At 36.6% G+C, this 1,132,924-nt stretch overlaps 11 protein-coding genes and 2 long non-coding RNA genes across 20 annotated transcripts; 6 read left to right on the forward strand and 7 right to left on the reverse strand.

Moving 5' to 3' along the window:
- The first annotated feature begins 58,980 nt into the window (after positions 1–58,980).
- Positions 58,981–139,758, forward strand: LOC149787823 (uncharacterized). Its single transcript, XM_089975589.1, has 6 exons — positions 58,981–59,116; positions 67,880–67,972; positions 99,351–103,369; positions 124,836–124,917; positions 133,319–133,402; positions 134,604–139,758. The coding sequence occupies exons 1-6, from the start codon at positions 59,113–59,115 to the stop codon at positions 138,917–138,919; spliced, it is 8,598 nt and encodes a 2,865-aa protein (XP_089831715.1). The 5' UTR covers positions 58,981–59,112; the 3' UTR covers positions 138,920–139,758.
- An 18,905-nt stretch (positions 139,759–158,663) lies between these two features.
- LOC149787824 (uncharacterized) lies at positions 158,664–281,115 on the reverse strand. 2 transcript variants are annotated; one of them, XM_089974044.1, is made up of 13 exons: positions 281,048–281,115; positions 273,326–273,543; positions 245,508–245,952; positions 227,903–227,991; positions 226,600–226,727; positions 225,343–225,429; positions 221,973–222,029; positions 218,153–218,273; positions 214,973–215,072; positions 213,019–213,133; positions 199,397–199,708; positions 169,196–170,059; positions 158,664–163,977 (listed from the first exon to the last, which is right to left on the reverse strand). In XM_089974044.1, exons 2-13 carry the CDS (start codon positions 273,448–273,450, stop codon positions 163,901–163,903), a joined length of 2,520 nt encoding a protein of 839 aa, XP_089830170.1. In that variant the 5' UTR covers positions 273,451–273,543; positions 281,048–281,115; the 3' UTR covers positions 158,664–163,900. The 2 variants fall into 2 exon arrangements, with proteins under 2 accessions (XP_089830170.1, XP_089830168.1); XM_089974042.1 differs by having other exon boundaries at positions 280,863–281,089.
- A 247-nt stretch (positions 281,116–281,362) lies between these two features.
- On the forward strand, positions 281,363–305,158 carry LOC149787825 (mitotic-spindle organizing protein 1-like). Of its 2 annotated transcripts, none has more exons than XM_089974048.1 (3): positions 281,363–281,520; positions 293,585–293,730; positions 304,732–305,158. In XM_089974048.1, exons 1-3 carry the CDS (start codon positions 281,469–281,471, stop codon positions 304,750–304,752), a joined length of 219 nt encoding a protein of 72 aa, XP_089830174.1. In that variant the 5' UTR covers positions 281,363–281,468; the 3' UTR covers positions 304,753–305,158. The 2 variants fall into 2 exon arrangements, with proteins under 2 accessions (XP_089830174.1, XP_089830173.1); XM_089974047.1 differs by lacking the exon at positions 304,732–305,158 and adding an exon at positions 300,079–301,285.
- Positions 305,159–307,367: 2,209 nt separating this feature from the next.
- On the reverse strand, positions 307,368–401,215 carry LOC149787826 (peptidyl-prolyl cis-trans isomerase FKBP4-like). 2 transcript variants are annotated; one of them, XM_089974045.1, is made up of 9 exons: positions 400,871–401,215; positions 392,433–392,597; positions 388,117–388,215; positions 383,369–383,616; positions 374,209–374,292; positions 356,168–356,404; positions 336,207–336,392; positions 319,728–319,921; positions 307,368–312,675 (listed from the first exon to the last, which is right to left on the reverse strand). In XM_089974045.1, exons 1-8 carry the CDS (start codon positions 401,115–401,117, stop codon positions 319,754–319,756), a joined length of 1,434 nt encoding a protein of 477 aa, XP_089830171.1. In that variant the 5' UTR covers positions 401,118–401,215; the 3' UTR covers positions 307,368–312,675; positions 319,728–319,753. The 2 variants fall into 2 exon arrangements, with proteins under 2 accessions (XP_089830171.1, XP_089830172.1); XM_089974046.1 differs by lacking the exon at positions 319,728–319,921 and having other exon boundaries at positions 400,871–401,212.
- A 9,994-nt stretch (positions 401,216–411,209) lies between these two features.
- Positions 411,210–690,361, reverse strand: LOC149787827 (cytoskeleton-associated protein 5-like). Its single transcript, XM_089974049.1, has 46 exons — positions 690,263–690,361; positions 676,229–676,310; positions 672,503–672,693; positions 669,314–669,437; positions 664,867–664,946; positions 658,649–658,820; positions 656,177–656,318; positions 647,568–647,659; positions 646,701–646,814; positions 643,772–643,876; positions 634,858–634,947; positions 634,273–634,437; positions 633,621–633,749; positions 628,901–629,065; positions 622,223–622,273; positions 612,083–612,187; positions 610,449–610,559; positions 609,652–609,744; positions 605,378–605,563; positions 590,866–590,957; positions 587,618–587,675; positions 574,228–574,353; positions 572,959–573,107; positions 565,215–565,389; positions 564,649–564,762; positions 563,325–563,453; positions 560,988–561,182; positions 558,233–558,496; positions 554,382–554,489; positions 552,192–552,341; positions 546,075–546,278; positions 537,376–537,511; positions 535,574–535,767; positions 508,174–508,298; positions 507,351–507,530; positions 504,220–504,343; positions 500,820–501,002; positions 496,832–497,019; positions 467,378–467,453; positions 460,153–460,341; positions 456,372–456,503; positions 449,572–449,664; positions 445,132–445,279; positions 443,399–443,562; positions 432,816–432,884; positions 411,210–423,683 (listed from the first exon to the last, which is right to left on the reverse strand). Exons 2-46 carry the CDS (start codon positions 676,283–676,285, stop codon positions 423,561–423,563), a joined length of 6,060 nt encoding a protein of 2,019 aa, XP_089830175.1. The 5' UTR covers positions 676,286–676,310; positions 690,263–690,361; the 3' UTR covers positions 411,210–423,560.
- A 127-nt stretch (positions 690,362–690,488) lies between these two features.
- LOC149787828 (uncharacterized) lies at positions 690,489–711,074 on the forward strand. Its single transcript, XM_089974050.1, has 3 exons — positions 690,489–690,772; positions 695,837–696,181; positions 699,861–711,074. Exons 1-3 carry the CDS (start codon positions 690,591–690,593, stop codon positions 700,495–700,497), a joined length of 1,164 nt encoding a protein of 387 aa, XP_089830176.1. The 5' UTR covers positions 690,489–690,590; the 3' UTR covers positions 700,498–711,074.
- Positions 711,075–779,383: 68,309 nt separating this feature from the next.
- Positions 779,384–977,336, reverse strand: LOC149787829 (RNA polymerase-associated protein CTR9 homolog). The gene is made up of 23 exons (XM_089974051.1): positions 977,264–977,336; positions 970,006–970,104; positions 960,814–961,053; positions 959,244–959,333; positions 955,279–955,457; positions 942,052–942,247; positions 941,117–941,224; positions 926,664–926,783; positions 918,967–919,083; positions 910,564–910,653; positions 901,885–902,013; positions 894,734–894,917; positions 885,856–885,944; positions 882,610–882,795; positions 880,720–880,807; positions 842,570–842,718; positions 840,743–840,859; positions 839,770–839,915; positions 831,648–831,719; positions 826,069–826,333; positions 818,744–818,901; positions 815,466–815,672; positions 779,384–788,147 (listed from the first exon to the last, which is right to left on the reverse strand). Exons 1-23 carry the CDS (start codon positions 977,306–977,308, stop codon positions 787,682–787,684), a joined length of 3,540 nt encoding a protein of 1,179 aa, XP_089830177.1. The 5' UTR covers positions 977,309–977,336; the 3' UTR covers positions 779,384–787,681.
- LOC149787830 (uncharacterized) lies at positions 850,761–852,185 on the reverse strand. Its single transcript, XM_089975674.1, has one exon. It carries the CDS (start codon positions 852,173–852,175, stop codon positions 850,847–850,849), a length of 1,329 nt encoding a protein of 442 aa, XP_089831800.1. The 5' UTR covers positions 852,176–852,185; the 3' UTR covers positions 850,761–850,846.
- On the forward strand, positions 862,944–864,197 carry LOC149787831 (uncharacterized). Its single transcript, XM_089975565.1, has one exon. The coding sequence runs from the start codon at positions 862,944–862,946 to the stop codon at positions 864,195–864,197; it is 1,254 nt and encodes a 417-aa protein (XP_089831691.1).
- Positions 977,337–996,613: 19,277 nt separating the features above from the next.
- LOC149787832 (uncharacterized) lies at positions 996,614–1,066,256 on the forward strand. Its single transcript, XM_089974053.1, has 10 exons — positions 996,614–996,969; positions 1,021,534–1,021,595; positions 1,041,147–1,041,268; positions 1,041,718–1,041,842; positions 1,044,212–1,044,531; positions 1,044,999–1,045,052; positions 1,056,376–1,056,514; positions 1,058,508–1,058,623; positions 1,062,956–1,063,028; positions 1,063,754–1,066,256. Exons 2-10 carry the CDS (start codon positions 1,021,554–1,021,556, stop codon positions 1,064,311–1,064,313), a joined length of 1,551 nt encoding a protein of 516 aa, XP_089830179.1. The 5' UTR covers positions 996,614–996,969; positions 1,021,534–1,021,553; the 3' UTR covers positions 1,064,314–1,066,256.
- On the reverse strand, positions 1,053,250–1,068,695 carry LOC149787833 (uncharacterized). The gene is made up of 4 exons (XR_016424109.1): positions 1,068,606–1,068,695; positions 1,066,821–1,066,930; positions 1,065,714–1,065,769; positions 1,053,250–1,054,159 (listed from the first exon to the last, which is right to left on the reverse strand). It is a non-coding gene; the product is annotated as an uncharacterized LOC149787833 (long non-coding RNA).
- Positions 1,068,696–1,069,507: 812 nt separating this feature from the next.
- Positions 1,069,508–1,074,230, forward strand: LOC149787834 (uncharacterized). Of its 5 annotated transcripts, XR_016424111.1 has the most exons (5): positions 1,069,508–1,069,941; positions 1,070,763–1,070,927; positions 1,071,989–1,072,090; positions 1,072,480–1,072,710; positions 1,073,092–1,074,230. It is a non-coding gene; the product is annotated as an uncharacterized LOC149787834 (long non-coding RNA). The 5 variants fall into 5 exon arrangements; XR_016424110.1 differs by having other exon boundaries at positions 1,071,989–1,072,710; XR_016424114.1 differs by lacking the exon at positions 1,070,763–1,070,927.
- Positions 1,074,231–1,074,384: 154 nt separating this feature from the next.
- Positions 1,074,385–1,079,419, reverse strand: LOC149787835 (P2X purinoceptor 7-like). Its single transcript, XM_089974054.1, has 3 exons — positions 1,079,280–1,079,419; positions 1,078,242–1,078,396; positions 1,074,385–1,074,699 (listed from the first exon to the last, which is right to left on the reverse strand). Exons 2-3 carry the CDS (start codon positions 1,078,245–1,078,247, stop codon positions 1,074,442–1,074,444), a joined length of 264 nt encoding a protein of 87 aa, XP_089830180.1. The 5' UTR covers positions 1,078,248–1,078,396; positions 1,079,280–1,079,419; the 3' UTR covers positions 1,074,385–1,074,441.
- Between the last annotated feature and the right edge of the window lie 53,505 nt (positions 1,079,420–1,132,924).

Genomic DNA, 1,132,924 nt, shown 5'->3' on the forward strand with positions numbered 1-1,132,924 from the left:
CTAAGCCTTAATCTAAATAGCTTTTAAATATCACCTGACAGTCAATCAGATATTCCACACTGGATTAGAACTGATACACACCAACAACTGGTTTATGTTATACATTAACTAGAGTTTATGTTCAATGGGAAAAATGCTTTCAGGGTGTAGTCTTTACTCCCCTTTCTAGCTGTACTGATGTCTTGTGTTTAATAAATAGTACAGAACGCCTTCTGCAGTTATTCCTCAATAAGAAATAACATTACAAGGTGGCAGCGGTAAAAGCACGAGATTGAAATTATCAGAATTGAAAATGGCTTCATTTCAATTTACAAATTCGGACAAATTTGACTTTTCGAGACCTGAAACTTGGGAAAAGTTGTTTTAGCGCTTTGAAAGCTTTCGTCAAGAATCTGGACTTTGTGAAAAAGAGGAAGAAATTCAAGTAAATACCTTGATTTATTCCATGGGAAGTGAGGCTGGTGACATTTTGTCTTCGTTCAACCTGACAGAGGAAGATCAAAAGATGTGGAAGCCCGTGACAAATTGATTCGTCCTATGTTTCATTCCAAAGAGGAATGTAATTTTTGAAAGGGCAAAATTTAATCAAATAAAACAGAAAGAGGTAGAAACTGTGGACAGTTTTGTCACAGATGTTAACAGATAATTGTAATTTCGGTCCACTGTATGATGAAATGATCAGACGGGGACTTGTAGTTGGACTGCGAGATTTAAAACTGTCGGGAAAATGCAGTTAGATGCGAATCTAACTCTAGAGTCTGCCCTTAGTCAAGCTCGACAAAATGAGGCTGTGAAAAAGCAACAATTAATTATACGAACAATTGGAGAACGAATGACTGAAATGAATGCAGTAAAATAGTCTTCAGTGAAATATGGGAAACAGAAACATAAAATCCCAAATGTCCAACAAAATAATGCCAGCAGAAAAGAATGCATGAGATGTGGAAAGAAAGTTAAGCATTCTCGAGACCAGTGTCCAACAAAAGAAGCAGAATGCCACAAGTGTAAGAAAAGAGGACACTAAGCAAAATGCTGTCTGTCAAACTCAGCAACTCGCACAATAGAATCGAGAGCGGAACCTGGATTTCTATGGAATATTAGCACAAAGAAGGGTCAGCGTGGATAACGCGTGTGAGATTGAACAATACTTCACTTTTATTCAAGACTGATACTGGAGCTGATGTGACTGACTGAAATTCCTGAGAGGGATTTACGAAAATTCGGAGACCAAAACTTATCAAAGTCTGATCGAAAACTCTAAGGACCTGGAAACTCTGAACTTAAATGCTGGAAAAATTTACATGTGGACTGGAATCAAACAATGCGTTCAGTGTACAAGACATATTTGTTATAAAGGGACTGAATCGGGCACTCTTGGGCAGGCCCACGATTCAGGCTCTCAAGATTATTGAACATGTAAATATATACTCAGTAAATGCCTCAGATAAAAACTCACAAAATGCAAGCAAAAATCATGATAAATCCATAAATTTAGATAGGGATTATCGCGAGAAATTCCCAAAGTTGTTTAAAGGTCTAGGGAAAACAGAATGCCTATAACATAACTCTGGACAAATATGTCAAACCTTATGCCTTATCTACCCCAATAAAGGTCCCTATGCCTTTATTGAATAAAGTTCAAGAGGAGTTGGATAGAATGAAAAAGATGGGTGTTATTTCAAAAGGAGATGAGCCCACTCAGTGGTGCGCGGCAATGACTGACGTTCCGAAACCTAACGGTACGGTAAGAATTTGCGTGGATCTAACTAAACTGAATGAATCAGTTAAAAGAGAGAACCAACCACTATCATCAGTTGAATAATCCCTTGCAAAACTAGCAGATGCAAAGTTTTTCTCCAAACTTGATACAAACTCAGTATCTTGGCAGATAAACCTGTCAGAAGATTCATGCCGCCATACAATTTTCATTACTCCTTTTGGTAGGTTTTATTTTAATCGCCTTCCATTCGGAATCAGTTCCGCGCCTGGATTTTTGTCAGAAAAGGATGTCAGAAACTCTGGAGCGACATGGCGGAACACTCTGTCACATGGACGATGTTCTTGTTTTGGAGGGAAACGCAGAAACAGCATGACGAAAGACAATATGGTCATGAAATCAATTCAAAAGGCCGGCGTCACTTTGAACGCTGAAAAGTGTGAATTTTCGAGACTATCCATTAGGTTTCTTGGGCATGTTGTTGACGAAAATGGTTCCGACCAGATCCGGAAAAAGTCAAAGCTATAACTGAAATGGAAATTCAGAAATGCGTAACAGAGATTTATTCCAAATTTGGCAGAAAAATCAAAACCATTACGTGAGGTTTTGAAAGGTAAAAACTCGTGGGCTTGGGGTCCAGATCAAGAACAAGCTTTTAGAGATATCAAGCAAGAAATGATATCTTTACCAACTTTAGTACATTATGATCCAAATAGAGAAATAATATTATCTGCAGAGGCATCTTCGTTTGGACTAGGTGCTGTGCTACGGCAGAAGCACGGTAGCACTCTGAGACCAGTGGCGTTCACATCGCGAGGTATGTCAGAAAATGAGCAACGCTATACTCAAATAAAAAAGGAGGCCCTTGCAATTACTTAGTCTTGTGAACGCTTCAGTCGCTATTTAGTTGGGTCACAACTCAAACTTGAAACTGACCATAAGCCACTAATGAGCACAAAACTCTTGGGAGATTTACCCCTTAAAATTCAGCGCTTTAGAATGCGTTTGATGAGATTCAACTTTTGTGTAGTTCATGTTGCTGGCAAAAATCTATTAACTGCACCTTTAACTTCTCACTTTGAGAGTGACAGAGAATTTCAGGCTAAAACTAACGCCTATGTTGATTTGGTAGTTAGCAATTTGCCTGCATAAAATACTCGACTTTAACAAATAAAGTCTGAATATCGAAATGATTCGATTTGCAAACAACTTGAACAATTCTGTGAAACGGGATGGCCAGAGAATCCGCTATTGACGGAAAACTTTAATCGTACTGGGCAGATAGAGGTGAATTTACATTTCGAATTAGTCTTTTAATGAAAGGTACACGCCTGGTCGTACCAGAATCATTTAAAAAAGAAATCATAGAGAGAATTAACGATGGACACCAAGGCATAGTTAAATGCCAAGAACGCACCAAACGTCAGTTTGGTGGAAAGGACTAAGTACTAAGCTAGAACACTTGGTAAAGTCTTGCCAAAACTGCATTGAAAACTCAATCTAACTAATCATACCAAATGAATTTCCAAATCGACCTTGGCAAAGAATCTCTTCAGATTTATTTGAACTGAATGGTCAAACATATCTCTTGTTGATTGATTATTTCTCACGATACATCGAAATAGCAAAATTGCAAGGCACAGGTTCAAAAGCAATTGTCAGTCATCTCAAATCAATCTTTGCGCAATAAGGTATACCAGAAGTATTAGTTTCAGATAATGGTCAACAATACACATCCGCAATGCTCAAATAAATTTTGACAAATTATGGATTCATGCATATTACAAGTAGTCCAAAATATCCACAGAGCAATGGTCTCGCCGAAAGAGCTGTTCAAACAATTAAAAGAATGCTTAAAGAAAGCAAACGACCCTTGCATAGCTCTTTTGACATATCGCGCAACACCATTTTACCAAATGGTTACAGCCCTGCCGGATTATTGATGAGAAGAAAATTACAAACTACTTTGCCGATGGCACCAAATAACTTAGAGCCGAAATGTCCAGATTTACTGAAACTGAAGAAATCGGAAACCTATCAAAAGCAAACTCAAAAGAGAAATTATGATTGTCGACATCGCGCCCAAAATCTGAAAAAAAATTAAGATAGGGATTAAAGTATGGATTAAAGATATTTTTCTTCAGGCATTGTTAAATCTGAGGCATCTACACCTTGTTCATACATGGTAGTAACTGACGAGGGAGAGATACGGCGTAATAGGAGAAATTTAATCCCCATGCCTATTATATTATCGGAGCTTCTCAGAGTGACTGTTTCAAACCTTGATACTTGGCTGACTCAGATAAAAGTAAAGCAGTGCCAACCAGTCAAAACGGATATTTCACACGTTCGGAAAGATTGTCAAAACCATCTGAAGGAGACTGAACTTGTAAAAATGAAGCTGATGTAGCTTGTTTAGAAATGCGGTCATCAGATGACGTTTCGTTTTAATGTCAACTTTCTCAGGAGGGGAGATGTAGTGTAAGCATCAATCAAAGTAGCTTTGAAATATCACTTGACAGTTAAAGTAATAGGATATTAAAAAAGTGGATTAGAACTGATACACACCAACAGCTGGTTTATGTTATAATAATAATAATAATAATAATGAGGACTTTGTATAGCGCCTAATCTTTAGAAGCTCTACGCGCTTTACAACATTAGACAACACCTATAACATAAAAAAATCATATATAATGATATGATTACAAAAAACAAACACAATGACATTAGAAACATAAAAAACATGCTGAAAACATTTAAGGTAGGAAACATTATTACTAGGTCTTTAAGTTTGTTCTTGCGGTCGAAATAAGTGAGTTTTGAGAGCACTCTTGAATGGGATCACTGTATCTTTGTGTCTAAGTTCAGTGGGCAATTCATTTAACGTTGCTGGGCCCTGGTATGTAAAAGAACGTTGTCCATATGACTTTGTTTTCATAGTGGGAATAATGAATATACGATTGTCAGAAGAGGAGCGTAAGTATCTTGCTGGTGTGTACACATGGATGAGGTCGGATAGGTATCTTGGTCTGGAGTCCGTCAGTGAAACGTAGCACAGAGAACAAATTTTGTGTTTGATTCTGGATCGAATATATAGCCAGTGTAGGGTACAGAGCAGCGGGGAGGTGTGCTCTGGTCGTGGTATTCTAAGTATGATCCGAGCAACTGTGTTTTGAACGTTTTGAAGTTTCTGGAATAGATATTGAGATGAACCAGACAGAATTGAGTTACATTAGTTCAGTCTTGAAAGTGCTAATGAACACACGAGTGTTTTAGTGGCATCAACTGAAAGAGATTTATACATTCACTAGAGTTTATGTTCCATGGGGAAAATACTTTCAGGGCAGTCTTTACACCCCTTCCTAGCTGTATTGATGTCTTGTATTTAACAAATAGTACAGAACGCCTTCTGCAGTTACTCTTGAATAACAAATAACATTACAGGTAATGATACATTAAGTCTAGTGGCTGACCTTGTCCAAAATCAATGACAGTTTTGGTAAACAACAAACTGCCACCCCCCACCCGAGTGAGGATCGTTATCCATTATCTAAACGAAGTCAAGCACACTGTATTTATTTTATCTTTAGACTTCGTGATGATTGTTATGTTATACTGTGATTTTGGGGAGGGACTTTCTAATTATAACTTAGCTCTTTCTAGAATAATTTACTTTTGACCCTTATCAGGTGTCATTTTTTACATCGAAATTTAAAATATAAATCTTGCTTATTTTAAAATTAGACATTCTTGCTTTAAAATCTAGCAGAATCAGTTTGTATTTGTTGTGTCCAGTAGTTCATTTGGGTTGGACTATATTTCTTCAAATTATTCAATTTAAGTGATTTTTATCTGGAAATACAGAGTGCTTATAAACAAAATAAAATATTCTTGAACAGAGGCATTCACTTAGGATTTATAGTGAATTAAAACTAAAATTATATTACTGTATTTCAACAAAAACTGTTGGTACAACACCATGATACAGTTCGCCACTGACACATGAACACTTTCAGCACTGGATTTAATTCGGATTTTTACTAAAGTGTATTCAGTACTTTTATTATTAGGATTGAGTCTATAATTCTGGGATTAATTTGGGATTATCATTTAATTCGCAATACCTTAAGTTCTTATTTTTTCATTTTCACTTTGTATTCAAGGTAAATAAATTATTTGTTGACTTCAACATAGCTTGTTGCTTTCCACTCTTTTCTGTTACTTATTTTAAGAGCATGGACTCATAACAACGTGCATGACTGGTGTTAATATGCTGTTTGTGTAACTGGAAATCTTTGGTTGTACCGTTAATGACAAATTATACATTGAATAATTAAATGACATCTGTTAATTAGTTTGTAAACCGACTTATGAGTCGATAATTGCCCACGCGTATTTGCTTACTCAATACTCTATGTCCACTCATTGTTTGTTCCGACTGCCCGTTTGGTCGTTTTTAGATGCACCCATTTATTATTGGTGTGCCTATGTTATTTATGATGTGATTTGAGAAATTAAACATCCGCATTGTTTTGTAGCTCTTTGATATTTTCATTAATCATGTGGGTTTTTTTCATAAGCGGTGTATAAAGTTAATGAAACTTACTGTACTTCCTTTTTATTAGGGTATAATGGGGTCACCGCATGAATTACCAGTTTAACATAACTGGGGTTACAGTGGGTCTCTACACACAAAAAAAAACAGTAGTATCAGGAAAATTTCCCGGAAAAATTGCTTCAAAAAGGCGCCAAAATACGTGCTTAAGATCTGCATTCTGGTCTTGTGGTCCCTGTCATTTCAACTGCGTTACAGATTGCATTTGTTTTTCTTTTTGTTGCGACTCTTGCCGTCAGTGGATTCTTTCAAATTGTGACAATTTGTCTTCTGGTGAGTTTGGATTGTTTCACAATGTTGACAGCTCGTATACATGCATCAAGTATTTCAGCAATATAAGAATTTATGTACATATATTGTTTTGACCACTTGTTGTGCGAGATAATTTTAGACAGATCGACTTTTTTTGCACGTATGAATCAATCAATGGAGCGGTGTAATTGTTTCTCTTCTTCTATAATCGCCTTTTTTATTAGCTGTTTATTTTCCGGCCTCATTGCCCACAGCTGATAGGTTTGTGCGTTCGTTTACATTTGTTAATCTATCTGCCTTGCTACCTGTCTGTCTATCTATTTATCTATTTCATTTATATTTGTATATATGTGTTGCTTCCTCTATGTCTATTTATCTATTTCATCCATAAACATGCCTCCATGCTTCCGTCCTTCTGTCCCTCGTTCTCTAAGATAATGTATCACTATATTTCTCTCCTGTAAAGAAGCCTTAGTAGGTTTACATATGTCTGTCTTTCTGTCTATGTATGTATGTATGTATCTGTGTATGTATGTATGTATGTGCTAGCCTGGTCATATACGTCCCTTCCTACATACCCCTCCCCATTCAGTCTCTCTCAAGGTGGACCAACAAGTAAAAAAAGCGGAGATATAGTTGCTGCTCTATCTCTCAGGGCATATTTACCCCTCCTATACATACATACATTAAAAAAGAAGACATTCACTTGTTTGTAATGGTCAATGGTGGTTATGTTCTCTTTTGCTCTTAAGTATTTTTCTTTCTATGTTTATATCTATTTATGTACTTCTGTGCAAATCTGTTGTAAAGAACTTTGAGCTTTATTTCTCTCGATAATTCCAGTAATTGATATGAATGTTTTTTTAAATGTATTTGTTTAAAAATTGTATTTCGTTATATATGTAACGAGAGTGTTTGGGGTGATTCGAGGGTATGTGGTGCTTTGGGGTGTTTCGAAGGTTTAATGTGGTTTGGGTTGTTTCGATGGACAGTCTCTGCGCCATCGCCGCCAAGTCAACATCATATCTTTTGAACAACACTGTAACTTATGAAGTATGACCTTAACTAAGGTCGATGGGAATATACTCTATTTTGGGATATAAGGTCCGGCCGTTTAATTCTCCCCACGATGGGGAGGGGCTTCTTTCTTATACTCAGTGATATAGTGCTGAATAAAGAAATGAGAGAACCCAATAAAGAAGTGAGAAACGCATGTTACTCAGATGGGAGAAGAAGTAAGGGAACGCTGTTAACACACGTTCTAAAAGCACTACAGCCCTGCTTTTACTGGTTTGTAAAAACAAATAACGAAATATAATTTAAAACAAAATTATCGTCAAGTAACAAAATTATATTGAAGTAAAAGAAAAATATCACAGTTTGAAAGAAAACGTGAGGTTTCACTCCCTGTGCAACATAACAATTAAAATGTTCATCGCTAAATGGAACAAAAATGAGGGGAAGAAACAGAGGAGGGCATTCAGAAAGTCTAATAGATGTACAAAATTAACATTCGTAGTACCTACTTTTTGAAACGGCTTAAAAAATACTCAAGAAAACATCAATACTAATCGATTGACACACACATTTCTCTGAAAGCACCGGCTTTTCATTTCCGATTTTGGGGTGATATGCAATATTAGAGACAACTGATATCTTCCGCAAGCGATGCCAAAACAATAAAAATCACATGTTTTTTTTTATTTTTAAAAAAGAACCATTACAAAGTCAGGCCAGGTATAAAAATAATGAATACTAAAATTTTTTTTTTATATACATTACAATAAACCATGGCACAAAGCTATGTTGCATTGAATTCAACACTTTTTCCGTAAGATAATTAAAATTTGTAATGAGATTAGCATGCTATCAACAATGTTAGTTTCAGGAGATAATCTGTATTTGTTTAAAATAAAGGTAAAATTACCCACTGTAGACAAATGTCTTGTTGACGTACTGATTACGCAGAAAGACTATCAAGCATAAAGTATTCTCTCGATGTCTTAATTCCGATTAAATAGATGTACTAAAAGTGCACCTCTTTATCAGAGACAAAGAATGGTATTTAAGATATCTTTTATACGGTCCTGAAAGTTCAATTGCTTAATAACATATCAAGCAATAGCAGGAGCAATCAAACCTCAGAAAACAGCAAAACAAAGATGGTTTAATTGAAAGAATAATTAACCGAACAATTTGCTTACACATTACACAAGTAAGCGAGAATAAGATTCCACTCAACGTCATCTATATTTCTATATTACTCCCATGAATGACCATGAGCAAGCAGTCATCGTGAACATGCAAAATATCAAAAGGATAGAAATTTTGGCAGTGCTGGATTTTATTTTAAGTATGCTTGGGGTAAGAAATGAAAAGAAAAACATGGATATGAAAAGATGCGGTGTACTGAAGGAATTATGTAACAAAAAAATAATGATTTGATGGAGAAGGTAAACATGGAACGCTTTTCAACTTACTCAGACATAAAGGTATCTGTAGCAAAAAGGTTTTAACAGAACTTTAGATACTACAATACGGATGAAAGGTGGCAACTAAGTCTACAGAATGGAAAACATTTCCTGCAGTACGATACAATTACTTTAGAATCAATTGCACAATCATGTAATGACACATGTATAAAAGGGATTACTTTCCTTTATAACCGCATAACCAGAAACAGCATTTGTTATGTATATTTGATTTAATTTATATTTGATTTAATTAAATTGTTTGTAAATTTTAAAATATTTTTATTTTTAATTTCATTACATGTCAAAGTAATGTAATTTTGTTTACTAGAAGTTTGATATTTTCAAGAAATTAGTTTGACCTGATTGTTTAGTCGTAAACACCGAACTTTGTATCTTTTGCTGACCTAGTTCCTGTCCTTGATTGAGGATCAAATAAACAATTCTTTGTTTTTAATTCATTCTTAATGTGTGAATGATAATAGTGAAATCGAGGCTGTACTGGAATACGTGATCTTAGACATGAAAATAGATTCTAAAATGTTCTGGAATGTGATCACGTGACCCTCATACGGGTATCTATTTTGTGCATTATTTGACTGTATAATCTTTGTCTATAGGGAAATAATCTCAGTAGGGCCTTTATAATGGAAAGTGTTTGTTTGTGACCAGTTTGGAGTTACATTTTAATTTTAATTCGAATTATTTGGATTCTAAAAGATTAATTCTTTTTCCTAGAAATATTTGAGTGCTCATACAGAATTCTTGGATAAGGACATTTCTTTAAATTTTATTCGGAATTCAGACACCGGAATAATATTTTCTGTGGTTCACAAAGAACTGTAAACACATCAGCGCTATACTGACTACAGTATACGTCATCGCCTTTCATTTTGGATTTTTCGTCATGACTCGAGCTTGAATTCATTAGAACATTTCATTAATAGGACTACTAAAATTTAAATCGTGGATTATTCTTGGATGATTTTTGGATTTGATTCTTAAAATCGTAAGTTCTTATTTTTTTATTTTTACAATGTTTTATCTTCTTCAGGGAAATAAATTATTTGTTACAATTTTCAAAGCTTGTTGTTTTCGCTCTTTCTATGTTACTGTTTATTAGAGCCTAAACACGTAACATAAGAGCATTATCGACATTGGAGCCAACACCACATTAAATGAACTTCACTTGAATCTCCCAGTATGAGTCTTAAAGATTGTTTTGGTATTGTGCAAAAAGAGCGGAGAAAGCAATCAAGCAGCGGGGAAAAAATCTTAGTGACTGTGTAAGTTCTACCAAACATAGTTTATATTTCAAAGGGTTTCAAACTGAATCATTAGTCTGCAGAAGCCACTAAGTATTTCTTTAAGAATTAACAAAAGCACACATAACTTAGTACCATAAGAACTAAGAGTTACATGTGGCTCCGTTTGAGAAGTATACATGATAAGAGATTGCTTGGTGGTGGGCATACATTGGCTAGTATGCAGCACAGTATCCATGAGCAGATCATCAGAAATGAAAACTGTAGATTCCTCAAACCTTATATTTATACTGTGTCTGATGCTTGGGTAAACATTTAAAACTTTCAATTAAAACCAATTATGTTTTATGCATGTTTGCTTTGCAACATTGTTTTGCGATAATTAATTAGTATTCGTACAGTTTAATGAAAGAATGTCATAATGATAATCGATGGATATTTTTATTGCGGAAAGACAATGTTTCCACTCAGTCTTATAGACGTCCTTTATCATCTTGCCAACAGTTACTTACTAGTACGCTTACGATAGAAAATAGTACTTGAGGATAAAAGGTTAATCGGTATAGATCCAAATATGAATTTAGATAAGTGGTTATGTTACAGATTAATGTTTACCAAAGAATAAATACCTTGTTTCTGATTGGTGACCATAGAAATTTAGATGCCATCAGAAAAGAAATCAACTAACCAAACTAATCTAGCTTTAACTGATACACATTTTCAACTATGTATTGGTGATTGTGCAACAACAAGACAAGAGCAACAACCCACCAAAAACACAAATATACTCTAAATGACTTATGTGGGAATGCTAGTTTTTAGTGACCATCTATACTAAATGCAAAAAGTTCTTAAAAAGTGTGTTTGACAAAATAGATATTAAAAAATCTATATTCCAGACGAAATGAAAGAAAAAATCTTAGAAAACCAGAAACAGATCTTTTTTTAAAAAAATGCAAGCACTTCTACTATAAGAACATATTGTTTTAGTCAAGAAAAATTTGTTGTTATACACTGGCAATTCAACGTTATTCATTTTGATAATACAGGTGTCATTATTGCATAATGAAATGTTACTTTGTATGTAAATAACTGTCAATAAACATTTACATAGGGTTAAGATTGTTTGTTTTTCAGTTATACATTGTATGATATCTGTTAAGAACAAAAACAAAAAAGATAAGCAAATAGAATGCAATCGTAATCGTATCGTAATCGTAATTATCCCCCGTAATCGCAATTGTAACCATGGTTTCCACATAAAGTGTAATTGGAATCGTAATCATCGGGGCCAAACATCCTGTAATCGTAATCGTAATTGCAATCGAGCACCTGCACTAGACCCCATGCCTGCTAGGGGCGGAGAACAACGGTGCTTGGTCGCTCGCCTCCACGCATGCATCAGCAATTTATCGTTATTCAGATCAATAACCGATGGATACACAGGTGTTCTGTTCTGACACTGGTTAACACTAAATATGTGAGTGTTCTGAAGGATTTAATGCCTGGGTCAAAATATGAGGAATTGTACTTAATATCAGCATACAAAGGTCAGTCTAAATAAATTTCTTAATTTTTAGCGTTCGGCCGATAGTCCGCGAGAGCCAAAGGATGAAAACTCAACACAAATAGTGCCATCATCCTTGGTCTCCGCGACTATTAATGTCATAAAAAGGAACTATTTGTTGGTCTATCTCTACATTGTTAGACCCATGGAGCAAGCGACTTTGTCCTCTGCCCCACTAACTTTAAACGGTGCTCCAAAAACCGTGAGTCGAAACCTTATTACCTCGCTTGTTCGAATTTTTCGGTTATAATCTTACTCAACATGCAACTCGAAATCGTGTTGATTCATGCGATGTACTCCTCTCAAATTGCAGCTAATATATGTCTCGATTTATATAAGACATATGCTGCACTTGCCGCTCATGTTCATGGTGGGGTTGTTCTTTTTTAAACCTATTTCTATTTAAAACTCATTTGTATATGTTATGCCGAATCAATACCAAAGTTACATTAAGGGTAATAATTTGTAACAGCATAAACTAATATATTTACCTCAGACACATACTCACACCATCTCTCTCTCTCTCTCTCTCTCTCTCTCTCTCTCTCTCTCTCTCGGGGGCCCCGAGTGGCCGAGTGGTCTAAAGCGCTCACCGTTATAGAGAGTTAAAACGTTATTATGACAAGAAAAATAATGACAGTGATAATGACAGTGATATAGTTATAAAACCTGAATAGGATTATTTAAATAAGTTCTCAGACAAATTATGATTTAGACAAATACATTATATATAATGGAGAAAAAAGAATTTGTCAGATATCCCATCATCAAGGATTATAAAGCAAATCGTAATAGTTTAGTTAGAAATTGTAGGTTGAAAAAGCAGTTGGTGTAGTTAATAATACTGTTTATCGTAGATTTACTGTTGGGGCAAGAAAAATTATCTTTGTCATCGTTTCGTATTCGAATGTTTCTTTGGGGTGATCAAAGACGGTCGTGTGATCGATCATGTTGACGGAAATCCTCAGGCAATTTCCTACACCATCTTCAGGCTATTACACAAAGTGAGAATTCTGCACGTGGGAAGACTTGGAAATTCATAAAGATTCCTAGAGCGATTATATCTTTTAATACAAAGACCGGAGAAGAAATAATATTTCAATCAATATATGCAGCTGGCAGACATTTTGGCATTCACCAACATTAGGTCCAACGTGTTGCAGATAAGATAATCAAATCATCGTTTTCATACCGCTTTGGAAACTGGATTTCGTTCTCTTATATTACAATGGTATTATGTACAGATAACGGAGATAACTCTGCCGCGATTGTATAAAAGTCAATGATGGAGTTACTTTATTATATTTACTAACTACTTATTTTTTTTTTTTGGTCAGAAAATCCTATTTACATACTACTTTTTTCGACCTGAAACAAGGGAGATAATTCTGTAACGTAGCTTTCACCGTAGTTGTAGTCGTAATTAAACACCTACGTCGTAATTAATTAACCAACTATGTCGTAATTCATTAATCAACCACCTACGTCGTAATTAATTAATTAACCACCTACGTCGAAATTAAGGATATTTATGGTTTGTAACTTACAAACAGAAAAAATAACGGCGGTTACATTGTACAATACAGTAAGTTATTTTTAGATCCGCTACGAGATACATGTATTTTTTCAGACCAAATTTTATCAAGGCAGAACACGCTATTATACATTTTGTTCAGAAACCGCTGTTATATCTATCTTGAGTGCAGAAATAATATATTTACGGTGTGTTCAGAAATCGATCTGTGGGTAACTACATAATAATTTTTAAATCATATACCAGTAGATTAGAGCCATGGCGCAGTGGTAGAGCGACTGATTCTCATTCTGGGTGTCAGCGGTTCGAATCTCGTAACATGCATATTGTCGATGGTACCGATTAATAAGATTTTTCTATATATAGTGGGGGCACCAGCAGCCCGTGTATATCTCTCATCACGTCAAATACGTGGTGAGTGTGTGCTTTGCACTTACCCCGGATTTGATCTTTGGGTGTGTGTAAGCGAATGCATTTCGCTCCCAAAATAAACAGTAACTTGGATGTATAAGCTCTAAGTCACATGGGTACCCACAAAAAAAACATTCAGAAAGAATGTTTGGCTAAAAGAAACGGTCATGGGATGCTGAGAAGACCATAAGAAAGGTCTTTAGAAAAGACAAAAGTCTCAAACAAAGACAAAGTCTCAAACAAGGATCTCATGAAAAGACATACAGGCCAGTGCAGGGACCCATGAAATGATAGCTACTGTTTATTTCTGGTAAAAAATATTTTTCTTTTAAATATATAATATTCGTTATATATAATAATGAATTACGAAAATATCAATGATATAATTGTTGCTATTAAAATATTAGAACATGACGGCATAAATATATCCGATGAACTAAATCCTGAAAAAATTATTTCTGATTTTGAAACACTACAGGAGGCTAAACACGAAGGAAGATATATTTTGCCATCTGAATATAGATTTATAAAGAAGATTCAGACTGCTATGTGTCAATCATTAGCCACAGTAGAAGAAATTTGTTTCATTGTCTCGTGCAATTGAAAAAATTAGATCACAATTATCTCTTGAATATGAAGCAAGAAAGATAATTAATACTCGTGTGAGGCAATTAAGAAAAATTAAGTCAGATCATGAAGCGATCGAAAACTAAAGTTAGACTCGTTGATTTTATCAAGTAGGTACGTGGAAATCAAGTAGGTACGCGGAAATGAAATCGAAAGTAAAAAAATAAATTTCTGATTACACTACAGATTTCAGTAAAATATTATTATTATTTTTTTTGTTTTTCACTGAAAATTCTTGGGTTTTTTTCACTGAAAATTATTGGATTTGTATGATTTTTACTAGTAAATATCCTATCAAAATTAGCAAATCGAATGATTTCCATGATTTTTACTAGTAAAAACCCTATCAGAATTAGCAAATCGAATGATTTCCATGATTTTTACTAGTAAATACCTATCAGAATTAGCAAATCAGTGGAGTGCTTTGCACTCTGTGCACAAAATATATATAAATAAAATATTTTACTGTTGCCCGTGCAAAAAAATAAAATTATTATACTTGCTTGTGAAATCAGTCGATTTACACGATTTTGACTACCTAAATACCCATCAGAATAGAGAAATTCGACAGATTTTCAGTAAAAAATAAATTTCTTATAATATTTTTGTAATTCTGAGCGACAGTCAGTATAAACATATCCACCTTAATGTCAGGAGAATTATTATTTTTTTACTGTTTTCTTGAATCGTAGATTTAAAACTGTTAACAGTTTCACGATTTCACAAGTAAATTAATATTTACCGTCCCATTTCTCAAATCCATCAAGTGGTCTGATTGGTCTGTTAGTTTAAAATTTATTCTTGATAACAGTGGATTATGGCATCATAGATAGACCGGATTGATCGGTTCTTGCACATTAAAAAATCCAGGCGGATCTTTTGGCGTGAGTGAATAAAGAATGAATCCTTGCTGATTTGGAATTGTTGTTCTCCGTGCTGTAGCTGTTATCAATTACATCACACACAAGATTGACCGCGACTACTGGGGTTATATTTACGATTTCCGGGGATACATGTCGTCCTTGCCCTTGCGGATCATTATTGTGCCGGAGATTAGTTGCCGGTGGTAGTGTTTTTCTCCACTCGGCAAGTACATCAGGAAAGAACTCATCGATGATTTTGCTGGTGGATTTTCTTAACTCGGCTGGGTTATACCCAGGGAATTTAAAATTTGGCAGATCTGCTTCTGTTATCTTGTATTTGTCAAGAACTTATTGTTTACCGTAAGTTCTATCAACGGGGGAATCAGTTGTTGCCTGGATTACTCGCTGGCTAATATATTCCATGTCGGATACAAGCTGATTTAATATTTCTACGTGTTTGATGATTTCGCCGCGTAAAGTTATTTCAAAAAGATGTTCTTGGAAACGCTGCCGTAGTTGCTGTAGTTGTGTTTTATGTTCTTGTTTAATGATTTTAAAATATTCAATAATTTCATTAGGCGAATAGGTCTAGGCCATTCTCCGGGAATTGGTCCATAATAAAATACCAGATGGGGTTGTTCCTATCGTCGGAGCCAATAGTACTACCCGTCGTTGCGCTTTTTATATCGAGTAGATATTGTTTGTATGATGGGGAAATTTCGTGGTACGATTGTTTGTCCGTGGTATAGTCATTTTTTTCGGGTTCAGGCGGCGGTGGAGATATCGGTGCTGAAATTGCAGCGGATGACAGCGATGGTTCATGGACTGTTATGCTATTTTGGATTCTTTCCCTGTGATATTTTTTATTCGACGTTGTAATTCCTCATTGATCTCATTGATTTGGTAGCACCCGATTGGTATTCCAACAGTGTTCCAGTCTTGTGTACCATCTTTTTTATTTTTATTTGCAAACACAAACGAATTATTCGCTGGTAATCCACCAAATGATTTTGATCTAATATTTGTCCAGCTGTGGTATACTCGCAACTGTCCTAGCGCGATCTCGCTTACCGGAATCGCAGTTGGAAAATTAATACTGAATTCAGGCTTGGTTGAGCTCACTGTTATCATTGTGGTCCTTACTGGAGTTGTATTTGCGGCTATCTGCTGAAGTAATTCTGTCATTATTCATTTTCGTTGTTTTCAAATGGTGGGACTCGGACTGCTTGCAGTAAGCGTATGTCTTAACCATTGACGCGAATTCGGAATCTGATATTGTTTCATCGTTGAGGCTTGATGATATCAGCGACGATAATTTTTAGTTTGCTGCTGCTGCTATGTTTAATCGTGTAATCGCGTCATGGTATTTTGTGCTCGTGCACGTTTATATCTTGTTCGCGATAATGCTAAAAACACCTGCAAGTGCCGCTGATGATGAAACGCATATTGTTACTGATACTGCAGTTGTTACTGGCGTTCGCGCCGATAATACTACTTCGGTGGATGCAACTAACGCGGATACTGAGTATACTGCAACGTCAAGAATAACTGCTCGTCGCTTATATTTTTCTACATTTGTTGTGTATTTGTCGATGATGGTTTTTAACTCTGACTGCCATTCGCGTACTTGATCGTATCCATATTGTTGCGCATCCATTGTTGTTGTTGACGCTGTCGTCGTTGACTTCGTCAGGGGCCATTATTATTAGCTTACCGCGTGAACTAATTGAGGTGTTTCAGCTACTAATTCCAAACACCAAAAGTAAGATGTTGCGGTTAATATCTTATATGCTGCTTCCAGTATAAATGTTTCTTCGGTTCCGCTATTTAATATGATAGTCAACAACCCCGGAAAACTTGTCGGTGGAATGTCGCCAGGGATACGTTGTAAATATCTCGAATTTTGCAGCACTGAACACAGATAGTCTATACACACCAGTAACTGTTGCGGTATATTTGATAGTATTATTTTGTTTTGACCGTGTTGCGAACCCGGATGATACCGTGTATATTATGTTGTTAATATGCCCGGGAGTAACTCCAGGTGGGATTTTAATCATACTAATTTTGTTAACAATCTCAGGAATGCTACTTACGACATCTTCGTGTGTTTTCTTGATCGTGCTAATGTTAGTTTTGATATCAGAGAGTTCTGCGTCAACGGTCAATGGGGTACCAAAGAATTCCTCTGCGGTTTCATTAATTTTTCTAAACTTTCTACGGAGATTTGTAAACGCGTTTACGTGAACGTCATACTCGGCCCGCAACGTGGATAATTTACCATCAACGGTGCTGTAGTTAACGTCAACATACTTTTTTGTTGTGGCATCTTCGTCGAATGTTGGATCTCTTAAAACCATTATCTTGTTTCCATTCATGCTGTGTTCACCTGTCATTGTGTCACCGGTGTTTTTTAAACGACTAGCAACATTTTTTGCAATTTCATCTTTGATGCCGGCAATTGACATACTTGAGTCTCTGATTTTTCCGCTGTCAGTGAACACAGGGATGTTACCCGGAGTAGCTCCAAGAACCCTGCGAACTGTGTCATACCATTTGATATCGCTGGTTTTTAGCTTGCCATATCGGTCTTGAAAAATAACAACCTCATCTGGGTCTATTCCGGAGAGGGTTAAAAGATTATTGATTTCATCTTTGGTCGCATATTTTGATAAATCCACATGGTCGCGTTTTTTTACTTTTACTCGTGCTGAGAGAACTTCCGTAAATATCAACCATTATTCTTTAGGGATTGTTTAATTTATCCGTGGTATACTCATGCACGACTTTGTGAGGTGGTTTGGCTGATTTTGATAACGCATCAAGTACATTAATTACTTCACGGCCACATATTGGTGGATCGTTTAATGTTTGTGTTGGTAACGTTGAATACCAGACTGGAATGGGAGTGCTTTGCACTGGAGTACTTTGTGCTCTATGTGCGTATTTTAGAAATTCAACTAGCGGTGCTAACCCATACGAATCAAAATAAACAATTCCACGTGGATGTATCGCGGAAGCAATCCGGTGAGTTCCTGGACCATCGCTGTTATCGAGATTAATAATTCCAGTTTCTGGATTATTTGGTTCATGCGGTAACTGATCTTTCATAAAAACACCTCTGAAATTTTTTATATTTAATTGTTTAGCGGCATTGAGTAAATCAAAATTTGACATCGGCGTCAACGGCGTTTGGGGTACCATGAGGGCGGAGTTCCTGGAAGTCTCCCTTATTTTTGTATCCGCGCCCTGTTGCTTTCTTTAATGCCATTCAAGCAGCGGTTCCAACAGCTCCTAACGCGAGCAGCAGGGGGGGCGAATCGGACATTTTGTCCAATCGTTATTTTGCTTAATTAATACTTTCTGCACTCAACGATCTAGTGTCGTCAGCGCCTGGTAAAAAAAAAACGACTACGTCGTTGGGGATCGTCCAATCGTCATTTGGTTTAATTAACACCTTCTGCGCGCCGATCCCCAGCGTCGTCAGCGTCCGGTAAGCACATCGACGACCGCGTCGATGTCATCGCCCCCCCTGCTGCTTACAATGAAAATTATTTACAACTAACCGAATATTTGGTCAAGTCCGATACGATATCGTGTCCGAGGATCATGTAAATTTATCGTTACAAATCCATGTGGGGTCGACTGAGCATGACTAAAAAAGTTTCGAAAAACATTAAAGTCCATGTCACCGCCGCACCATGTCTGCCAAATATTTCGTAGCGTGTGTGTATCAACGCCGTTGAACACAGCAAGAATATTACAGTTGTCTCTAATTACTTTTGGAATCTGAGTGTATCGTTGAGTGACATATATCACGTCGGTGTTTTTATGCCTGCCTCTGGAAAATATCCTAGCTGGGTTTTTTTGATTGTCTAACATAACATCATCGTACACGACTAGATTGTTAACGTCGCCATCAATATCATCAATACCCGGTGCATCATTGATATCTGTAATAAACTCGATGACATTTTTTTTAGCGATCGCTGATGCATTCTCGTTGAAATCTTTCAACACCTCGTAGCATCGTTGATCATCTACGCTAGGAGCAACCAAATACAACTTATCCCACTTCATCCATCTCATTATTAAATTGAGTAACAATTGCGTCTTGCCGGATCCAGATGGTCCGATGATAATCATCCGGATCGAGTTTGGTAACGCTGCAACATGCTTAACTGGTTCTCTTGTTTTAGTCGCCGAAAAATCAATTATATTCATATCTCTATACATAAATTATGGATCTATATTGTGTGAAGTGTAGAGTGCGTACTGGCACAAATGATATGACAACCGCTACAACAAGAAATAACAGATCGGCGCTTACTGGTAAGTGTGTACAATGCGGTACAAAGAAATTTAGATTTATTTCTGCTAGACCCGGGGATGTTTTAAAAAAAAGCGAGGAGGTGACATCGCAGCCAAATTGGCAAAACTCCCCGGAACACCGTGGGCAAAGTATCCAGGAGAAAAACACCTCCCAGGATATAACTACTGTGGCCCCGGAACACGATTAGATATTAGACTCGATGATCAAAATCAGCCCAAACCCGGTGAGTATCCAATAAACGCTATCGATAATGCGTGTCATGCTCATGATGTTGCTTACAAAAGTAGCGATCTGCAACAGCGTCATATCGCGGATGTAAAATTAATTCACGCATTAAATGCTATTCCTGATAAATCCGTCAAAGAAAAATTGGCCTCATGGTTGGTAAAATCGGCTATGAAAGGTAAATTAATGATGGGCGCTGGTAATTAATAACAACATGGAATCCATCTATTATTCTCCGAGAGGATACTGGAAGGGGAAGGCCGCAATTGGTAAGCTTGCAAGCGCTGCAAAGGTAACAAAGACCACTGCGGCTAATTGGTTATCCAAACAGGCTATATGGCAAATCTATCTACCACCGCCTAAACAAATCAACTTCTCGCGCTTTGATGTCAGCGTACCTAATGAAGTTCATCAGGCTGATATATTATTTCTGCCGCATGACAACGGTTACAAATACGCGCTAACCGTAGTTGATGTTGCGAGTCGATACAAACAAGCGGAGCCGTTAAAAACAAAGTCGGCAACTGAAGTAGTCGCTGCGTTTGAAAGAATTTATCGAAGAGGCCCTCTGCGCTAGCCAAATCTATTACAAGTTGATCCCGGTAGTGAATTTCGCGGCGCTGTTTTATCAACGCTGAAACATCATAGCGTCGCGATACGACGAGGTCATACTGCGCTACATCGTGATCAGGCAATTGTTGAACGATTCAATCGAACTCTCGCTGAACGGTTATTTGGATATCAATACGCGAAGGAATTCATCCAAGAAAAACGATCTCGTGAATGGGTTAAAAGGTTGCCAGGTGTAATTGCAGCGTTAAATAACGAGATTACCCGAGCAATCAACATGAAGCCCAGCGACGCGATTAAATACGACTATATACCCGGAAAATCAAAAATAAATAGCGTTTCCAAGCCGATTCTTGGCGATGTCACTGTTAGATATCTATATGAACCAGGAGAGCTTGAAGGCGGTAAAAAAAGAGCTACTGATCCTATTTGGAGTGTTACCACACATAACATATCAACGATAACACGATCAACTGGTAGACCACCGATCTACAGACTGGATTCAACTGCTCCTCAGCGCGGATTTGCACGCGAGCAACTACAAGTGATACCTGACGATACTCAATTACCCCCGCGTGGTCTTAACTAGCGCCGTTGCGTCTATTGCACTCAAGACATGTCAACCTCACATTGTTTTTAACATGACCGAGTCTGTTATCGATTCTGTCCACGGTAAATTGGCGAGCGTCTTTATCCGAATAACGCCAGCGCATTACACAATTACAACTCGCGCAGTGATTATTCTGTTGTTGTCGTAACGCAATTATTAATTCGGCATCAATATCAAAACGCCGCTGTTTTTTTTATCCTGTTGGCGGTAACCCGAGAGTTTTCTATCAATGACGCTTGCATCGATAATGTCGTTGTCGTCACTGACCTTGTCAGCGACTCCGTCACTGACTTCGTCAACAACAATTCTTCGAAGCTGATTTATTCTCCGTACTCGGGACACTGCAAGATAGACTAGATTCGACCATTCGATGCGATTATCAACCATCCAAACAATTGTGTCCGTGATGGTTAGTCCCTGCGAGGAATGTATTGTTGTTGCGTATCCTAGCGTCCACGGGGATTTATCAGCACGTAGCGCGTCCTCGACGACACCGATATCAACGAGCACGATATCATTCAGCACGAGAATTTGTTTTTTTGCCCCCGACGCTGTCGGGGCTGGAATTTCAACTTCAATGTTCTGCCGTCGTGTGTCCGCGGGTCTATAACATAACGGCACTGGGCGCGTTGGAAACTTTTCCTTATGCAACGTAAACAACCTCCGCTGAAGTGTGTCTCTGACTATCTTTCTACTCGCTACAATCAAATCGTTTGGTCTCCATGTTTCCCAGAATTCATTTAACGGCGTTTCCGGAATCACCTCGCGAATTATTTCACATTGAATTTTATCCGGCTGTAATCTGATTAGTTTTTTAACCTCGCGCAGTTGTTCATCAAGTGCTCGATAATCAGTATCGATTTCTTCATAATAGTCTACGAACCCGCTCAACCAATCATGTGGACCCTCGCCGACAAATGGTGGTGGTTGGCCATGGTCCCCACACATAATTACCGCTGTATTCGCGCGCAGCAACCACTCAAGAAACATTTGTAAAGTATCTAACGAAACAGTACATATCTCATCCCAGATGATAATGTCGGGAATAAATTTTTCACCCATTCGATCAGGAGTCCACTCACCGCCGCTGTATAGAAAAAAGCTGTGATAAGTAACGGCGTCAACATTTCGTTGTTTTATCTCTCGCGCTAGTCTATGGGTCGGTGTAAGCACGATTATACTTGCCCGCGTACGAAATAATTCAATTGCCCGAGTCGTCTTTCCTGACCCGCCACAGCCGCTTAAATAAACTGTTTTGTGTCTACAAATTGGATCAGAACACGATGGTGCATTAGACCATTCTGACAATTTATCACCGCGTAAGTAGTTGTTCTCAACGGTGACATCTGCTGACGGGGAATAATCGCGTCGTATTTCATTTTTAATTCTCCATGTACCCCAACTCTCGTCCGGACTAGTAAACTCGGCTACGTTTTCCTTATACGCTACGTCAACATAAAACGAATCAACGGCTACTCTAACCGCGGTATCGGGGAATCTATTTATCATCGAGAATAAATTGATAGCGGCATAACCCAGCATAGACGCCCTCAAATGCGGGTATGCCGGGCTGTCTCCATCGCTGTAGGTAACAACTGTACCCAACCTCGTTCCATTGGACAAGAAAGCTGTTTTGCAGTTCACGTATCTATTTTTTACCACTGCGTCCTTGATTACGAAATCATATTCTGCGTCATCTATAATCAGCCGTGAGCAATATCGTTTGTAGTCGTGGTTTTTTCCACCTTGTGTGAACTTACCGATTATTCTTCTACCGAGATCTTTTGCCTCGCGGTTTCGTTGGTTAAATATCCTCCTGGACCATTCGATGATATATTCCTCGTCGGCATCAATGTTTTTTCTGGACTCGTCAATTATGCTATCTAGACGCTCCGGTTCTGGTAACCAGACTTCAGTCTGTGCCCGGTATGATATAATCGCGTCACTGACAATCAACGAAACTAGCATGCTACAATCAATCATATACCGTAGCAGCGCTATTGGCAGCCACTTCTTTTCAGCCATGTGTCTACCGATCCAAATATAGCAACAGCGATGGAGTCCAGCCGCGAATTCAAATGATACTATGCGAGCGAATCCCGTTAAATCAAAATCAGGCAGTGGTCCATTAATAGCAACATGAGTCATTTCATGACTGGGGTGTCAAAATCGTCTAAAGTACTCAGCGGCGGATCCATACCCGAGAAAACTCGCTGGATAACAGGCAACCATATCAACGGAAATCATAGCGTCGCGGCTGTATTCAGTGTTCCATAGTTCACCGTGATAGTATTCCAAACAACTGGATTGTACATCCGGTAGAAATTCCTTGCGCGTTGGTCTCCACGCATTTTTCCTTGCTGCAACATGAGCTACAACCGATGGAATCGTAAAACAATTTGTTAGCAGTTGTTCATCATGCTCTTCAAATTCCATGGCGGTTTTTTTCATCCTGTTGTGAAATGCTTCAGTGCGATATAATTCGCCGTTTGGTCTTACAAACTGATCAAAGGTATCCGCATCGTTTTCAGCGCTGCGAAGTAACCACACTGATACAGGGTCGTTTTTACACAAGTAGGCAATAGCATCAAATAGTTTCCTCTCCGCGAGAAAACCATCCCTGGAGAATTGTTCTCCCAGGAATTCTTCGGGTATATACTTTACTGTTCTATCCCGTGGAAATATTGTGATCGCGGGCGTCCATGCGTGTTCGTTATGATCAATAATTTTGATTGGGGCTCCCTTCGATTTATACTTCGATTCGTATAATACTTCACCGGTTATCGTTGTAACGGTTATTGGAAATCTCAACGACGTTTCTAATCTCGCTATGTCGCTGATGGTCGCTCCACGCTCTTTTACGGTTAGTTCCCACTGGTTGATTTTGCTACGTCGTAAATCAGTCAATTTGTTTCCTCGACATGCATTTGTAAAATGCTCTATTATTCGTTCTGCTACACAATTTATCCCAGTTGACTGTTTCATCGGTTTCAGTTTTCCGATATCAGGTTTCTTATTTAACGGGTATATTCCATAAACAACTGCTGTTTCAGGATACGCTCGTTCATAGTATGGTCTGTCAATTCCGGTTAACAACCCCGGCTTGGAGTCGCGGCTGACAGTGACTGTTTTCTTGTCGCTGAGAACTGGTTCAAATTTATCACGTATGATCCAATCAACTGATTCCACCCGGACAATGAATTTTACTCTGAAGAAATACCTTTTACCGTCAAGTTGTGATATTATCATTGTTGCGCGGTTGTTGTTCATGGTTGCATCAACAACACCATCAATTCGAAATGTTGACCAACTATGAGATGCACCATCACGCTTGAATTCATTAATACAATCGCGTATTTTATTCAACAGGGTTCTATCGTTTATTAACGCTTTTGGTGTGTCCTTGAGGACTCTATCGAGATTGAATTTAATATTTTTCCAGGGCTTAATTACTGCTAATCTCTCAAACTCATCCATATAATTAAAACAAGTATTTAAATAAAAGAATATAGTATAATGAATAAATGCAAATGGTTGATGATTGGGTCGATAACCCCGTGCAATAAATCATGTAGAGGTGAATTCTGCGGGTATCATTTACAAAGCGTTCGTAATGGTTCTCTTGGCCCCCTCCCGTGCTTGGTTTGTCACGTTGGTGTAAGAGGAAAATCGCAGTTGTGTATTAATTGTGGCGGAAAGCGATACAGGGAACTAAAACGCTATTACGATAAACGAATAAAAAACGCCGTCATCGACCCCACCGCCGACTCCGTCATCAAAACTCCTCAAGACTACATTGAAAGGTTTATAATTAAACCAAATAATGAATTAGACAAGTAGTATTATTATACAAATGGACCAAGAGTTCAGACCTCACCCTGTGTTTGTTAATTACGAGACATCTCGCGACGGCATTGTTAGAAACCGCAGACTGAAGAAGCCGGTTGGATGGAAAAATAATCAGGGGTATTTGATGTTTGGTGTCGGAAAAAAGAAGTATTTTGTTCATAGGGCGGTATTTGAAGCATTTAACGGATTAATCGAGAATGGGCTTGTTATTGATCATATTAATAATAATAAGACTGATAATTCTCTTACAAACTTGCAAGCTATCTCGCAAAGTCAAAATACCAAAAAAGGGGAAACTGGTAAATACTCAAAGAAAGCAAAACCCGTAAAGTCATTTGATACAACAACTCACGAGGAAAAAATATTTCAGTCGATGAATGAGGCAGGAAAATATTTTGACATTTGTATCGCCTCAATACGAAGAGTAGCAGAACGAGTATATCAAACAGCGATCTCAAAAAAGACGAGTCACAGAATTCGATTTTCATATATAACATCAAAGGGAGATAACTCGTTTTGTGATAGCGTCGCATGACAAGAGTTATGTCCCTTGAAGTCCAATTAATGTTGCGATTAATTAATCATTTTACGATGAAAACTAATGAAATACACGCTGTTATCTAACAGCTGTATTCTTTTTTTTAATGTTTTATTTGAGTATTTGGTTTCATTTAAATGCCGTGAAACACCATTAATAAGTATTTAAGGATTCAACGATTCATGGGAATTCAAATTAACACACACCTTGTGACTGACGCCGCTGTATTAGTCACTTTATATATAAGATGACTCGTTATAAGCCTGGGGCTTTCGAAAGCCAATTCAACTAATCAAAACTAACCCACGCTCTTGACCCGGGCGTGTGGTTGTCTTTTGTTCACAATCATGCAACCGGGTTAATTTAATTGGGTTGCTTTTGATTGGTTGAATTGGCCGTAGAGTTCCGCCCCGCCGTTTTATGTTTGTGCTGTCTTGTGCCGTCCCCATCATCCATCAATCATTTCATTGTAAATATATTCATCCTTAATTAAGTACATGTAGTGATGTCCCCAAGCATATCTTCTGGGCGGTCTACGATGACGTTTGTCACCCTAGGCCTCCCTCCCGGAGATGTATGTTTGGGGTTCCAAGATGTGAATGTCCTTAATTAAGTATATATGTATGCCTGTAATCTGCCACAACACTCGAGTGGAGATTTACGGCATTGTACTGTCCATGTATGCCTGTAATCTGCCACAACACTCGAGTGGAGATTTACGGCATTGTACTGTCCATGTATGCCTGTAATCTGCCACAACACTCGAGTGGAGATTTACGGCATTGTACTGTCCATACAAAAAACGGGGTCAAAAATGACCCCCAATAATTTTATTAAATTTTAACTTAAATTTTATTAAAATTTTTGATATTAGAAATAAGATGTTTTATAAGAATAATGAATATCGAAGACATCAATAATATATTAACTGAGATTTCAAAATTAAAAAATCAAGGAATTGAATTATCTGATAGTCTCGACAGTGAAAAAATATTATCCGATTATGAGATTATTAACGAACAGTCGAAACGGGGGCGTTTTACCCTGGCCCGCGAGTATTTTTTTATAAAACGATTACAACATACGATTAATGAGAACCTGTACCACAATGACGCAAATGCATTCATTGGACTATTCACTGCCGTTGAAATAATACGAAAAAAACTCGGACGTGTTTATGAACGACGCCGGGAGATTTCTAGTAAGATCAAAAACATTAGAAGGATTATAGACGAAAACTCCGTGGAGCCCCCGATGGTACACTCGGCGGAAAATTAGAAAATTGCGGATCAATTTACAATAATGGTAGGTGAATCACTTACTACTCGGCTAGCCAGAGAGCGGCTAGCAGCGCTTAAAAAGTTTATACCGTTACGAGACAGAGTGAGAGAGAAACTTCAAACGCGACAACAAATGCAAACTGATTTTGCTGTTGGAAGTGAACAGTTATTTGCCCCGGTAACTAAAGCGACTAAGGATGTTACAGCGGCAACTGTGCCCGTTCTTGGTGCGCTTGAAAAGATAGCGGCAGAGACAAAACAAACAAAAAGGTCTTTAGAAACACTCCCTGCAAAAATAGCGGCTGCTACAACACGGAGGCCACCACCACTCGCTATAACCGAACCACAAGAACCTTATGTTACAATGGCCGACGAGAAAGAATTAGGTGCTACTGCGAAAGAACCAGAAAAAGAAATACCAGAAGAAGAACTAGGCGCCACCGCAAGAGAACCGGAAGAAAAAGAGGAAAATATACCCCGTGTTATACTCAAGAAGAACACAATAGATCAAATTAGAGGTTTCAGCAGCAGGGAAGAATTAATTAATTTTGCTGCCAACAATTTTGCTAAGATCATACGAGATAAGAAGCATATCAATAGCGGTTACGAGAAAAGTATAAAGTCGTTAAAGGACTGGGCAAGAATAGTGTATTTAGCGAGTAAACATAAAGAAGCATTACCACATCGTGGTGATCCCGATTACGATGAATTCCACAAGGAAGTAAAAAGTATAACACCAAAAAAAGGAAAAGGATACTCTGTTGGTAAAGAATCCTACGGCGTTACCTGCCCTAATAGTGTTCTCAGTGATATATCACGGCTAGAGGTACTAATCGGAGGAAAACGAGCCGGAAATAACTCTACGGAAATAATCAATGAGGCCGCTGATATTTGCAAGCGGTTATTTGCAGGCGGTATCATGGACATTAATGCATATCGAACGCTCATAGACGAACTCGTGGATGATTAATTGGAAAACTGGTGTTTTTAATAAGGATGATCATACACTACAACCACGATAAACCAGTACTCGTCTACGTGGTAAACTCGCGATTGCCTGTTTACCGCGCGTACTATGGAGATGGTCTCGGTAGCACCATTGCGGGGTTATTTACAAGAATGGCTCCAAAAGTAGCGCCGTTAGCCAAACAATTAGGAATGAAGGCTATTGATGTTATTCGTGATAAGGGTATTAGTGCCATTGGAGATGTTGCCGGAAAGGCGCTTTCAGCCGCGCGGGACAAACTAATGTCGTTGGTGAAATCCAAGAGATTTTCAAAAAGAAAACAGAAACCACCGGTAATGCCATCAACGACAGTGATGCCTGCAAATGTCAGTAAAGTAATAAATAACGCCGTGGAAGAAAAATTAGAGTCGTTGGCGACTTCGCCATCCGCCGATGCGGCAACCAACGCGCTCATGAACGCGATAGCGGGGAGTGGTTTAAATTCAAAGAATTTACGACGAAAAAATCGCAATTGAAAACATCAACATGATAAATAATAGAATGTTTGCGCGTACCGCTGATCCCGCGTTTGATATGGACGCCCCAGTGCGCAGGGATGATTCTGTCCGTGATTATCAATTTTATTCTTATTATGAAGCGCAACCTGACCTACGATCGCGAATTGAACTTCAAGTCCAAGATACCAGTAAATATTTTTTGCCGTGTGAAGCGTTTATCGAAATCGAGGGAGAACTCGTGACAAATGCTGCCGATAATGCACCATACGCAGATGACCCTCGTGTTCGAGTTGGTTTCGTCAACAACGGTATCATGGCGTTATTTGAGAGCGCCAGATATCTTATTGACGGGCGAGAAATTGAATCAATAGAACGCGAGGTTGATGTTGCAACGACAATAATTGGGTTAGCGAGGTATTCAGATGATTATACAAGATCGGCGGGCCCATCTATGATGTTTGCGAAGGACACCGATAATAGCGCTGATCATCTTCAGTACATCAACGTGCTGACGGAAAGAGATACCGCAGTTGACCCACAGGCTGAAGCAGCCAATCCAGACCGCAGAGCAAGACCAGGCGCTAATTTCAATATTATAAAAAGTCTTAACGATAATTACAATATGGGATTCGCAACACGAGTAGGGATGTTGCAAGGACCACACCGACAGTTTTCATGCGCGATTCCACTCCATCACATATTTGGATTCTGCAGAAATGTCAGAAAAGTTGTCTATGGGGCTAAGCATACAATCGCGCTGACGCGAAGGGGCGATGATAACAATGCAATATGGCATGCTGCTGGCGTCGCTGCCGGTAAAGTCATTTTAACTAAAATGGCATTGTGGATGCCGGTGCTGACTCCATCAGTTACCACGGAAGCACGATTGTTAGCATTTATGGAACAGGGAGGGAAATCGTTGTTGAGTTGGCTAGCGGTAACAACTGATGCTAAAGAGGATAACGTCGCCGATACGTTTACATGGCACCTAGCATCAAAACAGGGTGTTTCAGCCCCGCGTCATATATTCATAGCGCTACAGAATAGGGAACGATTGGGTAATCAAGAACACAGCCATATGATATTTGATCAATTAGGAGTCAGGGATGTTTCGCTGAGAATAAACGGACAACAGGAACCATCCGAGGATATACAGCTTAATTACGGTGACAACCATATCGCACGTGTGTATCATCGATTGCTGTCATATATGGGTCGTGATCAAAACGTCGACACCGGTTTGCAAATATCACAACTTGATTTTAAAAAACTGTATCCGATTTATTATTTTTCGCTGGAACATCTTGATTTAACGAGACAATCCGTCGTTGATATACACTTCCGAGCTCATATAGCCCCGGTTAATGTTAATTATAGAGCGGTTGCTGTCATTCTCAGCGATAAATCAATGCTGCTAGAAGGTGTTGGTGGACGAATGAGAATCGTTGATGCGCCAGTGGAAAACATGTAATTGAAAACACAAACGCGTTTACAATAAAATGTCGTATAGTGTCGTCAGTGTAGAGTTGACTGATGGTCAAGTCAAGAAATTACGATCAAAGTCGGCTAAACAATGCGGGACCACAATAACGCTGAAGCCGTCGCAGATGGCAGGTGGTAATCATAAGATATCGTTGACGGCGCGTCAAATAAAACATTTCAATGATGCGATGAAGAATAAAAAGGGTGTTCAAATAGATTTTTCCGCCGCAGCAATTAAAAACATGGAAAAGACCGGTGGGATATTTCCGCTGTTAGCTGCGATTCCAGCGTTGATTGCCGCGGCGGCCTCAGCAGTGGCTAAGGCGGCGGCGTTAGGAGCCGTTGGTACCGCGGCGGGAATGGCATTGAAGAAGGCAACCGGGAAAGGCTACAAAAAAAAACGACCCGTGGCCGGAAAGGGTCTAAGACTACCGGGAACCCCGTATTCATGGTACTCGGGAAAGGGTCTAAGACTACCGGGAACCGTTTATTGACTCGGGAGTCAATGACTCCTGAGTCTATGACTCCAATGTCTAATTTTGATTTAATAGACGCCGCAAACGCGTTAGCGATAAAAAACTTCAGAGGTGTTTTTATGAGGGATCAATTACCGGCGGCCCCAAGGAATACTGAAACAGGCATAATTAACCTCGATGGGTCCTCCGGAGCGGGAACTCATTGGGTTGCATACGCGATTGATCCGCGTGCAATCGTCTATTTTGATTCATACGGGTTAGCCCAGCCGAAAGAGTTCATGCGGTATATCCGGGCGTGTTCAGCCCGGGTTTTTTATTCCACGCTGCCAACACAGCAATTAAGTGACCCACCGATATGTGGCCGTGAGGTATTAAACGTACTCGCGGCGATTTCATCATCGCGAAAACCACCTCATATGGTTGTAAACGAATACACTAGTGGGGTCGTAGAGGCCGGCGGGTTAATTAGAAACGCTGGTTTTTTTTTACAATAACGATGATTGATATTTGGGGACGACCGGTTTCGGCGCTGAAAAAACCCACGGAAACGCCCGCCACCGATGACATAAAAAAACTAATTGAGGATGAAATCGCTGATACGTTGAATTTAACCAGTGTTGACCCGGACGAAATAGTTGTATTTCAAGACCGCCAGGGTAAATTGAAATCCGGTAATGTGTCACTGAATGACATTTTAATACGACAGCGTGATGCCGCCGAGAACGCTATCGCGCTGTATACCGGCGACGGACGACTCAAACCGGGTGGACATATATCAGCGGTGACGGATAGGGTAACATTAGTCCAGGACGGTTTTACAAGGTTAGATAGATCGGTGACCGAACTTGACGCGCAGGTGAAAAAATCTGCCACCGAGGTGAAAAAATCTGTCACCGATATACAACTCACTACCGCTAGTTTTTTTGGAACCCCGACGGTAACCGAACCGAATCTTGCAACAATAAAAAATACTATTTTGGAGTTTACGACGCTGTCGGGCCAATTTACCTCGTTACGAAAAAATGTTAACAGGATCGATGACAACTTTGATAAATTCCTTGGTAAAAAAAATGCCAAACCGGATGAAATCACAATAACTATAAATGATATCACTGCGTATGGACAGGAAATAGAAACAATCAAAACTGATGTTGCAACGAACAAAAAGAGTGTAGACGCGCATGAACGGGAAATAGAAATAATCGGCGCTAATGTTGCAACGATCATAAATAATGTAGACTCGCATGGACGGAAAATAGAAACAATCAAAACTGATGTTACAACGATCATAAATAATATGGACGCGCATACACAGGAAATAGGAATAATCAAAACTGATATTGAAGCGAACAAAAAGGGTGTGGACGCGCATACACAGGAAATAGGAACAATCAAAACTGATGTTGAAGCGAACAAAAAAAATGTAGACGCGTATTGGCGGGGAATAGGATTAATCAAAACTGATGTTGCAGCGAACAAAAAAAATGTAGACGTGCATACATATGAAATAGGAACAATCAAACTTGATGTTGCAGCGAACAAAAAAAGTATGACCGAGAATACACGGGAAATAGAAACAATCAAAACTAATGTTGCAGCGAACAAGAATAATATAGACGCGCATTGGCAGGAAGTAGGAATAATCAGAACTGATGTTGAAGCGATTAAAGACGGGCTACCGAGAGTAGCAGAGCAATTCGAAAAAATAAAAACCCCTCATGAGAACATCATCAACACAGTATACACAATTCGGCATGGATCATTCAATTGGACTCCTACACAGAATACAGTAAATATCACCGCAACTGTTAAGGGTATTTATCGATTGACACTGGTTTCAATGATGCAGTTTAATATATTATCGTCGAGTTCATCCGGGTTTAACAATACAATATCAACAATTATAGACAAGAACGCAACTGAACTGTTTACAATTTATGCCGTTGATAGAAATCTAGCCGGGGCAAACATTACATGGTATGTGGAATTTGTAGCGAATCTAAGTAATTAAAAACACTAGCTCTTTTAAAATAAAAATGACCACCAAGGAAATTGAATCAGAGGTATCACCGACGTCACATCAATATCGATTCGATACCGCAAAAGAATTTTCCGCGAACTTGAAAACGCTTTCCGAACAATACCGTGCAAAAATAAAAAAATACCGTCGTAAAATAACCGCCATCGACGCGGTCGTGTACTCGGTGTCGGGTATAGTGGCCGGTACCGGTGTTATTTTATCCACGGTGACCACGATAGCCCCGATCGCTGTTCCAATCGCTGTCTCCGCGATGACAACAGTTGCTGGAGTCGCCAACGCAATCACTAGGAAGATATCATCGTGTTTTCAGAAAAAACTCAACGAGTATACAGTAAAACATCAAATAGTATCCGACGCATACTCGAAATTATCCGGGCTGATCGATTGATAATTTGTTCGTATCCGATGTTGAATTCTCCACGATGGTCCAGTTGTATAGCTCCGCGATGTCAAAAATCGAGGATTTTTAACTGGAAGCCGGAACCACCTGGTTATTAATATTAAACACTAAAGACAACAAATAATAATAATGTCGCTGAACCCCGAAGGGTTTCAATTACTTCAGCGGATCGCGGAGAACACCACTCCGGTACAAACAAATATGATATCAATAACGTCAACGAAACCCGAATTCAGTGTGAACTTCCCGTCGCCGGTTCCAGTGAAGGAAATAGCGCTGGCAAAATTGCGAGTATATCACAGTTGGCCTAATATTCGAGCGGACGCATTTAACGGACAACAACCTAATAACTCGCTGGTTTTTGCACGGACAAATAAGCCCGATGGGACCCCAGACTGGAAGGAGGTTACAATACCAACTGGGTCATACCAAATAGAACAAATCAATAAAGAATTTCAACGCAGGATAAAATCGATCACAGGAAAAGAATCAAAAATCGCTATTACGGTTCATGAACCGACGTTATCGTCGACGATTGAAATAAGCACACCGGGGTATATGGTTGATATCTATAACAGTTCAATAAGAACCATACTAGGATGGCCTGAGAATCCACCTCATGAAAACCCCGCGGACAAGCAATCATATCATGAGATTAATCCCAGTTATCGAGATGTTTTGTTTGTTATGAAAAACGCGTCACCCCCCGACTGGTTTACATTTCAAGACAGGAATACCATGTATTGGTATTTTAGGAACGAGAAAACTCCTGGATCGGTCTTGACGGCCGATGTTAATTTAAATGATATCGATAGGTTTTTTATCGAGATTAATCGTATTTACCAATCACAACTAGAACAGCTACGGGAAACAAAAACACAAAAACACGTTGAGGTGTTAAATCAACTTATATCAGACATGGAATATATCAATGAACGAATCGTCGGGGTAATATCCGCTAGCAGAACTAATAATAAACAAAAATTCCTAACCGAGTATAATATCGCAGAAGCCGATTTACCCGATTTCAAGTTTCCAGGATACAACGCGCCAGAACTAAGAAAGTCTCTTAATGATTTTCTCAGTCCATCAACTCATATCCTCAGACACGATAACGGGGATGATGGTAGGCATATTGCCCCGTACAACGTAAATATCGCATCGGTGATAGCAATCAATCTAGTGTGTGATGTTATCGAAGGGAGTTACCAGGTAGATACCAATCAATCAAATCAAGCTCAACAGGGATATATCCTTTATTCATTTTCACCAACAGCCCCTCCGGGATTTTTAATCGTTGAGAATCCGATTAATCCGGTCTATATGCGATGCCATGATCGGTTTTTAACGAGAATTAATTTTAAACTCACCGATCAGTCAAATAACCTAATTGATCTACAGGAGGAGGAGTTAGTGATCACTCTGTTTGTAAGATCATAAAGACCCTCATTGTAAATAACCACTTAGCAGCGGGGGGGGGGGGGCGATGACATCGACGCGGTCGTCGATGTGCTTACCGGACGCTGACGACGCTGGGGATCGGCGCGCAGAAGGTGTTAATTAAACCAAATGACGATTGGACGATCCCCAACGACGTCGTCGTTTTTTTTTTACCAGGCGCTGACGACACTAGATCGTTGAGTGCAGAAAGTATTAATTAAGCAAAATAACGATTGGACAAAATGTCCGATTCGCCCCCCCTGCTGCTACGCGGCTGCTTTTGCGACAGCTGGGGCATCAGCAGCTATCAGCACTGGTATTGCTGCGAGAAGTGGAAATATACGACCGGTTTTAATCATGTCCTTGATGGCACTTGGAGCGAAATCAAGTTGAACTCCGTTTTTTGCTTGCTTCGCTTTATTGAAATGTTTTAGTTGAGTTTTAGTCAACGATAACTTGTTTGGGCCACCATTAGCAATTTGATCTTGCTTTAGTGTTATCGTTTCCCCGGTTGCGCTCTCGTTTTTCGATTGTAATTTTTTCACCTGACCGGGAGTCAGAGTGACATAACGTGACTATATGACATTTTTATAATTAACGCGATTGGTCTAATTGTCTACATATTTTCCACTGGGGCATCAATGACTCTCATTCGCCCACCAACACCCTCAAGTAACATTGTTTTGTCACCGAGTATGAACGCGATTGCTCTGTAATTAGCTATAGCTCCTCTTACCACATGAGCTCGAAAGTGTACATCAACGGCAGATTGTCGAGTTAAATCAAGATGCTCTAGTGAAAAGTAATAGATTGGATAATATGTTATAAAATCCAATTGTGATATTTGCAAACCAGTATCAATATTTATATCACGCGCTAGATATTTTGTCAAACGTTGATATACACGTGCAACATGATTATTATCAAAATCTAACAGTATATTCTCAGATGGTTCTTGATGTCCGTTTATTCTTAAGGAAACTTCAGAAACGCCGAGTTTATCAAATATCATATGACTCCGTGTTTGTGAGTTTGTTCATGTAACATTTTGAAGAGCAACGAAAATATGTCGCGGTGCAGAAACCCCCTGCTGCGATGCTATATGCCATGTAAATAAACCATTAACATTACTTTGAACACTATCTGTGGTTACTGTAAGCCATGATAACAACGATTACAACTTTGTTCCATAAAAGAAAGTAGTCGCTGTTCTTCAGCAATTGCCGGAGTCATTACCGGCATCCACAGCGAAAGCTTTGTCAGCACTACTTTACCAGCGTCACCTATGGGTCGCCATAAAGCATCATTGTCAACAGCTTTTCTAAAAAGCACAACTGTGTGTTTTGCTCCAAAAATTACATTTCGGACATCTCTACAAAATCCAAATATATGCGACAGCGGAATTGCACAAGAAAATTTTCTACGATCAGCACTCAACATTAATTTACGCGTCGCAAATCCTAAATTAAATTCTGTATTAGCACCATGAACCACCGGCCATACATCAGCGTCAGCGTTGTTGGCATTGTTTCTTGGTCGTTTTACAGTGTGTTGATCATTGTTAGGAAAATCACAAGTGTCCTTAGCAAACATCATTGATGGACCAGCTGATCTTGTATAATCATCGGAATATCTTGCCAAACCTATTATTGTTGTAGCCACATCAACATTGTTTTCAACTGACTCAATTTTTTTCTTCCGTCAATCATATACGTAGCATTTTCAAACAATGCCATAATTCCGTTATTGACAAAACCGACTTTAACACCATCTCCGTATTCTGTATCATCTGTTTTTATAATTTCACCTACTACTTCAATAAATGCTTCAGCGGGTAAGAAAGATCTACTTGTATCTTGAACCTGTAATTCAATTCGTCCTCGCTGATTTGGATCTCGTGAGTCATAAGAATAATACTGAAAATCACGCACTGATTCATTTTTAAGAACCGGTTCGTCTGTGTCAAACGCTGTGTCGGATTCACGTTTAAACATTTTATTATAATTTGTTATCGTTTAAAACGATGACCAATTCCTGATATCAGACTTGTATTTATTTGTTCATCCCCTTGATTTATCAGCGCTGCTAGTTTTTGATTTGCGGCTTGATTTATTACTTTACTGACATTTGCGGGCATCACTTCAGTGCTTGGTAATTTGACCGGTTGTGGCCGTCTACGTATTAATCGTGCTGGTCTGTCCTTGATTGCCAAGAACGCTTTCTGGCAACGTTACCAATAGCACCAGGAGCTTTATCACGAATAATATCCATTGCTTTCATCTATAATTGTTTTGCAATTGGCATTGCTTTAGGGGCCATCCTCGTGAATAAACCCCAAACAACATCACCGAATCCATTTCCGTAAGTGATCCTGTATACTGGTAATCGCGAATTTACCACCCTGACCATAACTGGTCTACGATAAGTATAGTGTACGATAATTTTTATTTAATTATTTATTTATCTAATCACTGTGACAATTAGTCGCTATGATAATCATCAACGAGCTCATCAATAAGTTTTCGGTAAATATCAGTATCCATGATACAGCCTTAAAATAATCGCTAACAGATATCAGCTGCTTCATTAATTATTTCTGCTGAGTTATTCGCAGCTCGTTTTCCCCATTGAGAACTTCTAACCGTTGCACGTCATCGAGAATATTGTTAGGACAAGCAATAAGACCACTTCCCAAACCACTACCAGTAGCACCGGTGTCAGGTATATCGTGAAATTCTTCTTCTGGAGGTTGCGGTTGTTGTTTTTTCTGTTGCTGGGGGGGGGGGGGGTTGTGATTGTTTTTTTTCTGTTGCTGGGGAGGAGGTTGTGGTTGTTTCTTTTGTGTTGCTGGGGAGGAGGTTGTGGTCGTTGTTTCTCCTGTTGCTGGGGAGGAGGTTGTGGTTGTTGTATTCGTGCAAAATAATTATCTATTGCGTTAGAAAATGCAATATATCTAGTATCACCGTTTCTAGCCTGATCAGCATCATAGTATATACGAAATATCCATTTGTACCAATTTTCACGACTTATAGCATCATCGGCATACTCGGATTTTAAAAATCTACCTCGGTAATCATAACTTCGCGCGGCTAACTCAGCTAAACCATTTAAGTTTTTAATTTCCTTTATGTGGTTAATACTTTTTTCGATAAATTTATCGTTTATATCAACTTTAGCCCTGGCTTGTTCTGTTTCTGTTTCTGGTATACGATCTTTTATATCACCGATTTCAGTACGAATTTTGCTGATGCCTTTAAGTATTTCTTCATCGAAAGGTAGAGGTTGAGCTGCAGCTATTTCAGTTGGAAGATATCGTAAATTCTTTTTTGTTTTTTTAGTTCTCGCTGCTATTTTTTGAGTCTGCGCAGCGGTTTGTTTCAATACTGGAAGAATACCCTTTTTCCTCTCCTCATCATCCTTAATATCTCCCCATATATCTCTTTCAGTAGTCGCTGCAACTTTTTCAGTAGATGTTGTAATGGGTTTAAATAACTGTTCTGTAAACGTAGCAAATTCATCTTGTGCTTGCAGACGTTCTTGAAGTTTTTGTCTTACAGAATTATGAACAGGAAGAAATTTTTTGATTGCTTCTAGTCGCTCTCGTGCTAGTCTAGCGGAATGTGATTCTCCGATATTTGCCATTATTGATATAATGATGATTTAATTTATAGCAGCAGAGAAGGTGCGACAACAAGCTGGTTCATTTTTTGAAATCCAACGCAGTTGATGAGTTTTTCAAGCAGAAATAGCGTGGACTAACTTTTGAGGAAGATTTCCTCGATGGTTATTCTGTGCTGATTTAGGTCATTAAACTCTTTTTTTAGGAAGGGCTATTTCGGCATTTGAAACCTTCTAAAGTTTGTAGGGTTCGCCCTCTCTGCTGCTCGAGTAACTTTAGGTATCCCATAGTAGAAGTCATACAAAACAAAAGTGGCGCACTAAGGGTAATGGCACCCGGAGTGACGATGATGGACCAAAGTGGTTTTGGCGTACCAAGACCTTTTGCGCCCGGAGTTTTGGCGCACCAAGACCTCTGGTGCCCGAGGCAACCGCGCCGTCCCTACCCCACCCCCACTTTAGTACGCTGCTACAAAACAGACACGAGGAGAAAAAGAGAAAATTATTAAAATGCAAAGTGAAATGCGTGATATAAACAGCACTCATTTGAAAATTGCTTGACTTTCTCATCTGAAACATCATAGGATGCACTTAAGTACATGAAGGTTGCCTCCAATAGCAGCCTCGTACGGAATGCAGAAGGGTACATCAGGCCTCTTACGTAATACAGAAGGGATCAGAAGGCTTCTAATGCATTCCCGAGCTCGAAATAGTTACGAGTGGGAGAAGCCCGAACAAAAAGTAAATTCTACTATTTAATGTTTCACTTTCAATTCACCAACACTACCAATTAAAAAGCTAGAGGAAAAAAGAAAAACAGAGAGAGGGGGAGGGAGGAGGGGATGGAGGGAGAGAATCATTCCTCTGTGTGAATAAAAATAGTTTGTCACAGTTCCATGTAATCAATGACACATGTCAAAATGTAATGTAAAAAAAAACAAATAAACAACAGTATTATTAATGCTATATCCATGCAGTATCCCCAGAAGCTGATGAAATTATTTTATTAAACACATTGAGGGATATACACTGAAGAGTACATCTATATACGTTAAAGAAAACTTTCTGAGGTATTGTTTTAACCACAGGGACAAAAACTGAAACAGAAACACATCGTGACAAGAAATAACGACAATTAAGCAACAGTAGTCTTAGTTAGTTATGGTACTGGTGATTGGTTGCATTTACTGTCGTTGTTAATAATAATAATAATAATAATAATAACAATAATAATAGTATTATTATTATTAGTAGTAGTAGTAGTAGTATCAGCATTATCATCATCAACAGCAATAGCTAACAAACAAACAACAACAACATCGACTAGAGCGGCAAAAGCGTTTTAAGATATGTCTATAAAAACACTAACATTTCATATTTTGTGGGGGCATAGCAAGGTTCGTGACGATAGCGGAAATACGTTCTAATTCGCTTTATACTGTCTTTACTAAACAGGATACATATATAAAATGTAATCCATATATAAAGGTGAACCACTTAATTCAAACAGACCGTCAAGACAAATGGAAGAAGGAAGGATGGGTACACCTCACTCTCACTCTCTCTCTCTCTCTCTCACACACACACTACACAAAATTATGCCAGATGACCATGTTTAAAACAATTTAAAACATATTCCCCAAAACAAATCCAGTAGCTGTTGACGTATTCTGTTTTGTAATTTGTCAATTTTAAATTATTCACAACCGTGATTGAAGTTTTTGGTCTTTAATATTATTTTTGGTAATTATTTTCCTCTTTTACATTGCTAAACGCCAATAAAAACACTCATTTGCTCAAGTCATGGCCCCTTCGGCAGAATAATATATGAACAGATTTAATAAATTTATTTTGTCAATAAAATGTGGTGAAGAAGTTTCAACGTAGACATATAGACAAATAAGCACACAACACACACACACACACACACACACACACACACACACACACACACAAGACTATTGATAGATTCATTATTCATGGTTTAGATACAATGGAATATGATATGACCGTTGTATGCACAGCTTATAAAACTTTCGCATACTTAGGAACCGACCACTTACCATTAAACTGAGGGGAGCGGGCCCGGGGCTGAGTAATTTTGCGTATCAAACTTTCCAGACCTCTGTTACCTTGAAAAAATTCTTTCTTTAAGAAAAAAAGAAATATCACTTATCATATCCATAATATTAGTTTAAAAATATTATCATCAAGCAAAAGAAATAAAATAGTATGGTTCGAAACAAAACAAGAGACACTCCCCCTATCTCCACTTACAAATTAATTAGTCTGTATGTTATGTCCGGGTCGGTTAAAGAAATCATTAATGTGAAATCGTGACACCACTTTATAATCCGGTCATATGAAGGAAGATATCACTTTTGTGCAACTATCTGCATAAATGTAAGTGATCATCGTTTGTACAGACGTCAGTAGTGAAGTGGGGCACTATAGCCTCAATGGAAACTTAAAATGGAGAAAAATCGTGGGTCAATATAGCCTCAAGTGGAAGTTAACATGGAAAATAGTCTTGGGTCACTATAGCCTCAAGGGGAATTGAACATGGAGAAAAAGTCTTCGGTCACTATAGCCCCAAGGGGAATTCAACATGGGGGTGGGGGAATAAAGTGTGGGTCTATTATTTAGGGACAAGGGGAATTGAACATGGGATTTTTTTTTTTAAAAAAATTTAAAAAAGGGGTAGGCAATTGAAAAGTCATTCTCTTTTCGAGAAATATGGGTGGCCCTGAAAAGGGCCTTTGGGTTTATGTTAATGTATCCATTAACATAAAGGGCATCTGTGGCATCTTCTTGTCCTCAAGCTGCGTCTTACTCGAGGGTCATAAATCAGTGTCCTCTTGAGGCAACCTTGTCTTTCTACGTATACTCTTCGTATCCACAGTCTGGTGTCTGACTTGTCGACAACGGTCCACTTGGACCGGACATACATGAGCATGTCCGTCCTAAACATCATGGAAGACACAAGGGTGGATGATTCGACTGTGGTCCACATCTTGAAGCGACGAGAACAGGTGACTCAATGCAGTGAACTGCACTTATTTATAGGTAGAGGAAGGATTGAAACGGATTGAGTTCATTCACCAATCCAAACACGCGTTACAAAATTCAGTCAGCCCGCATCCAATCCGAAGAGAGCAGTCTCTGACGTCACGTGGTCTATATAGATTCGCTAGCGCTTGTGTACAGTCAATCTATGCGACAGTGATTCAACATGACGGAAACTCAGAAAACGATCCATTGGGGTGCATCAGCAGGGGAGACTGCCCAAGGGAACCCGGACTTACTTTCAGAAGAGGTGAATTGGGATTTTGTGGATTTTCTTACCTCGCAAGAATTTGTTCCGGAACCTTCGTTACCTTCTTCATTACCGCAAGTGGAGAATTTTAGACAGAGACAGAAAGAAGAATTGGAGAAATTTATACAACGACAAAAGGAAGCGGAACAAGCTTTTCTCCTACAACAGCAGCAAGAAGAAGAGGTAAGAAAAAAACAACAGCAACAACAGCAAGAAGAAGTAGCAGCAAAGAAACAAGAGGGTGAAAATAAAACGGTCACGGTACTGTTGGACATTTTAGCGGAGTTAAGGAGTCTGAAACAAATATATCAGACTTCTTTATTACGACCGAAGAGAATACGACCTTCCCGAGCTAAACACTCCAACCCTGTGACTAAGCCTACCGTACCACCCTTAGTAATTTCAACCCAATTATCATCATCAACAGGACGCAGTCTAGAAGTAGGCCTTGGCCGTGGCAAAGGCTTAAGACAGTTAAAGTTGATTGCTTAAACGCACCCCCTACACCAAAAAAAAAGGCCCTTTTCAGGGCCACCCACACTTCTCGAAAAGAGATAGCCTTTCAATTTGCCAATAACTCAAAAAAAAATAATAAACAGCCCATTTTACCCCCTATAGTACGTTTCTTTGTATGAGTGCGTGAGTGTACGTTCTTATTTTAAAATCAAAACTCAAAGACACTTACCTTATATAATTAATTTATTCTTTTATCCATTGTTACAATCCAATTCGCAATTCACAACACAACACTTTAATAAAAAGTTCATTGACTTCTTCTTTCTCCTTGTTTAGTCTCTCTGTTTTTTTAATTTCTTCACCGTCACACTCATTTCCTCTTCTTCCTCCTCACTTTCTTCCCTTCTTCTTTCTTCTCCTGTTTCTTTTTCTTTGCCTCTTGTAAATAGAATTGTCTTCTTTCTTCCTCAGAAGAATCCCTCTCTTCCTCTGAAGAATCCCTCTCTTCTTCTGAAGAATTCCTCTTTTCTTCTGACTCCTGTTGTTTCTTTTTTGGGCAATCTGGAGACCAATGTCCTTTTTCTTGACAATAATAACAGGTATCTTGACTTTTGTCTTTTTTAGCCCCTGTTTTTTTTTTCTTTTTTGACGGTCTGGATACTCTGAAGACCAATGCCCTTTCTTCTGACAGATATAGCAAGTATCTTGACTTTTATCTCGAAAGGAAGGAGAGTAGTCCGTGGGCTGGTCTGAAGAGAATTTTCTAATGACCCCTCGCAAAGCTCTGACGAAACGTTCGATTTGGTTAGTCTCTTCAATCGTTGTGCTCGGCTTGAGAGTGAAATGAATAGTGAAAAGGACAAGACACACACCCTTTTATATACGCTGGTCTGCCATGACTATAAATTAGTCTATGGTGTTTACACTTGAGTCATTTGACGTTTTTCACTCAAGATGAAACGATCCTATTCATTCGAGAAGAAAGAAGAAGAAGAAAGTAAGAGGCAGAAACGTGATATATCGCCTCGTACCAGAGCTGAAGTCTTGGCACAAATTCATGAAAGTGATTTTGAAGAGGACATGAGTGAACCAGAATTCGAACCCTCTAAATCAAGTTCACCACCCTTAGTCAACCCTGAAAAATACTATTCCATTCGAGAGACGGAAAAGCGCTCCTCTAGAAAGTTTAGAACCACGGCGTACAAATACACAGTGAAGTTTAAAGATTTCAAGGCTGAAGTACCATTAGAGAAAGCAGAAGTGTTCATCACTGGGGTGTGGGATTCTTTGCTCACCGCACTCAAGCGACAATGTCAACCCAAAGAAGACGATCGCTTGAGACTTTCCATACAACACGACGGTTTGAAATCCCCTGTTTGGATCGAGTTTAGCACCCCTGCAGAATTGACCGCTTCCAAAGTCATGGACAAGATTCAACACGTGCAACAATCTAATGACTAGTTTGACATCACCGATGGAAAAGCCACATTGGACATGACCCACGTCTCTCCTCCTCAAGGGACCGGACGCAAAAAGATGTTATTGGTGAACGAGCTTCGCAGCATTAAGCGTAGCCTTGTCCAAATTCACAATCCTCAAGACCAGATGTGTTTAGCTCGAGCCATCGTGGTGGGACGAACCTATGCCAACAAGAACGACACGGCAGAATGGAAAAGAGCCTGGAAAACTATTCGACAATAGGATCCAGCCAAACAACGAAACGAAGCAGAACTCCTGTTGCAACAAGCTGGCCTGTCCAAAGACACACCCTGTGGCATTCCTGAAATGCAAAAATTGCAAGATGTCCTAGTTCCACGCTACACCTTGAAAGTGCACCCTCAAGAAATGCGCGGACCTCTGTTGTTTCGAGGCCAAGATTTTAAGGACGGAAAATACATTCATGTCTATTATCACGATGAACATTTCGATACCATTACCACTATCACCGGATTCCTGGGATATGTTTATTATTGTGAGAAATGTGATTATGGTTTTAATAATCGAGAGCAACACAAGCATCGTGGATGGAAATGCCCAGGATGTTTGGCCTCTCCACCCTGTCTAAGCGAAGAACCAATGCCTTGTTCAACTTGTCTGCGCACGTTTGTCAGCCCTACCTGTTACCAACAACATCTGAAGACGCAAGGTTCACAGAAGAAATGTGCTTGTCAACTGCTGAGATTGTGCCCTACCTGTGGACAAGGCATACTTACCAATAATGCCAAGGCACACGTATGTCGAGGAAAGAAAAAATGTCACATTTGTCACCACATCGTGGACTTGGAACACCAATGCTACGTGCAAAAATACCAACCTCCAACAGAGAAAGAGGACGGTCACAAGAAGAAAGGCAATTTCATCTTTTTCGATTTCGAATGCATGCAAGAGACCGGCATTCACATTCCTAATTTCTGCGTGGCTCATCGAGCGTGCGAGAAGTGCATTCAAGAACCTATCTTCAGTCATTGCCCTCACTGCAGCAAGATTCCTGGAGGGCGTGAAAAATCTTTCGGGGACCCAACACGTTAGCCGATTTTGCCCAATGGGTCTTAGACCCCATCGACAAGACGTGGAGCCAAGAGGACATCGAACGTTACGGAGATTGTCATCGTCATGCCACGGTGATGGCTCACAATTTCTCCGGATACGATGGACAGTTTCTTCTCAGATACTATACGGAACATGGCACCGAACGTCCTAAAGTGACTTTGAACGGAGCCAAAATCATTTTCATGCAAGTGGGACAAGTACAGTTTAAAGATTCGATGAGCTATTTGGCCATGCCTTTGAGTCAAATGCCTAAAACGTTTGGAATGACAGAAATGGCTAAAGGGTACTTTCCACACTTTTTCAATACGGAAGCCAATCAACACGCCGTTCTACCCCATTTGCCTGAGGCTCACTATTATGACCATGACAACATGCGTACCGAACAACGAGAAGCTTTCTACGCTTGGTACCAGGCTCACGCGTCGGACCCTTTCGACTTTCAGGAAGAAATGCTAAAGTATTGTCGTTCCGACGTGGACATTTTACGCCGTTGCTGTGGAAAATTTCGAGAACTGTTCATGGAACACGGAGGGGTCGATCCTTTGAAAGAAGCTTGCACCATTGCCAAAGCGTGTTCCTTAGTGTACCGGCAACGATTCATGCCTGAAAACACCGTGGCTGTCATCAGCCCTCAAACGACCCACTACGTCAAACGTCAATACTCGGTCAAAGCCCTACGTTGGTTACATTACTTGTGCGACAAGGAAGACAAGTGGATTCAGCATGCCCGCAACGGAGGGGGTGAAACGACCATCGGAACGTATTCGGTCGATGGCTGGGACTTAGAAAACCCCAAGATCGTGTACGAGTTTAACGGTTGCTTATTTCACGGATGTCCCGTCTGTTACCCTGATCGTAGCACTAAAAATCAGTTTTTGCAACGAACCATGGAAGACTTGTACCAGGACACTTGTCAGCGACGCCTAAAGTTAGAACAGGAAGGATACCAAGTGGTGGAAATGTGGGAACACGAGTACGATCACCGTTTGAAAACCGATCCCGAGTTTAAACGCCTCGTGGAAAGTTACCAGTTCATGGACCCGCTGAACCCGAGGGATAGTTTGTACGGAGGAAGGACCAATGTCACCTGTTTGCTGTACCAAGCCGACGAAGAGAAAGGAGAAGAAATCAAATACTTGGACGTGTGTTCGCTGTATCCCTACGTGTGCAAATATTGTCGCTTTCCTGTAGGGCACCCACAATTGCTGACGGAACACATCGACCTGAAAAACATTCGACAATACGAAGGCTTGATCAAGTGTAAAGTTTTGCCTCCCACGAACCTATACCATCCCGTCTTACCTCACCATTGTCAAGGCAAACTGATGTTTCCCTTGTGCCGTACTTGTGCCGAAACGTGCAACCAAGACCAGCCTTGCCATCACACCCAGGAAGAACGTGCCTTGAAGGGAACCTGGGTCAGCGTAGAATTGTTCAAAGCTCTAGACATGGGATACCAACTGTTAGAAGTGTACGAAATTTGCCACTTTCCCAAGACACAGCAATACCACAAGGGTGACCCCACGCAGAAAGGCATTTTCGCCGACTACGTGGATGCCTTTTTGAAACTGAAGCAAGAAGCCAGCGGCTATCCGTCCTGGTGTCACACTCCCGAAGACCAAATACAATTCAAAGAGAAATACTATGAACAAGAAGGCATCTCTTGAGACCACATCGAGAAAAACGAAGGCAGGCGATCGTTTGCCAAAGTGATGTTAAATTGCTTGTGGGGTAAAATGGCACAACGACCGTGTTTACCCAAGACGGAATATTTGACAGAACCTTCCCGCTACTTCCAGATGATTCACGACAAAACCAAATACATGAAACATGTGGACGTCGTTCGAGAGAATTTGATCTTGGTCAGTTACGAAGAAGATCTGGACTTTGTACAAGACGACCCTTTTGGAAATGTCATCATTGCGGCTTACGTGACAGCTCATGCTCGCTTAAAATTGTACGAAGCTTTAGAACTGTTAGGAGAACGCGTCCTGTACTTTGACACGGACAGTTGCATTTACATCCATCACCCGAGTCAACAGCACCCTGACATCGAAGGAGACCGTTTAGGAGCCTGGACAGACGAGCATCCCGACGACAAGATTCTAAGTTTCGTCAGTGGCGGTCCCAAAAATTACGGCTACGAATACCGGGACAAACAAGGATAAGTGCACACGACGTGCAAAGTGAAAGGACTGACTCTGAATTATCGTACCAGTCGTGTGGTCAACTTTGGGGTATTGAAAGAAGCCTTGCAATCGGGAGAGGATGGAAACTTTAAAGTGACCACCTATCAACCGAACAAGATTGTACGTTTACCCACTCATCACATCGTCAGTCGGCCCTTGGAAAAAGTCTATCAAATCGTGTATCAGAAGCGAGTGCGACTTCCCAATCATTCCACCTTACCGTATGGACAAGTCGGTATTGGTCTGTGTATAAAAAGGAACCCTAGGCAAGATCGATAGTTCATTGGGACTACCAAGACCGAGCGAACAAGACGAATACTTTCAGAGAAACACAGAACAAGTTGTTTAGAAAGGCACAATTCAAGTGTGAGGCTTCTGAAGTGGAATGCGATTGTGAGCCTTGCGATGGGTACAATGCTGTACGTTGTGACCTTAGCGATGCCGTAAAGCATCATGGGAACTTTAGTATCACTACCCCTATCATGGAAAGTGATGATGTGCGTGTCAAACCTGAGGGATGCGAAAGTGATGCCGCTCGTCCTCTTGGACATTTTACTGGGTTTCGTTTTAAAGGGGAATGTTCACCTTCACGTCTACCCCGCTACGGATGTCATCCAGCCCTGAGCAAACTCCTGTTCATGTCACCCAACCCTCATCGAAACGAACCTGTGAAAGACGAATATTCGTTTCCTGTGCGTTTGTCAGAATACTGCGACTTTGAAAATCGTCTTCAATCGTTCAAAAGAAAATGGCCTAAGTATCTTGGAGGACCGACCCCCGAAGAATTAGCCAGAGCCGGATTTTTCTACTTGGGCGAAGGAGATAAAGTCAAGTGCTTCAGTTGCGGTGTGTCACTTCACCACTGGGAACCGCAAGATTCGGCCTACGTAGAACATGCTCGATGGTCACCGAATTGTCATTACTTACCCTTAGTGGGACCGAGACATTGAAGTAACTTACTCTGTTCATGGATACTTTACAAGAGAACATTCGTGCTTTGCCTGTGGAGTTGAGAGAACGCATTTACCGAGAGCTGGTCAAAATACAAGTGAAACGTAAAGAACAATTGCATCCGTTACGTCACCGGTGTTTGAACCACTGGTACCTGAATGCTATACAAGGACTGATTGAGTTGAAAGTGTTCCATTGGACAGACATTGATCAACGACCCCTGGTTTTAAAAAGGAATGGTTTGGTATTGACGATTCTATCTACTACATTGTAAACGTACTGCATCGAATTCCAGAGGAAGAGTTACCGAATTACCAACATCTTGTACGCAATGTCAACTTGGTGAAAGAGGAAACTTCTGAACAAATTGTAAGAAGACTGATTATGAGTGGATATTACATTAGGCACAAAGTTAAACGAGGCTATTGGACACCACCCAACGATTAGAAAAACAGTGTATATACTTATGGATACTTTACAAGAGAACATTTTGGCCTTGCCTGAGGAGTTGAGAGAAAGGATTTACCGAGAGCTGGTGAAAATACAAGTCAAACGTAAAGAACAATTGCATCCGTTACGTCATCAGATCTTTAACCACTGGTACCTGAATGGTATAAGAGGACTGATTCGTCAGAAATTGTTTCAGTGGTCAGACCTTGTTGAACACTTTCAGTTTGTGAATGATGATGAACTAGACGTTCGTAATTTTGGTTACTTCGAGATTCACTTATTGCAACGTATTGAGGAAGACGAGTTAAAGGATTACCAACATTTGTTACATGGAATCTGCTTAGAAAAAGACGAAACATCTAGACAAACTCTGACGTTTCAGTTACAGTATGTAACATTTAAATTCCCTACTGGAGAACGAACATGTTTAGTTAGAAATTACCTTTATTGCTTCCGAAACAAAGAGACTATAAAATCAAGTTGCCATGCCACGGATTATGTCACATATTATTGAACAGATTCCCTGGAAGGAACTCAATGACCATACTCAAACCGTGTATCATTACCACCGATTATTACAAGAACTGTATCCATTCAGTTTTGGACGACAAGTGGTGTGTGTCTTAGTGACTTGTTTTCTGGGATTTCGTTTACCAGCCGATTCCTTGTGGACTCTTTACGATCAGTACTTACCACCTCAGAATCCTTAAATGGTCACGAAAAACTCCTTTTGCTCAAAGCCTTGCGTTTTCATCTGGATACTTCTCGACCTCAACAGGAAAAAAAGATTCGTCAACCTTTAGCTACCCAAGACGTGTATGACGATGTGTGTGTAGCTTGTGACTTACACCCCCATTGGACAGATGTCCGTGCCTGGAAAGAATGGGGTTTTGAGGCTTGGACCCAAGAAGTGGCCCAGTATGCACGAGAGTTGTTCAAGGAAAAAAGTTACTTTTCAACCCGTGTTAGAAGAACCCGTCACCCAGGACAGGACTGTCGTGGACAGGCCTGAAAGACCCTTTCGGGAGGACACTTGTGTGACCTTACCCCCTACTATAGAACTGGTTAGAACATTACCCAAAACATGTTGTTGTACAGACACTTGTGTTTATTCCAAGTTAATGGTTATCATGTGCCTTTTATCCTTGTACTTAAGCCTTTGGCTTTTGTGTATTTTTGTCTTTCGTATTCATGTTTGAAAAAACATTCAATAAACGTGTTCTGAAAAAAGTATATAAACTCTTGTCTTGCTTGTTTTCGTGTCACAAGTGACATTTCTCACACTATGGCTACCTTTGCTGTCTCTGCTCCCTCTTCCTCTACTGTCAAAGTCATCGACGAACACTTAGATCGTGCCAGTTGGGAGGCTTTGTATCTTCGCCATCCTTTTAACATGCTCATTGCTGGACCTAGCGGTTCAGGGAAAACCGAATTCGTCAAACGTTTGATCGAACATAAACATCATTTGATCGATCGGCCACCTCAGCGGATCGTGTGGTGTTACAAAGAGTGGCAATCGGCGTACAGCCTCTTGCGAGAAAGTCAAGGCGATTCCATCGTGTTTGTGGAAGGCATTCCTAAAGAAGACGACGGCATCGTCTCTGACTCCCGTCAAACCCATTTGGTCATTTTCGACGACATGTTAGGAGAAGACGAAGAAGAAATTAAACTGTGGTTCACGCGCAAAGGGCATCACCGTAATGCCAGTGTCGTTTACATCACCCAAAATTTGTTTCAACAAAGTAAAGCCCATCGCACCATCAGTCTCAATGCGCATTACGTGGTCTTGTTTAAAAGCCCTCGAGATAAATCGCAAGTGCAAGTCTTAGCCAAACAGTTAGGAACGCCTTGGCTGACTCAGGCGTACGACGATGCCACTCAAACGCCACACGCCTATTTACTCGTCGATTTGAAACCGACAAACCCCGATGATTTGCGATTTCGTACCCACTTGTTTCACCACTGGTGCCAAGATGGAGGGCCTGTCCTGTACACGTCTCCATCCTCGATTTAATTTCACTCCACATAAAAAAATCTATAAAAACCTCAGACCCTTTTTCGTCTGTCTCACACAACGTCAACATGATGTCCCTTCAGTCGCATCTTCCCGTCAAATTGATTCGTGCCTTGTATGGCATCAGTCGAGAAAAAATCCACAAATACGAGCTCGTGTCTTAGAAGCTAGTCTCAAAGAAGTCTTACGATGGTTCACGGTGACGGCACGTCAAATACTCCAAGGAATCATTCAGATTCCTCATCAAAGCAAACGCTTTTTCGATCGAAACAAAGTCGCTTTGGTCCAACTGGCCGATCCCCGCATCGACACTCAAACCAAAAAACAAATCATTTTGAAACCTGGAGGGAGCGGTACTCTAGGAGGGGTCATCATTCGCTCTCTCTTAAGATGGGATCCTAATGCCCCCAAAGTTATACCCAAGAAAAAAGTCCAACGAAGCTCCAAGAACAAAAAGAAAAAGACCAGGTCCCCAAGGAGAACTTCTCCAGTGGCGGGACCCTCCTCTGACCAGACACCACCCCGGAAAAAGAAAAGAAGCCCCCAGAAAAAGAAACAGAGAAAAAGTCCCCAGAAAAAGAAGTCCACAGAAGAAAACTAGTCGCAAGAGAGGCACTTCTTCTTCGGCCAGGACGCAACCTTACACTCGCAAACCACGACCTGCCACGGCGGTGACTACGTCTCCGGCAGCCTCACGTTCATCCACTTCTCCGTTGATGACACCAAGAACTGAAGAGTACTTGGAGACGTTGATTACACCAAGAACTTCTCCGTTGATGACCCCAAAAAGAACTTCCCCAGTGGCAGGACCCTCCAATTTAGTGGCAGTGGCTGCTGATCACAAAGTACCTTCTCCCAAAATCAAAGTCCAAGAAAGATCGGGCATGTTACAAAGTTTACTGGATTTGTCCAAGCAAGAACTGGCTCGATTTAGTCCGTTGCGTAGCCTGCACGACGTGTCATGCCTGTCCTCAAATTAATACGACGTAAAGACAATCAGTGGCGACGTGTTCCAGTATAAAAAAGGTGTGTGACCAAGTAGGGTATCAGTGTTTTTTGGTGCTCCTGAAGACTCAAAGATGTCACCCTCCAGAAAACCCCAAGGAAAGAAAAGGAAAGGACTACCACCACGTTTAGTCAAACATGGGGACATGTTATCTGTCCTGTCCAAAGCTTCTCCACTTCTACGAAAAAAACTCATTCAATCGGCCTCCAAAGAGGTCATCGATACCGTGTGCGAATGTTGTTTGAACGTTTTGAAAGGCACGATCCCTTTGTCCAAACACCAGAAAAAATGCTTAAGCAAACATCGTCACGTTCTTCGCCAAATGGTTCAAAAGAAAATTCCCATTCGTCAAAAGAAGAAGATGTTGGTCCAACGTGGAGGCATTTTGCCTCTCTTGTTAGGCCCCATACTGAAAGGAGTTTTGGGAACCATGTTGGGAGGACTGGTGGGAGCAAGATAAAAAGACCCTCGGAAGTCCCAAGATCTCAGAATCGACCCCTGACAACCCCATGGAAGGACGAAAACTAGCTTTAGTACCTTACAAACGATGGATGGAATACCATCGGTGGCAAGAACAACACACCCCGCATTTACCTCCCAATCCCAATTTGAACGAGATGTCCCATTTACAACACGAATTGCAGTCCTTGATGGATCGCCAAGATTTGTCCGAAACAGAAAAATCGCAAAAGTACGATCAACTCTTGCAAAGACTGCAACTCTTTCACCAGAAAGCTTTAGACGAAACAGCTCTACCCACTCTGAAAGATTTGAAGACCTTGACGAACACGTAAATCCGTTTCTAAACCACCCTTTCGACCCACCCAAAGTAGCATCACCGAAGAGTGGGTGACTTATTAACACACCAACCAACACAAAAAATGGAAAAAGTCTTAGCCAGCATTTACTACGATCCCTCCCATCCTGCAGGTTACGCAGGAGTTCAAAAATTGTATCGTGCTGCCAAAAGTCGACTGAAAAGTCTCCGTTTACCTCAAGTGCAACGATGGTTACAAGAACAAGCTACCTACACTTTGGTGTTGGTGTTTGAGCGCCTGTTTGGTACGTCCCCGACGAGGGCTGTCCCCAAGAAAAGTGGAGAGTTGGTCGTAGGAGATTGGGTGGGCATTGGCAAAACGAAACGCACTTTCGACAAAGGTTACTTACCTAACTGGACTACCGAACTGTTTCGCGTCACTGGACGAGTGCATGGCCGTCATCCTGCCGTCTATAAATTGGAAGACATGAACGGAGAAGTGCTCAAAGGAACGTTTTATTTGCCCGAGTTACAACGTGTCACCAAAAAAGAAGACGACGTGTACGACATCGAAAGCATTCTCGAACGCAGAACCCGTAAAGTGGGCAAACGACGTGTCAAAGAAGTCAAAGTACGTTGGAAAGGATATCCACCCAGTTTTGATTCTTGGATCGACGCTTCGCAAGTCATCGACTATAAAAGGAAGTGACCATCATGCCCTTTCACACAGACGCAGCTACGTCGACCACTCCTCCTTCACCCAGTTCTTCTGTGCAAGATTTACAAAAACAACCCTTGTGGGTGTGGTGTGGAGAACGTGTGCCTAAAACGCAAATCGTCTTTTTCTGCCAAATCTTCGTGGTGTATTGTGTCATCGGGGCAGCCATTGCCAATTTGAGTTTGCAACAAGGAGACAAACAATTGTGGACCATTTTATTGAGCAGTTGCATCGGTTGCCTGCTTCCTAATCCCTTCCTGAAATTCTCCTCGAACGGGAACCACGGGAACCTTGTGTCCAGTGCCAGTGTCAGTCACCACTCCAACAACAATCAGAACCCCATTTTGGGCGGAGACACGCCTCTGACGTCCAGTAACCCCTCGGACAGCCACAGAACTCTGGAATTATGAGTCACCAAAACCAATTTTACTTAACCTTACCCAGTGACAGTTCCATGGAAGTGTTTCCCAAGAACACGTTGTGCTGTTACACGGCCAAATTGCCTCAGGCCATCCCCTTAGATCACGAAATCCATTGGGAAGTGGCTTTGGTAGAACTCATTTATCCGACCCAAGTCCACAATGTCCTTCCCAATCAAAATTTTTTTACGGTGGAGGTTCATGAAGAGCAAGTGCAAAAATACTTGAATAATGTCAAATATGACAATAAAACCTATGATGACAAAACTCAAAAGTGGACCTACCACTTGTTTATTCCCCCGGGCTATTATTTTAGTGGTCAACATTTGGTCAGCACCATAAACTCCAGGTTTAATGTCGTGTTTCTGAAAGCTTTGGAGCTTGCCCAAAAAAAGGTCACCATGGAGTACCACAAAGCAGCTCGTCGCTTCTTGATGAAAATTGAGGCGAGTAAAATCGTGTCCATTGTATTTTGTCCTGAATTGTTTGCCATGTTGGGCGGGGACATGGAGATGAGGAAGAAAGTAGAAAAAGAAAAAAAACGACTTAACAATCATTTACGACAACGAGTCTTTTGCCCAGTATTTTCGTTCCCCGGTAGAACTGAATCAAGGACTGAATTTGATGTTCGTGTATTCCGATGTGGTGGAGTATAACGTGGTGGGACACACCTCCGTACCGTTACTGCGTGTCATTCCTTTCAAAGTGGACAGTACCACGACCAATGACGAGGAAGGTGGAAACACTTACCACGTTCACCGCGAATTTGTCCATCCTCATTATTTGCCGGTCAGCAAGTCGTATTTGGACACAGTCAACATTGCTATAAAAGGAGATTTGGGACAAAATATTCCATTCACCAAAGGAAAAGTCACGGTGAAACTCCATTTCCGAAAACGGTTCTCTAACGACTCGTAAGTCATGTATCCAGTGTACCGAGGGGTTGCACGACAGCGAGGACATGGTTTAGGAGACATGCTGAAATCGGCCTTTCGTTCGGTGGCCCCGGTGTTGAAACCGATGGTGACACGCGGATTGCACGCCTTGAAAGATGCGGCACTGACGCAAGGCAAAGAATTTCACAAAATGTCATCATCGACAAACAAAACCCTAAAGAAGCCTTCATGAGGGCAGGCAAAAATGTCTTGCTGCAAACGGGCAAAGAGCTTTTGAGCCGCCGAGACACACCTATAAATGCCCTGCACACTACCGAGTCAAGAATTCAGCAAGGACAAGGCAGAAAGAGACGACGAAGAAAACACCCTTTCACCAGACTTCAAGCTAGAAAGGCCAAGAAAAGAAGAACCGTTCGAGACTTAGACGTTTTCGATTATTGAGAAAGAGACAAAAAAATGATGCACCGAGAGTCATGTGCTTGTTCCAAGTCGGAACTGGAAATGTTTGCCATGCCTCCCACTATGATGACGATGCAAGAATCCCAGTGGGTGGAATTTCACCCGGTCTCCTCTTTGACGGATTCCGCTCCCATCGAGTTTGAAATCAAAGGACAGCCCGAAGATAACATCGATCTGAATAGCAGTTACTTGTACTTGAAAGTCCAAGTGATCAAAGCGGACAACATTCCTTCAGGACTCAATGACAAAGTAGCTCCCGTCATGCATTCTTTGTTCAGCTCAGTGGATCTGTACTTGAATAACAAACTAGTCAGCAGCAGCATGGATACTTACCCGTATCGTGCCTACCTGGAAAATCTCTTGACGTACGGAAAAGAGGCCAAGAATACTCATCTGGATGCTTGCGTGGTATGGAAACCTGACACAGCGGGTACAAACACGTTTACCGACCTAACTATTACACCAGAAGATGACAATCCTCACAATGCGGGATATATGGCTCGACAATGAAAATCAAGCAAAGTCGTAGTTTAGAACTGATGGATCGTTTGCATTTGGACATGTGGTTGCAGGAAAAGTATTTGCTGAACGGAGTGGATGTCCGCCTGAGACTGAATCGTAGTAGTGCTGCATTCCATTTGATGGCCGATGCCTCTTACAAAACTATCATTCAAGAAGCTAGACTCTACGTGCGTCGTGTGGAAGTGTTGCCTAAAGTGGGAAACGAAATCAGTCAGACGTTGAGCAGAACGACCGCCAAGTATCCAATACGACGCATAGAAGTGAAAACGTTCACCATTTCTACTGGACTGCGATCTATCATCGAAGATCATCTGTTCCAAGAACAGCTACCCAAACGTTTAATCCTTGGCATCGTAAGCAATGCAGCCTTCAACGAAGCCTACAATCAAAATCCTTTTGAGTTTAAGCATAACAATGTGTCCAAGATTGAAGTCAGTCGTGATGGCAAGACCTTGTGTACCCGACCTTTCGAACCTGACTTTAGTGATGCGAAGAAGAATTACTTGAGGTCGTACTTGTCCCTGTACGAAGCCACCGGTCAGTTAGGAACCAACACCAGTCACGGCATTACGTACGAAAATTACGCAGGAGGCTATGCTTTGTGGGCTTTCGATTTCACTCCAGACCAAGGCAGCGACGAGGGACATTTCCACCCTATAAAATCTGGTCAGATTCGAGTGGAAATTCAGTTTGCAAAACGAGACCCTGATGAAACGTTGAATGTCATCCTGTATGCAGAATTCGATAATACGATAGAAATCAACAGTTTGAGAGAAGTCATTCTAGAATATTAGAAGCCATGGAAGACTGTTATCCCTCTTTACCTAGTGGAGAAACTTTGAAGATGGAATGTGAGGAAACCGTGGAAGAATCCTAAGACAAAGACGAAGAAGTTGTCATGATGAAGTCGAGATGGACAGAACAAGAAGCCCATTTAGTCTGCTGTTTTGCCAAACACTTGGTGGAAAAAATGACGGGATTGATCAAGAAAAATTGCTATGGATGTCAAAACGATCATCCCAGTCAAATTCAACACGATAAATGCCTGATGCTGAGTCAAGAAGAAAAATTGGACGAGTATCTGGACGAAGCTTGGAGTCTCATCTCGGACGAAGTCGTGTTGCATCAGTGGTATAAAGACTTGCGTGAACATTCTTGTCCACCATTAACCACTCAAGAGATCCATCGTATCGAAGCTCTCCTGAATCAAAGTGAGGAGACGAAACGAAGAAACGGTTACTTGTCAGACATTTTCAAGCAAAAAGCCAAGATCGAATTGATCACTTATTATTACCTGTGAAGAAGAAGAAAAAAACCACACAAATCAATGGATACCTGGGAACTTTATTACCTTTTGAACCACAGTTCGTATACGGCTTCTTGGAATCCTGTCGTCTGTGCTAAAGATGAACTCCCTCATCGCAAACCTAAAGACCATCTAGCTTAAGTGATCAACACGGACGACAGTCATCTCCCAGGAACCCACTGGGTAGCCGTCTACTTTCCTCAAGAAGGATGTGTGGAATATTTCGATTCGTACGGATTGCCCCCTTTGGAAGACGATATCATCGACTTTATGAGAAGAAATGCTCAAACCACCCGATTCAATAACGTGAAATTACAAGGCACAGATTCCTTGGTGTGTGGACAGTACTGTGTGTATTTTCTGCATCATCGCAGCCTGGGCTATTCCTTAGAACATTTAGTGACTCATTTTGATCCTCGTTCTTCTTCAAGAAACGATGTGAAAGTAGATCGATGGTTTTGTGACCATTATGCTTATCTTTTGTCTCAAGCTAGGAAACGTAGTGTCCATCAATGGCCTAATGACTTCCAACAGTGGAAATCACAATTTCATTCACAACGTTGTCAGCCCTGTTTAAAGTAGACTGTGAATTGAAAAAATGTTTGTCATTTTTGAAAAAAATGATTGATGTTATCATGTTGGATTATTGATAAAATATGTTAGAGTTGTTGTTGGTTAGTGTTAAGTGATTTTTGAATAAAAAATGTTGTGTTTTGAAAAAAAATGCCTTTGTCTTTTGTTTAGCTATAAGAATGTTGGATTCATGCTCTTTAATTTCTTATTATCCCTCTCATGACACTCCGCGCTTTGACTTTAAGAACCGGGGGTTGTTTCCAGTCTAACCATCCATTGTCGACTCATCCTCCTACGAAGATGTGCTCCAAACTAGCTAAGCTAAACGAAGCCTACGTGAATTTGCATAGGGTCAGACACAGTCTGATACCGAAGCCAGAAGAAATAGAGAATGTGAGAATGTTAAAAGTCACTGAAGACCTGATAGAAGAGCTCTTCAGAGAAGAAGTGAACAGGGAGAAAGAAGAATGGACAGAGAAGTACAGACTTCAGAGACAGCAGCAACAGCAGCAACAACAACAACAATAGCAGCAGCAACCTGAAGCTGACAGAGGCTTTGTCGATTGTCGTATCGACACCAAAGAGTTCTTCTTCTCTTTCCGAAGAAGCAGACCTATCGCCAGAAAGTCTATCCTCAGAGGACATCGCATTCTTAGAAACTAAAAAAGATTGCCATAGCAAACAAAAAAACACAGCCCTTTTTAGGGCTACCCAATACTCTAGAAAAGAAATAACCATCAATTTGCCAATGTGTGTGTGTGTGTGTGTGTGTGTGTAGGTAGAGTAGTGTGAATATAAACACTAACTCTTTTATAAATAGTGTGAGGGTATGTGTTTGTGTATAAGATTGTGTGTTTGTAAGTGCTCACGTACGTTGGTGTGGATAGTAGATTAATATGATGTTTGTTTGTTGTTTTTTTTTTGGTGTTTGAGGCGTAGATTTGGGGTTAGATTGGATTTATTTGCGTATGTGAATAGTCTATTGAAGTGATCAATGAAAATTTTTTAGAATAGTAATGGGTAGCATAAAAAGTGAGTGAGTGTTTCTTTTAGGTCCGGGCGTTGTTTTTTGGTCATGATCTAGGTAAGATCAATTTTATGTTTTTAGGGGGATGTTTTCCATCACGTCCGCGCTTTCAGTATAAATTGAAACTCGCTCGGCAGTCTAGCTACCCTTGTTGATTGATCAACACCACCAGAAGAATGAACACCAGAATTGTGAAACTGCTAGAACTCCAGATGCACCTGGAATATGCCAGGCGCATACTAAATGAACTTTCCGCGGAAGCCATAGTAGAAGAGGCAAGAATAAAGAAGGAAGAGGAGGAGAGAAGAGAGAGGGAAGAGGAAGAAAAGAAAATAGGAGAGAGGATGACTTACAAGATACCAGAGACAGAGGATTGGGGTGCTGAAGCCAATCATCCCGCCTCTGCACTCCCAAGAAGAAAGGTGAAAGGAGACTGGGGAAGAAGATGCGTGTGTGGCGCCAGGCCAGGAAGGTGCCATCATTAGATAGGTGCATCTGGAGTTCAAATAAACCAACAGCCCTTTTCAGGGCTACCCAATACCTTAGAAAAGAAATAACTATAGATTTGCCAATGTGTGTGTGTGTGTGTGTGTGTGTGTGTGTGTGTGTGTGTGTGTGTGTGTGTGTAGGTAGAGTAGTGTGAATATAAACACTGACTCTTTTTTATAGTGAGGGTATGTGTTTGTGTGTTTGTGTTTGTAAGAGCTCAGGTATGTTTGTGTGAATAGTAGATTATGGGTTTCTTTATTGTTTCTTAGCGTATGTGGAGAGTATAGTTTGGGTTTTATTATATGAAATGAGAAAGTAGGGGGATGTTTTCCTTCACGTCCGCGCGTTGTTTGGTCATGATCTAGGTAAGATCAATTTTATGTTTTTAGGGGATGTTTTCCATCACGTCCGCGCTTTTCGTATAAGAACCCACAGTATTCGTCGTTCAAACCATTCTACAAAGAAGATGGCTTCGAACCACCTTGACAAAATGAAAAAATTACAAGACGTTTTGGACAATTTAGGAATAATGGAGCAGATGTTAGTGAGACTCAATGAAGACCACTATTCCTATAGTCCCCATCGAGTAAAGATGGAGATTAATAACTTAAGAAAAGTAAAGGACATAATAAGTGGTGTCATGAAAGAGATAAAGGAGGAGAAGGAGGATGAAGAGGAAAGGATAAGGATAAGAAAATGGAATAAAAAATTGAAAAAGAAGAAGAAAATGAGAAGAGGAAGAAAGAAGAGGAGGAGAAGAAAGAAGAGGAAAAAAAAAGAAGAAGAGAAAGAGTGTAGGAGAGAAAATAAGAAGTTGGTTGAGAAAAAGAAGAAATTAGAAGCAGAAGAAGAAAAACCAAAGGCCCTTTTCAGGGCCACCCATATTTCTCGAAAAGAGAATGACTTTTCAATTGCCTACCCCTTTTTAAATTTTTTTAAAAAAAAAATCCCATGTTCAATTCCCCTTGTCCCTAAATAATAGACCCACACTTTATTCCCCCCCCCCATGTTGAATTCCCCTTGAGGCTATAGTGACCCAAGACTTTTTCTCCATGTTCAATTCCCCTTGAGGCTATAGTGACCCAAGACTATTTCCCATGTTAAATTCCTCTTGAGGCTATATTGACCCACGATTTTTCTCCATGTTAAATTTCCATTGAGGCTATAGTGACCCAGAGGTCTCTGTAATGATAATTCCCATTGAGGCTATAGTGCCCCACTTCACTACTGACGTCTTCAACATGTCGCACGTTGTGTATGTAGGAATGATTCCTTTTTCAGCCGGGATGTCAACGCAGGCATTGGCAGAACATTGATTAATATTCTAGTCCGGGAAGTCCACGCTTATTGCTGAGAACACAACATGGGTATACTGCTTTTTTCATGAACGGGCTTTCTTTGATAAATTCACTATTTAATATCGTGATAATTTGTCGTCACTCTGCAATTCTTGTTTTTAATTTTGTAGTTTTATTTTAAAGTTAAATAAATGTATATTTATTTTCATTTTCCTTAATTTGTCCTATTAAATCTTTGAGATTTTTAATTATGATTTACTGTAGCAAGATGTATGCAATGGATATAATCTAAAACAAAGGGGAAAATCCACATAGTAACATTAAAATACATGTAATTTATTTTATTTATCATTTTTAAAAACAGTAGAAGTTTTAGTCAGTTTGTTTGAGCTAGACAATGACGATTTAGCCCATAAGTGAGCATCTCATGTTGATCACTTTTAATTTTGTTCACGAGGTGCAAGCATTCTACACACACGTGACGTGAGTGAGCCAGTTTGGGGGTATAGTCGAGGGCGGATGGAAGTGACCCAAAAGGATTCCAAAAAGGCAAAACGCCAGCATTTGATCCGACTTGGATTTGGTACCTATTAATACTGCCCAGTCAACTCACATGGCAGCTACTGTTTTGATCGATAAACCAGTTCTCTTCGTGGTTTTTGTTGTTGTTGTTGTTGTTATTGTTTTTTTTAAAATCTTCTTTGACCTTTTGTGAATCCACATTGTTTCCTATTTATACATGTAACTGCCTGTGATTTTACATTTCTGCAAGCACAATCTCAAACTCAGCCTCATTGATTATTTTATCTTCGATTGCAACTGAATACAATTTCAACTTGATTCAGACTGCTCTGTGCAGCTGCAAGTAATTCGGAATAGATGCGTATTCGTGAATGCAGTCGCATCGAAATTAATTTGCTACCACCACCAGAAATACCGATTACTATCGACATAGCTCCGACAATAACACGGACTGGTACATCTACAGTTGTTGACTTGATTTCAGTCACACCAAGACCAACAGATGCTGCAGCAGCAAGACCGCAAATAGTATCTACATCTAAATACGCGCGTTTATATTTTAAGATCAGTGTGTTTCTCTTGATAATTTCATTTCGAAACTGTTATCTATTTTTTCACGTCGATAAGACTGAGAGTCCGTCCAAGTTCTTCTATTAATAATACAATCGTTTAGTTTAATTGCATGACAGGCAGACCTTGTCTTGTCTCATCACGCACAGACGCAATACGCACGAGCACTTCTATCCGATTACCTTTTTTACTGGTACAACTGTCATGCAATTATAGAAACCCTCTGTCTCAGCGAGTGTGCCTTCTGGTGGTCGGGCATTATGATCGTTTAAACTCATCGATTGCGTCAGAACCTTTAAAACTAACGATCGTCTTTGCCCAATAACTGTTACTCGAAAAAGTGAGTTTTTGTCGAATAGTATAGTCGAGATCTTTTTTGTCTCAAGTGAGTCAATGTTGATTAAAATTTTCGTTGGTGAACGCAACTGATACATCAATGAATACCACATCGCCACTGTAGAAACAACCCGGAGTGTTTTTGCACCTGGTGCTGCAGTCAGCGCTTCATAGTTTTCACAAACACCCGGCTTTTCCCAGCTCTACATTTCTATTTAACCCTAAAGAAGATTATATTAAGTGTGTATGAGGGACTGGAAACCCCACTTTGATATTCATCTACAAGTGGAACGAAATTGTTGTTGATGTTAACACCCCGAATGTGGTAGATTCCATTAGGTATATAATAATTATAAAATCTAATCTTAAACACAAACCCCAATGACGATTATGTAGCCGCCCAGATAAACATGTAATCCTTCAACAAAATTTCATCTCCGGCAACTAATGCTGAAGATATTACTGTGTAAAGATTAAAAATCGTACTGTCCGGATTAAAGGTGTATATATATATATATATATATATATATATATATATATATATATATATATATATATATATATATATATATATATATATATATATATATATATATATATATATATATATATATATCCTGGCATGAAATAAAGACCAGGATGCTTTTTATCATTTATCAGCATTCCTATTTCACCCAATGTATCTTTATTTCCACTTATGATAAACAAGTATGATCCGACTCGCGCACTTTTAAGATGTGACGTTCAGGTATATCAAAACCATTGTTAATAGAATGGAAAATATGTCGACCACTTTCTATGGTTGAGGGTATCTTGTGTTTAACTCCTTCTTTGACTAACATTTTGTTAAATATACCAGGTTTTGTCTTGTTAAAATATTTTGTTAAAATATGATCAACCTAGCATTTGATATAAACAACCGACACGCCACGGTCTCTGATTTCACTGTATTCAGTGACTTTAACCAGGTTTTTATGCGACAGCGCCTTTCAACTTGACAGTAACATCTTGAATGTTTACGTTTAACGTTTTCAGTTTGCTAGTGTGATTTTCACCTGGGTCGACAGAAACAACACGACCAGTATTGTTTTTGTTATGTATATTGTTATACATATCTGCGAGCGTTTTGTTAATCGCTGTGATTAACGTTTGAAAATTTCTTCGACGATTTATAAACGTGGTTACATGTGAATCATACGCAGATCGCAGTGTTGTTAATTTATTCTCAATTGTGTCATTGATGTTTACGCATTTCTTCGTTGCGGTATCATCGTCTTACGCTTGTTCTCTCAGAATAACATAATATTTGCAAGTTCATCCTTGTCAAACGCGGTGAGACTCATAAGATAAACAAGCTCATATCGTTTTGCATACGCTGATAAATCAACGTCGCCATGACGAGGTTTACCTTTGACACTAGCGGCAAGATATCTACCATTATACATTATTAACCTGTCAAAAACGGTCGCTAGTGTATTCGTGCACGACTTTATGTGGTCTTGCTTTTGACCTTGACAAAGCGCTAAGTAAAGCAAGTGCTTCTGGTGGATCTGTCAATATATGCGTTGCTAACGTTGAATACCAGATCGGGAGGGCATCTGATTTACTATTTTCGTATTTGCCAGCAACGGATTTATCAGTAGCGGATTTGTTAGCAAATCCAGCGACATATTTTAAAATAAAAATAAACAACACTTCGTGGGTCAATAACATATGCAACGCAGTGAGTACCTGGACCAGAACTATCATCGATATTAATGATACCAGTTCCAATGTAACTGGTAACTGAACACACATGAAAACTCCTCTAAAGTGTTTGACGATTAATCACTGAGTTGTATCAAGTAAATCGAAATTGGACATGTGAAGCTTTCTTCCTGGATGTTTTAGTGAAATGCTCCTGGCATTCGTAGGTCCCGTCCGTTTTTGTTGTTGTTGTTGAGGTCTTTGGGCTGGTCTCTAGACCCTGTCCCGTCGCTTTTTTCAATGTCATCCCGGCAGCCGTTCAATCGGCGCCGAGGCACTGCTTTTTCAACAGCTGGAGCTAATATAGCTGCAAGAACTGAGAATTATCTCACCAGTCAATATTGTATCGTCGATCGCACTCGCGAAAAGTTCAAGTTTAATACCAGTCTTTGATTTCTTTGCGTCATTAAAGTGTTTCATCTGACGTTCAGTCAGCTCCAACTTTTTGGGGCCTTGCAACACCGTTGATTTCAGTAATAGTGTTGTTCCAGAATTCCTTTTTGATACCGATTGCAGCTTTTCAATTTGACCAGGTGTCTAGGTAATATTGACTAGTTGATATGACATTTTATACAATATCATGAATGTTTCAATTACATGTTTTCTACAGGTGCATCAACGACCCTCATTCGTCTACTAGCGCCTTCGAGCTGTATTGTTTTGTCTGATAATGTGATAATATTACAGAGATTGCTCTGTACGCACCAGGAGCAGCTGGTGGTCGTGCTACACAAACTCAAAAAAGTGTATGTCAACGACTGATTGTTTGAATAAATCCAAGTGTTCCATTGAGAAATAATAGATCTGATATAGCGCTGTTAAATCCCTCTGGATATCTGCAGACCAGAATCAACATTATGTTCACGCCCCATAAATGTTATCAAATGATGATAAACACGTACAACATGATTGTTCCCAAATCCAGTAACACTTCTTCTGATAGTTCTTGATTAAAACTGCACTAACCCCGTGTGTATCAAACAACAATGGGTTTCCTGCTATGAATCTGCTCTGGCGGCATACTGAAGCGCCATGAATATATGTCGTGGTGTTGAATCCCCCTGCTGTGATGCTGAAACTCTCTGCTGTGATGATATATGCCATGTGAATAACCCAGCAACATTACTTTGGATACCGTCTGTTATCATCGTCAGCCACACAAGAGATCAACCATAGTTCTTCAGTCAGCGATAGTGTCATTGATGGCATCCACAGCAAAAGTTATTTATCGCCGTGGCAAAGTCAACATTTTTTTCATTTGCCTTCAGAAGTTGACCTTCGATTTCAATAAATGCCTCAGCGGGCTAGAAATATTTACTTGTACCTGAAGTTCGATTCTTCTACGTGTGTTAGGTACACGTGCATAATAATAATAATAATAATAATAATAATAATAATAATAATAATAATAATAATTCCGCACTGATTCATCTTTGAGGATGGGCGCGTCAATGTCAAATGCGGGATCAGATATACGCTTGAACATTTCAGTATATTCGCTTTTGTTTAAAACGACGTCGAGCCAGACCATTTCCTGTTATCAGACTTGCAATAATATTTTTTCTCTATCCGCAGCTTGCTGTTTTGTTAGTGGCACGCTAGCTAATTATTTTAGTAGTTCATTTGCAGCTTGATTTATTATTTTACTGACACTTGTTGGCATCACTTCTGTGCTGGGTAGTTTTACTAGCAAAGGTTTCGTTGTATTAAGAAAATGCTTTACCAGCAACATCACCAACGGTGCCAATAGATTTATCACGAACGACTTCAATGGCTTTCATTCATAATTGTTTTCCAATCCGGATAGCTTTTGGAACTACCGTTCTGAAGAGACCTTGAACAGCATCACCATGTCTATCTCCGTAGATAACTTTACATTTTGGTAATCTTGAATTTATCACCCTGACCGTTAAAAGCCAACATTGAACATTGTGTATAATCATGCTATTTTGTTATCACTGATCCAATTCTGCCGTCGTCATCTTAGACGTCAATCACTGTACTAGTCATCAATGATTTCATCTATGAGTACCCGATAGACGTGTTTATCCATGACACCTCCTGTGAATGAACGCTGACAAATCTCAGCTGCTTCATTGATTGATCTCGGTGCAATCATTGCCGGATCGTCTTCCACCAATCAGAATTTCTAGTTGATCAACATCAGCGAGGACGCTATTGGGGCAAAGTTCATCGTAAATAACCGGGATCCAATGATTACGTTACCACCTTTTTTACGCCTACGATGGGTTGGTCCCTCTCCGATTTTTATTCTCCTGGTGGCGTTTCGTTATGCAAGTCTGTTTGTGGTTCCAGAGCTCGCTGTTGTAGCGTCATTGACACAGCTTCTTCTTCCTTCCTTATTTCAGATCTAGATTTTACACCTGATTTTCTTCTTTCTTCTGCTACTTTTTTTTAGCTTACTCTTCATTTCTTCCTGCTTTTATTTCACTTTTCATGTCGTGCTCTTGCATCATATTCCTCTACTGTTTGATTAAAGATTCCAAACTTTTCGTCTTCCCTTTTGATGTGCTGAATATTAAAAGCAACGCGATATTCATCTTTGACCGAATCGGTAGATTTTACAGTGTAAACATATTCCGGATTTACATGTTGATCTCTACGACCGTATCCAAATGAGGAAATATCAAGCAATTTGTCTATATCCCTGATAGCTACAATAACTTCCACAGTAACTTTATCTAATATATTAGCTCTAACTTTGAACTTATGACTGCGGTTGAGGAGGTTGCTGGGGTGGTGGTTGAGCAGGTTGAAGACGACCAGCAATATCAGTAAGTAGTGTCTCAAGAGCTTTATGTGTTTTATCAGTTGCTGTAAAAAAAAAATTGGTTAGTTCCACAATTGGATTTAATTAATTGCTCTGTACCTTCTGTAAATTCCACTCAAGCTTCCTGATGCTGATGTAGTCGCTGGCCAACATAATCAACGACGTGGAGATATTTCTCAGTCGTTGTCGAGCTAGTTTACCTGTACGAGATTCCATATTTAGCACAGAATCACTCATTATTATTAATATAACAAAGATTTAATTTCACACCCACTGTCGCGTCAAAAGTTGCACACACAAATTATATACTAAAATGTACTACACCACCGCCTACTATATTTTTCTACAGTAGGGGCTCTAGTAATATTTGATGGAAGGTTCGTCTTTTGGAATAGATTATTATAAAGTCGGGGTGGGGTTGGGGTGTCGGTCAACCCTTCCCCGCTTTATTCAGCCATTGGTCATTTGCAATGGGATTTCTTTTATACAGATCTTTCCGAGCTAAATAAGTCCATTTTTTGGAGGTCGGTTCACTCCCTGTTTATTCAGCCATTAGTCGTTTTCTATGGGAATTTGTTTTACAGATCTTTCCCAGGCAAATGAACGCCTCCCATGGAGATCGGTTAACCCCCACCCCCACCCCTCGCTGCTATACGACTTGAGCTGTTGGATTCCCTTGGCACAAGAGACATAGTCCACGGTAGATTAACTGATTGAGAGGAAAGCATGACCTAAATATCTCACAACTGCCAATAAGAGTGTGACTTATGACCCTTTTGTTGATTATGAGGGCCTATACGGCCATCTCTGAGGATTACGTTATCAACTTTTGCTTTACGTATTTGTTTATCCAACAATACTGAAAACAGAAAATGAAGACTTTTCCCTCCCACTTATACAGAGAAGTTACATGTGGCCCAATTATAGGTATTGGTCATTTTCGAGTAGCTTGTCCCACCGAGCTGCATCCCATAAATACACTGACACCCTGCTACTTTTTGGCAGAATCTTGACGTTTCCTACTGCACCAATATCAAAGTACAGTATTTAGCTGTCCTTGCGCAACGCTACTGAAATATCATCGCTTTATCGCTTCGTTCTATTTATAAGAGAATCTCGTTATGTACTTTCAGAATAAAATCAATCACGGGCTTGCTACGGTTGAAAATTAATTGTACAAGTAGGACTTGGACTTGTTTGGTTGTTAAATCGCATTATCTGCTTTTCCCCTCCAATCAGTCCTAAGGACCTTAAAGAAGATGGACAAGGTTGTGCGCATTGGTTCAAAGGCAATGAAGTTCAGAAGAACATGTTTCCTACCGTCAGCTAGGAACTGGCATAGGATACAGGTGGGCCGAACAGTGTTGGTTGAATTTATACCAATTTGATTGAATGGTGTATTTTTCATTTTTATAGGGTTATTTTTCACTGATATCCAAAACTGACTTGTGTATCCATGTTGGTTTTCTTTGATGGAGGAAATCTAAGAGAGGTGGCAACGATTATCTGGAAAACATATTGCTGACATGTATGAGCCAGTCGTGGTTTGATTCATCTTTTAGGACTAATTGCCGCAATGCAATCTAGTATTCTACGGTATCTTTCTGGCATGTAATACCGTCTAATAAGGTTAAGATTTTCATGCTAATAGCTTTGATATACGAATAACTCCAATCAGTGTATACTCAGGAACAAGCGCACAAATTGCATCTGGCGGAATACTTTACAAAAGTAGTTACATCAATATATTTAACCTTAATTGCTTCAGAGTCATAAACGTTGGTGTATATCTGGTGGGAGACAATTTGTTTAACTCCATTTCTTCCACCGACCTATCTGCCACACTTTAAAACTGATAAAACACACGGAGACCTCTGATAAGCACGAATTTGCTGTATACACCTAAGATGCAAACTGATCGTATTTTAGTTGAATTATACATAGCAACTCTGAACAGTAACTAAACAAATTACGGATCACATTTTCTTAATTTATAGGTTAAACACGTTGTCATAAGCAATATAATTATGAAAATTTGATCATTAAATTGAAACAAATATGAAATGAATGTGCTAATGAAGTAGGAGGTAAAGGCGTTCTGTTGTTGTGTCATTTGCAAGCTCATATTTACTAAAATGGTCTATGGTTATCTGGTGGTAATGGGGTTTGCAGTCCAAAAAATATTATTATATATATTTAATTAGACCGATAAATCAGTCCCACACCTGTTACGATATTGACTGAAGTTTTACGGTTTGGTATCGCCTGTTTATTAATTGCGATTTTTAAGACAGTTCCGTCTGAACACATTGGTGTACATTTTATATACTTACCAGTATTTCTCGCTGGTATTGAGCTGCCGTCGACCCAAGTTTTCTTATGTACATAATATTTCTGGTTCAAATCCTATGCTCGACGAATTGTAAATCCACGTGGAATAACATAACCCTTTGTCCTGTGGTCAGTTTGAATTTCGCGCTAGAGATGGCTATTACCAGATACCGCTAAGTGTCTAATCTATACGCAGGTGTGTTCCGGAAAGATTTGCATGCAGTAAAATTCCATATATTAATAAACAGGTTACATCAGACTGACAAATTGTCCATCATTATCAATACACATTTGGGGGTTTATTTATCGGACTCAGACTTGTTAAGCATGTAATAAATGATAGGGCTGCCATACTTGTATGCTTTAGAAATGAGAAATAAATTGTTAACAATGGAAGTAAAGGGACAATGTCCAACGTTTCGAGAACATTGCCTTTATTTATTGAGTCAGTATAATTATTGGTAAAAGAAAGATCCGTTAAAATATAATCTAACCGTTTGCGTGCCATTATCCTTTAACTCTGTTATGTTATTCAGAGAGGGTTACCGAGGTGGATACAGTAAGTCCGCCTGTAGAAGACACTTCATCATCAATATTCTGTCGGAGCCCGACTCTTCGAAAATATCGCGGTAAGGATATTTTTGACATCTCTCTCTATCTCTCTCTCTCTCTCTCTCTCTCTCTCTCTCTCTCTCTCTCTCTCTCACACACACACACACATACACACACACATGAAGAAGTAGAGAGCAAAGGAAACAAGAATAATATAAATGATATATTTAATTGTCTATGACTATTTGGAATAGGCATAGAGAAAGAAAGGAGTTCATGTTTACTTCCCAACTTTACAATTCGATACGAAGTTCACAGTATATACTCTATATCTGGATGTGTTCACATCCGTTTTATTTTCACTTTTTTGCTGTCAGCAGCCAAAGCGAATGAAAACGGTAGCGAAATATAATACTGCACCCATACATTATATGAGTAGTGAATAGGGTCACTTTAGCCTCAATGGGAATTAGCATTACAGAGACCCCTGGGTCGTTTTAGCCTCAATGGAAATTTAACATGGAGAAAAATCGTGGGTCGTTTTAGCCTCAAGGGGAATTTAACATGGGGAATAGAGTTTGGGCTTGTCTAGGGACAAGGGGAATTGAACATGGGATTTTTTTTTAAAAAAAATTTTTAAATTTAAATTTAAATTTAAATTTAAAAAAGGGGTAGGCAATTGAAAAGTCATTCTCTTTTCGAGAAATATGGCTAGCCCTGAAAAGGGCCTTTGGCTTTCTTCTGCTTCTTCTTCTATTTCCTCCATTTCCTCATCCATCCCCTAATCTTTCCCCAAATTCCTTTTTTCTTCTTCTTTTCATTTTCCGGTATCCAGTCCGGGTGTCCCATGGCTCGGAACTTCTGTTGGATTTTTATCCAGTTATTGTTCAGTCTCTCATATTCTTCTTTTTTCTTCCTATTCTCTTGTTCTTTTCTATCTTTTGCCCACCTGTCCTTAATTTTCTGCACTTCTTCCTCTATTATCTTTTTCATCTTTTCTTCTGCTTTCTTTAGTTGTTCAATGCCCCTTTTCACGAACTTCCACTCTGACCATTTCTCTAGCTCTTCTAAATAGCATCTCACTGCTTTTACTTTGTCCATAGACTCTTTTATAGTCCCCACTCTTACATACTCTGGTTGAATCAATCCTCTCAATCTCTTAACTTCTTCCTCTATCATCTCCTCTATCATCTTCTTCGCTAATTGTAGTTCATTGACATAGTCAAGACTTTTTCTCAACCTCCATTCTCTTTCTATCCTTTCAATAGTATACTCTCCATCTATCATCCAAAAGTAAACATTTCTTAAGTCATTAAACAACGCCGACACTTCCATCTTGTATCTGTTATTCCGTAGAATGGTTCGAACATCAAACCTTGTGGGTTCTTATAGTGAAAGCGCGGACGTGATCGAAAACATCCCCTCTAAAACATAAAATTGATCTTACCTAGATCATGACCAAACATCGCGCGGACGTGAAGGAAAACATCACCCACTTTTCTCATTTCATATAATAAAACCCGAACTATACTCTCCACATACGCTAAGAAATAATAAACTAACCCATAATCTACTTTTCACACAAACTTACGTGAGCAGTTACTAACACAAACACACAAACACATTCACTAGCAATTTTCTGTCTCTGGGATTCTGAAATTTCCTCTCTCCTCTTCTTTGTTTCTTCTCTCCTCCTCTTCTTTTCTTCTTCTTTCCTCCTCCTCCTCTTTCATTCTTGCTTCTTCGACAATGGCCTCCGCGGCCAGTTCATTTAGTATGCGCCTGGCATATTCCAGGTGCATCTGGAGTTCTAGCAGTTTCACAATTCTGGTGTTCATTCTTCTGGTGGTGTTGATCAATCAACAAGGGTAGCTAGACTGCCGAGCGAGTTTCAATTTATACTGAAAGCGCGGACGTGATGGAAAACATCCCCCTAAAAACATAAAATTGATCTTACCTAGATCATGACCAAAAAACAACGCGCGGACCTAAAAGAAACACTCACTCACTTTTTATGCTACCCATTCCTATTCTAAAATTTTTTCATGAATCACTTCAATAGACTATCCACATACGCAAAGCAATCCAATCTAACCCCAAATCTACACCTCAAACAGCCAAAAAAAACCAAACATCATTTTAATCTACTATCCATACCAACGTACGTGAGCACTTACAAACACAAACATATACCCTCACATTTTTTAAAAAAAAGAGTTAGTGTTTATATTCACACTACTCTACCTACACACATTGGCAAATCGATGGTTATTTCTTTTCTAGAGTACTGGGGTAGCCCTGAAAAGGGCTTTTTTTGTTTTTTGTTTGCTATGGCAATCTTTTAGTTTCAAAGAATCCGATGTCCTCTGAGGATAGACTTTCTGGCGATAGGTCTGCTTCTTCGGAAAGAGAAGAAGAACTCTTTGGTGTCGATACGACAATCGACAAAGCCTCTGTCAGCTTCAGGTTGCTGCTGCTGTTGTTGTTGTTGCTGCTGCTGTTGCTGCTGCTGCTGTCTCTGAAGTCTGTACTTCTCTGTCCATTCTTCTTTCTCCCTGTTCACTTCTTCTCTGAAGAGCTCTTCTATCAGGTCTTCAGTGACTTTTAACATTCTCACATTCTCTATTTCTTCTGGCTTCGGTATCAGACTGTGTCTGACCCTATGCAAATTCACGTAGGCTTCGTTTAGCTTAGCTAGTTTGGAGCACATCTTCGTAGGAGGATGAGTCGACAATGGATGGTTAGACTGGAAACAACCCCCGGTTCTTAAAGTCAAAGCGCGGACGTGAAGGAAAACATCCCCCACACGGTTTTCGAGCCGCAACGTTCAGTGAGTGTCATGAGAGGGATAGTAAGAAATGAAAGAGCATGAATCCAACATTCTTATAGCTAAACAAACCACAAAGGCATTTTTTTCAAAACACAACATTTTTTATTCAAAAATCACTTAACACTAACCAACAACAACTCTAACATATTTTAAACAATAATCCAACATGATAACATCAAACATTTTTTCTTCAAATACAGTCTACTTTAAACAGGGCTGACAACGTTGTGAATGAAATTGTGATTTCCACTGTTGGAAATCATTAGGCCATTGATGGACACTACGTTTCCTAGCTTGAGACAAAAGATAAGCATAATGGTCACAAAACCATCGATCTACTTTCACATCGTTTCTTGAAGAAGAACGAGGATCAAAATGAGTCACTAAATGTTCTAAGGAATAACCTAGGCTGCGATGATGCAGAAAATACACACAGTACTGTCCACACACCAAGGAATCTGTGCCTTGTAATTTCACATTATTGAATCGGGTGGTCTGAGCATTTCTTCTCATAAAGTCAATGATATCGTCTTCCAAAGGAGGCAATCCGTACGAATCGAAATATTCCACACATCCTTCTTGAGGAAAGTAGACGGCTACACAGTGGGTTCCTGGGAGATGACTGTCGTCCGTGTTGATCACTTAAGCTAGATGGTCTTTAGGTTTGCGATGAGGGAGTTCATCTTTAGCACAGACAGCAGGATTCCAAGAAGACGTATACGAACTGTGGTTCAAAAGGTAAAAAAGTTCCCAGGTATCCATTTGTGTTGTTTTTTCTTCTTCACAGGTAATAATAAGTCGTCAATTCGATCCTGACTTTTTGCTTGAAAATGTCTGACAAATAACCGTTTCTTCGTTTCGTCTCTTCACTCTGATTCAGGAGAGCTTCGATACGATGGATCTCTTGAGTGGTTAATGGTGGACAAGAATGTTCACGCAAGTCTTTATACCACTGGTGTAACACGTCTTCGTCCGAGATGAGACTCCAAGCCTCGTCCAGATACTCGTCCAATTTTTCTTCTTGACTCAACATCAGGCATTTATCGTGTTGAATTTGACTGGGATGATCGTTTTGACATCCATAGCAATTTTTCTTGATCAATCCCGTCATTTTTTCCACCAAGTGTTTGGCAAAACAGGAGACTAAATGGGCTTCTTGTTCTGGCCATCTCGATTTCATCATGATCACTTCTTCTTCTTTTTCCACGGTCTCCTCACATTCCATCTTTAAAGTTTCTCCACTAGGTAAAGAGGGATAACAGTCTTCCATGGCTTCTAAAAATCTAGAATGACTTCTCTCAAACTGTTGATTTCTATGGTATTATCGAATTCGGCATACAGGATGACGTTCACTGTTGCTGGTAGTTCTTTTGCAAACTGAAGTTCCACACGAATCTGGCCAGATTTTATAGGGTGGAAATGTCCCCCGTCGCTGCCTTGGTCTGGAGTGAAATCGAAAGCCCACAAAGCATAGCCTCCTGCGTAATCGTCGTACGTAATGCAGTGACTGGTGTTGGTTCCTAACTGGCCGGTGGCTTCGTACAGGGACAAGTACGATCTCAAGTAATTCATTTTTGTGGGATCAAAGTCAGGTTCGAAAGGTCGGGTACACAAGGTCTTGCCATCGCGACTGACTTCGATTTTCTTCACGTCGAAGTGTTTAAAGTTGAAAGGATTTTCAGCGAAGGCTCCGTTGAAGACAAGACACACACCTTTTTATATACGCTGGTCTGCCATGACTATAAATTAGTCTATGGTGTTTAAACTTGAGTCATTTGACGTTTTGCACTCAAGATGAAACGATCCTATTCATTCGAGCAGAAAGAAGAAGAAAGTAAGAGGCAGAAACGTGATCTATCGCCTCGTACCAGAGCTGAAATCTTGGCACAAATTCATGCCGGTAATTTTGAAGAGGACATGAGTGAACCATAATTCAAGCCCAGAGAGACTTCCTCTACCACCCTTAGACAACCCTGAAAAGTACTATTCCATTCGAGAGACAGAAAAGCGCTCCTCTAGAAAATTTAGAACCACGGCTTACACGTACAGGGTGAAGTTTAAAATTTCAAGTCCGACGTACCGTTAGAGAAAGCAGAAGGGTTCATCACCGAGGTGTGGGATTCTTTGCTCACCACACTAAAGCGACAATGTCAAGCCAAAGAAGACTGTTGCTTGAGACTTTCCATAGAACACGACGGTTTGAAATCCCCTGTTTGGATCGAGTTTAGCAGCCCTGCAGAATTGACCCCTTCCAAAGTCATGGACAAGAATCAACACGTGCAACAATCCAATGACCAGTTTGACATCACCGATGGAAAAGCCACATTGTTTATGACCCACGTCTCTCCTCCTCAAGGGACCGGACAACGCTAAAAGATGTTATTAGTGAACGACCTTCGCAGCATTAAGCCTCAAGACCAGATGTGTTTAGCCAGGGTTATTGTGGTGGGACGAACCTATGCCAACAAGAACGACACGGTAGAATGGAAAAGAGACTGGGAGAACATTCGACAATCGGACCGAGCCAAACAACGAAGTGAAGCAGAACTCCTGTTACAACAAGCCGACCTGTCCACAGACACACCCTGTGGCATTCCTGAGATGCAAACATTGCAAGATATCCTAGCTCCACGCTACACCTTGAAAGTGCACCCTCAAGAAGTGCGTGGACCTCTGTTGTTTCGAGGCCGAGACTTTAAAGATGGAAAATACATTCACCTCTATCATCACGATGACCATTTCGATACCATTACCAGTATCACCGCATTCTTGGGATACACTTATTACTGTGAGAAATGTGACTATGGTTATAACAATCGAGAGCAACACAAACATTGTGGATCGAAATGCTCAGGATGTTTGGCCTCACCACCCTGTCTGAACGAAGGACAAGAACCAGTGCATTGTCCTGCTTGTCTGCACACGTTTGTCAGCCCTACCTGTTACCAACATCTGAAGACGCAAGGTTCACAGCAGAAATGTGCTTGTCAACTCCTGAGATTGTGCCCTACGTGTGGACAGAGCATATGTACCAACAGTACCAAGGCACACGTATGTCGAGGAAAGAAAAAATGTCACATTTGTCACCACATCGTGGACTTGGAACACCAATGCTACGTTCAAAAATACCGCCCCAACCAGAGAAAGAGGATGGTCACAAGAAGATGAAAGGCAATTTCATCTTTTTCGATTTCGAATGCATGCAAGAGACCGGCATTCACATTCCTAATTTCTGCGTGGCTCATCGAGCGTGCGAGAAGTGCATTCAAGAACCTATCTTCAGTCATTGCCCTCACTACAGCAAGATTCCTGGAGGGCGTGAAAAAATCTTTCGGGGACCGAACACGCTAGCCGATTTCGCCCGATGGGTCTTAGACCCCATCGACAAGACGTGGAGCCAAGAGGACATCGAACGTTACGGGGATTGTCATCGCCATGCCACGGTGATGGCTCACAATTTCTCCGGATACGATGGACAGTTTCTTCTCAGATACTACACGGAACATTTCACCGAACGTCCTAAAGTCACTTTGAACGGAGCCAAAATCATTTTCATGCAAGTGGGACAAGTACAGTTTAAAGATTCGATGAGTTACTTGGCCATGCCTTTGAGTCGAATGCCTAAAACGTTTGGAATGACAGAAATGGCTAAAGGGTACTTTCCACACTTTTTCAATACGGAAGCCAATCAACATGTCGTTCTATCCCATTTGCCTCAGGTTCACTATTACGACCCTGACAACATGCGTACCGAACAACGAGAAGCTTTCTACGCTTGGTACCAGGCTCACGCCTCGGACCCTTTCGACTTTCAGGAAGAAATGCTAAAGTATTGTCGTTCCGACGTGGACATTTTACGGTGATGCTGTGGAAACTTTCGAGAACTGTTCATGGAACACGGAGGGGTCGATCCTTTGAAAGAAGCTTGCACCATTGCCAAAGCGTGTTCCTTAGTGTACCGGCAACGATTCATGCCTGAAAACACCGTGGCTGTGATCAGTCCTCAATCGACCAACTATGTCAAACGTCAATACTCGGTCAAAGCCCTACGTTGGTTACATTACTTGTGCGACAAGGAAGACAAGTGGATTCAGCATGACCGTAACGGAGGAGGCGAAAAGACCATCGGAACGCATTCGGTCGATGGCTGGGATCGTGTACGAGTTTAACGGTTGCTTATTTCACGGATGTCCCGTCTGTTACCCTGACCGTGGCACTAAAAATCAGTTTTTACAACGAACCATGGAAGACTTGTACCAGGACACTTATCACCGACGCCTAAAGTTAGAACAGGAAGGATACCAAGTGGTGGAAATGTGGGAACACGAATACGATCACCGTTTGAAAACCGATCCCGAGTTTAAACGCCTCGTGGAAAGTTACCAGTTCATGGACCCCCTGAACCCGAGGGATAGTTTGTACGGAGGAAGGACCAATGCCACCTGTTTGCTGTACCAGGCTGACGAGCAGAAAGAAGAAGAAAGTAAGAGGCAGAAACGTGATCTATCGCCTCGTACCAGAGCTGAAATCTTGGCACAAATTCATGCCAGTGATTTTGAAGAGGACATGAGTGAACCAGAATTTGAAACCTCTAAACCAAGTTCGCTACCCTTAGTCAACCCTGAAAAATACTATTCCATTCGAGAGACGGAAAAGCGCTCCTCTAGAAAATTTAGAACCACGGCTTACAAATACACGGTGAAGTTTAAAGATTTCAAGGCTGAAGTGCCGTTAGAGAAAGCAGAAGTGTTTATCACTGGGGTGTGGGATTCTTTGCTCACTGCACTCAAGCGACAATGTCAACCCAAAGAAGACGATCGCTTGAGACTTTCCATACAACACGACGGTTTGAAATCCCCTGTTTGGATCGAGTTTAGCACCCCTGCAGAATTGACCGCTTCCAAAGTCATGGACAAGATTCAACACGTACAACAATCTAATGACCAGTTTGACATCACCAATGGTAAAGCCACACTGGACATGACCCACGTCTCTCCTCCTCAAGGGACTGGACGCAAAAAGATGTTATTGGTGGACGACCTTCGCAGCACCAAAAAGAGTCTCGTCCGAATTAACAACCCTCAGGACCAGATGTGTTTAGCTCGAGCCATCGTGGTGGGACGAACCTATGCCAACAAGAACGACACGGTAGAATGGAAAAGAGCCTGGAAAATTATTCGACAATCGGACCGAGCCAAACAACGAAACGAAGCAGAACTCCTGTTGCAACAAGCTGGCCTGTCCAAAGACCCACCCTGTGGCATTCCTGAAATGCAAAAATTGCAAGATGTCCTAGCTCCACGCTACACCTTGAAAGTGCACCCTCAAGAAGTGCGAGGTCCTCTGTTGTTTCGAGGCCAAGATTTTAAGGACGGAAAATACATTCATGTTTATTATCACGATGACCATTTCGATACCGGATTCCTGGGATATATTTATTATTGTGAGAAATGTGATTATGGTTATAATAAGCAACACAAGCATTGTGGATTGAAATGCTCAGGATGTTTGGCCTCTTCACCCTGTCTGAGCGAAGAACCAGTGCCTTGTTCAACTTGTCTGCGCACGTTTGTCAGCCCTACCTGTTACCAACAACATCTGAAAACACAAGGTTCACAGAAGAAATGTGCTTGTCAGCTCCTGAGATTGTGCCCTACCTGTGGACAAGGCATATGTACCAATACTGCCAAGGCACACGTATGTCGAGGAAAGAAAAAATGTCACATTTGTCACCACATCGTGGACTTGGAACACCAATGCTACGTGCAAAAATACCAACCTCCAACAGAGAAAGAGGACGGTCAAAAGAAGAAAGGGAATTTCATCTTTTTCGATTTCGAATGCATGCAAGAGACCGGCATTCACATTCCTAATTTCTGCGTGGCTCATCGAGCGTGCGAGAAGTGCATTCAAGAACCTATCTTCAGTCATTGCCCTCACTGCAGCAAGATTCCTGGAGGGCGTGAAAAAATCTTTCGGGGACCGAACACGCTAGCCGATTTCGCCCGATGGGTCTTAGACCCCATCGACAAGACGTGGAGCCAAGAGGACATCGAACGTTACGGAGATTGTCATCGTCATGCCACGGTGATGGCTCACAATTTCTCCGGATACGATGGACAGTTTCTTTTGAGATACTATAGGGAACAATGCACCGAGCGTCCTAAAGTCACTTTGAACGGAGCCAAAATCATTTTCATGCAAGTGGGACAAGTGCAGTTTAAAGATTCGATGAGTTACTTGGCCATGCCTTTGAGTCGAATGCCTAATACGGAAGCCAATCAACACGCCGTTCTACCCCATTTGCCTGAGGCTCACTATTACGACCCCGACAACATGCGTACCGAACAACGAGAATCTTTCTACGCTTGGTACCAGGTTCACGCCTCGGACCCTTTCGACTTTCAGGAAGAAATGCTAAAGTATTGTCGTTCCGACGTGGACATTTTACGCCGTTGCTGTGGAAAATTTCGAGAACTGTTCATGGAACACGGAGGGGTCGATCCTTTGAAAGAAGCTTGCACCATTGCAAAAGCGTGTTCCTTAGTGTATCGACAACGATTCATGCCTGAAAACACCGTGGCTGTGATCAGCCCTCAAACGACCCACTATGTCAAACGTCAATACTCGGTCAAAGCCCTACGTTGGTTACATTACTTGTGCGACAAGGAAGACAAGTGGATTCAGCATGCCCGCAACGGAGGGGGCGAAAAGACCATCGGAACGTATTCGGTCGATGGCTGGGACTTAGAAAACCCAAAGATCGTGTACGAGTTTAACGGGTACTTATTTCACGGATGTCCCGTTTGTTACCCTGACCGTGGCACTAAAAATCAGTTTTTGCAACGAACCATGGAAGACTTGTACGAGGACACTTGTCAGCGACGTCTAAAGTTAGAACAGGAAGGATACCAAGTGGTGGAAATGTGGGAACAAGAGTACGATCACCGTATGAAAACCGATCCAGAGTTTAAACGCCTCGTGGAAAGTTACCAGTTTATGGACCCCCTGAACCCGAGGGATAGTTTGTACGGAGGAAGGACCAATGTCACCTGTTTGCTGCACCAAGCCGACGAAGAGAAAGGAGAAGAAATCAAATACTTGGACGTGTGTTCGCTGTAACCCTACGTGTGCAAATATTGTCGCTTTCCTGTAGGGCACCCGCAATTATTAACGGAACACATCGACCTGAAAAACATTCGACAATACGAAGGCTTGACCAAGTGCAAAGTCTTGCCTCCCGTCTTACCTCACCATTGTCAAGGCAAACTGATGTTTCCTTTGTGCCGTACTTGTGCCGAAACGTGCAACCAAGATCAACCTTGTCATCACACCCAGGAAGAACGTGCCTTGACGGGGACGTGGGTCAGCGTAGAATTGTTCAAAGCTCTGGACATGGGATACCAACTGTTAGAAGTGTACGAAATTTGCCACTTTCCCAAGACACAGCAATACCACAAGGGTGACCCCACGCAGAAAGGCATTTTCGCTGACTACGTGGATGCCTTTTTGAAACTGAAGCAAGAAGCCAGCGGCTATCCGTCCTGGTGTCACACTCCCGAAGACCAAATACAATTCAAAGAGAAATACTATGAACAAGAAGGCATCTCTTTAGACCACATCGAGAAAAACGAAGGCAGGCGATCGTTTGCCAAAGTGATGTTAAATTGCTTGTGGGGTAAAATGGCACAACGACCGTGTTTACCCAAGACGGAATATTTGACAGAACCTTCCCGCTACTTCCAGATGATTCACGACAAAACCAAATACATGAAACACGTGGACGTCGTTCGAGAGAATTTGATCTTGGTCAATTACGAAGAAGATCTTGACTTTGTACAAGACGACCCTTTTGGAAATGTCATCATTGCGGCTTACGTGACAGCTCATGCTCGCTTAAAATTGTACGAAGCTTTAGAACTGTTAGGAGAACGCGTCCTGTACTTTGACACGGACAGTTGCATTTACATCCATCACCCGAGTCAACAGCACCCTGACATCGAAGGAGACCGTTTAGGAGCCTGGACAGACGAGCATCCCGACGACAAGATTTTAAGTTTCGTCAGTGGTGGCCCCAAAAATTACGGCTACGAATACCGGGACAAACAAGGAGAAGTGCACACGAAGTGTAAAGTGAAAGGACTGACTCTGAATTATCGTACCAGTCGTGTGGTCAACTTTGGGGTATTGAAAGAAGCCTTGCAATCGGGAGAGGATGGAAACTTTAAAGTGACCACTTACCAACCGAACAAGATTGTACGTTTACCCACTCATCACATCGTCAGTCGGCCCTTGGAAAAAGTCTATCAAATCGTGTACCAGAAGCGAGTTCGACTTCCCAATCATTTCACCTTACCGTATGGACAAGTCGGTATTGGTCTGTATATAAAAAAGGAACCCTAGGCAAGATCGATAGTTCATTGGGACTACCAAGACCGAGCGAACAAGATGAATACTTTCAGAGAAACACAAAACAAGTTGTTTAGAAAGGCACAATTCAAGTGTGAGGCTTCTGAAGTGGAATGCGATTGTGAGCCTTGCGATGGGTACGATGCTGTACGTTGTGACCTGAGCGATGCCGTAAAGCATCATGGGAACTTTGTTCTTACGACCCCTATCATGGAAAGGGATGCTGTGCATGTCAAACCTGAGGGATGCGAAAGTGATGCCGCTCGTCCTCTTGGACATTTTACTGGGTTTCGTTTTAAAGGGGAATGTTCACCTTCACGTCTACCCCGCTACGGATGTCATCCAGCCCTGAGCAAACTCCTGCCCATGTCACTCAACCCTCATCGAAACGAACCTGTGAAAGACGAATATTCGTTTCCTGTGCGTTTTTCAGAATACTGTGACTTTGAAAATCGTCTTCAATCGTTCAAAGGAAAATGGCCTAAGTATCTTGGAGGACCGACCCCCGAAGAATTAGCCAGAGCCGGATTTTTCTACTTGGGCGAAGGAGATAAAGTCAAATGCTTCAGTTGCGGTGTGTCACTTCACCACTGGGAACCACAAGATTCGGCCTACGTAGAACATGCTCGATGGTCACCGAATTGTCATTACTTACCCTTAGCGGGACCGAGACACTGAAGTAACTTACCATAATCTGTTCATGGATACTTTACAAGAGAACATTCGTGCTTTGCCTGTGGAGTTGAGAGAACGCATTTACCGAGAGCTGGTCAAAATACAAGTGAAACGTAAAGAACAATTGCATCCGTTACGTCACCGGTGTTTGAACCACTGGTACCTGAATGCTATACAAGGACTGATTGAGTTGAAAGTGTTCCATTGGACAGACATTGATCAACGACCCCTGGTTTAAAAAGGAATGGTTTGGTATTGACGATTCTATCTACTACATTGTAAACGTACTGCATCGAATTCCAGAGGAAGAGTTACCGAATTACCAACATCTTTCACGCAATGTCAACTTGGTGAAAGAGGAAACTTCTGAACGAATTGTAATGTGTAGATTAGTGATGAAACGATTTAGATTCGACAATGAATTAAAACCATGTTTGTGCAAACAGTACATGTCTTGTGTCAGACCAAAGAGGATTTAGTATGACCTATTCATGGATACTTTACAAGAGAACATTCGTGCCTTGCCTGTGGAGTTGAGAGAACTGGTCAAAATACAAGTCAAACGCAAACGCAAAGTGATTCAACCGTTTTTATATTATGCTCTATTCCAAAGTACAAGAAGACTGATTATGAGTGGATATTACATTAGGCACAAAGTTAAACGAGGCTATTGGCCACCACCCAACGATTCCAAAAACAGTGTATATACTGATGGATACTTTACAAGAGAACATTTTGGGCTTGCCTGAGGAGTTGAGAGAAAGGATTTACCGAGAGCTGGTGAAAATACAAGTCAAACGTAAAGAACAATTGCATCCGTTACGTCATCAGATCTTTAACCACTGGTACCTGAATGGTATAAGAAAACTGATTCGTCAGAAATTGTTTCAGTGGTCAGACATTGTTCAAAACTTTGAGGTCGCCAATGATGTACATGTTCATAATTTTGGTTACTTCGACATTCACTTACTGCAAAGTATTGAGGAAGACGAGTTAAAGGATTACCAACATTTGTTACGTGGAATCTGCTTAGCGGAAGACGAAACTTCTAAACGAACTCTGACGTTTCGATTACAGTATGTAACATTTAAATTCCCTACTGGAGAACGAAGATCTCTGTCTAGAAAGTACGTGTATTGCATCCGAAAAAAAGAATATAAAAACAGGCTGCCATGCCACGACTTATGTCACATGTCATTGAACAGATTCCGTGGAAGGAACTCAATGACCATATTCAAACCGTGGATCATTACCATCGATTATTACAAGAACTGTATCCATTCAATTTGGGTCGACAAGTGGTGTGTGTCTTAGTGACTTGTTTTCTGGAATTTCGTTTACCAGCCGATTCTTTGTGGACTCTTTACGATCAGTACTTACCACCTCAATTGCCTTAAATGGTCACGAAAAACTCCTTTTGCTCAAAGCCTTACGTTTTCATCTGGATACTTCTCGACCTCAACAGGAAAAAAAGATTCGTCAACTTTTAGCTATCCAAGACGTGTATGACGATGTGTGTGCATCTTGTGACTTACATCCCCATTGGACAGCTGTCCGTGGTGCCTGGAAAGAATGGGGTTTTGAGGCTTGGACCCAAGAAGTTGCCCAGTATGCACGAGAGTTGTTCAAGGAAAAAAGTTACTTTTCAACCCGTGTTAGTGACGGTGTCAGAAGAACCCGTCACCCAGGACGGGACTGTCGTGGACAGGCCTGAAAGACCCTTTCGGGAGGACACTTGTGTGACCTTACCCCCTACTATAGAACTGGTTAGAACATTACCCAAAACATGTTGTTGTACAGACACTTGTTTTTATTCCACGTTAATGGTTATCATGTGCCTTTTATCCTTGTACTTAAGCCTTTGGCTTTTATGTATTTTTGTCTTTCGTATTCATGTTTGCAAAAAAACATTCAATAAACGTGTTCTGAAAAAGTATATAAACTCTTGTCTTGTTTGTTTTCGTGTCACAAGTGACATTTCTCACACTATGGCTACCTTTGCTGTCTCTGCTCCCTCTTCCTCTACTGTCAAAGTCATCGACGAACACTTAGATCGTGCCAGTTGGGAGGCTTTGTATCTTCGCCATCCCTTTAACATGCTCATTGCTGGACCTAGCGGTTCAGGGAAAACCGAATTCGTCAAACGTTTGATCGAACATAAACATCATTTGATCGATCGGCCACCTCAGCGGATCGTGTGGTGTTACAAAGAGTGGCAATCGGCGTACAGCCTCTTGCGAGAAAGTCAAGGCGATTCCATCGTGTTTGTGGAAGGCATTCCTAAAGAAGACGACGGCATCGTCTCTGACTCTCGTCAAACCCATTTGGTCATTTTCGACGACATGTTAGGAGAAGACGAAGAAGAAATTAAACTGTGGTTCACGCGCAAAGGGCATCACCGTAATGCCAGTGTCGTTTACATCACCCAAAATTTGTTTCAACAAAGTAAAGCCCATCGCACCATCAGTCTCAATGCGCATTACGTGGTCTTGTTTAAAAGCCCTCGAGATAAATCGCAAGTGCAAGTCTTAGCCAAACAGTTAGGAACGCCGTGGCTGACTCAGGCGTACGACGATGCCACTCAAACGCCACACGCCTATTTACTCGTTGATGTGAAACCTACCACCCCCCGATGATTTGCGATTTCGTACCCACTTGTTTCACCACTGGTGCCAAGACGGAGGGCCTGTCCTGTACACGTCTCCGTCCTCGACTTCATTTCACTCAACAAAAATTCTATAAAAACCTCAGACACTTTTCGTCTGTCTCACACAGTTTGAACATGACGTCCCTTCAGTCGCATCTTCCCGTCAAATTGATTCGTGCCTTGTATGGCATCAGTCGGGAAAAAAATCCACAAGTACGAGATCGTGTCTTAGAAGCTAGTCTCAAAGAAGTCTTACGATGGTTCACGGTGACAGCACGTCAATTACTACAAGGGATCATTCAGATTCCTCATCACACAACGCTTTTTTGATCAAAACAAAGTCGCTTTGACCCAACTGGCCGATCCCCGCATCGACACTCAAACCAAAAAGCAAATCATTTTGAAACTTGGAGGGAGCGGTACTCTAGGAGGGGTCATCATTCGCTCTCTCTTAAGATGGGAACCTAATGCTCCCAAACTTCTCCCCAAGAAAAAAGAAGCCAAACGGACCTCCAAGAAGAAAAAGAGCCACGGTGTCAAGACCGGGACCCCAAGAAGACCCGTGTCTTCAAGAACTTCTCCAGTGGCGGGGCCCTCCTCTTACCAGTCACCACCCCGGAAAAAGAAAAGCCCCCAGAAAAAGAAAAGTCCACAGAAGAAAACTAGTTGTAAAAGAGGTACTTCGGCCAGGACGCAACCTTACACTCGCAAACCATAACCTGCAACGGCTGTGACCGCGTCTCCGGTAGCCTCAGGTTCATTCACTTCTCCGCTGATGACACCAAGAACTGAAAAGTACTTGGAGACGTTGATCACACCAAGAACTTCTCCGTTGATAACCCCAAGAACTTCCCCAGTGGCAGGGCCCTCCAATTTAGCGGCAGTGGCCGCTGCTCACAAAGTACCTGCTCCCAAAATCAAAGTCCAAGAGAGATCGGGTATGTTACAAAGTTTACTGGATTTGTCAAAGCAAGAACTGGCTAGATTTAGTCCGTTGCGTTCCCCTGCACGACGTGTCATGCCTGTCCTCAAGTTGATACGACGTAAAGACAATCAGTGGCGACGCGATCCAGTATAAAAACGGCCTATGACTAAGTAGGGGTATCAGTGTTTTTGGTGCTGAAGACTCAAAGATGTCACCCTCCAGAAAACATCCCCCTTCTAAAACCCAAGGAAAGAAAAGGAAAGGACTGCCTCCTCGTTAAGTCAAACATGGGGACATGTTATCTGTCCTGTCCAAAGCTTCTCCACCCCTACGAAAAAAACTCATTCAATCAGCTTCCAAAGAGGTCATCGATACCGTGTGTGAATGTTGTTTGAACGTGTTGAAAGGCACGATTTCTTTGTCCAAACACCAGAAACAATGCTTAGGCAAACATCGTCACGTTCTTCGCCAAATGGTTCAAAAGAAAATTCCCATTCGTCAAAAGAAGAAGATGTTGGTCCAACGTGGAGGAATTTTACCCCTCTTGCTAGGCCCATTGCTGAAAGGAGTCTTGGGAACCATGTTGGGAGGACTGATGAGAGCAAGATAAAAAGGCCCTCTGAAGTCCCAAGATCTCAGAATCGACCCCTGACATCCCATGGAAGGACGAAAACTAGCATTAGTGCCTTACAAACGATGGATGGAATACCATCGTTGGCAAGAACAACGCACCCCGCATTTACCTCCCAATCCCAATTTGAGCGAGATGTCCCAGTTACAACACGAATTGCAGTCCTTGATGGATCGCCAAGATTTGTCCGAAACAGAAAAATCGCAAAAGTAATGTCAACTCTTGCAACGACTGCAACTCTTTCACCAGAAAGCCTCAGACGAAACAGCTCTTCCCACTCTGAAAGATTTTAAGACCTTGATGAAAAGTCCAGCACCATCACCAGTACCACCAACACTGTCAGTGACCAAGACAGAAAAAGGAAAAGAAGAAGAAGGGTTTCAAACTCCTCCAGAAAAAGTATGCAAGTTCACAACACCACCTACCTCCAGAATTGGATGGATTAAAAAGATGATGACCACCCCTTCTTCATCAGAAGAGAAAAAGAAGGTGAAGACAGAAGTGAAACAAGAACCGATATCCCCTTTTCAGACATCCTCCTCCTCGACACCTATTGCCGGTCGCACACGCAAAGCATTGCAATCCAAGAAAGTACCCCAAGAGAAAAAGAGTAGCATCCTCCAAGAGTGGGTGTCGTATTAACAAACAAACAAAAAAATGGAACAAGTGTTAGCCAGCATTTACTACGATCCCTCCCATCCTGCAGGTTACGCAGGAGTTCAAAAATTGTATCGTGCTGCCAAAACTCGACTGAAAAGTCTCCGTTTACCTCAAGTGCAACGATGGTTACAAGAACAAGCTACCTACACTTTACACAAACCCATTCGACGCAAGTTTGCCAGAAGTCGCACTCAAGTGGAAGGCATCGATCATCAATGGCAAGCTGATTTAGCCGATGTCTCTCATTTGGCCAGTTACAATCGTGGCTACAAATATTTGTTTTGTGTCATCGACGTCTTTTCCAAATTTGCCTGGGTCGTGCCCTTGACTTCCAAATCGAGCAGCGAGTTAGTGCGAGCCCTGCAACGAGTGTTGAATCAAAGCGATCGTCACCCTCTTCGATGGCAAACGGACAAAGGCACCGAATTCTGAACCAAGCTTTCCAAAAAGAATTAAAGAAACGTGACATTCATTTTTTTACCACCGAGAATCCCAAAACCAAAGCCAGCATCGTGGAACGTTTTCAACGCACTTTGAAAGAACGCATGTGGAAATATTTTACGCATCACCACACTCTGAAGTACATTGACATCTTATCGCACCTGGTGAAAGCGTACAATCAATCTTACCATCGAAGCATTGGACGTGCGCCGCAAGAGATGACTCCCGAGAACGAAGTGCTGATGTTTGAGCGCCTGTTTGGTACGTCCCCGACGAAGGCTATCCCCAAGAAAAGCGGAGTGTTGGCCGTAGGAGATTGGGTACGCATTGGCAAAACCAAACGCACTTTCGACAAAGGTTACTTACCTAACTGGACTACCGAACTGTTTCGCGTCACTGGACGAGTACATGGCCGTCATCCTGCCGTCTATTAATTGGAAGACATGAACGGAGAAGTGCTCAAATGAACGTTTTATTTGCCCGAGTTCCAACGTGTCACCAAAAAAGAAGACGACGTGTACGACATCGAAAGCATTCTCGAACGCAGAACCCGTAAAGTGGGCAAACGACGTGTCAAAGAAGTCAAAGTACGTTGGAAAGGATATCCACCCAGTTTTGATTCTTGGATCGACGCTTCGCAAGTCATCGACTATAAAAAGAAGTGACCATCATGCCCTTTCACACAGACGCAGCTACTACTGCTACCACTCCTTCACCCAGTTCTTCTCTGCAAGATTTACAAAAACAACCCTTGTGGGTGTGGTGTGGAGAACGTGTGCCTAAAACGCAAATCGTCTTTTTCTGCCAAATCTTCGTGGTGTATTGTGTCATCGGGGCAGCCATTGCCAATTTGAGTTTGCAACAAGGAGACAAACAATTGTGGACCATTTTATTAAGCAGTTGCATCGGTTACCTGCTTCCCAATCCCTCCCTGAAATTCTCTTCGAACGGGAACAATGGGAACCTTGTGTCCAGTGCCAATGTCAATCACCACTCCAATAACAATAACCCCATTTTGAGCGGAGACACGCCTCTGACGTCCAGTAACCCCTCGGACAGCCACAGAACTCTGGAATGATGAGTCACCAAAACCAATTTTACTTAACCTTACCCAGTGACAGGTCCATGGAGGTGTTTCCCAACAACACGTTGTGCTGTTACACGGCCAAATTACCTCAGGCCATCCAATTAGATCACGAAGCCCATTGGGACGTGACTTTGGTAGAAATGATTTACCCAACACAAATCAAAAACATCACTGAAACTCAAAACACTTTTGACGTCGAAATTCTGGACCAAACAGTGCAGCAAACCATGATTACCACTAATCAACATAGATCACTTCCGAAGACCCCAGTACCCCGTAGCAGCAGTGACCCTACTCCTCTTTTTACATTTATCGCTTTAAAATTCACCCAGGTCATCATTTTAGTGGTCAACATCAGGTGGAGGCAATCGCTGACAAATTCCATGCAGCATTTGACAAAGTTCTGACCGGACTAAAAAAAACGTGTCACCATTGAGTACCATAAGCTGTCTCACCGTCTACTAATCAAATTTGAAAGTGAGGAAAAAGGTATACGTATTAAATTTTGCTCTGAATTCTATGACATTTTGGGTGGAGACCTCAATATAGTCACGGATAAGTACACCAAAAAGATTCACAGCCGAGACATTGACAACAACGGGCATTTTGCGAGGTATTTTCGTTTCCCGGTAGAACTGAACCAGGGACTGAATTTGATCTTCGTGTACTCCGATGTGGTGGAGTACAACGTGGTGGGACACACCTCCGTACCGTTACTGCGTGTCATTCCTTTCAAAGTGAATTCTACCACGAACGATGACCAGGAAAGTGGAAACACTTATCACGTACACCGCGAATTTGTACATCCTCATTATTTGCCTGTCAGCAAGTCGTATTTGGACACGGTCAACATTGCTATAAAAGGAGATTTGGGACAAAATATTCCATTCACCAAAGGAAAAGTCACGGTGAAACTCCATTTTCGAAAACGGTTCTCTAACGACTCGTAAGTCATGTATCCAGTGTACCGAGGAGTTGCTCGACAGCGAGGACACGGTTTAGGAGATATGTTGAAATCAGCCTTTCGTTCGGTGGCTCCGGTGTTGAAACCGATGGTGACACGCGGATTGCATGCCTTGAAAGATGCCGCACTGACGCAAGGCAAAGAATTTCTCCAAATGTCATCATCGACAAACAAAACCCCAAAGAAGCCTTCTTGACGGCAGGCAAAAATGTCTTGTTGCAAACGGGTAAAGACATTTTGGGCCGACGAGAAACACCTATAAATGCCCTGCACGCTACCGAGTCAAGCATTCCCGCTTCCCTGAAGCCACAGCAAGGACAAGGCAGAAAGAGACGACGAAGAAAACACCCTTTCACCAGACGTCACACGTCTAAAGCTAGAAAGACTAAGAAAAGAAGAACCGTTTGAGACTTAGACGTTTTTGATTATTAAAGTATTGAGAAACAGCAAAAACTGCTGCACCGAGAGTCATGCGCCTGTTCCAAGTCGGAACTGGATCTGTTTGCCATGCCACCTACCATGATGACGATGCAAGAATCCCAATGGGTGGAATTTCATCCCGTCTCCTCATTGACAGATTCCGCTCCCATCGAGTTTGAAATCAAAGGACAGCCCGAAGATTACATCGATATGAATAGCAGTTACTTGTACTTGAAAGTCAAAATTCTAGATAAGGATAATGGTGGAATAGAAACACTGAGAATGTAGCTCCCGTCAACAATTTCATGCATTCCTTGTTCAGCTCAGTGGACTTGTACTTGAATAACAAACTAGTCAGTAGCAGCATGGATACTTACCCTTACCGTGCCTACCTAGAAAATCTCTTGACGTACGGAATAGATACCAAGAATACTCATCTCAATGCCTGTGTACTATGGGAACCTGACGAAGCGAACAAGTTTGACACATTAGATAAAAGCAATGACGGCTTTGAGGAAAGACGAAACAAAATCAAAGATGGACACAGCTTAGAATTGATGGATCGTTTGCATTTGGACAAGTGGTTGCAAGAGAAATATTTGCTGAACGGTGTAAATGTCCGCTTGAGACTGAATCGTAGCAGTACCACTTTCCATTTGTTGGCTGATAGTGCTGCTACTGCTGCTGGTGGCAATCCCAAAAGCAAAATCGAGAAGACCAAACTCTATGTACGACGCGTGGAAGTGTTACCTATAGTGGGAAATGACATCAGTAACACTTTGAGCAGAACGACCGCCAAGTATAAGATACGACGTGTGGAAGTGAAAACGTTCACCATTCCCTCTCACCATCATTCCATGATCGAAGATCATCTGTTTCAAGGACAGTTACCCAAGCGTTTAATCCTTGGTATGGTCGAGAATTCAGCCTTCAACGGAGCCTTCAATAAAAATCCTTTCAACTTTGATCACTTTAAGGTGAAGAAAATCGAAGTCAGTTGCGATGGAAAGACATTGTGTACCTGACTTTAGTGACGAGAAGATGAATTACTTGAGATCGTACTTGTCCCTGTACGAAGCTACCGGCCAGTTAGGAACCAACACCAGTCACGACATTACGTACGAAGATTACGCAGGAGGCTATGCTTTGTGGGCTTTTGATTTCACCCCTGACCAAGGCAGCGACGAGGGACATTTCCACCCTATAAAATCCAGATTCGTGTGGAACTTCAGTTTGCAAAAGAGCTGGAAGAGACAGTGAACGTCATCCTGTATGCAGAATTCGATAATACGATAGAAATCAACAGTTTGAGAGAAGTCATTCTAGATTATTAGAAGTCATGGAAGACTGTTATCCCTCTTTACCTAGTGGAGAAACTTTGGAGATGGAATGTGAGGAGACCATGAAAGAAGAATCCCATGACAAAGACGAAGAAGTTATCATGATGAAGTCGAGATTGCCAGAACAAGAAGCCCATTTAGTCTCCTGTTTTGCCAAACACTTAGTCGAAAAAAATACGGAATTGATCAAGAAAGATTGCTATGGCTGTCAAAACGATCATCCCAGTCAAATTCAACACGATAAATGCCTGATGCTGAGTCAAGAAGAAAAATTGGACGAGTATCTGGACGAAGCTTGGAGTCTCATCTCGGACGAAATCGTGTTGCATCAGTGGTATAAAGACTTGCGTGAACATTCTTGTCCACCATTAACCACTCAAGAGATCCATGGTATCGAAGCTCTCCTGAATCAGAGTGGGAAGACGAGGCGAAGAAACGGTTATTTGTCAGACATTTTCAAGCAAAAAGTCAGGATCGAATTGATCACTTATTATTACCTGTTAAAAAAAAAGACCCACACAAAACATGGATGCCTGGGAACTTTATTACCTTTTGAACCACAGTTCGTACACGGCTTCTTGGAATCCTGTCGTCTGTGCTAAAGATGATCTCCCTCATCGCAAACCTCAAGACCATCAAGCTTATGTGATCAACGCGGACGACAGTCCTCTCCCAGGAACCCACTGGGTAGCCGTCTACTTTCCTCAAGAAGGATGTGTGGAATATTTCGATTCGTATGGATTACCTCCTTTGGAAGACGATATCATTGACTTTATGAGAAGAAATGCTCAGACCACCCGATTCAATAATGTGAAATTACAAGGCACAGATTCCTTGGTGTGTGGACAATATTGTGTGTATTTTCTGCATCATCGCAGCCTGGGCAATTCTTTAGAACATTTAGTGACTCATTTTGACCCTCGTTCTTCTTCAAGAAACGATGTGAAAGTAGAAAAATGGTTTTGTGACCATTATGCTTATCTTTTGTCTCAAGCTAGGAAACGTAGTGTCCATCAATGGCCTAATGACTTCCAACAGTGGAAATCACAATTTCATTCACAACATTGTCAGCCCTGTTCAAAATAATGAGTTAGTTGAAAAAAATGTTTGTGATTTGAAAAAAATGTTTGATGTTATATTGTTGGGTTATTGTTAAAAATGTTATAGTTGTTTGTTAGTGTTAAGTGATTTTGAATTTTAAAAAATGTTGTGTTTTGAAAAAAATGCCTTTGTGGTTTGTTTGGCTATAGGAATCTTGATTCATGCTCTTTGACTTTTTACTATCCCTCTCATGACACTCATTGAACGTTTCGGCTCGAAAACCGTATAGGGATGTTTTCCTTCACGTCCGCGCTTTGACTTTAAAGCCGGGATAGCCTCCAGTATAACCTTCCATTGTCGACTCATCCTCCTACGGAGATGTGCTCCAAACTAGCTAAGCTAAACGAAGCCTACGTGAATTTGCATAGGGTCAGACACAGTCTGATACCGAAGCCTGAAGAGATAGAGAATGTGAGAATGTTAAAAGTCACTGAAGACCTGATAGAAGAGAAGAGAAGAAGTGAACAGGAAGAAAGAAGAATGGACAGAGAAGTACAGACTTCAGAAACAGCAGAGAGAGCAGCAACAGCCACAACAACAGCAGCAGCAGCAGCAACCTGAACCTGAGAGAGGCTTTGTCGATTGTCGTATCGACACCAAAGAGTTCTTCTTCTCTTTCCGAAGAAGCAGACCTATCGTCAGAAAGTCTATCGTCAGAGGACGTCGCATTCTTAGAATATAAAAGATCGCCCTAGCTTCAACTTCGCACACAAAAAACAGCCCTTTTCAGGGCTACCCCAATCTCTAGAAAAGAAATAACAATCGATTGCCTATAATAAGTTAAAAAATAGAAGTGCGTGTATAAGCACATGAATTGTTTTTGTTAGTTAAAAAATGTGTGTGTGTGTGTGTGTATGTGTGTGTTTTTGTGCCATTGTAAGCGTCACGTACGTTTGTGTGGATAGTAGGTTATGATAATGTTTTTTGTTGATTGAAGTGTGGGAATAGTAAATTTGGTTTTGATTTGACTGCTTTACGTATGTGGATAGTATATTATTTGTTTAATAAAATTTTTTTAGAATAGTGATGGGTAGTATAAAAAAGTTTAAAGCAGTTCTAAAACTCACAGGACAAAATAAAGGGATAAACAATGAAACCCTCACTGCTAAACTCAAAGACAGTGGTACCCCCATAAATAGGGCGTATAAACTCAAAAATCATTTAGGACAGGAAAAATACAGCGATACTAGAATCAAATTCTCCACTCTCAACCATGATAATACTAGATCACTCTGGGGCACGCCACCGCCTTGAGACATACATAAACAAACCCAGGTTCTGCAGCAACTGCCAACACTGGGGACATTTCTCTAACAGATGCAGATATACCCAACTATGCTACAAATGCGGGGGAAACCACAAAGGTGTATGTCGTAGAACCACACCCAAATGTACCAACTGCAGGGGCCCCCACCTACCTAAATCCCACGAATGCCACAACACTATCAAGGAATATCAAACCATAGATATCATGAACAACAAGCAAATCCCGTATCATGCGGCGAAAAACTAACCCCCAGTAATAAAAATCATCACATCATGACCCCAAACAAACCAGCAACTGAAGCAACCACAGCCCAAACGCCCAACCAACCAAGGTCAAACAAGGTCAAACAAGATCAAACAAGATTAAATAAACAAGATACATTCTTAATCAAATCGCACAAAGACTCACAACTCCACCCCGAAGAATCAGATAACACTAACACCAAAAACAAATCACTGTCAAACCCGACAATAGAAAAGTTACTCATAGAGATCAAAGCTGAACTTATCAATAAGCATAATAAGCAAAATCGAATCAAATTTGAAGTTAACATCAGAACCCTCAACACAAAACAATCAATAAATGACCACCCCAATAATGGATTATACAACAAACCGGAACATTATAATATGGCAATGGAATGCTAGGGGGTTAATAAGTAATATCAGTGAACTCAAAGCCAAATTACAAAGCTTAGAACACAAACCAGATATTATATGCATTCAAGAAACAAACATAACAAGTAGAACCAAACAAATACCCAAACTCCCAGGATACGCCCCAGGTCACTTCAAAAATCGAACCACGGGACAAGGAGGTGGGGGTTTAGCCATCTATATAGTAGATAACATCCCGAATGTAACAACAATAACCATAACACCAACCCCAGGTAGCAACGAAGCATTCGAAATTCAGTCCCTCATAATTCATACAGGCAAGGGTCAAATACAAATATTCAATATTTATGACCCGGGGAAACATCAGGCACAGCTAACTTAATTACTTACAAACAAATAAATGATCACAAACGAGTAAATCAGATCGTCATCTGTGGAGATTTCAATGCCCATAACAAGCTATGGGGGGGGGGGGGGGGCGGTGTGACGGACAAAAGAGGCAAATTGATTGAAGAATGGACCGCAGAATCTAACTTAGCCATTTTAAATGACGGTACAAAAACACGCCTTAACCCAGAAAACGGTCTCATGTCCGCCATCGACCTCACCATTTGCTTGCCATTAATAACCCAGGTGGCGGACTGGAGAGTGGATCAAACTGACCCCTTTGGCAGTGACCACTTTCCAGTAATAGTCACCCTGCAGATGACGGTCCAATACAACTCGCTAAAAAGAACCCCTAGATGGATATATTCAAAAGCAGATTGGACCACATTTAATGAAACACTAAGCAAAATAGACACCAAAAACCTAGAAAATGATAATATTAATAAATATTACGAAGACCTGATTGATACCATACTAAAGGCAGCCACCAATAACATACCCAAAACTAGTGGTAACCCAAATAAACAAGCAGTCCCATGGTGGAATGATGAATGCAAACAAGCCATCACTGAGAAGAAAAAAGCCCTTAATAAATTCAAACGCACTAAAAACTCTACTGATTTCACTATATATAAACAAAAGGAGAAAAACCTTAAAAACATAATTAAACAGGCAAAGGAATCAACTTGGCATAATTACTGCACGAATATCAATATCACAACTAGTACCAAACAAGTTTGGGATAAGATTAGATCAATTAGAGGAAAGACAACTAACACCACCCCAAAAATACCTGGAGCCATTACTAATAAAGAAAAAGCTGACCGACTAGCTCAGCATTTCTCAGATATGAGTAGCAACACCAACCACACCCCAGCATTTCAATTATATAGGGACAAAGTAGAAAGAACCCATAGTAATCTCTTTAAAGACATCGGTCCCAAAGTCTCGAACCTAAATAAAGAAATTACAACTTACGAATGGGACCTAGCATTGAAAACCAAAAACGAAACTAGCCTAGGGGAAGATCAAATAGGATACACAATATACAAAAATATCCCAAATAACATTAAACAAACAATTATTAAATTACTAAACCAAATATGGACCTCAGGCAAACTACCCGATAAATGGAAACACGCAATAGTAATTCCAATACCCAAGCAAGGAAAAGACCCTAACGATATTAGCTCCTACAGACCCATTTCCCTAACAAACAACATTTGTAAGATCATGGAAACCATAGTCACCAACCGACTCAAACACCACCTAGAGAGCAGTAATTTAATCTCCGATAATCAATGCGGATTTAGAAACAAAAGATCCACCACGGATCAACTAATACGATTGGAAACCGCAATCAAATTAGCGTTCAACTCCAAACGCAAAGCTGATAGGAATTTAATTGCAATATTTATTGACCTCGAAAAGGCATTCGACCTTGTATGGACCAAAGGCTTATTAGCCAAACTCAACCACTACGCCATCACGGGTCGAATGTTTAAATTCATTGAAAACTTCCTCGCTGACCGTAAAATATCAACCAGAGTCGGCGACACCTACTATGAACCACACATACTTGAAAACGGTACTCCACAAGGGAGCGTAGTCAGCCCAACCCTTTTCAACATCATGATTAATGACTTGGACACCAACTTAACATCAAAACTAATTGAACTCTCACAATTTGCTGATGATAGTGGATTATGGAGAGCAGGGAACCCCTCCAACCACAAAGTAATCAGCGATATTCAAACAAGTTTAAACAAAATAGGGAAATGGGCTGATAAATGGGGTTTCAAATTATCCCATGAAAAAACCATAGCAGTATTATTCACCACCAAACGTAAATTACAAAATCAGTTTCCCAAACTCACCATCCAAAATCAAGAAATTAAATTCGTAAAAGTAGCACGATTTTTAGGAATGCATTATGACTCCAAGCTAAACTGGGGACACCACATAAACGAACTAGTCAAAAGGTGCAATAAAGACCTTAACCTCCTTACAACCCTTAAAGGAACCACCTGGGGATCCAATCAAGAAACCTTACTAGCATTATACAAATCGTTAATTAGATCTAAACTAGATTACGGATGCCAAATTTACAACTCGGCACCCCAAAATAACCTCAAGAAACTAGATAGTATACAAAGAAAGGCCCTAATTATTTGCACTGGAGCACTACCATCCACATCACTAGTGGAACTTCAAATCTTAACTGGAGAACTGCCGCTCTACCTTAGAAGACAAGAACTCACCCTCAGATATGCAGCCAGGCTAACAACACACCCCGACACACACCCCACCCGGCTAGCTATAAATAAATGCAACATACGTTTTAGAACTAAATTATCACAAAACATACCAGCAGGGAAATTAGTCCATCAGTTAGTTGAACAACTTCCTATAGACAACCTCCAAGCAGAAATTGCAAATCACTATGACAAAGAACCATGGATAAATATCAACCCCTCAGTTAACACCCTCATTACGAAATATGGCAATAAAAACGAACAAGAACTCAAACTAAACACAATCTGTACAGAAGAAATCAACTCAAAATATTGCAACTACATTAAGACTTACACTGATGGATCCAAAATTACAGAACCACCCAGACAGAGGCATAGCGGGGGGGGGGGGCAGGGGGGTACATATGCCCCCGGGCGCCAAGGTACAGGGGCGCCAAAATGAGGCTTACAACGTTACATTATAATAAGTAAACAAGGGTAATATTCAAAAATGTGATTAAACGGGGAGGGGGCTGGGGCGCCAATTTTATAGTTCGTCCCCGGGCGCAAAATATCATAGCTACGCCTCTGCACCCAGAACAGCAGCAGCTTACGTAATCCCCGAACTTAACATTAAAGTAGGACGAAGAATACCTAACCTCTGCTCCATATACACAGCTGAATTCTGGGCCTTACTTGAAGCACTCAGATGCATCATAGAGAACAAAATACCCCAAGCGGTAATAATAAGTGACTCGCTAAGCGTCATAAACTCAATACTTAATAACAACACCAAATCAAGAGAAAACTATCTTAGGCAAACCAATTTATTGTTAAAGATACTGAACAATAATAACTTACAAGTAGAATTTATGTGGATACCATCCCATATTAACATACCAGGTAACGATATGGCAGATATAACAGCTAAACAAAAACTAAACGAAACCACTCACATCAACCTAGATTATAGCATATGCGAACTCAATAGCATATCTAAAACCCTCATTGATAATAAATGGCAGGAATTATGGAACACAAGCACTCAAGGCAGGAAACTAAAAACCATCATTAAAGAAGTATGTAGAAATAGGAAACCACCCAAAACAAAAGGCAGTGAACAAAAATTCATAAATAGAATACTCACGGGCAAAACCAAGCTGGCTAACAGCTTCGGACAGTACATAGGACCACAACCACATAACCCTAACTGCTACCACTGCAGGGTCCCAGAAGACATAGAGCATATTTTTAACAACTGCCATACACTTGAAAAAGAAAGGGCTAAGTTTAAAGTTAAACAGCATAATATTGGATCCCCTGCAACATACCCAGAATTCTTGATGAACACAAACCCCAATATTAATCTAACATTCAAAAATATCAGAAGTTTTATACACGAATCCAATCTAATCAAAGAAATCTAAGAAAGTAAATCAAAGACCAGTTAAAAATATTACAAATCACTGTTTGGGAATTATGACGGTCGGCTCGGTCTCGTGGGTTCACAGACTGACACAGCCGTTCATAGCCCGAATAATAAAAACCAGTTAAGGACGAATATTACAAAATCGCTGTTTGGGAATTATGACGGCCTGCTAGGTCTCGTAGGTTCATAAACTGACACAGCCTTTCAAAGCCCGAATAATAAAAACCAATTAAGGCCACAAAAAAATTAAAACAGGAAAATAGGAATTAATTAAAACAGGACTCCATAATAACATACAAACAACCATTAAACAAGTTTTCATTCCAAACCAATAAGATAAGGAATCAAAATAAATAAGGAATTCATGAAGAAGAAAAAAAAAAAAATACTCCTAACCGTAATCTTGTCTCTTAAACAACATCTGGCTGAACTTTTAAATCAAGCTTCCACAGCTATTTCTACTAACATACTCAACCTAATCCAGGCAATGTTGGCAGACGACCCGGAAGAATTTGAAACTTCCACGCTGGCAGCGGCCCTGGAAGTATCATCATCCAGCGGCGATGAAGCTAATGAACCTGCACCACCTAAACAGAGTGGAAAAAAGGAAGGCTCTGTCTACCGGAATATGGGACTGGGAAAGGCAATTGATGATATCAAAAAAGCGGGCCACTTCGTCAATGCCACAAGACCAGGTGTCCTAATGTGACGTCATCGCTGCCGACCAATCGTAGCGGGAGTCACATACTGCTTGATTTGACACCTGGGGCATTTCAATCCAACTAAGAAACACGAGTGTGTGCTGTGACTATTCCCACTCATGTTTATTAGCCTTTCAGTCAGGTTGTTAAGGACTAGTTAGTCCTACACCTGAGTGGCTCCTTAAAAAGTACTCTTTGAGTATATAAAAGCCTGGGGGATGAGGCTCCTTTTCCTTCCTCCAGGAGTAATTAAAAATCACGCAGTGCGTGAATAAACAAGTGGTACATGTTCAAAAGAACGAAAACCACTATAATCCAACTAACTAACTAACTAAGTTTTGTCTTAGGGGGATGTTTTCGTTCACGTCCGCGCGTTTCGTATAAATTGAAAATCGCTCGGCAGTCTAGCTACCCTTGTTGATTGATCAACACTAAAGAATGAACACCAGACTAGCTAAACTTCTAGAACTCCAGATGCACCTGGAATATGCCAGGCGCATACTAAATGAACTGGCCGCGGAGGCCATCGTCGAAGAGGAAAGGATGAAAGAGGAGGAAAGAAGAAAAAAAGAAGAGGAGGAAAAGGAGAGAGGAAATTTCAGAATCCCAGAGACAGAAGATTGGGATTCTGAAGCCACTCATCCCGCCTCTGCACTTCCAACAAAAAAAGTAAAAAGAGACTGGAGTAGAAGACGTGTGTGTGGTGCCAGGCCTGGAAGGTGCCATCATTAACCAGGTGCCCTGGAGTTCAAAACAAACAGCCCTTTTCAGGGCTACCCAAACCTTTAGAAAAGAAATAGTAATCCATTTGCCAATGTGTGTATGTAGAGTAGTGTGAATATAAACACTAACTCTTTTTTTCCTAGTGTGAGTGTATATGATTGTGTTTGTAAGCGCTCACGTAAGTTCGTGTGGATAGTAGATAATTGGGTTTTGTAAGCGTTAAGTTGGTTCGTGTGGATAGTAAATTTATGTTTGTTTATTGCTGTTTCACGTATGTGGATAGTAGATAGATGAAATGAGAAAAGTAGGGGATGTTTTCCTTCACGACCGCGCGTTTTAAGTGATGATCTAGGTAATATAAGATTTTAGTCTTGGGGATGTCTTCCTTCACGTCCGCGCTTTAACTATAAGAACCACAGTATTCGTCGTTCAGACCATTCCACGGAATAAACAAAGAAGATGGAGGTGACAAAATTATTCAATCTATTAAGAGATATCTATTTCTGGATAATGGATGTTGAATATGTTGTAGGAAGAATAGAAAAGGAATGGAGTGATGGAAATAGGCAAGACTTGTTAACTATTCAAGTCAAAGGACTAAAGGTAGCCAGAGATCTCATCGCAGGGATGATAGAAGAAGAAGTCAACAAGTCAAGAGGATTTACTGACCCACCTTATGTCAGAGTGGGAAGTTTGAAGGAAGCACTGGACCATGTCATCCAAGTCAGGTGCTTCCTAGAAAAAGTAATGTATTGGATGGAGTGGCGATACGTAAAATGGGGGTTCGACCAGTTGACAAAAACGGAAGAAGTAATGAGGAAAGTGCTGACGGAAGAGGTAAAGAACATCAAAGAAAAGTGGTCTAAGGAAAGAAAAGAAGAAGAAACTAGAAAGAGAAAAGAAAGCTTTGAGAAACTCAACAATAACTGGATAAGAATACAGGAGAAATTCCGAGCGATAGGTCATCCTGACTGGATGCCTGAGTCAGAAATAAAGAAGACAGGAATAGTGGCAAAAGTTAGAAGATGGTTGAAGAAGTGGAAGAGTTAGAAGAAGAAGAAACCCAAAGGCCCTTTTCAGGGCCACTCCTATCTCTCGAAAAGACCTTGACTTTCATTGCCTACCCCTTTTTATTATTTTTTTTATTTTAAAAAAAAAAAATAGAGACCCTCCCTGTTTCAATTTTACATAGACCCTATACAGGCCCAGGGGTTTTTGTAAATGTTAAATTTACATAGACCCTATACAGGTCCAGGGTGGTTAATGTTAAATTTACATAGACCCTATACAGATCCAGGGAGACAAAAATGATACAACAGTGATGCAAACAGTAGTCATCAACAATGCAGGCTATGTGAACAGGGTTTAGTGATGTTCTACGAAAATGAATGGTTTTTAGTGATATTTCTAATTCTGAAAAAGTTTTTAAGTATTGAATAATGTGTACAAATTTATTAGTTTAGTTTAAAATATAATTTTAAGTTGCAAATATACCCTGGACCAAAATTTTGATCCCTAAGGACCCATAGGAAATGACTTTTTATAAACTTGTACAGGTCATTCTTGGTGGATCAAGTACCATTATGTTTGTATTACGACTGTTTTTATGTATGTTTGTATGTGCTCTCTCAATGTTATGTGACTTATTTATATTTGTAAAATGTATGACTAGTTGTGTTATATGCTTATCCTACCTAAATGCATTTATTATTATTATTATTATTATTATTATTATTATTATTATTATTATTATTATTAACCGTTACTGAAGAAATTATAAAATTCCCACGTAACGAATCACATCTACTCTAATTCAACGTGGAGATGATAAAAACTCGTTTATAATTATAGCTTTGTAAATGAACCAAGACATACGGGTTAGCAGATATTACGCTTGGAAATCGAATTGTCACAAAGACATATCAGTGTACTCTGTATTATTAAGTCGGCAATTTTTTTGTTTCCAGCCCTGGGTCTGAAGTACCTCAAGGAATATTCCTTGGACGACGAAGCCTGTGTTGAAACGAGTTCCCTACAGCAGGCGAAAGGATTGCTCAATCAGAATGGCCTCATATTGATAACTAAAGACCGGGGCCAAGTAAAATCTTTAATTGCACGTCAGCTATGTCTGCAGATGAAGCGAAATGGATACACCTTCTTCATTGGCAGTTTGGACTTCCTAGAAAACTATTATGATCCAAAACTCTGTCAGGTCATCTTGCTGGATGATTTTCTGGGAACATCTTATCTCGACATAAGGAACCTCCGTCGCTTTTCTACAGTCTGGCAAACATTGAAAGACTCTATCGATTCTAGGAACGTTTTCGTAGTCGCGACAACCAGAAAACTTGTGTATGGGGCTGCGATGAAAAAGCAACAAAACAAGGGCTATCTGATCTTGGATGATAAATACATTTTAAATCTGCAAGATAAAGCATACGTCTTCTCGAAAGAGGAGAAAAGTAGAATCTTTGTATCTTTAGCTAAAAGAGAGGGAATCGAAATCGTGGGAGAAGATGTCGCAAAGTTTTCCGAATGCACACAGTCAGGTTTCCCTTTATTGTGTTCTTATTTTGTCAATTGTCCGCCACTTAGAGCGACAGAAACATTCTGTACCTTTCAGTCTGAACCAATGAAGTGTATGCTAAAATATTTTGATAAACTGTTTGAAGAGGACATCAACTTATATTACCATCTCGTTATTCTGGCTCATCGAGGGGTTGATGGCATCGATACAGGTAGGGAGCTTGATAGGTCTGAAGCTTTGCAGTATGAAATTTTGAAACGAAGTTTACGACATTGTTTGTTTGAGCATGGCTATGAAGTTCAAAATACTGATACGTGTACCAGTGCGTTGATACGAAAGAGAAATGGAATTGAGTTCTTTTTACACTCATCTATTGCAGAAGCAGCTGCTATTTCGGTTGGATATCGATTTCCTTCGTTATTAATTAAGACTGCCCCATTGAAGATCTTACTGAATTTCTACAAAGAGCCGGATAATCCTGACGATTGTGAGTTTTGTGTGAAACTCTCAGGTGAAGAGGCAATGAGGCTCGCTGAAAGATTGGCCTGTGATTTCATCTATGGACTATTCGGACTTATTCTGACGAACGTAGCTCAAAGGAGCAACAATTTCCGTGCTATGTTTGAGACCGAACTCTGCAAGACGAAGAAGGACACATTGAGAGCGTTTCTACTGAGTATCCGTGACCATAACACTACTTGGCAGACAATGACCTATTGGGCAGCAAGGGCTGGATTGAATTGCTTCTTGGACAGGATCTGGAGTGCTACCAAACCTTTGATTTGCCCCTGCTTTCAAAATCATATTTTGGACATGGATCCTTTGGTGTTGTTTGGGGCAACTGAAGAAGGAAATAACTATGTGTTTACACGCATCAACTCGTGGGAACTCGATGTCAATGTAACTTTGGGTGGAAGAACTCCTCTCCATATAGCTGCGGAGGTGGCTCCAGTGGAAACAATCATTTTGTTAATTGGCCAGGGTGCAGACGTAAACCAAGTAGATCGTTCAGGAAAGACACCATTGCACGTTGCCTCTGAATTGGGAAGAATAGATATATTGAAGCTTCTCGTGTTACAGGAAGGCGAAATTTCCACCCAGGATTCTTTGGGCATGACGGCTCTCCACTACGCTTGTTACTGTGGTCATATAGACTGTGTACACTTCCTTTTGAGGAAAGGAGCAGACGTATCAGCCACAACGCAAAATGGATTAAAACCGATTCATTTCGCCTCTTTGTCAGACAAGAGTGAAATCGCAGATATGCTTCTAGAAAATGGGGCTTCTCTAGAGGCGAAGACAGAAAATGGTGTCCTACCATTGCATTTTGCAGCGAAATGGGGAAAGACAGAAAATGTAAAACTTTATTTACACAAAGGTGCTAACCCAAGTGCAAAAACAAAACACGGTAGAAGTGCTTATCACACTGCAGCATTTCATGGGCATATAGACTGCTTAATGGTCCTGTCTGAGAAAAGTATTGATCTAAATGATGGCGATCACGATGGAAATCTGCTCATTCATTTAGCATGCTCATCCGGGAATTTAGAATTGGTAAAGTTTCTTGTATCCCACGGTGCCGATCTCGAGGCAGAAACGAAATGTAAACGGGTACCACTTCATGAAGCGTCTGTCAATGGTCGGTTTGAAGTCCTATCATATCTACTCAAAACCAACGTTGATATTCACGCAAAAGACGAATTGGGTAGACAGGCAGTTCACTACGCTAGTAATGGCCATAGAGATTGTCTACGCTTGCTACTTTCAGAAGGAGTACATCCACGGTCAAGTGACGAGATGGGTCAGGAACCAATCGCTATTTCATCCTCTGGAGGTTTTGTAGATTGTATTGAGTTATTGATAGAAAAGGGAGCCAATGTCTCAATGAAGAGTAAGGATGGTACCGAGCCAATTCACTACGCGGCCACCTATGGGTGTGTGGAATCGCTTGCATTATTGATTAATCATGGAGCAGATGTCTTAGCTAAAGATAATGGCGGAAGGCAAGCAGTACACTTTGCTTCTTCCAATGGTCACATCGACTGTCTAGAGTTCCTACATTCTAAAAGGGGAGACCTTTGCACCGAGGATAATGAAGGTGTTTGTCCAATACATTATGCTGCCAGTAATGGACATGATCAATGCATTGAGTATTTGATGAAAAATGGGGTCGACTGTTATGTGAAAGATCAGAAAGGGAGATCTCCAATTCATTATGTAGCAAGTAACGGCAACGAACAATGCCTTCCTTTATTGGTAGAGCAAGGAGCAGATGTCCGTGACAGAGATTTCGACGGTCTTGAGCCTCTTCATCTCGCCGCCAACGGCGGTCATCACAATTGCGTTGTGAGGCTTCTTGATTATGGTGCTAGCATAGACGCTCGAGATAAGTTAGGAAGAAGGCCGCTCCACTACGCGGCGGCGAGTGGAGATCTCGAATCTGTGGCTTTTATGCTTATTCGTGATTACAATGTCGATGCCGTGGATGTGAAAGGTAAAACGGCGCTTCATGATGCCTGCATACAAGGACATGTGGAGTGTGCAGAATATCTGGTCAATAACGGTGCAAACGTACGTGCAAGAGATAAAGCAGGATTTCAGGCCATTCATCTGGCTGTCATCACGGGTCATACTGAAAATGTTAGGTTCCTTCTCCCACTTTCAGACATAGATTCTGAAGGCCAGCAAAAATTACGACCATTGCATCTGGCCACAATTGAAAATGATATCGAGTGCATAAAATTGCTTCTTAACAGCAATGCAGATATATCATCTCGAGATTTCCAAGGTAAGGAGCCAATTCATGACGCTATGTCCCAAGGGCATAAAGAAGCTCTGATCCTCCTCTTGGATGCGGGTGCCAATCCTCAAGCGAAAATACTGGATGGGACAGAACCAATACATCATGCTGCCAGTCAAGGTCATAGTGAGTGTCTGAAGATCATATTAGAGAGAGGTGCATCTCATTCACCAAGAGATTATGCCGGCGTAGTACCACTTCACCTGACATCAAGTCAAGGATTTCTGGAATGTACAACAATACTTCTAGACCATGGCGCTGATGTCAGAGAAAAAAGTCAGGACGGAAAAGAACCCATTCACTTTGCCGCTAGTAATGGCCATAGAGATTGTCTTGAGGTTCTCACGAAGAAAGGAGCTGATGTTAGAGCAAAAGACAACGGAGGAACCGAAGCCATTCACTATGCAGCATCAAACGGACCTCAGGAGTGCGTGATGTACCTCATAGAGGCTGGAGCTGACGCTCAGGCTACAGACAACAGCGGCAGGCATGCCATTCAATTTGCAGCTAGTAATGGTCACACTGAGTGCATCAGAGTACTGATTCAGGCTGGAGATAATACCCAGGCTACAGACAACAGCGGCCGACAAGCTATTCATTTCGCAGCTAGTACTGGTCACATTGAATGCATTCGGGGATTACTTCAAGCTGGGGTGGACGTGCAGCCAAGAGATAATTAAGGAGTTGAGTCATTGCACTATACAGCGAGACAAGGTTATGAAGCATGTGTTGAGCTATTATTAGAGGAAGGGGGCGATACAAATGCCAAATCCGTTAAAGGTTTTACTCCTCTGCACAACGCATCTATAGCAGGTCGTTTGTCGTGTGTTGATGTTCTACTTTCCAAAGGCGCAAAAAGCAACGACGTTGATGAAAATGAACACTCGGCTATTCATATGGCCACGCGAGGAGGATTCACGGAGATTGTTCACAATCTTCTTGAACATGGTACAGACGTTAACATTGTCGATAACGAAGGATAAACGGCTGAACGGCATGCAGGAATACTGGGACTAATTGAAATAGAGGAACTGTTAAAAAGGCATAGAGAGATAACTGGACAGACTCCTCTCAATCACTTGATAACTTGATAAATACTTCATGCGACTGATGAACGTTTGGGCCAGCATGTAACGCACACAGACTGGTTCACTGCTTTCTATAACGCATAGCGAGACTGATCCGTTTGTTTTCATTTAAATAAAAACAAAGACCTCTTTCTCTGGAAAAACATCTACTTTAGATCTTGGCTTTATTAACCGTTTTAAAGTTAAAGGAAGAAGAAGAAAACGTCATTAACACCGAAGAGACTCATGCCAGTGTTCGATTACATCTATACATCTCTCCGTTCCAGCTGAGTGAAATGTTGCTCTTGTGGTATTTATCTACGAGATTGATGCAGTCTTTGGCTCCCTTCCGCTCCGATTAGTAGGAGGGGGTAAAAGGAAAAATTTACAAAACATTAAATTCAAATGACGTGTACCCTCTGCTGACTTGGGGATGTAGAACAGGAACATTGTGCCACCACCACCACCCCGACCGTCGTAGGAGACAACTAATAGTGGCAACTTGTTTACCGCGTAATGATATACAAAACGAGCTCCTGGACTTTGATACGATGTGCTATATGGTATACCTGTTTTTGTTTTCCATATTTAGCAGTCAGAATAATTTCCAATATCAACACTTTGCCGTGAAGTAAGTATGTTGTTTTCTCTGGGATCCTCTGCGGCAGTAACTCTATCTACATAAAACTACAATACAGTATTATTATAAATTTTCATGAAAATAATATATTTCTTTCAATTATTTTGAATTTTTAAACCAGCCTACTGCATTTCCGTGAAAATAATATTACGTTCATTTCCATTCGAAGTGAACAGCATAACTACTATTAATTCCACGCCATTTAAATTTGTATGAAACAGAAAAGCTGATAATTGTATATTTAATCATTTTTCACGGATGAGGCCCTTCCCCGTGAAATATAGCTTGAAAGGCATTATCATAAGTCCACAATATGTCAAATTACAAATATTTGGTTCAGTATTTTACGTTTGAAAAGGTGCGTTAAAACCATTTAATTCATTTTATGTTTATTTATTTTATCAACCTTCGGGTTTTTCTGTCCCCTCTCCCCACCCCCAAAACAAAATTTCAAACATATTTGATTATTGTGAGGCTTTATTATCGTTGCTGAGAGCGACGAACAGGAATTCATATACATAAATATGTAAAATGACAGTCGAGTATTGAAAATTTCACATCACTAGTGGAAAATTTCCAAATATAAGTAATCATAAATCTGTTGGATTTTGACATTTTCCTTTAAAGCAGTAAATATTATGGCCTGCAACATCTAAAGTTATCGCAGACTCCTCTCATTCACACTGGTAACTAAAACAAAATTTTAGTTATTTATTTACTTTAATATCAAAACATTATCATACTTTCTGCGTACTCCGATTATTTCAGCTTCGTTCTTTTAATCGGATGACAAATTTGCTTGACTTTGTGCCAGCTGAAACATTCTTTTGTTAATGCGAGGCTTTATTATCATTGCTGAAAAAGATGGGAATTGACGCAATGTAGGGATGCAATTTTGGTCACATTTTTGCGCATGGTAAACAAGAGTTGGGATGATTTTAGAGCATATTTATCCGGTTAAAATATTTACATTAGGACATGATCATATATCTGAGTCTTTTAATTAATATTTTGATTTTGGTCTATATTCATTTACTAATCCAGACAATATTATCACTTTACGAAAACCTAAGTAATCCGAATTTACCGACTATTGCAAACCTTATGATAAACAGAAAATTAATGAATATTTAATGCAGTTGTTTATGGCTTGTGTTATGTATATCTATATTATGTATATTATTTTCATAATAATAGTTTTTGTATGGGTTATTTAGTTAATGACAGTTTTAATGCTAAAAATCCCTTGATCGTAGTTTGTACCATAAGATGAGTTGTATATAGTGCGTACTATATTTTATTCATAAGTATCAAAGTTAAGTCGTACTGATAAGTGCAAGGTAACATCACGTGATCCGCCAAGGACAGTCGTTCTTTGAATGGACGTCGTCGGTTTCCTAACAAAGGCAAAGCTGACCGAGTTTCTGATTAGTTAGAGTAACCCATGTGACCCTTGTTTACTGCATAGGTATTTCGAAATACCATATGATTTATTCAAAAGCTTTTTATGTCGTTCTAGCTATTACGTACTAATTTCTATGTAAAATGATTATTACACGGAATAATTATTCTTATTGGCAGTACAGGTCTTGTAAGATTTATATCAGCGGATTGATTCATTTATGTAATATAATCATTCGTTGTAATTGCGGTGCTATAATGTTCATTCAAATATGTTATGTACATTTGATTTAATTATGTCTGATTTAATATATATTGATTTAATTATGTCTGATTTAATATATATTTATATAAATTATTGTTGTTCAGTTTTACATTTATTTTTAATTTTTATTACATGATATTGTAATGAAAATTTATTCACTAGAGATGATACTTTTTTCAGAAAATAATTTGACCTTGACTGTTAGTTTATAAACACCAGGTGTTGATCTAAATCCTGAACTTGTCTCAAAATTTGTGGCAATCACGTAAACAAGTTATATCTTTATTTTAAAAGAAACTGTAAACTTTAACACTACAGACTGCAGCATACGTCATCGTCTTCCATCTTGGATTCTTCGCCGAGATTCGAAATTGAAATCAGTAGAACATTTTGTTATTAGGACTCCAACAATTTTATTCTTGGATTTTTCTTGGATTATTTTGGATTTGATTCTATAAAACCGTAAGTTCATATATTCTTTTTTCATTTTTACAGAATTTTTCCAAGGAAATAAATTATTGTATTTTTCAAAGATTGTTTTCGCTCTTTCTTGTGTTACTATTTATTCGAGCCTAAACAACTGACATAAGAAAATAATATTTGGATATATAATCGCAGTACGAATTTACTGTGAAACTTTCAAGGACATTTCGATTAATAGCCCTAATGGAATTACCGTGAATTCTTCAAAGAAATGTTGATTTAGAAACATATTTATTCTTCTGTTTTGTTGGTACACCAGTACAATACAGTTATCATACAGAATACCTTTGGAACGTATTCGGATTTCTTGGAATTATTGGAAAGTGATAGAACTGTAAATATTTTAGGAATTCATTCACGATGCTAAGTTATTTTAGGAAAATAAATTAATTCTTTAAATTATACAAAACTTGTTGGTTATTCTTTCTTGTTCCGCTGTTTAAGATCCTAGAGACTTAACACGTAGTGTCTATATTGACTAATATTTCCTTGAAAGGTGAGCGGAAATTCTAAATATATTATCTAAATTTAATTAAATAAGTAGGATGACTATATGTAAAGTGTCGAATTTTGAATTGTATTCAACCTTAAAGTTGAATACATTGATCATTAAATAAGCAGGAAAAGTATTGTGAAGGATCACTTCGACCTTTTTTGTTTTCTCCCCCATGTCTGTGTTAAAACATGAAAGGCTAGAATTTATGACTCAGTGAGATTGATCGGGCCATTGCTAAGCTGTCCTGAGAAAGTAAACATCTTAGCTACCAACCATAACCGCTTTATAGGAACCCATGTCAAATTATCATTTTCAAAGGGAAATTGATATGCACCGTAAGCTGTCTAAGATAGGATGAAAGAAATGATTATCTTGGGATAAATTTAGGAACCGCTGCTTACGATTGGGCAGAATAAAGTAAGGCGTACGCTTTGAAAATAATGTGATTTTAAAGTGACGACCTTAGTCGAAATTCTTTAGTCTTAAAATTCCTGAGAGGATTAGTTCGTCTCCGAGGAGAAACTTGGTCGCACGTGAAGATTAACTTAATGGACCGCATACAGGTAGCTAAAACCTACATGCACAGCCAATTGAATTATATAATGAGCACGGTGCATTTTACAGAAGCCATGAGTAGTAACATAGAACGGAAAATACTGAGCTTTATTTGGAACAACAAAATTCACTATGTAAAGAAAAAAACATATGCAGATCGAAAGAGAAAGGAGGGTTAGCCCTACCTAACTTAAGTATAAAACAAAAATTCAATATTTTAACTAGATTTAGACAGCTGAATAACTCTCCCAAATTACAATGAGAAGCAATGTACATTTACATCTGTGGTTATCTATGTCGTTTTAACATTGCAATCTACAAAAATAACAAATTAACTAAACTATTAGAACCTCCTGGATATTGTATGAGAATCAGTGAACTCGTATAGAAATACAGGGATAAATTAGGATTATGGGATAGAGGGAAGAACACTGTATTCTATATTAAATGATAAAGCCACCCAGAAGAAACAAGATAAAGAATTTCGCTATCCAAATCTAAACTGGTCGGCCATATAGAAAAATTAGGCAGGTACTCGGCCTCCATACAAAGTAGGCTCTTCATATACCTGCGAGGCTCCCTTCAAGATGCATATTATAAGTGTTATACCGCATTGTAGATGATGCGGCAATCATTTGAATTCAAAGGATCACTTAATACTCAGATGTCCTAAAATATATGTAGAAAGACAGGAGTTAAAGAATAAAATTTTAAATATGGTATACTAGAAGAGAAGCAATTTCTATTTACAAATAATATTAATGACAGGAAGATTTATAATGAATTAATAAATTATATTATCTCCATAATAAAGATAGTAAGGGAAGTCTTTAAAATCAAATAATATCCACCTTCAAAGCAATTAAAATAATAGTAAACCTTAAAGAGGTCCTTATACTTAACTAACAAATTATCTATAACAAATACCTCGTATAATTAACAGATTATTTAGAACAACAATTACACACGCAAGGGACAGGGATATGGCCTTGCTGACTAAGGAACATTAAGATGGAACGACGCCTAAGCTACGTGACTTACGTGTGATAGTACGGGACATACCAGATCTCCCTAGAAGCAAGGTTATCAACAAGAACATTGCAAAAACAGAAACACGGGGAACAAACTAGTAAACAATACTAGGTATAAATACACAAAACATGCACATGCTTAACATGCAAATACCTATTTCAATCCTCTTCTATCTATCTTTCCTCCTACTCAAGCACATACACTAAAATTATATTATAGGTTCCAAAAGGCCGGGAAGTATGGTACCAACACGAAGAGCTCACAAGTGTCACAGCCAAACAACCCGAGCCATAGCGGAACCATTAATTAAGTAACAACTTAAAGAATTTGATCTCTAACAGCCAGTCCGTACAAAAAAAAAGAACAAAGGATAATTTACAAAACAAATTTCACACACATATAGCAAACACCGGACAACACTGATCCCTGGCAATGATCACTCTTTGTAATAAAACTCCAAGACTGCTAAGAGTCAAGGAGATTCTAACACTAGAGTAGAGCGGCGTATAAACACTAGATCAAATTTAATTAATTAAACCAAACTTCTAATAAACGTAATACAAACAACACTTACACGATGGGGGAAAACAAAAACACATAAAATTCTTTAACGTTCGGCACTAGGGGGTCCCGTCTATGATGCAAGTCTGAGAGGGATCACACCAAAAAACAGAGGACGCCTAAAAAGAATAGTGCTTTCCACGTTAAACAAGAAAAGGGGAATAGGTGGCCGTCTTGTAAGAAAAGACAGGGTTTAGTCTAAGACGCACAATTTCTGAAAGAGAACAGCATTAAGGTACGCAATTTTAACTTTCCCACGTAAATTTCTATTTTTTTAAATTGTTTTATGCAAATGTGTTTGATTTGACTAGGATTCATATTACGTATCGTTAATTCAATTTCATGGTAATATGTTGAAACTAGGGTTGTTATGTAATTGATCTCTTTAATTTTACAGTTACTAGCTCACTGATAGAATTGACGATTGCATGCTGTCCATTTTTTCATATGTGTAGGATTTCATAGGGTTATATGAAATAAGTTTCTTGGTCTGATAGGACGATACTGATTATCGTGAGTTATCGACAATGTAATATTTATATCTGATTTTGTAATGTTTAAATAATCTTGGAAGTTAGGAATTGTTGTGAGCTAGAATTTTGTGAATTTTATGCAATAGTAATCGAGCATGTGTTAGCGTAGGTGATGAGATACGGTAACGTTAGAGATACCGCTAGTGTGTTAATTATAGCCTGCTGCTGTGAAGCGAGGGTGATGTTCTATCGGATCAGTTCAGAATTTATGCAGTGTGGATAGCTAGTATGCTTCTGAGTAACGTAAGTGAGGGAATTTTATGTAGATGTAGAAAATGGCACATACAGAGATTTATGGGTAAATTTTGTCCTTTAAGGAACAACTTTCTGGTGATAGACGGGACAGTCCGAAGACGGACGTCCAAAGAAAGAAGTGACGAGTTCAGAAGAAAGAACTAGGAAGTCCAGGAAGGGGTGAAGCGTGGAGACAATGAAGGCTGGAGGAAACAGGAAGACGTTGATACGTAGTCAAGGGAGGAAGGTGGTGCAATCAGTCGTGGACATTGCGCTCTTTTCTTCCCAATGTTCTTGCTCAGTTCTCTGTTGAAATTCTATTTTTCCACTCCCATCGGGCTATAATATCGAGGGAGGTCATCCTCTAGATCACGTCAGCCAAATTCGATTAACCACCCCTCTTACTAAGAGGGCGACAATACACTATATATGGAAAATATGTAAATCCCATCCCCCGAGAAACTAGCATAAGGCGTTAAGCATCTTAATTCAACACATCACTATTTTACGAACACTCCAAGTACTAAGCAATCTTCATAGCATTTATAAGTAGCAATGCCTAGGCTAGGACCAAATGTTTTATTTGTACTCTTGTAGTTTTTCTTTCCTATCGACTAATCGAAGAAGATGCCAATAACTAAGTGTAGGCATTCCTATATTCTTACACATGATTTAAAATTATTACTTTGGAAAAAGCAGTCAATATGATAAAAGGTGCAAATGAAGATTATGAATTGGAAAACATTTGTCTTAATAGACCAATAATGAGTTTAAAAGGAGTTTTGATACACCAATAATGAGTTTAAAAGGGGTCTTAATACATCAATAATGAGTTTCAAAGGTGTCTTAATGCGCCAATAATGAGCTTAAGGTGGGTCTTAATACACCAATGATGAGTCTAAAAGGAGTCTTAATACACCAATAACGAGTTTTAAATGGGTCTTAATACACCAATAATGAGTTTAAAACTGGTCTTAATACTCCAAAAATAAGTTTAAAAGGAGTCTTAATACATCACTATTTAGTCTAGCTGAAATCTTAATATACCAAAAAATTAGTCTTAAAGGAGTCTTAATATTGTGCAAAACAGATTATTTCAATCCTTTAACAAAACGTATAACGATTACTATGGAAGGATTACCTTACATGTTTTATTCGCAAGGGTAAACGTTAGTTCAGCAATTTACAGAAGCATGCTTTTGATTTTATTGTAATTAGCTGTGCAGCTCTTATGTACAGTAATATTTACAACATAAAAAAAATACTTTTTAGAGGCAGCAATGTAATTCTAATAGATCCTTTGATAAATTCGATAAATGTGTAGAATTAGTTATTATTATACACCAGGAAAACAATACTATGTTTTTTACAGACAATTTTGCAAATTTGGATGACGAAGACACGAAAGCAACCAATTTAAGACAGTTAGCATATATATGCATGCATTACGGAATATCTGTATGAGTAATAGTGCAAAGGTCTTACACTCAAAAGATAAAAAGTATATGAAAATATTATTGATGAATAAATAATGTAGTACCAGTTGCTTTTAAAGATGAAATAGATACAAAGTTAGCAGAAAACAAAAGTAATGAACTGTTAATGAGGCTGCAATATGCTTTTTATAACAAGATGGTAGGAGAGGATCATCTCATTAGTTACTTAATTAGACATAAGATAAACTCCTCATGTTATAACTAAACAACAGTTATCATCATATAATGAAACAGGAACGTTCATTATCGTAATATTGTGTATCTCGTGATGGTACGATCTAATTGATTTCATTTCTTGCTAATTAATAGTTTTGTTAAATAGATAATATTTGTACAAATCTAAATTAAGATTTTTTTAACAACAGATTTCTTAATTCTTTTCGATATTTTGTCAGTACTGAAAACATAATGCTTATTTCTAAAGGACACACCTATCTTGTATTGGTATACTATTCGTCTCACCTTTGAATAACTCAACGACTTTATTGTTAATTAATGGTATTCCATATTATCATATATTCTTTTTGTAATCTCTCGTATCATAAAATGGTAGATTTTGTTTTATACGGTTATTAAGGTCGCCTGTATCAACATTTATAAATTAAGAATATTTTTCGGTCATGAAATGTTTATTTTGTGACTATATTTGTTCTTAAAACTGTTATAGTAAAGTGTTCAATCAGCAACTTACTTACCTCTAGCAATGTAAAGCCACAATACATTAGTCTGGCTAATTTGATTTTCCTGTTTTTAAACAAATTAATACCATATCTTGATGTAATAGTGGTATCCTAAGATGTGAAATATCATTTCAAGTTTACAATATTTGTTTCGTTACTACATATTTTCACATTAGTTCTCTCTTTTTTATAACAAAATCTACCTGTTTTATAAAGACACCATTATTCATTTACTTACAAAAGTAATTTTTAAAGTCATTAGTTTCTTTTTATCTTAAATAACATTAAATCAAATATGTCACAGCATAAGCGGCGATAGTAGTTGCGATACGGCGGGTGTTTTTTTTTAATCGGCTGTCACATGTGCGATTTCGGCCAGCCTGGCCCGTGAAAGAATTTGGAAATGGAATTGCGTTACCGTTGAGTTAACTGTCTCACGGTCAGACGTTGCTCTTCCGGAGGAAATCCCAATAGTACAAGTATATCTGCTTTGCTTGAACCTCTTAGCATCCTTATTCCAGAGTCTCTCACTGATTGCTTTAGGTGGTTCATGGTATGCATCATAATAATCATTTATTCAGCAATGAAGATTTTGTAAAATTTATATTCCTTTATCAGGATCTGTAATCGCAATCGCTTCGATCGTTGATATTAGTTCATTGACTTCTCTGTCTTTATCAACAGCGTCGATGTCGTTAGAGTGTTCCTGATCAGCTTCGTTGACTTTTTCATTATTTCTTTTCTCGATATTTGCGTTGGCAAGTATTTGCCAGCCCGAGCGATAATACTCGTTTACAGATCAACATGGCATTGTGTCACTTGCATTCAATTGCTGCTTTGAGCAACTTTCCACTCAACCTATCCTAATGCGGTACCTTATATTCTAGAGTATTGTGCAGTGGATATTATTGGATTTTACGTCCATTAATCGAAAAATATCTTTCACCCATGACAGTAATTTTAAAACTGAGAGTAGCCTCTCGTAAGCAAGCTGTGTCATCAGGCTGCTGAGACTGCAAATGAATTCCATATAGCTTTCCTTGCTCGGATACAATTTTCTTTAAGCCTGTATTTGGCCAGATAACTGCTTACTTGCCAAGTTTCGTCTGCAAAAATCTCAACCGAAAGTTGAACATACTTCTCTGGATTAAAAATTTCGGCGTGCTGACACCACACATCATGGATAACAGCGTCCCATGTGTATATTTGGACTTACGCAAGATGATTTGCAGTTTGACCTTACAATGCAGTGCTGTTTCCAGTCAGACTGTTTAATTTCCACACATTTCATTTAATAATAGTTTGGAATCTGAATGCATTATTCCATTCGGGTTTTCTGACCATTTTATTCAATATGAAATCATTTGGAATCTAAATTCATCATTTTCTTTTCTAGACATCATTTTATCTAATACCACGTCATCTGGAAACAGATTTCATTATTCCATTTTCTTTTTTAAATCCTTTTATTTAATATCACATCATTTGGAATCTAAATTCATCATTTTACTGGTTTGCTCCGGTGGCCTAGTGGTTAGAGCGTCCGCGTCGGATGCGGGAGGTATTGGGTTCGATCCCCGGCTGAGTCATACCAAAAGACTTACAAAAATGGTACCAGCAGCTGCCTCGCTTGGCGCTCAGCATTAAGAGGTTAGTGTTAGGACTGGTCGGCCTGGTATCAGGATAATGTGACTGGGTGGGACATCATGCTACATGTCTGCGGCATGATGCCCCAGTGCTAGACATCACTATAAACTGTCACACTGCAGACATCATAGCGATATGACTGAAAAACTGTTAAAGCTACGTTAAAAATCCAAATCATACACACGCTCATTTATTGGTTTAAATCAGTTGATTTCATGTTATGTGAATTTAATTAATAAAACTTCATTTGGAATCAGAACTCATCATTCCGTTTTGCTGTTTAAATCATTTTCATTTTATTTAATACCAGATCATTTGGAGTTTAATGATTTCATTTGTTGAGTTAAAATATTTAATTTTAGACCACGTCAGTTTATTTAATACCACGTCATTTGGAAGCAGATATCATCATTTTGTTTTGTTCTCTAAATCATTTAATTTCATACAAAAGTCATTTCATTAAATACCACGTCATTTGAAATCTGAATTCGTTATTTTATTTTTGGGGTTCAATCATTTCATTTTATGCTACATCATTTCATATCAAACAACATCATTTGGAATATGAATTCATCATTCCATATGTTGGGTTAAATCATTTCATTTCACAATACCACGTCATTGGAATCTAAATTCATCATTCGATTTTGTTCGTTAAACCATTTCATGTGGCACCACATTATTTGGAATCTGGATTTATCGTTTCATTTGCTAGGTTAAATCATTTCATTTCATACTACATCATTTGATTAATGTCATTTTGGCGGTGACGGCTGCCCATAGTCATCCTTGAAACATTTCAACATTGACCCTGAATAGTGGGAAGATGTCGCACAAATTCGCTCCACCTAGCGCAGCCCCATACTGGAGCTATAGACTTTGAAATGAGGAGAATTGCAGAGGCAGTTCAGAGGATCGAGCAGCATCAATCACGAATCTGCAGCACATCCTCTATTGATCAAGCAACTCCAAGCGGCATCTCCTGTGCAGTGTGCCACAGGTATTACAGACCACAAATTAGCCTGGTCAGCCACTCACGTACTCACAAAAACCAAACCAGTGAGCTCATTGTCATCTTCGACCTCGAAGGACGATGAACAAGACCACGAATACATTTGACATGTAGGAAAAAAATAAGTCATGCAAACTCTTGACAGCATTGACAATAACAAGTACTGCATCTCTCCCTTACTGCCAATGTAAAAATGAATAAATTGCAGAATTGTCATCCATGGCCTGTTATTTTAGTGTTCAATAATTCTGGTGCAATGTTTCTTTCTAGTGCAATGACTTAGTGAGATAATTTTAGATATCATGTACATGTGCACTCATAGTCACGGCTGGTATGAAAATTTTGTATCTCGAAATTATTAACTGGATATTGTTCTGCATATTTAATTTGTGTTGTTGGTTGGGAAATGAATTAATTATTTATTTGTTGAATTTTACAAAACTTGTTGGTTCTCGATCTTTATTGTTAGTTAGTTGAAGATCATAGAGTAGTAACACCATGTCCAGCAACAATAATTCGAGTCGTTTTTTAAATCGACAGTGGTCATGTCCGGTTGTTGAGAATCAGGCAAGCAGAAGTGAATTTTGTGTCAGATTAATCTCTTCTGTACATAGGCAACAAATTTATGCCAGTGCAGCTAGCAGCAGGGAGGGCGAACAACCTCTAATTGATTCACTCGTATTTTCGCAAATTAAGCCTTCCTACGAAAACACAAAAATCGTATTAAAAAAAAATGCGTATCCAGCGTAAAACAACTTTGTTTACCTGTTATCGCCGGTATGTTTTTTTTTCTTTGTCGAGCTGAAGGAAAAATGCGCGATTGTCGGTGACAATTTGGAGGCGAGTCCTCCCTGCTGCTATTATCCAAAAATCGTATCTAACCCGACTCGATACCGTGTTCGAGGATCATGTAAATTTATTGTTATAAATCCGTGCGGGGTTGATTGGGCATGACTAAATAAATTTCTAAACTTATTTATATCCATATCACCACTGCACCAAGTCTGATGTATATTTCGTAACGTGTGTGTATCAACCGTTAAACACTGCAAGAATATTACAGTTATCCCTGATCACTTTAGGAATTTGTGTATATCGCTGGGTTACATAAATCACATCAGTATTTTTGTGTCTGCCTCTGGAAAATATCCTACCTGGATTTGATTGTTTATCCAACATCACATCATCGTAAACAACTAAATTATTAATAAATCCATCAATATCATCAATACTTGGCGCTTCATTAATGTCAGTTATAAATTCAACAACATCATCACCGTTTTCATTTAATGATTTTGCACTTTCATTAAAATCTTTGAACACTTCGTAGCATCGTTGATCGTCCACAGATGGAGCTACCAAATACAACTTGTCCCACTTCATCCACTTCATTATTAAATTAAGTAACAACTGTGTTTTACCACTCCCAGATGGGCCAATTATAATCATACGAACAGAATTTGGTAGCGCTGCGTGATGCTTAACTGGTTCTCGTTTCCTCGTTGCAGAAAAGTCAGTGATTTCCATTAGATATAATATAAAATAAATATGGATTTATATTGTGTAAAATGTAGAGCACGTACCCCAACAGGTGATTTAACAACTATTACAACAAAAAATAACAGATCAGCGGTTACGGGCAAGTATGAACGATGCGGTACAAAGAAATTTAAATTTATCTCCAGTGGTAAGTCAGCGCAGTCAGCGCCAAAGCCAAAGTCAAAGCCAGCGTCAAGTAAAAAATAAAAAAAAACGAGGTGATATTGCCGCCAAGTTAACAAAGTTGCCAGGAGCTCCGTGGGCTAAATACCCAGGAGAAAAACATCTTCCAGGATATAATTAATGTGGTCCTGGAACCAGACTTGATGACCAAGATCAACCAAACCCAGGTGAGTATCCGGTAAACGCTATTGATAAAGCGTGTCATGCGCATGATGTAGCTTATAAAAGTAAAAATCTACAAGATAGGCATCTCGCGGATGTGAAATTAATTCACGCGCTAAATTCCATCACTGATAAATATTTCAAGAAGAGGTTAGCTAGTTGGTTAATAAAATCCGCAATGAAAGGTAAATTAGCGCTAGGTGCTGGTAATTAATTATAATGGAGTCGATGTATTATTCCCCAAGAGGATACTGGAAAGGTAGCGCAGCAATTAGTAAACTCGCTGAAGCAGCAAAAGTCACACGTGATACTGCAGCAGATTGGTTATCCAAACAGGCAATATGGCAAATTTATCTACCGCGTCTTAAGAAAATTAATTTTGCACATTTTAATGTTAGTGTTCCTAATGAAGTTCATCAAGCTGATATATTATTTCTACCACATGATACCGTTAAAACCCAAAGACGTCAAATTACATACAAGTACGCGTTAACTGTAGTTGATGTTGCAAGTAAATACAAAGATGCAGAACCGTTAACGACTAAAACAACATCTGAGGTTGCTTCTGCTTTTGAACGAATCTATCAACGAGGACCTCTACGATGGCCACATCTCTTACAAGTTGATCCTAGCAAAGAATTTCAGGGTGCAGTATCATCAACGATGAAGCAACATAATGTCACCATCAGACGAGGGCATACTGAGATTCATCGTGATCAGGCAATTGTTGAACGATTTAATCGAACACTTGCTAAGCGGTTATTTGGATATCAGTACGCGAAGGAATTCATTCAGGACAAGAGATCGCGTGAATAGGTTGCAAGATTACCAAGCGTGATAACTGCATTAAATAATGAAATAACTCGAACAACCAACATGAAACCTATTAAAGCAATTACCAAAACAAATATACCACAACGACGTGATTTTTCAGCACAACCAATACTGGGTGATGTCACTGTGAGATATTTATATGAAACAGGTGAACTTGAAGGTGGCAAAAAAAGAGCGACTGATCCTATCAGGAGCATCACGACACACAAGATATCTAACATAACTTGATCTACAGGTAGACCCGCAATTTATAGACTGGATTCAACTGCTCCTCAACGTGGATTCACACGTGAACAATTACAAGTAATTCCCGAGGACACACAATTACCGCCCAGATCACTTAACTAGCACCCCGACGTCGATTACATTCAAGACATGTCAGCATCACATTTTGTCATGTATGACCAAGACGATTATCTTTTCTATCTACGGTGAATTGTCTTGGATTATTACTCGAATACTGCCACAACATTATACAATTACAACTCGCACAGTGATTATTCTGCTGTTGTTTCAGTGTCATGATAAATTCAACGTCAAGGTCAAAATCACGATTATTTTTTTTGTCACTCTGTTTGCAACCGGCTAATTTTTTTCTTATTATATCACTGTTGTTTTCATTATTAATTTCATCAGCCATTAACTCATCCAAGACAATTCTCCGCAGTTGAGATATTCTTCTGACTCTAGACACAGCCAAGTAAGCTAAGTTTGACCACTCGATTCGATCATCAACGATCCAAACAACTGTATCAGAAATAGTCAGTCCTTGAGATGAATGAATCGTCATTGCGTATCCTAGCGTCCACGGGGATTTATCAGCGCGCAGTGCATCTTCAACAACATTGACATCAACTGTGACAATATCATTTAATACTAAATTCTGTTTCCCTGACTGTTCTGGTATATCAACGTCAATATTTTGTAGTCGTGTATTAGCTGGTCTATAACACAACGGCACTGGCAGCGCCGGGAACTTTTCTCTTTGTAATTGAAATAACTGCTTTTGAAGTGTGTCTCTGACTATCTTTCAACTTGCCACTATCAAATCGTTTGGTTTCCATGTTTTCCAAAAGTCGCTCATTGAGGTCTCTGAAATCATTTTACGCATAATTTCACATTGAATTGTATTCGGTTGTAGTCTGATTAATTTCTTGAACTCGTTTAATTCTGCATCAAGAGATCTATAATCATCAGACACTTCTTCATAATAATCAACAAAATCTTTTAACCACAAACGCGGAGATGGACCAACAAAAGGTGGTGGCTGACCGTGATCGCCGCACATAACGACTGCAGTATTTTTTGTTAGCAGCCAATCAAGAAATATTTTTAATATATCTAACGACACTGTGCCTATTTCATCCCAAATAATAATCCGCGGAATATATTTCTCTCCCATTCGGTCAGGAGTCCACACACCACCGCTGTATTTGAAAAAGCTGTGATAAGTACAAGAATTGACTCCTCGTTGTTTCATCTCTCTGGCGAGTCTATGTGTAGGTGTTAGCACAATTAAATCTGAATTTCGAAATAATTCAATCACTCGAGTTGTCTTACCAGAACCTCCCGCCCCGTTCAAATAAACGGTTTTGTGTCTGGATACTGGATCATACACAGAGGCGCCGACGACATTTCTGATAATTCTGATTTGCAATAACTATCTTTAACCGCAACATAAGCGGATTCACAATAACAATGTAACATTTCCTTTTTTATTCTCCACGAACTCCATGATTCGTCATTGCTTGTAAAACGAGCCAGTAATTCTGAATATCTTTTATCGATATAAAATGAATCCGTTGCAACTCTAACTGCAGTGTCAGGAAATCTATTTATCATTGATAGCAAATTTATAGAAACATAAGCCAGCATCGAAGATCTTAAATGTGTGTACTGAGGTGATTCTCTAGTAATGTAACTAACAATTGTGCCCAACCGTGTTCCGTCAGACAAGTAAGCGTCCTCCCGATTACAAAATATATTTCTTGCAGCGGCATCAGCAGTTATACAATTTAATTCAGTATCATCCATAATCAATCGTGAGTGATGCCGTTTATGATCATACGCACCACCTTGAGTAAATTTACCGATTATTCTTCTACCAAGGTCTTTTGCTGTTTTTTCACTGTTGCTGAGTTTAATCTTAAGAATATTAGAAGCGTCATTAACAATGACATCAGTAGAAACGTTTGGACACTCTCGTGCATATTCTTCAATGACTTCATCGAGAATGATACGCTCCGGTGTTGGTAACCAAACCGAAGTCTGCGGCCGATATGATATAATTGCTTCACTGACCGTCAACGATATCAGTATTATTTTGTCAAGCATATATCGTAATAACACTATTGGTGCCCAACGCTTCTTCGAAAATGTCTGCCAAACCAAACATAACAAATCGGATGAAGCTCTTCAGCGAATTCAAACGATGCCACACGAGTAAATCCTGTCAGATCAAAATCGGGTAATGGACCATTAATAGCAACTCTGGCCATCTCATGACAAGGATGACCAAATCTTTTAAAATATTCAGCACACTCGCCCATCCCGAGAAAACTTCCCGGATAACATGCAATCATCTACAGAAATGATATCCTTGTGGTCATACTTGGTATTCCACAAACCGCCATGCCCGTATTCGATACAACTTAACTGAACATCTTCAAGGAACTCAGCATGTGTTGGTCTCCATGAATTTCTTTCTCTGGCAGCGTGGGCAGCAACCGACAGAACTGTAAAACAATTAGTTAATAACTGCTCAGTGTTTTCTGAATATTTCTGTGCGAGTTTTTTCATTTCTTCATGCAGAGATTCTTTACGATATAATTCGCCGTTAGGTCTTACAAATTGATCATACTTACCATCTTCGGAACTTTTAAACAACCACACCGACACAGGGTCGTTTTTGCTTATCCGGCTGATAGCATCAAACATTCCACCCCAAGGATTCTCTGACGAATAATATTTTACAACACGATCTCGTGGAAACATTGTTACTGCGTTAGTCCAAGCGTGAGCGTTATGGTCAATAATTTCAATTGGCGCTCCCTTTCCTTTATTCGCTGATTCATATAAGATCTCTCAGGTTAATGTTTTTACTATCACTGGAAACTTTAATTTACTTGATAACTCAGCGACATCGTTTATTGACGCTCCTGTATCCTTAACCGATTCAGCCCATTTGTTTATTTTTTCACGTCGCAGATCAGTTAACCCGTTTACGCGTTTTGCGTTTTTGAAATGTTCCATTACTCGCTCGGCTACACAATTTAGCCTTGATAATCTCACTGGGGCAAGTTTATTAATTTTTGGTGTTTTTATCAGATAGATTCCATAAATGACCGCGGTCACAGGATACGATCGAGCGTAATGTTTTATCAATCCCAGTCAACATTCCTAGTTTGGAATCTTTACTTAACAGAGCGGTTTTTCCATTAGCAAGGACAGGGTCACGTTTGTCACGGATAATCCATGTATCGGAATCTGCTTGCACAATAAATTTTATTCTGAAAAAATATTTCTGAATATCAAGGTAATCGATAATCGTTTTCGACCATGCATCGCTCATTGTAGCATCCATGTCTTCGTCAGTGTCGCGTATAATTTTGAATGTAGACCATACGTGAGATGCTCCATCATTACGAAATTCTTTTTTGGCATCCCTTATAATATCAATCAGATCAATCAGGGATCGTCTCCGCTAATCAGGGGTTAGTCTGGCAAGATCAAATCTAGAAGCTTTCCAGGGCTTGATTGCAGATAATCTCTCAAACTCCTCATTATTATATTTAAGACAAATATTTAAATAAGAAATATATATATATATATATATATATATATATATATATATATATATATATATATATATATATATATATATATATATATAAAATGTTTCAAACCAATCAATGCAAGTGGCTTAAAATGGGATCTGTAACTACTTGTAACAAATCCTGCAGAAAAGAATTCTGCGGGGAACATTCCCAAAGCATTCGAAAAGGGAGTTTAGGGCCAATACCGTGTCTGCGATGTGGTCTTGGGGTCATGGGTAAGACACAGTTATGTGCAAGTTGCCGGGGAAAAAGATACCGTGAACTTAAAAGATATTTTTAAAAAAAAATAACAATGATACGCTAAAATGTGAGCGCGATTATATAACTAAGTTTTCAGACAAATTATAAATTAGACAAATGCATTATTATATAAAATGAATCAAGAATTTGTCCCACATCCTATCATCAAAAATTACAAAGCGAATCGTAATGGAATAGTTAGTCACTGTAGGTTGAAAAAACCAGTTGGTGTTGATAATGCTGGTTATCTCCGGTTTTGCGCTGGGAATAAAAACTATTATAATCACAGGTTTGTATTCGAATGTTCCTTTGGAAAGATCAAAGACGGTCTTGTGATTGATCACATCAACAACGACAAACTTAGCAACTCTCTTCAAAATTTACAAGCTATCACACTTAGTGAAAATTCTGCACGGGGAGGGGAAACAAAAAACCTAAAGTAGTTCAATCTTTCAACATAAGCACCCGTGAAGAGAAAATATTTCAGTCAATGAACTCAGCTGCCAAGTATTTCGGTATTAACTCCACGGGGGTACGACGTGTGGCAGATAGAGTGACCAAATCAACTTTTTCACACAAGTACAAAAATAGGATTTTATTTCGTTATGTAGATGCAGATAACGGAGATAACTCTACAGCGACTGTGTAAAAGTCAATGATACAATTATCGCTCCCTTGACTTTCAGAAGATTGCGCAACACATGTATCATTACCTTTTACAGGTAATATATCCAGCGCGGCAGAACTGTATACAGTTATTATTTTTTTTACAGCCAATACAGTTCGTGGCGTAACCGTCTTATTGTATACACACTGCGCCACAGTCTATTTAAATACATTAACGCTTCCGCGTCTGATAAAATCAAAAATTGTCAGTACAGATAGGTGTTATTTTTTCACGGGTAATGTTTAGAATTAAAATCCAGTTCAGAACTTGTTAACTGTCTGTCAATAGTTACCTATATGATAATTTTTAGATCTTGTATTATTAGATAAGACCGTGGTGCAGTTGTAGAGCGTCTGACTCTCGTCCCCGACTCTATCAAATGCCAACGGTTCGAGTCTCGTCACAGACATACTGTCGACGATGCCCATTTAGGGTTTTATAATAATTGGGGGGGGGCTCCAGCAGGTCCCTCGTGTACATATCTCCTCCACGTCGAATCGTGGGGGTGTGTTTTTCACCCCTGGGATTTGATCTCTGGGGGTATGTACATGAAGTACACAGACAGCCTTCTGAGTACTCTAACATTTCGTTTCACTTTCGCTTAGAGAATTCGTTGGAGGTATGTTTGTGTGGAACCTTGGATGCATAAAGCTCTACGTCACATTGGTCTCACAAAAACAAAACATTCAGAGAGAATGCGGCCAAAAAGAAAACAATCACGAGGATGCCGAGAATCTATAAGAAAAGATCTGTAAGACAAAAGTCTCAACTGAGATAAAATCTCCAAGATAAAATCTTGGGACAAAAGTCTGAAAGGACCTCGTGAAACACATAGGCCAGTGCAAGACTCATGATTGATAACCGCTGATCATGGCTACTGTTTATTTTTGGTCTATTTAAATATATAATATTTATATATATGAATTACGAAAATATCAATGATGTGATTGTTGCTATTAAAAAATTAAAAGAAAGCGGAATTAATATATCTGATGAACTAAATCCTGAAAAAATCATGTCTGATTTTGAAACACTACATGAGGCTAAATGAGCAGGGCGTTATATTTTGCCTGCTCAGTATAGATTTATAAAGAAGATCCAGACGGATCTGCATAAATCGTTAGCTACAGTAAAAGAAGCACAAATAAATGAATTTGTTTCGTTGTCTCGTGCAATTGAAAAAATTAGGTTGGAATTATCCCAAGAATACGAAACAAAGAAAGTAATAAATACTCGCGAGCCAACTAAAAAATATTTGTCAGACTGTGAAGTCAAGTACCTAGAAATGAAGTCAAGTACTATGAAATGAACTCGCCTTGATGAAGTCAAGTACCTAGAAATGAAATCGAAAGTAGAATGTCAGTGACGGTAAAAAAATATTTTTTTTTCACTTGTATCAATCTGATATAGATAATTATGTTTTTAACTTGTATCAATCTGACTTGTATCAATCTGATACAGATAATATTTCCCTTAGTCGATCGGATTTAATGCAAGAATGCGCGTAATTTAGAATCTGATCTTTATTAAACGTGACCATAGAAATATGTTCTCGCTGTAGTTTATCCAGCTGTGATTGGGTCAATAAGAAGTCTTCGTTACCGTACACATCAACAACTAAATTAAATGGGCCGACTATAAACTGTGTAAATATATTTTTGATGTAGTTTTCAAGTACTTGCTTGTCGTGTATGAAAACCTTTACATGTTGGCACATTATATAATACTCGCTTGATTAATTGTCAGTAAAAAATAAAATTTCTTGTAGATATATTTTTTTACCTTTCCGAATTGAGAAATCTTCGACTTCTAGGATCGAAAATCCTTAGGATTTCACAAGTAAATTAATATGTAGTGTTTCACCTCGAAAATCAAGAAGGTGACCAGACTGGTCTGTTAGTTTGAAATTTATTCTGGTCAGCCACGGATTATGACATCGTAGATAGACTGGATTGATCGGCTCTTGCACGATTAGAAATCCGGGTGGTATATCTTTCGGGGTGAATGAATAAAGAACAAATCCTTGCTGGACTTGATTTGATACTGTCGTGTCCGTTCTGTAACTGCCATCGATTACATCACACACAAGATTGACCGCGACCACTTCGGTTATGTTTACGATTTCCGGGGACACGTGTCGGCCTTCCCCGGTTGGGCTATTGTTGTGTCGGAGGATCGTTGGTTCCTGTAGTATTTTTCTGTACTGTGCGAGTATGTCATCGAAGAACTCATCAATGACGTTGTCAACTGATTTTTTTTTAGCTCAGTTGCATTATACCCCGGAAATTTAAAATCTGGCAGCGTGGCTTCTGTTATCGAATATGTAGTTAAAAATTGTTGTTTGCGGTCTGTCGTTCCAGTATTAATTGTTACCTGAATTACTCGTCGATTAATATATACCATGTCGGATACAAGCTGATTTAATATCTCAATCCGCGTGATGATTTCGCTGCGTGAACTTGTTATATCAAAAAGATGTTCTTGGAAGCTCTGCCGTAGTCGATCTAGTTGTTGTTTATGTATTTGATTAATTTCTTTAAAATATTCAATAATTTCATCCAGGCGAATATTTGCGTATCTAAATATTCCATACCCGAGATGTTCCAGATTAATATGCCAAGTTATATCGTCCTTATTAATAAAGGTAAGATAACCAGTTAGTGCTGGATATATTGAATTTTTTACATCATCCAAAAAAAAATTGTACGACGGGGAAATTCCATGATACGATTTTGCATCAGTGACATAATCAGACTTCGTTGGTTCCGGTGGTATCAGTGGCGTCGATGGTGGAATTTTAGGCCATCCTATCACTGCTCTGATCGAACTATTATATATATCCACGGCGTAGTCAGGAGAGTTTATCTCAGTTGCAGAAGACAGTGCTGGTTCATGAACGGTTATGCTATTTCGGATTCTTTTCCTGTGAAATTTTTTATTCGACGTTGTAATTCCTCATTGATTTCTTCGATTTGATAAGACCCGGTTCTTAACCCAATGACGTTCCAGTCGGGAGTGCCATCTTGTTTATTTTTCCACGCGAATACAAACGAATTATTCGCTGGCAATCCACCAAATGATTTTGATCTAATATTGGGCCAGCTGTAACATGCTCGTAATTGTGCTAACGCGATCTCGTTTACTGGAATCGCAGTTGGAAAATTAATACTAAATTCTTGTTTAGTCGAGATTATTGTTATCAAAGAAGTTTTCACCGAAGTTGTATTTGCGACTGTCTGATTTGCATTTGCAGCTATGTCGAGCAGAGCTCGATGAAGTAATTCCGTCATTATTTATCTTTTGTCTTTTCAAATGACTGGTGTAGTCTTCGTATATCTTAACCATTAGCGCGAATTCGGAATCTGATATAGCTGTATCGTCGAGCCTTGATGATATCAGCGACGATAATTTCGAGTAGGCGCTCGTGGCCGCGTTTAACAGTGTAACATAATCGTGCAATTTTGTTAACGCGCATGAAGATATTATTTTCGCGATTATGTTAAAAACACCTGCAATTGCCGCTGATGATGAAACGGTAATTGTTACTGCGATTATTGGTGTTAGCGCTGATAATACTACTCCGGCGGATGCAACTAACGCGGATACTGAGTATACCACAGCATCCAACACGATTACACGTCGCTTGTATTTTTTTACTTTTATTGTGCATTTGTCAATGGTATTTTTTAACTCTGCCATTTGCGTACTTGATCGTATCTATATTGCTGCGCATCCAGTGTAGTCGTTGACTCTAACGCTATTATTTACATTACGAAATAGATAATTCCACGTGGATGTATCGCGTAAGCAACCCAGTGAGTTCCTGGACCATCGCTGTTATCGAGATTAATAATTCCAGTTTCTGGATTATTCGGTTATTGCGGTAACTGATCTTTCATAAAGACGCCTCTGAATTTTTTTATATTTAATTGTTTAACAGCATCGAATAAATCAAAATCTGACATTGATGTAAAACCACTGGTTTTCAAAACCGTTTGGGATACCATGAGGGCGGAGTTCCTGGAAGTCTTAGGCCTTATCCTTTTTTTTGTATCCTTTTCCAGTTGCTTTCTTTAATGCCATTCCAGCAGCGGTTACAACAGCTCGTAACGCGGCTGCTTTTGCAACTGCGGGAGCAGCAGCAGCTATCAGTGCTGGTATTGCTGCAAGAAGAGGAAATATACCACCTGTTTTAATCATGACTTTGATCGCTGTTGAAGTAAAATCAAGTTGGATACCAGTCTTTGCTTGCTTTGCTTTGTTAAAATGACTAAGTTGTGTTTTAGTAAGTGATAGCTTGTTTGGACCACCAGTAATTTGATCTTGTTTCAAAAGTTATTTTCGCCCCGGCTACACTTGCATGTTTCGATTGTAATTTCTTAGCCTGACCAGGAGTCAGAATGACATTAACATGATTGTATGACATTTTATTTAAATGGGAGCGATCTAATTGTTTACACTGTTTTTGTAAACAATGTTACATGTTTTCTACTGGTGCATCAACGAATCTCATTCGGCCGCCAGCACCTTCAAGTAACATTGCCTTATCGCTGAGTATAACTGCGATTGCTCTGTAATTAGCTATAGCTCCTCTATTCACATTAGCCCGAAAGTGAATATCAACGACAGAGTGTCTAGTTAAATCAAGATGCTCTAGTGAAAAGTAATAGATTGGATAATATGTTATAAAATCCAATTGTGATATTTGCAAACCAGTATCAATATTTATATCACGCGCCAGATATTTTGTCAAACGTTGATATGCACGTGCAACCTGATTATTAACAAAATTTAACAGTATGTTCTGAGATGGTTCTTGATGTCCGTTTACATGTATTTTTAAGGAAATTTCTGAGACACCGAGTTTGTCAAATATCATATGACTCCGTGTTTGTGAGTTTATTCGTGTAGCATCCTGAAGAGCAATAAAAAATATGTCGCGGTGCAGAAACTTCTTTCTGTGATGCTATATGCCATGTAAATAAACCATTATTATTACTTTGAATACAATCTGTGGTTGTTGTAAGCCACGATAACAACACTTTGCCACCTTGATCCATAAAAGAAAGTAGACGTTGTTCTTCAGCAATTGCCGGAGTCATTACTTGCATCCACAGTGATAGTTTTTTATTTCTACTTTACCAGCATCACCTAGGGGTCGCCATAAAGCATCAGTCATCATTTTTTCTAACAAGCACGACCGTATGTTTTGCTCCAAAAATTACCTTTCTGACATCTCTGCAAAATCCAAATATATGCGACAGCGGAATGGCACAAGAAAACTTTTTCGATCACCTTTTAACATTTGTCTACGCGTATGAAAACCTAAATTAAATTCTGTATTAGCGCTAATAATCATGTCTTCAACGTCAATATCAGCAGCAGAGCGGTTTTTTCGTCGTCTAATAATAAACTGATCACTGTTAGGATAATCAGAAGTGTCCTTGACAAACATCATTGATGGACCAGCTGATCTTGTAAAGTCGTCAGAATATCTTGCTAAACCTATTACTGTTGTAGCAACATCGACATCATTCTGAATCGTTTCGATATTGTTTCCATCAATCATATATATGGCGCTACTAAACAAGGCCATAATTCCGTTATTGACAAAACCGATTTTAACCCCGTGGAGGTATTCTGTGTCATCTGTTTTTATAGTTTCACCTTCTACTTCAATAAATGCTTCAGCGGGCAAGAAATATCTACTTGTATCCTGAACCTGTAATTCAATTCGTGCTCGTCCATTTGGTTCTCGTGTATCATAAGCATAATACTGAAAATCACGCACTGATTCATTTTTAAGAACCGGTTCGTCTATGTCGAATGCTGTGTCGGATTCCCGTTTAAACATTTTATTATAAAAGTTATCGTCTAAAACGAAGACCGCTTCCCGCCGCCAAACTTGTATTTATTTCTTGATTTATCCCTTGATTTATCAGCGACGCTAATTTTTTATTTGCGGCTTCATTTATTACTTTTCTAACATTTGCAGGCATGTCTGCGGTGGCTGGTAATTTTACCGGCGAACCTCTTTGAGGTTTGCGTATTAATCGTGCTAGTCTGTCCTTGATTGCCAAGAACGCTTTACTGGCAACGTTACCAACAGCGCCAGGAGCTTTATCTTTAATAACATCAATGGCTTTCATCTAGAGTTGTTTTGCGATCGGTATTGCTTTAGGGGCCATCCTCGCAAATAAACCCCGAACAACATCACCGAATCCAATTCCATAAGTCATCCTATATACGGTTACTCGTGAATTTACAACTCTGACCATGACTGGTCTACGATGAGAATTGTGTACGCTCATTTTATTTAATTAGTTATTTATTTAACTAGTCGCTGTAGCAGCCACTGACGGTAACACCGTCCGCGAGTTCATCAATAAGTTCTCGGTATATACTAGCATCCATGATACCACCTTGAAATAATCGCTAACAGATATCAGCTGCTTCATTAATTATTTCTGGTTAGTTATTCCCAGCTCGCTTTCCTCCTCTGAGAACTTCTAACCGTGACACCACTGCCAGTTGCTCCTTCTTCTGTTGTTTTCTTAAATAGTCTTAAGGGCGATCTTTCTCCTTTTGCTTTTTTAAGTAGCTCCTCAGATCTTTTAAGTTCCGACATCAACTGTTGCTGCGGTGCTGTGGTGAAGAAGACTGTTGTTGTTCTATCTGTTGCAGAGGTGGAGGAAGTTGATATGAAGGTTCCTGCTGGGAGAGTTGTTGTTGTTCTAGTTGTTTCAGCGTTTCTTTATAAAATCTCTTTACTTCTTCATCAAGACTTCTGCATTCTAAATGATCATCTCTGGCTTGTTTTTTGTTTTTATATATGCGATATATCCATTTGATAAGATTATCATCAGTTACTTTTTCAGAATCGGTTTTTAAGATACTAGATTTATTAAATATACTAATTAATATTTTTTCAGGCAATTTTTCTATTTTAGTAATTCTAATATCTTCGATAAAATCCTCCCTAAATTTTGCAATCAGTCCAATATTTTCCTTTACTGGTTTAGACACAAGTTCAGTACGAATTTGTCCAATACCTTCAAGTATTTCTTCGCCGACGGGCGGAGGCTGAGCTGCAGCTATGTCAGTTGGAAGGTCTCGTAAAAGTTTTTTTTGTGTTTTTTAGTTCTCGCTGCTATTTTTCAGTCTGCTCAGCGGTCTGTTTTAATATTGGAAGAAAACCTTTCTTTGTTTCGTCCTTAGGATCTCCCAATAAAGCTCTTTCAGTGACCGCCGCAGCTTTTTCAGTAGCTGTTGTAACAGGTTTAAATAATTGTTCTACGTCTGTTGCATATTCAAATTGTGCTTGTTGCCGCGCTTGTAATTGTTGTCTTACAGAATATCTCACGGGAAGATATTTCTTTATTGCTTCTAGTCGTTCTCTGGCTAATCTAGTGGTATATGCTTCTCCAATGTTGGCCATTATTGTTAACTTAATTTTTTAATTTATGACAACAGACGCGAGAATGTTTTTTTTTTTGCGTAATTATTTTTTTTCTGAACATAACAAACATTTAGACAAAATCATATACATATATGAACGACAAAACTATAGCATCAATCAAAACACACCTTGAAAATTTACACAGTAAATACTGTCTCAATTTGATGGACCCGGAAAAACTAACTAGCATGTACGAACGCGTAAAAGAGTTGAGTGACAATCTCGCAGAAGTAATACGCGGCTACTACGAGAGAGAGACCGAACATTATGACTGGAGAGAGAGAGAGAGAGGAGTTTGTTGTGGCGAACTTGCAAGATTTACACAAACTCGAAAATGAACTTTATGAATTAGAAATGATAGATAAACGTACACGCGATATCATCCAAGAAATAGAAATCTCAGAGTGGGAAATCCTTAAAATGCTTACAACACAGTGTGAAATTATAATTGTTAGATATGAACAAATTCACGAGATTGAACCGTTATATAAGATTCTCAATAAAATCAAACTTAAATTAAGAGATCGTGTACGTGTATTTGATAAACGTTTTACGATAAGATTTTTATCGAGGAGGTCAGTGCTCCTGAACATTATGGAAAAATTTAGTGGAATGTAATTCTCCAACATTGATAATTTAAATTTTTAATTTAAAGCCGGAATTTTATGGCAGCAGACGCGCAAATTTTTTTTTTTCGTACATCGATAAAGGCCTTGGTTTTCGAAAAGGGACGCAGGAAAAAAAGGTGGACTAAACCTTTCTGCTGCTTGGATTTATAACAATAAATTTACATGATCCTCGAACACGGTATCGAGTCGGGTTAGATACGATTTTTGGATAATAGCAGCAGGGAGGGCTCGCCTCCAAATTGTCACCGACAATTGCTCATTTTTCCTTCAGCGCGACAAAGAAAAAAAATATACCGGCGATAACAGGTAAACAAAATTGTTTTACGCTGGATACGCATTTTTTTTATACGATTTTTGTGTTTACGTAGGAAGGCTTAATTTGCGAAAATACGAGTGAATCAATTAGAGGTTGTTCGCCCTCACTGTTGCTCAGTTGCTTTTTTGTTTTAAAAAAAAATTGCGCTGTCTCGACTTCGTGTAGGACCCTTGTTTTGCCACCCAGGAGTTTAATCGTGGCAGAAGGAGTTAACACTTAGCGATAACAGAATTCCCCATTCCCACTCTACTCCGTCTGCTGGAAGTTGCAATGTAACATCGTCAGCAATGTGTTCCATTTTCTACTGTTTTCTCTTCTCTAAAGGCATTTTTTTCCATGGTGCACAGAATTCCCTGTAGAGAAAAACAATATCAAATGTAACTTAAAATTAAGTATACTACAGTTATTAACGGGTCCAGTTATCTGCAGGTGATATATGGTTTATTTTTACCATCAGACAGCATTGTGGCCCTGCTATCATCCTATCAAACTGAGGTAACTCACTATGAAATAAACATAAACATGGCATTGATTACCCAAGTAAGGCAACTCACTGCGAAATATAAGCATTGTATTGAATTCGTGACAATGGTACTGTGTCGTGATAATGAGCAATTTCTAAAATACAATTAGCAAATGAAAACAATAAACTGGAGAAGGCATATATTAATTAATTTATAGTTTACCGTCTAATTTTTAATCTCGAAAATTAGCAGTAACATTTCAACAATTTTCTATTAAATTGACCAGATCTTTCATTTCGTAATCTTGGCTGATGAAAGTACATGTGTTGCATTAAAGAATATTGCTTAATAAAATGTTACATCTTTTCTTTCAGCAAATCAGCTCCTTCCTCTCTCCTCAAAAAAGTGATTAAATGATATGTGCCTATCATTTATAATTGTGCCACTCGCTTTTTCATATTTAAATACTACGTAATTTTAGATCTATTGAATATGCTTCAGCAAAAACTGATGTCTAAACCTGCGTGTGACCACAGGGGCCCCTCGCGCTAGTAATTTTTAAACATGTATCTATAGAAAGAAAGTAATTTTGAAGCGATGGAAGAAAATTTTAAGTTCAATATCATTTAAAACTTGTTTTACAAGTTTATTTCCAAATGCCGTGCTCACAGGGAAGCCTAAATCTATTGGGCCCCACCAAAATGCTCCAAATCGAAACCCGCGTTTGCTAAGGCCGGTCCTGTGTTGATACGTATCTTTGCATATTTGGAAACGATAAATAGGTATGTAGCCATATAGGAAGGTATATGAAAATACGTAAAGACTGGTCGAAATTGTGACATTTCACATAAGCCGAATATTGACATGCGAAGTGCTTAACCGTGTTAGTATGCACATACTGTCTTGAAACATAAACCGTTATAACAATGTGTAAGAAGAGTTGCGTGTGAGTGAATTTTCAACAGAATACCCAGTGGAAATATGATAAATATTTTCCTTTAAATGTTCATCCACATGAACAATTTAGCACTTTCATGAAATAACACAGACTGTGATCTCTTAATACCTGCACAAGAAAAGAAAAATACCATCTTTGTTCCGGAGACATTGAAAGCCAGCTATAGGGTATCCAGAGTAAGCTATTTTCTTATAAGCTAATATATCGAAACAAAAGAAGTCTTTTGTACTGCTTTTGTTTGACTGTCACAACCCAAGGCGTTTTCATTCCGCGTGTAATCGAATAGTTGGCTAATAATGGTAACGAGTACGGAATATACATGTATGTATATATACAGTCTTTTGTATGTTGTGTATTCATAGTATTTTAATGGGATATTACACGAGAAATGATTAAGGAATAAGGACTGTCTTGGGTAAGTCCAACCGCTTTTTATGTACATCCATTTTCTGTATAATTCCGACAACGTATTCCTGTATAAAAAGAACATTTCATAATCCTTTGAATCAGAAAGTATTCTTGAACTCTACCAAATCAGGTGTTCTGCCTTTCTGTGGAACTAGTTGCATTAACTTTAGCCTTGCATTAGATATAACTTCATTTTCTATTTTCATTTCTTTTTGTTCCAACAACTTTGATTTTAACACGATAGTCTAATCTTAAAGAATATTCAGTGTTAACATCTTGATCTGAATGTTCGTAAGATTTGTAACAATATGTTTGGTCACACAGTTTTTGCGATTCTGTTATTTTATATGATGCGTTCAGATGAATTAATCTTTACATAGTGATTGTGCCATGGCTTATGTATGTATGTATGTATGTGCGTGCAAATAATTAGTAATTTATTTAGATTGCTCGGGTGGTCTAAGTGGTTAGAGCGTCCGCCTCGATGCGGGAGGTCACGGGTTCGAACCCTGGCCGAGTCATACCAAAAACATGTAAAAATGGTACTAGCAGCTGCCTCGATTGGTACTCAGCATTAAGAGGTTAGCGTTACGACTGGTCGGCCTGATATCAGGATAATGTGACTGGGTGGGTCATAATGCTACATGTATGTGGCTTGATGCCCTAGTGCAAGACGTCACTATAAACTGACACGCTGCACCATCGAGGCGATATGAATCAAGACTGTTAAACCTACGTTAAAAATCCAAACCACACTCACACACACATTCACATACACAGAGTAATTTATTAATTGCATTTCTTTCCAAAGGTCAACGAGTAAATATGGAAATCGAGAAGGAGCTCTCCAAGGAAGAAATATTTGCTAAAGATCCCATGCTGAGGAGGCTGGCAGGTTTGTAGATATTTCACATTATGTTAAAGCAGTGAAATATTTGACTGGACTGCTAAAAGATTATTGCAAACCTATTTTTCTTATAAGAATAAAAATATAATTAGATAAATTAGAAACAAAAAAATTGAAAGCTTGCATATGGCAAATGAAGAAATATCTGTACCAATGTATGGACATTTGGAAGGTGTATCAATAAGTTGCCCAAGATCTGTTGGAAGATTCCATACTTCACACAGACACTGATATTTCGTAATAAATCAATCGAAACTTCTAATGCTTGCTCTGAAAACACTGACGAGTTTTAAAAGAGGTTATTATGGGTTAAATGGTTTACTTTAAGAGTTGATTTTGTCGATTACATGCTGAAAAATATCCCAAAACATAATTTAGGTATGCTACACAAAAAGGTATGGTTTACCGTGAATCAGAAATAACTTTTGCATATTCTGTTCAGTCATAAATTCAGCATTATGTATAAAGTAGTTTGATCAACTTATTAGAAAGGGACGCAAATTCATTACGCAGCAGTAACAGTTTCGGTTCACTGATTTATGGTTCCGATAAGTGTGTGCTCAGTACTTGTCCATCCAAGGTAAATAGTTTATTTCAGCCTCAAGCAAACACCATATCTGTCGAAAGCATATTTATACGAGCTGCTAAATTAAAGTTATAACTCTCAACAAGAAAGCATGGCCTGTAACTCGAAAGAAATGGTCTCCTATGATGAAAGAAGACTACTGTGAAAATATCCGAAGTCGGGGCATGAATTTATATCAATAATTAATATAACGAGGCGGTGCAGCAAGTAATGTTACGCTATTTAAGGCAACTTAAGGTACACATTAACGGGCCACAATCACTCATATCAAAAATCGTAACATCGTAGAACACGAGGTATGGTCGAACGAAACAGAAACACACAATAACTCACGTGCTCTTGGCAGACTTTAGTTTAGTTTCTTTTCTACAAGAATGAAGGCACCATGACCAAAACTTATTTTTAAACAATATCAAAGAAACAAGATACAATAACAATGGAGGTTTTGCAAAGCTTGGTAGCCGCTGACAAGTCGACATTAGGGACACACGTAAAACTGATGGTCAAAAATTTTTAAAAGGAATAAAATGTTGATAAATGTCTCAGTTATATTCGGCATAGAAGAACACTGTACAAATAATGTTTCATTTTATATTTAATCAGAAACCAGCAAACTCCAGTTGAACCAATTTGCAAGAGAGGATGCAGCATCCTTTAAAACTAAAGCTATGAAAAGAGCCGCCGAAGTTCTTAAGGAAAAAGGAATGGTTCTCCTTACAGGAGGAAAAGGACACGGAAAGACATTCACTGCCAGACACCTTTGTCTAGAGCTTTGTAAAAACGGTTACACCTTCTTCGAAGGAGACATCAACTTTTTAGAGAGCTTCCGTCAACCTACGTTCCGACAAATCATACTCCTCGATGACTTTCTTGGGGCCAGATACTACGATATGCAACGCTTAGAGAAGTTTCTCAAGATTTGGCCCAGGCTACAGCATATCGTCCGAATAGGATGTGTTCACATTGTGGCAACTGTCAGAAATAGTATCTTGCAGAGAGTGATGGCTTCAACAAAAGTTGAAAAGTATCCATTCCCAGATGAAACTTTTATTGTTGACTTATCTTCAGAGACTATGAAGCTATCAGAGAATGAAATGTCGGGAATAATACAAAACCATTGCGGATTAAGAGGTCTTGCCGTTCCCGAGATCGACTTCGTGGATGTTCAGGGAAAGGAATCTAAAGGCTTTCCTCTTGCCTGTTTATTATATGCCAATTGCGCAGTTCTGAAGAAGATGAAAATCTCTGAAAGAGACCCAATCGCATGCTTGGAGGAATATTTTGATTCCTTTTACGAGGAAAACTTGAAGATGTATTGTGGATTTGTGTTGTTGGCATACTGTGGGGGTGTTCTGAACTTAACGGATAGTGAAAGAGAAGATGTTAACAAACTGTCTAAAACAATTTCAGAATGTTGTGGTTTGGAATCAAGCAAGTTATTAGAACTACTTCTTAAAGGTGATGGCAAATGTCTCGTTCGAATTGTCGGCAACCAAGTTTCATTTATTCATCATCTGATTGGAGAAGCAGTCATTACAACATTCAATAGAAGGTTTTTAATAAAAACGATCGAATTTGCTCCTCTTCGTATTCTTTTGAATTCGCAACCAGAAATCATGGCCGTAAAAGATATGGCAGAAAACTCTGATCAAGATAAAATTTTAAAACTCTTTGTAAAAAGACTTGTAAATGAGCTTGCGCAACGTCATCTTGGAGAGATATTTACCTATGTGAAGCAGAGGACATCAGAATTTTTCGCAAAATTTGAAGATACCCTTTGTCAAAACAAAAAGGGGCTTTTGAAAAATTTAACTAGTGTTCGAGACATTAATAACCCATGGCAAACCTTTATTTACTGGGCTGCCAAGACAGGGTGTGACAAAATCCTTCACAAAGTTTGGCATCTTGTAAAGCCATCAAAATTGGACACTCTTCACAAAGTCAAGTCCCCGGTTGATCGGAATGTATTTGTTGCAGCTGTGGAGGAAGGTAACAAAGAGATGGTTGAATATATTCTCAGATGGAGGATGGATATTGATGAACCTAGTGGTCCGCTGAAAGGGAAAACAGCGCTCCACATTGCATGTGAATTGAACTCTACTGAAATGGTATCAATGCTTGTAGAAAAAGGTGCTGATGTTTCGAAAATCGATATGGAGGGGAAAACAGCCATTATCCATGCCGCCGAGTGGGGCAGAGAAGACACATTGAAGAGGCTCCTGACTAAACGTGTGGATGTCACTGGTGTTGACTTTTTTGGCATGGGTCCAATGCACTATGCGTGCTACAATAACCATGTGCGCTGTGTTGAAAGTCTTATAAATCACGGATTTAATATCCGATCTCGCAGTAAAGCTCAACTAGAACCAATCCACTATGCATCGGCAGGTGGATATCGTGACCTAATAAGTTTGCTTCTTAAACATGGTGCCGTTGTAGAAACAGAAGCGTTGATGGGATGGCAACCTCTTCATATCGCTACTCGATGTGGTCAAAACAATTGTATGGAGCTACTCATCAGAAATGGAGCGAAGGTGAATGCTGTATTAGAAGACGGCCGAACGGCACTTCATATAGCTGCTGAAAGAGGCATGCATTACGTTGAATTACTGTTGAAAAACGAGGCTGATCTAATGGCTACTTCAAAAGACGGTGCACATGCAATTCATTACGCAGCGAAGGCGGGAAATTTGGAGACACTAAAATTGTGTCTGCAGCAAGGAACAGATATTAATTACCAGACAAACCAGCAAACTCAGCCAATCCATATAGCGGCTGGAAAACTCGGATGCTTAAACGCTTTGATCGAAAGGGGCGCGAATATTGATGCAAAAGATAAATTTGGCAGACAACCGATCCATCTTGCAGCATATAGTGGAAATACTGATTGTATAGCTGTATTGCATGAAAAAGGAGCGAGTGTGAACGCAACTACAAATGAAGACGAAACTCCACTATTTTTTGCAGTAAGTGAGGGACAAGTTGAATGTGTTGAACTTTTGTTACAGAAAGGAGCTATTCTAAGTCTGAAAAGTAAGAATGGGACAGAGGTATTGCATTATGCTGCGACAAACGGAAATCCTGAGATATTTAGACTACTTGTTGAGCAGGAAGCGGATATAAATGCAAAAGATTACCTTGGAAAAGAACCTATCCATGTTGCTGCAAGTAATGGCAATGAGGTGTGTCTACAAATGCTTCTCGAAAACGGCGCATTAAAAAATGCGAAAGACGTCAAAGGCACGCATCCAATACATTATGCAGCAAGTAATGGTCACAAACAATGTGTACAAATCTTAGTTGATAGCATGGCATCAGTTGATTCAACTGATGCCCAAGGGAGGGCAGCTATTCACTTTGCATGCAGTAATGGGCATACTGATTGTGTGGCCTACCTTATCAAGCGTGGTGGCAATGTGAATGCCACTGATGTTTCTGGAGCAGAACCCGTTCATTTTGCAGCCACAGGTGGTCATGTGCAATGCTTGAATACTCTTGTTGGATATGGTGGAAATCTTGTTGCTATGGATTTAATGGGACGTAGGCCAATACATTTTGCTGCAAGCAATGGACACCCATCATGTGTCCAATTTCTTGTTGATAATAATGTCGGCGTGAATGACAATGATATGGAAGGTAGGTCAGCACTTCATTATGCTTCAAGAAATGGGCACTTGCCATGTGTAAAGATCCTTCTGGAAGCAAGAGCAGATGTTCATGCAGCAGATAATGAGCGAATGCAAGCAATTCACCTCGCTCCTCTCACCGGACATGCAGATATTTTAAAACTTCTCATAGAAAAAGGGGCTGACATCAATGCTAGAAATAAAACAGGGTGTCAACCGCTGCATGCGTCTGTTGTTGGTAATAGTTTAGAATGTATTAAACTGCTAATGGAGAAAGGAGCTGATCTCACCTCACGAGATCTCGAGGGAAAGAGTGCTGTTCACTTTGCTGCTTCTTATGGGTACAAGGACGTTCTAGAGTTCATACTTGACCAAGGAGTTTGTTGCAGTGTAAGAACCGCGGACGGAGTGGAACCTATTCATTATGCTAGCAGCAACGGCAATGAAGACTGTCTAAAGCTTCTTATAGAAAGAGGCGCCAATCCTCTTGCAAAAACCAATGATGGGAGCGAGCCTATTCACTTAGCGGCAACATATGGTTCATTTGAATGCTTGTCTCTTCTGATTGAAAAAGGAGCAGGTATCCGAACAAAAAACATCGAGGGACGGGAGCCAATTCATTATGCAGCCAGCAGTAGTCGTTTGGATTGTCTGAAACTCTTGGTAGATAAAGGTGCCGACGTTCGTGCCAAAGACAATGAAAACAGTGAAGCACTATTATTTGCAGCTTCCAAGGGAGAGAGCTCTTGTCTGGCCTACCTGTTAGCGCAAGGTGCAGACCCAAACGCAACCGATAGCAACGGAAGGCAAGCTATACATTTTGCTGCCAGCCACGGACACTTGGACTGCGTCAAAACTCTCGTGGAAAAAGGGGCTGACATCAGAGCAAAGGATGACAACGGGTGTGAACCCATTCATTTCGCCTCAAGTAAAGGGCATGCAAACATTTTGACATTGTTGGTGGAAAAAGGTGCTGATGTGAACGCTAAAGGAAAAAATGGCTTAGCTCCAATTCATAATGCAATAGGAGGACGCAGCTTGAAATGTATCGAGATCCTCATTCACAGAGGGGCCGAAGTGAATATTCTAACAAGTGATGGATCTTCGCCTCTTCATTTGGCTGCAGAATTAGGATTTACGGATATTCTTGAGTTTCTTTTGCGGAAAGGAGCAAACAAAGATATTAAGGACGCCAAAGGTTATGATGGATTACTAATGGCCGTGAAACATGGTCGAATCAACTGCCTTCCTCTTCTTAACAGAACCATAACTCACCAAAGTTCTTGTACATAACAGATTTACTAACACTAAATAAAATCGAATAACTTAAAATAAAGTCTGAATTAAAAAATTGTAAGCTCTCATATTTGTATCACATCGAGCTTCGATAATGTTAAGAAAGGCTTTAATTTTAATGTTGGTGGTTGAGGCGTGATCTTAATTGCTTTGCTACTACCGACTACTCTCTACCTTTGACCTGAACATGTGAAAAACAACTAGATAAACAGAGTGTTTTCCATGATTGATTAGTACTTCAATTGAAACCACTGTATTTCAGACAACCACAGACTATTTGCTGTGTTAAAAGGAAAATAATATAAAGAAGTTGGTGTACGTTAGTCTTTGAAATTATTTTCACGTATCTTTTTAGAGCTAATTCAACAATGTATCAACAAGCCTATTAAATATTATATTAAAAAATGCTGCGACTTTTGTCTCCATTGCAGGAGTTCCGGAGAAACGGAATCTCACTCAAATGCGTGATATAGCTGATATCCTAGGTATTCAGGACAGTATTGTAAAAATGTATGCTTTACGATTTCAATTGATAGCATAGTTCGTTCCATACAGCATCGCGAATGTTATCCCTTGTGACTCAATAGATTTTCACGCCAGCGTCATTACATATAGCAAATGGAATCTATTTTGTTTCGCACGAAGTGTTTAAAACGAATTAGGCACTTTTAGCTACATTTAATGTTGAAAAGCATAAATCGTAAAATTCACTTGAGAAATTTTGGTGTTTGTGGTACAAAAATGTTAAACCTAATTGAATATTGTTGTTTTTTGTGAATATCGTGTTGTGGCTGTAAAATTAAATCCTATAACATTATTTATGCTTTTTCAGTGATATTTTCAACGCTGTATGTAAAAAAAGGAAATAAAATAAAATTCATGTCTTTTATCCTGAGATTTTCAGTTTGTCACAATCTTGCTTTTATGAGTAACATTTTCACCAAAATGAATGATACAAAAAAAACCCAAGTAATTAATGTTAAAAAGATTCATAAAATAATTACTATAGTAATCAAGATTTTTTCATCTCACGTAAATTTTTGAAATGTAGTATCTCTTTTATAGTAATGTGACCTTGCATCATTATTTTTTGTTGCAAATATTATCAATCACTGTGAATGACAATATTGTAGCATTCATATATTTTCACCAGTTTAGAAATACATCATCCGTTTGGCATAATGATTTTATGAATTACTTTTTAGCAATGTGTATACTTCAAACAAATTTTACAGCATTAGTAGTAGTATGTGGAACTCAAGGGGCATACGGACACAAACAGTATAAGTAGGTTAAATGCTACGACTCCATGGTCATAACTAAGTAACAAAAAGACGCAAAACCAACGGTTTCGTCAAACTTACATAATTTAATTATCAAAGTTATAAATGAAAACGTGATAGGAATTCAGAGTATTATGAAGTGATTCCAAAATAACAATGAAAAAGTTTTATTAAAGTCCAAAAGAATACAAGCTCTGTATAAATTTCAGAACCGGAAATGTACTGGTTGTGACGTTGTCAAAATGGCGTTGTCTAGAACTCCTTTGAATAAGTAACAATGTTTCCAAATTAATGTTAGAGCATAATGAACACTTTCTATTTCCACTGAACAGTACAAACAAATGTTTTGCAGACTTGATCTTACAACAGGAACACAAGAAGTAAGAATTACTCAGTTCTCTCCTTATATACACCTTCAATAGTCTATTACGACTATATGTCGAAATATATCCCACGTAACAGATCTTACTACTAAATCTAATATTTCAAAATACCTATTCGTGTGACCTAACTAATCCAAAAGTAAGTAATTTGATTCTTATGAAATACCACATGACCGATCTGTACAATTGGAAAAAGGCCGAATCTCGTAAACATATTTACTAATAATTATATTATGAGCAACTGTCAACACATATGTAAGCATCATTTTATATATCCTATGCAATTTTACGTTCTTTAATATCTTAAAGTAGATCCTACGCACGTACGAAATCCAGCTATATATAATCATTACAATTTACAGTCATGAATAAAAATTACCAGAATTAGACAAAATCACGTATCTGAAGTTATAACACATACAGATATACATAACATAACGTGCGTAGGTAACTATAGTGACAAATGGGAAATCCTATGTTACATCGGTCCATTTGTTTACCTGCGGTGTACAATTGGGAAATCCTATATTAAATGGGGCTGTAAGTTTGACTGGGAATTTTTAACCGAAGCAAACTCCACTATCCATTAAAAATGGGTATGTGTGTTCATATACACATAAATTCACACAAACATACAAATATACTGTCATATAAAAGGGTAGAAAGTGTTTCTAGAAACAATACTATACGCTGAGATGCATACCAACACACTATAAGAGAAGGATACACACTATAAGAAGAGAAGGGGATTTTAAACTTTAGTTTTTCAACAACGTAGACACATCCAAGCAGACAAAGACATACGCATACAAAACACAATTTATTTTGTTTAATACGATTAATATCTCTCTTTTTCTAAGTATCTGGGTGACTCTAAAAATTACCAGCTAGCATTGATTGCATCTCCCAATTCGTGTGCCACAGGTTGCACATCTCTGTCCCCATTTCTTTCAACTTGTTTTGGTGGAGACCATGACGCTAAATTTGGTATCTTTGGTCTCCTTCCCTAATTCTTCCTTTTACTCCTCTTCACCCTCTGGTATCCAGTCTGGATGACCTAATCTTCTGGAAATCTCTTGGATTTTCATCCTCTTCCTGATGATTATCCTACACTGGTCACATTTTCTGACCAGGAAAATCGATTTTGACATCCATAACAATGCTCTCTGGATAGACCTGTAATTATTTCAGCTAGTCAAGAGAAAAATATGATACTAAACTTTGTTCTTGTTCTGGCCATCTTGACATCATGACTGTATTTTTGGATTCTTCTTCATATTGATCTGAATGAGAATATCCTTATCTCCATAGGTTCATCGTGTTCCATTTCTTTCCTAATAGTCTAAAATCACTTCTCTCTATAGGTTGGAAATGTCCATCGTAGCTGCCTTGGTCTGGAGTAGAACCAAAGCTCCACAAAGTATATCCTCTTCCATAATAGTCGTATAAAATACAACGGCTGCTGTTTGCAAATAGCTTGAAACAATGTCAACTAATTGGGATGGGAGGAAGGCCAAATTACGTTTAAATGGACACATCGTTTGACCATCTCGAGTGGCTTCTACTTTGGACACGCATTACTGACGACACCAATCAGCAAATGTTTGGGTAGCTGCCCTGGGAACATGATCTTCGATCTTTTAATTGGTGTCCAGAGAAAGTTGTGAAGGTTTTCACTTCCACTCGTCGTATCGGATACTTCCTTGTCGTTCTGCTTAAAGCTTGCCTGCCGTCGTTTCCCACTTTAGAGAAGATTTCTACAAGGCGCACGCGAAGTCTGGTTTCAGCTATGATAGGTTTGTACTCGTTAGCATAGGCCATCAAAATGGAACACCCTATTATTGCTATTCAGTCTCAGGCGTAAAACCACTCTATTCAATAACACTGGTCAACAGTGAAATCATTACTGACTTGAAAAGGCCCTAATCTGTAGTATTTTGGTGTGCCGAACACGAATATAACCGTGAAAAATTTGTATTGGCTCTCGTTTTGAAGATATTCATATACCTCATTTTCTATGTTTCACTGTGTAAATTTCTCCAGTAGGACTGCAGCAACATCCGGAATAATGATGTAACATTGCATAATACCATCATGCTCACATCATCCACGGTTGATTGCATCATTTTCTGATGCAATGCAATACTAATGCCATGCGGCTGCTGAAGTAAGTTGACGTCAGCAGTGTACTATACATGTGTAGGCCTATTATACTAATGCCAGGCGGCTGCTGAAGCTGACGTAAGCAGTGTACTATATAAAGCCCAATCAGATAGGTTCAGCATTTAAAATATTTTAGACGTTGTGCGAGACAGTTCAAGCTACTGTTACATAAAACTTATTATTTTATCCATTTACGTACAATAAAGAACAGTAATGCCTCGAAAGTGTGTTAATACCGCGGACAATTTTTGCTATATTTGTGGGGAAGTGACATTTGCCAACCAGAAGAAAAGTATCAATTCTCAAGTGAAGAAGGCATATCATCTTTACTTCGGATGCAAGGTTGGTGACCAAGACAAGCCTTGGGCTCCGCATATATGCTGTGCTACATGTACAACACAGCTTTCACAGTGGTTGAATTGCAAAAGGTCATCAATGCCGTTTGCAGTCCCAATGGTGTGGAGAGAGCCAAGCAACCACCTAAATGACTGTTACTTCTGCTTGGTTCCTCCTCTTTCCGGCGGAATAACGAAGCGAAAGAAGTCGAGAATAGTCTACCCAAACATTCCGTCTGCATTGAGACCAGTTCCACATGGTGAGGGACTTCCTATTCCAGAACCTCCAGCAGAATATTCTCTTGATTCATCTGACGAAGACAAAGGTGAGTCGACCTGTTCTTCTCCTGGTCCATCAGCATGCAGTGATCCAGATTTTCACTGTGGTGCATCATCAACCCCACACAGAATAACACAGGAAGAACTAAATGACCTGATTCGTGATTTGGACTTATCAAAGAACAAGGCAGAATTGCTAGGATCAAGACTCCAACAATGGAATCTTCTAGAAGAAGATGTCACAATTACTGCATATCGAAAGCGCCACCAGCAATTGGAGCCTTTCTTCAGAAAGGAAAGTAATCTGATATTCTGTTCCGATATTGAGGGCCTCATGAATGCTTTAAAAATCACTCATGACCCACAAGAATGGAGACTATTTGTGGACTCTTCGAAACTGAGTCTCAAGGCTGTGCTTTTGCACAATGGAAACATTCTTCCATCTATTCCAGTAGCGTATGCTGTCCACATGAAAGAGACATACGATAACTTAAGGCAGCTACTGAATTCCATTGAGTATAACAAGTACAGCTGGCACCTCTGTGGTGATTTGAAGGTAGTTGCCCTTTTAATGGGACTGCAGCAAGGATATACAAAATACATGTGTTTCTTATGCGAGTGGGATAGCCGAGCAAGGGAAATGCACTACATGAGGAAGGAATGGACTCACAGGCAGAATGTAGCCATTGGAGAGAAGAATATCCAACACCCAGCTCTGGTTGAGGCTCAGAAAATCTTGCTACCACCCCTTCACATCAAACTAGGTTTGATGAAGAACTTCGTGAAAGCCATTGACCGGACTTTGCCAGCATTCCGATACCTGCATGAAAAATTCCCTCGACTCAGCGAAGCAAAGATTAAAGAGGGAGTTTTTGTGGGTCCTCAGATTCGAGAGCTTTTCAAAGATGACCGGTTCAACAACTTGCTGGAAGGTGACGCGAAACAAGCATGGAATGCTTTTCGCCTAGTTTCTACAAACTTCCTCGGAAATGTTAGGGCAGAAAACTATAAGGAACTAGTAGAAGACATGTTGATGAAGTATAAGAAACTTGGCTGCAATATGTCTCTAAAGATTCACTTCCTTCATTCCCATTTGGATTTCTTTCCTAGCAACTGTGGTATTGTTAGTGATGAACACGGCGAACGTTTTCATCAAGATATCGCAACAATGGAACAAAGATACCAGGGAAAATGGTCCACTACAATGCTGGCTGACTACTGCTGGACACTCCTCAGAGATGCTCCCGAACAGCTGTACAAGAGACAGGCGAAGAAATCTAAGATGTAGTCAATGACTTGATTTTTTTATAGGTAGGCTATTACAGTTGACCTTTTACTATTGGAATGCATTTCGTTATGTAAACATTAATTTCTTGCAGATTACAAAAAAACTAGAGCCAATTTTGCAATTTGACTGTCATATTCGTGTTCAGCACATAAAAATTGATAAGAATTGACTAATTTTATTTCAGTAACATGACTTTTGTAAAAATTTGTTGTCCAGTGTAATTCGTGTGCTGCACCGACATGTCGAAATGCAATGATCCATCACTTCTAACCTGTTCTTTGTTGGAATTTGTTTCGATGGTCGTTAAATCAAACATTGTCGTCTGCACCATGATCTTTAATCAACGCTCTGTTGTTGAACTTGTCCAACGTGTAATGTTGACATACTATGGAAACAATCAGATGCGTGTTCTATGCATCTTTTACGTACGTCACGAGATTTTTCCAGGTAAGCTCGGTAAGGGTAAGTTTCAATGCTGCTGATAACTAGTTTGTTATTCAAGTACAAAAAACAACGAATGCATATTGTTATTGACAGGACCTACTCTGGCATAGACGCCTGGATTGGTGTTGTCGACATTGAGAACTATAACTTTCATGTACAAGTGACTGTTATTCAGACTGACGTAATATTCGATCTTAGGGGATGATGTTGCCAATGATGACACAGGATGACATCCTGACCATTGGGATTTTCGCATCGTCATCGTCGTTGGTGCCATGGTATATAGACTGAATTCCGATCTGGGACATTCTCAAGAATCTGGGGAGCATCATTTGTTAACCTTTTTTAAAGCTAGTAATCAACTGCGCCGAAGCGGCATCTTCAAAGCATGCAATCCTCGAGCCACCGTCATATGAGTTTGTGTTACCTGTACGTCAGTTGTTCTTGTAACCATCATTGCAACTCTGGAGAAGGCACACTTCAAGTTTGATTTTAGCAGCACAATACAATTTTAGAACTCCTCTGTAACCAGTAGCATGTGCAGGATTTTAGTAATGCTAGCTAAAAGTGTCTCCTTGATGGGGTAAACTGTAGTTGTTGCTGCTCCTCAATACGTTGGCCAACTACCAACGCGCTTTTCTTCCCGTGATATACTTTGCGTGTCCGACGAGCAATATGTGTCTGAACCGGTGTATTAGATTTGAGTTTTACTTCTATCTTGATTGACATCGTCGTGCAAATAATTCAGCCGAAGTGAATTCGATAATTCGCGACTGATGCCATATATTGCACGAATAAATTTGCAGGAGGATGAAATTGAAAGGAGGTCATGTTGAATACTGTTATAAAGAAAAGAAGTGTGAACTGTTTTATGGTTTTATTTTTTTAGATAGCCATGTTACACAAACTTTTTCCACCTTCTTTTAGACCACTTGCGGTTTGCGTGTTAGTGATTATTTTTCTCACATTTCGTTTCCCAGCAAAATCATATTGGACTTTTTATGAACAGTAAGTACATAGAGCAAAGACATAATGGCCACCAACACTTTTCTGCGCACGAAAGAGAAATTGTGTCAAAAGTATTGAGAATAGTGATAAAAACAAGTCGTGTACCTTCTTGTAAACAGTTGGTCATATTTACCAAGAAGCGTGCATATCTAGGAGGTTGTACCATGAAATTTGCGACTGGAAAAATGTACGTGACTGGAGGACTTGGCTTCAGTACATGGATACAAGAAATAGGTGACTATACTAAAGATATTGTATGTTAGTAATCCAAGAAAATAAATTACTTAGAAGCAGTGCAAGAAGTGATAATGAAATTAAAGACACTGTTAGAAAGAGTGATCGAAGAAGAATAACCTGAAGCAGAGGAGCAAACATTGCATGTCCGCGAAAGTATCGTCATACAAATAGAAAAGAATGAGTAAAAAAGGATATTCCTTAAGAAATAAGAGATACTGAAATTTGAAGAGATTAGAACATCAACTCCAGAGCGTGTATACGGATTTCACGGAGCACACATTGTTTGAGAATATTGAACACTGGCTTGTTTATATGCAACTTTTGTGGTTTTCATTTGTGTCACATTGATGTACAGGGTCATTTATGCCTTGTATGCAGGGACGTCATTTCAACTTTTTTCGGGGGGGGGGGGCAAAACTTGACGGGCTTGTTAATTTTTGTATAAAGGCTACAACAATCTTATAACACGTGCAAATTCGTGGGGGGGGGGGGCCGCGCTCCCCCCCCCCATGACGTCCCTGCTTGTATGGTTTCGTGCTTCTTTTCTTGAACACTGAAGAGTACACATTTTGAACAAATATTAAATGCTTATCATATATATAGAAAGTATATTATCGTTGATAGTAATCTCAGAATTCTTAACACCATTGTAATGGCTGTGTACTCTTCCTCCTCTGCTCTCAGCGTGATTAGCGAAAAGTTAGATCGTCAAAGAATGGAGACACTGTATCTTCGCCATCGCTTTAAAACGTTCTTTGCTGGACGAATTGCTTCGGGCGAAAACCGAATTTGTCAAACGTTTGATCGAACACAAATCGTATATGTCTGATCCTTCGTCCCGAGGTACCGTTTGGTATTTCAAAGAGTGGAAATCGACTTACACATTACTTCAAGAAAGTCAACGAGAATACGTTTCGTTGTAAAAGGCATTCAGTGCGAAGACGATGAGATCGTGCCAGGCGTTAATCAAACACATCTTGTCATCTTCAATATCACGTTAGTAGAAGACGAAGAAGAAATTAACTTTGGTTTACACGTAAAGGACATCATCATAATGCCGGTATTATTGACATGAATCGATTGTTTTTCTTCAACAAAGTAAATCACATCGTACCAACGGTCTCAATGCTCTTTATATGGTGTTGTTTAAAAGTCCAAGAGATAAATGCCATTTAAGTCTTATTATTAAGATTATTATTAATAATTGTCAACACATACCAAAGCTTCTATTTATTGATCATATGCAATACTAAACTCTTAAGGTCTCACTTGATAGTTTCGTATTTTGACCTCCCCTCCCTCCAATTTTTAAGGTAGAAGGTATGAACCTAATTATCACAAGCCTAGCATTTATAAATTCACACATAAGCTAAATCTGTAATGTAGTTTAAATTTACTTTGATTTAGGCTTGGAAATGGGTTGGCTTGTTGGTGACTGCCTGTCACAGTTAGACGAGCATTGGATATCAAATGCGTAACTTGGGCTGCAAATGAGCAGCCAACTTGGCTTACGTATTTACGCGTGTCTGCTACAGAGGTAAATATCTACAAATCTAGATGGTTGAGGGGTGGTGAAAAGTATGCTAATTTGTTATAGTACTAGTGAACTTTATTCATGCATAAGGCACATACTGATTCTTTTAGCTGCCTTATCGCAGGAAAATATTCAAAATAGATATTTTCTGTCAAAAATGAATGTAAAATTTAGGGGTTGGTGACAGTGTTGGTTCAGTATAAAAAAAAACACCAGTTGCATCAGGAATTAACCTGATTGCTGCAGTCAAAATCTCACATGTATGCTTTCTACAAAAATCATTAGTTTGTTTTTATTTGTATCTTCAGTGTAAAATTATTCTCATTTTTCTGCAATAGGTCATTGTTGAATGAAAATTCACCAGAAAAACTGTCCAGTGAGACCTTAAGATACTCAAGTCACGTAAACAAAATTTAACTAGAGATATTCCGGTGCCTAGAAACGCCGGAACGCATCGACACGCCGGAACGCAATAAAAACAACGAAACGCAATATCGTATTTACTGGAAATTGTGAAATTTGCGACATTTTTTAAAGAGAATTTTTTTTACTATTAATAGTGTCTAATACAATTCTTATGTAATTTTAATGCTTAATCTATTACTACTGAATACATATTAGTAATGATTTATTAATAATGCCGGGATGAATGAACTTCATGAAAATCATCAATTTAAATAGCCTTACAGTGTAAGTGTAACTATCAAGAAGTATGCGCAGAAAAATTATTTTAATGATCTAAATACAAAGATAAATGCGAAAATGGCATGTAAAATCATTTCCGTATTTATTTTGGAATTTACATGACGACAAAATTTTTGGCTTGTAATTCAGAGTATTTACCTTTTCCATATCGATTGTTCAATAATAATAAGAAGAAGAAGACAAAAGTACACGCAACTTTCCTTTTATGACAGCTTCATATTATCGTTTAATTCACAAACTAATAAAATAATTATTTCAACATCGGAGATATAAAATAAAAAGAGAAACAAAGAAACGCACACTATTTAGAGCCGCGAAGCAGCAGAGAGGGGGAACAGACCATATTATAAAGCAGTCCATTTTTACAAATAAAGCTTCCTACGAAAATGAAAATACTAGCGTCAATAACGCTAAACCGAAACTTCTACAGAGAGGGTGAACTGACCAAAATTTCAGACCGAAATAAAGCTTCCTACGGAGGGTGAAATAATACAAACGTCACCGAGACTTCGAATCAAAATTACAAGAACGTCAGGAGTCTCAGGTGGAATTTACAGAAGGTGCAGAACAGTTATTGAAACCGGTTACGAAAGCTACCGTGGGTCTTCTTTCCACGTTAGAGCAAACCGCAGCAGCGACTGGAAAAATGGCAGAAAGAACTAAAAAAAAAAAAAAAGATACTAAGAGAACTTCCAGTTGAAATAGCAGCGGCTTAACCACAAACACAAGTAGACTCGGGAAACCATTGCTAGCAGCGGCAATGACATAGTAAGGAACGAACTTGTTAGTTATCAGCAGTGTGAGAGAAAAAAAATAAAAAATAAGCGCGACTTTGATATAGATGCTGTAATTATCATGACACTGAAACAACAAATAAAAATAATAAGGCAAACAAACATCATACTTGTAGATATGGTATATTGCAACAAACGAACATAGTCTAGGATGGAATTTCTGCGATCCCGTGTATAAACCTATATCTACTATTAAATTGTTTGAATCGGTTCGACATTTTCGAATTGGTTTTCAAAACCACATACGCCGCAAATCAACTGTTTGATTGCTAAGACGTTGATATCTTTAAATGCCCTCATTTCTTGTACATATTTTTTGATCATGTTAAATTTTGTGTTAATAAGATTTATATTATAATTTTATTATTGATTATGTGATGCAGTGTATATAAACATGTATATATTACAACAGGTTGTTCCATCTTCTTCAACCCGCGGGCCACATGAACCAAAATTGTAACGTTCGTAGGCCAAGCATGCTGATTTACATTATAATTATAGAACTAATTGTTTATGAGCGCGGGCCACACAAAAGATTTCAGGTGGCCACAATTGGCCTGCGGGAGTGCAGTAGGACGATAGTATTGAACCTTAATGTTGAATGTTGTTATTGTTGTTGTTGTGGGGTTTAACGCTATTTTTCAGCATACGATAGGCTATGCATGGCGGCCTGTATTAATGGTGGAGGAAGAACCCAGGAAAACCCCGGGAAGAACCACCGACCCACGAGAAGCTACTGGCAAGCTTTCTCACATACCCACATTAGCCGAATCCTAGACTCGAACCCACGCAGACAGAGGTGAGACGGCAGTGATCCGTAACGGAGAGTGCTTTAGACCACTCGGCCACTCGGGGCCCCAGTGTTGAATGGACTGAGCATTAAAATTTTATCACATTTAAAACCAGAAAAGTCTTTGTGAAGAGTCATTTCGACCTTTCTTCTTTTCTCTTCCCCCCCCCCCCCGTCAGTGCTAAACTTGAAAGGCTAGCATCTATGCCTCATTGAGATTTGACATGGGCATTGCAACGCTGTCCTGAGAAAGTAAACATTTGAGCTTCCAAACATAACCGCTTGATAGGAATCTATGTCAAATTATCATTTTCAATGGGAAATTGATTCGCAACTTAGTTCAGAGATCTAGGCTGATGAGGATTTAAAGTGTCGACCTTGGTCGAAATTCTTTAGTCCGAAATCCTGAGAGAAGAGAAGTTTAGTTCCGAGGAAGCCTAAAACGAATATTGCTTTCCTCTTTAAACAACAAAAGGGGACCAGGTGGCTGTCTTGTAAGAAAAAATAGATTTTAGTGATAGGACGCGCAATTTCTGAAAGAGAACATCATTAAAGGTACGCAATTTTAATTTTTCACGTAATTTTCTATTTTTTATTGTTTGTTTATGCAAATATGTTTGATATAACTAGGATCCATACTAAGTATCGTTTATTCGATTTCATGGCGATATGTTGATGCTAGAGTTGTTAGACAATTTATCTCTTTAATTTTACCGTTACTAGTTCATTGATAGAATCGACGATTGCATGCTATCCAATTTTTCATATGTGTAGGATTTCATGGGGTTATATGAAATAATTTCCTTTGTCTGTTAGGACGATACTGATTATCGTGAGTTAAATATAATCTTATAGTTTTATCTGATTTTGTAATGTTTAAATAATCTTGTAAGTTATGGATTGCTGTGAGCTAGAATTTTGTGGATTTTATGCAGTAGTAATCGAGCATGTGTTAGTGTAGGTGATGAGATACGCTAATGTTAGATACACAGCTCACGCGTTAATTTATGGTCGGTCGCCGTGACTCGAGAGTGATGATCTATCGAATTAGGTCAGAATTTATGCAGTGTTTGGATAGCTAGTTATTTACGCTTCTGAGTAACGTAAGTGATGGAATTTTAGGTACGTATAGAAAGTGATACGTATAGAAATTTAGGGGTAATTTTGTCCTTCAAGGAAACATCTTTCTGGGAGAGACAAGACAGTCCGAAGATGGAAGTCGGAAGTCTGGAAATAGATGAATAAAGGACTAGGAGGTCCAGGAAGAGTTGAAGCGTTGAGAATAGGGAGACTAGAGAATAGGAAGACGTGATACATGGGTCACGAGAGGAAAGTGATCCAATCAGTCGTGGACAGTGCGCTCTTTTCACTCGTTATTAAGATGAAATAAATCCAAATTAGACACTTCTATTAAATCCTGCTGACATAATTTAGATAGAATTGGAATAGCCGCTAATAATTGTTATTTATTAAATTTTTTTATTTTTCTTGTCTAAGGGGGCTGGTATTGTATTATTTATTCCTAATATTCTTGCTCAGTTCTCTGTTGATATTCTATCTATCCACTCCCCCGGGATATATATATATATATATATATATATATATATATATATATATATATATATATATATATATATATAATTTTTGTAAACATTGGATCACGTTTTTTTTGGTAAAAAATCCATTTTGTATCAAGAAAGAACGATCGTACTTTAATTAAGAACAGTAATATTCATTAAGTGTACAAAAATATCCCACATTTCGACTCGAAATGCATATGAAAACATGATTTCTAAATGTCAGCATGAAGACCCACTCCATGACCGTATTGAACCTGTAACCCAGCAAATCCTATTTACTATGTATCTTTTAGAATCATATAAATAAATACATTAGATAAAAAATGGAAATGTATACCTTAAAAAAATTCTGCATCTTAATCCAAGTTTCCAAATTTACAAGAAGTTGTCTCACACGTACAAATTCGTCTGCTACCCAACACGTCAGCTTGCCGCTAGAACGGGATTCTCATGAAATTTCCCTGCATATAGTCTGTTCATGAATTCTTTAGACATTTTTCACCATAAACAAAACGCTGTAAAAGCATTGCATCATATTCATTGTTGTTTCTCTTCCACGTAATAGCTTTTTTAAATAAAATGTTGAACTTTACTCATTTCTTTACAAGATCGGTTTAGTTGGCTTAATATCGCTTGCCATTTATTGGCATTGTTACGTTGAATTTTGTAAAACTAGCTATAAACCTGACCTAATTACTCGACTGAACTGCTGAAGAAACAGTCCAAAGTAATGTATTTCAGTTCTTTAACCCGATGGATAAACATTACATCTTTTCAAAACTGTGCGCAGAATTGGCCGACATATCGCGAGTCATGAAAACACGAGTGGTATCCCGTGTGTCCAAAATTAATATTATTTTTAACATAAATAATATTCTGGTGACAATTGCCTCTTTTAAAATGGTAAGCATTGCAGTATTTTATTTTCGTCCATCGGTCGAATTCGGTATGCGTTTTGCTTCAAACGCCATTCTCGCATGTTTCTTTGCATTTAGACCGTTATCGCGCATAATTCATGATAGTTATACTTAAACTATACATCCGTTTCACCTTCTGGTTTGCGAAATTCTCACACATCCCTGAACTTAAGATAGTAAGAAAAATGTAATTAATAATAGCCACAATATAATAATCATCTTAATAAATCAGTATGAATATGTGTTTATTATTAATAGCTGAAGTATTAAACTCGTATATAAATTGCAATACACGCTGTTAATATTAAATTTGTTTACTTTCCAGCTTCTTTTTAATTTGATGTTGCGTTACTTGCAGAAGAGAAAGTAAATATAAATTTATTATAGAAATGATATTAAATGTCACAGATATGAATGATACATTATGGTATATACGATATAATTGCAGTGCGTTTCGATGTTTTTATTGCGTTCCGTCGTTTTGGTGTTTCTATGCACCCAAATACATTCTGTACTATGTACAGCCATGAATAAAATTATAAAATCATGTACCAGGAGTTATAAAAAAAATATAGATATACATATCTATATATTTATAAAGGTGGTTTGCGGTAGGTTTGAGGTGGTTTGCGGTAAATATACGGACCATCCGGATTCCTGCCTAAATCCCCGCCCTGGGGGCATCCGAACTCTAAGTAGGGGCTTTAGGGTCCATGTTGGAAAATGGATCCTCTAACTATTGGTGAGACCATGGTACCGAAGTACAAAAGATGGGACAGACCAGCATTTCTGCTGCCTGACTTCTCAACCTTAAAACAGTTTATAAGTCGAATCAATGATCCATTGTTGAATGAAGGAGCAACATTAGATCAGAATTTTAATTCTAAAAAAAAAAAACTTGAATAATCAATAACTTTTATGGATCAGTACAAGAGGTTAACTAAAGTGGGATACTGGTCCACAAAAGCTGTATGTAATTCAAGCTTCTATTTAGATTTAAATTTTTTAGCTTGAATCTTTAAGGGTTTCAAGCTGTTCCAGATTGTATTCATCTCCTCACAGCTGTGTAGTTTAGTAAACATTTCTGTACCATCGTGAAACTCATATAGGAAAGAATATGGGCTTTGAAGATGCCCATTGGCTTGGGACATAGATCTATGAGAAGTTGGCAGAATACCTCATTTACTGCCTACCAAACATCAACATCACTTCATCCTCCGTCACATGACCAATTTGTGGAACGAATAAGGCGAACCCAACTGATGAGGTGGTTGTTGTTGTAGTAGGGTTTAATCCCATTTTTTAGCACAAGATAGGATATACATGGCAGCCAGTAGAACTGGTGGAGGAAGAACCCTGGAAAACCCCGGGAAGAACCACCGACCCATGAGAAGCTACTGGCAAACTTTACTGATGAGATTGAACAGGTGTGATTGGTTCTTCTGGGAACACGAACATAGATAGTTTTGCTTTCTCTTTTCGCTATCGGGACAAGGCAGGACTATTTCATCTCTTCTCTCTCCCCCACCCCCCTCTGTGACATGGCTAATTCCTGACCGGGGTTCGTCTTCCTGTCTACGCTTATGGGAGGAGACGGTACCATCTCTTTGATCCTCTCTCCCCTATTAAGGGATTGACGTTTTTCTTTTGGTGCTGATTTTTGGAGCTCTGGCAAAGCCATTCAAGGTAGAATGCTTACCAGACAACCTTTAGAGAAGTATAAATGTAGGCACACAAAAAACCGAGCTTAATATGAACATAAAAAGTGTAATCTATAAATTACCTGCCACAGTCACAATAAACTGTATGAAATATATACATTTGGGTTTGCGACTAACTTGTACCTGCAGCTGGTAATCAGTCTTGTCTCAAATGGGCAGAATCGATATGGATTAGTACCAGAATCAAAAAAGGTATTATTGAGTTCTTTCATGTCCCTTGCTTCACAATGGAAACAACACAAGTTTTGAATGCAATCCAACAGGGAGAAATTTGCAATCATTGTTGACTTAAAAAGACGCATATCTTCACCTACTTATTCACACAGCTTCCAGAAACTTCCAGTGACGTACCAACAAAGATGTAGTGCACCAGTTCAGGGTGCTTCCATTTGGACTCAACATCAGTCCCTGGATCTTCACTCGTTTGATGAACCAAGTAATAGTTCGTGTCCAGACCATGTCTACAGTGGCAACATCAAACTACCTGGACAGTATTCTACAAAAATCATCAAGTGAGTTAAAAATTAGAGCACACGACCTGATAACCTTTTTACTCGACTTCTCAATCTGGGCTTTCTTGTCAACAAAGACAAATCTGACATAGTACTATCTCAATAATTTGTTCATCTAGGTATGGAGTTCAACACACAGGCAAACTGAGTATGTCTCCCTCAGGAACGTGCATTGAAATTCAGTAGCAGGGTTGGTTCTTTACTTATGAGAGACAATCTTTCCATCCTAGAATTCCTTCACCTATTCGGCCAGCTCAATGTCATAGCGGACATCATCATCCGAGATCCACTTTTTATGCGCCCACAAAAAAATGATTTTTTAATCACAGTGGAGGCTGAAAGGTTGCCCACTGGACCAATCTCACGTTATCTACACAAATATGAGGTACCATCTCCGGAAATGGAGCCATCTCACTTGGCTCTCATTGGGTATACCTGTAAGTACAACCACTAGAATCACTGTTGTACAGATGCAAGTACAGAGGAGTGGGGAGCACACTTACTACCATCTTTCTGGGAAGTCGGTGGAGTGTGGTCTCCCCAGGAATGACATCTACTTATCATTATTGTTTAGATGAAAGCCATCTTGAAAGTCTTACATTGGTGGCAGGAATACTTAAATGGAAGTACTCATACTGTTCAACAAATCCATGATGGTGACTTATCTCAAACGGCGAGGTGAATCAAGTCCCAAGACCTTTGCATTCTGGTGTGGGATTTTGTAAAGTGATGCCTTCAGTGATAAATCCAAGTTTATCATATTCTGGACAGACTAAACGTACTAGCAGATTCATTGTCCGAGAACAATCAACTAATACAGACGGAATAGTCTCTCTATCCCTCGTTTTTAACTCAGGTATGTGCCCACTGGGTCTGACCATTGGTGGACCTATTTGCAATAAGGTGGAATGTGAAACTCCCAATCTTTATCTCATCTGCCCCGGATCCAAAATCCCTGGCAATTGATGCGCTACCCATCGATTGGAACGGTCTGGACACATACGCTTACCCTCCAACACCTCTGATTCCAAAGTAAATACAGAAAGCAAGAGAATCAGGGTGTCACCTCACCCTGCACCAATCAGATGGACCAAATGATCTCATTAATCTCACAACAGAAATTCCTTGGAAAATCGATACATTCCCTCATCTGTTCAAATGAACCTGCATGTCTGTTCAGCAAACTGTCAGTATCAACACCGATGGGAGGGGGGAGAATGTTTGATAGGACTATGCAATGCAGTAATAGCATGTGTTGTATTACTGTCTAAAAACAATTGTTCACCGTGCAACTTGTAGAGTGTAAGCATGTGTGCATTGTTATGTGCCCTTAGCATTTTAAAAGCATCTCTTGCAACAGGAATGTCAAACCAATGTGAAGTTTACTGATGAATCCATCCTGTTAGAGTTGATCACACAGGTTATATGATAAAGATGGTGATTTATATATTTATTAGGGAGATGAATGAGGTTTATTGAATTAGGGGTGGTTTGTTGAAAACTTGCGTCACAGATGTATGCTGCTATTGTGATGTGGATTATGTATTTGAATCACTACTGTCATGTTACCAAAACATTGCCAAGAGCACAAAACAATCAGCACAAGTGTACACACATGTTGTGGATCATGCATATTTGTCTGTACTTGTATGATCTTGGCATTTACTGTTAATTTATGTGACACTAGTGTTATGCATGTTGATTAATCATACCTGTGACACTAGTTATGCATGTTGATGAATCATACCTGTGACACTAGTCTTGCACCAGTGCTATGTATTTTGGACAGTCATGCCTGTTACTAGTGTTGCTCTAGTGCTATGTATTTTGGACAGTCATGCCTGTTACTAGTGTTGCTCCAGTGTTATGTATTTTTGGACAGTCATGCCTGTTACTAGTACTGCTCCAGTGCTATGTATTTTTGGACAGTCATGCCTGTTACTTGTGTTGCTCCAGTGCTATGTGTTTTGGACAGTCATGCCTGTTACTAGGAAACATTTTGCTTGCCAAACTTGTATGATTGACAGCATTTATTTGATTGCCCTAAAGATAACTGATTTACAGTATTTATTGGATAACGTTAAAGTGCTTTGGATAATTGATATCCAGTATTATGCCTTGAATTGATATAGATACAGTAGAATCTGTCCTGAAAGTCTACCCCTTCTGCCAAAGAATTATGGTCTCTCAAGACAGGTGGTCTTTCATTACAGGTCATAACACTTTATCCTCAATCTGTGCTTTGAGGACCTGGTTTCTCAAGACAGGTGATCTTTCAAAATAGGTTTCACTGTAATAAGACAAATTGTTTAATTTATATTACTTTTTGGTCTTGCCAACTATAAAGGCTGTAGGAAAACTATAATTGTGTTCATGGAACATGGACACACCACCAGAGTCTAAGAGTAAACATAAAACATAACTGGACTGATGGACACAGAGGCATGGGTAGGACTATACATGGTGGGGAATGTGTGCAGGCATGGGTAGGAATATTAACGATGGGAAATAAGTTCATGCATGGGCAACACTATTCAAGGTGGAAAATGTGTGCATATATGGATAACACTATTCATGGTGGGGAAATGTATGCATGTATGGACAATGCTTGCTATTCATGGTGGGAAATGTGTGCCAGTATGGGCAACACTATTCAAACTGAAAAATGTGTGCAGATATGGGTAGCACTACATCTATTCATGATCGGCAATGTGTGCTTTTATGGGCAATGTTTGCTATTCATGGTGGAAAATGTGCAGGCATGGGTAGGACTATTCATGATGCGAAATGTGTTCATGTATGGGTAACACTATTCAAAGTGGAAAATGTGTGCAGGTATGGGTAACACTATTCATGGTGGGGAAATGTGTGCATGTATGGGCAATGCTCACTATTCTTGATGGGAAATGTGTGCATGTATGGGCAATGCTCACTATTCTTGAGGGGAAATGTGTGCATGTATGGACAATGGTTGCTATTCATGGTGGAAAATGTGTGCATGTATGGGCAATGCTCACTATTCATGATGGGAAATGTGTGCATATATGGGCAATGCTCGCTATTCACGGTGGGAAATGTGTCCATGTGTAGGCAATGCATGCTATTCTGGGAAATGTGTGCATGTATGGGCAACACATGCTATTCATGGTGGAAAATGTGTGTAGGCATGGGTAGGACTATTGATGATGGGAAATGGGTTCATGTATGGGCAACACTTACTATTCACAGTGGGAAATGTGTGCATGTATGTGCACAGTCACTATTCGTCGTGAGAAATGTGTGCATACATGGGTAACACTATTCAAGGTCAAAAATGTGTGCAGGTATGGGTAACACAATTCATGGTGGGGAAATGTGTGCATGTATGGGCAATGCTCACTATTCATGGTGGGAAATGTGTGCATGATGGGCAGTGCTCACTATTCATGGTGGGAAATGTGTGCAGGCATGTATATGACTATTCATGATGGGAAATGTGTTCATGTATGGGCAACACTGTTAAAGGTGGAAAATGTGTGTAGGTATGGGTAACACTATTCAAGGTGGGGAAATGTGTGGATGTATGGGCAACACTATTCATGGTTTGAAATGTGTGCAGGTATGGGCAACACTAGTCATGGTGGGAAATGTGTGCAGGCATGGGTAGGACTATTCCTGATGGGAAATATGTGCAAGTATGGATAAGACTTTTCATATTGGAAAATGTGTGCAGGCATGGGTTACACTATTCATGGTGGGATATGTGTTCAATAACTCCAGAGCCAGAAATTAAATACATACTTTATTAGGCTTCAAAAATCTGAGTTTATCACAAATTTATTTTTAATGCTTCTATTTCACGATAATCCACATGCAAACAACTTCAGTCAATTCATATATTTATAATATTTTATCTAATATGTGCATGTTAACAATTTCTATTTAATATTTTGTCAACAAGAGGTCATGTCAAACTACACATCACATTTCATATTAAAATTTGTAAATACTAACCAATTAATAACATATTGCAAAATGTGTCATTATTAAATTGTATACATGTTTATCATTTAACTTGTGCATTAAAATTTATTTTACAGTTTTAATCTGAGCTATCACATAAAAAAGGGTTGAGAAAAAGGAGGTAAACTCCTTTACTTATTATGAACATAATTATAATTACTTACGTTAATTTGAAAGAGTAATTAAACAATTACCGGTTATATTTCTACATGTAAAATGCAGTGGCATAGTGACCACTCAAGCAACCCCATAACATAGGGCGGGTGTGAGCACAGCCAGTGAAGCTCCAAAATTCCCATAAATAAACATTTTTATTGGTACAGGACTCAAATTAAGTGTGTGTGTGAGGGGGAATTTCTTGCTATACCACTGGCCAAATGATATTCCCTCCTGCCATCCATTTTTTTAAAATTAAGTATTCTCTTAACTCTTGTTAACATTTAAGTCGAATTCACTCTCACACAAAATAACACTGAGTAACATAATCTAACACATGATTCAATTTAGGTGGGAGACCACTCCAAATATTTACATCCAGAAATTGTTCATAACACAGTAAATGAAGATCTGATTAGAGTATTTTCATTTATGTAAGAAAATTTTGGGGATTGGGGGTGGGAGAGAGAAGGCTAGTGTTCTCTTTATAAACTCATTCTAATAGGTCCCTCTTATTTGGATTTTACATAATATTCAATGGGATTTTGCCATGGATAAGATGTTTTTACAACATTTTACATATTTGTAACATCCAGATATTTCAAAATACATTGGAGTGATATTTTCAATGATACCAGATTAAAAAAGTCAGAAAAAAATAAATAAAAATCATTGATCATCCTATTTAGAATGAAACTTAAGGAAAATTGTTTACTCAGATTGTGAATAGAAGTGTACTGAAAGTAAACAGAGGTATGTTAAAGATGAATGTCTCATAAATCATGATTCTAACATAATCAGATATGTTCCAACTATCCAGAAGCATGTGATTTTGTGCTGGAAGAAATCTTCAAATACATGTGTACCATATATACTTACAAGTCCAATTGCAAATTGCAGAGACACATATCTGCCATCACACAGTGCACTGGCAGAGTTGAATCTTTGCAACCAGTAATCAGTAGGACAAACAACATAGACCCTAATCTGCTGGTACATTATGCATTGGCAGATCAGGGTTTATGTTGTTTGTAGATGGATATATATGGTAAGTATAATTTCATAAAATGATGAACTTCCACGAGAAACAGATCTGACTTAAAAGCAAATATATATGGGAAATCTAATTTCACAAGTGACAAACTTTCATGAGAAACAAATTTCATTAACTCCATATTTGAAATAAAAATGACAAAAACCAACATATTAAAAATTAAAATTTTTATCTGACACAATATTTATACACCCTGAAGTTTATGTACATAATCAGCTGATGTCACTAATGTCTGCCATGTTTTAGGGCAATTCATCAAAAGGTGTGGAAATAATTACTCTTACAAGAATGGACATATATAAAATATTCATTACCACCAAAAAGAGACTTAACTCTTGAAATACACACTGGAACAAGACACACAAAAAAGGAAACATGCACATGGTCATCTCATATAAATAATGCCTGCCAAGACCGAACTGTCCATATAATGATGCTAAATGACAAGGATTTTAGATGGGACAGATGTACAAGTCTAATGCTGTATGCTAATGCCATATGCATGAAGCATATTGTTAGTCCTTTAATCCCAACTACTCTGATGATGCTCATTTTCTTACTATACCAAATGCCATGTTGCAAATCTTGGTGAGAAAAAATTGGGAGATGTGGATTCAACTCTGTCATAAAACATCGCTCAACTCTAAAATTTATTTGAAAATATTCTTACCAATTAAAATGCTGCATTTATTACCTCCATGTATGATGTCTAAGTCTGGAGTAACATTTATTACTCAAAATGTTGAACCAAGTTTTATGACAGAGAGGCCACAGGGTAAGTGAGATGTTATTTTGGTTAGAATAAATGGACTATTACTGAATTAAATAGTTTCATGTCTCTCCATCATTAAGATAAACATTATGAGATAATTGAAAAATAAATGCCAAATAAATATATACATATCAACATCATTCTTTCCCAGGGATCCATTTCAGAGTTCCACAGGACTCCTTCTGAGAAATTATGTAACTCATCATATCAGCTAATAAACCACAATCAACTTATCTCGTATTTATAACATTTAATAGTGTCCTAATGCATGTCATAAATACTGTATGTCATGTTATAATATTTGAAACATTATGCAGCAATGTCACTGAGGAATGCTACGAACATGACTAATACAATTTTTAAGTTGAATTCATTAAACGTACAAATTAAAAACATAAATACATAACACGCAAGGCACCATATGGCATAAACTATTTTTTGTTTCATGCATTTGATCTTTTATTTCATACTTAATATAGGATTTTCTTGCATACTTTCAGCTACCCAGCACAGAAACAAATACACATGCAACTGGACTGTATTTGGCATTGATATATGGTCATTTTTTTTACATCTTTAAAATTTAGATGATCCAAATGTGTTTGAAAAGTCAAAAGCTTTGTACTACACACTTTGTACTACACACATGCAGTGGGCCTTATAAGCAAGTGTACACAGTACTATCTCATCATTTGGATATATCTTTACACACCATCATAACAGTATATCATATACCTACAAAAAGTGGGGACAGATTTCCAAGTGATGGAAAATGACTGTTTGGATTGCATTGCAGCATAATCCTCATCATTAGAAGTGATTGATTCTCTTTAAAATTATCACATAAACACTAAGTTGTTTCAACTTGTGGCTTTAAATTGCTACAGTAACAGGATGACTAGAAATACATTTACGAAACACAGATGCCCACCAAAATGTCTGAAAACCGACTGAATAAAACACATAATTGAGGTGTGACAGAAGGACATTACTGGAATGGGAGAAAGAAGAAAAAAGGAATGCAAAAAAGTATATATCACTATATACCCCTATCACTTTTATGATGGTGTGTAAAGAGATATTGGAATGATGAAATATTACTGTAAATACTAGCTTATTAAGTCTCACTGAAAACAAGATCTGGCATCTTTGAATATTCTTGCAGATCAAGTCTATGTTGTTTGTTGTATTAAGTACTCCTAACAAGCTACATACACCCAGACTTGCCATCGCATTATGTAATGGAAGTTCTGGGTCCATGCAGTTTGCACTTGGACTTGACTTATGAGCAAGTATATACAGTATTCATAATGATAGAGAATGTTATGCAAGTGGCATATAGTTGAGGGTTTTCCAAAATTCAAAGACATGTACAAGGTGAGAGAAGTTTAATTAAAGACTCTTGCATATACAGTTTCCCAGGAACAACTAATTAGACTTTATAAAGTAGTGATACAACCCCTCAATATTTACATTGGTAAATTACAACCAGAGTATTGCAACTACATGTATTTTATTGTTTCTGGGCAATAAACAATTCAAGCCACATAAGTGGTCCATATTCTTAATCTATTTTAAGTAATTTACATCTTTATAATAGAGGTTGTCATACCTGTGTAAGTCACAAACCCTTACTGATGGACTTGGGGGAAGAAGTCATACCTGGATAAATCTCAACCTTATCTTATCTGTCAAATTTCAATTGTCTCCCGCAAATGGTTTAATTGCACTAATAATGTTTAAACCAAAGAATAAAAGCTGAACAATGTTTTCAAAACTGGTATATATATATAAAAAAATGCTGTCATGGCCTCCAAGCAGGTAATCTACATATATATATACATTCTAACCAAATTTCATTTGTTAATGTGACAATCTTACCAACAAGCATTGTAGGACAGAACAAAAATAAAGTTGTCACACTTGCACTTTTTCAAGCAGCTGCACTACAATCAGGATTTATAGTAAAAACTCTGTCAGCAAAAGCACGTCAGCTAAACTAGGTCAGAACTATGACTGCTTAAAGGAAATAATAGATATGAAAACCAGAAACACAAAGAAAAGAAGTTGCTATTAAAAGCATTATCTCATTATTTGAGACTGTAACTTAAAGAACCTGTTTAAAACAACCATAAAAGGACCTAAAACTTTTGGCTGGATTGGCAAGTGTACTGAAATGCTAAGTGTAATTTATAAGGAAAAATTATTGATTAAATTTTACAGCTGCTATAGAAAATATCTAGAATAATCAGTGGCTATATCAGACAAGCTTCACTGTAATAGGTCCTTGTGAAAAGCAACTTCATGACATCTTCATACTGTTTACAACTTGACTTTAATTTCTGGAATAGACCTGACAAGTTGCAGTTTCTACTTTGCCTCTGTATATTATTCTGTACATATTTATGAAGAATACCAAAAACTATAACATTATAATTCATCATATAGTTGTGCATTTCCCAATTTTCAAAAGCTCACTTTATTCTTAGTTACATGGACATACAAGATTGTGTATATGATATATACATTACATTGGACATGTATAACCACTGTATGTCAGAAGTATATAACAGTTTAATACAACTTTAATATTTGAAAAAAAATCCAACTTTTCAGCAAAGATATGTTAAATTTGTTACAAATTGTTTCAAACAATTTTCCAAAGACCTGAAAATGCCATATGCTGATGTAAATAGCCAATTAAAATTGAATCCCAATTCTTGCTGACACTTGTTTAAATAGTCATCATCTTAATATACTTTTTGGTCTTCTTTCCTTGACAATCAGAATGGCTGTATTTGAAGGCAGAAGGCAATACTGATGCAGTACATATTCTTTTTCAGACATCTGTGGGAGGCAGTGCAAAAACACTTAATATTTTGGAGAAACCCTTAGATCTGTCACTGCCATGAAAGGAATTTTGACCATGAGTTTAAAAAAAAATGATTTTTTCATGTTTCAGCACATGATAAGTTACTGAATGTAGCAAGCTAATTTATTACATTAACTCTAAAGCCAGATTCAGTCACATCCAATTATGGGTCCATATTTAGCCAGATCTTCACCAGCTCTCTTTAAAATAGAGGCAGCAATCTCACCTGGAAAAAAAATAGTAAAATTATGATGTGTGAGAGCACGAGAAGTCACATATCCATCCAAAGGCAGCAGTACATGTAATAATGTTTTAAATAGCAAAGTTCAGCTGTATATGTTAGTGAAGAGAATAAAATAAGATAGAGACACAACAGAAGACCTGAATTATAGAAATATGTGAAATTCCAAAACATGGGAATCACTTAAAGCTGTACCCATGTCACTTTTAGCCATTTATGCCGATACCACGTATAGCCGATTATTAAAATTGCCGATACCAATTATTTCAAGAAACCACCTGTTCTACAGTTAGTGAAAGCAGTAGCATTTGATTGACAAGCAAACCATGCCCTATTTTTGTTATAACTAACAATGCCTAAAATCGGTGCGGATTTATGTTAACAGTTCAAAAATGTGGTCTCAAGCTACCATAAATATGATAACTATTTCCCACATTTTATATCCCACTTTATTTCTTATTGTTAACTCATATATGCAAATAAAACTCTTTACTAAATAACATTTATTCCAAATTAGTTTTTGGGGGGCACATATGCTCTCTGATATATTTCTTCATTCCTTCTTTTAATTTAATGATGATAATCAATGCTTATATATACGGTACCGTAATGCCGGGTAGGTCAAGTTGACTCGTGTAAGTTTCATTGGTGGGAATGGAGATCATAATTTGCTTGTTGAGAAAAAATCTACAGCATTCAGTGATCATTCCTGGTATTTAGGAAGCAATTCACTAACAAACAAAGCATGTAAAGCACAGCAAAAATAAATTTCTGAACTCCTGGTTGACGGAGATGTACTTTGTGAAGCTAGCCATAAATGCGGGGAGGCACATTTAATTCCTGAATGTGTGAAATCGATGGTCGCATTATACATCACTTATCTTACAATGCAAAGTACGATCATATGGTTTTAGCATTAAAATGTCATCTAAATAAAGTTTCTTACAAAACTATTATTTGGAAAATATACATAATATAGATTTGCTCAATACATGATGTTTCTATTAAAAAAAGAGAGACTGTAGGAATGTAGATATTTCATATTTGATAATGCATTTATTTCAGGTGACAACAGTTAGACCTATGCACTAACAGTGATGCGCAATGCAAAGACCATGGAAGTAGTGCAAAACAATCATGTAATGATTTATTTTGTAATATCATGGCTGTATTACTTGTTGTCAATAAAGTAATAACTGTTCCATCTTTTTTAATTTTCATTGCCTGTTACATTAATAGTCTTGGAAAAATATTCACTACTTATTCTGGTGACATTGTTTGAAAATTGGCTACAAAATATTGATTGGTGATTTTTTTTTGGCGATAATGTTTTATAAGCCAGGACCATCCCTGTAATGTGTATGCTGGAAGTTCAACAGCCACATGAGGCCTCATTGGGTGGTTGGCTGCTGTGATTGGGATGAGTGCATGCATGGTATTGATAATTTGTTGTGAGCAGACAATCAGTGGTAGTTTACAGCAAGCATGTTAAAAAGTATTTACTTTTAAGAATATTCTGTCTTTCAATTAACCCCCAAATCAAATGTTTATTCCTTAATTTCCACCATTTAATTCTGATTTAAAATTCAAGCCATGTCAAGATGAATGTTATGATTAAATTTATATTTTGGAAATTTGTTTACATCGGCACCGATTATTTCTGCTGCTACCGATTGTTCCAATAATTGGCCCAATTAAGAGTATGGCCGATTAATCAGTACAGCTTTAGAATCACTTCACTAAAAATATGTGTAAATGTTTTCTTATCTGGCTAAATGGCATAAATATGAGTGAAAATTCAAGAATATGACAGAGTAAAATGACATGCACCAGAATTGGCAATGCTGTGCTTTTTGGTATCTGTATGTGTATATTGCTGTATTTCCTGTGTTTAATATCCCAGTTTGAGGGAAATACCCATAAACTTTATTAAATGAACATTATCATGATTTAATAAGCATTAAATTTTAACAAAGTGTTTACTCCTAAACTCAAAACCCCTTGCCAACCGTAGCAAATTTGCAGTAGATCTCAGTATTGAGAGTAATATAGAAGATTCATAACAAGGCAATGGTAGTCAAGTGTCTTGTACTGAGATACTCCACAGCTGTCAGTATAGAGAGTAATATGGAGGATTCATAACAAGGCAATGGTAGTCAAGTGCCTTGTACTGAGATACTCCACAGCTGTCAGTATAGAAGGTAATATGGAGGATTCATAACAAGGCAATGGTAGTCAAGTGCCTTGCATAGAGATACTCCACAGCTGTCAGTATAGAAGGTAATATGGAGGAAATCAAAACATGGCAATGGTAGTCAAGTGCCTTGCATAGAGATACTCCACAGCTGGCAGTATATTAGGTAATATGGAGGATTCATAACAAGGCAATGGTAGTCAAGTGCCTTGCATAGAGATACTCCACAGCTGTCAGTATAGAAGGTAATATGGAGGAAATCAAAACATGGCAATGGTAGTCAAGTGCCTTGCATAGAGATACTCCACAGCTGGCAGTATATTAGGTAATATGGAGGATTCATAACAAGGCAATGGTAGTCAAGTGCCTTGCATAGAGATACTCCACAGCTGTCAGTATAGAAGGTAATATGGAGGAAATCAAAACATGGCAATGGTAGTCAAGTGCCTTGCATAGAGATACTCCACAGCTGGCAGTATATTAGGTAATGTGGAGGATTCATAACAAGGCAATGGTAGTCAAGTGCCTTGCATAGAGATACTCCACAGCTGTCAGTATAGAGAGTACAGTAATATGGAGGATTCATAACAAGGCAATGGTAGTCAAGTGCCTTGCATAGAGATAATCCACAGCTGTCAGTATAGAGAGTAATATGGAGAATTCATAACAAGGCAATGGTAGTCAAGTGCCTTGCATAGAGATACACCTTCGCTGAACTAGGCTGATCTGGAAAAAATTCTAACCATTAAAACCTAACCAATGAGAACCAACATGTAGAAGAAGGAAATATTGCTGCAATATACTACTCATTAAGATGCATCAAAATAAAAATTTCATCATTATAAGGCCCAAACAAAGTCTGATTAGTGCAGTCGCAACAGATACAAATTCTGTGTCAAACAAATCACTGACAATGCAAAAGTCATTCTGGTGTTAATAATAGGTCAAATGATCTAGCTGTTGTAATGTTCTCTCTCTGAGATGCATATACATACCAATTTTTATGAGTACAGAACAAACAGGATCCAATATATTGATGGCATAATGAATGGATAACTGAAGATATAAAAGTGATTCAAATGTGAAAATTAGGTCACAGTTACCTAGTTTTCAAAGATGAATTACCTTCTTTGAGATACAATGCTGTCAGGCATTTCTGCATACCTAAGGTTTCTGTCACCAATACTGAAGAAAAACGCATACCGAATTTGACTGATTTACGAAAATAAATAAATGCTTACCATTTGAAAAGAGGCAATTGTCTCCAGAATATTCTGTTCAAAATAATATTAATTTTGGACACACCGGACCACCCCTGTGTTTTCGTTACTCACGATATGTCGGCCTATTTTGCGCATAGCTTTGAAAAGATGTAATATTTATTAATCTGGCTATGGAAATGAAATACATTACTTTGGACTGTTTCTGTCGACATTCCGGTCGAGTTATTAGGTCAAGTTTATAGCTGGTTCTACAAAATTCAACATAACAATGCCAATCAATGGCAAGAGATATTAAGCAAACTAAACGGATCACGTAAATTATCTTAGTAAAGTTCAGCATTTTATAAAAAATAAGCTGAAGAGAACCAACAATGAATAGGATGTAATGTGTTTACAACTTCTTATTTATGGGGAAAAAAATTACTAAAGAATTTAGAAACAGACTACATGCTGGGGAATTTCTTGAGAATCCCGTTCTAGTCGCAAGTTGACATGTTGTATAGCAGACGATAAAACCATGTGTGGGACAATTTCTTGCAAAATTGGAAATTTGATTAAAATGCAGTATTGTTTTAAGGTATATATTTCCATCTTTTATAAAAATGTATTTTTTTATGATTCTAAAAGATACATAGTAAATAGGATTTTCTGGGTTAAAACTTCAAGAAGGTCATGGAGTGGGTCTTCATGTTGACATCTAGAAATCACATTTTCATATGCAGTTAGTCTAGAAATGTGGGATATTTTTGTACACTTTATGAATATCACTTCCTTAATAAAAGGATGATAGTTGGATATTCAACCAAAAACAACATGTGGCTCAATGTTTACAGGACTCGTATAATTGCGCAGAATTGGCTGACATGGTGGTATATCTAAATACTAATTTTCATAACAAAAGTAATTTAAGTATGAAATTAGGTCACAGTGACCCAGTTTTGGTATGGTTAAGTTCAGATTCATCCATACACCCATTTTCACTGGTGTAGATGAAATAGTGTCCAAGATATAGAGGGTGAAACAAATAGATACCTGAAAAGATTTCACACAAGTATGAAAATGAGGTCACAGTGATTTAATTTTGGTATGGTTAACTCAATCTCCTTGAAATGCCTCTAAATACAAATTTCCATGTTTATTGGTGCAATAGGGTCCAAGATGATATTACAAGGAACAGATAGCTGAAAACACCAAATTCACTCAAGCATACAAATTTGGTCACAATGAAAGTGACCTACTTTGGCAAGGTTGAGGTACTTTGCTTCAGAGGTATCCATATACCATATTTCATGGGTGTAGGTGAAATGGTGTCTAAGATATTAATGATCTAATGCTTAAATGAAAATTATGGTATGTAAGTTGCTCAAGCACGAAGAATTAGTCATAGTTTTGCAATTCTTGAATAGCTGTGTTAACCAACTTGAGATGCATCAATATGACAATTAACATTAATGTAGGTGAAATGGCATCCAAGAATCTGAGGGTGTAACGAATTGATAGCTATAAATGAAAATCATTCAAGCATGAAAGTCAGGTTACACCAATACAGTTTAAGAGTTTGAGTTATTATCCTTGAGATGCATCCACATGGAAATTTTCATAAATGTAGGTGAAGTATAGTCAGTAAAAATAAATGAACACAAAAATGAAGGAGTGAAATGCTATATCCCCTTCTAACTTTACTGACATAAGGATAATTATGGTTCCAGAGTTTTAATTATAAGAAAATTCTTTCTTAATTTTGCTACTATTAGAAAGCAATTTTCAAGTAAAAAATGACACTTACTAGCAGTATTTCCATAGCCCTTTCCTCTTTGTTTCATCAAGTAATTGTTTAGTTTTTTCTGCGGTGTTGAAGCTATCAGTGGTTCAAGCCATGTTGTTGCAATGGTGGGTGTTATATTTTGCTCTGTTAGCCCCATCTGTTTAACTTCCTGTGGATATAAGTTGTTTGCCATCGCAAGCACTTGCCGTGCCCTCTGTAAAATGGCCTCTTCATCAATAGTGTCTTCTTCTCCTTCTTTGAACTCAGGGGACTGTGTATGTTGCAAACTTGAAATTTCATGTGAATCATCAGAAAATGCACTATCATCTTGTTTTGAGGATAGAGCAATTTCATTTGACTGCAATAATAATGAGGTTGGAAGAGTTTTAAAATTTGTAAGCATTACATCCTGTGCCGACAAATTGGTGCGAGTATGAGCAAAGTTTAAAGTAGGCAGAGGTCGCTCTGATGAAGTGGAAAACTGACTAGAGCTTTGAAAATTGGATTCCTGGCTGGTTATATTAAATGGAAGCGAACTGAATTGACCAGTCAGATTTGTGTGCAGTCCGGTGTCCTGATTGGTTGACTGAAGACTGGCTGTCTGATAGCCTGTATCCTGACTGGGTGGCACATTTGTTTCATTTGGATAATCCAGATCTGACATGGAATAATGCAGAGTATCATACACACTAGAAGTCAGAATGTTATCTGCAAATTGTATGTGCCTGGATTTTGGTGTAAGCTCATAATCCATAGTAGTCTCACCCAAGTCTCGAAAAGTACTGAATGATCTGGCTTTGGGTAGGGATCCCTTCAGTCGGTCTGGCACATGAGTGCCTTTTGAAACTGGAGTACTAGATTCATCACTTGAGTGCCGTCTTTCACCTGTAAGAAAATGAAAATCAGAAAATGTAAAATGAAATGAGTCCCTTGAAGGGACTGACTCCACTGTGCAAAAAGAATTTCCAGGAATTCAAGATTAGAACATTTCTTCCTTTTTATCTCCTGAGTAGTTGAAACCTTCTCCAATATTTTTCAATGATAACAAGATTTTCAAATTAACTGCTGTGGTGGATATTTTGAATGTTAGATAGGCACCATTTTCATTTTGGACCAAGCAGAAATCATTAGAAATCTTTTGATGAAAACCCGATGTCAGTATGATGATTCTGGGGAAATAGCAACATGACAGCAGTCTATCAGTGAAAACTCCATGCTGGTATAGCGATCCTTTTGAGAAGAGTAGAGGTAACAATATTTTTAAGATGGTCATTATGGTGGCCATACTGAGTCAGTTTGCATCATTATCACTTAGGAACAACTAGACACCATAAGCATGAAAACCCCATGTCAGAATGACCTTCCTTTTAAGAGGAGTAGCAATAGCCAGATTTTCAAGATGGCCACCATGGTGGACATCAGATCAATACCATTCAGGACAAACAAGATATTACAAGAAACTTTCAGGTGAAAAACCCATGAAGATTTAACTTCATGTTTTGGATAAGTAACAGGAGCAAAATTTTCAATATGGTTGCCATACTAGGTATCAGATGCATACCATTTCTATTTTACGACCAACTAGACATTAAAAGAAGTCTTCTGGTTTAAGTAAAATGTCAATAAGATCAGTCAACTAGATGTAGGGATAATAAGATCTTCCAGATGGCCATTTCAGTGGCCAAATTTAAGGTCAGATTGGCACCATTTTCTTTTACAGAAATCAGCAAAACATCATAAAAAAATCTTTCAGTGAAAACCCCATGCTGATATGATGTCATTCAGGTGAAATAGTGATAACAAGATTTTCAAGATGGCTGCTGTGGTGCCCATACTGGACAGTAGATCGACACCATTTTCATATTAAGACCAACTAGACATCATAGGAAGTCTGTTAGTAAAACTCTATGTTGATAAGACCATCTATTGAGAACAAGCAGCAATACTAAGATTTTCAAGATGGTTGTTGTGATGGCCATATTAGATATCACATTAATACCAATTTCATTTAGGACCAACTAAATATCATGTAAGTCTTCTGGTGAAAATATGTTAATATGAAAATCCATTATGAGAGGGTAGTGAAAGAAAGATTTTCAAGATGGACACAGTGTCCCCTCCCCATGGGACAACATGGTATCATAAGAAATAATGAAAAAATGTAAATACACAATTAATACACATTAAAAGAATTCTAATGATGTCTGAGTTTGAATATGACAACCATACTAGACATCACACTAGTATCAATTTCATTTAGAATCAACCAGACATCATAAGAATTCTGTTGAAAACTCTGTCAGTATAACTTTCTTTTCAGACTGAGTAGAGATAGCAAGTTTCATGACAGTTACCATTACATCCATACTGGACATAAGATTAGCACCATTTTCATTTAGGCTCAACTTGACATAAGAATTCTTTTAGTGAAAACCCCATGTTATTATGAGAATCCATTGAGGAGTAGTAGATACTAAGACTGCCACTCATCGTAATATACATCAGATCGGCATCGGTATTCATTTAGAACCAACATCATAACTGGTCTTTCCATTCTTGTCTTCCTCTGACAGGGGCAAATAACAAAGCGTGGTTGTTTGATCTTGCAGCATTATTGACAAGTTTTCAGTTGCAACCTTTAAAAGACTTTACACACTTTATGTTCAGGTTTGTACACATTTTATACAATTTTCTTTTGATCAGGTACCTGGGTAACAGATCAATAAGATTGATGGGTACATGGTAGATGCTTATTAAAATTTTGACAGCCTAACTACAATCCAAACAGAGAAATAAATGTGTTAGCAGGAGCAATTTTATTTGGATCTAACAAAAATTTTCTCCAAAAACAAGAGAAGTGTGCACAGAGGCTAGTTGTCTTTGCATTGCAGTCAATGAGAGACAGAAATGTGCTACATGCAAAAAAACAACAAACAAACAAGGAACTCACTGTGACATGTGAGAAATTCAACAATAATCTCATTCCTGTCAGAGTTCACATTCAAACAAGTCATTGGTATCCATACAAGGATCCAAAGAGATAAATGAACTACCACCAAGAGATTCTAAATGAGAATGGTATTACACCATTGTATCAGATGTTCCAGGTAAAACTTTGGTTACAGCTTATACACTATCATATGCTCTGACTTTTGGAAAAGTATAAATAGTGAGAATGAATTTTAGTTAGAGACAGATGCATTTGTTACTCTTGTAATAAGTTTATTATCTGCACCAAAAGCAAACAGAGCAAATAGCTCAATAACAGGACCACATCCCTACTTGTGGTAGAGTTAAATAATATTGTCAAAATGGATGGCCAGATGGAATGAAGGTTTGAGATTATTTCAGCTCAGTCAGATAACTGACAATCCTAAATGGTGTATTACTGAAAGGCAGTAAAATAGGAATTAACACGTGGTTGCAGCTAGAAATACTTTATAGAAGTCAATAGGTCATCAAGGAATTGTAAATACAGAGAATGTGCTTTGTCGTTTGGTGGAAAGCTTTGATTAAATAACTGGAGGACCTTGTAAAACACTGTCACAAATGCTCCAAGCATAAAGCTGATCATGCCAAATCACTCATACTTTCAACAATTCTAGAAAGGCCAAGGCAAACTGTAGCAACATATTTGTTTGTATTGAATGACTTGACATATCTTCTTGTAGCAGACTTTTCTATGTTACACTCAAATCAAAAAACTGAAGTTTACAGTTTCAACTGCCATTATAACTCAAATGAAGTTACCAAGACTATGGTATGGTGTACAGGAATAGAAGAATTGGTCTGCATGAAGGATTCACTATTGATAACGAGTTACTGACATCTAAAAATTGCCATTGGATAAATCTGAAATAATTCCTAAAAATGCACAAGGAAATAATATGACAGCTGAATAACTTGACAACAGTTATGTCATGACACTTTTGTCACATTTATTATGGCAAACTATGAATCCTGCCAAAATGATTCGATTTGTAATTCTGTATGTATCATGGATTGGATACAAGTTTTGAGGAAAAAGATGATAATTCTGAACATGTTAAATGTTATTAAAGTTTCTAGATAGTGCTTAGAAAATATTTAGATCTGTGTTCTGTCTTACAAAGCACTTAGATCTGTGTTCTGTTTTACAAAGCACTAAAGATCTGTGTTGTCTTACAAAGCACTTAGATCTGTGTTCTGTCTTACAAAGCACTTAGACCTGTGTTTAGTCTTACAAAACACTTACATCTGTGTTCTCTCTAGCAAAGCACTTAGATCTGTGTTCTGTCTTACAAAGCACTTAGATCTGTGTTTTGTCTTACAAAGCACTTAGATCTGTTTATCTTACAAAGCACTTAGATCTGTGTTTTGTCTTACAAAGCACTTTGATCTGTGTTCTGTCTTACAAAACACTTACATCTGTGTTCTGTCTTACAAAGCACTTAGATCTGTATTCTGTCTTACAAAGCAATTAGATCTGTATCCTGTCTTACAAAGCACTTAGATCTGTGTTCTGTCTTACAAAACACTTAGATCAGTTTTGTCTTACAAAGCACTTAGATCTGTTTATCTTACAAGGCACTTAGATCTGTGTTCTGTCTTACAAGCACTTAGCTCTGTGTTCTGTCTTACAAGGCACTTAGATCTGTGTTTTGTCTTACAAAGCACTTAGACCTGTGTTCTGTCTTACAAGGCACTTAGATCTGTGTTTTATCTTACAAAGCACTTAGATCAGCATTCTTTCCTACAAAGCACTTAGATTTGTGTTCTGTCAAAAAAAATCAATTAGATCTGTGTTCTGTCTTACAAGCACTTAGATCTGTGTTCTGTCTTAGTTAGCATTGATCATACAACTCCAAATATACAAGGGCAGATAAATATCAGTTCCATGTTCCATTTAAGTAGTTAAAACCACAAAATATCTGTATCAGTCACTGCCAGTAAATTCTGTCAATTATCCAAGAAGCTATTTTTTTAAAAATTGATCAAATTAAGAAATGAATACATATAAGACTACTACGAAAATAGAAGGAGCTGCTCACTTACCAACTTTTTGAAGATGCACATAAGTAGTGAAGGGGGTCGGATTAGCGACAATGGGAATTAGCATTACAGAGACCCTTGGGTCCGATTAGCGACAAGGGAAATTTAACATGGAGAAAAATCGTGGGTCCGATTAGCGACAAGGGAAATTAACATGGAGAAAAAAATATCTTGGGTCTGTCTAGCGACAAGGGAAATTTAACATGGAGAAAAAAAAAATCGTGGGTCCGATTAGCGACAAGGGAAATTTAACATGGACAAAAAAAAATCTTGGGTCTGATTAGTGTCAAGGGAAATGGAACATGGGATTTTTTTTTTTTTTAAAAAAAGGGTAGGCAATTATAAAGGCTATCTCTTTTCGAGATATATGGCTGGCCCTGAAAAGGGCCTTTGGGTTTTCTTCTTCTTCTTCTGCTTCTAATTTCTTCTTTTCCTCCACCAACTTCTTATTTTCTCACCTACACTATTTTTCTTCTTTTTTTTCTCCTCCTCTTCTTCTTTCTTCTCTTCCTCCTCTTCTTTCTTCCTCTTCTCATTTTCTTCTTCTTTTTCAATTTTTTCGTTCCATGTTCTTATTCTTATCTTTTCCTCTTCATCCTCCTTCTCCTCCTTTATTTCCTTCATCACACCACTGATCATGTCCTTTGCTTTTCTTAAGTTGTTAATTTCCATTTTTACTCTATGCGGACTATAAGAATAGTGGTCTTCAACGAGTCGTACGAGCATTTGTTCTATCATGCCCAAATTGTCAAGGACGTCTTGCAATGATTGAAATTTATCCAGGTGGTTTGAAGCCATCTTCTATGTAGAATGGTTTGAACGAAGAATACTGTGGGTTCTTATACTTAAAGCGCGTACGTGAAGGAAAACATCCCCCTAAAAACATAAAATGGATCTTACCTAGATCATGACCAAACAACGCGCGTACGTGAAGGAAAACATCCCCCTACTTTTTCATTTCATATAATATAACCCTAACTATACTCTCCACATTTGCTAAGAAACAATAAAGAAACCCATAATCTACTATTCACACAAACATACCTTTACTCTTACAAACACAAACACAAACACATACCCTCACATTTTTTAAAAAAGAGTTAGTGTTTATTTTCACACTACTCTACCTACACACATTGGCAAATTGATCGTTATTTCTTTTCTAGAGTATTGGGTAGCCCTGAAAAGGGCTGTTTTTTTGAACTCCTGATGCACCTATCTAATGGTTGCACCTTCCTGGCCTGGCGCCGCACACGCATCTTCTTCCCCAGTCTTCTTTCACCTTTCTTCTGGGGAGCGCAGAGGGAGGATGATTCGCTTCAACACCCCAATCCTCTGTCTCGGGAATATTAAACGACATCCTCTCTTCTCTTTTCTTTTCCTCCTCTTCCCTCTGTCTTCTCTCCTCTTCTTCCTTCTGTATTCTTGCTTCTTCTACGATAGCCTCTGCTGATAGTTCGTTTACTATGCGCCTGGCATATTCCAGGTGCATCTGGAGTTCTAACAGTTTCACTATTCTGCTATTCATTCTTGTGTTGATCAATCAACAAGGGTAGCTAGACTGTCCCAGCGAGTTTCAATTTATACTGAAAGCGCGGACGTGATGGAAAACATCCCCTAAAAACATAAAATTCATCTTACCTAGATCATGACCAAAAAAAAACAACAACAATGCGCAGACCTAAAAGAAACACTCACTCACTTTTTTATGCTACCCATCACTATTGTAAAATTTTTTATAAATCACTTTAATTGACTATCCACATACGCAAAGCAATCCAATCTAACCCCAAATATACACCTCAAACAGCCCAAAAAAACAAACATCATTTTAATCTACTATCCACACCAACCTACTTTATCACTTACAAACACAAACACACAAACACATACTCTCACATTTTTTATAAAAGAGTTAGTGTTTATATACACACTACTCTACCTACGCACATTGGCAAATCGATCGTTATTTCTTTTCTAGAGTATTGGTTAGCCCTGAAAAGGGCTGTTTTTTTGTTTTGCTATGGCATTCTTTTTTAGTTTCTAAGAATGCGATGTCCTCTGAGGATAGACTTTCTGGCGATAGGTCTGCTTCTTCGGAAAGAGAAGAAGAACTCTTTGGTGTCGATACGACAATCGACAAAGCCTCTGTCAGGTTCAGGTTGCTGCTGCTGCTGCTGCTGCTGTTGCTGTTGTTGCTGCTGTTGCTGCTGTTGCTGCTGTTTCTGAAGTCTGTACTTCTCTGTCCATTCTTCTTTTTCCCTGTTCATTTCTTCTCTGAAGAGCTCTTCTATCAGGTCTTCAGTGATTTTTAACATTCTCACATTCTCTATTTCTTCTGGCTTCGGTATCAGACTGTGTCTGACCCTATGCAAATTCACGTAGGCTTCGTTGAGTTTAGCTAGTTTGGAGCACATCTTCTTAGGAGGATGAGTCGACAATGGATGGTTAGACTGGAAACAACCCCCGGTTCTTAAAGTCAAAGCGCGGACGTGAAGGAAAACATCCCCACACGGTTTTTGAGTCGCAACGTTTAGTGAGTGTCATGAGAGGGATAGTAAGAAATGAAAGAGCATCAATCCAACATTCTTCTAGCTAAACAAAAGACAAAGACATTTTTTCAAAACACAACATTTTTTATTCAAAAATCACCTAACACTAAACAACAACTCTAACATTTTTTAACAATAATCCAACACTATAACATCAAACAATTTTTTTCAAATCACAAACATTTTTTTCTCAATGGATAATCTACTTTGAACAGGGCTGACAACTTTGTGAATGAAATTGTGATTTCCACTGTTGGAAATCATTAGGCCATTGATGGACACTACGTTTCCTAGCTTGAGACAAAAGATAAGCATAATGGTCACAAAACCATTGATCTACTTTCACATCGTTTCTAGCAGAAGAACGAGGATCGAAATGAGTCACTAAATGTTCTAAGGAATAGCCCAGGTTGCGATGATGCAGAAAATACACACAGTACTGTCCACACACCAAAGAATCTGTGCCTTGTAATTTCACGTTATTGAATCGGGTGGTTTGAGCATTTCTTCTCATAAAGTCGATGATATCGTCTTCCAAAGGGGGCAATCCGTACGAATCGAAATATTCCACACATCCTTCTTGAGGAAAGTAGACGGCTACCCAGTGGGTTCCTGGGAGATGACTGTCGTCCGTGTTGATCACGTAAGCTTGATGGTCTTTAGGTTTGCGATGAGGGAGTTCATCTTTAGCACAGACGACAGGATTCCAAGAAGCCGTATACGAACTGTGGTTCAAAAGGTAATAAAGTTCCCAGGTATCCATTGATTTGTGTTTTTTCTTCTTCTTCACAGGTAATAATAAGTCGTCAATTCGATCCTGACTTTTTGCTTGAAAATGTCTGACGAATAAACGGTTATTCGTTCTGTTTCCTCACTCTGATTCAGGAGAGCTTCGATACGATGGATCTCTTGAGTGGTTAATGGTGGACAAGAATGTTCACGCAAGTCTTTATACCACTGGTGCAACAAGTCTTTGTTCGAGATGAGACTCCAAGCTTCGTCCAGATACTCGTCCAATTTTTCTTCTTGACTTAACATTAGGCATTTATCGTGTTGAATTTGACTGGGATGATCGTTTTGACATCCATAACAATTTTTCTTGATCAATTCTGTTATTTTGTCGACCAAGTGTTTGGCAAAACAGGAGACTAAATGGGCTTCTTGTTCTGGCCATCTCGACTTCATCATGACAACTTCTTCGTCTTTGTCTTGGGATTCTCCTTCCACGGTCTCCTCACATTCCATGTCCAAAGTTTCTCCACTTTGTAAAGAGGGATAACAGTCTTCCATGGCTTCTAGTAATCTAGAATGACTTCTCTCAAACTGTTGATTTCTATGGTATTATCGAATTCTGCATACAGGATGACGTTCACCGTGTCTGGTAGACCAGTCGCAAACTGAAGTTCCACATGAATCTGGCCGGATTTTATAGGGTGGAAATGTCCCTCGTCGCTGCCCTGGTCAGGAGTGAAATCGAAAGCCCACAAAGCATAGCCTCCGTCATAATCGTCGTACGTAATGCCGTGACTGGTGTTGGTTCCTAACTGTCCGGTGGCTTCGTACAGGGACAAGTACGATCTCAAGTAATTCGACTTAGTCCTATCGGCGGTATTAAAGACAGGTTCGAAAGGTCGGGTACACAAGGTCTTGCCGTCGCGACTGACTTCGATCTTGGACACTTTGTAATGTTGAAACTCAAAAGGATTTTCGTTATAGACACCATTGAAAGCTGAATTCTTGACGATACCAACAATCAAACGTTTGGGTAACTGTCCTTGGAACAGATGATCTTCGATCTTGGATCGGAGTCCAGAGGCAATGGTGAACGTTTTCACTTCCACGCGTCGTATGGGATACTTGGCGGTTGTTCTGCTCAACGTCTGACTGATGTCGTTACCTACTTTAGGTAACACTTCCACACGACGCACGTAGAGTCTGGCTTCTTGGATGATGGTTTTGTAACTGGCATCAGCAGCAGCCATCAAATGGAAAGCAGCACTACTGCGATTCAGTCTCAGGCGGACATCCACCCCGTCTTACAAGCACTTAGCTCTGTGTTCTGTCTTACAAGGCACTTAGATCTGTGTTTTGTCTTACAAAGCACTTAGACCTGTGTTCTGTCTTACAAGGCACTTAGATCTGTGTTTTATCTTACAAAGCACTTAGATCAGCATTCTTTCCTACAAAGCACTTAGATTTGTGTTCTGTCAAAAAAAATCAATTAGATCTGTGTTCTGTCTTACAAGCACTTAGATCTGTGTTCTGTCTTAGTTAGCATTGATCATACAACTCCAAATATACAAGGGCAGATAAATATCAGTTCCATGTTCCATTTAAGTAGTTAAAACCACAAAATATCTGTATCAGTCACTGCCAGTAAATTCTGTCAATTATCCAAGAAGCTATTTTTTTAAAAATTGATCAAATTAAGAAATGAATACATATAAGACTACTACGAAAATAGAAGGAGCTGCTCACTTACCAACTTTTTGAAGATGCACATAAGTAGTGAAGGGGGTCGGATTAGCGACAATGGGAATTAGCATTACAGAGACCCTTGGGTCCGATTAGCGACAAGGGAAATTTAACATGGAGAAAAATCGTGGGTCCGATTAGCGACAAGGGAAATTAACATGGAGAAAAAAATATCTTGGGTCTGTCTAGCGACAAGGGAAATTTAACATGGAGAAAAAAAAAATCGTGGGTCCGATTAGCGACAAGGGAAATTTAACATGGACAAAAAAAAATCTTGGGTCTGATTAGTGTCAAGGGAAATGGAACATGGGATTTTTTTTTTTTTTAAAAAAAGGGTAGGCAATTATAAAGGCTATCTCTTTTCGAGATATATGGCTGGCCCTGAAAAGGGCCTTTGGGTTTTCTTCTTCTTCTTCTGCTTCTAATTTCTTCTTTTCCTCCACCAACTTCTTATTTTCTCACCTACACTATTTTTCTTCTTTTTTTTCTCCTCCTCTTCTTCTTTCTTCTCTTCCTCCTCTTCTTTCTTCCTCTTCTCATTTTCTTCTTCTTTTTCAATTTTTTCGTTCCATGTTCTTATTCTTATCTTTTCCTCTTCATCCTCCTTCTCCTCCTTTATTTCCTTCATCACACCACTGATCATGTCCTTTGCTTTTCTTAAGTTGTTAATTTCCATTTTTACTCTATGCGGACTATAAGAATAGTGGTCTTCAACGAGTCGTACGAGCATTTGTTCTATCATGCCCAAATTGTCAAGGACGTCTTGCAATGATTGAAATTTATCCAGGTGGTTTGAAGCCATCTTCTATGTAGAATGGTTTGAACGAAGAATACTGTGGGTTCTTATACTTAAAGCGCGTACGTGAAGGAAAACATCCCCCTAAAAACATAAAATGGATCTTACCTAGATCATGACCAAACAACGCGCGTACGTGAAGGAAAACATCCCCCTACTTTTTCATTTCATATAATATAACCCTAACTATACTCTCCACATTTGCTAAGAAACAATAAAGAAACCCATAATCTACTATTCACACAAACATACCTTTACTCTTACAAACACAAACACAAACACATACCCTCACATTTTTTAAAAAAGAGTTAGTGTTTATTTTCACACTACTCTACCTACACACATTGGCAAATTGATCGTTATTTCTTTTCTAGAGTATTGGGTAGCCCTGAAAAGGGCTGTTTTTTTGAACTCCTGATGCACCTATCTAATGGTTGCACCTTCCTGGCCTGGCGCCGCACACGCATCTTCTTCCCCAGTCTTCTTTCACCTTTCTTCTGGGGAGCGCAGAGGGAGGATGATTCGCTTCAACACCCCAATCCTCTGTCTCGGGAATATTAAACGACATCCTCTCTTCTCTTTTCTTTTCCTCCTCTTCCCTCTGTCTTCTCTCCTCTTCTTCCTTCTGTATTCTTGCTTCTTCTACGATAGCCTCTGCTGATAGTTCGTTTACTATGCGCCTGGCATATTCCAGGTGCATCTGGAGTTCTAACAGTTTCACTATTCTGCTATTCATTCTTGTGTTGATCAATCAACAAGGGTAGCTAGACTGTCCCAGCGAGTTTCAATTTATACTGAAAGCGCGGACGTGATGGAAAACATCCCCTAAAAACATAAAATTCATCTTACCTAGATCATGACCAAAAAAAAACAACAACAATGCGCAGACCTAAAAGAAACACTCACTCACTTTTTTATGCTACCCATCACTATTGTAAAATTTTTTATAAATCACTTTAATTGACTATCCACATACGCAAAGCAATCCAATCTAACCCCAAATATACACCTCAAACAGCCCAAAAAAACAAACATCATTTTAATCTACTATCCACACCAACCTACTTTATCACTTACAAACACAAACACACAAACACATACTCTCACATTTTTTATAAAAGAGTTAGTGTTTATATACACACTACTCTACCTACGCACATTGGCAAATCGATCGTTATTTCTTTTCTAGAGTATTGGTTAGCCCTGAAAAGGGCTGTTTTTTTGTTTTGCTATGGCATTCTTTTTTAGTTTCTAAGAATGCGATGTCCTCTGAGGATAGACTTTCTGGCGATAGGTCTGCTTCTTCGGAAAGAGAAGAAGAACTCTTTGGTGTCGATACGACAATCGACAAAGCCTCTGTCAGGTTCAGGTTGCTGCTGCTGCTGCTGCTGCTGTTGCTGTTGTTGCTGCTGTTGCTGCTGTTTCTGAAGTCTGTACTTCTCTGTCCATTCTTCTTTTTCCCTGTTCATTTCTTCTCTGAAGAGCTCTTCTATCAGGTCTTCAGTGATTTTTAACATTCTCACATTCTCTATTTCTTCTGGCTTCGGTATCAGACTGTGTCTGACCCTATGCAAATTCACGTAGGCTTCGTTGAGTTTAGCTAGTTTGGAGCACATCTTCTTAGGAGGATGAGTCGACAATGGATGGTTAGACTGGAAACAACCCCCGGTTCTTAAAGTCAAAGCGCGGACGTGAAGGAAAACATCCCCACACGGTTTTTGAGTCGCAACGTTTAGTGAGTGTCATGAGAGGGATAGTAAGAAATGAAAGAGCATCAATCCAACATTCTTCTAGCTAAACAAAAGACAAAGACATTTTTTCAAAACACAACATTTTTTATTCAAAAATCACCTAACACTAAACAACAACTCTAACATTTTTTAACAATAATCCAACACTATAACATCAAACAATTTTTTTCAAATCACAAACATTTTTTTCTCAATGGATAATCTACTTTGAACAGGGCTGACAACTTTGTGAATGAAATTGTGATTTCCACTGTTGGAAATCATTAGGCCATTGATGGACACTACGTTTCCTAGCTTGAGACAAAAGATAAGCATAATGGTCACAAAACCATTGATCTACTTTCACATCGTTTCTAGCAGAAGAACGAGGATCGAAATGAGTCACTAAATGTTCTAAGGAATAGCCCAGGTTGCGATGATGCAGAAAATACACACAGTACTGTCCACACACCAAAGAATCTGTGCCTTGTAATTTCACGTTATTGAATCGGGTGGTTTGAGCATTTCTTCTCATAAAGTCGATGATATCGTCTTCCAAAGGGGGCAATCCGTACGAATCGAAATATTCCACACATCCTTCTTGAGGAAAGTAGACGGCTACCCAGTGGGTTCCTGGGAGATGACTGTCGTCCGTGTTGATCACGTAAGCTTGATGGTCTTTAGGTTTGCGATGAGGGAGTTCATCTTTAGCACAGACGACAGGATTCCAAGAAGCCGTATACGAACTGTGGTTCAAAAGGTAATAAAGTTCCCAGGTATCCATTGATTTGTGTTTTTTCTTCTTCTTCACAGGTAATAATAAGTCGTCAATTCGATCCTGACTTTTTGCTTGAAAATGTCTGACGAATAAACGGTTATTCGTTCTGTTTCCTCACTCTGATTCAGGAGAGCTTCGATACGATGGATCTCTTGAGTGGTTAATGGTGGACAAGAATGTTCACGCAAGTCTTTATACCACTGGTGCAACAAGTCTTTGTTCGAGATGAGACTCCAAGCTTCGTCCAGATACTCGTCCAATTTTTCTTCTTGACTTAACATTAGGCATTTATCGTGTTGAATTTGACTGGGATGATCGTTTTGACATCCATAACAATTTTTCTTGATCAATTCTGTTATTTTGTCGACCAAGTGTTTGGCAAAACAGGAGACTAAATGGGCTTCTTGTTCTGGCTATCTCGACTTCATCATGACAACTTCTTCGTCTTTGTCTTGGGATTCTCCTTCCACGGTCTCCTCACATTCCATGTCCAAAGTTTCTCCACTTTGTAAAGAGGGATAACAGTCTTCCATGGCTTCTAGTAATCTAGAATGACTTCTCTCAAACTGTTGATTTCTATGGTATTATCGAATTCTGCATACAGGATGACGTTCACCGTGTCTGGTAGACCAGTCGCAAACTGAAGTTCCACATGAATCTGGCCGGATTTTATAGGGTGGAAATGTCCCTCGTCGCTGCCCTGGTCAGGAGTGAAATCGAAAGCCCACAAAGCATAGCCTCCGTCATAATCGTCGTACGTAATGCCGTGACTGGTGTTGGTTCCTAACTGTCCGGTGGCTTCGTACAGGGACAAGTACGATCTCAAGTAATTCGACTTAGTCCTATCGGCGGTATTAAAGACAGGTTCGAAAGGTCGGGTACACAAGGTCTTGCCGTCGCGACTGACTTCGATCTTGGACACTTTGTAATGTTGAAACTCAAAAGGATTTTCGTTATAGACACCATTGAAAGCTGAATTCTTGACGATACCAACAATCAAACGTTTGGGTAACTGTCCTTGGAACAGATGATCTTCGATCTTGGATCGGAGTCCAGAGGCAATGGTGAACGTTTTCACTTCCACGCGTCGTATGGGATACTTGGCGGTTGTTCTGCTCAACGTCTGACTGATGTCGTTACCTACTTTAGGTAACACTTCCACACGACGCACGTAGAGTCTGGCTTCTTGGATGATGGTTTTGTAACTGGCATCAGCAGCAGCCATCAAATGGAAAGCAGCACTACTGCGATTCAGTCTCAGGCGGACATCCACCCCGTTCAGCAAATACTTTTCTTGCAACCACATGTCCAAATGCAAGCGATCCATCAGTTCTAAACTACGACTTCCAGCAATTTTCGCTCGTCGTTCTACAAATCCCTTTGAATGTGAAGCATCCGCAGCAAGTACAATAGTGTTGAACTTATTCGCTGGGTCAGGTCTCCATACCACGCAAGCATCCAGATGACTGTCCTTGACGTTTTTTCCATACGTCAAGAGATTTTCCAGGTACGCTCGATAAGTATCCATGCTGCTGCTGACCAGTTTGTTATTCAAGTACAAGTCCACTTCGCTAAACAAGGAATGCATGAAATTGTTGACGGGAGCTACTGCATCAGCATTGTCTATGGCATCGTTGTTCGCTTCGGTTACTTTGACTTTCAAGTACAGGTAACTGCTATTCAGATCGATGTAATCTTCGGGCTGTCCTTTGATTTCAAACTCGATGGGAGCGGAATCCGTCAAAGAGGAGACGGGATGAAATTCCACCCACTGGGATTCTTGCATGGTCATCATGGTGGGGGGCATGGCAAAAAGATCCAGTTCCGTCTTGGAACAAGCGCAAGACTCTCGGTGCATCATTTTTTCTCTGTGTCTCAATAATTGAAAACGTCTAAGTCTCGAACGGTTCTTCTTTTCTTGACCTTTCTCGCTTGAAGTCTGGTGAAAGGGTGTTTTCTTCGTCGTCTCTTTCTACCTTGTCCTTGCTGAATGCCAGACTCGGTAGCGTGCAGGGCATTTATAGGTGTGTCTCGTCGGCCCAAAATGTCTTTGCCCGTTTGCACCAAGACATTTTTGCCTGCCCTCATGAAGGCTTCTTTAGGGTTTTGTTTGTCGATGATGACATTTTGGAGAAATTCTTTGCCTTGCGTCAGTGCCGCATCTTTCAAGGCGTGCAATCCGCGTGTCACCATCGGTTTCAACACCGGGGCCACCGAATGAAAGGCCGATTTTAACATATCTCCTAAACCGTGTCCTCGCTGTCATGCAACCCCTCGGTACACTGGATACATGACTTACTTACGAGTCGTGAGAGAACCGTTTTCGAAAATGGAGTTTCACCGTGACTTTTCCTTTGGTGAATGGAATATTTTGTCCCAGATCTCCTTTTATAGTAATGTTGACCGTGTCCAAATACGACTTGCTGACGGGTAAATAGTGAGGATGGACAAATTCACGGTGGACGTGGTAAGTGTTTCCACCTTCCTCGTCAGCGTTTGCGGCAGAATCCACTTTGAAAGGAATGACACGCAGTAACGGCACGGAGGTGTGTCCCACCACGTTGTATTCCACCACATCGGAGTACACAAACATCAAATTCAGTCCTTGGTTCAGTTCTACCGGGGTACGAAAATACTGGCCAAAAGACTCGTTGCTGTAAATGACGGTTTTTTGGGCTAGTGTTTGTTCTGTTTTCTTCCTCATCTTTATGTCACCACCCAACATGTCAAACAATTCATCATTAAAATAGAAACCCATGATTTTTTCCCCCTCAGGAAATTTTATCAGGAAGCGACGAGCTGTTTTGTGGTATTCCATGGTGACAGCTTTGGTCTTGACATTCTTAAAAGCTTCCCCAAACACGCCATTAAACTTGGTGACTATGGTGTTGACCAAATGTTGACCACTAAAATAATAGCCTGAGGGAATGGACAACTCATAGTCGGTCCAATTTGGATTGACTTTGTTTTGTTTTTTATGGGGATATTTGCTATTGTCATTCATCCACTTTTTCAATGGTTCGTCATAAACTTCCACCTCAAATTTATTTTGATTGGCAACGACATTGAGGACTTGGGTCAGGTGAATCATTTCTACTAAAGCCACTTCCCAATGGGCTTCATGATCTAAGGGGATGGCCTGAGGTAATTTGGCCGTGTAACAGCACAACGTGTTGTTGGGAAACACCTCCATGGAACTGTCACTGGGTAAGGTTAAGTAAAATTGGTTTTTGTGACTCATAATTCTAGAGTTCTGTGGCTGTCCGAGGGGTTAGTGGACGTCAGAGGCGTGTCTCCGCCCAAAATGGGGTTCTGATTGTGGTTGGACTGGTGACTGGCACTGACACTGGCACTGGACACAACGTTCCCGTTCGAGGAGAATTTCAGGGAGGGATTGGGAAGCAGGTAACCGATGCAACTGCTCAATAAAATGGTCCACAATTGTTTGTCTCCTTGTTGCAAACTCAAATTGGCAATGGCTGCCCCGATGACACAGTACACCACGAAGATTTGGCAGAAAAAGACGATTTGCGTTTTAGGCACACGTTCTCCACACCACACCCACAAGGGTTGTTTTTGTAAATCTTGCACAGAAGAACTAGGGGAAGAAGGACTGGTCGACGTAGCTGCGTCTGCTGTGTGAAAGGGCATGATGGTCACTTCTTCTTTTTATAGTCGATGACTTGCGAAGCGTCGATCCAAGAATCGAAACTGGGTGGATATCCTTTCCAACGTACTTTGACTTCTTTGACACGTCGTTTGCCCACTTTACGGGTTCTGCGTTCGAGAATGCTTTCGATGTCGTACACGTCGTGTTCTTTTTTGGTGACACATTGTAACTCGGGCAAATAAAATGTTCCTTTGAGTACTTCTCCGTTCATGTCATCCAATTTATAGACGGTAGGATGACGGCCATGCACTCGTCCAGTGACGCGAAACAATTCGGTCGTCCAGTTAGGTAAGTAACCTTTGTCGAAAGTGCGTTTGGTTTTGCCAATGCGCACCCAATCTCCTACGACCAACTCTCCACTTTTCTTGGGGACAGCCCTCGTCGGGGACGTACCGAACAGGCGCTCAAACACCAACACTTCGTTGTCGGGAGTCACGTCTTGCGGGGCACGTCTGATGCTTCGATGGTAAGATTGGTTGTACGCTTGCACCAGGTGCGGTAAGATGTCGATGTACTTCAGAGTGTGGTGATGTGTAAAATATTTCCACATGCGTTCTTTCAAAGTGCGTTGAAAACGTTCCACGATGCTGGCTTTGGTTTCGGGATTCTCGGTGGTAAAAAAATGAATGTCACGTTTCTTTAATTCTTTTTGGAAAGCTTGGTTCAGAAATTCGGTGCCTTTGTCCGTTTGCCATCGAAGAGGGTGACGACCGCTTTGTTTCAACACCCGTTGCAGGGCTCGCACTAACTCGTTGCTCGATTTGGAAGTCAAGGGCACGACCCAGGCAAATTTGGAAAAGACGTCGATGACACAAAACAAATATTTGTAACCACGATTGTAGCTGGCCAAATGAGAGACATCGGCTAAATCGGCTTGCCATTGATGATCGATGCCTTCCACTTGGGTGCGACTTCTGGCAAACTTGCGTCGAATGGGTTTGTGTAAAGTGTAGGTAGCTTGTTCTTGTAACCATCGTTGCACTTGAGGTAAACGGAGACTTTTCAGTCGCGTTTTGGCAGCACGATACAATTTTTGAACTCCTGCGTAACCTGCAGGATGCGAGGGATTGTAGTAAATGCTGGCTAAGACTTTTTCCATTTTTGTGTTGGTGTGTTAATAAGTCACCCACTCTTCGGTGATGCTACTTTGGGTGGGTCGAAAGGGTGGTTTGGAAACGGATTTACGTGTCCGATGGGCTACGGGAGTAGAAGTCGAAGGTAGTGGTGGTGGTGGTGGAGGTGGCAATGGAATGGCTTTGGTTTTCTTTTCTTTTTTCGCTTCTGGTTTCCCTTCTTTCTTTTTCACTTCTGTCGAAGGAGGTGTGGACATCATCTTTTTAACCCAAGCTTTCATTTCTTCTCGTTGGGGTGTGGGGGACGGGGTCAATAAGGATGCTGCAATCTTACTCGAAATGGGAGCTGCTGACGGTGTTTGAAACACTTCGCGCGTCTCTTCTTCCTCAGGTCTTCGTGGGGTAGCATCTCTGGTGACGGTTGGGGATGACAGTAGTGGTGGTGGTGGTAATGATGATGATGGTGCTGGACTTTTCATCAAGGTCTTAAAATCTTTCAGAGTGGGTAAAGCTGTTTCGTCTAAAGCTTTCTGGTGAAAGAGTTGCAGTCTTTGCAAGAGTTGACCGTACTTTTGCGATTTTTCTGTTTCGGACAAATCTTGGCGATCCATCAAGGATTGCAATTCGTGTTGTAACTGGGACATCTCGCTCAAATTGGGATTGGGAGGTAAATGCGGGGTGCGTTGTTCTTGCCACCGATGGTATTCCATCCATCGTTTGTAAGGCACTAAAGCTAGTTTTCGTCCTTCCATGGGGTTGTCAGGGGTCGATTCTGAGATCTTGGGACTTCCGAGGGCCTTTTTATCTTGCTCCCACCAGTCCTCCCAACATGGTTCCCAAGACTCCTTTCAGTATGGGGCCTAACAAGAGAGGTAAAATACCTCCACGTTGGACCAACATCTTCTTTTTTTGACGAATGGGAATTTTCTTTTGAACCATTTTCCGAAGAACGTGACGATGTTTGCCTAAGCATTGTTTCTGGTGTTTGGACAAAGGGATCGTGCCTTTCAAAACGTTCAAACAACATTCGCACATGGTATCGATGACCTCTTTGGAGGCCGTTTGAATGAGTTTTTTTCGTAGGGGTGGAGAAGCTTTGGACAGGACAGATAACAGGTCCCCATGTTTGGCTAAACGTGGTGGCAGTCCTTTCCTTTTCTTTCCTTGGGGTTTTCTGGAGGGTGACATCTTTGAGTCTTTAGGAGCACCTAAAAACACTGATACCCTACTCGGTCACAGGCCTTTTTTATACTGGAACGCGTTGCCACTGATTGTCTTTACGGCGTATCAGTTTGAGGACAGGCATGACACGTCGTGCAGGGGTACGTAACGGACTAAATCGAGCCAGTTCTTGCTTGGACAAATCCAGTAAACTTTGTAACATGCCCGATCTTTCATGGACTTTGATTTTGGGAGAAGGTACTTTGTGAGCAGCAGCCACTGCCGCTAAATTGGAGGGTCCTGCCACTGGGGAAGTTCTTTTGGGGGTCATCAACGGAGAAGTTCTTGGTGTGATCAACGTCTCCAAGTACTCTTCAGTTCTGGGTGTCATTAACATAGAAGTGGACAAATGTGAGGCTGCTGGAGACGCAGTCACCGCTGTGGCAGGTCGTGGTTTGCGAGTGTAAGGTTGCGTCCTGGCCGAAGTGCCTCTCTTGCGACTAGTTTTCTTCTGTGGACTTTTCTTTTTCTGAGGACTTTTTCTCTGTTTCTTTTTCTGGGGGCTTCTTTTCTTTTTCCGGGGTGGTGGTGTCTGGTAAGAGGAGGGTCCTGCCACTGGAGAAGTTATTTTTCTTGGGGACCTGGTCTTTTTCTTTTTCTTCTTGGTGCTTCGTTGGACTTTTGTCTTGGGGATAACTTTGGGGGCATTAGGATCCCATCTTAAGAGTGAGCGAATGATGACCCCTCCTAGAGTACCGCTCCCTCCAGGTTTCAAAATGATTTGTTTTTTGGTTTGAGTGTCGATGCGGGGATCGGCCAGTTGGACCAAAGCGACTTTGTTTCGATCGAAAAAGCGTTGGGTTTGATGAGGAATCTGAATGATTCCTTGGAGTAATTGACGTGCCGTCACCGTGAACCATCGTAAGACTTCTTTGAGACTAGCTTCTAAGACACGGGCTCGTGTTTGTGGATTGCCACTCTTTGTAACACCACACGATCCGTTGAGGGGGCCGATCGATCAAATGATGTTTATGTTCGATCAAACGTTTGACTAATTCGGTTTTGCCTGAACCGCTAGGTCCAGCAATGAGCATGTTAAAGGGATGGCGAAGATACAAAGCCTCCCAACTGGCACGATCTAAGTGTTCGTCGATGACTTTGACAGTAGAGGAAGAGGGAGCAGAGACAGCAGAGGTAGCCATGGTGTGAGAAATGTCACTTGTGACACGAAAAACAAACAAGACAAGAGTTTATATACTTTTTCAGAACACGTTTATTGAATGTTTCAAATATGAACACGAAAGACAAAAATACATACAACCCAAATAGTGATGTACAGGAATATAAAACACAGCAAAGCGATCAAAGTGGAATATAAACAAGTGTCTGTACAACATGTTTTGGTTAACCAAGATGTCCTAGGGACAGTGTGTAATGTTCTTACAGTCTCTACATGAGGTATTGTCACACAAGTGTCCTCCCGGAATGACCTTTCAGGAATGTCCATGACAGTCCTGTCCTGAAGCGAGTGGTTGTTCTCGGTGACGGGTTCTTCTGGCACTGTCACTAACACAGGTTGAAAAGTAACTTTTTTCCTTGAACAACTCTTGTGCATACTGGGCCACTTCTTGGGTCCAAGCCTCAAAACCCCCCTTTTTCCAGTCACGAACATCTGTCCAATGAGGGTGTAAGTCACAAGCTACACACACATCGTCATACACGTCTTGGGTAGCTAAAAGTTGACGAATCTTTTTTTCCTGTTGAGGTCGAGAAGTATCCAGATGAAACCGCAAGGCTTTGAGCAAAAGGAGTTTTTCGTGACCATTTAAGGCCATGGAGGTGGTAAGTACTGATCGTAAAGAGTCCACAAAGAATCGGCTGGTAAACGAAATCCCAGAAAACAAGTCACTAAGACACACACCACTTGTCGTCCCAAATTGAATGGATAAAGTTCTTGTAATAATCGATGGTAATGATCCACGGTTTGAATATGGTCATTGAGTTCCTTCCACGGAATCTGTTCGATGACATACGACATAAGTCGTGGCATAGCTGCCTGTTTTTATAGTCTCTTTGTTTCGAAAAGAATACACGTACTTTCTAGCCAGTGATGTTCGTTTTCCAGTTGGGAATGTAAATCTTGCATACTGTAACCGAAACGTCAGAGTTCGATTAGAAGTTTCCTCTTCCGCTAAGTAGATTCCACGTAACAAATGTTGGTAATCCTTTACCTCGTCTTCCTCAATGGGTTGCTCTAGGTGAATCTCGAAGTAACCAAAATGATCAACACGTGAATCATCGGGGGCCTGGAAGTATTGAACAAGGTCTGACCACTGAAACAATTTCTGACGAATCAGTTCTCTTATACCCTTCAGGTACCAGTGGTTAAAGATCTGGTGACGTATCGGATGCAGTTGTTCTTTACGTTTCACTTGTATTTTCACCAGCTCTCGGTAAATGCGTTCTCTCAACTCCACAGGCAAAGCACAAATGTTCTCTAGCAAAGTATCCTCTTTGGTCTGACACAAGAAATGTACTCTTTGCACAAACATGGTTTCACTTCAGTGTCAAATTTAAATCGTTGAGTCACTAATCTACACATTACAATTCGTTCAGAAGTTTCCTCTTTCACTAAGTTGACATTGTGTTCAAGATGTCGGTAATTCGTTATCTCTTCCTCTGGAATTCGATGCAGTACGTTTACAATGATGTAACTACAATCGTCCATACCAAACCAATCCTTTTTAAAACTAGAGGATCGTTGATCAATGTCTGTCCGATGGAACACTTTCAATTGAATCAATCCTTGTATAGCCTTCAGGTACCAGTGGTTCAAACACCGGTGACGTAACGGATGCAACTGTTCTTTACGTTTCACTTGTATTTTGACCAGCTCTCGGTAAATGCGTTCTCTCAACTCCACAGGCAAAGCACGAATGTTCTCTTGTAAAGTATCCATGAACAGATTATTATGGTAAGAAGTTACTTCAATGTCTCGGTCCCACTAAGGGTAAGTAATGACAATTCGGTGACCATCGAGCATGTTCTACGTAGGCCGAATCTTGCGGTTCCCAGTGGTGAAGTGACACACCGCAACTGAAGCACTTGACTTTATCTCCTTCGCCCAAGTAGAAAAATCCGGCTCTGGCTAATTCTTCGGGGGTCGGTCCTCCCAGATACTTAGGCCATTTTCCTTTGAACGATTGAAGACGATTTTCAAAGTCGCAGTATTCCGACAAACGCACAGGGAACGAATATTCGTCTTTCACAGGTTCGTTTCGATGAGGGTTGAGTGACATGGGTAGGAGTTTGCTCAGGGCTGGATGACATCCGTAGGGGGGTAGACGTGAAGGTGAACATTCCCCTTTAAAACGAAACCCAGTAAAATGTCCAAGAGGACGAGCGGCATCACTTTCGCATCCCACAGGTTTGACACGCACAGCATCACTTTCCATGATAGGGGTAGGGGCACTAAAGTTCCCATGATGCTTTACGGCATCGCTCAGGTCACAAGGTACAGCATCGTACCCATCGCAAGGCTCACAATCGCATTCCACTTCCGAAGCCTCACACTTGAATTGTGCCCTTCTAAACAACTTGTTCTGTGTTTCTCTGAAAGTATTCATCTTGTTCGCTCTGTCTTGGTAGTCACAATGAACTATCGATCTTGACCATAGCCCCTTTTTATACTAGTCGCAATGCAGTCTCCAGCTTGTACATCTTTCCTTTTTTACGTTTTTTTATGTCCTGTTCTGGAAGGCACCATCTCTAAGGTACCGTCAACATTGTACCGTAGTGTGATGGGTGGAAAGGCCATAGAATGGTAAGGACAGTGCGGAGACCATCGAGTATGTTCCAGAATAGCTGAATCTTTATAGATACATAGATCCATTCGTAACTTCAGTCCGCAAGCGAAACACTGTACCTCGTATCCCAATCCTGACTCAGGTCCCAAGTAGACAAATCCTGTTCTAGCTAAAACATGCGAAGAAGGTAATCCTTCCCTATCCAAAGGCCATTTCTGAAACGTGTCCAATCGACGGGCACAATCACAATAGTCAGGTAAGAAGACTGGAAAATGGTAGGGTTTGAACTTGGAGTTCTCATCGGGTTTCTCACTCGATTCTTGCTGTGGCGAAGTCATCTTTCTGGTGGGGTAACTATCCTCTTACAACCAATGTTTTATACCAACGTGTCCATACGGTAAGGTGAAATGATTGGGAAGTCGAACTCGCTTCTGGTACACGATTTGATAAACTTTTTCCAAAGGTCGACTGACGATGTGGTGAGTGGGTAAACGTACAATCTTGTTCGGTTGGTAAGTGGTCACTTTAAAGTTTCCATCCTCTCCCGATTGCAAGGCTTCTTTCAATACCCCAAAGTTGACCACTCGACTGGTACGATAATTCAGAGTCAGTCCTTTCACTTTGCACGTCGTGTGCACTTCTCCTTGTTTGTCCCGGTATTCGTAGCCGTAATTTTTGGGACCGCCACTGACGAAACTTAGAATCTTGTCGTCGGGATGCTCGTCTGTCCAGGCTCCTAAACGGCCTCCTTCGATGTTAGGGTGATGTTGAATCGGGTGATGGATGTAAATGCAACTGTCCGTGTCAAAGTACAGGACGCGTTCTTCTAACAGTTCTAAAGCTTCGTACAATTTTAAGCGAGCATGGGCTGTCACGTAAGCCGCAATGATGACATTTCCAAAAGGGTCGTCTTGTACAAAGTCCAGATCTTCTTCGTAATTGACCAAGATCAAATCCTCTCGAACGACGTCCACGTGTTTCATGTATTTGGTTTTGTCGTGAATCATCTGGAAGTAGCGGGAAGGTTCTGTCAAATATTCCGTCTTGGGTAAACACGGTCGTTGTGCCATTTTACCCCACAAGCAATTTAACATCACTTTGGCAAACGATCACCTGCCTTCGTTTTTCTCGATGTGGTCTAAAGTGATGCCTTCTTGTTCCCGGTATTTCTCTTTGAATTGTATTTGGTCTTCGGGAGTGTGACACCAGGAAGGATAGCCGCTAGCTTCTTGTTTCAGTTTCAAAAAGGCATCCACGTAGTCGGCGAAAATGCCTTTCTGAGTGGGGTCACCTTTGCGGTATTGTTGTGTCTTGGGAAAGTGGCAAATTTCGTACACTTCTAACAGTTGGTATCCCATGTCCAGAGCTTTGAACAATTCCACGCTGACCCAGGTTCCCGTCAAGGCACGTTCTTCCTGGCTGTGATGGCAAGGTTGGTCCTGGTTGCACGTTTCGGCACAAGTACGGCACAAGGGAAACATCAGTTTGCCTTGACAATGGTGAGGTAAGACGGGATGGTATAGGTTCGTGGGAGGCAAAACTTTACACTTGATCAAGCCTTCGTACTGTCGAATGTTTTTCAGGTCGATGTGTTCCGTTAACAATTGCGGGTGCCCTACAGGAAAGCGACAATATTTGCACACGTAGGGATACAGCGAACACACGTCCAAGTATTTGATTTCTTCTCCTTTCTCTTCGTCGGCTTGGTACAGCAAACAGGTGGCATTGGTCCTTCCTCCGTACAAACTATCCCTCGGGTTCAGCGGGTCCATGAACTGGTAACTTTCCACGAAGCGTTTAAACTCGGGATCGGTTTTCATACGGTGATCGTACTCGTGTTCCCACATTTCCACCACTTGGTATCCTTCCTGTTCCAACTTTAGGCGTCGCTGACAAGTGTCCTGGTACAAGTCTTCCATGGTTCGTTGCAAAAACTGATTTTTAGTGCTACGATCAGGGTAACAGACGGGACATCCGTGAAATAAGCAACCGTTAAACTCGTACACGATCTTGGGGTTTTCTAAGTCCCAGCCATCTACCGAATATGTTCCGATGGTCTTTTCACCCCCTCCGTTGCGGGCATGCTGAATCCACTTGTCTTCCTTGTCGCACAAGTAATGTAACCAACGTAGGGCTTTGACCGAGTATTGACGTTTGACAAAGTGGGTCGTTTGAGGGCTGATGACAGCCACGGTGTTTTCAGGCATGAATCGTTGTCGATACACTAAGGAACACGCTTTGGCAATGGTGCAAGCTTCTTTCAAAGGATCGACCCCTCCGTGTTCCATGAACAGTTCTCGAAATTTTCCACAGCAACGCCGTAAAATGTCCACGTCGGAACGACAATACTTTAACATTTCTTCCTGAAAGTCGAAAGGGTCCGAGGCGTGAATCTGGTACCAAGCGTAGAAAGCTTCTCGTTGTTCGGTACGCATGTTGTCGGGGTTGTAATAGTGAGCCTCAGGTAAATGGGATAGAACGGCATGTTGATTGGCTTCCGTATTGAAAAAGTGTGGAAAGTACCCTTTAGCCATTTCTGTCATTCCAAACGTTTTAGGCATTCGACTCAAAGGCATGGCCAAATAGCTCATCGAATCTTTAAACTGTACTTGTCCCACTTGCATGAAAATGATTTTGGCTCCGTTCAAAGTCACTTTAGGACGCTCGGTGCCTTGTTCCGTATAGTATCTGAGAAGAAACTGTCCATCGTATCTGGAGAAATTGTGAGCCATCACCGTGGCATGACGATGACAATCTCCGTAACGTTCGATGTCCTCTTGGCTCCACGTCTTGTCGACGGGGTCTAAGACCCATTGGGCAAAATCGGCTAATGTGTTGGGTCCCCGAAAGATTTTTTCACGCCCTCCGGGAATCTTGCTGCAGTGAGGGCAATGACTGAAGATAGGTTCTTGAATGCACTTCTCGCACGCTCGATGAGCCACGCAGAAATTAGGAATGTGAATGCCGGTTTCTTGCATGCATTCGAAATCGAAAAAGATGAAATTGCCTTTCTTCTTGTGACCGTCCTCTTTCTCTGGTGGGGGTTGGTATTTTTGCACGTAACATTGGTGTTCCAAGTCCACGATGTGGTGACAAATGTGACATTTTTTCTTTCCTGAACATACGTGTGCCTTGGTATTATTGGTACGTATGACTTGTTCACACGTAGAGCACAATCTCAGCAGTTGACAAGCGCATTTCTTCTGTGAACCTTGCGTTTTCACATGTTGTTGGTAACAGGTAGGGCTGACAAACGTGCGCAGACAAGTTGAACAAGGCACTGGTTCTTCGCTCAGACAGGGTGAAGAAGCCAAACATCCTGAGCATTTCCATCCACAATGTTTGTGTTGTTCTCGATTATTATAACCATAGTCACATTTCTCACAATAATAAACATATCCCAGGAATCCAGTGATACTGGTAATGGTATCGAAATGTTCATCGTTATAATAGACATGAATGTATTTTCCGTCCTTAAAGTCTTGGCCTCGAAACAACAGAGGTCCGCGCATTTCTTGAGGGTGCACTTTCAAGGTGTAGCGTGGAGCTAGGACATCTTGCAATTTTTGCATCTCAGGAATGCCACAGGGTGTGTCTTTGGACAGGCCAGCTTGTTGCAACAGGAGTTCTGCTTCATTTCGTTGTTTGGCTCGATCGGATCGTTGAATAGTTTTCCAGGTTCTTTTCCATTCTACCGTGTCGTTCTTGTTGGCATAGGTTCGTCCCACCACGATGGCACGGGCTAAACACATCTGGTCTTGAGGGTTGTGAATTTGGACGAGGCTCTTTTTGGTACTGCGAAGTTCGTTCACCAATAACACCTTATTGCGTTGTCCAGTCCTTTGAGGAAGAGAGACGTGAGCCATTTTCAGTGTGGCTTTACCATCGGTGATGTCAAACTGGTCATTAGATTGTTGTACGTGTTGAATCTTGTCCATGATTTTGGAAGGGGTTAGTTCTGCGGGTCTGCTAAACTCGATCCAAACAGGGGATTTCAAACCGTCGTGATCTATGGATAGTGTCAAGCGATCGTCTTCTTTGGGTTGACATTGTCGCTTAAGTGAAGTGAGCAAAGAATCCCACATCTCGGTGACGAACCCTTCTGCTTTCTCCAACGGTACGTCGGACTTGAAATCTTTAAACTTCACCGTGTAGGTGTAAGCCGTGGTTCTAAATTTTCTAGAGGAGCGCTTTTCCGTCTCTCGAATGGAATAGTATTTTTCAGGGTTGAGTAAGGGTGACGAACTTGGTTTAGAGGGTTCGGATTCTGGTTCACTCATGTCCTCTTCAAAATCACTGGCATGAATTTGTGCCAAGATTTCAGCCCTGGTACGAGGCGATAGATCACGTTTCTGCCTCTTACTTTCTTTTTCTTTCCTCTCGAATGAATGGGCTCGTTTCATCTTGAGTGAAAAACGTCAAATGACTCAAGTTCAAACACCATAGACTAATTTATAGTCATGGCAGACCAGCGTATATAAAAGGGTGTGTGTCTTGTTCTTTCACTATTCATTTCACTCTCAAGCCGAGCACAACGATGGAAGAGACTAACCAAATCGAACGTTTCGTCAGAGCTTTGCGAGGGGTCATTAGAAAATTCTCTTCAGACCAGCCTACGGACTACTCTCCTTCCTTTCGAGATAAAAGTCAGGATACTTGCTATATCTGTCAGAAGAAAGGGCATTGGTCTTCAGAATGTCCAGACCGTCAAAAAAGAACAAAAACAGGGGCTAAAAAGGACAAAAGTCAAGATACCTGTTATTATTGTAAAGAAAAAGGACATTGGTCTCCAGATTGCCCCCAAAAGAAACAAGAGGAGTCAGAAGAAAAGAGGAATTCTTCAGAAGAAAAAGAGAGGGATTCTTCAGAGGAAGAGAGGGATTCTTCTGAGGAAGAAAGAAGACAGGTGAAGAAAAAGAAACAGGAGAAAAAAAGAAGAAGGAAGAAGAAGAGGAAAAGAGTGTGACAGTGAAGAAATTCAAAAAACAGAGAGACTAAATAAGGAGAAAGAAGAAGTCAATGAACTTTTAATTAAAGTGTTCTGTGGTGAATTGTGAATTGGATTGTAAAAAAATGGAGAAAAGAATAAATTAGGTATAAAAAGGTAAGTGTCTTTGAGTTGTGATTTTAAAATAAGAACGTACACTCACGCACTCATACACAAACACGTACTATAAGGGTAAAATGGGTGGGGTTTTTTTTTTTGAGTTATTGGCAATTTGAAATTGTATATCTTTTCGAGAAATGTGGCAGGCCCTGAAAAGGGCCTTTTTTCTTTATGGTGCAGGGGTGAGTTTAACCAATCAACTTTAACTGCCTTATGCCTTTGCCACGGCCAAGGCCTACTTCTGAACTGCGTAATGTTGATGATGATTGGGTTGAAATCACTAAGGGTGGTACGGTAGGCTTAGTCACAGGGTTAACGTGTTTAGCTTGGGAAGGTCGTATTCTCTTCGGTCGTGATAAAGAAGTCTGATACATTTGTTTCAGACTTCTTAACTCTGCTAAAATGTCCAACAGTACCGTGACCGTTTGATTTTCACCCTCTTGTTTCTTTGCTGCTACTTCTTCTTGCTGTTGCTGCTGTTGTTTTTTTCTTACCTCTTCTTCTTGCTGCTGTTGCTGTAGGAGAAAAACTTGTTCGGCTTCCTTTTGTCGTTGTATAAATTTCTCCAATTCTTCTTTCTGTCTCTGTCTAAAATTTTCCACTTGCGGTAATGAAGAAGGTAACACAGGTTCCGGAACAAATTCTTGCGAGGAGAGAAAATCCACAAAATCCCAATTCACCTCTTCTGAAAGTAAGTCCGGGTTCCCTTGGGCGGTCTCCCCTGCTGGTGCACCCCATTGGATCGTTTTCTGAGTTTCCGTCATGTTGAATCACTGTTGCATAGATTGACTGCACACAAGCGCTAGCGAATCTATATTGACTACGTGACGTCACAGACTGCTCTCTTCGGATTGGATGCGGGCTGACTGAATTCTGTAACGCGTGTTCGGATTGGTGAATGAACTCAATCCGTTTCAATCCTTTCTGTCCCTATAAATAAGCGCAGTTCACTGCATTGATTCACCTATTCTTGGAGCCTCAACATGTGGACCGACGTTGAATCTTCAACCCTTGTGTCAACAATGATGTTCAGGACGGACATGCTCATGTATGTCCGATCCAAGTGGACCGTTGTCCACAGGACCAGCAGCAGCCTGTGGATAAGAAGAGTCTATATAGAGAGACAAGGTTGCCTCAAGAGGACTCTGATGTATGGCCCTGCTGTAAGACGAAGTTTGAGGACAAGAAGATGTCGCAAATGCCCTTTATGTTAAGGGCATATTAACATAAACCAAAGGCCCTTTTCAGGGCCAGCCATATATCTCGAAAAGAGATAGCCTTTATAATTGCCTACCCTTTTTTTAAAAAAAAAAAAATCCCAGGTTCCATTTCCCTTGACACTAATCAGACCCAAGATTTTTTTTTGTCCATGTTAAATTTCCCTTGTCGCTAATTGGACCCACGATTTTTTTTTTCTCCATGTTAAATTTCCCTTGTCGCTAGACAGACCCAAGATATTTTTTTCTCCATGTTAATTTCCCTTGTCGCTAATCGGACCCACGATTTTTCTCCATGTTAAATTTCCCTTGTCGCTAATTGGACCCAAGGGTCTCTGTAATGCTAATTCCCATTGTTGCTAATCCGACCCCCTTCACTACTCACATACACTGAAGAACCAAAATGCTTATTATGCTTATATGCACTAAATGCATATGATCAAGATGAAAGAAAACAGTACAATTATGGATCCGATCCAGTTAATAAAATTTTGGCTAGTAAGATTTCTAACTTGCAATTGGGATATTACAAAGTTTAAATAATACATGCACAGCAGAATCATCTCTGACCTACCTCGATGCTGAAACATACCTACTTGCTAACTTTGGTTAGATCTATAATTAATACTGTTTGAAGAAAAAAGACAAACTTTCTATCTCAATTTGACAACAGAAAACTGAAACAGTGACCACACTATCTAATATTCTGCCACACCTTCTATATCATGGGACAAAAAAAGTCGCACTTTCAGCACATAAATACCCTTTAAACTCACATTCTATCAACAGTAATGATGTTAAAATATTACTTGTAAACTGTACTCACCCGATTCAAGACTTGTGTCAAGATATAACACATCATGAGAACTTTTTTGGCAAGACGTTCTGGATGGATGGATCGGAGAGACACCTGGACTGTTTGGCAGACTGTGGTCTGATGTCTCTTCTACACTGTTGATTCTAAATGATGGAATGGGTGATACTGGTGGACTGTTTATATCAAGATCTTTTGGTTGTGCATCACCAAGGTTTCTCTGTCTCCCACTTGCAGTATCATGGCCTGAGCTAATTTCAAAACTGCCATCGAGGTGTGTGGCAAATACACTATAGGAATACGATTTTCTAAGACTTCCTTTATCTGCAAGAATTATGTTTATACATCATCATACACAAAATTAAATGTCTTTGTAAAACCTGAATTTATTTAAATATAAAACTTGTATTCTGTATGCTATTCAGGTATACAACAGACAGATGAACAACAGTCAGTGACTTAGTCTGATAAATCAAGCCCCACCCCACCCCTGCATGAGCTGATACTAATGTATGCTATCTGGGTATAATGTCAACTATTCATTAACTTGTGGAACTGATGCAGACAAATGTGTCCACAATAAATATTGGATGGTGAATGGCATGATTTGCACAGTTTTTGTGCCCTTTGTCAGGATGCCTTCCTTATACACTGGTCAGATTTTGTAAAGTGGTGTTACAGCATCATTTGAACAAATCTGAAATAACTTTATGCTAGAATGCTAGGTCAAATTTTGTTAAGCATATTTGACAATACAAGGTTTTTCTGTTTTTAGTAATGGCAGCCACATTTCACAGCATATCAGTATTATCGGAATAAATTTGAAATATCTTTATGCCAGGATGCATACAAATTCTGTGGAGCAGAACTTGAGATGTTGTTAATAACAACTGTGAATAGAATATGCATGATATATGCTAGATCAATGATCATACTAGCTATTTTGACTCTGTGGCCAGATGACCTAAAAATCTTTTGTTAAAAATCTGATATTGCTTAAAAAGAAATTTTTATCATAAATTATTTTTCTCTTAGTATATATATTTGGTCACAATTGAATTAGGATTTTAACTTCTGCTACCTCCCAAAATATAAAAAAATTTCTTTCCTATCATAATCAAGATACTATACTGATAACAACACTAGTATCTATGAGAAGAAACTCTTCTGAGATACCATAATTAAAACATATGTTAACAGGATGTTTATCGCTAAAGCTCTTGTGAAGCTTTACCAACAAACAAGGTGAAAGGAAATTTTAAGGTAAACTATGTTTCTCATAGAATACTTACCTCATTCCATTAATGCTAAGAAATAAATTCCATTACCTCTTGAATCCAGCAGTCCAGGAAAGATGAAAAAGTCTGGCCTTTATTGAAAGGAAGAGACACTGTTGGGTCTGATCATTGTTTTCAGGGCATTTCAGGTAATGCCTGAGAGCATGAACAGGGTCTTGAAGGACTTCCTTTCTCAGTGTACTGAGTAAACCAAGGAATTCCTGTAGATAATTGACTCTGACAACTTAACAATCCACACATATCATATTGGAGGTGAATAAAGTTGAAATGATTAAAAAGGTCCATCTCAAGATGGATGAAACATTGGAAGGGAGAGGTCTGATTTCTTATTGTTTGCAAGAAAAGCTAGAAGGGAGGGAGGGAGGGAGGGGGAGAGAGAGAGAGTGGGAGAAAGAGAGGAAAGTGATGGCAATTCATTTCCTGAACTAGAATTCAAATGACCATGTTATACAGGATGTTATCCAGGTAGGCCACTGCAGCTGTAGATGAGGTCAACCTGAATAGGGTAATGACATAATTGGTTTTTGTTAAACTGATGGCCTTAGACTTAGTCCTAATGAGAATGCGCAAACACGGTACAGAGTCCCTTTGAATATGAAACAAAGTTACTTGTAAGAAGCTGGTGATATCTTATACAAGCACAGGACCTCTGCATGTGGTTGGTGTCCAAGTAGATAACAGTACCAGCAGGAAAAGAGCACTGAAAACTGGTTCTCTGAGAAAGTCATGGGGTTCATGAGGTCTTGCATTTTGTCCAACAGAAAATCAGTAGTCTCAATTATTTTTGCTTGATACAGTGGTAGACAGATGTAGGTCTGTATTGTGGATGGTGCTGGATGGCATTCAGCTGGTGACAAAACAGTAAATTTCACAACTGCCATTTTAACACTAAAATCTCTTTGCTCTATCATTGAGATCACAGTGGACAAAGGTATACCCCTGCACCTACAGGGAAATAATCCTCCTCTGACACTGCTTCCACATCCATGTACATTATATGAAATGAAATGGAAGAAGAAGCATCATTACTGATTGTATTGTGGTATCTGCCCCGAAGATATGCCACTGATATCAGGCCTGTCAAATGAACTGACAGACAAGCAACTGGCATGGTTTGGTGCTGGGATGGTCATCTTGTGCATGATGAACCAGTTGTATTTGGCCATCATACATGCCATACTGCCCAGGATGGTGTGTGTGTGTGCCTGTGTATTTTGGTTTTTGAACTTAGCTTTAACAATTTTTCAGTCATATCGATATGATGTCTGTAGTGTGACAGTTTATGGTGATATCTAGCACTGGGGCATCATGCCACAGACATGTAGCATCATGTCCCACCCAGTCACATTATCCAGACATCTGGATGACCGGTCCTAACACTAATCTCTTAATGCTGAGCACCAAGTGAGGCAGCTGCTGGTACCATTTTTATAAGTTGTTGGTATGACTTGGCTGGGGTTTGAACCCACGACTTCTCACATCCAAGGCAGATGCTCTAACCACTGGCCATCAGAGCAGTCCTCCAGGATGGTAAAGTATATTAAAACAGGGTGGCTGGTTCATACAACCTTGAAGACAGACTGGTTGTAATATGCTGTATAAGATGAGACTGGAAACTGGAATGGATGGCAAGAACAGCAAAATTACAATCTAACTTCATGCACACAAAAATTATGACAATCTGGTTCTGTATGGCAACTAACACTGGGCTGTCAAAAGATGGAACAAGATCTCTGGTCAAAAGTAAAAACTAATAGTCATTCTTACAGCTGGAAGGACTGGTGTAACTGGTGGATAACCCTAGCAAGGTCAGCAGAAAATAATGTTACGAGTTGAGACTTAGAGGCACTATAGCCATGTATGGCATGTGGGTTAGAGGCTGGCCTTATGCCAACTGACCCAATACATTAAACCAGAACAATGCAAACCAATTAATGAACTGAAGTTAAATGAGAAGAACTCATATCATCCTTGAGTGTACTGCAGAGAATATGTGAGAAACGTCAAACAGGCAACCAATATGGTTTGTGCCGCTAGGATGGCTGGCTGATCAGAAATGTGAATGGATGGGTTGAATGGGTAACATGCCATAATAGCTGAGTGGTTTGTGGCATGATTTGTCAATGCAACCAACAACCAATCACTAGCAATTATGGCTGGTCAGCAACTGAAATGGCATTAAATCAAATTCTGTATTAAAGAGATGTAATGGAATCTTAGAGTGGGAAAGGGCTACTGTGGCATCCTCCAACTATGTTGGCTATAGCTGCAACTTCAGGATGAAGACTCAGTATATTACTGTACATAAGATTGGACTTAGCCCAGCTCTCCCTACTCTTCAGACTTTCCTTAGTGGACCATGTTACCTCTGATCATTCTGCATAGACAATGCAGGGTGATGAAGTGCATTTGATGCAGATGGTACTCATATTTAAAACAAAAGTGCCAATCAAAGCAGCAACTACACAGGGTTAGTAGCATATTTCTTTGAAAATTTTCACGGTTTTCTCAAGGTTCAAAATCATGTTTTTCAAGGTGCATTATTACATTAATTTCAAAGGATGCATAAATGAAACCATATGTAAACACAAGTTAATACTTACTATTACTCTATAGGAGGAACATTCCTTGAAAACTGATTTTTAGAAAACCAAAAATAAAACATTAAATCAATAGTATGATCATTGATATCTTTTCCATTAATAATAAACATCCTACATCTGGGCATTAGAATAATGTCACTGAACAAAATTCATTTTACACTGTCTACACTACACTATTTACAAAATCCAAAATATTTTAGAGTGAATTTTTCAGTTCTTGTAGCTTATCATCAAGCTGTTATTCAAGAGCTCCAAGTTTAGGAAAAATCTATATCGGCTGGGAAAAATCTATATTGGCAGGGAAAAGTCTGTATTGGCAGAGTTGCAAAAGCTTCATCCTTGTTGTGTGAGCTGGATGGGAAACACCTGAAACTTCCTGGGAATATTCATCACAAGATAAGTAGGTCACTAATTCAGGAACTGTCAAACTGAGAAGGGCAACCAGCATCACCTTGCAGCTCTAATCTCTTATTTCTGAATTGTCCTGGGTATTGGCACTGTTTGAGGAAAGCATAACCTGAGATTCAATGTCAGCAGTGGAGACCTTATGGTTCTGTCATATCGAAAATAGTCCCAGTCCAGAACTTAGGATAAGTGATTCATACACCTTTGTTGCAGAGGTAATTTACTAAATAAATAAAGAATTATCAGACACGATGAGGACACTATTTTTCCATACATCAGATTCAGTCATAACTGAATGGAAATGATTTTGACCTTCATTTTGAGGATCCTTCTGTGACAGACCCTCTTCTCACGCCCCCAGTTAACACTGGTTGTAGTGAAGTAAGGCAAAGGTAGGCATCTCAACCTTGTGTGCTGATGTCTGTAAAGATGACTTTGGATTGCAAGGTTTCTGGTGGTGCCAAAAGTGAATCCCAGTTCTGCCACTTAGTCTGAAACAAAGCACTTTATCTCAGCCAAGATCTGATTTGAAATGACTGAAAATAAAGTACCATGAGCTAAACAAGCTATATGCAGTGAGTGAATGAACAGTCATCCCAGATGAAGATCTAAGTCTGCACTGATGAGTCCAAGGAGTTGCAGATTCAACAGTACCACCATTATATTGTCAAAGATCAAGTGAAGATGATGCAGTTCACTGTCTTGGTGGGATCATGGACTGAGGTCAAGCCCAAAAAGAAGTGTATGAAACTGACATACAATCCCCTGGAAAGTGAACCTTTGGAACTTGCATGATGAAGTGTAAAGGATGTGAATGCAGACAATTTAAATCAAGACTGACACCAAAAGCAAACAGAGCAACTCTTATCTCCAATCTGAATGGGCTGCCTCCATCAAGAAATTTAGTGTGGTTATGTATGAAATTGTTGAGCTGGTCCAAATCAGTCAGGGCTGTTCCAGTAAAACATATACCCCCCGGGAGGAAGGCACTTTCAAATTCAACCAACCCACAACAGAAGCAATTTAAAAAAATTATGATCCACCCTCAGATGTTTTTTAATCGAGAAATACTGCCTCCTACAGAAGTATATTTTTTAACATAATTTCTGGCTATGGGTTAGTGGGCAGTAGAAGCGATTTTAATACATGTATTGGGTTGGGGACAGAAGCGATTTAAATGACAGCTGGCTGGAGGTAATCTACTGAATTCATATACATCATATAATCTACTGCATATTTTTTTTGTATTCATTCATTATAATCAGTCTTTTGTCCCTTTGTTTGTTTGTCTGTCAGCCAAGTATGTCTCTGATACTGTGAAATCACAGATTTTCATGGTGGTTTATTATTTGTAGATGTCATTGATCAGTCCCTTAATACCTACTAATTAAACATCCATGAATACAAATTTTATAATAGATATTTCTATTCTAATACAGAAATAATGAATTTGTATCCTTACTAAACTCTGTTTCCTAAAGTGATCAATATGTCTTGCTATTTTTCTTTGTTCTCAGGCATGCTGCTTTTGATTAGAATAATAGTTAAATATTGTATTGCTTTAAATGTGTGGTTAGATTCTATGATTCATTGTTATTATTTTTCCAATAAAAGTTTTGGTAAACTTATATGATTTGTCAGAAAAAAAAAAACAATGATGCCTGTGGAAGTGATGTTGCATCATTTGCCTACTTTTACACTATATCATTTCTTGTAAGAAAATCTTTTTCAGTTACCAATGTCTTATTTTTACTCCTTGTTGCAAGACTAATATAAAGTTATAAAAAAATATAGCAAGTCAAACATTTTTATATCATAGATTTTAAAAAATGGATGAAAGTCAAAGAATCATTTTTCCCAGAGCACTCATAAAATCAATGTCATTGCAGTTAACTGTATTGTCAACAGCATCATAATCATCACTGATAGCCTAGCAGTAACATTCTGCACTTTCAATCCAGTTGTCACAGGTTCTATCTCCCACTTCTAGTCTTTCATATGAGACTTATACCTATGGCCTGAGGGGCTTTCATGGCAGAGTGGTATAAGATGCTTGTCTTGTGATACAGATCTGAGGGGCTTCCATGGCAGTGGTACAAGATGCTTGTCATGTGATTACTTGCCTCCAATATGTAAATGAGAATGGTGCCAGTTACTTGTGGAAGGTCAGTGGTTCTACATAAGTGGTGTTTGGTGTCTCAAAAGGACTTGGATTTTCTTCAGCAGTAAAACGGGCTGCCCTATATAAATTTTCTTCATCTGAAAACGGTGTAAAGGCCACAATGATCTACCGAAACCCCGAGATTTCATGTCTAAATGGCTTCAGCTGTTGGAGATAAATGTCAAATCAACAGAGGCTCCATGTGCCCAAGTGTACTAAGGTGCTTGCTTTTACATCACTTAAACATCTCACAGAGTGAGTTTGTGTCACAGATCAACCAATTTAGGTTGGTGGTCTTTCGGGGTTCTTCCTCCACCTAATATATTGTAAAAAAATCACCAAAAAACCCAAAATCAAACCACACTGAATCAACCAACTAATCAACCATTTTTGCCACAGCTGTGAGTTTATAACTTTTGACTCAAGTAATTTTTGTAGACCTTAGAATATCGTCGAATATTTTCAATTATGCCTTTCTGACAGTTACATAAAAGTCATCATCAGTTGGTGCAAATGGATTTTTCATGGTGAGCATATGAGGTGGAAAAGTCTTGAGCAATTCTGCATCACACACTGCCGAAAGGTTTACATTTTAGCTCACTTAGTTTTTCTCTTAACAATGTTCATTGTTCCAACTAGAACTGGTGTAACTTATTCAAGCTATATTCACCAATATCTGATGATATGCATCTGTAATAAATATTTGTAACAAAGTATGAGAATGCATCAATGTTTTTCAATGATGCATTTGAAATGAGCAACAACCACGATCAACAAACCAAGAAATAAAATTATTCACATCTCTCTGGCAGAAGTAGGGCATAATCATAATCTGCCAAAAGATTTTTAATTTTTTAAATTTGCCAAATATTTTTTCCAACCATACTGATTCAGTGGACATATCATCAGAATGGACAGAAACAGACCAGAAGGTTAAAATCAATTTGATACAGCTTTTAAGTAGCTAAATTCATATTGGTTTAGTTAACTGTACACCCTTTATTGTCTTCCTTTTGATGAAATTTCTTACTGAAGCTAAGAAAATAATGTTGCACACATAAAAAAGAGGCACACTTCTACTCATTATTGTTTTTATTATACTTCTCCATTCCAGCCTGTTCTTATGATCTTTTCCCCCCACATACTGTTTGTCTTGTTTATGATATGTATCTAAATTTTTCACTTACTTTTCCTACTACTATACAAATCTTCTGTGAATATGCATATCAGTGTGAAACACAATGGGGAGACTAAATCCAAGATTGAAAACCTCTAAATTTCTGGATGTATTCTGCTTGGATTCCATATTTCTGCACAAAACTCAAGAGTTCAGGACTCTGCACTAATTCAGTTCCCACTGTAAATTTCTGCAAACACCACGACATTAAAATTAGGTAACTTAAAATTTTGAGTGCTCATGATCAAATTTATATCAGTATTGACACATCTATGACGACAGCTTTTGTGAAGAAAAAAAAAACATAACAGCCACACCATTTTCTGGATCTATACAAATTTGAAATGTGTGCTTTCAATACTGCACCAAAGAGTCAGCTGCTGATTTCAGTAATGAGTCGTCCAAACTCAGGTCTGTAAAGGGATGGAAATTATGTTAATAAAACAATGTCCCTCACTTTTTTCAGTTACAAGTAGGACAAGCTCTCAAAAGATTCTTTTTACTAAAACTTACTTTCATTATCAACCAATCAGGGACAGTCAAACACATATATACTCTATTTTATCTTCACTGATTTATAGTATGGTTCTCGTTCTTTCACATCTGTAGTAATGTGAGCCCTTGAACAACTCTCAATGGTTGTAAGCCTTTTTTGACCATGCTGAATGGACACACTGTAAGATAATGTTCAAGTAACAGAAATACCATGGGATAACCAGAGACCAATAAAACTGAATATTCAAGTTATTCCTCTGCAGGGATGCTGCCAGGATTTCAGGATGTACTCTAAGTTTTGTGTGTGTGTGATCTCCAATGAGGAAGTGGTGGTGGTGGGAATAGCCATTGTTATATATCTCCCTAACACTTAAATATCTGTCACTCTTTCTTACTGTATAGCGATTATTACTGTGATGTCATTGGGCATGGTCACGTGGTTGTGGTGGGGTCTTGGTTGGGATGGCATAAAGACTATAGGCTTACTCCATATTTGACAGCTAATTATGATGTTGTCAAAAGAATTCAAAAATTTCTAGCAATTCAGTTGGACTCAGATACTTGATTCATAGTCAATGAACAGGTTCTAAAATTGATGTGTTCATTTTGGAGCTATGTTCCTCCATCACATTCAAGATTTGGATATACCAAAGGTGAAATTGGTACAGTTGCATCCTAAACTACTATCGTGGCTACTTCAAATGTTATTTTATGTGAGACTTTAATGCGAGAACTCATAGCTTCAGTGATTTTTGGGTTAAAAAAATTAATTTCTTCTCAAACAACTCAATTTGGTGCAGATTACATTGTTTTTTTATGATACAGTGAGAATTCTTGATGTGTAAAAATTGCACAAGAAATGAACATCAGATCAGAAAATTACTACCACTGGGAAAATACTGATATGAATATATAGAAATAATGATATAATTATTTAAGTAAAATAGGTGGTGACAATATGAGCACTAGTTCTACAACTTTGTGCAAAATACATCTTGTACAACTATTCTGTTGTTTCTAACAGCACTGTAATATGGCAATAATTTCTGTCCACTTTTTACTTTAGTCCCTTGCTAATTAATAGTTTTAGATTTTACAATACTAAGCACATTTTACCTTTTGACAATAACACATCATTACAAATATTTAGATTGCAAGAAAATAGACGTTACAATTTTTTTAAAAGCACTGGTACCAGTAAGACTAAAGGAGATGGTAAAAAAAAAAGAATCAGGATGAACAGATTAGTAGTGTAGTAAAGAATCCATATATCAGACATCAAGTATTTTTTCATCAATTTCATCATCAGTTAATGATACTGCTTAAAAATGTATTGTACTAGATAATAGACATTTTTAGTTATCCATTTTGCAATACAAATACCAAATGATGGCTTGGAACTAAGTGCCAAAAGGTCTGCAGAAAATACCACCATGATCAAAATATACATAGGAAGAACCGAACACAAACAGGACAAATTTTTATCCATCTTGCTCTGAGTTTACACAGATCAGTCAGTCCCTTATGTTTAATGTCATTTAATTTTTGCACATAGAAAGCATGTACATCATTTGGTCATACATCTGCATGATACAAACGTTTGTCTTTCTCTTCTTTTGTTGCTCAGTGGTTCTGCCAACTTGAGGTCCACGCACACTTAATTATGTTGTATGGGAATTCTCTGATGTTCCCTATGAGTATTAATCTGTTAATTGTTTCTGAATTTAATATGACCCTCCTCCTCGGTGTACAAATATTATTCTGTTCTGTGAACTCCTTTCATTGCCTGCTGTCTGAAACGCATATGCATAACTAGCTTGAACAAGTTACTGTTCTTTATGGTTGTGCAATTTTCAACATCTCACAAGTATGGCCCCATGGGTATTCTCTCTTGGATATCTCTGTCCCAAAAAGAAAAGTTTTGAACCAGAGGTCTCATTAGGATTTTAAAACTAAGAGTCCATGGTTCCCATTTTGGTAAAAATACGAGTCCCATCAGGAAAAGTTGCAGTCCCCTCTCAGAAAACCATGCCAATTATAAGAACTATTGGTTGCTATAGAGTTTAATTTCTACATTCTTTAAAACACTGACATAGCTCTTACTTGTCCATCAGAGTGAGTCTGAATTTTTTCGATCCAAGGAAGGTCTTATTCAAAGCACTAAGCTAGGCATCACACACTTTCTTACACTTGGCTAATGTTCCTTTCAAACTATCAGTTCCAGCAACTTTAGCCCTCTCCTGAATCTCACAATCTTCGTCAGTTTGCCGTTGAACCCCAAAATTCTCATTCAAGTCTATGTCTCAACATGTCATGATTCCGAGGTCACGTGCACTGCTTATTCTGTTACACTTGGAAATGAACACAAGAATGAAAGCTAAAGTTGTTTATTTGATGTACTGTTATAAATGACCACATGTACATCTATGGGTATTTCTGCCTCTGAATTCAAGCACTGTAAATATCAGTAGATTTTCCCACCCAGCTGCCAGTCAAAGCCTTTGATCTCGACGCTTAGCTGTTGCAGCATGTTCTTTTGATGTACTCTTATAATGGTGACAACCGGTGGGGGGGCGGGCAGGGGGCTTTCAACCACAAAATTCTGTCATTGTAAATATCATCACAGCTAACTGATTAACACATTTTCCCACTATGCAGGTGACTGAAGCAGGACTGGCAAGTGTTTGAATTTTACCGCCCACCTAAATAAAAAAAACTTGGCGTCCAAATACGCATGATTATAAGCGTTTCCGAGACCTCTGTCAGTTTTCACTAACATGAACCCTGCCAAAGATTCACTTCCTTGAATCAGTGTTTTGCTGCCTCTTATGCCAGATTTTTCTCTTCCATAATACTGTATTAGGGTTTTAAGCCCAACATTCCCATAGTCTGCTTGTTTAGACATGGGTATATTTAATAAATATAACTGGCATATTGTCCATCCAACATGTACATCGGACTCGCACTCAACATCAATTTTATGCTCAAAATCACACACTGGTATTTCCAGTGACATTTTTCCAATGTCCAACAGACCGATATACATGAAATTCATTGTTATCATAGCTATCACCAGCCAGTATTTGCCGACGAAAACATCATCTGAAGACAAACTGTGTTGTGATTCAACCATTTTGGTTTCCTGTGTGGCCCTTATTGGAAATGCGCATTTGTAAAACTTCCACGACGAAAGTAAGGCTAAAACTCAAAAAAATGCTTGTTCCAGGGCCAATGAACGAATCAAATTTAGTTTAACAACCATTCATGTCGAACCGAAGTATCCAGATATCTGGATGTCACATCAAGCACTGTGAGACAGCTGCAGCAGCGCAAGTTACGTCGTGAAATGCACTTTTAAAGTTAAAGTTAAAAGTTTAATAAAAATTGCTTTCTGCGCAAAGCACATTTTTTTATATCCGTGGCGTTGACGTAATTTGCCAAACGCGTATCACTGCTTTAAAAGTACGCGAATTCGTACAAATTACGTGCACTCGCATGTACTGGCATCATTTTCTGACCCAATGTTTTATTCACGTTAGACCGCTAGGAGGGGGTAGATGCGATTTTAAATATATATTCGTGTTTTTTTCTTCTTTCTGACAACCCCACCAGCGATTTCTCATTTTGTTAGCACAACCCACAACAGAAGTGATTTTCCTAACCACCCTTCCACTGTCAGAATCAAAATAGTTCAAAACACAACCTCCTACAGAAGTTTTTTTGAAGTGCCATCCCCAGGGGGTGATATATGTTTTACTGGAACAGCCCTCAGGAGCTTTCCATCTGTTTAAAAGCACCTGAAAAAGACTAGAATTGAATCCCTGAGAGTTTGACTTATGAACAATTTGCACCATCCACTTGGTGAGAAAAGCATGAATCTCTTTCAAAAAAATGTCAGGACTGGAGTCATAGAAGGAACAGATGAAAGGTGATGGGAATGAATGAAATTCTTAATCCCTATGAAAGATTTTGATCGCCCATTCATTGTCTGGGAACAGATCTATCCATTCCTGTCAGAATGAGACTGATGACTACTGGAATATTGTGGCAGGATGATGAATTATTCTTACGGATTGGGGAGGGAGAAATTGGCTTTACTGTTACCTTTATTTAATGACTTTTGATGAGAAGACTGCTGTTATAGTCCAAATGTTTAGCACAGCCCATCTGGTTAACTTTCTGGTGATCATGAGACTGGGGATGAATGTGAGACTGATGAAAAGAGAAGGAGGAAGGTAAAGAAGGGTAAGAATTCTTCTTCCTAACATTCTTGATACTATCTCTGAATGAAGAGATGAGATCTAAATGGTAACAAATGTAAAGTCACTGAGTAGTGCGACTTGAGTACAAATGAACTTAGGAAGACAACACATCTCACCAAGCTAAGATAACACAAAGTGGACTGGATGTTTGCCATAGTGTGCTTATCTGCCCAATCAATAACTTTGGCGATTAAGTATGTAGACTTCCATGTGTTTTAGTGACTTACTTTCTTAACACATTAAGCAAAAGAAAATCTGCCTCTTCAATTTTCATGCATTGAATTTGAACTTAAATACATGGCAAAGGAGGCAGTTAGCTACAGGAATGCTTCCATATATTACAGATCCAGTGGCTTTCTCTTCAGTAGCAGACCAAGGCCAAATAAAGAAAGTGTTAACACAATGACTGACATGTTGCTCCATTTCAGTGACTCATGACACCCATTAAGTTGTATATATTGTAAACACTGTTCTCACCATGTACATGATACATGTACGTGTCATATGTATTAGATGTGCATCCTTCCCCAATTTAGGGCTATAGTTATTTGAAAACTTTGAACCAAATGAATATCTTAATTAGAACATGGTATATTGCTATGTATCTCTGCTTGGATTGAAATGACCAACTCAAGGATTAAAACTCTCTGGACACCTATAAACACTGTCATCTCCAGCAAAGTGGATATTTAATGAACAGCTGTTGTTTGTCAAAAAGGAGGTTACAGAATGGTTTTCCAACTGGAAAAATCAACATCCTTTTACTTGACATAGTCATGCCATAGTCATAAACCCCTTGAACAACTAATATGAAATAGAAAGTTGAAACATTTGGCTTATGCTTGGAATATTTGGGATTTAACTTATTTAGTTTAGCACAAAGAAAAAGTGAAACCATCTTTGGGATTAGTGAATTTTAATCTGATGGATGTGAATGATTTTATAGTTAAGCTCAGGCAAGCAGAAAGGTCTGCTACTTGGCATTTAGTCCCATTAGAATGTAGTAAGTAAACAATTAAGCAGATTATCTCAGTTTGAAAAACAATTAAAACGACCATTTAAAAAAAAGCAAGGCATATGGAAAATTATAGTGTTTATAAAGAAGCTATCTTTGCAGTTCAGAAAGGCAAAGAATTATAATGAAGGGGGAAGAATAGGCAGGAATATTGAAGGATGAAAGAGTGGGACACCCATCCCTTTTCTTTCTTTTTTAACTGGAGTACTAAGCCATACCTTGCATGTGTCCATGAACAATTGGAGATAACTCTGGTGAAGCAAGAAAATCTGTATCAGACGAATGCATCTTTTGCTTTGGTGTCTGGTAAGTTTTGATTGGACTAGATGCAAACTGAAAAGAAAGGAGCAACATCTTAAAGCGATAAGATGATCCATGACATGACGATTCAAGATATAAATATCAGACTGTTAATCAACAGATGGAAAGATTTTCACATTAATGCATCATTTAAATACTTGTGATGTCTTACCTGCAAGTGGTAAAATTGTCTTTTCTGATATAATTTTTTGTTTCAATTTAGGTTTTCTTTCTGTTTCTCCCAATGCATCTTCATATGCAATCTCTGAGAATTCAACCAATCTGTCTTACTATCTACAGTGACACCAAATATGACCCATTCACAGTTAACAAGGTCACTGTCACCTAATGTGGAATATTACAAGAAAAACTAAGTATCACACTTAACTCAGGTTTTCAGTATTTCTGTGAATGGTGCTGTGTTAAGCTTTGATGTAGTGAATGATGTCTAAATAGACTGGATTTCCTTCACTATATCTTGACAAGATTTAATTACATATCTAATTCTGATTTTGAAAATATTCCATGTATTTTAAATTCTGCTGAGGTCAGTTGATTCTAATGGCCATTCATGACTGCTTATAGGTAACAGACTGTGCAGAATTGTGGTGCATTGTCATCATGAATTGTGAATTTGCAAAATGTCTTGCAATGACTAACTGTAATTAATAATGTACTTGTGGCTATTACAGTACTACCCTCCTGTCTTTACATTATCGGGACACAGGTAATACTGTTGACATAAGAGGACATCAAGATGGTGGGGGGGGGGGCTGAAAAAATGTTTAGCAGACAAGTGAAATTCATCAGTGCATGGGATTTACACTTTGAGAAAAATAAACAATGGAATTTTTTATTAAATGAAGACAAAACCAGTCTGAAATACACTTCTTTCCGGACAATTTATATGTACCTTTGTGTTATACAATCCATAAAGTATTAAGTACAGTACATGCACATGAAAATGCATGAATTCTGGTAGAGGTGACATGTTAGAAAATTCCTGTATTAGTCATATCCTGTTAGAAAATATACACAGTGCATAAAGACATCAATAAAAAATGACAGTCTTTGTTTTCTGTGTTGTATATCTATTGTTAAGCAGCACGTGTCACTAAACAATTAACTATGCTTAACATTGTAGCATGCAGCACATGGCTGTTTTTAGTTATTTTCATGCTATATGTACTTAAATTGGCCTAGAGTATCATGCTTGCTAAGTTTTGAGAATATTGGGGCATGTGCATTTTAGAATATTGGGGTAGGTACATATGAGAATATTGGGGTAGGTACATATGAGAATATTGGGGTAGGTACATATGAGAATATTGGGGCATGTTCATATGAGAATATCGGGGCAGGTACATAAGAAAATATTGGGGCAGGTACATGTAAGAATATTGGGACAGGTACATATGAGAATATTGGACCCAGTCTAAGAGAGAATATCAGGCCAGGCATATGTGAAAATATCAGGCCAGGTATAAAGGGAGAAAAAAATATCCTGAAATTTACATTCTATTTTTCACGTTTTTTTTTCTTCTGGCAATCAAGGGGCCATGTGGGAAAATTATGATGCTGGACCATTTAACTTAAATTCATACACAAATCAACTTGAATAATCTGTCCTTAATTTCTTTTTTGTTTAATTTTTAAATTGTTTTTATGAACTGTAACTTTTGACAAATCTTTTTTTATACATTTTAAAAAATTATTTTGCACATATTCATCTCAGCTCCAGCTCCACACATTCAACCATATTTTTGATTGAAAATAGCAAATTAAAATTTTATATATTTTAGGCTTACCAATGGAACATCAGTGAATGTACCTATAGTATACACATTTTACATATACAGTGTATTTGCTTACGGCTGGAGTATTCTTCAATGGAGTTTGGTTGTCCCATTTTGGAGTCATTGGTGGTGCTAGTGGAGGAGAAACTGCAGGTTCATCATCACACTGAACACCTCTGGAAGTAAAATGAACTTGAAAATTATTCCTTAAAAAAAAAAAAAGGGACTGATGCTGGCAAAAAAGAAATTCAAGGAACACAAAATAAGATGGTGTCTTCTTCCTTAACTGCTGAGTGTTCAAACCATCTCAACTCTGATTTGATGATCCATTTAGGTGGCGCTATACAGTTTCGCATTTTGCATAGGGTTAGGATTTTAAAGAAAAAGAATGTCCCCGGCTTTCCTCACTGGTTATACTGGCTATTTAAAAAAGACCTTGTATATCTTAGGTATAATGCAAAGAACCTTTAATTCCCTTTATTTTGGTGTATGATTGATGGGTGTACTATGGGTTATAGAGTATACAGCTTGGCCTTACTTCAAATGTGCACCTTTCAAAAAAGTGCTAGCTCTACTTGGTCATTTTCACTTCCTGAACTTCAGAGGTCAATTGTATAAAAAAGAGCCGATAACTTTTTTTACATTTTATATATTTGGTAATTCATTCATTGCACTTTCAGAAGCTGGTATTGTCTAGTCTGGCAAAATTCATTTGCCCTATTTTAATAGCTGCTATGTATAGTGTACTTTAGACTAATTCAGACTGATTTTTTAACACAAGGGAGCAGTCATTTTAGTTAGCAGTGTGCTTAAATCATGTAAAATTTCCAAAAGTACAATATCCAAAAGAAATATCATCCACATTACATTAATGTAGCATAGAGGTATGCAAACATTCTCTCCACTGTGCATGTTTTAAATGCGAACTACTTCACCTTACATACATCACTCTCTCAAAAGTACATATTATTCTGGTGAGCGCCACCATAAAGAAGATGTAGGTATTAATTTTTTATGATTTAATTATGTTTATATGGCTGAAACATTTAAGTCGCAAGCATCAAAACAATCCTTATGAATAATTCTCCTGCCTTTTTCCCCACAGAACAGTATTTATGAGTGTCAGAGTCTCTAACAAGTCCAGCCTACCCCCCCCATGATAAAAGTGAGCTATTTTAAGAATGCACATTACATTTTGTAAACATAGCAGCCAATGTTATGCTGAATGACAGGAACATGAAACTAGCCAGAATTATTTCTGAGATATCAACAATGAATTTTACAATTAGAAAAGGGAGGTAACTCATCAGCTTCATAAAGGTCAAAGGTCAAAGTGTAAAATATTTGCCTATTGTTTAATATGGAAGAAGAGAATTCACTTTCTCTTCATTTATTTTTTTATTTCATTGCAAATAAATGAAAAGAAACATTTTCACCATATATTTCTGTCACTTATTGCAACAGTTTTAAATTTAAGTTGACTCTATTCCTATATTCTAAGTCTTCTAATTTCCCCATAATTAAGGTCACTACTCACACAAACATACCTCATGGCAAATTATGTAAGCAAGAGAAAAATGATCATAATTAGCTTATTTTCATGCTTAAATGCAATATGAATGTAGCATTTTATTCAGAACATCATACATAATTATATGAAAATAAAAAAAAATAATTGCAAACATTTTTTTATTTTCTTTAAGGTGGCGCTATACAGTTTCGCATTTTGCATAGGGTTAGGATTTTAAAGAAAAAGAATGTCCCCGGCTTTCCTCACTGGTTATACTGGCTATTTAAAAAAGACCTTGTATATCTTAGGTATAATGCAAAGAACCTTTAATTCCCTTTATTTTGGTGTATGATTGATGGGTGTACTATGGGTTATAGAGTATACAGCTTGGCCTTACTTCAAATGTGCACCTTTCAAAAAAGTGCTTGCTCTACTTGGTCATTTTCACTTCCTGAACTTCAGAGGTCAATTGTATAAAAAAGAGCCGATAACTTTTTTTACATTTTATATATTTGGTAATTCATTCATTGCACTTTCAGAAGCTGGTATTGTCTAGTCTGGCAAAATTCATTTGCCCTATTTTAATAGCTGCTATGTATAGTGTACTTTAGACTAATTCAGACTGATTTTTTAACACAAGGGAGCAGTCATTTTAGTTAGCAGTGTGCTTAAATCATGTAAAATTTCCAAAAGTACAATATCCAAAAGAAATATCATCCACATTACATTAATGTAGCATAGAGGTATGCAAACATTCTCTCCACTGTGCATGTTTTAAATGCGAACTACTTCACCTTACATACGTCACTCTCTCAAAAGTACATATTATCTGGTGAGCGCCACCATAGAAGAATAGCAACAAATCAAGATGGCCATCATGGTGGCCATTTTGGTGGTCAAAATGATCAGCACCATTTTCATTTAGGACAAACAATATATCATAAAAAGTGTTTCAGTGAAAACCCCAGGATGATATGACTGCCTGAGCAGGAATAGTAGCGATAAATACAATTTTTAAGATAAATCCACCCTGGTGGCCATATTGATTGCCTGAGTTGTACCATTTTCATTTAGGACTATTTGGGTTGAATGTGTGTAAAGCTTCACTGGAATCTGCCAAATAGTTAAGAAGTCGCAATAACAAACGTGCTAACAGATGATGGACAATGGACAACAGACCATCCCATAAACACTTTTGGTCTATGACAGTAGTGATTAAAACAATAAGAACATTAACATACATCTTTAGCATCTAACCTGGAACAGAAGTTTTCAAATTCATATTTTCTAGATGGTTCTAAAAAAATAAAGTTTCTTAAAATTAATCATCATCTTTTGAAAGAGAGTCATAATAAATATTTTTATCTCAAACAATTTTATAATTGTTGTTGTTATTGTTGTAATTATTGTCATCATCATTATCTACAAGAAAGTATGTATATTTAGTTAATAAATTTGCCAAAATCCTAAGTTATCTTTATGCTTCATTCACAATAAATATGACTGCAGATGGTACTAACAAGTGATTTTAAGACCAACAGTACCCCCTCCTTGAGTTCTTATAAATAAAGTCTCACCCCATCCCCCCAAAAAGGTCTTTCTTATACTGAATTTATGTATAACATTTCTATTAGATTTTTATCCTTATAATTGGCATTCATTTTCATATAAGTGTACCACTGCTCTAATGGTAAATATTTAACAGACAATAATCATTGGTTTCTGATTATCTGACAGAATACTGACTGGACTGGACTAGGAGCTAGGCTGCTGGTATCAGCATTAAAGAACAGCTTCCTACGAAGAGAAGAAGTGCTGAGAACCTCTTGGATGGCATCTTCATCTGTATCCTGAGTCATGTAGTTGCCTGTAGAGTCCAAATTAAAATTAATTACTGCACATGACCTTTAAAGTGTAGCTTAGAGCAGAGATAGCATAACTGACCAACCTATAATGCTTACAGGGCTCCATATCTGGAAAATGAAAAAGTGAAGTAAGTATGCGCTCCAGATATTTCCTTTGCAAGTTTTCTAAACAACATGTCTCAGCCACTACCTTCTTTTCTGTAAGTTTTCTGCCACCCAATGTAACTTTTTTTACATGCCCTTATGTTCTGCTTTAAGAATTTTGAATGATAAGAAGGTTTTGGACACACTAAACCAGCAAGGTGACAGTATTAAAAACAAAATCTGAAATGTCCTCAAGTTTAACACAATGTTTGGTATTAAAAACTAAAACAAAGAACAGAGCCTATAAAAGACTGTCAATAGCTGCCATTATAAGGTTGTCAACTGTAGTAGAAAAACATGAATAATTTGTGGAAAAATGTTTGAAAATCAATATTTCATAAGTTTTCTATGATATATAAATGTTATTTACAAGTTATCATGAATGACAGGCACTGAAATTTGTATTGATTGCAGTAGGAAGTTGTTTTTAAATTAAATGTTGCCCACAGAAAAAAATCACTATAGCTGCAAAATGGAAAGCATTCATTAAGTGTTACTTCTTATACTATTTAATTGCTGAAAATTATTTCAATCTAACTTATGTTCTGATGGTCAGTCCTTTGACAATTGCAGTGTTGAAGCCCTACTTAAATAATAAAATGTAGCATAAAAAAGAATATACTGAATGTATTTGTCTGTTTATGTAAGTACACACACACACACACACACACATATATATATATATATATATATATATATATATAGTTTCTGATATTCCTTAACATTTAACCACATAGCTGACACCCAAGTTACATCATAGATGTGTTACTTAAGTTATGGCATAAATTAAAACTGGCATAATTCGAAAGTAAATTTCCCCATAAGATAGTTGTAAATTAAGGAAGTTCTTGGGAAAATTATACCTCTATGTTTTAATGTAATTATTATTATGCATAGTTTTTAAACAAATTAATAAATATAATAATTCAATGAGCAATAAGATGTGCATGCATGCACATATGTGAGCTGCACACAAGTCGCAGGACATGGTACCAGCAGTGGTGGAAAAGTGATCTAAATGGTGCAAATTGAATGTTATTTCTTCATTATAAATAACATTAAAATGAAAGCATGCAAAATAGAACTAGCATATAGCAAGCATCACCTGCACATGTGAGTGACATTTGAAATTTTTTAAAATCCCATTCTAATTGGTCAAAATAATATATTAGGTAGATTTCTGTTTAGGCAGATGACTTAGGGTCTTTTATATTTGCTACATGAGAATCGATCCATGCTCACAAACATAACACTCATTGTAATTATATCTGACAAAGATTTAAGTAACCAATCTGTCCTATTTTTATCAACTTCTGCTTCATCTTGGAGGGAAGTATTCATTCTCTGAAATATGAATTTATATTTGGTCTTGTCCAAAAATATTCAGAATAATAGTTATGCATTACTGTTTAAAAAATATTTAAACCTGTGATATTTTAAAAAATAAGCATTCACATTTCTTGTAAACCACATTTACTCATAGTTGTAATAAAATGCTTTAACTGAATTATCTTGAATAAATATATGCAATTGACTCTTTAGAAAAACATCTGTCCAAAAGGTTTTCTTTGGACTTTTAGTTGTGGCAGAATCAGTAGCAGTTCTATTCTGTTTAATCTCAGGACAAGACCTGAGGTATGAGAGAAAATGAATCACCCATTTTAACCTTTAGCATCACTCAATACTTCTTTACATCTCACCTGTCATAACAGTAGAAAATTGTCTGACTTCGTAAATTTATATAAGATATATAAAAGATATAAAACCCTGAAACTGATACAAAGGACATACGATCATAGATCTAGGTCATAGGAAACACGTGACTCTGTCTGAATTTTTATTTTATACGAATCTTGTGCATCAGACTTGTAAAGTGACACAAGGGCTATAAAACAATCTTGTGAAGCACTCTATTATGAACAGTATCCGTATTGTACCTTACTATAATGTTCCTCAGTATAACACACAGCCCCTTTGATACGACATTGTAGCACAGCAATAATGGTACTATTATGTATGATACACATTCAGCTCTAAGGTGATACATTAAGCTCACATGGCCAGCATCATAGTGAAGGAGTAATGTTATAGAGAGGCAGTAGTTTTATTGCTAAGGAGTAGTGTTATAGTGAGGGAGTAGTGTTTAGTGTAGTGTTAAAATGATAGAGTAACAATATAGTTGTGTTACAGCAAGAGAGTCGTGTTCTAGCGTGTTAAAATGATGAGTAATACTATAGTAGTGTTATAGTGAGGGAGTAGTGTTCTAGTATAGTGTTATTGTGAGTGAGTAAACAGTATAGTAGTCTTATAGTATGGGAGTAGTGTTCTATGTAGTGTTATAATGATGGAGTAATAATATAGTAGTGTTATAGTGAGGGAGTAGTGTAGTGTAGTGTTATAATGATTAAATAATAATATAGTAGTGTTTTAGTGAGGGAGTAGTGTTCTAGTGTAGTGTTATAATGATGGAGTAATGATATAGTAGTGTTATAGTGAGGGAGTAGTGTTCTAGTGTAGTGTTAAAATGATAGAGTAACAATATAGTTGTGTTATAGCAAGAGAGTCATGTTCTAACATAGTGTTGAAATGATGGAGTAATACTATAGCAGTGTTCTAGTGTAGTGTTAAAATGATGGAGTAACAATATAGTGTTATAGAAAGGGCGAAGTGTTCTAGTGTAGTGTTAAAATGATGGAATAACAAGAGTAGCGTTCTAGTGTAGTGTTACAATGATGGAGTAACAATACAGTAGTGTTACAGTGAGTGAATAGTGTTCTAGTGTAGTGTTATTGTGAGTATATTAGTTTTATAGTAAGGAAATAGTTATAGCAAGGAAGAAGTGTTATAGCAAGTACATAGTGTTATAGTGAGGATTATGTGCTTGTTAAAGTGTGGATTATGTGGTTGCTATAGTGGGGATTATGTGGTTGTTATAGTGTGGATTATGTGGTTGCTATAGTGTGGATTATGTGGTTGTTATAGTGTGGATTATGTGGTTGTTAAAGTGTGGATTATGTGGTTGTTATAGTGTGGATTATGTGGTTGTTATAGTGTGGATTATGTGGTTGCTATAGTGTGGATTATGTAGTTGTTATAGTGTGGATTATGTAGTTGTTATGGTTTATGTACTGATAAAAATGTCCTTTTTGGCTTGACTTCAAAAAATGACATCCACAAAAGTAAACAAGTTCACAGTGTTTACTATATATACTTGATTGTAATCAAGGCCAACTGCAAACTGCAGAGTCTATGATCAGATGGCACATCTGGGTCTATGCAGTTTGTCAGGAATAATCAGTAGAACAAACATAGACTCTGATCTGCCAGTTATGTGATAGCAAGTAAGGGTCTATGCTGTCTGCAGCTGGACTTCATTTATAAGTGAGCATCTATCAAGCTATTTACTGAAGCAGGAGACACAAAAATTGAGTTTTTTTCTGTTGTTTATTAACCTTGTCAATTAATTAAATCATTTTTCTTTCAAACTCGGTGTTACTGCTTAAACTTGAATCAAAAGCTTCTTATTAGGCATACTATTCAGCAAAGAAGTACCTTACCTAAGGCTTTCTGAATGTCAAAGTTTACTGGAAGTGATAGGAGTGTCTGGCATGCCACTGAAAAGTAAAAGAGATAATAATAGACCTACCTATTCCCCAAGGAGACACAAAACTTATGTCCAATTGCAATAGGTCAGTGGTCACCAGGAAAAACAGATCTACATTTAGAAGCGATTTTGGTGAAAAACATGCAAAAATAAGTGAATGTTTGTTAAGTTTTGTAAAAGTTCCTGTTTATTGCAAAAATAAGACCAGCTGGCATAAGTGTAAAAGTGTAATGTAACGTTTAGATCCTAGTATAGCTAACATACTTGATAAATTAATTAGTAGTGACTTTTAAAGATGTAACTCAACAATCTGTCATCATGGACAGTGTTATCAATATATATATATATATATATATATATATATATATATATATATATATATATACACAGATGCACCTTAATTGAGCCTTAAAACCTTGTGTTGTGAACCATCAATAACCTAACAACTCACCCCTATTTGTACTCAACAGGCATGGCAGGGAAAGTGCACCCATTATTCAACAGTGGCTAATTCCTACTCAGTAATACCTTTAACACTTTTGCATGTGATGTTATTAGATTGTTTGTGACCAGTGATCACCATATTACTCATAAGAGTCTGCAGCAGAATTTTTGGACAAAATTCAAGCCTTTTTCAAGTATTTTTCATGGCCAAATTTTTCTTTCGAACCACCTAAAGAAGTATGGGGCTAGTCAAAAACAGATGAGATACAAAGTTTTTCTATCTTCACATGAAAAGTTTTTAGCGATGTTGCAACTGAGAACATGCTGGCAAAGACTTTGCTTATTCCCATGTCAGAAGAATAAAAAACCAATCTGCAGAATCCAAATAACTTTATCCAACAAAGTGTCTTCTTTCGATACAAACAATTTTATCAATTGACAGGAAGACTGTTTAAAGGTTGTCAAGTTCACAGCTTGTTTTGTTGATAGGCTTTTGAGAATCCAAGTTGGCTTTGGGATGTGGGACCAAGACAAATGATGCAATATCCACTGCTTTTGATCAAACGCATTTGACTGCTGCTTGATGTTTAGAACCATTTGAAAGAGATTTCAAAGCACTTTCACCCAAAGACATCACACTAAATGTCTCAAGATATAATTTGCAATGAGCTAAATAATGTTTGCATCTTTCTGCAACCATTATTTATAATCTTGATTTTCAAGCCAAAATGCTTGGAATTTTTTCTTGCTTGCCAATTTTGCATCTGGACATGTGTACAGGCAAAAAACAATATCTAGGCAAAATCAATGGTTACTAAAAATCACGAGTCTCTTCTGCGATCCAATATATTTTCTTTGCATCAGTTTTAATTTTTGAAGATTTCCAGACAGAATTTCAGGATTATCTTAAAATTTAAGTCTTTGTCAAGGTTTCCAGAATGCCTATGGAATTTAAGGGTTTTCAAGAATTGCTAGGGACCTTGTTTCATGTATTCATTTTCTGGATTCATTGATAAAGATCATCCATGAGTAGTCATAAGTATAACAACTCAATTGGATTAAACAAACCGAGTTATACCCTGGAGACCTATAAAAAAAATCATTCCATATTAGTTGTCCCAGGTTTAGAGTCTAGTTTTAACAATGGCAGCATCCGCCCAAAAAGAGAAAATATTTACTAAGGTTGGAGAAATGAAAAGGAAATGTGTCAAAGGGACTTTTGGGTAAAAATTTCTAAATAAATACCTGACTTGGGGTCACAGTTCATTGAGAGATTTGTCTAAATGATATAGTGCGCATACCACTAATGTGGAAGAAATATGAAACTAAGAATAAGAAAAGCAATAACTTTCAATGTTCAAATGCCATAATTGAGGGTCAAACCAAGGACTTCTGAGGTACAAAGCAAGCAAGTCATATTGCTATAAAAGCATAAACAAAAGAGTTCTGAGGAATGTGTCTTACCAGTAAATGGAGTATTAGCTGGTTGTTTATACAGGTGAGATGTCTAGTATGTCTGGGTACAAACTTCCTACTTATACAGATGAGATGCCTAGCATGTCTATGTTGAAACTTTTTGCTTATTCAGGTGAGATGTCTAGCATGTCTGGATACAAACTTTCTGCATATACTGGTGAGATGCCTAGCATGTATGGATACAACGTTTCTGTTTTATAAAGGTGTGATGTCTAGTATGTCTGGGTACAAACTTAACCGCTCATACAGGTGAAGCACCTAGCATGTCAGACTTGAAACATTTACGATTATAGTAATATTTCAGAAAGGTTTCAAAAAAGAGCAAGTGATACAGAAGATATCTTTTAAAAAAAGAGAACACAGCATTTTGTCATTGTTGCTTGTTTCAGCCTAGGGGCTTAAATTACAAAACAAAGAGTGACAACCAAAAAGTTTTGTAAAATTCAAAATATAAATTTATTTCCTTAAAATACAATGTGAAAGAATTAAAAATAACTTACACTATGGTGTGAATTCCTATTTCCTAAAATACTAGTATCAATTTCATTAGATCTGATGTAATCCAAAATAAGTTCCAAAGGTATTCCAAAAGTCACTGTTTTAAATCCAAATGTCTTTAAGTGAATTCACGGTAAAATCAAATATAACCCAAATAGTGTTGAAGTTAATTTTTGGTAATATCCAAAATAATATTCTTCTTTGAATATTAATGTTAAAAACTGTCCTTTGGATAAACTCAATATTCAGTTCAGTTATTAATATACCAATATCTCTGAATAAATGTTCTTCACAGTACTGCAATTCTAACTAATGATTAAATAAATAAGTCAAGATCCTCAGTGTATCTGTCTGTCAAGACTAATATCAACTCTAAGAATAAGAATTTTGCATTCTTCTTTACTTTATATAGAAAATTATAGTAAGTTATCACTGCAATACATTTCTAGAAGGTGATTCCAGGCTTTCATTGAATCATCTAGTAATTCTGAAATGTCTCATTTTCAGTCAAGAAACTGTTCCAGTTTTAACCAATCACAGACTAGCACAGTGTGACATTTCTACAGTACAAATGTCCTCCTTGGATCACATGATGTTTACTACATTGATTGACTTTGAAATTTATCAAGGAAATAGTATGAGGTATTTATTATACTTGATTCATCTCTACAGTACAGCCCGTTTAAAGGACATTAGAATTTTAAAAAAATATTATTGACTAAATGACTCTTACAAACTAAAATTATAAAATAATATATATGTAAGATATAGATATACATAACATACTGCATTGGCCATCATCACCACTACTGGGAACATTATATCCACATCTCATTCAAAGGAGGAACAAAAAAATGGAGTGAAATATAATCTCCATTTTTAAGTAACAAGAAATTTAATCCTACCCTCTTGAATCCCAGTAATTTTTGGAAGCTGTTTCTGAATGGATCCTTCTAGATGAGCTAAGTTACTGGGAGATTGTCCTTCTGACCCTGTGACACATAATGGTAAAAAAATCAGCACAACAAAAAGATAACAAATAGAGAATGAATGTACATGATTTTTTGTTTTAATGAAAATGTGTTTATGTTCAACTGAAATAATTGAGGAAGACAATGTCATTTTTGTTTTGTCTGCTAGGGTAGGGGACTAAACATATTTTCTTGTCCTGTTTTAGTATAATTTTAATTCTTTTCTAATTGTGCTATCCCATTGTTAAAAATGGAGTTCCAGGTCGATTTAAATGGAATAGTCTTCATATGATATTGTAAAAATATCTTTTGTGACTCTTCAGCTTTCAATCAGAACAAAGCACATATGCTGTTGTGCATTTGGTGGAAAATTGTGGGAGGTTATGTTTGTTATTAAGATTAGATATTAAGAATTCTCAAAGAATCTCATGGAACACAAAAATGCAATTTCTGGTGAGACAGCTTTCAACATTTAATTTGTGTGGTAATGTCTTGTGGATGGTGTCAGTCTTGTCCACTTTTTCAGAGATTGAGAGTTTCATAAAAATCAGACTAATGTAATCTGTGTAATTTGATTGAAGTAGCCCACTTCTCGTGATCTTTGATGGACTGTGCTAATCTTTTTCTGATCTGTATGTTCAATTTTGAAGACTGGTTTTCTATTCATCTTTTACATTTGAAAATAAAACAAGTATGGAACACAGTCTGACAACAGGTCAATCAGAAATTTTGTTGCTTAAATGTTTCATAGGTCAGGATGATCATTGATTATAATATAAATATATATCCTTTCTTTTCTTTATTACTTTCTAATTAAATAACAAAATTTTTAACATTTTGTTCTTCTTTTAAAACTATGATATTAAGCCAGAACACACAATGAACCTATTATGAAATTTTAATTCATCAGGGCAGAAGAAAATAACTTCAAAGCATGAGGTGGAGCTATACAAAGATACAAATAAGAAAACCTGCTAAGATTGTTCACAAAGATGACCTGATATATTGACAGTATCTAGAAACTGGCCAATAAAAACAAAACAGACTAATAATAAAAGTACAAGAGAACCTTGATTAATAGCAGATTTCTTATACCTTTATGGTTAAAAAGACAAAGTAAGGAGACATTTCAGGTTCTCTGTAATGTTAAAAAGACCTGTTTCTTTGCATATTTCAATGAGTAGAGCTCACCTGGCTGTAAAACAGCTGTGCTGGGTACCTTCTTCTTATTGTCACTCCAAGGTGATGGCGCTATCATATGGTTAGCAAAAAATTGATCTATGGCTCTTTGGGCCCTTTCTTCCAGGTCTTTGTCATTCCTGTGGAAATTATTAGACCTACCTCCTTTTTAATAAGAACTGCATCACTTCAGGAGCAATTAGTCTTGATGAATTGGTGAAATTTTCCAAAGAATAGTCTTTATTTGGTACTGTACTGACATGAAAATTATCTACCAGTAGCTCTAAAATTAGATTGATGCTACAAGGAAATATCCAGTTTAAAGTTTACTTTGAAGATATTGTGCTAAAGTATGTTTTATGAAAAGAGACTTTAAAACTTCAAGTTCATGTTCATAAGAAATTTTGGAGAAACAATTTCAGTATACAAAAAAGTTAAGTACATGAAAAACCCTCTGATTGGTTTTACTTTCTATTCTTTTCAAGAAGTTGGATAGAGTTTTTGCATGTTACCTTGTACATTGTAATAAAATAATATTTTTGCAACTTACAAGGTATTTAAAAATAAATATTTGAAATTAAATATACTCAACAACAAATGCAAATTAAACTAGTTTGAAAGTAAATGACAACAGTATTGCATTCAGTTTGCTCATGATCTCATGTAATCTGTTGTTGTCACATTATCCATTATGATGATAAAGCTTTCCTGATTGATGTACCATGTTATACTCTCTTAATGAAATTGTACTACCATTTGGCACAAGTTTTTTTTGTTTTCATCTTTACATTTGTTAAACTGGTTCTTTTTGACAAATGAAATGTGCCACTATCCATATTTACAGCATTTTGTAGCAAAATGCTTGGAAAGAAAGTAAATAATCAGGGCATTTGTATTAGGTTACTATTTGACCTTAATTTCTAAAAATAATACTTTCTGGTTTAAAAAATATATGCTGGAATTTGGAGGTTGTTCACTCATAGTCAATGAAAAGTAGCATCCCTTTCTTGTGAGTTGCAACTCAATTTGTGTGCCAGGACAGCTTTTAAACCATCAAAAAGACCAACACAATTAACTTCTGGAAGCTAATTCATGGCCGTAAATCAAACAGACTAACACAATTAACTTATGGAAGCTAATTCATGGCCGTAAATCAAACAGACTAATACAATTAACTTCTGGAAGCTAATTCATGGCCGTAAATCAAACAGACTAACACAATTAACTTCTGGAAGCTAATTCATAGCCATAAATCAAACAGGCTAATGTGATTAACTTCAGAAAGCTAATTAATGGCAGTAAACTATATTCTTACACTAGATATGCATCTTGCTGATGAGGCATTTCATCAATATCTGCTGGATGCAGGACTGCCAAGTGCTCTATTGACCAGCGGAATGGTTTCTGTGGATGAGAAAATAAGAGAGATGATAATTAGGTGATTGGGTGTTTAGACAATTTAGGGGATGACAATTCTTATATCCAAATAACCCATACAAGAGCCATTGTTTCATGTGTATGGCCCAACTTCATGTAGAAAGAAAAAAAGAATATAATTACTAATTTTTTTCAAACAGCTTGCCAGAATAGGAGCAGGGGCTGGAAATTTGTCCAACCAGAAATGAACAGTGAAAATTTCTGGTAGATGAGTGAAGTTTTCAATCTCTTTGTTGAGAGCTAATTTAGAACTGACCAGTGTTTCACTTTAATGAAAAAATGTTCTTTAAAAAAAACTACCAACTTTATTAAAAAGTCCATGCTTTCTAACTTTACTTTATTTGCCACTTTTTTTTTATCAAGCTCATCCATGCATGATGTCACTCTTCAATACTTAAACAAGAAGGAAAGCAGACTGGTTTAAACTTGTAATTACTTACAACTGGTGTAAGAAGGGTCTCTGAAAAACTTATGGAAAACATCCTTTCACATGATTAAATTTAGAGCATTAACATCAACTATTATATCTGTTATACTGCTGCTTGTGTAAGAGTAATTGCTGGATAAGTAAACATTTAAAGTATGAACACCCTAGCGGTAGGTCAGTATTGCAAGTGCCACCCCACCCCCAGCAATAATCTATTTGTCTAAGCCATCATAATGGCCTGCAGGCAATTATAGTATATGTTGACTGGGAATCTTCTGGTGATCCTTCTGGGCTAGAAAATAGGTCCCAGATTCAAATATAAAATACAGTAGACAGATTTCAGTTAGCCTAAGGTCATGAAAGTGCAAGTGTTCATTAATCCACAGAACTAAAACAAAGTACAATTTAAGTTATTCTTGCTTGCTGTTTCCTTATTACATATCTTGGAAGTCATTTCAATGGCATAGCATAAAACAAAGACAAAAAAATAGTGAAAATTATTGTTGTTATCATTATAATAACCTGCTTGGCATACAACAAAGACAAAATTATCCTTGTCATCATTCCAATGAAAACGATTAACATGGACACACTGTAGATTTAATGAGTCAACTGATCACTTGTTAAGTTACTCTGTTTTGCCCATTTTCTACTAAGATAATCTTTCATCATATGATCTGTGTGTTGGACGGAATTTTGTGCTCTTTGGCCATCTCAGCTTGCTTTTCATTCTCCATTCTACTTCAAGGATGAAATTGCATTTGGTTTCTATACATTTCTGTTCAACTTCAAGCATGGTGTTGTATTTGGTTTCTATACATTTCAGCCCCGTCTTCCACTTTGTACCACTTCTAGCTTTCATGTCTTGGTGATTCAGATACAATATTATTTCCTATACATTTTATAAAAAATACATGTATAGTTGATTGTAGGTTTCAAATGGTTTATGACTTTCCAAGTTTCTTTAGCAGCAGAGGGGGTGATTCGGACAATATTCCGACAAATTTTCGATTAAAGCCTCAAAACGACAAATAGAGCCTTCCTTCGAAATCTCGCTTTTTAGACAAGGAAAAAATAAAGTCTCCGTTTGGCAAATGGAGACTTATCGTTTTTTGCTCGAAAATGTCATATTTCGCGACAACATCTCGTTGGTGCTTTCCAGTGGTAATCATCGGGCGTTCCGGGTCGATGTCATCACCCCCCTCTGCTGCTTGGATTCATACAAATCCATATGACACTGTTTTCATCAATGGACATTTCCCCATGATTTTATCATGGATGACTCTGTCATTGATGACTCTAACCAGCCCTTCATTGATGGGGAAACTGTCATATTTCCTATATAATAATTATTATGACACTTTCCCCATAACTCCGTTATGGATGATTTCATCATTTGTTGTTGTTGTTGTTGTTGCAAAATAAAAAATTTTTTTATTAAATAATGCCCCATCGGCGGATTTTAACCGACGATGACACCAATGAAATAATAAGACTCCGTGGAAAAACACCAATATCGGAAATAGCAGATCGATACAAAATCAGTTACCAGCGGATATACAAAATATGGAAAAATGAACCTAATGACAGAGTCATGGACAGAGTCGTCAACAATGGTGTCAACAATGGTGTCAATGACAGAGTCCATGATAAAATCATGGTGACAGAGTCATGGGACAACGATATCAGAATGATGGATCTCAGTATCGACGATGAAATAAACCAGATTGTTGATGCACCCAGTAATGCGAATTCATCTATGAACGCCATCGTGGATAAACAGACCATTCAGGATTTGCAATGGCGGCTAAATAATTTGACCAACGAGAATAAATCATTGCAACGACAACTCAAACACGCGTCAAGCACGGCCGATTATAATCGAGTACAACGGCGTTATGATTATTTGCAACAGCGTTATGATGATTTACAACAGCGCCACTATGATATGCAACGGCGACACGATGATGCTCAACGGCGACACGATGATGCTCAACGACGTCACGATGATATGCGACGCACCATTGGTGGGCTTCAACATGAACTCGGGGTTGTTCGGAAGGAATTGAATGAAGCGCAACACGATAATGCGCTACTGATTCAGCGAATCACCGAAATGACCGCAGTCTTCCCCCATGACTCCGTTATGGACACCATTGTGGATGATTTTATCATGGAGCCGGAAAAGAATAAAAACCCCTCGGACAGACCTCCCAAGAATAAATCCCCCGAGAATAAATCTCGGGAGGACAGACCTCGGGAGAAATCTCGGGGGGAGAATAAATTTACGATCAACGAAATTCCCGGTGTAGTATCTCGCAGCGATATTAGGTTTGTGAACCGCATGGACAAGGTGCTTCAAAATAGCGACTAGGCTCTTCGTTCGGTAATTACCCATACTGTACCAAATTGTTTGACATCATGGTTTGGAAACATTTTTTCATATTCTCGTTGGTAATATTTGTTGCGGAGACACAACCGAGCTTTCGCTGAGCGGCTTTCAAATACCATACAATCGTATTTATCCCCGTTGGGGAATTTCTGAACTGCATGATACTTTCCGTTTTTAAATTTGACATTGATCGGCGTTTTCGGGCAGGATTTTTTATAGTCGTTGATGACACTGTCAAATTTCACCGGGTGATATTCCAACAGTGACATTATAATTAAAGCAGTTATTTAATTAAATATTAAAATGATATCAGAATAGTATGGGTTATTATGATATTCCTCATGATGGAATAAATTGGATTGATCGCAGTAATAATGATTTACCTCCTGCTGCTCCACCACGGCAATTTCGATATGATAAAACCCGAAAAACAACACCCGATTACTGGAAAATAAATACTATCTGTTTGAATATTTCAAAGAGAGAAATTATCGAGTTTGATTCGGTGCCAGAGACCACTGGACACTTTGGTATTCGCCAAGTCCACAATAATGACCTCCCCTATTATTTCGTTGATAAAATTGGGGATATTTGGATCGTACTCCGCGGGGATATTCCCGACGAAAAATGCGCTTGGTTTGACAACCTCGAAACGTTATTCGATAACGCCGTTAATGATCTTCCGTTGTTGTGGCAACGCAACGAGGTAGTGCGAATGCTTCGACGGTCGCCGTTGAAACCATCGTGATAGCGTCACCATGACTTGTCATGGCTCATGACTCTGTCATGGTATCCATAACGGAGTCCATGATAAAATCATGGTGATAAAATCATGGTGATAAAATCATGGTGATAAAATCATGGTGATAAAATCATGGTGATAAAATCATGATGCCGATCTATTCAAAACCAATCGTGATTTACCGTGGTCGTAGAAGCCTTATTTCGTCGTAAGAACGACTTATTGATGAGGAAACTGTCATATTTTCTATAATAATAATAATTATGACACTTTCCTCATGATTTTATCACCCATGACTTGTCATGGTAATGAATTATGGATGACTCTGTCATGGTAATGAATTATGGATGACTCTGTCATGGTAATAAATTATGGATGACTTCGTCACCATGACTTGTCATCCATGACAGAATCATGGGGAAAACCATCCATTGACCGACCACACATGAAATCGTAACATTGCAGTGTGTTCGTCCGTCGCGGTAACATCTCCCCCGGCGAATCCAACATCATCGATGGTCTCGTTGATCCACGCCGGATCGTCCACAAAATCAGACTTGGGCCAGTCGGGATAATACAGCATATAGTCGGATCGATTTGTGTTTTTAGTGTCATCGGATATCAATTGCCCGCCGAATCCCTTGTATATCGATTTGATTTTTTCAACGATATTTTTTAGCGTCAATTTACCCCTTCGGAACCTTATATCCGGAAATATATCGCCGAAATGTTTCAGCAGCGTGTTGTACTTGTCAAGTCGGTCTGGTTGCGCTAGCATCTCAGATACGCTATTGATTAATCCGGCGCGACTCACGGGAACACTCTTTACATCAAGTCGATCCGGAATCACATCGGGGAGACTCAACGTGCCAAGAACATTTCTGACAATTTCGAGTTGTTGCCGGGGACTGATTTTATCAGAACGACATGGCGTCGTTGCTACGGCGTTACCGTTATTATACTTGTCGACGAAAACGCGCTGATATCGTTGCAGCCGTGAAACATTTTTATTCAGATGCTCTATCCGGTATTTATCCAGTTTTTTTACGTCGGTCTGAAACACGTAGTTGAGATACGTCAATGCTTTTTCGTATGGCTTCAGTCGCTGTTCGGGGTCGTATTGGTAGTATTTATCGGCGATTTCATCATCATCGATTTCATCGGCGATTTCATCATCGACACCGGTGATTTCATTACCACCGGTGATTTTATTACCAGCGATTTTATCACCGGTGATTTTATCACCGTCAGTATTTCCCGCCGCAGCGATTCTCTCTCCGACGGAGGATTTTAAAAAATCATCTACGCGTGGATCACTATCGAGTACAGCGTCGCTGACTCGTTTCTGCCCTTGATGTTTTTTTTTCTTCCATATTTCGTATTCATCTGGTAATTCCCATTCAACTGAATAACCGGTTCGTTTCATCATTTCAACGAGTCTGCACGTGAAATAACGTTTTGAATTGTTCTCGTCAATAATCGCGCTAATAAACATGTATCCGTAGCCGGTATGTACATCACAGCGGTTTGGCGTTCTAAACAGCAACTCTGTCGACGATAAATCCCTTTCATGTGATTCGATTGCGGAAATAATATCATCGCGGGTCAGTGGAAGCTCTGTGCGACTCCGTTTTGTTGCAGAGTAATGAACTTCTGAAATATTTCGGAAACGATGGATGGCTTGTTTGGTAGCCTCTACAGAACCTAATTCCTCGGAAAACACCGTCATGTACTTGAATCGCGGATCCACAATGGATATCCCGGCCTCGACAGTGCAATTGTAGATCACCACGTCGATGTTTTCAAACGCCGCAGTGGTATCAGCGAAATCTCGTTGTTTTTCGGCCGGGTCAGTGTCCGCATGATAGTACTTTACTCGGTATCCTAAGTGCTGTAACAATCTAGCGAGTTTCTCCACGGAATAATTTCCGCGTTGTTTATTGTGCGTGAATACAACCGCGCGATTTCCTCGTCGTAACATGTCTAACAGTTTACTGTAGTTGTCTCGGTGAGATTGTTCCACAATAAATTTTTTACCATGATCGGGCCGATATTCGTTGATGATGAACTTCATGTCCGGGCGATTCAAGTATTTCCTGAATAATTCTAGGTCGTCATTGTTAGCGTCCGCGTCAAGTACAATTACCCGCGCCGCGGATGAAATCAGCCATGTCAGTGTCCCCCAAATCTGTTTACCGCGTCTTGATGAGACTATTTGTCGAAGGATTCCGTGCCACTCATCCAGCAATATAACATCGGGAATTCCCCCGACCCGTACAATTGATTCTACTTGTGAAATGACTTTACGAGGCTTTTTAACGTCGAATACAATGTCTCCATGGACACTCTCGTACGATTCGAGATTGTAGTCGATGGCGGTCTTTCTGGTAAATGTTTTTCTGTACGATACGCACAATACAGACTGATCATCTCGTATTGATTTCCACGCTGACTCTGACTTGCCGAGTCCACAGTGGGATCCATCCATGTAGTCGTCGTTGAGAATGATTTTACATCCCCGGCCACCTTCATGAACTGGCGACTCGCGATAAGTATAATCGGGAGTCCTCTTGGGAAACTCTCCACTGTAGTCGCTGCGGCGATAATTGAAACTCCTTACATATCTTTCGTAGAGGGTTTTATCGTCAGCAATTTTATTGGCGCCAGTGGTAAAACCACCGGCGATTTCATCACTACGCTGTACTATTATTCGCTGCGTGCTTCTGTAACAACCGATCACAAACTGATCAGAGTAAACACACACAAATGCGTCAATGGCCCTTCCCTCGATGAATCCACCGATCTCATTGTACCCGTGACGTCGCTGACATATACTGCAAAATGAGCCTGCAACTCGCCGTAGCGACACTATGTTGCCGAGCCGATTTGTAGTCCCGGTTATTTGATCGGGTTGTCCGGACAACAACGTGGAAAATTGTCGAATTTGTTCAGCGGTGATTTCATCACCACCGGTGTTGTCACCGGCGATTTCGTCGCTGGTGATTTTATCACTGGCGATGAGATCGCTAATTTCAGGTTTCAGTTGTTCGTAACACGGCTGAATAGAGACCGGACAAGATAGCAGCGTGCTAGTGAATCCAACAGGATAAATCAATCGCTTATCAACGCTATTTGGTCGCGCCGACCTGGTTCCGGATAATTTGATGCTATACAGTCCAGCTTGCGTATCAACATTCCATGTTGGTCTGTCCGCGGCGACTTTTTTCAACAGCGATTGATGTTCCTCGAAATCTACCGGGATCGTTTTCAACATAATGTGATAACCGCCGCTGGTTTCAAAAATCAAAACATCGTTGACGGAGTCGACTAACTCATGGAAATACGACAACAACTCGGCCAGTGATGGCGTCTTGGAATCCACGTCGATGGTAGGATATCTGCACCGGTGTTTCGGAATGATTTCATTGACCGCGGAATACCCCCGAAATTCTTTTATATCCGGATCATCTACGAATACGTGAAATCGCCCCATTTGTTGTATGATTACTCCACGAATTTGATAGTCCGCAACGGTGAGAAGATCAATTGCGGATTTTTTACTGGAAACACTCCAAGATGGACCTAAATGCCTTCGATAGTATTCTCGCACGTCGTGATACGTTTCCGGGTGTGTAAAAAATTCATCCGGGGATTCTTCGTAGTAAGATGTTCCGCGCCCCAATGCGTCGATGAAGGTGTTATTGGAATAATGATTATCCATTATACTATATGCTTTTTAATATTTAATTGAATATTTAATAATGGTTAATAATAATGGTTAATCCGGCGCTTGCTGTCAACAAATGCAAATGGCTCCCCCAGGGATCAGGAGTCCCATGCGGAAAAAACTGCTACGGTGAGTTTTGCGGGGTGCATAATAGTAGATCAAAACAAGGGAGTAAGAACGGTCCCCAGCCCTGTCTCAGATGTGGAACGGGCGTCCGAGGAAGGATTAAAATTTGTATCAGCTGTGGAAGCCCCCAGTATCGGTCCGCGGTAGAATACTGCCAACGAAAGAATAAACCGATACCATCCCCGGAAGAATTCTTGAAATCACGATGGGGCGACCCGTCATTGTACCACCCCCATGATAAATCATGGGGACTCTGTCATCGTTGATAAAATCATGGACTCTGTCATTGGCCATGATAAAATCATCCATGACAAAGTCATGGGGAAAGTGTCATAATTATTATTATTAGGAAATATGACAGTTTCCCCATTGATAAGTCATCAATGACAGAGTCATGTCAGTCCCAGATAGTGGAGGAAATGTCAATAGTACTTCATCGGCGGAAACTGGTCAGAGTAAAAAAAAATATAATTATTATTCTTGTTAATTCTGACTGATTTTTGGTCATTTTTGACTAATTTTTGGTCATTTTTGACTGTTTTCAGTCATTTTTTTACTGTTTTTGGTCATTTTTCGACTGTTTTCAGTCATTTTTTTACCATTTGTGAGGGCAAAAACCCAAGGAAATCATTTAGAGAAAATCGATGTTTTTCTGAAAAATCGAGAAAAAAACGACTATAGTTGTCAAAAAACGATCAAAAATCAAGAAAAAACCAGAAAAAATCAAGAAAAAACAGGATTTTTATCGAGTGCAAAAACCCAAGGAAATTTTGATAAATTCATTCTGGTTTTTAACAGGAATAAATTCCCATGGTCGACCCACCACCTCGCGATGACGGATTTATTACACCATGAAAATGACTCTATCATCGATGAAGGAACTGTCCTAGTTGTTATAAATAATAATTATGACATTTCCTTCATGACTCCATGATAAATCATGGATGACAGAGTCATGGGTGATGACTGTAGGGTAATGATTTCGCAAGTGAATTACCTATCGCGGCTATGAATTACAAAAAAAAAATATCGCGGCAATAATTACAATTAATTTTTTTCTCCGCGGTAGAAATATATCAGTTGTTTTTATTGTTATTGTTATAGCAAGGTCACTATTAATAGTAACTACTTAGGGGTCAATAACAATAAAAACAACTGATATATTTCTACCGCGGAGAAAAAAATTAATTGTAATTATTGCCGCGATATTTTTTTTTTGTAATTCATAGCCGCGATAGGTAATTCACTTGCGAAATCATTACCCTACAGTCATCACCCATGACTCTGTCATCCATGATTTATCATGGAGTCATGAAGGAAATGTCATAATTATTATTTATAACAACTAGGACAGTTCCTTCATCGATGATAGAGTCATTTTCATGGTGTAATAAATCCGTCATCGCGAGGTGGTGGGTCGACCATGGGAATTTATTCCTGTTAAAAACCAGAATGAATTTATCAAAATTTCCTTGGGTTTTTGCACTCGATAAAAATCCTGTTTTTTCTTGATTTTTTCTGGTTTTTTCTTGATTTTTGATCGTTTTTTGACAACTATAGTCGTTTTTTTCTCGATTTTTCAGAAAAACATCGATTTTCTCTAAATGATTTCCTTGGGTTTTTGCCCTCACAAATGGTAAAAAAATGACTGAAAACAGTCGAAAAATGACCAAAAACAGTAAAAAAATGACTGAAAACAGTCAAAAATGACCAAAAATTAGTCAAAAATGACCAAAAATCAGTCAGAATTAACAAGAATAATAATTATATTTTTTTTTACTCTGACCAGTTTCCGCCGATGAAGTACTATTGACATTTCCTCCACTATCTGGGACTGACATGACTCTGTCATTGATGACTTATCAATGGGGAAACTGTCATATTTCCTAATAATAATAATTATGACACTTTCCCCATGACTTTGTCATGGATGATTTTATCATGGCCAATGACAGAGTCCATGATTTTATCAACGATGACAGAGTCCCCATGATTTATCATGGGGGTGGTACAATGACGGGTCGCCCCATCGTGATTTCAAGAATTCTTCCGGGGATGGTATCGGTTTATTCTTTCGTTGGCAGTATTCTACCGCGGACCGATACTGGGGGCTTCCACAGCTGATACAAATTTTAATCCTTCCTCGGACGCCCGTTCCACATCTGAGACAGGGCTGGGGACCGTTCTTACTCCCTTGTTTTGATCTACTATTATGCACCCCGCAAAACTCACCGTAGCAGTTTTTTCCGCATGGGACTCCTGATCCCTGGGGGAGCCATTTGCATTTGTTGACAGCAAGCGCCGGATTAACCATTATTATTAACCATTATTAAATATTCAATTAAATATTAAAAAGCATATAGTATAATGGATAATCATTATTCCAATAACACCTTCATCGACGCATTGGGGCGCGGAACATCTTACTACGAAGAATCCCCGGATGAATTTTTTACACACCCGGAAACGTATCACGACGTGCGAGAATACTATCGAAGGCATTTAGGTCCATCTTGGAGTGTTTCCAGTAAAAAATCCGCAATTGATCTTCTCACCGTTGCGGACTATCAAATTCGTGGAGTAATCATACAACAAATGGGGCGATTTCACGTATTCGTAGATGATCCGGATATAAAAGAATTTCGGGGGTATTCCGCGGTCAATGAAATCATTCCGAAACACCGGTGCAGATATCCTACCATCGACGTGGATTCCAAGACGCCATCACTGGCCGAGTTGTTGTCGTATTTCCATGAGTTAGTCGACTCCGTCAACGATGTTTTGATTTTTGAAACCAGCGGCGGTTATCACATTATGTTGAAAACGATCCCGGTAGATTTCGAGGAACATCAATCGCTGTTGAAAAAAGTCTCCGCGGACAGACCAACATGGAATGTTGATACGCAAGCTGGACTGTATAGCATCAAATTATCCGGAACCAGGTCGGCGCGACCAAATAGCGTTGATAAGCGATTGATTTATCCTGTTGGATTCACTAGCACGCTGCTATCTTGTCCGGTCTCTATTCAGCCGTGTTACGAACAACTGAAACCTGAAATTAGCGATCTCATCGCCAGTGATAAAATCACCAGCGACGAAATCGCCGGTGACAACACCGGTGGTGATGAAATCACCGCTGAACAAATTCGACAATTTTCCACGTTGTTGTCCGGACAACCCGATCAAATAACCGGGACTACAAATCGGCTCGGCAACATAGTGTCGCTACGGCGAGTTGCAGGCTCATTTTGCAGTATATGTCAGCGACGTCACGGGTACAATGAGATCGGTGGATTCATCGAGGGAAGGGCCATTGACGCATTTGTGTGTGTTTACTCTGATCAGTTTGTGATCGGTTGTTACAGAAGCACGCAGCGAATAATAGTACAGCGTAGTGATGAAATCGCCGGTGGTTTTACCACTGGCGCCAATAAAATTGCTGACGATAAAACCCTCTACGAAAGATATGTAAGGAGTTTCAATTATCGCCGCAGCGACTACAGTGGAGAGTTTCCCAAGAGGACTCCCGATTATACTTATCGCGAGTCGCCAGTTCATGAAGGTGGCCGGGGATGTAAAATCATTCTCAACGACGACTACATGGATGGATCCCACTGTGGACTCGGCAAGTCAGAGTCAGCGTGGAAATCAATACGAGATGATCAGTCTGTATTGTGCGTATCGTACAGAAAAACATTTACCAGAAAGACCGCCATCGACTACAATCTCGAATCGTACGAGAGTGTCCATGGAGACATTGTATTCGACGTTAAAAAGCCTCGTAAAGTCATTTCACAAGTAGAATCAATTGTACGGGTCGGGGGAATTCCCGATGTTATATTGCTGGATGAGTGGCACGGAATCCTTCGACAAATAGTCTCATCAAGACGCGGTAAACAGATTTGGGGGACACTGACATGGCTGATTTCATCCGCGGCGCGGGTAATTGTACTTGACGCGGACGCTAACAATGACGACCTAGAATTATTCAGGAAATACTTGAATCGCCCGGACATGAAGTTCATCATCAACGAATATCGGCCCGATCATGGTAAAAAATTTATTGTGGAACAATCTCACCGAGACAACTACAGTAAACTGTTAGACATGTTACGACGAGGAAATCGCGCGGTTGTATTCACGCACAATAAACAACGCGGAAATTATTCCGTGGAGAAACTCGCTAGATTGTTACAGCACTTAGGATACCGAGTAAAGTACTATCATGCGGACACTGACCCGGCCGAAAAACAACGAGATTTCGCTGATACCACTGCGGCGTTTGAAAACATCGACGTGGTGATCTACAATTGCACTGTCGAGGCCGGGATATCCATTGTGGATCCGCGATTCAAGTACATGACGGTGTTTTCCGAGGAATTAGGTTCTGTAGAGGCTACCAAACAAGCCATCCATCGTTTCCGAAATATTTCAGAAGTTCATTACTCTGCAACAAAACGGAGTCGCACAGAGCTTCCACTGACCCGCGATGATATTATTTCCGCAATCGAATCACATGAAAGGGATTTATCGTCGACAGAGTTGCTGTTTAGAACGCCAAACCGCTGTGATGTACATACCGGCTACGGATACATGTTTATTAGCGCGATTATTGACGAGAACAATTCAAAACGTTATTTCACGTGCAGACTCGTTGAAATGATGAAACGAACCGGTTATTCAGTTGAATGGGAATTACCAGATGAATACGAAATATGGAAGAAAAAAAAACATCAAGGGCAGAAACGAGTCAGCGACGCTGTACTCGATAGTGATCCACGCGTAGATGATTTTTTAAAATCCTCCGTCGGAGAGAGAATCGCTGCGGCGGGAAATACTGACGGTGATAAAATCACCGGTGATAAAATCGCTGGTAATAAAATCACCGGTGGTAATGAAATCACCGGTGTCGATGATGAAATCGCCGATGAAATCGATGATGATGAAATCGCCGATAAATACTACCAATACGACCCCGAACAGCGACTGAAGCCATACGAAAAAGCATTGACGTATCTCAACTACGTGTTTCAGACCGACGTAAAAAAACTGGATAAATACCGGATAGAGCATCTGAATAAAAATGTTTCACGGCTGCAACGATATCAGCGCGTTTTCGTCGACAAGTATAATAACGGTAACGCCGTAGCAACGACGCCATGTCGTTCTGATAAAATCAGTCCCCGGCAACAACTCGAAATTGTCAGAAATGTTCTTGGCACGTTGAGTCTCCCCGATGTGATTCCGGATCGACTTGATGTAAAGAGTGTTCCCGTGAGTCGCGCCGGATTAATCAATAGCGTATCTGAGATGCTAGCGCAACCAGACCGACTTGACAAGTACAACACGCTGCTGAAACATTTCGGCGATATATTTCCGGATATAAGGTTCCGAAGGGGTAAATTGACGCTAAAAAATATCGTTGAAAAAATCAAATCGATATACAAGGGATTCGGCGGGCAATTGATATCCGATGACACTAAAAACACAAATCGATCCGACTATATGCTGTATTATCCCGACTGGCCCAAGTCTGATTTTGTGGACGATCCGGCGTGGATCAACGAGACCATCGATGATGTTGGATTCGCCGGGGGAGATGTTACCGCGACGGACGAACACACTGCAATGTTACGATTTCATGTGTGGTCGGTCAATGGATGGTTTTCCCCATGATTCTGTCATGGATGACAAGTCATGGTGACGAAGTCATCCATAATTTATTACCATGACAGAGTCATCCATAATTCATTACCATGACAGAGTCATCCATAATTCATTACCATGACAAGTCATGGGTGATAAAATCATGAGGAAAGTGTCATAATTATTATTATTATAGAAAATATGACAGTTTCCTCATCAATAAGTCGTTCTTACGACGAAATAAGGCTTCTACGACCACGGTAAATCACGATTGGTTTTGAATAGATCGGCATCATGATTTTATCACCATGATTTTATCACCATGATTTTATCACCATGATTTTATCACCATGATTTTATCACCATGATTTTATCATGGACTCCGTTATGGATACCATGACAGAGTCATGAGCCATGACAAGTCATGGTGACGCTATCACGATGGTTTCAACGGCGACCGTCGAAGCATTCGCACTACCTCGTTGCGTTGCCACAACAACGGAAGATCATTAACGGCGTTATCGAATAACGTTTCGAGGTTGTCAAACCAAGCGCATTTTTCGTCGGGAATATCCCCGCGGAGTACGATCCAAATATCCCCAATTTTATCAACGAAATAATAGGGGAGGTCATTATTGTGGACTTGGCGAATACCAAAGTGTCCAGTGGTCTCTGGCACCGAATCAAACTCGATAATTTCTCTCTTTGAAATATTCAAACAGATAGTATTTATTTTCCAGTAATCGGGTGTTGTTTTTCGGGTTTTATCATATCGAAATTGCCGTGGTGGAGCAGCAGGAGGTAAATCATTATTACTGCGATCAATCCAATTTATTCCATCATGAGGAATATCATAATAACCCATACTATTCTGATATCATTTTAATATTTAATTAAATAACTGCTTTAATTATAATGTCACTGTTGGAATATCACCCGGTGAAATTTGACAGTGTCATCAACGACTATAAAAAATCCTGCCCGAAAACGCCGATCAATGTCAAATTTAAAAACGGAAAGTATCATGCAGTTCAGAAATTCCCCAACGGGGATAAATACGATTGTATGGTATTTGAAAGCCGCTCAGCGAAAGCTCGGTTGTGTCTCCGCAACAAATATTACCAACGAGAATATGAAAAAATGTTTCCAAACCATGATGTCAAACAATTTGGTACAGTATGGGTAATTACCGAACGAAGAGCCTAGTCGCTATTTTGAAGCACCTTGTCCATGCGGTTCACAAACCTAATATCGCTGCGAGATACTACACCGGGAATTTCGTTGATCGTAAATTTATTCTCCCCCCGAGATTTCTCCCGAGGTCTGTCCTCCCGAGATTTATTCTCGGGGGATTTATTCTTGGGAGGTCTGTCCGAGGGGTTTTTATTCTTTTCCGGCTCCATGATAAAATCATCCACAATGGTGTCCATAACGGAGTCATGGGGGAAGACTGCGGTCATTTCGGTGATTCGCTGAATCAGTAGCGCATTATCGTGTTGCGCTTCATTCAATTCCTTCCGAACAACCCCGAGTTCATGTTGAAGCCCACCAATGGTGCGTCGCATATCATCGTGACGTCGTTGAGCATCATCGTGTCGCCGTTGAGCATCATCGTGTCGCCGTTGCATATCATAGTGGCGCTGTTGTAAATCATCATAACGCTGTTGCAAATAATCATAACGCCGTTGTACTCGATTATAATCGGCCGTGCTTGACGCGTGTTTGAGTTGTCGTTGCAATGATTTATTCTCGTTGGTCAAATTATTTAGCCGCCATTGCAAATCCTGAATGGTCTGTTTATCCACGATGGCGTTCATAGATGAATTCGCATTACTGGGTGCATCAACAATCTGGTTTATTTCATCGTCGATACTGAGATCCATCATTCTGATATCGTTGTCCCATGACTCTGTCACCATGATTTTATCATGGACTCTGTCATTGACACCATTGTTGACACCATTGTTGACGACTCTGTCCATGACTCTGTCATTAGGTTCATTTTTCCATATTTTGTATATCCGCTGGTAACTGATTTTGTATCGATCTGCTATTTCCGATATTGGTGTTTTTCCACGGAGTCTTATTATTTCATTGGTGTCATCGTCGGTTAAAATCCGCCGATGGGGCATTATTTAATAAAAAAATTTTTTATTTTGCAACAACAACAACAACAACAAATGATGAAATCATCCATAACGGAGTTATGGGGAAAGTGTCATAATAATTATTATATAGGAAATATGACAGTTTCCCCATCAATGAAGGGCTGGTTAGAGTCATCAATGACAGAGTCATCCATGATAAAATCATGGGGAAATGTCCATTGATGAAAACAGTGTCATATGGATTTGTATGAATCCAAGCAGCAGAGGGGGGTGATGACATCGACCCGGAACGCCCGATGATTACCACTGGAAAGCACCAACGAGATGTTGTCGCGAAATATGACATTTTCGAGCAAAAAACGATAAGTCTCCATTTGCCAAACGGAGACTTTATTTTTTCCTTGTCTAAAAAGCGAGATTTCGAAGGAAGGCTCTATTTGTCGTTTTGAGGCTTTAATCGAAAATTTGTCGGAATATTGTCCGAATCACCCCCTCTGCTGCTTCTTTTATGAAACTTACATTACACAAAATAACTGCTGTTAACTGAATTAATAACAGAGTTATCAAAATGTGAGTCAAATATTGGATTTGCAACAAACAATGAACACAACATGTTTTTTGATTAATCAGTACTCATATTTTGGGCTGAGACGTTTCATGATTCAGGAAATTAAACATGTGCTCATGACATTTTCATACTTCAGATAATGCATCATGATTTCAACAGGATTAGAAAATTTCACACCACTAAATTTCTTCAATTAAGTGGGTGTAGATGAATAATTGATGTTTGCAAAATAGATTAAAAAAGTATATAAACAAAGAATAAATTTAGCCAGAATTGGACAAATAGTTCGGATAAAACCAGGTATTGGGATAATAGGGGTTCAAATAACTGAGAGTAAACAGTATTAAAAAACCATGCAAAATTCCTACTAAGTCCTATAAAATCTTGGATTCCAAAAAAATAAATTATATATATATATATATATATATATATACACACACACACACACAATAAACTGATCCTTGAAACATGGATTACTCAGATACTCAACAATACTCAAATGACTTTTTCAGTTCTGCTGTGAAGCTTTCTATTTCATATGAGTGTGTGCTTTGTGCTTTTAATGTTTTAATGTAGCTTTAACAATTTTAGTCATATTGCTAAGATGTTTGCAGTACAGCAGTTGATAGTGATGTCTAGTACTGGGGCATCATGCCACACAGGTTGCATCATGACCTTCCCAGTCACATTTTCCTGTCACCAGGCCAACCAGTCCTAACACTAACCTCTTAATGTCGAGTGCCAAGCGAAGCAGCAGCTAGTACCATTTTTATGTCTTTGGTATAACTTGGCTGGGGTTCGAACTTGCGACCTCCCACATCAGAGGTGGATGCACTAACCATTTAGGCCAAATGACCCAAATGACTTGCTCAATCAAAGTGTAAAGTCTTCTGTTTCTGTAACCTAAAAAAAACATGCTACGTCCAAGTTTAAAGTCTTCTGCTTCCTAAAACCTAAATTACTTGCTCAGTTCGGGGCCCCCAGTGGCCGAGTGGTATAAAGCGCTCTCCGTTACGGCTCACTGCCATCTCACCTCTGTCTGCATGGGTTCGAGTCTCGGATTTGGTTAATGTGGGTATGTGAGAAAGCTTGCCAGTATCTCGTGGGTCGGTGGTTCTTTCCGGGGTTTCCCCAGGTTCTTCCTCCACCATTAATACTGGCTGCCATATATAACCTACCGTGTGCTGAAAAATGGCATTAAACACGCTAACAACAACAACAACAACTTGCTCAGTTCAAGTGTAAAGTCTTATGTTTCCTGCAGCTAAAAAAAACTTGAGAAAACCAAAACTCAGCAGAACTTCTATTATACTAGAACCACACTGGCTCAGAGGTTAAGGCAATGGACTTGTGACCAGAAAGGTAATATTTCAATAATGCCATCTGATCACCTAGATTGATTCATCTGCTTTAGCGTGATATAAACTGGAAAATGTTGCTCTTCCATAAAACACAAAACAAAAAGAATCAACAATATTTTAACTTTCTTACTATGACTTGTTTTTTTATATATACTGTTTTATGATATAACTTTCTACTGATAAAAGTAAAGCAAAGTTGAAGATAAGAATGAACAGGAAAAGTTACAAGATTTTCAAATTTAATTTCTTTAACAGTTGGTGGATTCCAAGCCAGATATACTTATAATAAGCATATTTTCCCATGAAATTTAGGGAGGCAAGCAAAAATACAAAAAAAGACTGCTGTAAAATTGCATACATATGAAGTAATACAACAATTTTCAAACCTTTTCCTCACTAGCTGGATTTGAAGTCTCAGAGAACACACCAGGACTCATAAATGTTGGCATGTGAAGTCTTTCCATTTGAAAAGCCTCAAATGGGTTCTGTATTTGATTCTGTGGGGTTGCATAAATCTGACTGGCATACTGAGTTGGTCTGGTGTCTTCTGGGGTCTGAGACACTCCACGATGAACTTGAGGATTATTTGGGGTCCCCTGATATGATCTGCTTTGACAGATCTCCTGAGGGGTAGATGTGGGCTCTGCATTAGGGTCCTTGTTCCTTACTGGGGTCCTGAAGGCTGGGCTGAACCCAAAAGAGGTGGATGATAATGGGGTGAAAGATTTGTGATAGGGGCTATTGACAAGGGTCCTGAGATAAATGTCATTTCTGGCATTGCTGGAAACTCCTGTAAGCTTCTTTTGGGCTGGACTTGGGTTTTGGATAGGACTGTAAAACAAAAGATAGCCAACCCTTGTAAATCCAGTTTAAACAAACTTAATCAGAAAGCATCATTAAGCAAACTTTCCTGAGATTGGTTAGGATTTTAAATAATCTAATACAAATTATAACCTTCATGGCATTATAAAAAGGTGATAGTTGAAAACTTAAAAACAGATTAACATTAATCATTTATTATCCTAATCTTGTTAAATTGTCACCAACCTTAGAAACACATATTTCTCCATGGAAACATCTGAAGGTGTATTATAAAAGAGCACAAAAAGTAGAATAATCCATTACTCAGGAGCCAGAGCAACTAAATATTAATGCTAGGTTAAGCAGCCAATAAATATTATCAAAAAATGGTCATGTTAAAAATTATAATGGAATTTTATATTTTTTCCAGAGGCAAGCATTTGGTCAATGGATTTTCCCTCTGAGTACCCACAACAGGGTGCCAGGATTATCTTCATATAATTCCCAAGCTGAGTATTTGGCAATTCCCCATTTGCCAGCTACACATTTATTTAATTAAGCAATCGCAGTCCATACTACCTACCATCTATGTGAACCCTTCAAGATACACCAGAGTCCAACATATCAAATACCTCTACAGTATTCAGTATGATGATTTATGCAATATGTGAAAATTATGACCTGATATTATCAATACACAGAGAGATATTTAAGTTTAAATGTACATGTCATGTATTATATTCTTGGCCAATGTACAACTTTGGCAATTCCAATGACTCAAGTTCATGCAATGTCAATGGGAGAACCCCACACTGCAAAAAAAACACATGTCTACCATTATCAAATGTGAAGTCATTATAGATTGTTTTCTGATTACATGCTTCATTGAGTATGGGATGGTGGTGTGTTGTTGGTGGATGCTACAGTACAGGTATATCCTTGCTGTTTAAACATAATGGAAAATAGAATATCTTGAACTAGTGAATTCATTATCAGCTAAATATCAAATTAATATGCAATGTATCAACTCATCAAATGAAAGAATGAGAGGGAGAGGGCAGCAACGTAAGACTGTACTCATGACTGTATTAATCCATACTTACAATTTTACAATGCATGCAAATTTTCTCTTGAAAAACTAAATAAACAGCATATTTGAGAAGTAAGTTTCATATGTAGCAACTATTTTTGGAAAACAAAATGAATCATTAGATTCTCTTAGCAAAACATGATTCTTCATTTAAGCATTTCTTGGCAAACATAGTTCTCTTCATAAGCATATCTTGGTAAAACATTATTCTTTTCATAAGTGTATCCATAAAACATGATTCTCTTCATAAGCATGTCTTGGAAAACCATGGTTCTCTTCATATGTGTCATGCTGAAACAGGGTTCTCTACATAAACATCTTAGTAAAACATGGTTCTCTTCATTAGCATGTCTTGGGGAAATACAGCTCTCTTCACAAGCATGTCTTGGTAAAACATGGTTCTCTTCACAAGCGTGTCTTGGTAATACATGGTTCTCTTCATAAGCATGTCTTGGTAAAACATGGTTCTCTTCATAAGCATGTCTTGGTAAAACATGGTTCTTTTCACACGTGTCTTGGTAAAACAGTTTTCTTCATATGTGTCTTGGTAAAACATGGTTCTCTTCACAAGTCTTGGTAAAACATGGTTCTTTTCACGTGTCTTGGTCAAACATGGTTCTCTTCATGTGTCTTGGTAAAATAAGGGTCTCTTTATGAGTATGTCTTTGTGAAACATGGTTCTCTTCAAAAGCATGTTTTGGTAATACATGGTTCTCTTCACAAGCACCTTGGTGAAACATGATTCTCAATATAAGCATCTTGGTAAAACATGGTTCTCTTCACAAGCATGTCTTGGTAAAACATGGTTCTCTTCACAAGCATGTCTTGGTAATACATTGTTCTCTTCATAAGCATCTTGGTACAACATGGTTCTCTTCATAAGTGTGTCTTGGTACAACATGATTCTTTTCACAAAGATGTCTGTCTGAACCAAATGCATCAATATTAAATTCAAATTGTTGGCAAAGACGTTCTTGGCAACACAGCTATTAACATTCTTACAAGGATAGCTTAAAAAAATCACAGGTTCAATTCACAACACAGAGAGACAGTAGATTGTGAGTGGTTGTGGAAAAATGTTCTGCATGAAACTGCATGATACTGTACTGAGTTATAACAACAAAGTGAATTTCATTATTTTAAATTAACCATGATCAGGAAAAGATGTCAGATTAAACAGTGAGAATAACGAAGAGGAGGGAACAGCAAAAAAAGAAGGAATAAAGTCAGGGCTAAATAAGTGGATGTGTGCAGTCTCAATACACTGGTATAAAAAAGCAGCAGGGAAGGCGTACAGACCAGGTGGCTCAGATAAATTTAAGCCTCCCACCAAACATTTCTCCGTAGAAGCCTCAGAATTCAAAAATAAAACCTCCTACGAAAAATAATCCGCAAAATCTCCCCCAAAATTGCATTTTCGGGCATAAAAAAAATAGCAGCATTTTTTGGGGGGGATATTGTAAAATTTATTTGTGATTGCAAATTTGGGCTGCGGATATTAATTTTATTTCACAATAAAACAATATCTTTGAAAATAAGATGAGCCGGAAAACTAGCACAGTTGGAGAACCTCATTCTGCCAGATTAGCGCGAGAGCAATTAGCGGCATTAAAGAAGTTTATTCCGACAAAACAATTATTTAAGAAAAATGTTCGTGGTTACGAAGATATGCAACATGGAATTTTAGAAACTTCGGCAAAATGGTTGAAGCCAGTTACTAAAACAATTGAACAAACTGTATATGGTGACGAAAAAGATAAGGAAGATGAGGAAGCCAGAAAACGTGGAATTTTTCGTGCGTTGAAAGGTATTGAGGAGCAATCACGAACGTTACCCGATCGATTAGCAATAGCAGCAGCGGCAGCGCAACAGGGTGGACAACCTGCAATTGCCTTTAAAGTAGGTCGTAAAGGAAAAACTGAAGCAAGACCTAGAGGGAGAAAACCTGGAGTAAAAAAAAGGAAATTTGATATCGATGATTTAAGAGAAAATTTCACTGATGAGGGATGGAATATAATATCACAACCGCTATCTACGATATATAGTTTAGATCAATTTGGTCAACTTGCTGAAGATATGTTCAGTATTCGAAATGATTATTTGTCTGATATAGGAAGAGAAAGATATCCAACTCGTAAAAGTTGGTTTAGTATGTTATTTAGAATTTATGATGGAAAAACGCAAGCGAGTGAAAGGGATCCATCTTTTAGAAGATTTATGGCAGCAGCAGACGATAGATATGATCATAATAAACAAATGGCGGAAGAAAGAAAACAGCAAGAGAAAGAAAGAAAACAGCAAGAGAAAGAAAGAAAACAACAAGAAAGAAAAGAAAAAACTAAAACACGAGGAAGAAAAGCAGCACCACAGGAAGATATTCAACTACAGGAGCCAATATTTCAACCAGAGGAATTAGGAGCTAGACCAAAGGAAGATATTCCACCACAGAAAAAAGAAAGAAAATCAAGAAAGAAAAAAGATCAGAGTGATGAACCGATAATTGTTCCCGAACATATATTATCACCGGCTAGTAGTTTGTTTACAATTAATCCTAAAATATCTGCTAGAAATTATTTGGATGAAAAAATGCTGCATTTAACCCGCAACTATGATTCAGTAGTTCAGATGGCTGCGGATAATTCTCCGGAAAATAAAAGATTACTTTTACGAAAAGATATTGATGTTGATAAACTTGACGAAATTGATTGGCTAGCAATAATGTATTTTGGTAGTTTAGAAAAACCAGTAAAATATGATGATGAAAATTTTGGAAAATTTTCATCAGATGTTATTAAATACAGATTTGCAAGTGCAAAAAAGACAATTTCGCCACCCAAAAGTAAAAGTTCGTCACCTAAAAGTAAAAGTTCGTCACCTAAAGATAAAGGTTCACCACCTAAAAGTGATAGTCCTGAATCATTTTCCTTTGATCTTCACCACTCTCCTCTTTTCTCTCCTACATTATATCCAAGGGAACCTTCTGCATTCCCTTCTTGGCGCTCCCCACCTCCGGAACCAACAGCGTCAAACTACAGGGGTCCCACTGAGAAATATTTATTATACGATCCTGAGGGTAAAAAACTAGAAAGACACCCGGCTGGGACTCCCCCATCTCCACCAGAAATATATTCACCACTGACATCGTCAGGGACATCGCCGGGATCACCATCAGAGGAGAAGAAATCTTCATCGCCGTCAGACGATTTATTCTACGTAACGCCATTGGAATCTCCAGAAACAAAAAAAACAGGAAGTGGATATTCAGTTTGTCCCGATAGTGTTGTCAACGATGTATCTCGCCTCGAAGTATTAATCGGAGGAAAGCGAGCCGGAAATAACTCCCGTGAGATAGTCAACGAAGCATCAGATATTTGTCAGCGATTATTCCGTGGTGGTATCATCGATTCTCACATTTATAAAGAGTTTGTCGATGAACTCATCGATTAAATCAACACAATTGAAATAATATGATTGTTCATAAACATCAACGCAGACCTAATCAGGTCCGCATAGTAAACTCTCGATTGCCAGTATACAAATATATTCACGGTAATGGATTCGGCGATATCGTTGGAAGTCTTGTCACGCGAGTAATACCTAAAATTGGACCAATGGTAAAACAACTAGGATTGAAAGCGATAGGAAAGATAGGTGAGACTGCTGTTTCTGGTATCGGTAATTTGGCCAGTAAAGGCTTCAACGCTATCAAAAATAAAATATTAAGTTTAGTACGTAAAAAACAACCCGTCAAATTACCCATTACCAGCGAAATGCCACCCGAAGTCAGTAAGGCCATAAATGATGCGGCAAATAAAAAAATAAATGATCTAGCACAGGAAGCTGCTATAACAAATCTAGCACAGGAAGTTGCTAAGACAAATCTAGCGCAGGATGTTGCTAGGACAAATCTAGCAAATACAAGTTTTGTTTCAGGCGATGGTCTTCGTTTTAGACGATATTATTAATAATAAATGTTCTCACAAGTGTCAAATGAAGTATTTGACATGGATGAACCAGTAGGTAGGGATACATCAGTGCGAGATTTCCAGTATTTCTCGTACGACACAGTTACACCAAATACTGATAATCGCCTGGAAATTCAAGTTCACGATACAACAAGATATTTTCTTCCATCTGAGGCATATATCGAAGTTACCGGTGAAATTACTAGAGATGACGGCGTTACTCTCTATGGAGCAGATTTTAGAGTCGGATTTGTTAATAACGGTATTATGGCATTATTCAAGAGCGCCACTTACATGATTGATGGAAAAGAGATTGAGTCAATTACCAATGATGTTGATTTAGCAACAACGATAATAGGTCTAGCGAGATACTCGGATGATTTTACCAGATCAGCTGGTCCGGGTATGATGTTTGCCAAAGATAATTCTGATCGTCCCGATAATAGACCGCTTGATATCGGACAACCTAGAGATCGCGCCGCCCCCCCAGTCCTTATTAATACTGTCCAAGATCTTCCCCTCGGCACTAATCCTGATTATAATCTTGGATTTGCCACGAGAAAATCCATGTTGTGGGATATACGTAGAAAATTCTCTTGTGCTATTCCGTTATCTCATATATTTGGATTTTGCAGGCATTTTAGAAAAGTTATTTACGGAGCAAAGCATACCGTAACATTTATTAGAAAAGCAGATAGTAATGATGCTATTTGGCGAGAAGGTGATATCAATTACCAAACGAACGTGGTAGGTGCAAATGATACCACGAATCATGGAGGTAGGGTAAGATTACTAAAATTTACCTTGTGGATGCCAGCGATGACTCCATCATTAATCGTGGAAGAAAAATTATTATCATTTATGAATCAAGGTGGTAAATCTATCATGTCATGGCTAACAACAACAACAGATTCCACAACTACTGATATTGATGGTGATTTTACTTGGCGCATTGCATCGCAGCAAGGTACCTCTGCGCCACGTCATATCTTTGTCGCTTTTTTGCATACACGAAGATATCATCAATTATATAGCCACATGATATTCGATAATATTCACGCAACAAACGTGTCACTGAGAGTAAATGGCCAACAGGAGCCATCCGAGGAAATATCCATCAATTTTGAAAATTATTCGACAGCTCGCGCATATCATCGATTGTTAAGTTTCATGGGTCGCGATCAAAATATCGATACTGGATTGCAAATATCACAACTAGATTTTAATAAACTTTATCCTATTTATTACTTTTCCTTGGAACATCTCGATTTGATAAAGCAATCCGTCGTCGATATTCATTTCAAAGCTAGAATTCGAACAGGAAATAATTTATATAAGGTATTCGCAGTAATTCTCAGTGATAGAACAATGTTCCTGGAAGGCATCAGCGGTAGAATGAGAGTTATCGATGCACCCGTAGAGAACATGTAATAAATTCTAAATTTAGATTAAGTGATTATTAATATGCCATACGATCACGTCAGCGTAACTCTGACCCCGGGTCAGGTGAAAAAACTTCATGCAGCAACAACAGCGCGACGAGGTTTAAGTTTAACCTTAAAAAGTAATCAACTTCACGGTGGACCTAACAAACTATCGTTAACTAAAAATCAACACGGACATTTCACCAGAGCCAGATCAGCAAATACTGGTATTCGCTTGAATCTCTCAATAGGAGCAATCAGAGATATGATCAAAGTAGGTGGTATTTTTCCATTGGCTGCGCTTATACCTGGGATAATAGCAGGTGCAAAAGCATTAGGATTGGGCGCACTTGGAGGGATAGGTTCCGCAATAGCAGGAAAAGTTGTTGGAAGAGGATATCGCAAAAAAAAGGGAGGATTTCTCTCCCCCTTCTCTCTTCTAGCAAAAGTGCTGCAGACGCAACAAGGATCCGGCCTTTACCTAAGACGACCCCCGTACGGATCCGGGTTAAGTCGAGCTTACCAACCTCAAATTTAGATTTAATCAGTGAAGCAAAAAAAAGGAAAATAAAATTTTTCAGAGGCGTATTTATGCGAGATCAACTACCAGATAAACCAAATCCCACCGAGACAGGAATAATAAATCTCGATGAAAATTCCGGTCCTGGCACTCACTGGGTTGCCTACGCGATTAATCCTCGCGAAGTTATTTACTTCGACTCATATGGATTAGCACCGCCAAATGAATTTATCAAATATGTGTCAAAATTAAAACTTCCAGTTTGGTATTCAACACTTCCAACACAAACATTAGCGGATCCACCAATATGCGGTCCAGAGTCAATTAATGTCCTTGATGCAATTTCAAAATCATCCAATCCTTATCGCAAAATTTTATTTGAATATACCGTAGATAAATATCATGGTTGACATTTACGGTAGATCTCTCTTTAGGAAAGAAAAAAAAGACGCAGTCGACATCGATACATCAAAGTTTGCAACCAAGAGTGATATTAACAATCTTTTATCACTGTCAGAAGTTGATCCTGGTGAAGTTGCTGTATTTCAAAATGCAGAAGGGCGATTACAAACTAGCAACGTTAAAATAACTGACATAATCAAGCGAGACGAATACCGCGATCACATTAGTCAGTTTACTCGCCAATCGGAGATGGTATTAAAATCTATTGCTGATATCGCCGATATTATAGCGAAGTTACCCCTGAAGGCCGATAAAGCATTACACGACGATCTTCAGGATAGAATGACAAAAAGACTTAACAAACTAAATAACGACCTTAAAAAACTTGACGATATTTTAGCTAAATTTAGCAAAAAATTTGACGAGAATATAAAAACATCCATTGATACTTCCTCCGCATCAGATCAAGCATCACATGACGATCTTAGCGAGAAAATAAAAAAAATCAACGAGGAAATTACTAATATTCTTGCCGAAATTAACGAAGTAAATATCTCGATGAGTCAGAAAATCGATAAAACATCAATCGACGATCTCAACAAAAAAATAAAAAAAATCAACGAGGAAATTACTAATATTCTTGCCAAAATTAACGAAGTAAATATCTCGATGGGTCAGAAACCATCGATCGACGATCTCAACAAAAAAATCAACGAGGAAATTATTAAACTCGGTAATGTTGTTGTTCCTGAATTTACCAAGGGGATTAACGCGATGCAAGTACAAATAAAATCCATCAACGATGAAATTAACGTGGTACGTGAATTAGCGCGTCAAAAAGTCGATACATCAACGTACGACGAAAAAATTCAAGATTTAAACACGAAACTTCTTGCTGCAACAGCAAAGATTGACCAATCCGTCGATAAAACTGGTCACGCCACTGACGTAAAGCAATTAGGTAAAGAAATTGACGATATCAACACAAAAATATCGTCAATGAACCTTGGAAGATTATCGCGAATTTCGATACCAAAGGAAGTAGAAACAAAAAATATTGTCTGCAATGTGCCATTTGTGTTTAAGACATACAATTATAATTGGGAACCTAAAAAAGGTATTCTCGGATTTTATTTCACCGTACCAATTACCGGCGTATATCGAGTATATGTTATTTCCAAGATAAAGTTTAAAATAAAATCGAATAGTGAAATTCATGAATTCTACCCCGGATTTTTTATTATTTCTATAGAAAAAAATACCGGCGTACTCTGCGATCTAGAACCGCCAGATAGAACCACCACAGGACCGGTGGATTATTTTGTAATTTTCGAATATTTATCGGGATTGGAAACAGTTGGTATTCCAGGATAAACATGATAATCCCGTAATTGTTATCGTAAGATACTAATAAATGACCGCATCTGATTACCGTTACAATCAGGCGCGATCATGGCAGGATTCGTTGCGAAAACAACTTGACGATTATCAAACAAAAATAAATAAATACCAGCGCAAATTAGTTATCATTGATGTTGCAGTGTACGCGGTATCAGCTGTAGTTGCTGGTGCAGGAATAATTTTATCCGCGGTAACAATGATAGCGCCAATCGTAGCAACAATAATAATCTCGTCAACAACAGCAATCGCGGGTGTTCTAAATATCATCGCGAAAAAAATATCATCTTGCACAAATGAGAAACTATATTTGTACAAAAACAAACTAACTAAGGTAAATGACGCGTATTCGAAGTTATCATTGTTACTTTCGGAGAGTCTCAATGATGGTATTATATCCGATCTAGAATTTTCTGCAATGATCGGTATTTACTCGGAGATTGAACAAATGAATATTAATAATGTCCGATCTAGCCCAGATAGTGACAAACACGACACCGCCAACAACAACGTTAATATCGCTAAGTTCAACGAAACCCGAGTTTAGCATTAATTTCTCAACACCAATCAGCGTCAACGAAATTGCATTAACACAGTTGCGTGTCTACAACAGCTGGCCTAATGTTAGATCAAAATCATTCGGTAATTTGATGTCAAATAATTCACTAGTTTTTGCAAATAAGAATAAACCCGATGGAACACCGGATTGGATCGTTGTTGGTATACCAACGGGCAGTTATGAAATTGATCAGCTGAATAATGAGTTTACCACTAGAATATCAAATTTAACCGGCGATGCTACTCCGGGAATAAAGATATCTTCACATGATCCAACATTATCGTCAATGATAGAAGTGAAATCACCGTACATGGTAGATATTTACCAATCATCGATTAGAAATATATTAGGTTGGCCCGAGGTCGCACCTCTGGTAGAACCAAAGAAATCGGATGTTATTATTCCAGGTTGGTATGATGAAACCCTTCCAGAACTACCGGAACCAAAGAAATCGGATTTTACAACCGACGAAGGATGGTATGGAGATATCAAACACAAACCTTTGATCCACAGCGCCATCAATCTCATGAATAACCACAAAATTAACCTAGTAATGTTCGCTTTCACTTTTATTAACGAAAGAATTCTCTCATGGCTGCCTCTTCCTAAAATCCCCCCAGATGTGAAAATCTTCGACGCTACCCACATTAACAGGATAATAGCCCCCATAGACGGTATCTTGGTAAGAAGAACCCTCGACGAGTTTATTCAAGAACACGAATCACAATTAAATTTATTGCGAGGATCATTTCATGAATGCATCCTAAATAAATCAGGTTCATGCAGCGAAATTATAAAGCATGTGAAAATTTTAAATCAACTTGCGAATGATATTGAATATTATCATGATATGTTTATTCGGGCGATAGTCGACGATATATCAATTGCCGACTATGTTCTTCCTATTAGCAAATTCGAGTTGATCAAGAACTCGGGTGAGAAACAAAAATTCATGAGAGTATTTGAATTAACCGAGGAAACACTGCCAAATTTCAAATTTCCCAATTCTGATTTTGATGCGATGAGAAAATCCGTCACTGATACCATTGATGATTTATTTCCGAAATTACATGCCTCATGGACCAAAAAAATATATTCAGAATTGATTCTCAAACACAATAATGATCCTGCCGGGCAAGGGCGGCATATCTCGCCTGGTATCGTCAATATAACGGAAGTTATCGCGATTTATCTTCACGCGGATGTTGTCGAGGGTAGTTACAATGTTGATGCGTCAGAGTCAAATCAAGCCCATCAGGGTTTTATATTGTATTCATTTTCACCTAGCGCATCTCCTGGTTATTTGATAATCAAGGAACCAATGAATCCGTTTTACCTGCGATGTCATAATCGATTTTTATCAAGAATAAATTTCAAACTAACGGATCAGAAAGGAAATTTACTTGATATACGCGGGGAAACTGTGAGTATCAATCTTTTGGTGAAATCATAAATTTTCAAATCGCAAGTGAATTTGTTAAATCTGTCTCCGTAAGAAAAATAGGCGAAAAAAATAAATAAAAACCAGGGGAATATTCAAAATTAATCTTTTTTTTTGTTTTGCAGAAATTATTCAGGATATAGATGATTCCCTAATTTTACTTTCATCGACAAGTTTTTTCAGTTGCCTGACACGCGAACTTGTAATTTTTCGTGATTCATAAGCGTCTGATAAAATCAATCTAGCATTTTCTACTAGCATCGATAATTTAACAAAATCCTCGATGTGATTATCGCTGACTGTCGCAAGTGATTGATATATCGCGATTTGGATTTTCTTTATTAATTTATATTCCGACGGCAGCGTATATTTATATTCAAGTTTTCCTTGAACAATCATTTCAAATTCAGATCGAATTTTATTTGTGTCTAACTCCGATGGAAGATTTATCTTTTTCTTCAGATCATCAATCGCTGCAATGATGTCGTTTATTATTTCTTCGTCCATTATATTAATTTTGTAGTATTTAATTATTCTTCGTCGTCGTCATCATCATGATCTTCGTCATCATTGAATATTATTGGTACATAAGAGAATCTGATCCACTCGCCGAGATTGTAGGAAAATGTTCTGTGAATTATTCCCTCCGCTGCTCGCCACACCGATATTACATTAATTTCATAATACTTTGCAGCAGCATTTATCGACTCAAATATAATTTTTTCATTTGTTTCTAGATTTATCGACTCAACTGATTTGGCATATTTCGGATACCTTCCAGAATTACCTGAGGAACAATTTTCACTTTGAGTCACAGCTCGAAGATTGGAAAGTTTGTTGTTGAGTTTATTTCCATCGATATGATCTATAACCAAATTATCATTGATGAGTCCATGAAAACATTCGAATGTAAATCGATGAACGAAGTAATGTGTGTTTCTTCGTATATTATTTTTATTGATTGTAAATCTGAGATATCCATTCATATCAACAAAACCAACAAAATTCTTTGTTCTGATGTGTCTGACATTTCCATCCTTGGATGCTTCGTAACCATCAATGATGGGATGTGATTTATATTCACTCATGGGAATCGTTGATTTCATTTCCATATATAATATTTTATAAGTCTAAATCATAATTTGCTTTGAAACGATTAATATAATCTTCTTCACAAGAAATTACTGATAAAGATTTCTTTTCATAATATCTTCGTAACTCACGATATTTCTTTCCACCACAAGAAAAACACAATCGAGTCTTTCCTCGAATGCCAACTTGGCAAACTAAGCATCGTTGTGGTCCTTTGTTACCTCGTCGAACTTCGTATATATGAGCGCCGCAATATTCACCTCTGCAGGATTTGTCACATGACTTTGTTGATCCGACTATTATCCATTTGCATTGCATATTATAATTTAAACATTTGTCTAAAATATAATAATGGATTTATTTGATCTTGATGAGGCAGAATATATTGTTCCTGAAGTAGATCGTGCTAAGAAGGAATTCTTTGATGATGGAGCGATTCATACCTGGTCAACTTGGAAAACTAATTTCGTTGATGCTACGATGAATCTGGAGCGAGCAAAGAAGATTATCGAACACATAAAATCTGAACACAAAGAGGAGCGATTTATCTTTGGAATAAAATTTATCGCACAAATGCCCGATGACACTTGGATTATTCGCGATAAAAGAGATCCAGTACGCGGCGGTAAGAAAAATGTTGTTCTTGATAAAAATTCGAATCCGGGATTGTTACTGGGGATTGATGGTCCTTATTACGTTAGAGCTTATCCTTCTAGTGCTGTAGTGTATGGAATTTATCGGCTGAATAATAATCCTGATGCGAAAAATTTACCTGCGATGAAAGAATCTCCGATGATAAATTGCGTGGCTGAACGCGTTATCGAGCATATGAAAAACGCTTGTCGTGGATCTGGTCTGACTCAATTAAGACTGGATAAAATTAATTTATGGGCAAGGACGGTTACTGATGGTGCATCGATTGATGATGTTGCTGCGCTGAGCAAGAAACTTAAATTTCCTATTACGGTTAAAACGTTATCGGGTGAAATATTATATTCGTCACCGTATAAGTCTCGAGGAACACCAATCGAAATTGTTGATCATAATTCACATGCGTGGAGTCAGTCGGTAATGATATTTCCACGAGATCGTGTTGTTAAATTTTATCCCGTGGAAGAATCCAAAGACAATTCTGATGCAATGTTTAGGTTTATCAAACTATTAGCCAAGTCCGATCCAATATCGATTTGGTTATTTTCTAGCGAAGAAAGATACGATCAATTTATCTTACCACGCGGAGATATTTACCGAGATGAAATATTACACGAAGCGATGAGAAATATCGCGGAGAAGTATTCGTCAAATCCAGATCGATTACTGACAAATTGCTTTACTGTTCCGTCTGTTGCTGCTCATGCTGCCAGAGAAAGAAATTCGTGGAAACCTACAAGAAATGAATTTCTCAATGATATTCAACTTAGTTGTATCGAATACGGCCATGGAGGATTATGGAATACCAAATATTATTTCGAGGATATGATTTCCGTTGATATGAGCGCATGCTATCCTGGAAGTTTCCTTGGATACGGCGATTGTGCAGATTACTTTGCTAAATTCGGTCATCCCACCAACGAGATGACTAGAGTTGCAATTAACGGACCGTTACCCGATTTTGTCATGACAGGATTCGCTAATGTTACTTCGTTTGAACTTGCTGAAAATTTGCATAAAATTTGTTATATTTGGTTTGGTCGGCATTTATCTCAGCGAAGATGGGTCCCTACGGTATTATTGAGGTATATGTTGGATTCGTCGATGTTAATATCATTGACGGTAAGTGAAGCAATTATATCGTATAGAAAGCAGACCGAGGTGTGGTTACCCACGGATTGTGAGAACGCGAAAGATATTGGAAGAAAAATAATTGGTAAATTTACTCAAGGAGGATCAGTTGATCATAAACATCGCCATGCTAGGTTATTTATCAATGATGCCGAGGTGGATTTTATTATTGCTGATACAGTATCGCGCGGAATATTCTGCAACAGAGAAAATATTATTATTGATGGAGAAAAGTTAGGTACCGTGATTAGTTATCTTGATGGAGAGTCAGCACAATATACGCATTTGAGATCGTCAATGCTAGCTTATGTCAGTATTAATTTACTGTCGATGATAAATAAATTTGCTGATATCGCGGTAAGGGTTGCAACGGATTCGTTTTATATCGATAAAAAATTCCAATGTAGGTTGGAGAATTTAATCGCCGATGGTTCATGGGGAACCTGGAGAATAAAGAATGAGGATATTCTAGATTATTGTGAAGACGCTGATGTGGAAGATTGCAATAAGTTTCATAAAAACCAATATGATGAAATATCAACAGCAGCATCCGCATTCGATCCGATTTCACGAAATAAATTTGTTTACATGAATGGTCCTGGCGGTAGTGGTAAAACTACACGAGCAATAAACTTATTTTCAAATTCTGATATGATCGTGTTAACTCCAACTCACAGACTAGCAAGAGAAATAAAGCAGCGTGGTGTTAATTCTTGTACTTATCACAGTTATTTCAAATATAGTGGTGGATTGTGGGATCCGGCTCGAATGGGAAACAAGTACGTTAATAAGATTATAATATTTGATGAAATTTGCACAGTAAATTTAGTTATACTAAAATCATTCCTAAGTTGGTTGGAAGAGAAAAACACCGCAGTAATAATGTGCGGCGATCACGGCCAACCTGATCCTATTGATGGCGAATCTCCTCATAGATGGCTTAGAAATTTTGTGGATTATTATGAAGAGATTGATGCTGATTATAGATCTAATGATATTTTACTGACCGAGTTTAAAAAAATGATTCGATTACAACCGAATAAGTTTCAATGTGATGTGATGAGAAAAATAATTGATGAGACTCCGATGGATAATTTTCTAACTTTGTGGCGTCCAGATCATTTGATCGTTGCTAGCAGAAAAATTATTCGCGATACTATTCAGGAAATGTTATTCAAACTTCATTGTGAGAAATTTCCAACATTGCAGGTTCCGTTGTGCTACAGGCCAGCTGATACTAGGAAACAAAATATTAATGTTACTTTGCCATGTGGAGAAGAAAAAATAATGGTTTTAAATGATATTATTTTCGTTGATATTAATCTTGTCAATGATGCGATAAACGCAGAAAGATCACCGTGGAAACTCGGATACGCAGCAACAATTCACTCGTCACAGGGATTGACAGTAGATGGTCAAGTTTGGATTGTCGATGATAGAATTTCCTGGTCAAATTTAGTTTATCTGGCAGTTTCTCGAGTAAGAAAATTATCTCAGTTGGGTAGGATTAGATTTCACATTAACGAAGATGGCGGTAATTGAGTATCTTTTGGAATTACTTGTAGTTCTTCTTTGGTAAATCCTCGTTGTGGTGCTAGTGAATCTAGAAAATAAATTGCTGGTCTTCCTGATGATCTTGTTACTGCCGATATTTTATGTGTTGTAACACTCCAGTTTGGATCGGTTGCTCTTTTTCTGCCACCTTCGGCCTCGCCTTCTTTATATAAATATCTAACCGTGACGCTACCTAGTACCGGTGAAATAGTAGAATCTCGCTTTAGTGGTATTTTTGTCTTTGTAATTGCAATTGCGGGTTTCATTGATATTGTTCGTGTTACTTCGTTATTTAGTGCGTTAATCACGTGAGGTAATCTTGTTACCCAATCGTGAGATCGTTTATCTTGGATAAATTCTCTCGCGTACTGATATCCGAATAATCGTTCTGCAAGAGTTTTATTGAATCTCTCAACGATAGCTTGATTGTGATGAACACCTACAATACCGCGACGGATTTTAACATTATTCTTTTTCATCAGTGAAGTAACCGCGCCAAGAAATTCTCGACCTGGATCAACCTGGAGAAGCTTCGGCCATGTTAATGGAGATCGTGAATAGATTTCGCTAAACGCCTTAGCAATCTCTGTTGCTGTTTTATTCGATAACGGTTCCGCTTCCTTGTATCTGCTAGCAATATCAACAACCGTCAACACGTATTTATATGTGACTCCGTCAACGGTATCGTAAGGAAGAAACATAAGATCAGCCTGATGGACTTCATTAGGTACGCTGACAGAGAAACTCGCATATGATATTTTCTTAGGCGGAGGAAGATAAATTTGCCAGACCGCCTGCCTCGATAGCCACGATTCAACGACAGATTGCTTTACTTTTGCTGCCTTGGCAAGTTTGGCTATTGCTGATTTTCCCTTCCAAAATCCTCGCGGAGAATAATATATTTGCTCCATTATAAATTACCAGCACCTAGTACTAATTTACCTTTCATTGCTCCTTTTATCAACCAAGTTGCCAATTTCTCTTTGAAATTTTTATCAGGAATAGCATCTATTGCGTGAATTAATTTAATATCAGCGAGATGTCTTTGTTGTAAATCTCCGCTGCGATATGCAAGATCGTGATAGTAGCATGCGTTATCGATAGCGTTTACTGGATCCTCGCCAGGATTTGGTTGATTATTATCGTTAAGTCTTATATCTAGCCTCGTGCCGGGTCCACAGTAATTATATCCTGGTAAATGTTTCTCTCCGGGATATTTCGCCCAAGGAGCTCCAGGCAGATTTGTTAAGGAGGTTGCGATGTCTCCTCCGGTTCTACTTTTTTTTTTACAAATCTAAACTTAATTGTCTTGCAAACTTCACATTCTCCCTTGATTGCATTTCTGTTGTTGCGTGTAACGACTTCGATTGGATTTATCGTAGCAGTTCGAGTGCGACACTTAACACAATATGAATCCATAATATTCTAATAACATGAATGTAATTGATTTTTCAGCCACAAAGAAACGCGAGAAAATGAAACATATCGAGGCATTACCAAATTCGATTAGAATGATAATCATTGGACCATCTGGTTCTGGAAAGACGCAGTTGTTACTAAATTTGATAATGAGATGGCTAAAATGGGATAAGTTGTATTTGATTGCACCGTCCGTAGATGATCAACGATGTTATAAAGTACTAAAGGAATTTAGCGATAATACTGAGGATGGCACAATAGAATTTATAACGGATATTAATGAAGCTCCATCAGTGGAAAGTTTAGACGGTGATGCTAATAATCTTGTTGTTTTCGATGATGTGATGCTGGATAAGCAAACTAACCCAGCTAGGATATTCTCGCGTGGCCGACACAAGAACACCGATGTGATTTACGTGACGCAGCGATATACGCAAATTCCAAAGGTGATTAGAGATAATTGTAATATTTTATCGGTATTTAATGGCGTTGATACTCACACGCTGAGGAATATTCATCAAACTTGGTGCAATGGCGACATGGATATAAATAAATTCAAAAATTTCTTCAGTCACGCTCAGGCAACACCGCACGGTTTTGTCACAATTAATCTTCATGATCCACGTAGTAGATATCGTGTTGGTCTTGATCAAATTTACTCATAAAATTGCAGCCCAAATTTGCAATCACAAATAAATTTTACAATATCCCCCCCAAAAAATGCTGCTATTTTTTTTATGCCCGAAAATGCAATTTTGGGGGAGATTTTGCGGATTATTTTTCGTAGGAGGTTTTATTTTTGAATTCTGAGGCTTCTACGGAGAAATGTTTGGTGGGAGGCTTAAATTTATCTGAGCCACCTGGTCTGTACGCCTTCCCTGCTGCTTAAAAATGTTTAAAAGACCTATCAATCTGATTATCAGCTACAAGTTAAATGAAAATATAATTAACCAAACCCTCAAATTGAGAGAGTCTTTGTGTGATTTGGATTGTTTAACATAGCTTTAACAATTTTTCAGTCATATCACTATGGTGTCTGCAGTGTGGCAGTTTATAGTGATGTTTAGCACTGGGGCATAATGCTACAGACATGTAGCATCAAGTCCCACCTAGTCACATTATCCTGACACCAGGCCGACCAGTCCTAACACTAACCTCTTAATGCTTAGGGCCAACAGAGACAGTCTCTAGTACCATTTTTATAAGTCTTTGGTGTGACTTGGCTGGGGTTCGAACCCGTGACAGCTGCATCTGAGGCAGACACCTCTAACAACTTGAGCAACCAAAGTGGTCGAGAGATTGAAAGAGAGAGAGAGAATTACCAAGGACAGATGACTACTGTGACACATGAATTCAAGGCATGGTTGGACTGGTAATATTGGTGCCCCAAACCTTACACCTCTAGAAATTGCTGACAATTCATGTTTTGGGGTCTTGGAATATGACAAAGAGAGTGGCTAGTCTCAGAATGATGGCAATTTTCCCACTTAACTCAGTTTAGCAATAAATTTAATTCAGTTTTTATGGACAATTATGAAATCACATAAAATTTCCAGCATGGTAAGATCCATGGGTAGACCTGCAATCTACAGACTATATTCAACTGCTTCTCAACGTGGATTTGTATGTGAACAATTACAAAAAATTCCTGAGGATACACAATTACCACCACCTTCACTTCTATGAAAGCAGGACACCAGCACCCCTACGTCGATTACACTCAAGACATGTCAGCATCACATTTTCGCACGTGTGACTGAGACTACTATTAATTCTATCCAAGGTAAATTGTCATGGATTATTATTCGAATACTGCCACATTACTGTGTTACAGCTCACATAATGATTCTGTTGTTTCAGCATCATGATAAATTGAAATTCAAGGTCAAAGTCATGTTTTTTTGTTGTCAGATTGCTGATAACCAGCTATTTATTTCCTTACTATATAATTGCAATTGCTATCAGTGGTTTCCTGCGAGTTTTTTGTTTCTCATTAATTCCTTTAATCTCAACTTCAATATTTTGTTTGTGTGTGTCTGCTGGGCAAAAACATAATGGCACAGGTAAATCTAAAAACTTTTCTTTATGTAACAGAAATAATTGTTGCTGAAGTGTATCATGAACTATCTTCCGACTTGCAACTATCAAATAAGCAGGGTTATAAAAATCATTCACTGTAGTCTCTGGAATTACTTCACACATTATCTCACACTGAATCTTATCTGGCTGCAGTCTGATTAACTTTTCAAACTCTTTCAGCTGTTCATCAATAGCTCTATGATCATCAGTTATTTCCTCATAATAGTCTAAAAATTTGTTCAGCCATTCATGCATAGATAATCCAACAAAAGGTGGTGGCTTACCACGATTGCCACACATGATAACAGCAGTATTTTTTGTCAACAACCAATCAAGAAACATTTTTGAATACCTCCACAGACACTGTACATATCTCATCCCAGATAATAATCTTATGGATATATTTCTCACCATTCACTCAGGAGTCCATGCATCCCCCTTCCATTGGAAGAAGCTGTGATATGTATGAGATTTAACTCCTCGTTCGTTCAGTTCTCTGGTGATTCTATGTGTGGGAGTCAAAACAATCATATCAAAATTCCAAAAAAGTTCAATCCCATGTGTTGTTTTACCAGAACCTCCGGGTCCATTGAGATAGACAGTCTTATGTCTCATGTGTTGGATGTCCAAATCACTTTAAGTATTCAGAACATTCACCCACTCCAAGAAAACTTCCAGGATAACATGCAACCATATCAAATAAGATAATATCCTTAATATCGTATTTAGTATTCCATATTCTGACGTGTCCATATTCGATACAAATGCAATGGACATCTTCAAGAAATTCCAACTGTTTGGTTTCCATGAATTTTCCTTCTGAGCTGCGTGGGCAGCAACTGATGGAACTGAAAAACAATTACTGAGTAATCGTTCGATAACATCAGTATCATTTGTGTCTTTCAATGCAAGATTTTTCATTTTGTCGTGAAGAGATTCTGTACGATAAATATCTCCATTACTGGACCATTAGGCCGTACAAACTGGTCATAGGTCAGATTCTAAACTTTGAAACAACCACACGGATACAGGGTCACTCTTACTGATATTGCTGATAAAATCAAATATATCAGCATTAAGTCCACCCGTGTGCGTTATGATCAATAATCTCTACCAAAGCTCCATTTATCTTTCAATTCATACAAAATCTCTCTGGTTAGTGTCTTTACCTTTATAGGGAATCTTAATTTTTTTCCAGTTAGCAACGTCTTTGACAGATGCTCTGGTATCTTTAACTATTTCTGCCCACTCATTAATTTTTTTACATCTTAGATCTGTTAAACCATTTCCAGGCATCGTGTTTGTGAAGTGTTCTGTAACTCGTTCAGCAAGACAATTCAAGCGAGAAATTTTCATTGGCAGAGGGTCAATGACGTTGGGTTTATCATTCAGCGGATATATTGCATAAACTGCCATCATAGGATATGCTCATTCATAATATGGTGTGTTGATACCAGTCATTATTCCTGTGTTCATTTTTATTTAACGTGAAAATATTTCCAGTGTGGTGTAATTGAACAGGGTCATGTTTGTCACAGATAATCCAGGTGTCATCTACTTCCACAATAAATTTTATTCAAGATAATTAATAACTGCTGCTGCTCACTTTTCATTCATTGCAGCATTGATGACAGGTAGATACTGTAAATGTTGTAATGACGAATACTGAGAATATGTATATGCCGGTAACCTCAGCGTCATGTTTAATGGATTTATTGAGTGGTTCCCATAATGCTGATCCAGATGCTACTGTGTATACTACATCATCAGTGCTCTTTTTGATTTCTGAGAGTTTAATGCTGATAACTGTTGGCTTTCCAAAGAAAGCGTTTACATGATTAAAATATTCAGATCAAAATGTGGTCATTCCATCAATGATTGTCAGTAATGAGTTCATCATCGGAATTTTTCTATCATCAGCGTATTTATTTGTGGCAGCATCATAGTTTGATTCTGGTTCTCTAAGACCAGTAATTGTATTATCAGCCATATTGAGTGAACCAGTAATTGTATCACAGGCGGATAATAAATGATCATTGATCTCAGTTCTGATCGTGGGACTGTTGCTGTATATGTATCTTTTGTTGCCACATCATTGTCTGATTTTGGTTCTTTCACACTGATAATTTTATTTCTGCTCATGATGAGATCGCCATACATAATATATCCAATTCTTCTGATGCGTCCCATGATTGTTAAAATCGATCCAAGTTTTTAATTTTGCCATTCTTAATAAACACTACTAAGTTATCTTCTGTTGCATCTGGAACTCACAGAATAATATCTGTCAACGGGATATTGCACGTTTTTAATCATCCTTGTCGATCCTGAAGAAAAAAAAGCTTCATTTTGGTCCGCATCTGCAAGACCAAAAGATTGGTAAAGCTCGTCCTTGACCTGGTCAAGGGTTGCATACTTAGATAATTCACCTTCCTTGAGGTTTGAGACCCAGAGAATGTCTTCCAAAAATATCTACCATTGTATATTCACCAAGGTCAGATTAAAATGACGGTGGATGGCTATACTGTCTGGTGGTATACTTGTGCATTACTTTATTGGGTGGTGGCATTGATGATGACACAGCATCGAGTACAGTAAGTACTTTGCAGCCACATATCGGCTGATCAGTTATTGTCTGTGTTGGTAATGTTAAATAGGAAATTGGCGGAATGCTATGTATTCCAGCATCAACATATTTTATAAATTCTTTTGGTGGCACCAATCCATATGAATCGAAATAAACAACTCCATGTGGATCAATCGAGTATGCAACCCAGTGAATACCTGGACCGAACTTCCATTTAGCTTAATGATACCAGTCTCAACACGGTTTTGTTGTTTTGCTAATTGAGCACGCATAAAACACCTCTGAAGTTTTTTATGTTTAATTGTTTAGCAGCATCAAGTAAATCAAAATTAGACCTTTCCCCCTGGATTGACCGTACCATGAATGAGGAGTTCCTGGCAGTCTTAGACCTTTCCCTTTTTTTTGGAATTTTTTAGTCCGTGACCTGTTGCTTTCTTTAATGCCATCCCAGTGGCAGTTCCAATAGCGCCAAGTGCAGCTGCTATTGCAACAGCTGGGACTGCAGCAGATATCAATGCTGGTATAGCTGCGAGAAGTGGAAATATACCACAAGTCTTGGCAGCATCTTAAATGGCACCCACAGACAGATTAAGTCATATGTTGGTCTTTAATCGTCCAATGTCATTGAAGTTGACATTCAGTCAATGATAGTTTATTTGGACCACCTGCGATCTGTTCTGATTTCAATAATATTTTTATTCCTGAATTCTTTTTTGATACTGATTGTAGCTTTTCAATCTGACCAGGAGTCAGATGACACTAACATGATGATATGACATTATAATATCATGAGTGATTCAATTAGTGATCACGAGTAATCCAGTTACATATTTTCCAGTGGGGCATCAATGATTCTCATTCATCCACCAACACCTTCAAGCAACATTGTTTTGTCTGAGAGTATGACAGCGATTACTCAATAACCACCAGGAATAGGTGGTGGACCAGATATGGCAGCAGGTACTCGTGCTACATGAACTCGGAAATGTATGTCAACAACTGATTGTTTGAACAAATCCAATTGTTCCAGTGAGAAATAATAGAATGGATATAATGTTGTGAAATCCCGCTGAGATATCTGCAAACCAGAATCTACATTCTGATCACACTCCATAAATGCCATCAACCGATGATAAGCATATGCAACATGATTGTGTTCAAAATTCAGTAATATATCTTCAGAAGGTTCTTGGTGTCTGTTTATTCTCAAAGAAACCTCACTAATCCCAAGTGTGTCAAATAACATTGGATTTCGTATTTGAGAATCTACTCTGGGATTTTCCTGAAACGTGATGAATGTGTTGTGGTGCTGACAGCCCCTGCTGTAATGCTATCTGCCATGTGAATAACCCAACATCATTACTTTGAATACTGTCTATGGTTATTATCAACCATGATAATGTTGATTTACCACCTTGATCCATGAAAGAGAGCAACGGTTGTTCTTCGGCCAGTGATGGAGTTATTACTGGCATCCACAATGAAAGTTTTGTTAGTGTTATTTTACCTGCATCAATGTCAGCATAGCTGCCAACCTTCCAGGCTCACAATTAGTGAAAATAGGGATAAAAAGTCGTGAATTTGGACATGAATTAGTGAAATGTACCATGACAATAACTCCATCCACTCTGACCGTCAATACTACACTATATCAGGTTCGCAATATAAAACTAAAACACTACATATATGCAGAAATATTTATTTATCAAGACATGATACTGTGGCAGACTTGAACTTCTTCAACTGATTGATCGTGCATTTGTTTTCTAAACAGTTCAGACTTCTTCCCTACTGTTGATCTTGGTGACTAAAATTGCTGACAAATTTTCTGCAGCTAAGGAGGCCCTAAAGTCTTATTTTTCCTCACTAGAGAAAAAACTCTTTTGCTGTCACTGTTGCTGTGAGGAATGCACAGGAGCTGCAGCACCTTTGGTTCTTCCACAGGAAAATTTGGAAACGATTTTCAAGTCCGGCAACATTTGTCAGAACAAATGTTTAGCATGGTCTCCAGCTGATTAAGGTAGATTGTGCTCGACAAGAAAACTCACAAATAATGCTTCAGCGTTGGTAGCCTGCAGGTCTTCCGCCGATGGTTTAAAATATTCCAGAGCTGAAATCTGCATATTCTTAATTTTCCCAACTTCTACATGTTTTTTGCAACCAACGTGCTTCTTCACATCGTCTCTGCGATGGCACACTGAGTGCAAAAAGCATGATGAATATCAATGTTTAATGGCAGAATGCATGGCCAATTTTTGATATATTCCAAATTAAACTTCACTTTTTGAGTAATACATTTCTTTTTCCTTGGTGGTGAAGACATTTTCAAGATCTTACATGCGATGCTGAACGGTAACTCAAATCAGTGTTGGTGACACATGCGTGGAGCAAAATTCCGGTTAGGTCCCTGTTTCTCTCAAAAGCATTTGTGAAACTACTCTTATACATATAGATTAAAACAGGCTAAAATGCTTGCTACCAGGCCAACTGTACTAATCGTCTGTAGATCTACTAATATCGCAACCAGCAGTACCGGACCGTTTCGGAAACTGCGAATATCACGACTAGTGCTTAACGGGAAATCGGTTATTTTATTAAAGATTTATAATAATTGAGGATTGGAAAATTCGTGAATTTTTGGCTTGGAGCGTGAATCCGTGAATCGCTGAAAAAGTCATGAAATTCACACCAAATTCGTGAGGGTTGGCAGCTATGCGTCAGCAGCATGCCATATTGCATCGTCTGTAGTTTTCTAACAAGTACCACTGTGTGTCTAGCACCAAATACAACTTTTCTAACATTTCTACAGAATCCAAATATATGTGATAGTGGAATCACACATGAAAATTCATCATCACCGTTCAACACTGATTGTTTAAATTTTCATTCACTGATAGTACTGCGCTGATAGTTGCAGCCCCTATAGCATCTCTTACACCACCTTCTCTTACATTTCTGTGTTCAGGCTGATCAGTTGTATCCTTTGCAAACATCATTGATGGACGAGCTGATCTCGAGTAATCATCGCTGTATCTTGTAAGGCCAAGTATCATCATGGCAACATCAACATTTTCCAGGCATGATTCAATATTTCTTCCATCGATGATATATGGAGCACTGTTAAATAATGCAATGACGCCATTATTAACAAAACCAACTCAATCACTAATTCCGTACGCTGTATCATCTGCTTTCAAAAGCCTACTTTCGATCTCAATGAATGTCTCAGCGGGCAGGAAATATCTACTTGTATCCTGAACTTGCAACTCAATTCTTCCTTGTGCATAAGGTACATGTGCATGTGCATCATAAGAATAATACTGATAATCACACACAGATTCCTCTCTGAGAACTGGTGCGTCCATGTCAAATGTGGAATCAGATACACGTTTAAACACCTTTATTATACTTGTTATTGTCTAATACGAAGACCACTTTCTGCTATCAGACTAGCAGTTATATTTTTTTCTTTTACTGACAGGGGTACACCAGCCAACTCTGCTAGTTTTTAATTTGCAGCTGGATTAATTATTTTATTAACATTTGCTGGCATAACTTAAGTGCTGGGTAATTTTAATGGTTGAGGTCAGACTGCCTGCAGTCTGTGTATTAATCGTACTAGTCTATCCTTGATTGCTGAGAATGCTTTACTAGCAACATCACCAATAACTTTATTAAAATCAACATCAATAGCTTTCATTCCCAGTTGCTTTGCAACTGTTTGTGCTTTTGGGGCTATCCTTCTGAACCCTGAACAACGTCACAGAGTCCATCTCCGTAGGTAACTTTATAGGTTGGTAATCGCGAATTTATCACCCTGACCATGATCGGTCCAAGTTGAGCATTATGTACGATTATCTTATTTTCTTGTCACTTATCTAACTGTATACCCTTTATCACTGTGGTAATCATCGACGATTTCATCAATAAGGGACCGATAAACATTAATATTCATGATACCGCCTGTAAATAATCTCTGACAAATAGCAGCTGCTTCATTAATGATTTCTGGGGAATTATTACCAGCTTGTTTTCTGCCAATCAAAATTTCTAGTTCAACATCAGTGAGGACATTATTGGGACATGGAGTAATAAGACCACTTCCACTGGTACCTGTACAAAGACCACTTCCAGTAGCTCTGAGAAACAGAACTTGCATCCTACCATTCTTCTTCATCACTTGTTGCTTAGCCTGCTTTTTTCTTCCCTGCTCTTAATTCCCTTTCTGGTTTTGCTTTTTCAAGTTGCTGCTTCATTTCTTCTTCTTTCTTGCTTTGTTTGTTCAGTACTCATGTATTGCATTATTAAAAATGTAAAACTGATTAACATCTTCTTCAGACCTGATCTGCGGAGTATCAGAATAGACATGATATATATCCCTAATCCAATCGTTATATTTCAGAGTATCAACATATTCGGGTTTTACATACTTATCTCTTTCATGTTTTCAATCATACAAATCTTAATTGGTTTGGGTCTTTGACAGCAGCAATACCTTCAGGCGTAAATTTATCTATTATTTTGGTTCTGGTTTTTGGTGGTTCAGGTTATAGTTGAACTTCAGGCTGTGGTTGAGGAGGTTGCTGGGGTGGTAGTGGAGTTGCTCGAAGATGGCCAGCAATATCAACAGGCAATGTTTCAAGAGCTTTATGTACTGCCTCAGTTGCTGTAACAATTTTCTTTGTTGGTTCAACAATTGTTCTGTACCTTCTGTAAATTCCACCTGAGACTCCTGATGTGCTTGTAGTTGATGCTTGACAGAATCATGGATGGGGAGATATTTCTTAATTGCCACTAGTCACTGTGAAGCTAGGTTAGCTGTATGAGATTCCATATTTAGCATTATTATTGATATAATAATGATTTAATTACACCACACTGGAGCAGCAAGGAGGGTGAAGACAAACACTGAGTGTCAAGGTGGGTAAACCAGTACGCATCAAATACAAAAATACAAACAAAAATGAGCTAACCCAATTAGAGAGATCTTGGTATGTTAAAGGCTTTGGTTCAACATTACTGACCTGTATTTTCGTTTTTCGTAGGAAGCTTTATTTTCGCGAAATAACCCTCCTAAAAAAGTTGTGGGATTCGGCCTCCCGGATGCTCCTTTAGAGACTTTGGCCACAGCTAGCATGAAAATGTGGACAGAGGCACACTAATGAATTATAGTTGACAGATTCTGGTATTGTCCCTGATGAAAAGCATCAAGAAGGGCAGGGGTAGGAAAAGAAATCGCAGGGACTTGCAATCCTGTGCTCAAAATGCAATACTGAGATGGCGACCAATAAATTACAAAGAGCAAATAATTATTTCTTTGCACAAATACTTCAATCCATGAGCTTTTCAATTATGAATTAAAAAAATTGGTAGTATTCTGTAGATCAATCTCTTTGACATATATACCATAATATCAGTACCAAGGTTAGGTCTATCATTCCTAAGTGCTTTTTGATCATATGATGATTATCCTCAACACCATTATCAAGCAATTATATTAAAATCATCGAAAATATGCTTAAAATACTGATGAAATATTTCTAATACTGTAAAAAAATATTAAAACTTTTCTTATTAGCTTCACCACAGTTACTGAATAAAACAGTAACCTGAAAATAGGCTCCAACTGGAAATCTGCAACATTTTAAAAGTAAATTCTTTGGTTTTTGAAATGCTGAATAAAATGTATTAGCAGTGGACAGGGATACATCCACTGATTCAAAATTTGGTTCCAAATGGGCTACAAAAAAGGCAACATTTTTCTTGTATTTTTCAAGGATCATGTATAATTAATCCACAGGAATTCTGCATTTATGATCTTCAGATCAGTACCAAAACCGACGGCATGGCATATAACTTCGTCTAACTTTATACCTTCCTCTCTAAGGGGAAAACTGACACAAAAGTCAATGTAATACTTTGTACTGAAACAAAAGCGGGTTTGATTTTTGGGCATTAAGGCAAAATGACAGAATTGCCTTCAAGCCTTTAACCTCGTACATTTGACTATCACAAGCATTTTATTTACAACTACCCTTGTTATTTTTTATCTTTCATGTTGAAAAGGGAAATCAGGAATTGTCCTCAATACCTTATATTGGGATCAAAAAATATAGGCTTTGTTGATGATCCACTTGGTGTTCTTTGCCTTGGGGGACCTAGAGGACTTAGGGGGACATCATTTGTCGGTGGACATGACTCCCCTTCATTCTCCATGTCATCTCATGTATCATGTGAAATACTGACTTGCCAGCTGTGATGGTTGTCTGGATATGAAGTATAGCAGACTCTTCACAACTGATGGCAGTTCTGTATAAACAAACATATTTAATGAGCTGACTTAAACTGAAAGATAATTTTTCTTCCAAATATATTTATAATTGTCGAAAGGTTTCAATAGGATTAAACATGGTTGCAAGCAGGTACTATGCTGGCAAACAAAATCATGAGTTAATTACAGTGGTGTTAAATAATGCTTAGAAAATATAGAATTTATGCAATATTTTTTGTCTAAATGATAACATCATTGAATTTTCTAAAGCACCAGAGTTATTAGTTTTGACAAATGATAATAATTATCCCTGCATTAAGCATTCTTTCCATGTTATTCTGTCAATCTCCTATGCATATGACTGACCAGTCATGATTGCAGGGTGTAATTCCAAATTTCATCTTTCCATTCGAGCTAGACAAAAGAAATATTGGCTACTACTTTCCCAAATGACTTCTAAACTACAGAAAATTATATAATTATCATTCCATCTTTGTCTCTTGTAAGGAAAAGAAGCATTATTGTAATTACCCCCCCCCCCATTTTATTATTGATATTATCTTGGCTACTGCTAGAAATTTTGCTGTTGTGACAACCTAGGAAGTAATTCTATACACAGGAAGAAGAACTAAATAAAAGTTCTAGTCACAATGAATTCCTCTCTACGTTAAAGAAGAACATGTAAAAAGAAACAGAAGGATTTATTTTCATTTAAATATGTAGAATTGATGCAATATTATGAATTTATAAAGTTTAAGTGCAATTTCAGAAGAGAAACCTTTTGGATAAACAGTATCCAAATTATGGATCAAAAGTTTCCTCTAATAAACATTCCATTTCGTAATTAATAACAGCAATTGTCATAAATGTAACATGATCCTAGTCTCAATTCCTCGGGTTTTGTTTCCATCATTTGGAATATCATCCTTTTTTGACCAGAGTAGAGACTGGAGGACATCAGAACAGGGAAGGAGTAGGAATTATGCAATAATAAAAGGTATGTACTACAAAATATAAATTAGTTTTACCCCCTTCCCCAAGTACGTTTAAACAGCAGTAATATGTTTACCTGTTATTACTGCATTGCTAAATTAACCAGCCAGATAAGAGGTTAAGCACCTGAAGTCAAAGTAAATTGACCATTTGCATCGATTGGGTTCTCCACTGCAGACTAGAGTGTGGCTTTCTCAATTTTATGGGCTGACACAACTGGGCCTAATGCATACATGCAATATTACTTGTGTGACATTGATTGAATGTAGAACAAAGAAAAGGTGGGCTTGTCCACCAAAAGGCCAGTTTCATGACATCATCCAATAAAGAATGATTAAGAAAAGTCCAAGATACAACAGCTCTAAGCTCATAGGTTCTGATTCTCATGAAAGAAAGATCTCTTTTATTGAGAAATTGATAACCTCTTTTGATAGTCAAAATAATCAGCCATGAGATGGTGCTTTCAGAAATATCAGAGGTACCTTTCAGAAGGATAAAGAGATGATTTCAACAAATCTTTTTCTTTTAGCTTCAGTGAAATAGAAATGTAAGGCCATAACCAGACAAAGCATATCTCAGTCACCCAAAGATGCAGTTGAGACTGGGGTTTTCAACAAGATAGGAGCTTCAACTGAAAAGGCATTAATTTCACTCCTCACTACCAATGCTAGACTGTCTTAAAGGTAAGGCTTCTCAAAGGAACTTCACTTTATGGTTCATAAAAAGGTTTAAATAATGACCAAACACATTAACATACCTGTCAACGTTGCAAAAGCCAAGTAGGGAAATTTAATAAAAAAACGGAGATTGGGACCTAAAATCGGACGTTTTTTGCAGCATGTTTTCACTAAATGTTGACCATCTTTTTAGCTCAATATGCATGAAATTCTCAAAGGTGCTGTTTCTCACTGTGATGTGCCTTATTTTCCCTCAGGATATGCCCTCTTAGATATTCTGGTAGCTGTGGCCAAACTGCACGATAGCTTAAGGTTAGTCTTAAGTAAACAAGTAAAAAGGCCAGTGTGAAATTAACAGTTAATTCTTATCATTGTAATTGTCTTGGAAAAGAACTGGCCGTCAGATATATTTCAACGGAAGATGTTCTACAGTGTGTTAGGTAAGCACCAGCAATTGATTGGCAAATAAAAGATGCCCTGTTTTGTTGTAACTATTGGTGATTAAATGTGGTCTCAAGCATACACATGTGGCAACTATTTTTCCACACATTTTCTTATCCCACATTATTTCCTTATTGTCAACTCACAAGGACTTCGGCATTGTTTACTAAATAACATAATTACCAGTATTCTGAATTAGTTTTCAAGGGCACATATTCTGTGTAGTATGTTTTAATTTTTATTCCTTCTTTTAATTTGATGACTGTAATTAATGTTTGTACTGTATATATGATACAGTATTGCTAGGTATATAATCACAAGTTTCTTTCGTAGGAATGGAGACGCTACAGCAATCACAGTGATCATTCTTGGAATTGAAACTAATTCTCAAAATTTTATTGCGGTCATCTTTTTTGTTGCAGTTTATTTTCTGATTTTATGGGGATACAAAAAAAATTCATAAATCTACATGAATAATATTTAAATTTAACATTCTATTTACTTAAGAAAATTTTATTTTTAGTATGATAATTATTTCATCACAACAATATTCACAGGTGATAAAATTGAAAATAGATTCTATGAATTACATACAATATAGCTATTATTTTTTGAAAAGAAATGAAAATCAAGATACATAATGCAATAATCTGGAGTTTTCTTCAAAAATCGGGAGGTAGGCATGATATGACCCAAAAATCGGGAGTTTTTTTAGTTGACAGGTATGCATGAAAAATTAAATCAAAGCATTAAAGAGAGATTGGTCTTTAAAGCTCAAAGTACCAGATCAATTATGTTGTTGTTGTTGATGTAGGTTTAACGCCATCTTTCAGCACAAGATAGGTTATACATGGCGGCCAGTATTAATAGTAGAGGAAGAACACAGGAAAACCCTGGAAAGAACCACCGACCCATGAGAAGCTACTGGCAAGCTTTCTCACATAACCAAATTGGCCGAACCTGAGACTCGAACCCACGCAGACAGAGATGAGATGGTAGTAATCCGTAATGGTGAACGCTTTAGACCACTCGGGGCCCCCAGATCAATCATGAAAAACGTGGGTTAGACCCAGTGGTTGAGTACATAGAGAACTCATGAGTATAGGACAGGGTTCCTTACAGACTATAGTGGCTGATACTAAGCAGATCCTTTTAATCAAAACAATATCTGCAATTATAGTTCAAGGGGGACAGATATGACTAATTTGTTTACAACTGCATCAATTACAGAACATTCTCTACTTGCAAACACTGGAAAACACTGCCTGGGTGATACAGATGGCAACCTTGGCAGATAGATCATTTGATAAAAGCCAGGTGTGAAGGTGAAGAATCTGTGGATTGTTGTGAAGGAAGGACCCTCTGTCCTGCGATAGCAGATCTCTCTTCAGTGGTAATTGCCTGGAGGGGGGGTCATCCTTCAACAGACAAAGGAAATTGGTGATCCAAGACTGCTGGGACCACTGTCTGGTAATCAGGACAAGTAGGGGTCTGGACTCTGAAGAACCTGATTAATTATTATGAATTATTATCATGACCCTACTTGATCTTACTTCAGACAGAATACATCCACCATACATGCCCTCTGCAGTCTCTGAAGACTTTCTGTGAGAGACAATCTGTGAGATCCTGCTCAGGAAAACTCTAACCATTCCTTGACAGCTGAGTACATTCATCTCCATTTAAACCATATTCTGAGAAGGGATCAGATCTGACATGCCTTAGTTGGGAATTAGTTAAAGACAATCACTGTCTACCAGCAGAGTGACAGTCACTTAGAGGAGTATATCTGAGGATATTGTGCATCAATCTGTCATCAAAATACTGAGGATGGGACCTTTAAATACTTCAAGTGTGCCACAGTTATACCCATCACATTGAGAAATGTTCTGAGATGGGTGTGACACCGAAGGGAAAAGACTGAAATTGCATTGACTAGACAAAACTGCAGAAATTTTCTTTTGGATTGGAAAATGAGAATGTTAAATAAGTAGGTATCCTGGAGATCTATCAAGATCGCCTAGTTGTTCAATCTCATGGCATTCCTGAAGTAGATGTTTCCATCCTGAAATACTCTTCCTAAAAAACCTGATTAATGTGGAAAGATTGATGAGTCTAAACTCAACAGAAATTTAACTCATATGCAGCTACAAAAACCGAGTTCATAATTCCACTCTCCAGTGCAATGGGGATTGGTTATCTCCTCTCAGTGCAATAGGTGGTGAGTAGTGGCCCCCAACCCTATTTCTTCAATAATTAAACTGGTCTGCTGACCCATGGAATATTCATATTCACCACCAGGCTGTGGTAGTCCTCAATTCCTGCTGGAGTTGAATGGGAACTGAGAGAAAGAGAAGGGCTGATATCTTTCCCTAGATGGGTAAACAAAGCCTAAAAGGGATTAAATTGTAACATAGAGATAATAGTGGAGGATGGAGATTCTACCCATTCCCTTCCTCTAGACAAGTCAAGGCTTGGTGCCCAGTGACCTGTACTTTACATGTATTATTCCTTGACTGGTGCCTAGTACCGGTCACCAACTAGTGAATGGTCAGGTAATGAGGGCCTTTGAGGGGAAGTATATATTTGTGGTACTTGAGTCCAATGAATGAGATCTACTCAACCCGCAAACAGGTCTAATTGAGCAAAAAGACCACACTTCAGCTGAATCAGGAAGGTGGGACTCACTACTGGGTGTTAGTCACCTTCACATTATAGTGTTAGTGATCCCATCCTTGTGGAAGATGCTGATTTCAATACCTTGGAAACAGTCACAAACCACTCTGGTATGGGATGTGGTGACTTCTCAACATACAAAAATGATCTAGACCCATCCTTGGAATGGAATAGTTCTTTCAGTGAAAACAAGGCAGAAGTGAGTAAATGCATCTTAAAGCTAAATCTTTAATAATGTAATATTTAGTCTCTGCTTTTTATAAATTGTATATTTTCCTGAACATATTTGCCCAATGGTTTACAAAAAGAGACAACCTAATAAAATGGTACTTCCCAGAACAGTGATGTCCGCAATTACAGTTCCATACTGATTTTTATCAAGAAAATAATGTAAACATGGCAATTAAAATATTCATGTTACTGATTATATTCTCAAAACTCAAACTGCTATTTACATAAATTTAAGTTTAGAAACACAAGTTTGTATGTTTTTATCATAAAAGGAAAACTTGTGGGAATTGGGCAGTAATAGTTGCTAACTTACTCAGGAAATGGTTAATGGTCAATCAGCAATCAAAACACATGCTTGTGAATGTGCAAGAATTTGTTTGTCAGCGTAACTGATATCAACACCAACTATTTCATGGCTTGAAGCCAACATTTTGCCTTGAGCTATATATAACATTACACTGAACTATCCTGGCCAAGGCAAGGGAGCATCTCAAAAGGATGGTCATTCAATGTTCCTCTAACAAATTAATGGCAAAGTCATTTTCGCTTTGCTAAAAGAAGGCGAAGTTTACACTTTTTAGGTGACTTAGTCACCCACTTTGCCTCATAGCGTGACCTTGGGGGACAACTGTGCATTTGATCTGGTTAACATCCAATCTAATTTCAACATTAACATGAAAGTCTACACACAAAAAAGAACATTATTGTTCAAACAGATGGGTTGTTTTATCATTGTTCAAAGCAGTTATTACTTAGCAAGATATTGAGAGAAATCCTCAAATGAAACAGAAAATCAAAATAAACTAGATATCTGAACAAATGCAAGATTGGTCAAGTGTGTCTGCTCTGTGGTTTTGCTATGATGAGTACTGTTGAGCAAGCTGTTGAAAGCTGGCAATACTTACTTCAAACAGAATTTATCTAGATTCAAATATATAAATGAAATCACAAAATTAATCTTAAAAGTAGCTTCTTATGTAAAGATGCAAATCAGTAAAAGTTTCAAACAAGCTATATCAAGTTGTGATTTGATACTGTCAATGTGAAGTCAGTCCTGCCTGTGTAACTCTAAAAATAATTTTTGATTTGATACCAACACTTTTTGATTTCATACCAACACTGAAATAAGTTTTAAAAAATGTTAATCAGATCAAATGGTACAAAATTCTACTAAAATCTGTAGGACCTCAATTTATTGGATTTCAATGAAGGTTAAAAAAAAAATGTATTAAAAAAACAATAAAAAATAACTAGTCAAAATCCCTATTGGTATTAACAAAAAAAAGTAATACACAATACACCGATAAACAGTTTCATCAGTTATCCATGCCATGACACATTTCATACACGAAGCCAAGCAAAAGCAGCAAACCCCAGAGGATTTTCAATCAAGACAAATACCTTCCATCTGCATGTTGTCAGTTTGAGGACATCCACTATGCAATAAGTCTTAAGGCCCCATTTTGATAATAATAAACATATTGTCCGATTTTTCTTTAACAATTTGTCCAAGTTGTCTTTTATCAAAGTGCATGTGGCCAAGTTAAATCGAAGGTTAGGATCTACTTGTTTAAAACTGGGTCAACTAACTGGAGATTTGGCACTGCTGTTTTTATACTGCTTCGATCTGGCAATATGGTGGCCATACATCACTATTAAACTCTATCTGCTATTTAGCTCAGGTGCTCAATGCGAGCTTGATGTTGAGATGAAGAAAAAAACAATAATCTGAAGGAAAATATCAAACAGAGTGACAAAAATACCTTAGATTCTGATATAGGACCCTCTCTATCATAATATATGAGAGAAGGTATGCAACTTCCAAATACTTCATTCCACCCATGACCCTTACTTACTTTTGCATATACCACTGTTCTGCAAGTCAAGAAGGGATGCATCATATAGTCGCAAGCATGGTACGTGTAGCTCTTTTCACTGGTTTTCACATGTGCACGTACTTGTCCCAAAAGACAGAATTCGCGAAAATCGCAAGTTTGGGAGCCCGTAACTTCAGTTTGGTACAACGCAGAAAAGTCAATATGACTTGATGAATAGAAAAATATCTCAGGAGTAAAACAAGTCATATAGTATGGTCGTGTGCCTTTAAAGACGGAAAAAGCAGAAGGAAATCGAGGGTCATGGGTGGAACGAAGTATTTGGAAGTTACGTACCTTCTCTCCTATATATTACGATAGAGAGGGTCCTATCAGAACGGGTCATTTGGGTAATCTAAAGTATTTTTTGTCATTCTGTATGGTTTTTTTTCCTTCAGATTATTTCTTTTTTCTTCTCAACATCAAGCTCGTGTAGAGCACCTGTGCTATTTAGGATAAGCGTACCAGCAACAAATATATCGGTCTAGATTCACATAAAATGAATAAATCCGGAGTGAAAGTTCAGCTTCGGTATTTCCCTTTCTTGAACAGGATTTTGCTATGAACAACAAGGCTCAGTGCAATCTATTCGATAGAGTGATTTTAACATTATGGGAGATTTCTCGTGAAGCTAATTGTTGAGTACTGACTGATGTGTTCAGACACGCTTCGTATATTGTTGATTGTTTTTAAATACCCGCCACGATAAAGGCCAATAACTCTTCACTTCCGGGATAAGAGCCCTAATGCTCTAGTCGAGATTTTTTCTTTGCAACCAATACTTTAACCTTTTTTTTATTCTGTACTAAGTATGATTTAAAATAGTTAAAGGCAAAATAATAAAAGAAAAACAGTTAAGTTATAAGTACTGACTACGGTAATGTTATAAATTATAAATTAAAATGCAGTACATGACGGTTAAAATTAATGAATAAATCAAAACAATTTTTTTTTTACTTGCACAAAATTGTTTTTGAAATACTTAATGTACAGACAAAATATTAGAGAGAATGTGGAATTTCTGGCATAAAAGTGGTGCGGGGTAGTTTGTGATTATTACTGGGATTTATCATGGCGGAATCTGGACGACAAAAGGCCTCACAAGCTAGAGAAGTCATGGACTGTACGCTTTCCAAACCAATTCATATACGCATTCATTATCTAGTATGATAAGTTAAGCTGTAGAACTGACTGTACCCGGACAAGCTTTCTTAAATATTCTCTTGAATTACTAAAACAAACCTCCCTAATTTTGTTAATCTAGGCTGGAAATACATTAGTACTACATGTAACTTGTAAGACTTCGACGCTGATATTTATGTTTTGGGCGTCAAGGACATAGCACTAAAACAAAAATAACATGTGCTCTGTCTTACATTATAGGACTAGAAATCCATTATAATCCTACAGTGTTGATAAATTGGGTTGCCATCTTACTGCTTAATTAATGTTGTGTAGTGCGTTCCGAGTTCGATTATAGTTTTAGTCCGAGTTTCCTCTGACCTTTGTCACCCCATTTTTGATATTTGAACATTTATATTGGGGTGTAGGGTTAGAGTCCATTCCCTATCGAAAAGTTGGAATTCGCCGACACCATTTAGTGTCGACATGGGGTAGCCACTTACTGGCCGACTTAGTCCTACAGGTAAGACCTGACGATTTTTATATACAATTCGGCCCAGCTTGGACCGAAAATAAGACAATTCGGCCCAAAAATCTACTATACTTCTTTTTATCAGACGTCCTTTCTCCACAGTAATATTTGTATTTGGGACGGTTTTCCTAAAGATATCAGAAAGCTCCTAACCATTATAACTTCAGAAAACATTTATCTAGTTCACCAAATGTTTCAAATTTTATTCTCAACCTATTCTATTTTACAAACCAATTAAAATGAGAATGAATAATTAAGTTACCTAATGCAAGGACTTTGAACTATACGGTAAAAACATATTATATAAGAATTGACAAAATATATGTTAAAAATAAATACTTGTTAAAACTATTGTCAGTTGTATTATAAAATTGGGCCAAATTGTCTTATTTTCAGTCCAAGTTGGGCCGAATTGTCCAATAGCCAGACCTGACATAGTCCTTCATGTAAGACCTCACCCTGATATTTATGTTTTGGGCGTCAGGGTCTTACTGCCTAACTAACAACGCTGTGTAGTGTGTTTTGATGTCGACTAACATCGTAACGAAAGTCAAATTTCCAGGAATATCTCACACAACTGGCTACTAAAATAACGACGCTTTTCTACAAAGTAAGGTAATAATGTTTAGTCAGACTTTACTTACTCTGATTTCTTTTCTCTAATGAATTCAAATTCTCACAAAAGAAATGGACCTGTTTTCAAGTTTCGTTGGCCTACATTTCAGTTGACTGGAACGCTATGAAAGCCGGGAATGCTGAAATTGGGTAAAGTGGAACAATTATTCTTTAACGAAACGAATAAAAATATAATATGCCTTTTGGAACTGTAAAGCAACGTTTTGTTTCATTCAAGAAACATATCCGCCACGTGAACGTAACATACTTCAGCATGCCTCGACTACCGTCGCATTGCAACAAATTCAAATGTATGTCAAAGGAACATGAAAAAGCGTCCATTTGCTAGTGTCATATTTTCATTCCGCCAGGATATAGACAATACAGTAAGTATATTAATTACACATAAATTAGTGGAAGAGTGTCGATATATGCTGCCAGATGTGTGAGATATTCCTGAAACTTTGACTACTCATTCCGATGTGAACGACATCGGAACACACTATACAAGGTCGTCATTTGGATAGTAAGACATAGCACCTAAACAAAATCAGCATGTGCTATGTCTTACATGTAGGACTATAGCCAGCCCAGCAAACTTGAACGACCTTTCATCGAGATATACCAGCATGAAATCGATAGGAATATAATTTATTTTCTCAAAAATCGTGAGCATAGCATTTGTCATGTCTTTAATCCGCTGGCAGACAAGACGAAATTAAGTCATTGCTGAAGTTTTACCTGGATCTGGTTATTTGCATTCCAGGTCACATGGCTATACCAATCTTGCAGCCTTCATATCAATGAAATCAAAATATTTTTTATTCCATTACATGTTATTGTTATGTAATATTGTGTACTGGACTTGATTGTTTTTTAAGAATTAAGTTCAGTTCTGTTTGACTTGATTGAATTTTTTAAATATTTATTTCATTCATGTAAATACCTAATAATAGAATCATTGTATCTAGCTGCTGGCCTTAAGCAGATACTATTTAAAGAATCAAGTGATCTTAATTTCCATTAAAGAATCAAGTGATCTTAATTTCCATTAAAAAATAATAAAAGAAAATTGTTGTGCCTAATCTGTACATTTAGAGATTGATAGTGATAGTTTTGGTAAACAACTTGTTTTTTTTAATATTCTTTTTCAGAGTAAGAAATGTTGAGTCAAGGTCGTACATGGACTACATGATGTGAGGCACATGTTAATTTGTAAACAAACTTCTATTTTTTCCAGAAAAATGCACTGTTTACCCCCATCTGGGAATCTGTTTTGCGTTTTAGTTAGTCTTATAACTGATGTTATGATAAGAATTCTATTCTATCAGTCGTGCCTTAACACTTGAGACATCAAGTTGTTTTATGTTGTGTCCAGTTTGGGGCTGAATTGTTATTTTCTTCAAATTATTGAATTTCAAGTGATTGTTTTCCAAGGATATAATAAAGTGCTCTGATAATTCTTGGACAAAGATATTTATCGGAATTTATACAGAATTAAAAAAACTGGAATGATATTTTTTGTGATTCAACAAGAGATGTGATACATCAGTACAGCACTGATTATTGTATACATCATCGCCTTCCATCTTGGATTTTGACCGGAATTTGAACTGTGATTCACTTAGAACTTTTTATTGATAGGACTTGTGTTTTTTTAATTCTTGGATTACAATTTGGATTTAATTTACAATACTGTAAGTTCCTTCTTTTAAATTGTATATACTTTGTAGTCTTGGGAAATAAATTATTTGTTAAATTTTACAAAGCTTCTTGTCTTTTCTGTTTTTTCTGTTACTTATTTTAAGAGCATAGACTCGTATCAAGTCCTTAAGCAGTAATGTCACTGTGTTACGAGATTGAATATACATGTTTGCAACTGCCATCTAATTCAGTTCTGAACACGTCAGCTGTGTGGGACTGGCCATTTAATTTTATGGGGCATTATTATTTCTTCTGACTGGTATTTTTTTAATATTTCATTCATCAGAAGATAAATTTATTTCAAGTAAAGCAAGGACTGGCATGGTTTTCTTTTTTATACCACAAAATCAGAATAAGACAATAGTTTTCAAATATTTACCCTTAGAAACTTAAATGGTCTGTCCCTGAAAAGACTTAGCTTCAGTGGATGTTCAGCTGAAATCAATGCAGTGACCACTGTAAACACCATTATAAAATGTTAGCACCAGAAGATGTCAATTTCAGCATGGAATAGGTGCATTTCTAGCATTTTTGAATGATTTTGCACATTGCACATAATACATGTAGCTCAAATTGTGGCCCAGTCAATAACAAAGGAAGTTTTACTGGTTGAAATTTGAATAGTCGATGGATGATGACCATCCATGAAGAGACCGAAATGTCATGCATGATTTACAATCAGATACTATTTAAAGAATCAAGTGATCTTAATTTCCATTAAAGAATCAAGTGATCTTAATTTCCATAAAAAAATAATAAAAGAAAATTGTTGTGCCTAATCTGTACATTTAGAGATTGATTGACTTATTTTACGATACGTTTACACGTTTGCTTTATTACAAGAAATTTGAACCAACTTATGCACTCTAAGGTTTAGACCGTTAAATTCCAGCTGAAAGCCACTTTTGTTAAAAAGAACTAAACAAAACAAAAATGAGCAAATTCTGAATTTACAAATCATGTAATGACCCAGTCACGAGGTTGTTCAGTTTTAACTACACATGTACTGGAAAGGACTAGCCATTTAATTTATAGGGCTAGATTGTTCTTTGCGACAGGGATATTTTTATTTATTACATTTATCACAAGATAAATTTATTTCAGATTAGAAAAGGAATGGTATGGTTCCTTGTTATAATACAAATCTGAAGTTTAAATCATACCTCTATAACCTGTGATTGGATGTCAGGAGAAATATTACAAGATATTACTGAAAACTCGTCAGGGCCCCTTCCCCCACATAATTTTGTGAGCTGTCTTTCTTTCTCTCACTTCTTTCAGTTACAATAATTAACTTCTCCGTCATTAAAATTTGTCTCGTTTTAGTTGGAGGTTCTTCCATTATTATTAAGGTACTAGGTGTTAACATTATGAGTGCTCAGTTGTAATATCGACTGTAAAGACAGTATTGACATGGCTTTGGGAAAATATGACAAATCTATACATGTGCATTGCATATCTAACAATTAATGAAATAAAAAGAAACAGTTATCTCATCCAGAAACAGAATAATTTACTCAGAGGCAAAAGTCAACGTCTTAATTCAAAGAAGACATACAGGAATTAACTCTATAACAAAGTGTGCAACCCAGTCGCACCAACTTGAATAGACAACAGCTTGGTGACTGGAATGTAATCACTGTAACATCAGAAAAAATATACATCACAAGCCTTTAACACTATCAGTCGAATCCCTAAAATGATTCCCACTTGCTGGTTTCATAGAGAAAGACCTTTTTCACCCCCAGGCAATATGGATTAACTCTAAAGACAAACAATTTACACAATCACTACATTAATTTCAGCACTGCAGTGGCAAATTCAAGACATACATTAGGCTGGTTTACAGACTGTACCATCTGTCAATGTAAGCAAACTAGTTGCCAGAATCCTTTTTTTTTTTTTGTTGTTCTTTTCATACATGTTTTTCATCAGAACAATCTTTACTCATCAAGTGATCATTTTCACAAATGATTAAATAACAGTCAGTGGCGTCTGTCTCTGTTCTCACAATATAGTCGTTCATAGAGCTGGATACTGGGTCCTACTTGTACAGATTGGCGGTAGCTATGATGGTCCTGCTATGTATGACAAGGCCAGCAACCAGGTTAAGTGCTGGAATACTCTGTGGGTACTTTAGTCTGGTTTACAATAGAAAATATGAAACACTAGAAGCATATCTACAAAATTTCAGATTCTGGTAGCCAGCATTTTCTTCTTTCTTTTTGTTTTGTTGAATATATAAGTGGTCATTGAATTAAATAAAGGTCAGTGGAGTTTATCCCCATTTTTGCAGTGCGATCGTTCATAGCAGTGTCGAAATGCATATTTTGCCAAGACATTGTGGTCGCTGGTCGCATTCAGTAGGTGGCCGCTCACGACAGAGCATTTATATAATAAAATCGATCTGTGCATTACGATTGTGGTCAGAAATGACAGATGGTCGCTCATAGCAGAGGTCACTCTTTCAAAACAATTTTTACTATATTACTGCTACTGATAGATCTTTTATTTCCATAAAGCCATGTTAGAGAAGCGTAAATTTGACATGTAAATTTGACACCTATCATTTCATTGATTGATCAGTTAATTGTTTGAGAGAAAGAGATGAGGAATCAATCTTGTGTCTTCCATTGAATCCATTTTAGCTGCAAAGCAGTATGTCAAATACAGATATTGGATAAATACTATTGAAAGAAATTGGTTTGCTTGTTTTTTTTCTTCTTTTTTTTTCTTTTTTGTCTCAATAGCTCCAGTAGTGACAAACAGGAAATTGCATTGAAATAATTGAATGTGTTAGATCTGTATTACTGTTATGTTTTTGATGCATGATTTCCATATGACTGATTAGTTTTTGTTTTCTTTCATGATAAAATTTTGAATTTACATTTTCTTTACAAGACTGATCAAATAAAAGGACAAATGTGGATACAACCATGCAGAATACCTTAAATTTGTTCAACATTTAAGATTTGACAATTTTTCTTATTGTTGCTCATTTCAACAATACTCGGAGGTCAGATTAATTAGAAACGATTACCAAACTTTTGCTGTTAATGACAGAACCATTTTTTTAGCTGTAAACTGCATCATTTATCCCAATAGCTTCATGTTAGAAATGCGCCTTTCCCACACTGAAATTAACATTGTCTTCGATGCCAAATTTATAACAAGTGTTTAGAATGGTCACTATCTTTATTCTGTACAACATCCGCTTTAGCTAATTCTTTATTAGGGAGAGACCATTTAAGTTTCCAAAGGGTTATATCATTTGAAAGAATTTTATCTTGTGATGCATGAAAGAATTTTAAAAATACTTCAGTCGGAAAGAAGCACAAATTAACTGCACAGTCCCATACAGTATAAATGCAGCCAGAATTGAAATAAAGTTTGTGGCCATGTACATGTATGTTCAGCTTCGGGACTGGGTCATTACTTTCAAGGACTAAAACGTTTGGCATCAAATTAACATGGCTTTGCAGAAATAAAAGATCTATCAGTAGCAGTAATACCGAGTTTGGTCTTTACATGTATCTCAGACTGCAGTGTGTGAATCAAAGAGATGTGTGTAGGATAACAAAAGTTTTTACATATCATTGCCATGAATGAGAATGTATAAGCCATCTGTATTAATGCATATTGGCAAGTTTGCAAAAAGCAGCGGTGTTTCTTTGAAGTCAGATTTTGCTTCATATGTAAAATGCAGAACATGATTATTTCAGAAGTATTTTGAGCAGCTCTGTTCAGTACTAAGGCCATTCTTGAGGCTGATTCCGATTCATGCCGTGAGGTATTCAGAGTTAGTGAGCATATCATTCCACCAGAAAGAACATCTCCAACTCTGAATATCTCAGGGCATGAATTGGAGTCAGCCTCAAGAATGGCCTTAGTACTGAACAGAGATGCTCAAAATACTTTGGTTAATGCCGTAACCGCAGCTGCAAGTACTGTTGGTGGAAAACCCACCTGCACTTGAAGGACCACTATATGGCCAAGCTCAGAAAACAGCCTTTATCCTCTAACCTTCTGTTTAATGTCCAGATGAATGAAGTCCACAACATGCCATCAAGGAGACATATTTCCCTCCTTCCCCACATCCTCAGCATAGATACAGTGATAGTATGGGAAATCAACAAAAGGACCCAAGGGCCACTCATAGAACACAAACCTCTGAATGCCGTCCAATCAAAGCTTCACCCTGTGAAAGTAATTTTTTCGCATACCAGAGCAGATACAGCACTGACAGGGCTACACTTTTTCTTGGTCCCAACGATGAACAACACTCTACATATGTTAATTGGCCCAGTGCCCTCAATCCATTCATGAGAGAGACTTTGTCATCACGGTGGACTTAGATGGTGCATACTTCATGTTTTTGTTACGTGTTTAGGCTCGAATAAACAGTAACACAGAAAGAGTGAAAACAACAAGCCTTTTAAAATTTAACAAATAATTTATTTCCCTGGAAAAATCCTATAAAAATAAAAATACATGTAACGGTAATATGAACTTACGGTTTTATAGAATCAAATCCCAAAAGGATCCAAAAATAGAGATTAAACTTTAAGTAGTCCTAATAACAAAATTTTCTACTGATTTCACATTCGAATCTCGATGAAGAATCCAAGATGGAAGATGATGACGTATGCTATAATCAGTAGCGTTGAAGTCTACATTTCCTTGTAGAAATACAAATAATGACATTCCGGTGTTGGAAATCCAGATTAAATTTGTAAGCAATGTCTTTCCAAAATTTCAGTGAGTACTCCTCAAAATATTTCCAGAGAAAAAAGAATTAATCCTTTTGAAATCCAACTGATCTGAAGAAAATTATAACTCAAAATCTAGCTACAACAAAATAACTTGACATCAGTGTAAAAAGCCAAAAACCATGAAATCTCTACACATCTCTATTAAAAGTAACAAATGTGCAGTAATAGAAAACCCGAATTGGGAAATAGAAAGGGGGGTCACATGATCGTGTTTATGTCACATACACCAAAAATGACCCTGATGAAAACCAATCATTTTAAAATAAAATAGAACTTGTTTACGAAGGTTTGTTTCAAATTCTGAAACAAGGTCAAGATTTAGATCAACACCTGGTGTTTACAAAAAGAATGATTCAGGTCAACTGATTTTCTGGAAAATTTTTATCTCCAGTGAATAAATTTACATTATAATAGCATATAATAGAATAAAAAATTTAAAACTGACAAACAGTTAAATTAAGTATGAATTAAGTCAGATATATGTAACATCTTCATTTACAAGGCTCCAATAATGTTCCCTTCAATTTGTCTACAGATTCATATACCAATTCAGGGCACTCCCATTAGGGCTCAACATCAGCCCCGGGTCTTCACTTGTCTGATGAATTGAGTAATGGCCCATGTTGCGACCATTTATATGGTGGCAACATCAAATTATCTGGACAACATCCTGCAGCAATGTCAGTGAGTTCGATCTAACAATATATGATAACCCATGTTAGCAACCTGGACTTCTCTTCAACAAGGAAAAATCCAACCTAGTACAATCTGAACAATTTGGTGTGGAGTACACAGGCAACATCTTTTGTCTCCCTCAGGATCAGGCATTGAAATACGACCCATGGTAGTGCCTTTTGATGAAATTCTATCCACATGGTAATACCTTCACCTACTCGACTTGCTCACTGTGGCAGCAGACCTTGTGGTGTTAGGTCTGCTTATTAGTATCCGTTGCAGCTGTTCTCTCAGCACAAATGGAGTCCTAAAGTTTGCCTACTGGACCTAACTTGGCTTACGGCGCATGTGCATCTACACAGTCAACTGTTTGACATTACAGTCTTTACCAATGCAAGTTGAGAAGGCTGGGGAGTCCACATACTACAATCCGTTCAGGATGCCAGCGGTGCATTCTTTCCCCAGGAATGACATCTTCATATCAGTAATTCTGGACAGGACAGCCATTGTGAAAGCTTTTCACCGGTGGGAGGAATATTTGCATGGCAAGGGAGTTCTCAGTTTATCCATCAACTTTACAGTGGTGACTTGACTCAAATGACAGGGAGGAACCTAATCCTGCAGTGGTGATTTATCTCCAGTGAGAAGGAGGACCCATAATGGTATGGGACTTTGAAGTGGTGTGGTCATCAACAAAGCCACATACATGATCCCCATATACAGGGACACCTCAACATACTGGCTGACTCTTTGTCATAGAACAGTCAACTACAGAAGGAATGGTCTCTACAACCCTTGGTTCTCAGATCTGTATCTGATGGGACCGACCGTTGGTGGGCCTGTTTGCTACTGGGTGGAATACCAAACTCCCATCCTTTGTCCCTCCCGTCCTGGACCCAAAAGCTTGGGCAGTCAGTGCCATATCTTTGGACTGGACCAAGCTGAATACATCCACCTACCCTCCAACACCTCTTGATTCCAAAAGTGATACAGAAAGCAAAGGAATCAGCCTGTTGCCCCATCCTCATTGCACCACTCCAATGGAAGAAGTTGTTTATCAGTGACCTCATCAATCTTGCATTGGAAACCTTGTGAAAAATTTGGGTTTTCCTTCATCTATTCAAACAACCATGAAGGCATCCCTGCCCTGTCTGTAGCTCCTGAACCTGCATGTCTGGATCATATCAAACAGGCCCTTAGACTTAAACAATTCTCACAACCAGTCATGGAGAGAATCCATCAGGTGCAAAGGCCTCCACTCTGAAAGAATATGAAGGTAAATGGCACATTTTAACTCAGTGCTGCACAAACGAACTTATCCAGCCTCTCTAGGCATCTATACTGCAGATAGTTAATATCCACCTCTGGCTCTTCAAAGAGAGGAAGTTAGCACAGAGTACGATCAAAGGTTACTACTCCATGATGGCTGACACATTTTGTCATCATGGGAGAGAGGATATCGGACAAACCCAGCACTTAACCAACCTTCTTGCCAACTTTGTGGATACATGGCCAAAAACATTAACCCTATGTCCAAAGCGGAACCTATCTTCATTATTAAATTGGCTGAACAAGACACCTTTTGAACCAATTTCAGTGGCATTTTTGGCGCTCCTTTTCCTACAAGACCTGCTTACTCATAGCATTAGCGAATGCAGGCAGAATTCCCGAACTACATGTCCTATCAGCAGACCCAGATTAGACACAAGTTCTCTTACTCATGACGGCTTACTCTTTCATCACCAAAAACTGTCTCCCTTTCATGGGGAGCCAAACTTTTGTCATGAACCCTGTTTCATCTGGACACATCAACTGAAGGCCACCTACAAGACCCAGTCCAGGCTTTCATGTGGTACATTAATAGAACATAGCTATTGCATCAAGAGAAATCATGCCTCCTTTTTTTCTGCCTCATAAAGGTCCTGGAGTAAAGGGGTTATTCACTCGGTAGAGACAGGCCTAAAACATTACTTCAGAGGATGGACCTTTTGTCACAGGATATGGGCTATCTTCTGCACAACAGCCCACAGATTATCCGCCTTTGCACTTGGCCTATCTCAAAAGATTAATCCATCAGGACATGTTTTCAGTCAGAGTTGCTGGGTGCATTGTTCAGGCCAGGAAGCACTTCAAGTCCAAGATCGGTGATGCCAAGTGGAGAATCTTTTGCAAATGGTGCAGTAGGAAACATATTCCTAGCTGTCATTCTATAAATGCAGTGGACGATTTTCCTCTGTTCTGTTTTTGGAGATAGAAAGTACTCAGTTTCGACTGTTAAAAGCTATAGTAGTGGTGCCCAGCATGGTGCCTGTGGGTGTTATGGTACTTGCCAAGGCCATTTTGGTTGCTCATGTTTTAGGCTCCTCAATTTAGTAATCATGTAGTAATCAAAATTATATGATTTTATGGAAAGAGATTATAATAAATAACGAAAGCTATAATTTGAGTAGGGAACATACATTAAGATTATAAACTTGCAAGATATGTGAATCAGTGCTATGCATATGCAAAGACATATCAGAGTTTGTAACTAGTTTTGGTTTGTACCTGCCACTCTCCAATAAACTCTCAAATGTGTCTGTAGGCACAGAAGGATTGTGGACCACTAGGTTATAGGGCACCCCATCTCAAAACACTAAATGTTAAAAAGGTCTGACCATCAATTTGGATTCAGATATAACTGACCATAGGCCAACAACAAAATGTGTGTGTTTCCTTTTGCACAAGTTTTAAAACTAGGGTAGACAGGTCACATTTTTTTTCTGACCATTATATTATATTCGATTTTTTTGTGTGACTCTTTTTTACCATATGGGAAATAAGGTGCTAGGGTTGGCGGTGAGAAACGGGGGTCTGTCGTCCAACTGGAACAACACATTTATTTGGCCTATAAGCCTTCTTGATCATTTGAATTATGTACCTAGAAATAGTGGGTGATGAAATATCAGCAGAACCTTTTAAGGGAAGGAAAATATGCTTCCTGTCCTTTCTTCTTCCTTTAGAAGTGGCCAAATGGAATCATAAACCTATAACTGGGCACAAGAGTCAATCATAATCATCCCCAGCACAGATACAGCTGAGATTGGGGAGTGTGGGTAACAAAGGAAGCTGGTTTTTCTGCTAAGACGCCTTGTTGGTAAAGGAGAGAAACTGACTTGTAATTCACTTTGAACAGGTGCTTATCCAGAACTGGTCTTTCATCACAGGTTTTCCAAAAACAGCAGCCTTTCATTACATGGGGCCTTCCAGAATTGCTCTTTCATGACATGTTTTATTATATCACTTAGTTGTTTACATTTTTAGAGACAAGTGAATGCATTTTGCAAAAGTTGTTTTTCCCCTGACGTATTATTTGAAGGTGCATATAGTGTTACTTATATCTATCTGTCCTATCACATCACATCATGTCCTGTGCCATCAAGTAACATCCATCACAGATTTCATTTCTAATCAACAACATTGCAGGTCTTAATGGATATAAACAGTTTTGAGATTTTTACCTCAAGAAGACCTTCATAATGTTTGATTTTCAGAATTTTCATTAAAAAAATTAATGGAGTTATGGCGCCTCTTGACTTAGAGCTTTGTCCTTTAATTGCATCAAAGGGGAAAGGAGCATCCATACAGATTTCTATATATTTTACAGAAAACTCAAGCTTAGAAAGTTTATCCTGAGTCTGGAAGCCTATAAGTCCTTAATCCTTTTAGACTGTGTGGTGTGTACTAGTGTATGACGATCTTTTCAGTATTTGTATTCTTTGTTTTAGCTCTGTACGAGATTTCTAAAATTCTCAATACTGGCCTTGACATGGAAACACTGGCAACCTGTGTGCGTTTGTGTGAAAATGGGGTGAACCCAGAAGCCTTGACCTTGGTAATCCAAGAACTTCGCAGAGAATCAGCTGCTATTAAAGTAAGTTGTGGATTTTATGTGATGTAACACACTGCATGCCTTTGTAATCCATGTGGTCTTGCTTAGTCTCAGTGAATCTTAAAATTTTGAGTTTAAATATGAAAATCTTTGTGTTTGTACTGTATCTTGAAATTTTGTCATCTCAAAATTTTATGATATGAATTTGACTTGGTGTAGTAAAATTTCTAGAAAAGTTGAACTAGGACTAAAAATATTGAGTTAAGTCTAAAGTTTGAGATACTAAGCAGAAATTTTGCTTAAAAATGTTTAGATAGTGCCTTGAAATTTTTATATATTAACTGGAAGGTTGCAATTTCAGGATGCTCTAAATTTTGTGACACTGACTCAAAATTTTAAAATAAAATTTTTACATTTTATGAAATCATGAGTCAAGATAATATCTCAAAATTTCATCATGCTAAATTTTGAAATTTTGAGATACTAAGTTGAAATTTGACATTCTGACTCTAAATTTCAAGATTCTAAGTTGAAATTTTGACTTTAAGTTAATATCTCAGAATGTTGACATGGCCAATCTCAAAGTTAATGTTCTTTTCACTGACCCACAAGATCCCAATTAAAAAAATGTGTACTGATCTAGACTAAATTTCCTTTTCGTATGCATTTTTGTCTTTCAGTGCACACCATATTAAGTTAACAACATTCCCACTGCAGATGTAGATGAATAAAGCATGCTGCCCATTGTCTTCTGCATGATTGGCCCCTCACATTTTGTTATGACAACATGCCTCTTGCAAATTGGCATATGCCTTTGTAATCTTGGCACACATTACAGAATTGACTTAGTATGCATCAATATGGCACAATGCCACATGTGGTAAAATATGACTTTCCACATCGATGAAGCACATATTTCCAAAAGAAAACCGGCTTTTATTTATTGAGATAAAAAATAAAATGGATCTAAATACCAGCAGATAGATAAATAAGCTAATAAGTGATCCGGTTTACCCTAGAATTGTTTTGAACAGCAGGTTTTTACACTGGATATACAATCAGTTGGTTATAGTATGTGCCAAGCTAATAATGGCTGACCAATCTGATAGTAAAAATCGGCATTTTTCAGGTATTCATTACATCTTTTCAAGCATAGGGTATTAGCAAGTCATTGGTTAACACAATAAAATGTTCAGTAAACAGTGGAAAGAATTTGTATTCTTTTGTTAGATATTTCTTGTACACATGCTTTGATAGTGATCAGCAAGTATTTACTGATCCATTGAATTCATGAAGATTGAAGTTTCATTGATCCATTTTAAAATTAGCTAGTACCATAGTAGCAGATAGTGATAATTTCATTCCTTACTTGTATCTCAAAATTTGAAGTTTTTTTGGGTGGTGGGGGAGCTGCCTGGCCCTAACTGTAAACAAATTAGATTAGTGGTCCAGATGTAGCATTTGTTATTCATATTTTTCAGTTTCAGTACTTTTAATGCTTTTATCAGACTTAGGGTCAACTGCTGTATGTAATAAAAAAAGATGTTGATTACAATTGCTCACTTTAGTGAAAGTAATTGATTAACTCATTAACCCCTGGAGGTTTTTGTTGTTTTTGCCTGAAATGCGAGTAGGAAACACATTTTGAGGCTGTTTCTGAATACATCCTAATACATTGACTTCCAAGAGATTTCCCATTAACCTAATACCTAGTTGTGTTAGAAACATCATTTTACAGTGGCTACATCGCTTGCATGTTAGCAGAGGGGTAAAAGTTGGATTTTTTTATTTTTTATTTATTTTTTTTGCTTAATGGACCCATCATTTTTGTATCGAGGCCACTCTTTATTCCAAATGCCCATCTTACCCTACGTTTTGCAAAGGTTCACCTTTCTGTGTGAAGTTAAGACTGGTCTGCCTTAGATCTGAGGCCAACACGTCTAAACTCCAGACACAAAATCAAATTCTAACCATGGCCAAATTTTGGGTGGAAAAAAATTGGGTCCACAAAATTAGGATTTACCCTCTGTATTCTGTAGTGCAACTAGAACGTCCAGATTATTTGGTATTATTATAGAGCTACATCTGTCTACCTTTCTATAATACCACCCACTTTAGTGTGTCATACATGACCTTGATGCTGCAAGGCTTGGCAGTTAGCTACTACCTCCTGCTGCATAAATGTGGTGCCAGGGGTTAATGAGTTAAGTTACATTACATTTTTGGAATGCAATTAATTAATATTAATTAAAATATAATTACTTTTTCTTACATTTTTAACATATTTTTCTGTATAATGCACATTCAGAGTGACAGTAGTTACAGATAAATGTGATATTTAAAGGTCACTGGCCATCTATATTGTACAAACGTGTGATATTTTTATAGTTATAAACAAAACGCATTGGTTATGTATGCACATCATAAAAAATTTTAATTAGACTTAAAACTCCACTTTATAAAATGAAAAAATTATTTGGCAATCTCTGTAAACAATTGGTAGTTTCCGCGTGCCAAAACCGGATATGACGTACATTTATCCCTTCTATTCAACCTAGCCATTCAAGTGCTTAATTTCCCCATGTAAATGTCTATGTGATATAGCATACAATTGTGCTTTTGTAGAGAAAATATGGTGCACTGTGTTGCATACGGATGTAACCAAAAGAGTGATGAGGGAAAAAGCATTCTTTCTTTTTCCGAAAAACCATGTTTACCAGAAAAAAAGTATTTAATCTGTGGGATCGAATAGGGGATGGAGGGGAAAGTTGTATCATTTATGCCGGATTATAGTCAATTTAGCCCAAAGACAATTCGTCCCAACTCAAAATACAATTCGGCCAAACTTAGCAATATAGTAGATGCTATATATGATAAAAACTAAATTTAACCAAACTATTTTGATATTCTTTGAAAGAAAATAATCATACTTCGTAATGTACATATTTATGAGAGAAAACACAGACTGACATCTTGCTTATTCTAATTAAAATATATACATTTTTTTATGCTAAAAAATATATGCATCTGCACAACGACATTCTCAATTTAAGTCTTCCAGTCAAATTATCAATAATCATTTATAAAACAAAAATATGTAACATAATATTCTACATAATATGTATACATTTTGCTAAGGGTAGTGTACATGAGATATTATAACAAATATACTTAATTTTAGGCTTCACGTTGTAACACAGCTGCATACAATACATACTAGATTACACATGTGTGAGAGAGAGAGAGAGAATAATGTTGAGCATTTTGTCAGTATTTATTTGCTGCAATATGAGCCTCTTACCAGTTAATTTTATTGGTTTTTTTTCTTCTTTTTTTCAAGTTGTCTTAGTGCTTGCACGCTTAAATTGAAAGCTTGTCATTACTGGTCAATATCGTCAATCATATTTGCTCCATTATTCCATACAAATTAGAAAGGAAATAATTTTGTAATTAATTTGTGCCCCTTCCCCCACTCACAGTACAAAATAAACTGATAAACATACACTTGTTTGAAAATTAAATGAAAGAAATTAGCCTTGCATTGTTATGATATATTCCTTCTTTATTCATCATGTGAAAATTATTTTAAAAATATATATATCCACAAATATGTAGCAGATGCCAGCTTGCGTATGCATCCTTAGTGTAGTGTGTATCGCAAATGTCAAATAACAAAATCGCAAATGAGACAAAAGTATCACCCGATTGCTTGAAGGCACCTGCCTTTACACATGATAAGTTACTTATTGCAAACTGACCCAGATTGTATTGTATCCAGGTTAACTGTAAGTCGGTATCTCGCAAATAAAAAACAAATCATTATTTTAAAATACCTTCAGTGTGAGTGCAAATGATAATCTTTTTGCTAGCTTGAGTTACAGACATATTATTAAAGCAAGTTACTATTGTGTATACTATTTGCCCTGTAAACATCAATTATGATCACATATGGCAAACAAATACAAGTCTGGATGATAAACACAACTGGCAGGGAGCAATAAACTCATTGTTTAAACTTATCGACAGGATATCAGATACATAGGTTACTTTATTACAATGCAAACCAACCCTGGAAACATGACTTTGGTATCTTTTTAGTGTGCCGATTTTTTTCTTCTGAAGTCGGCCGACAAAGGAAGTCAAGTTTGGTTCCTTTGGATTCTTTAAGTGTGCCGATTTCTTTCATATTTTTTTTTTTATAAAGTCTGCTGACACAGGGAAGCCAGCTTTGATTCTATTTACCCGTATTAACGGTAATTTTCAAAATAAATTGAAACAATGGAACAGTTTTGAAAGCGACACAATCTAGTGCGTCGTGCACGCATACCGATATAAGGCTGAACAGTAAATTAGTTTTCATTAGTTTCACCTAAATATTCCCTATACATGGTTTATAGTGTTTTATTTTTCGACAACAAGAAGCATGTACTTCATCTTTTAGGGATAAATGTACGTCGTTTCCAGTTGTGTCCTCTGTCGGTGGGAAATCGTAACTAAGGGGAAGTAACAGCATTTTATACTTCTATTTCGTGTAATTAAATTATTTCTTCGTTATACTTGATAATTTTTTGTAATTTTTGTGCGAGTATAACTATTTTTAATCATGTAATGCAAATCTGATATAAATAGGAAAATGTTGGAGTATGGCCAGTGACCTTTAATACATAATGGACTGCTTATAACTTTATTCATTGTTAGGATTCTGTCAGTCGTCTGGAATACGACAACCAGTTATATCGAGATACTGTATGCTTTGTAAATATGAACTTCCTACATATGAAATCTTTGATAAATTATTGTTTTCTAACATGCATTTTGGAGGTATGGGGGATTTAGATGACTCTCTATTAATTTTTCTTTAATCCCCAGGTGTGTAAAGTGCAGGGGTGTGTGTGGAGACAGCTGTCAGTGTTTAACTTTCTCTTTGTCTATCCATGAACATTTTTACTTCCAGAGCGTAATTCTCACACTGCTGAAGATATGTCATCCATACTTGGTGCAGATATCAAAGAACTTGTCTTTAACACATAGTTTTCCACATTTAATATTTGTTATGTTGCCACTGTTCACACAGCCTTGAAAAATTCTCTTATTTGAGGGGCTGGCATGAAACCTCCTTGAAAAAAGTTGGTTTTATTCGTGAAATGACCATGAATTTGTTGAAAAACACCTTGAATTTTGCCAAAAACTTCTTGATATTATCTGAGGAATTAAAAAATATTAAAAACATAATATATGATTTTTTAAAAAAACAAAGTTTAACTTATACACCAGTTATCTGAAAATAATGAATAAATTCATAAAATACAATACAGTTTGCAGGATTAAATGATACATAACACCAATAGTTAACAAAGACAAAAGACTTTCTAAAAAGTCTTTGAAGAAAAATTGTCCAGGACTGTATGAACCATGGTAACATGGAAAGAAATTGTAGCACAAATCAGGCCTCTGAAATCAGTCTTTTATGCCAGACATGTCTGACTTTGTAAATATTTGTCATAACTTAAATTCATGCATGGGAATTTACCTCATTTTGTTCGTATACAACAGGTGTGAACTGCCTTTGAGCCTTTGTAAATGGTACAGTATAACCTTTCTATCAAAGGATTATATAGTTTCCTGCCTCAACCAAGTCTAAGAGTAGAATGTTTATTTCATGGGTAAAAATGGATCTCTAACAAGAGTAAAGTCATTTATAAAAGACAAGAGGAAAGAAAATGTGATGCAATACCTCTTAAAATATATCATGTAACTTTGTACTAAATGTACAGAAATATAAAGTAGTAGCAAACTTTCTTGTAACAGCAAACCCCACCACCCCTACATCTTGGTGGTTTTAATGCCAATGCCCTCCACATGACATGTGATCTTTGAATGTCCAAGCACATCTTGGAGATTGAAAATGACATCTGCATTTCTGGCCACATTTTAATTTTATAGAGAAGGATTGTGTCAGATTGTAATGATAAATTAGCAATTTCATAGCTATATAATGACTTAGAAACTTGACTAAAAGAGAAAATATGCACGTCTATTGGATTTAAGTTTAAAGCAGATGGGGAAGGAGTTGGGGTATATAGAATTTGACTTGCTTCTGCCTCTGATGGAGCATATAACCAACAGCAGTGGTATAAAAATAGAGAGTACTTGACCAATGGGAACCTTCAGTAAGAGTCTAGGAATGTCATCTCTTCTTCATCAGCTAAAAGGTCTCATCTGAATTATGCATTTAACAGACAGCAGGAATTTCATTGTCATTGAGGAGAGAAATAGAAGAGAATACACTTTTGTGTCAGTTTTCATTTTTTTAAAAGTATAAATATATTAATTCCTAACTTTATGGAAAATTGAAGAAAATAAGAAAACTTTTTATTATTAAATTTGTAGACTGAGACTCAGTCAGGAAGTGGAACATCATGAAAGAAAAAGGTGAATTTGTGCTTTACAGGGGTCACACTGGACTTTGTTTGGGTGAAGTTATTTTTGTCATGTTAAGGTGATGTCATAGGAATAATAGGAAGAAGTGACTTGGAAGGCAGATTTTGTAATGGTAGTGAGATTTTGTAATGACAAAGTTCGTCAACTGGTGTTTTGCTAGCTTGGCAGGTCAGATAGTACTAAAATAGGAACAATACTGATGATCTTTATGAAAATACAAAATTTCTTTCTTAAATCTGAACATTGCTGCATGACTTTGCTAATAGCATTATTATGGCAGTCTCAAAAATATATAACCAGGTGAAATATTGGATAGTCATTGATACGTTTATATGCTTTAGTCTCAAAACTTCAGCCACACATTGGGGTTCAAAAAGATAGGAATTTCACTCACTTCCTCAGGTGTTTCAACTTTGCAAAGTTCAAATTAATATCAATTCAGTGCCTACTCGAGGACACCAGAAGCAGTTATATTAGCACATACATTTATTTATTTGTCACTAAAAACCCCCCACAAAATTCACAATCATTTGGGTGATGGAGTCTGGTGGTGGAGGGTTTTGTCAAGTCTCCATTCATGGCAAAAAAGTGAAGTCTGATTTGCTTCCCATGCATGTTGAAGTAAAATTCATGGACAAGGCAACTATTTTTTCCACTTCACCTGGTAGTGTGACCTGGTTTTTCTTTTGTGGATGTGGAGTTGTCTAAAAGGGCATTATTGTTTACATTTGTTGAGACTTTAATAAGGTTTGTTTTAATGTCAACCATTCAACATTTGTTATATAGTTTATTTTTAAAGGGATTGCAGTAATATATAGAGCAGTTGCTTGGGGATACATAATTTTTTGTTTTTATCATGCTTTTAGATGCACAAGTTTCTATGTCCAGAAAATTATTTATTTTATAAAAAATTAACTGGACTTTTGTAGGTAGTGTTACATATATCTGATTTAATATATATATTTTATTTAATTTGTCAGTTTTAAAATTTTTATTCTATTATATGCTATTATAATATAAATTTATTCACTATATATATTTTTTCAGGAAATGGTTTGACCTTGACTGTTAGTTTATAAACAACAGGTGTTGATCTAAATTCTGACCTGCATTCAGAGTTAGTAAACAAAGTTCTATTTTATTTTAAAATGATTGGTATAACAACCATGTCATGATGAAACTACATGGGTTAGAAGTAAACACTTTTTTTTTTGTTATTCTGGGAATAAAATCATTGGTCTAATTAAGGCCATATTCTGTGTATGTGATATAAACATGATCACATGACCCTTGTTGACATTTTAAAAAGCCTATATAACTCATTGTTTGAGAGAAATAATTTTCAGTAGAAGTTGGGTGGTTAAAGTGTTTTGTTGTGCTGTTTGGAGTTATTTCAAATCACTTGGATTCAAAAAGAATTCTGTTATTTGTCTGAAAATATTCTGAAGAGTGCTCACACAGGGAAAGACGTTGCTTACAAATTTAATTTGGATTTCCAACACCGGAGTGCCATTATTTGTATTTCTATAAGGAACTGTAGATAAGCACAGTACTGACTACAGCATACATCATCGTCATCCATCTTGGATTTTACATCATGATTCAAATTTGAAATTATTAGAACATTTATTACTAGGGCTTTTGCAATTTAATTCGTGGATTATTCATAGATTAATTTTGGATTTGATTCTTGAAACTGTTAGTTCTTTTTTTTTAGTACAATTTTAAAAAAGCTTGTTGTTTTCACTCTTTCTTTGTTAGTTTATTCAAACCTAAACAAGTAACAGTAAGCATAAAGGTGTGTACATGTATTAGATGTTTGATTTTTGGAATCAAGGGTGCAATGGATATGGTTTTCTCTGCACTTGCTGCTTTTTTCTGACTCGAGTTTCTTTGCTTTTGTAGGGAAATCATTAGCAATTCAAACTGTACTGGAATTTATAAATTTTATTCCAAAGTAGAATGCCATGTACATACTTCAAATAAAACAGATGTGAAATTACCACCTCTGGAAATTAGAACCATGAGTAAGTGAATGGAATGTTAGATTCATGCCATGATGTAAATTGTTATTATTTTTATTCTTTCATCTAAATTAGAACCCCGGCCAAGTCATACCAAAGACTTTCAAAAAAATGGTACTAACAGCTGCTTCGCTTTGGGCTCAGCATTAAGAGGTTAGTGTTAGGACTGATCGGCCTGGTGTCAGGATAATGTGACTGGGTGGGACATCATGCTACATGTCTGTGGCATGATGCCCCGGTGCTAGACATCACTATAAACTGCCACACTGCAAACATCGTAGCGATATGACTGAAAAATTGTTTAAGCTACATTAAAAATCCAAATCACACACGCACACACTTTCATCTAAAACCCTCTTTCATTGGATGGATACTTGATCTTTTGAATCTGAAATCAGTAGGTGTTTTCCTTGTCTAAGGTGCAATCTGTGCATAAAATTTGGTCAAAATAAAAGACAGAACTGAAGTTAATTTGCAGATTTTTTTAATTCTTTCAGACCTAAATCTTGAACCTATATTGATTCCCAAATCAAAAATTGTGTTTCTTATCTCAAATACAAACCATCCACAAAGTTGGGCCATAGTTTGAGGTATCATAATTGTTTTTTTTTTTTGTTGCACAAACCATTATTCTTCTTGGAGTTTTCCTGACTTGACATTTGACTTTGTAACCCCAAAATTAGTAGGTGTGTTCCTTTTCTCAGATGCAGGCCCTCGAAAAAGTTCGCCTAGAATAGGTGATAAAACTATATAATGCAGAAACCATATTTCTTTTTTCAAATCACCGAGATCTTGATCTTGGTCTTTTTAAACCCAAAAATCGGTAGACATGTTTCTCATTTCAAAAGCAAGCCAGTTTAAGGTTTGGTCATTCTATCTGATATACAAGTCGTTATTGTGTGGAAACAGTTTTCCTTCTTTCAGTCCTTTAACCTTTACCTCTGAACTTTCTGAGCCAAATATCAGTAGGTTTCTTCCTTGCCCCAAATGCAAGCTACATAAAAAAAAAAGTTGGGAACAGTAAAAGTGGAAGACTTTAAGCTATTTTGGATAAATTTAATAGGGAACAAATGGATGGATGGACAGATGGACATCATAACAATGTACACATGGCTTTATAAAAAGTGACTTGGATATTTGACAGTTTTATCAGTGGAGAAATTGTAGACGTTCAGCAGTCTGGTCATGACATCACAAAATAATTTTTTTTGAATTTATGATCATTTATATTATGACCTATCTTGATTTGCAAAATATAAAATGTGCCTTTTATGGACAAAATCACTAATTTTATCTGTGCAAAAATACTTGCTATGCAATGTTTTGGGTTTTCTCACCTCTGTCTGCGCCGGTTCGAGTCTCAGATTCAGCCAATGTAGATATTTGAGAAAGCATGCCAGTAGCTTCTCGTGGGTCGGTGGTTCTTTCCGGGGTTTTCCCGGTTTCTTCCTCCACCATTAATACTGGCCGCCATATATGGCCTATCGTGTGCTGAAAAATGGCGTTAAACCCCACAACAACAACAACAACAATGTTTTGGGTTTATTTAGTCTACCGTTAGGCTGTTTTAGATAGTTGACTTAAACAAGATGACCTCTCAGGTTGATTGTACATCTTATGATGAATTACACTTGGAATACAATATATATATAATAATGTGTACAAGCTTTTATGAATTGAGAACAGACTCGAACTGAATTGATCCTTGAAGTGTACAGAATCTTTTCATACTGGAGAACACTTACACATATTTGGTCTTCTGACCACAAATTTGTCAACCAGAAACAGAATCATGTTCACAAGTGAAAACGGGAGAGTTGGAACCAAGTTAGCAGCTGCTGTTCCTTTTTGATAGAACAATGTGAAACTGTTGTCAGAAGAGTGATATATATATATATATACATATATCACAACCAAAGTAATACGAATGACAGAATAATGGCTAAAATGAAATATGGTAAGAGTGCTACTAAAACAAGGTCCAGGATTAGTTTTATTCATCTCATTAAAAGACTAAAAACTGTATTAAGGGTTTGAGTAACTTGAAACGCACTGTTATTATGTTAAATGCTATGGTTGGATAAATGAAAGTCTGATTAGTGGCATTAGACTAGTGTTAATACTAGGTCTCTGAAATTCAGTTCTTTTATATTGCTATTCTTGCTGTAAAGAGAAATAGCTTCCCACATAATTCTTAAAATTTACAAATATTATAAGTTAAATTGAAGTGTTTCTAATTAAAATTGTGACAAAAATCTTATTGACATTTACATTCAGCGAGGCAAATTTGTTCTTAATTTCGTTCCTCCAGTGCCCTGATCTTTATCAAAGCAGGACTTAATTTGCCTCAGATGATCCCCATCTTGTGTGCATAAAATATTAATGTCTAGATGAGACAAGTTTTGTACAGTATAGAAAAAAAGCATCAGCTAGTCAGTTACAAGTGTAAGCTGATTTTTTTTCACCATGAAAAGAAGAATGAGGTAAAAAAAAAATGTACATATTTTTTAAATAAACATTTGGAAACTAGACCCCGTTTTATATGACAGTATTTTCAAATTGTTTTTTCTTGTTTCAGACGTCGAGTTCCCAGATTTGAAGCACATGGGCTATAAAGGTCACCAATGGAACTAATCAGAACTCGTCCGTATGAGATAGTGACATTAGATTCAGGTGAATTTGCACCATGTCATGTTGAAATTGGATCTTTTGTTACCTTTTATGTACAGGCAGTTGCTATATAGGTGAGCCCTATAGCAAGTTTGTAGAGTACTGAATAATTTTGAAATAAATTTTAATTGAATTTGTAAAATAAAGCTTGAAATAGGCTTCCGAAACCTACCCACCACATCAAATGTACATATTAAATCTTGAGAGAGAACAATATTCACCATCAGTCATTCTCTCAGAATGTAAAGTTGATTACATTTGTTAGCAAGTGCTCTAGTGACTGAATAGCTGTTTTATATTCACAGAACTGAATAAATTATACACAGATATTTTCAGCATGTGTAATACTTGGGAATACTATCAGTTGCAGTAGATTTTATATTCCGTCCCATGCAACAGAGAAATCTTGTGTTTTTGCTAACCATACTTTTTCTATCTCAGTTAAGTCATCACAGTCAGGTTGTTCTGTCATGGTGTCCAAGCACTAGGAACTAGCTTACCAAGGGATGCAACCATTGTTATCTTCTGCTTGGCTCGACAATAGTAGTTTTCCAGTAAAAAATGAACACTTGGAAATTTACCAAAATATTTTTTTGAGGTGAGAAACAAAAAACATTTTATGGGCATCAGTTGGGGTATGAAATATTAACTTACTAATGAAAAAAAAAGGCTATGAAAGCAGACTTGCCAGATTTGGCTTCTAAACACATTAAAAACTAAAAGGGGGAGAATATATCTATGTCAGAAACTATTAGAAAACATTGTTCCAGACATACAGCCTATACAGATCACTGGCCACAAAAATTATTCATTCAACAACTACCGAAAACTTGGTAACAGCCAGAAATGTGTAATATCAAACATAATTTCTTCTAACTGTTAAACAGCCCCGTCGTGCCCTAGCTGAATCAAAGATTACATGCAATCAGAAATGACAAATCATACACTTACCAGTCAGAATGAATCATTTATCTATGTTATTCCACAAGCAGATTTTCCTGTTCTTTGCACTAGAAATGGCAACACCCTGCCATATTTCCAAGACAGAAAATATAAATTTTCCAAGAAACAATCACCTTAAAAATTCATCACATGGTTATCTGCTTGGGACTGTGTGTGGAGATTTTATAATTGGTATCAATTAGAGCACCAGTATGCCACAGTTTCATCTCAGAGAAATAGAGTTATATACAAGGATGACACATCTCTAATTATCCATGAATAATCCAGTGCATGGTCACGCGTGCTAGTTAACTCTTTGTATGGCCTAGAGCTGTGTACCTAGTATCATTTCATTATTTACCATAGCACTTTTATAAATCAGAACTGATGAAAATATGAACTATTTTCCTTGTAATAAATATTAATTTATTGTTAATTTCGTATAAAATCAACTTATTAAATGTGATAATACCTCAATACTATCAAACATTTTGTTATTTTCTCACATGTAAAAATTGTGTACTTGGGATGGACCAGTCCCTCCACAGTCCTCATTACCATATTCATATTAATATTCCTATGTTAACATTTGTACCTGGCATTAGACCTCATCATGCAGTACTTACAAAAGTAACAATTATACCTGTTGTAGCTGTTTCTGGATGTGATAAATATAGTTGAATTCTACTGATTATTCAGATTTTCATAAAACATCACAAGACCAAATGACTACAGATAAATGTAAAGAAATTATAGGACTGTATGGGTTAAATGTGCTAAAATATGTTGCAAAAATGTATAGTTATTTTAACTTCAGTAGAAAATATTAGACCAGAAAAGTATATGTTGGGGTTTACACAGAGACAAGGAAATCCTAGTTGTGAGGTTACATTGTCTCCCCACCAGGCAAAGCCTCGTGGGGAGACAAATAATGTAACCCTACAACGGGGATTTCCTTGTCTCTGTGCAAACCCTCACCACAGATTCTGTTATTCTGACTTCCCACAATGGTCACTTCCTTTAACTAAATACTGTGAACTTGGGGTATTATTTTTCATAGAATTTGAAGTTGCTAAAAGTGACAAATTTAAAGATCCAACAAAGCAGGATGTGCCCTTGAATGAAACAGGATTCTCTTCCCATGTCCACAAATATATGTACTGTTAAAAACAAAAGACATCTCTTGCAGAAGCACAAAAATGAATACCTTTCAGAATGAATTTGCAGTAACTTGCATATCCGGCAAGCAGCCTCTTTTTCCTTATTACATACAATAAAACTTGAGCAACTCCAAACTAAGTATTTGGCATCATTCAAACGACTTGCTCAGTTAGTCCTAATATGTAGGAACCCTTGTCTGCAACCTTGGGAATCTAGAATCGACTGATACTTTTACTCAAAGTTAGGATCATAGTGCGTAAAGTTTTCAAAGTTCTACTGTTTTACCTCCCTTTAACACCTGAATCACTTATTTGGACAGTTTTCTCCCATCTTCTGACTCATTGTAAACTATATTTGAATCACGGTAACAGAAAAGAGTGTTTAATCCTTGTGAACCAAGTTTAAGAATTTTACAGAAGAGATAATTAAAGAATAAGACGGTTCACTTTGGGCAATTTTATTGCAAATCGTGACATTTTCTTTTAAACTATATCTATCTTATCATTTTAAAAGCACTATAAACTACAATACAAATTCACAAGCAAAGATATTCATCAACCATGTTTTATATATGTATAACTGATGCTAAAAGTAAGTCATTATACTTTAACATGATCTTAATGCTTTAAACCAATAAATGGTTCTTGGTCACATGAATACAGGATTTTGATTCAATATGAGTGTCTATTATTTAAAACTAGGTTGGCTCTTTACAGTGGCATGAAATACATCTTCAAAAAGCTTGACACTCTTTGTATGTAGTTTCTTTGTTGCAAAAATATTTAATTTATCAATAGCCATGTATTAATATAAGGATGGAATTTTCTGAAATGATTGTCATGGGTAATTTTTAAACACAACCAGACTACTCGAGGTCAGCAACAATATTCTGGCCCACATTGATAATCACAGATGAGTTCATGTTAACAAGGTTGGTTCAAACAAACACATAATAGTTAAGTTAATTTAAATGTACAAATTAACAGCTTATCAAATGACATTGAGGACTGACAGGTTACCAGTCATGTCACCATATTTTTGTCAGTTTATACTATCAACTAGGGACCAAGGGCAAGTTGTATTGTTTCCAATCTGATTGCTATTTAAAAACACTGCAGCTATTTATTTATAGCAACTTGTCTGGCTTTTTTTTTTTGTATCTGTGCACACCAATGTACATGTTGATGATGATCAATTTCTTTACGATATAAGGTCCCTCAATATTGCTACAGGTAAAATCCACTTAAATGGACATTACTTCAACCTCTAAATAATAAAGACAGTTGTCACTCTTATAATGTAGTATTCTATGATTGCTAATTATATTCCCTTGATGTTAGTTCTGGGGGTTTTAAAACTAGGTATACTGTGATTTTACATTATTAAATATCCTGTTTTTGTGTTTTTATGCATTATTATCATGCAGCCTCATTATAAAATGATCGGTATAAACCTTCCCTCACTTCTAATGCAGATCACTTTCATGATTTCCATGAATAGTATTATAAAGAGGAAGCCGTGTACATTAATTTTTTTAAAGATATTTTTTTTAAAAAGTACAACCACAACTATAATTATACAAAAATGTTTAGATAGCTCATACTGCAGACATCGTAGTGATATGACTGGAAAATTGTTAAAGCTATGTTAAAAATCTAAAGCGCACACTCATTCAGCATTTACCATTAAATCAAAAATGTTGCAGCAGATATCATAAATGAATTGTCAAATGCAAAGATGTACAGAAATAACAATTCAAAACACTGATAACTTGTACATGTTTAAAAGGGCTATGCAAGACATAAATGGATGGCCTACTTTTTGTTTGGACAGACCAGGAATCCTAAGCAACACAAGGTTGGATTTGGTTACCTTCTGCAAGGTTACACAATATTCTATTATTTTACAGTGTACATTTTATCATATCATACAAGCAGTTGCTGTAAATTTAATACATTATTTAATTTTTATTAGTTTAGTACTTGTACTTTTGAAATATTTGCAGCATAAAAGTTGCACAAGTTAATGGTAGACTAAACATACAGTAAAACTTAACAAATTCAATGTGCAATAGAAACTGCATAGATCTGCTGGTGCATTACACGATGGCAGATCTGGGTCTGTGCAGTCAGCAGTTGGCCTCCACTTACATGTTATAAGCAAGAATAGACTACTTGTTAGTGTAGTACAAAAATTCTTGATTCATATCAAATGTAGAGGAGGGGGAATCATTTTCTTCCAGACGACTAGATATCGCAAGTCTTTTAGTGCATGCCTTGTATCAATACAACTATCCTTTTAGGAGAATTAATAACATTTTCAAGATGGCTACTATAATGGATGTCATTTCAGCACAGTTTTCACCAAGGACCCACTTTATATCATTAGAACTTTTTGTTGTCAAAACCACATGCCAGTAAGACCTTCTATTCCAGGAGAAACAATTACAATTTTCAAATTGGTCATCATGGGGACTATATTGTGTCATATTGGCACCATTTTCATTAGGACCAATGGACATTACAAGAGGTCTTTTGGTGAAAACCTTATGCTGATGTGACCAGCCATTTCAGAGGAGCAAATGATAAAATTTTCACAATAGTGTCCATGTCATATCGGCATCATTTTTATTTAGGACCAACTAGACATCACAAGAAGTGTTTCAATGAAAACCCATGTCAATATCAGCTATCTGTTAAGGAGGAGAAGCATTAAAATTATCATCAAGATGGTCACCAAGATAGGCATACTGGATGTCAGATTGGCAAAATTTTCATCCTGGGCAAACTAGAAATCATGAAAGGTATTTAGGCGGAAACCAAATGTCAATGTGACAATCTGTTAAGCACATATTGATAACAAGATTTCAAACATGGCTGCTCTGGCTGGTATATTGGTTGTCTGTAGAGCACTTTATTCAGTCAGGGCCAACTAGACCTAGGGACTTTTATGGCAATCCTCTAAGTAGTTTAACAGAAGTAGCAATAACAAATGTGCAAACAAACCAAAAACAGGCCATCATATAAACACTTCTGATCTATGACCAGTAGAGGTAAAATGACTTTTTTCTGTATTGCCATATACAGGGTTACTGCAGGTCCAGGATTCCTGGAAAAGTTCTGGAATTTAAAAAACAAACTTCAGGGGCCTTGAAAATTCATGGAATTTTACAAAATCCTGCGAAGTTTGGAATAATCATGGAATTTCTGACAACAGAGTTCCCAAAAAAATAACTGCTGATTTCATACAGTGCCAAGCACCGATTAAAAAACTTTGTTTTGAACTCGACACAATTATGATCGATAAAGGGTTAACCATGCAAGTTACTGTGGTCCCCAAGATTTGTAAAATAACCCTGGAGAAGTTTTGGAAAGTCATAAAATTTGTTTTTGTCAAGTCTGCAGAAACCCTGTATATGCCTTATAAATAAAACAATCTGCAGAAATATTCTGCTTAATAGGGCATTGCAACTGGTCCTCTCTTTGTAATTAGGCCATCATGCAGGATTTGACAATAATGCAGGTCCGCTGGCCCTAGGCCACCTAATTCTGATTATGACCAGCTGGATGGTCCATTGGGCCTGCTATTTTAAATTGTGGGGATTAAAAATATATCTATCTAATGTTAAAGGATTGTATAAATCTTTCTTTTAATTATGAATATGTCATTGCCAAACACAGTGAAAATACAAAGTGAAAAACAAGTTCATACCTTCATCTTTTAAACCAAATTACTATTGTTGTTTGGGCACTTACTATAAATTTTCGTTTGAGTGCTTACTTTGTTGATCAAATAAGAGCATCAACCATTTATGTAATTGACTTTTTGTTAAGTGTTTTCTTGTATCTGAAAACTGTGATTACTTGATAATATCTCTTCGCTGGCCAAAAACCAAAAGATGAGAATCTTGAAATACATGTGTCAGATAAAACCAAATGAGAACAAAAATTCCACGATACATGGAAGCAAGAATTTCCATGTGTAAACCATGAGAAGTCTGTTACGTTGCTGAATAAGGCAGCCTTTGGAAAAATACACATCATGTTTAGAAATGCACATTTTGTTGAGAAACACGGATGCCTGTATATTATGTGAAATTGTGCGAGTTGGACAAGCGAAAGGTTTGGAAATGAGCAGTACCTACCTAAAAGACAAATATTGTCAGAAATTTATCAGGGTTATTGCTGATACTGGTAGGTCAGAACAGGACCATATAATTTCCTCAAGTCTTATTTGTGATGGCTCCACCGATATTTCTTCCAAAGAGGCAGAAATTGTAAACATTCGTTCATCTTTTGAGTGCAAGGCAGATGTTAGTAACATTCATTTTATATTATTGAACTGAAACTATTAAACCAGAAACTTGTATTTAAATCCAAAACATCTATAAACCAGCAATTTAAATTTATACCGATATCATTTATTTATTGTAAACTCTCAAACCATTAATTTCACTGTAGAGCCATTCTAGTTTTTTTAATTACATTAATTCAATAATTTATTATTTGTTCTTAAGTTTACATTTATTTTATTGGTACAAAGGGCAGGCAGTGAAACTCAGCATGCCATAGTGGGCCTTTTGTCAGAGAGATACGGGTGTGAATGGATGAAAAAGATTGTTGCAATGGGAATGGATGGTACATCTGTGATGATTCTGAGGGTGACTATGGTTATGATAAATACCACACACAAGATTTGTCAGCATTACAAAACAGCATATTACTATGATGAATTTAAACTGTAATAATAACAATTCTGTGTATGTGTTTTATTTTATTGTGTAGATTACATAATTTTTTCAGTAAGTGCAAAGACCTATCAGTCAGAAAGACCACCAGTTTTCAAAAGCAAGAAGTCCTGTGAGCTTCCTACTTAAAAAAGTTGGTGTCAACCCGTCTTGTAGTACTACCAGCATTACAGACTAGCTCCCACACACCACACACAAAGATTTCCTTTTAAAGGGTCTTTTTCATTATGGAATTGCATTTAACCTGCATCCATGTCTATGCTTATTTTCAGTGTTGGCAAGTTCTAATATAAAATTTTACCCCAAAAAAGAAGATCCATAATTATTATTGATTAAAAAATACACTGGTGTGAGCTTCCTGGTGCATCCCAATTTTTCCCCCAGTTGGTTTTGCTATCCTCTAGTTATATTTGTCAATTTCTGATAAACTCTGTATCTGACCTGTTACAAATGTCTATATGGCTGAATTAGTTGACTGCTATTTACACTTCTCTAAAATGTTCACTGAATATTTTGTCAAGAATATATTTGACTGAATGACTGGTGCTGAATAGCACAACAACTATTCTATGTTACACTGTTCAATTAAGAGCGCAATGTTTTGCCCAGAGATATACCATAGCAGCTGACCCAACCTGGCGTGGACAGGATTTGCTTGTATTTTACAAATTTCATTATACTGACACACTAACAGAATAAAAGAGAGAGTGTGATGAACTATGGGAAGGTATGGTAATCTGTATTAACTCCGAAAGTACATCTTTAACTAAAGGACAGTGTCAAGAATTCTATGTTGGCTTCTTTCAATGTGATCGTCTTTGTTGAATATGAGACCCACCATCTTAAAAATGTCCAGGAGAGATCACTGTTTCCAAGTGGTTTTAACTAATGTGTCATCTCTCAATCCATCTCATCTATTGCTTTTTCAAGGAGATTCTTGTTTTCTTTGCCAGAGATTTTATTTTCATGGGTTCTTTTCTTGTCACCTGCACCTTTCTTGTCCTGTAAGAAAAAAAAAAATCTATGCATTTTATTCATATTTTATTTTGCATAAGCAATTATTTGTGTGCAGTAATACAGCACACAGCTGTACTCCTGGTTTTTCACCACAACAATTTTCATTGGTTGAATATTGTTAGCATTTATTGGGCATTTTTGGTATGTATAGAGAGAGAGAGAGAGAGGCTACGTTTTGTTCACCAAAAAGTTGGCACAGCCAAGCTGGCAATTTAATGTCTCAATATTGTATGCATTTCAATGATTCTGTTATAGCCAGGTAAATTTTTAACTGAACATTCTCAAGTCAGTGCGAAAGAACCTATGTCAGAACTGAGTTCTGCAACTGTATGACCAGTCAAATTACTATTTGCTATTTATATTTTTATATATATAATAAAATAAACAGCTAATTAACTTTGCAAGATGTATTTAAATTTTTTGTATTTGACAGATACTGTATACTTTTATTTATTAAATTTCATAAGATATAAAATAGACGACAGATCTTCTATAATGAACAATTTTGTACAAATTATGAGATAGCTCATAAAGTTTGTACAATTAAAAGATCTATCATTTTTGGAATAAATACCTATCTGGCATGGACTCCCAGATTTTAAAGTAAATAGAATTTTGAGAGATTCCATCTACATTTTGAAACGGAACAAAAACATGCATTTTAAAGATACTTAAGGCTGCCCCATTTAACTAAAAAAGACAAGTCCTAAGTATGTAGTGTTCAAAGAATTTTTTTTTTTACAGGCACAATCTTGTCCTGACTAAAACTGCACATGCCCTAAACGGCCATTTTTAAAAACCATTATACTGCCACCATACTACAGGCTTAAAGCAATTGGCTTGAAACCAAAACATCATTGCGCTGAATCAACTTCCACTTGGCAAACAAAGGGCATTATTCTTTCACTAAATATTGAAACTGCTATATTACAAATCAAGGTGGGCCATACATATTAAAGAATTGACTTTGTATGTGTATAAATCAAGGTTTATAGAATTGACTTTGTACGTGCATAAATCAAGGTGGGCCATACATATTACAGAATTGACTTTGTACGTGTATAAATCAAGGTGGGCCATACATAATATAGAATTGACTTTGTACGTGTATAAATCAAGGTGGGTCATACATATTGTAGAATTGACTTTTTGTACGTGTATCAGCATGGCCACCCATAGACCTGAATTCGGACCACTCTTGTAAATAAAAAGAAAAAAAATGCTTTAAAGTGACTCATTTTCTGCATTCATCTGCCCCTCAAAATAGTGTACTTTGGAAAGAAACTGACCTTGTCTACTAAAATTTTGTTTTGATTTACCAAAATACTTTATGCTCTACAGTATTTTAAAACATTACATCTTTTGTTCACTCATATTTTGATTCCATTTCAGTTGAATTAATGTTTGCTTCCTGCTGTCAACCAGTGTCCCATTACACTATTAATGCCCTCCTTCCTGACTGTATCAGAAGTTTTGATGTTCATATGCAATTGATGTTTGTCCTAATTTAAAGTTTCTCCTTATACTTTTGATACTGTTTATAAGGCCAAATCCCAGTTCAGTCTGGTCTTGAAGGGCTTACAACTAATGAGATTCTCAACAAAAAATTTTCAATTTCAGCATGTTCAGGTGTGAAATTCTTAACTGGCATACACCTTTGCTCTTGGGATCTGTATAGTTACATGTCTTCATATATGTCTTCGTTGCAATGTATAATCTGTGTTTTATCATGCTCTGCAGGTAGAGTATTTTGGGGACAGGTAGTTTTGTTTCCTGAATGATGCAAAACTCTTCACATAATGTTAGTCAAAATTACAAAACACTTGAAAGACAGACCCTTTAAAAAAAAAACATATTTTAATTAGTAACAGCAATAGGTTCATGTCACAGTACAGTGGATGAATCACAATTACAGAAAATACCCACTTTGTATACCAACCAATAGAATCAAAGTCTACCAACCTTTTGAAATAAATGTATTAAGTGGTCTAAAGTGCTCTCCGTTACGGATCACTGCCATCTCACCTCTGTCTTAGTAAGTTCAAGTCTCGGATTTGGCCAATGTGGGTATGTGAGAAAGCTTGCCAGTAGCTTCTCGAGGGTCGATGGTTCTTATCGGGGATTTCCCGGGTTCTTCCTCCACCATTAATACTGGCCGCCGTGTATAGCCTATCATGTGCTGAAAAATGGCATTAAACCCTACAACAACAACAACAACCTTCTGAAATAAATGGATTAAAATACAATGTTATCCAAGTTCCTTTAAGTTGAAAAACTGCTGCTTTAATAAGACATAAATCTCCAAGCTAAGATTAATTTTTTACTTATCTCATTGGTAACACGCAATATGTTTACCAGTGATGCATTACTCTCTAAGCGTAAGAAAGGTATTTTATTCATAAAAGACAATTAGCATTAATTATAGGTAAACATGGAAATACAGAGAACAGAAATAGTAGTTTCCTTTCGTACGCAAATTTTATAGCTTCCTACTGATGTGTTTTTTAAAAATATTTTTAACATAGTTTTAACAATCTTAACAGAGTTTTAACATTCTTAGTCATATTGCTACAATATCTGCAGTGACAGTTTATAGTGAAGTCTAGCACTGGGGCAGCATGCTACAGATGTGGCATAATGTCCCACTCAGTCACAGACTTAAACCAGGCCGACCAGTCCTAACACTAACCTCTTAAATGGTGAGTGCCAAGCAAGGCGGCTGCTAGTACCATTTTATATAAGTTTTTGGTATGACTGGCTGGGGGGGGGGGTGTTTGAACCCACGACCAAGGCATACACTGTAACCAATGGAATGGTAGTTTTCCATGTAAGCAAGCAGACAAACTTCCCATGTGTAAGGCACCTACATAAAGAGACCCAGCAATTAACAACTAAACCAATGTCCTTCAAGAACTCCAAAATGAATGTCTTGTTTAACAAGCTTGAAGGATAACTCACTTAGAATATAGGAGGTGCCCAGTCTAGATTTTGATGGGTCTATCCATTTTTTTCTTTCTTTTTTAAGTAGCACTGTTTTTGCATTTTTAGTGATCTCCTTATGTAGGCTTTAGAAGGGCATAGTTGACTGGAGATCACTGACAAACAAGTCTCCAGGAAGGGCATAATTGACTGGAGATCATAGGAAGGGCACAGTTGACTGGAGAGCACTGACAAAGAAGTCTCCAGGACCTGGACCTTTGTTTAAGGTATGCAGTCTTAAACTAAACTTATTACACAGAACCACTATTTTTTTTTTTGTTGGCTTATCAATGACAGTGACCACTGACCCCCAAATCTGTAAGCTTCTTCATTGCCCCAAGTGAAAAACTTTCTACAAAATTTGGTCAGTGAACTTGCTCTAAGATAAAAGTTGTTCTGCAAAAATCATTTTTATTTTAGTCATAATAACCTTGGCCTTTGACCTTTTCATTTGAAAAATTAATAGGCCTCTTCCGTACTCTATATGCAAGCTCTCTACATGGTATAAAATTAATATTACTCTGCACACACACACAAATTGTTTAGCCAGTGACCTTGACCTTTGACCCAAAATCAATGAACTTCTTTCTAACCAAACAAGTTATCCACAAACCTTTGTGAAGGTTCACATTTAAAAACTGCAGTTTCTCAGCATAAGCCATATTTCTTTTTTCAGTCACAAGTGACCTTGACCTTTTGACCCTAGATCAACAGACTTCTACCTTATTTTATGTGAAAACCAATTACAAAGTTTAGTCCAATACTGTGATGTAGAACTAATATTATTGTGCATAAACCATTTTTTTTTGTTTCAATTGTGGTGCCTGTTATTTTGGCATTTTGAACCCCAAATCAATAGGCTTCTTTCTTCAAAAGTGTACCTGTAAAATATGGACAAGGAAGGTAATTTAAAACTGAGGTTATCATGCTGGAAAAGAATGTTTAATGAATGGGCAAACAGATTGTGACTGTGACAGATATGGTCGCAGCATAATGCACTCTGCTTTGAGGCACACATGTAAAAATCGATTAACTTGAATTAGGACATTCCATATAATGTGAATTCTCTTTTATTCAAAGGTTCCAAATTTTGTAGATTTTCTGGCTGATACAAACAACAGATTTTAAAACCCAAGAAGGAAAGATCAACCTATGAAAACAATGGCATCGGTTTTTATCAGTGGCAAATATAAACTTTTACAAATGAGAACGACATTTTATTCATAATCAAAGAAAACTAGGAATCTGTCCATGTGCCATAGAAGCTCACACCAATATGATGCTATTAAAGTCAAACAAGAGCCATAACCTCATGCAATTTTGCCATAAGACATTAAAATTCAAACAGTTACCTTACCTAAATAGTTATAATCTTGATTTGGTGTTGATGCATTTTAAGTCCTTCAAATATATCAAGCAGAAAAAGAAGGGCAAAGTGCCAAACCAATAAGAGGGTAAGAAGTCTATACAATTTTGCTGGAAGCTTGTTTAAGTCAAATGAGCTAGGTTTTCTTCATGTAAAGCCTCATTATAAATTTGATTTATATTCAGATGTCCATCAAAAATCCCTGTGTAAAAACAAAATTGAAAGATCACCAAATGAACTGAAAAAAAACCTTTGTGTTTTTAATGCAAAGCCTCGTACCAATTTTTTTTTCAATCCATGAAGTCCCTTAAAAGTTCTTGAGCAAAAACAAAATTGAAGGCAAAGTGCGAAGTCTGACAGGAACCATAACTCCATAACACTATTCCAGTAAATGGTGAAATTTGAAATCTAGAGCTTCTGAATGTGAAACCTCACACCAGATTTAATTTTGATCCATTAAGTTCAAAACAAATTACTGAGCTGAAATTTTTGTTAACAGTCATGACAAGATAAAACGGGACAAGATGGATGAACATTGGAAACACTATATACCCTCTCCATATGGAAGGGTCATTATGATACCCATGAGTGTGTGTGTGATTTGGATTTTTAACATAGCTTTAACAATTTTTCAGTCATATTGCTATGATGTCCCACCCAGTCACATTATCCTGACACCAGTTCGACCAGTCCTAACACTAACCTCTTAATGCTGAGTGCCAAGTGAGGCAGCTGTTGGTACCATTTTTATGTCTTTGGTATGACTTGGCCAGGGATCAAACCCATTATGTCCCACATCCGAGGCAGACACTCTAACCACTAGACCACCGGATAGTCTGATACCCATAAAAATAACTGAACTCACAAGAAATTTGTGGGTTTTTTTTAAAATGAAAATAATTATCTGAAACTGTTATAATAGCATAATGATAACCTTTCACTCATCATTACCACTAAATTATCACATTACCATACCTAACGACAAAATTATTAGTTGATAGTACCATACAACAGTCTCATTCTCAAACTTCTTGCACATATCACACTAAGCTGGGAATTGAAAAGGGTGTGTATATATACTTGTCACACAATAAAAATTCTTTATTATGTTCTTGGATATAATGTGTGTGTGATTTGGATTTTTAACATAGCTTTAACAATTTTTCAATTGTCACATTCATAGGTCACATATTTTGCTTCGTGACCAGCCTGATGGACACTTCATGTAGAATACAGGAGGGACCCAGTCTGAAATTAGAGGGCCATCGAGCTATCGGATCTTTTGAGGACTTACTGTCATTGTTTATCTGGCTTCTGTACATTTTAATTGAGCAAATTTTCTCAGGCGGACCACACAAATCAAAGACTATAACCAGTTAATCATAACAGAGGAAAGTTATAACAAAGCTTTTGAAATATGGCCAGAGAATATAAATTTGGACATTTTAAAAGACCAGCAGTAGAATACAAAAGGGTTTAAGGCAGTCCTTCACACATAGTTTTTTAATTGAAAATGTACAGATTTTATTCGACCTTTTGATCAGATATGGTAAACTAAGTTTGATGAATATAGTCTGGTGATGAATGAATCCTGAAAACAAAAGATCGTCTTGTTTAAGTTCTGCACTCTCTAATTTTTAACGTTATGTAATCATGAAATTGGATAGTAAATTCAAGTACTATATTTTGTACTATACTTATGAATATGTAAACTAAAACTTACATATATAATTACAATATGAACTTTTTTTAAATCTCGAGGCCAAAAACTGGTACAAGACCAAAACAACACTGGCCTAGTTTGTTTCAAAGTCACAAGCTGATGCTTAGTTTAGTGCAAATGGTGTTGAACACTCTTATTGATCTAACAGGATAACTGCCATTACCAAGCATACTTTCTTGACCATGCTAACCTCTGGATGGGATTAAATTATGCTAGGACGAAAAGGTCAAATTTGATGATATAACTGAAACACTGGCATTCTCTGACTGCAACTATTGTCAACAAACTAAATTTCACTATTAAACTGATTAAAATTCAGATCTACTTATAATATGTAGATCTGACAGGCACCAATAAAACTTAAATGTTCTGGTGATCTTTGGAATTCCCAATTCAAAAAGTTTTAGTAGCATATAAATTAAAAAGTTGCAATTTTCAACTGGAAATTATGTCATTAGTAGCAATACATCCTGAATGACATTTTTCAACTTTAAAAAATATGACAGCAGTAATCTGAATGGTGATTCGAATGGCCAACAGAATATGCCTAAAATTGATTCTTGTTAGATCTCCTTTATGTTGTGGATCTAGATTTTAATCTGATATAGTTACAAAGTCTGGTAAATTGTAAAATCACTGCAGGCTAGAGAGAAGAAAAAAAAAACAGCAATCAAATAAAGTGTGAACATGGTTACAATGCGACTATTTGCTACACAAGCAAGACAACCACTTGTAACATATCTGGATGCAAACTTCTGATTTAAATTAATACTGTAGCAATGTTTCAGTTAAATATAGCATCTGATGTAGAAGGTAAGTCACTTTGAAAAATTACATCTTATCATTGTTGACACCACCACCAGTTACAAGACAAGTGGTACATGTGCCTAGGCATCATGCAACACTGAATTTGGATACAGGATAAACTGCATGCAAACAAAATTTAGAACCAAAAAGATATGTATTTACACAGAGAAGTGTGGCCCCTTAAAGGATCAGTCTTGGTCCCCAATGTCATGCTTATTGGAGCCCTTTTCTGGCATAGTTTCTCCGAAGGCCTCAAGTTCCTGTTCTAATGACATCATACCCTGTGCCATGTCATTATGCCAATCTCCAACACTTTGGAACACATCCTTTCCATCATTATGGTAAAATCGGGATCCCTAAAACCAAAGTGATTGCTTGTGAACTCCATAAAGCCGCAGAATTACATCCAAGAAAATTCAAGTGGAAGCAAACAATTATATAACAAATTTGTGAATCACTGAAAGAAATTGTAGCAACAAGAGATGTATAGAATTAACCTAAATTTCATATCTGTCAGCAGCAGATAAAATGATTTTCATCCGCAATGGTGTACCTGTTACCAGATTTTCCTCTGAAATTTCTGAATGCTAAAAAGTCAAACTTTCACAAATACAGGTAGAATTCAAATAATTTTCCTGCAGATGATAAACATCAGTTTAAAAATAAACTCTATGGTAATGCTTCAACCAACAGTAGGCCAGTGACCTGAACTAGAGATGGTTTGAAATGCCAAGATAAAGATTTTTTATTTTGTATCAAAGTTATGCCCAAATAAACTGGAAATTAAGGCTAAAGAATGGATGATTTACCCATGTACAGTAAGTATGGATCTAAAAATGACAGCAGAATGTTATGTCTTACCTGCTTGTTTCATGCAAGTTGCAAATACTTTATGTGCCAATGAAGTATAAAAAGTAGGTGACTACAACCTGTTTTGCAGCAGTTGTAATACTGCCAATACCAATACAATTGAAAATTTCTTTATTCAGTACAAGAGACCAATACTCTAACATACATTTTACTCCGAAGATTTGTGGTGTCTCGTGTCCCTCCCATCACTCGTTGAAATATATTGTGTATACAAACATTTATTGAAATTTTTTTTATTTTCTATTATCTTTTTTAACACCTTGCTTTCAGTTTAGTACCATATATTTAAGGTAATACAGCCAATGATCACACTACTAATTTCAAGCAGCATAAAACACCTCTTTGATTCTGTAAGAAGGGTTAGTTGGCTTCAGTTATTGACGTTTGCTGACACTGCTTATACTGTGATCACAAGTAATGCCGAAAGGAATAAAGAGACTAACTGATTATGACTTAATTCTTAAACAGCACAATACAGGGTTGGATTGGCTGCAATGCTTAAAGTATGTCGAGATGTCAAAGTGTGTGTTATCTACCAATGCCAAAACACCAAAATCTAAGCAACCGAATTATCATACGAAATAAAATGGCAGGAAATGGGAATTTCAGCAGTTTAAATAAAATTTAATGGACATCATTATGCATTCTGCCCTTCCAATAAAGCTGATTTCAAAATCTGCTGTGGTGGGAAGAACAACATTACACGTCATGCAGCATATTAAAGCATATTTAACACAACAACAAATAGATCATTTGTTCAGATGTAGTCAGAATATTGTTCCCAGACTCCAAAATTGCATAAAAGTTCTCATATAAATATTTGAAAACTACTCGCATAGTGACCCAAGCTTTGGGTCCTCAGTGGAATATGAAAACTGAAGATGTGTACTACAATGAAAACTTTGCCATTCTCATTGAAAAGCTTCCCTCTTCTGAAGACAAAACTCCCTACCATATTTTGTCACATTTATGCTCCACTGGCCAATTTTTTTTCTAAGGAATCAACAAAAAGACAAGCAATAATTAGATGTAAGATGAGCAGCATTTTCATTCAGAACCAGCAAGATGTCTTAAGAAGTCTTTTCATGAAAATCCAATGCTGATACTTCTGTCGATTAAGGAGTAGCAATATAAACATTGTGAAGATGGACCCTGTAGTGGCCATATTGGATGTCCAAAAGGCACAATTTAATTTAGAATCAACTAGTGTTTGCAATGTATACATGTGTAAAGTTAAAAGGCAATCTTCCAAGTAGTTTTTAAGGAGAAACAACATCAAAATTGTGCTAACAGATGGACAACAGGTCATCCCATATGCTCATCAGTCTATGACATGTAGAGCTAAAATTGGAACTCTTACGACTGAAAACTGCAACCTGAATTTTTATATCAGAATGCTGTATGATGGTATGAAAGAGATCAAGGCACTGATGGAATTACTTTCCAAGACCTGAACAAAGAAAGTAATAATGCAAAGCCAGTGTGGGTGGTACTGCTAGTGTGAAAATGGACATAACAAATTTTGGACCATAAATAGATACATGTACATACAAATGTGAAAAAAAAAACTCTTGAGCACAGCAGCACCTAAAAATGTGCCAATCAACTGCAATGCAAGCAAGAGATATAATTCAACACTGGGGGTTGCAGCAGCTGATTCTTTGCCAAGTTAAAATTCCCACTGCCCTCCATTGTATATAGACTTGCAATACAGAAAGAAATCTGGCAGCAGTGGCCCTGTATTTATATGCAAATAACCTTGGCACTGGGGATAAGAAGGTACATGTACACTTCTCTGAGCATTACAAACAGAAGACCTTCTATTGAAAGAGATTAAATTTCTCACCTATGTATGTGTACTCCCTTGCTTCATACTGACATGAATTTCTGACCTTTCCTGAGGGTCCAATGCATGGATATTTAGGACAGTGATTTTTGTTGTTGTGGGGTTTAACGCCATTTTTCAGCACACGATAGGCTATACATGGCGGCCAGTATTAATGGTGGAGGAAGAACCCGAGAAAACCCCGGAAAGAACCACTGACCCACGAGAAGCTACTGGCAAGCTTTCTCACATACCCACATTGGCTGAATCCTAGACTCGAACCGCCGCAGACAGAGGTGAGATGGCAGTGATCCGTAACGAAGAGCACTTTAGACCACTCGGCCACTCGTAGGACAGTGATTACTGATTTTGCAGTCTTAGTATGATAGCCTAACCGTCTCTGTTGTTGTTGTTGAGTTTAAATATAGTGGTATGCGCACAAATGTGCATGTGCCACTTTTTTCTGACTGCACCACAGTCTGCTAGTTGTTCCTGGGGAAGGGGATGGTGCCACCTCCCCCAGGCTTTTATGGATTCAAGGAACCCTGATAGTTTGGCCTCAATCTGTGGGTCCATAAAGGTCCCTACAGTTGAATGGTTGGCTGTCATTAGTGGGAAGGACAGCTCGGGAACGGTCCTGCTTGCTTTACATCGCTGGTTTCTTGTTGCATTTGCCTGGTGTTTCTTGCGATTTTTTTTTTTTTTTTAATTTTTTTTTTTTTTTTTTGATTTTTTTTTCTTCTTCAAAATGTTCTAAAAGGAGGGGGGATGTTCTATGCTGTTTATAGAGGTTCTTAGTAGACATCATGTATGAAGAGAGATTTTCAAGGTCATTATGGTATTACTAGTCGAGGTGTTTAGGGTGTGTTTCCTACGTTATGTTATTTATAAGTTTTTAGATATTACCTCTTTAAGTTATTTGTTAATTAATGTTTTTAGAGATTGAATGTTATTTATACTTTATTTAGCAAGAGACCAGAGTCCTAACCGATTACACGGTTCGTTAAGGACATCTAGGACCGGAATCCTCGCTGATTACTCGGTTCGTTAAGGACATCTAGGACATCCAATTTTGCGGTTTCCTTAATTTTTTTATAGGTGCTTCGTAAGTGAATTATTTATTAATACTTTTATAAAATTGAATGATATGTTATGGGTTTTTATGTGGTGGCTTCTAAATTTATTTAGCTAGTTACTGGGTGTTTTGGTTTTGTGGGAATAGTAATTATATTTTGTTCCTAAGTCCTGCTGAGTCTATGAATTGATTTATATTTTTATATGCTGATTGTTTATTTTTATTAAAGTCCATAAGTAACTCTGGGTATGTGTGTGGTGATCCAATCTCTTTTTGGTTTTTGATAAATATTTTCCGAGCGGGTTGATATTTTGGGCATATACTGAATACGTGGTGTAGATCTTCAGTGGTGTGGCAGTTAAAGCAGTTAATGGTTGCTGGTTTGGGTCCTATAAACCTTTCAAAACTGCTTGCTAGTTTAGTTTTTCCAGTTATTATCCTGTTTATGGTTTTCTGTTCTAAATAGGTACCCTTAGGTAGCTGTATGTTCCTATCTACATTTTTTGGGGTTTCATGGTGCTTTTTACCTTTTGTGGAGGAGTTCCAAAAATCTTGCCATGTTTGGTCTATATATGTTTGTGCGAAGCTTATTGCTTCTGTAGAGCTATAGTTAAGCTTGATAGAGTTTTGATCTCCTAGTTTGGTTTTTGCAACTTTGTCTGCTGTTTCGTTGCCAGAGATTCCAATGTGCGACGGTATCCACATGAGCTCGACTAATTGATGTGCTGTGGTGATATCGTTGATTAATTGGCATGCTCTGTCGAGGAATTGTTCCCTAGAGTGTGTATTGCGATTTTGGATCGATTTGATAATGCTTAGGGAATCGCTTATAATTACTGCTTTAGGTATTTGGTTGTCTTTGATCCACTGTAGTGATTCAAGTATAGCCCAGAATTCAGTGGTGTAAATGGAGCGATAGTCAGGTAATCTGGATCCCGTTCGTATATTGAATTCAAGGATGACTATTGCTGCTGCTGTTCTTGGTGGGTTGTTTGTTTTTGATCCATCGGTATATATTTTAACATAGTCCGGGTATTTTTGGTTGATTTCGTTTACCAGTACAGGTTTTAGTAAGTTTTCTTGTCCTTCTTTATTGCCTAATTTGGTAGCTTCAGTGTTAATCCTTGGTGGTTTTTGTAACCATGGTGATTTGTTCTGGTCTGTATTGCTTGTTACCTGTTTTTTTTTAGTAGAGGTATCTTTTCTCTTAGTTCAAGGATTACTTTGCCACTTGGTGTGATGGGTATGATTTTGGGTTTGAAGACAACTTTACACTTATTTATAGCTATTTTGGTGGGATGGTTGTCTGGGTGGGTATCTAATCGAATGAAGTATCGGAGGAGCAATTCTTGCCTACGTAATTTTAAGGGTAGTTCTCCTGTTAGTGTTTGTAGTTCTTCTAATGATGTTGAGGGGAGTGTTCCTGTGCATAATAGTAAGGCTTTTCTCTGGATAGTGTCAAGTTTTTGTAGTACAGGTTGCTTAGCCGAGCTATATGCTTGGCAACCGTAATCCAGTTTTGATCTAATTAGGCTTTTATATATCGTGAGGAGGGTTTCCTGGTTGCATCCCCAGTCATCTCTGGGTTTGAAGCTTAATTATGACAAAACCAAAGAGGCCCAAGTGGACCTGATATTGCTCACTTTGGCACGTGTCTGGAGGGAATGACAAGGATGAACACTTAGTTGCTACATTGCCTAACAATATTTGTTCATTTATCTTCTTTTTTTAGACCCATATATATATATATATATATATATATATATATATATATATATATATATATATATATATATATATATATATATATATCTGTGTGTGTAACAGACCAAGTATTCCTAGTCTTTATGGTAATTGATGAAAGTTCATGAAACATAATCAACGACATAAGATCACCACAATTATATACTACACAACTGATTTTGCTTTTCAGCAAGTATGTTTTTCAAATAGGAAGAAAATTAGTTAAAAATGATAATGGTTGCTGGAACTATCAGCTGATTATGGTACATTCAATGTGTACATGTATGTCTGAGCTACTGATGATTTTGAAGGATGCATTTGCAAATCTGACATTTTATAGATTTGGGGCGATTGTAGAGGTATTCAATTACCGGAGATGATATTTAACAGATGTCATCGATCCATATAGAAAATACTGGGTTTCATTGACCCATCACATGTAGCTTTTGTAGATTGCTACCGCTGCTGTTTATAGCTCACTGATTGTGCACAAGATAGGTCCAGCATAGTACACCTATACGGTGGCCATATGAGTTACTAAACTGCAGCTCAACAATGGATTTTGGATAAATTTTCAAAAAGTATTTTCCCCTGATGATAATTTCAATAAATACATCTTTTTAGTTGGAAATAATTCATTTTGCATAGACTTATAGTCACAAGTTGTTAGGATTTTCCAACAATTTTCAAATTTTTCCAACATCCAACACTTTTCCAACTTTAAATGGTTTTCAAGCAAAATTCCAACTATACAGTATTTAAGGCCTGGGAAAGTTTGAATTGGTAACCAGAAAGTCAGTGCACAAGCAAGAAGGCAACATAGTGCCTTTTAGTCCAAATTTGTTCAGTATATATAACAGCATGTAACAGCCATGTTTAAGAGTCAAAAGAACAAGACATGGGTATGTACCTTAATTTTAGATTTGAGTTCTATAATTTAGTTAGATGTTAGTTACTTCTGTAATTGACTTAGTATTTATTTTGCAATTATTTTTACTGCATTAACAATTTCGCTAATTAAAAATTTTTAAAATAAATAAAGCTAATGCTGTAATTTCAGTATTATAAATAGAACTTCAATTTCTCGAATTATTCTAAAATAATTTCTTCATTTCTGTTGTTGTTGTTGTTGTAGAGTTTAACGCCATTTTTCAGCACATGCTAGGCTATACATGGCGGCCAGTATTAATGGTGGAGGAAGAACCCGGGAAAACCCCCGGAAAGAACCACCGACCCACGAGAAGATACTGGCAAGCTTTCTCACATACCCACATTGGCTGAATCCGAGACTCAAACTCTTCACTTCTAATATTCCATCTATGATTCATTTTCATGAGATTGAGATATTTATTTATGCGATAGTTAGTTCCTGTTCTTTGAGAAGAATTGTTTGCAAATCCCAGCTGTATAAATGTAAAAGATTTTGCCTTGACGTAGGTATTGCAATTAAAAAACTTTGTTGGGTGATGACGTTTTCTCACCACATATCACCCCTTTCATATTAATCCTGTGTGGTCACTGAATGAGTCCAATTTCTCTTCACATACCACATTTTTGCTAATATTACTTGTGTGTGGTCATTGAATGAGCCCATTTTCTCTTCACATACTATGCTTTTACTAAGGTAGTAAGGATTGTGTGATCATTGGATGAAAATAATTATCTCCTCATATCACACATATTCAGTTCATAAATGTATGTGTGATCATTGAATATATAGTTATCTTCAAATATACACTTTCTTGGACTGAAACTCTCGATTTGATGAACTTATTTGCATTTGTTGGGTGAACATAATCTTCCTCCCGATACCACATCCAACTTCAAGTAGGCATCAGTTAGGACGCCATATAAGAGACAAACTCTTTTCTGCTTGAAACAGTCACAGGACAATTTGTGTCCCCTCATCTACTGCAGTCCTATTATCTCCAGTTAACAATATCTAAGTGATAAAGCAGTTTCCTGTCCAAGACTGTATATTTTATGTATGAAGAGAATAGTACACACCTGCCCTTTTTCTACAGTCAGTAAGCAATAATAAACAAAGTAGGAGTCAAGTCACACAGATACAGAGAGCTGGCAATATTATCCCCTGCACATCAGTAACAGCAAGCAAGGACAAAAAGCAACCGTACAAGAAAAATACTCAAATGTAAGACCTGACATCAAAGTTCATCTCCAACACTATGACATTTCCATGAATCTAGGTGATTGCTGATCATTCATTTTATTGCTGTATAATTTATTTGAATCCTGCGTCTTGAATAAATATGTATAGTATGCATACAAGAGTCTGCATATCAAGTTTTATCCTTTTATCTCAAATGACTTTAACGTTATGAAGCAAATGGGCATGATCAAAATGATTTACCGAGTCTTGACCTTGACCACACACAAATATGGACTGTGTGTGTGATTTGGATTTTTAACGTAGCTTTAACAATTTTTCAGTCATATTGCTACGATGTCTGCAGTGTGGCAGTTTATAGTGATGTTTAGCACTGGGGCATCACGCCGCAGACATGTAGCATGATGTCCCACCCAGTCACATTATCCTGACACCTGGCCGACCAGTCCTAATACTAACCTCTTAACAAATGTGAAATGCAAAACACCCTCTAATGCTGATGAACAAGTATTATTACTTAATTTCAAACAGTTTTAAAGTTATAAAAAACAAAATTAAAGGATGGATGGATGGACTGACAGAAATGCAAATAACATGTCCTCTGATTTTCTTCAAAAGGCAGGGGACAAACATCTTACAAACTGACCAATGAAGAAAATATCCCGAAGTCAAAAGATTCCTTTGCTACATTTTCTGTCATACACACTTGCTTTAATTCACTTGTTTTACAAATAAATTTTATGTTCATAATTATGTCATCAACTTAGAACATTACTTGTTATATTTTTGTTACATATTTTCTTCAGTTTTAAATCATGTTATCCCCCCAGGTTTTTAAAAAGTAAAGTTTTATACCCTGCTCTATAATTTATGCATTTCTGTATGTATTAAAACAGTTTTGCAAGAAGAATAATTCTACAAAACCCAAGACATGTGATTTTCCCTATCTTATTACAATAGGCATACTGGCTAGTAATTTCACCTACCATACTGCATGTTACTATACAGGGTTTCAAAAGAAAACTACTGGAATGTATTTTCTTGATGTTCCACAAGTGCTATAAACAAGCAGAATGTGTGTGTGTGTGTGAGTGAGAGAGAGAGAGAGAGAGAGAAAGGAAAACTGAAACAACTACTGTGTTCACAAGCTAAGTCAATCACATACAACTATGACTCATTAGTAAGTGCAAATGTTGTTCATAATCAAATTCATCCACGATCTCAACAATATACGCTTATACACCAAGTCTGGTCACAATTTGTTCAACATTGGTCCCACTGGCCTGATATCATCCACCATCCATTTGGTCATTTCACTAAGCAAGCTTATGTAAAACTGTAAAAACACAACCTATATAAACTATCTCAAACTTGACATCATGTCAAGTTTTCTCTAGTCTGATACAAATTCTTTCAGATAAAGGCAAAATTAGTGACTACAAATAATAACTTTACCAATTTCTTGAAGAACAAGAGTTTGATTTAATAATTTGGCTACATGTGTTTTATTGTTTAAGAAAAAGCTGATAACTGTGTCTTTCATTTTACTAATTTCTTGAAGTACTGCAAATTTTTGGTGTACAAAAAAAAAAGTTAAAATTAATAATATGGCAAGATGTTCTGTTTTGTTAAAAAAAACAATTGGATAACTGCATTTTTCTTTACATGAATAAATATGTTAGTAGTTTATATTTGTGAATGTTCATTTCATTTAAGCCAATATTCGATCAATGGCTTTGATCTTCTCTTATTTTTGAATGATGTCAGCTCTTTAAATAAGTGTTGATCATATTATTTGTGAACCATGGACAGGACAATATAGCCGTCTTCTTTGTGTTTGTTCGAAATTCATCCTATGGACAACTGTTGCTCAAACAATAGTTGGCAGGTATTTGCTCATTAAACTAGCATATACAACCAAGCACAAAACAATGTGTTGATTAAAAAAAGTTTCTCACCCTAATTTGTAAATCAATCAAAGTAACTGCTAATCCACAAAGTCAATCTCACAGCTAAATCATGGGACACTGAATGTTGCCAAAATGTGCAAGCTGACAATCAGACAACTGTCATGCAATCAGATGACCAGTGAATAATATTGTCATCCCCAATAAAAATAACCAATTGTTCATTAACAATTATTCCCACTGCAGTCATTCAAACAAACAGATGTTAAGTGTGTTAATCAGTGGATTTACAACTGAAAACAGTATCTGGAAATATAAAACTTTCCCTATTAAAAAGAAGCTTGAAGCCCAGTGCAGTGTAAAGCAAATAAGCTCAAGATTTAGGTGTTCCTAGACCAATCATCTGAAGATGAAAGAGGGAAGGTAAGAGAGATAGTGATGGACATGAATAAAGTGAGGGACTAACGAGTAAGAAAACCAGACACAGCTAAATGACCTTGGGATGTACACGTACAAACATAAATGTGAGGGACTAATGAGTAAGAAAGCCAGACACAGCTTAATGACCTTGGGATGTATATGTACAAACATAAATGTGAGGGACTAATGAGTAAGAAAGCCAGACACAGCTTAATGACCTTGGGATGTATATGTACAAACATAAATGTGAGGGACTAATGAGTAAGAAAGCCAGACACAGCTTAATGACCTTGGGATGTATATGTACAAACATAAATGTGAGGGACTAATGAGTAAGAAAGCCAGACACAGCTTAATGACCTTGGGATGTATATGTACAAACATAAATGTGAGGGACTAATGAGTAAGAAAGCCAGACACAGCTTAATGACCTTGGGATGTATATGTACAAACATAAATGTGAGGGACTAATGAGTAAGAAAGCCAGACACAGCTTAATGACCTTGGGATGTATATGTACAAACATAAATGTGAGGGACTAATGAGTAAGAAAGCCAGACACAGCTAAATGACCTTGGGATGTATATGTACAAACAAAAATGTGAGGGACTAATGAGTAAGAAAGCCAGACACAGCTTAATGACCTTGGGATGTACATGTACAAACATAAATGTGAGGGACTAATGAGTAAGAAAGCCAGACACAGCTAAATGACCTTGGGATGTATATGTACAAACAAAAATGTGAGGGACTAATGAGTAAGAAAGCCAGACACAGCTTAATGACCTTGGGATGTACATGTACAAACATAAATGTGAGGGACTAATGAGTAAGAAAGCCAGACACAGCTAAATGACCTTGGGATGTACATGTACAAACAAAAATGTGAGGGACTAATGAGTAAGAAAGCCAGACACAGCTTAATGACCTTGGGATGTATATGTACAAACAAAAATGTGAGGGACTAATGAGTAAGAAAGCCAGACACAGCTTAATGACCTTGGGATGTATATGTACAAACAAAAATGTGAGGGACTAATGAGTAAGAAAGCCAGACACAGCTTAATGACCTTGGGATGTATATGTACAAACAAAAATGTGAGGGACTAATGAGTAAGAAAGCCAGACACAGCTTAATGACCTTGGGATGTACATGTACAAACATAAATGTGAGGGACTAATGAGTAAGAAAGCCAGACACAGCTTAATGACCTTGGGATGTACATGTACAAACATAAATGTGAGGGACTAATGAGTAAGAAAACCAGACACAGCTAAATGACCTTGGGATGTACACGTACAAACAAAAATGTGAGGGACTAACGAGTAACAAAACCAGACACCCAAACAAAAATGTATCCTTGTGGTTAGCTTGCTGCAAGTTTGCCACAAGACTGCGGCAAGCTTGTATCATCAAATAAGCTTGCCAATAAATATTTGTTAGCTTGTGGAAGCATGAGACCATTTCTCATCATTTTCTTACCAGCATCTGCAAGCTTGCACAATCGGCAAGCTTATGAAAAGTGCAAGCTTCCACGTTTCCAGACCAAATTTCGTAGAGAATTGTTGTTCATTTCATGCTATATGCATATAAACTACAAATAACTTTTAAACAATTTCAAACAGAAAATGTATAAGAAACAATTTTATGCTAAAGATGACCTCATTTAATTTAATAATGCAGATTATTTAATTTCCAGCTATTACATTTTGTTATATTTAATATTACCAACTTTATGCATTTTTTAATGTGGTAAATACCAAAATAATAATAATAATAATAATTTCAAAAGCACATGATAGATGAGAAAGAAAACCAGATACAGCTTAATGACTAGAGGTGCAATGATATACAAGTAAATCGGATCTGCTGTTTTGGCAATACATACAATACTGTTTTCTGTACTGCAATTCTTTCACGGTCTTGCTTTCATCCAACAAATCTTTGTTTATCAATTTTTCCAATTTAATTCAAGAACCATGTTTTCTAATTTTTTCCAAGTTGCATGTTTAGCATAAAACTGCAGGAGAATGTAATATTAAGATGCATATTACCATTATTCGGGCAATGTTAAATGGGGTGAGGTGTGCAAATCAAGACCAGGGATATTTATCCAGTTAAAAATACTTTATAAACTTCACTTTGTGCCAGATATTGATATCTTGTTTGTAAGGACACTAAATGCACAGTATTCAATCAGGAGTCCATGTTCATAAATATATAAATTACACAATCTATACTTGTATCCACTGCCTGGAATGTACATACAGCAATTTATTTTTGCATCCACTGTCTGGAATGTACATACAACAATTTATTTTTGTATCCAATGCCACGTATGTACATACAACAATTTATTTTTGTCTCCACTGTCTGGAATGTACATACAGCAATTAATTTTGTCTCCACTGCCTGAAATGTACATACAACAATTTATTTTTGTCTCCACTGCCGGGAATGTACATACAGCAATTTATTTTTGCATCCACTGTCTGGAATGTACATACAACAATTTATTTTTGTCTCCAATGCCAGGAATGTACATACAACAATTTATATTTGTATCCAATGCCAGGAATGTACATACAACAATTTATTTTTGTCTCCACTGCCTGGAATGTACATACAACAATTTATTTTTGTATCCACTGTCTAGAATGTACATGTAACAATTTATTTTTGTATCCAATGCCAGGAATGTACATACAACAATTTATTTTTGTCTCCACTGCCTGGAATGTACATACAACAATTTATTTTTGTATCCACTGTCTGGAATGTACGTGTAACAATTTATTTTTGTATCCAATGCCTGGAATGTACATGTAACAATTTATTTTTGTATCCAATGCCACGAATGTACATACAACAATTTATTTTTGTTTCCAATGCCGGGAATGTACATATAACAATTTATTTTTGTATCCAATGCCTGGAATCTACATACAACAAAGCATGAATCGTATGCTGTTATGATTGATATTTTAGCTTCAAAGAATAAAAAGAGAGCAAAACATTTATTTTTTTTAAAAAGCAGTTGCATCTAATGTTTGCCATGTGAAATACATCATTGGTCAGATCAATGTGCTTACATCTTGTTAACTTCCTTTTCTTGTCTCTAAATACAGATTAATAATGACTCATTTTTCAAGTTAGCTGACAGGCTTACATACCTGAATTTTAATTTTCAAAATTGTATTTCTTTCACAAAAAAATGGATTTTTGAAATGATTCCCAACAAAAAAGCCCGAAAGTGCAGTGAGCAAATTTTAAAAAAGACAGACTGGAAATGGCAATGAGATTTTTATTTGCTCATAATTTGACTGCTGTCAGGTGTCTGTAGACTTGTTTCATTTTTATGTTAATTTTACATGTTTATTGACTACCATTTGAAGTCTTGCAAGGTAAATTTCACTTAAAAATGTTCTATTTTTCAAGTAGTAATTGTTATAGTGATTATTTTACTGTTTTTATTAAGTGTTACAGTATTGCAATATATATTTTGAAATGGGCATGGTATATTGCAATATATCACAATATGGTTTTGGGCATATCATTGCACCCCCATTAAGAAAAAAAGGCAGACAAAGCTTAATGACCTTGGAGTGTATATGTACAAATATGAAAGTGAGGGACTGATGTGAAAGAAAACCAGACACAGCTTAATGACCTTGGAATGTAATGTACAAGTAATAAACATGAAAGTGAGGGACTTCTGTGAAAGAAAACCAGACACAGCCTTATGACCTTGGAATGTACATGTACAAACATGAAAATGAGGGAATGATGTGAAAGAAAACCAGACGGAACTTAATCACCTTGGAAAGTACATGTACAAGCATAAAAGCAGAGACTGATTTGAAAGAAAGCCAGACACAGCTTGATGATCTTGGGATGCATATGTGCAAAGTACTGAACCACAAAGTGTTTCATATTTCCTTGCAGAAGTTTTGGAATATGTTGTTGCACTGAATTCAAACACATAATTATCTGTGACAAAATGACTGAATATTATATACAGTATGCATATTTTCAATGAACTGTTATGGACTTGCTCAAACAGATAAAAGGAGTTATATGTACTATTAATGCTGTAGACATGTATGCACTAGTGCAAGGTTCTCTGAATAAGGTCAATATTAAAATATGCGATCTCTATGGTTTCTTTCATTATTAATCAATTTTAATATGAATTAATTTAAGACTGTAACTATGCCACAAAAGCATGTTGTTTTGTGCCCACTCCTATTGCCACCCCACCCCATCCTGTTGTAGTCTAGGGGATAAGCACATTGTTTTGTGCCTACTCCTACTGCCACCCCACCCCATCCTGTTGTAGTCAAAGGGATAAAGCACGTTGTTTTGCACCTACTCCTACTGCCACCCACCCCATCCTGCTGTAGTCAAAGGGGTAAGCACGTTGTTTTGCACCTACTCCTACTGCCACCTGTTGTACAGCCTAGGGGATAAAGATGTTTTGTTTTGTTCCTACTCCTATAGCCATCCCACCCCACCCTGTTGAACTGCTTAGGAAACAAGTTTGCACAATTTTTTATAAACGATCTGTTTGGTTATATATTGCATGATGGTACCATCACATTAGAGAAGGGTTTCACAATACTTTTTTTTATAAAAAATTAATAGTTCATTTAAATTTTGACAAACAAGCATTAAAGATTGTTTAAAATGAACCACTCTCAACATATATATGTACATGTTTTCCTTTCTAAAATGGGTCATGCAACCATTTTTAGACACAAGAACTTCACATAGCAATGACAGTGAACAGATGTTATTTGCAAGGCTGATTGGTAACTCAAGGTTAGCATGCAAGGAGTACCAGGTTTGATTGCCAGGCCAAGTGTGGTGTACCATTGTTTTGTGGCCTCAGGCAAGACATTTAACTTGGATTGCCTGACAAAACTAACTAAATGCCTCCAAGTGAAATATGTAAAAACCAATATATTGCCATACTAATAATAGTCAGTTTTAAAAATATAACAAAAAAAAATGACCACATAATAAATCATTCCTTGGAAGATAAGAAAATAAGTATAAACCTGAGTAACATGAGAGAAGATACATTTTTATACAAGTTAAAATCATCTGGAACAAAGTACTAGGTAACCTTTCTTAACAGTCATCATCAGAAAAATATTGAAAGAGTTTTTATGTATTATGTAACTAAGCTTCCACATGTTTTCTAATTTAGAAAAAAACAAACCTGTTTTAGATGAAATCAAGAATGGAGAGTGTTTTATTGACTCAATTCATGTTATGAACCTTCTGAAAATCCTGAATGAAAAAACTGAACCACACTGAAGAACTTTTAACCAAAATCATAATCATGGCAGAATGAGTAACATATATATATATATATATATATATATATATATATATATATATATATATATATATACACACACACACACACACACATGTTACTCATTCTGCCATGAGAAGCATATGGTTAGGATTTTGGTTGGATGACTGCAGTGTGAGTCTGGAGAGTGGTTTTCAAGATTTTCCTCAACCTTTTAAGCATATATACATATAGTCTTGAGAGTGGTTTTCAAGATTTTCCTCAACTTTTTAAGCATATATACATATATACATGTATATATGCTTAAAAAGTTGAGGAAAATCTTGAAAACCACTCTCCAGACTCACACTGCAGTCATCTCCAATCAAAAGCCACTTCTTGTATCTAGCCAGCGTCTACCCTCTTGTTGACGTTTTAATTTTCCTTGCATAGTTTACCTCCCTTTACTACCAACCATCCTTAAACAAGAGCAACTTTAATGGCTTACCATCAACAACAAAACCCAAGCTTTATATTACTTCTGCCTTTCACCCCTGTCCTGGAACAGTGTCGCAGGGTTCAAAACCCAAATCTGCAACATGTATTATGGGTCTTGCTGTTATGACTGCATACATTAAGTTGGGCAAAATAAAAAGTACTTGAATACGTCCCTGCAACTATACTTTAGTCCCAAGAATCTCTGATCCCCTCCTAGAGACCCCTGGAAATGGAGCCAGTCATAATGCCACTGTTGCAGATGGTTACCAAATGGGCAAAATAACCTCCTTTGATGGACATATAGTTGGATAGGTGAAGGGTACCACTAGCCCAAATGGGCAAAATGACTTCTAATGGATAAACAGTTTGACTGGTGAAGGGTACCAGTAACCCAAATGGGTAAAATGACTTTTAATGACATAACAGTTGGACTGGTGAAGGGTACCACTATCCAAAATGGGCAAAATAAACTTGAATGGACAAACAGATGGACAGATGATGGGTACCACTAAACCAAACAGACAATATAACCTTTAATGGACAAACAAATATACTGCTGAAGGGTACCACTAAACCAAACAGACACTATAACCTTTAATGGACAAACAAATATACTGCTGAAGGGTACCACTAAACCAAACAGACACTATAACCTTTAATGGACAAACAAATATACTGCTGAAGGGTACCACTAAACCAAACTGACAATATAACCTTTAATGGACAAATTGACTGTTGAAGGGTATCACTATTCCAAATGCCATAGGGACAACAACCCAAACTCTCAATACCCATTATGTTTAGCAAAATTTTGCTGCATTAAAGTTTGTAACTGTGTATTAAAATTTTAAGTCAAAGACAAATAAACTTACTTCAGGTCCTTTGCCCAAATCTGACATCATGGATGCATATAGTTTCTTTGTAACATCCTTAGCTTTCTTGATCTCATGGTTGCACTTAACTATCCAGTTTTTTGCTGCCTTGTTTTCTGGGTCAGTTTTTAATGCATTCTCAAAATTTTTCCTTGCCTCTTCAGGTTTGTTCAAGTGAAAATAAGCCTGAAAAATATTTAATACTCAATTACAGGATACTTATTCTAAGAGATACATACTGGACCCCTGCGTATAATAGTAATAAAAAAAATATGGTTGAATTTTTTCTTCACATCAGCAAATATACCATCCATGATTACCATTCATGAGCTAATACTCAATTTATTTATTGTATGCAAAGGAAGTTTCCTAAGTCCTCTTCATAAAAAGTTGGAGTTTAAAAAAAATAAATTAGTTGATGACTATCATATACAAAAATCCCTGAGTGAAAATTAATTTTCATTTACATCAAATTTCATGGTATGATAGCTTGGAGAGTAATGCTATTTACACAAGATAAGATGGACAGAAATGCCAAAGATATTGTCATCATTGTTCCTTTTACTATCATGCATATACTGGTCAAACTTAAGTTTGTATTAGTTTTCAAAATTTTCTTTTTTTATAAGTATCTAGAGAATATATATTAAAATTTGAAACGTTAGTCAAGAAACTTTTGTGATATTCTCCCCAGAAATATTTTGCACTATAGTTTCAAGTACTACTATCAGTGGAACAATACCCAACAGAAATCAATCACTACTATCAGGTCAAATCATTTACTGGTACCTAAAATTTGAGTTGTTGCACCCCCCCACCCACTGACATATCATAATGACATCAAGGCTTGTGGATATATGCATTGTCAGTGTTGCACATAGCAATTTTATGTTCCAAGTCCCCCAAATCTTTACCCTATGCACATTACTAGTCATGCTTTTTCGTCAGAAAAAAAAATAACTGAGAAATACACTGACAAATTTTCATTAGTGGATGTTCACTGATGTCTATTAGTGTTAGTAATGTCTCAAGTTGCAATAATAACAATGAATATCTATTTTACAAAAATCTAATAAATGGTTCGTTACTTTGGAAAGAAAAGTAATTCAGAAAACATAAGCATTTATTATAATAAATACTCAACCGCAGATAATGAGTAAATGACAGATCAACGGAAAACTCCATGGTGCAGCTCACTGCAGATCAACCAGATGTTTTCAATAGTTACTTAAGCACAAAATAAAACTTTTATCGCAATAATGTAAGTGTTCGAGAATAATATGAAAGCACACTGCAGATCACAAAGTGATGGTGGCAAAACTATTGAAGTAATGAAGAACAGCTCTTTTTAAAGCACTATTATTGCATTATGTACAATTATTTTTATTTGTCCCTCAAAATTGGAACGTTCTCCCATTTTTGAGGGACAGGAACACAATGTCCCCTGCCCTTGAGATCCTATGTGCACTATTTTGTTACAAACTTCTGTAAAATCACTAAGTTTAGTACTATTTTTAGCAATACAAGCTATATTTGATAATACATAATGGACACTATGTAATAAATATGGATGGACTGAAATCACTCCAACCCAAAAGTCATTACCTTGTGAATAAAGTTAATTCTGTCAAAAAAATTAGCAACCACCAGTAGCAAACCAATCAGACCACCTGTGAGAACTGAAATATGTGTTTCAACACAAAATAACAAAGATATCAATGAAGTGGAACAAGAAAATTAAAAGTTTTTGAAAGTGGAAATACTTTCCATGTTTGCAACAATTTTCATACTTTACATAATGTGGCAATCATGTTGGTGTAACCGTCATTCGTCCGACTTTTTTGTGTGGAGACAAAGTCGATTTATTAAATATTTTAACAATATACTAATTACAAATAAATACTGTACTGATTTTAGCACCATCATTTTATCATGCTGTTATAGTTTTGAGTTAAGTTTGTCAGATTAGGTAATGCAAACTGGAAGATGCATTAACTGCCATAATGAGGGACATAGTACAGATACTGAGTGACTCGAAAATATGTAACAATGCCAATTTATATAAAGTTTGTGACCAAAATCGGCACACAATATAGCAAATTCATAACTTTTCAAACACCAGATATGCAATTTTAATAGAAACGATCAACAGCTTATGAGGTATAAACTTCTGGACTGCTACTTTGTCAATTTTTTTTATTTTTAGATTTCAATTTTTGGATAACTCCTGGCAAAATATCTTGTGGTTTATGGGGAAAAATATAAATTCGTAACATATCTGTAATTGAGAGATATTCCTCTAACATATGTCAAATCTAATAAATTCAATTTTTATTTTTCTCATCTAGTTGAAATATTCCATCCATCAAATGGCTAAGCCTAACTCAAAGAAACGCAAGCTTGAAGACAGTGACCGAGGTCATGGCAAGTTTCAGGCTGATTGGATTAAAGTCTTCCCTGGCATTGTAGATGTATCCAAGTTAGGATCTTCACATGCTTTTTGTAAAATATGCAGTAAAGACGTTAAAGTGGTGGTGTCGAGCATATATAATCTGGAGGAACACTTCAGGATCAAACTGCATGAAAGAAATTTTGAAATGAAGCAGGGAGCATCCATCAAAAGCTTCTTTGCTTAGCCAAAGCAGGAAGATGATAGTGTTTTAAGTAAAAAGAATGAAATAAAGTTTCAGAAATGTGAATAATTATGTAAATATGTGTAAAAATACTTTGTGTATAGCCTTTGTTGTTTTAAAACTGTTGATCTTATATAATGTATGAATACATTTTTTCGTGTAAGGTTTGTTTGGTCTTTGTAAGGTTTTTATTGGTCTAGCATACAGGTTTTCATCTCAAGGGGTTGACACCTATACATGTAATACTCAACAAAACCACACTCCTTATGGCAAGAGCTGAGAGTACATTTATTTATAAAGATCTAATAAAAACCAAGATACAAAAGCCTGAAGGGGCCCCAAGTGGCTGAGTGGTCTAAAGCGCTCTTTGTTACAGATCACTGCCATCTCACTTCTGTCTGCGGCGGTTCGAGTCTAAGATTCAGCCAATGTGGTTATGTGAGAAAGCTTGCCAGTAGCTTCTCGTGGGTCGGTGGTTATTTCCGGGGTTTTCTCTGGTTCTTCCTCCACCATTAATACTGGCCGCCATGTACAGCCTATCATGTGCTGCAAAATGGCGTTAAACCCCACAACAACAACAACAACAACAACAACAAAAGCCTGATATTAAATATGAAACTTGGTCCAGGCAGCTAGGGTCTGCAATTGGTGTAAATGAATTGTCCAACTCTTTTGTTTTGGCTAAGCTTTGTACAAAAGACACAAAATTGATTAACTTTCATTTTAGATTTCTACAAAGAACTAATGCCACAAACCAGTTTTTGAAAATGATTAATTTAGGTAATAATGATAAATGCACCTTCTAATAGGCAGGAACAGAACACATTGAGAACTGATTCTATGACTGTTCAGTTACTGAAGATTTCTGAAAATTATTTGTAGAAAGAATCCAAACTTAATTTTTTTTTAAATTTCGCAAAAAGATGTCTTTATAGGAAATAAAACTTTGATGATCTTGTCAACTTTCTAATCTTGCTTGCAAAATATGTTATAGACAAATCACTTTGTACATCAAAAATCACAAATCTCACCTATTATAAAAGTTGTTTTTTATCATACAAAAGACTGGAAACATATGTCATCAAAGTGAATAATAGAACTGATGAGTTTAAGAAAAATGGGTCCTTCTGTCCGACTTTTGGTTTAATTTCTTAGTTTTTCTTTTCTTTCACAACAAACATGTAATGTAAAACACCTTGGGGTTTGTAAATGGGTGGTTCTTTTTGTACAATATTTTAGAGTGTGTGTCTGCGTGTGTGCACATTTGTATTTGATGTAAACCAAGGATATTCATGAGATTACACACCAACATACGGTGGTCACACCTCCAACCTAGAACATCCTCAGTCGGAAAAATGGTAAAATCTTGCTTCTCCCAAATATTTTTGCCTAAAATAACGTAAAATCATGATCTGTAGGAAGGTCCCCATTTACACACTTGGTACTTGTTCTCAATTTCGGAGTGTACCTTTCTTGCAAAAACATACTATCTCCCTTTATATCCAAGCATCAGATACCAATTACTTTGCTAAACTATATGAAGATAAGCTGGCGCACATAACAGTCCTTGTTATTTTTTATTACTATTTCATGCATGGAGACAATAGTGTTGGGAAACTCATGATACATTCGTACCATACATGTCCAATACAGGCAAATAGATCTATGACATGTACGAAAGAAGGACATCAAAATGCTATTGGAAATATGCATGAACTCAATGTAGTGTTGTACTGAAATCGCTAATTATCCGACCCATCTTAAAAGTTAAAATGTCCTGTTTGCGGCGAGATTTTACACATGTAAAGATATCAAAAAGACATCATCCTTAATATGCAACATTTATTTTATGATTATTAAATGAGCTATATCCGCCCCTATTTCATCATTTGCCTATTTAGTATTTAAACAGGAGAGAACAGATGTGAATCAAGTGAAAAATTACATTAAGGTGAGATCGAATTATCACTAACCGAATTTGGAAGTTATATGCACAGAACTTTAGTAAACGTATAGAAAGATAAATATATTATACAGAGGTCAAACATTTATTATCAAAGATGATCAGTCCCAAAATAAAACATTTAATTACAGCAATATGTTTTTTGTTACCATGCTCTTAAGACTTGCGACTAAACATGCAAGCCATCATAAACTGGTGAATGGATTCAATGTATTTAAATGTATATACTTGCTTCAGTTGATGATTTGACTTTGCTGAACAAATCATGAATTATATTTGTATCGATAGTTCTGTTGCAAACAAAATCTTATTAAAACAACGCACAACATGTAAAAACAAAGCATCAATCTATATTGTTTTACCAAATTTAAAGAGGTTTTTAACAATAACCAAAATGCCCAGAATGTTCTACTGGACTAACTTGTATTTATAACTTAACAGAACATTTATTTAAAGCTGCATCAGACTGTAATATTCTTCCTCATTTAGTCTTTTTTCAGTTTTATACAGAAGGCAACGCGGGAAACAAAGCTGTTTAAAACTTCCAACCAGCGATACAAAGCACCTTTATGTGGTACCCTGAATTAGCAAATGTATAAACTAAGTGATCTGGAAGGTGAACCAAGAGAGTGTTGTACCATTAAAGTATATTCTTGTTTATTCATGGCCCCAAAACAATAAAACAGGATAAACTGTTTGTAAAAAGGTTTTAGAAAATTATCCACATCCACTAACTCTATACATAAATGTACTCTCATAGAACTCTGTTCTTCACTTCTGCAATTACTGAACTTTAAAGCTATTTAAGAGGTTTCAATTCAGTTGACATAGATAAGTTGTTGCTACATCAACTCTCCGTACCGTCAGCAGTTCATGCCGCAGAAACTATACATCTATCTCCTAACACAGTAAACTACTTTTACTGCGCCACCTTTGGCCAGTCAATTCATGGTTTCAAGGCACATTTCACCAGTACAACTGCGTCACATCTGCCAACATGGCAAATGAACGGTATCTGACGAGTCCCTTGTTTATTCCTTTGTGTAATTTACCGGTCTCCTACCATAAATACTGCCACTGCAGTCACACCACCAATGTACACCAATAAGGACTATAATAATAATAATAATAATAATGAGGACTTTGTATAGTGCTTCATCTTTAGAAACTCTGAGCGCTTTACAACATTAGACAACACCTATAAGATAAAAAACATAAAATGTTATGATTACAAAAACAAACACCATGAAAACATAAAAAAACATGCTGAGAATATTTAAGGTAGGAAACATTATTAGATCTTTAAGTTTGTTATTGCAGTTGAAATAAGTGAGTTTTGAGAGCACTCTTGAATGGGATCACTGTGTCTTTGTGTCTAAGTTCAGTGGGCAATTCATTCCACGTTGCTGGGCCCTGGTATGCAAAAGAACGCTGTCCATATGACTTTGTTTTCATAGTGGCAATAATGAGTATATGATTGTCAGAAGAGATGCGTAAGTATCTTGCTGGTGTGTAAACATGGGTGAGGTCAGATAGGTACATTTGACTGGAGTCCGACAGTGAAACGTAGCACAGAGAACAAATTTTGTGTTTGATTCTGGATCGAATGGATAGCCAGTGTAGGGTACAGAGCAGCGGTAAGGTGTGCTCTGATCGTGGTACTCTAAGTATCATCCGCGCAGCTGTGTTTTGAACTTTTTGAAATTTCTGGAGCAGATATTGAGATGAACCAGACAGAATTGAGTTACAATAGTCCATCTTGAAAGTACTAATGAACACACAAGTGTTTTAGTGGCATCAACTGAAAGATATTTGCGAATTGAGCTGATGCATCTTCGCTCAAGATATGCAGCCTTGCATATGTTCATGACATGTTGGTGCAATGTGAGAGTACTGTCCAGAGTAACACCTAGGTTTCGTACTGATTGTGTGAATTTAATGTTGGTGTTGCTGATATTTATTGTTTGAGGTAAAGGATGTTAATGAGAAAGTCTTTGTGTTGTGATCAGAATGGCCTCAGTTTTATCATCATTCATCTGCAGCTTGTTACATGTCATCCACGATTTCACATCAGAAATGCACCTCTCTTCACCTTGGATGGTAGCATCAACTTCAGTTGGGTGGCTAGATCTGTATATCTGGGTGTCATCAGCGTACAATTGGTGAGACACTAGATGATGGTCTATGACACTTGAGAGCGACTAAGTGTACAGAATGAAGAGAAAAGGTCAAAGAACAGACCCCTGTGCAACACCAAAACATAGATCAACTGGGTTGAAGTGTATTCCATTTGCAGATACAATTTGTGTCCTGTTGACCAAGTAGGACTTGAACCACAGTAAGGCTGTATCATAAATGCAAATATATGCTGGAGACGGTGAAGTAATATATCATGGTCTGTTGTGTCAAATGCTGCAGACAAATCAAGAAGGGTAAAGACTGTAATCTTTCCGCTATCCAACGCAGAGAGAATGTCATTAACTACTTTTATAAGAGTAGTTTCAGTACTGTGGCAAGGGTGATAGGCAGATTGTACATTGCTAAAAAGACTGTTTGAATTCAGATGAGATACAAGCTGGGATAGAACAACCTTTTCTAAGATTTTTTATATGAATGGGAGATTAGAAACTGGGCGGTAGTTCTTTAAATCATTTGTGTCTAGTGTTGGTTTCTTCAGCAGAGGCTTTACAATGGCAGTTTTGAAAAATGATGGGAATTCCCCAGATGAGAGAGAGGTATTAATAACATCAGTTAGTGAAGGCAATACTGGATCTAAGCACTCAAGCAGCAATGATGTTAGAACTGGATCAAGTTCACATGACTTTGGTGCACTTTTCATCAGGATTGTACGTACGAAATCCATAGAGACAGGTACAAATGCTGCTAATGGTTGCCGCTCAAATTCTGTATCCCAACTGTATAGTGATGATGAGTCAACTGAAATTGTCATGTCAAGCTTATCTCTAATGGTTTGTACTTTGTCACAGAAGAAATTTGCAAACATGTCCGGAAGGTCAACTGGACAGCTGGAACTTTCCATGATCTTAGTAATGTAGTGGGCTGATTTCACTGCATGGACTATATTTGTGACATTCTTCTTTGCGGCTTCATAGATTTGCTTATGAATAGTGAGTCTGGTGGAAAGCCAAAGCCTCTCAGCTTTACGATGGTCTCTTTTAGCAGTGTGAAGCTGGTCCCTAACACTGGTATACCATAGAGAACACTTTACAATTGATACTCTGAATTTGGTAGCTGGGGCATGTTTGTCGAGCAATGAATGCAGGCAGTTATTGAGTTGTTCTGATGTAGGAGGTAAGCAAGTTGTTAGGTTTGCTTGGATGTCATGCATTAGCTTGGTTCTATTTATCATACGGAGGTTTCTCTTAGTAGCAGATAAAGGTGGAGGGTTAGGGACTGATACATCAAGATGGCATATTATGCAGAGGTGATCTGATGCAAGGTCATGGGATACCAGCGAGGACCATAGAATGTTTTCATCAGGTCTATGAAGAATCCAGTCTAAAATGTGACCATGTTTATGGGTGGGTTGGTTAACTGACTGTTTAGGTTGAAAACATTAATGGAATCTATGAGTTTATACCGATGTCGAGCATTGGGGTATCAGGCTGCTGACATGTAACATGATGTCCCACGCAGGCCGACTAGTCCTAACACTAACCTCTTAATGCTGAGTGCCTAGCGAGGCAGCTGTTAGTACCATTTTCATATCTTTGTTATAACTTGGCCTTGGTTTGAACCCGCAACCTCCCGCATCCGAGGCAGATGCTCTAACCACTAGGCCACCTGAGTGGTCTTATTGATTGTTAAGACTGGACTAGGTATGCAATCATGTGTTCATTGGTCATAATGTACCAATGTCCACGGTCTCTGTGATTTTGTCAAATAGTGTGTGTGGATTATACAGAATATTTGTGTAAATGTGTGCATCCTCGCTTGAATTGCTAAATTTCATATTTCTTAGAATTGATAACATAGTTCCCTCCTTGATACGTCACCATTTGCAATTAATTTACTGCCTTAAACTGTATTTCTTTTCGCTCTAACATCACCAGAACAAATGTCCTCGGTACATGATTCCATAGGCGAGTTCTCGACCTCCACCAAATATAAGAATGTGTATGTGTGTTGTATCTAAACAGAGGAGCGTAAGTAAAGCTCAGGATGGAAAATAATCTTAAGGTAATGCCCCAAACACCTGGTCAGTTGGTGATGTAGGGGAACATGTAAAATCCTGACAACTTATGTTCAATTAAAAAAAAAACAAAATATGTTTCAAGAGTCTTTGTTATTAAAGAATTGAAGGTGCTAGGACAAAAAAAAAGTTGCATTCTTAAGCAACTGGATTGTATTATAATAGCGTTCTCTCTTTATAAATCTGATCAGAGGAGATATACAAGTGACTAGAATTTAAGTGTGGCCAACTTGTACCACGATCTATTCCAACAAGATTATGTCAATAAAGTGCAAAAACACAAACAATAGAAATTTTAATGATGTAAATGCGTATTATAAGTGGTTCCCAACATCAAAAATCAATTTTTTTAGTAAATTACATTATAATATTCTGCTGCCTTGTGAATCAAGCCCTACTAAAAGACAAAAATCATTTATTCTGCCTGTTTCAAACAGACTTCTCTTGCCCATTACCTTCCCTTGGCACCATCAGGTGTCACTAGTATTTAGCTGAGTGAGATGCTAACGAGGATGCTCGCATGGCTGGGTGGTTGGAAAGGTTTTTAAGTAAGTAAGTAAGTATTTTAGGTATTCTTGGAGAGAACAAATTTTACTTAAAAATTTGCTCTTTCCTTCGAATCACGTTATGTTAGGAGAATAAATAATAAAACGAGGGGATGCAGACCATCTGACTTCTACTTCAGTATCATTCTAGGGAAGAACAGCTTGATTCCCCATCTGAATGATAAACTGTTCTCCTAATTACATAAGCAACACAGCCTGGGATCACTTGACCTGTGACTTTTATCTATAGTTATGAAGTTGAAATTAAAAAATTCTTACCTACAAAATTTCACTAGCGAATCCAGTGAAGCTAACAGGCTGTATTGACTGATTTAGTTGGGTCTGGTGACCATCTGTACTGCTTCCACCAGCCCTACCAGATTCAAGGTTTGTCACTAAATCTCTTGAGATAGAAACTTGAGAAGGTTGCCTCTGCATGCCAGCCAAAGCTTCTATTTTATCTTACATTACATTAGAACGTGCGGCTCGCAGACATGACTCTAATCTTGTGAGTGGTAATGTTCATGAGGTGACTCTGATCTTGTGATACCTCAGAGTATGCTGAGAGTATAACAAACTTCAGCCATGAAGCTATGTCTTGAGGAGTGATATCCTGTGATATCCTGTTTCCCTGCTTTCAATGGGAGCAAGAGGCATTTGTGCATGCCATGATTTGTCTCTGTGCATTTCAAGTAGTGCTTGAGGGCTCAAATAGGATTTTGCATGGCTCCTGTTCTCAACCTGTCTGTGGAAGATAGGGAGCGAATGATGACTCCTTGGTTACTGACAGATGGTAACCGGTTTTGGCTACAAAGCCTGGTTGTGGCAAGAGGACTATCGAACTATCCAATATAACTATAGATACTTTGGGTCAACAGAAAGGGCATGTAGCTCATTTATCCTGCATGCAGGAGCTAAAGCCATCAGGAACAATGTCTTCTATAATAGAAACTTGAATGAAGTGTGGGCTAGAGGCTCGAATTTACTCATTCAGCCATGTTAAAACCCAGGACAGGTTCCATTTTGGAAACAGAGGTGAGAAATTTTGGTCGATTAGAAATCAAAACTGGCTAAAATATCTTTATCATGCCCAAAGTTATATCTGCCATGGAATGTGTCTGATATCACTGAGTGGTAACCTTTGATAGTGATGGGGACCAAGTGTTTCTTTTCAAAAAGACAGAGAAACAATCAGCCAGTTGAGGGATTGAGGCACTCAAAGAGACAATGTTATAGGTCTGGCAGAAGTAACTGAAAACATGCCACTTTCCCTTGCAAGCATTCGGAGTGGATGGCCTTCTTGCTCTTGAGATTCTCTCCACAATCAAGGTTTAAATTATTTGTCATGCAAGGCTGTCCTGATAAGAGCCAAGCATGAAGAAGACAGCCTGGGCACAGATGGTTGGGATCTTCCTGGGCAGATCCATCACTAGACTGAGTAGATCAGTAACCCAGGACTTGTCTCACATTAGAGGGGCTATCAGAATCAGGCTGTGGTCTCCTGGCACTGGGTTGGAACTGATACTGGTGCAGATCTGGCTGAGGAAATCCCGTCTGGGCTGCTGAATATCCCTTTGCACTAGCAGGGGCTGAGTGGGTCCAAGTTCCAGTGTGGGGGAAGCCGCGATTTGGAAGAGCACTTCCTGAGCTGCTTACCTCTGAACTTCTTCGATTCGTCCTCCAAATGGGATTGTCCATGAAGCAAGAGTATGGTACAGTTTAAGCAACGCTGACCATAGATATGTGTTTCATTGGCTTAGGTCAAAATTGCCAGAAGCCATCAAGACATAACCATAGTATGGTGAGATGCTCAGTTAAGGACCCAAGTGATCCTTGCTGTCGTATCCCAGGCATGGCTATTGTTGGATTACTCGGCAAGCTGGAAGAATGCCAATGAGGCCACATTTAACACTGAGGATGCTGCCAAGATGTTCTGAACCAGTTTGGACATGGCATGGAACATGTTCTTATCCACTTTTTAGTACAATGGAGCCAACTTGGATGGCTGCCAAATTCTTGTTGAGAGTTTAAAGATCTGTACTGAATGCACTGGAGTGAGTATGATACCACTGAGAGGAGAATGTCACTTGAACATAGCTTTCACAGAAGAACGCATTAGAATTGCCAGTCCAACCCAAAAGCTGGTCATTAATCACTTTAATCTTTGCAGATTGTAAAAGGAGCTGGAAGGATGGCATCTGATCCTTCACCCCAAAATCAACTGAAGCCTTGACTCCCTGGGTAGCAGTACATGGTGGAGGGCATTGCAAAATGGCCAATACCTGATAGATTTCCTCAAAAGCTGAATTCAGCTGAGTCCAGTCAGATCTGAATAAGACTGATTTGCTGGCATCTCTTCGCACTCACTGTGTGCTGAGTCCTCTTCCAGGCTGGCTTGTAGCTTTGCATAAGTCATGCCAGGTGGCAAGGATGACTCAAATTTTGGCAAATCACTAGCCCTCCCTTAAGGGCAGTAAGCAATTAAATGGCTGACATAGCCTGCACTGCTGGCTGGTGTGAACGGCATGTGGTCAGCCCAGATGCTGGTAGCATATAAAATGGTTTGGCTATCACCAGTACTGGCCACTTGATGGCTGGAGATGTCACTTATATCCCCATATGGACTATCTGGCTGGACTGTTTCAATGAAAAGGTCCCCATTCTGGGACGGCTGGACTGCCAGTGTTGGCTGGATGGCTAGTGATGTTTGGACAGCCAGTGATGGCTGGATGGCTGGCAAAGGTGCGTCAGTATTAAGAGTTGGATCCAACAGATCTGGTATGAACCTCATGCACCCTGACATACAGGCCTGAACGCCATACTTGGACATGCAGGGGGACTTATGCCCACTGGGCTGCCAAAAATTAGGGGAATACTACCCTAATGAATCTGAAAAAGGTGCAGGAGCAAGCAATGGAACAGGAGCAAAATTTGCCAAGATATTTGGAGCTGTGTCATTGTCTCTTGTACCAGACAATGCATTTGTTTGAAAAAAGGCTGTATGCTTCCTGAATTCTCTTCAACCCCTGCTGCTGAAGTAACTGTAGCCATAGTTTGCACCTGACAAACTTTTTAGGGGGTTCCCCAGTGTCCAAACAGAAGACTTACAATGGAAGTGAATTTGGGGAGAAGGCTGAGGATATCAGAACTGTCCTTCTTTGATTTCCTTTCTTTCCCCTTGGCTGCTTTGTGGAGCGCTACTGTCCAGGTGTTCTCTGACCAATGCTGCATATGTAGCATGATGACACTGAAGTACATAATTTCATACAAACAATGCTGGGCTTAAACCTTTTATACTTCAAACAAAATGACATTCCACTGAAACAACACAAAAAAGAAAAAGCAGAAACTAGTAATGTATCTGAAATTACTAACTCGCTAAATCACTGTCATAACAGAAACCTATGGATTTGTTATGAACTTATGCACAATGCTTAGTACAGCATGAAATATGAATAAAACAAGCAAAAATTATCAAGCTGCACTTTAGAATTTCACTAATAATAGCTATATAATGGACAGAGTAATCTAAAAAGTCAAAGTCCCGCTAACTCATAATGACCTTAAAGAACATCAATGAAAGCATGGTGGAATGGGATTCTTAAAAGACAAAGTCCCAAAAGGTGACAAAATCACTCAAATTTGGCAGAAATTGTAAAATAATGCATACAGCCTGCAACAGATTGATTAATTCTCACAACAGATCCAAAAGGAATGATGAACAAAAAAATAAAGCTTGGATTGTCAGAGGATGAACTGTATAAGGTGATCAGTACTGCAGCAAGGCTGAAAATTAGCGACACCTGGCAGTGCCAAGGGGAGGTAACGGGCAAGAGTTAATATCCTTTGTCTATCTGAAATAGACATGATAAGACAATTTTCTTCTTTTAGTTTGGCAGGATTCACAAAGTAGCAGGCTAATATTCCAAACGTAATGTGATTGGGGAATATATTCTAACAAGAAATTAGAACGATGTTGCTAACAAAAAGCCGAGTCTCCCTTGCTTATGCCACAATTGATTTTTATGGACCCCACTACTTTCGAGTTATTCAGGAAGAGATGTATATGATTTGGGAGGTCTGCTGACATGCAAACTTTTTTAGAATTCCTACCCATTCCTGGGAGGAAATGGGGGGAGGGGAGAGCCTAGTCATAAAATAATTATTTTAAAAAGAATCTTGCCTTATCTCCAAGTCCATTTTGAGGATTTCCTTAAAAAAAAATGCCTTAACTCTGTTTTCAAGAATACATTTATTAAGGTTTCTATGAGTTAAATCTTATAATTAAAAAGTGACTTTCCTGTCCATTATCTATACATCTGACAACAATATTGACATTGTCTTTAGTATCATAAGCAGAGTAATGTAAAATATCAATCAGAGGTGAAACTGTAAAATTTTTATGAAACCAAGAATATTATTCTTCATGCCTTAAAATGTTACTTCTGGTATTAAAGTTTATATTTTATCTTTCTTGTATGATTATTTGGATATAATGGGTCATCTTCTCTTCTCTTATGTTTTTTTATCCATGATCATATACCATATGCTCTTGTTTGGTGCCCAAGGTAATATGTGTGTGTGTGTGATGTATATTATTAACAAAGCTTTAACAATTTTAGTCATATTGCTATGATGTCTGTGGCATGACAGTTTATAGTGATGTCTAGCACTGGGGCATCATGCCGCAGACACAAAGCATCATGTCCCACCCAGTCACATCATCCTGACACCAGGCAAACCTGTCCTAACACTAACCTCTTAATGCTGAGCATAAAGCAAGACAGCTGCTAGTACCATTTTTATAAGTATTTGGTCTGATTCGGCTGAGGTTAGAACCTGCGACCTCCCACATCTGAGGCAGACACTCTAACCCAGGGGTCGGCAAACTACGGCCCGCGGGTCGCGGGCTTTCATGACAGCCAAGGGTTTTCATGTGGCCTAGGAACAAGTCATCATTCACACTGACTCTGTTTATGTTACTCTGTTTATCAAATAAATGTGCTTCTTTTGAAGTTTAAGTTTAAGTTTTCAAATATTAATAACATATTAACAACTGAAAATTAATTATGATGTTATTTAGAAAAACCTTTTGTTTTTGCTATTTCAAATATTAATTATTTTACTTAATGAACTATGCGGCCCGCGACAAGGTGTAAATTTGTGTATGCGGCACTTGCACTGGAAAGTTTGCCCACCTCTGCTCTAACCACTTAGGTCACCAGAGCGGTCCCCAAGGTAATCAACATCAAAGTGTTTCTGTCAGCCAGTGAAATTGATTATCTTGTGCTTGCTTGGTAACATAAGCAATCAATCCAGTAAGCCTGCTTGGGGTGCACTTATTTCGGCTGGTCTAACATGAAATGTAGCAATATTTTACAGGTGCAATAGAGGTAGCATTCTTCTGCCAAGAAATAACAAGAAGGGTTAATGATGCTATGCACTGTTCAGATATAACAATACTGCATTTAATTTTCATGAATTTTGTTTAAAGAATTTTCACTAAAAAGTAAAACTTTAAGAAGAAATACATGTACTTTGGATTTTTACAGAAATTGCAATAGTAACTGATCTGTCAGACACTGAGTACTTCTTGAATACACATCAAAAAATACTGTGTAAATACTGTTCTCAAACAAGAGTCCCTCAAAGAGGATGACCATCTACCATCTGTACAGAACTTTACAGGACTATCTAATCACCATAATAAGTCTTTTTGTGACAACTCCGAGTCAATAGTCAATACGACCATCCATCAAGAAGGATAGCAAGATTTTCCAACTGGCTACAATCTGAGGTCAGATCAGCACCATTTTCCTTTAGGACCAACTGGAGATAAGAAGTCTTCTGCTGAGAACCCTATGTTGATATGACTTCCTGTTTGATAATAAGTTTTTTAAGATGGTAGTTATGGCAGCCATATTGTGTCATCTAGAGTTTATATGCTTCTACACAAGTGAAATTCAATGACTATTTTTTGACTTTCCAGGGCATCAAAAATAAATTTCTAGTATCTCGAATACAGATACAGTCAAACCCGGTTATCTCGATTACGTCGGGGGTGTAAAAAAATCGTCGACATAACCGGGTCCCGAGATATCCGGGTTCATAAAAACCGGTAATTTTAAAAATGTCCTTGAGCATTACTCCTGTCTCTTGCTGGTGTTTACTGGAATCCCCTCCCACTGCATGTTACAATAAAATAAACAAAACGCTTAATTGATAATAAAATGAAATGAACTAACCTGGTGTTGTTATCATTTATTCCTTTTTTATCATCATAAGTAATTTATTAAAGAAAAAATATATCTATGAACTCTTTATATCACATGTAGCGTATGCATCCATTACTGTAGTGTGCATCACTTATGTCAGATAATACACGACGCATTTTTATAATTGATGTGAATATTGAAAAACAAATCATGTTTGATTGTACTCAGAGGTTTGAATATGTTATCAGATTGAAAAATGGATCAAAGAAAATCACAAACGAGAGAGTGAGAGAGAAACATCCACCGATTGCTTTCAGGCACCCGCCATTCACGCATAACACGGTGTTAGGTGCAAAATAACCAAGACTGTATTATATCCAGGTTAATATATGACAGTATCTCGCAGATAAAGATCAATAAATGTTTTTGAAAATACATGTACATGTACATGTACATTGACTGTGAGTGCAAATGACACTCATTTCGCTAGCATAGGTTACAAAGAGTATTTATTAAAGCAAGTTAATGTTGAGTAGACTACTTACCCCGCAGGCATCAATGCGAGTTTGTATCAATTATGATTCCAGATGGCAAATAAATAGATGCGCGGGTGGTGAATAAACACATCCGGTAGCGAGCAGTAAACTAATTCTTTGAACTTACCGGCAGGATATCAAATACAAAGGTTATTTTATTGCAAAGCAAACCGGAAACTGGAAACTGACTTTTGATTCTTTCAAGTGTGCCGATTGATAATAGACAACTGCCGTGCTCACCCACGTGTAGAAGGGTTACAAGCAATCACAGTGTATTTTCTTCCTCCCAATGCTACCAGTAAGCTTCAGCCACTCGACCAAGGAATAATTCAGGCTTTTAAAATCCATTATTGGAAAGCTTTAGTTTGCAATTATTTGCTTGCAGTTGAGGAAAAGCGATCCTATAAACCAACTCTGCTAGACGCCATCATGTATGCCCGTGCAGCTTGGAACAGTGTATCGCCGAAAACCATTCAAAACTGCTGGTTCCATTGTATTTTTCCGGAAATTTCTGATGAAGAATTTCACCAGCAGTGTTTAATTGCACAAGAAATTAAAGAGCCTCAATCAGAAATAGGTCTTGAAGCGATGGCTGATGAGATTGCGGACTCCATAGGCATTGCTCGGGATGAATTTTCTAATTATGTTCACGTGGATGATGATGCCAATGCCTATGGTGAACTTACTGATGAGGAAATAATCCAATCGGTGACAACGAAGCAGATACAATCATGCAAGCAAGATGATGATGATGATGATGATGATCAGCCTATCACTATCCCAAGCTACAGTGAAATGGCTGAATGCATTAAAAAAATGAAATTGTTTGTGGCAAGTGTCGACGGTGCCGAGCATATGTATGAAAACGTAAGTGCTTTTGAATCGTTCGTTACAAATCAGCACCGGAGTAAACAAAAGCAGACTGATATTACTTCATATTTTCTACAAAAATAATGTAGTGCACATTATGATATGTTTATGTACTTGTGTGTTTTATAGATGTATAGATTCAAAATGAAAAAAGTACATGTATTCATTTTTTTATTCATATATAGTATGCGTTTATTGTACATGTATGTGTAGGTAATTTTACCGTATATTTTTGTATTTCCACTACATTATGTTCAGTTTATAATTCCTAGATATTTTGAAAATATTGCTGACATGTTTGGCTATTTTGTCATAAAATGCTATACAATAAATCGTCATGATATTACGTGCATATGGAGCAATTTCATGACCTGAATATTCAGCCGATCAGCACTTTTCCGTCTGCACATTGATTATTAATGTGTACATGTACATAATATTTCATTACTTGTATCTCCTTGATTGTTGTTTCTTGTATACATGTACTTCGGAACATAATTCATATCTGAAATGTACCTTAAGAAATAAAAGGGAAATGATAAAATACACATGTAGCTGACATCTAAGATTCTGCGTTTTCGTAAAATAAAGTTACATTGTAATTTGTACACACTCTTGTCTTTGTGAATCCTTGAATATTTTATGTAGTGAACATGATATATTCTTAATAAACTAATCGATTAAGCTACTCTTACGAACCAAAAATAGAAAGAATATGAAATAAACATGTGACTACTGCCGTAACGGACCAAAATTGTGCCTGAAAATCGATCGCTTTTGCTGACTATTTCTTGTACAATTTCTGTGAGATTGACGTTAAAAAGTTGCATTTCGTCGAATTAAGCGGGTCCACATGTTACTTCGGACCGAAACTTATGCCCGACATAACCGGGTTATCGACTTAACAGAGGTCGAGATAAGCGGGTAAAAAATAGCATAACAAAGAAGAATTTTTTCGGGACCGGACCAAAACGCTCGACATAAGTGGGTTGTCGAGATAACCGAGGTCGAGATAAGTGGGTTTGACTGTAGTAGATGTCATATACAGAATGACCAGTGATATAAACCAACAAAAAAAGCTGAAACTCCAGAGATCAGCAACAAAACAGACCAAGATCACTGATGAACTGTTTCATGCCAATAATCCAGTTAATATGTAATAAAAATGGCCCAAAATAATTTTTGGAAATCAGAAGAATTGGCAAGGAGTTTTCAATGACTTTGAAACTAAAATGTCAACTTTCACAAATTTAAAGGTTCTGAATTTAATTCTTTTTATTAAAAAAAAACAAGACAAATCTAGTACTTTTGGGGTTTTCAAGGAAGTGTACAATCCTGCATTTAGGTGCAACTTGACTACATAATAAGTCTTCTGGTGAGAAACTCCACATCAATTTGATCATTCATCTAAGGAAACTAACAAGATTTTCAAGATGGCCACCATGGTAACCATACTGGAGCTAAGACTGGCACATTTGTCTTTTAGGACAAACCAGACATCATAAGAAGTCTTCTGGTGCAAACCCCATGTTGAAAGGACTTTCTGTTCTGGAGTAGTGATAAAATAATTTTCATGATGGCTACTATGGCAGCCATATTGGATGTCGGATGACATCCTTTTCACTAAGGGTGAACTATATGTCATTTAGGGCCAACTGCACATCATAAGAAGTGATTTAGTGAAACCCCGATGTTGATATGGGCATCCATTCAGGAGAAATAGTAATATCAAGACTTCAAGACAGCTGTTGTGATGGCCATAATGGATGTAATGAGAAGCACCAATTTCTGTGGTATTATTTGTAATAGATATGAGTGTCCTCCAAGTAGGTTAGAAAGAGTAGCAATAACAAATTTGTGCCAACAGAAGGCAAATGATGGATGACAGACAAAAGGCATCCCATAAGTTTATCTGGTTGGTGAAAAGTTGAGCTAAATCTGGGGAAACAACCAAAAAAGTACTAATCTAACAAAGCCATTACTCAAATTTCTCACTAACTTTTGTCATGAAATAAATGTATACCATGTTTCATAAAAATATCTGAAAAGGGTCACAAATTCTTGTCATGACATAAATGTATATCATGTTTCATGAAAATGTCTTAAATGGGTCACAAACTCTTATCATGATAAAATGTATACCATGTTTCATGAGAATATCTCAAATGAGTCAAGCTCTTGTTATGACATAAATGTATACCATGTTTCATGAAAATATCTCAAAAGGGTCACAAACTCCTGTCATGACATAAATGTACATCATGTTTCATGAAAATATTTCAAATGAGTCAAACTCTTGTCATGACATCAATGTATACAATGTTTCATGAAAATATCTCATGGGTCAAAAACTTGCCATGGCATTAATATATAGAATGTTCCATATAAAAATCTCAAACAAGTCACAAACTCTTGTCATGACATAAACGTATACCATGTTTCATGAAAATATCTAAAATGGGTCACAAACTCTTATCATTACATACATGTATACCATGTTTCATGAAAATATCTCAAACAAGTCACAAACTTTTATCATGACATAAATGTATACCATGTTTCATGAAAATATCTAAAATGGGTCTCGAGATTTTAATCAGATGAGAATGTGATTGATGGATAGACAGACACAATTTGTAATGAAAATGGGTCAATTGTTAAGGTGATAATCAGACAAACTCCATTTTGTGCAGGACAAACTCTAGACATGTTCAAAACAAATATGATGCTTCACGGAGATGTTTCAATGGGTTCAGTAGATATTAAGTGAACAAATATGCAACATATGGGCAAGTGGACTAGCCAATTCCTTTGCAGGGGCAGTGTTATAACTAGAAGGTGTAGTTATTTTAGTTTCTGCAGTTTATGCCACTTTCAAACAAGTTATGTCTTGGAATGAGTTCAGAAAGTTTACAACTGCATAATCATGCAATTGTTTTTGTTCTATTCGCATACAGGTAAATATTTTGGGCAATAAAAAACTTACTATTCCCTGCCGAAAGAATGCTTTTTCACTATTAGGGTCCAGTTTTAAGGCCTTTCCACACTGGGTCTCACAGGAAGCATAGTTCTCCATCCTGATGTAAGTCATAGCCAAGTTGAGATGAGCTGTGAGTAATAAGCTGTCTCTTTTGGGTTTGTTCTCTTCTGAAAGACTTGTAGTGTACTCAAGATAGTTCACTATTTTCTCATAAAACTTCTCTGCCTGTTTGTAATTCTCTTCCTGTAAAAGAATAAAGTACACTTATTTTATGTGCTCATGTTGTTTCTCTGTTAACTTCACATAGTTAGAATCGTGCAGTATTTTTCCATACTAAACTACTTCATATTGTATGACACATGTCTAAAAATAGTATTATGTGTTAGAAACTACTCTGTAAAAAAAACAATGTATGCTAATATAGTAGATGCTTAAGCTTTTGATTTATTAAAATTGTTTGTGGATGAACTAAACAAACTGTTTCATCCATTTGAAAGAAGAGAAGATAAAGTTAATGATGTACACGAGTTCACTGAGTCACAAATTAAACTTTCAAACAAGCAAACAAATGAACATGATATTCACAATGTCCAAAACAAACATGAGAGAAGCAGTACTGAAAATACCATTCTGATCATTTAAAGAGTTACTTAAGAGAAATGTTCATCAAATTTTTGCAAACAGAATGGTTCAGACTATGACTAGTGCTCTCTAAGGTCTATAACAATAGTATAGAAAAGCATATTGAGACCAAGGGCTATCACATATCTACCTTTTTACAAGGCAGTCAAAATACTGAATTCGAGAAAAAAAATGGCACTGAAGGTTTTGGTAGGAAACTAAGAGCCTCAGCCAATAAGCCAAGGCAATGAAAAAGTCTTATATCCATTAGCTGCCACATTGTAGCTGCTTTGCAAATTTCTCTAAGGTTTTTGATACAATGTTTTGTTAAGTAGGCTAGTGTTAAAAGCTATAAATGTCATGTAACTAGCTGGGGTCCCACCAAGAGTGAGCATGCAAGTGACAGGGCATAAACATACGTTGTCATTAGCTGGCAATAAGAATGGCAATAAAAATACACTTACATTTTTGCATCTTGAATTTCCTCAAAATGTACTTTCTTGATTAGTTCTCTAAACCTGAATTACACAGCCCATAGCCCATGTCATGGGTTCCAAAAGTTGATACATACCACAAAACTGTACTGTAATTTCAACTACATTTCTAACAGAAATCACATTCTCCTTACTGCACTCAAAATGAAATGAATGTGATATTCCATAATGTCTTTTGATAATTTCAATTAAATGTTTTCACACATTATGATTCCAAACAATCAATGATGGAACAGATGTGTGGCTGATTCAATGCCAGTCCACTGCTCAAATCATATGTATATGGAATCGACTCAGCTAATAAATGTAATCCATCACAAGCAGAAAAGCAAAATTGAGTTTGATCAACAAAAAGTCTCTCCATTCCAGACCAGATGGAAAAAAAATTTCAATGCATATTTATTCAAAATTTGACTCTAAATTTCAATTTTAAGATGGCTAAAATGAGAATTTTTTAAAATTAATGTCAAACACAACAAAGTTCAAGGATCACTAGGTGGTGCTATCTGTGCATTAATATTTTTACTGTGTACTGATGAATCTACAGTTATGTAATTATTTTGGAATACAGTATAAATTTAATTAATTTGTTTCTTGTGTATTGTTTTTTTATATATACCTTGGGAGGAAAAACAAAATGAGTATATAATAAGAAGGTTACTGCATTTGTATGGGAAAATATGAACTTATTTTTCAGACTAATACTGCACCCCCAAGGTCATGCAGTATTATTCAGACAAACTCATTCATATTTTCCCATACAACTGCACTTACCAATAAATTCTGATTTAAAATCAAATCTAACAATACTGCATATCCTGTCAATGACATTTACTTTAAAAATAGGTTGAGACAAATGTGTGTGTGATTTAGATTTTTAACATAGCTTTAACAATTTTTCAGTCATATCGCTATGATGTCTGCAGTGTGGCAGTTTAAAGTGATGTCTAGCACTGAGACATCATGCCACAGACATGTAGCAAAATTGTCCAACCTAGTCACATTATCCTGATGCCAGGTGACCATTCCTAACACTAACCTCTTAATGCTGAGCGCCAAGTGAGACAGCTTTTAGTACCATTTTTAGAAATCTTTGGTATGACTTGCCTGGGGTTCGAACCCATGTTGACTCACAATTTACTTTATGAGAAATGACTGACTTGCAAGTAAGAAGGATTCTACTGGAAAGAAAGAGCCATCTTAAGATCAAATCTGATTGAAATTTAGATTTACCTCTTAACGGAGAGCTGACAGACACGGATATGAAGTCATGTTTTGTTAAACCTTTCAATTCACCAATCAAATTAAAACTTTCAAATTTATGACAGTGAAAAAGGACATTCAGAACATCATGCCCCTAATAATAGCTCTCCCTATTACTAAATGCTTTACAGGACAAGTTACTAAAAGTAAGTGAACCAGAAATTACAAAGGTCACAAGAACATACATACAGGTGAACCTAATGGACTGAACTAACTTCCTTCAGATATGAGGGTGTGTCTCCCATTAATCCTGTCCCTCACTTTTATCTCCTATGTGACATAAAAATTTTATATAAAATTTTTCATTTTTCATTTTTTTCACACCTAGCTTCCAGAGTAGTGTATTGATGACAATACTGCCTATAATCACATCATTATGAACTGACATAAGCAGTGCAAAAAGATTTAGCTGCTAATTTCAAGCAGCATAAAACAATTACATGCAACTAACAATTTCATTCTGTTGGCAGGGTCATTTTGTTTCAGTGTTTCATATAAATAGGCAAAAAATATTGATGTAGTGACCCAACAAATCCTACTTTTCTGAAGTTAAATCTCCCTACCAAATTTTGTAAATCTCCTGATTTATAAGCTGTCATCTCTCGTTTCACATGTATAAACATGAACCTTTATTGGTGCCAATCAGATCTACTTTATTATGAGCAGATCACAATCAGACTGAGTCATATGACCACAAATCTTGAGAATTTTATGGTCAAACCTGTGTAAAGCAGTCACCTCTAGAAAGCTGGACAATTGTCCTTTAAAGATAGGTGGCTTGTAATAGAAGTTAATCCCTATATTAATTTTAAGCAAGAGACCTTGAAAAGTTGGACGTTTAAGAAAGGTGATTGCTTAATATACATGGCTTTTACAACAGGTTTGACTTATATGATAGCCTTGGCTACCATGAAAAGTACCTTTTAGCCTAGCCCAGAATATTTATTTTAATATGAAGCTTTTCAGACTTTTCTCTACTTTGTGAAACATTTTATGGTAACAGATATTCAAATCATTACCGTCTTTACAACTTTACACTGAAGCAAGGTAAAGATATGACTTTAGTAACACAAGTCCAGTCATTTGATTTACATAGGATTCAACAAAATTTGGACTACTTGGAAGTATTTTTACAATATTTTATCGATTCCTCATATCCTGATTTTTAAAAAGTATTTTGCACACATCTGGAATGTTAACTTCTGAAACATGAATGAAAATATGTGGGTCACTGTACTTGAAATAATCCTTTATTAATTCAGAATTGCAAATGATCATATACTGAAGGCAATGGTGGTACCAAGATGCAGATCAGATTTTTTTTAGATTCTCCTCGATACATCTCTTTTTATTTGTGAAGCTGCTGGTTGCTATATTAAGTCACATGTTCACAACTAACTTGTCTGGGTTACAGCCTATTTAAAGTCAACAATGTAATACATTTAACTGAGCAATCATCTTCAGTCAATGGTACTGATCCAAAAAATGTAGTAAATATGGAAAATTCTGCTGCCAGATCTGTTTACCCCGGTAGGTATCTAATGTTCTCTCCATTCTTTTAACTACATGCTGCAGTTTGTTATTAAACATCAACAGTTGTGAAGTATCATGGCATACATCTTCATTTCTATTTTAGACTAATCATCTTTGATTAGAGTGATCATATTATGTCTTTATTTCTGGCAACAGTCCATCAAAATCTGACATGTGGTTTCAATACAATAACAAATATGCTTCAATTTACCACACTAAAGTCAAAAACTTTGGTGACTGATAAAAAGAAACCAATTTTCTAGAGTAAAATGATAATATTTACCTGATCATATTATCTTAAGAATATTACCACTAACTTGCAAAACCATCCCCCCCACCCACCCCCGGTCTTTAAGGTGGCAGGGTCCAGTTTCGTAAATTGACCCCATGGCAAATTTCTTAACTTAAGGCTATGGTGTGACTTTTTCAGCTATTACTGTTTACTATTTAAAGATATTTGTGAACTAGGTGTTTCGGGCTTGTGTTGCTCTTGAAATTGATGTCAGGCATGTACACCTTCCATAGTTGCTCTGCAGTATGTTGATAGTGAAATACCAATAGTTGGCTAGGAAGAAGAGTAGCCTCCTATAGCAGTAAACACGTGGCTTTGGGGCAAGTAGAATATCTCAAAAATGGCTTGGATGACAACTATTTTCAATTACATCAGCCTGTTTAGTACACACTTTTTCAGAATTGTCATTGAGGAAAAGGGCTTGTGTTTGCACTGTGAGCATCACATGGTGTCAAAAATGACCTACGGACATGAAAAATGCAGGTATAAATTTGGGATTGGGGTGCATAAACTTCTGCCATGAACTGCCATTGACTTCTCTGGTCAAGTGAATAATATGTTTATGCTTTGTTTTAATACAGGTATCCAAAAATATGGAAAATTTTGAACTCACTTGTGTATTTTTTTATACTAAGTCGCTGATTACGGCATTAAATTTGTACATAAAAACTGGCCCCTGCCCCCTTAAATCAAAAGCTAAAAGTTGTCTTCCACACTGATGGCAGTGAGAGTGATCTCCCTTGAGATACAGGGACTGGCACTAAATACCATCTGTACTTTAGTTACTACTGATGTGGAATGCATGCTCTCCTACAGCATGTAACTGAGTTGGAGGGAGGATGGAAGTGTGAATCAGTATCATGATGGGTAGGTATTATCGAAGAAACTCCAAAAATTAGTTTCTTGGTCAAATATGAGCCCAAGTTGCAGAGAAGTTTCACCACAAAAACTATTGCTATTATCAGAAGCCTATTCCTGGCAATGAAAGCAAGGAGTGATAATGACCTATCCCAAAGGAACTGAAGATAGTTCGACCATCAAAGTGTGCATTTTGCTGAACCTTCCTGTAGTAGTTCTGACACATAGCAAGCAGGTCTTATACAAGATGAAATAATCCTCTCATGAGAAGTTCAAATAGTCCCTTATTGAACCATTTTAGAACCCACAATAAATTCCACTTGGGCACAGTGCCAATACCTTCAGCAATGACAAATCCTAATTCACCAGAGGATCTGAGATGTCTTTGTATTTCATATATCCTCCCTTCTATATAACACAGCATGTCTGAGATTGTGGAATGGTAATATTTTATCATGATGGCAGCTAAGTTCTTCACTTTGAAGAGCAATAGTAGAAAGTTACCTATTTGGGTATTGATGCCATTAAGCAGAATAATGAGTCCTAGCTTGCATCACTGACAAAAAATTCTACACTTCCCCTTGCATGCTTTAAAAGTGGTAGGCCTTATAGCCTGAATAATTCTCTCCACCACTTGGTGGGGGAACTGTTTGTTCCTGAAGGCTTGTTTAATATGATCCAGATAGGCAGGTTCAACAGACTGGTTTTGGATAGAACTCTCACCATCAACATGGTTTGAGCAGATGAGGAAATACCCTTTTTCCATGGAATTCCCACTGCCAGATTTAGCAAGTCACTTATACATTATTACTGCACTTTACGGGAGCGGTAATGATGAGATGGCATTCTGATTCTCTTGCATTTTGCAGAATCCTTGGGATAAGAGTTGTTAGAGGACAAGTGGAGGTATCCATACCATTCCAATCTAAGGAGAGAGTATAAACTGCCCTGGGGTTCAGATCTGGGTCTGGACAGATAAATATTATGAGTTTGCATTCCACCTTGTTATAATGGTCAGTTCCATTGGGTATCGATATGACTGAGGGATGAAGAGACCATTTGGTTTGCATTAGTTGTTTCTTTGGAACAACGAGGCCGCTAATACCATTTATACAGTATAACTTTGGACAAGATAATTCCCTGAGCAATAACTTGTGGTTAAACTATGCATCACCTAGATTATATCCCAAAACTTACAGAAAGAAAAGAAATTGTTAAATTGGCTACCACCCCAGATAGTAAGCTTATTTGATAATAAACTGAATGAAAGCAAATTTTTTAAGTAAAGTATGTTTCTCAAGAATACTTACCCAATTACATTACATTAGGAATATTAGCCTGCTACAGAGTGAATCCAGCCTGACTAAGAAATGAAAATCATCATGTCTATTTTGAGATATTCAAAGGGCAGTACCTCTAGCCCATTACTTCCCAATCATACCACCAGGTGTCAGAATCAAGACATTAATGCTGATGCTTGCATGACAGGGTGGTTGGGAGGGTTTTTAACTCATTCAGCCCCAGCACTGTTATTAGTATCACTGCTGTTATGCCCCAGCAGCATTAAGCTTTGTCTAGCTGCTTGTGCACCAGAGAGTTTTTACCTGTTTGGAAAATTTTGTAATCATCATGCACATGCATTCACTCTTACCTTAACTTCTCTTCTTATAAATAAAAATCCATGAAAGTTTCAACAATTATTCCAAATGAACTTGTCTACACAGTGATTATTTATTTCCTATTTTGTTCAAGTCTTTCACAACTTATTTATACACTATTTACAAAATTATGTGCAACATTTTTAGAAAGATCATGTCATCAGCCCTTAATTTCATTGAAATAAACCAATAAAATTTAATCTGTGATATGGTTTGAAACAATTTGCACATAAATTTACTTGGCATTGTTCACATCCAGTTGTTGGTTCAGATCAAACTTTGTTCAGTGAACACATTTTGCAGGTTTTTTCTTTGGCATGATCACTGGCCAATGTTGACCTTGCTGAAGCAGGGGTTGAACTTCTACTTATCTTTTCCTTTTACCTACAAATCCTCTAAGTAGTTGATGTGCAAGATTCATTCTAAACTCCAACTGGGTTCTAGCTCTTTCGCTGTTGTTTTTGGTACGATATTATGGTTCCGCGATTCTTTCATCAGCAAATATGAATTTACTATTGAAATGTCAAAAAGGAAAAAACCCTGATACTTCCACTATTTCAAGGACTTTCTACCAGTGCTGTAAGTTGCTCGCATTTGATCCGCATAGTCTACTCCATTCATGTACATGTTGTACAGTTTGACTGGGACTGGACATGGAATACCCTTGATGGAACCATCTTTCTGCTTCTGGCTAACGGATATGGCCTCACCGTCACAGTTGGTACACAGTATAGTGATATTCTTCTTTCATGCTAAACTGTAACTCTTATGTCTCCTTTCTGTTTAATTATGCTTTGGTCCTGCTCCTTCAGCTTTACTTTGTTTAATCCAGATGGAAGACCCTTTCATTTTGATCAAACTGTTATGCAGCCATACGTATCTTTTTGTCGAAGCTGAAGAAATAGGTCTGGAGATGTAAAAAAAAAACTGTCAGTGTAGACATGGTGTCCAAGATGAAAGAAAGATTCCATCAAATCAAGAACAACCCTTTGTCCAAGATTCAATTCTGGATTGTTGTCAGTCCTTCCAGTATAAACCTGAAAGTCCCTAACATATCCATTATGAGCATCTACTTGAACCCATACTGTGAGGCCTCTCGTTCGGTTTTAGAGGCACATACTGCTTAAAGCCCAGTTGTCCTGAAAATCCAATCATTGTTTCATCAATGGACACCTCACGACATGGATTGTATTCTCTAGTGCATGTGTTGCGAATAAGCTCCAATACTGGTCGAATGTGGGCCAGTTTGTCGTGACCAGGTGTTTTTCGAGGTGGGTTGTTGCTGGTGTCAGTCACATGAAAATATTTCTGTAGATTTTCAAATCCTGCATGCCTAAATTTCAGGTCAATGCAGGAAGGATGGAAATGTTAGTCCATATACCAATACATATCTTGGGCTGGTGCAGGAAGGACTCCCATAACATGAGCCCCAATCAGAGCTTTCATCTCATCTGGTGTTGTTGGATACGACGTTTTGTTTGGTGATGCCAAGATGCATTTTTGGGCACATGCATTGGTTTTATTTGCAATGTCCAAGTACAGTTCCTCTGGAAATAACAAATAAAAAAAATTAAAATTTCTCTTTTTTCCTTGTCCATATTCGCTGTAGGTCCAGGATTTGGACAGGCCGAAGATATCAGCATCCTCTTCTGACGATTCAATCTCAGAAACTTCTATGTCCGAATCTAAATCTTGCAAAATATCCAACTGCCAAACATATCTTTCCTCTGCTTGCTCAATATTTTCGAGATCAAACCCGAGAAACTCCTCATTTTTGCTCTAATCCGCATCAAAAATCACTCTTACGTCCACCATCATTTATGATTTTTCATGAACAGAACACATGTAGTGAAACTGCTCTCAATTAGTAACCCTTGGCTTCTGAACAATTCAAATTTGCACAAAAGAAAGTAAAATCATTTCTGATTGGTTTAATATTGATCTGATTCTTGGAAAAAAACCATTTGGAACCAATCAGAGACATTCTATCTGACACACATTCACCACGACTGGAGACGGGATTGGCCATTGAATGCAGTAAACAAACCACAACTACATGCGGGATCGGCCATTGAATGCAGAAACCGGATCACGCATACAGAAGGGACTGGGGACGAATGAGTTAAGTAATGTGATTGGGTAAGTATTCTCAGAGAAACACAATTTACTTTAAAAATTTGCTTTCTCCTTCAAATATGTTCCCCAATCACATCATGTTAGAAGAATAAGTAACAGGAGGAGGGGATGCTAAGCATCTGGCCTAACCTCGGGTATCCTTTTGGAGATGAGTGGCCTGATACCGCATAAGAAAGAATGAAAGATAACCTGTTCTACTGATTACCTTTGCACCACAGCCTGAGATCCTTTGATCATATATATATATATATATACGTGTGCACACAAACATGGCTTAGAAGATGAAGTTGAGATCTTCTCACCTAACAAAATATTCGACGGTGAATCCAGTGAAGCTAATAGGCTGTGTTGATTGGTCAAGTTGGGTCTGGTGGTCATCTGTGCTGCTGCCACCAGACCTACCAGACCCAACATTTGTCTCTACGATGCTAAATCTCTGAGGTAAAAACTTGAGAAAGTTTACTTTGCATGCCAGCCAACAAGTTCTATAATGTCTTGCTTCAAAACATTGCGTACGAAAGTGAGGCTTGCAAAAATGGCTCTAATTTCATGAGCTGACTCTGACTTTGAGAGATCTCAAGAATACACCAAGCATAAAACACACTTCAACCATGAAGCAAGGTCTTTAGGGGTGATACCTAATTTTCCGGACTTGACCAGAAGGAAGTGATATTTGCGCATGTCAAGACTTGTCTATGTGTGTCTCAAGCAGTCCCTGAGGGCGTCAACATGAGGCTACTCTGATCTTATGAGATGTCAGAGTACACCCAGCATATGACCCCCTTCAACAAGGAATAAAGACCGTAAAATGTGATATCCTGTGTTCTGTCTCACAGAGATTGCTCAAAACATTGGGGCAGTAAGCCAAGTGAGGAGAGGCATTGCTCGTGCCATGACTTGTCTCTGCATCTCAAGTAGTGCTTGAGGGTGCAGACAGGATCTTGCATGGCTGCCTCTCTAGACTTGTCTGTTGAAAAGGGAGGATGAATGATGACTGTTCAGTTACCTATGGATGGCAATGGAATCATGGCAACTAGGCCTGGTTGTGTAAGGAGGACAAATGAATGTTCAGAACTGAAAAGACGATAGTTTGGGTAGACTGAAAGGGATTGTAGCTCACTGATCCTGCATGTGAAAGCTAAATCTATCAGGAAGCATGTCTTGTATAATAGGAACTTTAGCAAAGCATGAGTGAGAGGTTCAAACTTGCTTGATGTGAGCCAAGTTACAACCAAAGACAAATTCCATTTTGGAGATAATGTTATGGATTCTGGTTGCTGGAGATCAAATTGTCAAACAGATCTGAGATCTTTATCATGCCCAATGTCACATCTGCCATGATGTTGGAATGCGTCAGAGATCAAAGATCATTGAGAACACAAACAGAATCGGAATGTGTCTGCAATCATTGATCCCTGAGAGCAAAAACAGAATCTTGCATGGCTGCTGTTCTCGACCTGGCTATGTAAGCAGGGTAATGGCTGACTACCAACAGATGGTAATCTGTTCTGGGCTTTGAATCCCAATGGTATCTTGAGAACTACTGAACCCTCCGATCTGAACTCAAGAGAATTCTGGTGAACATAAAAGGGGATGCAGCCCTCTTACCCTGCATGCTGAAGCTGAAGCTATCAGTAAACATTGTCTGCATGATAGTGACTTTAACAATGTGTAGACTAGAAGTTCGAAAGGATTCAAATCTAGTCATGTTAGAAAAACCTGCTTGGATTCATCTGGAGACAAATAAGGAATATTGCTCAAGGAGACCAATATTGTCCAAAAGATCAGATAGGTCTCTATCCCACACCAACATGTTGCCATGATGTCGGAATTTGTCCAATATCATAGGGCGGTAGCCTTTGGCAATGATTGGGGTTCAACAGTTCCTGCTCCAAGAACAGAGCCAGAGAAAGTCAGCCATTGAGAGACACAGGCAGGCCGATTGGCAATACAGATGGTTACTCTCAAGATTCTCTCCACAAATGAAGGTTTTAATTGTCTGACTTACAAGGTTGTACTGGTAAAAGCTGAGTGTGTAGAAGAAGAGGATGGTCAATTCAGGTTGGCCGGAATCTTCCTGGGTGTATTATCATTGGGATAAATAGATAAGTGATACACAGCAAGTGCCCTGAAAGAGGGGCTATTGGAGTCATCTTGCCATTCTGATCCCATAAGTGCAGTATGGTAGGAAGGTGGCACAGGGTTACAACCCCTTACAGATGGCTGACAGTGTATCTCACAGCCCAAGCTCAAATTTCTTGAGCTGGGGAGATGAAGGTGGGTAGCTGTTGATTCCACCTTGTTGTCAAGCCCATCAGATGCCCTTTGAGTGTGTGAATCCGAGTGACGACATTCCGTATGAAGGACATGACCCCTTCTGGATTGATTCTTGGTGAAGCCACTGATGCAGCCATAAGCTGTCTGAATAATATGCTGATATGGAGATTGTTGCACCCAAGTAGAAAAATGCCAAATCAGAACATTGGACAAGTGGTCTGGTACCTCCCTGTTTGAGGATACAGGTCATCACCAAGTGATGTCAGATCGAAAGAGGACCATTTCACCCCCAAGACCAATCTTTACGCAGGTATTGATAACAGCCTTCTTTTCTGGGATATTAATGTGTAGCGGACATTCCCCAGATGTCGCTAATGGTAGTGAAGGTCAGCAACAGATTGGTACTCCCACCAAGTACACTGATGGTGGTACTTTATGTTATTTCCGCCTGGGGTTTTTCAGCAGGATTCCAATGGTCAGCCAGCCAGGATTGCCCCACTGATAGTGCCAATGTGCTGGCTAGGCCCACATAACAAAACGGCCGAGCAGGGTTAAGTCCACTGCCATATAACAGCCGAAAAGTTGCAAGAACTCTCCAGACGAAATACAAATCTTGAAACGTACTCAACGAATTTGACGCTTCTGGAAGCGCAAACACAAAGGGATGTGCCAGATTCCAGTTGGTTAAGAAGTATGTGCCCAAATGTACAAAATTCTGGGATGTATGGAGGTCTAAACTTCCCAGTTCATGAAAAGGCCTGGATGATCTAGCAGAGAAGAGAGATTATTCCGCCTTGCAGTAGGATGGAACTTACCCTGTGTTTCTTTACGATGCTGCACTGGTACGCTGCTGTCAATGTAGATGACGACACCTGGAATGGGGAGACAGTGGCATACCTAGTGTGAGTGAGAGCCCAGGGTTGATGAGGGCCGAAGGGAAGAATGATAAGTTGATAATGGTATGGTGGTAAACTAGCAATAGACATGATGGATAGGGACATGGAAGTATACATCTGTCAGATCGAGACTAATGGCATACTTGCCCTATCTGACAGGAGGTGGAATGACGTCGCCTTCCCTGTCTTGAATATCGTGAGAGTCTCCAATTGATGATGGGCCTCCACCTGCTGTTTGCATGCCAAAAGCAAGTCTTGAGTAACTCATTCAGGAATGTGTCCTTAATATAAGCTCCCGCACCTTTTATGAGTGACTGTATCCTGTTATTGAAAGGCAGCCATCTCCCAATGTGGTGTATCGTGTGGAGGGGCAAGGGGATTGTTGATGAACAAAACACGAAGCCACTCCAACTGACCTGGATCATCACCCCCTCCCCTTCTGAGGGAACAGGGAGGTCCAGTGCACTCAAATAAGTTTCATACAGCCACTGTACTATTGTATGCTAGGGGTTGATGTGGGTGCACATGCGACTATTGATGACTCATCACCCTTACTGTGTGCCAGGTTAGCATCTGGCAAGGCTTTAAGCTCATCATAAGTTATTCTGGGTGGCTTTGACAACTCCGCTCAGTCGTATCTGTGCAATACATGAGCTCTCCCTTGAGTATAAGCCACAAATACTCTAATATCCAGCACTGCCTACAATGCGAATATTTCCTGCATCCCAGTCCTTTCCCACACTGTCGGCAATGCCTCACTACCAGCCTTTCCATCACTGCTGGTATCTTCGGCCTTTCCCATACTGTCAGCATTACAGCACTATTGGCTGATCCAGCACTGCTGGCCTTTCCAACACCATCGCTGCACATATGTTGGTCCAGCATGCACCTGTGCTGTCCGCTCCAAAGCCGTAGCTGAACCGGCAGATTTCTCATCAAAATCACCAGTGAAATAATGATATGGTGCTGACTGCCCAGCTAGATGGATGGATCTATCACTAAGATCCTTGTAAACATTGTGTAGTTGGCCCATTCCAGCCAAGAGGTCTCCATGCTGGGATGGCTGGACTGCTGGTAATGTCAAGGCGACTGCTGGTGTTGGCTGGACTGCTGGTGTCGGTGCAACAGTATTATTATTATTATTTGGGTCCAGATGATTAATTGTAAATCCATGCACGCCGACTTATCAGCACTAAGGCCATGCTGACATGTGGAGGCTAACCCCATCTGGGTTGTCTAATAATGGGGAACAGATGAAAGAAAGTACAGCTTCAACTGCTGTACTGATTGATGCATCTTATCCAGCGATGGATGGTCCCATCCTTTAAGCTCTCCGTCCCCTGACCTAATGGTATGTGGTGGTTCCGTGCAATGAACTTTAGCTGGGGGGTGGGGTGGGCTGCAAGTGACCCCTACAAGGCTTGCCACTGAGGCCAATTTGGGGTGGAGACTAAGGATGTCAGAGGTATCCTGCCATGACCTTGACCATCTCTCTTTCCCCTCTGCCACTTTCTGAGGTACAGCAGGCATGTGTTTTCCTATCAAACACTGCATATTCAGCTCCTTCCCTTCACAATGCCGAACATGGCAATCTTTGTGCACATGTATGTCTTACATGTAGTAAACATTCCTCCTGAAATGACTCAAGATGAGAGAAAACAAAGCATAGATTAGCCAATCAGTATGTGACTAACTAGCTAATAGTATAAATCATCTAACTCGGCAACCCATATTACATATTATAGATGCTGTATGTCAGAAACAATATATACATATGGAGCAAAGCAGAAGTCATGGCTTCCCTATCCCTAACCATGGAATAAGATAATAAAGTCAAATGTACGCAAGCCTGTAATTACCTTATCTAAGGTCAGTGATAGTGTGATGGGACGGTGGTCCTAAAAGACAAAGTACTGACAAGTGACAAATCTCTCAAAATATCTGCAGAAATTGTAAAATAAAGTATATAACCTGCAGTAGATTGATAAATCTACATTATAAATGCAAAATGAATGTTGAATGGGTCCATAGGAGCACAAAAACGGGCTGGATTGTCAGAGGCTATTGTACTGCATGTGTCTCAGGACACAGCGAAAGCTAAAAACTGGCAATACCTGGTGGTATCAAGGGTAGGTAATGGGCAAGAGTTATTGCCCTTTGTCTATCTAAAAATAGATAATAAAACTATTTTCGTCTTTTAGTACGGTAGGATTCACAAGGTAGCAGGCTAATATTCCTAACGTAATGTGATTGGGGAACATATTCAAAGGAGAAACCGTATACTGTCCTCATTTATTCCTTTTTTCTTTCTTTCATAAGCAATTTATTTATTGAAGAAACAAACATATCCACAATCTGCATGGTCCTGTAATGCAGCTTATACCTCCACAGCATGTAATGCTTATGTCAGGTAAAAACCCTGATGCCTTGTTCACTGATTTGAATATAGATAAATGATTTATGATTGGTTGTCCTCAGAGGTTATCAAACTGAAAATTGGATCCCAAAAATTATATCCAAAAGACATAACAACCAGATGCTTGAGGGCACCAGCAATTCATGCACCCCATGGTGTACAGTGCATAATATACAATAAGCATATTATATCCATGTGTTAATAATATGAAACAATAAAAATCATTATTAGGATATACAATCACTTTGAGTACAAATGACAATATTTTGGCCAGCATCAATTAGATATTGTCGTCATTGGGTTTAACACAATTTTTCAGTACAAGATAGGCTATACATGGCGGCCAGTAGAACTGGAGGAGGAAGAACCCTGGAAAACCCCTGGAAGAACCACCAACCCATAAGAAGCTACTGGCAAGCTTTCTCACGTACCCATGTTAGCAGAGCCTGAGACCCGAACACATGCAATAAGAAAATGTATTCTTAAAGACAATGAAATGCTTTGCTGACTGGATTCTTTCAATTGTGAAGATGTTTTTTTATATACAAAACTGCCAACATTGAGAAGCAGACTTTGGTTTCTTTTTACCAGTATGCATAGGAATTTTGAAAATAAACTGAAACAATGAAACAGTGTGAACAAAAATCTTGTCACACAAATACTGCCAGCATAAAGTGAAGTGTCCATCAATGTTGTTTACCACAAATATTTAATGATATATTTTTTCTTTTACCATGATCCTAATAATGTGTATTTGTATTATAAATTCTGTTTTGCTGTAGAAACTCTTTTGAATGCTGATGCAATAAAAGTTTATATTTGATTTGTATTTGCCATTTTATATGCTATATCTAATTCCTAAGTGATAATTTATCTGTCAGTCTATGTGGGCCAACAAGCACCATCCCTTTTTCCCCAGTTGACAATACCTGTTTGCATCAGAATTCATCTTTAGCTCATAAAGGAAGCACCAACAATCCTTTGATTTAGCAGCAAATTTTATACTTTTTCCAGTGCCAAGAACAGTCAAATATTTAGTTAACAGAGGTGCTTATCTGAACCCCCTGTGATCATGCCACACAAGCGACACCTATTTAGTTGCATCCTTTTAATAGACTGTATGACCAAATTGTCACTTGCAGAACCCACATAAACATCTTCTGGAAATAGTAAAGATGAAGAATTTTAGGACTTTATTTGGTGACTCTGACCATTGGGCTTTGTGCCAGTTGACATTAGATAGTGACAAGATCACAAAGATGTGGGCTTTTGGTGCTGATTTGTAAGATATATGTAGTCAATATTAGTGGATTTTGTGAATCAGATCATTCTGTACTACTATTTGTATATTGGTATGTGACCTGCAACAGAATTCATTGGTTTATCATATAAATGGATTGAAAATGTTATGTATTATGGATTTCTTAGCATTTTATTACATGAAGATTGACAGAATGCAAGCTATCAATTTATCTGTGATAATCAATAATATAACTGTATTTATTTTGCACTGGTTCTGTCTGTCTCTATCCATTCATCCATCTAGCCATCTATCAATCTAAATCTTAGATTCAAGTTGGTTTATAAGCAAGTATATACGGTAATCATATTTGCTAACTAAGCATCAATAATATGACTGAAACAGTGTCCCAAAATTTGCAACTCTGAGAAGAAAAAAGATTTGTCCCAGAACATAAAGTGCACAAGAAAATTACTTCATATGGTAAAAATTATTCACTGGTCTTCCCAGAATATCATCATCACATACATGGATTTGTCATTGATGACACCACCTTATGAAATACCAAAGAAACATGCTGAGGTCTGATAATTTGGTCCCCCCTCCCTCTGGCCATCTGAGACAATTCATCCAAGTTGAGTTGTCGGATAGAAAGTTTCTCCTGTCAATAATGAAATGTATTTTACCATGGCCTTCGTCTGTAGGATGCTGATATCCTGAGTGGACACCACACACCTGCCCGCTGTGCTTGCAAATCATTATATTCAGAGGTTGGGCCTGCCAGGGAAGCACATGCTGTAAGCCAAGTCAGGTCTTGTATGTTTGTAGCATGCTTTGTTCCAATAGGAATAGTTTTGATCTCTACTGGAACAAAATTGAACAGGTGACTCCAAACAATGAGGTGTGCTGCCACAATAAATAAGCTTTGCAGGCCAAGGAATTCCTGAGCTGAAATATGGTTCTTTGCAGAAAATGAAGCAAGTTGAAATAATTTTCAATACACATTCCTGAAGGAGATATAATCTCTCCAGAGACGTTCTGAACTCTGTACCCATGTGGGTGAAATGTCAAGCTGGTATGATATTAGATTTTTCCTTGTTGACAAATAATACAAGGCTGAGGAAGAGTGTAACAAGAGATTTCATGTCACCTGATGTTTTTGAATTATGTTGGTAAGGAAGTTGGATGTCATGGAAATGGTGATGGTCCTGAAGTGAGGCACCAGTCTGCCAATAATCTTGTGAAGACCCAGGGACTGGTGCTAGGAGCAAAAAGGAGTGTACTGAATGGTAAACTGTATCCTTGAAGACAAACCAAGTGAACTTCCTAGAGCAACTGTGATCTGGGACTTGTATATATGCATCTTACAGATCTATACTGATTGATATGTCTCCCTCCTGAACAGCATTTAAAGCCTGCCTTGATGTTTCCATTTGGAACCATGGTGCCTATATGAAATGACCAAAAACTGAGATATAACTGGTCAAAATGGGCCACTGGCCTTTGTCTCCAAGAACAGTCTGGAGTAAAAGCCCAGTAGTTCTGTGTTGTGAACAATTTTGACAACCCTTTTCTGGAGAAGATTGTTATATTTCCTGCTGTAAAATGCTGGGACTGAAAGGGTCTTTTGGGGATGTCTGCAGCTGATGGGACCCTGGACAAGTAAGGAGGAATTTTAAATCTATGAGGGCCATGTAAAAAAATTCGCCAAGTTCATGGATCATCATGGCAAATTAATTATGATTCTGTATCAAGTAGGTACTGAAGCTCTATACTGGATCTGAAATGAACAGGGTGCCCTAAAGCACTATAATGGGTAGATTGATCCATAGGATTCCAGAGCTCTCATGTCAGGATGGCATACTAGACAAAGAGATTTCCCCATTAGGCATGAAAGGTGTGGCAAAAAGATTATCAAAATGGCTCCCATCTCAGCCATATTCCAACCATTTTTATTCAGAACCAATTATACGTTAGAACTGTAAAGTTTGGTGGCAATCCTCCCACTATTTTTCACAGATTTTATGGTTTTTACAAATCATGAATTTAAAAGACCCAATGAACGTGTAGTTTTACTGATGAAACAAGAGGACAACTTCCCAAAACCACAAATTCAAGTATCAGTGAAGTAATTTTTCAAATAACTATGAGAAAATATATCCAAAAAAAATAAATGAATTGATCGTAACAATTCTGATGGTTAGAGTTATTAATGCATGTTTAACTGTAGTGACAAGTAATAATGCATTATGCCAACCTCTACAAGATACCTTTAGTCTTTATACATATGTATAATGTGGTGACAACAATACTATTGTACCCCTCAGAGTAATATAATGATCTAGAAGTCTTCATATATGCACCTTGAAATATTTTGTTCCCTTGTCTTTGAAAATGTATGCCTGTTCTACCTTCTCATTGTCATCAAGTTCCCAGCTGTCTTTGGCCTGAAAAAAAAAACAACAAATAAAATAACTAACTACAATGGAAATTAAAAGTTGCCCATATAGGGTTTGCTTGCTTGCTTCAAAGTCTTGAAATAAACAAAGAACAAAATGTTTACTTGTAAATACAAATCCCCTCACCAAACGGAGCAGATAGGAGCAGCTAACAATTTAGATTGATATGGAGGATTGATCATGAAGCATTCCAATTTAAGTGCCTTGCAATGAGATATAACATAAAGCTGATTCAGGATGGTCTATGCATGATTCAAACCCGTAACCCCGTCAGTCTAAGCTAAAAACTAAGCCACCATCTGGATGAAAGAAATATTAATGCAGTATCTGGATGCATCAACAAACTAGAGCATTGGTGATTAATTGGTCATGTAAATATACCCTTACTTCTCCTACATCCCACTCATGCCCTATAATGGAGATCAGTTTACTGAATCTATAGACCAAATGTTAAGTCAAATGATGACCTTACTAAGTACCAAAGTTTCACAACAATCTACCAAAGACTGCAAAAGCAGTTGCATTCACAAAATTCTGTCCAATATTGCATCCAGCTGTAAGTCAAAAGGCAAATAACTCTTACAGAATAGGTAAAATAAAAATGATTTGTCCACATCTTCAGCTGCTGATCCAAATATTTGCTAAGTTTCAAAGTAATCCATTAAAAAATGCAGGATTAATTGTACTAACAAGATAGTGTCCAGCTGGAAATAAGGATTCTTGTGCACTCTCACCCCTAAATGTAATGATATTACAATGTTTCATAGGTTTAGGATGGAAAGAAAACTTTAAATAGATTAGGTATAATAAAGTTAAAAATAAATTGGATGTAACAAACTCATCTGAAAACTGACATCACTCATATGAACAATTTCACCAAAGGGACCCAGTTTGGTGCAGTGAAGTTACCATCATTGAGACACATCCAAATCTCAATTTCTGTGATTATAGGTAAAATCTGGTTCAAGTTATCAAGAGTTGCTACTGTGGTTCAATGGCTAGCATGCAGACTTGCAATCAAAATTGTGCAGGGTAAAATCCAACCCAGGTTGGCTACCATAGTGTAACCCAGCATAGGTTGGCTACCACAGTGTAATCAAGCACAGGCTGGCTACAACAGTGCAATCCAGCACTTGCTGGCTATCATAGTGTAATCCAGCACAGGCTGGCTACCATAGTGTGATCAAGCACAGGCTATCATAGTGTAATCAGGCACATGCTGACTACAATTGTGTAATCAGGCACAGGCTGGCTACCATAGTGTAATCCAGCACAGGCTGGCTATCATAGTGTAATCCAGCACAGGCTGGCTACCATAGTGTAATCCAGCACAGGCTGGCTATCATAGTGTAATCAAGCACAGGCTGACTACCATAGTGTAATCCAGCACAGGCTGACTACAATAGTGTAATCAGGCACAGGCTGGCTACAATAGTGTAATCAGGCACATGCTGGCTATCATAGTGTAATCCAGCACATGCTGGCTACAATAGTGTGATCCAGCACAGGCTGACTACCATAGTGTAATCCAGCACAGACTGGCTATAATAGTGTAATCCAGCACAGACTGGCTATAATAGTGTAATCCAGCACAGACTGGCTATAATAGTGTAATCCAGCACAGACTGGCTATAATAGTGTAATCCAGCACAGACTGGCTATAATAGTGTAATCAAGCACAGGCTGGCTATCATAGTGTAATCCAGCACAGGCTGACTACCATAGTGCAATCAAGCCCAGGCTAGCTATCATAGTGTAATCCAGCACAGGCTGACTACCATAGTGTAATCCAGCACAGGCTGGCTATCATAGTGTAATCCAGCACAGGCTGACTACCATAGTGTAATCCAGCACAGGCTGGCTATCATAGTGTAATCCAGCACAGGCTGGCTATAATAGTGTAATCAAGCACATGCTGACTACCATAGTGTAATCCAGCACTTGCTGGCTACAATAGTGTTATCCAGCACAGGCTGACTACAATAGTGTGATCCAGCACAGGCTGACTACCATAGTGTAATCCAGCACAGACTGGCTATAATAGTGCAATCCAGCACAGACTGGCTATAATAGTGTAATCCAGCACAGGCTGACTACCATAGTGCAATCAAGCACAGGCTGGCTACCATAGTGTATTCCAGCACAGGCTGGCTACCATAGTGTAATCCAGCACAGGCTGGCTATCATAGTGTAATCCAGCACAGGCTGGCTACCATAATGTAATCAGGCACAGGCTGGCTACCATAGTGTAATCAGGCACAGGCTGACTACCACAGTGTAATCCAGCACAGGCTGACTACAATAGTGTACCCAGGCACAGGCTGGCTACAATAGTGTAATCAGGCACAGGCTGGCTACCATAGTGTAATCCAGTAAAGGCTGGCTACCATAGTGTAATCCAGCACAAGCTGGCTATCACAGTGTTTTTGGGCAAGGCATTTCATTACAACTGCTGCAAGCTTAAATACCCAACTTGTGTTGGTTTGCTGTAAAACACCAGAACTAAACCAAGATATTGAGGATGCAAAAATTCAATAGCTGAAAATACACAAGTCACCCAAGAGTGAAAATCAGATGACAAACTAGTGACAGGCACATGTCACTCAAGCATTCAAATTATGCTCGAGACGAAATTGAGTTATCTACCTTGAAATGCATTCACATACCACTTCCGAAGAGGAAAGGTGAAATTGGATCCAAGGTGATCAGGGTGTAACAAATGAATATCATTTAAACATGAAAACAAGGTCATAATGACCTAGTTTAAATATGGTCAAGTTATTCTTCCTTAAATGCACATATTAAGTTTAATAACGTTAAACAGAAAGCAAGGTATTGATTGCATAATGAATAAAAAGCTGAAGCAAAAAAACTCCCTTAAGTATGAAAATGCGATCAAAGTGACTTAGTTTTAATATGGTTGAGTTACTTTCCCTCAGGCATAGATAGATATTAATTTCCATATGTGAAGGTTAAATAGAAACCATGATATTGAGTGCACAATAAATAAATGGCTGAAATTACAAATGTCACTCAAGCATGAAAATTAGGTCACAATGACCACATTGTGGTTTGTAAATCAACCCTGAAGTGCATTCACATACCAATTTTCATGAGAATAGAAAAAAAAAATGGATAAAATACCAGTAATTCAAGTGTGCAAATTAGGTCATAGTGACCTAGTTTGTGTATAATTGGGTTACACACTTCAGGATGCATCTACAAATTTTCAGGAGGGAAGGTGAAATAGGGTTATTCATTTTATGGCATAGAAAACAGCTGAAAATTCAAATGTTTTATTTTGTGGGTTTAAATGCTGTATTTCTTCATGCTAGGCAGAACATGGAAAGACCCTGGAAGAACCACGGACCCATAGGAAGCTGCTATAAAGATTTCTTACTTATCCATGTTGGCTAAGTAGAGTCTCGAACCCACATGGACATAGTTAAGATGTAACTGATCTGAAAAGAATGCACCTTTGACCACTCTGCCACTTGGTGCCATTGAAAATTTAAAAGTTACTTAGCCTGAAAAATGGGTCACTGTGACCAATTTTTGGTATGATAGCAATTCTTTTCCTAGGATGCATCCACAAAAAATTGTTATTTGTAGGTGAAAAATGTTCAGTGATAATGAGAGTGTAACAAATGAATGGCTGCAACATCATACAAAAGTGCAAAAATTAGGTCAAAGATTATGGTTGAGTTATTCTCCTTGAGATATTCATCCACAAATCCATCTTCACGAGTTTACATGAAATTGGGTCCCAAACACTGTGGATGTAAAGATTAAATAGCTGAAAATAAGTCAATTAAGCATGCAAATTAGGACAGTAACCTAGTTTTGGTCTGACTGAGCTACTCTTCCTGAGATGCATGCACATAATGTTCATGACTTTGGGTGAAATAGGGTCAAAGATGTTGCGAGTACTGTGAATGGATTAATGAACAAGGAACATTTCATTTAACAGGCAAAACACTGTAGCTTCCAACTTTTTTGATGATAGGACAATAAGAAATGTGGTTACTGAAAATGAATTCCCCACCAACCTAACATAAATGTAAAACTTAACCACAGTTAATGGCAAAAAAAATAGATTAACAAATGGAGAGATGGAGAGTATGAAGTATGGGTAACCAGGTAACCCAATATGTTTCTTTCATATCTGAAGTGAGGCACAGAAAAGGCAGCAATGACTTGTAAATTAAAGAGATACTCTATGAGTACTTCTGTGAAGTTACAATATGGGGAAAATGATCTTTTGACAAAGAAGGAATGTTAATGAAAATGTGATAGTAAACCCAAGACACTGACCTATGACCTCACCTTTAAGATAGAGAACAAAATGTGCCACATCTTCTTGTAATGATATACAAGAGTTCAGAATTTCATCAATTTATTTAAATGACATTAAACTAACTGAACACAAAAATATGACAACCAAACAAAGGGAGAGACATGCAAATACCTGCTGCTTTTCACCATTAAGCAGGGGACAAAAATTCACATATCAACAGAGTACACTGGTGGAAGAATCTTGTATTGAAAACCCAATCCAAACTGCTGAATAATTCATTACACTTTTTAAAGTTTCAAGAGTTTAAAAATGCAGGGATATTGTTTATGCTTGTTTACATCAATAACTTTTTGGGGGGCAATCAAGAATTTGTTTAATGTTTGGCAAAAAAAATCATACAAAGCAATTTACAGTGATGGTGGGATAACTCAGTCATGAGTTTTACAATCTTTTCTTGTATCCCTCAAGTAGAATAGAGAACAATGTGTAGTTTTGTTACCAGTACAAAACACTGTCATTTTTTTCCTTTTTTTCCATGGTGAATTAATATATATATATATATATATATATATATATATATATATATATATATATATATATATATATATATATATATATATATATATTAATTACAGTGTGAACCTGCTATAGCATGCTCCATTATAACACAAACTTGAATATAACACAACTTTGGCATGGCTCCCAAAATTTCATAATGTATTTTTCTCATCAACGGAAATTCGTTAAAGTACAAAAAGTAATGTGTAAAAATGTATATTATCATATCAACTGCTTTTCTTAAAAGTACGAAAAATAATGTGTAAAAAGTTTATTCAGGGAATACACTGGCTTTGTCAATGTCGCGACAACCTTGGCTTTGGAGTGAATACATTCACAGGCACCATGAAAGGAAGCTGCAAACTTGATATAAAATGCACTGGAATTTATTTATTGTTAGATAAACAAATTCTTTGTTCATATTGACAACCATCTTAACAATGCATTGTTATATCATAATTTGTTTTTTCAGACATATGGCCTGAGTCCTGTATGCTGTGAGATCTCCATATTTTTTGGTGACATTTCAGGTAGCAGAGATAAACCAGACGAGGAACTACTTAACAAAGAGGCGGGCAAACTTTCCAGTGCAAGTGCCGCATACACAAATTTACACCTTGTTGCGAGCCACATAGTTCAGTAAGTAAAATAATTAATATCTGAAATAGCAAAAACAAAAGGTTTTTCTAAATAACATCATACTTAATTTTCAGTTGTTAATATGTTGTTAATATCTGAAAACTTAAACTTCAAAAGAAGCACATTTATTTGATAAACAGAGTAACATAAACAGAGTCAGTGCGAATGATGACTTGTTCCTAGGCCACATGAAAACCCTTGGTTGGCCGTAGTTTGACCACCCCTGACTTAACACCAAGAACTGCAGCTACCACAAGAGCCACCAACACAAACACCATGACGAATGCGATGTTTTAGCTTCACATCTCACAAAAATCTGATGCAGCACGACATTAATTTTATGAAGAAGCGACTTCTCCTTTTGGGCAGTGTAGGGAGAAGTGGGAACTGAACAGGAAGAAGTGGAAGCAAACCATATATATATTCTCTTTCTCTTACCTAAATCATGTCCTTTTATTCAGTATCTATTTAACATTGGTTTTAAGCAATACTTTGCTTTCATGTTGAATAATCCATGTTATTATTATAAATGCTTTTTATAAAATTATTATATTCATGTACATTGTATCAATACTTGAAAGTGAATGTTTGGATGGAGATATGTGCAGTGTATTTTGGTCACATGACTTTAAAAGAACACATTGTAATTATTTTTAACTAATATGAGTAATGAGATTTTAGTCTTGGAAGTCTGAAAGTTGTAAGTCTGAAAAATACTTAATAAACTACCACTTAATATTTTTTATTTTCTAAAAGTTCTGTATAACATGTCAGCCAAAATGATTTCTAAATTACTCTGAAACAACTCACTGGAACATGTACATGGAGCAGAGTAACTTCACACCATACCCTTTATAATAATTTCATTGTTGCTTATTAAACATTATCTATTCATAAACAATACACTGAAGTATTAGTGTTGATATATGACCAAACTAGACCCTTCTTTCCAACCAAATAAACATGCCAAAGAACACATTTCTCCATGAATAACGTGAGTGCATCTATTTTTTTAAAGAGGGATTTTCTTAAAATGACAACTCTTTTTCTAGCTTCATTTCATCAACTGGTTGATAGGATTGCAATTTTATTGGTTTTGCCTACATATTTATAGTAATGTCATGCATTGGTAAAGTATTATTTTTTTCACTTCTTTTCTGTATTTTCACAAAAATGAATGCCAGAAAATAACATTGCTCTCAAAAAGTTGCAGCACTTTTCAAGTTCCACAACACAAATCATTTTTAAGGTAAATTTTTGTCACATAATATTAAGACGTTGCTTTCAATGAATTGTATATTTCCCCTAATCTATTTTCCGAATTATTTACGAAAACAGACAATTTAATGAAGTAACATTTCCCAGACACAGCAATGTCTGCCATTATAGGTTCACTTACAGTTTCAATCTGACTCTATAAAAAATACTGCAAACACTGCAAATAAAATCTTCATTAAAACAAAATTAGAAAGTGCTTTTCACCCATTATATTTTTAAAACAAATTACTACAGTAGAACCCCCCATTACACGATAATTAGGGTCCAAAAATTGCATTAATATCGGGGTCGCATTAATGCAGGGTTTTACAGGATTTTACTTTTCTTAGAGAACAACTCATTGGCACATATACATGAATTCATGTCTAATGTATATGATGAATAGGGTATCAACACCGTTTACTATATAGTGCCATCAGGCATTCATTTCATCTATAATGAACGTAATTCCATTGAAAACTTGCACACAGATTTACAATATTCAATCCTTTTTTCCCAGATCATTGTGTCTGAATTCAATGTCTAATATACAGCATAAACAGAGTATCAACACCGTTTACTTGCCATCTGATATCGTACCGTTGGGGCTTGAAATTAACCCATAATATATGTAATTCCATTGCAAAAATTGCAAACATATTTGAACTATTCAATAATTTTGTCACGCATCATTGTGTGTCTGAATTCAATGGGAAGAATGAACAGCAAAATTAGGTTAAGAAAGATGAAGCACGTGTATAGCATCACGTTCCAAGGTCTATCAACGATGTCTGTACCAAATTTCATACTGCTAAAATTTTCTCATATGCGTTTCCATGTACATTTATATATTGCATATTTACAATAATTAACGCTTGTACTCCTATTCGTTTGAAAGACTACAGCAAGAATAATTACCAATCAACACATGCTTTCAGCGTGCATATAACTTTTACTTCAGATTTTGTGAATATGAAAAGAAACGTGTGAAAACTACCATATTAACCACTGCGCAAAGTGCAGAGAATGACTTGCATTTGTGAACTCGCTCTTCCATAACGGTAAAATATTTTTATAAAAAATAGGAAATTAATAACGAGTTCATAACCAAACACCATACCCATGTAAAACCCCGAGAACTAAGTGCAGTAGAACTAAGTGCAATGGTCACGAGTCACTTTTATACAAAAAAATTGTTAAGCTGAAAGCATGTACAATTTAATACCTTTTCAACTTCCAGCTAATAAAGCGGACATTATTTACTGGTCAACTGATTGTGTCTAATAACACTGCCAAGCCCAGAAAACATGTTGGTGACTTTAGTTATTTTTATGTTTATTAAATTCTGAGAATCTTTTATCAACTACCGCATTGTCTGCTGCTTGGTTGTGTATGCAGTTAAAGAAGAAACACATGTCGGCTATGGTTTGAGCAACAATTTTATACAGAATTAATTGAAGACAATCATAAAGATGACTTACTGCGTTACTCAAGGATCAGTAACAAGTAACATTTTCGATAATGTTTATTTTGGCATAATACTTCAAGAACTTGGTGAAATTGTTAAATTTCAGAAGCCAAGCTGCGATCATATTATATTAAAATTCATACGTGAACTCTTCTCCAAAATGATAATAAACGTTTTACACACTATTTCTCGTACTTTAAAAAAAAAATCCCGGTACAAGAAAAATACACATACATGTATTTAAAATTTCAGGAACCATGAAACAACGATCATATTAAATTCTAATTCATATGCAATCTCTTCCCCATAATGATAATAACTTTTTTATACACTACTTCATGTACTTTGAACAAAAAATATTTTTTCATGTGAGAATGAATATACAAAATTCTGGGATCCACTCCACGACCACATTATATCCAAATTCGCATTATAGCAGGGTTGCACTGTATCTACATGTTGATTTTTAAGTATCAAAACAGAAGTTGGTTTTCCACCCAATGGTAGGCATAACATGTGGAAATCGAGCAGTGATAACTTGCTCTGGAAAGGGTTAAAGGTCAGTCAACTACTAAAACACACACTTGTATCAACACTGCACACAATATATTTTGCCTTGGGCTATAACACTACTCTGTCAGAACCTCCTGGCTACAGCGAGAGAGCATCTCAGAAGTCATAAACTAATGAACTCATTGTATGCCTAAAAGAAATCATAAAGCAAAGTTGTTTTCGCGTTCTTAACAGAAAAAGGCAAAATTGATATATTTTAGCAACTTAGTTGCCCACTTTGCTTGGTAGCATGCCCCCTGTTTATAGCAAGTAAGAACAGCTATGATTTATACCTTCTCAAAACTTTTGAGGTGAACTATATAGGTTAGTACAGCATTTGGAGGGATCTTAAGTTCTGGATTGCCAGTCTCTCCATATCCATATTTGGGCTGTATGACCAGACGTGACTTTTCATTCCTTCTAAACCGTTTGAGAGAATTCTCAATGGCAGGCAGGAGGTTCTGGTCTACTCCCTCTCCCATGACAAATCGAACGTCTCTGTCCTCAAACACATGACCATTATGCTTTCCAATAATGTGAACTGAAATAAACAAAAGCTAAATGATAATATCACAAGTTAAAATGTGTGTGTACTAATAAAATGGCTATGAGACCAACATACATTCATACAATCAACCCCTTGAGATGAAAACCTGTAAGACAGACCAATAAAAACCTTAAAAAGGTCAATGAAACGTTACATAAAAAAAATGCATTCACACATTATCTAAGTTCAACAGCTTTAAACAAACTAATTTTACACATTCACATAATTATTTACATATCTGAAACTTTATTTTATTCTTTTGATTTTGAGTATGTTGTAACACACACGTTCTTATATGCAACACATGCACCCTTTGCAATTTTGAATATGTAATCAGGGGTTTTAAAATCGATGCAGCAGGTGTCAATGTTTATTTTACACTGTAAAAATTATGTTAGTTTGTCTGCAGTCAGGGACATTCTACAACTGGTATGTATTTTTTCATCATAGAAAAAGATCTCTCACAGTCTGCAGTGTTGTGAGGCAAGGTAAGTAGTCGCTGAATAACTAATTTCAGATTTGGGAAGCAGATGCCACCCGTACTAATTGTCTGGCTGATAATTACCTAGATGCCTCTCTCTTACTCACATACTAACTATAATTTTAGTTCTGGATGCCTCTCTCTTACTCACATTATGACATACTAGCTATGCTTTTAGTTCTGGCTGCCTCTCTCTTACATACTAACTATACATTTAGTTCTGGATGCCTCTCTCTTACTCACATACTAGCTATGCTTTTAGTTCTGTATGCCTCTCTCTTACTCACATACTAGCTATGCTTTTAGTTCTGGATGCCTCTCTCTTACTCACATACTAGCTATGCTTTTAGTTCTGGATGCCTCTCTCTTACTCACATTATGACATACTAGGCATGGTTTTAGTTCTGGATGCCTCTCTCTTACTCACATACTAGCTATACTTTTAGTTCTGGATGCCTCTCTCTTACTCACATACTAGCTATGCTTTTAGTTCTGGATGCCTCTCTCTTACTTACATACTAACTATGCTTTTAGTTCTGGATGCCTCTCTCTTACTCACATATTAGCTATGCTCTTAGTTCTGGATGCCTCTCTCTTACTCACATACTAACTATACATTTAGTTCTGGATGCCTCTCTCTTACTTACATACTAGCTATGCATTTAGTTCTGGATGCCTCTCTCTTACTCACATACTAGCTATGCTTTTAGTTCTGGATGCCTCTCTCTTACTCACATTATGACATACTAGGCATGGTTTTAGTTCTGGATGCCTCTCTCTTACTCACATACTAGCTATACTTTTAGTTCTGGATGCCTCTCTCTTACTCACATACTAGCTATGCTTTTAGTTCTGGATGCCTCTCTCTTACTTACATACTAACTATGCTTTTAGTTCTGGATGCCTCTCTCTTACTCACATATTAGCTATGCTCTTAGTTCTGGATGCCTCTCTCTTACTCACATACTAACTATACATTTAGTTCTGGATGCCTCTCTCTTACTTACATACTAGCTATGCATTTAGTTCTGGATGCCTCTCTCTTACTCACATACTAGCTATGCTTTTAGTTCTGGATGCCTCTCTCTTACTCACATACTAGCTATGCATTTAGTTCTGGATGCCTCTCTCTTACTCACATACTAGCTATGCTTTTAGTTCTGGATGCCTCTCTCTTACTCACATACTAGCTATGCTTTTAGTTCTGGATGCCTCTCTCTTACTCACATACTAGCTATGCTTTTAGTTCTGGATGCCTCTCTCTTACTCACATTATGACATACTAGGCATGGTTTTAGTTCTGGATGCCTCTCTCTTACTCACATACTAGCTATACTTTTAGTTCTGGATGCCTCTCTCTTACTCACATACTAGCTATGCTTTTAGTTCTGGATGCCTCTCTCTTACTTACATTATGACATACTAGACATGCTTTTAGTTCTGGATGCCTCTCTCTTACTTACATACTAACTATGCTTTTAGTTCTGGATGCCTCTCTCTTACTCACATATTAGCTATGCTCTTAGTTCTGGATGCCTCTCTCTTACTCACATACTAACTATACATTTAGTTCTGGATGCCTCTCTCTTACTTACATACTAGCTATGCATTTAGTTCTGGATGCCTCTCTCTTACTCACATACTAGCTATGCTTTTAGTTCTGGATGCCTCTCTCTTACTCACATACTAGCTATGCTTTTAGTTCTGGATGCCTCTCTCTTACTCACATCTAGCTATACTTTAAGTTCTGGATGCCTCTCTCTTACTCACATACTAGCTATGCTTTTAGTTCTGGATGCCTCTCTCTTACTCACATACTAGCTATGCTTTTAGTTCTGGATGCCTCTCTCTTACTCACATACTAGCTATGCTTTTAGTTCTGGATGCCTCTCTCTTACTCACATACTAGCTATGCTTTTAGTTCTGGATGCCTCTCTCTTACTCACATTATGACATACTAGGCATGGTTTTAGTTCTGGATGCCTCTCTCTTACTCACATACTAGCTATACTTTTAGTTCTGGATGCCTCTCTCTTACTCACATACTAGCTATGCTTTTAGTTCTGGATGCCTCTCTCTTACTTACATTATGACATACTAGACATGCTTTTAGTTCTGGATGCCTCTCTCTTACTTACATACTAACTATGCTTTTAGTTCTGGATGCCTCTCTCTTACTCACATATTAGCTATGCTCTTAGTTCTGGATGCCTCTCTCTTACTCACATACTAACTATACATTTAGTTCTGGATGCCTCTCTCTTACTTACATACTAGCTATGCATTTAGTTCTGGATGCCTCTCTCTTACTCACATACTAGCTATGCTTTTAGTTCTGGATGCCTCTCTCTTACTCACATACTAGCTATGCTTTTAGTTCTGGATGCCTCTCTCTTACTCACATCTAGCTATACTTTAAGTTCTGGATGCCTCTCTCTTACTCACATACTAGCTATGCTTTTAGTTCTGGATGCCTCTCTCTTACTCACATACTAGCTATGCTTTTAGTTCTGGATGCCTCTCTCTTACTCACATACTAGCTATGCTTTTAGTTTTGGATGCCTCTCTCTTACTCACATACTAGCTATGCTTTTAGTTCTGGATGCCTCTCTATTACTCACATTATGACATACTAGCTATGCTTTTAGTTCTGGATGCCCTCTCTTACTCACGTACTAACTATACATTTAGTTCTGGATGCCTCTCTCTTACTTACATACTAGCTATGCTTTTAGTTCTGGATGCCTCTCTCTTACTTACATACTACCTATGCTTTTAGTTCTGGATGCCTCTCTCTTACTCACATACTAACTATACATTTAGTTCTGGATGCCTCTCTCTTACTCACATACTAGCTATGCTTTTAGTTCTGGATGCCTCTCTCTTACTCACATACTAGCTATACTTTTAGTTCTGGATGCCTCTCTCTTACTCACATACTAGCTATGCTTTTAGTTCTGGATGCCTCTCTCTTACTCACATACTAGCTATGCTTTTAGTTCTGGATGCCTCTCTCTTACTCACATTATGACATACTAGCTATGCTTTTAGTTCTGGATGCCTCTCTCTTACTCACACACTAACTACGCTTTTACTTTCAGAGGGGAGCCACTGTACATATTTTGCATGTGTGTCTTTTTATTCTCTTATTTGAATTATGCCCTCTATTTCTCTGTATGCATGTCTGCAATATTTTATTTTCAAGCAGAAACTTTTGTTAAATGCATATTATAAACACATTTTATATGCATACAAAAATTACCATATTCATATGTAGTGTATTTTAGCAATGTCTCAGTAGAAGCTATACAATGTAATGAATTTTAAGTCATAAGAGTAACCGTATTAAAGTATTGTAATTTCAAGTTAGCAAAAATGCTTAATCAACTACGCTTAAACAAGAATTAATTTTTTAATGAATATTCACTACAAAATGGCAGTTGAAAAAAATATGTAACCCTGTTTTAAAACAGCCCCTGTAACATGTACATTAGAGCAAATGCTCACATTTCTTCATACCATATTGTTCGTCTCAATTTCTTTGTTGCTGATAAAACATTACCATAGCCCTTCATATATAACATACTAATACTTTAAAGTCGGAATATGAATGAAGTAAAAACCTTCTTTCCAACCAAATTGAGACGGACAGAATGCGAGTGCATCTATTTTTTTAAAAAGAGCTTTCTTAATGTAACCACTCACATTCTAGTTTTGTTACAACAGTCTACTGATAGGATTGCAAATCTGTAATTTTATTAATTATCTACATATGTGCAGTAATGTCAGGCATTGGTTACATAGTATTTGCTTCACTACTTTTTCACCTTTTGACCCCAAAATCATTGGAGTACTTCTAATCCCAAGTGAAAGCCATCACTGTTTGACAACTTTATACGATTAAGAAATGAAGTTGCAGTGCAGAAAAGTAGATGCTAAATGTCAGAACGACAGACAGTGTTAATTAATGCATAATGTGCTCTGCCATAAGGTAGACAATTAGAAATCCATACTTTCAACTGTGGCTCCTTCATTTGGGCTGTCCCAAGCTCTGGCCTTCTCTATAATGTGCCTGATGATACCTCCATCTTCTGTATCAGTCAAGTCCTCACCTGTAAAAGTATGTATGCATGAAGGCAAATATATACAATATGTGAGTTTCACTGGTATTCCAGATCATAACGCATTTGTGCATATGAATTTCTGCAGACATTTCCATATCACTGTAAAATTTTCATATTTTTTATTTATTTCGAATATATTAATTATAACGTCATAGCACCAATTATCTGATGGAAACAAGGAGTGTTTATCAGCTGAATTATATGTTTCCTAATACAATGTGTATACAATATACAGTCTAGAAAAAGCTATTATCTGTGTGTGTGTGTGTGTGTGTGCACATGCTTTGGATTTTCTTATTTTAACTGTGTCCTCTATTTCTCATTACACATATTTGCATTTAACACTGTTTGTAAGCAATATTTTTATGTTTGAGTAGAAAGTTCTCTGTTGTATGTTTATCATCAACACATTTTTTGAGTGTATATTTGCTGTATTGAGTGAATAAAATTTATTTCAGTGAGTGGTCAAAATATGTGATTTTTCACCCACATTAAGAAATATATCCATTATTCACTCATAAAAAGCAAATTTTGTTTTGATTTTATACTAATGCATATGGCCCAAAAAAATGTAAACAGATAAATGAATTGTGAAAGGTATCTGAAATCAGATATGTACTGTTTATGAACTGCTGTGTTGTATGTATACTTGCATAAAAAATAACAGTAGTAAAATAATTATTTTGCCTAATTCAAGGCAAAAAAACATAATTAAACTAGAATGTTGTGCGATTTCAACATCAGCACATTAGAAACTATACACTGTAATTAATTCTGAATGATAGGAGTAACTAGGTTACAGTATTGTAATCACATGTAGGTGAAAATGCTAAATCAATTCATGGCTCAAAAATACCCCAAAACTCACAAGATCACCAAAATAAAATTGTTACTAAATTGTCCATAATGCTCAAATTAAACAGCAGCTGGTTCAGTTTCTAATTCAATATTTATATTCATAAGCATTAACTCAAAACAACAACTGTAACCCATGCACTTTCTTACTTTTCTGAACATTCAGTGCAAAAGTGCACAACAATATGGCTTTTCTTAGGTCATACTTCAGCCATTGATGTTCCTTTTCCCGCATTTCTGCTTCTTTCTAAGTCGCTTCTCATGATCATAATTATGATTACACTGTTTACACTGTTAAACATATTTCCATATGTTTACAACTGTCACTATACAAAGCACTGAATGTTTTATTAACACACAGTTTGGTATAATTCTGGAGCAATCGTCAAGTCAACAAACATGACATTTTCCGATTGGTCAATATTAGCCTGATACCCTACATATTTAATTATCACCAGTAATGAAATCATTGCTTGGTGCCAGTATACCAGGATAGTTCCATATGTGCCAAGACTGCTGAGACAATAAAAACAGTAATTTACTTGATGAGTGGTTTAGCATCTGTCCATTTGCACCGTGTGTATTCAGTGTACCTCATCAAGTGCAGGATGTTGGTTGGTACTCAATTAACAAAATAAATAGCTCCATTAACCATTAAGGGAATTAATAACTCATGCCTACTTCTCAACTGTTATGATAGTAACTGGGAGTAATGTTCAATGCTCCAATGGATTAGTGATATCTAGATTTTAGCAGTCCATCAGCAAACTGCTAACTGTGGGATAATGGATTACAAAATTAATAGTTACATACTTAATTCTGAGCCATGTGCTCAATAAATAATATTTTTGTTTACCAGAAAATCAGTTGAAAACATTTCCAAACTAGTTTGAAGTTTATTTTAGTGCTTGATTAATGAAAACCAATTATAAAATGATTTTTCAAAGGGTTAATACAGCTGTTGGTAAAAAAAGATTTCAGACCTTTTCCAGACTGGTACACAACTTTTCTCCAGACCCATCTTGTAGGGGTGAAACAATATACATGTGTTGCATATGAATACGATTCATAATACTCAGCCTGCAGTACAATATGCTATTGATACACAGATGATCTTGTGGGTCTTTCCATCTTTAGAATGGTCTGTCAGTAGTACGTGGTGCCCCTTTACATGATTTGCTGCTTGTATTTCCAGCATGCAGATTACTGACAGACATATACTTAGCATCTATTTATATGTCATTCTCGTCTATGACAAAATAACAAAAATACTTTCAAACAGACTACCTGCAAGATGTCAGTGATTTTTATTCAATATTCTAGGCCATTTAAGCTGTTCCACTTGATCAGATGCAGAAATCACTTTTGATTTTTGATCAAATAAATAACTTCACATCTCAATTTTTCTTCTTGCTTAGTTATCTTAACACTGAAAGGAATATATGGTTTTGAAGCTCATGATCTCACAGCACTAAATTGTTTGAGAAAAGAAATGAAAATTGCTTTTTACTTTTAAATTGTCAGTCTTTTAATTTGGATTGGTATTCTGCCTTTTGTACATTTGCTGGAAGGATATTAACCGAAATGCCATATATATCAGACCCATCTTTAACCCCATTTTAGGAATCACCCACTGGTATTTCCATTAACACTTTCCCAGCTTGAATAATATGATGTCATAACTTTAACAATTACTGTCATCATAACTGTAATCAGCAAATATTTGCCAAACGAAATCGCCGTCTGAAGAACCACAATGGGAGTCAACCATTTTGGGTCTTCTTGGTAGCCGTATTTTAAATGTTCATTTGTAAAGCTTCATTGATGCAAGGTTTAAACCACTACATGATGCTTGTTCTCAAGCTAAATGTTGCCATTCATGTCAAGAAGAAGAGCCCAAATGTGTAAATAGTTGCCTACCCGAAAAATAGATGTCAAGACTAATGTACATTGTAGTGAAAAGCACTTTATGGCTGAAAGGTTACATAAAAATTAAATACTGCGCAGGAGTACATTTTCACATGTGTGCCTTTCAATCAAGTTGTGGGAGTTCTCACACACAACAGCTCTAAGTACACAAACTTTGATTTGTGCACCCTGGCAGCATCTCTGTTTACATACTTTCCTGAACAACTAATAATCAGTTTTTGTGCCAAGTTTATCTGAAGCTTTGCCAGTACCTCCTAATTGTCACACAGTGAATAAGCTACTTTAAATGCTGATTGGCGATTATTATTTATCCTGGACTGGAACAAACATTAACCACTAAAGGGAATTCAGTTTAACATATTTCAGTGCACAACACCAGTAGTGTAGCTTTCAAATTCGACTAAAGAAGGCAAGATAGAAATCAACAAAGAAACTTCACATAAAGATGTTCAATAAATGATAGTAAAGTACTTGATCTACATATGGAAAACATCTGGAATGTCTCCTTTGTGCTGAAAAACTGTTGGAATAAATTAATTAGCATGGCACTGACTGGGGTGGGGGGTAATATATACAAATCATGTCACTTTCTGTTAATTTTGTAGAATTCAAGTGAGTGTTATCTTTTTTTTGTTGCTTATACTAAATAAAATGAATGCCTGTACCTGCAGCAGCTGTCTCAGATAAATTTTCAATTTAAAGAGCAAGAAGGCAAACAAATAATAATTATTGACAACTGCAGCAAAAGTACTGATATACTGACCTATTGTTTCACCCCTACCATCTCCCCTACCATCTGGTACATGTATTCCAAGTCACTGTAAATATGCATGTGGTATCCGCATGATCTAAAATAGTATCCATCAATCATGAGTAGGTGATAGCAAGGTCAAGTGAGTCTTGCCAACCTAAGTGAACCTGTATGCAGCAGCTGATATCTCATCCAACCCCAAGATACAACTTAAATAAAACATAGCATCCCAAAATTCCATGTTTCCTAGACCTTTCAGAAAAAATCTCTATTTTAGACACTTTTCCCCATACTTTCCAGACTTTGTATGATCCCTGTTCACATAACAAAATACTTTATTTTCATGTCTTAGTGCATAATCAGGACAATTATAAGGCTCCATCACTTATAAATGTTGACAATTTGTTTGGGAGCTCGCATAAGCGGTATATATAAGAGGAAGTAATGTGAAGTTGCTCACTTACTGTAGCAGGCATAGTCTTGAACCGCAGAAGTGCAAGTCTTTATAAACAAAAGGTGAATAGCTATGAGTAGTTAATATGCTGAGAAGTTCTAAATAGTCAAGTATGATGACATTAGGCTACATTCATCTCTAGCCTACAAGATAAAAACTTTCAAAGGGCAGAATATCAAACCAACTTGAGTTTCGAAGCTTTAAACAGTTTATTACCATGCCAATCAATTAGTTCCACTTCAAATATAAGTACTGCATTTCCTGGAATCTTGGGTGGGGATCCGGATCTTCCATATCCATACTCTGGTCGAATTGTGAATTTTGCTACCTCTCCTTTCTTCATAGTGGCTATTCCCAGATCCCATCCTTGAATTACTTTCCCTGCATGAGATGAGAAGACATCTTATAAGTAAAATATATGTATATTCTAAACCAATGACTATGTGTGAAAGGTACTCCTGGACTATTGTTTATTTCCTATTTTAAAGCTAGTCAAGCAAATGCTAATTTTCATACTTTAAACGCTTTACCTTATCCTGCCATTCATGCCCTCTAGGCATTCTGACTGCTGGAATCTACCTTTTCTGGCCATTCATGCCCTCTGTGCATACTGACTGCTGGAATCTACCGTTTCACACCCTTTGGGCATACTGACTGCTGGAATCTACCTTTTCTCGCCATTCATGCCCTCTGCGCATACTGACTGCTGGAATCTACCGTTTCACACCCTTTGGGCATACTGACTGCTGGAATATACCTTTTCTGGCCATTCATACCCTCTGGGCATACTGACTGCTGGAATCTACCGTTTCACACCCTTTGGGCATGCTGACTGCTGGAATCTACCTTTTCTGGCCATTCATGCCCCCTAGGCATACTGACTGCTGGAATCTACCATTTCTGGCCATTCATGCCCTCTGGGCATGCTGACTGCTGGAATCTATCTTATCTGGCCATTCATGCCCTCTAGGCATACTGACTGCTGAAATCTACCTCTATTCATTCACATCCTGTGATACTACAGTACGTGGTCATTGATAACTGTTGAATGTGCTCAAGTTCTATCCATTGAGTCAATGCAGTAAAATTAATTAATGAAAAGCACTTTATCAATATCAGCATCCATTTCCTTTATGAACTAATTAAATGACTATAGTTGGTCTTCCTTTTTTTAAAATGATTATGCAGAGGACTTCAACATGCATTACTCAGTTTCAAATAAAACAATTATGCTAAAGAAACAGTCTATGTTTACATTAAAGTAAATGACAAAATGTATTGTTGTGATGATTTTTGCAGAAGTAGTTGTCACATGAGGTATATCTATTCTATTTGAATAAATTGAGTTTACTAAATTATGTTTAAAAGGAATGATGAGGATAATTCAGAGAAAGAAAATTCCTGTCAAAATGGAAGGATAAAATTAAGCCTGCCATTGAATCTGAGATAACTATTCTTCCATAAGCCAAATTCTGTGACAGCAAAAAAAAAGTCAAATAGGATACAAATAGGATACAACTAAGAGACAAAGAAGTGTTCAGCCACATTAGGCTGATAATTAGCCATGTCTTGAAGTGATCGACTCCAAAGAAAAGATTTCTGAAGTTCTTTCAAACAACATCCCAAACTGACACAATTTGGAAATGTATTTGTAATGAAAGTGACAAGTTCAGGATTGAATCAAGCAAGTCTCAGAACAGTTTTGGACGTCACATGGTGAGAGGATGATCCAGTGGGCAAACATCAGGACTCCATTTTTGCAGAAGACACATTTGCAATGGGCATATGAGAAGGCAACCTAAGACCCTAAGATCCACTAATGCATTCAGCAAGCCTAGTAGGCAAAGGAATTCCCTCGAAAAAAGGTGCTACCATGGGTTGTATTTCACTGTCCAAAACGAAATATGTTGTCTGTGTATTATGTGTGTGTGATTTGGATTTTTTAATGTAGCTTTAACAATTCTGCAGACATAATCGTTACAATGTCTACAGTGTGGCAGTTTAAAGTGATGTCTAGAATTGGAGCATCATGCTGCAGACATGTAGCATGATGTCCCACCCAGTCACATTATACTGACACCAGGCCGACCAGTGATAACACTAACCTCTTAAAGCTGAGTGCCAAGCGAGGCAGCTGTTAGTATCATCTTTTATAAGTGTTTGGTATGACTCAGCCGGGGTTCAAACCCATGATCTCCCGCATCTGAGGCTCTAACCACTAGACAACTGGAGCAGTCTTGTCTACGCATTGAATTCCATACCTAGGAGAACAAATTGTTGAGATGGTACTAGTTCAGATTTTTCCTTGTTGACAATAAGTCCAGATTGGTAACAAGGGTTATCACATCTTGTTAGACTGAACTCACTGCTGCAGAATGGTGTCCAGGTAACTTAATGTTGTTACTACAGAAATGGTCCTGACATGTGCTATTACTCGATGTGTCAGATGATTGAAGACAAAGGAGCTGATGTTGAGCCATAACTGGTGTACCATGAATTGGTATAGGATGCTGTAGGTGAATCACAGGAACGTCCTGTGAGCCTTGTGAATAGAGACATAAAGGCATGCGCTGTTTAACCCCAAACTGATGAAGTCTCCCTCATGGATGGCATTCAAAATGTGCTGTGATGTTTCCAATGGCAACCAAGCTTAGGCCAATGACCAAATGTAGAGTGTCGCTTGCCTTTGGGACCAAGAAAAGTCTGGAATGAACAACAGGATGATTTTCATAGGTTTGTGTTCTATGAGGGGCCCTTAAGTTCTTTTGTTGATATCCAGTACTATCCCTGTCTCGATGCTGTGGTTGTGGGAGTAAGGGAAATAAGTATCCTTAATGGTTTATTTGTGGAATTCATCCATCTGGACCTTAAAAAGGTTACAGGATAAAGGCTGTGCTCTAAGCTCGGCCATATAGTGGTCCTTCAGGAAATTGCAGACAGAGAACATTAAGTTGCATTCTGGCAAATGTACTTGCAGCTGCAGTTACAGCATTGGCCAAAGTGTGCTGACAACTATGTTCAGTACTCAGACAATTCTTGACATCAACTTCAATGCATGCTCGAGGTACTCGGAGTGGGAGAAAGTAAGCTATTCCATCAGTTGGAATAAAGCCATAGAAATGAAAGTCCAACATTGAAGTCATGTAAATATGCTTACAAAATGCTAAATGTCATCAAAGGCCATCCAGAACATACATATGGAGGGTGGCATTGTTATCCACAAAATGGCAATATCACTGTCAACTGCTGGGGTTTCCAAATTAAAGAATGGGGTGGGGGGCAAAGGTAGAACCTATGAGGAGCTGGTGATGAAGGCAGGTCAGAATGTCTGCAACTCTCTCAGACTATGAAAATAACTTAAGTCTGACTCTTCTGTTCCGTCATAAGAGCAACAGTGGCTAGAGCTCTGGTCCAGGTTGTTGATTGAGTGGGTGAAGGAGAACAAATCTCATAGGTGGAAAATGTCCTCAGTGAAGATGTGGAAGGCTGAATTTTCCCATGGCATCAGCTAGTGAAGAATAGATGACAGTACTGGAGAACAAGCAACATCATCTTGGTTTTGTGCATTGAGGCTAAAGTTCCCTGTAATGCTTGAGACTCAGCTGGCAAAGAATGACATTTGTTGCTCACCAACTTGTAGAATGCCCTGAATTTGAAACCGTGACTTCAAGGCAGTCACTGAGTAAGAGTCCCTTCTCGTGGCAGAGTGAAGAGAAAATGCAAAACGACATCTGTTGAGGCATAAGGAGCTATTCATGGCATCATGCCGAATTAGTGTCACCACACGGTATGTGGGTTAAACTGGTCCCTGCACACTTTGAATTTGACTGGAAGCCAGGCTGTTATTGATTGAGCACATAATATTGATGTTTGGCACTTCATGATCCCTAATATAGGGCCTAAGTCGCTTGCAACAGAAATAGACCATCCATGTGCAAATGACATTATGATCAGTTGACACTGGTTATATTGTGGTAATTTGGGTGACAGAGATGTATCAGAGCATGTCAATGTCTGACTCTTCATGTCTGAATAGTTGAATTATCTCCCTTTTCTCCACACAGTTTTACACTGAGGACAAGTCAGCATGCACAATGATGATGTTTTGTCCTGACCTGTGTGTTGTTTGCAGTTTGCCCATAGTTCAAATATGTAACACAAAATAGAACAAAATGTATAAAACTGTAGGCCTGACTTAGAGCACAATGTCTGTGCAGAGCTAAGTAATTAAAAGGCTGGTCCAGAAATTGATAACAGACAGTCTAATAAAGCAATGAAGCATACAGGTAAAAATATAATGACAATACCACCTGCACATGGAAGAAGTTATAAACCTGTGGGCCTGCACACGTGATGTTTGAATACTGTATGGGCACAGAGCTATACAAAAAGATGATTACGTGGAAACGAGTGATAGCAGATGATCTCAGTTATGATGCTATCTGTAAAAGTCAAGATCTGCCTGTACAGGTAGATCACTGAAGCATGGTATTCCAAGGCTAGGGATACCATGGTAAATTAAACTCACCTGAATGTATCAAAATAGATGGAATTATACATGTATGAAGAATTTCTGATGCATAAAGGTATGCACACAAATAAATAATGTAGCCCGAACATAACTTGTGACGTTGCATAAGTTACCCATGTGAGTGACTCAGTGCTCTTTAAATATGATGGAATATTTCTGAAGATAAACATGACTCAAGTATCGCCTATAAAAACATGCATGAGCAAGATGCGACTGAAATAAAAAGCATGTATATAGTGCTGACCTGTACTTGTTCAACCAGAGCGGAAAAAATACAGAAATGTACAGGAGTTTCTACACAAACACAATAAAAAAAAAACTTCACAGAAATTGGAACTGAGGAACCATTATAGAAACGTACACAGTAGGTGCAACAATATTCATTATGAGGCAATACTTTGAGAAAAATGTCCCAGAGACCACCCATACAAGTAAAAACACTTAAGTTGGAACCCAGATGCTACGAATGTCTTGGAGAAGAAACACCAATATGTACCCATTCATAATGGAATTACACATATATAGGAGTTTTATAAGTGCTAAAGACTTGCATATATAAAATAATTTTAGCAGAACTGAATATGAAGCCACTTAGGCTCCATCTGCAAGTACTTAATGTGTGATGATAACAAAGTGTTAGCAACCTGAAAACTCTGTCGCAATAGAAAAAGTTAGAAATATTGAACAAGCATAAAAACCTTAGAAATGAAAAACTCCTCTAACTTGCAGTGGTACATCTTCCCCGTAGATTCTGTCTTTTGCAGGTCTATCATGATGAGAGCATTATATGGAAGTAGTAACTGATGACACCAAGTCTTATACATAAGGTGAGAGTGCTCTTCCCAACAGCCACATAGGTAGGCAGGTAACTTTAAGCTCCCTTTAGCTAAAAGTAGTATCTAGGAGGACTGGATTTGCGAGGTAGTAGTAGTTCTCCTAAGTTATTATGACTGGGTGATGTATTTGAAGAAGAAAGCAACAGATTACGCTAGAATGTCAATCATCTTCATCAACCCGTGTGACTTTAGGTGTTCCCAAGGAAATGTCATGGGTCCTCTGCTGTTCTTGATCTACATCAATAATTTGCCATTGGGAGTTGATTCCAAGTTAGCCTTCTTACTGATGACAGCTTGATGTACGGACTATCGACTCATACAAGGATGCAGAACTGTTACAAGCAAATCTAGACTGCCTACGCCTAAATCAAAGGGAAAATGACTGGCAAATGGAGGTCAATTCTGAAAAATGCAAGGTCATCTGAATCACCAACAAGAGACGGATCATCCCAGCCATATATACCATCCATGGTAAAAAACTGACGATGACATCCAAGGCCAAAAATTTGGGAGTCACCATCAATATCACCTTATCATGGAACAGCTATATGGACTCTGTTACACAGAAGGTTAACAACGACATAGTGTTCCTTCAAAGAAACCTGTCCACATGCATCGAACAAGTAAAATGCATGTGCCAGAGGTCTCAGAAACATTTAATCATGTGTATTTGGATGACAATTTTGTATCTGGGATGCATCACTTATGCAGGAGTCCTCCGTATGCAGGCAGTGGCTGGGTTGCAAATTAAAAGGCTTGCCAGGCCTGCTTCAACCACCTGCTAAGTGGGAAAATTAGCTGTGCTGATATTTACAATGAGAGAATACAGGGGCTGAAAGACCTCCATAAGTGTTTGTTGTCATTATAAGAGAACATCAAAAAAGAACATGATGCAACAGATGGGCAGCAAGTTCAAAGACTTGACTAGCAGCTGAGTGGTGGGAAAATGTGTTGCTATTTACAATGACTGAATTCAGAGGCAGAAAGACCCAGAGATGTACATATATGGTCATCATAAGAGTTCGTCAGATAATCAGCTTCAGCTTTCATTATTATGTTTGCTTCAGAGTTAGTAGAATAAGTAGTGCATTTGATCTCAAACTCAAGACACATTGAGACTTGGTCAAAATGCCTTTTGCAAAGTAGAATATGTATTTGGGGGTTAAACGGCCAATTCACCAAGATTTGAATAAGATGCAGAAAAGTGCTAAAGTTGCTAGAACTAATAGTTCAGATGGAATAGAAGGTTAGCCAAGTGTAAGAAACTGTTTGATGCCTGGCACTAATAAGATATTTCATTCGACTGACAAAATTAAGTCTCACTATGAGGGACAGACAAGAGCTAATATGTCTGTGGCATACAGAATTTGGAAAATTAAACTCAATGGCAACCACTGGTCCTTCTCATCTGGACATTTAGCCACTTTAGGTATGCCTAATAAGCTTCTGTGGGGGGGACTGAAATTTTTAATGGTGGGACTCCTAGTTTTAAAATTCTAGCGATACCTCTCTGTGCTATAAATTTTTAGTATGTCCACAGTTGGAGTAGGTGTTGATTGTTTGGGACCAATCTACCAAATCAAGCATTGCTAAACTCGGAACCAGTAAAACAAAGGGCATCAGTTTTTTTATTGCCAATTATCAATGAACCAGCAGTGTGTCCACCATTATCGATCATTTGGGATGGGAAGAGCTTCAAACCTGATTACAACATGCAAAATCTGTTATGATGTGCAGGACTGTGCACACACTAGTTGAAATCCAAACAGCATACCAGAAAGGATTTTACACTAGAAGACATTTATGTAGATTTTTTATCCCCTTCAACAGAGCCAACACATACAAATACTCTGTCTTCCCATCAGGAATCCACCTGTGTAACTCCTTACCAGCTACCCTAGTCAATGCCAATTCCACTGATGCTTTCAGAGCTGGAGTTGGCATGGGGCTTGCTTAGTGCTGGACCAGGGATGTTTTTAACCTATTTTTAGCTGCACTTGGACCTTCCACCACATGTATATAGTTCACATCATGTGTGAGTATGTTCCAAAGGAACCCAACATTTTACTTGAAGAGAAAGACTGCTAAATAAGACATATTAAAGTGTTATGCATACATATACCATGAAAGTGGTGGGAGGCAATCATTAAGTTATAAGTATCTTGGGATTGGGATTCAAACTATTTTTTAACTTAAAGGAATGATGATAAGTTGAAATCCAAACAAAAATACACATGCAACAGATTTTTGGCGGAGCAATTTAACACCAGTCAGAATTTTGGAACAAGGTCATAGACTAGTCCTAAAATGTATGACATAGCACATGTTGTTTTTGTTTTAGTGCTGTCTTACTATCCAAATAACAGCCTTGTATATCATGTTTCGACGTCATTGGCATCGAAATGAGTAATTAAAGTTTCAGGAGCATCTCACACACTTGGCAGCCCACATCGACACTCTTCCACTAATTTATGTGTAATTAATATACTTACTGTGCTGTCTTTATCCTGGCGGAATGAAAATATGATCCTAGCAAATGGACGCATTTTCAACTTACCTATGACATATATTTGAATCTGTTGTAATGCGACAGTAGTCGAGGTATAATGAAGTTCAAGTAGGTATATGTTGGGGATATGTTTCTTGAACAAAACAAACCATTGCTTACAGTTCCAATAGGCATAACATATTTGTATTCGTTTCCTTAAAGAATAATATTTCAACTTAAACTGATTTCAGCAATCCCCGCTTTCTTCGCTTTCCTGCCAACTGAAATGTAGGCCAACGAAACTTGAAAACAGGTCCTTTTCTTTTGTGAGAATTTGAATTTATTAGAGAAAATAAATCAGAGTAAGTGAAGTCTGATTAAAACAACTTTACTTTGTAGAAAGTTTGTATTTTATTTGTCAGTTATGTGAAGTATTTTTGAAAATTTCACTTTCGTAACGATGTTAGTCGACATCAAAACACGCTACACAGCGCCGTTAGTTAGGCTGTAAGACGCACACAACAAATGACAGCGTCAAGGTCTTACATGCAGGACTAGGTCATTGACGAAAAGATTCAAAAATGGCAAAATCAAACAGAAAGTCATCCTACCCAAATACATCGGCGGGGGGGGGGGTCATTCTCCCTTACGAAAGTCTGCAACGTGCAATTGTTTTTCGGTAGTTCAAAATTTAAAATTATTGTCATTTCCAAGTCACCGAAATTGGGAGCAGCACTCTAAATTTATAATCGAAAGTAGATCTAAGTTGAAATTAACTTTAAGGCATGGTTAGATTTACCTCTTCCAAGATCAAACTTAAATTCTTCTCCTTTTGACCTGCTTGAATCGAACTCTGTCCCATCTTCAAGCGTCCCGACATAATGTACTTTCACTTTATCTCCCGGAGAAGGAGTCTCATCACCTGTGCCTGGCTTCAAAATCTCTTTTAAAATGCCTCCATCTTTGTTTTCTGTCACATCTATCCGCTTTGGTACGCTTTCTCTCTCATAGATAACGTCTGCCTTAACGTTTTCAGACCCCGCCATATTAGATTGTTACTAGGCCTAGAATACACCTCTCCACTAAAGGCGACTTGCAAGTTAATTTTCGAGAAAACTCGAAACAAACCACGTGATTTTCATTATTGAGTCAAAAAGATCCTTTACTGAACGATGAACGTTTTGCATCCGTCTAAACGATTGAGAATATCTATAATAACATTGGGCTCCAACTTGGAATAGGCCATTTCTCGAGAAATTGCATGGTCCTTGGCTAGGCCATTTCTCGAGAAATTACGCGCAACAACTTGGAATTCCAAATTCTCCGAGGTATTAATCGCTGTGTGTTTTGTACTTTAAAAATATATTAAAGTATAAGAATTAAATATAAGAATAATGACTCTTTACAAATAAATTCTAAGTACTATTCTGCTATCTAATTATTTCATAATAGTATTCGCACACACACATAGATAGATAGATACACACACAATATATTCATACATACATACATACATACATACATATTTTTAAAGTTTTTACCACATTCACGCAAGGGATTATCTCTTAAGTGGTTAACGTACAAGTCACAAATGTAGATCAAGACATTTATTCCAAATTCGGGAGGGCAGATATTCAATTGTTATGTCCGTCTCCATAAAAGTGTGTCATGTGTGTGGTCTTTCCATAATTTTCGTTTTAAATAAGATATAATTTGCTTCTTCCTTTATTAAATTGGGGAGATTATTCCAACAATAGACGGTAGAGTTTAAAATTCATTCCTTCTTATTTCTAGATTAGAGTTAATTTACGCGAAGTTATTACTATTTGTACGATTATATCTGTTTGACGGCGGCATTAGTTCAGAAGGATACAAACTGCATAAGAACGTCAAAATATACTGCTCATGGAAAACGTTAAGAACAATTTCGTCAAAAATGAGGTTTAATCGTGAATATATAAATTGTGTATGAATCATTTGGTTACTTTTCTGGGATTTGATTTGATGAAAACAGAAAGAAAAAAAAATACTATGCTATTACAGAAGTCAAGGTCATATAGACGTACATCGTACATTGTATTTGTGTATCTAAATTGTGTTCATAAAGATATTGTGTGCTATGTACATGTGTGCGTTTGCCTTCTCTGTCTCATTTTATTTTATGCATATCGCATTTATTGTACCTAAATTATCTGATAATTAAAAACGTTAAATCGTAAGGTGGCCTCGGGATGGTGACAATATATTGTTTCCATTTTACTCGTGAAAAATCTCCTTTTATCACATAGTCGGGACACTTTGCCCACAGTGTGTGCAGTTTCATATTTTTCATATTATACATGTGAACATATCACTTTATGTGATTCTGATTGGTCCAAATAAGCCCCAGAAATTAGTGTACAGTGATCTGTTTACTGATTGGCTCCGATCGTGGGAAAACTTCTTGGGTATTATTCGCGGTCAGCATTGTGGTAGCTGCGGGTGAGGAGGGCACTGGCTAGTTTTGCACGCTTGGTGATAACGATGTCTAGCTGGTGCCAGTGGCGGGAACGTGAGTGTCTCCGTGACACCTGGTGAATCTCCTTGCATTTGAAAAAGGTCTTGGTCACACATAGGCTGTGAAAGCAACCTATTTACAGCAGTCGCTGCGTATTATCGTTGATCTTGCCCCTTCCATGACAGCCGAGACAGGTGGACTAGGAGTCGTGGTCAGCTCCCACTCTTGCATTGAAGTCTCCTAACAGATAGAGGCCTTTAGTGTTGGGGATACTGGATATTGCCTGATCCAGAGCCTCACAGAACTTGTCTTTCCTCTCATGGGTGGAGCAGAGGATTGAGGCTTACACGCTGAAGATGTTGGCTGGGCCTGAGGATGTTGACAGGCGGAGGGCAAGGATTCTCTGAGTACCTGATGACGGAAGGTCATTGAATGCGACTAGCGTGTTCTTTACAGCAAAGTCGACACCGTGCTGCCTAGGTTCATTTGATGGCTTCCCTTGCCAAAAGAAGGTGTAGTCGGCCTCCCTAATGGTGCATCTGTCCGCCAGTCGGTTCTCCTGGAGGCAGGCAATGTCGACGTTCAGTCGGGAGAGTTCTCTGTCAATTATGGAAGCCAGGTCTGGTACGCGGAGTGTGTAGCCCACTTGTCGAGATAGATTTCTAAGCTCCACGCACCAAGTGAAGCAGAGTGGCCACGGTGGGCAGCACCTTACTGACTGTGGGCTGCCCAGTTTGAGGCGATGGTAGTTGTCCAGTGAAACACGGTGATCTCTCCCACCGTCGGAAGCAACCCCTGGCACCAAAGCTCTACGCCAATCGAGCTTTGACTTAGAACCGGTAAACTGCTACTTCCTGTGTTGCACCGACGCCATACGATGACGCTGAAGTGTCCTCTCCAGCGGAGCTACGAAGCCTGGACATGGCGGTATGGAAAATCAGCTGTTGCCCATGCAGTAGACCCCCTTCCCATCTCCACGCAGCTGGTGTACCCAAAGGAACGACTAATGCCGATATAACTTGGTACCAACGGCGTAGCAGGAGTTGTCAGAATGACGTTGAAGTCAATGTCAGACCGCCTTAGGGCCTCCAATGCAGCGGAGGTTTGGAGTCGGAGTTTTCCTTCTCCTATATGAGCTACCATCCAAAGTTTACGAGTCCCATCTACCCCAAGTGACTGGTTTTAAGGCGCCAGTGGCCCGGCTTCACACCTTCTCCTGTTAGTGAAAACATGTTCAGCCGGACTTCGAAGCTAAGCCACTCGCAAAGGCCAGGAGCTAGATTATGGTTGACAAAAGCGACCAGAGACACAAGCTGTATGAGGCATTTCTGGAGGAGTGGGCGCTTGTCTCCCACTCCCACCCCGGCAATGTCAGTCACATACATACATACATACATACATACATACATACATACATACATACATGATGTTCGTCCATCGGTGTCGATGAGGACCATTTACTGTCATCGATTTACTGGGGGTGAGTCCGGAGATGGTTGATTAGTCCGATCCGGGCCCGGAAGAGTCTGTTGCAGTAGGGACATGGATGTACAGGTTGCTGATCGGGAGTTGCAGAACTGTTGTTCCTTGATTTGCGCATATCACGTTTTTCAGCTGAGTCCACCAGACTTTTCTGCTCAAAGGCTACTGCACCAGCATTGATTTGACTACGCCAAGCAGATCGGTTAGCAGCGACATTCTCCCAGCCGTCAGGATCGATGCCTAGGTTTTTCAGCGAAGCCTTAATGGTGTCCTTGTACCTCTTTTTTTGACCACCGTGAGATCTCTTGCCTTGGTGTAGCTCTCTATAGAAGACCTTAGGTAGGCGTTCTACCGACATGCGGACAACATGGCCTGCCTATCGGAGTTGTGCCTTGCACAGCATAGTGTGGATACTTGTCATGCCGGCCTTAGTGAGCACCTCTGTGTTCGGTACCTTCTCCTGCCATCTGATTTTCAGTAGTTTTCTCAGGGAGCTAATATGGAAGTGGTTCAGTTTTTAACATGGCGACTATACACAGTCCATATCTCGCAAGCATAGAGGATGGTGGAGAGAACAACCGCTGAGTAGACTTTGAGTTTGGTGGCAAGCTTGATGCCTCTCCTTTTCCGGATATTTGAGCGGAGTCTGCCAAATGCTATGCTGGCTTTGGCAATCCTGGTGTTGACCTCATCGTCTATGTGGATGCTTGTGAGAACGTGCTGCCGAGGTATGTGAACCTGTCTACATTTTTGAGTTTTTGGTCATTGACAGTGAATGGATGGTTCCAGGTAATCTTCTCCAGAAGCTGGCTGATGCAGAACCTCGTTCTTGCTGGTAGATATGGTGAGTCTGAAGTTAGTGCACGCTGTTCTCAACTTGGACTTGGGTTTTGGCTTAAGTCTCCTCAACTTCCCATCCAGACGGTATCGGAGACCTACTCCAACATCGCTGACCTTCAAAGCATCCATCAACATTGCGGAGAACATGAGGCTGAAGAGAGTGGGTGCTAATACGCATCCTTGTTTCACACCATTCATAACTGCAAATAGTTTGGAATAGTTACCGTGGTCCTGGACTCTGGCAAGCATGCCATCATGAAACTGCCTCACCATTTCAATGAAGACTTCTGGACATCCAAATCTGGCCATGATGTTCCAAAGGCTTTCATGGCTGACAGTGTCAAATGCCTTAGTCAGGTCCATGAAGATGGTGTAAAGCTGGACATTTTGTTCAAGAAACTTTTCTTGTATCTGCCTGGGAGCAAAGATCATGTCAATGGTGCCTCTCTCCTTTCTGAAGCCACACTGACTTTCTGGCAGTAGGCCATGGTCAAGGTGTTCTTTGAGTCTGTTCAGCAGTAGCCTGGCGAGGACCTTGCCAGCAATGCATAGTAGACAGATTCTTCTATGGTTGTCACAGGATTGGCAAATGCCTTTGCGTTTGTAAATATGGATGATGGATGCATCTTTGGATTCCTGGGATATGCGTTTCATCTTCCACATCCAACAGAACACACACAAACACACACACACACACATATATATATATATATATATATATATATATATATATATATATATATATATATATATATATATATATATATATAAACACGCAGAATGTGTGACCGGTTTCACTTTATTTGTTCATCATTGCTTACATCATTAAATATACATGTATTCTGTTTCTACGTGATCAATGATATAAACAATATAACAAAAACAAGACGATGTCACAGCCTACATTTTTAACCTGTCTTATTCATTAATGAATAACTGACATGGAGATAGCCATATACAGCACATATTAATGGTATTTTAATATATAAAAATACATAAAACTGGATCTTAAAGATACATATATCTTTATTGATAAATATATATTTATCAATAGAGATCTTCAAGATATTTATATCTCTATTGATAAATTATATATATATATATATATATATATATATATATATATATATATATATATATATATATATATATATATATATATGTAATGAATATTTAATTTATATTTGATTTGTTTGTTAGTTTAATTTTTTAAAATTCCATTTCATACTGTTGTAATGTAACTTCATTTACTGGATTAGACATTGTCTAGAAATTCAGTTCAGTTCTGTTTGACCTGACTGTTTTATGTAAATAACTAATGATAGAAACTTTGTATCTAATGCTGGCCTAGTTCCTGACCTTGATTCAGAACCAGCAAGGGTTGAAGTAAACCACCTTTTTAAAATTCTTTCTCAGAGTAAGATTCATAAAGTGGATTATAGGCTATACATGGATTACGTAACAAATAACATGTAGCATTTGTTTAAAACTCTGGTTTTTCCAGAGGACTGACTCATATCTGGGCATCTGTTTGCGTTGTAGATAGATTTAATATTGATGTTTTGAGAAAGAATAGTGATTCGTACCTTGACACTTGAGAAGTTAAAATGTTTTATGTTGTGACCAGTTTTGGAGCTAATTTTGTTATTTTATTTTAGAGAAAAGTGATTCTTTTTCTCTGAAAATACTAATGCTATAAATTAATTATTGGACAAGGAGTTATAAAAATTTACACAGAATTCAAACACTGAAATACTATTTTCAGTGATTCAACAAAGAACTGTTGACACATAAGTTCGACGCTGACCACAACATACGTTATCGCCTTCCATTTTGGATTTCATCGGGACTCAAATTCATTTAGGACTTTTTAATAATAGGACTTATATTTTTTAATTATTGGAATAATTTTGGATTTGATTCATAAAACCGAAAGTTCTGGCAGCAGGGAGGGTGAACCTAACAAGGTCTAGAAGGGTTCATTTGCGAAAATGAATCTTCATACGAAAAATTAAAATAACACCAAACCGAAGCCTCTAACGGACCGAGATTTCTCTAATTGATATAGGTCATTTTTGTTGTTGTTGATGTTTGTCTTTTAAATTTTGTATGTGTGTTCGTTTACCCACCCGGATACTCATTTATTGTCGTCGCCCTCCCTGCTGCTGTAGTGTGGTGTAATTAAATCATTATTATATCAATAATGGAATCTCACACAACTAGATTAGGTCGAGAGCGACTAGAGGCAATTAAGAAATATCTTCCTGTTCGTGAGTCTGTCAAACAACTACAAGTGCATCAGGAGTCTCAGGTGGAAATTACAGAGGGTGCAGAACAATTGTTTAAACCTATTAAGGCTACCAAAGGTCTTCTTCCCACAATGGAACAAACCGCTAAAGCAACTGGAAAAAAAAGCAAAAAGAACTATAAAAAAAAATTTATTAATGAAGCAGCCGCTATTTGTCAGATATTAGTTACAGGTGGTATCATGGACATTAATGTTTCTCGGTCCCGCACTGATGAAATCATTGATGATTACCACAGTGAATGAGGTATACAATTAGATCAGTGACAAGAAAATAAGATGACTATATATAATGCTCAACGTAGACCTGTAATGGCCAAGGTGATAAATTCGCGATTACCAACATATAAAGCGATTGACGGAGGTGGACTCAGTGATGTTGTTCAGGGTCTATCCAGAAGGATAGCCCCAAAAGCAATACCGATTGCAAAGCAACTGGGAATGAAAGCTATTGATGTAGTTCGTGAAAGAGGTATTGGTGCTGTTAAATATGTTGCAGGTAAAGCATTCTCAGCAATTAAGGATAGGCTAGCACGGCTAATACGACGAAAACCGCAATCAGTAAAATTACCCAGCACTGAAATTATACATGCAAATGTTAGTAAAATAAATCAAGCTGCAAATAAAAAACTAGCAGAGTTGGCTGGTATACCAATGTCATTAGAAGAAACAAATATAACTGCTCGTGTGAAAGCAGGAAGTGGTCTTCGTGCTAGATGATAACAAGTATAATAAAGACATTCAAACGTGTATCTGATCCCGCATTTGACATGGATGTGCCAGTTCTCAAAGATGAATCTGTGCGCTATTACCAATATTAGTCTTATGACGCACGACAGCCAAATCAGCATGGAAAACTGAGCCGTTTCTTACCCGTTGAAGCATTTATTGAAGTAGAAGGTGAAATTCTGAAAACAGATTGACTGATTGATTGATTGGATTTACAGATAATACAGATTGATCTAAAAACAAATACTGAATATGGAGCTGATATTAGTGTTGGTTTTGTTAATAACGGCATTATGGCATTGTTCGACAGTGCCATGCATATCATCAGTGGAAGAAATATTGAATCAATTCAGAAAGACGTCGACGTTGCCACGACTATATTGGGTCTAGCAAGCTGGCACAGCGATACCATTTTCCAAAACTGGTTTGGGAGTCAAAATCATGTTTTTATCTGACATCGCTTGTTCTGGCAGGTATGTTACATACCGAATCTAATTATATACATGAGCTCCAGAATGTTTACAATCTTAACCAATCAGATGCTAGATTATCACATTAATATGTATGGATATATCGCATAATCAAACTCATCCAAGCTCCTGATGATTATAAACTTATATACCAAGTCTGACTGAGATATGGTTAGAATTAAAACCTACAATGCTTACAAAACAAGTGCTGTTGTATGATGCTTGACAATGCAGATGACAGAGACAGGACTCATTTGAGCCTTGGCCTGGTGAGTTAAAAATGCAGGACTAGTTGCACTTACAGGATTGTGTCATACACTTCAATTAGGCTACACGACAAAATCACAATAATTCTTACAAGAGTACCTCAATTGGACTGAAAATCTACTATCCATAAAGCATTTCATGGAATTTAGGATAAGATCATTCTTGTTTTTAATGACTGAGTGTTGAAACCACTTTTTTTTATATAGCAATAACTTTAAAAATCAGATACTGAGGTGGCCATATTGGATGCAAGATCTGCGCCATTTTCATTCTAGACCAGCAAAAGGTCATTAAAGATCTTTTGGTAAAAACCCTAAATTAACATGATAATTAATTCAGGAAGAATCAGAAAAACAAGCTTTTTTAAGACGACCATAATGGCAGCCGAATGTAAGAGTGACATTATTTTCATTGAGGACCAATCAGACATCATAATAAGTCCTCTGGTGAAAACCCTATGTCAGTATTGTCATAAAACAAGGGGAAATAACAATAACACAATTTTCAAAATTTCTACCATCTCATTCAGGATCAATTGGACATCACAAGAAACCTTATGGTGAAATCCCAATGTCAATCTGACCATACATATAGGAGTAGCAACATGATTTTCAAGACAGCCAACATGGCCGCTACACTGGACAATATATCAGTATTTTCACTGAAGACCAAATAGACTGAACAAGAAGTCTTTTGGTGAAACATGGTGTTAATGAAGGAGGAGTGATATGATTTTCAAGATGGATGCTGTGGTGGTTATATTGGATGTCAGATTTACAACATTTTCGAATGGCTCAACTAGAGATCATAAAAAGTCTTGCAATAAAAACATCATGTCAGTATGACTTTCTGTTCAGAGAAGTAATGACAAGAGCTTCAAGATGGCAGCCATCTTGAGTGTCAAAGTCAATATGATTATTCATTCAGGAGTAGTGAGAACAAATTTTCCAAGCTGGCTGCTGTGGTGGCCATATCTGAGCAGCATTTTCACTTAGGATCTACTTGTGCATGGGATGAATGTATATGTAAAGTTTCTTTGCAAGCTTTAAGTATTTTAGGATGATTAGTGATAACAAGCTCATGCTAACAGATGTCCACACAATGGACAACAGATAATAGGCCATGCCAAAGATTTTTAAAGCTAAAACTTGCAGGAGCAATGTGATTCATATATATATATATATGTATGTATGAATTATGTATGTATGTATGTATGTATGTATGTATGTATGTATGTATGTATGTATGTATGTATGTATCTTAAGGTGGTGATCATAATATGTACCAAATTTCACTGCAATCCACCAACAAGAGTCCTTCAAAGAGATTGACACTCTACTGGACAAAAAGAATTTCGAAAACATTTGAAGGCCATTTCTACCTTTTAACTCCTTAGTGTTGAACCATCTCTTCAGCAATAATAAAAATTTTAAAATTAGTTGCTGTGGTGAAATACTGGCCATATGATTGGAATCATTTTCATTTAAGACCAAATAGACATCATTAAAAGTTGTTTGGTGAAAACCCCATACATAATCATCCATTCAGAAGAAGTAGTAACATTTTCAAGATGGTAAACATGGCAGATATGTTGTAAGATTTGCATTATTTTCATTTAAAACCAAAAAGTTATCATAGACTTCTCTGAAAACCTCACAATAACAATAATTTCAATATGGCAAAGATGGTGTACAGATAATGTGGGACCATCTGGACACCATGAGAAGTCTTCTGGTTAAACTCCCATGCTGAAATGACTTTCCATTTAGGAGTAGCAATAAAAAGATTTTCAAGACTGCTGCCATATTGGATGACAAATTGTCACAGTTTTCATTTAGGACCAGCTGGACATCCTATGAAGTCTTCTGGTGAAAACCCAATGTTACTATGGCTTTCCATTTAGGCGTAGCAATAAAAAGACTGCCAAGATGGCTGACACAGTGACCGTAAGGAACATCAGACTGGAACCAATTTCATTAATATCAACTGGATAGCACAAGTCTTCTGGTGAAAGTACAATGTTGATATGACTAACCATTTTGGAGAAGTAGCAACAAAATGATATTTAAGGTAGTAACTGTGTTAGTCATATTCGATGTCCAAGCAGCATAATTTTATTATTATTACCATCATAAGAAGTCTTACTTAAAATACCCAGGTCAATATGACTTTTCATTCAGGAGGAGTAATGATAACAATAATTTCAAGATTACTGCCATACTGGATATAAGATCAGCAGTTTCTTTAGGACCAACTAGACATCATAAAAATCTTTAAGTGAAAACCCCATGCTGATACGACCCTTCATTCTGAAGCAGCAATAACAATATTTTCAAGATGGCCACTGTGGCGGCCATAGAGACTGTCCAAGTGGTACCATTTTAATTTTGGACATTGAGATAATTGTGTCGGAACTTTCATAGCAATCCTCCAAGCACTTTAGGACAAGTAGCAATAACAAATGTGTGCTAACAAATGGACAACAGTACATCCCATTAGCTCTTTTGGTCTACGACCAGTAAAGCTAAAAACCACAGGACTAATTGCATGAACAAGAGTGTTTTATACTCAGCATTAAGCTACATCATTTAAACCATCTTCTGAATACCAGGTCAAGGTCACTTTCTGCTACGTCCATTTGTTTTACATTTATGGGATCAAAGAAGCTTGGTTTATATTTGATTAAAGTATAGTACTCACTGAGATATGTCAAAATCAAGATGTCATAAGACTGGTGTCAAGCTGTATGTCACAGTAAAGGAGGGACAAAAAAGAAGCAGACGGCTTGAATTAAAATTTGTCATTTTTGCATATAACTGAAATGATTGCTTTGACATATATTCACAAACAGATTACACACCAAATGGGACAGACACTATTGCAAACAATGTGAGACAATATCTTGACAATAATGTTACAGAAGAACCCTGTTGTAAGGCAGTAGTTAGGGTTGTTCATAACTACTGACTAGGTCAGAGACCAAACCGTTGTATAGTGAATGAAAAACTTGCTGTTCAAATGTAGTAATAATTTTACTATCTGTCATTTACATTACAAAAAGGATTAAACCCCATGGTTTCTGAAAATGTTCTTAATTATGTTATGTTGTCAGCATGGCTGATCTTTAAGGGTTATCTCAGACAAAATAATAAGAACCAGACAGGGACTCCATTATATCACAATTCATGAAATAACAAGGTGTGTTATTGTTGAGTTCCTCTGTATATAATAATAATAATATTACTTCACACATTTTATACAAGAAACATAACCAATACATACATACAATTATGTACATGATTATCTAAAGCAACATTTGCTGCAATAGGTAAAGTGTCATGTTCATTATGTTTGCTTATTTCCAGAAAATATTTACACAAAGGCAGCACTGCTAAATTTTTGATAAGGCAAAGTTGTCACATACAGCAAGGTTGAAAAGCTCTTATCAACTTCAGTTCTTCCCAAACCTTCACATTAATATTGCAAATGAAAATTTTCAATGAATATTTTATATAAACTGCGAAAAGAGCTTTACTTGGAGTCATTAGACTCTCCTAAATATTGCTACAATAAAAGTGGTAGCATGACGATTTGAAATAAAACAAAGAAATTCTCACGTTACCGGTAATATCTTGATAATTATCTCTGAGGGAAATGAAATGTTTCAATTATAAGCATGTAAAAACTTTGGAAGATTAAACTGAATCGGAGAGTGCAATAGTTTAACATCCTCTGTATAACAGTTTATGTACAGGTTTTACGTGTGAGAGAAAAGTACATATCTGTACAAATGCTTCACAAGACATTTTTTGCCTGAAAAATGATATCATGTCATGCTGTAAAAAAACAGACATTCCAATGATCAAATAGAAATCAATAAAAATCTATAAAATGACTGCCATCAACCCATTCCAAAATATATCCCTAATCCTGATGCTTTGTTAATGAATAACAACGGCTGCAATTTGCTTAGTACAATTAATATTTTGTTGCAAAATTTAAGGAAAACAAGAGCACTACAAATATGTATGGATGGTATGTCCATCTTCCAAACATTTTCCTACTAATAATCTTGACCTTTGAGCTAGGGACTTAACTATAATAGATAAAGTTTAAACAAAGTAGGAGTTAAAAAGTGACTGCTTGGGTAAGGAAATAGGATATCATTTAACATTATCCCAGGATGTGACCTTAATATTGAGATGGGTTCTTGTTGTTGTTGTAGGGTTTAATGCCATTTTTTAGCACAAGATAGGCTATACATGGCGGATAGTATAAATGATAGAGGAAGAACCCGGGAAAACACTGGAAAGAACCACCGACCCATGAGAAGCTACTGGCAAGCTTTCTCATGTACCCACATTGGCTGAGCTCGAGACTCAAACCCCGCTGACAGAGGTGAGATGGCAGTGATTTGGAATGGCGAGTGCTTTAGACCACACAGCCACTCGGGGCCCCTAATTTGAGATGGGGAATTGACTGTCAAGTCACATAATATAAAAAGCTAAACTTAATTAAGTAACTTGACTGGTTCAAAGGTTATAATCTAAATAAGAATACAAGTTATGGAATTACATTTTCTCTTGCCAAGACTATAGTAACTGAAACAGTCTAGTCATGACACATACTTGGGCAAAGTTTCATTAACATTTCTAAAATGGTTAAAATGGGTTACCAGTATATACCACAAAAAGATAAAAATCCCTGAATTAAACTTTCTTTGACCTCAAGGTAAGAGGCATGGCTACAGTATGCAAATCTATCTAACTATAACAAAGTAATGGGCCAGACAAGCAAATGTTACAGGACTGATGGACCCTGTCATAACATAATATACCTGACTTAAGTCTGGCATATAAAAAGTGACCATACAATTCAACATTTTTAAAATTTCAGACAAAGTTGTTCTCCCCCCCCCACCTATAATACTTATAATCCCTGTACTTAACATCTAAAAAGAACACTGAAAAAAATGTTGCAAAAAACATAATGAAGAAAAATGGAAAATAGGCAAGTGGCCATTTATAACTGGTGTTTACTTAAATATCCATTTGTCCAATGTGTATTAAAAGCTAGGCAGTATTGTCAACCACTTCTGAAAAGATATAGGGAACAATAAGAAATGAACTTGCACCAAAACATTAATGCAAGGTGTCTATGACTGATCTTAACTACAAAGTAAAAGGGGACAGCTGGCATGTCTTTGAATGAACTGTCTTAGTGTCATAATGATTCATCCCATGGATGATGAAAATCTATCAAGGTGTTTGGGAAATATAAGCAAATTAAATAAAACTTTAACCAGAACCATACTGAAAGTTTTCTATGAATGTGGCCTTGATCCCAGAATTTTTAAAAAAGCAAGCAGATAAGCATATTGTAGAATGAATCAACTCTGCTTCATAATGACTCATGCCATGTATGATGTAAATCTATGAAGGAAATGTATTAAAATGAAAACTTGAACCAAAACTTTAAAAAACTCTTGACAATGATGATGACTTTGCGATCACCATCATCATGAAAGTGACTGACATATCTCATTTCCTGGTAACATGAGCTGAGCAAGAAATAAAGTACACATTAAATACAAATAATAATGATACAAAATAAATACACGGTAAAGTAATGCAACTTGCATTTAATATTTTGCATGTGTCAAGAGAATAACACATACCAAAATAGTTTATTTTGGTCAGATCACACTGCAAATGAAATACCAAAATACAAATTTTGGTAGTACTGATCTAAAAAATGTGTTCATATGGCATGGCTGCCCCAGCTAATACAGACCTGCCAACCCTGACAAGTCCGTCTCAGTAAGGAAGTTGAGTTTTCCTCCATAAGATTGACCAGTTTTCAGTAAGGTGAAACAAAATATCAATAACTGCTATTGTAAAGCTGGAAAATGTAATTAAAAGTTTGACACAGCAACAATAAACATTATGTTCAACTGAAAAGTTTGTAAAGTACGCGTAGACTTTATTTACCACTAGTAAACTTGCACAAACTTTAGTTCCAAACCCTATGCAACTCAATGGCTTGTTGCTATCTCTCAATGTGACATAATTCTTGGCAATTCTTTTTCCATTTCACATGACGACGGCAATCATATCTCCAGCCACAAGACATACTCAAATTGGCATGTGATGTCCAATAAACGTAATTGTGTCCTTTCCAGCTTTTATTCACAAGAATCTGAATTTTCCCTTTCGTCTTCAACATGCATCATTTTCTGGACGTCATTAAAAAAATATTTCTATAATCAAAAGTTTGATCATGCAGACGCTTGCATGAACAAATAGGTGCAGCTTAAAGCGTCTGGGGTGCTGCTCTAAAGTTAGTTTAGTTTCCTGACTTATTTCACTAATCCTAATATGAAATCCGGATCCATATCAAACGCAGATGAACCAATAATCCAGATTTTTCAGCAACTATCATTTTGCTGGTATGCCGTAAGGACTTCTTAACACCAAATCTGGTTTAAATTTATAAAGTTGTTCAAAAGATATCAAGCATAAAATAAAGTGCAAATTTCCAAGACGAATTAGGGGCATAACTCCATAAAAATATATTAAAACAAATGAAATTTTTACTGTAAAACCTCTTACTAAATTTGGATGTAATCCCTTAAGTCCATCAAAAGTTATCAAGAAAGACTGAAATTTATAACATGTCATGATGTGACAGGATGTAGGGACATTGTTAACAATATATGCCCCCTCCATGGTAAGGACATAAAAATGAAGTATTTTTCTTTTTTAATCTATTTAAGTATATCCAAGATTCATATCAAGTTTGTAATGGTCTATTCATGCCATACAAACAATTTGACTTTAAACACTGAATAACATGGTAATTACATAAACTACATATGAAGAGTTCTATCTGTGATTACTAAGTGTGGAATGTACCCTGAAAAATGTGTGTATATCCATTCATGTGTTTCATTATGAATGAATAGGTGAGACAGATATAGATAATTACACACACAGAGCAATAAGCAGTGTAAGAAAGTTGTTATATACTAATATAAATGGAAAAGAATAGAGCAAAGTAGAAAAAAATGAACTTACTTGAAAGACCATTTGCAATGTAATACCATTTGTGGGAGCACAAGCCTTAATAGAGCTTTAGAATCTGATCTCTCTCACTCGTTCATATCTAGAAACTTTTGCTTCCAACTTTTCTATGAGAGTTAAAGCTACTGTAACATCTGAACTCTGAACAAGATCTCTCTATTTAACATCAAACAACATACCATTTTCCATCCCCAAAACTTAGTTTTCTTGCAATGTAAGATATCTCAAAGTTGTACAAATGCAATGATCAGGATTATCCACATTAATTTTTTTGTTGTTGTAGGGTTTAACGCCATCTTTCAGCACATGATAGGCTATACATGGTGGCCAGTATTAATGGTGGAGGAAGAACCCCGGAAAACTCCGGAAAGAACCACTGACCAACGAGAAGCCTACTGGCAAGCTTTCTTACATACCCACATTAGCTGAATCCAAGACTCGAACCCACGCAGACAGAGGTGAGATGGCAGTGATCCTTAACGGAGAGCACTTTAGACCACTCAGGGACCCATGCACAATAACAGATAATTGTGAAAATAGCCCCTGTCTCAAACTTTATTTTATTTACTGTTTATTCAATCTGGCCCAAGCATGAATAAATTTATGGAACATGGATGTCCAACTAGTGCCTAAAATGACCTATATACAAACCTTAACTAAGGTGTGACAGAGGCACACAAGTATGGATGGGCACAGGTACACTATATGCCACTATTGTGGTGGGGCATAAAAACTGTATTGAAGTGACATGTGAAATTCCAACATTTAAACCAGTTCACGGCATAAATGTACACATCTCAAATCATCTGGAACTGTTTAGTATGAGTGCGATTTCCTGACAAAAGCTTGATCTAGGGTAAGATTTAAGAATGTCAGAGCTGGTCTATTCTATTTAGTGAATCTGTTGGTGCACCAGTATTCCATACAAGTAAACTATTCTTATACCGATACCATCAAGCTTGATTGTGACAACTATGGATGGACCTACTGAATAAGACACAAAAGGTAATGAGGTTATGCTTCTTCTAGCTAGCCCTTATAAATTTGTCAGGAGCTGATGAGGATATGGGACTTCACATACTCTTACAGTGACCCAAAATACCATTCATGAATCCATATACACAGTCTCCACTTAGTTTCATTAAATCTACATTAAAAATGAATATTTATGTAGCAATATAGATACATGACAGTATATACAACCTACTGTCTTAGAAGGAATGCAATCAATATCTGCATTACATTCTTTGCATGTATTGACCATCAGTCAAGAGAAAAACACTGATACATGCAAAGGCCAAGATTTTTCAGGTGAGGTAGAAAGAACTTGTTACAGCCTGACTCCCTATGACTAAGGTCTCTATCTTGAAACAAATTTGTATTATTAAGCAAAATATTATATTCAGCAGCAATAACTATAAATAAACTTACAAAACTTTACAGCACAGCATTTGTTCTCTGATCACATGCAAAGACATTTAACCCAAATATAACAGTCAGTGTTAACTGAGAATTTCTACCAAGGAGTAGGCATGTCAAAATGAATGAAAGATTAGGATTCATGAGTGTAATGCTGTGAAAAGGAAACAAGCTTAAATTTCACACTGTTTTTAACAAATAATTAGCTATTCATTTTTAAATATCACAGATCAGAAAATACACATAAATTGCATACAGTACCAATGAACCATTGTCCAAACTTATTAGTAAGGATGAGTATTTACAAAATGGATGAAAAATTTAAGTATATTTGTAAATAATTACAGTGAATACAAAGTTACTTCTTTGGGTTATTCTTATCCAAGTGCAGGATGTCTAAATTGAAACAAACATTGACTTTTCAATCCGGTAATTTAATTGGATGGAATTACATAACACAATTAGCATCAACAGGAATTACATGACATAACACAAGTAGCATCAGCATACAAATCCAATATATGTATTAACCATACAATCTGATTAAAATTGGATCTCAGTGTCCTAGGTGAAGATCTGACAGTGACCGATTAGGGGTCATATTCTGGTGACCCTTGAATTAGCCAATGGAAATGCAGCTTTCAAAAATCTGAAAGTGAATCAAATTGTTTGGAACACATTGATGCCCTTCAGCCACACTGTTCAGTCTCCCAAATGCAAAGATAGAAGACTTCATCTAATTGGCTGATAAAATTAGTGATTATGATAATAACATAAGTCACCAGAACATGACTCCTAAGCGGTCGCTGTCAGATCTACACCTTGGACAGTGGAGATCTGATTATAATTAGATTAACCATGCAACTGTATGTTCTTCCTGATGAAAGAATTTAGAAACATAATGCAAACTCTCAACAGACCTGCCAACCCTGATGAGTCCGCCTCAGTAAGGCAGTTGATTTATTTCTATAAGATTGACCAGTTTTCAGTAAGGTGTAACAAAATATCAATAACTGCTCATGTAAAGCTGAAAAACGAAATCAAACTTTGACGCGGCAACTTTAAACATATGTTCAACTGAAAAATTTGTAAAGTATGCATAGACTTTATTTACCACCAGTACAGTTGCATAAACTTTAGTTCCAAACCCTATGCAACTCAATGGCTTGTTGCTATCTCTCAACTTGATGTAATTCTTGGAAATTCTTTTTCCATTTCACATGACATAGGCAATCATATCTCCTGCCACGAGACATGCTCAAATTGGCACATGATATCCAATAAATGTAACTGTGTCCTTTCCAGCTTTTATTCACAAGAATATGAAAACTCCTTTTTATTCTTCTGTGTTAATTATTAAAACTTTTTTAGAAGGTTATTTTCCCTTTCGTCTTAAACATGCACCTCTTTCTGGATGCCATTTAAAAAATTTATTATAATCAACAGTTTGATCATGCAGATGTTTTGCATGATCAAAAAGGTGCAGTTTAAAGCATCTGGGGTGCTGCTGTAAATTAAACTGGTTCCCCGACTTATTTCACTAATCCTGCTATGAAACCTGGATCCATATCAAACGCTGATGAACCAATTATCCAGATTTTTTGGCAACTATCATTTTTCCATAGTGTTTGCTTGTATATCTTAAGTCCGTATTTTAAGGGTAATTTTTGTAAGACTTAAGGCAAAATTGTAAGAGTTGGCAGGTCTGTCTCAATACAGATTTCACTTCTTTGTTCAGGACATCTGATGTGATACTGTCTCAACCATGTACAGCGTTAATATGTCAGAGATGTCTGCTTATACAGACAAGAACCTTAGCATATCAGGTCACAAGCTGTAGGAATGTGATTATACTGAAGTGAAGTTTCAGTTGAATACAGCATCTGATGTACATGAAATATACCTTTCAAACACTGCTTAGCTGCAGCAATCACAAAATTGATATGTCTTGCCATTCAAAGGTAACAAAACAAATCATAAACCATATTCATGTGACTACTTTATTAATCAAAATAAATACTGGCACAGATCATATGCACAACATCATTATTCTAGTCTAATGTGAAACGAAATGGAATCAAGGCACTTTTTTATGTCAAACACTCAATAATCCAATACAGTTCTAAATAAACTGTAACACATGCTGTTACTTTCAAGAGATTTTTTTTGAGAATCTAATTGTGAATTAAAGTAGCCATAAACTTCTTTTCCTATAAATTAGAAATACAAGTTAGTAGCAGAAAAAAAAAATTCATTGCTAGAGAACAGTCTGGTACTGGAAAACCATAAAATTTAATAGTAATAGAACTGTGTGGTACTGGGAAACCATACAATTTTATAGTAATAGAACTGTCTGGTACTGAGAAACCATAACTTTTTATAGTAATAGAACTGTCTGGTACTGGGAAACCATAAAATTTAAAAGTCATAGAGCTGTCTGGTACTGGGAAACCATAAAACGAAATAGCTGCTAATAAAAGCAGTTTACAGTATTCAATCTTGGAATAGTTAAGACATGTGCAAATTGTAAATATTACAAAACACCAATTATGCAGGACTACATAATTTTAAGAGAACTGTGACATTCTTTAAAACAGAGAAACCTATTCCATACATATAGAAGGTCCGTGCTGCACTATAATATTTGAGTGAAATGACTTTTCTCTCCAGTCAGAATAATGCAAAGTTTAAGAAAATAGGGATAATGGGGATACATTTGATAAAATGGTTGGTTTTATTAGTAAAAGACTCTGACACAGTTACTGAATCATAATTCATTTCCAAATCATTTCACTTTTTTATTTTTAAGGATCAAATGTGAATTTTTGACCAGAATTCTAAAGATAAAGTATTTTCTGGATGGTTGTCAAATTAGCACCAAAACTGAAAATAGAGCAAAATATTCTTTTTCTCACTTCCCGTTTTCCTCTTTGATGGGAAAATTGACACAAAGCCAATGTCTTTGATCTTTAATGCACTGTACTGAAACAAAAGGGAATGGGTATTGTGAAATCAAGGGAAAGTGGATACTGCTTTTGCAGCAGGTTTAAACAAAACGATGGGCTTGAGGGTGACTAGTTCACCCAAATTGCCCTTTAGTGTGGATCCTTCATATATATGAGTACCTGGAATCCCTGTATTTTGTTCCTTTGTTAGATAATCAATAATGATGTTCCAGCAAAGCTTAATTCAAAGGTGCCTAGGTCCTATTTACACAGTGTTTCTTTGTCAGACAATCAACAGAGGTGTCACTGACTAAACTTGTTTGGTCATTAAGTTTAACATCTCTATGGCCTCAAAACAGAAGACAAAAGAGGTGTGAAAGTTTACCTCCTGGACTTGTAAAAAAAATACGCAATAACTAAATGATTGTCCCAGTGTCTGTATTATAGATATTACTTCCATCCCTCATACCACATGGTTTTATGTTGTGATATTTCAGCACAAAAAGACCTTTTAGAACAAAATACATCACTCCCTCAATAACTTGTGCATTGATAACTTGTCAATCTGCTTAAAACATGGGGTCAGGCATGGAAAAAAATTAAAATTAGAAAATAGCACCAAAACTGTCCCCTATTTGTTTAATGTGAAGAAAATTATGATCAAATTGGTTAATGAAACCTTGATATCTCGCTCGTTTTATTGTTGAAAATGGTGGACAGTACCCAGAAATAAGATTCAAGAAATTATAAACTTTTAATATGAAGTCATATATTTTGTTAAATTTTCTTTCCAACCAACATTTGTAGTGCACTGTGAATAACAATATTCAATAAAATTTTGATCAACGAAAATGTCACTAATGCCTACAGAAGACAGCACTTTAATAAACAAATACCAATTAAATAAGTTTTGTCAAGTGAAATTATCAAATATTCAATGTACTCCCTTGAATTCAATTGTAAAATATGTTACTCTACTGTAACAGCTGTCTGCGAGTATTTCTGTCAGAACTGAATTAAGTTCTGAATGTGTTTTGATATCTTACTTGCTTAAGTATTTGATGCAGTGTTGCACTGAATTATGAAGTAGATCAACTTTATATTATCAAGTTAATTACAACTTTCAAATAAAGGGGGTGGAATATTTTTTGAAAAGTTGAAAGGCATGCAAATCCTATCTGTATATGAGCTTGAGGTCATGGTTGTGTGTCAGGTCAACTTATTTAAATCGATCAATCAAACACTTATATATATTTATATAATTATACTACCTTAAATTAGCCTACTCATTCACAAATGTTATCAAAGATAGCAAGGCAACCAAGCAAAATGAGTTCTTGAAATGAAAAGCTGTTTCACTGATATAGTTCATTGTGGAGTGGTGAGTTTCAGAGTTTATAGTTAACTTAAAATTCCTGAATTGGAAGTCAGAAATTACCTCAAGGATGAGAAAGTTTCACTGTTATTTGCAATGAAATCATGGCATCAATATTTTATTAACAGAATTTTTCAAAAGTTGAGTTTTAACATTGATGGTTGTTTCATGAAATAAATGCGTGTGGTTTTAAAAAAGGGAATCTTGGTTGGTTGTGAATAAAAACAACAAAAGGTGGTCAAACACAATGCTTTTGCATACATCTGATGGTTGCTGAAACCAGGTGTAATAATGTTAATGATCAGACTTGAAATTAAAGGTAACTGACACAGAAAAGTGAATAACTTCATTAGAAGCGCATTTTAATAATATAACATAATTATAAAACAAATGTTCAACTATTAAACAGCCCCATTACCCAATCGAGTTATCTCCATGTCCCACAGTGATGACATCACTTTTTACTGGGGGGGGGGGGGGCCCTTGGTAAATCATGCCCTCACTAATACTGCAGTCTATATTTTTGGACCCATTTGTGCATTAGTTATCGAGTCAGAGGTGTAAGTCCAGATCCAAATTACAAGAAAAAACAAAACAAAATAACTAGCAATAAAAATTAATTTGCATTATTATTCTCCAAGACTTATTTGGGGACCTGTGCAAATAAAACTTTACCAGCCGTTTTGACCAGAAATGCCCATTAATTATATGTTATGTATTTTCAAGGTATTAAGTCAGCCTGCTGTCAATCAATAAAATTATTTTACAAACAGTAGACTGAAACAAAATAATGTCATTGGGTGAAATTCTACAACATAGCTTTATGAAAGGAAAAACAAATTTTTATAAATAATTAATTAAACAGAAACCAGTTAATTATCTAATGATACCAATTAGGTTTATCAACGTTTTTATTTCTTTTACAACTTGTATCTTCTTTGAATAAATCACAAATATATGGCAACCCTGTCTGTCAGGAACCATCAGAATATTAGGATATCTATTATGTGAGCCATGATACCAGAAAACATCTCTTCAGACAATATGATCTCATAGAAAATAGATGTCATTAAGGATCTTATAGCACCAATAATTATAGTAAATGAAGTGCTCAAACCTTTATATAAAACTGCACTATATTCAGGAAATTCTAAATTCACAAAATCTAAACATTTAATGTCCTAAGAGATGTTTTCTCACATCATGGCTCACACACTCTGAAGTGACTAAGTTGTTTTTGTATCTGAATGAATGTCCAATACTTTGCTATGTAATCTTACACTCGAAACCCATGATGTGCATAACAATATAGAAGGGCTCAATATATACACTGTACATTGCACTCAAAACCCATGACATGCATTACAATATACGTGGGCTCAATATATGCAGTGTACATTACATTCAAAACCCATGATATGTACATTACAATATACAAGGGCTCAATATATACAGTGTACATTACACTGTTAGAGAATAAGATACTGTTAAGAATAAATAATACAAATGATTTATGATGACAAAAGTTATTATGGCTTATCAAATACAAAGTTTTGAAAAAACTCCCACACTGTAATATTGTTTAATGCTTTGCAAGTGTGGTAAATTTAAAAATAAATTCAGATCATACCCAATGACATACCTGATAGCATTTATAAAATATTATTCTGAATACCACCTAGCATACACAACGAGGTCTGCAGCATTTAGCGACTCTGAAAACATGTGATCACTATATCTCATATGACACACTACATGAAACTTTTTTAACATGTATTCTAATATGCAGAAATACAAAACATTGACAATTGTGAACAAAATCCCCCAAAACCCGAATTGCCAGGTTACAAATTGGTAACTTTCCAATACTAAATCCCATATAATGTTACTGTCAATAACGAGGCATGTAACAAATTTTCAGAACTGACACTAAGCATGAAAAACCATCTAACAATTTAAACAAAATAACTTGCACGAGCAAACAATTCTGTCATTTGATTGTGATTAAAAATGAAAAGAAAATATCACTCAAGGCAGTAATAAATTGGAAAATTTCTTCTGTAACATAATCTAAAGTCTCAGCTCTTAGCAAGTTTTTTAATTCTCTCTAGTCGTGCCTTCAGCTCTGACACATCAACTGTTGAGGTTGGGGCTGCCTGTGACGTTGGCTCTTCTTTGTTTTCCTCATTTCGCTCTTCTTCCTGAAATTTTAAACACATTTTTTTAAATTAAATATGATGGATAAAAAACTCCAAACAAATATCTAGGAATCAAATCAAATATTAAAGTAAATCACATGATAAACTCCGTACACGATTCTGGGGAGATAAATATCTGCAAACCTGTTTCTGAAGTTTTAGGACAAACATTGATTTTATATGTGCAAATGATATGGACTGCAAATAAAAAGAATCCCTCAAAGGGACTGACCATCTATTTAGCAAAAAGAATTTCCAATAATTCAAGATAAGACAATTTCTTTCTTTTAACTAATGAAACTATTTCTGATATTCTTCAGCAATAACAAGATTTTCAAATTAGATGCTGTGGTACACATACTGGTTGTCAGCTTGGCTCCATTTTTATTTTGACATTATCAACATCATTTTAGTGAAAAACCATGTACTAATTATTATCCATTCAGGGCAAGTAGTCACAGCAAAATGTTTAAGATAGTCATCATGTCAGCCATATGGGATGTATGGCTGGCACCATTTTCATTTAGGGTTTGGTGAAAACCCTATGTCATAATGATCATCCAGTCAAGGGGCAGTAGTGACAACAAGATTTTTTAAGACCGTGTCTTCATGGCAACCATATTAGATGTACAACTTGCACCATTTTAATTAGGACCACCTAGGTATCATAAAAAGTGTATTGGAGAAAACCCCATGCTAATATAGCCATCCAATTAGACAGGAGTTGAGATAATAAGATATGATGTTCTATTCAGGAGGATTTTTTGTTGTTGTGGGGTTTAACGCCATTTTTCAGCACGATGGGCTATACATGGCGGCCAGTATTAATGGTGGAGGAAGAACCCGGAAAACCCCGGAAAGAACCACCGACCCACGAGAAGCTACTGGCAAGCTTTCTCACATGCCCACATTGGCTGAATCTTAGACTCGAACCGCCGCAGACAGAGGTGAGATAGCAGTGATCCGTAACGAAGAGCGCTTTAGACCACTCGGCCACTCGGGGCCCCTATTCAGGAGGAGAAGCAATACCAAGATTTTCCAGATGGCTGCTGTGTAAATACTGGATATTAGATCAGCGCCATTTTTATTTAAGGCCAACTGGACATCATTAAAGTCTTCTGGTGACAACCCTATGTCAATATGACTTTATGATTAAGCAGACAAGTGATAACAAAATTTTAAAGATGGCTGCTATGGTGGGAATACAGGACATCAGATTGCCCATTTAAGACCAACTAAAACCCCATGCAGATATGATCATTTATTGAGAGGTAGGAATAACAAGATTTTCAAGATGGCCATACCAGACATAAGATCAGCACCATTTTCAGGTAGGATCAAGTGGGCATCATAAGGGGTCTTTTAGTGACAACCTCATGTTGATATGACCATCCATTCAGGATGATTAGTGATAAGATTTTCAAGATAGCCACTCTGTAAGTTGTATCTGATGTGTAAGCAGTACCATTTTTGTTTATGACCAACTAGACCAAGGGACGAATGAGGGTGTACAGTTTAAAGGCAATCCTCCAAGTCATTTAGCAATAACAAACTTGAGTTAAGGGATGAAAGGAAAACAGATGATAGACAAAGATCATCCCATAAACTCTTCTGGTCTATGACTGGTAGAGCTAATAAATACCAGTTATCTACAAGTATATTTTGTTTTGGGGGGAGGGGTGTGTTAAAACAAATTTTAATTATGTAATACATACTTACTACTATTGCACTGCTTTTCTTTTCTGGGGTGCCAAGTCCCCAGCACAGGTTAAATACTCCCTCCTCCGACTAGTAATTTGAGGCCCAGAACTGAATGTATGTATGCAGTAATGTTTCATAGCACCTCAGCACAAAAATGGGTATAAAGTTCCAATGAAAGGTTAAGTTAAAAAAAAAGCCAAAATGGATTGCACAAAAATTTAGGAACATAAAACCTTCTAAAAAAATGTCCAGTTAAGTACAGCAAGATAAAAACAAAACTTAAGGACATTAAAATTCTGTAAAATGTGTATACAATAAAGAAAAAGGTAACACATGTACAATCTTTAAAACATGATTAACATTTTTTGATAAACTGCACTTTTTTAAAGTGTCCAAGATTTTCCTGGTGGAATGTCCTCAGTTTCTTGATGCAGTTCATGTCAAAATTCTTATGTCTCACAGGGTGGAAATTAACACATTTAACAAGAATGTGCTTCACTGTCAGTAGACACTGGCAGGTAGGGTACACAGTATTACTTCAAAGATATGCATGCGTCAAATAATGTGTCTGTCCAATATGTGATTGGCATAATAACACCTCATCTCTCCAGCTTTGACTCTTTTTGAATTCCATGAGAACACTGGGTTTCTGTAATATCTGGGACATTAACAGGTTGTTTATCAAAATTAGGATTCTGCAAAGCTTTCAAAACAGAAAGGGAATCCATAAAGAGGACATTATTTGTTTTTTGAGAAGTTTCAATTTAGTTTGAAGCTTGAGTATTCCTGTAATTTCCACAGCAAAATCAGACTTTATCTGGTAAGTGGATTGAGATGGTGCCATGGGGTGTTGCAATGGCAGCTCCAACTCTGTCTCCATCTTTTTGACTGTCTGTATACAGGGACGTATGGCCACACCATATACGGGCTTAGATAGATAAGAAGATAGAAGATAGATATGAAAAACCAGCTTTGATTGACTGAGTTAAAGTGATGGCTTTTTGCCTCAATATAGAGGTTTTCTGACAGGGAACATCAAAATGCACAGACTCAAATGTTTCAAATCAAGCATCTTCAGATAAGACTTACAAGCTGATCTGTACACAGTCGAGCCATAGTTGAGTTCTAATCTTACTAATGACTTGTATAAACAGAGCAAGATTATTTGATCTGCTCACCAATCTGTGTTTGCCATTACTCATTAAATCCTGGGCATTTTGACATTTGTCTCTAAGGTATCTAATATGTGGAAGAAAAATTAGTTTACAGTAAAAAATAAGTCCCAAAAATGTTCTCTCCACAACAGGTATAACAAAACCATCAAGACAGAACTTTGGGTCATCATGAATATGATGCAACTGGCAGAAAAACAAAGTTTTTAAGTTAGAAAATCTTACTTATTTTATTCTGCCCATTCATAAACTTTGTTTATATCATCTGTAGTTAATGTTCTATAGTATGCAGATTCTATAAAACTTTCATCAATATATAATGAGGAGTCAGTTCCTGGATTAAGGCATTGCACTATGCTGTTAATTCTGATGTCGAATGGGGTGATTGACAATTTTGCTGCCCTAAGGTACACCATCACTATGGACAGCTGTCAGACAGGGTGCTGCCTACCTTAACTCTTAAGTTTCTATCTTTAAAAAAAAAGGAGATAAAAGTTAGCTAGTCAGTCCCTTTGACACAGGTTGATTATGCTGTATTTTTATGTGCTATCATAAGCTTTCTCCGAGTCAAAAAAAGACATCAACTGTACATTCTTTCTTTATGAAAGCTTTAAGTCTGATAAGATGGTCTAATGTACCTCTCTGGCATCATAATCCACACTGAACATCAGAAAATAGTTTGTTGGCTTCGAGTCATCTTTAATTTATCATCCACTCGAAGTTTTTACAAATACAGGTTATTAATGGTGTGGGTCATTAGCTGGAAGGGTTGGTTTGGTCCTTTTCAGATTTGGGTACTAGTATCATTCTTGCTTCTCATCCAGGCTGCAGGAAGTCATTACTTTTATTTAGAATGTTTTAGTCAACATATTTTAGATTTCTTGTAAAGTGTGACCATTTCATTAAATTTCTTTAAATGGTTGACGCACGTGGTGGCTCATAAAATTGCCAAGCAAAAATAAGAGGTGCTGGTAACTGATCAAATAAGATGATCAAGATCAGATTGCCTGATTAGAGTATTTGGAGGGCGATATAATGAACAATGTGAAAGAGTTTTATTTTCTATGATGATGGACACTCCTCAATCTTATTAATATTTCTTGAAAACTTGCTGTACATAGTGAAGCTTTCAAGATCAACTATTATTTTCTTTGAATACAGGTTCCTGAAGACAAAGAGCTATTGTATCAAGTTGTTTAAGTAGATGGCTAATTTCATCAATATTTGCCTGTAATCCTTGGCAATTTTGTTGTATTAAGGTGCCAGCATGTGGGTGGAGTATAGCACTTCTAGGAGCTTTCCCTGGTGCAGTGTCAGGAGTACAGTCCTGTGGTCATACTATCTAGTCTCACAAACTCCAAAGCTACTGAAGGTAAATGAATCTTTGCCAAATATCCAGGCTGGTTTAAAAGGGCTAAACCCAATCCTTGTAACCACTGAACTGTAAACAGCTCATTTCTACTGACAAGGCCTCACTGATGTTAAGGAGAAGATAAGACTGTCTTATGGGTAAGGTTTTCAAAGGAAGCTTCACTAAAAGGTTGATAGTGGGGTTTACATCATCCCCAAAAAAACATGCGAAAGGTTCCATCTGAGCTGGTATTGAAGAGACATAACAAATGAGCTTAGTTTTCAGTCTTATAGTGAACAAGTCCATTAATGGTCTCCCCAACAGTTGTAAATCTGTCTCTGCTACCAACTGGTATTGAGACCATTCTAGCAGGACATGATGGCAATGTCCCATACAGACTGGCTGTTCACCAGGATATTCCTTTTGCCTGGAATTCAGAAAATCTGAGCGATCTCCTCTGAGACATCCACAAGAGGAGGTTCCTGACTTCCACGGAAAGAGAAGCACATGTACCTCCCTGACACCTGAGGTACACTACTACTGACTTATTTTCCAAGGCAAGAATAAGATGATGATCCTTTCTGAGACTGAAACACTACTGTAGGACCTGAAGCACTGCTTGCATTTAATGCTGTTTATATGAAGGGATGCTTCTTCTGAAAACCAATGTAACTTAAGAATTATCCCCTCTGGCTCCAAGTAAGCACCCCATCATGAATCTGATGCATCTGTGTACAGAAAATAGTGGGTTTAGAGATGTGAAAGCAGGACTCTAGCCAGGAACCAATCCTGATCTAGCCACCAATCCAGATGGTGATGAAAACTGGATCCCAGAGGAATCTGAGCAGTGGGTCCAAGTGTGTTTCCAGCTTGTTTGAAGCAGAAAATGGAGAGGGTGTAAGTGAAGTGGAACTAGATCCTCAACTACATTCTAAGTTCCTTGGAGAAACCGGTAATAGCAAGCTATCAAAGAAATCTTTCCATAAGTCCCACTATAAGGGACAGAATCTTTGTGCTCTTCCCTTTTGTTGGGAAGGTGCAACTTGCTTTGATCAGTCATGGGCACTATGCTAACCTTAAGATAGCACTGTTGGGAAGGCACAACTCTCTCCCACATACTTTACCTCCCTTGGAGAGGGGTCAAAGATCAATCCTTCAATGGCACTGATTGCCGATTGTCATGGATCCTTGGCCTTCAGGTAATTTCCAAACCATGGAGATCATTCTTGCTTCAGCCAAATGGGAAACGGGGGAGTTGACTTCCATAAGCTAGGAAGGGATCCTATTCCTATGTTGTCAGTGAGATAATGTTCTTATCAATTCTGGGGTTCAAAAATTACCAACTGGAGGAGGGAATATTTAGTTTGGACTTTGGACCCTGACATCCTGGTAAAGGCAGGCAATGTAACAGTAGCAGTTAATGTATTACTGCTATTAAAATATTAGTTAATGAAACACCATCAAATATGTCAGGATAATGCAGTATCAATTACTTGTACTCTGCACAGTGTACAACAGCTTGCTCAACTCTCAAAACTCAAAATGGAGTATTTTATTTGGTGATATTTATTTAATATATACTTGTCAGACTTAATATACACTTATAATATATCTAAATACCAGAAAATGAGCTAACAGCATCATGCTATAGCTTTGTAATTCTACAAGAATACAAAAGTAATCTATAATAATATTGTCTAACTGAAAATTGGAATACAGTTTTATTGTTGATGTCATTGAAATTGTTCATAAATTGTAGATAATTATTTATTCACTTGAAAAGAGTAACTTTCACACTTTCACATGTCCTTATAGTTACTGTACCATGCAGGAAAAATATAATCTCTATACAGTGTTTTGACTTCAAATATCCCGGATCAAAGAATATGCACTGGTGTTTGTTGATGACCCTCTTATTCTAGTGATGTGAGTGTGTGTGATTAGGATTTTTAACGTAGCTTTAAAAAAATTTCAGTCATATTGCTACGATGTCTGCAGTGTGGCAGTTTACAGTGATGTCTAGCACTGGGGTATCATGCCACAGACACGTAGCATGATGATCCACCCAGTCACACTATCCTGACAGCAGGCAGACCAGTCCTAACACTAACCTCTTAATGCTGAGCGCCAAGCGAGGCAGCTGTTAGTACCAATTTGTAAGTCTCTGGTATGACTCAGCTGGGGTTCAAACCCATGACCTTCCATTTCCGTGGCAGATGCTCTAACTACTAGGCCACCGAAGCAGTGTTTCTAGTGATGTAAAAACATTTTTGATGAAGCCACCATCATGCCTTAGATTTCAACTGAAGATCATAAATGAACCAGTCTTTGTCTAAAACATACCTAGTCCAACTGTCTGTAAGCATGCAATTTCTGGCTTATTTATCTCTGACTGATTCACAACAATAATCCAAGCCATCCCATAAAATCAGTGAAAAAAAGTACCATTCTAAATGCTGCTTTGACTAACAATGATGGCAGCCATTTGCAATTCTGTAAACCAAAACCAAAATGTGTAGTGTTACAATAATACTTCATTCAGTATTTAAAAGCCACTGGACAATATTACAACATACAAGTAAATATAAAGTGCACCATGGTCTACAAATTTCAATATGGTGTTCATAATCCTTATGATTTCTCTCAATCCTGCTTTGCTTACCTGTCTCTATTTTCAGCATATGTGCCAAGTACCTAAATTTAGCAACTAACTTCCTAAGAAAATATGATAATTTACATGAAAGGTACTTTGCCAGTTCTAATTTGGTTTTATACATGCTACAATATACACATTTATGTGAGTTGTTAATATCATTCTGCCAGTTTTGGAAAGTCAAATTTTTAATTCTTTGCAAAAGTAGCGATACAAATCGTTTTTCATCTCCAGCATCTTGATTTAGCTACACAAAAATGAAACCGAAGTGATATAACGTCTTTAACTTTGGTAGCCCAGGTGACACTGAGTTTCAACTAACCTTTTCAACATTAAATAACACTGGTGTAGACAATCTTAAAAACTTCAACCAGTATTATACATCATAAATAATACGAACTAAAAAGAAGGTATTATTCACATCCACTAACACAGTTGCATTATTGGTAGTTTTAAGAACACTTAAATACTGTTTGCAATTTCAATATTTCTACAGAATTCATATCCCCAAATTGCTGACCCATCACAAGCAGTTGGTTTTATTATAGAATAAAATTTTTTAAAAGCATCTTCTACACTAAAACGGGCAAATCGTTTTTGTTAATTCAAGATCACTGAAACTGCTTTCTTTGCCTGAGCCGCTTAGCTCTGGTCCAAACCAACAGTGATGTGAAAAATAGACCCATGTACTTGTAATAAGGCACACACTTAATACTGCTTTCTTTGAAAAACCATACCTCTTTTTGCATGAGTATCTCTGATTTCTGAAAACAATGATTTTTATTTTACTGACATTGACCATCATACCAGTTTTATCACAGAAATGTTTGGTGACATTTATCTGGTTCTAAAGTAGATTTACTGCATCAGTGCAATTAGCAACATCATCATTGTAAAGTATTGCAAAAGTATCATCAGTATCTTCTGAGATAAATACACCTCTGTTGCATTCGAGCTTTAGTTGTATAATCAGCTCATTAATAAAAAGATAAAACATGATAGGGCTCAAAACACAACTTTGTTTTGTATCTAATGTACATTATAAGTAATTAAACCTTCAGGTGTTTGAACACAGCTTTTCAGGTTTCTGTACATATCTATTAAAATGTTAATGTTGACCATAATTTGTCACGCTGTACTTTATCAAAAGCTTTTTAAAAGTGACAGAAAGGAAATAAAATCTACCTTTTCTTTTCTATATATATTTCTGACCTAAAGCCTGAATAATAAAGATATTATCACTTGAGGAGTATTTTTTTTAAAACCCTGCTTGTGCTTTCACCATCAGACCACTGTCTTCTGCCCATGTGTATATATGATTATTAAATTATGCACAAAGTATCAATAAAAGATATTCTCTGTAATTGTCTGGATCGCTCTTGTCACCACACTTAGGACAGATAATACTCTTCCCACATTGTTTAGGAAATTAGCTGGATTCAAATATTTTTTTCAATAGAGTATTAAGGAATGCTAAGATCGTTTCATTTGTGCACTGATAAAAACAAGTAGGTATCATACCTGGTCAGGCGGTTTTGTTTCTTATTTTAAGTAAATTTCTTATAATTTCATCCTATGTAATAAGAGTGTTTAAGTCATCATCCAGTAGTTCTTCACTAACAATATTGTCCGAGTCACCTAACTTGGACACATGCTTCTTCAATAAAGATTTAAAATATTCATACAAGTTTTTTGGGGGAGATACTTTCCACTTCATGTTGAATAATGTTTTCCATTTCAAAATATGCCAAAATTGTCATGGGTTTCTCCTCGCCCGAGTTAATTTATTCCTCTGGGATCCTCAAGGGTATCTTTTCTTGAGTGTGACTTTTTATTTAAAAGTTAATTTATACTCTCTACATAACTTAAAGTCCGCTTCAGTATTTGAGAATCTAAAGTGTTGTAATCAGTAGGTTTTATTATATTTTTTATTATATCACATTCTTTATTCCACCAAGGTGGTTGTTTTGTTATCATATTAGGCATCTTACCTCTTCTATGAAAAACTGAACCTATCTTCTGATACCATCTACAGTAAAAGTGAAAATCATATGGAATGACAAGCAATGCAAGCCAAAAAAAACTGTAAAACTGATATTCCAAGAACAATATTAAAATTTATTCAAAATAATTTTAAAGGCAGCAAAAATAATTTTCAAGGACTTTAAAACCAATTTTAAAAACAAAAATCATGTATCTTCTAGGTTATCAAGGAACATACAAGCTCTATGAAAAGAAAATACAACAGCTGTTTTTACCTCTGGTTTCTGGAATGTCAGCAGTTCAGATTTTGTTACTGGCTGTGATTGATTCTCAGATGCTGGTGGCTGAAATGAAGAAATGAAAATGACATTTACATTTATTATTGTACCAAGTTATTACAATGCATGAACAGGATTTGTTAAAATATTGGCAAAGATTGGGATTAACAGTTTTGTTTGGGACAAATGTTTATCAAGGTTCTCACTAAAGCTGTTTACGCTAGGGTTTTGAATTTCCCTTCATATCACAAAACATCAGTAATTATTATGTTTGTACATGTCTCACTGTTGTATGAACCAGTATATTCCAAATGTCAATAGTCAAGCAAGTACAAGTGTGCAATAATGACCATGAGACCTCAAACAATGTTATGATGATACGACTAATGTAGTAATTTGCTTTGTGCCTAAATTTCCTGTGACAATTTAAGCTTTAAACTGACATACCTTGTCAGGATATCAATTTAGGAAACAAAGATATGGGGCCATTAGCCTGTTATTATTTTCTAAAGAAGCCAAGTCACATCCTGAAGGACAAGTTTTATATATATTTTTTATTTGTACTGATATGGAAAATATGCTTTTCCATTCCTTAGTAGTTTAATACTTTGGCATTTGTATTAATGAATGCAAAAAAATCAACTTGAAAACATTCTATCATTCTTTGGTTCAACTCTTTGTGATATAATAATATTGTCTGCTATTCAATGAAAGGAATGGTATATGATTTACTAGAAATTCACAGCAAAATCTGATGTTCATATGCCTAATATAGTAAAGTCCAAAAGTTTCTCCAATTTTTAAAGTGAATTAAATATATAAGGTCCTGCACTTTTGTGCCAGCAAGTATGCTGAAGTCACTACTCACTGCTGATGTATTCTCTTACAAAGGATTTTAATACCATCCTGAATACATTTTACAAAACAAATGAAATGTAAATGATAATCACTTACGTACTTCTATCCATACTATAGGACCAAAATTACACTGTAACTCTAGTCCAAGCTATAGTGTTAGATCATCATTCCATACTATACGCCCAAAATTACATTGTAACTCTAGTCCAAGCTATCGTGTAAGATCATCATTCCATACTATAGGACCAAAATTACACTGTAACTCTAGTCCAAGCTATGGTGTAAGATCATCATTACAAACTATAGGACCAAAATTACACTGAAACTTAAGACCAAACTATACTGTAAGATCATCATTCCATACTATAGGACCAAAATTACACTGTTGTTGTTGTTGTGGGGTTTAACGCCATTTTTCAGCACGATAGGCTATACATGGCGGCCAGTATTAATGGTGGAGGAAGAACCCGGAAAACCCTGGAAAGAACCACCGACCCACGAGAAGCTACTGGCAGGCTTTCTCACATGCCCACATTGGCTGAATCTTAGACTCGAACCGCTGCAGACAGAGGTGAGATGGCAGTGATCCGTAACGAAGAGCGCTTTAGACCACTCGGAAAATTACACTGTAACTCTAGTCCAAGCTAAAGTGTAAGATCATCATTACTGTACATATTTACTTATAAGTGAAATCCAAATGCAAACAACACAGTCCCTGATCTGCCATTGCATAATGTGCCAGATCAGGATGTATGTTCTTTGTTCTGCTACTAAGTTCTAACAAACTGCATAGACCCAGACTGGCAGGCATATTATGTGATGACCATTAAAGGGTAAATTCACAACCAGAAACATGACAGGTGTGGAGTCATGCTAAATTTGCATAAATTATTTTGATGCTGTGCCATGTGGATGTGTCTTTCATATCTCAGTGGGGCCATTGGCATAAAAATGCAGCCAAGATTGAACCCTGCTTATCAGTCAAGTTTGCCTACTGCCTGTCAATTTACCAATCAATTAAATATATTTGCAACCTTTTGACGATCCTACATTTCCAAGTTGTCTCCAGGCAGATCTAGGATAGGTGTTGTAGCCAACAAATTTGATTTTTTTTCTCTCTTTGGCTTGTGTAAGCATGTCACATGGGTCAACTCCCTCTGTTTCATCATTCATAATAAATAAGGCATTGTATTACTATCACACTTGGCATATATATGGCATATTTAAACAGTAGCCCTTCACTTGGACTGAAGTTCTACCAGCTGAAAAGAATTCCAGGAATCTAAGATTACCTATTTCACTATCCATATCTTCACGACGTGGCCATTATAGTTACCAAGTTTCAGGATAATCCCTCAAAAACTGCAGAACAAGATTTTCTGCTAGACAGAGGGACTGATGGATGAAAATTACTAAGGTCTATTTGCATATCATCAATTGAACATTAAACACTTTTATTTTTAAATAAACATATTTAAAAGGACCTAGTTAGGTAATTGTTGTTTATTTCCATAAAATGCACTGTCAAGTGGTTTTAAGAAAGAAATCCTATGTTTGCCAACCATAAGTTATATCCCCTATTACAAAGCAATCAAAGAAACCATGATGTGCCTCTTTTTTAATATTATCTAGACTATTTTTACTATCACTGAAATTGTATATATAATATGAAACTGGACTATAGTTTTTAAAATTTGCTTAGCTAGAGGACTATTTTATGTATTGTTAAGAAAATGATGAGGAGGGGAAAGAAACAAGAAGACAGGTTGATCTTTGAAGGAACAATAGTGGGTGATGTGGTGGGAGAAGACAGCTGTGAGATAGGTAATCTCAGTTTTCTCAGACCCTTCCCACCCCATTTTTGATATCTGGATATTTATGTTATGGTCGATTGCTTAGGGAAAAGTTGGAATTTGCCAACACTGTGGTGTTCACAAAGCCACTTACTAGCTGATCTTGCAAACTTGAATGACCTTACATCAAGCCATACCTGCATGATATCAATAGGAAGATTATTTATTTTCTCAGAAATTTCAAGTATAACATTTGTTATGTCTTTAATCTGCTGACAGATGAGATGAAACTACAGCACTGATGAAATTTTACCTGGAACTCACCATCTGCATTGCTAGTCACATAACTAACCAAATGTTGCAACCTAAATCAAACTCAGATTATGTGAGGGCTTAAGTAACTAGAAATGTGTCTCGGAATATGAAATCCTTGTCATAGTGACCTATAATTATTTGAATAGGATTATCAGCATGAACAATTTGTTTCCTTACTTAACCAAGGGAACTTCTAAGCCTGTAAATATTCAAGTAATATTATAAAAAACCTTGTTATTTTCCCTAACTGCAAGATAAGAAAATCACTCTGCAATCTACAGATAGATGCTTTTGGTACAAATTCAAATTATGTTTGTTGCTTATGTATTAATTTTCTAGCTGAATGTCATGTTCTTAGTATAATTTGATGTTTGCATCAGCTGGGCTTTCTACCCTACATTCTGAAGATCAGTGAATTTGTCTGAAATTTTTTCTGACTTTAAGATGGAACCTCAAAAGTGTACCATATTTCATCACTGTACCTTAAACAGTTTCTATTACCGTATATGTTGGGACACCATAAATTAATTTTAAAAGTAATTTTTTTGTGCACTGTATGTTCTGGGACACATCGTTTCTTTCGAGTCATAAGTTGTGGGACACCTTTTAAATCATTCGAAATTTACATGTCGGAAAATGCACTCCAACCGAAATTTTATTTAAAAAAATATAAAACTGTGTACTTGAGATAAAACTCTTTAATCCACTGCAGCAGCATCTCATCAACACAACCCTTCTCCTGCACATGTACGATCTATTCTTTCGGTACATGAATATTTTTTTAGCTTTCTCATACTGTGAAAAATTGTAAGAGGCAACACACCACCTGAAGCAGAAACTGCAAGGATAAAAGTCAGATTTTTTCAAATCTGCACTAGTCTTGCTAATTCTCACACTTTTGACGCCCATCTTATCATCAGTCCATCCAGGAATGCGATCAAAGTACACTAGAGTTTCATCCATGTTAATGATCATATTGTCAGCGAAATGATCCGTTTCTCTTCTGGTCTTTACAAATTCATCACGTGATTTTATTTTCTCCAAATCTTCTGGGTGATGCTGGGTCATCGATGTTCACGCACAAAGCACTATATTATGTAACGTTAAAAACTGTTCCATTGTTTCACTTTATTTTCAAAATTTTCGTGAATACTGGTGAAAAGGAACCAAAGTTAGCTTCCATATCTCGGCTGTCTTTGTATATTCAAAGCTAAAAAATAAAAATTCGGCACACTTAAAAGAATCCATGGGCAGCTTCCGAGGTCAGCTTGCTTTGCAATAAAATAACTTTGTATTGATATCTTTTAAAAAAATTCAGCTTCCAAGTCAAAAGTCGGCTTGCATTGTAATAGAAATACCTTTATCTTTGATGTCCTGTCTGTAAGTTCAAAGAAGAAGTTTACTGCTGGCTGCCAGTTGTGTTTATTTACCACCTGGGCTTCTATGTGCCTGGCATCTGTAGTAATAATTAATACAAAGGTGCACTGATGTCTGTGGGTAAACAGTAAGGATACTTTTGTAACCCGCACTGGCAAAAAGATTGTCACTTGCACTCAAGTGAATGTGTTTTCAAATAATGATTTTTATTTGCGAGATACTCTCATACAGTAGACCTGGATATAAATAAATCTTGGCTAATTTGCACCTAACACCGTGTCATGCGTGAATGGCAGCTGTCTTCAATATATTGGTTGATTATTTCCCTCTTGTTTGCAAAATCGTTTGCTTCTCTTCTGGCCTTCATGAATTCATCACATGATTTCATTTTCTACAAATGTTCTGGGTGACACTGTGTCATTGACATTTGTGCACAAAGCACTATATTGTGTCACTTTAAAATTTGTTGAATTGTTTCAATTTATTTTCAAAATTCCTGTGAATACAGTTGAAAAGGAACCCAAGTTTGTTTCCGTATCTCAGCCGTCTTTGTATATTCCACAAAAAAAATCGGCTCACTTCACAGAATTCATAGTCAGCATTCGATGTCAGCTTGCTTTGCAATAAAATAACCTTTGTATTGATATCCTTAACAAAAAAAGTAACCAAAGTTGGCTTCTGAGATCGGCTTGCTTTGTAATAAAAATAACCTTTTGTCTTTGATGTCCTGTCAGTAGGTTCAAAGATGGAGTTAACTGCTTCCTGCCAGTCGTGTTTATTCACAACCAGGGCTTCTATATGCTTGGCATCTGTGATCAGTGAATACAATGTGAGCCAAACTGAGCATTACAAGAAGCTGTTTAACATAGCATATCCCAAAGTGAAACAACATCACTTTTAGACTATGAATTTCATTGTGAAAGGCAAATCAGAAATTGAAACCAATCAATCAAAAGAACTGCTTGTACAGATTTCATCAACAATATTACTGAAAAATGTGAAGGATAAATAACAAGAGCTAAATTCAGGTCCATCTTTTCTGATGTTAGTAATCATCAAACAGCTATAGATCAAGAATACATTGTCAGATTTGTAGACCCTGACCATAGAAGTCCAGTTAGTTCTTGCTAGTGTTGAACATCTTGAAAGCTCAGATTCTGATGGACTTTTTATTGGAATTAAGCAGGGACTGTGTAAATACATTCGATGGTTCTAATATCAACATGGATGGCACTAATGTAAACAAAGGAGCAAAAAACTGCATTGCTAAGATGTTTTGAGACTGTTACTAGGCCTGTCATCATAACACACTGTGTTGCACATTGGTTTGAGCTTGCTGCTTTGGCTACAGCCAAGAAATTCCCTTACACGAAGCAGTTTGAACAGTCTGTCAAAAGAATTTTACCAATTTTATTCCTTCAGTCCTAAAAGTTACAAAAATCTGCAGTAAAGTTTAGAAATCTTAGCAAATTGATTATGTACTTTGACATGAAGTCAGGTTGGTGGGTACCAGCAAAGAAGGTTTGTTTGCCATTTTTCAGCACAAATGGTGGCCATTATGTCTGGTGGTGGGAAGAACTACCAACCCACGGAAAGATTCTTCTCACATAAAAAGCTGGCTGCAAGTGGAATCCATGCTTACAGAAGTGAGATGTCAGTGATCTGTATAGGTGAGTGCCTTAGACCACTCAGTCACATGGGGCACTATGCAAAAAGACTTCTATGGACATTAAGCCAACATTTGTACATTTGGAGCAGGTCACATGCAGATGAAAGTGGGCAAGCTAAGAAAGCAAATTTTTAAGTAAATTCTCTTTCTTCAAGAATACTTACACTATCACGAATCCAGTCCTATTAAAAAATGAAAATCATCTTATCCTGTCTATCTCAAATAGATAGAGGCAGTAACTCTTGCCCATTATCTTCCCCTGGCACTGTCAGGTGTTGCTAGTTTTTAGCCGAGCGAGATGCTAATGAAAAATGCCAAGATGGCTGGGAGGGTTTTAAATAATCTGATTGGGTAAGTATTCTTGAGAAAACATAATTTACTGACACATTAGGTTTCTCCTTCGAATACAATCACATTACATCAGGAGAACAAGTAATAGGAGGAGGGGATGATGAGTATTCGACCTTTACCTTGGGTATAATTCTGGGGAAGAATAGCTGGAATCCCCATGTGAACAATAACCCGTTCTCCTCATTAAATAAGCAACACAGCCTGAGGTCCCTTGACCTGTGACTCTCATCTATGTTAAGATAATGTCGAAATCTTCTTCCCTACAAAATTTGACTGGTGAATCCAGCGAAGTTAACAGGCTGTGTTGACTGACTTAGTTGGGTCTGGTGGGCATCTTCTCCCAGCCATCTTGCCATTTTTCAAGATGGGTGCATAAAAAGACAGCCGAGCTGGATCAGGTACAGTGCTGCATCAAATAAACTGAGGAGCTTCAAGAACTCTATTGCTGAAATCCAAGTAATATTGGAAATGGACTAGATGAGTTCAACAAACCAGATTCTGGTTGATAATGAACTCTATAATCAGATGGAAAAAGTTCTGACTTTTCCCAGTTCACTGAAGAGCCTAGATAATCTAAAAAAGGAAGGAGATCATTCCTGCCCTGGAGTAGGATAGAACATAGCATGCTTCTGGAGGATGTCATCCAGGTATGCTGCCATCGTTATCTGGAACAGGGAGACGACACAATCCATATTTGGGGTAAAAGCCCAGGGCTGATGTTGAGGCCAAAGGGAAGAAAGGTGAATTGATAAAAGGTGACATGGTAAGAGACACTTGTGGGATATGAGGTGGACAGGGATGTGAAAGTATGCATCGGTCAGGTCAAGACTGACGGAATACTTGCCCTTCCTGACAGAGAGGCAGACTGACCTCGCTGTCACCATCATTAACTTTGGAGGTGCAATGAATCAATTGAGGCAACTCAAATATTGATGATATGCCTCAGCTTGCATTTTGCTTTCCGAATTAGAAACAGCCATGAATAAAACCCCAGGGATTGTGGCTTTTGCACAATCTCCACTGCCTGATTTGTTTAAGTACACACAGTTTCATCCTATTATATTATGTAGGTTTAAAGTTACTGAGCAGAAGGTAAACTATTGAGCCATCACCTTGACCCTGAAGATAGGACCCCAAATGTGGTATATGATATGCCTGACCCTGAAGATAGGACCCCAAATGTGGTATACGATATGCCTGACCCTGAAGATAGGACCCCAAATGTGGTATATGATATGCCTTCTAATGATGAGGGATACGTATGCCAAATTTCCTTTCCTATCACAAATGGCTTCAAAATTGTAGAGGAAAACATGTGTAATGGGTGGAAATACAAATATAAATACAATGTTCCTCTCTCTGTTTGAAATAGTGGGGAACAAGCATTTTCTGTGGGTAGATTAACCAACATATAATACTGTAGTCACATTACGATAACACTGGAGTCACAAATTTAAAAAAATCCTATTACTTGCAATATTTTTAATGCTAATTACTGCTATTCACTATACTGTAATTAATGAATCTGGAATAAAAAGAAATTACTCTTAATTCAGTTTCAATTTCATAATAAAATACATTATATATCTTGATGATATCTGTCTATTTACTAGCTTTGATCAAAATATTCAGAAACTTAGCTACTCAAATGCTGACAAGCTCTGCCATTCAGATGCAAAATAACTTCATTATTATGCACAAGTCTTGCTCATAATCGTACTAATAAAAGATCTTTAATTATTTCAACCTATTTATCAAGTCTGGATCAAAAGTTGTCTTTATTGATGCAAGATCACTTCTTTCATAGCTGTTGATCCTGTGAATTATTGAACTCTTGTAAAATCTTGATCATATAAGGTCACATTTGAAGTTTATTAAGAAATAAGATTAACAATATGACTTCAAGAGTGGTAACAAGCTCTGCCAAAATCTGCAATATCACCTCATTAATACTCCTGGACCTTGCTCATCATAAAAATCATCCAAAATCTTGAAGATATAAGATATTATTCACAGACCAGAATAATGACATTTTGAGCAGAAGCTGTTACTTAGTTTAAGACTAAAAAGTTGTAATTGTTATTTGTTAATAAAATGGCTGGGTGTGAAAGGCATATTCTGCTTTACCCTGAAAATTGAATAGTTGTACCTCAGTCTGCTGTTGTATCAGTAGGTACAGTAAAACCTGTCATGAGCGACCTCTGCTACGAGCGACCACCTGTCATTTCCGACCACAATAGTAATGCACAGATCGATTTTACTATATAAAAGCTCTGTTATGAACGACCACCTGCTGAACGCGACCAGCGACCGCGATTTCTTGGCAAAATATGCATTTTGACACTGCTATGAATGACCACATCGCCAAAAAGACAAAAACAGATTGACACCACTGACCTTAACTTAATCCTTTGTAAACACTAGAGCTCGGGATAAATGTAGTATGCAAATAAAGTGCACATTAAATAAAACTATAGTTGAACAACAATATATGGAGATAAACACCTCCAACCATCATTTAATCCTTTGTAACAAAGACTGCATAAATAGTAAAGATTGCTCTAATAAAGTATTTTAAAAGAGTTTGTCTTGCTACAGTACCAGTTTTGTGAAATTTACAACTCCAGCATACGGTGTCATTTGTAAACTGCAGTAAACCAGACTAAAGTACATGTCACTAACTGCCATTGTAGTGCCGAAGTCATGTGAATAGCCAGTAAGAGTAACATCAAAGGGAGTAATGATGGATATATGCAGTCAATTTAGAGGTTTGTATTTTTTCTTTATCTTTATGAAAACTCACAAAACGCTGGTAGTCCTTATGTCCCAGTGAGAAATCGTTTGAAAGGGCTTCAGTGTACGTTTGAGTACATCGTTTGTCTTTCCATTTAATCCATAATGCCTGTAGGGTGAATGAGCTCATTGTCTTTAATACTAGTAAGTGAGAATCATTTCTGGATTTTTTTAAAAATTATTTTTTCTTTCTTTTGTTAGTGTCTCACCAAGTCACCATCTGTTTACCTGGGTGCAGATGGTCGAACCTTTGTTTGTCGAGCTATAACGCTGTTGATTTAAACTTTGTCTCAGAGTTTCTTGATGAATTAATTATGTCTTTTGGTTTCATTCATTGGTATATAATATATATTTATTCCACATTTCCCCAAAACCTGATCAAAACTGATAGTCTTTATAATGTCGAATATTAATAATACTAATAACAATGGCAGAACCTCCGCTGAAAAAGAGAAAAATTTTAATACTGGAAGAAAGGATTAATGTCATTGAAAGAAATGAAAAAGGGGAGACCGCTCGCAAAATAGCAGTCAGCTTAAGCGTCGGTAAAACGCAAGTTCAAAATGTAATCAAAGACAAGGAGTCCATTAGAAACGAATGGCAGAAAGGTGCACAAGCACAGAGGAAATATGCCACGGCACGACGGACAGTTTACGGAGATCTGAAAGAGCAAGTATGGGAGTGGTTTTGTGTTGCAAGGAGTAAAAACATACCAGCAAGTGGAAAGTTGATTCAGGAAAAGGCAATAATTGAGATACATGTTCAGACCAAACAGCTGAGTAAAACATGTCAACAAAGAAGTATAATAGATTTCTTAAAAAAAAAACAAGTGAATAAGTGTATAGAATAAGATATATACATCATATCTAACTGTTCATTTTTTGTAAATATTAATGTGATGTTGAAATATAAATTTTATTCTCGTTGTTTGATAGATGAATATCTTTATTATATAAAGATATTTTGAGAGGAATGCATGCAATATTTAACAAGATTTATGAATAAAGGATATGATACATGTACAGTGAGTATGGGTATTATTTATTTTTCAACAATGCTAACTACTGACCCTGAAAACCAGTCCATTTTCACACACCTCTTATGAGAGACCACCTGTCTTGAGAGACCGCTTTTGGTTGGCAGAAGGGCGGTCTCTCATAACAGGTTTTATTGTATATGTATGACTACAAGGTCAACAGCTTATCGCTTGGCAAAGAGATTAATGCTAAAACAAACTAGAGTTTACATTTTGAAATTATGCTCATGTTTTACTGTGAGTGTATTTATGTTCTATATGTTATTTAAATAATGAATTATTACAGGAAAAAGTAACAGATCCAAAGAATGAAATCAACTTGCATTCTCTAAAACTAACTCACATTTGTTAGCATGTGAGCACTAAATCTGAACCCTAAAACTATTACCTCTGAATTATCTAGACCACATCTTGCCCTCAGAATTCTGAGCCTTTCCATGTAATAGTCAGCATCACCTTTTACATCTCCTAATGGAGTTGGCCTACTTGTTACTGTTGTTGTCATTGTTGTTGTAGAGATCATCACAGGACCATCAACAGAACTAGATGAACCTAAAAAGATTCAAATTGTCAGAGGGCCTTTAATGGAAAGAGACAAACCTACATGATAAATATTGTCACTGGGCCTTCAATGGGACTAGACAAACCTACATGATAAACGTTGTCACTGCCTTAGATGGAACTAGATGAACCAACAAGATAAACATGGTCACTGGGCTATCAATGGAACTACATGAACCTACAAGATACACATTGTCAGAGGGCCTTTAATGGAACCAGACAAACCTACATGATAAATATTGTCAGTGGACCTTCAATGGATCTAGCCAAACATATATGATAAATATTGTCACTGGGCCTTCAATGGGACTAGACCAACCAACATGATAAACATTGTCACTGCCTTCAATGGAACTAGATGAACCAACAAGATAAACACGGTCACTGGGCTATCAATGGAACTACATGAACCTACAAGATTCACATTGTCAGAGGGCCTTTAATGGAACCAGACAAACCTACATGATAATAATGTCACTGTGCCTTCAATCTAACTAGATGTACCTACACGATAAAGATTGTCACTGGGCCTTTAATGGACCCAAATGAACCTGCATGTGAAACACTAACTGAACCCAAATGAACCTACAAAATAAACACTGTCACTAGGGCTTCAGTGAAACTAGATGAAACTGCAACATAAATATTGTCACTGGGCCTCCAATGGAACTAGATGAAAAACATTTTACTTTAAATTGCAATCAGAATATTGTTGTTGTTGTTGTTGTTGGGTTTAACGCCATTTTTCAGCACGCGATTGGCTATACATGGCGGCCAGTATTAATGGTGGAGGAAGAACCCGGGAAAACCTGGGAAAGAACCACCGACCCACGAGAAGCTACTGGCACAATCAGAATATTAGCAACCAACAGAATGACTTGCACATTAGGACTCATCAGAATGACTTGCAAATTAGGACTTGTTGGAATGACTGGCATATTAGGACTCATCAGAATGATCAGCATATTAGGACTCATCAAAATGATCAGCATATTAGGACTCATGAAAATGACTGGCATATTAGGACTCATCAGAATGATCAGCATATTAGGACTCTTGAAAATGATTGGCATATTAGGACTCATCAGAATGATCAGCATATTAGGACACATCAAAATGATTGGCAATTTAGGACTCGTGAAAATGATTGGCATATTAGGACTTGTCAGAACGACTGGCATATTAGGATTCATCAGAATGATTGGCATATTAGGACTCATCAAAATGATTTGCATATTAGGACTCATCGGAATCATGGCATATTAAGACAACATTTACCAACAAACAATAAAGTCATTTCTTTATGTTAAGTCTAAAATGAATCAGTATGATCAAATGAATCAAAATCTGACTTGAAATCTTTTTATCACGGCTGAAAATCTGGTAACTGTTGCTAAAATCTGAGCCAAATCTATTGGTCTGTCCAAAAAGAAAAAAGACCAAAAATGTATTTGCAGTTTACCCTTGATACAACTGAAGAACTTACTAATGGCAAGCAAGAACTTACTAATGGCATGTTGGATGTTTTTAGATTCCATTTTTTGCAAAAAATGTACTCACCTTTGCATTTCTGGCCTTCTCTCTCTTTTTCAATGTTACTCAGACCTCTTTCAATGTAGTTCTGGAAAAACTGGGAGGACTTCTTTAGGAAAGGTTCAATATCTGCATCTGGGTACTTCTTTTTGAAATCATACAGATCATTTAGACCCTGTCAATTGAAAATCACAGGATATTATCTACTAACAGAAATATTTTCCTTGATAGCTTTTCTTCTACAACTTCTAACTGCATAAAGTCAAGTTAAATTATAAAACATACCCGGGCATTCTTTATGATACCACAAGTCCACTAAGAGCAAAAATAATTTCCAGGAATTGAAGATAAGACCATTTCTTCCATTTTAACTGCTGAGTGTTGGAACCATCTATGATATTCTTCAGCAATAGCAAGATTTTCAAATTAGTTGCTGTGGTACAAATACTGCAAGTCAGCTGCTTAGCACTATTTTCATTCAGGACAAAGTGGACATCATTATATGTCTTTTGGTGAAAATCCCGTGTCATAATGATCATCCATTCAGGGAGAGTAGAGACAATCTTTTTTAAAGACAGTTGGCATGGTAGACATTGGATGGATAAATGGCACCATTTTCATTAAGGACCAGCTATGTACCATAAGAAGTTGATTGGTGAAAAGCACATGCTGATATAGCCATCCATTTGGAGAGAGAGGTACAGATAATATTTTCTTGATATGGCTTTCCATTGAGAAATAGCAATAACAAGAATTTTAAGATGGCTGCAGTGGCAGCCATATAGAATGCTAGATCAGCATCAGTTTCATTTAAGACCAACTGGATATCATAAGAAGTTGTTTGGTGAAAACCCGACATTAATATGACCTTCTGTTCAAGCAGATTGATTGATGGTTGACTGATCAGCATTTTATGGCTCACCAGCACTGTTAGGCTATATAGCACCACAAAAAGAAGGTTATATTATAAATGATATATGTGGCTTGAATGACAATGACAAAGTAATGAGATGGTGAGCATGAAAGTTTCTGATCAATGGGTAATGTAAATGGTAGGTATAAGGGATAATTAGATAATAAAAGATATTTTGGGTGATTGATAGTGCACATATTGATTAAAAGTACTCAAAGGAAATAGACTGCATAGAAGCTATATTTGTAAATGTCAACTTCCTTCAAGAAATTTAAACAGGTGAACATTGTAATAACAATCACATATAGGTTGGAGATCAAAACAAACTATTAGAAAGTGCTTCATGGTAAAGGGTTTGTTGCAGAAAATGCACTTGGGTTGAACTTCACCTTTTATTATGTAGGGGTGGGTTCTGTAAGTATTACCATACTAATTCATCAATTATTACCTTGTACTTATTAATGTTTTTGTGGGAGGATGCCATCTGCCAAAGAAGAGGTTAACCACATGGAGCCTGTTACTGACAGCATCATTGCAACTTACTAAATAAGGATTTGTATGCCAGTTTTAAAACAGTGTATAGTATTTTAAAGTCAGATGGTTGTGGCTATTTTGGCAGTGTGGTCTGATCTTTCATTACCTTTAATACTAACTAGACAGGGAAACCACAGTATATCATACTGTGAGACAGACAAAGCTTGGTACGCTTAAGGAGAATGTTGGTCAATAATGGGCTTTCACTGCAGATTGACTGAAGTACAGAGAGAATCAGAGAAGATAAGAGTTTGCCATATTTACCATATATATTGGGACATGATAAAATAATTAATGGTGAAACTTTTTTCACCTTGGTCATATGTTACAAGACTTAAGATACTAAATAAATTTGTTCTTTTTTTTCTTCATCATGACCATAAAAAAAAAGAAGAATATATCCATGAACTCCATATAAGTAGCATAGGCATCCATACTGTAGCATGTATCGCTTATGTCAGATGACACACGACACATTGTTCATTGACATGAAGATAGAGAAATAATTTGTGTTTGATTGTACTCAAAGGTTTGAATATGTTATCCAACTGAAAAGTGGATCCAACAAAATGATAAACAAGAGAAGGAAATATCAACTGATTGCTTGAAGGCATCTGCCATACACACATGACATGGTGTTAGGTGCAAAATAACCAAGATTATACTATATTCAGGTTAACTGACAGTATCTTGCAAATAAAAATAATTGTTTGAAAATACATTCACTATGAGTGCAAATGACAATCTTTATGTTACCATGCTTATTGCTGTGTATACTCTTTACCTGCAAACAACAATGCCTGTTTGTATTATGACAACAGATGCCAATCAAATAGAAGCCCAGGTGGTGAATAAACAAAACTAGCAGTGAGCAATGAACTCATTGTTTGAAATTAACCACAGGATATCAAATACAAAGGTTATTTATTACCAAGCAAGCTGACCTTGGAAGCCAACTTTGGATTCTTTTAAGTGTGCAGATTTTTCATATATATATATATATATATATATATATATATATATATATATATATATATATATATATATATATATATATATATATATATAGTAGGCCGACAGAGAGAAGCCAACTTTGGTTCCTTTTTATTGGTATTCATGGGAATTTTGAAAATTAAATTAAATAATGGAATAATTTTTAATGTACACAATACAGTGCTTTGTGTACAGACACCACTGACTCAACATTGCCCAGAAAAATGGGTGAAAATAAAACCATTTGATGAATTCATGAAGGCCAGAAGAGAACGATGATTTCGCTGACAATATGATCATAACATGGATGAAATTCCAATGTTCTATGATCTCATTCCTGGACAGACTATCAATAAGATGGGGCCTAAAAGTGTGAGAATTAGCACAATTTGTTCAGATTTGTAAAATATAAAAAAATATAAAAATAATAAAAAATTACTTTAGTCCTTGCAACTTTCAATTCAGGAGATTTGTTGACTCCAGTGATAATTTTTCACAGCATGTATTCATGCACTGAAAGGATGGATCGTACAAGTGCAGTATAAGGGTTGGGTTGAGAAGTGATGATGCAGTGGATTAAAGACTTTTATCTCAAGTACAGTTTTGGGGCAATGGTGGTATCAAGAAAAACACTGGGGAAAAAAGGTAAAGAGAAAGTTAGACAAGCAAGTTAAGAAGACTTCCCGGGGCTCAGAATGACAAGTAAATTGCCGAGAAGATGCCTAACTATATAGTATGAGCCAAAGTAATGTGTTGAGTCTGTGAGCTACTCATGGGTCTCACCTTTACTCAACTACCAGGATCCTTTCCTCCCTTGACATGGGTGCAACCCGTGGCCAACAAATTGTCTCCACTCACTTGCCTCTTATTACATGACAAGTTGTTCAGGAAGAGTAGCAATAAAAAACATGTGCTAATGGACAGATGGAAAACAGACCTTCTCATACTCTTTTGATCAGAAGAGCTAAAAAAAACTTTTACATGTTACCTAGGTGTGTTATGCTATAATAATTGTATGTTACCTAGATATACTTTTCTATAAAAATGACAGATGACTAGGCATGTCATACTATAATATATAATTACATGTTACCAAGGTATATCATACTATAACAATTACAGGTTATCTTGCCATGTCACCCAGGCATGTCTTGTTATAATAATTACATGCTACCTAGACATGTCTTACTATAACAATTACATCACCTAGATATGTCTTACTATAATAATTACATGTCTTAGTAAAATAATTCCATCTTACATAGGCATGTCTTACTAAACAATAATTACCTGTCACCTAGGTATGTCTTAATATAATAATTACAAGCTACCAAGACATGTCTTACAATAATAATTACATATCACCTAGGCATGTCTTACTATAATAATTACATGCTACAAAGACATGTCTTACTATAATAATTACATGTCAACTAGACATGTCTTACTATAACAATAACATGTCACCTAGGCATGTCTTACTATATTAATTACAGGTGACCTAGACATATCTTACTATAATAATTACATGCTACAATGAATGTCTTACTATAATAATTATGTTACCTAGACATGTCTTACCATAATAATTACATGTCACCTAGGCATGTCATTCTATATTAATTACATGTGACCAAGACATATTTTACTATAATAACTACATGTCACCTAGGCATGTCTTGCTATAATAATTACATGTTACATTCATGTGTCTTACTATAATAATTGCATGTCACCTTCACATGTCTTACTATAACAGTTACATGTCATCTAGGCATGTCTTACTATAATTGCAGGTCACCTAGGCATGTCTTACTATGATAATTACAAGTTACCTACACAAGTCATACTATGACAATTAAGTACAATGACAATTTAGTACTCAATGTGTGCAAATGTACTTCATTTACATGTGTACATGTTTGAATGTAATAAATTATGTTGAATGTTCTTATATATTTTTCCTGATTTCTTCCTGCAATTGTAATGAAAAGATGTTTTAAGCAAAAACTTCAAAGGAGTTTTACCTCTAATGTATTTTCCTTTGATCCAATTTTCTTGAATATTTCTGCTAACATATCATGTGTAGTCTTGGATAATCTCTTGGATTTACTTGAATTCTGAAATGCAAACAAAATATTCTAGCAAAAAAAGTTTAATTCCTACACCACCACCCAGACACATTTGTTTTGAAGTATGCTGATTATATTTAGTCATACTGAGCCTGAAAAACAAAGATCAGTACATTTGTTGTTTGCCATAAATGAAGACACACAAATGTTAATCTAAGTCAATTTATAAAGGCTAGAATATCCTGTATGCTTGAATACAAATCTTGACACTGTCAATGGTGCCAACAAACTGGCTACTGGTATTTAAAGTTTCAAATAAAAACTACTACTCAGAGCCTTAATTGTTTTGCATAGCCACCAGTGTATTACAATTTAAGCACTCATGGCTTGTTACATTGCCATCAATGTGTTACAATTTAAGCACTCATGGTTTGTTACATTGCCACCAGTGTGTTACAATTTAAGCACTCATGGCTTGTTACATTGCCACCAGTGTGCTACAATTTAAGCACTCATGGCTTGTTACATTGCCACCAGTGTAGTACAATTTAAGTACTCATGACTTGTTACATTGCCATCAGTAAGTTATAGTTTAAGCACTCATGGCTTGTTACATTGCCACCAGTGTATTACAATTTAAGCACTTATGGCCTGTTACATTGCCATCAGTGCTAAACAATTTAAGCTCTCATGGATTTTTACAGCAGGTCATGCAGTCTTCAATAAAAAGTTGCCACTGAAATTGTCTCCATACCAATTTAAATTTACAGCTGCCAGTGCAGCTTTTCTTTACCATGCAAAATGTCACTTGTTAATATTAGCAACTTGCTAGAAATTGTAACAAACAGCTCACACGTGATACATTAAAACATTTTTTTAATGTGAATCACTAAAAGATACAATCACCTTGGGAAAAAGATGTGATGTCATTATCTTTCATCCTGGGTATATATCAGAGATGCAAAGTCATAATTAGCACAACAACAACACCAGTAACCAATGGAATCACCTGATCATCTAACAAGGTGAAAAAATCCCAAATTTTTAAAAATGATCTGGGAAATTTATTTCTTGCCAATGTGAAAATTTCCTTTCATTAGACTTGTATAATAATTCATTTTTACTCATGTTTCAGCAAGGACTATGTCAATGAAAACATCTGCTTTGATCACAATTTTATCAGAGATGGGGAACCTGTTGCTTGCCAATATGAATTAAAAGCACAATGTGAATGTTATTAATTTAATTCTTGTTTTACAACTGTGAACTTCATCAAACAATGAATACCTCAGATTACCCTGCAATCCATGACATACCCTAATTGCTGATTATCCTTGTAATAATATTCTGCAAGTTTATTTTTTCCCTTTTTTCTTCTGCAAATAATCATATTGTCCAGTTTACCTAATCTTCTGCTCAACAACAGCCTGAGTATGTCTGATTTCCCAAAGTCCTACTCATGCATTTTTGTTTCCTAATTTGCAATTTTCCTTATATGTATGAAACTGTTGATCCTCTGATTGCTTGCAGCATTTATAAATATGCTTTGATTGCATAATACTAACTTAATTTGAATATATAATTTTGGAAACATGGTCAAAGAAGGCAACTCCTGTATCAAGATTGACCTTTGTAATTGGCAGAGACTCATATTTAAACACATTATATCATGGCCATCTTTTCATAAAGCAGCCATCAGAGAATTTAATTTAAATGTTCTCTGAATAAGATTAGAAAACAATATTTTTGTGCATGGGTGGTCATAGATTTTGTGAAAAGAATTTTTTGTATACTTGATCATAATACCTCTGGAGTATTACCACTAATTTGCAAATCCAGCCCTCCCAAGCTAACATTTGTTGTCTGGCTACATATGTGGCAGTCAGAGTGATCTTCGCTCATATAGGGATTGCACAAAATTTCATCTGTACCTCAGTTACTACTTGAGTGGAATGTAATCTGTCCTAATAGAATACATTTGTAGGGAGGGTGTACCTTTATTATGTTCATGTAAGTATTGTCAAAGAAAAATTTTGCTCCAAAAATTGTTCTCTTCTTCAAGTACATTAACCAATCATAAAACCTTAGGAGCATAGGCAAAAGGTGTTGGGAGTTACATCCCACTACCCTGGAAAGTCCATTTCAGGTCCCCTAAGGCAGCATCTAGATTTAAATACCAGATTAAAGTATTGACTCTATATGCCGAGCTGCAGCTTTCAAGAGAAAGGAAAAATTCTGTCTGGCACATACAGTGGAAGTCACATGAAGGTGACCTACTGTGCTGTCGCATAGAAACACCATGTCTAACTGAGCCTTTGGGATGAAAGATGTCTGAGGCAGAAGCTGGAAAAAGTTGACTCTGAACTACATCTCATGTCTTGTATAATCAATTAAGGGACCATCATGAGTGATACTGACCCATCTTAATGGAACTTTACATTTCTTGGGCTGACCAACAAAACATGCATTTCTGTGATACTACCTGCTGTAGCTAGGATGAGTAGGAAGTGGGTCTTATACAAGAGGTAAACCAATTCAGACAGTGTTTATTCATCCATATCAGAATACACGACAGATACCACTTTTGGCATAGCCAGTGCCTTCAGTCATGTGGTCCTGTGTGGTCCACACTCCACTGGCTTTCAGAAAATCATGGAAAGTGTTAGGCACCCAATTCCACCGTGTTTGCATCTGTACAAATCATTATCATTGGAGGCTGGACCTGAAATGGAACACCTGCCATATACCAAGTAAGGTTCTCTCATTTGCTGAGATGGGACCTCATATGACTGACATCTGGTTTTGTTTGTTCCAATGGACAAAGTTTCAGTTTCCACTGGGACAGTATAATTTTTAATGTCTTGATTTAAAATAAAACATACCTGCTGTTTTGAAGCATGTCATCAAAGTAGCTGGATTTCAAGACATGGAGATGGTCCTAAAGTGAAACACTACTCTGTTCATAATTCTTGTGAAGTCCCAGGTACTTATGTTAGGATAAATGGGAGTACCCTCAACTAGTAAATTGTATCCCTGAAGGAAAACTGAAGGAACTTCCTGGAAGAATTTTGAACTGGGACATACAGATAAGCATTTTGCATATCTATAATAATTGCAATGTCTCCCTCATGAATGCAATTTAAAACCCACCTTTGTGTTTCCATTTTGAACCAACATGCCTGTGCTAAACAACTGAGAGTGCTTAGGTTTATTATTGATCAAAGAGTGCCATCGACCTTTTGGGACCAAGAGCAGTCTTGGGTAAAAGTCTGGTGATTTTGTGCTATGAACAATTTCTACTGCCATTTCTGAAGGAGACTTTATTTCTCACTACTGTACATCTGCTCTGAGTGGAACTTTTCAGGATGTCTGTAGCTGAAGGATCCTAGACAATGAATGAGGGTTGTTGAATGCAATACAGTAGCCCCCTGAAACAATTTGCTGTGTCTGCAGATCATGTTGGCAAATTCTTTCTTATTGGATAGTAAAGAAGAAGAATCTTTTCCCACTCACCCCAAAGATATCTGATAAGGTAGGTATGAACATGATGTCATTTCTTTCTGGAAGGAGGCTGTTCTAGAGATTCCATTCTCTCTATTCCTTGTCCATATTTCTTGTTGAGAACAGTGGTGTTCTACATGAAAAGAATTTGTAAAACAGCTTCCCTATCTAAAGTGTCCTTTCTATTCATTGGATATCTCTCCTGAAAAATTTTCTTAGTCTCTGACACTGTGCCCGAGTTGTTTCTTTGGGTGCCTGCTTATGGATATGCTCAACCTGGCCATTAAAGAGGAGGTTGTAAGAGAATGATTGATCTCAGCTTGGCTTTGTGGGCAGTCTTTTGAAAAGGTGAAGTGGAAAGCACTGAATCTCTTTCTGTCAGCAATAAATTAGCTGCTGCTGTAAAGGCATTGGCCAGCAAGTGTTGTGCAGCTCTGTTTGGTACTTGCAGCATATCTGAGACAGACTCCTATGCTTGTTTGGTGGCTATGACAGTGGGAGAGGATGTTGTTTTCTGATTGTTGGAAAATTGCCATTAAAATCTGTCAAGCCTATAACAGTGACAAACCAGACCGGCTGTTGTGTGTCACTGAAGTGCTTTCAGTCCATCCTTGCTGAAGATATTCCCAGGTCCGCAATCTGTCTACGACTGGGACTTGTGTGTGAGACACTGCCATGTGTGCCTTATAGAAGGCTCTACTAAGAGTGGATGTAGCTGTCACTGGAAAAAATGTCTATTTATACTATGTTATGTAACTGTCTTCAAACAGACCAACAAGTCCAGAGGTGCAGAAATCCACTGTCCAAATAGGAAATTTGTTTTTACAGATGAGTCAATTTTGCAAGGTTATTTGTCCATGGACAATGGTTTGTGACCTATAACTTGAAAGCGCAATAGTTCCTGTTTTTTGTCTGTGTTATGTTTACACAAGTGCCATTCATACTTACCAGCCAGTGCCATGTGCTGTATATTTATATAGTGTATGTTGAAATGTATTGATTAGGACTTAAACCAGCTGGCTTCTATGGATAAAATGAATACTGATTTAGGTTATATCTTCTGATGGTTACATCAGAACAAATTTCATTGGCTGGGGGATAGGGCTTGCCAGAAGAATCTGTTATTCTGAACAAATCGTGGGACTCCTTGAAACTTTTTTGAGCAACTATGAACAATTTTCCTAGGATTGTGGTCTTTGCACAAGTTCTGTCTTTTTTTATGAGCAACTGTATCTCCTGTTGAAGAAAGGCATCCTTTTCCTGATCTGACAGTGCATCCATAAAGAGGGGAGAGGAGGATCCATGAGCTCAAAATTTGGTTTCTTACCGCCTTTGTATGATTGCTTCCTAGGGATAAATATTGGTGCACATATGACTGAGAAGATCTGAGGCTGCTTAACATCCCTTTACACTGGTGCGGGAATGAGTGGTTCCAAATGCCTGTGTTGGTTGAGCAGCAAGGTGGAAGGGCAGATCCTGAGTTGCCTGCTTCTGAATTTCCTCTATTCTTCTTCCAAAGCATTGGTGACCAGGAGAGGGTTGTCCAGAAAGGGATGGTAGGACAAGGTTTGAGAAATGTGGATCCCAGACATGTGATGCATCATATCCAGTATAAATTAGCCAAACCTGTCAAAGTAATGGCCATGGTATGGTAAGCAGCCCTGGTCAATGACCCAAGCAATCATGGCCATCGCCTTCCAAGCATGGCTATTGCTGGATGTCTCCGATGTGTCTGAATGGTGCCAATGAGGCCAAATCCAACAATGAAGAAGATGCAATAACATCCTGAACCATCTTTGACATGTCATGCAGCACATCTGTCCACATTATAAAATAGAGGAGCAGGCATATGAACAGGTGCTATATTCTTGTCAAGAGCTGGGAGATCAGTACTGAAGGTGTCTGTTGCCTTAAATCTATCCAATTGGGGAAGGAACCTGAAGGATGGCATCTCTTACTCCTCGTTGATATCTACCGATTCTTTAGAGTAGTGGTAGGGGGCGGGGGGCAGTCTGAAGTAACCAACACCCTATAAATGTTCTTGACAGTGACATGAAACAGATTTCTGTCATATGAAGGGCATGTCACTGATGACATATTTAGACAGATCTGTCACAAAGATCCATGTAATCATAGGTCCCAATGTTAGAATGGCTGGATGGCTAGTGATGGCTGGATGTCTGGCAATGGTGTGGTTTAATAGCGGATTCTGGTATAAAAAAACATGAATCCTGTCTTATAGGCCCAGAAACCATGCTCAAGCTTGTGTGTGTGTGTGTGTGTGTGTGGGGAGCTGGATGCTGGATGCTTGGTGATCGCTTTGGATGGCTAGTAAATGTGCAGTGGTATAAGGAGGTGGATCCAACTGATCTGATATGAACCCTATCCACCTTGACATACAGGTCTGAAGGCCATGTTCAGACATGCAGGGGGACTTGTGCCCAATGGGCTGACTAAATTTGGGGAATACTCCCCAGAGAGTAAGTATTTCCCAACAACAAACTGTAGATTGTCATCCTTGACTTATTCCATCTTTCCTTCCCTTCAATGCTGAATGGACTATTGCTCTGAACATGCTTTTCATGCATTTAGTAAACATTTCTCCTGAAATGACACCAAAGAGAAAACAAAGCATAGATTTGCAAATCAGTATAAGACTAACTAGCTAATGCAGAAGTCCAGACTTCCTCTGATCATGTATTACAGACACTGCATATCATGGATGGTGTACACTTAACATAAACAAAACAAAAGTCACGGTAGACTTCCATGCTCTTAAGTTGCTTATATAGCATTTAGATGACATTCTGCTTAAATGACACAGGAAAAGAAAGCAAAGCATTAGTTAGTAATTCATCAAGTTACTAACTCGTTAATAAAAATATATTCCCCATTACTAACAATAGATATGAAAAACTTAGAGACTATGCTTTGAACTTACACATTTCAAGTATTTAGTTGACCATTCTACTGAAACTACACAAGGAAAAAAACAAACAACAAAGCATAAATTAGCAATGCAGCATGTTAATAACTCACTAAAACCAACTCCGTTACAAATGGAGCAAGCAAAAAAGTCAGTCACGCTAACTTGTAATTATATTGCAGAGGTCAATGATAGTGTGGTGTGACGTGTCTTAAAAGGACAAAGTCTGCAGCAGAATGATTGATCCACACAATAAATTCAAAAGATAACATTGGATGAGTCAATTAGAACAAATCTGTAATAAAGTTACAACAACTTCGTTTCTTACCTTTGGTGTTTTAGCCTCCTCACCACCATTCATTTCTTCCGAGGAATGCAGTTTATTTTCACTTTTCAGCACTTTCTGAACATAAATTTTGACATCAGAAGGACCATCAACCTGTTCAAGGTGGGTCAGTATCTGCAAATTCAAGTTGAAATGCAAACATCACTCAAGCATACAAATCTGGTAACACTGACCTAAATATGGTATGGCTGAGTTATTTTCACTTAGATAATTTATATACTGTATATATTCAAATATAAGTTAACTCCAACACCACTTTTAGGGCTATAAAAGCCAATTTCTTTTCTCCTATCAGTTGGGGGGGGGGTATCTTGCAACTAAGATCCATCTGATGGGGTGACTTGTCACTGAGTCCGAGTTGCACACTGGAAAAATAAAGACAAAACCAGTATACAATACAGTCATATTACTGAGTGGAATCTGTCACAAATAAACAGACAACTTACAATTTGTCCATCCTTGTGAAATAAAATCTATAATACCTGACATCTTAAATCAATTTTTATGATAAATCTATGAATTCAATTATGTCACATAATGGTATAAAAATAGTAATTCAAAATTATAGAATTAACAATATCCCATACTAAGTTAATTTTACATGTCTTAAAAAAAAGGCCACATTTTTGTGATTCACAGTATCCTGTATATGACACTATCTAATTTCATCTGGTACAGTCCAAGAATTCATCATCATCATTGTCTGATAAAGTTCTGAAATCCTCCATTGTCCTCTAGTCCTTGTAAATCACTGTCATCTAAGAATCATCTGACTCATTTTCTTTGGGTTAACTGTGTTATGTGATTACAACAACAAAAAGAAGAAGAAGAAGAAGCCAGGGACTTACTGGACCATGTATCCTTGCAAACAATTTGAGAAATATAACTTGGGAATTAAATGTAACTTGTGGAAAAGGAACAAACAAATTAGATCAAACTTCTATTGTATCATGCTTAAACAGCAAAACACAAATAATAAAACAAATACAGGTTGTTTGGACTTGCACGAAAATGGAAGCAATATACTTGCTAATAAATATCCACAGCAAGTAACTTTGACAGACATGTCACTTAGCAGTGGGTAGTATTTAATTTACCAACAATATTTTAAAATACAAATAGCTGTAGATACAAGTAATGTATAATGACTACCATCATGAAATGGATAAACACAATGCATGTGCATTTCTGAAAGGCAATAGTGGCATGAAAACCTAAAAATATCTGAATGGACAGTGTTTGTATGAGGTGCAAACACCTAGAGTTTCCAACATTATCCTGAGATTTATAAAACAAATTATAATCTGCTTATTACATGACACCTACTCAGCATGAATTAAATTTTCAGTAAAAAATACTGACTCATAAGCATGTATACATGTTACCAATTAGGATATGCAGGAGTCCAAGATATTGGGGTGTCAAAAATATGAACACTTGAAAGTGCAAAAATGAATCAATTAGGCCACAGTCATAACATTTGCATCGGCTGAGTTGCCTTAGACACATCTTTCATAAATTTTCCCCAAAGGTTAAAGTAGGATAAGTGAAATGGATGGGGGAAAAAAATACTGAAAGTGGGACTGATAAACAAATGAGCAAATGAACAGACAAAACACCATATCCCCTCCCAACTTTGTTGGTGAAGGGATAAAAATCATACAGACAAGTAAGGCAGGAGAGCTGATTGCAATTCTGAAATAAGGACAGCTGTGATGGCAATCTTTATACACTAGTTGATTTCTGGTTTACTTTTTTCACAAGTCCATATTTAAGTACTAAATTAAAAGCAACATCTAAAATCAAACCAAGAAAAAGAAAATTTAAGGGCTAAAACAGAAAATATGTCATTTCAAGTAATCATTCAGACGTTTTACAACTTGTACTTCACCATCTTGAGCTGTGTGTAAACAAGCCAATCAAATTTCTGTAGAGTTTAATCTTCTGATATTGACTTTGGCAGTTCTTAGTATTTCTTTAACCAGACATAACAGTGGAAATCAGCATCAGCAGTAAATATTTCTTTAATTAGACATAACAGTGGAAATCAGCATTAAGTTAGTATTTCTTTAACCAGATATAACTGTGGAAATCAGCATCAACAGCAAATATGTCTTTAACTATACATAACAGTGGAAATCAGCATTAACAGTTAGTATTTCTTTAACCAGATATAACAGTGGAAATCAGCATCAACAGTTAGTATTTCTTTAACCAGATATAACAGTGGAAATCAGCATCAACAGTAAATATGTCTGGTTTACTTTTTTCACAAGTCCATATTTAAGTACTAAATTAAAAGCAACATCTAAAATCAAACCAAGAAAAAGAAAATTTAAGGGCTAAAACAGAAAATATGTCATTTCAAGTAATCATTCAGACGTTTTACAACTTGTACTTCACCATCTTGAGCTGTGTGTAAACAAGCCAATCAAATTTCTGTAGAGTTTAATCTTCTGATATTGACTTTGGCAGTTCTTAGTATTTCTTTAACCAGACATAACAGTGGAAATCAGCATCAGCAGTAAATATTTCTTTAATTAGACATAACAGTGGAAATCAGCATTAAGTTAGTATTTCTTTAACCAGATATAACTGTGGAAATCAGCATCAACAGCAAATATGTCTTTAACTATACATAACAGTGGAAATCAGCATTAACAGTTAGTATTTCTTTAACCAGATATAACAGTGGAAATCAGCATCAACAGTTAGTATTTCTTTAACCAGATATAACAGTGGAAATCAGCATCAACAGTAAATATGTCTTTAACTAGACATAACAGTGGAAATCAGCATTAACAGTTAGTATTTCTTTAACCAGATATAACAGTGGAAATCAGCATCAACAGTAAATATGTCTTTAACTAAAACAGTGGAAATCAGCATTAACAGTTAGTATTTCTTTAACCAGATATAATGGTGGAAATCGGCATCAACAGTAAATATGTCTTTAACTAGACATAACAGTGGAAATCAGCATTAACAGTTAGTATTTCTTTAACCAGATATAACAGTGGAAATCAGCATCAACAATAAATATGTCTTTAACTAGACATAACAGTGGAAATCGGCATTAACAGTTAGTATTTCTTTAACCAGATATAACAGTGGAAATCAGCATCAACAGTAAATATGCCTTTAACAAGACATAACAGTGGAAATCAGCATTAACAGTTAGTATTTCTTTAACTAGATATAACAATGGAAATCAGCATCAACAGTTAGTATTTCTTTAGACATAACAGCAGAAATCAGCATTAGCAGTTAGTATATCTTTAATTAGACACAACAGTGGAAATCTACAATAACAGTTAGTTGTTGTTGTAGGGTTTAACGCCATTTTTCAGCACACGATAGGCTATACATGGAGGCCAGTATTAATGGTGGAGGAAGAACTCTGGAAAACCCCGGAAAGAACCACTGACCCATGAGAAGCTACTGGTAAGCTTTCTAACATACCCACACTGGCTGAATCCGCGACTCGAACTCATGCAGACAAAGGTGAAATGGCAGTGATCCGTAATGGAGAGCGCTTTAGACCACTCAGGGCCCCTAATAACAATTAGTATTTCTTTAACTAGACACAACAGTGGAAATCAGCATTAACAGTTAGAGTATCTTTAACTAGACATAACAGTGGAAATCGGCATTAACAGTTAGTATTTCTTTAATTAGACAAAACAGTGGAAATCAGCACCAACAGTTTTAATTTCTAATGTGAATTAGTGCCACTAATTTTTTTTATTCAATGCATACTAACCTTTGGTCCTTTCAATACAGTCAGGGAATGGAGGATAGTTTTGATGGTACGAAGTGGCTGGTCATTGGGTCGATCTTTCCATGAGACGGCAGGAAATGCCTTCAGGAATAAATGAGTGTCATACAGGATTCGGTCCAGGTTCAGATCATTGACAATGTCTGGAAACATCCGCACCATTCTCCAGATGCACTGAAAGAATGTGTTAAATTCACATGTTTAAAGCCTAAAGCAGACTAATTTTTGGATAGCTATCTTATCTGCTTATAAGATGCCATGAGAATTCTCAGGACTGGAGGGATTCTAGAAGTGTTTTACCACACTGAGGTATAAGATATAAAGTATATTACAGTACATTCAAACAATGATAAATAAAATTAAGCTACTGTCCAAAATAAAAACATTGTACATTTTTTTTAACACAGCTCATAAAGATCTATTTAACTGGAAATAATTGCAACTACAGGCTGTTCAAATCAATTTGGCTGTTCAGTACTTTCATCTATAAAATATTTTCCGAGAAAAATAACGGTTTTCTAGAGCTTATAAACTGCCTTTAACGTTCCTTTACCCCGAAGACTAATCTAGACAATACAGTTTACTTGAATGAGGTAAATTTCAATCAAGAAGACACTGACTCTAACCTGCACCCAAAACTTTGATAATGAGGGCATTTATTTAGCTAGTACATTACACAAGTCTCCATCAACTCTATTAAGGACCAACCAAAGATATCCCTTTATCTATGTGGAATGTCAATGATGGATGAAATGTAGGTTGAAGTGACCTACTTTTGACAAAATGGTGTTGACTTGCCCAAATGCATGTTTGCACAAAGCTGCACAACTGTGACCAATGGAGGCCTTGAGAATGTTATGTCAAAGAATTAAATATAGGTCACAGTGACCAACTTTTGGTGCAAAGGTATAGTGCCCATCAAGACTCATCAACATATCAATTTCCAGGAATGTGGTCAATAATACCCACGGAACTGACCAAAACATAAACTTAAGCATGAAAGACATGTAAAACTGGCCATTTTTTGGTGATATGGTATTTTTGTTCTTTTTTATATAGTAAGATGCATCCACAAATGAAGCTGCAGAACTCCTTAAACCAATCAAAGCCTGGGAAACATCACACATAGGTCACTTTTTGGTAAACTGGTGTTGTACATATAAAGATGTATCCATATACCAAGTAATACGATTGTGGCAAACTGTACTTGAGAAACTGACCACATTAGTGAAGTATAAACAAAGCAAAATCTTTAAAACCAAAGTTAATTCAAACTTCATGTGAAAAATGGAAAAAATCATCAATATCAAGGGAAGATAAAAAAAAAATTGAAAAAGCATCACTCCAAGGGATGAGGGATGAATCGTGAATCAATATGGCAAGATAAACATAAGCTTAGACAGGAGATATATTCCAAATATGAAAGATGTGGTATAAACTGGTATAGTCCACCAAGAAGGGGCTGATAACAATGTATATACAGCATTATCTGACAATACATTTAAAAAGAATGGCATGCTTTACCTCCTTTATAATGTGTTTTGATTATAATAATAATAATATTAATAATAATAATAATAACAATAATAATAATAATAATAATAATGACTTTGTATAGCGCCTAATCTTTAGAAGCTCTAAGCGCTTTGCAACATTAAACAACACGTATAAGATAAAAAATATATAATGATATGATTACAAAAACAAACACCATGAAATTAGAAAACATAAAAAACATGCTGAAAATATTTAAGGTAGGAACTATGATTAGGTCTTTAAGTTTGTTCTTGCAGTTTCAAATGACTGTGACCTTGCTAAAGGATCAGAACGAGGGTAGGGGTGCACCACAGAGAAAAACTTGGCCAAGATTTTCAAATCACCTTGACCTTGAAAGAGGGTCAGAGTGAGAATAACATGATAAGGCAGAGCTTCCTGGTTTTAAAACCCAACTATGATACTATCCATTCTGGGACTGGGATCTATGACTATGCATAAAAAACTGATCAAAAACCTCATAAAGGCTTGGATTTTGTGATTTTACAGACTAGTTTTAACAAAAACTTTATCAAACTTTTCAAATGGCTTTACCTTGTCTTAATGGGTAAAGAGAAGGTGTACAAATATGCAAGAAAATGCTTACTGTTTATGTTTCAAGTATGGATGCAATCCCAACAATGGTTGGTCCACACCATGCCAGTAATCCATGGTGCAAAATTGACACTAACAAGCGAGGATTTTCATAGGTACATAGAAAAATTACATATGTTTTTTGCTCTGAATGGGTGGAAAGAAAACGTTTGATATAGCATAGGAATGTTGAGGCCATTAGGCCTAGACTAACTTCCTACACTGCATCAAAAGTGTTCTTCCCCCAACTCAGAACAAAAACACTTGTATGGTTTTACGTTTATTACATATCCCCTTTTTATTGACATATTCTTTTAAAAAATGTAATGTATACTTTAAAAAACAAATTGTGCTAAATGGCCTTTATGAAAAATAGTGTACAATCCTCAACATGTACATATATTTAACTGAGGCTAAGCCTATATAAACTGTGCAGTTGCATCACTGGTCTGTCTGTATTTCAAATATTGATTCACTCTTCAGCTTTGAAGTTTAAAAATATTGTATTGGACATATGAATGGTTTTAAACTGCAGTCACAGGCATGTAAAATTTTTCTTATTACTGCTCAAATGGATCATAGGTTTTGGACCAGTAAGTGGCTCCTTTTCTTATAAACACTACTTCCAAGCAAATTTCAAGGCAAATTGTACACAATAACATTAATTAAATACTTTTAAGTTTATACAGAATTCTTGATCATTTATAGTGCATTTAAACTCTCTATATTTATGTTTTCTTTTAATACAAGAAACTAATGATGCACTGAATAATGATAATTTAAACAAAGAAATTAAGAAACCAAAGATTCAGTCTCTTTCTAACAAGCTGACTAGATTTTTAATATACATCTGGATATATTCTAGCAAGAAAATTCTAAACAATATTGCATTATTGATCTGTTTTCTTCTCATTTTTATTTTCTACTTAACAGTCATAAGAATTTAAGATGTAAATTTACATTTCCCTCATTGTCCCTCAGTGATCTCACTAACACTATACATAACAGATGTAATACTTATATCTGGGTCACAATCAAAACAGCAACTGACTGCTCTGTGATGTCTACCTTTTTGTTGACAATGATTATCAGTTTTATCCACTGATTTATTAAGCAATTAGATTCCTCTGTAATTATAACAGGCAAATTTTAAGCCCCTCCACTTTAAATTGCTCCTAAAAAAACAACATATAACTGAGCAGACCATATTTTGAAAATCTGAAGCTTAAGATTTCAGCTATGTTTGATATTTTAGATGATTTACATTTTGGAATGTCTTGTAGACTCAGTGTCAAGCATTCTGTCCAAAATATTGTTGTCCACCTCTACAAACTCTAATTTCTCAGCCTAGATACCATGAAATGCACCTAACCTGCCCTTCGCTTCTTATGGTACTCTCTTATTATCCCAAGTGCCAAAAGCAACCATTTTCACCTAATATAACTCCATTTCTCAATATTACAGATGATGTAGAAGAATTTAAAATGTATAGTAAGAAATCATTCCCATTATTTTATAAGTGGACTACTATTTAATGTTTTAACTTGTAGAATTAGTTTCAGGCCGGGTGTGCGATATGGAAATTTTAGGTGTGCAATAAGGAATTACAGTATGAACATCTGTATTGAACGTCAGATCAGCCATGTAAAATTAAACGGGTATGTAATAAAACTTGGAAATGATGGTAAACTGCAGAATGTTTTTAGTGGGGAATATTACAACTAGGAAAATGTTTGCCGGTAACTGAAAGAAAAAATTAATTTTGACCCCTGGTAACCCCCATTTCTTGCCCATGCTAAAGCAGGCATGTCAAATTCTGGATTCAACAGATTTGGTAATACTATTTCTTAAAAGAGGCCCAAGGGGTAATTAGATCATTCACTTAGCTGACATTTACTTATCTGCCAGATGCAAGGGAAGTTGGCTATGTAATGTGCATGTCTGCTGCTTTCCGACACTGAACAGATCAAACAATCTATTTTTAGAAACTGCACCTATTCTGAATGGTTTGTTCATTCAGTTTCTTTGAAATCAATTAAAGGTTACTCTATTTTTTTAGTAACAGCAGCCACATTTGATACTGGACTGACATTATTTGCAATAAATTAGTCCTCCATGCAAGGCTGTTTTCTGCCAAATTTGGGTCAATATTGTAATGTGGTTTTTGAGAAGTCTTTTAAAGGTTTTGCTGAATTTTTAGTAATGGTAGCCATATTTCATGGCAGATCAAAAACATCTATAAAAAAATTGAAAATGCTTCATGCAAAAATGCTCTCTGTCACATCTGGTTAAAGTATGAACAGAGGTTTTGAGAAATTGTTTAAAGCTAAGTTTCTATTTTTAATACATGAGAATACTTGATAATGAGTTAGCATTATTAGTACAAATCATGGTTCAATTATCCCATAAGAGTTGAATTTCATGGACTTTTCAAGGATATTCCACATGTTTTTAAGGAATATTTTTCTTACCAAAATCATACATTGTTAACTCTGCATAAATTGATATGAACACAGAAGCAAATGACACATAATTAATTAGCACATAACTAGAGTAAAAAACGAACACTTCAAACTGTCATTACCCATGTAGCTTGCCATTTGATGTATCCAATTTATTTATAATTTTAAATAATATGTAAATAACAAAATACAAAATTTATGAAATGATATATTTAGTTCACTTAGCATTTGTATTCCCTCAGATAAATTAAAGGAGTTTGGGGTAAACTTCATGTAGTATTTTCAACAAATTCAAGGACTTCCAAGAATAAAACTTGTTCAGATTTCAAGAAGCTTTTAACGGCAATCCCACAAATTCAAGAATTTTTCACGGTCAAACAAGCCATGCAAATCTGAAAAGCCTCTATGCTAGGCTATTTTATCAAATTCTGTTGAGAGGTTATAAGAAGTTGTTTAAAGTTTTTTTCTTAAATAATAAATGTCCTTATATTTTATGCTGAATTGGCTTCACTTCTATGGAATGTAAAGGTCATCATGTGAAAATGATTTTGGACAAATTTGATCAAAGCATGTTATGTGGTTTTTAGTCTTATGATTATTTCTAATTTTAGTAATAGTAGTCATATTTGATGGCTGACAGACATAAATAAATACAGAATTTAAAAGTCTTCATGCCAAGATGCTGCCAAATTTCTTATTACCAAGATGCTGTCAAATTTGGTCAAATTCTGCTGAGTAATTTTTGAGAAGTTCTTTAAATTTATTTTGTTTCAGGTAATTCTAGCCATATCTTATGATGAACTGGCAAAATAAAAAAAAATTGAAAGGTCTTCATGCCAGGATGCTCTATGGCAAATTTGGTTCAATGCAGTCATTTCTGAGAAGACCATTCCATTTAATTTAAAAATTGTGTTGCTCTGACATCAATTACGACCACTGTTATCAAAATAAAATACATTTAAATTACTTCTAAAAATCTGCTCTGCCCAAATTTGTAGAATTCTCTCCTAAAGATCTAGTAAGTTTTTACAAATTTTGCCTCACAAGTAAATAATAGAGAGGTTTTAGTTTTAGTCGTTGAAAGGGTTGTCTATTTTAGTAATGGTGGTCATATATGATAGCAGATAGGCATCATTTATATTAGCTTGAAAGGCCTTCATATCAGGATGCCCTCTGCCAAATTTGGTTGAAACTGTTTTTTTTTACATACAAAAATGAAGCTGAAAAAAGCAATTGTTGAAGTTCGACATGTACTATTAGTAACCCTACTTAATCAACAGGGCAGTAACATTAGCCTATGTGTATCAATGGAGCAGCCTGGTGTGATATTCATACCTGGCACTTTCTCAGCCTCCTAAAAAAAAAATTTGAACTATGTTCCTCACAAGTACTGAAAGAAATGAAATATGCCTCTTATTTAATACCAGAATTGCTGCATATCATTGTAAAAATAAGTGTAAAATATCGTTTACCATCTCTATTTGAAATTTTCTTTTAAATCATCCACCATATTGTTGTTGTAGGGTTTAACGCCATTTTTCAGCACATGATAGGCTATACATGGCAGCCAGTATTAATGGTGGAGGAAGAACCTGGGAAAACCCCGGAAAGAACCACCGACCCACGAGAAGCTATTGGCAAGCTTTCTCACAAACCCACATTGGCTGAATCTGAGTCTCGAAATCATCCACCATATTAGTTCAACTGATAGCTACCCCTATACTTCTGTTTTAAGCCTCATTTTTTTTGGTGTGCCATACAAGGGCATTACTGCCTTTTATGGATATGCAAACAGATCGTAGTAATATCATATGCACTGAATAATATATTGTAGAATATCCAAATATGATATATCAAGCCTTATTTTCAAAACACATTAATGAGAGAATCTCACATTACATCTGTTACGGTACACAAAGTACGATTAGCATAAACAGTCTAATATAGCTTACCTAATATAGGTTTAATAACTTTGTCATTGATCAAACTTCCTCAAAAACACAACTTGATTTAGGTAGCAGATTTTAACTACAGTCATCTTTATATCTTTGACAAATGTTTTTTTGCTCCATTGTAAGGTATAGGGTCAGATCATAGCTTCAAACGCATTGAGGCTGCAACATTGTAGCTATTAGATGAGGAACTATCTACCACTAGCAAGATCCAGTTTATATAACTGTGCATCAAAGTTGTCTTATTTTCATTAATGTATATGACGTTTTATAAGTTTCTACAAAATCAATAAAATGAAGAAAACTGGTTTAAGAAAATGTGTGTGTGCGTGATAAGGATTTTTAAAGTAGTTTTAACAATTTGTCATATTGCTATGATGTATCTAATGTGGTACTTTATTGTGATGTCTAGCATTGTGCATCATGCTGCAACATGTAGCATCATGCCCCACCTTGTCACATTATTCTGACACCAGGCTGGTCAGTCCAAACACTAACCTCTTAATGATGAGTGCCAAACGTAGAAGCTGTTAGCACCATTTTTATGTCTTTGGTATGACTTGGCTGGAGTTTAAGAAAATTACAAGAAGTCCATAAAATTTAAGGAGACAACTTTGGTGCAAAGAATAGACAAAAAAAGCAAATGTTCAGGTACTCTGCAGTTCTTACCTTCATAATTAGCTCTAGGAACTTGCTTGTGCATGTCTCACTTCCTACACACTCTTGTAACAGTCTAACTAGAGCACTGTGGAAATAAAATTTTACTTTACTTTATCCTATAAAAACTCTCTTAAAAAATCGGTAAATAAACCCATATCAAGCATTTTTACATTAAACATATGCATCAAGTCTTAGTATCAAACTGATTACTCTTTCTCTATGAAAATTAATGTATATAATAATAATAATAACTATATAACATGTACTACCATTTATTGACAGACTTTCAAAATATACTGTTTCCTCATGCAGGCACTTTGAAATGCTTGGTACGGCGCTTGAGTCAGTTGTACCTTGACGAGTGCTGGTGCTAGCTCACAAACTGTGCATAACAACATTTCTATCTTAGGTAAGTGTTAATTCTCATGAGAGGACATCAGTTTTGGTCTCAAGTTGTTGTATTGAGAGAGAAAGAGAAGCATCTACACATGCCACGACTTGCCTCTGAGCATTTCAAGTAGTGATGTGATGTGATTTTTATTTTTAACGTAGCTTTAACAATTTTCAGTCATATCGCTACGATGTCTGTAATGTGGCAGTTTATAGTGATGTCTAGCACTGGGGCATCATGCTGCAGACATTTAGCATGATGTCCCACCCAGTCACATTATCCTGACACCAGGCTGACCAGTCCTAACACTAACCTCTTAATGCTGAACGCCAAGCAAGGCAGCTGTTAGTACCATTTTTTAAGTCTCTGGTATGACTCGGCCGGGGATTGAACCCACGACCTCCTGCATCCGAGGCAGATGCTCTAGCCACTAGGCCACCGGAGCGGTGCATTTCAAGTAGTGCTGAGAGCATGAACAAGATCTTGCATGGCTGCTGCTCTCAACCTGTCAACAGAAGAAAGGGAGCGAATGATGACTCTTTGGTTACCGATGGATGGTCACCTGTTTTTGGCTACAAAGCCAGGTTGTGTCAAGAGGAACAATGAACCATTTGATCTGAACTGAAGATGGTTCGGGTAGACAGAAAGGACATGTAGCTCACTTACCTTGCAAGCAGAGGATAATGATGTCAGGGAACATGTCTTGTACGATAGAAGCTTTAGTGAAGTGTGGGCTAGAGGCTCAAATTTACTCAAACTGTTAAAACCCTGGACAGGTTTCATTTTTGGAAACAAGGTGTGGGATTTTGTTTGAGATCAAAATTAGCTACAAGATGTGAAATGTCTTTATCATGCCCAATGTCATATTTGCCATGGTTCTAGAATGTGTCTGATAACATACAGCAGTAGCCTTTGAAAGTGATGGGCACCAGCTGTTTCTCCTCAACGACCCAGAGAAAAAAAGTTGACTTGTTGAGGGACTGAGGCACTCAGAGGGAATATTTCATTGGTCTGGTACAAGTCCCTAAAAAATGCTCATAAGCCTTCAGAGTGGAGAACCTTCTTGCTCTCGAGATTCTCTCCACAACTGAAGGTTTAAACTGTTTGGCATGCAAGGCTGTCTGGAAAAGAGCTAAGTGTACAGAAGATAGTCTGGGCTGGGATGGAACAACCGCAATAGTGGATGCTTGAGATTGGGTTGGCCATGATTTTCTGAGCAGATAGATCAGTTTGGTGACCCAGAACTTGTTCCATCTGAGAGGGGCTATCAGTATCATGCAATTCTGACCACGTAACCTCTGGATTATTTTCAGTATCAGGACTGTGGGAAGGTAGGCAATGGCCCACAACCCCTCCCAACTGGTTGACAACGCATCCACAGCCCAAGCTTTGGGTCTGGAATGGGAGGGACAAAGGCAGGCAACTTGTGATTCCACCTCATTGGAAAAGGTTGATCATCAGATGTCCCCAAAGTGCACAGATCTGAGTGAGGACTGATTGATTGCGAGACCATTCCATGATAAGGACTTGACCTCTCCTTGACAGACTGCTGGCCAAGTCATGGAGCCTGCCAGGAATGTGATTTATATGCTGATATGGAGACTGTCGACAAATCGTAGAAATTGCCAGATCATAACATACAGGTTGTGTGATTTGGTGCCCCTTGTTTGAGGAGATAGGAAAACATAACCAAGTTGTTGGACATAATGAGAACCATTTTCGCTGAGAGTTGATCTTCCTTTTGACTGCTGGCCAAGTCATGGAGCCTGCCAGGAATGTGATTTGTATGTTGATATGGAGACTGTCAACAAATCGTAGAAATTGCCAGATCATAACATACAGGTTGTGTGATTTGGTGCCCCGTTTGAGGAGATAGGAAAACATAACCAAGTTGTTGGACATAATGAGAACCATTTTCGCTGAGAGTTGATCTTCCCAGAAGTGAAAGGTTTTGATGGCAGCATTCATTTTGAGGATGTTGATGTACAGAGGCCGTTTTTCTGGCTCCCACATGCTGCTGACAGTAGTGAACTCTGGCAACAAGTAAGCACTGCAACAGTATGCACTGGGGTCACCACATATCATGATTTTCGCTTTGGACTTCTCCAGCTGGATTCCCATGGTCAGCCAACTTGGGTTGCTCCGCTGATGCAAGAATGATCAAATCTCATGTGTGACCATGATTGCTTGATGGAGGGGACTTGAAAATGGGCACCACTATGCCAACAATGTCATCTATGAGGGTCTCATAAAAAGACAGCTGAGTGGGATCAGGTAAAATGCTACATTGAATAAACCGAGGTGCTGCAAGAACTCTCACAGAAATCCAAGTCCTATTGGAAATGGACTCGACGAGTTGGATAATTCTGGTTATGCCAACACAAGGAAGCCACACCAGATTCTGGTTGGTTAAGAACTCCATACACAGATAGAAAAATTTCTGGGATGGAAAGAGGTATGATTTTTATCAGTTCACTAAAAAGCCTAAATAATCTAAAAGAGAAAGGAGATCATTCCTGCCTTGGAGTAGGATAGAACTTACCATGTGATTCTGGAGGAAGTCATCCAGGCATGTTGCTGTCATTTTAGATAACACTGGCAGGAACAGGGAGACGACACAATCTATAATCAAGGTAAATGTCCAGGGGCTGATGTTGAGACCAAAGGGAAGAACGGTGAATTGACAAATGGTGTTGCCATAAGCAAAAGAAAGAAATTTATTGGATACAGGGTGGATTGGGTCATGAAAGTATGCGTTGGTCAGGTTGAGACTGATGGCATACTTGCCCTTCCTGACAGAGAGGTGGATTGACCTCACTGTCTCCATCCTGAACTTAGAGGTGCAATGAATCGGTTGAGGCAACTAAAATCAATGATGGACCTCAGCTTGCCATTTGCATTCTGAATTAGAAACAGCCATACGTAAAACCCCTGGATTGTGGCTTCTGTACAATATCCACCAAGTGTTCTCTGTTTTGAGGTGAGCGACTGTATCTACAGTTGTAGGAAGGCATCCTTCTCCTGATCTGCTAGGACTTCTGTGAAGAAGAGAAAGAGAGGGGTAGGGGCTTGAAGGAATGAAACTCAAAGTCCCTCTGAAATGACCTGGATCACCCAACCATTTTGAGGGAAGAAGGAGATCCATTGAGGCTGGAAATGTGGGAGTTGGCCATTCATGGGTTAACTGCCTGCAGATGGTGGGGAAGATATGTCAATTCTTACAGTTTGAAGACTTGAAGGCAGAGAAAATCTGTTTCTTCCTGCTTCTGTACGATTGCCACCTATGTTGGTTAGCAGCAGAGGGGGTGAACAGACCAGAATTTCAGGCTGAAATAAAGCTTCATACAGAGAGTAAAAAATACAAGCATCAATAATACTAAAGTAGGGAGGGTAAATAGACCAAATTTGCGCAATAAAGCCTCCATACAATGGGTGAAAAAATACAAGTGTCACAAAGACCTATGTGATATCATGACCGAGGGTCATGTAAATTTATCATGATCAATCCATGAGGAATTGCTTGCGCATGCAAGAAGTTTCTGAATTTCATCATATCCATGTCCCCTGAACATCAAGTCTGACGAATGTTTTGCACGTTATGTGTATCAACACCATTAAAGATAATCAGAAGATTCCAGTTATCTCTGATCACTTAAGGTATTTGTGTATATCGCCGAGTAACATAAATCATGTCCGTCTTTTTGTATCTGCCTCAGGAAAATATCCGAGCTAGATTTGACTGTTTGTCCAGCATCACATCATCGTATACAACAAGATTATTAATACATCCATCAAGATCATCCACAGATGAAGCTTCATCAAATGTGGTATAAAAAAATATAAATTTATCTCTAATAAAACAGGTGGTGATATCGCTGCTTCACTGGGAAAATTACCAGGAGCTCCTTGGGCTAAGTATTCTGGTGAAAAGCATCTTCCTGGATATAATTATTGTGGTCCTTGAACCCGACTTGATGTCTAACTTAATGAGAAAAATCAACCAACACCTGGAGAGTATCCAATAAAAGTGACTGATCAAGCATGCCACGTTCAAGATGTCACATAGAAAAATCCAGATTTGCAACAACATATTGCAGTCATGAAGTGATACACATGATAAAGTCTGTAAAAAAATAAATATCTCAGAGAATCGCTTGCTAATTGCTTGGTAAGATCTGTGATTAAAGGTAAATTAGTGTTAGGGGCTGGTAATTGGTTGGCTGATTATTATTATTATAATGGAATGGATTTATGATAGCCCAAGAGGATACTGGAGGGGTAGAGCAGTGATTAGTAAACTTGATGATGCAGCAAAAGTCACATGTTCTCTTGCTGCAGATTGTTTAGCACAACAGGCAATATGGAAAATTTATCTATACATTTTGATGTCAGTACTCCCAATCAGGTTCATCAGGCAGATATTTTGTTTTTACCACATGATACTATTAAAACTGGTTGATGTCATTCCCACAAACAAATATGCATTAACTGTTGTTGACGTTGCAAGTAGATATAAAGAAGCAGAACCATTATCAACAAAGCAACTGAAGTTGCATCTGCATTTTATAAAATTTATCAATGAAGACCCAGACTACAAGGTGGTCTACAATGGCCACAGTTGCTACAGGTTGATCCTAGCAAAGGATTTCTTGGTGCAGTAACATCTCTGATAAAACTACAGAACATCAAAATCAGACGAGGGCACACTGCAATCCATCTAGATCAGGCAATCACTGAGTGATTTAATCGATCACTTGCTGAGTGATTGTTTGGATATCAATATGTGCAGGAAATATCCTTGAACAAAGTTCAAGTGGACAAAAGATCTTGTGAATGGGTTGCAAGACAACCAAATGGGACACCTGCAATAAATAATGAAATTATTCATGCAATTTCTATGAAACCTACCAATGCAATCACAAAAAACATATACCAATACAACCACATGACTCTTTTCTCAAAACAGCCAATAACTAGGTAATGTGACTGTCAGATATTTATATGAACCTGGTGAACTTAAATGGGCTATAAAAAAAAGAGCAACTGACACAGTCTGGAGTGTAACCATACATAAAATTTTCAGCGTGGTAAGATCCATGGGTAGACCTGCAATCTACAGACTAGATACAACTGCTCCTCAATATGGATTTGTACATGAACAATTACAAGTAATTCCTGAAGATATACAACTACCATCACCTTCACTTTTGTGAAAGCAGTGCACCAGTGCCCTAACATCAATTACATTCAAGACAGGTCAGCATCACATTTCTGCATGTGTGACCAAGACTACTAATTATTCTTTCCACAGTAAACTGTCTTGGATTATTATTCGAATATAGCCACAACATTACTGTGTTACAGCTTACACAATGATTATTCTGTCATTATTTCAGTGTCATGATAAATTCAGCATCGAGATCAAAGGCGCGCTTATTTTTATTATCACACTGCTGATAACTAGCTGATTTTTTTTTTACTACATTATTGCCATTGCCAGTAGTTTGATTATTATTTACTGTGAAGTCTATGATAACCCTCTGTAACTGATATATTCTTCTGACTCAAGACACTGCCAGATAAGCTTAATTTGACCATTCAATATGATCATCAACAATCCAGATATTTGTATTGGAAATATTTAATCCTTGTGACAAATGAATCGCTATAGCACATTCTAGCATCCAGAGATTTATCTATTGTTAATGCACTCTCAACATCATCAACAGGAACCAAAATAATATTATTTAGTACAAGAATTTGCTTGTCATTAATTCCAGGAATTCAACATCGATATTTTGCCATCACGTATCTGCTGGGTGATAACATAATGGTACAGGTAGATCTGAAAATTTTTCTTCATGCAACATAAATAATTGTTGTTGAAGTGTATCATGAACTATCTTCCGTCTTGCAACTATCAAATCAACAGGACTCCATAAATTCCAAAAATCATTCAAAGAAGTATTTGGAATTACTTCACGCATTAATTCACATTGAATTTTATCTGGTTGCAGTCCAATTAATTTAACTCTCTTAATTTTGGATCAAGCGCTCAGTAATCATTTATTTCCTCATAATAATCTACAAATGCTTTCAGCCATTCATGTGGAGATGATCCAATGAAAGGTAGTGGCTAACCATGATCTCTGCACATTATTACAGCAGTATTTCAAGTTAATAACCAATCAAGAAGGGGGCGCTCACCAGTTAATATGTACTTTTGAGAGAGTGACAGATGTAAGGTGAAGTAGTTCGCATTTAAAACATGCACAATGGAGAGAATCTTGGCATACCTCTATGCTACATTAATGTAATATAGAAGATATTTCTTTTGGATATTGTACTTTTGGAAATTTTACACGATTTAAGCACACTGCTAACTAAAATGACTGCTCCCTTGTGCTAAAAAAACAGCCTGAATTAGTCTAAAGTACACTATACACAGCAGCTATTAAAATAGGGAAAACGAATTTTGCCAGACTAGACAATACCAGCTTTTGAAAGTGCAATGAATGAATTACCAAATACATAAAATGTAAAAAAAGTTATTGGCTCTTTTTTATACAATTTACCTCTGAAGTTCAGGAAGTGAAAATGACCAAGTAGAGCTAGCACTTTTTTGAAAGGTGCACATCTGAAGTAAGGCCAAGCTGTATACTCTATAACCCATAGTACACCCATCAATCATACACCAAAATAAAGGGAATTAAAGTTTCTTTGAATTAAACCTAAGATATATGACATCTTTTTTAAATAGCCAGTATAACCAGTGAGGAAAGCCTGGGAAATTCTTTTTCTTTAAAATCCTAACCCTATGCACAATACGAAACTGTAGAGTGCCACCAAAACAATTTTAATCCATCTTGTGACACCGTACATATATCATCCCAAATAATGATCTTAGGAATGTATTTTTCACCTATTCGTTCAGGAGTCCATGCATCTCCTTTCCACTGAAAAAAGCTGGAATAATTCAATCGCACGCCTTGTTTTGCCAGAACCACTGCACCCATTAAGATAAACTGTTTCATGTCTAGCTACGGGATCATACACCGATGGTGCAGATGATAATTGTGATATTCGATTATTTTTATAATAAATATCCTTGGGAATATAATCAGCAGATTCAGAATAACTATCTTTTCTCGCTTTTTTCTCCATTCACCCCATGATGCATTGGTACCAACCTTTAACAAATCTGCAAATTTTTTATTTATATAAAATGAATCTGTGGCAACTCTATCCGTGGTATCTGGAAATCTATTTATCATCGATAATAAATTTATCAAAACATACGCCAACATCAAAGATCCTAAATGAGTAAACTGTGATGAGTCACCATCAATATAGCTCACAACTGCACCTAATTCAGTTCAGTCAGGCAAGTAAGCATTATTCCGGCTTATAAATGTGCCTCTCTCTGTTGTAACAGTAATTATAAAATCGAGTTTGGCATTGTCGATAATTAATCTTGTGCAATGTCATTTATAATCACATGAACCACCTGAGTAAATTTTCCAATTATTTTTCTGCCAAAATTCTTTGCAAGTTTATTTTGATATTCAATTTCATTGGGATTTTGTCGAGAACAGATTTCTCAGCGACAGGCAGCCAAACGATATTATTGCTTCGCTTACAACCAACGATGCTAAAATTACAGCATCAAGCATATATCATAATAGCACTATTGGAACCCAACTGCGTTCACTAAAATGTTTTCCAAACCAAACATAAACAATTGGATGGAGAGTTTCCATAAACTCAAATGATTCACTACATGCAAATCTAGCTGAATCAAAATCTGGTAAATGTCCATTTATATCAACTATGGTCATCTCATGTGTTGGATGTTGAATACTTTTAAAATATTCCAAACAATCTCCCACTCAAAGAAAACTTACAGGATAATATGCAACCATATCGATTGATATAACATCCTTATGATCATATTTAGTATTCCACAATCTGTAGTGTCCATATGCCACACAACTGGTTGGATATCAACAAGAAATTCTGATCTTGTCTGTGACCATGAATTTTTCTCCTGAGCAAAGTGAGCAGCAACAGACAGAATGGTAAAACAATTAATGAGTAATCATTTGACATCATAGGAATATTTCAATGCAAGAATTTTTGCTTCCGAGTGGAGGGACGCAGATCAATAAATATCTCCATTAGGTTGTATAAACTGAGCATAATTTTCACATTCGGAACTTTGAAACAACCAAATGGATACAGGGTCACTCTTACTAACTTTATTTATAAAATAAAAAATATCACCGTTATAAAATTTAACAGCCCTATCTCGTGGAAATATTGTTACATCCAACATCCACGCATGCGCATTATGATCAATGATCTCTATCGAAGCTCCCCTTGATTTATATTTTGATTCATACAAAATCTTCACCATTATCGGAAAATTTAATTTCTTTTCCAGCTCGGCCACAATGTAGCTCCATTTTCCTAGATATATTCAGCCGACTCATTTATTTTTTTATGCTGAAGACCTGTTAGACCATTTCCACGTTTCAGCATCAAAATTTTCATCAGCAGGACGTCATCAATGCTAGATTTATTATTCAGATGATATATTGCATAAAGGATATGCTCGTTCATAATATGGTTTTTCAATACCAGTCAATGTTCCTCGTTTGGAATTTTTACTTAACTTTACAATATCTCCATTGATTCAGATCCAAAAAATAATCATTTGAATAATTTGCAAGCTATCACACAAAGTCAGAATTGCAAATGAGGAAAAACGGGAGAGAAAAAAAAATAATCTGTAAGATCAGTTAAATCTATGAATGTAGAGACATGGGAAGAAATAGAATTTAAATCGATATATACAGCTTCTAAACATTTTGACATTTTCCCATCTTCAGTACAACATGTCACAGATAAAATATACAGATCAGCATTTTCAAAGAAATAAAAAGGGCGAATAAATTTTAGGTATCTCAATTCTGAAATATAACAGTGTAAGACAGAAAAATTAAATGTCCTTGACAAAGTCCCTGGTATAATCAGGGGAAATAACTCCATCAGGTAGATAGATTAAAGAGTAACCTTGCTTGTAATTTACAACAGCATTCACTTATAAATGATTTTTTTCTTTTGGTTGGTTTTTCCCCCATCTTCATTACAACATGCTGCAGATAAAATATACAGTTCAGCATTTTCAAAGGGATACAAAAAATTAGGTATCTCACTTCTGAAGCAGAACTCCATTGTAAGACAGAAAAATTCAACGACTCTGACAAAGTCAAGGGAAATAACTCCATCAGGTAAAGGTAAATAGTGTGTTTTACAACAGTATTCGCTTGTAAATGAAATATTTTTTGGGGTTGTTTTTTCAAAAAAACATCTTTATTTTTCTAACTTTGCCAGGTTTCTTGCCTTCCACCACTTTGTCAGGGATATAGTTTATATAGTTTCTGACCCATATTATTATTGGGGGTCCACCCTAATTGCTCGAAATTCAACAGATAAATGTACACCTTCCCACCATGTCACCATGTGGTGGGTGCTATTTTGTACTCCCCAGGGTTGATTATGGGGGAGGGTGTGCACAAAACAGGCGATGGTGAGTGTATATGTACATGTAAAATGTATATATGTAAATACAGAGATAACTTCAGCACTGTAAGTAAGAAACTCTGAGGATGAAATCTCACGAAGCAGTGAAACTGTTCTGCCAATGATTGGCCATTGACAACTTTAGCACAGTAAGTGAGTCTCATGAAGCAGTGGCACTGTTCTGACAATGATTGGCCAATGAGAACTTTAGAACTGTAAGTGAGTCTCATGAAGCAGTGGCACTGTTCTGCCAATGATCGGCCAATGAGAACTTTACCACTGCGAGTCTCATGAAGCAGTGGCACTGTTCTGCCAATGATCGGCCAATGACAACTTTAGCACTGTAAGTGAATCTCATGAAGCAGTGGCACTGTTCTGCCAACAACAGACCAATGAGAACTTTAGCACTGTGAGTCAGTCTCATGAGGCAGTGGCACTGTTCTGACAATGATTGGCCAATGACAACTTTAGCACAGTGAGTCTCATGAAGCAGTGGCACTGTTTTGACAATGATCGGCCAATGAGAACTTTAGTACTGTAAGTCAGTCTCATGAAGCAGTGGCACTGTTCTGCCAATGATCGGCCAATGAGAACTTTACCACTGTGAGTCAAGGTGGAGGTGTAAAACACCTGAGATTGCATTACGCCAATCAGGGATGCTAATATGAAATCCAGTGTGGTGTATGTCATTGATCTGTGATAATAGCCCGACTAGACATCAGAGATCGGGTCACTCAGACTGCCCTCTGGACCTACTAGATTGTTGTTTGGCAATCTAGGGTTTCACTGGGGATTTTGTCTGCACTTAAATTAGCACTGATCAATACAGATGCCTGTTGGACGTAAAATTATATATAATGTAAATAGTTAGGTATGTATATAATGCTGTAAATAATATGTGTATGTGCTGTCCTTAGAGTTAAGATTATATATACTGTAAATATGTGTAAATATGTAAATATGCACACACATTTTTGTAAATTTTAGAGCCATATTTGTTATATAATGAATTTTGAAAATATTAAATGTGACTATTTCTGTGATTGAAAAATTATATGATAGGGGTATACGATTTTCTGATCAACCTGATCCTGAAAAAAAATCACAAGTGATTTTGAAGTGCTGCAAGAACGAAGATCCAAGGGTAGATATGCAATACCAGCTGAATATAGGTTTATTAAATTAATCCAACAGGCAATAATACAATCGCTAGCTTGTGTCGATGACATACAAGTTGAACAATTCATTTCACTCAAACAAGTTTGAGAAAATCAGATCAGAGTTATCTTGCGAATTTGAAACAAAAAAGACTGTGAATACATGTGTAAGACAGTTTAAAAAGATTATGTGTGAAAGTGAAAGTAATTGTAAACATGGTGACAATGTTCTTGATGAAGACAAAGGTTGAAAGTTGTAATGGATTGTGAAAATGATAACTCGTACACAACGGGGTCCACAAACATAGGCATTACTATAAGCGAGGGCGCAATTTACTGAGGGACTTCCACAAATTGAAAAAATTTGTTAGACAGCAAGAAAACTGTCAAGGTGTGTGTGTTAGGGAATTGGGCTGTTTAATGACTGAATCCTCATTTTACAATCACGTCAATAATAATTTTTAATAACGAGCTTTTTCTAATGAAGCTGGTTGTTATTCTGTTTAAATAGCATTTTTAAAATGTCCAACATGTGTAAGATCATTCCAACTGGTTTCAAGAACCATCACATGTATGCGAAAAATCTGTGTATGATGTCACTACTTTTTGTTTTCTTGATGGTCTGGTTCCTGTAGTAGTGTTTAATACTTTCCTTACATATCGTTAATTGTGGTGTACTTAGAAAGTCGTTTGGAAAGAAATGTAAAAAAATGTATGGCCTATTTTAAAATTTGATATTTCATAATGTTTATTAAAATTTCCAGGTCCTATTTATCATTTTCGATAATAAAACGAGCGATATATCAAAGTTTCTGTTACCAATTTTGATCATAATTTTCTGCAAGTTCAACAAACAGGGAAATATTTTTTGGGGTATTTTCTGGTTTAAAAAAATGGGATCCATGCCTGAACCCACATTATAAGCAGTTTCACAAGTTATCAGGGGTGCGAGTTATCGAGGGAGTGGTGTATTAGGAATTCCTCTGATTATAATATTTATTTTATTCTGATTATAATAGTTTTAGTTTTATTCTGATTATAACATATTTTTCTGTTGTTGAGATACAACCGATGTAACTTGGATGGTTTAAAGCAAGAATGCATAATTCAGAATTTGATCTCTATCACATACAAATTTAATATGTTCTTGTTGCAGTTCACTGTTCCTGCATTAACAAACATTCCTCAATGCCATAATCATCAATAAACACACTAAACTTTTCTGTGTGAGGGGAGTGTCAAGATTGTTCTGATGGCACTTTCGAGTACCTCTTTGTTGTATACAAAAACTCGTGTGTTGGTACATTATATAATACCACACAAATAATTATTTGTTGACTCTGTCAAGGCAGACTTAAAAACAGATTATTTATTATAAGAATTTTTTATTTTACAAAATCCTCTGAATTTCACTGATTTTGGATAGATTTTTGCAAAATCATGATTTTGAAGATCAAAGATAATGCTCTTGGAGTTTTACAAATACAAATATCTACGAACTCACGAGCGTACACAGAAATTTATATAAAAAAATTCTTCTCTTAAATCAAGCAGGTATCCACACCGGTCAGTAATTCTGAAAGGTATTCATGACAATAGCGAATTATGACATCGCAGATAAACTGGATTAACAGGTTCAAACATAATCAAAAATCTGGGTGGCACTTGAGGTGTGAATGAGGTGCGAATGTATATAAAATATATCCCTGCTGGGCCTGACTGGATTTTTCAAGATCTACTTGATAGCTGTCATCAATTGCATCACATACAAGATTAACTGCAATTGTTGATGTGATTGCAAAGACAATTGTTGTACTAGAGGATGTTTGCCGGCGGGGATATTTTTCTCCATGATTCTAAAATTGCTGAAAATATTCACCAATGATATCACTGATGGTTTTTGTCAACTGATCATCATTAAGTCTGGGTATTAAAAAAAATCTTGGAAATTCTGCTTCTGTAATCGCGTAGTGTATTAGAAAAAACTGCTTGAGTGTTATGATGTTGGGGGATGGAAAATCAACAAATTGATTATTGCTGACAATCATTGGATTCAATGATAATTATACTGATATACTTAAGGTCTGATGCAACCTGGTTTAGATGTATCGTTTCAATGATCTGTTTGCTTTATATCATCACTGTATTATTGTGTAACACTGGAAAATAAATTTTGTAGTTTGCTGCTTACTTGTTTGTATTCAAACTTAATGTTGTCAGAAAATGGTTTCAAATAACTTTCGTTGAAGACCAGCTTGTTATCATTAGTGCTAACTATGGGGATGAATAATTTTGGAAGCTTTGTACCATGAGATGCAGTGAAAGTAGGTATTTTTTCAATATCCTTCCCCATCCTCAACCAACATGGATATTATTTTTAATACTCTGGTATTTTAAAAATATTTTCTTGTCTGAAATATAATCACCGTGTTGAGGTTGTGGTATCGCTGCAGGTGCTGGCGGTGGCACTTCTGGCTACCCTAACAATGTTCGGATCAATGACTGATATACATCGACAGTATAATCTAGAGAAGTTATTTCTATCACAGCTTATAATGTTGGCTCATGAACCATGATAGTGATTTTGGATTCTTTCCTAAGATAGATTTGATTATGCGCTGGAATTCATCATAGATCTTTTCGATCTGATAACTGCACATAGGTATACTCACAACTTGCCAATCAGGGTCCCATTGGGTTTATTTTTATACGTAAATATCAAGGAATTATTTGCTTACAACCCACCAAATGACTTTGATCTAATATTTGGCCAGCTGTGATACACTCATAATTGTGCTAATGCTATTTCTTTGGCTGGAATTGCCATTGGAAAGCTAACGTTGAGCTCAGAATTGGTTGAACTTGCTAATATCAATGTGGTTTTTGGAGAAGTTGTATTAGCGATGATCTGTTGTAGTAATTCTTGTGACATTATTATTTTTTAAGCTGGTGGTCTAATATCGCTTTTCGTAGTCAATAACTGCATCACTGCTTTACGGTAAACCTTAATAATTTCTGTGAATTCCTGATCTGATATTATTCCGTTGTTGAGACTTGATGATATCGACGAAGACAATTTGGCACATATGTGTGCTGCCGTGTGCAACTTTGTTGTATATTTGTGTAATTTATCAACCGCACACGTGGATATTATTTTTGCAATGATATGAAGAATACCAGCAACACCAGTAAGAATTGAAACACCAATTCCTATCACTGGTGCTATCAAGTATGTGGCTGATAATGCGCCGATGACCGTTACTGTTCTGACCATGACCATGGATGCAGAGTACACAATTATATCAGTGACAACGACGCCTCTGTGGTATTTTTTTTTTGTTTTGCTGCATACTCATTAATATATTTTAGTTGGGTATGCCACGAACATACTTGATCGTATCTGTAATGTTGCGCTGCAACATCGCATTGAATGTCAGTTGATTCATTATGTATATTGCTAAATTTTTAAGCTGGTGGTAGGTTAGCGATCAATTCAAGACACCAACAGTATGACACTGGGGTGCCCTTTTCTTCACATTCCACCACAAACGTTTCCTTGCCTTTATGATCCAGTGTTACTAACAAAGATCCAGAAGATCCACCTGATAGAGTCAGGACTGGATAATGCTGTAAAAATTATGGTAGATATTGTAAATGTTGTAATGCCGATTACTGAGAACCTGTATATACCGGTAACTTTAACACGATGTTTGATGGATTCATTGACCACTGTCTATAATGCTGATCCAGACACTACTGTGTATGTTACACCATCAGTAATATTTTTAATGTCAGTGAGCTTAATGTCAATGACTGTTGGACTTCCAAAAAATTAATTAATGGCTCTATTTGTGTTTTTACACAAATTTGCAAATATGGTTACATGATTACAATATTGAGATCTCAAAGACATCAGTCCATCATTGATTGCAATTAATGAGTTCATCATCAGGATGTTGCTATTGTCAACATATTTCTTCACTGCAGCATCATCGCTTGACTCTGGTTCTCTCAAATTAGGAATACTATTTCTGCCCATACTGAGAGAACTAGTCATTGTATCACCAGTGGATAGTAAATGATCACCGACCTCAATTCTGATCATGGCATTCTTGCTGTCTACATATCTTTCTGTTGCCACATCATCATCTAATTTTGGTTCTTTCACATTGGTAACTGTATTTTTGCTCATGCTGAGATCGCCATACACAATATCTCCAATTTTTCTGACACATCCAGTAATCTCTCCCATGAGTGTTTGAATTGATTCCTCAGAGTTTTTAATTTTACCATTTTTAACAAAGTTATCTTTGGTCGCACCTGGAACTTTTAGAATAATATCTGTCAATGGGATATTGCTTGTCTTTAACCGTCCTTATCCTGAAAAACAATAACTTCATTTTAGTCCATATTTGTGAGACTCAAAAGATTAGCGAGCTCATTCTTCACCTCGTCAAGGATTGCATATTTGGATAAATCACCTTGGGGTTTGCCTTGTTCAGATCTTCCATAAATATCAACTATTATAAATTACTGACCTGTTTAAAATGTTGGATGACCGTGTTGTCTACTTGTATACTCGTGCATGACTTTATGAGGTGGTTCTAGAGACCTTGACACAGTGCCGAGGACAGCAATTACTTCATGGCCACATATTGGTGGATCGGTTATTGTCTGTGATGGTAATGTTGAATACCAGATCAGTGTTTTGAAGCAGAGTGCTTTTGCACTCTACTGGACTATTTATTAAAAAAATTCAGTGATTTAATTACAAGTTTTCCACTGGGGCATCAATAACTCTCATTCGTCCACCACCACCTTCAAGTAGCATTGTTTTGTCTGAGAGTATAACAGCGACTGTTCTGTAATTAGCAATAGCTCCTCTTGTCACACGAACTCGAAAATGTATACCAATGACAGATTGTCTAAATAAATACAAGTGTTCCAGTGAAAAGTAATAAATCAGATACAGCATTGTAAAATCTAGTTGTGATATTTGTAGAACAGAATCAACATTTCAATCACATCCCATAAATGTCATAAAACGATGATATGTGCGTGCTACAGGATTGTTATCAAAATTCAATAATATATCTTTCAGATGGGTCTTGATGTCCATTTATCCTCAGTGAAACTTCAGTAACTCCATGTTTGTCAAATATCACTGTACTATGTGTTTGTGAGTTTACTCTAGCATTATCTTGGAAAGAAACAAATATCTGTTGTGGTGCAAAGATGCCTTGCTGTGATACTGTCATGTGAATGAGCCACTAGTGGTTCTTTGAATACTATCTGTGGTCATTGTCAACCATGACAATGTTGTTTACCACCTGAGTCCATAAAAGAAACCAGCCGTTATTCTTCAGTGAGTGATAGTATCATTGTTGGCATCCACAATGAAAGTTTTGTCAGTATAACTTTACCAACATCACCAGCAGGTTGCCAGACTGTACCATCGTCGGTAGCCTTTCTTGCAAGTACAACTGCATGCTTGGCTCCAAAAATAACCTTTCTGACAATTCTGCACAATCCAAAGATATGTGACAGTGGAATTGCACATGAAAATCTTCAACTTCCATCTTTCAGCATTGATCAACGTGCTGCAAATCCTAAGTTGAAAACTGGATTAGCACCATGAATCACTGGCCACACATCAGTGTCAGCATTGTTTCTTGCTCATCTTATACTATACGGTCTGTTGTCGGGGTGGTTAGAATATCCTTCACAAACATCACTGGCGGACCAGCCGATCTTGAATAATCATCACTGTATCTTGCAAGGTCAAGTATTGTCATAGTAACGTCAACATTTATGAGACATAATTCAATATTCTTTCCATCAGTCATGTATGTGGCACTAATTAACAATGCCATAATAACATTATCAACAAAACCAATTCCAATGTCAGTTCCATATTCAGTATTATCTGTTTTTAGAATTTCACCTTCTACTTCAATAAATGCTTCAGCGGGTAAGAAATATCTGCTTGTATCCTGAACTTGCAGCTCAATTCACCCCCACTGATTTGACCCTCGTGCATCATAAGAATAATATTGATAATCGCACACAGATTCATCTTTGAGGACTAGCACATCCATGTCAACTGTGGGATCAGATACACGTTTAAACATTATTTATATTCGTTATCTTCTAACACAAAGACCACTTTCTGCTATCAGACTGGCAGTTATATATTTTTCTATTTCTGGCAGGGGTACACCAGCCAACTCTGGTTGTGTTTCATTCCCAGTTGCTTTGCAATCAGTATTGCTTTGAGGCTATCCTTCTGATTAGACCCTGAACAACATCACCTTTATAGGTTGGTAATAGTGAATTTATCACTCTGACCATTACACATCCACATTGAGCATTATGTATGATCATCTTATTTTCTTGTCAATGATCTAATTGTATACCCTTAATCACTGCAGTAATCATCAATGATTTCATCAATGATTGTTAAACATTAATGTCCATGATACCGCCTGTAAAAAATCTGACAAATAGCGGCTGTTTCATTAATGATTTCTGGGGAATTATTACTAGCTCGTCTTCTGCCAATCAAAGTCTCCAGTCGTTCAACGTCGGAGAGAACATTATTGTAACTAAGTTTATCAGGCAACAGAAGGGTTTGTTTTTTTGTTTTTACGCAGCCAGTGGCAAGACCTTTTCTGGATTTTTTGCCTGGCTGTTGTAATACTGGCTGTGGTTGTTGTTATGTTACTGTCGTTGCTGTAACCAAGCAAAACAGTTATTTATTTCATTGTCAAATGCAATATATCTTGAATCATTACTTTGGGCCTGATCAACCCCGTGGTATATGCGAAATATCAATTTGTATCAGTTTTCATGACCTACAACATCAGTAGCACATTCTGGTTTAAAAACTTTTCCTCTGTTATCAAAACTCTTCATGGTAAACGCAGACAATTTTTCCATGCTGTCAATTTATTTAATGAGGGCAATACTCTGTTCTGTAAAGTTATCATTTATTTTAGTTCTCTCTCTTGCTTGTTCTGGTTCTCATTCTGGTATAAGATCCTTTACAAACGAAGCTGGTCAATACCCTCAAGTATTTCTTGTGTTTGTGGTTGATAAGCAGCACCAGCTATTTCACCTGGAAGTTCTCTAAGAATAATTTTTGTTTTTCTTTAGTTCGTTCTGCTATTTTTACAGTTGCTTTAGAGGTTTGCTCAGTTGCTTAAGTGGTTTGGTCCAACATAGGAAGAAGACCCATGATACCTTTTGTAATGAGGTTAAATAATTGTTCTGCACCTTTTGTAAATTCTACCTGAGACTCCTGACACTTGTAATTTTTGACAGAATCACGGAATGGAAGATATTTTTTAATTGCCTCTAGTCGATGTTGAGCTAGTTTAGTTGTGCGAGATTCCATGTTAAACATTATTTGATATTATTAATGATTTAATTGTGCCACCTTTTTTCTTATACCCTTGACTCTGTCAGGTCACACAAACAGTGACAACCCTGATAAATATATTTGACACACCCAAAAATAACCCATTAATGGTCTCGATGACGCTTGTATTTTTTCACCATCGTAGGAAGGCTTTATCGCGCAAATAAATCTGGTCTATTTACCCTCCCTACTTCAGCGTTATTGATTCTTGTATATTTTTACCCTCCGTAGGAAATTCTGGTCTGTTCATCCCTTCTTGGTTAGGCTGTGGTCTCCTGGCATTAGTTGGGTTGGGCTTGGTATTGGTGTTTATCTCACTGAGGAAATCCCATCTCTGGGCTGCTGAGCATCTGGCAGGGGCTGAGAGGGTCCAAATGCTGTATTGTGCAGGGGGGAGTGGCAAGTTGGAAGAGCAGTTCCTGTGCTGCCAACCTTCTAAATTCTTTGATTTGTCTTCCAAAAAGCAATGGAGACCAAAATGGGTTCATCCACAAAGCACGAATACGGTGCAGTTTAACCAACACTGACCGCTGACATGGCATCTTGAAAGTTGAATTCAGTTTACTCCAAGTCAGATCCGAATAAGATGGGTTTGCCGGCAGCTCATCATACTCACTGTGCACCAGGTCCTTGTCCCAGTTGGCTTGTAGCTCTGCACAAGTCATGCCAGGTGGCATTGACAACTCTGGCCAGTTGTATTTGGCAATGTCACTAGCTCTCACCTGAGGGCAGGCAGTGAGTAATTTAAAGTCCAACATAGCTGGCACTGCCGGCTGGTGTGAACAGTGTGTGGTCAGCCCAGGGTGCTGGCAGTATATAAGATAGTCTAGTAATCACCAGTACCAGCTGCTCTGAATGTCAAGCTGAACTGATAGATTCTGAAGTGAAATCTCTGGTATAGTAGTGATAAGATGCAGACAGCATTGCTAGACATACAGATCTATCACTAAGATCCCAATATGAACTATTTGGCTGGACCATTTCAACAAGGTCCCAATCCTTGGATGGTTGGTTATGTCAGATGGCCGGTGACAGCTGGTAACAGTACGGCAGTATTAAGAGTTGGATCCTATGGCTCTGACATGAACCACATGTGCTCTGACTTACAGGCCCAAAGACCATGCTTGGACATGCAGGGCAATGTACGCCAGCAGGGCTGCCTAAAAGTTGGGAAAACTTCCCAATGAGTCAGTATCACAAACAATGAACCATAGATTGTCTTCCTTAATTTATTCCGTCTTTCCTTCCCTTCCATGCTGAATGGATTATTGCTTTGAATGTGCATTTCACAAAGAGAAAAGAAAGCATAAATTAGCAAATCAGTATGTGACAAACTAGCTAAAATGCTAGTCCAGACTTCGTCTGACCACGTATTACAGATGCTGCATATCACAGACGGTGTATACTTATTATAAACAAAAGTCATGGTAGACTTCAGTGCTCTGAAGTTGCATATATAGCATTTAAATGAGTGTGTGTGATTTAGATTTTTGCTGTAGCTTTAACAATTTTCCAGTCATATCACTATGATGTCTGGCACTGGGGCATCATGCCACAGACATGTAGCATGATTACCCACCCAGTCACATTATCTTGACACCAGGCTGACCAGTCCTAACACTAACCTCTTAATGCTGAGCGCCTAGAGAAGCAGCTTTTAGTACCATTTTAAGAAGTCTTTGGTACGACTCGGCCAGGGTTCGAACCCATGACCTCCCGCATCCAAGGCACATTTAGATGAGATTCTGCTGAAACAACACAAAAACTAAAAATTAAAGTGGTACTAGTAATGTATTTGAATTATTAAGTTGTTAAAACACTGTTGTAATGAAAAGAAAACTGAAAGTGTCATATTCAAAACCAATAGCCTGTTATGAACTTATGCACAATACTTTGCTGATAATTAAACCACAATTCTATCAAAGCAATATGAAATATGAATAAAAAAAAGCATAAATATCAAGCAGCACTTCAGAATTTTGCTAATAAGAGCTATGTAATGGATGAACAAAGTCAAAGGCACACAAACTCAAAATGAACTTCTATAAGGTCAACGATAGCATGGTGTGATGGGAGTGGTGGTCTTCAAAGACAAAGTCATGAAAAGTTAAAAAATCCCTTAAAATTGGCAGAAATTGAAAAACAATGCATACAACTTGCAGTAGATTGATAAATACACAGCATAACTTGAATAGGAACATTGGATAAGTCTATATGAACACAAAAATGGCTGGATAGTTGGAAGATGAATTGTATGTGTGCTCTGTACAGCAGTGAAGCTAAAAACTAGTAACACCTGGCAGTGAAAATAGCCATCTATTTCAGAGCAGATAACAATATTTTCATGTCCATATTGGAGTTGGTCATTTTCATAAGGACCCAGCAAACATCGTAAGAACTCTTCCAATGAAAACCCTCTGTTCTTTTGAGCTGAAGCTAAAAACAAATTTTGAAACATGGCTACCTGCACCATTTTATTTTACAATCGACAAAACATAATAAGAGCCTTTTAGTGAAAAAGTAGTGGTAACAAGAATTTCAAGCTATTACACTCCAGATCAGCACCATTTTCATTTAGGTCCTGGAAGATATTATAAGAGGTCTCTAGTGAAAAGACTTTTCATTCAGGAGTAGTAGCAGACATGCTGACCGTACGAAGACCATTTCAGTAAGGCAGTCAATCTTTTTGCCATAAGTTTGACCAGATTTCAGCAAGGAGAAACAAAATACCATGTACTGCTATTGTCAAGTTGGAAAATAATAATAATAATAAAAATAATAATAACAATAATAATAATAATAATAATAATAATGAGGACTTTGTATAGCACCTAATCTTTAGAAGCTCTAAGTGCTTTACAACATTAGACAACACCTATAAGATAAAAAAACATATAATGATATGATTACAAACACAAACACCATGAAATCAGAAAACAGAAAAACATGCTGAGAATATTTAAGGTAGGAAACATTATTAGGTCTTTAAGTTGGTTCTTGCAGTCAAAATAAGTGAGTTTTGAGAGCACTTTTGAATGGGATCACTGTGTCTTTGTGTCTAAGTTCAGTGGGCAATTCATTCCATGTTGCTGGGCCCTGGTATGCAAAAGAATGCTGTCCATATGACTTTGTTTTCATAGTAGGAATAATGAGTATACGACTGTCAGAAAAGGAGCGTAAGTATCTTGCTGGTGTGTACACATGGGTGAGGTTGGATAGGTATGTTGGACTAGAATCCGTCAATGAAACGTAGCACAGAGAACAAATTTTGTGTTTGATTCTGGATCAAATGGATAGCCAGTGTAGGGTACAGAGCAGAGGGGAGGATTCAGTGTATCCCCCAGGGGTGTAAAGCTAAGGGTAAAAAAAAAACCTTGGTGTCAGAACTGGGGGTCAAATAAAAAATGTGGGGGTCAAATATATACTGACAAATTTTCATCCGATTCATACTTTTCAGCTTGAAATTGGATACTGCAACTTGCACAACATACTCTCTCTCTCTCTCTCTAAACATACAAAAAAACCAACATGCACAATTAACAAACAAATGCATTGTCCATTTAAAGAATAATTTTATTAGTTCATTTTTCTTTTAAAATCATACTTTTAACAGTCTCCTTATAAGCTTTTGAAGCAATATTATAGACCAACATATTACATACAAGCCAGTACAAAAAGCCTAATAAATCTTTTTAACCGAATGGCAGTCAATTTACTGCTTGTCATAAAATGTGTACTATCATTGTTTCATTGTATTTCGTCCTAGAACAAACTTATCCAAAAATCAAGGAGGCTAATGATTCATCTTGTTTCTAATAAGTTACACTTGAACTTTAAAGTCTTTCTTTTATTGCAGCAAAGTTAAAAACCAACAAAATCTGCAATGAACCCCTGACTGTGTAATCCAAATAAACGCATTTGTCTCGGCAAGTTTACTGATTTCTTTGTTGTGAAAGAATGTCTTGGGTTATAATGTGTTCTCCAGATATCTTGTGGCGAAGGAGGGCAGATTTGTTAAAATTCTTAAACCCTGTCATGAAAGAATTATTCACTTTTGCAGTCTTCGCAATCACGCCATCAGAAGTCACACCAATAATCCTAATGGATGTGCCGCATTCCAGTCAAGGGAATTATTTTCTCCATTTTTCATTAAAGTTAGATCCAAAGTTACTCTTTTGTGTTCTGCTTCTTTCACTTTCTTTGCTAATGATTTTTAGTGCACGACGTTTTAATCTGGAGATCACTTTCAAGTGCAACAAGCATTGAGGTTAAACATCAAGATGACATCCTGCTGAGCTCAATGGAAATCATGTGAGAGATCGCGAAATTAGGGGAAGCTACTCCGTCATAACATTGCCTATGCTAGTGTGGTTCCTTATTTTGTATGTTCCCTGCGTTCCACTCCGCTATACAAATAGAGGAGCCCAACACAGGGAGTAAACAAAGCGGGGAACCAGTCAATGCCTATGTTCGCAGTATACACAATGCCACCCTTAGTCCAACGCATTGGATATTAAATCCTGATCGTAATACGCAAATCCCCTTGTGTCAAAACAACGCACGGCAACAAAATGTGCGCGTCTATTTTCTCCAGTGTGCGTCCCTGATGCACAAATGTGCGTAAAGGGAAACACTGGAAGGTGTGCTCTGATCATGGTACTCTAAGTATGATCCATGCAACTGTGTTTTGAAGTTTTTGGAGTAGATATTGAAATGAACCAGACAGAATTGAGTCCAGTCTTGAAAGTACTAATGAACACACAAGTATTTTAGAGGCATCAAATGAAAGATATTTGCGAATGGAACTGATGCGTCTCAGCTCAAGATATGCAGCCTTGCATATATTCATGACATGTTGGTGCAATGTGAGAGTACTGTCCAGAGTAACACCTAGGTTTCGTACTGATTGTGTGAATTTAATGTTGGTGTTGCTGATATTTATTGTTTGAGGTAAAGGATGTGAATGAGAAAGTCTTTGTAATGTAATCAGAATGGCCTCAGTTGTATCATCATTCATCTGCAGCTTGTTACATGTCATCCATGATTTCACATCAGAAATGCACCTCTCTACACCTTGGATGGTAGCATTAACTTCAGTTGGGTAGCTAGATTTGTATATTTGGGTGTCATCAGCGTACAATTGGTGAGACACTGGATGATCTATGACAATCAAGAGCAGATGAGTGTATAGAATGAAGAGAACAGGTCCAAGAACAGACCCCTGTGCAACACCACAACATAGATCAACTGGGCTGGAGTGTATTCCATTTGCAGACACAATTTGTGTCCTGTTGACCAAGTAGGACTTGAACCACAGTAAGGCTGTATCATGAATGCCAAATACATGCTGGAGACGGTGAAGTAATATAGCATGGTCAATTGTATCAAATGCTGCAGACAAATCAAGCAGGCTGAGGACTGTAATCTTTCCGCTATCCAAAGCAGAGAGAATGTCATTAACTACTTTTAGAAGAGTAGTTTCAGTACTGTGGCAAGGGCGATATGCAGATTGTACATTGCTAAAAAGACTGTTTGAATTCAGATGTGATAAAAACTGGGATAGAACAACCTTTCTAAGATTTTTGATATATGAATGGGAGATTAGAAACTGGGCAGTAGTTCTTTAAATCATTATGGTCTAGTGTTGGTTTCTTCAGCAGAGGCTTTACAATGGCAGTTTTCAAAAATGATGGGAATTCTCTGGATGAGAGAGAGGTATTAATAACATCAGTTAGTGAAGGCAATGCTGGATCTAAGCACTCAAGCAGCAGTGATGTTGGAATTGGATCAAGTTCACATGACTTTGGTGCACTCTTCATCAGGATTGTACATACGAAATGCATAGAGACACGTTCAAATGCTGCTAATGGTTGCCGCTCAAATTTTGTATCCTAACTGTATGGTGACGACAAGTCAATTGAAATTGTGGTGTCAAGCTTATCTCTAATAGTTTGTACTTTGTCATGGAAGAAATTTGCAAACATGTCCGGAAGGTCGACTGGAGAGAGGGTAGTTGGAAGTGGTGTAGATTTGTTCCTTGACATTAGCTTGTTAGTAATCTCAAAGAGCTCTTTGCAGGTGGAACTTTCCATGATCTTAGTAGTGTACTGGGCTGATTTCGCTGCATGGACTATATCTGTGACATTCTTCTTAGCGGCTTCATAGATTTGCTTATGAATAGTGAGTCTGGTGGAAAGCTAAAGCCTTTCAGCTTTATGGTGGTCTCTTTTAGCAGTGTGAAGCTGGTCCCTAACACTGCTATACCATGCAGAACACTTTTGAATTGATACTCTTGCACTTGGTAGCTGGGGCATGTTTGTCAAGCAATGAACGCAGGCAGTTATCGAGTTGTTCTGTGGTAGGAGGTAAGCAAGTTGTTAGGTTAGCTTGGATGTCGTGCATTAGTTTGGTTCTATTCATCATCCTGAGGTTTCTCTTAGTAACAGATAAAGGTGAAGGGTTAGGGACTGATAGGTCAAGATGGCATATAATGTGAGGTGATCTGATGCAAGATCATGGGATACCAGGGAGGACCGTAGAATGTTATCATCAGGTCTATGAAGAATCCAGTCTAAAATGTGACCATGTTTATGGGCGGGTTGGTTAACTGACTGTTTGAGGTTGAAAACATTAATAGAATCTATAAGTTTTGATGTATTTGGGTTTACGGGACAGTCAAAGTGAAAGTTGAAATCTCCAAGAATAACCAGGTTGCCACCTACTGAATTTCCATAGTCCAGGAGATTCGGAAACTGCTCCAAAAAGAGAGATTCAGTCAGCTTGTTTTATCTACTAGGAGGAGGGCGGTATAGGCAGAAAAAATGGACTGACCTTTGATCCACTGTGAGTGTGGTTTGGACTAGCTCAAACAATGTTTGGTCGAATTGAATGTTGTGGTGTGGTTAAGACGTTTGATCATGGAGTTCTAAGTGATGACTGCAATTCCACCTCCGTGAGAGTTACGGGGGAACAACTTCATTCAGTAACCAGTGGGTGTTAGATCTGCACACTTGGGCACATCGCCTGATGTTTTAGCCATGTTTCTGTCAGGAAAAAGATGTCAATATTCTGGTCGTTGATAAAATTAACTATTTCTGTGCACTTTTCCAGTGGTCCTACTGATTGGGCATTGAATAATGCAATACACAGAGGTATCTTTTGGATAGTTGACACAAAGGTTGACGAATTAATAGGAATTTGAATTAGGTTATCTAAATTAACGGTCGAATTTTTAAATTGTCGAGCTGGAAAGGGCATAAGGGACTTAACTGGAATTCTTCCTGTTCTACACCAGCTAGCTTTGAAATGTTTCTTTTTTCTCTTCTGTTTACATTTAGGTAATGATGTATGTAGTCCCAGTTCGTTTAGTCTACAGCACAATGTAGTGTGGAGTGCCAAGGAGTGGTAATTTAAAGCAATTAATGAGGGTCCATCATAGCATAAACGAGTTGACTGGCGAGAATCACGTGATGGCAGTTTGTTCATATGGAAGTTGTAGCAGTGGAGCAAGACAGCTGAGAAAAAGTCTAATTGTTCTCGTTTCCAAAACAAGGAGATGAAGAAACACATACAAACTGAACAGCCAGTATATAATGAATGCAAAAACATAGACGAAGACAGGCAACAAGCACAAATATCATGAAAATGGCACAAAAAAACGGAACAGCTGCATCAAGCCAGTTAAGCAATAGCGGCCATTTTGAATGACAATTCATTTAAAACATGCATTTAAAAACCTCAGAAGTGTGATTCAAGACTGATGCAGCAACAGTAAATATTATATAACAAAAAAGTTTGCAAAATTTCACATGGCAACATCAATTATTTCTCCTGCCATGAGACATACTCAAATCATCACATGATATCCAATAAATGTAATTGTTGCCCTTCCAGCATTTTCTCCCCCAGAATCTCAATATTCCTTTTCATTCTTCTGTACTAACTGTTAAAACATTTTATGAGGTTTATTGTCCCTTTCATCTTGGACATGTATCCTTGTTGCATGCCATTTTTCATATTCACCAGCCAAGATTCCGATAACCCTACCTACACCTTGGCGGAACAGCTATTTTGGTGCTTTGTCCTAGTGACATCTATTGGATTTCATGTGTTGCCTCACGTAGTATATAATGCCAACTAACCAATAGCATGGTGCACTGTACATCCACCGAAAATGGTGGCTGCAACTGACCTAAAAAGGATAATTTGTAAGTTTAACATCAAAAGTATGACTATGTACCAGAGGAAAGCCATTACAGGTGTATTTGAGTGAAAAGTATTTGTGCAAACACGGACCAACACTGGAAAATTGCTTATTTATCAGTCCATTCAAACTGGGTTCTCCCATTGTCTTGATCACAACATAGGAACAGTGTTCAAATCTGAACAATTTAATTTTGATTGGATTGCCACTGCATCCAATGAAATTCACAGACCAGAAGCTCAGACATATCTGCTCGATATGCCAAGGTGTAGATAGGGTTATCGATACCTTGGCTAGCAAAGATGGCCATTTTTAGGAAATTCATAAGCAATATCTTGATAATAAAGACATTTTTCATGAAAATATGTGCAGTTTCAAGTGTCTGAGGTACTACTGTAAAGTTAGTCTGGTTCCCTGATCAACTCTGCACAATCTAATATGAAATCTGCCATCAAAATTAAACAAAGACCAGCTAGTATCACAACAATCCTATTTCTGTAATTTCTGCATTTATTATTTAAGTCCTAAGGTTCATTTCCAATAGACTTATGGTTAAAACTCATAAGGGCTGGTCTGTAGTAGTGAGAGAAAGATTTTCAAGATGCCGCAGCCATATTGTTAGTCAGATCGGAACATTTTCATTAAAGACCAGGTGGACATCATAGGAAATCATTTAATGAAAAACCCATGTTGATAGGAAGTCAAGATAAATCCATATCTTCTTTTTAACTGCCGAATATTAAAACCATGTATAATATTCTTAAGATGTAACAAGATTTTCAAATTAGACAATGTGCCTTCCATATCTGATGTCTGACAGGCATCATTTCATTTGGGACCAAGCAGACACCACAAGAAGTCTTTCAATGAAAACCCCCGTGTTGAAATGATGATCCATTCTGAAGGAGTAGCAATAACAAGATTTTCAAGATGGCAACTGTGGTGGCCATACTGAATGCAAAAGGAGTACCATTTTCATCTAGGCAATGGGATAATTGTTGTTGTTGTTGCTGTGGGGTTTAACGCCATTTTTCAGCACACAATAGGCTATGCATGGCGGCCAGTATTAATGGTGGAGAAAGAACCCAGGAAAACCCCGGGAAGAACCACTGACCCATGAGAAGCTACTGGTAAGCTTTCTAACATACCCACACTGGCTGAATCCGAGACTCGAACTCATGCAGACAGAGGTGAGATGGCAGTGATCCGTAATGGAGAGCGCTATCATACTGAGGTTTCTCTTAGTAACAGATAAAGGTGAAGGGTTAGGGACTGATAGGTCAAGATGGCATATAATGTGAGGTGATCTGATGCAAGATCATGGGATACCAGGGAGGACCGTAGAATGTTATCATCAGGTCTATGAAGAATCCAGTCTAAAATGTGACCATGTTTATGGGTGGGTTGGTTAACTGACTGTTTGAGGTTGAAAATGTTAATGGAATCTATGAGTTTTGATGTGTCTGGGTTTCCAGGACAGTCAATGTGAAAGTTGAAATCTTCAAGAATAATCAGGTGAGATGGCACTGATCCGTAAAGGACAGCGCTTAAAACCACCTGGCCATTCAGGGCCCTGGCAAGGGGATGAATGTAAGTTTCAAAGATGTTTAAAAGTACTGATAACAATCTTGTGCAAATGGATGGATGGGCAAACAGACAAGGAACAACAGATCATCCCATAGGTTCTTCTGCTCTATGATCAGAAGATTTAACAAATAACTGGCAAGTAATGTTTTGAAAAACATGAAATATCCAATACAATAAAACTTGGTAATAGTAGCCACTCATGGGAAAAGGCAAACCTTGTCATTGCACACATCTGTTTATACTGTTTTTAAACATTGCAGACCAGGCCCTTCCTAGTACCAGTAAAAATTTCAGACCAGGCCCTTCCTAGTACCGGTAAAAATTTCAGATCAGACCATTTTGACCATCCATTAACTCAAGTTGAGACCAACATAGTGAATTGCAATGGAGAAGTTTACATAAGATGCCATATTACAGACCTCTTGAAATGTCTGCAGAAACTATTGGCATGTTCACTACATTAACTGTACCATGTAAAGTGATTTATGCAAACTGTATAGGCTATACTACAAAGTACTTCAATGAATACAATTTATATATCAGCTTCAGATATTTGATTATGAAACTGGATGATGGACTAAGTTAAGAAATCAAATCAAAGCAAGTTTATACCAAAATTTAGTATATCTAATGACTGATGATAAAAAAAATATTTCAACTGTATTTAAATCACATGTACAGTGATCTGTTTCATTCTACCTTTTACTTCAAAACTCAATATTGCTTTATTTTTTGATATAATTAATCAGGGTAACAGAAGTGGACATTAAGTATAGATCTGGCTGACTTTACTTAGCCAGGAAGAATAGGAAAATTTGCTATTAACTGCAAGTTCTATCAATAGAGTACAAATAGAAACAGTAGCATCTTTAAATAGAAAATATATTCTATTATTTTAAAAATTATTTTTGATACAAAATAACCAAATATTTTGCCATTCACAAATTTCACACCAGGAACATTTTCAAAATATTACATCTGTATAGGAATTTGTGAAAAAAGAAGGCTAAATATAGGAATTCCCGAATTTATTGGAATTAAAAGAAGCCTTACACCCTGGATTTATGGAGATTCAACAAAGTACACTATGAAACAAATTCATGAATGTTTTAAAAATTACCTTAATATATTAGTGTGGTCTGATTTTTCCACTATCTTGACTACCATGACATTCACAGTTCGAATGACTTGTGGACCCTCTTCAAGCTCAACAAGTCGATTGTCTAGTAGTATGGTTACTAGATTATTGATTAAATCCTTTAAAATATCTCTGGATGCCCGCACAGCAAGATTAGTATTTTGGAACAGCTGAAGAAGAAAAAAATGTAAAATTTATACCACATGGATTATAAAAGCTCTTTCAACTGTTAATACATACTCTATGTAACTCAGATTTTAGATACATTTTGAGGTGGGAGAAACTGGAACCAGGAAAACCATAAGAAAACCACCGAGTTTGAAAAAATAACTTCAACTTGCACATTCTGAACCAATGATGTAATAAATGACCACTAAGGTTCAAAACAACTGATCAATTCTTTGATACAATATTAAAAATAGGGAGATTTCAGTTTCACTGGTGAACAAACAATAGTCCCTCAAATGGACTGATGCTCTAGTAGATAAACAAATTTATTTCAATCCAAGACAAGTCCATTTATTCTATTTAAAAGTAGAGCACTGAAATCAACTCTAGTTTACATTTCCTTGCGAACAAGTCACTACAGACAGAAACCCCATGTCTAGATCTTTGTCCTTGAAATCAACGTCAGGGTGCAATCAACTTCTGCATTGGAAAGCAACTAAATACAGAATCTAGTCAAAATTCATTGGTAGATGTACAGGTCATTGTGTTCATATGTTCAGTGAAGTACAAAATTACAACCAATGACCTTTGACTCAATCCCATGGTCAATTAGGTCTTGTTTTCAAAGCTCATTCTGGTGTGTTGGAGGTAAGATCGGTACCATTCTCATTAAAAACCAATCAAATATTGCAAGAAGTGTTTTTGGGAAATCCCTATGTCAATGGTACTGTTCATGGAAGAATAGTGAAAACAAGGCTTTTGAGGTGGCCATTGCTGTGCCATATTTTGAGTGAGATGAGAACCAATTTATATCAGAACTAGCTACATACTGTTACAGTGCTGTAGTGAAAACCCCATGACAATAAGACCATGTTTATGTCACAGATGGGAGTGGGTGTTGTCAATCATTTCGAATTTTATGCACTGACACAAGTGCCTGTGACTGTCAGCTGTTTTGCATCTTCAGCAAGTACAATGTGATGGATTTTGTTTTCAGTCATCTCCACTCCCACACTGGGACTTGTTCTAGATAAAAATTTCTTTGCATGATAAAACTGGACTATTTGTTTTCATTTTCAAAGATAATGCCATAATGCCTTCCAAATTGAATTGATGAGATGAAATAAGATGCTTATAAAGCATTCATGTTTTGCAAAAAACAAAGGGCATGGTGACTAAGATGAGTCATGTGTCTGATCAAATATAGTAGTCTGAGATGACCTAAAAGGTTAATAAAAACCATTGACAACTAACAGGTTGTCTTTTGAAGTATTTTTTAATCTTGTCAAGGATGATGTTTCATATGAACAGATAAGTCTGTTGTAATCTGCAAACTAGAAATACAGCCAAGATGTCAACACATATAAAATGGTACCAATCTACCACTGATAGACCTTTGAAAGATCAAGTTGATATGAGTATTGATAATGTATTGCATTGTATATTGTGAATTGTAGCAATATGTGGCACAGGTGTATCGTTTCACCCTTAGTTAAAACAAGATTTTTAAAGATGAGCAATATTGTAGATCTGATCAGCACTATTTTTATTTAAGATAACAGAATATCATAGGTCTATTAGTTAAAACACCATATTGCTTTAACTAGAGAAACAGCCATAACACAATTTTTTTCAAGATGGCCACTGTGGCCATGAATTTGGAGGTTTGATAAGCATCATTTTCCTTTGGGACTAAACAGACTTCACAAGAAGTCTTTTAATGAAAACCCAAGATAAAACAATCATCCATTCAGGAGCAGCAGTAACAAAATCTTCAGTACAGACGCTGTGGTGGAATACTGGATGTCAAAGGGGCATCATTTTCATTTATGAACATCAAAAAAATGTCTATAGGTGAAAACCTAATGTTGATAATATCATCCTCTCAACTGGTGTAGCAATAACAAGATTTTCAGAGGACAGAGGCCATACTGAATGTCAGATTGGCATCATTTTTGTTTAGACCAACTAAACTTCATAAGAAGTCTTTTAGTGAAAAGCCCATTTTGATACGACCTTTTATATATATGAAGGAGTAGTATAACAAGATTTTCAATATGGATGTGTGATGGCCATACTGGATACAAAATTGGCACCATTGTCATTTCAACCAACTTGACTGATTAGGAAGTCTTTCATGGTTCACACAGATCTGGCAAGACAAAATTCCAGGACTTATCCAAACATCTAAATTAGTTTTTTAATTCTTATTTTAACCAAAATAATCTAATATTTTGTAAACTAAGATTTATTTTCAACTCACCAGTAATAATCAAAACAGGAGCTGCAAATCGACTGGTGTCTATAAATTACAATATCCATAAAAAACATTTGAAAACATCGCCTGAAATAATCTATTTAACAGAAAGCCAGTATAAATAGTGATTAGTCACCAATTTTCTATCCACACTATGTTGGCATTAAGAATCTCATTGTCAGTCACAAACTTTTCAAGAATAGCAACACTAGATTTTATATTTCCACTGGACTTGGGGGATGGGGTTCTATTACTAACCATTACTGTTACTAATCATTAGTTTTGTTCCATCTGAATCACTTTTAAGTGAAGAAGATGCACCAATGAATTGTTATTTTTACACTAGGCTAATATTTGTCACATATAATATGCAATCTTAAGGCACTTTCATCCATGTGGGAAATATCTAACATTAGACTACATGCCATATATAATGCCTCTAGTTTATCTTCTTTAAATGTTCTTAGCCAATACTTGTTCAGTAGATTGAGTTCCCATCTGATGTTATAAACATACCACTGTTTATTCATGTTTACCCAGCAGTTAGGATTATTAACTCAAGCAATGAATAAAATTCCTCTGTGAACCATATGCTACACCTTGATACATAATGGTCAAGTCCAAGGTTTCTGAATGTTCAGATTTACTGGTATCCATGATGAAAGTGCCCATTAAACTATAATTCCATGATGTTAAATACGTTTTGTGATTACATGGTTGCAATTCTTACAAAAACTAAATTGTCAATAATATTTTAGTTATTTAAGGACAGTCTTCCATACCAACTTCCATGACTCTTTCAGATCTATGCAAACCCTGTTTAAGATAAAACCAATTGCTGATATGGCCATTTACTCAGGAGTAGTGATATCTAGATTTTCAAGATGGCCACCCTGGCAGCCATACTGGATGTTAGATTGACACCATTTTATTTAGGACCAACTAGACATCATAAGAAGTATTTTGTTGGAAACCCAATGCTGATATGACCATTCATTCACTCAGAAGCAGTAATGATGATTTCTAATACTGGAAATCTTACTGGATGTCTCCAAGCAGACTTTCATTTAGAACCAAGCAGACGTTGAAATGAATATTTGTGTAAAGTTTTATGGCCATACTGCAAGTACTTTGCAAGTAGCAATAACCTGTCCAAACAGATGGACAACAAGGGCATTGCACTTAGCTTTTCAGGTCTATGACCAGTAGAGCTAAAAACTCTGTAAAAGAAATTCTATTTTGAGCTATTTTTTACTTAATAAGGATGGTCTTCTGTAGTGTACTGTAACAGTGAATAAAAATCCAAATTTACAAAAATTACAAAGATGTACATGTACTAACAAGTTCTGTGACACTCTGGAATCATTCTGAAAGAGAAAAATCCAAATTATAAAGGAATAGTTAAGCTAATGAGTAAGAAATCATTATTCATTTTTCATGTAGGTCTCAAATTGTTGACAATGGAAGACACATCCATAGAGAATGGTTGTTCATGTCCTCCTATATCATTACACATCCAAGTAAGAAAATAAAAGCTGCACTTACAGCAAGTAGAGTTCCCAGAAGGCACCTGTACAGTCGTACCACATCCTCACTACTGGCTTGCTCATCTCCCATGTGTGTTGAGTACACCATTTTAAACTGCATGGAAAGGGCTATGAGAAGCTGCTCAACATGGGATGCCATGATTTCAGCTGCCTTCTCCTTGTCCTTAAGCACCTCATCGATCTAATAATAATAATATTAATAATAATACTTCGCTTTGTAAAACACTGCAGACTACAGAAGTTCAAGTCCTGAAAATTAAAATGCTAGACAATGTGAAAAATTGCTATAATGGCATCAATATCTAATCAGGTCATCTATTTATACACACAAATAAGCATACCAATTTTTTGTATACTACACTAGATATCTGCCGAACTGTGCTAATAAAATATTTGTTACAAAGGTTTAACACAACAAAAAAAATATGTATTGGTCTGAAAATCAAATCCCATCAACATATGAATAAACTTATGCCAACCAAATTTCATTTGTCAAGTGCAACTGATTTTAATTGGCTAATGCTACAAAAATGTCAAGTACAAACAGTTGAAAATGTGTGAAAAAACCCAAAATTACCTGAAAATCTAATTAGATCATCTAAATATGAACAGAAATATGCCTAACAAATCCTTTATGTCGAGCTCAAAAAGATCTGCTTAATAAAATTAACACAGTTTTTGTCAAAAACATGTCCAAAAGGTTTAAAAATGGGTAAAGCAAATTGAAAAATTGCTGAAATGTCCTTGCCCCAGTTGATATTTCTTCCTTTAATAGACATTTTAAACATATTTTTTATTGCTGGAATTGTGAAAAATCATTTCTTTTTCACTCCAAAAAATATTCAGCAGACATTAGACTAAATTACAATTATGAATCTGCAATTTTTCTTCAAGGAGATTACCATACTCTTTAAGTACTCTTTTCTCTCTTCAAAATAGAAAGGTTCCACTGTGTTAAATTTTAAAACTAAAAAGTGATTTTGCACCTTTTACACTATCTCTCTGTCATGCAAGAATATCTGATATTATCTGAAATACCATAAGCAAAATAATGTCTCAGTATATGGAGAAATATTAGTGAATTTGGGCATGAAATTCCAGTTATCTAAATCTGAATACAAACATGCCAACATAATATTTGTCTACCTAAAGTAGTGTTTGCTTAACTGTCCTTACAATGTTTTGTAAAACAAAGTCAAAGGAAAAAAGTTTAAAAACATGTCTAAAAATATTGAAAAATTGTTTTAATCACCTGAAAATCAAGTCATGTTTTATGACTGTATAAAATTTAATGGTTCTTTTTCTCACATTTTTTGTGTTGTCATGCTAATATGGTTTTAGGATATATCATCAACAGCAAAACAATATGCTCTGTACTACTGTAACAGTGGGGGCCTAAAGACAAGATAGAGAACTATATCCACAGACCTACCAAAATTTCATATACAGGTTAATACGTATTTTCAAAGTGATAGGCAACATAAATTTTGCTCCAGAAACAAGTGTGAGTGATGGATGAACATACAAATGGACAAAAACTGTTAACAATATCTGAAGAACTTTGAATAGCAAAAGGCAAATAATTATATGGCTTCTCAGAATGCAGTGCTTTGCCTGCACAGCATACTAAAATGTAACACCACATTAACTTGCAAAACTATCCATACATAAACAATAAAACTGAATTTAACTGTTGATATCACTGATGCTAAAGAGTTTAACATTTCAACATGGTTACACATGCATGATAAAAATTATATATCTGCTGCAAAGAATCATCATTTTAATGCCTTTTTTAAAGTTAATTATTCACATCTCCTCAGCTACCAACCATTAGTGGATAATAATTTTAAGATTTTTGCACTTGTCAATAAACATGCTGAATCCATGAAAAAATTGGAATAGTATTATGCATGGAAGCATTAACTCATTATCCTCAAAAGCCATGAACCTTACCAACTTAGTCTCCAGAGTGCTGTGATAAAGTGGTGCCCTGTATGTGTACTAAGATTGAATAGTCTTATTAGTAGTCTTTTATTCTGCATGACGAGTTAATACAGCATACAACACTTGTTTTTTCCCCATTATATATTAATAACACATCCAATTCAATCAATCTAGATTTAACTGATGATTATAGAGGAAACACCAAACAAATAAGAAAAAAAATATGACTTTGATAGCACTCTTCTGACATTCTTCATTTCAGCTTTTTATTTCCAAATGATGCTTAAAATTTTTACCACTGTGCTTATAACTTTATTTGGAAGAATTTGTCCAAATCTTAGGAATAAACACAAAATAACCCCTTCTAAAATCAATCAAATATTGTCAGTGAGTCTCAGGGATAAAGTCCAAGGGATTACCTATCTGTATGCTGTCATGGTCTACCTATCTGTATACTGTTATGGCCTATCTATTTGTATGATGTAAGGGACTACCTATCTGTATGCAGTTGGGAACTGCCTATCTGTATGCTGTAAGGGACTACTTATCTGTATGCTGTTGGGGACTACCTTTCTGTATGCTGTTGGGGGCTACCTATCTGTAGGTTGTCAGAGACTACCTATCTTTATGCTGTTTAGGTTACCTATCTTATCTCTATGCCATTCGGGACTACCTATCTCTATGCCATTTGGGACTACCTATCTATGCTGTCAGGGACTACCTATTTGTATGCTGTCAGGGACTACCTATCTGTATGCTGTTGGGGGCTACCTATCTCTATGTCATTTGGGACTACCTATCTATATGCTGTTGGAGGCTACCTATCTTCATGCTATTCAGGACTTCCTATTTGTATGCTGTCAGGGACTACCTGTATGTATGCTGTCAGAGACTACCTATCTGTATGATGTCAGGGACTACTTATTTGTATGTTGATAGGGACTAACTATCTGTTGGCTGTCAGGGGCTACCTATATCTATGCCATTTGAGACTACCTATCTGTGTGCTGTCATGGACCACCTATTTGTATGCTGTCAGGGACTACCTATCTGTTGGCTGTCAGGGACTAACTATGTGTAGGCTGTCAAGGACTTCCTATCTATATGCTATTGGGGGCTACTTATCTCAAAGCCATTTGGGACTACCTATATGTATGATGTCAGGGACTACCTATCTGTATGCTGTCAGGAACTACCTGGCTGTATGCTGTCAGGGACTACCTAACTGCTAGACTCAGGGGATGAGTTAAATCACACAAGTATTGAAGGGCAGGATTGCATAAACTCTTTTCATAGGTGACAATTAACCCTTTCATACATAATGGACAATTAACTCTTCCATGCATAATGGACAATTAACCCTTTCATAAATAATGGACAATAAACCCTTCCATACATATGGGACAATTAACCCTTCTATAAAAATGCACAAAAATTTAACTTATTCTTACCTGTGAAAGGGCCTGCAATGATGTAGTGATATCTCTGTTGGTGATCTGGGATATTACAAAGTTTATCGAGTTAGCCGCGTCAGTAGAATTAAAGAATTTGGTGGATGGTGAGGGTGGTCTGGCCCTGGAAAATAAAAGCAAATTAAAATCTCTTGGCAGCAGCAGAAAAAATTGGGCCATTCAAATTTCTTTGTGAAAATGAATTAAAGACATATTTCAAGATCTTTTAAATATGATAAAATATTTTAAATTTCAAATAAATTTCATAAACAGTGTCAGGTAATTTGTTTTTCTATAACTAAAGCTGATAATGGTTTACAAATTATTTGTCCCCTTCACAGAAATGTTACAGGAGGTTTAGAAAAAGATGGTGTATGACCTTTAGGAGACATGACTGAACATTATCCACGATGAAAACCATCAGTGTTTGCCAATTATCTAAAAAGTGAAGGGTAGTCAAGTGTCATGTTTCATATAGCAGTAAAACATAATTGCAATCAAGCATTATTTTATTTACTGCATTACAAGAAACAATGCTGCACAATACAATGTCTTGTCTGCTCTGCAAGGGCATACTAAAAATAACTAGCAAAGTCAGTGTAGTGCAATACACAGGTCAATGTAACTCCCTTTTTGCTGACGATGAACAGGACCCTCCACAAAGATTACACTCACCATGTTTTTAGATGGTGTCAGAGACAATGAATATAAACAGCAAAATCCTAACGATGGCTCCTATGTGGTGATGCAACTAGATTCCCAAGAGCAGAGGCCACGAAGGGGGAGGGGGATTAAAAAAATTGAAAGGGACTAAAAAATACTACATGGTAATTACTGCACTAGTGGTAAAAAAAATGATTAAAAAAGATCAGATAATCTTATTTACTTTGAGAGTTCTGCTACCTCAAGTTTTTGTCATGCTCTGTCATTATCTTTTCCTTGGACACTTATATTATTGTTATAAACATTTTATCAAGTGCTCAAGTAAGCCACACACAAAAAAAATTTACATACCAGAATGTTTGACTCACTTGTAATGATCTACACTATGGAACTTCCATTATTAATCTTGCTTCCTTTTGATTTTTGGTGCTCACTCTTCATCTAATAGTGCATTTGTTATAATAATTCTAATGTTTTCCAAATAATTTAAAAACAACCCTAATAATTCATATATTAAAGACCAAATTGTATTTCTGCAAGTTTATTACCCCATAAATTAATATTCTTTTATCATTAATTCAACTTGAAAACACTAGCAGCAGTCAGCAACTGCATTGCAATTCAGTGGACTACTACAAACCTTGAATGTGTTGATTTACAAAAGGATCATTTAAAAATGGGAAATTAATTGCCTTCTTAATGATTTTTTTGTGACTATCCATTGCTAGAGTCAACAGAGACATTGACAGAAGAAAAAAAGTGCTTCTCTCCTGAAGAAGGAATGCAGTCTGGGTGGCACACAACAGTCAATGTTCTGCCAGTGAGGAAAAAATGTTGCATGAAACCAGGATCCCACTCTCAAGGTGCAACACTGCCTATGCTCAAAATAATGAATTTTAGAAAACTGATACCTATGCCTCATCTGTTTCATAGGCAAGACAAAAACTAAGTCAATGTCATGATATATGACTAATGATTTTCAAATTGCAATGGATTATAATTAGCTTTATTGTTTCCTAATGTTTGTTACATTTTGTTTAGGTCATGTTCTTGGCCATTCTAAAGATTTGGGGACATAATTCATAAAGACAAATGATCAGGTAATTCAAGGACATATCAAGGACAAAAATCATGATTTTCAAATTGCAATGGATTATAATTAGATTTATTGTTTCCTAATGTTTGTTAAATTTTGTTTAGATCATGTTCTTGGCCATTCTAAAGATATGGGGACCTAATTCATAAAGACAATTGATCAGGTAATTCAAGGACATTTCAAGGACAAAAATCTTGATTTTCAATCACTTTAACTACATTTATACTTGGAAAGAATGTGTGTGTGTGTGTGTGTGCGTGTGCGCAGCCATCTTATTTACATTAGTTTGTGAGTTAGCAATCTTATTTGCCTGAGTTTTTGGACTCCTTGACTTTCTCAGGTTTAAGCAACAAATACTTTGTGCACACTATCAATATTTGATTCTTTTGGTTTGTTTCACTTTTGACACTAGACTTTTGAAAACTTTCAACCAATGATTCAATGTCAATTTACTTTTGACAAAAGCAACACAGCTTTTTATTATTGCTGGAACCTCTCACCCATATCTAACTCTTATATAGCAATCATGTTCAAAAGTATGATTCTTAATGCTGAATACATTACCAACATTTTTTAAGGAACCTTTACTAGTCCAGTCAACATGACATCCATTTATTGTCACAAGGTGGTTACAATTCCATATAAGGCTGAGTACTAAAAGAACAAACTTAAAGACCTAATAATGTTTCCTACCTTAAATATTTTCAGCACGTTTTTTATGTTTTCTAATTTTATGGTGTTTGTTTTTGTAATCATATCATGTTATAGGTGTTGTCTAATGTTGTAATGTGCTTAGAGCTAAAGATTAGGTGCTATATGATGTCCTCATTATTATTATTATAACTGGAAGTCCTACTGAGTATATAAGAGATCCATGACAGAAGTAAATTTAGGCCAATGTGGGTATATGAAAAGGCTGGCCAGTAGCTTCTTGTGGGTCAATGGTTCTTTCTGGGGTTTTCCCAGGTTCTTCCTCCACCATTAATATTGGCTGCCATGTATAGCCTATCATGTTCTGAATAATGTCGTTAAACCCTAAAACAACAACAAGAGAAGTAAATTTCATGGAAAATAGAATTTCTTACTTTAAAATAAAATATTGACTTGTATATCAGTAAAAGATTGCTCTTCAATAAAATGCAATTTGTTTCAAGATTTAAGTACTTTTCAAGGACTACAAGCACTTTCAACCATTTTTCCAGTATTTCTTGTAGACCAACCTCAAATATAAGCACAGTTCAAGGTAACCACCCAAACTCAAGAACTTTTCAAGACTGAGTAAAACCTGCAGAATGTCATGTTCCTGGCAAAATAAAAAACATAATGTCATGACATCCAGTTGAATCAAATACACCCTGTACAAGTTTCTTACTTGATTTTGGGATACTCCACTGGCTGGAAAATTTCTTCAAGGTTGTACTGATTCAGTTTTGGAATCTCAATTTTGGAACCATTGCTGGGTTCTTTGTCAATTTCAAGCTGGAATTCCTTCTTCACAGAGTTGGATGATGCAGATTTTGGAATGCCTGTGCTTTGACGTTGTATGCTAGCTCTAACATAAATATTTTAATAAATTTTATTAGTAAATAAAAACAAAAGTTGAACTGCACATTAAAGATGACTCACTGAAAGCATTTGAGATACATATATGTTGACAAATTTTGTATTTTATGCAGAGCAACAGCATCAGCTACTAATTTAATAAATTTGTATGTATTCATTACTTCTGTTTTTAACAGGATGTGTTATTGCATCACTTGTTAATTGATTACTTCTTTCATTCACTCATTTTGTCAACAATTATTCTTCCTCTTTATTTTATTAATTATCTAAGCCCTTATCAGCAACATGGTGAAAATATGATTATTAAAAAGAGCAATAAAAACAAGAAATACTTTATACTATTAGACAGGTGCTTTCTTTTCTGTCTGTTCATCCATCAGTCTATTACACAATGAATCACAGCTATCGTAAGTCTAATATATTATGAAAACAGAATTTTGTTTACAATTTAAATAAATCAAAGATCATATGAAATTATCATCTGGACTTGCATCAGAACATTTCTTATAAAAAATAAACTTACCATGAGGTCAATGCATTGTTATGCACTTAGCTACAAATGTAACAAACAAACACACAAACATGCTCCACGTGTCCTACAGATCGGCATCAAATATACAAGTAAGACTCACTGTGAAGCAGATCTCTGAGGTTGTTGAGGAGCTGTTTTGGGTTTCTCGTCCTTGGCAGGAGGAGGTTTGTTTTTTGCAGACCTTTTAATCCTCTCATCTAGCAAACTCTGATCCTTGTCACTCAGCTGGAAACAATAAAAAGAGTTCTTTCAGAATGTGACTTAAACGGTTATTGAGATTCCTGTGAGGGATGACTTAAAATCACATCTCAATTATCCCCATTCTTTTTTTAAAAAAGAAATCATAAATATTTTGATAATCCTGTCTGTATATATGTCCACCTAGCCATCTACTGTAATGATGGAAAGACTTCATACACAACAATTTTTAAATAAAATGTGTTGTCCCAGAACTCATATGCAGGTAAAAATGCAGCATTTTCAGTGTCCCAACACTTACAGACACAAAGACAAAGCTGGCGAGACCACCATATGTCACACAGTAGTGACCAGTTTTGGTTCAATTACCACATCAAGAAACTGTATTAAACTTATGACGACCAGATATCATTTGTCAAGTGCAGCTGATTTTAATTGGCTATGACATTTTAATGAGTTAGGTCTTTACATTTTCAAAGTAAAAAATGCAATTACTGGTGACTTTTTATATCTGTTTTATCATACTGAAATATGATATATAATAATTGAATTCACAAGACTGGATCATACACTGCAACCATTTGTAAAGTCTAGTAACTCTTCCAAAAATAGTGAGTACAATTATGACTGATCAACATGCAACTCTTTAAATAATAACTTCACAACAATCCAGAAAAACAATGAGAATATGTGTAGTTGCATTCTCAAGATTCTGCCATTTACTGCATCTAGTTCAATATCAAAATGGGCAATAACTCCTACAACTGGACTATCACCTGAACATTAATCAATGATCAAAATACTGATGTAAAAAAATATAAAAAAAGTGACCGTCATACCAAGGTTAAGAGGTTGAGTGAGAATGGATCATCTTGGATTCCTAATGACTCATCCCTAGTATGAAGAAAATGCATCAACGGGTTTGGGGAAAAATAAGCAAATGAGAAAACATTAACCAAAACCTTAATGCAAATCTTCACTCTTATATTACATTCAGCTGTAAAACAAAATGCAATAACCCTAACAAAATAGGGCAATAGTCCCCCATTGATGAAAAGTAGGAGATTCCTCAGAAGGTTATGTCATATTGGAAACTTGTTTGGAATGTCACAGTAGTAACAGAAATTAAAGTCATGGCCATAACGTCTTTTGGGCAGAAAATATTCAGTTTCAAATCCACACTTTGAGTTGTAAAGACATTGTCTCTCTGAAAGTGATTTGATGCAGTAGTTTGAATGACAGTCCCCATCCCCCCAATGACTGGGTTGGAGATTGTTCAGTTGGTTGGTTAGATGACATTGGTCCAGTGCTTAACCATTACCGTATTGAGTCAGGGAAATAAGATAGTCAAAAGCAAATGGATTAAGGTCCTCTTCTTGTTACGTTCAACACTAAACTGGTAATCCCTTCAGTTTTTCAAAAGTTATCAGAGAAACAGACTTTGTAATAAAAAGGAAAAAATGTATAGTTAAACAGTAACCATAGTTAAGTCCAATTACAAACAGACAAAGGTAAAAATCAATCATAACCTACATCTTCTTGATGCAATCCATGTCAGGATAATTGCCTTGTTGCCCAAATAGCCAGTTTAGAATCTACATTAACTTAAGAATAAAACCACACTGGAAAGGAAAATGAGTTTGCTCATTTCCCAGATAGGAAGTCCCCATGTAGCATAACAGTTCAAAACAGAACCAGTCACTCAGTGCAAACTCATTATTATCAGACCAGGTATATGTCAAGATTCACTTTGTCAAAAATATGGACATAATGAACTCCATGCCACTATATTACCTTTAATTATTGCTGTATTTTTCTCTCTGCGAATTCATTTCCAAGTGGTGTGATAGATGCCTGAGATGACTGTGACAGTGTTTTTGAAACAGCGGCCACCATAAGACATGTGATATAATTGATGACATAGTACATTTCATTTATGACATGATCAACTGCTCCAGCACAAAAAGGAATCGCATCAGCAACCAGTCTGCCTCAGTAATGTGTATTACATGTACATAACTATGTGAAAATGTGGTTCTGTTTATATGACATTTGCCACCTAATTGACATAAAGGCACAACAGTGCAGCTGAGGATGAATTTTCTTTAAAAAATGTTGGGACATTTATGTATATCAACTGATTAAATACTATTTAAAAGGCAATTCTGGGGAAATATCAAGTACGTAGAGGTGCTCGTTATGAAATATGAGCTCTCTGAAATCTCTGTATGTAAAGTAGCGAATCTCTCATCTCTATATTGAAATCCCGCTTGGCAGTGATCGGCAAAATCCCAAATGAATAACGCACATAATTCCGGTGACCAAAATTTGCATAATTATATGCCAAATTGTAAACAATGAAGTTAATGATGTAAAAAAACACAAGCACACTATGAGACTGCACAAAATGTCAATAACGGTGAGTACAATCTTCTTCTGATCTCATTCATTTCTCCTGATCCTTTTCCTTTCTACTTTTAATTTTTAAAGGAAACATTGAAATTTATGTAGAACTACTTTCATAGTTATATTTAAACAGTTTTTTGTGGTACGAGAATGATTTAAATAGACATGCTTTGTACAGTATTGCCAAAACCTGCAGGCACTCAATTTCTTGTTAGTATTCACACTCCTTCATGTCCCTCCCCCTTCAATTTTATAAACTAAAGCATCTAGGATATTTAAAAATGCTCAAAACATACTAATTTGATTAATCAATTCATAAATTCTAGCCAGACTATCACCAGTGGACCCCTAACACTCGCCTTCCTGGCATTTCAACAAAGTGGAAAAGAATTTGTTTTCTGTTTCTCCAAGTTAATACTTTACATAAACAAGGGTTTCAATAAGAGTTTTATTAAAATCTGCGACTGGATTATGGAATCCTGGTCCAAAACTCAGGGCCAGATCATAAGCAGTACACTCAGACACTAAAAAAAAGTCACTTGAAGTTTGACCACCATTTATTCTTGTGTATGTTTATTTGGTATTATGCATGCTAAGTAAACAGACACATAGACTTTGCTTTGGTGTTGATTCAAGAAAAGTAAGGGCCCTTTTTTAATTTTGGACCACCACCCCCAAACACTTGACCTGATTCAGCCCAGAAAACTTCCATCAAATCATAACCTCACATGTATTAATTTCTGATTCTCAATTTGCACTATATTCCTATAGGTTTGATAAGTAATCATGAATGCATTAGTTGTCAAATCATGAAATACTTTTACATATTAAAATTCATTAGAGAGACACCTGAATCACAGTAGCATTTATAATGTGTAATAGAAGATACACATCAAGTGATAACTCAAAATGTAGGAACTTTGTTATTACCCAGACTGAAATCAGCTCACTTTCAACATCAAGTCCAGAGCGACCTTTAAGAGGGAGAGGGAGAGGGAGATGAAGGACATGCTGTGCAGCCTGAAAACAGAGCTGGCCACGCTCTACAAATTGTTCAAACAAGGCAGACAAGAATGAGGGTGATTGTTTATTTATATCTTGCAAAACAAATATTGATATGTATTGAAAAATGTTTGGTACTTGGCAAAGATTCTAATATCTACAAGTCAGTAATGTTTTGCACAACTTAGAAAACGCATACTTGTATTGTAGGATTATTTATTTTATCAAACAATGTATGTTTAAACTGCTTTACATTTTGTTGCTACTCATCACCCCACCCCAACATGATTTGACAAAGGAAGACCATGCACAGATACCGTAGAAAATACAGAGGCCACCTCATAATATGTCCATCTTATATAATACCAAAATAATAAAAGTATTTTGGAGACATTCTCAGTGAGTACCCCATTGCAAGATGACATACATGTAATTCATATGAAACTAAATACAAACGGTTTTAACATAGGTCACTTACATGTACAAGGTATTGTGGGAAAATAGACCAGATTAAGTTAATGTTGTCTTCCAAGGAAAATAATGTACATGTTTTAGTACTCACTGAAACCAAATTAAATGCTAACCACAATAATGATCTATTTCACCATTAAGTCTACAATAAACCATTATGTAGGGACAGAGAGACAGCAGGGGGAGGTCTTGTATACATTAAGGAAGATGTAAATGCAGAAAGGCAACCTGACTTAGAGTCACATGAAATTGAGAGTATCTGGGTGGAAATTTCTCAAACTAATGTAAAATCATTCTTAGTTTGTTTCATTTATAGGCCACCTTCCTCCAAAGCAATTTGGAATGATACATTTTTGAAACAAATAGAAAATGTTCTTGCACAGGAGAAAGAAACATATATACTCAGCAATATAAATAAGAACCTTCTCAATACTCAAATAAGGAACAACTGGATGGAATTTATTGAATCATTAGGCCTAGACCAGCTGGTAAATGAGCCTACAAGTGTAACAGAAATATCAAGCACTCTTATTGATCACATTTATACAAACCTACCAGACAATGTGGGTTATGTTAATGTACCAAATGTTGGTCTTAGTGACCACTATCCTACTTTTTTTTTACAAGAAAGGTTAAATGCAAGAGAAATAGCAAAAATACATGAAACTATCACTTACAGATCGTTCCAAAATTTTAGTAAAGAACAATTTCTCGATGACCTATATAAGTGAAGATGAAACTCTGAGGGTGTGAGCTGACTTATTTAATGATGGAGTCTCTAAGCATGCACCACTGAAAGTACATCGAGTAAAGTATGAAATCCAACCCAATCGGCTTACTACTGAAATCAAAGCTTAAAAAAACTTATCAATCAATGCTTGAAAACAAACAGAGCAACAAAAACTCCATTTGGAAAGTCTTCAGTGAACTTATTGGGGAAACACACAAAGATCAGACAAATAAAATTCACTAACTTCTGGTAAATGACAACAAAGTCACTGATGACACTGACTGCAAATGTATTCAATGATTTTTTAACCAACATTACCACTAAGTTAGAAGAACCAGTGATAGAAAACAACTTTAATGAAAATGAAACAGTTCTGCAGCGGCAAAATCCCTAATGAAGCATGTTTCTCTATCACACCAGTGTAAAAAAACTTCGTTAAAAAATGTCTCAGTAAACTTAATACCAAGAAAACTACACGGCTTGATCAGACTGGTCCATGACTCGTTAAAACATTTGCCTCAGCTATTTCAGATAGCATAACATTCATAATCAATTTAAGTATTGGAACCTCATCTGTCCCCAAAATATGGAAAACTGCAAAAGTAACGCCTATGCACAAATCTGGTTCTAAGAATGATGCTGATAAGTACCAGCCAATTTCAATACTACCAAACTTGTCGATATTGATTGAAAAACATGTCCATGACTCATTCATGCCATTTAACCAAATACTTGCTGTTACACCTTAATCAATCAGGCTTTAGAAAGAAATATTCATGTGAGACTGCCTTGATCTCTCTAACTGATAAATGGCTTCAAGCACTTGACCAAGGTAGATCAGGATCTGTATTTGTAGACTTCAGGAAAGCTTTTGACATGGTGGATTATGAAATCCGTTTGAAGAAACTGAAAATTTACCAAGTGATGAAAGCACAGTTAGATGGTTTATTTCATATTTAAGTGAGAGAACACAACATGTTTACATAATTAATGTTCTGTCTGAACCTGGAACAATTAGACATGGAGTACCACAAGGTTCAATTCTAGGTTCATTACTATTTATATTACTTATTAATGACCAACCCCTTTTTAGCAAGGGACTAAATTTCATCTACAGATCTCTATGCAGATGACATAACATTGTCAGACATCCAAAACACAAAGCATGAACTAGAAATTTTGTTGCAGGATGCCCCAAACAAACTGGACAACTGGTGTACATGCAATGGCATGGTGATAAATACTGGTAAAACTAAAATACTACATATCTCAACATGGCAAAAAAGAATAAATCTTGGTAGTGATGAACTATGTCTGACATGGATGGATAAAAATTTGCAAATGATTCGTCATGATAGACTACTTGCTGTTTTGGCAGACAATAACCTATCATGGACTGAGCGTATCAAATATATCAGTAAAAAAGTTAATACAAGTTTATGGCTTCTCAGTAGGATAAGACATTTTCTCCCTGAAAGGTGCAGAAAACTATTTTACAACAGTTACATGCAACCTTATTTAGACTACTGTAATAAAGTGTGGGGTAATTCAAATGATAAAAACATAACAAAGCTAGCACATCTTCAAACAAGAGCATTCAGGCTAATATCAATCCAGAAATAAAGCAAGGAAAATTGAACTGGTAAGTTTAAAATATTACCTATTAAAGACCAAATCAGACTGAGGAAACCAAACAGTATAAAATTCCCAAACCAAAAAAGGAATTATTCAAAAAAAGTTTCCAATACTCTGGAACTTTGCTCTGGAATAGTATTCCAGTTGAGATTAGAAATGTCAACTCTATTTCCTTCTTCCAAACCCAATATATCCCATGGCTTCATAGATGCATTTAAAATAAATAAACTCCTTTGTATGATGGCCTCAAGTTAGATTAATTCTTCAGCTAATTGTATTACCCTCTTTAAATAAAGTAATTATTATTATTATTATTTTGTCTTTATCAGTCACTGTACTTAATGATATAAGCAACCACATGTAGCAAAATACATGACGTGATGTAAATAAATGCTTGTGTAAATGCTTGTGGTACAATTTTAAATTCCTGTGGCAATCAAAATATAAACTAGCCAAATCATTTCCAATATGGGTAGAAGTTATCTACACTAGTGGTATACACATATTTAATACTGTTACGGTCAATTTGCCCCATTTCCAATTTAAGTAATAAATTTATAATTTTTATATAAAAAAATACAAATTGGTAACAAAAAGTATATGCGATCTTACTTTAGAGTTCAGCGATTAGACCTGACTAGATTGCAGTCTTTAATTTTTTTAGACCTATACAAAATTCATATATCCATTTAAGTCTTGTAAAATAATGACTATACTTTTATTCTTCTGTTTTAAATATGATGCGTTCCTTAAGGTATATTTCTGATAATCATAAGGACTTAAGAATCCTAAAATGTTTTATTTGTCCAGAATTTAGACTGACATGAAGGCTTGCAAGAAACAGAATTTTTTTTTCATATTTGATCTAACATTTTGGGTAAGAACTTTAATTGCCCAGTCCGTCTGGCATTAAATTTGTCCACCTTTGAACTGGTGATTACTGCAAATGATTTCTGTAATAAAAATTTTACTTGATGCAATGGCAATTTTTAAACTTCTTTAATTCTTTCAAGAACTTTTATGTATTCCTTTACTGTCAAAGCTTACAAGTTTTATGTCCAAAATATATATCACAAAAGGTATGAATACCCTGACACGTATGTGGGCTACATTATACAGAATACCTCTTTCTGTATACAGGATATGTGTAGCCACTGCCTATGAATGTGTAACTTGCACTTTGTACCGATAAAATCAAACTAGTGCATCCATTTACACACAGAATTAAAACTTTGGTAGTTATTCTTACAGTACAAACATTTGCAATGACTTCTATTTCCAAGGTGGACTTGCAAAGACTGATAATTGATGCAAATACCTGATTGTTGTAAATGTTGAAATTTCCATGGTATCATGATTATATCTTTCAAGCTTTTTATACCACATACATACATACATTCAGGAATTCAGGAGATCGTAAGTGTGGGGCCAGACTGGCTGAGGAAACTGTTCATACAGATGTTGCAGTTCCGCCCCAGCCTTCTCTTTAATGTATTGGAGCCTGGTTCAAGGCAGTATGGTGGTTATCACCCAACCCCCCGATAAAGGATAACCAGAATGGTGTGTGGAAAATGGAGGGAGATGCCCACAGACCTGAAATAGCTGTTGTGAGAGACAGCTCTATTCATTACCAGCAAAAGTCACTTTAGCTGGTAATGAATATATCAACTTTTGTTAAGAATGCATACTGTCTCTTAATGCATTATTCTTAACATGCTTAAGAGTTTATGTAACATAAGAAAGTTTCAAGACTTTTAGCGAGACTGCTTACCAGATGAGACATGCTTAGATTATTTCTTTGCAACCACTGTGAATAAATTTTAAAATTGTAAGCTGTCGAAAAACAGACATGCCTACATATACAAATGATAAGGACCATTTTTTTTACAACTGATCCTCATCGAGTATATTCTTTTCATTACCTGGTTTTAATGTGGGTACCTCACTATGCTAAACAAATCTAAGCTGATGATGATACAAGGATACAATTCTTGTGTAAATATTATCTTCATCTGCAATCAGCCATTCCTATTTTAATCCCAATGCATGAGTCTCTGACTTCTAGAAATGCTCCCCAAAAACTTTGAGCTGTCCATCTTAACACAAACTATACTTAATATCAGTTCTAGCTGTGATGGAACTCTCAGTGCTCATGTCAAAATAAAAACTATTTGCAGTTTTGATCCATGTTTATTTTATAGTAGAATTTGTTCATGGAAGATGAATAACATTTGAGTAAGTGCATGTTCCTATTATTTTTTAAAATATATTTTTTTCCATTTTAGAAACTGTATATTATAAATTGGAATAATTTTTCAGGATTTTCAAGTTCTAATCCTTGATGAGGCTGCGGTTGCCTTGGCCAGGCTGTACAGAGGGGATGTTCTTGTCCTCAATGATAAAGTTGACTTGATGAGTGCCAACAGACATGCTGCCTACAAGCAGCATGGAAGGCTGAGGTGTCTGGACAGAGACGTGTAATTCACTCTTGCTGTTTCTGGCAGATACCCGACAAATATCTGGATGCTTTTGGAGAATACACTGGCTTTATCCCCTCCAGGCTTGCATGAACTTAAAACACTTTCTTGCATGTACGAATCTGTCTGTTGACTTCATTCATTGTTTTCTTGTAACTGCACATAATATTGCATCAAACAATAATGCTTCCATTCAAATTTTTTTTTTTTTATACCAGTCTATTTCTGCCTATAAACAATGTGGGCAAGAAGGCCACAAATAATCAATATAAAAAGTTTTCAGCAATTGCAGATACAGCATATTACATTGTTTTCAAACAGGATATTATATAAAGTGTAACCTGCCTTAGCAGAAACCTCCATATATCAGACACTGTTTCATATTTTACATAACTAAAATTGAGAGATCTTCTCCTTCACCAAAACTAGAGTTGCCCAGCAAATAATTCATTAAAAAAACCAATTTTTTCTAGTAAAATATGTTTGCTACTGAATCATAAGCCTTAGGAGAATTACTATTACCTCACAAATCCAACCCTCCCTGATACTAATTTTAGCTAAAGGGAGCTAAAAGTTGATCTCCTATTAGGTATAAGGATTGGTTGCAAAATGCATGAACCTCTCAGTTACTACTGGAGCTGATGGCACACTTTCTATGGATCTAACTGTGGGGAGGCTGCTTGTGTACTATGAATGGGTAAGTATTCTTGAAGAAACATATTTTACTTGGACATATTAATTTCTTCTTTAAATACATTACCCAATCAAAATACCTATGAGAACAGGAAAGAGGTGGAGGGAGGTACATTCCCTAATCCTGGAGATACTGTCTCCGGTCCCCTAAGGTGAGTGAGACAGCTTCTGGATGGACATCATTTGTCAGGACACAGCTTAGAATAGGGAGAAATCCTCTCCCACAAATCCAGCAGAAGAGGGGCCTGTTCAGCTGTGGATATCGGTCCCACCAGATCAAATTAAGCCCTTTGGGATGACAGATCTCAGAAAAAAGCTACAGAATGTTGACTCTGATCTCCATCACACAGCCTGAATGATGTTGGTTACTGAACAGTTCCAGTCAAATGCTAGGCTGGTGGCAATTGTTCTTACCGTGTGAGCCAAATTTCATTTGAGCTGGGGTTATTTCTCTATATGCTGAGTGAATAACCTCCTTATCAAGAATGAGATAGTCTGTGTTGATATATCTTCCTTTCCTTTTTTTTGAGAAGTAGAAAGAGGTGTGATCTCCCTCGATGCAAAGGTTGTTCTATTAAGGAACCACTTGAAAGCCAACTGGGTCTTGTATGTGGCTGATGTGATGTGATGTGATGTGATTTTGGATTTTTAACGTAACTTTAACAATTTTTCAGTCATACTGCTACAATGTCTGCAATGTGGCAGTTTATAGTGATGTCTAGCACTGGGGCATCATGCTGCAGACATGTAGCATGATGTCCCACCCAGTCTCATTATCGTGACACCAGGCCAATCAGTCCTAACACTAACCTCTTAATGCAGAACGACAAGCGAGGCAGCTGGAAGTACCATTTTTGTAAGTCTTTGGTATGACTCGGCTGGGGATCGAACCCTGTGAGCCAAAATTCATTTGAGCTGGGGTTATTTCTCTATATGCTGAGTGAATAACCTCCTTATCAAGAATGAGATAGTCTGTGTTGATATATCTTCCTCTCCTTTTTTTTGAGAAGTAGAAAGAGGTGTGATCTCCCTCGATGCAAAGGCTCTGTTCTATTAAGGAACCACTTGAAAGCCCAACTGGGTCTTGTTGGTGGTTAATGTGTCCAGACAAAAGAGAGGTTTCATGAAGAAAGTCTGGTTACCTGTGGAAGGAAGCCGGTTCTTGGCAATGAAAGAGGATGCCATCATGAATAAGAGTGACCCATCTTGTCAGAACTGCATTTAATTCAGGTCTGCTGATGGGACATGTATCTTGCTAATTCTGCCTGAAGTCACTTACGCTATGAGGAAGTGGGTCTTGTATGAAATGTGCACTAGAGATACCCTTGAAAATAGTTCAAATATATCATGTACAGCCAGTTAATGTCTAAGATAGGTTCCACATCAGGCATAAGGCTAACAATTATGGTCGAGTATACTCAAATTTGGAGAGTAGGTCAGATAAATCCTTGTTTTGTCTGATATCCTCTCTTCCATGATGACAAAAAGTGTCAGCGATCATGGAGGGGTAACCTGTCATCTTACTCAGTGTGAACATTAACTTTATGAAGAGCCAGAGGAAGTTAGCTACTTGCGGTATATATGCTTCAAGAGGTATATTGTGTTCATTTGTGCACCAGTGGGTGAAAACATGCCATTTGCATTCATATGCTTTCAGAGTGGAAGGCCTTTTTGCTAGAGCGACTCTCTAGACCAATGGTTGTGAAAAGTGTTTATTTCTGAGGGCCTGTTTAATATGATACAGAAATACAGAATAAGCAACTCTGGGTAGGAATGAAAAAACTGCCATCATGGTTGTTTGAGTAGATGAAGGAAAATCCTAAATTTCCCGAGGAGTATCCATGGCGAGATTGATGAGATTGCTGATCCACAACTTTCCCATTAGAGTGGTGCAATGAGGATAAGGCGATACTCTGATTCTCTTGCTTTCCGTATCACTTTGGAATCAGATGTGTTGGATGGTAGCCGTATGCATCCAGACTATTCCAATCTTTTCACAAAGCATCAACTGCCCAGACTTCTTTGTCTGGGGCTGGAGATTAAAAGTTTTGTATTCCACCTTTTTGCAAACAGGTCCATCAATGGCTGGTCCCACCGAGTACATATCTGAGTAAAAAAACTGGGAATGAAGAGACCATTTCATCTGTATTAGTTGATTGTTCTGGGTCAAAGACTCGGATACTGTGTTAGGCATCCCAGGACATCGCAAACTTGTACATGGATTTGTTGATGACAATACCACTTTAGAAAAAGTCCCACACCAGGATGCAAAGGTCTGGGGACTGATTCCTCCTTGTCATTTTAGATAAGTCACCACTGAAGAGCTCTTGGGTGGAATGACAACTCCCTTGCCATTTAAATATTCTTGACATCAGTGACAGGCTTTCAAAACAGCCATAATTTCTGGAATATTGCAAGGCATATGTCGTTCCTGCAGAAACTATGCACCACTGGCTTCCCAGAAGGATGGTAGTAGGTGGGCTCTCAAGCCTTCTGTACTTGCCTCAGTACAGATTGTAATCTCAGGCTGTTGTACTTGCAGAGGTATACCCACCGTAAGCCTCAATTGTGTGCAGATGGTAAGAGGTTGGTCCTGTGGGCAAACTTTTGACCTCCATTGGGACAGAACAAGCATTTGCAATGGGCACATAAAAAGTCAAGCTAGGACAACGAGGTTGGCTGCCATATTGAGCAAGCCTAGTAGCCGAAGAATTCCCATGATGATAGAATTTTCCTAATAAGCCAATATGGTTTGGATTTTTCAATGCCTGATCCTGAGGGAGACAAAGATATACTGCCTGTGTATTGAACTCCATACCCAGGTGAGCAAATTGTTAAGACGGTACTAGGTTGGATTTTTCCTTGCTGGTGACAATCCAGAGGCGTAGTTGGGCGGGGGGGGGGGCAGGGGGGTACATATGTCCCCGGGCGCCAAGGTACAGGGGCGCCAAAATGAGGTTTACAACATTACATTATAATAAGTAAACAAGGGTAATATTCAAAAATGTGATTAAACGGGGAGGGGGCTGGGGCGCCAATTTTATAGTTCGTCCCCGAGCGCAAAATATCATAGCTACGCCTCTGTAACAATCCCAGGCTGGCCAGCAGTGTAACAAGTATTACTATGTCGTGACTGTATTTAACTCAATTGATGTTTCTGCCAGATATCATCCAGGTATTTTGATGTTGCCACAGCAATTTCTGCAGTCCAGTCATGCACCATTACTCGATCCATCAGATGAGTGAAGACCCTGGGGCTGATGTTGAATCACAATGGGAGTACCCTGAATTGGTATACGATGTAAGCAAATCACAGGAATGTCTTCAAATCCTTGTGAATAGGGACATGAAGGTACGAGTCATTTAAGTCCACAAAGATGGCAAAGTCTTCCTCTCGGACAGCATTCAAAATACACCCTGGTGTTTCCACTGAGAACCAGGGGACATGAATGAATTGATTGAGGGCATTTAGGTCTCATTGGTGACTTCTTTGTGGACATTTTTAATCTGGCTGTTAAAAAGAAGGTTAGAGGATAAATGCTGTGCTCTAAGCTTGGCCTTATAGTGGTCCTTCAGGAAATTGCAGGCAGAGAGCACTGAGTAATGTTCTGCCAACTGTAAATTGTACCTGCAATTACAGCATTGGCCAAAGTGTGTTGAGTGACTCTGTTCAGTACTCAGACCATTCTTGAGACAAGCCTTGAGGTATTCAGAATTGGAGAAGTTAAGATATTCTCTGCCTGTTGGAAGATAGTCATAGAGACAGAGTCCAACATTAAAGCCACAGCAATGATACTGCGCACTAACTGCAGTGTGTCATCAAAGGCCATCCATCAATATGTGTGGCGTATATGGCTTTGACATCCCCAGAGTGGTGATATCACTGTCGACTGCTAGAGTTTCCAAAAGAAATACTAATGTATAGCCAGGGTAGAACCACCGATGAATCGATGATGAAGGCAGGTCAGAATATCTGCAACTCTCCCTGACTGTGGAAGTAACTGCAGTTGGACTCTTCTGTTTCGTCATAAGATCAACACATACTAGATTTCTGATCCAGGTTGTTGATGAAGTGGGAGAAGGAGGGCAGAATTTCGGGTTTTAAAATGTCCACAATGGAGGCTCAGATGGCTGAATTTTCCTGTGACATCAGAAAATCTAGAACTGATGACATCATTTGAGAACAAGCAAGATCTTCTTTGTTTCCTGGGCTCTTCTGTTTCGTCATAAGATCAACACATGCAATGCTAAAGTCCCCTGTAATGTTTGAAACTTAGCTGGTGAAGAGTGACTATATCTACCACTCACTAAACTCAGAACGCTTTGAATTAGAAACCTTGACTTCTAGACAGTGGCTGAGTGTAGAGAGATTGCAAAAGTCACATCTATGTTGAAAAGTGAGGAACTAATCATGGCATCATGTCGAATGAGTGCTGAGGTATGTGGGTTAGACTGGTCCCGTACATGTCTGCAAAAGTTGAGTGTGACATACTGGAAGCTGAGCTGTTAGTGACTGAGCCCATAATATTGTTGTTTTGAACTTTCATGATCCCTAGTATATGGCTGAGGCTGATTACAAGAGAAATAGGCCATCTGTGTGGCGAGGATATCGTCAGAATAATCAGGATGGGATAGGTTATGGGATGTCTGATCTCTGTAACCTATCTGTATGTCTGCTAAGTGTGAGGAAACTTGGCTGTTTGTTTATCTCTTTCCCTAGCTGTTCCACAACAGGAATCAAATCGAACCCCAACAAGGCAAGATAGATAGAAGATGCTGCACAGTGGTGGTGACTTGAGTGCCGGAGCTGTTTCAAAGCATGTCAATGTCCAGTGCTTCATGGCTGAAGGTTAAGGGTTGACTTATCTCCCTTGTTCACCAGAAATTCTCACACAGAGAAAAGGTCAGCATGCAGACTGGTGACATTTTTGTCCATAGCTGCATGTTCTGCACTTTGCCCATAGTTCCAATCTGTAAGACAAACAGAGCAAAACATATGCAACTGTAGCCCTGCACCTGTCTTTGGATCTCTATGTCGGTGCAGAGATAAATGTTAAAAAATTCATAACAGACAGCCTCATAAAGCAATGAAGCATACAGGTAAATTATAATGACAAAAACCACCTATAGGGAGATGTATAAACCTGTGGGCCTGCAGCTGTGTACTCTGAATGGGTGCAGAGCTAAAGCAAATGATGATTACCTGGAAAACAGTGATAGCAGATGATCTTAATCACAATACAGGATGACATGTACAGGTAGAATCATTCCAAGACTAAGGATAATGTGGTAGAAGAAACTCACTTGTACGTACCAGCAATGATGGAATGATACATATATAAGGAGTTTTTTAAGGGCCACAAGGCATGCTCACATATAAATATTGTAACCCGAACCTATCTTGTTAAGTTGCATAGGCTACCCATGCTAGTTACTAAGTGCTCCTTAAATATGATGGAATGCTTATGCAGATAAATACCATTCAAGCGTCGCCTTTAGAAACATGCATGAGCAACATGCAACTGACTAAACTGTTTATAAAAAGCTTGCCTGTATTTATCCGACCAGAGAGGAAGCAGGATAGAAATGTACAAAAGTGTCTTTATTACACATAAAACCCCTCATCTAAATGAGAATTGAGGCACCATTATAGATACTTGCAAAGTAGGTGCAACAATATTCATTATGATGCAATTACCAGTTGGGAAAAAGGTCCACAGACCGCCCTTTCTTTGCAAGTAATGTCACTGAAATTGGTACCCAGACAATATGAATGGCTTGGAATAGAAATTCACTGATATGTACCAATCTGTACTTGAATTAAACATATCGTAAGAGTTTTTAAAAGCGCTAGTGAGTCGCACGTACAAAATAATTATAGCCTGAACTGAATGTGAAGTTGCTTAGACTCCCCATGCAAGTACCTAAATGTGTGACAAAAACAAAGTGTTAGCAAACTGTAAAGACATAGCTTTGTCAGCACAGGAAGAGAAAAGATGGAAATATAGATGGAGTTTTCACTCCTTCAACTTGTAATGGTATATCATTCCACATAGATTATGGCTTTTGTGAGGTCTCTTGTGATGAGAGCGTGCTTCTTGGCATGAGTGAAAGTAGTAACTGAGAGGTTCAAGCAATTTGCCGCCAAACCTTATACTTAAGAGGAAATTATTCTGCCTGACCACCATCTAGGTTGACAGATAACTTTTAGCTCCTTTTAGCTAAAAGTAGCATCTGGGAGGGCTGGATCTGCGAGGTAGTAGTAGTTCTCCAAAAGTATTATGACTAGGTAACATATTTAAAGAAGAAATGCAAACATTCAACCAATGTCACAACATTTAACCAATGTCATATTTAGGCCTGTAGTTTTATAGACAGTTCATACACAATAAACTGTTTCCATCCTGCAGAAAAAGATGTCACTGTCTCTTTCCAATCATCATACATGAAAGCCAGCTTAATTCAAAATTATTTTTACTATTGCTAGTCATTTTCATGGGTCTAAAATACTTCTGGTAAAAGAATCTTAACTCAAACAAAAGTCAATGCAAATGGACTTTGAACTGTACAAGGATTGAAGAGAATGCAATTCTAACACTGCCGATGATCTGACAATCTTATGTTGTTATGGTTATTCAAATGAATGATAGAATAAAATTACCAGGTGTCTTTAATCTGCTCAACTGCTAGGTTACCCCAGCAAAAAAATCATGTGCAACAAAAGTATTTTTGTGGGTTGGGTAGAGTGTGTGTGTGTGTGTGTGTCAGTGTGTGTGATTTTGATTTTTAATAGTGATATCTAGCACTGGGGGCATCATACAATATAGGTTTTACTTACCCTGTTAATCTATCAAATTCATGAAATTCAAACTGTGTGTGTGATGTGGATTTTTAACGCAGCCTTACACCAGGCCAACCAGTCCTAACACTAAACTCTTAATGCAGAGTGCCAAGCGAGGCAGCTGTTAGTACCATTTCTGTAAGTCTTTGGTATGATTCAGCTGGGGATTGAACCCATGACCTCCTACATCTGAGGCAGACACTCTAACCACTAGGCCACCAGAGTGGTCATAATTGGGTAGAGCTGTTCATCATTTTTTCAAATTTTTTAGGGCTTTTTTATTTAGGTTTGCTTCAGTTTTTTAGGCATTTGTTAAAAGTGTTTCTAAGGTCAAAATGAATTTAAGGTTTTTCAAGGTTTTTGATGTCTGCTACAGACCCTGTCATCCTGAAGCAAATGGTTTTAATTTCAAAAGAACAATGAAAAGTGTTATTTTCTTACTAAATTGTTTTCATTCTAGCACATGAGTAATCCTTTGCAATTTTAATGTCTGGAAAACTTGAGTGAAATAAATTGTCAGCAACACTAAAAACTGAAAGGAGGGTTCATTTTTAAATGAAATTTAATCAACCGAATTTTGATTGGATTACATGAAGGTTCTCTCTGGTATTTATATACATTGTAAGTTCAGACTCAGTTGTTGATGAAGCAGAAAGATGATGTTTATTAGCTTTTCCATGTTTTTGTATATCATCCATGGATGCCTCCATGCCAAATAGCAAAGTTACATTAAACAATTTGCAAAATGTAAGGTTTTCTCCTTTACTTGATGGTTTCACAAATCTAAACAAGAAGGCACAGTTGTCCTTCCAGTTCTGTTTTCTTGTCTTTCCTAGAGAAAATTCTGAATATTCTGCTTTCCTTTACAACATGATGAGAAGTTGATTATTATGAAGATGAGATACAGTGATAGCGGCAACTGTTGGAGCAATCCAATATGATGGATAAAGACAGACATAGTAGCCTCGATTTTAAATGAACCAATCATATTTTAGAACTCTATTCCAATATATATGTGATACATATCTATCAGAATAGAACTGAGTGCCTGCTCTAAACAGAAAATTGCAAGTAAATTTTTTCTTATTTTTTTTAAATTAAAAACATTTATAGCAAAAAAAACGTACACACATATTCAGGTCCAAAATACAGGACACATACTGGAAAAATGGGACACTTGGAGCTATATAGTGGTACAAATGCATTAGTATACACATTAAAATACATACATCATATTATGAATGAAAAAATATAGACAAGATATTTAAGTTCATTTACCCAATTTCCTTCAGCTTCATAGGTTTCTTTTAGCATATTAACTGTTATCTTTCCAGCATTAAGAGGTATATTTCTGTAACTCTTCTGGATGCAGAAATGGGGAAGGGAATGGATTGCTTCACATGAGAAAATAGCAAAATTTAAAAAAAAACTACAACTTAATTATTATTTATAAACCAATGCCATATACTGTCATTAAGTCTGCTAAACAAACAAGAGGCCCAAGAAGACATGGGACTGCTCAACTGGCAGATATCTTTCTAACAGCCAAAAATGCAGGATTAGTCAGACAATAAATCTGAAGGTTGCTTTTCTTTTAGAAATTTCTTCCAGTGCTGGCCGGTGGGCTTGTGCAGGTTTGCCTGTACCAGGTCAAGCAAGTATTATCAAAGAAACATTTTACTACAAACATTGGTTTTCTTCTTCAGTTATAGTACCCAATCATAATACATCTGGATAATAGGTAATAAGAGAATGGGGTTAAGAGTTGGCTCTGTCTCCCGTTTCCTAATGTATGTGAAGCAGCTTTTAGTTGTGAGATACATGGTAGGGTTACCCAATGGTATATGCCTTGATGCAGTTTGGACAAAATTTTCACTCAAGTGGGAACTAGGGTTGAAACAACTAATCAATATATCAGTAGTTTTTCACATCTATATCCATACTGATACAACGGGTGAAAATATGATACAGAAAGATACTTACCCATTTACAAGTTACTTTAATCTTCAACAGTCATGAATAATTATTAGTTGTTTGCCTTTTGATTCTTTAAATTGTGCAACAATCTGAGACAGCTGTCAGTCATATGCACTTATTACTGTCAGTTTGAAAAACAAAAAAAACAAAACAAAACTAGTGACAATCTTCACTCACCTTCAACAAGTTAATATAAAGTGACTAACTAGAGTGGTTTGAAATCTGCCCCCACCCTGCCAGTTCCAAGCCAATTATTTTATACTGTTAGCATGTTGAACCACTGATAACATACATCAATATAAAAGAGACATTCAAGACTTAATCCTTATGTATAATTTAAATATTCTGCTGATGATTTAATTACCACTTTTATGTGATGCTTCTCTGTTGTGTCTGTTTGCTTCATTTGAATTAAGACTACACTTCTGGTATGTCACAGTGAAATATGATTCATTCAATCTTGATTGTTGGTTATTGGCTTTTCAAGTACAAAGTAAAAAAAAAAAAAAACAACAAACAAAACTACAGCTTATTCAATGCTTGATATGCTGGAAGCATTTTATCAAAACTCAGTCTTAACAGAATGCAACAGACAGCTTTACTCAAAAGTGACTATTAACACATTAACCCCTGGTGACGAGTTTATGAGGCACTGCCTAGATCTGTAGCGTCAAGGTCATGTATGATACAATAAAGTGGGTGGTATTAGAGAAAAGTAGACAGATGTAGCTCTACAATGATAACAAATAATCTGGAATATCTAGCTGCACTATAAAGTACAGAGGAAAAAACCTCATTTTTTGTACCCAATTTTTTCTACCCAAAATTTGCCTGTGGTCAGAATTGATTTTGTGTCTGGATTTTAGACTTTTTGGTCTCAAATTTAAGGCAGACCGGTATGAACTGCAAACAGAAAGATAAATCTGTGCAAAAAGTAGGCTAAGATGGGTATTTGGAATAAAGAGTGGTCTCTATATGAAAATAATGGGTCTGTTAAGCAAAAAAATCCACACAAAAAACTCCAACTTTTACACTTCTGCTCATCCGCGAGCCAAATAATAATAATAATAATAATAATAATAATAATAATAATAATGAGGACTTTGTATAGCGCCTAATCTTTAGAAGCTCTAAGCGCTTCACAACATTACACAACACCTATAAGATAAAAAACATATAATATTATTACAAAAACAAACACCATGAAATTAGAAAAACATTAAAAAAATAAAAAACATGCTGAACATATTTCAGGTAGGAAACATTATTAGGTCTTTAAGTTTGTTCTTGCAGTCGAAATAAGTGAGTTTTGAGAGCCCTCTTGAATGGGATCACTGTGTCTTTGTGTCAGTGGGCAATTCAGTGGGCAATTCATTCCATGTTGCTGGGCCCTGGTATGCAAAAGAACGCTGTCAATATGACTTTGTTTTCATAGTGGGAATAATGAGTACACGATTGTCAGAAGAGGAGTGTAAGTATCTTGCTGGTGTGTCCATGATTTCACATCAGAAATGCACCTCTCCACACCTTGGATGGTAGCAACAACTTCAGTTGGGTGGCTAAATTTGTATATTTGGGTGTCATCAGCGTACAACTGGTGAGACACTGGATGATGATCTACGACACTTGAGAGCAACTGAGTGTACAGAATGAAGAAAACAGGTCCAAGAACAGACCCCTGTGGAACACCACAACATAGATCAACTGGGCTGGAGTGTATTCCATTTGCAGACACAATTTGTGTCCTGTTGACCAAGTAGGACTTGAACCACAGTACAGCTTATCATCAATGCCAAATACATGCTGGAGACAGTGAAGTTATATATCATGGTCTATTGTGTCAAATGCTGCTGACAAATCAAGGAGGGTGAGGACTGTAATCTTTCCGCTATCCAACGCAGAGAGAACGTCATTAACTACTTTTAGAAGAGTAATTTCAGTACTGTGGCAAGGGTGATATGCAGATTGTACATTGCTAAAAAGACTGTTTGAAATAGCCAATGAAAAACAATGTTTCTAACACAACTAGGCAGTATGTTAGGGCTGTACCAGTAAAACATACCCCCGGGGGGAAGGCACTTTCAAATTCAACCAACCCACAACAGAAGCAATTTAAAAAAATTATGATCAACCATCAGATGTGTTTTAATCAAGAAGTAATCTACTGAATTCATATTCACCATATAATCTACTGCATATTTTTTTTTATATTCATTCATTATAATCAGTCTTTTGTCCGTTTGTTTGTCTGTCAGCCAAGTATGTCTCTGATACTGTGAAATCACAGATTTTCATGGTGGCTTATTATTTGTAGACGTCATTGATCAGTCCCTTAATACCGACTAATTTAACATCCATGACTACAGATTTTATAATAGATATTTCTATTCTAATACAGAAATCATGAATTTGTATCCTTACTAAACTCTGTGTTTCCTAAAGTGATCAATATGTCTTGCTATTTTTCTTTGTTCTCATGCATGCTGCTTTTGATTAGAATAATAGTTAAATCTTGTATTGCTTTAAATGTGTGGTCAGATTCTATGATTCATTGTTATTATTTTTTCCAATAAATGTTTTGGTAAACTTTTATGATTTGTCAGAGAAAAAAAACAATGATGCCTGTGGAAGTGATGTTGCCTCATTTGGCTACTTTTACACTATATCATTTCTTGTACGAACATCTTTTTCAGTTACCGATGTCTTATTTTTACGCCCTGTTGCAAGACTAATATAAAGTTATAACAAAATATAGCAAGTCAAACATTTTTATATCATACATTTAAAAAAATGGATGAAAGTCAAGGAATCATTTTCCCCAGAGCACTCATAAAATTAATGTCATTGCATCAAAGGTACTAGTCAATCATTTCTGCCACAGCTGTAAGAGTTTATAACTTTTGACTCAAGTAATTTTTGTAGACCATAGAATATCGTCAATTATGCCTTTCTGACAGTTACCAAAAAGTCATCATCAGTTAGTACAAATGAGCATTTCATGGTAAGCATACAAGATGGAAAAGTCTTGAGCAATCCTGCATCACACACTGCCGAAAAGTTTACATTTTAGCTAATTTAAATTTTCTCTTAACAATATTCATAGTTCCAACTAGAACTGTTATAACTTATTCAAGCTTTATTCACCAATATCTGATGATATGCATCTGTAATAAAAATTTGTAACAAAGTATGAGAATGCATCAATGTTTTTCAATGATGCATTTGAATTGAGCAACAACCACAATCAACAAACCAAGAAATAAAATTATTCACATCTCCCACGCAGAAGTAGGGTATAATCATAATCTGCCAAAAGATTTTTAATTTTTTAAATTCGCCAAATATTTTTTCCAACCATACTGATTCAGTGGACATATCACCAGAATGGACAGAAACAGACCAGAAGGTTCAAATCAATTTGATACAGCTTTTAAGTAGCTAAATTCATATTGGTTTAGTTACCTGTATACCCTTTATTGTCTTCCTTTTGATGAAATTTCTTACTGAAGCTAAGAAAATAATGTTGCACACATAAAAAAGACGCACACTTCTACTCATTATTGTTTTTATGATACTTCTCCATTCCAGCCTGTTCTTATGATCTTCTCCCCCACATACTGTTTGTCTTGTTTATGATATGTATCTAAATTTCTCACTTACTTTTCCTACTACTATACAAATGTTCTGTGAATATGCATATCAAGTGTGAAACACAATGGGGAGACTAAACCCAAGATTAAAAACCTCTACATTTCTGGATATATTCTGCTTGGATTCCATATTTCTGCACAAAACTCAAGAGTTCAGGACTCTGCACTAATTCAGTTCCCACTGTAAATTTGTGCAAACACAACGATATTAAAATTTAGTAACTTAAAATTTTGAGTGCTCATGATCAAATTTATATCAGTATAGACAAATCTATGACGACGTCTTTTGTGAAGAAGAAAAAACCATAACAGCCGCACCATTTTCTGGATCTATACAAATTTGAAATGTGTGCTTTCAATACTGCACCAAAGAGTCAGCTGCTGATTTCAGTAATGAGTTGTCCAAACTCGGGTCTGTAAAGGGATGGAAATTATGTTAATAGAACAATGTCCCTCACTTTTTTCAGTTACAAGTAGGACAAGCTCTCAAAAGATTGTTTTACTCAAATCTTACTTTCATTATCAACCAATCAGGGACAGTCAAACACATATACACTCTATTTTATCTTCACTGATTTAAAATATGGTTCTCGTTCTTTCACATCTGTAGTAATGAGAGTCCTTGAACAACTCAGTGGTTGTAAGCCTTTTTCGACCATGCTGAATGGAAACACTGTAAGATAATGTTCTTCAAGTAACAGAAATACCATGGGATAACCAGAGACCAATAAAATTGAATAGTCAAGTTATCTCCTCTGCAGGGATGCTGCCAGGATTTCAGGATGTATTCTAAGTTTTGTGTGTGTGTGATCTCCAAGGAGGAAGTGGTGGTGGTGGGAATAGCCATTGTTAAATATCTCCCTAACACTTAAATATCTGTTATTCTTTCTTACTGTCATCTCGAGTTGTATAGCGATTATTACTGTGATGTCATTGGGCATGGTCACATGGTTGTGGTGGGATCTTGGTTGGGATGGCATAAAGACTATAGGCTTACTCCATATTTGACAGTTAATTATGATGTTGTCAAAAGAATTAAAAAATTTCTAGCATTTCAGTTGGACTCGGATACTTGATTCATAGTCAATGAACAGGTTCTAATATTGATGTGTTTATTCTGGAGCTATGTTCCTCCATCACATTCAAGATTTGGATATAACAAAGGTGAAATTGGTACAGTTGTGTCCTAAACTACTACCGTGGCTACTTCAAATGTTATTTAATGTGAGACTTTAATGCAAGAACTCACAGCTTCAGTGATTTTGGGGTTAAAAAAATTAATTTCTTCTCAAACAACTCAATTTGGTGCAGATTACATTGTTTTTTAATGATACGGTGAGAATTCTTGATGTGTAAAAATTGCATAAGAAATGAACATCAGATCAGAAAATTACTACCACTGGGAAAATACTGATAGGAATATACAGAAATAATGATATAATTATTTAAGTAGAATAAGTGGTGACAATATGAGCGCTAGTTCTACAACTTTGTGCAAAATAAATCTTGTACAACTATTCTCTTGTTTCTAACAGCACTGTAATATGGCAATAATTTCTGTCCACTTTTTACTTTAGTCCCTTGCTAATTAATAGTTTTAGATTTTACAACACTAAGCACATTTTACCTTTTGACAATAACATTTCATTATAAATATTTAGATTGCAAAAAATAGAAGTTACAATTTTATTAAAAGCACTGGTACCAGTAAGACTAAAGGAGATGGTAAAAAAAAAAGAATCAGGATGAACAGATTAGTAGTGTAGTTAAGAATCCATATATCAGAATGACATCAAGTATTTTTTCAACAATTTCATCATCAGTTAATGATACTGCTTAAAAATGTATTGTACTAGATAATATACCTTTTTAGTTATCCATTTTTCAATACAAATACCAAATGATGGCTTGGAACTAAGTGCCAAAAGTTCTGCAGAAATTACCACCATAATCTGTATATATGGAAGAATCGAACATAAACAGGTCAAATTTTATCCATCTTGCTTTGAGTTTACACAGATCAGTCAGTCTCTTATGTTTAATGTCATTTAATTTTTACACATAGAGAGCATGTACATCATTTGATCATACATCTGCATATGATACAAAAGTTTGTCTTTTTATTTTTTTGTTGCTCAGTGGTTCTGCCAACTTGAGATCTACACACACTTAATTATGTTGTATGGGGATTCTCTGATGTTCCTTATGAGCATTAATCTGTTAATTGTTTCTGAATTTAATATGATCCTCCTCCTCGGTGTACAAATATTATTCTGTGCTGTGAACTCCTTTTATTGCCTGCTGTCTGAAACGCATATGCATAACTAGCTTGAACACGTTACTGTTCTTTATGGTTGTGCAATTTTCAACATCTCACATGTATGGCCCCATGGGCATTCTCTCAGAAAAAAATGTTTTGAACCAGAGGTCTCTTTAGGATTTTAAAACTAAGAGTCCATGGCTCCCATTTTGTTAAAAATATTAGCCCCATCAGGAAAAGTTGCAGTCCCCTCTCAGAAAACTATGCCAATTATAGTAACTATTGGTTGCCATAGAGTTTAATTTCTTCATTCTTTATAACACTGACATAGCTCTTGCTTGTCCATCAGTCTGAATTATTTCGATCCAAGAAAGGTCTTATTCAAAGCACTAAGCTAGGCATCACACACTTTCATACACTTGGCTAATGTCCCTTTCAAACTATCAGTTCTAGCAACTTTAGCCCTCTCCTGAATCTCACAATCTTTGTCAGTTTGCCGTTGAACCCCAAAGTACTCATTCAAGTCTATGTCTCAACACGTCATGATTCCGATGTCACATGCACTGCTTATTCCATTACACTCGGAAATGATCACAAGAAGTTGTTTATTTGATGTACTGTTATTTGACCACATGTACATCTCTGGGTATTTCTGCCTCTCAATTGAAGCACTGTAAATATCAGTAGATTTTCCCACCCAGCTGCCAGTCAAAGCCTTTGATCTCGCCGCTTAGCTATTGCAGCATGTTCTTTTGATGTACTCTTATAATGGTGACGATGGTGGGGGGCTTTCAACCACTAAATTCTGTCATTGTAAATATCATCACAGCTAACTGATCAACACATTTTTCCACTATGCAGGTGACTGAAGCAGGACTGGCAAGTATTAGAATTTTACCGCCCGCTTAAAATAAAAAAAATTGGCGTCCAAATACGCATGATTATAAGCATTTCCGAGACCTCTGTCAGTTTTCACTAACATGAACCCTGCCAAAGATTCACTTCCTTGAATCACTGTTTTGCTGCCAATCTTATGCCAGATTTTTCTCTTCCATAATGCTGTATTAGGGTTTTAAGTCCAACATTCCCATAGTCTGCTTGTTTAGACATGGGTATATTTAATAAATATAACCGGCATATTGTCCATCCAACGCGTACATCGGACTCGCGCTCAACATCAATTTTGGGCTCAAAATCACACACTTGTATTTCCAGTGACATTTTTCCAATGTCCAACAGACCGATATACATGAAATTCATTGTCATCATAGCTATCACCAGCCAGTATTTGCCGACTGAAAAATGTCATATGAAAACAAACCGTGTTGTGATTCAACCATTTTGGTGTCCTGTGTGGCCCTTATTGGAGACACGCATGTGTAAAACTTCCACGATGAAAGTAAGGCTAAAACTCCATAAAATGCTTGTTCCAGGGCCAATGAACAAATCAAATTTTGTTTAACAAGCCATTCATGTCGAACCGAAGTATCCAGATATCTGGATGTCGCATCAAGCGTTGTGAGACAGCTGCAGCAGCGTGAATTACGTCGCGAAATGCACTTTTGAAGTTAAAGTTAAAAGTTTAATAAAAATTGCATACCGCGTAAAGCACATTTTTTTAATATCCACAGCGTTGACGTAATTTGCCGAACGCGTATCACTGCTTTAAAAGTACGCGAATTCGTACAAAGTACGTGCACTCGCGTGTACTGGCATCATTTTTTGACCCAATGTTTTATTCACATTAGACTGCTAGGAGGGGGGGTAGATGCAATTTTAAATATACATTCGTTTTTTTTCTTTCTTTCTGACAAACCCACCAGCGATTTCTCATTTTGTTAGCACAGCCCACAACAGAAGTGATTTTCCTAACCAACCTTCCACTGTCAGAATCAAAATAGTTCGAAACACAACCTCCTACAGAAGTTTTTTTGAAGTGCCGTCTCCGGGGGGGATATATGTTTTACTGGAACAGCCCTTATTGGAAGATCACCTGGAAGTTGATGTTTTAGGATGTATTCAGAAATAGCTTTCAAAATGTGTTTCCTACTCGAATTTCAGACGAAAATGATAAAAACCTCCAGGGGTTAATGTGTTTAATGATCTGTCAAGTACTTATACTGCACACTAAAAACGAGTTTGGAATGTCTTATACATAATCAACAACTTAATGGAATCTCTTCTTTTACACTCACATATGTTATCAGCAACAGAATGGAATATCTTCTTTTACACTGATATATGTTATCAGCAACAGAATGGAATTTCTTCTTTTTACACTGATGTATGTTATCAGCAACAGAATGGAATTTCTTCTTTTTACATTGATATATGTTATCGGAAAACATAATGGAATGTCTCCTTTTACAAAGATATATGTAATCAGCAACTGAACAAACATTAACACAGAATCAGTGAGGAAGCAGATTCCAATCATCATGAGTAGTCACCTTGTTTTAATTTGTAGAATGGAATTAAGTGTTGTCGATAATTTCCTTTTTTACTGACAGAAACAAATGCAAGTGACCATGGCGGTTATTTTGCATCTGCAGCAAGTACAATTTGATGCATCTGGTTGTAAGTCATCTTTGATTCCTCACTCAGATTTGTTCAAGATCAGATTTTCCTCACACGAGGAAACTGCACTATTTCTTCTGTTTTGCAGATAACACTTTAATTCCCTCCAAAATTATATAATGACATTAAATAAAGCATTTTTAAAGCGCAAAACAAAGGGTGTGGTAACAAAGATGAGTCCTACATCTGATCAGCAGTCTGAAATGGCTTACAACATATATAAAACAGCACGACCCTACCACTGACAGACCTTCTAAAGATTAAAAGACCCTCAAGTTCGTGTGATGATATGAACTTGATATTGATAATGTATTGTATCGCAGTCTTTGTTTCATGAACCACAGCACAGGTGTATCATTTCACACCTAATGAGAACCCTGAATAAAATGATCTTTGACAGGCAGGATAAACATACAGGCTAATGCATAGGTTTCTAAGGTCAGTAGTTTCCTCATAATTCTCCAGTTTCCCCAGCCTTGATGATCACCTAAGAAACTACCACAGCCATTTAGAGTCCTTGAAAGTAATAGTCCTATCAAATAATAAAGTTGAAACTTCTACCATGTCTGAAATTCTAACTTACATTTCCAATATGTTTGAAAATGCCCTCTCCCAGAATTGTGAAGGCTGAAACCATACTGTTTAGAGATGCATTCCTGACGCCATTATCCCGGTCTCCAATCTGACTGGCAATCAGTTTGAGGGCCTGTGAAGGATTCGGCTGGCATATTGAGATTCCATACTGCTCTATCATGAATCCCAGTTCCTCCAGACATTCTGAAATGTAGATTGCAATAAGTACTCAATTTAACCTGCTGTCTCACCTGCATCCATGCACTGATCTATCCCCATCCTCTTACCTAACTTCTGAAAGATCTGCAGCTGCCAGAAATTAATTACACTAATATTTCACCATTCTAAGACAGGCAAGACATTGATTTATTGAAAGATCTCTATCACTGGGTGTTGGATATGCGCATGGGTTTGTGTACGAAAAGTGAGATAGAAAAAGGATAAGATAAACAGTCTGTCACAGATATATCAACCCACCAGCATGCTAAGGGTCTATTCTACGATTCATTATAAGTTTCAAAACAAGAGTCTCTCAAAGGGACTGATGCTCTAATGGACAACATTAACTTTTCAAAATTCAAGATAAAACAATTTTTTCCTTGCTGAGTGTTGAAACTATCTCTGATCTCTTCTACAATAACAAGATTTTCAAATTAGCTGATGTAATGGACATACTGGATAAAAGATTACCAACATTTTCATTCAAAACAGAATTTACATAATTAGAGGTCTTTTGGTGAAAACCTTATGTCAATATGACCATTCACTCATGGGGAGAAATGAAAGCAACATTTTCAAGAGAGATGTCACATTGGATGCATGATTGGCACCATTTTTATCATAGAACCAATCAGATATCATAAAAAGTCTATTGGCAAAAAACCCATGTTGATATAGCCAACCATTTGGTTGAAGTAGAGATAATATATTCAAGATGACCACCATGGTGGCCATCATTGAGGGTCAATATACATCAATTCCATTCAGTACCAAACAGGCACCATAAGAGCTCAACATGGCAGTATTATGTTTTGCATTACAGAAATTAAAGACTTGTGATAAAAAAAAGAGAACTAAGTTTCTGTAATTCAAAATAAGAGTTTGCTTGTCATTTCATTATTTATACCCCTCTTTAAATCATATTTCTCTATGTATCCAAAACCTGGCTATGAAACAATGGCTTAGGTCATAATCCAGATATTACAACTGAAAGTCGCGACAATAACAGTCACATGATCTTACAAGTAGCTATACCAGCTGCACTGGCGTAACTGGTGACAAAGAGGTATATAAACCTCTCACTGACATAACAAAGTGATCAGCTGTATTATTCACTCTGATGAGTTACAGTAGTAATGAAACTGGTCAAGGACAAGGGGTGACTAGGACACCCCAGCAGATGGGAGGGTTCGCTTCCACATCCAAGAGAGTTATTATCTTCTACAACATGATATCCAATAAGTGTAAATCTAATACGAAACCCTCAATCTGGAACAGTCCTGGAGAAAATAATTTAAGGATTTTTCATATTTTCAATAATGGCATTGATTTAATGCATGATCATTATCGAGTAGTTTTTCTAAACTCTTTTTAAATATATTTTGTATTTTAGTGCTGAACTTTCATTGATTGCAATCAAAGAAAATGTATATGGCAAAGTATGTTCAGGTATAAAATGTGTGCTTCAGTATTGATAAGGAAACATTTTATTAATGAGCAAGATTTACTCACAAAATTGTAACTTATGTAACTGATATCTTGCAAAAAATTGGATTAAATAAGAAAGATAATTCAACATCTTTAAATGCTTACCTTGTCGCTGCTTAGCATTCTTGCACTTCAATCCATCACTAATGAACACAAACATTTTGCTAGCGGGATACACATTATAGATCAGCTTGAAGATGCTTCGCACTTCTCTCCTAACATTGTCTTTATTTTCACCAACCTGCATAATGTAGGAAAGAATATTTTTAAGTAAATTATGTTTCTCTGAGAATACTGTCCCAATCACATTACGTTAGGAATATTAGCTTGCTACCTCATGAATATAGCCCTACTCTACGACAAAAAATGTTTTTTTTTTTCTGTCTATTACAATGGCGTGTGTTTCTGTTTTAGATTTTTAATGTAGCTTTAACGATGTTTCAGTCATATTGCTATGATGTCTGCAGTGTGGCAGTATATAGTGATGTCTAGTACTGAGGCATCATGCCATAGACATGCAGCATCATGTCCCACCCAGTCACAATATCCTGATAACAGGCCAACCTGTCCTAACACTAACCTCTTAATGCCAAGTGCCAAGCAATACAACTGCTAGTACCATTATTGCAAGCCTTTGGTAGGACTTGGCTCATGTTTGAACCCATGACCTCCCGCATCTGAGGCAGGCACTAACCACTAGGCCACCAAAGAGGATAACAGTTCAATATACAAAGGGTGATAACTCTTGCCCATTACCTCTTCTTGGTACCAGCAGCCATTGCTAGCTTTTACTTGAGCGAGACACTAATGAGAATTCTCACATGGCAGGGTGGTTGGGAGGGTTTTTAAGTAATGTGATTGGGTAAGTATTCTCAGAGAAACAAAATTTACTTTAAAAATTGCTTTCTCCTTCAAATACATTCCCCAATCACATTACATTAGGAGAATAAATAGGAGGGGATGCTGAGCATCTGACCTCTACCTTGGGTATTCTTCAGACGGAAGAAAAGCTGGATTTCCCATGTGAACAATAAACTGTTCTTCTAATTATATAAGCAACCCAGCTTGGGGTCACTTGATCTGTGACCCTAACATATAGTTAAGATGAATATTGAAACCTTCTTACCAAATAAATTTCACTGGTGAATCCAGCAAAGCTAACAGGCTGTGTTGATCAATATAGTTGGATCTGGTGGCCATCTGTGCTGCCAACACTGGACCTACCAGATGCAAGGTTTGCCTCTTCGCTGCTAAATCTCTGAGATGAAGGCTGAAGAAGGTCGACTCTGCATGCCAGTCAACACCTTCTTTTACATCTTGGATCAAAACATTATATTCAAATGTGAGGCATATATAGATGGCTGGAAGCTTCTGAACAGTAATCTTCATCATGTGCCTCTGATCTGGTCAGACGCCAGAGTACAGCAAGCATACAAACCAATTCAGCCATGAAGTAGGAGTGTGATGGGTGATATCCAGTATTCTGGCTAACACCTTTGTACATACTTGTCTCTGTGCTTTCCAAGAAGTGCTTCAGAGTGCAAAAAGGATTTTGCATGACAGCTGTCTCGACCTGTCAATGGAAGAGAGCGAGCAAGTGATGACTCTTTGGTTACCGACAGACAGGAACCTATTTTGGGCTACAAAGCCTGGTTGTGTCAAGAGAACCACCGAACCCTCTTATCTGAACTAAAGAGAGCTTGGATCGACATAAAAGGCATGCAACGCGCTTATCCTGCATGCAGAAGCTAAAGCTGTCAGGAAACATTACTTGTATAATAGTGCCTTTAGTGAAGTGTGAGCTAGAGGTACAAATGAATTCTAATCGAGCCATGTTAAAACTCAGGATTGGTTCCATTTGGAAACAGAGGGATTTTGGTCGTTTGAGACCAAAAAGGCTAAAATATCAGATAGGTCTATATCATGCTCAAAATTATATCTTTCATGGTGCTGGAATATGTTCAATATCATGGGGCAGTAACCTTTCAAAGAGATTAGGGCCAACTGTTTCTCCTCAAAGAGTCAGAGACAAAAGTCAGCCAGTTGAGGGATTAAGGCATGCAGAGTGACAATGTTGTTGGTACGGCACTGGTCCCTGAAAACATGCCGCTTTCCCCTGTAAGCTTTCAAAATGAACAGCCTTCTTGCTCTTGAGCTTTTCTCCACAGTTGATGGTTTTAACTGTTTGTCTCGTAAGGCTGTCCTTATAATAGTCAAGTATGAACAAGAAGAGGATGGCCCAGGCATGGAAGGACCACCCATAACTGGTTGCTGGAGAAGATTTGGGTTGGCCAAAATCTTCCTAGGCATATTTATCACTAGAATGAGTGGATTGCTGACCCAGGACTTGTCCCATCTGGGAGGGGCTATCAGAATCATTCTGCAATTCTGAACCCACAATTTCTAGATTATTTTCTATATCAGCATTGTGAATGCCCACCACCCCCCCAAAATAAATGACAGTGCATCCATGGCCAAAGCCTCTGGGTCTGAAACTGGAGAGATGAAGGAGGGTAGCTTGTGATTCCACCCCGTCAAAAGAGGTCGATCATCATATGCTTTCAAAGTGCACAAATCCGAGTGAAGACCGATTGATGGAGACCATTCCATGTGAAGGACTTGACCTCTCCTGGATGGAGTATCAAACAAAGCAATGAGTCTGCCAGAATGTGATTTGTACACTGATATAGAGATTGTTGCACCAATGTAGAAAATGCCAAATCAGAACATACAGGTCAGGTGATTTGCTGCCTCCCCGTTTGAGATAGGTCACCATCATAGAGTTCTTAAACCTGGCGAGGACTGTTTTTGCTTCGAATTAATCTTTTCAGAAGTGAAAGGTATTGATGACAGCCTTCACGTTGATGTGTAGAGGCCATTCTCCTGGCTCCCGCATGTTGCTGACAGTAATGAAGGTCAGCAGCAGCTGGTGACCCCAACCGTGCCCACTGGCATTGGTACCTACCGTTATTTCTGATTGAGGCTTCTCCAGCAGGATTCCCAAGGTCAGCCAACTGTGTTGCACCAGACACAGGAATGATGAAATCTTGGGTGTGATCATGACCCTTTGACTTGAAAGAGGCTCACAATGTCCACATAAAAAAGATGGCTAAGCAAGATCAGGTCCGCTGCTGTACTGAATAAACAGAAGAGCTGCAAGAACTCTCTTGCTGACATCCAAGTCCTGTCAGAAACAGACTTGACAAGCTTGATGATTCTGCTTAAATAAACAAAGGAAGTTGCATCCAATTATGGTTGGTTAAAAATGCCATGTCTAGAAGGACAATATAATGGGATGGACAGAGGTCTTACTTTTCCCAGTTCACTAGAAAGCCTGGGTGATCTCAAAGAGAAAAGAGATCTTCCTGCCTTGGGGTAGAATAGAACTTACCATGTTTCTGGAGATGTCCAGGTACACTGCCATCATTGTAGAGAATATCAATTGGAACAGGGTGACGCCGTAATCCATAATCTTGGTAAAAGCCCAAAGGTTGACATCAAGGCCAAAGGAAGAACTTGAAATTGATATACTGTGTTGCAATAAGCAATACAGAAAATGTTCTGCCATTAGGTGAATAGGGATGTGAAAAAATGCATCTGTCAGACTGAGACTGATCGCACATTTGTCCCATCAAATGGAGAGGCGAATTTAACTATGTCTCCATCTTGAATAGACTAAGGCGACTTCAGTTGATGATGGGTATCAACATGCTGTTTGTTTTCCGAAAAAGAAAACAGCCTTGAACAAAACTGCAGGGATTGTGGTCTTTGCACAAGCTCCACTGCCTGTTGTTTCTTTTCTGAATGACCAACTGTATTTCCTGTGTAGGAAGGCATCCTTCTGATCTGATGGTGCATCATTGAGGAGAGGGGACTGTTGATGAACGAAACTTGAAGCAGCTTCGAATGACCTGGATCACTCCCACCTCCTGTTTGAGGGAATAGGGAGATCCAGGTTTCTTACCACCTCTGTACAATTGCTTCTTAGGGACTGATATTGGTGCACGTGATTAAGAATATTCCCTGTCCTGAAGCTGTTTAGCATCCCTTCACACTGGTGGGGAATGAGTGGTTCCAAACAATCATGTGGAGGAGCAGATCCTGAACTGCCTGCCTCTGAACTTCCTCCATTATTCCTCCAAAGCAACACTGACCCGAACAGGGTCACCTCGAAAGGGAGGGTGTGGCAAGGTTTGAGAGACTTGGATTGCAGACATGTGACAAGTCAAATCAGGAATAAATTGAGTGATCCCATCAAAGTATTGTCCATGGTACAGTGAGCAGCCAAGGTTAATGACCCTAGCAATCCTGGCCATCACCTCCCAAGTGTGACTATTGCTGGGTGTATCTATTAAGTCTGAAAGGTGCCAATAAGGCAAATTCCAACAATGAAGAAGGTGAAACAACATCCCAAACAAGCCCGGATGGGCCAAGAACTCATTTATCTGCCTTATAAAACAGAAGAGTGAACATATGAACTGCTGCTATACTCTTGTCAAGTGTCCAGAGATCAGTACCGAAAACATGTCACCTTAAGTCTATCCAATTGGGGTAAATTTTGAAATACCCAACACTTGATAAATGTCCTTGATGGCGGCTTGAAAGCTAAACTTCAGTCTATTTCATGGTTGAATATGAGTATGATGTGAAAGACGGTGAATTTGAAAGAGTTCTGTTGCACTCACTGTGTGGCGAGGCCCAATCTGGGTCAACTTGTACCTCTTCTGAAGACACACCAGGTAACATGACTCAATTCCATCCCTATGAAAATGTCACTAGCTCTCCCTTGTGGACAAACAGTCAACATACAGAAGTCCAACACTGCCCGTTGGTTTTCCTAACATACTGTCAGCAAGAAGCTGGCAGTATAGCTATCAACCGTAATGGCCGATCCATGTTCCTGGCTGGACAGACAGATTTCACATTGAAATCTCCATCATACAAAAGGCATGTCATCGATGGTAAGGTTAGATGGGCAGATCTGTCACTAAGATCCCTGTAAATCATGGTTGGCCGAACAGATTCACGAAATGGTCCCCATGATGGAACAGCCATCCAGCCAGTGATGACACAGTTTTATGATGCATTAGATCCAATGGAACTGGTATAAACCCCATGCATCCTGACTTATAGGCTCGCAGACCATGAAAAGACAAGCAGGCGGAATTATGCCTCCTGGGCTGCCAAAAAATTGGCAAACACTCCCCTAATGAGTCAGAAATACAAACCAGTTGGCTGGTACATTTTCTCTAAAGATCTCCGATGCTGGATGGTTAGTGACAGCTGTACAGTCGGTGTTGGCTGGACATCTGGTAACTGTGCAGTGGTATAAGAAGGTGGGTCCAATTGATCCAATATGAACCCCATGTGTCTGGACTTAAAGGCCCAAAGGCCATGTCTGGACACACAGGAGCACTTACACACATGGGGCTGCCTAAAACTGGGAAATAATCCCCAATGAGTTGGTATCACCAACAATAAACTGATGGTTATCTAACTGGACTTATTCCATCTTTACTTCCCTTCAGTGCTGAATGGACTATTGTTTTGAACATACATTTCAAACATACATTTCATGCATTCAGTAAGCATTTCCCCTGAAATAACACAATAAGAGAAAACAAAGCATAGATTAGCAAATTGTAAGTCACTAACTAGTTAATAGCAAAGATTAGCAATTCTGTATGTGACTAACTAGCTAATACAGTAGCCCAGACCATGTATTACAGACCTGCAGCAAAATGATTACCCTACACAATAAATCCAAAAGGAACATTAGATGAGTAAATTAGAATGCTTAAACTGTCGGAGGATAAACTGCACAATGTTATCCAGTACAGCAGCAATACTAAAAGCATCAGGCAGTACCAAGGGGAGTTAATGGGAAAGAGTTATTGCCCTTCGTCTACTGAAACTGACAGAAAAAGGTGATTTTCACCTTTGAGAAGGTCTTTATTTGCGGGTAGCAGTCTAATATTCCTAATGTAATGTGACAGGTAGAACGTATTCAAAGGAGAAATAGTATAAATTATATCACAAAAATCATACAATGCTGACTTAATCAATCTGTAAAGTGGAGTTAAGTGACCATAAACTGGAAACCAAATAGGGATACAGATATAAAATACTTTAATCTCATACCTATCACATCACCATTTATGAACTGAACAAAGTCACAGAATGAAGCTTGAGTTAATTTTAGAAATCTTTTTTTGTAGTATAGCAGGCTTATAGAATTTTGGGGGGAGTTTAATCTAGTTAAACTGGTGACTGGAACTAATTGTGTGACCCTCTTAAGGATCAATGGAATATGGTGTCTTGTGATATGTGCCCTTATAGTAAGTGACTTAGACGAACATTTTAAATCATGATAAATATTTTCTCATTCTTTTATATAATTGACACTTTATACATGTAGGATATACCAATCTCATAAGTGCACTTACTGACAATACTGATAACATCATTATGCTTATGACATCATGAATGTCTGCAAAGTTTCTTGCACAGATCTGTTCACACTAACAGATGTCCTGATCATAATTTGAGCCCTCTGTCAAAACTGATACCTGGTCTAATATTAACAGTCTTGAAGAAGCTCAAAAAGCATGTGACTGGTCCTCTCTCAGCTCTGCCCCAATCTCCAGCAGTGCATAATTTTATTTCTGACACCATCTCATCTGTTACCCTGAGTGATCATAAATCCCCTTTATTTTACCTGTCAACAGTTAATTCACAACATCAATCTTGCAAGTATGACCTAACTCTATTCAGATGCTTGAATATTGTGCAACAGAGCATTCTCAAGCACTTAATTGACTGAGATGATCAGCCCAGCACATAGGAAAATAATGCTGGCAAGCTGCATCTTAACAGAAAAGGCCTTTGCCAGACCTGCCAGCCCTAAACACACCACTCTGGTGGCCTATTGGTTAGAATATCCACCTCGGATTCAGGAGGTCGGGGATTCAATCCCTGGCTGAGTCATACCAAAGACTTAAAAAAATGGTACTAACAGCTGCCTTGCTTGGCGCTCAGCATTAAGAGGTTAGTGTTAGGTCTGGTTGGCCTGGTGGCAGGATAATGTGATTGGTTAGGACATCATGCTACATGTCTGCAGCATGATGCCCCAGTGCTAGACATCACTATAAACTGCCACACTGCAGACATCTTTCAGATATGACTGAAAAACTGTTAAAGCTACATTAAAAATCCAAATCACGCACACGCACACACCTAAACAAGATCTTTTCAGTATGGCATTTTCGATCCATAAATTGGACCAGTTTTCAGAAAGGTATAAGAAAATAACATGTGTTGCTATTGTCAAGCTGGAAAACATACATTGAAAAGTCCAGAAGAGTGACTCAAAACTGATGCAGTGATGGGAAATTTAGCTCAAAAGTTTGTAAAGTTTACTTTAGAATTAATTACAGTTAGTACAGTTCCAAACCCTATGGAGCTCAATGGCTTCTTCATATCTCTCAACCTGGTGTAATCCTTACAAAAATGAAATTTCATGTGGGCAGCGCTGACAGCAACATCTTTTCTGCCATGTGACACTCAAATCAGCATATGATGTCCATTAAACGTAATCACTGCCCTTCCTGCTTTTTTCACCAATTATCTGAATATTCCCTTTTTTTCATCTGTACTATTAAAGCATTTTATGAGGTTTATAGTCCCTTCTGTCCTGACCTGTCACTTGCTGGACACCATTATAAAAATGATAAGCAAAAGCTTGATCATGCAGATGTTTTGAATCACAAAATATATGCAGTTTAAAGCATCTGAGGCACTCTGGAAATGTCAGTCTGGTCCCTGACAAATTCCACTGAATCTAATATGAAACTTGGATTTGAATCAAATAATGGACAAGCAAGTAGTTGCATTTTTAGTCTGTATTTTAAGTGTCATTTCCATAAGACTTATGGCAAAATCATAAGGGTTGACAGTGTTATTTTGCCCATATAAAATTAATTCTTTGAACCGCAGCATATATTTGTGAAAACTTTTTTTTGTGAAAAAAGATGGTGAAATCACAGATGCAAACAGCACTGCTTCAATTTTTGGTATTGAAAAGAAACATTTTACCAGTCTGTAAACAGTAAAATTTGTTAACATATTTCTTTATACTTCTAATAATGACAAAAAAAATTTAAAAAATAAAATAAAATGCTCAACATTTCTTTGCTATATCTGTATCAAGGCTTCACCATCCTTCTTTTTCAAACACTATTTCCAAGTGAGAAATTTGAGAAAATTATAATTCATCATATTCATTAATATGCGACTGGGAAATCCCAGCCTTAAGAGCAAGATTCATGGATAGGAACTTAGCAAAACCTTATTCCTTGCCCATGACTTCTGAACAAATAGTGGGTATTCCACATCAATGTGGCCCACAACTTCTGAACAGCAGTGGGTGTTTGACATCAATGTATATGACAGATTCCATTAATCTTACCATCTGAATTTGCAGGTGAAACAAATCAGTAACAATAAAACCAAATCCAGACCATTTTTCAAAACAGATTTATTTCATGGCATGCTGATTTTAAAATGTATTTGGATAACATGAATTTTTAGCACATATTTTACTAAGCAGTTTCAAAAACTTCTAAAGTATTTCTCATAAAGTGAAAGCTGTTCAAGTCAAAGAGATATGATAAAAATTGCCATCAGCAAAAGAGAATACTTGATGAAGACAGATCAACAACTTCAGTCAATATCAGCAAAAAATTATCAGACACTGTTGGACACATTCAGTCTTCAAAAGAAACTAAGTCAAAGGAAATTCTTACCTTAATAATGAGATAAGGCACAAATGAATTTGCTTCTAGATCTGTGAGATGATAATCAACTTCCGACAGCATAGTGAACATTCCCTGCAGGTATTCCAGTGCTTTATTCAGCATGCTGGGGTTAGTGTCAAAAAATCGTAGAGTGAACCACTTTAAGATCATGTCTAGGTTGCCCACTGTCTCGTCTTGGTGACTGGGAATACACTATAAAATATATTTGTATTTAAGAAACACTTTTCACCAATATTTCAGAAGATTATGTCATATATACAATTCTCAAACTTGATAAAAGATAGAGAGTTATTGTAAGACAGTTAAGAGGTCTATCTGAACCCACACTGGAAGAAAAGCTCTTTTTACACCAGTACCTTGCCAGGGGTCAGGCTCTGAAGGCACTATGACAACATGTAATTTTTCTCAACTTTGATGAGCACTGTAGAAAATCAAATCCACATCTTTTTCCAAAACTGGTTTCACATCATGCTTATGACTGCCGAGGGTATGCCTTTTCATTGTTGATGCTATCAAACTTTTTTATTTTATCATATGCTACTTTAGATGGCAAACAAACATGGAATCACGATGTAAGAATTCAGGTTTCCAATGGTTGATTTAGTGTACACATAAATTTTAAAGTATGTTCCTGCTGGTGAAGTTATTATGTCATCAGTTAAAACTTGTACAACAACAAGGCTTCAAATATGAGAGGACATGCTGGACAAAATCTAAGAGTATGTTGGGTCCAAAGCAATATTGGCATGGTCAAGACAGCTGCCCTGTTCCACAAATGGTCTGTTTTGGAAGCTGCATTCATTTCAGATGTAAGCCTCTGAAATGAACATTGCTCGAAGTAACTTTGCACTTTTCCCAGACAGATTGTCTCCAGCTAGCACAATACTTCCAACAGCCAGTACTGAGTTGCATTACATCTTTTAAACAAATGGGCACTGTGAAATAAAAAACTCTACCAAGCATATAAATTGCTTTTAAGAGAAAAATAGAAAAGCCACTTAAAATCTGAAGACTGTTTGTATGAGCATAGGAAATACTGGATAAAGAGAGAAAGTGATAGAGATCAAGAGAGAGATACACCACAAACTTAAAACCTATCAATACTGCTTTGATTACTAATCAAGTCACTGATTAAGTTTCGTTTATTTGCATATTGTATTACATGTATTTTGGCTGAGCACTGTGGTTTTTCTGTTTTCTTGTGAATTCATTTCCAAGCTATGTAAATTGTGTGAATTAGGATGATTGTTTTAAAAAAAGATATACCATTAGACACAGGACACTGTTGGGGACATGGTACCTGTATATCAACCATGCTGAGATCTGTTCAGGCACAACTGGGAATTCTATCAACAGTCTGGCTCAGTGTTGGTTAGTACACGTACTCAACTTGGGACTACATGAGTAGGTGATTCTTTGTATCAGATTACATCAACCATACATTTAACTTCATCTAGAAGAATTTATAACTCTCCTTCAATAATTCACAAGCATCTTGTCCATAATCATCAATCAGACGATAAGTGACAGTAACAGACTAGGAGGGAGACTAAAATTTGGTCAATACTAATACTTGGTGAGGTGGGGTGGGATGGGGGTTAGAAGAGTGAAGTTCAGTGCTGGCAACTTTTGTTGATATATTAGAATAATAATTTCCCTTGTCCTACACAAATATTTATATAATAGTCTAGTTTGCTCTTTTATGTCAAGCAACGCAAGTATATCATACAGTAATGAGGCAATCAGAGAAAACAGTATCAGACTCAGGCTGATCTGATGGCAGGAAATGAATTCACACCCTTCTGTTCACATGTCAAACATGCTAACTACTGAGTCACTGCACTTCCTACCTTCAATAGTCCCCTCTTATGACATCAGGCCAATTTTGTATCCCTGGGCCAATAAAGGTATAATATATTTCAATACGAGTCTATATTAGATCCAGTCATTTAAAGTTAACAAACTGAGTACAAGATTTTTAATATCAATCGAGTTCAGCACTCACATATTTGTGCATCAGTAAGGTCTGAGTTGCCCCATCTCTATATCAAAACATATATCATAAACATATACTAAAACTTCATGACTGCAATTTGGGGCCCCAAGTGGCCAAGTAGTCTAAAGCGTTCTCCATTACGGATCACTTCCATCTCACCTGTGTCTGCGCCGGTTCAAGTCTCGGATTCAGCCAATGTGGGTATGTGAGAAAGCTTGCCAGTAGCTTCTCGTGGATCGGTGGTTCTTTCCGGGGTTAATACTGGCCGCAATGTATAGCCTATCGTGTGCTGAAAAATGGCATTAAACCCCACAACAACAACAACATGACTGCAATTAAACACTGATGACCAAAGCCAAACCTATTTTTCACAGATCAATATCTCATTAAGTGATTTTAAATGTCATCAGATAAAACAATTTCATCTTTCACAACTGTCTCTTTTTTGCATGCTTCTGATCCAGTATTTACTATGTTCATAAAAACAACCATAAAAATATGAAGTGTCAATTTATATCAATATAATTTTATGGTTTATATCTGGAGTATATAATGCATTATTCTCTAGCATGGCTAAATGTGCATCTGTACTGACTTACTCTGCCTGATGGAAGTCTCATGCAAGCTGTGAAACAACCTGCCTGAAATTTCTTTATAAAAAAAATTATGTTTGTCCGGTAATATTTACCTCATCTTGATAATTTTTTTGGTCTTTTCTATGTACAACATAGACAATTTGCAGGGAGGAAGGAGGGTTTCATTGTAATGTTGACTGAGTAAGTATTCTCTGAGAAAAAGAATTAACTAAAATTTTCTTCTCAGCTACAAAGCCTGGTTGCATCATTAACACCAAAGAACCATCTGATCTGAACTGGAGATAGATGAGTCAATTGAAACGGCACATAACTTACTCCCCCTGTATGCCAAAGCAAAGGCTATCTGATAATATGTCTTCTATGATAGTAGCTTTAACAAAGTTCTTTTAAAAGGCTCAAAATTATTTGAATTGAGCTATGTCAAAAAACACAAGATTCCATTTTGGAAACCGTGAATTTGCTCTATTCAAGTCAAGATTGACTGGAAGGTCTTATATATCTTAATTATGACTGATATACCTAACACTATGATCCTTGAAAGTGTCAGAACTTATGCAGCGGTAGCCTTTGATAGCAACTGGGGTTAAATTTTTTCTCCTCGATCAAAAAAAAAATCAGCCATCTGTGGAACTAATGAACTGAAAAGGACATAACAAAGAAAAGCTTTTCCCTGCAGTGTATTTCTCAGCCCATGTATTTACCGCAAACACCACCTACCACAAACCATCTTTAAAAATATACTACCTCAATTTTATCTCATGAAATGAGGGTGGAGGAGTTAAAAATATTATGTACACACACACACACACAATAAAGTATTTAATATTACTCAAATGCACTCAAATAAATCTGAAAATCTCAAATGAATCTCAATATGTGCATATTTTTACAACAGTTTCCAGTATCAGTAAAATACATGGGTCACCAGGAAACAGTTTGTTTACAACTATTAGATGGTGTTTTCTTTCAACCATATGTCAATCAGCTGCATGTTAGGACAAATCCCAAAACGGTGGATAAAATATCAGATAGACTGCTCTACTCAAAACCTAGGAAAGTTTATTAGGAATTAAAACGAGATGTCTCTTTAAATGGACCACAGAACTTCTAACAAGTAAGGAACCCAATCTATAGAGAAGAATGTTAAAGAAAATAGCAACATAAACACTTTCTCAGAAAATATTGCTGATGAGCTATTAGAGATAATTGGTATGTGTCACACACAGACATTTGTAAAGTGAATAATACAGGACAGAAAAGGTGCTATCCATCATATTATACAACTACGTTCAAATAACAGACTTATAATATTTCAACAACAAAAAAAAACCCCTACAAAAAAAAACACTAAACAAACAATCTCACAACAACTGTATACAGAAACCAGAAAAGAACATTACTATCCCAAATTGCAGCAAAACTTGAGAACAACATCAGAAGTGTTGAAATAACACAACATAAGCATGTGTCATTTTGTACAGATGAAGAACCTACCTTGACCAGAGCTGTGTTGCCATGTAAATGAACCAAGAAGAAAAAAATCTCAATGAGGACTTATGGACAAACAATAATGAAGAATCAGTGAACAACTATCTAAAAAATACCCCCAAAACAGTGTCTGGATGCCAAGGCATAACCCTAGTTCAGTTATTATTTCAAGTAGTAGGCTTCCAGTTAGTAGATTTTAGATGTGCACACATGGTGAAAGCAATTAGTCCTACTGTTTGTACCAAAATTGTGCTGTATAATGCATCAACGGCATAATAAGGCATTGTTAAACTGAGGAGAAATTCAAAGAAAATTTCCTGAAATTCCTTAAGAATTCGAAAAACAGAATGCAAGACATAAGTGAAACAGTTTGAACCAATGGAAAATTCTGTTTCAAATGGTGCTAAGAACACTGCTCAAAAGCCAAACCAAGCAAAAAAAATGAGAAATGATAAAACAAAAGCAATTTGAATGAACTGATTTTGACTATTAAATTTAATGTATCTTTATTCTTTAATATGTTCCTTAATTTCATTTTCTTGCGATGCTGAACTTTAATATTTCAAAGAGGGAGAGTTACTGCCTTGTGTATTTATATGCACATCAAAGACATTTTATTAATTTCTTTCCTTCTCAGTGGAGTGTCGGTTAGTTTAGTTGTAGCTCCTCCGTATATAATTCATAATGATTCATTTATAAATCATCAAGAATGGCAGAGTATTTGTGTGTGTTTTGCCTAGGGATCAACTCTGACATGCAACTATTATGTGTGTGTGTATGTGTGTGTACCGATTTTAATCTTTTGTAAGGACAAGTTATTCAAATCTGTCTTGTTACAATTATTTTTTTTCACTTACTTTTAAATCAAATAAAAATGACATAATTTCTGGGCAGATGATCTGAAATTTTAGATTGAGATGGTAGATAAAAGGATTTAGTTCCCTTTGAACATTTCTGTGGTACTTTTATACAACTAGACAAGAACGCAAAACAAAATAAAAATCATTTGAATTAAACATCAATTTCAAAATGAAAATTGCTTGTAACTGGTCTTTTGATTTGGTGTAATATGCAGAAGTCTATCATATGACGACGAATTGTAATCAATATCCCGGTCTGAAATGCTCTATATAGAATGAATCTGTCCACATGATTTCAATTTCATTACTACATTTCAAGGGGAGGGGGCAAGCTTCTTTTTTAAAATTCTTAAAAATTTACATTAAATATATTTTTTTTAATTAAAAAAAGCAAATACTATATGTTGTGAAATACTGTTTAAATAACCAATCCATCCAACATGCAAGCTAAGTATGGAATTGCTAGGAAAAATTATAGACACTTAAATTAATAAGTATAAAGAAAACTGAAATCCAGTAAACATTTTTGTTAAAAATGATTATACAGCAAGCATCAGCACAATCAATTTTTGGGGAATAAAAACAATAACAATTATGAAAAAATGTTGGTTACTAAATAGTACCAACATTAGTAACCCAACTTCACTGACGCTGAGGTTACATCATAGCTAGTTACAAAAATGCACTGAAATATACTAAAGTACACTCAAATATAATCAAATAAAGATACTTATTTCAATTATCTAATGAATGTAATGGATGTTTTTTAATGATTATGAAATAATGTTGTTGTTGTAGTAGAGTTTAACGCCATTTTTCAGCACACGATAGGCTACACATGGCGGCCAGTATTAAAACGGTGGAGGAAGAACCCCACGCAGACAGAGGTGAGATGGCAGTGATCCGTAATGGAGAGCGCTTTAGACCACTCGATTCCCCAATTATGAAATAAAGAAATGCATTTATCATGACAACAGTTTACAACTGTAAATCAGACTCAGTGTAAAATTAACAATCTTATTTCAATCTTTCTTCACGTATTATAAGACAATTTTCACATTTTGTTTACTTACAACATATTTTCACAGATAAATTAGCATTATAATGCATCTTAAAGGTGGTTTGCAGTAAATACATGTATGGCCTGTATAAACACTGAATATACCTGCATAAGCTTCTCAATGGCTTTGATGTGAAATTTGAAATCTGTATGGAAAAGCTGATCCATCAAAGTCTTGTTGAAGTTCTTTTCCATCTGTAACTTTAGCTGCTCCACAAACTCTCCACGAGGCTCAACAAAGTTCCACTTAAGCACCTGCAAAATTTCAAACAATTAAAACGTACGCAATTCAACCAATATTTAATAATACGCTCCAATACAACACTGAAATTTAATCATGTATAGAAAAAATGCGTCTACTTTTCAATGATTTAAAAATTAACTTTGAGTTTTCTTGTATAAACAAGTTTCACTATACAAAATAATAATGCAATATGTAAAAGGGGAAAAAAGACCAAATTCCTGGAAAAGTTGAATAATGTTATGACAAGAGTCCTTTAAAGAGACTGATCATGTACTTGCCAAAAAAATCTCCTGGAACCCATGATAGCCATTTAAAGATATATTCTTAAATGCTGAGTTATTTAAACCATCTCAAATATTCTAGTGAAATTCCAACTTTGGGAACAAAACTTTCCTTAAGTTAACATTTTTACGAGATACCTGCAGATGAAGAACAAAATTCTTTATCATGGCCTTTGATCTTAAACAGTCAAACCTCACTATAACATGCTCTGTTGTAAAACAAACTCCGTCTTGGCATGGCTGCTATAAAAATTTTGCAATAATTTCACCAACTGATGAACTGTAAAGCTTAAGTGCAAAATAAATTTGATTTAATAATTTGGCAAGATGTGTTGTATTTATTAAGAAAAATATTACTGCTCCTTCTGAAAGCTATTAGCTCATAATTATCAAACCTGCAACAAAAAAAGTCATTAATTCTTCTTTGCATTTGACTACAGTGCATCTTGTGTACAATTGTTGCTCAGTCCAGGGTAAACATCTGGCATACACAACCAAACACCAAGCAATGTGGTGGTCAAAAATTTTACCTTCCTACTGCAGGGAAAACAACAGGACACCAATATCATCTCAACCAACCATCATAAACAGCAATGTCATAGTTGAAAGAAGTTTATCACCTGAATTGTCAGAAGCAGTTTTGATCAATTACCTCATACATGTACCCTCTCACCATTTTACCTCAGACCTGCACTATTTTCAGTTAGAACCACTTAAATATTGCAAGAAATCTTTTAATGAAAACCATTCGTTTATGCACCATTCATCCAGGAGTAGTGATTTTAAAAGTACTCAGATGGGAAGGGTGTTGGACATAGATAATCAAAAATTTTCATTTGAACCAGTAATGCATTGTTTAACTGTTTCAGTGAAACCTGTATCTATACAACTATCTGTTCATGAGAAATAGCCATATAAAGATTGTCAGGATGGCCGTCAAGGCAGCCATTTTGAAGGCTTATCAGTCTCATTTTAATACAGGAACAATTACATACTGCAACAAAGAAATACATTGTGAAAAAATCTCAGTATGGTAATATGTTCTCAAAATGTTGCTTGTACAAGATTCATCATTTTTGGAAGGTGACACTGGCATCAGTTTCATTCAGGACAAAATATGTAAAGAGTGTTTCAGTGACAATCATGTTTCTACATGGCCATCCCTTGAAGAAGACTACTGATAATAATATTTTCAAGCCTACCACCATGACCATCTTTCTAGAGGCTTGATCAGCATCTCACTTTTATTTAGGGTGTACCAGATATTACAAGAAGTCTTTTATTAAGAAACCCATGTCAGTATGACTATCCATTCATTAGCTACAAGATTTTCAAGATGTCCACCATAGGGGACATATTGGCTGTCAGATCAGCACCTTTCATTTAGGACTAAGTAAACATTTCAAAGAGGTATTTCAGCAAACATCATGTTGATACTGCCATCCATTTTAAAGTAAATTCCTTAAAAAACTAGACATCATAGAAAATCTTTCAATGAAAACTCCATGTCAATATGACTATCTCTTTAAAAAGAATAGTAATAATAAGATTTTTTAATAGCTCCCATATTGGACATCTAAAGGGCATCACTTTTATTTTGTATCAACTAGACCTTGGAATTTAATACATTTTTCAAGTTTGATGCCAATCCTTCCAGTAGTTTAAGAGTGGCAATAACAAACTTGTGCCAATGGTCGCTGGTTTAAAGGAAATAGCATAAGCTCTTCCAGTTCATGACCAGTAGAGTTAAGATAAATAATACATGCTTACCTTCATGTTCTTTTCATCTTTGAATCTCTGTTCCTTGGAAATAGTCAGTGTCATAGGTGGACTGGTATCCTCTTCCTCTTTCTTCCTTTTACTACTGGGTGCAGGAGCCTGCAAAAGAATAACGGTGGCAGACTGACTTCAAACATTTCACCAATCTTGAAAAATGTGTATATTTCTAGTCTTATTAGTCTTTCAAAACACTCAACATAACCTCGTGGGATCGAAAAGGTCATAGGATCAAGTTCCATCCTGTCTTGCATGTAAACCAGCTGCACATGGGTACCAATATCAAGGGGGTGGGGTATGTACACTTATTTTCACATCATGAACACTAAAGCCAACCGTCATCATCTTGAACAAAATTCAAGATCAAAATGCTTTCTGTTAATCTGGTTAAAGTCTGCTGATGATTGATTTTCACGAAAAAGTTAAAAGAAGCTTTTTAAAAGTTTGAAATAGCTGTATCTAATGACTGATTGGCATCATTTGCACACAAATAAAAGGCAATGATGCCAGAATGCTAACTCAAATTTGGTCAAATTCCATTCAGTGGTTTTCAGACTCTCTTTAAACTTTTAGTAACAGGGGCCATATTTGATATTGTTTACATCATTTGTACAATTTTGAATATCTTATGTCCTTATGGCCAAATCTGATTAAATTCTGATGAACATCTTTACAGCATTGCAGTAAAATTAAAAATTGGTTTTAAACCAGGCACAATAGTAGCCATCTAGCAGGTAGCAAGGAGACATAATCTGTAAGAGTTGCTTCCCTTTGTGTATGTGTGTGTGTGGTGGGGGCTGTATTTTGAGGTAGCAAAGAAAGTTATCCTAATGTAATATTATCAGGTTATGTACTTGATGGACAAATGCATGTCCATGTAAATATGGTGACATTTCCATTTTTTATCCCTTAATAAGTGTTCATAACAATGGATGATAGAGCTTGACAGCACATCAAACTATTTCCATGAGGATGAAAAATCCAGCAGAAGCCTTCATTTTCTCAAGGCTAGTGCCTATCAATGACGGCTCACCTTAGTGCCTGTCAATGACGGCTCACCTTCATGCTGCTGGGCTGTATACCTATTAGTCTGGTCTCCTAGTAAATGGAAGTAGTCCTTATCAAACAGCAAATGAAAATAATCCATTGGTGTGGCATCATCTAACAGAGTGGTTGATCCATTGAGTTCAAACATCCTGTCTCTACAGCAATAGCAGCTGATGACTAAAGGTCACTGGAATAGCTGACTGAATGTCCAGCCTGCTCATTTCAGGGGCTGTCTTCCACTCTTCTTCCACTTTGTCTGATGTAATTCAACATCATTAGAGCATTAAAATCTATATCACTGTCCACTTCACTCCCTTCCAAATCAGAATCTGGCACCACTTCACTATCAAAGCATGATACATTTAACTCACTCAAGCTGACAAATTCTGCTTTCAAGAAATATAATATCTTCTAGCACTTGTGCTCATTACCATAGCTCAACTGACTCACTGTGTATGTCAGACATCTCATTTTGAAAGGACAAATAACAAAAACACTTTGTGAAATATGTAAGTAATAACTTTTGATATGAATAAATACATTAATTAAGCCAAGTAAGATCATTAAAAACTCTAGAAAACATGCTTTTGTAATGGTGATTGAAATGTACTTCAAAATTCATTGGTAATGCAAGGAAATGCGAATAATTTCAAGCTATGAAGATATAATAACATCAAATTTTTTGTTTAATTTCATTGTTAGTAATAAAATTAGTAATAAAATATTACCATAGCTATTCACTGACAATGAACTGAAGCATTAAAGTTGATATACAAATGAACAAGACCCATCATTCCAACTGAATCGGTATATAGCCAGGAACAAAAATGGTGTCTTGTATGCCATTTGAGATGTCAAAATGTTGGGAAATTTCTACAGGGTACCTGTCAGTCTTATTGATTGATTACCCAGGTAACCAATCAAAGGGACATTGTATCAAATGTGAACCTGAACTGCTTTGTTGTAGATTCACACATGCCAACCCACAAGAGAGGTATAAGTGTAATTATTACTAATATAAGTGGCTAAAAAACAGAATCTGAGCATAAAAAGGGCAATCTATATATTACATGCCATAATTACAGAAAACTGTATGAAAAACTTACATTTAATTTTGCTACATACCTGGATCTGCAGTTAACTTTTTTGCCACAAATTGGCTAAATTCATGTAGAATAGTAATTAGTACAAGAGTACAGACACAAAAGAAAATGATAAATTATTGATGTATAACACTCACTTCAACTAGTCTACATGTCTGCAGTAACATTCGCAAATAATCAAGTCCACAAATGGTAACTGTTGTATTATCCTCAACTTGCCATGGTTCATCCCTTAACAACATTCTGGTGCAACACGTTTTTAAGTTTAACAAAATCTCTCTCCTCTAACATTTTTCAGTTATATAACATCCATCAGTCACATTGATACATCCATATTTTTAAAAAAAATTATATCTGGTGCCATTTATTTTTAATTTAGAATGGTCCACTATGTATGTAGTATCAAAACAGAATGAATCTAGGACAAGTGGTTTCACATTCAAGAAACACATCTGTTTTCTTGGAACTGTTTCATGCAAAATTCATGTAAAAATTACCACATTTGTACATGTGAATATTTATTAGATTTTTTTTCTCCATATTATTAAATAACAAAGATTTTTTCTCTTATATTTAAATATTTCAGTGAAAAATTTAATTCTGTAGTTGTCCATTTTGTTCCTTTTTTCCTAACATGGTATAAGAAGTGCATGTACCGGTAACAAAGATTTTGTGTGACCTTTGCCATGACAAAAATATCTATCTTGGGTTTCCCGCTAATAAAAAGGGACCAGTAAACAAAGATAAACAGCAGCCCTGACTTGAACAGCTAACATTTGCCAAGTCCACAAACTTAAGGCAACAATAGCATTAGATAAACTGGACATTTCTATTGCGATTTCATTTATGTGAATTAAAATATGTCAAATATTTCTTAATCAGTACTTACTGCCACTGTTGATGAAAGGTACTTACCCAGTTAATGTCATCAGGATATCAAGAGCATTTTAAAAAAATGAAGCACGTACCATGTACAGGTAAGAAGTTAGGACAGTCAAGCTTGAAATAATAGCATTGATTTTTAAATAGGTTGTGTAAGACAGGATTGTATTACTGTATTATTATATAGTACATGTCTGACAAGTAAATTGTAAGCAACCATACGAGTCCCTATGATGATGAATAAGTGTGCACACGAAATGGTCCTCGAACTGTAATATTGTGTCTTGATCTGAACTTGGAAAACTTTTTTTTAAACATGTACATGGTTGTTCATTTTATTACCCAGTTTATTATCAATGGGTGAGTACCTGGGTACCTGTTAACATCTTTAAATGCCATGTGGGTGCATCCATTTTCAGAAACAAAATTTCTTAATATGACCACAGATACAGCCCAGCTTCATTACAACAATTCAATGATTAGTTTGCAAATCTGTGGCTTAAATTTGCTGTTGTGTACTCGTAATAGTATTGTGTATAGATCTGATATTTGCTTTGACCACCTTACGGCATTTCTCAAACTCATCAACATACATTTCTGAGATAAAAAAATTTAAACTTTGGATAAATTTTGAATTATATAATATTCAGACTTTGTTTTCTATGCACTGCATACTTTTGTTAATTTATAAAGCCAGTGAATTATGAAGACAGTATAACAGCGAGATACTTCCTAGAAATAGCAATGTAGGCCACTGTTAGTGATGCAGATGTTGTAAAGAAGATAAATAGCTATATTCTCTGCTTTTCTTACAGACTTAGGCTTGGATTTTCCTGGTCCTGGCTTCTTCTTTTCTTTATCTAAGTTTTCTGATGATGACGATTTGGCAGGTGGTTTTTCTGCATCTTCATCTTCCTCTACAGGGGGAGGTGCCGATGCTGCCTTTTTTGTGGGTGCTGATGGTGCTGCAGGTGGAGCAGCAGCTTCCACAGCTTTCTTGGCTTTGGGTGGAGGTTTTGCAGGCAGGTTAGCTTTTGCCTTTTCAATAATCTGTAACACTGATTCTTTGGAGGCTGGCTGTTAAATAAAATACATAGCAAATCTTAAAGAAAAATTTCATTCAGATTGACAGTTACGAAACAATTTAAATATTATAATTTCTAACTTTAACTCAAATCTTCTCCTTATACAATGTATGGAGAAGAACAAATATTTATATAGCATGATAGATGCCTCTTTTGGATGACCAAATGTCATCAACTATGTATTTACTTAATCACTTTCTTATTTAATAAACTCAAACCTGAGATTTATACTAATCATCATTTACAGGAAACTATTAATCAATGGTATTGTAAAAGACATAGAAAAATGATAAATTAAGTGTGACATCAGTATATAATATGATATGATGTTATTGCACTAATAAATTGAAATGGTCTGTATGTGTCTTGACATGAAAATATTTTTTAAGCAAAATTGTTTCAAAATATGTTTCTTTATTGGTTATGAAACAAAAATAAAACTTGGACTGTTATATTTAAACCAGCTCTTGATTTAATCCAGGTATGATAAACTAATATTGTGGCTCAGTGGTTAACACAAGAGACTCACAACCAAATTATTTAAGTCAACAATCAGATCAAACCAGGTTGACTACTGTCCCTGGGTATGGCACTTAACTCCATTTTCCTCAGCATTAAATAACCAACTTGCGCTCCAACAAACCAAAATACCAAACCAAACAAATAAGCCAAAGCTTTGTTTACTGACCTCTCATCAACTTCAGCAACAATAAATAATTTGAAAGAGTAAATGTGCTTTCAAATAAAAACCCACAAACAAAAAATGTTGTTCTAATAATCAAGCCACATATACTAAACACTACTCCTTTCTTTCTCCTATAACCAGTAAATAAAACTATTCAAACAAACATCCTAAAATTTCAGTTTTTCTCATATTAAAAGAATATCCCATAACCTAAAATCGCAGTTTTGCTAATGTCAAAAGAATGTTCCCATTATGTAAATTCTGTTTCTCAACAGTTTTTGGATGTCTTTTATAACTCAAGATCTAACATCAGTTTAGGACATATAGAACTTATATGATCTGAAAAGTACAGTTTCCTTTGATTTTACATGATCAAATCATTAACTATATATTTAAGTCTAATTGTCATAATAAGACTGTCAATCATCAAATTATCATAACCGTATCAATCTATAACATACACTGATCTGCAAACTGCATTGAACTGATATGATGATTAACCCAGATCTTCAATCATATAACATGCATGCAGATACAGCAATGAACCAAGATCTGCAATCACAAAACAGGCTAACAGACACAGCAGTGAAGCAAGAGCTACTATCACATAATGTGTCATCAGATGCAGTAGTGAATCAAGATATGCCGTCACATAATGTGCCACAAAACAGCCTTAAGCCAGATCTGTTATCAAATAATGAGCCATCAGACACAGTACTGATCAGATCTACCATCCCAAAACATGCCACCAGACATAGTACTCAACCAGACATACCATCACATAATGTGCCACCAAACAGCATTAAGCCAGATCTGTTATCAAATAATGAGTCATCAGACACAGTACTGGATCAGATCTACCGTCCCAAAACATGACACCAGACATAGTACTCAACCAGATGTACCATCACACAATGTGCTTCTAGGCACAACACTAAACCAGATCTATTATCACATAACATGCTAGTAGGCATAGCAGTGAACCACAATTGCTATCACATAACATGCCTGCTGGCACAGCATGGAACCAATATCTGCTATCACATAACATTACTGGATGGCACAGCACTGAACCAAGATCTCCCATCACATAATATAACAGACACAGCAGTAAATCAAGATCTGCCATCACATAACATGCCAGTAGGCACAAAAAAACATGCCAGCAGGCACAATATAAGATGCTAGCAGACACAGCAATGAAAACCACAATGTCATCACACAACATGCCAGCAGACACAGCAATGAAAACCAGTCTGTCATCATATAACATGCCAGCAGACACAACAATAAAAACAACATGTTATCACATAACATGCCAACAGACAGCAATGAAAACCACAATCTGTCATCACATAACATACCAGCAGACACAGCAATGAAAACCACAATCTGTCATCACACAACATGCCAACAGACACAGCAATGAAAACCACAATCTGTCATCACATAACATGCCAGCAGACAAGGCAGTGAACCAATATTTGCCATCACATAAAATTCCAGCAGACACAGCAATAAACCATGATCTGTCACCACTAAACATTCCAGCAGACATATCACTTAACCATGATATGCTATCACTACATACCAGCAGAGAAGACCAATTTACATTCATTCCAGATAGTTTCAAAGATTATTTTTTGAAAATAAATCTATCAACATACCATCTGAAAAAATTACGATAGGATATTCATAAAACCTGAAAAAAATCCCATGTTTTTTATCTTACCACAACAAGTCTTTAAGACTGTATAAAAATCATGGATAAATGGTATGTGAATCATATACAACAAACCTTAAGTTTGTTTGTAGCTTTGAATACTGATTCATAGCCAACATGGATCATGAACGGGACAAGAGCATCCTGAGCTTTCTTCCGAACATCAGCATTTCTGTCCTCAAGACAGTTCAGAAGGTGGGGGATACACATCTTCAGCTCAGCTGGGAGGGGCTTGTGGTTAGGCAGTCTCTCTGCCAACCAACCAAGTAACTGAAAAAAACAATTAGGTAAACATGACCTCATTCTATTTCATCTCAGATATACAGAGGTGCCAGTTTATAACTAACCTACTGAAACCAGTCAAATTTATTTACTTAACCAGAATTAAAAACATGTGTAAATACAAAATAACTATAGTTGTATACAGCATTTTTAAATACAAAATAACTATAGTTGTACACAGCATTTGTAAATACAAAATAACTACAGCTGTATACAGCATTTGTAAATACATAATAACTAAAGTTGTATACAGCATTTGTAAATACAAAATAACTATAGTTATACATCATTTGTGAATACAAAATAACTATAGTTCTATACATCATTTGTAAATGCAAAATAACTATAGTTGTATACATCATTTGTAAATACAAAATAACTATAGTTATATACATCATTTGTAAAATAACTATAGCTGTATACATCATTTGTAAAATAACTATAGCTGTATACATCATTTTTAAATACAAAATAGCTATAGTTGTATACATAATTTGTAAAATAACTATAGCTGTATACATCATTTGTAAAATAACTATAGCTGTATACATCATTTTTAAATACAAAATAACTATAGCTGTATACATCATTTGTAAAATAACTATAGCCGTATACATCATTTGTAAAATAACTATAGCTGTATACATCATTTGTAAAATAACTATAGCTGTATACATCATTTTTAAATACAAAATAACTATAGTTGTATACATAGTTAGTCCTCTATATAAGCACCAGCACAGTATGGTTGACCCGGGATAATCCCGATTAAGGTGTCTGAATCATCTATTACACTGTCTTAATCTAGACTTTACATGCAGAAACAACTATTTTTTTTAATATCTGAATGAAACTTTATACGTAGAAATCACTATTTTCTTATCGGACTTAACATCACTGTGATCTCAAACCTTTAATCCCATATTCTATAGGTTTCCTTACTACCTCAGCAGCAAGCCATCCAATATTTGGACAAGGCTTTTACTCTAGAACAAGTTATTCTGTCAAACCTGCTTTTTTAACTGACCAAAAATAACCTTGACCTCTGTTTACAAAATCTGTAAGCCTCTTCAATATCTTAAGTGTAAGCCCTCCACAAACTTTGGTCAAGGTACTCAAATTATTTTTAAAAAATGTTTGTCTTCTTCCAAATTGATCAGGACTTTTTACCTTTTGACAAGAATAATCAACAGGCTGTTTTCTTATGTAACATAATATAAATTATCTAAAAATTTGGTAAAGGTATATGGTCAATAACTGAAATAATTTTGCAGAAACCATTTTTCTTCTTTAATTTAGTGGACTTGACCTTTTAACATTGCAATCTCCAAACTGATTCATTTCTTCCTTACAGAAAGTGCAAAACATCCAGAAAGTGTGGTCCAGGTGTGTGCTGTAGAACTAATGTTAGTTTTTGGAAACCATCTTTTTTCTTTCAATGACCTTGACTTTTGATCTTAAAGTCAATAGGCTTCTTCATTATCACAAGTGTAAGCCATCCAAAATGCATGGTCCATGTTAGTGATGAAGAACTAAAGTTACTGTGCAGCAACATATACCTTCTTTCAATTACTGACGTTGACATTTTTATCTCAATTTGAAACAGCTGTACTTTGCCACAAGCGTACACCATCTATAACATTTGTTGACTTTAGCTGGTTAAGAACATGAGTTATTGTAGTCGCTTTGATTCTAACCCCTTGACCCCAAAACTTACCCCATATGCAAGCCAGCTACAAAGTCTGGTAATTGTTGATGATGGTGAACTCAAGTTGTAGTGCTGAAACTATTTTCCTTCTCTCAGTTACCTTAATCTTTGACCTTGTTACCCTGGTGCTTTCCTTGAACCCAAGTACAAGACATCCATAAAATTTAGTAACTGTAGATGGTGGACAACTCAAATTTTTGCATAAAAACAAAACTGGTAACAAATAAATGGACTGACACACCAGCACATATAATACTCGATCTCATGGCAGGTTTATAAAAATTTAACCTTAAAATATTCCAGTAAAAGCTATTAAGAAGTCTGTTGACTCCTAATAAGAGTTAGCTCACAGTCATCTGCAGAGTAATGCTTAAAGAAAACGAAATGTTATGGCCAGTCAGGGGATTCCAAATGGAATATACCTCTTGTCTGAGGAAGGGATTTTCATTCTTGAGGGATTCACTGAGGATTTCAGCTTCCACTAATGGCAGGAGTGTGGTATGATCTATCCAAGCATTTAATGCTCCAATCGTCACAGATCTGAGGGCAGGCTGAAAGATGACAAACAATGACATGACTCTTAAATTTATAGCCTAATATGTGACAAGTATCATACCCTCAAGACTCCATCTCTTGCAAACTTGACCTTTCTACCACATAAGATCAATTTTCATCGTGGCAATGCCATTAATCCAACAAGATAGAATTTTAAAATTAGAGATCATTACAAATAAAATTAATGGATTCCACATTCTATGCTTTTCCATCAATAAATACACATTTGTATTTGCCAGACAGCATAAAATATAGCAAAACAGTATGCAATGATGTACAAGCAATACATTTATTCTATCCTCCACCAGTTAAATGTTGTCTATATTTTGTAAGATAAAGGTAAATTAGGTCTCAATGTTTTATACGTAGCCAAGAATATATCCAAACAGTCCCTACCCATTAATTAAGACTTGAGATAGAGAGGATATACTGTACATTTTATAAGTTTACCACAGAACAGGATTCATTATTTTCATGGAACATGCATGCCCCGTCTGAAAACTGACCTAAACAGACAGATGGCTGTATATAAACAAATGAATAGACAATAATAATACTATATGCCCTTCCACCCACATTTGTGGTGGTGTTATAAACAATCGGTCTGCTAGTATAATTGACTGTCTGTATGTTTGCTCTAACAATAAGTTTAAACAATGGCATTGTTCTGGCATGCTGTGCTAGGTTAAAAAACAACAGTAGTAGAAAATGGGTGTTTCTGATTGGTTAATTGTAAGTCTTGCATTGTTAGTGTATAAACATTAATAAATAAGGCAGCCTTAACAATAACATATCTTCTCTAGCCAAAATTGATATTTTAAAACCCAACTATTATTATACTGACAGATTCAATCTACATTCTGTAAAACTATTTTACCATACCATCTGTCTGGAATACAATGACAGGAACTGATCTTTACGTGAATTTTACAATGCAGTCCCATCATACCTTGCTTTCTGTTACATATTCAGTGACGACAGGAGCTATGATTTTAACATAAATTTTACAAAGTGATCCCATCTTACCTTGCTTCTGTTAGGTATCCAATGAGGACCAGAACTATAATTTTACATAAACTTTACAATGTGACTGATTCATACCGTACTATATGTTGCAGATATTTGTTAGGCATTTTGCAAGGACAGGAGCCATGATTTAAACATGAAATTTGCAATGTGGTTCAATCTTACCTTGGTATCTGTTAGACATCCAATTAGGGCAGGAGCTATGATTTTAACGTGAACTTTACAATGAGGTCCCAAGCTGGTGGCAAGGGTGACACATATCCCAATGGCTGTTGTTACCTATAAATAACAAATGTAACAATGAAATGTGAATTAAGGAACAGAATATAAAATATGTATACATTTAAACATGATAGCATTGGAACTGGAGAAAAATCAGTTCAAAATGAAAAAAAAGTGGACCAACAAAGTTAACGTTGGTCATCAGTAATACGATGCCATTCCCAGCCTGACATTCAAGCTTAAAACAACATAAGTTCTATGTTAAATGCGACACAGAAGAGAATTTAAATGCTGTGTTCTTTTGATTGCAAATGATTTTACATTACAACAGAACTAATGGCTAAACCTATATCTAAGTGGATCTCTGTAATTATGTGATGTGACAACTGTTTAATTATACAGATGCAATTCTCTGATATATTTAAAAATAAAATAAAAAACCCACCCGGGCTTTAAAAAAGAAGTTTATTAAAATAGCAACAAGATTGTTGAAATGTGAATTCACTCACTAAGATCTTATTATTGTCATTCAGCCTTGTCTTCAGGGCTTCTGGCAATGGTCCCAAGTTGGCAGTAACAAACTTGGCAGAATTCAGAATGCTGATAACTTTCTGTAAAGCCTCACCCCTAACTTTCCAATTCTTGTCAACCATCATTGCCATAAGCTCTTCAGTAAACTGGTCACTGGAAGGCAAGGAAATCAGAAAGTTAAATCTTGAATACTAATCTTGAATACTAATATACATATAGGTCGAACAAAAACCTTTATAGCTGTTATACAGTTCTAAACAGCCAAAATATGAAATACCTTTGAACACAACCAACAATTTTAATCGTAGTCCTTCACACATCACTAGGCAAGATGAACTTTGTTTAAGTTCATTAAAATCTCTTTCATTCTTTATTTATTTTTAATTTTCTGACTGAAATTATCACAAATTATTGAGGCAAACAAGTGTATAAAAATTGGGTCAAAGTTCATTTTGATAAGTTTGAGATGAATTAACATATTCAATATTATTTCCGAAGGATGAAGACTAACGACCTGTCATCTTTAACCTTAAACTAAAAGTTCATTGATATAAAATAACCAAACTCATTCAAGATGCATCCACATATAGAATTTTGTTAAATTATTAACTGTCCATTGTTTTATCAATTTTAATTTCCTCCTGTTCACAAGCCACTCTCATTTGAGATCCAAAACTAGACAACTTTGACCTTGAATATCAGGTCATAAAGGGCTTTGAATTAAAATCATTTGAGATGTACCTATCTACAAAATCAAAATTTAAACTGGCTGAAAAAAATTCAAGGAATTCAAAATGAGTGTGTTGAAACCATCATATTCTTCAAATTATTTGCCGAGGTGGACATACTGGATGTCAACTTGGTACTATTTTCATTTATGACCAAAAAGGCATCATAAGTATTCTGGTTGATATAACCATCCTTCTAGATATAGTAATAGCAATAACTTTCAAGATGGCCATTGTAGCAGTCATATTAGAAATCAGACCAGCACCATTTTTATTTACGACCAACTAGACATCAGAAGTCTTTCTGTGAAAACACCATGCTGATATGACCATACATTCAAGAGAAATAGTGATAAGATTTTCAAGATGGCCATTGTGGAAAGCACAGTCTTAATGGCATCATTAGGAACAATTAGACATCGTGCAAAGTTGTTCAGTAAAACCCCATATTGATAAGACCATCTAATCAGAAGGAGTAGTGATAACAACATGGACATCAAATTGACACCATTTTCATTCTGGAACAACAATACCTCATAAGTCTTGTTGTAAAAACCCATGACAATATTACATTTCATTCATAAGGATTAACAATAAGAAGATTTTAAAGATAGCCAGAGTGGACACCAGACTGGAAATCAGATCAGCACAATTTTCATATGGGACCAACCAGACATCACAAGTCTTTTAGTTAAAACCCTCTGCTGAGATCACTATCCATTCAAGAGATGCTTCAATAACTAGATTTCAAGATGGCAGCTGTGGTGCTCATACTCACTGTCAAAACAGTACAATTTTCATTTATGACAAACTAGACATGATAATAAGTTTTTTAGTGAAAAACCCAATGTATATATAATTATCCATTCTAGAGGAGCAGCAATAACAATATTTTCAATATGGCCACTGTGATGGCCATCATGGATACCAGAAAGACACCATTTCAATTCAAGACCAACAAGATATCATAAAAAGTCCATTGGTGAAAACATCAAATCAAAATGAATTTCCACTCAGGAGAAGTAGCCATACCAAGATTTACAAGATGGCAACTCTGGTTGTCATACTGGATGTCGGATAAAGAAAGCCATGAGTGACACCGATGTGTCATTATGCTTATGCATGTGAGACAAAAATCACTGAAATAGCAAAAACATAAAACCTGATCAGGTAATCAAACACACAACATATGTACACCTCTCCTTTAATAACCTGCAAACAACTGGATCCATAAACACTGACTGCCAAAATGGATGGGACATGAGATGTGTGTTGTGCTTAAAACTTCTGTTGATATATGAGAATTATGATCTCCATTGTTGTTGTTGTGGAGTTTAACGCCATTTTTCAGCACACGGTAGGCTATGTATGGCAGCCAGTACTAATGGTGGAGGAAGAACCCGGGAAACCCCCTGGAAGAACCACCGACCCACGAGAAGCTACTGGCAAGCTTTCTCACATACCCACATTGGCCGAGTCCTAGACTCGAATCCACGCAGACAGAGGTGAGATGGCAGTGATCCGTAACGGAGAGCGCTTTAGACCACTCGGCCACTCGGGGCCCCCGATCACCATTGCCTTATACAAATATTCATCTAAATATTTTTAATATTTACGGACATTAAAGAAGTCAATGAAGTCAATAAGTGATGACAGACTTTTACTACAAATGAAGCTGATATGCATTACATATCTGTGTATCAGTAAAACTGCATTTTCTTCCCTTTCAAGTGAGAACTCTTATATCCAAGATAACACCAAGAAACCAAAGTTTCAAAGGTTGTGAGAGCCAAATACAATTTTAAAGATGACTTCATTGATAGCACATCACTATGTACTGATATATTTCAGTGGGTAATCCCTCAAGATACAATTTTGAATGTGACTTCACTGATACAACATCACTATGTATTACATCATTAGTACTAAAAAAAGCAACAAAAAAAAATTGCAGTCACGGAACACTAAATCTGCATCAGAAAAAAATAAACAGAAAAGAAAGAGAAAAAACAAATTTGCTGCATTTTATTATAGCTTGCAAACTTATTATTGAATGCATCACTGCAAATTTTGAGGAATAATCCACAGATATGGCAAAAGAAACAGTGCTATTGACAGTGTGATTGAAAAAAAATATATATGCTAACCCTTCACATAAATGTTATTGTGATGCTGGCATCTTTAGTATAATGAAATCAACTGAGACAAATTAATGTTAATTAGCATGTGCTATATGGTCCATTCAATTTTCAATACTTGTCAGAATAAATCTAGCTTTATCACTAAGTAAGCACATCATCAACATAATCAAAGGACTTTTTTCACATCTGAATAGAAGAGGGTACGTCACATTAATAATTATTACAATGAAACTGCTCCAAAAAACCAAACAGAAAGTACAAATTTCACTTGACAAAACATCTTTATTATTTCTAAATGTGTTGCCACCAGTCGACTTTCTCCATTTTCGTTGATCAATATTTCATCATATTCTATCAAACCTATCCCAATGGTCACCTGAACATAATGGCCATCCTAGTGCCTACCCTGGCAAATTTCCTATATAAAAGTCTTGTATATAATGGTCACCTATTTTCCATACTCAGGTGTTTTCTTCCCAAACAATGGTCTCACACTGCTTTAAGCTGCATATAGGTCACCTGTGTACGAAGACTAGTTGTGCTCTTCCCACAGGTAATTGATATTGATCGGTTTTGACTGTATTGTTTCTTTTTACTGATAAATATTTTTTCAAAACAATCTTAGACAATATATGATTTCTCATTAAAATTTGCAAATTTCATGATGTTTCCAAATTAATGTGTATTAACCGTTGTTTTTAATTTTTTCATTTACTAATTTTGGTAGCGATTTTTAATTGCCAATCAAACAAGGGTCTGTTTGTTTGCTTTTACTGTAAGAAACCAATTTTTCAAGTAAAATAGGTTTCTTCAACAATACTTACCCAATCATAATACCTTAGGAGAACTACTACTACCATGCAAATCCAGCCCTCCCAGATAAAAACTGATAGCTTAAAAACCTAAAAGCAGTCTGCCGATGTATGTCAGTCAATAAGAGTGATCTCCCCTTGGAACAGAGACTGGCAGAAAATCCTGTTATGTGTGTTATGATTTGCATGGCAGCAGTAGTTCTCCTAAGGTAGAAAAATTGATTTCTCCTTTAAATATGTTAACCAATCACAATGATGTAGGAGAATAGATAAGAGGTGGAGGGAGGTACATCCCCTTGCCCCCAACAGCCCGACTGCATCCAGATAACCCAATTGGAAATAAGACTTATGTCATGGAATGACTTCAAAAAGGGGAAAAAAACTCCCTCCCACAAATCCAGAAGTCATGAAGCAGCATCTTTCTGAAGCTGTCAAATGACCTGTTGTGCCATGGCTATAAGTGCCACTGGATCATGATGATCCCTTTGGACTGAAAGATCTATTAGATAAAAGTTGGAAAATGTGTACTCCAATCTCCATCCTGCAGCATAAATAATGTCAGAGAACAGTTTTGCTCAAATAGTCTTTTTGTGACTGCTCTAACCTTGTGAGCCAAAAGTGTAACAAATTCATTTGATCTGGGGTTATTTCTTGATATGCAACGCAAAAAACCCATTATCCAGGAAGAAAGTGTCTGTGCTGATATATCACACTGTTCTTATTTGAGAGCTAAGAATAGGCATGATCTCCCTCAACACAATAGCTGTTCTTTTTAGATATTACTTCAGAACTCACATTACATCCTGTAGGTGGCCTTGAGCTGAAGTGTTCAGCTTAGATGAGATTTCATTACTAAAGTTTGGTAACCTATGGAAGGGAGCATGTTCTCGGTGATGAAAGCTGGTACTGCCATGAGCAGAACTGACATGTCATGACTGCCTATGAACTGATTGTGTGTGCTTAGGTCTTCAATAAAAACGGAGAATTTATATTTTGAATGGTTTCTACTGCCCTTTTCTGGAGGAGGAGGTTATTTTATTTCTTGCTGCAAAGTAGTGGCTTTGAATGGGTCTATGGGGGCATTTGTAGATGAAGGGACCCTGGACAGTGGATGAGGTGTGCTAAAAGTGATAATGAGTGCCTCAAAAAACCACTTGGCAGGTCCATTGATCATCATGGCAGATCTCGTCATGCTTGATAGGAAAAACTAGGAGCCTTCCTCCTACCAGGATCCATGGTATGAGCAGTGGGAAGATTATGTCATTTTTGAGAAATGGAGGCTGTCATGCAGAGAAACAATGGAAAAAACAATCACTCTCTATCTCTTATCCAATTTTGTTCATGAGAACTGTGGTTTTCAATGGGTGTAACTGCTTCAGAGGTTTGTGTCTTAGGGGCGTCACAGCACTCTTTCTGTTGATTTCCCTGAATGTTACTCTGCTGATGCTGAAATTGTTATGGAAGAAAATTGGTTTCCATGGTTTCTTGTTTGTGTATTTCATCAACCTGATCATTCAATTGGAGACTGGAAGATAAAGTTTGCAAGTGTAACTTGGCCTTATGGTGATTCTTAAGGAAGATGGAGGTAGAGAGGTCTGTATCTCATATTGCCAGGTGTAAATTTGCAGTGGACAAGGTGTGCTAAAAGTTATGGCATCAGCTAAGGTGTGTTCATGTCCTGTGGGATTCAGAGTGGGAGAAAATAAGCTGTGTTCCACCTGTTGGAAGACTGCCATAGTTACTAAGTCCCACAAAAAGCCCATGGACAGGATGTTGTGTACTAACTGCTGAGTATCATTAAAAGATGTCCAATCCATATATATAGAGTATGGTTTTGTCATCCGCAAGGCTGCAATATCTTGGTTGGCTGCTGAGGTGTCCATCTGAAATAATGAGGTATGGGACCTTTAGAACAGAAGGCGAAATTTTGGAACTTATGAGAAAATAGTCAGTCGGTGATTGGGTCTTGTAACTGATGTTGTTGACAGTCCAAAATGTCAGTACCTTTTGAGGCCATGGCCCATTATGATTTCATGTACATGGCCTAGTACAGTCATAATGGATGTGGGCCATCTTTTGATGGAATGATGTCTAATTCATGCTGCTCAGACAGGGTATGGGATGCTTGAGCTATGTAGCCGGTCAATGCATCTGCTGTTTGAGATTGTAATTTAGGCTGTTTTGTTTGCTCTTTCCCTTGCTCGACAGCAATAGATATGGAGTCAAACCCGCTCGACAGCAATAGATATGGAGTCAAACCCTGAAGCAGAAAGGCCTATTGGTATCATCAATAAAGATTTATTCTGTTGCAGCTGTGAATGGGGGGCCTGGAGCTGTGGACTGATTGTCAGCAGCATCCTTCCAGTATTTGCAAAGTTTACATCTGTCTTACCCATGGTTTAATCTGTAAGACAAATAGAGCATAACGTATACACATGTGTAACCCTGCGACTGTTTTTTTTTAAAACTCCATGTCAGTGCAGAACTATACTTTATATATAAGCTTACCTGGAATATGGTGCAAGTAGCAGATACCATAATGAAGGCAATGAAGCACCAATATATGATATAAATTAACAATGTTACCTGTAGAAAGGCTCAATAACAGCCTGAACAGATAAAATCAATAAAACTTAGCACACAAAAGCTAAGATTCCATTGGTATAGAAAACTTACCTTTATGTACCAATGCATTGTGGAATTATATATCTCTTATGAGTTTCCTATAGCCCATGACAAACTTGCATGCACAAGTAATATATAACTATAGCCAGAACTATGTGAGGTGTCACATAGGCTACCCATGCAAATATGTAAATACTATTGTGTGACTATAGCAAACTGATCAAATTGTTGTTGTTGTTGTTGTAGGGTTTAACGCCATGTTTCAGCACAGGATAGGCTATACATAGCAGCTAATATTAATGGTGGAGGAAGAACCTGGGAAAACCCCGGAATGAACCATCAATCCACGAGAAGCTACTGGCAAGCTTTTTCCCATACCCACATAGGCCAAACCCAAGACTCGAACCCACACAGGATCATATTATAAAACTAATACTTCGTCATCAAAGGAAGAAAGAAAAGTTGGAAAAATTAAATGGCATATACTTCCCTTCTGAACCGAAGACTCCTCCAACTTGTAAGTGTAGAACTTCCAGAAACTTCATAATGGAATTTGTGAGACCTCTCTTGTCGAGTGTGTGCTGCTCAGCACAAGTGGAAGTAATAACTAAGATATTCACTGGATTGGCCACCATTCCCCGTGCAAAGGGTTCGCTCTTAGTTGTTGTTGTTGTTGTAGAGTTTAACACCATTTTTTAGCACATGATAGGCTATACATGGCGGCCAGTATAACTGGTGGAGGAAGAACCTTGGAAAACCCAGGGAAGAACCACCGACCCACGAGAAGCTACTGGCCGGATTTCCCACATATCCACGCAAGCCGAGCATTGGACTCGAACCCACGCAGACAGAGGTGAGATGGCAGTGATCCGGAACAGTAAGCGCTTTAGACCACTCGGCCACTCGGGGCCCCGATCACTCTTAGTGACTGCCACCTTTTGGGGCAGATATGTATTAGCTTTGTTAGCTAGAATTTTTTATCTGGGAAGGCTGGCTTTGCAAGGTAGTAGTTCTCCCTAGGCATGATGATTGGGTAAGGTATTTGTAGCAAAACAGAATTTCTGCTGCAGTGTTATAAGAGGGTTCATTAATTTTCAGGAATTGATGAAACAATGGAACACTGTACAAGATCAAATTTGCCTAGGTTGAGTGGTTTTAGCATAACTGTGCTAACAAGGTTTTCACCCAATAAAGTCTTAGTTGAAAATGCAAAAACTGATTTTAAAACAATGCAAAAACTGATTTTTAAAAAAGGCACAAACTAATTACATGGGAGGTTATCTACAAATGTACTGGAGGATCCCTACCAAATTTGTCCATACTGAACATGGGACAACCTAATATACATACCTAGGCCAATCAAAATGCATCCACTGTTAACAGCAGCTGCGAAATAAAATATGACATGATTCCTACCTGACATCAGTTCTAGGTACAAGATCATTCACATTTTCATCCTCTGCCTCTCCCTCTCCTTTCTCTGCCTCCTCCTCCTCCTCTTCATCATCTGCTACACCAGCAGGTCTGTAAGCCCTTGTTGGCACTGGAGGTTTCTCATCCTTTACCTTAAATATTAAAGACTTAAAATAAATAATGGGAAATACAACCACACTGTAACAAGGATATAACATGGAGATCACATAAAAAGGGAAACATATCTACACTGTAACAAAGGATAAATATAAATATCACATAGCCTGGTAAATACATCTACACTAAAAAAGGATATACAAAATATCACATAGCAAGTAAAACACATATATACAGCAATTTTTTTGAACTTTGACAATGACATTAATTTAAAGCAATAAAAAAAACCCACAAGAACAACTGGGGCCCATTTACGTAACAATTCTTAACTTCATCACATGCTAAAGTCACAGTTTTTTCAGTGCAAAAGATCTCCATTTAACTTCCTTAATGGTATCTTTACCATCGCAGGGGTATAAAAAAAGATATCTGCATTTCCCAATAATTTGGTCTGAACACTTTGCAGAATATATAATTAGCATCATAACTTTTTCCTGATGACAACAGGTTTTCAAGCACAGTTTTGTGAAAATGAAGGGACAAAGTAATATTTTAAAACCAGGAAAAATCTGAGTGAAAAGTTACACTGAATAATAGGATGGACTTTCCATTAATTTTGTTGTTGAACTAACCATATCTCAACTCAAATTTCTGCACCTCCAATTCAGAAAACTTCATTTTTCAAGAATATAGGAAACTGCCAAGCTTTATTTGCAGTCCAGACAATCACACTGTAAGTACCACATATGAAGCACAACAAAAAGACAGACTGGGCTGCCACATAAATTTACAATACCAAAGCACCAGTTCCTTTAAAATTGCATAAATTATTGAGGGGAAAAAAGCACAAGAATCAAATAACCTCTTCATGCTGGTTAGTATGTGTCAAGTGGATAAAAGACTGTTTAAAACAAAAAGTAGAGACAGTACAGTAGTGTTAACTGGAAGAAAAGGAAAACTTTGGGAAAATTAGGGAAATAGTAGGAGCCAAAAAAATATTTAGAATAGATATGATTAGAAAACTAGGAAAAGGAGAAAAAGATGGCCGAAAAAGTAGAGGGTACAAAAGACACCTGAAAGCCTGTCAAATAAGATTTTGTTTAATCAAGGTGAAAAATAATACATTTAATTTTAATGAATAAGAGAAAATCAAACCTTTTCAATCTCTGCATCAATCTGCTGTAACAAGGCTGGTTTCTCGTCTTCAAAGAACATCCGTAACTGCTGACCCATGTACATATAGATTGTAGCTGTCAAAGTAATGGCTGCATTTCTCACTGCCTGGAAAACAGATTATCACACTTTTATCTTTGTGCCTTTGACAAACATTTTCTGAAATTAAACCCTGAGCTGTATGGCAGTAACACTTAAGCATGCTTGGTATCCAGGAAATACCACTGACAAAATACATACAAAGATGTTTGGTAGTTCTGAGTTACAAGAAAAAAAGGAGAAGAAAAAAAAACTCACACAAAACTTGCAAAATTGCATTGTTAGATAGCTACTAATACTTGAAAAACATTTAATGGAAAAACTATTTAAAGTTTTGAAAATTCAAAATTTTTAGATTGATCACTGTTTTGTCAATAAACTATACATACATTTAAGATAAAATATTTGTTGCTTTTATTTAGTCTAATACCAGACAAAATAGAAAGAAAAACACCCATAGATGCCTGTGTTTGTAAAGTCCACACCCACAACAACTGGTTTTGGTCACCATTCCCAAACTGGGCTTCTTGGCTACATCCCTAAATGTCCATGGACCAACCCTAAGGTTAATGTTAATTGTGCACATGTATTTTCTTTAACAATATCCAGTGTGTGATTACAGTAGTGGGGGGATTCTGACATTATCCAAGTAATATCATGTGGGCTAAAAGAAGATCATGGGCTTATACAGGCTGCATACCGGAAATCATCTTTCATGCCCATTGCGAAACTACTAAAACTGAATATAGCACAACACAATGGATGAAAAAACAGACTAAGGTGATCACAAAATCCCTATGCTTCTGGACACCGATGCTGGGATTATAAAACAAAATCACATATATAATGCATTTGCCTCCAGACATTGATTCAGGGATTTTAAAAAAAAATATATAATGCACCTGCCTGTTATGGCTGCACAAATGAAGTTTGATTGTGATTTTATTTGATCTGTTTGGCATTGTATAGCACTGCATTACATGGAGGTTAAATTGTGCCTTGCACAAGGACATGTTACATAAGATGATGTGGGCTGACCTGATGGCAGAAATCAAGCATTCTAGTTACTACTCCTACAACTTAAAAATGTTTTTTAAAATGCTGATGTAATTGAACAGTAACATGAATTGTAATTGTGTAGATTTAACCTTTCAGCCCATCCCAGAGACAAAAGGAGTTAAAGTCAATAATGAGATCATTCTTGTAGATGGTCACCATAGGAGCAACATAACTAATAAGTTTTAGTTTGTTCTTGTTTTGGGTTTAACATTATTTATCAGCACAAGACAGGCTACTATATCTACAGTATATCTTAGGACATGATAAAATAAATTACTTTCTTCAAGTTGCAGAATTTTTGATGAAACCTTTTCTCACCTATGTCAGATGTCCCAAAACAAGAAATAACGAAATATTTTTTTGAATTTCCCCCCCACACACACACACATACACACAAACTCTCTGCAAGTTAAAATCAAATAGATAAACAAAAGGCTTATTTGAAAAGAAAATGAATGAAACTAACCTTTAATTGTTATCATTTATTCCTTGCTTTTTTCATCATGTGCAATTTATTAGAGAAAAAATACATCCACAAACTCTGTATATGTAATGCATCCATAATGTAGTGTGTATCACTTATGTCGCATAACACACAAAACATTGTTCACTGACGTAAATAAAGAGAAAATGAATCATGTTTGTTTGTACTCAAAGATTTGAATGTTATCAGACAGAAAATTAGATCCAACAAAATCATAAACCGAACGCTTGAAGGCAAAAGCCACTCATGAATCACATGGTGTAAGGTGTAAAATAACCAAGACTGTATCATATCCAGGTTAACTATATGACAAATAAAAATCTTTTCACTAGCATGAGTTACAAAATGTACTATTAAAGCAAGGTAATGTGTACACTATTTACCCTGCAGATATCAGTGTCCATTTGTATCAATTATGATTCGAAACAGCAAGGAAACAGAAACTCAGGTGGTCAATAAACACAACTAGTAATGAGCAATAAACTTTAGTCTGAACTTACCAGCATGATATCAAATACAAAAGTTATTTTACTACAAACGTTGTTTTACTACAAAGATTGCCAACCCTGGAAACCCAATTCTATTAAGTGTGCTGATTTATATATACACCATGTCAGCTGACAGAGGGAAGCCAACTTTTTTTACTGTTTCTTTTTTTACTGGTATTCACAGGAATTTTGAAAACAAAATGAAACATTGGAACAGTATTATAAGTGACAACATCTAGTGCTTCATGCACCCAGCATCTACCAGAAGATGAGAAAAGAAGAAAAAATCAATCAAAAATTCATGGAAAGATGATTGGGCTGACAATATGATCACTGACATGAATGAAACTCCAATCAACTCAGATCTCATTCCTGAATGGACTGTCAAAAAGGGGGTGAAAAGTGTGAGAATTTGCATGACTGGTGCAGAAAAAAATCTAACTTCAGACCTTGCAGTTTCCATAGCAGATGTGTTGCCTCAAATGACAAGTTTTCATGGCAAGAGACAGCTTAAAAATATTCATGCATCAAAAGAATGGATTGCATGTCTACAGAAGAGTTGGACTGATGAGGTGATGCTGGAGTGGAGTAAATAGTTTTATCTCAAGTACACAGTTTAATATTTTTTTAAAAAACACTTTTTAAGTCTGAGTATATTTTTGTGACATGTAATTTTCTAATGATTTAAAATGTGTCCCACAACTTAATACTCACAAAAAATTATGTGTCCAAGAACATATAGTGCACAAAATATATACCTTAAAAATTAATTTATGGTGTCCCAAGAAATATGGTGTCTTAAAATATATGGTAAATACGGTATAAATAGTGGCAAGAATAACTGGTGGAGGAAGAATCTGGGAAAACCCTGATTAGAACCACCAATCCAAGGGAAGCTACTGGCAAGCTTTCTTGCACAGAAATATTGGCCCAGCCTGAGACTTTTTGATGTGGTAACCCCAACACCCAATTGAAGTGGGCCTTATATGACAACTGGCGTAAATGTGCAAAGAAATTCTTATCCTTAACTACAACACTGCTCATAGTTCATGCTAGCCTATAACTGAACAGTCTGCAATATCAGTCCATCTAATCAAATGTTTCTAGAGATGTAAAACAATACCTTTTCTCTGCTGGACTGAAGTTCAGAAATAGCAAATATAAAAATATATAGGATATCTTAACAAACAAATTGTCAAAAATTGATCAAAGTCCATCAAACAGTTTTAAAGTTATGAAAATTTTACTTTTCCTCAATTCTGCTGACATCAAAACTGTGGAACTCCAACTGAAAATAATTTTAAATTTTTCTTTGATAGTAACTGAAACTGTGTTCTCTTCAATAAAATCTAACTAAATTAACATTCATCTTCAGATAAATATATTTGTAAATGAGAAGGGATACAAATAAGTTTTATTACTGATAAGATGGAAGTTTAAATCAATTTGTTTTCAAAAACTTAAATTTCATGTTTTGGGATAAATGAATGAGCAAAATTAATATATTATAAGCTCAACATTTTGAGATATTACAGTGTGACCCTGCTATAATGTGGTGGTTGAGGTCCATAGAACCCAACCATGCTATAGAACTGTGTTATAACCAAACAAATCTGTTAGCTGAAGAAAATGATGCATTTACCTAAACTATGGCAGGGGTGGCATGGGATGTTGGTAGATAGTGTAATAACATAAAAGCCAGTACAAAAAAACATGCTTTTAATTAAATGAAGAAAAACTAGTCTGAAAAACACTTGTACAGAGTTTTATTTACAAATAGCTTAATGTAAGTCATTTGACTCAAAGCAAAAAACAGTGAGTCAAATCCAAACCTATGAGTCTTATTCAAGCCAATGATCAGTTTTCAGTAGTTTCAAAAATAATTATATTGTTTAAAAACACAACAAAAATATTAGTTATATAATGTGACTAAAGCCAATAAGGCAATTCCCTAGCCAGAAGCATCTGAACATTCTATATTTGTTAAAAATCTTGTTGATGGTTTCATATCATCAGAAATAATTTGAGCATATATGAAAGGTGCTTATTGTTGATTGTGTCAGTGCTTTCATCTGCCACTGTGTCACAAATAACAAATTTTACAGATCACGTATAAGACTATCCTTAACAACGTTTGATAAGCTCTCCGGTAACTCTGAACAGGTTGTAACCGAGATTTGTATTTTAAAAATGAATGTCTTCTACACTCAGCCAATATACACACTTAAGTTGCACTTTCACTCTGTGTCTTGTTTGGAAAAATATTTTTGCAAACCTGCATTCAAATCTGCCTGGTGTTGTGGACCTTCAATCAGCAGTTTGTGTTCTGGCAACCCAGCATGCCTTCTCAGTGTACTGTTCTGAAAATTATTGGTTTTTTGCACATTTCGTCATGGAGGTATTTTTTAGCCTCTGTACATATACGGCAAAACATAAAGGCGTATTCACTGTCACATTCTTCATGCGAATTAACTTCTTGAAAACATAGCCAGTTGTGTTTTCAACCAGTGCTGCACAAATTATGTTTTATCTTGCCAGTAACTGTTATCTCATTTTTTGGATGATGAAGGCTCCACTGGTTTGATAACAATATTATTATCATCGGTCAGTCATAAACACAGTTCAAAAGATAATTTAGTTTGTTTTGGATCAATTTTAATTTCTTTTGCCTTGGACGCCATTTTCAGTTGAACGCTGACAGTATCTTCGAACAACACAAGGCATACAAATGAGCAAATGGAAATGGTTGCTTCATTGTGTGATAAAGGTGTGCATAAAATAATAGTTTCTCATGAGAATCACTTTAAACTCACATGTTTATTTTCTGCCTTTTTCTTGGGTGGGATGATTACACAATTCTAACATCCTGTTGATACAAATGATATGACAGTTACAGGTCACATAAGGTCAGATCCAGGCTCCACACTCAGTAGTAACCCTATGTATTATGATAACATTAGTGGAAGAAACTGATGTGCGCATGTTTTTCCTGTTTGAGAGTTGCAATATAGCCATTAAAGTAGTTAGAAGAAAACTTTATTTTGTGTTAATCAGCAACACATAATATTGGGGTGTATCAATTTAAGTACCATCTACGATTTGTAGACTGAACCTTTGTTTTTTTGTTAATAAGCAAAACATAACATTGGGATGCATCAATTTACGTACTGGCGACGATTTTTGTGCGTCAAATCAGAAAAGTCTGTGTATTTGACGCATGACACATGGGTAGATAAAACAATGCTTGTATATTGACAACTTACATTTGTAGTACAATCCATAATCCATTAAATACTGTACAAGTATATCATAAATTCACGAATTCAAGTGTAGATCATTTTATAAAATTCATGTACCACTCACATCCAGAGAAAACACAAATAACACATATATAACATAATTGGTAGTCCTCATTTTGATCTCTATCTGACCGTCACTAAATAATTCAAACAAGTATCATCACAAATAGCATGTGGCTATAGTTGTTTATATGCTATATGTACATGTACTTAAATTGACCTAGATTTTGGTCAGCTGAATAGAGCTATCATCTTGCCGAGGTTACCCTTGGGATGAAGCTTTCATAGGAAAATGAAAATGCGAACAAATTAAAAAGTTGAAACATCTTTGCAAGAAACCCACTGTCAATTAACTTGATGGCCAGATATCTAGAGTTTCTTAAGATTGGACATCTAAATTGCATTTCTGCCACCATTGGTAGCATCTGATTGCCTAAATTTGTTTCCTGCAAAAATTAAACTTTCACAGCACAATAAACATGTTCCAGTCACTTTGGAAAATGCAACAATCCATTAGATTCCATTGCTTTTATTTAAATTTAGTGCCGACTTCATTTGATGAAAGGTTCTTTATTATTATTGAAGATTGTAGTGGGTTTTCTTTGATGACGGGTGCATGTCTTATTGAAGTTACCACTAAAAGACAGCTTTGGAGAACTAAACATGTTCATTTCTTATTGAGGCAGCAACATCAAATAATTGTAGAACATTAATTGAGATTGAATTTTTTTTTTCACTTACTTAGTATTTATACAGAATGATTGGTGCTTCAAAGGTAATGTTTTCTTTAAGTGTCAGCAAATTATTTTTTCTGGGTACATTTAAAAGCGGAAAGGAATTAGCTGTTGTTTGGTCGAATGTAGTAGTAACTGTTCCTGCCTTCAAAAGTTGGTAGAATGCAGCTAGTCCTGGTAGCAAGACTACTGGACAGACCAACAAGTACATTTCTCTTTTTTTGGGGGGGGGGGTTCTGTTAGCATAGTTATGCTGCCATCCACACTTGTGTTGGAAATTTTAAAAAAAGAGGCTAACACATGTTCTATTCTGACAGTGATTAATACAGAAAATTGGAGGATTTAATTGTATGAGGAATTTTACTTACCAACCACATACAAATGAATACATTAATTACTAGTGAGAGGCTGATAGTCTGACACTATTTCATCTGAAAGATCCATTATGAGATAGTGCCTTATCTGGTTGATCTCTGCTACCAGAAATGTCAACAACAACAAAAAATGTAGGCATATTACAGCATACAGTACTCAGGCCAGATGTCAGAATAAGCAGATTATGACATAACAAACACACTGTTAAGATGGTTTGTCAATATGAACAAAGAATTTGTTTATCGAACAATAAAAAATTACAGCGCATTTTATATCAAGTTTGCAGCTTTCTTTCATGGTGCCTCTGAATTTCATTACTCTAAACCCAAGGTTGTATATACAAGTTTAAACGGTGTCATGTCGCATGATGATATAATTTGTCACCAGTAAGGAAAACAAATCACAATTTTTGACATTGGCAATGCCAGCATGATCCCAGAATAAACTTTTTAAATGTCATTTTTCATTCTTTAAGAACAAAAAACTTTTTCCATGAATGAAACAACTACATGCACATGAAATTGCACAAGCTACGCCATGATCGTCTTGCATTAGAATTCATACATGATCTCTTCCCCAAAATAGTAATAAACATTTTACATGTTACTTTTTGTAATATTAAGAACAATTTTTGTTGTTGCGTGAATGAGAAAAATACATGTTAATGAAACTTCATGAGCCACAAAAAAAATCATGTTAATCTGAATTTGTGTTATAACGGAGCGTGCTATAGTGGGGTCACACTGTAATAAGGCCTCCCAGAGATGTAAAAGATTGTAAATATTTAACTTCAATCATTTAAATCTGAATTTTCACAACTGATAAAATTATTTAAATAACCATCTGAAATGTGTTGCAATATCTTCCACATCTTTTGATTAAAAATGGAAATTAGCAAGAAATACCAAAGTTATCTCTCCTGAAAGTGAATCAATTTTAATATCTTGAAAAGTTCTCAACTGAATTTGATGGAATTTTTTATGTCATTTAGATTAAGATATCTTGATACATATTATATTAATTTCTAAATTTCAGTGTCACTTCAAGATATTACTACCTCTACATTCCTTCACAAAATTGTCAATACTATTCACGAAACATTGTGACAATGTCTGAGAATAGTTACGATTCATCAATTTTACAAGCCAACCTTGCAGCCATTTATTTTATCTACTAAAAGTGTTACTTGTTATATTTATATTTGATACTTTTTCTTAGGTTAGAAATTAAACAATTTTCATTCCAGTCTTTACTTCTTCATTTTGAAAAACGAAAGTTCTAAAAGTCTGGTTGGGATTTTTATGTAAAGGAAAGAACTCTATATAATCCTCTAAAACTTCCCATACTTTCTGTTGGAAACAGAAGACAAAAATAAAAACAAAATTATCAGATAAAACACCAGGATTCCACATTTTTTTAAAAAAAAAAATCCTGATTTTTTTCCTTCAAGGTTCTTTTATGACCAGAAATGGGTTGTTTCAAATTCTGTGCAAATAAACCAAAAAATTATGTACATTTCATATAAGAAGATGAAAGAATTTTAACAAACTCCACTTAAATCTGATTGGTGCCCTAACAGCTATGTTCAATGTAATCTGATGATGGACTGTATATTTAATGCAATTAAATTGTTTAATACGGCCAAAGTATGGTATTCTGCACGCAAAAGCAGTTGGTAGATATCTACATATTTAGCAAGATCTGATAAAAGAAAATTAACTGCAAAGGCGAGTTGGGAAGAGAAGTTATATTATTTTTCTCTTAAACTCATTGAGATCACAGGTTGCAGGCAACTCTTTCACATGTTCTGCACAAGATACCAATATCAAGATGATTACAGGGTAACCGGTCTACCTGACTGCATGAACGATTGGACTGACTATACAAATATATTTAGGACGAAGGATCCACAGAGTATTCTGCAATCTCTGAAAATCTGGTGATGAACTCAATAAATTTAACTCATAATCAGTGCAATAAGGACTAAATAATGTACTTTTTTTCTATGATCAAGTGTTGGCTGAACATTTCATGTTTTCTTCAACTTTGATCAATATTTGAAACGGAAGGGGCTTTTCCCAGTCAGGAACAAAAATCTCTACTTTTTCTCAATTTTCAGGCAGCATGGGTAAAAAGGAATATGAACAGAGAATTATTTCTAAATGCAGTAGATTTCGTTAATGTGTACAGATTTTGCTCATAATAAAACTCATTGGCTGTTTACTAACTTTTATAAAATTATCTTTAAAAAAATGGTCACTAAAGTGTTGACAAGTTCAGCCTATCTGATGCAAAATCACTTCATTAATATTTGTGGATCTTGATCAGTGCATAACTCATGACAGATCTTGAGGAAATAAGTCTATATTCCAAGTCAGATCTCCCAAAACTGGAGCATAAATATGAGCCACAGAAAGGAAATAAGTTCAACCAATCAGATGCAAGATAATCTCATTAATTTGTATGGATCTTGCTCATTATCAAACCTGGCCAAATACTGAAATTTGCTCATAGTCAGATTAGAAATACAGTCTTAAGAGTGGTAATCTGCTCAGCCAATCAGATTAAAAATCACCTCACTATTATGCATGGATCTTGCTCATTACCCAATTTACCAAAAAAGGCTGATCACATAAGCATATATTCCAAGGTTAAATAAAACTGTATCAAAAGTACAGTCTCAAGAGTAGTAACAAGCTCAGCCAATTCGATGTAAGACAGACTCATTATTACGTCTGCATCACACTCATCAAAATCATATGAAATATACAGACCTCAGAGTGGTAACAAGCTCAGCCAATTCAATGTAAGACAGACTAATTTAAAATGTCTGCGTCACACTCATCAAAATCATATCAAATATACAGACCACAGAGTGGTAACAAGTTCAGCCAATTCAATTTAAGACAGACTCATTATTACGTCTGCGTCACACCCATCAAAATCATATCAAATATACAGACCCCACAGTGGTAACAAGCTCAGCCAATTCAATGTAAGACAGACTCATTATTACATCTGTGTCACACTCATCAAAATCATATCAAATATACAGACCCCAGAGTGGTAACAAGCACAGCTAATTCGATGTAAGGCAGATTCATTATTATGTCTGCATCACTCATCAAAATCATATCAAATATACAGACCCCAGAGGGCCCCGAGTGGACGAGTGGTCTAAAGCGCTCTCCGTTACGGATCACTGCCATCTCACCTCTGTTTGCGTGGGTTCGAGTCTTGGATTCAGCCAATGTGGGTATGTGAGAAAGCTTACCAGTAGCTTCTCATGGGTCGGTGGTTCTTTCCGGGGTTTTCCTGGGTTCAACATCCACCATTAATACTGGCCACCATGTATAGCCTATCGTGTGCTGAAAAATGGCATTAAACCCTACAACAACAACAACAACAACAGACCCCAGTGGTAACAAGCACAGCTAATTCGATTTCAGACAGATTCATTATTATGTCTGTGTCACACTCATCAAAATCATATCAAATATACAGACCCCACAGTGGTAATAATCACAGCTAATTCAATGTAAGGCAGATTCATCATTATGTCTGCATCACACTCATCAAAATCATATCAAATATACAGACCCCAGAGTGGTAACAAGCACAGCTAATTCGATGTAAGACAGATTCATTATTATGTCTGCATCACACTCATCAAAATCATATCAAACAGGGTTCATAATGAACTCTGAATGATAAATTCAAAGACTTTTCACAAACTTTCAAGGACCACAAACATAAATTTCCAAGATCTATATTCGCTAACATTTTGTATACAGGTTATATGAGAAAACAACGAATGCACATACTACAATATTGTTTAATTATGAAATTCAAACTATAATTTAATAAAATTGCTTTATAATGATCTGGATGACAGGTTAACACTTATTGTTATTTCAGAAATATGTAACTTATGCATCAGATTTAATTCAAAATAAACTGTTCTCTTAACAGACATCAGCACTGCTTTAAATGCATTATTATAGTTGCTGTTTTGTCTCTTCAATCATTTTGGAAAGAGAAGCCATGGCTGTCATCTTTTCCTCTGTTCTTCTAAGAGCATTTGACTCTGTGACAAGCACAATGAGTTCTTTTAACTCTGTTTCTTCTGCCCTCTGAACAGAGGAAGCATGTAGGCTGGCTATGTCAGCTTCAAGACGCAGCTTTTTGGCTTTAAGTTCTTCCACTCATTCATTGCTAACTCCCGTTTCTTTCCTTTTCTGATTTTCTCCTCATGCTCCTCCTCTGCTTTCTTCTTATCCAGATAGGCATGGTACTTATGTCTTGCAGAGGAGGCATGTGTCATTATTTCACTGCTAATGATGATTTCCAAAGGTCCACCTGGTTTTCTCATTGTGTCAATGATTAGCCTTTGAGCTCTCAGGCTTTCTCTGCTGAGGTTCACAACAGACACCTGTTTGTTGACAGACAATCCTCTCTCCACTGTTGTCTGCCCATGTGACAACAACACTTTTTGGAGAACATTCCAAAGCTGAACATATTCCTTTCTTTTAGAAAGGACAGAATAAAACACTTATCAAGGCTGTCATCTGTTCTATTGAAGCATTTCAAGGGATGATTGTCCGATTGGATAACTTCATCCACTAATTTTCCATACTGACTCAATATTAAATCACATCAAGACTCTACCTCTCTTCCTGTCTCACACATAATTCATAACAGTGTGTAGTTAATTTGTCCTAATTTGCATCTTACCTTTGGCATGACTTGTATGGCTCCTTCTCCCATCGAAGCCAAGTTGATCGTCTTTTTACACAATGTTCAAAATGCCTTTCGTTTACATGTTTTATTCTTTTTTAGCAATTCCTTGTATTTCTCTTGTTCGTGCCAGATATCATTGAAAGAGCAAAGACCTGCCATTTTTAAACACGAGGTGAAACAAAACTGATGACGTAAATCGACCGAACAAATTTTGAATCCTTGAGCTTGTGTTACTTTCGAGCACTTCCTACATAAAGTGCTTGTTCAATGTAACCAAATTTCAACTGGCTGAACAGTCTTGTTAAAATTAGTGTAATAAACATTTTGACTGGCCAAAGATGATGGACTCGTCCAATCAAATTGAATGATTCATCAAAAGAAAGAAGCCAGGAAATCCGACTACATCTGAATCTAACCACCTTAGGCAATTTTATTTGTGATTATAATAATAATAATAATAATAATAATAATAATAATATAAATAATGAGGACTTTGTATAGCGCCTAATCTTTTGAAACTCTAAGCACTTTACAACATTAGATAACAACTAAAAACATATATAATGATATGATTACGAAAAACACACCATGAAATTGGAAAACAAAAAACATGCTGAGATAGTTATGGTGCTGACTTCCTGTGATGAAGGGTGTAGCCGGCTTGCTTCGATGAAGAGTGCACGTGTTATTGAAGTTGCCGCCAAGGCCAACTTTTGATGGCAAAATAAATGCTTGTTTGTTATTGCGGCGGCAATGAAACTGAACGGGTCATCAAAAGAAAGAAACCAGGGAAACTCGACTATAGTCTGACTATACATCCCCGTTTGTTTGTAAACCCCACCCCCCCGTATCGAATTCAATAACAAAAACGTTAAAGTGACAAAAAGTGCACATAACTAAGTCAATTGAATCATTGATTTATAATTTCTAACCTGACTGTGGCCAGAATGGCACTAATACTGGCATCCCCTGCACCTTTCATGCTTAACGGACTTTCCATACAAGCAATGTGCCATATTGTGTACACTATCAGTTACTTTATTTCCATCAGACAACATAATGACGTAGTTCATCATATTAGGTAACTGCCGGATAGTTCCATAAATTACCATAACGTTGAGAATTTGGAATTATATCCCTTTGCGCACATGAACACTGAAATTAAACCGCTTGTTAAATCCAAGTGAAAGGCAAATTTGCTGTTTTCATTCTTTTCCTTTGCTTGATTCAACACTGTAAATATCAGAAGCAGACGACATATGTATGTATATATGTAGTCATGCACACACTCCTTTGCAAAAATTGGACTTGTCCAGGAACTGGAAATGGATCTCGAGCATGTCTGTCTATTATATTGAAAACTTTCGTTAAGCATGAAACGCGCAGATTATGATGGTGTTAGGGCCACTCTAGTCACAGTCAGGTCAGAAATTATAAATCAATGAATAAATTTAAGTTTCTTGCACTTTTTATCACAGTAAAGGTTTCCATTATTGAAATTGGTAGGGGGGTACAAACAAACGGGTTGGTATAGTCAAACTATACATCCGAATATAACCTTGGACAATTTTATTTGTGATTATGGAAAGAAGTTAACATTTTTGGGTTTATTTCAATTTTCAAAGACTTTTAAAGACCTCTTTAAAGTAATCTGCTCGATTTTCCCAAACTTTCAAGGCCTTGAAAATGCTACCTCATTTTTCCCAAACTCTCAAATATCTTCAAAGATTGTACAAACCCTGTCAAATATACAGACCCCAGAGTGGTAACAAGCACAGCTAATTCGATGTAAGACAGATTCATTATTATGTCTGCATCACACTCATCAAAATCATATCAAATATACAGACCCCAGAGTGGTAACAAGCTCAGCCAATAACATGCAAGATCACCTCTTTAACATGTGTGCATCTCACTCAATATCAAAACTCCTCTGTGAACCCATATTCCAAGTATGATCAAAATTGGATCAGAAACCTGGAAAACACACGATGGATTTGCAGGATCATATCATAAAAACTCTCTTGACCTTATGGAAAGGTGAAATAAAAAAAAATTGGATATGATATATGTTACTCGAGTTATTTGTTCTACAAGAATAAGAGTGTATCTAAATATTTTTTAAAAAATATATACATATAAGGAAATACTTACAACATTGGTAGCTTCAAAAGCTTTTTTAATCGTCTGGATCATAGCCTTCACATTGACTCTGGTTTACAAAAAGATGAAAGAAACTAATTTAGTAGCAAACCACACAGGCAAAGATTCAGGGATCTCCCAGTTTTAGATACTGGTACTTCATTTTTAAATGGATGATATAACTGACCGTTTGAAATAAAACATCATTAGTGGTCTCTTAAATTTTCAAACAGCACATCATATTTTATTGGTGGTCTTTTAAATGTTTAAATAGCCCCTTCTTTCTCTCAATTTTACACTGCTTTAGATAGGTAAGTGGGCTATTAGCAAAAATTATGGATCATAATTGCATCCCTAACCTTTTTCCATTATTAAATCCCTCTTATATTTAGAATATTCCCCACCAGCATTTTAAATGGCAGAGGAATTTCCTTCCTAAATTTTAAATTCAGAACAGATTGTTTCTAGCATTTGACTTCTGTAAGTACTTCAAACATAAAATATAAACATCTGAGCAACCTTTACTGCTGTTGCCTGAATTATACCTGTCTCCCTACAAGCCAGCAAAGACAAATCAAGTACTGTTTGCCAAAAGCAAATTCAGACACATATTTTCTTTTTCAACTAGAGGTCTTTCACTGGTGGCAAAACCCAGAAAAGAAAAAACAGGCATCTGAATATGATGTTTAAACAAGCAAAATGTTATCTAGACCTTCAATTGACCACACCAATTATAAGTCCCCTGGCTCTGTAAATAATTCCCTATGATATCATCAGTTTACTAGAAGATCATTTATCTTCCAGGAAGTCTTGATAATTGACAATTGGCTATATCTACATAAGCTAGGCTTTCCAAGGCGTATAACATTCTGAACAATATCAGCTTATTTATCTAATAATATGGGACAAAATTTTCAAATCATATTAATAACTGATCTAATTATTTAGCCAACAGTATATGTTATCACAATATGATTGTAATCTTTCAACAGAGATATAAATTAAATTTAAAATTAAAAGGTCCTTGAAAACAAACTTGAAAGATAAACAAAAAATCTTAGAGTCGTATTTAAGTGAAATTATTCAGCAGGATCCATACGTTTCATAAAGCTGAGGACATATAATCTGAATACACTGTAACTATAGATGACTCATGTGTGACACTTCATCCTACAATGTACGATACTGATCTTGAGATGCTACTCACCATTCAGTTGGTCCAAGAATTATGGTTTCGTAGGAATGCTGATGTCATTTGAACTAAGGCTTAATTTTCTTTAATGAAACAAATATGTCTTATCAGATTCAGCCAATTATGACTTCACAGATATAATCTGTTTTGTGAAAGACCATGTTCAAATGATTTTGCCATTCCTTGGCTACCACTTCTCTTCAATCAATCAAATGGATATCAAAACTTTGAAAATATAACCACCTGAATATCCTGCTGGGATTTACTTCAGTCAGGAAAAAGACATAAGAGTATGACTAAAATAAATAGACTCTAAGATGTACAACAGTGTTAATATGGGCTGCCTACTGTGCAAATCATTCTTGAGGAATGGTCTCAGTTTCCATGGCGAAGTGAATCAAACAAATAATATGGTTCAATGATACAGTATTATTATTATGGAAGTAAGATATCCCCCTCATTTACAAATATCTGGGTCAATGTCTTACAATTTAAGACTAATGTGATACTGTGACATGCTTCTGTACATAAAAAGTTTTGAAATCAATTAATTTAAGGTCGTATAGTGTGATAAAATTAAAACATTTACAGGCCAGTTTGCTGGGCTGTACAGAATGTTATGAAATGGCACTGAGTACATGGGGTTCAAAGACAATCATGTTATTCCATACATGCGGTAAATGTGTCATGAATTTATTTCTTACCCCATACATAAACCTAACCCTTATGGTCACAATTTCATTGTCAGTATGTTCACCATCATTAGCTATGCAAATAATTAACAGCTCAAAGTTGTAGCTGATCCCTCCTTTGGAACAGAATAAGCCTGCAATATGTCTGATGAATCAGTATTATTTAATTAAAATCTTGCTGGGGGGGTGGGGGGGTGGGGGGTGGGAGTGGGGGTGGGGGTGGACACACAATTTCAACTGATATTAAACCAAACAGTAACTGATTTCTATATTTATATATAAATACATATATATAATAAAATTGTTACTTCTATCATAAATTAGATATTGCATTTTAACTTCTGAAGCACATGTTGTCTGCCATTTTGTTTGTTCTATCCAACTGTGTATTGCCAGTAATTTAATTTACTTAGAACCTGCCTGTAAATCACAAGACCCATTTATGACTTTGCTAGAGTTCTTATATCCCACTACAATAATTCTGAACAGAAATAATGGATTTTATATCTTGACAGTTAATCAAAGATATTCCAAGAAGTTTGCTTATGAGGTAATGACAGTGATTCCAATCTTATCTATCCAGATTGTTAGTTAATCAAAGATATTCCAAGAAGTTTGCTTATGAGGTAATGACAGTGATTCCAATCTTATCTATCCAGATTGTTAGTTAATCAAAGATATTCCAAGAAGTTTGCTTATGAGGTAATGAGATTGATTCCAATCTTATCTATCCAGATTGTTAGTTAATCAAAGATACTCCAAGAGGTTTGTTTATTACATAATGATATTGTTTCCAACCTTGTTAATCCAGATTGTCATTTCATCCACAACATATCATGTCTATTCCTTGATTCTGCGGTATTGATTTTATTATATTTTTTAAAAAAAATGTAGAAACATACTTTCTCATCATAATTTTAAACTGATGGATATCACACCAATCAGGAATGGGATCATGTTGTCTTGCTCAGATGCATTATTGTTCGTTGAGCTTCATTTTGTTTGTAGCATTCACTGAATTCACACAGAAAGTTGGAATCGAAAGATTACAAGTGAATTTATATTGTATGTACCCACCAAACATTGATGAAACTCAAATTTGTTCATCTGAATTAATATCTATCCAATTTCTTTTTATCCCTCAAAGACTCGAGATAAATTATTTAGTTTGGTTTGATTTGGTGTTTTATGACACGGCAGGATAAATAGGTCTTGGCAAGTAAAATGCTTTTGCCCAAGTACAAATGATAGCTGATCCAAGCTGATCTAATGGTTGGAACTGAATCTGAATCCTTCTGGTCCCAAGTCCGATGCCTCATCCATTAAACCATCACAGTTCACTGTTGCACAAATGAGATTCTACTGTATTTACTTACTTAAGTCCAAACTCCTTGATGGCCTTGGAGAGCCAAACTAGAGCCTCAGACTGATTCTTTGGATTTTTTTGATCAAATGCCATGTTGAGGACCTGAATTTGACAAAGGAAACAACAGCTGAGTAAAATATGACACTAACCTTTTGCTTATGTAAAACAATAGTACAGTGAGGAGCTCATCATATACAAACAGCATTGAATTTAATATTCCTCTATGCTGGCAACACTCTGGAGATCACTGACCAACAGGTCTCAGTCCTTTGGTCAAAGTATGCTGTCCTTAAGCAAAACTTAATGTGGAGAAACCATTGTTTCCTTATTGGATTAAACATGACCTTTGACATTTTGATCCCAAAATCTCTAGTTCTTTTTTTATTAGTCTAAGTGCAAACCATCTACAAGGTTAGGTAAAAAAAACCTTAAGTCATGATATTCTACAAAAGCCCATTTTCCTTCAAAGATATTTACATTAGACCTAACCCCAAAATCAATAAGCATCATACATACATTAAGTTCAATCCATCTACAAATTTTGGTCAAGGTATATTGTCGAGAAATAAAGTTATTCTGCAAAAACAACTTTCTTTTTCAGTCAAAGTGAACTTGACCTTTGACCCCAAAAATATACAGACTTCTTTTTTACCCAATATGTAAGTCGTCCACAATCTTTGGTGAAGATACTTGGTCGATAAATGAACTTTTTCTGCAGAGACCATTTTTTCTGTTTTAATCACAGTGACTTTAACAAACTAGCGTTTTACCCTGAATTTAACAGGCTTCTTCATTAACCCAGGTTCAAGCCATCCTTGAACTTTGGTCCTAGTCTGTTATACTGATCTAATGTAATTGTGTGAAAATCATTTTTCTTCTTTCCCTGACAGTGATGTTGATCTTTGACACCAAAACCAAGTGCAAGCCATCCACAAAGTCTGGTAACAGTAGATGGAGAACTCAAATTATTGTGTGGAAACCACTTTTCTTCATTTAGTCATAATAACCATGACTTTTCACCTTGATATTTAAATTAAACATGCAAACCATCCACAAAGTCCGGTAATTGTAGATGCTAAAGAAATTGTGTTATTGTGCAGAAATATAGATGGGAGTAAAACTAATATTATTACCTGTTGCTTTGAGCTCTTACCCTTCTGGGATGGAAATTACCCTCATCTGTATAAGAAAAATTTGATCTTCCCATAAGACTGAAAGATCTAAGTGCTGCACTTGAAAAACACAGACCCAGTCTGTTCACCATATTATAGGCCCATGCACAGTAATTGTCCAACTTTTTATGGGTTTTTATTGGTGGGTTAAAGCCCTTCCTGGCTGATTTTGAAACTCCAGGAGCAGTTGCTCAAGACCAGTGTTGTTGGTCCTTCAGATCTTGAGATGCCACGGTGGGAAAGAGACCTTAGAAGAGGGTCTATACCTCCAAATGAGCCACTTAAACCAATTCTTACTGTGCAGAAGTACAGCAGCTCTGCTGACAGAACCATGGACATTGTTAAGGCATGCCTTGAGGTTTTGGCAACTACCTCTAGCAAGCACAGTAGCATAGCCCCTTTACAAGACAGAAGGAGGCTACTAAGGAAAGACAGCATGCAAGGCTATTATGACAAGCAACATTGCCTAAAGTTCCAATGACTCAGTCATCTAAATGTAGGTCTCAATATAAAAGGGCGTGGGAGGATAATACTGACTGCCCGTCTTGCTGCCTAGCAAACTCCTGGCACTTACAAAATCTACATGACCATAGCCAAATGAGAGAGCAAAAGAAGATCTGGGCATGAGGTGACCCCAAGTGTCTCTTTCAACTCCATTTTTCTCTGAGCATGAGCACTTGGGACACAAATCCCAAGTCAAAAGAAATCTCTTCATCCTAATTTGCCTTAGTCAACAGGTGGGTGATGCAAGAGGACCCAATATGAGGAGGCACCCTCTCAGCTTGTTCTTTTTGGTGAACTCACCCGAATCTGCTAAGACCAACATGAAGTCTTAGTCTTGCTCTCATTCCTGGAATGCAGAATATTGAGACCTGTGCCACTCGGATAAGGGAGAGACCTGTGGATAGGGTTATCTCCATCCTCATACATGCCAACCCCTGACGAGGAAAAAGTGTAATCCAAGGTGACAAAAAGAGGAATCCAAGCAGAAAAAGAGGAATCCACAACTAACATGCTAAAAATTCAATAAACAATGATTTATTTGCCCCTCTCATCTTTTAATATTATTTACTGCTTAAAGTTTTCATATGTAGCACTTTTAGCTTTCGAAAGCAACAGATTTTCATGTTGCATTTTAAAACACTTTGTACCAGCTGAGACCATGAATGTTTTGCATGCCAGTAGAGCACAAAGTACTGGGTTACTGAGCCTGGATCTGAATTCACTTTTATTTTTGTTAACAATACTGAACAATCTCTCAGTCAGCATAAGAATGGTAAAGAACCAATATTTGTTTCATAACCTGACAAAGAAGAGGAAATTTATATCTTCCAGTGATTGTGTCTTTTAGCTGGGAAATAAGGTGCCACTGCACATCAAATCTATCTGCATTAAGTATATTGTCAGGTAGAATCCCAACTTTATACTGCAGGAATTCTCCTTCCAGATGAGCCAAGGTAAGCAAAGATGGTAATAGAAAGGGATATCTCTTGACAAAGAATCAAACACTTTTGAAGCTTTTTGACTGTCTCTCATTAAAAACAGCAACTGAAGCATTTAAAAGCACTTCATCTCCATAGGGGAATTTCTGGAGCATGTAATCACAGGCTGTAGCATAATAATCTCTAACATTATCATCAAACACCTTCACAACTAGAGTAGAATTGTGTTCTACGAATTCTCTTGCTTCTGAGATCTTCATTATCTTTCTAGAACTCGGTAATAACACCTCTGCATTTATAACATTCATGTCTGCAATTTAGTTCTGCTGTAGATAATAAGTTACCTTAGTATTGGAGTTCATAAGACGAGCTAATTCGATGTTTCTTTGTTTTCAAGTGTTTCTCCACATAAAATTTACCACCATGCCCAATATTAAAATGAGCATGATGCTGCCCTAGAATACAGGGACTCGTATCGTTGCTTAAAACTGACCTGTCTTACATGTACTATATAGTACATGTATGACAGGTCAATTTTAAGCAACGATGCGAGCCCCTGTGCCCAAGAATGGAACGATGTATTATGCCATTCATGTATTCATCTTTGAAGGATTCGTTTTTTGGGGGTTTTTTTTGTTTCTCTGATCCACCTGTGAAATTCTTTGAAAAAATATATGTGCTCTAACACAAACATCGACTAGAATACATCTGATGACTTTTAGCGCCAAATAGTAAAATTATTTCCACATGGCCTGCAATATACGTCACGTGATGCTGCCCTAGTGTCATCATCTTTGGAGGATTCTGTTATTTTATGTTTCATTCATTTTTGGCCTTTTTCTAATCCATTTGTGAAATTATTTTAAAGGAGATATTTTTGCTCTCATACACGCATTGACTAAAATTATACTTTTTAGCGCCAAATACCTATTGACTGGTTCTGTACTAAATATAAATTAGAAGAAAAAAATCTGTGAGTTAAGATTAAAAATTAGAAAACCAGTCTGTTCTCTCCTCACTAAGCCATACAGCAGCTATAAATAAAATACAAGGTCAAAAGTTTGAAAGTAGAACCAGCATGTTTCTGGGTAATAGGATAGTTGCTATAAATAGAACATAATACTGTTAGGAAAGTGCATGGACAAGTGTACTCTTATAGTGTAGTTATGTAGAAGCCGTCTTTTCTAAACTATGGTCTGTGGGATTAACGGGATGTAAATAAAAACAAGAAAACAAACCATTGATATTTTTTGGAAGGTGGATATACCGAAAAAGCATAATCCATACACATTTATGCATAAGGTGTAATTTAGTGAAAAAAAGTGTAATGATTATGCCAAAAGCGTAATGGTTGGCATGTATGCATCCTGTAACTCTTCATGCACAGCGAGATGGACTGCTCCTAGTGGCAGACTCAGCAAGAGAATTAGAATGCTCCTTGATCTTCCTCCAGTGTCTGGTGGAAGACTAGTGCCCCTACTACCTCTCTGTCTCCATATAAGTGGATGTTGGGTTATGAAAGACAACATCAGCACTATGAGGCCAAGGCCCTGGTGTCCATGGTGGCATAATTGGGAAGAACAATTCACTTCCTTCGAACAGATGCCCGTGTGTGTGTGTGTTTGTTTGTGTATGTGATTTCCTTCCCTAGTCTGGAACAGGCATGCAGACTCCCAAAGGATTCATCAGTAACCTCGTTAGAGTGGGGATCTTGATCTCTTTCACTGTATCAAAGACCAATGACAAGTCACCTTCCATGATCATATCACTCTCAGAGTTTAGAAAGCGAAATCATAGCTCTGATCTTTGCAGGGTGGCTCAATCGGCATGTTGTCATCACTAGACTATGTGCTCTTATGGGTGATGCTCTTCCCTCATGGTGTGGGTGGGAAGGCACTCACTCTGCTGTTACTGGGTTGTGGACCTGGAATGAATGCTGTTCCTTTGGCAGAGGTTGGTATGACTTGCTCTACACCCAAGTATGTGGTCATTTGGAAGGAATACTGGACATAATCCTAACTGGCAATGACTGGGACAGATTGGCTGTCAAGAGTCAAAGGGCCTTATATGTCTTCACAGGGAATGGTCCCATATATTTCTGGAGTGCACTTCTCCGCTGACAAGGAATTCAGAGAAGGATCCAGATATTCCTGAGATGAGGTGGAAGAAGGCCATTTCTCCCCTTGAAAGTTTGATGACTGTCTTTGTCTGACCATAAAGAGAACAGAACAGGCAATTAGTGCAAGCATGGCAGGTCAGATGCATATCCTACAGGGCTCTCTTATGCCCACAATTAGAATACTCTCTGACATACTGCTGCAAAGGAAAGATCTGAAGACAAAAAACAATAATCAAAAATCCTGATTATAGTATCAATGAATTGTAAGACCTATAGCCAAACAAAATCTAACATCAGCAATACTTTACCTGTCCATACAGTACCAGTAACAGTTATGAAAGGTGTGAGACCTGTAGGCAAATACAATCTAACATCAAGAACAAATGTTTTTCTGTAAAACAGGTTTCTTAACAAAGTTACCCAATCATAATACCTTAGGTGGCGCTATACAGTTTCGCATTTTGCATAGGGTTAGGATTTTAAAGAAAAAGAATTTGCCCGGCTCTCCTCACTGGTTTTACTAGCTATTTAAAAAAGACCTTGTATATCTTAGGTATAATGCAAAGAACCTTTAATTCCCTTTATTTTGGTGTATGATTGATGGGTGTACTATGGGTTATAGAGTATACAGCTTGGCCTTACTTCAAATGTGCACCTTTCAAAAAAGTGCTAGCTCTACTTGGTCATTTTCACTTCCTGAACTTCTGAGGTCAACTGTATAAAAAAGAGCCGATAACATTTTTTACATTTTATATATTTGGTAATTCATTCATTGCACTTTCAGAAGCTGGTATTGTCTAGTCTGGCAAAATTCATTTTCCCTATTTTAATAGCTGCTATGTATAGTGCACTTTAGACTAATTCAGACTGATTTTTTAACACAAGGGAGCAGTCATTTTAGTTAGCAGTGTACTTAAATCATGTAAAATTTCCAAAAGTACAATATCCAAAAGAAATATCATCCACATTACATTAATGTAGCATAGAGATATGCCAACATTCTATCCACTGTGCATGTTTTAAATGCGAACTACTTCACCTTACATACGTCACTCTCTCAAAAGTACATATTATCTGGTGAGCGCCGCCTTAGGGAAACTACTACTAACTCGCACATACAGCCCTCCAAGGTTAAAAACTTTTAGCTAAAAACCTAAATGTTATAGGTGGCAGATGGGCAGAGTGATCTCCCCTCTGTACATGGATTGATGCCAAATCCCAAGAATATCTCAGTTACAACTGAAGTGGAAGGCACACGCTCTATATGGATGTAACTGCGGGTAGGCTGAGAGGGAGTATGTGAATTATAATTGGGTAAATATTCACAAGGACACATTTTACAAGAAAAAATTAGTTTCTTCTTTGAATAAGGTACCAAATCATAATACCATATGAGAATAGGTAAGAGGTGGAAGGAGATACATCCCCCTTGCCCTGGAGAAGCCATCTATGGTCCCTTATGGTAATGAGATAACCCGAATGGAGAAGTCTCCATCTGTCAGGAAGCAGATTCAAAAAGGTAAAATTTTCCCTCACACAAATCTAGCAGAAATCATGAAGCCATGTTGAATGGAGCTGTCAAATGACCAGGAAAGGTGACCTGTTGCACCAGGCTACAGGTCCTACTAGATCAAGCTGAGCCCTGTGGGATGAATGATCTCACAGATAAAAATGGAAGGATGTTGATTCCAATCTCTATCCCATGGCCTGGATAATGTCAGTTAGAGAGCAGTTCTGATTAGATGTCATGCTTGGTGGCAACTGCTATAATCTCGTAAGCCAATATGATAAGCAAATAACCCATTTCATCCAGGATGAAAAAGTCTGTGCTAATATATCCAGTTCCTGTTTGAGAGGTAAAAGTGTGATCTCCATCAATGCAATGGCTGTCCTTTTAAGATACCACTTCAAAGATCATACTGAATCTTGTAGATGGTCTTTAGCTAAATGTCCAAAGTAGACAGTGATTTCATCACAAAAGTCTGGTTACCCATGGATGGGAGCCTGTTCTTGGCACTAAAAGAGGATACCATCATGAAACTGACCTGTTGTATTGGAACTGGATGGAATTCAGTTCTACTGATAAGGCATATATTTTGCTGATTCTGTAGCTAATGCAAATGAGGAAGGTCTTATAAGAAAAGGTGGAGGGCTTCATGAGCAATTCTGATCCTTCACAGAACTGTAAGAAGATGGCTCCACCAAATAATGTATTGCTAATTTTGCCTGCTGACTGCCAAAGTAGTGAGAAGGCAGGACTTGTATGATAGGAGAATTAAGTACTTGTGAACAGTTCAATTTGTGTCTTGTTCAAGCAGTTTAATCCCCATGAAAAGTCCACTTGGGCAAGGGTCCTGTGTCATTGGCCAGGTGATATCCAAACAAGCAGATCAGACAGGTCTTTGATTTGTGCAATATCCTCTCTTCTATGATAGCACAGTCTGGTAGTGATCATGAAATGGTAAGATTAACAGTGATGGGTGCTGTTTCTCAACAAAGTGCCTAGAAAGTTAGATATTATGGATGTCTCCATTTAAAGAAAGTACTCTGGTGTAAACCAATGAGATTATATTTCATTGCCTTCCTAGACTGACCCAGTAGGTCCTGTATTCCCAATTTTAGTAGAGCAATCAGGATGAAGAGATACTTACATACTCTGGTTCCTGTATCGCGTTCAGAATCCAAGGTGTTTAGATGTGTATACTGTTATGTATATTTGATTTAATTATATGATTTAATTATTTGTAAGTTTTAAAATCTTTTTATTTATTTTTTTAATTTCATTACATGTCAAAATAATGTAGTTCTGTTTGCGGAACTCATACTTTTTCCAGAAAATAGTTTGACCTTGACTGTTCCTTTTAGTAGACACCAAATGTTGACCTAGATCCTGACCTTGATTCAAAATTAGTAGCAGCCACATAAGTTCTATTTTTATTTTAAAATGATTGATTGTTGTCAAGGTCATGATGGAAATATGTGATTAAGAAGTAAACAATTTTTTAAATTTTATTTCTTTAGAAACAAATGATTTGTTTTCGTCAGGGTCATGTTAGGCGTACATGATATAAATATGATCACGTGACCCCCACTTTTCAATTTCGCAACTTGGGGATTATCGAAACTGCATTTTAGAATATGATACCTTTGTTTTAGAGAAATATTCTTAGTTGGGCTTTTATCTTTACACTGGAAAGTGTTGTGTCCTTTGGAGTTATTTCAAATTACTTGACTTCAAAAGGATTAATTCGTTTTTTCCTGGAAAATGCACATGCTCATATGAAATTCTTGAATAAAGACAGCTCTTAAGAAAATTTATTCCGATTTCCAAAACCGGAGTGATATTTGTTGTTTCTACAAGAAACTGTAGACTTTAACACACTACAGGTTACAGCATACGTCATCATCTTCCATCTTGGATTCTTTGTCAGGACTTGAACTTGAAAGCATTAGAACATTTTATTAGTAGGACTTTTAAAATTGTATTCGTGGATTATTTGTAGATTATTTTTGGATTTGATTCTTAAAACCATAAGTTCAATTTTTTTTCATTTTTACAGTATTTTTCCAGGGAAATAAATTATATTTTTTTTAAAGCTTGTTGTTTTCACTGTTTCATGTGTTACTCTTTATTTGAGCCTAAACACGTAACAATACACTCAGCCATTCCAATGTATAGCAAGCTGGAATGAGCTAGGCTGTTAGGCCCAAGATTGGTGTGACAAAGGTTGGCACTGTTGGCATTCCATCTTGTCATGAAAGGTAAATCTCAAATCGATCCCCTTGAGTATGTCTCATATGAAACAGAAACCTGGAATGTCAATGAAGACTCGGTTTTTAGAAAAACCCAAACAAGAATACAAAGGTCTAAGTACTTGTTCTGCTTTGCTGCTTGAGATCTGTCACCACAGTGAAGTGATCAGGCAGAATGAAAACTTTATTCCCATTTAGGTTCACCAGCTTCTCTGGAGCAATCCATCTGCTAGAGTATTCGTTCACTAGCCAAGCTTTGCTTATTATGGTAGCTGACATAATTGTCCCTGGTTGCTTCATTGGGCTCTCATACCCATTACATTTTTGACAGGCTTTCAAAGAAGCATAAAACTTACCACTGCATGAATTCAAATTTCATTCCCATGAAGCATATTCCAAGAGTCCAGACCTAGTCGACCGAATCTTGAAAGAGTACGAGGTCGAAGATATTCTAGTTGACAAGAGATTGAAAATGAAACAAGAGTAAGACATAAAACCATGTCCGGCTCCAAAAGATAATTAGTCTGTTGCTTGTAGCCTGATGAAGATGAATCACAGAAGTTGTAGAAGCCATTTGAGTAGGAGCATGAAATTATATTTCATGCAAGTCCACATTGATTGCACAGTCTTCACAAAGGACAGTATTATGACCCGTTGTTGTATTCCATCTCAAACCCATGAGTGATACAGATTTGACTGAATCTGCTTAAGCTCAGGACCAACTAATATGTGCCATGCTGGAGCTGAAAACTCTGGCCACAGGCTAAGGAGGGGTACTGAATATGATACCAAATCCCCAGGAAACTGGTTGGGTTCACATTTTGTCATGGGAAATCTTTCCCATTCAGCCACAAAAGATTGGAGTCTTCTCCCTGCTGTCATTGAGATAGGGATGGTCACATTTAACGGTGGTGAAAACATGTGACCTCCATCTGACTTTTCTACTTAGTTGTAGGATTGTTTCCAAGTGGCATGCGCTTTATGGACATCCCTGCAATGTTGTTGGTTGCGATGCAGATCCTTCTGCAGTTGCTGAGACTGATGGGGGATAATGGTATGGTGCGAATTCCATCAACCTGATCATTAAAGAGAATAAATAATGAAGGTTGCAAGAGTATTTGGTAGTATAATTAGTCTGTAAGGTGGAGGTAGAGAGCACTGCATCTTTTTCAAATCCCCTTGTAAGTTCATACCTGCTATTACAGTTATAGGATGTTGTGCTTGTTATGAAGTGGACTGTCCTATGAATATGCCCCCATTTATTCGATTGACTAAGGTAGCAGGGTCTAAAGGAATTGCCATGAATGAAGAATTCTGTGGTGGTGACCTATAAACATTCTGACTGTGAAAGCAATTGAAAGTAGAATCTTCAGTAGATAATTTTCACCTGATGTCATAACTGCAGATGCAATATGTGATATAGAGAAATGAGAATATACATCCAATGGGACTGGGCGGGAAACTTTAGTTAAATCCTGCAAGGTTGAGTTTTACTCATCCAAAAAAGATCTAATAACAACAAGGGAACTTAATTGCCAGTTTCATCGGTTATATATTAAGTTAGTGAAATCACGGTGTCCTGCATGACCTATGAAGTAGTAGAAGAATACTGATGATAGTGGCAGACTACACTTGCAGCACTTATGAGTCAGTTCCCATTACTTCTACCCTTGTTGCTAAGTAGAGTGTCTTCGATGGCAGAGGCTTGAGGGCAAGTGATGAGGCATCTCTTATAAAACTAAGGCCCCAAAATTTACATCATATGTCAGAAAGATCCATGAAGTGTTCATGCAAACTACACATCTATACATCTTCCACAGGAAGTTCCTAGCAGCACTGTGCAGTTATACTGATCCAAGAGAGTGCCTGTACACACTGAACATCATCTGAAAGAAGTGTCTACTATGACGAGCTTGGTAGCATATGTGATTCATGGAACTGCACATGTTCATTTTTTGTTAATGCTGTAAGATATGATTTTGGTTGTGGCCCATTATAATCAGCGTTATATCACGAAGTCCAGTCACAGAGGAACATGGTCAACTTAGTTGTCATGATGCTATCGAGTTTGTAAAGTTGGGACGGGTTATGGGATGTGTGATCTATGTATCTAGTCCATATTTCTGATATGATAGACTGTAAATGAAGCATGTTGCTGCTCTCCATCTTGCTGTCCTTGCATTCAATCACATGTTTCATCCCAAGTTATGAATGATTTCTGTCCATAATATGCAAGTCCTGCATGTAGTCAGAGAAACTAAGCATGTTGAGGGGTTGTCCAACTAGTCATGTCCATGGTCTAAATATGCAAGGCAAAATAGAGTAGTGTATTGAGTGTCCTGTTTTATGAGCAAGTATCTGTCTGAGTTACCCACACAGATAACTACCTCTAAAGTGATGAACTTGATCTGTACAGGTAGATTACAGCATGTCTATGAATATTTTGAAAGTGGATTCTATATAATCAATGCTTGCCACAATAACCTATAAGCATGTGAATCTGACTGCCAGTATAGGTAGAATCCCTGAAAGACAAACAATAAATTCTAGTCATGGCTTACCTGTAGGAAGACCAATGGATTGCCAATACAGGTAAACATCACTCAAGTGTCACTAGTAACATGCATGAGCAGGACGCTACTGAGTAAACCATGTATAGAAATCTTACTTTTAGTTGTCCAACCAAAGCAGAAGCTACAAAGTAATATAAACAAGTTTCTATATTACACACAAATCCCTACACATAAAAAAAGAAATGAAGCACTATTATTTAAATACTTAAAAAGTAGGTGCAACAATATCAATTATGAGGAAATTTTAATTGCAGGAAAAGGCCCAATGACATTCTATAGAAGTAAAATCAATAGTGTCACATATACAACTATTAATTTGTGCTAACTAATGAGGGCAATGAAGTGTCCATATACCATAATAATTCACAATGCTACTTGTAGCAAGACTCTATGATGGCCTGAACAGCCAAATTCACTGCACATGTCTATTTTAACACAGGGTGGATACAGAGCTATACCAAATGAAATTTACCTGGAAATTAGTGATAGTAGATGACCTAATAAAATAATTAAGTGTCCAGGTATAATATACCTTGGTACTGAAAATTCACCTGTATGAAACTGGTCATAATGGTATTATATATATATATATATATATATATATATATATATATATATATATATATATATAACGAGTTTTCTAAAGACACAGAAACTTGCACACACATAGAAAAATAACTATGGCACAAATTTTTGGAGAAGTCGTATAGACTATCCATGCAATTAACTAAGTGCTATTAAATGTGTGAAGATGACGAATTGTTAGAAAACTGTAATGGCAGAACTTTGTATAGATGGAGTATACTTTACTTATAAGTGAAAGGAGTCCTCCAACTTGTAATGGTGTATCTTCCCAAAGTGATTCTGGCTTGTAAGGTCTCTCGTTGAGAGAGCATGCTTCTTAACACGAGTGGAATTGGTAAATAATATGTTCATAGGATTTGGCAACAATTCCTGTACCAAGAGAAATCACTCTGCCACACCGGCACCTAGGTAGGCAGATAACTTAGGTCTTTATCAAACAGTTTTTATCCTGGGAGAGCTGGATTTGCGAGGCAGTAGTTCTCCGAAGCTATTATGATTGGGTAACATATTCAAAAAAGAAATATTTTACCTGTATGGAACTAACTGATGACAAGTGGTGTAAAACCAGAAAAACACAATATTAAACTGAATAATAATGAGCAGACTGCTACCTGACTAACTACAGATGACAATGAATGGTGTGAAACCACCTGAACACAAGATCTGAAAATATTATTGGTGTGAGTCCCCTAAGTGAGTCTAACAATAAACATACAACAGTTAGAAAATGAAATATCATAACCAGATGTTTTCAAAATATATGTAGCCTAACATGCAAATCTCAAACAATTCTGGAGATGAATGATGAGATGAATTCTGGAGATGAGACTGCACCTACCCAAGAGTACAGAAAAAAAACTAACTGAATTACAAACAATTATGGATTTCTCTACTGCCAAGGGGAAAGGAAAACATAACGAGTACTGCAGACAAAACTGAACAGCAGATGCCTAAAAATTCAAACAGAGCTTAAGATACAATTAAATTTACACATGACTGAGAGTGTAAATACTCGTACTATACAGGAACCCATATTAAAATTCCAGAATGTTTCAAATTTGATGCGTTCTTTCTAGTCCTAAACATCTAGAACTTTTCATCTAATGGAAGAATGAAAGTTTCTTATATGGATGAACATATTTCCCATCCTTGAAACATAAACACTGCAATAGTGACTGGTATTGTATTAAAACCAATTTTTCGTATTTTCAACAGCAATGACCTTGACCATTTTACCTCAAATTCAAAAGTTCTTACCTCAAGTGAAAGCCAGCCATAAAGAATGGAATCTGTACATGGACAACTCAAGTTACTGTGAGAAAATGAAACTGGTAACAGAACATCCTAACATGATAAGCTCTTCATATGGCGGGCACATAAATATTACATTTCAAATATGATTTTATGAACTTGTAATAAAAGTACACCAAAGCAAGATTTCAAAATTTCATCAGATTCAGTCTAAATGTTTTAAATCAAGATACTTAAGTGCAATTTAAATTTTGTAAAAATTTTGAAGGTAACAAAAAATACATTTTGTGTTTGGGATTTAAAGATGACAGTTGTGCTTCACAATCAATAATAATGTAATAAAACTTACATTTCAGCATATTAATGATACAAAATTTTAGTCATTTACCAATGAGAAAAAACATTTCTGCTGGTAATCATTTCATACTTTTCAGGTCACTGACAAAAATGGAATACAAACTTTCAAAGCATTGACTGATAATATTGTTGTTTCTTTTTGTTCCATCACCCTGACAATAAGTTGTTAATCTTAAAGTTAATCAAACAATGGCAAGGAGTGCTAAGTTACATTTTATGTTGTTGTTGTTGTGGGGTTTAACGCCATTTTTCAGCACATGATAGGCTATACATGGGGGCCAGTATTAATGGTGGAGGAAGAACCAGGGGAAACCCCCGGAAAGAACCACCGACCCACGAGAAGCTACTGGCAAGCTTTCTCACATACCCACATTGACTGAATCTGAGACTCGAACCGGCGCAGACAGAGGTGAGATGGCAGTGATCCGTAACAGAGAGCGCTTTAGACCACTCGGGGCCCCTTACATTTCATGTTAACAATTTCCCTCTAACCATATGTGTGATTGCTTTATTCTATTACAAGAAGAATATCAAACTGCTAATGACATAAATTACTACCCAGAATGTGGATTGAATAAAACAGAACACCACCACAAGATTTCATCTATTCCCTTGTTAATTTAAAATCATAAGTGTAATATGGCATTTATGAAACAATGACTAATAATATAAAAAGCCCGATTGTCAGAACTCTATGTGGAAATATACCCCTGAATGTCAGACCTGTTCCCCTTTATCTGGAAATCCTAAAGAAAACAGCATGCATATATGCAATCATTTAAAAAGCTCTCTTTGACACACTGCCAATAATTTCTCATCCATAAGACTGTGTACTTTACTTGTAAGATCTAATATGTTCCATATCTACATATCCATATCACACTGAATAATACTGGCCATCTTATCACAACTTAACTACATGCACATGGTGACTGTCACAGAAACACTTTTAAGTTGCAGGATGGTAATTGTGCTTTTACCTTTTCAAAATGTGTTTTATCAGCAACATATCAAGTCAGCAAAACAATCATTAGCAACATTAAAACTTTATATCACCTACCCAAATCATCAAACGGGAAAATGTTATCCCCATCCCAGATCATGAGATATTTTAGAAATTTCTGTCTGGGTATTTCTATCCCACCTGGAACAATATGATGTCACAATAATAAAAGCATTTAACAATTTTAGAGTTCCTACCACTGTTCATTTGTCATTTTTGCTAATGATTTGTAATTTAAAAAGATGTGTATATGACTTGTCTACTTACCTGAAGGCTAACATAGTCCAGTGACACAGCCTCTGATATACAGCTAAGTGCCTCCTGCACTGCAGATCCATTCTTAACATCACCAATTTTATCCACCAAGTCACAAAGACAGACCTCTGCCGACCTAACAGTAAACTGGGAATTAGATGCCAGGTGAGCAACAAGGTCTATTTTCAGCTTAAGAACCTGGAATGGAAAAATGAAACAAACTAAAGCAATGTAATGTCTTGTCAATGCAAATCCCCACGTCTTACTGCATATTCCAAGAACTCCATTCTACACCATCCAGGTTACTCACTCACAAGAATGTTTCCCAAGAGTTATAATGTAAAATATGTCACATAGATAATGCATCATCTTGCTATAAATGTGGTCAGAAAATATTTGTAAACTGTCTAATATCCATAGACAATGAGTCATCAAAAATAAGAAAATTCGTTCAAAGATTTATTCATATATATGCTGAAAACATGACAGTTAAATTGTGTTTAGCATTACATGCTTTAGCTGTTATTTGAATTAAAAAAATTAAGATTGAACAATTCTAACCTACTACTTTCACTATTGAAGTGAAAATATATTACCCAATTACCATGTGTACACCTCAAACAATTGGTGTAGCTGTTCCTACTACACTTCTGCATGTCAATGACGTAATAATCATTTCATAGCCTTGAATGAATGACATTAATAAATGAGAGAAATTAAACTGGGTGATAAACAGTTACCAGATTTATCTGACATGTGATATTATCAATGAGTGAGTTGCAGCATTTTCTAGTTTCCTTGATTAAGTAAAAATGTCTTCATCTATACATGTATAACTAATTTACCTTATCATTAAAACATCATATGACAGACTGGAGGGATACTAATCCACCTGTATACATTTTAAACAAAACAACATCAATTCAATAATGAAAAATAACATTCCATGAAAAATATGTGCATCTAAGATAACTATTCGAACACACAGGTATATGAAGACATGCACTTAAATGTATGCGCCATCTGAAGCAATGACAGCTCTAGTTCACTGCTTGCTCTCTGTGCTTACCAGAATTCTAAGTATGCAACAGTACACACTAGTGTACAGGGTAGGTAAGTGTATTTTCACATTTGTTTATATAGCCAGTACCTACCAACCTACATAAAAGGTACAAACAAACCAGGAGAACTGAAATTCAATGACTTCATTTCCGTTTTCAATGACTACTTATACTATCAATTGTTCTACTTAATTACAAATTAAAATACAAAAAACAAATACAAAAACAATAGAGAAATAAATTAATGTAATAAAATATGAAAGGCAAACGATATTTATTTTAAAAAATCATTATAACTGGACTCAGATGTTAAGCACTGATCTTTAGCTTCTGTACTTTCTTATCCAGATGCAACTCCAGCACTTTCACTTCAGAGATGCTGCCAGGATTTTATCTTATTGGGAATAGGGGACTTCCACTTGTCACCAACAAAAGGGGGGTAGTAAAACAAAGGAAGTGGATGAGGAAATGGTCATAGTTCAATAATAATAATAATAATAATGTGAACTTAGTACAGCACCTAATCTTTGGAAGCTCTATGCATTTTAACACGTAAAGACATATACAACACAACATAAAAACAAACATGAAATTACAAAAACAAAAACATGCTGACAATTAAGGAAGAAAACATTAGTCTTTAAGCCTATTCTTGTGGTCAAAATAGGCAAGTTTTAAGAGAAGTATTTATGAATAAGGTCACAGTGTCATTGTGTCTAAAATATATGGGCAATTCATTCCACATAACTTGGCCTTGGTAGAACATCAGTATGACTTTATTTCAACAGTGGGAACAATGAGATTGTGAGTTAAAAGAGGAGCATAAATTTCTAGATGAAGTGTACACATGGGTGAGGTCAGACAGGTATAATGGACTCAGTATTTACCTAACACTTCAATATCCATCTATCTTCCAGCTTCACTCTGTTAAAAGTCCTACTGAAATCAAAATCCATTTGCACCAATCAGTTTGTGTTCAAAAGTACCCCTCATGAAAGGCCACTCCTCTGACACCACCAGCTGCCAGCATATTTGTGCAAAAATGTAAAAATTTATCCTGACAAGCAGCAGAAGTTTATTTTAATATGTGTCAGAACCAATGTTTAATTCATAAGGTATGGTAATTAACTTTACCGATGTCGGTTTCCCCATGTCAGGTTTTCGTTACTGAAAGAAGTACTGGCTGAAGTATATGTACCACCAAGGTTAATATTATATCATTAACACGAAAGTTTACAGGAAATGGAATCAGCAATGTTTCTGATAGAGTTTTGGCCTTCACACAGCAGTTGAATTTTTTCTTTGATGAGTTCGACTGGAAGCAATTGTCAAGATCATGACATGGTCAGCATAGGCTAAATATCGATTTGTTGATTAACAAACAGAGAAATTAACCTTGAACAAAACTGGGTACCAGACAAAGACCCCAAAAAATCATGTGACAGTACATGTATCAATTCCTTTATAAACAATGCATTTTGCTGACTCTACAAAAGTTTCATCTGCATAGCTTAAGTTTAGTACTAAACAATAAGGAACATAGGAATAAATGGTTATAAATTTTAACATGGTATCACATAAACGGAGAATTAATACTTTATAAGAAAAAGTAAAAGTTATTTGACTTGACAATAATGGGGAGAGTTCAGGAGATCTTTCCAAAACATTTTATGTTGGGAAGTCTCAAATATACAACATTGTACATACATGCCAACCCTTGGCGAGGAAAAAGCATAATCCAAGTGGATAAAAATAGTAATCCGAGCAGAAAAAGAGTAATCCACATATAACATGATACAAATTCAATCAGAATATGTACAAAATGATTTATTTATCCCTCTGGACTTTTAACAACAATTACTACTTCAAGTTTTCGTATATAACACTTTGAGCTTTAAAAAGCAGTAGACTTTCACATTACATTTCAAAACACTTTACAACTGAGACTATGAATGTTTTGCACACCAGTAGAGCACTAAGTGCTGGGTTACAGAACCTGGATCTGAATTAAGTTTTATTTTTGTTAATAATAAATACTGAACAAACTCTCACAGTCAGCATTAGATTGGTAAAGAACCAACATTCCTTTCATAACCTAACAAAGAAGTGGAAATTTATATCTTTCAGTTATTGGGTCTTTTAGCTGAGAAATAAGATTTTTAAAAATCCAAAAAAAGTACATTGTCAGGTAGAGTGCCAACTTGATACTTCAGGAATTCTCCTTCTAATTTATCAGCAGCCTTTCCTGCAGCATGGTGCATCATATGAGAGAGGCAACCTATATGTACAATGATGGAGACATTTTTCAAAAAATAGAATGCAACTCATTTATGAATCCAAGTCATCACTGATGCAGTATCAGCTGAAAACCCCATACAGTTCTGCCAACTTATGTTTATTCACAGCATTATTAAGCAAATAAAAAATGATTTCTCCAGTGGAATCAACTGTTAATTCTGGTAATGAAAGAAGTGCACTCTGACTTTGCCCTTTTTGTTGTCAAAGTCTCTTACACAGACTGGTTACAAATTTTTGTCACAATCACTACTCCTGTCTGTTGCAATACTAAACAGCCCAATTTCATGGCTTCTGCAATTTTAAGTGAAGTATCTTCTGCTAAACACCTAACAATATTAGATGATTTTGTTCTTGCACAAGCATATTTACTGCAATTTTGGAATCAGGAAACATCCGTTTGAACAAACAACCAATGTAGTCTTCTACTTCTAGGGGCAGTCTGTGTTCTATTAAGACAAATTTGTCTTTCCAAAAAGGCACATTGACCAAGTCTGAGACTGGAACCCAAGTGGATAGAGGAAAGATGGCAGTAATGAGTAAAGGCAAGATCTCTAGTCCACTCTGCCACCCAGAGGTTCCCTACACTAAGTTTATACATATATAATATTCTGCTGAAAAGATGATAACTGATGCTTGTCCACATTCAAGGCAGAGTTGATTGGCTGATTAGTTTTTATATGGCACATCAACATATCAATTATTATTTAGTGCCAAGTCGAGTGCCTTGCCCTGGAACACACATCAGCTTAACAAATACTATTTAGTGCCAAGAAAAGAGCTTTGCCAAGGGACATACAGCAGCAGATAGATTGCAAACCTGCAACCTTTCGGTTCCAAATCCAGCAATCAAATACTGAGCCAATATAGCTCTATTCAAAGGTAAAAATGTAAATGGAAGTGCAAATAAATAAATACACCTGATATTACCTGAAAATTGGTTTCTTTAAGTCCTGGTTTTTTGCATATTATCCTAACAAACACCTGGCATGGTATCTGGTCCCTGTCCATTTTTTTCACAACCTGAAGAGGCAAGATATGGTTTAAGACACAAGGAACTGTTGATTCTCAACTGACAGAAATTTTACTTTTAACGAAAATAAGTTTATCTCAAAGTTCCATCTGTAAAATGATGACAATCTTTCCATGGTAAATAAGTGGATATCAATGACAGTTTGAGTTGTGATATAAAAAAAAAAATGAAAAGAATTAATGAAGGTATAAATATTTTTATTCTTTAACTAAATCTACTACAAAATATATTTAAGTAAAACTCATTAACATTATTATTTCTTTATTACCAACAAAATGTAAAGATATAAACAATACAATTTAGACTGACCTGAAGAGTTTTCCATTGTTAAATAGTGACTGTCAACGAAGATACTAATGAATATCAAAAATGCTGATTTATCACTCGAAGTTGGTAAGCAATTACATATTAATGGCAGAAAATGTGTGCCCAATCTGCACTCTTCTTGCACATTTCTCTAACCTAATTCCATGTAATTAAACAAATGAATGTTCATTGGAATATCATGTCTTGTCTGCAAACCTTACCATTATGCACATTTCCTGCGTATAAGTATAAAAACCTTGATGAAAAATCTAACACAAAAAGCACTCATGGCAATATCACATTTACTACTTCACAATGAATATCCATGTCTCATTCACTGTTAATGAAGGCAAAACAAAATATAAAACAAACATGTAAACAAAAATACCTCAGTGAAATTCTCCATAGCACCCAACCTTTCCTTCCAGTTAGCACTAGCAAGCTGATTCATTACATCTGCTGGAAGAAGGGTAGCTGCCTTTTCCTCTGCAGCCTCATCCTAAAAGAAGACCAGAAGACGATGCATGTTCCTAAGCAAGTATTCTACCTGCAAGCAACATACTCTGCACTACTTTCATACAGATATACAGATATCCAGTGGCTTTATTATATGCTCATTTTTATTTCCATTAACTTTGTTGTCAGAATCGTGCAATATTTTACAATACTGCACACCTTCATATTGTACTCATGTACATTAGGAACTACTCTGTAAACAAATCGTGTACACTCATGTAGTAGACGCTTTATGGTTTGGTTGAATGAATTTGTTTCTGAATGTACTAAAGCAGATGTTTCATGGACTGCCACATACCAGCTGCTTTGTAATATTCTGCATTAACTTTTTGATACAATGTTTTGGATTTAGGCTAGCAATAGATGCCAGAAAGGTCATAAAATTGCTGGGTCCCTACAAATAACATGCAAGTGACAAGGCATAAAAGTGTCTTCTGTAGATGGAAATAAGAATGGCAAAAAATATACTTACAGTTTTATATCCTGAATTTCCTCAAAATGTACTTTCTTAGTTCTGCAAATTCGAATTACATGAGCCATGTCATTGGTTTTAAAGCTTGATTACACATTTCGAAATTATACTGTAATTTTTACCATATTCCAAGTGCAATTACATCCTCCTTACAATAAACATTAAATTTCATAGCGTCTTTTTGAAAATTACAATTGAAAGACTTCATATTTTTCCCACATTATGATTACAAACATTCACTGACAGAACAGAAACACTTGTAGACGTCAACTGCTGCTCCCTCTCTGCTGAAATCTGATGTACTTTCATGTAAAATCGAAACAGATAAATCCAGTCATTATCAAAAAATTTAGCAGAATCAACAAAACTACCAAAATCTATTCATTCCAGACTAAATGGAAAAGTTGTTGCAATGCTCACCCATTTACAATATGGCTCTAAATTTCAATTTTAAGTAGACCAAAAGTGATGTATAGCGCAAGATTAAGTTCAAATTTATCTGGGTGGAGTTTTGTGCGCATTAATAATGTTGTTGTTGTGTACTGATGAATCTGCGCTTGTGTATTTAATTTGGAATACAGCATAAATTCAATTATTTTGTTTCTTGTAGTATTTTTGTTTATATATAATTAAGCCTTAGGTAGAATAAGAAAATGAGCATATAATGAAAAGGTTACTACATTTGTATGGGAAAATATGAACTCATTTTGTTGGATGGATATACTGCACTCCCATGGTTATGCAATATATCCATCTGAAAAACTCGTTCATATTTTCCCATACAAATGCAGTAACCTATAAACATTAGATCTGGCTCTATACAGTTATCTAGTCAGATTTGGTACAATTTAAGAAAACAAAATCACACCTTGACATTGCAACTACTGCTTTAAGATGTGCACTTTGTCTCAAAATTAGCTACATTATCTTGTTTGATTTATTTAAGAACGCAATTCACAAAACATGTTTTCACTCTTGTTTTGTTTTTTTCTGACAAATACTTCATTATTTTTCATTTTCCTCATTTTTCTTACACTAATGGCTTGTTCTGAACACTCTTCGGCTCCCTTGGAAGCTGCAGCTCCTTTCTTAGATCCCTTTCCTTTACCCTTTGGAGGGCCCCCTGTTTTCTTGGGAGGCTGAAACGAAATATTTACATTACACAATATGTTAATACATTTGTTCCTACAGACTCTGCTGACCAAAAAAATTCCAAAAAAGTCAAAACCAGGAAAATCTGAAACACTGATATAATGGCATGAAAATCTAACCAGGTCATCTATTTAGATATCAAACATGCATAGCAAATTTCATTTGTCTACTTTCTGGTGCTAACTCAACTGTGCTAACAAGGTTGTTTGTTAAATCCCAAAACTTTTAAAATATGCAAACAAAAGGCAAATTATTTTAGTCAATTATGTTTCTCTGAGAATACTTACCTGATCAAACCTACGTTAGGAGAAAAGCTCTGCTGCTTCATGAATCCAGCAACAGCAGAAAGCCAATTTTTTTTGTCTTTCTTGTCAGTATTCTATATCATGCCCTTCTCTTTACTTCCTCCGACAATCCTTAATTTGACCTGAGATGCCCACTGCCAATCAGGGAAAAGAGGATAAATATTTTTGATTCTATTGAAAACTTTGTGACACTTACCACAGCAAAAAACTTTTCCCAGACGAAGCCAGAACAATGATAAAATAATTTAAGAACATTACAAAACAGGTACAGTTATATTACACTATTTACAGTACACAGCTCTGTGTATTCTTTTCACTGTCCTCCAAACTGCTACTGGCTCATTTCAGCTTTGCCAAAAGATCCTTTTCCAGTATCATTTCATGGGCATACAATCAATGTCCCACATTTTAAAGTCAAGACACACATGAAAGGTTTATAGAAACACTGCTGATTATAGTTCTTAAGGAAACACAAATGTTGTAAACAAATTTAATTTAAAATAGACAAACAACACAGAACATGACAAAAACACGAAACGAAGCATTACGAAAAATGTAACAAAATTTATCATATGATACAAATTACTGGAAAAGACTGGGAAGGAACAAAATGAACTCTTCTGATTATAACAGCATGTTATAAACTGGTCTTATGTTGCAAATTACCATACAGACAGGAAAAGACCAAAAACACTCTCAAGTTGTATGTTGCAAATTACCATACAGACAGGAAAAGACCAAAAACACTCTCAAGTTGTATGCCAGAAACTGATGAAATATTACCAATTACCAAAAAACACTTGAAAGGACAGTAAATACTCTCATATGGCTTCAATTTCCACAAAATTTTTGTTCTGGTTATTTTTTTTAATGAAAAATAGTGCTTTTTGTATGTGGAGGCGTGACTTGTGAACATGCTCAGCAACTCAGGACATTTATGTCAAATTCGGGACAATGGGCTTCTCTGCATGGCCAATATCTGCTCTACAACGATGCCTTAATATTTCTGAATTCATGGAGTGGTAGCTTTTGTTTTCAGTATGAGCTAACATTTTCTTCTCAAAGAGCCAGATAAAAAAAGTTGGCCAACTGCAGTACTGAGTCACTCAAAGGAACAACACTGCTGCTGTTGTAAAAGTACTTGAAAACCCACCACTTCCACTCATACACCTTCAGTGGAGGGTCTTCTGGTTCATGAGATTCAATGACAGAAAGTTTAAATTTTTTCTTTTCAAGGCTCTCCTGACAGGAACCAGACATGATGGAGTAGCCTGTCCAGACATGGTTGAAATAAATGCAACACTGGCTGTCTGAGCAGGTTGAGTCTTGGGGAAATGTTCCCAGGAAAACTATACAGTAGTCCCCCTCTTATAAGGCCACCCCTATTGCAGCAGGGAAGTGGCCTTATAATGAGGGTGGCCTTTCTGGGGGGGGGTCACAAATGCAAATAGTACATACATATGAAGAAAGTCACAAGTACATTTAATTCTAAAACATTTAATATTTTCATTAAAAAATCACATGCATGTTGTGAAATAAATGTGAAACAAACTGTTTCATCATTTTCAAAAGAATGTTATGAATAACCATTGATATAGTTTTAAAACTGTCTTTATAATTATGTTACAAATCACATCATCTGTCACTTTGCTGGTAACAGTCTAAAAACCAAACCAGTCTCATCACAATTAAAAATATCCTTGTTGTCATATCCCATGCATATATCATTTAGTCTTTTGTTCCAATCTTCATTATTAACATCAGCTGATTCTCCACTAAGGACATAACACTTAATATTGTGTCGCACTTGAAATTTGTGCAACTATCCGTTACTTGCGGTAAAGTCGTCATATCCCAATTCAACTGACAAAATTGTTGCTTTTTCTTGTCATTCAAATCAGGATACAAACATCTGGCTCAAACAATCTTCCTTTCTCCGGCCATTTCACCTTCCCACTTCTGCAGAATTGTTTCCTTATCTTTCCCGATGTAGTTATCTGAGTATTTCCGACATTATAATTTTATAGTTTTCTGCAAGGATCCTCGACCTCTCGGTCAGTTGAATTAATTTCCTTTTCTCTTCTAAACTGAGAATTTTTCTTTTCCTCGTGACATGTTGATCTTTTTGCAGTAAGTTATTCATGTTGCCAACTACAATACTGATAAAACAATTTTTTATGCATCTAAACAAATTGCCATGTGTTTATAAAGGAAGTGATCTTGTCACGTGATTTGTTAGTTGCAGTCTGGTACCCTATTTTTTTATACATTTTTTTACACTAAGTGTGAGAAGCCAAAACAGCTTCAATATGTACCATTAACATCACGCAGATTTGACCTCGCAGCCGTTAGGATTTGTAATTTTGAAAAATTTTGTCGGTAGTAAATGCTAATAATTATCAAAGTCAACAAGCTCAACATCTTACTAAGGGAAGCCATAAAGGCTATTAAACCATTTCCTGCTGACTTGTGTATTGTACATCGAAACTGCCACTTCTCAGCTGTTACTACTGTTCAATAATTGTAATCTTAACAATTATCACTGCCTAAACCGGACATCTTATTATAACAAAGCAGTAACGCTAACTGGATTACATGTACTTACCCTTATGTATGGATTAAAATTTGAGTCTTTATTGGCTTATGGTATAAATGTGGCTTCTCGTGAGGCGTAAATGATATAATATTAACCTTAGTGGTACATGTACTTTAGTCAACACTTCTTTCAATAACGAAAACCTGACATCGGGAAACATAAATCGGATTACTTAACACACATTATGAATAAAATACTGGTCCTGGATACATATTAAAATACAATGCAGCCGCTTGTGAGGGGTAAATTTTATATTACTGCACTAATATGCTGGCCGCTGGTCGCGTTATCCAGGTGGCCTTTCGCGAGGGGTACTTTTGAACACAAACCCGTCAGCGCCAATGGATTCTGGCCGCAAGGAGCGGGTGGCCGCTGGTCAGAGGGGGCTGTTCAAGAGGGGGACTACTGTACCTGGCAGACTTTTCACCTACACCTTTCCAACCCGAGGGGAGCTACCAAAATCACTTTACTTTTGTGGATTCTCACTTTTTGAATTATTGTCTGTGCCAAGATGGGGATGGGGTGGGGTGCAGGGCACCCCCAACCCCTCTTAATGGAGAGTGCATCCACAGCACATGCCCCTGAGTCTACTTCATCAACAGATCTATCAGCAGGTATTCACAAAGAACACAAATTAGTTGAAAGACTGATGGGTGGATAAACCCTTCTGTGTGGGATAAACCCTTCTGTGTGAAGGATCTGCCACCTTCTTTACAATGAAATCAGCCAAGATCTTAAGTCTGAGTGGAATATGTCTGATCTAGGTCATTACCTGTATCTGCAATCACCAAACCAGAACACTCAGATCTGGTGATTTCAACCAACCAATCCTTCCACCCCATTTGAGGTAGGTAACCAACATAGAAATGTCATCATAATGAGGAATATCTTTCGATATATCTGGTACTCAACAGAAACAAAATGCATTTACTATGGCATTCATTGCTAGAATGTAAATATGAAGTGTTAACTCATATGCCCATTTACTGCTTACCATGGTGAAACTGTACAACAGATAGGCTCATGAACTGAACAACAATGTGTCCATGCAGACTATAATTTCCAGTTGGGATTTTATAGAGGAATTCCTTCTATGAGCCATTGTTTCTTGCACCACTGATGCAGGAAAGCCACCAATTTGCTTGAGATCATTGTCTATTGATCGAGTCAACCAGAAATTATGCCACTGGGCTTGAAGGGTCATTTGCAAATGGTGCATAACAAAGGAACTGATAATCAAATCCACTGCTATGCCAAGCATACTGAGCCACCAGCAAGAGATCAGGTACTGACCAGATCTCCTGTCAAATTCTTGCCTACTCTTGATCAGATAGCAAATCCATTATGGAAGGGTAAATCGAAAATGGAGTGGTTGGATAAATAAAATCTTAAATCCATCAGAAACAACTTGGATTGCCCATTTGTTCCTGGGAAACAGGTCCATCCAAATATGATGGAGTCTGCAGGCAGTTGTAGTGCCAGTGGAAAATTGACTGTCATGTCTAATGCAGGCAAGACAAAAATACTGTAATGACAACAAAATCAAATCAGGTCACCAACATATGAAGCAGATACGCATATCAAATTTCATTTCTCTACCTCGAGTGGTTTTTGCAAAGCGCAAGCATTTGTAATAGAAATTAAAAATTGTTGTAATTACCTGAAAATCTAATTAGGTTATTTGCATGTGAATACAAATGTGACAATCATTTATTTACCTCAAGTGATTTTTGAAAAGTTCACAATATGTGTTTAAAAAAATAATCAAAGAACATGCTGAAATGACCTGAAAATATAACAAAGTAATCTACATATAAATATAAATATGGCCATCAAACTATTTTTTATTTTATTTGTGGGTATATCAAATGACTTTTTCTTACCTGTGCTGACAAATGTGGATACAAATATGCTACAAATTTCATTTTTCTATCTACAATGGGTTTTGTTTCCCAAATTGTGTATATATATATAAAAAAAATATATATATATTTTCTTTTTTCTAATGAGTTGAATATTTAATCTGGACATCTACTCATGACCATGATAAAGAATGCACATTTTCATGGCTCTAAGTATACATCTGTGTGCAATAGAGCTAAAATGGTTTTTGTGTAAGAGAGCTGAAATGGTTTCAGGATGGACAGCAGCAAGGAGTAACAAACAAACAAAAAAAATCTTCATTTTCATGAGCACAAATGATTAGTACTGGGAATTGGCTGAAATTTAAAGATCAATGACTGGCTGATCAGAACCAATCAACCAACAATTTTTTTTTATCAACTGGGGATATTTTCTATAATTTTGATCAAGCATGTCATTTTTGCATCCTTATTAAGCTACATGTATCCTTGAAATCTCTATAGCTTATTGGTACATTTGTTACCTGCCATTGCTTTGGCAGTTGGATTGCTGTAATAACTTCAGTCTATAATAACTTTTTAATAAGTTTTTATTAACAAATTTTACTTTTGCAAAAAGATTTGACTCCAAGAAGTTATAAAAAAATAGACAACATTAATCATTTAAGTCCGAATACATAAAATCATGCCAGAACATTTGGTATCTATACGTTTTCCAACCAATAATTTATTAATTTGATAAACTGTCACACCACTGCAACTGATTAGGCCAAAAAATTTTCAACCTATCTCATATGACAGAAGTTGGAACGTAAGAGAACTGCATGAAAAGACACTTCATTTGACTAAATTTGATTATATTTACAAATCTGTTTACCCTGAGATATCTATGAGAAGTTTCCCAACGTCTATTTTGTTATTTTAATCATATGTCCATAGTCTATCATCAACAGTACTTAAGTGGATGTGTCTTGCATCACTAATCCTATAATTAGCTGACCCCCCCCCCACTGCCCATTTCTGTACAAATGGTGGTTTTGCAAGAAACAGCTAAGGCATGGTTACAATTCTTTGTGCATATATTCACCTCAATTAAGACCATTCCATCTCTATTCATAACACTGATAAATCCTACTAATTTATTTATCTTCAAACAGGTCATGACAACATTAAATTAGTTGGTTTGAAAGTAATAGCCTACCTCATAACCACTCTTTGCACTAAAGCATTCTAGTGCTTTGGTAATAAAGATGAAGAGCCTAATAAATGAACTGAATTCTGGTATGTAGTAGGGGTAAAACAATATTCCTGTGCCACACATCAATTTGATTCATGATATGCAGCCTGCAATATGATACTTATCGATACACATATGAACTTGATGGTCTTTCCATTTTTGGGAGGTAGGCGGTGTATTTTGATGTTCTTAGTTTTATTTCCAGTATGCAGACTACAGGTAGATATATATTTATCATACATTTATATGCAATTCTCATTGATGAGAAGATAACAACAGACACTTTCAAATGGATTACCTGTTGGTGCCAGTGAATTTTATCCAACTTTTAGGCCATATATGGAGGCTCCATTTAACTCCATTTGTTTTGTACAAACGAATGATTTGAAAACATATTATTACCAATTTCATATCTCAGTTACACTTGGAAGACATTAAAATGTTATCTTCAAAACAGAAGAAATAATGCAATTCCCTCATGCAAAGAAAACTGCATTTAGAACAAATCCAGGCTTGAGAATAAGGTTGAATACCAACAAAATCTGTATTTTATTTCCTGCATATCTAAAAGGCCACTGCAGCCACAGGTACTTGTATTTGCTAGTGAAGAAGGAAAACTACTGATTACACCCAGTTCTATTCTACAATTTTCTTTTAACTGACACTAGGCGATAAACTTGAGCAGTTTGAAATCTGCCCCATTGCTCATGCTATGCTAATTTAATTTATTCCATCAGCACCTTCATTCACTGGTTAAATATCTCTCCGTAAAAACGAGAAATTCCAAATTCATTTCATTTGTACAATTTCAGGAGAGATGATGGCAGGATTTTATCTTAAAGGAGACCTCCCCCTTTATCAAGGATAAAAGGAGAGGAGCAAAAAATGGTCATAGGTCAATATTTATCTAAACTTCAATATGGGGCCATCCATTTTGTACATACACAAAAATCCCATACAAAAATCCGCCCATACACATGCATATATTTTTACCCCCCCCTCCAACCACCTGCATACGTACACTTAATGCACACACACACACACACCAAATTCTATAGAACGGCCTATATTCAATCCACACAGAAATGATCAAGGATTAATAATATTAATGTGTTTAATAAAACAGATAGTCCACTGATGTTAAATGTCTGGCTGCATCAAAGAAACCTTAAAAAGTTTGTCTAGTGAACCCAGTCGAACAGGTTATGTATTAGACAAATTATCGAGGTTTCACCCCCCATTTCCTATGTGTAAGTACAATACCAGTAGACACCCCCCCCCATATGAAAGTGTATACATTTGGGTTACCCTCCCCCCTCCATGCATACATACTATCTCTTTTTCTTCCTGCTCCTCTTTCTTATAGCTCTACTGAAATCAACATCTTTGACAGACGTCACCTCTAGTTACATAAGCATTAATCTGTTAATTATTTCTGATATACTCTGCTCGTTTTCTGTTCAATATTCTTTTGTGCTTCTTTCTTAAGGGGCATATACATAGCAAGCTTTGTCAGCTTGAATATGTTGGGAAACTGATCTTTGTGACTTATGTACAATTTTCGAGTGATCCAAAATAAGATTTTTCACTAACATAAACTTTCTTTGTTAAATCAGTAGTTTACTGACTACTATGACAAATTTCTTATCTGTTCCATAATGCTGTATAAGGGTATTTAGCCCATCAATGCTTGTGCAGACAGAGGTATTAAAATAAATATCTTTACTCGTTAATTGCATTTTTTAATCTTTATTTAATTCAATTTCTCTTATTCCTGATATGGATACATGTATATGGTTTTGTAGCATATGATCCACAGGGCAAATTTGATTAATTTCTATAAAAAAATTAAAAACTGGATTATACTTTTACATTGTCTATTTTAATTAGATTCAGTATTCTGCCCTCTGTACATTTAATATTGAAATACCACTGAAAGGGTCATGCCATCTATAATTTGTCCATCCAGCATGTATATCTGACTCATATTTAAAGTTGGGCTCAAAATCACTCACTAGTGTCTCCATTAACACTTTCCTAGCTCCAATAATTTGATATACTTCATAACTATAAAAATCATTATCACCATCAGCAAGCATTTTGGGATTTTCTAGGTAGCCTGTATTTTAAACACGTATTTGTAAAACGTTCTTCAAAATGGTTCGAACTATGCCATAATTTTTATTCCTGGGCACACCGTTCTAATCAAATTTAGTTTCACAACCATTCATGACGTGCTTGAAGGACCCAGATGTGGAACAGTTGCTACCCGAAAAACAGATGTCATGACAAGAATGGTTAAATACAAATTGTATACTTTGAAGAGCATATTTTCATATTTGGGACTTTCAACGAATTTACAGGAGTTCTCGCTTTTCACTGTTCTCCAAGTGGTTGAATTCGTACAAATTTTAAATGATTCATGCAATGGCTCACCCTTACAGCATCTCTGCTAAAGTACTTGTGAAATATCTAATGACTTTCCCACAAAGTCTCTCTGTTGCTCTGCCAATACTTCCTGTTTGGAACGCAGAGATTAAACTTCATTGATTTCAGATTGTTGGTTATTGTTTAACCTGGACCAGAACAAGCAATAACCACAAATGAGAATTCAATGTAACATATTTCAACATGCAACACACCGGTAGTGTAGCTTTCAAATCGACCAATTTGAGCCAAGATACAATTTAAAGTAGAAACTTTGCGAAAGTGGTTATTAAATGATGCGTAAAGTACTTCATTATTCAATGCTAATTTGTACACATTTTGCACAATTCGCGCAATGGCACACCCTGACAGCATCTCCGCATAAGTACTTGCATATCTGATGACTTTCCCATGAAAACTCTATTGCTCTGCCAATACTTCCTGTTTGTCATGCAGAGAATAAGCTAAACTGATTTCTGATTGGTGGTTATTGTTTAACCTGGACCAGAACAAGCAATAACCACAAATGAGAATTCAATGTAACATATTTAACTCTGCAACAAACCGGAAACATAGCTTTCAAATTGACCAAAGAAGTCAAGATACAATTCAAAGTAGAAACTTTGCATGAAAGTACTTGTAGATGGCGAGTGGGTATTATCAAATAATCGTTTTCACTTTTACTAATAAACATCTGTGCCTGTGACTGCAAATGCTGTTTCAGATGGATTATAATTTTACAGAATAACAAGGCAACTAATAATAGTTACTCATGACTGCTGAAGACTAAAATAACATGCATATGGTATCATTTTGTATTGATTCTCCGTCTCTGTATATGTATATCGTTTCAGCAACAATATCAATGCATCGATATATAGCGATGAATCATTTCAGCCCTAGTATGTAGCATCTTTGCAGAAGAAGACTGCCCATAGAAGTCATAACCCTTTGAAATGTTGCCTGATTTCATGAAATATTCTGCAGAAACTACAGAGGAATCATAGCAGTAAAGAGAAACTACAGCAGAATCATAGCAGCAAACACACTATCATATACTCACACTATCACCTAAATTAGCCAGTAAATTCATTTAGGCTGCCCCCTCCATTCCCGATATCAGCACATTCATTTAGGCTGCCCTCTCCATTTCCCATATCAGTTAAAATTACAATAACAGTCCAGAACTTCAAAATTTGTGATCACCATCCATGCAAAAACATAGAAGAATCAATCAATGTAACATTCTCATCATCTATTTTTTTATTTTGGTTATACGCTGAAAAGAACATGGCTCTCTTTTTCTGCAGTCTTATCAGCCTAAATCTCACTTGAAACCCAAGGTTTATATTTAACATGTTTTTTTGGAAAGTTTTATTGCACAAACAATACAATTATCTTAAACATCATAACAGCATGAACTGATCTAATCCAGCTGTTTTGAATTTCTGACAGAAGGTTTATTTTAAATACAACCAACCAGATTCATCCATGATAAAGAATGTACATGTGAAATGGGGGTTAAGCTTACTAAAGGTAGCCAAATTATCAAATTTTCAAACCAACCACAAATATTCAACAACACCTGTACTTACCCCACCAGACTTTGGTGGAGCTGTTTTGGGTCTGTCACCTGCTGGCCCTGCCTACAACAGACAAAAGCATTTGAAATTAGATATTCCATTGTCAGCAACAATACAATATGCAACATAATTTTAGCAGTTGTTAAGCAATAAAAGCATTCTCTTATGTCTCTGGTTCTTCAAAAGCACTCTGATGCAGACCTGCCAACCCTAACAAGGCCTTCTCAGTAAGGCAGTCAATTTTTTTTCCTAAGTTAGACCAGTTTTCCACAAAGTGCAAAAAAATATTATGTACTGCTATTATTGTCAAGCTGTAAAACAGGCATTTAAAAGTTCAGAAGTGTGATCTAAGGCTGATGCAGCAATGGTAAACTAAAAACGTTTGTAAATACTTGGGCTACCTTAATTATCAACAGGACAGTTTCACAAACTGCAGTTCCAAACCTGCCAGAGAATAATGACTTCTTGCTAATCCTCAACTTTACATAATCCTTCAATATAAATTACATTTCACATCCTTCCTGCTAAGAGACACACTCAAATCCACCCAATGTCCACTAAACGAATCTCATGCCCTTCCTGCTTTTTATTCCAAAGAATCTGAATGCTCCTTTACATTCTTCAGTACTATTAAAACTTTTTAACATATTTATTGTCCATTTCATCCTCAAAATGTATCATTTGTTGTGCACCATTTTTAGAAAATAAGCAGCAGCTCAACAGTTAATGTACTTTTGTGAGAGTGATCTATGTATGGTAAAGTTGTTTGCATTTGAAACATGCAAAGTGGGGAGAACATTGGCATACCTTTATGCTACTTTGATGTAATGTGGCAGACATTTCTTTGGATATTGAACTTGTGGAAACTGTATAGGATCTAAGCACAATTCTAGCTATAATTACTGTTTCCTTGTCCTAAAAAAAAATCAGCCTGAATTGGTCTAAAGTATACTGTCTTTGGCAGCTATTAAAATAGGGAAAATGAATTTTGCCAGACTGAACAATACCAGGTTTTGAACGTGCAATGAATGAATTACCAAATATATACAATGTAAAAAAAGTTATCAGCTCTTTTTTTTTACAATTTACCTCTAAGTTCAGGAAGTGAAAATGACCAAGTGGAGCTAGCAATTGTTTTTAAAGGTGCACATCTAGAGTAAGGCCAAGCTGTATACACTATAACCCATACTACACCCATCAAGCATACACCAAAATAAGGAGAATTAAAGGTTCTTTGAACAATACCTAAGATATACAAGGTCTTCTTTAAATAGCCAGTGTAAGCAGTGAGGCAGCCCAGGTAAATTCTTTTTCTTTAAAATTCTAACCCTATGCAAAATATGAAACTGTAGAGTGCCACTATCATGCAGACATTGTGCATTGCAAAATTCATGCAGTTTAAAGCATCTGATGTACTCCTGTCAAGTTAGTCTGGTTCCCTGATCAACTCAACTGACTCTAATATAAAACCTGAACCTGAATCAAACATGGACTAGCCAGTATCCAATTTTACCGCAAACAATTACTATTTCCATAATTTGAGCTTTTCTTCTGCAAGTCACTATTTTACACGTCATTTCAATAGGTCTTAAGGCAAAATCATAAGGATTGGCAGGTCTGCTGATGTAGCTGGTTCTTCAAACAGTTGATCTTTTTCACTCTTTGGGCAGAATTGGAGGGTCATTCATTGTTATCCATTTTAATGGCTTTACAGCTGGCAAAAACCATGATACTACAGAAAATATCACATACTAAATAAAGAAAAACGTCAGTTTCAGAAGAAATTACAAGATTATTAGTTAAACTTTTGTCTCTGTAGTTTATGCTATTCAAACCCTCACCCCCTTTTGAAGCAAAATGCTGACAGTAGTTAGCTGAAAATATGACCATTAAAAGGATTTTTACCTGGTCACACAAACTGATGGTTCAGATGCCAAAGAATTTTCCTTGATGGTAAGTCTCCCTTGTTCCAACATTGTATAATTCAAAAAACCTGTATAATCACTGCAGCACTTTTATCTTAGGACAATGAGAGGACTAATATTCCCAACATAAATATTCACATCAAATTTCATGACCGTACACATAACTGAGTCTATGGAACTTAACTAAATGCACAATGTAATCCCTGGAGCACAAAAATTAGGTCAATGTGTTATACTTCTTCCACCATGTGCAAGTAATAACCTCCAAGATGAATGCACCCCTCAAGTTTCATGTACATAAAATTGTTACAAGTAAAACTGCTCTTCCTAATGCAAAATTTTAACATACCTGCTGGACAATAACAAGAGTACCATAAACAGTGCATCAAATGCCCACCCCAAGCAGAAAGCATAATTTTTCCTTCAGTAATAGACCCTATTACTTCAAAAGAAATTCTTCCATAAAAGTGCAAGCCATCCACTAAGTTTGGTTCAGGTCTGTGATATAGAACTAATGTAAATGTGCAAAATGCATTTTCTTCCTTCAGTATTAGTGACCTTGACGTATGACCTCAAAATCAATATCAACTTTTACCTCATAATCTAAAGGGTTCTCCTTTACTCCTCATGCAAGCCATCCACAAAGTTTGGTAACTGTAGATGGTTGACAACTCGAGTTATTTTGCAGGAATGAAAATGGTAATAAATGGCAGTATGGACATAACATAATAAGCTCCAACTTACAAGCAATATATTTGTCATGATATGATGCTGTGCCAGACTTGAACTTCCTCAACTGGGATATGGTAAATCTGTTTTCACAACAGGTCAGTCTTCTTGCCTAGTGGTTGATCTTGGTGACAAAAATTTTATTGCAAATTTTCAGCACCTAAGGAGGTACTAAAGTTGTCTTATTTTTCCTCACAATAGGAAATACTCTTTCACTGTCACTGTGGTTCATCTCCAACTGAGAAAGGCAGGTTATATCCAACAGGAAAACTAAAAAACAATGCTTCAGCATTGGTAGCTTGCAAGAGTTGAGTAGGTGGCTTAAAGTACTCCAGAGCTGGAATCTGATGGGGGTGATCTTAATTTTCCCAATATCTATGTTTTTTGCTAGCAGTGTGCTTTTTCACATCGTTCTGCCACATGCCTACAGGGGCTCATATCACTGCTTATAATTTATCTGCCATACATGTACTATATAATAATACAATCAAATAGTACATGTATGACAGGTAAATTGTGAGCAATGGTACAAGCCCCTGTGCACATTCCCCGATTCTAAAATTTGCAGCACCCTACTGTGCGAAAAGCATAATGTACATCTATGTTTCATGCCTAAATGCATGGCCAATTTTTGGTGTACTCCAATCTATGCTTCACTTTTTGTGTAATACGTATCTCCTTGGAGGTGAAAACATTTTAAGGGCATACATGCCAACCCCTGACAAGGAAAAAGTGTAATCCAAGTGGACAAAAAGAGGAATCCAAGCAGAAAAAGAGGAATCCACATATAACATGCTAAAAATTCAATAAACAATGATTTATTTGCCCCTCTCATCTTTTAATATTATTCACTGCTTAAAGTTTTCATATGTAGCACTTTTAGCTTTCGAAAACAACAGATTTTCATGCTGCATTTTAAAATACTTTGTACCAGCTGAGACCATGAATGTTTTGCACACCATCTCCATAGGGGAATTTCTGGAGCATGTAATCACAGGCTGTAGCATAATAATCTCTCACATTATCATAAAACACCTTCACAGCTAGAGTAGAATTGTGTTCTATGAATTCTCTTGCTTCTGCACAATAGCAAGATCTTCATTATCTTTCTATTAAGGACTCAGTAAATAACACCTCTGCATTTATAACATTCATGTCCGCACTTTAGTTCTGCTGTAGGTAAGATGTTACCTTAGTATTGGAGTTCGTAAGACCAGCTAATTTGATGTGTTTCTTTGTTTTCAAGTCTTTCTCCACATAAAATTTACCAACATGCCCAATATTAAAATCGTTTCCGCACAGACTGCAATGAGCATGATGCTGCCCTAGAATACAGGGACTCGTATCGTTGCTTAAAACTGATGACACCTGTCATACATGTACTATATAGTACATGTATGACAGGTCAATTTTAAGCAACGATACAAGCCCCTGTGCCCGAGAATGGAACGCTGTATTATGCCATTCATGTATTCATCTTTGAAGGATTTGGGTTTTTTTTGGTCTTTTTCTGATCCACCTGTGAAATTCCTTGAAAAAATATATATGTTCTAACACAAACATCGACTAGAATACATCTGATGACTTTTAGCGCCATATAGTATAATTATTTCCACACGCCTGCAATAGACGTCATGTGATGCTGCCCTCGTGTCCTCATCTTTGGAGGATTCTGTTATTTTATGTTTCATTCTTTTTTTGGCCTTTTTCTAATCCATCTGTGAAATTATTTGAAAGGAGATATTTCTGCTCTCATATACGCATTGACTAAAATAAATTATACTTTTTAGCGCCAAATACTTATAGACTGGTTCTGTACTAAATATAAATTAGAAAAAAGAATCTGCGAGTGAAGATTAAAAATTAGAAAACCAGTCTGTTCTCTCCTCACTAAGCCATACAGGTCGAAAGTTTGAAAGTAGAACCAGCATGTGTCTGGGTAATAGGATAGTTGCTATAAACAGAACATAATACCGTTAGGAAAGTGCACGGACAAGCGTGCTCTTATATTGTAGTTAAGTAGAAACCGTCTTTTCTAAAATACGATCTGTGGGATTAATGGGATGTTAATAAAAATGAGAAAACAAACAATTGAATTTTTGGTGGGAAGGTGGATATACCGAAAAAAGTGTAATCCATACATGTTTATGCGTAAGGCGTAATTTAGTGAAAAAAGGCGTAATGATTACGCCAAAAGCATAATGGTTGTCATGTATGTAAGGGTAGTGTAGCTTAATCACAAAATGGTATTAATCCAGAAGATGAAAGGTTGAACAGTTAAAATTAGCAGTGACCCTCCCTGTGATCTTCCCACCACATTCCATATGAAGATTCTCCCGATGAACTTCCCACAATGTGCCTTACTGAAGACCCTCCCAGTGATCTTCCACCACATGCCATACTGAAGACTCTACCAGTGACCTTCCCACCATGTACCATACTGAAGACCCCTTCCCTCCAGTGATCTTCCCATGATGTACTTTACTGAAGACACAGTGTTCTTAATATCATATGCCATACTGAAGACCGTGTTCTTCCCACTATGTGCCTTACCGAAGACCCTCTCAGTGATCATCCCGCCATGAGCTATACTGATGACCCTCTGTCTGATCTTCCACCATGCATCTTATTGAAGACCCTCAGAGTGTTCTTCCCACTTTATGCCATACTAAAGAACCTCACAGTGATCTTATAAACGTGCCATACTGAAAACCCTTACAGTGATCCTCCCACCATGCATCCTAGTGAAGACCCTCCCTGTGATTTTTCCAACATGTGCCATATTGATGACCCTCCCTGTAACCTTCCCACCATGTGCCTTACTAAGACCCTCCCAGTGATCTTCCCACCATGTGCCATACTGAAGGTTACAGTGGTATGATACTGATCGCAAGTGGTAATGCCATGCCTCTTTTAACATCTGTAGCAAATATTTATTTCCTTGTCAGTCACCTTTCATTTCATAATCTTTCTCAAACATTCTCAGGTGAATGAGAAAACTAAGCTGAGGTGACCTTTTTATTCACCAATATTCAACTGCTTTTGTGATAATATACTAAGAGCTGTTCCAGTAAAATATACTTGGGACCCAGGGAAGGTAAGTTTTACGTACAGTGGTCACCCATAAACACAATTTAGAATTTCACACCATTTTAATAATAACTCTTTGGGTAGTACGAGTACCCTGGCAAATATTTTTTTAAAAACTGCCTCCATTGGATACCATGTATGTTTAACTGTAACAGCCTTAGGTACACTTTCACAAATGAATTACAATAAGACATTACAAACTTTTGATTGATCTAATTTTAACATTTTTTGATTCACTGAGATATAATATAACAAGCTGAAATATTTCAGTCTTGTGTTCTTAGATATTTATTTTTATTAGAAAAGAAAGTGATATGATTATGAACTTCAGAGACTGGAGTACTAGAATTAAGACGATCTGGTGACAGGCTGTTCTAATCTTTATTCCTGAGGACTGATTCACTGCATTTTGCTCTGTTAAAAAGGTAATCATTTGGTTAATTGTGGTCACTCTCATTTTTAGGTGCTCAATGCAATTTAAAAGAGAACATAAATAATGTCCCCAAACACTGTAACAGTAATCAAAAGGAGATAACATGAAACAATTATAAAAAAATAATTATTGATTTTGGTGTTAAAAGATGATAGTCTTTACAAATACAATTACTTTAAAGAAACTTTGTTACATACTGATTTGTTTATTCCATGACAGTTATCAGCTCCAAAAATGTTTTCATAGGTGACACATTCAAGCTTTTAATTCCCATTACAAGATCATTTTGCAATACCTCTTTTTCTTTGTGCAGTGTCAATAAGTAAAACCCAGTATTTTTTCTCAGAATTTGTAAATAAAGCATTGTTGGCACAGCTACTGAATAGTCTGGCTTGTGAAAATTTATTTTATACTCAATTTCCGTAATATTTGTACCTAATACTCGAATAACAAACAAAAATATATCAGTTGAACAGGTAGATCAAAACTCACATATATCCTGGCAAATCTTACCTTGGGAGGTGCTGTTGTAGAGGCAGCTGTGCCTGGTCTCTGGACAGGTTTGGGTTCCGTGGACCCTGCCTTGGGTGCTGATGCTGCTGGTGCCCCTCCCCCTGAGCCTGAACGTGGCTCACCCTTTGCATTGAGAAGCACTGCCTTTTGACAAAATTCTTGAATCTGAAATAATGGATACAACCACATCTTGACTGTATGCATCATGAATAAAACAACTACATGAACAGCACAGACTTGTGGCAATATTCCATAAATCTGAATTAACTGGGTAGGATGTAATGCAAGAAAAAGTGCAATAAAATCCTATTTCTAACAAAGCAAACCAGATCAATACAATTTAGCGGGGGAATTTTTTTTCTTCAAAACATGCAGAAAATCCAACTATAATATGATAAACAACATTTTCATGAGCATCAAATATGTGCACATGTAGCTTTGAAACTAAATCCACAAAATTGTATTCATAAAAAAAATATATTCAACATTTGCATTTCAAATTACTTTGAACTAACCTTTAATTTGTGAAAATGTAGCAAATATATGCTTGATGTACTTGATCAAGAAGCCTATTTAACTAAGGGATGTGCACAATGGAGAGAATGTAGGCATACCTCTCTGATCCTTTCATGTACTGTGGCTGAAATTTCTTTGCATATTGTTCTTATTGTGGAAATTGTACAAGGTCTAAGAACAAAGCTAACTAAAATGAATGCCCCCTTGGACTAAAAAAATCACCCTGAATTATTCTAAAGTATACCATCTTTAGCAGTTTTAATAACAGGGAAAATGAATTTTGCCATATTACACAATACCAGCTTCTGAATGTGCAATGAATGAATTACCAAATATATAAAATGCACAAAAAGTTATCAGGTCTTTATTTTATAATTTACCTCTAAGTCCATGAAGTGAAAATAAACAAGCAGAGTTACCAGTTTTTTGAAAGGTACAAATCTGAAGTTAGGCCAAGCTGTATTTTCAACAATCCATATTACACATATCAACCATGCACCAAAATAACGGGAATTAAAAGTTGTTGTGATTTGTGTGATTTGGAATTTTAATGTAGCTTTAACAATTTTTCAGTCATATCGCTACAATGTCTGCGGTGTGACAGTTTATAGTGATGTCTAGCACTGGGGCATCATGCTGCAGACATGTAGCATGATGTCCCACCCAGTCACATTATCCTGACACCAGGCCGACCAACCAGTCCTAACACTAACTTCTTAATGCTGAGTGCCAAGCGAGGCAGCTGTTAATATCATTTTTATAAGTCTTTGGTATGACTCTACCGGGGATTAAACCCACAACCTCCTGCATCCGAGGCAGACGCTCTAACCACTAGGCCATCGGAGCAGTCAAAATTCAAATTATAAGCAACCATGTACCCTACATCAGAACATGCTAATATCCAAAAAAAAGTTTTCCAAGTGCATTATAAATAGTATCACTATGCTGGGTAAGATGTACACTGTGTTGCATCTAGGATTCCAAAGGGGAGAGGACACTGTGTCCCCTAATCCTCCAAATCTCTGGACACTCACATAGAAGTACAAAGGGACAAATACAAATGCTAGAAAATACTTGATATAATTAGCCTAGCAGTGAAAAGCTAGACAATTTTGTCTGCTTTGGCCATTTTGCTATTGTAACTTTGTCACATGAACTACACTACCATTTTTTCCAATGATGCTTACATTATTATAATAACATTTTTATTAACCGCTCAAGCAACCCTGGAAAGCACTGCCACATCAGAGTATCTGGTTTACCTTAAAAAATTATGTACTATAGAATTTCTTTTCCAAATCTTGCACTCATTAACATTTTCCTTAAAAAATGATGCATCATATAATTTCTTTTCCAAATCTTAAACTCATTAACATTTATCTTCACCCAGTCTCAACAAACATCATCTGCAATAATGCCTCTTTTCTCCAAATTATTTTTCTTTTCAAACATGGAAGTCATGGTAGCTTAGTTGGTAGAGGGTTAGATTCACAATCCAAGAATTGCATGTCTGATAACCATCCAGACAAGCTCAGGCAGGCTGCTTCAGTTTGTCTTTGAGAAAGGCACTTACCTCCAATTTCCTCATTATTATATAACCAATGATGAGTTAAATGTGACATTAAAACCAAAAACAAACCAATCATTTCAAACAAACAATTCATTTAATAAATGCCTAATTATGTATTTCTGCAAGTATCCTCAGAAACTGCCACCACCCCACAAAGATGGGTGATATGGGGAATACATCACTGGTAAACAAGGCTTCTATGTGTAAGCATAACTTACATTCACAGACCTGTTTACCCTGAAATATTTTCTGCAGCTTCCCATTGTCCAATCTGTAATTTTAGCCACTTGTCCAGTTTGCTATGCAACCAACAGTTGGTCTATCATCAACAATTCTTAAGGAACTCACAATGAATACATGTGGCTATTCCAAGCATCACTGGTAATTAGCTAAGTCCACACCTCTATACCAACAGTAGTCTATCATCATCAATTCTAAAGGAACTAACAATGAATACATGTGGCTATTCCTAGCATCGTTTATAATAAGTCAAAGAATCCACCTCTATATTAACAGTGGTTTCCATGAACTGGCTCAAGAAAGATCACAATTCTTTGTGCATACCACTTCATCTTGACTCTCATCCAAAGGGACGAAAAAAACATTGCTTTATTTTTTTTTATATTTCTCAACAGTTACTCGCAGCAAACTCACAGGTTTCATTTGGAGTACATCCTTACTAATAATTATAAAGATGCTAGAATTTAATATATTACAGCTTTCAAGCACTTCATTGACAGAGCTGATGAGCCCCACAAAAAATCATTAAAATTCTGGCATGCAAAATCTTAGCAGAATAAGCCTCTGCCCATAAAGTCAATACCTTGAACTGTACTCAATATAGCTATGAAATATTCTGTAAAGAAAACTAGTAAAATCATAACAGTAGACATCTCTGCATTGATGATGATACCAAAATGATGTAGCCTGCATATATTTGTATCCTTGAACCTAAATAATGCATATATTTACCTTCATGCTAATTCTTACTATTGTAAGGCACATTAAAACAAAAGAGAAGTATTTGTAATTTGCTACAAGGAACTCAAAGACCAACAGGATTTACATGCTTTTACCTATGTGGAATCAACAGGTTTTTCAATACACAAGACAAAACAATAATCACCATTACCAACAAAAAAAAACAAAGATGCATTACTGCAAAATGGAAACATGGATATTAAAGACAAGTATGCCACAATAACAGTTGTCTAATAGTTTCATGACAGAAGCCCTAGTAATAAATCTATTTACAGTATAGGAATGTCACAAGAAAAAAAGAAAAAAAATACTGTGGTTACACTAATTTTCACCGGGAACCAATTTTCATAGATTTTATTGTTGCACTGAACCACAAATTAAAAGACAGAATAAAAATGTAAACTCATGTGATGCTGAAGCCCTCACTCCACCCCCAACACATTAAAGTAATGTACAAAGCTATTTGATTTTAAATCAACTTCATTAATCCCATAATAAAATGTTCGCTTTACGTGGTTTGTTTTATTTAACACTTTAAGAAAGAGAAGAATTAAAGAGCATTTTATATTATTTAAATACTCATGTATGCATACAGAATCTAGTAGCTATCATTTCTACTCACTGCTTTAAATCCAGACATGAGATCAGGAAAGATAGTGAGAAATCAGAAAAAGCACAAAGTTCTAAAAACATTAGTATTATTCAAAAAGAAATAAAAAATTAATAAATGATACTAGTATTAAAAATTTGATTTAATACTTATTCAAATCAATCCTTTATTCAAATATAACAGTTGTCAAAAAATTAAATTCTCCTAAATTCATGTCTTACTTTATGCATGAATGTTTAATCCAAATGAACAACAAGACTGTAAAATACCAGAACCATTGCTTGAAGCATAATTACTAATGAAACGCTATGTATATAAACTAATTTAAGTGCAGCTCACTAAATTAATGTGTCAATCAAAATTGTTGGTACACAACAATGCTTGTCAGGTAAATAATCCTAAAATTGTAGAATTAAACAATCCCATCTTTCAAAATGCCTTTCATACAATTTTTCATAAGCCACAATTATCCATTCAGCATGAATTGGCTAGATGATGATCAAGTAAAATGTTGTTCATCACCAATACACCCCTTTCCATCATGGTTCTTTGTGACCTGTACAGCATTCAGTTGTGGTCTTATCGTTACCGTCTGGCACTTTAGAAAGGAGTGATTCCATTATCTTTCAGTTTGGTTAGCATCTTCACACTTTGATGGGCTCTTAACATACAAGTGGTATTTTTTGTTCTAACCAATGTAGTGACAGCAGTTTTGTTGCTGGCATTGGTTTGCTCTTTTGTAGTCTGTATTTTCAGGATTTTATAGTCATTAACACATTATTAAATACCAAATTATATGCAAACTTTATTAGGCAAATCCATGAATTTAAGTACATATGAAAATGTTTTTTTTAAAATAAAATACGAAGCCATGAAAATTGAGACCCCATGAAAATAAACGAAACCACAGTAATCAAAAAGACTTAATTCTTAGTTAGGAATACAAGTGACACAAGTACAATGAAACATAAAATAAACATAGCAAAAGACCATTTTTGCATAGTAGGCCTTTCAGTAAGTAGTATGATTGTTTTAAATTTTACCCTCTGCATTTTAATTTGTTCCACATCTGTCAAGAATGGGGTTATATTTTTTTCTGTCACAACTTTCATAGCGACTCCTAAAGCCTCAAAACATGCCTCACGAACCTCAGGGGCAGTGTCATTGCAACCCTGAAATAAAAACATTTTACACTGTGTTCTTTGAATCATGTAAAAATTAACATCACATTGCTCTAGTACTGATCGTAAAAACACAAATCAGCTGAGCATTTCAAAATTTCACTCATCTTTTGAAAGACGTTTTCCCCCATCTGTTAGTACTCATATGTGCACTAAAATTACAGATATGTGGAGAATTGTTAAAATATATTTCCCACTGAGCTTCACCTTGTAATCCTCCTTTGAAATAAACAGATGCTCTTCACAATGACCTATAATAGATGAAATTACTGACAAAATGTAAATATTCTGTCATCACTTTCACTTACAAAAATAATTTTGTTCCTAATTTGCTCTCATTAAAACAGCAGAAACTGTATGCATGTTAAAATGATTTGATTATATAAATTTTTTAATTATTCAAACCAACCTACACCCTGTCTTAATAAAATGTAAATCACATGAAAACATTGGTGTGAAATATATATATAAATGTTTTTCCCAAAAGCGGTACAATTACAATATTGTCTCTGACCTTGGTTAGAGCAGCACAGAATGTTTTTAGTATTTTCTTTGGCAAGGTAGCCGTCGTACAGCGTGCAAAACACCTGGATAAGAAGAGTGCTGCCTCTGTCTTGATACTGGGATTCTTGTTGTCAAGACTGGCAAGGCAATCCTCAGTTATCATTTCAAGATTGGCCTGAAATAGTTTATTACATGCAAATTACTATATAGTACATTTACAATTCTGAATGGCATACTGTCTAAAAATATGACTTGTTATTAAATCATTATTAAATTTTATGTTATGAAGCCTATCCTTGCAAAATTTCAGAGCTGAAACTTAAAACGATTTAACGTCATTGGGAGTTGTAAATGTAACTTGTACTTAAGCTGTCAATTCCTGGCCTGACAAATCATTCACATGTCTGCCACGAAAATTAGCTACTTTGTGATACACCCAACAAAGAAATACCTCCTTTTTCGATTTGCAAAGAGTGTATATTGTCAGAAAGGTCCCAGTGGGGCTGGTTTTAATGCTTGTCTCAAATTTTGCCTTCAGATAAATATGGTGAGCCATAGAAGAAATAAATTATACAGCCAATGGCTTTATACTTACACTGACATACACAGCATCTAATGACTCTCTGAGTGCTGTTACTACCATTGCTTTTTTCTCTTTGAATTTCTCCAACAACACTGAAAAGCACTGAAATATGAATGAAACAATCCAGTTTGAAATAATGTAAATGCAGCATATACAGCATATACAATTTAAAAATACAAACACAAGGCTCAGGAAAACTACTCATCCTTTCATACTGAGTAGATAAAAAATGGACTCTGCAGAGAGAATCTATACTGCTTACATGTCCGTGGCTAGAGTAGATACAGATACATACCTTGAGAGTAAATCTGTATTTTCTACGTTTAACAAGTACCAAAGTTCAGTACAGATTAACATCTAATGGCATAAATTATCTATTGCCTGTTTTTTGTTGTCAGTTTAGAGCTGAAAGAAAAATAATCCAGGAATCCAACTTCATTTTATACAGAAATACCTGATGCAAACTTGATTATAAAATAGGCCTAAGTAATCCACTGTAGTCAAATCTCCATTTCTAGACAGCTACTCAAGGATACCTATCTGGTGGAACACTGCTGATTGGCAAAAAGAACTGATAGGTTATTACATCATGACTCCAATTATATTACAATCAGCTTTAATCTGAACAGTATGTACTAGACTACATGCATTTTTTGTGAAAGTTGATAGAACCAGTGGTTACACTGCAAGAGCTTCTTTTGAATGCAAGTCAGCACCATCTTCTTGTGAAAAGTAATTACATTTTTACAAAAATATATATTCACAAGTTTGGTTTGGCATGACAATATATCAATAATTTGCAGCCTTGAAAGACTGGTTACCTATGGCAAACACAACACTGTCTTGCCAGATACAAAATCATGAAACTTTGACATTCTCTGGCTCTTAACGTTTCATATTTCTCACTGAGAAAGAGGCATAAGAGCTCCTTGGAATGGAAATTTTACGTATAGATTACTATAAAGTGTAATTGTAAATGCAAACAGCATTAGTAAAATCCAAGTATGCATGATGCATCAACTTCTTATTATATGAACCTCATCCCCTAATATATATTTATCTATGTATCTGACAGGTTTTAGACCAGCTATAATCACACCGAATGAAGTATTTTCATGATTTTGACCAAGTTTAATATAAAGCATGAATCAGGTGGATCTTTAGTAACAGCATATGTAGTCACACATAACATATTTTGCTACTATACACTACTAAACCATCCAACAGTAATGATTTGGTCTGGGGACTGGCTTATTGAACTAATGAAGAACTAGTGAAGAAATGTACTTTATTTAGTTAAATGATGACAGACACAAGTAAATTTGCAACTCACTTGTTCCTGGGACAAGTGCTTGGAAAATTGTCCCAAGCCCTGAAATAGTTTGTATCTGTCCAAAACATACAGTACCAAATTCAAAATATGTTCAAGTGCACCTACCACATCCAGTAACATCTTACTCTTTTCTATGTTGACTGGCAATGAGGCCTGGACCCACAATAAGACCAACTGGAAACAAAATTTCCAGGAGTAAAATTGTAAAATTGGGAATTCTGTATGTTTTTTTTAAAGCTACTTTCCACTGGGCTTAGAGGCTATGCTTGGCCCTTGAGGATTCCTCCCCTCCGAAAACCAGATAGTTAATTATAATTTTCAGAAGGTCATGGCATGCATGTCAAGGCCAGATGCAAAGCACTTCCAAAGAAAAAGTGATCTTAAAAGGTCGAGAGAATGTCTTGCAGAATGAATGATCTCAGATCCACAATGATTAATCCCAGGTATAAACAATTCTATCAAGGGGTTTAGGAAATATAGGCAAAAGTGATGAAACTTTAACCAAACAATAAATAAAAAATTTGATTGCAACCTCAACCCCAAGATAAATGGGGCAAGTGAGTGTCTGGCAGAATTGACTCACTACAAGTATCAAGAAAATCTTAGCGAAAGAAAAAGCTTTAACCAAAACTGGAATGAAAATTTTCTATGACTGGAATCCCAATGAAAAAGCTACAATGATCTAACCAAATATGATAAGAATCTATAAAGTGCTTTAGGAAGTATACGTGAATGAAAAACTTTAGCTACAACAATAAGAAACTGATGACAATGACGAAAACATAGCTAGAGGCAGAAAAGTGATTAATATGCCTTACTTCTCATTCTTGTTGTTTTGTCAAAAATTAATTTTTCAAGCACAAGCATTGGTGGAGCATCATGCCTTAATTTTGCATTGTTTTTCAGAAGGCAATACAAGATATTAACATTGTAAATATTCATAAATGACCATGTCAGCCATTACAGGAAGTGATGATATTTTCCTCAGAAATGTACAAAAGATTCTGTAATCTAACATTCTAATTAAATAGGTAGATACTATAAGGTCTTTTTGGCCCAAAATTTCACAAATTTTCAAAAATATTTGTAATCTTATAATAACATGGCAAAAAATGTATCAACATTTGAAAAACTTAAAATTACAATTGATTATTAAAAATTATTTTATATGACAACATAGGCACGTGCTCAAGACATCACACTTTGCTTTGAAATGCCATTTTGTGTTAAAATTGGACCTATTTTCACAAAATTAAGGTTGTCTACATTTGGCAATCAAATTCATATTTTTATAGAATATCAAGGTATGCGTGAATAACATTCAGTGTGTGGACCATTTGAAAAATAATGAAATTTTAAGTGCATAAGCATTCATTGGAACCTTGCATCTCTAGAACAGTCATAGATTAACTACTTCTTAACTGATGCTTCTGCTACAATTAATGTATAAAATAAGTTAGACATATAACAACATGACTATACGTCCACTATAACATGTATCCATATGGTATAGTGAAGCACTAAAATAAAGATTTAGTTACATGTTCATCAAAAACCACAAATTTCACCATATTTCGCAATCTTCAAAAGGCCTCACAAACTACCAGTGCAACTGAGAAAATGTTTAATTTTCCCAGAAAATTCTTTCATAAAACCATCTAAAACACACAAATATCAGATGTATTCTCCTTTGTGCTCCTCCTTAATGAAAATACAAATAAGACAAACCATGCTTTTAGCTCACACCTTATGTCCTTTGCCATATGGGCCATACGATTCAGGTACAAAGTAAACTGACTTAGTGGATACATCCCATACAGTAGTCACCTGTTCATAATGAAGACTTTCTGGAATACCGAATAAAAATCCAGCTATAAATGTTCTTTAATCAGACATGTCCAACAATGGCATTGTTCTTAAGTCAACAAAGTTGCTTAAAACAGATATTGTGACCTAACGTGTGTGCAGCTCATCTGAAGCACTATTAAATGTATACAGATTCATTAAGCCAAACTTGTTCTGATAATTAATGATTTAGTGCACTTCGGTTCTTGTCAAGTAGCACTACATGGCCCATCTTTCTGCTTTTCTCTTAGTGAACTCTTTCCTTTATAAAGGAAGATTTTAGGTTATAAATAAGAGTGGTTAATACAAACAGAGAGTTTACATTTAAAATTTACCCAAAGCATGTGCAGACAATATTAACAAGTTTTAGAATCAAATAATGTGAGATTGAGCTGTTTTTAAATGAAGTGTGTGTCATTTTATTTACAAAATTATCTGTTGCTGACCAGGGATGTGGATGTTATTGGATTAACATTTACCATACAATTCTTGTTTAATTTTAAGCTTATTGTGCATTTCACTGCTTATTTACACTGCTCCTGGAGTCTGACATTTTTCATGATGGATTTTTCTTATTTATAAGGATAAAAGTACAGAACATCTCTTTTCAGAGGGAAACCACTCATCCTGTGATTTATGCAAACTCAGAGCCATAAACTGTATGAACTGTAATCATATTGAGTATACCTTGTATATAAGATTGCATATCTAACAAGGAAAACGGTCATGCCCCTTGACTGTCCTTTTATATAAGAATGCATATCTAACAAGGAAAACAATCATGCCCCTTGATGGTCCTTGTATATAAAAATGCATATCTAACAAGGAAAACGGTCATGCCCCTTGACTGTCCTTATATATAAAAATGTATATCGAACAAGGAAATTGGTCATGCCCCTTGACTGTCCTTGTATATAAGAATGCATATCTAACAAGGAAAACAGTCATGCCCCTTGATTGTCCTTGTATATAAGAGTGCATATCTAACAAGGAAAACAGTCATGCCCCCTGATAGTCCTTGTATATAAGAATGCATATCTAACACGGAAAATGGTCATGCCCCTTGACTGTCCTTGTATATTAGAACGCATATCTAACAAGGAAAATGGTCATGCCCCTTAACTGTCCTTGTATGTAAGAATGCATATCTAACAAGGAAAATGGTCATGCCCCTTGACTGTCCTTTTATATAAGAATGCATATCTAACAAGGAAAACAGTCATGCCCCTTGACTCTCCTTGTATATAAAAATGCATATCTAACAAGGAAAATGGTCATGCCCCTTGACTGTCCTTGTATATAAGAATGCATATCTAACAATGAAAACAGTCGTGCCCCTTGACTGTTCTTGTATATAAGAATCAATGCATATCTAACAAGGAAAACGGTCATGCCCCTTGACTGTCCTTGTATATAAGAATGCATACCTAACAAGGAAAACAGTCATGCCCTTTGACTGTTCTTGTATATAAGAATGCATATCTAACAACGAAAACAGTCATGCCCTTTGACTGTTCTTGTATATGAAAATGCATATCTAACAAGGAAAATGGTCATGCCCCTTGACTGTCCTTGTATATAAGAATGCATATCTAACAAGGAAAACAGTCATGCCTTTTGACTGTCCCGATATATAAAAATGCACATCTAACACGGAAAACAGTCACGCCCCTTGACTGTTCTTGTATATAAAAATGCATATCTAACAAGAAAAATGGTCATGCCCCTTGACTGTCCTTGTATATAAGAATGTATATCTAACAAGGAAAACAGTCATGCCCCTTGACTGTCCTTGTATATAAAAATGCATATCTAACAAGGAAAACAGTCATGCCCTTTGACTGTCCTTGTATATAAGAATGTATATCTAACAAGGAAAACAGTCATGCCCCTTAACTGTCCTTGTATATAAGAATGCATATCTAACAAGGAAAACAGTCATGCCCTTTGACTGTCCTTGTATATAAGAATGCATATCTAACAAGGAAAACAGTCATGCCCCTTAACTGTCCTTGTATATAAGAATGCATATCTAACAAGGAAAACAGTCATGCCCCTTGACTGTCCTTGTGTATAAAAATGCATATCTAACAAGGAAAACAGTCATGCCCTTTGACTGTCCTTGTATATAAGAATGCATATCTAACAAGGAAAACAGTCATGCCCCTTAACTGTCCTTGTATATAAGAATGCATATCTAAGGAAAACGGTCATGCCCCTTGACTGTCCTTGTATATAAAAATGCATATCTAACAAGAAAAACACTCATGCCCCTTGACTGTCCTTGTATATAAAAATGCATATCTAACAAGGAAAATGGTCATGCCCCTTGACTGTCCTTGTGTATAAAACGCATATCTAACAAGGAAAAAGGTCATGCCCCTTAACTGTCCTCGTATACAAGAATGCATATCTAACAAGGAAAATGGTCATGCCCCTTGACTGTCTTTGTATATAAAAATGCATACCTAACAAGGAAAATGGTCATGCCCCTTGACTGTCCTTGTGTATAAAAATGCATATCTAACAAGGAAAACAGTTGTGCCCCTTGACTGTCCTTGTATATAAGAATGCATATCTAACAAGGAAAACACTCATGCCCCTTGACTGTCCTTGTATATAAGAATGCATATCTAACAAGGAAAACACTCATGCCCCTTGACTGTCCTTGTATATAAAAATGCATATCTAACAAGGAAAACACTCATGCCCCTTGACTGTCCTTGTATATAAGAATGCATATCTAACAAGGAAAACACTCATGCCCCTTGACTGTCCTTGTATGTAAGAATGCATAGCTAACAAGGAAAACACTCATGCCCCTTGACTGTCCTTGTATGCAAGAATGCATATCTAACAAGGAAAACAATCATGCCCCTTGACTGTCCTTGTATATAAGAATGCATATCTAACAAGGAAAACACTCATGCCCCTTGACTGTCCTTGTATATAAGAATGCATATCTAACAAGGAAAACACTCATGCCCCTTGACTGTCCTTGTATGTAAGAATGCATATCTAACAAGGAAAACAATCATGCCCCTTGACTGTCCTTGTATATAAGAATGCATATCTAACAAGGAACATGGTCATGCCCCTTGACTGTCCTTGTGTATAAAAATGCATATCTAACAAGGAAAACAGTTGTGCCCCTTGACTGTCCTTGCATATAAGAATGCATACCTAACAAGGAAAACGGTCATGCCCCTTGACTCTCCTTGTATATAAGAATGCATATCTAACAAGGAAAACACTCATGCCCCTTGACTGTCCTTGTATATAAGAATGCATATCTAACAAGGAAAACAGTCATGCCCCTCAACTGTCCTTTATATACAGCATCGTTTTTTGTTTTTTGTACTATTCTAGGAAATGTCAATTACAAATCATTGTGATTTTTAACTGCAGGAATTAGCATCTGGTCAAGTGCAAGAAAAAGAATCAATTACACATACAGTAAATGTTACTTTTCTATTGCTAATGAATAGTCTGAGGAATTCCATTGTGTCTCCATTTTTGGAAATCCTGGGCTTCCATAGTTGGCAAATAGGAAGTCAGGCCTGAACATCCCATTATCACAATTACCTGAAACTTATTAAATTTTAGTCATCTTTATGTGAATATTGGTTTAACATTATGTGAGTATTAGATTCTCCACATGTTATCTTGTATGTATACAATACACAATGAATGCTAAAACTTATTTGGGAATGATTTTTGAGGGTGTTTCACGAGCAAAACGTCACAGGAATAAGATGCTTTTCTTCAAGGTAGGTAGGTTTACTTTCTAGAATGGCTAAATTTCACATGTCTAGGGTGTACATATGCACACATCTATATGGGTGGGTTTTCTGCAATTTAAGTACTCAGCAGATAAACCAAAGAAAGATGGTTGAAATCATTTGTTTCACTTCCGAATCAATATTTGCCTTAGCAACACTTTTATTTTATTATCTGAGATAGGCACTACCAAGAAGACTAAGATGTGTAAAAAATAAACAGGTATGTATATAGGAAGTAGTGTTTAAAAGCACCTCAATACAAGTAGCTATATGATGCCAACTTAGTTTTAAAAATATAAAAATTAAGAAATGCACTAAAACTTTTGGGAGAGAAACCTTTCAAAATAAATGTGAACATGAAATTCAACAGGATAATATGTAAAAGTTAAACATGCTACAATTCTGTAAAGGTAAATTTAATGAAAGTTCCATCCTCAGCAGATGATCTTTCAGTCTCCCTGACTTTCCTAAACATATCAGTTATCTTTTCTTTTGACATGATTCACTACTGGTGTACTTCGCATATTTCCCAAATGGCTGGTAATGGATCTTTTGACTTCTTCTCTCAAGGAGACAATGTGACAGTTTCTGAAATACAACAGCATATCTCGATCATAAAGGTATATATTTTCCAACAATACTCTCATCAGTAACAAAAGTCCCATGAGGGGACTGATTTTGAAATGGCTGGAAAAGAATTTCCAGGAATTAAAGCTAAGACAATTTTTCTTTTTAACTGTTGAGCATTGAAATTATCTTTGATATTCTTCAAAGATTTTCAAATCAGTTGCTGTTGTGAACATACTAGGTGTCAGCTTGGAACCATTTTCATTGAGAACAATCAGATTGGCACTAAATATCTTTAGTGTTTGCTAGACATCATTATAAGTCTTTTGGTGAAAGCACAATGCCAATATGATCCAAAAGATGCAACAATAACATTTTCAAGATGGACATTGCTGTAGTCATATTATTAGCCAGATTGACATCATTTTCAAATATGACCAATAATACAATGTAAGAAGTCTTTCAGTGACAACCACATGCTGATATGACCATTCATTCAGGAGAAATAGTGATAAAAAGATTTTCAAGTTGGATACTGTGGCTGGCAACTGAATGTCTAAAGAGCAGCATTAGGACCGAGTAGACATCACATGAAATTGTTTAGAAAAACCTCCATGTTGATACAATCATCCATTGAGAAGGAGTAACATTAACAAGCCTTTCCAGATAATGATTCTTGCAGCCATAATGACCATCAGATCAGCACCATTTTCATGTAAGGCCAACCAAACATCACATGAACTATTCTGCTTACAATTCCATTTCAATGTGTCTTTCTCTTCAGGAGTAGTAGTGATAACAAGATGGTTAAACTAGACATCAGATTGACCTCTATTATCTTTCAGGACCAACCAGACATTATTTTAGGGAAAAACCCATATGACCATCCATTCAGGAGGTGTGGCAATGACAAGATTTTTAAGATCATCCGATCAACTCCACTGTCACTTAGGAACAAGTGTCTTTTAGTGAAAACTCCATGTCATATGACCATTCACACATCAACATTAGCAATAACAAGGTTTTCAAAATTGACAATGTGGCAGCCATATTGTATTTCTGAGTGGCACCATTTTCATTTTGGACCATGGGATGAATCTGTGTTTGAAGTTTCATGACAATCCTCCAAGCAGTTTAGGAGTAAAGACAACAGACTTGTACTAAGGGATGAATGGACAACAAACGATAGACAACAGACCATCCCATCAAGCCCTTCTGGTATATTACAAGCAGAGCTAAACAAAATACAACACATCATGGGAATTACAGGTACCTTGTATAATCGTTCCCTAATGGGAATGGTTTAAAATGTTGCATTACACTTGGGTGTTTTTGCAAGAAACCCATGATTCCATGGTCTAACAGAATCTCCATAAATAAGAATTGAAAGTTTACTTACTTGTGCTGCATACTGCTTAAATTCCTTTCTCAAGCCATTGGCGAGTCCAGCTAAAATCTTTCCACCAAGGGCCACCAACATGACATTGGTGTCTTTACCTATAACCTAAAATTAAAAGACATGCAAATAATCTCTAGCTAAAGCAAATTTATAGAAATTTGTAGATTTGTAAAGAAAGAGCGACTCTGCAAGGAAGTGCGTTAGTTTCTCAGGATAAAGAGTAAACATGCAATAATTCCTTATATAATATAGATATGCATCCCAGTACATTGGCTAAATTTAGTTCTCTAATTATTAATTAACTTATTTCTTTTGATGTTTAGATTTTCTTTTCATCTAGGATTTTCTTGCTGATTTCAACTTGATTAGACATTATTTTAAAAAACCCACAACAATTCTTGTCTTTGGGGTATTAATGGTGTAAAATATACCCCATGAGAAATAAATTATGTTTCTCCAATCACATGGCATTAGGATAACCTTCTCTGCTATCTCCAAATCCAGCCCTCCCTGACAGACGAAAAAAACATTCTTTCTGTCTATATCTTATATCAGTGGTTCTTAACCAATGGGTAACAAGCCATAACTAGGTAGCACTGCTGTTTAGAGTGTGTTGTCAAAATCAACCCTAATAAATTGAAATTTCCTACCCAAGTGTTCTTTTTAGTATTCACTGGGTTGTGATGCTAACATCACAAACCTAATCTTGCTTGCTATCCAAAAAGGTAAGGAACCACTGTCTTATATAAACAATGGAAATCAACTCTCCTTCCTACCCACTCGGTGGCTACTGCTATACCCATATGTACCAGTTTTTACCTGAGTGAAACCTTAAAGGATGGTTGCATTCCAGAAGTAGGTATTATCTGTAATGTGATCAGGTAAGAAACAATATACTAAAAAATTTGCTTTCTCCATCAACATTAGCTGATCACATTAAACTAAGAGAATAGGTAAGACAATTTTTTTATACACATGCACGGGAGATCCCTGTAGGATTCTGCACTTGATTATTGTCTCACCATCAAGTTTCCCAGGCCAATCCAACAAGAGAAGCAAATTCATGCTGCTTCTAAGGTTGTGCTTTCATCAATGGGGATTGGTTACTGTCTATGCAGCTTCCACTAACACAACATGATTCAGGTCTCTCTATTAGCAAAGTTACCTCCTACAAATGGAAGCTAGAGAAGGCAGACTAGGTTTGCACATCAGCTGACTCTGTTATGTCCTAAACTGCTACATTACATCCAAGGACTGGCTCAAGGAAATCACTTGTATTTTGTGAGCTGCAGCTATGCTTCTCTCAACAGAATTATGTAGGAGAGGGTGCAAATTATTGTTGGTTGACTGTTCTCAGGAAGGAAAGAAGATTGTGTCATTAGACAGACATAACCATTAGAACAACATTGCGCAAGACAGTCTTGTGAATCAAAAGCCAATGTTGTTAAATTCAACCATCCATACAGGATTTAAAAAAAAAAAAATTTTCATTAATTTCTATTCCTAAACAGGATGTAAATATTATTTGTTGATTTTTTAAAAATATTTTGTGAAATTTTTACACTTTTTTTAAACTTTACTCATGGTGTTTTGCACACTGCCCATTGATTGTTCAGCCATTTAGTAATTGTTGTTTTAGTGTGTTACGTGTTTAGGCTTGAATAAACAATAACACAGAAAGAGTTAAAACAACAAGCTTTTTAAAATTTAACAAATAATTTATTTCCCTGGAAAAATTCTGTAAAAATGAATAAAGGAGAAGAACTTACAGTTTCAAGAATCAAATCCAAAAGTAATCTAAGAATAATCCACGAATTAAATTGCAAAGTCCTAGTAATAAATGTTCTAATAATTTCAAGTTTGAACCCTGATGAAAAATCCAAGATGGATGACGATGACGTATGCTGTAGTCAGTACTGTGTTCATCTACAGTTCCTTGTAGAAATAGAAATAATGGCACTCCGGTGTTGGAAATCCAAATTAAATTTGTAAGCAATGTCTTTCCAAAATTTCTGTGTGAGCACTCCTCAAAATATTTAAAGAGAAAAAAAAATTAATCCTTTTGAAATCCAACTGATCTGAAGAAAATTATAACTCAAAATCTGACTACAACAAAATAACTTGACATCAGTGTAAAAAGCCCAAAACTGAGAAATCTCTCCATATGCATCTCTATTAAAACTTACCTGATCATGTTTATGTCACGTACACCAAAAATGACCCCGACAACAACCAATCATTTTAATTACAATTACAATGATTAATCTGTCTGTCTCACCAGATCTATAGCTTCATATCTCTATATTTACGGAGATGTTAATGACAGATTTGTCCATCCTAACATGCCAATGACTACACAGAACTGCAATTACAGTGATCTTATTGATAGATCTGTCTGTCCCATCTGACGAAAGTCAAACCAAACACATTATGATGAAGATTTTATTGATAGATCTGTCCATTCAGCCATGCCATAGTATGATTGGTATTGGCACCAGCTGGATCATCTTTTGATTAGCTGATAACCTTTCTGGCTTTACTCTTTGCATACCAGCCTCCAGTACAGAATCGTCTGGCAGAATAAGATTCTCCTTTATTCACTACTTAAGCACAGGGTATTGGCCATAAATTATATAGAGACAATGGCACTGATTCATCATTGCCAAAGGCAACAGTTTATCCCTGGAATGGAAGCAGACCATCAACAGTCTGGTACAAGACACAGTCCACTGCTTATCTGATTGAACTTCCAGCCTTAGATTTAAAAAAATTATAAAGTGGGAAAAAAAAGGATTCATGACACATCAAATCGGGTTCAGAACAAATTGCCAGTAAGGCTGGATTTGGGAGGCTTAGATCCATAACATTAATGTAATCAGGGAATGTATTTGAGAGAGAAACATACCTTAATGCAACAAGTTGCCATTACCTTCAACAAAACTTTTATGACTGGTTGGAAGTCACCTGGCTCTATACGTGGATTTTCTGTAAGCTTCTGAAGAGCTTCTAATGCCTCTTTCCTCTCCTGCCATTTTTTGGCTTCCTGTGAAAAGAAATGATAACAATGATGTATTTTTAGATAAGTCAAATATTAAATACATGAAGAAATCTCAACCATAACCTCAAGTGTTACATACCAACATGCCCACATTTATGGTCACTTCTGGAACATCTGCCCATTCAAAAATCTGTTCAACTAAGCATGGTGAAAATCATAGAGAGAAACAAGAGTACCATGAATGGCATATTATTACCTCATGCTTAACAGTCCTCATTGTAGTCACCTGTGAAGCATTATTAGTAACAGTAATGCAGTCTTGAACTAAACCTATTGTGCAGAAAGCATTATTTTCTAATCAAATTTCTAAAACTGTTACCTGCAGCCTTTAGGTTTCCTTATCACTAGAGGTGCAAGCCACCCACAATGTTTGGAAAAGGAACTCAGTCTAGAAAAAAAATTATTGTGCAAAACAAAATCCTCCAGACTAAGTTTCTCATCTACAATATAAGATACAGGACTTTCAACAGCTTAGACAAAACATTTTAACCTTGCAAATATTGATTAACCCTCCACGAAAGTGAAGCAAGCTTCACTATATAATCAAAGACTCCAGTAAAATATTATAGTATTTCTGATAATAATTTAGATTTTCAGAAAATACATAACAAATTATAGAAGAGTTTAAGATTGAATTTTGAACGAAAAATGGCTATGCATGAAAATTTATGAACAATCCAAATTCAATGCATAACACTGCATGCAATAATACATTTACAGGCACAAATGATAACTTACAACTTTCTCAAAGAAGTCCTTTGGCAGCAAAGGCAAAATATTGACAGCCTCCATGAGTTCAAAAGGGTCAATCTCTTCAGCACCTCCTTCATCTGAAGGGATATTGTGATAATATTATGTCATGTGATAATTTAGCAAAGTGTCTGCTGAAATAAAGATTTAAGTGAAGATTAAACATTACTTATGAAAATAATATTAAAAGGTTCCACATTTTCAAATAAAAACTTCCAGGTCGTTTGAGGGATCATCTACGATACTAAATGAATAATCAAAATTTCAGCATAAAAAGTGTAAATTATACAAATCAAATCAGCTTTTATTTTGAGACTGTCATAAGAATCCAGTAGAAGCTTGTTTTAGATAAAATATGTATCACTAGAAACAAAAATAATTCATGTCAATGTGCACATATAGAGGACATCATTTAAGTCATACTGGATAACTGTCCATATTACCTTTGATTAACGACATCCTGTCTTGGATGACAGAATAATAAGGAATGAAGATAAAAAGAGTTCAGAAATTAAGAAATGACAAGAAATGGGAATTTAAGTCATAATCACGACAGCAATGTAAGCAACTTAGGTTGTCACATTTAGCCCAAAAAATGTATATGAAATGCTCTGCAGTAAAAGCCAATTTAATGGTTAATCAATATCTAACAAAAGGAAGACATTATTAATGTCAGACTGCAAACACCTTTTGATTATACAAGGTTTTGGGTCTGATTATCAGACCAACTACACATGCATTACAAGTTCTCATCAGTTAAATGTACTTCTCATCTTAAAGAAAATGTGCCAATTTAGCGCTAAAAGTTCAGCGAGAGAGCAATACAACATAACAATATAAAACTTTATTTGCAATTTTCACACTCCTCAGTAGAGTAGTTGACAACTTCAGTCATAAGATCAAAGTATGCAATACCATTCCTGATATTTTTCTTTGCTAAGGCCAAAAAAGAAACGCATTTCCTATTGAACTGTTAAAATGTACACAGTATGTATGTATGTGTGTGTGTCTATATATATATATATATATATATATATAATGTACAAAGCACCTCAAGTACTGGGGTTAACCAGCTCACTTAGGCATGTTCCATTAAAACACACATGGAACACGGGGAAGACACTTTTAAAGTGGGGTACTCACCTGAAGATGCAATTAAGAATTTTCTTATCATTTTATTACGAACTATGCAAAATATAAGTACTCTGGCATATATTTTTTTTAAATTGCCTTCCCTGGGTACCATGTAAGTTTAAATGGAACAGCCCTTTGATGCCCAAATCTATTTGTTTTTTTTTTCACTTTAATTTTTTTTTCACCCAGTGGGGTAAAAAGTGCTAGGGTTGGCAACAAAAACAGGGATGGTCAGTCTTATCAATATATTTAGCTGCCAAAATCAATATGAGATACTCTGCTTACACCTTAGGACATGCCTTACTACACACAGCTCAATGTCTTTCCAGCTAATCAAATCCTGAATGTTTCTCTTGAAATACAACTGACTGCAAACTCGGGGTCATCTCATACAGTACTAACATCAAATAACCCACATAAAAAGTTGAATAAAAGAAAGGTAATGTTACAGGACCGTAAAGTTACACTTCATCTTAAATAGGCTTTATAGATTAAAAATCCCCCCAAAATATTGAGTTTGCTTGGTTGGAAATACTGATAACCTACTGATCTTTAAATGAACTGTTTACTACTTTATAAATGGTTTACAACTTTCCCCCATGTACTTTCCTACAAACCTAGCCAGAGTTTCCCAACCTCCAGTTTATCCAGAACACTTTCCAATGTTATTCTGACATTACAGAAATTACATCTATTGTTTTCTGCTCTTACTGGCCACTCACTACCAAGACCCATCATCAATCAGGACAGAATGCAGCATATTTCACTGCATGAGACATTGAAGTGTAGGTCTCCAAATAAGAATCAAGCAAAAAACATGAAAGCAAGAGAAACTCTGCATAAAAGTGGATATTAAATGATTAAAGTACTTAATTCACATGCAGTGAACAAGTTTGGATTGTCTCCTTAACATTCATTTATGTTATCAGTGACTGATATCAAAATCACATGAGTTAGTTCTAGGATTTAATGCCATTTTTCAGCACAAGATAGGGTATACATGGCAGCCAGTATAAATGGTGGAGGAAGAACCTGGGAAAACCCCAGAAAGAACCAACCCATGAGAAGCTACTGGCAAGCTTTCTCACATACCCACTTTGGCAGAACCTAAGACTCGAACCGATGCAGACAGAGGTGAGATGGCAGTGATCCGTAACAGTGAGCGCTTTAGACCACTTGGCCACTCAGGGCCCCATATGAGTTAGTCACCATGTATTAATTTGTAGAATGGTGTTGCCAATAGTTTTTCTCGTTACTGAGAGAAATGAGTGCCTGTGCCTACAGGAAAATGAATTCTCAACTTCAAGAAGAAAAAGGCAAAAGATAAAAGTAATTTGTTTACAACAAGCATCATTTCTTAAGCTCTTCTACTGTTATGTTATCAATATGGTAAAATTATGCAGACACTGAAGTGACAACGAATTATGCCCAAGTGATCTATGTGGCAAATGTACATCAACTGACAAGTTCTTAAAGTTCTGAAAATGTGCATATTTTAAGTCAAGAAATCAAATCTGGATCAATTAAATTAAGATTCTGAATATTTTCTTTGTAACTCATTTAAAGAATGTAGTGGTCAGGGCTGTTCTAGTAAAACATATATCCCCCAGGGATGGCACCTCAAAAAACTTCTGTAGGAGGTTGTATTTCAAACTATTTTGATTCTGACAGTGGAAGGCTGGTTAGAAAAATCACTTCTGTTGTGGGATGTGTTAACAAAATGAGTGCTGGTGGGGTTGTCAGAAAGAAAGAAAAAGAAAAAAAACAAACAAATATATATTTAAAATCACATTTAACCCCCTCCTAGTGGTCTAATGTGAATAAAACATTGGGTCAGAAAATGATGCCAGAGCATGTGAGTGCACATAATTTGTACGAACTTGCATACTTTTAAAGCAGTGATATATGTTCCGCAAATTACATCAACGTCGTGGATATAAAACATGTGCTTTGCACAGTATGCAATTTTTTTTATTAAACTTTTAACTTTAGAAGTGCATTTCGCAACATAATGCACGCTGCCAGTAGCAGTCTTGCAGCGCTTGATGCGACATCCAGATAGCTGGATACGTCAGTTCAACATGAATGGCTGTTAAACTAAATTTGATTGGTTCTTTGGCCCTGGAACAAACATTTTAAGGTAGTTTTAAACTTACTTTCATCATGGAAGTTTTACAAATGCGTGTTTCGAATAAGGGCCACACAAGAAACCAAGATGGATGAATCACAACAGGGTTTGTCTTCAGACGACGTTTTCAGTCGGCAAATACTGGCTGGTGATAGCTATGATGACAATGAATTTCATGTATATCGGTCTGTTGGACATTGGGAAAATGTCACTGGAAATACAAGTGTGTGATTTTGAGCCCAAAATTGACGTTGAGTGCGAGTCCAAGGTAAGTTTTGGACGGACAACATGCCAGTTATATTTATTCAAGCAACCCATGTCTGAACAAGTAGAATACGCGAATACAGCATTATGGAATAGAAAAAATCTGGAATAAGAGGCAGCAAAGCACTGATTCAAGGAAGTGAATCTTTGGCAGAGTTCATGTTAGTGAAAGGTTTCGGAAATGCTTAATCACGCATATTTGGATATCAATATTTTTTATTGGGGACGCAGAAAATTACTTAGGCGAGAGTCCTCCATATACATGTAATAGGTGGGCGGCAAAATTCAAAGACTTGCCAGTCCTGCTTCAGCCACCTGCTTAGTGGGAAAATATGTTGATCAATTAGCTGTGCTAATATTTACAACAGAATTTAGTGACTGAAAGCACCCCCCTCCCCCCATGTAAATGTCATCATTATAAGAGTACATCAAAAGAACATGCTGCAATAGCTGGGCAGCAAGATCAAAGGCTTTGAATGGCACTGGGTGGGAAAATTTAATGATATTTACAGTGCCTGAATTCAGAGGCAGAAAGACCCAGAAATGTACATGTGGTCATTTATCACAGTACATCAAATGAACAACTTGAGCTTTCATTATTGTGTTCATTTCCGAGTGTAGCGGAATAAGCATTGCATGTGACCTCAGAATTATGACATGTTGAGACTTAGACTTGAATGAGTATTTTGGGGTTCAACGGCAAACTGACGAAGTTTGTAACGAGATTCAGGACAGTGCTAAAATTGTTAGAACTGATTGTTTGGATGGGACTGTAGCCAAGTGTAAGAAAATGTGTGATGCCTAGCTTAGTGCTTTGAATAAGACCTTCCTTGGATTGACAAATTTCAGATTCATTCTGATAGACAAACAAGAGCTATGTCAGTGTTATAAAGAATGTAAAAATTAAACTCAATGGTAACCAGTAGTTCTTATAATTTGCATAGTTTTCTGAGAGGGGACTGCAACTTTTGCTGGTGGGACTCCCATTTTTACATAAATGGGAGTCCTGGACTCCTAGTTTTAAAATCCTAGCGAGACCTTTGGAAAACTTTTCTTTTTGGAACAGAGATGTCCAAGAGAGAATACCCAGGGGGCCATACCTGTGAGAACAGTAACTTGTTCAAGCTAGTTATGAATATGCGTTTCAAACAGCAGTCAATGAAAGGAGTTCTCAGCACAGAATAAAAAAATTCTTAAAAAGTACGAAAAGAACGTAAAAGGTTGCTTATCATTTTGGTGAAGAGATCGCGCATGAATAATACAAAACGATCATGGCTTGGCTCCTGAAATTTCATATGTATTTTTCTCGTACCCGAAAATGTATTTTTTCTTTCTTCTTAAAAGTAAGAAGAAGAAAAAACACATAAAAAGTTTATTCTGGGATCATGTAGGTCTTCGCCAATGTCGCAAACTTGGATTGTTTTTCCTTATTGGCTGCAAAACATACCATGTGTTTTTTTTTATTTGTTGGCGACATTGTTGGCTGTGTAAACTTTTATACACAACCACTGGTTTGGAGTGCAGAAATTCAGAGGCCCCATGAAAGGAAGCCGCAAACTGGATATAAAATGCACTGAAATTTATCTATTGTTACATAAACAAATTCTTTGTCCATACTGACAAACCATCTAAACAGTGCATTGTTATATCATAATCCGCTTATCCTAACATCTAACATGAGTTCTGTATGTTGTGAAATATCCGCTTTTTTGTTGTTGACATTTCTGGTAACAGATCAACCGGACAAGGCATTGTCTTGTAATCTATCTTTCATCAGATTTTGGCCGCTCGCTAGTAATTAATATATTTACAAAGACTGACATTTGTATGTGGATGGTATGTAAAATTCCTCTTCATTTCACTCAGAATTAAATCCTTCAGAACGCTCATGTTTTCTGTAATAATCCCTGTCATCAGAACACCTGCGTCTCTATCGTCCGCTGACCCTTTGTTAATTTTCAGATGCACGAATGGGAGGCAGCATCACGCTGCTACCACAAATGTAAAAATAAAATTAAAAAAATATAAAAAAAACATCTTACTTACTGGTTTATTCAGTAGGCATGGCGGGACAGTAACTAGAATAGTCTAAATGACGGCCAATTCCTTTTTATAAATGTACCCAGATAAAATAGTTTGCTAAAATTTCAAAGGAAACAGATTTCCTTTGAAGCACAGACTGTTATGAAAACGTACTCAGCAAATGGAAAAAATACCAGTCTCAATCATGCAATACAATTATTTGATGTTGCCGCCACAATAAGAAATGGGCATTCGTTTGGTTCTCCAAAGCTGTCCTTTAGCAGTGACTTCAATAGCACATGCACCCTTCATCCAAAGAAAGCCGACTACAATCTTTCAATAACAGCAAAGAACATTTCCTCAAAGGAAGTCAGTACCAAACTTAAATAAAAGTGATGGAATCTGATGGATTTTTGCATTTTCCAACGTGAGCGGAACACGTTAACTGTGCTGTGAAAGTTTCCTTTTTGTATGGAAAAAGTTTATGCCAAAGGTGGCTTAAAACGCAAACTAACTTTTACCAACTTGCAATGTACTTTAAAGTAAATGTGCTTCGTCATTCGTTATGTGATTGTGCTATGTTTTTCCACTGAATTCAGACCAATATGACCTGTTACAAAAATAATGAATATTTTAAGTTGTGTGTGCATATTTTTGATGGAATCACTTGTATTGTGGATTCAATGTATATGATGAGGTTCACAGGTGAGTACACAGTGTTAATACTCTATTCATGCTATACATTTGACATTTATATATAAACAGGATTCATGTATATGTACCAATTCATGGTTCTCTAAATAAAGTAAACTATTATATTATGTCTCCTCTGTTTTCACTACAGCTGTATTTCTCATTTAATATGCATCATTTCAAGATGGTAACTGTGCCGACGAAGCACATATTTTACCACCCGCATTTATTACCCCCACACACACACATTTTTGTGTGGGGGGAGGTACATTTTCTTCAGCTAACTGACTTGGTTGCATATAACACGGTTCGGTATATAACGCGGTCGGGTTTTATGGCTCCCAACTACCATGTTATAGCAGGGTCACACTGTATTATTGTCAAAAGGTAAAATGTGCTAAGTTTTGTTGTAAAATCAAATCTAAAACTATTAATTAGCATGGGACTAAAGTAAAAAGTGGGCCAACTTCATGTGTGCAGAAATTATTGCCATATTACAGTGTTGTGAGAAACAACAAATAGTTGTACAAGATGTATATTGCAAAGTTGTAGAACCAGCACTCGTATTGACACCATATATTCCATTTAAATAATAACATCATTATTTCTGCATATTCCTATCAGTATTTTCCCAGTGGTAATAATTTTCTGATCTGATGTTCGTTTCTTGTGCAATTTTTACACATCAAGAATTCTCACAGTATCATTAAAAAACAAAGTAATCTGCACCAAATTGAGTTGAGAAGAAATTCATTTTTTAACCCTAAAATTTCTGAAGCTATGAATTCTGGCATTAAAGTTTTACATTAAATAACATTTGAAGTAGCCATGATAGTAATTTAGGATGCAACTGTACTAATTTCACCTTTGGCATATTCAAATCTTGAATTGATGGAGGAACATAGCTAAAAAAAAAAAAAAAAAAGTTTTAAGAACCTGTTCATTGACTATGAATCAAGTATATAATCAGAATCAAAGTGAATTGTTAGAAATTTTTTAATTCTTTTGACAACATCGTAATTAGCTGTCAAATACAGAGTAAGCCTATGGTCTTTCTGCCATCCAAACCAAGACCCCACCACAACCACGTGACCATGCCGAATGATATCAGTAATAATTGCTATACAACTATAGATGACATGAGTATTTTGATTTTAGTAGATCCTTAACAGAGTGGAACAGTAAGAAAGAGTGACAGATATTTAAGTGTTATGGAGATATTTAACAATGGCAATTCCTCCCGCCACCACTCTCTCACTGGAGATAACACACACACAAAACTTGTATTATAAGTTTACCAAAACATTAAAAAAAATAATAACAAGGAATCATAGCATCTGATCACACATTTAAAGCAGTACAAGATTTAACTATTATTATAATCAAAAGCAGCATACCTGAGAACAAAGAAAAATAGCAAGACATAGTGATCACTTTAGTAAACATACAGTTTAGTAGGATACAAATTCATGATTTCTGTATTAGAATAGAAATCCCTATTGTAAAATCTGTATTCGTGGATGTTAAATTAGTAGGTATTAAGGGACTGATCAGTGACATCTACAATCAATAAGCCACCATGAAAATCTGTGATTTCACAGTATCAGAGACATACATGGCTGACAGACAAACAAACAAAATGACAAAGGATTGATTATAATGAATGAATACAAATAAAAATATGCAGTCGATTATATGATCTATAAGAATTCAGTAGATTACTTCCAGCCAGATGTCATTTAAATCCCTTCTGTCCCCAACCCAATATTAAAATCGCTTCTACTGCCCAATAACCATAGTCAGAAATTATGTTAAAAAAATATGCTTCAGTAGGGAGCAGTGTCTTTCAATCAAAACATATCTGACGGTGGATCCTAATTTTTTAAAATTGCTTCTGTTGTGGGTTGGTTGAATTTTAAGATGCCTTCACCCCAGTAGGTATATGTTTTACTGGAACAGCCCTCAGAAATTTCTGTTTTATTTCTTCTGATTTGGGTTAATTTTCATAAAAATTATTGATTTTCATTAAAACAAAACATATTTTTATTCCAGATTGTTTCTTGCTTTCCACACAGTATGGGAACAGTAATATTAAAGTTGCGAATAAATAAAATTCAGTTTAAAGAAAAACTTCAGAATGAAGAGTGATTTTTAAATTTCACTTAAACAAAGAAAAAATGAACTGAGGATTTTAATATCCACATCTTGTTACAAGAAAGGATAACATCAGGTCTGCATGCTGATTTCGAGATTTGAATCTGAATTGAAATCTTCATTTAGAATGTTCTTCATCTGATAAAAAGGTTTCAATACTGCTTGCAAAAACAAAACATATTTTTCTTTTGTTTTCACTTACCATTTCCATCACCAGCATCAACTCCATCTCCAGCAGCTTGCTCCTCCATCTTGGCCTTTAGGTCTTGCTGTGAGCGCAGAAATCTGGTCTGTTGTGGCTTTTTGTTTGGCATTTTCTCAAACTCAGCTTCAAGCTCTTGCACCTGCACAGCAAAGTTTATTGTGCAACATTTGTAAAACTGGACATATTATCAACTAAATTTCTTACATTTCACACTTAAAGACCAGGAGTTTGCATCAAATAACCACAAAAACATTGTATTGCTCTATTATGTTGCCAAGTGACACTGTCTCGTGTTATGCCAAATTAATGGGATGACATGACTGAGAAATTCAAATGTTTTATTACAAATGAAATACAAGAAATTACAAATATTATGATATAAACAAAAGAATGACAAGATTAAGACTAATGTATTGCCTTTGTTATCCAAACATAACATTCAAATGATTCATTCATCCAAGCAAAATGGCCAATGATCAATTCTGAGCAAATATTTGTTGGGTCTACTTGTCCTGACATGTGACCATCAAAGGAATTCATTTGCCCATGTCATTTGTCATGATTAATGGATCTGAGTAATACAAAAAAAGAGACAGCTGTTAATATGTGCCATGTTTTCATTTAATTTTACAGAAAAAATACTAATTTCTAGCAACCTCACATTGTCTGCATCTACATTAGTGATTATCAGAAATAGAGAACATTATACCACATTTCTAGGGGGCCCCAAGTGGCCAAGTGCTCTAAAGCGATCACTGCCATCTCACCTCTGTCTGTGTGAATTTGAGTCTAGGATTCGACTAATGTGGGTATGTGAGAAAGCTTGCCAGTAGCTTCTTGGTGGTTCTTCCTGGGGTTTTCCCGGGTTCTTCCTCCAACATTAATACTGGCTGCCAAGCATAGCCTATCATGTGCTGAAAAATGGCATTAACCCCACAACAACCACATTTCTAAAACCTGAACAAAAAAAGCACTTATATAGCTTGTATAACCTTTTCCTAATAGCAAAAACTGAACTTAGTACTTACTTATAAGTTGAGTCCAACTGCAAACAATATAAACCCTGACCTGCCATTGCATAATGTACCAGCATATCAATGTCTATATTGTTTGGCTTACTGATTACACCTAGAACACTACAAAGACCTGGATCTGGCAGAGCATTATGTGATGGCAGATCTGGATCTACATTATGCAGCTGAACATGACTTATAAACAAGTATATATGGTACATTTTTGCTTGTAAAGAACATATTGTTCTTTGCAGCAAAATTACAATAAAAGTTATATAATAAATGCAAGTCAAGCATTAGAAAAATTGAATAATAAATTCTGAAATTGATGAATACCTTCTAAGGTGCAAACATATATATCTTTTAATGTTACATTAGTTTCAGAGCATGTGCACAGCTTGTATCTTCTTTGGACTCTAGAGCTTTTCTGATTTCTAATCATTTTATTATCAGGTAAAGCTGTTAAAAGCTGTATATTTTCATAACCATGAAATGGCATCTACTATATGTCAAATCAGTTCAGTATACATGCCTGTTACATATATATAAAGGTACAAATCCATGAGCTAAAAATAGAGCTGAAATGGATACATCTTAGTGTCAGCAGTCAATGTATTACACTGTGATCACAAATTCTCAGATCCCGTACACGTCAGCAGTTTTTCCTTTGATTGCTGGTGGCAGTAAATAAAGCTAGTGACAACTTCTATGCAAAATACTCATATTTACTTAAGTAATTTAGCTATGAAAGCAAATTAATTTACATGCATTTGATATTAATTTATATTCTAGCTGAGCAAAAGTCAGAAATATGCAGTTTTTTAAAACATTTCATACTGACAAAAACTGACCTGTCACAGACAAGCACCGTGCAAATTTTCACTATCCTTTCCAAAATTTTAATTTGTTCTATATGTCACAATAAAGAATTTGCCCATCCCTGTAATCTATCCTACAAGTCACTATATCTCATAATGTATCCATAAGTCACAATTTTAATCAGTTTAACTACTGTCACACTTCCTCATGTTACCTTAAGTAAACAATGTTGTTCTATACTGAAGCCATGATGACTCATTGGTCAATCAATGGACCTGCGACCGAAAGAACACAAGTCCAGTTCCCAAAATCATATCAACCTGTATTCATTTTTCTGGTTTGGCAAGGCAAAGGCACTTTACTCAATTTGCCTTGGTAATGTATCCCAATCCAAGCACTGCTGTGCCATTTAACACCCAAAACAAACAAAATACATTTCTTGTGTTGTAGTTTCAAGGGTCACAGGCTCAATACATGTTCAAGACAGCCACCTTTCTCTGTCCTTAATGTGTCTTTGGGAAAGGCACATAGGCCCCTTTTCTTCAGCATGATATAGCCAATAATGTGTTAAAAGTGTCATTAAAACCAATAAAAACAAAAACTGTATTGTTACTTACTTTTAAGGATAATTTGGTACCTGAATTGGCTTGAAATTTGTCATTTGTGGTTTTAAAGCAGCCCCAATCCATCGGTAGATTTCAATCACAAGCTGTTTGGTCTCATCTCGTACAGTTTTGTCTCGATCTTCCAGAAGCTTGGGAATGAATTTCAGTACTGGCTTTATTGGCATTATCTTGTTGCCAAAACAACTGAAAGAAATGAACTCAAAGGATAAACATAGCATCTATAGGTCTATATACCTGCCATGTTATTTATGAACTAAGATATATAAAATCAACCTGAGTTATCTAATCTGGAATACAGTCTAGTCATGTGCATGCAATTTTTGTGTATCCACAAGTATAAAATGTACTGATTTTGATCTGCACACACAGCAACATTTATAGCACAAATTATCTTAAGTGTGAATAGAGAATCCATGCCAAGTTGTCAAGATGGTTCACATATCCTCTGAAACCAATGTGTTTGTTTTCCTCAAGTCATAAAGACACTGTAATAAATGGGAAGCTTTACATGTGATTGTATAAAGTTCAGCAAACTAATCCGATTGAATACGCCCAAGATTTTGCAAAGCACAGTCCCAGTTAGATACCATAGTCATTCTAATTAACACCCCAGGGTGGTGCAATTTCTATATAAAAAAGGGAAGCAATGAATACTGTATATAACTAAATCAGTCATAAATTGTTTTGATTTTTTTAACAGACGTTGGATGAATCATGTACTGTTTTAATTATCTGAACGTACCTTAATGACCACTTAAAACAGAAATACCTTAATGAAGTTTATTATCTCTATCCATGCCTCCTGAGTCACAGTAATATAGTGATTATAAGAAATCTTTCTTACTATATAAATTCGGCTTTTCGCCTTAGACAATCATTGATAACTCAAATGAATGGTGAATAATATACTAAGAGATACTAGCATCTTTATAATATAATGCACCGATTACAGGACATTATGTATGTATACTCATGATGAACACCATAATTAACTTCTTTACACAATGGCACACAGTATATTTACTTGTATTTTCTTTTGTAATATGAGCATATATCCTAAAATTAGTGAATAAAGTATTTTTTCTTTTATCGTACATACATGAATGGATACATAGAGACCTATAAGACTCGATAAGGTAACAAATTTCTTTTGTGGAAATAAATGGGAGGAGAGACTATATTAGAAGTTGGCTTCTATTAGAATAACTACAGTACATGAATTTGACCCACAGTTCAGCTGAATAAACTTTATGATGATTACAGCATCCTACCTTTTTGTTAGTCTGGGCAAGCAAATAAGTGTTTATGGAACATGAACCCCAATAATAACCTAACACAAGTAACTCGATGTATGTACTTACAAGTATGGGAAATACTATATGTGCCTCTAGTGAACAAACAAAACATATGGGATGTACATATTAAAAAGGGCAAAACTGTATATCTGTACCTAGTGACCTAACAAAACAGAACTGGATGAACAAGTAAGGGTAACTCTTGATGTGCCTCCAGTGTCCAGACAATACACAATTGGTTGTACATAATAAAATGGGTAAAATTATGTGTACCTCTACTGACTTAACAAAGTACAGCTGGCTTTATTTATTACAGGGTTCCTGGCACAAATTTAGAAAAAGATTTCAGACCTTTTCCAGACCCAAAATTAAAAATTTTCAGACCTAACAATGCAACAAGTTTATCTTCCTAATAAGGCTAAAATAACAGGCATGATTTTGGTCTTCCATAAAATAGCTGCAAATTTATTTAAGGGGAGGGGTTGGGGGTCTCAAGAAGCAGTACCCGATTTGGAAGAAAAACACATTTTACACTCATACAAAATGCTCGTGGTGCAACTTATGATCATAAAATAAAACAAATTAAACATTTGAAAAGCTAATAAACTTACCAAAAAATTTCAACTTGACCTGAATAATTTCACAACATTTACTGTCACATGAATTTGTTCTCCAATACTATTGGTGCTTAAGTTATTTCATGTACATGTTAGTGTTCACATCATAATTAGGTCACAATAATTACTCAATTTTTGCAGCAAATATATTATACTTCTCTCTTTTCATAACAAATCTGTAAAATAAACACCCATGTACGTCAACAATATACAAATAATCCCAGTCACTTGTCTTTTTCTCCACTAGACACAAACTTTTAATATGCCAGTCGAGCTCTTTTTGCAGCTTTGGCAAACATTTCTTTAGCCTTCCTTTTTGTCACCACTGACTTTTTTGGCTCAATGTGCAATCATATCTTTTCTTTCTCAATGAGAGCACTTTTCTTTTCCAGCTGGTGCTTGCATATTCAACATGCAGTGCATATATTCTGACAGAGAGCTACATCTGTTCCCTCATGCAAGAAATATTTCTTCTTATAGTAATTAATTGCACTTTTTCCCGATGCCTTCTAGGCTTCAATTTTTCCCTATGCAACTTCTTTTGAAGATGCCATTCCAAACTCTTAAAACTGTGATTACCGTAAAGCAGAGGTCACAAAATGCCAGTCCTCCAGTGTTCAGTTTTCTTATAAACTGACCAACTAAATTTTCGTCAACTTTTCACTCCAGCCATTCCCATTTCCATACGTTTTTTAAACCTTCCAAACTTCTCGTGTCATGGTCTCTCTCAACTTGGGACACCACTTTTTTGCAAGTACGCTTATATTTTCGACTGCCATCAGTTTCCATTACATGAAGATTCATTGGATGAACTTAAACTTTTTACCAATCGGAATACTCTTTATAAGAGCCATGGGCTAATATATGGAACGATTACGTTACAAGGGTCATTGCGGAATGGGACTGAACAGACCATTTTTTTAAAAACGAAACGGAGATGATTAAAAAAAAACAACAATGGACTATATCAAGAAAAATTGGATTCAAGTCAGGAGAAAAGTGGAATTCTGCTTTAAAATGGAGAAAAATCATGTCTGATATTCTTTTTTCAGATGCCTTCTGAGCTTCAATTTTTCTGTAAGCTGCTTCTTTTGTAGGTGCTGTTCCAACCATGATTACAATAATTCAGACCTTTCTTGCAGAGGTCACACATTGACAGTCCTCTAGTGATCAGTTTTCTTATAAACAGTTTTATAAATCAGTTTTCTTATAAACTGACCAACTAAATTCCCATCAACTTTTCGTGAAAAGTTTATAGAAATTTAGTTGGTCAGTTAATAAGAAAACTGATTGCTAGAAAACTAGAAAACGTATGGAATGGGAATCATTCCATACATTTTTTAAACCTTTATCTAAACTTTTCATGTCATGGTCTGTCTCAACTAACTAGGAATGCCATGTTTTGCAAGCATGCTTCTTCTTTCCATTGCCATCAGATCAGTTTCCATTACATAAAGATTCATTGGATGAATGTAAATTTTTGACCAATCAGAATACTCTTTACGAGAGTCGTATGTTAACTAATATACGGAACAAATAATTTACAAGGGTCGTTGCGGATTGGGACCGGACAGACTGTTTTTAAAAAACTGGATCGGAGATGATATAAAAAACACTATATGAAGAAAAATCTGATTCAAGTCAGGAGAAAAGTGGAACTCTGCTTTAAAACACAGAAAAATCAAGTCTGAAATAATTAAAATTGCAAGTAAAATGTTCAGAGATGAAAAAATATAATTTAAGCTACAAGATTTTATTTACCTTAGCAAAATCTTTCAATCTGTTCTTTACAGTCCACAATATAATATAAAAAAATTAGAGGTCCAATATATGTAACACAGGAATCAAACTATTATGTAAATGAAAATAAGTAAATACTTCTAGTTGGCAAGCTAAGAGACCTCCTTGGCAAGGAGGTCTCTCAACTGGATCCACGATTTTAAATGAAGAATGCGATATCACAGAGACTGTATTATTTCTGCTTTGTTGACATCTGTGGTGAATTTTAATTTTATTGGGCTGCTTTTAGATGCACGTGTTAAAACTGGAAAAAATACAGCAACTCTGCAAAATGGTGCACATTAGTGACTTGGCACCCCAAGCAGACACCCTTATTGCTTACTCCTTATGACAGCTTTGCTCTGGTAATCCAACAAAACATAACTAGATGTACAAAAGGGAAACACCGTATGCCTCTCCAGCAATCAAACAAAACATAACTGGATGTACATATTAACAAGTAACATAACAAAACATTCATTAAAGGTACATATTAACAGTTGTGTTGCACCAAGGATTCCAAGGGGAGGGGACAATGTGTCACCCATCCACCAAAACTGAAACACACAACAATTTAAAGTGGAAAAGGAAAATAGAAGATAGTACTCAATGTACTATTAGTGCTACAAAAATTAGTGTGAACCTGCTATAACACATTGGTTGGGATCCCTAGAACCAGATGATGTTATGTACAAAAATGTGTTAATTAATCATAACTTAGGTACAAAAATGTGTTAATTAATCATAATTTAGGAGAACAGGTAATAGGTAGAGGGCAATACCATGGTGCATGTACTATTTAAGTCAATACTAAAGGACATCTTTGGAAGACCAAATAAATGCCCATTTGTTATTGCGGCAGTAACATCAAATAATTGTAGAAGATGAATGAGACTGAGATTTTCTTTTCATTTCCTTGATATTTATACACAATGATCAGTGCTTCAAAGATATTCTGTATTCTTTTAAGTTTCAGCAAAACTATTTTTCTGGGTACATTAAAAAAAAAAGTAGCCGTCATTTGATCGATTGTAGCCATTCCTGTTCCTGCCTTCAAAGGTTGGTCAATTGTAGTTAGTCTGGTAGCTTGACTATTTGAGTGTATCACAGCATACAGTACTCAGGCCAGATCTCAGCGTAAGCAGACATCACACAGTTTAGATGGTCTGTCAATATGAGCAAAGAATTTGTTTCTGTAACAATAGAGGTCCCAGTGTATTTTACATCTAAGTTTGCAGCTTCCTTTCATGATGCCTTTAAACTTCTCCACTTCAAACCCAAGACTGTTTATACAAGTTTAAATAGTCAACAAAGATGATGCAAAAAAATATTGCCAATGGTATATTTTTTCATTAATAAGGAAACAAAATCACAATGTGCAACATTAGCAAAGCCCAGTGTGATCCCTAAATAAATTTTGTACACATTATTTTTCATAGTTTTTAAGAAGAAAAAGTATTTTTTCATGTACATGAAAAACACATGTTTATGAAATTTTGGGATCCACACCAAGCTCATGTTATATCTGAATCTGTGTTATAACAGAGCATGCTACAGCATGGTGACTGTATTCTTATCTGCTTTGACAGTTTTTGCCATCTTAATTTTGTCATCTGCAATAGAGCATCATCCTTTCCTTGGACAGCTACATACTTCTGATAATGTTTTATCAATCAGTCGAGTAAATCAGAAAAACATAAAACGTCTGAAGATATGGTTAATCTGAAATGACCTGCACCATGGAATTTTCCATTTTGGACTTTGCTGACATTTAGGTTCAGTGTTCAGTCATTATCTACCAACATGATAACAATAAGTCTCATTCTTTTAGAAGAATATATTTATTAAATGACAAATGTTGCAGTTGCATAATTTTAGTCCCTTTTGTCATAAACTTGACTTGAAAATGAATTAAACCTTTGCAACCATAGATGTGCCTTCAACCTAACAAAATGCCAATAAAGACCTTTCATTGTAACATGACAAACGACCCAAACCTTCAATGGTTTGATTGCCAAATATGTTGTTCTTAGATGGATGTTAATTGCCATATAACAGTTTCTATTGCCTTTAGCAACCATTACTATCACCAAATATAGACATGAATAAATGTGCACTATAGAAAAAAACAGTATAGCAGTCTTATTTTTTCAATTTTTTTCCTGACAATAAAGCATGCCAAGTGGGCATACAGGGGTCAAGATATGTTGGAAACTGGACAAAAGGGGGAAACCCATAATTTCATGCTCAAGGTGCTAGACTGTAGCATGTAAGCGTAACACTAAACATCCCACTAGTGATCTAACAATCACACTATATGCTCCTCCAGTTACCCAGCAGTAACACTCTATGCTCCTCCAGTTACCCAGCAGTAACACTCTATGCTCCTCCAGTTACCCAGCTGCAACACAATATGCTCCTCTAGTAATCTAACAGTAACACTATATGGTACTCCAGTGACCCAACAGTAACAGTATATATTTCATTACAAGCCATTGTCACTAATTAGTCTTAACAACATAAGCAAATTTAATATACCTGAGTGACTCCTTGAGAGCCTGTATACACCCTATCACAATCTTGGGTTGCTTGTTTTCTAAACCTTCCAAAAGAGATTCCTGTAAATAGAAACAGACAAAATCATAAAAGTATCATTCTAAGATGTCCAAATTTTAAACAAGGTAACACAATGTCTAAGCAGCAAAACATCTTACAAGCACAAGGACAATTTTCACTTGAGTGGATAAAATTCAAATTAATAATTCATGAACAGCAGCATATCACTGACCTTCAGTTAGGATAATAATAACTATTTAATGACACAAGGAATTCTACTTAAGATCAGAGAGACAGATGTACAAAAGAATGACTCATTTTTTATTCTTATTCTAAATAGATTTAAATTCAAAATCTTGACCTAGGCTGAATTGTAAAAAGAAAACCAGAGCCTGAGTTCCCCTCCCTATTTACTGTTCTGTTCAAGCAGGGATAATCTATACTCTAACTCTTGAACAATTTAGGAAACAAACTTGAGAATTCAATGTACTTTTAGATCACAATTAATTGGAACTGGAGGGGGGGGATAATGGGACAACGAAAAAGAACATATATAGTTTTTTCTTTAGTACCAGTCATATAGTGATTCAAGAACATTTATGAGAACACAAAACTGATGGTAAATTGTAGAACAAATTAGGATTATTAACCCTTTTAAAATAATAGTTTGATTCATTTTGCATGGACGTTGGCAAATGGTCAAGTACTGTCATCTTTAGCCACCACAGTATACTTCTTGGTGAGAAAAACAATGATATTAAGAAGAGTCACATTTTGGACCAGTCAATGTGTGCTCTGTCTATGACATATATTCATGCCCTATGATGTAAACATGGACTATTGTTTGCTCATTGGCACATTCAAGTGGCATAATCACAGTAGCTGACCACTAAGTTGGTGACAAAAAAATAGTTTTCTTTCTGACAGAAGTCATTTGTTTAAGGCTTAAAACAATTTTAGGACATACAACTTTGAAACACCAGCAAAAGTCACCCATAAACCAACAAGAGTTTCATGAAAGCATACATGCCAACCATTATGCTTTTTCCCCTCATCTAATTATGTCTTATTCTTGCCTGTATATGAATTATACTTTTTTGGTACATTAAAAATATAAAATAGAAAGTAATATAAAAGTTGTGTTAGTCATTTTTATTATCATCTCTTCAATCCTACTCATCATATAAATTGGAGAATATTGTATGTGTGTGTGTATGATTAGGATTTTTAACATAGCTTTAACAATTTTTCAGTCATATCGCTACAATGTCTGCAGTGTGGCAGTTTTTAGTGATGTCTAGCACTGGGTCATCATGCCGCAGACATGTAGCATGATGTCCCACCCAGTCACATTATCCTGCCATCAGACCGACCAGTCTTAACACTAACCTCCTAATGATAAGTGCCTAGCGAGGCAGCTGATAGTACCATTTTTGTAAGTCTTTGGTATGACTGCTGAGGTCTGAACACATGACCTCCTGCTTCTGAGGAGGACGCTCTAACCACTAGGCCACCAGAGCAGTCTGGAATATTGTTAAAAAAGGAGACTACTGCATAAGAATAGTGTCAGAATACATTTGTCCATCCTTGACTTACATGTGCTTTCCTTGTTTTCTTTTCATAATAGCTGTATATGACACAATTTCCACAAAAAGAGATGGGATTCTTCAAGGTGATTCATTATATTTTGATTAAAAATGGCCAGATATGTTGAGCTTTCTTGATGTGATGCAGATATGTTTTTGACTGAAAATTGCTAGGAGGGATCATTTTAATCTTCAAAACATGACAGATCATAAAATTAACAAATCAATAGTGCAAAAAGAAGACTATGCGAGTAATGTACTAAAGCACTTAAATTATGCACATCGCCATTCTCATTACAGAAAATAGACAATCAATAGCACTTTACAAACTAAAAATAATATGAGAGTATTGTACTACAGCATTCCGATTGAGCACATTGTCATACTTATTGCAGAATTTGTTGACTTAATTTATTATCATTCAGCGATAGTTAGACATACAGACTTGTTGAAGTAAGTGTTGTACATAGTTTCTCATTATGTTCTGTATTTTTATTCTGGTACTAATCCACATGAACTTATCAATCTGTGACGAATTTTAAATACCTGCAGATCTAAGTAGCAAACATAAATGTGCATCTTTCATAGTTTCCTGTAATTATAGTATGTAATGCTCAGATTATGCTTTTTGCCACTTATATTAACAATAATTATGCTTGTAAGTCTCTTTGCATGAATGTGAACAGCACATAGTATACCCACTACATGTTTAATAGTCCTCTGTGTAGCCACTGGTATGGCATACAGATTACTGACTTATAGGTCTTAATGACCATGACCTTTGGTCACAATAAGCAGTCTAGAGCTAAAGTCAATGTGCATAAACCATTATTGTCTTCACTGACTTGCCATGGCCTCAGACTTTGCAACCCAAGAATTTATAGATTTCTTTATTACCCTAAATAAATACCATCCAAACTTTGGTCAGAAGCTTACTCTACAAAAAAAGTTATTCTACAAAAACATTTATCTGAGTCATAATGACCTTGATCTATGCCCTGTTGACCCCTGCATTAATAGGCCTCTTCCATAGCTTAAGTGCAGGTCGTCCATAAATGTATGTGGTCAAGATCTAGTTATCATGCAAAAACATATTTGTTTTCTTTCTCAGTCAGTGACATGGATCTTTGACCCTGAAATCAACAGGCTTCTTTCTTTACACACTTTGTCACTCACCTAAAAGCACTGGTGAAGAGATATAACTGTCAACCAACATTTCTGTGCAGAAACCGTTTTTATTCTTTTAGTCAGAATTATACTGGCATTTTTGATGTTGTGATCCAAAAATCAGACTTCTTCCTTGCCCCATGTGCAAGCCCTCCACAAAATTTTGTTATAGTCTGTGAATCAGTAAACTAATGTCATTATGCAGAATGCATTTTTTGGGTCATCTTTTGGGAACAATGGCCTTTATCTCTGATCATAAAATCAACAGAATTTCTCATTACCCTGAGTGCAAGTCATATACAAAGTCTGTTCCAAGTCTGTATGTAGAACTATGTTAATGTTTTTGTGTGGAAACCAGTTTTTTTTCTTCCAGTCAGTGATTGTGACCTTTGATAATAAGACCCTGAAATCAATCAGTTGTTTTCTTAATTCCTGTGCAAGTCATCCACAAAATTTAGTAACTGCAGATGGTGGAAAACTCAAGCTTTACTGAGGAAACAAAACTGGTAAGATATGGATGGGTGAATGGACAGATGGATGCATAGACAGCACAACATATTATGTTCCAGCTTAGGGCAGGTATATATAAAAAGTAGAGTCACTATTTAAATCCTGAAAGCTTTTTTTAAATGCTGATCCTAATAGAATGACCAGTTTTCACTGCTTTTCCTGTAAGCTATTTAGTTACTAACCCATAGCTGCACCGCAAGATGAAGGGTATTTATATTTATAAATTATTGGTTTGATGTTTTACAGCACAGCAACACAAGCAGGTCATTTAGTGCCAAGTTAATTGGAGTAAAGTACCTTGCCCAAAGACACACCATGGTCATGTATAAATTAATAATGGTCCTATCTAAATATGAGAAACATTTCCAGACTCCAGGGAAGGGCAGGTAAAATATTTCTTGATCAGCAAATAGATATTGGATTCAAACTTATAGCAATACATGGAAAGAATACCTTTATGAAAAGTTAAGATAATGTATAAGGTGTTCATATAATTTTTTCCATTTACATAAATACCTTTTCCAGAAAAGGGAATCTACTGGTATCCCAAAGCTCATTAAAAGGTCACAATATCAAAGTGCCCATGGCAAAACATGAACTATTCAAAAATAACTTTCAATTTCTCTTGTTTGGAATAAGTTATGATTCCACATATCAAATCAGCCCCAATGGGTTTATTTGATGGATGCCATCATAAAGAAAAAAGAACAAATATAGTGTACCTATTAAATTTTACACTGCCAACCATTCCTATTGTTTCATTTTCATATATACTATGTATACTATGTGTCAACATATTAGCTTGTGTGTACATGTATGTCAACATATTATTAGCTTGTGTGTATATGTGTCAACATACTAGCTTGTGTAAATGTGTCAATATATTAACTTGTGTGTATATGTGTGTCAACATATCAGCTTGTGTGTGTGTGTGTATGTATGTGTATATATATATATATATATATGTGTATGTATGTATGTATGTATGTAGATGACAGAGGGCTTCAAGGTAGATTAGTTCTTGCTTGTAACTAATTCAAGCACCCTCTGAAAATAAAGTCTTTGTTATTATTATTATTGAAATGTGGTAAGCCTGTGTCTTGCTACACCCTTTTTACAACTGTATATATCCATATCTAAAAAGAAATTCTTTTAAGCTCCATAACCTGTACAACATCTTGCTTCTCAATTTCAATATACAGCATGATAATCTCCATTCCTGTTTCTTTTGTTTTTGGTCTAGCGTTGAAGCATTTTGCAACAATGCCACTGATAACCTCACCACAAGTCCTACAAAGAAATAAAAGAGACACTGCATAAACTAGAACTTGTATGAAGCCATACTTTAACCACCAAATTACATCATATAAAATATCTATTTGCAAAGATGGTAAAAACTGCATATAAGGTAGAACTATACTGATAGAGAACCAGATAACAGAAGATATAATAAAATAAACAAGCCCTCAATGATGCTCTACTGATGACACAAAACTTGAATTTTAATATAGATGATTGTTTCATTAAATAAATGTTGCTAGTTTCTGAAAAAAGGAATCTTGCTTGATGTAGTTAGTCTGGAGCCCTGCTTCATATTACTCAGTTATCATACAACAAGCAGGGAACCAGACTGAGCAACAACAACAAAAAGCAGTGATGTTGCACAAATTTTTTCACATACACATAAAAGTTGTTGAAGCCAGCTGGAATAATGTTAATGATCTTTCAGATGAAATATATAATAATGAACAACTTCATTAGATTAAACACTTTATTGACAATTATTCTCAATTATAAAATGAGTATAGTCATTAAACTGACCAATACACCATCCTCAGTTTTCTCAATGTCTACAATCTAGCTGGGATTGCTATTATTTCTTATTTTTTGGGAGGTCACTCGATGCCTCACACCCTCACTAAAAGTGCAGTCTATGTTTTTGGACCCTGTTGTGTGTGAGTTATCAAGGAAGAGATGTATTATTTTTTGGTATCAGGACCATGGGAGGTTTGGCAAATGCACAATCCTCCCACCTGAATGATAATGCATCATCCATGGCCCAGGTACACTGCAGTCATTGGAGATGACATAAATCAGAACAGGGTGATGGTGCAATCCATAATTTTTGTAAAAAGCCCAAGGGGAAAACAACGAACTGGCAAACTGTGTCTTGGTAAGCAAAATGTAAAATTTTTCATGACACAGGATAGGGATGGTAAAATATGTGTCAGTTCAGATAGAGACTGACCTCGCCATCTCCATCTTGAATTTTGGAGGCACAGTCAGTTGTTTGAGGCTACTCAAGGCAATGATGGGTCTTGACTTGCTACTTGCTTTCCAAATAAGAATCAGTCTTGATTCAAACATTGGGAATTGTGGTCTTTACACAAGCTCCACCATCTTCTTTTTGATGAGTGACACCATCTCCTACTGTAGAAAGGCATCCTTCCTCCAATCTGACGATGCATCCATGAAGAAGGGAGAGGAAGGAGTCTAGGATATTGTTGATGAATTAAGCCCGAAGACCCTCCAAATGACCTGGATCACCCCCACTGAGGGAATAGGGAGATCCAGTGAGTTCAAAGTCCAGAGGCTATTTAACATGGTTGGGATTGAGTGGTTATAAATGCCCATGTGGGTTGGGCAGCAGAGCCTAAGCTGCCTTTCTCTGAAGTTCCTTTATACTTTCTCCAAAATCCATGATGATCCACATAGGATCGTCCAAAATGAGAGGTCATAATGAGGTTGAGCAACATGGATCACAGACATAGGACATGTTGTATCAGGTACAAATAGGCCAAAGCCGTTAAAGTATTGGCTATGGTATGGTGAGCAGCCCTGGTCAATAACCCTAGTGATCTTGGCTGTCGCCTCCCAAGCATGGTTATTGTCAGGTGTCTCCGTGGAGTCTGAAACGTGCCAATGGTGCCAAATGCAATAATGAAGGAGCAACGACATCGCGAATCAATGTCACCTTAAATCTAGCCAATTGGGGAAGGAATCAAAAGAACAGCATTTCATCTTCATTGTCGAGATCTACCAATTCTTTAGTATTATTATCCTGAGTAGTGGTATTGGGTGGAGGGCATTCTGATGTACCCAACACACTATAAATATCCTCAATGACAGCTTGAAAGATAAACTTCAGTCCATTCAAAGGTTGGCTCTGAGTATAATGTGAAGGATGGTTAATTTTAAGGAGCTCTGTCGCACTCACCGTGCATCAAGACCCAATCTGGGTCAAACTGTTGCTGTGGAGAAGACATGTAAAGTGGCAAGAAGACTCAATTCCATCTCTATGAAAATATCACCAGCTCTCCCTTGTGGACAAGCAGTGAACATAAGTCCAGTACTGCTGGAACAGCCAGCTGGTTTGCCCAGCAAATGGAAGGCATGGAAGCTGGCGGTATAGAAAACAGTCTGGATATCAATAGTAATGGCTGCTCCAAAGGCCTCGCTGGGCTGAAAGATTTCTCACTGGAATCTTCATTACAGTAAGGGTACATCGATGATGGTATGGTTAGATGGATCTGTCACTAAGATCCCCAAAAATCATAGTTTGCTGGAAAGATTCAATGAAAAGATCCCCATGTTGGAATGGATGAACAATCAGCAACAGTGTGGTTGTATTATTATACATTGGATCCAATGGATCTGGTATGAACCCAATGCATCCAGACTTATAGGCCTGAACACCATGCTCGGACATATGGGTGGAACTTACGATAAATGGGCTTCCTAAAACTAAGGAACACAAGAATGAGTCAAAAATGCAAGCAACTAGTTGGCTGGGCCATCTTCTCAAAAAGATACCCTTGCTGGATAGTCAGTGATGGCTGGTAATAGTGTGGTGGTATAAGGCAATGGATCCAATGTATATGGCATGAACACCATGCACCCTGACTTACAGGTCTGAAGGCCATGCTCAGACATTGGAAGGTACTTATGCCCACTAGGCTACCTAAAACTGGGGAACATTCCCCAATGAGCCGGTATTGCCCACAATTAACTGTGCATTGTCTTCCTTGACATATTCCGTCTTTTCATTCCTTCAGTACCATGTGGACTATTACTCTGAACATGCATTTAGTATAATTTTTTCCTGAAACAACACAATAAGAGAAAACAAAGCAAAGAGTAGCAAAAAGTATGTGACTAACTAGCTAATACTATAGTCTAGACTTTGATGAAAATCTTACAGTAACAGTGATGCAAATTGTTTACAAAAATTAACACCTAAGTAGATTCATACCATGTGGCCAGTCAATTGGGTCTTGTTTCTACCATGTCTCACCTCCTCTGGTAGCATCAAACTACTATAAGTATTATTTAAATGAAATATAATTCTTTCTTACTTGGAAGCCACACTGGCATTTTCAACAAAGGCCTTAACTGCATCCATTGCCTTCTCCTGGGAAATAGCATTGTTATCTGTCACAAATTTCTTTAGCAGACCTGCATACTTAGAAAATTCAGGACTTTTCTCATCCAAACTTTTGAACAACTTTATCAGCTCTTCATAGCCAGCAACACGAGCCTTCCAAAGCTATGTAAAGGAAAAGATCATATAAACTAAACAATGAAAATCATGGGCATGAACTATATCAAATTTAGTGATCAATTTGAAAATTAAATACCGCAGAGCTAACACAATGTTTAATTTCTTCTCTTATCATAGTGATGATGGGTTTGTGTGTGTCAGTGAGTGATTTGGATTTTGTAACAGCTTTATCAATTTTAGTCATATCGCTAAGATGTCTGCAGTGTGGCAGTTTAGGTCTCACTGGATAATTTTGTATTTTGACACTAATTTTTAAGGTAGAAGGCATGAACCTAATTATCACAAGCCTAGCATTTATAAATTCACACAGAAGCTAAATATGTGATGTGGTTGAGATTTACCTTGAGTTAGACTTAGAAATGGGTTGGCTTGTTGGTGACTGCCTGTCACAGTTAGACGAGCACTGGAGATCAAATGCGTAACTCGGGCTGCAAATGAGCAGCCAACTTGACTTACATATTTACATGTGTCTGCTACAGAGATAAATATCTAAAAAATCTAGATGGTTGAGGGGTGATGAAAAGTATGCTAATTTGATATAGTACTAGTGAACTTGATGCATACATAATGCACATGATGATTCTTTTAGCTGCCTTGTCACAGGAAAATATTCAACATAGCTCTTTTCTGTCAAAAATAAATGTAAAAAAGTGGGGTTGGTGGTAGTATTGGTTCAGTATAAAAGCCACCAGCTGCAATAGGAATTAACCTGATTGCCGCATTCAAAATCTCACATGTATGCTTTCTACAAAAATCATTAGTTTGTTTTTATTTGTATCTTCAGTGTAAAATTATTCTCGTTTTTCTGCAACAGGTCATTGTCGGATGAAAATTCACTAGATAAACTGTCACTGAGACCTTTAATCATGTCTAGCACCGGGTATCATGCCAAATACATGTAGCATCTTGTCCCACCCAGGCACATCATCCTGACACCAGGCCAACCAGTCCTAACACTAACCTCTTAATGCTGAGTACCTAGTGAGGTAACTATTAGTACCATGTTCATAAGTCTTTGGTATGACCTGGCTGGGTTTCGACCCACCACCTCCCACATCCAAGGCGGATTCTCTAACCACTTAGGCTACCAAAACGGTCTTGCAGTGAGGATGGAGAGGATTAAAACAGCCTCTCCATGCTGAAACCTTGCAAACTTGCAATCTCTCTTTATATATATATATATATATATATATATATATATATATATATATATATATATATATATATATATATATATATATACATACACAAACACACACATACAAAAGTCCACATCTGTTAACTGATAGTGTAAAGTGCTTAGAGCTTTTAAAACTGTAGTACTGAACTAAATAATAATTATCTGATTAGATATTGTGAAACCAACACAGATGGATTAGTGTTACTTATCAAAAGAAAGCACCCAACACTCAACTACAGAATTTTATGAAGATAATATTGGCATCCTTTTTAAGGTACTTAGAGGGACCAGTTAACAATCAAATGTTTGTTTCTTGCTGGGAAAATATAAAGTAGCCAATATATTTAACTTTACCATTTATTAATATTTTTATGGTTACTGGACTGGGGCTTCAGACTGGGAAAAATAGTTGCCTGGCAGTCATTTCTGGTTGTTCCAATGAATATATTTTTCTACCTCTACTGCATAGTGTAACAGAAAAGGACAGCATTATAAAATTTTCAGTTCCACTTTAACCATTACACATCATTAACTAGTATGTTCTTACAAACATTCATAATTTCAATTAAAGTTTGATTTATTGTTGAATTTAGTATTTCTAATCATTCATATTTTGATAAATATTAATAGGTGCTTACATTATTTACAGGGGCCCCGAGTGGTCTAAAGCACTCTCCGTTACAGATCACTGCCATCTCACCTCTGTCTGCGTGTGTTCGAGTCTAGGATTCGGCTAACATGGGTATGTGAGAAAGCTCGCCAGTAGCTTCTCGTGGGTCGGTGGTTCTTCCCAGGATTTTCCCGGGTTCTTCCTCCACCATTAATACTGGCCGCCATGCATAGCCTATCGTGTGCTGAAATATGGCGTTAAACCCCACAACAACAACAACAATATTATTTACATGAAAATATGTTGCACAACCCTACATCAGAAACTTCAGGACAAAAATCTGCAGACAACAGCATAAATCCGTATATTTTAATTGTCAAATGAAGTTTTTATTCAAACAGAAATCATTCAGAGAATTTGAATCATATTTGGGTTTTTTATTAACAGAATTAAACTGAATGTAAAAGTCTTTTTTTTATTATGCCAAAAAATTAAACAGTAACATCAAACAGACATATCCAAAGTTGATTTCAGATTAAAATGTATTTAGTGTGTGATTGTTGGCACAAAAATGCTTCACTGAATGACCCTTACCTACTAATCAACTATTTTGTTTTCTGTAATAATATCATTATATATGTTTTTTATGTTATAGGTGTTGTCTAATATTGTAAAGCACTTAGAGCTTCTAAAGATTAGGTGCTATACAAAGTCCTCATTATTATTATTATTGTACAAATTTCACTCCAACAGACCACTAACCAACTGGAATGCCAACTAGATGTGCACTTTTACACAATCAGTACAGAGCAAATAAATAGAAAGAATATCTAATATATAAACACACACGGTTGTCTTTCATTGGTCCCAGCTGCCATTCAAGAGGTTGCAAGCATTTCAATATTTTTAAATACTTACTTTGTATTTTTCTGTTCAAACTTTCTTTTAAACTTGCTCATTCCAATTTGTTTAATTCCCATCCTAGGACAGCCAATTAACCTAGTTTGCAACATATTGTACATTCTGATTTCAATGAACCACTAACCAGTTGGAGTGCAGCTAGATGTGCACTTTTACACCTTTTTTTTCTAAAAACACCCACTTGTTTTTCCCCCAAATCAAACATGTAAATGAAATGGCAGAGCCAATGATCATTTACAGGACAAGGAGAAAATCCGCTTCATTAATCTTCAGGGAAATTATATATCACTTCGAAATAAAAAAATATTCCAGTTTGTATATATTTATTGTCAAAAATGCATTAAAATCATGACTCATTCTTTAAGTTCAATAACAAGCAATAATTTTTTCCTTTGTACAGAGAAAAAAACACCAAAATATAAGGCCACAAAGATATAAGGCAGAGACTAAATACATGCAAAATGAAAATTACATCAAAATGCAGAGCTTCAATTTCATCAACATTTTCTTTTCATAGATTGTCATCAATTACAGTGCAAATTTCATGTGTAACAACATTTTCTATGATTTAGCCAAAAATAAACGAGGTAATAAGATACTAGGGATAGTATGATGTTTATTGCAAACTCAACAAAGTAATCTAGTAAAAATGTAATGGCTAAATAATGACAATAATGCTAATGAAAACACTTCATTGTACTTTTGCAATATAGCCTTTAATCAATAGCAAAAATATGAACTAAAGTCATCATCCAAACCAAGTTACTAAAGGAAATAATAAATCTAATCATTTTCTGATAAATAATTACCTTATGTTGGCACTTTTCCTCTGCTGGCAGTTTTACCCATTCGTTGTCATCAGCCATTTTAAAACTTTCAGGACATTTAAATCTAGCAGAGAAAAAAAATTATCAAGCATTTTATATGTGCAAGTTAATTTGAATGCAATAACAGATCTATATATAAAGGGTTCTCAGGGACACTGAAATCCATGTACAAATATCTGTATTATTAATCCTGGCCACAAGAAAATTTAAATAGCTGAGTCATCAGTATGCAAGTATTTTTGTCTGCAAACTGTTTTATATCTCTTTTTTCCACAAAGTATTAATCCTGTAGTGTTCAGGCTATCAAACATGGTTCAAAATGACATAAAGAAATAAGGTCAAACCATATAGTCCAGATCTTAGCAGAAAAGTATTAATACACCAGTTAATCACTTGTTGGTGCCTAATTATCATTTTTACCAAATGACTAATTCTATGTTTGTATGCTCCAAATGGTGAAATGATTCATTGATATATATTTTTTCCATAATGATACAAGAGATTAAGAACTCGTACACAATGTGTGAGTTTAATCCTTAGTAGTCCTGAACAATTTGAGTTTTATTCTTTAAACTGAGAATTCATCTGAGACAGCTGTAGCAGGCATATGCACTTATTTATGTCAGCAACAAAGAAAAACTACTGACAGCACCAAGTGCCTTCTGTAGACTAGCAAACTCAAGGTGACTCAAGTGGTTTGAAATCTGCCCCTCCCATGTCAATTCCATGATCATTATTTTAACTCATCAGCATGCTCAACCAAAGATAATAGATATTATTGTAAAGGCATTCCAGATCTGTTCCCCATGCATGATTTAAATATTGTATTTATCATTTAGTAACCACTTTTATGTGAAGTTTCAATGTTTCTTCATTATTTTGTGTACTTGTATCAAATATAACGGCCATACTTCCATTGTGTTATGCAGTCAAATATGTTACATTCAGTTCTGACTGGTGATTACTGTTGGTTCAAGTCTTGAATTAAAAAATAACCATCATTCCCCATAAGACATGCCAAAACTATTGGCATCAAAATTAAGTCTAAATAGTTACAAAACAGAAAAACTTTGCACAAAAGTGGCTATTGAATGATCTGCAAAGTTCTTAAATTATACAAATTTGGAATGTTTCCTGATACAAGTAATCAGTGACCAAATGGATTTAAAAAAAGCACAGAATAAAGAAAGAGGATATATTTATGAATTATGTCATCTGAATTGCTTTATCATATTTTTTTTTGTATGGAAAATAATTCTCCAGAGTACAAAAAATATTTTATGTTGGGGAAGAGATCATGTATAAACAAATATAGGATCCCACAGTGAGTATTTTAAACAATTACAGGATCATCAGCATTAAAAATTAACACAGATAAGATGTAATTGCGCTAAAGCAGCACGCACCAGTAATGTACATTGTAATTTACAAGTTAGAGATGAATAACCATGACAAAGACATATTCCATCATAATTTCTTCTTGCACCTAATGATCAATAATCTGTATGAACCACTGAGAGACAGACAAATAGATGTCTTCCTGACTGAATATCTGTATTGTTCACTTACCTAATTTAACTTGTGCACAAGTGCAGTACCATATTCCATTATCAATTAATACCACTAGTTAAGCGATTCCTTCTAATTTTTGTTTCCACTTCCATTATTACAAGAATCACATGGCTTTGTAGTGGTATTTACATCCTAATTAAATATGCTACAGCTGTATTAAGTCATTCCAAGAAAACATCTGTCTGAGGTCAAGATTCTGTAGATCAGAACAGATTAGTGAGGCTACTAATAGGGAAATGAGTCTACCCATGGGTATTATGAATACCATACCATATAGTTAAAGGAAATGCCTGGAGGCTGCTATTGTAAATTTCTCAGCCAATGACATTTTTGAACTTGTCAACCAAACAAACAGCAATTTAAAGTACATCTAGCATAAGCAAAGATCAGAAACAGTTGCCGCCTAAGTACAGGAAGAGTACATGCACTTTACACAAAATCTTAATGGTTGGGAATAAAGAGGTTGTTATACTTGCAAAGAAAATTAGACAGCATGCAAAATGGTTGTTGTTGTTGTTGAATTTAATTATAGTAGCATTCACACAATTGTGCATGTGCCACTTTTTTCTGACTGCACCGCAGCCTGCTAGTTGTTCCTGGGGAAGGGGATGGTGCCACCTCCCCCAGGCTTTTATGGATTCAAGGAACCATGATAGTTTGGCCTCAATCTGCTGGTCCATAAAGGTCCCTACAGTTGAATGGTAGGCTGTCATTAGTGGGAAGGAGAGCTCAGGAATGGTCCTGCTTGCTTTACATCGCTGGTTTTTTGTTGCATTTGCCTGGTGTTTCTTGCGATTTTTTTTTTCTTCTTCAAAATGTTCTAAAAGGAGGGGGGATGTTCTATGCTGTTTATAGAGGTTCTTAGTACAAATCATGTATGAAATGAGATTTTCAAGGTTATTATGTTATTACTAGTTATTTATAAGTTTTTAGATATTACCTCTTTAAGTTATTTATTAATTAATGTTTTTAGAGATTGAATGTTATTTATACTTTATTTAGCAAGAGACCGGAGTCCTAGCAGATTACACGGTTCGTTAAGGACATCCAGGACAGGAATCCTAGCTGATTACTCGGTTCGTTAAGGATATCTAGGACATCCGATTTTGCGGTTTCCTTAGGTTTTTATAAGTGCTTCGTAAGTGAATTATTTATTAATACTTTTATAAAATTGAATATGTTATGGTTTTTTATGTGGTGGCTTCTAAATTTATTTAGCTAGTTACTGGGTCTTTTGGTTTTGTGGGGATAGTAATTATATTTTGTTCCTAAGTCCTGCTGAGTCTATGAATTGATTTATATTTTTATATGCTGATTATTTTTATTAGAGTCCATAAGTAACTCTGGGTATGTGTGTGGTGATCCAATCTCTTTTTGGTTTTTGATAAATATTTTCCAAGTGGGTTGATATTTTGGGCATATACTGAATACGTGGTGTAGATCTTCAGTGGTGTGGCAGTTAAAGCAGTTAATGGTTGCTGGTTTGGGTCCTATAAACTAGGGCATAACCGACTTTTGATCCGGAAATCGGATCCACCGGATAGTATGAACTTCCGATTAATCGGAGTCGGACAAGGCAGGAACGACCGATTCGGATAATAAAAATAATAAAGTTGAATTTCTATAGCACCGTGTCTAACACTGCGTGTCATTCGATAGTGCGTTAATAAAGTTAAATAAGAAGTCAGAAAAGTCCAATATGGTCAACACAACGGGGTGAAACGATAATACTTGAGTTAGACCGAAAGATTTAAATTTATTAAAATATATAATACAGTCCTACCCGTTTATGTCAACATCCTCAATAATGAAGGCATAATATTGAATACATTGACACATGCTAATGAGGTATTAAAAGAAAATGATTCCGCAAGAGGCCAACTTTATAGGACCAAACAAAAGCCTGTTTTATTTTTATTTGACCGCGACATTAAAGCATGGCGGCAAGATCAACTAATTGTTGAATAAAGTACAGGATGGAACTGGCCGCTTGCTGACATAAATGATTAAGGCGGAAAAATAAAAGCCTGGCGGCAAGATCAACTAATTGTTGAACAAAGAATGGGTCGGAACTGGCAAAAAAATAAAAAATTTCATGGATTCTTTGTGGCTTTGAACTTCGTTGCATTTTGCTATAGTCCTGCCATATCCTTCCCCTTGTGACATCGGTGTGATATGCAAAACGTGTGTAACACGGTTTAAAAAGTTAATTTGAAAAACCTTTTAATTTAGCATTTCCGATTAACTGAATCGTATCCGGAATCGGAAAAATTTCATGCCCAAAATCCGGAATCGGAAATCAGTAGAAAAATGCTAATCGGTTATGCCCTACTATAAACCTTCCAAAACTGCTTGCTAGTTTAGTTTTTCCAGTTATTATCCTGTTTATGGTTTTCTGTTCTAAAATGGTACCCTTAGGTAGCTGTATGTTCCTATCTACGTTTTTTTGAGTTTCATGGTGCTTTTTACCTTTTGTGGAGGAGTTCCAAAAATCTTGCCATGTTTGGTCAATATATGTTTGTGCGAAGCTTAGTGCTTCTGTAGAGCTATAGTTAAGCTTGATAGAGTTTTGATCTCCTAGTTTGGTTTTTGCAACTTTGTCTGCTGTTTCGTTGCCAGAGATTCCAATGTGCGACGGTATCCACATGAGCTAGACTAATTGATGTGCTGTGTTGATATCATTGATTAATTGGCATGCTCTGTCGAGGAATTGTTCCCTAGAGTGTGTATTGCGATTTTGGATCAATTTGATAACACTTAGGGAATCGCTTATAATGACTGCTTTAGGTATTTGGTTGTCTTTGATCCATTGTAGTGATTCAAGTATAGCCCAGAATTCAGTGGTGTAAATGGAGCAATAGTCAGGTAATCTGGATCCCGTTTGTATATTGAATTCAGGGACGACTATTGCTTCTGCTGTTCTTGGTGGGTTGTTTGTTTTTTAATCCATCGGTATATATTTTAACACAGTCCGGGTATTTTTGGTTGATTTTGTTTACCAGTGCAGGTTTTAGTAAGTTTTCTTGTCCTTATTTATTGCCTAATCTGGTAGCTTCAATGTTAATCCTTGGTGGTTTTTGTAACCATGGTGATTTTTTCTGGTCTGTATTGTTTGTTACCTGTTTTTTAAGTAGAGGTATCTTTTCTCTTAGTTCAAGGATTACTTTGCCACTTGGTGTGATAGGTATGATTTTGGGTTTGAAGACAACTTTACACTTATTTATAGCTATTTTGGTGGGATGGTTGTCTGGGTGGGTATCTAATCGAATGGAGTATTGGAGGAGCAGTTCTTGCCTACGTAATTTTAAGGGTAGTTCTCCTGTTAGTGTTTGTAGTTCTTCTAATGATGTTGAGGGGAGTGTTCCTGTGCATAATAGTAAGGCTTTTCTCTGGATAGTGGCGTCAATGTAGTACAGGTTGCTTAGCCGAGCTATATGCTTGGCAACTGTAATCCAGTTTTGATCTAATTAGAGTTTTATATATCGTGAGGAGGGTTTCCTGGTTGGATCCCCAGTCAGTCCCTGTGATGTTCCTGAGTAAATTGAGATCTTTGTTTCAATTCTGGGTGAGTTGTTCAATGTGCTGTTTCCATGTGAGGTGGTTGTCAAAGAACATTCCTAGGAATTTTACTACTGTTACGTATTTGATTAATTGATTTTGCATATAGAAGTTTGGATAGACTAGGATGTTATTTCGTTTGGGGGTGAATATGATTGCCACAGTTTTTTCATGAGATATTTTGAAACCCCATTTGTCCGCACATCTCCCTATGTTGTCTAGGCTCTGCTGGATTTCTTTAACTACTGTGTTATTGGCAGGATTTCCATTCCTCCATATGCCACTATCACCTGCAAATTGTGACAAGTTTATTTTTGTGGAGGCTACATTGAGGTCAAGGTTGTTTACCATTAGGTTAAATAGTAACGGACTTATTACACTGCCTTGCGGTGTTCCATTTTCAAGTGAAAATTCTTCCGAATGGGTGTTGCCTATTCTTGTGGTAATTTTCCAGCCTGTGAGGAAATCGCCAATCCAGTTGAACAAGCATCCAGTTATTCCAAATTCGTTTAATTTGGCCATTAGTCCATTGGTCCATACTAGGTTGAACGCTTTTTCTAGGTCTAAAAAAACCGCTATGAGGTTGCAATCGGTTTTCCTATGTGCGTTAAAAGCGAGTTTGATGTCTGTTTCCAATCTGAGAAGTTGGTCAGTTGTGGACCGTTTGTTCCGAAAGCCACATTGATTTATGGAGAGTAGGTTATTGGTTTCTAGGTGGTGTTTTAACTTATCTGCGATTATTGTCTCCATTATTTTGCAAATATTGTTTGTAAGGGAGATGGGTCGGTACGAATTTATGTTGTTGGGATCTTTACCTAGCTTGGGGATTGGTATTACTATGGCCTGTTTCCATTTGGTGGGTAGTTGGCCTTTATCCCATATCCTATTAAAGAGTTTGATTATGGCTACTGTTATATTGATAGGTAGTTTTTTGTAGATAATGTAACCTAACTGATCCTTACCAGGGGATGTTTTGTTTTTGGATCGTAGGGCTATCTTCCATTCATGTACTGTGATGTCGCTATTTAGGTGAGATTCTTTTGTTCCTTGGTCTTGAAACATAAGGGTTGGGTTCCCTCCATTAGTTTTTTGTGTTCTTGAAAGGTTTTGGTGTGATTATTGTTGCTACTCATGTTAGAAAAATGCTTCGCTAGGAGGTCTGCCTTATCTTTATTTGTTATGGCATTTTTAATTTTTGGGGCTGAGGTAGTTGCTTTCCCTTTTATGGCTTTTATCTTGTCCCATATTTGTTTTGAGTTTGATTTTAGACTCAGTTTAGAGCAAAAGGTTTGCCATAGATTAATTTTTGCAGTTTTTATAGTTTGTTTTAGTGCTTTTTCTTTATCTTTATATTGCTGGAAGTAGATAGAATTTTTGGTGCGTTTATATTTATTTAAGGCCCTTTTTTTGTCTTTATGTGCTATAGTGCACTGTTTAGTCCACCATGGTACAGGGTTTTTATTTTGGATATTAGTTATCTTTGGTATGCATCGGTTAGCTGCTTCTATAATTGTGTCTGTTATGTTATCATAATACATGTCAATACTTGGGCTTTCTAAGTTATCTGGATTTACTCTAGCTAGTAATAATTGGAATTGGTCCCAGTCTGCCTGTTGGTACCTCCATTTAGGTGGGGTTTCGTTAGGAATGTGTTGAGTCTTTGTTTGAATATTGATTGTGATGGGAAAATGGTCACGTCCTAATGTATCTTCCTGATCCACCCACCAATTTGTGATTTGAGCCAATTTTGGGGAAGTGATGGTTACGTCTATGGCTGAGAGAGTGCCATCCTCAGGGTTTAATCTAGTGTTCGACCCATCATTTAAGATAACCAGATTGTTCTCAGTTATCCATTTTTCAACCATTTTTCCTCTTTGATCTTTCTTTTTACCTCCCCATAATTCACTGTGTGCGTTGAAGTCGCCACAGATCATTAGATTGTTGTTGTTGTTATTAGTGATTGCCTTTAGTGAGATTAGGTTGGTAGGGCCGAAGGTATCCCCTGGGTCGTATGCATTTGTTATTTGAATATTTGTGGTTCCTATATTTATCATTACTGACATTATTTCGATGCTATTATTGATGTTTAGGTTAGGGGGTACTTCTATTACTTCGTAGTAGATTAGTGTATCTATTAAAAAAATTGCTAGTCCACCCCCTTTCTGCCCCATGGGTCTGTTTTTAAAGATTCCCTGGGTATAGCCTTGTAGTTTGGGCAGGCATTTGTGTTCTTGTGTTATGAGGGTTTCCTGTAGGCAGATTACGTCTGGTTTTATGGCCGTATTATTCAGTTTGTTCTGCAGTCCTGATAGGTTTTTAAAGATTCCTCTGCAGTTCCATTGCCAGATGGTGATTTTATTATTTTTTGTACTATTCATTTTTGACGTTGTATTTATCTGTTAGTCTTGTGGTCCAATGCAAAATGGTCATTCTTGGGATTTAACCTAATGGAGACTACATGGCTATAACTATTGTGAATATTTAAACCCTGAAGGAGTAACATTTTGTATTGTGAATCATACTGATACTTTGCAGTGCTCTACCATTTCACATCTAGTGTGCTCCAATGCCTCAACGTGATATTTTGTGCTTTTTTTTTTTACCATAGGGGAAAATAGCGCTAGCATCTGCAATTAGAAACAGGGAAGGTCAGCTTACTTGAAACACATTTGTTTGTATTATATACGTTGTTTTACAAGTGATTATCATGTGTACTTTCTGATCGTAACTTTAAAAAATTTCTTTTGCCAAGCAAAAGTCTACTGATATGCCTTTTTTTAGCTTAAGCAACTCTGGTTTCACGTATAACGTGCAGTTTGTGAGTAAGGTATCTTGTTAAATAACCACATGAAGACAAATGACCATGATTGCTAAAAACAGTAAATTTTAACATTATTGATGAGAATGATGCAAGGTCAATGATTAAAGATTTTAATCATGAACTTGCAGTGAAAAAGTTTGTTTACACTTCTCTAAGAAGAAAGTGAACATAGTATGTTGTGTTGCTTAAAAATGAATTGAAAAAATGAATGGAATATGGTCATATGTCCTTCTTACACTATCTTGGCAAATTTATTGATCTGAAATGGAATCCAGCTAATTCAATACAGAAAATAAACTAATCTCTTCCTTGATTCCTTCAAATTGTTCATCAAATTAAATAATGGCAATGCTGTTCTTGTTCTTGCCGTCGTTATTATGGGTTAACATTTTTCAGCACATGATACATGGCTGCTAGAGTTGTGAACATTGATAATAACCGAGGTTATGAAATGGACCACCAGGCACCATTTACTGTATGCAAGTTTTCTACCAGTGTACATGGCCCCATTAAGTCCTTAGACTGTAAAGGTAGCACTTACTTTCTTTTTCAAGTTGACATTCCTTTTGATCTAGCAGTGAATATAACACATGTACTTGTCCAGTGCCAAGCAGAGTTCTGCCTTTTCTAGTAAATGTTTGACTACAATCTCTTAGCTTGTTTTCCCATATGACAACCCTCCGATTCAAGCATGAGTGAAACTTTCTGAGTGGCAAGTCACATAGGGTGGTTACTTGATCCTGCTGCACAACTGACAAACTATATTATCAAAGTGTTGCTTACAGAGCCCAAGCTCAGTCTCTATATAAGCACCCGCATATTATAGTGTGCCCAAGGTAAGGGAGTCAGGCAATATTTACGATGACTAGACATCGACAACTTACTATATGATGACGGAGGATTTCAGAACTTTATCAGACAATGTGGATGAATTCTTGAACTATGTACCAAACAACATCAGGTAGTGGCATTTATAGTTTACTGTGAATGTTAGAAAATGTGGACTCTACTTTCACCATTTATTTTGTAAGACATGTGAAATTATCATATTATGGGATATTGTTAATCAGATCATTCAGAACTATTTTTACATCGCTAAGTGACCTATAACTGAGACCATGGATTTAAGCACTTCAAGTACTGGGCTAAACCAGCTTAATTAGATGCATTATTCAATTTCAGGAAATGTTACAAACAATTGCTGGGGTTTGCATCAAAAAATGGATGGTTGGCCGACTGCAAAACATTTTTGGGCTTAAATGGAGCTAAAATGTCAAGCACTGTGGATTTTAGTGGATTTAATTGTAACAAATTTTACATTGTTAATTTATTTGTGACATATTCCACTCAATAATACAAGTATATTTTACATAGTTTTATTGTTAATTTTCCTATCTTACTATCTACTGATTATGGATCCAGATTATTTATTTTTCAAAATGCAGCTATGACTCACTAACAACAAGTCACCCCTTCTGACAAATCTGACTTACACAATACGCTCCGACTTATATACTTCAACCACAAAAACACACTTTTGCATGATGTTCATGACAGAATCAATTTACAACAAAGCAGTTCAGGTTTGTACACATTTAATACAATTTCCCTTTGATTGGGTACACAGGTAACCTATCAATAAGATAGACAAGTACCCAGTAAATGTTTACTGTAATTTTCACAGCTCTAAATGGCTGCAAGTATATTTGGTGAAGGGAGAACTCCAAAGGAACCATTACCCCACATAAAACTACTGGTAAACTTTCTCACATGCCCTTGTTGGCTGAGTCTGAGACTTTAACCCACAGGGACAAAGGTAAGAAGTCAGCGACAAATGGCAAACAATTATATTATCAGTGTTCTCAACTGCCTTATAGTTCGCTTCTTTCATTATAATACTAAATTTTTCACAATTAACGATCATTAACAATCGTATGGCTTTACATATAGGGATACAACGTATGCACAATGTTCTGAGTTACTGCAAAGTAGAAATATATCATTACTGGGATTCTTAGTTTTAGGGCTGGGACTGAATTATATCTGATGAAAAAATGCTTGCCATGTCTGCCTCCAAGCTATATTCTGAATCCAAACAGGGTGGATACATTTCTACTGAGAAAAAGAAGGAAAAATATTAAGACTGAGGTTTTAGGCAAGTGCTGCAATGTCTACTAAATATTGTATATGTGTACATGTTAAACAATAACTAAAACAATGCAGCTTAACTGAAATTGAGTATATTCTACCTGTCACCCAATTTGCAGAGTACGCTAACCATAGACCCGTACTTGTATGTAAACCATTGACAATGTGGATACTGTCCCTCACTCAACTTGTGGTTGTTTCACTTAGAGTATACCATTATTTTATAAGAGACACTAGCAGAATTATGCACTGCATTAAGTACTATACACTATAATATAGGTATCATGGTAAAGTTACCATTAGTAAAATACTAATGGTTTCAAAGCTTGCTGAGTTTTTCTTTTCAATCCCATGGCCATCTCAGAAAAAAAAACATTTCTGCCAAGTAAAACTACTGCCAATATTTTCCTTTGTGAATGCTCCATTTTCTTGAGGAACTACACCACCCACTTCTGGGTCACAATGCAAAAAACTGCTGGTATTAAAGGCTTGGAACTTGCATCTCCTCCAACTGATCAAGTGAGACTACCATCAACTTTAGACAACGAAAAAATGATATCATCCCTGTCCTATGATAAATCCAGCTTCACGTTAGAATTAGATATTTACTACTGAGGATCTATGTCAGGGATCGTCCTGGGCTTTGCCAATGTTGCAAATTGGCGATATTTTTTCTTATTGGCAACAAAAATATCCCATCTGGCGATTTTTTTGGCGACAGACTTTTTGGTTATTTAATTTGTACATAAACTCATGGATTTGGACTGGATAAATTAAAAGGGAGAATAAAAGGAAGCCACAAACTTGACTAAGCAATGCATTGGAATCAATCTGTTACACAAACGATCCTTTGTTCGTGTTGACAACCCCATCTTTACAGTGCATTGTTACATCATAATCTGCTTAAGCTGACATCTGGGCTGAGTACTGTAAGCTGTGATACAGTCAATCATGCTACCGAACTATACCTACAACTGACCAACTTCTGAAGACGCGAATAGAACAGATACAATTATTTGAATGGCTAATCCTTCTGTTTGTTTTTTTTACATATACCAATACAATAGTTTTGCTGAACCTTCATAGAAAACTGATAACCTTTGAAGTACCGACTACTTTGTATAAATACAAAGCAAATGGAAAAAATCTCAATCACAATTACATCAGTCACCAGTGCAGCATTTTACTCACTGATCTTTTTCTTTTGACATTAATCCCGTGTTACAGCTGCAGACTTAAACTCCGCAACAAGAAATAGCAACAAAAAAAAACAGTTTTGCATAATTAAAAATAATTATTTCTCAAAATACAGACGTGAAAGAATCCCTAAATTGGGTGTGAATTTATGCTTATATATATGGTCCAATATTGCCAGGTGTTGACTCGTGTAAGTTTCATTCGTGGGAATGGAGATCCTATTTTGCTTGTCGAGAAAATTTATACAGCATTCAGTGATCATTCTTTGGATTTAGGAAGCAATTCACTACAAGCTTTGTGAAGCTAGCCATGGGGGGGGCTGAGAGACTACTGGTGTCACCTGTCAGCACTGTAGACTGTGAACGTGGATTCAGTAAGATGAACCTCATAAAAACTGATATCAGAAATAAACTCTGCATCTCATTTCTCGAGAATTTAATGAGAATCAGCATGTACAGATGTGAAAAATTAGACTTTGAAACTGCATTCAACAAGTGGGCAGCCATAAAATCGCGACGGATCTTCATGTAACACTTTGTAACATTTTGTTAATGCTTGTTGTAATTAAAGTATTAACTAACCCATCTTTTGTAATTTTCATTGCCTGTTACATTAACAGACTAAATTAACACTTGGAAAAATGTACACTACTTGTTCTGGCAACACTTTTTGAAAACTGGCAACAAAATATTGAGGTGGTGATTTTTTTGGCCACAGCTTTTTAAAAGCCAGGAACATCCCTGTATGTGTGCTACTTCAAGAGATACTGGAAGGTAATATCCAACCAGAGGCCAGCACTGAAAGCAATGGCATTGCAAAGTTGGCTCTTGATCTGCTATCTAGCATTTTGACAAGTGTACCTGTGCCTGAAATGCCATTATCATGCCTAATCCATCAAATAGCTACTCATGAAGCAGCAGGCCAGAATAGTTTAGAAAATTGCAAATGTAAACAGATTGTAATAAATGTTACGCACTGGATAACATATATCATAGAATATCCAAATATGGTATAGCAGGACTTATTTGGAAAACAAATTACTGTGAGAATCTTGTTATCTACCATTGTGGACAAAATACGTCTTTTTTTTAAAAATAACTTTACTTGATCCATTGATAGGTACCTCATAGCAAACTTGTTTTCACAAGTGCCTCTTTCCTTACCACCAGCACCATTACTTTGATTGTTGTCATGATTATAATTAGAAGCAGTATTAGTATCAATCCGAAGTTTCCTACAACTGTCCAAATTTATGTGTTTTGTATAAAGTGTTGGATATTAACATTCTGAAACAATACTAGCTATGATGTCGTAGCCTCAACTTGATTTGTTGTGGTTGAGGCAACGAACTGATCCCATATCATGTAATGGAGCAAAACAAATCATCACTAAAGTCAGAAAAACAAACAGTGTAGAAATCAACTACATATGTATAATCATGTTGTGAAAGAAGTTTGGCTTATTTTGAATTTATTAAGCCCTTACACGATAAAATAAATTAGCATGGTTACACTAACCTCATTCTGTCCGCCATGACAGATAACGCGAGACTCTCATCGTTACCTCTTTTCTACGTAAAGCTTGCCAAATCATATTTGGATATTCTACGCTATATTATTATCAATCAAGTGCGAATAATCGCTTCTTGGTGAAATTTCAAAGTTGCCGATAAACCGTATTTACTTTTAATGCAAAGAATTTCTGACCCAAACGGTGCCAAATTTTTACTAGGATTTGTTGACATTTCCAAATAAGGCGTCAATGTCCTTATATGGCACACAAACAAATGAGGCTGAGAATGGAAGTAATCATTATTTGAAATAATATGGCAGACGATCTAAACGAAAATATCGGCTAAAAAAGGTAAACGAGATTTTACAACTATTTCTACAATGATTTTCGATACTTCCTGTATTAAATAAGAGGACTACTCATTTTATTGGATTATATGCAAGGAATATGTTGAAAGTGTTATTATTAGGCTAAAAGAGTGCCGGGTGTGAATCACACCCGGCTTGCTCCATTAACACATATATGCTCATGTTAGTACCCTGTCCACGAGGAACGAGTAAGGGTACTAATATTAGTACTAAAACAATACCACATCACAAAATAGATAACTGCTTCAAAATAGCAAACATCAGTTATTTTGACACTTTCAAAACAGCTCTTCAACAATAAGTGATTGTCACTCTACTTGGGAACGATGGTTTTGGACCACAAGCAAGAAATGTCCAAAATAACTCAGATTTCCCCGAAGGCAGCAAGATTATGACCCCACCCTATAGCTATCACACATATCATGGTCAGCATCCACCACTTTATGAACAGGTACAAAAGCAGCCATCCTCACCCAATATCATGCAGTCTGGAAATCTCAGTTAATTCCGGGTTATTTTATTTTGCATTTACAATTTTAAACTCGTACAATTACAATTTAAATTTAAATCTAAAATAACGACAAAATCAACCGAATCTGAATTCACAAGCGCTTATACGGATATGAGGACGACTTGACTGGACAGCCTAAATTACCACTGGCTGAACTGTTAACGACTAATGATTTCGACAAATCTTCGCCCTTCATCATCCTACCGCAGCCCCCACCCCTCGTTTCTTAAAGCGCTGACAGAAAAGTTTTGAAGCTATCTCTGTTAACGACATCGTGTACAATTGAAATAAAGATGCTCAAAATGAATGTCACTACTGTATGCTAATACCTGATATATCCCAATTATTGTGTTTCTCTTAGAACTTGGCTTTTTACAAGATCTGTCATTCGCTTCAAAATTATGCTTTGGTAATTTTGAAAACGTATAAAAGCCGCCTTGAGATTGGTCAACTGTAAATATTACGCCATCTAGTGGGGACGAAAGAAAATTAATCAGGTCGTACAAACGCTTAAAATGCGCCCCTGATTAAGCTATTATTCATTTAGGCGACAAAATGTCTGAGCATAAGACAGATGCAACTTCCGATAGGAGGGAGTAACTCAATAAAACACGTTCCACGTGTTTTTATATAATATCATGTGCTCATTCCGTTCAGATGGCAGCGACAAGAAAACTAACATATGCTGAAGCTAAACAAATTCTTGAAAATGACGAGTATTCTCAGTTCAAAGAGCAGTCAAGCAATGTACACATCGTTTTGTCACCCAAATATCTTGGTCGTCTACAATCTGGCATTGCTGATCACTTGAACTTGAAGTTGAAATTGTATAACGAAATGTATGACATTGCTACTTACGTTATTCTCTCTCTCTCTCTCTCTCTCTCAATGCAAAAACATTTAAGCCGTCGACCCTGATATTTGTTTCGGGTTCCATGTCATTTTGGCTAAATAACGGCGCTGTATACGCGTTCTGATGTCGACCGTGATGATATTGATTTTCGGGTTAGGCAGGGTTGGCGCTGGCTTTAAAAAAGTTTTAAATGAAGACAACTTACATTTGTGTAATACATTCAACAATGCTGAAAAAAAGTACATAATGGAGTCTGCATCAGGTACCGTACACATGTCAAACTGCTCAACCCCAGGAGGCTTCAAGCGAAAACCAAGGTTATGACACACACCATCAGGGAATTCTTATTTGCTGATGACTGCGCTCTCAACGCTGGCTCAGAAGCCGACCTGCAACACAGTGTTGACAAGTTCTCTAGCTCCTGCACAAGCTTCAGTCTCACCATGAGCACCAAAAAGTCTTGCATCAGCCTGACCCTGGAAAGTCCTATGTTGAGCCCAACATCACTGTCAACGGCCAAAAGCTCAGCATAGTGAACTGCTTCACCTACCTTGGCAGCACACTGTCACAGAGCATCACTGCTGACGACAAGGTGAACCTGCACATTGCCAGAGCCAGCGCAACCTTTGGCAGATTGTTTGACAATGTCTGGAATAGAAGAGGCATCAGCATCCAGACCAAAGTAAAGGTCTACAGGGCACTTGTGCTCCCCACATTACTTTATGCATGTGAAATATGGACAGTGTACCAATGCAACACCAGGAAGCTGAACCACTTGCACACCACAAGTCTCAGGAAAATCCTCAACATCAAGTGGTAGGACAATGTTCCAGACACTGAGGTACTCTCCCCAGCATCCACATCCACACCCTCCTGATGCAGTACAGTGATCCCACTGAGGTCAGAAGAAATCCTTCAAAGACAATATGGAAGCTGCATTGAAAGCGTTCAACATAAACCCTGATTCCTTGGAGCAAACAGCAAGCGATCGAGTTAATTGGCATTCGTCCATGCACAAAGGTTCCAAGTTGCGTGAATCTAACAGGACAGCATCTGCAGAGCTGAAGAGTCAAGGCAGAAATGCTTGTGCCATCAACCCTCCAGGAGATGTCCCACTCATCCCTTGTCCCTCATGCAAATGAACATTCCATGCAAGGATTGGCCTCTTCAGCCACCTGCACATGCACAAAACAGAACCAGCCCCTCCAATCCTCGGATGACTAGAGTGGTCCTCATCAACTCGACAGACGAACAACAAATAATGTACATGGATATCAAAAATCCATGAATCCAAGTATTAGATTGTATGTTAGAAAATTCATTTATCAGTCAAATACCATTAAAAAAAACTAATATGTATATATATAAAGAAAATTAGTCCTCATTTAGTCTGTGTTCCATTGTCAATGAACATGTTTCCCGAAACAATTCATTCTGGTATTTAAAGGTGCCAACAGGAACTCTGGGTACCCGCCCATTCATAATTATCCAGGTTGTAAAGTTAACTATAGGGTACCCATTTAGTTCAGATTAAAGATTATACGTGGCAACAGAATAACTAGAACAGTTCAAGGCTCATGTCATGTGATATTGATCCATCATAGACCTCCATCTACTCATCTTGTATTTTCAGTGTGTGCAACCATTTGGTTGTATGTTCATGAAAGTTCCTTATTTTCTATTTATAGTAACTATACATGACACATTTCTATGAAACAGATAGGTTTCCTGAATTTGAAACCATATACCACAGATTCGTTATAGTTTGGTACACTTGAATAGCAGACCAGACTATATTGAAAGAATGATACCAAATATTAGGGCTTTATCAGTGTGACTCATGGATGTTATATGACTAAAAAATGTTAGAGGAGAGGGATTTTGTTAAACTTAAAAACATGTTGCATCAGGAAAAGGACAAATGAATAGCACATTACAAAGTTTGAAAGTCTAATGCAACAGCGATGTAATACAGCATTCAGAATTTGTGGACCTGACTTTCTGTGAAAGTTAAACTTGCAATGTAGACTAGTTAAAGTGAATGTTATGTATAAATAATTTATCATTTTGTTTTGTGTCTGTATTCTCATACTAATCCATATGGATTTAGCCGAATTCTGACAAGAATATTAACTACCGTATTTCATGTTATTTTTCATACTCTTTAAATTTTCGTACACCATCAGGCCATAAAAATAATAATTAAATCTATCATATTTTTTTGTACATAAAACGATCTATTGTGAAGATTTACTTTTGACAAAGTGATAAAAAAAGTACTGCCCTTTAAATTTTACAGCTTGTTTTGTTTCATTTTTATTCATCTATTATTTTTATTTCATTTTCTTAAAATTGAAGACAGGTTCCTATTTCAAACGACTTCAAAAATATACCAAAGTTCAAGTTAGGTACATCAAATGACCAGAGTATTGTTTTGCTGAGCAAGTTATGAATAGTGACTAACAATATAATAATCATCGTTTATAATCATGCATGTTGGTTATTCATAATTTCTTTAATTATAGTATTTCACTACACAATTTTTGTTTTTTATTTGCATCACATTTCAGACGGCTTCATAAAAAATATTGATGTATCACTTAGATCTGTAAAATGACTACTTTATTCTTTGCTGTGTATATTTGGTATAATCCCATTTGAGAAATATAAATATTTGTTTCCTCAATGGAACACAAACCCGAATTATCTGTTATCTTCTTGTAAATTTGTAACTGAGCCTTATAATAATGAAAGAGAAAAAAACTAAAGAAATATTCACCAATTATAAGTATAGAAAGCCCTTTGCTCAGCTTACTTGGAAAGAGCAACTGTTTTGTTAACTGAGAATCTATTCGCATTCATCACATTGCCCTTTTGTCTCTTGTTTCGTAGAGAAAATATAATGATTGATGTTTTTGTTCTGTTGTCATTACAATATATACAGCTATTCATTACCAGCTGGACATCATTAATGAGCACTCTTTATTACGTCAGTCAGTGTAACTAAGAAACAAGGAGTTATCCAGTAAAAATATTATCTCAGTACAGGATGAAGTGAAGACCACAGACCATTGGGCAATTAATCATATTGTCTCAATATAGTAATGCAGTAAAATCTATAAAAACCCAGTTATAATCTTAAATGCAAAATTCATTGATTCCATGAAAAATATTAAACAGACAAAGAAAGGATCCATCCCAGGTGCCGGCCGACCCTTGAAGTATTTGCATGAAAAGGAGCAGGAAATTTTATCCTGGTTACTCCTGTATGCTGGACCATCACATGCCTGTAACAATTGAGATGTTGCAAAATTATGCCACTGCAGATATTCTGGAGGAAAAGTTTCAGGGCTCAAGAGGGTTGGTTGCTTTTCAAGTGAAATGGACTTGCGCTATTATGCAGAACTACAGTATCTCAGAAACTACCTCGAGACCTAAAGGAAAAAAGTGTATTTCGACTTGGTTCCAGGAAAGTTAATTGGTTAAAAAGTCGGGATGAGAGAGATACGTATTAGAGGTACTGGCATTGACAAGCGCCATTTGTGTATTGACATGCCTGGCATCTGGTGACATGTTGCCACCCATGATAATCTTATAGAGAAAGAGAGACTTAAAAATTGTAAAAATCCCAAGGGGAGTTGTAGTGAATGTTCAACAAAAAGCATGGTTGGATGAACACCTAATGTTGGATTATAAAGATAAAGTTTGGAAAGCGCACATGAAGCATGCACCTCTAAAAATTATTTTTAATACATGTTGCTTTGTTGTTCTCTCTCTCTTTCTCTCTCTCTCTCTCTTTCTCGTTTAAACTGGCTTCAGCACAAGTATCAGTAGATTAATATTGCTCTTAAAACTACCGATTAATCAGCCATACTCATAATCGGGCTGATTATTAGAACAGTCGGTATCAGCAGATATAATCGGTGCCGATGTAAACAAATTTCCAAAATATAAATTCAGTCATAATATTCATCTTGACATGGCTTGAATTTTAAATCAGAATTAACTAGTGGAAATTAAGGAATAAACATTTGATTTGGGGGTTAATTGAAAGACAAATATATTCTTAAAAGTAAATACTTTTTAACACTTGCTGTAAACTACTGCTGATTGTCAGCACACAATAAATTATCAATACCATTCATGCATTCTTCCCAATCACAGCAGCCAGTGAGGTTTCATGTGGCTGTTGAACTTCCAGCATACACATTAGCAGATAGCTAATGAAATTTCTACTACGAAACTATGACTCACTATAGATAATCTGTTCTTCAGCCAGTCTTGCAAGGCAGGTTTTAGCTTTTCCCATGGGTGGCCATTATTAAAAGGCTAGACTGTATGCTGAAACTTTTACATTGTTTTTCAAACAGAAGAAATGAAAGTAGAGTTGATACTGTACTCAGAATATGGAAGGTTTCATTGGCGAAAAAGGAGGGTGACACAAGTTCTAAACAAGTTGAAGTCAACTTCACTTTCTCCGTATATTTTGTGACATGACTGGGACTAGGGTAACCATTTCTTAAGCATCCCATTGTGTGGAGCATGAGTGTGCAGCTTTGATATAATTTTTTGCTATGTGCAAGTTTATGTTGAATGATAATATTTCAGAACCTTTACACTTTTTAAAAAGATGGATCTCGATGACATGAGTGGAATTTTGCAAATAACCTAACATCTACACATCAGAACAAGGACCAGCTACATGTACTCCTGTTTGACCACCAATATATTAAATGCTTTATACTTCCCGATATATTGCTAAAGTAAAAGGGGTCAGTAGATTTTAGATGTAAACTTGTCTGCCAACATGAAATAAATTGGAACCCAGGATTATTTTATTCCACAGAAATTGCATATTGATCATCAAGTTATTTCTTCCTAGTGGATACAAAGACTGAAAGTCTTAGATATTTAACATAAGTAGCTAGTTGTTTGTTAGTAGATCGGATGTGTAAAAATTTAAAATTTGAGTAAATGTTGAGATCAGTCAGTCTATATTTAAAATTATTTAATTTCACTCATTTCTTTTTTCTTTTCTTTTTTGTTACAGATGGGGTGGTGCTCCTATAGTCTACAGTAATGTGAAACTTCTTCAAAAAAATTCAAGAATCATAGAAGAACAGCCCTACCTTCATTTTGACCTCCAGGCAGATTTCATTGTTTTTAGTCCAAAAATTGGATGCACGCTCAAAGGGATAGTAAATAAAACCAGCAAATTTCATGTTGGCTGCCTTGTACATGACTGTTTCAATGCTTCCATACCCAAACCAAAGGAGGCTCTTGGTGGATGGTTGGGTTCAAGTTTCACAGTTGGTACAGAGTTCCTGTTTGTGGTCACGGGGATATTTACCAACAACAATGTTTTATCTATGAAAGGATACTTAAAAGATGATGGGTAAGATAGAAGAATATAAAGGAAAAACTTGCTCCTCTCCTGCTATTCATATGCCATAGACTTCCTAATTAAGGCAGAGTTCATGGTAAATTGTATGAGAACCTTTTTTTTATATATATCCCATGCTATAATAAGGGATGTTGTGATGCCCCATGTTGTTCCATCCATTTGTCTGTCTGTAACTCTTATGAACTTGTAACAGGATGGGTGGAAATTCACTAGATTTAGTTCATATTTGCCCATGTGGTAAACATCTACAAAAAGCCCATAATTTTTGGGCTTCTCCAGTAGGATGCCTGAAAGAAGAAGAGACTTGAATCTTAGGGAGAAGTTACTTCTCCTTTTGGACAGAACTGGGAGAAGTGGGATCCGAAAAAGAAGTGGAAGCAAAGAAAATTATATATATATATATTGCATGTACATGTGTGTTTTCAATCCCTTATATGAATTATGCCCTGTGTTTAGTATGCCTATCTTCATTTAACACTGGTTTTAACCAATATCTCATTTGAAGAACAAAGTTTATGAGTTGTATGTATATTATAACACGTTTTGTATGTGTATAAAATTATCATGTTCATATGCAGTGTATTTTAGCCACATGGCTTAAGAGCACTGCAGAAGCTTTACATTGTAATGAATTTTAACTGATAGGAGTAACTAGATGACAGTATTATAATTGCAAGTTAGGAAAAATGCTTAATCAACAACCATTAAACAAGAATTATTTTTTTTTACTTTATGCAAGTTCAGTTTTATTTGGCAGTTGAAAAATGTTTGTAAACTTGTTTGAAATAATCCCTGTAACATTTAGTTGGGAGCAAATGCCTACTTGAAATAATCCCTGTAACATGTAGTTGAGAGCAAATGCCTACTTGTCTTCATACCTTGTTGTTCATCTAAATTTCTTTGATAAAATATTTCTGTAACTATTCATAATTAACACAGTGAAACATTAAAGTCTGTATATGAATGAACTAAAACCTTTACAGTGGAATTGGAGCATCCAGCATGTGAATGCATCTTTTTTAGAGAGAGGGGCTTTCTTAATGTAACCTTCCATTCTAGCTTCATTAAAACAGTCCACTGATAGGATTGCAAATTTATGGTTTCATTATTTTCTAAATACATGTAGTAATGTCAGGCACTGGTTAAATAGTATTTGCTTCACTGCTTTTTACAGTATTTTCATAGAAATTAGTGAAAACAACTTTGACTTTACTGTGCTTCTCGAATTCCACACCATAGCTTTGTCCAATATGCTTGGGACCTGCACAGTTGTATTTTTTAATGCCAAATCTTCAGTAACTTAATATTTAGACTTTGATTTCTATGAACTGAATATTTTCTATCACATACTTGCCCAAAAATTACAAAAACAGACAGAAACTTTTAAAACACAGCAATGTCTGCCGTTATTTACCCCTGACAGGTTAACTTACTTTCAAACTGATTTTATGAAGAAAATAATGTACATGATGCAGTTGAAATCTTCAGGTCACTAATTCTAATCTTAAAACACAAAATTGATGTTTATATACTATTGCAGAGATCTCGGAAACGCTTAATTACGCATATTTAGACGCCAATTTTTGATCTGGGACGCAGAAAATCACTGAGGCGGGAGTCCTCCGTATGCATATAATAGGTGTGCGGCAAAATTCAAAGACTTGCCAGTCCTACTTCAGCCACCTGCTTTGTGGGAAAATGTGTTGATCAGTGAGATGTGCTGATATTTACAATGACATAATTCAATGACTGAAAGACCCCTTGATGTACATACATCAAAAAGAACATGATGCAATAGCTGGGCAGTAAGTTCAAAGGCTTTGACTGGTGGCCGGGTGGGAAATGTACTGATATTTACAGTGATTGAATTCACAGTCAGAAAGACCCAGAGATGTACATGTGGTCATTTATAAAAGTTCATCAAATAAACAATTTTAGCTTTTGTTATTTTGTTCATTTCCAATTGTATTGGAATAAGTAGTGCACAAGAATCAAGACATGTTGAGACTTAGACAAAATGCCATTTGCAAATTTGGATAAGTATTTTCAGGTTAAACGGCAAACTGACAGATTGTAACAAGATTCAGAAGAGTGTTAGAATTGATAGTTTGGATAGGACAATAGCTAAGTGTAAGAAAGTGTATGATGCCTAGCTTAGTATTTGGAATATGTCCTTACTTGGATTGACAAAATTCAGTATCACTCTGATGGACAAACAAGAGCTATTTAAGAGGTACATTGACCATACTTTTTTTAAATGCCCCTCGCCTTAGCCCGGTTAGTTCTAGTGTTGTAGCAAAATGTATTCATCAATACATCAGTAGCCAGGCCTAGCTTTGATATCAATTACATTGACAAACAAACTCTTGCCCGTTCACAAACATATGTTTTGATAGCTGATTGACCATTAATCCTTGTTCGAGTAAGCTAGCAACTATCAATTTCCTGCATGATATCTTTTGATGATAAAACATACAAACATGTGTTTTAAGATCAGAATCGGTGATCTGGATATATATTAACTGCCTCTTGTACACTATTTCGTCATAAAATTAGTTTGAAACTGTAAGTGAACCAGTAGGTCTAACGGGAAATAATGGCATACTTCGCTAAGTCTGGGATGTACCTGTTTATTAGATTGTCTGTTTTCGTAAATCATCAGGCAAATATTTTCAGAAAATTATACAAATCATTGAAAGCAAAGCCAAAGTATTATTTTATTAAAGATTTAACTTTAAAATGCAAATTATGTAGGTCAGAAACTTACGGGACAATGCTATGTTTTGGAATTCGTGAGATGCGCTTTAAGGTCTAAGCTGTTTTCCGACATTATGAAAACCTCTCCATCTAAAAATAGATGCACTCAGGTCTATGTTGATTCTGTAGGATAGACAGGACTGCAACGTTTGATGGTGGGACTCCTATTTTTACCAAAATGGGAGTTCTGGACTCCAAGTTTTAAAATCCTAGCAAGACCTCTGCTAATGTTTAAGTTTCAAAACACAATTTGTTTTTATCATCAAATGATAACTTAAAGAAATTGGTTAATGATGGTTGCATTAATCAAATACATATAAAACGTGTCTTTGCTGTAACTTAGGAAAGTGATAATGGCCAGTCAGCTATTAAAACACATGCCTGTAGTGTAAATGTGCTAGAGTTTGTTTGTTGGCACAGTGGAAATTAACACCAGCTATGTGATGGCTTGACACCTACATTTCTGATTGAGCTACAACTCAACACCGCAATAATTGGCTATGGTGAGGGAGAATCTCAGAAGCAGTGATCACTCAATGTAACTCTTTAAAAAATCACAGGGCAAAGTCGTTTTTGCCTTCCTATTAGAAAAAGGTGAAGTTTTCATTTCTTAGTCAATTTAGTCTGGTAGCGTGACCCCTGCAGTCTACCTGGGCTTTATTTGCTTTCTGGAATACATTTTAGCTCAGAAGTTACCACCAAATTACAGTATAGTGGGGGGAGGCCGAGTAGTCTAAAGCACTCACCATTACGGATCACTGCCATCTCACCGCTGTCTGCGTAGGTTCAAGTCTCTGGCTCAGCCAATGTGTGTATGTGGGAAAGATTGCTGGTAGCTTCTCATGGGTTGCCTATAACAACAACAGCAATATAGTGAATGTTTTTATTTGTTATTTATATATTTTTTCTACAGGGTACTTTCCAACAAAACAAAGAAGAGAAAGCATGAGGAGATTCATAGTTTACAAGATGAAGGTTTTCATAGTGAAAGTCCATACAGAGAGATGAAGGAATCTTCAAAAAAGAAAACAAGAAAGCATCTCATCTCAGATAATTCCCTAGTTCCTAGTAGTATTGAAAGCCTAGGCACACAACCTTCCAGTACAGATCAAATGGAAGATGAAAGTGTAAATAAAATGAAGAAAAAGAAATCAAAAGACCATATAGACAAATTTGAAGAGTCACAACTTAATGTAAGAACAGCAGATGAAGAGACCCTTTACACACAAAGGAAAAGGAAGAAACATAAACATAAACATAGAAATTATCTTCAGAACCAGTCTGACATATCAATTGACGAATCAGAAATTGGTATCAGTGTATTTAACCAATCGGAAATGGGGACTGTTTCCAAGAAACAATTGTCAGGAAGGGTAAAAGAAAGTCCTGATGAAACATTCTTAGGGAAGAAATTAAAAAAGAAGAAAAAAAAGAAAAATCATGATCCTGATACAAATATCGTGGATATCAACATGAACAGTCCTGATGATCATCATGATTTTGAGAATTCTTTGCACACAAAAAAGAAGAAACAGAAATTTGATCTATGATAGCTTTGTAACTTGATTTTATTACAGGATAAGTCATTTTCATAGAACTAAATGTAAAGATGCATTTCAAAGAAATGAAAAGAAAATGATTTGCAAGAAATTTGAATGATATATTTGACCTTGTAGTTTTCTTATGATAATCACCTTACTTTCTACAAAACTGGCATGTCTTAAATTGCAACAGCAATGTATTTTAATATAGTCAAACTTGTATATGCAGTCACTTGGTCACAACATGCAAAATTTCCTTTCCAGCAGATTTTTTATATAATTGTCCAGAGTGTAACCCTCACATGCCTTCTTCAGATTTTGGTCATGTGTTTCTTAACCAGCAGTGTTTATCTCTTCAATAGAGACTGCTTTGAAAATGCAAATTAATCTTTTACTTGATGAGGAGGGTATTATTTAAATTTATAGAATCTATGTTGGGGTTTGCGCTGAGACAAGGAAATCTAGTCACAGGGTTGCAGTATTTGTCTCCCCATGAGGCAGGGCTTCATGGGTAGACAGAAAATGTAGCCCTGCGATTGGGATTTCCTTGTCTTGGTTCAAACACCGATGTAGATTATTTTTTCTCACCCAGCTTTTTCCATTTATTTTAGAATAACCCATAACTTCAATACAGTTAGCAGATTCAACACTTATAGTATTAGTCAGCTACTATTATTTCCTCTTACTTTATATAAAGGTCATCAGGTCTTGTACTCTTTTTATGAAACTCTGAATAATTATCTAAGTGGAACACGCCACTCTTATAAAAATGAAGAAACTTCTGATATTACTGTATTATCTCATTCAAGCGATGGATGTCACTTGAAAATAACAGTAAGTAATTAATGTCTTTTATATATTTAATTCTTAGATTTCATCGGTTCTAATTTGGAAAATATTCTATGGTATCAGCAGTACAAAATGTGCAGTACAATACTGGATACGGATCTGAGGAAGTGTGTTGTGACCAAGGAGATTTCTGATAAATGACTTTCATGGAAATTTATGTTTTCTGTCCTGGAAATATGGCAAGTGTTGCTGTTACTAGTGCAGTGATGTATGGAAATATTGTGGAATAGCATGTCGACTGCTAAATGGACCACTCTGATTCGTAAGTGCAGGAGTTTTCATTTGCAGTCACATTACTGTAATGATTGCAAGTCTTCAGACACTCTAAATTAGTTTCAATTTCTTATAATCTATAAAAATGTTGGGACACAAAATAATAGCAATTTTTTTTTATGTGTTGTAAGTCTTGGAATCCCTTCAACATGTTGTTTCTACTAATCAGTATTTTTTCTCAATCGTAGTGACGTGTAAAAAAAATGACAGTGGTTGTTAAGGGACTTTCATCATGAACTACTGCATAGAAATGTATGATTTGGATTTTTAAACAAATGTATGCTTTAACAATTTTTCAGTGATACTGCTACGATGTCTGCAGTGGCGGTTTAAAGTGATGTCTAGCACTGGGGCATCTTGCTGCAGACAAGTAGCATGATGTCCCACCCAGTCACATTATCCTGACACCAGGCCGACCAGTCCTAACACTAACCTCTTAAGGCTGAGCACCAAGCGAGGCAGCTGTTAGTACCATTTTTGTAAGTCTTATCTATGACTTGGCTGGGGATCGACCCCATGACCTCCTGCATCCGAGGTGTACACTCTAACCACTAGGCCACAGGAGCAGTACGCATAGAAATGTTATAAATTGATATAATTTGTTTGAAAAGTATATACAGTCCTACCCACTTATGTTGATAAGCCACCTATTTTGACAAAAAACAAAGTCCCGGTCCCTTGGTCTGCTGCTACTACCAAAATTGTCATGCTTATGTCGACGTCGAGATAAAAAATAAACGTACATATCGACAGATGCCCTTGGTCGTAACTTGAACAAATCATTTGTTTTCTAATTATTTATGTTGACAAGTTGCCAGTTCCAACCCATACTTTGTTCAACAATTAGTTGATCTTGCTGCCAAGCTTTAATTTGCCTCCTAATCATTTATAATAATAATAATAATGAGAACTTTGTATAGTGCCTAATCTTTAGAAGCTCTAAGCGCTTTACAACATTAGACAACACCTATAAGATAAAAAACATATATAATGATATGATTACAAACACAAACACCATGAAATTAGAAAACATAAGAAAAACCATGCTGAGAATATTTAAGGTAGGAAACATTATTAGGTCTTTAAGTTTGTTCTAGCAGTCAAAATAAGTGAGTTTTGAGAGCACTCTTGAATGTGATCACTGTGTCTTTGTGTCTAAGTTCAGTGGGCAATTCATTCCACGTTGCTGGGCCCTGGTATGCAAAAGAACGCTGTCCATATGACTTTGTTTTCATAGTGGGAATAATGAGTATACGATTGTCAGAAGAGGAGCGTAATTATATTATGTCAGCAAGCGGCCAGATCCAACCTGTACTTTATTCAACAATTAGTTGATCTTGCCGCCTGGCTTTAATGTCGCGGTCAGAAAGAAAAACCAGGCTTCTGTTTGGTCCTTGATAAATTAAATTAAATTTTATTGTAAATTTGTACATTGATTATGCTATAGATAATCTCAATTACATGTATATGTATTTGTCATTTGACTGCTACATGTATTTGTATTTTGAGAAAATTCATAACTTGTTATCTCCGGGATGTATTTTTAAATGTATACCACTTGAGCTGACATTGTTACAATAATGTATTGTAAAAATCATTTTCTTTTAATACCTCATTAGCATGTGTCAATGAATACAATATTATGCCTTCATTAATCATATCAGCTGCATATCTCTTGTTTGCTTTTATGTACTTTCACGATGACTTCTGTAACTAAATAAATGTACTGTTTAAACCAACTTGTTGACAGCTTTTCATTTCCCTATGAATAGCCCCATCCCCTTGGTAGCCTTAATAAGATGGGAACAGACTGACCAAAATCTAGGACAATTTAAGTACATGTACTTGAAGCATGTAAATAACAACTATGCAAACATGTGCTAATGTCGACATTGAATATTGTTGTGAATGTTTTTCATATCAGGATGTGACCGATGCAATATTTTATTGTGGATCTTATTACACAACGGTAACCAAAATGTAAATTTGTCAATATACAAGTGTATTTCACACTGGTTTTGTCTTCATGTACTCAAAATTTCCATTGTTCGTTTTCTCAAAGTGTAAATGCTACTCACTGACGACAGGTCACCCCTTACTGACAAATTTAACTTGTATCTTTCTTTCACCTCCACCCCCCACTTATCTCGACATCGCCTGTGTTGACAATATTTCCTCAGGCCTGCGGATGTAGACATAAATGGGTAGGACTCTACATGTGTTTAATTTTCCTCTGTTCCATGTTATTTCTGGCCAGTTCAGATGTGTACAATTTGATCTCTGACAAGAGCTGAGCTTAAGTGGGATGCTGTAAGCATTTTACAGTGGTAAGCAATCCCTCCTGTCTTTAGTTTATTGTTGTTTAAGCAATTATTGCATTAGAATATTGTATTATTGCATCAGTAACTACATTTTTATTTTCCTTGAAAATGTGAATACCTGACTCCTTAAAAATGTGCTCCCAATATGACAAGAATGAACAACAATAGTGTTTGGTTCAACGCTTCCATTTAGTAAGCATGTTTACGACATGGCATCACCACATGTACATTGAATATTTTGACTTGTACTGAATGAAGTTCATTCCTTGGATTCAAATTATAGAATTATACATACAATTTCGCTAAACTTAATATCTCCAAACTACAGTAAAGAAGTTTCAGAAATAATGGTTTGAAAATAATTGTAATACCTTAAAAACTCTGACATAGTTTAAGTTTGATGTAAACGGCCATAAATAAGTACCTGTTTACTCAGTTACGGTAACCATGCCTCTCAACTGAACAAGTGTTCCTACTTTGATCCTTGATTGACAATGATAGTCAATGGTTGTTTAGTCCAGTATCTAATTTGGTGGTCTAATTTAGTAATAGCTGGTATGCATGGCATCTCATCCGCTCAACCCACTTTAGATATTACAACAACAGTTAATTGGTGTAGATTAATGTTGTAGTACAAATGGGTACTGGCATTGCTGCCAGATAAAAATCTCTCTCTTACCCACCCAGTTTAATGGTTGAAACAATTGCCTCTCACTCCTATCAGAAAATAAAAGACAAGTCTGCCAATTATAAATGCTAAAGCAACCAGCTGTACAAAATCAGAGCTGGAAAGAATACTGTGTTGAAAGTTACAAATTTGCTTTACAGTAATCCAAAACACAAAATTAAGAAGTATAGATGAGTAGTTATGTGAATATACCATATGCTGGTTATGCACGTTGTATAATTAAAGATGTTTATCTTTTGATATGGACTACTTCGGTGGCCTAGTGGTTAGAGTGTCTGCCTCGGATGCGGGAGGTCGTGGGTTCAATCCCCGGCCGAGTCATACCAAAGACTTACAAAAATGGTACTAACAGCTGCCTTGCTAGGCACTCAGCATTAAGAGGTTAGTGTTAGGGCTGGATGGTCTGGTGTCATGATAATGTGACTGGGTGGGATATCATGCTATATGTCTGCGGCATGATGCCCCAGTGCTAGACATCACTATAAACTGCCACACTGCAGACATCGTAGCGATATGACTGAAAAATTGTTAAAAAGCTACATAAAAAATCCTAATCACATCACGTCTTTTGATATGGTTTACATCACCTTGTTGGGTCACTTGTATCCATGAAAAATACAGTAACTCTGCATATCGGTCCTAATGAATAAAATGGCAATGGACATCTTGTTTAAATATGATTTGGAAGAACGAGATTTGGTAAAAACGATAAGCAAAATCTACATCTAGTATTTTATGAATAAACAAAGACAAGTATGGCTACATGGAATTTGCACTGCATAAGTAAAATTCCATACACTATATATAGACTAGTACAGGTCACCCAGTAAACTTAAGAAACCCGTTAATTATTTAAGTTTTTATTTACCTTAATTTTTTTGTGTTGGAAAATATGCACATGCAAAATAATAACAAAAAATAATCATAGTAATTTATAACAGCTTATTGGCGTGGTAAATTGTCACTCAGAGCTGGTCACTGCTGTATGCAGTATGGCGATATTACCTATTTTGTCTTGACATTTTTTTTAAACACATAGGTGTTTGGACACCAAAATTGCTATGATATTAAACTGCATATAAATCTTGGGACACGAAAACCAATTACTTTTTCTTGTCTCAAGATTTGCAGTCATTATGGTATGTTTGATTCAACTGAGACAGGTTAGGGGTGTTTGACAAAGTTTGAAGAAACAGTTTTACATAACACATTTCTAGTTGTTGCTGGCATGTGTTAGCTCATGAGAGAGTTTAGAATTTTGTGGCCAGTGATGTGTATTGCCTGTGTCTCTCTCTATGGTTATCAAAATTGGAGAGACCATAAGTTGCTTTATCAGTGAAGACCTTTTTGTTATATACATCTTGTTATGTTTTGTTTGATTTTATAACAACTCCATTAGGCACAGCAGAAGACAACAAGGGTTTTTCTTCTTAAAAGTAGTTTCTAGCAACTGGACACCATGACTGGTTCAGTCATGGTGTCCAGTTGCTCGAAGCTACTTTTAAAAAGAAAAACCCTTGGTTCAACTGGTATGCCAACCAGTCAGAGATAAGAAAAGTAAGGTTAGCAAATTGGATAAATTACTCTGTTGTATGGGTTAGAATAAGGCATATGATGTGAATTTATGTCTTAAGCATTAAATATCTTGCTTGGACTCATCACTCTCCAGTCACACTGTCTGTCTGATAGGAAGTTGTTTCATTGTTACTTTGAAAGTGAGACGGTTATTTTACTTAAAGGGGTTGGTCAAAGCAATTTATTACCTGGATGGTGTGAAAAGTAGCATTATTGCAACAGTAATAAAAGTCTTCTTTTGTGCCAGTGTGACGGGTATTGTTAGATATTTTGCATGTGAGTTAAAGCCATCTACAATGGAAAAAGTTCATTTTTTAGTAGAGATATGAGTTCATTAGGGTCAGGGGTCATTCAGTATTTGAAACTTGTCTCTAAAAACATTTGAAGTTTTGGGTCACAAAAATTGATCAGTAGACTGAAAGCTACATTATAGTGCCACTTGCATTAAGATTTCCTGCATAGTCTGAAACCTACATCAAAATGTTATTCACAGCTGATACACATTGTTCCATTGAACCTTGGTTACAATATATAGTGTTGATTTGCAAAACTTGCAAGATACTAATAATCTGATCATGTATATAGTGCAAGACCATGTATGTTTTAAGTACTGACTTTAAGTAATGGGTGTCATTTTTTAAAAATTTTATTACACATACCTTTAAAATGGTAATCATTCACTTCATTTAGACCCTCATGTCCATATTCCTTTGGATGGTCATTATTAATGCACCCAGAGAAATGCATGTTAAAAAATCAATGTTAAATTATGTCAGTGAAGTCAACATGAAGGTGTGATCCTGTACAAATCAGATTGATTATTGCATGCATTGATGATACACTGGGAGCAGTGCATATTGAAATAAATTTTGTGTTATGCTGTTATTTGTTTTGATACCTGATAACTTCTTGACTAAGTTGCATACATAGCCACCTTTGAAGTATTTTCATGACATTTAAGGTGTGGAGCATTACAAAATCATGACTGTATTGACATTGGTTAAACTATATTTGTATAAAGTTTCATAATTACTAATTATTTTGAGCACATATGCCTACATGACAACTTTGACTTACTCTTCAATTAAGTATAACTTCAGAGCATACTGTTTAAATTTGGACTTCTAACCATAAAGATTAAATTAAACCTGTGACATGTATTTCAGTAATCTTGTTAATTTTACCATTAAAGCTGTGACAGCTTTTACACATATTTGTAAATGGATGGTGAACACAATCCAATAGCATTCCTGTCAGATGTGTACATGTCAATCATCACAGTGTTCTCTGTCAATTAAAAAGATAAGCATTGTAATTTCTTTTCGCTATTTTTCATATGAACTTCATTCATTTCAGGTGATATTATGGTTTCATTGAAACCATCTTGCCTTCATGTTGTTAGAAAAGCCCCTGAAAATTCTGCAAACATTTATTTGACATGGTTTATATTCTATCCTATTGATTTTTTTCTTTATGCAATGCAGACTTGTGCACATAAGCTTCCATGAGCACTTTATTTCCAAGCTTACATTTGGCACTAGCAATCGTCAAAGTCACCAAAAGCAATTAAATTTTCCAACAGCAGTTAGTTTCAACAAAAATCAAAAATTTTTGAACAGGTGCTTCCAGATTTTTTACATTGGCTTGCTATGGTCCTTGTGTACAAGGACACCAATGGACACAAGTGAGGTTGCTAGCCTCCATGAGTTTAACATATTTTCATTGTTGTACAAATGTTGTAAGGATTTAAATTTCATGACAAATGAAGATGCAGGAGTACTGAATTTAACAATAGTTTACACCTGTATTAACTTGAAGAAAAAAATTTATAACATAGGAAACTATGAAGGAAAATAGTTAATAATGTGTATTATTGGGTAAAGCCTAAAATTAAATGGAAGTAAGATCCAGAAAGGAAAATGACATAGTACAGTCAAGTTTTCAACATTCATTGTTTTTCAAGGTAAAAATTTGGTGACTACTAGTGATATTCTTGCATCAACAATGATATGAATGATAAAGGTTAGCATTTATTTGGACAGCTAATGAATTATACAAGCCTGACTACCTGATTGCACTTATAGTGTATGATTAGTCATAATCGTCCATCTGTCAGTATGTCAGTATTTAAAGTGATCAGACTTGGTATGATGTCAACACCAGTTGAAAGAATTGAATATGTTTGGTATGTCAACACCAGCTGAGAGAGTGATCATATTTGGTACTATGGCTACACAGACTGAGTGATCACATATTTGGTTTTGATTTCTTTACCACTTGAGATAGTGATCTTAGTTGGTGTGATATCTGTACCAGTTTTGAGAATGATCATGTGGTATTGTATCCATGCCAGAGTGTGAGAGTGATCATTTCCTGATCACATTAATGTTAGGAATATTAGCACTACTACATCTATTCTGTCTGTATTAAATGGATAAAGGGCAATAACTCTTGCCCTTTACCTCCACTTGACACATGCAGGTGGTGCTAATTTTAAGCTTTTACTTGTGAACTGACAACATCATTCACTTTGCCTCCAGAAATCCAATAGAATTATCCCATTCACCAAGAATTTAATTATTTTCAGATGTACATTATTTTTTTGTTTCATTTTGACGATATTTATTTGAATTTTTTCACTTATGTGGACTTAGTTTCTGCATTCACAGTCTGCATGGGTCTGTTCTGCTGCATTGTAATAGAATGTTGATGTTTGTGTTTGCACACGCTCTCAATTTATTTATCACCCCCTGGTATATCTGGTGTTTGGTATTGGTAATGCCATTAACTGTGCATTTCTTTTTCTTTTTTTCTTCATACCAAGTCTTTTCGGGATTAACTATTACAACTATATAAGCTAAATGAAAGGATGGAAAGCCAGCAATAAATGATCTCATCGCTTGTATCTCACATATACAAAGTTTACATTGTCAGCTCCAGTTAGTTGGAGAATACGCTCAATAGTTTTTGGACAAAAAATGCAAGAAACAGGAAGTGATATTGGAAATCAAAGGACAGAGATTACTGATGTGTTGAACATTGACCTTGACTGAGTCTTTGGGCAGCCTGCTTTGTGATGCTGTTACACCTTGGGGAATGGGGGAACCTACCACATCTCCACTGTCTACACCATATCAGAAGTTACAGGTGCAATATTTGGTATAACAAACAATGAAAAATGAGAGAGTTATTTAGTTCTGGCCAATTTTCCCCCACTCTTCCGTGTTCCTTTTACCAGAAATAGCAAATAAATATAATAATGCAATTCATCTGCATCTTAAAATGCTTTTCATAGATAATAGTTATAAAGAAAATTAACAATTATGTATATGAATCTATATGGTGATTATATTTTTGAAAGAGGGACACCAAAATATACAAAAGGTTGTATGGTAAGACTTTCAGGTACAAAATCCAGGTGTACAAATTAATTCAGCAACCTTGTTTTGGCCTATAGTAATTATGTTATGGCAATATTTAGTGACCATTTTTTTGCATATTATTTCGATAACAGAAATCAGATGAAATATTTTTCTCTTAATTTACCCTTTTATTTTGGATGGGATATTTTCAGTAAAAGAAAGTACCTATATCAATTTTCCATTTTGGGGGAAATCCTTACATGGGAAAAATGTATTATTCACCCTCCATAATATATATATTCCAACTGGTCAGCAGATTGGGTTATTTGGGGATTATCAAAATTAATCAGATTGCCAATATCAATATATGTAGCCTGATAAACAAACTTGACTAGGTAAAAATTCTAGTATCAAAACAGGTCATTTTATATTTTTGTTATCACTGAAAGTATTTTGGATTTTACTGTCAGTGATGCTGTCAGTCAGAATAAATGGAGACAGGAATTTCAGAAAAGACCGATATCGTCATGGAGGTGATGTTATAGAATATGGAAGGGTAAGTCTCTAATGGCATTGCTATACTATCTCCAGACATCCTAACAATGGTGGCGTTGATGGTAACATCAGTAAATGCTTCCAGTGTCTTATGTGTAACTGTTTATAGACCTTAAACTTGTGCTTGGAAAATTCAAAACTTTTGAATCAGTGATGGAAGAGTGTAACACCAAATTTAACAATCAAAATGTGATTGGAGATTTCAATATTGATGAATTTTAAACATCTATATGTATCAGTTTGTTAACTGAGTATTGCACAAAGGTCATATAGCGCTGAGTGCTCAAACTTATGAGGGCATTTTACACTGCGTGAATGAAGGTCAAATGTATTTTTTAATTATGTATATGTAATTTATATTGTGTGCTTGACTTTGCCCATGATTGTGGACAGAATTTTATGTGTACCTGATTTCATCTTGTTTGTTATGTATAAATGAAGTTTATTGATGTCTGAGTTCAAGGTCTAGCCTTATTTGCATACTTGGAATGTTCTGGAAAAGAACTTGTGGGCATTTTATTGTTTCTTAGGTCAAGTGAAATTAGTATATGTGACATAAAAGTCAAGAAAATTATCAATTCCTCTTTTAAGTTCATTTGAGAAATCATTTACTGTGTTCAGATATAATTTAAGAGGAATCGTTTATTTAAATTATTAATTGGAATTACAAAGTGATCATTGACTTTGTGAACTAAAATACCATTTTGGGATTATTGTGAATTCATCTAAAGACATTCTGGATTATTATAATTTTAATACATAAAGACTTGGAATACCAACCTATACAATAATATTGGCACATCAGTACGTTAATATTGGAATTCATTCGGATCACTCTATACTTTTGATCTTGTGATAGAGAGTGATAGAAAATTTAGGATAATTCAGGATTTAATTCACATTACTGTAAGTTCCTCTTAAATTTTCACTTGGTAACTTAGAGAAATAAATAATTTTTACTTATTGGTTTCACTTCTTCTGTTATAAACACATTCTCTCTCTATCTCTCTCTCTCTCTCTCTCCAGCTAACTGCAGCAACCAGCAATGATCACCATCTGTCCATTTTCAGTATGTCATATTTTTTATTTTTCTCTTGCAGTTTAAAGCTTTGGATGTATTCAGATTTCTTTATGTAGTCAGCTTTAATTTGTATGATATATATATTAATCTGAATGAGGTATATAAATGGTTATAGTCCTTGTCTGGTTGCTGTTAGATTTTTGATGTACTTAGCGTTGTGAGAAAGCTTGCCAGTAGCTTCTCGTGGGTCGGTGGTTCTTTCCAGGGCTTTCCCAGGTTCTTCCTCCACCATTAATACTGGCTGCCATGTATAGCCTATCGTGTGCTGAAAAATGGTGTTAAATTCTACAACAACAACAAGCTCAAGGTCAATGTCAGTTAGTCGTCAATGTCAGCAAGGTGCTTATTTGTTAACAAAGAGAAGTTAAAGCTGCAAAAGAATGAAGATTCAAAGACATGTAACTTCCTAGTGTTGCTGTAGGACATAGAACACAATTAATTTTACTATATGTTCTCTACATTTGTTTCTCAATACTGACCTTTCCACTGTGTGACAATCAATACAAATCATATGTTAATCTAAAATAACTTCAAAGATGACTTCACAGTGATGTTCTTGTCAAAGGTTGACCTGCATTTTTTGAGAGGCTGGACTGTCAACAGGACATAGAACACAATTAATTTTACTATATGTTCTCTACATTTGTTTCTCAATACTGACCTTTCCACTGTGTGACAATCAGTACAAGTCATATGTTAATCTAAAATACCATCAAAGATGACTTCACTGTGAAGTTCTTGTCCAAGGTCGACGTGGATTTTTTTGAGAGGCTGGATTGTCAACAGAGCAGCGTGTAAACAGAACACAGATTTCACTTCTGGATCATCACCAAGGCCTTATTACTCACTGTGCACTGTTGCCAATATACATACTGAACACCACACCCTGAGTTCATATTCTCAAGAATAAACAATTACCTTTAAATCCCTACCAAAAATGCATAAATAAAACCCTTCTATCACCACCAAAATGAGAGAGGAAAAGTGTTCTAAAAATAGACTAGAACTACATTCGTGGGTACAGAACTGGAAGTACTAATTGTGACCTGATTCTTGACAGGCCCCGTTTTTATGCCAATTTTAGTCAAACTTTTATATTTGCATGCTACACCTATTTGAACTTTATACATGAAGTCTTTTTGAATTTCCTTGCAAACAAAACATGTGACACCTGTCAGAAAGTATGTAGTGCTGGTGTTCCACAGGGTGAAAGTTTTGGTCCAAGTGCTCCTGAGAAACCAAAACTAAATTTGCTATATCTTCCTTAATTACAGTAATTTTTCAATGCAGTAACAACCTAATTGTAATACAAGATATGTCCTGACTGAAAATATGTTTCAAGTTTAAAAATATTGATAAATTTAATGTTGATGGCAATTTAAATAAACATTTAAATTTAAAAAACTAAATTTTATTGAAAAATTAAATTTAAGTATAAGTTTTAAAACTCAGTTTGACAAATTTTAGACAGCAAAGTTGACTAATGAATGGTATTTAAAACCAATGGTAGTTTGGGCCTGTGCAACTGATAAAAAAAATTCCCAGGGGTAGTGAAGCAACATAGCTCACAGTGATTTTGGCAGCAAACTGCAATATGCCTGTCCAGATGCATATAGGTGTACACACTAAAGAAACAATGACAGGTGCTATGTTCCACATTCATTATGTCAGGTACTTAGGCAGTTGTTTGTATAACTAATAGCGCACTCAGATTTAAAGTTCTGATGGGACCACTACCATGTTTTATAGCAAAAATGCATTCCATTTCAAAGCTGATAACTACAAAAGGTGACAATGGGATAGGAAAATAGTTTCTAGGGAGGCTCTACCTTACTGAAAAATGGTGCTAATCTCTCTCATGAATACCTAAGCCATGTCTTTGAGGTGCTATATATCAGTGTGGTGATATGAACTAATCTTGGTCACATGTGGCAGTACACACTGCACATGCCCTTATGAAACCTTGCTGTCACCACCGGGCTACTGGAGAGCTTCCAAGCTGATCCAACTCTAACACTTGGTACCAGATACCAGGCTAGACCTGAAAAGATACAATATGTTTTACTTAATTCTAGAAAATGGTAAGATGTAGGTCAATAAAGTTAAAATGTGTTAGATATGGTGATTTCAAAATAACATTAAGGTTGCAAGCATGGGATAAAATATTAAACTTGACAGAGTGACACTCAGAAATGTGAAGCATTGGATATGTATTAAAGTGATAAATTCATCCTAAACGTATATGAGGTTTCTAGAAGCATATTTAGCCATTTACAGGTTAAATAACTAATCAGGTAGACTGTATATCATAAAGTTTAAGGCAATGTTGGAGTGGTGAGGTTTGATCATTGGTGCAAACATTAGTACATACCATTATACATGAAAGACAAGTGACAATGTACTAAATTAGAATATATTACTATAAGCAATCTTATTCATGAGGGAAATGACAATTTTGGATATTGCAAGCGAATACAGCCAAATGTGGTCACGGATCAACTATAGGTACCAATAAATCCTATATCATCAACTAAATGTGAAATTCTGATCTCCAAAACTTGTAAACAAGGATGGAAATTTGCATATGCTGGACATATACAATGTACTTGTTAAGATCAAATGTGCAAACATAATTCAAATGATCTGTTTGAACATTTATAGTGTATTTTTAAGAGTATTGGTTACCAGTTATTAAGCTCATTGATTCAATGGAATCAGATATCAGCTGATGTTTCAATACTACAATCTGTCAAATTACTAAATTGAAATATGCTACCATACATAGGCATATTCATTATGAAAATAACATTTTGGGATATTTTCAGTGCACACAGCCAGAAATGTGCCTTACAGATTCACTAAAGGTACAATGTCAGCCTATATGTACTGAATGTGAACTTTTGATCCCAAACATTCTAAAATCTATGGATATTTGTTCATGTGGGATATATAACCATGTTAAGATTAGTTGTACAAAGTTAAATTCAAATAATATGTTTGAATCTATTTACCTAATTCAAACCCCTATTAATTCGTCAACCTTTGTGTCAACTATCCAAGAAATACCTCTGTGCATTGCATTATTCAACGCCCAGTCAGTAGGACCACCGGAAAAGCGCACAGAAATAGTTAATTTTATCAATGACCAGAATGTTGACATATTTTTCCTGACAGAAACATGGCTAAAAACATCAGGCGATGAGCCCAAGTGTGCGGGTCTAACACACCACTGGTTACTCATTCAAGTCGTTTCCCCGTAATTCTTGTGGAGGTGGAATTGCTGTCATCACAAGGAACTCCATGATAAAACGTCTTAGCTACACCACAACATTCAATTTCGACCACACGTCGTTTGAACTAGTCCAAACCACACTCACACTGGAGCAAAGGTCAGTCCATCTTTTCTGCCTATACCGCCCTCCTCCTAGTAGAAAAAACAAGCTGGCTGACTCTCTCTTTTTGGAGCAGTTTTCGAATCTCCTGGATTATGGAAATTCGATAGGTGGCAACCTGATTATTCTTGGAGATTTCAACTTTCACTTTGACTGTCCCGGAAACTCAAATACATCAAAACATAGATTCCATTAATGTTTTCAACCTCAAACAGTCAGTTAACCAACCCACCCATAAACACGGACACATTTTAGACTGGATTCTTCATAGACCTGATGATAACATTCTACGGTCCTCCCTGGTATCCCATGACCTTGCATCAGATCACCTCACATTATATGCCATCTTGACCTATGAGTCCCTAACCATTCACCTTTATCTGTTACTAAGAGAAACCTCCGTATGATGAATAGAACCAATTTAATGCACCACATCCAAGCTAACCCAACAACTTGCTTACCTCCTACCGCAGAACAACTCGATAACTGTCTGCGTTCATTGCTTGACAAACATGCCCCAGCTACCAAGTGCAAGAGTATCAATTCAGATGTGTTCTCCATGGCATAGCAGTGTTAGGGACCAGCTTCGCGCTGCTAAAAGAGACCGCCGTAAAGCTGAGAGGCTCTGGCTTTCAACCAGACTCACTATTCATAAGCAAATCTATGAAGTCGCTAAGAAGAATGTCACAAATATAGTCCATGCAGCGAAATCAGCCCACTACACTACTATGAAGGTCTCATTTTGACTTACAAAGATATTTTCTCTGACAAAATGTGACAAATATCCAACATTGGAGCTTGTATATGGTGTAGGAATATATACATGCTGATAACATTTAATATGAGTAGTGAAGGGGGATATTATAGGGTCTATGGGATTTATCATTAAAAATACCCTTGGGACAATATAGGGTCTATGTAAATTTAACATGGAGAAAAATCGTGGGACAATATAGGGTCTATGGGAATTTAACATGGTCAAGAATCGTGGGACAATATAGGGTCTATGGGAATTAACATGGCCAAAAACCCCTGGGACAATATAGGGTCTATGTAAATTTAACATGGCCAAAACCCCCCTGGGACTGTATAGGGTCTATGTAAAATTGAAACAGGGAGGGACTCTATTTTTTAAAAAAAAAAAAACAAAATAAAAAATAAAATGAAAAAAGGGGTAGGTAATGGAAAGGCTATCTCTTTTCGAGAAATATGGCTGGCCCTGAAAAGGGCCTTTGGGTTTTCTTCTTCTTCTAATTTCTTCTTTTCCTCCACCAAGTTCTTATTTTATCTCCTACACTCTTCTTCTCTTTCTTTTATTTCTTCTCCTCCTCTTCTTTCTTCTTCTCTTCCTCCTCTTCTTTCTTCCTCTTTTCATTTTCTTCTTCTTTTTCAATTTTTTCGTTCCATTTGCGTATTCTTATTCTTTCCTCTTCATCCTCCTTCTCCTCCTTGATCTCTTTCATGACACCACTAATCTTGTCCTTTGCTTTTCTTAAGTTATTAATTTCCATCTTCACACGATGGGGACTATAGGAATAATGGTCTTCAACGAGTCTTATTAGCATCTGTTCCATTATTCCTAAGTTGTCTAAAACGTCTTGCAAGGTTTGTATTTTGTCCATTTGGTTTGACGCCATCTTCTTTTTATTCTTTGCAGAATGGTTTGAACAACGAACACTGTGGGTTCTTATAGTGAAAGCGCGAACGTGATGGAAAACATCCCCCTAATAACATAAATTTGATCTTACCTAGATCATGACTAACATCGCGCGTACGTGAAGGAAAACATCCCCTTACTTTCTCATTTCATATAATATAAACCTCAACTATACTCTCTACATACGCTAATAATCAATAAATAAACCCATAATCTACTATTCACACAAACTTACTTCAACATTTACAAACACAAACACACAAACTTACTTCAACATTTACAAACACAAACACACAATCACATACACTCCCACTATTAATAAAGAGTTAGTGTTTATATTCACACTACTCTACCTACACACATTGGCTAATCGATCGTTATTTCTTTTCTAGAGTATTGGGTAGCCCTGAAAAGGGCTGTTTTGTTTGGAACTTCATGGACACCTGGTTAATGGTGGCACCTTCCAGGCCTGGCGCCACATACACATCTTATCCCCCAGTTACTTTTTACCTTTTGGGGGGAGAGAGCAGAGGCAGGATATGTCGCTTCAGAATCCCAATTTTCGCTCTCTGGGATTTTGAAATTTCTTCTCTCCTTTTCCTCCTCCTCTTCTTTGTTTCTTCTTTCCTCCTCTCTTATCCTTCCCTCCTCGACAATGGCTTCCGCTGCCAGTTCATTTAATATGCGCCTGGCATATTCCAGATGCACATGAAGCTCCAACAGTTTCTCCAGTCTCGTGTTCATTTTTTGGTGTTGATCAATCAACAAGGGTAGCTGGACTGCCGAACGAGTTTCAATTTATACTGAAAGCGCGGACGTGAAGGAAAACATCCCTTAATAACATAAAATTCATCTTACCTAGATCATGACCAAAAAAAAAACAACAACGCGCGGACCTAAAAGAAACACTCACTCACTTTTTTATGCTACCCATTACTATTTTAAAATTTTTTATAAATCACTTCAATAGACTATCCACATACTCAAATCAATCCAATTTAACCCCAAATATACACCTCTAACACTAAGAAAAGATATCATTTTAATCTACTATCCACACCAACTTACTTGAGCTCTTACTAACACAAACACACCAACACATACCCTCACATTTTTAAAAGCAAGAGTTAGTGTTTATTTTCACACTACTCTACCTACACACATTGGCAAATCGATCGTTATTTCTTTTCTAGAGTATTGGGTAGCCCTGAAAAGGGATGTTTTTTTTGTTTGCTATGGCATTCTTTTTTAGTTTCTAAGAATGCGATGTCCTCTGAGGATAGACTTTCTGGCAATAGGTCTGCTTCTTCGGAAAGAGAAGAAGAACTCTTTGGTGTCGATACGGCAATCGACAAAGCCTCTGTCAGGTTCAGGTTGCTGCTGTTGTTGCTGCTGTTGCTGCTGTCTCTGAAGTCTGTACTTCTCTGTCCATTCTTCTTTCTCCCTGTTCATTTCTTCTCTGAAGAGTTCTTCTATCAGGTCTTCAGTGATTTTTAACATTCTCACATTCTCTATTTCTTCTGGCTTTGGTATCAGACTGTGTCTGACCCTATGCAAATTCACGTAGGCTTCGTTGAGCTTAGCTAGTTTGGAGCACATCTTCGTAGGAGGATGAGTCGACAATGGATGGTTAGACTGGGAACAAACCGGTTCTTAAAGTCAAAGCGTGGACGTGAAGGAAAACATCCCCACACGGTTTTTCGAGCCGCAACGTTCATGAGAGGGATAGTAAGAAATGAAAGAGCATCAATCCAACATTCTTATAGCTAAACAAAAGACAAAAGCATTTTTTTCAAAACACAACATTTTTTATTCAAAAATCACTTAACACTAAACAACAACTCTAACATTTTTAACAATAATCCAACACTATAACATCAAACAATTTTTTTCAAATCACAAACAATTTTTCTCAATTTACAATCTACTTTAAACAAGGCTGACAACGTTGTGAATGAAATCGTGATTTCCACTGTTGGAAATCATTAGGCCATTGATGGACACTACGTTTCCTAGCTTGAGACAAAAGATAAGCATAATGGTCACAAAACCATCGATCTACTTTCACATCGTTTCTAGCAGAAGAACGAGGATCAAAATGAGTCACTGAATGTTCTAAGGAATAGCCCAGGCTGCGATGATGCAGAAAATACACACAATATTGTCCACACACCAAGGAATCTGTGCCTTGTAATTTCACATTATTGAATCGAGTGGTTTGAGCATTTCTTCTCATAAAGTCAATGATATCGTCTTCCAAAGGAGGCAATCCGTACGAATCGAAATATTCCACACATCCTTCTTGAGGAAAGTAAATGGCTACCCAGTGGGTTCCTGGGAGATGACTGTCGTCCGTGTTGATCACGTAAGCTTGATGGTCTTTAGGTTTGCGATGAGGGAGTTCATCTTTAGCACAGACGACAGGATTCCAAGAAGCTGTATACGAACTGTGGTTCAAAAGGTAATAAAGTTCCCAGGTATCCATTGATTTGTGTGTTTTTTCTTCTTCACAGGTAATAATAAGTTGTCAATTCGATCCTGACTTTTTGCTTGAAAATGTCTGACGAATAAATGGTTATTCGTTCTGTTTCCTCACTCTGATTCAGGAGAGCTTCGATACGATGGATCTCTTGAGTGGTTAATGGTGGACAAGATGTTCACGCAAGTCTTTATACCACTAGTGCAACACGTCTTTATCCGAGATGAGACTCCAAGCTTCGTCCAGACACTCGTCCAATTTTTCTTCTTGACTTAACATTAGGCATTTATCGTGTTGAATTTGACTAGGATGATCGTTTTGACATCCATAACAATTTTTCTTGATCAATTCCGTTATTTTGTCGACCAAGTGTTTGGCAAAACAGGAGACTAAATGGGCTTCTTGTTCTGGCCATCTCGACTTCATCATGATCACTTCTTCTTCTTTTTCCAGGGTCTCCTCACATTCCATGTCCAAAGTTTCTCCACTAGGTAAAGAGGGATAACAGTCTTCCATGGTTTCTAGTAATCTAGAATGACTTCTCTCAAACTGTTGATTTCTATGGTATTATCGAATTCTGCATACAGGATGACGTTCACTGTCTCTGGCAGAGGATTTGCAAACTGAAGTTCCACACGAATCTGTCCGGATTTTATAGGGTGGAAATGTCCCTCGTCGCTGCCTTGGTCAGGAGTGAAATCAAAAGCCCACAAAGCGTAGCCTCCTGCATATTCGTCGTACGTAATGCCGTGACTGGTGTTGGTTCCTAACTGTCCGGTGGCTTCGTACAGGGACAAGTACGATCTCAAATAATTCTTCGCTACACCAAAGTTGGGCTCGAAAGGTCGGGTACACAAGGTCTTGCCGTCGCGACTGACTTCGATCTTGGACACGCCAAAGTGTTGAAACTCAAAAGGATTTTCGTTGTGGACTCCATTGAAAGCTGAATTCTTGACGATACCAACAATTAAACGTTTGGGTAACTGTCCTTGGAACAGATGATCTTCGATCATGGATCGCTGTCCAGTGGGAATGGTGAAGGTTTTCACTTCTACGCGTCGTATCGGATACTTGGCGGTCGTTCTGCTCAACGTCTGACTGATGTCGTTACCTACTTTAGGCAACACTTCCACACGTCGCACGTAGAGCCTGGCTTCTTGGATGATAGTTTTGTATTCATTGGCATGGGCCATCAAATGGAAAGCGGCACTGCTACGATTCAGTCTCAGACGGATATCCACCCCGTTGAGCAAATACTTTTCTTGTAACCACATGTCCAAATGCAAACGATCCATCAGTTCTAAACTTCGCCCTTGCAGAATTTTCTGTCGTCGAGCCATATATCCCGCATTGTGAGGATTGTCATCTTCTGGTGCAATAGCTAGGTCGGTAAACGTGTTCTCACCCGCTGTGTCAGGTTTCCATACCACGCAAGCATCCAGATGAGTATTCTTGGCTTCTTTTCCGTACGTCAAGAGATTTTCCAGGTAGGCACGATACGGGTAAGTATCCATGCTGCTACTGACCAGTTTGTTATTCAAGTACAAGTCCACTTCGCTGAACAAGGAATGCATGAAATTGTTGACGGGAGCTACTTTAGCATCGCCTCCTGGATTGGTGTTGTCCGTTTTGATCACTTTCACTTTCAAATACAGGTAACTGCTATTCAGATCGATGTAATCTTCGGGCTGTCCCTTGATTTCAAACTCGATGGGAGCGGAATCGGCCAGTGAGGAGACGGGATGAAATTCCACCCATTGAGATTCTTGCATGGTCATCATGGTGGGGGGCATGGCAAACAGATCCAGTTCCGTCTTGGAACAAGCGCAAGACTCTCGATGCATCATTTTTTTTCTGTGTTTCAATAATTGAAAACGTCTAAGTCTCGAACGGTTCTTCTTTTCTTGACCTTTCTAGCTTGAAGTCTGGTGAAAGGGTGTTTTCTTCGTCGTCTCTTTCTGCCGTGTCCTTGCTGAATGCCTGACTCGGTAGCGTGCAGGGCATTTATAGGTGTGTCTCGTCGGCCTAAAATGTCTTTGCCCGTTTGCAGCAAGACATTTTTGCCTGCCCTCATGAAGGCTTCTTTAGGGTTTTGTTTGTCGATGATGACATTTTGGAGAAATTCTTTGCCTTGCGTCACTGCCGCATCTTTCAAGGCGTGCAATCCGCGTGTCACCATCGGTTTCAACACCGAGGCCACCGAACGAAAGGCCGATTTTAACATGTCTCCTAAACCGTGTCCTCGCTGTCGAGCAACCCCTCGGTACACTGGATACATGACTTACTTACGAGTCGTGAGAGAACCGTTTTCGAAAATGGAGTTTCACCGTGACTTTTCCTTTGGTGAATGGAATATTTTGTCCCAAATCTCCTTTTATAGTAATGTTGACCGTGTCCAAATACGACTTGCTGACAGGCAAATAGTGAGGATGGACAAATTCGCGGTGGACGTGGTAAGTGTTTCCACCTTCCTCGTCAGCGTTTGCGGCAGAATCCACTTTGAAAGGAATGACACGCAGTAACGGCACGGAGGTGTGTCCCACCACGTTGTATTCCACCACATCGGAATACACGAACATCAAATTCAGTCCTTGGTTCAGTTCTACCGGGGTACGAAAAAACTTGCCAAAACTGTCGTTGTCAGAAATGACTGATGATTCTTTTTTTCGTTGTTCTACTGTCTTCCTCATCTCCATGTCACCGCCCAACATGTCAAACAATTCAGGACAAAATAAGAAAGACATTATTTTAGGCCCCTCAGGAAATTTTATCAGGAAGCGACGAGCTGTTTTGTGGTACTCCAGGGTGACACTTTTTTTGACACTTTCCAAAGCTTTCAGAAACACACCATTAAACCTGGTGGCTATGGTGCTGACCAAATGTTGACCACTAAAATAATAGCCTGGGGGAATGAACAACTTATAGTCGGTCCAGTTTGAATTTTCTTTGTTAGGGCTTTTATTGCTATATTGGCTATGGTTATCCATCCACTTTTGCACTTGCTCGTCATGAACTTGCACTATAAAATAATTTTGATTGGGAAGGACATTGAGGACTTGGGTCGGGTGAATCATTTCTACTAAAGCCACTTCCCAATGGGCTTCGTGATTTAAGGGGATGGCCTGAGGTAATTTGGCCGTGTAACAGCACAACGTGTTGTGGGGAAACACCTCCATGGAACTGTCACTGGGTAAGGTTAAGTAAAATTGGTTTTGGTGACTCATAATTCCAGAGTTCTGTGGCTGTCCGAGGGGTTATTACTGGACGTCAGAGGCGTGTCTCCGCCCAAAATGGGGTTCTGGTTGTGGTTGGACTGGTGACTGACACTGACACTTGACACAAGGTTCCCGGGGTTCCCGTTCGAGGTGAATTTCAGGGAAGGATTAGGAAGCAGGTAACCGATGCAACTGCTCAATAAAATGGTCCACAATTGTTTGTCTCCTTGTTGCAAACTCAAATTGGCAATGGCTGCCCCGATGACACAATACACCACGAAGATTTGGCAGAAAAAGACGATTTGCGTTTTAGGCACACGTTCTCCACACCCCACCCACAAGGGTTGTTTTTGTAAATCTTGCACAGAAGAACTAGGTGAAGAAGGAGTGGTCGACGTAGCTGCGTCTGCTGAGTGAAAGGGCATGATGGTCACTTCTTCTTTTTATAGTCGATGACTTGCGAAGCGTCGATCCAAGAATCGAAACTGGGTGGATATCCTTTCCAACGTACTTTGACTTCTTTGACACGTCGTTTGCCCACTTTACGGGTTCTGCGTTCGAGAATGCTTTCGATGTCGTACACGTCGTCTTCTTTTTTGGTGACACGTTGTAACTCGGGCAAATAAAACGTTCCTTTGAGTACTTCTCCGTTCATGTCTTCCAATTTATAGACGGCAGGATGACGGCCATGCACTCGTCCAGTGACGCGAAACAATTCGGTCGTCCAGTTAGGTAAGTAACCTTTGTCGAAAGTGCGTTTGGTTTTGCCAATGCGCACCCAATCTCCTACGGTCAACTCTCCACTTTTCTTGGGGACAGCCACCGTCGGGGACGTACCGAACAGACGCTCAAACACCAGCACTTCGTTGTCGGGAGTCACGTCTTGCGGGGCACGTCCGATGCTTCGATGGTAAGATTGGTTGTACGCTTGCACCAGGTGCGGTAAGATGTCGATGTACTTCAGAGTGTGGTGATGCGTAAAATATTTCCACATGCGTTCTTTCAAAGTGCGTTGAAAACGTTCCACGATGCTAGCTTTGGTTTCGGGATTCTCGGTGGTAAAAAAATGAATGTCACGTTTCTTTAATTCTTTTTGGAAAGCTTGGTTCAGAAATTCGGTGCCTTTGTCCGTTTGCCATCGAAGACATCGGCTAAATCGGCTTGCCATTGATGATCGATGCCTTCCACTCGGGTGCGACTTCTGGCAAACTTGCGTCGAATGGGTTTGTGCAAAGTGTAGGTAGCTTGTTCTTGTAACCATCGTTGCACTTGAGGTAAACGGAGACTTTTCAGTCGCGTTTTGGCAGCACGATACAATTTTTGAACTCCTGCGTAACCTGCAGGATGGGAGGGATCGTAGTAAATGCTGGCTAAGACTTTTTCCATTTTTTTTGGTGTGTTAATAAGTCACCCACTCTTCGGTGATGCTACTTTGGGTGGGACGAAAGGGTGGTTTGGAAACGGATTTACGTGTCCGATGGGCTACGGGAGTAGAAGTCGAAGGTAGTGGTGGAGGTGGAGGTGGCAATGGAATGGCTTTGGTCTTCTTTTCTTTTTTCACTTCTGGTTTCCCTTCTTTCTTTTTCACTTCTGTCGAAGGAGGCGTGGACATCATCTTTTTAACCCAAGCTTTCATTTCTTCTCGTTGAGGTGTGGGGGACGGGGTCAACAAGGATGCTGCAATCTTACTCGAAATGGGAGCTGCTGACGGTGTTTGAAACACTTCTCGCATCTCTTCTTCCTCAGGTCTTCGTGGGGTAGCATCTCTGGTGACCCCTGGGGATGGTAGTAGTGGTGGTGGTGGTAGTGATGATGGAGCTGGACTTTTCATCAAGGTCTTAAAATCTTTCAGAGTGGGTAGAGTTGTTTCGTCTAAAGCTTTCTGGTGAAAGAGTTGCAGTCGTTGCAAGAGTTGACCGTACTTTTGCGATTTTTCTGTTTCGGACAAATCTTGGCGATCCATCAAGGACTGCAATTCGTGTTGTAACTGGGACATCTCGCTCAAATTGGGATTGGGAGGTAAATGCGGGGTGCGTTGTTCTTGCCACCGATGGTATTCCATCCATCGTTTGTAAGGCACTAAAGCTAGTTTTCGTCCTTCCATGGGGTTGTCAGCGGTCGATTCTGAGATCTTGGGACTTTCGAAGGTCTTTTTATCTTGCTCCCACCAGTCCTCCCAACATGGTTCCCAAGACTCCTTTCAGTATGGTGCCTAACAAGAGAGGCAAAATGCCTCCACGTTGGACCAACATCTTTTTTTGACGAATGGGAATTTTCTTTTGAACCATTATCCGAAGAACGTGACGATGTTTGCCTAAGCATTGTTTCTGGTGTTTGGTCAAAGGGATCGTGCCTTTCAAAACGTTCAAACAACATTCGCAGACGGTATCGATGACCTCTTTGGAGGCCGTTTGAATGAGTTTTTTTCGTAGGGGTGGAGAAGCTTTGGACAGGACAGATAACAGGTCCCCATGTTTGGCTAAACGTGGTGGCAGTCCTTTCCTTTTCTTTCCTTGGGGTTTTCTGGAGGGTGACATCTTTGAGTCTTTAGGAGCACCTAAAAACACTGATACCCTACTCGGTCACAGGCCTTTTTTATACTGGAACGCGTCGCCACTGATTGTCTTTACGGCGTATCAACTTCATGACAGGCATGACACGTCGTGCAGGGGTACGTAACGGACTAAATCGAGTCAGTTCTTGCTTGGACAAATCCAGTAAACTTTGTAACATGCCCGATCTTTCATGGACTTTGATTTTGGGAGAAGGTACTTTGTGAGCAGCAGCCACTGCCGCTAAATTGGAAGGTCCTGCCACTGGGGAAGTTCTTTTGGGGGTCATCAACGGAGAAGTTCTTGGTGTGATCAACGTCTCCAAGTACTCTTCAGTTCCTGGTGACATCAACGGAGAAGTGGATAAACGTGAGGCTGCCGGAGACGCAGTCACCGCCGTGGCAGATCGTGGTTTGCGAGTGTAAGGTTGCGTCCTGGCCGAAGTGCCTCTCTTGCGACTAGTTTTCTTCTGTGGACTTTTCTTTTTCTGAGGACTTTTTCTCTGTTTCTTTTTCTGGGGGCTTCTTTTCTTTTTTCGGGGTGGTGTCTGGTAAGAGGAGGGTCCTGCCACTGGAGAAGTTATTCTTCTTGGGGACCTGGTCTTTTTCTTTTTCTTCTTGGGGCTTCGTTGGACTTTTGTCTTGGGGATAACTTTGGGGGCATTAGGATCCCATCTTAAGAGTGAACGAATGATGACCCCTCCTAGAGTACCGCTCCCTCCAGGTTTCAAAATGATTTGTTTTTTGGTTTGAGTGTCGATGCGGGGATCGGCCAGTTGGACCAAAGCGACTTTGTTTCGATCAAAAAAGCGTTTGGTTTGATGAGGAATCTGAATGATTCCTTGGAGTAATTGACGTGCCGTCACCGTGAACCATCGTAAGACTTCTTTGAGACTAGCTTCTAAGACACGAGCTCGTGTTTGTGGATCTTTTTCTCGACTGATGCCATACAAGGCACGAATCAATTTGACGGGAAGATGCGACTGAAGGGACGTCATGTTCACACTGTGTGAGACAGACGAAAAAGGGTCTGAGGATTTTATAGATTTTTTTTTTATGGGGAGTGAAATGAAGTCGAGGACGGAGACGTGTACAGGACAGGCCCTCCGTCTTGGCACCAGTGGTGAAACAAGTGGGTACGAAATCGCAAATCCTCGGGAGTGGTAGGTTTCAAATCGACGAGTAAATAGGCGTGTGGCGTTTGAGTGGCATCGTCGTACGCCTGAGTCAGCCAAGGCGTTCCTAACTGTTTGGCTAAGACTTGCACTTGCGATTTATCTCGAGGGCTTTTAAACAAGACCACGTAATGTGCATTGAGACTGATGGTGCGATGGGCTTTACTTTGTTGAAACAAATTTTGGGTGATGTAAATGACACTGGCATTACGGTGATGCCCTTTGCGCGTGAACCACAATTTAATTTCTTCTTCGTCTTCTCCTAACATGTCGTCGAAAATGACCAAATGGGTTTGACGGGAGTCAGAGACGATGCCGTCGTCTTCTTTAGGAATGCCTTCCACAAACACGATGGAATCGCCTTGACTTTCTCGCAAGAGGCTGTACGCCGATTGCCACTCTTTGTAACACCACACGATCCGTTGAGGGGGTCGATCGATCAAATGATGTTTATGTTCGATCAAACGTTTGACGAGTTCGGTTTTGCCTGAACCGCTAGGTCCAGCAATGAGCATGTTAAAGGGATGGCGAAGATACAAAGCCTCCCAACTGGCACGATCTAAGTGTTCGTCGATGACTTTGACAGTAGAGAAAGAGGGAGCAGAGACAGCAGAGGTAGTCATGGTGTGAGAAATGTCACTTGTGACACGAAAAACAAACAAGACAAGAGTTTATATACTTTTTTCAGAACACGTTTATTGAATGTTTTTTTTTTCAAACACGAGTACGAAAGACAAAAATACATAAAAGCCAAAGGCTTAAGTACAAGGATAAAAGGCACATGATAACTATGAACGTGGAATAAACACAAGTGTCTGTACAACAACATGTTTTGGGTAATGTTCTAACCAGTTCTATAGTAGGGGGTAAGGTCACACAAGTGTCCTCCCGAAAGGGTCTTTCAGGCCTGTCCACGACAGTCCTGTCCTGGGTGACGGGTTCTTCTGGCACCGTCACTAACACGGGTTGAAAAGTAACTTTTTTCCTTGAACAACTCTCGTGCATACTGGGCCACTTCTTGGGTCCAAGCCTCAAAACCCCATTCTTTCCAGGCACGGACATCTGTCCAATGGGGATGTAAGTCACAAGCTACACACACATCGTCATACACGTCTTGGGTAGCTAAAAGTTGACGAATCTTTTTTTCCTGTTGAGGTCGAGAAGTATCCAGATGAAACCGCAAGGCTTTGAGCAAAAGGAGTTTTTCGTGACCATTTAAGGCCATGGAGGTGGTAAGTACTGATCGTAAAGAGTCCACAAAGAATCGGCTGGTAAACGAAATCCCAGAAAACAAGTCACTAAGACACACACCACTTGTCGTCCCAAATTGAATGGATACAGTTCTTGTAATAATCGATGGTAATGATCCACAGTTTGAATATGGTCATTGAGTTCCTTCCACGGAATCTGTTGGATGACATGTGACATAAACCGTGGCATGGCAGCCTGTTTTTATATTCTCTTTTTTTCGGATGCAATACACGTACTTTCTAGCCAGAGATCTTCGTTCTCCAGTAGGGAATCTAAATCTTGCATACTGTAACCGAAACGTCAGAGTTCGATTAGGTGTTTCCTCTTCCACTAAGCAGATTCCACGTAAAATATGTTTGTAATCCTTTAACTTGTCTTCCTCAATGCGTTGCACTAGGCGAATCTCGAAGTAACCATAATCATGAACATGTCGATCATTAGCGACCTCAAAGTTTTGAACAATGTCTGACCATTGAAAGAATTTCTGACGAATCAGTTCTCTTATACCATTCAGGTACCAGTGGTTAAAGATCTGGTGACGTAACGGATGCAATTGTTCTTTACGTTTGACTTGTATTTTGACCAGCTCTCGGTAAATGCGTTCTCTCAACTCCACAGGCAAAGCACGAATGTTCTCTAGCAAAGTATCCATGAATAGGTCATACTAAATCCTCTTTGGTCTGACACAAGAAATGTACTCTTTGCACAAACATGGTTTTACTTCAGTGTCGAATTTAAATCGTTGAGTCACTAATCTACACATTACAATTCGTTCAGAAGTTTCCTCTTTCACTAAGTTGACATTGTGTAAAAGATGTTGGTAATTCGTTAACTCTTCCTCTGGAATTCGATGCAGTAAGTTTACAGTGATGTAGTAGATAGAATCGTCCATACCAAACCAATCCTTTTTAAAACTAGAGGATCGTTGATCAATGTCCGTCCGATGGAACACTTTCAATTGAATCAGTCCTTGTATAGCCTTCAGGTACCAGTGGTTCAAACACCGGTGACGTAACGGATGCAATTGTTCTTACGTTTCACTTGTATTTTAACTAGTTCTCGATAAATGCGTTCTCTCAACTCCACAGGCAAAGCACAAATGTTCTCTTGTAAAGTATCCATGAACAGATTATTATGGTAAGAAGTTACTTCAATGTCTCGGTCCCACTAAGGGTAAGTAATGACAATTCGGTGACCATCGAGCATGTTCTACGTAGGCCGAATCTTGCGGTTCCCAGTGGTGAAGTGACACACCGCAACTGAAGCACTTGACTTTATCTCCTTCACCCAAGTAGAAAAATCCGGCTCTGGCTAATTCTTCGGGGGTCGGTCCTCCCAGATACTTTGGCCATTTTCCTTTGAACGATTGAAGACGATTTTCAAAGTCGCAGTATTCCGACAAACGCACAGGAAACGAATATTCGTCTTTCACAGGTTCGTTTCGATGAGGGTTGGGTGACAGGAACAGGAGTTTGCTCGGGGCTGGATGACATCCGTAGGGGGGTAGACGTGAAGGTGAACATTCCCCTTTAAAACGAAACCCAGTAAAATGTCCAAGAGGACGAGCGGCATCACTTTCGCATCCCACAGGTTTGACACGCACAGCATCACTTTCCATGATAGGGGTAGGGACACTAAAGTTCCCATGATGCTTTACGGCATCGCTCAGGTCACAAGGTACAGCATCGTACCCATCGCAAGGCTCACAATCGCATTCCACTTCCGAAGCCTCACACTTGAATTGTGCCTTTCTAAACAACTTGTTCTGTGTTTCTCTGAAAGTATTCATCTTGTTCGCTCGGTCTTGGTAGTCCCAATGAACTATCGATCTTGCCTAGGGTTCCTTTTTTATATACAGACCAATACCGACGTGACCATACGGCAACGTAAAGTGATTGGGAAGTCGCACTCGCTTCTGGTACACAATTTGATAGACTTTTTCCAAGGGTCGACTGACGATGTGATGAGTGGGTAAACGTACAATCTTGTTCGGTTGATAGGTGGTCACTTTAAAGTGTTCATCTTTACCAGACTGCAAGGCTTCTTTCAATACGCCAAAGTTCACCACTCGACTGGTACGATAATTCAGAGTCAATCCTTTCACTTTACACTTCGTGTGCACTTCTCCTTGTTTGTCCCGGTATTCGTAGCCGTAATTTTTAGGACCGCCACTTGCGAAACTTAGAATCTTGTCGTCGGGGTGCTCGTCTGTCCAGGCTCCTAAACGGTCTCCTTCGATGTTAGGGTGTTGCTGACCAGGTCGATGGATGTAGATGCAACTGTCCATGTCAAAGTACAGGACGCGATCCCCTAACAGTTCTAAAGCTTCGTACAATTTTAAGCGAGCATGGGCTGTCACGTAAGCTGCAGTGATGACATTTCCAAAGGGATCGGCTTGTACAAAATCCAAATCTTCTTCGTAATTAACTAAGATCAAATCCTCGGGAACGACGTCCACGTGTTTCATGTATTTGGTTTTGTCGTGAATCATCTGGAAGTAGCGGGAAGTTTCTGTTAAATATTCCGTCTTGGGTAAACACGGTCGTTGTGCCATTTTTCCCCACAAGCAATTTAACATCACTTTGGCAAACGATCGCCTGCCTTCGTTTTTCTCGATGTGGTCTAAAGAGATGCCTTCTTGTTCGTAGTATTTCTCTTTGAATTGTATTTGGTCTTCGGGAGTGTGACACCAGGAAGGATAGCCGCTGGCTTCTTGCTTCAGTTTCAAAAAGGCATCCACGTAGTCTGCGAAAATGCCTTTCTGAGTAGGGTCACCCTTGTGGTATTGTTGTGTCTTGGGAAAGTGGCAAATTTCGTACACTTCTAACAGTTGGTATCCCATGTCCAGAGCTTTGAACAATTCTACGCTGACCCAGGTTCCCGTCAAGACCCGTTCTTCCTGGCTGTGCTGACAAGGTTGGTCTTGGTTGCACGTTTCGGCACAAGTACGGCACAAGGGAAACATCAGTTTGCCTTGACAATGGTGAGGTAAGACGGGATGGTATAGGTTAGTGGGAGGCAAAACTTTGCACTTGATCAAGCCTTCGTATTGTCGAATGTTTTTCAGGTCGATGTGTTCCGTCAGCAATTGCGGGTGCCCTACAGGAAAGCGACAATATTTGCACACGTAGGGATACAGCGAACACACGTCCAAGTATTTGATTTCTTCTCCTTTCTCTTCGTCGGCTTGGTACAGCAAACAGGTGGCATTGGTCCTTCCTCCGTACAAACTATCCCTCGGGTTCAGCGGGTCCATGAACTGGTAACTTTCCATGAGGCGTTTAAACTCGGGATCGGTTTTCATACGGTGATCGTACTCGTGTTCCCACATTTCCACCACTTGGTATCCTTCCTGTTCTAACTTTAGGCGACGCTGACAAGTGTCCTCGTACAAGTCTTCCATGGTTCGTTGCAAAAACTGATTTTTGGTGCCACGGTCAGGGTAACAGACGGGACATCCGTGAAATAAGCAACCGTTAAACTCGTACACGATCTTGGGGTTTTCTAAGTCCCAGCCATCTACCGAATACGTTCCGATGGTCTTTTCGCCCCCTCCGTTGCGGGCATGTTGAATCCACTTGTCTTCCTTGTCGCACAAGTAATGTAACCAACGTAGGGCTTTGACCGAGTATTGACGCTTGACATAGTGGGTCGTTTGAGGACTGATGACAGCCACGGTCTTTTCAGGCATGAATCGTTGTCGATACACTAAGGAACACGCTTTGGCAATGGTGCAAGCTTCTTTCAAAGGATCGACCCCTCCGTGTTCCATGAACAGTTCTCGAAATTTTCCACAGCAACATCGTAAAATGTCCACGTCGGAACGACAATACTTTAGCATTTCTTCCTGAAAGTCGAAAGGGTCCGAGGCGTGAGCCTGGTACCAAGCGTAGAAAGCTTCTCGTTGTTCGGTACGCATGTTGTCGGGGTCGTAATAGTGAGCCTCAGGTAAATGGGGTAGAACGGCGTGTTGATTGGCTTCCGTATTGAAAAAGTGTGGAAAGTACCCTTTAGCCATTTCTGTCATTCCAAATGTTTTAGGCATTCGACTCAAAGGCATGGCCAAATAGCTCATCGAATCTTTAAACTGTACTTGTCCCACTTGCATGAAAATGATTTTGGCTCCGTTCAAAGTCACTTTAGGACGTTCGGTGCCATGTTCCGTATAGTGCCTCAAAAGAAACTGTCCATCGTATCCGGAGAAATTGTGAGCCATCACTGTGGCATGGCGATGACAATCTCCGTAACGTTCGATGTCCTCTTGGCTCCACGTCTTGTCGACGGGGTCTAAGACCCATTGGGCAAAATCGGCTAACGTGTTCGGTCCTCGAAAGATTTTTTCACGCCCTCCGGGAATCTTGCTGCAGTGAGGGCAATGACTGAAGATAGGTTCTTGAATGCACTTCTCGCACGCTCGATGAGCCACGCAGAAATTAGGAATGTGAATGCCAGTCTCTTGCATGCATTCGAAATCGAAAAAGATGAAATTGCCTTTCTTCTTGTGACCGTCCTCTTTCTCTGGTGGGGGTTGGTATTTTTGCACGTAACATTGGTGTTCCAAGTCCACGATTTGGTGACAAATGTGACATTTTTTCTTTCCTGAACATACGTGTGCCTTGGTATTATTGGTACGTATGACTTGTTCACACGTAGGGCACAATCTCAGGAGTTGACAAGCACATTTCTGCTGTGAACCTTGCGTTTTCAGATGTTGTTGGTAACAGGTAGGGCTGACAAACAGGCGCAGACAAGTTGAACAAGGCACTGGTTCTTCGCTCAGACAGGGTGAAGAGGCCAAACATCCTGAGCATTTCAATCCACAATGCTTGTGTTGCTCTTGATTATTATAACCATGGTCACATTTCTCACAGTAATAACCGTATCCCAGGAATCCGGTGATACTGGTAATGGTATCGAAATGGTCATCGTGATGATAAACGTGAATGTATTTTCCGTCCTTAAAATCTTGCCCTCGAAACAACACAGACCCGCGCACTTCTTGAGGGTGCACTTTCAAAGTGTATCGTGGAGCTAGGGCATCTTGCAATTTTTGCATCTCAGGAATGCCACAGGGTGTGTCTTTGGACATGCCAGCTTGTCGTAACAGGAGTTCTGCTTCACTTCGTTGTTTGGCTCGGTCCGATTGTCGAATGTTCTCCCAGTCTCTTTTCCATTCTGCCGTGTCGTTCTTGTTGACATAGGTTCGTCCCACCACGATGGCACGGGCTAAACACATCTGGTCATGAGGGTTGTGAATTTGGACGAGGCTACGCTTAATGCTGCGAAGGTCGTTCACCAATAACATCTTTTTGCGTCCGGTCCCTTGAGGAGGAGAGACGTGGGTCATGTCCAATGTGGCTTTTCCATCGGTGATGTCAAACTGGTCATTAGATTGTTGCACGTGTTGAATCTTGTCCATGACTTTGGAAGCGGTCAATTCTGCAGGGGTGCTAAACTCGATCCAAACAGGGGATTTCAAACCGTCGTGTTGTATGGAAAGTCTCAAGCGATCGTCTTCTTTGGGTTGACATTGTCGCTTGAGTGCAGTGAGCAGAGAATCCCACACTCCGGTGAACCCTTCTGCTTTCTCTAAAGGTACTTCGGACTTGAAATCTTTAAACTTCACCGTGTATTTGTAAGCCGTGGTTCTAAATTTTCTAGAGGAACGCTTTTCCGTCTCTCGAATGGAATAGTGTTTTTCAGGGTTGACTAAGGGTGGTGAAATTGGTTTAGAGGTTTCAAATTCTGGTTCACTCATGTCCTCTTCAAAATCACTGGCATGAATTTGTGCCAAGATTTCAGCCCTGGTTCGAGGCGATAGATCACGTTTCTGCCTCTTACTTTCTTCTTCTTCTTTCTTCTCGAATGAATTAGATCGTTTCATCTTGAATGCAAAAAGTCAAATGACTCAAGTTCAAACACCATGAGCTTCTTTATAGTCATAGCAGACCAGCGTATATAAAAGGGTGTGTGTCTTATCCTTTCACTATTCATTTCACTCTCAAGCCGAGCACAACGATGGAAGAGACTAACCAGATGGAACGTTTCGTCAGAGCTTTGCGAGGGGTCATTAGAAAATTCTCTTCAGACCAGCCTACGGACTACTCTCCTTCCTTTAGAGATAAAAGTCAAGATACTTGCTATATCTGTCAGAAGAAAGGGCATTGGTCTTCAGAGTGTCCAGACCGTCAAAAAGGAACAAAAACAGGGACTAAAAAAGACAAAAGTCAAGATACCTGTTATTATTGTAAAGAAAAAGGACATTGGTCTCCAGATTGCCCAAAAAAGAAACAAGAGGAGTCAGAAGAAAAGAGGGATTCTTCAGAAGAAGAGAGGGATTCTTCGAAAGAAGAGAGGGATTCTTTAGAGGAAGAAGAGGAAGAAAAAAGACAATTCTATTTACAAGAGGCAAAGAAACAGCAGAAGAAGAAAAGAAGAAGGGAAGAAAATGAGGAAAAGACGGTGAAGAAATTCAAAAAACATAGAGACTAAACAAGGAGAAAGAAGAAGTCAATGAACTTTTTATTAAAGTGTTGTGTTGTGAATTGTGAATTGGATTGTAAAAAAAATGGATAAAAGAATAAATTAATGATATAAGGTAAGTGTCTTTGAGTTGTGATTTTAAAATAAGAACGTACACTCACGCACTCATACACAGACACGTACTATAAGGGTAAAATGGGTGGGGTTTATTTTTGAGTTATTGGCAAATTGAAATTGTATTTCTTTTCGAGAAATGTGGGTGGCCCTGAAAAGGGCCTTTTTTTCTCTTTATGGTGTAGGGGTGAGTTTAAGCAATCAACTTTAACTGCCTTATGCCTTTGCCACGGCCAAGGCCTACTTCTGGACTGCGTAATGTTGATGATGATAATGATTGGGTTTAAATCACTAAGGGTGGTACGGTAGGCATAGTAACAGGGTTGACGTGTTTAGCTCGGGAAGGTCGTATTCTCTTCGGTCGTGATAAAGAAATCTGATACATTTGTTTCAGACTTCTTAACTCCGCTAAAATGTCCAACAGTACCGTGACCGTTTGATTTTCACCCTCTTGTTTCTTTGCTGCTACTTCTTCTTGCTGTTGTTGCTGTTGTTTTTTTCTTACCTCTTCTTCTTGTTGCTGTTGCTGTAGGAGAAAAGCCTGTTCCGCTTCCTTTTGTCGTTGTATAAATTTCTCCAATTCTTCTTTCTGTCTCTGTCTAAAATTCTCCACTTGCGGTAATGAAGAAGGTAACGAAGGTTCCGGAACAAATTCTTGCGAGGAGAGAAAATCCACAAAATCCCAATTCACCTCTTCTGAAAGTAAGTCCGGGTTCCCTTGGGCGGTCTCCGCTGCTGGTGCACCCCATTGGATCGCTTTCTGAGTTTCCGTCATGTTGAATCACTGTCGCATAGATTGACTGCACACAAGCGCTAGCAGATCTATATTGACTAAGTGACGTCACAGACTGCTCTCTTCGGATTGGATGCGGCTGGCTGAATTTTGTAACGCGTGTTCGGATTGGTGAATGAACTCAATCCGTTTCAATCCTACCTGTACCTATAAATAAGCGCAGTTCAGTGCATTGATTCACCTGTTTCTCGGAGCCTCAAGATGTGGACCGACGTTCATTCTTCAACCCTTGTGTCAACAATGATGTTCAGAACGGACATGCTCATGTATGTCCGGTCCAAGTGGACTGTTGTTGATAGGACAGATACAAGTCTATGGATGAGGAGAGTTTATATAGAAAGACAAGGATGTCTCCAGAGGGTACTTGTGTATGGACCGGCAGTTAGAAGGAGTTTAAGAAGAAGAAGATGTAACAGATGCCATCTATGTTAATATTAATATTAACATAAACCCAAAGGCCCTTTTCAGGGCCAGCCATATTTCTCGAAAAGAGATAGCCTTTCCATTGCCTACCCCTTTTTTCATTTTATTTTTTATTTTGTTTTTTTTATAAAAAAAATAGAGTCCCTCCCTGTTTCAATTTTACATGGACCCTATACAGTCCCAGGGGGGTTTTGGCCATGTTAAATTTACATAGACCCTATATTGTCCCAGGGGTTTTTGGCCATGTTAATTCCCATAGACCCTATATTGTCCCACGATTCTTGACCATGTTAAATTCCCATAGACCCTATATTGTCCCACGATTTTTCTCCATGTTAAATTTACATAGACCCTATATTGTCCCAAAGGTATTTTTAATGATAAATCCCATAGACCCTATAATATCCCCCTTCACTACTAATATGATTCCAAAATATATATGTGCATTTTAATTTTTTTAAATTTCATTAAAATATTTAAAATAAAAATCAATTTTTTACTTTTAATTTCATTAAAATATTTTCAAAGTCAATATACATAATACATTCAAAATTTATGTGTCTCTCTTTAATAATAAAGATTTTATACCAATTTAAACTTTACTCCAATACTACACTGACAGGACACAGAACACAATTAATTTTATTATATGTTCTCTACATTTGTTTCTCAGTACTGACCTTTCCACTGTGTGACAATCAATGCAAATCATATGTTAATCTAAAGTACCTTCAAAGATGACTTCACGGTGAAGTTCTTGTCAAAGGTTGACCTGCTCTTTTTTGAGATGCTGGACTGCCAACAGAGCAGCATGTAAACAGAACACAGATTTCACTTCCTGATTATCACCAAGGACTTATTACTCACTGTGCGCTGTCGCCAAAATAAACACAGACAACAACACCCTGAGCTCATACTATCAAGAATAAACAATTACCTTTAAATCCCTACCAAAAATGCATACATAAAACTCTTCTATCACCACCAAAATGAGAGAGGAAAAAATGTTCTAAAAATAGACTAGAACTCAAAACGGACCGGTACCATAAAGGCCCACCACCAAAATGGACTAATGCTTAAAAGGTCCGGTCAGAAAAGGCCCATTTATATATCAATTACCAATTACTAGCATCATGTCTACTATAAGTAACTAATACGTAAATATTAAATCCTTGTTTTACTGTGAAATGTCTATGAATAATGAGCAGTATAAAATCATTGTGCAGTATGTCACAATCGTACGCCAAGTATCATGAAATTAATTACGACACGCTACTGCTTGTTCTATGTAAAATGAACAAAGAAGAAAATAACATTATTTACTGAATGTGATATAGTTTAAAGAAGGCAAATAATAATTGTGTAAGAAAACATTGGAAGTAAAGCGAATCAGTAATATCTTTGTTACAACATATCAAGACTGAATACGAGTTAGTGTCACCCACGTCGCAGATGCCCTTTTGGGCGCACGCGACGTAAATCCAATTAATCAATTAATCAAGTCACCCACATGTGGTTTGTGCATGCCAACTTTGTCATGGTAATGCCTTAAGTAAGTAATGAAGATTTTATTTATGATGGATGAATATTTTCATTTGCGAAGACTTGACTATTCCTGTTTCACATACATTCAATATCGTTAATACATGTGTATACGTAATTTATTTTTGTTGATTATTATTTATGCTTTAAATATACATTTGCAATATTCTGTGCCTTGAAGGCACCGTTATCGCGGTGTGGTTGCAATGAAAGTACAGTAAAAATTGCAAGAGAATTAAGAGGTTATTTATTTAAAAAATAACAAAAAATTGTTATGATGGGATAGAAAGACAAAAAGAAGAAAAGATATCATGTCTAACTAGTATAAGCAGCAAAAGACAAACATGCTAATATCCTTTCAGGTTTATAAATTTGTTAATAATAACAAGAATTTTGTCTAATACACGAATATTAAAATCTAATATAAAATATTACAACAATATTGCACATAATGGCTGTCAGATAAATTTAACAGCAACATATAGTAAACAATTCTACAATAACAGCAACAAATAATCACCGAAGTATAAATAAATAAACATGCATACATAGATATTCACTTTTCAACAAAAGCCTTACAACACAACAAAATTGCACACAGTAGCTGTCAAAGTTAATTCATAATTTCCATGCCTTTGTTTTCCTAGTGTAGATCACAAAACGTAACAAATTTATAAAAAAAAAATGGGGTGGAAAATAATGTTGAAACACGGTGCTACAACTCGAGATCAAATATGTGGCTATCAGAAAATCTCATAAGAACAGATGATTTTATTGGGCATTCAAGAAAAGAAAACAATCCCATACAAAATCGTAAATACATGCTTAAAGAAAAGTTAAATTATGGAACTGTACGTGTGACGCAAAGTTCAAATATTTCGATTTAATACTAAATATAGGGACAAATTTTTATTTCAATTTACTGCAATATTGTATTGACAACTGCTACAGAAATGTATGGCGCAATAAACCATTTGTAAGAAAATGACATGAGAGCAATCGAGCATCTCTCTGTGTGTCCAAAAACTATAATGTAAGATCTCTGAATACTGCACATTCATACATTTTCTCTTTTTTAAACAAAATGGCAATGATTTCTTTATATAAGTATATAATCCATGGTCATTATGCTTTAAAATCTTCAACTTTAGATAAAGTCACAGTAATTTTGAAAGATAAATAAATTATTCATGTTGAAGATATTGAAAATATCAGAAAACTTAACATAAGGAAAGTTCACTAAAAGACATGTAATGGAAAAAAGTATAAATGATGATGAATAAAATGTTATAAGTGAAGAGAAGAAAGAGGCACATACACCTGAAGTTTACAGATAATCGCCTGACGTAGTTCAGTCGGGGACGTCTCAGTAATCGCTACAAAAACTGTTAAAATCGTATGACACATCAAGCTATGTTGAGACTGGAGGCATGGGAAAGACTTGTGATTGTAGAGACTTGTATTCGCGTCTTATATGTAATTATCAAAGTTTCCCAACATATTAAATAAATCTGAGATAGAAAACAAGTAAAGGAAGTGTAAAAAGTACAATACGATCGCGATTCTTTCCTGATATCGGTACTACAATCTGTGTAATCTGTAAAGGTCTTCTGTTTGCTATCAGTGCTTTATTTTAGTCTTGATGTTCATCATCACTGAACAGTGCTTCAATTTTTGCAGCTCAGTGAGTAGTGAATAGGGGTGGTTTAGGGACTAGGGCAAGTACTATGAAAAAAGTGAATATTGAATATAGGGACTACGTAAATTAACATTAGGCAAATAACATTAGTTTTCCATAGTCCCTGAAAAGTTTTCCTATAAGGCATAGGCATTATAGGGACAAGGGGAATTTAACATGGGAAAAGAACATTAGTTTTTCCCATTGTCCCTATAACTGGACAAACAGGACAAACACCATAGGCATTATAGGGACAAGGGGAAATGGAACAGAGTCCTGACCCTATTTTAATATGGTCCCGACCTTATGGGTCTATGGAAATTGAACATGGGAAGTTTAAACAGGGAGAGGTCTCTATTTAAAAAAAAAAAGGGGGGGGGGGGTAGGCAATGAAAGTCAAGGTCTTTTCGAGGCATATGAAGGGACCCCGAAAAGGGCCTTTGGGTTTCCTCTTCTTCTTCTATTTCCTCCAGTTCTTCATCCATCCCCTTATCTTTTCCAAAATTCCTTTCTTCTTCCTCTTTTCAATTTCCGGTATCCAGTCAGGGTGGCCCATAGCTCTAAACTTCTGTTGGATTTTTATCCAGTTATTGTTCAACCTTTCATATTCTTCCTTTTTCTTTCTATTCTCTTGTTCTTTCCTATCTTTTGACCACCTGTCCTTGATTTTCTGCACTTCTTCATCTATTACCTTTTTCATCTGTTCCTCCGCTTTCTTTAGTTGTTCACTGCCCCTTTTCACAAACTTCCACTCTGACCATTTCTCTAGCTCTTCCAGATAGCATCTCACTGCTTTTACCTTGTCCATAGACTCTTTTATTGTCCCCACTCTGACATACTCTGGTTGAATCAATCCTCTCAATCTCTTAACTTCTTCCTCTATCATCTTCCTTGCTAATTTTAGTTCATTCACATAGTCAAGACTTTTTCTTAACCTCCATTCTCTTTCTGACCTTTCAAAAGCATATTCTCCATCCATAATCCAAAAGTAAACATTTCTTAGATCATTAAACAACGCTGACACTTCCATCTTGTATCGGTTATTCCGTAGAATGGTGTGAATGATGTTGTTGTGGAGTTGAATTATAGTGGTGTGCGCTCGCATTGAGCATGTACCCACTGGTTTGTGATGCCACAGGCGCCTTTTTGATTGCTCCTGGGGGAAGGAATGGTGCCACTTCCTCCAGGCATTTATGTGTTCACAAAACACTTATTGATTGGGCCGTCAGGTCGAGGTACTTTTGTGTACATATCGATCTGATTGTAAGGCCTATATTTTTGATTGAGTGGGATTGGACCCGCACACACTCTGTCATTCATTTGCATTGATTAGCGACTAGTGGGATTGGACCCGATCTAGTTCGCATTTTTAATTTATGATGCGTGCACTGCACGTATGGGTTTTGATGTCTGTCCGTGGCAAAGGGCGAAAGTGGTCAGGCTCGGGCGGAGTTGTCTTGCCACAGGTTAGCAGGGTTTTTCCGATCCAGGATATTTTTTGTTCTAAATTTCCGTCTTTGGAATTTGAATAATAAGAAACTCTGTGCTGTTTTTAAGAGAGATAGAGTCTATTGAGGTTGATGTTAGCTTTTAGGTGACAGCATTTGTCGATTGATTTTGCAGCCTTGTGCTGCTGGCCCTGGATGGAGTTGGTGTTTTTTCCATCTTATTGAGTAATTGTTTTGGGTCCTAATTATCTAGTTGTAAATTTTGGTTGCAGCCTTGTGCTGCTGGCCCTGATAGTCATTGGGTTTCTTGACTACCTTATACGAGTAAGTTTTGGGGTGGTATTCTATATATTTGTTATGTTTGCAGCATTGTGCCGCTGGGCCTGATAGTCGTTGGGTTTTTTCGACTACCTTATATTTGTAAGTTTTAGGGTCTTGATACAGGGATCCCTGATGGTCTATTCTTGCGACCACCTTATACGTTCTATTTTGGGATTATATGGTTATATCTAATTTTTGTCTTAGCTGTCACCTATGTAGAAGATAGATTTTTGGAGTTGTTAGTTAGGGTGTTAGGAGAGTAGTATGTTAAGAGAAGTGGAGAAGGGTTGTTTATTACACCATCTACCCCCTGTATATTCCTTCCTGGTATTTTTGGTCTTGTTATCTATTTGGTGTTCTTTAATTTACGCTTATTATTTGTATGGTTTTATCAGTCAGTGGACTTATTTTGATTAGAATTGTTTGGATTCAGCCTTAGTTTGTTTTTATTATTCAGGGCCATGCACGGCCGTGTTAGTCTGTGAACCCACGAGACCTATCTGGCCGTCCTAGTTCCTGTTTAACTGGTCTATAGCTATGCGTATATTTTATGAATGTGTTTATTGTTGTAATCTATTCAATTTTGTTTTTGTTTTTAGCTAGTTTCAGATTAGATTCTCTCGTCGTTCACGCTCGCCTCTCATTAATGGAGAGTTCGGGACAACCGAATCCTAGTCCCTGCTATTGGTCTAAAAGGGTATATTGCTTAATTAATTATTTATGGTTTGTATTTAAATTTTTGTATATATTTCAGTTTTTTAAGGAAAGTTATGATGTTGTTGTATGTGGTTTTTAAATTGGGGTTCGTGCTGTTAAGAAATTCTGGATATGTATACGGCGATCCTATTTTATTTTGTTCAGCTTTGAAAATTTCCCTTTCTTTCTTGAATCTGTAGCATATGTTAAATATGTGGTGCAGATCTTCAGGCACCCGACAGTAGAAACAGTTTGTGTTGTGAGGTTTTGATCCTATGTGTTTTACGTAGCTGTTAGCCAACTTGGTTTTTCCTGTATAAATTTTATTTATTACTTTTTGATCTTTCCCTTTAAGTAAAGGCGGTTTCCTATTTCTAATGGTTTCTTTGAGTGTAGTATGTAGTTTTTTGCCTGTCTTGCTCTTGTCCCAATATTCCTGCCATTTCTGATTTATCATGACTCTGATTAGGCTGTAGATTTCACTAACACTGTAAGCCAGTGGTACGTGGTTTAGCTCGCTTAGTTTTCGTTTAGCTAAGTCGTCTGCTAGATTGTTTCCTAGTATGTTTATGTGGGATGGGACCCATAGGAATTCTACTTGTTGTTTATTGCTTTTTAGTTTCTTTAGTATTAAACTGGTTTTATTTAGAAAATTTCCTCTGCTGTTGGTGCTGTTATTTAGAATGGTTGTAAGGACGCTTAGCGAGTCGCTTATTATTACTGTTTGGGGTGGGTTGTTTTTCTCCACCCATTCTAGTGCTTGTAGTATTGCCCAGAATTTTGCTGTGTAGATTGAACAGTGGTCCGGTAGTCGGTGACCAACTTGTATCTTAAGTTTGGGGATTACGTATGCAGCTGCTGTTTTTGCGGGTTTTGTGGTTTTTGAACCATCTGTGTATATTTGTAGATGGTTGGAATACTTAGTTTCTAAAATTTCTGATGTTATAGTTTGCAGCTGCAGTTCTTGATTTAATTTATTTCCATGTTTGGTGATAGAGGTATTGATGTTTGGGTCTTCGGTATACCAAGGTTCAGGATCGAAGGTATTGTTATTTTCTTTTTGCTTTATGTCTATTGGGAGTAGTTTCGTTAATTCGTGCACTATTTTTCCTGTTGGTACGTGGTTCTTTTGAGTGTTACTAAGGGAAATGTTGCATTTCTCTATTGCTAGCAATGTGGGGTGAGTGTTTGATTGTGTTTGTAATCGGGCTGCGTATCTCAGTATTAGTTCCTGTCTTCTGAGATGGAGCGGTATTTCACCTGTTAGTACTTGGAGCTCTACTAATGAAGCTGATGGTAATGCTCCAGTGATTGTAATTAGGGCTTTTCGTTGTACTTGCTCTAATTTTTTTAGTTGTTTTGTTGGCGCTAGATTGTAAACTTGGCACCCATAATCAAGTTTGGATCTTATCAGTGCCCGATATATTGCTAGCAGTGTTTCCTGATTGGACCCCCAGATCGATCCTTTAAGGCTTCTTAAGAGATTGATGTCCTTATCGCATCTTTTAACTACTTCCTGTATGTGTTTTCCCCAATTTAGGTGTTCGTCGAAGTACATACCCAGAAACTTCTTGAATTTAACATATTTTATTACTTGATTGTTTATTGTGAAAGTTGGTTGTGGTTTGTTTCTTTTGTACGTGGGGGAGAAAATGATGACTTCTGTTTTATCCTGTGATAGTTTGAACCCCCATTTGTCAGCCCATTTTCCTATGTTGTTTAGACTATCTTGTATAGTTTGTATGTTTTTTTTGACTACTGGGGTTGCCAGCTTTCCATATTCCGCTGTCGTCCGCGAATTGCGAAATTTCAATTTGTGTAGTTGCCAGGTCGTTGATCATTAGGTTGAAAAGAGTGGGACTGAGTACACTGCCTTGGGGAGTTCCATTTTCTAGGGAGTGTATTTCAGAGTGTGTGTCTCCAACTCTAGTTATTATTTTGCGGTCTGTTAAGAAGTTTTCGATGAAGTTGAACATTTGACCAGTAATTCCATAGTGATTTAATTTGGCTGGTGTGAATGACGAACTTTGTGGGTTCTTATATAAAAAGCGCGGACGTGAAGGAAAACATCCCCTACTTTTCTCATCTCATATTATCTACTATCCACACATGATTAGCAGCATAATCAAACCCAAATCTACTATCCATACACACCCTAATCAGCAAAAATCAAACCCTAATATACTATTCACACAAACTTACATCAGCCATTACAAAACCCAATAATTTACTATCCACACAAACGTACGTGAGCGTTTACAGTCACACACACACACACACACACACACACATAAACTTATATAATCACACCAAAAAAGAGTGATTGTTTATATTTAAACTACTCTACATTTACACGTTGGCAAATTCATCAGTATTTCTTTTCGAGAGGTTGGGGTAGCCCTGAAAAGGGCTGTTTTTTTGTGTGTGAACTTGAAGCTATGGCCATCTTTTAGGTTCTAAGATTGCGGCCTCCTCTGACGATAGGCTTTCTCCCAGAATAAGGTCTGCTTCTTCGGAAAGAGAAGAAGAACTCTTTGGTATCGATACGACAGTCGACAAAGCCTCTGTCAGGTTCAGGTTGCTGCGGCTGCTGTTGCTGCTGCTGTTGTTGCTCTTGCTGCTTTCTCTGCTGTTTCTGAAGTCTGTACTTCTCTGTACATTCTTCTTTCTCCCTGTTAATTTCTTCTCTGAAGGGCTCTTCTATTAGGTCTTCAGTGACTTTTAACATTCTCACATTCTCTATCTCTTGAGGCTTCGGTATCAGACGGTGTCTGACCCTATGCAAATTTACGTAGGCTTCGTTTAGCTTAGCTAGTCTGGAGTACATCTTCGTAGGAGGATGAGTCGACAATGGATGGTTAGACTGGAGATTACCCGGTTTTATGGTCAAAGCGTGGACGCGAAGGAAAACATCCCTACACGGTTTTCGAGTCGGAATGTTCAATGAGTGTCATGAGAGGGATAGTAAGAAGTCAAAGAGCATGAATCAAGATTCCTATAGCAAAACAAACCACAAAGACATTTTTTTTCTTCAAAACACAACATTTTTTTTATTCAAAATCACTTAACACTAACAAGTAACTATAACATTTTAACAATAATCTAACAATATAACATCAAACATTTTGTTTCAAATCACAAACATTTTTTCAACTAACACATTATTTTGGACAGGGTTGACAACGTTGTGAATGAAATTGATTTCCACTGTTGGAAGTCATTAGGCCATTGATGGACACTACGTTTCCTAGCTTGAGACAAAAGATAAGCATAATGGTCACAAAACCATCTATCTACTTTCACATCGTTTCTAGAAGAAGAACGAGGATCAAAATGAGTCACTGAATGTTCTAAAGAATAGCCCAGGCTGCGATGATGCAGAAAATACACACAGTATTGTCCACACACCAAGGAATATGTGCCTTGTAATTTCACATTATTGAATCGGGTGGTCTGAGCATTTCTCCTCATAAAGTCAATGATATCATCTTCCAAAGGAGGCAATCCATACTAATCGAAATATTCCACACATCCTTCTTGAGGAAAGTAGACGGCTACCCAGTGGGTTCCTGGGAGATGACATAAGCTTGATGGTCTTGAGGTTTGCGATGAGGGAGTTCATCTTTAGCACATACGACAGGATTCCAAGAAGCAGTATACGAACTGTGGTTCAAAAGATAATAAAGTTCCCAGGTATCCATTTATTTGTGTGGTTTTCTTCTTCTTCACAGGAAATGATAAGTGATCAATTCGATCCTGACTTTTTGCTTGAAAATGTCTGACAAGTAAAAGGCGTTTAGCTCCGACTTCTTACTCTGGTCAAAGAGAGATTCAATGCGACGGCACTCCAGAGACGTTAATGGAGGAGAAGAATGTTTATCCAAGCCTTTATACCACTCATTCAACACGAATTCTATCTCGATGAGACCTCAAGCTTTGTCCAGATATTCGTCCATTTTTTCTTCTTGACTTAACATCAGACATTTGTCGTGTTGAATTTGACTGGGATGATCGTTGTGACATCCATAGCACTCTTCCTTGATCAATTCTTTCATTTTTTCTGCCAGGACTGTAGCAAAACGGGAGACTAAATGGGCTTCTTGTTCTGGCCATCTCGACTTCATCATGATGACTTCTTCGTCTTTGTCTTGGGATTCTTCTTCTTCTTCCACAGTCTCCTCACATTCCATGTCCAAAGTTTCTCCACTAGGTAAAGAGGGATAACAGTCTTCCATGGTTTCTAATAGTCTAGAATGACTTCTCTCAAACTGTTGATTTCTATCGTATTATCGAATTCTGCATACAGGATGACGTTCGCTGTCTCTGGCAGCTCTTTTGCAAACTGAAGTTCCACACGAATCTGGCCAGATTTTATAGGGTGGAAATGTCCCTCGTCACTGCCCTGGTCAGGGGTGAAATCAAAAGCCCACAAAGCATAGCCTCCTGCGTAATCTTCGTACGTAATGCCGTGACCGGTGTTGGTTCCTAACTGGCCGGTGGCTTTGTACAGGGACAAGTACGATCTCAAGCAATTCTTCTTGTCAAAGTCAGGTTCGAAAGGTCTGGTACGCAAGGTCTTACCATCGCGACTGACTTCGATTTTCTTCACCTTAAAGTGTTGAAAGTTGAAAAGATTTTCAGTGAAGGCTCCGTTGAAGGCTGAATTCTCGACCATACCAAGGATTAAACGCTTGGATAACTGTTCTTGAAACAGATGATCTTCGATCATGGAATGATGGCTAGCGGGAATGGTGAACGTTTTCACTTCCACACGTCGTATTGGATACATGGCGGTCGTTCTGCTCAAAGTGTTACTGATGTCATTTCCCACTTTAGGTAACACTTCCACGCGTCGTACGTAGAGTTTGTCCTCCTCAATTTTGCTTTTGGGATTGACGGCAGCACTATCAGCCAACAAATGGAAAGCGGTACTGCTACGATTCAGTCTCAAGCTGACATTTACACCGTTCAGCAAATATTTCTCTTGCAACCACATGTCCAAATGCAAACGATCCATCAGTTCTAGACTCTGTCCATTTAATATTTTCTCTCTTCGTTCTACAAATCCCTCATTGTGTTTTGCGGATGAATCCGTTTTGGTTTCGTTAAACTCGCCCGCATCATCAGGTTCCCATAACACGCAGGCATTGAGATGGGTGTTCTTGGCGTCTATTCCGTACGTCAAGAGATTTTCCAGGTAGGCACGGTAAGGGTAAGTATCCATGCTGCTACTGACTAGTTTGTTATTCAAGTACAAATCCACTGAGCTGAACAAGAAATGCGTGAAATTGTTGACGGGAGCTGCTTTCTCGTCTACTATGGTATCTCCTCCCTTATCTAGAATTTTGACTTTCAAGTACAAGTAACTGCTATACAGATCGATGTAATCTTTGGGCTGTCCTTTGATTTCAAACTCGATGGGAGCGGAATCTGTCAATGAGGAGACGGGATGAAATTCCACCCATTGGGATTCTTGCATCGTCATCATGGTAGGTGGCATGGCAAACAGATCCAGTTCCGACTTGGAACAGGCGCATGACTCTCAATGCATCATTTTTGCTGTTTCTCAATAATTTAATAATCAAAAACGTCTAAGTCTCGAACGGTTCTTCTTTTCTTAGTCTTTCTAGCTTTAGACGTGTGAAGTCTTGTAAAAGGGTGTTTTCTTCGTCGTCTCTTTCTGTCTTATCCTTGCTGTGGCTTCAGGGAAGCGGGAATGCTTGACTCGGTAGCGTGCAGGGCATTTATAGGTGTTTCTAGTCGGCCTAAAATGTCTTTGCCCGTTTGCAACAAGACATTTTTGCCTGCCGTCAAGAAGGCTTCTTTGGGGTTTTGTTTGTCGATGATGACATTTTGGAGAAATTCTTTGCCTTGCGTCAGTGCGGCATCTTTCAAGGCATGCAATCCGCGTGTCACCTCGGTTTCAACACCGGAGCCACCGAACGAAAGGCTGATTTCAACATATCTCCTAAACCGTGTCCTCGCTGTCGAGCAACCCCTCGGTACACTGGATACATGACTTACGAGTCGTTAGAGAACCGTTTTAGAAAATGGAGTTTCACCGTGATTTTTCCTTTGGTGAATGGAATATTTTGTCCCAGATCTCTTTTTATAGCAATGTTGACCGTGTCCAAATAAGACTTGCTGACGGGTAAATAATGAGGATGTACAAATTCGCGGTGAACGTGATTGGTGTTTCCACCTTCCTCGTCATTGGTCGTGGCAGAATTCACTTTGAAAGGAATGACACGCAGTAACGGTACGGAGGTGTGTCCTACCACGTTGTACTCCACCACATCGGAGTACACGAAGATCAAATTCAGTCCCTGGTTCAGTTCTACCGGGAAACGAAAATACCTCGCAAAATGCCCGCTGTTGTCAATGTCTGCTATGTGAATCCTTTTGGTCTGCTTATCCGTGACCATATTGAGGTCTCCACCCAAAATGTCATACAATTCAGGGCAAAATTTAATACGTATACTTTTTTCCTCACTTTCAAATTTGATTAGTAGACGATGAGACAGATTATGGTACTCAATGGTGACACGTTTTTTTTTAGTGTGGTCAGAACTTTGTCAAATGCTGCATGGAATTTGTCAGCGATTGCCTCCACCAGATGTTGACCACTAAAATAATGGCCTGAGTTAATTTTAAAGTGATAAATGTAAAAAGGAGGAGAAGTGTCACTGCTGCTGCGGGTACTGTGTCCTTAGAAAGTAATTTATGTTGATTAGTGATAATCATGGCTTGCTGCACTGTTTGGTCTAGAATTTCGACGTCAAAAGTGTTTTGAGTTTCAGTGATATTTTTGATTTGTGTTGGGTAAATCATTTCTACCAAAGCCACTTCACAATGGGCTTCGTGATCTAATGGGATGGCCTGAGATAATCTGGCCGTGTAACAGCAGAAAGTGTTGTTGGGAAACACCTCCATAAACTGTCACTGGGTAAGGTTAAGTAAAATTAGTTAGGGTGACTCATAATTCCAGAGTTCTGTGGCTGTCCGATGGGTTACTGGAAGTCAGAGGAGTGTCTGCCCCCAAAATGGGGTTGTTGTTGGAGTGGTGACTGACACTGGCACTGGACACAAGGTTCCCGTTATTCCCGTTCGAAGAGAATTTCAGGGAGGGATTAGGAAGTAGGTAACCGATGCAACTGCTCAATAAAATGGTCCACAATTGTTTGTCTCCTTGTTGCAAACTCAAATTGGGGATGGCTGCACCGATGACACAATACACCACAAAGATTTGGCAAAAAAAGACGATTGTTTCTGTAAATCTTGAAGAAGAACTGGGTGAAGGAGTGGTCGCAGTAGCTGAGTCTGTGTGAAAGGGCATGATGGTCACTTCTTTTTATAGTCGATGACTTGCGAAGCGTCGATCCAAGAATCAAAACTGGGTAGATATCCTTTCCAATGTACTTTGACTTCTTTGACACGTCGTTTGCCCACTTTACGGGTTCTGCGTTCGAGAATGCTTTCGATGTCGTACACGTCGTCTTCTTTTTTTGGTGACACGTTGTAGCTCGGGCGAATAAAACGTTCCTTTGAGCACTTCTCCGTTCATGTCTTCCAATTTATAGACGGCAGGATGACGGCCATGCACTCGTCCAGTGACACGAAACAATTCGGTAGTCCAGTTAGGTAAGTAACCTTTGTCGAAAGTGCGTTTGGTTTTGCCAATGCGTACCCAATCTCCTACGTCCAACACTCCACTTTTCTTGGGGACAGCCCTCGTCGGGGACGTACCAAACAGGCGTTCACACACCAGTACTTCGTTCTTGGGAGTCACCTCTTGTGGGGCACGTCCAATGCTTCGATGGTAAGATTGGTTGTACGCTTGCACCAGGTGCGGTAAGATGTCGATGTACTTCAGAGTGTGGTGATGCGTAAAATATTTCCACATGCGTTCTTTCAAAGTGCGTTGAAAACGTTCCACGATGCTTGCTTTGGTTTCAGGATTCTCGGTGGTAAAAAACAATGAATGTCACGTTTCTTTAATTCTTTTTGGAAAGCTTGGTTCAGAAATTCGGTACTTTTGTCCGTTTGCCATCGAAGAGGGTGAGGACCGCTTTGTTTCAACACTCGTTGCAGGGCTCGCACTAACTCACTGCTCGATTTGGAAGTCAAGGGTACGACCCAGGCAAATCTGGAAAAGACGTCGATGACACAAATCAAATGTATGTAGCCACGATTGTAGCTGGCCAAATGAGAGACATCGGCTAAATCGGCTTGCCATTGATGATCGATGCCTTCCACTCGGGTGCGACTTCTGGAAAACATGTGTCGAATGGGTTTGTGTAAAGTGTAGGTAGCTTGTTTTTGTAACCATCGTTGCACTTGAGGTAAACAGAGACTTTTCAGTCGAGTTTTGGCAGCACGATACAATTTTTGAACTCCTACGTAACCTGCAGGATGGGAGGGATCGTAGTAAATGCTGGCTAACACTTTTTCCATTCTTGTTTGTTTGTTAATAAGGCACCCACTCTTGGAGGATGCTACTCTATTTCTCTTGGGGTATTTTCTTGGATTGCAATGCTTTGCGTGTGCGACCGGCAATAGGTGTCGAGGAGGAGGATGTCTGAACAGGGGATATCTTTTCTTGTTTCACTTCTGACTTCACCTTCTTTTTCTCTTCTGATGAAGAAGGGGTGGTCATCATCTTTTTAATCCATCCAATTCTGGAGGTAGGTGGTGTTGTTAACTTGCGTACTTTTTCTGGTGGAGTTTGAAACCCTTCTTCTTCTCCTTTTTCTGTCTTGGTCACTGGTAGTGGTGGTGGTAGTAGTGATGGTGCTGGACTTTTCATCAAGGTCTTAAAATCTTTCAGAGTGGGAAGAGCTGTTTCGTCTGAGGCTTTCTGATGAAAGAGTTGCAGTCGTTGCAAGAGTTGACCGTACTTTTGCGATTTTTCTGTTTCTGACAAATCTTGGCGATCCATTAAGGACTGCAATTCATGTTGTAACTGGGACATCTCGCTCAAATTGGGATTGGGAGGTAAATGCGGTGTGCGTTGTTCTTGCCAACGATGGTATTCCATCCATCGTTTGTAAGGCACTAAAGCTAGTTTTCGTCCTTCCATGGGATGTCAGGGGTCGATTCTGAGATCTTGGGACTCCAGAGGGCCTTTTTATCTTGCTCCCACCAGTCCTCCCAATACGGTTCCCAAGACTCCTTTCAGTAATGGGCCTAGCAAGAGGGGTAAAATTTCTCCACGTTGAACCAACATCTTCTTCTTTTGACGAATGGGAATTTTCTTTTGAACCATTTGTCGAAGAACGTGACGATGTCTGCCTAAGCATTGTTTCTGGTGTTTGGACAAAGGGATCGTGCCTTTCAACACGTTCAAACAACATTTGCACACGGTATCCAGGACCTCTTTGGAGGCCGTTTGAATGAGTTTTTTTCGCAGGGGTGAAGAAGCTTTGGACAGGACAGATAACATGTCCCCATGTTTGACTAAACGTGGAGGCAGTCCTTTCCTTTTCTTTCCTTGGGGTTTAGAAGAGGAATGTTTTCTGGAGGGTGACATCTTTGCTTGTGGGTTCCGGGACATTCATCAAACATACACTAACGTCGATGACTTAACACACGCCCTTTTATCTTTTTTTGGGACTATCGCTTTGTCATAAAGGTGACAACGTTTTTTCCAAAATTGCCGAGGAATCCTCCCCTTTGTTAACGCCTCTTTTTCTTTGAACGACTGTATCTTTTCTTAGGGTAACGTCGATGCTTGGCTAAGCGCTTTGTCGGATGACGAGTCTGCCTTTGACTCTTTCTTTCTTGACGATAGTTACGGTGTGCACTTCTTTGAGGTGACATCTTTTGGAAGTTCACTGATACCCCTACTTTGTCGCAGGCCTTTTTTATACAGGATCGCGTCGCCACTGATTGTCTTTACGGCGTATCAACTTGAGGACAGGCATGACACGTCGTGCAGGGGTACACAACGGACTAAATCGAGCCAGTTCTTGCTTGGACAAATCCAGTAAACTTTGTAACATGCCCGATCTCTCTTGGACTTTGATTTTTTGAGAAGGTACTTTGTGAGGAGCGGCCACTACCGCTAAATTGGAGGGTCCTGCCACTTTTTCTCTGCTTCTTTTTCTGGGGGCTTTTCTTTTTCCGGGGTGGTGACTGGTAAGAGGAGGGTCCCGCCACTGGAGAAGTTCTTGGAGACACGGATCTCCTTGGGGACCTGGTCTTGACACCTTGGCTGTTTTTCTTATTCTTGGAGCTTCGTTTGACTTTTTTTCTTGGGGAGAACTTTGGGAGCATTAGGATCCCATCTTAAGAGAGAGCGAACGATGACACCTCCTAGAGTACCGCTCCCTCTAGGTTTCAAAATGATTTGTTTTTTGGTCTGAGTGTCGACGCGGGGATCGGCCAGTTGGGTCAAAGCGACTTTGTTTCGATCAAAAAAGCGTTTGGTTTGATGAGGAATCTGAATGATCCCTTGTAGTAATTGACGTGCTGTCACCGTGAACCATCGTAAGACTTCTCTGAGACTAGCTTCTAAGACACGAGCTCGTATTTGTGGATTTTTTTTCTCGACTGATGCCATACGAGGCACGAATCAATTTGACGGGAAGATGCGACTGAAGGGACGTCATGTTCAAACTGTGTGAGACAGACGAAAAGTGTCTGAGGTTTTTATAGATTTTTTTTGTAGGGGTTAAGTCGAGGACGGAGACGTGTACAGGACAGGCCCTCCGTCTTGACACCAGTGGTGAAACAATTGGGTACGAAATCGCAAATCATCGGAGGTAGTAGGTATCAAATCGACGAGTAAATAGGCGTGTGGAGTTTGAGTGGCATCGTCGTACGCCTGAGTCAGCCAAGGCGTTCCTAACTGTTTGGCTAAGACTTGCACTTGCGATTTATCTCGAGGGCTTTTAAACAAGACCACGTAATGTGCATTGAGACTGATGGTGCGATGGGCTTTACTTTGTTGAAACAAATTTTGAGTGATGTAAATGACACTGGCATTACGATGATGCCCTTTGCGTGTAAACCAAAGTTTAATTTCTTCTTCGTCTTCTCCTAACATGTCGTCGAAAATGACCAAATGGGTTTGACGGGAGTCAGAGACGATTCCGTCGTCTTCTTTAAGAATGCCTTCCACAAATACGATGGAATCCCTTGACTTTCTCGCAAGAGGCTGTACGCCGATTGCCACTCTTTGTAACACCACACGATGCGTTGAGGTGGACGATCGATCAAATGATGTTTATGTTCGATCAAACGTTTGACGAATTCGGTTTTGCCTGAACCGCTAGGTCCAGCAATGAGCATGTTAAAGGGATGGCGAAGATACAAAGCCTCCCAACTGGCACAATCTAAGTGTTCGTCAATGACTTTGAGAGTAGAGGAAGAGGGAGCAGAGACAGCAGAGGTAGCCTTAGTGTTAGGAACGTCACTTGTGACGCGAAAACAGACAAGACAAGAGTTTATATACTTTTTTTCAGGACACGTTTATTGAATGTTTTAAACATGAACACGAAAGACAAAAATACATAAAAGCCAAAGGCTTAAGTACAACGATAAAAGGTACATGAAAACCATCAACGTGGAATATAAACAAGTTTCTGTACAGCATGTTTTGGGTAATGTTCTGACCAGTTCTATAGGGGGTAAGGTCACACAAGTGTCCTCCCGAAAGGGTCTTTCAGGAATGTCCACGACAGTCCTGTCTTGGGTGACGGGTTCTTCTTCTTCTGGCACTGTCACTAACACAGGTTGAAAAGTGACTTTTTTCCTTGAACAACTCTCGTGCATACTGGGCCACTTCTTGGGTCCAAGCCTCAAAACCCCTTTTTTTCCAGGCACGTACATCTATCCAATGGGGGTGTAAGTCACAAACTACGCACACATCGTCATACACGTCTTCGGTAGCTAATAGTTGACGAATCTTTTTTTCCCGTAGACGTCGAGAAGTATCCAAATGAAAACGCAAGGCTTTGAGCAAAAGGAGTCTTTTGTGACCATTTAAGGCCATTTGGGTGGTAAGTACTGTTCGTAAAGAGTCCACAAGGAATCAGCTGGTAAACGAAATCCCAGAAAACAAGTCACTAAGACACACACCACTTGTCGACCCAAATTGAACGGAAACAGTTCTTGTAATAATTGATGGTAATGATCCAAGGCTTGAAAATGGTCATTGAGTTCCTTCCACGGAATCTGTTCAATCACATGTGATAAAAGTCGTGGCATGGCAGCCTGTTTTTATACTTTCTTTGTTTCGGAAGCAATACACGTACTTTCTACCCAGAGATCTTCGTTCTTCAGTTGGAAATTTAAATGCTCCAAACTGTAACCTAAACTTCAGAGTTCGATTAGAAGTTTCCTCTTCCGCTAAGTAGATTCCACGTAAAATATGTTGGTAATCCTTTAACTTGTCTTCCTCAATGCGTTGCACTAGGTGAATCTCGAAGTAACCAAAATGATGAACATTTCGATCATTCACTAACTCAAAGTGTTGAACAAGGTCTGACCACTGAAACAATTTCTGACGAATCAGTTCTCTTATACCATTAAGGTACCAGTGGTTAAACATCTGGTGACGTAACGGATGCAATTGTTCTTTACGTTTGACTTGTATTTTGACCAGTTCTCGGTAAATGCGTTCGCTCTACTCCACAGGCAAAGCACGAATGTTCTCTTGTAAAGTATCCATGAATAGGTCATACTAAATCCTCTTTTGTCTGACACAAGAAATGTACCGTTTGCACAGACATGGTTTTAATTCAGTGTCGAATCTAAATCGTTTAATCACTAATTTACACATTACAATTCGTTCAGAAGTTTCCTCTTTCACTAAGTTGACATTGTGTAAAAGATGTTGGTAATTCGTTAACTCTTCCTCTGGAATTCGATGCAGTAAGTTTACAATGTAGTACATAGAATCATCAATAGCAAACCAATCCTTTTTTAAACCAGGGGTTCGTTGATCAATGTCCGTCCGATGGAACACTTTCAACTGAATCAGTCCTTGTATAGCATTCAGGTACCAGTGGTTTAAACACCGGTGACGTGACGGATGCAACTGTTCTTTACGTTTCACTTGTATTTTGACCAGTTCTCGGTAAATGCGTTCTCTCAACTCCACAGGCAAAGCACGAATGTTCTCTTGTAAAGTATCCATGAATAGGTCAGCCAGTACAATTCACAATCTTCTCCTAGAGCAAAAGTAATCCACATAGTAAGTAATTTCTGACCACTGCCATTCAGGGTAACGTCCAAGAATCTCATTGAAATCTTTTGATGTAAACGGTCTAAAGTGATATAATAGGATGAATGCACACTTGACCCAGAGAAATCTAACACACTGGTTGACTTTTTTCACTTTCCTCTTGTGAATTTCTCGGTACAAAAGTTCTACAGTTAGCCACTGAGATTTCACTCTGGCAAGCCCATGCCAAACTTCATTGTAAATCTTCTCTTGCAGTTCTTTAGGTAATGATTCAATATCATTTTTGAAATGAAGTTTAAATACTGGTCTCGGTGATGTCCAACATTTGACTCCTAGCCAATCTGGTTTCTTCTTCTTCTTCAACGACATGGTAAGTTACTTCAATGTCTGGGGCCCCGAGTGGCCGAGTGGTCTAAAGCGCTCTCCGTTACGGATCACTGCCATCTCACCTCTGTCTGCGTGAGTTCGAGTCTCGGATTCGGCCAATGTGGGTATGTGAGAAAGCTTGCCAGTAGCTTCTCGAGGGTCGGTGGTTCTTTCCGGGGATTTCCCGGGTTCTTCCTCCACCATTAATACTGGCCGCCATGTATAGCCTATCGTGGGCTGAAAAATGGCGTTAAACCCTACAACAACAACAACAACTTCAATGTCTCGGTTCCACTAAGGGTAAGTAATGACAATTCGGTGACCATCGAGCATGTTCTAGGTAGGCCGAATCTTGTGGTTCCAAGTGGTGAAGTGACACACCGCAACTGAAGCACTTGACTTTATCTCCTTCGCCCAAGTAGAAAAATCCGTCTCTGGCTAATTCTTCGGGGGTCGGTCCTCCCAGATACTTAGACCATTTTCCTTTGAACGATTGAAGACGATTTTCAAAGTCGTAGTATTCCGACAAACGCACAGGGAACGAATATTCGTCTTTTACAGGTTCGTTTCGATGAGGGTAGGGTGACATGGACAGGAGTTTGCTCAGGGCTGGATGACATCCGTAGGGGGGTAGACGTGAAGGTTGACATCCACATTTAAAATGAAACCCAGTAAAGTGTCCAAGAGGACGAGTGGCATCGCTTTCGCGTCCCTCAGGTTTGACACGCACAGCATCACTTTCCATGATAGGGGTAGTGACACTAAAGTTCCCATGATGCTTTACGGCATCACTAAGGTCACAACGTACAGCATCGCTCCCATCGCAAGACTCACAATCGCATTCTACTTTAGAGGCCCCAAACTTGCATTGTGCCTGTCTGAACTTGTTTTGTGTTTCTCTGAAAGTATTCATCTTGTTCGCTTGGTCTTGGTAGTCACAATGAACTATCGATCTTGCCTAGGGTTCCTTTTTATACTAGTCTCAATGAAGGCTCAAGCTTGTATATCGTTCCTTTTTATGTCTTGTTTTGTCAGGTACCATGTCTAAGGTACCGTCATAATTGTACCGTAATGTAATGGGTGGAAAGACCTTAGAAAGATAAGGACAGTGCGGAGACCATCGAGTATGTTCCAGAATAGCTGAATCTTTATAGATACATAGATCCATTCGTAACTTCAGGCCACAACTGAAACACTGTACTTCGTATCCCAATCCAGTATCAGGTCCCAAGTAGACAAATCCTGTTCTAGCTAAAATATGCGAAGTAAGTAATCCTTTCCTATCCGTAGGCCATTTTCGAAACGTGTCCAATCGACGGGCACAATCACAATAGTCAGGCAAGAAGACCAAAAAATGGTGGGTTTTGAACTTAGAGTTGTCATTGGGTTTCTCACTCGATTCTTGCTGTGGCGAAGTCATTCTTCTGGTGAGTGGCTATCCTCTTACAGCCAATGTTTTATATCGACATGTCCATACGGCAACGTAAAGTGATTGGGAAGTCGCACTCGCTTCTGGTATACGATTTGATAGACTTTTTCCAATCATCGACTGACGATGTGGTGAGTGGGTAAACGTACAATCTTGTTTGGTTGATAGGTGGTCACTTTAAAGTGTTCATCTTTACCAGACTGCAAGGCTTCTTTCAATACGCCAAAGTTCACCACTCGACTGGTACGATAATTCAGAGTCAATCCTTTCACTTTACACTTCGTGTGCACTTCTCCTTGTTTGTCCCGGTATTCGTAGCCGTAATTTTTAGGACCGCCACTTGCGAAACTTAGAATCTTGTCGTCGGGGTGCTCGTCTGTCCAGGCTCCTAAACGGTCTCCTTCGATGTTAGGGTGTTGCTGACCAGGTCGATGGATGTAGATGCAACTGTCCATGTCAAAGTACAGGACGCGATCCCCTAACAGTTCTAAAGCTTCGTACAATTTTAAGCGAGCATGGGCTGTCACGTAAGCTGCAGTGATGACATTTCCAAAGGGATCGGCTTGTACAAAATCCAAATCTTCTTCGTAATTAACTAAGATCAAATCCTCGGGAACGACGTCCACGTGTTTCATGTATTTGGTTTTGTCGTGAATCATCTGGAAGTAGCGGGAAGTTTCTGTTAAATATTCCGTCTTGGGTAAACACGGTCGTTGTGCCATTTTTCCCCACAAGCAATTTAACATCACTTTGGCAAACGATCGCCTGCCTTCGTTTTTCTCGATGTGGTCCAAAGTGATGCCTTCTTGTTCCCAGTATTTCTCTTTGAATTTAATTTGGTCTTCGGGAGTGTGACACCAGACGGATAGCCACTGGCTTCTTGCTTCAGTTTCAAAAAGTCATCCACGTAGTCTGCGAAAATGCCTTTCTGAGTGGGGTTACCCTTGTTGTATTGTTGTGTCTTGGGAAAGTGACAAATTTCGTATACTTCTAACAGTTGGTATCCCATGTCCAGAGCTTTAAACAATTATACGCTGACCTAGGTTCCCGTCAAGGCCCGTTTTTCCTGGGTGTGCTGACAAGGCTGATCTTGGTTGCACGTTTCGGCACAAGTACGGCACAAGGGAAACATCAGTTTGCCTTGACAATGGTGAGGTAACACGGGATGGTACAGGTTCGTGGAAGGCAAGACTTTGCACTTGATCAAGCCTTCGTATTGTCGAATGCAGTTCAGATCAATGGGTTCCGTCAGCAATTGCGAGTGTCCTGCAGGAAAGTGACAATATTTGCACACGTAAGGATACAGCGAACACACATCCAAGTATCTGATATCTTCTCCTTTCTCTTCGTCGGCTTGGTACAGCAAACAGGTGGCATTGGTCCGTCCTCCGTACAAACTGTCCCTCGGGTTCAGAGGGTCCATGAACTGGTAACTTTCCACGATGCGTTTAAACTCGGGATCGGTTTTCAAACGGTGATCGTATTCGTGTTCCCAGATTTCCACCACTTGTTATCCTTGCTGTTCTAACTTTAGGCGTCGCTGACAAGTGCCCTGATACAGGTCTTCCATGGTTCGATGTAAAAACTGATTTTTAGTGCCACGGTCAGGGTAACAGACGGGACATCCGTGAAATAAGCAACCGTTAAACTCGTACACGATCTTGGGGTTTTCTAAGTCCCAGCCATCGACCGAATGCGTTCCGATGATCTTTTCGCCCCCTCCGTTGCGGGCATGCTGAATCCATTTGTCTTCCTTGTCGCACAAGTAATGTAACCAGCGTAGGGCTTTGACTGAGTATTGACGTTTGACAAAGTTGGTAATTTGAGTACTGATGACAGCCACGGTCTTTTCAGGCATGAAACGTTGGCGGTACACTAAGGAACACGCTATGGCAATGGTGCAAGCTTCTTTCGAAGAAACCACCCCTCCGTCTTCCATGAACAGTTCTCGAAATTTTCCACAGCAACGACGTAAAATGTCCACGTCGGAACGACAATACTTTAGCATTTCTTCCTGAAAGTCAAAAGGGTCTGAGGCGTGAGCCTGGTACCAAGCATAGAAAGCTTCTCGTTGTTCGGAACGCATGTTGTCGGGGTCGTAACAGGCAAATGGGGTAGAACAGCATGTTGATTGGCTTCGGAAAATACCCTTTAGTCATTTCTGTCATTCCAAACTTTTTAGGCATTCGACTCAAAGGCATGGCTAAGTAACTCATCGAATCTTTAAACTGCACTTGTCCCATTTGCATGAAAACGATTTTGGCTCCGTTCAAAGTCACTTTAGGACGTTCGGTGCCATGTTCCACATAGTACCTCAAAAGAAACTGTCCATCGTATCCCGAGAAATTGTGGGCTATGACTGTGGCATGACGATGACAATCTCTGTAACCTTCGATGTCCTCTTTACTCCATGTCTTGTCGATGGGGTCTAAGACCCATTTGGCAAAATCGTCTAGCGTCTTGGGTCCTCGAAATATTTTTTCACGTCCTCCAGGAATCTTGCTGCAGTGATGGCAAAGACTGAACATAGGTTCTTGAATGCACTTTTCACACGCTCGATGAGCCACGCATAAATTAGGAATGTGAGTGCCAGTCTCTTGCATGCATTCGAAATCAAAAAAGATGAAATTGCCTTTCTTCTTGTGACCGTCATGTTTCTCTTGTTGGGGTTGGTATTTTTTCATGTAGCATTGATGTTCCAAGTCCACGATGTGGTGACAAATGTGACATTTTTTCTTTCCTCGGCATATGTGTGCCTTGGCAGTATTTATACATAGGCCTTGTCCAGACGTGGGGCACAATCTCAGCAGTTGACAAGCGCATTTCTTCTGCGAACCTTGTGTTTTCAAATGTTGTTGGTAACAGGTAGGACTGACAAACAGGCGCAGACAAGCAGGACAATGCACTCGTTCTTGTCCTTCACTCAGACAGGGTTGAGAGGCCAAACATCCTGAGCATTTCGATCCACAATGTTTGTGTTGCTCTCGATTGTTATAACCATAGTCACATTTCTCACAGCAACAACTGTATCCCAGGAATGCAGTGATACTGGTAATGGTATCGAAATGTTCATCGTGATAATAAAGGTGAATGTATTTTCCATCTTTAAAATCTCGGCCTCGAAACAACAGAGACCCACGCACTTCTTGAGGGTACACTTTCAAGGTGTAGCGTGGAGCTAGGACATTTTGCAATGTTTGCATCTCAGGAATGCCAGAGGGTGTGACTTTGGACAGGCCTGCTTGTTGTAACAGAAGTTCTGCTTCATTTCGTTGTTTGGCTCGGTTCGATTTTCGAATGTTCTCCCAGTCTCTTTTCCATTCTACCGTGTCGTTCTTGTTGGCATAGGTTCGTCTCACCACGATAGCTCTGGCTAAACGCACGTGGTCTTGAAAATTTTTAATTTGAACGAGGCTGTTTGTGGGAATGCGAAGGTTGTTGACCAATAAGGTCTTTCTGCGTTGTCCGGTCCCTTGAGGAGGAGAGACGTGGGTCATGTCCAGTGTGGCTTTTCCATCGGTGATGTCAAACTGGTCATTGGATTGTTGCACGTGTTGAATCTTGTCCATGACATTGGAAGCGGTCAATTCTGCAGGGCTGCTAAACTCGATCCAAACAGGGATTTCAAGCCGTCGTGTTGTATGGAAAGTCTCAAGCGATCGTATTCTTTGGGTTGACATTGTCGCTTGAGTGTGGTGAGCAAAGGATCCCACATCTCGGTAATGAACCCTTCTACGTTCTCTAACGGTACTTCGGACTTGAAATCTTTAAACTTCACCGTGTATTTGTAAGCCGTGGTTCTAAATTTTCTAGAGGGACGCTTTTCCGTCTCTCGAATGGAATAGTATTTTTCAGGATTGACTGGTGAACTTGAACTAGGTGCAGACTCTGTGGGTTTGGATTCTGGTTCACTCATGTCATCTTCAAAATCACTGTCATTAATTTGTGCCAAGGCTTCAGATCTTGTACGAGGCGATAGATCACGTTTCTGCCTCTTACTTTCTTCTTCTTTCTTCTCAGATGAATTGGATCGTTTCATCTTGATAGCAAAAAGTCAAATGACTAAAGTTTAAACACCATGGGCTACTTTATAGTCATGGCAGACCAGCGTATATAAAGGGTATGTGTCTTGTCCTTTCACTATTCATTTCACTCTCAAACCGAGCAGAACGATGGAAGAGACTGCCCAGATCGAACGTTTCATCAGAGCTTTGCGAGGGGTGATTAGGAAATTTTCTTCAAACCAGCCGTCGGACTGCTCTCCTCCCTTCGAGATAAAAGTCAAGATACTTGCTATATCTGTCAGAAGAAAGGGCATTGGTCTTCAGAGTGTCCAGACAGTCAAAAAAGCAAAACAGGGGTAGAAGAGACAAAAGTCAAGATACCTGCTATTATTGTCAAGAAAAAGGACATTGGTCTCCAGATTGCCCTAAGAAAAAAGAGGAGCAAGAAGAAGAGAGGGATTCTGGAGAGGAAGAAGAAGAGGAAGAAAGCAGACAGGTGAAGAAAAAGAAACAGGAGAAGAAAAGAAGGGAAGAAAGTGAGGATGAAGATGAGAAAAAGACTGTGACTGTGAAGAAATTCAAAAAACAGAGAGAGTGAACAAAGAGACAGATGATGTCTATGAACTTTTTAAAGTGCTATGTTGTGAATTGTGAATTGGATTGTAAATATTTATAAAAGAATAAATTAGGTATAAAAGGTAAGTATCTTTGGGTTTTGATTTTAAAATAAGAAGCTACACTCACGCACTCATACACAGACACGTACTATAGGGGTAAAATGTTTATTTTTTAGTTTAAATGGATGTTGGCAACTGAAAGACTATCTCTTTTCAAGAGACATGGGTGGCCCTGAAAAGGTCCTTTTTGGTGTATGGGCAAGTTTAAACAATCAGCTTTAACTGCCTTAAGCCTTTGCCACGGCCAAGGCCTACTTCTGGACTGCGTAATGTTGATGATGATGATGATTTGGTTGAAATCACTAAGGGTGGTACGGTAGGCTTAGTCACAGGGTTGGAGTGTTTAGCTCGGGAAGGTCGTATTCTCTTCGGTCGTAATAAAGAAGTCTGATACATTTGTTTCAGACTTCTTAACTCTGCTAAAATGTCTAACAGTACCGTGACCGTTTGACTTTCACACCCTTGTTTCTTTGCTGCTTCTTGTTGTTGTTGTTTTTTTTTTCTTACCTCTTCTTGTTGTTGTTGTTGCTGTAGGAGAAAAGCTTGTTCCGCTTCTTTTTGCTGATGTATAAATTTCTCCAATTCTTCTTTCCGTCTCTGTCTAAAATTTTCCACGTGCGGTAATGAAGGAGAAGGCGGCGAAGGTTCCGGAACAAATTCTTGCGAGGTAAGAAAATCCACAAAATCCCAATTCACCTCTTCTGAAAGTAAGTCCGGGTTCCCTTGGGTAGTTTCCACGGCTGGTGCACCCTAATTTATAGTTTTTTGAGTTTCCGTCATGTTGAAAAACTGCCGCATGAATTGACTGCGCACAGGCGCTGGCGAATCTATATAGGGAATGTGATGTCACAGACTGATCTCTTCAGATTTGATATGGGCTGATTGAATTTTGTAACGCGTGTTTGGATTGGTTAACCAACTCAATCCGTTTCAATCCTTCCTCTCCCTATAAATAAGCGTAGTTCACTGCATTCCTTCACCTATTCTCGGCATCCGAACATGTGGACCACAGTTGAATCGTATACTTTAATCTCATCGATGATGTTCCGGACGGACATACCGATGTATGTCCGATCCAAGTGGACTATTGTCCATAGGACAGAAACAAGCCTATGGATACGAAGGATTTACATGGAGAGGCAAGGATGCCTAAAGAGGGTGTTAGTGTATGGCCCTGAAGTCAGACGTAGTTTGAGGAAAAGAAGAAGACCAATGCGGTGCCCTCTGTGTTAACAGTAGGGTATGTTAACACAAAATCAAAAGGCCCTTTTCAGGGCCCCTTCATATGCCTCGTAAAGACCTTGACTTTGACTTTCATTGCCTACCCCTTTTTTAAAAAAAAAATACAGACCCCTCCCTGTTTAAATTTTCCATGTTCAATTTCCATAGACCCATAAGGTCGGGACCCTATTAAAATAGGGTCCCGACCCTGTTCCATTTCCCCTTGTCCCTATAATGCTTATGATGTTTGTCCTGTTTGTCCAGTTATAGGGACAATGGGAAAAACTAATGTTCTTTTCCCATGTTAAATTCCCCTTGTCCCTATAATGCCTATGCCTTACATGAAAAATTTTCAGGGACTATGGAAAACTAATGTTATTTGCCTAATGTTAATTTACGTAGTCCCTATAATCAATATTCACTTTTTTCATAGTACTTGCCCTAGTCCCTAAACCACCCCTATTCACTACTTCAGTGTTTTAGCAATATATGTAAAAAAAAGTCATTGGCTTAGAAGTGAAATAGATATGTGTGTTGTAGAAAAGCTGTCTTCTTAGTTATATTATTATTATTATTATTATTATTCAATCTTTTAAACGGTCCTTTTTAACCCGAGTCTTTTACGACCAGGTCCTTTCTGACCCGTTACTGGATTTTCTGGACCAGGCCTTTTTTAACCCTGGCCTTTTCCGTACCGGTCCTTTCTGACCCGCTACCAAACAAATCGGACATAAAAATGAAAGTCACGTTTTTTTTTTTATAATAGAAAATGAAAAAACATAAACTTCTCAAAATTTTTATCGTGAAAACAACGACCGAAAATCTGTAAATGTTGCAGCAATTTGAAGAAAACCAGATTCACGTGACACCAGCAAAAACGTCGCTGACACGTGCTCGATACTTCTTGAAAATGGTTTTCTCCAACAAGCTGCGATGCCAACAGGTATCTGGTCGTTGTTCTCAGATTAAATATGTTAAGAATTAAGTGTGCATTCTATTTATTTACAAACATTAAGTGACTTTTATATAATATGTTCAAATGTTATGTACAGCAACTTTGGAACTGTGTTTATTGTCTATATCACGTGACTGTATGACCTCTGATGTCACTGACATGTTGGCTGCGAGATTTGTAGTCATGTGACTCGGGATGTACATGGCCAGATACAGGTCAAATTTCAGCAACGGTGTAACGATTAAAGACAGAACGAATGCTATGATGGCAATTTCTGAGAAAATAAATCATATTCCTGTCGATTTCATACAGTTATATCTCGATGAAAGGTCGTTCAAGTTTCCTGGGTCGGCTAGTAAGTGGCTACCCTATGCCGACACCAGGTTATGTTGACACCCCATGACTCCGTTCCAGCACACATGAGCTTGTATCGTTGCTTAAAATTGACCTGTCATACATGTGCTATATAGTTTTTATACAGTACATGTATGACGGGTCAATTTTAAGCAACAATACGAGTCCCATTGTTCCAGCAGATGCTGGTAAAGAGTTGGAGGTGTCACCCTGTTTTTTGTTTCTTAAAGGTCATGGTTTGTGATTTATGTATCTCCCGTCCTTTCAGTTTTGGATTTCATGTGTGATTATTTCCCCTCCGTCAGGGTTGTTCTTTGTTTCGTTTTGTCATATTTTTCGAGTTGTCCCTGCATGCTGGTTCTGAGACGTACTCCGTTCCCACTCGGTACGTAGGTGGGTTTCCATTATCAGGTCAATACTTGCAAACACTAGTGCTTATTGTTTTCTTGCCTTGAACCTTACATGCATGAAACTTAGGGTCGTACTCCTTTTTCCTTTGCAAAAGTTCAGGGTGAAAGATTCCGCTCCCGTCCCCATTTTGTTATTTTTTTTTTAAGTGAATTGCCACAGACATTAAAGTCCGGTATGGTGCTGTTTTGTGTGTGTTGGTTGTAACTGTATGTTTTTCTGAATGGATTGTCACTATCTAGAACATATCTTAAGAGTTTGGGGTTAACAATCTAATTTTCAGTAGTGACATGGTAGATTTGGTAAATACTCCACGGAGAGCAGTACTGTATGGAACGCCAGAGCTGTCTTAAGATGACAGTTGTTTTTATATGATGTGGATACCTCTGTATATGACGTGCATTTGTACTTATATGATGTGCAAACTTCTTCATATGCTGTGCATTTGTACTTATATGATGTACAAACTTCTTTACATGCTGTGCTTTCGTCCTTGTATGACATGCAAACTTCTGTAAATGGTGTGCTTTCGCCCCGTATATGATGTGCACACTTCTTTATATGAAACTTCTTTATGAGAAGCAAAAATGGAACTTTTTCCCAGGCGCGCTAAGGGGCCAAACAATCCTTTGAAAAAAGTAATTTGGTCGACTCTATTATCATCACCCTGTCAAATAGATTACACACTACTTCTAATGTAAACAGTGATCGCCACCAGTTTCTGTACTAAACATCTACACACATGAGGAGAGGAAGCCTATGTGCAATCATTCTAATACGAGAGAGAGAGAGAGAGAGAGAGAGAGAGTTTATAATAACGAAGCTATATTGGTACTGATAATATTTATCGCGATTATCGCAAAATATATTCTCAATGAATATCATCTTTGTTTAATGGAGAACCTTACCGACATTGTTAAATATTTGACTCGGGTAGACATGATTTTTGTGTGAAGATCCTTTAAATATGACTAAAAAATATTTCATTCAGTGTCCCCTGTACAAGACATACTATTGGTGAACTTATAACCTTCTGAGTATGTGAAAATTTTATATAAAGTATTCCATCTTTGTATATTTTCTTCGGCTTGAATATACTTTGTTTTCTGTGGCACCAAGAAGTATTAAGTGATGATATATATCAACGTCTTGTTAACAGGCTACGCATTTCTGCGAATCATGACATTTTTCTTCATTGGTAGTGTAACCAGATTCCTCCGAACCAGGGGCGCCCGCAGAAATATTTTCGGAAGGGGTGGTGGATTACATGTAGTGGTCCACCCGATCTCTACATTGTTAAAGCCTTCAGGGCTAAATTTGTTAGCACTGTTAAAGCTCTCAGGCGTTAACAACGTACACTTTTATACTGTACAGTATACGTTATATGCCTTTAAGGCTTAACATTGTCAACTGCCACTGGAACTGTTCTTACGCATGGGATCGGGTGAGTGGTCAGCCATAACGTTTTACGCATGTAGACCAAATTCATGTTTAGATGTGACATCAGGGGGTGGGGCAAGTGCACCCCTTGCCCCTATGTGCAGGTGCCCATGCTCCCCACATGAAGATAAAATGTGTTTATTAATAATTTTCAAATCATTCAAAGTATAGAGGAAGCTCATGGACATTGCTAATTAAATTAACTGGTGTTCATCGATATATGGACAAAATTCAATCTATGTAGTCAACTTAATAGTTACACTGGATAAATATAATTAATTTGCTGTTTAATTTTGATTTATTTTAAGCTCAAGTATCACCCATTTGGTGTTAAATGTTCATTTTTTAATGTGTCACTAGTCCCACACCTTTACTCATCCATTTGGTGTCTAATGTTCATTCTTGTATACGCAAACTAATCCCATAGCATATTATCACCCATTTGGTGATTCTGTATGTACAACTAGTCTCACAGCTTGTTATCACCTTTAAGTGCTAAATGTTGATTATCGCCTATTGTTCTTTATTTATAAAATGAATGTTGAGAAATTTCTTACTTAAATAGAACAAATGCTAACGTACAAAATTGGATTATATATATATATATATATATATATATATATATATATATATATATATATATATATATATTACTTCACGGTCTCCAGCATGTATTTGGCATGCATTCATGATACAGCCTTACTGTGGGTCAAGTCCTACTTGGTCAACATGACACAAATTCTGTCTGCAAATGGAATACACTCCAGCCCAGTTGATCTATGTACACGGGTCTGTTGTTGGACCTGTTCTCTTCATTCTATACACTCAGCCGCTCTCAAGTGTAATAGATCATCATCCAGTGTCTCACCAATTGTACGCTGATGACACCCAAATATACAAATCTAGCCACCCAACTGAAGTTGATGTTACCATCCAAGGTGTAGAGAGGTGCATTTCTGATGTGAAATCATGAATGACATGTAACAAGCTGCACATGAATGATGATAAAATTGAGGCCATTCTGATTACAACGCAAGGACTTTCTCATTCACACCCTTTACCTCAAGCAATAAATATCAGCAACACCAACATTAAATTCACACAATCAGTACGAAAACTAGGTGTTACTCTGGACAGTACTCTCACATTGCACCAACATGTCATGAACATATGCAAGGCTGCATATCTTGAGCTGAGACGCATCAGCTCCATTCGCAAATATCTTTCAGTTAATGCCACTAAAACACTTGTGTGTTCATTAATACTTTCAAGACTGGACTATTGTAACTCAATTATGTCTGGTTCATCTCAATGTCTACTCCAAAAACTTCAAACAGTTCAAAACACAGCTGCTCAGATCATACTTAGAGTACCACGATCAGAGTATACCTCCCCCTGCTCTGTACCCATCACTGGCTATCCATTCGATCCAGAATCAAACACAAACTTAGTTCTCTGTGCTACGTTTCACTGACGGACTCTAGTCCAACATACCTATCCGACCTCACCCATGTGTACACACCAGCAAGTTACTTACGCTCCTCTTCTGACAATCGTATACTCATTATTCCCACTATGAAAACAAAGTCATATTGACAGCGTTCATTAGCATACCAGGGCCCAGCAACGTGGAATGAATTACCCACTGAACTTAGACACAAAGACACAGTGATCACATTCAAGAGTGCTCTCAAAACTCACTTTTTTCGACTGCAAGAACAAACTTAAAGACCTAATAATGTTTCCTACCTTAAATATTCTCAGCATGGTTTTTCTTATGTTTTCTAATTTCATGGTGTTTGTGTTTGTAATCATATCATTATATATGTTTTTTATCTTATAGGTGTTGTCTAATGTTGTAAAGCGCTTAGAGCTTCTAAAGATAAGGCGCTATACAAAGTCCTCAGTATATATATATATATATATATATATATATATATATATATATATATATATATACACACACACACACAACTGATTTTGAAATCGTTATGTTCTCATGTAAACTCTTACTAGTAGTATCGACTGCCGTTTCATCTCATTTTGTCTTGCATGGCCAAATTATTTATTCGAATATCTCTATCTTTCCCATGTCTGTCCGCATTATCAACATCATGTCTATGCTCTACACCAAGTCCAGTCCCACATATGCCAAAGTCAAATGCCACCTTGATCGAATTCATAACTGTGTAGTTTATGCAAAGGTGTGCATTCGTTAAATCCTGAGCCTCTATTGTGTGAGAGAGAGAGAGAGAGAGAGAGAGAGCAGGCCATATAGACTATCCCCGGATTCTTGTTTTGCTCCACATACTAGCCATATGGATGATTTTGTTTATAACAAATTAAAATCTTACTAAAGTGGTGAACATATAACCCTATGAACCGGTGAGGATTTATAACAGGTCTTCCACCTGTATATATTTTCTTCGGTTTGAATATATTCTACTTTTTGTTTCTCTGTTTGCACAAAAAAAGTCCCACGTGATGATGACTATCTTCTTCTTGTCAAATAATTTACACGGTTCTGCGAATCTAAACATTTTTCTTCATTAGTATTGTTCATTGATGTATGGGCAGGTTTCAAAGATAGTATAAACTTTGGAGTAGGGGTGGCGCAAAATAACCTAGAAAGACGATTTAATTTTCTTGTTTCAGATAAATCAATATTATTAGGGGGCTGTATAGCGACAATGGAAATCCCAGTCAAAAAGGTCGTGGGCACGTATGGCTATAAGGTTTTCACAGACCCCCATGGGCACGTATAGCGACAAAGGTAATTTAACATTGGGCCTGTATATTGACATTGGAAAGTGGGGTTGTTGTAATGATCATTTTCAGATACTATTTTTAGTTAGCCAAACTTATCCCATAACCGCATCCGGTACGGTCATGCGCATTTGACGTACGGCAACTCGAGTGACCTACACTTCTTAAATGAATTTAACATTTGTCATTATAGATCGCCGCAGATCTTAATAAACAATATATGCCAGCCCACAAGAATAATAGTTGAACTACTGTACGTTTTCATCAAATATTTTTTTAAAACAATAAATGTGTATCTATTGTTTTATGTTACTGCTTCGTGACTATCATCTTAACTCGGCCCTCCCCCCATGACTATGGTAATGAATAATCCGAAAATAAGAAAGTTAACTTGTCTAATTAGCAGCAAACAATGAACACCAAAGGCGGCACATCACATATTAAACAGATTCCTCAAAGATTTGCCATTTAGTTAATAAATTAAATGGGAATGAATGTGAATCCCAAAACTGCTTATGATGCATTGGATTGGCTTAGCAACTCACTCTCTCCTTAGTTTGCTAACTCCTTGAACAAATATGGATAATAATGATGAGTTAACTCATCCTGCTTACATTTACAACGGCCAGTTGCAACAGTACTATCAACTATGTGTTACTCGTGTGGCTTCTCGGACTGGACTTGGAATCTGATTACGTTGGCATTGATAATGCTGTGTTCACCTGTATACATCTTTCCACTAATGAAATTAAATATATGCAACAAAGATATTTGTAAGTCATCGTGTTTTCGCCAGTATATAGTCTTGAAGAGTCATCAAAATACACGTAAATTTGTCCAAATTGTAATTCTGGTCACATACGAAAATCGTCCACCCACGCCTTTTCTTTCATAAATGGACCAAATGGACCATCCAGCTTTGTAAGTCCTATCCAGGACCGCGGGCAGGGTAGGACAAATTCTAGGGGACCACAACGGTTAGGGGGTCCAAAGTTGTTTAAATTTTTGATTCATTGGGGCCTACTGGATAATTTTTCCTAGGGCCCACAAATCCTGTCCGCTGCCCTGGTCCTCTCTGATGCTTGTTGTGTTCATATTTACTTTTTTGTTTTAGGCAGATTACTGAACTATTCACTCGTGATTTTTAAACACACTATTTCTGTGAATTGTGTACAGATGTCAAAACTTTGCATATTTGTTTGAAACTTTCTTCACGAACGTACACTATGTTAATGACATTTGCTTAAAAGTTGCTTTACGTTGATTGCGCATGCGTTAAATGTTGGAGTGAAAATAAACAAATTCGACTTCCTGAAAAAGGTCTATGGTGGCAGGGTCCAGTTTTGTCAATTGGCCCCAGGCAAATTTCTTAACTTAAGGCTATGGTGTGACATTTTCAGCTATTATTGTTTACTATTTATAGATATGGATATATTTGTGAACTGGGTGTTTCGGGCTTGTGTTGTTCTTGAAATTGATGTCAGGCATGTACACCTTTCATAGGTGCTCTGCAGTATGTTGATAGTGAAATACCAATAGTTGGCTAGGAAGAAGAGCTAGCCTCCAATATCAGTAGACACGTGGGTTCAAGGCAAGTATAGTATCTCAAAAACGGCTTGGATGACAACTATTGGCGCTTGTACTTTTTACCTTTGTGAAACGTCACGCGCAGTGATGTCAGTTTCTAAAAATAGCCTTTCGGACAAGGCGAACCGGTGTAATGGCATTCAGTGTTCTTTTCCGTGATATTGTTCGTATTATTGTTCTTACTGAAAACCATGTACCAGACGTTAAATTTGTACATCTGAATACAGATGTGCATTCCAATATTTTGTTACAGTGGTGCTTAAGCCTGCAGACTATAAATCATATAATCAAATTTGATGAATCTTTCTAGAACACTATAATACACAAATTGCTTGCATTTCATCACCGATAGATACACCCTGAATATTTTGAGATGAAAATTCCAAAGCAACTGCCACCCCCATCCCCACCCCATTAAATAAAGCCGATGAAGTATTCTTATATTTGATTCATGTTTTAACATACACACAGAGAGGGATGTATGTAGGAAAGTGACTGTTTCTTATATTTTGTTTAGCGCACAAAATTACACTCTGCTTAGTTGATGTGATATTATGCATGTAGAATCTAAAAATGTTTAATATGTATTCCATAAGTTTAAAAGCAAATATCGATGTTTTCGGGGTGGGGTGGGGGTTGTATTATGCATTAGTGATTTTATTAACCTTTTCTGATTCCTATGTGTTAATCGGTAACAAAGCTAAGACAAGAAGAGAGAAAATTTATATGTTTATTTCAATGTCCGTTTTACAAACAAATCCTAATTTTGAATGATAGTTTAGAACATATAAGATAGGAATATGTTCATTAGAGTTATGTTGTTGAAGGGAACAGTACTGGTTGATTATATTTATACTATGTGAATAATACATTTCCTTAATTAAAGGATATATACAATTACATTTTCCAAAGGAACTGCCAGCCCCCCCCCCCCACTTAAATAATGTCAATGAAGTATTCTTATATGTGATTCATGTTTTAAATAGAGGGGTGTACAGAGTAAGTGACCATTTCTTACATTTTGTTTAGCGCATAAAATTACACTCTGCTTATTTGATGTGATATGCTTGTATACTCTAGAAATGTTGCATAGATATTCCATATATTTAAAAACAATGCATCAATGTGTGTTTTGGGGTATTATTTGTTTGTTTGTTTGTTTGTTTTGTTGATATTATGCATTAGTGATTTTATTAACCTTTTCTGATTCTGATGTGTTAATCTGTAACAAAGTTAAGAAAAGAAGAGAGTAAATTTATTTTAACTGCTTTACAAACAAATCGTAATTTTGAATGACAGTTTAGAACAAATAAGAATGCATTATGTTCGTCAGAGTTATGGTGTAGAAAAGAGCAGGACTGGTTGATCATATTTATATTACGTGGGTATTACATATCCTTAATTAAAAGATATATACAATTAAATTTTGTCGGGAGGTATAATTTTCTGCATGTATTCATGGAAACAGCAACACAAAAACTGCTGTCCTTAATGACAATAGCCAACCGTAAAATAATACATATTTTACACACAAACACTAACTGAAAAGAAAACAAAGTAGATATAAATAAATATTATTGGCTTCAACACATTCATTTGGGACACATACATACATACATACCGCTCAGGTGGCCTAGTGGTTAGAGCGTCCGTCTCGGATGCGGGAGGTCGTAGGTTTGATCATACAAAAGACTTATAAAAATAGTACTAACAGGCGCTCAGCATTAAGAAGTTAGTGTTAGGACTGGTCGGCCCCAGTATCAGGATAATGTGACAGAGTGGGCATCATGCTACATGTCTACGGCATGATGCCCCAGTGCTAGGCATCACTATAAACTGCTACACTGCAGACATCGTAGCGATATGACTGATTTTTTTTTAAAGCTACGTTAAAAAATCTAAGTCACACACACACACACACATAATATGCTCATAGGAGAGTTTTACTAAACGAAGATTGGAAAACAATATAAACGGATGACAAAGAAATGAAATGTACAAAATTATTACTGTACATGCTCACATATTATAGTTTAATATATGAAAACATTGCATAGTGAGGGAAGTCAAATTTTTTTTTAAAATTGCATATATATCGCGATTTACTACGTGTTACTAAGCGTCTCTCGGTGCTTTGTCCGAAAACAGTATGGCGGCAGCCGGGCACAATGATGTTATGGTCTTTTTTTAGCACAAGGTATATTTAAGTACAAGCGCCAATCAAATTATTTAGTAGACAATGTTTTTCAAAATTTTCATCCAGAGAAAGGGCTTGCGTTTGCAGTGTGAACACCACATGCTGTCAAAAATGGCCATTGGATGTGAAAAATGCATGTATAAAATAGGGGTTGGTGTGCATAAAGTTCTGCTATGAACTGCCATTGACTTCTCTGGTCAAGTGAATCATATTCTTATGCTTTGTTTTGATATAGGTATCTAAAAATATGGACCTTTTTGACCTCACTTGTGTATTTGATTTTTATTTAATGATTTTTATACTAGGTCGCTGATTGCGGCATTAAATTTGTACATAAAAACTGTCCCCTTTAGGGACAATATGAATGGAACAGGTTAGGTGACGTCACGCTACTGAAGATTTGCCAACAACGTATCAAGGAGCTGACCTCAATCAGATCAAACAGCGGGAAAATACATAGAACGCAGTACTGTCTGTAACGGATAGTTGTGTGGTTGCTTTTCAGGTTGGTGTGTAATTTAATCATTGTCAGTTAGTGTACCTAAGGTTTTTGGAAGTATAGGTTAGTATTGAGACTTTAGTGGGATAGTTTGCATATAGGTGCGCCATTTAATATGTCATTTAGGGGTTTTTCATATTTGGGTCATATTTTTTTTTGTTTAGTGTGTGCATGTACGCAGTTTACTTTGTTGTTGTGCATGCTGCTTTTTGTTTGGTTCCTATAGATAGAAATGGTGTGTGCGTGTGGGTTAGGTTGTCTTGTTGTTTTCGGTGGGCTTTACGTACAAACTGGATCTGCATGGACTCTATTAAGACAGTCCCTTCCCTCGACTTTATCCAGCAGGCCATAATTATTCAGCTGACTGGCATATTTTGGTGGGTTGTTGTTTATTTTGTGTTCTATTTTATTTAATTTTTTTTGGGGGGGGGGCGGGTTAGGGTTTACACCAACAAGTTGGAGAGCAACTTGTTGGTCTGGAGGGGGGGGGGTATGAACCGTATCAGTTACAGAAATGTTGACTGAGATTCCCTTGGAATAAACTTCTTAAGAGAGTTAATTCTCTAGTCCGCACATCTCTTTCTGTTATGTTCTTATAGCTGTGTTCGCTAGTGGGGATGAAATAGTTGTGTTTTTGTAGTATGGCCAGGTTTACCGTATATGTGTAGGTGGAGGGATTTGATCTGCTCAAATTAGTAGTCACAGACGGGGGGTGGGGTCCATTGGGATAAACTCCTTGATAGGGTTTTTGCCCAACGCCTCGTCTGTTTACTGTTTATGTGTTATTTAAATTCTTAGTTGGTTGATAATTAATTGTGGTGGTGATATTTCTATATAATGGTAGACAGTCCTGATTTAGTTGGGTTGAAATCACAGATTGGGGTGGGGGTTTCCGTTTGGGATAAACTCTATAACAGAGTTAATGCCCGCCGCCCCTACTGCTGAATGTTTTAATAGGTTGTTGGTGGGGTTTAGTTAAATGTGATGATGGCATTTTTGTGTAATGGTAATTAGTCCTGTGTACGTGTTGGATGTTTTTCTGATGGTTTGGTAGTCCATATTTTATCGTTTCTAATTTGCACGATGTTATTTATGTGTTGAATTATCTCATCATATAGGTTTTTATCCTCTATGTTGTCTATGTATAATAAGTATTTTGTCTGAAAATTCCCTATTGAGTTTTTAATTTTCTGTTTTATGGCATCCATTTGCGTTTTTGCATTTGGACAATATAAAATTAAAATGGTGTCGGCGAATTCCAACTTTTCGACAGGGAATGGACTCTGACCCTACACCCCAACATAAATATCCAAATATCAAAAATGGGGTGACAAGGGTCAGAGAGAACTCGGACTAAGGGCTGAATGTGATCAACTCCGTCAACGTCTCAGATGCGTTGTGGGTCAGCGCCGAAACGCACTATCCCCGCCTGATGATGGAACCGTTTGCAGTGCAGAACTGTATTCATTTTTATGTTTTAAATAATATTTTAAAACCAGTTTTGAGAAAGATGCAATATTTTAAATATAAATATGAACAAATTTGTCAAATGATGTATAAAATTATAAAATGCATAAAACTATAATAAATATAAAAATTATTGTTAAAGATATTTTAAAAAATGGAAACAATATATGACATGATTTTTGAATAAATATATGCACAATCGTCTGAAAATGTTTTAAAATTTTGAAAAATATATTAAAACAATTCGAAAATTACTTTTAAAAATGTGGCATTCTTTACCGTCATCAAAAAATAAATAACATTATTCTCTACCCTCTAAAACTTGAAAACGTATCATTTTGTTTACCTTTGACTACGCGAGAATATAGAGTTCACTTTAAAATATCTAGGAACTCTATCTTACAACTACTATCACAGTGTTCTGTATCGTTTCATAGTCTTCATTTTCAAATTGTAAAATGTAGTTATTAACAATGTCTAATGGTTCAGATGGGAAATAACGAGCTTCAGCATATTACGTTGTAATCCCGCTTCATTTACAGTGTTGGTTAAGGTCAGGTAACCAGTTTATTGCATTAAACCAAATAGGACAATGGTAAGGTGCCAAACTAGTAGTTTAAAAAATCTTAACTCCATTTTTTTAGAGTTTAGAAGGTATTGTCAAGTTCACTTTTCTTATAATGTTTCAGTACGCCTGCATTGACTAATTTACCGTATTAAAATGTATTTATTTGCAGAATTATCTCTCTCTGAATTTGATCCACTGCAAAACCATTTAATGCTCGTTGATTGTGTGCAATCTTACATTTTTTTTCTAAACGGTGAAAAATGTGTCATTTAATATCTTGGTAAATTTTTTTGCAGATAAATTTATGGATATTATTACATTTTTACATGATAATGATATTTTGTTCAAGGAAAAACTTATTAGTTAATGGTGTGCTTGGCACAATGGCTATGTTTCAGATGTCGTCATGATTCCATCAACATTTATGTACTTTTCATTTTCTCACCTATGCGACAGAGAAATCTAGCTGTTTTGCTAACCTTACTTTTTCAAAACAGCTAGATTTCTCTGTCGCATGGGTGAGAAATATAGAATCTATGTTGGGGATTAAAACGAGATAAGGAAATCCCAGTCAAGGGTTTACATTATATGTCTTCCCACTCGGCAAGCCTTGTGGGGAGACAAATAATGTAACCCCTTGACTGGGAGTTCCTTATCTCGGTCCAAACCCCAACATAGATTCTATATATCTCTTTCTTTTCTTCAAAACGTCACATACTAGCTTGTATCGTGTTACAATATTTTTGTTTTAACCTTTTTTCGCCTTAGTTTTGATGGACTTCATATTTTTATGCTATTTCTTTTAATTTCTTCTGTAATGTAATTTATTACTTACACTGCAGTGGCCCGATTGTTTTATTTTCTTGTGTATTCCATTTGGTTTAATGAGTTGTTTCTCTTTTCATGAAATCTTATTATCAAAATAATTCACACGCCGTACATGCTTTAACTCTTTTGTGTCCAAATACGCTGCGTTTTCCACAGCTGTCACATTCTATAAATTCATTATCTTTCAAGAACTAAGAGTTTCGCATTCTTTAATGCTTATATCTATGTGTTATACTTCCTGCATTTATTTTAATGGCATAATGTTTACACTTGGTTCCCAACTGTTTAGCAATTCATCATATCATTTCCATTTCATAAGTGCATACATTTTACAGTTTCATTGTTGTGTTCTTCATAGTCTTTTACACGTTACATGTGTCCCGTTTCTCATACATATACGTCTTGTTCGCAAAACATATCATTCAACTCTTCAAGTTAGCGAACGAAATGATTGACTAAAATTACTTGCCAGATATCCTCAATGCAAATGTTTATTTTCTAACCTTGTTCAGTATTTAGAAATGTTAAACGTTTCACCCGTTTTAAATTTGTGTCCCAATTGCATCATTTTGTCCCGTAGCCGAGACGATAGCTCCATACGTTTGATCTGTATTATACATTGCTTGCGCCAACAGGAGTTGAGTCTATTTCAGTACGACGAGTGCTACTGAATCCCTCAATAATCTTTGACCGAACATCAAAACAGTTTCTACTTTAATCTTTATTTAAATACTTCCACATTCAAGTCTCTAAGGTTCGGTGAAACGTTTCCACTACAGATGTCGTTTTTCTGTGGTGTAACACCATTTTTCAGCATTGGAATGGAAGGCTACACATGGCACCTAATTAATTTTGTGGAGGAAAAGACCATAAGAACCACTAACTGATGATAGGTGACTGACGAGCTTTCTCACAATCCACGTTGGTTGAGCCGAGGGCTGAGACTCGAACTAAGGCGAAAACAGGTGAGATGTGACACTAGGTTGTAAAGTAGTTAGTATGTCGTGTATGTTATATTTATCATTGTATATTGTATGTGCTTGCATGTCAGTATTAAAGCAGACCGGTCAGTTGGCCAGTCTTTTAATTCTTTCATTTGCTTTTATTTTTTCACACCGTTTTATTTCTTCCCACAACTGAGTGATATACCAGCTGGACTTTTGGAATCGAAGTAAAGTCTTAACTATTGTTCTTTGTCAGTCATTGAAAACGTATACAAACATCCAGTAAAGTCTTAACTATTGTTCTTTGTCAGTCATTGAAAACGTATACACACATCCATTAAAGTCTTAACTAATGTTCTTTGTCAGTCATTGAAAACATCCAAAGAAGACTTTATAATTGCTAACTTGTTTTAAGGTGTTATCAACAAGCCAACAGGACATCCAGTAACATGAGCTTTATTTGCATCAACTTGTAACATTTCTTCCATAACCTTTGAACGCATGATTAATTTCAGATTTGAGTATATAAAAAAATCCTATGGCTAATTCTAAAACAACTTAAGGTTTTTTTCGTCACTGTATTTTGTTTTACATTTTATGACCTCTAAATTTTGTTTTTCTTGAATCGTTGCAGACTGACCTTGAAGATTTTACGATCTTAAAGTGGTACTGTACATTTAGTCGAACACAGATGTGTATATTTATCTATACCAAATGCATAATTTCTAGCTAGAACTGTACTGTTTTAATCATGCTGCTGCCAGGGTTGATGATACTTATTGTGTTATCAGCATTAAATAAAATTTTGAAAATCAGCAAATTTCTTAATATACAATTCCTATTTTTGTTTGAAATTAACACCAACATTTAATCAGTTTGCATGCTATTTTATAGCAAATGTAGCCTAGATCCCATTTTAATCCTGTCTAAATTTGTAAGCAAACCGGCACTATCTCTTGATACAGACATTGTTGCTTTCAAGTTAAAATCATGAAATATTTCTGCCACCTCTCAAATAAACGTTTATTCCAATACACTGTTGTATTGTGCCATTATTTATTTTCTGAAAAATTAATTCAAATTATGAGTACAAGTATTCTTGGTCCTGGCACATTTTATGATTCAGACTTAATGAAGTCTTTCCTATTTGACACATATTACAATTCGGGCTTATTGACGTATTTCTGGACATATTTTATATTCACTCAGGCTAATGGAGTATTTACGATGTTATCTGGCAATCTATTTTCAAAAAGTATGGCTTCGCTACTGTGAGTTTAGAACCACAGTCATCTTGATCTTAAGCCCAATGCGTCACACCCACACCACGTGGATTTATTTAATAACACATGTACGTTTTGCAATATCTTCTAAAACTGTAAAATCTTTATAAACATTTTATCATCTGTGCTCCAGTCCGACTGGCATAGTAAATACTGAAGTAGAGCTGTTCCAAAGGAACATCGTACCCCTAGACGAAATGGTGATACATAAGATTATGAGCGTTACAGTGATGTTTAATTTTGATTTTCAAAATATTCCATGTCTAGATGGTGAAATACTTGTTACATACTACATTTTCCAAACACTATGAGGCGCTACCCAGTCGACTCACTATAAAACTATCTTAATGGTCAACAAATACACATGAACTCCTTTCTAATATGTTGATACAAAAAAATACTACTTGTCGAGTTTCTGCTAGACGTACGCTACTCGTTCATGCGTCTCAAAACGCATTTACAGATTCTGATCCAGGTGACAAATTGCAGAGTCTGTGCCGCTATAATGTTTTTATATGACATCCTTTTTTGTAATTCAGTGAGCTTTAAGTGGCAACAATGACTATTATTTGAGTTCTATGTGTATGTTGTTTGCCAGTATGCATGGTCCGTGCTGGTCTTGAGGGTAATGATGCAGCAACATCTTACTGGTTTTACGCTGTCTGCACTTAAATTCTACATTGTTCTTACCCGTGTCTAAAGTTATGAAATATTGAAATCATAAACGATTTTCTTAATTCTACATTCAAACACTTGCCGGAACACAAGGGAACAAATACAACTCAAAAGCGAAGCTTAAGTGTAAAAGGTGTTTCATTCGTGCTCAAGGACACATTTCATGAGCAAGCTATACTTACATACCAAATTACCCTAATTAATCATTTATAAGCAAATTAATTTTAGTTTCTCATCAGGAAGTCAGAAATGCTATATCTGAGCTAGAGTATGCATAGCGATCCTATCAAAATAGCTGAAATGTGGCGAGAAGGGTCAGAAGAACCACGCACAAAAAGTACACAATGCTCGTGTACAACGCCTCGGAACTAAAGCAAACAGATTACAATCTATATTCGATATGCATATGCATTTCTGATGTCCAGGCCGACTAGTCACAACACTAACCTCTTGATGCTGAGCGACAAGCGAGACAGCTGCTAGTACAATTTTTATATGTCTTTGGTATGACTAGTCCAGTGTTCGAACCCGCGATCTCCAGAATCCGAGGCGGGCGCTCTAACCACTTAGGCCACCGGAGCAGTAGGAGAACATTAGGAGAAATTAAACGACAAGTTTATATTTGCAGATCCACAATCGAAGTATGTCATATTGTTTTGTTGGTTGAAATTAATAAATAAATAAATGTCAAATAGAAAGGGTAATGATTGTACTGTGCATTATAAATATCTCGTCATTGGTTATTGGTGCTATAGTGCTTTACTTGGATTTCCTTTCTTTCTCTTTTTCACTTAACTGAATTAATGTTCTTATTATTTTTTCAGATTCAGATGATCTTATTAGGATCATCAAAATGAAAAAGACAAACTTATCGGCCAGGAGAGCTTCGCATTCTGTTGCAGAGCATCCATTCATCAGTTTATGTATACATTTGGGGCCCCGAGTGGCCGAGTGGTCAAAAGCGCTCTCCGTCACGGATCACTGCCATCTCACCTCTGTCTGCGTGGGTTCGAGTCTCGGGCTCGGCCATTGTGGATATGTGAGAAAGCTTGCCGGTAGCTTCTCGTGGGTCGGTGGTTCTTTCTGGGGTTTTCCCTGGTTCTTCCTCCACCATTAATACCGGCCGCCATGTATAGCCTATGTACACATGCTGAAAAATGGCGTTAAACCCCATAACAACAACAACAAAAACATGTATACATTTAGTTGATTTTTTTCAAGATCGTTTTGGTGTAAAAAAAAATAAAAAGGGTTGGGGAACGTGAAGGCCCGAGATCGTACACAAGGCTTAAATAAGTCTTAAATGCAAAAATGAAATGTTTGGTAATGAAGAACATCATTGTGAAAATGATCCAAATCAAATCTGGTTAAAATCGGTCTAAACTTGTTGGGGGAACACAATTCGTTTTTGCAGTTAATAATGGCTACCACAACATAAAGCAAAGGCGGTATTCAGCAATGTATATTAAAATCGATAAAGTAAATGTGTAAGTCTGAGTGATTCACCTTTGTGATGATGATGAATGGAGCATTTCCACTAAGAAGTTGCCCTTTATTTTTATGCCAGTACTATATGAAGCTGGGCTTGATTAAGTTCCGTGTGTTGGACCTGAGGAACTTGTTAGCAAGCTTGCATAAACCTGCGCAATGAAATCTGATATCACCATCTGCTTCTGTGGTATATATATTTCTTTTGTTTTAAAAAAAATCCAGTGTAACCATTTTGTTATGGTCAACCATTTATCAACAGAACTCTTTAACTGAAAAACCCAATGTTCATATGACTATCCTTTAAGGAGAAATAGCGGCAAGATTTTCAAGATGGCCACTGTGGCAGTCAAATTGGATGATAGATTGAAATCGTTTTCATTTGGAACCAACCTGATAACATAAGAAGTCCTCTGGTGAAAATACCATTTCAATATTACTATCCATTTAGGAGAAGTGTTAATAACATAACTTTGACATGGTGGCCATAATGGATGTCAGATTTTGACACCATTTTCATGTAGGGCCAGCGAAACTTCATATGACCATCAATTTTGTTTGGAGTAGTGATAAGATTTTCAAGACAGATGTCCGAGCAACATAAGATTATTTAAGACCAACTAGACCATAACATGAATGTGTTTAATGTGTGTATAAACTTTCATGGACATTCTCAAAGTTGTTCAGGCAGAGAAGCAATAACAAACATGTGCTAACGTACAAACAATAGACAATACTAATAATAATAATGAGGACTTTGTATAGCGCATAATCTTTAGAATCTCTAAGCGATTTACAACATCAGACAACACCTAAAACATAAAAAACATATATAATAATAAGATTTGTTTTAAAACACCGTGAAATTAGAAAACATAAAACATGCTGAAAATATTTAAGGTAGAAAACATCATTAGGTCTTTAAGTTTGTTCTTGCAGTCGAAATCGGTGAGTTTTAAGTGCACTCTTGAAATAGATCACTGTCTTTGTGTCCAAGTTCAATGGGAAATTTGCTCCACGTTGCTGGTCCCTGATATGCAAAAGAACGTTGTCTATATGACTTCGTTTTCATAGTGGGAATAATGAGTATATGATCGTCAGAAGAGGAGCATAAGTATCTTGCTGGTATGTACACATGGATGAGGTCGGATAGGTATGTTGGACTGGAGTCCGTCAGTGAAATGTAGCACAGAGAACAAATTTTGTGTTTGATTCTGGATCGAATGGATAGCCAGTGTAGGGTACAGAGCAGGGGGAGGTGTGCTCTGATCATGGTACTCTAAGGATGATCCGAGCAGCTGTGTTTTGAAGTTTCTGGAGTAGATATTGAGATGAACCAGACAGAATTGAGTTACAATAGTCCAGCCTTGAAAGTACTAATGAACATAAGTGTCTTAGTGGCATTAACTGAAAGATATTTGCAAATGGAGCTGATGTGTCTCATCTCAAGATATGCAGCCTTGCATATGTCATAACATGCTGGTGCAATGTGAGAGTACATTCGTGAGTAACACTAGGTTTTGTACCGACTGTATGAATTTAATGTTGGTGTTATTGATATTTATTGTTTGAGGATGGATGAACAATGGACAGAATTTTCACACCAACCAGTCAGCATACAAGCCAATCTATACAAATATTTAGGCATGCAAGTAACCAATCAGGTACCTATTCAAAAGGTCTGTTCACTACCAAAGTGACAGATAAAATGACATTTAAACCAGAATTCACACACTGTTATGCTGTACCTGCTCTACCAAGACATTTTCAAATACCAAACAGTCACTAGAGAATGAAATGTAGGTCACTGTGACCTCTTTTTGACTGTGAGTCCATTGTTTCAGGACTGTACATGCAACAGTGCCAGAGAGGGAGACTGTCATAAAGTCATCAGTGGCGCCTCTACAACCAGCCAGATTATGTAAGAAATGCAAAAAAATTTTTTTACAAAATGCAGTGAATATGTAGAAATCTAGAGAGGCATGAGTGACTCTGGAGATTGTTGACAAATGGGTCTCAAATGATCTTATTTAAACTTACTGGGCAGAAACTATTATTTTCTTGTTTGACTAACCATGCCCTTGACTTGTATCCATAGGTTATGTACCCTAAGTGCATGCCATCTACAAAGCTTAGTAATGAAACATAATCTCGATCAAATGTTATGCAAAATTCATGCTTCTTTGAGTAGCAATGACTTTTGCCCTTTTGACCACACCATTAGCAGGTCTCTTTCTTAAGTGCAAACCATCCACAAACTTAGGTCAAGTCTGCAGTCTAGAACTAATGTTATTATGTAAAAAAAAAAGTTCTTCTGACAGCATGCTTGACATTTAATCCTTTTGACCTGCAAAATCAATAGGTCTCTAAGAGTAATCCATCCACAAACACTGGTGAACATATCATCAAGAACTTCCATTTTGTCGGGGGGAAAAAACTTTTTAAAATTTCTTATCCACAGTGACCTTGACCTTGGAACCCCAAATCTTCCTTGCCCAATATGGAAGAAATTCACACATTTTAATCCAGGTCTGTGATGCAGAACTAACATTATTACATGGAGAAAAAAAATTCTTCTTTTGGTCAGTGACCTTTGCTCTCCAAATTAGCAGGCTTCTTCCTAACCAGGTGCAACCCATCCTCAATTTTTTGTCCAGGTCAGTGATGCAGAACTAATATTACTGAGTGGAAATAATTTTCCTTCTTTTGGTCACAGTGACCTTTGACCTTTTGATTCCCAAATCTAAAGGTAACTTCCTTACCCCAAGTGTAAGCCATCTACAACGTTTGGTAAAGACAGAGGTTGAAAAGTAAAGTTATTGTATAGAAAAGGTGTGTGTGTGATTTGGATTTTTAACACAGCTTTAAGAATTTTCCAGTCATATCGCTATGATGTCTGCAGTGTGGCAGTTTATAGTGATGTCTAGCACTGTGGCATCATGCCAAGCATCATGTCTGACCCAGTTACATTATCCTGACACCAGGCCAACCAGTCCTAACACTAACCTATTAATTCTGAGTGCCAAGCAAGGCAGTTACTAGTACCAATTTTTATAAGTCTTTGGTATTACTTGGATGGTGTTTAAACTGCGACCTCCAGCATCTGAGGAAGATGCTCTAACCATTTAGGCCACCTGATTGGTCTATAAAAGAAGGCAACAGATGTATATATGTAAAGACAGACCAATATATAGATTACTATATATCTTTATATGCTGGTTTGGTGAAATATACAAATACTGAACATTGATGCCTATGCTAACATTAATGATGATGTCATTGGAAAAGTGATACTCATGTTTCTGGATGAATACGGTTCTATTGTAGTTTGATCAAATTAAGCTGGATTAACCAAAAAAGCCTTTATTTGTCTTAATAGTTTACATAATATGTTTCATAAAAAGAATGTTTTGACTGCATCTTTGGTCACAAATGTTTACTAATGTTAATAAAAATTTCTTGAGTAAACTAAGATGATTCTAATTTTGTTTACATGTCTTAACAGATGACCATTTTCACTATGCAGTCTTCAGAAGTATTGCAAGAATATAACTCTTCGAAACATGTCTTGAAAAACCTCATACCCTGTTTTTTACCCATTTTATTTTAGTTTTATACAAATTATTTCCAAAGACAGAGATAAGTAATGTGCATCAGCACTAGCTAACTCATCAATGTTCTTGATGATATAAACTTATTCACTGAATTTTCTCAGAACTCATGATCCTGAGAGGTAACAAACTCAGCCAATCACATGCAAGATCATCTCATTAATAAGCACAGAACTCACCTAATATAGAATGCAAGCCAATGATGTTATTGGCTTATTTACCAAGCTGGAGCAAAGTCTGACTGAAATTCAGCCTCTAGAGATATAACAAACTTGGCAAATCAGATACAAGATTACCGCATAAAACACAAGATTTTGGTCATAATGAAACTAATACAATATTTTCATGATGCAATATTATTTAGCAAGTTTCATTCAAATCTTACAAGAAATAAGCACAATACAACATCATATTATTTAAAGAAAATATGGCAGTTTGTTAAAACTATAAATCAATCTTACATTCCCCAACTCTCCATCTTTTTCGTTTTAATATAATTCTATTGCATAGTTTATGAATTATTGTGTTTAAAAAGTGAGACTCACAAAAGTTGCTGAAGTTATTACCTGTCCCTGAAATGCACTGACATATGTGAACAATGACTTGCTACATAGAGATTATAGGAAATTTGCAATAGATTAAGAACTGAATTGAAATGCTACACCAGCAGGCAATATATTTGTTGAAAGAGAGAAAAAAGAAAACTTAAATATTCACAATAATTTATTGCTGTGAAAAAAATACAAAAATACTGTGCAGTTTAATGCAGCAGAGCGATCTGGGCTTTTTCTTTTTGTAGAGAGATGTATTTTCTAAATATTTTATTATAAAATTCATCAAATATCTATTATTTTACAATCCAATCCATAGACAGTTATTCTTTGTAAATAAACGGCACTTCTGTCATAGGGTAAATGCCTCATATCATTTGATTATCACCCCTAATCTCCTGACATCATATGCCATGTTTTACTTGATATTTACAGTTCTCATTCCTTCTTCATTTATCAATAAAACAAGGGTTAAAATGATGAAATGTTTTCAATTTCTGTATTTCAAGAAAAGGGATGACTTAATTATCAATCTCCTTCTCCTCTCATTATTTCAGCAAGGACTGCCTCAATTTAAATCTATAAATCCTCATTCAGAAATTTGTGATACTTTTATAGATTGTACCTGGAAGAAATTCTGGAATGAGAAGTAGTGGCATAGCTCTGGCTGGTGCATATTTTCTTGACTTTCACTTTTTATAAATTTAAAAGAGAAACAACAGCCCTGTTTCTCCTTTATTTTTCTTTTATTTTGATAAGTTATAATTATGTGATGCAAAAAAAAACTTGTTTTTTTTTTAAAATGACCATTCAATTAATACACCTGGTGAAAAATAGATGGTCAGCTCATTATGGAATCATGTGGCACAAAACATCAAAACTGAGCATTAATCAATGAAGGTAATAAAGGTAGGCAGTATGTTTAGACACAGCAACTCTTCAATGACTTTATTTATAATATTTGGTAAATCAGTGACAGTAAATACAGAAAATAATTTTAATTTTAAAGGTAATAAAGGTAGGCAGTAAGTTTAGACACAGCAACTCCTCAATGATTTTATTTATAATATTTGGTAAATCAGTGACAGTAAATAAAGGAAATCATTTTAAATTTAAAACAAAAAAATATTGCCTACTGAAGATTTTCTCAAAATCTGACCTTTCTTGTATATGTATCTCAAATCACAATCCTATACAACAGAGATCTTGACAATATAAACCAATTTACCAAGTTCCTATAAAAAATAAAATCTCTGGAGTAAAAAAAATCCTCAGACAATAAGATGCAATATCACCTCATAAATGTGTATGGGTCTTACTTATATTCAAACTAATCAACATCCTGATGATATTAGACTATTAACACAGTTTTATTAAAAGCAAGGCATAAGCATCATCTCTTGAGTGGCAAAACTCTGTTTTGGTATGTTTTTGTGGGGTGTAAAGCCATTTTTTAGTATATGATAGGCTATATATGGTCAGTAGAAGAAAATCTAGAGAAGAACCACCAATGCACAGGAAGCTACTGGCAAGCTTTCTAACATATCCACACCAGTCAAGCTGAGACCTCACATGTACAGAAGTAAGATATGTGAGTGATCTGTAAAGTTGAGTGCCTTAGGCCACTCAGCCACCTGGGCCAACTGGCAAAGTTCATCCAACCAGATAAAGATCACCTCATTAATGTGCAGATCTCACTCATAATAAAACTCTGTGGCTATATTGATAATTTAAATATATTTACCATGTTGTTAACAAATCTAATCAGAAACAAAGCCACTTTAGTCTTGATATGCTCAGCCAATCCAATGCAAGATCACCTAATTAATATATTGGAATCTTGCTCACAAGTCTGTTTACCAAGTCTGACCAATACTGGATAAGAAAGATGGTCTCTGGAGTGGTAGCAAGTTCAATCAATCATTTCATTTAGATGCATGGATCATACTCATTATTGAACCTGTACAAGATTAAATTATATAAGCCCACATTCCAAGTTTGATCAGAACTATAGCTTCCAGAATGGTAACAAGCTTAGCCAATCTGATGCAAGATCAGCTCATTAATCTGCATGGGTCTCACTCATTTACTGACCTCTTCTGAGATCATGATAATTCCCAAAAATACTAAGTCTGATCAGAAATGGATCAGATACATGGTCTCCAGAGTAATAACAAGCACATGCTGATAGACAATAGACGGATGACAGGCAACAGACCATACAATAAGTTTATTTGAGCTAAAAGAGGGCCTCAGCAGTATCTAGGAATCTGTGCAGTAAATAACCCCACCTGATCCAGTCTGCCTGCATATCAAATCAAAGCACTGCTGTGAACCCTATGAACCTACTACAAGAGTGATTTTTTTCTGCTGCTTCAAAATGACTCATCCCAAGTATGAACAGATTTCACACAGTTCAGCAACTTCACAAAAAAATATTGACACTGATAGCACTAACAGTGTGACACTGATAGCACTAATAGTGTGCTATACAAAAAATTACTGTTATGTCTCACTTTTTCACTAATGTGAGATCAATATTTAACCTGAGCCAGAAAATTTAATTAATTTTGCCTCACAAAAATAAATGAAAAATTATCAAACTGACAGAATAAAGCTAACGTTTATTCTGAGAGGACATATTCTCCAATTTATTTATGCGTTTTAAGTCTTTTAAGACTGAATATTTGTAAATTGAGGGGCTGTCCATATATGATGTCACACACCAATGGGGGAGGGGTTCTGTGTGTGATGAGGTGTCGTTATTGAGAGGTAGCGTTTTTTTTTTTAAATGTGACATCACAAAAATTTGTGCTATCTACCAGAGAAAATGTAAACTATGTCACATCACAGTACAGTATCTCATGGAAGGAAAAAAACACTGAGAACTAAATTCAGGAGGCATCTACAACTTTATTCCTTGGATTTTAAGTCTTTTTCCTATCCATAATTTTTCTGTTAGTGGAGGTTTAAGATGATTAAACCCCATTTTTATTTTTAAGTATTAAATAATTCAAAACACAGTGTTGTATTGTTGTGTTTCTATACAAAGTGATTTCAAACCAATTTTATTTTTGAAACTTTTTATTTTGAGGTGGGGGGATCAAGGCTGTGACATCATATTTGGGGGGGTCTAAGTTTTTTTGGTGAAATTTGATGGTGGGTGGGTAAAAAACTGGTGCCCTGATAAGAAAAATTGTAAAAAGAGGTAAATAATAATCAGAGAAGATGAGAAAACTCCACTAAGAAGGAGAAATCAGTCATAGTCACTTGTTTTTTTAAATTTTCTATTTTACCCATTAAATGAAAAGAAATAATTGACCAAATTGGAAGAACTGTCTATTGATCATATCAAGATTAGATTGTGTGAATCTTCTCTTCTCCCCCCCTGCATGAAAGTCTCTCCTCAATGTATGATGTACATAATTAAATCCTATACAACATTTAGTTACATAAAATTGGCATTAATTTTGTGCACATTTAATAAATGCAACAAAAACTGAATATCAGTATTATCTACATTATTGTACAAAAGCTTAAAGCCCGATTTCAAGTTTTCATTGTTTGAAGGTTTTCATTTTTTTTTCACTGTCTGCAAATGAATATTTAAAGTTATAATCTGTTGTAAAATGTTAAAGGTTGACAAATCTAGCAATACTTCCTCAAGACTACAATTATATATAAAATTAATGTAAGGAAATCATCCCCATGTAAGGGCAGACTTTGTTACAACAGCAGTAAACTATTAAATACACAAGGATGCCATGTCTGTGCAGTGCTATGACAAATCAGGTAGAACACTTGGAATCTAAGTATATTAGGGTACAAGCTTGAGACATAGCATTGTAACAAATTTTCAGCAGAGTGGCATCTGATGCACACAAAAAAATGATTTTCAAATATTTGAACACAGGACTTTAACACTGATGACAAGCGATACCTATGTTTTGCTATTCACTTGCAATACATAATCAAAGTTTGTGAATACTGATGAGTTTAAGTGATACTAGATTAGATGGAACAAAATAACTCCAGGGATATTCCTACTAATGTAAAATGCTGCTTTACAAAATCATTATAATACTGTTCTAAATTTTCTTTTCTTTTAATGTAATTAAAGATTTGTTATTAACATATGAAACATTATTGGAGGAATTACAGTGGAGATTTCTTTCCACAAATGTTTCAAGTATTACTGGAAATGGAACAAAATGGAGATAATTATCAGGTCTAATTTTTTACATAAATTTGAACTGAAATCCCATGACATAAAATTGACTGTAAACTATACTTTCTTACTACTTTAATAAGACCATAAAGTCTTTTAATATTAATAGTAATACTAACTATAATTGGTAAATGAGAATGGGCACTGTGCTAAAATGCCAAGCCAAATAGTTCAAATAAAATTCAAAACTCATCATATTGAGTTTCGATACATCATGCATGTACATTGTATCTTTTTGTTATTGTTTACATTCCTTCCATGCTGGAAACAAAGCTATATATTTAAATTCCACATTTTATCATGAAACATGACAATTGATGGTACAACATCACAGATATAAAAATATATTTACCATGACAACTTTACCAACAATTTAAATAATTTGTACAAACTGAAACACAAAAATGGTAGTGTCTTGTAATTCCATTCATGCTTTAGAGATTAAACTATCAAACACAAACTGTATGAGTTCACATAAACATTTTATGAGAACTGTGGTAGTTTCCATTCCAATGCTTTACTGCTAATGAATCTTTCTAATCATTCTCTTCACCTCCAGAGCCTTTTTCACTGTCTGATGGAGCTGCTGATCCTTGACCCTCTGATTCATTTCCAGAACCTCTTGCTCTCCCTCCTGATCCAGCAGGACTGGCTGACACTGACTTTGATGGTGACCCTGACCTTGATCTTGAATGTGAGGGAGACCGTGATTGAGACCTGGAGCGGGATGGCGAATGAGATCCAGATCTTGAACGAGATCTAGATCTAGATGCAGAACGAGACCTCCTGCCATCAGATTCACTACCAGAGCCTCTGGGTGACCCTGATCTACTTCTAGAAGCTCTCTCAGACCCAGATCTGCTTCCTGAACGAGAGCGTGATCTTGACCCTCTGTCTGAGCCAGATTCTGCTGTCCCACCTGCTTCTTCACTCTCACTCCCTGATGACATAATTCTGCGCCGTTTTCCTACCTTTCCTTGTTCATCATCACTACCACTGCCACTGTAACAAGACCATATCAAAATATCAAGAATTCTCAAAATAAAAGGTCTTTACTTTGTAGCAATTAGAAACAGCTAAAGGTTACCTGATATGAAAGAAGTTTTCACAAAATCATAGGTCTTGCTAATATCACATATTTGAAGTATAATAATGAACAATCTATGACCTACACTTTTGGTCACTATATTTTCACAACTTTGAATAAAATTAATTTTAAGGTAAATTATGACGAAATTCTCTATGAATTTTTTATGCTTTGGAATGTTTCCAACACTTTATATCCCTAATAATTATCTGGGAGAAAAGTAACTTTTTGGGGGATAAGGGTAAAACTAATTTTAATGATGCAATACCTACCTGTTGTTGCTGCTTAGCTGTACTTTTCACGGGAAAATATCCCAACAGAGTAATGAAATTTGATCCTCACAATAGTGAAGACTAGAAAGTTCTAGGATAATGGACCATATAGAACACATGCTCTGACATTTGCCTCAATTTCATCATTCTTTCAAGGGCTTATCTTATGTAGTAGGACATTAGAGCGGGGTAGGAGGATGGAATCTGGCAATATCAACAGGTATGTATTACATCATTAAAATTAGTTCTACCCCACCATAAACCTACATTTTAGTATCAGTAATAGCCTACCTGCAGAATTTGTTGGGTGGGAGGATAATGAATCCTCAACTGGTAAATGAAATAAAACACAAGGAATACTCACCCTCATAGAAGAGCATACAACTACTGCAAGAATGAATCTGTCTCGGCCATTTTATGAGTGATGATGATAGGAGCCATAGTTGGAGACTGGGGAAACATAAAAAGGGAGGTTGTTGTTCATCTAGGTGGCAAACAAATCCACCAGGGGAGTTTCCCAATGTTGGAATAGGGAATCCACTATGGATTTGTGCAGAAACCTTTCTGAAAGGACGATCTAACCTTTCCTTCACATATTTTCTGCCAAAAAGTTTTTCCTGTCCGGAGTGTGGAAAACATGAAGGCGAATTCATTATGAAGTTGCCCAGTGAAGGAGATTCCAAACCTCCACGTAGTGAGAGAGTGCATGTGTGCACCCGAGGTACACAAACACTGATGCACTGTCAGAGGAGACCAGCACACAGTGACCTCTTATTTGTTGGACACACCCCTGAAGGCCTAAAAATACTGCCACATTTTCAAATCATTTATGTGGAGAGTAAATTCTTCCAAGTACCATAAGCCCTGAAGAAGCATTCACTCTGGTTCTACCCTGAATCTGATGCATCTGCAAACAGATAGGAGTGGAGTTCTGGGGGAAGCATGGGGGCTCCAGTTAGAAACCATTCCCAATTTGTCAACCAATTTAGATGAAGGTGTTAAGTCCCAACTCAGAGTATTGAGAATGTCCCTGCATGGTTTCCATGCAGTTAAGAGGAGAAAATGGAGAAAACAGAGATGCAGCCTGCCTAAGGGAACCAAGACTGCTGCAGTATTCAAGGTCCCCAGCAATGAGAGAAAAAAGATGAGATCTCAATGTGGTCTATATTCTCTGAGTCTCCAACAAGGACATGATCTTGTCTAATCTCTCCAGACAGACATGAACTAACCCTCTGTTTGTGAGAAGGGCTACAATGTAGATTGTGGAACAGACCATCCCCAATGTCACCTGGCAAAGTCTTGATTGCAAATTTGTCCAAGAAAGTTTCTCCAAGCAGGAAAGAATTTTGGAGTCACCAGGACCCAAAGATTTGGGACACAAATCACTGGGTTAGAGGCAGTAAATACCATTAACCACTTTATCAAATGACCAGATCACCTCCTCCTCCTCTCCTTCCTTAACTGATGGTTGAGAAGGGGCAAGAAACCCAGTGGGAGGGGAAGTCACATCAACCTGCACTGTGTAAAATTTGTTTGCATCAATAAGGACAGACAGGACATCCTTGTCTTGTTTCCTGTCTTGGGAGGGGTATTATGGAACCCAATGACTCTTGGTCATGGGGGAGACACTGGTAGAGAAGAAACTTGAGGTGGTAATTCCTTTCATGTAGTTAAGGGACTAGTATTCACAGTGGTCTCTGCAGGAGAATTAGCGTGGCTCTCCAACCACTAGGGTGTATTGCAGAAGAATGTCTATTTTCTTTCTCTTACTGTGCCCAACCTCATCAGATGATGAAGGTCCACTGTTGGCAGCCACAACACTTCTGACTCATGGCCAAGGTTCTAAAGCCCAAGGATTTATGTAAGGAAAAGGACCACTGTTCCCCTGCAGTGGAAAACACCATATCCCATAGCGATTAAGAGGGCTCAAAGGAAAGGAGGATGCCAATCCAATACCCTTCCTTAACCTGGTATTTGTAAACCCAGTCCTAATCCCCAATGGGATGGAATGGTAAACTGAAGTGGGAGGGGGGCTTGTCCCAACTCTATCTCCATACTGTAAATTTTTCCTTTTTCCCAGTGACCGGTGACTGGGCAAGGACTTGTTATGTGAGTCAAATCTGTAAGAACACCCTTCCCCAGACCTAATGGACTTGGGATTTGAGCTCTCCCTTCCATGGAGAGCTCAATCCTGACATCATCAATGGGCCCTGCAGACTGGAAGGGACCAGCTCCCTCAAATGGGAGGGCGTGACTCACTACCAGCCCTAACCAAACTATGGGTCAGTAGAGGATGTCACTACTCCCTCTTGTGGATAAGATAAGGTGTTTCTCCCCATAAGGGGGGATGCAACTCAGTCTCTGTCCTAGTGGCAATGAGAGGTTGCTGATCAATCCATTTGGAAGGATGCAACTTGCTCTAAGCCCTCACAGAATGGGAACAGTGTTGCTCCTCCTAATTAGAAGGGCATGACTCAATCGCCATCTGTTTATTACCTCCCTTGGGAGGGGCCTACCATTAACAGTAGAAGTATGAAAAAGAAACCATCTTCCTAGTCCTACTACTATCTGCCAGAACCCAAGTCTACTCTGGCCAACGGCAGCAAAGAGGACAGCATCTGTCCTTCACAAAGATGTGCAAGATAAAAAGGCGGGGTATGTGTCCCATAGAGCTTCCTGGCGGCCACACTTATCAACAATTTGTCAAGACACACACACACACACACACATACATATATATATATATATATATATATATATATATATATATATATATATATATATATATATATATATATATATATATATACACACACACACATACATATACACACACACATAATTAAATAGGCTGAAACAAAAAGAATATAATGCAAACACAAAATGTATTTGTCTGAGTGCAAGAGAAGCATATACCAATCAGGCAATGCTAAAATATGGGTTCAGCAATAAGAAATAAATAAGGGGAAGCTACTCTAATTCCCTGTGTAGCAATAAGAAATAATTAACAAGTCAGCCAGGTTCAAGAAAGCAAGGGACCTACTAAATTAGCAAAAAATCAGGGTTATGATAGTACAGAATGCTATTAGAACTAAAAAAAAAAAACTACCATGTTCAATAACAGGGCATTTAATTATAAAAGTAAGAAGTGGTGTGTGACCTACCACATATAAAAAAAGCACAATCTGGATATGGTGAATTAATTATACCTAAGGAACAATAAATTTAAAACAGGCAAGCTCAAGACAGCAATTATGCAAGGATAGGGAAATTTATCGTAAAAAATAACCCACAACTTACTAGAAAAAACACACACCAATGGATAACAAACACGCCATGAGCAGCAGAGGGGGCGAATCGGACATTTTGTCCAATCGTTATTTTGCTTAATTATTACTTTCTGCACTCAACGATCTAGTGTCGTCAGCGCCTGGTAAAAAAAAAACGACGACGTCGTTGGGGGATCGTCGCGTCGTCATTTGGTTTAATTAACACCTTCTGCGCGCTGATCCCCAGCGTCGTCAGCGTCCGGTAAGCACATCGACGACCGCGTCGATGTCATCGCCCCCTCTGCTGCTTACAATGAAAATTATTTACAACTAACCGAATATTTGGTCAAGTCCGATACGATATCGTGTCCGAGGATCATGTAAATTTATTGTTACGAATCCATGTGGGGTCGACTGAGCATGACTAAAAAAGTTTCGAAAACCATTAAAGTCCATGTCACCGCCGCACCATGTCTGCCAAATATTTCGTAGCGTGTGTGTATCAACGCCGTTGAACACAGCAAGAATATTACAGTTGTCTCTAATTACTTTTGGAATCTGAGTGTATCGTTGAGTGACATATATCACGTCGGTGTTTTTATGCCTGCCTCTAGAAAATATCCTAGCTGGGTTTTTTTGATTGTCTAACATAACATCATCGTACACGACTAGATTGTTAACGTCGCCATCAATATCATCAATACCTGGTGCATCATTGATATCTGTAATAAACTCAATAACATTTTTTTTAGCGATCGCTGATGCATTCTCGTTGAAATCTTTTAACACCTCGTAGCATCGTTGATCATCTACGCTAGGAGCAACCAAATACAACTTATCCCATTTCATCCATCTCATTATTAAATTGAGTAACAATTGCGTCTTGCCGGATCCAGATGGTCCGATGATAATCATCCGGATCGAGTTTGGTAACGCTGCAACATGCTTAACTGGTTCTCTTGTTTTAGTCGCTGAAAAGTCAATTATATTCATATCTCTATACATAAATTATGGATCTATATTGTGTGAAGTGTAGAGTACGTACTGGCACAAATGATATGACAACCGCTACAACAAGAAATAACAGATCGGCCCTTACTGGCAAGTGTGTACAATGCGGTACAAAGAAATTTAGATTTATTTCTATTAAACCCGGGGATGTTTTAAAAAAAAGCGAGGAGGTGACATCGCAGCCAAATTGGCAAAACTCCCCGGAACACCGTGGGCAAAGTATCCAGGAGAAAAACACCTCCCAGGATATAACTACTGTGGCCCCGGAACACGATTAGATATTAGACTCGATGATCAAAATCAGCCCAAACCCGGTGAGTATCCAATAAACGCTATCGATAAGGCGTGTCATGCTCATGATGTTGCTTACAAAAGTAGCGATCTGCAACAGCGTCATATCGCGGATGTAAAATTAATTCACGCATTAAATGCTATTCCTGATAAATCCGTCAAAGAAAAATTAGCCTCATGGTTGGTAAAATCGGCTATGAAAGGTAAATTAATGATTGGAAGCGGAGCTTCTGGCGCTGGTAATTGAAAACGATAGCGTTTATAATAACAACATGGAATCCATCTATTATTCTCCGAGAGGATACTGGAAGGGGAAGGCCGCAATTGGTAAGCTTGCAAGCGCTGCAAAGGTAACAAAGACCACTGCGGCTAATTGGTTATCCAAACAGGCTATATGGCAAATCTATCTACCACCGCCTAAACAAATCAACTTTTCGCGCTTTGATGTCAGCGTACCTAATGAAGTTCATCAGGCTGATATACTATTTTTGCCGCATGACAACGGTTACAAATACGCGCTAACCGTAGTTGATGTTGCGAGTCGATACAAACAAGCGGAGCCGTTGAAAACAAAGTCAGCAACTGAAGTGGCCAATGCGTTTGAGCGGATTTATCGAAGAGGCCCTCTGCGCTGGCCAAATCTATTACAAGTTGATCCCGGTAGTGAATTTCGCGGCGCTGTTTTATCAACGCTGAAACATCATAGCGTCGCGATACGACGAGGTCATACTGCGCTACATCGTGATCAGGCAATTGTTGAACGATTCAATCGGACTCTCGCTGAACGGTTATTTGGATATCAATACGCGAAGGAATTCATCCAAGAAAAACGATCTCGTGAATGGGTTAAAAGGTTGCCAGGTGTAATTGCAGCGTTAAATAACGAGATTACCCGAGCAATCAACATGAAGCCCAGCGACGCGATTAAATACGAGTATATACCCGGAAAATCAAAAATAAATAGCGTTTCCAAGCCGATTCTTGGCGATGTCACCGTTAGATATCTATATGAACCAGGAGAGCTTGAAGGCGGTAAAAAAAGAGCTACTGATCCTATTTGGAGTGTTACCACACATAACATATCAACGATAACACGATCAACTGGTAGACCACCGATCTATAGACTGGATTCAACTGCTCCTCAGCGCGGATTTACACGCGAGCAACTACAAGTGATACCTAACGATACTCAATTGCCCCCACGTGGTATTAACTAGCGCCGTTGCGTCTATTGCACTCAAGACAGGTCAACCTCACATTGTTTTTGACATGACCGAGACTGTTATCGATCCTATCCACGGTAAATTGGCGAGTGTCTTTATCCGAATAACGCCAACTCATTATACAATTGCAACTCGCGCAGTGATTATTCTGTTGTTGTCGTAGCGAGATTATTAATTCGGCATCAATATCAAAACGCCGCTGTTTTTTTTTATCCTGTTGGCGGTAACCCGAGAGTTTTCTATCAATGACGCTTGCATCGATGGTGACTTTGTCGCCGGCTTCGTCGGTGGCTTCGTCAATAACAATTCTTCGAAGCTGATTTATCCTTCGTACTCTGGACACTGCAAGATAGACTAGATTTGACCATTCGATGCGATTATCAACTATCCAAACAATTGTGTCCGTGATGGTTAGTCCCTGCGAGGAATGTATTGTTGTTGCGTATCCTAGCGTCCACGGGGATTTATCAGCACGTAGCGCGTCCTCGACGACACCGATATCAACGAGCACGATATCATTCAGCACGAGAATTTGTTTTTCTGTCCGGCCTGGAATTTCAACTTCAATGTTCTGCCGCCGTGTGTCCGCGGGTCTATAACATAACGGCACTGGGCGCGTTGGAAACTTTTCCTTATGCAACGTAAACAACTTCCGCTGAAGTGTGTCTCTGACTATCTTTCTACTCGCTACAATCAAATCGTTTGGTCTCCATGTTTCCCAGAATTCATTTAACGGCGTTTCCGGAATCACCTCGCGGATTATTTCACATTGAATTCTATCCGGCTGTAATCTGATTAATTTTTTAACCTCGCGCAGTTGTTCATCAAGTGCCCGGTAATCAGTATCGGTTTCTTCATAATAGTCCACAAACCCGCTCAACCAATCATGTGGGCCCTCGCCGACAAATGGTGGTGGTTGGCCATGGTCGCCACACATGATCACCGCTGTATTCGCGCGCAGCAACCACTCAAGAAACATTTGTAAAGTATCTAACGAAACAGTACATATCTCATCCCAGATGATAATGTCGGGAATAAATTTTTCACCCATTCGATCAGGAGTCCACTCACCGCCGCTGTATCGAAAAAAGCTGTGATAAGTAACGACGTCAACATTTCGTTGTTTTATCTCTCGCGCTAGTCTATGGGTCGGTGTAAGCACGATTATACTTGCCCGCGTTCGAAATAATTCAATTGCCCGAGTCGTCTTTCCTGACCCGCCACAGCCGCTTAAATAAACCGTCTTGTGTCTACAAATTGGATCAGAACACGATGGTGCATTAGACCATTCTGACAATTTATCACCGCGTAAGTAGTTGTTCTCAACAGTGACATCTGCTGACGGGGAATAATCGCGTCGTATTTCATTTTTAATTCTCCATGTACCCCAACTCTCGTCCGGACTAGTAAACCCGGCTACGTTTTCCTTATACGCTACGTCAATATAAAATGAATCAACGGCTACTCTAACCGCGGTATCGGGGAATCTATTTATCATCGAGAATAAATTGATAGCGGCATAACCCAGCATAGACGCCCTCAAATGCGGGTATGCCGGGCTGTCTCCATCGCTGTAGGTAACAACTGTACCCAACCTCGTTCCATTGGACAAGAAAGCTGTTTTGCAGTTCACGTATCTATTTTTTGCCACTGCGTCCTTGATTACGAAATCATATTCTGCGTCATCTATAATCAGCCGTGAGCAATATCGTTTGTAGTCGTGGTTTTTTCCACCTTGTGTGAACTTACCAATTATTCTTCTACCGAGATCTTTTGCCTCGTGGTTTCGTTGGTTGAATATCCTCCTGGACCATTCGATGATATATTCCTCGTCGGCATCGATGTGTTTTCTGGACTCGTCAATTATGCTATCTAGACGCTCCGGTTCTGGTAACCAGACTTCAGTCTGCGCCCGGTATGATATAATCGCGTCACTGACAATCAACGAAACTAGCATGCTACAATCAATCATATACCGTAGCAGCGCTATTGGCAGCCACTTCTTTTCAGCCATGTGTCTACCGATCCAAATATAGCAACAGCGATGGAGTCCTGCCGCGAATTCAAATGATACTATGCGAGCGAATCCGGTTAAATCAAAATCAGGCAGTGGTCCATTAATAGCAACACGAGTCATTTCATGTCTGGGGTGTCCAAATCGTTTGAAATACTCAGCGGCGGATCCATACCCGAGAAAACTCGCTGGATAACAGGCAACCATATCAACCGAGATCATAGCGTCGCGGTTGTATTCAGTGTTCCATAATCCACCGTGATAATACTCCAAACAACTGGATTGTACATCCGGCAGAAATTCCTTGCGCGTTGGTCTCCACGCATTTTTCCTTGCTGCAACATGAGCTACAACCGATGGAATCGTAAAACAATTTGTTAGCAGTTGTTCATCATGCTCCTCAAATTCTATGGCGGTTTTTTTCATCCTGTTGTGAAATGCTTCAGTGCGATATAATTCACCGTTTGGTCTTACAAACTGATCAAAGGTATCCGCATCGTTTTCAGCGCTGCGAAGTAACCACACTGATACAGGGTCGTTTTTACACAAGTAGGCAATAGCATCAAATAGTTTCCTCTCCGCGAGAAAACCATCCCTGGAGAATTGTTCTCCCAGGAATTCTTCGGGTATATACTTTACTGTTCTATCCCGTGGAAATATTGTGATCGCGGGCGTCCATGCGTGTTCGTTATGATCAATAATTATGATTGGGGCTCCCTTCGATTTATACTTCGATTCGTATAATACTTCACCGGTTATCGTTGTAACGGTTATTGGAAATCTCAGCGATGTTTCTAATCTCGCTATGTCGCTGATGGTTGCTCCACGCTCTTTTACGGTTAGTTCCCACTGGTTGATTTTGCTACGTCGTAAATCAGTCAATTTGTTTCCTCGACATGCATTTGTAAAATGCTCTATTATTCGTTCTGCTACACAATTTATCCCAGTTGACTGTTTCATTGGTTTCAGTTTTCCGATATCAGGTTTCTTATTTAACGGGTATATTCCATAAACAACTGCTGTTTCAGGATACGCTCGTTCATAGTATGGTTTGTCAATTCCGGTTAACAACCCCGGCTTGGAGTCGCGGCTAACAGTGACTGTTTTCTTGTCGCTGAGAACTGGTTCAAATTTATCACGTATGATCCAATCACCTGATTCCACCCGGACAATGAATTTTACTCTGAAGAAATACTTTTTACCGTCAAGTTGTGATATTATCATTGCTGCGCGGTTGTCGTTCATGGTAGCATCAACAACGCCATCAATTCGAAATGTTGACCAACTATGAGATGCACCATCACGCTTGAATTCACCGATACAATCGCGTATTTTACTCAACAGGGTTTTATCGTTTATTAACGCTTTTGGTGTGTCCTTGAGGACTCTATCGAGATTAAACCTAATATTTTTCCAGGGCTTAATTACTGCTAATCTCTCAAACTCATCCATATAATTAAAACAAGTATTTAAATAAAAGAATATAGTATAATGAATAAATGCAAATGGTTGATGATTGGGTCGATAACCCCGTGCAATAAATCATGTAGAGGTGAATTCTGCGGGTATCATTTACAAAGCGTTCGTAATGGTTCTCTTGGCCCCCTCCCGTGCTTGGTTTGTCACGTTGGTGTAAGAGGAAAATCGCAGTTGTGTATTAATTGTGGCGGAAAGCGATACAGGGAACTAAAACGCTATTACGATAAACGAATAAAAAACGCCGTCATTGACCCCACCGCCGACTTCGTCATCAAAACCCCCCAAGACTACATTGAAAGGTTTATAATTAAACCAAATAATAAATTAGACAAGTAGTATTATTATATAAATGGACCAAGAATTTCAGCCGCATCCCCTGCTCGTCAATTACGAGGCATCTCGCGACGGTATTGTTAGAAACCGCAGACTGAAGAAGCCGGTTGGATGGAAAAACAATCACGGGTATTTAATGTTTACTGCTGGAGGGAAAAAATATCTCTGTCACAGAATCATCTATGAATGTTTCCACGGATTGATCAAAGATAGTCTCGTTATTGATCACATTGATTCTAATTATCAAAATAACAGACTGTGTAATCTGCAAGCTATCTCTCAGAGTGAAAATATTAAAAAAGGCCAGACTGGTAAGTACTCAAAAGCAGCAAGGGGCGTCAAATCATTTGATACGTCAACGCACGAGGAAAAAATATTTCAGTCAATGAATGAGGCAGGAAAATATTTTGACATTTGTAGCGCCTCAGTACGATTTGTTGCAGAACGAGTATATCAAACAGCTTTCTCAAGTAAAAACGGACATAGAATTCAATTTTCATATTTGAAGGGGGATAACTCGTGAGGGTATGACGAAGTCACCATGATAGAGTTATGCTGTCACGTGATTTGCAAATAGTCGTCTGTTTCAATGTAAATAAGTTACCTATGCGCGTTCACCTGGAACGCATTACGTGCTTATATTTTTTAAAAACTCGTTATTTGTTAGGTGCGGTCCGTAGTCCAATGCAAACATGTTTGACTATGAAACTCGAGTCAACAATTTACGGGTTCGCGCCTCGCAGCGGGCAATTGCCTGGCGGGAAACGGTCAGATGTTTTTTTTTTCTATATAATTGGGGGGGAGGGGATAAAACCCCCTTCGTTGAAGTTCAAAACGAACCAAAACGCAGCCCACACTATCATTCATAGTGTGCGCGGTTGGTTTTTTCCAACTACGCAACCATGATTGATTTTCATGGGTTGCGTTTTGGTTCGGTTGAGTGCAAACCACGCCCCCGTCATTGTTTGTACTGTCCATAATTAAGTATATGTATATGCCTGCAATCTGCCACAACACTCGAGTGGAGATTTACGGCATTGTACTGTCCATAATTAAGTATATGTATATGCCTGCAATCTGCCACAACACTCGAGTGGAGATTTACGGCATTGTACTGTCCATGTATGCCTGCAATCTGCCACAACACTCGAGTGGAGATTTACGGCATTGTACTGTCCATACAAAAAACAGGGTCAAAAATGACCCCCAATAATTTTATTAAACTTTAAACCTAGATTTTAATAAAATTTTTGATATTAGAAATAAGATGTTTATAAGAATATGGATTTCCAAGACATTAATAATATATTAACTGAGATTTCAAAATTAAAAAATCAAGGAATTGTATTATCTGATAGGCTCAACAGCGAGGAAATATTATCCGATTATGAGGCTATAAACGAACAATCGAAGCGAGGGCGTTTTACGCTAGCCCGCGAGTATTCTTTTATAAAACGATTACAACATACAATTAATGAGAACCTGTATGGCAATGACGTAAGCGTATTCATTGGGTTATTCACTGCCGTTGAAACAATACGAAAAAAACTCGGGCAGCTTTATGAAAAACGCCGCGAGATCTCTAGTAAGATTAAAAACATTAGGAGGATCATAGACGAAACCCCTGTGGGGAGCCTCAGCTTGAAGTTACCTGTGCCCACGTCGCGTGACGAAGTCGGCATACAAATGTAACATTATATATATGTGATGTACACAATGACACGATATATTTCTGCCACCATGGAAAGACCCGGCGGAAAATTTTATTTGAAATTGCAGATCAATTTACAATAATGGTAGGTGAATCACTTACTACTCGGCTAGCCAGAGAGCGGCTAGCAGCGCTTATAAAGTTTATACCGTTACGAGACAGAGTGAGAGAGAAACTTCAAACGCGACAACAAATGCAAACTGATTTTGCTGTTGGAAGTGAACAGTTATTTGCCCCGGTAACTAAAGCGACTAAGGATGTTACGGCGGTAACTGTACCCGTTCTTGGTGCGCTTGAAAAGATAGCGGCAGAGACAAAACAAACAAAAAGGTCTTTAGAAACACTCCCTGCAAAAATAGCGGCTGCTACAACACGGAGGCCACCACCACTCGCTATAACCGAACCACAAGAACCTTATGTTACAATGGCCGACGAGGAAGAACCAGGCGCCACCGCAAGAGAACCAGAAGAAGAAATACCGGAAGAAGAAATACCGGAAGAAGAAATACCGGAAGAAAAAGAGGGGAATATACCCCGTATTGTACTCAAGAAGAGCACAATAGATCAAATTAGAGGCTTCAGCAACAGGGAAGAATTAATTAATTTTACTGCCAACAATTTTGCTAAGAACATACGAGATAAGAAGCATATCAATAGCGGTTACGAGAAAAATATAAAGTCGTTAAAGGACTGGGCAAGAATAGTGTATTTAGCAAGTAAACATAAAGATGCATTACCACATCGTAGTAAATCCGATTACGACGCATTCCACAAGGAAGTTAAGAGTATAACACCAAAAAAAGGAAAAGGATACTCTGTTGGTAAAGAATCCTACGGCGTTACCTGTCCTAATAGTGTTTTCAGTGATATATCACGGCTGGAAGTACTAATCGGAGGAAAACGAGCCGGAAATAACTCTCCGGAAATAATCAATGAGGCCGCTGATATTTGCAAGCGTTTATTTGCAGGCGGTATTATGGACATTAATGCATATCGAACGCTCATAGACGAGCTCGTGGATGATTAATTGGAAAACTGGTGTTTTTAATAAGGATGATCATACACTACAACCATGATAAACCAGTACTCGTCTACGTGGTAAACTCGCGATTGCCTGTTTACCGCGCGTACTATGGAGATGGTCTCGGTAGCACCATTGCGGGGTTATTTACAAGAATGGCTCCAAAAGTAGCGCCGTTAGCCAAACAATTAGGAATGAAGGCTATTGATGTTATTCGTGATAAGGGTATTAGTGCTATTGGAGATGTTGCCGGAAAGGCGCTTTCAGCCGCGCGGGACAAACTAATGTCATTGGTGAAATCCAAGAGATTTTCAAAAAGAAAACAGAAACCACCAGTAATGCCATCAACGACAGTGATGCCTGCAAATGTCAGTAAAGTAATAAATAACGCCGTGGAAGAAAAATTAGAGTCGTTGGCGACGACTCAGTCGTTGGCGGAGACTCCGTCGTTGGCGACTTCGCCATCCGCCGATGCGGCAACCAACGCGCTCATGAACGCGATAGCGGGAAGTGGTCTACGACGAAAAAATCGCAATTGAAAACATCAACATGATAAATAATAGAATGTTTGCGCGTACCGCTGATCCCGCGTTTGATATGGACGCCCCAGTGCGCAGGGATGATTCTGTCCGTGATTATCAATATTATTCTTATTATGCAGCGCAACCCGACCTACGATCGCGAATTGAACTTCAGGTCCAAGATACCAGTAAATACTTTCTGCCGTGTGAAGCGTTTATCGAAATTGAGGGAGAACTCGTGACAAATGCCGCCGATAATGCACCATACGCAGATGACCATCGTGTTCGAGTTGGCTTCGTCAACAACGGTATCATGGCGTTATTTGAGAGCGCCAGATATCTTATTGACGGGCGAGAAATTGAGTCAATAGAACGCGAGGTTGATGTTGCAACGACGATAATTGGGTTGGCGAGATACTCGGATGATTATACAAGATCGGCGGGTCCATCTATAATATTCGCAAAGGACACCACCGATAACGCTGACCATTTTCAGTACGTTAACGTGCTAGTGGAAAAAGATACCGCAGTTGACCAGGTTGAAGCAACCAATCCAGATCGCAGAGCAAAACCAGGCGCTAATTTCACTGTTATAAAAAGTCTTAACGATAATTACAATCTAGGATTCGCAGCACGAGTAGGAATGTTGCAAGGACAACGCCGAAAGTTTTCATGCGCGATTCCACTCCATCACATATTCGGATTCTGCAGAAATGTCAGAAAAGTTGTCTATGGGGCTAAGCATACAATCGCGCTGACGCGAAGGGGCGATGATAACAATGCAATATGGCGTGCTGCTGGCGTCGCTGCCGGTAAAGTCATTTTAACTAAAATGGCATTGTGGATGCCGGTGCTGACTCCATCAGTTACCACGGAGGCACGATTGTTAGCATTTATGGAACAGGGAGGGAAATCGTTGTTGAGTTGGCTAGCGGTAACAACTGATGCTAAAGAAGATAACGTCGCCGATACGTTTACATGGCACCTGGCATCAAAACAAGGTGTTTCAGCCCCGCGTCATATATTCATAGCGCTACAGAATAGGGAACGATTGGGCAGTCAAGAACACAGCCATATGATATTTGATCAATTAGGAGTCAGGGATGTTTCGCTGAGAATAAACGGACAACAGGAACCATCCGAGGATATACAGCTTAATTACGGCGACAACCATATCGCACGTGTGTATCATCGATTGCTGTCGTATATGGGTCGTGATCAAAACGTCGACACTGGTTTGCAAATATCACAACTTGATTTTAAAAACCTGTATCCGATTTATTATTTTTCGCTGGAACATCTTGATTTAACGAGACAATCCGTCGTTGATATACACTTCCGAGCTCGTATAGCCCCGGGTGGTGTTAATTATAGAGCGGTCGCTATCATTCTCAGCGATAAATCAATGCTGCTAGAAGGTGTTGGTGGACGAATGAGAATCGTTGATGCGCCAGTGGAAAACATGTAATTGAAAGCACAAAACGCGTTTACAATAAAATGTCGTATAGTGTCGTCAATGTAGAGTTGACTGATGGTCAAGTCAAGAAATTACGATCAAAGTCGGCTAAACAATGCGGGATCACAATAACGCTGAAGCCGTCACAGATGGCGGGTGGTAATCATAAGATATCGTTGACGGCGCGTCAAATAAAACATTTCAATGATGCGATGAAGAATAAAAAGGGTGTTCAAATAGATTTTTCAGCCGCAGCAATTAAAAACATGGAAAAGACCGGTGGGATATTTCCGCTGTTAGCTGCGATTCCGGCATTGATTGCCGCGGCCGCACCAGCAGTGGCTAAGGCGGCGGCGTTAGGAGCCGTTGGTACCGCGGCGGGGATGGCATTGAAGAAGGCAACCGGGAAAGGCTACAAAAAAAAACGACCCGTGGCCGGAAGGGGTCTAAGACTACCGGGAACCCCGTATTCATGGTACTCGGGAAAGGGTCTAAGACTACCGGGAACCGTTTAATGACTCCCATGTCTAATTTTGATTTAATAGACGCCGCAAACGCGCTAGCGATAAAAAACTTCAGAGGTGTTTTTATGAGGGATCAATTACCGGCGGCACCAAGGAATATTGAAACCGGCATAATTAACCTCGATGGGTCCTCCGGAGCGGGAACTCATTGGGTTGCATACGCGATTGATCCGCGTGCGATCGTCTATTTTGATTCATACGGGTTAGCTCCGCCGAAAGAGTTCATGCGGTATGTCCGGGCGTGTTCAGCCCGGGCGTGTTCGGCCCGGGTTTTTTATTCCACGCTGCCAACACAGCAATTAAGTGACCCACCGATATGTGGCCGCGAGGTATTAAACGTACTTGCGACGATTTCATCATCGCGAAAACCACCTCATGTGGTTGTAAACGAATACACTAGTGGAGTCGTAGAAGCTCAACGGATTTTAGAGAATAACATTTACAATAATAATGATTGATATTTGGGGACGACCGGTTTCGGCGCTGAAAAAGCCCACGGAAACGCCCGCCACCGATGACATAAAAAAACTAATTGAGGATGAAATCGCTGATACGTTGAATTTAACCAGTGTTGACCCAGATGAAATAGTTGTATTTCAAGACCGCCAGGGTAAATTGAAATCCAGTAATGTGTCACTGAATGACGTTTTAATACGACAGCGTGATGCCGCCGAGGACACTATCGCGCTGTATACCAGCGACGGACGAATCAAACCGGGTGAATCCATCTTGACGATAAATGGAAAAATAAGTACACTTGGCGACAATTATATAACCATGTCGGATTCGTTAAAAAATTTGTATAATAAATTTAACATACAAGCAATTCAGTTCGAGGGGGTACAAGTATCTGTCGCCGGTATGCAATTCATTATCAATAGTTTTTTTGGAACCACGACGATAGCCGAACCAAATCTTAAAACAATAAGAGATGCTATTTTGGAGTTTACGGCGATGTCGGCCAATTTATCCTCGTTACGAAAAAATGTTAACAAGATTGATAGCGCCGTTGATAAATTCTTTGGTAAAAAAAATATCAAACCGGATGAAATCACAATAACTATAAATGATATCACTGCGTATAGACAGGAAATAGAAACAATCAAAATTATTGTTGAAGCGTTTAGACAATCACTATTGAAAACAGATCAATACGAAAAAATAAAAATCCCTCATGAGAATATCATCAACACAGTATACACAATTCAGCATGGATCATTCGATTGGACTCCTACACAGAATACAGTAGATATCACCGCAACTGTTAAGGGTATTTATCGATTGACATTGATTTCAAATACGAAGTTTAGTATATCATCGTCGAGTTCATCCGGGTTTAACAATACAATATCAACAATTATAGACAAGGACGCAACTGAACGGTTTGTGATTAAGGCCGTTGATAGCAGTATATTTAGGGCAGACATTACATGGTATGTGGAATTTGTAGCGAATCTAAGTAATTAAAAACACTAGCTCTTTTAAAATAAAAATGACCACCAAGGAAATTGAATCAGAGGTATCACCGACGTCACATCAATATCGATTCGATACCGCAAAAGAATTTTCCGCGAATTTGAAAACGCTTTCCGAACAATACCGTGCAAAAATAAAAAAATACCGTCGTAAAATAACCGCCATCGACGCGGTCGTGTACTCGGTGTCGGGTATAGTAGCTGGCGCCGGTGTTATTTTATCCACGGTGACCACGATAACCCCGATCGCTGTTCCAATCGCTGTCTCCGCAATGACAACAATTGCTGGAGTCGCCAACGCAATCACTAGGAAGATATCATCGTGTTTTCAGAAAAAACTCAACGAGTATACAGTAAAACATCAAATAGTATCCGACGCGTACTCGAAATTATCCGGGTTGATCTCGTTGTCAATTGATAATTTGTTCGTATCCGATGTTGAATTCTCCACGATGGTCCAGTTGTATAGCTCCGCGATGTCAAAAATCGAGGATTTTCAACTGGAAGCCGAAACCACCTGGTTGTTGAAATTAGACACTAAAGAAAACGAATAATAATAATGTCGCTGAACCCCGAAGGGTCTCAATTACTTCAGCGGATCGCGGAGAACACCACTCCGGTACAAACAAATATGATATCGATAACGTCAACGAAACCCGAATTCAGTGTGAACTTCCCATCGCCGGTTCCAGTAAAGGAAATAGCGCTGGCAAAATTGCGAGTATATCACAGTTGGCCTAATATTCGAGCAGACGCATTTAACGGACAACAACCTAATAACTCGCTGGTTTTTGCATGGACAAATAAGCCCGATGGGACCCCAGACTGGAATGAGGTTACAATACCAACTGGGTCATACCAAATAGAACAAATCAATAAAGAATTTCAACGCAGGATAAAATCGATCACAGGAAAAGAATCAAAAATCGCTATTACGGTTCATGAACCGACGTTATCGTCAACGATTGAAATAAACACACCGGGGTATATGGTTGATATTTATAACAGTTCAATAAGAACCATACTAGGATGGCCTAAGAATCCACCCGCGGACTTGCACACGAATGAGAAATCGTATCATGAGATTAATCCCGGGTATCGAGATAATTTGTCTATTATGAAAAACACGTCATTACCCAGCAGGTTTATATTTCAAGACATGGACGCCATGCAGTGGTATTTTCAGTATGACAAAACCCCTGAATCGATCGTCGTATTAACAGTTAATTTAAATGATATCACTAATGCGTTTGCCGAGATTAATTATATTTACCATTCACAACTAGAACAGCTACGGCAAACAAAAGCACGAAAACACGTTGAGGTGTTAAATCAACTTATATCAGACATGGAATATATCAATGAACGAATCGTTAAAATAATATCCGCTAACAGCGATGGTAATAAACAAAAACTCCTAACCGAGTATAATATCACAGAAGCCGATTTACCCGATTTAAAGTTTTCAGGATACAACGCACCAGAACTAAGAAAATCTCTTAATGATTTTCTCGGTCCATCAACTTATATCCTCAAACACGATAACGGAGATGGTGGTAGGCATATCGCCCCGTACAACGTAAATATCGCATCGGTGATAGCGATTAATCTAGTGTGTGATGTTATCGAAGGGAGTTACCAGGTAAATACCAAGCAATCAAATCAAGCTCAACAGGGGTATATCCTTTATTCGTTTTCACCAACAGCCCCTCCGGGATTTTTGATCATTGAGAGTCCGATTAATCCGGTCTATATGCGATGCCATAATCGGTTTTTAACGAGAATTAATTTTAGAATTACCGATCAGTCAAATAACCTAATTGATCTACAGGAGGAGGAGTTAGTGATCACTCTGTTTGTAAGATCATTGTAAATAACTTCTTAGCAGCAGAGGGGGCGATGACATCGACGCGGTCGTCGATGTGCTTACCGGACGCTGACGACGCTGGGGATCAGCGCGCAGAAGGTGTTAATTAAACCAAATGACGACGCGACGATCCCCCAACGACGTCGTCGTTTTTTTTTTACCAGGCGCTGACGACACTAGATCGTTGAGTGCAGAAAGTAATAATTAAGCAAAATAACGATTGGACAAAATGTCCGATTCGCCCCCTCTGCTCCATGAAGTTGAAAAAGGACAAATTACACCTCATGTATGTAACAAATACGTAAAACTCTCAAGATAGCTTAGCTACACAGATTATTAAACTAGATTAGGGTATAATCCTACATCTTAATAATCTAGTAATTTGCTCATTGAACCAGAAGGCAGTGGGTATTTTCTTCATGTGAAGTGACGTGAACCATCGGACATCATGCCCTAGAAGAGACTCGTGACATCAAGTGCATGCGCCATATGCTCCAGTGTTCTTGAACTTTCTGGTTCTCATTATTGTGAGGACCAAATTGTTATTACTCAGTCAGGGTACCACCCCTACACACAGAAAAGTACAGCTATGCAATAACAACAGGCAGTCTATTATATTAAATAATTCACTGACAGATTTAAGGTCTTATTTGCAAGCAAGAGCTAACTGCTAAATCTGTCAATGATGGAGGAATGAACATTATTCACAAATACATAACTTCAATAATTTTTAAAAACCCTCAAGTTATTACCAATGTAGTTACAAATGTATTATAAAACATTTTGAACAAGTACTTTATGAGCAAGTTGCAAAGAAAAGTTTCATTATTAATGTGAATTATGACTTCTATACAGAACGATATCACTAGAGTTGTGTCCCTTCATCATCCTTTCAAATGAGCAACTGAGCAGAAGAAAGACTTTAAGATTGATGAGAACATGTAGGTCAAAAGCATTCTGACTGAAACATGTTGTAGACAAATCAGTACCCGTCTGCATTCGGTGCTCTAGTAAAATAAACACTAATCACTGACAACACACATGGTCCATCATCATTATCCAGGAAAGACATATGCAAAGTCAAACTTCATCCATCTTCAAATCCAATAGAGAGGGTTAAGTATTAAAAAATGAAAATACTCCAGCCCCATCATTACAGTCATTTAGGTTGATTCTTACAATCAAATAACAGTACCAAGTATGTTCCAGCTGAAAATAAATATCCCTCTTCTGCAGAAAGAACTGATTCTGTGACAGTAACAAACTCAGATGCCAATTTCAAAGTTTGGTTTGCAAAGTGCATGCACAATATTTTTGTTGGTCATGGATTTTGAATATGACAATATTTGGAGTTACTGATCTAATTACAATTCAAGGGTTTGAAAAATCATGCACATTTCAAGAATTCAGGCTTTAAAACATTTGAATACTTTCAAACTATTAACTTAATCTAGTCATAAATGTACAGGTTTATATAATCTAGCATTCTACTGTATTATATTGTATCTTTATGAAGTTCTACCATATTCTGATGTTCAGGAGTAACTGAGTGACATTATTATGTTTGTTTTGCACAGAATCAACAAGAACTCACACGTACTGCAATTTACCAATGCATATTGTAAAATCTGAGTGACAACTAACAAACAAATACCAATAAGGATAACTGGATTAATTGCTTAATCTTTGAATGATCTAAAGTTAATTTATTTATTGGCACGTTGGAACTAATGTCACTGTCAATTTAGAATTTGAAAGAACAAAATATTCATGAGATTTGCATTTGTAAAGCCTAATAAATGTCTGCTCATGACAAATTGATTTGGAATTTTTTGCACAAATATTCTGGCTGCTGGCAGCATTTAATGCTGTGGCCATCCAAGGTTTATCTGAACAAATGTTATTGTGGTTGTAAATAGTGTGTGTGTGTGTGTGTGTGTGTGTGTGTGTGTGACTTGGATTTTTAATGTAGCTTTAACAATTTTTCAGTCATATCGCTATGATGTCTGCAGTGTGGCAGTTTATAGTGATGTTTAGCACTGAGGCATCATGCCGCAGACATGTAGCATGATGTCCAACCCAGTCACATTATCCTGACACCAGGTCGACCAGTCCTAACACTAATCTCTTAATGCTGAGCGCCAAATGAGGCAGCTGTTAGTAACATTTTTATAAGTCTTTGGTATGACTTGGCCGGGGATGGAACCCATGATCTCCAGCATCTGAGGTGGATGCTCTAACCACTAGGCCACTGGAACGGTCTTGTAAACAGTGAGTGGTCCTCACTGGGCATGGGGGAATCGTACTTCAGAATGAAAGTGTGGATCATATATGTAGTAGGATGGACTGATGGACAGAAAAATGGGCAAAAACATTTTAAAAAATTATTTTCAATTGAAAAGAATGAAGAATAGCAATAGGCATCTCTGGACCATTAGTCCAATATGTGTGCAAATTCCTTGTGATCCAGAAACAACCAAAGTGTAATCACTGATTAAATAGCTCATCTTTATTTCACAAGTCTCCAAAAGCCACTGTAAACATCATGCAGAAAATAAATTTAGACTAAAATGATCTTGGTTCCTTTTCTAACTAAAGATTTTTTGTTTTACAATATTTTATCTTTACATCTAAACTTTTACTCTTTTTAAAATTTGAATGTTCAAATGGCACTATATAATACTGTGCTGACTGTGAAACCACCTACCTACCTACCCACCTACCTACTTACTGGCTGTGACAGGGCATAACATTAAAAAAAAAAAATCTTTCCATCATATCAATGCAGAAGTAATAAGATGATGGGAAACTGATTAATGTTGTTTTTGTATTCATTTTATGAAATTATTGTTCTTTGCATCTGCTTAAAGAACTACTTCAGTTGTCCATCCCTAGAAGCCAAATTTTACTGGGTGAAAGTCATAGGCTTTGAGTGACAGCCAGCAGTACATTATCAATAATTACCTTGATTAACCAGTACAGGTGAGGCTTCACATAAAAGGTATTCAACATGCAGTCCACTTACCTAATTCCTACACTCATTTGCATATACCTAATTCCTACATTTATTTGCATATACCTAATTCCTACATTCATCTGCATATACCTAATTCCTACATTCATATGCATATACCTAACTGCTACATTCATTTGCATATACCTAATTCCTACATTTATTTGCATATACCTAATTCCTACATTCATTTGCATATACCTAATTACTACATTCATTTGCATATACCTAATTCCTACATTTATTTGCATATTCCTAATTCCTACATTCATTTGCATATAACTAATTCCTACACATATTTGCATATACCTAATTCCTACATTCATTTGCATATACCTAATTCCTACATTCATTTGCATGTACCTAATTCCTACATTTTTTTTTGGCATATACCTAATTCCTACATTCATTTGCATATACAATACACAGTTAACCTGTTAAGGTTAGCATATCACAATATACAATGTATAGTCATTAATACACAATGTTTACTACTGAATAAACATATCCTACTTCCAAATGTAATGGCTTGCAAGGACTTCTCAGTAGGCTAGGATGTATGTCTTGCATGGGAAAATCAATGTGACACACATACTTTAACTACTGTTAGTAAAGAATAAAATACCGGTCACAGTGACCTTTGCTTAAAAAGTTATAGTAGATGCATCCATTTATCAAACTGTATGACTGGAACATAAATAGCACTGATGAAATGAACTTTCAACAAAAAATCTGAAGAAATTCACTAGTCATGACATATAAGCCACAGAGGCCTTTTTGTAGAATCTATCAAGATGCATCCAAATTGCAGGATTCTACATAAGATAGTATGCATGTATCATACAAAAAAAACTCATGTGATCATGAGCTAAATGTAAGAAGTTAATCAAACCTAATAAAAAATGGAATTTAGGTCATGATGAGCATCTTTTGTGGCAGGAGTCTGGTAGTAACAGAGATGTATATCATGATCAATTTCATGATTCTAGCATAAACAATACCAAAAAAATGAACGTCAAATAAATAAGTTAACCCAGGTCAGTAAAGTATAATATACAGTCAGCAAAGCATAAAATATTGTTGACGCTGACCTATTACTGATGCATCCCTGACTTCAAGAGTCTATAAAGAATATGCACAGAAGATTCCCAAGAAGTATGTGATAAGGAGCTAAATGCACTGATTCAACATTAGCTGGTAAAATGTCAAATAAAGATCACAGTGACCTTTTTCAGGTATTGTTATTCTTGTGAGCTTAACACCAGTTTAAAGCACATAATATATGGCAGCTACTGGCAAGCTTTCTCAAAATCCATACTAGACAAGGCCAGGACTCAAGCCTATGTGGATAGAGGTGATATGTAAGTGACCTGTAAAGGCGAGCACCTTATACCACTTTGCCACCTGGGTCCATTAATTTTTAGTCATGGATATAGTACTAGACTGATGACTACAGTATAAACTGCACTCATGAATAACACTAAAAAACACAATTTAACCAAATCCACTGAGCAGGAAATATAAGTCAAAGTGACCTCTGGTTGAGAATGTAATACTCATTAATGTTCATAAATCTAGGTATAACAGTTTATATACATGGTGCAAAAAAACCTAATTTGTTATGAGCTAAAAGCAAGACTTAAACTAAGCCGGTAAAATGTTAAATGCAGGTCACAGTTCTTTTGTGGTAATAGTGAGGTCCAAAGATAGATACATAAAATCATATAGTTTGATGATTTTGTCATAAACAGAGCATCTGAAATAAACTTCATTTACAAATTTAACCAAAGCCAGTGAAGCATGAAATATAGGAAACAGTGACCTACATTTGTGAAGCAGGATGTAGTAACTGTCACAGTGAATACCCTCGCCGAATTTAGTGCCTGCAGGTATAAAGGTACTTGTATGGTGTGCAAAAACCTGAGCTAACTGCAAGAACTTAACCAATACTGAACATGCATAAATATATTTAGTTCCCTCTCTTTGGGAGTAGGTTACATAAAACCCACTTCAAACTGTTGCCTAAGACGTAGGAAGAAAGAATGCTTGACATTCAGTAGGGCATATAGTACAACAGCTTACATCAACCAGACAAGATTTTGTTCTTTAGGAAAGAAAAAAATGAACTAAAATTGTGATGAGGGGTCTGGGCACCCTCCCCCAGCCAGGTCTCAAATGGAATTGCCCCTGATTAAGGGATCGAAGGAGCCAAAGACCCCAGATGAAAAATGCATTTTAAACTCTGTGAGCATATTAAACTGCTCCTGGTGGCCCTTATTTATCATAATATTTGACAATTTTTTTTACTTCATATTTAAAAAAATATCATTTGAAAATAAACTTTCCCAGATTACAAGAATATCTGAAGAATTTCACAATGTTATTTAATAATATTAGTGCTGAAGTTATTATCTGGGTATATCAGTGTTAATGCAAAAAGTCAGTCACAATAATAAGTTTACAGCACATGTTGCATGTATATCAGTTTTTTCTTCTTAAAGCAAATGTTTTTTCTTCTTTCATGGTAAGTTTTTTTATATTATAAACATCATTTATTAAAAAAATATTCACAAATTCACTTGTTCTTTTGCCCCAATGCATACAACCTGTTTGTACTGATGAACTTGTACTGCTTTTTTTGTAGCCATGGTAAAGATTTCTTTTGCTTAGCTTTTTGTAACTACTGATTTTGTGGGCTCAGTGTTCAATTTTTTTGTTCATTCTCAATATGTTTTTCTTTTTCTTTTAAGTTCCTCGTTATGTCTATATGCAGTTTGCCTATTCTCACATAGTATTGCATCTGCCCTCTCATGAAATAAATCTTTTTTAAAAATACTCTATTTTAAAATGTAACTAAGTGTGAAATATAGTCTTACTGACAAAAAGATTTTTGTATTTTTTTATTCCTATATTTTCAAATGTGAAAAAGATATCCTTATCATTTATACATGTGAAAATATAACATTTGCAAAATGTTGTTTTGTTTTCTTACAAATTCACTAACTACATTCCCATTAATTCTGAATTCAAGCCATTCCCATTTTGCAAACCTTTATCCAAATTTTGTGTGTGTGTGTTTCTATTGATAATTCAAGCTGCCATATTTAGAAGCATGCTTATTTCCATCCGTTTCTCTTACAGGAAGATTAATTGGATGAGTAGAAGTTTCTGACCAATCAGAATGCTCTTTATAATTATTGTCTGTTAAATAACACATCAAGCTAATACTATTACAATAAACTTCTTTATAAAGTTTAATAACTGTAAAATGGTGCTGGTCAGACCATTATTTTAAAGCCAGATTGAAGATGATTTAAAAAAGATATATTATAAGGGAAAAATTGGATTCAAACTAGGAATAAAGCAGAATTCCACTTTGTAGAGGGAGATACAAATGTTTAGACAGACGGACAACAATAACTATATCCTCCTGTATTACTAGCCAGGGGATAACAGCATAATTATAACATTTTATAAGAAAATAATTAATTTACCAAAAAATCAGGTTTCCATTCATTGTTATTATGTCTGTATCACAAACTTCTTCAAGATGATTCATTTCTCAAGAAAAATAAAATTTTCCTTCTGGAATTATTTGAGACTTTTGGTTTGATCTTTCAACTTTCAACTAATGGTAGACAGCTTGAGTGCTCTAAGTGCATGTTCAAATTTAAAGTGACACCATAAAAACAAAATGAGAAATCTTAACACATATACAAACTGGTTGACAATATCTCAAAATAATTAAGTTAAAGAATTCTAGGGGTATAACTTCTGTTAAGATCATTAATATAGTGTTCTGATGATGTAACAGAAGAGATAAAATATTTTTAAAAAATGTTTACTCATAATAGTAATTGTAATTTTGATGCTATTTTGAAGTGGAACAGGGTCTACTCATTTTCAAAAGTTACCTATATAATTTTAGCAACATTAAAAAATGAAATTTTAATGATATAAATAAAATTTTAATTTCTTCAAATCTCTGCACTGTATTTGATCAAGCTCATTTATATGTAACTATATATGTCATATGTCGTACTTATAAAGAGTATATGAAAAGTTGAAAAGATTTCTTATTCAGCTCTAGAAACCTCACTACTCTTTTTATGACAATTTAAAATTTCCCTTTCTGAGAAATATAAATCATTTTTATCACTTCTAACTTAAAAATGTGTCAATTTGAATGCTTCTTTACTGAAAAATAATGAAAAAACGTGCCTAAAAATATTGCTAAATACTTCAATTTTAATTGCTTTTCCTCAGCTGTCAATCAGGAAAAGGTAATAGGTTTATGAGTTAACTAGCCAAAGATGCTGCCATCAATTTTCTTACGAGGTGGTGGTTCCCTCCCCATCACCTACCTCTACTGCAGGAAGGGGTTAAGGGGGAACTTCCAAATGGGAGCTGATGAGTGACAACATTATTATCATGTATATTGATACCTAATTTAAAATGAGCATTTAACAGCTTTATATCACCTGTTTGATAAGAAATATATAAAGTATCTGCATAACTGAATTTAGTTTGCTGTTCTGAAAAATATTCTTCACTGCTTCTTCAAAGCCTCTGAAAATGGGAAACGGGTTACATGACCTCATTATATCCGAACAGTTATCAGTTTATTTTCAGTTTCAGAAATTAAGGGCAGCATGAATTCTGTTTTGTGAACTGAATCCCATCTCACAATCTGCTGTTTGTAATTATCAGAGAACCATTGCAATTTGGGTCAATTTAAACAAAAGTAGAGACCTGGTCTTTATGATATCTGAACATGCTTTTCAACAACTCGATCATGTTATCCCTAGGATATTTCTGTTGTAGGATCACATTTGTTGCCAGGCTGTATTAACCAAGGTTGCAGTCTTAGAAAAACAGGTTTATTTGTGAAACCATTTTCATTACTGAATGAATTATCTTTCTTATACAATCAATAGAAAATACAGAGCATCACTCCTTTTCATCTCTATCCTTAAACAGTTGTAGGTAATCAGCCGCATGTTTCGGAATTTTGGCTCCTTTTCTTCTCTTTTTCTCAGCGTCCAGTTCCTTGTACTGTGGATGAAGTACCCACTCTTTCTGTGTAATTGGTTTGTGCAACATCTACAGTTTGTATCAGAACTTTCCTTTTGTTCTATAGTATCAACATAGCAGACAATCTTACTGTAAAGAAACTGGTTATCTTCCATTTCAACATTCATACAACGTGCTGCTTGTTATGTTCTATACAATTCTGTTAGGCTGATCAATGGATCAGTTTGTTATACCCCTCTATGAAACAATTTAATCGGAACCCCTGGATAGTTTCTACAAATACTGCAGCAAATCTCAATCATGCAGATGCTTGTATTCAAATACTAAATCTATCTTACTATAGCTTGATTGAGATCACTGGCAAAATGGATGACTTGGACTTAATTTGACAAACTGTTAACCATAAACTGGGTACAACAAATTGCGGAAACCACAAATAATTTGTGTCACCTTTCCCCATTGGTCTTGAGAACTTGTGTCAACAATAATTTTTTTGTGAGAAACCAGCATTCCTGCAGCATGGCAGCATCTATGCTCCCCTTAAATATATTCTAATTCAAATACATGTATATTGATAAACACTTCATAATGTTTAAATTGAAATGTTTCCTTTTTTTTATGATATTTATTTCTGGACATCAGTGTCACTTTAAAGCTGAAATATTTTAACCCTGCCTTTATATGATTTGTATAGAGAATACTTGTAAATTCTAACTTACACTTCATCATCAATCTTGAGTTTTTCTCCTTCTGATTCAGATCCTTCACTAGATGAAATGATGGCCTTAGATACAATTTTCCTACGCTGTTTGGCAGAAAGTCCATCATCAAGTTCTGCCTCCTTCCTCCTTCGGCCTTTACCCTCCCTTCTCTTCCTTGGTTTCTTCTCCCCATCTTCATCACTACCACCTTCCATATTTCTCCGCCTGAAAAATAATGTGCACCATAAATTAACTATAAAACAAAGCTGAAACATTTACTAGCAACAGGGGATGATTTTTTCACAATTATAGAATATATAAAAATGGAATGTTTTCTGCATAATTTGAGTGTGCAGATTTCAAAAATGAACACATCTTTATGATATCTTTTCAAATAAATTCAAAGGAAGCATTCAATCACATGTACCGTCCACCATTTTTAATATTGGTCTTTGGCAATTTTTGAAAATTCTTGACCTCATGTTATTTCAAGCTGAAATTTGCATATTTCTTACATATATTTTATATAGAAATGTTTTGTGAACATCCAGCTTTAAGAATAAATTGACTTTTTTATATGTTCCAGGTAATTCAGGAGTCCCCCCTTGTGCCTTTTTATCACCCCCCAACATTTTTGTATGAAATACTATATTTTTAATCATACACAAGTTGAAATTATATGTTGCTTTTAAAATGGAATATTTTCTGCTTAATTTGAGTGTGCAGATTTCAAAAATAAGCCCATCTTTATGATATCTTTTCAAACAAATTCAAAGGAGGCATTCAAACACATGTACCGTCCACCATTTTTAATACAGGTATGGTCACTTTTTGAAAATTCTTGACCTCATGTTACTTCATGCTGAAAGTTGCATATTTTTTACATATGGTTATACATAAATGTGTTGTGAACATTCAGCTTCAATAATAAATTCACTTTTTCTACTTCTGAAGACTTTCTGTGCCTTTTTATCACACGCCCCCTAACATTTCTGCATGAAATAACATATTAATCATGAGTCATACCAAGTTGAAATTGTATGTTACTTTTAAAACCAACAGTGCATATTCATTACACTGTTCTTGTACATATATACATTTATCTGAAATCACAATTTAGTAAATAACAATTGCTATTTTAGAATTTAGTTATCATAAGATATATTTGGTCAGTTTTCATAACTATAAATTAAAATCAATCACAAAAGGTTTTCCACTAAGTTTTCAACACAGTAAGTCAGGATTTCTATAGTGTCAACTTAGGATGGTGCGACATTAAATTTTGGATGACCTAAATTTGCAATATTTTCATAATAATTCTGACCATTGTTTTGAGCAATATGAAATAGTTCATGAAGTAAAGACAATTGTGGTATCAGAGATAGAGAAGAAACTGGCACTGAGTTGGTTCTCAAGAAACATTTACGATTATGTATTTGTTTAAATGGAGAAATACTACAAATCGAATCTCTATTCCTTGGCTTATGATGACAATATTCATATTGATATTAACAAATAATGGCATGACAATCTTAAATGAATTTATTTTCATTCTTCAAAATTCTGAAAAACAGTTGAGCTTTTACCTCTTTTCCGTCCCTAATAAACATTAATATTTTAATACCAGTGTCTCTAGATAAGAATCGTACGTAGAACAGATGACCTGACATTGATAATATCTCAGTGATCACAATCACATACATATTATCAATACGTCTAGTATCACTGAGTCAGTGAGACTCCTGTCGAGTCTCTAACCTCAAAAATATATTACACAACAAAAGTTGTACAAATATTTTGCAATAAGTTTGGTATAATGAATGACAGTACGTCTGTATAATCCGATTCCTTGCTATAAACGTCTACCTTTTCAAACAATCAAGTTTTCGTGTGTTTTTGAACCCAAATTATGTCGTATTGTTGTCAGTGTTTACATTTTGTACATACCCATGTGCCGGGGAAGAGTTACCGTTCTTGCTGGCATGGGTGACCTTTGAAAAAGACATAATTTGTGGGTTTTCCGCAAATATTTGCACACATTTTACCATTATTCTCGTAAAAAGAACTCCAAAGATTTAAAAAGTAAGTGTATGTGAGCGTATATGTTTGTTTATTTAGTTTTTCGGCGTTTTGAAAAATTCGGTTTTCGTTTTTTTTCAGCTGAATAAGTTGTAGAAATGGTCCAGTGTCATATATGCTAAATATAGACATTTGACCTTTCAACCATGAATACATTCGGATGTAATAATGTCGGCTTTTTACATATTAAAGCGGAGAAAGTACTGGGTGTAATGAGGTTGACATTTTGATAAAACGTTAATCTTGATCGCCAGTGCCCTCTAGCGGAGTCCCCTGTTGCTACATTTACTGTTTTCTTGCTGACAAGCAAGTTCTATTATGCAGAATTTATTTTATTAAAAGGAAAAAGTGCTTTTAATGCATATCAATGCATATTTAATTACATATATATTCACATGCAATTAAAATGCAAAATTTGCTGTGGTCATACATTCTTATGTGCTCTGAGTTCAAGCTGGAAAGTCCCTAATTGATCTTTGTGTCATATTACAGTCAAAAATTATTTCTACAAGTGACATAGAAATGTTGTGTGTGTGCTTAGATGTTTGGGAAGATTTACTGCAAGCTTGCACTTTTTTCTTGTCTACAAGTAAGAAAACTTACCAATAACATCAAATAACTATCATATTGAGTAATGGCCATTCTGAACAGGTGACTGCTGAGTAAGGGTGACCATTAGGACAGGTCTGACTGTACATAAGATATAATAAATGCTGCATCCATTCCTGTAATTTTGGAACATTGAATTCTTTTGACATTGTTTATAAGAAGTAGTGCCATAAACATCATCTGCATCTCCCATTTCTCTTTCTCTACTTTCATTATTCACCTTTTAATAACCTAATCAACTGGTTTCTTTGACCTATTTCTGCTTATTAAAGTTATATTCTTTATAGCAGTCTGTCCTTGGGAAAAGCACTTAACTCCCATTCCCTTGGTATGGTATGGGAAATATTCCATCAAAAGTGCCATTAACAATAAAACAAAAACAAAAACAATCATAGTGGTGCTGTGGTACTTTTTTTCCATGTGTCCAAAAAGAAAACTCCTGTTCAAAGTGTATCCTCAGAAATGTTATTTTCCAGAATTTTACCAATAAAATTCACAATATGGAATTTTCCCTAAAGCTTTGTAACAATTCTTCAGAATTCTGAATCAATGGCATCTCTGCACATTATTAGGATTCATACTATTTGTGTAACTGAAGAAAAGTTTACCTTCTCCTTTTCTTTTTGCGTTTCTCCCCATTTTCATCATCGCCACCCTCATCCTCAGACCCACTACCAGCACCTCCCTTCTTCCTTTTCTTCTTCCTTGGCATATCATCTCCACTCCCATCTGACACAAAGTCATCATCTTCAGCTTTCTTTGGTTTCTATAGCAACAGAAAATAAAATGAAGTAAACAACCGTATAAAACATAAATGCAATATTAACTACAGTTTTCTTTTATGACTTGTATTGATCTTGAAGGTCTTTGATATGAAAACCAATCTCATATAAATAAAATGTGTAATAAAGTAGTCCCTTCTTGTGACAACAATCTTTCTGTTATTATAAGTTGGCCTAATAAGAGGGTTGGGTGAATAGGAGTCAGCTTAAGTTATCCTAGCATTTAAAGACAAGAATTCCAAACCACCCAGTTGACATGTACAGTTGCAATGCTGGGGTGAAACATGTATCAATGTCATAAATAACCTACCATATGATACATACTGACCTTTGCTATGAGCGAACACCTGTCATTTCCGACCACAATCATGATGCATGGATCAATTTTATTATATAAATGCTCTGTTGTGAGCAAACACCTGCTGAAAGCGACCAGTGACCACAATGTCTTGGCAAAAAATGCATTTTGGCACTGCTATGAATGACTGCATTGCAAATATGGGGATAAACCAGGCCAACCTTTATTTAATCACTGTAACAATGACCACTTTGCACCGTTCACCCCCCCAAAACACTCCATCCCCAAAAATATCGGCTGCTAGCAAATTTTAACTATGCTTATAGTGTTTATATTTTGCCTTTTCATTGCTAACACTCACATGTAAGAGTAAGACCCAGTAATCCTATGAATGACCGTATCACGTAAACAGAGATGCCACTGATCTTAATGTAATCATTTGTAACAATGATTGCTTGAATATTAAAGATAGTTTTGATGAAAAAAACCAAACATAAAAAGAACAAAAGCAAAAGGCTGGCTACCAGTTTGTATATAATGAGAGATGGTACAGTCCATAAATCAGGTTAATGTGCAAGTAGCAAACTATCATTGTAGTGCCAAAATTAAGGTAGCGGTCGCTTATATTGTTTTGTCTTTAGAGTTAATCCATATTGCCTGGGAGTTAATAAGATCTTTATCTGTTAAACCAGTATGTGGGAATCATTTTCAGGATCCCATTGATAGTGTTAAAGGCTTGTGATGTTTGTTGCTTTTTCAACCATGTCACAGTGGTTACATCCCAATCACCAAGCTATCATATATTCAAGTTGGTGCAAGTGGGTTACACATTTTGTTCGTGTATGTCTTCTTTGAATAAAGTCATTGACTTTTGTATCTGCATAAATGATTCTGTTTCTGGATGAGATAACTTTCGTTCTATTTCATTAATTGTTAGATATGCAATGTACATGCATAGATTTTTCCTATTTCCCCAAATCCCAGTCAAAACCATTTTTACAGTCGATATTACAACTGAGCACTCATAATGTTAACACCTAGTACCTTAATAACAATGAACCTCCAAATAAAAAGAGACACATTTTAATGCTGGAGAAAATAACTTGTGTAACTGAAAGAAGTGAAAAAGAGCAGACAACTCGCAAAATAGTGGTTTAAACATTGGTAAAACAAATTTGGGGTATCATAAAGGAAGAGGAGTAAATCAGAAACGAATTCATATGCTAATACATATACATGTGACCTTCAAATGTAAATGTGATTTCATATTGAATGATAGAAGTATATCTTTGTTGCTACATAATTTTGTTTTCAGATGAATGCATACAAAATTTTAGCAAGAACTATTAATAAAGAACATAATAATGTACATTGATTGTGGTTATTTTTCTTTAAATTGTTCTGAAACTGGACCTTGGAAACTGGTCTTTTTGTACAAACCTGCTATGAGAGACCACCTATCTTGAGAGACTGTTTTTGTTGGCAGAAAAGGGCGGTCTCTCATAACAGGATTTAGTGTAATAACAATAAAGAAGCAAATGACTAATAATAATTAAAAATAACTTTTAAAAGGTCAGTATCATAATGAATAGATTCTCCACCTTTAGCATTGATGTGTAATGAAATAGCAAAATTATCAATATATCACTACAATAGTAGATCATTTCATCACTAGTGTAATCACAGGTCTGCTTTTCAAAAGAGTAAGGCTCAATTGGGTGTCACTTCACAGGTTTGTTTACCACCAAAGTGAGAGAAAATGTCAAGGTTGTTGTTGTTGTTGTGGGATTTAACGCCATTTTTCAGCACATGATAGGCTATACATGGCGGCCAGTATTAATGGTGGAGGAAGATCCCGGGAAAACCCCAGAAAGAACCACTGATCCATGAGAAGCTACTGGCAAGCTTTCTCACATACCCACATTGGCTGAATCTGAGACTTGAACCGGCGCAGACAGAGGTGAGATGGCAGTGATCCGTAACGGAGAGCGCTTTAGACCACTCAGCCACTCGGGGCCCCAAAATGTCAAGAAGTTCATTCTTAAATTAACGTCTGAAGCAATTCTGACACAACTCAGTTAACCCTCTGTTTAACCTTTGACCTTTTCTGTCTGGATACTCATTATTAGTGTTAAAGTCCATCACATTATAACAATTTTAAAGGATCCAGATTGCTTAGATTGGGTATTTCCAATATTATAAAGTTCTTAAAATAAAATGCACTGCTAAGAAACTTCAGAGCTATACCATCTAACCATATTTTTGCACTTCATATGCATGAAGTCATCATGATTCTGAATTTTGCATATCAATGTCATAAAGTTGTCTTCATTTTGTATTAGCATCAATGGCATGAAGTCATCTTGATTTTGTAATTAGCATATCAATGACCTAAAGGCATCTTCTTTTTGAATTTAACATTGCAATAGCACAAAGTCATCTTGATTTTGTATTAGCACATACAATGTCAAGAAGTCATCCTGATTTTGTATTTAGTATAACAACAGAATGAAGTCATCTTGATTTTGTATTTAGTATATCAACAGAATGAAGTCATCTTGATTTTGTATTTAGTATAACAACAGCATGAAGTCATCTTGATTTTGTATTTAGTATATCAACAGAATGAAGTCATCTTGATTTTGTATTTAGTATATCAACAGAATGAAGTCATCTTGATTTTGTAATTAGCATATCAACAGAATGAAGTCATCTTGATGTTTTATTGAGTTCATTAATGGCATGAAGTTGTCTTGATTTTAAATTGAGCATACCCATGGCATGAAGTCATCTTGTTTAAATTAAGTGTATCAATGGCATTACGTCATCTTGATTCCAAATTTAGCACATCAATGGCATGAAGTCATCTTGATTTTGTATTTGCATCAATGGCATGAAGTCATCTTGATTTTCTATTGAGTTCATTAATGGCATGAAGTTGTCTTGATTTTAAATTGAGCATACCCATGGCATGAAGTCATCTTGATTTTAAACTAAGCATACCCATGGCATGATGTCATTTTGATTTTAAATTGAGCATACCCATGGCATGAAGTCATCTTGATTTTAAACTGAGCATACCCATGGCATGATGTCATTTTGATTTTAAATTGAGCATACCCATGGCATGAAGTCATCTTGATTTTAAATTAAGCATATCAATGGCATGAAGTCATCTTGATTTTAAATTGAGCATACCCATGGCATTAAGTCATCTTGATTTTAAATTGAGCAAATCAATGGCATGAAGTCATCTTCATTTGAAATTGAGCATACCCATGGCATGAAGTCATCTTGATTTGAAATTGAGCGTATCAATGGCATGAAGTCATTTTGATTTTGCATCTGCATACCAATGGCATGAAGTTGTCTTCATTTTGTATTAGCATGAATGGCATGAAGTCATCTTGATTTTGTATTTTGCATAAAAATGGCATGAAGAAGTCATCTTGATTTTACCTTTGCATACCAATGGCATGAAGTTGTCTTCATTCTGTATTAGCATCAATGGCATGAAGTCATCTTGATTTTGTATTTTGCATAAAAATGGCATGAAGTCATCTTGATATTAAATTGAGCATATCAATGGCATGAAGTCATCTTCATTTTGCATTTGCAAACCAATGTCATGAAGTTGTCTTCATTTTGTATTAGCATCAATAGCATTAAGTCATCTTGATTTTGTATTTTGCATAAGAACGGCACAAAGTCATCTTGATATTAAATTGAGCATATCAATGGCATGAAGTCATCTTGATTCTGTATTTATCAAAAATGGCATGAAGTCATCTTGATTCTGTATTTATCAAAAATGGCATGAAGTCATCTTGATTTTGTAATTAGCGTAACAATGGCATGAAGTCATGCTGACTTTGTACTTGCCATTTCAGTGGCATGAAGTCATCTTGAGTTTGTATTTAGCATTTCAGTCAAATGAAATCACATAGACTTTTCATTTAGCATTTCAGTGGTATAAAATCATCTTGATTAAAACAAAAAGGTTTTTCCTAGTAGCAACTAATTTTAATGATCCTATCACATCAGAAACATCCAGCAGTAAGTAGAACACTGAACTTTTGTAACATCATTAACTAATGCTCAGCATCCAGAACAATAGGTCAAAGGATGACCAAGGTCCAAGGGCTGAGCATGCATGTGGCTGAAAGAAAGGTCTTCATAATGATTCAAGACAAGTATTACAAGAATGAATTGTCTTCATAATGATGCAATCCAAGTATGACAAGTGTGAATTGTCTTCATAATGATTCAAGCCAAGTATGACAAGAATGAATTGTTGTCATAATGATTCAAGCCAAGTATGACAAGAATGAATTGTCTTCATAATGATTCAAGACAAGTATTGCAAGAATGAACTGCTGTCATAATGATTCAAGCCAAGTATGACATGAACTGTCTTCATAATGATTCAAGCCAAGTATGACAATGAATTGTCTTCATAATGATTCAAGCCAATAATGACAAGAATGAATTGTCTTCATAATGATTCAAGCCAAGTATGACAAAAATGAAGTGTCTTCATAATGATTCAAGCCAAGTATTACAAGAATGATTTGTCTTCATTATGATTCAAGCCAAGTATTACAAGAATGGTCTTCATAATGATTCAAGCCAAGTATTACAAGAATGAATTGTCTTCAAATGATTCAAGCCAAGTATGACAAGAATGAATTGTCTTCATTATGATTCAAGCCAAGTATGACAAGAATGAATTGTTGTTATAATTCAAGCCAAGTATGACAAGAATGAATTGTCTTCATAATAATTCAAGCCAAGCATTACGAGAATGAATTGTCTTCATAATGATTCAAGCCAAGTATTACAAGAATGAATTGTCTTCATAATGATTCGAGCCAAGTATGACAAGAATGAATTGTCTTCACGATTCAAGCCAAATATTACAAGAATGAATTGTCTTCATAATGATTCAAGACAAGTATGACAAGAATGAATTGTCTTCATTATGATTCAAGCCAAATATGACAAGAATGAATTGTCTTCATAATGATTCGAGCCAAGTATGACAAGAATGAATTGTCTTCACGATTCAAGCCAAATATTACAAGAATGAATTGTCTTCATAATGATTCAAGACAAGTATGACAAGAATGAATTGTCTTCATAATGATTCAAGCCAAGTATGACAAGAATGAATTGTCTTCATAATGATTCAAGCCAAGTATGACAAGAATGAATTGTCTTCATAATGATTCAAGCCAAGTATGACAAGAATGAATTGTCTTCATAATGATTGATGCCAAGTATTACAAGAATGAATTGTCTTCATGATTCAAGCCAAATATTACAAGAATGAATTGTCTTCATAATGATTCAAGACAAGTATGACAAGAATGAACTGTCTTCATAATGATTCAAGCCAAGTATGACAAGAATGAATTGTCTTCATAATGATTCAAGCCAAGTATGACAAGAATGAATTGTCTTCATAATGATTCAAGCCAAGTATTACAAGAATGAATTGTCTTCATGATTCAAGCCAAATATTACAAGAATGAATTGTCTTCATAATGATTCAAGACAAGTATGACAAGAATGAATTGTCTCATAATGATTCAAGACAAGTATGACAAGAATGAATTGTCTTCATAATGATTCAAGCCAAGTATGACAAGAATGAATTGTCTTCATAATGATTCAAGCCAAGTATGACAAGAATGAATTGTCTTCATAATGATTCAAGCCAAGTATTAAAAGACTGAATTGTCTTCATAATGATTCAAGCCAAGTATTACAAGAATGGTCTTCATAATGATTCAAGCCAAGTATGACAAGAGTGAATTGTTTTCATGATTCAAGCCAAGTATTATAAGAATGAATTGTCTTCATTATGATTCAAGCCAAGTATGACAAGAATGAATTGTCTTCATAATGATTCAAGCCAAGAATGACAAGAATGAATTGTCTTCATAATGATTCAAGCCAAATATTACAAGAATGAATTTTCTTCATAATGATTCAAACCAAGTATTACAAGAATGAATTGTCTTCATTATGATTCAAACCAAGTATGACAAGAATGAATTGTCTTCATTATGATTCAAGCCAAGTATTACAAGAATGAATTGTCTTCATTATGATTCAAGCCAAGTATGACAAGAATGAAGTGTCTTCATAATGATTCAAGCCAAATATAATAAGTCCATCAAAGGATTTAGGAAACGTGCAAGTGAAACACATTAATAAAAGCCTTAACAAAGTGCACATTGTTAACACCAGAAAAACAACTCCTACATTTTGCTTCCATAATAACATGGGCTTGGCCAAACAATAGGTATTTCTTTTAAGTTAATTTGAAAAAAGAATTTATGTACTTATCTATACTGAATAAAAGTGTGACTGTATAGTCACTTTTATTTCTGACTGGGTAAGTAACAACTAGGCACATGGTTACAGTTACTTAAATAATTTCACAAGTTTAAATATAAACTTCATGTTTTCTAATTCCACTGGGAATAAGTTGGGCCAACAAATATTAAGCTAGTTTTCTCATTTAATCCTCTTCCACAAATAGATGACATTTGGTTAAAAGCGCACCAATGACAGGATAAAAGAACAACTTAACTGTGTGAAGGACACATGCACCTGGTTAGAATGATTAAACCTGAACTCACAAAAAGCTTCAAGAATCTGCTAGCACTGAAACTCCAAATTTGTTCCCAAAAAGTGTTTCATTCATTTATTAAACCCAATAATATATGAAGGATTTTACTTGAATTAGTGCAATAAAACATTTTACAACCTCTGGGGTCTGATATTTTCTAATAACCTTTCTAATATATTTTCAATAATAGTGTTAAATTCCTTATTTCCTCACCTTTCCAGACTTTCTTGGCCTCTCTTCTGGTTCTGGAACAAGTGATATTTTCTTTGCTTTTTCCACATAAATAGCTCTTCGTTCCATCATCTGCTTCTGCAAGTCTGCTTTCTGTTGCATCTTTTCCATTACTTCTGCCTCTTGACGCTGACGGATTGCTTCCCGCTCCTCCTCCTGTCGTTTTCGTAACTCCTGCTCTTCCTCATCAATCTTTCTTGCACGGTTTACATGATAACTGGCCTGACTTAGCAAGTCTGAGCATTGTCTGTGACAGAAAAGGTGAATACAGTGATCTCTTGTAATAATTTGGTTCATGATTGTCGTACAAATGATCCACATTATAAGTCATTCTGAGGTAATGTAGGCAAGGAGTATCATACTTAGGTATGATGTAGAAAAAACCACAAAAAAAGAATGCTAGACATGAAACCTGAATTAAATTTGTTTCAACTAGCTAATAACTAACATCAAAATGAATTTAAGTTGCATTCATATGAAAGTCATTCAGTAAGAGCCAAATAAATCAACAAGCAATGATGCAAACAAATAACTGCACTATAAACAACCAAACAGGATCTGATATCTTTTACTTGGCAGAAATTTGTTTAAAAGGAAATTATAGTTATAATCAGGCAGGTGCCCTAGGTTGAAAGACTCTCAAGTCAGGCTGATTTCCAACTATTAGGTAGAAATTGGTGGTATCTGACCTGGTGTTTAACTGTGTCTACTTGGAGAAGCTTCTGCTTGAATAAATGACAACTTTTGTATGAATGTGAAAGGTGTTCATACTCTACCTACCACATTTGATCTGATACTGTAAGGCAGTTTTGGAAAGTCATTCAATAATACTTTTTATGTACATGTATAATGCAGGAGGTTGTGGGTTCAAACCCTGGTCAAGCCATACCAAAGACTTATATCCAAATCACACACATACACACACACACATACATATATTAGTAACAATTACCATACCTGATAGAAGATGAGTATATTTCTCTCTTTTTCAAACCAGTTGCTATAAAAGTCACCCCCAACACAATTCAAGTACTTCATATCCTAAAGAACATTCCTTAATTAAAGTTGGTTGAGCCATAAGAGAGACAGCTGGCTGGAGTAGAGGTCAAAATGGGGTTTTCTGCTTGACACAATTGCTATGGAAGTCAACCTTGGAAAATATTTCATGACCTAAGAATTGTTCATAGCAACAATGGCTCAGCTGTTCTGGAGAAGCTGAAAATGGTTTTTTATCTGTTTATAAGAAAGTCAAACCATTATTAAGGGAGCCACACCTGACATTAGCTACAAACTGTTCCTATGAAGGTCAATTAAAATTGGCTCAGTTGTTCTCTTGAAGTTGAAAACAGGTTTCCACTTTGTTGCTTTGGAAGCACCAAAAATGCTACAGGAGCAATCCAGCACACAAGTCTGACAGAGTAGGTACTTAGAGACATTCCTACTAAGTCTGACCAAACTTAGCTCATCCATTCTAGAGAAGTTAAAAATAAATTGTCAAATGGTTGCTGTGAAAGACACACAATTACATGGGCCATCCCAAAACATGTATGATAAAGCAAGACCTATTGACACATTCCTCCAAACTTAACAAACCCAGCCATTCTGGAGAAGATTAAAATAGGTTTTCAATACAGTTACTATGGAAGCCACAGAACTGCAAAGGGAGCTATCCAAGACAAAATTTTGGTACAGCATGTCATATAAAATGTTCCTACCAAGTTTTTGATCAAATTAGCCTCTGCCATTCTGGAGAATAAGTTGAAAATAGATTATCCACCTGACTGCTAGGGAAGCAATTTCAGACTCAGTATGTCCTATGATATGATCATACCAAGAGTAATCAACTGCACAGAAGTCCTGAAAACAAAGCTGAATGGTAGTTTTCCATATGGTTACAATGATTCACAAAACTGCTCATTGATTGATTACAAAATCTGTACATTAGTTCAGGATAAAAAAATGTTAAGTTCTTGGAAGATTGTAGTAGTCTTTAAAAAAAGACTAGCAACTAAGAATTTGTGGTGCATTTTAAAGCACTAAATGAACTCGGCATCTTCATATTTTCCAGTGACATGTTTTTGTGGATTGCCTATTTCTCAGGATATACTTTTAAACTTGCATTAAAAAGCAAAAGTTCTATGATTTGTGGTTCATATTTCATTGGAAAATTCAAGCACTTTTCTGTATAGGTATTTTAATCTATACCTGTTCGAAAATTTATTGCTTTGATTCAATAAGGATAGAGTACGTAAGTTAATTTGTATCATATCCTCCAATGGTAGCAATCTGATGTTGTTGTTGTTGTGGGGTTTAATGCCATTTTTCAGCACGATAGGCTATACATGGCGGCCAGTATTAATGGTGGAGGAAGAACCCGGAAAACCCCGGAAAGAACCACCGACCCACGAGAAGCTACTGGCAAGCTTTCTCACATGCCCACATTGGCTGAATCTTAGACTCGAACCGCCGCAGACAGAGGTGAGATGGCAGTGATCCGTAACGAAGAGTGCTTTAGACCACTCGGCCACTCGGGGCCCCTAGCAATCTGAACTTACAGTTATTATTAATGATAATAATTAAACTTTATAGGACTATGAAAATTGTTCAATATAAGAATACAGAATTTATTGTTTATTCTGTTATTCAAAAGAATGTTTCAGACTGAGAATAGATTGTTCAATATAATGCATACAGAATTCATTGTTTATTCTGTTATTCAAAAGAATGTTTCAGACTGAGAATAGATCGTTCAGTATAATGCATACAGAATTCATTGTTTATTCTGTTATTCAAAAGAATGTTTCAGACTGAGAATAGATCGTTCAATATAATGCATACAGAATTCATTGTTTATTCTGTTATTCAAAAGAATGTTTCAGACTGAGAATAGATCGTTCAATATAATGCACACAGAATTCATTGTTTATTCTGTTATTCAAAAGAATGTTTCAGACTGAGATTAGATCGTTCAATATAATGTATACAGAATTCAGTGTTTATCCTGTTATTCAAAAGAACCTTTTGGTCCGAGATTAGACTGTTTGCATATACACAGCAAAGGAATGTGCAAAGGGAATCTGACTTAATAGCTGCAAATGTCATGTCAATTAACCAAGTGGAAAGAGTCTCATGCAATAAGATGTAAACAAGATGGCAGCTCCCATGTAGGGCTAAACATATATAATCTTTTTGCAACATTTACCTATCGACAGATATTGAATCAACAAAATTAAGTACCATAAAAGTAACTGTAAATAATATTCTTAGATGTATCTGCATGTATCAGATTATTGCAACCTAATAATAAAGGATGTGTAAAAAGGTCAATCTTTATACTCAAAAAATACAAATTATGACCAGTGCATGGTCATAAACATTATGTACATAAGGTTGTAAGATTTATTTATTTCATCAATTTTACAACAATGTCTAATTAGAAAAGCTGCTGAAGGTCCCTTTTCAGAACCCTTACAAAAAAAGAAATCTAAATTCCATAAAAAAATAACATTTACTCCAAGAAGATAAATTGATAAGGCATTATGGTAAGGAACACAATTCCTTGGTTTATTGTATTCAAGTAATCATTTTACATTAATGTCATTTTATGAATAAAATTTGAATAAGCAACTCTCTGCACATGTAATTCTATTTATTTATGCATGAAAATTTTTGAGAAAATGAATTCATTAAGGTCATTGGCAGAAATAGCAGTGTGTAACTGATAGCAACAGTCCCCACCCAGTCATGACCAACTCTGCATAAATTACTTTGAGAAAATTTAAAATAGATTAAATATCTGGATAGCTATTTTAACAATCTAAAAGTTGTTACAATGTTTCAAAATTTGTATTGCATTTTATTGTTGCACAGAGCATCACATATTTATGTAAATATGTAATTCCATAGTAATCTATGTAACAATGAATATGGAAACATGTAATTCCATAGTTATCTATGTAACAATGAATATGGAAACATGTAATTCCATAGTAATCTATGTTACAATGAATATGGAAACATGTAATTCATTGCTACTCCAGGGTGATAATGAATATGGAAATGGAAATGTGTAATTTCATGGTAGTGCTAGGTTACAATTAATATGGGAACATGTAATTCCATGGTATTCTTGGGTTACAATGAATATTGTAATTCAAGGAAACAAAATGAATTTTACTAACATTTTAACTGATCAAGTATTACAGCATACTTTCAGACAATAATAAATGACTGATGTGTTTATCTCATCATACATTTCCCTGTTGCAGTCACAACATGGTGGTATCTTGTGATTGCAGCCATATGAAAGCTTCAGTTCTCATGTAATCTAGTCCTGGTCCTTTTAAGGTACATGACCATCACATTTGTGCACATGTAGCATCATGTCCAACGCAGTCACATTATCCTGGCACCAGGTCATCCAGTCCTAACACTAGCCTCTTAATGCTGAGCACCAAGCAAGGCAGCTGCTAGTACCATTTTCATGTCTTTGGTATGACTTGGCTGGGGCTCAAATCCTTGACCTCCCACATCTGAGGCTGATGTTAAAAATTACCCAACTGTTCTAATGCAGATGAAAATAGGTTTCCCATATTGTTGACAGTGAGGCCAAACTATTGTTAATAATGATAAAGTATATACTAAGAAAGAGGTGTACCAAGTTTGACTGAAACTGACTCAGCCATTCTAGAGAAGTCAAAACTAGGTTTTCCATCCAGTGCTAAGGAAGCCATAAGAGGAACTTGCTCAGCCACACTTCTGACAAAGCATGACCTGACAAACATTCCTATTAATTTTGATCAAAATTGGTTCTGCTGTTCTGTAGAAGAAATCATAATTAGCTTTTATAGCTGATTATAAAAGAAAACTCATGCCATTCCGAATGGAGCTACCCTAAACACAATTTTATGTCCTAAAAAAAACGTTTCCTTAATATCTGATCAGTTTTTGCCGGACCATTCCTGAGAAGAATTTAAAATAGGTTTCAGATTTTGGTTGCTATGAAAACCATACTGTTACAAATGGAGCCACAAAGAACACAATGTTCACAAAGCATCTCCTGAAAAACATTCTAATAAAGTTTGACTAAAAATGACCCAAAGTTTTTTTAAAAAGAAAGTTAAAAAAGCAATGCTGATGGGTGATGGACGACAGCACAAAAGGCAAACCAGATGGTTGTTGTTATTGCTTTGGGGTTTAATGCCATTTCTCAGCAAAGGAAAGGCTATATATGGTGGCCAAAATACCAGATGGAGGAAGTAACCAGGAAAACCCAGCAAGAACCATCAGCCCATTAGATGCTACAGACTGCTTTCTCACATACCCAAGCTAACAGAATCTGAGGCTCATACCCAAGTGAACAGAGGTACGATGTCAGTGATTTTTCAACACTGGATTGGTGTCTTTTATATAAAATGATAAATAAATACATATTTCAATGGAGACTGAGTTTCATTTGTTGACAATGGACAAGTCTATTTTATATAAGAGAAATCATACAAAGATTTTGGATTCCTGTAAGTGAACAGTTGTCCTCTTTCAAGAGATCTGATAATATTTACCTGGCTTCTGCAGCAGCCTGTGCCAGATCAAATTTCATCCTGTCACCATGCTGACTGAGATAGGTGAAATATCTGCAAAATTAAGTCAATAATTTTAAATAATTTGAACCCATATATAGTGTTTGTTCAAGTTCTAGTCATATCTGGATCTTTGATATGCATAGTTGTATGTATATTACAAACATTAAGTAAAGCAAACAGAATAAATGAGAATACTGGCCAATATTAATTAAAGCATTTGGGAAGCCTGGATAGCATGTAGGTAACAACCCTGATTTGTATCTATGCCTGGCATATGAAGGGTAAGTGGATGCCAGCCCAAGGACAGCAGCTTTCATTATGTTCTCCAGTTCTTCCATCTCAAAGACAACACTACAGCAGTATCTGTTTAGTATATTTGTAGTAAGTTATTCTAATGTACTGAGGTTTTACTATTTTCATGGGTCACCAACTTTTGTCAATTTAGTTGTTGCCCCAAACCTTGAATTAAAAGACATAAAGAAAAATGAGTCACATGTGATGAAGCCTCCCTACTTTTCTTACTGAAACATTCCTAGAGATAAAGCATTTTAATAAACCAACTTCATTAATGTAGTCTGGTAATAAAATCTCTGCTTTGTTTGTTTTATTTCAAACCTTTAAAAAATATGAATTATATGAATTATAAAACATTTTATATGATTTCAATGCACCTGTATGAATATGGTTAACAGCAGTTGTAATTTCCACACGCTGCCTTCAATTGTTATGTTCTGAGATAAGAACAGAGAGAAATGAGAAAAAAACACGATATTCAAACAATATTTACTGAAAATGAAAGACAGAATAATAAATGATGCTAGTATATGAAAATTTGAGTTCACACTTATACAATTAGATTCTGTCTGAAAACGAAACTGTTGTTACAAAAACTGAAATCTTCCTGCATGTTTAATCCAATGAACAGCAAGACTGTAAAATACTATTCTACTGCTTGAAGGAAAATTACTAATTAAACTCTGTATATACACTAATTACAACAAAGTAATGAAGCCCAAACTTCACTGGTTTCTGGAGAAAACTACAGAATCAAAGTCACTTCTGCTGGTACACACATATGTTTGTTAGGTAAATAATCCTGAAATTGCTGAATGAAACAACTCCAGTTTTCTCAAAGCCATGGATAATTAGGTCCAATCGTTCACACATTTTCATGTGAGCAGCAAATATTTGTTCAGCATAAATCATCCTAAGTGATGAAGTTCTATGTCCATTAATGCAGTACACCAATAATGTCTTTCTTTTTCCTGATGGTCTCCATACACTTTTTAGCATATCAGTTCTGGAAATATGATTTTAATTCTTTGTATTTATTGCCAAGAATAGCAGTTGATTTGCAAATAAGGCAGATTCAAACAAAAGAGTAACTCCACTGTCTTTCAATTTAATTATCATCTGTGTACTTTTATGAATGCACCATATATCACCATTGCATGCTAACTACATCAGCAAGGGGCAGCTGGTCCCATGTTTAGTTAACATATGGAATGACATTATCTAAACCAACAGGGATATTTCATTGTCTGAACTTACAAGAAAGAGACATACACAATAACAATATAACTCTTAACGCCCAATATTATTAAATGAAACAAGAATTGACAAGCCAAGCAAGCAGTATGTTGTTACAAAAATAGGACTGCGTAAAACAAAAAAAGAAAAAATTTGGTTTGTTCTATGGTTATATAGGCCTATGATCGACAACACGTTAATACAAAAATGAATTTGAAGGAAATATCAATTAGAATATGTAAAAACAATTCCTAGAGCCCCTTCAAAGCAGTTCCATGAAACACATATGATGGATATTAAGGGTCATTGATTTTCTACTTTTGTCACTGATTAATAAAACTACAGATGATCTAACTGATTCTAAAAAGGAAACAAAACAAGTATCCGTTAAAGGTAATCACAAGAAAGCCTTTTAAAGTATCGGATTATGCCTCAGCCCTACACTTATTCCTAATTTTGACAAATACATGGTTTATATTTTATAAAGCCATCATCTGCAATTGCTTGTGTTTAATGTGCAGCAATATTTCAACATGAAGCCTAAAATTAAATATATTTCTCATAATATTACATGGACAGTGTTACCAATGTTAGATAAATTTGATTGTAATCTGCAGAATATTGCACAATATTATTAGAATATGTATACATATTAAGTATTATTGTTTCATAAATCAATATGGAGAATTAGATTGGAAGAATTAAAAAATGACCTTGCGGGTGGAAATAATTTTTATCATTAAAAATAAATGTATAAAAATATTTTAATTAGAATGTACAAGATACAACATTTTGTGTTTTCTCTCATATACATGTACATTACAGTGTATTACAAGACTGGACTATTGTAACTCAATTCTGTCTGTTTCATCTCAATATCTGCTCCAGAAACTTCAGAAAGTTCAAAACACAGCTGCTTGGATCATACTTAGAGTACCATGATCAGAGCACATCTCCCCGCTGTTCTGTACCCTACACTGGCTATCCATTCGATCCAGAATCAAACATAAAATTTGTTCTCTGTGCTACGTTTCACTGTCGGACTCTAGTCCAACATACCTATCCGACCTCACCCATGTGTACACACCAGCAAGATACTTAAGCTCCTCTTCTGACAATCGTATACTCATTATTCCCACTATGAAAACAGCGTTATATGGACAGCGTTCTTTTGCATACCAGGGCCCAGCAACATGGAATGAATTGCCCACTGAACTTAGACACAAAGACATAGTGATCACATTCAAAAGGGCTCTCAAAACTAACTTATTTCGACCGCAAGAACAAACTTAAAGACCTAATAATGTTTCCTACCTTAAATACTCTCAGCATGTTTTTTTTAATGTTTTCTAATTTCATGGTTTTTGTTTTTGTAATCATATCATTATATGTTTTTTATCTTATAGGTGTTGTCTAATTTTGTAAAGTGCTTAGAACTTCTAAAGATTAGGCACTATACAAAGTCCTCATTATTATTATTATTAACAATTTTGTTCTAAAAGAATATCAAGCTAGTTTAGTTATTTTAAATTTGTTCCATTGTTTCTACATATATACCTCTCAGATTGTCTACTTTATTTTTTGGGAGGAAAACAAAACTTGTTAAAACTGTTGTCACAGTTGCCTTCTTAAGTTGGGTCGAATTGTCTTTTTTAAGTTAGGCTGAAATGGTCTTATTTTGGTCCAAGTTGGGCCAAATTGTCTATTACCCCATTGCTGTATGTGCAGATAACCTACTGCATGAACTGGCTTAAGGGTAGATGCTTTCAGGTCAACCTGATCTCGCTGTACATCTCCACTGTCTTGAAGTTTGTTTTGCGTATTTTTTAACAATTCTTTCAGCACAAGCCATCATAATATGCACATTAATAACTTTATGGATACAATTTCGGACCATGAGGTGAAGGTCACTTATCAACACTGGGTTCCCAAGGGGTGAATTTGGCAGGATTGTCTTAAACAAAGAGGTTTACAATTATTGGCATTGTACAGACATGTAATCCATACAGAGACATATACATCATTTTTAAGTGTAAATGATCAATCTATGAAATTAGGTACCAGCATATAAGTACTTTTTACCCAAACCACAAAATCTTCAAACAATAAAAGTAAAGTGTATCATTGTATCTGTGAGACAGTGAGGCTGAGACAGCATTTTTACACAAGTACTGGAAATGATAACCAAATGAACTCACTGCATTTTCTGTTGTACGTGATAGGATATGCATTTTTTTGGGACATAGGTACAAAAAAAGAACAACTTTTTATTTAAAACAATCAAGTTATAACACCTATGATTATAAATATATAAAATCTATCACATATTGTGAAGAAAATATTATGATATAAATTATCAAATGACATTTTTTATGCTTTATCATCATTAATCATGATGACCACATTTGTATAATAATTCAATTTCACAGACCAAAGCCCTTCTCATGTAAATAAAACTAAAATTCTCACAGAAATGAAGCATTAAACAGTATCTGTATATTTTTCATGTATGTACATATCTATTTTTCCATATCCTATTTATATTTTCTGACCCAACATTAACAGGAGCTGGATTAAGAAAAGTGAATCATTCTCTCCCATGTCTGAATAATGTGTAAAATTGAACTAATTTACCTTAAAGGAGACCAGAAATCAAACTTTTCCTTTTGCATATGTAATTCTCTACAGATTTTAATTCGCCTATAATGTTTATACATTAAATATTGTAAGCGGGTAGTGATTATATTGCGTGGAAGATACCACGATTCCATAAATTGCAGAGTTTATCCGAGTTTTGATGAGATGGCAGATCACGTGGTCCTGTGATGCAATACTAGCCAGTTCTCGAATAGAAACATAAACACGGCGAGCGAGACAGACAGGAGGAGACCAGATTTGGGTTGCACATTCTAAAGTTAAATCTGCTGTCTGTTATAATAGTTTATGTACTGTACCAGTCAGTGGTCAAATAATTTTTTTAGGCACAGGCCCCAGGTTGGTGACTTAAATAAACTCAAGCCCTGACTGAAATTCCACAAGCCCAGACAGTTCATACCAGTCAACTCTCAAGCTGGGAGAAAAACCTCCCAATTTTTGGGGTATTTCCTTCTCTACCTCTCGATCTCGTAATATCTCCCAATTTTTCGCAGAGAAGTCCCGATTATTACATTATGTCTGTCAATTTTCATTTCTCAAAGAAAAAAACAAACAAAAAAAACCATACATAAACAGATATAACGTATGCAATCCACAGATGCCATATTCTATTTTATCACTTGTGAATATTGTATTGATGAAATCAGTGCCAGATTTAGGCATAAGCTAAACAAGCTACAGCTTAGGGCCTCGCAGTCTGAAGGGGCCTATTAATTTTATTTTATACCAAATAGGGTCTCACTATGTCTAAACTGCCACAGTGAAGACATCATAGCGATATGACTGAAACATTTTTAAAGCTACGTTACAAATCCAAATCACATACACACACACACACACACACACATGTACGTCTAAATCCCACACTGGATGAAATAATTAATATCACACGACAGTTTTTTTCTTCTTCAGTAAATAGAACATTAAGATTATTCACAGAAATTTCATGTTTTTAAACGACTACAACAGTACTATAGTAAAAAAAAATAAAAGAATAAAATTGTCACCAATTAGCTTAAATGAATGCTGTGAAATTTTCTCTGCAAACAAAATCACATCTCCATTTCTACCAAAGAAACTCGGCCAGTTAACACTTGACATTCCTCTACAGTATATGTAAAGTTTAATTACCATGATTAAATTAAAAGAAGGAATAAAACAAAATATACCATGCAGTATATGTGCCCCATAAGAACTAATTCTGAATAAATATTTTATTCAGTAAACAGTTTTACATGCATTAAGACTTAAACCTAAGGAAATAAGTTGGGGCATAAAATGTGGGAAAAACAGTTGCCACATGTACGGTAACTTGTTACTGCAGATTTGAACTGTTAAAATGAAGTCCTAGGCATCGTGAGTTACAACAAAATAGGCACTGTTTATTTGGCAATGCATACATACACACAATGTCAAACATAGTTTCTTTGAAGTATGTCCAAAGGGCAGTCCTTTTCACATGATAAATGCAAGGATATGGATTAACTGTTAATTTGTCACACTGGCTTTATTGTTTGTGTACTTAATTCAAAACTTTCGCTATTTTGCAGTTTAGCCAGAGCTGAAAAGAATATGAAAAAGGGGCTTGTCCTTGGGGAATAATAACGTGCATCACAGTGAGAAAAGGCACATCCCATGGGAGCTTGCACACTGGGGCAAGGGGTGGGTTCATTAGTGTCCTCCCCTAATTTCTATTGTCAGCCAGTTAATGTGAAACTTTGACCTCTTTTCTTTTAATTACTGCTATTTAAACTGCCCAATTTTTAATTTTTTTTAAGATTACTGAAAATTGTGTTTTCTCGAAACATGACAGGTTTAGAATCTTATTTTTAGCAAAGCTTCCATTTGATTAAAATCCGATTACAATTTCACCTAGGACAGTGGTGATTGGATTTAGATTGTGCCAGGCATGTATGTCAACATCTTGAAAATACATTTACTCTTTTCACCAGTGCAATCAGTTTCCTCTGGCAAACAATTTTTGTTACGACAAGCCCGATGGGCACCTCACAGTGAATATAGGATGGGCCTGAACTAAAATCAGAGGGGCCCTGGGTGTTGGCCAATCAGAAATTTTAGTACTGCTGGTGTATATAAAAGATCTGTAAATTGATTGTTGCATTTTGTAGTCACTTACTCGGCCTTCTGCCTATTTTCGTAACTCACAAGTTTAACACTTTTCTCAGGTATTAAAATATCCAACAGTATGTCTGGAACAGCGCCAAACTTTAGGTCTAGCATTTGCGTATCGTAGAACTGCCATTTTTTCAGGATTGTAACATTCCTTTGAGAAATGTAATGAGCACAGAGTGCTGTATGGTGTTGCTTTGAAATCGACTCGCTTGTAATAATGTATCCATACTTTCTTTATGCCTTTATCTGTTGGAAAAGGAAAAAAAATATTGTCCACAGCCTCTTCTTAATGTGCTATTACACCCGTAAGCAATGCAAAACGGCATTGTCTTTTACTCTGGCAACTCGGCTAGCGTGGGTACGTGGGAAAGCCTGCCAGTAGCTTCTCGTGGGTCGGTGGTTCTTTCCTGGGTTTTCCAGGGTTCTTCCTCCACCAGTTATACTGGCTGCCATATATGGCCTATCTTGTACTGAAAAATGGCGTTAAACCCTAGAACAACAACAACAACTACTCTGGCAACTCCCACTTGGGAGGCTGGAGTCGCTACTATGACGTTACATCCCGAAAGTAATCAAATACACACAGAAGTTTTGCATACGAGGTCACGGAAATTCAGCTCCCAGAAGAAATGCCAATATTTAAATATTGGCATTACTGTTGCAGATAATACTTCAGAATAAGGTTTTCTTCTATAGTGCTTTTATTATTATTCTACATTTCCATTGGTTTCTGGTCTCCTTTAAATAAAAATGTTATTTTTAGGTATCAAGAATTGTTTTAATTAAAATCCATCAAATCTACATGTGCTAAACTTTAAAAAAAAAAATAAATAAAGTAACCCAGTAACTGTAGACAAATGAAACTGTGTTCACCTCAACTAGTATCACCAGCTAGATCTGGTCAGCCAATAACCTGGATATCTGATAGCAAAATGTTTGAAAACTGCAACAGCTCACCCATGAAGATTCTTTCATTTTTGCCTGAAATGGGCGTAGGAAATGCAGTTTTGGGGTTACATCGGAATGCATCCAAAGACATCTTCTTCTGAGAGATTATCATTTTTGGGGGTTACTGGACCCATGATTTTCATATACTGGCCACTTTTTACTCTGAATCTCAAACTTATTATGTTTGCAAATGGTTCACATGCCTGTGTACAGTTTGGAGTGGTCTAATTAAGATCTCAAGTAAAAAATTCTAAAATTGTGACATAAACCCTGGCCAAAAATAATTGGGTCAAAAGCACTTGATTTTTCCCACTGTATTTTGTAACAAGAGAAGAACATCTACATTATTTGGTGTCACTGTTGAACTACACCTGTCTACTCTTCTGTAATACCACCCACTTTGGTGTATTATAAATAATGTTGATGGTACAGAGCTCGGAGGGGCCCTTAGTGGCAAAGTGGTCTAAAATGCTCACCGTTACGAATCACTGCCATCTCACCTCTGTCTGCGTGTGTTCAAGTCTCAGATTTGGCCAGTGTGGGCGAGAAAGCTTGTCAGTAGCTTCTTGTGGGTCAGTGGTTCTTTCCGGGGTTTTCCAGCGTTATTCCTCCACCATTTATACTGGCCACCATGTATAGCCTATCTTGTGCAAATAAAAAGGCATTATACCCAATAAAAGAGCTCAGATGAATGGTACAAGCTCATGATCATTAATGTGGCACAAGTGGTAAATGAGTTAATTACATAACTTTACAGACTGTGTTTTAATCATTGGTCACCATAATAAATTTGTTATGTGTAGGTAAAATAGATTAGGTCAGATTCAGCATTTACCTGTGGGCCAGTTCTAGATCTCTCACAGCTCCCAGTACAGCCTTTAAGTTGCTCTTTTCATCTTGCAATATTGACATAGCTAACTTCTGTTGGACCAAGGCAATGTTGTACAAGAGAACAGTGTCATTTGGTGAAACATGGCGAGCCTAAACAGAAATTCATTACAGATTAAATACTAGATAAGCCACATTAATATCTCATGATACAAAGTTGCCACATACTGGGGTACACAGTATTGTGATCCCTCAATATAATACTACTCAGGAGCGCCATATAAGTGCACTGTGATATATAGGCAAGGTTACCTTATAATATGGTATATGTAGTACAGTTGTCCTTCACTGTAACACTGCACATGAGAGCCATACAAGTCTAGTATGATACAGGCAATTTATATATGTGGTCCCGCAATATAACATTGCTCATTTGAGCCATACAAGTGTACTATGATACAGTTAAGGTCACATTATAATGAGTTATATTACACACAAATATTTAATTCAACTGGCATAACAAGATCCATAAACAGACCCATGTGGAACCTTTATTTGAGGGACAACAGTGTATCAGTTAAAATATTGCAATACATTATATATCAATATACTGTATTGATTAATTAGAAAACAGCTCATTTGCAACCTTGCAATTCTTAATAGGGTGGAGGAGTAAATACTGGCAAGAATAGAAATGGTACCTTGTATCCATACCGGTGAGAAATCTTTACATATCAATCATCAGGTTATAAATATATAAAAATTCCTTAATAAAAACAAAAAAATAACAAAATGTGTTCTGGGACTTTAGAGTCCTTAGGGGGATAAAAATGGCCTCTGTTCCAATGAAAACTGTTTAAAAATTATGCAGAAATTCAAATTTTTGCAATGTCACCTCTAAATATTTGATACTGATTGATCTGTTGCTCTGCACCCATTCCCTGTCATTGTAAAAAGAAATTATTTTCTCTAAGACTGACCTTGAGTAGAATGTTTTTGCACTCCCTCAGTTTGCCACACTTGAAATAAGCTCTAGCTAAGTACACCATCACATCTGTGTTGTGATATTTGAAGAACTTCCTCAAGCAATTCTCATACTGAAAGCAATAATAAAAAGCAAATTCAATGAATGTACAATCCCCCTGCTCAATGTGTTGAGGATACATGATAGTGTCAATGCCCAAAAGGTGTGGAAGTGTTGAGCATACATGACAGTGTCAATGCCCAAAGGTGTAGAAGTGCTGAGGATACATGAGAGCGTCAAAGCCCAAAAGGTGTGGAAGTTCCAAGTATACATGATGGTGTTAATGACTGAATGGTGTAGAATTCTTAAGGACACATGATGGTGTTAATGCCCCAAAGGTGTGGACGTGCTGAGGATACATGAGAGTGTCAAAGCCCAAAAGGTGTGGAAGTTCCAAGTATACATGATGGTGTTAATGACTGAATGGTGTAGAATTCTTAAGGACACATGATGGTGTTAATGCCCCAAAGGTGTGGACGTGCTGAGGATACATGAGAGCGTCAAAGCCCAAAAGGTGTGGAAGTTCCAAGTATACATGATGGTGTTAATGACTGAATGGTGTAGAATTCTTAAGGACACATGATGGTGTTAATGACTGAATGGTGTAGAATTCTTAAGGACACATGATGGTGTTAATGCCCCAAAGGTGTGGAAGTGCTGAGGATACATGATAATGACCAAATGGTGTTAAAGTGGAATATTTGTCTAATGTGAATGCTAATGTCACATTTAATTGAATGAGGCCAAAAATGATGAATGGACCTTAGAACTGTAAGCATGCTTTAGCCATGGAGTTTACAGTGATCTCGATTTTCAAGATGCTGTATTTCATATAGCTGTTAGTATTGACATATAAATGTACAGAGTTTTGTCCCCATCTCTTTAGTTTACAGAAATATTAAGTAAAAAGATGCAGCAATGGGTGCACTGGAAAAGGCCCCAGTCTATCCACTCTGCTCTACTGGTTCTTAAACGAATGAGCTTCTGTGGGAAAATCTAAGTTTGGAAGAGATGGGCATTCAGGGGTCATAACTCTTCATAATGATGACTTGGAATGCATGAAATTCAACTCATTTAACATCTAATTAGCAAAAAAGAGCACTATAACTTGAAAATCAAGATCAATGTAAATTCCATAGCAAAGTCATGCTAGTCAAAGTCCAAAAAGAGGAGAGGACAGGCAATCAGAAGCCATAACTCTTCTAAATGATAATATGAAAGGCACAAAAATAAATTAATCCGAGGCAGTATCAATATGAAAGGCACAAAAATAAATTAATCTGAGGGAGTATCAATATGAAAGGCACAAAAATAAATTCATCCAAGGGAGTATCAATATGAAATTGCATGTTAAAATTGGTTGAAATCCAACAAAGTTAGTTAAGTTCTGATGTGGAAATGAAAGTCAGGAGGATAGGGAATTAGGAACAAAAACTTCTGTAAATAATGTCACAGCATGCTGGAAATTAAATTCACTGAAGTTTTCATGAATCTGATGCCACAAGACAAATTTGGTTGAAACTAAAAAAAACAAAAATGGTGAAATTATATTGCAGAAACAAAAGAAAGTCAGGATGATGAATAATTAAGAGTACACCTTTTCTAAATGAGACAAAAACATGCACTGGCAAATGAAAGTCTACGAGACAATGTTCATACAAGCATCTGGCATCCCAATGTAGGCCCCTAAAGAGAATGTTGACCGATGAAACCAACCTTGAAAATATGGCCCGAAATGTACTACATGACACAGAGATACATTTATGATTTCATGTCTTCTTACCATCTGTACTGCAGCCACATACTGCTTCTGTTCCACATAAATGTGGGCAATGTTGAGCCAAACATCACAGAAATCAGCAGTTGCCTCACGGACCTGGGCAAATACGTCTCGAGCTTCATTGATACAGCCCTTGTGTGCCAATACACAGCCTGGAAATAAAGGAGATACACTGGTTTTAAAATTTGTGTTCACTGATGCTGAGAATATCAAAGTTTTCTTCTATTTATACTGTATCTTGAATAAACATGTCTTAAAATATGCAGACTCTGCCCCGTACTCCTGAAAGGAAATGAAGGACATGGAACATGGTAATGATCAGTCACTGAAACTGCTTAGTTTCTTTTATAGTCTCATAAAGAAATCTTGGAAATTTTAATGGTTTTGATTGGTTCTTATGATACTGTATTCATAAGCAAATGAAAAATCCTGAACAGAAGACCCAACTTCAAATTTGATTACTGTGACTCTGAATCCAACGGATGAATTGCAATTGTTTCACATTGTATCATCCCAAATATGAAATCCATTAAGCAATTTTGGAAATAAAAGCAAAAAACAAACAACATCAATGCAAATTTTTATAAGTCACATTAATCCCATGGTCAATGGGGTGAATAAACATGTCACAGAAAAAACCTGCCTATGCTTCATAATGATTTATTCTAAGTATGAACAAAATCTATCTGGGGGATTTTGAAAAAAATAAGCATATTTAAAAAAACTCAAACCAAAATCTATCATAGTTTTTGTTAATATTGGTGAACCTGAACCCTTGGTCAAAAAGACCTGTGCATGTATCACATTATTAATGAACTGTCTTGGTTTTACAATGATTCCTACCAACTATGATGATACTCCATCACAGGCTTTAGCATATACAGCATATGCAAATGAAAACTTGAACAAAAAATCTCAACTCTTTTGCCACTGCTAGAGGAAAAGCGAAATGTGTATTGCTTCCCACTAATGTGGTCTACACAAATTATTGTATTTTCAGTATATACTCAACAGTGCTATTCAAATACTGCACACATTTTTTAGAAGAAAATATTTTATTTGTATGGTGCTTGAAACACTAATGCACAGTTAATAGGTAAATTGTAACTAAATGGGATAAGAATGTTCCACAAAACTTGTACTGGCAAATGGGGGTATCTGTATTCAACAAAACTGTTTCAAAATGCACAGAAATTTATACAATACAATAGACTCCTGTAAGGTAACAGCAGCCTTGTTTTGTCACTATAAGATCACTTTATCAGTGGGGCTTCCAAAATCGTCTGAATAGATTTCAAAATATTTGCAGGTGTAATTTCTTTGGTAGAAAAGGATTAAGATTGGTTTCAATTACTATCAATGTTGCGACACTTTTCATTTCAAAACAGATGAACTAAATAACACCCTTTGTGAAGAAACCTTCCAGCACGCTTCTTTACCATATATCTCCATTGCAATAAACTATCGTTTACATTGATGATAATGTAAAAGTGAAATAGTGACCAACAACTGCTCACACAATTTAGAAAATTTGCCTTTGCTTAAATTAATCATTTGGACTAAATTCACTCTAATGATGTACCTTCCATTAAAGAAGTTCTGAGTACAGTCTTTAATTTCTTAAATAAATCTTGCCACAAAATTTGGGTATATATGATGGAAACGTCCCACCCATTATTCAATACCAACAAAAACTGATATAAAAGCTTTGAAGATGTGTCAAACAGTTCAGAACTCTCGAAGACACTGGGACAGTGCGTAAAATTTTCCATAATGAATACAGTGGGGTGATATTTGAGTTCAAGCTCTGAATTCAACTTGTCTAAAAACTTTATGTAACAAAAAGGGGACTCATAAAATAGCTGACATTTAAGTGCAGGTCATTTGTAAAGTTCATATCACTAGGTGTAGTGTACTCTAAAGTAATAATCCCACTTCAATTGCACTTGCTTATTAAAAAAAAAAAGATTCTCACTTCATCCCCAAGAAACTTCAGGATAACAAGTTTTGTCCAGCACACCTTTTATAAAGACAAGTAAAAATTCTTGATGTTGATTAAGGGTGTGGATGGATGTATGGTGTGTACAGATTGAAAGATGAGCATGTGTTGATTTAGGGTGTGGATGGATGGTGTGTACAGATGGAAAGATGAGCATGTGTTGATTTAGGATGTGGATGGATGTATGGTGAATACAGATGGAAAGATAAGCATGTACACTGGTGCTAAAGTGATAACTGTTGAACTTTTGCCAATAAGGCACAATACATATCAACTGATAAAAGCTTGTTAGAGAAAATAAAGATTCCACAGAATATGTCTCACAAACTCTGCCAAGGCATATTCCAAACACCCAACAAAACTGCCTAAGTGTTAAAAGCAGGTCACTATAACCTCTTGATGAATGGCAGCTTCCATGATGAATACACCCATCAAGTTTGATTACTATACATACAACAATATAATCAGGAAATGAACTCAGTGCAAATACCTAAAGTTTACTACACAAAACCAAAACATTGTTTCAAAGACGAATGCATCACTTTGTATGAATAGAACTGTCTTCAAATTAAAGTAAAATGATTTTTTTAAAAGACCTTATGACAGAGATAGTTGACTTCAGTCATAATGAAGCCTCATAAACCATTATGGATTATTTAATAGGTTAAACATGTACAAGAAATTCATTCAAACTGGTAACCAAACATTAGACAGAAGCTGGTCCAGGCTTGCACATTACTTACTAACAGTTATTTTAGGACTTCGCTGTAAATAAGTTCATTTTGATCTAGGTTATTTGTAAAAAGATGCAAGAAAAAAGTCCCTAACATATTTTTTTAAAATCATACAATGAATTTAACACATATGGCAAGAGGATAAGAACTTGAAACATAAACAGGGCAATAGGACATGCATTATTTTTGTCTAATAAACCTCCACTGTGTACTGGTCAATAAACCACTGATCTGTATTGTGTAATATATATATATATATATATATATATATATATATATATATATATATATATATATATATATATATATATCAATAAAATACACATACTATGTAAGGATGTGCTGTATAATAAACAACTGATCTGTACAGTGTAAGGAGTGTGTGTCTGATTTGGATTTTTAACGTAGCTTTAACAATTTTTCAGTCATATCACTATGATGTCTGCAGTGTAATAGTTTATAGTGATATCTAGCACTGGGGCATCATGCTGCAGACATGTGACACGATGTCCCACCCAGTCACATTATCCTGACACCAGGCTGACCAGTCCTAACACTAACCTCTTTATGCTGAGTGCTTTGGTATGACTCAGCCGGGGTTCAAACCCACGACCTCCCGCATCCGAGGTGGACACTCTAACCACTAGGCCACCGGAGCGGTGTACAATATAATAAAGTATTGTATAATTGACTGTTGATATGTACATATTGTATGATGTGGAATAAACAACTGATCTGTACTGTACAAGTACAGTATATATGTACTGTGTAAGGATGTACTTTATAATAAATCACTGATATGTACTGCATAATGTATTGCATATCTGTACTGCATAATGATGTATTACATATCTGTACTGCATAATGATGTATTGCATATCTGTATTGTATAATGATGTATTGCATATCTGTACTGTATAATGATGTATTGCATATCTGTACTGTATAATGATGTATTGCATATCTGTACTGCATAATGATGTATTGCATATCTGTACTGTATAATGATGTATTGCATATCTGTACTGCATAATGATGTATTGCATATCTGTACTGTATAATGATGTATTGCATATCTGTACTGCATAATGATGTATTGCATATCTGTACTGCATAATGATGTATTGCATATCTGTACTGTATAATGATGTATTGCATATCTGTACTGCATAATGATGTATTCTAAATCTGTGCTTCGTAATGATGTACTGTATAATACACTAATCTGTTTTGTTTAATGATGTACAGTAAATCACTGATCTGTACAGTGTAATTAGATATTGGATAAAATAAAGCTGTACTGTGTAAGGATGTATTGCACAATAAACCACTGATCTATGTATGTGTAAGGATGTATTTGTACAATAAACCACTGATCTATGTATGTGTAAGGATGTATTGTACAATAAACCACTGATCTATGTATGTGTAAAGATGTATTTATACAATAAACCACTGATCTATGTATGTGTAAGGATGTATTGTACAATAAACCACTGATCTATGTATGTGTAAGGATGTATTTATACAATAAACCACTGATCTATGTGTGTGTAAGGATGTATTGTACAATAAACCACTGATCTATGTATGTGTAAGGATGTATTGTACAATAAACCACTGATCTATGTATGTGTAAGGATGTATTGTACAATAAACCACTGATCTATGTATGTGTAAGGATGTATTGTACAATAAACCACTGATCTATGTATGTGTAAGGATGTATTGTACAATAAACCACTGATCTGTACTTTCTAATGATGTCAAAGGGATATCTTAAAGGTTCTGAATATTTTGCTATGAATTATTTGTTTCTCTGAACCTATCAATAAATTTGATGCTTATTAAAGGACCAAATAAAATATTATAAAATAATTTGCAGCTGTAAATGCAAGACTTGGGACACTTGCAGACATGTGAGTGACATAGTATAGGTAAGTGACAGTGATTTAAAAATGTTGTCAAAGAGAATAATTCTGCAACTGCACAAGGTGCATACTGTACATTCTAAGGGCTCCTAGCACACATTTTGACTGATATTAAGGCCCACTTAGATCAAGTTTGTGGCTGCAATTCTATCATATTCTACAAGCAGAGATGTGAAATCATTTTAAAGATAGTCCTGAACCACTATCTGTACAGTGTAATGCATGTATTGCAAACAAATCTGAAACAGAATATTAACTGACTAACTCCGAATATCATGTTTACGTGTCAAGAAGTTGTACCCTACTTCTGAGCTCTGTACTGTCAATATCATTTAAAACACACCAAAATGGGTGGCATTACAGAAAAATAGACAAATGTAGTTCTACATGGATACCAAATGAGTGTTTGTTTTGGGATTGTTAATGTAGCTATAACAGTTTGAGTCATATCGCTATGATGTCTGCAGTGTGGCAGTTAATAGTTTTTTCCAAAAGTAGTTGTTGTGGGGTTTAACGCCATTTTTCAGCACACGATAGGCTATACATGGCGGCCAGTATTAATGGTGGAGGAAGAACCCGTGAAAACCCCGGAAAGAACCACCGACCCTCGAGAAGCTACTGGCAAGCTTTCTCACATACCCACATTGGCTGAATCTTAGACTCGAACCGCCGCAGACAGAGGTGGCAGTGATCCGTAACGAAGAGCGCTTTAGACCACTCGGCCACTCAGCAGTTAATAGTAATGTCTAGTACTGGGACATCATGCCACAGACATGTGGCATCATATTACAGCCAGTCACATTATCCTAACAGCAGGCAGACCAGTCCTAACCCTAACCTTTTAATGCAGAGTGCCAAGCAAGTCAGCTGTAAGTACCATTTAATGTAGACTTTCTATTCACATTACCAAATACAGCAGAGTAAAACCTAATTTCTGAGAACCAAATTTTTTTTTAGGCCAAACATTACTGGTTTGGGAACTAGAGTTTGTGTCTGGATTTTAGCTCTTTGGCCTTACATCTAAAGCAGACTGGTCCAACTGCACACAGGTGAACCTTTGCAAAAAAAAGTATAAGTTCGAGATTCAGTGTAAAAAGTGGCCAGGACATGAAATCATGGGTCCAATACACAAAAGGTCCAATATTTACCCTTCTTCATATGCATAATTGAAAATATCTTTATATACATAGGCATCTGGCTAACGAAAATCTCTCAGAATCAGATGCTTTTGGATGCATTCAGAAGTAACCCTTTAAATGTGCTTCCTACCCTCATTTATGGCCAAAATGAAAATTAAATTATGGGTTTAGAGAGTTAAACTGAAAATAAAATGGATTTAGATAGATATGCAGAGATAGATTGATAGACTGATCGATCAACACACAAATATGAACCAAATGGAGTCAGTAGATATACAGATAGATGGATAAACACATTTAGAGAATTAGAGAAAAAAGAACAGGTTAATCAATCACACTAGGCATTAAATTTTTTATCTTTGCATCTGAAATTAATGAATGATCAATAATATAACTGTAGGAGTAAAATGTTTTCAGTTACAGATCTATCTGAACACAATACAACAGAAGCTGCAAACATTTCAGCCATGGCTTAACTTCAAGTACTTCTATAGTTAATGAACTGTATCATCCAGAGAAAAAAAACTTTCTGGAATATTTAATGGAGATTGACTATATAGAAACTAAATTCTCTAATGGCTTTGTTTCTATATAAAATTGTTCAAACTCTAGCAGGAAAGCATGTTGAAAATGCTGTAAATTTAGTAACACTATTATGAAAATACCATGTAGAACATTTATCAAAATGCATGCTAACGGCAATAAAGTATAACATATCTCTTAGGCAGCAATTATTTACTTAAATAAAATTTTAAGCAAAATTTTTTTGCATTTTTTGGAATTGATAAAATCTTCAAACATGCTAATTACTTAGATATACTTAATTCAGTAATGACTACATAAATTTCTGTCTATTTCAAATAATGCAAGTTTATTGACTTCAATCTTTAAAAAAAATTGCCAAAATTAAATTAATGATCACAAAAAATTATATCTGCGTTACTCTTTTTTGCATGATTTCTTTAGTTAACATTTTTCTGGCCTTCTAATTTCATTATTTCTCACCAGAGTCTATACCAGAACTGAACATGGAGGCTTGCTTTGTAAAAATTGTGGCAATTTTCTGAAAATAGGAGTTATTTTTATGGGGAAAAAAAACAAAACAATGGCAATACTTTAAAATATTCCATTTCTGTACTTTCAGTCAATTATTTTACATGATTTTTTTTATAAATAACTACAAAGGTCACATCTTAGAATATACCCTTTTCTCTCGCAATTTTGAATTTACAATATTATCATAGTAATTATATAATTAAAGCAGTCTCAGAATAATCTAATTTGCTGATTATCTAAAGGCCAGTTCATTATGGGGTACATGTACGAATTGTCTTTCATTCTGTGGTATAACTTTCTTCTGTGGAAACAACTGGATCTTTTTCCCAATAAAATAATTTAATTACTGATAATACTAAATTTTCTCACTATAAGACCCTTCATTGTAACACTTTATGTTATAAGGTGAGCATGATTATGGATCCCATTTAATTAAATGGTTCTAAATATCAAATACTTTATTGTAAGGTGATCTATCTATTAGATAGTATACTCTATAGCTCCCATGGACTGCATTGTAATGAAGATGTACTGTACATGGGAGGGGGGCAAACACAAAAATTGAGACCCTCAAAACCAAATGAATGTGTAGTAAATTGTGTAGTACTAAACTGTAATAACATTAAGTATTGAAGGAGAGAAAATAATGCATGCAAATTTCTAAAAGAAACTCTGAAAAATCTATTAATGAATAAATAAAAAAGATAACAGCATATATCAATATTTACATATATATTTGATACTAATACTTGAACAAATAAATTCCTAGATGAAGAATGAAACCAATGTGAAAAACATCTAGTATTCAGAATGTGTGGATACATTTATATTAATTAAGTATAAATAATGATGTGATGCTTTCCATCAATCTACAAAAATCTTCTATAATATAAATAGTTTTCAGTGCAATGTAATTTTAAAATGAACAACTTATTTTATGTACACAGAATTAATCAAAATGTATTAGATTTGGTTTGAAAATTCTCAAAAACTAAAGTCTGAGATCCTGGTAGCTACAACTGATAGCAGCTTGTCCAATAGTAATATGATTGACTGGATGAAAGGCATTCATTTTAATAAGTTTGAGTGGGTATTTATTTAACAGCACAGTCAAGCAATACTATATCCATAGAAACACTATTCATTCTAAAACGAGAATCTCTCAAACTAACTTCCAAAAGTGAAAAAGAACTTAGTTCAAACAAACTGTTACAAATGAAAAGTTCTATCCTTAGTTATCCAATTGTTCACAGTTCATTATATGAGAATGAAAAGATAATTAGTCTACTCACATATAAAAATGTATAATGAGCAGGAAAAAATGAATTTAATTTACAACAAGCATCTGTACTATCAAGGTCATCATCACCTGACTGACAAGTCACACTGCATTTAATCACACATAAAACATTTAAAACACATTAATCCCCAACTTCCTTGTTCTCCTTCTGCAACTTCATACTCCTTGAACGATTCCTCTTATTTGCAAACCATTTGCGAATCTGCTCAACAGTGAGTCCACCTTTACTTGCCAACTGCAACGTTGTTTCACGTGAAGGATAGGGATTGCTTAAGTTCTCACAATACCAAGTTTCCAGCATCTTTACTGCACTCTTGGGCAGCAGACGTCCTTTTTTCATCTGACTGACACAATCTCCACTTGTCGGCTTTGATTTTAAGTCACTTTCCATCAAAAAAAGACTCCTTGCAATCCTATTAATAACTTGCAGAAGCTGACTATTGTAGTAGCCATTAATACAATCCGTGCTGAATTTATCGTAAGCCATTTGATGAAGTATATTATGTCTTTCCACATCAATAATGGATGCTTGGGATTGGTAAAATTCTTGTAATTCCTTCACACTGCTACATCCATATGCTTCAAGCCTTCTAAATTGCTGGAACAGTTCTCTCTCTTTCACAGCTACATCCATTTCTTCATGGTAACCATCTTTACAGAGTAAGGTACTGGGCACTTTTGTCTGTGAACAATCCTGCTGTAATGCTCTCTGCAACTCAGAAGGGAGTCCTGCATATGATGGTGAACTAAACAATGATGCTTCATTCCCGCTGTAAGAATTTTGATTCATTAAATAATTTGCTCTATCAGAACATTCTGAGAACTTGTGACTGGAATTGTCATATCCCTGAAATTCTCCCTGAGGACAAGTGAAAGGCAATAAAACTGGGCTGCCATACCCTGAATCATTGAAGCTGTAGTTGTAAGGGGGAGGTGATTTTTTCTCATGATCCACACCAACAGAGTTAAAATGAACTAAATTCCTTGTTCCTAATTGTGGAATGGGTCGAATAACTGTGGAACTATTAGTGTTGCTGTTTGATACAGAATCTGGTGCCATCCTGGGAGATGAATAAATAGGCAAGGACATGCAAGTTCTGGCATTGATTGGATAGTTATGGTTCATCATACAGTCTCTCTGAATCACATCACTTTGAGGAATATTTCTATCTAATGTACCTCCAAAATTTGTTGCCATCTCTGTAGTAGGTGGTAAAGATAGCTGACAACTGTTGTATAAACTGCCATAGCCATATCTATGTCGATCCATGATTTTCCTCCCAGAGTTTGTGATAGTTACCTCCCTTTCTGAGCTCTCCTGGCACGAAAATGAAAAAGCATTAGCATCTGTTGCTGATGCTGGCACATTGGAAGCGTCCTGATGTGCAAAGTGCATTCTAGTTCTCTCACATGATGACATGGTCAGCTGGCACTGAACTTGAACATCCATAACTTTACACTCTTCCAGTGAAGCCTCAAACATTGCTACTCATTACCAAAGTCCTCTAAGAACAAATTAAAAGAATAATCCTTAAAGATACTGGTAGCTTTCTAAAAAAATACTCAAAGACCAAAGACAATAAACAGCAAAACCACAAATCTCAGGCTATTCTTTACAATGAAAATGAGTGCTCACAATTTATAATGAGACCAAACTCTGAAGACTTCTGAAATGCAACTCATTAAAATACTAAACATGATCTATGAAGGTAGTTTCAAAATGAAGTAGAGCTGACCAATCAGAAGTCAAAGACTGAACTAAAAAAAAAACTCAAGTTTAATCAAATAATCAAATTGTGCAAGAGCCCACTTCAAAGACACTGGTAAACCACCTCCTCAAAGACCACATAATTGGGTTATTAGGGACCAATAGTTAATCCTTTGAACCCATTGTAACAGGTAATCTTTGAAGTTCTATCAAAGAGTACCCCTATTCCTACCTGGATATGTAAAATGGATACACCTGAATGAGCACAGGTGAGCCCTGCAGTCTTGATTAATTAATCCCTTTACTGATAATTACTTAATAATATCAACTGATAAGCAAATAAGGTGAACTGAGAAGAACCATCTAACCCTAGGATCCACTGCCTGAATGAAATAAAAAAAACTATTAGATTTATCATATCTCAAATCAAAGTCAAACATACAACCATTTATAAGTTTAACAAGGTAAACACACTTTTGATTTCTAGATAAGGCCTTGTTATAGGCATACAGCTACTATCTTTTTATATCCTGTCAGCTATCATTTAAAGGTGAATGATATAAGCCTTTTGTACATTTTAAATATGTCCAAAGTTTGTGTTGAATGTCAACACTCAATAAATTTAATTTGTGGATTTGAATTTGTTATTTTTCTCTTTTTTATTATTGACATAATACTGAATCTGAAATAAAATTTTGTTAGCAAAGCTTCTTAAAACTTTGATACTTTTAAGTGTAACATTTGACTGACAGTCTGAATATGTTTTTATCAATTATAATTACTGCCATAATATTCAATATTTTAAACCAGGTTTCTGGGAAACTAATCAAAACTTGGATACTTGAAAGTGTAACATGTGACTGACAATTTGGATAAGGTGCTGAAAAAGTTTGGGTTTAAGTTATTCAGACCTATCAAAAGTTACAATCTTTCAAATGTTCACTTGTTGACAATTTTGTTAAAAAACATTAATTGAACACTCTTGTAAGTTGTATCTTCATTGGTCTATTTTCTACAGATATAGCTATTAGAGATTCTAAAAGGTCTTTTTTTTCTTAAGTGTTGTATTAAATTTTTTTTAGTTTAACAGTGTTGTGGAACAATTAAAACTCATCACAATTCAGTAATTCAATGTCACAAAGTACCACGACTGATATAAAAAAATCTCCAAGTCTGATAAATTTTGTGAATGGATCCAATGGGCTACTAGAATACGGAGTCTGGACTACTCCATGCATGTTAAATTTTGTGACTGGATCAAAAGGGTCTAGACTATCCATTTATGTTAAATTTTGTAACTGTATCCAAAGGGTCTGGACTACTCCATGTATGTTAACTTTTGTGACTGGATCCAAAGGGTCTGGACTGCTCCAAGTCTGATAAATCTTGTGAATGGATCCAAAGGGCTACTGGAATGATGAGTTCAGACCACTCCACATATGTTAAATTTTGTGAATGGATCCAAAGGGCCACCAGAATGCGGAGACTGAACTACTCAAAGTCTGGTGAATCTGAAAATGGATCCAATTGGCCACCAGAATGCAGAGTCTGAATGGATCTAAAGAGCTGCTACTGGAATACAGAGTCTGGATCACAATAGTGATGAATTCAGGTATCCCAGTGGGTTGTTATATAATTATAACTTTGTTTTACTTCAAAAATATTCATTAACAAGAGGGACAAGCTCATCTTGCTGACATCTGCCTCATAGTCAAATGTAAGAGCACTTGGCAAAGATATCTAGGTCAGTAGGATGCTTTTAGTTATGGAAATCATATCTGTACCATCTTGGTTGAATGCAAGAAACACAACTTAGATCTTGCATTCAAACAAGACAGTAACAGCCATACTGCATCTAACTGAGGACAGTATGACTGTTATTCGATTCAACCAACAAAAGTAGGCACTATGCCACATCTGACCAATAAAATGGATGATACAACTCTGTGAACATCAGTTGTTGTTGTTGTAGTGTTTAACGCCATTTTTCAGCACACGATAGGCTATACATGGCGGCCAGTATTAATGGTGGAGGAAGAACCCTGAAAAACCCAGGGAAGAACCACCGACCCACGAGAACCTACTGGCAGGCTTTCACACGTACCCACGCTAGCCGAGCCTTGGACTCGAACCCACGCAGACAGAGGTGAGATGGCAGTGATCCGTAACGGACAGCGCTTTAGACCACTCGGCCGCTCAGGGCCCCTGTGAACATCAGTATAGTGACATTGTTACTAACTGATCCAATCCAGACTATGTCAAGAAGGCTTCCATGCTTCATCTCTGGTTGAGGCACCTTAGTCTATTTGCCTTGACTCAAAGTAACCTTTCATGTATGTATTCATACAGCATCAATCAATCAATCAATCAACAAAGGGTCTACTGCTGATGCAGTATAGCAGTTATCTACTCGGTAAAATGCAACAATGGCAAATTGATGTTCCTTCTCATCATAAAGTCCAATTTAAAAAACTGACATAATGTTTTCTGCATGCTCATGCATGTCATTCCTTATACAAGTTATGATTTATTTCTATTTCTTTTTTAACACATTTCTCAATTCAAGTTACCTGTATTTATCATCAAAGAAGAATATTTGTAATTGTTTGTTTAATATACAAACTGACAGGTGTGCTGATAATAGAAAATAATTGTCAATCTTTATATCTGCACATGCATTTGTAATGCACAAAACTGAACTTTCTTTCTTTTGCATTTATTGTATCACTGACAATTAAAAATTGTAAACAGCATTATCAAGTGAAATTAGATATTCAGCTGTGCTGCATGTTGGAGATAAACCAGTATGTAACTATGTATATCTGTATGTTTTACAATATTCCAAAGAAAGAAATGCTATCGATTTTAGAACTTTTCTTGATTTCTAATTAAAAATGGCAGAATGAAATACCTGATTAAGTTATACATTACATAAATAAAAAAGATCGAAGATTTGACATGACATAACAGTTTTCTTGGTCAGTTACCATTACTATTTCAAACATGCATGCATCATAATGGGGGTATACATACGGCACACTTCAGTTAATTTAAATAGTAATCATTATTACAATAGGTCACAGGTGATCTATCAATTACAAATTGCACCTACATGACTTGAGATTACAAACACAACATCTTTTCACCTGTGAAAATGGCACTATGAAAATAATAAATGAATTCAATTTCAGCCACAGAGTCTGTACAATGCAATGAATACAGAATGCCTTTTAATTAACAAGAAAAACGACAGGTATCAAAGGAATTTTTCAAAACACATCAGGCAAAACTCTACGACTTTTTCAAACAAACTTATGCTGTTCATGACCCTACATAGTACAGGTTTGGTGTATCCTTTTAACTACATAATTGACTCTTCAGAAAAGCATATGTCAATATTTTCTTTCCCATAATTTCTTAATTACTTTCTGTGAGAAGTAATTGTGTATTATGTCAAAACTGAAAAGTAAGATGGTTTACATAGCTCAGTGTCGTATCAAGTTTTCTCACTTTTATCTTAAAAGGCATCTGAAAGACTTAAATAGTTTCATAACAAAATTTAAAATTGCTATGACAGTTTGCATCTCTAAATTTATTGGTATAAAAAAAAATCTCCACACAACACACTTTCAACAATCTGCTTCAAAATCTATGTGCATTATTTAAAAAATGTAATCTGAATATGTCAAATTTCTGTTCACTCAACTCAATGCTTGTTTAAATAAAACACAAACTATGAACAATACTACAAATTCATTTTCATAAACAGGTACATGTATCTTTTTCATGGATTTTGTAATTGTACACTTTTTCATGGATTTTGTACATTTATCTTTTTTCATGGATTTTGTACATGTATTCTTTTTCATCTATTTTGCACATGAATCCTTTTTTTTCATGTATTTTGTTGCTACTGAAAACTACAAAAAAATTAAATTTCTGCAAAAGTATTAAAAATCATAACACCTCAGTCCCCCACAAATGCAATGTTTGACCATATTAAATGTATGAATCAAAAATGTCTGTTTATCCAATAATTTAAATAGTATCAGTTTAATGTGTTAAACTGTATGTTAAAGCTTGACAAAGAAAACTCTCCCAGGTAGTATAAAATAATTTGATTGTTATCTTAATGCACATCCTGTTTTCAAAATGAAATGGTTAATTTCCCTTGATGTCACACTGAGTCAAATACAAAGATATCTGGTATGGTTACAAAATATTATGATTAGCCATTAAGAGATATTTTTAGCTGATTGTTTCTCATCAGCTCTCCAACAGGACTTGGATTAATGTGTTCAAATACAATGTCATTCGAACTGAACTACTACACCCATGTTCTCCATGAGCACCAACATATTTCAAATTGTTGTTCTTGACTTGAAATTTTATAGTGACATTCTAAAACTTGTAATTTTTGTATCAATCTGGTCTTTTGGTCCTATCCACTATTGTATCTAGTCGTAATTATCTGTAACATTTTGCTGGTTTTTTTGGTTTGTTTCAAAATCAGATTACATTTTTATTTGTTGTTATGATTTTAATGGCACATTGAAACATTATTAGTTTAAAAAGTATTTATTTACAGCTTATTTCAAGCTCTCCCCTCATTAGCAATAATATTTACTTTTATAATGATGGCATAATATTACAAACACTGAAAGATTATAATGAGGTAAAAGAAAACTGAACATACAATATTGTAATAACATCATGCAATAACTTATAAGAATGTACAGCAGAAAGATATCACTGTAAACCAGAAAACTAACAAGGGAAAAAAGAAAAATTAATCAAAGATAAAATTGTGTGTGTGTGTGTGTGTGTGTGTGTGTGTGTGTGTGTGAACTTCAGTTGATTTGGGGTGTAATCAACTGTTCCACATCCTATTGGCATCACCTTTGTTCACACATCAACTAATTTCATGTGCCACTGCAAATTATGCTTTTTATATCTTGAAGGAAAATTACATAAGAAATGAGCAACACAATCATTAAACCAATTAGCTGTTACAAGATCAAAAGTAACTTGGACACACTTCATTTTCCTACCTCAATGTTCAGGTGAGTTACAATCAGTGATTCATATCCACCAAACACAACAAAATCTACCTCCTACAATGTCTATTCTTTTTTTCTTAAATTAAAATGATTTTAGCTGATTTTACCATTTGAACTTGACAATGATGATGATGATGATGATGATGACTACTTGCTGCTGCTGTTGTAAATGTTTGAAAATAAATTACAAAAATGCTTTCTTGAGTTTTATAGTATATATGAATTTTTAGTATAAAAAAAAACATTAAATTAAAACATTGCACAACATTTTCAATATTTCAGGCATAGATCTCTTTACTTTCATCCTTTTTGTAAATCTATTTGATTGCTGGTCACTATAAAATTAATTTATTAAGATAAAGTTGATTCCATTCATGATTCATAATAAGAGGCCCAAGCTGGCTTGAGATGATTCCTCTGTTGATATCCATCTAACTGCCAACTTCATAAGCAGTTGGCCATGAAATCTCTGTTAGAATTATGCTTTCTCTACAAGATTTCATGCTATGAAAACAAAACCATTTATCCACCACAAAAACCTATATGCTTTCATCTCAGGCATAAAACCACTATGAGTACCATACAGAAAACACATACAGAGATATACAGATATCTAAATATTTAAATATAACAAAACTGTAAGGCAAATTATTTGTACCTTTTCACAAATCTGCATTTTTCTATATACTATGACATACACATTTTACACTGACTTAATAATATACTGTACAGTGTGCTTTCCACAAAATTACAATTAATATTTTAGTTAATCCAGTCACTTAGTTAAAATAGTTGGGAACAAATTCAATTCTCAGTATCTGTACAAGCAATTTAAAAACTATTCAGTTATGTGATTTACTGTAGCTTATGAAGGCTTCCAAATCTTAAAAAAATATAAATTAGAGTAGAAGTATTTAAAACATAATTAACATAAAATATTGTTTGTAATTCAGTCTGACTGACAAATGGCACACTTACACTTCATTGTCTGATAACTCTGTTTAATCCTTATTATACTGAACAACAGACAAATTAGAGTAATGGATGAGAGATCACAGGCAGGCTGTTGATTACAGGTAATATCAGGTGTTCAATTTAACAAAAGTGAGTTGAAGCCAGCAGCTGATCCCATTTAATCCCCTTAAATACCCACACCTTTGCTTCACAGTAAATTGTGGAATTTTTTCATTTAATTTAGTACTATTTTCTTTGGTGTATATAAATTTAAGAACCTCATGATGTAAACAATCAACAAAGACTTGTGTATTTAGATTAAAAAACAGTGTATAATAATTATTTTTATTCAATTAATAAATATAACCCTTTAATTCCTCTCAGTGATTAAGTTAATAGCAGAATATTTTTGTGTCATTGTTTTAAATCCTACATTGTTAGAAGGGTATGTAGATTGTACGTCAAGGTATATTTGGTGGTATAACCTTTTATAACATTGTCTTAAATTTAATCAAAATGACTAAACTTCAAAACTTAGCATGAATACAAGGAAAATTAAACATTTTTGCAGTAGAAAAATTTTACACCGATAAAACTGTTTGATCTGCATTTACTGAATATATATCTTTGAAATGAATTAGATCTTAGTTTAAACCATATTTATTTAAAAAACTTTGTTAAATACAAATCTAAAAATATAATTCAGTAGAAAGCATAAACTTATGAGCACTGTCTCCCCAACAAGAAAGAAAATATAACATCAAAGATCTCGATGCCGGTACTAATGGTTTTACAGAAAATATAACATCAAAGATCTCAATGCCGGTACTAATGGTTTTACAGAAAATATAACATCAAAGATCTCGATGCCAGTACTAATGGTTTTACAGAAAATATGCCTACACTTACATATAAAGCATATCTGAATAAAAACTAATTAAGTGCAATTCAAATGGTTGTGAGTTCAGTAAATTAATTAAATCTCTGAGTCTTATATAATTTCACACAGCTATAAATATTTGTTGTTTTCTGCAGTTAACATAGGGTTGCCAAATAAACTTGTTTCAGTAATTAGAGCGAAAGGTAGTGTGTATAGGATTTATCTCTAAGAATTGAATATTTGGAACAGTCTAGAAAAAAGTGTTTTGCATTTTCAATTTCACAGAAGGAATAATAAATATTATTAGATACAAGATTTGCATATAAATCATAATTTAAATTATTACAATTTGTTCTAAGCCTAGCATGCATGATCTGTGACATTCTATCACCATAACGACAAAACAACATGAGCTGGCATATCAGGTTCAAGTATATTCAAGATAAATCCTTACCACAAAGAATTGTTAAGACTCGGACTTAGTTTAAACCATGTTATGTGAGAAACTTTGTCAAGTGCAATTCTTATAAAAATGGTACTAACAGCTGCCTCGCTAGGCACTCAGCATTAAGAGGTTAGTGTTAGGACTGGTCGGCCTGGTGTCCGGATTATGTGACTGGGTGGGACATCATGCTACATGTCTGTGGCATTTTGCCCCAGTGCTAGACATTACTACAAACTGCCACACAGCAGACATTGTAGCAATATGACTAGAAAATTGTTAATCTTATATTGTAATATAATTTTGCACAGTTAAGATTTGAATATTTGGAACAGTTTAGAAGAAAGTGTTTTGCATTTTCAATTTCACCACAGGAGCAGTACTTACTATTTTAGATACATGATTCATATATATATTATAATTTAAATTATTACAATTTGTTCTTAGTCTAGCAAGCATAATCTGACATTCTATCACAAGAAAAATAGCAACAAGGAGTGTTTTTTTAATCAGAGTTCAAATAGGCTTTAAAATTATGTATGGAAGCATTGTTTCTTACTTCAATGGGTAAAAAGTTCCATATTTTGAATTGTAGATAGTAGAAATGAATTACGGAACAATATATTTGTACACATTGGAGGCTGAAGATCATTTGAAGATCAAATGGAATAAGTCATATGCTCATTACATACAGACATAGATACATAGATACAGACATATTTCTGCACAAAGGCAGCCACTATAGTTTCACTGGCAGAGTGTCTGACTCATTCTAAAGGTTTACAGATTTGATACTGAGCCAGGCCATCCTGGGTCAGTGGCCTCTGTGTCTCCTTGTGAAACACAGCTCCTATTTCTGAGGCATGATACATCCAGTGATATGCTAAAAGCGTTGGTATAGCTAAAAAACACTTACAATTTGTTTCATGCTAGACCAAGGTACAGAGGTTATGGCTATTTTCTTTCAGACAATCAAGGCTTTCCAAAGAGTTAAGCATAAAGGGTTGCTCTTAAACTAAAAAGTATTGGTGTTCATAGAAATTTGTTATTATCCTTTAAAATGTTGCTTGCTGTCAATAAAACAAGGAGTTATTATAAATTTTAAATCTTCAGGTGTTTGTTGCATCAATGCTGGAATCCTCCTGGGATCCATTTTGGGACCCTTATTATTTTCAATTTGCATCAATGATATTGTAGAGAATACAGAATCATCAATTAAACTTTATTTATATTTATATTTATATTTATTGATAGTAGTTGATAATCAGATCTTAAATGGTGACATCTTAAACTCTGATATTAAAAAGATGCATGAATGGTTTAGTTTTTGACTAGGTACATTTGACCTTGATAAGGTAGAATGAATGCTAATATAATGAAAATTAAACCATTTGGACCTCACACTAGTCAGTGAGGCTACTTGGCACACACATATTAAATATATTTTTCATTAAATTATTTTAAAAGTTTTAAGTTCAATATGGATCAACTGTTTTTGGGAAAAAAATGTACAAATTTGACATTGTACCAATTTTTGATTATGCTGATCACATCTGGGAGAACTGTAGAAGACAAAAAAAAATGTTGAAGCAATGAGATTAATAACAGGTACAACTAAAAGTGCAATCCTTTCAACATGGAAATATGGAACTTGTTGCCCATAGAAGAAACAATCCTTGCATAATTCTGAAGCCTACTTAAACTGAGACAAAGAAATCATTATTATTAACATAGGTAACAGAAAGTCAAAGGTTATGCACACAATGTAATAATTGAAGTGTACTAGTTATGATTTATATATAAAATCACATTTCTAACTATAAGTATTGCAGTGAAATAAAAAATGCAAAAAACTTTATTTTAGATGGTCCAATATACTTCAATTTTGGAGATCATATTTTATAAACACTCCCTTTTGCTCTCACAAGTGAAACTTTATTATTTGGCAATCCTATGCTCTCCATAGAACACTCAAATATTTTTAATCATATTTATCGAGTTCTTATTCTCTGTATTGCTTTGTGTATGTGTATTTAGCACTTTTACTTTACAGCCACTTGTACCATCATTGAGGTTTATGATGAATAATTATTGATACTGGTGGATGCTTTCTACTAAATCCCAAAATCATGTTTGTAACTACATTGACAAAGTTTATAAAAAATAATTTTGGTTAAAACTAAGACTGATGAAAAATGAAAATCTATACTGGAACAAAAGAAATATGTTCTATTGATTTGCTGGTGTTTGAATATTTTGTTTATTCAAATGTTTATAGATTTAATGTCAATTTTTCATATATATATATATATATATATATATATATATATATATATATATATATATATATATATATATATATATATATATATAATTATGTTAATTTCAGGAATATTTTAAGAGATAGTTAGAAACTGACTGCAATTCTTTCACTGTATGCAACTCTTTTGCATATTAATACTCTAAAGTGAAAATGAATTTCATTCTTGTTAATTATAATAAAAAATACATTCATTTTTTTTCAGCATGCCTAATACAATGCTTAATTCAACACCTAGACCAAACATGACATTTTAAATAAAATGAAGTTACATGAAAATGTTTGACCATATGAGTTAAACAACACCTGCTATAAGATAATGAATTTCTTACTTTTTCTTTCACTCATCCTAATCAACAAAAACTTGTAAACAGATTAATAAGTGTGTCAAATGTCAATTAAGTTATTTACTGCTACTGAGTACCCTACAATATGCTAATTGGACAAGTGACAAACCCCAAGGTAATTAGTACTGACCTAATCATTGAGTAGTGAGTGAAGTGTGACTCTTTTGATCCCTTATGGTTATTAGGAAGATCATTGAGCTGTGAAGACAGGAATTAGGGAATTAGGAATTAATCTAAGATCTCTTGCCCAAATAACTAATGTATGTAAACTTGTCATAAATCTGTCTTATACTCAGAGTGAAAAAAGCTCACATTTTTGCTCACAATGTCAAGCTTCTTCTACTATTTGAGGGGTATGGTCACTACTTACTGGGACATTGTTACAAGTGATTGAACAGCTCTAAGTGGTTTATAAAATCTGACTGAACTTGTCAGTAAAGATCAGGAACATTTTTAAAAAAATCTCATTCTTATTCACTGGATTGATTGAATCTCATTTACATTAGGATGGAAGAGTTTGCAGCTAAAATGTCTTACTCTGGAAGAATATCATTGACCGACATTGTCAAGGCAACCATCTACACTGATAAGGAGCTCTCTCAGTCTCCAAAACAAGTGATCAACACTGACGAGGACTTGTCTGAGACTGAACAAGAGACCAGAACACAAGAGATTCATAACAATGGACTCATCTGTATTAAACCATTCAAGGATTTTGCATTCCAGAAGAATGAGTCTTGTGGAATTCAGCCTCATGGATGCAAACGATTCTACAGTGAATCTGATATTGACAATACATGTGGGAACCAGTCAAAGAAGTTGTGTAAAGATATTCTGAACCAATCTCAACAAAGCCTGAGCACTGATGGAAAGACACAGTCTCTTACCTGTTGTTCTAGGATAGGTGATATTGTGAACCAGTCAATACATGCAGCTGATAGGAAATTTAGTTCTTACCAGATTGCTGAACAGTCTAGTACACCAGTTACTAAGAAAAGTGATATCTATTTCAGCAGTAATTCATCCATAAACTGTAGCCCTGCTGTGGATAGCAGAGTGAACAACTCTTTATCTTTACTTTGCTCTTCCCCACCTGATAATCCACTTTCACAGAACCCTTTCTTTGCTGACTTACAAGCAATACTGGCCATAGAGTGTAAAAAGAGCTCTTTTCCTCATACTCTTTTAGCTATTATAAGTATTGAAAAACGTGAAGAGGATGTATTCACACGGGAACAGAATTTACAACATCGATTTGACAACCTAAAGGGCAAATGTCCAGACGAGATTCGACAGCTTTCAAGCTTCTATCAGTACCAGTCAGCATTGATTGAAACAGAGCGATTCCGCAGTCTTCATGAGAAACAGTTCCCACCATCATGCAAGGACTACCTTGTTGCCCATTATGACACACAGCTTCACATGGTACTTGATCGTGTGGAAAGAAGCATGACTCTCTTGGAGAAGACACAAATGGAAAATGATGTCTTCAATAACAGGACAACTCATCATTTTAAACCACGTCCGCTACTCCCAAAACATGCCATAGAAATAATGGAAGAATGGTATTCTCAAAACAGTGAGCATCCCTACCCAAACCCTATTCAAGCTGCAGCCCTTGCCCAAGTTGGAAATATTGGTGTAGAACAGGTGAAAAAATGGATGGCAAATAAAAGGAACAGAACTCGTAATACAAGAACACTAACTGAAATTGCCATGCGCAAAAGACAATTATCAATAGGGGATGCATCTTCATTTTAACTGACACAGAATAGTTTTTGATGCTTTAAATGTATTTCTTTGTTTAAAGTTTTGCACATTAATTTCTGGACTTTATACATGATACAAATTTTTAAGAATTTCATCTGCAAACTGAAATTAACATAGGTTGAAATGTCATATTTTCTTTGGACAAGATACAGAACCAATTTAATGACTGCAAGGTAATTTGTTTGTCAAAATATCTAAGTTATTAAACTTAGAAATTACAAAATGCAATATTCTTTCCTTTTTCAAAATGTTCAGAATTTCATTGTAAATATGTTTGGATCCTGATAAATTCCAAGATTATTCTATGTACAACTCAGATGATGAAGAACTTCTACAGATGATGTAGACCTTCTTTTGTTATATATTTAATAGTGCTCATAATGTTGTTTCTTGATAAATATAAAATGGTTGCAATTTTGTCTTCTTGGTACTATTTGCAATGCATCAATTTACTCTTCTCTCTCTCTCTCTCTCTCTCTCTCTCTCTCTCTCTCTCTCTCTCTCTCACACACACACACACACACACACAAACTTTTTATCTTCACAATATTTATGGTGATAAAATTAGTGTAAACAATAATTTACTCCCAAATTAATTTGGAAATTAGATTTAGTGAGTTTACTTTTACTATAGAGCTGTCTTCTAAGTATTTACTTAACAAATCAACAATAACTGGAAATTTAACAGACATTCACTGCCCCCAAGAAAGTGAAATTATATTCTCCACAAATACTTACAATTTTACAGTATATTTCTATCACTCTTTCTACATTCTTAACAGCAATTATTTTGTATTAAAACAAGTTCTATGGTTTACATATAGAGCTGTACAAGTTTAGACTTACATCAAGTGAAAATTCGTCCAAATACTAAATACTGGTGGGATTTAACAAAGAAATTGAGATAGGTATTGCAAAGTGATGCAAAACTTACATGCAGTTATGTTTGCAATGATCTTTTTATAAATCAGTGTGAATTACACAATAAATCATCTTATAAATTACCCTGGTTTTGAGATATAAACTTTAATTTGTGCTCAAAATTACAAGTCTGATGGGACAATTACATATTTATTGTTCAATTCACAAAAACCCATGTAGATGAGATGATAATAAAAGTACCATATAATGAAACACTAAATGTGTTGCTGAATGGATAGACTTTTATTTAAACCCTAGACCTCAGAAACATTTTTCACAGGTTAAAAAATACAAGAAACTGGCTATTTGTATAAATGTCATGCTTGACAATCCTGATCCAAATTGGCTGGATGCCTGATCCAAATTGACTGGATGCCTGATCCAAATTGATTAGATTAAGAAATTTTAAATATTCTAATATACTACTTTGAAAAGAATAATTTTACCTTTAATAAGAAGACAAAAAACAACCTGTCTCCAAACAATGGTGTCATTATGGGGAAGAAGTTTGATCCAACTTAAAAAGCATTCATGAAGATATTCAAATGGGAAAAAGAAATATTTGCCAAGGTTCAATTTTCTTCATATGAACCCACTGCAGACCTGCCAACTCTGATGAGTTTGTCTCAGTAAGGCAGTTGATTTTTTTCTGTAAGTTTGACCAGTTTTCAGTAAGATGTAACAAAATATCATAAACTGCAACTGCAAAGCTGGAAAATGTAATTAAAAGTTTGGTATTCAGAACGTGCAGCGACCATAAACATTATGTTCAACTGAAAAGTTTGCAAAGTTCAAGCAGACTTTATTTACCACTAGTACAGTTGAACAAATTTTAGTTCCAAACCCTATGCAGCTCAATGGCTTGTTGCTGCCTCTCAGCTTGATGTAATTCTTGGAAATTCTTTTTCCATTTCACATGACAACAGCAATCAAATTTCCCACTATGAGTCATACTCAAACTGGCACATGATGTCCAAGAAACATAACTGTGTCCCTTCCAGCTTTTATTCACAAGAATCTGAATATTCCTTTTTACTTTTCCTGTGCTGATTATTAACACTTTTCCAGAGGCTTTTTTCCCTTTCGTCTTAAAAATGCATCACTTGCTGGATGCCATTTTGAAAAAATTATGCGATCAACAGTTTGATCATGCAGACACTTCACATGAACAAAAAGGTGCAGTTTAAAGCATCTGAGGTGCTGCTGTAAAGGTAGTCTCGTTCCCTGACCAATTTAACTAATTCCAATATGAAACATGGTTCCAAATCAAACATGGATGAAAAAATTTCCAGACTTTTTGGCAACGATCATTTTTCTGTAGCTTTTGCTTTTATGCTGTAAGTCTGTATTTTAAAGGTAATTCTAGTAAGATTTATGGCAAAATCGTAAGGGTTGGCAAGTATGCCACTGACCACTCCAATGACCTAGTAGTTAGAGCATCGGCCTTCGATGCAAGAGGTTGTGGGTTTGTATCGTAAGTATCAAAGACTTACAAAAATGGTACTAACTGCTGGGTGCTCAGCATTAAGAGGTTAGTGTTAGGACTGGTTGGCCTGGTGTCAAGATAATGTGAGTGGGTGGGACATCATGCTACATGTCTGCGGCATGATGCCCCAGTGCTAGACAACACTATAAACTGCCACACTGCAGACATCATAGCAATATGACTGAACAATTGTTAAAGCTACATTAAAAATCCTAATCACACATGCATAACACACATATGAACCCATTAAAAAGAAAATGACAAAGTTAATTAACTGGATGATTAACCATCATTCATGAATCCAAATTACAATCTAGTGTAGATTAAGTTCCCAGCTAATTATTTCATCCTCCAATTGGTATTGAAGGGCTGGAATTGAAAACACCATGCTTCCAATCTGACACTTTAGTCACAGCCAACATATGGAATACAAACATTTGTTTTCCTTGGACAAATATGTTGTCTGTGTGCTTAATCGCACATCAAAATTTGTCTACGTTTTCGTCTTTAATGTGGGTTTTTTTGCAATTCACCTACTATTTATATCAACTGCGTGTTTATCTCCTTCATCCCTGTTTTATTTGAGTGTTATCTGTGTTCTATTTGCAAATATTTGGGTTTTTTATGCACCACTTAGGAAACTGCATCCTCCCTCATTGTTCTTGTGATTGAGCAATTATTAACTATGCTTTTCTTGTTCCGGATTTGTTGTTTTGCATGAATTTTTATAGTTCAAAGCATGTTTTGCCACAAGTGTGGGCACACCCCTGATCAGACTAATGTAGACTGGATGTTCAAAAATTGAGCTGTCCAAAAGGAGGAAAAAAACCTGTGAGTTGCGCCTCCTATTGGACTGGGGACTAAGATTCCCTGAGAAAGGAAAGCAATGCAATAGTAGCAGATATTGTTTTACTGTTATTCTAACTAAAATTAGTAAGGAAAGTGATATACACTGTAACAATATTCAAGGAAAATAACTTTGTAAAAAGGGTGATAATCTGGACACAAGGGTGTATTTAAAGGAATCTGAAACTCATCAAATGCTAAAATAATTTTCATCAATGATATACATTTAGGAGTATTGTTATCACAAATACTTAGATTCCACAGGATTTGCAACAATAAAAAATAGACTTTCATAATGCTTTTCACAATACTACGTGAAAGAGGTTACAAAATCAGAACTTTGGAAAATGAAATCTGAGGCACTAAAAACAAATATTCACAGCAAAACACTAAATAAGCCTGTTTACAGTTCATTTCAATAGACACCCAGCCTCAACATCAAAATAATGCAAAACAAAATTTCATTGATTTGAATAAAAATTTCCTAAGCTTTCAAAAAATGTACTCTTTGTTACAGTTTATAAATCCAAAGTACTGAATATAAGCAAACCTGGTTCTTTTAAGTGTGAAGTTATTGGTTGCAAGCTTAATGATTTTCTAATTAATTCAACATAGTAACAATCTTGAAAACAGGTAGAAATCTAACTAACATATTTCATGTGATACACAAAATGTGATGTAAGTAATGTATCATTTCAACTGTAAAATGATTTAACATTTAATTTAAAACTCATCAGTGTAAAAACAAAATGTTGTTAAACTGTTGTTTCAATTTGTTGGGTCAAAACAGATTGGTGAACAAACCAAATGTGACAAAAGAATTTAAGTCTATACTTTACAAATGACAGATCCAACAGTATTCAGGTCTACACATTACAAATGACAGATCCAACAGTATTCAGGTCTACACATTACAAATGACAGATCCAACAGTATTCAGATCTACACATTACAAATGACAGATCCAACAGTATTCAGGTCTACACATTACAAATGACAGATCCAACACTATTCAAGTCTACACATTACAAATGACAGATACAACACTATTCAAGTCTACACATTACAAATGACAGATACAACACTATTCAGGTCTACACATTACAAATGACAGATACAACACTATTCAAGTCTACACATTACAAATGACAGATACAACACTATTCAAGTCTACACATTACAAATGACAGATACAACACTATTCAAGTCTACACATTACAAATGACAGATACAACACTATTCAAGTCTACACATCACAAATGACAGATCCAACAGTATTCAGGTCTACACATTACAAATGACAGATACAAAAGTATTCAAGTCTACACATTACAAATGACAGATACAACACTATTCAAGTCTACACATTACAAATGACAGATACAACACTATTCAGGTCTACACATTACAAATGACAGATACAACACTATTCAGGTCTACACATTACAAACAACAGATACAACACTATTCAAGTCTACACCTTACAAAGAACAGATACAACAGTATTCAGGTCTACACATTACAAATGACAGATACAACACTATTCAGGTCTATACCTTACAAAGAACAGATACAACACTATTCAAGTCTACATCTTACAAATAACAGATATAACACTATTCAAGTCTACACCTTACAAAGAACAGATACAACAGTATTTTAGTCTGTACCTTACAAATGACAGATATGACACTATTCAGGTCTTACCTTGCTGAAAATGTAGCACCCACAAGCAGTGTTTCTAATATACCAATACACGTTTAACTAACAACTGAATGGATAAAAAAAAGTGTTCTATGTCTAAAAAGTTGGTTTGCTAAATATTTTCATGTTTTGTCACCAATTTCAAGGTGACTAGATGATAACTGTTCAGTAAAAGATAAAATTAGTGTTAACAAATCCTTCAGTTGTGGGAATAACTATACTATTACAAACAGCCTTGCTTTCATTATTGTCAATGTAGTTCATGAGTCCACTATATTTAGTAGGCAAAGAAAGGAAAGTTTATAGCTTCCATTGATTGTGGTTTAGCTACAATTCTCTCTCTCTCTCTCTCTAATGGGGACTATAGCCAGAAGCAAGTCCAGAATCAGCCACCAAATCAGATGCTGTTCAAAATGCAGACGTAGAGAAATCTGGGCAATCATAGGGTCCTTGTGTGGTTTCCAGTTTAACAGATTGAGGCACAAGTGCAATCTACCAGGGGGGACCTGGTCTGCTGTAAAGTTCTTTGTTGCCATAAAAGAAAGAAATGAAATTAAATGACAACATGGTCTTAGCTTTCAGTGACTCCATCAGGGAAAGGATCTTACCTACCCTGTCCTGTGGAACATGGAGGAAATTCATCCCCAAGTAAACCAAATCTTGAGATGGAAAAAGCACTCAAGGTTGGGTAAAGGACAATGCTTGATCACTATGGACCAATAACAAGACAGATCAAGCCTGTGGGACTCAGCCAGCTGTTGTGGATCAACTGTCACAATATTGGAGAACATGGGTGACTAGTGACCTCAAGTGGATGGAAGCTACTCTCATGACCCTAGTAAAAGCTCTGGATACAGAGGTTAATCTGAACAGCAGAATGAAAAATTGGAAGATTTTCTCATTCAAGCAAAACTGAAAGTACCTCATGTGTGGAGCAAAGAAAAGAATGTGAAGGTATGCATCCTAGAGGTTGATGGAGACCACACATTTGCCAGGTCTTTTGGCATCTCTGAATGACCCTGTGGTCTCCATCTTCATCTTAAAAGGTTCATCTTGCAGAAACTTGTGGAAAGTTTCCCCCCTTTTTGGTAGAAGGCCAGAAACTGGCCACTGAATACACTCTCTACTGTACCCTTCTGATGAAGGGTTGCACCTTTAATCACACCAGATTCAACTGGTAGAAGCACATGGGGAGGGGAGCCTTACTAGAAGAGGAAGATCTCAAAATCAAAACCAGTATCCCCCTTTTACAACTGAGAGGAGAAACCCATCATCTGTGATATCAGACCAAACCTCTGGGAACCAATGGAAGGGAAGCACGCTGCAGGAGAGAATGTAACTTTCTAGGGCTGCCCCCTTTCCATTTTTCCTTAGTAAAGGGAGAAGGACCTGCAAACTTCATCCCTGAGCCTTTGTAGCTCCTCATTCTAAGGCCCAAATGCCAAGAGGAAACAGTGAATTACAGTTGTTGCCTGGACTGGGGGTGCATGGCTTTTGAGAATTTCTTTGATAAACTATGTGTGCAGTCAGGATGTTTCCACTTTGTGGCCAAGTTTCAACAGGCCAATGGATGTAAAGGAATCAGTTTTGCTGGTATCTCATCCTGGGAAGCAATGGAGGGAATGAGGAATGAGTCCTCTAATAAGGGTCTCTGCATCCATGGGGAGCATCCCTAAGATGGTTTTTACTGTGCTATAGTAAGACATAGGATGTGTCCAGGAGAACATCTTTGCAATGGTAGAGATGCTCTGCTGATACATACTTGGATAACACATGCCCAGATGTTTTGTGGATTGCTTCCAACAAACACTGAATGGCAGCTAGTGACAGAGATTCCTCCTTCAGCAGCCTGAAAGCAGCCTCAGAAAAAGAAAGGTTAGCATGCAAGGCAATGGAAACTAAAGAGCTACTGGCCTTTTGTTCAAAGGCGTCCAGTGTTTGATTTGGAAGGTGAGCCCAGGTCCCTGTGGAAATATCATCCTGTGCTGCTCTAGTGTCCACAATGGGAGGTTTAAGGGGCCTGTAAACTAGCTGCAGACCTATAACTCCTCAGGTGAAACTAAAACACTATCCATGGTTGAAGGTGAGTTAGAGTAATTGTCAACCCTGCGCAGGTGTATAGGCAAAGAAGGTTTTCCCTCCTCTCTCCTTTTTGACACCAAGTCACACAACAGTGATGCTGGCCCATTAACCACAAAATCAACCTCTCTACCATGGGGCCAACACCATGAAGTCTAGGCTACATGCAAGGGAAGGACAAATCACATCCCTTCTGTGGAAGGTCCCACATCCCATTGGGATTTAGCAGGATTATAAGAAAGAAGGAATGCCAATCTGATTGTTTTCTGTAATCTGGTGTCTGTGCACTGATTCCCAATTCAATGTAGGATTCAACACCTGAAAAAGTGGTGGTCTTGACCCAATCCCTATCCAAGTACCAATGGGGCTCAAATGACTGGTACTCATGAGACTGTTGACCAGTGCTTCATGTCCAGACTCTAATCAGTAAGTGGACCCTTCCTTATGGACTTATATTGAAACTCTCATGGCAATATTGCATGAGAAAAATTCAAATAAAGAAGAACAATAAAAACTTCAAAGTAATTATGAGGTAGTGAGGTCTCACATATAATCAGGTGTCATCTCTATTAATGGAATTAAAACAAACAAACTGGTGGTTTTTACAATGTCAGCAGTATTTATTCTGAATGCTGGAGACAAAAATTAGCACAAAATAAACTTGGTAAAACACTAATAATAATAATAATAATAATAAATATAAATAATAATAATAAAAAGAACAGGAAGAACAAGGAGGAGGAAGAGGAGGAGGAAGGAGTAGAAGGAGGAGGAGAACAGGAGGAGGAGAGGAAGAAGAAGAAGAGGAAGAGGAAGAAGAAATATTATCCTAAAATGACTTTTAAGGACAAAAGGTGTTCAATCACTAAATACACATAAATGAAAGGAAGCATTGGTATGCGACCTACTTTCAAGTAATAAAAATACCAACAGCCAGATTACATTTTCTGATAATTTGTTACTGTATTAAAACAATAAAACAGAATCAAGGTGAGTCTGGAGACCAGATCAATATGGATAGGGACACCAAATACCTACCAAAGCTAGAAAAAGTGACAAAATAATCCTCAATCACAATTATTATGCTGACACTGGTTGGGGAGTAACCTAAATGCATGTATACAGTTATGAAGAAAAAACAATAACTAAATAAAGCCAATTTCTCTCAGGAGAGATAACTCCAAAGTTGAATATTTCTTTATCTGAGGCAATTTCACATGGTAAAAACAGTGCGTGTAAAGAAAATACTAAATTCACAACAAATGATCTAAAGTAATAGCAAATTTTGAAGTACAGTGAAACTCCTTTAAACTGAAACCTCAGTACACTAAAATTTTCTTTGAAATAATAATAATAATAATAGTGAGGACTTTGTATAGTGCCTAATCTTTAGAAGCTCTAAGCGCTTTACAACATTAGACAACACCTATAAGATAAAAAACATATAATAATATTATTACAAAAACAAACACCATGAAATTAGAAAAACATTAAAAAAAAACATGCTGAGAATATTTCAGGTAGGAAACATTATCAGGTCTTTAAGTTTGTTACAGTGAAACTCCTTCTAACTAAAACCTCAGTACACTGAAATTTCCTCAAGACCAACATATTTTCTCAGTACAAAAATTTTCCTTCTTTTAATATCATGTTTTTTCCCCAGTAAACCCAAACTTCTCAATTCTGAATCTTAAACAAATCTTGATCCTTAATTTAAGTTATATGCTTTAAAAAAAAATATAAACCAAAACTCATATCAAAATTGAAGTTTGGATTTTTATCATAGCTTTAAATTGTCACTATGCTGTCTGCACTGTAGCATGTCCCACTGAGTCACATTATCCTGACACCAAGCCAACCAGTCCTGACACTAACCTCTTAATGCTGAGCGCCAAGCGAGGCAGCTGCAAGTACCATTTTTGTAAGTCTTTGGATTGACTCCATCAGGGCTTAAACCTGTGACCTCCTGTATCTATGATCTCTCTATATTACATAAGCACTTAGAATAAGATATTTTCACATCTGCAAGAAAACTAGGTAAACTGAAAGCCTCTCAACATGGAACATTTTGTCAGGTTGAAAGGGTTTAAGGTTTGAGAGTTTTCACTATATTTAAAACTGCTGTAATGATGGCTGCAACTAGAAAAAGAATCACACAAGACCGAGGTCATGGGTTAGACACTGGTTTGCAGAGTCATCACATGGGAGGATGAATTCTCAAAAAATGGTCGAGGGTATTTTCCATCTAGAAAAGGGTAATCTACATAACAGCAACAGGTTATGCATTACTGTAAATATAACACGTGATTTTACCCAAGTTTTTCCAAACCATGCACCCCACTGTAGGTTATACATGTCCATGTGTTACACAATTTGACTTTTACTCATATTACCATATTGTAGTCATATTTTAAAAGCCTTATTTCCTATGTCAAACAATGCAACAACTTCGAAATACTAAATGAGTTGATTATATAATTGTTTTACAATTTAGCTTAATTTTTTTAATTTAAAAAAATGCAATAAGAAGACAAGATCAACATAACAAAATCAGCATCTTTAATTTAATAACTTACTAATTTATGAAAAGCGTCATGTTTTTATGTTTACTAAAATCTTAAACAGCCATAGATGGGCCTGATTCACTGTTGTAGTCTGATTTGGAGCCCCCAAAGATGAGTAGACTTTTGGAAGAATTTAACATTTCTGGAATACATTCCGAATAGTGATCAGTATTACTGTATTATAAAATCAGAAGGTGTGTAGTTCATGCCATCTGGCGATTATTTATGGGTGACTATTTTATAGATTTTTAATTCCCGGTAACGGACAGGTGGGTGTTTGGTCCTGCATTTTACAAAGTGAGCATCTACTGTCATCATGGAATGTTTGAGATGGCTCAAAGTGAGGAAACTAATTATGTATTGACCCAGTTTGGTTGAAATGGCTCTGCTGTGGTTGAATGGTAAACAAAAAGGATCATTCACCAAACACTAGTATTTCATATTATGTTTATAATGAAAATAAGCCAACATAGATTTAGGTCATTTATAATTCTTTACGAAAACCTGCAGGTTATATATGTCAACAGGTAATCTAATATATTTTTGACAAATAATAAAAAAATTGGGGGTAATACATGAGTATGCGTTATGTTGATGCACATTATATTTGCTAATTTACAGTACTGATATTTAAGTGTCTTGACCAAGGACACATCAAGGCAGTAGATACTGGCTAATCTGTTTGCTGTTGTGTGTGTGTTGACAACCTGAAATCTAAAAAACATTAAAAAAATAAGGATCTGGACCTTGACTTTAAGTGCTCAAAACATTTAGAAAAAATGAGGCACACCACATTCCTGTGTGGGCTGATGCATGCAGAATATATGATGCTTCTATTTGGATATCGTAAGTGGCAACTAATGGTAGTAAACTTTATGCCCTGAGATGCCTCCTGTAATGACTTTCATCTTGACAAGGTTTTGGACTTTTGCAAGAGTTAGGTTTTACTTTGTATTGTAAGGATGTGTGTTTTATGCCATTTGCCTTTTATGTCTTTCTGTGATACCTAGATTTAAGTCGGCACTTTATAGCCGGAAGTGTGCTTATGTGCCATTAAAATTTGATGCATATATACTCCTACTACTGCAGGCTGCATATTTAAAAGCTGAACACCACTGACGGTGTAAAACTTTTTGAAATGAAGTGGAAATAAGTAAACTATTAGGACTGTCAGTTTCTTAAACAGTGAAAAGTATATGTAATGTATGTAGTAAGAAAGCTACATACTTCAAAGCATTTAATATCTTCATTTAAAAGTATCATTAGTTATTAAAAGGTTCTTCTTGTCTTATGAATAAACTTATTTCAACTCAATAGTTATTATTCTTGTGTGTATGTGATTTGGATTTTTAATGTAGCTTAAACAATTTTTCAGTCATGTCTGCAGTGTGGCAGTTTATAGTGATGTATGCACCATGCCACAGACATGTGGCATGATGTCCCACCTAGTCACATTATCATGACACCAGGCCGACCAGTCCTAACACTAACCTCTTAATGATGAGTGCCAAGCAAGGCAGCTGTTAGTACCATTTTTGTAAGTCTTTGGTATGACTTGGGAGGGGATCGAACCCACGACCTTCCGCATCCGAGGCGGAAGTTCTAACCACTAAGCCACCAGAGCAGTTATTATTCTTGATGTAAGCATAATATGCAAGCAGGTATTGTTGTCATGCACATTGCAAAGCCATTCAAAAAATTTCTGTGTGTGTGTTAATCCATAAAATCTATATTTAGCTCATGCTGACCATGTTATGATCTTGACAATCATGTCCTGTTGTAATCATCAAAGAGAAGAACTTGACAGATGTGTAAAGCCCAAAACTCTAGCACAACATGGTTGTGCCCATTTCCTGTAAACATCAGCTTTTATAGATAATGATATAATATTAATTTTAGTGTTACATGTACTTTAGCCAATATTTGTCAGTAAAGGAAACCTGACATCAGATGACAGGTATCGATGGTAGAGATTACTTACCATATGATATGAATTAATGATTGGTTCTGAAAACATATGAAATAAAAAGTGGCCGCTTGTGAGGGAACATTTTACATTTTTGTATTAATTTGTATTAATATGCTGGCCGCATTAGAGGGGTGGCCATTCTTGAGGGGTACTTGTCAACAGAACTCGTCGGTGCCAAGAGATTCTGGCCATAACAAGCTAGTGGGGCTGGTCGGGGGGGGGGGGGGGGTGTTCAAGAGGGGGATCACTGTAAGTACATATTGGTGGTGAATTATTTTGGAATTACTGTATATCTGTAGTGTTTATTCATGGTGCTGTTTCTGGCAAAATAAAGAAACTATATGGTAGTTTCCTGTTTTTATTGGTCTAAATCAGTTTATGTTCATATAATGTCATGTATAATGCCTTTTTCCACATTTGTGTTATGTTACTGACACAGTTGGCTCATAAATGTAATTCAACATAAGAGAAAATTGGATGGTTGAATTTCCCAAGTTTTGTTTTTAACATATTCCCCTATGTGCAACATTACAGTGCAGAGGCTTTACAATGGCAGTTCTGAAAAATGATTGAAATTCCTCGGATGAGAGAGAGGTATTAATAACATCAGTGAGTGAAGGCAATACTGGATCAAAGCGCTCAAGCAACAGTAATGTTGGAATTGGATCAAGTTCACATGATTTTGGTGCACTCTTCGTCACGATTGTATATAATAAATCAAAAGAGACAGGTTCAAATGCTACTAATGGCTGCCACTAAAATTCTGTATCGCAACTGTATGGTGATGACAAGTCAACTGAAATTGTGTTGTCAAACTTATATCTAATGGTTTATAAGAAATTTTCAAACAGATCTGGAAGTTCAACTGGAGAGAAGGTAGTTGGAAGAGGTGTACATTTGTATCTTGACAAGAGCTCTTTGCAGCTGGAACTTTCCATGATCTTAGTACTGTAGTGGGCTGATTTTGCTGCATGGACTATGTTTGTGACCTTCTTAGAGTCTTCATAGATTTGCTTATGAACAGTGAGTCTGGTGGAAAGCCAAAGCCTCTCAGCTTTACAGTGGTCTCTTTTAGCAGTGAGAAGCTGGGCCCTAACACTGTTATACCTATATATGTAAACACATACATACACATACACTCATATATCTTACATATATTATAGACAATAGATTATGTGATTAATTTCATGTTTTCTGAAGTTTCTCACAAACAAGCAGCATATTCAACAAACAATTATCCATTTTAAGGTAATACACACCTTTGAAGGTATTCCAAAACTGTTATGGCTACAAAATCTTTGAGGAAGAAACTTAAATGTCTGCTAAAAAAAACACAAGTTTACAAAATACAGCACTCCTTTGGGATGGTCAATCCAAAATGTAAATGTGCATGCAATACTTTTAAGCAGCACAGGGTTGGAAGGAAATAAGTGTACATATGCCCTTAACTCTTTTGGGTGTGATAATCTGACGATGTACATGTTTTACCAATATTACATTGTGGATATTGTACAAAAAATGTTGCACTATATATATATATATATATATATATATATATATATATATATATATATATATATATATACACACACACACACACACACACACACACACACACACACAATGCTGTCTGGCATTTCTGTGCGCTTAAGGTTTCTGTCTCCAATACTGAAGCAAAACGCATACCGAATTTGACTGATTGAAGAAAAGAAAATATTGCAATGCTTACCATTTGAAAAGAGGCAATTGTCACAAGAATATTCTGTTCAAAAAAATATTAATTGTTTATACACAGGATACCACCCTTGTGTTTTCATGACTCGTGATATGTTGGCCTATTCTGCACACAGCTTTGAAAATATGTAATGTTTATCTACAAGGCTATAAAAATGAAATACATTACTTTGGACTGTTTCTGTCAGTAGTTCGGTCGAGTAATTAGGTCAGTTTTATAGCTACTTTTACAAAATTCAATGTAACAATGCCAATAAATGGCAAGAGATATTAAGCTAACTGAACCGATCCTGTAAAAAATTTAATAAAGTTCAACTGTTTATAAAAAATCAGCTATTACGTGGAAAAGGAACAACAATGAATAGAATGTAATGTGTTTACAACATCTTGTTTATGGGGAAAAATTACGAATTTAAATTCAGACTATACGCCGGGGAGTTTCTTGAGAATCCCGTTCTAGTGGCAAGCTGACATGTTGGGTAGCGGGGCCCTGAGTGGCCGAGTGGTCTAAAGCGCTCTTCATTACAGATCACTGCCATCTCACCTCTGTCTGCAGCGGTTTGAGTCTAAGATTCAGCCAATGTGGGTATGTGAGAAAGCTTGCCAGTAGCTTCTCGTGGGTCGGTGGTTCTTTCTGGGGTTTTCCTGGGTTCTTCCTCCACCATTAATACTGGCCGCCATATATAGCTTATCGTGTGCTGAAAAATGGCGTTAAACCCCACAACAACAACAACACGTTGGGTAGCAGATGATTTTGTATGCATGGAACAACACTGAAAAATTGGAAACTTGAATTAAGGTGCAGAGTTTTTTAAAGTGTACATTTCCATCCATTGTATTATGTATTTATTTGTATGATTTTAAAAGATACATAGTAAATAGAATTTTCTGGGTTACATTCAAGAAGGTGATGGAGAGGGTCTTCATGTTCACTTTTAGAACTCACATTCATATGCATTTCGAGCCGAAATGTGGGATCTTTTTGTACACGTCATGAATATCACTTTTTTAAATTAAAGTATGAGCGTTCTTTCTTGATACAAAATGGATTTTTGACCAAAAATAACACATGATCCAATGTTTACAGAAATAATGTATCATTGCACAGAATTACCTGATGCTCATAATTGGGTGACATGGTGATATATATATATATATATATATATATATATATATATATATATATATATATATATATATATATATATATATATATATATATATATATATATCTATCTATCTATCTATTTTTCTGGGGCATGCAAAATTTGGTGAATTGGTTTTACACGGTTTCAATTCAGATCACTGAGACATATAGAATCTATGTTGGGGTTTGGACAGAGACAAGGAAATCTCAGTCAAGGGTTTATATTATTTGTCTTCCCATGAGGCTTGCCCAAGTGGGGAGACATATATTATAAACATGCAACTGGGATTTCATTGTCTCGGTCCAACCGCCAACGTAGATTATTTTTCTCACCCAATATTTTCCTTTAAAGTAAAAAGAATTCTGCACTAGTGTTCACGTACAATGTTTACATGATGCGCATGAATATAAATATGTTAATGAGGGCTGTGGTATGACCATTGTATCCGAAGTACACAGTTTATACATGTGAGCAAAGAAAAATAACATAAAACGTCGCATAATAATGAGGTATTATCACATTTAATATATGGATGTTATATGAAATTGACAATAAATAATTAATATTTATTACAAGAAACTTTTATTCTCATCAGTTCCAATTTTGAAAAGTTATATTGTAAATAATAAAACAATACTGGCTACTTAGCTCTACTGTAGTTAAATTTAGTACAAGCTGTTTTGTAACAAAGAGTAACATCTTTCTTTAGATTAGTCATGGGTAATTAGAGATCTGTGTCACTATCATATATAACTATTCTTTTCTTTGGAGGAGGTGAAACTGTGTGTGACATAATTGTGTTGTCCTTAATATTGATTGTAAAATTACCCCCATGTATAATAGACCCTCCAAAAATGGACTCTAGTGGATCATCATGTGCTAAACTTTCAAGTTCACGGATTCTTTAAACATTTATTTTTCTGTCCTGGAAATATGGCAAGTGCTACAGTGAAATTTGTTTATGGATTAATGTGCTGATGGATAAATATTCCTTCTAGCTGGTAAGTGTATTATTTTGTCATTAAATATTGCAGGTATATTTTTGATTCAACCGGGGCACAATGGAGATGCTTAACAAAATTATAAAAAAGCATGTTTTATATAACACTTTTCTGGCTGTTACTAAGTTTTCCGTAGTTGTTAAGAGAGTTGGGAGGCTATGAAATGTATAGGTCTATAGCCTATATGCACGGATCAGAGTTTCCTGTTATACTGTTCATTTCACACAGCATTGAGAATTTTATCCTATCTGTAGCACAGTCATTTTCAAGTCAGTGTCATTAAATGTAGCTAACAGTATATAATTTGTTTCACACGAAGTATTTATAACTAGTTGGGTAGCTTTTGCTACATTTAATGATGCTGATTTAAAAATGTACCGAGCTAGGCCTGCATATAAGATAAAACTGACCATGCTGTGTGAAACGAACAAGCACAATACCAAAAAGCTTGACATCATATGCATTTGTCTTTGTCTCTCTCGAAATGTTTTTGTATGGTGTGTTCTCAAAGATGGATTTAACTTAAGTTACTATGTTTTTGTTATATATTTGTTGCTGTTGTTGTTGTTTGATTTTAGTACAACTATGTCAGGCACAGCAGAAGACAACAAGGGTTTCTTTTTTTAACAGTAGTTCTGAGCGCAGACACCTTGACCGAGATGACTGGTCTGAGATGACTAGACTGAGACAGGAGAAGTAAGGTTAGCAAAACAAGTACATTTCTGTCGCATGAGTGAGAAATCTTACGTCTGTCCATGTGAGTTCAAGTCTTGGTTTGACCAACATGGGAATGCTAGAAAGCTTGCCAGTAGGTTCTGGTCAGTCAGTGGATCTTGCTGGGGTGTGCTCAGGTTTTTCTTTGATAAATAATATTAGCCACCATGTAGAGCCTATCATGCACTGAAAAGCAGCATTAACCCAACAAAACCAAAACCTCAAATGTCTACATTTTTCATGATATGTATAACACTTTAATTCATCTTTCTGTCAAGATGGATCTGATGGGATAATGATTTCCACAAGAAGATAAACAAAACAAATTAACTGTTTAGTTGACTTACCAATCCCATTTGCTGCCCATATGTTTCGGTCATCATTTCTAAGCACTTGCTTGTACATGGCAAGGGCTCGGTCCTGATGCCTTTTTTCCTGTAAGTGAAACAAATTGGCATTTGATAACATTTATAACTGGCATACTAATTGCACAATCAACAAAACTGTCAATAATGTTCACACTATTATGACAAAAATTTTCTTTTATCTTAATGCATTAATTGTGTATATTCAGTACTGTCCATCAATTTATTTTTTAAGTTATATATTTATTTTAATTCTCTTGAAAACTGTCCAGTATCACTACAGTATATTCTAGGACTCTCTGCAGCTGGTACCTCTATCTCAGTGGTTCCCAAGCTTTTCAAGTAGAGGGCCATATCTACTATTTTCAGTAATTAAGCGGGCCACAATGTTATAAAATTATAAATGTTTATCAATGTTTATTAAATTATAAAAGTTGTGTAATATCATTCTTAAATGTATTAACTTTCAGCAACCAAATTCTAAAACTTTAAAAGCAGTCTGTGTCAGTCCTACACTACAGTCATTTTCGGTTTTAAATCAAATGTTCATTTAACAATTTTAAATCAGTTTCGAAAACCGATATTAATATAATTAATTTACAATTGTAACTGTTCTTCGCAACCAGTTACTGAAGTTCAGATGCCAGTTTATCAATGGTTGGGCACAAAGCTGTCGTGCCAAAAGTTTCGCTAACTCAACGGGCGCATTCGATAATTATATCTGAGCACAACAACCACGCGCAGAGTGAATTATTGAACGCCGACAGAGCTCCGAGTGCTCGACCAAAATGACAGACTTCTTAGACTTAGAAATAACATTCTAGATTCTAGAATACTGTAGATCGCGTATTATTGCAACTTTCGTCTAGTTATTATTTATTTATTTGAACGTCAATAAATTTTTGAAATTATTTAAATACATTGTAGTAAATATAGGGGCCTCGTGGGCCACTTTCTGAGAGCTGACGGGCCACAAGTTGCCCGTGGGCCATGGTTTGGGAACCTCTGCTCTATCTACATCTAACTAAATAAAAACACAATATTGTTAAAAAAATATACTGTTATGAAAATGATTCATTTCTTTTAAATATCTGAATTTATTAACCATCTTTTACATCTCTATGCAAATACTATAGTGTACATTCCCATTCCAAGTGAATGTCTTTGCAATGTTAATCTTGCACCAAGAATTTGAAACCCCAAAAACTTTGTCATAATCTTGCCTAGCTTTATACAAATGCATGCTGGGATGTTGGAGAAAGTCTTTATTAGCAGAGGAGATAATGATAATGATGACCCATTTTGATAAATGGGTGCTTAGAGAAGAATAGAAAATGGATTGAACTGTCTACAAAATACAAATACAAACTGGTTAATTTTGTTCAAAAATAGAACCAAATGAGCATTCACTGTAATGCACAAACGACCAAACAACCTGGAGTAAGTAGTTGTGGGAATAATATTAGCAAACCCACACAACTGGAATGGGTATGAATATCATTGTGTTTGTCTGTTATCAAAATTATAAATATTTTAAAGATCTTGATCATTTCTATGTAAATTTTAGCCATACTGTCCTGTTTAGTCAAATGCAGATAGGGGTAAATGCTGCAGAGGGTCCTGGAGAAAACTATGGTTTCATTGAATTAATGAAAACTTTCAAATGACATATTTCATTTTTTTAAAAGCCAAATCTTTTAATATTTGTAAATGAAACAAGTTACTCTTCAGAAAAGTATGCAACACATTATAACCTATCAAGTTCCAATGCTTTAATGGTTGGCAGAACACTGAATCCTGTATATACCAGAAATAGGGATCAAACCAATTATATTACTACTAAAACCCTAATGTAAAATAACTCTTTATTACCTTTTCTTTATCTCGCATTGGCTGATGAAGTGTCTGCAACCAAACATTGCCAAGGGCAATAAGGGAGTAAGCATCATCTTTGGTGGAAGGTCGCTGAAGGATTCGTTCAAATTTTTTCTGGCCAGGTCCCCACTCCTGTTTGGCTAAGTGGAGGTTGCCAATGAGAGACCAGGCATCTGGATGATCCTGAAATGTTATTAAATAGAAATACATTACAACACATTTTTTTTTTAAAATGTACACAAATTACACCATATTCATCACATGCAATCAAATCAATATAAACTAGAGCACTAATTTCAAATAGTTGAAATATTTTGCTCCAATGTGTATTTTTTACAAGTCACTGATTATCAGCAACTATACATAAGTTCAGAAAACAAATAAAAAGTGGATAGATTTGTATATATGAACACAAACACAAAAAATAAAAAATAATATGTATCTCAGCTTAAAGTGTAAATGTGTGCATAGTAAAACTGCCTAGTGACTATGCTGCAATTGATAGCACCCATTTATCATTATAGAAAAACTAAAAATCAATGTTATAACATTGTCCATCCATCTGTATATATCTCTATGTCCATCTCTCTGTTAGCGTGTGTGTGTGATTTGCATTTTTAATGTAGGTTTAACAAAATTTTCAGTCATATCGCAATGATGTCTTCAGTGTGGCAGTTTATAGTGATGTCTAGCACTGGGGTTTCATGCTGCAGACATATAGCATGATGTTCCCACCCAGTCACATTATCCCGACACCAGGCCAACCAGTCCTAACACTAACCTCTTAATGCTGAGCGCCAAGTTAAGCAGTTGTTAGTACCATTTTTTTTAATGATTGAACCTATGACCTCATGCACTGAGGCAGATGCTCTAACCACTAGGCCACCAGACTGGTCTCTCTCTGTTAGCATTGGTTTGTCTGGCCCATAACTTTTTAATAATTGGAGAATTTTCAGAAAACTTTGCCAAATATATATCATGACACAATCTACCTCATGGTCAAGGTCACAGAAAGAGGATGTAAATTTTGAAGTATCATACATAAGCCAGTTCACATATAAGCCACCCCCCCAAACTGAACAGATAAAAACATTAAAAAGCGCATGACCTGCACATAAGCCAACCCATAAGTCCTAAACTACATCACAAGATGCACAAAGTGAGTTTTAATTGCATTTGTTGAGGTAAATCACAACACTTAAATGTTATTTTCAAACCTAACGAAATTGAAAGTAAGAAAATTAATTTATATATTGAAACACAAAACCATAAATTTGTCTTCAATGTAAAGTCTTAATTTAAAAAATAAAATCCTCATACTAAAATCCTGAATTATAAATATTTTATTGCTCAGAATCCTTCAAAATCTGGCTCATGCTTCTGTTATGGGTGAGCTGTCATCAAAGACATCATCAATGTCATCAGAGTCATCTGATAGTGTGTCGTTCTTCTTCTCATGCTCCACATCAGGCTGATTCAAATATGGCATCATCCTCAGTTCCATCAATAGCATTGCTAATATAGCACTTTCAAAATGATTTGGAATCATTGCTGATGGAACTGAGTCCTATGTGTCTTTGAACCACTTGGCGACCCAGTTGATGTCTGACCTTACGAAATTTCCGCCTTTTGTTAGCTTCACTGTGCCTGAACAAATCGATTCGGACCACATCTTTTGTAACCTGTCTTTAAATGGCTTGTTTAGACAGACATTCAGAGGTTGTAAAACTGATGTTGAACCTACCAGTATCACAGGCAATGTAGTTTTAATTTTCTCTGCAGCCTTTTTGACCTTGTCTGTCTTGTGTGCCTGAAAGATGTCCCAGATGAATATTGAAGGTTTCTGAAAAAGTGCACCTGGTCTCTTGTTTCAGACTGTCTCCAACCATTCAACCATTCCAATTTCGTCCATCCATCCCTTTTCATGTGCACAAACGAGGAAACCTGCAGGAAATTTCAAGCTTTTCAGCAGGGTCTATGACGATAGGAGGCAGCTTTGATCCATCAGCTGAACTGGTCAAAACAACCATGAAATCTGTTTTTTCAGGGCCAGTCATTTTTATCAGAATAGTTTTCTCACCAACAGCATCAACCATTTTGTTGGTTGGAAGGTCAAAGGTCATAGGCATCTCATTCATATTTCCGATTTATAATCGTTCGAATGAACACTCCTTTCTGCACTGAATGATGAACTTCTGAAATGATTTAATTTTTTCTTCCAAGTCTTTTGATGGTTTTTGTGCTATCTTCTTTCACTGCCTGAGACAGAAACCATGCCAACTGATGAATCAGCCAACTTGTACTTGTACTTGTCATCTTTTGCCATCTGCATAGCACACAAATGAATTGCAGTTCTTTCTCCAATTCAGGGAATGAGGTGATCCCACTCCAATGAGCCTTCTTTGTTCTTGGCATTTCTTCTAATGCTGTTTGCTTTTACACCATTCCCGTACTTGCTTCTCATTTATACAAAATTCTCGTGCTGCATCACAGTTCTTACTAACTTTAAGTTTAAATGCTGCACCATATGCAAATGCTTTCTTTTACTTCCAACACTATTTATTCTGATTTCCTTAAATTTTAGAAAGATTTAACTAAAATAACTTTTGATAGTTTTAGTATCCTATTTATACTTTATCCTGTAATTTTTCCATGCATGGATGGTTATCAATTTGTATTGGACAATTATTTATCATTGTTTTTTGTTTTTGGTTTTCTACTACCAGTAGCGTGATTCAGTGGAAAAAAATGTGATTAGTTGTCAGCATGGACATCGTTCAAGCATGATGACAGTTTTTAATTTTGAGTAGAAAGTATGACCACTGCCGTATCTCATTAAACAATCAAAGAGTCTGTATGTATTAGTAAATTCATTGGCACTATGCAACAAAACAAACTCATTATCTGAGGCATTATTTACCACAGATTTAACATAATGGTAGTTACTGTTCTCTACAGCTAAGAAACCACTTTGCTTTACAAACTAACCAATAGTAGAAGAAAAATAAGGATTGTTGGTGCTCATTTTTTTTGGTACATCAAAGAAATCCCACAAATTATATTTATAATTAACAATATATATATGGTTACCTGCCTGTTATTTACCCTTTCTAGGTGTGCATACAACACAAACTCCTGTAGAGCCTCTTACTATGGCAATCATTCATGTATTTCTACTTTTGAGCCTAAAAATGTTTCTGTCATAAATACCTTCAGGATCATAATTCATAAATCTGGTTATACCTGGTTGATCTGCAGTGCTTCCTTAAACCAATCGGATGCTTCATAAATCTGACCCCTGTCACGAGCCATACATCCCAGCCTTAGGTAACCTATAATACAAAAGAATAAAGACAAAAATATGTAAATGGATTGTATACTTGGAAGCTGGCTTATGTTAAAAAAAATATAGTAAATGTTTTTCACAGAATACTTACCCAATCAAATTAAAATCAGGGAAATAAAGTCTGCCTTTAAAAAAATGCAGCCCTTCCCATTTATATATCATATAGACTATGACAACTGCATCTGTGAAAAAAATTCTCTCAAGATAATATAATAATTAACTTCAATTGCCATCGCTAGGCGTTCAAAAGTTTAAACTTGAGCAAAGCATCGAGAAAGAATCTTGCATCTGCATGAAGGTGTGTTAGGGCTTCATAGTAATGTGGTCAAAGTGTCATCCGAGAAACATAGTTTACTATAAAATGTCCTTTCTGTCAAAATGCATGCCTATCACATTAAATGTGTGTGTGTGTGTGTATGTGTGTGTGTGTGTGTGTGTGATCTGTATTTTTAACATAGCTTTAACAATTTTTCAGTCATATTGCAATAATATCTGCAATATGGCAATTTATAGTGATGTCTAGCACAGGGGCATCATGCCATAAACATGGAGCACCACGTCCCACCCATTAGGACAACAGGTAATAGGAGGACAAATATGCTGTACATTCAACCTCTATCTACTACAGTTACCCTTTGAAGGAAATGTGGCTGTAATTTCCATGTAAAGGATAAAACTGCTGCCTTAACATAAAAGCAGCACAACCAAATGTCATGTGGCACATAACATGTAAACAACAATAATGTAAAACAAATGACATTTTCCTGCCAAGACAAATTCCAGCAAAGGCTATAAACTCATGCCAATGAAGAGTATGTGCTTTTGTTAAAAGCATCTGGTGATTGCCTGGGCAGCAGTCACAACATATACAGTGTGACAAAGCTATAACATGGTAGTTGGGAGCCATAGAACCCAACTATGTTATAGACTGAACCATGTTATAAACATCCAGGTCAGTTAGCTGAAGATCATGCATGTACCAAAAAAAAATTGCGGTGTGTGTGTGTGTGTGTGTGTGTGTGTTAATAAATGGATTGGTACATATATGTGTATACTGTTTATATATACATGTTTAATGTATAACATGAATAGACTATCAACACCATGTACCAGCAAATCTCATCACATACAATAAATCCACAATACAAGTAATTCCATCAAAAATATGCACACACACAGATTTAAAATATTCAATAATTTTGTCACAGGTCATATAGGTCTGAATTCAGTGGAAAAACACAGCACAATTACATAACAGATGATGAAACACGTTTGCTTTTCAGTATGTCCCATGCTGGTAAAGTTAGTTTGTGTTTTAAGCTGCCGTTGGTAGAGTTCATAAGTATAAACTTTTTCCCTGCAAAAAGGAAACTTTCACTGCACAGTAAACATGTTCCAGTCACTGTGGAAAATGAAAACATCCACCAGATTCCTTTACTTTTATTTAAGTTAGGTACTGACTTCCTTTGAAGAAAGGTTCTTTTTTTTAATTGAAGATTGTAGTCGGCTTTCTTTAATGAAGGGTGCATGCGTTATTGAAGTCACTGCTAAGGGACAGCTTTGGAGAACCAAACAAATGCCTGTTTCTTATTGTGGCGGCAATATCATATAATTGTATTGCATGACTGAGACTGATTTGTTTCCATTTGATTAGTACGTTTTCATAACAACTGGTGCTTCAAAGGTAATCTGTTTTCTTTGAAATTTCAGCAAACTATTTTATCTGGGTACATTTTAAAAAAAAGAATTGGCCATCATTTGGATGATTTGGTCCCTGCCTACTGAATAGACCAACAAGTAAGATGTTTTCTTAATAATATTTTTTTATACATTTGTGGTGCTGTCTTCTACGCATGCGTCAGAAATTTAACAAAGGTTCAACAGATGATAGAGACACAGGTGTTCTGGTCTGATGACAGGGATTACTACAGAAAATGTGAGTGTTCTGAAGGATTTATTTCTGAGTGAAAAGAAGAGGAACTTTACTTACTATCCACATACAAATGTCACACTATGCAAATATATTATTTACTAGCGAGCAGCTGAAAATTCAATGAAAGATAGATTTACGAGATAATGCCATATCCGGTTGATCTCCGCTACCAGAAATGTCAACAACAAAAAAGCGGATATTTCACAACATACAGTACTGTTGCTATAAGCGGATTATAATATAACAATGCACTGTTAAGATGGTTTGTCAATATGGACAAAGAATTTGTTTATGTAACAATAGACAAATTTAAGTGCATTTTATATCAAGTTTGCAACTTCCTTTTATGTGGCCTCTGAATATCTCCACTCCAAACCAATGGCTGTACATACAGCTAACACTGTCACCCAAAAAATAAATCAGCAGATGGTATGTTTTGCCACCATTATGGGAAAAAAATCGCAGTTTGAGACATTGGCGAAGCCCTATGTGATCCAAGAATAAAAATTTTATACATCATTTTTTGTACTTTTAAGAACAAAAAACTATTTTTTCAATTACAAGAAAAATATTCAGGAGCCACTCCATGATCATCTTGTATTATTCATATGTGACCTCTTCCCCAAAATGATAATAAACTTTCAACATTTTTTCTTCATACTTTTAAGAAAGAATTTTTATTTTCCATGTATGAGAAAAATACATGTATATAAAATTTTGGGAGCCACACCACGACTGTGTTATATTCGAATTCATGTTATAATGTAGTGTGTTAAAGCAGGGTCACACTGTACTTGATTCAATGCACTTTTCCGGACACTAGCTGTTGAATACAGAAGTTTGGAAAAGTCAATTATGCATGCCAGCGAACTGTTAAAAAAATTAAGTTTGAAAGTAAGTCTTGGTGAAAATGTGATGAATATTTCATGAGGCAAGCTGGTTTTATGAAATGTCTGAATACAATGGGCATTATCACCCACTTAAGCCACAATACCATGGCTGTGGGGTTGTTTCTGCCTCTTGACCCTTATCAGTAAGATGAAACAATGCTGAGATCCACTAATGTTTTTCAAGTAGTGCCTTAGAACACAAGCTGAGTCTTGCATGGCTTCTTCTTACAGTATTGACTGAGGAAAGCGAGTCAATGACCACCCACTGACTGTCCACATATGGCAACCTGTTCTTGGCTACCAAGCTTGGTAGTGTCATTAGGACAAGCAAACTATCCAATTGGAGATATCTGTGATATACCAGCTGAGCATGCAATTCACCCTGGAGGCCAAAGTTAAGACTGTAAAAAATCATGCAATTTACACACCCTGAAGGTCACGGTGAAGGTAATAATAATCATGCAATTCACACATCCTGGGGGTAAAAGTTTAGGCATCAAAGGTCATCTTACACCCTATAGGAAAATGTTAGGGCATCAAAAATCATCATACAAACTAGAGGACAACATCAGGCCACCAAAAATCATCACAAACCATGGAGGTCAATGTTAAAGCCAACAAAAATCATCACACACCCTGGAGGCCAATGTTAAAGCCAACAAAAATCATCACACACCCTGGAGGCCAATGTTAAGGCCATCAAAAGTCATGCAAATCACACACTCTGGAGGCCAAAGTTAAGGCCAACAAAAATAACCAAACCCCCCCCCCGGTGGTCAACATTAAAGCCATCAAAAATCATGCAATTCACACACTATGGAGGCCAAAGCTAAGGCCAGTAAATATCATCATACACCCTGGAGGCCATAGTTAAGGCCATCAAAAATCATGCCACTCACACACGATGAAGGCCAAAGTTAAGGTCATCAAAAATCATGCAATTCTCACAACCTGGAGGCCAAAGTTAAGGCCATCAAAAGTCATGCCATTCATGCACTATAAAGGTAAAAGTTAATACCATAAAAAATCATGCTATTCACACACCATGGAGGCAAAAGATAAGGCCAACAAATATCATGCAATTCACACACCCTGGAGGCCAAAGTTAAGGCCACCAAAAACCATGCAATTCACACACCCTGGAGGCCAAAGTAAGGCCATCAAAAATCACGTAATTCACACAACATGAAGGCCAAAGCAAAGGTAATAATAATCATGCAATTCACACACTCTGGAGACCAAAATTAAGGCCATCAAAAATCATGCAATTCACACACCATGAAGCCCAAAGCAGAGGTAATAATAATCATACAATTCACACACTCTGGAGACCAAAGTTAAGACCAATCAAATGCATGTTTTGTAAAATAGCAGCAGCAGTGAGGTTCTAGCTAAAGCCTCCAACCTGTTGGAGTTGAACCATGTCAGAACCTAGGCAAGGTTCAACTTGGGGAACAAGGTTAGCAACCAATGCTGATTTAGGTCACAATTGGGCAATAAATATAATAGGCCTTATCATAGCATACATTCCATCTCCCATGATGTCATGGATTTAATTTATTTTCTTGCTACATTATTACCTTGTATAAGAGAGAAAATCTGGCACACTTCCATACTACCACATGAAAACCAATTTGATGGTAGACTTCTGGAACACTTGGGGGGTGGGGTGATTTCTGAAGTTATTTTGCTGTACCATTATTATCATCTCATACTGGAGTACAATACTATTTCTAGGGTACCTCCATACTACTGCTAGAAAACTAATTTGATGGTAGGGTGCTTAAAATGAAACCTCTTGAACACTGGAGGGGAAGGGAAATTTATTGTCTTCTCTTGTGTGATCTTAACTATTGTGCTCTTGAAATCATACATCAAATGAAGATGATAAAAAGTTTTAAACATCTTACTGAAAAATCATCAAATGAAAGACAAAATAACAACATTGCATAGACTGCTCATTTAGGCAGGGCTGGGAGCCATTGACAATTATTAGGTAAGGAGGACTTGGTTTCCTCTCCAATTCATTAGACTGCCTACAAAACTGACAGGCCTGTTGATGCCTAAAATCTGACTGGGTGAAACTGCTGCATTTGAGTGGGATTCAGCATTCCTCCTCCTGTGTATAATCACCTCTCCATTAAAACTGGGACTGATAGAGTTGAAAAATTGGCAGAGAGGGTAAGAAGAAGTTTAGAGGCAATAAAGTTTGTAAAAACACACATTCGTCATATTCAATGATGCAAAGTCATTATCTAAGCTCAGGACCACAACAAGATATGTCTGAGTGGTTACAGTACCACAAGAAGGAGGATGCTGGCAAATGGCTACCTGAAAAGCAATGCCCTAAAGTTGCACAAGTCTCTGATTTTGTCAAATAGACAGTCTGAGATCTCTAAACTGCATCATCAGCATATACTGAAACAAGAAACTGTAAACATAACTCTTATGGCAGTAGTGGACACCTGGATGGTAATAAATGCAATGAATTTCTTCAGTCACTGCTTTAAAACAATGATCATCATGGGGTCAGAGTTGGACAGCTCATGGAGGGCAGGTTTATTTTCCAGCTCCATTTCCATGTTTCTGTACATCTGTATAGCAGAGAAGGCTGACTAGGCAGTGTTGTAGATAGACCCGTTGTATGGCTACTTGTAACATGCTATATACAGTGGATCAGCTGGTCAATTTGCAGCATGATTTGTTAAAACAACAAACCTCTGGTTGTTAGCAAGAATAGCTGACTGGACTAGCTGGTCCTAAACCAAGAAGGCAAGGGAATTAGTATTATTGGTGATAAAAGCTGGCATGGTCTGATTCAAACACCATGTGACTGCCAATGGTACAGTCCACATAAGTTAAAAAAATATGCAAAATTGTCATAAAAAACAGAATTAAAGTTAAGAATGTCGTAACGTAGCCTTGATTATAAAAACTATCCTAACTTTACAGGTGGATGGGAAGAAATAAAGATGAATTCTGATGGACACCATAAAGCATTAAGATGTGATGTTACTTAATCACAGCAAAAACCTAAACAGTAGAGGTGTGCAGTATTACTGGTATACTGGCTTACTATGCTATCTTTTTCCATGGTACTTTTTCACTGTACCAATACATTTCTAGTTTCCATCAGTAAGGAAAGTATGGAAATTCCAAAGTAATTTTGTTACAAATTTAATATTATCAGCATGTTTTCATGAAAAAATAACTACAAAAAATTATTATTATAATATTTTGTACAAAAAGTTTTATTTGTCACAAATTAATTGTGAACCTTGCAACTATAATGATAGTTACGATCCTTTTATAACATGTTTAACAGGGGTTACATATGCCAACATGGAGGCCAAATGGAATTTTTATGAAAAACAATATTCTGGCCAAATCCAAGTTTGCACAAATTCTAGATTTTAAAATATGTCATTGTTTAGTTATTTACTTGTGTATGTTAATATATTAAGTATATGTATTATTGTGAGAGCAGTTGTTTTATGTTTTAATTTTGTAGGCTTCAGTGGGAATACTTCCAATTTTATCAACAAGTTCTCAAATGTTAGAACAATGTCACACACAGGGTGTTAGTCATAGTGTAAGCTTAATCATCAAACTTTAGTTAGTTTTTATATTAAAACTTATTAATGTACACAGCAAATTCATTTATTATAACATACTGACCATTTAATTTTCGGAAGGGGGGGGGGCTAAGATTTTTCTTTTGCACTAAGATATTTTATCTTAATATGATTTTTTAAATAAATAACATGAATGATATAATATGATGCTACTTTGCTACAAATCTGAGCAAGATAGTTTTCCAGCTATTGACACATGGAATGTTTTTAAAAAGCTGTAGGCCCCTGCCCATGGAACATTAAATTGTTGGTCCCTAATATAAGTGCAGTAGACTGTGGAACGTATCATGGTATGTTAAAAAAATACCACAGTACACTGCAGTACAAACTTTTTTGTGGTACCAAGCTCTAATATGAAGGATATGGATTGCCATCTTGTGGTGTCAGAGGGAGTTAACTATAATGGTTTCTTCTATTAGATACTTTTGTAATTATCTAGAAGATATACAGGCAGGAAGAAAAACTATATTTATCTTTCTGAGGTGACTGGATTCAAGAAGAAAAGCAGTTTATGCTCCAAGTATTAACGTAATTGATTAATGTATTCAACAGAGAAATTTCTACTCTGATAAGGGTTGGACACATTTGAAATTTCTATACATCTCAAGTTACATTTTATGAACCTGTATAAAATCATGACATTCTGGGCAAGTAGCAGAAATTTTTTACTTGCCAGAACCAGTTCTAATCTGGCTTTCTGAGCTACAGAAGATTTTTTTTGGACTTGATTTAACCATGAATGTTGTTGCTCCCATCCATGAAAACAATATGGCCATAACTAAATGGAATATTGATAGGAAAAAAGCAAAGAAAGCAACTGGTTATAGGTTGGCTGTTACTAAAACTTGTTTACAACTATTAAGTTTTTTGGGTAGAAGGTTGTAAATACATACTGATGGATATGAGCAACATTAACTACCTCTATATCAATGGCAATGGATTTGTGGGGAGGGAGGAGAGAAAATAAAGACTAAATTTGTTCAATAACTGTCCAAACTAGACAACATATTGTGTTATTAGGTCTACACTATTTGCATATGACTGCCTATATTTTAATGCAGTATTTCCCTTTACGCATATTTGTGTGTCAGGGACACACGCTGGAGAAAACTGACGCACACATTTTGTTGCCATGCATTTTTTGATGCAAAGGATTTTCATAATGTGATCATGATTTATTTAATACCCAATGCATTGGACAATGGATGGCATCATATATACTTTGAGCATAGGCACTGACTGGTTCCCTGCTTTGTTTGCTCCCTGCCTTGCACTCCTCTATTTGTATAGCAGAGTGCAACACAGGGAATATACAAAACAATGAACCAGACTAGCAAGCTGTCATCTAGATGTTTAACCTCAATGCCTGTTGCACTAGAAAGTGATCTCCAGATTAAAACGTCGTGCACTAAAAATCATTAGTGAAGAAAGTGAAAGACGCAGAACATAAAAGAGTAACTGTGGATCTAACCTTAATGAAAAATGGAGAAAATAATTCCCTTGACGGGAATACAGCACATCCATTAGGATTACCAGTGTGACTTCTAATCGTGTGATTGCGAAGACTGCAAAAATGAATAATCCTTTTGTGACAGAGTTTTAGAATTTTAAAAAATCTGCCCTCGTTTGCCATAAGATATCGGGAGAACACATCATCACCCAAGACATTCTTTCACAACAAAGAAATCAGTAAATTTGCAGAGACAAATGCGTTATTTGGATTACAAAGTCAGCGGTTCATTGCAGATTTTGTAGGTTTTTAACTTTGTTGCAACAAAAGATCTTAAAGTTCAAGTGTAACTTATTAGAAAGAAGATGAATCATTATCCTCCTTGATTTTTGGATAAATGTGTTCTAGGACGAAGTACAATGAAACTGACAAAAGTACACATTTTATGAAAGGCAGTAAATTAACTGCCATATGGTTAAAAAGATTTATTTGGCTTTTTGTATTGGCTTGTATGTAATGTGTTGGGCTATAATACTGTTTCATATTGATTATAAGGAGACTGTTAAAAGTACCACTTTAAAAGATAAATGAACTAATAAAATTATTCTTTGAATGGACAATGCATTTGTTTATTAATTGTGCATGTTGGTTTATTTGTATGTTTAGAGAGAGAGAGAGTATGTTGCGCAAGTTGCAATATCCTATTTCAAGCTGAAAAAGTACGAGTCATATGAAAATTTGTCAGTACATTTTTGACCCCCGCATTTTTTATTTGACCCCCAGTTCTGACACAAAGGGGTTTATTTTTACCCTCAATTTTACACCCCTGGGGGATACACTGTTTAATGACTAAGTTACAATACTTACAATCTACATAGTTGGGATGTTCTCTGAGAATATTCTTGTACAGTCTCTCTGCTTCATCATATTCATGTGTAGCTTCATGAAGACGGGCCAGATTGTATGTGGTGGTCACAGAGATGGCACTGTAGTATGTTTCATCATGCTGGGCCTCATTTCGAGATCTCTCCAGGGATGCTTCATAATATTTCTGCACAAGAAATAAAGTATAGCAGGAAATTTTACTAGTGCACACATTTAAGTGATTTAGCAGTCTCAGAGTAAGAACATGAAAGTAAATCTGGTCAAAATTTATCACCTTAAATATCATGGCCTTTCTAAATCTACAATCACTAAATATGCATATCTGTATATAATGGCCATACTGAATGTCAGATCAGCATAGTTTTCATTCACAAATAGTGAACATTTTAATGCTTTTTTATGCATCTGTCATACGATAAACTGTCAGCTGTCAAATCACACAGCAAATAATTCAGCAATGGACAGTTAATACAACAATAAACTAAGAAAAAAATAATTAAACTCTTGTACTTGCAATTCTTTATAAATGTATTGATTCCTTTTTTAACAAATATTTTTTATCAATTTTAGAGCCTTATTTCATCATATGAATACTTGTTGAGTGCTTCTGGTACCTAGCTATTCATAGAATGGGATTTTCCACCAACAAGGTAATAGCTGCATTAACACAAACAAATAATTCTATCAATGGTAGTGGATCTTCAGCAAGGTTTCAAACATTCCACAGCAAGGTCGTAATCTGTTATCTAAAAAGACATGTATTCAAAGCTAAGATTGTGTTGTTCTGTCAGATATAAAAAAGACTCTTAAGATTTGTCATTGTAGTTGTAGGTTTTAATGCCATTTTTCAGCACAAGATAGGCTATACATGGTGTCCAGTATAAATGGTGGAGGAAGAATCTGGGAAAACCCCAGAAAGAACCACTGACCCAACAGAAGCTATTGGCAAGCTTTCTCATGTACCCACACTGGCCAAACCTACGACTCAAACACACAAAGACAGAGGTAAGATGGCAGTGATCCATAACAGTGAGGGCTTTAGACCACTCGGCCACTCGGGGCCCCGCTCTAAGATTTGAAGCATTCATGTACGGATTCAACGTAATTAGGCCAATTCATCATTGTCCAAACTTGTGACGAACAAATTTTCATTCCTTTAAACTAATCTGTGTGTCCTTTAACATGCTAGGTTTACTAAAAGGGCTTCTTATAAATGAAATTAGGATTGTTAATAAATGGTTATAAGGATGGGGGATTCAACAGACAAACAAAGACAATGAACTTGACAGGATCTATCTCCAATCCCCATATTATGATTATCAGGGTCATTATACCTTGTAGGACTTCGGGTATATTGTTAAATTATGTACTCCACAAACCAATATCCATTTATCAACAGTTTTAATATCGTTTGTAACGAGCCCCAATGAAAGTCTTGTAGCCCCAATCTTTTTCTTGATAGATTCTGAGTTTTCCAGCTCTGAAATAGATAGATGTCTATTTACTCTAGATTTGGATCATTCATTCCTCCATGAGAGATTTAAATCACAAATTGGTTTCTGATCATCCTGTTGTTCAACTGTCAAGTGACTTAAGTTTAGCTGTTTTTTTTTTGAAACGCTTGATAACTCAGCTTGTGGAGCACTGTTCACTTCAGAAGGCAAATCAGATATTGATGGTCACTGTGTATAGTATCTCTTTATATGAAATTTATCTGATATGCAAATTTACTGAAACATTTAAGTTTTGCCATTTTAGATACAACAGTTGCATGAAGAATATTAGTTACACAACAGAACTTGATCTAGCATTACATTCAACTTGTTTATCAAGGTTTATATAAAATATGGTTGAAGAAAGAATGATATTTTTCAGAAATTACAACGATTTGGTATTTGATTCAGTCAAAATCAAATCATTTTAATGTCAGAAAAAAAAATAACATTTTTATTTCATTATGAAAGCACACATTGTGTCTGCCTTCTTTTTCAGTGTTTGAACCCACGACCTCTCGCATCCGAGGTGGACACTCTAACCACAAGACCACTGGAGTGGTCCACAAAAAATGAAGGGGACCCAGGTGTCTGAATGGTCTAATGCACATGCCTTATTGACCACTGCCATCTCACCTCTGTCCATGGGTTTGAGTCTTGGGCTTGGCCATTGTGGGTATGTGAGAAAGCTTGCCAGTAGCTTCCTGTGGGTTGATGGTTCCTACCTGTGTTTTCCCTGGTTCATCCTCCACTAGTTTTAATGACCACCATTGCAGTGAAAAACTGTATTAAACCCAAAACAACAACAACTAAAAAAGCTGACGGTAACTAGGCCACAGTATTCTCTCCACAACTGAAAGTCTGAATTCTTTCTTTCACACGGCAGTCCTAACAAGAAAGAGGCAAGAAGTAGAACATGATCTGGGCTTAGCACCTTTTTTCAGCACATGATAGGTTATACATGGCAGCCAGAATGTCTGGTGGAGGAAAAAAAGGAAAATGACATGAAAAACAATGGAACAATGGGAGAGCTACTGGCAAGCTTTCCCATATACCCATGCTGACTGAGCCAAGACTCAAATCCACACAGTGACACTGATAGAGGTGAGATATCAGTGATATGTAATAGTATGTGTCTTAGACCACTCAGCCACCCAGGGTCCCACCATTGTTTGAGATTAGTGTGGCCAGAATCTTCCCAGGCAGATCACACTAGAGCGAGTAAGTCAATGACCCATGACTTGTCCCATCTGAGATCAGCTATTAGAATCATCTTACATGTCTGACACACAATTTCTGTATTAATTTCAGTATGAAGAACATGGGTGGGTAGGCAAAAGGCCCACAATCCTTCCCAACTGATTGAGAGTGCATCAATGGCCTAAGCTTCTGGATCTGGAACTAGAGAGGTGAGCAACTTGTGATTCCACCTTGTCTCAAAACGATCAATCATAACTGTGTGAAAATCCATTGAAAGACTGACTCAGAGAGAAAACATTTTAAATGACTGACTGCACCCTTCCTGAAGAGTGTCAACCAGGACAGTGAATCAGCCAGGAATGTGCTTGATTAGTATATTGATATGGAGTTGGTAGGACCAACATAGAAACTGCCAAACCGGAAAGCAGAGGTCAGGTGATCTGGTGCCATACTGTGTTAGGAGGTAAGTCACCAATACATAGTTGTTCAACATAATCACAGTTTTCCCTGAGGGCTGTTACTTCCAGAACTGAAATGCATTGATGACAACCTTCATTTGAGAAGGCTGATGTGGAGAGGCAGTTCCAATGGCCCATATGTGCCTCTGACCACATCGAAGTCCAGCAATAAGTTGGCTCTAGCTGATGATCAGTCTCAACTTACTACTGACCTTTTGTACAGGGAAAAGTCTTTGATAAAACCCTAGAGATTATGATTTTCATACAAAATGCACATTTGTTGTTGAGCATCCACATCTCATGTTGTATATCATCCTTTGCCTGATTTGATGGTATGTGTGAAAAAAAGAGGAGAGAATAATGGCAGAGTTGTATAAATTAAATTTTAAGCCCCTTAAAAATGACTGGGATCACCCATTCATTCTGAGGAAATAGGCTGATCCAACAACAATGTTATTACAGAAGTCTGTCTGCATGCAGTGGGGTGGGGTGGGGGAACCAGTCAATACTGAAAGCCCCCCCCCAATGCTAGGTTCCCTTTTAAACAGGTTAGGTTGTTGTCTAATGGCATTAGGTTGGCTTTTGAATCGAGCCTGCAATGTAAAACATCCTTTTGCTTTGCTTCCATATTGCCCATATGATGTGGCAGGGGCAGATTGGTCATAAAAGTCTGTGTGGGGTGGATGGCGAGTTGGAGGGGCAGTTCCTTAGCTGCTTGCCTCCAAGTTTCTTCAATTTTGCCCCCAACGAGTAATGGTGAGCCAAATGGCATCATCTGCAATGCCTGGGCATGATGTGGCTTGAGCAACATGGAGTACAAACATGCTTCACGTCATATAAGGTCAAGATTTGGTAAGAACATTGAATGGTGAGCTGTCCTGCTAATGACCAGAGTAATTTGGGCTTTTGCCTCCCATGCAATCATGTTGCCTGAAGCTTTGCAAGCTGGAAAATCACCAATAAAGCCAAGTCTAACAATGAAGACATAGTGACAACATTACAAGGATCAAAGTCTGTGCTTGGACATAAAGGGGGACTTAGACTGCCTAAAATTGGGAAGGGGAACATTCTTCCAAATTGTCAGAATTACCTACAGAAGTAAAAGAGGGAGCCATTGGCAAACTTTGCACGGAATTTATTCATTTCACTATAATGTCCTGAACCAGTTGACACATCTGTAATTTGAAGGCCAGCACCAAAAGTTGTGACTGCAACTTTATTGTATTGCTTCCGTGTTTCTGCAAATGTAGTAGTAACTGATGGTTGGAAATGTGGCACAGGGGTGGGAGGGGGGACTCACAATCAATTCCATCTTCTGATAAATACTTAATGTGTCTGTGTTGTCCTTGTGTGATTTTTGCCATTGGCCAACTTCTGCAAATTGACTTCCCATACAACATTGGACTAAATGGCATACACACTACAAAGTAATACATGCCAGACATGACTCATGCCTGTCTTTCCTGACCTTGAACTTCTTGTATTTATTGCACTTTGTCAACATGTTTCAATGAAATGACAAAATAATAGAAAAACTGAATAAATTAACAATGCAGCATGTTAATAAGTCATTGAAACAAAACTCGTTACTGAGTGAGCAAACAAAAAACATTCTGCACTAAAAACATCAATCGCAACATGCATATGTTGTTTGAAAAAAGAGAATAATAATAATAATAACAAAAAAGAAGAAGAAGAATATAATGATAGCATGTTATATCATGTGGCCTAAAAAAAACAAAGTTACAAATTCACAAAATACTAGAAAAATTCACTAAATAATGTAGTGATTAATAACAATATAAATCCAAATTCCCTTGTATCTGAAAACTCATCAGTTTGTTTACCATTTCTGATGTTAGGAGCAGTGTTAATTCTGTTTTGTGAATTAAATCCCCTCTCATAATTTGCTGTTTGTAATAGGTGAACCACTTTAATTTTGGCCAATTTAAACAAATTAGGTAACTGGTCTTCATGATAACATAGTTTTCCACAACTCAGTCATAATGCCCATAGGATATTTCTATTGTAGGATCAGGTTTGTTGCAAGGCTATATTCAGGGAAGGTTACAGCCTTTGAAACAAGTAGGTCACCCTGTGCAATTATTTTCATTAGTAAATGGATTATCTTTCTTATATTCTCGACAGAGAACACATAAAATCCCTCCTTTAGGGTTCTTTCCTGAATCATGTTGTAGGTAATCAATGATGTGTCTTGTAATATTGGTTCCTTTTCTTCTCTTTTCAGGGTTTCCTCCACCAAAATTACTTTTATTTTCCAGGAGATTTTAGGGAAAAAATTACAAATTTCAGCAATCATTTATATTAAAGTCTGATATTTAGATTAAAGACACAATACTGCAGTTGAAGGCATGTGTGCAAAAATCTCTTAGTTATCAGACTCAACCATGGCTACCAACACAATAGTATGACTGCTGCAAAATCGTTCACTGTAAAGTTGCAGTGTAAAAATAACATTATTTTCTCAAGCAAAATGTTTACTTAAGCTTTTTAATATCAAATTCAAGGATATTTTTATGCCAGAAAGTAATTTTCAAGGAGATTTTCAGGATATTTTTGTTGAATTAAATTTCCAGTTGGATTCCAGGTCCTCTGTAAAAATCAGGGGGAGTGGGAACCTTGTCTTTTAGACTTTTTCATAAGTTCTAGTTCCATGAGCTGTGGACTAGGTGCTATTTCCATGTCACTGGTTTGTGGGATGTCCTAAGTTTAGGTTGGAATATGAGAGCTTTCTCTTCTCTCTGTAATATATCAACCATAGGAGACAATCTTACCGTGAAGAAATTAGTTATATTTGATTTTGACATTCATAAAACTCGCTGTTTGTTACACTCTATATAATTCTGTAATGGCTGACTAATGGATCAATTTGTTTTACTCATCTAGGAGACAAATCAAAATCCCTGGATAGTTTCTGCTAAAAATTCAGCAGATATCAATCCTAGAGATGCTTGTATTCAAGCACTAAATCTACGTTAGTATAGCCTGATTGAGATCACTAGCAAAATAGACAAATAAGAATAAATTTCACAACCATTATTTTTCATTCTGTCTTTAAAACAAAAACAAAACAATAAAAATTGTGTGAGCACTGGGGGGTACAACAAACTGTGGCAACCACAAATAATTTGAGTGATCTTTCCTCATTGGTTTTGGATAGTTGCATGACTGATTGTTTTCATTGTGAGAAACTATTAATCCCATGGCTTTGCAGCATCGCTGTTGTTGTTGTTGTTGTAGGGTTCAACACCATTATTCAGCACAAAATAGGCTATAAATGGCAGCCAATATAAATGGTGGAGGAAGAACCTGGGACAACCCCAGAAAGAGCCACCAACCCACAAGAAGCTACTGGCAAGCTTTCTCACATACCCACACTGGCAGAGCCCTAGACTCGAACCCATGCAGACAGAGGTGAGATGGCAGTGATCCTTAACGGTGAGAGCTTTAGACCACTCAGCCACTTCGGGCCCCTGCAGCATCTCTGTAAAAATTATCCACAAAAAGTTTTAGAAACCATAACCAATACAAATACTAAAACCAAATCATTAACACAAAATTTCTATTATTTCAAGATCACTGGAGCAAGTGAGCATGTTGCAGAATGAATTGTCTTAGCATCATAAAGATGCAAGCTAAGTATGATGAGAATCTATGCAAATTAAAAACTAACCAAAATCTTAACACTACCACTGCTGGTGGAAATTTTACTGCTATGTCTCACATCCCACTAACAAGGGCTTGACAAAAACAGGCAATGACATTGATATGTCTAACTTCCCACTAACAAAAGCACAACAATTTCAAAATAATTGTATACAAGCATTTTCTGTTGCACACTTGTACACTTAATATATAATGATAATCCATAGAAATCCTGACAACAGAATAAAAGAAGGTCAACATGAAGGATTAAGGTATTAACTGAAAACTCTATAATAACATTATGTGATGGACATACCTTTGCATCAGACAGGTTTCCAAGACGGAAATGTAGAGCTGCCACATTGTTCAGAATTTCAGGTGGAACATCTGCTTCCACTTTTTCCTTCAGAATCCTTGTGGCTGTTCCATATGCAGATAGTGCTCCCTGGAATATAAGAATGTAATCAATGCATACTGATTTCCTTTTATTGCTGAATGATTTATTTTCTAACATGATTTAATATTGTAAATCATAATATATGTCATTAAAATTTGTGGTAAATTCACAGCAAAAGATGTTGTGTCATCTAATATCTGCTGTAAATTACAGGCCCTATTACAAAATCAGCTCCTCTGTATAAACTTTATGCTTATTGTAAGTTTATAACATTTCATTAAAATAATAAACAAGTGTCAAACTGAAAAGGGCCTCCTAGCAAAAAAAGTAACCATTGTAACATAAACTATAGAAAGATCTGTATGAGATGAAATTGTTCTCATTTTGGACATCAAATATTTCTGATCTGTTTTAGTTCTGAAAATTGTAAATGCATCCATGTGACAGGAATGTCCTTTCCAATATGATGTCCTTTCCAATATGATGCAACTGAAGGGCACATAAAGAAGCCAAACACAAATCGTAACATCATAAAATTCTAATGAAAAAACACAGTAGAGCAATCTTGACCTACTTCTTCTTCATGCAAAGCCTGATACTAAATTTGCTTTCAATCCATGAAGTCCTTCAAAAGTCATTCTGCAGAAATTGAAAAATTAGGTTCAACTTTAAAGGAGTCAAAGTTCTGCAGGAAAATCAAACTTGAGGTGGATCTTCGTCAAGCAAATCTTACCTTTTAATTGCAGTCCAATAAGCACTTCAAACCAAGGGGCAAATTATTAAATCAAACAGGAGGCATAATTCTGCAAAATGCAGCTGAAAACAGTGTAAATCAAATCCGACATAGGTTTTCTTAAGATAAAGCTTGATAACATTTGATTTCAATCACTAAGTCATGGAAAATGAGGCACAAAGTGCTAAGCCAAGTAGGGGCCAACACTCCATAAAATGTTCTTGAAAACAATGAAAATCAGAAACAAAATGGGTCTCCTTAATATTAAGCAACATTCCAAATTTAGTTCATTCCATCAAGTCTTTAAAAAGGTTTTGAGGGGAAACAAATTTGTTAAAGAGGCCTGACATGACAGATGGTAACACTATATAACCTCTTCACAGCTATGGTGGGGCATTTAAAAAATGCATGAGAACCTAAGCCCCAAAAAATACACAACTATTACATAGTGACTGCACCTTATTCTCTGAAGTTAGGATTTTTAAAATCTGAATGTAATAAGCATATGAGGCAAAAGTAGTAAAAACACAAAGTTAAAACTACTGTGTCAGAAAGTTACATGAATATACTTAGCAGGGTCTGACCAATTCTATAAATAGTTGGAACCTGGTTGCCAATCTTAACTATGGGGGAGGGTAAATGGCAATTTTAAAATAGTATTCCCTATATGATGCAAAGGAACTGAGATGAGTGACTTTCCCAAGGACACACCAAAACAGCTGATCTGGGTGGGTATTAAACCTGTGACCTTTGTGAGTGATTAAGAAACACTTCAATAAATACCCGACCATGATGATTTAATCCTTATACTGTATATACTCATGTATAAGCAGAATAATTTAGGAAAAAATAAAAGACTAGAAGAGAGGTCATCTTATTCGCAAGATCTAATTTTGAAAATACTTAAGTTTTGTTGCTGACTACCAGTTGTTATGTATATTTAATGTTTCATTTGTTAGGTTTTTAAGTTTTTTTTTTAAAATTTCATTATATGCTATTGTGATGTAACATTGTACGATGATTTGATCTTGTCCAAAACTGAATCTATTTCTGCTTGAATTGACTTTATTCTGTAAACAACTAATACATAGATAAATTATTTTCTATGTGTATGGGTTTTAAATAAGTAACATTATTAATAGAAGTAATTATGTTTATTTGGGTCTAGGTCTAGGTCTAGGTTTTGGAATTTCCTTAATGTATATTACATAGTCCAGGTTTTGGTTTTTATTTCATATACGTCAGGGTCATTCTAGATGGCTATTTTTCATTAGGTAATAGTTTTTCTTTGAAAATGCTAATTATGGCCTGATGTTAAGTAGAGAACCATATACTCTTGTAACAAAGAGGATTTTTCAGTCATGCTTTAAGATCTAGCACTTTTAAATTGTATTATATTTTGTGTAAACTATTTCATTTTTGGGCTGGAAATTTTATTTCTTGAAATTATTGAATTTCAGTGATTATTTTCTCTGGAAATACAAAAGTGCTCTGATAAAATTCATGGACAGAGATATTAACTGCAATATATAGTGAATAAAGATCTGGAATTATATTACTCTGATTCAACAAAAGACTGTTGACATATCAATGATCTACAAACTACCTCAGATACATCATCGCCTTCAGCTTTTGGACTTATGCTGAATTTTATTCAGGACTTTACATGATCAGGACTTGTATCTGTAATTCTTGAATTATTTAGGGATTTAATTTGCAAAACAGTAAGTTCCTTTTTCTTATTTTCATTTTGTATTCTTGGTAAATAAATTATTTGTTGAATTTTACAAAGTTTGTTGCCTTTCACTCTTTTCTGTTACTTATTTTAGAGTATAAACTCATAACACAGCAAATATTGTTATTTTTAGATCGCTGAAGCTAAAATCACATGCCTAACCTGAACTCCCAGACCATCTATTCAAATGGAGTAGCAATAACAAGATTTGCAATCTGGCTGTACTTATGATGGACTTATGCATGGATCATGCGCTTTCTAATGTTCTACCTACTCAGTCTGGGAGGCTGGCTTATATGCAAACAGGCTTATACACAAGTATATAAGACAATTTCAATTTTGTACTTTCTGTCGTCAAATCAGTGGATTTCATAAACAAAGTATTCGATTTCATGGGTCTCTTCACACGGTGCCAAAATACAAGGCCCCATCTTCACAAGCCAAGTGTTGTTATCGACTCTTATGCAGTATTATCATTAAGAGTGTCAGAGTGGATCACAGCAGTGATCTGTGGAATTTTTGTTACTTACTATGAATGGTTTTTTTAAAAACCCAACTATTGCTTATTGTTATCAATATTAAGTGAGCATCTGGCACATGTTGTTCTAGCCATGTTTTTGCATTTTACTCATTTAAATTTTTCAAGACTAAAATTGTTTCTATTTTAATGAGATCCCGGCTAATCACATGACTATGGCTTTCAATAACAACTGGTAGAATGTTGCTGAGCAAAACTGCAATAATTTATGAATTAAGTTTGGCTCATAAAACCTGCCAAAGAAATATGATTTGTTTGGCTAAAGAGGTAAGTTTTGGAATGTAGGAAGGACTGTGCAATTACACTGTTTTAGCATCTAATGTGCAATTTATCTGGGGTTGCAAAATCTGATCAGAAATCATTGCGGGGGGTGAAACATTTGTTGCAATTATTATGGTGTTGGTATCAACAAAGCTTCAACTAACATAACCTGGAAAATGATTGGGAACCGAAAGTAGATTCAGATTCATGAAAAATGACAGATTAGTATCATGTGACCATTTATATTCAATCACAGTAATGAAAACTCAGTCAATTCATAACAAATGGTATTATGACAAAAAGCAAAATATAAAGAAAAGAAAAAGTAACTCCTTAAAAGTTAGGGTAGTTTAAAAAAAATGTTAAACACTTTAAATTCATTGGGTTCCAATATGTATGGTTTTCATGAATGAGCCACAAATTTAAAGTCACAATGAAATATCAACCAAGCCAACCCCATCCATCACATACAATGAAATATCAACCAAGCCAACCCCATCTATCATATACAATGAAATATCAACCAAGCCAACCCCATCTATCATATACAATGAAATATCAACCAAGCCAACCCCATCTATCATATACAATGAAATATCAACCAAGCCAACCCCATCTATCATATACAATGAAATATCAACCAAGCCAACCCCATCTATCATATACAATGAAATATCAACCAAGCCAACCCCATCCATCATATACAATGAAATAGCATCACCTATTTGTTTCTTTTCATACTATGGCCATCCATAATGCTGAGAAGTTGCAATATAATTAGGATAATTAGGATAAGTACGTACATGGCGAGGAACACTGAAATAGACTTACTGATTACAATTTAATTCAGATGCAAAATTTCACGAACATGAAAACTCGTGTAAGACTGTGCTGACTCTACCTGACGTATAGTAAAGTAAAAAAAAGCAGATTGGCTTGTTGTCTGTGTTTTTTATTTCCAAAAGCATATAATAGTTCCATTTATGAACAGATGTTAACTAAACAATCAACAGAATAATCCCACTCTCTCAAAGTCCATTTCTGTCAGGTCTCTTTGAAGTTCCACTTTGTCATGTGTGCATATAAGTCACTTTGCATGAAGTCTTAAGGGAAGATATTTTCTGGTCAACTGAAAATTGATTTGAACATAAATCTCCACTGTCTTCCAGTTCATTTAACGGACTTATTGAATACCACTCATGAAGTCGTATTTTGTAACTAAATGTTCTGTACCAGTCCTGCACGTTAAATTGATAAATGGTGTAGCAGTAAGCTAAACAGAGAAACAAAAGTATGCTTCAGTCAGGTTGCGACTGACAGCATACTCGCCCTTTCCCAACAGAGATGTGGATTGACCTTGCCATCTCCATCTTTAACTTTGGAGGTGAAATGAATCAATGATGGGCTTTTGCTATTTACTTTCCAAATTAGAAACAGATGTGAATAAAACTCCAGGGATTGTGGCTTTTGCTGAATCTCCACCATCAATTTTGAGATGAGCAACCATGTCTCTTGTAGGAAGGCATCCTTCTCCCAATCTGCAGGGACTTCCATGAAGAGGGGAGATGAGGAGAGGGGAGGGGGTTGGATGAACAAAACAAGTCCCTCTAAAATGACCTGGATCATTAATTCATTTTGCTGGCAGTGGGGAAGATACATAAATGCTTAAGGTTTGGAGGCTTGATGGTGCAGAAAGTATGCTTCTACCTGCCTCTAGGTTTGCCACCTATGTTGGTTAGGCTGTGGTCTCCTGGCATTGGGTTGGGATTGGTAAAGGTGTATATCTGACTGAGGAAATCCTGTCTCTGGGCCACTGAGTAGGGGTTGAGAGGGTCCAAACACTTGTGCAGGTGGAGCAGCAAGTTGGAGGGGTGGTTCATGAGCAGCCTGACTTACACCAAAAGCAATGGGGACCAAACTGGGTCATCAGTAAAGTAAGAGTATAGTATGATTTAAGTGATGTTGACTGTCAGATTTGTTCTAAATTTGGTAAAGCTATCAAGACATTGGCCATAATATGGTGAGCTGCTCCATTAAGGACCCAAGAAATCATGGCCATTGCATCCTGGGTGTGGCTATTGTTAGACTGTTTAGCTAGCTGGAAGAACGCCAATGATTTCAAATCTAACATAGATGATGTCACCATGATGTTCCGAGTAGATGTGGCATATAACATGTTCTTATCCGCTATGTAGTACATAAGAACTGACACACTGATGGCTGCCAAATTCTGGTTTTTGGAAGGTCTGTACTGAAGGCATTAGAGTGCATCTGATACCAGTGAGAGGAGGAAGCCACTGGAACCTGGCTTTCTGAGAAGAACGCCTTTGAGGTAATTGGGTCACCAATCCAACCAAAAAGCTGGATGTTAATCTCTTTAAGCTATGCTGACTGGGAAAGGAGTTGGAAAGATGGTGTCTCTTCCTATTCCTCAAAATCAACCAATGCCTTGACTTTGTAATTCTGGGTAATGGTAGGAGGTGGAGGGCATTCCAAAATGACCAACACCAAATCAATTTCCTTAATGGCAACTTGAAAGATGAATTCAGTCTACTCCAAATCAGATCTGAATAAGATAGGCTTGCCAACATCATATAGAAAACATTGTGCAATGAGTCCGTGTCCGAGTCAGCTTGTAGCTCTGCATAAGTCATGCTGAGTGGCATCGAAGACTCTGGTTGGATATATTTGGCAATGTCACAAGCTCTCCCTTAAGGGTAGTCAGTGAGTAATCAAAACTATGAAATAACTGGCACTGCTGGCTGGTGAGAACGGTGTGTGGACAGCAAGAATGACGGTGAAATATAAGACTGTCCAGCAATCACTGATAGCAGCTTGTAAGAAGGCCTGGCTGAATAGACAGATTTCTCATTGAAATCTCTGGTAAGGTATTTATAAGATGTTGTCGGCATAACTAGACGGACGGATCTATCACTAAGATCCCTGTATGAACTATTTGCTGGGACAACTGGACTGCCAGTGTTGGCTGGATAGCTGGTGTTGTCTGGATTGTCAGTGACAGCTGGTAACAGCATGGTAGTATTAACCCTTTACCTAATAGAGCATAGTGACAAAGTGCAGCATGCTATAAATAGAACACCTGTTACCTAGTTGACCGCATACGCATGGGCATGCCTGTGAACTGTTAAACATGGTAGTGTATGTTACATTTAACAGCAATTTTAACCATTTTACGTTTTTGGTACACATCTATTATATGCGAAAAAATTCAAGAGTAAAGTCCGATTATTATAGCAGTGTAATTATTTTTCATGGAAGAATTTTTTATGTGCTTTAAAATCTTGAGAGAACTCGTTCACTGTCATGTCAGTGAGGCTGCGTGACCAACCGTACCTGCCATTTCTCAAACTCGAAATTTACAAGTTTTTCATCTGCGTCTACATCACTAAGTCATCTGAATTTGATAATTTATAAAAACTAATTGCTGCCCACATCAATATCAGAGCCTTTACCTAAGTTTTTGAATCTTTCATAGTTGTGATTCAAATCATGAAAACTTCGTAAGTACTGAATGAAATCCATGACTGCCATTTTGGAGAGTGGAGATTACGACCCAGTTATTTTAAATAGCTGATATCAACCAGTACAAAAACAGTGACCACGTGATCTGATGTAATTGTCATTTGCAGAAATGAATGTAGTATCTAACAGAGGGGTTTTCCCCAAAGGTGGCACTATGAAAACCAGCTCAAAATGGCTGATGTTAACAGCAGCCATCAAAAGGCGCTTCCGTGTGAATGGAGTAGAGGCATACAAAGACGCTTGCATGAGGTAAAGGGTTAACAATTGGATCCAATGGATCTGGCATAAACATAAACTCCATACACCCTGACTTACAGGTGTGAAGGCCATGCTTGGACATGCGGGGGGGGGGGGGGGGGGGAGGGGCTTATACCCACAGGGCTGCCTAAAATTGGTGATTACTCCCCAATGAGTTGGTATCACCCACAAAAACCATAGGGTGTCTTCCTTTGATTTAGTCCATCTTTCCATTCCCTTCAACAACAAATGGACTATTGATTTGAATGTACATTTTAGTAGAGAAAACAAAGCATAGATTAGCAAATGTGACTAACTAGATAAAACGGCAGTCCAGATATCCTGTCAGGACATATTACAGACACTGCATATTATAGAGAATGTGTATACTTATTATAAACAAAACCAGAGTCACGGTAGACTTACATGCTCTTAAGTTCTATATATAGCATTTAAATGACATTCTGCTAAAACAACACCACAAAAACAAAAAAATTAAAGTAGACACTAATAATGTATCTTTAATAATTAAGTTGCTAAAACACTGTCATAATGAACAGAGAAATGACAGTGTAGAATCAGAAACCTATGGCCCTGTTACTAACTTATCCACAATGATTAGTTAATAATTAAACTACAATTCTATCAAAACAGTATGAAATACAAATAACTAAGTATAAATATCAAACAGCACTTTAAAGTTAACTAATAAGAGCTCTGAAATGGATGGAGTAAGCAAACAAAGTCAAAGGCATGCTAACTCATAATGACCTTGTATAAAGTCAGTGATAGTGTTGTGGGATGAAGTCAATAAATCCACACAATAAATTCAAAAGAATGTTGGATGGGCCCATAGGAACACAAAAACAGCTGGATTGTTGAGAAAATGAACTGTACGATGTGTGCTCTGTGAAGCTAAAAACTAGCAGCACCTAGCGATGCCAAGGGGAGGTAATAGGAAAGAGTTACTGCCATTTGTCTATTTGAAATAGGAAAAGACGATTTTCATCTTTTATTAGGATTGGATTCGTGAGGTAGAAGTCTATTATTAACATAATGTGATTGGGAAACATATTTGAAGGAGAAAAGATGGAGACTGGGACATAGTTGAAATATTATATTATTATCATTTTGGCTGATAGAGACCCATTACAAATGGATACATTGGTAAACAAAGAGCAACCAAAGTTATTTATAAGTTGATTATTTTATATCTGCTTAGACAATTTCTGAATATAGGTCACCACTGATTAGAGAAAGGAAATCTGAATCATTGTTTTTCTATAATTAGCTTCGAGCTACACTCGTCTACATTGGGCATAAAACTTGAATAAGTCACTTTAATTTCCTCATCTGTCACTCTTAAATACAGGCAGGAGAATGAAGTTTTTGAGCCCTGAAATAAATCCTGATAAATATAGTGGCCCAATTGACTTCAATGTCAGATAGCCTTGTCCATCAGTGTAACAGCTCCAGGACACTGGGCAACAGTATTATTCAATAATAAGTGTATGATTTATCAGATTCTGATATGACAAAATTCTTCTTTACCTGAACATCACTTTGTTCCAGGATCTGAGCTAGCTCTATCCAGGCCTCAACATCATCAGGGAATTGCTCTGTCACTTTCTTTAAGTGTTGCTGCAGAACAAAAAGTATATATAAAAGTTAAGTTTTCATTCGAGAGGCAAAATTCAGGATCTAGCATTAATCTAGTTTGTAACATTTCTGAAACTCCAGGAATCATTTGCATCACAAGCAACTGCTAATTGAGCAATTTATCACACACCTGGTATTTGACCTTGAATTACTTAAGAAAATGTGAAGCAGCTTAATTTTTTTCCTTCATTTTCATAAAGCTTTATTCATAATCTTTTAAGACAGCTTTTATCATGATTATTCAAGACATAAAGGTGTGGTACTTGGGATTTTGGAAAACAAAATACACCTAGCACCTGCCAAATTTAAAGACTTGTAAAACTAATGCAATTCAGCTCCTAAGTACCTGAAAAAATGTAATGTCTTTCAACCACATTGTTTTTCTGCACTTTAATTAACTAGATAATTTTTTAGAAATTATTTTTCTCTGTGAATATGAGAATACTTTCCTCACAAAGCTAACATTATAAATATAAGGATCACTACCTTTTGAATCCAGCAATACCAGAAAGACAAATTTTGTCTGTCATGTTTAAAAATCATATAAATAAAGGGAAGAAACTCTTATCCATTACTGTTCCTTTACCTGTGCTAGGTGACAAAAGCTGAAACTAAGCATTACGATGCTCATTTGCAGGCAGTGTGGGAGGGTTTACTAGCAATGTGGTGTTTATACTATTATCAGGTAACTGTTCTCGGTGAAACACAGCTTACTACAAAATCTGCTTTCTCCTTCAAGTATGTTCCCCAATCACATTATTCTTAAAAATATAAGATGAGGAGGCCATGCATGTGCAAACATCTATCAAGAACCTCCTTTTATAGAATTTTGTTAGAATTTCCTATACAGTGGATTAACTGATCTCCTATGATAAAATGATAGTAGGACAACTGAGGTCATGTGACTCATGACTCCAACACTTTAATAATGGTGAAGGATTACTTTCCCAATTGAGCCAAAAATCTTAGCTGAATTCAGCAAAGCACTAAAAATACACCCTTGAGGTTGTGCTGACCTCTAAGGGGTTTGGTGGCCTTCTGGGTTGCAGCCACTAAACCAACCAGACTTAATTCACATCGCTGAGATAATAAAACATGGAGATAAAAACCTAAGAAGGTTAAATGTGCATTCCAGCCAACAGTTCTTATTATATCTTAGCTCAAAACGTCACTCTCATAAACAAAACTTCTCATGTGGCATATCTGATCCTGAGAACATTCAGAATAAAATTAATGTATTACCCAATTCAGCCACAACTTGAGGTATTATACATCATGTTTTCCTTGACCTCCCAAAAGTACACTTTTGTGACTCATTGCACCTCTCCATGCATTTCAAATAAAATTTTAGATCACAAGTTGGGTCTTGCTTAACTGTCTCTCTCATCATATCAATAGAGGAGAGAGCTTGGATATCCACCTTTAGAATGGCCACTTGATAGTGTGTGTGTGTGTGTGTGAGATTTGGATTGTTAACATAACTTTAACAATTTTTCAGTCATATCGCTATGATGTCTGCAGTATGGCAGTTTATAGTGATGTCTAGCACTGAAGCATCATGCCGCAGACATGTAACATGGATGTCCTGCCCAGTCACATTATCCTGACATCAGGCTGACCAGTCCTAACACTAACCTCTTAATGCTGAGTGCCAAGAGAGGCAGCTGTTAGTACCATTTTTATAAGTCTGATAGTAATTGGTTCTTAGTTAAAAAATTGGTTGCATCTGAACTGGAAATAGTCTGTGTCAATTCAAAGGGCATGCAACTCATTCTGCATGCCAAGGCTAGTGCTATCAGAAGGGTTCAAACTTCTCTGAACTGAACCAAGTCAACACCAAAGAAAGATTCCATTATGGAAGAAAGTGAGTGTTTTATACCTTTTTAGATCAAAGTTGGCCAGCAAGTCCTTGTCATGACCTATATTTACGATACCTGAATGTATCAGAAAATATGATGTCTTATCTCTTGATAATAACCAGAGCTAAGTTTTTCTCCTCAACGAGAAAAAAATCAGCCACCTGATATGGGACAATGCTGTTATCTTTGCACCATGCCCTGAATAACTGCCACTCCTCTTCATAGACTTTCAAAGTGGGGGACCTTCTTCATGACTGAAGGTTAAAACTTCTGACAAGAGCCATGAATGAAGCATCCTTCTCAGCAGGGATGAAACACCTGCTTGTGGTTTTTTTTTCAGCAGACTGAATTTCAACTGGATCTTCATGGGGATGTTTAAGGGTTTTATTCTGAGCAGATTGTTCTAGCCTTTTATTGTGTTCTGAAAGCACCAGCGCTGACACTCCCAAACCAGAATGCAAAGTCAAGTGATTTGGTATCCAATTAGCTTACGAATACAGTAATGTCCAACATTATGAGAATCACTTTCCAACAATGTTATGTATATTTAATTTGAATTGGTTGTTGGATTTTCTCAATGATTATATGTTATATATATCTGTATTTTGTAACTGACCCAAGTCCAAAATCAAGCTCCTGGTCTACCTGACCAGTAAAATATATTTTGTAAACAACATAATACTCAGCTAATATTTCTCTATAATTATAGATTAAATATTCAGATCAATACTAACGGACAAGTTTACTTCTATCCGAATGTAGAATATTAGTTTTTCATTTGGAAATTCCCAAAACTTGTTGCCAACTTTGAATGTTTTGGAGAAGAAACAGACCTACATCTGGATTTTTATATCAATGTTGTTTACTTGAAAAATTACCCATTCCTGCCTTAACACCCGAAATGGAATCAGTCTTATTGTTGTGTTCATAGGCAGTACTATGTGCATATTAATATTGTTATTGTGGATTGATGACTCTATGGTTGTGCATTTATTTTGGAATACAGCATAAATTCAATTACTTTGTTTCTTGTTATTTATAATTAAGCCTTAGGCAGAATTAAAAAAGTTAGTACATAATAAAAAGGTTACTGCATTTGTATACATGTCAAACCTGCTATTCTATAACATTGACTGCAAAGTATGAACTCCTTTTCTTGGATGGTTATTTCACTCCCAGATGGTCGTGCAGTATCCATCTGAAAAAACTTGTTCATATTTTCACATACAAATGCAGTAACCTATAATTACCAAGTGTTTTTCATGGATGTTATCCACATATGCCTAAGTTGTTGTTGACAAAGTGATTCTGAATAAGGAGATGATGCAGTTGACTGTTTTTGTAATTGCCCATGTATTGAGATTTAGTCCAAATGGTAGAGAATGTTGGCTTTAAATGCAAACTGAAGGTACTTGTTGATCAGAACAGCAAGGTATACATTCTTCAGATTGAGACTAATCATGAACTTGTCCCTTTTGATGGAAAGGCATACTGACCACCCACTATGTTTCTATCTTGAATTTTGTGCTTATATGAATTTGTTTAGCTAGCTGATGTCCATCACTAACCTTAGTTTGCCAATGGCTTTTGGTACTAGAAAAAAGATGTAAATAAACTGGCAAATTTGGATTGCAAACCCTTTCCACTGCCTGTTTGGAGAGGAACAACATGATTTACTGTTAAAATCTTCTCTGTGATGGGACCTATGGGAATGTTCATCACAGGGGGAAACTGAGAGGTGAGGAGGTTTGGTAAAAGTAATCTGTAACCCAACCAAAACTACAGGGATCAAACATCTGTAGTTCAATAAAAGGCTGATCCAATCATGACTGGAACGGAGTAGTCTGGTACAAATCAGGAGACCCTCTATCGGCAATGAGACTAATGAGTCACTGGCAATTGCAGGGAGGCTTGAAGAATGAGAAACTATGTTTCCCTTCTCACTTACTGAATTGCCTCTTGGGCTGAAATGTCTTAAGGCTTGTTACATTCAAGATTGCTTTTGCTAAGAAAGATACCATCTTCTACCCCTCTGCCTCCAAGCATGTCTATTTTGCAGCAGTGACTGTTGGGGACCAAAGGGGGAGAGTAGGATAGTACAGCAGAAGGGGCTCCTCTTGTACTGCCTGCTTTCGTACATGTTCTATACAACCTAAACAGCATTTGTGAGCAGAAGGGAAATGATTGCAAAGCCAGTGAGTGATGAACCTTCAGCAACAATGAATGTATAAACAAGTCATGCTGTATCAAATCAAGATTCAACAAGGCCGTAAAGGCATTTGCCATGGAGAGAACTGTCCTGTTGACCACTTTGGCTGTGTGGGCTGTCAAATCCTTGCAGTTCAGCAATATGAAAAATTGCCAAAAATGCCAAGTCAAGCATCAATGACATTGCCTCCATATTCCACACCACTTTCACCTCAAATACTTTGCAGTCAATGTTATAGAATAGCAGCTTTGACATGTATACTGCTCCAATGTTTTTAAAAAACACTTGGAACATCAGTGGGAGCATTAATAGCACATGATATATGATACTTGTAACATGCTCTCTGAAACACGTGCTCATGAAGTCATTTTGTCTGAAGATATCTGAAGATCTTGCCAATTTTTGCCAATTGCCAAAGAAATACAAAATGCTTGACTCTCTTCCTCATCCTCTACATCTACTGAACCTGGCTTACAGAGATGGTGGACAAAATAATATACAGTTAAAACTCTCTCTCACACATACACACACACAAGCATGCACGCACACACACACATCTTCCACAAATGCCTTAAAGTTAAATTCCATCCCTTCTATCGACCAAATGGCATGAATTCTCAGATTAGTGTTTTTCCTGTGTGTGCATATGCCATGCATAATGGGAGTAGTCGTCATACCACTGCCCTTAAAAGCAGGATGGTAGCAATAATGTAAAATTCTGCATATAACAGAATGTATGGTCAGTATGCAGCATGTTACATCAAGAAAGCTGACTTGAAATCACCAGACTGATAGGAAGTCATGGAAGGAAAGTCAACAACCAGTATGACAACATGCAGTGATAATGGCTACAACAAAACCATCTGCCATGCATCCTGCATTATGTACTCAAGGGGCATGCTCGGACATGCAGGGTACTTGTGCCCAATGGCCCGCCTAACTTAGGGAGGACACTCTCCCACAAGCTCCAAGCCACTATTGGAAGTCTGCCAAATACTGAGAGGACTCTGCTGGCAAAACAAAGGCATTATTAGATTAAAGTAACAAAGAAGGGAACAACACTTCTGACAAAAGCAAATGCAATGTCATCTTTTTGATAAATCTCTTCATTAAATCTCTGTGTGTGTGTGTGTGTGTTTGTGTGTGTGTGTGTGTGAATGTACACATGCATACATCTGCATCAACAAAGCATCACCTGATATGCTGACAAGTGAATGTGATTTTGAGTGAAGACTCAACAAATCACACTGGAAAAATTGTATCATCCTCTGTTTAACCTTGACATTCTTTCTGAGGACTAACCAGGCTGGAAAAAATGAAGTCTACAAAATTAAATAAAGTATGAAAATACACAGACACATAATCCCTTTTTTTGTGGACACTTGGACACATAAAATTTCACCACAAAGATAGTGGATTGTTAAAAATCCCAAATTGTTTTGAAGGATTCAAAGAGGCATTACATGGTGATTTAAGACATAAGAGAAAGCTTATGTCAGAGCCACCAAACAGATATATATATATATATATATATATATATATATATATATATATATATATATATATATATATATATAGACACAATTTTCATCTTTCTGGAATTACTTTTCCCAATGCTACTATGGTCAGGGAAGGTATACTAAGTAGAAAACAGGACCTGTATGTACTTTAGAGGTCTTTTCTTTTCCTTCCAAAAACGTTCTGGAATAACAAGTATACAATTTTCTGGCATGCACATTTCAATCCATGCTACTACTAATGGAGTTAAGGTAAACCACCCACGTTGGTTGCCTGTGCGTCCTTGAGAAAGGCAATTAGCTCCATTTCCTCAGCATCATACTGTCATTTCCTTAGCATAATGTGATCAATAATGTGTTAAAAACCAACCAACCATCCACAGCATACCAATTAAGACATCATTTTGAAATATGAAACTTTCAATATAGAATCTACTAGCAATTATTACTCGTTAACAGTTAATATATTTTTATATAAATAAAAGCCTGAATCTGATGTTTTTTTTAAAGCTTAAAGGTCTTTTACTTCCATGATCAACGAGGTAAAAGGTCTGTTTGCTGCACCCTGAATGCCCATGCAATTCAGAAAGTCAACCCATTGCAGGACAAATCTAAAAAAATTCAAGCTTACTTCAGCTGAAATAAAATTACAAACTTCAGCATGTGTATTTTACAATTTGTAATAAAGTTTAAAAATTTAATTCTTTGGTATCATCAATTATATATACATTTAAACACAACTTGTTGTCCATATGGAAAGAACAGCCAATAATAAGAATTACCCAATATAAGAGCAACCTAAGCTTTATGTACTGTTGAACTGGTGCAATGGCTAGAGCCAGCAGTATATTCTCATGAACATTATAAAAAAAACTTCAAGTGGCCACCAGTCACATCTTGTCCATGTACTGTTAATTCTAATGAGTAACACTAGTGTCATAATTCTTGCAAACAGCTTTTTTGCAAACTATCTGAGTAAAGGACAAAAATTTAACAATACCTTGATAAAGTCTAACAATGTTAAGAATTAAGGATAAAAACAAATTAAAACTCTATTTGGCTCATAAATGTCTGAACATTAAAAAGCCAGAGAAAACTGAATTTTATTTTCAATCAAGCTTATATATATTCAACAAGCCACTGGAAATATGAAAAACAATGGCTCCATAGAAGAAGCTATCTTATCTGAAAACCATGTTATTACAGAGATGCTGCCAGGAATTTTTTCCTAAGGGGGAAATTGGGAGGGGGGGAGGGGGACATTGTTGAATGGTAGCTGTAGGGTAACAACAACATTATAAAGAATATGCATACCTAATTTAAGAAAGGTATTCAATGATTTTACAGCATTTCTTTCACAACAAGCATATAAGGTATCTGCATGCCTAATTTAGGTTGCTGTGTTGGTAAATATTTTCTGCTTCTTCTCACTCCACTTCTTCAACTGCAACAAACTAGAATATTTCCAACTGGCAGGCTCTCATAGGCAATATAACTTGCTGTTCACCTGGCACAAATGACAACCTAACTTTTTTCCAACATTTTTGAAACTGTGTGTACTAATGCTGGCTGGAATTTCTTCTGTATCACACTTTCTCTAAGTGCTTGGACTTGATCTGCCAATTGTATATGCTGTGTCAAAATAGATGTTCAAAAATTTGTGTAACCATTTTCGTTAGTTTAGGGATTATCTTTCTTATGTTCTTGACACAAAACATAATATTCCTCCTTTTGGTTCTTTCCTGAAAATTTGTAGGTACTCAACCACTTGTCTTGGAATTTTCAGTTCCTTTTTTCTCTTTTTGTCAGCCTCCGGTTCCCCTTCCATGTACCCTGATGACAAGGTGCTGGCTAGTTATGTGCCAATGGTTTGTGTGACATCTTCATTTTGCATTGGAACACGAGAACCTTTCTTGCTTCTTAGTATCAATCATAGCAGACAATCTTACTGTGTCGTCCATAGCAGACTATCTTACTGCAATGAAATCTGTTATCTTTCTTTTCAGCATACTTAAGCTCGCTGCTTGTTACACTCTATAAATTTCTAGCATTGCTGATCAATGGATCAGATTGCCATACTCCTCTAGGGGACATTAAATTGGAATCCTTGATAATTTCTGCAAAATACTATAGACTGGTCCCCCTGCCATATATACATATAAAATTACACAATATGGGCAGTATCAATACAACGGTTGAAAGCCAGGCTACAAAAACAGCAGCCAATCTCAAACTTATAGATGCTTGTATTGAAACAATGGATCTACCTTACAGCTTTATTGAGATCACTGGCAAAATGGATGACTAAGACTTAATTCTGAGAAACTGTCATTTTTTATTTCTGTCTTTAATATATATAAAAAAACAAAACAAAAAACAAAAAAACCCAGCACGCATTGGGTACAACAAATTGCATGAACCACAAATAATTAGTGTTGGCCATCCTCCCACTGGTTTTGAAAAGTTACATTACTAATGATTTTTTAGTGAGAATAGCACAATCCTGCAGCTTGGCAGCATCTCTGCTATTATGTAAATTCACTGTAAATCTGTCTTGCAAAAACATAAACACTTACTTTAGAACAAAAATTTTAATAATGCTGTTACAACTATTGTCTTCACTGAAATATGACAACTACATCTGCTTCACACAGGCATGACATCATAACCTTAGTAAAGTTATTCATGACAAATTATTACAAGTTATTACCTTTGCTATATCTCTTTTATTCTGGTCAGAAGAATTGGAATAAAGGGACCCCAGAATTTTCATGGTCTCATAATTGCCATGCTGTGCCTTTAAAACCTTCTCAAAACACTGAGATGCCTGGAAAATAAACAGATGTCATGTTTATAATGTATCATCAATGATTAAGTCCTGAATTTTATCTCGATAAACATTTCTGACATATCAGTAAAATAAACCCAATCTTACTTTTCAATCTTGACAAACAATTCTGACATATCAGTAAAATAAACCCAATCTTACTTTTCAATCTTGACAAACAATTCTGATATATCAGTAAAATAAACCCAATCTTACTTTTCAATCTTGACAAACAATTCTGACATATCAATACAATAAACCCAATCTTACTTTTCAATCTTGACAAACATTTCTGACATATCAATACAATAAACCCAATCTTACTTTTCAATCTTGACAAACATTTCTGACATATCAGTAAAATAAACCCAATCTTACTTTTCAATCTTGACAAACATTTCTGACATATCAATACAGTAAACCCAATCTTACTTTTCAATCCTGACAAACATTTCTGACATATCAATACAATAAACCCAATCTTAAATTTCAATCTTGACAAACATTTCTGACATATCAATACAATAAACCCAATCTTAAATTTCAATCTTGACAAACATTTCTGACATATCAATACAATAAACCCAATCTTACTTTTCAATCTTGACAAAATTTCTGACATATCAATACAATAAACCCAATCTTACTTTTCAATCTTGACAAACATTTCTGACATATCAATACAATAAACCCAATCTTAAATTTCAATCTTGACAAACATTTCTGATATATCAATACAATAAACCCAATCTTACTTTTCAATCTTGACAAAATTTCTGACATATCAATACAATAAACCCAATCTTACTTTTCAATCTTGACAAACATTTCTGACATATCAATACAATAAACCCAATCTTAAATTTCAATCTTGACAAACATATCTGATATATCAATACAATAAACCCAATCTTACTTTTCAATCTTGACAAACATTTCTGATATATCAATACAATAAACCCAATCTTACTTTTCAATCTTGACAAACATTTCTGACATATCAATACAATAAACCCAATCTTACTTTTCAATTTTCTTTAATCTCAAAATAAAACATATCTTGTTGTTTTACAAAAATTTATCTGCATAAAAGCGGTTCTTTCACCTACAATGACTGCCATAATTTTGAATATTTTTGTGAGTCAATGAGTTAAGGGAAACTTATGGAGATGTAACAATTCATCAGTACACATCTGTATCATATTTCCTTTTGCTGATGCATGTATTGGTTAAAGTTAGAAATTTCTGACTCAGTGCAATACACTACATCTCAACTGAGATGATAAACACAACTCATAAAATATCAATCATCCGGATAAATATGAAATAGACATCACAAGCCGAATTCTACTATCCTCTTTTCCTATCAACAGAGAATTATCTATAATAAGACCAAGGACAGAAAGGAAATATCCCAATAGCATTCAAGCTTTAACTTTTGCTTTTGTGGGGTTTAATGCCTTTTTCAGTACATGATAGGTTGTATGTGGTGGGCAGTATCTTCAGTGGAGGAAGAAATTGGGAAGGACCACTGACCCATAGAAAGCAAACTTTCTCGTATTGGTCAAGGTGAGTCTCATGCATACTGAGGTATTAAAAAACTCACTCTGCTGAACATGGCTAATGATTATACACTAGTCTAGCATATGGAAATTTCCACCAGTCTTTGTCATCAAGACATATGTTTTGCTTGTGGATTCAAAATATGTTACATACTGAATTACATGAATAATATCACAATATGGTTCATGTCCAAGTTTCCAATCCGATAATACTATGTTACAAGTTTAATATCACAATGTGGTTCATGTCCAAGTTTCCAATCTGATAATACTATGTTACAAGTTTAATATCACAGTGTGGTTCATGTCCAAGTTTCCAATCCGATAATACTGTGTTACAAGTTTAATATCACAACAAGGTTCATATCCAAGTTTCCAATCTGATAATACTGTGTTACAAGTTTAATATCACAATGAGGTTAATGTCCAAGTTTCCAATCTGATAATACTGTGTTACAAGTTTAATATCACAACAAGGTTCATATCCAAGTTTCCAATCTGATAATACTGTGTTACAAGTTTAATATCACAATGAGGTTAATGTCCAAGTTTCCAATCTGATAATACTGTGTTACAAGTTTAATATCACAACAAGGTTCATATCCAAGTTTCCAATCTGATAATACTGTGTTACAAGTTTAATATCACAATGAGGTTCATATCCAAGTTTCCAATCTGATAATACTATGTTAAAAGTTTAATATCACAATGAGGTTCATATCCAAGTTTCCAATCCGATAATACTGTGTTACAAGTTTAATATCACAATGAGGTTAATGTCCAAGTTTCCAATCGAATAATATTGTGTTACAAGTTTAATATCACAATGAGGTTAATGTCCAAGTTTCCAATCCGATAATACTGTGTTACATGTTTAATATCACAATGTGGTTCATGTCCAAGTTTCCAATCCAATAATACTGTGTTACAAGTTTAATATCACAATGTGGTTCATGTCCAAGTTTCCAATCCGATAATACTATGTTACAAGTTTAATATCACAATGTGGTTCATGTCCAAGTTTCCAATCCGATAATACTATGTTACAAGATTACTATCACAATGTGATTCATGTCCAAGTTTCCAATCCGATAATACTGTGTTACAAGATTACTATCACAATGTGGTTCATGTCCAAGTTTCCAATCCGATAATACTATGTTACAAGTTTAATATCACAATGAGGTTCATGTCCAAGTTTCCAATCCGATAATACTATGTTAAAAGTTTAATATGTATCACAATGTGGTTCATGTCCAAGTTTCCAATCTGATAATACTATGTTACAAGTTTACTATCCCAGTGTGGTTCATGTCCAAGTTTCCAATCCGATACATGCTGTGTTACAGTTAATTTACTATGTATCATGATGCATATAATTACTCCAACTTCTAGATTATGCATAGATCTGGTGACTTGATTTGCATAGGGATGAATGATCTTTCATATATTCTATCAATGTATCGATACATTAAGATACTTTCTAAATAGAGATACATCAATGCTGGCATTTCCTAGCATTGACACATCTACACAAAATACAGATTTAAGATAATTCCTGTGATTTACAGCATAAAGATGCAGCATAAACTGTTATTGCAATTTTCATGGGTCTTAGTACATAGTATTATCCATAAATGTTTTGTTGAAATTTTCTGACAACACTAATCCTGTTGTAACACTGTGATAACTAAGCTATGCAAATCAACCATGTAGGTCAGGCATATGCAATTTTGTTCAGGGCGCTGGCCAGATAATCAATTTTTGAAGCCAAACCATATAACTATGAAGATAAAACTAGGTCATAGGCTGTAAGCTGCACATACCTGCTATACAGAGTATTGATTATTAGCCTATGAGGACAAATATTCCCCATCAAAAATGGAACAATAATTCACAAGATAAACTGAAACAGAAAATTCTTAAGTCCATTCATCTTTACATCTGTATACCTATATATTCCTTCATTGATTTCTTTATGGAAACTACCGTATTCATGGCATATCACAAAATTAACAATATTTTCCAAAAGCTTGAAAGGTTATAAAGTGACAAAGCACTATTTATTACTGATTCACAGGAAATGTTTAAATTTTCAAGTCTTTAAATAAACACCAGAACCTTTTGAAAACCTAATGGATAACATGAAAAATACAGAGTATCTACATTTTTGGAAAACTGAATGGATACCATGAAACACATAGAGTATCTATGTTTCTGGAAAACTGAATGGATGCAATAAAACATAGAGGGTATATTATATATTTTAGGACAACTTAATGGATACCATAAAACATATAAATATACACATTTTTAGAAAACTCAATGGAAAACATGAAATATATATATATATATATATATATATATATATATATATATATATATATATATATATATATATATATATATATACAGTGTGACCCCACTATAGCACACTCCGTTATACCACAAATTTGGATATAACACTTGGTGTGGCTTCCGAAATTTCATATACATGTATTTTTCTCATACACAAAAAAATCTTAACAGTACAAAATAAACTGTAAAAAAGTTTATTATCATTTTGGGGAAGAGACATCATATGAATATCACAAGATGATCGTGGTGTGGCTCCTGAAACTTTATGTATTTTACTCGTACACGAAAAAGTAGTTTTTACTTCTTAAAAGTACGAAAAATAATGTATAAAAAGTTTATTCTGGGGTTGCAAAGGGCTTTGCCAAAGTCGAAATTTTTAATTTTTTTCCCTTATTGGCAGCAAAATATACCATCTGGCAATTATTTTTATTGGCGACATTGTTGGCTGTTTAGACTTGTATATACAACCATTGGTTTGGAGTGGAAAAATTCAGAGGCCCCAAGAAAGGAACCCGCAAACTTGATATAAAATGCACTGAAATTTATCTATTGTTACATAAACAAATTCTTTGTCTATACTGACAAACCATATAAACTGTGCATTGTTATATCATAATCAACTTATCTTGATATCTAGCATGAGTACTTGGGATGTACTGAAAAGTAAACGTGCTTTGTCATTCATTACGTGATTGTGTTATGTTTTTCCACTGAATTCAGACCAATATGACCTGTGACAAAATTATTGAGTATTTGAAATCTATGTGTGTGCATATTTTTTATGGAATCACTTGTATTGTGGATTCAATGTATATGATGAAATTCAGGGGTAAGTACATGGTTTTGATACTCTATTCATGATATACATCAGACATGTATATATAAACAGTATTCACATATATGTACCATTTCGTGGTTCTCTAAATAAAGTAAACTATTATATCTGCCTTCTCTGTTTTTGCTACAGGTGTATTTCTCATTTAATATGCATCGATTTAAGATGGTAACTGTGCCGATGAAGCATTATTTTACTACTCACATTTATTTCCTACCCCCGATGCAATTTTTTTTTGGTACATGCATCATTTTCTTCAGCTAACTGACCTGGTTTCTTATAACATGGTTCGGTCTATAACACGGTTGGATTATATGGCTCCCAACTACCATGTTATAGCAGTGTCACACTATATATATACTGTAACGGCCAAGCTAGGTCCTGATAATACTATCTTGGAATATCGCACCAGGGATGAGTATGCTTCTTATCAGCTTACTAAGGAGGGGGAGAATGGAGTAAACTCGAACTCTTGATTTCTTTTCAACCATAACACAAGATGATTCATTTATTAAGAAACAGCGAATAAAGCCAGTTCATGACCATGACAGTCTTGTTGTTTTTGTCAATAACTGTGATGTACCTAGTTTGATGGCTACTAGCTGACCGAACCCTCTCAAGCAGCCCACAAAGCCTTATATACTCCTGACAAAACCCACAATACCCACAAAACCCACAATACCCACAACGCCCACAAAACCCACTACTCCCACAATACCCACAAAGCCCACAATTCTTGTTGGAATGTTCAAACCATCATGCGCTAGTATTGCATGTGTATATTTAGATAATTTTCACAGTGATTAATTATGGAAATTACCAGCTGGATATTTTACACATTGCTACATGACGAATGAATTGCCATAAGTAAAAATAGAAAAAGAAGAAGAAGAAAAAAATCAGTTTTGTATTTTGCGGCACATACCGTGTTAGTCTGTCGCTCATAGCAATGGTTCGGAAACCGTGTTATGCACTCTTACAATATTACTGAGGTAGACCGCATGAAAGGGTAGTCAACAGTTATATGTACCAAAGAAATAAAGAAGAGGAAAAACAAACTTAAATGCGATGACGCATACAAATGAAACATCAGGGACTATAAATACATTGAGTATGTAGTGTACAGTATTAAGCGGTTAACCAGAAATAGGCATTAATCGAATTATCAAGGATGCCAGCCGCCGGCATGATACTCCCTATTTTCGCTATCACAAAAACACGAAGACTATACCAGCTAACTATTAATCAACAAGTAAACAAAACACAGGATCCTAGAAAATAGTAATGTCAACTCATTTAAGAAATTCACTGCTAATGCACAGATTTAAAATTTTTTAAAAAATCTATATCGAATTGGACGGCTTGTATAAATAGTGTTTACTGTATACACACATGCATACCTCACTCCCTAAATGCAGGTTGTTACAATATATATATATATATATATATATATATATATATATATATATATATATATATATAGATACATATATATATATATATATATATATATATATATATATATATATATATATATATATATATATATATATATATATATATATATATATATTGAAAATTCAAAGGATACCATGAAACATATAGTGGATTACTACATATTTTTGTAGATATAAGGAAATATTTCATGACTAAAGTGGAAACATTGTATTGTTATGAGTGGTGAAGCCATGAGTGATAATATAAAATGTTTCCATTTTACAAGAGAAAGACTTCCTTATATCTACTCCAAAAATGTTTATGTTTTTTTTAAAAATATAAACATTTAAAGACCAAAGTGATTGTTTTATAAGAAATTTTTTAAACCATGTCTGTGCCAATGCTATTAATAGTTGCATTATTACAACAATAAAAAAGAAGTTATAAAGTAATTGTACAATGATTTAGGACAGTGACTTTTTACAAATTTAGTTCTTACATATATTATGTATTTTGTTAAATGAATGAATGTTTTCATATTAAGAAAAGATTTTTATTTTCTGCTTATTTATTTCTTGCATAGATTGTTATAATGAATACAGCAGGGGTAGGGGTACTTTAAAATCATCACAGTATTGTCAAATCTGAAATATGTAAGAGCATAACATCTTTAAACAAAATATTTTAATGATTGTGAATTTACTTATTACAACTTTGGTTAATTATTTTGTTTCTCTCTGCATTAAAATATGAATTGTATGGTCATGACTAGCTTTCAGTTTAGTTCAGTAACCTCTCTGCACCCACATTTAGATTATTACTTAATTTCCATTTGGAATCAATGCCCATCTATCCCCAATTTTTCCATTTTTTTCAACATGATTCTGAGTGTGAGTTATTGTATGGTTGACACTAAATATCAAACAGAAACAGTAAGTTCCATCAATTATAAACTGCATAATTCATGAGGAAAACTATTTTTAAGTAAGTTACTACTGGTACCCAGGTTCATTTTTATGGCACTTTTTATGACTATCCTCACTGCTTACATAAATGTTGTATTTGGGATCTGTTCATCCTTTTGGAGAGAGAAAGCAACAGAAACATAGTGAAAGACAGAGAAGGAAAAAGAGAGAAAAAAATAAAACTGCTTAAATATGGCATACAAGACTTCATCACGTACATAAAGTCAGATATAATTCCTAAGCGTGAAAAGAAACTTTCTAACAGTGATATCATCACTGAGGTGATAAGACTAATATCACTGCTTTTGCAGTATCAATGCTGTCCCAAATGTACATTTCAATATCTCATTATAAAATACATCAACAAAATGAATGTTGTTTTTAAAAAAATATTAAGCTTCATCAGACAAGTCAAAATCCTACATTTTCATTGTCTCCTCTGTAGATGTACATCTGACCCAGTCCAAAGAAAGGCAAGACAAAGGTGGATGGGGAAAACTGAGTTGATTGATAGTAATACTGGAAAGCTTGGTCATAGTCTCCCTGTAAAAAATGCAAAAGAACAATTTTAAAAAGAGTACCATCAATGGCACATTACATTCTCATTCTGTGTTTAATAGTTATCTATGTGGGCAAATATAGGGTATCACTGACTCTAAAGATTATTGTAAAATAGGTCTCAATGACCTTGATCTTTGTAATAGGTCATGAACTAAAATTAATATGAAGAAATCACTCTTTTCTATTCAGAGTTACCATGACTGTGACTTTTGGACTCAAATCTATGTAGGTTTCTTTAATTCTTTATGTGCAACCATCGACAAAGTTTCGGCATGAAAGTTACTCAAGAACCAAAGTTGTTATAAAAAACCTATTTTTCTTTCGTTAAGGTATGTAGTCCAGAATTAAATCTGCCATTAAGTCTGTTGAAAATGACATTTGACCCATTCACCCAAAATTAATAAGCTTGTTTCATACCCATGTGTAAGTCATCTACAACCTATACGAAAGATAAATGGCCTATAAATGACATTTCTGTACGAAACCATTTTCTTCTTTTAATCAGTAACCTTGATCTTTTATCTTTTGACCACAAAAATCAAGCAGCTTCTTTCTTATTCCAAGTACATGCCATCCACAAAGTTTGGTCCAGGTCTCAAATGTAGAATAATATTATTGTGCAGAAAACAATTTTCTTTCCTCAGTAATTGTGACCCTCACCACTGACCACTTTTAACCCCAAAATTGACAAACTTCTTTCTCACAAGTCCAAGCCATGCACAAAGTTTGATCCAGGTACATTAATGTTATTCTGCTAACAGAGATTTTATTCTTTCCATTACAGAGTTCTTCCTTACCTCAATGGCAATCCATCCACAAAGCTTGGTAACTGTAAATGGTGGAGAATTAAAATTATTTTACCGGCATAATTTTTCTACTGCCATCAACAGTGACCGTGACATTTGACCCCCAATTAAATAGGATTCTTCTTTACCTCATGTGCAAACTATCAACAATGTTGGGTAAACGGGATCCAGTTTTTTTTTGTTTCAGCCAGTGACCTTAACCTTTGAGCTTTTAACCCAAAATCAATGTGGAAACCATTGAGATTTTATTTTTTTCAGTCACTGTGACTTTTTGACCCTGAAACTTCCTTCTTTCCTCAAGTACAAACCACCAGAAAGTTTTTAACTGTAGATAGTGGTACTATGCTGAAATGAAATTGGCAAGAAGCTGAAGGACAAACACCGTAAGGCACAAAAACTAGCAGACAAGAGCAAACTAGAGTTACTTCCATTGTTCACAATGGAAAAAAGCAAATTTAATAGTAAATTATGTTTTGCTAAAAATACTTACCTGATCACATTAACATCAGAATATAACCCCTGATACCTCCCGAATCCAGTCCTAATGAAAAAAAAAAACAAATTGTCTTTTCTATCAATATCATATAGACAAAGGACAATAACTCTTGCCCATTACATCCCCTAGGTGTCACCCATTTTTAAACTGAGTGAACTAACAATGAGGATGCTCACTCTGCAGGGTAGTTGGGAAGATCATAATGTGTAACATTCATTTCCTCTTTTGAATACATTCCCCTATCACATTAAAATTAGGAGAATCAGTAATAGGCGGATGGATTGATGAGCATCCTACCTTGGGAAGAAAGACTGGATTAACAATAACCTTTTCTCCTGCTTACAGCAACACAACTTAAGGTCACATAATCCAAGACTCTATCAGGTTATGAAGATAATTACTTAAATCTTACCTTGAAAAATTCACTGATGATGACGAATCCAGCAAAGGTAAAAGGTTGTGTTAGTTTAATTCTGTCTGGTGGTCATCTGGGTTAAAGACACAAAACAATTTGGTCTGGTGGTCATCTGGGTCAAAGTCACAAAACAATTTGGTCTGGTGGTCATCTGGGTCAAAGCCACAAAACAATTTGGTCTGGTGGTCATCTGGGTCAAAGTCACAAAACAATTTGGTCTGGTGGTCATCTGGGTCAAAGCCACAAAACAATTTGGTCTGGTGGTCATCTGGGTCAAAGTCACAAAACAATTTGGTCTGGTGGTCATCTGGGTCAAAGTCACAAAACAATTTGGTCTGGTGGTCATCTGGGTCAAAGCCACAAAACAATTTGGTCTGGTGGTCATCTGGGTCAAAGTCACAAAACAATTTGGTCTGGTGGTCATCTGGGTCAAAGTCACAAAACACACCAGATTCAGACTTTGTCTTTGCACAGACAAGTCTCTGACATTAAAACTCATGGCTTATTCTGACTGCCAGCAAATGGCTTTTATGATATCAAAATGTTGCATTCAGACATGAGACTTACAGAGATCGTTGTAATTTCATGAGCCAAAATCCTCATGAGAAAACTGATATTTTGAGATGTCGAATATACAAAACATACGTCCAACTTCAGCCACAAAGACAAGGCTTGAGGGGTGATATCCTGCTTTCTAACATTCACTGGAAGAAAGAGTTGTTTGCAGTTGCTGTGACTTGTCTTTGTGCTCTTCAAGTAGTGTTTCATCACATGGACAGGGTCTTGTATGGCAGTTGCTCTCAACTAATCTACAGATGCAAGGGAGTGTATGACGACTCTCTGACTGCCCAATGATGGTAACCAGTTCTTGACCATGAAGACTGGATGTGTCACGAGGATCACCAAAACCATTTGATCTCATCTGAAGGTAATTCAGATCAACTGAAAGGGCCTTTAATTCTATCACCCTGCAAGTGAAAGAGCTAAATCTATTAGTAAATAGGTTTTGTATCATGACAGCTTCAGGAAGGTCCAGGTTAATGGCTCTAACTTCACTGAGTTGAGCGACAGTAGGACCCAGAACTTTGGTGACAGCTTAACTGTGTTGTAATATTCATATCTGACAATGCTTTTAAAAGTTTCAACAATATACATGAAAAACAGAAGCTGAAAAGTTAAAAACATTGTAAAATAGGACCCAGAACTGATTACATTTTGCAAGTAGGGTGAGAGAGGTTTATTTATTCAAATCAAAATTGGTTAGTGGGTCTGATACATTTTTATCATGAATAATGCCACTGTGCATTAATGTGTCTGACATAAATGAGTGGTATCCTTTGATGGTAATTGGTAAAAACCTTTTTTTTTCTCATAGAACCAGAGAAAAAAGATGGCCAGTTGCAGGATTGCATGTCTATTCAAAACAAAATTGGCTAATAGGTCCAATAGATCTTTATCATAACTATCTTATCTCCTCTGCCACAGTGCCTTAATATGTCAGATATCATGGAGCGGTTGCCTGTGATGGTAATTGGTACCAACTATTAATCCTTACAGAGCAAAAGTAAAAAGTCAGCCATTTGAGGCATCAGGGATGATGGTACTGACTATACCAGGCCCTGAAAACATGCCATTTTCCCTCTCATAACCATTCAGAGTGGAGGCCTTCTTGCTCTCAAGATTCTTTCTACAAAAGGTCTAAATTCTTTTTCTCACAAGGCTATCATATCCAAGCATGAAGGAGACAGTCTGGGCAGGGGTGAAACACCTATGACATTAGTTGCTTGAGAAGATTCAACTGGGCTGTAATCTTTCTGACTAGGTCTATCACTAGCTTGAGTAGATCACCGACCCAGCTTCTGTTATCAATTTTGATACTAAGACATGGGGGTATCAAAAGCCCATAAACATTCCTCACTCTTTCACAACACATCCACTGCCCAAGCATCTGGGTCCGGGACCAGTGAGAAAAACAATTTCAGCTTATGGCTCCACCTTGTCACAAACAGGATCATCATCCTACACCCCCAAAGCATACAAAACTGAAGAAAAACTGACAGATGGATTCCTTACAAATAACCTGATACTGTCTGGACAGACCATCAGCCTGAACATTTGGGAATTTGTCTGATTTGCAATTGATCTGAAGTTGGCAAGACCAATGAAGAAACCTGTACACAATGGTCAGGCAATTTGATTCCTTCCTGCTCCCTGTTTGAGGAGGGATGTCAACATAGCCAAGTTGTCCAACATAAGCAGGTCTGACTTCCCACAGAGCTGATCCTTCCAGAGCTGAAAGGCATTTATGATAGCTTTTATTTTCAGAAGGTTGATGTGAAGAGGACATACACCTAGTCCCCATCTGCCTCTGACTATCGAAACCTGGAAGCAAATGGGACCATATGTGCTGCTGGCTGTGCATACTATCATTCTAGTTTTGGTTTCTCCAGAGGCATTCCTGTCATGAGCCAATCATGGTTTGTGCAACGGACTCAAGAATGACCATACCTCATTTGAAATACTGAGCTTTTGAGCTAGTGGACTGAAAATGGGGGGCCAATGAGACAGCAAAGCCATTTGTAACAGGTGCATATAAAGGTGGCCCTGTGGGATGAGATCTGCTGCCACACTGAGTAACCTGAGGAGCTGCAAGAACTCTCTTGCTGAAATCTAAATCCTGTTGCAGACATGAGGGAGACACACTAGACTGATTGGTGATAAACTCTGTACCCAAGTGAACCACTGGATGTGTAAAGGGATCAGATTTTTCACAGTTCACTAGAAAACAAAGACATTCAAAAGGGATAGAAGATTCTTTCTGCCACTGAGAAGAAAGCTCAAACCATGTTTTTGGAGGAGATTATCTAAACATGCCACCATTGCTATAGAAGATGTCAACTGGAATAGGGTGACGACACAATCTATACTTTTTGTAAAGACAAAGAAGCTTATAGGTAGACTAAATGGAGCGACTCAAAATGGTAAACTTTGTCATCATAAGCAACAGAAGAAACTTTCATGATGCCTGGTGATAGGGACATGAAAGATGGCATCTGTGAGATAAAGATTAATTGTATACTCATCCCAGTGGATGGAGAGTTGTATAGACCTCACTATCTCTTCTAGGGGTCTAAGGTTGACATGCCCTGGGTGGAAGTGGGAGACAAGCACCCCAATCCTCCAGAAATGCCCTATATGACTTGCGTCTCTGACTGCCTCTGTCAACTAAAATCCAGCTCCTGGCCTTCGCGAGTGGCTTAGATTTCATGTCCGGCAGACCACGTTTTCCACTAACAGGAGAAGGGGTGAAGGCGGGCCACTGGCACCTTAAAAGCAGTTGCTTCGGGTAGATGGAACTCGTAAACCTTGGATGGTAGCTCATCTAGGAGAAGGAAAACTCCAATTCCAAACCTCTACTGCCTTGTGGCTATACCCACTCATGGGAAAGGCTAAGGAAGTAAACCCCGACAGAAAATCAGGAGACAGAGTCCCTAACACGGTCTGACATTGACTTCAATGTCATTTCGGCAACTCCTGTGACGCTGTTGGTGCCAAGCTGTATCGGCATTCATTGTTCCCTTGGGCCCACCAGCTGCGTGGAGAGGGGGGATCTGCTGCATGGACAACAGCTGATTTTCCATACTACCCTGTCCAGGCTTCACAGGTCCAATGGAAAGGTCACTCCAGCATCGTCGTACGGTGTCGGCACAATACGAGAAGTAGCAGTTTACCGGTTCTAAGTCAAAGCTAGATTGGTGTAGAGCTTGGCGCCAGGGGTTACTTCTGACGGTGGGGGAGATCACCAGGTTTCACTGGACAGCTACTGCTCACCTCAAGCTGGGCAGCCCCCAGTCAGTAATGTGCTGCCCACCATGGCCTGCCTGCTTCACTGGGTGTGTGGAGCTTAGAGAACCATCTCGACAAGTGGGCCACAAAACTCTGCACCAGGAAAGACTAAAAGAAGAAATAAGAAGACTCCAACTCTTTGTTTTGCAACCTGGAACATCAGGACCATGTGTCCTGGATTGACTGCTGGCCTACAGCAGATTAACGATGCATGGAAGACTGCCGTCATTGACAGAGAACTCTCCCGACTGAACAATGACATTGCCTGCCTCCAGGAGACCCGACTGGCTGACAGCGGCACCATCAGGGAAGCCAATTACACATTCTTTTGGCAGGGGAAGCCCTCGGATGAACCTAAGCAGCATGGTGTAGGCTTTGCCATAAAGAACACACTAATCGCCTTCACTGAACCTCCGTCATCAGGTACTGAGAGAATCCTTGCCCTCCAGCTGTCAACATCCTTAGGCCCGGTCAACATCTTCAGCGTGTATGCCTCAACCCTCTGCTCCACCCACGAGGAGAAAGACAAGTTTTATGAGGCTCTGTATCAGGCAATATCCAGTATCCCCAATAATGAAGACCTTTACTTACTAGGAGACTTCAATGCTAGAGTGGGAGCTGACCATGAGGCCTGGTCCACCTGTCTCGGCTTTTACGGAAGAGGCAAGATCAACGAGAATGGTAAACGACTGCTGGAGATGTGCTGCTCCCACAGCCTATGTGTGACCAACACTTTCTTCAAATGCAAGGAGATTGACCAGGTGTCATTGAGACACCCATGTTCACGTCACTGGCACCAGCTAGACCTTATCATCACCAGGCGTGCAGAACTGGCCAGTGTCCTCCTCACCCGCAGCTACCACAGTGCCGACTGCGACACGGACCATTCCCTCGTGGCCAGCAAGGTGTGAATATTACCCAAGAAGCTGCACCACACCAAGAAGAAGGGTCACCCACACATCAACACCTGCTGTGCAAGCAACCCTGAGAAAATACAGCAGTTCATCAGCAAACTGCAGGAAGCCCTCACCAGAGTGACACCTGATGACACCATTGACTCAAAGTGGTCCCATATCCGTGACTCTGTGTACAATTCAGCCCTTACAGCTTACGGGAAGAGGGAGCGAAAGAATGTCGACTGGTATGAGGCATGCTGGGAGGAGATGGAGCCCGTGACTGAGGCAAAGAGGAAAGCCCTCCTGGCATACAAGGCTACACCTAGCCCCAGAACACTACAAGCCCTCAGGACTGCAAGGAACAACGCCCAGAAGACTGCCCGCCGCTGTGCCAACACCTACTGGCTGAACCTTTGCAACAGTATGCAAACAGCTGCCAACACTGGGGATGCAAGAGGCATGTACGAGGATATAAAGAAGGCAACAGGCCCCCCCCCCCAGCTACAAGACCACCCCCCTCAAGTCCAAGACAGGCGAAGTCATCACAGACCAGGGGAAACAACTGCAGCGATGGGTTGAGCACTATCTTGAGCTATATACAACCCAAAACAATGTCACTGACACTGCCCTGGATGCCATTCCAGACCTACCTGTCATGGAGGAGCTAGATACACAGCCCACCCTGGAAGAGCTCAGAAAAGCCATCAATTGCCTTGCCTGTGGGAAGGCTCCTGGAAGCAATGGCACTCCCCCTGAAGTCCTCAAAAGCGGAAAACCAGCACTGCTCCAGCCCCTACACATACTCCTCTGCCTCTGCTGGGAACAGGGATACATCCGACAGGACATGCATGACGCCAACATCATCACTTTGTAAAAAAACAAAGGAGACCGTAGTGACTGCAACAACTACTGGGGCATCTCCCTCCTCAGCATCATCTGAAAGGCTTTCACCCATGTTGCCTTGGCGCACTTGCAGATCCTAGCCTCCCACGTCTACCCAGAGTCCCAGTGTGGATTTTGAGCCAGCAGGTCAACTGTAGACATGATCTTCTCACTACGTCAGCTGCAGGAGAAATGTCGCGAGCAGCAGATGCCCCTCTACATTGCCTTCATAGACCTGATGAAGGCATTTGACCTGGTTAGTCAGAGTGGACTCTTCAGATCCTACAGAAGATCGGCTGCCCCCCGCGTCTGCTTGCTGTCCTCATGTTGTTCCACGAGAACATGCACAGCACAGTGTGCTTCAATGGCGCAACATCGGAAGCCTTCCCAGTCATCAGCGGAGTCAAACAAGGCTGTGTCCATGCGCTGACGCTCTTTGCCATCTTCTTCTCCATACTTCTCTGGTACGCATTCAAGGACTGCAGCGAGGGAGTGTACATCCATACCAGGGCTGACGGCAAGCTGTTCAACATCGCCCATTTCCGTGCTAAGACTAAAGTCACAGAGGTACTCATCCGTGAATTGCTCTTCGCCGACGATGCAGCCTTGACATCACACATGGAAGATGGACTTCAGCAGCTGGTATGCCACCTCTCCCACGCTTGTAAGGAATTTGGACTGACCATCACTTTGAAGAAAATGAACGTCAAGGCGCAGGATGCAGACTCCCCTCCATCTGTCACCATCGATGGGTACAACTTGGAAGTTGTTGAGAACTTCACATACCTTGGGTCCAACATCTCCTGCTCACTCTCCATTGATTCTGAGGTGAACAGCAGGATTGCCAAGGCAGCAGCAGTGATGGCCAGACTTAACCAGAGGGTCTGGAACAACCCCAACCTCATGGAGAAGACCAAACTGCGTGTCTACCAAGCCTGCATGCTCAGCTCACTTCTCTACAGCAGCGAAACATGGACCACCTTTGCAAGACATGAGAGGAAACTCAACAGCTTCCACCTGAGGTGTCTGCGGCGCATTCTGCACATCCAGTGGCAGGACAAAGTACCCAACACAAAGGTTTTAGAACGCACCAACATGAACAGCATGTTCTTCATTCTGAGTGAGAGGCGCCTTCACTGGCTTGGCCATGTCAAGAGAATGGACCCAGGCCGCATTCCCAAGGACCTGTTATATGGGGAGTTAGCAGAACGTGCACGACCAACTGGATGACCACATCTGCGCTACAAAGATGTTTGCAAGATGGATATGAAGACGGCAAACATCAATGTCAACGACTGGGAGAGCTGTGCAAACAACCGTTCCAGCTGGTGTCTAGCTGTCAGGCAGGGAGTTCAAAATGCAGAGGAAGACAGAAAAATAAAACAAGCTGAAAAGAGAGCTAGAAAGAAGGATAAACAAAAGCTTACTTTGGAGCTACGCTATCGTCTCCCGTAGACAGACGGATGCCAAGATACAAAATACTATCTCTTCTAACTTTGGCAGAAAAATAAATTCAATGAGATGACTTAGGTCAATGATTGGACTAAATTTGCCATTGCCCTTTTTGATAATGATCAGCTCTGAATAGAATCTCAGATCATTGCTTTCATACAATCTCCACCACCTGTTTGTCAATAAGCAACTTAACAGAATCCTAGAGATCGTTGATTTCATACAATCTCCACCACCTGTTTGTCAATGAGCAATTGAACAGAATCCCATAGATCACTGGTTTCATACAATCTCCACCACCCATCTGTTGATGAACAACTGTATCTCCTGCTGAAGAATATGGTCCTTCTCTTGATCTGATGGCAGATACATTAGAAGAGATAACAAACTTGAGGTGGTTAGGTAAACAAAACATGAAATGACTTGGATTACCAATCTGTTTTGCTGAAATAGACTGATCCAATGTGATTGGGACTGTACAAGTCTGACACCCACCAGTAGGCTGTCTATAATAGTGGGAATGTTAGGTTACTGTTGTAAAGCAAGAGGCTTGGCAAACTTGGTTTCTTACCATCCCTTAAGATTGCCTCAGTTGTTGTCTACTGGCATAAGGTTGAGATCTGAATGACCCTTGGAGCATAAAAGATTCCATTTGCTAGACTTGCCTGTCATGATGCAACTTTATTGATGTGGTGCATAAACACATCATGGCCTATCAAGATTGTCAGAGGAAACCTTAGCCACTCTATAATGAGCTGCTATATTGACGACCAGAGGAATTAAAGTCATCAACTACCAGACATCTTGGTTGGCCAATTTTTCCGCCAGTCAAAAAATCACCAGTGTGGCCAGATCCAGCATCAGTGATGTGGCAACATGGTTTCAAGCCAGCTATGATATGACAAGTTCAGTATGGTAGGCGGTGGAATTTCGCCTGTACCAGTATGTCAAAAACTTCACTAGTATCTGGCTTCCAAAAAAAAAGCATAAGCATTCCCCAGATCACAAATTCTGACAGCCTATTGTTAATCTAATGGAGTTTTGCTGACTGGGAAAGCCAGAAGAGGACTCTTCCTCATCGTCAGTGCCAAACAATGTTTTAAATTTATTGTCATGCAAGGTGGTAGAGGTGGAGGACATTTCAAAGCAGGCAACAGCTGATACATCTCAATGGCAGCTTTAAAACTAAGCTCAAACATGATTTTTGGTCTTCCATAAGGAAAGCTGAAAATATTTTAAGAGGGGTTTGGGGGTCTTCCCCTAATGGGATCTTGAGAGGCAGTGCCCCTGATCTGAGGGTCCAGGATGCATTTTACACTCATAAAAAACTGCTCATGGTGCAATTATGATCATAAAATAAAGCAAAATAATCATCTGAAAAACTAAAAAACTTACCAAAAATGTTCAACTTGACTTCAATAATTTCATAACATTTAGTCATACAAATTTGTTCTTCAATACTATTGATGCTGAAGTTATTTCAAGTGCATGTCAGTGTTCACATCGTAATTAAGTCACAATAATTTGTCAATTACAGCAAATATGTTATACTTCTCTCTATTCGCAACAAATCTGTAAAACAAACACCCAAGTACATCAACTATAAACAAATAATCCCATACATTCACTTGTCTTTTTTCTTCAATGGACACAAACTGTTGACATGCCAGTCAAGCTCTTTTTGCGGCTTTGGCAAAGATTTCTTTTTGTCAACACTATTTTGCCTCAATGTGCAATCATTTCTTTTCCTTCTCAATAAGAGCCTTTATCCTTTCAAACTGGTGCTTGTATTGGTGACATGCAGTGTGCATATTCTGACAGAGTGCTACATCTGTTCAACCATGCAAGAAATCTTTCTTCTTATAGTAATTAACTGCACTTTTCTCAGATGCCTTCTGAGCTTCAATTTTTATGTATGCAGCTTCTTTTGTAGGTTCTGTTCCAAACTCTTCCAACTGTGATTACTGTAAGTCAGATCTTTCTTGCAGAGGTCACAAAATGGCAGTCCTCTAGCAATCAGTTTTCTTATAAACTGACCAACTAAATTTCCATTGACTTTTCTCTCCAGCCATTCCCATTTCCATACGTTTTTTTAAACCTTGATCTAAACTTTTTGTGTCATGGTCTCTCTCAACAACTCGGAATGCCATGTTTTGCAAGAATGCTTCTTCTTTTCATTACCATGAGTTTCCATTACACGAAGATTCATTGGATGAATTTAAACTTTTGACCAATCAGAATACTCTTTATGAGAGTTGAGTGTTAACAAATATATGGAACGAATAATTTACAAGGGTTGTTGTAGAATGGGACCGGAAAGACCATTTTTAAAAACCTGGATCGGAGATGATATAAAAATGGATTATATCAAGAAAAATTTGGTTCAAGTCAAGAGAAAAGCAGAATTCTACTTTAAAACAGAGAAAAATCATGTCTCTCCAGGGTCAGATTGGAGTAGGGCTGTTGCTTAGAGGTATCTTCGCACTCAGTGTGTGAATAATCTTGGTCCTCAACTGATTCCATCAGGGATAAACCATATCCTGAGGTGTAAAGATGATGCAATGCCATCAGCCCTAAAAAAACCATTGCTAACAACCTGTGTGTAAGCAGTGAAAATAGGGAAAGCCAGCACTGCCAGGCAATTTTGTCGCACCTGGGAAGGCAGCTGGTTAGCCAGGAGAGTTGTCTGGCATGTGGAACCTGGTCTGGTTGGCCTCAGTACCAATTGTGCCAGAAGCATGAATGGATCTTCTACTACCATTCCCATCCTTATATTCATCATGTGGTACCCCCCAAAAAATGATATTTTAATGAATCGCAAAGCCACATATTAAAATAAATAGTTTTTGGTACCACAAGACGAAATATATCCAATATTGATGAAAGAGAAGAAAATTTTCTTTATTATATACACAACTTGCTCTAGGATGGAAACTGTACAAGATTAAACTCACTTTCATAGCCTGTTCATATCAATATGTGACTTTAGAAAGTGGTAGGATTAGGTTGACCTAAACTATCGCAGTAAATTAAATTTGTGTAATTTTGTAAACTATCTGACCCTGTCTGTAAACAATGCAAACCAATGCAGCAATGCATCACAGCTGGTTTACTGTTGTTGTCAAGGAAGTATGGGGAAATAATTTCAGAGATACACAGATGGCATCTGGTCAAATTTCTTTAACAAAGATTAATTACCATATTTCAAATGTTAAACAGTTTCTATTCATTTGTCCTAGCTAAAAAAGAACTCATTTTTGTTGCTGCGGTACAACTTTTACAGTCACACACAATCAAGCACCACATGACATAAAGGGAAATCTTATACTTTCACATGTGAAAATATAAAAATATATTTTTCACATGTTAAAATATAGGAATGAAAAAAATATTAACGTTATTTTGCCAATAAGTATCTATATTTCACAAGTGAATGTGTGCATGTGTGTGTCTCTCTAAATAGTTTGATCTATCCCCAAGTTCCTTTTAATCTAGTCCATGTTGGGCTAAAGGGATAGCCTGTATGGCTCCCACTGGACTGCCTAAAATTGAGGGAACAAACCCCCCTTATATACAACTTGTCTCTGTCAGGAAAAGATAGGAAAAATTTGGCCTGAAGACTGGAACTGTATTGCAGTCTCCTGCACCAGCCAATGCATATGTTGCTAAAAGGCTGGCATATTCAACTGTGACTGCAGTTAATCTGCATTTATCTCCCCCAAATCTGCTGATGTCATAGTGGTGTAATGCATTGTCCATCATATTTTACAGCCAGGGGGTGGGGGTGGGGTGCCCTGGTAGCATTCTCAAAAGCCTCACAACTGATTCCGTATTCAGATGAATACTTTGTACATCTATACAGGCCTAACATAATTTTCCCCCTTTTCTCTTTGTCTTTTGCTGAGTTTTGCAGCATGGACCAAAAATTGCACAAGAAAAGGTACATTAGGTACATTTAAGGCAGAACTCATGTGTCTCTTCAACTGCTTTGTATTTCTTGCATTTACTACATTCAGAAGACAAGTTTCTGAAATGATAAAATAACAGAAACAGATAAACTAACACATCAGTTTGTTAATAATTCACTGAGTGTACAAACCCAACATGCATCAATGACATCATGTTGTACAATGCAGTCTAAAATAGCCAAGTCTAATAAAGTAATACATTAAAAAAAATATATACCAAAAACTAATGTATACAACCTGTTTATCAATCAATATTAATCCCAATAAATCCAAATTGTTTAATGGTTGGCTGGAATTTCACACAAAGTTAGCTAGTCCTTTTCATCCCATCTGTGAAATAAGGCTGCAACTATCTTTTGAAATCTAGGTCGGTCTTGAGCATTGGCTTGTGCATCACCCCAGGAAAGTCTTCCAGCTCTTCCAGCTCAGTCATCACTGTCCTTCACCAAATTATCTTTGGATGTCCACATTTACATTTGCCAGATAGTGTCCATCTGAGGGCTACTTTTGGTAACCATTTATGAGCCATTTAATCCTGTGCATCTTGATCTCCTTGGAAACGTTGTTAGATCCCATCTTTTCATATAGGTTCACATTGGAGACCTTGTTTGGCCAATAGAGATTTGTTCTGTGTGCAGATTTTACACACAAAGACTTGGACTTGATGGGAGGCTTATTCCATATGATGTTCTCTAGAGAAGCAAGGTTTAAAAACTGGAGTCACCTAATGGTGGCAAGACAAGATGGGGTAATGGGCATGATGTATTTGCCTTTGTCTAGATGAAGAGACAACAAAAAAAAATCTGCCATTATGTAGGGCTGGATTGTGGAGGTTACAGACTTATATCGTAATGTTAATTGGATTGGGGACTGTATTCAATGGAGAAATACCCATACTTTACACTGTTTCATCCTTCTCTATACCATGCCCACTCTTTGATCATGACCAAATGGTCATAAGCCCAGATCAGTTACATATAACATGTGCCTCCTTCTACAAATGTGTGTGCTCAGTTTTGAAAAGTGTTTTAAAAAATAGCGTCACTGTAAATGAATTTGTGTATATTGACCTTTGATTCTAGAAGGGTAAAATGTCATGTACCTTTAACAAATAGTTACATGGGCAGCCTATGCAGCAAATTTTGCAAATTTCAATGCAGCGGTTATGGGGAAGTGGTTACAAACAGATGAATCAATCAACATAGACAACGGTTATCACAGTATTCTCCCAAATAAATAAAACATACTAAAAATTTACATAGAACCATCAAAATGAAAGTCAAAGCCTGTACTTGCAGCAGGAAATGCTGTCTTTCAACGAGTTATCCTCATTACTAAAACCAAAGCCATGACTAGGAAGACTGAAAAAGTACATGTAATTAGTTTCGCATTTATTTACCTTTTCAATTTCATACCATTGCAGTACATTTCACCTTGGACTTTTAAAAACTTTACATTGTTTTTTTAAAAAATCATATTGGAAAAAATATTTTTTTAATCCAGCAAAGGAAAAAAAGACAGAAGGAAAAAAGAAAAATGAAAGAAAAGACTCACTTGAACATGGAAGGCTCTGGCAAGCTGGTAACAGCTTTCCGCCCTCATGGCTTCATTCTCTGTGTTATGAAATGCATGCAAGGCCAGGTGCTGAACCTTTTGATAATCCTGAAGAAAAAAGTTTACTTTAGAAAAAAGTTTAACTTGAGTGGAAAATTAACTCTGCATTTCCAATTACCAATAAAAACATCATAACTGTAAAATAATAATTTGTACCATTGTATGTTTTCAGATATAAAACTTGAAAGATGAACAAAATAGAGTCAATTACACATTTCATTGTTGCTAAGAGGATACTACAACATTTTCACTCATGGTATCTAACACTGCAAGACTGCAAGATAACTGTTACAAAACACTGTTACCATATAAAAGTTTTAGTTGGAAAAAATCCATCAAACCTGACCCAACTTTACTTACTGTATTCTGGAAATACCAATTTTTCCACTACCCATCCACTACCTTGAAATCCATCCCAGAAAGACAATAGAAAAACTCTGGAATGGACTAGCATTAGTTATGACGGTCATTTACTTGCCTATAAAGGAAGATGGACAGTAGTTGTCTTCCTCTACAGTTGTCAGTAACTTCTTCCATTTTTGTGACGAAGATTATGATTATTATGAAAACTTCACTTCTTGTGCCTTTTCTGCCATAGCTCGCTCCAAAGAAGTATACTCCACCCATTTTTCTACCTTTCTCTTGCTCCACTTTCATTTCTAACAAATCTTCAGTTAGAGAAATCTTATTTGCTTGCATAGTGGTCATGAATACTTAAAAGCTAATTCAGTGCCTGGCCTGTTTTTTTCTAGCCCTGACAATAATTAGTTTTTATTTATATTTTGTACCTCAACAGTTCCGGAGTTAGCACTTATTTTTAAACTGAACTTACATATACTTTACACAAGTTGCCTTTAAATCCTTAAACTACCTACCTTTTTGTAGAAGAAATGATTAGCCAAATGGTTGAGAACCATGGGGTTGCCAGAGTCAATAGTGTAGGCTTTGGACAGGAGCTGCACTCCATTCTTAATTGAATCCTGAGTTTTAGTGTTCAGTTCAAGAATGGCAAGGCCTACTAAGGCCCCCACACACTGAGAGTCTAGTTGTAAGGCCCGCTCAAATGCCATCCTGAAATAATGAACTAATATTTAAAAATATGACTTACTTGTGTGAGATATATTATTAAAAAAATACCAAGTATAAGCATTGCAAGACACAAATATGCAAACTGTGAGAAATGTATTAGGCTGGTACTCTGGTCTTACCATGGGAGAAATAAGGTACTCAAGGCTGTTGACTATTCTATTGGTCTTATCATGAAAGAAATATCATGAAAAGAATTACAGGTAAAACTCGTTAAAATGTGATGCTCGGGGTTCAAAGAATAAAGTCGTGATATAAGCAGGATCACGTTAACAAATGTTTCGAAAACTTCCACGTATAAAATTTGCATTGAAATTTCAATGTCATCAGTTTTAACTAACCTCTTGATCATATATCATTTGTTTTGTCACCTGGTTTCATCAGGCATCAAATATACTTCAGTTTTAAACTGTATACATGCCAATATGGCAAAATGGTGCATGGTGAAGTTAAGGCAACATTAAATGCAGTACTGGGATTAAAAATATACTAGGGAATTGAATAATCACTTTTCTGAGAGCATGTATTATGGATGTTTAAAAAGATAGACCACCCTAAATTCAAAAATGGGAGCCATACTGCCACCACACTATAAGCAGAATCGCATTATAACGAACTGCTTTATAACGGTTTTACCTGTACTGTACTCAGAACCATTCAGCTGGTTTGCTGGTCTTTTCATGGGAGAAAACTGTACTCGGGGTTGGCAACCCACTTTAATCACAGTAGAAATAATGTATTCAAGACTATAAGGCTGGCTCCCTGGTATTATCTTCGGAGAAATAATACACTCAAGAATGTAAGGTTCAATCCCTGGTCTTGAGAGAAATAATGTACTCAAGGCTGTAAGGCTGGCTCCCTCATCTTATCTTGGGAGAAATAATGTCTTCTTGGGCTGAAAGTCTGGCTCCCTGGTCATATCTTGGATGAAATAATGTAGTCAAGGCTGAAAGGTCTTACCCTGGGAGAAATAATGTACTCTAGGCTGTAAGGCTGGCTCCCTGGTCAAACCTTGGGAGATATAATGTGCTCAAGGTGGAAAGGCTGGCTCCCTGGTCTTATCTTGGGAGAAATAATGCACTCAAGGTTGGCTCCCTAATCTTATCTTGGGAAAAATAATGTACTCAGGGCTGAAAGGCTGGCTCACTGGTCTGATCTTGGGAAAAATAATGTACTCAGGGCTTAAAGGCTGGCTCACTGGTCTGATCTTGGGATAAATAATGTCCTCAGAGCTGTTAGGCTGGCCCCTTAATCTTATGAAAAAATACTGTATCAAGAACCATTCAGCTGGCTTCCTGGTCTTATCTTGAGAGAAATAATATACTCAGACTTTCCCTGCAACACTTGTGATCTAAAGAAGGCATTTTAAAATTGAAGAGACACCATAAATGCAATTTTTAGAATCTTGCAAAATTTCTACTGGAACTCAGAGTAATCAGAGCACCAGGGTTGTTCACACTTTCAGAACACAGGGGCTATTGTAAAATTTTTGTGATGACAGCACAAGAGCAAAAATCAATACCATGTTGAATTTGTCAAATGAAATGTGTTGACCTTATTCCAATTTTCGTTATGTTCAACAAATAGGAGCCAATTCTTTTAGTATTTTCATGAGGAAAACATGGGAGCCTTATCCCATGTTATAAGAGGTTTTATGAGTTATCCAGACAAATTATCAACAGAGAGGTGTATGATGCAACAAAACACATTATTTAGAAAAGATTGTAAAAACAGGGTAATAAATGAAAATTCAACAATACAAAAACTATTTTATTTTCACTCTTTGTTTACAGCATGTTTTCTCATCTCTAGAGGAATGTACAGAAATTAATTAACTGAGTTTGTGCTCTTCTAAAATTGATAGTACACATCTTCCTCGATAACTCGCGTACAATGGGGTCCACAAATATAGACCACACTATAAGCAAGGCGCGAGTTACCGAGGGACCTCCAAAAATTGATAAAAAGATCGCTTTGACATCAAGAAAACCGTTGATTGAGGGGGGAGTGGCATTAGGGAACTGGGCTGTTCATTGACATTTTACAATCACATGGATGATAATTTTTAATAATGCACTTTTTCTAATGAAGTTGTTCGTTATTCTGTTTAAATAACATTCATTTTCAAAATGTTCAACGTACGAATGATCGTTCCAACTGGTTTCAACAACCATCATGTGTACACAAAAAACAAAATCTGTGTATTATTACATCACTGCTTTTTCTTTTCTTGGTGAGTCTGGCTCCCGTAGTGGTGTTTAATATTATCTTGCCAAATCAGGAGTGCACAGAGCAGAGAACTAGACTAACTGTTGATACACCACCAAACAAGATTCCTTTTCTTATAAAGCATGCGACATTTATTTCGTGAGACAATTGTCTACATTGAAACCCAATTTTTGTATTGCTCAATTAGTACAATAATGATAGGAATTAATTAATTGGAATTAATAAAGAAACTTCATATCATCCTTGAGGATATCTTTAAGTGCCATTTCAAGAATTCTCTGAAACTTGCTTGTCCACAATGGTCCGTATCTGTAAAACCAAGGTCTTTATTTTACTAAGTATTCATTTCGCATGGCTGCCTTGTTTTCTTTGATCACAGTTATGAAAGAGTTAGTTAATTTACACAATAACATTTATAAGTGTTCGACTGATCAAATCAAGTGACTTCATCCGACATATGACCGGGGCCACTAGATTTTGAGTTTGTGGGATTTTCGTGCCTTTTAACTTTTCTTTTATTCCACCTATTTTATTTGATTCAAAAGACATAATTAATGTGATAATATACAAAGGAGGATAGCTTTTAATTCAATGCAACAATACAACATATACTTAAGCAAGTCAGTTATCAAACACGGTCAGGACTTAATTAGGTTCTCAGAGAAATGCTCGTGGACATAGCTGTTACGGTAGATGACGCATTTTACGTTTAATTACAAGAGAACACATTGCATTTATGACCAATACACTTAAAAGCAACTAAAATATAGAACTAGAATAGAAATTTCAATTTATAAAAAATTTATTTAATTTGTATTTTATTTATTATAGTACTGCCTCCACTCGGCATGAGTGACATTTTCATTGATTGAAATTTCCTTATATATTGTTAATTGCAGTGTACTAGGAATGTCGTTTGGAAAGAAAATGTAAAAAATTGTATGACCTATTTTTAAATTTGATATTTCATAGTGCTGATTAAAATTTCCAGGTCCTATCTACTGTTTTTGACGATAAAACGAGTGATATATCAAAGCTTCCGTTACTAATTTTGATCAAGATTTTCTTCAAGTCCAACAAATAGGGATCAATTTTTGGGGTATTTTCTGGTTTAAAAAAATGGGATCCAAGCCTGAACCCCCGTTATAAGTGGTTTTGCGAGTTATCAAGGGAGTGGTGTATAGTATTTGCCTGTTGTCAGTTACTTGTGACTCTGCCAAACCGATTATAGTACAGTCCTACCCACTTATATTGACATCACTTATGTCGACAAGCCGCCTATTTCAATAAAAAAGCAAAGTCCCGGTCCCTTGGTCTATTATTACTACCAAAATTGTCATGCTTATGTCGACGTCAAGATAAAAAATAAACATACATGTCGACAGAAGCCCTTGGTCCCAGCTTAAACAAATCCTTTTGTTTTCTAATCATTTATGTTGACAAGCTGCCAGTTCCAACCCATACTTTGTTCAACAATTAGTTAATCTTGCCGACAGGCTTTAATTTTCCCGCCTAATCATTTATGTTGGCAAGCGTCCAGTTCCAACCTGTAGTTTATTAAACAATTAGTTGATCTTGCCGCCAGGCTTTAATGTCGAGGTCGGATAAAAAATCAAGCTTTTGTTTGGTCCGATAAAGTTGGCTTCTTGCAGTGACTTAAATAAAAGCAATGAAATCTGATTGATTCATGCATTTTCCAAAGTGACTGGTGATTAAAACAAGTTTATTGTGCTGTGACAGTTTCCTTTTTAACTTTATTTAGCATGTGTCAGTGTATACAATATTATGCCTGCATTAATCATATCAGCCGCATATCTCTTTTTCACTTTAATGTACTTTTCATGATGACTTCCGTAACTAAATACATGTACTGTTTAAACCAACTTGTTGACAGGTTTTCATTTCCCATGAATAGCCCCATCCTCTTGGTAGCCTCAATAAGATGGGAACAGACTGACCAAAATCTAGGCCAATTTAAGTACATGTTCTTGAAGCATGTAAGTATCAACTATGCAACCATGTGCTAATGTCGACATTGAATATCACAGTGAATATTTTTCATATCAGGATGTGACTAATGCAATATTTTATTGTGGATTTTATTACACAAAGGTAACCAAAATGTAATTTGTCAACATACAAGTGTATTTCACACTGGTTTTGTCTTCATGTACTCAAAATTTCCTTTGTTTGTTTTCTCAAAGTGTAAATGCTACTCACTGACAACAGGTCACCCCATACTGACGAATTTAACTTGTATCTTTTTTCAGATCCCCCCAACACTTATCTTGACATCCGCCTACGTCAACAATATTTCCTCGGGCCAGAGGATGTCGACATAAATGGGTACGACTGTATTTACCAGTTTTTAGTTAACTGCTAAATTGATTTGGCCATTTCCATCAACAAATATGTCATTTTTTTCAATGCGTTATCTCTGAAAAAAAAAACAGAAAAAATCCAACCATATCTCTTTTTTAATGATGATGCTTCCTCTGAATTTTTCTTGATTTGTTAAACTGTGTTAACTCAAATGAAGGATAACGTGTGTGTAAACCCAAACGAAGGTTAAAGTGTAAATGCAACAGAAGACTGATGTGTTTAAACCCAAAGTGAGGGTGACATGTGCAAGTCCAATGGAAAGCTAACATATGTAAACCCAAAGTAAGGGTGACATGTGTAAGTCCAATAGAAGGCTAACTATTGTAAACCCAAAGTAAAGGTGAAAGGTGACATGTGCAAGTCCAATGGAAGGCTAACTATTGTAAACTCAAAGTAAGGGTGACATGTGCAAGTCCAATGGAAGGCTAACATATGTAAACCCAAAGTAAGGGTAACATGTGCAAGTCCAATGGAAGACTAATTTATGTAAACCCAAAGTAAGGGTGAGATGCGCAAGTCCAATGGAAGGCTAACTATTGTAAACCCAAAGTAAGGGTGACATGTGCAAGTCCAATGGAAGGCAAACATACGTAAACCCATAGTAAGGGTGACATGTGCAAGTCCAATGGAAGGCAAACATATGTAAACCCATAGTAAGGTTGAGATGTGCAAGTCCAATGGAAGGCTAACTTATGTAAACCCATAGTAAGGGTGACATGTTTAAGTCCAATGGAAGGCAAACATATGTAAACCCAAAGTAAGGGTGACATGTGCAAGTCCAATGGAAGGCAAACATATGTAAACCCAAAGTAAGGGTGAGATGTGCAAGTCCAATGGAAGGCTAACTTATGTAAACCCATAGTAAGGGTGACATGTGCAAGTCCAATGGAAGGCTAACTTATGTAAACCCATAGCAAGGGTGACATGTGCAAGTCCAATGGAAGGCAAACATATGTAAACCCATAGTAAGGGTGACGTGTGCAAGTCCAATGGAAGGCTAACTATTGTAAACCCAAAGTAAGGGTGACATGTGCAAGTCCAATGGAAGGCAAACATACGTAAACCCATAGTAAGGGTGACATGTGCAAGTCCAATGGAAGGCTAACTTATGTAAACCCATAGTAAGGGTGACATGTGCAAGTCCAATGGAAGGCAAACATATGTAAACCCATAGTAAGGGTAAGATGTGCAAGTTCAATGGAAGGCTAACTTATGTAAACCCATAGCAAGGGTGACATGTGCAAGTCCAATGGAAGGCAAACATATGTAAACCCAAAGTAAGGGTGACATGTGCAAGTCCAATGGAAGGCAAACATATGTAAACCCAAAGTAAGGGTGACATGTGCAAGTCCAATGGAAGGCTAACTTATGTAAACCCATAGTAAGGGTGACATGTGCAAGTCCAATGGAAGGCTAACTTATGTAAACCCAAAGTAAGGGTGAGATGTGCAAGTCCAATGGAAGGCTAACTACTGTAAATCCAAAGTAAGGGTGACATGTGCAAGTCCAATGGAAGGCAAACATACGTAAACCCATAGTAAGGGTGACATGTACAAGTCCAATGGAAGGCAAACATATGTAAACCCATAGTAAGGGTGAGATGTGCAAGTCCAATGGAAGGCTAACTTATGTAAACCCATAGTAAGGGTGACATGTGCAAGTCCAATGGAAGGCAAACATATGTAAACCCATAGTAAGGGTGAGATGTGCAAGTCCAATGGAAGGCTAACTTATGTAAACCCATAGTAAGGGTGACATGTTTAAGTCCAATGGAAGGCAAACATATGTAAACCCATAGTAAGGGTGACATGTGCAAGTCCAATGGAAGGCAAACATATGTAAACCCAAAGTAAGGGTGAGATGTGCAAGTCCAATGGAAGGCTAACTATTGTAAACCCAAAGTAAGGGTGACATGTGCAAGTCCAATGGAAGGCAAACATATGTAAACCCATAGTAAGGGTGAGATGTGCAAGTCCAATGGAAGGCTAACTTATGTAAACCCAAAGTAAGGGTGACATGCTGCTGATGCAATCACTACAACATGTAATGTGACAGGTAGTGTCTATTTTTGTTCTTATGTACTAATCATGCACAGACTGACAATAAAACCAAAACCAAATTTAATAATACTTCACAAATGCAATGACAAAAAAAACGCTGACCAGGTACACTTTCTTTTCAAACTACTGACAGGCAAAATAAAATGCTTGCTATTTATAACACTCTATTCACCTGAGCATGTTAGTGTTGCATCCAAAACTTTTGCAAAAGTGAGGTAGCTGTCCATCCCTATTCCAAATATGGGCATATCAGTAAGCATTAAAGTGATAAACTGGCCTAAATTCAAACTTGAAAATGTATTGTTTATGCATCAAAAGCCATTTTAAATTCTTACCATTAACTTAACCTTAAGAAAGAAGTCAATAATCTGTCTTAATGCCAATTCATGTACAGTAAAACCCATCTTGAACAATGTTTTCATTAAAACACTGTTGAGTGACCACCTGCAGAATGTGCTCAGCAACCATGCAAAATATGTTTCAACACTGCTGTGAATGACAGTATTGCAAAAGCAGATATAAACACTAATGACCTTGATTTAATCCTTTGTGAACATTATTGCTTTGGGGAGTCTGCAGGACGTGTAGATTGTCTTAAATAAAACTGCTATAAATGAGTGTACCACAAAAACAGAGATATATACACTCTTATGAATGACTGTATCACAAAAACAGAGGCAGACACTGCTATGAATAATTGTATAAAAAAAAACACATTAAAACTGCTATGGATGATTATCTCAAAGCCAGAAACAAAACTGCTGACTTTTATTTAAATGTCTGTAACCATGACCGTTTAAAAAGTAAAGACCCATGGGATACTAATTGTGGTTACCTTGTGAATTCACTAGTATTTATGAGATTTTTTTTTCTTTTTCTTGTGAATTCACTAATATCCATGTGATATTAATTTGGGTTACTGTGTAAATTCACTAGTATTCATGGAATACATGGATTAGGGTTACCATGTGAAATCACTGGTATTCATAGGATACTAATTTGGGTTACCTTGTGAAATCACTAGTATTCATGGGATACTAATTTGGGTTACCTTGTGAAATCACTAGTATTCATGAGATCCTAATTTCTATTACCTTGTGAATTCACTAGTATTCATAGGATCCTAATTTGGGTTACCTTGTGAATTCACTATTATGCATGGGATCCTAATTTGGGTTACCTTGTGAATTCACTAGTATTCATGGGATACTAATTTGGTTTACCTTGTGAATTCACAAGTATTCATGGGATACTAATTAGGGTTACCTTGTGAATTCACCAGTATTCATAGGATCCTAATTTGGGTTGCCTTGTGAATTCACTATTATTCATGGGATCCTAATTTGGGTTACCTTGTGAATTCACTAGTATTCATGGGATACTAATTTGGGTTGCCTTGTGAATTCACTATTATTCATGGGATCCTAATTTGTGTTACCTTGTGAATTCACTAGTATTCATGGGATACTAAGTTGGTTTACCTTGTGAATTCACAAGTATTCATGGGATACTAATTAGGGTTACCTTGTGAATTCACTAGTATTCATAGGATCCTAATTTGGGTTACCTTGTGAATTCACTATTATTCATGGGATCCTAATTTGGGTTACCTTGTGAATTCACTAGTATTCACGGGATACTAATTTGGTTTACCTTGTGAATTCACAAGTATTCACAGAATCCTAATTTGTGTTACCTTGTGAATTCACTAGTATTCATGAGATCCTAATTTCTATTACCTTGTGAATTCACTAGTATTCATGGGATACTAATTTGGTTTACCTTGTGAATTCACAAGTATTCATGGGATACTAATTAGGGTTACCTTGTGAATTCACCAGTATTCATAGGATCCTAATTTGGGTTGCCTTGTGAATTCACTATTATTCATGGGATCCTAATTTGGGTTACCTTGTGAATTCACTAGTATTCATGGGATACTAATTTGGGTTGCCTTGTGAATTCACTATTATTCATGGGATCCTAATTTGTGTTACCTTGTGAATTCACTAGTATTCATGGAATACTAAGTTGGTTTACCTTGTGAATTCACAAGTATTCATGGGATACTAATTAGGGTTACCTTGTGAATTCACTAGTATTCATAGGATCCTAATTTGGGTTACCTTGTGAATTCACTATTATTCATGGGATCCTAATTTGGGTTACCTTGTGAATTCACTAGTATTCACGGGATACTAATTTGGTTTACCTTGTGAATTCACAAGTATTCATAGAATCCTAATTTGTGTTACCTTGTGAATTCACTAGTATTCATGGGATACTAATTTGGGTTACCTTGTGAATTCACTAGTATTCATGGGATATTAATGTGGGTTACCTTGTGAATTCACTAGTATTCATAGGATACTAATTTCGATTGCATTGTGAATTCACAAGTAATCATGGGAGGCTATTTTATTTTTCTTGTAAATTCATTAGTATTCATGGGATATTAATTTGGGTTACCTTGTGAAATCAGTACTATTCATGGGATACTAATGTGGGTTACCTTGTGAATTCACTAGTATTCATAGGATACTAATTTTGATTACCTTGTGAATTCACAAGTAATCGTGGGATGCTTTTTTATTTTTCTTGTAAATTCATTAGTATTCATGGGATATTAATTTGGGTTACCATGTGAATTCACTAGCATTCATGGGATATATGGATTTCATGGTCACTATAAACTACACATTTAAAGACAAAAAAAGATAATTCAATTCTGGAAATTAGAGGTTCCTTTCCCAATTAACACATTTAAGTAATAAATAAAAATATCATTTTCTCCCAAAACCAACAAAAAATGACAGGCACAAAATTTTTCCACTGATGGCATGAAAAGATTTTGCTGCCAAAATTGAAGATCAAATGACTTTTTCATCAGCCAGTTAAAACAGCAGTGTCAATTTGCCAATGCTGAATCAATTTCACTTATTAATATCATGGAAGAAATCCAATGCATACTGAAAGAATACTGAAAGAAAACCAATACATGTGTATCTTTATAATCTAAATTCATCTCTATTAATTAATACTTTAATACCAAAATGTGCATTTTTTTTAACGGTTCCAAAAATGAAGTTGTTAACAGCAGAGAATCAGTAGACAAGTCTATAAGCAATAGACCAGATGTGACCCAACCATCAACACATGCACACGCACCCACCCAGCTTTTGTAGTCCACACTACCAAGGTGACTAGATGAAATCAATCTGCCATATATGAGTAAATGGTAATATACACCCCCATCCTTATCTTTTTTTCTTCCTGGCGTGCTTACAAAGTAAAATCCCATCAACCAGGAGTTTTGAAATTTATTTTTGTTGGGTTTGGCTGGTAGCTACTTGTTTCCTAAATCAGCTTTAATGAATTGAACACTATTCCAACAAATGAAATGATCATGCTTTGCATTTTATATATGCAGTATCATCCTACTTCCAAGAAACATTGCCACTGTCCACAAACTTCTCAAAATTATAATACATATGGCTTAAGCATTCTTATTCAAGGCAATGATATGTAAAAACTTCTTGTACATATATCTAGCATCTCTCTGATTTATCTATAATGGATTGTTTCATTTCCTGATCCAACCAATGCAAATTATCACAATGGGCTCACCCACTGCAGCTTACAAACACATCTCACTAGCTATTGTCAGCCCATTAAGTAATATGTAAAATAGTGGTTTATACCTGAAATCTTTGCCTTTAACTGCTGCTATTTAAACTGCCCAAGGGATATTCTTACATCAGCTCCAATCATGACTGGTCACCATTTATACATGCTACATGTAACGGGCATATACTGAAAGTGGTGTATTATTTTTTCTATTTTTGAAAATTATTGAAAATTGAGTTTTCTCGAAACAAAACCGTATCAGGGGTTTCAAAATCATATTTTTAGCATGACACACCATGCTTCATTTTGATTCAAATCAGATCTCACGTTCACATAGGACAGTGGTGATCTGATTTAGACTGCGCCATGTTATGACAGGTATGAGAGGTATGTCAACATCTTGAAAATATATTTACATATTTCATCAGCGTGATCAAAGTTTTCTAAGGTAAATTAGATTTTTTTCCTACAAGCACAATGGGCACCACACTTAGAATACAGGATGGGTCTGATATAAAATTAGAGGGACCCCGGATATCGGGCTATTGGATTTTTTTTAGCACTGGTAGGTAACTGATATTGAAGTTCAATTATTTCTCTCAACCATTACAGGATGAAACACAAAATAAAGTCATTTACTTAAATCAGTCAATAAATCTCAACAAAGTCATAATCTGCTTGAGCTACAAACACATGGAACTTCAATCATTAAGTCTTTCTGTTGACATTGATGTGTAATTGCCTTTCATTCCATAATATTAGCATGATTACCATAGTTTTGTAAAATGGGGTGTAAGGCACACCTGCAAACTTTTCAAAAGCCATGTAGGGAGACTAAATAAAAAAAACAGAGAGATTGAGACATAAAATGGGGAGGTTTATTGTGGCATTTTTAAAGTCTTGTTTTCACTAAATACTGATCCATCTTCTGGAAAGAATGCACAATTTCACCCAGGACATGCCCTATTTTCATATTCTGGTCAGCTGTGGCCAAACTGCACAATAGCTAAAGGTTAGTCTTAAATAAACAAACAAGAAAGTCAGTGGGACTAATCAAAAGTTAATCTTATCGACGCATCTTGTGAAAATGACTGGCCCTTGTCAAAACCATGCTCTACACTACTGTGTGTTACGCAAGAATCAGCATTTGATTGGCAAATAAAAGATTACCAATTTTGTTGAATTAAAGGTACCTAAATAGGCAGCCTCCTGGTACCGTACATGTGGCAACTATTTTCCCCTCATTGTATATCCGACCTTATTCTCAAATTGTCAACTTGTAAGGCATTTAGTATTATTTACTGTAAAACATATGCATTCTGAATTACTTTTTTTGAGGACACATATGCTGCATGTTATGTATTTTCATTCCTTCTTTTAATTTAATGATGGTAATTAATGTTTGTATATATGGTATAAAAATGCCAGGTGCTCACTCATGTATGTTTCTTTGTTGGGAATGGAGCTACAGCATTCACGACAATATTCATAGGTGATACAACAGAACATGGCTTCCATGGATTGCATTGCATATGATATGTCTATTTATATAGGACTTTTCTTTTTTAAGAGAAATGAAAACCGAAGACATAAATTAAATGTAGTAAATGGGAGCTCTCTGCCAAAATTGGGAGATATTATGAAATTAGGAGGTAGGTGTGGAGTGATCCAAAAATTCAGGAGGTGTTTTTTCTTTCTCCCAGAATGAGAGCTGACAGGTATGGTGTAAAGGCGCTTACATCAAAGCAATCTATAACCCAGCTTTTACGATATTAGCATAATTTTCAAAGGATTATTTCTGAAACTTCATTATTGTATTTTGGAGATATTAAAGTTTAGTACAGTGGTGCCCAAGATTTGACTCCAAGGGATGTACTTCATTCAGCGCATGTTCAAACTTACAAAGTACATGTGGTGGCACCATTATGTAATGTTCAGTAGCCTAATTGCGAGCACTGAATCAAACTGTATTGTTGTTCATTGTGTTGTCATATTGGAATCAAATTTTTATTTACAATTTCAAGGTAAAATAAAAACGTAATTACTGGTGCACTGATATAAAATATCCAATGCAATAATGCATAAATAAACAATAATTGAGTCAAAAGGGAGAGATAATTTACAGCAACTCGCAATTGCTCAATTCTTGACATCGTTCAAATTATACACAAATCTAAATTAGGCAGAAACATTAACAAACAGAAAATTAAATAAATTACTTTTCAAACAAGTTTATACCATTTCTTTTTAATAATCATACATGCCATGCCTAAGGTAAGTAGTATACATGTAAGTTTTGTTAATATAAGTTTGCCTAAATAAATGCATTTAGAATTTACCGTGTGCATCTTGTGATGTCTTGGAGTTATGGGTCAGCTTATACACATGTCATGCACATTTTATTGTTTATACCTATTCAGTTGGGGCGGGTGGCTTATACACGAGTATATATGGTATCTTTGAACTAATTTACATTGTTAGAAAAAGGACAAGTTGATACTGTGCTCAGAATACAAAAGCAACCAATGGCCTGTTGGTGGTTATCATGACATTAACTCAAGAAATGGAGAAGTCAATTTTGTTTTCTTTGCAAATTTGCACAAAATGACAAGCAATGGGGTGAATATTTTTACCTGAATCACCCCATAGCATGGACTCTGTGAAATAGTACTGTCAAAATATATCTAAAAGTATTCACATGAAAATACGAATACAAACCTGGCTTTATCTGGTTTGCCCAGTTTGACAAAACAGTGCCCCATGCCCAGTCTTACAGAGGCAGGGCAATTAGGGTTTGTCCTCAGGGCCTTCTTGTAGTATGCCAGGGCACCTCTGTAGTCCTTCTTGTTAAAAGCAATACAGGCCTTTCCCAGCAGTGATGGGATGTTGTTACTTGACTGTAGAAAAGAAGATAGTGCAACTAAATAAACTGTTTCCTAACTAAACATTCACATTTAGATTTTTATTCCATTTAAAGCAATAAAAAAATAATATAGCTATTTTTTCCGGATCACTCATATTTTCATGTTCATGATGATCTCTATAAACATTCCCCAACAAAAGCATACTGCAGACTAATGTCAATGAGCAACACATAAATGACATGACCTAAACTACAAGCATAATACAATTATCACCACATAAGAAGGAAAACCCATCAAGAAAATGTCAAAACAGTTTTTGAGATAACAGTATTCCATATAAGAATGTTTCACTAAAGCCATCAAGATCTCATAATAATACATATGAACACTTCTGCTGTCCTGCTTTATTTGTCCAATGAATTAGTTATGACCTGGAAAAAAGTATCCCTAGTTATTTGTTGTTGATCTGGAACAAAAATTCCAAGTCTGATTCAGACAGGAAGAAATAACAGTAAACTGAAAAAATTGTCTTCACCAGCATATTGCAATGGAACAAGTTTCCACACAGCACAAAACATGAACAGATAGCGTGAAAGCATTTCTTTTTGTGGTCATCATTTGCAGCACTAAACAAATCATATTTTGTGGACACTTATGTTTGTATATAGGTCTCATACAGAACTGGCACACTTTAAAATAACTAATAACAGTACATGTATGTTGAAATGTTAGCACTCTCAAATCTACCAACATTATAGTGCAGATTAATCTTGGTGCAAGTCTGATTCATGAAACTGAATTTACTAAAGAAAACATTAGAGTGACACTCAAGTTCAAAGTTTATGTAATATATATTGATAGAAGGCACATAATATGTATAAAACAAAGGAAAATGTGGTCAAAATAGGGCAACAGTAACATATGGAAAAGTTGTTATCATGTCCTAAATTTGATAACATCACAAATGAGGAAAACAACTTTGAAATGATCTGAAACATATTTTAAATTAAGTAAAATAAAGTTATTACTTTTAGTTTCAATACAAGTATTTTGGGTAAATACCCACATCTTGAAACATATTTCTGAAATTTAAAAGGCATAACAAGAGAAAAATGAATGGGGAATTATGTGTAAATTTAGTTTTTTAAAAATTAAAGTTCCTCCTTTGCACAAATTTACTTTAGCTGCAACACTTTAAACATGTTCAGTGACATATGTGTATGATTTCAAGTTAAACTAAAAAATTAAAATTCCTTTTATTTATGTTATTAAAACTCTTCATACAAAGTTATGCAAATGTGTGTTATCATTTGATTAAGTTTATTCTTGAAAACTGATTTTAGTCTTTCTTCCATGCTTTTAGTCTTTCTTTAATTGGCATTACTGATGATTTCAATCTTTTATAAAATATTTAATATCTTGTATGACATTGCCAAATCTCATGAATATGAATTTGTATGGGATAAGTCACCTACCCTGAACGCTGACAAGCTTAAATATCTTAAAGAAGTCCTCAATGGATTTTGAAGAAACCATTCCTTGTTCTATGTGTCAAGGTGTTCCCTTTCTTTTAACATGTTTAATTTTAAACTTTAAGTGTGTGCAGGGCTCAAACTAGAGTCAGTAAAATGGAAGAAGTGACTTCTGTCTCCAGACAAACAAGTAAAAAGTGAAAGAGCTTGAAGAAGAAAAGACATTTAAATATTTTTTGCTCAAAAATTTATATTGATTGATAACAAATACCAAAACAGTCTTTAAAATGGTCAAAAGAAATATTTTTACATGATTTGCTGTCTTATAATGATGTGCTGTGATTTGGATTTGAACATAATTTTAACAATTTTTCAGTCATACATGTTTGCAATGTGTCAGTATATAGTGATGTCTAGCACTGGGGCATCATGTTGCAGACATGTAGCATGATGTCCCACCCAGTCACATTATCCTGACAGCAATTTCTAGTTTTGTACTTGAATGATCACATCAGAAACCGTGAGATGCCCCTTTTGCATCACACCCACAACACATCAAAATGAACACTGATGGGTCTTATGTGCAGCAAGGTTTAAACATCACCAATCCCTGGAGTGACATATAAATATTTCACATTTAGCTTTACGGGTGTAATGCCAACAATGTAATAAAATCTTCAACAGGAAGGAAGATCTCAAGAAACAGGACAGTTCAATGGATGCCTCTTCAATACCCAAAAATGGAGTTATTGGAGATATTAATACAATCCAATCCAATTTTATCCAACTGTGACTGATATTCCAAACACTATGGAAATTGTCACTTCCGAGGACAAAATGAGTCAGACAGTATAATGGAACTTAACATAAGTTGAGACTGTGTCTCCCCAAACAGCTTTGGGGAACAGAGACGCAATTCAAAGATTCATTCAGAAACATGACAATTTGCCCATTTATTAATTCTATGGACAATCTCTCCAGCATTGGTATTACATAAACATGATAAAATGGCTAACGTAAAAATAGCAAACCTATATAATACCATGAGTTAACATTTAGCAATACAAGTGTAATGTGTGTTTATCTAAAATATATAGAATACAAAGCACATGTAGTTAATGTGTGTATATATATATATATATATATATATATATATATATATATATATATATATATATATATATATATATATATATATATCTTTCTAGCCACTTTGTAAATACCCCCTAATTTTTACACAAAAATATTTCTTATTTTATGTTTCTACTGCTACTTAATCCAAAATCCCGGACACATGACAATTTTGTCATTCGAAACCCTGCTGCATCAATGTAGTATGAAAATAAGTACACTGGATACAACAATAGGTCATGACAATATATATAATGGAAAATGTGACTGCTCGGGTGGCTTGGGGTATATAAACTTCTCGCTAACAAGACACTGTGATCAGCTGAAAAAAATTAATCAATAAGATCATTTCCCTCTTATGAGTTACAAGATAACAAAACTGGTTTGGGATCGGGGACATCTAGACATCTGCATCCTATAAGGTGTCACCTTCTTTCAGACTTTAAAAATAAACTTTACTGGAAGAGCTGAATGTCCCTTTAAATATTATTGTATGAAATGAAACTCCCATTTCCAAAAATCACTGGATTTTGTGATATTTTGGTTGCTTGGAACTTGGTGTTTTGACACTGGCATGTTTAGACATCTAGACAAACGACCATCCCAACAGGATCAAAGAGTGAAATTAGCAACTACACTGTCTTGCCCTATTTAAGCCAGTTCAGTCATGTGATCACAAGCACTTTTAACAAAATTTACTACAATCAACCAAGAACATGACAAAACAAAATGGAAAAAATTAAGCTGTCACAAAATATTTCATGTTTGCTGGAGATTTAAGTGAGTGACAGGAGATACGCTTAAAGTTGGGAAAAAATCCTCCCATGCAGGAGGTTCACTTGTTTGTATATTTGTCACCCAATAGTTCCTTATGCACAAAATTCCAGAACTTCTGATACAGTCAACTCAGAACAAGAGCTTTGCACATGGCTGACTTTTCCAGGTAGCTGAATAACTTTAGAATAAAACAATTAAGGTCAGTAGTAATTTACTTAAATTAATCCTGTTTCATCAAGTCAACTTGCCTGATAAATAACCCATCTGTACAGTGGTTGATTATATAATTAGATAAGCTACCGATTATGTTTTCAGCACAGCTTCTGCAGGCTTGAGAAAAAGGGTTTGTCATTACTGAGAGCTATCTAATACGACTGGTAAAAGCCTACTGTATAACCAGCAAAATGTAAATAAAATTTTAACTGAAAATGATACAAACCTGTCCAAGAACAAAGTTGAATTGTGCATCTGCCTGCTCCATTTTATCTCCCTCCATCAGACAGAAATATGCTCTGCCAAGCAAGTGATTCTGAAATTGAAGTACACATGGGAGACTGACATACAGGGTTTTTCATAGCATTTCAAAACTGGAAGTGAAATACTTCATATCAATATGTCATGCAAGTATTAATTTGTATATTTCTTTATGTCTACATTACACAGGCATTAGGTTGTATATTTCTTTAGGTCTGTCATTACATAGGCATAAAGTTGTATATTTTTTTATGTCTGTCACTATGCAGGCATTAGGTTGCATATATCTTTATGTCTGTCACTACACAGGCATTAGGTTGTATATTTCTTTTTGTCTGTCATTATATAGGCATAAAGTTGTATATTTCTTTATGTCTGTCACTACACAGGTTGCAACATTCATTTCTTTATGTCTGTCACTACACAGGCATTAGGTTGTATATTTAGGGGCCCCGAGTGGTCTAAAGTGCTCTTCGTTACAGATCACTGCCATCTCACCTCTGTCTGCTTGGGTTCGAGTCTCGGATTTGGCTAATGTGGATATGTGAGAAAGCTTGCCAGTAGCTTCTCGTGGGTCTGTGGTTCTTTCCGGGGTTTTCCCGGGTTCTTCCTCCATCATTAATACTGGCTGCCATGTATAGCCTATCGTGTGCTGAAAAATGGCATCAAACCCTACAACAACAACAACAACAACAGGTTGTATATTTATGTCTGTCATTACATAGGCATTAGGTTGTATATTTCTTTATGTCTGTCATTACACAGATATTTGGTTGTATATTTCTTTATGTCTGTCATTACATAGATATTTGGTTGTATATTTCTTTAGGTCTGTCACTACACACGCATTAATTTGTGTATTTCTTTATGTTTGTCATTACATAGGCATTAATTTCCTTCAAAAATTGCTAGCAAAATATAGAATTTTGTATATCATACATCTTTGTCAGCAATAGTATTTGTAAGTTTCAACATGTATGTGCACATGTTAAGCTTGACTGACATATGGTGATGTGTTAGTTGTTTCAGTACTAATTTTATGCCTTAAATTTGTTTTCAGATGTAATTTCTATACACTATATCAGGAATGTGATAGCTGAAAAACACTTGGTTTTGGTTTACTGAGTACCCTAGAAAAAGTTCTCTCACACCTGCACAAGTAGAAAACATAAGATTATTGTGTTGTATTATGACAGTTTTCTCCTATGACAAACAAGCAACACATTTTGCAGCATTAAACTGATGTTCATGTCAAACTCAGCAGGGGCCCCGAGTGGCCGAGTGGTCTAAAGCGCTCTCCGTTACGGATCACTGCCATCTCACCTCTGTCTGCGTAGGTTCGAGTCTCGGATTCGGCCAATGTGGGTATGTGAGAAAGCTTGCCAGTAGCTTCTCGAGGGTCGGTGGTTCTTTCCGGGGATTTCCTGGGTTCTTCCTCCACCATTAATACTGGCCGCCATGTATAGCCTATCTTGTGCTGAAAAATGGCGTTAAAACATACAACAACAACAACAACAACAAACTCAGCAACATACCAAGTCATACATAATGATCCTATCTGCAGTGGTGTACAGAAGTGTGGCCTGTGTGAAAAGTTCCCTCTTCTTGTCTTTATTTTTCTCCTTGTGGGCTTTTTGTACATAGTATGCAGCCAACGTGTCAAGCGCTCTCATTTGATCCTTATCAACACTTTTATAATCCACACCAGCATCAGTCTGGGAGGCATCCAGTATCTTGACAAAGTCATCCATATAGCCTTGCTTGTAGTACTCAAGCTGCAAAAAAAACAATAAATGAATTAAATGTTTTTAGACATAATGCTGGCAAAATACTTATCCCCCAGGACTGTAATGTTGTTGGCAGACTGTTCTGCAGACCAAAAAGTTTTATAATGGTCTGAAAATCTAATATCATCAACACATGCATGCAGATATGTAAACCAAATTTCATCTGTCTATATTAGTGATTCCCACCTCCCATATCGCAACACAAATCAGGGTCACGAGGACATTTTTTTAAGGGTTTCAGCATGTTGCCTGGATTGTATTTTTTTTTAGTGTGGCAAAACTTACCAAAATGTGGAAACAGGTTCATAAGGCTCAGAAAAAATATTTTTTAGGGTCACAGACAAAAAAGGTTGGGAAACATTGGTCTATATTAAGTGGTTTATGTTTAAAAGCACTAAAAAAGTTTTTGCTAATTAAAAGTCTACATTCAAAAAAATTCAAAAACATGTAAATAATTGAAAACATTTTATAATGGCCTGAAAACCAAGTGAATCAAATTTCATTTGTCTAACTAAATCAGATTTTAGCTAATCAGGCCAGCAATGTTTTAGTCAAAATAATACAAGTCCAAAACTAAAGTAATTTATAAATAAACTGAAAATCCACGATAATAGTCTAAAATCTAGTCATCTGCAAATAAGTACAACTACCAAATTTGATTTCTCCAGATCAAGTATGTTTGCTTCTTCATGCTAACAATGTTTTCTTCAACAAATTTAAGTACAAAGAATACAGAACAATTATCAATTGCTATGGAAAATATTTATTATTAACCATATGTATAAAAAAAATTCTCCACTATCACAAACAATTGAGTACAAAGCACAGTGTTTTCTTGAAATGCTGACTGAAATGGGATGGTTTGTTTCAGAAAAACCAGACTAGACTTTACATATATAATTTTGGTAATATACTGTAAATCATAATATTATAATAACAAATACTAATACATTCTGCATATTTGTGACACAATTACTGGAGAATGGCAAATATATGTGAACACTCTGCACATTGGTGACATTGTAAATCTTGTACACTCAGCATATTCATGACATAAAAGTAATAGCAAATACTTGTACATGCAGCATATTCATGAAAAAACTGTAATAGCAAATACTTGTACACTCAGCATATTCATGACATACATGTAATAGCAAATACTTGTACATGCAACATATCCATGACATAACTGTAATAGCAAATACTTGTACATACAGCATATTCATGACATAAATGTAATAACAAATACTTGTACACTCAGTATATTCATGACATAACTGTAATAACAAATACTTGTACATGCAGCATATTCATGACATAAATGTAATAGCAAATACTTGTACATGCAGCATATTCATGACAACTGTAATAGCAAATACTTGTACATACAGCATATTCATGACATAACTGTAATAGCAAATACTTGTACACTCAGCATATTCATGACATAACTGTAATAACAAATACTTGTACATGCAGCATATTCATGATGTAACTGTAATAACAAATACTTGTACATGCAGCATATTCATGACATAACTGTAATAACAAATACTTGTATATGCAGCATATTCATCACGTAAATGTAATAACAAATACTTGTACATGCAGCATATTCATGACATAAATGTAATAGCAAATACTTGTACACTCAGCATATTCATGATGTAACTGTAATAGCAAATACTTGTACACTCAGCATATTCATGATGTAACTGTAATAACAAATACTTGTACATGCAGCATATTCATGATGTAACTGTAATAAATACTTGTACATGCAGCATATTCATGACATAACTGTAATAACAAATACTTGTATATGCAGCATATTCATCACGTAAATGTAATAACAAATACTTGTACATGCCGCATATTCATGACATAAATGTAATAGCAAATACTTGTACACTCAGCATACTCATGATGTAACTGTAATAGCAAATACTTGTACACTCAGCATATTCATGACATAACTGTAATAACAAATACTTGTACATGCAGCATATTCATGATGTAACTGTAATAAATACTTGTACATGCAGCATATTCATGACATAACTGTAATAGCAAATACTTGTACATGCAGCATATTCATCACATAAATGTAATAGCAAATACTTGTACATGCAGCATATTCATGACCTAACTGTAATAGCAAATACTTGTACACTCAGCATATTCATGATGTAACTGTAATAGCAAATACTTGTACATGCAGCATATTCATGACATAACTGTAATAACAAATACTTGTACATGCAGCATATTCATGATGTAACTGTAACAGCAAATATTTGTACACTCAGCATATTCATGACATAACTGTAAGAGCAAATAACTATACATTCAGCATATTTGTGATATCTGTAATTGTAAATACATGTACATGTACATTCAGCATATTAATGATATACTCATGGTAAATGATAATATAAATATACACCTCTCCCTTGACAACTCGTGAACTTGCTTATAATGTGAAATAAAATGGTAAATGATACCTTGATATATCACTTGTTTTATCTTCAAAAACAACAATTAATGCCTGGAAATTTAGAATCAACAATATGAAATTCATATATTTTCAGAAGAAATTATAATTTCTGATAGATTGTCTTGAAGACTGTTAGATGTTGGGGTTTACATAGAGACAAGGAAATGCCAGTCAGGGTTACAATATTGTCTCCCCATGAGATTCTTCAGAAGAAAAGAATTATTCATAATGGGCACATAAATAGGGGATCTAAGACTAAGAGGTCTGTCCACAATGAGCAGCCTAGCAGGCAATGGAATTCTCAGGTGAGTCGATTATCCCATATAATCAAGGGAGCCTCCATTGTAATGATTTTCAGAGCTCATTCCTGAGGGAGACATACTCTATTTACTTGATGTTGTTGTTGTAGGATTTAACGACATTTATCAGCAAATGATAGGCTATACATGGCGGCCAGTATTAATGGTGGAGGAAGAACCTGGGAAAACCCCGGAAAGAACCACCGACCCACGAGAAGCTACTGGCAAGCTTTCTCACATACCCACATTGGCTGAATCCGAGACTCAAATCCATGCAGACAGGTGAGATGGCAGTGATCCATAATGGAGAGCACTTTAGACCACTCGGCCACTCAGGGCCCCTCTATTTACTTGAGTGTTGAACTAAATACCTAGATGAACAAAATGTTGAGATGGTACAAGTCAGATTTGTCTTTTTTGACAAGGAAACTATAGGCTGCAATGGAGGTGGCCAAGATATGGGCCATTTTCCTGGTCCATCAACTGAGTGAACATCCCAGGGGCTGATGTAGAGTCTAACAGGGACTGCCCTGAAATGTTCAATGGTGTCACTGCAGGTGAATTTTGCCAGAACTTCCTGTAAGACATGTGAATGGGGATGTGAAAGATACATATATTGCAAGTCCACAAAAATTGTCTAGTCTGCCTCCTGGATGGCAGTTAGGACTCATTATGGTGTTTCCATAATGAACCAAAGGGCACAAATGAATTGACTGAGTGCACCTAGGTTGATGACACAGCAAAAAGTGATGTGCTTGTAGATGAGGGAACCCTGGACAAAGGAGGAGGTGTGCTGAAAGTGAGTCCCTAGGAAACCAATATTCAGGTCCATGGGTCATTGTGGCATATATTATTCCATTCTACAGCAAACAATTGGTGCCTTCCCCCTATTGGGACCTGCTGTATGGGAGGCACTGATGTCATGTTTTGAGATGCTGAGGCTCTTGTGGAGAGAAATGCTGGCAAAAATTATTGCCCTCTCTACTGCAACGGCACCTACAAATCAACACTGATGGACTGAGATCCTGTGCTCTCAACCTCCACCTCTTTTAAGACCATTATAAGGCCAAGCAACGCTCACAACCGTTATCATCTAATCTTCTCTTTAAAATGGTCAGGTTGACAAAAATCTGCAAACAAGCTACAAGTCACCATGGAGACCAATTTCTTCTTCACTTCAGCTATGTTACCTGACCATAATATCTAAAGAGAACTACTACTGCTTTGCAAATCCACCCAGGATTGGCACCAAATCCTGTGAATTCTTCAATTACTACTTCCACGTGTGCTGAGTAGCACACTCTCAACAGACTTAGAGGTCTCACAAAATCTATAAAAGCAGTTTGGAAATTTTCTACCTTAAAAGAAGTTGCAGTTTCATGTTTAACGTGAAGTATACTCCATCTATAAACTTCCAAATTATATGTTCTTTCTTTCATTGATGACAAAGTTTCTGACCTTTCAGTGCTATGGCTTTGCAAACTTATGTAAAAATTGTTTGCTCTATTTCTGCCTTACAGATTTAGACCATAGGCAAGACTGGAATGACAACCAAAATGATTTCCTCAATAAATCCGTGTCCAAGTTTGATATATCCTAAGCCGGCTAATGTATTGGTGGACTCATTGTCTGACACACCTCAGGTTCCAAAGGTGATACAGGAAGCAAAAGAATCTGAGTATTTCCTCATCCTGATTACTCCATTCTTACTCCACTCAATGGGAAATCTTGAATCAACCTCACCAATCTCACAACATGAATCACCAGGAATTTGAGATATTCCCTCATCTGCTCAAGAAAGCACAACAGGTTTTTTCATCCTGGCAGAGAGTTCCTAAACCTACACATCTGCAGCTTATTAAAATATACACTCAGGAACATAAACTTCTTACAACCTGTGGTTGAAAAATCCCTCAAGCGAGATGACTCTCCGCTGTAAAGGCAACAGAATATACATGTATTCTCAAAGTGGTGTACACATGAACACTTATACATGTACCACTGAAGGCAACCGTACCTAAATATCTAACTTTGAATGACTCTTCAAGAAGAAACGGTTAGGACCAATCACAATCAAAATCTACTGTTCCATGATAACTGGTACACTGCGCCACATGGAAGAGATGATATCAGACAAAACAAAGACCTATCTATTCTTCTGTCCAATTTTTATAACACATTTCCAATGATGCTGAATCCTTTCCCTAAGTGAAATCTATCATGGGTGAACAAGACACCATTTGAACCTCTCAAGAGCTTCAATGGTTCACCTCTCATATTAGACCTGCCTCCAAATTGCACCGTCAAACAGCAGGCAGAATTGGGGAATACAAGCCGTATTAGCGGACCTGTTTACATGCAGTTTCAACAAGATGATCAGTATCACCCATGATGGCCCATACTTTCACTGTGTTGTGGGAGATCATGCCTTTTCCAACCCCTCCCAGAGGAAAAGGACGATATATAACACACTTTCATCCTGGATAAAGTGGTTCATTCATTCCTTATACTGGGAATAACTCCACATAATGAGTTGCCACAAACATTGCATATGAGTGAAACTGTTTGTTATTATTAATGGAGCTCCAAGTACACTTCTCCAGTTTTTATTTCAGTGATCTTTCATCTTAAATGGCTCATCTCAATCTAGTGTGACCCTATAGGTGTGGTGCAGAAAGTTACCTTTCCGGGTCATTTGACAGCTTCATTTGGAAGCTTACATCATGACTTCTGCTGGATTTGAAGCTGCTACCCAATATATGGAGTCTAATTTTCAGTTTAGCTAGAAACTCTCTCACATATCTTCGGGGACTTAGATGGTCTGTCTGAGATAAGGGAGAGTATCTCCCTCCATCTCTTACCTATTTTCCTAAGGTATCATGATCAATTTAAGAAGAAACCAATTTTTCCAGTAAAATACTTTTCTTCAATAATACTTACCCAAACATAATACACATACACCCTTCCAGCCTTCCTTCAGTTATATCCATATAGAAAGTATGTCTTCTGCTCCAGTAGGAACTCAAGAATTCATGGGATCTCATTATCAAGGGAAGACTGTTTTAACTGCTACCTAATGGACAGATAACCTTTAGCTTTTTAGCTAAAAGTTTTCATCTGGGAGGAATGGATTTGCATGGTCATAGTATTTGTCCTAAGTTATTATCAGCTAACATATTTGAAGAAAATATGTAATTTTACCAAATCTGCTAATTTATTTTATTAAATGGGTGAGAAAATAACTTCTCAATACACTAAAACACAATACAGCCAAGTGGTCTACATTGTTCATCTTTACAGATCTATACTACCTCTCTTCTGTCCACATGTGTTTTGAGTGTCAGGCTTGACCGACGTGGGTACATGAGAAAGCTTGCTAGTAGCTTCTCATGGGTCAGTAAGAGTTTTCCCAGGCTCTCCCTCCACCAGTTATAATGGCCACCATGTGCTGGAAAATGACACTAAACCCCCAAAACAGCAACAACATCAAAGTAATCATCATACATATGCTACGCCCTTTTGGTAGTATTGGTTGCATTGTTACAAGCAATTAAATGTTTACCTGTATTGCATCATCACATTAATTAGTCTCTAAATGAAATCAAGTAAATGGGTAATTAAAAGGACACAAATCCTAAATACATATCAGCTAGTGGTCATGTGCTAAGTTAACTCATTTCAAGCAAATATTTGAATACTGTAACGTATATAAAGCATCGAACATTAATCAGTGGTTTGTCATACTCCTTAGCAGATGTGATCAATAATAGCAAAGGAAGCAAAAGGCCTATTAGGTGCATGTCAAGCTTAGTTTCACAGATAGGGTTCACTATGGAGAAGCAAGTTCCAAAGTTTATAGTGAACTTAAAGTTTGTTCTTGAAGTCGAAATAGGAGTTTTATGAGCACTTGAATGAGATCACAGTGTCCTTGTGTCTAAGATCAACGGGCAATTCTTTTCTCAAGTAGCTGTGCCCTGGTATGCAAAAGAACATTGTCTATATGACTAGATGGGTTGTGCAACATGGGTGAGGTCAGACAGATATATTAGACTGGAGCCAGTCAACAAAATGTAGCATAGCAAACAGATTTTGAGTTGGATTCTGGATCAGACAGGAAGCCAATGGAGGTTATAGAGAATTGGGGAGGTATGCTCAGTTATTCATACTCGAAGGATAATCTAAGCAGCTGTGTTTTAAACTTTCTGAAGTTTCTGTAGTAGATACTGAGATGAACCACACAGAAGTGAATCACAATAGTCCAGTCTTGAAAGTACTAAGGAAGACACAAGTGTTTTAGTGGCATCATTTGAAAGAAAAATTTTAATGATACTTTATTATAAATACATGTATGACAACAAAATTAATGAAGTTTTAATGTTTTTGTTTTTCTAAATAAATGCTAATCTTTGTTTGCAGTTCTGAAAAATCCTGTTTTATTTTGAATCGAATAGAACACTAGCATGTATCCACATTTACACGCAGTGAATTAATACACAATGTTTTCACTGGAACACATGTATTGTGTGTTGAAGCCACTCAGGCATATTGTGTAAAACAATCTAACAGAGGTTGGATATAATGAAAATAAAGATAATTTGTACAGAAAAGTAAAGAACTTCATTAAAAATAAATATTTACTGACAATAATTTGCCAAAAATATTATTAAACAAGTATTCAACCACTTACCCCACACACACAAACACACACAGTCCCTCAGTAAGTCTTAGCCTTATTTATGCTGCAATCTATGCTTTCAAACCTGGCTGTACATGATTTATCAAAAGAGAGGTCTATGTACAAATTCAGTATACACTCTAAATGATGTTTTAACAAATCCAGTTTGCTCTGTATGTTACCAAACACTTTATGCTTGCAAGCACAGTACTTAAAAATATATGTTTTGGGTACAGGCCCATGGCTGGTGACTAAAAAAAACAGCCCTGACTCCAATTCCACAGGCCTGGGCTCCAATTTTCATATGCCCAAAATTGACCCTTCTGAAGTATTATTTGTCACAAAACATGATTGCTACACTTCAAATATGACAAGATAAAAACAAAATCATTTAAAACTGACTTGTGTTTACTTGGATCTCAAAACATATTTCACATAAAGCAATGTTTTCCTCATGGTCCTGAAGTCAGCCGTCATCTAATTGCTTTAACAACGTCTGTCTTACTCAGAGGATTAACAGTATTCATTAGCAGCTGAAGCGTGTCTTGATTTAAAGTTTCTCTTTATACTTTTGTTACTTATAGGTGCAACTTAGTATGTTTAACCGGTGTTTCATTACACTAGTATAAGCATGAGCAAGGGACAGTTGAATTATTTGTCATTAAACTTTAACTTGAAACTTGAACAGTACAATAGCACTTAAACAAGACCATACAAAAATACGTGGTTTTGCCAAAATGTTTTGTTGGGTTTTCCTTTTCATCTCAACTTAACCAAAGGGTATTCGGTTTTTAATCAATTACTCAAAAGCCAACATTACCACATTTCATCCCTTTATTACTTATAATACATTTAAAAAAATCATCCCGCATTTGGCTTAAATTCTCCAGATTGCATCAATAAATCAATTAACATCTTGTGTACACACGCTAACTTCAGTTGCATTATGCAGCCACGCATCAATGCACTGGTTGCAACAACTATTGTAACAGTTCTGGTACCCACTAGACTGGTTCTAGCTGATTTCTCGCACATAAATAAGCGAACGGTATTTTAGAATCACATGCTAAAGCCATGAGATCCCAAGTTACAGTAACCCACATAAATAACATATTTTGCTTTCAACAAAAAGTTTGCAGCTTTTGATAGAAATATGATAAGCAGATGATCTTCATAAGGGTAAGGGGCATACACGAGGATATTTGATAATAATTTACTAAACTTTTAACATTTTGAAAATAATTTTCCACATTTCATCAGCACATTAAAGTTTGCCCAGCAAATTACATTTTCTTTTCTATAAGCCCAACAGGCACTCTCACTTACAACATAGGAGGGGTCCAATCTGTTATCAGAGGGGACTCAAGTGTATGGCATTCTGACTTTTTGTGCACTGAAACATTTTTGTAATTTACAAGATGTTTATTACCAAATTATTCTTTAAAAGTTATAAAATGATATAAACTTACAGCCAGCGTGACCCATATATGGAGTGGGGCCACTTCTTGTCGTAAAATGCTGAGGACTTCATCTCCTTCAGGTAGCTGATCCAAGTCTAACTCTATAACCTAAAATAAGCAAATTATAATAGACCAATTACTTTCAATTTCAAGGGCAACTTTTCAACAAAATATGACAAGTGGTGTGCTGATAAATAGAGCTGTCATTGGAAGAGTTTTTTCTTAAGGTTATACCCTTTTGTGTTTTAGCACAGAACAATTTGAAAGGGCAAACCTCAGCATTGGCAATTAATGGAAAAAGACTACAGAAAATAGTTATATGCATCATTTATGAGCAGAGTCACTGAGGCATAAGAAGCTTCTCACTGATTAAGATTACTTTGTGCTTTGATAAATCTATAAAGAACAAATGAATCTCTTCATTTATAATGACAGTGTTTCCCTTTATGAACATCAGGGATGCATGCTGGAGAAAACTGGTGCACACATTTTGTTGCCTTGCATTTTTTTGATGCAAAGGATTTGCATAATGCAATCAGGATTTATTTAATGTCCAATGCTTTGGATGAGGGATGGCATCGTGTATACTTTAAGCATCGGCATAATCTGGTTCCCTGTTTCCTACACTCTCTGCTTTGCACTCTGCTATATGGAACATACAAAATAGGGAACCAGACAAGCATAGGCAATGTTATGATGGAGTAGCTCCCTTAATCTCGTGAGCTCTCACTCAATTTCCATTGAGCTCAGCAAGATATCGTTCAGATGTTTAATCTTAGTGCTTGTTGCACTAGAAAATTATCTCCAGATTAAAATGGCATGCACTAAGAATCATTAGCCAAGAAACTGAAAGAAGCATAATACAATAAAGTAAATGTGGATCTAACTTTAATGAAAAATGGAGAATATGATTCCCTTGACTGGAATACAGCACATCCATTGGGATTACCAATGTGAATCCTGATCGCATGATTGCAAAGACTGCAAAAGTGAAGAATCCTTTTGTGATAGGGTTTAAGAGTTTTAAAAAATCTGCCCTTGTTTGCCACAAGATATCTGGAGAACACATTATCACCCAAGACATTCTCTGATTACTAAGATATTAGTAAACTTGCAGAGACAAATGTGTCAGGTGGTTAGTGCAGATTATGTTGGATTTTTACTTTTTCTGCAATAAAAGATTTAAAGTACAAGTGTAACTTATTAAAGAGAAGATGAATCATGAGCCTCTTTGATTTTTGGATAAATGTGTTCTAGGATGAAGTACAATGAAACAAATGATAGTACACATTTTAAGACAGGCAGTAAATTAACTGCCATTTGGTTAAAAAGATTCATTGGGCTTTTCGTACTGGCTTATATGTTAATAATATTGTTACAAAAAGATTATAAGGAGACTGTTAAAAGTATGACTTTAAACTAAAAGGAAAATGAATTAATACAATTATTCTTGGAATGAACAATGCATTTGTGTGTTAATTGTGCATGATGGTTTATTTGTATTTTTAGAGAGAGAGAGAGAGAATGTTGTGCAAGTTGCAATATCCTATTTCAAGCTGAAAAAGTATGGATCATATGAAAATTTGTCATTACATTTTGGACCCCCACATTTGTTATTTGACTACCAGTTCTGACACCAAGGTTTTTTTTACCCTCAATCAATTTTACAGCCCTGGGGGAAGGGGCCCTGAGTGGCTGAGTGGTCTAAAGCGCTCTCCGTTACGGATCACTGCCATCTCACCTCTGTCTGCGTAGGTTCGAGTCTCGGATTCAGCCAGTGTGGGTATGTGAGAAAGCTTGCCAGTAGCTTCTCGTGGGTCGGGGGTTCTTTCTGGGGTTTTCCCAGGTTCTTCCTCCACCATTAATACTGGCCGCCATGTATAGCCTATCGTGTGCTGAAAAATGGCGTTAAACCCTACAACAACAACAACAGCCCTGGGGGATACACTGAATGCTTAAAATGTATGTCAATTAATGTGGTACATATACAACTGATGGTGTAAAACAAATGCAATTACTATGCAGTGACAGATGTCTGATGTATTTGTTCATTAGCCGAGAGGACTAGTTTCATTTCAAGTCCCAGGTAAGTTTTAGTAGTCATAAATCAGCTAGTACACTGACATTTGTGGTATGTTCCAGTCAAATACTTCTCCATTCGAGCATAGGAGTCAAAGCTTCCATCTTGCCTAAAATTTAACATTACTGTGATAAATACCATGGGTTTTGTACATTTACTAAGAGTAATGTTGAATTGCAGGCTCATTCTAAATAAAGAATATCAGATTCCTGTGAAGGCTTGTAATAACTAACAGCCAATCAGATCTGGTGCAAAATCTAGTCTTAGCCATTAGGAGACTCAATCATCACATATGGATGCAAAAGTAAGATGCCATGGTAACCAAGAACAATCTTTATCTTGCATTGCAAGTAGGAATTTTGTAATTAAATTAGTTATTGCTAGTTTCTTGCCATGACTGGATGGGCTGTTTTTAAACTTTAGGCATATATTAAATTCACCAAGTTCCCTTCATCAAAATTACTTTATTTCTGCAAAGGATACCATACACATAAGTGACATATTGAGGAAAATGTTCATTCTGCCTACAGTTACTGGTTGAAATATAAAATAAATGTTTTTACATCAACAAGCAATCTACCTAAAAATATTCACAAAGTAATAACTTGATCTTGTTTAAGTTACCTTAAGCATCTCTATGATAATTTTATATATATATATATATATATATATATATATATATATATATATATATATATATATATATATATATATATATATACACATACAGTGGAACCCCGCTGTAACATGATAATTGGGGTTAAAAAAAATTGGATCACATTAATGGTTCTTGGTTAATGGTTCTTTTTACAGTATGTACTTTTTTCAGAGAACATTGGCACATATACATTATTCATGTCTAATGTATATGATGAATAGGGTACCAACACAGTTTATTATTGTGCCGTCGTGGCATGCAGTTCATCCATAATGCACGTAATTCCATTGAAAAATTACACACAAATTTACAATATTCAATCATTTTTTCCCAGATCATTGTGTCTGAATTCAACATCTAATATATAGCATGAACAGAGTATTAATACCATTTACTTGCATCTTATATCGAACCATCGGGGCTTGCAATTAATCCATAATACATGTAATTCCATTGCAAAAATTGCATACATATTTAAACTATTAAATAATTTTGTCGCAGATCATTATGTCTGAATTCAGTGAGAAAAATTAACAGCAAAATTAGGTTAAGAAAACCGAACCATGTGTGCGGTTCATTACATTCCAGGGTCTATGAACGGTATCTGAACAAATTTCATACTGCTAAAATTTTCTCATATGCATCTCCGTGTACATTTATCAATTGTAAATTTCCAATAATTAACACTTGTACACCTATTTGTTTCAACAACTACAGCAAAAATAATTAACAATCAACACATGCTTTGAGCGTGCATATAAATTTAACTTCAGACTTTGTGAATATCGAAACAAACGTGTGAAAATTCCTATACTAATCATTGCACAAAGTGCAGAGAACGACTTGCATTAGTGAACTTGCCTTTCCATAATGGTAAAATATTTTTAAAGTAGGTAATTAATAACAAGTTGCTGTTAAACGTAACATACAATACACTGCTTAACAGTTAACAGGCAGGCCTATGCATATGGAGTCGAATAGGTAACAGGTGTTCTATTTATAGCGCGGTGCATGTTGTAATTATGCTCTATAAGGTAAAGGGTTATCTGTTAAGCAGTGTAGTGTATGTTATGTTTAACAGCAATTTTAACCATTTTACATTTTTGGTACACATCTATTATGTATAGAAAAATTTTGGAGTAAAGTCCAATCATTATAGCTGTGTAATTATTTTTAATGGAATAATTTTTTATGTGCTTTAAAATCTTGAGAACTCTTTCGCCGTCAAGTCAGTGAAACCGCGTGACCAACCATTGCTGCCATTTCTCATACTCAAAATTTACAAGTTCTTTGCATCTACATCACTAAGTCATCTGAATTTGATAATTTATAAAAACTAATTGCTGCCTACATCAATATCAGAGCCTTTACCTAAGTTAATGAAGTTTTCATAGTTGTGATTCTAATCATGAAAAGTACTGAGCAAAATCCGTGACCTCCATTTTGGAGAGTGGAGAATACGACCCAGTTACTTTAAATAGCAGTTTTCGACCAGAGCATAAACAGCGACCACATGATCGGATGCAATGGTCATTCACAGCAATGAATGAGGTATCTAATAGGGGGTTTTCCCTGAAGATGGTGCTATGAAAACCAGCTAAAAATGGCTACTGTTTACAGCAGGCGTCAAAAGGCGCTTCCATGCGAATGGAGTAGAGGCGTCAAAAGGCGCTTTCATGTGAATGAAGTAGAGGCGTCCAAAGGCACTTCCATGCAAATGGAGTAAAGGTGTCAAAAGACGTTTGCACGAGGTAAAGGGTTAAAGAAGAAACAGATGTGGCTATTGTTTGAGCGACAATAGTATACAGAATTAATTGAAGACAATCACAAAAACGACTTACTGCCTTTACTCATGAATCAGTAATAAGTAACATTTCCGATAATGTTTATTTTGGCAAAACACTTCAAGAACCTGGTGAAATTGTTAAATTTCAGAAGCTACGCCACGATCGTATTATATTAAAATTCATATGCGAACTCTTCACCAAAATGATAATAAATGTTTTACACACTATTTCTCGTACTTAAAATGAACAAATTCCCAGCACGAGAAAAATACACGTACATGTATTTAAAATTTCAGGAACCATGCCACAATCATATTATATATGAATTCATATGTGATCTCTTTCCCAAAATGATAGTTAATTTTTTATACACTATTTCAAGTACTTTGAACACAAAATATTTTTTCATGTGTGAATGAATATTTAAACTTTTGGGAGCCACGCCATGACCGCATTATATCCGAATTCACATTATCGCGGGGTCGCACTGTATATATATATATATATATATATATATATATATATATATATATATATATATATATATATATATATATATTGGATTAAAATAATAATTATGCATACTATTATCAAACATTCTTCTATTGGAATTAAGGGATAGTACTTTTTGTTCTGTCTGGTGTATATTTATAATTCTCTATAATTAATTCTATATACCTTGATTTCTTTCATAGGAATCCAGAATGACTGTGTAGATAAATGAGAATTAATTACTTGGTCATCATGTGAGTGTGTCTGCTATACACGAGTGCATATGACACCGACTGGGTAACATCATTTTTTGGTGATGTGTGCTTAGTTGTGAGGGAATATGGGCTTGTGTGTACAGGCATGGCAATGGGTGCCGTTTACCCGCAGACATGGGGTCGAATCTAAGTAGAGTATGAATTAAAAATTCTCTAACCTGTATGAAAGTATTATTTGTATTATACAAGTATAATTCTCTCTCACTATGACTCTCTCATACGTGATCTCTTCAATGAAATGATAGTTACTTTTTAATACACTATTTCACGTACTTTGAACAAAAAATATTTTTTCATGTGCGAATGAATATTCAAAATTTCAGGAGCCATGTCATGACCACATTATATCCAAATTTGCGTTATTGCGGGGTTGTATGAGAGAGGGAGAGAATTATAAATATACACCAGACAGAATGGAAAGTGCTATCCCTGAATTCCTATAGAAGAATGATTACTAATAGTAAGCAGAATTAATATTTTAATACAAATAATACTTTCATACAGGTTAGAGAATTTTTAATTCAAAATTAACTATCATTTTGGGGAAGCGATCACATACGAATTCGAATATAATATGACTGTGGCATGGTTCCTGAAATTTTAAATATATATATATATATATATATATATATATATATATATATATATATATATATATATATATATATATATATATATATTTATAGACTATTTTTCCTGATTCATTCTCAAGCATGGAACCTAATTTAAATTCCAAGAACAGTCAATTTAAATTATAAATTATGACAGCTGGGACACTGCCTCAGCATCTGAAACTGAGTGATAATTTGGGTGATCAAGTGTAAATAACATAAAATAAAATTAAAAAAATGACTTAAAAAAGGCCAAAAATAAATATTTAAAATGATATGTTCTGTTACAACAATGCAGCAATTTAAAAAGAAAGTACATATAATGTAGTCTTTGTAGGTCTTGTTACAATTCTTATCCGTATAAATTCTGATATTTAATAAGAACATGTTAAGACAGTTAGCAATAACTGTGTAGCTATGAGAAATACTAGTATGCCATTATTTTCAGTAATCTGAAGAAATCCAATATGTGTGGTGACATAAGAAATAAATTTATTATAAATAATTCAATATTCGAACAGGCTCAGCAGGACCCCTACAATTTATGAAGTATCCCTATGGGTCCTTTTTATCAAAAAGCTGAAGAAAACACTACTCAAACATTAAAACTGTAATCACCTAAGCAACATATCAGATTTTCAATTAGGGCATACAAGTGCATAATGATATTAACATGGCATGATACATATGGATGGTACAACAGATGTAAGAGATATATAAAACAATAATAAAGAACAATAAAAATCCTAAGTTTTAATAACTATAGTCACATATTTATCACAGTTTTAAAAAAAATGATGGTTTACAAGAATTGTTTGTTTCATTTATCAATTAGTGCAACAATAAAGCGCTCATTTGAATAATATAACTTTTTATTTTGAGAAATGAAACACAATGTTCTCGGGACTCAGAAGAAGCGTAAACAACTAAATATAATTTGCTTTTGCTAAAGAACAGCGGGAACGAGTTATGAAATTGGCCGAAAATTGGTAACACTAGAACAAGGTGAGGAAACCATTTAGCAAAAAAAAAAAAAAAGAAAGAAGAAAAAAAAAACATTAAGCGCTGCTAAAGTCTGAAGATAAGCATTTATTAAGTAACTTATAGAGGAAAATTAAAAAAAAAAAAATGAGACGATCATGCCAAAATTACAAGTTTTTGTGTTGGGAAAGTTCGTATTTATAAATAGTTTAATAACGAAAATAAGTGACAAACAAAACGGACAATGAGACGTACAAAAAAATCTACAAGGTATTACAGGGTGTACATTCTTAACGTATATAAATTGAATGGATAATTTTAAAACGTCATGGTTTATGATAAAATTGTAGAATCCATTTGTAAATAACGTCTAAACTACTTACTTCATCTGTATCACGCAATGGGATTTCAATCGACCCGGCCGACATGTTTACCGGAAATGACTAAAACTCTAACAGAACGCCAATCTATACAAGATTCCTTTCTCCGAGAGACGATCATGCGTGTGTGTGTGTGTGTGTGTGTGTGTGTGTGTGTGTGTGTGTGTGTGATTTGGGTTTTTAACGTAGCTTTAACAATTTTTCAGTCATATCGCTACGATATATACAGTGTGACAGTTTATAGCGATGTCCATTGCTGGACATTGTAATAATTTGAGTCCAATGCTCCCTTGGCCATTTCAAATTTTAAGCAACTTTTTCAAAATGAAGAAAATATTTGTCTGCATCTTTTTCTCTAAAATGAGTCACTAACCTAATATTCTTTGCAACCTAAAAAAACTTAAATTTTTTTTTATAAGTCTTTGGTATAACTCTGCCAGGGATCGAACCCACGAACTCCCGCATCCGAGCGGACGTTCTAACTACGAGGCCACCGGAGCAGTCGACGATCATCTGGTAGAAAAGAATTTCCTAGTAAGCTTCTTGTGTGCTGAGTATTCATCCTTATGTATATTTAATTTGTATTGTATCATTTATCTTTGTCCATAATTGAGGAAAGGAGTTTGGGCATACAGACAGACGAACAGACAGATAGAAACAAAATATTACGTAGCTAATTTTGTCGATGGTTGTAGAATAATAATAACAACAACAACAACAACAATAATAATAATAATAATAACAACAATAATATTATTATTACTGTTTTTGTTATATTATTATTATTATTATTATTATTATTATTATTATTATTATTTGGAGCGAAACCTTTTTATTTGGATCTGATTTCAATACATTGATACTCCCCTCGAGGGAAAAATGGTATGCTAGATCTTTCACATGTACCTTGCAAAAATTAATGTAAACATACATGGCCTTGTTTACGAGATAACTCTTTATTTGTGGTCTCTGCTTGTTTATTTTCCAATACAAATTTAGTTATAATTACTTGCACTGGGTTCAAAACAGTAAACCCATATTTATCGGCATTAAGTTTATCAATAGATTCAAAGGAGAAAAAAATGATAGTATCAGAACATTTCGCATACCTCTCATACCAGTATATGTTTAATAGCTCAACTAAAGGTACAAAAAGAACAAACCGGTTCAATAAAGATATACATCTTTGACGAACAGAATTGTCAATCTTTGTAGTTTCATATAAATTTTAACTTTTTTATTATAAGATGCAAGCAAACGTCAAAATAAATTACATCAGTACAGTTTAATTTCTTTTGCAAATGCAAGGATAATTGCTTACCCTACAACGAAACATTTAACAAGCCAATGAGTTCCCTTACGAAAAGTCCGCGTAACGCATATAAATACAAATATGTATATTGTCTTTATGGTCCTAGAATTGTATGAATGTTGACTTTATGTTCCTACAATTGCGAATTTGACTATGAAATTATAATGTAGCTGTATGACTGTTGACTTTATGTTCCTAGAATTGCGAATTTGACTATGAAATTATAATACACTATATGAACGTGGATTTTATGTTCCTAGAATTGCGAATTTGACTATGAAATTATAATACAGCTATATGAACGTGGATTTTATGTTCCTAGAATTGCGAATTTGACCATGAAATTATAATGCAGCTGTATGAATATTGACTTGATGTTCCTAGAATTGCGAATTTGACTATGAAATTATAATGCAACTGCGAAAACGGACCAATACTCATTTAGATTTTCAATATTTTGTTTTTCCTTCTATTCTCGTATGGTATCAGTTTTTAAACAGTTTCGTTGTTGATGGTTTAAGAATTTAAAAAAATATGCGTAGATGGGGAACATTTCTTTTTGTTAAAATGAGATCAATGCAGTTCATTTCTATTCCTGTCACCTATTTTAGTCTCGTAACAGGGCTAATTAAATGCCAGGCCGGTCGCCATCAAAAGCTGGCATAATCATTCAATCATAATTCCGTGGAGGTAAGCCTTTTTGAAGTGAAAAGTACTGTTCGATAATAGTAGTATTTTTAACAATTGTAATCCTTGCATTTAGTTTGCATACGATGGAAACCGTTGGTATGTAAAACACAGCATTTTAATTTCCTCGTTTCAGTCCTATCAGATAATAACTTTGTATAGGCTTTAAACCTGATATAGCTATACCGATACTATTTTATGCGGGACATTATCTTCCTCTCGTCTTCTTTTGCGTTCTAGTTTTCATTTATGTACATGAAATTTTCACTGAAAACTTCTGTAGATCTGGCTCCTGGCAAAGTTGTCTATTTATGTACAGTCATATGATGGAGCATAAGGTCAGTAAAGATACAGCATTATATATAATTAGCATACAAGTGACCACTCCGATGGCCTAGTAGTTAGAACGTCCGCCTCGGATACGGGAGGTCGTGGTTTCGATCCCAGGCCGAGTCATATCAAAGACTTATCAAAATGGTACTAACAGTTGCCTCGCTTGGCGTTCAGCAATAAGACATCAGTGTTAGGACTGGTCTACCTGGTGTCAGGATAATGTGACTGGGTGGTGCATCATGCTACATGTCTGCGGCATCATGTCCCAGTGCTAGACTTCACTGTAAACTGCCACATTGCAGACATCGTAGCGATATGACTGAAAAATGGTTAAAGCTACTTTAAAAATCCAAATCACATCACACAGCATACAAGTGAAAGGACCTTTACAATGAAAGACAACGTATGAGTGCTTTTCAACTTAGTTATTTCATGGAAAAGACTTCAGTTATCACCGTTGATACACTGGTTGATTCTTTTTTTTATGTTTTGTTTTTTTTTTCCTTCAATTATTAAAACAACATAAAATACAAAAACAGTGTCGGGCATGTTATTGATTTCCTTGTGTCCCCTTTTGAAAACACAACACCTTAATTGATAAGACTCTTCGTTATTCCAAGTCGTTAATCACAGGTAACACACAGAGCTGAGTAACCTAGGGTAAAATTAAGTTCTTTGTATGCGTAACGACTAATGTGCTTAAGATATGCAGCAATGAAAAACGACTACTTTTGTAAAATCATCCTTTGCGCTACAGTAACGGTACCTATTCACTGAATAAGGGCTATTTTTGCATGATCATCCTTTGCACAATAGTAACGGTACTGTTATGTATATTTGATTTAATTTATATTTGATTTAATTTAATTGTTTGTAAGTTTTAAAATCTTTTTATTTTTATTTCATTAAATGTTAAGTAATGTAATTTTGTTTACTGGAATTTGATACTTTCCAGAAATTAGTTTGACCTGATTATTTTGTCGTAAACACCGAACTTTATATCTAAAAGCTGACCTAGTTCCTGGCCTTGATTGAGAATTACTTAAACATCGTATTTTTTTTTTTTTTAAATTTCATTTTGGGATACATAGACTGAGGTCAAGGCTTTACTAGAATACGTGACCTTAGATATGTAAATAGCTTTTAAAGTTCTAAACGGTTATGGAAAGTGATCACGTGACCCTCATACGGGTATCTAGTTTGAGTCTTATTTAGACTGTATAACCTTTTTCTATAGAGAATTTAGTCAGTTGGGCTTAAGAACTTGGATATTGAAAGATATTTCGTTGTGACCATTTGAGTTGAAATTTTATTTTTGGGAATTATTAATTCTTTTTCCTGGAAATATTTGAGTGCACATACAGAATTCTTGGACAAGGACATTTATTTAAATTTTATTCGGAATTGAAACACCGGAATATTATTGTCTGTTGAACAACAAAGGACTGTAGACACAACAGCATTATACTGACTATAGTGTACGTCATCGCCTTCCATTTTATATTTTTCGTCATGAATCGAACTTATATTCATTACAACATTTTATTACTAGGACTGATACATTTTAATTCTTGGATTATTCTTGGATTTGATTCTTAAAACCGTAAGTTCTTTTTTCTATTTTTACCTTGTTTTTTTTTTTCTTTTCTAGGGAAATAAATTATTTGTTACATTTTTCAAAGCTTGCTGTTTTCACTTTTTCTTTGTTACTGTTTATGAGAGCCTAAACACGTAACATATGAGTACCTATTCACATAATAAGGGCTACTATTGCATAATAATCCTTTCTCTACAATAACGGTACCTAATCACTGTACAATGATTACTTTGGAATATTCATCGTTTGTACTACAGTAACGGTACCTAATCACACTGCTAGACCAATATCGAATGACTATGTAATTGCATCATCATATATCTTTGGTCTGCTTAAGTTAAATGATGGTCGTGATGATAGTTATTATTATTGTTATTATTATTATCATATAACGAAATAACTGCTGTTTATATTACAAGTAAAAAATATCGGAGTTCTTCGTTTCCAGATGGATTTTTCTCCAGAATCGTCTTCGACATAAGGACATTGATGTCGGTAAGGGGAATGGTGGATAAAGTGTGTGTGTGTGTGTGTGTGTGTGTGTGCAGTGGCGTCGCTAGGGGGATGCGGGGGGTGCGGACTGCACCGGGTGACACCATCAGAGGGGGTGACACCAAAATGACATTACTAAGGATTCTGTATGGTCTGTTACGGAAGGAGGACCATGGGGGTGACACCATGAGCTACCGCACTGGGTGACACCAACCCGAGTGACGCCACTGTGTGTGTGTGTGTGTGCGTGTGTGTGAAAGTATAGCTTATCCATGATTGCCATTGTTTGATAAAGTTAAAAAGCTAGCTTCCGAAGATGTTTGTACCTTTAATGTGTATCACTGTAACCTATTTCATATATTGCGCTATCTGAACAGTCCGTAAAAGGTGAACCATATTAACAACTGTCTCTTTGCCAAAAACTCAGAAATGTTAAAATTAGTGACAGACCAAAATGCGCAGAGACCATTTTTACGAAGAAGTAAAATGATCAAGATGACAGCGAAGTTTCAGCAGGAGTTTTGAAGTAAAGTATAGAGAATTTGGAAAGCTTTAGTACAGACTGAAATTAAAATACAAAAAACACTTTCAGCCATGTAAGAGGTTAGCAAGAGAAACTGCAAGAAAAGAAATCAAGATAAAAATAAATAACAGCTTTTGTCGATGCATGCCTCTTAAAGTAATAGTGTGTTCAAATGATTTCGAACAGGAGTAATACCAGGGGATCTTTGAGGACATATGGACTGTCTGTGGACAATATTAATCAACATTAAGGCTACTATCCTGAAACAATTAAAATAAGCTGAAGAAAGGGAAACGTTGGTGCTCTGTTGCAAAAGAACTTCAATGCTGTTCGTCTCTAACGAAGTCACTGGAGGTATTGAATGTGCATTAAAGTTATTATACTACTCTTTCAAAATCTTCTCTTTGGTCAGGAGTGTGATTCTTTTGGCCATGTGGCGAGCAAATCAGGACACTAAGCATTAATATTGTCCTGGCCATTGTGACATCATTACCGTGCCTTTTCTTCTTCTTCACTGTAAACATAACTTCCACACGCAAATCACCTGATTTAATACGATGGCATGTCCGTCGTCGCTGCCTTGATCTGGAGTGAATTAAATCCCTACAAAACATATCCTCCTGCATACTACAAAACATATCCTCCTGCATACTCTTCGTACGAAATGTCATGGATTCTGTCAAGTAAGACATCAAACTATTCTCCTAGAACAAAGTTAGGTTCAAAAGGTCTGTCACACAACGTTTGGACGTATCGGGTCACTTATATCTTGGACACGTTGAAGTGTTGAAACTCCAAAGGGTTATGGTCAATCGTTTTGTTGAGAGGACATTAATAGCGATGGCAATAAACAAAGGTTTGACAGTTGACCACGGAAGACATGCTTTTCGATCTTGGATTGGAGTCCAGATGTAATAGTGAACATTTTGATTTCCACTGTACGTAGGGGCTGCTTGACTGTAGTTTAAGTTAGAGCTCGAGGGATGCCGTTACACACTTCAGTAAAGACTGTCACAAATCAGAAGTAGAGTCTGGCTTCTTTAAAGTTGTATCCGTTATTAACACCAGCCATCAAATGGAACACAGCACTCCTTCCATTCAGTCTCGGAGCTACATCCACTCTATTCAACAAACGCATGTCTTTCAACCACATCTCTATGTGTAAACGATCCAACATTTTTAAACTACGCCCTTGAGTCGTATCTTTTGGAGGTCGACAAATTCTACATTGTGAGGGTCGTCAGCTTCTGCCAGCTCAGTGCTCAGTGTTGTTGAATACACCCAAGATATCAGGATTCCACACAACTGATGCATCGATGTGTGTTCTTGGCTTCTTTTCTATAAGTAAAGAGATTCTCGAGGTAACCACGGTAAGGGTAGGTGTCTATGCTGCCGCTGACTAGTTCCTTGTTCAAGTATAAATTCACTTCGTTGAACAATGACTGCATAAAATTATCGACGGGAGTAATACTAGCATAGGCGCCTGGATTTTTATAACTTTGACTTTTAGCTCAAAGTGAGTAGAATTCATATCGATGTCATATTTTGTTTGTCCTTTTATTTCGTACTAGATATGACCAGAAGTGGTCAAGAAAGAAACATAATTAAATTCCCCCCCCCCACTGAGATCCATGCATCGCCAACATTGTTGGAAGCATGGCAAACGACTCGTGTTCTGCCTTGGAACATTAGCAAGATGCATAATTTATTTTAGTAATTAAAACAAAACAAAAAATCTCTCACATTTCTTTATTTATTCTTTTCCTGGCTATGGTTGTGAGGTCCCGAGGATGTTATACGTCTATTTCTGCCTTTTCATTACTGCGGTGAAGATAATGAATCAATGTCTGCAACGGGAATGTGAAGTAAATTCACAGGGGTGTCCTAGTGACCATGGAGTTAATCGTTCAGCACATTTTTTCTGCCTTCATTAACGCATGTTAGGGACTTTGTAGCCTAATTAACATATTTTGGAAAAATTATTTTCCTTGGGTTTTGGGAAAGTATCCTTTAAAGCATAAAATCTTCGAGTCCCACCAGGTTTTAAGACGTGTGCCACCGTACAAAACGCCGATTTCAATATAAACTATGTTTTCGTTCTTGAGATACTCATTGGTATACGAATTACAATTTAGTCTGGGCCCCGCGAGTGGCCGAGTGGTCTAAAGTGCTCACGATTATGGATCACTGCCTTCTCACCTTTGTCTGTGTGGGTTCCAGTTTCAGACTCGGCCAGTGTGGCTACGTGCAAGAAGCTTCTCGTAGATCTTTGGTTCTTTTCGTTTTTTTTCCGGGTTCTTCCTCGACTATTTATACTGGCCGGTATGTATAGCTCTTGAAATGAAAAATGGCTTTAAACCCTGCAACAACAACTACTTCTACAATTCAGTCATTCAGTCAAGAGATCGTGACTATTTCTGTAGAGAATTGCCGACTTTGTCCAAGATCTCTTTTCATACTAGTATTCACACTCTCAAATTACTATTCATTGACATGAAGATTATGAGGATGTTCTCGGTGAACGTGATACGTGTTTACTCGTTTAACGTAATAAGCTATGACATAATCCACTCTCAAAAGAAATGACTTTCAGAAACGGAACTGCAGTTTTTCCCACTACGTTATACTCGACGAAATCAGAGTACATATACATTAAAATTCCTTCGTCCAGTTGATAGATCATCGAAAAGACCATAGGAATATGTTGTTGTTTATGCTTATGTCTTTATTTAGAGTGAGAGATGCGTTTCCCCGAAGAAGAAAAAAACAAGTAGAGAAAAAAGGTGATGATAGCTTTACCGTCATGATGGATAGCAGTCGACAAGCACACTTCCGTGAGTTTATCCAGAGCTTTACCAATATGTTTGAGGAAATGTCAAGCCTTAAAATAATGCCTTAAAACAATATTCTGAAGGTATTCTCAGGGTATACGTTCTGCCCAAGTTTTCTTGGGCTTGTTCTTTGGGCATTTCTAAGACGAAAGTGGTTTACTCCTCGACAATTTTTCAGAGTAGAGTGGGGGATGATTTTTACCTTTGCCGCTTACCAATGCCAATCGTGATGCAATTTTTTGGACTGACATAATTTAGTCTTAGGCCAATACGAATTGTTCCATGGAAACACATCCATAAAACTGTCGCTAGTTAATGTTAAATAAAACTGATTATTCATAGTTCGATGGTTCTTGTGTTATGTATGTATGTGGTCGTAGTTTGGGCTTACTTGGCTATTATCTTGGCTGAGGGTTGTGTCTACTTGACTATTGTTATTTTGTTTAAAGACGTTTATTTGAATTTAAGTTAAAGGCCTGACCTTGTTAACGAATTAGTGACATTTTTTCTATTTAAAATGACCCACTCCCAGGGTATTCTATTTTATCTCAGGTCAAATTATTATATGTTGGATGAGGTAAACAATTATTCATTCCACTTCAGTATGTGGGATCACTTACTGTTGTGTTCAGGTATATTTTGAGAGGAATAATTTATTTCAATTATTATTTTGAATTACAAAGTGTTGATTTATTTGTTGGACTAAAACCCTGCTTTGGGATTATTACGAATTTATTCAAAGGCATTCTAGTTTATGTCATTGCCGATATATAAAGACTATTTGTATATCAGCACTTATAAGATTATTAGAATTCATTCTGAACATTCTATCCTTTTGAACATTTACTATTAGTTAGAATTTAAGATTCATAATACCGTAAATTCATCGTAAATATTCACTCTGTAACTTAGAGAAATACATTATTTGTTAATTTTACTAACGATACAAATATTCGTAATCTCGATTGCACGAAGCTAAAGGAGATAAGTGTACTAAAGTGGCTTGCTTTTGACGATCGATTTCTGCTAATTTGGTTTCACTTCTTTGAAATGTTTATCAATTTCGTGTAACGTGAACGTGGATTTTTCTTGTAACTATTGGCGTACATCTTCATTCCTCTGAAAACCAGCTGCATGGATAGGATTGTAGTAATACTTGCCAAAAGTGTATCTATGTTGATTCTGTTCAATAAGTTACAAACTGTTCGATACTCTTAGGTTTGTTTAGTATTTTGGATTGCAATGCTTGACGTGCACGACGGATAATATGATTAGTAAAGTAAGTTTCCACAGAAGTCATTGGTCATTTACTTTGTTTTTATTTTACTTCATTTCTTCTGTCATTTTTGCCTACTCTTTCTTTATTTCCTTCCGCTGATGAGGGTGTCGATATAATCTTTTTACCCAGGTTTTCATTTCTTCTCGCTTCGGAGTGGAGGAAGGTGTTCAGAGTGCTGCCGCACTGAGGGAAAAGGTATTTGTTGCAGAGCGTGTTTGAAACACTTCTAACTCTTCTCTTTTCTTTTTATCTTCCATTCCCGACTGCCATCTCCTTTGAAGCTACTGCTTTTCATCGGTTTGCATGATGTCCCAGTGTAAAATTAGCCGTCTCGTCTGGTGAAATCGTTGCAATCGTTGTCCATACAATTGCAGTATTTCCATTTCTGACAAACCTATTCGACCCATCAACGAGTGCAACTCTTGTTGAGAGTATGACATTTCCGTAAAATTAGGATTAGTAGGCAAGTGAGGTATCCCTTGTTCATAACAGCGGAGTTTCATCCACAGTGGCAAGCAACTAAAGTTAAATTTCGTCCTTTCGTAAGACCCAGTTGTGTGATATCCTTCCAGAAAGTGTTTCATTGTTATGTTCAAATCAACTTTTTCCAACGGACCCATCAGCATGGAAAATATCCAGCAATCGATCAAATTAACTTTTACCAACGGACCCATCAGCATGGAAGGAAAACCACCTTATTAAACAAACACTTTTTCTTTTGAAGACTGGAATTTTCCCCATCATTTGTCAAATATGGTGACTATGTGTTCATATTTGTTGTTTCTATACATTAGTCAAGGGAAACGTTCCTTTCAGGACGTTCAGACAACATTCGCACACCGTATCTATGATTTATTTAGGGGCTTTATGACTGATCTGTTTTCGTTTAGGGACATCGGCTTTAGTAAGTACTGAAAATACATCCAAATGTTTAGATGCACGATAAGTGTGTGTGTGTGTGTGTGTGTGTGTGTGACTTGGATTTTTAACGTAGCTTTAAAAAATTTTCAGTCATATCGCTACGATGTCGGCAGTGTGGCAGTTTATAGTGACGTCTAGCACTCTGACATCATGCCGCAGACATGTAGCATGATGTCCCACCCAGTCAAATTATCCTGACACCAGGCCGACCAGTCCTAACACTAACTGTTAATGCTGAGCGCCAAGCGAGGCATCTGATAGTATCATTTTTCTAAGTCCTTGACATGACTCGGCCTTTGATCGAACCCACGACCTCCCGCATAGATGCATTATAAGGGATAGTCCAATGTGTTTGAATGGAAGCCATATTTGGACTTCGACGATGGTGTTAACTTTGAGAGGAAGACATCTTCTTCAGAGGAATTGATGTGAATCTTGTCCAACATTTTTGTTTTTATAAAGAAATTCATCTCACTAGTTGTCGGGACGTCGTACCAACTTGACTTATTTTGGGTAACACTTTAGGTGTTGTCAACGGACTAAATCGAGCCAGTTCTTGTTTTGAACAAATCCAGTAAACTGTGTAACATGCCTGTTTTGTATTCCACTTTTTTCTTGGGGATGTCACTTGTTTGCCTCGATATCGACGGCTGACAGATTTATACGACTGAGATGATAAGATGGCTAGTTTTTCCGTTGGCTTAACTTCTCTAGGTACACTAATACACAAGTTTTAGGAACGGTTTTGGCTTCCTTGAAGGGACCGACCTATCTTTTCAATTCCACTTCCCCGGAAATCACACTTCATATTCGACAGTGATAAAATATGGGTTCCTCAATACAGCCATTGCGAGATCGACGAGCCAAACAAAAGTTCGGAATATGAATTCGTGTTTCTTGAAATTATCCACAGTCACTAAATATAAGAATCGGAAACATGGTTCCTGAATGTAACATATACAGATCGACGACATAACAACAAATAATACATCATTTCATTCTTGGACAAACGTGTGACCATTTTGGAACTGTTACAAACATGCTGTCCACATGTTGTTCATACTGTCAATGACTCACAATCGTTTTTCTGGTCTTGGAGGCAGGAGAAGAGACATTTTCTGCAAAGGGACTTCTTTGTCATCCACACCGATTTGCGAAGATTGATTTTTTTTGTGTGCAGCATTGCGGTTTCTCCGACAAACTGAAGGCTGTAGATATTGGATGTGGTGAAATAGATTACGTTCTCTGTTTTGCACTTTCCGTTTGTAGCATATATGTTCAATAGTTCGCTCGTCATTGTGCTAGAGAATGTATTGGTCTCTATCCTTTATTGACAGGTTTTGCACCTTTAATCACTACAGGGATCGGATGTGCTAATATGGTCTTGGCTTTTGCTTGGCGTCATCTTTTCTGTGACTAGGATGTTTCTGAAAAACCGATGAAAGCTACAGGGATGTTCAGGAGGATGAACTTTTGTGTGTATCAGACCTTTTCCTTTTCCCTACAGCGGTCACATTGGTTTGTTTTGTTCAGCCCTTTACGTTGACTCAGCTATTAAATCTTTCTGGTAGCCCCAGTTTATCAAATGTTCAAAAAAAACCTCTTCAGACTAGTTCGGGACGTTATGTCTTTATAGCAAATTCTGCGCATCCTCGGTACCGGACTATGCGGGATGTTCCGAATGTAATGTTTAGTATGATCGCTGGCTGGGAGATGATGCTTGTGTTTATCACTTGGTTTTGAGTAGAAATCTATGTGGAGTTTGTGGCTGTTGTCTCCAGAAAAAAAACAACAACGTTATATAAGTTTATATATGCTGCCCTTACACCTGACTTTTGCTAAGTTAATTGCCTATTGCATGTAGTCGTGCCTTTTTCAGATTTCTACTTCTCCACTACATCAAATTTTGTCTTCAATTCCATTCTGGACAGAGTTATGGCCCTTGATATTTAACTTCATATTTTCACTTGGAATGTTGCTTCTAGACAGCAGTGCATACAAATTGGTAAATGAATTGCCTATAACATTGCCCATAATATAGAGACGTGCCTTTTAAAGGTTTCAGCCTTTCAGATTCAACTTTACAGGTGTTGATGGCCTTTGTCCCATCATTATTTTATCTACACTACGACATAATCTTGTAACCAGCATATCACAGGAACCATTCACCATAATCGAATACATGTTGTACATACATTGTCCCGATACACAGTTGTGCTTTTTATGCGCTTTATCTCGCAAACTCCTTTCTGGGGAGATTTTTGGTCATTGTCAATTAAGTTCACATATTCAAACGGGATATTGCTTGTAACCGGTAAAGTTTAAGGACCAGTCAACATATTCTAATGTAATTTAGCATGAATACTGTCTCATAGACATACATATGTCATGTGTAGGTTTAGTCTCGTTTAGAACTGTTAAGGTCGCCTTATTGCTTGTCCTCCTGTTTCTGCTAGAAAACATCAACAATTTTGTATACGTTTCAACCATATTTGACTGGTATCTTTCGAATGATTGAAATTCGTTTCCAGCATTCTACAACATCATTTACAGAGCTAGTGCACGATACAGTAGTTATGGCCCCTGATATATCTTCCTCCTGTCCTTTGTTTCAGCAGCATACCTTTACTAAGCTTTTTGGATTTGAACCAAATTTGGTTAACACTGATATATTTATCAAAACTTGAAAGATTTTCATTTCAAGCGTTCCATAATATCATTTACAAGAATTATTGCCCGTTTTACCTGTCCTCCTTGCTTTGCTGTCAGCATAACTTTACTAAGTATAGCTTTCCAGCCAAAGTTATTATGTCCCTTAATACCGAAGAAGCCTTTAACGAGTTTGATTTCTAGCATTCCACGTTATCATTTGGAGGAGGCATTCCCCTGAATGTCCATATTCTCCTATTTTAAGTTTCAGTTGGTAGTGGCTCAGTGGTCTAAAGCGCTCGCCTTTACCGGTCACTGCTATCTCACCTCTGTGTGCGTGGGTTCGAGTCTCGGGCTCAGCCAATGTCGCTACTGGAGGAATCTTGTCAGTGGCTTCATTTGGGTCGGTGGTTCTTTCCGGGGTTTTCCCAGGTTCTTCCCTCACTAGTTATACTGGCCGCCATGTATCGTGTGCAGAAAAATTGCTTTAACCAAGAACAACAATAACAACAATAACATCCAACTGTAGTTAATCTCTTTAAGGCTTAGCAAACTAAAAAGACTGGGCCCTTTGCTATGCATCCATGAATATTACTGTTCTGTTTTCTTCTCACGTTCCCTATTAAATATGGATAATAGTGCCTAACACCTTCGGTTTTGAGGCCCAGTTTATATTTTATAAGCGACCGCACTATAACAAAGTGTCTAAATATGAAAGGAATTTGTCAAAGTGATTATAAATTAATAAAATACAACTTGCAACGGTAGTTTTGAACTAAATTCATTCTTGTAACAGTGCAAGGTACAAATATCAAATTGAACCAATCACTCATTTTATTCCAGAATACATTGGAAAATCCTTCTTCTTCTTCTTCTTTTTATTATTGTTATTATTATTTTTATTATTAATGGTATTTATCACCGTTTGCATTTTATTTAAATATGTTTAAGTTACCTGAAAGTAAAGATTCAATATATCATGTAAGATTCAAATCTGAGACTTGCAGTAGTACAATATTTAACAGCATTATCGTATAAAGCTCATGGAGTGTTTGCATCAAATGAGATTCCCGAAGACACAAGCAACCAGAAATGTTTTAAGAAGATAATGAGACAATCTGGTGAAATGAAAACTAAAACCTGGTTGAAGCTGCAACAGTAAACAGTCCGTTAAAGACCATAATCCAAATTTTGAAGAAAAATTTTAATTTAACTTATATCTATTTTTTTGTAGCATATAAAGTTCCTTAAATAATTGCACTGAATTAGAATATTTAAATGCAAAGGTAAAATTATAAGTCAAACAAGAGCCATTATGTTTTTTGTTTCTAAAAGATCTTAAAATATAAATTGATTTAGTTCTCCTAGACACTGAACTATGTAATCAACTTTGATTTCTGCCATGAAGATCTTCCAAAATACGATAGAGCTTAAACTAAGTTTATATTATTTGGATTAATATGGGTAGCACTGTGTGCTCTCTCCACATTCTATTGTAGAGTTGCACATTACATTATCAGTCTCAAGACGATTACGATAGCTATTTCACAACATATATCTACTATCCCCAAAATAATATATTTAAATAGTAACAAAACCCGTTAATGAGCATAATTTGTGATCATGACAGAGTGACAGTGCCATACTAGTATAAGTTTATCAATAACAAAATGAAAATGTTCTCTTCGAAGAATATGTTAAATTGTAATAAGACTGATTATTCATTAAATATGTTATAGGAAGTCATTTATTTTTCAACTAATTTACCTCACTATATTCTTTTCAGAAATATTTCGTAACATATGCCTTAGAAAAATAAAATTTAAAGACATGCAATTTTCTAACTTAATGACGTGTGTTACGCTATAATTAATAAGGAACTGCGTGTTACAAATGTTTTTTTCTTCTTTTGTTTTTTTTTTTAATAAAAGGCAAATGAAGTGGTATAGACGTTCCATATATTATATTATCGTATGCAGTGCGTGCGTGATTAGCCATTTAACAGCGTCATCATCAGCACGGTGCAGAGCCTGCAGTCCACCGGGGAAACTTTGTCAGTGGACAGTTGTTTACAATGTGTGACATGGTCTGTAGAGCTCCACAACAACAAGAAGAGTCAGTGGCCTGGCCCCAACGGACAAGATTGACTGCACAACGACCCTGTCTTGTCCGAAAGCGGTTAAGCGTGGTCCACATGTGACGTGGAACGTTGAAGCCAGGAGGCAGACAGATGGCTCAACTACGAGGGAGTGGTTTACAAATTCTGTTGAAGACCACTCGAACTCCATTCCGAAATAGCTGTCATATCCTCCGGCAACTTACCTAACCAGATTGGGCGTATCGAAGTCAAGCGGAATGTTTGATATGAGGTGATGTCCATGTTTTTCTCTAATCCTTATCTTCTAATTTTCAAATTCCCTTCTTTCCCCAACCTTATTAAAATAGGATATCCGCTGTCCTTCATGTATAACTGATGTTAATCAGACTGCTTCTTTCCCGCTCTTTATGAAGCTCTGCCTCTAACTTGTCTGTTTCTATATCTCTTTTAATCTCTGTTCCATCTCCCGCTCATGATCCTAAAGAAAAAAAATTCTTAGTGACTTCCCCTCATCATTAAACTGTTTGCCCATCTCCATTGAATCTTCAAGTGACGACGTGATTATGACTGCTGATAAATTCGCTTTTCCCATGTACAATAATGGGACCAGCATACACAACAACCATATCTTCCTTCTCTGGGAGCAGTAATATAAAAGTAAAAGCAACTTGTACATATGTATATTCGACGAATAAAGGGAGCAGAGATTAATATGAGCTGCTTTCTCATACTACCTGCCTACTCCCTTATCAGGAAGGTTTCAATCAGATTAGTGTAAAACATTACTGGGGTCAAGACCTGTGTGAAACAATGTCAGTGTTGTGCCTAATCCAATCAAACTTCTGACACTTGTCTGCCCAGCTATAAAATGTCCAACCTAAAATAGGAACTTTGCTATCCAATAACCTGGCGTTAAGTGTCATAGTCTTTCTCGAAAATTATAATAAATTCCAAAACATTAAAGACATTAAACAACTTCATCACACATAACAGATATCAAGAAAGTATAGTTTTCATTACCACTACAGCTGAAGATTGATTCAGTAAAACAACAAAAGCATGAACACATAATCTCTAATGCGTTGTGTTACACATTAACAGTATATAATGATTATAATTAAAGTATGAATCAGATTTAGATATAAGTACACTATTGTTTCTGTAGTGTAACTAACGGATGTAATGTTGCGACAAAGGACACTGTACTAAATTATAAGAAATGATGGGTTTTGTTTCCATATTCAAAATGTACATTTTCATCATCACTAGTTCTCTCTGAAATAAGAAAATTAAGTATTCTTCCTCAGTTATTTAAACCCCGTTGAAGTTTATCCTTTCTTAAACGTTTCTCTATCAACAACGAGCTCAAAATAATTAGTAATATTAATACAGAATTTTTGAGTAAAAGTATTAAGATTGAAATTTTCTCTAAATTGTATTAAAAGTAAGTTTTCATTAAATTGTATTGAAAGTAATTTTCCACTAAAATATAGTGAGATTAATTTTATCTATTTGTGTAATATAACTGTATGATATACTATAAAGATCGCGCTTTATGAGCAGGTGCAGAAATCCATAAAATACATTTTTCTTGTATCTAAAGGTCAGCAATTTAGATTTGGTGGGAAGCTGCTGAACAGGCAAATTATTAAATCAATAATGGATGAGTCATGCAAATGATTCACACGATTTTCCTTCGGAAAGATCAAGAGCCTGGTTCTGACTGGACTGAGCGAAAGCAAAAACTGTATAAATAGAGAAGCAAACTTACGAAGAATTAGTTCGTTCCTCGAGTCGGAACAGCTCTGTCTTTTCCTTACAGGTAAGAAAAATCTGTGTTCGCAAACTTCTTTAAAGAATGGGCACTTTTTAATATTTGAGATTTTAACGGTAAAGTTCATATTTTTCCAACATTTTTGTGAGTTCTTTATATTTCATAGTATGATATAATGGAATGTTTAATTGTATTTGTGGCATGTATTATTGGAAAAGATGACTTCGCTACCAACTTCATGTTTAGATTTAATTTGGAAGTAAAAGATTCTTTAAGTAAAACTGAGTAATGTTTAGTAACCTATTCCAAACTAGTATTCTATTTTAAATTTAATAAAATACATTTTTCCAAAATGATTGTTGCATTAATCGCAACTATTGAATTTTATACTCGGTGGCTATAATAAAGTTTATATATATATATATATATATATATATATATATATATATATATATATATATATATATATATATATATATGTAGTGTATGTGTGTGCAGAAATATTGATAGCCACGTCACAAATACAAAAGAGCTTCTGCAATGTTCAATGTTTCGGGATAAACACTGTCAGGGGAAGAAACAAATTACATGAAGACGAGATAAAACGAAAATGAAAAAAAACAACCAAGAACGATTCTTGTCTCAAACACGTTTGAATGACAGGGAAATATACAAATAGGAGATAACAATTAGAAAAAAGAGTGAAGAAATAATTGAAAACTATCTTAAGATAGGTAAACTTACATCTGTTTGCATTTATTTTGTGTTGCCGTCCGCCCAACAATAGTGTATCACAACAAGAACAAGAACAACAAAACACACACACACACACACACACACACAGACACACACACTTTACCTTTGGATTCTTTCGATTATAAATTAAGTACTATAAATACGCAAGATTTATAAGAACGTGAGCGAATAACAAGGGCTGTAAAGGTAGCGATGTATTTAGCCAGCCTGGTCGCATGCTTCATTGCACCCACTTATCTGATGAAATTTAATGTGATATGTAGCAATGCCGCAAAGCAGGAATATAGATTAGTTTAACGCCCACACATCACACCTACACCTTAAGGTGTGCCTCTCTCTCTCTCTCTCTCTCGTGGGTTTGATCCCCAGCCGAGTCATACCAAAGACTTACAAACATGGTACTAACAGCTGCCTCGCTTGGCGCTCATCATTAAGAGGTTAGTGTCAAAACTGGTGGGCCTGGGTTCAGGATAATGTGACTGGGTGGGACATCATGCTACATGTCTGCGACATGGTGCCCCAGTGCTAGGCAGCACTATAAACTGCCACACTGCTGACATCGTCGCGATATTACTGAAACATTGTTAAAACTACGTTAAAAATCCAAATCACACACACACACACACACACACACACACACTATCATTGTGTGCCCTACTTCTTTAATGTGAGAGAGACAGTCCAATTTACTTCAGGAAATAAGAAACGCCCCCAAATACCCGTGTGTACAAAAAAAAAACACCTAATAATGATAACTCTAGCGCAGTATCGCCTAATCAGCTGTTTCGATCATTACTAACGTGATTGGCGATTTGGATTAATACGTGGATCGCACATTGCCATTCACGTAATATTCAACGAATATATATACTCGCTTATTTTTATAGAAACAAATTTAGTCTGCCAAAATTCTCTGAAGGATGTGAATGATGCTTAAGCGTTCTTATTTGATATAATGATAGTAAATAAGCAGAACTTAAGGTAGTTAATGAATTATTTTTATTTACTCTCCACTAACCTCGTGGGTCGGTGGTTCTTCCCTGGGTTTTCCCGGGTTCTTCCTCTACCATTAATACTGGCCGCCATGCATAACCTATCGTGTACTGAAAAATGGCGTTAAATCCCACAACAGCAACAGCAACAACAACTCTCCACTAACCTTCCAGCTCTAATAACTTCGATCACCCATCTAGTTAGCACTGTGATGTCATTCTAACCCGCCATGAAGATCCGAAGTAAAACTGTTATCGCCCTTATCTAGTAACACGAACTATCGATATAAATGCTTATGAATTTAAATTTATTGTTTTTATTTAAGAGGAAGAATCTAGAAAATTTGCTGAAGTATAGTTTGACACTTTCATTTTGAAACATCTATGATAAATATTTTTTATAATAAATTGGAGAAACTCGAAGGTTTGGATAAGCACAATTGCTCATCTTTAATATTCAAGTTTTTTCCTTCTGGTATATGTATTTCCTTTCTATAACTAAACAACGTCAATTTGCAAGAACCTGGTTCCATTTTCAATAAAATAAATTGAGATTTCGAATTATCTTCCTTATGGCAGTTCTGGCAATACTGGCATTTTATGAGAGGTAGATAAAATGCATAGAATGAATAAAAACTCTTTTTTTTAAAAAAAAAATTACCCTCGGGAGGGGATTCTTAAAACAATGAGTCAATTAATTCCTCAAAAATGAGGAAATCCTAAAGTTTTCCTCAGAGATAAAACAAGGCAAATTTCTATCATTTACATGACATTCAATGTATATTAGAATAATTAAATCCTGTTTTATGTTCAGTGAACAAACATCATTAAGAAAGAGGCAGATTCCATAACAAACATTCAAAAGACGCTGAAAAATGTCAGTTCGGGGAAGAGAATTTAGCCGTTTAGTGAAAACTGGGGACTGTTTATCAAGTTTTGACAACAATCACTTTTCACAAATTTGTCTTCGTTTTAGTCCATACTCGTCACAGAACCGATTAAAACGCTGTCGTCTGCATGATGACATACCTTGCATCGATCGCTACACATGTCACATGATTGCTGATACCTGGGCAACGAGATCAGCTTATTAAAAAACACTGACATCTATCAGTAGATTGAAAATCATTTTTCTAGTCAGAATTAAACTAGTGTCAGACTTAACTTGTAAGTATTATATATATGTAAATATCATATTTGAACAATGACCAGATTTTCCTACAAGGATGATATATCGTGTTTGTGAGGAAAATGACGCAGCAATTCTGTCATGGAAATATTTAAAAGTCACAGTAACACGACATGTACTAAAATGTAATGTCAAATGAAGCGTATCGTCTGTCACTTCCCCGCTACGTTTTAACCATAGGATAGCGTCTCACTGATCCAGAAATCAAGAAGTGCGTCAGGTAACAACCAGACCAGACAAACAGTAGTTGGTCCCGTGACTCTACCAGTGCATAAGGTAGGTAAATTTTTAATCAGACCTGAGACTATGGGCGCTGTGTTATTATGTTTATCCAGCCTCCATGTTTGCGCTTGTCAATAAACTGTTGACACCGGTTGCCGATTCAGTTGCAGCCCTTTATATATCTAATTGACAGTTATTATAAGCAAAGTTATAAAACCACTTTCTCCTAAAAATCTCAGATATGTTATATATCCCCAGAAATAGTTAAATATTGAGTATTTATTCAAATCTATTCCAATTTTCCAGTCTAGTAAACTGTGAGTCTGTCTGCGTGTCTCTCAGTATGTATGTATGTATGTTTCTAAGGCATATATGAATGGACGGGCAGAGATGGCTATATACGAAGATGGATAAATAGACTGATAAATATTAAATGTTTTTCCTTCATTTTAGTTATTAAAAAGTGACACGGATTTACTTTTCAAGTGGACTGAAGCTTGCTTAAAACCGGAGGAAATGTTGTCATCTTTTTTATATATATTGAATTACCTCTGCGATAAAGAAAATATATTTATACAAAGGCGCCTTCTCTCTCTCTCTCTCTCTCTCTCAGAACAAGACTTAAAACCTTGCGATACTATTAGGGTTGTTTACATTCTTGCCTTATGAGTATTATGGGATGTGGAACGGGAGTGGCGTGAACGTGTGTGTGTGTTTAAAAAAATTTCAGTCATATCGCTACGATGTCTGCAGTGTGGCATTTTATAGTGATGTCTAGCACTGGGGCATCATGCCGCAGACATGTAGCATTATGTCCCACCCAGTCACATTATCCTGACACAAGGTCGACCAGTCCTAACACTAACATCTTAATGCTGAGCACCAAGCGAGGCAGATGCCAGTACCATTTTTAAAAGTCTTTGGTATGACTCGGCCGAGGCTGAAAACCGCGACTTCACGCGGAACGAAGAAAAAGAATACAAGTCTTTTTTTGTAGTACTCTTTTAACTATTAAGAAATCAACACAAAACAAATGCATAAACATCTATCAAGTGAAAAGGGCGCTTTAAATAGACAATCATATAGATACTGAACTCTTTGTATTGCAAATAAAATACCTTAATTAAATCATCTGGTTTAACGACACTCTTAACACATTATTAGCTATAATGCTAAGAACATGGGAGATAAATATGCTTACCCCCCTCCCCCCCCCCCAGGACAAACCGAGGCAGCCGATCCAGGACGATCTGGGCCTTGGACACTCTACCAACCGAGCTACCTCGACTCCGTTTATATGTATTTCGGATGACTGAATATTGACATAGCTTCAATACATATCTTAAATTTGGAACACAAACAACTTTGTATATGCCCTTGTTTTGTCGACTCCTTAAACTAAATTTTGAACTGGAAGTTGACCAAACAATTTTCACACTGCTGTATTTACTGGAACAATTAAAGAGGGTCACCATTTTGGTTTGCACTTGTTAAGCCTTTCGGTTGATGTGTTGATTTTAGTGGGTCGCTAGTTCAGTACACTAGACTACTTAGTCATATCGCCATTTTTAAATTTGGTTATGACAGTTATTAAGGAAATGTATACACTGTTGGACTAAGGCTCTTGCTGGAACCAATATGCTTCCACTCTCTCCTTCTTGCAAACTTTGTAATAATTAAAAAATTTGAACTCGAGAACGTTAAAAGGTTTGCACCGTACCTATTAATTTATGTATTGCCTATACTAATTGCAAACTGCAGTGTGTATCGACAAAGATCCATTGTAAAGTTGTTTGTTTGTCCCAACACATGCACACATTATATATATATATATATATATATATATATATATATATATATATATATATATATATATATATATATTTGGGTGTTAGAACCTGCTAAGACTAAACCTTGCATCTGTTTTCCTCATTTTGCAATATTTATTATTCAATTTCGGCCTGCTTTCCAGTGATTCCCCTTAGAACTAGGAATGCCCTGTTATGTGTGTGTGTGTGTGTGTGTGTGTGTGTTTCTGGTGAGACATGCACACAATATTAGAAACTATTTTACGTTTGATCATTGAAGCAATTACAAATAACTTGTTCAATCATACACAACTAAAGTATTAAAATGGACATGTTAGTCGTAATTAAAACAAAAACTGTATATTGTATATGCTAGAGCACACAACACATCTAATATATTACGACATTGCATTGCAGTACATGAACAAATGGTAATAATGTAGAACACAATGAAATTATATTCACAGACTTACATATGATGCTATTGGACAACGTTATAGACATGCATTAGCTTCCTTTAAAAAGAAGGTTGAAGAGACAAACACATGTTGGGAGTCTTTTCTTATTATCTATCGTTAGTGAAATAAACTTTCCAGAGACCGGTCACATTTTTGCAGCTTAGTTAAGAATTAATTTATGTTTTTTGAAGCTCTAATTTACTTATGACATTTCTTTACGTATACTACATAGAAAGAGAAGTAAATTTACAAACAAACGCCATATTCCAAGACGTAATAATAGTCAGATAGGTGGAATACAGATCGTGCTAGTTGAGAACCTGCTACGTACATTGCGTACTGCATTTATTTCCGTACTTTGGATGTGGAAATAGAGGTTTGACAGTGCCGCATTAAAATCTGTCGAGGCCCTTAGACAGTCGAAATCCCCCTCGCAAAATATCTCCTAATACGTTTTTAATTTTACCAACCAACAATTTTAATAAACCAGTTTTATTACACAAAATAATTATTAACAACTGTTAATGTTATTAAACAAATTAACATTTTATGTTATTAAACAAAAATTATTAAATATTATTAAACAAACGTTGTCGCGGGGCCCCTAATAGGCGTGGGGTCCTTAGGCCGGTGCTTACTCTGCCTATTTGGTAATCTGGCACCGAAATTTGAAATAGTTTTGACGTACGACGCGTTTGGGTGGCTTTTCCAGTAATAATATTTGCTGAAAATGGTCGTGGGATTTGTTTCAAACATAATGGAATTAATTGTTGTATTGCTACCATTTATCGGGGATTACATTTTAATTTTGTCAAACCTTTTTACTACCAGCAAGTTTCACTGAATAACTGAAAATGGCAGTAATAAACAATTTTGAATACCAGGGTCGGATAAATCTAATGCCCAAAACTGTGGCAACCAAAATGCTGGTTTGGGGCTACAAATCTAGTGCCAAAAATGGAGGGGCTCTCAAAATATGGGTTCTAGACTATCTTAGATTGAAGCATATTAGCCCAGTGATGGAATGTACTGCTAGTTAGGATCATGTGGGGAAGGGCTATGAAATATCATTGACGCAGACTTGTCTGATTTTGAGTTAGTATTATTTGCTCTTGATGAGATCATCCTTTTCCTACGGCATTTGAAACAAAGGGAGTTAGTTTGATTGTTTATGACTGAGACACCAGGAATCAATTTGCTTGTTATGATAAATGTTTTGTCGTTGTATAGCTATTTCCACCAACAGTGCAGGTCTCTGCACCGTTCACATAGCTCAAATGTTTCGAAATGAAACTTAAGCAAAGTCTTCTCTTAAAATAGGCACTTTTTGCATAAAATCTTTTCCTCTCAAAAGCTAACAGAGAGAGAGAGAGAGAGAGAGAGAGAGAGAGAGAGAGAGAGAGAGATGTGGAATTAAAGTACATATCAATAAGAGAACTACTAGTATATATTGTTGTCAACGTAACAGATTGATCGTAGAAAAATGCTTGGGAGGTTTAGTTATTCAGGAAATGTTTTTCCCCGTCAAACATGTAGCATTAGTTTTACTTTAATATAGGCGTACATCAATTCAAGCCTATTTCGATTAGTAAGATGAACATGTATCACTACGAATGAATACACGCCCTTTTCTCGAATCTGTAGGGTATATACATGTACTTGTTACTGAACCTGCTTAAACTTTAACTTTTACTTTTTATTGTGTGATATTTACTGTCAAAGTCAAGGCAAATACCTTTCGCACGAAAAGATGTTTTCGTTGAATTAGTTTCCATAGTGATAAAATACAGCTAGCTTTGACTGGATGTTGTAGTGCAGATCACGACATTTAAGACAAAGACTACTTAGCAGTATCGATTGAATAGGGTGAAGTTAGATATGTTTTTTATACTTAATAGTTAAATGGTTATGAGCGCTAAAATTGAATTCAAATAACCATATCCATCAAACCCTATTCAGTGCAGAATTAAATATAAAGATTTTGTGCGTGTAAAGGAACGTTAATTGTTTCCTTGTTTATTTTTTAAATATGATATGACATCTCTTTAAATAATGCTGGGCAGCAGGTGGCCGAGTGGTCTTAAGCGCTCGCCTTTATCGATCACTGCCATCTCACCTCTGTCAGCGTAGGCTGGAATCTCAGATATGTGGAAAAACTTGCCAGTAGGTTGGTTATACTGAATGTCATTAAGCCTACCACCACCAAAACAACTGTAATGAATTCGCCAGATTTCAGCACAAGTTTCAATGAATGAAATTTTAGCACTTGCTCTTAAAGAGTTATAAGCTAAAAGCATATATACTGATCTTTTCGGGGCCCCGAGTGGCCGAGTGGTCTAAAGCGCTCTCCGTTACGGATCACTGCCATCTCGCCTCTGTCTGCGTGGGTTCGAGTCCAAGGCTCGGCTAGCGTGGGTACGTGGGAAAGCCTGCCAGTAGCTTCTCGTGGGTCGGTGGTTCTTCCCTGGGTTTTTCAGGGTTCTTCCTCCACCATTAATACTGGCCGCCATGTATAGCCTATCGTGTGCTGAAAAATGGCGTTAAACCCTACAACAACAACAATAACTGATCTTTTCGGCCAGAAGGGCAATATTGCTTATACACAATAAATGTTGACTACTGAGGTCTGGTCACAAGTTCTTACAGCTTAGAACAGTCTTTTTCTACAATTGGTTAGACGTTTACATGGACAACAGCACACATTTTTACTACAGTTAAGAGTAAATATATATGATTCATGTGAAAAGTAGTAGCAGTAGTAGATAGATAAATTACATAAATTAAATCATAAATTAATAAATACATGAATAGTGGTCAAGAGCACAATCACGAAAAATAACACACATAATAATCAACAGATTGTCTTTGTTTATAAATATGGCAGCAACTAATTGAGTGGAAACATCAAATTTTGAATGCTCCTCAATTATATAAAGTGTCACATGCCTTAGCATAAGTTTGGAATTAGGAAAATGAGCAAACATCCACATTTATACAACACATTATTAGTAGTCATTGGTATATAGAACTGAATATTATTAATAGTCACTAGTACATACAGCTGACGACTATTAGTAATCACTAGTATATAGAGTTTATCGATATTAGTAGTCACTAGTATATAGAGCTGATCAAAATTATTAGCCACTAGTATACAGAGTCACTGGTACGTATATATATATATATATATATATATATATATATATATATATATATATATATATATATATATATATATATATAACTGATCAATATTAGTAGTCACTAGTATATAGAGCTGATCAAAATTATTAGCAACTAGTATACAGAGTCACTGGTACGTATATATATATATATATATATATATATATATATATATATATATATATATATATATATATATACTGATCAATATTAATAGTCACTAGTATATAGAGCTGATCAATATTAGTTGTCACTAGTCTATAGCGTTGATCAACATTAGTAGCCACTAGTCTATAGAGTTGATCAATATTAGTAGTGACTAGTATATAGAACTGATCAATATTAGTAGTCACTAGTCTATAGAGTTGATCAATATTAGTAGTCACTAGTCTATAGAGTTTATCAATATTAGTAGCCACTAGTATACAGAACTAATAAATATTAGTAGCCACTAGTATATAGAACTAATCAATATTAGTAGCCACTATTATATAGAGCTCGTCACTATTAGTAGTCACTAGTATATCGGGTTGATCACTATTAGTAGTCATTAGTATATAGAGTTGATCAATATTAGTAGCCATTGGTACAGGTTCTCAAGAGTAACATTGTTTATTTGTAATCTAAATAAACATGACGGGGAAGTTTGGAAAATTCCACGCCTCACTTCAGTAGCTCGATGGATGCTTCTGAAGAAAAATCAGCACTGTACGGTTAGCCAGGTTTGTTGAGTATTGTTATCCACAGAGCTCAAATAACTAGTACATGAACAGGTAAAAAAAATTACAAATCAGTGTAGTTTGGGCTTTACAAATCCACTTGCACTACGGTCGGATGTACTTAAATTTGGTTCCCAAGCTGCACTTTGTAATGTACTTGCCCGCAGGTAAGTCAAAAATATTTAAAAAGAAAAGGGAGAGGGTTCTCATTCAGTTTGTAATGTTGTATGTTCTGCAAGTTTTATATCTGCAATGTCGCTACAGCACATATGACTTGCTGGGAGAATTTGTATCTGTAACTTGCATTCGTCAAGGAGAATGTCATCCTTTCTTATTTCCATGTTTATTAATTACATTGAAGAAGAATTTACTAACAGTTGTGTTCAAAATGCTGACTTAGTTGTGCTACAACTGTTATAGTGTTATACGCAGATGATTTTATTAATTTTCCGAGTCAAAACAGGGCCTGCAAAAGGGCTTGTGTGCTCTGAGTACATTTTGTGATAAGTTGCGCATTAAAGTTAATACAAACAAAACCAAAAAGATGGTTTCAAGTAAAGGTGGAAGAATAGCAGATGGCACATAATTCTTTTATAAGGGCTTAGAATTATAGGATGTTAATAAAGTTTGTAGTTTACATCGGTCCTCCGTCCTCGGGTGGCCGAATGGTCTAAGGCGTCCGCCTGTTAGATCACGCACACATCTAGCAGCAGGGGGGGCGAATCGGACATTTTGTCCAATCGTTATTTTGCTTAATTATTACTTTCTGCACTCAGCGGATCCGGTGTAGTCAGCGCTGGTAAAAAAAAAAACGACGTCGGTCCATCCTACACGATGGTGACGTCATTTGGTTCTGCGCGCCGATCCCCAGCGTCGTCAGCGTCCGGTAAGCACAGCGACGACCGCGTCGATGTCATTTCCCCCCCTGCTGCTAATAATGCTACCGCGATTGACACGGGGAAAGTGTCAGTATTTATTTTTATAGCAATTTTGACACTTTCCCCATCGTTGATTTTAAAAACTCTTCTGGGGTTGGTACCGGTTTATTCTTTCGTCGGAGATATTCCATTGCCGATCGATACTGTGGGCTTCCACAACCGATACAAATTCTAATTTTTCCTCGGACGCCCTTGCCGCATCCAAGACAGGGTTGAGGGCCGTCCTTACATCCCTGTTTTGACGTGCAATTATGCACCCCGCAAAACTCACCATAACAATTTTTTCCGCATCGTACTTTTGATCCCTGGGGGAGCCATTTGCATTTATTGACAGCTAGTGCTGGATTAACCATTATTATTAACTATTAAATAAATATTTAATTAAACATTAAACAGTATACTGTATAATGGATAATAATTATTCCGATATTGACATGTTTGAGCGTGGAACATCTTACTACGAGGAATCTCCGGATGAATTTTTTAAGTCCCCGGAAACGTATCACGATATGCGAGAATACTACCGACGGTGTTTGGGTCCATCTTGGAGCGTTTCCAGTAAAAAATCCGCAATGGAACTCCTTACCGTTGCAGACCACCAGGTTCGTGGAGTAATCATCCAGCGTATGGGGAGATTTTACGTGTTTGTAGATAACCCGGACATAGTAGAATTTCAGGGGTGTTCCGCTGTTAACGAGATTATTCCGAAACACCGGTGCAGATATCCTACCATCGACGTGGATTCCAAGACGCCATCGCTGTCTGAGTTGTTGTTGTATTTCCATGAATTAGTTGATTCCATTAATGATGTTCTGGTTCTTGAAACCAGCGGCGGTTATCGCATCATGTTGAAAACGATCCCGGTGGATTTCGAGGAACATCAATCACTGTTGAAGAAAGTTGCCGCGGATAGACCAACATGGAATGTTGATACACAAGCTGGGCTGTATAGCATCAAATTACCCGGAACTAGATCGGTAAAAGCAAACAGCGTTGATAAGCGATTAATTTATCCTGTTGGATTCACCAGTACGCTGCTATCTTGTCCAATCTCCATTCAGCCGTGTTACGAAAAACTGGAACCTGAAATCACCAGTGATAAAATCACCAGTGATAAAATCACCAGTGATGAAATCACCAGTGATGATCTTACTGCTGAACAAATTCGACAATTCTCTACGTTGTTGTCCGGACAACCCGATCAGATCACCGGGACTACAAATCAAACCAGCAACATGATATCGCTGGGGCGAGTTGCTGGTTCATTTTGCAATATTTGCCAGCGACGTCATGGATACAATGAGATCGGTGGATTCATTGAGGGGAAGGCCATTGATGCATTTGTTTGCGTCTATTCCGATCAGTTTGTGATCGGTTGTTACAGGAGCACACAAAAAAAAATAATAATACAGCGTGATAGTGACGATAAAATCCTCTACGAAAAGTACTTGAAATCGTATAATTACCGTCGCGGAGATCACAGTGGTGAATTTCCCAAGAGAGTCCCCGATTACAATTACTGCGAAGCACCTATTCATGAGCGCGGTCGGGGATGTAAAATCATTTTCAACGACGACTATATGGACGGATCTTCTTGCGGGCTGGGAAAATCAGAGGCCGCTTGGGAGTCTATCAGAAGTGATCAGTCTATACTGTGCGTTTCATACAGAAAGACCTTTACCAGAAAGACCACCATCGACTATAATCTCGAATCGTATGAAACGATCCATGGAGATATTATATTCGATACAAAAAAGCATCGCAGGGTTATTTCCCAGATAGAATCGATTGTACGAGTCCGGGGAATTCCTGATGTTCTATTGTTGGATGAGTGGCACGGAATCCTTCGACAGGTAGTCTCATCAAGTCGCGGCAAACAAATTTGGGGAACACTGACATGGTTGATTTCATCAGCGGCGCGGGTAATTGTGCTGGACGCCGACGCGAACAATGACGACCTTGAATTATTCAGAAAATACTTGAATCGCCCGGACATGAAATTCATCATCAACGGATATCAGCCCGATCATGGTAAAAAATTCATTGTGGAACAATCTCATAAAGATAACTATAATAAACTGTTAGATGCGTTACAACGAGGAAATCGTGTGGTTGTATTCACACACAATAAACGACGCGGAAATTATTCTGTGGAAACACTTGCTAAATTGTTACAGCATTTAGGATACCGCGTGAAATACTATCACGCCGATACCAACTCGACTGGAAAACAGCAGGACTTTGATAACATTTCAACGGCATTTGAGTGCATCGATGTCGTGATTTACAATCATACCGTTGAGGCCGGGGTATCCATTGTGGACCCGCGATTCAAGTACATGACGGTGTTTTCTGAAGAATCAGGTTCTGTAGAGGCGACCAAACAAGCTATCCATCGTTTTAGAAATATATCCGAGATTCATTACTCTGCAACACGACGACGACAAACAGAGCTTCCATTGACCCGCGATGATATTATTTCCACAATCGAATCACACGAACGGAATTTGTCGTCGACGGAGTTGCTGTTCAGAACCCCGAATCGCTGTGACGTACATACCGGTTACGGACATATGTTTATTAGTACGATCATCGACGAAAACAATTCAAAACGCTATTTCACGGGCAGACTCGTTGAAATGATGAAACGAACCGGTTATTCAGTTGAATGGGAATTACCAGATGAATACGAAACATGGAAGGAAAAACAACGGAAGCAGAAACGAGTCAGCGACGCGGTAATCGATGACGATCCACGCGTAGATGAATTTTTGAAGACATCAGTCGGGGAAAGAATCGCTGCGGCGGGAAATACTGACACCAGTGATGAAATTACCAGTGATGAAATTACCAGTGATGAAATCACCAGTGATGAAATCACCAGTGATGAAATCATTGCGGAACAGGATAACGCTCGCGAGGTTATTACCGGTTGCGGTATCGCTGAATACCACCGATACGATCCTGACGAACGATTAGAACCGTACAAGAAGAAATTGATGTACCTCAATCACGTATTTCAAACCGATGTGAGTAACATGGATACCATCACGATAGAGAATCTCGATAAAAACGTTTTACGATTACAACGCGCCCAGCGAGTCATTGTTGATAAACACAATCGGGGCGGTGCGATAACAACCACGCCGTGTCGATCCGATAAAATCAATCCACGACAACAACTCGAAATTGTCAGAAATATCCTTGGCGCGCTGAGCCTCCCCGATGTGGTACCCGATCGATTAGACGTGACGCGTGTGCATGTTAACCGCGACGAGTTAGTCAAAAATATCTCAGCGATGTTGGCGCAACCAGACCAACTTGACAAGTATCATACACTGATGAAGCGTTTCAACGAGATATTTCCTGATGCATGGTTCCGGAATAAAACATTATCGGTGAAAAATATAATTGAAAAAATCAAGCTGGTTTACAAGGGGTTCGGTGGAAGATTACAATCTGACGACACTAAACACGCAGATCGTTCGAATTATACGTTATACTATCCTGACTGGCCGAGATCAGATTTTCTTGATAACCAGGACTGGTTGAATACAATGATACCAGACACCGGACCAGCCGGAAATGATGTCTCCGCGATGGATAAACACACCGCGATGTTGCGATTCCATGTGTGGGCGGTTAATGGATGGTTTTCCCGATATGATGGGTCGGATTAATCACAAGACATGATGGGGAAAGTCACATGATTAATATTTTTATAGGAAATTATGTGACTTTCCCCAAACTTGATACGACGAATTGAGGCTCCACCGAGATGTTATCACGATGGTCGCAACATCCCAACGAGGCTGAAATATGACTTGTTAAAAAAAAATCATTCAACGATGGTTTCGGATTAATTAATAGAAAATGGCGACCAGTCTCTCATGGTTGTCGGAGCATTCGCTTTACCTCGTCGCGATAACGCAACGGAAGATCATCAACGGCGTTATCGAATAACGTTTCGAGGTTATCAAACCAAGCGCATTTTTCATCAGGAATATCCCCGCGGAGTATGATCCAAATGTCTCCGATGCCATCAACGAAATAATAGGGAAGATCATCATTATAGACCTGATAAATATTAAAATGCCTAGCGGTTTCTGGCGCTGAATCAAACTCGATAATTTTTTTCTTTGAGATATTCAAACAGATAGTATTTATTTGCCAGCCTATAACAACACCCGATGGCGTCGTTTTTCGGGTTTTATCATATCTAAATTGCCGTGGTGGAATATAATGCGGTAAATCATTATTACTGCGGTCAATCCAATTTATTCTATCATGAGGAACATGATGCGATCCAAATCCCATACTATTCTAATATCATTTTAATAATTAATTAAATAACAGCTATAATTATAATGTCGTTGTTGGAATATCACCCGGTGAAATTCGACAGCGTCATCAGCGATTATAAAAAGTCCTGCCCGAGGATGCCAATCAGCGTAAAATTTAAGAACGGAAGATTTCATGCGGTTCAGAAATCCCCCAGCGGAGATAAATACGATTGTATGGTATTTGAAAGTCGTTCAGCGAAAGCTCGGTTACGTCTCCGCGACAAATATTACCAGAGAGAGTATGAAAAAATGTTCCCAAACCATGGCGATACAGTATGGGTACTTACCGAACGAAACTCCGCGTTGGTGGTTTAGTCGCCATCTTGAAGCGCCCTGTCCATGCGATTCACAAACTTGATATCCTCCGGAGATATTACTCCAGGAACCTCATTTATCACAAATTTATCCTCACGAGATCTTTTCTTTTTTTTAGCTGTTTCTGACACCTGTGTAGCCAACGCTAACATGTTATATTTGTCTGTCATATTGTCGAATTGTTGAATTAATATTGCATTATCATGTTTTGCTGTGGCAAGTTCACGTCGGACATTTCTGAGTTCATTTTGAATTCTGTCAGCGTTTCGTTGCGCATCATCATAGCGTCGCTGTGTGTCATCATGGCGCCGCTGTGCTTCGTCATAACGTTGTCGTAAATCATCATATCGACGCTGTGCTTCGTCATAACGTTGCCGTAACAAACTATAATCAGTCGCACTAGTGGTTACGTGTTTGAGTTGTCGTTGCAATGATTTATTCTCGTTGGACAAATTGTTCAGCTGCCACTGTAGTTCTTGAATGGTTTGTTTATCCGCTATAGTATCCATGACCGGCTCAACATCATCGGAATTATTAATAATTTGGTCAATTTCGAGGTCCATCATTCTGATATCATTGCCGGGCTCATTTTTCCAAATTTTATAGATGCGCTGGTAACTGATTTTGTATTGATCCGCTATTTCTGATATGGGTATTTTCCCACGGAGTCTTATTATTTCGTTGGTATCCTCGTCCGTTAAAATCCTCCGATGAGGCATTATTTAATGGGAAATTTTTTTACAACAACAACAATAACAACAACAACAATATTGTTTTGGCTGGCTGACAGAGTAAAAAAAATCGATTTTGTCTTGCAAAACTGACCCGCCACACATGGGGAAAGTCACATGATTAATATTTTTATAGGAAATTATGTGACTTTCCCCATCGATGCTGGCCAGAGTAAAAAAATCGATTTTTGTTTTGCAAACCTGCCACACATGACAGAGTAATGGAGGAAATGTCAATAGTTCCGCCACGCTCGATGCTGGTTAGAGTAATGGGGAAACTGTCAGAGTATAATTTTTTATAGTAATCATGACACTTTCCTCATCGATGCTGGTCAGAGTAATGGGGAAACTGTCAGAGTATAATTTTTTATAGCAATTTTGACACTTTCCCCATCGATGGATGTTGGTCAGAGTAATGAGGAAACTGTCAAGTATAATTTTTTATAGTAATCATGACAGTTCCTTCATCGATGGATGTTGGTCAGAGTAAAAAAATCGATTTTGTTTTGGATGACTCAATAATATTGTTTTGGATGATTCAATGAGAAAACTGGCTCAATAATATTGTTTTGGATGACTCAATAATATTGTTTTGGATGACTCAATAATATTGTTTTGGCTGGCTGACAGAGTAATGAGGAAACTGTCAAGTATAATTTTTTATAAGAATCATGACACTTTCCTCATCGATGCTGGTCAGAGTAAAAAAAAAATCGATTTTGTTTTGCAAAACTGACTCACTGGCAATGCCACATGTATGGTCAACCCTGCGCAGTAAAATGCCTATAGGGCAACCGTGGAAGACTTATTTCGTCGTATCAAGTTTGGGGAAAGTCACATGATTAATATTTTTATAGGAAATTATGTGACTTTCCCCATTACTCGGACCGGTCTTATTCCGTCGTATCATCGATGGGGAAAGTGTCATGATTCCTATAAAAAATTATACTCTGACAGTTTCCCCATTTTACTCGGACCGGTCTTATTCCGTCGTATCATCGATGGGGAAAGTGTCATGCTGGTGATTTTGTAAACGCCAATCATTTACTAGGGTGTGTTTCACTGAAATCGTCAGCGACCAACATCAGGATGACCCTAGATTGCCAGGGGCTCCGATGCCCTTGGAATTCCCCATGTCAGATTGTGGGCCCGCCATTACGACGACATAAAAATGGCGGAGATGTTTATTTATTAATGGGGAGGATTATGATTTACAAGTAAATTACCTATCGCGGCAATAATTTATAATTATAATTATAATTAATTTTTTTCTCCGCGATAAAAATATATCGGTTGTTTTTATTGTTGTTGTTATTGGACCCTAAATAGTTACTCTTAATAGCAACCTTACAATAACAACAACAATAAAAACAACCGATATATTTTTATCGCGGAGAAAAAAATCGCCATTTTCTATTAATTAATCCGAAACCATCGTTGGATGATTTTTTTTTAACAAGTCATATTTCAGCCTCGTTGGGATGTTGCGACCATCGTGATAACATCTCGGTGGAGCCTCAATTCGTCGTATCAAGTTTGGGGAAAGTCACATAATTTCCTATAAAAATATTAATCATGTGACTTTCCCCATCATGTCTTGTGATTAATCCGACCCATCATATCGGAAAAACCATCCATTAACCGCCCACACATGGAATCGCAACATCGCGGTGTGTTTATCCATCGCGGAGACATCATTTCCGGCTGGTCCGGTATCTGGTATCATTGTATTCAACCAGTCCTGGTTATCAAGAAAATCTGATCTCGGCCAGTCAGGATAGTATAACGTATAATTCGAACGATCTGCGTGTTTAGTGTCGTCAGATTGTAATCTTCCACCGAACCCCTTGTAAACCAGCTTGATTTTTTCAATTATATTTTTCACCGATAATGTTTTATTCCGGAACCATGCATCAGGAAATATCTCGTTGAAACGCTTCATCAGTGTATGATACTTGTCAAGTTGGTCTGGTTGCGCCAACATCGCTGAGATATTTTTGACTAACTCGTCGCGGTTAACATGCACACGCGTCACGTCTAATCGATCGGGTACCACATCGGGGAGGCTCAGCGCGCCAAGGATATTTCTGACAATTTCGAGTTGTTGTCGTGGATTGATTTTATCGGATCGACACGGCGTGGTTGTTATCGCACCGCCCCGATTGTGTTTATCAACAATGACTCGCTGGGCGCGTTGTAATCGTAAAACGTTTTTATCGAGATTCTCTATCGTGATGGTATCCATGTTACTCACATCGGTTTGAAATACGTGATTGAGGTACATCAATTTCTTCTTGTACGGTTCTAATCGTTCGTCAGGATCGTATCGGTGGTATTCAGCGATACCGCAACCGGTAATAACCTCGCGAGCGTTATCCTGTTCCGCAATGATTTCATCACTGGTGATTTCATCACTGGTGATTTCGTCACTGGTAATTTCATCACTGGTGTCAGTATTTCCCGCCGCAGCGATTCTTTCCCCGACTGATGTCTTCAAAAATTCATCTACGCGTGGATCGTCATCGATTACCGCGTCGCTGACTCGTTTCTGCTTCCGTTGTTTTTCCTTCCATGTTTCGTATTCATCTGGTAATTCCCATTCAACTGAATAACCGGTTCGTTTCATCATTTCAACGAGTCTGCCCGTGAAATAGCGTTTTGAATTGTTTTCGTCGATGATCGTACTAATAAACATATGTCCGTAACCGGTATGTACGTCACAGCGATTCGGGGTTCTGAACAGCAACTCCGTCGACGACAAATTCCGTTCGTGTGATTCGATTGTGGAAATAATATCATCGCGGGTCAATGGAAGCTCTGTTTGTCGTCGTCGTGTTGCAGAGTAATGAATCTCGGATATATTTCTAAAACGATGGATAGCTTGTTTGGTCGCCTCTACAGAACCTGATTCTTCAGAAAACACCGTCATGTACTTGAATCGCGGGTCCACAATGGATACCCCGGCCTCAACGGTATGATTGTAAATCACGACATCGATGCACTCAAATGCCGTTGAAATGTTATCAAAGTCCTGCTGTTTTCCAGTCGAGTTGGTATCGGCGTGATAGTATTTCACGCGGTATCCTAAATGCTGTAACAATTTAGCAAGTGTTTCCACAGAATAATTTCCGCGTCGTTTATTGTGTGTGAATACAACCACACGATTTCCTCGTTGTAACGCATCTAACAGTTTATTATAGTTATCTTTATGAGATTGTTCCACAATGAATTTTTTACCATGATCGGGCTGATATCCGTTGATGATGAATTTCATGTCCGGGCGATTCAAGTATTTTCTGAATAATTCAAGGTCGTCATTGTTCGCGTCGGCGTCCAGCACAATTACCCGCGCCGCTGATGAAATCAACCATGTCAGTGTTCCCCAAATTTGTTTGCCGCGACTTGATGAGACTACCTGTCGAAGGATTCCGTGCCACTCATCCAACAATAGAACATCAGGAATTCCCCGGACTCGTACAATCGATTCTATCTGGGAAATAACCCTGCGATGCTTTTTTGTATCGAATATAATATCTCCATGGATCGTTTCATACGATTCGAGATTATAGTCGATGGTGGTCTTTCTGGTAAAGGTCTTTCTGTATGAAACGCACAGTATAGACTGATCACATCTGATAGACTCCCAAGCGGCCTCTGATTTTCCCAGCCCGCAAGAAGATCCGTCCATATAGTCGTCGTTGAAAATGATTTTACATCCCCGACCGCGCTCATGAATAGGTGCTTCGCAGTAATTGTAATCGGGGACTCTCTTGGGAAATTCACCACTGTGATCTCCGCGACGGTAATTATACGATTTCAAGTACTTTTCGTAGAGGATTTTATCGTCACTATCACGCTGTATTATTATTTTTTTTTGTGTGCTCCTGTAACAACCGATCACAAACTGATCGGAATAGACGCAAACAAATGCATCAATGGCCTTCCCCTCAATGAATCCACCGATCTCATTGTATCCATGACGTCGCTGGCAAATATTGCAAAATGAACCAGCAACTCGCCCCAGCGATATCATGTTGCTGGTTTGATTTGTAGTCCCGGTGATCTGATCGGGTTGTCCGGACAACAACGTAGAGAATTGTCGAATTTGTTCAGCAGTAAGATCATCACTGGTGATTTCATCACTGGTGATTTTATCACTGGTGATTTTATCACTGGTGATTTCAGGTTCCAGTTTTTCGTAACACGGCTGAATGGAGATTGGACAAGATAGCAGCGTACTGGTGAATCCAACAGGATAAATTAATCGCTTATCAACGCTGTTTGCTTTTACCGATCTAGTTCCGGGTAATTTGATGCTATACAGCCCAGCTTGTGTATCAACATTCCATGTTGGTCTATCCGCGGCAACTTTCTTCAACAGTGATTGATGTTCCTCGAAATCCACCGGGATCGTTTTCAACATGATGTGATAACCGCCGCTGGTTTCAAGAACCAGAACATCATTAATGGAATCAACTAATTCATGGAAATACAACAACAACTCAGACAGCGATGGCGTCTTGGAATCCACGTCGATGGTAGGATATCTGCACCGGTGTTTCGGAATAATCTCGTTAACAGCGGAACACCCCTGAAATTCTACTATGTCCGGGTTATCTACAAACACGTAAAATCTCCCCATACGCTGGATGATTACTCCACGAACCTGGTGGTCTGCAACGGTAAGGAGTTCCATTGCGGATTTTTTACTGGAAACGCTCCAAGATGGACCCAAACACCGTCGGTAGTATTCTCGCATATCGTGATACGTTTCCGGGGACTTAAAAAATTCATCCGGAGATTCCTCGTAGTAAGATGTTCCACGCTCAAACATGTCAATATCGGAATAATTATTATCCATTATACAGTATACTGTTTAATGTTTAATTAAATATTTATTTAATAGTTAATAATAATGGTTAATCCAGCACTAGCTGTCAATAAATGCAAATGGCTCCCCCAGGGATCAAAAGTACGATGCGGAAAAAATTGTTATGGTGAGTTTTGCGGGGTGCATAATTGCACGTCAAAACAGGGATGTAAGGACGGCCCTCAACCCTGTCTTGGATGCGGCAAGGGCGTCCGAGGAAAAATTAGAATTTGTATCGGTTGTGGAAGCCCACAGTATCGATCGGCAATGGAATATCTCCGACGAAAGAATAAACCGGTACCAACCCCAGAAGAGTTTTTAAAATCAACGATGGGGAAAGTGTCAAAATTGCTATAAAAATAAATACTGACACTTTCCCCGTGTCAATCGCGGTAGCATTATTAGCAGCAGGGGGGGAAATGACATCGACGCGGTCGTCGCTGTGCTTACCGGACGCTGACGACGCTGGGGATCGGCGCGCAGAACCAAATGACGTCACCATCGTGTAGGATGGACCGACGTCGTTTTTTTTTTTACCAGCGCTGACTACACCGGATCCGCTGAGTGCAGAAAGTAATAATTAAGCAAAATAACGATTGGACAAAATGTCCGATTCGCCAACCCCTGCTCATCTCACCTCTGACAGGGTGAATTCTAGTATCGGCTCGGCCAAGATATCCTTGTGAGAAAGATTGCCAGTAGCTTTCTGTGCGGCTGTGTGCTGAAAAACGGCGTTAAACACCTCAAAACCAAAATCTGTCATTTCCGCCTTGCATTCGATGTCTATATCAGTCACGCATTTTTTGCCCGTGCATCATAGTTTGAATATTTAAAATTTAAAGCAAGTTTTGATATATAGGGAATACATATTCACATTTAATTTACCAGTTACATTGTAATCGTATTATTTGTTCGTGTATGGAATTCACGAACTTTCAAGTGATAACCTAACCACAGGCAGTTTGTGACTTCCGAGATGATCTGAGCTTGCCGACTGTAAACAATCGGCTTGTCAAAGATTGATTTGAAGCCGATATCAAGGTGACTAAGTTGTAATTGTTTATAATGTAATGCTTGGGATTTCTTTGACAGGACTGTGTGCAAGTAAATAACAATCGTCTCCAATGATTAGCCACACGGATTTCATTCAAAGTGCGATCCATGGTACCCAAAATTTAACACCAACAATATGTGTTTATCATCGATTGTTCACGTGATAATTATAGGAGAACAATATATCATCATAATCATCATCATCATCGTTATCATCATGACAATAAATTAAATGGACAAAATTAAGTCTTCTCAAATCATTCATTTGCTTGTATAAATAATTACAAAACGTCTTATTTTGAAAATTGTTGATGTAGATGACGAGATGAGGCTGCAATCGTATCTAGGGAAAAAATAAGGGAAACTTCACGCAGCTCCAACAAACAAATCTAATTAACCTGTTTCAAAGAGTTAAATCATTTGTATTGCAATAATTCAGTGGGGTGGGGTGCTGAGTTTAATTTTTTTTAAAACCTACACGATTAATTTAATTTTTTAAAAGTCGAAAACAGAAAAATTTGTTATGATATATTAAAACATGATCAATACAAATGAAAATCTTTTACGTAAACTTTTGTAAATGCTCCATTATCATGTTTTTCATAAAGACCACTTGTTTGTGTTTCATACAGCAATGTAACCGACAGATTATGCAGCATTCAGAATACCTCTCGTATTTCTGTAGTTGGTTTCAGTCTAATCTCACGTCTACCATCTTTATAAACACGTTATAAAACTACATCAAAGCGTCCACAAGAAATAGAAGATTCGCTAAGTATTGATAAAGTGCAATTTTGATGATGCCTTGGGGAAAAACAAATATCATAATGACTGTAGTGTCCATGCTTGTCGTAGATCATTTAGCACAGTGCCTTAAGCTATTTTTTTGTGTTCAAAACCAAGTAGTAGATAAAAAAACCCAACTATTTATGCTATCTCGGATCAAACGTTCTTATTGGCTCTGATTTCTGTAAACAGGTAGAATGACTTTCAGAGAAATAATCGATTGTGAACATTTCTATAAGAGATCATAGCCACTCTTCACTAATAAGGTAGAGAAAATTCAACGCACGATCATCTCGGAGTTTATGAGACTGCCCACTTTTCACTTCTTTAAAACCATAAACTTAATTTCTCCATTATGACATTCCTGTTTGATTTTATATGGTTCATTTGGAGATCGATATGGACGTTGAATCTGAATTTCCTTATCGCAAACTCAGGCTGGAACTATTTAGGTGTTTTCATTAGTGTCCGTCACTGACGTCAATATTCTCAGGTTCGCCAAACTGAATTTTTGTATAGATTAAAGTATTTGGAAAGCGTAAAGAGGCGGTATGCATTGTTTCAAAAGTGCTTTGTTTTCTTTGTTTCTAGAGAGGGTGAAAGAACAAGTATGATATGGCGTACGAAGACGTCTCGGCCTGACAACATATAGTTCTGTCTATAAACTACACAAACTGTTAGGTATTGTAAGAAACCAAGGGAATATTCTGTGATTATTACTGAAACCTCCAGGTGTTAAATTTTTATTTGTTCAATGTAGCTGTTTAAAATTTGTTTTATAAAATACTTAATGCAGAGCGAGAAAAAAGAAAACGTGTGATAGATATTATAAATCATCCTGTTTAAAGTATCTTTAAAACGCTGTCAAAATTACAACTTTTTAATTGCACATCGATATGATCTGGTTGTTATTCGGTTCCTGAACGACTGTACTACAGTGATAAAATTATCTTTGTTTGCCTTCTATTTATCAAGGTGCAAGTCAAAGAAAATAAAGAAATAATTTCCCATGTAAAGACTGTTCATTACGAGATCACATTAGTATCTGGACAATACGAAGAGAAGGGGAGTTGGTATTGGTGGGAGTTATTTTGATTGACTCGCTTGAGCGATCTCCCTCTTGTAAGCTAATGAGGTGAAGAGTAAACAAACATCTGAACAATGTTTTTTTAATACAAATACCGGTCTAGATTATTGAGAAAACAATTCTTGAGTCACAAGAGTGCTCATTTGTTAAACAGACTGGCCACACAAAATAATTATCATAATATGGATAGTTTTAGTTCGTGCCTTGGATACTGTCTAATGCTCAGTTTCTCAGATTACACCATTCATGCTGGACTTGTGGGACTGGGGTAGCGTCTAATTTTTAAATTGCGCAGTTGCTAAGCAGCATCAGCCACAAGATTCTAAACGTTAAACAGGTACTTAATTTGCCACTTAATTACGAATCGAAGAGATAACGTATGAGGAACAAGTATTGATTAGGAAAATAATGCAGTCAGGCACATTTTTATATTCTGTTTTGAAAGTTCTGATCCGGTTGCTCATGTATGAAGAAAATACAGGATATTTGATCTGATAATCCGATGAATAATCTTGGAAGTAATGGCCAGATATTTACCTGAATACACAGTAGATTGCAGTACCTTGGCGTTTTGAAAAATTATCACAATTTTTCTTTTCATACACTCATCCCCCGTCCCCCTCCTTCCAAAGAGAATAGGTTAAATGGTAATTACCTAACATTTATAACAGCGTCATCGTCTTCTCCATATTTAAATACTACATACCTGTGTATGTTTTATGCTTGAGCAAAATGTTACAACTTTTTGTCAGGACCTGCTTGTTTCTTTAATTGTTTTAATGGGAAGACGGTATTCGAAGATATTTCTCAAACTGATTAACTGGACAGTTACTAGGTACAGGCGTCACAACGAACACTGGATTTTATGGTACCACAGATCATTTCTTAATAAGAATTCTTAAGATATTCGCACCTATAAGTATTTTGTAGTTAGATAAAGAATAATGATATGTATCAGCTGTGTGTGGCCTCCTCCGTGATACGTGATATGACGTACTACTTCATGGCTTCTAATATGCGTACTGATACATGTTAAGTGCAGAAAGACGATTCAAATATAAAAGGAGTGCCTCTGTAAGGTCCTTAGTTTGATGAGAGGAAAAGGTTTTTATTTTGGATATTATCGTTATAGAAAACTTCAATGACAATGTACGTCGCATTAAAGTACTTGGAAATATAGAAATAACAAAAAAAAAACTCAGGCAAACTCACGCAGGGTGTTCGACATTATTTTTATTTTTTAAATTAAAAAAAGATATTTTTGTCCCATTTGATCTTTATATGAATTTATAAGCTCGCTTTTTTATACTAATGACTTGTTACAGTATGAATATACACGATGAATGCAATAATATTTTAATAAAGAAACTGAAACACGCACAGAATAAATACACAAATGATATGAAACTTTGTTTTCTGGCGGATTAGGATGTAATGTGTACACGTTCAAATATATTTTAGATCCAACTCCAAATTCATTGTGATTATTACAGGTTCCGATTTGTACGCTTATTTTTTTCCGTGGTATTAAGATTGGTAGTATTCATAAACACAAAAGAATGCACATGGAAGTTTTGTTTCACAAATACAATTTTATATTTATCAAATTTTTGCATTCCAAAAGATCACGATATTTACCTATTGTGCATGAGTGATACATGTGGCACACTCGATCTTTAAATTCAGTCTTTTTTATAACCTCGTTTCAGTTAATGAAGTAGTATCATAACTCTTATATTGTATGAATATGTACGTTTTCTTTTTTGGTGTGTGTGGGTGGGGTTGGGTGGGGTGGGGTGGGGGTGAGTACCAATGAAGAACCGAGTAATGACGTAACCATTTTGTTTTCAATGCTGTTTAACGCGTAACCAACTGCGAACATCGCAAACCCGAATTTCCATCGCATAATCTATCAGCAAATCCGGAACTACGCTGTTCAAAGTACTTATCGATAAGGAATGGAAAGCCAGATCAGGGCGTGGGAGATAACAACGCTGTGAGCATCAATTAGGCTAAATTAAGTTTATTAATGCAACAAAGTATGACAATTTACCATTTTAAAATAAAAAATAAATTTATATCGGTAATAAAAAACATTTGCAAGATCATTTAATTAAAAAAATTCGCCAAACGTAATTTGTGCACATTATAATGCCACCCTTTCGATAATGTCAAATATTGCTTATGGATACGCTGAAAATGTATCCCCTCGATATAAGGTGATGCTCTACAATTGCGTGTTTTGCATAGGTTTAGATTTTTTAACGAAAAATAGTTTCCCAAATTTTCCTGACTGGTTATACTGGCCATTTTAAAAAAGACATTGTGTATCTTAGATATTGTTAAACGATGTTTGAATTCCCTTTATTTGGGTGTATGGTTGATGGATGTAACTTGTGTTATACGGTACACCGCTTGGCCTTACTTCATAAAATTGCTAGCTTCGCTTGGTCACTTTCACTTCCTGGTCTTCAGAGGTAAATTGTAAAACAGAGGCGATGCATTTTTTTTTTTTTACAGTTTATATATTTTGTAATTCATTCACTGTATTTTCAGAAGCTGGTATTGTCTAGTCTGGCAAAACATTTCTGATTTAAGTTTGGTTGTATAGCTGAAATATTTAAGTTGCAAGACTCAAAACAGTCCCTCCGAATAATTCACATGTTTTCCCCACATTAATAGCAAAGTCACACACAACCCCAGCCCACCCCCATGATGAAACGTGAGCTATTTGAAAAATGCATATTGCAAATCCTCAACACAGCAAGTAATGTTATGCTGAAAGAGAGGAATATGAAATTTGCCACAATTATTTCTCAGATGTCAATATGTCAATAATAAATGTTGCAGTTTTGATAAGGGATGGAACAGGTCAGGTTCATGGAGGTCGAAGTGTAGAATATTTGCTTATTTTTATAAGACTACTATGTGAAAGAAAGTGAATTTTGCCTTGTCATAATTGATTTCTTAATTTCATTACATTCTTTTAAAAATTTAACCGTATGCAAAAAATACGAGACTGTAGAGCGCTACCTTAATTTGCTTCAACCAGATGGTTTCTGGGTTCCGTGAGATCTTCGCCATTCGAGGATATGGTAAAATACTTCATTCCAATATGTTGCCAATAGAAGGCGCTTAAATCAAATTTTGTAGAATGAAACTTGAGTCTTTTCGCTACCTAAATAAGCTACTGAAACTGTTTACGCGAAATACGGCGTCATCTTGTCATCATTATATTTTGTCATCTCATGTCATGAAAGTTTGGGTCTCGAAATTTTGAGAAAGCCTTGTTCTGGCGTTACGGTGACCCCCCCCCCCCGGTCTATAATTTCCCTTTGTTGATACTGTCTGGGCAGGCAGAGACCACTTAAAAATTCATGCGGAGGTAAACCCTAATCTGCCGCCGCATACGATGACACTTTCGAGTCTATCTTGTTCGCAGTTACACGGTTAAATATGGCATTTAGGATTAAAAAAATCAATGTTCTCCCCTCACCCAAGCCCCCCAGCCCCCCGGGCCAGAAACTCAAACAAAAACGACAATCAGAATTATGCTTTTCTTGAAACTGATTACAGAAGCTGATCAGGGCAGACTAGGCTGACATGAAAAGACTTCGTAAAACAAACTTAGTGTTATGATAAGAACACGATTACTTTATTTGCAGTTCTTTAGATTTCATTATCTATATGCTCGTTTGTGTTTTATAAGATAGCAATTAAGTCAGAAAACAATATGAAACAATTGTTCTAGTTTCAAATTCATCCCGCTGTGTAACACGATTGTTGAAATACGTGGTATTTAGGAAATGTTTTTTTTTTTTCGTTCTTCCTTCATATTGGTTACCTAATGAAACTTGGAAACGGTTCTGAATTAAGTTGACATTTTATGTATTTTCTTGTAATTGTGATCCAAAGAATGCATCCATTGAAAAGAAAGAAACCAAAATTGCACGTTATTTTGATTAAAAATAAAATGACAGAAATACAAGAAAGCACACTCATTTTGTTCTTAGAATGTTAATGAGGTATGGGCATATTAAAATTAATAATGGGGCATATTCATTGTTAGATGGCAAGTAACTGCTCTTATGTTTCTGAAAAGAAGAGAGGGCTGTCTTGGATTTTGACCTTTATTGTAAATCAATGTAGACATGTTTTATCGTATCCCATTTCCATATTGTACAAAATTGATTCATGCACAGAGCTAGTTTCTTATCGAAACTTTAGAAAGCGAAAGCGACTGAAAAAATCCACTATTCACCTTTTTAGGCTATTGAATAGAAAATGCGGTAATCATCAACATGTCACATTTTTTATTATTTTAAAGACGAATCGGAAGTGAAAAGGATGGTATTCCGAAGACGCAAGGTACAGGAGAGAGGACTTGCGGTAAGTACAAGTATTGTAAGTAGTGCTGGTCTGATTAGTTGGTCAAACAGTAGTTACTTTCAGTGAAATGACCTATTACAATTTACGAAGTCGGTTTTGATCGGAAGTTAGTTCCACATCATTCCTACTGTTTCAGATTTTAAACAATTTGAAAATATCAGTGGTTTTCGCAGGGCATCACGTACACTACTTACTCGGTTATCAATCGATCGTCGAGCACTGGCAGAAACGATAGCCGATCATGAAGTGTTAATTGATTCTAAACATGTTATTTATGCTTGCGTTTTGAAACATAAATGAATCCATTCAACATAATTTGGAGACTTGGGTGTTCGAATTAAGACTCTCAAAGGTAATATCGCTTTTTTTCTATATATTACTACTAGCATTCATTTAAAGATTTAACATGTTGTATTTTATAGAAATATCTTCTCAGTTGTAAAAAGATATACTCTCTTTGTAAATGACACAATGCTATCATGTTTTGTTTCAAGCAGTGTTACTGTTTTTGTTTTTGTTGGTTTGTTTTCCCAAATATGTAAACATTGCATATATATTTCTGATTGAACGACAGTTGCTGATTTGAAAGTCTTCTTTGAAAGAGTTAAGCATGTCTGAGCATAGATGATGATGATGATGATGATGATGATATAAAGCATGCAGTTTGACACGGTATAACATTGTTGTTATATAAATGTCTTTGCCATTGTGCACAGGGCCCAGCGAGCTATTATTGATCTATCGACAATTGTCAATAAAACCACATGCCACCTATCCACTGAAATAAAAGTACAAATTCATTCAAATATGTTGACATAATTATTAATAATTCGTCATTAGGCGACAAATAATGCATCATTTCTAAAATTTAAGTCGACATATCCATTTGTTTATATCGACGTAATAAAGGGGTCACTCGACCAATGTCCGTGTTAATGCCAACTTATGCCATCTGTGGTGGCAAATGTCTGCTACTTATCCTCTTAAATGAGTCGTCTTACTCTTTCTAATTTGTCGACATAACTACAAATAAGTCGTCTATTGACGCGAAATAGTCGACTACTTTAAATCTTGAGGTGAAATAATGTTTTCTCTGTGTTGACTTATTAACAGGATAAGTTAACCAACGGTCGTATGAATGTCATCATATGCTATCCGTATAAACCACTTGCATTACCCAAATAGTTTGCCATAGCTATGACAATAAGGCGACATAATTAAAATACGGACAATGTTAATAATTATTCATGAATCGGTAAATGTCAGGCTGTCACAGTGTTTTCTTTCTAGTTTCATGTTTGTCGTCACGTGTTGCAGAGAGAAGGTTGCTTCAGTACATTAGTTCAAGTTGTCTTGTATTGGTTTCTTACTTCAAAGGACTGTTTCAAAACAGCTGATTTTGTTACAAGTGATTTTATTTTGAAAACTCGCCAAGGATGTCGTGCATTCTTATATTCTTTTATTTTTGTATCAACTGCATTTTGAGTTATTGGCATCATGAATCCATTGGCGATCGCATCAACTCAATCAGCATTAGTGTCGTGTGGTATGGTTTCGTGTTAAACTACTTGGGGATAGATCATTGCAGGTAAGCAGGCGAGAAATCGGGTTCTGCAAAACACTTTTTGGAGATCTTGCCGAAATAACATTTCATTTTCAATATTTCACTGGATAATGTGATTTCCACTGAATTCTATACTTTTATTCATAATGATAAGAAAATAAGTAAAATCGGTCATTTGTATTTTGATTCCATGCGCTGTTTTTTTTATATAAAAAAAAACAAACAATTTTCACGAATAGCAAACAGCAAGAAAATTGCTTGTATCATTGTAGCATTTTGGCCCAATATTTTCTTTTTATAGATATTGAGGAATTTGTGATTTGGATGGAAACACAACCGCTCTCCTTTCTAAAACATTATCCGATATTAGAGAAAAGTGCATTGTCAAATGAATTAGTGAGTATAATAATTTTCAATTTAGAAAAAAGTTTAAAATATAGTTGTTCTTTTTAATGTGAGCTTACGTGCACGGGCAATTGCTTTCGTATTGAATTCGAGGGACAATCGTTTCAGTTTTCATGCTCAGTTAGATTTGAAAGGTGTCGTATATGACTGTGACATAATGAAGTGATACAAACAAGTAAAGGAATACGCTAATACGTAAACTAGCGTACAGAGATACCGAGGGAGGAGGGGAGAAGGTACTGTAGCCAAATAATCACAAATTGGGTGGTAGATATCCCTTCTAAATGTAGAAGGAAAAGAAATTGTAAATATGGGCGATGCATGGAAAAGGATACCTTGAAAGTTCAGGGATTTATTTCATATAAAGTAGTGTTGAAAATTCCCTAAAATTCTCACAAGACGCCCAGAGATGGAACTTCAGAAAGTCACCTGTCCGATCAAAATGTTACATGACCTGAATGACCAATTTAGCGGACATGGGATATACTTTCGACTAGTTTTCTGCATAATCATCGACTAACTTAGAAACTAAACGGGAGATAGTATTAAAATGTAACCATTATTTTTTTATTTTTTTCAAAAGTCCTTGGTCAACAGATGGTAACACTTTATAATTTTTAATTTCTCAATAAACTATACATCACCCGTCGGACGCTCGCCATAGCTTTTGACTTTTTAAAACACACTGGACCATCAAATATATCCCCCCCCCCCAGATAATCAAAGAGCATTGAATTTGTTTTTTTTTTTTTTTTTTTTTTTCTCATTGCTCCAAAATCTTCTGGTTATTACTCTTGGCAACTGTCAAGCGACAAACAAGCGAAACCTTATCGGCAGTGTCTGCTGTGCGATCGGCACACTTGGCACGGGCGCACGTGGTGTTCGTTTGTAGGATATAGTACAATGACCATAATCCTTTTAGCTTTCGGCACATGGTATACATCAACACCTTATATACACACGCGGTTGCGGGTGTATGCACAATGGTGCAATACAAATAGTTCTAAGCTAGCGTTAAAGATATTTTCTTAGCAGAAATCGGCTAGCATAAAACTATGTAACTGTTCTTAATTAGTTGGAAATACATACATTTGGGAAATACAATTGTTACTTAGACGCTGGAGAGGCAGGCACTTTTGTCTGTGTATTCGGATTCACAGTTGTCGCCGTTAATGTTTATAACAAGAAACTTTTTGCAGACATACTGGATACAATTCTGTCGCGTTAAAAAAAATTGTTGCGAAGTAAAATTCTGACAGCAATTTGATCTTGCCCATTGGTCACCTAAACGACTTTGAGAAGTAAAGGCTGCAGGCTAACAAATACTCAATTTTCACTGCCTGTAAATCAATTACCTGTTTTGGGTAACTAAAGTCAACATAGTCTGGAACTCAGTCATGATAATTAATTTATCCTCTACAGCCAGTGAGTAGAGATTATTAATCGTAGAAACTACTTTGTGCTGCCGAGAGAAGTTCCGAATAAATACGCATTCGTTATTGTAATCGTTAATTTATTCGTATCGAAATTATCTTACAAGGACTTCCAACCATAACGGTTACTATTGATACACCTCCGATAACAAATCAGATTGGAGTACCTATCATAGTCGCCTCTTTTTGCAATTTCAGCAACACCAAAGCAAACAGTGGTCTCAGCGGAAAGTCCACAAATAGCATCTACGTTAAACATATGCTTGTAGTTTATTGGTAGCACTGTTCTCTTCATGTTTCGCTTCGATCATTTTCTGAGGTCGTTAACAATGAGGGTCTGTCATGGTTCTTCTATTATAAATGTGATCGCGAAGTGTAATTGTTCATCAGGCTTGATCAGGTGTAACATGCACACACACACTTCTAACCAGTTACACTTTTCTTTACTGGCACAACTGTCATTCAATCATAGATAACACGTACTTGGAGAATTGTTAATTCTTCGGCATTTGTGCATTCTGGGATACCATATTAACTTAGAAAAATATTGATTGCACAACTCGTTTTTGTGTCTGAAACGACTGTACTCGTCTTCGCCCAAGAACTGCTAAACGGACACTTGTGTCCTTGTTGAATAAAGTAGAGTTCTTTATCTTCCTGATTCGGTCAATGTTGTTTTAACATAGTCAACGGGGAATGCAGCCGGGTAGAAACGTTGGTGAACTCAACCTAATCGTTGCAGAAACAATCCATGAATGTTTTTATGTCTGGCTGTGCAGTCAGTGATTGTGCCTTACAACCAGGCTTCGATATGGCATTGATACAGTAGGGTGGTCCCAACTGTAGCGTATACAAAAATCTTTAAAGCCACGAGTTTGAAGGAGATATTTATCAACAATTTGAATGTCAATGACAACATCACTGGTCACCATATACACCAACCTATTGGAAAATTCCACAAATTTCACCATGGCCAGAATCCATTACATATATAATGGTAAATCCTAAACACAAACGCCAAAGACAATTCATAATGCTTCATCCACAACATTTAACCTATTGTATCTCTCTATTCTTTTGCCCACATTGATCTTAAAAGAGTCTGAAACCAATACAGGTTTAAGTTACGTGTCATTAGGATTTGAGCTGAATATAAATAACTGAAGAATCTAATATGTCACTTATTTTTTATATTCACATATTGCTTCGTTGGAGCATGATCATCGTCGACTGACTCTTGCATCAGTTGAATTCAGTTTCCATTCATAATAAGGTCTACACTCACTTCATGACAGGATTAATCAATTTTCGATCTCGTATTTGTGTCCATATAATCTGCAAAAGAGGCAACCTATACAACAGCTTCTCTGATTTAATTTATATCTTTTTTTGCATGATCTGTCGTCACGGCACATCCACGTCAATTGAGGGATCGGATAGTTGCCCATATTTTGGCATTGTTTATACACTTTCGGTTTCGTCTAATACCATTTTATTGGCTTCGCCTCTTGCGTATAAGTCCAGTCCGCAAACGATAACCGCTTTGCGTTGCCGTATTGACAATCATGGAATCGGTTAGATGTTGTTGAGCAACTTCACTGACGATTTTACTGAATGGTGCAGACATTATTTACGTTGATGAAAATCTAATCAACCTTGGTTCTGCCTGCGGTGCTCGAGTCACTAATTGTCATAGTCGATTTCGAATCTATTGAACCGCTTGCAATCCCAGAGTTTACAACCGATCCACTGAAACGTTTTTGATCCTATTAAGGATTCCGCGGAAAGAAAGTGGCTCGAGGTGTCCTACTGCTGTATCTCTCTATACGACCATTTGGATTATAATAATGGGCTTACTACGACTAGCCATGTCATGCGGGTCATGTAACATAGGGACCTCCTATCAAGGGCGGGGTCTTGTATCTATTGGAAAATTCCGCTGCAAGAGGTATGTCGCATTAAAACTACTTTCTAATATGGTAAAGAGCGAATGCCTAAGATCACGGCGAAGACATCATCGACATGTTAAACCAGGGCGGTTGAGAACATCTCGCAGTTAAGACGACATAGTCTTGGCCGGGGTTCCCATGGATTCTAGAAATATGTCGAACCAGAGCGGCGATTTTTTTGGGTGGCCCTCTTTTTTCAGCAGTACGTGTTTAGGGCGGCATAGTTTTGACCATAGGTATTGCCAACGTCTTGAAGCGACAACATAACGTTTTTACATTCTTCTTCTGCCACCATCCTTTGCCTGACTTGCAACAACAGCCAATGACCTCAACTTGTAAATACATAGCGGTGCTCTCATTGCCAGGTGCAATTCCGTCTAGCAACAAGAATTGCAAGCTTAAAGGTTCGAGTTTTTTCAGAGTCCAAGATACTTAAAACAAAGGAGGAAAATCGAAATAGAGCCGAACGGTTAGCGGATTCGAGCAGATTACCATCTTGGTCAGTCAGCATTAAGTGCAGATCCTGGGACTTTTGCATGATCCAGAGTAAAGCTATAGAGCATGAAACCAGGATTAGCCTTCTCGAATCCACGTAGGAGCGGATCATCCCAACAGATGGCGCAGGCTTGAGTTTGCTGTGTGAGCGCGATAGGTGGCTAAGCTTACCTTCATTAGCTGCCAAAAGTTTTGGCACATTGACAACGATGCTAATAATTGTGTCGTCGCCCTTCCGGACTGTAATCTGCCGCTGGATTTCCTGGTTTACATCATTTATTTCGTAGGGACCCGTTGGCAGGTTACGGTATTCCAGGTGGCGCTGTTTAAGGAGGTAAACAAAAGTATTGCTTGCCAAAAGGCCGGACACATATGTTGGGTTAGCTGAAGTATACTCGGAGAGATTCCAACACAATCGCAGTGTCTCTTCCCTTGGGGCCTCAGTTGGCGACCAAACGATGACCTTTACAAGCTTGCTGTTGGTGGTGGGAAGGTGAGCGCCCGTATGCTCCTCGTCTTTCCGCAGGCAGGTTGATACGTCCTCGTTTATCTGCTTTAATATTTTTGCACTTATTCTCTTCTCGCGGTGACTGTTCGTTGTAAAGATGATCATGCCGATAGTGTATTTGTATGAGTTACAAACCTCGTCTTGATGCTCTTTAATAAGCACTTTATATACACTTTATATACAGCATAGACCATGACATGATCCTTTATCATGGGTTGACAGATCGCGCTAGTTTCGTTGACGTGCTCAATGGACATGTTGCAAGCCCGGAAAGATTCAGCGTTTCAAGTGGTTTGGCCTGTTTATCCTTGCAGCTGTAGCAGAGGCTCTTGCTTTCACTGTTAGCTGCATATCCTGCGGTTGGCTGACTGGCCATCGCCTGTGTGCGCCTCTACGCTTTGCCCTTCGGGCAAGTAGGCTCTAACGTTTAATATAAAGGGCTACTTGTCTTCTTTTTCCCAAATACCTATCTAAACACCCACTTAGGACAATTCTAACCTGGTTAGAGATCCCAGACACTGGCGGTATGGTTTCGCATGTTTGTAGTACTGTCGTTGCCAAGAGTTACAGTCCGGTAAACTGGAGCAAAGCAAAAAATTACATGTTCTTGTGTCGGGCTCTGTGGTCCACCGCGGAGAACAGCGCCGAGATGCAGCGCATCAAAGGCATACTAGTTACTGATGATTTGTTGGACAAGCAAAACACCAAGAACATCCGATCAAAATTTTGCATGACACGAGTGATCACTTTAGGGCATATTTTAGGGATTAAATAACGGTCACTATTGAGCCTCGCCATTGCACCGTTGTTGACTAATGCCACCTTGTCCGCTGGAGCGTAATCTGTTTCGTCTGCTTTTGTGAGTTTCCGACAATTACAATTAGGGCTTTTCCGCGGAGAAAGTATCGCAAGGTGCCTTGTGCCTGCAGCTCGACACGACCCTTTTGATTTGTAATATGGGATTAGTATGAGTAGTATTACGGGTTGCATATACTTCGGTCACGGAGAACAGGGGATTTTTGTTAAGGGGAGGGGTCTTTAACGTCTTGGAAAAATGCATTTGGAAGAAATATGTAGCCTTAAAACTATCGTGTAATATGGCCATCTTGTTCTGTCGGCCTTGAAACAACTCCTGCCCATCAGCCAAGACGTTTGCAAGTTTCTGTAGTGCTAATAGAAACATGCGGGAACGAGGCATCGCGGGCTCTCTCTGACTCAACGCTTTCATCTGCGCAAAATTAAAATAATGTCCTGGAGACTACGCGTGTTAAACAATTTCAAAAAGAGTTTTACTTTTTAATTTAATTTAATTTATTATTTGAATTACTGAATAAAAGGGTGCCATTGTATTGGGAGCGAACCTAGAAATTTTTAATTTCTTTAGGTTTTTTCGTTTTACTTTATTCTTATCTCGACAGCTTCAGTTTTAAAGCTCTGTGATGAATAGTTTTATATTTTCAGTATGTAAGCGTCTTTCTTCCTTTGCGTTGATTAATGGATTACTAATCAGCCATCTTTTCAAATTTGTGATGGATGGCATAACTTTTTTTGGATCATAGATGCTTGGTCTTTTAGAATTTTTTTTTTACTGGTCGCCTATTATCGTTCGGAAAATAGATTTGATGGTTTAGGGATTTTGAAAAATAAAATATGGAGGATCACCATCGGGTGATGTTGTGTTTATTGACAAATTAAATATTATAGAATGTCACTTACTGTTGGCTTAGAACTTTTGAATAATAAAAAAAATTAAGGTTACATTTTGATACTATTTTCGGTTAATCGTTGGTAGTCGGTGATTAGGTAGAAAACTAGTAAAAAGTATATCCATGTCCGCTAAAGTAATCATTCAGGCCATGTAACATTTTGATCGGATATGTAACTTTCTGATGTTCCCATCCCTTGGGTCTGGTGAGAATTGATAGGGAGTTTTCCACACTGCTTATATAAAATATAAGGTATTGTTCCCATCCCTGGGGTCTGGTGAGAATTTATAGGGAGTTTTCCACGCTACTTACAAGAAATAAATCTCATAACTTTCAGGCTATCTTTGATCATGCATCTCTCGTATCAAGAACATTTTTTCCTTTTACATTTAGAAGGGATGTCTACCACCCGATTTGTAATTGACCCCCGCCTCGGGTGTCTCTGTACGCTAGTTTGCGTATTAGTGTGTTCGTTTCCTTGCTTGTATCTCTCCATACATATCACTGTCATACTCGGCCCCCTTCAAATCGAACTGAGCATGAAAACTAAAACTAAGAAGAAAAAGAATATTTGAAACATGTTTAAAAATTTAAGACAAAAGGAGATCCTGTAAAACATCGAATAAATGAATGTTATTTCTAGCGGTCTAAAAAAGATATCGTTTGCAGTTTGTTTTTTACTTACTGAAATTTAAAAAAATAAAACAAAATAACAGCGCACGGAAACAAAATTCAAACGGCCGATTTTCTTTATTTCCTAATTTATTGATCATAAGTATAGTAGTCAGTGGAAATCACATTATCCAGTGAAATATTGAAAATGAAACGTTATTTCGGTCAGATCTTTAAAGAAATGTTAACTCGATATCTGACCTGTTTACCTGCAATGACGTATCACGGAATCTAACATAACAAACAGTTTAACACAAACCTATACCACACGACACCTACGCTGATTGAGCTGATGCAGTCGCCAATGGATTAGTGATGGCAATGACTCAAAATGCAGCTGATAAAAAAATAAATGACTATAAGATTAAGCAACATCCTTTTCAAAACAAAATCACTTGTTAGAAAATAAACGGTTTTGAAATGGCCATTTGAAGCAAGAAACCAGCACTAGACAACTAGAACTAATGGACTGAAACAACTATCTGCGACACTTGAAGACAAACAGGAAAAAAGAAGAAAACACGGTAACAGTCTGACATGTACCGAATTATGATCAATTAATAATATTTACATTATTTTAATTCTGTCGTGTTATTTTTAAGGTATGTGGCGACTTAGGTTTAGGCGGATGGCACATGTTGGCATTAACACGACCTTTGGTTGGGTAATGCAGTGGCTTAGGCCGATGACACATGTTGGCATTAACACGACCTTTGGTTGGGTAATGTAATGGTTTAGGCGGATGGCACACGTTGGCATTAACACGACCTTTGGTTGGGTAATGCAATGGTTTAGGCGGATGGCACATGTTGGCATTAACACGACCTTTGGTTGGGTAATGCAGTGGTTTAGGCGGATGGCACATGTTGGCATTAACACGACCTTTGGTTAACTTAAACTCATTATATAGATTAGTAGATTTACTTCGCGTCAAAAGACGACTTATTTGTTGTAATTTAGACAAATTTGAGTAAGACGACTTATTTGTTGTAATGTAGACAAATTTGAGTAAGACGACTTATTTGTTGTAATGTAGACAAATTTGAGTAAGACGACTTATTTGTTGTAGACAAATTTGAGTAAGACGACTTATTTGTTGGAATGTAGAGAAATTTGAGTAAGACGACTTTTTTGTTGTAATTTAGACAAATTTGAGTAAGACGACTTATTTGTTGTAATGTAGACAAATCTGAGTAAGACGACTTATTTGTTGTAATGTAGACAAATTTTAGTAAGACGATTTATTTGTTGCAATGTAGACAAATTTTAGTAAGACGACTTATTTGTTGCAATGTATACAAAATTGAGTAAGACGATTTATTTGTTGCAATTTAGACAAATCTGAGTAAGACGACTTATTTGTTGCAATTTAGACATTTTTGAGTAAGACGACTTATTTGTTGTAGACAAATCTGAGTAAGACGACTTATTTGTTGTAATTTAGACATTTTTGAGTAAGACGACTTATTTGTTGTAGACAAATCTGAGTAAGACGACTTATTTGTTGTAATTTAGACATTTTTGAGTAAGACGACTTATTTGTTGTAATTTAGACAATTTTGAGTAAGACGACGTATTTGTTGCAATTTAGACAATTTTGAGTAAGACGACTAATTTTGTTGTAATTTAGACATTTTTGAGTAAGACGACTTATTTGTTGTAATTTAGACAATTTTGAGTAAGACGACTTATTTGTTGTAATTTAGACATTTTTGAGTAAGACGACTTATTTGTTGTAATTTAGACAATTTTGAGTAAGACGACTTATTTGTTGTAATTTAGACATTTTTGAGTAAGACGACTTATTTGTTGTAGACAAATCTGAGTAAGACGACTTATTTGTTGTAATTTAGACATTTTTGAGTAAGACGACTTATTTGTTGTAAATTAGACAATTTTGAGTAAGACGACTTATTTGTTGTAATTTAGACAATTTTGAGTAAGACGACTTATTTGTTGTAATTTAGACATTTTTGAGTAAGACGACTTATTTGTTGTAATTTAGACAATTTTGAGTAAGACGACTTATTTGTTGTAATTTAGACAATTTTGAGTAAGACGACTTATTTGTTGTAATTTAGACAATTTTGAGTAAGACGACTTATTTGTTGTAATTTAGACATTTTGAGTAAGACGACTTATTTGTTATAATTTAGACAATTTTGAGTAAGACGACTTGTTTGTTGTAATTTAGACAATTTTGAGTAAGACGACTTATTTGTTGTAATTTAGACATCTTTGAGTAAGACGACTTATTTGTTGTAATTTAGACAATTTTGAGTAAGACGACTTATTTGTTGCAATTTAGACATTTTTGAGTAAGACGACTTATTTGTTGTAATTTAGACAATTTTGAGTAAGACGACTTATTTGTTGTAATTTAGACATTTTTGAGTAAGACGACTTATTTGTTGTAATTTAGACAATTTTGAGTAAGACGACTTATTTGTTTTAATTTAGACAATTTTGAGTAAGACGACTTATTTGTTGTAATTTAGACATTTTTGAGTAAGACGACTTATTTGTTGTAGACAAATCTGAGTAAGACGACTTATTTGTTGTAATTTAGACATTTTTGAGTAAGACGACTTATTTGTTGTAATTTAGACAATTTTGAGTAAGACGACTTATTTGTTGTAATTTAGACAATTTTGAGTAAGACGACTTATTTGTTGTAATTTAGACATTTTTGAGTAAGACGACTTATTTGTTGTAATTTAGACAATTTTGAGTAAGACGACTTATTTGTTGTAATTTAGACAATTTTGAGTAAGACGACTTATTTGTTGTAATTTAGACAATTTTGAGTAAGACGACTTATTTGTTGTAATTTAGACAATTTTGAGTAAGACGACTTATTTGTTGTAATTTAGACAATTTTGAGTAAGACGACTTGTTTGTTGTAATTTAGACAATTTTGAGTAAGACGACTTGTTTGTTGTAATTTAGACAATTTTGAGTAAGACGACTTATTTGTTGTAATTTAGACATCTTTGAGTAAGACGACTTATTTGTTGTAATTTAGACAATTTTGAGTAAGACGACTTATTTGTTGCAATTTAGACATTTTTGAGTAAGACGACTTATTTGTTGTAATTTAGACAATTTTGAGTAAGACGACTTATTTGTTGTAATTTAGACATTTTTGAGTAAGACGACTTATTTGTTGTAATTTAGACAATTTTGAGTAAGACGACTTATTTGTTGTAATTTAGACAATTTTGAGTAAGACGACTTATTTGTTGTAATTTAGACATTTTTGAGTAAGACGATTTATTTGTTGCAATTTAGACATTTTTGAGTAAGACGACTTATTTAGGTGCTCAAGTAGTAGAAATTTTCCACCACAGATGGCACAAGTGTGCATTAAGACGGACATTGGTCAAATTATCCTCTTATTACGTCGACCTATGCAAATGGATATATCGACAAAAATGTTAGAAGTGCTGACTTATTTCTCCTCTTATGACGACTTATTTATAATTATATCAACACATTTGAATGAATATTTCGACTTATTTTAGTGGATAAGTGACAAGTCGTTGTCAGAAATCTGCAACCTTAGAGTAGCATCGTTTGTTGCCATCATAAAAGTGGTCAAAATACTTTGACATTATCTGTTTGACACCTTCCATGCATATTTTAACAGTATGTTATTTTGTCTGCTCATCCCCATTTTATTAGTACCGTTTTCTTGGTCAATTTTGTCCTCTAATAAATAACAATACGTGGTACTTTTGGAGTGTAATACCAAACTTCAAAAGATAAAAAAGTTATCTTATATCTTTCAGGTATTTATATTGATCGCAAATTCTATATATTGGACACATACAATTAATAGTGTGTTGAGTTTACGATCAGTATCTGCATTACACTGTTTGGTAGTTTTTAGTTTTGTTTTATTTTGTATTTAGGATTTAGGATAGCACTGGTAATCAATGTTTTGTCACAACATGAATCCATGTTAGTTAATGACATACTGTGTATATGAAAATTCAGCTCAGAAATAATATTATATCTTTTTAACGGAATGTTTGGCCTATAATACGCTAAATTAGTTACATTTGCTACTATAGTGGATGAACAAAGCCAAACAACTGTTATTCTCTTAAAGCAGAAGATCGAAGAAAAATTTTCGCCGTTGGTTTTCGAAAGCTGGCCTGCATTTCACGGTATCTACCAAGAAATTAGAATTAGAAGTGGCAACAAAATTTTGGACCAGGATGTTTGACTTTTTAAATATGGTATTGAAATTTGTAACAATCCACACAAAGTAAGATAGACTCAAGAAGTCATGTCAAGATTCAAGGACTGGTTAAAAATACCCCACGTTTGGAGAAAACTTTACTTTAACCCCCCTCCCCCCGCTTAATAATAAAGTTCCACAATGTAAATCATCTAAAATACCAACCTTAGGTAAAAGTCCATGCCCACTTCAGAGCTTTCAGTCTGCAGAATCATAATTTTTTTTAAGGAGGAAATTTAAATGGAGAAACTTAAATATTTTTATTAAAATTACAGAGGAATCGAATTTGTTAAGTAAATATGAGGATAAAACTGACAAACATTTGCAACATAAAGGTAGACGTATCAAAGAGCAGCAACTGTTTGGATTGTAAAGCAAATTTAGAAGAATATCTTCCGTGGGACACATGGAGAGAATTGTATATGTACATTTTAAATTCTTGCGACTGCTCAGTTAGACTTGAAAATAAAGAAAAGAAGATAGAATAATATTGCAATTTTCTTTAGAACTTTCCTCGTAAATATATCTAAATGATTAAAAATCTAATCAGCATGTTATAAATAGATCGAATCTTCTATTTCTTAAAAAGAGGTATGCTTAAATTATCACTTTGGGTTCAATGCATCAGTAATTTCTTGCATTAAATGAAAACATAAAAATGGAGAGTTTGAATGTACTTTAAATTGGTGAACTTTTCTTTTAAAAAATGAATGTACGTATTTAATGATTGTCTGTGAAATTTGCTCTGAAATTTGCTTTGTAGTAGAATGTAAGAAAGAGGGCCACTTACTGGTCCAAAACCTACGTTCCATCTGAGAAGTAAGGAAAGAATCCACTTGCTTGTCACGTCAGTTTAAATTAATTCATATATCCCACACAACATTATTAAAAATTGAAAGCTAAAGAGTAAACCTACATCTGCAATGCATGCAGATCGATGACGCAGCTCCACATTATATATCTAGGCATAGCCCCGGTTACGTCATGGGATTGTACAGCTTTCATAAGAGGCAAAATGCCCAATTCATTCTTTCAAAGGTATACACTGAAGAAAAAAACCCATAAAAGAATGTGAATAAAATGGGATATGTAATACATACAAAACCACACCAGTGTTGGGGGAACGAACTCGTTTGATATGGCTCGGCTTCACGGCCTCGACATTCCTACGCCTTATCAAACTAATTATTTGTGCCCACTTGGAATAAAACACATGTGATTTTGTCTATCGATTGGTTTGGTGTATTACAGCAGATCACCACAAGTAGGTTATTTAGTGCAGAGGAATGTGTAGTCAACACCTTGCCCCAGGATGCACTACGGTAGGCGAAACACGCAGATCCGATGGTAGTGTAATACGTCAGAAGATGTCCATGACTGAATTAAACTTCTCAGTCGTTATCCATAGGATAGCATATGAACATGAATCAGCATGCCAGATCCGATGATAATGTCATTGATATATGCACAAATACAAGAATCTAACCTTTTCAAGTTATTGGACCGCATTATTACACTTTCGATCATCCACTACATTTATATTTGTTTCATGTCATGATCATTAATCTTGGATAACAATGCTTTTGTCCTTGTTTCGACAACGGTGCGTCGCTCTCTCCTATCATTCGACCGCATTGAACGCTACACCTTACTCAATGGTACACCGCTATACCTTCCTAACTCATTCTATGCGATATGCGTATCCTAGAAACTGTAACAAAAATGTCGTTTAACTGAAATTGTTAATTCAGGTTGTTCAATTTGTATTCCCGGTAGAAATGACGATAATACTGTTTGTATTTTTTAAGATGTTTTATTCAAATGATTTAATCTGAATTAAGGATATTTGATTGTTAATTTCTAGCGACAGTCGTATTTTAGTCTGTTACTCACAAGAATAAAACCCCGACGACTCATTTATCTGCAAAAAGTCGTATATGACAAATCATCTGAATAATACTGAATCTTGAAAGATATTGGTCCAAACATCATTGGGTTCCATTAAAGCCAGATAATATGGACGTTTCATCACATTATGAGCCATGTAATTTCTCCTTCCGACTGAGAAACCTGGTAATTTTTTACGTGTACGTATTGGTTTAATATTGATTGGCGACATTCGTGGGTCAACCGATTTCAGTCGAAAGCTGGAACACCATATTTGAAGACATCACCTTTGTAGACTTAAGAAGCCACCACCACACTGTCGGATTGTCTTCAGCCCGATTTCGCCATTCAAAGTATTCCAGCGCTTCACCAATATTCATTCGAGTCTTATTTTTATCTAATGCACCTTTTTTCTTATCTGATTCGCTTAAACAAGTGGGCTTTGCCTCTCTTTCCCTCTCGAATAAATTTGTGCACCACGTGGGAATGTTATTCTGATTAGAAGAGACACTAATGGATTTTGTCAGTGTATCACATCATTACTTTTCGAGCATTCCCGCAAAAGAACGGAATTATGAGCTACTTCCTTGACTGAATAAAGGGGCCGCACCTCTTAATTTTAAACTGAATATTTGAACGTTGTTTAAACCTAAGATCTTGATTATTTCAGAGAATGTTAATGTCAGTAAGCTTTTTTTTAAACAAAATCATTTCCTTCCTTCCAAACTTTAGTTAGATTTGAAAGAATGGTGAAATTCATATTAAACAGCGTAATTGGGGCTTTAAGTGGAGTTCACTTAGAAGTGAGAGCACGTCTCTTGTGAGTATAACAATCGCGAGTTATCCATCAGATCAGTATCAGACTGAACTGAATGTCATTGAATGCGCAGAGGAAAAGGGAAATTTGGTCAGTTTATTGTATATGTCACAAAAGGGATAATTTAAAACACTGTGTAAAGTGGATAGGAAGCAAAGGAATAATTTCAACAGGGTATAAAATAAGTTGACAGAGAAAAGGGTTAGATAAATTTTTTGTGTAATTAAGGAAGAGATGTAAGAAATGAAAAATTAAGCGTTATATATGCAGATGTTTCTACTGAACATTGCTACGTAATCTGAAAAGGAGAAATAAACAAATTACTTTATACCTGAATTGTAAAATTTTGTATACCCCTCCCCCCAACAAGAATGGTATAGTTTGCCTTGCATACTAATTGTGAAGTACAGGGAATAAGCTCTGATTCATACTAACAAATAAATGACACATGTTCCATGCTGTGTCATTACCGAGGTGGGCACATATAGTTTATTACAGCAACGAGAAAAATGCAGATGAATATTTACTGTTCATGCAAACTCTTAATTTTTGCCATTTAATATTTTGAAGAAAAAAATAAGCAAGAAACACTTATAAAGATTTTCGTTTCAACACAATGTCATAATGCATTAATCTTTGATAAATAATGATTTGATAAAGTATTTAATGACTTTGTGTATGATTTAATAAGGTATTTGAATGACAATGCATGATTTAATAAAGTATTTGAATGACATGGTGCATGATTTAATAAAGTAATTGAATGACAATGTATGATTTAATAAAGTATTTGAATGACATGGTGCATGATTTAATAAAGTATTTGGATGACACAATGCATGATTTAATAAAGTATAAGAATGACATAATGCTCGATCTAGTAGAGTATCTGAATGACACAATGCATGATTATTAAAGTATTTGAATGACATAATGCATGATTATTAAAGTATTCTGAATGACACAATGCATGATTTAATAAAGTATTTGAATGACATGGTGCATGATTTAATAAAGTATCTGGATGACACAATGCATGATTTAATAAAGTCTAAGAATGACATAATGCTCGATCTAGTAGAGTATCTGAATGACACAATGCATGATTATTAAAGTATTTGAATGACATAATGCATGATTATTAAAGTATTTGAATAATATCGTGCATGATTTAATAAGGTATTTGAATGACTTCGTGCATGATTTAATAAAGTATTGGAATGACATCGTGCATGATTTAATAAAGTATTTGGATGACATATTGCATGATTTAATAAAGTATTTGACTGATATCGTGCATGATTTAATAAAGTATTGGAATGACATCGTGCATGATTTAATAAAGTATTTGGAAGACACAATGCATGATTTAATAAACTATTTGAATGACACAATGGATGATTAATAAAGTATTTGGAGGACACAATGCATGATTAATAAAGTATTTGAATGACACAATGCATGATTAATAAAGTATTTGGAGGACACAATGCATGATTAATAAGGTATCTGAATTACAATGCATGATTTAATAAAGTATTTGAATGACATCGTGAATGATTTACTTAATAAGGTATTTCTGAATGACAATGCATGATTTAATAAAGCATTTGAATATGACAATGCATAATTTAATAAAGTATTTGAATGACATCGTGCATGATTCAATAAGGTATTTGAATGACATAATTTGTAATTTAATAAAGTATTTGAATAACACAATGCATGATTTAATAAAGTTTTTAAATGACATCGTGCATGATTTAATAAAGTATTTGAATGACATCGTGCATGATTTAATAAAGTATTTGAATGACATAATTTGTAATTTAATAAAGTATTTGAATAACACAATGCATGATTTAATAAAGTTTTTGAATGACATCGTGCATGATTTAATAAAGTATTTGAATGACATAATTTGTAATTTAATAAAGTATTTGAATAACACAATGCATGATTTAATAAAGTATTTGAATGGTATCGTGCATGATTTAATAAGGTATTTGAATGACATAATGCATGATTTAATAAAGTTTTTGAATGACATCGTGCATGATTTAATAAAGTATTTGAATGACATCGTGCATGATTTAATAAAGTATTTGAATGACATAATTTGTAATTTAATAAAGTATTTGAATAACACAATGCATGATTTAATAAAGTATTTGAATGGTATCGTGCATGATTTAATAAGGTATTTGAATGACATAATGCATGATTTAATAAAGTTTTTGAATGACATCGTGAATGATTTAATAAGGTATTTGAATGACATAATTTGTAATTTAATAAAGTATTTGAATAACACAATGCATGATTTAATAAAGTTTTTGAATGACATCGTGCATGATTTAATAAAGTATTTGAATGACATAATTTGTAATTTAATAAAGTATTTGAATAACACAATGCATGATTTAATAAAGTATTTGAATGACATCGTGCATGATTTAATAAGGTATTTGAATGACATAATGCATGATTTAATAAAGTTTTTGAATGACATCGTGCATGATTTAATAAAGTATTTGAATGACATAATTTGTAATTTAATAAAGTATTTGAATAACACAATGCATGATTTAATAAAGTTTTTGAATGACATAATGCATGATTTAATAAAGTATTTGAATGACATAATTTGTAATTTAATAAAGTATTTGAATAACACAATGCATGATTTAATAAAGTTTTTGAATGACATCGTGCATGATTTAATAAAGTATTTGAATGACATAATTTGTAATTTAATAAAGTATTTGAATAACACAATGCATGATTTAATAAAGTATTTGAATGGTATCGTGCATGATTTAATAAGGTATTTGAATGACATAATGCATGATTTAATAAAGTATTTGAATGACATCGTGCATGATTTAATAAAGTATTTGAATGACATAATGCATGATTTAATAAAGTATTTGAATGACATCGTGAATGATTTAATAAGGTATTTGAATGACATAATGCATGATTTAATAAAGTATTTGAATGGTATCGTGAATGATTTAATAAGGTATTTGAATGACATAATGCATGATTTAATAAAGTATTTGAATGATATCGTGCATGATTTAATAAAGTATTTGAATGACATCGTGAATGATTTAATAAAGCATTTGAATGACATAATGCATGATTTAATAAAGTATTTGAATGACATAATGCATGATTTAATAAGGTATTTTTGAATGACAATGCATAATTTAATAAAGCATTTGAATGACACAATGCATAATTTAATAAAGCATTTGAATGACACAATGCATAATTTAATAAAGTATTTGAATGACACAATGCATAATTTAATAAAGCATTTGAATGACACAATGCATAATTTAATAAAGCATTTGAATGACACAATGCATAATTTAATAAAGTATTTGAATGACACAATGCATAATTTAATAAAGTATTTGAATGACATAATGCATGATTTAATAAAGTTTTTGAATGACATAATTTGTAATTTAATAAAGTATTTGAATGATATCGAACATGATTTAACCAAATATTTGGATGACACAATGCATGATTATTACATTATTTGAATGACATAATGCATGATTTAATAAATATTGGAATGACATCGTGCATGATTTAATAAAGTATTTGAATGATATCGTGCATGATTTAATAAAGTATTTGAATGACACAATGCATGATTTAATAAAGTATTTGGATGACATATTGCATGATTTAATAAGGTATTTGAGCTACAAAGGAAGTGTCCTGTACAAGACAAATGAGTAACGCACACGAGGTATTTATGACTTAGCCTTTAACAGGTGTTCCGGTTCGTTCCCAATGATATGATAGAATTGGTCGGTATTATTTCGTTTGATTTATTTTCATATTAGGCCCTGGCTGGAGAGACAGTGAAGTTTGCAAAGTCCCAGATTATTCTAGATAGGACTGAGGAAAAACTCGAAAGGGAGTTAGAGAGAGAAAGACAAGGACCGCCCAATAGTAAAATTGGAAGGTAAATTATCTCTCCGCCCACTGATAAGGAAATAAGTTAGTTCTCTATAGATGTTTGGAATGTTTTACTGACTTATGAGTTTTGCATGTATTTTGCTATGTACCCGGTATAAATTTGAAAAAAACTTGGACATTACTCTCCCACCCCCAAACGTTTGCTCTTTATCAAATATAATTTAAAAAAATAGGGCCCTATTATAAGAATAGTAAACTTTAAGAAAACGATTATTATAATCCATTTATAAGCGAACTCCTGCATATTAGATAAATATATTTGCACAGAATAATCATGCAATAGGCTTTTATACAATAATAATTCTTCCCTTAGCATTGACAGTTTAATGTGACATTACAGTTATAATCCTTTATGAAAAAGAAAATGCCTTGCAAATTTAACGAGACCAGGCTTGTGAGATTTTAAAATCTTGTTCTTTTTTCTTTTTTATACAGACTTCGGCGCATGGGGGAGAAATTTCTGCATGCAAAGTTTGTCCTGCTGTCAGTGGTCTTGTTGAACATAATCGACTGCACGCTGGTTTTGGGAGAGCTGATGCTGGATATTAAATACGTAACAAGTAATCAGTCCATACACCAGCGACATGTTCCGCTATTATATTTTTCTTGTCACTTTATTACCGAGAGATTACTGTTGTATGCATTTTCTTGTTTTTCTGTGTGAGACTCATCTTATTAGGTTATCAATCTTAATTTCAATGTTCATGCGTGGGGAGAGAGAGAGAGAGAGAGAGAGAGAGAGAGAGAGACTTCTTAAATGATAAATGACCTATTTCAAATTACCTGTTCTCGTATGAACATTTTAGGAAGGAAAGAACATATGTATTTCTCAAATGTTAAATCAGTGTTTTTATTCATGCGACTTATTTTGATTTGTCATTTTCATTAAGTGGGATGTGGAATTGGAAGACTATTATGATCTCATATACATAGATAAATAGATAGATACACATCCATCCATCCATCCATCCATCCATCCATCCATACATACATACTGGAATCTCGGATTTACGAGGGGTATTTGTAAGCTCTGAATATTTTATTATAACTGTTTCTTTGAACCGTTTAATAAATTTAATGCTGATTGATAGACAAAATAACGTTCTCTAAAATATGCAGTTGCACTTGCAGCACGCCGAACAACTGCATATATATGTGAGTAACGAACCTTAGATAAATAGCAGTGACATAAAAATGCCAGAGAAGGAGGACACTTCTGTTAAAATCTTTACTCTCAGGGTAGTCTCTGTTTGATATCAAGCTCGAATTAGTTAAAGTTTACACATGTAGTTTTATGTCATATCATACAATTCTGAGGTGGTTTCATCAGCTTAAAGATGACCGCGAATTCATGGAAGATGACTCACGTTTTGGAAGACCGATGTAGGTATTGTGAAGGAAGCAATTAATGACGATGCTTGATACACCGTGGAAGATACTCTGTTATCAGGGGCATTCATTCATCATCTGTTTTCAGTATACTGAAGAATTATCTGAAGCTCAGAAAGGTTTGTGAAGATTGTGTTTCGAGTCTATGCTAAAAAATTAAGTAACAGAAAAGAGTGAAAACAACAAACTTTGTAAAATTTAACAACTAATTTATTCCCAAGGCTACACAGTAAAAAAAAATAAGAAAAAAGAACTTACGGTGTTGCAAATTAAATCCAAATTGTAATCCAAGAATTAAAAACACAAGTCATATCAATGAAAAGTTCTAAGTGAATCACATTTCAAATCACGATGAAAATCCAAGATTTAAGCGATGACGTATGCAATAATCAGCGTTGTACTGATGTGTCAACATTCTCATGTTGAATCAGAGAAAATATCCAGTTTTCTTTTAATTCTATTTAAATTTCGGTAAATGTCCTTGTCCAATAATTAATTTAGAGCACTTTAGTATTTCCAGGGAAAACAATCACTTGAAATTCAATAATTTGAAGAAAATAACAATTCATCCCCAAACTGGACACAACAAAAACAACTTGACGTCTCAAGTGTTAAGGTACGATTGATAGAATTCTTATCATAACGTCAGTTATAAGACTAACTAAAACACAAAATAGATTCCCGGATGGGGGTCAAGAGTTCATCCTTCTGGAAAAAAATAGAAGTTGGTTTACGAATTAAGATGATAGCTGGTCGACAACAGCTCTGGTTGAAATTGTCAAACAGCTATTCTCAAATATGGAAACAGAGAGCAGAGACACTTGAATGAGATTGTTACCGCTGATGAAACATAACAAATTACATGGATTTACTTTTTCAACCCGATACGAGAGAGACCATATCGTACAACAGTCTAAACGTCGAGTTTTAAAAGCATTATTATCGATGCAAAAGACCTGGTCGTTCAGGTACCCGTGCCTGAGTCTATTAGTGCCTTTGGATAATTTTTTTTTGCCTCGAGAGTGTTGCCAAAAGTTATGGAACGCTGATGACCTGTCTTGTCTGCGCACAGTTTACCCGAGGTATCCATCTATTCCACGATAACGTACCGGCGCATAAATCCACCGTCGTGACTGATTTCCTGAAGGAGCACAACATCTATACGTTGCCACATCCTCCATACAGCACTGATTTTAGCTGCAAGTGACTTTTGATTTGAATTCCATATTCGCTGTGTGGCAGACGATTTAAAGCAGTGTCCAGTTTATGGACAACATACCAAAAAGTGAAACAGATGACAGGTAATAATTGGAGAATCAGACTGAGAACGTGTGTGTTGGTGAATGGTGAGTTCCTAGAAGGGGTGCAATGATCTACTACTGTTCACTAATAAAGAGCTTTGTTGTACAATGCACTCATTTTCTGAACTTTTTAAAAATCTCTCTTGTACTTGCTATATAACAAATTACATATCTATATATGGTAAGAGTCTACATCCATATCTTCTGATTTAGTGTTATTTGTTTTTATTTACTTTTAGATTTATTATCGAAATCAGTCAAGAGTGCAGAAAACTTTCTTAATTCCATTAAGCAGAAATATCCAACAACCCTTAAGTACGTACAAACAGTCAACATCGAAACTTTGTATTCGGAAATTCTCACAGCAGACGTCATTTGGTCCGCCGAGTCACATGGAAGTGTGCAGAAGAGAGAGGCAAATTCTACAGGAAATACAACAGATGTTTCTTCTTATGTCGTTCAGGTTCATGATCTCGCCTATGCTCCAACTATTGAGGAAGACATTGCACATGGTCTCCATAAAGCCAGTATTTCTATTTTGAGCATCCTTGTTTTCTTTGTAAGTGGCAGAATTATAAATGAATGTTTTTATCGGATCACGTGGGAGAGTGAAATGGAAAGCCTTTTGCTAACCTCCAAACAAAACATCTTTGAAAACGCTAAACTGAGAGGGAGGTAAACTATTGCCAGCAAGAAAACAAATATATGTCGTAACTCTATTAGCCTGTCGAATAAGTAACAAATTCCTTCATTTTCATTTTTGTTAGGACGAAATCTCAAAAGAAACGTGTAAAAATCAGTCATGAAAAGCTTTGATGTTTCATCTTATAGGGAGGCAAAATAAAGTGATAATTTTTACAAACTATACTAATTTTCAGTAGTAAAAACAATATTATTCATTAAATGATCCCGTTGACCTTCATTTGTCATAATCATAATCATAATATCATCAGTCAATGAATTGAGCATAGCCGAATGATATTACTATAGCAGGGTAATGTAACTAAAACATTGATTTAATTTCAGACGATATGCAAGATATTCATCCTTGGAAAACAGCTGTGTGAACACAAGTTGGAGGTAGGTGTGCTATTAGAGGCCGTCCATGTAAAAAGGGCGATAAACTGAGGCGTTAGATTTTCCAGCTCTTTACTTTAAGGGAATTAAAACATAATTTTAATGTATTAGAGCTCATTTCAAACGCATTAGGAGATTCTTACCCGTGAGAAGTCTATTAAATGCATTAAAACAACTTCAATACAACGATATCTAATGTTTAATATCTATCACGTTATTAAGTTTAGACGCGTTAGTTGTAATATTTATTTTTTTATATGCTAATTTTTGTTGTTTTTGTTAACTTTTCATTGTCAGAATCGTGTAGTATTTTACGATACTGAACACCTTGATTTTTATACATGTGTCGACACGTGTGCCTTAAAATAGTATAGTGTATTAGGAACTACTTAGTAAACAAACAATGTATACTCATGCTGTAGAGGCTTTAGGTTTTGGTTGATTAAACTGGTTTGTGAATGAACTAAACAAGCCATTTCGTCCATTTGAAAATATGATAGAATTCACGATGTGGACAAGTTCACCGAGTCAGAAACGATACTTTCGACAAGCACACGAATGAACGTGATATTCGCAAACGTGAGTAACTCAGTAATTGAAATAACCGTTCTGATCATTGAAACAGTTATTTAGGAGAAATATTCGTATATTTTTGCAAATAGAATGGTTCAGACTATGACCAGTGCTCTCTAGAGTATATAAAAAAATAGCATAGAAAAGCATATTGAGGTCAAGGGCTATTGCAGATTGATCAGAGACGACCAGTCTAATGAACTGTCACACAACGGCTGCTTTGCAGTTTTCCCCGTGTAACTTTTCTGATACAATGTAAGGCTAGCGATAAAAGAAACACACTGTATAATACAGGTCATAGCTGGGGTCCCTCCTATTGCGAGATGCAAATGACAGGGCATAAACACGTATTCATTAGCAGGTAATAAGAATAGTAATAAATATACTTACATTTATGCATCTTGAATTTCCTCAAAATGTACGTTATTAGCTCTGCAAATTCGGATGACATGTCATGCAAAATCTGATACATACCGAAACTGTACTGGAATTTTTAATACATTTTCAACTGAAATCTGCACTGAATTAACCCAATAATCCAGTCTATCATAATTAGAAAAGAAGAATTGCGTTGGATCAAAATAAAAACGAAATCCATCCATTCCAGGCCCAATGGGAATGTTGTTGCAATGTGCAATCATTCAGAATATGGCTCTAAATTTCAATTTTCAGTAGACCAGAACGACAATTCTTGTTGAAACTACTATCGAGCGCACGATGAAGTTTAAAGGTCGCTAGAAGGTGCTATGTACGCATTAATATTGTTCTTGTATATTGACGATTCTACGGCTGTGTATTTATTTTGGAGTACAGCATAAATTCAATTACTTTGTTCCTTGTAGAGTATTTTTTATAATTGTGTCTTAGGTAGAATAAGAAAAAGAGTATACAATAAAAAGGTTACTGCATTTGTATGGGAAAATATGAACTCGTTTTCTCGGAATAATGCTGCACTCTCCAAGGTCGTACAGAATTATTCCGAAAAATTCCTTTATATTTTCCGATACAAATGCAGTAACCTATACTTGTTAGAAACTAACGCGTTATAGATGTTAAAAAATGCTATCCAATAAGAGCGGGGCTTGCAAGAGTTTCTTGATGTTATATATAATTGATTTTTTAATTTCTAAAACTTAAGAAATCATTTCTAACGTGTTAGAATTCTCTTTGAAATCGTTAAAGGTGTGTTCTGATGAAGTAGAGGCATGTTTTACATGTTTGTTGCAAAATTCTAGTTCATTAAAGATGTTAATGTGAAAGTAGATAACATTTTCTTAAAAGATTATAGGGCAGACTGGTGCATAATGTCTGGCAATGAATATTGTTATAAAACAAATTGTTCAGAATATACATTTTTCAATAACATCATTTTCTTAGATAAATTCTGATTTTTCCATGCACGCCGTTATAAAAAATGTAAAGATAATTTTCTAATGGAATTAATTTTTATGGAATCATTTTCCTTATTAGACATTGAATTAAAAGATACATGTATTATTGAGTCTCGGTGTTAATAATAATTTGTTTTTTATTTAATAAGAACACAACTTACTTAATCAAAACAAAATAATCGAAAGAAAAAACCCACAATAAAAACCAGAAAAAAATGTACGGACGAAATAGTTCTTACAAAAAAAGAGCTTAATGTCAAGGTTCAAAACATGTAATCTGTACAATTCCTTATTTATCATATTCTTTCTGGAATCAAAATAACCATAGATAAACCATAGAAAAAAATACGTTTAATTTGAAATATTGTATGTTAAGGAGAATATAGGGTCTTAGTCAGAACAGTCACAAACGGGGGAAACATTCAGCTGATTATTATACATGTTGTCAAACTCCTTTTTCGTAACGTATGTTCATGAATGCCAAATTTAGGCCTGTCTCACTATCCAATGCTCGGTTTGGTCTGTCCCACTATGAAATGCTAAATTTGGGTCTGTCTCAATATCAAATGCAAAATTTGGTTTCGTCTCAATATAAAATGCTAAATTTGCGCAAATTTGAAAACTGTGTAGCTTCCATCTCCCTCCTTTCTACCCCCTCTCTTTCTGTATCTTTCAGTAATAGCTCCTTATGTAGACTTACCTAATTGGTACTCAGCTAAAATACATTGATGCTATGTGGCATTTATGACTGGTTTATGAATGTCTGTATTCAAAATGACAACCCTATTCGACCCGTCATTTTAGTGTTCCTGGATTAGCATGTGATTTATCATCAAATATATCAGGTATTGAATTAGAATATTGAACTATGTCTTAAGATGATAATTCTTATTATATGTCGTGGAAATCTCTTTATATGATGTGCTTGTGTACTTATATGATGTACAAACTTCTTTATATGCGGTGCTTTCGTCCGTATATGATGTGCAAACTTCTTTATATGCTGTGCCTCCGTCCTTATATGATGTGCAAACTTCTTTATATGCGGTGCTTTCGTCCTTATATGATGTGCAAACTTCTTTATATGCTGTGCCTCCGTCCTTATATGATGTGGAAACTTCTTTATATGCGGTGCTTTCGTCTTTATATGATGTGCAAACTTCTTCATATGCGGTGCTTTCGTCCGTATATGATGTGCAGACTTCTTTATATGCTGTGCCTCCGTCCTTATATGATGTGCAAACTTCTTTATATGCTGTGCCTCCGTCCTTATATGATGTGGAAACTTCTTTATATGCGGTGCTTTTGTCCTTATATGATGTGCAAACTTCTTCGTATGCGGTGCTTTCGTCCGTATATGATGTGCAAACTTCTTTATATGCTGTGCCTCCGTCCTTATATGATGTGCAAACTTCTTTATATGTTGTGCCTCCGTCCTTATATGATGTGGAAACTTCTTTATATGCGGTGCTTTCGTCCTTATATGATGTGCAAACTTCTTCATATGCGGTGCTTTCGTCCGTATATGATGTGCAAACTTCTTTATATGCTGTGCCTCCGTCCTTATATGATGTGCAAACTTCTTTATATGCTGTGCCTCCGTCCTTATATGATGTGGAAACTTCTTTATATGCGGTGCTTTCGTCCTTATATGATGTGCAAACTTCTTCGTATGCGGTGCTTTCGTCCGTATATGATGTGCAAACTTCTTTATATACTGTGCATCCGTCCTTATATGATGTGCAAACTTCTTTATATGTGGTGCTTTAGTCCTTATATGATGTGCAAACTTCTTCATATGAAACTTCTTTATAATGAGAAGCAAAAACGGAACTTGCGTAGGCGCGCAAAGGGACCAAACAGTCCTTTGACAAAAGTAATTTGGTCAATTTAATGGAACGCAAGAGAGAGAGAGGAAGGTATAGTGTTACTGATAATAATTATTGCAAAATATATTCTCAATAAATAACATTTAACATAACAATCTTTGGTTAAGAGTGAACCTTACCGGCATTGTTAATTATTTAACTTGGGGCAGACATGATTTTATTTGAAAACCCTTTACATATGACTAAAATATTTCATTCAATATCCCATGTACTACTACCCATAATATTGGTGAACATATAACCTTCTGAGCAAGTGAAGATTTTATATCAAGTCTTCAATCTGTGTATATGTTCTTCCGCTTGAATTTACATTGTTTTCTGTGGCACGAAAAACTCCCAAGTGATGATACCTATCATCCCTTTGTCAACTAAGCTACACGGTTCTGCGACGTTAACATTTTTAACATTTAAAACATTTCAACATTTTTCTTCATTGGTAGTTTAACCTGATTCCTCCCCACCAGAAATATTTTCAGAGTGGGTGTGAGCAAACATGTAGCGGTCAGCCAAGCTGTTTTACGGATGTAGACCAACACATGTTTAGGGGTAAAAGCGGAAGTGGGGGGGGGGGGCAAGTACATCCCCCTATATGTGGATGCCCATGCTCCCCACATGAAAATAACATGTCTGTGTTTATTAATAATTTTCAAATCATTGAATGTACCGAGGGAGCTTACATGTATTGATAATTAAATTAACTGGTGTAAGGACAAAATTCAATCTATGCAATCAACATAATAGTTACATTGAATACATATCATTAATTCGCTCTTTAATTTTAATTTATGTTCAGCTCTTGTATTACCCTTTTGGTGTCAAATATTGATTCGTATATGTGCCACTAGTCCCACCGCTTTTTATCACCTTGTAGTGTTAAATGTTGATTTTTGTATGTGCAGGTGGTCCCACAGCTTTTTATTACCTACTGTTTTTTATTTATTACATTTTTGAGAAACTTCTTACATAACGAACACAGATGCTAACGTACACATTGGATTACATATATATATATATATATATATATATATATATATATATATACACACACACACACACACACTGATTTTGAAATCATTATGTTCCCATGTAAATTCTTAATAGTTGTTTCCACTGCCGTTTCATCTCATTTTGTCTTGCATAGCCAAACGTTTGATCAGAATATATATGTCTTTCCAATATCTATCCGCTATACCAACTCCATTAATAAATTTTCATTTTTGCTTTATCTGTTACGTCTATTGTTAGACCCGATTTGTTAACAATGTTCAGTAATGTTCGTTTTATTATATGTGCTCTACTGATTCTGTATCTTAACTGCGTAACTGATTTAAGGATTTGTAAAGGATACTATATTGGCAAAAATCAAAATCATTGTTTATCAGATGTGTGTGTGTGTGTGAGAGAGAGAGAGAGAGACTCATAATCCAGCGTGCATGAAAACTACTTGTGTGTGCATCATGTGTGTATTTTCACCCAACATATTTGTACATCACCAATGTATTTTAATTTTATCATTAATAAGACTTAATAGTAAAAGTACTTGTTGTATTTTCTCGATATATATCAGTTCTGTAAGACACAGAATTTGCAGAATTTTCCACAAAAGAAAATTCTCTGAAAATTGGAAACTCGACATACATTAAAACTATACGAAATGACCGCTTTTAAGTTTGCTGAAAAAACATCTCTATTGTCAATGTATCTACGCTTTCTCTGAAACAAGAAAATGAAATCGTCTTTCTAGGTTATTTTGCGCAATCCCCACTCCAAAGTTTATACTATTACATGTCTTTGAATTCTGCCCACATATCGATGAAAAACAGCTAATTAGTAAAGTCTGTTTCCCTTGACCTAGAAATATTAAACAATCGAATCAATTTAGCATTAAAATAATTATTTTTCTAACAATTATTTTGAGGAGGGCAATACATTCATCTTTATAAATTGTTTGTGTGTCTCTCTTTTCTGAATGCCTGAAAATGATTAAGAAATACAGACATTTTATCCAGATGTGGTTACAATACTAATGAAGAAAAATGTTTAGATTCGCAGAACCGTGTAAACTATTTGACAAGAGGATGATAGTCATCATCACCTGGGACTTTTTTTTGTGCCACAAAAAGTAGAATATATTCAAACCGAAGAAAATATATACTTGATCGGTAAAGGCTATCGCGTTTGACCACTAGGTCTCCCGGGTCTCCTGTTTTGGAAGTCCCAGTCCTAAGTTTCCAAATGTTTCGTGGTATAATCATTTAAAATTTTATTAGTGTTCACACATTAAGTGCAATGTCTCTTGTATTTGTGATAACTAGGAAGTGATAGAAAGAGGTAATGATTTTATAGTCCAGAAGATAATTGTTTGGCTGTTTTGATTGCTGAGTGAAGGGGGGGGGGGAATTCTATCGAACCAGAGAAACTACTAAAAGAACAGTGTGATGTACAATACGTTTTTATATTCGCATTGCAGAAGGAATTATTGTTGCAAACAAAATTTACTTCAACAGCATAGTTTTTACTTGGCATGCATACGCACAAATCATTGAATATAACCACTCTATATTAAAACTACAATAAAAAAGCACAGATAATGATCATGCACCCGTGTATATTGCAGTAGCACAAACTATTTATTATATGGTTGGTTTAGTGCTAGACTTTACGTTTCAACCTGTTCTCATTTCTTAAGTATTTGTGAGAACTTGGCTGGTAACATTGCTAGGGTTTTATTTTTTCTTCTATTCAGTTAATGACTGGCATTTTTGAGCTTCTATTTGAAATAAAGCAAGGATTGTTTACATATTATAAACAGAACGTTACTTTGTGCTCACTTGGAAAACAAGCTCAGAAAATGGTGTAAAAATGTCTCATCTTTTAAAATTATTTGATTCATAACATTCATTTGAAATGAGCAACCTACAGGCGTATAATTGAAAATACGTCTCTTTGTAGCGATAAGGACTTGTAGAGTGAGAAATGTACTTGTCCTGCTGACCTTTCACTAGTCTTTTACACAAGACACTGTTAGAAAGTTATAAAGATTAACTAGCCATTGAACTATTAAAATTATGTAAATCACTAGTCAGACAGAAAATGTATTTGTCTTGGACTAACAGACTACCATTAATGCTGAGGCTTTTATGATGGCATGTTGTTTGTCCATTAGTATACGATTATCGTTAGCTAATTTGGAGGATTGTTATGAAACGTTATACATACACATTCATTCTATGGTCTAGTCGGTCGTTAATGAAAATGGTGTTACTCCGACATTTAATATGGCTACCACAGCAGCCATCTTGAAATATTGTTATTGCTGCAAGTGAATGGAGTGTCATGTCAGCATGAGGTTTACAATGAGGGACTTCTTACAATGTCTCAAGTTGATCCTAAATAAATATATTACTGCTCAGACAGTCACCATCTTGTAAATCTTATCACCACTCTTTAATGAACTGTCATACTAGCCTGGGGTTTTACTGAAAGATTTCTTTTTGATGTGTGAATGGTTGTAAAATGAATATGGTGCAGACCAGACTTCTGGTATAGCCACAGCAAGGGCCATCTTGACTATTTTGTTATGGCAATTTCTCCTATATAACTCGTACTGATATTGAGCTTTCACAAAAGACTTTTCAGCATGTCTTTTTTCCTGAATAATGTTTTGGTGTTTTTTTTTTAAAGATCAACATGGTGCCATGTGACGCTCACATCAGCTGATTTGAAAATCTTGTTATTGCTGAAGAATATTAGACATGGTTTAAACACTCAGGAGTTAAGACGAACAAATAGTGTTGTATTGAATTCCTGAACCTTCCTTTGCACCAGTAGCATGTCAGATTTTTCTAAATCTTGCACACAATAACGGACGAGATTTTCTGTTCTTCAAATATCCCTATGGAAGAATCGAAATTCACTTGTTTTAGAACATTAATCAGTCTGCTAGTTTATTTCACTGTAGTCACTAAACAAGTTAATTGGTGTAGTAAGACAATATATCCCCATTAGGCCTCTTCGCGTGGCTGCGAAGTTCAGTCTTTGCTCATCATCATATAGACGCTTGCACCGAATATAAGGACGTTCCAACCAAATATAAGATTTTTCCATTTTGCTACATGATATAAAGTTAATAGCACGACATATAAAGAAGTTTGCACATAATATAAGGACATAAGTACATCATACAAAAATACGTTTGCACATTATACAAGGACGAAAGCACCACATATAAAGAAGTTTGGACATCATATAAGGACGAAAGCACTGCATATAAAGAAGTTTGCACATCCTATAAGAGAAAAGCACGGCATATAACGATGTTTGCACATTATATAAGGACAAACGCACAGCATATAACGATATTTGCACATTATATAAAGACAAAATCACATCATATAAAGAAGTTTGCACATTGTATAATACAAATTATCATCCTAATATAGATCTGGCCTTCGATATTATGTGAACAGACAATGACGTGTTCATGATAAGTGAAAGTTGACTGAGAGGCGTAATCAGCATTATGTTACATAGATATACAGAGGCAAATCAGTAATACTACCTGGACAATGATGGTTATATAAAGCATGTTGGTGTGTAAAGGTCATTCATTTTTTTAAATCTAGATTCTAAATGGCAACAACGTCCATGCATTGGTCATGGGTCATTAAATGTCGGTAAAAAAACCCAACAACAACAAAACAAAAGAAAAGAACAAATCATGATAGCGGTTGCGTTTCAGAGGTAGATTATGTACCTACCGTACACATGCAAATAATGATAGTAGTTGCATTTTGGAGGTAAAGTCGGAGATTCTGTTACATATGCATGACTCGTTGTTCAAGAACTACTAGTTATCTCCAAAATAAATTAATCCTAGATAAAAATGTATTTAGCATTATGGCGTAAGGCATAAATAAATAACTACCATGCTACAAGCCACTATTACCAAAATTGTCGTGTACATTTTTGAACACGTAGCTTTACATGCAGTCGAATCTAAAATTGAAGAGTTTGGAATAAAAAATAACAAATGATTGATAGAAAACTTTGTCTATTTTCATATTCATAATAAGAGTGTATTTGGTAACAGATGGAAAATTTAAGGACAAGAACAACAATGGAAATATGTACAGATGGAAAATTCCAGGACAAGAATTACGATGGAAATATGTGTAGATAAATAAGTTTCAAATGCCAGAAAGGTCGATCATTTGCCATGAGAACAATTATGGATGATGGCTTGATGTTGGTCAGTCTGTAAAACAAAAAAGGTCAAATTAATCATACCAAGTTACGATTTTAGGGTAATATAAATGTTTTTTACATGATTTATGCCACATCTAGTTAATAAAGAAATATTGTAATATAACGAGGCTATTGATGACTGATAGTGATTCTGCGTGTGTGTGTGTGACTAGGATTTTTAACATAGCTTTAACAATTTTTCAGTCATATCGCTACGATGTCTGCAGTGTGGCAGTATATAGTGATGTCTAGCACTGGGGCATCATGCCGCAGACATGTAGCATTATGTCCCACCCAGTCACATTATCCTGAAACATGGACGACCAGTCCTAACACTAAACTCCTAATGCTGAGCTCCAAGCGAGGCAGCTGTTAGTACCATTTTTGTAAGTCTTTGGTATGACTCTGACGGGGTTCGATCCCACGACCTCCCGCTTCCGAGGCGAACGCTCTAACCACTAGGCCACCGGAGCGGTCGATAGTGATTGTTTATGAGGTCATGTTGAGCTAGAAAACCTTCACGTTGACTTTAAAGCAAGCAACGACTTCTGTGTCGCCAGTTACTATCCCAAGAAGAAAATATTTGGTTTCCAAGAAATGATTATTGAATGTTTAACGAACGAACAGCTGAAAATACAGTAGTCTTGAAAACAATGGTATTTAATTGACTTGATTTTGGTATGTTAAGAAAGAAACATTTTTATTATGATATACCCACATGCCAGTTTTCATTAGTACAAGTGAATTAGAAGCAAAAATATTGAGGGTGTAAGGAACAAACCGCTGAAAATACAAAACTTACTGGAGCGTAATATTAGGTGACAATGATCTGGAATTTATATGGCTAAAGAACCTTTTCCTGAGATACATCCACATACAAAATTTCATAAATTTAGATGAGATAATGTTCAAGATATTGAGGGCGTAATGAACAGTAATGAGTGAATGTACACACGAATGTACGAAAGAAGCCAAATGCCTTCTCCCCTCGCAGTTTTCATGACTGTAGGTGAATTAGGGTAATAGGATGCAAATTGCCTGCCAAAATATAGAAGTCACTCAAGCATAAAAATTAGCCACATTGACACAGTTTTCATGACTGTAGGTGAATTAGGGTAATAGGATGCAAATTGCCTGCCAAAATATAGAAGTCACTCAAGCATAAAAATTAGCCACATTGACACAGTTTTGGTATGGTTGAATTAAAAAGTTAAAATGTATCCTTATACCAGTTTTCATGAGTATAGGTGAAATAAGGTACAATATCTTTAGGGTATAAGGAACAAACAATTGAAACACGCGAATGTACTAAGGAGCAATATGTGCTATATCCACGTCAATCTTCATTAACGAATGATAAAACATTCTGTCTTTAAATGTAATAGTCATCTCGATGAGTTATTACATATGTACCCAACCCTTCCAGTTCTTTCTACCCTTGCGTTTCTGTAAGGAATACTGCACTTAACTCAACCCACCCCTCCATTCCCCGACTGCGCGATGGTCGTAGCAATGGTATCACTCTTTAAAAGTTTAGAACTATATTACTGTAATGCATTTTTTTTTCTTGTCTCTGGAATAATCACACTACACGCTTCATTTTACATAATGCAAGCTACATTTTACAACAAAAAACAAATTATTAAATGGTTTACAATTTGAGGTCTTACTTGTCATAATTCTATACGTATGTACAATTTGTCTTGTTTATTAATTTTTATTGGGAGTTGTGGTAATATACGGTATTAACACTCTGTAGCTACAAATGATCTGACACTTACAGGTCGCCTAAGGTAAGCTCCAGGCTCCGCACTCAGTTGTAACCCCATATGCCATAAAATAACATTAGCGTGAGAAACTAGTGTGTGTGTGTGTTTTAGTCAGTTATAATCTAGCCATTAAAGTAGTTAGACCAAACCATGTTTTGTGTTATTCAACAAAATATAACAGGCATGTTAATGTTAGATTGTATATTTATATTCATCTTATCTTATCTTGTGTATTAACTTTTTAGGACATGTCAACATTAAACTTATGTGCTTAAATACACAATCATTTGCGTATTAAGCTTGAAGAACAAGTTGTGAATCCAATTATGTGGCAAGTGTTTGCAAGATTATACTCCTAATCACTATTTGCCCCCCAATCTAGACAATATCTCTTGGGATAGACAAGAAATAAGCAAAAGCTAATACAATGACTAATAAGCATTTCTTATTGTTACAGATCTTCGATGCATTTGTGGTGTTTGCTTCATTCATTCTCGATTTGGTCTTTATCAAAGGACTATCGTCCTACCCTATCCAAGATTTTGTCCTGTTTCTGGCTTTTATGGTGCCCTGGAGAGTGATACGAGTAGTCAACAGTAAGCATCAAGTGTATTATTATAATTATTAATTATTATTATTAATATTATTCGTGTTGTTGTTAATGTTGTTTTATTATTACTTTTATCAATCTGTCAGCCTTGTCCACTTTCTGGAAGGCTTTAAGTTTTAACCCACTGTTGCATACTTCTTGCCAAATTCAAGTTAGTGAGAAGCGAGACACACATCAGTCACTTTTTGAGGGCGACAGCCTTGTCAACATTTTTATTTTTTTGTGGTTAAAGTGTTTAAACTGCACATATTTCTTTAATCCCTTAAGAGATTCCTGTGATACATGGCTTAAATCATTATGAAGACAGTTCATTCTTGTCATACTTGGCTTGAATCATCATGAAGACAATTCATTATTGTCATACTTGTCTTGAATCATTATGAAGACAGTTCATTGTTGTCATACTTGTCTTGAATCATTATGAAGACAATTCATTCTTGTCATACTTGGTTTGAATCGTTATGAAGACAATTCATTCTTGTCATACGTGGTTTGAATCATTATGAAGACAGTTCATTGTTGTCATACTTGTCTTGAATCATTATGAAGACAATTTATTCTTGTCATACTTGCTTGGCTTGAATTATAATGAAGAAAATTCATTCGTGTCATACTTGGCTTAAATCATTATGAAGACAATTCATTCTTGTCATTCTTGGCTTGAATCATTATGCATGCACTTCATTCTTGTAATACTTGGCTTGAATCGTTATGAATACACTTCATTCTTGTCATACTTGGCTTCAATCATAAAGAAGACAATTCATTCTTTTCATACTTGGCTGGAATCATTATGAATACAATTCTTTCTTGTACTTGGCTTGAATCATTATGATGAGAATTCATTCTCGTCATACTTGGCTTGAATCATCATGAAGACAATTCATTCTTGTCTTAATTGGCTTGAAACATAATAAATACAATTCATTCTTGTAATACTTGGCTCGAATCATTATGAAGACAATTCATTCTTGTCATACTTGGCTTGAATCATTATGAAGACAATTCATTCTTGTAATACTTGGCTTGAATCATCATGAAGACATTTCATTCTTTATCATACTTGGCTTGACTCATTATGAAGATAATTCATTCTTGTTATACTTGGCTTAAATCATTATGAAGACAATTCATTCTTGTCATACTCGGCTTGAATCATCATGAAGACAATTCATTCTTGTCATACTTGGCTGGAATCATTATGAAGATAATTCATTCTTGTCATACTTGGCTTGAATCATTATGAAGACAAATCATTCTTGCCATACTTGGCTTGAATCATTACGAAGATAATTCATTCTTGTCATACTTGGCTTGACTTATTTTAAAGACAATTAATTATTGTCATACATGGCGCATCATGAACACAATTCATTCGTATCATACTTGGCTTGAATCATAATGAAGACAATTCATTCTTGCCATACTTGGCTTGAATCATTATGAAGACAATTCATTCTTGTGATACTTGGCTTGACTTATTATAAATACAATTTATTCTTATCATACTTGGCTTGAATCGTTATGAAGACAATTCATTTTTGTCATACTTGGCTTGAACCGTTATGAAGACAATTCATTCTTGTCATACTTGGCTTGAATCGTTATGAAGACAATTCATTTTTGTCATACCTGGCTTGAATCGTTATGAAGACAATTCATTTTTGTCATACTTGGCTTGAATCATTATGAAGACAATTCATTCTTGTCATACTTGGCTTGAACCATTATGGAGACAATTCATTCTTGTCATACTTGGCTCGAATTATAATGAAGACAATTTATTCTTGTCATATTCGGCTTGAATCATTATGAAGAATATTAATTTTTGTAATACTTAGCTTTAATCATTATGAAGACAATTCATTCTTGTCATGCTTGGCTTGACTTATTATAAAGACAATTCATTCTTTAAGTTGTATTTACTCGATGGCTTTGAGGGAATAATTCATAACTTATATTTTGATGTTTTCCACAAGGTCTTGTAGTTGCGCTGTTGGACCAAGAGCACTTCCGGTTGAAGCTCCTGTATCAGCAGAAGAAGAAGGTCCAAAATGAACTGAAGGATGCGAAGTGCGAAGAGAAGAAACTTAATGTATGTGTAATGTTTGGTTTTCATAATTTGATTGAAAATGTATCCCAGAATGTAACAGTCTATTCAAAGAAACGTTCTGAAAACCAAACTACGAAGAGAAGAAAGGGAATGCAAGCAGAATGTATTACCTGTATTGTTAGTCATTTTATCGACCCCTCCAAAAATAAATGAACTATTCATGACAACGTTTAGGAAACCCGCTCATATTGTCCCTTTAAAAACATAAACTAACGACACGGAAGGAATTTAACATATATACAACATCTCGACTTCATGACCTATTACACTGGACAACAAATTTTTACAAAAGTCATGTTACTGAAATAAAATTAGTCAATTCTTATCAATTTTTATGTGCTGAACACGAATATGACAGTCAAATTGCAAAATTGGCTCTAGTTGTTTTGTAATCTGCAAGAAATTAATGTTTACATAACGAAATGCATTCCAATAGTAAAAGGTCAACTGTAATAGCCTACCTATAAAAAATCAAGTCATTGACTACATCTTAGATTTCTTCGCCTGTCTCTTGTACAGCTGTTCGGGAGCATCTCTGAGGAGTGTCCAGCAGTAGTCAGCCAGCATTGTAGTGGACCATTTTCCCTGGTATCTTTGTTCCATTGTTGCGATATCTTGATGAAAACGTTCGCCGTGTTCATCACTAACAATACCACAGTTGCTAGGAAAGAAATCCAAATGGGAATGAAGGAAGTGAATCTTTAGAGACATATTGCAGCCAAGTTTCTTATACTTCATCAACATGTCTTCTACTAGTTCCTTATAGTTTTCTGCCCTAACATTTCCGAGGAAGTTTGTAGAAACTAGGCGAAAAGCATTCCATGCTTGTTTCGCGTCACCTTCCAGCAAGTTGTTGAACCGGTCATCTTTGAAAAGCTCTCGAATCTGAGGACCCACAAAAACTCCCTCTTTAATCTTTGCTTCGCTGAGTCGAGGGAATTTTTCATGCAGGTATCGGAATGCTGGCAAAGTCCGGTCAATGGCTTTCACGAAGTTCTTCATCAAACCTAGTTTGATGTGAAGGGGTGGTAGCAAGATTTTCTGAGCCTCAACCAGAGCTGGGTGTTGGATATTCTTCTCTCCAATGGCTACATTCTGCCTGTGAGTCCATTCCTTCCTCATGTAGTGCATTTCCCTTGCTCGGCTATCCCACTCGCATAAGAAACACATGTATTTTGTATATCCTTGCTGCAGTCCCATTAAAAGGGCAACTACCTTCAAATCACCACAGAGGTGCCAGCTGTACTTGTTATACTCAATGGAATTCAGTAGCTGCCTTAAGTTATCGTATGTCTCTTTCATGTGGACAGCATACGCTACTGGAATAGATGGAAGAATGTTTCCATTGTGCAAAAGCACAGCCTTGAGACTCAGTTTCGAAGAGTCCACAAATAGTCTCCATTCTTGTGGGTCATGAGTGATTTTTAAAGCATTCATGAGGCCCTCAATATCGGAACAGAATATCAGATTACTTTCCTTTCTGAAGAAAGGCTCCAATTGCTGGTGGCGCTTTCGATATGCAGTAATTGTGACATCTTCTTCTAGAAGATTCCATTGTTGGAGTCTTGATCCTAGCAATTCTGCCTTGTTCTTTGATAAGTCCAAATCACGAATCAGGTCATTTAGTTCTTCCTGTGTTATTCTGTGTGGGGTTGATGATGCACCACAGTGAAAATCTGGATCACTGCATGCTGATGGACCAGGAGAAGAACAGGTCGACTCACCTTTGTCTTCGTCAGATGAATCAAGAGAATATTCTGCTGGAGGTTCTGGAATAGGAAGTCCCTCACCATGTGGAACTGGTCTCAATGCAGACGGAATGTTTGGGTAGACTATTCTCGACTTCTTTCGCTTCGTTATTCCGCCGGAAAGAGGAGGAACCAAGCAGAAGTAACAGTCATTTAGGTGGTTGCTTGGCTCTCTCCACACCATTGGGACTGCAAACGGCATTGATGACCTTTTGCAATTCAACCACTGTGAAAGCTGTGTTGTACATGTAGCACAGCATATATGCGGAGCCCAAGGCTTGTCTTGGTCACCAACCTTGCATCCGAAGTAAAGATGATATGCCTTCTTCACTTGAGAATTGATACTTTTCTTCTGGTTGGCAAAAGTCACTTCCCCACAAATATAGCAAAAATTGTCCGCGGTATTAACACACTTTCAAGGCATTACTGTTCTTTATTGTACGTAAATGGATAAAATAATAAGTTTTATGTAACAGTAGCTTGAACTGTCTCGCACAACGTCTAAAATATTTTAAATGCTGAACCTATCTGATTGGGCTTTATATAGTACACTGCTTACGTCAGCTTCAGCAGCCGCCTGGCATTAGTATAATAGGCCTACACATGTATAGTACACTGCTGACGTCAACTTACTTCAGCAGCCGCATGGCATTAGTATTGCATTGCATCAGAAAATGATGCAATCAACTGTGGATGATGTGAGCATGATGGTATTATGCAATGTTACATCATTATTCCGGATGTTGCTGCAGTCCTACTGGAGAAATTTACACAGTGAAACATAGAAAATGAGGTATATGAATATCTTCAAAACGAGAGCCAATACAAATTTTTCACGGTTATATTCGTGTTCGGCACACCAAAATACTACAGATTAGGGCCTTTTCAAGTCAGTAATGATTTCACTGTTGACCAGTGTTAGTGGAAGTTTTTGACCCACTAATCTCAACGGTTGACTCTGAATTGTTACGATTCCATGCTCTTCAACTATGTTACAGAAAGAAGCAAAACCAACACATTCAGTAAAATGAGCAAATAATTTTCCCTAGAATACAAAGTAAAATTCAAAAGACACTTATTTGTATTGTGAATTAAGTCCCAAATAATCTTTACTGTTCGATCACAAGTCAAAAATTTCTATACTTTTGGATTTGTGATAGGACGTTGTTCCAAATGAATTCTAATAGTATTGAATGTCTTGATGTATCACACTGATATAATCCAGAATGTCTTTGAGAGAGTCCCCGATAATTCCAAATTAGTGATTTAGTACAAAAGTCAATGGGCACTTTGTAGTTATAATGAATAATTTGAAATTAAAAAATTCCTCTCAAATTATGACTAAATACAATTATAAACTCTGCTCATAGATTCCCAAAGACTGATATTAAAACAGGAACGAAGACCTTGTTTGCAAGAATATTTTTATATACATAGCCACTTGAATTACCGTGGTAGTATTTTCTGAAAAACTGATGGAAAATTCCAAAATATTGTTAGGAAAGTCGCTTGCAGAACATACCAATCTCGTAAAAAAAAGGTTAGCCTTTGAACTCAGTTTTTAGTGAATAGCTTAAAAAATATGGCGAAAGTTAGGTTGGCCAAATTTGTACCCTCAGTCACGGATGAAGACCAAGCACACAATATAAAATAAAAATAAGAAAACAAAATATTTAGAAGATCATTTCTGCTTGAATAAACTATTTTATATCAAGACTATGCTTGTATAGGCCATTTTCTGTGCAGTTCCTTTGTATAAATTTGTCCGATTTGACATTTTTCTGATTTTCCCATGTGATATATAATTAGCACCATCTATTTTATGTCTTTCGAAGGTGGGATGGGGGTGGGAAGAATGGTTGTTTCTTTTAGTCCTGTTGAATCTATGATGGAAAAACTATATATATATATATATGGGCCCCGCCCCGAGTGATCTAAAGCGCTCTCCGTTACGGATGACTGCCATTTCACCTCTGTCTGATCCAGTTCGAGTCTCGGACTCAGCCAATGTGGATATGTAAGACAGCTTGCCCGTAGCTTCTCGTGGGTCGGTGGTTCTTTCTGGGGTTTCCCCGAGTTCTTCCTTCACCATTAATACTGACCACCATGTATAGCCTATCGTGTGCTGAAAAATGGCGTTAAACCCCATAACAACAACAACAACAACAACTATATAATATATATATATATATATATATATATATATATATATATATATATATATATATATATATATATATATATATATATATATATATATATATATATATATTTCTTTTATTTCTTTTCATTTAAAAATATGCATACGATACTTTCAAATGAAATGGTATATTGTTTATACCTGCCACCTAATAATGCAAACACTTTCACAAGGGTATATTCATTGAAGGTAATCTATATTTATGAAGGATAACAGTTGTCTCGGTAGCAGTAATTTCATTCGAGTTGCAGTTCTAAACTTAACATAAACATTCCACAGTATATTTTAATATTTTTTTATATCTGTATTGCAGCAAATATGTCCTTGAGGCAAAATTATAAATTTATTTCCAAAATGTAATTTTAGGCATGCGTGGAAGCACTGGAAAAGATTTGCACTGATGCAGGTGTACCAGAAACAACAGTCAAATTTAATTTAGGTGAGTTTTGCTAAAATGTGCTTCCGTCTTGGAACTGATACAAGAAACTTCTATATCGTTACAGATATTTTAAACGGTATATGAATGTACTTAAACTCTTTAAAAGGTTATATTTGGGATTATACATCATTCTGATCTCTTCAGGTAGTTGTCTATATAGCATAGAAATAATGGAGACTTGCAGTTCTATGCTTCGTTTAATGCGTTGAAAAAGAAAGAATTTCGTGTTTTCAATCAAATGTCACGGTAACAAGAGTAATATATTTTTCTCAAAATATGAGTTTTATTGGCCAAAACTTTGAGTTAGCATGAAATGTTGTATGGTTTTGCGTATGGAAATTGAGTTAACATGAAATATTGTATGGTTTTGCGTATGGCATTGCTGTCATGTCATAGAAGTAACTGATCTGACTCTTGGAAGCATGATGCCCCAGATTCTTTAATTTGCTCAGCATGAAACTTAGCTCAACTTCTAAGTTTCTTAACTTTAAAAGTGTGCAACTTTTGGCAAAATAAAGTTAAAATAATAGACTTTTAAAGTTTTCTTATCTTTAGTTTCTTCCCTATATTGCAATAATTCAGTTATCTAGTTTACGTCAAGGAGGATATCTGATTTTTTTAAACATTTTGCCACGATTTCAATTTGTGTTCACAGTTTTATGATAACAAATTGTGTATTATTTCATAAAATAAATACAAACTTGAGTATATTCTTCTCATTACAGATCTACTCAAGAAAGTTACTTTCAAGACGAACGCCGTCGGCGCATTTGCTAATTTTGGTCTGGGAGGAAACGCATTGAAACAACATTTTCAACATGGACTCGCAATGAAAGATGCCCCAAAACCAGAACAGAATGTAAAATCGCCAGTTAAAATCCAAGTCACTCCATACGCTGACTGCAACGGAAACGATAATATAGAATTACAGGCAGACGATATGTGCTTGGTCAAAGAGGCAGACGTCACCGATGTTTCAAAAATTGAAGTTACCACGAAGGACAGTAAAGCACCTGCCTCGAAGATCTTCTGTGATAAGGGCACAATTACTGATATTGCGTCTCCAGCTTCATCAAGCACCTACATAAAACGAATCGTAGAAGGCACTGCCAGTTTCACAGCCAGAATGAGCGCTGATGACGCCACGCCTCCTTCTACACCTTTTACTGAGCGAAGACGTGCAAGAAGTGTAGGTTGTGTGAGACCTAGAATTACTCCTTTGAAATTACACCAAAAAGAGGAGAAAGAGAAAGACAAACGAAATGACATTGAATCCAAAAAGTGACCAGTGATAATAAGAATGACAGAGACAAGTAAATGCGCATTGAATCTATAAGGATGTAGAAAACGAAGGCAAAATAGGGAATTAATTTGACAAAGACTTCCATAGGGACAACGTCTTTCCGCGGTTGCAGACGCAATGAGCCAGTTATTTGTTCGTGTTTGAAATGTATACAATGCATTTTGAAGTTTCTTGGTGAGGTAGCACTTTACAGAGCATAATAAATTCCATTACTTCGGGTGTAATTGAAAAATCTATCTTAGAATCTTACATGATCAGGTCGATCATGGGCTGGTTTTTACAAGTGTGTTACGTCTGCTGGATTCAGATGTTGAGATATTCATGATGTAAAATACAGTTTATTTCTGGTTTCTATTTAACGCTTTTTATAACGTAATTCCTGAACTTTTATATAAATTTGTAATTTGACATGTAAAGATATTGATCATACACGGTTCGCCTTTGAAACGTCGGGCTCCAAGAAACGGAGGATTTGTGAACATTCAGACTCAGTCTCTAGAAAACGTTTGGACTCAATTTTACCCCTCGTGCTCTAGAAAACGTTCGGACTCAATCTGACCCCTCGTGCTCTAGAAAACGTTTGCTAATTCATCTTTTTGTGTCTTATCATTTTTAGAATATTTTCAATCGGCACCATCTTAGTAGAATTGTGCTTACGTGCCGTTACATACATACATACATACATACATACATACATGCATACATACACACATACATACATACATGCATTACTTACATACATACATACATACATACATACATACATACATACATACACTGTCAAGGTCAACATTGTTATTTCTGTGTAAATTCTGGAGGACGCCCACTAAACTGTTGAGACCTCTTGATGAGATTGATTATACAGCATTAACTATATTTTATGAACGCACATGCGTATATGCAAAATTGATCGCTGTCCCACGTGCAAATCCGAGAGAGAGACGGAGAGAGAGAGAGAGAGAGAGTCTTATGGATTTTTATATTAACGATGTCAGTTATAATTACATGTTAAATGTTAATTACATCCATGTAATATATATATATATATATATATATATATATATATATATATATATATATATATATATATAAAGCATTTATAAAATATCGTATATGGTTTTGTAAGCTATGATGTTTTTGTAATCATTTATGATTAGTTTGTAAATCTGAAAAGGAATGATTTCCTGTACAAGAAATTTATCACCTATCTGGGAATTCGTTATATGGTATATAATTTTGGATATAAAAACTAAATGAAACTGATCAATGAAAATATATAAAGGACAAACATTCTTGAATTTTCTTATTGCCATGTCTACATTTTGTTTGTTTGTAAATTTCCATTCAAAATATTAATAATGTTCGATATTGACAATACGTACCAATCCGCATTTGATTTTCAGTCAATAGAACTACTGCCCAATGCCTTTTCCGTCGCCTGCAAGAAAAGAATTCTGTTCTAAATAGTGCTCCCCCTCCCAAAAAAACCCCAAACAGAAAAAAACCAAAGCAAATTTAAAAAAAGTACCAGTCTGGCAAGTATCACTACAATTACATCCGAGTTTCTATCAGAATATCGGTGTTACTCGAATCTAAAAGCAGACCATGCTGTTCGTACTGATCCCTTGCCGACATAACAAGTCTCGGTCTACCCTGACTGTGTCAGCACAGAAAATTCGCAGATTACGTTGTGCGTTAAAAAGCGGTAACAATGGTGGTTGCCCGGTGCAGATGGTCCACGTTAAGCAGATGTATATTTATTTCATCCCTTTAAAAATGGTGACATAATTAAATTTTTGATGTCTTAATGTGCATGAGAGAAAAAAAAATGACGTCAGTCTAGTATATACCATAATTATTCTTACAATATTTTTTCAAACAGGAGTACAAGTTTTACTTTTGTTTAAATTAAAGGTGTAAACTGGCTTGGTTTCTTTTGATTATTAATTTCATTTACATTAGACAACGCTAACAGCTTAGCTCTATCAGGTATAACGGTACCAATTGCGCAAGTCCAGGGGGCGGAGCTTAAGGTGTATGGTACATTGTATTCAGAATTAAAGAACAACGCTAGCTGTGATTGGTGCATTATGTAAGAGTTGTACTTTCTGTTTGGCTTAAAAAAAGTTGAGCCTCTTGGCAACATGTGAGTTTGTGTTAATTTCTATCTAGATCATATTTTGTATGTTTTATGATTTTTTTTAAAATATGGTACACATGGCTGAAAATGTGCTTGTTGTGACTAGATAACTCTTACCCCTGTCTAGTTCCAGTAGAGTTATCTCTCTTAAATGCAATGGAGTACCTGGTTATGTCATTGTCAGTTGACAATCTAGCATTGTTCTATATGACAGTGTGTGACATGCATGCCTAAGTAGGCCAGAAAGTATATTTATTTCACAAAACATTAGCATTGAGGTATATGGAAAAACAATTGGTACCGTGATACCATCAAGCGCCCCTCAAAACTAGGCTCTAGTTTGACTTACTCTTGCAAAGGATGAAAGTCACAGCTGCACGCTCGTAACCAAGGGTACCGACTAGCGTCGCTCATCCAGACTTCTCATTTGTTTGCTTGAGATCTCCGCGAAACGAGGGTCTGGTAAAAGAAAGTTTTCTTTGTAACGCTAGAACGAAGCTTTCCCAAAATCGGGAATGGGATTAGCCTGACTGGCATGATAAGGTAGCGCTTTACAGATATTATGAAGTTTGGAGAGCGTGACGGGTGTAAGTGAAATTGTTTTCGTATACAATATGCACAATGGACAGAATGTTGACATACCTCTATGTTACTTTCATCTACTGTGGCTGAAATGTTTGGGATATTGTATTTGTGGAAACTGTACATAATTTATGCACACAGCTAACCAAAATGACTGCTCACAAGCACTCGAAAAATCAGCATAAATTAGTCTAAAGTATACTATCTTTAGCAGTTATTGAAATTGGGAAAATAATCTTTTCCAGACTAGACAACAGCAGCTTCTGAAAGTGCAATGAATACTTTACCAAATATAAAAAAGTGAAAACGTTATTGGCTCTTTTTTGCAATATACCTCTGAAGTCCAGGAAGTTTTTTTTTTTTTTGAAAGATGCACGCGTGAAGAAATGCCAAGCTGTATACTCTATAACCCATATTACTCCAATCAATCACCAATCATACACCACAAGTTTTCATTAAAACTCTTACCTTATGCAAAATACGAAGCTCTAGAGCAGCATCTTAAAACAAATATGAAACATTTTGCAATTATTTTTCTTATTGCATATCATCATGTATGATGTTCTCAACAAAACGATACATACATTAACATTGATGCTATGCCTGAAAATAAGCTAAGTATGCATATTTTGCTCTTGATTATACGCTATGGTCTGTGGCAGTATCGTGTGTGCAATGACTGTATTTATAGGGAAATTGGAGGTCTTACAAGACAGCAATGAAGTAAACTTCAAAACTGTTGCATCAAGCAAAAGAAATATAAAGTGAAAATGTTTCTTTTTCATTCGTTAGTAATGAAATTAAGAAATAAATGACGACAAAGCAAATTCGCTTCTCCCATATTTTAGTGTTGATGAATAAGCAACCGTTTTAACCTTTGACCTTTGACTTTCATGAACGTCATCTAAACAGTCCCTTTTAATATTGTAACATTTATTGGTGAGGGCAACAGGGAATATATCCCTGGGGTCCGGGCCTCTTACGGGCCCGGACCGAACAACACTTTTTAATTTTATAAAAGACAAATTTTGAACAAGAACTAGTTGAGGCGCGGGTTTTTCTTACCCCAGGGCTAGTTATCGCTCTCTAAGGCCCTGTTCCGACTAATGAATAATGTTATGTGGGGAAAACATGGCAATTATTCAAAAGAGCTGTCTTAATACCTGTGACTTAACATTTTTTTAGCAATGCGAGTCGAATAATTTCGACTTTGATCTCACAGAAAGACTCTGAAGTAAGCTTATTGATATTGTATTATAGTAATTCTATAGCGGACGAACATCCGGCTATTTATAAAATCTAGTTTTTCATAATGAAAGACAGACGTTGCGAATAACTGCCGAAGACGTTTCAACCATAAAAAATCCACACAAAAAACCCAAACAACAACCAACAAATAACCCGGTGGCGAAGTAATTCAGTGTCCATAGCCTCAAACTATTGCTTACGTTGCTATTAGAAATGACACTTCATCGAATTTTTGTAAGGACATGAGCTTATTCTGACAATAACAAGGACGATAAATGGGCAGTACAAAAGGGCCACTATTTACCATTCGATGAATTATCTTGCATTCGAGGGAAAAGGCAGACGATGTTGCGAGTGCTCGGACGCAAATAGTGACTATTTTTAACTGCTGTCAAACCCGTGGTTGTTATTGACGTCACAACAATATGATGACGTGTCATCACTAGTAGCAAGGTAAGGCTATGAAGACTTAATTATTACTTCATTATTTTCATTCATTAGTTAAATGAATAAAATAAATATTAAAATCTCTGGTATTTGTTATTGATCAAACAGTGAATTTTATTTTCAACGCCAATTTTCACGATGACCTACGATTCGCGTTTCAAAAGGATATTCGTCAGCCAAGAATGATAAAATCTGGAAAGGATTACTTTGAAAACTCTTTCAGAGTGGCAAAGTTATTCGACTCGCATCGGAAAGAGACGAGAATATTTCGGTTGTTCCTGATCTGCCCCAACCCAACACCCTCACAGTTCGTACTCTTTCAGAATATATTGCTGCCATAAGTTGTTTAGACCCTTAGCTCATCTAAACCGTATTCCATCGTTTCCTTGTATTAGCATATAACAATATGGAGAGGATCCTACATTCCATCTCTAACCACAGATTGGAATTCCATCCAAAATGATATATAAATAACCCGACTGTATAATCTGGTTTATATGCGCCTCGTTGTGATATAATTGGTATATCGTAACGTTATCCGCGTACTGCCTTGTAGCATCGTCAGCCCGGTGCTCTGTCTCTGCAAGTAAAGAATTTCTTTATTTTCATCTCAATTTTTTGTTGTTGCAAACGCTTATAATTCTGCCCTACAAGATCGGAGAACATGAACTTAATATGTACTGTTTAAAGGCACAATGGTGCAGAGTGTCTGTAATTTTGTGAATGTTACAGATCATGTAACTAGTGAAATGTGTCGACTTATAAGCTGAAATAATTCAAAATAACCTAGAGTTCGAGAAGATTAAATTGGGCAATTGATAAATAAACGAGAGAAAATGATTCTTTGTGGGGGCCCGCTTTAATTGAAACTTGTAGGTCACGAACTGTTACGGAAGCCTCACGTGACCACAAAAACGTATACGTCATCTTCGTCCAGTGGGCGGGTTATGAGTCACGTGGTTGTAATTTAAATATCTACTATAAACAAAAATGGCGGACACACGTGAGAGTCAAAAACGTAAAGGTCGCCCGCGCTTGTCGCTTTTCGAGAAGAAACGTCGAAAAACTGTCTGAGAAACCGAACGGGACTTATCAAGGATTTGTCTTGGGGACCAGTTTGTTCGATGGAGAGCATTGATGTAAGAGTTAGGACTGGCATCAGACACTGAAATGGCGAAGTTGTTGTTGGACAGGTAAGCCAATGTCTGTGTTATATGGTGATACACATTAGTTTCCCCAGAATCAAGTGACTGTGATGTCTGTGTATAAGTGTTCTCCATTTTTCAATATCTTGTTCCTACTGTATGTTTGAAAGCACACTGTTTTATTAATACAATGTTTGCACAAGGACTTGCTTTGTAATATGCCCAAAATAGATGTGATCGGCTGATCAGTATTTCACTCGGTCACTGCATATTGTGTATTGTATGTTGGGGTGGAATATATTATTTTTGTTTTTATAACAGCGTGCTCATAAAGGTCATTTGTACACCTGTCAATTATCTTCGTGAGACAGTTTTTTTTTGAATTCGGCGAGGGAACTTAGATACATTTACAAGCGTTATCATTATTTATATCATATCTATCCCCCCTCTCTCTCTCTCACACACATACCCCTTAGGTTAATGTGACATGCACATTACTTGCATAAAAGTTTAATAACCTTATCATGTAAACGTGATGGAACAAATAATAAGATTTTATTGTACATCTTTCAACTACTAGTAAATCTATTATAAAGCACTGTATTGACTGCAATTACAAAAGGATCTCTAGTCATGATAGGAAAGGATGTTGTAGTGCTACCAGAATATATGGCTGGCAGATTGTTATCAGTTAAAGTTTTGAGCTGCAGTCAAGTTAGTTTTATTGATGTGAATGTTTTTTTAGATCTATTATTATGTATTCTTGCGTAAATGAAGTATTTCAGTTCTAAGTGTTTAACACAGTGCACAAAGAAACAGATTTAAAACATAACTTATAATACAAATGAATATTTAATTCATATTTTAAGTTACAAAGTTACAAAGAATATAGCAAAAGATGAACCCAAGCATACAGAACTGATGGCCAGTACATTTTCATGCTTCACATCAACACCTGGCCAAGTGCTTTTGCAACATACTGAGAGAATGAAGACACCTTCAGTATCTAAAGTATTTGCTATTGAATCAGTAAGGTAAAAATGACAAATTTCTTGCAGATTTTTTTTGTGTGTGGGTGGGGATTGTCTTACAATTGTCATTCTGCTGAAAACAATGATGTAACAAATGCAATGCAGATAAAGGACATTATTATACCTGCCAGCAGGTTGAGTTCCCACTTCATGCTTTTCTTAGTTTGAGTTCGTAAAAAAACCTTGAATTTCGCTTTCTCAGAAGTGGGGTTGGGTATTTAAACTGTGTCACTTCATGCATAGAAAAAGGCATAATTTGAACTTTGTTGTTGTTGTGGGGTTTAACGCCATTTTTCAGCACACGATAGGCCATATATGGCGGCCAGTATTAATGGTGGAGGAAGAACCCGGGAAAACCCCGGAAAGAACCACCGACCCACGAGAAGCTACTGGCATGCTTTCTCACATATCTACATTGGCTGAATCTGAGACTCGAACCGGCGCAGAAAGAGGTGAGATGGCAGTGATCCGTAACGGCGAACGCTTTAGACCACTCGGCCACTCGGGGCCCCCATAATTTGAACTGTCATTGTTTTGGTTATGCAAAAAAGTTCCAGTATACTGTGCTGGCTAACCCAATAATCACAGCTGTTTTTTTTTTCCCCCCTCAATACTTAGAGGACCAGTGATTGTATATTGAAATTTTGTCTACATGCCTCATATGCTTTCTTTATGCCATTTCCCATTTATACGTGTATCTATGTCCCACATGCAGTTCTTGCTAACACCTTCTTCCCATCTATCCACTTAGCTCATGATGAATGCACATAAGACATATTTAATTTAAAAACAAAATACTGAGATAACGGTTGAAGTTTGTTTTTGGAAACCACTGGCAGTTCATTAGAACTTTATTCATTAGGACTGGTGATATAACTTATTTGGGATTTAATTTACAATAGTGTAAGTTCTTTTTAAATTTAAATTTTTATTCTTGGGAATTAAATGACTTGTTGGTTTTCACTCTTTACTGTTATAAAACTTTTGGAATTGAAAAGCTGTTTCTGTTTTGATGATTGCTCTTCATGCATTTTTAACTTTATTTTATCTACCTACTTTTCAAGGTTGCCAAACAAAGGGATAATATGGCTTTATTACAATGGTCCCAAGACATGAACCAGTTTTGGTTTTCATGCAAGACTGCTAGCAGCTATGGACAATTTTTTGTGAGTTTTCAGTCCTTTTATTTGAAACATATATGTAAACATTTGCTATTGTATACTTTTGTATGAAATTAAAATTATCAAAATTACAGTGCATAATCCTTATCTTCTGATTTCTTTTAATGTATTTTTTATCCATATATATTCATCACCAAATCTTCTAGGTATGTAGTTTATTAAAAGTAATTTATTTGAAATGTCAGAGTAATGTGGAATATTGAAGGAACAATGATCTGAGGAAAATTTGAATCCTACTACGCTAACTATTAGCCAGTTCTACAATGTAGCTTTCGCTTTATGATATAAATCACGTTGTCTTATCAATATGGGGTCACCACGACAAAAGAGACCAGCTTTAGGTGCTAAAGGTAATGATTGTGGCATTCTTTCAGAGTATCTTTAGGAGTGTCCTAAATCACATCACCAATACACATGAGTAGATCCTCTCACATGGCCAAGGCATTCATAAATGTCTTCATGAACCTTACCTGGAGAATGAAGAGCTGACAAAGCCTTGGCTTGATGAAGATGATCCCAAGAAGGAAGCCAAAGTGCTGAAAACCTTGGCACAGGTGCTCTTGGACCAAAGGTTCCTAAACAGTGGAGTATTACTTAAATTTTAGGTATGCCATTTCAGGATTGCAACAATTGCATGGTATTTAAAAGAAAAATGTGAAGAACACTTTAAATATTTTTTATTCTCAACTAAATAATAATTTACTGTATATATTTACCATTTGAAGATCTGAATAAGTTAGAATTCATAAGCTGTGTGCACATGATACATGTATAGTGACTCTCTTTCTCAAGTCTTTGGTAATTTCAGGTATAATACATGCACATAAGGTATAAACAATTCCATGACACTCTATCAATAAACACTTCAGTAAAGATTTTATGTATGCAAAAATTACCAACAGTAACGATTATTTAATAACTGTATTAATCTGTTAGCAGATTACAAATAACACATGTTACAGGATACATGTTTTTGATAATTGCAGAAGCACTGCTGAGCTTGAAGTTTTTCATCAGTAGAACATGATGTACAGTGCCAAGAGATTTTCGTACATCCCTCCTGTGTACAGGATTAGGAATGAGCTAGCTGCTTTGGATCACAATATCCATAGTGGCTGAGGTGTAATGAGAAACAAAGAAGGGGAGATGGTGTAAGCTTGTTTCACTACAGGACATTATAAATAATTTTATATATTGATTGTGCATTATGATCCCTGCCTGGAGATCAGACGAATGGAGTATTATTCACATGTACAAGTCATGAAAACTTTGTATTAGATACAAGTCATTTTGCAACAATTGGCACACATTTATATTTGTGGTAAGGAATCTTAATATTTTCATGCATACAGATCTTGTAATTAGTATTGTTATCATTCTAGTGGATATTTATTTTGATCTGAGCAATGCAAGTCTAATAATTAGATCCAGTGATATGTATAGCACTTTCCCAGGGGACTGACACACTTTATTAAGGATATATGGGGTTTATGGAATGTCCTTAGGACGTTTGGGGTAGATGCTATCATCATGATGATTACTAGCTAATACCTGTTCATAAAAACATGTTGCTTTCTGAAGGAATGGGCAAAAATGCACCCTGTCTCACATAGTATTTTGTGGATAGAACAAATAAGAACAAAAACAACCCCTCAACAACTCCTTCTTGGGAACTGATCATGAGGCTCTAATATTGGGTAAAAAGTTAATATGGGTTAGCATGGGGATGTTTGTCACACATGTTAAGAAAATAAAATTTTCTTTAAAACAGGCGTCAATGTTACAACAAAAAAAGCGGCAGATGGTCCGTCTACCCTTGCAAGGAAAAGAAAACATCCCCACATCAGGGAGCTTTTAAAGAAAGCCCTCATCTGTCAACTTGAGGGAAAGCAGGGTATGCAGAGCAGAAGAGAACTAAAGGAAGATGATCCCAGGAGAATTTGTAGAAACCTGGCACCTCAAGAACCACCATCAACTCTAGTTTTGGTGTGGTGAAGGAGATCTCTCGATTTTAGTTATGTAAAATATGAAACAGTGTCTGATATATGGAGGTGTCATCTAAGGCAGGTTACACTTTATATAATATCCTGAAATATCAGTAGTTGAAAATAAAATAATGTATATTATTATATCTGCAGTTGCTGAAAACTTTTTATATTGATTATTTATGATCTTCGTGCCCACACTGTTTATAGGCAGAAATAGACTGGTGTCAAAAAAAAATCTGAAAGCATTATTGTTTGATGCAATATTATGTGCATTTATAAGAAAACAATGAATAAAATCAATTGTATTCATTTATATACAAACTCATACATGTAAGAAAGTGTTTAAATTCATGCAAGCCTAGAGGGGATGAAGCCAGTGTATTGTCCATCTGGATATTTGTCATTTATCTGCCAGAAACAGCAAGAGGGAATTACATGTCTCTGTCCAGACCCCAGCCTTCCATGATGCCGTAGTATGAACTGCCTATAGGTAGCATGACTGTTGGCACTCATCAAGTCAGCTTTATCGTTGAGGACAAGAACATTTCGTCTGTACATCCTGGACAAGGCAAGTACAGCCTCATCAAGGATTAGATCTTGAAAAATCTGAAAAATTATTCCGATTGTAATATGCTATTTCTAAAATGTAAAAAAAATATATTTTAAGAAATAATAGGAACATGCGCTTATTAAAATGTTATTCATCTTTGATCAGCAAATTCCACTGTGAAATACACGTGGATCAAAACTGCACATGGTTTTTATTTTGACATGAACACTGAGAGTTCCATCGCAACTAGAACTGATAGTTTATGTTAAGATGGACAGCTCAAAGTTTTTGGGGAGCATTTCTAGAAGTCAGAGACTCCTGCATTGGGATCAAATAGGAATGGCTGATTGCAGCTTAGATTTGTTTAGTATAGTGAGGTACCCACATTGAAATCAGGTAATGAAAAGAATCTACTCGATGAGTATCAGTTGTAAATTAAAACAAAGTCCTTATCATTTGCATATGTATGCATGTCTGTTTTTGGATGGCTTACAATTTTAAAATTCTTTCACAGTGGTTGCAAAGAAATAACATTTACAACAATCATTATGTACATCAATTATCAATCTTTGAGAGTCCACCTTGGAAATGGAATTCATTGTAAATGTTGTATTGTAAGAGTAACTATCAAAGTTTTAATTCTCTTTGTAAATTGATGCAGTATTTTGATTTTATTGGTACAAAGTGCAAGTTGTACATAGGCATGTGCTACACATATCCTGTATACAGAAGGAGGTTTTCTGTAATGTAGCCAACATACCTGTCAAGTTATTCATACCTTTTGTGATATACATTTTGTACATAAATTTTAAGCTTTGGCAATAACACGCTCAAGGAATATATAAAAGTTATGAAAGAATTAAAGAAATTTCAAAATTGCCATTGAATCGAGTAATTTGTTATACAGAAATCATTTGCAGTAATCACCAGTTCAAAGGTGGAAACATTGAATGCCAAGCAGACTGGGCAATTAAAATTCTTACCCAAAAATGTTAGATTGGATATGAAAAAAAAAAGTTTCTTGCAAGCCTTAATGTCAGTCTAAATTCTGGATAAATAAAACAATTTAGGATTATTAAGTCCTTATTTTTATCATGATACTGCATATATAGTATTATCTTAACATATTTTGGGGCTTTAGAAATACACATTAAGGCATACATCATATTTAAAACAGAAGAATAAAAGTGTAGTATTTATTTCACAAGACTTAAATGGCTATATGAATTCTGTATATGTCTAATTTAAAAAAAAAACTGCAATCTAGTCAGGTCTAATCGCTGAACTCCAAAGTAAGATTGCATAGACTTTTTGTTACCAACTGAACCTTGTGGTACTCCATATCTAATTGTTCCAGGTTCTGACAGAACATTATTTATATAAACATGTTGTGTTCTCTCACTTAAGTTTGAAGTAAACTATCTAATTGTGTTTTCATCACATTGGTTGATTTTCAGTTTCTTAAAAGAATTTCATGTACACCAACCCATAAACTTTCCTGAAATCTACAAATAGAGATCCTATTATTCAACTTTGATCAAGTGGTTGAAGCCATTTATCAGTTAGAGAGATCAAGTCAGTCTCACGTGAATGTTTCTGTCTAAAGCCTGATTGAATAGGGTGTAACAGCAACTGTTTCATTAAATATGACATAAACGAGTCATGGACATGTTTTTCAGTCAATTTTGACAAGTTTTGGTTGTATTGAAATTGGCTGGTAGTTATCAGCATCATTCTTAGAACCAGATTTGTGCATAGGTATTACTTTTGCAGTTTTCCATATTTTGGGGACAGATGAGGTTGCAATATTTAAATTGATTATGAATGTTATGCTATCTGAAATAGCTGAGGCAGAAGTTTTAATGAGTAGTGGACCAATCTGATCAAGTCCTGTAGCTTTCTTGATATCAAGTTTACTGAGACAGTTTTTAGCAGTTTTTTTATACCTGTGGGATAGAGAAACATACCTCCTTAGGGATTTTTCAGTTCATTATAGTTGTTTTCTATCACTGGTTCTTTTAACTTAGTGGTAACGTTAGTGAAAAAAAAATCACTCAAAACATTTGCAATGTCAGTGTCATCAGTGACTTTTGTGTCATTTACCAGAAGTGAGTGAATTTTATTTGTCTTATCTTTGTGTGTTACCCCAATGAGTTCACTGAAGACTTTCCAAATAGAGTCTGTGTTGCTCTTTGTGTTTTCAAGCATTGATTGATAAAAAGTTTTTTTAATAGCCTTTTCAATCATACTTGTTATGTTATTTCCCCATACTTGATATTGTGCATGGTTTCCCATAGCCTTCAATTGGTCTCGTGTCTTCATAGTGTCTAGAATTTCAGTAGTAAATCAGTTAGGTTGGATTTCATACTTTACTCAATGTACATTTAGTGGTGCATGCTTAGAGACTACATTCATAAATCAGTCCACACTTTTAGAGCCTCACATATGTCATCAAAATTTTGGATAATATTCCATGGAACTTTATATAGGTCATCTTGAAATTGTTATTTACTTCAATTTTGGAAAGATCTGTAAGTGATAGTTTTGTGTGTATTTTTCCTATTTCTGTTGCATTTAACCTTTGTTGTCAAAAAAGTAGGATAGTGGTCACTAAGACCAACATTTGGTACATTAGCATAAGCCACATTGTTTGGTAGGTTGGTATAAATGTGATCAATAAGAGTGCTTGATATTTCTGTTACACTTGTGGGCTCATTTACTAGCTGGACTAGGCCTAATGACTCAATAAATTCCATCCAGTTACTCCTTATTTGAGTATTGAGAAGGTCCTTATTTACACTGCTGAGTATATATGTTTCTTTCTCCTGTGCATGAACATTTTCTATTTGTTTCAAAGAGTTATCATTCCAAATTGCTTTGGAGAAAGGAATGAAACCAACAAGAAATGATTCTGCATTATTTTGAGAAATTTCCACCCAAATACTCTCAATTTCATGTGACCCCAAGTCAGTTTGCCCTTCTGCATTTACATCTTGTAATGTACACAAGACACCCCCTGCTGTCTCGCTGTCCCTGCATAATGGTTTATTGTAGCCTTGACAGTGAAATAGATTATCATTGTGGCTAGCATTTAATTTGGTTTCAGTGAGTCCTAAAACATGCATATTATTTTCCTTGGAAGACAACATTAACTTAATCTGTTCTATTTTTTCCACTATACCTTGTACATTTAAGTGACCCATGTTAAAACCTTTTGTATTTAGTTTCATATCAATTATATGTATTTCATCATGCAATGGGGTACTCTATGAGATTGTCTCCATAATACTTTTACCATTTTGGTATTATATAAGGTGGCCATATAAATGAGGTGGCCTTTGTATTTTCTATGGTATCTGTGCATAGTCTTCCTTTATCAAATCATATTGGGGTGGGGTGTTGAGTAGCAACAAAAAGTAAAGCAGTTTAAACATACATTATTTGGTAAAATAACTAATCCTTTAAAACAAGTATGTATTTTGTAAGTTGTGCAAAACACTACTGACATAGATATTAGAGTCTTTGCCAAGTTACTTAGTACCAAACATTTTTCAATATTTATCAATACTTGTTTTGCAAGATATAAATAAACAATTACCCTCATTCTTGTCTGCCTTGTCTGAACTATGTGTAGAGCTTGGTCAGCTCAGTTTTTAGGCTGCACAGCATGTCTTCCTCCTCTCCCCCATCTGGTTTTTCAACTTCTTGCTCCATGCCTCATCCTTCCTCTCCCTCTTCCTCTTAAAGATCGCTCTAGAATTGAGCTTGAAAGTGAGCTGATTTAAGTCTATCTAATGAATTTTAATATGTAAATGTATTTCATAATTTGACAACTAATATATTCATGATTACTTATCAAACTTACAGGAATATAGTGCTAACTTTGGATCAGAAATTAATACATGAGAGGTTGTGATTTGATGGAAGTTTTTTGGGGCTGGATCAGGTCAAGTGTTGGGTGGGGTGGGGATCCAAAATTTAAAAAGGGCCCCTACTTTCCTCGAATGGGCACCAAAGCAAAGTCTATGTGTCTATTTACTCAGTGTGCATAGTACCCAATAAACATGTGCAAGAATAAAGCTGTGGTCAAACTTCAGCTGACAAGTGACTGTACGTTTGTGTGTGTGTACTTTTTTATGATCTGGCCCCGAGTTTTGAACCTGGATTCCATATTCTAGTCGCAGATTTAAAAAAAAAAAAGCTTATTTAAAACCTTGTGTATGTAAAGTATTAACTTGAAGAAGCACACAAATTCTTTTCCGCTTTGTTTGAAACGTCAGAAAGATGGGTGTTAGGGGTCCACTGGTGACAATCTGGTTAGAATTTATAAATTAATTAATGAAATTACTCAATTTTGAGCATTTTTAAATATCCCTGATGCTTTTCATTTATAAAATTGAGTGGTGGGGACGTGAGGGAGTACAAATTCTACTGGGTAAGAAATAGAGTGAGTACCTGTGGGTTTTTGCAATACTGTACAGAGCACGTCGATTTAAATTATTCTCGTACCACAAAAACTTTGAAATATAACTATAAAAGTAGTTCTACATACATTTCATTGTTTCCTCTCAAAATTAAAATTAGAAAGGAAAAGGATAAGAAGAAAAGAACGAGATCAGAAGAAGATCGTACTCACCGTTGTTGACATTTTGGGCGGTCTTGTAGCGTGGTCGTGTTTTACGTCATCATCTTCAGTGTTTACAAAGTGGCCTATAATTATGCAAATTTCGGTCACCGGAATTATGTGTCTTATTCATTCGGGAGTTCAACATGGAGACGATAGATTCGTTACTCTACGTACGAAGATTTCAGAGAGCTCGTATTTCATAACGAGAACCCCTACGTACTTGATATTACCCCAGAAATGCCTTTTAAATAGTATTTAATCAGTTGATATACATAAATGTCCCAACATTTTTGCAAGAAAATTCACCCTCAGCTGCACTATTGTGCCTTTAATGAGTGTCTTTCGAAAGGGAGATAACCTATTGATGAGTACGATGCAACTGGAACACATTAGGCATTTTCTGTCAAGTCGATAAATAAACCTCAGATATACTTTGCCATCATTTGTAACTACTGTATATTCTTAACCACTTTTGTCCACATGACACAATGTAGCACAACTGGAACATCGATCAACAATTTCAGTGAAGCTGAAGGAAAAAAAATCATCTGAAGTAAATGAAGGAATATATATATCAATTTGATGTAGCTAGTGATTTGTCCCGTGTTAAGTGCATTACATATGTCGCGATAGAAAAGGTCGACAATGTTCCGATTGTAATTTCTCCTTCTGCTCTACTGTGCCACGTGAACAAAAGTATTTTCGTAATAAAATTGTCAATGGTGGCGAATTCGGTCTGATATTTTTTCTGGACTCGACGGAAAAGACAGAGGATTTTCCGATTAAAGATTGAGGCGGAAGGAGTTAAACTAATGTTACGGACATTGTCTGCCTTTTCTGTCGAAACATACAGCTTTTGACAGAGTCGAATCTGCAAACCCTTCCAAATTATGTGGATTCGTACAACGACATCCGAGGTTATTTCTTGACTTGACGAAAATGGCCGAGCGATGATCTAATTCGCGTATGGTCTCAACTTTGGCAATATTTTTATACCAAAAGTCAAACAGGTCATGTATGCGTCCAACATTGCTTATTTCAGTAATGGGTGTAATTTGGTTTTAGAACTTGATTCAACATAACCTTTAAATGGCAGTTATTCACTTTATTTGGATCCTCATACATCCATATTTCTTTGGAAGGTCAATATTTGCACGCCCCGAGAAGTGCATTCGGTAAAATCAATGTTAAATTACGTGGACATTATTGGACGAAATCAACCTAACGGTGTGATGTAGTACAATCCGGATTGAATGTCGCGCGCTGTGATATCACAATGAAAGTTACGCATGTTGATAAACAAATTCGTACTGCCCGATATTGTGAGGATTAGACTCGGTGTGCTCTCTTCTAGACCCAGGTGAGTATGTGACCACCATTGTAAAAGCCGATAGCGATCGATAATTTTCGTCTGGAAGTTTCCTGATGACTGTTAAAGTGCAGATCATTCAATAATCAGGACTGTATATACTTCAGTTAAACAAAATTAGTATTAAAATTCGAAACAATAATTTATATTTAATTTAAGACGAATTCATTTATAATAATATAGTACTATGTGGTTTTAATGGAACCCAACGATGTTTAGGACCAATATCTTTTTCATAGAAGTTATTCGGCTCGCATCCGAAAGAGATGAGAACTTCCCAGTTGTCAGCACTCGTGTAAACACAATCAGTATTTACATTTTTTAAGTTAAGCCGATCAATCGATCGAATCGTTGCTGGCGCTAGACTTGTTCAATCAGACCTCTCGCCTGGTTGTGTGAGATCTGCCTTATACAAGCTGGTAAAGGTCTAAATAAACGATCGTAATATATGATAAACTCGTTGACTGGTTGACAAAATAACTAGTCTTCTGAATAAATAAATCAGATCACATAAATTTACTCTAAACAATGTTTTGTTAATGTGTTAAACCGATACATTAAATGCGTATAGATCATAAAGATTTTTGTTTCTAGTCGAAATTTTGCACCAATGCATTGTAACGTATTTTAAGAATCAGTTACATATAAATGCTACTGGTCCTGTCCAGAATCAATTTTTCCTACATTTCGTCATACAAGAAGACCAAATGCAGCGAATGACTCAATGATAAATGCAGGTATACGTGAATCAAAACTGAAAAAAAATGAAGATAAATAGAAAATAAGAAGTCTATACAAATATCAAATTTTATTTAAGTTCATCATATCATGGTCACTGTTTACTGAGCAGGACAATGATGTCCACTGTGTAGATTATCCAGGTCTTATACATACCTCTTCTACAGTACAAGTCACATAGCTTATGTACGCAGTCTACGTCATTTTGGCAGCTACAGGTGTCATTTTGGAGAATTTGACTACACATACCTTTATATGGAGTTTATTCACTTTATTTCAGTGGCGTCACTCGAGTTGGTGTCACCCAGTGCGGTAGCTCATGGTGTCACCCCCATGGTCCTCCTTCCGTAACAGACCATACAGAATCCTTAGTAATGTCATTTTGGTGTCACACCCTCTGATGGTGTCACCCGGTGCAGTCCGCACTCCCCGCATAATCCTAGCGACGCAACTGTGTGTGCCTGCTAGTCATGTATTTAACTATGATCGGTTATCCGCTTATGAAATCCGACTAGACCGAGCAGTGTGTGCTCTGTAAAATTTGCATTTTTCATTTTGGTGTCACCCCTCTGAGATGGTGTCACACGGTGCGGTCCGCCCCCCCCCCCCCCCCGCACCGCCCTCCCCCCCCCCCCCCCCCCCCCAGCGACGCCACTGCTTTATTTCGCGCCTTGTCCACCCAAGTGCTATTGAAGATTATCGCATAAATTCTCAGAAAAAGCTTAACGGCAAATTCAGCGATAACATACTTCGACATCTTTAGGCATAGTCAAGCAAGCGGGATGATTCGTTTAAACCAGAGTCAGTTATGTAACTTCGTTTATATCTTCTGCATGGTGTATCAGATAATTTATTACAATTCGTACATACAACTTATATTTCCCATACAAGTATGCGCTTTCATACATGTAAAATACTAGAAAGGCGGCTGTCAATTCAGATTTATTTTTTGTTAAATCGTACATAAAGCTAAACTAATACACGAGTTACTTCCCTTATTATCGCACCTTGCTGATCGGATAGCTACGCTCTGGAATAAGCTTTAATCTGGTCAACCTGCTGAAACTAAAGAGACAGATAAAGGCAGAATCATCTCTACTAACATTGACAAAAATGCATATATAATTCATAGATATCATTCAATAAGATGACATATCAGAATCTGCTGAAATTACAGATCATCAGAACGACAGTACATCATATCAATGTCATGAACACAACGTAATGGAACGTGTCGTCTCAGCCTGCACTGGAAGATGAAAGTCATTTCAAAGGCGATGGGAATGAGCGATCTAAAACTGACTTAACGATCGAAGCAAGCAAACAACTAGAAGATGATAACACGTTCATCGAGACGAAACAAAAATGAAAAATTTGATTTTAAAGGATTATACAACCTTCAATCAAATGTTGACAATCTAAAAAAGTAAGAATTTACACGTTTTCCCAATGCCGATGTGTTAACTTAATCGAGCGACATATGAGTAGCAACAGTGAATATGTATAGAAAGAAAATGAATTTCAATAGTGTCTTGTAGAATGAATGATTTTTCCCAAGACAGAGCCTATCATTTGAATATTTCTGTGCCTACTGTGCAAAGAAGTTTTCATAATAATCTGAATGTACTCTACATTAGACTTGACGTTCTGAATGTGTGTGTGTGATTTAGGTTTTTAACGTAGCTTTAACAATTTTTCAGTCATATCGCTACGATGTCTAGCACTGAAGCATCATGCCGCAGACGTGTAGAATTGATGCCCCACCGAGTCACATTATCCTGACACCAGACCGACCGGTCCTAACTCTAACCTCTTAATGCTGAGCGCCTAGTGAGGTAGCTGTTAGTACCATTTTTTAAAGTCTTTGGTATGAATCGGCCGGGGTTTGAACCCGCGACCTCCGAGGCGGACGCTCTAACCACTAGGCCACCGGAGCGGTTCTGGAACGATGGCCAAAGCGAGAGCACGTGAGAAAAAATAGTTGCTGTGCTCGAATTATTTACAGAGAGGCCGAGCGGTGCTCCTAACAAAGTGTACACATATTCCAATTACAAACATAACTAGACTGTGAAGTATCTAATAGGCATTGCCCCTCAAGGTCTTGTTACATTTACTTCTGACGGATGGGGGGGGGGGGGTAGAACCTCTGACAAGTATGCCAAAAAAAAAAAAATTAAAAAAAATCAAGACTTGCCAGTAATCAGCTGCTAGGTGATATTGTGATGGTTGACCGAAACGTCAACAGAGAAAATGCAGTGTTATCAAACGGAATTCACCATTCCTAACTGTATACGAGAGGCATCAGTTACATCACTCGAAGGTGAGAAAAAATGCATTTGTCCTAAGTCACGTGAACGTTATATGGGTCTCGTTTTGCCAAACTTCAGACGTTGCTAGGGCATCATCCCTATTGAATTTATTGAGCTAAGACACGTAGGAAGTGTTAAAGCTATTGACAAGATTGTTAAAGCAGCTTGCTGTTAACACATTCGTGTCCTTCATTTGTTCCATTTGAGTGAAATAGTGATATGTCATAAATTGTGCATGTTTATTTAGCTGAAAATTATCTATAATTGTATGTTAAACTGGTATACCCATGTGTGTGTGTGTGTGTGATTTGGATTTTTAACGTAGATTTAACAAGTTTTCAGTCATATCGCTACTATGTCTGCAGAGTGGTAGTTTATAGTCATGCCTAGCACTGGGGCATCATGTCGCAGACATGTAGCATGATGTCCCACCCAGTCCCATTATCCTGATACCAGGTCGACCAGTCCTTACAACAATCTATTAATGCGCCAAGTGAGGCAGCTATTAGCATTATTTTTGTAAGTCTTTGGTATGACTCGGCCATGGATCGAACCCACAACCTCTCGCATCCGAGTCGGACGCTCTAACCACTAGGCCATCGGAGCGGCCTACCCATGTAAAATGTATAAATTTACAAATAAATTGCAACGTATCCAATTTTTTCTTTTTCTTTTTAGCTGATAATAAAATATTTTACTCAAGGGGGCATCGATAATGATAGTGATACGTAACCGGCAGATATGTATTGTACGTGATATAGAAAGCCAAGAATCCTACCAAACATTCAATGCTGAATGGAACATCATAGCTTATATTGATTTCTTCTGAATATGTTGCTGCATATAAGATAAAAATAAATGCCCATCTTTTGCACGTCTAAACAATGTATCTGTTGATCTGTATGTGTTTTCCTTGTTCAACACCACATTATTTAATGGGAATAATCTTGAACTTTTAGGACTATTTCTGATTTTATTTACAATACTGTAAATTCTGTTGTTATTTGTTTACATTTTTAATTCGTACTCAAAGGAAAAAAAGCATTTGTTGAATTTTACAAAACGTTTTAGTCGTAATACTCGATACTCCTCTATCTGATTGCCCACTGCTGTTTTGTAGAACAAAATAAATTCATCTTATATTTTCATCACCAGATAATTGTGTATTTATTCTTTCAGCATTTCCTCCAGTATTCAACTGCTCCAGTTCCATCATTATAACGTTGATTATTGCACTTAACACATCAACTGGTCTAGGTTTGCACTTAACACATCAGCTGGTCTAGGTTTGCACTTAACACATCAGCTGGTCTAGGTTCTCACTTAACACATCAGCTAATCTAGGTTTGCATTTAACACATCAGCTGGTCTAGGTTCTCACTTAACATATCAGCTGGTCTAGGTTCTCACTTAACACATCAGCTGGTCTAGGTTCTCACTTAACACATCAGCTGGTCTAGGTTCTCACTTAACACATCAGCTGGTCTAGGTTCTCACTTAACACATCAGCTGGTCTAGGTTCTCACTTAACATATCAGCTGGTCTAGGTTCTCACTTAACACATCAGCTGGTCTAGGTTCTCACTTAACACATCAGCTGGTCTAGGTTCTCACTTAACACATCAGCTGGTCTAGGTTCTCACTTAACACATCAGCTGGTCTAGGTTTGCACTTAACACATCAGCTGGTCTAGGTTCTCACTTAACACATCAGCTGGTCTAGGTTCTCACCTAACACATCAGCTGGTCTAGGTTCTCATTTAACACATCAGCTCGTCTAGGTTCTCACTTTACACATCATCTGGTCTAGGTTCTACAAATCCATGAGATACAGTTTGATGTTGTTTTAGGTCCATTATAAATTATAAATCATATATTTAATTTTTACAATAATATATCCATATTCATGATTATCAGTCGATGGAAGTGTTCACTGAGACAACATCTATCGTAGTTGAAAGTAAATGTGAAACTTGTAAATTGATTTTAAAAACTTTGATAAATGGCAGTACGAAATTTCCCGTCTTGATAGTGTCACCCATACTGCCCAGTTTAAGTGACTAAGACAAAAATTCACATCACACTGTACTCTAAATCTAATCATTATTCAATCATTATCAAAGTTTTAAAATGTAATCATCAAAAACATCTATCGGTTTTTGTGAAAAGTGTCTGTTTTTTGGTAGTATCTCTTGATTTGTTAAAATTCGTTTTCTATTCCGTTTTGTAAATAATGCAATAAACTTTGAAAAAATTATGGAGGACCAGTTGTTACCTTGGTGAGCTAGTTTTTCTCACTCCAAAAATGACAAACGTGAATGGTCAAGCCGTCATAAGCCTGCTTTACTTTACAAAAAAACCTGGATTGTAAAGTTTCGTTGAGCTAGTTTTCTTTATATATAATTAAAAGTCGTAAAACACATTCCTAGATAAGTGCTCTTTTAAAATGGTGGGGGTCACATTTTTGTGACCTAGGGGTATTTACTTGTTTATTTTTTTTTAAATTAAAAACTCGTTAAAAGTGGTCGAGTGATAAGTGCTTTTCGAATATGGTGGGGACACATTTTTGTCAGCTAGGGGTATTATTGTTTATTTTTTAAATTAAAAACTCGTTAAAAATGGTTGAGCGAACTAGTATTGATTATGCATATTTGCTGATATTACACAAGAACTAAGACTTTGATTTAGTAAGATATTCATTCTGTTATGTATATATCTATAATGTTTATTATTATCATGATTAGAGTTTGCATGGGTAATTTAGTCAATAATATTTTAAATACTAATTTTCTTTATGAATGTGTTCGTACTTTAAAGATTAAGTAATTCTTGTTTAAATTGATTCACAGTTTAAAGGCTGAGTTGTATGCTTCCTGAAGTAAACATGTTGATTTGATTTGACTTCATGACTTGAGTTTTTGAAAGTCAAGAAAGACCTAATTTCTGATCGGCTAATATTAAAACACCTGATGTTATCAACGAGTTCTGATCATTTTATAATGATTATTGGACCGCTTGGTATCACGTCTTAGTTATCTATATAAAAAATAAATTACTGGGAATTAGATATTCCTAATGTTAATATTAGTCTTGAAAAATATTTAGTTGTGTTTACTTGAGGGGATTCGTTGATTTAATTCAGTCATTCATTGTTAATATTTTATTACTTCTTTAGCATAAATTTATCTCAAGTATTCAACTGTTCCAGCTCCGTAATTAAGGTTTTGTTTACACAAAGTCAACACATAAGATCTGGTGCAAGATGTTTTAATGACATTCAACAGCAAGGATTGAAGATACTTTGGTGATGCTACTGAATAGTTGATCTTAAACTATCTAACAGAAAGAAAGTGAAATCAACAATTTGAGTAAAATTAAACAGTGTTTTTCCCCAGACTACAAAGTGAAAATTGAAAAGACATTTACAGTACTGCGAATTAAATTTTAAATAATCCTAATTGTCCTGTCATAAGTCCAAAAGTATAGAATATTTAAAATGATTTACAATATTCATGAATATCTTGATGTAACACATGATCTAGAATGTCTTTGAATTAATCCTCCATAATCACAAAGTAGTGTTTTAGTTAAAAAGGTCAATGACCACATTGTACTTTCAATGTATAATTTAAATAAATAATTCTTCTAGAGTTATATTTGAACACAACTATAAACTCTGATAGCAGAATCACGAAGACCGATATTAAAATAGGAATGAATAAATGTTTACCAAACATTTTAATATATGGACCCCACTTTACCTGCTACGCAATACATTGTTCTTGACTTCCAAAATTTCAGATGGTTAATTTCACTAAATTTTTTGCTGATAAGTTCGCTTCCAAAACATTCTTAGCGGGTAAAAAGGTCAGGCCTTGAACTTAAATTTTATTAAATATCTTATTTACCATATATAATCATGGCAAAAATCAAGTAGGCACAACCGTCACTTACGGACAAAATTCAAGCACACAATATAAATTAATTACACAGAAGAACATCAGTGTTAAAGTAGGTGAACAATGTTGTACGAGGTTAAACAAGAGGCACGATGGTGGGTAATCAGTTAGTAGCCACTTCAGATTGTGGAGTGAGACCAGAGAGCACTGCTCATGGAAAAGTTGGAATTCGAGGGTATAGCCAACTTCAACGACCTTTAAGAGCGCCCTATTTGCATGAAATCTATTGGAAGACGAGTCATCGTCTCAGAATTTTCAAGTTTAACATTCTTTATATCTTGAATTCGTTGACAGACGAGACGAAACAACAGCGTCGACTAAATGTTACCCTGCACTCGCTATTTGCATTGCTAGTCACATGACTACCCATGACATCGGGGTCCAGTAGTCATGTGATACTCCAAAAATTCCCTTTCCAATGTTACTGTAAAAAAATTCAAAAGTATGAAATGAAAGTCACGAACTTCATATAAAAAGCAAATGACACGAGATTTTTAACATATTTATTTTATGAACAAGGACAGAAACGTGTCGATGTAGCAATAACCTGAAAAAGGCCAAATTCATCTCGCAGAGAGCACGTGTCAAATCTGTTGTCACTTGATACCAATAAAAAAACGCGTTGACATGTGCTCTAATCATCGTTACATGTCACGGACGATCTTCCACTGCGCATGTTTATCATCCGTTGCTGCCTATGCTGAAGACTCCTACATACGCATAAAGAATATTAAATCATCACTAACAAAACGTGAGTGCGTATGTCTCTGTGTGATATGAATTTTTGACGTAGCTTTAACAATTTTCAGTCATATCGCTACGATGTAGAGAGATAGTTTCATAGCGATGTCTAGCACTGGGGCATCATGCCGCAGACATGTAGCATCATGTTCCACCTAGTTACATTATCCTGACACCAGGCCTACCAATCCTAACACTAACCCCTAAATGCTGAGCGCCTAGCGAGGCAGTTGAGAGAACCATTTTTATATGTCTTTGGTATAACTCGGCCTGAGTTCGAATTTGCGACTTTCTACATCCGAGGCGGACGCTCTAACCACTAGGTCACAGAAAGCTGTTTCCTTAAAGGACAAAATCCACCCCTAAATCTCTATACGTATCACTTCCTATACGTTCATACAATTCCCTCACTTCCTTTATTCAGAAGCATAACTAGCTATCCGAACACTGCATACATTCTGACCCAGTTCGATAGATCATCAAACTCACTTCACAGCGACCGACCATAAATTAACACGTGAGCGATGTATCTAACATTACCGTATCTCTTTACCTATGCTACCACATGCTCGATAACTATTGCATAAAATTCACAAAATTCTATCTCACAGCAATCCTTAACTTACAAGATTATTTAAATATTACAAATTCAGATATAAATATGCGATTATCGCTAGCTCACGATACTCAGTATCGTCCTAACAGACAAAATAAAATTATTTCATATCACCCTATGAAATCCTATACATATGAAAATTTGGATCGCATGCAACCCGTCAATTCTATCTGTGAACTAATAACTGTAAAATTAAAGAGATAAATTGCATAACAACTCAAACATCAATAAATTTCCATGAAATTGACTAAACGATACATAATATGGTCCTAGTCATATCAAACACATTTGCATAAAACAAACAATCAAAAATAGAAAATTACGTGAAAAAATAAAATTGCTTTCCTTAATGCTGTTCTCTTTCAGAAATTGTGCGTCCTGGCACTAAAATCTGTATTTTCTTACAAGACAGTTTCCTGGTCACTTTCTTGTTTAACGTGGAAAGCTATTTCTTTTAGGCTTCCTCGGAGCCAAACTTCACGTCTCTTTAAATTCACATTACTTCCAAAGTGTACGCCTTAATTTACTCTGACCAATCGTAAGTAGCGATTCCTAAATTTTTCCCAAGATAATCATTTTTTTTTCTCATAAAATTTTGGAAAGCCTAGAATATCTGAAGTACGTTACATATCAATTTCCCTTTGAAAATAACTATTTGACATGGGTTCCTATCAAGCGGTTATGGTTGGTAGCTCAAATTTTACTTTCTCAGAACAGCGTTGCGATGCCCTGGACAAATCTCAATGAGTCGTAGATGCTGGCCTTTCAAGTTTAACACTGACATGGGGAGGGGGCAGAAGAAAGATCGAAGTGATCCTTCACAAAGACTTTTCTGGCTTAAATGTGATAAAATTTTAATGCTCAATGCATTCAACTTTAAGGTTCAATACTTACTAAAAATTCGACACTTTACAGTGTCATTTGTATTTATATTAGAACAGAAATTATTTAGTAAAAGTATTAAGATTGGAATTTTCTCTAAATTTTGTTAAAAGTAATTTTTCATTAATTATATTGAAAGTAATTTTCTGTTAAAATATATTGAGAATAAATTAATTTATTTCGGTATTACAATTATATAATTGGATGAGCGAGTTTAAAAGAAAGTTTTAACATACAAATATAAACACGTGTTTGAAGAAATGGGATGACGCCGCGAGTTTCGAAATTGCGACCTCTTCTTTGGTGGCCGAGACACGTGTGGGTATTTATATTTAAGATCGTATGCACTCGGGACATAACCCTGAAGAATGAGAACGCTTTCGTGGATATGAATATCCATTTCTCAAATTTCAAGTGGCAAATAATGCTTAATTAAGGGTTTGTTTACTGGCTATGGAACTATTAGGACAGAATTTTTGAGTAAAAGTAATAAGATTGAAATTGTCTCTAAATTACTTTCAATATAATTTATTGAAAAATTACTTTGATTACAATTTAGAAAAAATTTCAATCATATTACTTTTACTCAAAAAATTCTGTCCAAATAATGATTTTTTATTTTGATTTATATTTTGATTTATATTTTCGTCATAAGTTTGAAGAATTTCGCGATAAAATTAAAAGCATAGTGTCCTTTTTTCTTTCCATGAAAAGATTTATGTGGGAGAAAGGAAAGAAGGACGAAGAGTCCATGTATCTATGTAAACAGTTACGTATCGATATGTGTTTATATACGTATGTGTGCGTCTTTTGTGTATTTTTAGGTCAGTCGCTGCTGTCTTTTATCACTGTATAGTTTGGGTATGAAGATAACTTCTTGATTACATTGTCAGGCAATTTAAAGAACTTGTTTTGTCTTACATGTGAAGCAAAAGCTAGGCATAGTGTATCACATTTCTACTTTGATGTCATTGGCTGTGCCAACAAGAACAAATCATCGAAATATTGAAATAATAATAATAATAATAATAATAACAATAAGTCATGTCAAAAGTAACAAATTGTCCTGGCGACAAGAGCGATGTTTGTTTTAAACCGTAAATACGTTATAACTTTGCATGCAAGCAGTGGCTTATTAAAGGTAAATAGCGTCGGGACGACGATGATAACCCAAAGGAGTTTTGGCACCACTAGACCTCTGGCGCCCATCCATGGTTTTGGTGCCCCAAGACCACTGGAGACCGGAGCAAACACTCCGTCCATACCCCCAACATCCTTTACTACGCTCCTGCATGCAAATTGATATTATCTACTTCCTCCTCCTGACATCATATACCTAAAATCGAGGTTTCATAATCGTATGCTTCCAAATAAAACTCAAGCCCTATAACTAAGTTGAGCACACACTCCCCGCCCCAAAGGTTTAATCTCCTTGTCATGCCACTTAATATTAGATAAAATGAACTATCCATATTAGTTTAATCACGAAAATAGTCCATTTCAGTCAGAAGAGATTCAAACTTTAAACTAAAGTAGGACATTATCATCCTTATGTATTCCGAGACGATGAAACTTATGTAGCTAGGGTAAATCACCCTTGGCTGATGATGTGATAATCTGAGGAAGTGAGAAAAATGATTGACACGTTTGTGTAATTGTGTCACATACACACAAATAGAAAAATTAGTTTCCACAAAAGCACTGTACCTCTTCATCAAATATTTAAGTCCAATTTTCTTCGTTTCCCAAAAGTGTTGTAACAAAAGATTTTTTTTTTATTTTTTTATTTTTTTTGGGGGGATGGAGAGGAGTTGGTGATCATGAATACATACAATCAGGTTAAAAATAATGTTCACCCACAAAATAAGCAACCTCCAGCTACATCATCATCATCACCATTAGCAGCACTATCATCATTGTTGTCATCACCATACCATTATATCAATTTAGATAGTTCTTTTCCTTCTTGTTCTTGCTTTTCTTCTTCTTGTTCTTGTTCTTGTTTGTCATCTTCTTCTTATATTAATAATTAATTAATTAATTACTTTTTTTACTTACTTACTTAATTAATTGATTAATTAATCAATTACTCAATTAATTACTTGATTGTCATGGTAGCTTCTAACTTTTCAGTACTGACTAATTGTAAGATCAACCAATAACAGCGTTCTCTCCAAAAATGTATAATCCTGTCAGTCTCACAGGCTTCCACATATCAAGAAACTCAGTTACTGCTTTATTTCTTATATGTTGATCACTTCTTGATAAAAGTACATAAAGCGAGATAAATTGCAATAACACTCTTTTTACGCAGCGATACACTTTAGCACGACCAAATAACACAAACTAGTGCACGAGGTAGTAATGGAAAGATAATGAAGTTTTGAAATGGGCAGTGAACATTTACTTGAAAGCTGGGAACAGCGCAAGTTAGGAAAAAAATAAAAGATGTAAAAATAAATTAATCAAATATTGATAGAATTTCTTTTTTTGATATTGAGATATTGACCTTGCTTGCAAAATGTGGGTGGTCTGTCACATTTTCTTGGTCTGCATCTGTACATCTGCCATCTTTATTGATTGAACTATCCGGAAGTGAGTTGCACCGTGACGCCCTCTGGTGTTTTCAAGGGGAGATAATAACTGCGAAATGGCTATGGTGGCGCTCACCAGATAATAAGTACTTTTGAGAGAGTGACGTATGTAAGGTGAAGTAGTTCGCATTTAAAACATGCACAGTGGAGAGAATGTTTGCATACCTCTATGCTACATTAATGTAATGTGGATGATATTTCTTTTGGATATTGTACTTTTGGAAATTTTACATGATTTAAGCACACTGCTAACTAAAATGACTGCTCCCTTGTGTTAAAAAATCAGTCTGAATTAGTCTAAAGTACACTATACATAGCAGCTATTAAAATAGGGAAAATGAATTTTGCCAGACTAGACAATACCAGCTTCTGAAAGTGCAATGAATGAATTACCAAATATATAAAATGTAAAAAAAGTTATCGGCTCTTTTTTATACAAATGACCTCTGAAGTTCAGGAAGTGAAAATGACCAAGTAGAGCTAGCACTTTTTTGAAAGGTGCACATTTGAAGTAAGGCCAAGCTGTATACTCTATAACCCATAGTACACCCATCAATCATACACCAAAATAAAGGGAATTAAAGGTTCTTTGCATTATACCTAAGATATACAAGGTCTTTTTTAAATAGCCAGTATAACCAGTGAGGAAAGCCGGGGACATTCTTTTTCTTTAAATTCCTAACCCTATGCAAAATGCGAAACTGTATAGCGCCACCTTAAAGAAAATAAAAAAATGTTTGCAATTATTTTTTTTTATTTTCATATAATTATGTATGATGTTCTGAATAAAATGGTACATTCATATTGTGTTTAAGCATGAAAATAAGCTAATTATGATCATTTTTCTCTTGCTTACATAATTTGCCATGAGGTATGTTTGTGTGAGTAGTGACCTTAATTATGGGGAAATTAGAAGACTTAGAATATAGGAATAGAGTCAACTTAAATTTAAAACTGTTGCAATAAGTGACAGAAATATATGGTGAAAATGTTTCTTTTCATTTATTTGCAATGAAATAAAAAAATAAATGATGAGAAAGTGAATTCGCTTCTTCCATATTAAACAATAGGCAAATATTTTACACTTTGACCTTTGACCTTTATGAAGCTGATGAGTTACCTCCCTTTTCTAATTGTAAAATTCATTGTTGATATCTCAGAAATAATTCTGGCTAGTTTCATGTTCCTATCATTCAGCATAACATTGGTTGCTATGTTTACAAAATGTAATGTGCATTCTTAAAATCGCTCACTTTTATCATGGGGGGGGGGGGCGGAGGCTGGACTTGTTAGAGACTCTGACACTCATAAATACTGTTCTGTGGGGAAAAAAGCAGGAGAATTATTCATAAGGATTGTTTTGATGCTTGCGACTTAAATGTTTCAGCCATATAAACATAATTAAATCATAAAAAATAATACCTACATCTTCTTTATGGTGGCGCTCACCAGATAATAAGTACTTTTGAGAGAGTGACGTATGTAAGGTGAAGTAGTTCGCATTTAAAACATGCACAGTGGAGAGAATGTTTGCATACCTCTATGCTACATTAATGTAATGTGGATGATATTTCTTTTGGATATTGTACTTTTGGAAATTTTACATGATTTAAGCACACTGCTAACTAAAATGACTGCTCCCTTGTGTTAAAAAATCAGTCTGAATTAGTCTAAAGTACACTATACATAGCAGCTATTAAAATAGGGAAAATGAATTTTGCCAGACTAGACAATACCAGCTTCTGAAAGTGCAATGAATGAATTACCAAATATATAAAATGTAAAAAAAGTTATCGGCTCTTTTTTATACAAATGACCTCTGAAGTTCAGGAAGTGAAAATGACCAAGTAGAGCTAGCACTTTTTTGAAAGGTGCACATTTGAAGTAAGGCCAAGCTGTATACTCTATAACCCATAGTACACCCATCAATCATACACCAAAATAAAGGGAATTAAAGGTTCTTTGCATTATACCTAAGATATACAAGGTCTTTTTTAAATAGCCAGTATAACCAGTGAGGAAAGCCGGGGACATTCTTTTTCTTTAAATTCCTAACCCTATGCAAAATGCGAAACTGTATAGCGCCACCTTAAAGAAAATAAAAAAATGTTTGCAATTATTTTTTTTTATTTTCATATAATTATGTATGATGTTCTGAATAAAATGGTACATTCATATTGTGTTTAAGCATGAAAATAAGCTAATTATGATCATTTTTCTCTTGCTTACATAATTTGCCATGAGGTATGTTTGTGTGAGTAGTGACCTTAATTATGGGGAAATTAGAAGACTTAGAATATAGGAATAGAGTCAACTTAAATTTAAAACTGTTGCAATAAGTGACAGAAATATATGGTGAAAATGTTTCTTTTCATTTATTTGCAATGAAATAAAAAAATAAATGATGAGAAAGTGAATTCGCTTCTTCCATATTAAACAATAGGCAAATATTTTACACTTTGACCTTTGACCTTTATGAAGCTGATGAGTTACCTCCCTTTTCTAATTGTAAAATTCATTGTTGATATCTCAGAAATAATTCTGGCTAGTTTCATGTTCCTATCATTCAGCATAACATTGGTTGCTATGTTTACAAAATGTAATGTGCATTCTTAAAATCGCTCACTTTTATCATGGGGGGGGGGCGGAGGCTGGACTTGTTAGAGACTCTGACACTCATAAATACTGTTCTGTGGGGAAAAAAGCAGGAGAATTATTCATAAGGATTGTTTTGATGCTTGCGACTTAAATGTTTCAGCCATATAAACATAATTAAATCATAAAAAATAATACCTACATCTTCTTTATGGTGGCGCTCACCAGATAATAAGTACTTTTGAGAGAGTGACGTATGTAAGGTGAAGTAGTTCGCATTTAAAACATGCACAGTGGAGAGAATGTTTGCATACCTCTATGCTACATTAATGTAATGTGGATGATATTTCTTTTGGATATTGTACTTTTGGAAATTTTACATGATTTAAGCACACTGCTAACTAAAATGACTGCTCCCTTGTGTTAAAAAATCAGTCTGAATTAGTCTAAAGTACACTATACATAGCAGCTATTAAAATAGGGAAAATGAATTTTGCCAGACTAGACAATACCAGCTTCTGAAAGTGCAATGAATGAATTACCAAATACATAAAATGTAAAAAAAGTTATCGGCTCTTTTTTATACAAATGACCTCTGAAGTTCAGGAAGTGAAAATGACCAAGTAGAGCTAGCACTTTTTTGAAAGGTGCACATTTGAAGTAAGGCCAAGCTGTATACTCTATAACCCATAGTACACCCATCAATCATACACCAAAATAAAGGGAATTAAAGGTTCTTTGCATTATACCTAAGATATACAAGGTCTTTTTTAAATAGCCAGTATAACCAGTGAGGAAAGCCGGGGACATTCTTTTTCTTTAAATTCCTAACCCTATGCAAAATGCGAAACTGTATAGCGCCACCTTAAAGAAAATAAAAAAATGTTTGCAATTATTTTTTTTTATTTTCATATAATTATGTATGATGTTCTGAATAAAATGGTACATTCATATTGTGTTTAAGCATGAAAATAAGCTAATTATGATCATTTTTCTCTTGCTTACATAATTTGCCATGAGGTATGTTTGTGTGAGTAGTGACCTTAATTATGGGGAAATTAGAAGACTTAGAATATAGGAATAGAGTCAACTTAAATTTAAAACTGTTGCAATAAGTGACAGAAATATATGGTGAAAATGTTTCTTTTCATTTATTTGCAATGAAATAAAAAAATAAATGATGAGAAAGTGAATTCGCTTCTTCCATATTAAACAATAGGCAAATATTTTACACTTTGACCTTTGACCTTTATGAAGCTGATGAGTTACCTCCCTTTTCTAATTGTAAAATTCATTGTTGATATCTCAGAAATAATTCTGGCTAGTTTCATGTTCCTATCATTCAGCATAACATTGGTTGCTATGTTTACAAAATGTAATGTGCATTCTTAAAATCGCTCACTTTTATCATGGGGGGGGGGCGGAGGCTGGACTTGTTAGAGACTCTGACACTCATAAATACTGTTCTGTGGGGAAAAAAGCAGGAGAATTATTCATAAGGATTGTTTTGATGCTTGCGACTTAAATGTTTCAGCCATACAAACATAATTAAATCATAAAAAATAATACCTACATCTTCTTTATGGTGGCGCTCACCAGATAATAAGTACTTTTGAGAGAGTGACGTATGTAAGGTGAAGTAGTTCGCATTTAAAACATGCACAGTGGAGAGAATGTTTGCATACCTCTATGCTACATTAATGTAATGTGGATGATATTTCTTTTGGATATTGTACTTTTGGAAATTTTACATGATTTAAGCACACTGCTAACTAAAATGACTGCTCCCTTGTGTTAAAAAATCAGTCTGAATTAGTCTAAAGTACACTATACATAGCAGCTATTAAAATAGGGAAAATGAATTTTGCCAGACTAGACAATACCAGCTTCTGAAAGTGCAATGAATGAATTACCAAATATATAAAATGTAAAAAAAGTTATCAGCTCTTTTTTATACAAATGACCTCTGAAGTTCAGGAAGTGAAAATGACCAAGTAGAGCTAGCACTTTTTTGAAAGGTGCACATTTGAAGTAAGGCCAAGCTGTATACTCTATAACCCATAGTACACCCATCAATCATACACCAAAATAAAGGGAATTAAAGGTTCTTTGCATTATACCTAAGATATACAAGGTCTTTTTTAAATAGCCAGTATAACCAGTGAGGAAAGCCGGGGACATTCTTTTTCTTTAAATTCCTAACCCTATGCAAAATGCGAAACTGTATAGCGCCACCTTAAAGAAAATAAAAAAATGTTTGCAATTATTTTTTTTTATTTTCATATAATTATGTATGATGTTCTGAATAAAATGGTACATTCATATTGTGTTTAAGCATGAAAATAAGCTAATTATGATCATTTTTCTCTTGCTTACATAATTTGCCATGAGGTATGTTTGTGTGAGTAGTGACCTTAATTATGGGGAAATTAGAAGACTTAGAATATAGGAATAGAGTCAACTTAAATTTAAAACTGTTGCAATAAGTGACAGAAATATATGGTGAAAATGTTTCTTTTCATTTATTTGCAATGAAATAAAAAAATAAATGATGAGAAAGTGAATTCGCTTCTTCCATATTAAACAATAGGCAAATATTTTACACTTTGACCTTTGACCTTTATGAAGCTGATGAGTTACCTCCCTTTTCTAATTGTAAAATTCATTGTTGATATCTCAGAAATAATTCTGGCTAGTTTCATGTTCCTATCATTCAGCATAACATTGGTTGCTATGTTTACAAAATGTAATGTGCATTCTTAAAATCGCTCACTTTTATCATGGGGGGGGGGCGGAGGCTGGACTTGTTAGAGACTCTGACACTCATAAATACTGTTCTGTGGGGAAAAAAGCAGGAGAATTATTCATAAGGATTGTTTTGATGCTTGCGACTTAAATGTTTCAGCCATATAAACATAATTAAATCATAAAAAATAATACCTACATCTTCTTTATGGTGGCGCTCACCAGATAATAAGTACTTTTGAGAGAGTGACGTATGTAAGGTGAAGTAGTTCGCATTTAAAACATGCACAGTGGAGAGAATGTTTGCATACCTCTATGCTACATTAATGTAATGTGGATGATATTTCTTTTGGATATTGTACTTTTGGAAATTTTACATGATTTAAGCACACTGCTAACTAAAATGACTGCTCCCTTGTGTTAAAAAATCAGTCTGAATTAGTCTAAAGTACACTATACATAGCAGCTATTAAAATAGGGAAAATGAATTTTGCCAGACTAGACAATACCAGCTTCTGAAAGTGCAATGAATGAATTACCAAATACATAAAATGTAAAAAAAGTTATCGGCTCTTTTTTATACAAATGACCTCTGAAGTTCAGGAAGTGAAAATGACCAAGTAGAGCTAGCACTTTTTTGAAAGGTGCACATTTGAAGTAAGGCCAAGCTGTATACTCTATAACCCATAGTACACCCATCAATCATACACCAAAATAAAGGGAATTAAAGGTTCTTTGCATTATACCTAAGATATACAAGGTCTTTTTTAAATAGCCAGTATAACCAGTGAGGAAAGCCGGGGACATTCTTTTTCTTTAAATTCCTAACCCTATGCAAAATGCGAAACTGTATAGCGCCACCTTAAAGAAAATAAAAAAATGTTTGCAATTATTTTTTTTTATTTTCATATAATTATGTATGATGTTCTGAATAAAATGGTACATTCATATTGTGTTTAAGCATGAAAATAAGCTAATTATGATCATTTTTCTCTTGCTTACATAATTTGCCATGAGGTATGTTTGTGTGAGTAGTGACCTTAATTATGGGGAAATTAGAAGACTTAGAATATAGGAATAGAGTCAACTTAAATTTAAAACTGTTGCAATAAGTGACAGAAATATATGGTGAAAATGTTTCTTTTCATTTATTTGCAATGAAATAAAAAAATAAATGATGAGAAAGTGAATTCGCTTCTTCCATATTAAACAATAGGCAAATATTTTACACTTTGACCTTTGACCTTTATGAAGCTGATGAGTTACCTCCCTTTTCTAATTGTAAAATTCATTGTTGATATCTCAGAAATAATTCTGGCTAGTTTCATGTTCCTATCATTCAGCATAACATTGGTTGCTATGTTTACAAAATGTAATGTGCATTCTTAAAATCGCTCACTTTTATCATGGGGGGGGGGCGGAGGCTGGACTTGTTAGAGACTCTGACACTCATAAATACTGTTCTGTGGGGAAAAAAGCAGGAGAATTATTCATAAGGATTGTTTTGATGCTTGCGACTTAAATGTTTCAGCCATATAAACATAATTAAATCATAAAAAATAATACCTACATCTTCTTTATGGTGGCGCTCACCAGATAATAAGTACTTTTGAGAGAGTGACGTATGTAAGGTGAAGTAGTTCGCATTTAAAACATGCACAGTGGAGAGAATGTTTGCATACCTCTATGCTACATTAATGTAATGTGGATGATATTTCTTTTGGATATTGTACTTTTGGAAATTTTACATGATTTAAGCACACTGCTAACTAAAATGACTGCTCCCTTGTGTTAAAAAATCAGTCTGAATTAGTCTAAAGTACACTATACATAGCAGCTATTAAAATAGGGAAAATGAATTTTGCCAGACTAGACAATACCAGCTTCTGAAAGTGCAATGAATGAATTACCAAATATATAAAATGTAAAAAAAGTTATCAGCTCTTTTTTATACAAATGACCTCTGAAGTTCAGGAAGTGAAAATGACCAAGTAGAGCTAGCACTTTTTTGAAAGGTGCACATTTGAAGTAAGGCCAAGCTGTATACTCTATAACCCATAGTACACCCATCAATCATACACCAAAATAAAGGGAATTAAAGGTTCTTTGCATTATACCTAAGATATACAAGGTCTTTTTTAAATAGCCAGTATAACCAGTGAGGAAAGCCGGGGACATTCTTTTTCTTTAAATTCCTAACCCTATGCAAAATGCGAAACTGTATAGCGCCACCTTAAAGAAAATAAAAAAATGTTTGCAATTATTTTTTTTTATTTTCATATAATTATGTATGATGTTCTGAATAAAATGGTACATTCATATTGTGTTTAAGCATGAAAATAAGCTAATTATGATCATTTTTCTCTTGCTTACATAATTTGCCATGAGGTATGTTTGTGTGAGTAGTGACCTTAATTATGGGGAAATTAGAAGACTTAGAATATAGGAATAGAGTCAACTTAAATTTAAAACTGTTGCAATAAGTGACAGAAATATATGGTGAAAATGTTTCTTTTCATTTATTTGCAATGAAATCAAAAAATAAATGATGAGAAAGTGAATTCGCTTCTTCCATATTAAACAATAGGCAAATATTTTACACTTTGACCTTTGACCTTTATGAAGCTGATGAGTTACCTCCCTTTTCTAATTGTAAAATTCATTGTTGATATCTCAGAAATAATTCTGGCTAGTTTCATGTTCCTATCATTCAGCATAACATTGGTTGCTATGTTTACAAAATGTAATGTGCATTCTTAAAATCGCTCACTTTTATCATGGGGGGGCGGAGGCTGGACTTGTTAGAGACTCTGACACTCATAAATACTGTTCTGTGGGGAAAAAAGCAGGAGAATTATTCATAAGGATTGTTTTGATGCTTGCGACTTAAATGTTTCAGCCATATAAACATAATTAAATCATAAAAAATAATACCTACATCTTCTTTCTGGTGGCGCTCACCAGATAATAAGTACTTTTGAGAGAGTGACGTATGTAAGGTGAAGTAGTTCGCATTTAAAACATGCACAGTGGAGAGAATGTTTGCATACCTCTATGCTACATTAATGTAATGTGGATGATATTTCTTTTGGATATTGTACTTTTGGAAATTTTACATGATTTAAGCACACTGCTAACTAAAATGACTGCTCCCTTGTGTTAAAAAATCAGTCTGAATTAGTCTAAAGTACACTATACATAGCAGCTATTAAAATAGGGAAAATGAATTTTGCCAGACTAGACAATACCAGCTTCTGAAAGTGCAATGAATGAATTACCAAATACATAAAATGTAAAAAAAGTTATCGGCTCTTTTTTATACAAATGACCTCTGAAGTTCAGGAAGTGAAAATGACCAAGTAGAGCTAGCACTTTTTTGAAAGGTGCACATTTGAAGTAAGGCCAAGCTGTATACTCTATAACCCATAGTACACCCATCAATCATACACCAAAATAAAGGGAATTAAAGGTTCTTTGCATTATACCTAAGATATACAAGGTCTTTTTTAAATAGCCAGTATAACCAGTGAGGAAAGCCGGGGACATTCTTTTTCTTTAAATTCCTAACCCTATGCAAAATGCGAAACTGTATAGCGCCACCTTAAAGAAAATAAAAAAATGTTTGCAATTATTTTTTTTTATTTTCATATAATTATGTATGATGTTCTGAATAAAATGGTACATTCATATTGTGTTTAAGCATGAAAATAAGCTAATTATGATCATTTTTCTCTTGCTTACATAATTTGCCATGAGGTATGTTTGTGTGAGTAGTGACCTTAATTATGGGGAAATTAGAAGACTTAGAATATAGGAATAGAGTCAACTTAAATTTAAAACTGTTGCAATAAGTGACAGAAATATATGGTGAAAATGTTTCTTTTCATTTATTTGCAATGAAATAAAAAAATAAATGATGAGAAAGTGAATTCGCTTCTTCCATATTAAACAATAGGCAAATATTTTACACTTTGACCTTTGACCTTTATGAAGCTGATGAGTTACCTCCCTTTTCTAATTGTAAAATTCATTGTTGATATCTCAGAAATAATTCTGGCTAGTTTCATGTTCCTATCATTCAGCATAACATTGGTTGCTATGTTTACAAAATGTAATGTGCATTCTTAAAATCGCTCACTTTTATCATGGGGGGGGCGGAGGCTGGACTTGTTAGAGACTCTGACACTCATAAATACTGTTCTGTGGGGAAAAAAGCAGGAGAATTATTCATAAGGATTGTTTTGATGCTTGCGACTTAAATGTTTCAGCCATATAAACATAATTAAATCATAAAAAATAATACCTACATCTTCTTTATGGTGGCGCTCACCAGATAATAAGTACTTTTGAGAGAGTGACGTATGTAAGGTGAAGTAGTTCGCATTTAAAACATGCACAGTGGAGAGAATGTTTGCATACCTCTATGCTACATTAATGTAATGTGGATGATATTTCTTTTGGATATTGTACTTTTGGAAATTTTACATGATTTAAGCACACTGCTAACTAAAATGACTGCTCCCTTGTGTTAAAAAATCAGTCTGAATTAGTCTAAAGTACACTATACATAGCAGCTATTAAAATAGGGAAAATGAATTTTGCCAGACTAGACAATACCAGCTTCTGAAAGTGCAATGAATGAATTACCAAATACATAAAATGTAAAAAAAGTTATCGGCTCTTTTTTATACAAATGACCTCTGAAGTTCAGGAAGTGAAAATGACCAAGTAGAGCTAGCACTTTTTTGAAAGGTGCACATTTGAAGTAAGGCCAAGCTGTATACTCTATAACCCATAGTACACCCATCAATCATACACCAAAATAAAGGGAATTAAAGGTTCTTTGCATTATACCTAAGATATACAAGGTCTTTTTTAAATAGCCAGTATAACCAGTGAGGAAAGCCGGGGACATTCTTTTTCTTTAAATTCCTAACCCTATGCAAAATGCGAAACTGTATAGCGCCACCTTAAAGAAAATAAAAAAATGTTTGCAATTATTTTTTTTTATTTTCATATAATTATGTATGATGTTCTGAATAAAATGGTACATTCATATTGTGTTTAAGCATGAAAATAAGCTAATTATGATCATTTTTCTCTTGCTTACATAATTTGCCATGAGGTATGTTTGTGTGAGTAGTGACCTTAATTATGGGGAAATTAGAAGACTTAGAATATAGGAATAGAGTCAACTTAAATTTAAAACTGTTGCAATAAGTGACAGAAATATATGGTGAAAATGTTTCTTTTCATTTATTTGCAATGAAATAAAAAAATAAATGATGAGAAAGTGAATTCGCTTCTTCCATATTAAACAATAGGCAAATATTTTACACTTTGACCTTTGACCTTTATGAAGCTGATGAGTTACCTCCCTTTTCTAATTGTAAAATTCATTGTTGATATCTCAGAAATAATTCTGGCTAGTTTCATGTTCCTATCATTCAGCATAACATTGGTTGCTATGTTTACAAAATGTAATGTGCATTCTTAAAATCGCTCACTTTTATCATGGGGGGGGGGCGGAGGCTGGACTTGTTAGAGACTCTGACACTCATAAATACTGTTCTGTGGGGAAAAAAGCAGGAGAATTATTCATAAGGATTGTTTTGATGCTTGCGACTTAAATGTTTCAGCCATATAAACATAATTAAATCATAAAAAATAATACCTACATCTTCTTTCTGGTGGCGCTCACCAGATAATAAGTACTTTTGAGAGAGTGACGTATGTAAGGTGAAGTAGTTCGCATTTAAAACATGCACAGTGGAGAGAATGTTTGCATACCTCTATGCTACATTAATGTAATGTGGATGATATTTCTTTTGGATATTGTACTTTTGGAAATTTTACATGATTTAAGCACACTGCTAACTAAAATGACTGCTCCCTTGTGTTAAAAAATCAGTCTGAATTAGTCTAAAGTACACTATACATAGCAGCTATTAAAATAGGGAAAATGAATTTTGCCAGACTAGACAATACCAGCTTCTGAAAGTGCAATGAATGAATTACCAAATATATAAAATGTAAAAAAAGTTATCGGCTCTTTTTTATACAAATGACCTCTGAAGTTCAGGAAGTGAAAATGACCAAGTAGAGCTAGCACTTTTTTGAAAGGTGCACATTTGAAGTAAGGCCAAGCTGTATACTCTATAACCCATAGTACACCCATCAATCATACACCAAAATAAAGGGAATTAAAGGTTCTTTGCATTATACCTAAGATATACAAGGTCTTTTTTAAATAGCCAGTATAACCAGTGAGGAAAGCCGGGGACATTCTTTTTCTTTAAATTCCTAACCCTATGCAAAATGCGAAACTGTATAGCGCCACCTTAAAGAAAATAAAAAAATGTTTGCAATTATTTTTTTTTATTTTCATATAATTATGTATGATGTTCTGAATAAAATGGTACATTCATATTGTGTTTAAGCATGAAAATAAGCTAATTATGATCATTTTTCTCTTGCTTACATAATTTGCCATGAGGTATGTTTGTGTGAGTAGTGACCTTAATTATGGGGAAATTAGAAGACTTAGAATATAGGAATAGAGTCAACTTAAATTTAAAACTGTTGCAATAAGTGACAGAAATATATGGTGAAAATGTTTCTTTTCATTTATTTGCAATGAAATAAAAACATAAATGATGAGAAAGTGAATTCGCTTCTTCCATATTAAACAATAGGCAAATATTTTACACTTTGACCTTTGACCTTTATGAAGCTGATGAGTTACCTCCCTTTTCTAATTGTAAAATTCATTGTTGATATCTCAGAAATAATTCTGGCTAGTTTCATGTTCCTATCATTCAGCATAACATTGGTTGCTATGTTTACAAAATGTAATGTGCATTCTTAAAATCGCTCACTTTTATCATGGGGGGGCGGAGGCTGGACTTGTTAGAGACTCTGACACTCATAAATACTGTTCTGTGGGGAAAAAAGCAGGAGAATTATTCATAAGGATTGTTTTGATGCTTGCGACTTAAATGTTTCAGCCATATAAACATAATTAAATCATAAAAAATAATACCTACATCTTCTTTATGGTGGCGCTCACCAGATAATAAGTACTTTTGAGAGAGTGACGTATGTAAGGTGAAGTAGTTCGCATTTAAAACATGCACAGTGGAGAGAATGTTTGCATACCTCTATGCTACATTAATGTAATGTGGATGATATTTCTTTTGGATATTGTACTTTTGGAAATTTTACATGATTTAAGCACACTGCTAACTAAAATGACTGCTCCCTTGTGTTAAAAAATCAGTCTGAATTAGTCTAAAGTACACTATACATAGCAGCTATTAAAATAGGGAAAATGAATTTTGCCAGACTAGACAATACCAGCTTCTGAAAGTGCAATGAATGAATTACCAAATATATAAAATGTAAAAAAAGTTATCGGCTCTTTTTTATACAAATGACCTCTGAAGTTCAGGAAGTGAAAATGACCAAGTAGAGCTAGCACTTTTTTGAAAGGTGCACATTTGAAGTAAGGCCAAGCTGTATACTCTATAACCCATAGTACACCCATCAATCATACACCAAAATAAAGGGAATTAAAGGTTCTTTGCATTATACCTAAGATATACAAGGTCTTTTTTAAATAGCCAGTATAACCAGTGAGGAAAGCCGGGGACATTCTTTTTCTTTAAATTCCTAACCCTATGCAAAATGCGAAACTGTATAGCGCCACCTTAAAGAAAATAAAAAAATGTTTGCAATTATTTTTTTTTATTTTCATATAATTATGTATGATGTTCTGAATAAAATGGTACATTCATATTGTGTTTAAGCATGAAAATAAGCTAATTATGATCATTTTTCTCTTGCTTACATAATTTGCCATGAGGTATGTTTGTGTGAGTAGTGACCTTAATTATGGGGAAATTAGAAGACTTAGAATATAGGAATAGAGTCAACTTAAATTTAAAACTGTTGCAATAAGTGACAGAAATATATGGTGAAAATGTTTCTTTTCATTTATTTGCAATGAAATAAAAAAATAAATGATGAGAAAGTGAATTCGCTTCTTCCATATTAAACAATAGGCAAATATTTTACACTTTGACCTTTGACCTTTATGAAGCTGATGAGTTACCTCCCTTTTCTAATTGTAAAATTCATTGTTGATATCTCAGAAATAATTCTGGCTAGTTTCATGTTCCTATCATTCAGCATAACATTGGTTGCTATGTTTACAAAATGTAATGTGCATTCTTAAAATCGCTCACTTTTATCATGGGGGGGCGGAGGCTGGACTTGTTAGAGACTCTGACACTCATAAATACTGTTCTGTGGGGAAAAAGCAGGAGAATTATTCATAAGGATTGTTTTGATGCTTGCGACTTAAATGTTTCAGCCATATAAACATAATTAAATCATAAAAAATAATACCTACATCTTCTTTATGGTGGCGCTCACCAGATAATAAGTACTTTTGAGAGAGTGACGTATGTAAGGTGAAGTAGTTCGCATTTAAAACATGCACAGTGGAGAGAATGTTTGCATACCTCTATGCTACATTAATGTAATGTGGATGATATTTCTTTTGGATATTGTACTTTTGGAAATTTTACATGATTTAAGCACACTGCTAACTAAAATGACTGCTCCCTTGTGTTAAAAAATCAGTCTGAATTAGTCTAAAGTACACTATACATAGCAGCTATTAAAATAGGGAAAATGAATTTTGCCAGACTAGACAATACCAGCTTCTGAAAGTGCAATGAATGAATTACCAAATATATAAAATGTAAAAAAAGTTATCGGCTCTTTTTTATACAAATGACCTCTGAAGTTCAGGAAGTGAAAATGACCAAGTAGAGCTAGCACTTTTTTGAAAGGTGCACATTTGAAGTAAGGCCAAGCTGTATACTCTATAACCCATAGTACACCCATCAATCATACACCAAAATAAAGGGAATTAAAGGTTCTTTGCATTATACCTAAGATATACAAGGTCTTTTTTAAATAGCCAGTATAACCAGTGAGGAAAGCCGGGGACATTCTTTTTCTTTAAATTCCTAACCCTATGCAAAATGCGAAACTGTATAGCGCCACCTTAAAGAAAATAAAAAAATGTTTGCAATTATTTTTTTTTATTTTCATATAATTATGTATGATGTTCTGAATAAAATGGTACATTCATATTGTGTTTAAGCATGAAAATAAGCTAATTATGATCATTTTTCTCTTGCTTACATAATTTGCCATGAGGTATGTTTGTGTGAGTAGTGACCTTAATTATGGGGAAATTAGAAGACTTAGAATATAGGAATAGAGTCAACTTAAATTTAAAACTGTTGCAATAAGTGACAGAAATATATGGTGAAAATGTTTCTTTTCATTTATTTGCAATGAAATAAAAAAATAAATGATGAGAAAGTGAATTCGCTTCTTCCATATTAAACAATAGGCAAATATTTTACACTTTGACCTTTGACCTTTATGAAGCTGATGAGTTACCTCCCTTTTCTAATTGTAAAATTCATTGTTGATATCTCAGAAATAATTCTGGCTAGTTTCATGTTCCTATCATTCAGCATAACATTGGTTGCTATGTTTACAAAATGTAATGTGCATTCTTAAAATCGCTCACTTTTATCATGGGGGGGGGGCGGAGGCTGGACTTGTTAGAGACTCTGACACTCATAAATACTGTTCTGTGGGGAAAAAAGCAGGAGAATTATTCATAAGGATTGTTTTGATGCTTGCGACTTAAATGTTTCAGCCATATAAACATAATTAAATCATAAAAAATAATACCTACATCTTCTTTATGGTGGCGCTCACCAGATAATAAGTACTTTTGAGAGAGTGACGTATGTAAGGTGAAGTAGTTCGCATTTAAAACATGCACAGTGGAGAGAATGTTTGCATACCTCTATGCTACATTAATGTAATGTGGATGATATTTCTTTTGGATATTGTACTTTTGGAAATTTTACATGATTTAAGCACACTGCTAACTAAAATGACTGCTCCCTTGTGTTAAAAAATCAGTCTGAATTAGTCTAAAGTACACTATACATAGCAGCTATTAAAATAGGGAAAATGAATTTTGCCAGACTAGACAATACCAGCTTCTGAAAGTGCAATGAATGAATTACCAAATATATAAAATGTAAAAAAAGTTATCGGCTCTTTTTTATACAAATGACCTCTGAAGTTCAGGAAGTGAAAATGACCAAGTAGAGCTAGCACTTTTTTGAAAGGTGCACATTTGAAGTAAGGCCAAGCTGTATACTCTATAACCCATAGTACACCCATCAATCATACACCAAAATAAAGGGAATTAAAGGTTCTTTGCATTATACCTAAGATATACAAGGTCTTTTTTAAATAGCCAGTATAACCAGTGAGGAAAGCCGGGGACATTCTTTTTCTTTAAATTCCTAACCCTATGCAAAATGCGAAACTGTATAGCGCCACCTTAAAGAAAATAAAAAAATGTTTGCAATTATTTTTTTTTATTTTCATATAATTATGTATGATGTTCTGAATAAAATGGTACATTCATATTGTGTTTAAGCATGAAAATAAGCTAATTATGATCATTTTTCTCTTGCTTACATAATTTGCCATGAGGTATGTTTGTGTGAGTAGTGACCTTAATTATGGGGAAATTAGAAGACTTAGAATATAGGAATAGAGTCAACTTAAATTTAAAACTGTTGCAATAAGTGACAGAAATATATGGTGAAAATGTTTCTTTTCATTTATTTGCAATGAAATAAAAAAATAAATGATGAGAAAGTGAATTCGCTTCTTCCATATTAAACAATAGGCAAATATTTTACACTTTGACCTTTGACCTTTATGAAGCTGATGAGTTACCTCCCTTTTCTAATTGTAAAATTCATTGTTGATATCTCAGAAATAATTCTGGCTAGTTTCATGTTCCTATCATTCAGCATAACATTGGTTGCTATGTTTACAAAATGTAATGTGCATTCTTAAAATCGCTCACTTTTATCATGGGGGGGGGGCGGAGGCTGGACTTGTTAGAGACTCTGACACTCATAAATACTGTTCTGTGGGGAAAAAAGCAGGAGAATTATTCATAAGGATTGTTTTGATGCTTGCGACTTAAATGTTTCAGCCATATAAACATAATTAAATCATAAAAAATAATACCTACATCTTCTTTATGGTGGCGCTCACCAGATAATAAGTACTTTTGAGAGAGTGACGTATGTAAGGTGAAGTAGTTCGCATTTAAAACATGCACAGTGGAGAGAATGTTTGCATACCTCTATGCTACATTAATGTAATGTGGATGATATTTCTTTTGGATATTGTACTTTTGGAAATTTTACATGATTTAAGCACACTGCTAACTAAAATGACTGCTCCCTTGTGTTAAAAAATCAGTCTGAATTAGTCTAAAGTACACTATACATAGCAGCTATTAAAATAGGGAAAATGAATTTTGCCAGACTAGACAATACCAGCTTCTGAAAGTGCAATGAATGAATTACCAAATACATAAAATGTAAAAAAAGTTATCGGCTCTTTTTTATACAAATGACCTCTGAAGTTCAGGAAGTGAAAATGACCAAGTAGAGCTAGCACTTTTTTGAAAGGTGCACATTTGAAGTAAGGCCAAGCTGTATACTCTATAACCCATAGTACACCCATCAATCATACACCAAAATAAAGGGAATTAAAGGTTCTTTGCATTATACCTAAGATATACAAGGTCTTTTTTAAATAGCCAGTATAACCAGTGAGGAAAGCCGGGGACATTCTTTTTCTTTAAATTCCTAACCCTATGCAAAATGCGAAACTGTATAGCGCCACCTTAAAGAAAATAAAAAAATGTTTGCAATTATTTTTTTTTATTTTCATATAATTATGTATGATGTTCTGAATAAAATGGTACATTCATATTGTGTTTAAGCATGAAAATAAGCTAATTATGATCATTTTTCTCTTGCTTACATAATTTGCCATGAGGTATGTTTGTGTGAGTAGTGACCTTAATTATGGGGAAATTAGAAGACTTAGAATATAGGAATAGAGTCAACTTAAATTTAAAACTGTTGCAATAAGTGACAGAAATATATGGTGAAAATGTTTCTTTTCATTTATTTGCAATGAAATAAAAAAATAAATGATGAGAAAGTGAATTCGCTTCTTCCATATTAAACAATAGGCAAATATTTTACACTTTGACCTTTGACCTTTATGAAGCTGATGAGTTACCTCCCTTTTCTAATTGTAAAATTCATTGTTGATATCTCAGAAATAATTCTGGCTAGTTTCATGTTCCTATCATTCAGCATAACATTGGTTGCTATGTTTACAAAATGTAATGTGCATTCTTAAAATCGCTCACTTTTATCATGGGGGGGGGGCGGAGGCTGGACTTGTTAGAGACTCTGACACTCATAAATACTGTTCTGTGGGGAAAAAAGCAGGAGAATTATTCATAAGGATTGTTTTGATGCTTGCGACTTAAATGTTTCAGCCATATAAACATAATTAAATCATAAAAAATAATACCTACATCTTCTTTATGGTGGCGCTCACCAGATAATAAGTACTTTTGAGAGAGTGACGTATGTAAGGTGAAGTAGTTCGCATTTAAAACATGCACAGTGGAGAGAATGTTTGCATACCTCTATGCTACATTAATGTAATGTGGATGATATTTCTTTTGGATATTGTACTTTTGGAAATTTTACATGATTTAAGCACACTGCTAACTAAAATGACTGCTCCCTTGTGTTAAAAAATCAGTCTGAATTAGTCTAAAGTACACTATACATAGCAGCTATTAAAATAGGGAAAATGAATTTTGCCAGACTAGACAATACCAGCTTCTGAAAGTGCAATGAATGAATTACCAAATACATAAAATGTAAAAAAAGTTATCGGCTCTTTTTTATACAAATGACCTCTGAAGTTCAGGAAGTGAAAATGACCAAGTAGAGCTAGCACTTTTTTGAAAGGTGCACATTTGAAGTAAGGCCAAGCTGTATACTCTATAACCCATAGTACACCCATCAATCATACACCAAAATAAAGGGAATTAAAGGTTCTTTGCATTATACCTAAGATATACAAGGTCTTTTTTAAATAGCCAGTATAACCAGTGAGGAAAGCCGGGGACATTCTTTTTCTTTAAATTCCTAACCCTATGCAAAATGCGAAACTGTATAGCGCCACCTTAAAGAAAATAAAAAAATGTTTGCAATTATTTTTTTTTATTTTCATATAATTATGTATGATGTTCTGAATAAAATGGTACATTCATATTGTGTTTAAGCATGAAAATAAGCTAATTATGATCATTTTTCTCTTGCTTACATAATTTGCCATGAGGTATGTTTGTGTGAGTAGTGACCTTAATTATGGGGAAATTAGAAGACTTAGAATATAGGAATAGAGTCAACTTAAATTTAAAACTGTTGCAATAAGTGACAGAAATATATGGTGAAAATGTTTCTTTTCATTTATTTGCAATGAAATAAAAAAATAAATGATGAGAAAGTGAATTCGCTTCTTCCATATTAAACAATAGGCAAATATTTTACACTTTGACCTTTGACCTTTATGAAGCTGATGAGTTACCTCCCTTTTCTAATTGTAAAATTCATTGTTGATATCTCAGAAATAATTCTGGCTAGTTTCATGTTCCTATCATTCAGCATAACATTGGTTGCTATGTTTACAAAATGTAATGTGCATTCTTAAAATCGCTCACTTTTATCATGGGGGGGGGGCGGAGGCTGGACTTGTTAGAGACTCTGACACTCATAAATACTGTTCTGTGGGGAAAAAAGCAGGAGAATTATTCATAAGGATTGTTTTGATGCTTGCGACTTAAATGTTTCAGCCATATAAACATAATTAAATCATAAAAAATAATACCTACATCTTCTTTATGGTGGCGCTCACCAGATAATAAGTACTTTTGAGAGAGTGACGTATGTAAGGTGAAGTAGTTCGCATTTAAAACATGCACAGTGGAGAGAATGTTTGCATACCTCTATGCTACATTAATGTAATGTGGATGATATTTCTTTTGGATATTGTACTTTTGGAAATTTTACATGATTTAAGCACACTGCTAACTAAAATGACTGCTCCCTTGTGTTAAAAAATCAGTCTGAATTAGTCTAAAGTACACTATACATAGCAGCTATTAAAATAGGGAAAATGAATTTTGCCAGACTAGACAATACCAGCTTCTGAAAGTGCAATGAATGAATTACCAAATATATAAAATGTAAAAAAAGTTATCGGCTCTTTTTTATACAAATGACCTCTGAAGTTCAGGAAGTGAAAATGACCAAGTAGAGCTAGCACTTTTTTGAAAGGTGCACATTTGAAGTAAGGCCAAGCTGTATACTCTATAACCCATAGTACACCCATCAATCATACACCAAAATAAAGGGAATTAAAGGTTCTTTGCATTATACCTAAGATATACAAGGTCTTTTTTAAATAGCCAGTATAACCAGTGAGGAAAGCCGGGGACATTCTTTTTCTTTAAATTCCTAACCCTATGCAAAATGCAAAACTGTATAGCGCCACCTTAAAGAAAATAAAAAAATGTTTGCAATTATTTTTTTTTATTTTCATATAATTATGTATGATGTTCTGAATAAAATGGTACATTCATATTGTGTTTAAGCATGAAAATAAGCTAATTATGATCATTTTTCTCTTGCTTACATAATTTGCCATGAGGTATGTTTGTGTGAGTAGTGACCTTAATTATGGGGAAATTAGAAGACTTAGAATATAGGAATAGAGTCAACTTAAATTTAAAACTGTTGCAATAAGTGACAGAAATATATGGTGAAAATGTTTCTTTTCATTTATTTGCAATGAAATAAAAACATAAATGATGAGAAAGTGAATTCGCTTCTTCCATATTAAACAATAGGCAAATATTTTACACTTTGACCTTTGACCTTTATGAAGCTGATGAGTTACCTCCCTTTTCTAATTGTAAAATTCATTGTTGATATCTCAGAAATAATTCTGGCTAGTTTCATGTTCCTATCATTCAGCATAACATTGGTTGCTATGTTTACAAAATGTAATGTGCATTCTTAAAATCGCTCACTTTTATCATGGGGGGGGGCGGAGGCTGGACTTGTTAGAGACTCTGACACTCATAAATACTGTTCTGTGGGGAAAAAAGCAGGAGAATTATTCATAAGGATTGTTTTGATGCTTGCGACTTAAATGTTTCAGCCATATAAACATAATTAAATCATAAAAAATAATACCTACATCTTCTTTATGGTGGCGCTCACCAGATAATAAGTACTTTTGAGAGAGTGACGTATGTAAGGTGAAGTAGTTCGCATTTAAAACATGCACAGTGGAGAGAATGTTTGCATACCTCTATGCTACATTAATGTAATGTGGATGATATTTCTTTTGGATATTGTACTTTTGGAAATTTTACATGATTTAAGCACACTGCTAACTAAAATGACTGCTCCCTTGTGTTAAAAAATCAGTCTGAATTAGTCTAAAGTACACTATACATAGCAGCTATTAAAATAGGGAAAATGAATTTTGCCAGACTAGACAATACCAGCTTCTGAAAGTGCAATGAATGAATTACCAAATACATAAAATGTAAAAAAAGTTATCGGCTCTTTTTTATACAAATGACCTCTGAAGTTCAGGAAGTGAAAATGACCAAGTAGAGCTAGCACTTTTTTGAAAGGTGCACATTTGAAGTAAGGCCAAGCTGTATACTCTATAACCCATAGTACACCCATCAATCATACACCAAAATAAAGGGAATTAAAGGTTCTTTGCATTATACCTACGATATACAAGGTCTTTTTTAAATAGCCAGTATAACCAGTGAGGAAAGCCGGGGACATTCTTTTTCTTTAAATTCCTAACCCTATGCAAAATGCGAAACTGTATAGCGCCACCTTAAAGAAAATAAAAAAATGTTTGCAATTATTTTTTTTTATTTTCATATAATTATGTATGATGTTCTGAATAAAATGGTACATTCATATTGTGTTTAAGCATGAAAATAAGCTAATTATGATCATTTTTCTCTTGCTTACATAATTTGCCATGAGGTATGTTTGTGTGAGTAGTGACCTTAATTATGGGGAAATTAGAAGACTTAGAATATAGGAATAGAGTCAACTTAAATTTAAAACTGTTGCAATAAGTGACAGAAATATATGGTGAAAATGTTTCTTTTCATTTATTTGCAATGAAATAAAAAAATAAATGATGAGAAAGTGAATTCGCTTCTTCCATATTAAACAATAGGCAAATATTTTACACTTTGACCTTTGACCTTTATGAAGCTGATGAGTTACCTCCCTTTTCTAATTGTAAAATTCATTGTTGATATCTCAGAAATAATTCTGGCTAGTTTCATGTTCCTATCATTCAGCATAACATTGGTTGCTATGTTTACAAAATGTAATGTGCATTCTTAAAATCGCTCACTTTTATCATGGGGGGGGGGGCGGAGGCTGGACTTGTTAGAGACTCTGACACTCATAAATACTGTTCTGTGGGGAAAAAAGCAGGAGAATTATTCATAAGGATTGTTTTGATGCTTGCGACTTAAATGTTTCAGCCATATAAACATAATTAAATCATAAAAAATAATACCTACATCTTCTTTATGGTGGCGCTCACCAGATAATAAGTACTTTTGAGAGAGTGACGTATGTAAGGTGAAGTAGTTCGCATTTAAAACATGCACAGTGGAGAGAATGTTTGCATACCTCTATGCTACATTAATGTAATGTGGATGATATTTCTTTTGGATATTGTACTTTTGGAAATTTTACATGATTTAAGCACACTGCTAACTAAAATGACTGCTCCCTTGTGTTAAAAAATCAGTCTGAATTAGTCTAAAGTACACTATACATAGCAGCTATTAAAATAGGGAAAATGAATTTTGCCAGACTAGACAATACCAGCTTCTGAAAGTGCAATGAATGAATTACCAAATATATAAAATGTAAAAAAAGTTATCGGCTCTTTTTTATACAAATGACCTCTGAAGTTCAGGAAGTGAAAATGACCAAGTAGAGCTAGCACTTTTTTGAAAGGTGCACATTTGAAGTAAGGCCAAGCTGTATACTCTATAACCCATAGTACACCCATCAATCATACACCAAAATAAAGGGAATTAAAGGTTCTTTGCATTATACCTAAGATATACAAGGTCTTTTTTAAATAGCCAGTATAACCAGTGAGGAAAGCCGGGGACATTCTTTTTCTTTAAATTCCTAACCCTATGCAAAATGCGAAACTGTATAGCGCCACCTTAAAGAAAATAAAAAAATGTTTGCAATTATTTTTTTTTATTTTCATATAATTATGTATGATGTTCTGAATAAAATGGTACATTCATATTGTGTTTAAGCATGAAAATAAGCTAATTATGATCATTTTTCTCTTGCTTACATAATTTGCCATGAGGTATGTTTGTGTGAGTAGTGACCTTAATTATGGGGAAATTAGAAGACTTAGAATATAGGAATAGAGTCAACTTAAATTTAAAACTGTTGCAATAAGTGACAGAAATATATGGTGAAAATGTTTCTTTTCATTTATTTGCAATGAAATAAAAAAATAAATGATGAGAAAGTGAATTCGCTTCTTCCATATTAAACAATAGGCAAATATTTTACACTTTGACCTTTGACCTTTATGAAGCTGATGAGTTACCTCCCTTTTCTAATTGTAAAATTCATTGTTGATATCTCAGAAATAATTCTGGCTAGTTTCATGTTCCTATCATTCAGCATAACATTGGTTGCTATGTTTACAAAATGTAATGTGCATTCTTAAAATCGCTCACTTTTATCATGGGGGGGCGGAGGCTGGACTTGTTAGAGACTCTGACACTCATAAATACTGTTCTGTGGGGAAAAAAGCAGGAGAATTATTCATAAGGATTGTTTTGATGCTTGCGACTTAAATGTTTCAGCCATATAAACATAATTAAATCATAAAAAATAATACCTACATCTTCTTTATGGTGGCGCTCACCAGATAATAAGTACTTTTGAGAGAGTGACATATGTAAGGTGAAGTAGTTCGCATTTAAAACATGCACAGTGGAGAGAATGTTTGCATACCTCTATGCTACATTAATGTAATGTGGATGATATTTCTTTTGGATATTGTACTTTTGGAAATTTTACATGATTTAAGCACACTGCTAACTAAAATGACTGCTCCCTTGTGTTAAAAAATCAGTCTGAATTAGTCTAAAGTACACTATACATAGCAGCTATTAAAATAGGGAAAATGAATTTTGCCAGACTAGACAATACCAGCTTCTGAAAGTGCAATGAATGAATTACCAAATATATAAAATGTAAAAAAAGTTATCGGCTCTTTTTTATACAAATGACCTCTGAAGTTCAGGAAGTGAAAATGACCAAGTAGAGCTAGCACTTTTTTGAAAGGTGCACATTTGAAGTAAGGCCAAGCTGTATACTCTATAACCCATAGTACACCCATCAATCATACACCAAAATAAAGGGAATTAAAGGTTCTTTGCATTATACCTAAGATATACAAGGTCTTTTTTAAATAGCCAGTATAACCAGTGAGGAAAGCCGGGGACATTCTTTTTCTTTAAATTCCTAACCCTATGCAAAATGCGAAACTGTATAGCGCCACCTTAAAGAAAATAAAAAAATGTTTGCAATTATTTTTTTTTATTTTCATATAATTATGTATGATGTTCTGAATAAAATGGTACATTCATATTGTGTTTAAGCATGAAAATAAGCTAATTATGATCATTTTTCTCTTGCTTACATAATTTGCCATGAGGTATGTTTGTGTGAGTAGTGACCTTAATTATGGGGAAATTAGAAGACTTAGAATATAGGAATAGAGTCAACTTAAATTTAAAACTGTTGCAATAAGTGACAGAAATATATGGTGAAAATGTTTCTTTTCATTTATTTGCAATGAAATAAAAAAATAAATGATGAGAAAGTGAATTCGCTTCTTCCATATTAAACAATAGGCAAATATTTTACACTTTGACCTTTGACCTTTATGAAGCTGATGAGTTACCTCCCTTTTCTAATTGTAAAATTCATTGTTGATATCTCAGAAATAATTCTGGCTAGTTTCATGTTCCTATCATTCAGCATAACATTGGTTGCTATGTTTACAAAATGTAATGTGCATTCTTAAAATCGCTCACTTTTATCATGGGGGGGGGGCGGAGGCTGGACTTGTTAGAGACTCTGACACTCATAAATACTGTTCTGTGGGGAAAAAAGCAGGAGAATTATTCATAAGGATTGTTTTGATGCTTGCGACTTAAATGTTTCAGCCATATAAACATAATTAAATCATAAAAAATAATACCTACATCTTCTTTATGGTGGCGCTCACCAGATAATAAGTACTTTTGAGAGAGTGACGTATGTAAGGTGAAGTAGTTCGCATTTAAAACATGCACAGTGGAGAGAATGTTTGCATACCTCTATGCTACATTAATGTAATGTGGATGATATTTCTTTTGGATATTGTACTTTTGGAAATTTTACATGATTTAAGCACACTGCTAACTAAAATGACTGCTCCCTTGTGTTAAAAAATCAGTCTGAATTAGTCTAAAGTACACTATACATAGCAGCTATTAAAATAGGGAAAATGAATTTTGCCAGACTAGACAATACCAGCTTCTGAAAGTGCAATGAATGAATTACCAAATATATAAAATGTAAAAAAAGTTATCGGCTCTTTTTTATACAAATGACCTCTGAAGTTCAGGAAGTGAAAATGACCAAGTAGAGCTAGCACTTTTTTGAAAGGTGCACATTTGAAGTAAGGCCAAGCTGTATACTCTATAACCCATAGTACACCCATCAATCATACACCAAAATAAAGGGAATTAAAGGTTCTTTGCATTATACCTAAGATATACAAGGTCTTTTTTAAATAGCCAGTATAACCAGTGAGGAAAGCCGGGGACATTCTTTTTCTTTAAATTCCTAACCCTATGCAAAATGCGAAACTGTATAGCGCCACCTTAAAGAAAATAAAAAAATGTTTGCAATTATTTTTTTTTATTTTCATATAATTATGTATGATGTTCTGAATAAAATGGTACATTCATATTGTGTTTAAGCATGAAAATAAGCTAATTATGATCATTTTTCTCTTGCTTACATAATTTGCCATGAGGTATGTTTGTGTGAGTAGTGACCTTAATTATGGGGAAATTAGAAGACTTAGAATATAGGAATAGAGTCAACTTAAATTTAAAACTGTTGCAATAAGTGACAGAAATATATGGTGAAAATGTTTCTTTTCATTTATTTGCAATGAAATAAAAACATAAATGATGAGAAAGTGAATTCGCTTCTTCCATATTAAACAATAGGCAAATATTTTACACTTTGACCTTTGACCTTTATGAAGCTGATGAGTTACCTCCCTTTTCTAATTGTAAAATTCATTGTTGATATCTCAGAAATAATTCTGGCTAGTTTCATGTTCCTATCATTCAGCATAACATTGGTTGCTATGTTTACAAAATGTAATGTGCATTCTTAAAATCGCTCACTTTTATCATGGGGGGGGGGCGGAGGCTGGACTTGTTAGAGACTCTGACACTCATAAATACTGTTCTGTGGGGAAAAAAGCAGGAGAATTATTCATAAGGATTGTTTTGATGCTTGCGACTTAAATGTTTCAGCCATATAAACATAATTAAATCATAAAAAATAATACCTACATCTTCTTTATGGTGGCGCTCACCAGATAATAAGTACTTTTGAGAGAGTGACGTATGTAAGGTGAAGTAGTTCGCATTTAAAACATGCACAGTGGAGAGAATGTTTGCATACCTCTATGCTACATTAATGTAATGTGGATGATATTTCTTTTGGATATTGTACTTTTGGAAATTTTACATGACTTAAGCACACTGCTAACTAAAATGACTGCTCCCTTGTGTTAAAAAATCAGTCTGAATTAGTCTAAAGTACACTATACATAGCAGCTATTAAAATAGGGAAAATGAATTTTGCCAGACTAGACAATACCAGCTTCTGAAAGTGCAATGAATGAATTACCAAATATATAAAATGTAAAAAAAGTTATCGGCTCTTTTTTATACAAATGACCTCTGAAGTTCAGGAAGTGAAAATGACCAAGTAGAGCTAGCACTTTTTTGAAAGGTGCACATTTGAAGTAAGGCCAAGCTGTATACTCTATAACCCATAGTACACCCATCAATCATACACCAAAATAAAGGGAATTAAAGGTTCTTTGCATTATACCTAAGATATACAAGGTCTTTTTTAAATAGCCAGTATAACCAGTGAGGAAAGCCGGGGACATTCTTTTTCTTTAAATTCCTAACCCTATGCAAAATGCGAAACTGTATAGCGCCACCTTAAAGAAAATAAAAAAATGTTTGCAATTATTTTTTTTTATTTTCATATAATTATGTATGATGTTCTGAATAAAATGGTACATTCATATTGTGTTTAAGCATGAAAATAAGCTAATTATGATCATTTTTCTCTTGCTTACATAATTTGCCATGAGGTATGTTTGTGTGAGTAGTGACCTTAATTATGGGGAAATTAGAAGACTTAGAATATAGGAATAGAGTCAACTTAAATTTAAAACTGTTGCAATAAGTGACAGAAATATATGGTGAAAATGTTTCTTTTCATTTATTTGCAATGAAATAAAAAAATAAATGATGAGAAAGTGAATTCGCTTCTTCCATATTAAACAATAGGCAAATATTTTACACTTTGACCTTTGACCTTTATGAAGCTGATGAGTTACCTCCCTTTTCTAATTGTAAAATTCATTGTTGATATCTCAGAAATAATTCTGGCTAGTTTCATGTTCCTATCATTCAGCATAACATTGGTTGCTATGTTTACAAAATGTAATGTGCATTCTTAAAATCGCTCACTTTTATCATGGGGGGGCGGAGGCTGGACTTGTTAGAGACTCTGACACTCATAAATACTGTTCTGTGGGGAAAAAAGCAGGAGAATTATTCATAAGGATTGTTTTGATGCTTGCGACTTAAATGTTTCAGCCATATAAACATAATTAAATCATAAAAAATAATACCTACATCTTCTTTATGGTGGCGCTCACCAGATAATAAGTACTTTTGAGAGAGTGACGTATGTAAGGTGAAGTAGTTCGCATTTAAAACATGCACAGTGGAGAGAATGTTTGCATACCTCTATGCTACATTAATGTAATGTGGATGATATTTCTTTTGGATATTGTACTTTTGGAAATTTTACATGATTTAAGCACACTGCTAACTAAAATGACTGCTCCCTTGTGTTAAAAAATCAGTCTGAATTAGTCTAAAGTACACTATACATAGCAGCTATTAAAATAGGGAAAATGAATTTTGCCAGACTAGACAATACCAGCTTCTGAAAGTGCAATGAATGAATTACCAAATATATAAAATGTAAAAAAAGTTATCGGCTCTTTTTTATACAAATGACCTCTGAAGTTCAGGAAGTGAAAATGACCAAGTAGAGCTAGCACTTTTTTGAAAGGTGCACATTTGAAGTAAGGCCAAGCTGTATACTCTATAACCCATAGTACACCCATCAATCATACACCAAAATAAAGGGAATTAAAGGTTCTTTGCATTATACCTAAGATATACAAGGTCTTTTTTAAATAGCCAGTATAACCAGTGAGGAAAGCCGGGGACATTCTTTTTCTTTAAATTCCTAACCCTATGCAAAATGCGAAACTGTATAGCGCCACCTTAAAGAAAATAAAAAAATGTTTGCAATTATTTTTTTTTATTTTCATATAATTATGTATGATGTTCTGAATAAAATGGTACATTCATATTGTGTTTAAGCATGAAAATAAGCTAATTATGATCATTTTTCTCTTGCTTACATAATTTGCCATGAGGTATGTTTGTGTGAGTAGTGACCTTAATTATGGGGAAATTAGAAGACTTAGAATATAGGAATAGAGTCAACTTAAATTTAAAACTGTTGCAATAAGTGACAGAAATATATGGTGAAAATGTTTCTTTTCATTTATTTGCAATGAAATAAAAAAATAAATGATGAGAAAGTGAATTCGCTTCTTCCATATTAAACAATAGGCAAATATTTTACACTTTGACCTTTGACCTTTATGAAGCTGATGAGTTACCTCCCTTTTCTAATTGTAAAATTCATTGTTGATATCTCAGAAATAATTCTGGCTAGTTTCATGTTCCTATCATTCAGCATAACATTGGTTGCTATGTTTACAAAATGTAATGTGCATTCTTAAAATCGCTCACTTTTATCATGGGGGGGCGGAGGCTGGACTTGTTAGAGACTCTGACACTCATAAATACTGTTCTGTGGGGAAAAAAGCAGGAGAATTATTCATAAGGATTGTTTTGATGCTTGCGACTTAAATGTTTCAGCCATATAAACATAATTAAATCATAAAAAATAATACCTACATCTTCTTTATGGTGGCGCTCACCAGATAATAAGTACTTTTGAGAGAGTGACGTATGTAAGGTGAAGTAGTTCGCATTTAAAACATGCACAGTGGAGAGAATGTTTGCATACCTCTATGCTACATTAATGTAATGTGGATGATATTTCTTTTGGATATTGTACTTTTGGAAATTTTACATGATTTAAGCACACTGCTAACTAAAATGACTGCTCCCTTGTGTTAAAAAATCAGTCTGAATTAGTCTAAAGTACACTATACATAGCAGCTATTAAAATAGGGAAAATGAATTTTGCCAGACTAGACAATACCAGCTTCTGAAAGTGCAATGAATGAATTACCAAATATATAAAATGTAAAAAAAGTTATCGGCTCTTTTTTATACAAATGACCTCTGAAGTTCAGGAAGTGAAAATGACCAAGTAGAGCTAGCACTTTTTTGAAAGGTGCACATTTGAAGTAAGGCCAAGCTGTATACTCTATAACCCATAGTACACCCATCAATCATACACCAAAATAAAGGGAATTAAAGGTTCTTTGCATTATACCTAAGATATACAAGGTCTTTTTTAAATAGCCAGTATAACCAGTGAGGAAAGCCGGGGACATTCTTTTTCTTTAAATTCCTAACCCTATGCAAAATGCGAAACTGTATAGCGCCACCTTAAAGAAAATAAAAAAATGTTTGCAATTATTTTTTTTTATTTTCATATAATTATGTATGATGTTCTGAATAAAATGGTACATTCATATTGTGTTTAAGCATGAAAATAAGCTAATTATGATCATTTTTCTCTTGCTTACATAATTTGCCATGAGGTATGTTTGTGTGAGTAGTGACCTTAATTATGGGGAAATTAGAAGACTTAGAATATAGGAATAGAGTCAACTTAAATTTAAAACTGTTGCAATAAGTGACAGAAATATATGGTGAAAATGTTTCTTTTCATTTATTTGCAATGAAATAAAAAAATAAATGATGAGAAAGTGAATTCGCTTCTTCCATATTAAACAATAGGCAAATATTTTACACTTTGACCTTTGACCTTTATGAAGCTGATGAGTTACCTCCCTTTTCTAATTGTAAAATTCATTGTTGATATCTCAGAAATAATTCTGGCTAGTTTCATGTTCCTATCATTCAGCATAACATTGGTTGCTATGTTTACAAAATGTAATGTGCATTCTTAAAATCGCTCACTTTTATCATGGGGGGGGGGCGGAGGCTGGACTTGTTAGAGACTCTGACACTCATAAATACTGTTCTGTGGGGAAAAAAGCAGGAGAATTATTCATAAGGATTGTTTTGATGCTTGCGACTTAAATGTTTCAGCCATATAAACATAATTAAATCATAAAAAATAATACCTACATCTTCTTTATGGTGGCGCTCACCAGATAATAAGTACTTTTGAGAGAGTGACGTATGTAAGGTGAAGTAGTTCGCATTTAAAACATGCACAGTGGAGAGAATGTTTGCATACCTCTATGCTACATTAATGTAATGTGGATGATATTTCTTTTGGATATTGTACTTTTGGAAATTTTACATGACTTAAGCACACTGCTAACTAAAATGACTGCTCCCTTGTGTTAAAAAATCAGTCTGAATTAGTCTAAAGTACACTATACATAGCAGCTATTAAAATAGGGAAAATGAATTTTGCCAGACTAGACAATACCAGCTTCTGAAAGTGCAATGAATGAATTACCAAATATATAAAATGTAAAAAAAGTTATCGGCTCTTTTTTATACAAATGACCTCTGAAGTTCAGGAAGTGAAAATGACCAAGTAGAGCTAGCACTTTTTTGAAAGGTGCACATTTGAAGTAAGGCCAAGCTGTATACTCTATAACCCATAGTACACCCATCAATCATACACCAAAATAAAGGGAATTAAAGGTTCTTTGCATTATACCTAAGATATACAAGGTCTTTTTTAAATAGCCAGTATAACCAGTGAGGAAAGCCGGGGACATTCTTTTTCTTTAAATTCCTAACCCTATGCAAAATGCGAAACTGTATAGCGCCACCTTAAAGAAAATAAAAAAATGTTTGCAATTATTTTTTTTTATTTTCATATAATTATGTATGATGTTCTGAATAAAATGGTACATTCATATTGTGTTTAAGCATGAAAATAAGCTAATTATGATCATTTTTCTCTTGCTTACATAATTTGCCATGAGGTATGTTTGTGTGAGTAGTGACCTTAATTATGGGGAAATTAGAAGACTTAGAATATAGGAATAGAGTCAACTTAAATTTAAAACTGTTGCAATAAGTGACAGAAATATATGGTGAAAATGTTTCTTTTCATTTATTTGCAATGAAATAAAAAAATAAATGATGAGAAAGTGAATTCGCTTCTTCCATATTAAACAATAGGCAAATATTTTACACTTTGACCTTTGACCTTTATGAAGCTGATGAGTTACCTCCCTTTTCTAATTGTAAAATTCATTGTTGATATCTCAGAAATAATTCTGGCTAGTTTCATGTTCCTATCATTCAGCATAACATTGGTTGCTATGTTTACAAAATGTAATGTGCATTCTTAAAATCGCTCACTTTTATCATGGGGGGGGCGGAGGCTGGACTTGTTAGAGACTCTGACACTCATAAATACTGTTCTGTGGGGAAAAAAGCAGGAGAATTATTCATAAGGATTGTTTTGATGCTTGCGACTTAAATGTTTCAGCCATATAAACATAATTAAATCATAAAAAATAATACCTACATCTTCTTTATGGTGGCGCTCACCAGATAATAAGTACTTTTGAGAGAGTGACGTATGTAAGGTGAAGTAGTTCGCATTTAAAACATGCACAGTGGAGAGAATGTTTGCATACCTCTATGCTACATTAATGTAATGTGGATGATATTTCTTTTGGATATTGTACTTTTGGAAATTTTACATGATTTAAGCACACTGCTAACTAAAATGACTGCTCCCTTGTGTTAAAAAATCAGTCTGAATTAGTCTAAAGTACACTATACATAGCAGCTATTAAAATAGGGAAAATGAATTTTGCCAGACTAGACAATACCAGCTTCTGAAAGTGCAATGAATGAATTACCAAATATATAAAATGTAAAAAAAGTTATCGGCTCTTTTTTATACAAATGACCTCTGAAGTTCAGGAAGTGAAAATGACCAAGTAGAGCTAGCACTTTTTTGAAAGGTGCACATTTGAAGTAAGGCCAAGCTGTATACTCTATAACCCATAGTACACCCATCAATCATACACCAAAATAAAGGGAATTAAAGGTTCTTTGCATTATACCTAAGATATACAAGGTCTTTTTTAAATAGCCAGTATAACCAGTGAGGAAAGCCGGGGACATTCTTTTTCTTTAAATTCCTAACCCTATGCAAAATGCGAAACTGTATAGCGCCACCTTAAAGAAAATAAAAAAATGTTTGCAATTATTTTTTTTTATTTTCATATAATTATGTATGATGTTCTGAATAAAATGGTACATTCATATTGTGTTTAAGCATGAAAATAAGCTAATTATGATCATTTTTCTCTTGCTTACATAATTTGCCATGAGGTATGTTTGTGTGAGTAGTGACCTTAATTATGGGGAAATTAGAAGACTTAGAATATAGGAATAGAGTCAACTTAAATTTAAAACTGTTGCAATAAGTGACAGAAATATATGGTGAAAATGTTTCTTTTCATTTATTTGCAATGAAATAAAAAAATAAATGATGAGAAAGTGAATTCGCTTCTTCCATATTAAACAATAGGCAAATATTTTACACTTTGACCTTTGACCTTTATGAAGCTGATGAGTTACCTCCCTTTTCTAATTGTAAAATTCATTGTTGATATCTCAGAAATAATTCTGGCTAGTTTCATGTTCCTATCATTCAGCATAACATTGGTTGCTATGTTTACAAAATGTAATGTGCATTCTTAAAATCGCTCACTTTTATCATGGGGGGGCGGAGGCTGGACTTGTTAGAGACTCTGACACTCATAAATACTGTTCTGTGGGGAAAAAAGCAGGAGAATTATTCATAAGGATTGTTTTGATGCTTGCGACTTAAATGTTTCAGCCATATAAACATAATTAAATCATAAAAAATAATACCTACATCTTCTTTATGGTGGCGCTCACCAGATAATAAGTACTTTTGAGAGAGTGACGTATGTAAGGTGAAGTAGTTCGCATTTAAAACATGCACAGTGGAGAGAATGTTTGCATACCTCTATGCTACATTAATGTAATGTGGATGATATTTCTTTTGGATATTGTACTTTTGGAAATTTTACATGATTTAAGCACACTGCTAACTAAAATGACTGCTCCCTTGTGTTAAAAAATCAGTCTGAATTAGTCTAAAGTACACTATACATAGCAGCTATTAAAATAGGGAAAATGAATTTTGCCAGACTAGACAATACCAGCTTCTGAAAGTGCAATGAATGAATTACCAAATATATAAAATGTAAAAAAAGTTATCGGCTCTTTTTTATACAAATGACCTCTGAAGTTCAGGAAGTGAAAATGACCAAGTAGAGCTAGCACTTTTTTGAAAGGTGCACATTTGAAGTAAGGCCAAGCTGTATACTCTATAACCCATAGTACACCCATCAATCATACACCAAAATAAAGGGAATTAAAGGTTCTTTGCATTATACCTAAGATATACAAGGTCTTTTTTAAATAGCCAGTATAACCAGTGAGGAAAGCCGGGGACATTCTTTTTCTTTAAATTCCTAACCCTATGCAAAATGCGAAACTGTATAGCGCCACCTTAAAGAAAATAAAAAAATGTTTGCAATTATTTTTTTTTATTTTCATATAATTATGTATGATGTTCTGAATAAAATGGTACATTCATATTGTGTTTAAGCATGAAAATAAGCTAATTATGATCATTTTTCTCTTGCTTACATAATTTGCCATGAGGTATGTTTGTGTGAGTAGTGACCTTAATTATGGGGAAATTAGAAGACTTAGAATATAGGAATAGAGTCAACTTAAATTTAAAACTGTTGCAATAAGTGACAGAAATATATGGTGAAAATGTTTCTTTTCATTTATTTGCAATGAAATAAAAAAATAAATGATGAGAAAGTGAATTCGCTTCTTCCATATTAAACAATAGGCAAATATTTTACACTTTGACCTTTGACCTTTATGAAGCTGATGAGTTACCTCCCTTTTCTAATTGTAAAATTCATTGTTGATATCTCAGAAATAATTCTGGCTAGTTTCATGTTCCTATCATTCAGCATAACATTGGTTGCTATGTTTACAAAATGTAATGTGCATTCTTAAAATCGCTCACTTTTATCATGGGGGGGCGGAGGCTGGACTTGTTAGAGACTCTGACACTCATAAATACTGTTCTGTGGGGAAAAAAGCAGGAGAATTATTCATAAGGATTGTTTTGATGCTTGCGACTTAAATGTTTCAGCCATATAAACATAATTAAATCATAAAAAATAATACCTACATCTTCTTTATGGTGGCGCTCACCAGATAATAAGTACTTTTGAGAGAGTGACGTATGTAAGGTGAAGTAGTTCGCATTTAAAACATGCACAGTGGAGAGAATGTTTGCATACCTCTATGCTACATTAATGTAATGTGGATGATATTTCTTTTGGATATTGTACTTTTGGAAATTTTACATGATTTAAGCACACTGCTAACTAAAATGACTGCTCCCTTGTGTTAAAAAATCAGTCTGAATTAGTCTAAAGTACACTATACATAGCAGCTATTAAAATAGGGAAAATGAATTTTGCCAGACTAGACAATACCAGCTTCTGAAAGTGCAATGAATGAATTACCAAATATATAAAATGTAAAAAAAGTTATCGGCTCTTTTTTATACAAATGACCTCTGAAGTTCAGGAAGTGAAAATGACCAAGTAGAGCTAGCACTTTTTTGAAAGGTGCACATTTGAAGTAAGGCCAAGCTGTATACTCTATAACCCATAGTACACCCATCAATCATACACCAAAATAAAGGGAATTAAAGGTTCTTTGCATTATACCTAAGATATACAAGGTCTTTTTTAAATAGCCAGTATAACCAGTGAGGAAAGCCGGGGACATTCTTTTTCTTTAAATTCCTAACCCTATGCAAAATGCGAAACTGTATAGCGCCACCTTAAAGAAAATAAAAAAATGTTTGCAATTATTTTTTTTTATTTTCATATAATTATGTATGATGTTCTGAATAAAATGGTACATTCATATTGTGTTTAAGCATGAAAATAAGCTAATTATGATCATTTTTCTCTTGCTTACATAATTTGCCATGAGGTATGTTTGTGTGAGTAGTGACCTTAATTATGGGGAAATTAGAAGACTTAGAATATAGGAATAGAGTCAACTTAAATTTAAAACTGTTGCAATAAGTGACAGAAATATATGGTGAAAATGTTTCTTTTCATTTATTTGCAATGAAATAAAAAAATAAATGATGAGAAAGTGAATTCGCTTCTTCCATATTAAACAATAGGCAAATATTTTACACTTTGACCTTTGACCTTTATGAAGCTGATGAGTTACCTCCCTTTTCTAATTGTAAAATTCATTGTTGATATCTCAGAAATAATTCTGGCTAGTTTCATGTTCCTATCATTCAGCATAACATTGGTTGCTATGTTTACAAAATGTAATGTGCATTCTTAAAATCGCTCACTTTTATCATGGGGGGGCGGAGGCTGGACTTGTTAGAGACTCTGACACTCATAAATACTGTTCTGTGGGGAAAAAAGCAGGAGAATTATTCATAAGGATTGTTTTGATGCTTGCGACTTAAATGTTTCAGCCATATAAACATAATTAAATCATAAAAAATAATACCTACATCTTCTTTATGGTGGCGCTCACCAGATAATAAGTACTTTTGAGAGAGTGACGTATGTAAGGTGAAGTAGTTCGCATTTAAAACATGCACAGTGGAGAGAATGTTTGCATACCTCTATGCTACATTAATGTAATGTGGATGATATTTCTTTTGGATATTGTACTTTTGGAAATTTTACATGATTTAAGCACACTGCTAACTAAAATGACTGCTCCCTTGTGTTAAAAAATCAGTCTGAATTAGTCTAAAGTACACTATACATAGCAGCTATTAAAATAGGGAAAATGAATTTTGCCAGACTAGACAATACCAGCTTCTGAAAGTGCAATGAATGAATTACCAAATATATAAAATGTAAAAAAAGTTATCGGCTCTTTTTTATACAAATGACCTCTGAAGTTCAGGAAGTGAAAATGACCAAGTAGAGCTAGCACTTTTTTGAAAGGTGCACATTTGAAGTAAGGCCAAGCTGTATACTCTATAACCCATAGTACACCCATCAATCATACACCAAAATAAAGGGAATTAAAGGTTCTTTGCATTATACCTAAGATATACAAGGTCTTTTTTAAATAGCCAGTATAACCAGTGAGGAAAGCCGGGGACATTCTTTTTCTTTAAATTCCTAACCCTATGCAAAATGCGAAACTGTATAGCGCCACCTTAAAGAAAATAAAAAAATGTTTGCAATTATTTTTTTTTATTTTCATATAATTATGTATGATGTTCTGAATAAAATGGTACATTCATATTGTGTTTAAGCATGAAAATAAGCTAATTATGATCATTTTTCTCTTGCTTACATAATTTGCCATGAGGTATGTTTGTGTGAGTAGTGACCTTAATTATGGGGAAATTAGAAGACTTAGAATATAGGAATAGAGTCAACTTAAATTTAAAACTGTTGCAATAAGTGACAGAAATATATGGTGAAAATGTTTCTTTTCATTTATTTGCAATGAAATAAAAAAATAAATGATGAGAAAGTGAATTCGCTTCTTCCATATTAAACAATAGGCAAATATTTTACACTTTGACCTTTGACCTTTATGAAGCTGATGAGTTACCTCCCTTTTCTAATTGTAAAATTCATTGTTGATATCTCAGAAATAATTCTGGCTAGTTTCATGTTCCTATCATTCAGCATAACATTGGTTGCTATGTTTACAAAATGTAATGTGCATTCTTAAAATCGCTCACTTTTATCATGGGGGGGCGGAGGCTGGACTTGTTAGAGACTCTGACACTCATAAATACTGTTCTGTGGGGAAAAAAGCAGGAGAATTATTCATAAGGATTGTTTTGATGCTTGCGACTTAAATGTTTCAGCCATATAAACATAATTAAATCATAAAAAATAATACCTACATCTTCTTTATGGTGGCGCTCACCAGATAATAAGTACTTTTGAGAGAGTGACGTATGTAAGGTGAAGTAGTTCGCATTTAAAACATGCACAGTGGAGAGAATGTTTGCATACCTCTATGCTACATTAATGTAATGTGGATGATATTTCTTTTGGATATTGTACTTTTGGAAATTTTACATGATTTAAGCACACTGCTAACTAAAATGACTGCTCCCTTGTGTTAAAAAATCAGTCTGAATTAGTCTAAAGTACACTATACATAGCAGCTATTAAAATAGGGAAAATGAATTTTGCCAGACTAGACAATACCAGCTTCTGAAAGTGCAATGAATGAATTACCAAATATATAAAATGTAAAAAAAGTTATCGGCTCTTTTTTATACAAATGACCTCTGAAGTTCAGGAAGTGAAAATGACCAAGTAGAGCTAGCACTTTTTTGAAAGGTGCACATTTGAAGTAAGGCCAAGCTGTATACTCTATAACCCATAGTACACCCATCAATCATACACCAAAATAAAGGGAATTAAAGGTTCTTTGCATTATACCTAAGATATACAAGGTCTTTTTTAAATAGCCAGTATAACCAGTGAGGAAAGCCGGGGACATTCTTTTTCTTTAAATTCCTAACCCTATGCAAAATGCGAAACTGTATAGCGCCACCTTAAAGAAAATAAAAAAATGTTTGCAATTATTTTTTTTTATTTTCATATAATTATGTATGATGTTCTGAATAAAATGGTACATTCATATTGTGTTTAAGCATGAAAATAAGCTAATTATGATCATTTTTCTCTTGCTTACATAATTTGCCATGAGGTATGTTTGTGTGAGTAGTGACCTTAATTATGGGGAAATTAGAAGACTTAGAATATAGGAATAGAGTCAACTTAAATTTAAAACTGTTGCAATAAGTGACAGAAATATATGGTGAAAATGTTTCTTTTCATTTATTTGCAATGAAATAAAAAAATAAATGATGAGAAAGTGAATTCGCTTCTTCCATATTAAACAATAGGCAAATATTTTACACTTTGACCTTTGACCTTTATGAAGCTGATGAGTTACCTCCCTTTTCTAATTGTAAAATTCATTGTTGATATCTCAGAAATAATTCTGGCTAGTTTCATGTTCCTATCATTCAGCATAACATTGGTTGCTATGTTTACAAAATGTAATGTGCATTCTTAAAATCGCTCACTTTTATCATGGGGGGGCGGAGGCTGGACTTGTTAGAGACTCTGACACTCATAAATACTGTTCTGTGGGGAAAAAAGCAGGAGAATTATTCATAAGGATTGTTTTGATGCTTGCGACTTAAATGTTTCAGCCATATAAACATAATTAAATCATAAAAAATAATACCTACATCTTCTTTATGGTGGCGCTCACCAGATAATAAGTACTTTTGAGAGAGTGACGTATGTAAGGTGAAGTAGTTCGCATTTAAAACATGCACAGTGGAGAGAATGTTTGCATACCTCTATGCTACATTAATGTAATGTGGATGATATTTCTTTTGGATATTGTACTTTTGGAAATTTTACATGATTTAAGCACACTGCTAACTAAAATGACTGCTCCCTTGTGTTAAAAAATCAGTCTGAATTAGTCTAAAGTACACTATACATAGCAGCTATTAAAATAGGGAAAATGAATTTTGCCAGACTAGACAATACCAGCTTCTGAAAGTGCAATGAATGAATTACCAAATATATAAAATGTAAAAAAAGTTATCGGCTCTTTTTTATACAAATGACCTCTGAAGTTCAGGAAGTGAAAATGACCAAGTAGAGCTAGCACTTTTTTGAAAGGTGCACATTTGAAGTAAGGCCAAGCTGTATACTCTATAACCCATAGTACACCCATCAATCATACACCAAAATAAAGGGAATTAAAGGTTCTTTGCATTATACCTAAGATATACAAGGTCTTTTTTAAATAGCCAGTATAACCAGTGAGGAAAGCCGGGGACATTCTTTTTCTTTAAATTCCTAACCCTATGCAAAATGCGAAACTGTATAGCGCCACCTTAAAGAAAATAAAAAAATGTTTGCAATTATTTTTTTTTATTTTCATATAATTATGTATGATGTTCTGAATAAAATGGTACATTCATATTGTGTTTAAGCATGAAAATAAGCTAATTATGATCATTTTTCTCTTGCTTACATAATTTGCCATGAGGTATGTTTGTGTGAGTAGTGACCTTAATTATGGGGAAATTAGAAGACTTAGAATATAGGAATAGAGTCAACTTAAATTTAAAACTGTTGCAATAAGTGACAGAAATATATGGTGAAAATGTTTCTTTTCATTTATTTGCAATGAAATAAAAAAATAAATGATGAGAAAGTGAATTCGCTTCTTCCATATTAAACAATAGGCAAATATTTTACACTTTGACCTTTGACCTTTATGAAGCTGATGAGTTACCTCCCTTTTCTAATTGTAAAATTCATTGTTGATATCTCAGAAATAATTCTGGCTAGTTTCATGTTCCTATCATTCAGCATAACATTGGTTGCTATGTTTACAAAATGTAATGTGCATTCTTAAAATCGCTCACTTTTATCATGGGGGGGCGGAGGCTGGACTTGTTAGAGACTCTGACACTCATAAATACTGTTCTGTGGGGAAAAAAGCAGGAGAATTATTCATAAGGATTGTTTTGATGCTTGCGACTTAAATGTTTCAGCCATATAAACATAATTAAATCATAAAAAATAATACCTACATCTTCTTTATGGTGGCGCTCACCAGATAATAAGTACTTTTGAGAGAGTGACGTATGTAAGGTGAAGTAGTTCGCATTTAAAACATGCACAGTGGAGAGAATGTTTGCATACCTCTATGCTACATTAATGTAATGTGGATGATATTTCTTTTGGATATTGTACTTTTGGAAATTTTACATGATTTAAGCACACTGCTAACTAAAATGACTGCTCCCTTGTGTTAAAAAATCAGTCTGAATTAGTCTAAAGTACACTATACATAGCAGCTATTAAAATAGGGAAAATGAATTTTGCCAGACTAGACAATACCAGCTTCTGAAAGTGCAATGAATGAATTACCAAATATATAAAATGTAAAAAAAGTTATCGGCTCTTTTTTATACAAATGACCTCTGAAGTTCAGGAAGTGAAAATGACCAAGTAGAGCTAGCACTTTTTTGAAAGGTGCACATTTGAAGTAAGGCCAAGCTGTATACTCTATAACCCATAGTACACCCATCAATCATACACCAAAATAAAGGGAATTAAAGGTTCTTTGCATTATACCTAAGATATACAAGGTCTTTTTTAAATAGCCAGTATAACCAGTGAGGAAAGCCGGGGACATTCTTTTTCTTTAAATTCCTAACCCTATGCAAAATGCGAAACTGTATAGCGCCACCTTAAAGAAAATA

The sequence above is a fragment of the Sinohyriopsis cumingii genome, chromosome 11, assembly GCF_028554795.1.
Source record: "Sinohyriopsis cumingii isolate HCF-2022 chromosome 11, ASM2855479v2, whole genome shotgun sequence".
In the NCBI taxonomy this organism is placed as follows: domain Eukaryota; kingdom Metazoa; phylum Mollusca; class Bivalvia; order Unionida; family Unionidae; genus Sinohyriopsis; species Sinohyriopsis cumingii.

Bases quoted from the DNA above. Each gene is read 5' to 3' on its own strand.
- LOC149787824 (XM_089974044.1), bottom strand. From the start codon at position 273,450: ATGGAGAATGAAGGGGAGTCATGTCCACCGACAAATGATGTCCCCCTA. The intron at 227,992-245,507 runs GTTTGAAAATTG...TCTCATCCACAG, and splicing joins ATCCAGCTAGTGAGGAAAAG to AAACCATTCCGCTGGTCAAT. The intron at 215,073-218,152 runs GTCAGTATTCTG...TTTTACTTCCAG, and splicing joins CTAGCTCCTAGTCCAGTCCA to AGGTGTTCAGTGTGATGATG.
- LOC149787832 (XM_089974053.1), top strand. From the start codon at position 1,021,554: ATGGTATTCCGAAGACGCAAGGTACAGGAGAGAGGACTTGCG. The intron at 1,044,532-1,044,998 runs GTAAGTGGCAGA...ATTTAATTTCAG, and splicing joins TGAGCATCCTTGTTTTCTTT to ACGATATGCAAGATATTCAT. The intron at 1,058,624-1,062,955 runs GTATGTGTAATG...ATGTAATTTTAG, and splicing joins GCGAAGAGAAGAAACTTAAT to GCATGCGTGGAAGCACTGGA.
- LOC149787827 (XM_089974049.1), bottom strand. From the start codon at position 676,285: ATGGCTGATGACAACGAATGGGTAAAACTGCCAGCAGAGGAAAAGTGC. The intron at 558,497-560,987 runs GTTTGTTGTATA...TTTATTTAACAG, and splicing joins AAGCTACAAACAAACTTAAG to CCAGCCTCCAAAGAATCAGT. The intron at 460,342-467,377 runs GTAAGAACTGCA...ACATTCTTTCAG, and splicing joins TCCTAGAGCTAATTATGAAG to TGCATCTGGAGAATGGTGCG.
- LOC149787823 (XM_089975589.1), top strand. The intron at 67,973-99,350 runs GTAAGGATATTT...TTTTGTTTCCAG, and splicing joins GACTCTTCGAAAATATCGCG to CCCTGGGTCTGAAGTACCTC. The intron at 124,918-133,318 runs GTAAGATAACCA...TTCTTTCCAAAG, and splicing joins TATCGTCCTTATTAATAAAG to GTCAACGAGTAAATATGGAA.
- LOC149787829 (XM_089974051.1), bottom strand. From the start codon at position 977,308: ATGTCGGCCGGGTCGATTGAAATCCCATTGCGTGATACAGATGAA. The intron at 955,458-959,243 runs GTTTGTATCATT...TCTTTTCTACAG, and splicing joins TCAACTTTGTTCTTGGACAG to TCAAGTAACAACATCCCATC. The intron at 842,719-880,719 runs GTAAGTCAACTA...CTTTATTTCCAG, and splicing joins ATGGGCAGCAAATGGGATTG to GCTGTGTATTGGCACACAAG.
- LOC149787828 (XM_089974050.1), top strand. From the start codon at position 690,591: ATGGCAGCGACAAGAAAACTAACATATGCTGAAGCTAAACAAATTCTT. The intron at 690,773-695,836 runs GTATGACATTGC...TTTTTGTTACAG, and splicing joins TTGAAATTGTATAACGAAAT to ATGGGGTGGTGCTCCTATAG. The intron at 696,182-699,860 runs GTAAGATAGAAG...TTTTTTCTACAG, and splicing joins GGATACTTAAAAGATGATGG to GGTACTTTCCAACAAAACAA.
- LOC149787830 (XM_089975674.1), bottom strand. From the start codon at position 852,175: ATGGATGTTCAAGTTCAGTGCCAGCTGACCATGTCATCATGTGAGAGA.
- LOC149787826 (XM_089974045.1), bottom strand. From the start codon at position 401,117: ATGGCGGGGTCTGAAAACGTTAAGGCAGACGTTATCTATGAGAGAGAA. The intron at 388,216-392,432 runs GTAATAAACTGT...ATACTTTTACAG, and splicing joins GGAACTAATTGATTGGCATG to GTGAGGACTTGACTGATACA. The intron at 383,617-388,116 runs GTATGGATTTCT...TGTTTATTTCAG, and splicing joins TGAAGGAGCCACAGTTGAAA to TTCACATTATTGGAAAGCAT.
- LOC149787825 (XM_089974047.1), top strand. From the start codon at position 281,469: ATGGCGGAATCTGGACGACAAAAGGCCTCACAAGCTAGAGAAGTCATG. The intron at 281,521-293,584 runs GTACGCTTTCCA...TCTTTGTTTTAG, and splicing joins AGCTAGAGAAGTCATGGACT to CTCTGTACGAGATTTCTAAA. The intron at 293,731-300,078 runs GTAAGTTGTGGA...TTAAATTTGTAG, and splicing joins GAGAATCAGCTGCTATTAAA to ACTGAGACTCAGTCAGGAAG.
- LOC149787831 (XM_089975565.1), top strand. From the start codon at position 862,944: ATGGAAGAGTTTGCAGCTAAAATGTCTTACTCTGGAAGAATATCATTG.